The 1,036,947-nt window shown below is 39.6% G+C and overlaps 1 protein-coding gene, 3 long non-coding RNA genes and 3 pseudogenes across 9 annotated transcripts; 4 read left to right on the forward strand and 3 right to left on the reverse strand.

The window, feature by feature from the left end:
* The first annotated feature begins 28,926 nt into the window (after positions 1–28,926).
* LOC110541435 (uncharacterized) lies at positions 28,927–29,815 on the forward strand. The gene is made up of 3 exons (XR_002476011.2): positions 28,927–29,073; positions 29,152–29,237; positions 29,651–29,815. It is a non-coding gene; the product is annotated as an uncharacterized LOC110541435 (long non-coding RNA).
* A 73-nt stretch (positions 29,816–29,888) lies between these two features.
* On the reverse strand, positions 29,889–35,618 carry LOC132653094 (uncharacterized). The gene is made up of 2 exons (XR_009590763.1): positions 35,293–35,618; positions 29,889–33,509 (listed from the first exon to the last, which is right to left on the reverse strand). It is a non-coding gene; the product is annotated as an uncharacterized LOC132653094 (long non-coding RNA).
* Positions 35,619–47,451: 11,833 nt separating this feature from the next.
* Positions 47,452–864,849, reverse strand: Exoc4 (exocyst complex component 4). Of its 6 annotated transcripts, XM_060380213.1 has the most exons (18): positions 864,693–864,849; positions 844,984–845,173; positions 834,705–834,899; positions 815,910–816,094; positions 802,518–802,627; positions 778,780–779,023; positions 751,158–751,332; positions 649,654–649,799; positions 635,435–635,523; positions 488,756–488,852; positions 290,266–290,485; positions 226,401–226,537; positions 199,886–200,041; positions 170,455–170,633; positions 117,901–118,042; positions 108,986–109,164; positions 105,315–105,474; positions 47,452–49,481 (listed from the first exon to the last, which is right to left on the reverse strand). In XM_060380213.1, exons 1-18 carry the CDS (start codon positions 864,776–864,778, stop codon positions 49,244–49,246), a joined length of 2,928 nt encoding a protein of 975 aa, XP_060236196.1. In that variant the 5' UTR covers positions 864,779–864,849; the 3' UTR covers positions 47,452–49,243. The 6 variants fall into 6 exon arrangements, with proteins under 6 accessions (XP_060236196.1, XP_060236197.1, XP_060236201.1 ...); XM_060380214.1 differs by lacking the exons at positions 47,452–49,481; positions 105,315–105,474; positions 108,986–109,164; ... (3 more) ...; positions 226,401–226,537; positions 290,266–290,485 and adding an exon at positions 411,838–411,913; XM_060380218.1 differs by lacking the exons at positions 47,452–49,481; positions 105,315–105,474; positions 108,986–109,164; ... (4 more) ...; positions 290,266–290,485; positions 488,756–488,852 and adding an exon at positions 508,833–508,855.
* Positions 53,917–157,155, forward strand: LOC132653097 (uncharacterized). Its single transcript, XR_009590765.1, has 7 exons — positions 53,917–53,994; positions 54,771–54,824; positions 148,792–148,875; positions 149,567–149,662; positions 150,635–150,738; positions 151,047–151,156; positions 156,857–157,155. It is a non-coding gene; the product is annotated as an uncharacterized LOC132653097 (long non-coding RNA).
* On the forward strand, positions 105,987–106,445 carry LOC132652771 (large ribosomal subunit protein eL21-like; annotated as a pseudogene).
* On the reverse strand, positions 460,403–468,664 carry LOC132653095 (signal recognition particle 19 kDa protein-like; annotated as a pseudogene).
* LOC110562803 (heat shock cognate 71 kDa protein-like) lies at positions 713,885–715,733 on the forward strand (annotated as a pseudogene).
* Positions 864,850–1,036,947: the final 172,098 nt, after the last annotated feature.

Below are 1,036,947 nucleotides of genomic sequence, written 5' to 3' on the forward strand. Positions count from 1 at the left end.
CCCAATCCTACCCTTCCTTTTTCCCTTCTCCACACATGCCCCTCCCCAAGTCCACTGAAAGGGGAGGTCCTCCTCTCCTTCCTTCTGATTCTATTCTATCAGGTGTCATCAGGAATAGCTGCACTGTCCTCTGTGGCCTGGAAAGGCTGCTCCCCCCTCAGGGGGAGGTAATTAAAGAGCAGGCCAATCAGTTCATGTCAGAGACAGTCCCTCTTCCCATTACTATGGAACCCTTGGAACACTTGGATACCGAACTGCCATGGGCAACATCTATGCAGGGGTTCTAGTTTATGTCCATGCGTGGTTCTTGGTTGGAGTATCAGTCTCAGAAAAGACCCCTGTGCCCAGATTTTTTTGGTTCTTTTGCTCTCCTTGTAGAGCTCCTGTCCTCTCCAGGTCTTATTATTTCCTACTTCTTTCATGAAATTCCCTGCACTCTGGGGTTTAAAGGTTTATAATCTTGTCTCACTTCCTGCTCTCTCCCTGTATTCCTGGAGTTCTGAAGCAGCTGATTCCTGCTTTGGCCACCTCCTGCATCCACTGTCTACCATTTTGGAACTGTCTGTGAAACCTTAAGCCCAAATAAACCCTTCTTTTTCTAAACTGCCTTTGGTTGTGGTGATTTAACACTGCAATGGAGATGTAAGTAACACAGTCCTTTAGGAGACAAGGGTTGTAAATACCTTTCCCACTCACTCTATTATATCCTTTGATGTGTGCAAGCATTTAGTTTGGTGTAATATGGCTGATATCTCTTTGCATCTGTTGTCTCCTTTTTGTGTTAATAATGACAAGAATGTTGTCGCCTACGTATTCTTCTAATAGTTTTTTGTTTATTTGTTTCGGGTCTGATGTTTAAGTCTTAATCCATTATGAATTGATTTGAATATTTAGTGTGAGATAGGGATCCAGTTTTGTTCTTCCATGTGTGGACATTCAGAAGTTGCCAGCATCATTTATTGAAAAGACACAGAAGCTTTTAAAAAATATTTGTCAGTAACTTTCGCCCTGACCTTTCCTCCCTAGTAGTCAAATTCTGTACAGAAATCTCTGTGAGCCTAATGTTTCCTGCTGGGCCCTGCTGAGAGGGGAATGGTAAGTGAACATAAAAACGGTATTTGAAAGGAGCCCAGTGGAAGTAATTAGTCCAAAGAGATATTCACCTTGGTACTTAACACTCTATTTTGAAGTTATAGGTTTAGTGATGAAGGCCAAGTGTAACTTTTTTCTTTTTCTTCTTTTTCTTCTTCTTCTTCTTCTTCTTCTTCTTCTTCTTCTTCTTCTTCTTCTTCTTCTTCTTCTTTTTCTTCTTCTTCCTATTTATCCTCTTCCTCTTATTTTTCTACATTTATTTGATTGTTTATTTACTATTTAGTTGTGTGTGTGTGTGTGTGTGTGTGTGTGTGTGTGTGTGTGTGTGAACATGTCTGCCTACCTCTTGTGGCACAAATGTGGAGGTCAGAGGACAGTTTGTATGAGTCTGCTCTCTTGCACCTGTGAATCCTGGGAATAAACTCAGGTCCTCAGGTGTGGGAGGTGTATTCAGCTGCTGAGCCATCCCACCATCCCTTTTTGTTTTCTTTATCTCTTCTTTTCCTCTTCTTTCTCTTTCTGTCTCTTATTTTTATTTTTGCATGGGAGAGGAAGTACCAATGGAGAAGTGAAGGAATAGAAAATGCTAATGTTTTCCTTTTCTTATTGTACTAAGATAAAGAAGGCCATTTCCATATAAGTATCTAATGTTTTTCCTTGTAAAGGCTAAGATTTCAAAGGGAAAACATAAAATGAATGAGCAAGATCCCCTGGCGAACATTGAGTAAAGTACCTATTAAAAGCTGACTAAGAAGGTTTTACACGATCAGAGATCTAATGCAACTAAAATTAGCACGTAGGCTCCATGGAAGCTAAGCATCAGGCTGGAGTGTAGAACACAAGTTCAACACTTACCCAGCATGTCCTAGGCCTGGTTCAGGTTTTAATCATTGTTTATATATCACTTAGGCACACAAATATGTTTACAATGTAGGCGTAAGAAGCAAACCTGTGGATGGATTACATGATCCATTATGTCAGAGTGTGGGAGTCTCCGTGGCCACTGTGGCCAGCAGGTGATCCGAGAGAGGCAAGAAGGTGGCGGTTGGACAGAACTGAGCAGCCAGTGTTGGTTCATGTACTTTGGGAGTCTGAGCCCATGTACTTTGTTTTAGGCATATTTTAAGCACAGCACAATTTGGTGAAAATTTTCCTGGTGTTAATTAACATGATCCCATGTCTACAATAAAACTTAAGATATGACTACATCAAATTTTTTGTGACATCTTCCATAAAGATGGGTTCGGGTTCTACAGATTGACAAGTGCACAACAAAGGTCTGGGGAGGATCCACTGTTTTCTCAGCCACACAGAGAGAGCACAGGTCACCAGGCTACTAACCATGTCCTCTCTCAGCACTGGGTGGGGGTGCTAACAGGTTTATCCAGCCCTCCGTTTGCAGGGACAACCTGTGTGTTTAACTTTCCTCTAGGGCTTATGTGTGAGTACAAGAACCTCTTTACCTTCCACATCAGAAATCACAGGGAAACAATGCCTGAATCTCGGACTGCTAACTATTTCCTTTACTCTTGCTCCTTTAGTCATCTTCAAAAGGATTGCATCTTCTCCTAGCGAGAGACCAAAAGATTAAAAATCAGCTATTATTAATATTGAAGGCCTGAACTAGCTGGGTGGAGAAGTCCAGGAATGCCCTGAGGGGAAGATCCGATTTACTGCATTCTTTTCCCACCCACTAGAGATACAGTTGCTAGGAAACTGGCCCATCCCCCCCCTAATTAGGGACACCAGGTCATTATGATCTGGAGACCTTCCTATAGCCAATCAATTCAAAATGTCCCTAGGAACCTGGTGTCCCTAATCAGCAGGAAGTCTAAAGAGGTCTTGTTCTGCCCAGTTCATGAACCCCAAAAGACCAGGAATAACTAGACTCTGCTGTAAATACATGAGGTTCTTTTTATTGTAAATTACAAGCTGCAGCTTGGGCCCACACACCCCTACCGCCAAAGTTGTGGGAGCTGAGCGAATGTGCCCAGGTTAGTTGGGTCATTTAAAGATTCTGGTCCCCCCCAGCATGCCCAAGGAAGGGGCAATTCCTGCCTGGCAAGCATCTATTGGTCAAAATGCTACATTTTGAATTGATTGGCTATAAGAAGGTTCCCAGACCATTAATGACCTGGTGTCCCTCCCTAGGGGGATGGGCCAGTTTCCTAGAAAGTGTATCTCTAGTGGGTGGGGAAAGAATGCAGTAAGGTGGTTCTTCCCCTCAGGGCATTACTAGACTTCTCCACCCACCTACTTCAGGTCTTAATAATAGCCACTAACCTTCTTTCTCTCCTACCTGTTGTTGGGGGATTGGAAGGGATTAGGGTGGAATAAGGGTTAGAAGGATAGTAGATATAAGAACCCAATAAAATAGTTTAAAAAAATCACACCTACAACATTCAGAACTGTATGTCATAGAAATGGCTCCATTAGACAGACTTGTAGCACCTGCCATGCTTAACAGCTCTCTTCATTGCTGATTCAGTCATATGATAAAAGTGGCTTTTGCCATCACAGACAACCTCACCATCTCCCAGCAGCATGACTGAATTCAGACATCAGATGGTGTATTAGTTACTCTTGCTGAAGTCATCAAATGGTTAACAAAAGCAGCTTAAGAGAGGATGAATTTATCTTGGTTCACTGTCTGAGGGTTCACAGACCATCACTGGAGAAAAGAATGGCAGTAGGAGGCTCCCTAGTGCAGGGACATGCAGGGCAGTACCCCTTCACTAAATGTTCTCTGGAAACTCCCTCACAGACACACCCCAAGTTGTAGCTCCTCTTTTAAACAAACACAAAAAAATAATCTGTATACTTTTTAATTTTATGTGTACAGTTGTTTTGCCTGCATGTATGTCTGTGTATCACATGTGTGCAGTTCTTGTGGCAGCCAGAAGAGGGAGCAGATCTCCTGAGACTGGAGTTACAGATGTTTGTGAGCCACCATGTGGGTGCTTGGAACTGATCCCAAATCCCTTGGGAAAGCAGCCCATGCTCTTAACTACTCAGCCATCTCTCCAGCCTGAGGATGTAGCTGCTTAAAGCACTAGGCATTTGTAATCCAATCAAGGTGACAACCAGAATTGACCAGCATAGCTGGAAATAGACTACTGTGTGGGGGATATTTTGTAAGCCTAACCTCTTCCAAAAGTTACATGAATAATTCTTAATCCTTTGACCTCTCAAAAATTATTCATTCTCCTAAAAAATTTAATAGATATGAAACATAGTTTATAATATAGAGATTATATCCCTGACCAATCAGCTTCTTCTTACTCAAATAATCATTTAAATGTAAAGAGACTGCTTCTAAATTTGATTCATATCTACCCATATGACCATTTCTCAAAGAAGCTGCCACATCATCTTGGGTAAACCCTAAACAATATTTTATATTTTCATTATGCTTATTTTTAAAAATGAAAGTAGAAAAGACAAAGTATTTTTTTCACTGTGGCAATAAAGCTGCACAGGCAGAGAATTAGATGTCAAAGGAGCAGCCACATTATTTAGCTGATGAATTAATGGAAGCTCGTGGAGAGGAGGTAGGATTTTAAGTTAAAGCTGCATAACAATTAGGTTTTAGTGTCATTAAAATTCCACTTTCAGCTGCTACTAATTTTCTTTTGCCCACAAAAGACATTAGTTTTTTTGAGTAAAGAGGGAAAGAGACCTATATTGTTTCAAAGCTGTACCCACCCGAAAGGCTGCTGTTACAGTGAAGAGGTTGTCCTCTGAACTGCCTAGACAGAAAGACATGCCGAAGAGAAGACAGGAAGCGGCCAGAATCTTCTGTGGTGTGCCAGTGTTGTCTGAGCAGCGTGAGCTATTTCCAGGGCTTAAGACAGCAATAAGAGGCAGCCAGAAGGAGGACTCGGGCATCCTATTGGTGTGTGCCCATAAAGCCAGCCAGAGGGAGGTGGGTAGAGATGGGCAAGACGAGAGCAAAGTAAAGGCCAGCCTGGGCTACAGAGTGATACCATGCCTCAAAAGGTAACAACAAAACCAAACCAAAAGCACCAGCAGAGGCCAGGATCTGAACCTCTGTCTCTGATGCTATGGGCAGAGTGGCCTGGACCCAGCATGAACATGGAATGGGTTGAATATAATAAAAAAAAAAGGGGGGGACTCTAAAAAGGAAGATTATTGGTGTCATGTGGGGTTAAAATCAAGTCCACTTAGCTTTACAGTGTAGATATTGCCTGTAGGACACTATTGACACATTAGTTTGCACTGGGAACTTACTTGGGGCATGACAGGTGCTCTACTTGCTGTTCTATTGCTATGATAAACACCATGACCAAAAGCAACCTGGGCAGAAAGGGTCACATTCCGTTATTGAGGAAGCCACAGCAGGGACCCAAGGCAGGAGCCTGACACAAAAACCAGAGCAATGCCCCCTGCTGGCTGCTTTTAGGCTCACAGTCAGCTATCTTTCTTATATAGCTCAAGCTCACCTGCCTCCCACAGTACCTCCCACAGCTGGCTGGGCCCTCCTACATTAGTTAGTAGTTAAGAAATTGTCCACAGGGCGATATGATGGAGACATTTCTCCAACTGAGGGTTCTTTTTCCCAGGTGTGTCAGGTTGACAGCCATGATAAGCGTCAGAAATTAATACCTCTAAATTGTCAGTGTACCTTGCTATATTGTAATATTTTAAGCTGAAGACGTTTGAGCAAACCACAGAACCAGATTGCCATTAGAACAGCTGGTCCTTACCCAAAGGCTTGTTCCCTGAAGCAGATCTTAGATCTTCACATGGATTTTCTGACCTTCTCTGAAGCAGGTCATAAGACCCTCATAAGAGAGGTTTAGGTTCCTTCTCACTGGGTGGAAAGGAACATCAAGCAAGAGGTCAAGAAAAATCTGAACAAGGCTTGCCCCTTCTTCCTTAGTTGTTACCATTAGGCACTACTCTTCTCCACAGCTTTACACGCTTAGCAATGAAGGAAATATAGTACTTGGTATATAATTTGCTGTCACTGTGACAAAATACCTGAGGAAAAACTTCCTTAGGTCAATTTCGCAGGGTTTTTACACCTTGTGGTTGACTAAATCCACTACTTGGAGCCCCAAGGCAAGCCATGAGCATGCCAGAAGTTGATACTGGGTGTCTTCCACTGTTGCTCCCACCCATGCCCATCTTTCACATGGGCACAAGGGTTCTAACTCAGGTCTTTGTGCTTTTAAAGTATGCATTTCACTGACAGAGAGTGCCCTCTCCCCCAGCTAGTCTCCATTCAAACAAAGGGTGTCACTATGACACCCCGCCTGCACAGAGCTTCCTATGTGAGCCAGGCTAGCCTCAAACTCATGTAGATATATACACCTGCCTTTACCTCCCAGGTGCTTGGGTTAAAGGCTTGCGCCACCATGCCCAGCTCCACAGGCATCCCTTATCATGCCACAGAGGTCAACCTGCAGGAAGGAACTGTCCTGTCCTCTGGCCGTGTGGCCTTCCAGGGGTCAAACAAATACCAGTTGTTAGACTCAGCAGCAAGTAGTCTTACCTACCGAGTTATCCTACCAGCCCAGCTCTTCATTCTTTCAAGGCTCCCATGTCACACAGAACTTGCTTTGATCTTACTGGTCTCTTTTGACATCAGCCTATGAGCATAGAGATGAGTGAAGGAAACTACGTCTCTCTTCTCTTACAAGGACTTGGGCTTCCAGCACAACCATGATGTGACGTCCTACCCCTTCACAACCCTGTCTCTTAAACAAATGCTGGTCTGCACTCGGTGTCACCAGGGCTGTCCACCCACTCACTGCCCAATTACAGATAATAAAAACAGCCGCTGAATAGAGTACACTCTTAAGCAGGCCCATGGACTTATTAATGGAGGGCAACACTCATGAGCATTTTAATTGAGTGACAGACAACAGAATCAGAACTGTGATTGTCTTAGCTACATTCTGAATTCAACCATCCAAAAACAAAAGCCCTGAAGGTGAGGGGTTTTTTGCAACACAAGGAATGTGTGAAGATATGGTCAAGGCCACCACAGCTAGAACTCAAAAATCGTTAAAGAACTAGATGAAGCTTGCCTGCATGAAAAATAGAAAATGGCAGCAAGCTGAGGCTACGCATTTTGAGCTGCGGGACTAGAAGAGCAGGAACCTTCTCCTCAAAGTTAAAAAGAGGGCTGTCATGAGAGGCTGGGGAAGGGGTGACAACCAGGACATGGCAGCCCCTTAAAAATGAAATGTGGGCCCAGCCCAGCCCTCTCCAGCTGTGCCCATGACTTCTCAGGGCAGCTCTGCTAACTTTGCAGCCAACCCTTAAAATCAAGAGTAAATGGACATCTAGAGACCCCATCAACGCACCAGAAGAGCTCACATTTAGTTGGGAATGTGTGGCATCTCACTCTGTAACTTTTATTCTAAAGGAAAGCTTCTAGATTCCTGACATTTCCTGACAAAATCAATAAGGAGAGGTGCTTGAGGCTAACCCATGAACTGAGTGTAAAGGCGGGCAGTGTGGCCATGCAATGCACTGGATGCTGGGAGAAAAGCTACTGAAAACAGAGGAGGCCATGTCTAGCTGGATGGCAGTTTTGAACCCAACAGTTCACACCTTTTGTTTTGTTTTTGACAAGATTTTTCTGTGTACTTTGGCTGTCCTGGACTTGCGTTGTAGACCAGGCTGATCTCAAACTCACAGAGATTGTTATACCCAGTTCAAGAGCCCCCAAAAGATCTCCAGGAATCGACTCCGTTGCAAAACACATGAGCGTCTTTTTATTAAAAATTACAAGCTGCAGCTTGGGCTACACAGCCCCACCACCGAAGCGGTGGGAGCTGAGCGCACCACGCCCAGGTTAGTTGGGTGATATATAGATTCTGGTTCCTCCCAGCATGCCCAAGGCAGGGGCAATTCCTGCCTGCCAAGCATCTATTGGTCAAAATGCTACATTTTGAATTGATTGGCTATAGGAAGGTCCCCAGACCATAATGACCTGGTGTCCCACCCTAGAGGGATGGGCCAGTTTCCTAGCAACTGTTATCTCTAGTAGGTGGGGAAAGAATGCAGTAAGGCAGTCCTTCCCCTCAGGGTATCAACAGACTTCTCCACCCACATAGTTTAGCCCTTAATAATAGCTGCTAATTTTTAATTTTTTTGGTCTCTCAAGATCCATCTGCCTCTGCTTCCCCGAGCGCCAGGATTAAAGGCGTGCACCACCACGTCCGGCTAACAGTTCATATCTTAGCCCAGTGAATTAAGTGGAGTCCTGGGGTAAAAAAGAGAATGCCAGTGTTTTCTTTTTGGAGACTCTCATTTGCCTACCTGGTTTCTTAAGCCTCCTTCCTGCAGTATTTGTAGGAAAATAGCTCATTCCGTCAGCTTTTTTTTTTTTTGTGGACTCTTATGTTTTACGGTTTTCAATATGAAATATGCCCCCTAGATGGTTCATCCATTGAAGGCTTGGTCCACAGATGGTGTACTATTCTGGGAAACTAGAGGCCTGCTTAGAGAAAGTAGGTTACTGGGCACATATGCTGATGGCTGTATCTTGTTTATTACTTTTTTTTTTGGCCTACAATCTATGTTATCTATCATCTATTGAATCGATCTAACATCTATCTAGCTATTTATCATCTATCTAGCTATTTATCATCTATCTATCTATCTATCTATCTATCTATCTATCTATCTATCTTCTATCAAAATATCTAGGGGCTGCAATAATGGCTCAGTGGTTAAGAGCCCTGGCTGCTCTTCCAGAGGACCCAGCTTCAATTCCTAGCACCCACATAGCAGCTCACAGCCATCTGTAACTCCAATCTCCAGGGGAGCCAATGCTCTGTTCTAGCTTCCGCATGAGGTACACAGACACACATGTAAACAAAACTACCTATGCATGCATACATACATCTATACATACATACATACATACATACATACATACATACATACTTTTTTTGGCACATGCCTTTAATCTGAGCACTCAGGAAACGGAGGCAGGTGGATCACTATGACTTCAAGACTAACCTGTTTGACATACTGCTTTCCAGATAAGCCAAAGATACATAGTAAGACCCTGTCTCAAAACAAAACAAAACAAAACAAAACAAAACAAAAACAGAACAAAACTATAGTATCTACCTATCTAACTAAACCACCATCTTGCCTAATAATCAACCTAACCTCCTCCCCATTCACCACGAGATAAATACTCCCTGACACCAAGACATTCTGCTTCACCACAGGACTAGGGACCATGAACTGAATTCTCTAAAAATGTGGGTCCAAAGAACAACCTTCCTCCTTTAAATTATGTCAGGTATTTGCCACTGCCATGAAAAGTTTGTTCCGTGTGCTTCCCCTGAAAACAACTCCTAGCCTACAGTGAAACATATTCCCTGAAAGAATATATCCTGATTAAAATTTCACCAGTAATCCCACACTAGGGGAGGCAAAGGCTGAAGCGTTAAGGCGGGATGTGGAACCTGCCTCAGAGGACAAGGGTTATCTCACACTTACATTGTCACGTGTCCTGGCTTTTGTTCTATCTTGTTTATGAATGTGTAACATTGTTGCAGGAAAGGCAGAGAGAAATTAGGAGTCTTCCTTTCCCTGGTTTGTCCAAACTATAAACAAAAACATTTTCCCTTATCAATTTCTGTTCCTTAATTTCTCTTGAAGACAGTAGGTTGAAAACAACTACAGGGTACAGCCCCGGCCTCAAACAATGGGCTAAGGGCACCCTTAGGAAGGACGCCTGAAATTGCCGAGTTCGTTACATACTTTCTGTCTCCCGGTAGCCACTGGCAGGAGCTATTGTCTTCATCTTGTGGATGAAGCAGTTGAGGGAGATTTGGTGACTTTCTCCCAGCACATATACTACTTGGTGGTACAGCAAAATCTACAAACCTAAGTCATCTGGCACATTGCCTTTCTGTCCATTTAGAGCCTGCAAAAGCCACTGCTGACATTTCTTAGAGAGAGAGAGAGAGAGAGAGAGAGAGAGAAGCAGAGAAATTATTAGCTTAACAAAAAGAATTAAATATTAGCCATGAGAAACCCACGTGAAAGCATACCCCAACATTTGATGACCTCATTTCCCTGCCCCTTCCCTGCCCTTCTTCCTTCTTTCCACAGAAGCTCGGCTCCCTTTAGTAGTCCAGATTCTCCATGGCCCCAGCCAGTTTTTGTCCTTTGACTGATGTCATCCAATCCAAGGGTCCCATCCCTTGCTGGTGATTGGTTTAAGATGGTCATGGGGTGGCAGTCTGGCCACTTGAGAGATATGCTGGCGAGTTTCTAAGAACAATATTTATCTTATTTTTTAGACTAAAAGTTGACAGGGAGAGCTAGATGATGGCTTCTTGTGTGGCACTTCTGCATATGCCTCTTGAGACTATTGTTAGCCTTCTGAGGCCCAAGAGAGTTGACACACAAGGATGGTGTGGTGAACACTTGTAACGTATCTGGACTGTGGATGGGCTATTGAGCTTTCTCTTTACAGCCCTTGTACCCGCCTGCGGGACTAGTAATTTGTGGGGTCTTCGAAGAGGACCAGGCCTGAAAGAAAAACGGGCGAGAGAGAAGAAAGGACTCAAGCAAATGTGCACTTGTCAAGAGTCAAATTTTATTGAAAAGCAGGCTTTTAAGGCCAACCTTAGATAGGGGCGGGGTGAGGGAGGAGTGAAGGTAGAAAAGCGCAGTGTAGAACATTTTTACTCAGGGAGGGGCAGGGTAGAAAAGCGCAGTGTAGAACCTTCTTACTCAGGGAGGGGCAGGGTAGAAGTTACAAAATCTTCTTGGCCCAGGCCTGGAACACTTTGCGGTTATTTTGAGAAGTCATGGTACAGTTAGCACATTTCTGCAACTGCCAAGCAGGATGTTGGTCAGTCAGGCGCAGCAGGGTGGGGGGAATGAGAAAAGGTCAGAAGTTTCTCTGGGCTTGTCTCCAGCAAGCCCTGAAGCTCCACATCACTACACTTCCTGCTGTGCACACAACCCAACCTGTGTCTCTGCAGTATGTGCATGTATGAGTTCATGAGCATGTCTACATGTGATGGTCAGAAGAGACCACCAGCTGTCTTGCTATAACTCTACTTCCTTTCTTTGAGACAGGATTGTCTATCTGAGCCTTGATCTAGGTTGGTGACCAGTAGACCCATGTGATTGTCCTCTCTCCAACCCCTCAACACTGGAGTCACAGGTGTACATGCTGGGATTTGAACTCAGAACCTTGTGTTTGTACATCAAGGACATTTACCCACTGAGCAATCTCTTTAGCCGTCCTTTGTTCTTAAACTCTCCCCCATTCATTTGCTGTTGTCCTTCAATTTGATTTCTCTGATGCAGGGGGATGATGACTTGCTCTCCCTCCACCTGTGCTTTGTGGGTTAGAGAGTTCTGAGTTTTGTCAAGGAAACCTGGTAGAAATTACACTATAATTCCCATTGTGTGTGTGTGTGTGTGTGTGTGTGTGTGTGTGTGTGTGTTTCTCAAAAGCATATTTCCCCCCTTTGGTTTAGGAATGTAGCTTCTAAGCTTCTCAAAATCACCACCCTTCTTAGTCACAGGATGGATTTAGGATCCGTGGGAGGCAGCCCAGGATTCTAAAAATGGTTGCCTTCATTCAGGCCAGGAGCTGGCTTGGGTCTTTCATCATTTCCCTTGGTGGTAACTGCCTTTGGATGTTTCCAGTGGTTAAATGGTTACTTAAGCTATTTTGCCTTTCTTTTTCCTACTCTGGGACAGTTAATCACTTCCTATTCATCTCTCATTTGTAATCTAGAGAGCTTTCTCTGTGAAATGCAGTGATTTTGAAGGGAGCCACAGGAAACTTCTCTCCCCCTGTTTCTCTGTGAGATCAAATGGATATCTGTCAACAAAGGGCAGTCAATCTGTGCTCAGGCTCTCCCGTATGAAAATGAGATAATGCTGATCTCAGCCATCTCAAGGTCTCTTCCTGGGTCTGTGGACTGCACCCTGCCTATACTTCTTCCAATTTGGCCCCTCTCAGTGTCCTTCCCAACTTCTCTCTTTCAAGTACCAATAAATTTCTGTATTCTTTGTGGTATTTAATACTTTTACAAGGTACCCCAGATTTTTGTCATTCAATTCAACCAAAGTTGTCCAGAGCCTGTTATACTCAAGGATGTGTGATGGTAACGGTGGTAAGGATAGCACACAATAGAGACGTGAGTGTAATTCATGTGTGGGACTACACATGTACTCTCAGAAGGGTGCTAAGGTAGAGAAAAGGTAAGCAGAGAGTATAAACCCGGGCTGCATCTTCAACCAGCCTGGAACCACGGAAGGCAAAGCAGCAGCTGCCACCCCTGCCTCAGTCTGTGGACCATGACCACGTCTTATTTCTCCAATATCTTTCCCCTCCTATCCTTTCAATTTCATGCTTTAATATGCTACAGGTCAAACTGAAGACCCCACACATGACAGGTTCATGCTCCAGGGAACAACAGCATTGCTTACCAAACCAACTGTTTTAATTACTTTTCTATAGCTGTGTTAAACACCTTGGCCTAGGCAACTTACAGAAAGGAGAGTTTATCTGGGATTATAGGTCCAGAGGGAGAAGAGGCCATCACCATCGTGGTGGGGAGCATGGTGGCAAGGAGGCAGACATGGGACTGAGACAATAGCTGAGAACACATATTTAAATCAACAAGCAAGAAGCAGAGAGCACACTCAGAATGGCATGAATCTTAGGAAACCCCAAAGCCCACCCCCAGTGACATACCTCCTCCAAAAAGGCCACACATCCTAATCCTTCACCAACTGGGCACTAGGCTTCAAATATATGGCCCTGTGGGGGCCATTCTCATTTGAACATCACAGTAGCAGACTCCACTCTGCTTCTATTGGACTCTATTTTTGCCTCTTTTCCTCTTTGTTGTCTGAATCATTCTTTTTTGCAGTGACCTTGAACTCCATGAATGACAGATTGACCAAAGAACATCTCTATGACAAGAAGCATAGAGAACTCATGGAACAGTGCACTTCACAGGACAGATCATGATAAAATCCTGCCCCAAATGAGTCACCTAGGATGGGGGGGGGACTGCACCCTGGAGAATAACCTCATCTCATGGGTCCAGATTGCCCCTTCAAGGGATGGCAATGAAAACAACTCCTTCGAAGAAAATAAACAAAGCCAAAATGCCCCACTTTCTAACTGGACCCTGACTGCTTTTAGAGCCTGACCCAGTGATAAACAATTAGACAATTAGAGTCTAATTTCTAATGACCCCAGTGCCTTACCCCAAATGGCCATTTTCAGACAACACAAATGATATTATAAAGTTTTCTACCAAATAAGATACTACCTACCTCTTATCTATTCAAATGAGACCCCTCATAATTGGCTTAGGAGTAAATCAACTGACATAAAAGAACCCCATTTCTCCTCAGGGGTGTGATTCTCTTTGTGAATTTGCTTACTATGCTCCTATCCAGTGTCCATTCTTTATTAAACATTCTCTATCAGTTGTGGTTTGGCAAATCCTTTTCACCCTGTACCCCAGGCTCATCACTCCTACATAATGTTCATTGGCATCCCTTACATGATGAAGATACCCACCTCATCCACTGGGCCCTCATGACCTGCTCTGCCCCCTCTGCAGACCCTGGCTACCTCCTTTGTTTTCCCTTCCCAGAACAGCTCAAAGTTCCGATCATCTTCTTGCTGCACCCTTTATCTGCCCTTCCAGATCCATTCACATTCTCCTAACCTCCTCTTTTGATTCATGAGTCATTCTTTGCTCAGATAAACTGTTGGGTTTATTTTGCTGAACGCGTTATTGGATGTAAAGAATCGCCCATTTTGAAGGTGAGGTTAACTCCCTTGACTACAGAGCTGATACGTACAAATAACCTGGTGTACTGGAAGTTTGGGGCATGCTGCCTGAGTCCACGTGTTGCTATAACAGGAGAGTTGGTGTTCCTCCTTCAGGTTCTTAGTTTGCTTAATAAAATACTTCAAAGCTCAAAAGAAAGCTCCAGGAAACAGTCTTTCTGTAGTATAAAAAAACAAAACAAAACAGGGCAGGCAAGCTGTAATCTCAGCAGGTTCTTGGAGGAGGAGGATGGAGTAGATAAAGCTAGAGAAAAAAAAAACAGGCCCGTTATTTGAGTTAAGCCAGCATGGTGTGGGGGGCTCATGCCTCCAGGGAAACTGGCATGGGACTTGTGAGATGGAGCCTATTCAAACCCCAGAAATCTCAAATTTGAGATTTAGAATCTCTTCCTGAAAGGCATGCCTCAGGAGTACATGACACAACCCCAAGGTGGCTACAGTTGGTCAGTTATGTAAACTGTCACCTGTTATTTTTTATTTATTTTTAGTTTATGTGCATTAGTGTGGAGACGTCAGATCTCTTGGAACTGGAGTTGCAGACAGTTACGAGCTGCTATGTGGGTGCTGGGAATTGAGCCTGGGTCCTTTGGAAGAGCAGACCGTGCTCTTAACCACTCCAGCCCCATCACCTGTTATTTTACCCCATGCAAATAGAGCATCACCAGTATCCCTGCCTCATCCCATTAGACACGTTCATCCTCTAAGCCCACCCTTCCCCATTGCCCAAGGTTTATAAGTTCCCATTGCACGTGAAATGTGTGGGCGAGCATCACCTACACAGACTGGATGTTTATTCAGTGCTGTGGCACCAGGGGAAAGAAGGGCTCCCCTTCTCCTCTGGACTTGATGGCCAGCTAGGCAGTCTCTGCAGAACCATTACGGTCACCACCGCTGGAGCTCGTCCAGCACTGCGAGTTTCTGCTGTTCACTAGCACTTCAATACCTCCTTCTTTCACTCTGCTCTGTCCACAACAGTGCTCATGTGCAGGTGCCAGTGACTAGCCATTCTCGAAGCAGTCATTCTGTTCTCCCAAGTCAAACTGGCCTCCTGCTGCTGTGTTCCTTGGCTTTGGAGCTCCCAACTTTCTGGTACCAGCAATCTCATTGAAAGAACTAACTGTAACACTCTGTGGGAAAACTCTTTTCCACATCCCTGGGGAGACTGGAAGTCCTGTCACATGGACCTCAGTCTATGCTCCAGCCCTTCCTGAGGAATGCAGAACCTGGGACTCCATGTTTTATCTGTTTCTGTTGGGAGACTGTGACCTTGTGGCTGAGGAGTGTGCACTTTGGGTTCGATGCCCATTCCCTGAAGGAGTGAAGCAGATCCAGAACAGAACCAGAGCATCTCAGGGAGGCTCAGAACCACAGTGGAGGTCATTCACATGGTGGCCAGCAGGTACATGGGGAAGGGGAGCTTGAGAGAAAGAAGCCTGATTTGAAAAAAAAAAATCATACTTAGGCTCTGGCCAGCATCCAGAAAATAACAAAAAAGAAAATGAAAAGCTAAGCAGACCCAACAGACCCCAACAGACCAACAGAACCTCATGACAGCTCATAGTGACTAGCCTAGGGTCACATAGAACTTACTGGTTCCTGCTTCGTGAACACTTAAGCACTGAGCCTGTTGTGTCTAAAGTAGAGATAGGCTAGGGCCCTTCATTGCTTCACATAGCCAAGGCTTTTCCTATGCTGCTTTAAAGAAGGCACTTCTGGAGCAAAAGCATATAATGTCTGCAGGAGGCCACAGTTTTGTCTGTTCTCCCGATGCATCAATTAAGAATGCTTTGATGATCCCACTTCTTCTCTGGCCCAGAGCTCATACTCACTAGCTAATTAACTCCCCAAAGAAAGCCAGGAGCTGCAGCTCAGAGCTTTCCATCTCTGCTTCCCCTGGGGGAGAGCGGCTCCAAGGGTCACCTGTTGGACATCCTGCTCTTATTCTTTGGTTCAGACTTTTCAGGACAAACAACACTTTTTGCATAATTTCCTCCTTCCAAGGAGAGAGACAGACAGCTTGTTAAAAGCCAGATTTCAGTTTTTGCCAGTGAGTAGGCCTTTTCCTTACTAATAGGGGTGAGAGGAAAACAGGGTGTCTTTGAGCTCAATGGGGATTTTCCTCTTACCTCGAGTGAGTTGTACCTTGTGGTGGGGTGGGAGGTTGGGAAGGTGGTGAGGTGGTGATAATGTTAACACACTCATAGTCACACAGAACTTCCACTGAGTCAGTGGCTGCTGGGTTCTTTTCTGTCTTACTTTGTTTTTTTGTTTTTGTTTTTTTTATCATGTAGTATATCCTGATTGCAGTTTCCCACTGAAGTTTTCCCTCCCTCCTTCACCCAAAACCACATCCCCACTCTCCTGTCCCCTAGATTCCCACCCCATCCCCAAACACCTGTCCCCTCTCAGAGAAAAGCAGGCCTCCCAGGGACATCAACCAACACGGCACAACAAGCTACGTTAACACCAGACACATACCATCACGGGAGAAGAAGGAAAAGGGTCCCACAAGCAGGCAAAAGAGTCAGGGACAGCCCCAGCTTCCACTGTTAGGATTTCCACAAGAACACCAAGCTACTCAGCTCTAACATATATGCAGAGGACCTAGGGCAGACCTCAAGAGGCTGATCTCTTCTAGTCCCATGAGTTCCTGTCATATGGTCCTCTTAGCTGTGTTCTTGTGATATGTCCCTGATCTCTCTGTTCCTCCAATCCTCCCCCTCCTCCACAGGACCCCTGAGCTCCTCCTAATGTTTGGCTGTGGGACTCTGCATCTGCTGCCCTCAGTTGCTGGATGAAGTCTCTCTGGTCTCTTTAATGATGACTCTGCTAGGCACCACACTGCTGGCAGGACCAACTGTAGGTCAAAGGTTTTGTGGCTGGGTTGGTGTCCTAACTCCTCCACTTGAGGCCTTGCCTGGTTACAGAAGATGGTTGGTTTAGGCCCACTGTGGCCTCTGGGTTCCTGTTCATGAATTTGAAGAATGAATTCATGGACAATGAAAAGATGAGATCAGAGAGCAGTCTTGTTAAAGATCTATGACAGGAGATTAAGAGTAAGAAACACAGAGCTCTTGTGTAGTCTGAATGAGGCCCTAGAAATGCAATGCCATCAAACTGCTAGGCCTTCCATAGGGCACTGTGCAGAGTGACATGTGTAGGGCAATGACCTGGCCGGCACAGTTGACCCACCAGGAGGTGTAGGTGCCTCCTTTCCCTTCTGGTCACATCCTTGCATACAGCTTCCAGGCAGTGTATGTGGGATCCTTTTGGGGGATTGAGGGGGGGGGGGTGACAACAAGACCAGGAACCAGAGGGCCTCTGGCATGCTGGGACTTCAGCCCAGTCAGAGCCAGAGACATTTATTTGGGCTTAAACTTTTCTGGCATTTTCAGCAAGGAACTGCAGATAGCATCAGAGATATTTGTCTCACAGCTCAGGAGTTCAATCGCGCCCTTCCCAGAAAATCCCCCAGACCAAGACTCGTTGCAAAAGCAAGAGGTTTATTAACCATTGTACAATGGGGTCACCCTTGCTAGTCAGCAAAGAGTGGCACCAGGAGACAAAGGCCTTTAGGTTTTTAAAAGAAAAATTGCGGGAGATTTGAAGTTTTAGTTTTGGCAATTTAGGATTGGATGAGGAAGCTATAAAGTAAGATAATTGGTTAGGCTTAGGTGCTCAAGCTTGGCCAGTCCTGCCAAGTGTGGATGCAGCTGCAATTTAAGGTGGGGGTGGTTAGCTCATCCTTCAAGATTAGGGCTGCGGGCTCTTGGCTGGAGATCAAAAGCTACTCAGAAGAAGTCTAGGTTTGTTGCTAAGAAATGCTATCTCAAGGACAAGGGTCTGGTCGTTCTTTTGCTGAGTGAAGGTCATTGCTTGCTTGCCCTTTTTTTATATCTGTCCTCACAGATAGGGTCACATTCCTTCACTCTCTGGGAAGGTACTAAGAGGCTTTAGCTTAACCTGGACCTAAAACTCAAAACTATAGGCTTTAGAGGACATATAGGTTACAAAGTTAGCCTAACCCTTTCAGCATCAGAGATATTTCTAGCTTTTAGCCAAGAAAAAAAACTGTTTACTTTTAGGGCCTCCTACCCTGAAACTGTCTTACTGTAAAAATAATATAAATTACATGGTGAACGACAGATGTGGTACAAGCAAGTTTATTATGGGAAAGGGGAGACAGAGACAGTGGGAGAGCTTAGAAGAGATAAGAGAATAGTGAGTGGGGAGGAAGACAGACAGAGAATCAGAAGGACAGACAGAGGGAAAGGCAGAGAGGAAGAGGAGAGAGAGAAGTAAAGAGATGGGGATCCCAGGCTCCTGGCAGCATCGACAAATGATGACATCACAGGTTGCTAGGCAATCTAGAGGTAGGCTGCCTATATGCTAACTCTAAAAGGACCTGTCTCATACTCTTTTCTGTAGTGTTTGAAATAATTAACAGAGAAGCCACACATTTGAGTGGCTTCAGTGACACAGGTCAACATCTCCTCTTTCAGTCCATTTCCTGTAGAGCAGAAGTGCTTTAGCTTCAAAATGTTGCTTGTCTCTGAGGCAAATGATTCTGTAGTTTGGTCCAAGTTCAGCTGCTCACTGGACTCCTCTGCTTGAGGCTCAACAGACACCTCAAAGTCAGCATTTGGGAAAGATCTCCTCAGAATCCCCTATTAAAGCTGACCTTGCACACGCTGTCCTAGTCTTCAAAGCTCAGAGCCCTGCATTCAACCTGGCTCCTCCTCTCCCTTGCACCTTGCTTGCAAACTTTTGCTGAGTCAAGTCAACAGAAAAAGCACAGCTCTCACTGTAAAAGGCAGAAGAGGAGTCACGTGAGTGAGCATGGCCCAGGAACAGACTTGACTTATTGTCTAATGTGGAAGCAGTTTCTTAGTTTTATAGAATAAAGAAAGTCATAAATCAAGGAAGTTTAAAGTACATTGGTGTTTAAAGTACTTTTAAAGTACATGGGGAAGTTTAAAGCCCATCAAAGAGGTGGTTACAAGAAGATGGGGGGTGGGGGCTTTTCCGTAGGCCTAAGATGGTGCTCTTAGCTTTAAGGTTGGGGGAAGCTTACCGTCTTCTAATAGGTCCCAAACGGTTTTTACATATTTGTGTTAGTTCTGACACACACAGAGGTGGGCAAGGAATTCATTCCTAGCTAAAGCTAGCCTGAGATAATACAGTTAGCCTCTGGACCTGTGACATCCCAACGTCTCCATCTCACACCAGTTTTAATCAGCCAATCAGTATTTGCAGACACAGCTTGTTAGTCCACCAGCAGATGCAGCGCACCTAGGTTGCCTAGCAACCTGACGCCATTAACTGCCGCCTCCAGGTGTGTGCCCTTCAACTGTGCACCAGGCCGGTCACTGCACGCTCTCTGCCTCGGTTTCTCTCCTCTTCCCCCGCCCCTTCTCTCCCTCTCCCTCCGTACAATAAATCTGTTCGTTGCCAGATCTGTTGTGTGGCATTTTAAGAGATATTGTTACATTGGTGTCGAAACCCAATGGACACTTTCATGGTTTTCACCCAGAATCCCTCCCACACCGGAGCCACCTCAGGGCCGCATCCACTGAACCCCACTGTAATCTGCTGCCCTCTCCATAGCTTGTGCCAGACGCTCTTCTGTTGTTAGGTAAGCAAATGCCCATTTCAAGGGCCTCCATGAGCGCACCTGTCTCTGCCTTTGTCCCACTATTGTGACCGCTCGGGAGACATAAACCACCACTGCGGCCTGGAGCCCAGACGCTCCCGGACGTGCTTGAACCCGGCGGAAGCACGACGCCTGCTCCAGGCACAAATCTGAGCTCTCCTGAGTTGCTTCTAAAACATTTGTCCGTAAATCTGATCCTAAATTCTTCTCTTTTTTTTCCAGTGGAGCCACTCATGGCTGCTGGCCCCTCCCCAACTCCTGCAGCAGGCCTGCAGGATTCCAAAAGCATGCCTTTCCCACGCCCCATCGGATCTCAGAAAAATCTGACCACAGGCAAATGATTCCCCAATACCTAAGCTCTGCTCTCATCTCTAAAACTGTACTTCTCAACTATTAAAAATAAAAAATCCTCTGATTTCTTTTCTGCTCAAGAAAAAAAAAAAGAAAAAAAAAAGAAAAAGAAAGAAAGAAAAGAAAAGAAAAAGCTTAAGATTAAACTCTTGTATAAGGATTTATATTTTGTTTATTGGGCATGGTGTTTAAAATCTAAGCCCAAACTCGTTTAGAGCTTATATGTGTATGCATCTGTATTTTTAACGTCTATAGAAGCACAGATTGTTAGGATTGTGCAACAGTTTCACGGTGGGTTCACAAATCACGCCACGTTGGAGGTTTATTGAGGGAAGGGGTCGCAGAGACTGTCTCTGTGCAGGGCAGGAGAGAAAGAGAGAGAGAGGAGGAGCTTCAAGTTCTCTCATAAGGTGACCCAGAGCATGTGCAGACCGTGGCAGGTGGTCCGTAGGTGGCTCCAGAGATGCCTGATATCCGGCTGGTCAGGTCCCTTGGGGCTGGCCGTAGAGATGCCTGCTTAGGGATCCCAACACAGATGTTTTTAAATACCACCATCTTAAGATAACCACGTGGTATGAAACTACTTTAAAACTTCTTAGTCATAATTAAGCCTCTGCTTATTATTTTATCTCCTCTTAGGCTAAGAAAGCAACAATTGGCTGGATTTTTATATAAATTCAAAGTTATGTTTTTACAACATGCTGTATATATGATTCAACCCTGGTTCAAAATATTCTTTATATGATGCAAAAATTTCAAGGTTATAAAGACCTATTCAGATAAATAAGCTAATTTGAAATGTATATCTAATTATCTATGTCTTTACTTGTTCTTGGACATGTGAATAAATGCTATTTTCCCACCTCCAGATGCTGTGTTCTGGGTTTACCTCCTCAGGCCAATGGATTTGTTATAATAGATTCAACTGTAATTCTAAGGTTGTAATTCTATACTGTAATTCTATACTGTACAGCTGTATCACTGTTCACTCAGTCATGTTTTTTAAATTATCCAGAGTCAATAATTAAAAGCCTGTGCTTAAATAATTTTAAAGCATGTAACATAATGCCAAAGACACTTCTAAGTTGGGATATGTTAATTTTAGAGACACTCATTTGTTTATAATGTTAAAACTTGGTCATTATGCTCCATCTTCACTCTCAAAAAAGGTTAAAAATCACTGCCTTAGGAATATGCTTAGCCTTGTTTCCTGAATATGATAATGCTATTAATCTATTAATATAGGCTTAGACCTTTATAAGCTATGGATCTTTTATAAACTAAATCATACAAAAAAAACTGCTATGCTCTCTCTCTTTATGGACTATTTTATGTTTTTTAAGGCTCCAATTTAACAGAAATGAAACCTAAAGTCTTAGTCTTTAATGATTAAGATAAGCCAAAGACCTTTTATTGATTGCAGGATTATTTAGTATTTAGATCTACTTAAGATAGACCTGGTCCTCAAACACTTAACTACAGAATATGACATAATCACAGATCATACCATTCTGTTTTATGTTTACAAGGTGTAGTTTAGAGCAGATAACAAAATACAGACATAGATTGCTTAACTCAAATATGCTAACCTTCAAACCTGTCAGAGACCTGATGAATATGGCATTTTAACATGTGTAAGCTTATTATGACAGACAGAGAGGTCCAGATCCTAACGGTAACTCTCAAGGAGGTCTCTGAGAAGATTTGGGTACAATAACAGATGACTTCAACTCTGGATTGTGATATGCTAACCACTGGGCAAGACTGCCCCAACTCTTCACCCACTGCTAGGGCCCAGCCTGAACTGTGGGCAAATGAGACACCCAGAGAGTTATTGTCACACATTGCTGAAAATGAGATAAAGTCAGTCTCTCACATGTTCTCACTCCATGATAGGGGGGCATGCTGGGGGGGGGGATGGATTTCTTCTGTGCCTGATGACTAGGCTGTCGGCGTTGTCATAGAGACCTGGGACAACTGTCTAGGGAGTAGACTGACTGGCTAGTCATCTTTGTCATTTTGATAAATACATATAGATTTATTTAGATTACAATTTATCCTTCCCCAGTCTCTGATTATGCTGACGGTTGAGTTAATGGTAGCTTGACAGCTACAAAACAGTCAATTAGCTCCTTATCCCAAAGTAATCCCCTATGTTAGTTCATTAGTCAATTAATTAGCTAGTTAAAACTACTAGATACTAGGCCTCTTATTTAAAAAGGCAAAAAGCTTTGCCTTACTCACAGACCTCATGCTAAAGATAAAGAAGCTTCAGATACCTTTTCATGTTTAAGGACCAGGCCTTAAGCCTCGCTCCTAGAGCTGCTACTGTCGGGTCTAGATACAGTCTACCTTGTTACCAGACTCAAAAAGGAGGCCTCAGATGTAAAAGAACTTACTTTACAGTTACTGTTCCCAGCAATTTCACCCATGTCTCATGGTAAATGATTGGCTACGAGGCCTAAGGATACAGAATCTTAAGGTATGAGGGCCTAAGAAATTATTTTAGGATCTAAAAACATGATTGAAGGTATCCAAAAATTAAAAAAAAAAAGCTTCAGAATTTTTCCTGTCACTATGCTACAACAGTATTAGCTTTTTAGAGTGTTGACATTAACCAGTAAAACTCTGATTTACTAATCTAACTCTGAAACATTCCACTCTACAATCCACATTCATGCTTCCAAGCTCAAGGCTTTATACTTCCTTTGGTTTGTATTTTAAGTATTTATGTAAAATGTTTCTTAAAATGTTTCCCATTGTGTTAAACTTATACATGTCCAGTCTTCTGGATAGAGAAGAAGCCCCTCTCTCATGGTGTGTAATCATACTAAAAATCAAGGTCCAGTGAGCTTCTGTTCCTTCTGCTTCACAGAAGGCTTCTTCAAGAGCATTTATGCTGTTAATACAAAGGAGTATGTCTACTGCCTTTTTCTACAATGTGTATTTCAATGCAGATAACAAAGGTGATGCTAACAAGTTTAAGGCTTATCTTCTTTGCAAACTTAAAAAGATTCTTATAAGCTACAGGACATCTATCTAAATCTACCTGTCAAGTCAAACAGGATCCAGATAAGTACTACCAATCAACAACCCAACTTTGCCACCTATGGCCTATTCAAGAGGGTGGGATTTCTCCCCTATTTCCCTGGTTTTGGGATTCCCCTCCTCAACTACCAAAACCATGGGTCCAAAGTTTCAAATGTGCTTCCCACCTAGTGGGTTGAAATCACACCATTAGGACCCTACTCCTGGTTCACTCACTGGCTATATGATCAATACATTTCTGTACGTAACTCTGGCTGATTGATGAGTTTCCCTTCCTTCCTGGTCAGCGTAAATGCTTCCCTTTGTCCAAGAGACTGCCAGCACCTCCCTGATTCACTGGGGAGTGGAGGTATGCCCAACTGTGGTCTTCAAGTTTACGGTTGGTTCTTCCTGCTGACCTTCAGTTAGGACCTTTCCCTTGGGTGAGATCCTCTCCAGCACAGTTTTGTCTGCTGATGAAAATCCTAGGTAGATAAACTGTCTGTCCTGGCTATGCCCTTGATCTCTGACCAGCACTGACAAGCTACTGGAACAGACTGCACCAATTTCCTCAAGTCAGACCTTGTTCTTGGGACACCTTGACTGGTCACTGACTCTGCTCTCCCATGGGAATATTCTATTTGCCGGTTTCCCCAGTTCCCCTTGGGATGTCTTCTGGAGTTTCAGATCCCTTTACCTATTGCCTGATTTAAGGGCTTTTAAGCTTACACACCTCTGCAACCAAACTTAGCCTCAATATCACTTAGGTGACAGATCCAAAACAGAACCTTTTAATTATTACCATTGATCAGGTAAATGGAAGGAGGTTCCAAACCTGTGTTCAAGCCTTTTCTCTTCTTTGCTCCAAACCTTCCCTTTCTGCTCTCTCTCCCAAACAGTTTCAAATGTACACCTATTTTCTCCTTAACCTGCTTAAGTCTGTCTTCTGTCCACATATATGTCCCAGTACTCTGCCAGCTTCAGATGTTCCTGCATCCAGGACAGCACCAAAGCAGCTACCCACAAGTGCTCCAGCTAACCCTGCCGACTGCATCAAGCCAGACCTGCACTTTCCCTCCCTGCCACAGATGTTCTCACAGATCCTGGCCTGCTCTTCCCAGACAGAGCCAACATTTCAGCCTTTTGGCCCCCCATCAATGCTCCAATGTCAGCCAGAAGCAGCCAGAGACAATTCCTTATCCATTTATCATCAACAAAAGGCTGAAATGCTGTGCTTCAGAGGAGGGACAAACAGCTGCAGGTTCTCCCTGCATTCCTCAGTCCCTGTCTGTTGCAGGGTGTGGCTTGATTCCCCACCCTGGACTTTCCGGGGCAGGGACTTCCCCTTTCCCTTCACTGTATAATCCCGACATTTTGCCGCTCTTGATTTTTTTTTTTAATTGTTTGTTTTTTTCTCCCCCTCTCCTTGCGTGGTGGCCTAGAGCTGCTTCCAATGAACTTACATTGATATACTTTAACTTGCTTTGCATGAGAAGCAGTCGTCCAATGTTCTCATCTCATTCCTGCCTTGAGACCCCTCCCCAGCTCTTTTTTTTTTTTTTTTAATTATAGGAAAAGGAAGGAATGTTAGTTTACAAGCCAAAGCAATAGCCCACTCCTAGGTTCCTTAGCAACCTGATGTCATCACCTGCCACCGGCCAGATAAAGGCAACAGGCCTGCTACCTCTCTCTCTTCGCTTGTATTCTGCTTGTCCCTCTGTCTCTCTGCCTGTCTGTCTCCCTCCTCACTTTGCTTTCACACACTGTCTGCTTGTCTCTCTCATGCCTCACTCAGTCTATATCTTCTCCCGCCCTTTTCCCAACCTTCTCACAATTAAGTTCCTTGTACCACACCTGTGTACACCCCTACGTGGTGTGTAAGAGCATAACACAGCTTCTTAGCAGAAAGTTTCCTTTAGGTCAGTGTGGTGTTAACAGCTCTTGTCATCCTCCCCTCTTCTCTAATCTGCTATGGTTTCTCTAATTAAGACTTCCTTTGCTGGTTTGTTTTGTTACCAGATTTAGGGGGTCACAGCCTGTACCCCAACAAACTAGTTTGGTTGCCTGTTCTCAGTAACCCAATTAAAAGAGTCAACTTCTTTGGGTGGATGACACCTAAATGAACATCTGTACAAAGTCCCAATTTATCTCTAATATCAGAGATCAGACCTCTACTCTTGCCTGATGCGTCTAAAACAAAAAGGGGGAACTGTAGAGAGCTGCGGAATGCTATGCCTTAAAGATGGAGCTGGTTTCCACCTTCCCGATGGTGAGTGCTCTCTGTCACGAACAACTCCACATTTGGCTAAGGCCGAGGATCTGGCTTGCTTCCATGTATGTGGACCTATCTGCATTGCCCCCGTGGCACGCCTGGGTTGGCTACCCAGAGGCTATTTAAGCTGTGGGCTGGCTTTCCCCGGGGTCCGAGGATTGTTCAATGTTCCTGAATAAACTGCATTGAAAAAAATAAAAAAATAAATAAAAGAGTCAACTTAACAGAGGAAAGTAAGAACGAGCAATTTGTGCAATGTGGCCACATTGTGAAGAGGAACACAGAGATTCAGTGAAACACCATCTTTTCTTGGGGGTCCCAACATGAGGGTAGGGTTTGACTAGAAAGCAAGAGCAGTGCAGCAAGGTATGGTCTGCTGGCGACAGTTCTATGGAGTTTTCATAATAACAGGACAAAAGAAAGTCATAAATCAGGTCATTTTTCAAGTGGCACACAACTATATCGCTTGGACTATCAGGTGGGTGTGTTGGGGGTGGGTCTGACGCTGCTGAGTATTCAAATGCTAAATACTTGCCTCTAACAGCTGGTTGCAGTCCAGACAAGTACATTCTCGTGTAACCTTTGCTCCCCAACGTTCTCCGATTGGTTAAATAAAGTTGCTGACAGCCAATTACTGGGCAGAATAGAGACAGGCAGAGCTTCAGTACCCAGGCTGGGGGTCTCAGGTAGGACCACTCAAGTTGGCAGAAGGGTGAGAAGAGAGGAGAAAGGAGGAAGTGGGAGGCGAGAGAGAGAGAGAGAGAGAGAGAGAGAGAGAGAGAGAGAGAGAGAGAAGGAAAAAGAGATGGAAAAAGAGGACTAGATCCAGCATAGACAGGACATTTATTGGCAAGCAAATTGGAGAATGGAGCTGGGAGGATAGCCAGACTAGCTTAGAAAATTAGTTAAATCGTATCTGTCCAATTATTGTGCTAAAGCTTTGTTTAAATAAGCCAATAGGTCACTGTGTCAATTATTTGGGAGCTAGCCGAGTTATAGAATAGCCCCCTAGAATTTAATAAATATTCAACAACATTTTACCGACCCACATTGGGCACATTGTAAATGTGTGTTTTTCTCCAGCACAACAGATTCTGAAACAATGTCTCTGAGGCTTAAATATATTTCCAAAAGCCTAGGCCAATATAGCTAGGCATGTTCCCTGACTTGTTCATAACTAATATCTCGTTTATTCCAGTCTTAGTTCTGCCACTTGGGTGGTTACCTCTGCTCAGTTTTATCTGTCCATCTTCAGTATCCGGGCACAAATACGCACCTTTATCTCCCAGAGCCACCCCCAGTCCCAGGAACTCCCACCTCCTTATTTCATGCCTCAGCTAACAGGCCATTAGCATTTTACTGACAGGTGATCCTTCCATACAGGCAGAGGAGATTGCCTCAGATGCTGGCTGGAGACATTCTTAGCCTTTGGATAGGTGAAAGCCGGGAACAATAAAAGACAGAATTATGGGGCATGGGAAAGGAAAGGTTATCTTGCTAGGTAAGAAGTGAACATCCCAGTATAATTAACATTTTCTGTGAGGATCAATGGTATGGAGATACTTTCTTTGCTATAAGGACATTTAATGTTAAAAAAAGCAATGACTCTGGCATGAGACCTGTGCTATGCAACCTTGGGCAGTCTTATGCTTTGCTCAGACATTTTCCAGGAATCTTAAGAATATTCGGTTTGTTTACATGGCTTCCCCTTCTGCATCTTGTCGATTTTAATCCTGTCAGGCATCCTCAGAAACCAGGCTGTGACATCATTTAAGTTCCTTACTAGCCCTTAGAAGATAATAGCTTTAAACTAGACCCTATTTTACATGTGCCGATTGTGAAGACAAGTGCAATGAGGCTCTGTCTTGAGCAACCCATACCCTTGCTGTGGCCTCTTTCTTCCTTCTTAGCTTTTGTGCTTAAAATGTGTTAAAAATGGCTCCTAAGAAATCAATTCTGCTTTACATGGGGGTTTAGTCTGACATTCTTTTCTGCATCTGGTTTTACATGAGTTGGGGTTCCTAAAAGATAAGGGGCCTCCTCCCTTCCTCCAGCTGCTATGCTGGTCAAGCTCCATCCTGGTTGAGGCTGACATTGTTACTGGTCTGCTGGCTTTAACATTTGGGGTACTCAGGCCACACTTTTCTGCAGCAGCCTCTTTATCTTCAAATTTCTGTAAAAGAAATGGCAGGCTGTAACCATCTGTTAATTGACAATTCTTCCTTTCCCAAAGGAAATTTACCAAGCAACCTAAAGCATCAGGGGCTACAAGGGCACATTTGCATAACAGACACATATTAAGTAAAGAAGGAAGACTTTGACTCTCCCCTCACTGACCAGGAAAAATAGACAACCTGGCCACCATCATATACTATGGGTTACTCACCGACCTGTAGCACAGGACGCCCCTTCTTTTTCTGAGACCTATAATAAGGACCTCTGTGTCCCTTCTGAGTCCACACATTTCTGAAATTCTTCCCTCACAGACAGCAACTTAGAACAGACGTTTGTCACTGTTTAGGTCTGCTCCAGAATGCCAGAGGGCCATGCTCCCTCTGAAGGGGCTAGACAGGGATGTGGCTTCTAAATGAAGACATGGCTCCTCTCCTAGCTCGTGTTAGCTCTGTGGTCTGGGACAGGATATTTCCAACCTCCATAAGGCGTGTGTGTGTGTGTGTGTGTGTGTGTGTGTGTGTGCATCTGTTTATCTATATGTCTTCACATTTTCTCTTGTTTCAGAGGAAATGGAACATCTTTGCCTCACCCATTGAGATTCTCAGAGAAAAGGCAGATTAACAAGAGAAAACCATGCAAATACATTCAACATTCAAAATAGAACCCATGGCTGAGAGCTCCTAGGCCTCAAAGACAAACCTACTACCACAATATTATTAAATGAATGTAGTACTTAAGTGCCCTCTAAAGACATATCTTTACCCATAGATTAGAACAGTGCTCACCATAGAATGGTTTTTAGATGTGGTTGGTGGTTAATGCAGAAACTCATGACTGGTAAAAGTGCAAAGAATAAGTGTCAGCAGACTACTCAGCAGTAGTCAGCAGACTACTCACAGACTACTGTGGTCCATCTACATCACACATCCTTCCTCCAAGGTGCAGGAAATACTGTTAATCCCACAGGTGCAAGGAGAAAGACTACCGACCCAAATCGTGGCCAAATTAATTATTGCAAGCTTTTTTATTTGTATATACTGGCTGTCTCTCCCTAAAGATGAGGTTCAAGAAATCAGCACTGGACATGGTTAAGATAAGGATTTTTTATAGTTCAGGAGCAGGGGGTATGTCAACGGGGGAATTAACAGGCAAAGAAGCAGGGCTAATAGGCAAATAAGCAGAACATAAATATTGGTCACAATAACACATCATCATTCAAGGTGGTCATAAAACAAGGTGGCTATAACAATCTTTGGAATAAAGACATGGTTGCTATTTCCTGGAACAGGCAGTACAGAACCATCTGTAGTTAAGGTTACAGGTGGGGCATAGCCCAATCCCTGAGAATCAGATTTAATCATAAACAGGAATGAACCTAGTTTGTCTTTACTATAAGATTGTCTTCAAGCCTAAGATGAGGCAGGCTGGTTAATCAGTATCTCTGAAATAATGTGAAAGGAAAAAATTGTACTAAATAAGTGCTCTATGATTGAGCCATGCCCCCAGCCTCTTACAGGGGCATTCTAAACAGATACCAGGGAGCTAGATATCCGAGAGGACTGAAGGGAAACAGCATCTCCTGGACATGACAGGACCAGTGAACTTACATAGGTGTATATAAGACCTATGCAGGATCAAGCAGCCAGTATTCCAGGGTGGAAGGTAAGGTAGGGTGAGTGCTCCTGAGAAACTGTCAACAGTTTCTGTGTGCTAATGGAGGACTCGGGTTTTTCTTAACAGGGTGTGGCTCCTGGTAGGTCCACCATGGTACAGTGGATTGTCCCATGTCCATGGCTATCTTGGCAGCATGAATTGGACTCAGTAAGGTATGAAGGAGGAGGAGGAGGGGAAGGAGTGGGAGGAGGGGGAGGAAAAGAAGGGGGAGGAGGAGGGGAGGGTGAACAAAAGTGGAGGTAAACTTGGGAGGGAGTGTGGTGTGAATATGATCAAAATACATAGTAGGCAACTATGAAATTCTCAAATAATTAGAAAATATACACTAAAAATTAACAAATATATTAAGCTTGTACCACATATTTATGTGACAGATGTGCCTTCATAAGTGAATAGGGAAAGCTATGTATGTATGTAAATGTTGTAGACCATTGTGTAGAGCCACGACTTAGGGAGAAGAATGTGTTCTGAGGGTAATAAACTGAGGTGTCGGGGGAGCTCATCAAGGCCTGCTTGCATAGATTTTTCTAGACATCCAGATGTGTATAAAATTTCTTCCCTCCAGCATTAGGAGGGGCACCTGTCTTATTAAGATCTTCAAAAAAGAAGAGAGTGGGCACCCTGTGTTTTATGGCCTGCTTCAGAACAAGTAGGAGTGGCTTTCCTGCTTCTGCCTTTTCCTCAGCCACAGTTGGGAGAAGCATGCTCTCATCCACACTGCTACAATGTTCAGTCTCCAAATAAAACGATCTTCTGATGTACTAGTTACGCTCTCATTGCTGTCACAACATGATGGGCAAAAGCAAGGTAAAGAAGGAAGGTTTATTTGGCTCTGTGTGAGGTAAGGATACAATAACGGCTGGGAAGGCGTGGCCGCAGGAGCAGGAGGCAGCTGGAGCAAGAGGCAGCTGGTTTTCTGCAGTCAGGAAGCAGAGGGTGATAGAGGCTGCTTTTGATCAGCTCTCTTTCTCCTGTTTATTCAGTCCCAGACTGCAGCCCATGGAAGACTGTGGCTCACATTCAGGGTAGGTCTTCCCAGCTCAATTAACAGACTGCCCAGTGGCGTGTTTCCATGGTGATTGTCAGTCTCATCAGCTGACCTTCCTAAAAGATGTCTTGAGTATCAAGGGGTTAACATTTCAGTACACATAGGTTAGGAGATGCAGTTGAACCCACAGCACCATGCTTTGGCCAAGCTCAAATGCCGTGCACTTCTGAAAATATCCCTGACCCTTTTCTACATTTATCCACAGAAGCTTGAACATAATCTCTATTGCTCCCGCACACCTGTGACCTTAAACTGCCTCCACATTTCAAAACAGAAATCACTGAAACAAGAACCTAGAAGCAGCTGCTTTTGCTAAAAAGCATTGTCTCTGACCTGCAAAGTAAATGAAGCAGGATCAAAGCCCAGCATGACATCTTTGTTTGTATTTTTTGTCTGTGCTTTAGCTGAACGCACAGAGATAAATTGTAGTCCTTAATCTTTCCTCTTAAGTAACCTTGAATTCCAGGAAAACCTCCCAGAACATTCCCTCTACTTCCAGACGAGGACAATTGCTCAAGAAAGTGGGCCTGCACCCTCAGCAATTAATAGCGCAAACATTTATTGGGCTGCAGTTGCCGTGTAGCAATGTACTGGACCATTTGCAGGCTAGTGTGAAATTGAGAAAATGTTGGTTCAGTGATGGGCAGGACTGTGCCTTGACCAGGACTACATGGTTATGCATACCTCTTCCCCATGTTTCACCCTAAACCTCATCTCAGAAGACATGGGGTCCTTTCCCCAAAGCATCCACATTGCTTTTTGTCGTCATTCATCTCTTTGACTGGCATATTGAGATGGATGGCTAAGTCTGGCTTGTTTTGGTGGTGCCTTGGCATCTGGTTCAGATATTTTGATGCTTCTGATGCTGTTTTCTGAAGGGAAAGCTGACCTTCCCCGGGAGGCCTCTAATGTTCTCAGCCAGTGTCCAGTCTTTCTTGGAGGCCAGAGGATGGGAAGCATCATTGCTTCAACATGAATTCTCCTTGACCCTAGAACCTGCTGTGTGTACATGGCCATTCTCTGCCAGGACGCTCATCCCAGGAGCTAGCACTGCATTCTAAAAGACAGCCTTGTGGACCCTTTGATCTCTGACTGCTGAAAGCATCACCTCTCGCTGCTCCCACAAGAGGGCTGGGACTGTTCCAACCATCTCCATCCCTGTCAACGTCTTCCCCATCTACAGCAGCTAATCTGACATTTTAGATGCAGCCCCTGATTTCTTTTCACAGGCCGCTCAGCCACTTTGTGGTTTTGATTAGGAGATAGTGCCCTGTGTGAAGAACTAGGTCGGGTCACACCAGTTAATAAAGCTATCATGGCCAGTGTGAGCGCGACACACAAAGGGAACAGGAGTGCGCAGCTGTGCTCTTTGCTGCACGAAACCAGGCAGTGTGCACTTGGGCAGAGACCTTTTTGATGTCACAGGGCGAGGGATTAAATCATAATTATGTATATCTAAATTGCCTTCCAGCAGGCCTGCTAGCAGCTCTTCATTAACATCACAGCAGGTCCAATTCTAGCGCAGACTGACCATCCTTCAGCTGCTGACACCCAGCCTGCAGAATGCGTCAAGAATTAAGCAGGGACCAGGCTGCAGGGAACACCAGGTGCTGTCTTTCCACGTTTGCCTCAGTCGTGTGTTGATGAATGTGTGTGAACCCTCTCTCTCCATAGCCCTCTCTCCAATGCCTCTGATTCCAGTCCTCCAGGCACTGTGAGAAGCCAGTAGCTGTTGAATTGTTGGAGACAACCGATCAGTTGGGTGTTTTAGGCAGACTTTATTTCTTAGAAACATTTATCACTCAGATGGTCACGAAGCTAGACCTCAAATAACTCTTCAAATGCCCATAACATCTTAGTAGTTCTCCCCAGGAAGGCTGAGGCAACAGGGGGTGGGGGGTGGGTTGGGTAGGATTTGGGTGGAGGAGGAGGAGGGAATTTATGGAGCAAAAATGCTGGTCTGGGAGCTATGGTGTTTCTGGCTCATATAGCTGTGGAGGAGGATTTCCAGTCGATGGCTAAGAAACCTTCGGATTTAACTGACTCTTATTTTGTAAGTTGCTCCATTTTCTACTGGAAATGACCCCACAAGACTGCTTTCCCCAAATACCTTAACTTTAGGGCACTGTAAGCAATCCCTAAACAGTGACTTGCAATTGTACAAGAGGAGGGCCCTGGTCACCTCATACCCACCTTCTAGGGTAACCTTCATGAGGCCATTTTTCTACCCACATTAAGGCATCTCCAGACTTTAAACTGAGCAGTGCTTGGCTCCCAACAGAAGCACTGAGATGGCAGAGGCAGGTCACAGTCTAAGGAAGCAGGTCACTAACCTAAGTGAGCTGAGAGGCTTATAAAGAATGCATCCAAGCTTCTGCCAGCAGAACCACAGACTGATTCCTGGCAGCCGGGGCTGCCGTTTCTTTCTCCTTGTGACTTCGTGGTGCTAAATTTTAATTTGCTGCACATCTTTTTGTGCTGTCATTGATTGCTGTTTGCAGTTTCTGTTTTTAATTTGTTAGTGGTGAGACTGGTGGTCTTACTGTGTTGCTTAGGCTGGTCTGCAATGTCTCTGGACTCAGCTGGTGCCCTTGCTTCAGTCTCCTGGGTGATGGGATTATAGGCATGTACCACTGCACCTGGCTTACTTTTAATTTCTAAAAATCTTTATGTATCTGTTTCATAATCCAGACTACTTTAGATTCCTTATGGAAAACAGATGGTGGAGGTGGTCTCAAACTGTGAGTAATTTTCAAAGTAGAGAGCATCTCTATCGAAAAGTTCCTTAGTGCACCAGAGAAGAAAACCACATTCATCTTCTCCAGTCAGTTGTCTTCTGTCTTTGGTTGACAAGTATCAGAGTGCTTTAAAATGGTAACTATTCCATTGTGACTCTCTTAGAGGGTGTGAAATTCTTGCTAGCATTAAAACACAGTTAGCAGGGCGGCAATGTTTCCTGTTTAATTCTGTCCTTGTTTATCTAGAGGATTGTTTTCCTCTTAGCTTGTATTAGTCATAATTTCTGAATAACAAATCCAAGCTCTGGCTGCTTAAGAACCAACAAACATGACTTCGTGAGCTATCAGAGGGCCAGTAGCTGAGTGGTCCAGCTGAGCAGCTCTCCTCTTGGGGCTTGGCTGGGGCTGTTGATGCACTTACCTGGCTGTGGGAAGAAGTCTTCAGCCAGTTCTCTGTTGGTTCCTGGCAGGAGGCCAGTCCCTGTCCTTTGTCCCTCTCCCTGCGACTTACAACTTGGTGCCAGCTTCCCCAAGGAAAGTGAACAGGAGGCATCAAGAAGTAACCATAATGACTGTGATGACCAGCTCTGATCCTATTCGTCATCTCTTGTCACCTTCCAGGAAACTGGAGCTGTGGGCTGCAAGCAATGAAAAAGGAAGGGCATTTAACCCTATTTTAAAGTTTTATCTCTTAATGAGTTTTACCTTGTTACTGAAATTCCCTACTTGTTGAAGTGTCACTCTTGGCTTTCTTTTAATTTTGTAGACATGGTTTTCTTTATTTCTTGAATGTATTTACATTAATTGATTACATTTAAAATTTTCATTTTATTACTGTTATTGTCTAGGTGTGAATGTATGTATGTTTGTATGGATGTATATGATATGAGGGAGTATGCATGGAACTTAGGGAGTCCATTCTCTCCTTCCACTGTGAGTTCCTAGGCCAAGCTCAGGCCCTCAGGCTTGTGCAGTGCTCAGCACCCCCTGAGCCATCTCCCCAGTCTACTCCCCACATATGCATGTGCAATGTGGTATATTTTAGTGACACACACATGCTCTGCCTCCAGTATACTTTACTGCCATAAAAAGAAATCAAGCCCCACCACTGAGAAACTGGATAAGGAAAATGATGCACCCAGAATGTCGAGTTGATGTTATTGCTGTTTGTCAAGTAACATTTCCAGGCACATTCTGGAAGGTCAGTATTCCTCACCCTGACTGAAGTCTCTGCTCAGGTAACCAAGTGATGGGTCCTCTCCTCAGGTTACTGAGCCAGCCAGTGTGGTGTCTTGGTTACACTTTGAAGGACCCAGAACTTTGTAGCTTTCCGCTTGTGTTCCAGGTAAGGAGTTAGTCGTTTCTGCCCGCAGCACGCCCAGTTCTGAGCATGTGCACAGCCTTTTAGACCATCAGCTCTGTGTTGGAGCTGTCAAAGCTCCCTGTGAACATTTTCTTCTCAAGATCCTCCTTTTTACTGTTTGATCAAACTCATGTTGGTTCCAACTGCTACTGCAGTCTCAAACAGCTACAGTGTTAAAACATTCTACTGATTGTTTTTGACCTCAAAAGTTGAATGAAGGTAAGTAACATTCTTGTGTGTGCAGTGACAGTTTTTTAAAGGAGCTTTCAATACACATCGCCCCCGTGTGTGTGTGTGTGTGTGTGTGTGTGTGAGAGAGAGAGAGAGAGAGAGAGAGAGAGAGAGAGAGAGAGAACGCATATAGTATGTGTGTGTGTTTTTCATCCATGGGTGTACATGTGAAGGCTAGAGATCAATGTCAAGTGTCTTTCTCTATCATTCTCCATCTCTTTAAAAATATTTTTATTATTATGTGCATATGTATGTATCTATGTCCTCCATAGGCTCATGTGTTTGAACACTTGATTTCAGGTTGGTGGTGCTGTCTGGGCAGTTTATAGAACTTTTAGGACATGGAGACTTGGAGGAAGTCCATCACTGGCTCTGAGAGTTCATAGCCTCGCCCCACTCGCAGTTGGCGCTTTGCTTTCTGTGTATGGTTAAGATGTGCTGTCTCAACTTCCTGTCCCAGCCACCTGCTGCTGTGTTCTCCCTGCCATTACAGACTCTTGGAGTCATTTTGTAGTCTTGTAGTCTCTTGGAGTCATTTTGTAGTCTTGTAGTCTCTTGGAGTCATTTTGTAGTTTCTTGTAGTCTCTTGGAGTCATGGTATTTTATCACAAAGACAGACAAGTGAGCTAACACATCCACACACATCTCTTTGCTTCAGCACCACATTTTCCTACTCACTGTCTCTTATCCAACCAGTGATTATATCCTATCTATTTGATTCCCCTTCCACTCAGGAATCATTCTCAGCTTAGGTATTGGTCATCTACCATGTGCCAGTGATTGATCTAAGGTTTGCGGTTACAGAGAAGAAAGAAAAGAGGCCTTACCCCCACAGTTAAGTTATAGAGCACGTCATATGCGTTGACTTTTCAGCCAACCTGTGCAGATCTTGTCAGCTGGACCTGGGATCTGAGGAACTGAAGGATGGGTAGACTAGTGCAATGCTGTAGTCAACCTTAGTTCAGTTTCTGTGAACTTTTGCACACAAATGTAACAAAGAAAGCAATGATCCAAGAGAGGTTGTTTGAGCTCAGAAAAACCTGTAAATAAATGCCAGTAAGTACATATTAAATATTAACAGGGCAGCCCTTTCCCAGAACTTTTTGAGGACAGACGAATTTAAACAATTGCCTGGTACACACTATGCATTATATCTGGGAAACCACGAAAGCGAGGCAGAAAACCATATCGAAATTCAGGGTACACTGACCAGGTTGGGTTCTATAGCTATGTGTTCTGGCATCCAACAAAAATAAATGCGTCTTATAAATCGAATGTAAATGTTTAACCTGGGAGGCAGGAAACTGTGTCCAAGAACAATCCAGGGAACAAAGTGCACCTGAGGTAAGGGCCCTCTGCCTTTTTCCCCGGAGCCTCTCTCACACCCAAGCCAATGTTCCCTATGGGCCATTCTTTAGACTGTGTTCCAACAGATGGTCGTAAAGCTGTGGAAAAAGTAAGAAGGGCAAAGATTTAAATAGGTTTTAAATAGGTGGTCCAATAAGGACTCATTTAGAGGGTGAAATCCAAGTGGAGACCAAAGGTGGGGAAGGAGTGATCATGTTTTGGGATATTTCCTAATTCACATCTCTTCTATGCCATGGCCTTGGCTTAGCCCTGTAACCTCTCTAGTCCTCTTGATACCCACTTGCATTTCATTATGCATTCTCCTCCCCAGGTCATATTTCTAAGTCAAACTCTCATACTCTGCTCTTACAATCACTTAGTGGTTGCCCTGAATTCTCCAGAGTACAAAATTCAGGTTCAATTAAATATCCTCACCTACAAGCCCTGTGTCTGTGTGGACCCTTGTATCTTCCAGGTCTCAAAGTACCCCAGCATAGAACTCAACAACAACAGAACACCAAAACTTTATTGAGTCTGTTCTTTTACTCATTCCCCCAAAATATAAAGGGCCAATTTCTTTTTTTTTTTTTAAATGTAAGTTTGAGATGTACTTTAGAGAACCTGGTTCCCTTTAAAACAGCCATTCATTCAAAAAGTGCAGGTTTGTAACAGGTTGAAGCATTCTAATCAGGAAGCTAGGAGCCAGTCATGCAGATGAGCGACATTTGTATCTTAATGAAGAGGGAATGTCCATGCATTATTAATAAGCTGAGGGCTGGTATCACAGCCTGGCTTCTGACTGTGCGAGTTAGATGGACCCCAAGGCCTGTCAGGATGAGTGCAAAGCTCAGCACCTTTGGAAAGGGAACCTGTTTGCAGGAGAGGGACTTGCACGCACATTTTCTGAACTAGTCCACAAGATCTCTTGGGCAGACTTCCAGATTTGGTAGGGGTGGGAGAGTGGGGGATGGGGGTACAGCAGGTTGGAGGAGTGTCAGGCCACTGAGACAAAGCACAGCCTTGTTCCTGCCCTTGTCCTCATGCTGTGAGGCAGGCTGGGAGTACAGCCTACATCATACTTTGCAAATCTGAGCAGTGGCTTCCAAGGACACACAGAGGGATGAGGGCAAATGAGTGCCAGGTAACAATCAGTAGACCCATTTGGGGAACTAGAGGAAGTATAGGGTGGGAAAATAATGAGAGGCGCACCAGTCCAAGCTGGCAGTTCCCTGAGAGCGGGCCAGACTCCAGAGTGCCTTCCAGAACTCTCACTACTGGAGTGGGCGTGGGCAGTTCCTCCAGGATTGACATCTAGTAAATTAGAACAGTACCAAAGGGTTGGTAAGGTGGATTATAAGTGAGTATGGAGAGTGTTTAAGATATGCAGTTACCAGGTAATGTTTTATGGTCTTTTCCTTTTTTTTTTCTTTTCTGGAATGATGTTAAAAATAAACGAATTCACTGTTTGAAAGTGATGGAGTTGCATTCCAGGACCCTGGTCTCCCAGAACTGACAGAGCAGTCGAGAGCTTGATCTGATTAGCTGGTGGGTCTGATCCTGCTGACAGAATACCTTTTTGTTTGCTTTGGAGTAACTGTTCCAATAGTGTGATGGTCAGAGGGTGGGGACAGACTGGGGACTTCCCAAACTTACAGAGCACGTTGAAAGGTGACCTGTGTTCTTGCTTGCTTTCATGTTGTCTGTGGATTGCTCACTTTGTAGCTTACCAGCTGCTGGCAAATCTGTGGAGAGGAGACATCTCTCCCACCTATCCTCTCTGCAGCTGAGAATGCTGCTATTCCGAAGGACAGTCCTTCCTGGAGACTCGGGCTACAGACCAAATCCGATGCTCACCTCCCTTCTGAACTCTGAGCGGGATCAGGGATAGTGAGCAACCATCTTGAGTATCTGCTGGGCAGGGTCTGTGTATCCGGAAACCACAGAAGTGGAAAAAAAATACAAGAATGTCCTGACCATTAATACAATGTGCTTTCTAACAATGTCTATCACGCCTGTGCAGACAGTGTCGGCTGAACCACACAGGAGGCGTTGATGGCCCTTTCAGGGTCAAAAGGCTCACCACCTGGAGCTTTTTTCTTATACCTGGCTGGCTTTAGATCTTGTTTGAATTGCAGTAGCATTTACCTTCACTAGGATCACAGAGTGGTAAGGAAGTCAGCAGGCGGGGAGGGGGATAGAAAGCTGAAAGACTGAGTTCTGTACCAGTGCTTCCATGGTTGATGAATGAGATCTGAGTTCCAGAGGATAAAAGTCTAAATTCTGAGGAATGGTGGTGCACAGTGAGTAATGGAGATGTGCAATAGAAAAGGGGGTGGGCTCTGCCAGATTAGGGCGTAGGAGCAGAGATGTGAACCCCTTGTTTGGGCCTTTAGAGAAGGTTTCCTATGAGTAATTCAAAGGTCTGACTTCAGACTTATGCATATGGGCTTACAAACACTAAATAAAACAAGGATCCAGAGGAAGAAAAGATGTGTGAACCGAGGAGATCCAGGATTGGGGTTTGTGATGGTTAATTGACTGGGCTAAGAGAGGCCTGGATAGCTGATAAACATGGTTTCTGGGTCCATCTGATGATTAGCCCTGACCAATTCACTGCTCAGAGCAGATCTACCCTGGCCGTTTCCAGAAGGCACCACCCAGTCCGCTGAGAGCTCTGATGATAGAATAAGAAGGGCCATCACGGGTAAACTGTCTAATCTGAGCTGTCCAAATTCTGCCCTTAGGCAACAAGCTCCTTTTTTCTGTACCCCAGGGTTTCCGTCAGAGCCCACCACCCTTCCCTGGGAGATGCTTCAGGGATTCCCTTCCATCTTAGGTATTCACATTTGAGCCAGCCCCCCCGCCCCCAACAGCTAGTATTCTATTCAGATAGCAGTCTCATTACACATGGTCCAAGAACACTCAAATAAGAACTCTCAAATAAAATTAGATGTTAACGATTGGTCTTCAAACAGCCAACGATGCCACGTTTGCCTATGATCTCTCTGATATAAAACCACGTCCACCCCTCAGTGGCCACCAAACCATTCAGCACAGCTTCCTTAACTGTAAGCTGTCTGAAGCTACCAGTTAGCACTTTGAATTATTATTTTTTTCATGCTCTGAATAGCTGTAGGGATTTCAGCAGGGGTAGGGAGAACAAACTCAATCTTGGCATACTGCCAAAATGTGGCCAATCGGGGCTTTGAGTAAGTCACCAGCCCTGTAGTCTTCTCCATGAAATTAGGAACTAATTTGGCATGGTCTAAGGTAGAAGATCCATCTAGCCAAACCGCCAGCTGAATGTTGAGCCGGTCTCAACATTTTATAAGAAAAAATACAAGTTTTTTTTCTTTAGTGTGAGCTAGCCTAGAAGTTGGTCTGTGGCCCAGACTGGACTTAATCTGTGATGCTCCTTCTATCTCAGCCCCTGAGCACTGGGATTATAACGTGAGCCATATGCTTGCTTTTCATTCTTGTCTGTTTTCAATTATTTGCCTTTTTGTTTCCCTTCATGTGGCAAGATGACTTTTGCCAGATGATAGCCTCTTGGTTTTAAACTTTAAGCTGCTAAAACTGTGTGAAACGCATTCTTTCTTTAACTTTTTATTGATTTTTTTTGTGAATTCCTCATCATGCACCCCAATCCCCTTCATCTCTCCTTCTCTCCATACCTGCCCTCTGCTCTTGCAATCTCTCCCCCCACAAGGAAAACAAACAAACAAACAAACAAACAACAACTTAAAAACCACCTTGCTGTGGAAGCTGTGTCTCACAGTACACCTTTCTGTTCAAACAGTTTTACTTGCAAATGCTGGTTGCAGTGAGTCATTTGTCTGGTTTGAGGCCTCTGGCTTCTGCTACATTTTCAATACTGGATCCTCACCAGGGCTCCTTTCTGATAGCCTGTTGCTGACCTGGAGAGACACATTCTTGCTCCTTGTGAACAACCTGGTTTTTGGGATTCTGTTACAGCAGCACAGAACAAATCGTGCTACTGGATGAGTCTTCACAGGTTGCTGAGTCCCTTGGGCTCAGGAGTGGTTCTTCTGCTTCACTTTCACTATGGCAAACTGTAGGGCTGTCAAGTTCATCCCTTCATCTCAAGTACTTCAGCTGGCTCCTCAGTCACACAACCTTCTCCATACTGTGGTGCTTTGAATAGGTATGGCCCCATCAACTCCTAAGTTTGAGTGCTCTCCCATAGGGAGGGGCACTATTAGGAGGTGTGGCCTCGCTGGAGTAGGTGTGGCCTTGTTGGAGAAAGTGAGTCACTGTGAGGGAGGGCTTTGAGGTCTTCTATGCTCAAGCTATGCCCAGTGTGGCCCACAGTCCTCTTCTGCTGCCTGTGGATAAAGATGGGGAGCTCTTGGCTGCTTCTCCAGCACAATGTCTGCCTTCATGCCAACATGCTTCCATCATGACAATAATGGAGTAAACCTCTGAAACTGTAAGCCAGCCTCAATGAAATGTTTTCCTTTATAAGAGCCGCCTTGATCACGGTGACTCTTCACAGCAATAAAACCCTAAGACAAATACCATGGTCAATTACTGGCACCTCCATTAAGTTGTAATTGGCTAACAGTTACCTAAAGCCATTGTTCCTCTCTCTGGATTCCTCAAGGATTTAGCATGATTGACAAAGTGAACTTGCTTTGGGATGCTGGCTACAGTATTCCTTAGCTGATCCACGTGGTGTTCTTTCAATGAGATGGTCTATGGGGCCTTGCCTTCCAGTTTCCTTTTCTTAACCTAACAGTAAGATACACAAGGGTCCCCAGATGCAGCATTCTGCGTGGCAAGGCTGAGACACTAGTTCTGTCTCAATCACTGAGTAGACATTTCCATTCTCTTCTCTTGGACTTTGGCATTTTGCTGCTCTGGGAAGTTGAATGGTTGGGACAAAAGCTTTCTAAAGTCCATCAGTGTTTTCTGCCCTTAGCAGGGTAAGTTACTATAATGGCTAGATCAGAAATGTCCCTCAGAGTCTCTCCTGTTAGAGGCTTGGTCTTCAGCTTGACACTCTTGCAAGGTAGTCGTACCTCAAGGAGGCTGGCCTCAACTCAAGATGTCAGGACACTGGGGCTTTGCTCTGGAGGGGACACAGGGTCTCTTGAAGGATACCTTGGTGTCTGTACTCTCTGTCTCATCTGCCTGTCTGTCTCTGCTTCCTGGCTATCATGATGTGAATAGGATTCATAACAATGAAAAGGTAACAGATTACTAAGAAATGAAGGACAATCTCTGTGGGACCGTCTCCTCCCTATATTCACTTTATTTTATTTGATCTTATTTTTGAGATTATAATTTAATTATAATATTTTCTATTTCCATCCCTTCCATATACCCCTTCCCACTCTTTCTGAAATTTATGGCATATTTTTACTAAGTATTATTGCATTCATTTATGTATATGTAGATGCATAGACATTATATATATATATATATATAATCCTACATATAGCCTGTTCAGTCCATACAAAGTTACTGCTACATATGTTTTTTTTCAGGGCTGACCACTTATCACTGGACAGCCAATTGGTGTACTTTTCCATGGGAAAGGATACCTCCCTGAGGAAAATCTTTTTCTGAAACAACTTTTGCCTTCAGAGACCGAACTCTTGCCAGACCTTGCAGCCCACCAAGTTAATAATAATATACCTTGAGAGCATTTACAACTATGTACACAGCCTGTTGTCTCACTGTACACTTGGTCTGTTTAACTTGCTTTAAGAAAGCAATTTAACGGGCTGGAGAGATGGCTCAGTGGTTAAGAGCACTGTCTGCTCTTCCAGAGGCCCAGCAACCACAGGGTGTCTCCCAACCGTCTATACTGGGATCTGATGCCCTCTTCCGGCATGCAGGTGCACATGAAGTCAGAGCACTAATAAAATAAATAAATCTTTAAAAAAGTTTACTAAAAAAAAAAAGCAATTTAACCAGCCATACTATGCCTCGTATTTCTCATATAATAAGCTTTTGTGACTGAAGCTAAATGCATAGCTTTAATCTTAATCTGTGTATTCTGTTATGCCCCTAACCTAGTATAAGTGTGTGTGCATGCATATGAGAGAGTATTTGTGTGTGTGTATATGTGTGCATGTGTGTTGTGGGAATCACTTGTTGAAAGGAGCAAACTTAAAACAGGTTGAAAGCAAACTTAAACAAAACAAATATATCCCATAAATATTGGGAGAACACGTGGATATTGGTTGGTAACGTCTGGATGTCATTTTGACTGCTGTCTGGATTAATAAAGTCATTTTTCCCCCCCATAAAACTGTTTAAAATCTTTACAGAAAAGAATTTCTTATTCTTCCCCACTACTGTGTTCTGTGCTGTTCAATAAACACACAGCAAAGCCCATTGTTTGAAACAGACATCAGACGCACACAGTAGACAGACAATAGACAGGCCACAGACCATGACAGAAGACACAGGGAGAAATGTGGAGAATTTAAATATGGGCTCAATCTTTGTGTAATCTACTTCAAGACGAAAGCTCTTTTGTAATTCCTTACTGTGACATCGACCTGGAATTAGAGTCTAAGGAAAGTTCCCTTCTCCTAATGTCATCTGAAGGCTGCTTGGGGATGGCTCTTGAAGTCCAGGTGCTCCTTAACAAGCTTCTTTTTGCAGGACAGAAAAGAGGAGGCACAGGCAGAGAGAGCTTTCCTTCCTTTGGACAACTCTCAGCAGGCTATTTTTATGAAGGGGTTAGGCCAAGAAGCTCCTTGACTTCCCAGCAGCAGAAAGGAGAAGAGATGTCATCAGTGAAGGGGCGAAGGAAGAGCTGGCCAGTGGGTGCTGGATTCCTGAGGCTGAGAAAGCGGACAGGAAGCTATGGAAGCCATGTTCTTCCACCTGGGCCTGGCTCCAGGCTCGCAGAGGAACATGTGGAGGCTGGACACCAGGGCCTGGAGGTTGTAGATGACACATGGGGACACTAGAGAGGACTATCACAGGACAGGGGTGACTGATTAGGAGACTTTGATATTATCTTCACCCTTTTTCTCCTCTTCTGCAACTGGGTCTTGTCAGCACAGGAAAGAAAGGAAGCCTTCCACCCCAGAAGGAAACCTCAGTGACTGTGTTGGGATCCTGACAATGGCAAGAGGAAGCTCAGAACTTGGACAGGCATCTGATTTAGGGTAATTAAAACCACAAAAGAATGTGACATTGTCCCCGTTCTTATTTCACAGAGCGATTTGAGAATGTGTGAGCAATCATGATCAGACTTTCTGCAGCATAGATGGGACGAACTCCAGGCCTCCGCAGAAGGCCTTTCAGCCGAGGAAGTGAAGGCCTGAGAGTTAATGAGATTCAGAGAATGGCTAGCAATGAAATGCAAACTTTCACTAGCAAATTAAAGGGAGCAGTTCACGGGATCAGCCACCTAAGGCAGTTTTCCTGTCTGGAGGAAGGTGGAGTGGTGGAGAGGAGGACCTCCCTTATCAGTGGACTTGGGGAGGGGCATGCATGAAGAAGAGGGAGGGAGGGTGAGATTGGGAGGGGAGGAGGGAGGGGCTTATGGGGGGATACAAAGTGAATAAAGTGTAATTAATAAAATTAAATTAAAAAAAAACAAAACTAGGACATTCTGTGGGTCTGGCCTGGTCTATCTCTTCTAGTTCTCTGGCAGCTTCAAGCAAGAAATCATAACAGGTGTCTGAGGGCCACTGGCCTTTCTAACCGGAAGTAGCTGTATGCTTGAGCCAAGAGTGCAAAAGAACAAGTCTTCTCAGTTGTGACCAGGGCTCCTCAAAGAAATAAACATGGTAGAAACAATACTGTTGGCTAGGTACAAACACACACATACACTATAAATACATAATTTTTATTCCACGTCCGGCAGTGACTATTTCTTATGCTTTATACAGCACTGTTGTTGACCAGGAACTATCGTAGTACCTTCCATGTCACAGATAAAGGAATCTGAGAAGTAGGGACATTATCAAGCCCCTTGTAAAAGGTGGTTACGCACATACTGCCCCAACTCTATTCTACGGTTATAGAATCTGAGGATCTCTGTGGTAAGGAAGGATCTCTGGCCTTCCCCACCTTGTTCCCCAGAGCAGGCATCTCTGACCACCTTCTGAGCTGTGCCTTCCACATGCCTGGAGGCTTGGGGCCTCCATATTTCTAAGGATGAAGGAATCCAGTAAGGAAGTAGAGGGAGTGGGCCTCGCTATTTCCCTCAGTCGATTCATGTCCCTTGTCTAATATTTCTTGGGATGTTGTGAACAAATATATCTCCCCCTTCTTAGACAGGGTACCAGCTATAATCCAAGTAGCTCCCCAAGTTCAAGTTGTGGAACAGTTTATTGGGCTCTCTTGCCGAGCACTTTAAAGCAGCTGCACCACGGGAAAGTCTCAGCGTGAATGTTGACTCCTGCACAGCTGCATTGCTGACACTTCCCCCTTCAGTTAACGCCTACTTACCATGTGCTCTACCACTCCAAAGACCTTGAGACCATGTGCAATTAGGGCAGAATTCCCCACAGTGTACAGAGGCATAGGAAGGAGTGGCTGGCTTCTCCAGGGATGGCCCAATGACCTTCCATGCCATCCCTTCTGAGGGAGCTTCAACACTCAGCAGACGCCATCGCAAGAGTCTCCTGCAAGTGGTCAGAGCCACTCTAATGAAGATGAGCTTCTGCTTACTCTTTTCTAAAGGTCCTTATGCCTTATAAAACTTTGAGTACATTTGTATGTTTCTCTGCCCTCCTCCTCTTGACACAGATGCCATAGCCAAGGAGCCCTTCATGCGTTGAAGGAGAAAGCTAGTTTTCTCTCTTGTACGGGCTAAAGTGACATTCTGAGCTGTGATACACCAGAGTCTGGAAGTATGTTCTCTGCTGCCTTTGGATGGAGGATGCTTCATTTTTGACAGCTATTTCAGTCTCTATTCCTTTGGAGGCTTATGATTCTTATCTATCTATCTATCTATGCCGATGTTATGACCCATGTTATTCAGACAGCCAGTCCCAGAGAGAGGCAGAGATAGGGAGGAGGCTTCTCAGATTAGGCCCAGCAGTGCCTCACTCTGAGGGCCATAGATACGACAGAGGGGCTAGAAGGGCCAGACTGCCAGAGAACATTGCTGCTGTTCATAGTGGTGAGGTACTCTCTCTTTGCCATACTAGACAGATTTGGTTCCATATAGAGAAGGTGACAGGGGCTCCCAGCTTGAACCTTGGTGCCAAGCAGTGCAAGGCCACACACTGGGTCTTAGGCACAGTCCTTGATCTAAGCCTCTGTATTCTTGGTGAAGTGGGAATAATAGTGTCTCTCACAGGGTCATTGTAGAGATTTAATAATTTAACACATATTAGAAACATTAGGTGTTCAGGAAATGGTGTCTCCCATAAGGCACTAGCAATCAATCACAAAATAAAACAATAACAGAAGCCAGTTAGAAATTCTTCCCTGGTTTCTCTAAGTAAATAAATTCTTGTGAAAAAAGCTTGGTTTTCCTGTGTGGAGTTCTGGAACATCTATGCAGGGTCAGCAGGAGTCTGCAGCCACCTTCGTACAAGGGATCATGGATAATGAGAACTCCACTCACCTACAGGTGCCCGGCTTCATCCTTTTTTCGGTTTATGCACACACAGGCTGAGATACATTTGCAAATTCATATGCGGTTTTTACAGGTCATTGAATTCTTGGGACCCCAGGGACTCCTGTTCCCAGGTATGTGAACACCTTGGCAGTATTTTCCATCACAGACATGAGCTCATGACAGTCTTTAGCCAGGTATGTCCCAACAACCCCTCAGGTCACATGCATTCCTTCCTCCTCATGCTTCATTCTGTTCACTGAAGTCCTTTCTGCTGTTTTGCATCTTAGTTCACTTTCAGAAAGCTTTCCAGCTCAGCTCCAGTGGCTCTCGAACCTCATTACACTCTTGGTAATTAGCTCCATCTCATTACCCAGCCCTGCTGGAATAGGATTACTTGTTTCCAGGTGTAAACCTATGCAGTGCATCTTTCTACACCTCTTCAAAATTCCAAGCAGGCCTTGTGCTGCAGCCAAAGCAGGACAACTATTTCCAGCTGCATAGAGTTCATTACCACGTCTGTGTCAGGAAAAGAGCTCCGTTGTTTTCCACATCTGGTCACATGCTTACTAATTATGTACTTCTTATAGCAACTGTGTCTAAATAGGACAGAGTTGAGATCTCTGTGGAGCCTAGCAATTCTTTATGTTTTCCTCTTCTTGGTACCTCATTACCCTCCCTCCACATTATGCCCAATTTGTTTTACATCCATGCCACATTAAGACAATTGCTCTCAGGTGTGCATTACAACATACTGTGCCTTTCAACCCACACTTCCTTGACCAGAACACAACTTGTTCCCATATTCTGTGGGAGGTAAGCCATTTTCCCGTCTCTGTTCACATTTAGCCTCGATGGATAGAATCCACTTGGACTTGCTGAGTCCGTTGCCTGGACTATGGTCTGCTTCATTCTTTGTCAGCCTGCTTTTGTGCCCTGGTCCTGGGGAGGTAGCCATTGCCATGTCTCAGAGCAAAAAATTCTGAATGTAATAGCCCTGGTCCATTCACAGAGCCCTTGAAGCAGGGATTCATTTGTTCCATCAGGAGTTGACAATGCATGAGCTGCCAAGCTTCGCTGGCAAGTGAAGGCACACAAACAGTGATAGTTATGAGTTTCCAAAACTTCAAACAACTTAGAGCTGGGTAGCAGGGAGTCAGGCTGAAGATTTCAGTCCTTAATCCTATGCAATGGCTTCCTGACTGAAAGGTCAGTGTTTGTTAGAGAATTGAGAGAATGTATGGACTTAGCAAAAGCAAGATCACTCGTTTCAAGAAGCCAATGAAAATGCCAAATCACACCATAAGGACTATTCTGGTTGCCACTGCATAGCTCTTATGTCTCCTGAGCTGTAACAGGCAATCATATGCAAAGATCCCATGTCAGCTGAATGAATTACTTGTGTTTGAACGCCTTGGACAAAGGACCCATGACCTCTTTCTGTGTACAACTGGCATTTCTGGTCTGCCACCTTTGTAGAACGAGGGATCCACTCTCACAATGCTCTCTGAAGCAGCTCCTGTGCCTGGATACTGCTGGCTCCCACTTCTCCCACCATTCCTCTCAACCCAAGTTTCTCCCCCCTTTTTTCCCCAGGAAACCACCCTGAACACTCAGCATAGGTGAGGAGGAACGAGGGCAATGATCCAAGCTAGGAGGCCTCAGCCACTACAGAGAACTTCTAAACAGAAGTGGTCCACTCCAACAGCTCTCGGCTCCTCCTGCCACCCCTGCTTCTTGGGTGGACTCTTAAGAACCTTGTTTAAGAACCTTCTTCTCCATGGACACCCTCTGCATGCATTCAATTTCTTCTGACAGGATTCTAAAGCACACAGCTGTGTTGCTCTCCTTCCTCTTCGAAGGCCACCCTGCAGCTGCCTGCTGGCTCCTGGCCTCACTGCCCACCTGGTTTCTGGCTCAGCTTTGGGTGTGAACTCGTTGGGTTCTAGCCCAGCTCCTAAATTCGATAAGAAGGAGTCCTCTGTCTCTGTATCTGGGCCATGTGTGGCAGCAGTGCCACACATCAGGTCTCGGGAAACGTTTGCTGGATACAGTATAGGAGAAGAACAACATACAGCACTTACGCTTCTCAAAACAGGTTTTAATTTTTAGTTATTCCCTTCCAGACCAAAGTTGTTACAAGCAGGTATGAAAATTCCTTCCCTCGGGGGTCTCTGAGTGACTTTAAATGGCCAGCCCTTCTGGCTTTTCTTCCCATGTGTGTTCAAGCATGTTCATTTATCCTTGTTGGTATAGTATTGCCCCCTGAGATCTATGAACCTCAAGTAGCAAGAGCATGAGGGCCGGGGGCAGTGGCAAGGTCCATATGGCCAGGAGCACTGCAGGTACCCGAATCAGGAACGGGCATTTCAAAAGGCTTAGCAGCTAGCTGGTTGTACAGAGTAAGTTCAGGACAGCCAGAATTACATAGAGAAACCCCGTCTCAAAACAAAAACAAAAACAAAAAACCTAACAAATAAAGAAAAGAGGCATCACTAGTAGCAACACAGGAAAAATGTCCCATTTTCCTTGCTCTCTATTGAACAGACATGAGATGTATTGCTTTATATTAAATACTTGTTGTTTTATTCCTCTCTGAATTTTTCAGTATTTATTATAATACTAATTGCTTAACTTTTTCACTGTCAAAATTTTAAAATATATATACATGTATTGTGTGTGTGTGTACTTGGTGTGTGTGTGTGTGTTGGTTTTGGTCAGTGTTTTATCACAGCAACAGCAGCCAACTAGGATAGGACTTGTCTGTGAGGAATGATTTAAGGTATACGGACTGAGGGGGGGAGGCCCACTCTGAATGTGGGGGAGTCATTCAATGGGCTGTCTGAAAAGGAGAAAGCTAGCTGGACACCGTGTTCTTGCATGCAGACGTCATGTGGCCAGCTGCCTCAAGCTCCTGCTGCCTCGACCTCCCTGTCAGGATGGGTCATACCTGTTAAGTGTTGGCCAATAAACCTTCCACTCCTGAGCTGCTTTTGTCAGGTGTTTTGTCACAGCGATGAGACCATTAACACGGTGTGCAGGGGAACATGAGGGCACTCTCAGTTTACGTTCGATGAAGCGGAGGTGAGATGGGCAGTTCTCCCTTTCAGTCTTAGCACTAGTTTGAAGTTTTAAATTTTGACTTTATGTGTAAAGTAGTTTTTCCTGCATGTATGTCTGTGCAGTACATGCATGTACTGCTTATGGGGCCAGAAGAGGCTTCAGGCCAGCTGGAAGGGCAGCTGGAACTGAAATCACAGAGGGTTGTGAGCCTCCAGGCAGGTGCTAAGAACTGAACCCCAGTCCTCTGGAAGGACAGCCAGAGCGCCTAACAGTCGGGCCATCCCTCCGGCAAAACAAAAAGGATGTAAAACCAACCAGCGGCCTGTGTACTCACTCACTATAGCATACAAACCTTCCCAGGGTCGGGATAAAGAACCGCTTTCTCCCCTGGCCTAGAGATCTGTTTTGGGTAGGGAAGCCAGCTGAGAAGCGCTTTCTTGATTTTGGCAATGGAGACAAAGCGCTGTGCACACACTTGCTTCACTAAAGTATAAACTGCACACTTGCTCAGGCCATAGGCCTTCTTAAGTAGTTTCAGGATGGCCGAAAGCTTAGGTAGCAGTGCGCTTTCCTTAAGTCCATTCAGCAACTTGCCGCGCCCTCCTCCCTGTCCCACCCCCATCCCCTGGGAATAGACTGCACTAAAGAAGTTCCACAGATATCCTGTACTGCAAACGTCCTAAGAGTTCCCACAGAAAAGCAAAACTAACGGGAAAAGAATTCCCCTTCTACCCACTGGCCAACAGTGTAGACAACACACTGCGAACCCCACCCCCACCCCACCCCACCCCCGGCTGTGGCGCAGCCCCTCAGACGGTGGTTATTTTCTTGTCCTTGGTGGCTTGCTTGATGGCGGCCTGCTCACAGATGATCTCCTTGAGCCTCTGCAGCCTGGTGTTCTGGGTGGTTTGGTCGCCCACGCCGGTCTGGCTGCGGTGCAGCAGCGTCAGGGCGTGGGTATACTCCAGCTCTGTGTACTTCACGCCCTGATCCACCACCAGGTTCAGGAGCTCGTCGGCTGTGTTGTACAGCATCTCGTAGTACTGCCTGGGAAATCAAGACAGAGCCTTGTTCAGTGTTTTCTCCAGCAGCACGGCGGGCTATGTGCACATTCTGTTATTTGTATGTTAATATGTTTACTTATTTCACACACCGCCACTGATTACCTGGAAGGCAAGTTCTGCCCACTCAACCTCTTCCCCGCTCCCTCCCTCACCACTGGAAACTCTGGGAAGCGTATGCCTTTCTTCTCTTTGAACCGGGATAATACTGTTGCCTACTTGTTAAGGGTATTAGCATGAACTGACTTATCTAGAGCACTTAGAATGCGGCGCTTGTAAAGATGCACTTTTACAGCAGTAACTAAGGGTAGTACTAGGCGGCTTGGTGTGCCCTGCCCATTAGCCATGGCTAACAGAAGAGGCTTCTGTTAGCCTCCGTGGGGAGGGTCACTGTTTTTCTTCCTGTGGGAAAGCTTTACCAAGGCTGATGGGCTAGAAGCAGGTAGAGTGGGCTGAAGAGATGTGGGCACCACAGTGACCCTACCCATTAAATTAGGACCACTGGCTCAGGAACTCGCATTCCTACACTCAGGGTCTTGAGTTTTTATTCTTCATCAGGGCTATCTTGGGGAAAGAAAAAAAACAAAAAAACAAAAAACAAAAAACCCCTTCAAACCTCACATTTTGGGAGAAGGAAGCCAACATTCCATATGGGAATATACTTCAAGAGCTTTATAATTGCTTTTTCAAGGAGGATGAGGTCGGGAAGAGTTCTGATGTCTCCGCTAGCTTTTCTTTTCTAACTGATGAGAACAGCAGAAATGATAATCTTGAGCGGTAGAAGGTGGAAGAATGAACCTGTTTGTTTCAGATGGGCAAATTACTTCATGAGTGTCCCAGGAGCACTCTGTTTGGCACTGTCAAGTGTGGCGTCTTCTGAAAATTAGTTTTCTGTTGTGGTTTCACATGAGGACTTACTTTAGCCTCATGAGAACGGCTATGGTGTGACTGTGGACACCATAACCATGGCTGTTGGTGGATTTTTGGTTGGCTGTGGAAAGCCTGGTTGCAAGAACCAGCAAGTGGGTGCAGGACCCTCAAGGCAGGCCTTTGAGCACCACACACTGCCTCTGCATCTTCCTAACACACTCTGCCTCCCGATTCATGCTGATGTGAAGAGGTGGTGCCCGTAAGGTCTTATTGCCCTAGAGTGATGGCCTCTCCACTATGATGGCCTACCTCCCCTTCAACTTTGAGCCAAAATAAACCCTTCCTGTTGTAGGGTGCTATCAGGTATTTGGTTACCACAAGAAAAGTAATAAACACATCACCAGGTATTTAGAAAGCATTGGCCAAGCACAACCCTGGTTGTGGACAGAAGTACCTCTGTGGAAGAGGACAGGACAAAGTCACTTTAGAGGATTCTGGGAAAACAGAATCATCAATAATCAGAAAACCCTTTGGGGCTGCATGTATATCACAAAGCCCATGAGCTTTGTGTTATACTCCATGTATATGAGACAGTAAGAAATCTCAGTCTAGAAATTATGCCATAGGAAGGAGCATCATGTGCTCCTTGTCCTACCGCCATCATACGCCCCATGACACACATTAGCTTCCTCGCTGACACTTTCCTTACTTTATGAATGAAGGACCTATATTATGTTTCTTAAGGACCTTAGTTCTGTTTACCTTAGATGCACACATGTGAGAGAAAGCTGTTTTAGGAAACTTCATGAAAATATCCATCTTATTTCGCTCAAGAAGAAGACATGTACACATTTGGACTTACCAAATGGAGTAGGAACTTGGGGCTCCGTGAAACCTGGACCTTCTAACCTCAGAATGTTTCATGCAGAACTATCTGGGTGTCAGGAGGCATATGGAGGCCTGCAGGCTTACAGCCTGGCACTGTAACGGTGAGAGGTTCCACACCAGGGTCTTTGGGAGAGAACAGCTACTAACCCCCTCCCACCTCCAAGATGCCTAAGACCTAGAAGAGCTACAGAAGTGGTAAACGGTTTGTGATAGTTTTCACTGAGATTAAGCAAAAATAATTGGAGTTCTCTGCATTATGATATTGATATTTTCATCATTTATCTTAAAAAGCAACACTGAGCCCATCAGCCCAGATGAAATTGGATTTCTTTTGAAAAGTCTGATGAATTGTTTCCAGGGAGACTGGCTGGTTTTCTACAGAGCCTGCTATTCCACGCTGGGAGTAAAAAGACAAAGATGCCTGGAACACTGGACCTGGACTGTCTAGTGCGATGAGTGACAAAGGGCACACCATTTAAGTACTTAATGTTTCAATATCCTCTGTGTATTGATGACCTTTATACATCCCAGAATGACTCTGAAGGCAATGGAGAGACTGGAGGAGTTCTGAGCCTCAGATGAGCAGTGCACCAAAACTGCAAAGCTGAGTTATTAAACAAAATGGACAGGTAACTGATGGCACATTTTCTATAGTCAGAGGAAAATTCCCCTATAACCATGATGATATATTAGATCATAAAGAAACATAAATATTTAAAGACAGAGTGAAATTCATTTATCTTTCAGAAAGCTACCTTACCCAGTAGTAAAGACTAATAAATGGCCAGAAGAACTGACATGTGGTGGGAAGGTGCTGTAAGATGCCCTAAAGAGAAAGTGGGAAAATGCCCCAAACCATGCAATTAAAATGAGCTTCTATGATAAACACTGATAGATTGAAATCAAACCCAATGGGAATAAATAAACGATGGGTACATACTGAGACTTCAGGAAAATAAAAGCATGGTTTTTATCTTCGAGCATTACAACAGCCGTCATAGCTTCCAGGGTAGCTCAGCTTACAGCACACAGTACGTGGCTGCCTGCACTGCATGCATTGGTGAGCAGACATGTGCTTTACATGTCTTCTAGCTCAGGACATACAGAAGCAGTCTCTTTACCAGGACTCCTTAGCACTGGGAGGCCAGCTGCTGGCTGTGCACTGGAAAGTCTGTTCTAAGGACCACTGGAGCATGGTATCATCCTGGTGACTGGGACATTTCATGACCAAGTATGTGCCTTCCCATGGTTCCTATTGCCCTTTGCTGCTTTGCTGTGTGTCTTCTGGTATTATGAGTAGACAAGGTTATTTGTGACTTTTCTGACTCTGTTCTGAAACATTATGACCCAAAGTGGCTTACGGAGGAAGAATTTACGTGGCATCTGGTTCTGTTGTGAAACCACTCTGCATTGCAGTGCCAGCCGTCAGGCACGTGTGTGTACAAACTGCTTTAACCTTTTGCTTTTAGCATTAGGGTCTTCTGACCTCTCTTTGCAAGCCTTTTAACACAAGGGTCAGGAAGAGCTTTAGTCCGTACCTGTCCCCCTCCCTCTCCGGTGTGCTCACTTCATGTCTCCATTGTGACTGAGGTTACTGTAAATGGTTTTGGGTTTCCTGTAGGGAAAGTGAGGGAAGAATGCCATCTCTTCCAGCCACTGCAATTTTCCTGTGTCTACAGCCCTTCATAGCAGGTCTGTGTGCAGGAGACAGACAGCAAGGCCCTGCTGGGCCTGGCCTAAATCCCTAGGGATGCCGTTCCCACCTGCCTTGTTTTACTTGGTGGGATTCAGAGTTCAGGGTTCATTTCTAAGTAGCTCCCCCGAGTGTCTGGAGGGTTAGTGCCAGTACCCCAGTCTACATTCTCTATATAAAACGACGTAGTATTATCATAAAACTTACACAGTCCTCCTGTGCATTATGTAGCCCTGGCAGACCTGGAACTCACTATGTAGACCAGGCTGGCCTCAGACTCACACAGATCTACCTCTTGAATGCTAGGGCTGAGTGTGTGTGCCGCCATGCCCGGCTCGTCCATGCACTTTAATACCCTGTTTAGATTTTGTATGCTACGGAGCACAACGTGAACAGACTCCAGATGGCTGCTACACTACTGTGCTGTGAGAATAAGGAGAACAAACTCTGCACTGGTATTTTTCCTGAATACTTTTGCTCTTTGGTTGGCTACAACATAGGAGGCAGAATCTATGGATAAGCACTTGTGCATAACTATGGCTAATGTACATAGCTATGTGTTGGGAGCTATAATTATGGTGCTAATATCAAACAATATTTAACTTGTAGATACATCTGTGTATTCAACCTTCTGAAATAGGTATCACACTTCATGCTGGGAGCAGCACAGTGGTAGAACATGACTTGCCTCAGGTCTTAAACTAAAGGGTTTTAAGACTTATACTTCCTCCCAAGCAAAGGTAACCATGAAAGTCTAAAAAGCAAGTGTTAACTGCAAATGCTTTCTGCAGAGCTAGTTCCGTTTGGCCATGCTTTTGTGTAACTGAATAAAATTCCGAGAGGAACTCACCCTGCTGAGCTAGGCTGAAGTGGAGTGAGCCTGCAGTGCGGCAGTCACACTTTGTTTACACAAACCTCACAGTTGCAGCCTCTGTGGAGCTGGAGGTCGGGCTCCAAATAGAAACGGTGGCATTTAACTCAGGAGTTTTTCATTTTGTTACCTACTTTATTTTTCCCTGTTTGTCTTCCCAAGGTGGTAATGGATGAGGTAAGCATTATTTTTAAAAGTTGGCTGCCTTTCTGATTTATTACTTCCTGGAGGAGGGGATAATCATGTGTTTTCAGTATGGTGCTTGTTGGTGGGGATGGAAATCAGTACAGCTGTTATGGAAGACAGTAGAGATAGAGAGCTTTACAAGCACACAGAACTCTCATATGACCCAGCACGCCAAAGGAAATAGTCATTCCAACAGCGAGATACTTGCACGTTCTTCTTTATTGCAGCAGTATTCACAATAGCTAAGATATGGAATTGATTGCAGTGTCTATCCCTGAATGCAACAATAAGGATGGTCTATGAACCTAACAGGTTATTACATAATAGTGAGTTCCAGGCTGGCCTTGAGCTCACACAGATCCGCCTCACATAAAACTCACACGCCAAACTCACACAGAACGAGGTCCTGGCATGAGAAGCTGACCTGAATCTAATAGTGGTGACTGGAGCTCCCCTACTTATATTTAGGTGATGATAGTGAGATGGCTTGGGAGGTAAAAAGGTGCGCACTGCCAGCCCTGGTGACCAGAGTTGAACTCCTGGGACCCATGAAACGCTGCCTGTACCAGCTGTCCTTGGACTAGCGCATGCACACTGGCTACGACTGTGTGTGCAGGTTGGCTACTGCTTTTCCAAAATGTTTACAACCAGAAATGTTTTGCCTCAGGTGATCTCAGTTTAGGAACTATATGCACATACTAGTGAGATATCTTCACAAAGGGACTTAAGTCTAAATTAACAAGTTTCCTATGCATTGGTTATGGCAGGAACATTGATAACATCAGGCCATGAGGCCTGAGGATCTCTCCAAAGGTTCCTGGGTAAGAAGGCTTTGTTTTGTTCTATTGTCAGTGTCCTTTGCTTTATACAGAAGCTTTTCAGTTTCATGAGGTTCCATTTATTAATTGTTGATCTTAGAGCCTGGGCTGTTGGTGTTCTGTTCGGGAAGCTATCTCCTGTGATAATGAGTTCAAGGTTCTCCACTTTTTCTTTTAATAGATTTAGTGTGTCTGGTTTTCTGTTGAGGTCTTGGGTCCACTTGGATTTAACTTTTGTGCAGGGTGATAAGTATGAGTCTATATGCATTTTTCTACATGTAGACATCCAGTTAGATCAGCACCATTTGTTGAAGATGCTATTTTTTCCCATTGTATGGTTTTGGCTCCTTTGTCAAAAAAAAATGTCTGTGGGTGTATGGGTTTATTTTTGGGTCTTCTATTTGATTCTACTGATCAACCAGTCTGTTTCTATGCCAGCATCATACAGTTTTTATTACTATTGCTCTGTAGTACATCTAGAGATCGGGAATGGAGATACCTCCTGAAGATCTTTTATTGTACAGGACTGTTTTTGCTATTCTAGGTTTTTTGTTTTTCTGTATGAAGTTGAGAATTGTTCTTTCATGGTCTGTAAAAAATTGTATTGGTATTTTGATAGCAGAGAGTTTTATGGAAGACTCATGGGGGTATAGAAGGACATGGAGGGGAAAGGAATTACAAAAGAACACTAAAAGAGACAACAAATCTGGGCCCAGGGGGTCCTGTGGAGACTGATGCACCAACCAAGGGCCATGCATGGAGAGGACCTAAGCCTCTTGCTCAGATGTAGCCAATTGGCAGCTCAGTCTCCATGTGGGTTCCCAAGTAAGGGGAGCAGGTGCTGTCTCTGCCATGGTCTTGGGGCAGCCTTGCCAGGCCACAGAGGAAGAGGATGCTGCCAGTCCTGATGGGACCTGAGAAGCTTCGATCAGTTGGTAGGAAAAGAGGGCTACTCTTTTCTGAGGACTAGGGGCAGAGGATAGGGAAAAAAGAGGGAGAGAGGGTGGGACCAGTGTGAGACAAGGGAGGGGACTACGATTGTGTTGTAAAGTGAATACATTTTAAAAATATAAAAAATTTAAATAAGCACCCCCTCTCTTCCCCTCCCAACCCCACCATCTCTCCATCTTCTCCACCCATGCCCCTCCCCCAGTCCACTGATAGGGGAGTCCTCCTCCCCTTCCTTCTGATCCTAGTCTATCAGGTGTCATCTGGAGTGTCTGCATTGTCTTCCTCTGTGGCCTGGTAAGGCTGCCCCCCCACTCAGGGGGAGGTGATAAGAGAGCAGGCCAATTAGTTCATGTCAGAGACAGTCCCTGTTCCCATTACTAGGGAGCCCACTTGGACACTGAATTCTAGGTCTTACTATCTCCCCCTTCTTTCATAATATTCCCTGCACTCTGTCCAAAGTTTGGCTATAAGTCTCAGCATCTGCTTTGAAACCCTGCAGGGTAGATAGGCTCCTGTCCTGTTCCCTGTTTTCTCCCTCTTCTGATGTCCATCCTCTTTGCCTTTGTGAATGAGGATTGAGCATCTTACCCAGAGTCCTCCTTCTTCATTAGCTTCTTTAGGTGTATAGATTTTAGTATATTTATCCTATATTATATGTCTAATATCCACTTATGAGTGAGTATATACAGTGTGTGTCTTTCTGCTTCTGGGATACCTCACTCAGGATGATCTTTTCCAGTTCCCACCATTTGCCTGCAAATTTAATGATTTTCTTGTTTTTAATTGCTAAGTAGTATTTCATTGTGTAAATGTACCACAATTTCTGTATCCATTCCTCAACTGAGGGACATCTGGGTTGGTTCAGGCTTCTGGATATTACAAATAAAGCTGCTACAAACATGGTTGAGCAAATGTCCTTGTATACTTGAACATATTTTGAATATATGCCTAGGAGTGGTATAGCTGGATCTTGAGAAAGCGCCAGATTGATTTCCAAAGTGGTACAGGTGGGATACAAAGTGAATAAACTGTAATTAATAAAAGAGAGAGAGAGAGAAAGAGAGAAAGAGAGAGAAAGACCTGGAGGGGACAGGAACTCCACAAGGAAAGCAATAGAACCAAAAAATCTGGGCACAAGGGTCTCTTCTGAGACTGATATTCCAACCAAGGACCATGCATGGAGATACCTAGAACCCCTGCACAGATGTAACTCATGGCAGTTCAGTATCCAAGTGGGTTCCCTAGTAAGGGGAACAGGGACTGTCTCTGACATGAACTCAGTGGCTGGCTCTTTGATCACCTCCCCCTGAGGGGGGAACCAGGCTGCAGAGGAAGACAATAGGCTAGGGTCAGAGGGAAGGGGAGGTCCCCCTATCAGTGGACTGGGGAGGGGCAGGGAGGAGATGAGAGAGGGAGAGGGAGATTGGGAGGGGATGAGAAAAGGGACTAGAGTGAATAAACTGTAATTTTATACTTGGATACAAAGTGAATAAAGTATAATTAATAAAAAAATAAATAAATTTAAAAAGAAAAAATTAAATAAAAAGGCTTTGTCCTCAAGATGGCAGCACTGGGCATTTGGGCTCTTTAAGAGCTGACGGCACCTGCTGTGAGTGAGGTATCTGTGGTAGTCCTTACCAGTGATGAGAGGATGTGGGCACAGTGTATTGCACCCTGCAAAATGAAGCTCTCGTTTTTCATAGTAACCTGTCGCAAGCATTTCCTTATAGTAATGAAAAGCAGGCTCTTACAACACCTTATGCGAAGGCAATTTTGTGCAGTTTTTTAGTGAGGGTGCACTGACTCCTTGAACAAGGTCAAAGGTGAACATTTCCACTTGTGGTGTCAGGTTAGTACACAAAAGGTTCTGAAGTTTAGAACACTGCAGGTTTCAGATTTCAGGTTAGGAGTGTTTAACTTGCAACTGGAGTATTTCAAGCACTTTAATACAGACCCAGTAGTATAGGGCAAACAAATATCAGGCGAAACACTGAATGCTTGTTTTCTCTGCCTCCTCAATCCTCAATGGTACATATAATAAACATGGAAATAGGAAGAAAGAAGAAAAAGGAACCGATTAATCCATAAGCCGAATAATTGTCCCATAAATAACTGAGGGGCACCTACAGCAGGGAGACTCACTCAACCACTAAGCAGAGGTTCTGGTTGTCTTGTATGCCATCTTGACTGGTTATGTGCCTTTGGACAGTGCCGTTACCTCCCTGAACATCTGCTTCCGTGTGAAACCCTGAGATGAGAGGCTCTGGCAGGTGCTCTTTAAGCACGGGCGGCAGTTTGGGACTTTACTCTAGTACAAAGTCCCCTGATGAGTCCTTTCACATCATGGAGCTGCCGTCAGGGTTCCTGATGCTAACTGTTGCCAAGCAATGTGAGGAAGCACATTAGCAGTTGATCTGCAAACACTCTAAACAAGTGTAATCTTAGGCCAGATACTTTCCAGACCAATAATAAAGCAGATGACAATCCTGTGTATCAGAAGAATAAATTAGTGTATTAAAATATAATGTAATTGTTCTTATTTGTCTTCTCCTTCAAAGAGCTTAGAGTTTATTAAAGACATGATTGAAAATTTTAATTTGAAATGCAGCAAAGTTATTTCCATTTCAGGAATGAGAAAAGGTAGAGAAAAGCTAAATAAGTTTCAGGCAGCTAATGACAGGTTTACGTGAGTATTTTATGCTGAGATGGTTTTTAATACTCTCAACAGATTACACTGGGTTTTGTTTTGGGCAGGCTGCTACAGAATGGATTTTAGAAAAGACTTTGCCCATATTCTCTCAGCTCGTGACAGTACATAATCCATAGGTAGGTTCAGTTTGGAATTTGGTGTTCTCAAGGCTTGCTCTGTCTTTTTGGTAGCTCATTTATTCACGTTTTCTTTTTTCACCCCATTCATCAATATTTAAATGATCAGGGATTCAGCTCAGTGGCAGACAGAGCACTTCCGGGAGTGAGACCTGAACAAGACCCCATGCACTCCAAAGCTGGAGGAGGGACAGATGAGCAAGCAGTTACTCATCAGACTTATTCTGGGAGCTACCACACTTTTGCAGTTCTGGGGTGTCTTTCCTGGAGACTTTAAAAATCCAAGCCAGCTGTGCTCCCTCCTTTTGGGAGTGTTCTCATCTCGGCACTTCTGATGGGCACCTGCAGCCCAGAAAATGCAGTTGCATTTTGATGGGAGCAGTCCTGTTACAGTTACTGAAATGGGGAGGGGATGCCTTCCCATACTCTTTGCTAGCAACTTTGTCCTCACTACATTTTTGGAATACATTCTAAATTTATAAATATCTAGGGTTGAAATTCCTACTCCAAAAACTTAAGGAGTCATATGCTACTCTCCACTACATCACATTTTTGTTTTGTTTTGCTTTGTTTTATTGTTTGTTTGTTTTTGTTTTGTGAGACAGGGTTTCTCTGAGTAACCTTGACTGTTCTGGACTCGATTTGTAGACCAGGCTGCCCTTAAACTCCCAGAGATCCACCTGCCTCTGCCTCCCCAAGTGCTGGATTACAGGTGTGTGCCAGTGTGCCTGTCTAGTTAGTGGACAATCTACATTTTAAATTCAGTACAATTAAAACAGTGTCTCTGTGGTCTCGCGCTGCGTTTGGTCAGAGCTCATTTTTATGAATAATTATTTACTACATTAAGAAGTCAGCTCAAGTCCTTCTCTCATTCTGAAGATTTTAATAAATATTGATCAGGACCAGTTTTGTTTGCACTTGCCAAAGCAATTCTGATGGATTCATTGTCTGATGTTATCAAATAATGAAATATGAAAGAGTGAATAGAATTAACCTCTTGTTCTGTGATTTTTTATTTAGGACCTTCATTTTACTTTCATAATTGTGTTTGTCTCATATTTCTGTAAATGTTCTTTTGATTATCAAAAGGTGAGCTTGGGTTAAGGAGAGCTATGCTGTACTGAATAGCAGCTTAGAGTATTTTCAATTAAAATAGTTTATCAGATAGCACTTTGGAAAGTTTTCAATTTTAAAAAATAATTTATCTAATATCACAGGCTGAAGAAAGGCACATAAGCATATTGCCCTTTGGCAGTCACAAGCTATACAAATTGTTTACTAATAAGAAAATCTTAAATTGTATATTATCTATATTTCATAGACTAGAAATTTGGAGGTAACTGCTTATGTAAGCTGAAAAATAATTTCGAGGCTCTATGGCTTTTCATTTTTAAGTAAAGCAACTGAAGCACTGACTTTTCAATAGATAATGCAGAGTGCTGCTTCAAAGGGACAGCTGACCTCGCTACCAATGCTGAGGAGTCCAGCAACGCCACAGTAACAACATCACATAGAAGGCATGGTCCTTGGCTTCAAGAAGCTTCTTTTATTTGCTCTTCAAATAGAATGTCTAGTCTAGGCCTAAGTCAAAGGTATTCATGGCAGAAGTCAAATGTTTACATTTGTAGTCAAGCTCAGCCAAACCAAGCCAAGCCAGGGCTTGCCAGTCTCCCTGTTGGTCCCGGCCATTCCTCATGTATTGATACTTGGAAAATAATAGAAGAATGATTGGAACATGTTTTGGAAGAAAAATCCATGGAATTGCATGGGATCTCATGGCTTTGCTCAGAAACTACTCTTATTAGGACATCATGCTGAAGAGACCGAGGTAATGGCTTGATTATAGCAGATGACAGTTATGGAAATTCCATTCCACCTCACAACTGTCAAGACAGGCAGAGTGAGGGTGATTGGATGGTTTGCGGCAATCCACTGTCACTCACTGCTACTCAGCGTTTATTGGACTCTCTCACATGACACTCAGCCTTTCATTTCTATTTAGAAATCTGAATACTTGTCAAAATTGTTAGGGGATTTATCCACTTTGTTGAAACAAAGACCATGTATTTCATGATTGAAAGGTCTCTATAACAAAAACAACAAAAAGAAAAGGTTGGCAGCTGGGTGTGGTGACACACACCTGTAATTACCCACTTAGGAGGTAGAAGCAGAATGATCAGTAGTTCTGATTTTCATGAGACTATCTAAAACACACACACACACACACACACACACACACACACACACGCGCGCGCGCGCGCGCGCAGGTGGGGTAGAGATTGTTAGAGGAAATCCAGCCCCTCTGAAATCCATGATGATTTGAGAAGTGTAAGCATATGCAAATCAGCAGGTCCCAATAGCAAACACTTGAGGGTGTATTAACTAAATGCTTAGGTTATTTATGAAGAGCGAAAATCTAAATAAACCAAAGCTACAAAATGGGCCACCTGAGATTCAAGACATGTGACTCAGGATGGATGTCAATTAGGAGAGTAATGGAGTAAAGAGGAGGGAGTTAATGGAAGTATGTACAGCATCCAGCAGGGCTTAATTAAAGACCCAAAGACTCTGACAATGTGATGGATAGCTGTGGGAACTGTGGATTTGGTGGGTGAAAAGACCACTGTGGGTGATACATATTTGGCTGTCAGCAAACTGCTTGATACACTAAGACTAAAAATTGTAACCAGCAAAATGCATTTATGCTGAATGGCTACCTCTGACAGGACACAGGCAGAAAGTCCAACAAAGGGTAATGATAAATGCAAGTCAACCACTCTATAGAGGGAAGCATCTAGTGAATACTAAGGACACTGGTTTTACACTGATCTCCTTTAATGTCTTAATTAGTGTGCAGAAAGATAAGTGAGCAGTGGAAAGGGAAATGCTATAACTTGGGTAGGGCTGTGAACAACAGCAAAGAAGAAGAAATAACACAGTGGATGCTAGGGGTTTTAGAATGAATCATAGCAAAAGGAGGTCCATCTTAGAAAGGCCCACATGACCATGGCAGCGGAAATTCTAGCCTCCTGCTTTCAAAGGTCGGAAGGAAGTGAGAGCAGCCATGGGAACCAGTCTAGCTATGGCTGGTGGGGGAAGCCAGGACTATAAAAACAAGGACCAGTTTCAGCGTGAGGAAGCAATGGCAATCCTTTCTTTGATGAATTTCACAGTTCTTTTTCATGTACCATAAGCCATATAAAAGAAGCCCAGAAAAGAATATCAAATGGGAGCAAAGGGCCAAAGGATTGGGGAAGCAATTAAAAGAGATTTAGTTCAGTTTCAAATGTCAGCCTACAAATAAGTGACGTTTCCTCTCTCCTGCCTCATTCTCATCAAAACGTATATTAACACATATTTTTACACTTTTTAGTGTATATGGAGTTAGAGACCTGGTGTAGCAGGTTGAGGTCACCAGCAGCTGGGTTTATCTGACTTTGGACAGTTTATTAAATAGCAACATGGGCTGAGGTGGCCCAGAGCACAGGCTGGATCATCAGGTTGCACAAGCATTTATAGAGAAGCAGAACACAGGCTTTCTCGTCATTTCTACCATAGTATAATGACGGGGTGGAGAGGGAGGAGGAGAGTGAGGCTGGCTAGGAATCTGGGGCCAGATGTGAGGGACCTGAGGGTCACACAAAGGACTTTCCTGGTATGTGAGAGGAGATGTGAGGAGGCAAACTTAAGGACTGATAATTTTTTAGCTAGCCTACATTATTAAAATATTTATGATTTATTACTTTCAGAACTTAATAAAGAAAGTATTTTAACACTTCTATATAGAAAGGAAAAAAAAATCTTGCCACAAAAGGCTAAACATTTCACCTTATGAGAACTCACAAACTTAGTTTTCTGACTTTTCTGTGGGTGAGACTGTCCAGCTTCGGGTTACAAGGCCCAGGCAACTGGGGGCCAAGCCTGTAGTAGAGAAGATGGGAGACTCTTCAGAAAGAAGAGGACTCTTCAGCTGCAGCTTGGGTGGGGCTCCTAAGAGAACACACCTCAACTGCGGATGGCACAGTTTCTCTCTGTCAGTCAGATCATATTCAACCTTCTAGAAGCTTCCTTACAACTCTTAAGTCCTCAAACTTAGAGCTCAACAAAATCAATCTCCAAGAAAGAGAAGGGTACTGGCACCTCAGCAGAGAATGACATACAGGACTATGTCATCAGTATCTTTCATTAGATAGCACTGGTCTGGGCCAAGGCACCACACATGCTTGGACTGTGTCTAGGCAGGACATAGAAAGCTTGCAGTGAGAACAGAGCAAACAAGGATAGCTTTTCTCATAGGTTTCGCCTACCCAACTTCTCAACTTGTTAAAATATGTGTGAGGAGCAGCTGTACTGCTCAGGGAAGAAATGAGGAGGTTATGGCCTCAGATATCCCTGACAACCACATGAAGAAGCTTTAACCTTCAATTGGTGGATGTGGTGATTAGAATGAAAATGTCCCGCAAAGGCTCGTATTTAAATACTTGGTTCCTGGTTGGTGGTGGTGTTGGGGAGGTGATGGAGGTTTTAGAGGTGGAGCCTTGCTGGAGGATGTTCACTGCTTGGTGTGGGATTTGAGAGTTTATGCCCTTGTCCCACTTCCAGTTTACTCCCTCTGTTTCCCAGTGTGCCGATGAAGTATGTGACCAGTCTTTCTTGCTGTCCCTGCTATGGAAGCTAGCCCTCTGGAACAGAAAGCCAAAATAATCTCTTTCTTTCCTAAGTTGCTTTTGGTCATAGTATTTTTATCAGAGCAGCAAAAAATAACTAACAGAGTGGATAAATTAGAGGACAGAGGTAAGGGTTTCAGCTAGTCAGAATCCAAACCCTCTTGCACAGGCTAGTTTTACATTAACTTGACACAAGCAAGAGTCATCAGAGAAGAGGGAGCCTCAATTGAGAAAATGCCTCCAAAAGATCAGGCTGTAAGGCCTCAAATTAGTAACTGATGGAGGAGGGCCCAGCCTATTGTGGATGGTGCCATCCCATGGCTGGTGGTCTTAGGTTCTATAAGAAAGCAGGCTGAGCAAGCCATGGAAGCAAGCCAGTAAGCAGCACCCCTCCATAGCCTCTGCAATAGCTCCTGCCTCCACGTTCCTGTCCTGTTTGAGTTCCTGTCTTGACTTCCTTTGGTGATAAACAATGATGTGGAAGCATAAGCTGAATAAACCCTTTCTCTCTAAGTTGCTTTGGTCATAGTGTTTCATCACAGCAATAGTGACCCTAACTAAGATACCTCTCAAGTCTCTGCTGAATCTCTGGAAACTTTTGGAAATCTTGGTAACTGAGGAATCGTTTCACAGCAAAAGTGCATGATGGAGTCTTGGGGTAGAATTAGAATTAGAATTTGGATAGGGTGTCTGGAGGGAAAGAAAATATAGCAGAGTAAGATTTTTCTCAGGAAAATACATTTAAGGGTCACAGGGGTGGGGTGTAACTCTTTGAGGAACCAAATGACAAGTTAAAATAAAAGACACTTTCTACACAAAAAGATGAATAACCATATCTCTTGTAGACTCTCCTAAGTCTATATATAAAGAAACAGGCCTTTGATGGGAGAAAATTTATATAGCTTTTGTAGTCCTCCTATAGAAAGAGCGCAACTGTGAGGAAGTTTAAGCACATTGGATGCCTCTATTTACCTGCTTAATTCTAGGCCTAGGACACACCCAATTTGTTTTCAAAGACCAAAAATAATTTTAAGATAAAACCCTTGGAGACTTCAATGCTCCACTCTCACCAAGGGACAGATCAACTAGACAGACACCAAATAGGGAAATAAAAGCACTCACAGAATCCCTAAATCAAATGGACCTAATAGACGTCTACAGATCGTTTCACCCAAACTCAAAAGAGTACACCTTCTTTTCAGCACCGCATGGAACCTTTTCCAAAATAGACCATATAGTGGGTCACAAAGCAAGCCTCAACAGATACAAAAGGATTGAAATAATCCCTTGTATACTATCTGACCACCATGGACTAAAGCTAGACATCAACAACAAAAAGCCGACACGCACATGGAAACTGAACAACTTACTACTCAATGACAGCTGGGTTAAGGAAGAAATAAAGAAAGAAATTAAAGACTTCCTAGAATTCAATGAAAAGAAAGGCACAACATACCCAAATTTATGGGACACATTGAAAGCAGTGCTCAGAGGAAAATTTATAGCACTAAGTGCCTCCAAGAAGAAATTCGTAACATCACATACAAACAACTTAATGGCCCAACTGAAAAACCTAGAAAAAAAAGAAGCAGATACACCCAAGAGGAGCAGACGGCTGGAAATAATCAAACTCAGGGCTGAAATCAATCAATTAGAAACAAATAAAACTATCCAAAGAATCAATGAAACAAAAAGCTGGTTCTTTGAGAAAATCAATAAGATAGACAAACCGTTAGCCAAACTAACTAAAAAGCAGAGAGAAACTATCCAGATCAGCAAAATCAGAAATGAAAATGGGGACATAACCACAGACACTGAGGAAATCCAAACAATTATTAGGTCATACTACAAAAGCCTATATGCCACAAAATTTGAAAATCTAAATGAAATGGATAATTTTCTTGAAAGATTCCATCTACCAAAACTAAGTCAAGATCAGGTAGAAAGACTGAATAGCCCTATATCTCCCAAGGAAATCGAAGCAGTCATTAACAGTCTCCCCTCCAAAAAAAGCCCTGGACCAGATGGCTTCAGCACAGAATTCGACAAGACCTTCAAAGAAGTGCTAACTCCAATTCTCCTCAAGCTATTCCACAAAATAGAAACAGAAGGAACACTACCAAACTCATTCTATGAAGCCACAGTCACCTTGATACCTAAACCACACAAAGACCCAACAAAAAAAGAGAACTTCAGGCCTATCTCTCTTATGAACATTGACGCAAAAATACTCAATAAAATACTTGCAAACTGAATCCAAGAACATATCAAAGATATCATCCACCATGACCAAGTAGGCTTCATCCCAGGCATGCAAGGGTGGTTCAACATACGGAAATCCATCAATGTAATCCACTACATAAACAAACTGAAGGAGAAAAACCACATGATCATCTCCTTAGATGCCGAAAAAGCATTTGACAAAGTCCAACACCCATTCATGTTTAAAGTCTTGGAGAGATCAGGGATACAAGGCACATACCTAAAGATAGTAAAGGCAATATACAGCAAGCCTATAGCTAACATCAAACTCAATGGAGAGAAACTTAAAGCAATCCCACTGAAATCAGGGACAAGACAAGGCTGCCCATTGTCCCCATATCTCTTCAACATAGTACTTGAAGTCATAGCCAGAGCAATAAGACAACTAAAGGAGATCAAGGGGATACAAATCGGAAAGGAAGAGGTCAAAGTGTCACTATTTGCAGATGATATGATAGTATACATGAGCGACCCCAAAAATTCAACCAGAGAACTCCTTCAGCTGATAAACACCTTCAGCAAAGTGGCAGGATACAAAATCAACTCAAAAAAATCAGAAGCCCTCCTATATACCAAAGACAAAAAGGCTGAGAAAGAAATTAGGGAAACAACACCCTTCACAATAGCCACTAATAACATAAAGTACCTTGGTGTGACTCTAACCAAGCAAGTGAAAGACCTATTTGAGAAAAACTTCAAGTCTCTGAAGAAAGAAATCGAAGAAGATATCAGAAGATGGAAAGATCTCCCGTGCTCATGGATTGGTAGGATTAACATTGTGAAAATGGCCATCCTGCCAAAAGCAATCTACAGATTCAATGCAATTCCCATCAAAATACCAAATCAATTCTTTACAGACCTTGAAAAAAAGATTCTCAGCTTCATATGGAGAAACAAAAAACCCAGAATCTCCAAAACAATCCTGTACAACAACAGATCATCTGGAGGTATCTCCATCCCTGATCTCAAGCTGTACTACAGGGCAACAGTAATAAGAACTGCATGGTATTGGCATAGAAACAATAAGGAGGATCAATGGAACCGCATAGAAGACCCAGAAATAAACCCACACACTTATGAATACTCCATATTTGACAAAGAAGCCAAATCCATTCAATGGAAAAAAGACAGCATCTTCAACAAATGGTGCTGGACCAACTGGATTCTGCATTTTCTACATGCAGAAAAATGAAAATAGATCCATATTTATCACCCTGCACAAAACTAAAGTCAAAGTGGATCAAGGACCTCAACATAAAACCAGATACCCTAAATCAATTGGAAAAAAAAGTGGGGCAGAGCCTAGAACTCATTGGCACAGGAGACAACTTCCTGAACAGAACACCAACAGCACAGGCTCTAAGAGCAACAATCAATAAATGGGACCTCATGAAACTGAAAAGCTTCTGTAAAGCAAAGGACACCGTCATCAAAACAAAACGACTGCCTACAGATTGGGAAAGAATCTTCACTAACCCTTTATCTGACAGAGGACTAATATCCAGTATATACAAAGAACTAAAGAAGCTGAAAAGCAGCAATCCAAGTAATCCAATTAAAAAATGGGGAACAGAACTAAATAGAGAATTCTCGACAGAGGAATATCGAATGGCAGAAAAACACTTAAAGAAATGCTCATCCTCATTAGCCATCAGGGAAATGCAAATCAAAACGACCCTGAGATATCACCATCAGAATGGCCAAGATGAAAAACTCAAGGGACAACACATGCTGGAGAGGTTGTGGAGAAAGGGGAACCCTCCTCCACTGCTGGTGGGAATGTAAACTGGTACAACCTCTCTGGAAAGCTATCTGGCGCTTTCTAAGACAATTAGGAATAGTGCTTCCTCAAGACCCAGCTATACCACTGCTAGGTATATACCCAAAGTTCGTTCAAGTACACAAAAGGGATACTTGCTCAACCATGTTTATAGCAGCTTTATTTGTAATAGCCAGAACCTGGAAACAACCCAGATGTCCATCAATGGAGGAATGGGTACAGAAATTGTGGTATTTTTACACAATGGAATACTACTCAGCAATCAAAAAGGAGGAAATCATGAAATTTGCAGGCAAATGGTGGGATCTAGAAAAGATCATTCTGAGTGAAATATCCCAGAAGGAGAAAGACAAACACGGGATATACTCACTTATATAGACCTATAACATATGATAAACATAATGAAATCTATACCTAAAAAAGATAATCAATTGAGCGGACATGGGGCAAGATGATCAATCCTCATTTAGAAAGACAGATGGGATGTGCATTGAACGTATGACAGGAGTCTACTGAGCGCATCTGAAAGACTCTAACTAGCAGTGTTTTCAAAGCAAAGACTCATGACCAAACCTTTGGCAGAGTACAGGGAATCATAAGAAAGAAGGGGAGTTAGTCTGATGGGGAAAGGATAGGAGCTCCACAAGGACCAAATATATCTGGGCACAGGGTCTTTTCTGAGACTGACATTCAACCAAGGACCATGTATGGATATAACCTAGAACCTCCACTCAGATGTAGCCTGTGGTAGCTCAGTAACCAATTGGTTTCCCAAAGTGAGGGGAACAAGGACTATTTCTAACAGGAACTCAATGACTGGCTCTTTGGCCTCCTCACCCCCGAAGGGAGGAGCAGTCCTGTTAGGCCACAGAGGAGGGCTTTGCAGCCAGTCCTGAAGATACCTGATAAAACAGGATCAGATGAATGGGGAGGAGGTCCCCCCCATCCGTGGACTTGGAGAGGGGCACGGTGGAGATGAGGGAGGGAGGGAGGGACTGGGAGGGAATGAGGGATCGGGACACGGCTGGGATACAGAGTTAATAAAATGTAACTGATAAAAAAGATAAAACCCTTGTTTCTTTAAGAAATGACTTATTATTTGTGAAGAGCAAGCTCGGCCTGTCATTTAATACAAGAAATAACATTTTGATCAGTGTTAGAGAAATAACGTGTTAACAAGGCAATGAGGGCCTGCGGAGAGGCCAGACAGGCTTACAGGGCTCTCTGTCCAGGTTCCCCTCTGACTCTGGCACATGTGGTACCTGATCCAGGAGGGAAGCTGATTTCTGGCCTGCCCACCACAACATGACGTCAAGAAATCACTGATGTCTGGAAGGAAAGCGAGGGACAAAAGCAAGAAGGCAACACAAAGGCTAGGCAGCTGCTCAGAACAGCAGAAAAAACACAAGTGCATGTGGAGAGCTCTTGAGTGTTTACTCTGCTTTATTTCCCCTGGGAACCAATGGTAATGAAAGAGGAAATGCAGGTGGGAAAATGAGGAAGAGCTTGCTCCAAGCCTGAATGGGGCAAGCAGCAGGGCCTGGCTGTGCAATGTATGTGGATGCACACGGAACAAACAGAAGAGCACAGAGCAAAATAGAAAATGCCTGGTTTGGGATGCCTAGGAGGGGCCGGAAGGACGCTTCTGAGGGTGATTTGGTGTTTAGTACTTCAGATTTGTGCATTCTACTCATGTATATTATATTACTATAAAAACATGTTCCCAGGGGCCAGGGTTATAGCTTAGTGGTAGAACACCTGCTTAACATACAAGAGGCCAAGGATTCAACTCTTAGCACCAAACAGCAACAATAACCAACCAACCAACCAACTAACCAACAAAACAGACATAAATTCCCAACAACAATACACAATGCCAAGTATGATTGCACACGCATCTAATCTCAGCATATAGGAAGATGGAGGAAGAAGAATTGGCAATTCAAGGTCATCCTTGGCTACACTGCAAGTTGAAGGCCAGCCTGGGAGGCCTTGCCTCAAACAAAATAAAATAACATAACCTATCCTCATTCCCCCCCCCAAAAAAAACATCCCCACAACCCACCAAACACAAACACCAAGGGCTGGGGGTATGGCAGTGTTAGAATGCTTGCCTAGCACACATGGGGCCTTGATCTATCTCCAACTCTGCAAAATCTACAATAAGAACAAAACCCGCATCAGCTTCTTACTCCCTATGCTCAAACAAACAACCACGACTAGAAAGGAAAGAGAAAGGTCAGGTGTTGGGGTGGATCCCTGGATATACATATTTAACTCAGTCAGTTTCATACTGTAACTCTAAGAAATGCTAATGTTTTGAACTTTGAAAGTGTGATGCTAATTGAAAGAAGCTAGCTGTAAAAGACTATTTACTGCATAATTCCATGGATATGATATGTCCAGAAGAGACAGAAAGTAATTAGTGGTTGTCAGGGGTAGGGCTTGCAGAGGAATGAGGAGAGTCTGCTAATGGACACAGAGTTTCTTTGTGGGGCAATGTAAATATTCTAAAATTAGCCACTTGCACAACTCATGCTACACTAAAAACTAGTGAATTACATACTTTAAAAGGGTTAATATTTATGGCATGTAAATTATTACTCAATAAAGCTATTACAAAAATGCAAATTTTATGAACTACAACCCTGACTTAAGTACACAGAAGACATTATCCACAGCTAATACCGCTGCGAGCATTTACCCATTAATCAGGACGTTGGCTGCAGCTCAGCGCTTCCCTTTGGTAATTGCAGCAAAGATCTCCCAAACGGACAGATGTGGAAACACTTCCACTAAGTGCCCCTGAAATGTGTGAAAGCCATTTCTCAGGACTCCACACTTTTGTAGGTTAAGTGACTGGTAGTCTTTTGCACTGCTCTCAAGAAATACTGTTCTCAAGAAAACTTTATAGTAACAAATAATGGCTAACCCTTACTAGACAAATGGGTGTGAATTGGGACATTTCTGTGTGTATAATTACAGAGTAATAGAAACATAATTGAGCCAAAGATTCACTAATGATTGTGTTAATGTTCATTATTATGAAGGACATTAATTAAAGGAAGCAATTAGCATCTGACAATTACTCCTGCTGCATTCTTTACAGGCACACCCGACTTAGCAGAGGCTCATAAGGGCCAACTACCTGCCTAAGGTCACCTGGTAAAACCAGTACTGAGACTCAATTCTCTTTGTCAAGACTGAATTTTGATTACATCACAACATACTAGCCCAACTGCACAGAGTACTCTATTTAAACTACGGAGTTGGTCTATGAGGAGCGAGGATTAAGCATAAGGAGATGAGAACCGCTTACCTATCAGGAGAAGCTCTGAGGTCAGCTCTGTGGCAGCACTGTCGGAAGCTGTAAGGTGCTGTGGGGATGTGCATGCCTACTGAGGATGTATTGAGGATGGGGGATGGCTGCTACAGGGTGCGTGTAGAGCTGCTGTTGGTCCACAGAGACACATCTTGTAGTTCCCTGGCCTTCTGCACAGATGCACAGGACAAACAGTCTTTATGGTTGAGTTGAGGCTGTACACGGATGGTGAGATCTCAGGACTGCCTGAGATCTCAGAGGTTGTAGCTTTAAAAAGTTAAAAATGTGTATGCCCATGTCTTTGTCTGCATGTGTATATGTGCGCCATGTGCATGCCAGTGCCTACAGAGGCCAGAAGAGGGCATAGAACTCCCTGGAACTGAAATTATGGGTGGTTAAAAGCTGTTTGATGTCACTCAGGTCTCCACAAGAACAGTATACGCTCTTAACTGCTAAGCCATCTCTCTAGTACTGACAATATAGATTTTAAAGAAAATATTTGCTGATTCCTAAAAGGAAAAACAGTCATTCAAAACGTAATAAAACCACGTTGGATGCTTGAGCTAGTTTTTCTCAAAGGATAGAATTGAAATGGTTTGTCTCATTTCCTTTACACTCATCGTCTTCATAGCAGGAGTCTCAATTTCTCATGCTTTCAGAAAATATATAGGACTTTATCAGGTGCTACCATGGTCAATGTGTAGTGAGCTATGTGTAATGATCCATGACAGGGTGTATGTAGCCTCTTTGTTACCTCCCTGTGTCATACACATTGCTCTCATGACCTCCATGTCAGAGTGAAAACTACAGGAGAAAGAAGGCGGAGACAGGAGCTCCTGGAGCAAATACTGAGCACACACCTTTTAGCCTCTTTTCTATTACACTCCATCCAGTGGCAGGGTGAGTTACTAAAAATTTTCCAAGGGTCAGAAGATAGATTCAACCTACTTTGCTTGGACTCCAAGTTGCTGGTCACACGATGAGCTCAGACTTCATTCTGATCAGACCAGCATTACACACCATTGCTAACAGTGGGGAGAGTGGGATAGAGGCAACAAAGAAAACTCTGCCATGCCCTTCATTGATACTGCCCTGGCCTGTTTCCTGCCTCCTTGCTTCCCACTTCCTTCTTAAAAAGAGTACATTCCCAGCTGGAGGAGAAGACTCACCCACTCAAAACCATAGCACCATTCACTAAAACTTTTATAGTTTCAAGTCAAAGAACACCAAAGTTAAGATAATGCTGGGTGACACCACATGTCTTCTATAGGTCAGCAGCAGAACTTATGCCCTGAACGTCTAACGTAAGTGTCTGCATGTCTGCTCATTTCAGGCTTACATTTCTGTTGGGAGTCTGGTTTACTGGCATACATTTCTAATGTTTATAGAAAGAAACATTTCAAATGTGGTGAAACAAACATTAGTTTGTGACCCAAATATTTCTGCAGAGCATTTCTCAGGCAGGGTGTGAGAATGTTTGTAAAGCATCTGGGCAGGAACACTGTGGGAAGGTGTCCAGGGACTGTCCCTGAGAGAGAAGCTCCCAGCAAGTGCAGCCAGGATGTCCTTAAGACGATGTCTGTCTGCTCGATCACATTCCATGCACAATGAAGCACAGTGTGACATTCCTGCTGTGTCTCTGCCAGTCCTCGTCCCACTACTGATTGGTGAGTGTGATCTCACTGCTCAATCCCATTGTGCCTAAGTTTCCATTTCTGGTAAGCTATGGATTCGATTACTATTGATGACATCTAAAACTGCTGTAATCTACAGGAGGTAGAAGGAAGAAGGGGCAGCATTATGAAGATTATTTCCATGTTCCAGGAAATGCAATTTATGCAGGGAGAGATGAAAAGATGAGGCCCTGGGTCACACAGCTCATCAGCTCGAGGTTGGACTTAAGTATGCATCTCCTGAGCTTGAAGCATAAACCATACCATTACACCATACTGGCTCACAGCAATTTATCTGCTTCCCTGGATTCCTTGGGGCCTCTATATTAACCGACAGTGTGCTGGGTTGCAGACAGCCCTCATTTGTTATTTGTTCTTTTACTTTGTTTTTCTAGTATGCATTGTGTTACTCAGTTGGTGCATGCACGCATGCACACACACACACACACACACACACACACACACACACTCGGCTTTGACAAGAGCACAGAGCATGCTGGAAAATGTGAGTGATGCAGCTTTATTTCAGTGTCTATTCAACTGGATGTAATGGCAGCTTCATTGTAATAAAAAGCTTTATTGTGCTTTGTAATGAAGACACAAAGCACTTAGTGGAAATCACAGTCTTTTAAACTAATCTGCTTTCGACTCTATTGCAGAGATGCAGATACAGGGGAATTCAAAAGTGCTTTCTACAAAATGATTCACCCAGAGCAGCAGAATCTATAAGTGGGCACCCAAGATTTGCTCAGGGTCTCTCATCTGTTTTCAGGGTTGGGCTTGTGGCCTGCTTTCCTTTCCCTTCATGTTTGTGGCAGGTGTACTCAATCTTCCTGTTTTAGTCCACTGTAAGGACTGAAAGACTTATAAGTATCACCATAGAGTCTGTGATCACAGTCTGGTGAGCTATTCTTCCCACTAGTATGTAGTATGTACATATGTACTGGTGTACACACACACACACACACACACACACGTTCATGCATGCCCACAGATGGCTGGCTCGAGGGAGAAAGAGGAATGAGGATTTTAAGGCCTTTACATAAAGACTGTAGCTGTTGTTGGACTACACAGAGATACAGAGTAATTAAAAAGCTCTTCAAAGAATAGAATAAGTCCATTAAATCCAGTTAAATAATTTTTCAGAAATACGCAAGAGATACTTCTTGCTGCTTCCTTCCATCACAATGACTAGAGGAGGAATATCTCATTTTCCAAATGGAACTTTATGGAGTTTTCAATAAGCCCCCTCAGCACTTATCTAAATCTTTAATTAGTTCTATAATATACTGATTATATCAAGCCTAATTAAATTTATATAGATAAGGGGCAATGGAATTCTAACCAAGTGAGCTGGAAAGCATATATTAAACAGTAAATTTAATGGTTCAAGCTGATGACTACAATTTTATATCAAAAAATTAAATTCAATTTACATGTTGTATTCAAATTGATTTTGAGTGTGCAAATTATTGGAAAAAAATCTCTGAAATATATCAGTAAAATTGCTAATCTAGCCTATTTAAATATCAGTTATTAATGCCTGCATCTGCAAATAAGCCACACACATTTGCATTTTTACTGCATATAGTAAAAAATTATCTAAACCTTATGCTATTTTGTTAAAAATATTCAGTGATTTTTTTTTTCTTTTTGACCTATGAATAAATTAAAGAGTTGAAAAATGACCATTGGATCTAAAGAAGAGCCAGCATTTCAACATACAGCAAGTAAAGGTGACATAAAGCTTTGTGGACTTAGCAGTTGGTGTAGTCCTTCATTGACAACAATTACAATGGCACAATTCTCCCTTTAGGACCAATTGGAATGAAGTATCTACAAACACCTGAGGACACAGCCAGAGGTGGAGGTATACATATGCAAATTGGTGGCATTTACTGTCAGGCAGGAAGGGAGAGGAAACAGGTGTTTTCGCTTTCACAGAGGGTTGTAGTATACACCAGCTCATTTCATCACTTTGAACAGCTCAGCAAACAGTGGGCCTCCTACCTACAGTCTATGAAAATAACCACTCAGTTAAAGGGTTAACCATGTGGGCCATGCAATTCGATCAATAATGGTATCATGCTGAGTCAGTTCCATATTGACTTGCCTGCATCTCAGAAGCATTAGTCTTAAACATGCTTATGTCTTTCGCTTGGCTGACGTATACAAATATTGACAGTATTATAAGTGAGTTTCACTGCCCTCAGAATTGCTACCCTTAGTAATAATGTGTGCTCTGATGACTCGGCCTACTGTCAGGCACTCTCCTGATGACATACATTTGTCACTCTTAGATTCTAACTTATCTTTGAAATGATGATTGCTTTATTAAAGACCTGCCTATCATAGGTCATGTGCAAGCATTATGGGCGATGCAACTAATATGATAATGAGTTCAGGGAATTGAAAAAATGAGGTGGTCAATCATTTCAGAGGAGAGTAAGGACTTCCAGGTGTTTTGGAGGGTGGAGGTTTAAGAATAAGTCATGGACCAGGTAGAACAAAGGCATGGAGGGTGGACTATTAGTCACAGGTGCAGGTCAGCGGGAATAGGAGATTCCAGGGTAAATAATGTGAGGAGAGGCTGTCTGGTTAAGTGCAAAACGTATGGGCTGGGTATGCTATAAGCATCTATCCTAAGGATTTAGCCAAAAAGTTAGTCCCAACTACCTCGTTCACAAGATGGCTGAAGGGAAGAGAATGAGAGCATACACCTCAGCTGAAAGATGGATGCTTTATTCTGGATATGATAGAGCAGTGGACGCAACGATACTCTGGTCTCTGCCTTCCTGACTCTAAGATAATAAGCATGCTCCACTATGCCGGCATTTCTAGATAGGCTCTGGGATGGTCCCTGTGCAAGGTGAGCACTTTAATCAACCAAATTACCTCCCTAGGTCCATCTTATTGTCTGGTATTTAGGCCTTATGCTGTACACTCTAACTTCTGATTATCTGGATTTTTTTCTAGAGCAGAATGAAGCAAAAAGGTGTGAAAATATAAAGGTACGCAGATCTTACCCAGGCAAGTGAGGGCAGAACACGGGACATTGGATTTATAGTATGTTTGCACATGTCTTTATATGTGTTCAATGCTTCAAGTCTATTGGTCATCTGTTGGTCCCAGTGAAGGATGCTCTATCTGTCTGCTAGGTTGGGCTTCACACACCATCTGTGGAGATGATGGTCTGCAGGGCATGGAGTACAGCAGAGAAGCCCAGGCCAGGACACAGAGAAGCCTCTCATAGAGGTGAATGAGCGTGAGCTACAAGACCAGGACTTGGAAAGAGATGCCAAATCAGGAGCTCAGAGAGAACAAAACCAATGTGTATCAATTATTTCTCAAAGATATTAACTTATCCATATAACTTAGTGCATGGTACTTTAAGGCAATTTAAAGGATAAAACAAACCCAAGAGGGCAATAGCTCCTAATACCTGACTACATACAGAGGTTCTCAAAGAAAAGGCATGTACGTAGAGGTGCCCAGAGCTCAGTATAACATTTGGAGAAATGCCTTTCTTCTGTAGTGCCTAGCATATGTGGGAACTAATAAAAGATTAAAACTTTTATTATGTTTACTAGCCCTTTTCATGGGAGAAGTCCCAGGCTCCTGCCCGTTAGACTGTATGTTAAAATCCTAAGTCTGCCCTGCAGAAGTTCAGCAGGGGCCGTCTGCCACCTCTGCCAGCCCTCCTCTGCCAGGTGAAGCAATCCCTCTGTGACTCCTTAGCTGGGCTTCTCTGCCTCAGGAGATGGGACTTCTGCTCCATCATGTGGCTGTGGCAGGGAGGTAAGGGACACCTGAATCCCATTCCCAGCTGGACCTTCTGAAGGCAGACTGAAGCGATATGGGCCCTTCCTCAGCTCCTTCCTGTTCTGGGCATTCTGAGAAGAGTTCCCTTGATTCCAAATCAGAGGAGTCCTGAGCAGTTGACACCTCTCTGCTGTGCTGTGGCACTCTGTTCTACAGTATGAAGCAAGTGCTTCTTATCTGAAGCGCAGTGAAGGAGCCTGGCTGGACTGTGAGTCTCCGGACCAGGACCACTCTGGAGAAGGGGTCAGTGGCGACATTCATAAATCTGCAGGTGCCAAAGCCACGGGCTGGTGGTGAGTCTCATGGCTGTCGTGAGGTGAGAAGATGACAGAAACCACACCAGGCCTCATCTCTAACAAATGTTGTGAATAACTAAGATGCTCTGTATGCCCCTGCCAGCAGAAAATGCTAGAGAATCAGCGATTATTGAATTATAATCTTACAACATATTTTACCCACCTTCTCACATCTTTTGATCGTCTGATTTCTTTTTACAATTCAAAGTGTTTCAGTGAAGAAATAAAGTTGCCCTGATCTCCTTCTGAGAGGAAGCCATCCCCCTGAAGCGCCTTCAGTGGGCTCTGCAGGATCCAGCTCAGGGCACACAGTGAGAGCAGCCTCATCTTTGATTGAGAAACATACTCAAAAGCACGAGTATCTTCTTTCTTTGGTCTTTATCCTTGCTGCTTTTCATCTCTCTTCTTGTTGCTATACTCATGCTTCAATGAGAGTTAAATTCCTTTGCCTTGCCCCTGATTCGACTCACTTTTTTTTTTTAGCTTTTTCTTTTTTCTTGTATTTTTTCCTTTTTACAATTTATTCATTATATATCTTGATTGAAGCCCCCCTCCCTCAGTTCCTCCCAGTCCCACACTTCCTCTGTCTTTCCCACTCCCCTTCCCCTAGGTCCACTGAAAAGGGGAGTTCTCCTCCTCTGTCATATGACCAAAGCTTATCAAGTCTCATCAGGACTGCCTGGATCCTCTTCCTCTGTAGCCTGGCAAGACCGCATTGCCAGGGGCAGGTAATCAAAGAGCAGGCAAAGTGATCAAAGTTCATGACAGAGGCAGCCCCTGCTCCTTTTACTTGGGAAAAGCAGGGAGCCAAGAGTGAAGTTTCCCTCTGCACATTACAACAGGAAGAAAACTGGACAAAGAATCACCTCTCCTTTGTATATATACTGTTTTCTTAATTTTTTTAAAAAAGATTTTATGAGTGTTTTGCCTGCTTGTCTGTGCATCATGCTTGTGCAGTGCTCACAGTGGCCAGAAGAGGGCGTCATATCCCCTGGTGTTGGTTACAGACTTGTTTGCCACCATGTGGGTGCTGAGTTAGAATCTGGGTCCTCCGGAAGGGCACATGTGCTCTTGAACATGAAGCCATCTCTGTAGCCCATGTACTGCTTCCTACTGCAGTTTTAAACCTCACAATTCACCTGGAGTATAAAGGACCCTCAAGCTATGCAGAAGGTAAATAACAAAAGCTTAAGAAACTGGTGGTTATGCAGCCACATACACGCAGGGGCCTGGGCCCAACCGCCAGCCTCGTATAAAGAAAACAAGAGTCTATCTCTACAGCATCTACATAGTGTGCAAAACTGACAGACTACAGAATGAGATGAAGAATCCTTTAGCACTTAAGAATTTCATACAGATGATTCCACAAAAAATTTTTTTTTACTTGGAAGCTCTGAGGATCCTTAGTTGACACATTAACCTGTATTTCTAAACAAAGTCACTAAACACTGGCCTTGTCTTCTTTATTTTGAATTAGTTCTGTATAACACAGACAACAATTTTTTGAACAGATCTGCTGGCAAGAACACTAGTCAGCTAAGGGGCACGAGATTAAAAGAGAACCTGTATAGACCTTACAGTCATGCTGAGATAGACATCCCTGTTCCCCGGGATGACTGGCTTTGAAAAGGCACCTTCCATTTTGCTAGTGAGAGTCTTGGCTTCTTAAAAACCCAGCTATATTATGTGAATATAGTTTAGTTTTAATCCCAGGTGTGGGATATAGGGCTACTTTCAGATTGTCCACAGCTGACTATGATTTTCCTCCTGCTGTAGGAGGGGTATGGTTTTGCCAGCTGCAGAGAGTTTCTGCAAGTGTATGACGTTTGGAATTCTGGAAAGTGTTGAGAGGGGATAAATTCCAGAGCCCAAGAAGAGCCTGGTGCCTGAAGAGAGACAGCTGTTCCCCTGTGTTGTTGCTGTTGCTGGTTAATGTCTGGTGTGGCTGGTTGGCTGGTTGTGGGTTTGTCAAACAGTGGTGCACAAAAAGAAATTAAATATCCCCAAGGCAAGGAACCTGACACCCTGATCAGCAGGAAGGAGCCTAAAAAGGTCTCTCTATCCTCTTTCCCCTTTAACATTCTTTCTTGCCTATCTAGTGTTGGGGGTGGGGGTGGGTGGAAGGGATTGGAATGGACAAGGGTAGTAAATATAGGAAACCAATAAGGTCCCAAAAAAAAAAAATACACCTACATGTGACAAAATTTTGACCAGTAAAAGTCACAAGAAATCAGCTGAGGGCCTGGTAGAAAATGTTTCCTTGTTGGCAAAAATAAAATAAAGAAAAGGAAACTTTCTTCCTCCCTGGGATTTTGTTTGTTTGTTTTTTAAGACACTTAGACGTTTAGCAGCTAACCCCAGAGCACAGAAGCTTCTGTGGCCAGAGGGCAACATACCCAGAAGGACAAAGAGCAGAAAGATGGCATGAACCTGGTTCCTTAATGACATCACTAGGACAGCGAATTAGCAGACCTTCAAGATAGGCTTTGGGACTTCACATTATAGAAGAGGAAATACCTACTTTTGAAGTTCAAGTTTTAGTCAGGTGTGGTGGTACACAACTGTAGGCGCAGGACCCTCAAGACTGAATTAGGCTGAAGCATCACCTACAATCCAGCACCTGAGTCCAGGAGGGTGAGGACGGCCTGGGCAGCACAGTGAGACTGCCCCAAATGAAAGATTCAAGTCAGGGTTTCTGTTACATGTAGTCAAAGCATCCTAATAGGGGGTAGGGAAATTAGAGGACCTGGATTTGAGTCCTAGCACTCACATGTGGCTTACCACCACTTGTAATTCCAGTCCCAAAGGATCTGATGCCTCCTTCTGGCCTCTGAGTGCACAGACATACATGCAGGGAAATCACATTCCCATAAAAGAAAAATAAAACAAGAAAACAGTGCAAAGAAAGCATCCTAGTAGATGAGAAAGATCTGGGTTGGCCATGACACCCATGGCCAGCTCTTTTGGTATTTCATGGGTTAGTGTGAAGATGCTAATCTTTGAACCTTAAGTTAACTGCTCAAACCTTTTACCAGGCTTATCTGTCGTAAATTTAAGGTGAGGCTACCACTGGCTCTAACCCTTCTCCCTCACCCTCCTGTCCATCCTCTCAGGTTCTGAAACTTTTCATTTCTCACTTTCTTTATACATTTCCCTTTTGCTGCACTGTCCTACAAGCACAGCAGAGTCTCCCATGCCTTGTTTTGTAAAAAACAAAAGAACTGATGTCATCATGCACACATACACTAGCTAGTGCTGGCCAGAGAGAGCCTAAGGACTGTGCTTCTTCAGGGCAGACACAATCCCCCGAACCTCTCAAGGACAATCATTCCAAAAATTTGTTTTGTATGAATTGAATAGTTTTTTCTTTGAACATTTCCAATCTACTTTTCTTTTTCTGACATTACTTCTAGTTATCACATCTTGCTCTTGAGCACCTTAATAATCTTATTGATTTTCTTGAGTCTTTCCCTCCTAGAGACTTCACCAAGGGAGCTGTATCTTTCTTTTCCAGCATGGACTGGTTCATCTCTGAGCTGATTCATGGCTCTGCTTTTACTGTTGGTCAGAGTGGGATGGAGTGTTTTCTCACTGATAGTTCCTATTTATTTACTTAGGTTTGCTTCCTTGCTTTGCTTGGACATATCTTTGATTCTTAGTCCCTAGAAGAAGAACATGAGACGTGTTCAGGCCCAGAATGGGCGCATGTACTAGACACGATTCTCCCTCCGCCTGGAAGACTGCTGTTATTTCCTGGCACTTAGCACTTCTTAATCACAGCTCTGATGCTACCTGACCATTCCGTGCCTTTTGGGGGGCTTTTAGTAGCTTCTTTTGCTTCTGGCATTCTGAAAATTCATGAGGCTAGCTTTCCATTTACAGCTCCAAGCAGCAAAAAAATCCTTTTTCTAAAGACTTGTGTCCTTCTTAAGGCTTAGAAAGGCATTCTTACCAGTTCTTTAGAATTTCACCTTCCTTTCATTTTTTGTTGTCTTTTACTGGGATTCAAAATGGTTGGCTCCTGGGCCTTTAAGCACAGGGAAGATTGATGTGCCTAAGAACCTGCTCAGGAGAGCAGCGTGAGTGTTGTGAGAGGTGCCAACAGGTAGGATTCTCTGGAGCAGACGAGATGGCAACTATCTAGCCATTTTTAACTTAGGAACCTATATTCTGGAGGTTTGACCTCCTGATCAGAAGTTTCAAGGCTCTCTATGTATTTCCTAACATGGTTCTTTCCAAGTAAATTCTCTAACATTTGGGAGGGGACAAAATCAATTTACAGCTTTCTATTGACTCTTCTTAGTTTGTTTCCACTCCATATTTATTTTCGCCTGTTGATGATAAACCTTGAACTTTCTCACATTTCCTCCATTGCCCTGTCTCTTAACAAATCTCATGTTCTTCTGGTCTTCTGGAAATCTGTCTATATCTCTGGTTCAATAATAAACCACTTCCTATTTGTTTTCACTGTGGATTCATTCCTTTTTGGTTCTCTGTGAGTCTACCATGCTGTACCCACCATTAATTTAGACCCCATAGACATTGTTAAATGTCATGTGAGGCACTGTCACATAACTTTCTCTCTCTCTCTTCTTCTCTCCCTCATTACTCTCTCTCCCTCTTTCTCTCCAAGATAGTGTCTCACTACAGAGCTCTGGCTGTCTTGGAACTCACTATGTGGACCAGGCTGGCCTTTACCTCACAGAGGTCCACACTGGCTCCTGAGTGCTGGGATTAAAAGCATGTGTCAACATGCCAGCTATGTAGCTTCCACTTGGCACTAACCTTTCCCAGTTAGTGGTCAAGGAGGAGAGAACCCTGTTTACCTGTGGTACCCAAGTGGGCACACTGTGATGAGGAGGCTATTGAAGCTATACAGGGCAGCATTTCAGTCCAGAAACCAATAAAGAGACTACGGGGTCTGTTATGGTAATTCCTAAACATGCAGGCTTTTATACGTCCCTAGGGCCTGTCTCACTGAGAGCCACCAGCCTGCAAAGACAGCAAGGTAACTACGACCAAAAAGCTGGTGAACTCAGGCTAGACTGGACTCAGATGGCATCATTTCTGGGAAAGTGATAATGAACAGTGCCAGGAAAGGGTGTCAGATGGCTCTGAGCCTGGCAGGGTGACAACATCTGCACCTTGATATGGCATGGAGAGGTGCCAGTCAGTCCCGTTAGCAGCGGGAAGATGGGGGAGGGGCAACAGCTTGTATGTGATGGTGATGACAACCACATACACTGAGATCAGGCTGGAAACCACAGATACCAAGAAACAGCCACTGGGCAGTGACAGCAGCTGCAGCCACAAGAGAAAGTGCTGACAGACAGAGGCAAACACACATCTAATGCCTTAATGTAATAAGGCAAAATTGCTTTCCATATATAGGATATTGCTTTGTTGATGATATGGTTATAAAGGAAGACTTCAGCAAGTTCAAAGATGCTCTGTCAAGGAGCCGTTATCTGATTTCAAAGCCAGAAGACATTATCAAAAGCCTTTGTTTCCATTTCTGTATCACCAATCTTACCTCTTAGAGAGTTAACTGGCTTCTAGGAAAGTCAGTGATTGTACCAGGATACACTCGCTCTTTGTTGTCATCAGGTGGCAATAAAAAGTCAGAGTCCATATTCCCAGATAGCTGTGTTACTAGGGGAATCACATATGGATCATTTTATGTTGTGCCTATAAATTTACTATTGAATTGTTAAAATGACCACAACTGAGAGACACATGAAAACACACAACACAAATCATTGCAAACTGGAAACAATAGAATTCGGTCACACTTCTTTAGCCGCTTGAACTAGACGGATCTATCCACATAGGGGAGAATTCCTTCATTTGCAAATAGGTTTCCCTGTTCTAATGTGAGATGGTCTTCCAGCTTCTAGGCGCTGCCTGTCAGACTTTGTCCAGCTCTCCCAAGCACAAGGCACTCTTATTTTAGCTGTAAGTTGCTCTGTCCTAATTAGCCTCATTTTTAATTTTTAATATCAACCTTATCAGGATTACTGAAAAGATTCCCTCATTTCCAGTCTCTGTGTCAAGTCTGTGCCCCTGCTCTCCCTGACTCTCTCTGCAGGGCAGGAGTGGGACAGAAGAGTTCCTTACCATTCCAAATTTCTGTTCCTTTTATTTTTCTGAGGTAAACAGCTTTATTGAGATAAACTTCTCCTAATACACAACTCCTCATCTCCGGTGTCCAACTCACCAGGGGTTTCCATATTTAAAGTATGTGGACTCATCACCATAATGATTGTTTTCCTTAAGCATTTTTATTTTCTTAAAAAGAAATCCTGTATCCTTCAGCTACCACCACCTTGTCCAATTTCCCAGCCAGCCCTATACAAACACTAATTTACTTTCTGTCTCTTACATGTCCCCACCCCCATTCTGGTCTTTTTATAATTGAAGGTATGTAGTCTATTTAAAATTCATTTAGAAGAACTGTCCATATTTTCTCCATGTACATACAGAATCCATTAGTGCTTCAGTCTTGTCACACTACATACTATTGTGATGTATGGCTATATCAGATATGAAAGTCTACTTAACCAGGGATAGACATATGGCTTGTTCTCACATTTTGGCTACTGTGAAGAAGGCAGCTCTAAGTGTTTGTGCAGACGTTTCTGTGTGGCACTATGGTTTCACTTCTCTTGGGCACATACCTGGGAGTGGATCCTGTGAGCTGTACTTGATCTACTTTACTCTTAGGATTCTACGCTGTGCACAGCACTGCTCACTGTGTGCTCAGATCACTGTGGACAACAGGGACCATACATTCATCTTTCTAACTCCAAGAGTAAAGTGAAGTTTATAGACCTTCAACAGACAGTTATGTGAATGGATTGACTGGCCCCTCACTGACCTGTTCTTCCCACCCCACACAAGTACAGTCTCCAGGAACTGCTTCAGAGGCTGAAGTCATTGACTAACCTGTTCTCAGGACAACAACTTCAGAACAAGCCACTTTCCACCTATGTTCAAGGTTTGACTTAATTTTCCTGAAAAGAATTCTTTTTTTTTTTTTTTTTCAATGCAGTTTATTCAGGAACCTTGAACAATACTTGGACCCTGGGGAAAGCCAGCCCACAGCTTAAATAGCCTCTGGGTAGCCAACCCAGGCATGCCACGTGGGCAATGCAGATAGGTCCACATACACGGAAGCAAGCCAGATCCTCAGCCTTAGCCAAATGTGGAATTGTTCGTGACAGAGAGCACTCACCATCGGGAAGGTGGAAGGAAGAATTCTTTCTTATGATATATTATCCTCATATAATCCTAGTTTTTATATTTGTTTTGACTTATAGTTTAGTAGAATTTAGATAGTAATTAATTGTGTTACAGTTTCAATGTTAATTTCCTTAGGAGAAAAAGAGATTCAAGTTGATGTAGGCAGAGCCGATATTTATAGCTGAGGGAAAACAGGGCCATACCAATATCAATCATCAGCTAACACAACTAAGTCTGCCTACATTTGCTTAGTAACAAGGACAGGGGTATGTGTAGACAGCGAACAAAAACCACGATTATCACCATGCAGGAGTTTCTGGCAGTATGAAAGCAAACTAGTACTAGGGATGGCTCATATGATGGTGGTAGTTACTATGACATTCTTAGAAACCTTCATTATCAACTTGACAGGATAGAGTCACCTCATAGGTGTGAGGAGACACACCTCTGGGTGTGTCTTTGAGGGTATTCCTCCAAGGGCGAAAGAACCAGGAGCTGAGGGCTGGACTGATTAACTGAGGCTTTCTCTGGGGACCTGATGTACAGGAAGGACACGGCTCTGTCTCTAAAACCAGGAATATGCTTGGCAGAGCTGTTAATGGCCTGGGGCCTGGGCCTTGGGAAAGCTATGACTTCAGGTACTGAGAACCAAACTCTTCCCACCTTATGGGGCTACGGTTATCAATCCCAAGGTTGCTGTGTGCTCGGTCTATAATTCTCTAGCAATACCCTGTGTTACCCTTCCGAAACCTTGTTTATCTTCTCACTAACTTAGTTCCATTGTAAGAGAGTTTCTGCTGACTGTGTGCTATTTCTGTCCTAGAAATAGTATATACAATACCATACTTCTTCGTGTGTGTGTGTGTGTGTGTGTGTGTGTGTGTGTGTGTGTGTAGTCCTGGATGTCCTGGAACTCACTCTGCAGTCCAAGCTGGCCTTGAGCTCAGAGATTCTCTGCCTCCCTAGTATTGGGATTAAATGGCCTAGCTGCTGTATTTCTTAACAAGCTTGTTTGGCAATAAGATACAGTTTACACAAAACCTCCCAATCCCAAACTTACCTATCTCCTTATCTTTCCAATGTAATTCCTCTCAGAACCGTGTACTTAATGAGTACCTGCTAGTCTAGATCACCATCTTGAATGTTGGCAGTGATGACCTATGCACTGGGGTCCCAGACTGAAGAGAGGAGAAAACAAACTAGTGGCTGCGCCAATACGTACCCCATCAATAGTGAATAAACACTCCTTTCCCATATCCAGCTTCTACTGTCATATATTTCTTTGATCTTGGCCATTCTGACTAGAGTAAGATGAAATTTCAAAGTAGTTTAATTTGCATTTTCCTGATGGCTAAAACTATTGAACATCATTTGAAATCTCCCTCAACCATTTGTCTTTCTTCTTTTGAGAACTCTATGTTTATGTCCATGCCTTATTTTTAAATTGGGATGTTGGTCACTTGGTGTTTAGTTTTTTGAATTCTTTGTATACTGTAGATACTAAGCCTCTGGCAGATGTATTGCTGGTAAAGATTTTTTTTCTCATTCTGTAGTTTGCCTCGTTACTTGAATTATAGTTTCCTTTGCTGTACAAAAGAATTTTAGTTTCATGTGGTCCCGTCTGAATTGTTGGTCTCAATGCCTGTGCTACCAGGGTCCTGTTGAGAAAGTCTTCGTCATGCCTGTATGTTGAAGCATATATAGTCCTATTTTCTCCTCCACCAGATTCAGGGTTGATACCTTATGTCTTATGTCAAGGTCCTTGATTCATTTGAAATGGAGTTTTGTACAGGTTGAGAGATAAGAATCTAGTTTCATTCTTCTATTTGTACCTATACAGTTTGACTAACATCACTTCTTGAAGATGCTGTCTTTTTTCCAGTGTATATTTTTGAGTCCTTTGTCAAAAACCAGGTGGCCATATGTGGTGGATTTATAATTGGGTCCTCAATTCTAGTCCATTGAGCAATATGTCTGCTTTTATGTCAGCACCATGCTGTTTTTATTATTACAGCTCTGTAGTATAACTTAAATCTGGGGATGATGGCAGTTCTTTTACTGTTCACAGTTGTTTGACTATCCTGGGATTTCTGTGTTTCTAAATGGAACTAAAGATTACTCTTTCAACTTCATGGTAGGAGTAACTCACACCAGAGTTCCTCTGATACAACAAGACAAATAGTCCTCACTGAAAAGGGACAACTTGAGGGGCTGGAGAGGTGGCTCAGCAGTTAGGAGCAGTGGCTGTTCTGGGAAACCTGTTTTCAATTCCCAGAACTCACATATCTTCTTGGAGCCATCTGTAACTTCAGTCCTAGGGAATCTGGCCTCTTCCAGCCTCTGTACGGACCAGGCATGCATGTGGTACACAAACATGCGCACAGGCACCCCATAAGTAAGTAAATAAATGTATGTAAATATATGCATGTAAATACATACATATAACACACACACACACACACACACACACACACACACACACACACACACACACAAATGTTCCTAAGCCATAAAAGCTGGTTGCACATTACAAAACGGTACCCTCGAGAAAGAGAAATAAAAACTTACTGTGTTGGAATAAACTCAATACAAAATAAATGCAGAAGTACTGGGAAAACAAGATCTTTTGGTGGAAAGGGAGAAAGAAAGGGAGGGAGAAAAGGAGACAGGGGAAGGAGGGAGAGGGATGTCTACCATTTTACTTTCTTAACTTAGGAGAGGTGTTAAATTAATTGACATTCCTGGTAGCCTTCAGCTTCTCAGGCGGGCCATAGCACAGGAAACTATTAACTCTGGTAATTTAAGTATATGTCATTTCAAAGTGGCAGAGGACAAAAATGAACATATGTTTAAAAAGGTTTTTCCTTGATAGCAATCATCATGAACACTTTATATGTGTATGGGCATCTCAAACCCTCAAACACTCACTTGTCATATTCAGGGTTCATTTTACATTTCCTGGAATGGACTGAATCTGAAACAGTACCATATGACGTGCTACAATTGACTAACTCTTGAGTTTCCTTCAGGTCTAGTGTTAGGAAAACAGATAAAAAAAAATCCCCAAATTACACAGTACATTCCACTGTAACAGCATTAGGAGAAAAGCCTTCCCAATGCAGACTATGCAAAGATGGGCTTTTGCTGTCTGCAGATGTAACAATCAAGGTCCCAGTTGTAGAGAACAGATTATTGAAAGGACACTGAAAACTCACACTTTCTCTGCCTATCTCATCCTCCTTTTTCAATCTGAACTTTCAAAGTACAGCTTGAAACATGCTTCTTCAACATGTCCTTGAATTATTTCAGTCCACTCTGACAATGTCCTCAGCACCTCTCTCTTTTAACAAAAACGCCTTTCTATAATGATTGTTTTGAAGTGTCTTCTTCCATGACACTTCACAAACCCAGTCCATCCTTTATTGCCATTTTCTGGTTAAACTGTATTCATGCAGGAAACTGCTACTGGGTGTAGCTTCATTTCTTCTTCCTGTGTATACAGCACGGGCCCCTCTTGACTGGGTAAGTGATTATCTTTGATAAATGTTCTATGACATCCAGGCTAGACTAATCAGATCTCCACAGAGATGCAGACAGGAACTTGGACAGTTCTGTCATAGTGCACATCCCTCCTGACTCCAGTAACTTACTCAGCAATGGACAGACAGAGGAAAAAAATCCTTCTGTGGGATTTGCTCTATCCTTTTGGAAGAGAGACGGTAACTCTTTGAAGTTCCAGGTATGCATATTACATGCACTTCAGCTACTATTTTGCTACTACGGGGAGACTGGCTATGCAGTACAGCTAAGTAGATTCAAATAAATGCAAGAGCTGCAGGAAGAAAAGGAGTCTAGCTGATACAGTTAGAATCTTGGGATAAAAGCAAGTCTAAAATCAACTATATCTTGTAAGTCTCTGTGTCATGATTCAGTACATATTTTTTTTTTCTTTTGGCTTAAGGGACTTTGAATTAGGTTTCTATTCCATGAAACTGAAAGAATCTTGATGAAGACATTGAGTAGGTCTAACTGTATCAGGCTGACCTAAGGACATTTAACCTGGAGCTCACGCAAAGACAAATCCTAATAAGCCATGCTTCCCACCATTATGCCTTCCTTTAATACTGTCCTATGCCAAACCGAGGGAGCTCTGGGACTTGCTCAGGAGTAGGTGCAATTAATCAGTCTAGGCTGGGCTCCATGTAGGGTCCAGGCCTTGATTTCTGGGTTTTTATGATGGAAGGCAAACTGTCTCCTTCCAAATCCAGGCATCAAGGAACTCTCTAAATAGATTTAGATTTAGGTAGTAAAAATATGACAACTATTTAGCATTTTTCTTTTTAAAAAGACTTGGTTTTTTTAATCGACATAACAAAAAGACATAGCTTTTTGTGATTTTGACTAAACATACTAGCATCTTTGAGAATCTCATCTTTGAGAATTACCACCATATAGTAGGAATTACTGACTCTTTGGGATTGCTCTTGGTGGCAGCCTCACTTTCTTTAGACTGCCTGGTCCATTCTCCTCTCTGACTATCTAATGCTGCTGCTGTATCAGGTCTTTTTTGGGTCTCATACCTTTTCATGTCCCATTTTATCTAACAAAGATGGTTGTGACTTCAAGATTGTCCTTAGGTGTTGTGTTAAAATAATTTCCCAATCTTTTTTTCTCATCATTTAAAAATTTTTTATTTATTTATTTATTTTACAATTTATTAATTTTATATCCAAATTGTAGGCCCCTCCTTCATCTCCTCCTGGTCCCACCCTCCCTCCCTCTTCCCTCCTATCCTCTTCCCCTAGTCCACTGAAAAGGGAGTCCTCTTCCCCTGCTGGCTGACCCTAGCTTAACAAATGTCATCAGGATACCTGGATCCTCTTCCTGTGTGGCCTGGCAAGACCACATCACCAGGGGGAAGTGATCAAAGAGCAGGCAATTGAGTTCATGACAGAGGCAGTCCCTGCTCCCCTTACTCGGGTACCCACGTGGAGACTGAGCTGTCTATGGGCTACATCTGAGCAGCAGTCTAGGTTACTCTCCATACATGGTGCTTGGTTGGTACATCAGTCTCTGCAGGGCCCACTGGACTCAGATTTCTTGGCTTTGTTAGTTTCCTTGTAGAGCTCCTGTTCCCTCCAGGTCCATCTATCCCCCACTTCTTCCATAATTTTTCCTGCACGCTGCCCAAAGTTTGGTTGTGAGTCTCAGCATCTGCTTTGATCCCCTGTGGGTGAAGCCTTTCAAAGTCCCTCCATGGTAGGCTCTCATCCTGTTCCCTCTCTGCCACCACTTCTGGTGTCTATCCTGTTTATCATTCTGAATGATATTTAAGCATCCTCCCTAGGGTCTTCGTTGTTGTTCAGTTTATTTAGGTCTGTAGATTTTAGTATGGTTATCCTATAGTATATGGCTAAAATCCATTTATAAGTGAGTATATACCATGTGTGTCTTTTTGGTTCTGGGTTGCCTCACTCAGGATGATCTTTTCTAGTTCCATCCATTTGCTTGAAAATTTCATGATTTTCTTGTTTTTAATAGCTGAGTAGTATTCCACTGTGTAAACATATCATAATTTCTGTATCAATTCTTCTGTTCAGGGATATCTAGGTTGTTTCCAGATTCTGGCTATTACAAATAAAGCTGCTGTGAACATAGTTTGTTCGCCCTTGTATTAGATATTTTTTTTTCCTCACTGCAGGAACAAATACATGACCAGGCAATTTAAAGGGGTTTATTTTGGCTCTAAGTTTGTGGGTATGGTCCATCCTGATGGAGAAGGGATGGTGACAGAAGTGTGAAGGGGCTGGTTGTAAGGCCTCCACAGTAAAGGGGGAAGAACCTGAGTGTTGGTATTCATTGTCCCTCCCTTCTACCCAGTCTTGGAATGCTGTTGCCTATAGTCAGAGAGGGCCTTCCCACCTCCGTTAAACCTTCTCTGAGATGGCTTCTCAAACATTTCCAAAGGTTTCTCTCTAAGGTGACTCTAAAACCTGACAAAGTTCACTGTTACACCCCTGCTCTCCCCCTAACTGGTATCTCTTGAGGACGAGAAAAGGCTCCTCCCTTAAGCACTAGGAACTCTCCGTCACCACTGTTTTAATAGAATCAGTGAAAGCACCAGGACTGTGGCATATCGTCTTGAAATAAGACTGTATGTCACCATAAACCATATAACATGACCGAGCTGCAGGGAGACCTGTCATCTACCACTAGTGAAGATCCTGTGCTACTCTTTCAGAGACGCGATTTTTCCCATTTGCAAAAAAATCCCCTAAGCACACTAGGTTAGTGTGGGCTTCACTGAAATAACATATGTAAGTCACATAAGTAGGGTGCCTTACACAAAGAATGTGCTTAATCCATACTGTCACAAATAGTAGTGAGCGCAGTAACGAAATCATATCGAATACTTACTATAAGCAATCTTTTGTTATTTATGTAGGTTTACAGAAAACTTGAAATGCTATGATAGAGGTATAGAGTCATTCTATTAATGCAGTAGGATATAGTCAGACACTGCCCCTGCTGGGTATCATGCGGATTCTCCACTGACAGGATATAGCACACTCACTCCACTCAATGATTCAACTATCTCCATGTGGTTGTGCCCTTCCTTGATGACAGAGAGGGTCTTCAATACTTAAGGGAAACATCATCCACTCCAATTATCACTGCATGGAAAAGGCAACACAGCTCCAGTCAGCATGATTCTCTTTTCATGTTTGGTTCTAAACACAAATAATGATTCAAAGAGATTAACAAGAAAGAGATTAACATTAGGAAAGGAAGAATAAACTTCCCATTTCAAGAAAGGGTAAGCATGGTCTAGGAGACAAGGTAAACCTCTGGAGTGAGGGCTTAACACTCTGCTCAGGAATGGACAGGACAGACTGGACAGAACAGGAAAATACAATATTAAGATTCACTGAGAAGACATGAGAAGACAGTTCATATTTTTAGGGGTTGCAAGTTTAGTGCGTGCAGTAGGGTGCCACCATGTGCATCTTCCTGGGGAGGGCTCCTATGAATGCTTGGCAAAAGGGATCTTTCTCTCTTTGCCACGGTGAGCAAACAGAGGCCAGTATTTCCCAGGCTGGTCTATACGAATCCTGCCGGAAGAAACGTACCTGAAGAAAGAAACTGCAAGTACTCTTGGGAAACTGTATTATTTTTCATTTAAAAGGGGGAGAAGCAATTCTAGGCTGTGGCTTAAGAACCTGCTATTTCAGCACCTGCCTCTGGTGTGGAGCCTTAACCTCTTGAGAACCAATTCATTCCTCTGCACAGCACATGGAAAATACCGAGGCTCATTAGGGGAGCTGGCCAATAGCTCCTAGCCAATAGCCACAAAGCTTTTTAACTAAGGCAATCAGCAACCTGGCAGACATATGCTTCTCTTGTTCAAATAGTATTTATGTGTTATTATCATTTCAATACTTATGTCCCTGGAGAACTAAGAAACCAAGAAATAGGGGGAAAAAGGTCCAAATTTCTGGGGGAAAAAAAAAACAACAACAAAACTTCCTATACTCCATAATTAAAGTTAACAAAAGAAAACAGATGGATTGCCACATCCACAGAGCAGAGAAAGCTGAGGCTTCAAACGACTGATTTACCACAGCAAATAATTACTTTATGTTTTTCACAAACATTTGAAACCTATTATTACTTTCTCAGTGGCACACATCAACAGAAGACTGTCACCTAAGGGAGAAATGGGGAACCGGGCTGTAATTAATTTCTGGTCGAATATATCATGAAGCCTTTAATGTTGCCAATAAAAGGCTCTAGCCACTAAAAATCCCCAGCCTCTCTCTCCTCCTCCATCCTCAATACCTCCGAAATATTTAATCAGCTTCTCTGTGAAACAGATTGCCTAAAGGAGACTGAGATACGGTGCTCAGGTCTGCTGAAAAGTTGTGGCCATTGATCCCTCCTCCCAGCTTCGAGTATCAAGAGAGGAAAGTCAATCAGGGGTTGCCCCCTACCCCCACTTGGGTTTTTCTCATTTCACTCCATCTGCAGTAGAGGAAAATAGAAGGCGCAGTTCTTTGGAGGAATCTGCACATGCAGATGCCAGGCAACAGAAATCATTACACCAGCAACTGAAGCCTGTGTCTTTAAAGGTTAGAATGCAAAGATTAAGAGTGCCTCCGGGAAAAAGTGCAATGGCTGATCTGAATAAAGCTTTTCTATCAACTGGAAAAGCACAGCACAGCAGATGAAGAGCTCTGGTGGATGTGACATTTATGTTTTTGAGTACTCACATGTTTACTTTGTCAATTACTGTCTAGAGCCTACTAAGACCTTTATAGGTCATGCACAGGCAGTAGCTAGCTTCTACCATATCTGTCTTGCTCTTCGGCTGGTATGGTGAACAAATGCTTCAAGCCTGATTTTGACTATGGGAAAAAACAGGCCAACACAACTTCTTTCTTCACTCATTTGTTCACGATGAACACATATATGCATTAGCTAGAGGGCCAGTGCAGAGGCGTACCCCTTAGAAATTCCCAGTTTCTTTATGGAAACAGACTGGAGTGAACTACTTTCCTCTGGTAAAATCTTTTGAGAACTGGAGGTGGAAGCAGAACAGCAATCCCCTGAATCCCGTCTCTGGCACAATATCACATGACTGCTGATCTTCTAGTTTAAAATCATTTTACAGATGGGGCAACTTCAGCCAAATGAGGGGAGGTCACTTCCTCCATTTCATATAATGATTATGGGCTAAATTTGCTGGTCACTCACAAATGAAACAGACACATCTTTTCTTGTGACAGATTTGAATCCACTATAAGCTGCAAATACTGTAAGCTGCAGATGCATTTACTATATCTAACCAATGGTTCACTTATCCTAGCCAGCCTTGGCCATGCTTAGAACATTTACATTCACCTCCAGTTGGGCAGAATCATGACACAACACCTGTTCTGCAATAGTGTTCTGCATCTCAGGCATGTTACAGAGTATGTTTTTCACTCAAAGTGAAAAACAGAATTGTTGAATGTGAGAAGCCATAGGCGCAATCCTGAGCACCAGCTCCTATTCTCCCAGATACCAGAAAAGTAGAAATTCTGGCTAGATAGCCAGATTAGCACTTTTAGTCATTTTGACTTTCTTTGCCTGCAGAAGTGGGAGGAGGAGAAGGGAGGAGAGAAGAGAGGGAGGGAGAGGGGAAAGAAAGGGAGATAGAAGGAGGGAGAGAATGAAAGACAGAGAACACAAGTAAGCCTTAAGAAGAACAGAGGGTGCATTACTAGGATAGTGGATGAATTTCAAAAGACGTGAGGTCAGGTAAGTACTTCTCCCAGGCTCTCCACAAACTGCCTACCTGAGGATCTTCCGGGTGCCTGTCAAACTGCACACATACATCTAGGTAAACTCTCAACCATCTAATTAGAATTTTTAGAGATAGAGTAAAAAGACTTCCCATGTAAGACAGTACCCGGGAACCACCTGTTAAGCTGCCTGTTGTTTTAGCAGTGCAGGCCTATGCATTTGGGGGCAAAGCCTGAGTTTGTCAGGAAAGTGGATGATCAAGCGCTGGCTTTAATTTGTGCTATGGCTCTGAGGCATGGTCTAGGGCTGTGAACACGTACTACTCCATGACAGACATTTGGGCAGACAATATAAGAAGGTTGAGCAAAACTAACCCTGTCACACAGACTAGGGTGTTAAATCATTCCCCCCAGCCCCCACAACCATGGAACTCTCTTTAAACTGTTAAAGAAATCTATTTAAAATTACTAGTAAAACTGCATTCTAAATACTTCTCTAAATACCACAGATAAATGTAGCTCTCATCCCTCATAAAAAAGTTTTATTTTGAAGCAGATGGAGACCATTACAGCCAGCCATAATTGGTCAAACTGCAAAGAACAGATGACTGTGGGGTGCTCAGCCCTAGCTGACATATCTATATTACAACAGCAACACTTAAGGCTCAGGGAACATCAAGGAAGAGGAGGCAGAAAGCTGTAAGGGCCAGAGGACCGGATGTCTGCTTGGAGGCTTTCTTCAATATAGGACAGGAAAGTTGCATCCTTAACATAGCAACAACATGGAGCCTAAACAAGACCTGAGCATGAGTTGCTACGTGATGTGGATGGGGAAATATCCTAGATCCTCACACAATTAGTGACTGCTGAGATGGGCAGAATTAGTCTTCCCCAGGGACCAGCCCCATAACTGGTTATCTAACACCAAGTATTAAATGGACAGAAGGTTGCATTTATATATGTTTATAAATGCAACAGGAATAATTAATGAAAAAAATCTAGCCAGCAGAACTCTACAGGAATAAGTAAGGGAAAACTAGAAAAAGTAAAGGAAAATAATATATTTATGTGTTAAGAATCTAATTGAAAAACAATGTTATATAAAACAGAGACCTTATATTTACCAAAATGATAGTCTTAACTTCACATGGGTAAGAGATTGTTGATGTCCAGTGATCTAAGTGTGATCCTACAGGTATTATTTAAGAACCCGGGATTTATTTAACCCTTTAAACATTCCCCTTTTTAAAAGATGTGACTGTAACCGCTACACACAGAATTATAAAGAACCAATGTGGAAAAAGCAAATATCAACCCAGCTTTAAGCACCCACGCTTTCCCACAGTGGTGTATCTTCATTATCACATGTAAAAGGAATATATTTTAGTCTACGGATAATTTACACCAAATCTATTTGTCTTTTAGGAGCTGCCCTTGTTTTAGATATGAAGTTATTGCTATAGGTCTGTAAGACTAGGTATAAAAATTATTTCTTGGCAGTCTATTTGTTTTTATTGATGGATGCTCTCTGAAACACATGTAAATTCATATATTCTAAACATATTTTCAAGCCCAGAGCATGTTTATAAATTTCAATTTATATGAGCCTATTACAAAGAAGAGAAAATAAAATATATAATAAACTGTAGACACCCAGAAACTAAAACTAATTCTTTATGATTATGTGGGTAGAAGAACATGCTAATAAAAGTGAGATTAACAAAAAAAGTGAAAATTAAGCACACAATTTCAGAGTACAGAATTTCAGCATTAATTTCAGAGTACAAAAGGTTAGAAAAAGCTGGATTACAGAGAGAAAAAAATGATACGGGCAGACACATTAGGGAAGACTTGAGAGCAAAGCTATTTTTTTTCATCATGGCCATGTGGATTTCTTTCAGCATTGAGGTTGGGTCTTTCCAGATCAGCAAAGGGGGAAAGCAATGTAAAGGGTATTTCCTGTGTGTGTATGTGTGTGTTTGAGAGAGAGAGAGAGAGAGAGAGAGAGAGAGAGAGAGAGAGAAAGAAAGAATGACTTTTGGCCTCATTCCTCAGGTGTCATCCAACTTCTTCTGAGACAAATGGAGCTTATTAAGTAAGCAAGGCTGTACTTAGCCTTAGGAACCTTTCTGTCCCATTTCCCCACGGCTGGGATTGTAAGTGTGGACCACCAAACTCGGCTGTTTTTATATGTGTTTGGGGGACTGAACTCAGGTCCTCCAGCCTCAGTCACTTAATTGGTTAAGCTGACTGTGTTTCTGAATTTCAAACATGTTAATTTCAACACTACATTTTTTTTTTATAAGAAAGGGGTGAGCTTCCAGCTTTTCAGTAAGAATTCTACTAGAATCCATAAATGATTATTCTTGGGCTTTATTCATAGAATTGTGTAACCCATTCCTTTCCAAGCAGAAAAACAGCCTCACTGGGAAGGCTAACTTAATTTCTTTTTTTTTTTAAAGGTTTATTTATTTTATGTATATGAATGTTCTGACTGAATGTATACCTGCATGACAGAAGAGAGCATCAGACCCTAGTATAGATGGTTGTGAGCCACCATGTGGTTGCTGGGAATTGAACTCAGGTCCTCTGGAAGAGCAGACAGTGCTCTTAACCACCGAGCCATCTCTCCAGCCTCCCCTAACTTAATTTCTTCAGCATGAGACTGCAGAGGCACTGAAGGATATATAGATACATAATATGATGAGAGATGGCGGGTAAGTTAATTGTAGTTTCTGTTCCTTGGGATCTTCACTGTATAGCAGCACCTGCCCTCTATGCTAGCCTCTGAGAAACAGCAGTTCCAGCAAATAAGCCACAGTGGAAAGATTGTCACTGTCTGCTAAGAATCTTGAAGAACCCCAAGTTACAAACTGACTATTTGTTATCATGACGAGAACTGATAATTTAAGTAGATCTTACTCAATCAAGGCCACTATATATGAGGCATATCTATCTATGAGAACTCAAACTGCAGACAGGCTTTTTTTTTTTTTTTCTGGGAAGATTATGAGCACTCATTGTTTTCAGCCACTCTGTGGAGGATAGTAATTAGAGACCAATTAGTTGTTGCAATGTATGAAATCTGCTTTAAGAATTGTAAACTCAAGAGAGGCAAGACCAGAAGAAAATGATATATGCAGAAATGAGTAGCAAAGTCAAAAGAAGGTTAAACTCAAGAAGAGTAACATTATTTAAATATTCTTATAGGAGGTCCTTAAGAAAACATTTTCAGAAATAAAATTATACACATTTTTCTTTTATTACTGCATTTTATTAATAGGGACCTTTTAAAAAAAATACCATGCAGTAAAAGCTATAAAACTATCAATTACCAGTTTTTCCTGGCTGCTAGGAGTCAAGGCTAGTTTCTTCTTCTTCTTCTTCTTCTTCTTCTTCTTCTTCTTCTTCTTCTTCTTCTTCTTCTTCTTCTTAATTACTACTGAATTAAAGCAACTTCTTAGAACTTTTAGAGGTCATCATTACTAAAAAAAATTTTGGCTGAAGACCAACCTCTCTTGTTTGACCAAAAATCCAAATGGCTACTGGTCAAATGAAGCACTAAAGGAAAGCTTGCAAAAGAGGCTGAAATTGGAAAGAAAGAAAGATATGACTGATTTCAAGATAAAGCAATTAAAAATATGACTGATGAAAAAGATGCAGAGAACATTTTGTTTCTTTCTCAGAAACAAAATTGTTCATCTGGCCAAGCACAGAGAATGGAGCCTGCAAAGGGAGGCAGTCACTGTTTTCACTCCAGTTACTAAAGTCTATCTAACCTCAGGAACAGTGCCCTGCAGATCGCAGGTCTGTCCTGATGGTTGTGGGTGTTTCCAGCAGGTGGCAGCATGTCATTGCTAATTTTCTAAGAAGCTGTGCCCTGGTCACTCCAGAAAGGAAAAACAAACCTTCCTGCAAACAAAACAAAACAAAAAACCAAACAACCAAACAAATAAACAAATAAAAATCCAAACTAAACAACAACAACAATAACAACAAAACCACAATAATGTCCCTCTGCAATAAACCTGTGGAAAATAAGTGTACATAACAGCCCCAGTGGGAGGAATTCAACATTCTCAGACATGCCAGAGATCATTCTCATTCCTGGACTTAGCAAAGTACAAAGGCCAAAGATAAAGAAAGCAGGGGTCCCACTTAGCATGTTTAGTTCCTGGGTTGGGCTCCTTCTGTAACCTTGAGGAAGAATCTGGGTAGGTGAGATCACAGGGGGTGTGGATGACTTGAGAGGAGATGAGGCTTTCATTCATTGGGACTCATAGATAGGCAAAGGAGCATTTCTATGCAGGTGGCAGCAAAGCTATGTGCTCTGTTGGCTTTTATGCATCATCCTCTTCCTGTCCTTGTCCTATGGACCCTTTCTTTCCTATCTTGTCCTGGTGGTCCTTCTTTCCCATGCCCTTCACTGTCAGGTCTTCCTCAGAGGACTATTCTCTTCCCTAAGAGCTTTGGATGGCTCCATGCTGATGCTTCTCCATGTCTGTTTGTTTAATTCCACCCTTTCTGTTAAGATCCTAGTTGTGTCTTAGATATTTCTGCTCCAATGTCCCACAGGCATCTTACATATATCCTCACATGATGAGCCTTCCCACATCAAGCCCAGTCCTCCCAATGTGCCCTTATCTTATTTGCTGATCCTGTGGTTAGATATTTCAGAGTCATCCTCTAACTCCCCTTTCTCTGTCTTCACCATTCAGTCATTCCTTAAGTCGAGCTAGCTTTTAAATTCTGTCACTCTTCCCTTATCTGTTTCATTCCTGGTAGCTCTGAGCTGATTCATGACCTGCATACCACACCTTCAGCAATCATTTTCTGGACATTGGAGGATGTTTGTGTAGTGTATGTCCTGGGATTATTGCAGTGAACTTTATAAAAATAGGCCTTGCCTATGAAACTCCCATTCTATTAGGGGTAGACAAGGTAAGAACAAGCAGATGTAAAATAGGCTAGGTATATTAAAACAAAAAATAGGGGGCTGGAGAGATGGCTCAGAGGGGAAGAGCACTGGCTGTTCTTCCGAAAGGTCCTGAGTTCAATTCCCAACAACCACATGGTGGCTCATAACCATCTATAATGTGATCTGGTGCCCTCTTCTGGGCTGCAGGCACACAACAGAATACGGTGTGAATAATAAATAAATCTTAAAAAAAATAAATTAGGGCAAGGGAAATGATCAGGGTTATGTTTTGAGTTATAGACAAGAAGGTGTCATCATTCATAGCTTACCCAAAGGGAATTTCACTTCCCGCAGGCCTCAACCTTCCATTGTCCCTGCTTTCTGCTTGAATGACTCTTCCCCCAACTCTAGATAATTCTACTTAGTATTAAAATTATGCATCACTTCCTTACAAATTCTTCCTTGATTGTTCACCTCTCAGATGATTAGGGAAATGCAAAAACGAGTAGGATATTTCCTTGACAAAGTTCTCTATTAATTTGAGTATAAAACTTGAGCTACTCATTTTCCATGACAAATCATTTGGGACTTTAAAAGCTTTAAAGCTCAACATTAAAAAAAAAAAAAACCTATTGCAATATAATTCAGCTACCATATAATTTCCATATTTGAAGTATAGAGTTCAAGATCATTTAATATATTCAGAGTTGTACAGCCATCTGCAAAATCTATTTTAGAACATGTTAGTCATTCCCAAAAGAAATCCTGAATCCACATCTTCATTTCCTCACAACCCCCAAACTGTAAGTAACTGCTAGCTCTATAGATTTGCCTATTTTGGACATTTCATATAGAGTAACACAAGAGGTAGCCATTCATGACCAGCTTCTTTAATTTAGCCTCATGTTTAAAGGATCATTATTTATTAAGTTTCATTTTATGGCCAAATAGTTTCTATTGATGGACTTACATTTCATTCATTAATCAGTTATTTATAAATACCACTGCTATAAAGTTTGGGTAGAAATATTTGCGAACATGTATTTTTTTCATTTCTCCTGGGTAGAATTACTGAGTCATATGACAAATCGATTTTTAACTTTTTGATGAAGGGATAAATTGCTTTATAAGGCTACTGTATGTTTTATTTTCTCACTAGCATAAATGAGGATTCTAGTTTCTTTGTATTCTTGTCAACACTTAAAACATTATTTTTATTTTATGTATATAGATGTTTGCCTGCACATATCTCTGCACCTTGAGAGTGCATTGCCCATAGAGGCCAGAAGAGGGCATTGGGTCCCCTGGAACTGGAATTACAAACAGTTGTGAGTCACTATGTAGATGCTGGCAATTGATCCTGTGTCTTCTGGAAGAGCAGCCAGTGCTCTTACCCAAACAGCCAGATCTTTCACATATATATATTTTTTGGACTGTGAAGTCCTATGGATATGAGTAGTGTATCGTTGTTTTGATTTTCACTTCTCTAATAAATGATGCTGAGCATCTTCTCATGATCAACACAAATCATTCACTTGTAGTTCTTCATGGCATATCATTGACAATATTTTCATAATCTATTTTAAAATAATTGAGTAAATAAAAAAGCTGAAAAGGTAGCACAAACTTGCCAAGTGATTTGTATTAATTATTCTTATTAACAGCATCTTATAATAGTACGGCACATTTATCACAACTAGTGAACAATATTAATCTGCCATCATTAACTGCAACCCAACTTCACCCAGCCTTTCTCTGTTTTACTGCATGCTCTTTCTACTCAGGACTCCATCCAGGATAGGAGAGACACTTAGTTGTCATGTTTCCTGGGTTCCTCATGGCTGAGATACTGTCACCAACTTTTTGTTTTGTTTTGTTTCCAATGGCTTTGAAACTATTGAGGAGTGCTGGTCAGTTATTTTATAACTACCCCTATAAAGAATCTTTCTGATGTCTTTTTTTGGAATTTAGATATATTACAGGCTTGGGGAAAGACCACGGAGGTAAAGTGCCAATTTCATCACATGGTATCAAAGCCATACATTGTAAACATGATTCATGAATGTTGATGTTGACCTTGATAAACAAGATGCTGCGGATTTGGCCTTTTACATATTATAGTACAGACTTTCTGGTAGCACTTTTTTTTTTTTTTTTTTTTTTTTTTTGCTCTAATCACATTCAAGCCTACTACAAAATAAGAGGAACCTGTTTCGCTTGAGGCTGGCTGCTATTTTAGACAAGTTACACAGGGAAGATGAGAAAATATAAATAATGGTCAAGACGGTTCCCAAACTCTTCTCTCTAGGCCAGACTCTCCCACATTCTAGGTCTCTTACTCAAGTCCTTCCTATCTCCATCCATATCTATAAGAGAGGCATACCAAACTGATTGTATCAAACTCATACTTTTGGTATTCTCCCTCTCCAAACTCACCTAGCTTTATCCATAGTCTGGTTCAGTACATTAAAAACTCATTGCTTTGAATTGCTCAGAAGAAAATGATCACTGGTACATCCTGTCAGCTTGATTATTATAATCTAGCCCAAACCAACTTCTCATTTTCCCAGTGCTGATTGGTCTGGGTCACCACTGTTTACCTAGAGAATGACTATTGCTGTTTTCTAATGGATCTTTCTGCTTATGTGCTGGCCTTCAACTTCTCCTCCTTAGTCCTCCGATTATCATCAGAGCAGACAGGAACATTCAGACTGTGGTATTTTTCTTCCTCCAATGTTAGTAGTTTTCTACTTCTTTCTAAATAAAAGCCAAGGTCCTTATAATGGCATTCAAGATCTTAGCTCCTTTGAATACATTTATGGTCTTACTCTTCTTGCTTATTTTATCCATACCTACCTTTTTACTGCTTTCATAGTCAAGTATACTCTTCTCTGGGTTTTCATCCTTAGAGTCCTTTTTCCTGGTATGGTCTTTCCTTAGCTATACTGAAGGCTTGTTCCCACTTTTCCTATAGGTGCCCTCTCCCCCTTAAATATTCTCATTTCATTAAGGGCTCTCATGAAAATTGAAATTACACCCTGTCACTCTCAATTTTCATTTTTAAGCTTAGTTTTGCATTTTAGTGTGTTTGAAAAGCTGACATGCTTTCCATTTTACCTACTAGTTTGTATTTTGCCTCATAACAATGTACATTCATATTTGCAGTTTCAGCAGAACTGACCCACTCACATTACCTGAGGTACCTCACATCTTACCTGTCCATTAGTTTGTACTCTCTCTCCTAACAATGCAAGGTCCACCAGGGAGGACCAAGAAAGAGGACACACTTCCAAAAAAAATCTGTTCATTGACAAAAGGAATAATAGTGTAAAGAAATATTCTGTTTTCCATTTTAGGATTGGCCTCCTTGATGCTTCCTGAACTTCAGCTTTCATTTCCTTATCTTTGAGAGGTTTAAATGAAGATATTTGTTTAAAGAAATGCAAAATGTGCATTGTGGTGGGGGAGCCATATCTCCAAAGAGGAAATGAAGAAACAAAGCAGTATGGGATATACACAACAACAACAACAACAAATTGACAGGCTTAGAAGCTATACCTTAAAATCAGCACTTGGAGCTGTAATCTTAGTGCATGTCTGTAATCCCAGCACTCTGGAAGGCAGAGGCAGGCAGATCTCTATGAGTTTGAGGCCAGCCTGGTCTAAAAGGTAAGTCCAGGACAGCCAACGCTACACAAAGAAACCCTGTCTTGAAAAAGCAACAACCAACCAACCAAAAACGAAAGCCAAAGAACAGAAACCCCCCCCCCAAATAATCTTAAAACAAAACAAAACAAAAAACCCCCAACAAAACCCAAATTCAAACTTAAACATTATAACCCCCACAAAAGGAAGACTTGAGAAAGCGAAGAATAACTGGGAAAAAAATTGGTACATTCTTTTTGAAAAAGGGCTTTGCCTCATCTGCAAAGACTGTTGGATAATCCTATTATACACCTCATTACACTTGTGCCGTAGCCTCTTCCTGCCACATGGAATCCATGGTAGCTTTGCTGACTTATTTCTGTAAATGAACATGGCAGCTCAAGTTTAGATGAGCTTTGATGGATGGAATGACAGACATTACAGACACTCTTAGAGAGCCCAAACCTCTCTAGTTAATCTGCTATTATTTTCTTGGGCAGGGGATCTTTTGGATTAAACAGTGGGATAAAGAGTCAAAACTACAGCAAAATCTAAGTGATCACCACCATGGAGGACAGAGCTCTCAGCAGTCCTGGTAATGTTCAGGTTGTCTTGGTTCTCTGCTCACCTAATCTACCTCTGTAGATTAGAGTGCAGTGTGTAAAGATGCCCTGGGCAGGAGAGTCAACAGAAGCAGAATCATTACACATCCCTTATTACAGAAAGGTGCTGGATTTTTGACTGGCCAGGAGTGCAGTGGCAGAAAAAAACCTACAAACGCTGTATAACTTCTTGTTAAGTCAGTTTTTTGACACACAGCGACTGGTGATTAATTACTTGTTAGAAGATAACATTTCTATAGCGATTCACTGCAAATACAGATGCCGCTGTCCACGCTTGATTAGACACTGCTTGAGGAATGCTGAGGCACACTGCTGCAGCCTGTTAGTTCTGGCTGTTTTGGTGTTTATTTTACACAAGAATTCATGAAGACCATTTCAGAAAACTAGCCCCCACTTTAAAAAGGAGGGGGGAAAAGGCTATAAAATACGTCCATATGAAAACAAGAGCAAATGAGAAAGAAAGAGACCATGGTCTGGCAGGGCTATGCTACTATTTTTGATATCTTCTGCTTTACAACATTGAGAGATATTCTTGGTTCTTATGAGTGGATAGAAAATTGTCTATATTTGCTAATTAAAACTTTCAGGGCAGAGAGCCTAACTGGTCATTTTGCAAACTCTTCATCAGCCTTGGTTTGGCATCGACGCAGTTTCTCACCACCTCTACTGATCATTTCCCTTGTTCTAAGCACAGAGGAAACAGTGTGAAGCTCCCCATTTAGTAAGGAGAGATGCTGTCTGAACCAGGACCCAGAGTACAGCACCCTCCTGTGCTGTCTCTTCACACTAGCCTGCAAAACCCATTCTAGAATGGGGGTAACACCTTTTACTTACTCCTTGGACATACTTCAGAAACCCAATTGTGAAAGGCATAACTGAGTTGATATTCAGTAATGCCCTGCGGAACTGTTCACTGGACCTGATGCCAATCTCAGGGCTACCCCATCAGAGCCTCATGATGCAGATGCTGGGTTTTTTTTTTTCCTAGCATGTATTTGGGCCCCATACTGTCTGCCAAGTACTGTGTTAATTTACTTATTTCAGCTAAATAAAAAAAAATCATTTAAAAAACGATGATTGAATTTAGGAATTATAGTCCTCAGAGAATTAGTAATGGCTCTTTTGTATCCCTGAGGCCTCCATGTTCTTAACTTCCCCTTGTCAATGTTATTATGGATAGACTAATTCAATAATGAGATCATTTCCCCTAAGAGTGGCCAAATAAACGCAGCATTCAGTCACACCTGGTTTCCCTAATCTGAACAAGGGAGCCTTCCACCAAACTTATCCTAAAACATGGAATTTAATGAAAACACACACACACACACACACACACACACACATCACTCTTTTCCTGTAAACAGTAGAAAAATATAGGGAAGCGAGAAGGACAGAGAAGCAAATGGGTAGCAAAACAGCAGATCAGAGAAGAAAAGTCAAAAACAATACATGTGGGCCATTTTAAAATTCAAAGACGCCAGCACAGATGTCATAATCTTAGTCAAAGTCACATGATAGTGTATATTCTCTTAAATACCCAAAAACTATTTAATTTTTCCAGAACTTCTAAAGGAATCTAAAAGTCAAATGTAAAGAAACAGTAGTAACAAATGGGCAGAAACATTGTGAATTACTAAAAAGCAAGCATTTTCTGAGCTAAAAAGTCACTTGGAAATGAAGTTTGTGGACTAATTCACCTATCTGTAAGTAGCAGCATGGGGAAAGGTGGAGGAGCTGCTAACATACTGTCATCCATGTTCTACAAAACAGTTTGAACTGTCAGTAAAGCACCAAGAGTTTGATTTTTTAACAATACGGAGACCAAGTGGAGTAAAACAGAATTAACCCTACGTTTGAAAAAGCGTCTTAACAGGAAACATTGAGAATCGAGATGCGCAAACCTTGAGAAATAAAGGGCAATGACTCCTCTCCCAGGGGGAAGTAGACTGGACAGGTTTCAATTGGGTCAAAGCAGAAACAGTGTCAGAACAGGCACGAAACAGTAAATTCAGTACTTGTTTACCAAGAGAGAAACAACATGTAAAAATGCTGACATCCAAAGTGATTAAAAATAAAATTCTGTTACTTTATACCATGGATTTGTTCAGTTATTGAAAGTAAAATTTTCTATAAGTGCAAGTGAGTGTCTGAAAAATCATGTTCTCAAAGATTATTGCTGATATTGCAAAATGCAATGAATGCATTTTAAGTTACATTACCATAGTTTCAATTTTGTAGAAGGAGAAATGTGCATATGTATGTTTGGGAAGTCAAATACATACAGCATAGGTACTCAAAGCCAGAGGGTAGAACATGTATCACCCACTGTCTCTAGGCTAATGGTTCACCACCTTATAGATCTTGTGAAATGTGCATATATTACTCCTTCACTCAAAAAAGGTCACCAATGCTTTATAGCATGAAGAATTTATGTTTGAGGCCAGTGAGGTAGCTCAGCAGGTAAAGATACTTGTCACCAAGACTGATGACCTGGTTCAATCCTAGAACCTATGTGGTGGAAGGAGAACCCCAGTAGTTCTTCAATCTCTGATCTATTTCCACACGCACTCTACAGCGTGCACTCCTCCCACCCTATTCCCCCTCCCCCTGCCACAAAATAAGTGTAAAGAATATTTAAAAAATAAACAACCTGGGTTAGACGGTGGGGATGTTCAACTTTAATTAGAGTGTTATAGAATTACTGTTTCTGTCACTTAAGAATACTGCCTTCCTTTATTCTTCTTCCCTTCTTTTCATGTATGAGTGTTTGATGAGAATGCATATGAGTATGCACGTTTGCATGTATGTGTGCTCACATGTGGAGGCCCGAGTTTGATGTCAGATACCCTCTTCTCATTCATCTACCTTACTCAGGGAGGCACATCTCCTAATAAAACCCAGGCCTCATCTGGGGAGTCTTAAGTCTCTTCCTGCTAATGATGGCATCACAGAGGAGCTGCCACACCCACTCACATGGCATCTACATGGATTCTGAGAGTTTGAACACTGGTCCTTTTGCTTGCATCACAAATACTTTAACTGCCGAACTATTTCTCTAGCCATCTTTCTTTCTTTTTCAAAGATAAGTTATTCTTGTTTGACTCTTTGATTTTTAGTTAAGAGCAGCTCATTACAGGCAACGAGCTTTGGTAGGAGAAACCTAGCCCAACAGTCCTATATACCTTGCAAAGTCCAAGTCTGCCTCCCGTGACATGGTGATGTTGGTCAAATTCTGCTGAAGTACAAAAATGTTCCTACACATTTTCTTGATGCCAGACTCACTGATGCGCCGGAAGTACTGGGCTCCATTAATGAGGATGCAGGAGATAAGGTGTCCTAGACCTGAGGGGTCAGCACAGTGTAGTAAAGAGAGAAGAAAAGATTTGTTAATGGCAACTGGCTTAAATGTATATGTAAGATAATTATTTTTCATCCTCTATAGGTTTAAATGCCTCAAGAAAACAGCTAATTCTACAATTACTTTAGAATACTTCGACACTGTTTTAGAAGTTACAAATGGGAAAACCTGGCATATTCACAACCCAGCACTGTCACACTCATCTAAAGCCACCATCCATACAGCTTAAAGAATAAGCCAGGGTGCTAGAAGCTATAAACATGGGAAGGAAACCCTACTGTATGTGCAGATATTTGGAGAACAGAAAAGAAACACAAATACCACAGTGATCCGTTTGGTTTCCTTTCCTAGTCATGAAACAGAAGCGAATCCACATTTTGAACATGATTGGAAACTTACATATGTAAAAATAAGTCAGTCCTAATTTGAACATTATGAACAATAATGTTAATATTTAGCTTTCCATGAATTAATGATCTTCCAGTAACTCACAAAAATGACAGACACAAAGGGAAAGTGGAGGAAAAGTTGCTTTATATTCTCTAGGCTTTTTAGGAAACATGGAGTTGTTCCTTTGGCCATACACATGCAAATCTACAAGAAGAGTCATACTGTAGACATCAAAGGAATGGACATTGTTCAAAAGGAATGCTCCATAAGTGTTAGCAATGCAAAACTGGAAGAGCCTACACCATTACCTAGCACGCCATATCCATCACTGTGAACAAGCAAGTTAAAGGCAAGATTCTTGCCAAGAGAATCAATGTGTGTATTGAGCCAAACAGCTTCTTGAAGCGGTGGAAGGAAGTGGTTAGAAGAAAGAGGAAGCCAAAGAGAAGGGCACCTGGGTTCAAACAAATGCCAGCTTGTGTCACCCAGAACAGCATACTTTGTGAGGACTAATGGGAAGGAGCCTGAGCTGTTGGAGCCCATTCCATACAAATTCATGGCCTAATGTACGAAAAGAAATAAAGGACTGTAAAGATAAATAAAACAACAACAATAATGCTAATATTTAAACTTCAAATTGCTAAAAAAAAATCAATAAAATATGGGCTCCTGGAAACAATGATAATGGATCTTAGCATTAACAATGGGGTGAAGTGTAACATAATAACAGAAAGAAACAGCATTTTTCTCTTTAGACTGTCAGTTCATGGTTCAATTCCCAGGAGATATCCATAGATATCTGTACTGAAAGTAGTTTGTTCTTACATTTGAAGGATTATCCTATTAATCTTGTTTTTGTTTGCTTGATATATTTATATTGAAACAGGTCTCATATTTCAGACTGGCCTCAAACTCTGACCCTCCTGCCTCCATCTCTCAAATGCTGGTATTACAGGCTTGTGCTACCATGCTGGGCAGGTTTATTTATGCTGGGGATTGACCTAAGGCTTTTTGTGCACACTAGGCCAACTGCTCTCCCAACTGAGCCAAATTTCCAGCCTTTAAGTACTGCCATAAAATTTGGTAGTATTATCTGAGGACATCAATAAACTAGAAGAATTCCTTTTGTCTTTTCAGTTGTGAAAATAGCCTTTAACAGCTGAGCCATCTTTCTAGCCCCAGGACTCCTTTTGGATAGCCATACTGAGGAATGATGGTTTAATGCAACCTACAGTAGTTATAGGTAAATACTTTTAAAAGGTGAACTTAATTTTAAATGTTCTTCAGATTGTCCCATTTCTGCAGAGCTGGCCTGTAGCAGGATATTCTCCTCAAGAGCCACCACTGTGAGTTCACCATCAAGGCTATCCTGCCTTCCTACGGTCTGAGTCCCTCATGGCAGCTAGACTCAGAGCAGCAAACAGTACCCATTGCAGGTTCCATGGCTTCCTCAAGCTCCACAGTGAGTTTCTCCTTGGCTGTGACCAAAGTAGAAGAGGCCAGAGACAAGGCATTCCCTCTTGCTTTAGCTATCCTCAACCAACATTCCTTCAAGACCACAGATTTGTTTATGCTATTTACAGTGAAGAAAAAGATTTGGACTCCAAGAAAAAGAAACACAACATGGACCTGACATTTAAGCTAGAAAACGTTCCATGTTAAAGTCTGGTTGGCCAGAGTAAAATATGGTGTGATAAAGTGTAGGTGATGAAGGGGTGTGTCTTATTTTTAAGAAATAAAATATTAATAACTTAAAATCTAATTAAATAAACTCAAGCACATAAACAGACCACAGTGGAGATGTAGGGCTTGGACCAGCCACAGCAGGAACAAAGAGAAAGCTCTGTGTGGAAAGAGAACAGTGGCAGAGGCTCTGATGGACACAGTGGTTTGAAGCTGCAGACAACTCAAGTCCAGTGTCACAAGGCTAGCTAATGTCACAATTACTTGCATCTTTTGGTACAATCTTCTTCATGACACATTTCCATCTTCATGGCTCCATTTTAAGAATTTCATAGTAAACCAGGATTTCACCTATTCTGGGGCAAGGACTGCAAAACTGCTATGCTCCTAAAGCCAGCAACGGCCATGTACTGATATCTAGTCATCTGTAGCTTCTCACAGTCTTTAGGCACTGCACTTTCTTAACTGTCCTGTTCTGTGTGAAGATAGTGACAACTTCTAATATCCAGGCCCATACTTTGAAAAACAAATCAAAAAGGATAAAATTGGAAGCCCTGCAGAGATCTGTGCTAAGGGCCTGGTTCTTTTGGTTGTCCTCAGCAGGAGGTGGGATATTTAGGACTGAGGTCTGGGGTGATGGAGCAGTGTGAGATATTGGTCTCTTTACTCACCACTCTGGACACAAGGTCATCAGTTCTGTCATTAGCTCCTGGCCCCTGCCTTCTGGCCTCCTCACCTACCCTAACTCACCTAAAAGCAGTGGAACCTCTTTATCATATACAGGAAAATAAACCTTTTCTCTTCATAGCTTAGTTATTTTAGGTACTGGATTATAGAGGAAAGGTTCTATGGTAGAATTCAGCATGAAGAACTATCTGGCTGGCACCATATTTTTTAGACGTTTGAAGGCAAATAGCTCTAGGTAATACTGTCTCCCATGGCCCTCCTGATGGAGACAGCTGATAGAGGCACTGGTGGTAGCAGCTGCCCTTGTTATTGCAGAGCAAGGAGTCTGTTCACTTCGGAGAGTAATGCATTCTCTGAGAGAAACTTCCCCCACCAGGCACTATGTGACCCAAAGCAGGTTTCTCAGTGCTCCTCCCTCACTGTCTGTGTTGCTATGAACCTTTTCTTTTTTTCTCCTTCTTTCTTTCTTTAAACAAGCTCTTCTCAAGTTGATCTGTGGTTCACTCTGCACATTTGCCCAAGTCTCAGAAAAAGCCAAGGAACAGGTAAAAATCTCCCTGTCAGCCAGGAGCAGGGAGCAGTCACCATCTATCCACTCGTACATGAAGCTAGGTGCAACAGTTTTAATCCAGACATACTAGCGAACAACATTCTGAACATTTAGAATACAGAAACTCATGACCATCTTTACCATCTTCCCTCCCAAGCTCCTGGACACAAGCAGTAAGGTCTGACCTTCAAAGATATACTGGAACTTGTGCTGCTGGAGGCTGGCGCTCATGGCCTCTTCCATGGCACTGATGTCTTTGTTGAGCTTGACCACCAGAGGGTCATAATCCATACTTTCCACATTGGCAACGATAGCATAGTTCCCCTCCTTTGCCAGAGGGATGAGATAGTGGAAACAATGAACTCTGAAAGATAGGAATGAGCAAGCGATTAAAACAATTTCCCCCTATATCCAATGTCCATCCCATTTGTCTTTCTAAGTGAGGATTGATCATCTTATCCTGGGTCCTCTTTTTTTGTCTTTCTTCTTTAGGTGTACATATTTCAGTATATTTATCCTATCTTATAGTTCTAGTACCCACTTATAAGTAAGTATATACCATGTATTTCTTTCTCCTTCTGGGATACTTCACTCAGGATGATCTTCTCTAGATCCCACCATTGGATGTAGGAGAAAACAAGTAACAGGACAGGAGCCTACCATAGAGGGCCTCTGAAAGACTCTACCTAGCAGTGTATCAAGGCAGATACTGAGACTCATAACCAAACTTTCAGCAGAGTGCAGGGGAAAGAAATATGAAAGAAGGGGGAATTAGTATGACCTGGAGAGGACAGGAGCTCCACAAAGACCAAATATATCTGGGCACAGGGGTCTTTTATGAGACTAATTCTCCAAACAAGCACCATGCATGTAGCTCAGTATCCAAGTGGGTTTTCCCCAGTAAGGGGAACAGGGACAATTTCTGGCATGAACTCAATGGCTGGATCTTTGAACCCCCCCCCCCCAGGGAGGAGCAGCCTTGGTAGGCCACAGAGGAAGACTTTGCAGCCAGTTGTGAAGATACCTGATAAGCTAAGGTCAGATGGAATGGGAGGAGGACCTCCCCTTTCAGTGGACTTGGAAAGGGGCAGGGGGGAGATGAGGGACGGAATGAAATGAGGGAGTGGGCTATAGCTGGGATACAAACTGTAATTAATATTAAAAAGGAGAAAAATTAAAAAAAAAAACAATTTTACCCACAAAGCTATGGATCTGTTTGGGAAAGAGCACTTGGACATTCGTACCTATACACGTGCTGGGTCTTTTCTTAACCAAAATATCTCCTTACTTATAGAGCTGAGGGATCTAAAGCAAGCAGGTACCTATGAGGCTTGCTCACTTAATACATACACTCGTGGTAAGAAATAGATGACTTCTGAAATTCTTTCAGTTCATAGTTGCATGGACAGTTAAAAGGGGGCACCTTCAAGAGATGTTACAAAGACAATGAGAGGCTGAGTTTCCATCCTTGATGCTATGCTATCATGGGAGAGCACTGGTTTTGTTTCCCAATTTTGACTTTACACAAGATACTGGAATCTTCTATGCATTAGTGTCTCTTAAAATAGGCACAATAACAACTTGTGCCTCAAAGGGCCCATCCATGCAAAGCGTACAACAGGAGCTTGATATGAAGCAAGCACACAGTAAGAATTGACAACTGTTTCTAGTATTATGTTAATCATTGCTAGTTGATTATGTGAATAAGTCACTTGTTGAACATGTATAAAATTGCTAGAAACTATACTAGAACCTGGAAGGCTAAGACAGTCTGTAGCATTAAAGACTCCACAGCTTAATGGGGCAGAATAATAACAAGAATGCCTAAAAGAATGGCCAGGAAGGATGCTTCAGAGGTTAAGAGTACTTGTGGTTCCTCTAGCATCTACATGTTGGCTCACAACCCTCTATAATGAGTTTATTTTCAACTTGACTGGGTTTAGAATCACCTAGGAGATACACCTCTGGGGAGAGCTTTGTGGGTATTTCCAGAGAAGTTTAATTAAGAAGGTGGTACCATGTACTGGTGTTCCAGGCTGAGTAATGGGAAAAAGAAGGAAACCACTGGGTACCGCTATTATCTCTTACTGCTTCCTGGTGCAGATAGCATGTGGTTGGTCACCTCATGCTCTTGCTACCATGCCTTCCTGTTCTGAGCATTGTATCTCTTCAAACTGTGAGCTGAAGTAATCCATTTCCCCCCTTAAGTTGCTCCTAGATTTATGTAAATATAAATTTTCATTTCTATTGAGTAATTACTTAGAAGTAGGCTTTGCTGAGTCAGAGGCTTAGGGTACTTAATATTTTGGAAGAAACAAACTATAGTGTTAATGAGCTGTCCTATTTGGCCATCCTATTAGCCAAGTATTCTAGCTGTTCTTAAAAAAAGTTTGTTTTTGGTCAAAATGTAGATGCATTATAGTATCTCATAGTGGTTTTTAATTTTTTTTTTTTAAGACAGGGTTTCTCTGTGTAGCCTTTGCTGGCCTCTAACTCACAGAGATCCATCCGCCTCTGCCTCCCTGAGTGCTGGGATTACAGGCATGTGCCACTGTGCCCAGCTAATTTTCTTTTTTCTAAACAGTAAGAATGTTGGACTTTTCCAACATGCAGTGAACTGGAAGCTGTTTGGCTTCACTCAGCCAGCGAGATCCAAGGGTCAACTGATCTTTACCCTCCATCCCCAGGGCTGTGATTACAGATAGGTACTCATAGCCACATCTGACATTTTATTATCATGGGCTCTGGAGATTCAATCTCAGGTTCTCATGCTGGTACAGTGCTCCTACCACAGAGCACTCAGTGTGCTCTGAAGCAATATCCTTAGAATTTTCATATAAGGAAATACAAATATAAAATGACTATAGTTAAATTTTACTGATTTCAGCATATCCTCCCAGCTGTTAATTAAGGAGTAATGCTACCAATAAAAAGCCCAATCTGACGTTCCTGAGTTAATTGGCAAAGAGAACAGTTTCGATCAAACTGCAGCTAAAGGCTCTGGTCATCACCCCTCTACAGTGTGATCTTCCTGATGGAATGAAAAGTGACCCACCAGGGAGTGGGAATCTGGACTAGGGCAAGTAATCACTACCTTACAGAAGTTAAAATGAAGTAGAATTACTCGAAATGCAGCATCTGTCCTAACTAGGCTTAACGTGATGGCAACACAGTCACACGCAGCAGGCAGAGAGCACGCTGAAAGGCATGAAGTTGCACACAGGCAATGGCTCTGGGCAAAAGTGAGCAGTTTTTTTTCGCTCAGTGAAGATCACACGAGAGAGAGTGTGATATGAGCTTAGGAACATGGGATGTCACCCTAAGTTTTAGAAGCCATCTAACTAGTGTGGATTTTATGCAGAAGTTTAGGGATCTTTGATTACAGATTAATTAAAAATTAAAACATTTATAAGTATGTGTCCATAAGCACATGAATACAGATGCTCAAAGAAGCCAGACGTCAAGAGTTTTTAATTGTTTGATATGGGTGCTGGGAACTGAATCTGGATCCTCTGTCCCCGCTATTAATCAACAAGCTATTTCTCAATCTTTTTTATCATTTTACTTTAAGCAGTAAAATAATAAAATAAAATATTGGCACAAATAAAAAGTAGACTGGTGGTGGAACATGGAGACAAATCAAAGAAGAGATTTATTAGAAGATTCTAACACACTGGTTGTTAATCTTACTGAGGTTCTACAGCCTGGAGGAGAGAGGAAAGACAGCCTCTGCTAAAGGTACTATCTTCCTTTTCCCAAATGATCAGAAAAAAAAAATGTCACTAGTGAGCATCAAATTCGAATAAAGTTTTATTTTTCTCTGGGTTCTGGTATGCTGTTGCTGACCTTCACCTGACTTTGGCATTAAGGTTTTCTGCAAACACTGCTGATTGCACAGCAGGATGGTTGATTTTCAGAATGTGCACACTTAGGATACCAACGGTGACAGGCAGTTGCTGTTGAACCCACTGATGAACCCTCCTGATGGTAAGGGAAATCATCTGATAAACGTGACATTTTTGGCACTGTGGACTCAAATGGCAACTTATTTTTTTTTCTAAAGTTCAATTATTAAAAAAAAGAAAAAAATACCTCAACAACTTCTAATGGTCTCACTATGTCTTTTATCTCTTGGAGTGTGTCATCTGCCTTCTGCCTCAAACTGTGGAAAGATACTTACTGCTTGGTGGTTAAATGTGACCTACAATGACATGGGGTGAAATGTCAAATGTTCTTTGGATGAGTTCTTCAACACAGATCCTGAAGGATTCAAGAACTTACTTTTTCCTTTTTCTTTGAACTTTAACAGTATGTAAGAAAAATATGGGCTATGGATATTTTGGTTCCTTAAAATAAGGTAAAGTTTGGCATTTGAAGTTATTCAGGACTTTTGGTGGTATAATAACCCATTAATATATTTCACATGGCTTTCAGTTTTTCTTTGGTTATTAATGCGGTGTTTTCACTGCAATAATAAGTGCCAGAGAATATCACTTTTCATCATGCCAGCTCCTGGACAGGGCCTCAACTGTAATTCTCTTTCACACCAGGATGGAGGTAAAATAAGCGTTAGTTAATGATCAGAATAAGCATGCAGTTGGTCACACACCCTCCTCGGTGGTTCGAATGAGCAATATCCCACATCGGCTCATGAATTTGAATACTTGGTTCTCAGCTAGTGGTGCTGTTTGGGGAGGTTATGGAACCTTTAGGTGGGGTGGAGCCTTGCTGGAGGAAGTCTGTTACTGGCGCTGGGCCTTGAGAATTTATAGCCTCACCACTCTTCCTGTTTCCTATGTATTGATGAAACATGATCTCTTTGATTCCTGCTCCTGCTGCCATGCCTTACCACCAGGCTAGACTAGAACTGCAAGAGAAAATGAACTCTTTCTTCCTTAAGTTGCTTTTGTTCATGACATTTTATTGCAACAAAAGAGAAGTGATTAATACACCCTCTGTACTTACAGATGCATGACTTGCAAGTGGACTATCATGTGAAAATGCAATTTATAAATCAACTCATTTGCTTTCAAGAACACAGGCTTTGCTTAGGAGAATAGAGCTTATTTTTATTTGGGTTTGGTTTAAAAGCTAGTTCATTTTTTTTTTTGCTTTTTTTATTTTATTTTTTTTCTTTATTCACTTTGTATCTCCCCCGTGGTTCCCTCCCTCCTCACATCCCAATCCCTCTCTTCCTCCACCCTCTGCCTGCATACCCCTCCCCAAGTCCACAGATAGGGGAGGACTTCTTTTCTTTCCTTCTGATCCTAGTCAATTAGGTCTCATCAGGAGTGGCTGCATTGTCTTCTTCTGTGGCCTGGTAATGCTGCTTCCCCCTCAGGGGGAGGAAATTAAAGAGCAGGCCAATCAGTTCATGTCAGAGACAGTCCCTGTTCCTATTACAATGGAACCCACTTGGATACTGAACTGCCATGTGCTACATCTGTACAGGGGTCTTAGGTTATCTCCATGCATTGTCCTTGGTTGGAATAGCAGTCTCAGGAAAGACCCCTGTGCTCAGGAAATCATTCATGCAATATAACCAGTTTGATATCTGAGGCCATTTATAAGTATGAACAGACACACCAGAAGAGTGATGGTCTCTTCTATAGCCTTGTACTCTGAGTCCCCAAAGTAGCAGGCAATTGCTTCTGGTACAATACTAATACCCTACAATGTGATGATTAGCATAACAACTGTTTTGTTTATTCTGTATCCTCACCAGTGCTCGATCCACCTCACAGGGTTATAAGACAGAATAGTGTCAGCATTCACCATCTCAGCCATACATGGAGAAGTCTGTTTGTTTGTGAATCACACACTAAGAATAAGGACAAATTGGAGATATATTTACAGAAAATAAACTGAATGTTGGAACCAGGTTATAAGAAAGAAAAACAACAACAACAACAACTTAGAAATAAGAAAGAAAAAAAACAACTTAGAAAAAAGCTGTTTAGTGTTCTCAAAGCAAAGGAAAAATAATTCTGTATCTAGAGGACTAAAATTCAGGCTGAAGTTAACCTTTCCTGATTTTGAATTAATACTGAAGGAGGCATGGAGATGAATATTACAATTGTGTGATTCTTATGAGGTTGACAAAACATGTTTGGCACCGTAAGAATAGCATTGGTAAGAAGTACAAACAATAAAGAGGACACGACAAAGGTTAAGGATTTCAAAGATCTTTCTCAAACGTGCTGAAAACATACCGCCAGGAATTAACTACACACGAGCTGGTGGTTCTGAATGTAGAACATGTCCTGAGACTGCACAATCAATAGCACAAATTTCAGGAGTTGTGAAAGTAATTAATTTGCTGTTTTCTTGTGTTGCTTTGTAACCCAGGGTAACAGCTGCCTCAGAATATTACTGGTTTTTTTTTTCTGTCTTTCTTGCTTTCTTCTCTGCCCAATGCATTTATCTATTCATAGAAAAATGCCTGCTTATTTCATTATCAGCTTGAAAATAAATAGAAAACAAATAAAAAATTATCATAAAACAAATCATAAAACACATAGTGAGATGCTTTATTCAGGATAAGTTAATGTAAGAAATAAACTCAGGACTAATGCTGAGAACAACAGATTCCAAACCTGCATGCTACTTCTTTTGTTCCACTCTTAGGGTGCGAACAAGCCTCAGAGAAGTAGTTCATTGGGGGAAAGCCGAAGAATGCCAAAAAAGCAACCCACACAAAAAGGAGGTGACATAAACACGCCTCAAAGCCATCCCAAGTTTTAACTGGAACCTGAATACATTCCTAAGTCTTAACTATGAACCAAACTCATGTTGGTCCTTTTAAAACATAGATGCTATAGAAAATTCAAAATAACAAATTATTTAATCAACTTTAATATTGTTCAAAAAAAAAAAAAAAAAAAAACAGAAGGAAATGTACCAGGCCATACCAGGCTTGAGAATCTTGGGTATAGATCTCCTTCAGCCTGGCCTGCTTCAGTTGAGTGGGATTAGGCACATCCAGAATGACATGACCAAAGACAAAGGTATAGTCCAGATTGCCTTCAAATTTATAATACTCCTGTCTTACCCTCTTCCTCATGTATTTACCAGCATTCATGGCTTTTGGATCCACAAATTCTAAGGCTTTGAACTGGTAGGTTTCTGGGAGTCTTTTTCTCATTGCTATCAACTCCTGAACCTAATCCAATCTGTCATTAAGTTCTAGGATTTCTACTTTTAGTATATTTTCCAAGTGCTACATCTTTCAAATTTCTACCATGTTATTTTGATGCTAACTGGTCTTAACTAGTCACCCTACTTTCTCTGCAGTCCCATTTGCATACAAAAGCCAGATCAGTGTTTTAAAAATATTAATTAATAACATCCCTTCCATATACAGCACCTCTCCAACAGCTTCCTAATGTACTTAGAACATGATTGGAACTATTCTCTTGGTCTTGAAGACCTCCAGTGTATCAGGCATATAAGAGCCCACAGTTAGGCCCCAGCCGTCTTTTACCTTGCTCTTCTCATCTCCCACACTGCCTTATTCTTCTGGTTGCAAATGTAGTAGACTCTTCTCTGTGGCTCCAGCTGACCTGGACTGTGTCTTGGGACCCTTCTGAGCACTGCTCCCGACTGAAACTCCTCTAGGCTTTTGTCTGAATGGATCCTGTCACTCTGCCACATGTCCTGTCTAAACATCACCCTTTCTAGTTAGCCTGTACACTCTGTATTTTCCAGTATCCATTTGCCACATGTAGCTACTGAGCACAAGAAGTGTCCTCACCATGATGCATTCTCATAAAATATGAAGATGCCAAGGCTTACCACAGAAAATGAAAAGTCACTCATTGTTTTTATGTTAACCTTGTGTCAACACAATAATATATTATTAGTATATATTATATAATATATTAGATATGTGCATATGTTATATATATTGGGTTAAACAAATTATAATTTATTTTTACCTGCTTAGAGCATCCCTTATCAAAAGTATTTGCGATCGAAAGTTTTTGAGTTTCAGAATACGTGCACAAAATTACTGGCCAAGCATCTGAAATGTTCTCAATTCTAAAGAGAAATTTCAGGTTTGAATTTCTGGATTAATGATGTTCAATCTGTAACGAGCAACTTTATATGATCTGTGTAGCTTGCATTTGCAGTTCATGCTATATAAATAATAATAAACAGGATATTGCTATTTAATTTATTTGTGTGAGCACACCGATGTGCTAGCAAGCAGGAGGTCAGACAGTAGCTCCTTCCACCATGTGGGTTCTGAGGATTGTACTCAGACTTGGTAACAAGTGGCTTAACCCTCTGAGCCATTACTGGCCTCTCATTATATTGTTTTATTGCTTTAGCTATGATTATCTGAAAGTATCTTTTTTGCCTAATCCATGACTGGCTGGCAGCACCATTAGAGATGCAGGAACCTGCAATGTTTTGTTCATTGATGTATCACAATGCTTAGAGCACTGCCTGGTACAAAGAAGACACCTGCTAAACTGCTCAACAGATGAATGGATAAAAGATGTTCTGGTTCTTCTTCTTGTTTCCAACTGTATTATAAGCATCTGCATGGCCAGTGTCTTCCTGCTGCAGGATAAGGAACAAGGCATCCTTGAAACCCTTCTCTTACTCTCCTTAATTGGGTTTTAAGTTCATTGAAGGAGGCTTCTGGCTCTTGGATATAATGTCCCTTATGATTTACAAAACTATCAATGATCATAGTCAACATATTTTGACTTAATACATTACAGACATGGTGCATATTATTCAAGATTTCCTTAATCTAAAGTAGGAACATTTAAAGGAACTCCTGTTTTCATTTTAAGAGGAAACTGACCAGCTAGCTTACACTCAGATCACCCACATGGTAGGTGTGCACATACAAATCCAGGTTGCATTACAGGCCATACCACCCTTGAGTGGCCACACTCACAGTCCAACAAATGCTCACATCCTCTGAGAACACTGAATACTGCTCAACATCAAGCTCACCATAAGAGTCAGACAACATCAACAGTTAAGAACTGAAAATTAAGGTGAAACTCCATGCCTCCAGATACAGCACGCTTATCACAGTGGGCCCTGACACTATGATTTCCTGTGCTTAGTTGGGTCCTACCTCACTTCCAGATGCAAGACAAGCAGGCAGCGGTCAGCCATATCTTGGAAGGATTTGGCAAGCTCACTCAGTGTCTGCATGATCTGTTCAGACACTGGGGGAAGGTCCATGTTCATGTGGCTCTCTTGAGCAGGAGAAAGCACTGGAAAAAAGGAGAAGACAAAAGGAATCATTAGATTCCTACAGGTTTTCCTGGAATGTATATCATGTATTCCTCTGGTTGTTTTTACTACTTTGGCAACACTACAAGTTGAAGATAATGCTAGACTCTATTTTTACTTTAAAATTTATTTTACTTTTTATTATTTTTATTATTGCTGTAGGTGTATGCTGTGTGTGAGTATGAATACATGTGTCTGTGTGTCATAGCGTGTGTGGTGGTCAAAAGCAAACTTTGGAGAGTTCATTCTCTTCTTTAATCATGGGTTTTAGGGATCAAACAGAGGTTGTCAGGGTACACTACCCACTGAGGACTGACCTGTAAGGAGGAGTAGACTATAGTGAAGTAGATTTAAAATTCTAATACTTTCTATTAGTGAACAGCACTATCCTAGCTGTTCACAAACTCAATCTGCTGGAGAGTGGACAGAAAACACTGCATTTCCTCTCAAATGATCTTATTCATGTTGTTTTATGGCAAGGCAACATCACTGCCATCATAATGTTTCATGTGGCAGGCTAGATGAAAGCAACTTTAAGTAACATTATTATAATATTTCAAAGCACTTTAGAGCTTTTAAGGCTTTGAATTCCTTTCCCCTGTGACAGAAACTCTGGTCCACAGAACTATCTATATGCATCAATGAGAAGAGGCAGAGATTACACTGACCTTGTATTCATGGTCTCAAGCCCCAAGATATCATAACTTGGCCAAACACTATAAAAATATTTTGGGTAGAACCCATTAAAAAGCTGGAAATTATTATTATATTTAAATTATTATTATACAAACAATTTTACCATGTGTAAACTGACCACTTCCAAACTATGAAAAACAAGCAAACAAAATAAATACAACAAAACCAAGACCCAAAATAGAATAAGCAACGGCAGGTTCAGCTGCCAAGTAAAGCTTTCAATGGCCATGGTCGGAACAGTGTGAGTAAAGGAAAGCTGTACATTTAGTCCGACTGTTAGGTACAGTAAAACTACGATATGATATTAAAGTAACATGATAACTTATACCTAGAACTTTCCTGAAATGCTTGCTTGTAAATTCCTGAGGGCTTCCTGAGCTTTACAAAGATTGCTTAAATAAGAAGGAATCTATTGAACAAAGAAATGCTGAGCATGGCGAAGACGGCATAGAACAATTCACTTGCTCTTGAATATCAAGTGACAGTGTTGATACATTCTGTTTATAGGCAGGAAATGAAATTATTGGACACACACACACATACCACAAAATTCCCATACTACAACCCCCCACACCTTTGTACGTAACCTTCTAGAGGATAAGTGATTATGTATGCACCTGTCTTAGAGGCTGCTCTTCACTCTGCCACAGCCTCGTGTATACTGAACTTTTAAAATGTTAGTAATTGGTCACCTCTTTAAGACATGCACTCCGAGCAGCTGTTCTAGCCCTGGGAAAGGTTGATATCTGATCATTCATAATGTGACCTCTAGCTATAAGCATGCCTCTTTTAAGATTCTTAGCTTACCCTCACGCTGAGGTAGCTGGGGCTTTCTCTATCAAACCCATTGGTCTAATAGGAGGAGGATGAACCTGTGCTCTCAAACAGAAATAGCTTTTTTGCTGAGACAATGAACAGGGCAATTTCATCTCCCATCTTCACTCTAGTATACAAAATGTACACTATTTGCCCAGAAGTGGGCACACAGTTTTGTGGAGCCCCCAGAGACCTACTAATTTTTTTGATAAAAGAATGGGCTAAGGCTGGTACCACTCCTCTCTTCCCCACTCCTCCTTTACCTGATTTGGGAATGAAATGACAAGAATCAGGTAAGAGCCAGTCTTACTGTTTAACTATTGGCGAGCACCAGCACTGCCAACTTCAGGCTTCCTGCTCTATCAGGAAAACTAACATCTCCTTAAAGCCCTGGAAATGCAAAGAATAATAACTAGCTGGTGAACAAGGTCTGTGTGCAGCTCCTGAAAAAGGTACAGTCCTAACATCATAACCAGCTCACAAGCTTTTCTTCTCTTGGCCTCTACTTACTTGTTTGCTTTAACTCTGAAATTCCCCATCTTTCCCCTTTGAAGGCCCTCAACATGGATTACAGAGCTGAGACCTTTGTGTCATGCTTTCACCAGAAAATGCAATTCCCTTGAGTCCCTCATCTTTTGTTCTAACTGCTTTAAGGTTCTCTCTAGCCTGGGGCCAGTTTTACAATCCACTGACAGAAAAACAAAAGAAAAACTAAAGAGCAGATAACTGCCAATAGGAAGGTCTTGATTCTAATCTCAAAAAAGTTTCCCACAAGCTGATGGTAGGGCCTTATTGAGAAGTGGAGAAGGTATCCAACTAGAAGCATCACCCCTACAGACAAGAGCTCATGGTGCTGGAAGGTACTCTGCTCCTGGAAAAGAACAGTAATCATCTGCATCAGCCAGCCACAAACCCTGCAACCTACAGCAATGGCCTGGCTGCAAGGTATACTTGCAGCAACACAGGCATTCTGGCAGAAATCAACCACATTTTAAAATTGGATTTAAGGCCCACTTCATAAGATAGAATCCATATCTGATACTCTAACAGGGCTAAGAACCTGTGACTAGATAGGTCATGGGCTTAAAAGAAAATCTAATGCTCTTACTCTATAAAATAGAATAAAATAAAATAATAAAATAAGTAAAATAAAATGACTTCGAATGACAGAGTGCTATACCCATAGACCAGTGCCTCACCCAGCCTTCAACAGAGAACCTTCTCCTTGCTGTAAACAGAAACTAACACAGAGTCCATAATGCTGTTCAGAAGAGTGAGCAACTTTGGAACACTCAGAGAGAGAAGATAAAGTAGGGTGGGTAGGGAGGTGGGGACAACATAGGAGGAGATGGAGGAGAGGAAAAGGTGATCAAAATATATTGTATACAGTTTTTAAATTAAAATACTTCCCGCACCGCTCTCAGTTTGCTTTCTCAGTTACCCTTTCTCAGTAACTTCCACACCTAGGTCACTCTGCTCTAGCCCTTATTACTCTCCCATAAGATCTCAGAATCTTGCTGAGCATTTGAGAGAACCCTCAACAGTTACTTTCTCTATAGTCCTGCCTCCTACTAACTCCTTAGTGTACCACGATCTGATTTCTACTTACATTACTTTATTACAAATTATTCTGATATTGATCTATAAAATTCAAATTTCCAAATAAACGAGATATTTTTCATTGCTAATGCCATATGATCTTTCTGCCACATACAGCATCACTGGCCACTTACTTCTTGAAATGACATCTGCTTTGGCTGATATCACATCATCTCCTGAACACTCTCGAGTCTCTCTGAGATTCCCATTGCTGCATCCTTTTCCTCAGCCTACCTGTAACTGCAACATTTGCCTGAGATCTTTTTGGATCGATTAGTCTCCCTTACTTCCATAAAGTGTGGGTGAGCTTATCCATTTTTGACATTTCTATTACTTATGACTTCATTAATTCATTGCTTTAAAACTTCATTTCATTAACTCTACAAAAACCTTTCTACCTGTCTATATCCCATATGCATCTCAAAACTAAAGTATTATTGGTCCTTGTAAAATTTATTTGAATTGCCTTCCTACCAGTGAAATCTACACTTTATAATCTTTGACTTTTTCTTTTCCACTAAAGGTCAATTTTGGCTTATTCTAGTTGGCAAATAGTTTCATAATATTTATTTTCTCTTTTCTTCATCAAATGTACTTCCTTGGTTTAGCCTTCTCTTCCATGAATCTTCTGACTGATTCCTCTGCCTCTTGCTTGACCTTGCAAATCTAACAAGACATGAAGTAGACAGAGCTAATCATCTAGAACATAAGCATGGGTGATCACAACATTTTCATGACAACATTTTCCAGTGCTCGTATGACCAAGCATGGGTCCTGTAGCTAAGCTTACCATGGCTGTTGTCTTTTCAGGACTGTGGATCAAGCCCAGAGCTTTGCATGTCAGGAACATGCTCCACCAATCAGCTGGACCACCAGCTCGTTATGATTTATCTCTAAAACATTCCAGTTTTTCTCAAATGCACCCCATTTTCTCTTCTTCTTTAGCCCATCTGTTCCCCAAACCTTAACTTTGACCTCAACACTTTAAAGCAAATCTCTTAATTCTATCATGATTTTCTATTATTCAATACTTGTGATGGTTTTTATGGCTTTTTTCAAAGTTACTCATTTGTCCTAGGGTAGGGCCAGAGACTTGTCTATGTATTTTTTCCATTCAAATCTAGTAGAGCACTTATCATATCCCATTCATTGACTGTTTATTATCAGTATGTCTCTCAAATATATCACTAATTCCTTCTGGGCAAGAATCATATTTTCTCAACTGAAGCCAGGAAAATAACTGGAGGCATTATATAATTCAATAATGCTCTCCTAGTTAAACTGATCTGGTGATTTTTATTGACTAGCGTAACACAACAAAGAACACACATAATAACTGATTGTAAAGATCAGAAAAAGAAAGACCAACTCACCATCTACTATTTTGTCTTTCTCAGTTTTCTGATTACAATATTGGAAGAGAGTGGGGAAGGGAAAGTCATTTGCTACAGCCTATTTTCTGTGCTGTTTGGGAATCTTACAGAAATAAAGCTTACTACAATTTTAGTTAACTCCTGCAGCGCATGAACTTTCCCTATAGGCAGTGTTGCCTCTTGAAGCCTTTTCATTTTTAGAACTAGTCAGTCCAGCTTGCTACAATAGAGAATTAGTGCTCCCTTTTCCCTATTGATATAAAATCCTTGGCATGTCAAATACCCTGCATCTCTCAAGGAAAGCCAACACACTAACTGTCATTGAGAAGCAATCAGCCGAGGCCATTAGGATCTCTCAAGTGGTTACACAGCCCAATATTAACCAGACTGAAATCTGTTTAGGTCTTAAAATTAGTCAGAATTGGACTCATTCACACCCAGAAGAGCATCTGTTTTCAAGGATGCAGCTGCTACACTTTCAATGGCAACTTACTGTGACTTCTTTAATTGATTCATATAAGGATGTCCTTGTACATCTGCAATATTATCTAAAATTGTTACACTATTAGCTTAGGCTGCTATCAGCTGTCAGGAAAGTGATAAATTGAAAAAAGAGAGATAGTTATCATGGCAGAGGAAAAGAAAGGTTAACCCTGTAAAATAAAATCTTTTAGAGGATAGAAGAAGACACTAACGATCTCAGGAGACTTCTCATTGGGAACATTTTAGGAGATCAAATTTTGGTACAGCAATTATTTCTGAATCTTATTCTTATGTGTACAGAGATGACAGCCTCCACATAATGATCTCTGCTCTCACCTGAGATCAAATTACTTAATTTCTAATCTTCAGTTTTCCTATTTAGAAAATTATGGCAATTACATCTTCCTTGCTCTGAGAGTAATATGTTATTAGGCCTTGTAAATAATTTTGAGATCCTTTGATGGTGTTATCAGGCTGAACACTTTAGAAAAAATAAAAATAGAAATGATGACAAGGGATGTGAAATTGAGAAATCACAGAGCATAGAGTCAGTGAGAATAGTGACAGCAGCCCTCCATTTAGCTTCCTTCCTGTCCTCAAATGCCCATACAACATGCTACTACTGAGCCCAGCACTGATGGGTTCAGATGTCAGCTATTCACAGCTATATGCTAGACTTCAATGCTGCTAGCTCTGCCCTCCTGTCTCTGTGCCACCATCCATACTTTTAATCCACGGCTTTGGAACACTTGCAAACACATCCAAGCTTACCTTCCTCCACTCCAACACTTTGGGCACTATAGGCATTTTATAGCTGTTAGATGATCTAGTTATTTACAAAACTTTTTGGTCTCTGAAATATGCAGGTGAAGTTTCCTTCCCTGGATGAGGTATCTCTTGTCCTATTACCTTCAACTTTTATTAAGAAAAAATGAAAATATGCTGGACTTTGAGTCACTAGCATATAACATGAGAATTTTTCCTGTGCTGCAAATCTGTCTAAACAATTGTCGAGCTATATTTTAGGTAATTGGACTGGAGAATTCGATACTACGATGGAGCAGCTGAGAGTGGCCATTGTCACAGTAAATTCTACCAGAGTGGACGCAGGACTAGCCACAGGATTATCATCATGGATCGCTGCAGCCATGAATCATCTGAAGGAATGGGTGGGCATGGGAGCGTTAGCAGGCCTTCTGGTGTTGGTCTCCTTGGTTTGCCTGTGTTATATATGCAAGATTAGAGTCTCACAACAGTGTAATGCAGCCATGATCATTCAGGCCTTTACAGCCATTGAAGCAGGACAGTCTCCCCAAGCATGGTTGGATACCATAAAAAGCTAAAATGTTACGCTCAGGATGCGAGGCTAAGCACTGCACTCAGGGTCAGCCGCTTTGGACCCAGAGAAGAGCATGTCTGATTGCATGCGGGTTGATGCCCCAGGTCCCGCCTCTGAGAAAAAGGTATTGGACGGGTCTGATGCTCTTTGGGTGGATGACACCTAAATGAACATCAGTACAAAGTCCCAATTTATTTCTAATATCAGAGATCAGACCTCTACTCTTGCCTGATGCGTCTAAAACAAAAAGGGGGAACTGTAGAGAGCTGCGGAATGCTGTGCCTTAAAGATGGAGCTGGTTTCCGCCTTCCACCTTCCCGATGGTGAGTGCTCTCTGTCACTCCACATTTGGCTAAGGCTGAGGATCTGGCTTGCTTCCATGTATGTGGACCTATCTGCATTGCCCACGTGGCACGCTGGGGTTGGCTACCCAGAGGCTATTTAAGCTGTGGGCTGGCTTTCCCCAGGGTCAGATGATTGTTCAAGGTTCCTGAATAAACTGCAGTGAAAAAAAAAAAAAAAAAAAAGAAAAAGTTACTCTCCTAGTAACCACATGGGAGCTCACAACCATCTATACTGTGATCTAATGCCCTCTTCTGGCATTCAGGTGTACATGAAGATAGAGTACTCATACACATAAAATAAATAAATAAATCTTTAAAAAAGTTATTCTTAATTATTCTAAATGGAAATTTCTCAGCAATATTTTTCATGCATGTGTGTACAGAACCGCCTTGGGTGTCATCTTCAGGAACACTCTCTACCCAGAGGTTCTCTGATTGGCTGGGAGCTCTCTGGTTACTGTTTGGCCAGTGAGCCCCAAGGTGCCTCCTGCTTGCTTCCTGTAGAACTGGATTGCCCAACGTTTTTATGTAGGTTCTGGGGATTGAGTTCTGTCTTTCATACTATGAGCAAGCACTTTTCTAATGATTATCACCTACCCTTCTTAATAACTTTTGAATTACTCTTTTATGATACACATTTTTTTTTCCTCCCATGTCTAGGTATACTTTCCCAACAGACTTCAGGTTCTGTTAAATTCATTTATTTTTAATTGATTAATTATTTACTTTTTTCTTTCATTCTTTTTAAGATAAGGTCTTGATAAGTAGTCCTAAGCGGCTGAGGTACACTATGTAGACCAGGCTAAACTGACCTTGCAAGTAATCTTCTTGCTTTTTTCTCCTGAGTGCTTGGATTACAAGTATGCACCACTGTTCCTGGCTCATTTCGTTCATGTCTTTAGTTGTTCCTTCCTCACCTTCCAAACAATCTACTTTCTGCATTTTTGGTGTTTCTTTTTTCTTCTTGAGACAGGATCAAAGTCATATATATATATATACATATATATACATATATGTATATATATATTAATTTGGCACCTGCTAAGGGGCCTTAAGCTAAGTTCCCTGTTTCTGCTTCCAAGCACTAGGATAACAGATGTGCACCACCATACTAGGCTTGAACAACCTAGTTTTGAGTTCTGCTGTTATGATTCTCAATAAGGACCAGAATAAGACACATATTTGGTGAGTTGTTTTCATTTTACTACCTATTCAAATGAAAAGGCTTATTTCCTGCAAATAATAACTAGCAACTCAACTGATTGAACTAGCCAAGTCAATTTATTCTGAAACCAACATGTGGACTGGCATGTTCTTTAACCAACAGACTTCTGACTTCCAAAGAATGAGAACATATTTCTGTTGTTCAGATATCCTGCACACACAGACAAGCATATAACTAGTTCTAGAAATACACTTTCTTATGAGATTGTTAGTCCATGTGCAGGACAACTCCCAGCCTTTTCATTAGTTCGAATATGAAATATCTCCTACAACAGGCTTGTGTTTGGAATCCTTGTTCCCTAGCCAGAGGTGCTACTTTGGGAGTGTGTGGAACCTCCAGGAGGTTGAGCCTTGTTAGTAGAAGGTCTTCACTAGAAGTGGGCCTTTAAACCCATAGCTTTGGCCCCTGGTTCCAGTTCTGATTTTTTTCTTGGTCTGCTGTGATGTGAGGAGTCTCTGCCACACACTCCCTCTGACTTGAACTCCATACTATCTCTGTCATGATGGACTGAGAACCCTCTGAAACTATAAGTCAAATCAGACCTTTCATTCAATAAGCTGTTTCTTTCAGGTATTTTGTCACAGCAGCACAAAAGTCACTATAGATTTGAGCTCTCGTTGGTCCATTCTCTTGGGAGAACTAGGAAAAACTGAAAGGATTCTGAAAAAAAAGTGAAGAGTGGAGAAAAGCAGAAGCTCATTACCAGGAAGGGAAAAAAAAAAAAAAAAAAAAAAAAAAAAGACAAGGATGTGGGAGCCTGGGGAAGGTTTAGCATTTTTCTCTACTTTCCTATAATTCAGTCACTCAGTTGATATACTTACATTACAGAGAGGCACTCTAGCTCTGAGGAGAATGTGGGTATAGGAGGCAGAGATCTTCCTTTTCTACAATACCATTTGCTGTTTAAAAAAAGCGAGCTTTACATCTCTTCATACTCTTGATCACAGACCTGGACATGGTAACTTCTAAGTACCTCACAGAATGTTTCTTTTGAGTAGTTATGTTTACTTTACTTGAGTAGTTATGTCTCGTGAAGAACATACCCCTGTCCTACTCACTGCATAAGAGTAACATTTCAGATATCTGAAACATTTATTTTTAGAGCTATTATAAACCCCGCCCAACATCAAAGAACAAAGCCCTCAAACTCTTACAAAAACTCACAGTTTTAAGGATATTGAGTGTGGTTTCCATCTCTTATACCATATTCTTTTCCTACAGGAATATAACTTATTCTTCTATGCTTTATGACTGTTAGAATGATTTTTTAAAAAAGATTTATTTTATGTGTATGAATGTTTTGCCTCACTTAAGCAAGTGTACTGCACTGTGCCTGCAGAGGTCAGAAGAGGGCATCAGATCACCTGGAACTGGAGTTACTGGTGGTTTCTTAACCACCATTGGACTGCTCAGGACTCAACTCAGGTCCTCTGAAGTAACAACTTGTGCTCTTAACCACTGAGCCATCTCTCCAGCCCCAGAAAAATTTTCTTAACAATTGTATCTCAGTTTCTTTTCCTTCTCTTGTGATAAAAAATACAATCAGAAAAGCAACTCGGAGGAGATATGGGGTTTGTTTGGTTCACAAGTCCAGGTTACAGCCTATCATTGCAGGGAAGTCAAGGCATCAGGAAGTTGAGGAACAACACATGCACAGGCAAGAGCAGAGAGCCTTGGAGTAATGAGCGCACGGTAGTTGAGCTTCCCTTCTCTACCGTGATGCAGTCGGGAGGCCCTGCCTAGGGCATGGTGCTGCCCACAGTAAGAGGGCATTCCCAGGATATTTTGTGTACTCAAGTAACCCCTCACAGACATTATTAGAGACCCCTGCCGAAGTGATCTGAGCTTTTGACAAATTGATCATTAATATTAATTACAACAAATTCTAAGCTTCATTTTCCTTACAGTTTTTGATTGTTGCTGTGTGGACGACATGAAGGAAAGTGGCATTTAGCACTGCACTTACCAGAAAGCCAGGTGCTGTGCACTGGAGAGTACCCCTCTGTCCTTCTCCTGTGCACTTGACCTGTTTCATTTTGTACTTTATCCACATGCAACATCCCTAGGAAACGATTATATATGTGACAATACAGTAACCCTTTCTTCTTGGCATCATTCACAGTACCCAGTTTCTGCTTACGTCCAGCAGACTGCTGAATATGTGCTGAATTTTACCTACGAGTTAAGGACAAACCAAGGAGTTGTATATCCACTAAACACAAAACAAACAAAAAACAAAACCACTACCACTACCACTACCACCAACAAAATCCTACTACCTGCAAAAAACAAACAAACAAACAAACAAAAAACCCCAAGACAAAACTGTATCTTTACAATGCTTTTATTGTCACATCTTCCTAACAGTTCATTGGTGTGGCTCATCATTCTGTATCAGGGAAGAAAACTGAAGTTCCAGGAGTGTGACTATCTGAATGGAGAATTACTCCACACAGAAAGAACAAAGAGGCCCTCTGAAGAGTAAAACCCAAATAAGAGCCAAGTTAAAAATGGATCTTGTTCCCCTAGGGTACTATAGGATAAGAGGCCAAATTTGAGTCCATAGTACACACTGCATGCAGCAGGGTTCTGTAGGGTGGTGGTTTTATTCAGTACTCATAAAACACTGCTTGATGGTTACAAGTCTAAGCAAGCTCTAGGTCCTGGAGCAGTTAGCTTCAGGGTCCTATCTGCATATAGTGCAAACCAGTGTGGACACATGATGTTTATAGCATGTGATTGATGGTGCAGACCTCAGCCTCTTTTAGCCTTTAGCAAAACATTAAGATTGATTTTCCCTTTTATTCTATAAAGGGTAATAATAATCTTCCTTAAGGCATGGTTGAAAAAAAGAAACCAAGAAAACCTCATCATCTACTAAAAAAGGCATGCTGTGTGGCCAATTTAGCTCCTTGCAGATATGAAAGAGAAATTGGGGAGGGGGCAGGCAGCTATGGAACAGCTTTGTCCTGCTGAATGTACAACTGTAGATCTGACTTAAGCCCATGACTGCATAAAACCCCAAGTCACAGAGCACCTTAGTATGTTGGGTGAAAAAGAGACAGGTTTAAGTTTTAAGATATTTTTGAGGCAAAAATAGTAACTGGCAGAAAGAAACATTTGTCTCTGTTTAAAAGGATTCTTTTGGTGTTTCTTACAGATGGTGGAGTGCAGGGAATCTTATGAAAGAAGGGGGAGATAGTAAGACCTGGAGAGGACAGGAGCTCCACAAGGAGAGAAACAGAACCAAAAAATTTGGGCCCAGGGGTCTTTGCTGAGACTAATACTCCAACCAAGGACCATTCATGGAGATAACCTAGAACCCCTGCAGTTCAGTGTCCAAGTGGGTTCCATCGTAATGGGAACAGGGACTGTCTCTGACATGAACTGATTGGCCTGCTCTTTGATCACCTCCCTCTGAGGGGGAGCAGCCTTACCAAGTCACAGAGGAAGACAATGCAGCTATTCCTGATGAGACCTGATAGACTAGGATCAGAAGGAAGGAGAGGAGGACCTCCCCCATCAGTGGACTTGGGGAGGCACATGGGTGGAGAAGGGGGAGGGAGGATGAGATTGGGAGGGGAGGAGGGAGAGAGCTACAGGGGGGATACAAAGTGAATAAACTGTAATTAATAAAAATAAAAAATAAAAAAAGGATTCTTTTGGTGGGGGAAGGGGAAAATTTTGCAAGGGTTTATTTCAGCTTACAACTCTCAAGTCACACTCCATTACTGAGGGAAGTCAGGGCAGGAACATGGAGGCAGGAACTGATGCAGCAGTCATGGAGAAGTACTGCTTATTGGCATGCTCCTCAGGGCTTGCTCAGCCCGCTTTCTTATACTTAATAGGACTACTTACCTACCCATTGTTGGTACCATCTGCAATGAGCTGGGCCTTCACATATTAATCATTAAGTAAGAAAACACCAGACAACTTGCTCATAGGGCAAGATAGTGAAGGAATTTTCTCAATGAAGACCCCCCTCTTCTAAGATTTGTCTAGGTTTGTATCAACTTGAGAAAACCCAACAAATCTCTCTTAAACATATGAATAAAGCCCGAGATTGGAATGAAAGATGTTGCTTTCTGCCACTAACAAAACCGTATGTAGAAGCCAAGACTTTGAGCATTATTCTACTTGAAACCAACAACCATATATCAGTCAGTGTTTATCAGTATACTGCTGGGGATATCTGGTCAACTAAATCCTGGCACTGACATAATGGGGAGTCAATCAACTTATTACATTAAAAATTTTACTTATATTATTATTACATGGACATTTCCTCTATATTAGAACTATTCCACTTTCCCACTTTTGTTGAATATAGATTCTTCCTCACATAATATATCCTGATTATGGATTACTGTCTCTCTATTCCTTCTAGTTCCTTTCTACCTTCCCTCCCATCCAGATCCACCCACTTCCTGTTTTTCATCAGAACACAGGATTCAAAGGGTAATAAAATAAAATATAATAAAATAAAAGAAAACCTTATATATCAGAATAGGACAAAACAAACAAATAAAACGAAAAGAGCCCTCCCCAAAAGGTACATGAAACAAATACAGGTTCAAGACCTATTCATTCACATACTTAGAATCACACAAAACACTAAATTAGAATCATAATATATACACAAAAGATACATAATGCAAAGGGAAGAAGGAAAGGAAAAGGAGAGGGAGAGAGAAAGAAAAAGAAAAACCTGATATGACATTATGAGGCAATGAACCTCCAATGATGCTGTTTTTGTTGTCTGTTGATCATCAACTGCTGGGCATGCAACCTAACCTTAAGAGTAGTTTGTTTCTCCAGTTAGACTCCTTTAGAGAAAGCTAAATTTTGATTTGCAGTGGTTATCAATTAGAGATAGCTTCTGGGCAGGATGGGGTATGTGTCCACTTCTTTCAGCTCTAGGACCCATGTGGTACAGATCCATGCAGGTCCTGTGCATGCTGCCTCAGTCTTTGTGAGTCCATATGTGTGTCAGTCCTACTGTGTTTAGAAGGCCTTGTTTTTTGTTGTCCTCTATCTCTCCAACTCTTACATTCTTTCTGTCTCCTCTTCCACAGAGTTCCCTGATGCCTAAGGAGAGAGATTTGATCAAGACATCCCATTTAGGGCTGGTGTTCCAAGGTCTCTCATTATCTGAATAATCTCTGGCTGTGGGTCTCTGAATTTGTTCCCCTTTGCTGCAGGAGGAAGCCTCTCTGATTATGGCTGAGCAAGGTGCTGATCTATGAGGATAGTAGAATGTCATTAGGAGTCATTTTATTGCTACTGTGAAAATGTATTTATTTATTTTTAAGGACAGTTGTACTTGGTTTTACAATAGGTCCCTGGGTCATCTAGTCTCAGCTTCTTGGTCAACCAAGCAGTGCAGGGTACAGGTTCCATCTTGTGGAGCGGGGTCTTAAGTTACATCAGATATTGGTTGGTCACTCCCACAAGCTCTGTGCCACCACTGCACTAGAACACTTGCAGGCAGGTCACTGTAGATCAAAGGGCCAAACAGGATTTTTAAAGCTTATCACCTGCACATCTTCCGAACAGCCTCAGGGCATAATTAATTCACTGTGCAAATTAGAACTTTAGGCTCATTTGCAAGTGGTGAAACAGAAAACAACAGTAAGTATGTTTCTCTAATACACAGACCAGCTGGCAAACACTACAAATGGGGACAGAATGAAGTTAAGTGGCTTGATCCATTATGAATTCATCATGGGTCCTTCTCAGTTGAATGCTTTATAGTTGGCCTTTTCCATGAGTTTCAGCTATACCACTCATAAATTGGGCTTGAAATAGAAAGTAATCATTACTTTTTTGATTGGCTGTGGGAACAATCTCATTTTTATCTTTGTGTCTTCAGTAAATAGTGTGGTGCCTGGAACAAGAATGTATCAAAAACATTGAATGAGAAAATGTCCTCAGAAAGACCTGATTTCAAATTCTCACTGTCTAATATACTATTTGGATTACCATCTCCATAAAAGATTATGAAAATAATTTCTTTGTATTTGAGAACTTCAGGTATATGTAAAATGCAATAACAAGTTTTTTCATCTGTAAGAAAAAGATCATTGTCCTCACAGGATTCTGATGATTAAATAAGAAAACTTATAAAAGACTGATATGCAGCACTTAGTCATGACCATTAGTATTTCTGTCACTAATTATTATTTACCTGTCAAAGACATGGTGGATGGATAGATACCCTCTAGAGGTGGGCATACATTGGAGCATTTGGCCAGCGTTACATCTCATGCTAAAGCCAGAGAATGAGTGTGACTGCAGGGAACAGCCAAGTCAAGAAACTTGGTCCCCAAATGCCTTCCTACCATCAGGACAATGTGCAGACACCTGGTTTAGGGAAGACAGAGTTGTCCCTGCCATCAGACACACAGACATCACTGGGGCTAGCTATGTACATGGCAGAGGCTCCTCTGCTGCATCTTGGAGGTCAGGAATGCAGAGAGAATTAACACACTGACACAGAGCAGAGCTTGCAGGCGTTAATCTTGATATTATTTCTCTTCAGTGAGGACAAGTGTGGCAAGCTCTTTGGCATGTGGTAAAGATTACAGCTGATTTTCCCCTTCAGTCTCTCATGTGACAGGTGTGCTGGTCATACACATATCAACTAATGCCTTCTGAAAGTTAATACTATATGACCACACTGCTGTCTTTATATATGTTAGTAACACATGAAAATTGTTACCTAGATGTAAGTGAACATCTCTAGATGTTTCTATAATCAACTTTCTTAAAAACCAAATATTATCAATCTTGGTCAGTATCCTTCATGAAGAAGTAGCTGTTTATTAGCTGATTTATATAATTACAAGATAGTCTCTAGGGGCTGCAGAGATGGTTCAATGGTTAAGTAATTGCTCTTCAAGAGGACCCACTTTTGATTCTCAGCATCTACATGGAGGCTCACAAACATTTTCAACTCCAGTTCTAGGGTATATGATGACCTCTTCTGGCTTCCACAAACACTAGGCATATAAGTGGTGCAGAGACATACATGTAGGCAAAACACTCACAGACATAAAATAAAAATAATAAATCTTTTTTGTTTGCTTTTTAAGATAAGGCTTCTCTGTGTCGCCCTGGCTATCCTGGAACTCGCAAGGCTAGCCTTGAACTCAGTCACCTGCCTCTGCTTCCCAAGTGCTAGGATTAAAGGTGTGCATCATCACTAGCAAAATAAGCAAACACTGAAAAAAGATACTCTTTCAAAATTTAACTAATTTTTCTCATTCAATATATAAGTAGTTTTTCTTTTCCTTCCACCCCTCCCCCCCATTTTTTGAGACAGAGTGTCTCTAATTAACCCTGGCAGTCCTGGAACTCATTATCTAGGCCAGGCTGATCTTAAATTCACAAAGATCCTCCTGCCTCTGCCTCCAGAAATGCCAGGATTAAAGAGGTACACTACTATCCTACCATCCTCCACATATATAAACATTCTATTTAGTTATAAACAAACATTTTTGGTGGCAATATATTCTGGAGTGGCTCAGAAAAGCAGTGGTTAAATTCTGATTTCAAGGACTTCATATACTTGGACAAAACAGTTAAACTTGTGAATGAGGGTGATTCCTACTGAATCACTATAAAGATTCAGTGAGACTTAAAAACACAGCAGCACTTAAAACAACGAAAAGTACATTAGTAAACGCTCAGTAAATGTAAGTCATTGTTGTTAAGCCTCCTGCTAGGCACCCCAGGAGACTGAGATTTCTAGATTTATCCCTGTTAAAACCTCTGAGGGCTGGAGCTCAGCTGTTCACAGGGGTGGTGGCCAGGAAAAAGTGATCAATAGATATATTTGTACTGCATAAAATCATGACCTTTTGAACTTAATTACAAAACTGTATGAACAGTGTGGAATGCCAGCAATGTTCAAATCAACAAAGACACATGGGGAGAAGAGACTAACCGTGGCAGACCGGAATCATCTTTCCACCTGTAAGAGAGGAAGGCAACTTTCCTGGAGTTGCCAAGTCAGTAGCAGAGAACGAATTTGCAGCAAGTATGAGCCACATGGTTTAAGGGTGATCAAGGAATCTCGATGGCATCCTGAAGGAGATGGATTATTGGCTTCTCATTTTATTTTGAAGAATAACAACCCTAAGGAAAGTAGTCTCCCTTATAAAGACAAGAATGTCTGCATCTTTTTTTAAACAAACATGCATTATTTCAGAAATTTAGCCTTACTCCAGGAGGACCCATCAGGTCATGTGCATATTTATTCTGAACCAGCATTTATTTCATGACCACAGCTGCTTCTGCCAAAATCACAATGAGGAGTTGGGGAAAAAGATTACCCATGGATGAGATTCTGTGTGGTACAGGTAAAGGAGTACTACATATGAATCTACATAGCCATTATTGACACCTGGACACCTCTCACGTCTGAAAGGACAGGAATTGGGCTTGAGTTATCTAATATGAGAAGTCATATATTCTATTAAGATTTAAACAAAGACGAATGAAGTCACTGGGGAGATGCTTTTTTAGGTACGCTGTCACGGAAGTCTGGGTCTTTCTCTTTCTCTGGGTGTGTGTGTACACGCACATGGCACATGCATGCATATGTACATGCACTTGGAGACCGAAGCCAATGTCAAATGTCTCTTGATCACTTCTCCCCTTAACTTTTAAGATTCTGTTACTGAACCTGACAACCTTTGGCTAGCATATTGGCCAGAGAGCTCCAGGGATCCACTTGTCTCTCCCACTCATGCATGTGCCTAGCTTTAGTTATTTATTTTTATGTGGGTGCTGGGGAATCTAAAGTCAGGCCCCCGTGCTTGTGACAGGTTCTTTATAGACTGAGCCATCTTTCCAGCTCCAAGTCCAGCTATTTTATTTACTTTGTTGGAAACATGTTTCTTACTGTCGCACACTAGAATGAATATGCCAAGGACGGTGAAGTGGTGAAACACCCTTGCATGTTCGTCTGCTGACAATATGGCATCTTCCCCAGATGCTTTCCTGGAAGCATGAGGTCAGTTTCCAGCCTCCTGCCTGTAGGGTTCGGGATTAGGGTTCTGCCACTGAAACTACTCCCTGAAGATGTGTAAGGCATAGAGAAAAGCATTGTTCTCCTCCTGCAGGGCTAACAGAGATGTTTTGGCAGCTGGCAGGAAAGAGGCCTGCAGAGCTCCCACTGCAGACAGCTGCTTCAGAGATCTAGGTAGGCGGAACCCTGGGTTGCATTTCCTGATTTCCTGAATGATGACATCAACTTTCCTGACTTTTTGCTTCCTTCCAACTGTTTTCTAAGCTCTCTCAGCAAATTTTAAAACATCTAATTTTTTCTTGCTTGAAATAGCTACACTGCTTTCCGTGTTTTTCCCTGTGCCTTGATGAATGAACATAACCTTCTACTTGAAGATATTTGTGAACTATGGCAAAATTTGGAACAGGAAAGAGTAGGATGAATGGTCACTGAGAACTTCAGGGCTGGCGAGGGTAGTAAAGTGCTTGCGGAGCACACGCGAAGCACTTTGTTCTGCAGTAGCACACAAGGCAGGCATGGTGGCGCGCACCTGCAATTCCAGCACTTGTGACACTGAAACAGGAAGGTCAAACGTTAAGGTTATCTTTGGCTACATGGAAGGATAAGGCCAGCTTGGGAATATATAAACTCTTGTCTCAAAGGCAAAAGAAAAGATTTTTTTGGCCTCCCCTTTTATGGAATGCTAAAATCCCTAGGCTGAGGGTTCCTGAAAGCACTCTACAGGGCTCTCCATTCTCTACACCTCATGGCTCCTCACCCAGAAGGGACACTAACACTTCTTTCTTTTTAATTGTTTTTATATGTTTATTTTTTAAATTCTTTATTAATTACACTTTATTCACTTTGTATCCCCCCTGTGGTTCCCTCTCTCCTCCTGTCCCAATCCCTTCCTTCCTCTACCCTCTGCCTGCATGCCCCTCTCCAAGTCCACTGATAGGTGAGGTCTTCTTTTCCTTCCTTCTGATTCTAGTCAATTAGGTCTCATCAGGAGTGGCTGTATTGTCTTCTGTGGCCTGGTAATGCTGCTTTCCCCTCAGGGGGAGGTAATTAAAGAGCAGGTCAATCAGTTCATGTCAGAGACAGTCACTGTTCCTATTACAATGGAACCCACTTGGATACTGAACTGCCATGGGCTACATCTGTGCAGGGGTCTTAGGTTATCTCCATGCATAGTCCTTGGTTGGAGTATCAGTTTCAGGAAAGACCCCTGTGCTCAGATTTTTTGGTTCTGTTGCTCTCCTTGTCGAGTGCTTGTCCTCTTCAGATCTTACTGTTTCCTACTTCTTTCAAGACAACACATGCTGGAGAGGTTATGGAGAAAGGGGAACCCTCTTCCACTGCTGGTGGGAATGTAAATTTGTACAACCACTCTGGAAAGCAATCTGGCACTTCCTCAGACAACTAGGCATATATCTTCCTCAAGATCCAGCTATACCACTTCTAGGCATATACCCAAAAGAGGCTCAAGTACACAATAAGGATATTTGCTCAACCATGTTTGTAGTAGCCTTATTTGTAATATCCAGAAGCTGGAAACAGCTCAGATGCCCCTCAGTGGAGGAATGGATGCACAAATTGTGGTATAACTACACAATGGAATATTACTCAGCAATAAAAAACAAGGAAATCATGAAATTTGCAGGTAAATGGTGGGATCTGGAAAAGATCATCCTGAGAGAGGTATCCCAGAAGCAGATAGATGCACATGGTATATACTCACTCATATAGACATATAATATAATACAAACCTACTAAAATCTGTAGACCTAAAGAAACTAATCAAGAGGGAGGACTCTTGCTAAAATGCTCACTTGCTATCCAGAAAGGAAAAGAGGATGGACATCAGAAGAAGGAGAATAGAGGGAACAAGTCAGGAGCTTGACACAGAGGATCTCTGAAATGCTCTGCCCTGCAGACTATCAATGCAGATGCTGAGACTTATGGGCAACCATTGGGCAGAGTTCAGGGAATATTATGACACTAACACTTCTTAATCATAGTAAGATCCAGAAATAGAATTCTTCTGCAAACAAACAAACAAAGCAAGTATATCCAGTATTTCCAGGCCATGGACCTTGAAAATTAAGACTCTGCTCACAAGCAAGCAGGTTTCTACTGAGCTTTCTGTGTTGTTAGCCAAGGTGAGGGTGAAAGATGAACATTTAGATTAGGCACAGGTGTCACAGGCTGAGGGGGAGAGGCAGAACTATTTATGAGATCTGTTTTTTCTTTTCCTTCATTGTTTTAGTTACATCATCTCCCTTTTCGACACATTTTACTTACATGATCCCTACCTTTTCCGTATATAGTTAATACAAATTACAAGCCATTCTTATTATCAATAATTGTCATTCTTTTGCATTTCTTTGCAAAAGAGATCTAGCCTTCCCTTTGGCGAAGTATTTTACATAGACACTCCTGCTTTCCAGTTTTTTTAGGAGATTGTGCCCAAAGTTTCCCTGCTATAGCTCAACATATACCAAGCGGAAGATGTGGACACCATATCTTGACTATGAATACTGCCATCAGCATGGACACTCTAGCTTCCATATGCAATTTCCCTGCCTTTGGATATGTGCCCTGAAATGAGGTGCTAGATCAAACAGATAAAAGTTATAGTTTTAGATTTCTGAGGAAGCAACATATTGGCTGAATGGATTAAGACATATCTCTATCTTTGCCTCCCTTGGGCAATCAGGGTTTGTTCAGAAATAAGACTGCTCTCTGAGGCAAAATGGATGGACCTTGAGGATGTTATGTTAAGTGAAATAAGGCAGACACAGAAAGGCCACATGTTTACACCCATACATGGAAGCTGAAAAGGTCAATGGAAATGTCAGACAGTAGTTACTAGAGGGTGATGAGGGAGCTGAGGGAGGCCTGATAATGGCATCAAGTGCTCATGTCACAGGGCAGTGACTATAGTTCACAAAGGCCTAGTTTGCATTTTATTAAGATCTAGAAGAGGCCAGAGAGAAGGGCCAAATAGATTTCAGGAGGTGGAACATGCTACCCTGACTGGATGTATGTGCTTGAATATGTGTGCTAAAGGGTCACATGGTAGCCTATAAATGTTATATGCCAATCCCCAAAGATGCAGACCTCAACCAAGCATACTTCAAGGCCACCCCCATGGACCTGCTTGTAATGGCTCTGTAAAGGTTTCCACACAACACTGAATGCATCTTCTAGTGAAATTGCTTGTCCTTGATGACACAGGGGATGCTGCAATTTCTGGGGTCCATGGCTTACACACCAACCTTACACAGTAACTGAGTTAAACACCTGGCATTAAGAATGAATCACTTACAGAGGCAGACAAGCTTCGCTGTGCTCATTCATCAGAAAACTTACTTTAAACAGTGAATACTGGGTAAGCATCTGTTCCAGGACACTTGGGACCAGAAGGGTCTTTGATTTCAGATCTTTAGGGATTCTGCAACATCTGCTTTAGGTTTTACTGGCTGGAAAGCCTTCTGAAAAATCAGAAGTGCTCCAAAGTCAGGAACTGCTGGCCTATCAGTCTATTGTTTTGAAAATTTTAAAAATATTTTTAAAATTTATTTATTTATCTTATTAATTACAGTTTATTCACTTTGCATCCCTCCCTCACCCCCTTCCACCAATCCTACCTTCCCTCCTTCTTCTCCTTCCATACCCCTCTCCAAGTCCACTGATAGGGGAGGTCCTCCTCCCCTTCCATATGACCCTAGCCTATCAGGTCTCATCAGGATTGGCTGCATTTGTCTTCCTCTGTGTCCTGGTAAAGCTGCTCCCCACTCAGGGGGAGGTGATCAAAGAGCCAGCCACTGAGTTCATGTCAGAGACAGCCCCTATTCCCATTACTGGGGAACCCACTTGGACAGTGAGCTGCCATGGGCTACATCTGTGCAGGAGTTCTAGGTTATCTCCATGAATAGTCCTTGGTTGGTGTATCAGTCTCAGAAAAGACCCCTGGGCCCAAATTTTTTGGTTGTGTTACTCTCCTTGTGGAGCTCCTGTCCCCTCCAGGTCTTTCTATCTCCCCCTTCTTTCGTAAGATTCCCTGCACTCTGCCCAAAGTTTGGCTATGCGTCTCAGCATCTGCTTTGATACCCTGCAGGGTAGAATCTTTCAAAGGCCCTGTGTGGTAGGCTCCTGTCCTGTTCCCTGTTTTCTCCCTCTTCCAATGTCCATCCCCTTTGCATTTCTGAATGAGGATTGAGCATCTTACCCAGGGTCCTCCTTTTTGTTTAGTTCATTTTGAATTTTTAGGAGTGTTAGAGTAGTGACGCTGAACCTGCATTCAAATTTTCACAGCTTTCTCTGCTGGGTGACTAAGTGGAGCTTAATTTTCGGAGAAAGAATGAGTTGATATTTGTAAAGAACATATGAGCTGAGCTAAAAAAATATATATGGCTGCATCCAGCCCCTCTTCCTTCCTTGTAAGTTCTTATAAATGCCTTGTAAGTTCCACCTGGTGTCTTTCAGTGGCCTCAGGCACCTGTGACACTGCTGTTTGCTAACCATGCTGGCTCTGGTCACCATCACCAGCTCTTCTTCACATGGCAACCATACTGGTGTAATTGTGCTCAACAGAATTTAGAATTTTCAGAAGTTTCTTTCATTGCTATAATCTAGTACTGTGCTGTTTTACATAAGCTACAATTTTCAACTTTAGCAGATTTCCTTAACATTCTCCAAATACATTTGAGGTCACTTTTAAATAAGCTAGGTGCCATAGAATGTATCTCTCAGAAGTGTACTATTACCTCTTTACTTGGCATCACTATTTCTATTTCAAGACCCAACTCTGAGACCACCTTTTTCAGAAGGGCTTGCCTGATACGTACATTCCTCTAAAGATCCATCTTTCACATATCTCCATCATATGGGGTACGCCTTCCGTATTTGGTAAACACCATCTTTTCATGACTCACTAGCCCTAAGAGTAGCGACTGGGTCTTGTTTGTTCCCATGTCTACATCCCAGCACACAGCCTGCATTGCTATTAGAGTGAACTAACACACAAATACCTACAAAAAAGTATCTTTCTGATGGCTCCCTAAGACAGTGCTTTACCAATGTAGATTTAACTTCTATAGGTTAGTTCCAGGGGACACATGATTTATTAGTTCTTGTCTATGCATCAGCTGTGATGCCTACTGGAGAGATGGGCCTGGACACAGCTAGCGCAGCCAGAACAGCACAACAGAGGAGTGAGGTGAAAGGCAAAAAGAGAAAAGCCAGATTCCTCCAAAGTAATTTTAGCACTTCCCTCACTAGTACGACTCAAATAACTTACACAATAGAATTACAAAACAAAAAACCCCTAAGCATACAGACACCATCTTCAAGTTTTTTTTTTTTCATTTTCAGTGTTTATTTAAGAGGTACTTATTTAACTATAAATGTGTAGACAGCATTCCTCTAAAATAGACTACAACACTGTTTCCAAATGTATTCATCTCTGAAAAACAACAATTATATCAACTCAAAACCAGAAATCATAAGCATGGTGGATAGACCAAATGTCTACAGTAAGGGTACAGAGACAGCAGAAAGCACAGAGCAAGAGAAAGAGGAAAGGCAAGCTAGGCGAGCTCTCATTTCCAGCGCTATGACTGTCAGATCACAGGCACCTTTCATGCTTTCAGGATTATCATGTGAAATATGGAAATAAAAGAGCTAGCTTTCTAATTAGCCCAGTAGTTACAGGGACGAACTTGTGAATGAGTACTCTAAGGTGCAAATGTGCAGGGCTTGGGAGGTTTGGCTAGGATGCAGCAAGAAGCTATGGAGAAAAAGAAGAAAATTAGAAATGGGCTCAATCACTTTAAGGCTTCCTCGGTACCCCTTGGATTGTTGGTTTTGAGAAGAAAACAGGAATGCCCAGTGAAGCTAAATAAGTGATGCAAACTCATTTGCGGTGAGATGTGATAAGCAAGCCTGACCACAGGCCCATCAGCTCAGTAAACACTAAGGACAGAGCTGGTACAGACTGCCACCAGTGATAAAGGGCCAGCTAAACACTCGATTAGTTTTTCATTTTGTGAATTAATGTCCTTCATGGAGTGTGTACACTAACTGGTAATGAATTGTCTTCTTCCAGCTGCCTGGGCCACTCCTCACTGACTCTGCTAGGAGGCATAAATTTCACTTAGAAATTAGCACTTTTAGGAAGGCAATCATTCCTTCAAAAAAGGATTGTTTTCTTTTAGTCTCTGCAAGCATCTTGGTTTTTAAGAAATCTACTGTTTTCTTATAAGTTATGTCTAGTGTATTTTATAGAAAAGAAAAAAAAAACATAATTATCCTTTATAGGAATCCATCCATCCATCCATCCATCCTAGACCAGGGCGTAGTTAAGTTACGAATAAAATAATCAACTCCACCCCTCAAAAAACCCCAACAAGTCAGCTGGGTATGATGGTACACACCTGTATCCCCTGCAGGAGAGTCCTATAAATTGGAAGCCAGTTCAATCAATAAGAGGGTTCCAGGCCAGCCATACCCTGTCTTGGAAAAGCAAAACATCAAAACCAAGCCAACTGACAACTTCTGAAGGCCCAGCTGGTAGTCTCCCATAACACTACAGGAAAGGCAGTCTCTTCCTTGCTGAGTGTACATGTTGCCTGGCATGATCAGGGGTTTCTCCATCTTCTGAGACTCTCTGTCTTCCCTGCAGAAGCAGATGGTTAAGTCCAGGTCTTTACACCTAACAATGTTTCAGTGTCTGTGGTCTAGCGCTCCTCCTGCACCTTAAAAGAACTGTGCAGTTATGTTTGGATCTTCTCAACCTTTCACCAGCTTTTCTTGGACCCTTTATCAGGAAGATGTGCCTAATGATGCAGGAGTCATCTGCCAATTATTTCAAGATCTGCAGAAAAGCCAATATATATATATAATATATATGTAATATATTATATATATTAATATATATATGAAGCCGGCTCTGAGGAAGGTGGATAGGGAAAGTAGACATTTCTGCTGCGGATGGTTCACTAAACCATCAATGATCTTGAACCACGGAAGCCAGACTGAAGACATTTAAAAACCAGGAAGAAAAATGTGGTTGGTTCCTCAATTTTATAAGGCTCTCTAAAAAAAGGCAGAAAGTTTTAAGTCTGGCCTAAAGACCTAGACAGGTAAGCAGTGGGTCTCAGTTCTCTGACTGGTTCCTTTGCTAACTGTTCTAAGAAGGTTTGGGATTAATTTTCTTCCCCAAAGATTTATGTGCTGCCTATTTTCCTAAGCACTTAATAGTTTTTTCTCATATATCATCTCTTATTAGCCTTCCAGATTTTAATTAAAAAGATTTAAACAAGGGCATACATACATAATAAAAATATTCTCATAAAATATATAAGACAAATTTCCACTTCTATACTTAACATTCTCTTTTCCCATTTATTTATTTATTTATTTATTTATTTATTTATTTATTGCTTTATAGCATGATTCCAGCCCCCTCCCTCTTCTCCTAGTCTCATCCTCATGCTCCCTACCCCAACTCCCTCCTCTCCTTCTTCTCAGAGAAGTGGAGGACCTCAACCTGGCACCTCAAGACACAGTAGGACTAACAGCATCCCCTCCCACTGAGGCCTGACAAGGCAGCTCAGTAAAGAGAAAGGGATCCAAAGGCAGGTAACAGAATCAGAGACAGCCCCTACTCTCATTGTTAGGGGACCCACATGATGAGCATGCTGCACGTACAGCTACATATGTGTAAGGGGTCTAGGTCTAGCCCAGGCATGCTCTTTGGTTGGTGGTTCAGTCTCTATGAGCTCCCATGGGTCCAGGTTAGTTTACTCTGTATGTCCTCTTATGGTGTCCTTGACTCCTCTGATTCTCTCAATCCTTTCTTCCACTCTTCCACAAACTTCTCTGAGCTCAGCCTATAATTTAGCTATAGGTCTCTGCAGACTTCCATCAGCTGCTGGATGAAGCCTCTCAGAAGACAGTTATGCTAGGCTCCTGTTTGAAAGCATAGCAGAGTATCAGTAACAGTGACAGAGGTTGGCTCTCTCCCATGGGGTGGGTCTCAAGTAGGGCCAGTCATTGGTTTGCCATTCCCTCAATCTATGCTCCATCTTTATCTCTACATTTCTTGTAGTAGATCCATATTTATTACTCTGTATAAAACTCAAGTCCAGAGAAGGGAGAGGAAGGGAGGGGTTGGGAGGGGAGGAGGGAAGGAAATATTACAAGAACCTAAAGGCTTCCTGTCAAGATGAGCTGAGCAGCCCATGACTGTCCTTTGTTAGTTGGGCTCAGGAGCAAACCTCGCCTTAGAGTGGTTAAATTCATTTAGAGCAGACTGCAATCCCTATGTGGCACATAGCCAACAGTGCTGCTGTGACCCTCTGCTCCCCTTAGCCTCCAGCGCTGTCTGTGGAGACCCAACCTGCACATTTAGAAGGCCATGCTCTCATTTTCTGACACCGATGATCACACACAAACAGTTTGTATCAGGCAAGTCAGGCATCTACATCTGAGCAAACTGAGCGTCACCACACGCACTTAGGCCGCATCTATATAATGCTCTTGAGGCTTCTGGAAACATGAACCACACCATTTATGCTTCAGAGAAACAGATTATATCATTTGAAATCCTCAATAAAAATGCACTCTCATATTCTACAGATGGGTGTCATTTAATTTATATGTATTTAAAATGCAAAGGGCTACATTAATTCTGTACTATGGCTGAGATTTTAATTGCACTCAAGTTAGAAAATTCTGAGTTAATGTTCCCCTGGCATTTTCTATTCAGCCTCTTAGAACAGATGTATTGTGATATGAAGAGTGTTTCGATATGTTTTCACATGCTGTACAGACAGGGATGCCTTTGCAGCACAGGGCTGGCTGACATTGCAGCAACAGGGAGTTGATCCCACAGAGAGTGGGCACAGCAGCCCATGGCTGCCTTTCAAGACTCTTCCACTTGACAAGGTGGCCTTGGCCAACCCCTCACTGCAGCTTTGGCTCCTCATATTCCCCCGAGGACAGGTTTTACAGGGAGGTTCTTGAAGGGGCTACTACTTTAGTGAGGAGTTGGGGAAAAGCAACCACACTCAAAGTGTTCAGAACTTGAAACTATTCAGGAATTAAGAAAAAAGTATGGCCAGGCACAGTGGCACACACCTATAATCCTAGCACCATGGGCAGGCAGAGTCCGGTGAGTCTCTGAGTTTGAGGCCAGTCTGGTCTATAAAGCAAGTCCAGGACAGCTAAAGCTACAACAAGAAACCCTGTCTTGAAAAACAAACAAACAAACAAAAAGAGTAAAAAGTAAAAATATAAGTGCTATTAGCATATTTCAGAACACATACTGACTGTATAAGAAAGGCTAATCAACCTGCAACAAAATCATCAGCTTCACTTAAGAACTGTTGTGATATATAAAACATATGTGTATATCACAATAGAACAGCAGAATTTTTAACCCTTAGGAACTGAACTTCTCTAAAAACTGGAGATAGTCCAAGGGCAAAAGAAATATCATCACCAAGCATGATTCTGACAAGCAAGGCCAGCAGTGCAGGCAAAGTGACAGCACAGAAGATGTGAGGACTGGGACCATGGGGTAAGCACAGAGCAGGGAAGAATGATTGTCTGCTTAAATGTATGACATTACAGTGTCAAAAAAAGAAAGAAGTGAGAACTCCCATGGAGGGAGAGGTGAAGACACTGCCCCTCCCTTTATTCTTGGCTTTGTAATTCAGCTTGCTCTGTGCCCAGAACTGAGCACAGTGTGTGGGGTTGGGGACTACAATGTCCCCACATTGTAGTTCATGGGAACACTAGAAACAGAGTCCTTGTCCACTTCAGGGTTTACAGTTTTGTTTGTTTTGTTGTTTTTGCTTTATTTTTAGTAGTTAGCTTAGGAAATGCTGAGTATTCTAGCAAGAAGAAAAGATAAGCAGTTCACAATGAAGGGATGGTACCAAAAATGTTAAACAGACGAGACAAATTTTGAGTTGAAGGTTTCATGGATGGGTTGGTGTCCCCCTCCCTTCACTAGAAGTCCCACCTGACTATATTAGGTGGTTACTTTAGGCTCCTTAACCCCCTCCCCCCACTGCTAGGTGTCTCAGCTAGGGTCACCCCCATAGACTCCCTGGAGCCTCCCTTGTCCCATAGTTGTTTCCTACTGATTTCTCTTCTCTTTTCTGGTCCTCCCTTCTCACCCTCATTCTCCCCACATCTGATCCCCATCCCCATTACCCTCAGTATCCCCTTTCCCACTCAGATCCCTCCCTCCATCTACTTCAGATGTCTTCTGAGTGAGATTCCCTTGGGCTCTCCTTGTCATCTTTGAGTCTATAGATTGTAGCATGGTTATCCTGTACTTTATGGCTAATATCCACTTATAAGTGAGTACATACTATGTGTGTCTTTCTAGGTCTGTGTTACCTCACTTAGGATGTTTACCTCAGCAAACAGAGATGCACTATCAAGGAGAGGGTACATATATATATATATATATATATATATATATATATGGCTTTGCATTTAGAGTGGCCATTTATTGGTTCCTTGCTGTGATATTCCCACATATTTTCAAAAGCACAAGGCCTAAGTTAAGTAGGGGGCTTTAGGGTTTTACTCCTGGCTGTAGCACTACCTAGTGGGGTGTCTTTAGGAGGCATGGTGAAGTGAGAAGAACATAGGGCGCTGGACTCACCTGCTGTTTAGATCCTGCCTGCACCACTCTTGGCCTTCATTTTCTCCATGGAGGAATGAGGGCACCCTACCCATACTGTGCAGGCTGTTGTAAGGCTCCTACAAGATGACACAGCCTGTCTCACACTTGTTGCTGTTCAGGAAATGCTGGTCATAATGGTAGTCAAACCTCTAGGCTGGGAACAAGCTGCCCTAGGTTCCACAACTGGCTCTGGCATCTACAATCTCATGTCTTGGGAATGCTGCTTTATCTTTGAATTTTGTTTTTGCTTTCTGGAAAAATGGAGGCAAGAGTATTTACTCCTACGCTTCCTCCTCCTGCTGTGACAAGGTTTATGTTCTTAGTGTATTACCTTTATACTGCACTGTTGATCTGAAATACCACATGGCAATTCCTGTCCTAAGCAGGTGCCAGAGGCCCCCCCTACAGCAAATGCCCATCATTGCCTTGTCACATTACGCATCCTATGGCCTCTTGCTTCATCTTCAAAGCCAGCAGTGTGGAACCTCTCTCATGGGGCATCCCAAGAGTAAGGACACTGGACTCAGTTACATGATCTAGGGATAATCTTCTTATTTTAACGTGAGCTCATGAGCAACTTTAATTCCTCTTTGCCTACCAGATTCCTAGGTTTTGAGGATTTGGGCACAGGCATCTTTGATGACTGAATTGTTCATTACTGATTTGTGTACTGAGGGGTCATCCAATCTTGGGCTTTTCCCAGGTAGAACAACTCACCTTTCAATACATCCACACACATGGGACCCTGCCAGTACCTTCCTGCGGTGTGCTGTGCTCTTCCTGGGCCGGCAGGTGTGCTGTTAGTCTGGCCTCGCTTGTCTTCATTCTGTGGAACACTCTCTGAGAGGGTTCTAGAACCTCTCTTTCCTATAGCTCAACGTTGAGTTTACAGGTTATATCTCTGTATGTCTGAAAATATCTGTATGTTCTCACCTACTGAATTGCTATGACGAGATGCAGAATTCTATGTTGAAAATAGTTTTTCTTAAATTCCTAAAGGTATTTTTCTATCCCCTGGCTTCCTGTGTCATCTTTATTATGCTTTTCTGTTTCTTGGTCTTTTAAAGAAATATTTTTCTTTTCACAATGTGGTATTTTCTCTTTATTTTGAGGATTGTGCAATGTTGAAATAACTATATTGGTGAAATTGTAGGTTTGTTTGTATTTTGGCCATTTTAATGTGAAGTGCTGTAATTTCCATTTTAGAAATTTCCACACATTTTTGAATGGCTTTTGCGCCTTCTTCCTCTCTATGGTCCTGTCACTCACTTGTCAAAGATTTTGTGCTGTTCATCAGTGTCCTTTGTCTTTTCTTTTTTTGTACTATTTTCTTAGTTTTTTTTTTCCAGTTTTATTTTTTTCTAATATTTTAAAGATTTTCATTTCACTTTCATAAATGTTATTCTAAGGTGTCTTATATTCTGGGTGTCTTCTTATCATACTGCCCACTGATCTTGTTCCATAGATAAGATGTTTTTACTTATATCTAATTATAATTTTTCCAAGCTCCTCTCCTCACTTTCTGGATATTCCACATTTCCTCTTGGATTCAGTCTCCTTGCTTCATATTACAAGGTCTTTACAAGTATCTACTGTCCCTGGTTGTCTGCCCATAGCTAAGAGGGGCTAAGCAAAGTTCTATGTCTATGGAGGTAGAGATACTGGATTATCGTCATCTTTGTTGATGACCTATCAGGTCTCTTTATTTTTAAAATTACCTTTCTAGGAGTACTGAGATTTTCCAGTAGGTAAGGGGCACTTTCCACTAAACCATGATGTCCTAGGTTACGCCCCAGAACCCACATGGTAGCAGGACCTCCACATATGTGGCAGGATACATGTATACATATGCACATGCAGACATACAGATAAATAAATGTAAAAATAGTTTAAAAATTAGCACACAAAATAATAGGTTCAGATGGCATATATATATATTCCACAATTCATATTATACATTACAGGGCCTCTTCCACATATTCATTCCTTACCCATCTGTCCACTCCCGCTGGTCCCCATCCTCCTCCTGCTGACTCTTCTCCATGTCACATGTCACATCCTGTTCCCTCTTTCCTCCTCCCTCAAGGTCACTTTTCATGTTCTTGTTGCAGGTCTCATTCATGGAGAAATACTAACATTAATGTCTTTGGCTGCTCTGTCTTCTTTGGCGGATGTTTACATTTTCTTAGTCTCTTGCCTGAGGTTATACGCACAGATGCTAGGCCATAAGTGAACAAAAGCAGGTCTAGACAGTCATCAGTATAAACTGATGCCTAATTTTTGTTATGATCTTTGCCTTTTAGTCAATGGGATTTCTGCTTCATCAGTTTTAGAGACTAATCTTGAGAGAGAGAGAGAGAGAGAGAGAGAGAGAGAGAGAGAGAGAGAAAACATGTGAGCATGTTGTAGAAAAGAGGAGTTACTTAGATTGGCTTACACAATTTGCACTGCCTAATGCATCTATGGCCATGTGAATGCTGAAGAGGCAGAGAACATGGTTGTTGCTCAGATCATGATGCTGGATACTTCAACAGTCCTAATCTGGTGCTGGAGGCATGGGGGCTCCTGGAGAGCCACTAGCATTTACATCCTCATTGGAAGGCTGAAGTAGCTGGGTTCTGGTGCCAGCAAATGATGACATCATCACCAGCAACAGGGTAGATGTGCTCACCATTTCTTTTAGAGGGCAGACATGCAAAAGCTAACTTATGCTTTGAGACAAAGTCAGTGAACACAGAGCTCACTGACTGGCCAACCACTGGCTACCCGTCAGGCTAAGCGACCCCTGTCTCTGCCTGCATAGCACTGCAATTACAGGCTTGCAATGCCATGCCTGGCTTTTTACCTGGGTACTAAGAATTGAACTCAGGTCCTCATGCTTGCATAGCAAGCACTTTATCAACCAAACCATCCTGTGTGCCACCCTATGGTTTGGATACAAATAATGGTACATGTAGGTGAAATGGGGGCGGGGTGTGTGGGGAATCTGAGGTATGCATCTCCTAAAGCCAAGCTCAAACAAGTCTTCTTCTTTTAGCCTCCTCTTCATTTCTTCTTTCAATGTAATGAGCTTTGCCAATACCTTGGAGTTTTCTTTTTTTTTTTTTTAAAGAACTTCTGTAATATTACAGATATAATGTTCACTGAGTGCACATTCACGCCAAAGTTGGTGCTAAAGAAAAAAGTGTGAAAGTGAAGACAAATCAAAGTGGAAGGTAAGTGGGAAACACCTTCAATACATAAAAGCCCTAAAGGAAAATCAGAAATATAATCAAATATATTGCATCAAATAATGAAGTTAAATAACTAAAGTATGGTTAATTAAATCATACTATTTAATTCTAGGAGAAAGTCTTGACAGAGATAAGTAGGTAACTAGAAAAGAGCCTTCCTATGCTGTAATTGTTAGTCTTAATATATGAGGAGAACAAAGTAATGATAGATTTTTGAGAGAATCAGAAAAAGATTCATTTGGAGCCAATTCTGCAAATGGAAGCAAAAGAGCACACAGAAGGCTCTCCCTGGCAGCATTTGTTAACTGAGTTCAGTTCTGATGAAACGTTTGCTGACTACCTCCATTTTCCCATCGTTATGTCATAAGCTGTTTGTTGCAAACACTGGCACTCATACTGCCCTTGTTAACAACATTAATGCTAGTAGATCCCATGGAACACACTCAGGTTGGCCCTGCCTGCTGACTGACCATTGGTTTGCAATCTTAGCGAATGTGAAGTGCTGGGGAGAAAAATAAATAAGAGGAACAATCTTGCAACAGTGACACGCTTGGCAGGAGGCACACATTTACGTTTATCCAGAAAGCAGGAAACTGAGCGGATTGCAATGTGGTTAATTGGTCCTTAATTAATGCTAACTAAAACTCTACCTTTTACTATTCTTGTTTCCCAGCTTGCCCAATACATGGAGTGGATGCCCTTCTCAGCCTTTTAGCAGTTATGCTGAGGCCAGCACATCCTCCTGATAAGACTTCTGCTGTTCCATGATGTATGTGAAGCCTTAGTAGGGGTTTAGCATACACAGGAAATCACGGGATCATATGTCATCCAAGTAGAGGACACAGAAAACACCTCATTAACATTTAGAAATCTTGACATCCTAATCTAAAATCCAGAATATCTTGAACTCTTGGGACCCATATAAGAAAAATGCTAATTTAGTTTAAGTTACGTTTTTATATCAGGAATTAATTAAAGACTAAAAACTACAATTATTCAAAATTAAGAACTTGAAAGTTATGGTAGATGATTTAAGTTAATGCATATTTATTTGAAAATGTCTAGAATATATATATAGTGCTACTGTCCTGTTAGTATTCAGCCCATCCACCTCAATCTGTTCAGGGTCACTCAGACTTTTAACAGTACATAAAATTATTCTGCCACTTAAAATAAAATTATTTAAAAGACAGCTAACTGGAAAAAACCTTATAAGCAATCCTTTCAATAAGACATGCTATGAGTTAACATCTAATGAGAAAAGCATAGAAAAAAACCTTGGCTTTAGGGAAATAATATCATGTTGAAAACACTTCATCTAGATGAGGTATATGAAAATTATTTTGAGAGTACCATAAAGAAATACTAAAAAGAAGCATAATTTTAATTGTCCATTTTACTCTCCACAAACTTCACATTGAGAAAAAAACACAAGTGTATTATACAATCAGTTCAAAAATGCATTTTTTTTAAATAAGGAAATGAACAGAAATCACATTCTCTATGTGGGTTTAACTAACTAAGTATAAATAAGAAACAGATTTTCTCATATCTTACTGGGGTACATACAGAGTCACAATTCTTTACAGTTTCCTACTAGGAAATAGTCTTTCCCTGTCTGACTCTTCAGTGGCCTGATAGCTGACACTGACTGACAGGAAAACTTCCAGAACCTGGGTTTAGTATCCAAGTTTCTACTTTTGCCTTCATGGAATTTTCCTGAGTGTTTCTTACTTTGCAGGGATCTGCTTTTCCTGGGTGAGGTACACCAGCTGAGGTGCCAACTGCACCTATTGTCTAAGGACCTTTGGAGATGAAGAGTGCCCAGGAGCTCACTGAACTCTGGTAAATATTTGCTTCACAAACAACCAAAATCTTGGGTTTCCATACACTCCAATAATATAATATAATATATATATATATATATATATATTTTTTTTTTTTTGGCTTGTTTTTGACCATGCCTCACTGCAGTGACTAAAGTGGACAGATGTGCCTCCATGCCTGAAGGATGCTTACTACCTCTGCTTTTCTGTGGAACCATCCTTTCCTACCTGATGGCTTTCTGTACTCTTTCACTCACTGGGATTTTTGTTCTACTTATGTCATATTTTCTGAGACGATTCACAGAGCTCATGTAATAAAATCCCCAGGCAAAGAGACCATCAGAAGCAATGGCAGTGCTGAGTGTGATGGAGCATGCCTTTGACACCTTTAACCCCAGCACTCAGGAGGAAGAGACAAGAAGATCTCTGAGTTCAAGGTCAGCCTGGTTTATATGGTGAGCTCCAGGACAGCTAGAGCTATGTAGAGAGATCCTCTCTGAGGAAAACAAACAAACTAACAAACAAACTAACTAACTAACAAAAAAGTATGGTAGTGCTGTTTCCCAAGTCCTTAGCAGCTCTGAGGGTCTTTCACTATATATCGTAACAGAACTGATTTTGGAAGTCAAATCACTAATATATATGCATTTAGTCATTTAAAATTTATGCATATTTATTTGTTATGAATATACTCTCTTAATATAACTTAAAAAGAAATCAGTCTCAGACAAATTACAGATGGGACAGATGCAATTCTTAAATATATTTCCAATCATGAGAGCTTTACATTACACTAGTCAATAGCTCAAGGCATGAAAAAAGTTAGGGCAAGCAAGGTTTACATTAAGGATTTTAGAGAAAAATCCACATTTCAGATAATGCTTTGGACTCATTTAAGTTCTTGGCCAACTTTTAAATATCTGATTAGGCTGTTATTACAGGTCAGATACATAACAAACTTACAAATAGCCCCACTAAGTGCAAAATCCTCCAGGCTTGGTATTTTCTCATTGTTCTTACTTGGATCTTTAATCCATGATTTCCTGTGTAATTCATTTTTGTGAAAGTTTACTTAGTAAAAACTAGAGATCCAATATCTACAAATAGTCCTGCACCTGAAAGTCAGGGAACATTGTCAAAAAAGGGTGCAGAAAGATTCTAAGAGCTAGACAATCAGGGAGTCTGAAATGAGAGTATGCTTCCTAGTAAGTTCAGAAGCTACATACTTAAAGTCTAGCAAAACATGATCACCTGAATGCTAAGATTAACAAGAATGATACTTAATGAATATACCAAACTTGACAGATAAAGTACACAAGGCCACAAGCCTGCATAAAGAACTAAAGGCAACTAAGGAGAGCTGGGAGCAGTGAGGTAGTCCTCCACAGGGAACAAGTCACATTATATAGACTTGACAGGTTATATGTAAATAGATGTATGTATAAAAATGAATATATGTATTCAATAACAATTAGTGGAGAAGGAGGGCATGGACTTGAAGGAGTACAAGAAGGGGGATAGAGGAAGGTTTGGAGGGAAGAGGGCAAGGGAAAAATGATGTAATTGTATTATACTCTCAAAGCCAACCAACCAACCAACCAACCAACCAACCAACCAAATACACAACTAAATATCCAATAGAAAATCAAGAAATCTAGTTCACTAGATATTTTTCCACAATGCTGAAGAAGAAAACACCATCAACAACAACCACAGGCAAAGGATGTCATGGTTAGCCTACCATTGTGGAATTTTTATTTTTATTTTTCCTCTCAAGATACTTCATTAATAGAACTTGAGATATGGCCTGAATGAAGACCCTATGCCATTTCTAATATTAAAACCAGTAATATAATTTTCATTTTAGTTTTTAAAAGCATATATAAATAAATAATCTTCTTCTTATGGCCCAATGTGTTGGTTCACATATTTTTAGGGTGTACAGAAATTCCTGATAATAAAAAAGGAAGCTTATAGTTTAATTATAAATATTGAATTTCTTAGAATTGAAAAAATAAGACATTATTCAGGAATTATTATTTTAATTTTTCTTATAAGAGGAGACAAGGAATAATTATTCATTTGAAGGTAGACACAACCCCTGATGTTAGTTGAATGTGTGCCTATGTGAACTCCACTACTTATAAATGACGTAATTTACCCTGTAGCCAGGAAAACTGTGTGGAACAGATTGCTCTGGGAACATATAAATACTATTATTTTTCATATATAATAAAAACTAAGCTTTCTTCAGAAGATATCACACAATGAGGGATCTGGGAAGTAAGTAGTAAATAAAAAATATATGAAGTACATCTGGTCTCAAAATACTAAATTCTATAGTTCTATTTCTGTGTATATACCCAAAAGAATTCAAAGCAGAAATTGGATGTTTACATACTCATGTTCAAAGCAGCAGTGACAAGAGCCAAAAGGTGTAAGCAACCTTACTGTCCATTGGTGGATAAATGGAAAAACAAAAGATGGCATATCCATACAATAGAATAGTATTTAGCCTCCAAAAGAAAGACATTCTGACACATACTAGATATGGATGGATCTTTAAGTCTCATGGAAAAGGAATGAATCAGTCACCGAAGAAAATCCTATATACTTCCACTTGTAGGGAGTTCCAAAGCCAGTCACATTTCTAGAATGCTGGTTACTAGGGACTGGGAAAAGAAGGAATAAGGAAGGAATAATTTAATAGATACCTAGGCTTTCAGTTTTCAAAAGAGAGAAAAGTTCTGCAGCTAGATGATAATGATGTTTGTACAGATTGTACAATTTGTGAATGTACTTAGTGACCACGAACTGCCCATGAAAATGGCTGAAACAGTAATAAAAGAAGAGTAAGTTCCATTCCTAGGCAATGTTCCTAGAAGAGCAGAATCTGAACTCTTGAAACCTCAAGTGTTTTATGACCCCATAGGCAGCAAAGAATGGGGTCAGCAGGCAGCTGAATCACCTGTCACTCTTGTGAGCCAGATCCAGGTGAAGTATGGGCATACTTTAAGGACAGTGATTATATAAGCCTACTCTGATGTAGACAGAACCCTTTGATGTTAAAGGCTCAGAGATCTAGAACAACCAGAGGCTCTGGAAATAGATGGCCTATTATTTTCTTGTTACAATAATACAGCAGTTCCTTCAGTTCCATATGGTCTTATAGACTGAAGTTACAAGAAGTAGGGTTTACTATCAAGGTTATGAATAAATACAACCTTCCCCATGCCTGAGTTCCCAAGCTACATGGATTTGTAAAGTTGTTAAAGTTAAGGGCTCAAAATCTAATTTCAAATGCAATACATCAGAGATCCCTTGACAGTGAAGTCAAGTCAGCAAGCAGAATGGCTTAGCCATCAACAGGGGAGGATAAGAGACACAAAAACAGGACACAGACTGGCGCACTTCTCATCAAGACACTGTAGGCAAACATTGGTAGTGCTGTGGGAACATCAGAACTAAAATGGTCTCTGGAGGAAAAAAACTTCAATAGGAAGAAGGAGAAGCCAGACATTACTGTTCACTGAGTTCACTGTTTGCTAGACACTGGAACAGGTGTTGTGCATACATTAGTTGACTAGATCCTCTAAGCAATCCTACCAGGGCTTTAAAATATAAATGACACTTTTAGCAATGTTAAAGACTTTGCCCAGTTCATCTGTTGGGCTATGCTGGTATCAAAATGCAAGTCAGGCAAAGAAGTACAAAATTAGGTGCTGAGTCGGCTCCCACTATTCCATGGGTAGGGCTGGGTCAATGCTCTGGGTCACAGCACGGTGCTTAAGATTTTGTGCAAGTGAGAGCAGTTGGGAAGAGGTGGTTCTGGCCATGGTGACACTTGTGGCAGCCATCTGTCTGTGGGTGACCCATGCTCTGCTTTCCAGAGAGGCTGACAGCGACATATGCAGAACTCTCCTGGGGGCCATTTCTCCAGCACATTTCCAAGATTTTCATGAAAATGTAAAAGGCTGTTGGCCTGAGCGAATGCGTTAATTGGGCTTGTGGTGCCTTTAACCAAATGCTGATGAACTTCCTGCTGGAAGCTGGGTTGAAGGAAACTCTATGCTCCTCCTGCCTCTGAATATAGTTTGAGCAAATATTTTTATTATAAAGCCTATTCCCAAAGTTCTTATTATCAGTGTATGAGGGGAGAGTGAAAAGTCATTTTTATCTTGTTCATAAAACACATAAAACTTGAAATTAAAATGTGGATTTTCTCAGTTTTTCTTAAATATGATTTCACTGTATGGATATACCTGCCATCAAACTTAATTTTATTTTACTCTAATAAATGTGAGAGACAATTTTGCAATGAATAGACCCTGAGCAGGCCCAAGAGATAGCTCCCAGTTGAGGAAGAGATGCCATTTTATTCTGACGCACTGTTCTAAGGGGTTCTCAGTACCCACTGTACTAAGGGGTTCTCAGTAGAAAAAGAAGGGATTTGGCTTCAATAGAAAGAGCCCACGACAAAATTCTGAATAAAAGACAAACACATAAAAGTATGTGTTTTAGGTCTGGCTGAGGGTCAGGTAACATATATGGCTGCTTTGAAAATAACCCTTCTAAATGGGGAACAGAGCTAAACAGAGAATTCTCTGCAGAGGAATATCGAATGGCAGAGAAACACTTAAAGAAATGCTCAACCTCATTAGCCATCAGGGAAATGCAAATCAAAACGACCCTAAGATTTCACCTTACACCCATCAGAGCGGCTAAGATCAAAAACTCAAGAGACAACACATGCTGGAGAGGTTGTGGAGAAAGGGGAACCCTCCTCCACTGCTGGTGGGAATGTAAACTTGTACAACCACTCTGGAAAGCAATCTGACACTTTCTCAGACAACTAGGAATAGCGCTTCCTCAAGATCCAGCTATACCACTCCTAGGCATAAACTCAAAAGAGGCTCAAGTACACAATAAGGACATTTGCTCAACCATGTTTGTAGCAGCCTTATTTGTAATAGCCAGAAGCTGGAAAAAGCCCAGATGCCCCTCAGTGGAGGAATGGATGCACAAATTGTGGTATATCTACACAATGGAATATTACTCAGCAATAAAAAAAAAAAAAAAAAAAAAAAACAAAAAAAAAAAAAAACCAAGGAAATCATGAAATTTGCAGGTAAATGGTGGGATCTGGAAAAGATCATCCTGAGTGAGCTATCCCAGAAGCAGAAAGATGCACACAGTATATACTCACTCATATAGACATATAATATAAGATAAACCTACTAAAATCTGTACATCTAAAGAAACTAATCAAGAGGGAGGACTCTTGCTAAAATGCTCACTTGCTATCCAGAAAGGCAAATAGGATGACATCAGAAGGAGAAAGGAGGGAACAAGTCAGGAGCCTGACACAGAGGACCTTTGAAAAGCTCTGCCCTGCAGACTATCAATGTAGATACTGAGTCTTATGGGCAACCTTTGGGCAGAGTGCAGGGAATATTATGAAAGAAGTGGGAAATAGTAAGATCTGGAGAGGACAGGAACTCCACAAGGAGAGCAACAGAACCAAAAAATCTGAGCAGAGGACTTTTCCTGAGACTGCTATTCCAACCAAGGACTATGCATGGAGATAAGCTAAAACCCCTGCACAGATGTAGCCCATGGCAGTTCAGTATCCAAGTGGGTTCCATTGTAATAGGAACAGTGACTGTCTCTGACATGAACTGATTGGCCTGCTCTTTAATTACCTCCCCTGAGGGGGAAGCAGCATTACCAGGCCACAGAAGAAGACAATGCAGCTACTCCTGATGAGACCTAATTGACTAGGATCAGAAGGAAGGAAAAGAAGACCTCCCCTATCAGTGGACTTGGGGAGGGGCATGCATGCAGAGGGTGGAGGAAGGGAGGGATTGGGACGGGAGGAGGGAGGGAACCACGGGGGGGGCGGAATACAAAGTGAATAAAGTGTAATTAATAAAGAAAAAAATAATAAACCTAACATCTACAGTAATGTGGAAAAAAAAAAGAAAATAACCCTTCTAGAACCATAGATGGCATATTTTCTCAGAATGAAGACAGTTACTGTTCTTTGTAATGAGCTATATACATGGAGAAGATGGAGATGTTGTTTGAACTGGCATCTCCTGGTTGTCAGGCTAATGATTTCATCATCTTCCTTTCAGGAATGTCCTCATCTGGAGACAGTCTGTGTTTACAGAGAGATCCACTTACATTGCTTACCACCACACTGAGGCTCTGTAATACAGAAATTCTGATAATCCTTCCCTTGCCTTGTCTTCTCTGCACACCAGACTGTGCAACACCCTCATCTTTACCCACCATACACTGTGTGTTTTAGCAGCAAGGGAGGGATGTGGGGATCCAAAGAGGTGCACGTTGGAAAATAAAGAGGATAAAAAAGAAAAGGGGAAAACCCCAACTCTAATTAAAATGTAACAGTCTTTCACTGTCTGTCCCAACGCTGGTTAATGCAGACACTTCCAATAACTTTAATCTCTAAGTGGTGATTGTTGGAAAAAAGAAATCAAGTTTGCGTATTTTTTTTTTTAGACAAGAGGAAAGAAAATGACTTGTCATATCTGGCTGGTTTAGAAATATAAAATCCAATTCTGAAGAAGCAGAGATAAGGAAAGTGCAGTGGAAGAGCCATCAGCTTAGCAAACACTAAATAATGAACAATGCAGAGACTGTCCAGTGTGATAAAATGCTCTATTAGAGCGACTGTTTTTAAATGAGTGATAATTGTGGCACATCCACAGTGAAAGGTTATTGAATTTTTATCTGCAGGAGAAGCTTTTGACAGACTTGCTAGAAAAGTCACCTACAAATAGCACCCTCTTTAGATGAATTTGTCCAAAGGGGCTTTCTGGCATATAGCATCTTTCTGACATTTGCAAGGTTTTGCTTTTCTCAAGGATCAGATCAGATAGTCTGGATTTCTATGAAGTACTTGGGTTTTTCATCAGCCTTAGAGAAAAGTCCCCATTATTCTTTTCTTTTTTTCATGAAAATTGAATTAAGTTGTTAGGTAAAATCTCAGTCAAATCCACTCAGAATTCAACAACCAGAGTTTAAAGACATTAGTGCCCAGAATTAATCACAATTAACAAGCAACACAGTGCCGTAGGATTCACACCTGACATCTTCCTTTTCCTCATATGAACATGGAGGTCTTTTACATTTTTCTGCATAATTTATAATATGTACCATACTGTTGGATTTAAGATAATAAAAGGAACTTTCCTTGAATACATGACAAAGTCTTTTAAAACAGATCCTCTGGGGGCAGGTCCAGGCACAGTGCTCCAGCTTAAAAGCTAGCACAGAGATATCAAGATTGCTTCCTCCTACTCTTTAGTGCTTGTGACACCATCAAGCCACAGATCCAGTGCAGCCTTTACCTTGTTGCTGTATTTATGGAGGCATTTTAAGATCGGTCCTGTGTGTTTATAAGGGAAACAGAGGCAGGCTAGCCTGGGTTCTGAGGTCCCCTTATCACAGAACATCCTGTTACACTTTGAAAACAGCTTTAGTATAGATGTTGTCACCATTTTTTTCCTTTTGACCTTGGGCAAATGGCCACATTGCTGTGCTCCATGATCATACTTTGTTAAACTAAAAGAATAAAGGCTGGTCTGTCAAATACAGCTTGAGGTAAGGATGTGCAGTTAAGAATTAATATCTACTGTCAGGCCACGGGGGAGGAGGATCCAGCCAGTCCTGATGAGACTTGATAAGCTACGGTCAGATAGCAAGGGAGGAGGACCTCCCTTTTAGTGGACTGGAGGAAGGGAATAGGGGAGAAAAAGGGGGGAGGGTGGGACTAGGTGGAAATGAGGGAAGGGGCTACAATCGGGATATAAAATAAATAAATTGTAAAAAGTAAACATTAATAAAGCAAAAAAAAAAAAGAATTACTATCTATAAAGGTTCTTGAACCTATGAACTGTAATCTAACTGTGGAGTGCCGTCAATGTTATTATGCTGTCCTTTAGGGCTGCTACATACATACACATTCATATACACACCCCTCTGGCAGTCTAGAAAAGGTCTCTGTGTGAACTACTGATGAACACATAAGCTTCCAGAAACATATCCTGTTTGAATTCAGAATATTTTTCTAAATTCAATCTACCCAGTGACGGAGATTTCTTGCATGAAACCAGCCAATTTACACCCCCCTCTACTTCTGGAGTTCCCTGTCAAGATTCTTCTCTCTTCATCTAGTACATTTTCTAGCACAGCCAAACTTGGTGTCAAAGGTGAAAACATTAAAAGGCATACCTGTCTCCAGTGGAGCTCACTAAGTCACGAATACTCACTGGTTCTTGGGCTTCTCTCAAGTTTTAAAGCACCTAAGTCACTGACAGTAACCAAGATTTAACAGTACAATGAGTGCCTCCAGGTCCCGTCTTTGATTGTTTCTCACCGTAACATGGACTACTGGAAGTCAAATTGGTCCCTTTAGGCTTTCTGTTTAAGCTGTGCTACCACAGTAGTCATCCCTCCTCAGCATTCTGCAGGGTGCCAGCTCAGCCCCAGAGAATCACACCCTCTCCCTAGGCTGGCCCTGCAATTTAAGCATACCATTTTAGAACTCTTTTATTTCTCAAATTCTGCCTCCTATCTTTGCCAGAGATTTTCATTAATATTTATTCTTCCTGCTTCCATTTTATAGTTTTGTTTGCAGACACAATCATTCAGCTGGAAGCTCCCAGCCACCACACTTAAGCATCCATGATATTATCATATTTTAATAAAATATTTCCCTTATGGATACAAATGTTGGCACTTTCAAAGAAATAGCCACATAATTCTTTATGAGCAGATACTTAGAACTTGGTAATTTCACTGGAACGCCCACAGCACTGTGCTCCTCTAGCTCTGCAATTGATAACTGCCTCCTTATAGTGCAGAAGACTTGGCGCAAGACAAAGAACATTATAAAACAGTTTCAGACTGTGACAGCCTTCGGTGTTCAGGACAAAGAAGAGCAGGACACATTCTAGGCATTAGCTAAAAAGAAGCTATGTGGAGAGAGGCAAAGGTAAACACAATTTGGAGCCACTCATAATAGGAATGTCTCAAAAAGGGAGAGCCCTTATGCACCAGCATTTAGAATTGCTCAAAACAAAAAGGAACAAAACAAAAAGGGAGCTCCCAGGGTACCCCTGAGGCTTGAGATTAGTCCACAGTCATAGCACATATCAGTGAGATGAAGACAGCAAGCCAGGAGGTTGGTATTCCTTATGACACCCCGGGAAAGCGTCTTTTCCATTCCTAATATTGATAGTCAGTGTCTTCAGAGTCCAACAGCAGCATTCATACTATTCTTTTCTTGTTATAAGTTTCAATGAGTTTATAAAAACAGACACAGGACAATTAATGAGCAAAAAAAAAATGAGCAAAAATTTTCAGTTGGTCATTTTCTCTCAACAAAACATGATTAGTTGTGAAGTTGGGTATGACATGGCAGTGCATTTGATGCTTTTTCAATGAAAGAAAGGCTTATACAGAAGTATAAGCAATGCTGATTAGAGATGCCCCAAACAGGTTCAGTGATGGTCAGTAGGTGGGAAACTCATGAAGGAATTATGTCATCAGTGGCAATTTAAGTTTCTTAGTAAACAGCATGGCCATGAAATTAAACAACGACTTTGAAAAGTCTCACCAATAAAAGAAGAACGATAGGAATGAAGACAAAAATGAATTCATTTGTGGAAATGATAGCTACTAACACCAGAAAATGATGAAGGGACTAGAAAACCTAAGTACAGAAAGATGATTAAAGAGACAGCACACAGGGGCAGGCTCAGGCAGACTGAGGCAGGATGTCCGATAACCATGTACAAATATTTGAAACTTGTAAATACTGAAGCAGGAAAGGAATCGCCACACAGAGAGCTCTAATTAAAAAGAATCAGATGCAATTAGGACAAGGGAATGCTGCCTTAATGGCTAAACAAAAGCAAAGCTGAAATGGGACAATATCCCATGGGACTCCTTCATTCTCACTTGTGCCACAGCAGAACAGCTAGGAGATTTGCATCTCATTTTTGTTCACCACCAGGGCACAAAAAGAACAACATGGTGAGATCTTGCATGAAAGAACCCAAATTCCGCTTCAGAAAGTGTTGAAGCATATAGTAGGCAACAAATGAACAGGTCCTTGTATGCCACACATGCAGGCATACAGGTGTGGTTGGCCACCTACACCATTTCTATCTACATTTCCTTTTTCATGTATTCATTCATTCATCCATTCATTTCTTTTTACAATTAATTCATTCTATATCCCAATTGAAGCCTTAACCCTCAACTCCTCCCAGCCCCAATCTCTTCCCTTCTTTCTCTCTATTCCCTTCCCCTAGTTCACTAAAAGGGGGAGTTCTCCTCTTTTGCCATCTGACCCTAGCTTATCAAGTCTCACCAGGACTGCCTGGATCCTCTTCCTCTCTGGCCTGGCAAGGCTGCATTGCCAGTGGCAAGTGATCAAAGAGCAGGCAGCCGAGTTCACGATAGAGGCAGCCCCTGCTCCTTTTACTGGGGAACCCACATGGAGACTGGGCTGTCTCTGGGCTACATCTAAACAGTGTAACTATGTCCTTTCCATGAATGGTCCTTGGTTGGTATGTCATCTCTACAGGACCCCCGGCCTCAGATTTTTCAGATTTGTTGATCTCCTTGTGGGGCTCCTGTCTCCTCCATGTCCTCAGCTATTACAAACAAGGAAATCATGGAATTTGCAATCAAATGAATGGAACTAGAAAAGATTATCCTGAGTGAGATAACCCAAAAACAGAATGATACGCATGGAGTACACTCACTTATAAGAGGATATTAGCTGTATAATATATGACAGCCATACTCAAATCTACAGACCTAAAGAAGCTAAACACTAGGAAGGATCCTAGGGAGGATGCTTAAATCACCTTCAGAATGGCAAACAGGATAGACACCAGAAGTGGTAGAAGAGATAGAACAGGATGGGAGTCTACTATAGAGGGTCCTCTGAAAGGCTCCACCCAACAGAGGATCGAAGCAGATGTTGAGACTCACAGTCAAATTTTGGGCAGAGCACAGGGAGTCGTATGGAAGAAGAGGAAGTGGGGGTAGAAGATCTATCTACATTTTCAATGATACAACTGGCTGGTACCTGATTCTATATTTATTCAATAGGTTTGGCAGCTGTAGCCTTTTGTGTTATGAGAAACCTTCCTGTTCTCATTTAATACCTTCAGAAGTATAAAAAGAACACTTTAATTTTTAATTTTTACCCATTTTGGGTAACACTCAGGCTAATAACTGATAACTCAAAGAGAGTCACTGTGCCAACTCTTGTTACTCATGCAAGTATCTCATCCCTGTGGCTGGTGCTCCTGCCTGCAAACATGCTTTTAAGAATAGAACCAGCAAACCTCCTGCAAAAGATTTCTGATATACATGGAGCTATAGAAATGGAGGAAGAAATGTTAAGGACCTCTAGGTCAGTGGTTCTCAACCTGGACTATTGGCTATTTAAAAGCAGATGCAATTCTAATATAAGCTGAGGTTGTTAGCTGTCTCTGGACAACTGTAGTTCTTAGCTTAACTGGACTGGCTTGGGGTACAGCACAATTCTCAGGAACACCTTATCCCTGGCATTGATTACCTCTGGGATGGGGCCTGGCTTTCTTACTGATTATAGCTTATGTACAGTCAAGTGTGAGAAGTGCTACCCCACAATGTTTGTTTGGAAGTAGATTTTAATTCAATAGCACACATTAAACTCACATGATAGTGCATTAAAATGTCTATCTTAGCGAAGAGATCCCAATATGGTTTTCCTTGAAATCATAGAGTTGCATGAGTCCATCGAATGCTGTTAATACACATGGCATCTAGGTGGTAGTGAGGCCCCAATAAAATGCTCTAAGCACAAATACCAGTTCCTCCCATAATAGAGCCTTTCAGAATCACCGGTTATAATCTGCATCAATCACATCTTTATTTGAACTGGATAGCCAGTTTTGAAAGTATTGAATTTCACTAAACATTTGGTTTATAATAGATATAGTCATTACATATATTCATAAATATATACATATGTATATCTAAAGGTCACTAAAAAGATTAAACATGCAAAGCCACTCTGTGATGGGAAAGTAGAGAGTTGATCTGGAATTCAGAAGGAACTATCTATAAAAGAGTAAATGAATTTGAGGATGGAAATCAATTTGAAAACAATATCAATGATAAGTTATGGCGATAACATGAACAATTCATAGAAAGAGAACGGCACTATATCAGGTAGTTTTCCTTTCTAAAATCCACATGCCCAGACTGATCAAGAAGACATTAGACAGACTCACACTGAAGGGCATAAACACCCAGCCAACACCATTCCCTTAACAAGGTCAACAAGAGCTGGAAAGTATGTACTCTAAGGCCTCTGATGTGAGTAAAAGATAGCATATATCAAAAAACAAAACAGGGAAAACGGGGGAGGAAGTAGGGGAGATTTGATCAAAACGCACTACATAAGTGTATGAAATTCTCAAATAATAATTGTAAACAATGAAAATTTACGAGGAAAGCCTAGGAAACCAGCAGTCAAAGGAGACATGGTTGCTAAATGTGCTGTGATATCCTGGAAAGGCTCCTAGACCAAAACAAAGGAAGCATAACCTACAGACTTTAGTTAACAGCAATGTATCAATACTGGCTCTTTAGTCAAGATGAACAGTCTATCTTAATGGAAGATGTTAACAAAAAAGGGCATCTGGTGCCCCTCAACTGAAGAATGGATGCAGAAATTGTGGTACATCTATACAATGGAGTATTACTCAGCAATGAAAAATAAGGAAATCATGAAATTTGCAGGTAAATGGTGGCACCTGGAAAGGATCATCCTGAGTGAGTTGTCTCAGAAGCAAAAAGACACACACGGTATATACTCACTCATATAAACATACAACATAGGATAAACCCACTAAAATCGGTACATCTAAACAAACTAAGCAAAAGAGAGGACCCTAACTAAAATGTTCAATCCCCATCCTGAAAGTCAAAGAGGATGGACATCAGAAGAAGAAGAAAACAGGAAACAACCTAGGAACCTGCCACAGAGGGCATCTGAAAGCCTCTGCCCTGTGGAGGCTTATCAAAACAGATGCTGAGCCTGATGGCCAACTGGCGGGCAGAGTGAATGGAATTTTAGGTAAGAAGTGGGAAATAGCAAGAGCTGGAGAGGACAGGAATTCTACAAGGAGAGCAACAGAACAAGAAAATTTGAACACAGGGAACTTCCCAAAGACTCATACTCCAACCAAGGACTATTCATGGAGATAACCTAGAACCCCTGCACAGATGTAGCCCATGGCAGTGTAGTGTCCAAGTGGCTTACATAGTGATGGGAAGAGGGACTGCCTCTGACATAAACTGATTGGCCTGTTCTTTGATCACCTCCCCCTAAGGGGGAAGCAGCCTTACCAGGCCACAGAAGAAGACAATGCAGCCATTCCTGATGTGATCTGATAGACTAAGATCAGAAGGAAGGAGAGGAGGACCTCCCCATCAGTGGACGTGGGGAGGAGCATGCATGCAGAAAGGGGAGATAGGGTGGGATCGGGAGGGGAGGAGGGAGGAGCTTATGGGGGGATACAAAATGAATAAAGTGTAATTAATAATAATAATAATAAAAAAAGAAAAAAAGGGCATCTGGGAATGGGATGGGAATGTATGGGGGGTTCTCTGTACTGTCTTTGAAACTGGAGTCCAAAAATATATGAAACTTATTTTTAATTTTTACTTTAATAAAGGTTGACTTAGGAGCCCCATGATGGATCTCCCACCATGACATGTTGTATGCTCAGACTTCTTGGTGACTGTGAGATAAATGTGAAAAATGAAAAAGAATCAGTAGAGCAACTTATATCTTGAGAAAAATCTTATATTGGCTGACTCCAACATAAACAAGCAAGCAAGCAAGCAAGCAAACAAACAAAAGCAACTAATAGTGAAATAATTAATTACAACAGAATTCACCTGGGGGTGTACAAATTTGTCATGAATAAAAAATTAAGTCCCTGTAACAGTGGGACATCTTTGCTTGACAATAATGGGAGAAGCAGAAGCTGCTAAGCAGAGCATAGCAATATAGAACTGAACTGTGAGGCTGAGAAGCTGGTTCATGAAAGAAGGCCCGTGATCATCTTCCAGTGGGAAGATTCCCATGAGTATTATGTCTGATAAACTCAACTGCTGTTGCAGCCTGGTCAACACATTAGAAACTGTCACAGATTCAGAGTAGAAAGTCATACTCACGGTGTTTTCACCGTGTTTCCTAAGATTATGTGATCACTTACCCCTTCCCTTTTAGCATCTATAAACATCAACAGAAAAAACGTTTAGAAAATGCAGGGCCCAAAACATGGAGCTGTGATTTAGGGATGTATATGTATTTGTGGATGAACAGTTCAAAGAGTTATCCAGGTTTTGAGAAAACCATTTAGACAAGGGAAGAGTATATAGACTGTTATTGTTAGGAAGGTTCTTCAGTGGGTGGGATGATAAGCCACTGCAATGCTCAACTGAAGGAACCCATGATGAAGTGAAGTGGTAGAAAGAGGAAATGACATGGTAACTTAATTTACATAGTCATACAGGCTAGTGGCTAGTGTGGCGTAATGAAATATCTAGAATATATTGCATAGCATAGTTAGAGTAGCTCAATAAGAGAATGTTTGTAACACAAAACAACGAGCAACACATCAATATTGATTACAACTCAGATAAACTTTAAAAATATATATATGCAATAATTCTATGTACTTAAGGCATAGAAATTTGTTGAGGCATGAGAAGAGAATGATAATCAAAACTAACCAACTGAGGATGACCTTGAACTTCTGACCCTTCTACCTCTACCACCTGAATTTTGGGAGTCTAGGCTAGTGTTATAATCCCTGTTTTATTTGGTGCTGGGGATTGAATCTGGTTTTTGTGCATGCTTGGCATATATTCTACCTAATGAGCTACATTTACAGTCCTTTAGATACATTTTAAAGAGAAAATATGTCTGTTAAATTTTTGAGTAGAACATAACATAAGAATAAGGACTAGGCATAAAGTCTTAATGGAAAAATATTAAGTAACTAGTAATTTTGCTGAAGTAACACAGTGCAGTACATAGCTGAGGGAGTTCTAGAACCTTAGTCCTAGAGATTTAAACAAAATCCAAGATGGGATTCAGGGTCTCTATGAGAAAGCAGCCTGGGCAGAACAGGGCCTGGAGTCTTCTTTAGTTCTTTGTATTCTACTCTTTAAAACCAACATTTCCATAGGGAGAGTGAGAAATAAACTCATGCATTCACAATTAGCTGAGTTTTCAACAACAATGATAAGCACACTGTAGAAAGGACAGCTTTTCAACAAATGGTGTGGGGAAAATGGACAGCTGAACACAGAAGACTGACGTTAAACACTCATCTCCCATCAGTCCCCAAAGCAAACTCTAAAAAGACTATAGACTTAGCTGAAAGGAAGAGACAGAACTGTCAGAAGAAAATAGAAGGAATTCCTCAGAACATTAGTATGGACAAGGACTTTTGGATAAGACCCCAGAGCACAGGAAACCAAGGCAAAAACAGACAAGCAGGTGTGAGTGCATTGAACTCAAACTAAAAAAAAAAAAAAGCTTCTGCAAAGCAAATAATCAATATAGTGAGCACACAACCTATGAAATGACACAAGCTACACATCTACTAAAGGGTTAATAGATAGAATGCATGAGACATTTTTAAAAGGTCAATAAAAACCGAAGTGCACAACATACCTAAATGGATATTTCTTAAAGAAAACACACCAGTGGCTAACAGGCATATGAAAAAAGTTCAAAACCACAAGTCATCAAGGCAATGCAAATTAAAACAGCAGTTAGATCTGCCTCAGTCTCAGAAAAGTGGGTTGTTATCAAAAGCAAGAAAGATAACAAATACTGATAAATAAGTGGAAAAGGGGAAGGGAAGTCTTGTAAACTACTGATAGGATTGTAAATTAAAACTTTTGAAAAATAGCATGGAAGATCTTCATGAAATTAAAACTAGAACTAGAATATAACTTGACAATCCCTCTCCTGGGTACAAGCATAGACACAATGAAGTTACTAAGTTAAAGAGACATCTGCACACCCATGCTCACAGAATATCCTAAATATCCATCAACTGATCAATGGACAAGAAAACATCACATACAAAAAACAAAAACAAAAACAAACAAACAAACAAACAAACAAACAAAAAACCAAAAAAAACAAACAAACCACTATTTAGACATTTAAAAGAAAGAATGAATGAAATCTAGTTATTTGCAACCCTGTGGCTGATGTTGGAGATCATTACACCAAGTGAAATAGGCCAGGCACTGAAAGAAAACACCATGCATCTCACACATATGTAGATTCAAGGAGGTTGATCTTACAGAAGTTTAGAGTAGAATGGTGATCACTAGAAACTGGGTAAAAGAGTGGTCAGTGGTGGAAAATACAAACAAATGTCAACCATGAATACTCCATGCTCAGTGGGCCTTGCTCAATTTGTTTGTTGACAAACCTGATGACCTGTGGTGGATCACCTGTACTCACATGGTAGAAAAACCTGACTCCTGCAAGCTGTCCTCTGACCTTTATACATATGCTGTGCCACATTCCTATGTGCAGGCACACAACACACGCACACACACAGGGTACAGAAGAGGACGTAGGATGCCCTGGAGCTGGAGTTACAAGCAGATAAATGTGAGATGCCTGATCTGGGTTCTGGGGAACAAATGCAGGTCCTCTGCCAGAGCAGTGAGCTAGCTCTCTGAGTTGGTGAGTTGTCTTTCTAGTCTCCAACTGGGAGAGTCTTAAGAGTCTTAAGAATAGTAAAGGTTGAGGGGAGAATGCCTGCAGGAGATGGAACAGCAACTGTGGACTGTAGAGGACAAAGAAAAAGCAATGTTTTCTGCAGTTGGCATCTAGAAAAGAGGAAATCCTTTTGCATATAAAGGAGATAGAGTGACAAGAATATATTAAAGGAGATAGAAAAAAATTACCCTTGGAATGCCATCCACTCTGATCTCCTAAACAATGTGACCAACCATACTTTGCCACCAATAGGTGATACTTTCTTCAGGAGGCCATGACATGTTTCAGGTGGGTGAAGATCCTGCTGTCCTTGACTGAAGAGATGCTTACTATGAAAATGACTTTCTACCAGCTGTCTCTAGTCCATTACAGCTGTAATGTGAGTTTAATGCAATGTGACATATACCCCAGCAAATAGTTACTAGTATGTGGAACAAGAAATAAGCCTTATTTTTTTTCTCCCATCTTGCGAGGCATCATCTTCCTGCTATCTAGTCTCTTGGTTTGGATGTACTCAAGATGTTGTAATCTTTTGCTCCACTTTTCAAAACAATAATAAAGAGCTGCCCTTTATTACTGTTGTAGAGTCACACTGACACAGAACAATCAAAGTAAGCCATTAACAGAATCTGCTTTGTTCAAATGACAAACATCAATGTGAATCTCTCTGGGAAATCACAGAGCTGGCAAGCGAGGGTGAAGTGGGCTGGCTGTTAGCAAGATATACCAGGTTTGCTTGGGGCTTTGTTTTAGCAAAGACATCAGAAGTAGTGATTACAGTTCACTTGGGTTTTGAACGGATTTTAAAAATGCTGACAGTTAGTTAAATCACTCACTGGGTGGAATAATCACTCTGAAAGGAACTGAGAGGGTGCAACTTGTATTATAAAACGGAACTGAGTATACGAGACACAGCACTAATGGGCATAGTAGAAGATATCTTTGTCAGAATAACAGAGATGATTAAAGACATGAATTAGACATCATCTCCACTGGGTACTCTCAGTGACATGAACACAACAGCTAAATTGAGCAATTACAAAGTTAAGTGTAACTCAGAGAGCTTCTTTCTCCTTTAGAAAACAGTTGGCTTAGCCGGTCTGAATTACTCAGTGGCTAGTTTTAGAGGTTACAGAATATTTTGTCTTGTGAAACACTTTTGAGAATGGACAGACTATAAATCTGGCATGCTGTGCACTCAAAACAAAAAATTACTGCAAAATGTTAGAGGTAATGTTAGAGATGATATATACATAGCTGTACCCTACATATATATGTCTATATGTCACCAAACTAGCAGATCCCTTCTAAGCATCACTGAGAAATATACTTGCATTCACAGGAGCCAAAAGAAAACAAGAAAACAGGCACCTGGTCCCTTTTCAGAGCTGTTTTCAGTTATCAAAGAAAGAATTAGCTCTGACTTTTTAGAGAGAGAGGAAGAACAGAGTGGATCTGGGAGAAAAAGGGAATGATTTCAGTGGCTGCTATGACAGAACTGTGATTATGGAATTGTAATGCTGGAGTGGCCTTTCACAGACAGCTCTTTATGCAGACTTTTCAAATGTAATACCATGCCTTAACTACCCCTAACTGGCACATTTTCTATTTGTGCAGAAGTCTGTGAATGAACATGTGACATTTCAAAATTAGGCAAAAATATTTTAAATAAAGTCTAAGTAGAAAGTACTAATATTAAAAAAAGTCAAAGCACATGCTGTGATTCCTACCAGCACATTCTTCTATCATCCCCTAAGCCCTCCTGTTCTGCACCAGCTGTGAGGATGGGGATATGGTCAGCACTAGAGGGCATAAGCAATGAGCCTTCATGAGATCTCACTATGGCTATGGGCCTGTGTTTCAAGGAACAACTTATCTTTGTGAATTTCCTCTACTCCTTTTCCATTTCTAGGCTGCAATTTTGATTATTCACAAAATAACAACTTCTCAAGGGACACTGATAATAAATAACAGACTCCAAAGTTTACAGTCACAATAAACATGGGCAGTTTCCTCCTAATAATCATCTGATTGCCAGCCCTAATAGAACAAAAATGTCCTCACTGCTCTTTTCCTGAGTTTGCTTTTCCTAAGTCTGATTCCATCCCTCTACTCACACATCTAAACTGCTTTCTTCTTTACCCACAGTAGTCTTCCTCCATCTGTATTCTACATTATCCATACTCTTGAATACATGCTTCTTAAAAAGCAGTTGTTAGTGCGCAGAGTGAGGGCCCAGCACTTGCTGCTCTTAAAGAGCCAGGTTCTGTTTCCAGCACCTACAGGGGGGCTCATAGCCACTTAAAATGCCAGTTCCAGGGAACTCCACACCTTCTTTGGCCACCACAAGTACTATTTACATACACAGTAAATGTACACAAAGGCAGGAAAACACAGACACATAAATCTTTATAAAACACATTTAATCTGTAGTAATCAAAGTTTATGTGCTTTACAGCGTTCTAATTATTCTTCTTTGAAGCACTGGTCCTTGATATAAAAAGGGTTCTCATTTTCATTTCATCCCCTAATTCTTAGTATCTTAAAAATCTGTTATCTCTCAGCTTTCTCTTTTTCTCTTAATAATTGTCATCCTTATTACATTTTTTTCTATTTCAATCACTTCTATTATTCTCTTTTTAGGTACTTTTTTTTATTAGCTTTTATCTAGTTAGAGAAAGAATGTAGCCATGCACTCAGGCCCTAAGAGACGTTGCTGGAAGGAAGACAAAAGGTATTGCTTTCTGTTCTTGAGAGTCAGTATTTCTATCTTACAGGGTACAGTGTTTTAGGATTTGTTATGAAGCCTGTGATATAAGCCTTTTCTGGCTTCTCTGCAATCATCTGGGAGTTGCCACCCTCCTAGGCACTTACTTTGGGATGTAGACAGGTTGGAGAAAGCCGACTTCATTCGGCCTGCTAGCCATTCCAGGCTTTCGTGCATGTTGGCCAAGGCTTTGAGGTCACTGACATCACGGAGAATGTCTTGTGGAGGAATGAGCTTGTCACCAAGGTTTCCAATCAGAACTTCAGACTCCTTGCCAAAGGCTGTCCTGAAAACAAACAGAACACACCATACTTACTGCTTGGTGAAGGATGCGGACAGGCTTCACTCACTTATTTTAAAAACTCTGCAGCAAATAAAGTATAAGCATTAATTTATGTAGTGAAGGAAAGCTAGATAAGCACAGAGTAGCAGTAGCGCAAAAATAATGTGCGCTAATCCTTTAACTCAATGAGTTTCCCAAAGCTCATTGTCTTCAGAATCCTGAGGAGTGTGAGAAGGTTACATGGTGTGATAAAGGACAGGTCACGAAGGAAATTTGGAGACCACATGGCCCAGACACAGCAGGGATGAAAACTTCACAGGTCATTTTTGGGGGGAGAAGGGAAGAGAACAGAGGGAGAGATGGAGATTAAGAGACAGGGAGGAAGAGACTGCTAGAGTCAGTAGAGATCACTAGGAGTCAAGTCAGACATGGTACATAAGCAGAGCTGACACCAGAGGAGGCTGAAAGAGGCAGTTTGAGCCCTCACTAAGTCCTACGGCTTTTACAACTTAAAGAATCTTAGTGAACAGATGCTGGGGCTCCATTTAAATGGAAAACACAATTTAAGCTTTGAGTAAGCAGTGGTTAGTAATATGAAATACAATCAAAAAGACTCTAATGACAAACACAACTTAGGATCTAGCACCAGAGCAGGTGTTCACTGTGACAATAACCCTGCTGTGAATTAAGCATTAGAAATGTCTGACACTAAGCCATTCCTCATGATTAACTTCATTTCAACAGAAGGTTATGTTCTTAAAAGGGGAAGTTAAGGTGATTGGTTGACTTGGGTATGCTGTGGTAAAGGGGCAATAAAGCACACTAAACTGTGCAAACCTTGGGTGTGTTGACAAACACTAACCAAGAAAAGGTATTGGGGTAACTGGCTCTCCAAATGACACTTGTCTAACTGATTTCCAAATGACATTTGGGTAAAAATTAATGCTCATGCTTCTGAGTTGGGAAATCCAGGTATGAAGCCTTAGTCTGTTGATTGATGAAGATGGGTTGTCAAAATTTCATATGTGATGCATCTAGTGGTAATGGCATGGACCTTTTCTGAAGTAAAGTGAGCTAAGGTAATTTTGAAAATTTTTCTTTGGGAAGGTATCAATAATCACAAAAACAGAATATTAACAAATCCCATACGGCCATCCACTGGTCTCATCACCAGAAACTCAAAGTGAATCATGTTTCCTTTGTCTTCATCCTCTGCCCAGGAATATTTACACGCATAACACAATGCTTGGGCTCTAACAGAAACTATCACGGTTTAGTTATTATTTTTCTTAGGGCTACTGCGAAGGCTAGTTATTTATAATCAAATCAAGGTATGTGCTAATCAATGCATTTAAATAGGTAAGAGTGTAGTGGGAACATAGTCTCAAGGGCTAGAATCACAAATGGAGCCTTCTGGTACCATAGTTACCGCAGAGGTAAATTACCATCACAAAAATTGCTGCTTTCCTATCTAGTGCTACTTATTCTAGTCTTACCTGGTAAAAGGCCCTTCATATTACTGTGGTTAAACATGTGCCCAATGTCAAATCAATAAAACAAACAATCTCACAAAATTTCCCCATCCTTCAAAAGTGGTACTGAGTGACATGTGATATGAAATCAGAACTTCATATGACACAACTCTCTGGAAAGTTCAAGGACCACTTTTGTCTCCTCCCTTTCTGGCATGCAACCATAGCAACTGAGCTTCAGTGGTTCCTCTCAAACAACAGGAGATCCTGAGAGAGGAAGCTGCTGCTAATAATAATGGAGCCTAAAGGTAAGATGGTACAAAGCACACTGCAGCCCCAGACAATATGCTTCTGGGCTTCATGGCAGTGGAGGTCCTATTGCTTAAGCTGCTGTTATTTCTATCTGCTAGTAGCTGCTAGGTGCAATTTTTGACTGACACAATCATCTAATTGGCATAAGTGAGGTCATCCTTAGAAAACTCCCTCTGAATTTGGCTGCCTATAAAATCTAGTTGCTGGGAAAAGCTAAACTAAGTCTACTTCATGATGTGAGACCAGAAATCATCTATAATATCTTCCCTTGGGCCAGGCTGCAAATATCTACTTTTCTTAATATGTCCTTATATATCAACTTTTCCAGCCCCTTAATCACCTTTGATAGATATAACACAAAATATGTGTCTGAGCTAGTGGTTATAAAGCAGCATGGGAGGCAAAGAGCTTTGAAAGCCAGGCTTGAAGCCATTTTTATGCATGCAGGCCTAACCCTGGGAGGAATGCAATAATCAAGACAAGCGCATTTATGCAGAAGTCTAATCCGTGAGCAGGTCTGTGGGCCCCAGGCATGTCTGAGTGTGTTCCTAGCACTGCATGCTGGTCCTCTTCCCTCTGGATCACTGACATTTGTTTAACCTCCTCAGACAGGAGAGCAATAGACTTAGAAAAATACAAACTGCCTCATGTTGAATACATAGTAGACATCTCATTTGACAGGAATCCATAATCACCCCCTAACAACCTGGAAGACACACAGAAACCATGACACAGAGAATAATTGATTGACAGCTATAACCAGTTCAAACACAAAATCATTTCTCTGAGGATTTGTGTACATGTGAAAGAGCCTGGTGGAAGATTTTTTTTTTTTGTTACAATAACCTTAGCAAGATGGCTAAAGTTGCACGAACGACTGTATTTATTTTCTAAACTCTCTGATTTATAAAATTGTACCATATCAACCATATGGAGTCATTAGAAATTATTCAGTAGAGAACTCTTAATATCACAAAGAATGTTTAGTGTAGCTTATTTTTTACTGCTGATATATAGTTAGCGCAAAAAAAGACTATTATTACACTATGCACACAGTATAATCTACTGTGTGTGATGGTAACAGAATAATCACATACAGGAAGCTAAATAATAGTGAGTATCTGTTTGCCTAAAAGGTCAACTCCTGGACTTGAACATTCTTTTGAGTGTTTCTATATCTTCCATACTTTTTTTCAGAAGACATTTAAGAGGGCATGTTAGGAGTTCCAGGATAGGAGGCAGGGACCACAGACACTAGCAGGACAGCAGGGGGGTTCTGCTTAGCTTTCACGTGTGGCTCCAGCCTGCTAAAGATGCAACCAATGTTCCTGAAAATAGCTCACCACTACTATGACAGCTACTGACAACTAGATGAGAATGACTGCCTCTTTCTTTCTAGATCTGAATTTTTACAGTATTTGTCTTCTACTTATGTTAAAAGCACAGTTAATAAAGATACACTTTTGCATGCCATAGGCAACAGAATAATGATGGTGAGAGGTGAGGTAACAGGTAGTTGATAGCAACAGGTCCTTATTACTACGTAGCAATGACACGAGATACAGCCAGGGACAGAAAGCTGAAAGCAGAACTCACAACTCTTTTGTTTAAAGAACTGACCCCTTGGAAAAAGCCCCTTTCATAGTCAGCTGACCAACAAGGTCATACAGCCTATGAAACTGAAGAAGTTTGTTAAGCCTTTTGAGCTTAAATTTTACCACACTTAAAAAAATTCTTTAAAGACCTTGATCTGACAAGTATTCATTTAAGAGAATTTTGCCAAGAGTGTTAAATCTGTTTAACTTAATTTTACCACACAATTATAATCTTTAAAGAAGTCTATCTGACAAGAATTCATTTCAAAGAATTTTGCAAAGGAGGCACAAAATTGTCTCCATTTAGAACTTAAATAATTCTGCATCGACTGAAAGGAAGAGGGGAAAAAATCTGCATTTTCAGCAGGCTACATGAAATTATGAAAGAAACATCACAAATGATTTCAAAAGTGATTGATTTGAAGATCTGGGCTGTATCAGGCATGACATAACCATTTCTGTCCTTTCCCTGGGCCTGTTCCCTATTCTTTGACTGCTGTTTTCCAGCGCTGAACTCTGCAGACCCTGGGGCATGCTGCCTGAAGGGCAAGGACCACTGTGTCCAAACAAAAACAGGGGAGGACAAGGAGCCCTGCCATGGGCTATACAGATAGACAAGACTCCTTCCTTCCTGGGCCTTACAGTCCCAGGTTCACATGTAACAGGCACCTGTGGTATACAGTTGCCTTCCTTTCCTCAAAGTTCACTACCAGTCCCTCTGTTAGGTCTGTTCAGGGTCTTATTCACAGTTACAGGATAATGTTTAACAATGCTGCTGACCAAGAGGAAAACAGTGCAAACTACTGGCCTTCCCTTCTCCAGCCATATACTTAGCCATTCAGACGGAGCTGACAAGGTAGAGCAGCGAGGTGGCCTGGAAAGAACCCGGCCCTTACCAGTTGGGAAACTACTCAGTGCTGGTGTGCTGCACTTGGTCCAAACACCAATCATACTGTATCCCTTAATAACAAGGAAAGGTGAGTGTGGGGGTTCAGTATTAAAAGTAGAAAAACACCAATCAGACTGTATCCCTTAATAACAAGGAAAGGTGAGTGTGGGGGTTCAGTATTAAAAGTAGAAAAAAAAATCCCTTCTCTTATTAGGAATCCTACTCATGAAATTTCTGCTCTTTCCCCTTTAGCTTTGGGCTAAGCCAGACTGATGGTAGCCAGGAAGGAGTGCTTCTGCTGGAAGATACAGTCTGTATTGGCTGCTTTGAACTTCTCACATGATTGAACCAATGGGCAGAGAAAGAGGTTACTTAGATGCTTAGAAGGAGTCACCTACTTTTCCATGGAGAAGTAAGTCGCCTCAAGGCAACAGGAGGGGCAGGACCTATAGGGCCTGCTCTTAGCAATTCCATGTTCACAGTAAACAGCATGGAAAACTCATAGTGCCCAGATAACTGTAGGCTGAATTAGGAATTCGGGTCTTTAAGGAATAAAGGCTAGAAAAAGACAAAAGGGAGCTCTGGCCAGCTAATGGCCAGCCAGATCAGCAATGGCCAAGGGCAATATGGAGCAGTTGATGGCAGTATGTGATCCTTAACCCTGCTGTCTTGTTGTGAGGACAGAAAGACAACAGAGGCAACCTGGCAAGCCAAGACAGGAAGCAACCAATGCTTGTTTGTGCTTTTGTTTCATATACTATTTTATTAGTGTTCCATTTTTCCCTACGTCCTTGCTAAATTTTCTACTTCATGATTTTTTTATTTCTTTTTTTTTTAAATATTAACCATCCTTCTGCATGTAGCAGAAGGTTGTGAAAATTCCATATTCGAATACAATGACTCAAGAGACTTTGAGTCTTTCCCATAGAGGGGAAAAGAAGAGAATGACTTATGATAAATATTGTTACTCTGTACTGAGTAGAAGTCTGGCCTGCTAAGATGTGAATATAAGGTAAGAATGATTAAGAAAGAGTAGATCTTCCTAAGGTCTGTCATTCATTTCTTCCCTTCTGTGGCTCTGATCTATACAATGTAGTGCAGCACTTGCTTGGTGTTTGCAAGACTCCTAGGTTCTGAAATCAAGAGGCCTTGGTAGAAAACTGAAAGGCAAAGAAAAAAAGAGAAGCCATGCATTTGCCATACAATAATGAGTCCTTTGTCTTGTAGACATGGCTGCATCTTCTCTGTGGCTCTTTTAACCCTATTGTGCCCTAGCTTCCTTGAACTCTACAAACACATGGCCCCTTCTGGCATTTTAGTTACCAGGTGGTGTGAAGGTGATGGATTCCTGTTTACTGTGGTTAACATTACTGAGCATCCTGTGTGATACTCAGATCCTCATTAACACAGGGACCCAACTCCTGTACTCTGAAACAAGTACCTTAAGTGGGTTTCCCAAGTTGCACTTCAAATTTATTTAAGATTCAGTACTGATGCCTGTATTAATGATAATGAAAACTAATTAGAATCTTTGTTAACGTGACTGGATAGCTCTGTTGTGTAGGTGAAAAATTGAAACATGTTAATATAAACTATTAAAAATCACTGAGGATTGTTGCTCTTAGAGCCTGTGCTGTTGGTGTTCTGTTCAGGAAGTTGTCTCCTGTGCCAATGAGTTTAAGGCTCTTTCCCATTTTTAATTCTAACAGGTTTAGTGTGTCTGGTTTTATATTGAGATCTTTGATCCACTTGGGCTTTAGTTTTGTGCAGGGTGATAAGTATGGATCTATTTGCATTTTTCTACATGTAGACATCCAGTTAGACCAGAACCATTTGTTGAAGATGCTCTCTTTTCCATTGTATGGTTTTGGCATCTTTGTCAAAGATCAGGTGTCCCTAAGTGTGTGGGTTTATTTCTGGGTCCTCTGTTCGGTTCCATTGATCCACCATTCTGTTTCTATGCCAGTACCATGCAGTTTTTAGTACTATTGCTCCATAGTACAGCTTGAGATCAGATTGGAGATACCTCTAGAAGATCTTTTATTGTGGAGGATTGTTTTAGCAATTCTGGGTTTCTTGTTATTCCATATGAAGTTTCAAGGTCTGTAAAGAATTGTGTTGGTAATTTGATGGGGATTGCATTGAATCTGTAGATTGCTTTTGGTAAGATGGCCATTTTTACTATGTTAATCCTGCCAAGCCATGAGCATGGGAGATCTTTCCATCTTCTGATATCTTCTTCTAATTTTTTCTTCAGAGATTTGAAATTTTTTTCATATAATTTTTGACTTGCTTTGTTATGGTTACACCAAGGTACTTTATGTCCTTTGTGGCTATTGTGAAGAGTGCTGTTTCCCTATTTCTTAGCCCCCCCTTTTTTTTATATACAGGACGGCTACTGATTTCTTTTGAGTTAATTTCGTATCCAGCCACTTTGCTGAAGGTGTTTATCAGCTGCAGGAGTTCCCTGGTAGAATTTTTGGGGTCACTCAAGTATACTATCATATCATCTGCAAATAGTAATACTTTGACTGCTCAATAAATGGGACCTCAAGAAACTGAAAAGCTTCTGTGAAGCAAAGGACATATCATCAGAACAAAACCACTGCCTACAGATTGGGAAAGGATCTTCACCAACTCTATATCTGACAGAGGGCAAATATCCAGAATATATAAAGAACTCAAGAAGCTAAACAGCAACAAATCAAGTAATCCAATTAAAAAATGGGGAATAGAGCTAAATAGAGAATTCTCAATAGAGGAATATCAAATGGCCGAAAAACACTTAATGTTCAATGTCCTTAGTCATCAGGGAAATGCAAATCAAAACCATCCTAAGATTTCACCTTACACCCATCGGAATGGCTAAGATCAAAAACTCAAGTGACAACACATGCTGGAGAGGATGTGGAGAAAGGGGAACCCTCCTTCACTGCTTGTGGGAATGTAAACTTGTACAACCACTCTAGAAATCAATCTGGTACTTTCTCAGACAATTAGGAATAGCACTTCTTCAAGATCCAGCTATACCACTCCTAGGCCTATATCCAAAAGATGCTCAAGTATACAACAAGAAAATTTGTTCAACCATGTGTGTAGCAGCTTTATTTGCAATAGTCAGAAGCTGTAAACAACCCAGATGCCCCTCAACTGAAGAATGGATACAGAAATTGTGTTACATCTACACAATGGACTACTACTCAGCAATTTAAAACAAGGAAATCATAAAATTTTCAGGTAAATGGTGGGAACTGAAGAAGATCATTCTGAGTGAGGTATCCCAGAAGCAGAAAGACACACACGGTATATGCTCACTCATAAGTGGATATTAGACATATAATATGGGATGAACATATTAAAATCTGTACACCTAAAGAAACTAATCTAGAAGGAGGACTCTGGCTAAGATGCTCAATCCCCATTCAGAAAGGCAAAGAGGATGGATATCAGAAGAGGGAAAAAACAGGGCACAGGACAGGAGCCTGCCACAGAGGGCCTCTGAAAGGCTCTACCCTGTAGGGTATCAAAGTAGATGCTGAGACTTATGGCCATCCTTTGGGCAGAGTGCAGGGAATCTTATGAAAGAAGTGGGAAATAGTAAGACCTGGAGGACAGGAGCTCCAAAAGGAGAGCAACAGAACCAAGAAATCTGGGCCCAGGTGTCTTTTCTGAGACTGATACTCCAACCAAGGCCCATTCATGGAGATAACCTAGAACCGCTGCACAGAGGTAGCCCATGGCAGTTCAGTGTCCAAGTGGGTTTCATAATAATGGGAACAGAGACTGTCTCTGACATGAATTGATTGGCTTGCTCTTTGATCACCTCCCCCTGAGGGGTGAGCAGCCTTACCAGGATACAGAGGAAGACAATGCAGCCACTCCTGATGAGATCTGATAGGCTAGGATCAGAAGGAAGGAGAGGAAGACCTCCCCTATCAGTGGACTGGGGGAGGGGCATAGGTAGAAAAGGAGGAGGGACCGGGAGGGGGGTAAAGAGGGAGCTACAGGGGGGATACAAACTGAATAAAGTGTAATCAATAAAAATAAAAGTTAAAAAAATCACGAGGAATTATCTGGTAGAGCTTAAACTGATGAAAGTTATAGGAGGCCAGGTTACCTGCCTAGATACCTAAAACTACTGACTGGTTCTTATAAAATGTGACAATGATGGCTCTGTTTTAGTACTTCCGCTCTTTATAACTGCTCAGTCTTCTAACTTTTCAAAGTGCTAATTTGTCCTAGTCAAAAATTATGGGGATAGGTTATTACTGATGGTTTTTTAGTCACGTTTTCAAAAATTGTTTTCCTAAAATCATCTCACCAAACCCTCATACACAGAAAGTAACAGAATAGTTCAGTTACCTTGATTACAATATTATTTTTCTCCAAGTCTCTCCTTTAACAATTTTCATGCATGTGTGTGTTTCCTAATACATAATCATGTAAGGAGATAACTTTTATTTTTAGCAAATAATTACTCCTGTCTAGATATCCGTCTCTCTTTTCAACGGTTACAATAATTTTCTTTTTGCTTTCCCCACTCGTTGTTCTTCTACCACTTTAAAAAATCACAATAAGGGCTGAGGAGATGGCTAACCTGGTAGAGGGCTTGCTGTGTAGGCATGGACCTGAGTTCAGATCTCCAGCATCCATATAAAGCAGGTGGACAGAGCAACATATGCCTGCACATCTAGTGATGTGAGGCACACACGGGAGGATCCCGGGGGCTTGCTGGTCAGACGGTGTAGCAGGACTGGGAAGCTTTGTGAAAGCCTACCCCCTCCAATCAAGTGGAAGTCGGGTGGGCAGGGATGCCAACCTGTCCCTCTGTGCCAGTAAATCATCTTGTCTACTGGACACAAAGCACTCCACTTAGTGATTACAATGCTTTGTACACTTTTAAATTCCACATTTAGCTCCCCATCTTTAAGTAAGTCAGAATTTACTTTCTGTCTCTATGGATTTCTTCATTTTGGAGATTCATGTGTAATTTCTACTCATATCCAAGGTTACTACTTTCTTTCATTTTGCATATTTACAGAATTCATCCATATTCAAGGATATAGCAGTACTTTAATGTTCTCACATTAGCAAATGAGAATATAACATCTGATATATCAGTTCATCTATTCACCATGTGGATGTATGTGGGTGATTTCTAGCTTTAATTATGATGTTGCAAAAAACACTGTATGCACGATATTTATTTATTTATTTGGTAGGCTCTTGCTATATAACTTAGGCTGACTTCATCACAACAGGCAACGCAAACTGTGATGCTTGAGAGAAGGAAAGCAAGGAAGTAGCCATCCTAGCTTACCATGTGGCAACATTATCTAGACTACAATGCAAACAAGTATGCATGTCTCTCTGTGTGCCTATATGTATGTACAGTTATTCGCACTATACATATATATGAGTATCTTTACATACATCTCTTAATTAATAATTATGGAATATACCACCCAAGTAGGGAGGAATATAAATCCATTACAATAATACCTTGGAGACTGATACAGGTAGATGACATTCTAGGCCGTTATGACAAGTATAATACATTTAAAGGAAATGAACGCATTTCAGAGTGTATCATCTGACCATAAAAGAATCATATAATAAATCAATAACAAAGTGTATCTGGGATATCACTGCATATTTGAAGTCTAAGGATGATACTTCTAAGCAGTCTCCGCTTACAAAGAAAATCACCAGGGATAGAGAAAATACTTTGAACTGAATGATAAGGAAAATGCAATATATCAACATTTATGGGACACCGCTAAAGCAGAACTTACAGAGGAATGTAAGATTGTAAATGCTCACATCAGAAAGGAGAAAAACAGCAACAACAACAAAACAAAACCAGTATCAGTGATGCCAGCTTTCACCTTAGGTACTATATCACAGTGCCATACAAAGAGTAACTGAAAGTTAGCAGAAAGCAAAAGTTAGAGGATTGAAAAATCTAATCAGTACAGTTAATGAAAAAACAAAAAAGATTCTTTGTAAAATTTGATAAAATAAAATCCTCAGAGCTTCATAAGCTGATAAAAACAGAGTTTGGTATTTATATCTACAGTGAAATCACACCCACTGTCTATATATTTAAATAAAATATTAGAGGAACACAGCTGTTCTCATTATCTGTGTGTTGTGGACGATGGTTGTTTCCATAATACGATGGCAGAATGATGCAGAGGAAGATGAGACTATATGGCTTACAGAGCCAAAAATGTTAAGTATGTACACTTTTTCAAAAGGAGATGGACAACTTTTGCCCTAAGTAAACTGCTAAATAAAAAAGTGAGGGACACATACTACTAAAATCAGAAATTAAATGGGGCTACTACCACAGATCCTAAAGACATTAGAAGGATACATGGGAATATTTGAATCTGTCTCAGGTTCTTGACTTCAGTAATTCTGATCAAAGAAATGAATAAATTCCCTGAAATGTTTAATTTATAAAAGGGATTCAGAAATCATAGGATCTACAAATATGTACATATGCACGCACATTGAGGAGATAAAAATAGTAGCTAAAGGTTCTCCAAAGGAAAAAAGAACAGATGGCTTCACTATAGAATCTTATCAAGCACTTAAAGAAAAAAAATAATACTAGTTTTATGTAAACTCTTACAGTAATAAAAACTATAAAATCCTGGCAAGAAAGTGAAATAATGGTGTTCTTGGTAATTTCATATAACGTTGAATATGTACTGATTCTATGATCCAGCCACTTTTCTTCCATGTAATTATCTAAAAGAATAAAGGCATGTGAAGACCAAAAGATTTCTATAAGAAACGAGCAAGACAGAACCACTAATAGAAATTTTAGTTATAATGGACTGACACTGGACACAACTCAAATGCCTGTTAATAGAATTATGGGGAAAAAACTGTATTATATCCATACAACAGAATACAACTCAACCATAAAGTACTAATGAGAGAAATTGTTACCATTCTAGAGGTGGTGAATCTGGGAGAATGGAGCTGATAAATCAGGCAGACTAGTCTCATGTAACGGCTAACTTTATTCAGGGCCCCAGACAATTTATACTCTGAGTTAAGGAAGGTCACACGAGTAAAGTTCTCATGAGTTAAAGCTGCATATAACCACAAGGACAAGACACATATGGCTAAAGCATGTTTTTCCAGAAAGCCATAACTGACTAACAACAGCAAGCAATACTTAGCAATCTCAAGTAAACTCTCCATCCAGTACACCTGGGAGGGCTGGGCAAATGTTTTCACAAGCATTCAGAAATCTCCTCAAATGACTCTATAACTGGACTGTGTTCTAAGAAACGATGACACGGAAGCTCAAGAGAGTAAGACGAGTGAAACAAAAGACATAAAAGAGTATGCTCAGAATGAGTCTATTATGAAATTCTAGAATAGGCAAAACTAATTTATGGTGAAAGTATCAGAACTGTGGAGACCACCAATGAGGAAAGCGGCAAAGAATCTTTCTTGGAGTAATGGATGAGTTTAACATACTCATTGGAGTATAGAGTGTGTGTGTAAATTTGTCAAAACTCATCAACTGAACACTAAGGTCAGCTGCATTTTACTGTACATATTTCAGTAGAAACAAAAGAGAAGGCAGTCATGATAATAGTATAATGAATGTTCAAAAATGCATGCCTACAACACAGTAAGTGTATGAGAGAAAGAGGAAGGAGAAAAGGAGGAAAGGGAAGTGAAGACCATGTTCTTCACGGAAGAATCTCAATGAAGTTTCAGACAAAATTTATCAGTGGCTATAGAAACTACCAGTGAGTGGTTGTCAGGAAAGAGGAGAACTTCAGGGTTTGGGGGTCTCACCTAATTAATAAGCAAAGGAAGTTAGAACACCTTTATAAAGGTGTGACCTGACAGTCATTACCTTAACCAAATGGCTGCCAGACACAGCACAGCTGGGCTTCAGGTGAGGTGGCACAGTGGGAAGCCAAAACTATCATCTGTGTGGTGCTTCTGACTGAACCGTTCATGTAGAAGACAGTCACAAAGCAACTGTTAGATAAATACAAACCTCTACCTGACTTCTGGCCTGGATTCTCACCCCAGGCAGGCTAGTGGGGACTAAATGTGTGAATCTTGACTGGCTTACTGTTTTAAAATGATAGAGGTGATACTTTTTGGAGGATGAATAAGGAAGTATGAGCACACACCAGTGGTTTTCAACTTGTGGGTTTCGACCCCTTTGTGGGTTGGATGACCCTTTCACAAGGGTTGCCTAAGACACAGATATTTACAATATGATTCATAACAGTAGCAAAATGCAGTTATTAAGGAGCAATGACAATTTTATGGTTGGGGGTCAAGATCACTACAGCATGAAAAACTGTATTAAAGGATCACAGTATTAGAAAGATTGAGAACCACTGATATAGATTATATGTTTGAATGAACAACAGCCATGGAAAGAGATGCTCATGCCTACCTTCAGGAACTGTACCTGAGTTGCTTGAAATGTAAACAATGTACTGGTTAGGTCTTTCTTTTTTTTTTTTCTTCTTCTTTCTTTCTTCTTTCTTTTCTTTCTTAATTTCTTTTTCCCCTTCCTTCCTTCCTTCCTTCCTTCCTTCCTTCCTTCATTCCTTCCTTCCTTCCTTTTTATTATCAACTTCACATAAGCAAAAGTCATCTGGGAAGAGGAAACTTCCATTGAGAAATTGCCTCTAAGAGACTGCAAGTCTCCGGGGGAAATTTTCTTGATTAACGATTGATGTTGGAGGGGCCAGCCACTGTGGGTAGTGCACCTCTGTGCAGGTGGTCCTAGGAGATACACAGAGCTGGCTGAGAAAGCCTTGGGGAGCAAGCTGGCAAGCAGTGTTCCTCCATGGCCTCTGCTTTAGTTCCTGCCTCCAGGGTCATGTCCTGCTCAAGTTCCAGCCCTACCTTCCCTCAGTGATGGACTTAGTTTTGCTGTTATAAGACAAAATAGACCCTTTCATCCAAATTGCTTTGGTCATGGTGTTATTGTAGCTTTAAAAAGCAAACTAGAGCTATGTCTGAGTAGGAGTTCTAGGTTATACCCATGCATGGTCCTTGGTTGGAGAATCAGCATCCAAGTGGGTTTCCCCAGTAAGGGGAACAGGGACTGTCTCTGACATGAACTCATTAGCGGGCTCTTTGACCCCCCTCCCCCCTTGCCAAGGGAGGAGCAGCCTTGCTAGGCCACAGAAGAGGACATTGAAGGCAGTCCTGATGAGACCTGATAAGCTAAGGTCAGATGGAAGGGGAGGAGGACCTCCCCTATCGGTGGACTTAGAGAGGGGCAAGAAGAAGATGAGGGAGGGAGGTTGGGGTTGGAAGGGAATGAAGGAGGAGACTACAGCTGGTATACAAAGCAAATAAACTGTAATTAATATAAAAATTTATTTTAAAAAGGGCAACATTAAAAAAAGGCAAACTAGGACATAGAAATTTACAGATGAGGTTAAGAAGGTTGAAGACTATGAGAGGGGGAGACTGTTCTGGATAAGCCTAACTACGTGGTCCTCAGAGAAGAAGGACCTTTCCTGGCTGTGCTCAGGGAAAGAGAGATGCATTTCCATAAGGGTTTCCCATTGATCTTTGGTTTGGTTGTCAAAGAGCAACAACCAAAAACAGTTGAAGATTATATATATGGTGAGAAGTTAATGTCCTGAGATAATAATCTCAACAACATTACTAAAGTAAACAAAATTCCTTCATACAATTTCTGCCCCTTTCCTTTCAGACCCAGAGATAAAACAAAACAAAACACCCCTAAACAATGTTGTCATGGTAAATGTGAAAAATGTTTCAGTCCATGATGGCATGCATGTACATTTTCTTTCCTCGGTTTTCTTTCTGTCCTTGTACAGCAAAAAAGGCCAGGGTTACTAAGCTCTAGAGCAAATGTCCAGACATTAAAGTGTAGGCACTGTTATGCTAAGGACATCCTTGCCACCATGTGGGCTTGCTATCCAGAGGACACAAAAGCAGCATATTTTATAGAGTGAGTTGGCAGCAAAACACGGACACAAAAGCAGCATATTTTATAGAGTGAGTTGGCAGCAAAACACGAAGTTCAAAGATCCTGGTTCCCAATTAGAAGCTGAGATTTTAATTACAGGTAAAGGTAGGTAACTTTGTGATAAGTTCAAGTACATTATTATGGGAGATGCATTATGTTAAAAATCCCTATTCCTATTTGACTCAGCCCTGCAGAAATTCTATGCAAGGAATTCTGTAAAAGTTCTCTGCAATTAGTTTTATTTTAAGCTGCTATTTTCTTTCCTAGCAGTGCAACTTTTGTTCTTTGGCCTATATTACTAACAATATATGCAATAGATTAAAGAGTTACTTTTAAAATTTCTGGTTAGTTTCCAATTTTATTTTTTGAAACAGGGTCTCCCTATGTAACCCAAACTGGCCAGGAGGTCTCTGTAGATAATGCTGGCCTTAACCCTGTGGCATTCTCTACATGTAAGTGCTAGGACTACAGAAGTGGGACACCTTGTCAAATTTCCCACTGTAAATGTAAAACTGCAGTACAGACTGTTACACCACAGGTCTTTGTACTGTATTCTTGAAGATTCCTCCAATTCCCAGTCTCTGGATGCCATTGCTTGTGTAACAAGTAATAGACGAAGACAGAAATCTGTGTTTTTCAGTAAACCTTTAACAGCCATGTCTAGCCAATTTAATGTGTGTCACTCAAACAACAACATGGAAACAATGATAACACTAAGAACTCTGGTCAGAAACACACACCTTTGTCATCAATGTAGAATTCAATTTGATCTTGGAACTGGATAGTTTCAAACCTATTCTAGGTAGTTTCTGCTGTTTTTGTGGAAGTTGAACTGGAGACTTCAACAGAGCATAGTAATCATCTAAGAGCCAACCAATTGTTAAAAAAATGAGATGACTCTATCAAGACTATCCTTCTGATGCATAGAGTAAACGATGTATCTTTACACAAAATGGGCTGTAAATGTGAACACACTGAAAGTGGAGCCCTAAGTAGTAAAGAAGAGTGAATTGTGTTCAAAATGTGACAGAACAACCACAACAATATGGCTACTTGCTTCTGTGAGGTATATTCTAGTTCATTACAAACTACACATGAAAAACCTAAAAAATACTAGATCTTCTAGGGTTTTTTTTTTTTTTGTAAAAAAGTTTTCAAAAATTTTATGACATATCTAAGAGATTAAACACAACTATCAACAGGAACTCAATGACTGGCTCTTTGGCCTCCCCAACCCCGAAGGGAGGAACAGTCCTGTTAGGCCACAGAGGAGGGCTTTGCAGCCAGTCCTGAAGATACCTGATAAAACAGGATCAGATGAATGGGGAGGAGGTCCCCCCTATCAGTGGACTTGGAAAGGGGCACGGTGGAGATGAGGGAGGGAGGGAGGGACTGGGAGGGAATGAGGGATCGGGACACGGCTGGGATACAGAGTTAATAAAATGTAACTGATAAAAAAATAATAATAATAAAATAAAAAAAAGAAAAAAAACACAACTATTATCTCATATGAGATAATTAGGAGCTCTATAATCCATGCTTGCAGTAAAAGTTCCCGAGACAGTAGAGTATTATCAACTATAGCCCCACATTACACACCAGTTCCTGCTGGCTTCATCTGAGTATATGATAACTCATATTTTTAAAGTGTGTGCGTGTGTTGTTTCTTCTTCTTTTGAGGCAGAGTTCATGTGTCTCTTGTTAGCTTCAAACTTACTATGTAGCTAACTCTCCTGCCTCTACCTCTTGAGTGATGGACTCTTAAGTGTGCACCATAATACTCCATTAGTCTGTGCACGCTATCAACAGAGCAATACCCCAGGCCCTGTATTAGTGTTCTTTAAGTCCCCTTTAACTGTTCTTCCTCATGCTCCTGTTCCTCTCTGATATGCTAGTTTAAATGAATAAATACATATATTTACAATCACTGAAAAAATCCCAAACACCCAGCCTATACACTGTAGGCACATAAGCTGGTAACACATAAGGAAGGATTTGAACAGGGGCAGAGTAGGGCAGGATCACAGGCTCATCTCAGGTTTAAGTCCAAATTCTCTGTATCTCTTTTTTGGTAGAATGCATGGATGTAGCCATGGGTAGACTGACAACTTTTATGAAAAAAACCTCAGGTCTCAATAAGCAAAAACATAACAGCCAGTAGTGTATTACTTTAGTGCATTGGCTCAACAGTGCCAAGTTCTCTTATCTTGGGACAAGGATTTTTTTTTTTTTTTTTGGTTTCTGCCAGGAGACACTGAATGTCACTCACTCATACAGATAGCATCAGTTTCCCCCAATAACATGCTGTAAGCTTCAAAACTTTGTTGGTACAGAATTAAAATAATCAATAATAACTTACTATGAATTAAGCATAATATACCTTGTCTTTCAACCATAGAAAACGACTACAGGTTTAAAAACTGATGTTGATATAGCATTGCATACCCTCCTCTGAGAATTCCATTGAACTGACAGTTGTGATTCTTCCCTCTAGTTATCGTACAGTTTCCTTTGGAAGAGCTTAAGTTTTTCTGTACCACAGACATTTAAAATTGATTGGAAGCTAGAACAGAATCCAATCCTATGGGTTGGGTCCAATGTTCTGAGCAGCATTCAGAATAGAGGAAGATATGGGTTGAGAAAGGTGGGGAAAGAGAGGGAGAGATTGGAACATCTGTGACTATGAGAAATTACAGAGAAAAGAGGATACAGACATAAAACTGGGAGAAAAATAAAGGTGAAGTAAAATGATTTTTTCCCCCAGGGGTAAAATATTAGAGTGTGTATTTGTGAAAAATCAGTGAACTGGCAGTAAACAATAACAGTGACTGAGAATGGATAAAGAAAAACATTTAAACAGGTAAAATTTTAAAGTAATAGTTAGCGTGGCTAAAGATGTAGTATAATGAACACTGACCTCTTGTTTCCCCCTCCTCAGCTTCAGTTTTGTGTTCCAGAAAAACTCACACACAATGGTTTAAACTTTACTTCAAATTCTTCTAGCGATGTGTCACTAAACAATCTGTTCAAACTGCTAATTTTGGGGTACAGACTTCAGATATTTCATTCTGAGCAGGCTGGGTCCCAGTTACATTTTCCCTCCCTAATGTCTTTGAGTTTTGTTCTTTGTGTGTTTACATCACTTTCCCTCTAATACCACTCACCATACTAGAATCTGCACACCACTCACATCTGTGATACCCTGTCTGTTCACTGCTCAGAGCTGTGATGCTGATGTTCTGTGATGTCTGCTCACTGCTCATGTCTGTGATACCCTATCTGCTCACTTATAACATCTGTGATGCCGTGATTGAACTTTTAGTTCAGGTCTAAATGGGAGGCTTATGAAACAGAAGGCAGTTCTTGAGGAGCGGTGTTGAAACTTGAATCCAGAAAGCTGAGCTGGGCAGGCATAGGAGGGGAAAAAGTACAGTGGGGTGATTAGAGGCCATGCCAAGAAGGAAAGCTGGAGATGATCAACACAGAGGGGTGAAAGAACATGGAAGGAAAAGAAAAGGTAAGCAGGCAAGTGGTCCTTTATCTCCTGGCAGGGAAAGTCAACCTACAGTCTCATTGCTGGTCCCTTGCCTGGCTCACCTGCTCAGACTCCATCACAGGCATCCTATCCATCATCATGACCAACACAGGCTACATAAGGAGGTCATTTTTTAAAATCTTTTATCAAGACTTCAAACAAGAGAAAGAGAATAGTGTTAAATTAACACCTAAATGAAACTTATTAAATAATTCCCCCGAAACAAAATAAAAACACAGTAAATAATGAATTAGTGCTTTAAAAATGATATTAATAAAATTGTAAACCTCAAGTAATTGTCTAGAAAGACTAACACTTTACAACCTGTATGGGGAATTTTATTTTATTGCCAGTTTTTTACTAACAGGAGTTTTGATATAAGAATAAAGCATTGTATTCAATCATCTTGAACACTGGTATGTTTCTAGCTGAGTTTCTGGTTAATGGCCTGTCTCTTTTGTTTAATTTTGAGACTTAAGTCCACTTTTTACCCTGACTTGTTTGACCGTGTTCCACCTCATATTTGAGGGATGAAAGATTTTTAGCAAAGCATTTTCTACCCTTGCACTTACTTGATATATTCATATGTCTGAATCATCTTTCCTTTTCTAATTGCATTTTAAAAGTCATATCAAGAATCTAGAGATAGTGAGGCACGTGTCTGCATTCTACAGAACAATAAGTGAGATAGCTGAAGTCTTTCCCCCCTGCATCACCTCTCTGTCCCTTCGGATTTATCTACAGATTTTCCCAGCAGCTGCGGCTCACTGAGGCCTTTCAACAGCGTTGCTCACATTTATAAATGTACATTTTTACATTATGTTGGACTTTTTAAAATTTCAAGTGCAACCTCTCAGAAAATTGTAAATGCTCTACTTTATTAATATTGTTTCTATATCTGAATATATTTCTAGCCTTCTTATGTTTCTACTTCTTTCACAATTGTCTAGCCCGAGCCACATGAAAAAAACTAATCAGGGATAAGAAAGAACCAAAGTATGATTACCCTATATCATGTAGAGGATATCCACTTACAAGTGAGTATATACCGTGTGCATCTTTCTGCTTCTGGGATACCTCACTCAGGTTGATCTTTTCTAGATCCCACCATTTGCCTGCAAATTTCATGATTTCCTTGGTTTTAAATGCTGAGTAGTAATCCATTGTGTAAATGCATCCATTCCTCAACTGAGGGCCATCTGGGTTGTTGCCATCCTCTGGAGATTACAAATAAAGCTGCTTTGAACATGGTTGAGCAAATGTCTTGTTGTATACTTAATCATCTTTTGGATATATGCCTAGGAGTGGTATAGCTGGATCTAGAGGTAGCATTATTCCTAACTGAGGAAGCACCATATTGATTTCCAAAGTGGTTGTACAAGTTTATATTCCCACCAGCAATGGAGTAGGGTTCCTTTTTCTCTACATCCTCTCCAGCATGTGTTGTCACTTGAGATTTGATCTTAGCCAGTCAGATGGGTGTAAGGTGAAATCTCAGGGTTATTTTGATTTGCATTTCCCTGATGACTAAGGATGTTGAACATTTCTTTAAGGTGTTTCTCTGCCATTTGATGTTCCACTATTGAGAATTCTCTGTTTAGCTCTGTACCCCATTTTTTAAATTGGGCTACTTGATTTGTTGTTGTTTAACTTCTTAAGTTCTTTATATATTCTGGATATTAGCCCTCTGTTAGAGCCTATCACAGAGGGCCTCTAAAAGACTCGACACAGCAGGGTATCAAAACACATGCTGAGACTCATAGCTAAACTTTGGGCAGAGTTCAGGGAATCTTATGAAAGAAGGGGGAGATAGACCTGGAGGGGACAGGAGCTTCACAAGGAGAGCAACAGAACCAAAAAATCTGGGCACAGGGGTCTTTTGCGAAACTGATACTTCAAATAAGGACCATTCATGGAGATAACCTAGAAACTGTTCACAGATGTAGCCCATGGCAGCTCAGTCTCCAAGTGGGTTTACTAATAAGGGGTACAGAGGCTGTCTCTGACATGAACTCAGTGGCTGGTTCTTTGATCACCTCTCCCTGAGAGGGGGGCAGCCTTACCAGGCCACAAAGAAAGACAATGCAGACAGTCCTGATGAAACCTCATAAGCTAGAGTCAGATTGAAGGGGTCCATCAGTGGGCTGGGGAAGGGTCATGGGAGGAGAAGAGGGAGAGAGGGTGGGACTGGAAGGGAATGAGGGAGGGGGCTACAGCTGGGATATAAAGTGAATAAATTGTAATAAATAAAAATTTAAAAAATTAAAAAGAACCAAAGGAAAAGAAAAGAAAAGAAAACAAAGCAGACATTAATTGGCAGGCAGGGCTGAGGATCAGAACTCACTCAGGACTGTAGACTTCCAGAGGGAGACCAGTTTCCTCAGTTGGTGGCATTCCCCAGCTTCCTAATTTGTGCTTATTATTTGAAGACAGGCTGACTTTCTCAGTTTAAAAGTCAGTTTCATTTATATAACATTTATTAAGGATATACTGTAAGCTTTGAGGATTCCACAGAAGGAAGACAAAAGTGCCAACTTGCTCTATGCTTTTGTTGAGAGTCTTTAAATTAAACAATAGTATAGAACCCAAACCAAATAAAAACTTAGTAATTATTATAATCAATCACTGCCAAGTGAAATAATATTTTCCTGCTCTTTAATTATCTTACCTACAAAATTTCATACCATAATTTAAAAACAAAAACTTGACAGTGAATGCATCCATCACCTTATCCTGCAGATGAAGTGTGAAGGTTAGTATCTAGAAAACTCAGTTAATAAAATACAAGTGATGGCTCTCCTTAATTCTCGTTCCTACTCAGAACCACACCATCTTCTACTCCACATTCAAGCAATTAATTTAAAATATTTTTTTCATTTTATCTTCTATGTAGTTTCCTTCTCTTCCCAACAATGAGCATTTCTATTTTCTTTGCTTTGAATAGAGAGATTATTGAGAGAAAAATAAGAGGAACAGCTTTAAAAAGGTGGTACTGGGTTTAATACACTGTTCCTCCCAGACACATCTAGGTACATACTGTTTTTACACTTGTATTAGAATGAAGAAAACACACAAAAATGCAATATATTATAAAACAATAATAAAAATAGAGTAAAAGTGGCATAATTTTAAGTGTCTGTGACAGTTGCAAAATAAATCTATCAGTCAAGATTATAATAAATGAAAATGAGGGAATAAATTAAAAGTTCCAACATGTACATTCTTGATCTGATTTTATCCCAGATGACCACAGTGGCAGATCTGGGGGCCAGACTACCTATGTTTACACCCCAGCGCTGTCACTTATTGCCGTGTATGTGAAGAAGTTTCGTTCTCAGTTTCCTCACTTGTTGAGTGGGAACGATAACACAGACTCATAATGCTGCCATATACTTCCAGACACTGACAAGTTTTACTGTTTTCATTATAATATTGGTCTAGAGAATTTTTTATAATTTATCATCAGTCTGCTATAATCCAAGACTAATATGTAGGTTTCACACTTATTGTTGGACCTTTATCACTTGAAGACTCAGACTTGGTCTGCCAGTCACTAAAGTTTTCAGAGTTGGCTCTAGAGAAATGATTTTTATTCCATAAATTTCAAGGGCCATACATGAAAAGAGTAGCAGATCTTGGGGATCTGGTTATGATCATTCCTGATCTTCCTTACCCCTAAATAGCCCAGTCCTGTCTCTTTTACTTCCTTCAACTTTTTCTTCTTTCTGTTAATTACAGCCCCTGAAATGCAAGGAGACCCCTGATCGGTGGATAGATAGCTATTATCTCAAAGAATACATATGTATGTATGTATATATGTATGTATAGATGATGACAGGTGCAAAGACAATGGGACAGAGAGCCTGCTTTTAGCTTCTTTGGGAATAAAAGAGTATTAGCTTCTTTTTTCCCTATTAAAGCCCTAGCTTGACCTAATTTTTTTCTCCTTCTATTCAAAGCTAAACCAGGAAATAACACATCTTATTTTTTTAGTTTAAAAAAAAAACAAGAATAGAAAAAGACCTCATTTAATAATGAAGAGAGCATAGCCTTTATTCAATGCAAAGGGCACTGGACTCTATATTCATCTGCTCACCAAATAGTCCTCTGAGCTTTAAGAACTAATTATAGGAGGAGAGTGACTTTGAATCATTTTTGGCTCCTGCAGTGCTATATGGTGCTCTAATGTGCTAAATCAGGCCTCTGTCAGCTGCCATGCTGGTGTAGCAGTGAAGGGTCTCCCTCCTACTTGGTTTCACTGTCTAATCTAGATAAAGAATATGTCAGGTTAAAAAAGAAAAGAACCAAGCACATATAAACAAAACAGACCTGAAAATGTTTTTTCTCATAATGGAGTTAATGTAATTTGCTTTCGAACTATGTCCACATGCAAAAACATGGAGAAGTTGCTCAGGCATAAAGTTTACAAAATAAAGCATATTACTATGGCCAAATTTATGAAAAACTAAACTATGATGACAGAGTTAGAATGGGGCTCATTTTGATGGTAGATCTTTGGAGGACACCAGGAGAATTTGATATTTTGATGTAGTTATATGGGTATAATGATATATATTTCATTGAGACAAAAACTGTGAAGATATTTGTATGACTGGCTATTTCTGTGAGTTTAATAAGAGGAGAAGTCTGACTGTATGATCAAAACAAGAGTAAAGAAAGCTGGATCCTAGAAGCAGAAAGATGCACATGGTATATGCTCACTTATATAGACATATAATATAGGATAAACCTACTAAAATCTGTACACCTAAAGAAACTAATCAACAAGGAGGACTCTGGCTAAAATGCTCAATTCCTATCCAGAAAGGCAAAGAGGATGGACATCAGAAGAAGGAGAAAAGAGGGAACAAGTCAGGAGCCTGACACAGAGGACCTCTGAAAAGCTCTGCCCTGCAGACTATCAATGTAGATGCTGAGACTTATGGGCAACTTTTGGGCAGAGTGCAGGGAATCTTAAGAAAGAAATGGGAAACAGTAAGATCTGGAGAGGACAGGAACTCCACAAGGAGAGCAACAGAACCAAAAAATCAGAGCACAGGGATCTTTCCTGAGACTGATACTCCAACCAAGGACTATGCATGGAGATAACCTAAGACCCCTGCACAGATGTAGCCCATGGCAGTTCAGTATCCAAGTGGGTTCCATTGTAATAGGAACAGGGACTGTCTCTGACATGAACTGATTGGCCTGCTCTTTGATTACCTCCCCCTGAGGGGGAAGCAGCATTACCAGGCCACAGAAGAAGACACTGCAGCCACTCCTGATGAGACCTAATTGACTAGGATCAGAAGGAAGGAAAAGAAGACCTCCCCTATCAGTGGACTTGGGGAGGGGCATGCATGCAGAGGGTGGAGGAAGGGAGGGATTGGGACGGGAGGAGCGGGGGAGTCACGGGGGGGATACAAAGTGAATAAAGTGTAATTAATAAAGAAAAAAACTCAAAAAAAAAGAAAGCTGGATCCTTAATTCTAGCTCTAAAGCCAATGAGGGGCCAGAGAGAGGCTTCTTTCGTGGCTCTGCATTCTCTCTCTAGAACAGAAGAAATTTTCTTTTACATTGAGCTATGGAAGATAAATAATACTTAATCTTCCACCGATTAACAATCATTTTCAAGCATTTATTACAGTGAAGTTCTTATATAAAAATAAGTTGGGGAACAATGAAGACATGTGATCATTTGAAGCAACCTAAAATATTGGTGCAAAGGAAATTACCGTCTAGAAATTGCTTGCAATTCAACTACTGAGGTTACAAATACAGTTAAATGAATATATGTAATGAGAAGAAGTAGGAAAGTGCTTACTCAGGCCACTTGAGAATGTGGTAAAATGATGATTTGACAGTAATTTTGTGAAAGACTAGTACCTTGGGACTTGCTTTCTGTATTAAGGTCAGTTGATCATATCTACTTATGCTTTAGTCAATCCTTTCATCCTTCATTATCTCTTGTGGTGGGAGATAGGAAGTTACTTTGTACTACTAATGTCATAAGAATATAATCTCAGTTGAGGAGGGTTTAGGTTACAGGAGAATAAAATTAAAAATTAAAATATTTTTTTCCAGATGCTGAAACGCCACTATACCAAGTTTCCAAGGAACACTCCTTTATGACTTTTGTATAAGCAAGCATTCTCGCACAAAATGCCCATTCTTAAAATACGCAATAAACTGTGCTTATTACCATAGACAGTCTCCTCAGTGAAAGACAGCGCTGAGTGAGTAAAAAGGCAAGCTGTCAAGTGCGAGAAGGATGGTTTTTCTGTAACAAAGGAATAACAACCTGGTATACTCCTACAGATCACCAGGAAAACCACCAAAGAAAACATTATTAAAATTAAGAAATATGTCCAACAAATATGTAACAGTACACGGGAAACTGCTCAACATCATCTGAGAGAAATTCATATTCAATAACCTCAAGTTACCTCAGCCCACATAGTAGAATGACTTCTATCAGCAGATGGAAGATATCCAGTTTTGATGACACACAGGCCAACAGGAACCCTGATAAGCCACTGTGAGGATATAACCGTCTAGGCCTACTTTCTTTTCTTACTCTTTTTAAGACATTTTATTTTAAGTTATGTGTACGTGTGCATTCTGTGTGTGGGTATGTGTGAGTATAGATGCCTGTAGAGGCCAGAAGAAAATGTCAGATCCTCTGGAACTGGAGTCACAGGCAGAGGTGGGTGCTGAGAACAACTTGGGTACTCTGCAAGATCAGTTTGTATTCTTAATGGCTGAGCCAATTTCCAATTGATTAAGAGTACTTTAGAAACTGATAATTTGAACCCACAAATTTGCACACCCTATTATCCAGCAATTTAAGTCCCAACAAATGCCCAACAGACATGTATAAACATCTCACATCAACAGTGTCCTACAACTTTTCAATTATAACTATAGATGAGCTAATATCAGGAAAAAATTATCACCTTTCAATGAAAATAAGTCCTACAGGGTATAAATACAGTTAACTTTCTTAAGAGTAAAGACTGTATATAGTAGTTACTTTCTGTTGCTGTGATAAAATACCATGACCAAAAGCAAAAGATGAAAGGAACCATTTGTTTGTTTATGGTTCCAGAGGGAGAATTCATAATGGTCTTTGAGGGCAGAGGTAGGAAGCTGAGAGATCACATTTTAAATCACAAACACGAAGCAGAGAGAATGAACTGGTTGTGGGGTAAGGCTGTGAGCTCTTAAAGCCTACTCTTAGGCTGCACCTCCTAAACTTCCCCAAACAATGTCACCAACTAAGGACCAAGTATTCAAATACCTGAGTATATGGGGGACATTCTCATTCAAGCTATCATATTATCTACAGTTTCAATCTATATTCTGGCATGAACCTATTGTTTGACCGTAAATTGAAAGTGAAGACAACGGCCATTACATTTTTTTTTTAATTTTTCATCAATTACACTTTATTCATTCTGCATCCCCCCATAAGCCCCTCCCTCCTCCCCTCCCGATCCCACCCTCTCTCCTCCCTCTGCATGCATGCCACTTCCCAAGGCCATTACATTTTTTAACTTTTCTTAATTACACTTTATTCACTTTGTATCCCCCCCATAAACCCTTACCTCCTCCCCTGCCAATCCCACCTTCCTTCCCCCTTCTTCACGCCTGTCCCTCCCCAAGTCCACTGATAGGGGAGGTCCCCCTCTCCTTCCTCTGATCTTAATCTATCAAATTTCATCAGGAGTGGCTGTATTGTCATCCTCTGTGGCTTGGTAAGGCTGCTCCCCCCTCAGGGGGAGGTGATCAAAGAGCAGGCCAATCAGCTCATGTCAGAGGCAGTCCCACTTCCCATTACTATGGAAGCCACATGGACACTGAACTGCCTTGGGCTACATCTGTGCAGGGGTTCTAGGTTATCTCCATGCATGGTACTTGGTTGGAGTATGAGACACTGGAAAGACCCCTGTGTTCAAATTTTCTGGTTCTGTTGCTCTCCTTATGGAGTTCCTGTCCTCTCCAGATCTTACTATTTCCCACTTCTTACATAAGATTCCATGCACTCTGCCCAACAGTTGGCCATAAGTCTTAGCATCTGCTTTGATAGTCTGCAGGGCAGAGCCTTTCAGAGGCCCTCTGTGGCAGGTTCCTAGGTTGTTTCCTGTTTTCTTCCTCTTCTGATGTCCATCCTCTTTGCCTTTTGGGATGGAGATTGAGCATTTTAGTCAGGGATCTCCCTCTTGATTGGTTTCTTTAGATGTATAGATTTTAGTAGGTTTATCCTATATCATATGTCTATATGAATGAGTATATACCCTGTGTGTCTTTCTGCTTCTGGGATAGCTCACTTAGGATGATCTTTTTCAGTTCCCACCATTTACCTGCAAATTTCATGATTTCCTTGTTTTTTCATTGCTGAGTAATATTCCATTGTGTAGATGTATCACAATTTCTGTATTCATTCTTCAGTTGAGGGGCATCTGGGCTGTTTACAGCTTCTGGCTATTACAAATAAAGCTGCTACAAACATGGTTGAGCAAATGTCCTTATTGTGTAGGATATGTCTGTGTATTGAGCCTCTTTTGGATATATGCCTAGGAGTGGTATGGCTGGATCTTGAGGAAGCGCTATTCCTAGTTGTCTGAGAAAGCGCCAGATAGCTTTCCAGAGTGGTTGTGCTAGTTTACATTCCCTCCAGCAGTGGAGGAGGGTTCCCCTTTCTCCACAACCTCTCCAGCATGTGTTGTCACTTGAGTTTTTGATCTTGGCCAGGGTGATAAGTATGGATCTATTTGCATTTTTCTACATGTAGACATCCAATTAGACCAGCACCATTTGTTGAAGATGCTATCTTTTTCCCATTTCCATTCTTTGTCAAAAATCAGGTGTACTTAAGTGTGTGGGTTTATTTCTGGGTCTTCTGTTTGGTTCCATTGATCCACCATTCTGTTTCTATGTCATTACCATGCAGTTTTTAGTACTGTTGCTCTAAAACATCTAGTTATGCTTTACTAAGTCGTCTCTTACTCTTTGCTTTTTACAAGTTCTTTTCTTTTATTATACCATGTATTTCTTCTCTTGGATAAACAAAAGATAGTAAGAATGAACCTAATTCTAATGTGATAAAATACTGTTGCCATCATTTATCTATTATACACAGTTCTACGATCATTTAAGTGAAAACAGGGTTGCAACCCAGATGTAGTAAAAACATGCAGCTTCATCAAATTCCATGGCTTAAGTACATACATGTACAAAGACAAATGTTGAGTGATAAAGTTAAAAGAGAAACCTTACTTTTGTGAAAACAAGCAGAAAATAGTGGAGGTAATACAGTCTGAATTAAATGGAAGCTATAGAACATGCTTGGAATTCTGTGATACAGACATACTATTTGTTTGCAAAGGAACAGGATCAGTAAAGCTTTGCTGAATGAATGAATAAAAAAGATGATTGTATTATACCTGTATAATATAAAACATCTTAGCCCAACTTGGTAATGCTTCAAATTGGGTTTACAAGTCTTTCATGCTGACTTTTTTTAGTTACTTAATTATTATTTATTATAATTTATTCACTTTGTGTCCTGGCTGTAGCCCTCTCTCGTTTCCTACCAGTCCCAGCCAACTCCCTTTTCTCTCCCCCTGTCCCTCCCCTAGTCCACTGATAGGGGAGGTCCTCCTCCCCTTCCATCTGACCCTAGCCTACCAGGTCTCATCAGGGCTGGCTGCATCATTTGTGCCCTGGGCAAGTCTACACCCTCCAGGGAGAGGTGATCAAAGAGCCGCCCACTGATATCAGAGACAGCCTCTGATTCCCTTACTAGGGAACCCACTTGCAAAGTGAACAGCTCATGGGCTTGATCTGAGAAGGGGATCAAGGTCTTCTTAAGGTCTTCTTAATGCATGGTCCTTAGTTGGCTGGGCCCAGGTTTGTTTTTTTTTGTTTGTTTTGTTTTTGTTTTTGTTTTTTTGGCTCTGTTGGTCTCCTTGTGGAGCTCCTTAAGATCTTTCTGTCTCCCGCTTCTTCCATAAGATTCCCTGCATTCTGCCCAAAGTTTGGCTATGAGTTTCAGCATCTCCTTTGATACCCTGCTGGGTAGAGTCTTTCGGAGGCCCTCTCTGGAAGGCTCCTGTCCTGTTCCCTATCTTCTACTTCTGATATCCTTCTGAATAAGGTTTCAGCCTCTTCCCTAGGGTCCTCCTTGTTGTTTAGCTTCTTTAGGACTATAGATTTTAATATGTTTATCCTATATTATGTGGCTAATATCCACTTATAAGTGAGTATTTATCATGTGTGTCATTCTGCTTTTAGACTGCCTCATGCAGGATGATCTCATCTGGTTCCATCCATTTGCCTGCAAATTTCATGATGTCTTTGTTTTTAATTGCTGAGTAGTATTCTGTTGTGTAAATGTACCACAATTTCTGTATCCATTCTTCAGTTGAGGGACATCTAGGTTGTTTCCAGATTCTGGCTATTATGAATAAAGATGCTATGAACATAGTTGAGCAAATGTCCTAGTATGGTTGAGCATCTTTTGGTTATATGCCTAGGAGTGGTATAGCTGGATCTTGAGGTAGCACTATTCCTAATTTTCTGAGAAAGCACCATATTGATTTCCAAAGTGGTTGTACAAGTTTACATTCCCACCAGCAATGGAGAAGGGTTCCCCTTTCTCCACATCCTCTCCAGCATGTACTGTCACTTGAGTTTTTGATCTTAGCCATTCTGATGGGTGTGAGGTGGAATCTCAGGATCATTTTGATTTGCATTTCCCAGATAACTAAGGCCATTGGGCATATCTTTAAGTGTTTCTCTGCCATTTGATATTCTTCTGTTAAAAATTCTCTCTTTAGCTCTGTACCCCATTTTTTAACTGGATTACTTGATTTGTTGAAGTTGTTGCTGTTTAAGTTCTTGAGTTCTTTATACATTATGGATATTAGTCCTCTGTCAGACACAGGGTTGGTGAAGATCCTTTCCCAATCTGCAGGCTGTCGTTTTGTTCTGATGACAGTGTCCTTTGCTTTACAGAAGCTTTTCAGTTTCATGAGGTTCCATTTATTGATTGTTGATCTTAGAGCCTGTGCCATTAGTGTTCTGTTCAGGAAGTTGTCTCCTATGCCAATGAGGTCAAGGCTCTTCCCACTTTTTCTTCTAAGAGATTTAGTGTGTCTGGTTTTATGTTGAAGTCTTTGATCCACTTGGGCTTTACTTTATTGCAGGGTGACAGATACGTGTCTAACAGATTTAATACAATTCCTATACTGCTGACTTTTGAGCCCAAGGCACACCTGCATGGGAAAGGAGGTGGTAGTGGGAGGATGACAACGGATTTTTCAAGTTCAAGCAATTGCTGCTTGATCTTTAGAACCACCATTTCATTTGAGAAAGGCTTTGTTGTACATAGGGGGTTTTCCTCCCTCTGACTAGCAAAGCTTAGAGAGTAGGCATTTACCTTATGAAGTCTTCTTCCTCTTCCCTCTTAGGCCTCAGCTGTTTGGGCTGAGCCATGTTAGTCCAGTTTGACAGCGATTTCAAGAGTCTGCTGATATCATCATCTTTTGCCCAAGATGCACTGATGACAAGTTTCTCTTCTGACTGTACAATGCCCCTGAAATGGTCACAAAGAAACGAACATTTTAGTGTCATTTACAGAGAGTGGTTTCATCTTTTGCTGCATAAAAAAGATGTTATGCCTATCTGTCCTAACACAGTATCCATATCCGTTCATGAGTCACAGTGCCACTCCCAGATTTCATTCTCAGTTTCCAACTTGTTGAGTAATCATAAGCTGTTAATTTTGGTTATCTATTTTATAATTGTTAATAGCTTATAATCAAATGTTTGAGAAAGTTTGGGTTGGGTTTTTCAAAAAATGATCAAAAAATAAAAAGTAGGACAATAATATTTTAAATGCTATTTAAATCACAAAACAGCAGTACCTGAAAAGTGACAAAAGTGTTAAAAAAGACTGTTCTCTGACCTTTTCTGGTTTATGCTACCAATTAGTTCTACTTGAAGGTAGCTTTCATATGATGGACACCCCTCTATTAAAAGCAAACCCACCATCATAAAAAAAAAAAAAGCGTGTGTCCCAAATGTCAGACAAGGAAAAATCTTTGATTATGGTAACTCCGCTGGGCTTTGGCTAGTGACCTAGAGCTGACAGGCAGCTAGTCCTTTAATAGGGCCCAGAGGTTCACTGCTAACAACTGCCCTTACTAGAATGTACCTGAAAAGTCACCTTAAATGTTCAATTTCAGCTTAATTAAAAAGCCTCTTTCTACTCAACATTTCTGCCACTACTGCTGACGTTAAGGGTCTAAAATTCCTCATCAGAGTGACATTTACTTATGGAATGTTAATGAACTGGATATTTTTCTGATGATGACCAAGTCTCCAGTCTCTGGAGGCTTTTCATACTAAGTGCAAGAATATTGGTGCTCGGAATCACATGGAGATATATCATACATTTTCAAGTAAATACAAATGGTGCATTTGTACCTATAAGAAAAATGCTTTGACCCAATAGGCAGCTGAATTAGCATAGAGAAGAAAAGATGAAGCCTACAAACCTTGACTCATTGCAGCCTGACCAAAGGTAACCACAGTTTCCTATTGCAACAATACTGCACTGGTTATTTTAAAATAAGCTGGAATAGGAGAACTATGGCTAATTGCTAGAAATTTTCTAGCTCATTTCAAGCAAATGTCTGATATAACTGGTCAGAGGAATAAAATCATGATAGTAGAGTGCCCCCCATTCTTTCACATTACTCTTACAGGGGCCCCTTATTCTTTTTTAACTCCTTGCATTTTTCAACAGTGTAACTTTTGTACTCTTATGCTTGAAAATCTTATAGCATGATACCACCTCAGGTTTATATCATCCCATTGCAGGCAAGACCTCAGAGTTCTTTGACAATCTGAAAACTGTGTGTCTGATCAGTGCCCATTTAAAACATTTGTCTTGTTGACCCTCACTGCTTACCTCTACATCCTTCCTACCTGACAGAGAACAGAGGGCACTTATTACATCACTTTAAAAAAATTCTCTTGTCAGCAATTTCATCATTTGTCCATAGTTATCCTTCTACTAAGACTCTGGAAAATCCCACATATCCCTGCTCTCTCTTCCTCTATTTCACATATTTTAAATAAATTATTTTCTTCCCTGACCTAGACCAGAATTCCCCTCTTCCAAAGCTCTTCTCTCTTTAAAAGCATTCCACCAAATGATCACCCTGAGAATACAAGTTTCCTGGTTGCACATGGATGGAACCAGTCCTTGTAGAACTTCTGTATAGATGAAGCCTCCACCTTTTTTGGTTTTTTTGTTGCAGGTGTTGAAGTATCACCTCTTTCTTTTTTGGGCTCTGCCTGTGTTCTGATGCCTCTGTGGTTTTTTCAGCGTCAGCCTTTACTTGTTCCTGTGGCCTTTAATTACTTTTTCATTTAGGAATATGGAGAATGATCTTCTTTTTGAGTATGATTAACAATTAGAAATGGTTTTAAAGTTAAATACTTTCCCCCATTTCAAATATATGAGGATCAAGAAAAGGGCTTCCTAAACCTATAGACTCTATTTTTGACAGGTAGCTAAAATTTATTCTTAAGCCAAGTGCAATAATGGTTCTCTAACTAGCATTCTAGTTATGCTAATCCACCCTATGAGCATGTCTTAATCTCAAGGCTCTATGACTGTTCTGAAGTTTGTAATGTTTTTATTTCTCCTTTCAGTTTTACATCTGCATTTTCTTTTTACATCATTTCCTCCAGGTTCTATTCTTGTCACCAGAACCCATTTGCGACCGATATAATAACTCCTTTCCTATGCCTTACACGTGGAGTTCCACAGGCCTATGCATTTCTCACTTGGGCTATCTTGTTGTCTGGCCAGACTAATGGCTCCTTGATTCATATCTCCGGGAAGCATCACGTCTCAGTCTTGCTCCTATATTTGAAAGGGTAACTAAAAAACTCTTAGTGCACAGTTTCACCAAGATCCCAAAGTAGAATGAATCAAAAGGAATTCACTCATTTCCATTTTTCTTTCCCATTATATACCTGGCATCTCTTATTCTTGCCGTTCTGTAATTCAGCTGGGAACATAGTCTTCTTAATCACCAGCAGTGACCACATCCTGTCAATTCTACATTTTTAATATCTTATGAATAGTTATTTCCTTTCTAGATTCACTGCCATTAATTGGCATTTAAACCCTAACCATTTCTCATGTGGACCTGGCAGTGACTTGGTAACTGGGCTTCTTGCCTGGAGCTATGAGACCATCAGTCATGCTTATCATGCCAGAGGAGTCATCTCTGTAAACTAAAACACAGTGCTAGTCCCTTTCTCAGAACTCTTTAGTGACTCCTGCTCCTCTAAGAGCAGAACCAGATAGCAATGTGGTGAGCATTTACCTGCTCAGCGCTAACTCTTTGTTCCTGATCACTATTCTAGGCCATTCCTCCATGCACGTTGGCTGTAATTCCATCCAGAAGGATGGTTCTAAAGTTTTAAAGTGGGTGCTAGGTTTAAAACCTGGGACAAATGGCTGAGTTATTCAACGTATCAAAGCAGACACTGGTTGCCAGATTCTCTCAGAGCCCCTCAGTCTTTACCTATTACAGGGCCCTCCTGGCTGGCGACCCCAACCCTAAACTTCTGTAGCCCAGAGGGCTGGGCTGTTCTTCCCTATATAATCCAACCATTTAGGCTACCAGCTCTCTTTGTAACTTTGGGCCTCCTGGCTGCTCCACCTGGTTTCCCTGCAATTCCTTTTCCCTTCTCCTCCCTTTCTCTCCCCTCAGGGCATAACTCATCATGTCCACTCTGGACTCTCCCACATGTCCCTGCCTCTGCCTCTGGATATGCTCTCCCACAGATCTATAATAAACCTTTCCTTATGCTAGAAGTTTTCTGCCTTGACTGCTCACTAGAATCACTTAGGGGCACTCTTAAAAACAAACAAACAACCAAACAAAATAAAACAAAACAAACAAAAGACCAACTAGACACCCAGGCCATATCTAACACTAAACAAATCAGAACCTGGGTGGAGGAGTACCCTGGAGGATGGAATCTGGAAAAATTCTCAGGTGATCCAAACTGCCTGCCCAAATTATATCTCTCGCCTTACTGCGCTCTCTTCTGTTTCTCTCTCTCCTTCCTTCTTTCTTCCCCCTCTCTTTCTCACAATGTCCTTCCTTCCTTCCTTCCTTCCTTCCTTCCTTCCTTCCTTCCTTCCTTCCTTCCTTCCTTCCTTCTTCTCTCCTCTCTCTCAATTTCACTTTCTCGTTCCTTCTTCCCTCTCTTTCTCTCAAACTCTTTCTTTCCTTCTTCCCTCCTCTTTCTCTCAATCTCTCTCTCTCTCAACAAACCAGGATCACAAATTGGCTAAGTACTCTGAGGATAGTAAACTTCTTGTCAGTTTTTTATCTTAGTACACAGCATGATATTTGATATTTGGAAAGTATGTAAATACTGAACAGGAACTAAAAATAGAGCCTTCTTGCACAGGTCTAAATAATTTATTAATCTGAGGCCATTTTAACAGGTTCCCCTCCCCTAGACTTAACAACTGAGACCAATCACTAAGTCAGCTTCAATTCAGCAAAACCACAGAATTACTCTATGTCTCCCTAAATTCACAAAGATCAGAATTTGTTAATAACAAATACGTATCTCCTTTGAAAAACACAACAGAAGAAAAGTCCTCAAAGAGAAAACAAATGAGGCAAGGAGCAATTGTTGACAAGCCTTGCTTGTACTCTGCTTCCTTCTAGGTGGTCTATTATGTGAAGCCTCCTGAAAACCTTGCTTTCTTTGTGAGGAGTTTGTTAACTGTGATAACTTATAATCATTTATCTCCTTGGAAAAGATACACAGCAAAAGTCTTTGCTTTTATATGGATTGCCTACCACTCACTTAGCATTTCATTCTATGCCATGAGGTTGGCAAATTGTGGCCTGTGGGTCCCACCTGCTCGACAGTTTGTCTTTTATGTCCTGGGAGCCATTTAAATGTTGCCACTTTTAAATGGTTTCTAAAAAACTAAAGAATAATATTTTGTAATGTGGGCAATTCAAAGTAGGTGCTTGGTTGGAGTCTCAGTCTCAGGAAAGACCCCTGTGCTCAGATTTTTTGGTTCTGTTGCTCTCCTTGTGGAGTTCCTGTCCTCTCCAGATCTTACTATTTCCCACTTCTTACATAAGATTCTCTGCACTCTGCCCAAAGGTTGCCCATAAGTCTTAGCATCTGCATTGATAGTCTGCAGGTCAGAGCCTTTCAGAGGTCCTCTGTGTCAAGCTCCTGACTTGTTCCCTCTTTTCTCCTTCTTCTGATGTCCATCCTCTTTGCCTTTCTGGACAGGAATTGAGCATTTTAGCCAGAGTCCTCCCTCTTGATTAGTTTCTTTAGATGTACAGATTTTAGTAGGTTTATCCTATATCATATGTCTATATGAGTGAGTATATACCCTGTGTGTTTTTCTGCTTCTGGGATAGCTCACTCAGGATGATCTTTTCCAGGTCCCACCATTTACCTGCAAATTTCATGATTTCCTTGTTTTTTATTGCCGAGTAATATTCCATTGTGTAGATATACCACTAATTGTGCATCCATTCCTCCACTGAGGGGCATCTGGGCTGTTTCCAGCTTCTGGCTATTACAAATAAGTCTGCTACAAACATGGTTGAGCAAATGTCCTTATTGTGCACTTGAGACTCTTTTGGGTATATGCCTAGGAGTGGTATAGCTGGATCTTGAGGAAGTGCTATTCCTAGTTGTCTGAGAAAGTACCAGATAGCTTTCCAGAGTGGTTGTACAAGTTTACATTCCCACCAGCAGTGGAGGAGGGTTCCTCTGATACTCCTATGCATGGAGATAACCTAAGACCCCTGCACAGATGTAGCCCATGGCAGTTCAGTATCCAAGTAGGCTCCATTGTTATAGGAACAGGGACTGTCTCTGACATGAACTGATTGGCCTGCTCTTTGATTATCTCCACCTGAGGAGGAAGCAGCATTACCATGTTACAGAAGAAGCACAGGGGGGATGCAAAGTGAATAAAGTATAATTAATAAAGAATTAAAACAAAACAAAACAAACAAACAAACAAACAAACAAACGAAAAACCAAAGTAGGTGCTACATATATTTCTGTGTAATACCATGAGGGTTTTAGTTCCTTTCAGAGCCACATTATAGGTCAAATGCTGCATTCCAGAGTTGGAAGCCCATGCCAAACTTACTTTTCCAGTTCTTAAGTCCTGAGCCAAAGGTAGCCTGTCCAAGGGTCCAAGAAAGTGACAGCATCTGTGATTGTGAGATAGTAATATACATTTTGGAGGGGAGTGGCTGCAATCTTCTATTTTGGTACTTTATGGAATAAAACAAGCATTATCTAAGGTGTTCACTGGGTTAAAGGTACCCAGAGTGTTTACTTAGGTCTCTTAAAAACACTGCTACGCTTAAAAAGTTTAATATCCTATTAATATCTGATATCATTTTATGAAGGAATGGTAATCATAATTAATCAAAATGTTAATACACACTGCTCTCAATAGACAGTGTATTAATTCATACTGGAATAAAGATAAAGCCAAAAAGGAATTCTAAATACCTTAACCTGAAAAACTGACATTCTGTAGGAAATAATTATTCTAAAGAAAATTTTTTATTCAAATGGCAACTGTCCTTATTAGTTTTTAAATTTTGTAACAAAAAAGATCAAGTGGGTTATAAAATTCCAGATCATATTGAAACAGCTTCAAAGAAGGACCCCCAACATGCCCAACAATTACTCTGGAAGAAGAATGGGGTTAATCATTCCAACCAAAACCATAATCTACCAATTAATTCACAGCCCAATGGGCAACAGCCAGAGCCATCTGTTTAACTATTTGTACCCTTCCCAGAGGAAAGAGGAAAATAGGCATGTCTCTTGAAACAGGCTATGAGTAGCCATGAGAAGAGTCGGCCCTCAAGATATGGCTGACTGGGTTTCATTCAGAAAACATCTGCTGATGTCAACTGGCTTCCTCATCAGTTGGCAAGAGTTGGGAAGTGCAAGTGTGTATAGTCCCTAGACACAGCTGGGGTGCTGAGGCTTTGATTAGGTAAACAACCAGGGGCAGGTGGGCTAATTGGATTCAACTGTTTTGTGACAGCCAGTGTATGAGGCTTACTTTCCCAGACAGAATCTTTCAGATACTTCAAAAACTGAAAGCCAAGTTAGACAAATGAACCAAGGGCAAGGCTAGATCAAATGAAGCTGCTGTTGGTCCAATTTACAGATTAGGAGTGACTGAATGTGCATCAAACCAAAGTAGAGTGCAACACCCAGCATCCAAGTGATAATGATAGTAAGAAATGCAGAAGAAAACCAAACAAAACAGTTACTGGCAATTGATAGATTCTGGCAGAATGGAAGTCGCTATTGTACTTGTGCACCCATTGCTGAGCCTGCTTTGCTCCAGCGGATAGCACCAAATCCATGGTAACACAAGACTGGTTAAGCTCAGTGGGTCACCAAACAAAATGAACACATGAAGATGAGCAAGTTTTCAGGGGTAGATAGGGATAAGGGAGGGAAGGGGTTGAGTGATCAGTGTGCATTACAATGCGTATGAAAATGTCAAAGAATGAATACAATAAACTGAAAGAGAAGAAGGAAACTGTAGAGGAATTTTAATTTACTACATGGCTGCTCTGGCAAGAGATCATATCCAAAGATCTTCTAGGTCTGTGTGATCCAGCTGCAATCCAGACACACCTTTAACCATAGGAGACAGAGGTAAGCAGATCTGCAAGTTCAAAGTTAGCCTGGTACTGAGCAAGTTTCAGGTACAGAAAATCTTAGGTCTAGGCGGATTAAAGGTGATACACACCTTTAATCCCAGCACTCAGGAGACAGAGGCATGCAGATCTTTGAGTTCTAGTCAGCTGAGAGTGGAGCTGAGTTTGTGGCAATTCAGTACATAGAAATTAGAGGCAGGTTTTTTGTTTTTGTTTTTTTGTTGTTTGTTTGTTTTTGAGACAGGGTTTGTCTTTAAAACAGCTCTGGCTGTCCTGGAACTCACTCTGCAGACCAGGTTGGGCCTCGAACTCACAAACATCTTCCTGCCTCTGCCTCCTAAGTGCTGGGATTAAAGGTGTGTACCGCCACTACCCAGCTAAAGGCAATTTTTACTGGAAGTTTTACAGAGAGAGGTTGAAGAGAGAAAAATTTAGACACAGTAAAGACAGAATGAGCCAGAGAATGAGAAGGAACCTGAAGATTAGAACACATTGCTAGAATTAGTTTGAGGCCAAGCAGAACAATTCAGTGAGAACCTAACAGAAGCCAGTTTGAATCAGTTAGCTTAGAGAGGAATTTGGGCCAGAACAGTTGAGTTGAACAAACCAGCCAGAGGTCAGAAAGAACTAGAAAGGGTGATCTTATTCCACAATAATTCGCAGAGGCTGAAAACATTCTAGGCCTAGATTAGGTTGTGCAGAGGCTAGAAACTTCCAGGACTAGACCTAGGTTAGCAGATGGAGGCAATTACATCCTAGTGAAAAAAAAATTACTTTTAGAGGAGATTGAAGAAAAAGGAGAAGGGGGAGGTGGAGGAGGATGAAAAAGAGGAAGATAATGATAATAATAATAGTTGGACCATAATTCTTAGGAAAAGAAATAGAAATGCCAGTGGTTCCTTAGGCTGGTCATAGAACTGTAGGGGGTGTGTCTTAGTTAAGGTTACTGTTGCTGTGATAGAACACCAACTTGTGATAACAACTTGGGGAGGAAAGGGTTTATTTCACTCAGAGTTCCATATAACAGTCCATCATCCAAAGCAGTGACAACAGGAAGCTGGAGGTAGGAGCTGATTCAGAGGCCTCGGAGGGATGCTGCTTACTGGCTTGCTCCACATGGTTTACTCAGCTCACTTTCTTACAGAACCCAGGACCAGCCTAGGAACGGCACAACCCACAATGGGCTGAGCTCTCCCCTATGGGTCACTAATTAAGAAAATATATTTCAGGTTAGCTTATAGCTGGATCTTATGGAAGCATTTTTCTCAGTTGAGGTTCCTTCCTGTCTGATAACTCCAGCTTGTGTCAAGTTGACATAAAACTAGCCAACACAGAATGGATACTTCTTTCTAGAAGACACAACCTAAGAAGCATGTGGCATCATTGCATACAGTCAATGGAAACAGTTAAGAGGACTCCAGGGAAGGATGGCTTGAATCTGAGTGTTTTCAGACATAGTTACTCCTGGAGATAATTTCAATAGCTAAGTGTGCATAATAACATAACTGACTGACTTTTAAGAAAAAAGAATTACATTGTAGCATAGGCAGTGGAACAAAATTAATGTGAAATGTGCTTTAACTGTCAATATTCATATTTTCCTTTGGTAAACAAATTCTATAAACATCCTTCATATGCTTATAGAAAAACAGACCAGATAGCCTTCTTTTAAACCTTCCATGTCTTTTCACTGCACTCAGAATGAAATCAAAGTCTCTGGTTTTAAAATCCTTTATCAAGGGCTCTTGATCCTGGCTATATGTTAAAACAGCAGCAGAAAAACATTTAAGTATATCAGGCTCACAGCTAGAAGCTAGACTGAAAGTGCTCACAGCTTTTCACTGTGTAGCTGGAGAAGCCTTGGAATCTGACTGCTCTTTGGGCCCCACTAGCTTCTGTCTATGGCTGGAATGTTCTTCCCCACTTCTCGTCAGTATTCCTTCCCATCCTTCACAACCAAGTTCATGCATCACAGCTTCAGTGATGTCTTCCTGCTCCTTACCCAGAAAACTTGTTTTTCAAAATCACATCCTTCTATTACTGAAGCCCACTTTTCTTCTTTGTCACGTAATCACTATCTGTCTCCTTTCATTAGAACGGAACAGCCATGATTGCAAGAACTTGCCTAACAGATTCACTTAAGTTTTAGCACTCAGAAACTCTCGCATATCCAGTTTTTTATATTATAAATTGACAAGTTATAATTGTACCTATTCACAGAAGACAAAGCGATACTATGATTTATGAATATAAAATGAAGCAAACTAACATATCCACCATCAAGGACACACCATTTTTCTGTGGAGACATTCGAAACTTAGTTGTAGTGGCTCTGAGCTTTAATTATTTACAAGGTTCCACATACCATGAATATATGCAACTAGGATGGGAGAAGCCTTACTTTTCATCTAATTGAGGCTTTCTACTATTTACTATCATTGCTTTAACTTCTTCAGCCACCTGATAACCACCATTTAACCCTCTTCTAACAGACATGAGGAAATGTCTTTGTGTCTGCTTATTGTATGTAGTATAGTATTTATTATTCCATCTGTTTTGTCGTAAATGACAACATTTCTTTTTAAAAAGCTAAATAGAAACCCCTTGTGGATATGCACCAATCTTCTTTTCCAGTTCATCTGTTGATGGACACTTGGGTTGAGTCCATAACTTGACTATGTATACAGTGTTTTAGAGAACAGGGTACTGCAGACATCTTCGGAAGTAACGTACTAACTTTAGTTTAGGAGAAAATATCCAAAAATGTGATTGCTATACACAATTATTTTTTTTTTCTGAGACAGGCTCTCTCTGTATAGCCTTGGCTGAACTGAAATTACTTTGTAGACCAAGGTGACCTCAAACTCACAGAGATCCGCCTAACTCTACCTCCCCAAGTGCTGGGATTACAGGCGTGAGCCACTGTGCCAGGCAGAATACAATTTTATTTGTAGCTTTTTGATGAGCCCTGTTTGATTTTCTATAATGACAATATAAGTTAAACTCTCAGCAACATTGTATAGGTGATCTCTTCTCTCTACACAGCCACTAGCAACTAATTTTTATCTTTTTGGAAAAAACCTTAGTGGAGGTATTCTGTTATTTTTAAATTTGCACTTATTCTATCTCTCCCTTCTTTCATAAGATTCCCTGCACTCTGCCCCAAGTTTGACTATGAGTCTCAGCATATGCTCTGATACCCTGATGGGTAGAGTCTTTCAGAGGCCCTCTGTAGAAGGCCCCTGTCCTGTTCCCTGTCTTCTGCTTCCGACATCTATCCTGTTTGCCCTTTTGAATGGGGTTTCAGCCTCTTCTCTAGGGTCCTCCTTGTTGTGTAGCTTCTTTAGGTTTATGGATTTATTATGTTTATCCTATATTCTATGGCTAATATCCATTATAAGTGAGTATATACTATGTGTGTCTTTCTGTTTCTGGGTTAGCTCACTGAGGATGATCTTTTCTGGTTCCATCCATTTGCCTGCAAATTTCATGATTTCCCTGTTTTTAATTGCTGAGTAGTATTGCATTGTAAAAATGTACCACAATTTTGAAAGACCTGGAGGGGACAGAAGCTCTACATGGAGACCAACAGAAACAAAACATCTTGACCCAGGGGGCCTGCAGAGACTGATGAATCAACCAAGGACCATGCATGGAGAGAACCTAAGATCCCTTGCTCAGATGTAGCCCATGGGCAACTCAGTCTCCATGTGGGTTCCCTTTTAAGGGGAGCAGGGCAGTCACTGGCATGAACTCAGCTGCCTGCTCTTTGATCACCTTTCTCTGGCGAGGTGACCTTACTAGGCCACAGAGAAAGAGGCTCCAGACAGTCCTGATGAGACCTGATAGGCTAGGGTCAGATAGTAGGGGAGAAGGACCTCCCCTATTCAGTGGGCTATGGGAAGGACATAGGAGGGAAGGTGGGACTTGGAGGAGATGAGGGAGGGGGCTGCAGCAGGGATTCAAAGTGAATAAATTGTAATAAATAATAATAATAATGATGATGATGATGATAAAAAATTAAAAAAAAAATAAAACAATTCTTGAAATTTTTCCCATTCAAAAATTTTCCACTTATTAAATAGCAATGTAGGGGCTTTCTAAAAATATCTTTTGGCTATTAATACTTCTTTTGAGAATTTTATACATTTTGAGAAATTCCTACTCAGGCCTCTTCGTAGTTTTTACTCTTTGTTTTTCTTTTGTCGTTAGTGATGTAGGATCCAAATGTAGGCCTAAAGGTGGGCCTTGGAAGCAGAGGCAGGTGGATTGCAATGAGCCTGACTGCAGACTGCAGCCGGGTCTACAGAGTGAGTCCAGGACAGCCAAGGCTACACAGAGACACCCTGTCTGGAAAAACCAAAACAAACAAAACAACAACAAACCCCCCAAACAACAATAAAACCAAACTGAGTGTGCACTCAAGCTATCCCGTCACATTCTTCATCCACTGTTAATAAGATTTGTTTGTTTTTTACTTTCCTACATAGTTTTCTACTACTAGTAAACGTCTCCTTCCTCCTTAATTTCAGAATGCAGAACCGTTTGTAAATGTATTCTCATTTGTCTATTTTTTTGCTTTCATTTTTCCCTACTTTGGAGGTCGAACCTGAAACACTGTGTGCTGCAGCACTGCCATGCGGCTGCACTGCGACTCTTTGCAGCTTTGTGTCCCCTGGGAAGGCTTTTAGCCACTTGCACCTCACTTCTGCACAGGTGTGGGGACTACTGCACCTTCTCTGCTAACCCCACAGCACTACGGAAGACAGTCACATCCTCCCAATATGGAGTCTTGGCACTCCTGTCAGAACTCAATTACCTGTGCACGCATGACTGCATCTCTGGGTTCTCAATTCTCTTCTCTGGTCAATGAGTCTGTTTTTATGTCAGCACTGTGGTGTTTTAATTACTGTCACTTTGTAGCATGGATTGAAATTAGGTAGTGTGATGGTTCCAGTTTTATTCTTTAAGTTCATGGCTGTCTTGGCTATTTTGGGTTTTGCTTTTGTGGTTTCACATGAATCGAGGTTTAAAAAATACTTCTACAAACGCATATAGTAGGAGCTGGGAACATAGACACAAACATATATAGCAGCGCTCACACAGCCGTGCGGGCCCGCGGACGCCAGGACAGGGCTGAGATCGGCCATTCCAGGAACCTGCTGCCTAGCCAGATTAGCCAAAACGGTGAGCTTCAGTGGCAGTAAGAGGCTCTGTCTCCAGGCAATCGGTGGAGAATAACAGGCTAAGATACAAACACTGTCTTCCACACGTATGAGCATGAGTGCATGAATCCACATACTTACCTGCTATGCCAATCAATGAGCATATACACATGGACACACACACACATGAACACACTCACATATGCACGCACACACACATTGGGATTGCATTGAATCTGTACCTTACTTGGGGTAGTATGGCCATTTTGCCTTTTTCACAATATGAATCCTTCCAACAAACATGAGTTATTACTCCAGTTATTTGTGCCTTCTTCTATTTCTTTCATTCACACTACCCCATTCATAATGTTCAGTTCTGACGGTTTTTATCTCATTGGTTACATTTAACCCTAAGTAGTCTTCGTAGTCTTTGTAAATGGACTGTCCTCCTGAGTTACTTTTATTATGCCCATTCTGAGCATATGAAGGTGTGATTGACTTCTGTTCTCTGCAATCTTACTGTGTTCTTTTATTAGTCCTAGTAGTTTCTATCAGTAGAATTTTTGGGTTCTATCGTCTATCAGTGCCACTGACAATGACATTAACAAAAAGCAACAATTTACGACTTCCTTTTCTTTCTTTTGCTTATTTGCCTAGCATTTTGTCCTGCCCAGATTTAATTTCCACCATTGTATATCACATCAACTGTAGATTTACTGTATGTGGCTGTCACCGTGTTAAGGTTGTATTTTTAAGAAGAAAGGACACTGAATTTTGTCAGACGTTTTCTTTGCATCTACTGAGATGGTCACACAGCCTTTGTCCTTCTCTCTGTTGATGTGATGCATCACATTTATTGATTTGTGGATGCTGATGTGACTGTGCATTCCAGGGATAAATCCCAGTTGATCATGGGAGATGATCCCTTCAATGTGCTGCTGAATTTGATTTGCTAGTACTTTGTTGAGAAATCTTGTACCTGTTTGTTACAAAGGTTGGCCTGTAGTTTTCTTATCAGATAATGTCCTTGCTTGGCTTTGATACTAGGGCCTCAATAACTGCTGAATAAATAAAGTAACAGATTGAATGATGGAATGATATATTTGCAGTGTAAATGCCAGAGACACAACAGAAGGCATAAAAGTATCTTTCCTATGACATCAGCAATATCAACAATGCTATTAATGAATGTAACAACAAGCAAATGTGCCAACACAGTAGTTATCACAGTCTAGGCACTTTTCTAAGTTCCTTACACATACTAAACCTTTTTTTCCCTTGTGTTTGTGCAAGTATATTTGTATGTAAGTGCGGTATGGTTATGTGCATGTTTGAGTGTGAATGTGTGTGAGTGTAGTATGTGCGCCTGTGGTAAATATGTGCAAGTGTGGTAAGTATATATGTGTGCATGTGTGTGTTTTATGTGTATACAAATGCATGTCTGTGTGTGTGGTATGTGTATGTATTTATCGTTGTGAGTGTGGTATGTGTGACTGATATGCATGTGTGGGTATGGAATACTTGCATGTATGATATATATATATGCATATGTATCTGAGCATATTGTGTATGTATGCATGTCTGTGTGTATGAACATATGTATGCATATCTGTGTGAGTATGCTATGTGTATGTGACAGTGTGGCGTCTGTGTGTGTATATATGTGTGTGAAGTGTTTAGTGTGGTATCTGCTCATTTTTGCTTGTGAGAATGCATGCCTGTGTGTGCATTCATGGAGGCCTGGTCTCACTTCTACCGTATTCCTCAGTAAGACAAGACTTCTTACTGACCCTGTTGGTGACCTTGCCACCAGCAACACTTCCCCAAGGTTGAGTTACACATATATATGTGGTGTGTCTGAGGTTTTACTTGGGTGTTAGGTCCTCATGAAAGTCGTTATCCCAGAATATCAAGCACTTCTGCTCATTGAGTCATCTCTGCAGCCATATTCATTCATGGCACAACAATCCTGTGTGGTAGATGGGCTCATCACTTTCATTTGGTATATGAAACACCTGGGTATGGAGGTTAGAGAACCTGCCCTTGGACAGCTGACTGTTGGGACAGATCTAAGCTGGGTCTGCTGCTGGTCTTCTGGAGCCTGGCCTGCTTAGTACTGTGTAGTTCCTTGAAGTCTCCTGAAACGTCCTAGGTTTCCGTTTCTTTAATTCCATTGCTTCTTATTTGGGCTTTAAAGTCAGACGGAGCTAGCTTCTAATGCATGCACTACGACTTCCGCACTCTATGCCCTTTGCTACATTGTTAACCTTCCTGAACTTCCATTTTTTCATGGGTAAGGTAAGGAGAATCCAATTTAATAGAATGGTTGTGAGTGACTAGATAAGCTAATGACTTATACAGTCCTCTGCACTGTGACTATGCACTTTACTGAGTATTTATTTCCACTCAGTCCAGGTCTTATTACTGTGACTTAAGGTTACTGCAATAGAATCCTATCTGATCATAGTAGGCTGATCCAGGCAGGAGAAATGAGGTTTGCTGTTTCCTACCAAATTTACAGGACATCTGTAACATCTGTTCAGGCCAAGAGATGTAGGCCAAGAGAGCAGCTAGCATGGACAGTAAAGTGAAGGGGTTCATCTGATTAATAATCATGAGTACCTGGACTATGTTATGCTAGCTCCTTAAAGACAATTACATGCAACAAGTCACAGTAACTTCCTCCTAGAAGCTGATTCAGAAGATGATCAATGTTCAGACAGTGATTTTTCACCAGTAACACACATGACAATTACAGTTGCCTACTCCTAATGCTTAGTGGGAAATCTAATGTCTTAAATTTCCTTTAACAACTTTGATGTGAACCCACAGTTGACAATGTTATGAAAAGAAAAACATATATATATGTATATATATATGTGTATATATACATACATACATACATATATATATATATATATATATATATATATATGAATGATCAACTAACACACAGAAATATAAGTTGCCAATGGGATAACTTCAGAAGCACATTTAACGGAGATGGCCTGGAACCCCTGCACAGAAGTATCCTATGGCAGTTCAGTGTCCAAGTGGCCTCCATGGTAATGGGGACAGGGACTGTCTCTGATATGAACTGATTGGCCTGCTCTTTGATCACCTCCCCCTGAGGGGGGGGAGCAGCCTTACCAGGCCACAGAAGAAGACAATGCAGCCACTCCTGATGAGACTTAATAAGACTAGGATCAGAGGGAAGGGGAGGAGGACCTCCCCTATCAGTGGACTGGGAGAGGGACATGGGTGGGGAAGAGGGAGGGTACAAAGTGAATAAACTGTAATTAATAAAAATAAGAATAATTGTTGCTCTATAGTACAGCTTAAGATCGGGGATGGAGATACCTCCAGAAGATCTTTTATTGTAGAGGATTGTTTTAGCAATTCTGGGTTTCTTGTTATTCCATATGAAGTTGAGAATTTTTCTTTCCAGGTCTGTAAAGAATTGTGTTGGTAATTTGATGGGAATTGCATTGAATCTGTACATTGCTTTTGGTAAGATGGCCATTTTTACTATGTTAATCCTGCCAAGCCATGAGCATGGGAGATCTTTCCATCTTCTGAAATCTTCTAATTCTTTCTTCAGAGACTTGAAATTTTTTTCATACAAGTCTTTGACTTGTTTGGTTAGGGTTACATACACCAAGGTACTTTATGTCATTTGTGGTTATTGTGAAGGGTGTTGTTTCCCTAATTTCTTTCTCAGCCCTTTTGTCTTTTGTATACTGGAGGGCTACTGATTTTTTGAGTTAATTTTGTATCTGGCCACTTTGCTGAAAGTGTTTATCAGCTGTAGGAGTTCCCTGGTAGAGTTTTTGGGGTCACTCACGTATACTATAATATCATCTGCAAATAGTGATGATTTGACTAATTCTTTTCCAATTTGTATCCCCTTGATCTCCTTCAACTGTCTTATTGCTCTAGCAAGGACTTCCAGAACTATATTGAAGAGATATGGAGAGAGAGGGCAGCCTTGCCTTGTCCCTGATTTCAGTGAGATTAATTTAAGTTTCTCTCCATTCAGTTTGATGTTGGCTATAGGCTTGCTGTATATCACCTTTACTATGTTTAGATATGTGCCTTGTATCCCTGATCTCTCCAATACTTTAAACATGAATGGATGTTGGATTTTGTCAAATGCTTTTTCAAGATCAAGAGAGATTATCATGTGGTTGTTTTCTTTCAGTTTGTTAATATGGTGGATCACATTGATGGATTTCCATATATTGAACCACCCCTGCATGCCTGGGATGAAGCCTACTTGGTCATAGTGGATGATATCTTTGATGTGTTCTTGTATTCGGTTTGCAAGTATTTTGTTGAGTATTTTTGCATCAATGTTCATAAGGACTTGGGAAGGGGCATGTGTGAAGAAGGGGGAGTGAGGGTGGGATCAGGAGGGGAGGAGAGAGGGGCTTATGGGGGATACAAAGTGAATAAAGTGTAATTAATAAAACAAAATAAAATTTAAAAGCATAAAAATAATTTAAAAAATAAAAATGGATAAAAAGTTTACCTGATTCATGCTTTCTATGAAGTATCATTTACATATATTTTATAGTTAGTAAAACTGTGCGTGATGGCTTAAATGATAATGGCCCCCCTAGTCTCATATGTTTGAATACTTGCTCCCCAGTTGGTGGAGCTATCTGGGAAGGATTAGGAGGTGTGGCCTTACTGAAGACTGTATGCTCCTGAGGATGGTTTTAAGATTCATGCCATTCCCAATGTGCTTTTTCTGCTTCCTGCTTGTAGGCTGGGACATGAGATGCCAGCTGCTCCTGCCACCATGCTTTTGCTCCACTATCATGGATTCTAATAATCTGGAACTGTGAGCACAATTAAATGCTGTCTCTCATAAGTTACTTTGGTCATGGTATTTTACCATAGCTGAGTGAGCCAAGAAGGCTGAAGAGAAAGAGTCCTCAGAGGTTATATTTCATTAGGTTGGCAAATGTTCAAGGCAAGCTCAACTCTGTTCTCAGTACTACAGATGACGCAGGGATACTGAAGTACTTCCTGAGTCTGCAGGCATCTACAAATGTCTACTTTTCTGCTAGTTAACACGATGGGGCTGGAGAGAACTTCCATAGCTCCACACGGGCCCTGGTGTCCACCTCACTCATACCAGTCATATAGTACTCTGCCACAAAATGGGAAAATTTAAAAATTTGCCTTTCTTATCTATCCAGACATCCTGTCCTTGTTACAATTTCCTCATTTTCCCTCCTGCATCCATTTAACCCTTCTTCTTTACTGAGAGTCCATTCCATTCAGTTTAGCAGAAGCTTCCTCATTCGTCCAACAAACATGCCAAGGGGCTAACAAGATGTCATCCCTGAGTTGTACCTATTTTTTGTCTTCATACTTTATCAAGTATGCCCCCTTACCACTTGGGAATCCTAAGGATCAAATCCAAGGCATTTTGTACTCAAGCCAAGTTCTCTAGCAATTCCGTTGAGCCTCAGGCTCAGCTTGCAACTGTGTTGTGCTGCCGGGTGTCTTCATGTTCTAGCATGAGTTCTAGCTCCTTGAGGAAAACACAGTGAAAGGCTGAAAGGTGAGCCACAGCTGTCTATAAGCCCCAACAGTATGCTGTGTCTATTATCAACAGAGCCTCTAAGGGTGTACCAGAGGTTTTCTTTGTATTTTACCAGGTCCAATGTATGGCAGTGTGTGTGTGTGTGTTTGTGCTTACATGTGTGTGCACAATACCAGGTACTAGAGAAAAATTAAGGAACTGATGCTAAATTCGAATGAAGAGCAACTTGAGAAAACTGTGACCACTAAGCATTAAACAACTCTTTGGGAACAGATGGAACTGCTGGTTGAATCTCAGGGCATAGAGGACAAGCATTGAGAGAGACACATTTGGCTTGGAGGTAGCAGAATAATAGACAGACTGACTACCAGATTGGGAACATGGTAGGTTTTAGAACTCACAACTGAATTTCCTTGAGGCTCTAAGAAGTATGAGTAATTAAGGAAAAAAGCTTCTAGTCCTCATTTCCCTTTCGGGGAACATCTGCATCCCAAGCACACACCCTGACATTGTTCCAGAGCAGTCTTTCTCTCCTGAGCCCGGTGGTCACACAGGCAAGGTGCCTCTGACTTTTCCGCATATCTTTAAGCCCACAGCTTTGCTCAGGTTCTCCTGGCAGACTCAGAAGACAAACTGATTCTCAGCAGAGGGCATTGTGAGCTTGGGGATTCGACAGCGTCTGTCTGTGAGAGAGCTGCTGAAGAGAAAAGTCAGACTGCCACATTTCTCTGCTTCCTCCCTCCTTCCCTCCCTAGTGTTATATCATTTTGGATCATTTGAATTGTACATGGCTTTCTATTTAAGTCAGTCATTTGCTGGCAGCAAAACTAGAACATTTCCTGTTTTTCCTCTCACTGTAATCAGGATTTGGTTGTCCAAATTAGGACTGCCCTAATTACTCCTCAGCAGGTGCCAATCTGGGGGAGGGCAACAGACTGGAAGAGAGGAAGTAAGGACATTTTGCATCTTCAGAGTCAAGCAAGAAGAAAACACATTTTCCCTAAACCTGAAAAACCTGATTAAGTCACAAAACACACTCCATGGGGTTGTGTGTGGAGAATATACACACATGACCACTAAAACAAGAATAAAGATGGTTTTCTACTCATTTGCCTTCAAAGGTTTACAAATTTTCTTTTTGCAGCCAGAGATGAATTCAAGTTTAGACTCATAATTCAGCAGCCATGTACATCATGCCCAGTTAAAAATTTGGCACTAGGAAACAGGAAAACATCATCCTGGAGACTTCTGTCTAGCTCTCTCTGTCTCTCTCTCTCTCTCTCTCTGTGTGTGTGTGTGTGTGTGTGTGTGTGTTTCTACAGAGCTTCAGTCTCTTAGAAAAAATTATCAAGGCCATTTTTAGGTACATAGGCCAAGAACATTTTAGGTACATAGGCCAAGAACATAAAGCAATGGCTGTGTTCTAGTATAAACAGCACATGGGCTTAGTAGGTAGAGTGCGTGCTGCCAAGCCTGATCAGCTGATGTCTTAGTCACGGTTTCTATTGCTGCAAAGTAACACCCTGACCAAAAAACAAGTTGGAGAAGAAAAGGTTTGCTTGGCTTATGGTTCCACATCATAACTAAAGGAACCCAGGATGGGAATTCAAACAGGGCTGGAACCTGCAGGCAGGAGCTGATGCAGAGGTCATGGAGGGTGCTGCCTACTGGCTTACCTCCTCATGGCTTGCTCAGTCTGCTTTCTTATAGAACCTAGAACCACCAGCCCAGGGATGGCAACACACACATAGGCTGCCCCCTTTCCCCCATCACTAATTATGAAAATGCCCTCCAGGCTTCCCTACAGTCCCATCCTATGAAGGCATTTTCTTAATTGAGATTACCCTACTCTCAAATGACTTTAGCTTCTGTCAAATTGACATGAAACTTCCCAGCACACTAGAGTTCCAGTTTAGGAACGCACACAGTGGAAGGAAAAACCTGACCCACAAGTTGTCCTCTGACCTTGATATGAGTACCATGGTATGTGCACAAATGCATAGTGCCCCTCCAACAACTAATAAATATAATAAACAGTAGATGGTAAACACAGGTATCCTGGGAAATATAAATACAGAGAAATAATTGAATTTCTATACATAAAAGAGTTTACAGTGAACAAAACTATCCTCATTTCTGCCTAAAACCAACTGCTCTACCTGTGTATGTGATCCCAGCCTTACCTACCTGTTTACAACACAACTTCAGAGTCTCCATTTGTTTCATATACCAACAACCTCTCTCTACCAAATGGTTTCCAAATAAACATATGCATGTATGTGAAAAGGACACACCAAGTATAACAAACCTCCATGTGACCTCAGTTCTCTAGCTACTACTATATCCCTGCTCCCCTCTGTAGTGGCACTAACTCTAAATAAATGCTTAGCTTATCTTTATTACTTCTCTACTTATATTTTCCTTTCTCATCCATGCCATGCTGATTTGTACCCAATGCCCCATAGGAACAGGTCATAGGATGGTCACCAGTGACCTGCCAAATGAAAGACACCACTCAGTCCATGCTCTGATCAGACCTAACAGCAGTATCTTTCCCGGTTCACCTCTTTGCATCCTTTCCACATTACAGTTTTATTATTATTATTATTATTATTATTTTCCCATTTCATTGGTTGTTGCTTCTCAGTTTCTAGTCATTTTGCAGACTTCTTAGGTCTACATGTTTGTCATCTGTGCCATGGCTATCATAGCTCTGAATAACACTCATACCACAGCTCATTGCTGATAAATATCTATCTCCAGGCCAGAGCTCTCTCCTGATGCGGCCTCCATGTGTCCATGTGAATGCCTACGAGACACATCAAATTTAGATTCTGTTTATTTGCTCCTGGATCTGTAATATTCTTTTCCTCAGTGGGAATTTATTCAGAATTTAATGGCAAAAGATGGAAGATTGGGACAACAAGCTGAATACTATCCACATTGGGTTTGCACACACTATCTTGGGAAGACGTTGAAGGGAGAGTTGCATCAAGGGATTTAATCTTAGTGATGCACAGTGTCACAGCCTGTAATTCTAGTACTTTGGAGGCTGATGCACGAGAATTTTGAGTATGTATGTGGCTAGCCTAGGCTACACAGTAAGGTCTACACCTGCCTCTATAACTAAAACTGATTTTAGAAGGTCAGGGTGAAAAGCACTCACAAGAAAAACATCTCTGAAAGAGCAGATGCTGAAGGGTATTGGGCTGTCATGGACAGTGGTAAAGGCTACCACCGTCAAAGTTACAGCCAAGTAATCTAAAACAGCTGTAAAAGCTTAGCATTTTCAGACCACCTCTTTTTTGAGAAAGGCAAGTCAGGGTAGGGAGGCTGTGTGCTTTCTGAGGACATATAATGAGTAGGTACAAGGCTGGCATTCATTGTCTTATAGAGCCTGCTCCTGAGCCAAAGCTGGGCTCACTGCATAACACATACATGCTCACCTGGAGAGGTTAGCCCAACAAGCACCCTGTAAATTTTCAACTGACACTGTTCTGTTGAATGTTTTCCTAAAAAGAAACTAAACTGAAGAGAGGCATGGAACTTAGAGGAATAGCTCAGAAATTTTGATGACAGGATGAGGATTCAAAAATATCTCAATAGACTCAGATGAGGAGTTAAAAATAACATTATATTCAACAAGTGAGTGTGAGATCTTGAATCTATGTGTTTTTTTGCATTAAATTTTTTTATTTTCTTTTTTCTTTAAATATTATTTTTATTAATTACACTTTATTCATTTTGTATCCCCTATAGCTCCCTCCCTCCTCTCCTCCCAATCCCACCCTCCTTCCCTCTCCTTCACCCATGTCCCTCTCCAAGTCCACTGAGAGGGGAGGTCCTCCTCTCCTTCCTTCTGATCCTAGTCTATTAGGTCTTATCAGGAGTGGCTGCATTGTCTTCCTCTGTTGCCTAGTAAGGCTGCTTCCCCCTTGAGGGGAGGTGATCAAAGAGCAGGCCAATCATAATATAGAATAAACATACTAAAATCTGTACACCTAATGAAACCAATCAAGAAGGAGGACTCTGGCTAAGATGCTCAATCTCATTCAGAAAGGCAAAGAGGATGGACATCCGAAGAGGGAGAAAACAGGGAACAGGACAAGAGTCTACCACAGAGGGCCTCTGAAAGGCTCTACCTGCAGGGTATCAGAGCAGATGCTGAGACTTACAACCAAACTTTCGGTAGAATTCAGGGAATCTTATGAAAGAAGGGGGGGGGGATAGTAAGACCTGGAGGACAGGAGGTCTGCAAGGAGAGCAACAGAACCAAAAAGTCTGGGCAGAGGGGTCTTTTCTGAGACTGATACTCCATTCATGGAGATAACCTAGAACCCCTGCACAGATGCAGCCCATGGCAGCTTAGTGTCGAAGTGGGTTCCATAGTAATGGGAACAGGGACTGTTTCTGACTTGAATCTATGTTTTAAAAGTTACCACAGCTGAAAAGAGAAAGACACTTTCACCCTTGTTTCTTCTAAACCCTTCCCTGCCCTCTCTAGCCATCAGTGGCCTGGCATTACATAATTTACCTCCTCAGTATGTCCTGAAATTTCTTTCTTTCCATTTTCCTCAGCTCATTCTTAACAAGCACTTCCTGGCTTCACTTCCTTTTCTCTCTCTCCAATCTTCTACACAAACAGCAGAAGAGCCTCCACAGAACACCCCTCTGTACTTGGTGTCCTTCTTAACTTCACTCGTTCTTTACTGGCTAATTTTAAAACAGGCATGGGAAATACTGTCCCCCCCTCCACGCGCACGAACACACACACACACACACACACACACACACACACACACACATAGTCTCACCCTCAGTCATTCACTTGTTCTTCCCTTTTTTTATACCTCCTAACCTCTTGGATGTTCCCACAGCTCCATCCTACCCTTCCTGAGCTTCTCTGTCTTGATCATACTTATTCCCCATCAAACCAGTTCACATTCTTCTTCAAGCCTATCCTGCCCTCATTAGCAATGTAGTCGTATGGCTTGGCCCTTCTCTGCTTTACTTGATGTGTGGGTAGATGTATTCTGTTTCTTTGTCACATATTGCACCTTTCCCGAGACTGTAAAGTTCCATAAGGTAGAGTCTGTGACTGGTTAATTCTTTCTACACATACACATGGGGTGGAGGGGGGAGAGGAGGAGGAGGAGGAGGAGGAGGAGGAGGAGGAGAGAGAGAAAGAGAGAGAGAAAGAGAGAGAAAGAGAGAGAGAGGAACTGGATCTAGCTTTGGCTCTTGAAGGAGGCATGGGATGGTGATGTTCTAGCATGAGAGTCCACCTCATTAACCAGTCCAGACTGGGAAGATTCCGTTTTAAGGAGGGTATCAGGCTAATGACAATGCCAGAAACTGGAAATGTCCAGTCTGGGGGTGGGGGGAGAAACAACATTAAAACCAACAACCAAACAAAGAAACAGATAACCCCCACAATGAACCACAATAACTGTCTTCACAAATATGTAAGAGTTTCATACATAAGGAATAATACTGATTTTAATCTAATAAAAAGGAGTGGACTTTGTGTTCTCGAAAGGCATTGTGGGAGCTTGGGGTTATGATGTTTCTTTGTTTCTTGGTTCATGATGCAAGTTTTTGGCTTCACTGGGCACATCTTCTGCTTTAATATAAAATACTTTGTCAGAGGCTCTCAGCAATGGGAGCACCTGATCTGGACTGACCTCCAGAAGTGAACCAAAATGAACTTTTTTACTACGTAGGTTAATTGTCCAAACTATTTCCTTATATTAACCCAAACCTGACTAATACATAATGGCTTCCTATTACTTCACACAATGAAAGGAAATGATGAATACCATGGCAAGCTCTAGGGACTTAAAACTTTTCTGCCAAAATAATTAAAGCAACCACATACCTATCAGTAGAATTTAGATTTTAGAACCAATTACTTTATTATAAGATATTTATTATATTTCAGCTATAAGTGATATTCATCAACATTATTACTGGAGAGAAATTACTTTGTGCCCATAATCAGATATAGATATGTTTCAGAAAAAAAATCTTTAAATTTAATGGTGGTTTCACACAAAATAAATTACATTGTTATTAAAATCCTATTTTAAAATATTTTCATTGCTTAAATTGAAGTTTAAATGTTTAAACATTCTAATTTGGTAGGTGATACATTGGTACATCTACTTTGGAATATATTTTGTAAAACCTGAAAATAGAACACCCTTGGGATGGGCCAGAAATTCCAATTTCAAACAAATATGTGGTCAGTGACTTCAGCAATTTGTGTAAATATTATGTAAAACTATCATGTCCTCTCCACATGTTAAAGCTGACATACAGTGGTTCTTGGTATGGACTTAAATACTTGTAAAAGTCAGGCCTTTTGACATATCATAGATACATTTGTAAAAAATCAATGTTTAAATGTTTCAAAAGGCTAGAAACAGAAATATACTTGTTCTCTTTTAGATGTAGAATTTTTATACTTCAAATCCTGAGAAGTAGAGAGTGAAAACAGTTACTTGAGTTGTGTGAGGTGTGGGAAAAGGGAGTGTTGGATCAAGGACATAATCTCCATTAAATACATATAGTTAAAAGCTGGCTGAGTGTGGTGGCTCATGTCTTTAATTCCAGCACTCAAGAGGCAGAAGTGAGTTTGAGGTGAACCTGGTCTACAGAGTGAGCTCCAGGACAGCCAATGCTACACAGAGAAACTCTGTTGTAAAAAACAAAAACAAACCAAACTAACTCTCCTTTTCAAAACTGCTTAGCAGATTTTAAATGTTCATATCACATACATTAAAAATGTATATAAGGTTACACATATATCAATTAGGTTGATTTAATCATTATGTATTTAAACATTGAAACATTTCATTGTTTCCTAAGTAGATCCAATGATTACTTTTCAAGCAAAAATAAAAAATGTACTTAATGGGATCTCAATCTCACAGGTATTTGAAATCTTCCATTGGATATTTGTAAATATAGTAAAAAAAATCTTCTTATGGACTTTTTTCTTTGAATACCATTTGTATTTTATTTCTTCATTAAGTTTCATTGTAATGGAGTATACTTATATGCTTGAAACATAATCTTATTAGGTTGTAATTTTTGCCAAAGCAAATTTGTATAAAATCAAGTTTTAAAACAGGAATTTACCTTTTCTGTTACCACAAGAATAAATTTTAATATTTTTGAGTTACCATGATAATTGTTTGATCTGTAACTAAGCATAAAAATGTTACTAGTGTATGATTTTAATATAATACATTGACATTTTGATGAATATAAAAATAAATATTTTTGGGAGCACAACTCAATGGGATCAGGGCTTTTCAAACTTTAATTGAGCTATGAGACTATGGATAAATAATACTTCCTGCTGGGATAAAGGAGGTTTGCATTCAAGTGAATGATAATACTTTTTCAGATTACTGTCTTTCAACTTTGCCTCTTGACTCATGTAGAACGACCCTCACAATATCTAAATGTCCAAATCTTGTGTCTCAGACCCTCTGTTGATCAGTGTCCCTCTTCCTAGGTCACATCACCTCCTACTTCCTTCCGGGCAATCCTTACTGTCTCCTGCAAATACAAGGCCACTATGTTAGTGCGCCCTCTCCTTTACTGCAATGCCTTTAGGATTCTCTCCACTTCCATGAATCTTATCTGTCTAGCACACATGTCACCATGTGCAAAATCTTTCCTGTCTAATCATCCTTGTGTTTTTACAGATTATGACTATGTACTATACTGTCCCTCTCTAGCCTTAATTATATATTACATATAACTTAGTATTTTATAGTTCATTCTTTTTCTGTAATTGTTTCAAGTCTTGCCAACCAGGCCATAATTTGTTTCAATAATTAGTTTTCTATATGAAATGCTATGATCTTGCCGTGAGCTTGGGATGCTCTGTTGAAACCAGAAAAAAGAAATGTGAGGTCTAACTAACAGGTTTCAACTTCACAACCCCGTTTTTCTCCCTTCAACAGATACTAAAAACAGGTGTGATTTTTCCCTTCCTGACAGTAGGAGTGCTTCACGTCAATGTCAGTAGGAATATGTTTCTAAGAATGAGAAATACTCTACCTAAGAGAATATTAAGAGTTTAAATCGCTGTATTAGCAAGTCCTTTTCACTCACCAAGTACACTAATCAAGACCTGAAGTTTCTGAGAACGAGGTGTCTGAGGAAGACACATCTTCAAATTCTAGATTTCGATGACAATCAAAGCTGAAACCTGAGCTAAGCCATTACTGTCATCTTAAGGGTCTCTGCCCCTTTGTTCCTTTCATTCCCTTTGTCAGGGCCACTGTGTAAGGACCTAAGTGACTTTCTCTATGGTGCTCCTTCTTGTCAGGCTCTTTGACAAAGTCAGGGAAGCAGGCAAGGAAGGCAGTGTTGCCGGGCAGAGCTACCACCAGGCTCCACACTGACTCAGCATGCTCACTGGTGCTCTACCTGTAGGCTGTGGAGCAGGTGTCCTTGTACTCCTGGAGCTTCACACACACCATGTTGAGGAACTGATCTGAATATGCACTCAGGTCATGCATCAGGTTCATGAGGTCTTGCACTGTTTTCTCCACAATGATTGTGCTCTGGAAAGAAATAGAAGAGGATAGAAACTCATGAGATTTCTGTTTAGAAATAATGTACAGGACAAACAAAGACAACTTAAAGGATGTGATATCTTAAGGCACTTGACCTTCCTATAGGGTGTATCACCCAAAAATAAGGGCTAAAATTAACATCCAAATAAATATCTCACAGAGTGCTAGTCTTTCAAAGACTGTTTTCCCAGGACTGGCATAGGGTAGGGATTTTCAAAACTTTATGACATCTACAGATATCTCCATATATCTGTTTTTTAATGGTGCTGGTGATAGAATCCAGGACTTCACACTCTATCCCTGAGCTACATCCCCATTTCTGCTGTTTTTGAGACTGGGTTTTGCTCAGGTAGGCCTTGAACTCATGATATAGCCCAGAATGGCTTAAATTCATGATCCTCGCCTTCATTTCCCAAATGCTGGGGTTACTATCAGCACTACTGGAACCTCTGTGGGTTTTAAGAAAAGGAATTCATTGAGAATGGAAGCCTTATTTATCACTTTCAGGGTTCTGTTTGGAGAGTAAAGGCCTACTACAGGAAGTGAAAAGAAAAAGGCTGCCATGATTTATTTTAGATTTCAAAGCTATCACTGTAGTAACAACAAGAGGTAACATTTGCTCATATCTTTCAGCCTGCAGGGTGTTTGCAGCATTTGCTGTATCACTTGAAAGTCACGTGAGATTCATGGTTATCCTGAATGTTTATGGGCTCTTGTCAGCACAGGGAACAGCACTAAGCGCTTCCCTTGCTTTAACCTAGTTAACCCTTTCAGTAACCCTATAATTACTGTCAGTGGAAAGAGCAGTAAACAGGCTGAGAAAGAAACAAAAAAGCAAGGGCTCCAGGCTCTGTTCATTTTACTGTCCCACTCTGCTTTAACACTGACCCTGAGTATTGTCCACAGCCCATTTTTTTTTTACAAGATCATTGTGTTTCTCATCTATTTATGTTACTATAACAAATCAAAGGAGATGACCAACTTTCCAAGAGAAAGGCTACTTTGGCTCATAGTTTAGAAGTTTCGATCCATAACTTACTGGGTGGTTTTTGGCCTGTGCTGAGGTAGCATACAATGGTGGAATCACATTGTGAAACTAAACTGCTCAAGGCATGGCTGGTGCCTGAGAAAAGAGAGACTGGACTCCAGTGTCGCTTTCAAGAACATGTCCTACAGTGGCCTGAAGACCGGGCCCACTCTACCCCACTCTTTTTTTTTTTTTCAATGCAGTTTATTCAGGAACCTTGAACAATCATCTGACCCTGGGGAAAGCCAGCCCACAGCTTAAATAGCCTCTGGGTAGCCAACCCCAGCGTGCCACGTGGGCAATGCAGATAGGTCCACATACATAGAAGCAAGCCAGATCCTCAGCCTTAGCCAAATGTAGAGTTGTTTGTGACAGAGAGCACTCACCATCGGGAAGGTGGAAGGTGGAAACCAGCTCCATGTTTAAGGCGCGGCATTACGCAGCTCTCTACAGTTCCCCCTTTTTGTTTTAGATGCATCAGGCAAGAGTAGAGGTCTGATCTCTGATATTAGAAATAAATTGGGACTTTGTACCGATGTTCATTTAGGTGTCATCCACCCAAAGAGCATCAGACCCGTCCAATACCTTTTTCTCAGAGGCGGGACCTGGGGCATCAACCTGATTGCATGCTCTTCTCTGGGTCCAAAGCAGCTGACCCTGAGTACAGTGCTTAGCCTCACATCCTGAGCGTAACATTTTAGCTTTTTATGGTAGCCAACCATGCTTGGGGAGACTGTCCTGCTTCAATGGCTGTAAAGGCCTGAATGAACATGGCTGCATTACGCTGTTGTGAGACTCTAATCTTGCATATACATTCTTAAAGCTTCAACAGCCTTCCAAAAGCTCTTAGAGAATATGCCTTTAACACATGGGTTCTTGAGGGCAACTCCTGAGCCAAATGATGGCATTATTGTCAGCATTGTTGAAGAAGGGCACATATAGACTATGACTTTAAAACTGAAATAAAAAACTTCCAAAGAGAAAAATAATACAACTATCTTAAAGATAGAGTGCTATGCAACAACTTAGTACTACTTCTGAAAAGAAGATAAGAGTGAGTTGTTGAAAGCTTTATTTCATGATCCCTTCGAAAAGAGATTACACGAACGTAAACATTAATTGCAGCCTGTAACCCTTCAGTCAATAAGAGTTTGTTAGATATTCATTTAAATAAAATAATAGACTACAGGAGACTTAGCCATAAATAAAAATATTAATTTTTTTTACAGTCTCACAGTGACCTAGGAAAGAATCAAAGGCATTTCATCATGCTTAAAGATACACTATAGAGACATGGTTTTAGATATTTTTTTCCTGAAAGTTAAAAGACCAGATAAAAGTACAGATAATGGAGGATTAGCCTGAATTATGAGTTACAGTTGCATGCTTATTTAAGATGATTTGGTGGTAGAGGCTTCTGCCCACTATGCTTTCCCTTCCCCTTCCCACTCCTACTGAAATAATTAGAAGGCAAGAATAAAGGAACATTATAGTTTGTAAGGCAAACCTCATAGGAAACCAAATTACAGTCTCTATAGAATCCTCACAAGTTCAACTTCCTTTTCTGTATTGATTTTGAGATTAAAGCACTGCAGCTTCACCCTGATCTATAATCCCATTCCTCTGTATTTGTGTGTGACTGACAGAAATTGATTCTGCCCAGCTACATGTCCCCACGTGAAGCATCTAAAATCCTCATCCCAATTCAGAACACAAGATATGCTACAAAATGTGGACAGCAATTAATAAAGCAGAAAGGAGCTCAGCAATCCTCACAAAGCCTGTTTCAATTCTAAAGCACTGCAAGATGAACACGAGGAGATTACTCTGATCATTAGGAGAAGGGGCCTGGTTCTGTACTCAATTATACGATTGATAATCAGCTCTGGGGTGGCTTGGATAGCCCCTTCCTTTATTATGACTCAATTTAGTCCACTAATAAAAAGAATAATTTGATTGCTCCTTTATTGGTCCACATGAGCCATGTATTCAGTCTGTGCATTGGTACTTTGACACTGGCTGAATTAGTAGTGTTTAACTATTCTCAAGCATTTTCAGCTGTGTCTGGCCACCCCAACTAGGTTATCAGCTTTTCAGAAGAGACTGACATGCCCCCTTTCTTTTTGTTCATTTCCCATCCTTCCTTCCACTCTCTCATCACATGTCAGGATCTTCAGAACTAATAGAATGCTTGCATAAAAATATAAACTTCTCACTGGAGGTCACATAGGCAAGGGATGTGAGAGAAAAATAGGCATCTGCATTTTGCAGTCTTTTTTGGTGAGAGAGGTTTGTATCAGCTAGGGTGCTTTTGGGTAATCAGAATGGAACTGACAGAGTTTGGAGGAGAAAGGATGTCTGAATAGTCTCTGGAGGTCGAGGTTTTGGAGGTGAGCAGGAAGTACCAGAAGGGACTAAGGAGAAAGGCACAATTTAATTCCAATGGCTGTGCTCGACACGGCACCTATGTGATGCTATATGATTACATACAATCTCCCAGCTGTTTGGTTGGTTTACCTTGTCACCACAGCACTCTGGATAATCAATCACTACATTCTCTTCAAGGAAAATGAAACTGCACTTTGCAAAATGATGGGGATTTTTATGGGAAGAAAGGTCTACCTTTTTCAAGAAGTTATAACAATTTCCAAATCAGTGGCTCTGACAGATAAATGCTGGAAATATTAAATTCCAACAAGGTCAATCCTGGTTTTATTTATTTGATTTCTTTAGCATTATCACTGATTCACTGGTGCATCGTTAATTTAGAAGTTTGCCAATGTGAGTATAAAGATTTCATAATAAGTAAAAGTGATTTTATTCATTATAATTTCCATTAAACACATGGAAATCATTTATATGTATTTAGGAACAGTTCTTACAACTTATTAGCAAGTAAGGAAGTATGAGCATGACCAAAAGGGAGGGGGGTCCCTAGACAGCTAATGCAATGAGAAACTGGTATGAAAAATAAGCAACCGAAGCTTATTACAGGGATACAAGAGTACTTCAAAGTACAAGTAGGTAAATAAGAACCAACAATTTGGTTCTGCAGTGAAAAATAATTTTCGTAGAGGGCTTGTCCAGCATGAGGGTGGTCCTAGAGTTGATTCTCATCACTGTACAGAAACACAAGTAAACCTTCTGAGTGGGATCATTGGGTATTTTTTGAGACCTAAACCACTGTTTGCCAAAACTGGGCTCTGTAAAATGATACTAATATTACTATTAAAGAAACCTGGCTCCATGCTCAAATGGAAAATGATAAGATAAAGAAAACTGACTTGAAACCTTCATATATTAATGTTAGCATAAACATTCAGGAAATGACTATAGTATGCCATCTTATTCTAATACCGGAGCTAAAAAAAAAAAACCTTGAAAACACAAAATCATTTGTCATAGACCTTTACATCTGCTGAAAATGTATTTGAAGATACATTTTCTACAGCATGTAGGCCCCTAGATGGTCCCTGGTAACCACTGGTTCACTTGGTTGTCTCATCCACTAGACCCTACTTTTTTAAAAATAAGGTCATTGACCATTCCTTCATACCATTAACACTGGGCCCATAAAGCTCACACACTATTGGTTATATATAAACTATACTCAATAAAGTAATATATAGTACTTTCAGAAATGGAGAAGCAAAAGTTCTCTCTCTCTCTCTCTCTCTCTCTCTCTCTCTCACACACACACACACAGGATGAGATCAGTTAGAATAGTGGCTTCCCTTCAAAAGGGTAGATTCTGATTGAGAATGAAAGGATCTTCTGGGTGCTGGGAATATTTGGAATGGGTAGCTTCTGCATGAATAAAAGCACAAACATTTTTGCACTTCAGATGACTGCCCTTTACAATGTGAAGTTTAACAGAAGAGGAAACAGTTATAAGTTATATTTGATCATGTCTCTCACCACCTTCAAACGTTTTAGTGGACTAGGCCCATGCTCTTCAGATAATGCATAAGGGCCTTTTACAACACAGCTTCCATTCTTCATTTCCAGCCTCCTACCATTTCCCCCTTAGATCTCTAAGATTCAGACTCCTTTCAATCCCCCATGACTATTTCAGGGTCTCATTACTGCCTACAACACTCCATCCCTTGTCTCCTTTCCCTGCAAAACATCCTCTTATCTTTCCAATCTCAGTAAGAACAATCTCATGGCTGGGAGATTCTTCCCAAGCCCACACTAGGGGGATCTCCCTGTTATAAGCACCCAGAACATCTTTTATTTGTTTCCTATATAATTCCATGCTTTTAACTGATTTCCCAATGGTCCATAAGATTTCAGAAAAGAGAGAAAAATATATAGAATATGACACACAAAAGGTAGTCAGTAAGTATTCCTTAATTACAGACTATGTGATTATTCCTTCAGCACCTCACTGAGAAAGATGACAGGAAGGTCACCGAAGATGTATTCTGGAGTTTGTTTCTCAATAAGAATACCTTATATCCATAACAAAACCAGACAATTACCAAAATTTCCTTCAAAGAGGAATGAAAAATAAAACACACACAATGAGATGCTACAAAGCAAAGCAAGGCAAAAGACCTTTAAAAGTAATAGATCAGTGCTACACTGGAACAGTCCTAGGGATGACCAGCACAGAGCAAATCTTAAATGGAAATGAGCACTTACAGAAGAGTGTTTACCATCTGATTCCGCAGGTGAGAAGCTCAGGTTCAGAGGTAGTCAATAGCCATCCTGTTAGAATAGAAGCTATTTGTGCTAGAGGTAGTGTATGTATGTGTGTGTGTGTGGGGGGGGGGGGGGGGAGTAACAGAAAAAGGAATCTTCTTGGTGGCACAGGGGCAGATGTTAAACTTCAGTTGTGAACTATTATATCCACTCACTGTGTAAACAAACAGGCACTCCTTCAGAAAGCTCTAAGATTAGTTCCCTTTCTCTGTGTCCTATTTTAATGGTTTTGTAGTTTTAAATGTGAAGATACAGCAGAATTACTGAAATTATTACTGCTGACCAGAAAAGACCTACTTGGAGAAGATCAACAGAAAATTTAACTAATTCATTAGGACTATCTTTTCTCTGAGCAACACTGGGTTCACTGTAGAAGAGACAAGGCCCCGAAAAGACAGCATTCCTGCCACTAGCCATTTTGGATGAAAAAGTAAGTTCTTCTAAAATACAGTAGAGAAATAGAAAAAGAAAGAGTTAATGGTACTGGAGCAGATGGCTGGAGAGAGGTAAGAAAGAAGGATCTGCACTTGAACTGAGCCCCAAACTACCAATAGTGATTGTAGGCTGAACAAGAGCACTAGTAAAGACCTTCAGGTTAGTGAAACAGCGTGGGTATGAACTAGAATGGGATTCAAGGGACCCAAGGGGTCCTTTGTGATGGGGAGGAGGAAAAGAGGGAGAGGGAGGTGTCACGGGAGCAGGCGTCAGAAGTCTAATCTTTCATGAAGTATACATGTATGTAGGACTGAACATTTTGAAAGTCTCTTTTCCAACAAAAAGATGCAGCAAATCAATCCAAGTTGGTATCATTAATCAGTGATGACCCCTTCAAATGCATGAAGTGGACTTCAGAAGCTCTACCTTTCAGAAAGATGAAGATACCTGTAGTGCAGTCAAAGAGAAGCATTCCAAAGCGCCTTCATCAGGCCAAAGAACTAAGCAGGATTTATAATTGCCTTAGACAAGCAAAAAATGATATCAAATTTTGGAGAATCAGAAAACTACTAGATTCCTTTAGAATTCATATAAGCAGTTGCACAAGCTTATTTGCTCATTAAGATCTCAGAGAATGAGACAGTGAGATGGCTCAGTCTGATGACCTTAGTTTGATTCCTAGAATGCAGAGGATGGAAGGAAATAATAAACTTCTACAGGTTATCTTTGGCTCTCCACATGCAATTCATGCACTTGTGTGCCACTGCCCCATACACACAAAAAAATAAACATAAAATTTGTATTAAAAACTTGGAAAATATATGACACAAATTATCAATCATATATGTGTAAGCATTTGGCCAAGGGATCACTTATGTTGAACAGACCGTACCTCATGTTTCTTTTAAGCCCAGATGGCTGTTTACTGAGTTGTTTTTTCATAATTCAAAGCAAATGAAAGTAATAGGAAGAGAAAGGAAAGTCTACAACATCTGTGCCTCTTTAGCCTGTGAGATCCTAAGGAGACTTTTTTTAAATTTAATTAAATTTTTATTTTTATATTAATTACAGTTTATTCACTTTGTATCCCAGCTGTAGCCTCCTCCCTCATTCCCTCCAAATCCCACCCTCCCTCCCCCATCTCCTCCCTGCCCCTCTCCAAGTCCACTGATAGGTTAAGGAGACTTTCATTACAAAGTAAATACGAAGTAATCAGGAACTATTTGTTACATCTCCCATATCAGTGAAATGTTACAGGCAGGTTATCATTTCCTCCTTGATATATAAAGAAACACAGGAAGAAGAGAGAAATCAAAGAAGAGCTGAGTATTAGTGCTTGTAGAAATGCCCACTTCTCTCTCTTCCCCATTCAGATTAGTATGACCCCCCCAGTGGCAGCATGACCCATAGTCATAGACATGACTGCAGGTGGCAGCGCAGACCATGGATAGCTGCATGGCTTTCAATGGTAACACAAGCCATGAACATCACACAGACCTGGTTGCAGCAGGACCACTGACCCAGACAAGGCCCTCCGTGGTCGCACAGGCCTGGGCTTCCCCGTGGCCTCAGATGACAGTGCAGCCCACTTGCATCAGCCTGGTCCTCACTGCTGTTGCATCTCATTGTATCTCTAGTCCTGTCTCTCTCCACCCTGCATGTGCAACTCCATTTTTTCTGTCTTTCCCATCTCTCTACCATGTAGTTGTTCATTGTGGTTGTGCCCATCACCCATGCTGTGAAGGCGGGGTGGCCTGGCTCAGTTTATGATATTTCATAGGCTCAAGCCAAACTTCTGAGATGAGCAAAACATCAGAAAGTAAACTATCAACCTGAAAAGCCAACGAAGAAGTTGAGAATACTGTGAGGTTCACAGTTTGAGAGATTCAGTCTAATAGCACAGTGAAGAACTAACTCAAGCGACTGAGTGGCAGTGGCAAATTTTGTGCTGATTATTAAGCAAAGTTCCTTTTTCTCTGAACAACTAAATCAACTATCAGTAAGATTCTGGAAGTACAGACCTTCAGTGCTAGTAGCTATTCATGGATAGCTGAAGTCCTCTCTTCTTATTATCCCCAAACCCTGGCCTTTAAATTCATCAGGAACTGATACCTAAAATGAAAAGACAGACTGGAAGGGCACAGGACTAAAACTTCTTCCTCAAATTGGGTCTTAGTGTAAATTCCCATGCCCTGTTATCAACATAATCCACAGCATTTTCTGACATGACTCTTCCCATTCTTGAGAAGACTGAATACTATAAAATGTCAGTCAAGATCCTAACAGATTGTGAGAAAGTACGACAGTCATTAGCTTCCCTATTTCATAGCAAGTCTAATACTCAAAGCCATTTACAGGAGGAAGCATAACACTTGGAAGGTTTGTAGAGGATGCCAGAGCATCAAGCTGCCACCAAAGGTACTGGGACATTCTTCTGTTTCTTTACATTTCATTCTCAAGCCACTGCTACTAGACTCTGTCATATGGCAAAGCATCTCTAATCACAGGAGCTTTTTTCTTGAGGTAGTAATGTTATTCAAACATTTTATGTGATTATTTTGTCCTTTTAAAGATGACACATCCGCAAATTTTTTAAAAATTTTTTGCCAACTAACAGATGCAAGAGTTCAGAGAAGACCTTTTGCTGTTCTTATATTAGCAGATATAGGGTACTCAGCAGGAGATTCTAGTGGCTTATAATGGGACTTGAGTCATTAGGGAAGGGATTTATATATTAGGCAAATATATAAATCAACATGTCAGAGGAGGAAGACAGGGTGGACCCAATGGGAGATGCACACTACATCCCTATGTGTTCCACAGGTGCAGGCTCACCTGTCGTTAGTGGCTCACACCATATGATCATCAATTATGCTGACAAGCTTCACTACAAATGTTTTCAGCCTGGGTTACTTAGGCACCTCTGAGGTGAGTTCCAGAGCCCTCTGAGGAGAAGAAGTAGGAAGCTTGGCTTCCCATAAAAATGGAACATATGGGCCCTTTCAGGGGAGAGAGCATGCGAGCAAGTGTGCAATCATCCACACATGTTCAAGGGTAGAATACAACCCAGATTCACTTCATACCAGGAATAAAAACATCTGAGAACTAATGACTTCTAAAATTACTTCCCATTAAAACAAAACAAAACAAACCCTAGAAGTTGTAACCCAGCATTCTAGCTCATCCTAAGAACAAACTTAACTATTCACCATGGCCTTTCCATGTTGGACAAGTCACAGTGTGTTGCAACTGACCTCCTTCCCTCTACAACAACAACACAACAAAACTGAAAGACTAGCCAACAGGAGAGCTGGCCTCCCAACATGATTTTCCTGTTGCCTGACTTGGGATAGTTGATGGAGTCTTTTCCCTTTCTACATTTGCAAACAGTGGGATACTCTTCATGACCCAAGATGACATCTCTAGCCCACCACCATAACATGAACTTAAGTGACAGGGCATCTTCTACACTTTAGGCCCACATCATTTACACTTCTCTTTCTAGGTTTTAGCTTCTTAGGTACATTATTTGTGAGGAAATGGACCAAAAATGAGCTTGGAAATCCCCATGATACATTCCAATGAACAAAACTCCAGGGCATCCTGCCAAAGCTAGTGTGAAAAGAACCACCTACACACTGCCCAGGGAGGAAGATTTCCTACCATGAATAATAGTAAGTGGTTTAAAAGTGGAATATTGAAGCTTTGAAGTACTTCCTTCTAAGACAGTCTTCACACAGGAAACACCTATACCCCTGGGAAAGATACAGACAATACTTAGAATGCACAATTCTTTCTAGGCAGTGGGAACAAGGTAGATGAGCAGAGATATAATTTTTTAATTTAATAAGTAAGGCCAACTCCCAAAGTCTTGAAACAACATAAAACAAAAATTTGTATCACTGTTTATAAAGGTGTGAATGTTTTAATGCCCCAAATAGGAAGAATAATTCTCCCCAAGGAAGCAAACTTTAAATCTCTCCCCCCCAATCTGTCCTCTCTTACCTTCCCTCTCTCCCTTCTCCCTCCCTCAACACCTTAATTCATTGACTTTCTTGTCTGGCCTTTGGAGCCATCACTCTTCTGAGTAAGGTATTAGGCATCAGTGGTAGAGCAAACTCTGCAGACACCACGTCTGATGAGCCATATGCCCAAGCTCAAAGTCCAAATATTATTTGTGTTTTCAAGTATTCAGCTCTTGCTTTTAAGCCATCATGATGCTAAACTAGGGTTCTATATTTCTATCATTTTTTTCACGAGACTATAGATGAGAACAGAAACAGACTTGAACAATTTCAAAAGTAAAATGTACAGACTCAGCTGTCATTATTTTGCCTTTGGTTTGCTAAGAATATTGAAAAATACAACATTAGCACACAATTCAAATGCATTAGATGAAATTGTTCAGCAGCCTTTTACTGTGAGGCCTTAGGAGGAGGAACTCTGAGAACATGCACATATAATTTGGAAAGAAAATTCTAATGATTCATAAAATTACTATGGTTCCCATGCACCTGAAAACAATAGAACCCACAGCAAAATACAGACTGAGCATTCAAATCATTATAATGGTCTTTCATTTTTTCTTTTTAACTCTCTGCTCCTGTTATCACTTGAATTATCTTTTAAATGAAAAGTAGAATGCCCTTGCTGTCCATTTTCTTCTTTTATTGTTTCTATTTTATTCTAAGAATGAAGGTAAAATTAAGAGCCTAGATCACTGGCGATTTCCAGATGGTCAGACAAATGAGCACTCTGGCTCCTGGGCCACTTTTTCATAGACACAGACACCCATCTTGCACTCTGCCTCCATGGCGTTTGTTCAAAGAACATTTTGATTTAGCACTAGTACCTTAAATTTGTGACAGCTGAATTTCTTCCTTTAGGAAAAACTAAAATTGATTTAATTGCTGAAATCCAAATGGGAATTTTCTAAGCAGTCTGAAAAATGTTCCTTTTGGGCTTAGAGTGTAGCTCAAAGGTTGCTTAGCAAATATGAGGTTCTGAGTTCAACACTTAGATAGAGAAAGGGATGGGGGGTCTGGGCATAAAATGTTCTTTATTTCCCTGCTACACATATTTGAAAGAAAATACTAAAGTTTATGTTATAGATTTTAATTTTTGCGAGGTATTCTGAAATGTAACTCCTTTTCTTCTTATCTGTTTTCATTTCTAATGATTACATCTTATTTATTTCATTTACTTTTCCACTAGCTCCCAGGAGCTATTATTACTTTAGCTATTTTGCCTCTTCTTTGATTTAAACATGTTTCATAATACTGTTCTTGACTCTTAGTACACAGTACACTGGACAGAATAACAACTGCCAAGCACTTATTTATTTATTTATTCATCTATTCATTCATTCATGCATTTATTTATTTATTTTTATATTATTTGGGACAAAGTCTCACTATGTAGTCCAGGCTGGCCTTGAACTCATGATCTCATGTCCTATGCATTTTAGAGCTGAGGATGTATGTGTGAGCCATCATACCCAGCTTACAAGTACTTACTTCATTAAATAAATCTGCACATATTGCTTACTGCACTGCTGGAAATTTTCTAGGTATTTTAAAAAGTAACTTATGCCTCATGATACCCAATGAGGCAAAGACAACTAATCTGGATCATGACGATTAGTAAAAAGATTCAGTAAACAGCCCAAGATGATAACCAGTAAGTTTGGGCCAGAATCAAAGTCATTTAATTAGTCTGTCTCCAATGCCCTTGCTCTTAACTACTGCAAGGCAAAAAATGTGAAGCAGCTGGTAAAAGTGATGGAAGGTAGATGCAGACAAATGGCTGACTGAGTCACTGGGAAGGAGAGCAAGGTCAGGACATAGCCATGAACTCAGAGAGAAAATCCGGGCCTAATGCTTACCACTATTGAGGGCCAAGGAAACACAACATAGCTATGGCTATCCTGGAGGTAGAATTTTGATATCTTGAAGAGAAATGGTAAATGGGTTGGCTGAAGTTCATGAGCAACTGGTAGGCTCAGAGATGAGCATGGCTGGTTGTATGCTGAGAAACTCCTGATAGCAGGGTCTCCTTGAGTTGGCAGAATTCTAACTTATTGTGTTCCTTGGCTTTGGTTATGTAAGCAGTTCTGATATGATGGGTTTTAAGCAGCCAGTGTGACATCACTGAATTTAGAGCTGAAATGCACAGCAACATGTGTAGTGATACAGATAACTTCAAGAGCAGGGGTACTAGTATGATCCCGTAGAACAATCAGAATCTGATTCACACTTACTATCATTACTCTTGACAGTGACTTTTTTCATTAATTGCTTTCTTTATTAATCAGCTCACAACATTTCTGAGAATTTTAGACCCAGCTCTTGGGTGCCCAGGAGTATGACTCAAATACCTGCTATACTAGTTGCTTTTCTCATCACTGTGGCCAAACACCTGACAAGAAGCAACCTAATGGAAGAGAGGCTTATCTTGGCTCAGGGTCTGAAGGGGCATAGTTGACACGGCGAGGAGGGCATAGTGCTTGCTAACGTCGCAGTGGACGAGGAATTCCACAGAGAATAGACATTCCCATGTTCAACTGGTTTTCTCACTTCTTTCCTATTTATCCAGCCAAAGACTACAGCCCAGAGCATGGTACTGCCTACATTCCAGATAGTTCTTCAGCCCTCTGTTAATTCTCTGTGGAAACACCCTCACAGATGGCCCTAAGCTGTATCTCATTAATGGTCTAGGTTTCCTTTTTCATTTTAATTTTTAAAAAGTAAAACATTAAGTACATTATTTCTTCCCTTCTTTTTCCTCAACTAATCTCTACCATGACCCCACCCAATGGGTTTCTTAGTCCAAACAAGTAAACAATAAAAACTACTCATCACCATCATAGAGAACAGACTTACAGATAGTCATAAAACAACATTAAAGTAAGTCCCAATTGTAAAACTATGTAAAAGAAAAAAATATGACTGGGAATTTAATAAGGGCAATTTATGCAAAAATCTGGACACTGCACTGAGAAATCCTTCCTGGAAATCCCTGAGATGGACTAGGTAAAACATGAAGGTAGCTAGAGAAGACATCTGACAAATTTAGTAAGGTTCCCAGGACAATCCCAAAGTCCATCACCACCATGGTCAGGACAGACTGCTCCACTTGGTGGACCTCCATCACACCTGTTTCACGAAACCTGAGTATCGTTTGAGTATGAGGAGATGTGGGGAGGTATATGAGGGGGAAAATCTTATGGAGAAGACTCTGCCTATTTCTTTTGTTGCTTAAGATATTAATTGAAAATAAGTCCACCAAGAAAAACACAATAAAATTTTTTTTGCCCTCCAGTCATTTCTGTAGTTTTTACTGAGTGGAGTGAAATATAGAATTTATGTGTGTTGGACTGAAAGATTAGGGCAAGGTCCATCTCATTAATCCAAACTGCCAAATAATGGACTGTTTTGCTAATTGACACCTGAACATATAATTACAGCTGGCAACTCTACATAGCAGAAAGCCTTAGGTCGAAAGCCAGCCAGCTTCCAGATCCTAAATGTCAAGCTGTGGCTTGCAGTGGAGTTGGTTAGTACAATTCTGTGCATAGTGGACGCACAGAAACCCCCCAGCTTGGCTTAGAGGATGCCAGAAGACACTAGGGCCCCTTTGGTTTTATTGAGCACAGAGTTTCTGTTCCCCTGATGACTCCACACTAGAGAGCAGGCATTTTCTGCTGTAGTATTACAGTTTAGAGAAGGGAGTCTATCTTGCTGCCATACTTGATATGCTATAGCATGGATCCAAAGAAACAGAATAACTATGTCTAAAGAAAAACTACTAAATATTTTTTCTATAAGAAACATTAAGTATTTCTTAACCATCTACCTTTAGGGAAGCACTGTGCTGAGGACTACAAGGACAAGAGGTGTGCATGTGCGTGTGTGTGATGTTAGTGAAAGTGCATGTGAAGATCAGAGGTCAACAACATTTTTGGAGTCTTTCAGTGAAGTCTAGTAACTTGTGATCCTTCTGCCCTAGTCTTCTAAACGCAAGGATTATTTTCCTTTGCCACTAAACACATTAGGAAATTAACTTTTATTAAGTGACTCTTGTATACCAGGAGGTAGAATATGTGGTTAGGTGAAGTAGGACCACAGACTCCTGGTCATGTGATCCTTACATACTTCAGCTTAAGTAAAATTGCTGTTGAATGGCTAAATTCAGTATTCAAAGGAATATAGGTGGCCAGCAGGGGAGCTTGTAGTGGGCCTTCGGGCTTTGTCAAACTTTGCTCTTTTTGCTGTATCACACTGTATCTGAAATTACCAAGTATCAGGAAAACTCCTAATTTGAAGTGAGAAGACAGTCTAGTTTTAATCATCTAGAAGATGAAAGGAAAGACATAATTATAGACAAGACTCATTGTGACTTTGCATGCTTGAGATAGTACTGCAAGCAAGTTAACATCCTAAACAAGCTGTTAGGGAACACCAAAACCAAGGCTGTATTTCCCAAGTATGAGCTAGAAAGAAAATGGGGGGAAGTCTTACATGTTCCTCCTCAGCACCTGTTAAGGAGAGCAGGGTCTTCCCAGTAAAGGCACAGGTATCAGGAAAGAGATGTGCACAGAGAACATTAATTTGTTGCCATGTAAAAAAAGGAGTCTGAATATACATATCAACTTTTTCCCCAAACCTCACTTGAATAACATTAAGAAAGTTACCTTTTTTTCCAAGACAAAAACAGGTAAGAATAGGAATGAGAAAACACAGGATATTGGACTTTGAGAGCTGGAAAGCAGATTAGTGGGCATGTCCCTAACAGACTTAAGAAAATAGAATTCTGTAAGAGTAATAGGAAAAGATTCGAAGCAACCTAATTTCCCCATAAAGTTCCTAATAGCTCCAGGCACATCTGGGTGTGGGGGAACAGAGGGGTGGCTGGAAAAAGGATTGCATGAAGGTCTGTTTAAGAAAGAATCAGATCCCAGATCCTCTCTTAGGCTGGGGAATGTCTTTCCTTTACACTGGCAAATTGTGAAGCTTTCCTCTCTAGAGACAATAATATTCATCTCTGTATTAGGACACAGCACTAGAAAAGACATGGACACCAAGAGAACTATGCATGTTAGATGTCAAAATCCCCAGCCTTCCTCTGTCCTCTTCCCATTGTTTTCCTGGATGCTGGCACCCAGGCCTCTGGTCTCAGGAAACAGGGCATAGCATTTTTGTGGAGTCAGCTATAAAGGAGAGACTGAAGCTGCATACACTGAAAGCACCTGAAACAAACAGCCCAGCCAGCTCTATGACCTCAACCTCCACTACAAAGTACAATCATCAGGGTAAAGAAAAGGCAAAGAAATCCTCTTCTTACTCTGAGGCACAGAAAACATCTTCTGTAATGAAGCACTGCATAGAAGCATTGTTTTTCCAATGTTCTTGGCAATTTGGTTACTAAACTTACAAAAAAACAAAACAAAACACTGTTAAATACATATTTAAAAGAAAAAGTAAAATGCTATACACTTTAAAAGTATAATGTTCTTTTGAAATGTATACACCTTACCCTTGTTCATTCAAATGTTGATTCCCCCCCCCCCCCCGTTTTAATCTGGATATTGCATTGTGATACTCATTCTAAGCATCCTGTCTCAACTCTTGTGTAAATAGGCCAAAATAAAGCAACTAGACACAATGTTGAGCTGGGAGGAGCCAGAGGACAGGAAAGAGGGGAGGAGCTAGAGGGCAGGAAATGAGTGGGAGGAAAAGGGGCGAGAGGAGAGCTAGAAGAACGGAGGAAGAGAGATGTTGGATGACGTGGAGATGGACTGGACATAATATATCACAAAAAGCAAGTATAATGTCGGAAATGTAAATGTTAGGAAACTATGAGGGCTTGGAGGTTTAGGAGGGAGTAACTATTGCCCAGCATTGTGTTCTAGGTTAACTAAATAAATCCAGTCTCTGTGTGGTGATTGAGTATACAGCTGTTTAGGATTAACAGCAGCATTACCAGAAGATATATCAATAGCAAATATTAATCACTGTCTACAACACACATTCCTTAGAACCATATACTAGTAGATCACACACACAAACACATACACACATACACACACACACACTCTGTAAGACATATTTCCCTTCAATGAAATCACTCACACATTTGCTCAACAGTGCACCAAAACCATTCGTCCTTATTGCATAGGCATATTCACAAGCACGAGGCACCAAGAACTTATCTTAAGAAAGCAAGCTTTCCCACTGCTATAGCATAGTTCACACTATCTATGCATTTATGTAAATGTGGCAAGATAGTCTCCTGACAAATAACTCTGTCCTAACTGCTCCAAGAGACTTGTGTATGTGTGTTAGAGCCACACAGCATCTCCTTCCTTTCTCCTGTGAAAACCAATGAAGTCTCTCGTGCTCCAGGAAAGGAGGGACAGCTTCCTTCCTTTGGTGCAGAACAATCTCCCATCCAAGACTCTGGAAGAGGAAGTGGAGCTGGGCAATCCTCAGGATAAAGGGAGGAATGTGCTGTAAGCTTTGAAGGGGTAGAAAGAATGGGAATGGCAATATTACTGAACAAAACAAAACTTCGATAGATACAGGAGATCCAAGATAGTGGTGCCAAGAGCACACTGTCTGATGAGCAGAGCAGCAGTGACGGCACAGCAACCTACCAAATTGTGAGTCCCAAAACACTAGCAACTGTGTTACCCAGGTGAGAGGACATCCCACAGTGTGGGAAGCAATTGTGTCCAATCTCAGGTAATCCACCAAAGTCCCTGGGTACCCTACAGGCACTCCATCGCCGCCCAGAGCCACACACTTGCTCATGCTACTCAACATCCCAGACAGAACTGTGGGCTCCCAAACGCCAGAGACCCAGGTTCCCAGTTGAGAGGAAATCCCATGGTGAAGGAAGCAATCAGTCCGGCCTCAGGTCACCCAGGAAATCCCCCCTCCAAAAGTTTCTGGGTTCTTGCAGGAGCTCAGTCACACAGTGCAGATCCACACACACCTGTGTGATACTCAACATCCCAGACTTAACTGTGGACCCCAAAACACCACAGATTGGATCTCCCCGCCATGAGGAAACCCCATGGTGATGGAAACACCAGGTCCAAACTCAGGCAACCCAGCTAATCCTGGGAAAAGTTCCTGGGCTCCTGCACACGCTTGTGTGCTGTGCTTACCCACCACTGATTACGGCTTGGGTACTGGGGCACAGAGTTCTAACCACAGACCTATGGACTCCTGGGACCCACGTGATCAGCCACAGACAATGCTCCAAAGCTCAACCTGTCTCCCTAGTGAAACTGACCAAACCTCAGGACTCTTTCTTTCTTTAAGAGGGCTTCACCTAGCAAACACAGTGTATGAGCAGCAGCAGCTCACTAAATTCACAGAAAGAAAGCCAGCAGGAGGGCAGCTGTCTTTGGAACTTCTTCTGGTGAGAGAAGAGCCCCTGGGATCCCAATGAGCCCAGTTAGCCCACATGACCTGAGATGAGCTGTGGCAATTCCCTGAGACTCATTGGCCATTAGGTGACCATACCCAAGAAGTTGAGGAGGGCTCCTTCAGGAACAACCACCTTCCTGCCAAGGAGATTTCGCCTACTACGACCATTCCAGACTCCAGCACCCACGACAAACTAACAGCCAACACCTGAGACATGCTAACTTTAAGGCTAGCATAAAGACACAATCAACAACAGCCAAAGCAAGACAGCATCTCCAGAACCCAGTTATCCAAGGGCAAAAAGCCCTGGATACCCTAACATAAGTGAAATTCAAGAAAATGACCTTAAATCTATGCTTATGAAGAGGATAATGGAGGAAACAAATAAAACCTATAAAGAAATACAGGAAGATAAAGTAAAACAGATTATGGCCATCTGTAAAGACATACAGGAAGAAGTAAATAAGTAAATAAATAAATAAGTAATATAGGAAGATACAGCCAGTTTGTGACCTTTGGAAAGGAAATAATTAAATCACTGGGAAAAAAAAGAAATAGAGGAACATTCAAACAAACAGGTGAAGGAACTGGAGAAAAAGCAAGAAAATACAAGCAAACAAGTGAAGAAAACCAACAAAATGGTTCAAGATCTGAAGATGGAAACAGAAAAATTAAAGAAAACACAAACTGAGAAAATCATGGAGAGGGAGAACTCAGGGTAAAAAATAGGAACTACAAAGGTAAGCATATTCAACTGATTACAAGAGATGGGAGAAAGAATCTCAGGTATTAAAGATACAATGGAAGAAATTAATGCACCTGTCAAGGAAAATGTTAAATCTAAAATTTTCTGACACAAACCAAGAAATCAAGGACAATATGAAAAGACAAAACCTAGGAATAATAGGAATAGTGGAAAAAGAAGATTCCCATCTCCAAGGCCCAGAAAATATTTTCAATAAAATCATAAAAGAAAATTTCCCCAATTTAAAGGAGAGGCCTACAGAACATTTGTATGAAAACAAAACAAACAAACAAACAAACAAACAAAAACATGAAAAACTTCAAGTCTCTGAAGAAAGAAACTGGAGAAGAAATGAGAAGATGGAAAGATCTCCCGCGCTCATGGGTCAGTAGGATTAACACAGTGAAAATGGCCATCCTACCAAAAGCAATCTGCAGATTCAATGCAATTCCCATCAAATTACCAACACAATTCTTTACAGACCTTGAAAGAACAATTCTCAACTTCATATGAAAAAACAAAAACCCAGATTTACAAAAATGATCCTGTATAACAAGAGATCATCTGGAGGCATCTCAATCCATGATCTCAAGCTGTACTATAGAGCTACAGTAATACAAACAACATGGTAATGGCATAAAACAGGCTGGTGGATCAATGGAATCAACTCGAAGACTCAGAAATAAACCCATACACCCACGGACACCTGATTTTTGACAAAGATGACAAAACCATTCAACGGAAAGAAGATAGCATCTTCAACAAATGGTGCTGGTCTATGTGGATGTCCACATATAGAAAAATGCAAATAGATCTATATTCATCACCCTGCACAAAACTAAAGCACAAGTGGATCAAAGACCTCAACATAAAGCCAGACATACTAACTCTATTAGAAGAAAAGTGTGGAAAGAGCCTTGAACTCATTGGCACAGGAGTCAACTTCTTGAATAGAACACCAACAGCTCAGGCTCTAGGATCAAAAATTAATAAACAGGACCTCCTGAAACTGAAAAGCTTTTGAAAAGCAAAGGGCACTGTCAACAGAACAAAACAACAGCCTACAGACTGGGAAAAGATCTTTACCAACTCTACATCTGATAGAGGGCTAATATCCAGAATACATAAAGAACTCAAGAAATTAAATACCAACAAAATTAAATAAGCCAATTAAAAATGGGGTACAGGTTCCTAGGTTGTTTCCTGTTTTCTTCTTCTTCTGATGTCCATCCTCTTTGCCTTTCAGGATGGGGATTGAACATTTTAGTTAGGGTCCTCTCTTTTGCTTAGTTTGTTTAGATGTACAGATTTTAGTGGGTTTATCCTATGTTGTATGTTTATATGAGTGAATATATACCATGTGTGTCTTTTTGCTCCTGGGACAACTCACTCAGGATGATCCTTTCCAGGTCCCACCATTTACCTTTAAATTTCATGATTTCCTTATTTTTCATTGCTGAGTAATATTCCATTGTATAGATGTACCACAATTTCTGCATCCATTCTTCAGTTGAGGGGCATCTGGGCTGTTTCCAGGTTCTGGCTATTACAAATAAAGCTGCTACAAACATGGTTGAGCAAATGTCCTTTTTGTGTACTTGAGCCTCTTTTGGATATATGCCTAGGAGTGGTGTGGCTGGATCTTGAGGAAGCACTATTCCTAGTTGTCTGAGAAAGCGCCAGATTGATTTCCAGAGTGGTTGTACAAGTTTACATTCCCACCAACAGTGGAGAAGGGTTCCCCTTTCTCCACAACCTCTCCAGCATGGAAGAAGAAAACAGGAAACAACCTAGGAACCTTCTATAGAGGGCCTCTGAAAGCCAGAAGAAGAAAACAGGAAACAAACTAGGAACCTGCCACAGAGGGCCTCTGAAAGCCTCTGCCCCGCAGACTAGCAAAGCAGATGCTGAGCCTGATGGCCAACTGTCGGGCAGAGTGAATGGAATTTTAGGTAAGAAGTGGGAAATAGCAAGAGCTGGAGAGGACAGGAACTCCACGAGAGCAACAGAACAAGAAAATTTGAACACAGGGAACTTCCCAGAGACTCATACTCCAACCAAGGACTATTCATGGAGATAACCTAGAACCCCTGCACAGATGTAGCCCATGGCAGTTCAGTGTCCAAGTGGGTTACATAATAATGGGAAGAGGGCCTGCCTCTGACATAATCTGATTGACCTGCTCTTTGATCACCTTCCCCTGAGTGTGGAGCAGCCTTACCAGGCCACAGAAGATGACAATGCAGCCACTTCTGATGAGAACTGATAGACTAAGATCAGAAAGAAGGAGAGGAAGACCTCCCCTATCAGGAGGGTGGGATCGAGAGGGGAGGAGGGAAGGGCTCATGGGGGGATATAAAATAAATAAAGTGTAATTAATAAAAGTTAAATAAAAAATTAAAAAAAATGGGGTACAGAGCTAAGCAGAGAATCCTCAATGGAGGAATATCAAATGGCAGAGAAATACTTAAAAAAATGCTCAACATCCTTAGTCAAAAGGGAAATGCAAATCAAAACAACTTTGAGATTCCATCTTACACAAATCAGAATGGCTAGGATAAAAAACTCAAGGGACAACACACACCGGAGAGGATGGAACAAAGGGGGAACCCTCCTCTATTGCTGATGGGAGTGCAAACTTGTACAACTACTTTGGAACTCAATCAATCTGGCAGTTTCTCAGAAAATTGGGAATAGCACTACCTCAAGACCCAGCTATATACTTTTGGGCATATACCCAAAAGATGCCCCACCATTCAACAAGAACATCTGCACAACTGTGTTCATAGCCGCTTTATTTGTAATAGCCAGAATCTGGAATCAGCCTAGATGTCCCTCAACAGAGGAATTAATACAGTAATATGGTACATTTACACAATGGAATACTATTCAGCTATTAAAAACAAGGAAATCATGAAATCTGCAGGCAAATGGATGGAACTAGAAAAGATCATCTTGCGTGAGGTAACTCAGAAACAGAAAGACATGCATGGTATATACTCACTTATAAGACAATATTAGCCTTATAATATTGGATAGCCATACTAAAATATACCAACCTAAAGAAGCTAAACAAGGAGGACCCTAGGGAGGATGCTTAAATCTCATTCAGAATGGCAAACAGGATAGACATGAGAAGTGGTGGAAGAGAGGGAACAGGATGGGAACCTACTATAAAGGATTCTCTGAAAGACCCCACCCAACAGGGGATTGAAGCAGATGCTGAGACTCACAGCCAAACTTTGGGCAGAGCACAGGGAGTCTTATGGAAGAAGGGGGCATGGATAGAAGGACACAAGGAGACTGGAACCCCACAAGGAGACCAACAAAGCTAAAAAATCTGAGCTCACAGGTCCTGCAAAGACTGACACATCAACCAAGGGCCATGTACGGAGAGGACATAGACCCCCTGCTCAGATGTAGCCGATTGGCAGCTCAGTCTCCATGTGGGTTCCTGAGTAAGTAGAGCAGGGGCTGTCTCTGTCATGAACTCAATTGCCTGTTCTTTGATCATTTGCCCCTGGCGATGGAGACTTGCCAGGCTACAGAGGAAGAGGATCCAGGCAGTCCTAATGAGACTTGATAAGCTAGGGTCAGATGGCGAAAGAAGAGAACTCCCCCTTTCAGTGGACTAGGGGAGGGGGATAGGCAGGAAGATGGAGGGAGGGTGAGGCTGGGAGGGATTGAGGGAGGGGGTTTCAATTGGGATATAGAATGAATTAATTGTAAAAAAATAAAACACACACATACCACGTGCAATTGAATTTAATGAATTAATCATGAAGAATGTCCTGCTATTGCAAATGTATAAAGAGAAAGCTGAGGTAAAGAATGGTTAGGTAATGTGCACATGGTGACACAGCCACCATGGCAGGGTCATGAACCTGGACACAGTGGCAGGGTCAGAACCTGGACATAGGTGGTCTGGATCCTATGCCTACTGGCATAGTCACTCAGAATGGAACCCTAGAGCCTGGGATTGCATAGGCCAAGGAGAGCACTCTTCCACAGCGCCTTCATAGTGATGTGCATCAGATCTGAGGAGGTGTGTGATTGCCTGGAGGTGTGTACACTGTGTGGTGTGTGTACATCGAAACACCACACTGTACTGAAGACAAAGGCTGTGGTGGAGTTTGGCTGGTCCACTGGAGAAACTGCAGGGCAGCCAGAACCAGATGCTTTTAAATCAACCAAAAGGACTTGCAAATGAACCTCTCATCAAAAACTATGATGGACAGAACCTGCCTTTGTTAGAGCCTTACATTTCTTTCTTCATTAGATACTGTATGAGTCTTCTAAAGCTAAGCTTCAGGGTAAGTACTCTGGTGTTGGATGTAGCAATTAGCTTGACTGTGGTAATCATTTCACACAGTGCACAAATCATCAGGTTGCACACCTTAACTATATACAATTTGTACATAGTTTTTTAAATTACTCTTCAATAAAGATTAAGGGAGGGAAAAGCCTTCAAATCTTCAGAGAATACAAACTCTCTGATCTAGACATGAATAAAAATGAGTTATACTTTGGAATGGGAACAGCAGATAAAAAATTAATAGAAGGGCACCTATCAGAGCTGAGAGGCAGTGGAAGGAGGAAGTGGTGTCTAGATTAGACTGCCACTGTGTAGCTTGCATGTCTGAGCACCCCTCACTAGTAAAAAGACAACTGTCTCCCCAGCATGGCCTCCCCAGCAGCAGCATCTCTGTGCATCTTCTGCCACATTCAAGAACTGTACAGTGAGTACACTCCTGCTCATATTCTTTACTCATCTGCCCTCATCATCTTACCCCCTCTGCACCTCCAGGCTTTGTTGATCTGGAGCAGCCAGTCCAACGGCACAGATGTTTTATACATACAGCAGTCCCTCACCATTCAGTGACAGAGTAGAGGCTGCTTGGGCAGAGGCAGCCGTTTACACACACTTCAATGGCTGCAAACTTATGTAAGTACTTTCATGAGTTTATACAACTATTAAATCTTAATTCCATGAATAAGAAACACCAATAGATTCTTGATTTCAGTTTGTAAATTACCAATATTCTGCTTCTTAAATAATGCGAAGCCAGGGTTAGAGAACATCTCAGTGGTAGAGCACCTGGACTAGCATTCACAGAGAAAAAGGTGAACCTGAAAATAAGAAAACAAAAATTTTCTAGACTAGATCAGACTAAGGGCCTATGGGTAGAGTCCAGGGGCTTTGGTACCTGGGTTTACAACCATCAACTTCGAAGCTTCTATTTTATTAAACTATATATGTATATACTATATATGTATGACCAACCTATTTTTTGTACTTCATTTCTTAGTTAATTAGGTTCTTATAAAATGTAAAGTGTGAGAGCAGCATTCTCTTCTCTAACAAGAGTCTCATGTGCAGCAAATAGCATGGACACTCCAGTGAAGAATGATTCATGGTACAGATGCACTGTTAACATCCTTGTTTTAAAGTTGTAACTTCCTGGGAGCAAAGCTGTGTCCAGCTCAATTCTGTATGTTTCAATGCACTTATCACAGTGTCCATCACAGTTATTCTTGAAATCATCACAGAAATAGGAGGAAAAGAGCTTCTGATGGTTTTTTTTTTTGATTGGAGACAATACTTGTTTTATTTTATTTTGTTACAAAATTATATACATGTATGCAGTTATATATGATTTTACATCTTATAACATTTATTTTATATTATAAATTTTACATTTTACATAAGTATTTAAATAAGCAATTTGAACTGAATCCATTTTATAGTGACATATTACTTTGACAAAAGTGAAGGTCCACTTTTTCAGGATATCATGTGTGCCCGGCAGAACTAAGTGGTATTTAGTTTGCAGCATACATCCTTACTGATTATATATGTAGAAAAATGCATTTTCAAATTTCTTACAGGAATTGTTGAGGAGTACCAGTTGCCTTACTATGACATGGTGCCTTCAGATCCTTCGATAGAAGAAATGAGGAAGGTTGTTTGTGACCAGAAGTTCCGACCAAATATCCCCAACCAGTGGCAAAGCTGTGAAGTAAGGGTATTATGTTCCTATGTTCCTCCCCTTTAATCTCCTCCTCCCTCCTCTTCATCCTTCTTCTCCTTCCTCCCCCCTCCTCCTCTCTTCCCATTCTTCCTCCACTGGAGAGCAACACAAGATGTGTTCTTATGTATTTTCTACTTCGTTTTTCAGGTTAGCATCAGTGAGGATTTTCAGAGAATATGTAGTTCCCTCTTAACCCAGTTGCTTAATTCATTCCATAAATGCAGTTTTTTTTTAAATGTCTTTGGAGGAATTTTATTCTCTTTGGTAGTATGCATTCATGGCACCATCCCTGAAGCCCAGGCAGTTTCTGACAACAGGACATTTAGTAGCGCTTCTCTGAAGTCTTCCATGGTTTAGGTGCTTGTCTGGGACACCTGTCCTCACCAAAGTGGCTCAATAGTCAACCTCACCTCTCTTTGATGCTACCATCCCCATGCAATTTCCAGGTCTCTGGATCAGGCAAAGAGAAGAAAGACAGGTACACCACTTTCTCTTCAGTGTTTGGGACAAGGAATACACAGTTTCCACTCATGCATCCTAGCAGAGCCAGTGACATGGTCTCCCCAACACAGGGCAAAGGGCTGGGAACTGAAGGTCATGGGCAAAGTCAATGGGTGATTGATTATATTGTAATGGGTGACTCATGCCTAATCTCCAACTATCTGAAGCTCAGTCTCCCATCAGATAAGAATGAGATAAGCCCCACACCTTGGATTCAGTTGTTTTCTATCTTGTGTTCACTAGCAATACAGGACTGGAAGCAATCATGGAAGATGTACTGTGCACTGGGCTTTTTCTGCCTTCCACAAGCTCCATAGCTCCCATCCCCCATGCATGCATGCACTCTTGCCTGCATGCACACACTTTTTAATTAAATTTTTATTTTTTTTATATTAATTACAGTTTAGTCACTTTGTATCCCAGCTATAGTCCTCTCCCTCCTCCCCTCCCAAACCTACCCCACCCTTCTTCATCTACTCCCATGCCTCTCTCCAAGTCCAGAGATAAGGGAGGTCCTCCTCCCCTTCCATCTGACCCTAGCTTATCCGGTTTCATCAGAACTGGCTGCATTGTCCTCCTCTGTGGCCTGGCAAGGCTGCTCCTCCCTCAGGGGGAGGTGATCAAAGAGCCAGCCACTGAGTTCATGTCAGAGAAAGTCCCTGTTCCTCATACTAGGGAACCCACTTGGATACTGAGTTGCCATGGGCTACATCTGAGCAGGGGTTCTACGTTATCTCCATGCATGGTCCTTGGTTGGAGTATCAGTCTCAGAAAAGACCTCTGACGCACACACACTTAAAAAATTCTAAAAGGACAGTTAATTATCATAGTATATAAATGCATATGTTCAATAAGCTTTGAAGCTCATTCTTTCTTCCTATGCTTCTGGGATCTCTGATATTATATTATGTGGAAGTGGTGGTGGGCAAATTTTTGCTCCTTAAAACATTATTATTATTATTATTATTATTTTCAATGCAGTTTATTCAGGAACACTGAACAATCCTCGGACCCCGGGGAAAGCCAGCCCACAGCTTAAATAGCCTCTGGGTAGCCAACCCAGGCATGCCACGGGGGCAATGCAGATAGGTCCACATACATGGAAGCAAGCCAGATCCTCGGCCTTAGCCAAACGTGGAGTTGTTCGTGACAGAGAGCACTCACCATCGGGAAGGTGGAAGGCGGAAACAAGCTCCATCTTTAAGGCATTTTATTCCGCAGCTCTCTACAGTTCCCCCTTTTTGTTTTAGACGCATCAGGCAAGAGTAGAGGTCTGATCTCTGATATTAGAAATAAACTGGGACTTTGTACAGATGTTCATTTAGGTGTCATCCACCCAAAGAGCATCAGACCCGTCCGATACCTTTTTCTCAGAGGCGGGACCTGGGACCTGGGGCATCAACCCGCATTTTTTTTTTTTTTTTTTTTAATGCAACAGCTGCCTCCATTAAGGGCATACCTCTCCAGAACACAGAATATGGAGGGGACAGAAGAATAACTGATCTAGATTTAAAAAAAAATCATGAAATTTGCAGGCTAATGGCTGGAACTGGAAAAGATGATCCTGAGTGAGCTATCCCAGAAGCATAAAGACACACACGGTATATATTCACTCATATAGACATATAATATAGGATAAACATGCTGAAATCTGTACACCTAAAGAAACTAATCAAGAGGGAGGACTCTGGCTAAAATGCTCAATCCCCATCCCGAAAGACAAAGAGGGTAGACATTCAGAAGAAGGAGAAAACAGGGAACAAGTTAGGAGCCTGCCATAAAGGGCCTCTGAAAGGCTCTGCCCTGCAGACTATCAAAGCAGATGCTGAGACTTATGGCCAAACTTTGGGCAGAGTGCAGGTAATCTTATGAAAGAAGTAGGAAATAGAGGACAGGAGGTCTACAAGGAGAGCAAGAGAACCAAAAAATTTGAACACAGGGGTTTTCCCTGAGACTGATACTCCAACCAAGTAGCATGCATGGAGATAACCTAGAACCCCTGCACAGATGTAGCCCAAGTGGGTTCCATAGTAATGGGAACAGGAACTGTTGACTGATTGGCCTGCTCTTTGATCACCTCCCCCTGACGGGGGAGCAGCCTTACCAGGCCACAGAGGAAGGCAATTCAGCCCTTCCTGATGAGACCTAACAGACTAGGATCAGAAGGAAGGAAAAGAAGCCCTCCCCTACCAGTGGACTTGGGGAGGGGCATGCGTGGAGAACAGAGAGGAGGGGAAGGTTTGGGAGGGGAGAAGGGAGGTAACTAGAGGGGAGATACAAAGTAAATAAAGTGTAATTAATAATAATAAAAAAAGAGCAGAAAAGGAAGCCAGGGATGAGCATCAAGCACTGGAGAGCACCTGTTCATGGCCATTTAGTTTTCTCAGGACATGCGGTCCATGCCTCAGATTTCTTCCCTTAGGACTCCTGCTTTTGCTGATCATCTGGCTCATTCCCATATTTTCATCTTAGGACATGGAAGTCTATCTTGATCCAGAATGGCCCTGAAAATATTTGCTCCATATCTGTTACGTATGATTTGCTTAGGAGATCCTGACATGGCTCTCTGTTTCCTAACTTGAGAGTATGGCATCTTAAAGATAAAAGGGCATGGTTTGGCAATGTACTGTTTACTAATATGCAACAGATTGACATTTGGGAAATTATGAAAAACTAATGCTTATGGGAAAAGTTTGGAGGTTGATAATGTTGCAATGACGCCTATTAAGTTTTGTAAATTATTGAAAACCCTTGAGGCTTTTCTGGTACAGGAGAGGGAGTATAGAAGAGTAAGAACAACACGAAATCAGAAAGAGATGAACTCTAGGTTCTGCTCTACTACTGTTAGTTATGACATTCATATAAAAATAGTTTCCTTCTATGTGAAATAGAAGAAACAGCCTCCTTATGGGGGTGTATACAAAGTACACAAAGGCAAGAGTTAAAAATGCCATGCTATGGTAAGATGTTCAGTCTTCATTTGGAAAGGCAAATGGGGGACATTCGAAGAGGGAGAAAACAGGAAACAGGTCAGAAGCCTACCACAGAGGGTTTCTGAAAGACTCTACCCAGCAGGGCATCAAAGCAGAGGCTGAGACTCATAGTCAAACATTGGGCAGAGTGCAGGGAATCTTATGAAAGAAGGGGCCCAGAAAATCTGGGCCCAGGGGTCTTTTCTGAGACTAATATTCCAACCAAGGACCATGCATGGAGATAACCCAGAACCTCTGCACAGATGTAGCCCATGGCAGCTCAGTGTCCAAGTGGGTTACCTAGTAAGGGGAACAGGGACTGTCTCTGACATGAACTTAGCAGCTGAGTCTTTGATCAGCCCTGAGGGGGCAGCAGCCTTACCAGGCCACAGAGGAAGATGATGCAGCCAGTCCTGATGAGACCTGATAGGCTAGAGTCAGATGGAAAGGGAGGAGGGCCTCCCCTATCAGTGGACTGGGGGAGGGGTATTGGATGAGAAGAAGGAGGGAGGGCAGGATTGGGAGGGGATAAGGGAGGAGGTGATAGCTGGGATACAAAGTGAATAAATTGCAATAAATAAAAAATTAAATTAAAAATGCCATACTAATGAATATTCATTGATATCAACTTGCATATTACAAATCTAATGGTCTAATCTAACCAACCCTCAGAACCTCTGAAAGATAACTACCCGGTGGTGCCACTTTGTACTGTTTCATCACAGCCACATAATGAGGCACTAGAAATGACATCAGAGACGAGACCAGCAATCATCCAAGTGTTTCCTCATGATGGTAATAGGAGTGAGTAAGTTGTCAGCATGGAAAGAACACAGCCAGAGTCAAAATGAGAAAATTACACACATTATTACTACTGGTATCACTCACACCAGACTTAAGGAGAAAACAATAGCTTAAGGGCTACCTAACTACCTTTTTTTTTCTTTTAATTTGGATGCTCATATAACTGTTTGGTCAATATATAACAGTAAACTGTGGATTGCTTCAACTGTCAGCCACTAGCATAGTGCGGTAAAGCTGGGAGTTTATCCAAATAGCAAAGCTATTTTAGACTAGATGGGCTCCCCTAACACAGCCTTTATTTTCTTGGCAAATGTTGAAATGAAATAAAAATACAAACTGCAAAACAATTATCTGTGTTGCCAAATAATTCAGACTCATGGATCATTGAAACTACTGGGAGACTCTCAGCACAGTAACTGTTGCTTTAGATGTTAAATTTCAAATGCTTTCACTCATGTATCTTTGCTCTGCGTTACCACATGTTAATAAGATGTAGAAAATTTGTAAAAGCTTTCTCCAATGCCTACTTAAGATTTTAAGAAAGAAAAGTGTATGAGACTGGGGATGTTTTTCAGAAGAAAACAAATATTTGCCTGGCATGAGTGAAACACTAGGTTTAATCTCCAATATCACAGGAACACACACATGTGTATGTACACACACACACATATGCACACACACACACACACACACAGAGAGAGAGAGAGAGAGAGAGAGAGAGAGAGAGAGAGAGAGAGAGTTCACATGCATATATACATAAATTTAAAGGGCAACCTTGACTTCTTGTACATACCCTTAAAACCTTAGAAACAAGCCATTCATGATTTTCACAGCTGGAAGCTATGCGTGACCTTAACTAAAGGGCATCCTTTCTGCTGCAATTAGTACTTCTGTTAGTCAATCAATCAATGCAAGAAATAAAGTGCCCTGGGAATAAAGCCCTTCTTAATGAACTGTTTTTTTTTTCTTTTGAAGATCGAAGTAAAAGTCTGAACCACACTAACCAGTGCTAGTGCATGCTACGTGTTTACAGAAACATTTACAAAGCTATATGCATAACCAACTGTGACCAAATACCTTGCCTTATGGACTGTAATCACTGGAACATGAGCTTGATCTAGTACAGAACTGAAGAAGAATCCCTGCCATACCCAACTGTGCCCCGTTGCCCTTCTTTCCCTTTACTTGCATGGTACCTGCTCTTTAAGCTGGTAGGTACTTTTTAGGGCTGTGGGCTTTGGATTACCATTCCACAGCTGAAGATCAGAATCTCCATTCCATTTTTTTTTTTTGCTATTTCTTTTTTTTTATTGTTTGTTATTATTAGTTACATTTTATTAATTCTGTATCCCAGCTGTATCCCGCTCTCTTATTCCCTCCCAATCCCACCCTCCCTCCCTCAGCTTCTCCCTGTCCCTTTCCAAATCCACGGATTGGGGAGGTCCATTCCATTTTTAAACAAGGCTCATGGGGCAGCTTTTGTGCACTCATGCTTGAGAACTGCTAGTTTGGGTGGTGGCAGCCAGGAGAGAAGCCCTGGTGATTTCAGCATGAGTGGAAGGGGTGTCTCAGTAGTGAGAGGTGAGGAATCTAAAAGCAGGGATTCTCATAATCTAAGTGAACAGAGGACAGTAGAATTTGTCTGAGTTACTAAGGATCTCTCATATATATTAATAACATGTAAACCATGTTGTGGAGCTAGATCATAAACCCCTGTATCCTGACTTCAAGTTTCAAATATTTTCTGGATGGAGTGGTACAATACCTATAATGTCAGCAGTTGAGAAGCTGAGGACAAAAGATTGCAAGTTTGAGTCTAAGTTAGACTACAAAGCAAGTTCAAAGCCAGTCCAAACTATAGCATGAGACTCTATCACAATCAAATAACAAATAAATAAAATATTTTGCATAGGGTATAACCATTTCATGGTTCTAAATTAAACATTTTTTTTTTTGTCAGAAAACTGGAGGTCAAGAGAAAAGCAGCCACATCTACTTAGTATTTCTATGCCTTAGCTTTGCACATTGAATTCGTACCTAGTTAATTTTCATCAGTTCATCAACACCTCTGTGATGTGATATTCCCTGCTATGAACGCCAAAATAGTGGGCATTAAGATAGATGCATAACATAGCTGCCCAAATATAGCAGTTTGCATGCCTCCTTCTTGCTCCAAACTGCATAATGAACTCATCCCAGGATCAGAGGACAAAGTTTTCCATTGTGAAATGGTACTTTGTAGAACCAGGAAATCCTGGCTCCCTTTCTTGGAACTCTGTTCCATGCTCTGTTGGTGTGACAGTACTGAATGTAGAAATGCTGTAGAAAATGAAGCTTAGATCGAGAAAGCAAGCTGTCCAGTCCGTGTATCCAGAGGTTCCCCAGCATAGCAACTCTGTGCCATATTTCTGACACACAATCAATAGCTTGGAGTTGGGATTCTCAAGGACCCTAAGGCTTTTGCCTATAAGCTCTAAGTGTTTCAGAAGATAAAACATGCTGACAGTGTTCTGTTTCTTCACAATTTTACCCCCCAAATCAGCACTGTATAGTTGAGCTTGGGAGTGATTATCAGGTTTTGACCTTTCGAAACAACAAATAGCAAAACCACAATTTAATAGAAAGTCCAGATTCATCATAAGGAGTTTTCTAGTTTGCATATGGCTCTCTGTTAGAACATTAAATGACTATTTGCTTCCTCATTTTATAGCTCCTGATATTGATCACTAATTGTACTTAAAAGTTGCAGAGTAATTTTCATCCAGCATCTTATTTTACTTCTCCACAATCTTGTATACTGAAGACATTAAAAAAAAGTCATTATTTTTCCAACTCCTGAAAGAGATGAGGCCTGTCTGTTAGGTCATTTGTTCTAGAAGGATTTTGTGATTTTACTACTCAGACTGTCCCAACTGATCATGGATGGCATGAAAGAAGCTTATCAGCCTTTGCCTTCATTCCTATCTTGTGCTAATGACTCCAAGGCACTATCCCATGAATAAACCCACTTAGGTCTCTTAACACCAGCTACAAGTAGAAAACTAAAGTAAATGGAAAGCCAGGCACTGCAGCAGTTCCAGTGTGGTTACCAGCATCCAAAAAATGCTAATCCATTAACCAAACAGCGACACTTTCAAGCCCAGTGGGCCAGTGGCTCCCTGCTGAGAAACAGAAATTAACTTTGCAAGGAGACAATTCATCTTTAGATGGCTGCCATATTGAGAAAGCTGAGTGAGCCTGTAGGAAGAGAGGGAGCAAAGCTCCTGACAACAGCCACACATAAACGCTTATTGGGAGCCAGGCGACACCGAAGATTGCTGGTCTGGTGCACTACCTCTGGGACATGTGCTTCAAGTGTAGCAGGAGCTGTGCTGCCATTTGCCTCTCCCAGTTGCATGGAAAAAAAAAGGAGTCACAAGCAATGGCTGCAGTCTCAACTCAGTTTAGAAAGGAGTAGTGGGGGAGGGGGGTGGGACAGGGAAGGGGAGGAAGGCTAGAGAAGAATCAAGTAAGCACCCAAAGGCTGCCAGAGATGGCAACAAAGATCTGCTGGAGTAGAAGGATTTCACAATTAAAATGCATTCTGGGATTGGAGAACAAGCTAGAACATGTCACTTGGTGTTCAAAATAGGAAGAATAAAAAATGCTTAAGACATTGTTTTCAGTAATTTGGGAATGCCTTAATATTAGGAGTTTGGATTCAGATGGTGAAAGTATAGGGGAAATTTCTGATACTGGTGACTAAGCCCCACCCAAGAATCAGTATTTCCCATCACTCCAGCTAACCCTCAAGGAGCTCCAGATACATAGAATTCTAAAAGGCATTCACTGCCCTCCTCAGAGCCATTGTCTGTTTAGGGCCAGTATAAAAACACAATCATGCAGGTGCTATTACATAATTACTGCACAGTACTTCTGGCTTTAAGTGAGACTCTATAAAGTCACTTGAATTAAAAGCCATCAAGAAGCCCAAAGATGCAGAATGTAAGCAGCTTTGAGAATTTCCCAAATTGACCAGTCTTCCATTTTGTTGTTATTTTTATCAATGTAAAGGATATCTATGAAGTACTACAGATGAAAAAGGGCATGCATTCATTTCACAGACTTCCAGAGAACCTACTACATGTAGTATGTCACTCGAAGCTGCACATGAGGTGAGAAACAGGTTCTCTATAGTCAAAGAATTCAGAGTACCTGAGAAGTAAATGAGCAATTACAGAAGAGGTGATATAACACTTGTCAGTAAATGCCAGCATAAGAAATGAGGCCCAGGCATGTGTCCTATGTGTTTCACCAGTGTAAAACAGCATGCATTCACTTTTTTATAATCACATCAATAACACTATCTATAAAATACAAGGTAAATATATAAATTTACATATATATATGAAAAACATAAATACAAACATATGTACACTCTTTCATATATATTCACTAATCCCCATACTGGTGGTCTAAGGGTCAATGTGGTAATTTTCCATCTTCTAGATATGGAAATGAAGGTTCAAGGGAGCCGAGTTGCCCATGGAAGGCCACATATACCAGGTAGTTCTAGAAACTGCAACCTACATCTAATTTAAAAGCCCATGCTTCCTTAACTTCCTGTGTTAGGTTCTTAAAGGTAATATTCAGGTAGGATTTTATCTCACAAAATGCTTTCAAACATTTAAGGCATTTAATATTTTTCACAGTTCTTGAGATAAAAATCTCAGATTACAGGTAAGAAAACCCAGGCTCAGAGCCGAAAGAGAAATCTGTTTGTATGGTTAAAAGTGATAGTGTCAACAGCTTTCTGCCAGATACCAGATTTTAAATCAATGCTTCTTTCCACTTCAGTCTAGACATACCTAGACATAGTTGGTAGACATAATAACTCTGAATAATGATTACAGTTTGGTTGTAATTTTTTTTTCTTTTTTGAATTCAAAGCAGAGCTAACTACTTTGAGCAGCAGATGAAACACAGGGGATGACCTAATACCCACTTTCTTATCAATAACTGTTTTACCCCTTCCCAAAGAAAAGGGCACACAGTATGCTTTTGAAGTTTGTTGTCATCCTGTGATGTTAACGGTGCTATTACACCCTAGCTTGGGCACTTAGGGCAGAAGATGAATGAATGCTATGTGGTTCCTCAAATGAAAGTCACACATAGCCAGATGAAGTTGTGCTGTTGCTGGAGAATCAATCAATCTTACCCATCCTGTAAGTGCAACACATGCAGTAAGCATGCTGCTGACTTGACTTACTAATCTTCTTACTCGAGATCATCAAGGGCATCTGCTGTAGTGCAGTTCAGCTGGGATTTGCAGGTGGAGTTAAGTAGGCTTTCTGGTTGAAACTACTGGATTATTCAATCGGGAAGACAATGTTCTGTATATCAAATGCTTAGGGCAGGACATGCACAAGAAACTGTCCACTCTTTTCTGCTGAGAGAAACTCTTTGGCGGTGCCTTTGGGATAGAGGAAGCCTGACAGTCTGATACTCAGGGCGGCCCTTGTGCCACTACTTCCTCAAGCAAGAAAGACATGGCGTGTGTTAAGAGAATCCTAAGTAGAAGGGTAACATACTGAGCAAATCTCTAGCTGAGAGTCTAGATCAGAAAGGCATCTTCTTTCTTTAATTAATGCCAAAAGGCAAATTCTTCTTCTTCATTTAATTGGTTTCTAGGGAGTAAAGGAAAGAAATAGTGAGGGGGATAGACCTAAGTAGAAGAAATGGTTATGAGGGACCATTTGAAGGTAGGGATGGGGTGGGAGTTTAGGGAGCTCCAAAGTTAAAAGTGCCTCGGGGTCCCATACAGCCTCTCAATTTTGCTGATGACTGCACTTATGTTTTAAAAATAAAATATCTGCTGAGTGTATTAAAGGAGTAAATTGAATTCCCAAGGCTCTGATTACCTTTCTTTCTGCCAGTTTTTATCAGCAACGATCAGTAAGAAGGCCAGATCTGATGCAAACTTCTTTCCTCTTAGACCCCTTTTAGCTTCACAGCACGTAAAATATAGAATTAGCCATCTTCCTACCACCCTATCCCTTTTGTGTATGTGCCTTTTAACAGTTGATTCCAGTTGAGGAGAATGCTAAATACAAATACCCAGGTGTCTGATGACCCACTGGAAGAGGCAGGAATGTGAGCAGTGGACACAACACTCTTCTGTGGACAGCACTGTCCTCCACGACTACCCAGAGTCCAGAGTTACCATTGCTTCATACTGAGAAACAGGAGGCTTGGAACTTAATAGGCAGTTCAGATGAGGACATTTCCTGGAGCCAGTTAGTTCGGAAGCTTTGGCAGTGGTTCTCTGATGAGACAATTGCCCCCATGTCAGGATTAAGGCTATCTCGGAGATAGCCTTTTCTGAAAAGTAAAATGAGCTACTTCTGAAAAGACAAATGGGAACACTGACAACATCTTGAGCACACCAAAGCCTGTGAATGTCTAGAACCCTGCTCATGAGATTCCAGCAGAGGGATGCTCCTGGAACATGCTGCTCAGCTAACATTGACCTGCTGTGCTTCTTATGTTTAACCTGGCCAGAAAAGGTGGCAATTGCCTGTAACACAAGACCACTGTGCCATAGAAGTACCCACCAGGAGTGATAAGCTGAATCAGCATATCTGGAGACTGGCACCACATGAGGGGCTTGGCAGTGGGGTCAGGTATACCTAAACCCAGTGTTGAGCAAATCAGGTATTAGGGCAAAGTGAAATTTTCTTTCTAAATCAAATAATAGTGTTTATAGGCAAAATAGGGAAGAAATCTTGAAAGTGAGATGATGGGTAGAAAACGGCAGAGGCTAGCAGATTCCAGCTGGCTAAATGAAGCAGGTGTTCCAGCTGCTGAATAAGTACCTAGCTACTCTCAGTGTCAAGCTAACAAATAGCGCTTTACAGAAGCCTGAAATGACCTTGATGGTCTAAGCCATGGCCAATTGTACTTTAACTCTTACTTTCCCATTGTAGGCTAGAACCACATACTAGATTTTGAACCTTAGGGGCAAAATGATATATAATTGACCTTATGTAGCTTCAGTAACTGAATCCATCTCATTTCCACCAAGCCTTCAAGGAACACTTAAAAGGAGAGATACTCAAATTTTTTTGTTTGTTTTTTATTTGTTTTAAACACATCTTTGTTAACTGACACTTGCAGAATGCTCAGTAAACTCACTATGAACAAACTGTTGGCAGGCCTGTATCCAAAGAGGTAGAAGATGCTGCTCTGAGAAAGGATGCTTTCTAAGTTCTTTATTTTTCTTTGTACCCCAATTTCTGTCACAAAGACAAAACAAGGGAGAACAGTACAGTTTTCCAATGGGGGAAGAGCACATTCTAGAAACTACTGACTACGTTTCAGTTTCTTGTGTTATGAAAATTTAGACAAGGATATTTCACTTAAAAAGCCACATCACAGATGAGATATTAATTTTCTTTCAGGGTTAAAATACTGAGTAATCTATATGTCTTTAACTATTCTGGAGCAAAACACATGATGGCTGATAATCTATAATGTCAAAGGGCTAAAAGTATATTCCATGGATTCTTTTAAACTTAAAGGAATATTCCTAAGAGCTAAAGTCCCTAGAAATTATAGGTACCGAAATTTTATTGATAATATTGAGTAAAGACACATACTATTTACTAAACTTAATCAAAGAAGAAAGCTGAGAATGTTCAATAACAGTAAGTGACAAAAATCAGGATCAAACATTACCCTGATAAACATAAGACCAAAATTATGAAACCTAAGAGAAAGAGGTGTTCTTCACTCAAAACCAAAGCTACTGAATTTTTTGAATCATTATTGTCAGAAAGTTACAATAAAACAATAACAAAAATCAATATGAATTAGAAAATTTGACCAGGTTTTTATAAAAATGAGAACTATAACAACCAAAGTATGTGAGCCAATTTATAACAGTATGGTGCTAACATGATGACTTACAGGAACGTCAAATTAACCAGAATTACTTTTTGGAAAATTATATCAGTCTTATGCTTTAAAAAAAAATCTTCTAGTGGAGTCCACAATGTTTAAAAATCATGAGCCATGGCTACCTTATACAAACCCACAGCTGACTGACTTCTCCAACATCTCAAGTTGCTTTTCTCTTCTCTTACTTTACCTCCTACCCAGTTTCCTTTTCTACTGACTGAGATTTCTACCACTGAGACTCTTTTCGGCCCCTTCCTCTTCCTCACTCATACCTTGATTCAGGAAACCTTAGAATGCACCTCCTGAGAGGTTTACTCTCAGCACTGTCCTCATGTACGTCATCTAGTCCCAACCACTGCCCTCAACGTCTATCTTACTGTTTGCTCTATTCTCTGCATCCAGAATAATAAGCCAAATAGAAACAGTGGCTCCAGAGTATTTGGTGAATAAAAGGTTAAACGTCTGTGCATGGGAACATCATCACAGCACACTGAAGCCTAGGTATCTCATTTGAGAGAGACACTGTATACCACTGAATAATCAGGATCACGAGAAATCTAGGAACTTCCTCATTGGAGGGAGGACTGAATTAGTTACCTGTAGCCCAAAGAAGAAAAGAGTAACAGGGAATAATAGTAATCTGGTATAAAAGAAAGCCAACTTACTTTGCAGACTTTTCAGATGGTGGAAAAGGAAGGGACAGAGATTACAGAGAGTTGTGGTTTACCTGTAAGGGTTTTACTTGTTTACTGTTTCAAGGAGAGAAGGCAAGTTTCCTGCAAAGTCTGTTCAGCAGAGCTGCCGGGAGCCACGTGAGACACTAGTACACAGCAGGGACAGTAACCAGGAAAGCTCTACGCTCTCAGTTCCAAGCATCATTTTATAAGTCAGCTCATAATGAATGTTCTCTTTCCTACAGAACTCCTTGGAACATTTGGTCTGCAATTTCTAATGGAAGAGTATTTCATTTGAGAAATAGTATTTATTGTATCTCCTTCTGTTATGCGCTGCTGCAAAGAGCACATTTTATGTGGAAATAATGTCTTCCCAAACTTATTTTGACCTTGGAAACAGTTTTCACACAGTGCCTATTAACAACCTCCAGGACTAGAGCGCATGAAACACATTCTGTGAGGTTAGCCTATACTGCGAGAATAGTATTCTTTTTTCCTTAGAATGCCCTAAAGTGCAAAAATGCTATTTCTGCATTCTGGTCAGTGCCAAAGCTTGAGGCTGAAGGCATGGAAGAACACAGTATCCACAAAAGGGTTTACATTTTCTGCAATTTCATCAAAACAAATTCTTTATCTATCACAGGGACTGGCAATGTTTTGTTGGGTTAAAAGAACACAAGCTGCTCAAAAAATTGACATTATGCTGAAAAATAGTTCCTGAAATATGTTTATATTAAGAGTTATTTCTCTGAGCACTATGCCCATGAATAACTGACACATACTTAGTTGCAAAATATTGAAAACATTAATATTTAATGTACAGAAATGCTTCAGGACAAACAGTCATAGTATATAGTTAAAGGCAACCAAAAGAAAGAAAATAAGGTGGAATTTTTAGAAAAAGAAACTATTTTCCTTTGTTTAGGTTATATTAATTTGGTAAGAATGAAAATTTTGGGCTGATTTATTCAGTCAATACATACTTGAATATCTGTGTTTGGCATCATATATGCAATGCAGGGTGAACAAAGATACTTCTCTACGTTCAGGAAGCACATAACTTGTGGAAGAATGCAGACAAATACCCCATTATAATAAACTCACAATAAACAATGCAGCCTATCAGTTCTTAAGGGTGCAATATTACATTTTTTAAGGCTTCAGTGAGTCAGCTAGCAAATGCATTTATCGTTAAAGGTTATATACTATGAATGTACAATTAAATACATTTAATAAAAGTTAGTGATAGTCAAAAGCTACTACTTTTCTATTGTTTTATATTTTTCCACTTCATATATTTTGAGGGTCATTTATGCCTATCATACCTATAGGAGGGAAGTTCCATATTTTGCTATGCTATGGTGTGTTCCTAAGACAGCATATGTTAGCAGCATTAAACTGCCCATGTAGGAGAGGATATAACATGGGTATTGGCAAACATTAAAAATTAGAACTGATATCAGTACACTATAATTCTTTCCTAGAAAATTGGTTGCTATATATTTACCAGGACATGGATGAATATGAACTATATTAAAGATGTCGAGATTACGATATAGGAGGAATTTCCAAATACAAAGTGGACATATGAAACATGGCTTGCATATATTAACATTCTTGGCTTCAGAGAGACTTTCTGATACCGAAAGCATCTTTGCTTTTGTTTAAAACACATTTATTTAACAAAATGTACGGAGCGACCTACCATTAGTAAGGCTCTGAGACCGAGGCAGATTTGGACTAGAAACAGTCTCAGATTTTAGAAAATGTACAATCTCACTAGGAAACTAAAAATGATGACAAGATAAGAAAGAAATAAAATGAGCAAACTGTCATTTTTAAAAGACCTTTTGAAGCTTGTATTATTAAGAATAAGAGCGAGCATCCTTCAGATCCCAGAGGAGAGCTGAGATGTGCTTGTGGGTTGGGCTCTCTTTGCACCATCATGCATTAAGAGCTGGCTAATCAAGCCACTTCAGTTGGAAACTGCAGACACCAGACAGGTTGTCAGGGCTCACAAAGGCCAACCAATTTGCTGGTGTGCGGCACACTACATTGCCTTTGCTGGGTGGGCCTATAGTCTCAGGGATAAAAGCATGAAATCCTTCTGTCTAGAGTGTAGTTGATGTATCATTTATTGGCTAGTAGAAAGAGCCTCAAAGGCATGTATCAAGCATAGGGTACATGTTATAAACACAGGGCTGAATTAAGGGCGAGAAACGGCTGGGGTTGTCAGGTACCTGGATATCTTCAGATCAACCATGATTTCTACTGTTAGTATTTTCTGGTGATTCCAAGAAACTGAAGAAAAGGAACTGAGTTGAAAGATAGAACTAAAGATTTAAAAGACTGAATGGAAGCCGAAGGTAATGAAGCAAGCAACTGACAGAGATAGAAATGAATTTGATCAAATTTCAGTCTCAGCTTGCTTTTGCATTGCCTTTTCCAATTTCCTTTCACTTCATCTCCTATTTCTTTGCTTGATTAAAGACCAACCTTACAGATGTGAATGTGATTTCCCCTTTTTGGAGGTATCAATGAAGACTTCCTTGTGGGTATGTGCACAGGCATGGTGTAGAACCAGAAGGAGAGGGTAGTGACCACAGAGTCACTGCCGACCTTGTTTACTTCAGAGAGCCAATGTTGGCCTTTCATAGTCCTTACTGTCTTGTTATACAAAAGAATTTCATTAACCAGAAATTTCGTTTTTCCCAGCCCTCCAAAAAAAAAAAAAAAAAAAAGTATGTTATCAAGTCAGGTGACTGTCTTGTGTACATGACACAATTGTGAGAGGAACCTGGGATTTGTTATGTAATCAGCTACATTTCCTTCAGCCCACCATAAGGAATATGGAATGTAGTGCTCAACTTAAATGAAGGTCGAAAATGCTTCTGGCTCAGCAAGGAGGAGTCCCTATGTCTAGGTGTCGAGCGGTTCTACAATTCCAGGAGGAAAAGTTTAGAGTGGCACAGGAGACATAGCTGGAGAGTGACACATAGCAAGTGTTTTTGTCACTGAACCACATGTCAATATTTTTGATTTTGCAAGAGAATTAGATATCAAGCAGTTTGGTTCAGCTCAGTCTAAAACACAGATGTCGTCAGTCAGGATGAGGGCAGAGGGTACATTTTGAACATGGTTTTCTCTTTTCTAGCTGGCCCACCCTGGACACTCCTGCATTTCAACACTCCAGAATGTTCCCAGTGGTCCATGTGTTTGTTGTGTGACAGACCAGGAACAGAATGTTCATGGGCCACACAACTGTAATTACTATGCTAAAAAGTCATAAAGCATATGTCTACCTAGTTAGAGGATGTCTTCATGTTATCTCTAAATAGATAACAAGATTTATTTGTTTCAAACACAGAGAAACCCATGGCAATGAAACTGAAATTTCTAAGATACAGAGGCTATTCACACACACATCTCAATTACAAATATCAAGATATATGTTTAAAGAATGGTTAATCAAATTGAAAGTCTTCTGAAAAAGCCACATGGAAGCCTACTACTTTGTAAGCCAACTGAAAAAAATTGTTAAAGAGTTAGAAAGGAAATATTCAGGATGGCCTGGGGTTATTAAACAAAATTCCTATCAGTTGTTAGCCAGGGAGGCCCCAGGGGCGCTTATCATTCCTCTTGGCTATTTATCAGAACTAGCTGATAAGAATACTTTTTTGTCACAAGATACAGAGAAATCAAACTGGGACTGATCTAGAGGTACTATCCATCCTAGATTTTATAATGCTGAAAGGTGCTACCCACCTGTAAACCCTATAGACTACAGTAAGAACCTGCCAGTCAGGATATGCACTGGTGCAAATATGGTGTTAACTGACCACTCTCTGACCAGATTTGAGGCCTGCTACACAGGAGAGAATTCATGTCTTATACTGTGAACTCAATCAAAACTCCATGCATGGGAAAGTCTTAGGCCCCAGGTGGCAACTTACTATAGTTGTTCAGCTAAAGTGACATGGTGCCAAAGCACATTTCAAGTATTTATGTTTATAAATGCAGACAAATCTTACACCCAAGTCAAAGCAGAGACACTTCTCTTTGTTTTGAGTGATGGTGAAGAAAATTACCTATGGCTGCTCAAGGGTCTGAGACTAAGTGGTGGTAGATTCCTTAGTTCCAAATAATTCACTTGTGCCATCCCTTTTAAGGCTAAGGGAACACTGGAAGAAGAAGCAAGAGAGGAATGTAAGAGCCAGGAGATATGAAGAAGGTCTATGGGATGCTGTCTTCTGGGCATTATATGGCCACTGTTGCAATCACAATTTTACAGCATATGCAGTTGTCTGTACTGGGCATGCAGAAGGCGGGGCCAATGGATCTGGAAGGCACTCACAGGACCATAACCCATCCTACTGGATATTGGCTATTGGTAGATTCTGGGGGACAGGCTGTCATTGTCTTTACTTGTATACCCATAGGTGAGCCCATCAGGCTCCAATGGACAGTTCCAAACCCATGGTAACACAGAGGGCCCTCAGTAAACTCAGTGGGTCACAAGACAAAACAAAAATACATGAATGCAAAAGGGGGACTTGTAAGAAGGAATGGACATTGATGAAGATGGGAGAGATAGGAGAGGGTGAAAGTAAGAATAACTAGAATGCATTATGCACAAATAGAGAATTGCCAAAGACAACAATTTTAAAAAGATATGTAAGTCAGGTAATGATGGTACACACATTTAATCTTAGCACTCAGGAGGCAGAGGAAGGCTGATCTCTGTGAATTCGAGGTCAGCCTGGTCTAAAAAGTAAGTTCCAGGACAGTCAGGGCTACATAGAGCAACCCTGTCTCAAAAAACAAACAAACAAACAAACAAACAAACAAACAAAAAACAAAAAAAAACAAAAAAAGAAAAAAGTATATAAAAAGATATGTTTGGATTCTCAGGTACGTTAGGTCTTTTCAATAAATAAATAAATTTTATAGGAATAAAATCTACTCCAAAGTAGAAAATAACTGTGGTTTTCATGGGGGGGGGGGCAGATAGGTATTTTTGAAAAGATTTTAGAAACTTAAATTTACATTTTTAAAAATAAAGGAATTGGCTCTGAAGTCTATTTTGTTTGGTTATGAGACCTGAGTTGGATCTGAGGTAAAACAAACAGTGATGTGGGTGAGGGTGTGCGGCAGAGGTGAGCAGTAAAGACCACACATTCAAGCAGTCAGAATTGGAATTCTCTGCTACAGTAAAGAAGCAGGCCAGTTAAGGTCAGAATGCACAAAACAGCATGAGTACTTCGAGGTAGTTACTGGATTTCAGCAGGAGATGGAGATGGGGAAAGGAGCGTGTTCTTGGTTCCATGTAGGGCCTGGTGTTCTATGCAGAGTCGAGTAGTGACTCTGAGGTTCTACCGCAGAGCACCCTTCACACCTGCATGGACTGGATGCTGACATTTTGTACACGCATTACCTACCTTGCCTGCTGCTGTGATATGATACTCTGGCAAAAGCAACTTAAGGGGAAAGAGTCTATTCTGACTTCTAGTTTCCAGGGACCATTTCACTATGGCAAAAAAGACATGGTTTCAGGCAGGGAAAGCCCCAGGTCACATTGTGTCCACAGCCAGGAAACAGAACGACCAAGAAGCGAGGCTGGACTAGAAAGTCTTAAGGCTTGGTCTCAGTGACCACCTCCTTCCAGTGAGGCTAAAGTTTCCATAACAGTGTCACTGCTGGAGACTGAATGTTTAAACCCAGGAGCTGACTGAAGACATTTCACATCTAAGCCACCAAACCTCCTACCTACATGCTGACATCCCAATCTCCAAAACGAAAATCTAAGTCCAAAGCCTCTAGGGAGTGGTTAGGTCATGCCAGTAGGTGATCTAAAATTTCTCTGCAACTCAAACTGTGATTTAGAGCCACCAAGCACTGGATTTTGTTAGAACAGTTTAAATGGACTACGATAAAACTTACTCTTCCTACTTTTATTTCAAAAAATTCTCTTCTTTGGGAAAACTCTATTTTATCAAACCTACACATGTGTGTGCACAGATACAGACACACACACAAAAAGAGACAGACAGGCACACACATACACACACGCACACACTTTTGCTATTCTGATGCCATCTCCCAAGAGGGCCTCATGAGAGGCCAAGCAGATGGCACTGTTCAATCTTTACAGACCCAAAAACCGAGTCAAAAGAACCTCTCTGTAAACTACTTTATTACAATAACAGAAAACTGACTAATAGACATGTATGCAAAATGTTTATAGTATGAGTATATATTTTAATAAAGAACCATAAAGGAGACATTAAATAGAAACCAAAACCTGAAAAACACATAAAAATTCCTCACCTATTTTCCTCTTCTGTCAGTCTTCCCTCCCACCTAAGGTAACCTCTGCAATAACCTTGTTCTACCCTCTATCACATAAAATATGCATCTTTAAAGTCCATGATATAACTTGTCATATCATAAATAAAACCATGAATTACATATACTTTGTGTCTTGCTTTGATGGTATATACCTACAATCCCAGCATTACAGTTAACAAAACCAAACCAAACAAAACATGAATTCTAGGCCAATTCATCAGGAACCTGTCTGATGAACTAAGAACAAAAATATTTAGTAAGTCAATCCACATATGCATAACACTTAATTTGTTTATTCCCCTCTGGGTATGTATGACAATATATCTGTCCTCCTTGATGAGCGAGGCTGCTATATCTTTCTCAAGGCCTCTGCCTCTACCAGCAATAAACTCCTACCTTTCTAGATTCATGAAATAGTCTCTCTTATAAAATCTTTTTTTGAGTGACCTGAAAAGTATAATTGGTCATCGATGCTCCCCAGGTACCTTGTATGAATATACATCTAGATGGATAAGATGCTGATCTGCTAATATGTCTTCTACTCTCTGATAAACAATAAGGTTGAGGGCAGGATTCAGTCTTCATCTCTTGCTCTAGTTTCTTACACTGTACTGTGTTTTGTGTATGCACACATGATAGATGTTGGCTAAAGTGCAGAGGATTAGATAACTTCCAAGTATGGTGGGGGTAAAGGGAGGGAGCAAAGGAGAGAGTATAGGGTGTGGATTTGATTAAAATACTTTGTATTCATGTACAAAATTTTCAAATAATACGTAAAATGTTTTAAAAATCCAAATATTTCTGAACTTAAAAAAACACTTAAAATATCAAATAAAATTCATGTGATTTACAGAGACAAGTATATAGAAAAGGCAGCTCTAGTATACTAGTCTTCGGTTCTGAAATCGGAATTTTAACATTCCCATAAGCACTTAACACCATAGGGCTTGGTTATTGGCACAGTGTTCCTTGGCTGACATCCTAAAGCTTGATAACACTCTCAAATGAGTGCCAGTTTGTCTTCTCCACTGATCTCCAAATCAATGACCATTTCCTCTTATTGGTAGACATACAAACACATGCTAAATAAACCTGCCAAAGAAAATGCAGGGACAAGTTTATTAAGCACTTGTGTTTTCACCAGAGCACAATCTTCACAGCAGCATGCTGCACCGTCATTATCTCATTACAGTAATTCCAACACTCACTCCTGTTCACTTATTAAAAACATTTTAAGTCATTTTCTTCATTGCAGGCACAACAAACTATCTCATTACCCAAATATGGATCACTGCCAAGTGATATGGCGAGGGATGTGATGAAAAAGCTGCACACACGCAGGAAGAAGTCAGAGCTCAGAGCGAGGCAAGCAAGAGCCACACCAATTGTAGGCCGGTACCTGCCTAAGCAGGAAGGCTTCCAAAACACTGGCTCCAGCACTTTGCAAGAGGGCTAAGACACTCTGTTCTCGTCATCTCTGTTCTCATCCTCTAGAAGACAGAGATGGTTTATTATAGATTCATCACAACCCATTCATTGTATCCATATGCCAAGCATTATAAAAATGCCCTAGGTGTGCACTTGGATGGAGACTTTTAAACTAAAACAATGCAAATGAGTCATTTCTGACACTTCGTCTAAGCAGGGGTTAGCAAATCACAACCTGAAGCCAAGTCCAGCTGCTGCATTTATTTTTTGGTGAATAAAGTTCCACAAGCACAATCTGCGCTTGCTTTTATATTATAATGGCTCAGCTATTCAAACAGAGACAACAAAATCATAAGGCTAATATTTACTGTCCAGCACTTTGTAGAAAAAATGTTCTCAGCTCTGATCCAGTCTTGCTGCTGGGTTAGTGGACACACCAGCACTGTCGGGGAACTTTTCTCAAGATGAAGAGCACAATGACTCACCAGACCAAAGGGATCAAAATGAACATATTAATAAGAGGCCACCCTCTATGATGAGCAAGATAATGAAAACTTTAACAGCACTGGACCAAAGAATACAGTCCCAAATATAAAGATAATTGTCCACCCACTGAAAACATGTGGGTTTATTATCACAAGATATTTTATCCTTAGACAACAGAGGTCAAGGCTCTTTGAACAGAAAACAAAGAGGTAGAGCCAAGGCAGAGGAAACACTCCTATTGTCATGTAGGGGAAAGAGTCCTTACATCAGTCAGTCTTCACACCCAGAGAAGATAGGTCATGTGCAAACTGCATCGACTCGGGCAGATTGTTTTTTCCATAAAAGAATTACTATTGAAAGCTGATTTTGACCCCATATCACTTCCCCTAGTACAAGTAACTAAGAAACAGATTTGCTAACTTCAACCAAGTCCATTTGCTTGTCATATTCATTTCCTTTTTTATTTATTTAAAAATATTTTATTATTATTATTTATTACAATTTTGACATTTTGGTATCCCTGCTGTAGCCCCTTCCCCTCATCTCCTCCCATCTTCCTCACCTATGTCTCTCCCCTAGTGAACTGATAGGGGAGGTCCTCCTCCTCTATTATCTGACCCTAGCCTGTCAGGTCTCATCAGGACTATCTGGATATTTTTTTCTCTGTGGCCTAGTAAGGCCACCTTGCCAGGATGTGATCAAAGAACAGGCAAAGAAGTTCATGACAGAGACTGCCTCTGCTCCCCATGGACCTCTGTGGAGACTGAGCTGCCCAAGGGCTACATTTGAGCAGGGGATCCAGGTTCTCTTTATGCATAGTCCTTGTCTGCTTCATCAGTCTCTGCAGGCTCCCCTGGGCCCAGAGTTTTTGGTTCTGCTGGTCTCCTTGTGGCGATCCAATCCCCTCTAGGTCTTTCTATCTCCCTCTTTTTCCATAAGGTTCCCTGTACTCTGCCCTAAGTTTGGCTATGAGTCTCAGCATCTCCTTCAATACACGGATGGGTAGTCTTTCAGAGACCTCCTGTCCTGTTCCCTGTCTTCTCCTACTTCTGATGTCTATCCTGTTTGAACTTCTGAATGAGGTTTAAGCCTCTTGTTTAGCTTCTTTAGGATTACAGATTTTATTGTTTATCCTATATTGTATGGCTAATATCCACTTATAAGTGAGTATATACCATGTGTCTTTCTGCTTCTGGGTTACCTCACTCAGGATGATCTTTTCTAGTTCTATACATTTGCCTGCAAATTTCATGATTTCCTTGTTTTTAATAGCTGAGTAGTATTCCATTGTGTAAATGTACCATAATTTCTGTATCCATTTCTCCGTTGAGGGACATCTAGGCTGATTCCAGATTCTGGTTATTATAAATAAAGCTGCTATGAACATAGTTGAACAAATGTCTTTGTTGAATGGTGGGACATTTTTATGGGGTATATGTCCAGGAGTGATATAGCTAGGTCTTTTTTTTTATTAAATTTTTATTTTTTAAATATTAATTACAGTTTATTAACTTTGAATCCCAGCTGTAGCCTGCTCCCTCATTCCCTCCCAATCCCACCCTCCCTCCCTCATCTCCTTCCTACCCCTTTCCAAGTCTACTGAGAGGGGAAGTCCTCCTCCCCTTCCATCTGACCCTAGCCTAGCTAGCTCTTGAGGTAGTACTATACCTAATTTTCTGAGAAAGCGCCAGATTGATTTCCAAAGTGGTTGTACAAGTTTACATTCCCACCAGCAATGGAGGAGGGTTCCCCTTTCTCCATATCCTCTCCAGCATATCTTGTCACTTGAGTTTTTGATCTTAGCCATTATGATGGGTGTGAGGTAGAATATCAGGTTTGTTTTGATTTGCATTTCCCTGATGACTAAGGATGTTGAGCATTTATTTAAGTGTTTCTCCTCCATCTGATATTCCTCTGTTAAGAATTCTGTTTAGCTCTGAACCCCACTTTTCAATTGGATTACTTGGTTTGTTGGTGTTTAACTTCTTCAGTTCTTTATATATTCTAGATATTAGTCCTCTGTCAGATGTAGGGTTGGTGAAGATCTTTCCCCAGTCTGTAGGCTGTGGTTTTGTTCTGTTGACAGTGTCCTTTGCTTTACAGAAGCTTCCATACCCTTTTTAAATACTTGATTGTAACAGGAAAATTGCTTCTCCAATAAGGCAATGGGTTATGACTTGATCCTTAAAAACAAAAATGCTATAAAATCCACTTTAAATCTCTATTCTATCATGTGCTATTTCTGTTTCATTGGTAACTGGAGATTTGCCGTCAATTGAGGCTTACTTTTAGCCAATGCTATAAGGATCTGACAGAGAACAACATCATTTCTTCTTAAAGTTGCAAAGCCTGCTCTGCCACTGTGTTTAATTTAACAACTTCAGATTTTCTGGCTTTGAGTTGGTTAAGTTTAACCACATCCAAGTTGAATACACCCAAAGAGACAAGAACAACAAATATGTGAAGGATAAAAGGCAGTTTATGACCTTCTATTTCAATGAACGGATAGCTTAGATTTGTGAAAGGCACACACCACCAGAACCAATACTCTTACTGGAAAAATGGCTTTGCAAACTAGTGAAAATTATGTCGCAATAATCTGACATACAAAGTTATTTCTACTATGATAACAACTATCACTTGCCCAAACAATGCCAATTTCTGACACCAAACTTACCCCATTTGTAGGGAGTATATTCTGAAAAAAGAGGCCTTTAGTCTAAAAGGCTTTCAGACTGGACAGTCTTTGACTTCAGGCATGGTAAACCAAATCCTGTCTTAGGAACTTTATAGCTTTTATAGAGTCTTACTCTTCCAATTAACTCTGACAAAGAAGAAGGATGGCTGCTCTTTATGATCTCCTGGGATATCATGGGTTTGTAAGTGTTGTGTAGAGACAAGACTCTGAAGCTCAGAGAAGTCAAGTACACTGGTCCAAGCCATGCCGCACTGGGCAGCTGATCACTGGGAAACACATCCCAGAGGGCAGACGTGTTTCAGTGGTCTGTATTTCCCAAGTCTTGGCACATAGTAGGCCTTTGGAAATTGTTTACTCAGTGTACTACAAGTCTCTGAGTTTTGGTCTAAAAGTTTTTTTTTTTCCTATTGTAGTTTGCCTGTTCATGTTTAACAATGAATTAATCTTTCTTTTATCTTCAAAAGAATCAAAGTCACATTTCAAATTATGCTTTTACACAGGTATAATTAAATCTTTAAAAGGTGGGCTGGCAAAGAAATTAGAGGCTAGAGTGTAACAGACATTTTATAACCTGCAGATGCCAACAGCAGGCAGCTTCCACCCTCCTCCGCCCCCCTCCTCCCCCACAGTATAACGGCAATTATATTTCAGGGTGAATAATATAATTATCTAAATGAAACCAGGAAGAAAAAAAATGCATACAACATAAAAGGATTAGCAGCTCGAAAGACTTGTGGTTGGGGGAGGCAGGAGGATGGATCCAGGCTGACAATCTCATAAAGTAGCCATCAATTATTTAAATCATTGTGACTTTTCATATAGCATTCTGGACAGCAAGAAGGGGGAAAAAACCACTGGAGAAATTTGAAAACCATAAATTAGGAGGAAGCTGCTTGTTACTTGGTTTTGGAGTGAAATGTGCTCTGCCTAGAGAATGGATCAAAAGGAAAAGTCATTCTACAAGCGGGTAGCTAAAGATGGAACTTCTCTGGAAGTTCATTCCTACAGTAAAAGTCCCAGTGCTATTAAAATCCATTGTAAGTAAACTAGTCAACCAACTAACTGCAACATTTTAAAATAAAACCACCAGTAGGATGCACAGAGAATGGAGCCAGCAGCGGGGAACCCAGAGTCTCTATTAGAGCTGTCATTTCTAGATGTCACTTTAGAAAAGGCTCACATGAGCAGCCTGCTCCAGAGATGTTAATGGACTGCTTATTAGGGCACATTCCAGCCTTAAAACTCTACTAAAATCAAATCTTTATATAAGTATATATCAATTGTGTGGAAAATTCATAATTCAGATAATTAAATATAAAAATAATTTCATAAAATATTATATATTACATACTTATAAAAGGAATGACTTCATCTCATGCATATGCTTGAGGTCACAGTTCTGCCTATCTGATCTATATTTCTAAAATACAAGCAAATCTGCCTGTGAGTCCAAGTCCAGGTCTTAAAAGAAAGAAAGAAAAAAAAAAACAACAATTAAAATACCACCCCCTTCTTTTTTTCCTATTGCTTGAAGCATCTGCATTTGCTAAGCTGGCTGTAGAGAAATTGATTGTTTCTTCACAGGCATAAGGTCTGCTTTGGTTAATACTCATGAGGTAAATCTAGTCAATAGTTTCAAGAGTCAATTAGCTTAGTTTCTACCTAGATTTAACTTGTTGAGAAAGGATAAAAATAGCTCTCAAGCCGGTCACTAATAATGATTTTTAAGAAACAATTAGATTTTTCACAGAAAAGTAGACCTTATAAATACATAATTAAGCATATAAATATTTTAAAATGCAGTTTAAGCCAAGTATATGAGCTTTATATTCACATATACAAGATTAAAAATAGTAACATAGGGACCAATTAAAAAATCTCAACAACTAAATAATGATTTTATAAATTACAACTTCTCTTTCAAGTTTTGCTCATGAAAAATAAAATCTTTAGCTTATTTATAGTCTATATATAAAATCTAATATTTTTCTATACTTACTCTGCCTCCTGCCATTACTGCCACTCTAATTGGCTACAGCTGAGATACAAAGTGAAAAAATTATAATAAATAAAAAAACAAGCAAGAGGACCCTGGGTAAGATGATCAATCCTCACTCTGAAAGGCAAATGGGATGGACATCAGAAAAGGGAGAAAACAGGGAACAGGACAGGAGCCTACCACAGAGGGCCTCTACCAGCAGGGCATCAAAGCAGACGTTGAGATTCATAGCCAAACTTTGGGCAGAGTGCAGGAAATCTTATGAAAGTAGGGGGAGATAGAAAGACCTGGAGAGTACAGGAGCTCCACAAGGAGAACAACAGGACCAAAAAATTGGGGCCCAGGGGTCTTTTCTGAGATTGATACTCCAACCCAGGACCATGCATAGAGATAACCTAGAACCCTTGCATAGATGTAGTTCATGGCAGCTCAGTAGCCACACAGGTTTTCCTAGTAAGGGAACAGGGACTTTCTCTGACATGAACTCAGTGGCTGGCTCTTTGATCACCTCCCCCTGAGGTGGGAGCAGCCTTGCCAGGCCATAGAGGAAGACAATGCAGCCAGTCCTGATGAGACCAGATAAGCTAGCTTCAGAGGGAGGGGAAGAGGACCTCTCTTATCAATGGTCTGGGGAAGGAACATAGGAGAAGAAGAGGGAGGGAGGGCAGAATTGGGAGTGGGTGAGTGTGGGGGCTATAGCTGGGATACAAAGTGTAAAAATTGTAATAAACTTTACAATTTTTTTAAAAATAAAAAGTAAAGTGAAAAATAATTAAAAAATTAAAAAGAAAAAAATTCCTAAGGAAAATTCCAAAAGGAAAAAAAAAAGAAAAAAGAAAAATTCAAAAAGGAAAGTTTATTTTAAAACATAATGCTATTTCACTTGACAATGTAAGTTTGCTTTTGTATATCCTTTGATGAAGCTTCTGGCAATTCCATTCTATTCATTCAGTGTGTACCTACTCTGTGCTAAAGATTCCTACTGGACTATGATAAAATTTCAAAGGATGAAAGTAAAGGGCACTCCGGTTGGAGAGGCAAGGAATTAGCAGACAGTCCAGCCCTTGGTCTGTTCAGTTACTTGCTCTGAGAAAGCTTTGGAAGCCATGGACAAACAGTAAACAAGGTCATCAAAGCACTTCTGCAAGCACCTGATAGGCAGCCTTGACCTTGGAATAGCCAAGAGGACAACAAATTCAGAAATACATCATGGAATAAAAGGGAGGAAAGTAATTAAGCTCTTGTAGTTGAAATCAGGCAAAGAGAAGGGCTGTGCACCCACTGAGCAGAGGGAGAGAATGGCTCATTTAAGTGCAGTTATCTGAATTTGAATTTGTATATATTTGCAAGTGAATACCCATAGTATTCTGGACTCTACAGATAGGACCATCCATCATGGGAACAGCTGTAACCATAAGGGGTAAAAGAAGATAAAAATGGGGGCAGGGGAAAGAAAGAGAAACCAAATAGGAGCCTAGATGAATTTTTTTTTTCTCAAAAGACTTTATTTCTAATATTCATAGTTCAAAAAGGACAGAATGACATAGATAACCTGTTAATGAGCTAGCTGTGGGTTGTCTATTCCCCAGAGCAGGACTTTCAACTGACAGAGCTTGTGTGTGTCTATAAAGAGTGAATGAGAAACTGAATGAGAAATATACAGCTTAATCTTCCTACAAATATGGATGTGCTGTATTTGATGGCTGCTCCTGTGGATACAGAGGTGATGAGGAGCCCTGGCCTGTTGAGGCTTTTGTGGCACGGGAATGAAAACTTGACAGAGATTTGAGTGTAATATATATTCCAGGAAATCAGTTTGTTGAATTTGATCATGATCAGACACTGAGCCTGTGCTCACCAATCTCAGGCATATGTGAGGTCATTGCTTAGTGCTTCAGTCTAGAGCAAAACCAAACATTCACAGGAAACAGTATCCTATTCAGGGCAGTATGACTAGGTCCCTACATCAGCTGCCTCTGCAACGCAATGTCTGTGTCTTTTATCGTATCTGTAGATGGCAAGTTATGTTCTTTAAAGGGCCATCCCCACCCCTTGAGCACCTGCATTCCCTAAAATCTTTTGTGCTTCCCCGCAAACATCAACAGGAAGCTGGTCTGCTTAAAGCCCAGGATGGCCACTTGTGTAAGGTGTCCGTTTAACCTTGTTTCTCATTCTCCTTCCATTTCTGAATTCCAGTCAGTTTGACCTTTCACATCACGGAGACTCTTATGTCCCTTATTCGGGATGCTTTTTTCTTCATGTTCTCCATATTTGCACACCCAGCCACACCACAGGATCCTTCTCACCCAAGTTTCTCTTGATTTCTAAAGCCTTGGTACTTCTCTTCAGCCTGTATAGCACCTGGCTTCTGGACCATCATAGTTGGTACCAGTTATAAATTGTCCTCTGCTCTTCTTGGATTTGTGGATGTGACAGATTTAAATCTACTAATTAACAGACTCCTTCCTAAAATCCTCAGATGAGGATGTCTAGCTTTAAACTTATATCCCTTACTCATTTTGTCCCACGATATCCACAGATCAGACCGTAAGTTTGGTACCGAACAGGGGTTTAATTTCAATAGCATTTTATCACAGGGGAACTACTTGACTGAGCCCTGTCATTTTTGTCACAGGCAGTGTATCAGATTTCCCCAGCCCACTGTACATGCCCACATCAAGATTAAGTGCAGACAAGTTGAGCGTTGCTGGAACCTTGAAAAGCACGAAGAAAAACAATTGCTTTCCTTAAATCTTTATAGGACCATTTAACTTCCAAGCTGAAATAGTCTTGTTTCTTTCTCTTCACTGTCTCCTTTGAACGACTCTAAGCCAGAGTGGCAACATACAGACAGGGCAAAAATTACTTAGGATAAGAACCTAGAAAATTCCCTAAGTACAGCAGTTCTCTGTCTATACTCATCTGGCTCTTACCACTAATCTCGCCGCATCAGCAATTCCCCTCTAAGAACGATAACTATCATTTGCTTGGGCTGTTGAGCCAGCCTTTCATTCTTCCTAGTGTCTTTTTGTGAGATGCCCCTTCTCTAACATTTAAGGAAAAGAAATAAATCTGAAGATGCCTTTGTTAGCACATAAAGTCAAGTATATTTCAGGCAAAGGCAGCCCTCTAAAAGATCTGAGTGACAGAGTGTTAATGCAGCTCTGTCCCTGTCAGCAGATCTGTCATAAGTCATTACCTTCTCTCCTGCTTATCCACCAAGGAGAGGGCTGAGGGAAGATCAGAATGGACAGCTGTCACTCAATGTTTCAAAATATTTATCTCAAATGTAGCCTGATTCATGGAACAGCCTAGGTGACAAACCAAGCTGGCCATCAGCACATCCACCTTTACTAATGATAGAGAGTTAATTCAGAGTCCCAGCTTAAAGCCCAGGGCTTATCCCTATATTGATGTCATTTTCAAACAGGGTTGTGCTCAGTAAGAAAAGCTGTTAAACACGTGTCACTAACTGTAATTACTTCCCATTCAGACTCCTTCAGGACAAAACCTTCTAGCTTTCCCTGTTTTTGCCTTTATTTTTAAATGACCCTATAACCCATGAGATTGGTTTCCTAAAACAAAAAAAATTGAGATAATTAAGGATCTTTATAAAATACAAATAAGGCTAACTATATTCCGTGTGCGTGGCAGACAAAAGAAAAAAAAAACAAAACCCACTAATGTTTATTTCTAGCCTCTTTGTTTTACTACCTATACCCTAGCAAATTAGTTTAAATAGTTATTTTTTTCTTCTCATTTCACAGGAAGATTCTTGAAGAAGACCAATTAATCAAAAACTTCACTAAGAAAGCCAGACAAGAATTTATTTTTTTATTTTTCAGAGATGAGACCAAGCTTTTAAGACTTTTATCAATACTGAAGTTGCTCATATAGAGTGTTTGGTCTCCCTGTAAATAAAAACTATTTCTCACTCATGTCACAGGCTTCTTCATTAATGCTGATAAAAACAAATTCCTTTATCATATAACATTGGTAAAGGTCCTACTTGCAAATTAATCTGAGCCAGTTAAATTCATGTTCCATGCCAACATTTAAAGAAAAATTTTATATTAGTAATTCTAACAACTGAGTGCTCCAGAGAAAGCGACTATGCTCTCACTCACTGTGACGCCTATGAGTTCCCTGTTTTAAAATCCTGCGAGAGCACCACGTCAATAGTGAATCGTTGAGGATGTATTTCTAGAATAGCTGAAGACAATTAGAATGTGCAGGCTCACCTATGCTACAAAACCAATATGGGAGAATGATAATGATGGAATTCGGGCTGGGGAGAATGTGGGTGTTCATGTTTCTAGCTTTTAGGTGTTTAAAATATTATTCAAAACTAGTTTGTTAATTATCGAGTTCTCATGTTGATGGTTTAATCACGTATGAAAAAAATACTGGGAAGGACTAGTGATATGTGTGATGGTGCTTTGAGGCTGCAAAAGCTTCCTGACCTGGTGCCGTGCTGGCAGACATAGGGCTGCAGGAGCGAGCTCTGAGAGTGAAGGTGGCCTTGCTTCCAGCCTTGCCGTTTCCTGACTGCCAGTATTAGATGGCCAGCTGCCTCTCTGTGGCTTCCTCACCACAATAGACTCTCAAGTCATGAGCCAAAATACATCCCTCTCCCGCAAGTGCCTTCCTTCAGGTGTTTAGTATTTTGATCTAAACCAGCAATAGGATTAAGAGTATAGCAAAAGCACAAAGGGATTAAAAATGAAACGAGAACACAGGTAAAGGCAATGAGATTGCAAGTCTCCATTAGTAACAAAAGCTTTAAGTATACTGTCAGTGAAGCTATGGTGACAATCCAAAGACAAGAACAAAAAAGTACTGCCTGGTACTCTGCGTCTCTGGATAAAATTTAGAAAAGCTACAAATAGCTGCTACTTATAAAAAGGCCAAACAGCACTGTTAGTGAATAAATCAAATATTAGAAATAAAATTAAAAGAAAACAAAAACTGTAAGTTGTTAGTGTTTAGGTACAGATACACACAAAAGAATGAGATTGGATTCCAAAATGCTTTTTTTTTTAAACCTAGGTTTTTGTTTGTTTGTTTGTTTATTTGTTTTAAATAGTGAGGGCATTAGAACCATCTTTAAGAGCTTGAGGGTTGGGGGACCAATTGATTAGGTCTCTTTTCAACTTAATGATTTTAATGATGACTTCCAGCAGACCTTAACTGGAACTAATGTATTTACACTAATAAAGCTGAATCTATTCCGCACCAGAGTGGAATAGTAGAATGTAACAACAGGTTGTGATGCAAATGCCACTCAAAGGCAACATTCTTCATATTAACATAATCTGATCTGATGAAAACAATATGCTGCTGCTGCCATCCATATACTATCGGGAAAACAGAGAAAGGTTATTGTCAGTGCTTGGGCCTAGCAGGAAGACAGTAAGTTTGGGCATCAGTGTACTTCTCTCCAGCAAATAATTATACTGTAAGTAGCTGTGTCTACCACAGCTTGACTGGGATTCCTGCAATCACCCACCTATCAATAACTTTCATTTGTAAGCCTGTTTACTCCTACAGTTCAGACTATCCCAGGCAGCTCCTTTAACAGCAATACTTGAATGCCAATTCCCATGCTAAATAGAGGAGTCAGCCCCCCAGCCCACAACTTCTACATGGAACTTCAGAATGTGACTTAACTTAGAAACAGGTTCTTGGCAATTAAAACTTGGCAATTAAAAGATTAGTATGGGCTTTATATTTAATGAAAGTGTCCTTATGGGAGCCAGACAAATGACAAATAGATACATGGAAAAATCTGTTAAGGAGGCAAAGACTAGAGTTATGCTTCCAGAGCAAGAACAGCAGTAACCTCCAGAAAGTCACCTCTAGAGCCTTGGAAGAATTGCAGCTTTTGGCACCTATAACAGTGACAGAATAAATAAACTATTCAAAGTTTTGAAATATGCATTTGTATGTTTGTTTACTGTGTGTGCGCACACACAGGTACACTGTGGCGCTTACATAGAGACTCCAGGACAATGTGCAAGGAGTCACTTCTCTCCTTTGGGTTCTAGAGCTTGAGCCCCGGCTATCAGGCTTCGTAGCAGACACCCTTACCAACTGAGCCGTTTGCTGGCCCCACGGAACTGACTTCTTTTGTTTGGCACCACTGACATCGTGTTGCCCTGCTTTGGTGCCCTCAGGAAACAAATCCACCTACTCTAAGAGTCACGAGCACCACATGCTGCTGCTGATTTCCTCTAACCAGCAGAGGGACTCCAGAAACAGGTAAATGCTGGAGCTATAGCAGCTGCTCCTGCTTGCTTTTGGGGCTAGAATATAGGGGCACTAGAAGAGTGACTGGGTGGGTATTAAGAGCGAATGCAAGTTGGTGGAGAGAGAAAACAGCCTGAAAATCCAGGAGGAGATGGCAGGTTGTTGAGGGCCATGGACAGAAGTCAGAAAGCCACAGAAGTGAGACCTAAGGAGTATGCAGGTACTGAATTAGAGCATCTATGCTGAGACCCAGTCACCTGTGGTATGAGAGGAAAAGTGGGGTTTGCTCTACAGTCATTATTGAATTTAACCATTAACAAAGTCTTAGGCCAAAAAATTATAATTTCTATATTGCAGTGAAAGAAATAGGTATAGAGGGGCTAAATAATTTGGTTAGGAAAAAGATGCTATCAAATGATATGGCTGAAATTCGTTTGTATGCGATTACAAAGCTTATGTAAAAGCTTCATTCCCAATATAAAGCTGAGCATCCTGCTAAAGACCTGACTAGATTAATGCCTCAACAATAATTTTAGGTTCTCCCTCTCATGAAAATAACTGATTCCAAGCAGTGGCAATCTTCAGAGAATTGGTACGATTCTGGCTAAATGCTAGGGCTATTTGGGCATCTTGCAGGGAGTCCCTCAGTCCTGGCCAAATGATGGAGTAGGCAGTGGTGCTTTTAGTAAGTTTCCTGGGTGACTTTAACAGATCATGTTCCTGGAAATTACTGCACAAAGCCTGCAGGTGGGAGTGGGAAGTGTGGCTGGCTGAGGAGGAGGTGAGAGTTTGCTGTTTGCAGGCACAATGTAGCTATTTCATTTCTCAGAAGTGACTCTGGCAAATGCTGGGGCAGCGAGGAACATGTAATATGCTTTAAATGTTTCAAGACGGCTTCTGCTGTTACTCACACAGCTTATGTTTGCTCTATCAGTGACAGGAAATTTGAGTCTGAGCATGAATAGCTGCCTCTGAGTCATATTGTCCTTCCTGAGCCAGAAAACTTGGGCTCCTTTCTTCGGAAAGCACTCTGCAAAATTCTGGAATGTGCTAGACCAGGAAAGAGTTCCTGCCACTGAGGCAAATACTGTCTTTTGCAGTGTCTGGGTTAGCATGAAACAACGTGGAATACTTCCTTAATGTGACTCTGGTTGTTCACCACAAAGCTAAGCACACATAGCATTAGGTCCTGGAACTCCTTCCCTCAAGCTGGGCATGATGACACGAAAAGAAAGCTTCTTCTACCTCAGATTACACTGAAATCATGTTCAGGGCTATCGCAACCCAGGTATTAAGTTCAGGAGTCTAGTTCTCACAAGTTCCCAAGTGATGCCAAAGCTCCAGGTTAGGGGTCATCCCTTGAGCTGCACTAGTCCAGGGCATTGTTTATGAAATACAAATACATAGACACATCAAATGGTGATACCATACAAGCGCAAGCTGGGTCAGAGGTCTCATGCTTCTGTTTACAGAGCGCTCTCTAGCTAGTAAAGGTGCACCAGTGGGTACAAGAGGACACCTTAGATGGACTACTGATCAGATGGCTACCCGTTCAGAAGCTTCGTAGGCAAGGAACACAAACATGAAATATTGGTATTATCAGTCAAGCAAACAAACAAACATAGAAACATCAAAGAATATGTAAATTACCAAACAACAATGTATAAGAGAACTAAAATTGAACCAGAGTTCAATTTCTTTCCTCATGTCTACAGAATAAAAGTCTCTGGAACACCTCAGTGTTCATCTCAAATAAATGAGCCCACAATTCCATGTCCAAAATGTCTGCCGAGCATGAAGCTTTAAAATTTCATACTATGACTTAGGACAAATGAGAAATATTTCCTAAGAGACTTCCTTAGTTTAACTTGAATCAACAATCTTAAAATTGCAAGAGTTGAGGACATTTTTGCAGAAAAAATTGTGGCAACCTCTCAGAAGGCTAGATGAGTCAAACCAAGCCCACCCTGACCTTGGAACATCAGAGGTAAAAGAACTGACATTCCAATTTAGCAATGTGTGGATTTTGAAATTCAAGATCAGGAATTTTGTTCCATGAAGGGAAAATACAGCCACACATGTTTTTGTAGTATGGAAAACATCATTTGCATCCACTCATTCACTCGTCCATTTATTAAATGCTAAAAATTAGGACCAGCAGATGATCTGGGTTTGATCTTCAGGGACCACATGGTAGAAGGAGAGAAGCAACTTTGGCAATAGGTCCTCTGATCTCCACACATGCATCATGGCCTGCATGTGTGCAGACATTCACACAAATAAATAAAAACATAATATTTATAAATGTTATTAAATATTCTAATTATTCTAGGTCTACTCTGAAACTAGAAATTTAGGAGAGAACCAATGGTAATGAACATCCAGCTCTCTGTTGTAAACGCTTTAGGGCTGAGGCAGATGGTCTTTTTCTTTGCTCTGGGGTGGCAGTATGGGACAGTAAAGGATCTGGAGCAATGCTCCTCTAACTATGGCAACAGCCCAGCATTCCAACAATCTGTTGTGAAAATACATTTTCATGAAATACAACAAAAATGAGTTACTAGAAAAAGAAATTAATAACCCAGAAATACATAAGACGTAAGCCCCAATTTATTAGATTCACAGACAATGTCAAAATGTTAAGAAAGATCAAAGTGTCTAAATGCCCATTCTCAAATCTGAGTCTAGCGGCACAGAGACAGCTGGGTGGTTGACTATGTCCTCAGACTATGATTTGTAAACTGTTGTAGAGCACAGGGCTCAGGACTAGACTTCCTGGGTGTGAGCTAGTCTTCCCTTTGCTAGCCAGAAGACTGGGTAGGCAACTTAATTCCATTATCATAAGACCATCCAAGGAGATCCTGTCACACAAGGAAAGCACACATAGGTTGGCCGGCATAAATGTCTGGCTCCTAGCCAGCATTGCTGATGTGCTCGCCGCAATGGTGAGCTCTGCCTGCTCACTGTTAACACTACTATCACTTCTGTCATTACTTCTCATTTTGCTGTGCTGTGTCATTTGAGGGATATCTCTCGTACAGCATTTCACCCACCACATGAAGCACACTCTTTTCCTTCCTACTAACTCCCTTTCTTCCCTCCATGGAATCTACCTCAGAAAGTGAAGTTGCCAGTGCAAGTGCATGCCAGCACCCCAGATCTGTCTCTTCATGACATGGTGCTGGGGTGCTCAGATGCCATGTTGGAGGGGCCAAGACAGACCTGTGGTCAGTTCTCTTCACAGGACACTATGAATTTTATCTGCCCATCATCAAACTCATGAAAGTAGCCCGAGACAGCTGTCCTTCATTTCCCCTGGAAAAACCAGATGGGCTGATGACAAATGGCATGGGTGCTGCCTCGGGGGAGGAACACATGCTCTGCTCTTGTCTGTGTCCCAAGAGCAGCACAGCAGAGGGACCTCTTCATCTTCCTGTACCTGAGCACTGCCCCACCTGTATTTCTTACATATTGCCCCTTGCTCCTGTGTTAATATGTCTTATGTTCTCAGTGAATATGTTTAAGACCTACTTACCACTTTTTCTCAGATTAGCCACCTACAATAAGCTGGAAATAAAAATATCAAGTAGACATGGAACTATCTTTTAAAAACAGAATTTTTATCATGAGAAATCATGTTAGAATACAACTTACAATTGTTATAAAGAGAATTTTTCAGGATGGAAGCCTCATAATTCAGAGAAAAGCAGATAGATTTAATAACCATACCCTTCAGCACTTTGCATCTTCAAAAACTCACAATTCTGATGTACACTGAAGGTAAGACTATGACCATATAACAAAGTAGGTAGCTCTGAGCATGGACTTGGAAGTTAATAGCTGCAATGGCTTTGGTCTTAAGATTTACTCACTTATGTGTATTATGTCTTGATGTGATTGAAAAGAGAACAAGTAAAGTAGAATTCATAACTTGGTCAGACTGTAGTGATTGATTTTAAAAAACAAACGACACAGTTACTAATACAAAATGGTGGGTGACAAGTTTGAGAGTGATCTGACAGGTGCATCATGGACTTCCCAGAGGTGACTTTTAGCTGGCAGTATGTTTGGCCCAATATGGGTTATGAGTACCAACATGTGTTTGCTACTTAACCTCAAAATGATGTTTGATAAGATGAATCTTTAGTTCACAGACTTACTTGACAGCATAGTTGCCTTCTCCCATCTTGCCTTTAAACTCTACATGATAAAGCTGTTCTTTTTATCATATAGCATGGCATTTCAAGATAATAGATACTGGGTGACTTCCTGATAGGAAAGAAACTCATGGTCAGAAAAATCAGAAAGCCTAATGAGTTTCAGTCACTGTTTTGTTCCTCATTTTCCCATTTTGAGTTTATTCACTATCGACCGACCCATCTACCCAGGTAAACGCTTGGTAACATATTTGACTACTTCACCTGCCAATATGTGTCAGGCTCTTGGAACTTCCCTCCTACTGGAAAATCAGCAAAAATGGTATCTGTGATAATCTCCAAGATATCTGGGATAATGTTAAGAAGAACCCCCTCCCCCATAGTCGCAGCACTCTGGAAAGCAGGCCCAGGGTGAGCTGGCCCTGCACCTTGCTTGGGTAGCACAGTAGAGCTGGCTCTCTTGGCTAGGCGTGAACATTAAAGAGCTGGCCCAGCTCCTAGCTCCTGGGGCAATGCTGGAGAAATGGCCCTGGTGGCACGGGTGTAGGCTGATCCCAATGGTGTCAGTTAGGGAGAGCCTGTCCAGTCTCTTGTCAGCTGCTACAAGCAGGAAAACTGGTCCCACCGCTTGCCTGGGCAAAGAAGGAGAGCTGGCCCTGGTGGCATGGAAGAAGGATAGCTTGGAGAGATGAACAATACAGCCACCATTCAGACTCAGATTGAGGGCTCTGACGTGGCCTGCCCCATGAACTGAGCATGTGAAGGGGCTGGTCCTGCAGATCCAGAGCTGCAGGGTCTCTCTGACACAGGATCTCTGCAAGGGGCCCTGGTGAGGATCCAGTATTGACAGTGTAGCCAGAGGCCTTGAACCATACTAATGACTCACTGTACTGAACATTTGCAAGTAAAGCTGTTTGGGTAAAAGGCTATACTATGTGACACACTGTGACATATCCAGCTTCCACAGCAAGCTTTTTTTTATGTTATTTTTTTCGTTTTTGTTGTTTTTATTCTTAATTTTTATTTTCTTTTGAGGGGGTGGTTGCAAGGGCAGAGGCAGATATGAAGGGATGGGGATGAGTGAGATTGGGGTTCATGATGTGAAATTCACAAAGACTGAATTAAAAGTTAAAAAAAAAAAGGGACAAACCCAGTGTTGGGCTTGGGAGTATAGCTCAATGGTAGAATTGTTGGCCTCGCATGTGAAAAGTCCAGAGTTCAATTTGGTCAAAGGAAAAGATTTCTTTTTTGATCCTGATATAAAGTGCTTCATTCAGGTAATTCAAATGAAGACATATTAATGAAGAGATAACTTATAGAAGTATGCTCAGTGTTGACAGAAAGAACTAGGGATGTTGAGGAAACAGAGACTCGTAATAGCAGAAAGCTGAAGTCAAGGAGTGAGGAGAAGAAAGTGTTGTCAGAGCCTGGAGAGAGCTAGAGCTACAGCTATTGAGGTTTATCATCCAAAGTAGAGAGGAACAATTCAGCCTCTTCTCTAACCTTCTGTTTCCTGTTGGTGATCCCTCACATCAGAACCCACTTGGCAAGATGGCCTTATTGGTGCACTCCCTAGGGGTTGGCCTCAGCATTGAAAATACATGGGGAAGGAGAAGGGAAAAATCAGGACAAGGGATCTGGATAAGTAGCACCTTAAAAAAGCCTTCCAGTTGACATGAAACAATCCATTAAGATTCAGTTGTTATCAGTGGAACAGCAATCCAGAGGGCGAGTGACAGTGAACATACGGCTGTGACATCCTCTCTCTGCACACCTCACCATATCTAACACAGCAGACAGTGCACACGAGCAACTTCCCCTTATGATACTTCTAGTTCATCTCTTTCTTATCACAGAGTTTGCTTATAACTAGATAACCCCTTGAGAAAGTTCTAGCATGTCTCTTAATTCTAATGCACAGATGTTAACCTAGTCAGGTAGAACACAGCCAAAGAGATGACTGAAACAAGTCTAATGCCTCCATGTACACAACTCTGTTGAGAGTTCACGGCTTTTACACCCTGAGCCCCTCATACTGTGTAATTATGGAGCAATGTGTTGTGTTCACTGTTCTTTTCTTGAGACAGAGTATCAATATGGAGCCCCTTGCTTGTCTGAAAATAACCGTCTGAACTAGGCTGGCCTCAAAATCACAAGGATTCACTGCCTCTGCTACCACACCCTGCTCACTGTTCTTTTTGAAGCAAGACTAATTTAATTGTCAAAATATACCCATAACTCGAACTCATTTTTTCATTTTCTATTTATCAAAATGTCATAAGTATACCACAGGCCTATGAAACAAAAATATCTATTGTCAGATAATTTCTACTGCCCCCAAACCATATTTTCAAGTAAAACACTTAATATTAACAAGATCATTACTTGAATTAAATGATATGACTTCTAACACCAGTTTACTGATTTAAATTCTCTGAGCTAGTCTAGTTATTTATAATAACTACCTAAGAAATTGTTCAGAAAACTGACTTTCTGCTGGTAATTGAGGTTACATAGGAAATCTAATTTCCATCCTTCTAATCCTACCTACTGTGGGGCACATTTACCAGTGGAAAAAAAATTCCTTCAAGGAAAAATTCGAGACCAACAGTAAAGAGTTTCCTGAATGTCAATGAGACTCACCATCTCCCATAGTCAGTTAAACTTTTTTCATTTCTTCCACGATCTTAGGAATTTCCATTATCTAAACTATATCAGACCTAAATTTCCCTAGTGTCTATTTAATTTATTTCTTTTTGTTTTGCCCCTGTTGAATAGAACCAGATGGTGATTATTCTTTTCTAAAGTTATGACTCTTGCCAAGTCATAAATGGTGATTAAAAACAGTAATTTGGGGGCTAGAGAGATAGTCTAGTAGACACAGTCTAGTAGAAGTAGTTTGGAAGACCTTGGTTTGATACCCAGCACCCATATCAGGTGGCTTACAACCATTTGTTCCAGGAGATCCAATACCCTCTCCTGGCCTCTGCAGACACCAAGCACACAAGTGATACACAGACATGCACACATGAAAAACACATTTTTAAAAAATTGAGAAAAGTGCTAGGTACTCCTTACTACCTGCAGAAGAGGCCTCTGCACTCCCAGAACCTTCATGGTGTCTGCATTAGCTAGGATTTTCAAGGGGTCTGATGTTTTGGTGACTCCTTCAATCTCCTTGTTGATCTCAGCCAAGACCTGATTAAGGAAGATGTTTTTGATATACACGGTGAGAAACTCTCGAAGAGGACACTGTTTAGCAGGGCCAAGTCCCAGGGCATGTTCAATCTCCTGAATAAATCTGGAAGACAAACAGGGTAAAAGAGTGGTTACATAGATAAAAAAAAAAAAGCATAAATATGACACCACACAATCATATCTGTGGGCTCAAGCTGTGTCCCTGGCAACAGTAAGCTCATCATTACATCTCAATGCAAGTCTCAATTTTTTCAAAGATAAGTTATTTCACTAATTAAATAAAACAGAATGGAACAGAAAAGCATGACTTCTGTGTGGGTAGAACAAAATACTTCGGTTAATTCTCAAAAGAAATAAGCTTTAGGAGTCAAAGGAAAAGTATGATAAACAGAAAACAAAATTTTAGGACAAATTAAAGAGCATACCCACAAATAGTACATATTTATAGTTAGTGGGTGGGGCCTAAGAGCATCTTTCATTTACAATGATACTGCAGGCTAAGAAAGAGAAAGGATAGAATCTAGAAGACAAAGGAGGATTTCAACTTTATTTTGAATGTTTCTTTCTTTATTCAAATATTTAAGGTGTTTGTACCATAATGCTAACAGCTGTCCTAACCCACAGATGAATATATATTATTGTTTGTACTTTTCTGTAGAGATAGGGACCTTGTTTTCAATGGTTTAATACATAAAAATTTAACTTACTATAGTTCAGTTAAATAACATCAGCCCTCAACAAGATAATTTAAATCTTATAGAATCACAGTACAGTCAGCATCATGCATTCAGTGTAACCACATAAAGGATGTTATCCCTTCAGAGTCTGAGTATAAGTAATTGCTGGGCACTGTGTTCAGTGAACAATCACTTTTTCCCAGTCTATTGCAAATGGCTATTGTACACCATCTACTCAGTTCATGTACACACAATCAAGTATGCGGTTTTGTTGTCTCCTAGTCACCAAGTCAAAAGGCCATGTGGCATTTTATAAAAAGCAGATAGCCAGAATAATTGACTAATACAGATAAAACTCAGGAACAAAAATAAATGAGATGATATTGGAAGTGAAAATAGAACTGAATAGAAATGAAGTTATAGAAGAAATACATGACCATTACATTTTTGACACTGCCATTTCAGAAACACATGCAAGCAAAATAAAACGTCACAATACAAAGCCAGAAATTGGTTGTGATAGGAGGATAAAAAGGATAAAAAGAAATGGGTCACCAGAGCAAGTAATGCTGGGAACTCCTGGAGTTATTTCATAGCAACAAAAAAAAGAAAGATAAAATGCCCACAACTGACTAAAGTGTAGAAGCACAAAAGATAAACATGCAGATCCACAAAGTCCTCGGTATGAAGCCAGACGCACCATTCAAGTACATTTGGATATTTTTAAATCACTTTATCTGTATCTCCAAGGTTCCAGATAGTGAATATATTTTAGACCGTAGTTTCCTTGCTTTTCATTTCTACATATGTTTACAAGTGGCAGTAAGAGCTTTTAATGTTTTGACAGATCTTTCCAGGAAACAAACTAATTAGGAATAGCTTGCATTGTTTTCTTACATGGTCATTTTTACAGTTTCACAATGTTATACAAAGCAAGGGCTGCTTGTAATGCTTGTTTAGAAAAGAGAAGAGAAAGAGAATCAAGACAAAAGGGAAAAAATAACCGGAAAAGCATATATTCAACTTATATCATAAACGTTGTTTAGAAATAATGTGAAAAACTCAAAGATCTCCCGAGCTCATGGATCGGTAGGATTAACAAAGCGAAAATGGCTATTCTGCCAAAACCAATCTACAGATTCAATGCAATTCCCATCAAAATACCAACACAATTCATCATAGATCTTGAGAGAAAAATTATCAACTTCATATGGAGAAACGAAAAACCAGAATTTCCAAAACGATCCTGTACAACAACAGATCGTCTAGAGGCATCTCCGTCCCTGATCTCAAGCTGTACTACAGAGCAATAGTAATAAAATTGGCATGGTATGGCATAGAAATAGAATAGTGGATTAGTGGAACAAAATAGAAGACCCAAAATTAAACCCACATGCCTATAGATATTTTATTTTTGACAAAGAAGCCAAAACCTTTCAGTGGAAAAAAGACAGCATCGTCAACAAATGGTGCTGGTCCAACTGGATGTCTACATGTAGAAAAATGCAAATAGATCCATACTTATCACCCTGCACAAAACTAAAGTCCAAGTGAATCAAAGATATCAACGTAAAACCAGACACATTAAATCGGTTAGAAGAAAAAGTGGGGAAGACCCTAGAACTCATTGGTACAGGAGACAACTTCTTGAACAGAACACCAACAGCACAGGCTCTAAGAGTAACAATCGATAAATGGGACCTTATGAAGCTGAAAAACTTCTGTAAAGCAAAGGACATAGTCATCAAAACAAAACGACTGCCTACAGACTGGGAAAGGATCTTCACCAACCCTACATCTGACAGAGGGCTGATATCCACAATATATGAAGAACTAAAGAAGGTAAAAAGCAGCAAAGCAAGCAATCCGATTAAAAAATGGGGTATAGAGCAAAACAGAGAATTCTCAGTAGAGGAATACAGAATGTCAGAGAAACACTTAAGGAAATGCTCAACATCCTTAGCCATCAGAGAGATGCAAATCAAAACAACCCTGCGATTTCACCTTACACCCACCAGAATGGCTAAGATCAAAAACTCAAGTAACAACACATGCTGGAGAGGTTGTGGAGAAAGGGGAACCCTCCTCCATTGCTGGTGGGAATGCAAACTTGTACAACCACTTTGGAAATCAACCTGGCGCTTTCTCAGACAATTAGGAATAGCGCTTCCTCAAGATCCAGCTATACCACTCCTAGGCATATATCCAAAAGAGGCTCAAGTACACAACAAGGATATTTGCTCAAGCATGTTTGTAACAGCTTTATTTGTAATAGCCAGAACCTGGAATCAACCCAGATGTCCCTCAGTTGAGAAATGGATACAGAAATTGTGTTACTTTTACACAATGGAATACTACTCAGCTATTAAAAACAAGGAAATCATGAAATTTGCAGGCAAATGGTGGGATCTAGAAATGATCATCCTGAGTGAGGTATCCCAAAAGCAAAAAGACACACATGGTATATACTCACTTATATAGACCTATAAGATAGGATAAATATATTGAAGTGTATCCACCTAAAGAAGATAAACAAGAAAGAGGACCCAGGGTATGATGATCAATCAATTCTCACTTAGAAAGACACATGGGATGTACATTGGATGTAGGAGAAAACAAGTAACAGGACAGGAGCCTACCACAGAGGGCCTCTGAAAGACTCTACCTAGCAGTGTATCAAAACAGATATTAAGACTCATAACCAAACCTTCAGCAGAATTCAGGGAACCAAAAATAAATAAATAAATAAATAAAATTGGGGGGGGGGGGAGTTGATAGGACCTGGAGAGGACAGGAGTTCCACAAGGACCAAATATATCTGGGCATAGGGGTCTTTTATGAGATTGTTTCTCCAAGGAAGCACCATGCATGGATGCAACTTAGAGCCCCTACTCAGATGTAGCCCTTGGTAGCTCAGTATCCAAGTGGGTACCCTAATAAGGGGAACAGGGACTGTTTCAGACATGAACTTGATGGTGGGCTCTTTGACCCACCCCTCCCCCCCAGAGAAAAGCAGCCTTACTAGGCTACAGAGGAGGACTTTGCAGACAGTCCTGAAGGCACCTGATAAACCAGTATCAGATGTAAGGTGAGGAGGTTCTCCCTTATCAGTGGACTTGGAAAGGGGCAGGGAGGAGATGAGGGAGGGAGGGTGGGTTTGGGAGGGAAAGAGGGAGTGGGATACTGCTGGGATACAAAGTTAACAAACTGTAACTGATACTAAAAAAATAAGAAAAGTCGTTGAGGAGCTGGAGAGATGGCTCAGTGGTTAAGAGCACTGCCTGCTCTTCCAAATGACGGGGGTTCAATTCCCAGCACCCATATGGCAGCTCACAACTTTCTGTAACTTCAGTTCCAAGTGTCTGACAGCCTCAGACTCATGTCCATAAAATAAAATTAAATAAATTACTAGAAATAAACAAGCAAACAAACAAACAAAAAAAAAAACAAAAAAAAGAAAAGTGGTTGAAGCCAGGAAAAGAGCATTTAGAATAAGAGAAATACAATGTTCATTAAATACAGGAAAAATCTCAAGGTTGTAATAAGATAAATAAAAAGTACCCTGATGGGGGTGGAGCAAGATGGCGGCGCCGGGAGGACTCTCATTCTGAACAGCAACACAGCACGATTGGCACAGTGACCAGCAAGCAGAACTCCCGACCATGAAACACAAGTGATTGTGTTTCCCAGGTGAGAGGATACCCCACGGTGGGGGATTCAATCAGCTTTAACTCACCCAGCTAAACCACAGAAGAGATCCCGGTTCCGCCAGGCGCTTGGTTGCCAGCCCAGAGCTACATGCCAGCATGATCTGGTCACTGTCCCATACTGAACTGTGGGCCCACAACATCACAGACTGGATTTTCCAGTCGAGAGATAACCCCACGGAGCAGGAAACGAATGGGACCGACCTTAGGTCACCCAGACATCCCCTGGAAAAGACTCGGGTTCCACAGGCACCCCAGGAGCCAGCCCGGAGCCAGAGCCGGGGACCCAGACACCTGCACAGAGCCCTGCCTGCGCGCCTGATTCACCACCTCAGATAGAACTGTGGGCCCTGGGGCACCAGAGACTCAGTCTCACCTTTGGGTGCAAACCCACAGGGAGGGAAACGGCTGGTCTGATCTCAGAGCACTCAGCTGATACCACCACCCCGAAAAGGTCTCGGGAAAATTACCCAGTTTAGGCAGACGTCCAGGCTCCCAACTGCCAGAAAGGCAGAGCCACGGGTGGGCGTCTGTGCCTGTGGGTACTACTCGCCGCCACCCCAGACAGAACGGCGGTCCCCAAAGCAAAGACTGGGTGTCCCTGGCAGGAGGAAACCCCCAGTGTGTGTGGGGGAATCATCAGGTCTAACGCTCAGGACACACAGCACCAAAAGACTCTCTGGATTCACGGAGACTCTAGGCTCTAACCTTCTACTGCAGGCAGGAGCACTGTGCTCAGCCGCCATTATTGAGTACCCCTAGGGCACTGGGGCACACAGCTGCATCCTCAGACCTACAAAAGCCAGAGAGCCATTACAGCAGCCTTCAGATACTGTGCCAAGGATCAACCAGTTACCCCTAGCTAGACTGACAAAACTGTGGGAACCCCTGGTCCTTCAAGAGGGCTGCACCCACAGTGTCCGGAACAGAGCAGTGCGTGCAGCTGACATCCCAGACAGGGACACACAGCTTCTGGTCCAGCCTCGAGACCAGAGCGGCGCAAACAGGTGCCAACTCAACCTAGGTGCACATTCTCTAGGCCCAGAGCAGAGCACTCAGCCTCTGCCCCAGAGACTTGCTGGGCGCTCCTCTCACTTTCCCGGACAGAACTGTGTGCCCCAGGATAACAGACTGAGTTTCCCTGTTGGGAGAAAACCCCACAGCTAGGGAATCAGCAGGTTCTTCAAGAGGATTGTACCTGGAAAACTGTAACAACAGCAGCAGCTCAGTAAATTTATAACGAGAAACCCAGCAGTGGGGCAGCTGTCTTGAGAACATCTATGGGTAAGAGGAGAGCCCCCCTGCCTAACAAAGACCACAGCTACTACTCAGGGCTAAACACCTGAGGTGAGCAGTGGCAATTCCTGAGAAACACTGGCCATACAGTGACCATACCCAAAAAGCAGAGGAAGACTTCGTCAGGAAAAATCATCTTCTGGCCAAGGGGATTCTCCCTACCCCAGGACTCCAGGAAGCACAGAAACTAACAGGCAACACCTAAAACAGCCCAATGGGTAGAGGTCAGCGTAAAAGCTCAACCAACAAAAGACAGAGCAATATGGCATCTCCAGAACCCAGCCATCCAGGGGCGAACAGCCCTGGACAACGCAGCACAATAGAAAATCAAGAAGATGACCTTACATCTATGCTGATGAAGAGGATAATAGAGGAAACAAATAAAATATGTAAAGAATTAGAGGAAGATAAAACCAAACAGATCATGGCTATCCGTAAAGAAATGGAGGAAGTTAAAGACAAGCAGATTATGGCCATCCGTGAAGAAATACGGGAAGATGCAGCCAAACAGTTTGCGTCCTTCAGAGAAGAAATAATTAAATCACTGAAAAAAGAAGTAAAAGAAACAGAGTTGAAGGAACTAAAAGAAAAAGAGGAAAATACAATCAGACAGGTGAAGGAAGTAAAAACAAATCAAGACCTGAAGATAGAACTGGAAAAATTAAAGAAAACACAACTGGAGGAAATAATGGAGAGGAAGAATTTAGGGAAGAAAACAGGAACTACAGAGGTAAGCATAACCAACAGACTATAAGAGATGGAAGAAAGAATCTCAGGTGTAAAAGATACAATGGAAGACATCGATATATCTGTCAAAGAAAATGTTAAATCCAAAAAATTCCTGACACAGACCGTCCAAGAAATCCAAGACAATATGAAAAGACAAAACATAAGAATAATAGGTATAGAGGAAAAAGAAGACTCCCTTCTCCAAGGCCCAGAAAATATTTTCAACAAAATCATTGAAGAAAATTTCCCCAAGTTAAAGGAGAAGCAAATAAGAATACATGAGGCCTACAGAACACCCAACAAATTTGACCAGAAAAGAAAATCCTCCCGCCACATAATAATCAAAACAGTAAGTATACAGAACAAAGAAAAAAATACTAAAAGCTGCAAGGGAAAAAGGCCAAGTAACATATAATGGCAAACCCATTAGAATCACACCTGACTTTTCAACAGAGACTATGAAAGCCAGAAGGGCCTGGACGGATATCATGCAGACCCCAAGAGATCGCAGATGTAAGCCGAGGCTACTGTACCCTGCAAAACTTTCAGTCCTCATAGAGGGAGAAAACAAGATATTCGATCACAAAAACAAATTTCAACAATACCCACATACAAATCCAGCATATAGTTGGTCACAAAGCAAGCCTCAACAGATACAAGAAGATTGAAATAATCCCTTGTATCTTGTCTGATCACCATGGAATAAAGTTGGACTTCAACAACAACAACAGAAATAGCAAAAAGCCTACACACACATGGAAACTGAACAACTTGTTACTAAATGACAGCTGGGTCAGGAAGAAATAAAGAAATTAAAGTCTTCCTAGAACTCAATGAAAATGAAGACAAAACATACTCAAACTTGTGGGACACAATGAAAGCAGTGCTAAGAGGAAAGTTCATAGCACTAAGTGCCTTCAAGAAGAAATTCGAGACAGCTCATTCAAGCACCCTAATGGCTCGCTTAAAAACCCTAGAAAAAGAAGAAGCAGACACACCAAAAAGGAGTAGACAGCTGGAAATAATCAAACTCAGGGCTGAAATCAATCAATTGGAAACAAATAAAACAATTCAAAGAATCAATGAAACCAAGAGCTAGTTCTTTGAGAAAATCAACAAGATCGACAAACCCTTAGCCAAGCTAACTAAAAGGCAGAGAGACACCACCCAAATCAACAAAATCAGAAATGAAAAGGGGGACTTAACTACAGACACTGAGGAAATCCAAACAATCATTAGGACTTACTTCAAAAGTCTATATGCCACAAAATTTGAAAATCTAAATGAAATGGACAATTTTCTTGATCGATTTGACTTACCAAAGCTGAATCAGGACCAGGTAAATCAACTAAATAGTCCTATATCCCCCAAAGAAATAGAAGCGGTCATCAAAAGTCTCCCATCCAAAAAAAAAGCCCAGGACCAGATGTCTTCAGCACAGAATTCTACCAGACCTTCAAAGAAGAGCTAACTCCAATTCTTTCCAAACTATTCCACAAAATAGAAACAGAAGGAACATTACCAAACTCATTCTATGAAGCCACAGTCACCTTGGTACCTAAACCTCACAAAGACTCAACAAAGAAAGAGAATTTCAGGCCAATCTCCCTTATGAACATTGATGCAAAAATACTTAACAAAATACTCGCAAACCGAATACAAGAACACATCAAAGATATTATCCACTAAGATCAAGTAGGCTTCATCTGAGGTATGCAGGGGTGGTTCAATATACAGAAATCCATCAATGTGATCCACCATATTAATAAACTGAAAGAAAACAACCACATGATAATCTCCCTAGATGTTGAAAAAGCATTTGACAAAATCCAACATCCATTCATGTTTAAAGTATTGGAGAGATCAGGGATACAAACATAGTATATCTAAACATAGTAAAGGCGATATACAGTAAGCCTATAGCCAACATCAAACTGAATGGAGAGAAACTTAAAGCAACCCCACTGAAATCAGGGACAAGACAAGGCTGCCCACTCTCCCCATATCTCTTCAACATAGTGCTGGAAGTCCTTGCTAGAGCAATAAGACAGTTGAATGTGATCAAGGGGATACAGATGGGAAAGGAAGAAGTCAAATTATCACTATTTGCAGATGATATGATAGTATACATGAGTGACCCCAAAAACTCTACCAGGGAACTCCTACAGCTGATAAACACCTTCAGCAAAGTGGCCGGATACAAAATTAACTCAAAAAAATCAGTAGCCCTCCTGTATACAAAAGACAAAAGGGCTGAGATAGAAATTAGAGAAACAACACCCTTCACAATAGCCACAAATGACATAAAGTACCTTGGTATAACCCTAACCAAGCAAGTCAAAGACTTGTATGAAAAAATTTTCAAGTCTCTGAAGAAAGAATTAGAAGAAGATATGAGAAGATGGAAAGATCTCCCATGCTCACGGCTTGGCAGGATGAACATAGTAAAAATGGCCATCTTACCAAAAGCAATCTACAGATTCAATGCAATCCCCATCAAATTGCCAACACAATTCTTTACAGACTTGGAAAGAAAAATTCTCAACTTCATATTCAAAGAAACCCAGAATTGCTAAAACAATCCTCTACAATAAAAGATCTTCTGGAGGTATCTCCACCCCTGATCTCAAGCTGTACTATAGAGCAACAGTTTTAAAAACTGCATGGTACTGACATAGAAACAGAATGGTGGATCAATGGAACCGAACAGAAGACCGAGAAATAAACCCACATACTTAGGGACACCTGATCTTTGACAAAGATCTCAAAACCATACAATGGAAAAGATAGCATCTTCAACAAATGGTGCTGGTCCAACTGGATGTCTACATATAGAAAAATGAAAATAGATCCATACTTATCACCCTGCACAAAACTGAAGTCCAAGTAGATCAAAGACCTCAACATAAAACCAGATACATTAAATCGGCTAGAAAAAAAAGTGGGGAATACCCTAGAACTCATTGGTACAGGAGAAAACTTCTTGAACAGAACACCAACAGCACAGGCTCTAAGAGCAACAATTAATAAATGGAACCTCATGAAATTGAAAAGCTTCTTTAAAACAAAAGACACAGTCATCAAAACAAAGCTACTGCCTACAGATTGGGAAAGAATCATCACCAACCCTTTATCTGACAGAGGACTCATATCCAGTATATATAAAGAACTAAAGAAGCTGAAAAGCAACAAACCAAGTAATCCACTTAAAAAATGGGGAACAGAGCTAAACAGAGAATTCTCTGTAGAGGAATATCGAATGGCAGAGAAGCACTTCAAGAAATGCTCAACCTCATTAGCCATTAGGGAAATGCAAATCAAAACAACCCTGAGATTTCACCTTACAACCATCAGAATGGCCAAGATCAAAAACTCAAGTGACAACACATGCTGGAGAGGTTATGGAGAAAGGGGAACCCTTCTCCACTGTTGGTGGGAGTGTAAACTTGTACAACCACTCTGGAAATCAATCTGGCGCTTTCTCAGACAACTAGGAATAGCGCTTCCTCAAGATCTACCCACACCACTCCTAGGCATATACCCAAAAAAGGCTCAAGTACACAAAAAGGACATTTGCTCAATCATGTTTGTAGAAGCTTTATGTGTAATAGCCAGAAGCTGGAAACAGCCCAGATGCCCCTCAACTGAAGAATGGATGCAGAAACTGTGGTACATCTATACAATGGAATATTACTCAGCAATGAAAAATAAGGAAATCATGAAATTTTCAGGTAAATGGTGGGACCTGGAAAGGATCATCCTGAGTGAGTTGTCCCAGAAGCAAAAAGACACACGCGGTATATACTCACTCATATAAACATACAACATAGAATAAACCCACTAAAATCGGTACATCTAAACAAACTAAGCAAAAGAGAGGACCCTAACTAAAATGTTCAATCCCCATCCTGAAAGGCAAAGAGGATGAACATCAGAAGAAAAAGAAAACAGGAAACAACCTAGGAACCTTCTACGGAGGGCTTCTGAAAGCCTCTGCCATGCAGACTGTGAAAGCAGATGCTGAGCCTGATGGCCAACTGACGGGCAGAGTGAATGGAATTTTATGTAAGAAGTGGGAAATAGTAAGAGCTGGAGAGGACAGGAACTCCACAAGGAGAGCAACAGAACAAGAAAATTTGAACACAGGGAACTTCCCAGAGACTCACTCCAACCAAGGATTATTCATGGAGATAACCTAGAACCCTGACAATGCAGCCACTTCTGATGAGAACTGATAGACTAAGATCAGAAAGAAGGAGAGGAGGACCTCCCCAATCAGTGGATATGGGGAGGGGCATGCATGCAGAAAGGGTGGGGGAGGGTGGGACCGGGAGGGGAGGAGGGAGGGGCTTATGGGGGATACAAAATGAATAAAGTGTAATTAATAAAAGTTAAATAAAAAAATTAAAAAAAGGAAAATAAATAACAACAGTAAAATAAAAAAAAGTACCCTGACATTCCAATTTTTTAATTAATATTTGTTTATTAATTACAGTTTTATCACTTGGTATCCCAGCTGTAGTCCCCTCCCTTGCCCCTCCCCATACCTCCTGCCCTCCCTCTTCTCCTCCCATGCCCCAACCCAAGTCCACTGATAGGGGAGGTTCTCCTCCCCTTCCCTCTGAACCTAGCCTTTTGAACCTATGTGACAGGCCAGGATCCAAAGGTTTTAAAAGCATACTGTAGTAGAATGAGTGTGGGAAACAGGCATCTTCCAGTAGCACTGGTGCATGGAAAAGAGGCACAGTGTGTATGAAGCACGTTGCAATATTGCTGAAAAGTGCACATGGATTTCCTTTTCACCCAGAAACACCACTTCTGGGAAATATTTCCAAAGGCTAAGGACAGAAAATAGCTTCAATGTTGAAAAATTAGGTGAAAAAGAAGGAACTGTGGTGTACTATATACTGGCACGGTGTGCATCCCTCTCTGGCCAACCGTTCGCAGCTCACAAGGTTAAGTTAAAAAGGGAGTGAAGACCAATGTGTGTTTGGTACTGTAGAAGAGCTGTATATTCTCATTGTACACGGTAGTGCAGAGCCTCCCAAAAGCCCGACAGATGGGTAGAACTGAAATCGGGAAGTGGGAATGAGAATTCTCAATGGTTACTTTTTAAAAAAAATGTTTGGTTATTACAAACTGAAGTGTTCATTAACTAGATTAAAATTAAATTAGAAAAATTTTAAATTGCCTATTTATATCACAGACTAAACTTAGGAAATTGTTTTCTAATTAGACCACATTTAAAGTTTAATTCTTTAAGTTTTGTTGCTTAACCTACAATTTATTCAATAAATGAACTAAAGAACATCTTAAATATCAGTTACTCCATTGATTGTGCTTCTCAACCCTGGCTCCCCCTTTCCACGCCTCTTTGTGTATGTGTCTGTGTATGTGCACAGTATGAGGAAGTAAAGGGCATGCATATCAGGTTTTATAATGAAAATAGTGACCGAAAGAATTAAGGAAAGAAATGGGAAACTGAAAAGAGAGACAAGACTTCATAGCTGATTTCAACAGAGAAAAGAAAGAGAAGACCTTGTGAAGTTTTAAATAGATGGTGAGTGGGAGAAGGCATAGAAAGTGAGAGACAAAAATACTTAGCCATAGCCATAATTTGAATTTATAATTCCATACTGCCCCTCTGACCCATTCTGACTCTGTGGGACTTGCAGAAGAACCCTACCTAGGCCATTCTGGTCCTCTTGGTCAGTCTCCATAGGGAACTGTTTTGCTGCTCATCTGCTAAGGGACAGATGAGAAAAGCTCTTTGTATCAGAATCCCATTTGTTTTCTCTGGAGGGGCTAGAAACAGTTTCTGAGGTGAAGTACTTGCCCCTTCTTTTCAACATCTTTACCAACTGTACAAACAAACTTTTTACTAGTCAGCCTGTCCTCAGAGTTTTCTCAGTAATCTTAGATTATCCACATTTTCTTTCTCTAGTAAGATAGTTGTCTTTGGTGTCCCTAAAACATGAGATGGCTTCAAGCAGCAGTGGCTGAGGGGACTCCATCACTTTCAGTAAGCCATTTCTCTTGAATACAAACCACCCATTCCCTACAGCACACACATCTGTCTCCAATAACACATCCATGTTGATGCTGTCATTTTTAACTTGAGGGAATCCGCTCAGCATGTTTCCAAATCTGCTCTCAGACCTTTGAGGGATCTCAGCAGAAAGCAAGAAACATGGGAGAATGAAAGAAAAATCCAAGCAATTTCAGATCTTTCTTTAGTCAGAAAACCGGAAGAATGGCAGTTACCATGGTGAGAAATGGTGGTGGGGATATTTTCATCAAAGACTAGCAAGTTGAGTTAGATATGAGAAATAAACTCAGGAGATCTACTATACAAAGTAGAGACTGAAGTTAGTGCTTGGTATACAGTGAAGCACACAATAAGATTTTAAGTAGTTCTAGCACAAATTAAAGTAAACACCTGAAGGGTAACATATATGTTTAGTTTGGGTTGGACATTCTATATCATGTTATACACACATTTAGAAAATTTAGAATACGCAAATACATGGGTAAGCTGTGCTTGTTTAGACAAGAATGATACAGAAAAAGACTGCTTCTAAATGGAGCAATTGCTAGTTAAGTGTGGCAGCTGCTGTCATAGTTGGCAGTGTTCCTAGTGTGCAAGTGTGAGTAAGGATGGAGACTCCCTAACAAGACACACTAATAGATTAAGACTCCCGAATGCTTCAGAAACAAAGAAAGAAAGAAGTACAGGGATGACCAAACCTTCCGTGTGTCCTGAAGTGAAGTGCTAGTTGTGCCTACATGGGCAGAGTAGACTCTTGGGAGAAATATACTGAATAAGATACAGAAAAAAAGAACACATCTTTTGATCTCAACCCAGAGTTCTTGAAACTAGGCTGCAATCTTCCTGACAGACACTGCCCACCTGCCAAGAGTTTGGATTAGAGATCCCAATGAACAATTTAAAAGAGGACCACAGCACCTCTGTCATCCTTACCACTCCAGTGTCAATAGGTTTCTCTTTGCCAAAGGGCATTCAATAAGTCTGTCAGTTGTCACTCTGCCTTCCCCTTGCCTTTCACAGAGAACAATAAACTGTCATGCGAATGAATACATGATTAAGTCAAGCATCTGTTAAGGAACACTCTGCTTCTGGTGAGCTACTCCAACAAGTACAAATATTTCAAGTAGCTCCTGATATATTTTTGTGGGTAAGTTTATATTTTATTTCCTCTTCTTGCCCCCATAACACATTGCCTGTTTTTTGTTTTGTTTTGTTTTTTTATTTTTTGCCTACCCATAAGCATTTAAAAAAATGGTCTGTTGAACATAAGGCAAGGGGGGGGGGAGAGAGAGAGAGAGAGAGAGAGAGAGAGAGATAAGGGAGGAGCATCAAAGGTCCAGTCTTGCCATCAAGGCTCCTCCTCAGCTCTATGGAAGTAAAACTTTAAGTGATTGATAGTGTCAAGAGAATCCCCTTAGGGATGAAAACACTTCAGAGTTAAGCTAAAGCAGATGGAACTCTCTGAAAGGGGTGTTACCTAATTTCTAGAAGTGCTGTCACACTGGGGATTTCCCAGACCTTCTACTGATGAGCAGGCAAACACAAACTACAGGTGCATCTGTGGCACGAGAAAGGAGACAATGAGAGTAAGAAACAGATCTGCATAATGCTGTGTGTGGAGTACCCAATTATACAATTTTGAAGACTGTTCTCCAAATAAGCCTCCTCAACCAAAGGTTGTAAAACAGGAGAAACCATAAAGTAAAGGATGAGCACACATGACTAATTTTCACTGCAAGCTTAAAACATGGGTCTTATTCTCTAAATTTAGTATTGAGAGTTGTGTATTTATAAATATTAAACTGGATATTTTCATTTCATATCATTATTGAGGGGGACCTTAAAGTCTATGCACTCATACCTGTATTTTTTTTAACTGATGTTTTCTTGTAGCAAGTTATTTTTTCTTTAGAATACACAAATGAGCATCCACTGCTGACATTTCACCCAGTGTTTTCGAAGTTTTTATCTTGATGTGGTTCCTATCTAGGGAATTTATAAACTAATTAAAATTTTACTCAGTCATTGCAAGCCCCTTGCTTGGCCTAGATTCCTGATCACAAATTCTATTTTATCGTAAAGCATTATTTTTGCTTTCATCTCAACCAAAGAATTGCAGCTGGTACCAGCTAGACATGCCATCAAACATAGACCATCTACACCTACTGCAGGCATGAAATGAGAGCAGCAACCTTTATTTATCTGAATGAGAAATAGCTGCTTGAAGTAGACTTTTATTAGGATGAGGTCTATTCCAAATCCCTACTGTGCTTCATTTGTATGGGAAAAGAAATCAACCTTTGCCTGACAGTCAGGAACTCTATTCTCAGGTATGAGCTCGTTCCTGTGCGAAGAGCTGAGAGCTTTACTCAGACAGAGGCATGTGGGACTTTGGAGTCTAAGCCAACTGAGGCCATGAGAAATGCTGTGAACAACTTGGTCTATGCAAAGAGGCAACAGAGCACACGTGACCTCTTAAAGACATATTACATATATACCTGATACTTCTCACATTGACATTTAAGGCAGAGGAAAACTGGGAGACAATTTGGGCAAAGAAGAAGCCTCATCAGAAATGATGAGATATAGTCAACTTGTATATAGTTGAGATATAGTCAAAATGATTGCTTAGAAATTATCTACAAGGGACTTCATCCAGAAACAGCAGTAACAGGCATACTGAAGATCATAAATCCATGGAACATGAAAACTGAAGAAAAATCCATAAAGGTTAATCCACATTGGAGCACATTTGCCTCTTAATTCAGGCGAGTGAGCCACTGGCACATCTAGGAAAGGCTCTCCCTCAATAGTCTGTAATTGCTCATGCTGAGTCTAACTATGATCTGTGTCTTTTGTATATAAAGATTTTCTGGGGAAAAGTACAAAATAAGCTCATCATTGCAGTGCCCAATCGTGTCCTTGGCTCGAGCCCCTAGGAGACAATTTGCTGAACTAATAAAATCAGAAGGGGTTTGGGTGCTCTTATTTGTGATGAATGAGATTCATGCCCAGGACTTGAGAGAAACGAGATAATGATCATTAAGTAATGAGAGATGAGAGTATTACCTATGAAATTTGGACTCTGCAGGCTTACAAACAAATTTAACTTTAAAAAATCTTGCCATGAGTGTATTGTAAATGATTTGAGACTATGTTTAAGTGCTCCCTACAGACTGAAAAGCACTTTAGGAAAAATGAAGTAAGCCTTTATAAAATGACAGCCATTAAAATTTTTAAGCATATAATTTAGAAATTGAAGAGACTTAAACTCTAACCTTTAATATAAAACAATATATTTCCTTAACCCCTCAAGATGCAAATAAGTCAATAATATGAGCTACAGAGCCAAGCTCAAAGGCAAGGTGGCAATCTTTCTATTCTGATAGGGCTGAATTCTGTTTTATTGCTTTACTTAAGTTAAATACCTTATGTTATTATATAAAAGATAAAGCTGTCAAAAATTTCCAAGACGAATTTAGCAGACACAGCCTACCACGTGGTATGGAAATGTGAGTGCAGCATCGCTCATGCACTTTCCTCTGGTATTGGAGGCCAGTGGCCTTCTGACGCATTCTATCACTAAAGGCACAGGATGTGGCCAACCCTGGGCCTGTTGCTACATCAGTGGGTGCAGTGTTAATAACTATTCACAGCCACCTAGCTCTTACCATATCTGGTTCAAAGAGCTTTATAAAGATTCTTCAATATAAATTTCAAAGGCATTCAAGGAGGACTGCATATTATTGTCTCCATTTTTAGAGGGTGGCACTGAAGAAACCACAAAGGCAGTGTTGTGCAATCACTGTGCTTTGGGTCACACAGTCCTTATGATGCTGCAGAGTAGAACACTTCCATAACTACCATTTGGAAGCAGAAAGGATGGCATCACACACTAAAGTACTTTCTCAAGATTAAACAGCAGGTAAGTGATAGGGCTAAAATCTGACCTTGGACAGCATGGCTTCACGCTGGACTTAAGCCCATTCTAACACACTCTTCTAATTCTCGGGCATTCAGCTCTAGGATCAGGATACCTGAGGCAGACTATCCATAGACATAGGTCAACACTGAAGTGTAAAGTGTGTAGAAATGTATGGATAGAGAAAATTATAATATATATATGTATATACATATATACATATATATATCATCCCAATAAGAATATTTTGCTAAATCAAGAATAAATATTTATCTTAAAATATAGTAAATCTTATCTTCAGCTTAAAATGATGGTCGCTGACCTGTATTTCCAATCACCTGCTAGGCACTTTCAACTGGATCTCTTCAGGATGATTCAGAGTATGTCTCATCTGGAAGAACTCTTCACTGCTGAGTTCCCATTGTTTTTTCACTTCTCCCCTCAGAGCTCCGTATTTATATCATCACAATCACCCTGGGTGAAGTTTAAAAATCATCTATCGCTTTTTCCTAGCCTTGTTATTCATGCAAGAATCTTCCAGATTTAGAGGCATGCTTTCTGTTCCATGCTTACATATGTTCATTTGCTCATTGCTAGTTTATCTGGGCAATATTCATGGAGCGTGTGTGTCACGCTATCCATGGCTGTAGGTGCTAAAGCAAACACAATGAGAGACCAGGCTTCATGCGCATCACTGATGTAGCATCTGGCATGGACAGTGCTAACTCAACTAGTTCAGGGCTGGACTCAGAAAGACATTCCATGCACCTCCATGACTAACGTTCACAACTTAATTCAGGTTCTAGTTAGATGAGATGATGCAAATAAATAGTGAGAAGTTAGTATAAGCTCATTTATTTCCCTGGCTTCCCTGATACAATCTCCTAACTGCTTTTTCCCAGTTTTTAGAAACCTGCTTCCTTTCATTTCTCATACTAATTTAAGCAAAGTATAGAATACAGAGGTACTTACATGTCTGTAAATGTGTCCTGCTCTCCCTTGCCCCCAGGTCACTGCACAGGCCTGGCCATCCACCTGAGCACCCTCCCTCCACCATGTCCTAAATGACATATGCACACAGCTAAGAGCTTAGGTGTCCCGTATCTATTGGGCCTATGCTGGCTGTCCTGTCCCTACACCCCATTGCACTACATCTACATAACACTCTGGGTGAGGAGACCTCACCCCATTAGTCAAAACAGTCCACATTCACTGTAGGGAGTTTGGTTTAGTAGGAGTATATATGCAACGTGTAACCCACACAAAAGTAAACCTAGTGCTTTTTCTCATGATGTCCACATAGTATTTTCAGTGGGCCCTAAATTTTCTGAGTCGTGGCAGAGCAACTAGACTGGAGGTTTACAAAACTGTCATTGTTTTTTTTTTCACTGCAGCTTTTGGTTAAGGAGCGATTCAAAGCATAGACTGTCTCTTGGCCTCTAGGTTGCTTGACCTCAGAGGTAAAGTAACTACTTTAGTTCATTACTTTACAGCATTCCTCATTTTCCTACCTGTTATTTTCTATCTGATAATACAATCAGCTCCTTCCGAACAGTAATTGTATTTTATATATCTCTGAATCATGTCTGAAGCATCCAAATTAATTACATAGTATACAGTTAATAAACCTTCTAATAAATAATAATAGTGAATTATTATTATAGCTTATTTAGTCTCGGTCACTAAGGGCTATGACTTTTTAAAATAGTCACTACGTGTGGGTTATTTTCATATTTTCTTTTATAGATTAAAATGGTTAGATAAACAAGATGATAAGAAAATTAAGGTGGTGCAAGAAATATAGGAAGGTGTAAAACGATGCATGTATTATGTTAAATGTATCAAAATGAGGCATTAAAGACAAATTATCAACATATTAAAACAGAGTCTTGCTCTCTCATGTGATGCTCAATGAATTTGGCCTGTCCTGAACACCACTCAGATATCAGTAATAAAAATCAATACTAGAAATAATACTGGAAATTTATCATGTATTAAAAAATCATGTGTGTACCTGTTGGGACAGGCCATTCCACACATGAACTCAGAGCTGTGACTGATTGCACAAGACATGCATAAGACCAAACCACCTGAAACTCTGGGTGGGGTGCGGGTACCTGAAGTTCTACCCTGAACTCCTCAAATTGCTGCTAGCAAATAATAGCTGATGGCGGAGGCAGAGGTAGTTTTCATTCAGGGATATGGACCCTGCATGGCTGCCCACTCCAGTGGTTGTCTCTAGACCCAGGCACAGAGTGGCAGTACTAATTGTTGACGTTGGTTAAAGGAAAGAACACAAAGTTTTGAAGGAAAAGTGGTGGTCGGGAATGAGAGCAGCTGAATTGAGGAAACAGAGGACTGTATCTGATCAAAACACATTATATGCATGTTTGAAATTCTCAAACAATTAAAATTAAAAATCATATAATAATTTGCTGGATGAAATAGATAGGCCACGTGGTTCTCGTCCAGTGTTTCTCGAGAGGATGTATTTTATTAGGCTTAGTAAATGAATGCCTTGGAACGCTCAGCTTGAATGATCTCTAATGAGCCTGTTCCATGATCTTAGCTTAGATTATGCTTTACCCATTTTATCTTTACTATTACTTGATTAACCGCCAATCTTAATGTACAACAATCGAAGAAAAAAGTACCTGCAAAATAATATATTATCCCAGCAAACAATAATGAGATGAGCCCAGACACACAGTATTGATTGAATCCCGAGCCTTAAACTCTTCTAATTTTATCTTGTTTTATTTGAATATTTGCTTATTACAACTCAGCCATGATCATTTTCTCATTCCACTGCACCACATGCATTCTCCAGGACAGTATGTTTAATGAAGCATCATGCAAAAATTCTCTCAAAACTGCCATCATCGGTGATATACATCCTTCTTAGACAGACTCCAGTGAGTCCTTTCCTACATGGGAAGAAAGCATTTTCTGGAATCACTTTAACCATGCATTATTCTCTCAGGGTTTTAACACAACAACATGAGTCTGTGCAATACTTATCTAGGATAAAAAGTGAACCAACTTGAGTATCTTTAAGCTATCTTAGCCAGTGTTCCATTCTTTCCCTTCCAGAGACATTAGAGAGCTCTTGCTTTACAGTTTCATAAATGTGTTTATTATTAACCAGGAACCAAAGACTTTTACTACTCCTTTAGGTCCATTTCCTTCAAGTTCTCCACACTAAAGGTAAGTCGGATTTTAAAATTCTGCTCACAAAACCAAGGTATAGAAAAGTTCAAATTATCACACCTGTCTACAGTAAGGAAGGGAAGGGTCCTCTGCCTGCCTAAGAATCTGCAAGTAGAGATGTACCAATGAACAGCATTTCCAAAGGAAGTCTTATAAAAGAATTTTGCTGTCAATATTATCGATTCCCACAGAACTAACACTGCCCCATGTTATTCTGGTGATGGCTACTAAAGTACAGAACAGGTAGCACAGCTGCCACTGTCTACAACAAACGACCGCTCTTACACTTGGGGCTGAGTGTTGCTGCTAACTGGAACTGAACACATGAGACAGCAAAGCCTACAGAAATTGTTTTCACAGAAAAAATCCAAAGACGACTTGATTTCATCCGAGAAACATGCTCTATTTTCTAAGAATGAGAAAAATTTAAACAATGTATGCCTTATCATAAGATAAATAAAAAGTCTATCTTGATGTAAAAAAAAAAAAAAAAAAACTTGGCTAATGATGTTGAGCATTTCTTTAAGTGTTTCTCTGCCATTCTATATTCCTCCAGAGAGAATTCTCTGTTTAGCTCTGTTCCCCATTTTTTAAGTGGATTACTTGGTTTGCTGCTTTTCAGCTTCTTTAGTTCTTTATATATACTGGATATTAGTCCTCTGTCAGAAAAAGGGTTGGTGAAGATTCCCAGTCTGTAGGCTGTCGTTTTGTTCTGATGACAGTGTCCTTTGCTTTACAGAAGCTTTTCAGTTTCATGAGGTCCCATTTATTGATTGTTGCTCTTAGAGCCTGTGCTGTTGGTGTTCTGTTCAGGAAGTTTTCTCCTGTACCAATGAGTTCTGGGATATTCCCCACTTTTTCTTCTAACCGATTTAATGTGTCTGGTTTTATGTTGATATCTTTGATCCACTTGGACTTTAGTTTTGTGCAGGGTGATAAGTATGGATCTATTTGCATTTTTCTGCATGTAGACATCCAGTTGGACCAGCACCATTTGTTGAAGATGCTGTCTTTTTTTTCCACTGAAAGGTTTTGGCTTCTTTGTCAAAAATAAAATATCTATAGGTATGTAGGTTTAATTTTGGGTCTTCTATTTGGTTTTATTGATCCATCATTCTGTTTCTATGCCAGTACCAGAAGAATAAGAAAACGAAACAAGCTAGAAACCTGCCACAGAGGGCCTCTGAAAGGCTCTGCCCTGCAGACTATCAAAGCAGATGTTGAGACTTATGGCCAACTGTTGGGCAGAGTGCAGGGAATCTTATGTAAGAAGTGGGATATAGTAAGATCTGGAGAGGACAGGAACTCCATAAAGAGAGCAACAGAGCCAGAAATTTGAACACAGGGGTCTTCCCAGAGACTCATACTCCAACCAAGTACCATGCATGGAGATAACCTAGAACCCCTGCACAGATGTAGTCCGTGGCAGTTTAGTGTCCAAGTGGGTTCCATAGTATTGGGAAGAGGGACTGCCTCTGACATAATCTGATTGGCCTGCTCTTTGATCACCTCCCCCTGATGGGGAAGCAGCCTTACCAGGCCACAGAAGATGACAATGCAGCCAACCCTGATATGATCTGATAGACTAAGATCAGAAGGAAGGAGAGGAGGACCTCCCCTATCAGAGGACTTGGGGAGGGGCATGTGTGAAGAAGGGGGTGGGAGAGTGGGATTGGGAGGGGAGGAGGGGGGCTTATGGGGGGATACAAAGTGAATGAAGTGTAAATAATAAATAAATAAATAAATATTAAAAAAACTTGGTCTTGTGAATTTTGTGAAACAATTTCTAGTAATTATATGGACAATGAGTTTACCCTTGATACAGCTTACTTATAAGAACAACAGTAAACACAAAACTTAACTTTTTCAGGTGAATAATGCAAAATTATGGTCACAGGCATGATAGACAAAATCCTGAAACAGTTTTGCATTCATCATCCATGTACTCAGCTTGGTGACATCATGCTCATCAAGTGTTTTTATGACACTGCTCGCAAACATACTTTGTTTCAAAACTGATATCATAAGCTGGTTTTGGGCAAGAAGTAGTTGATATACCCTCTTTTATTTTATTTTATTTTTTAAGTATGCAGCGGTATCCATTTCACTGATTCTGAAAAATTCTTGGCAGTAATCATTCACAGCAGATCCTGGTAATAAAAATAACTGCAAGCTTGATGGCAAAATCCCTACACAGAACTAAACAACTCAACTACTGTCTGCTGATTACGACTGCACTGTATTCTAGGAGCCACAGATGCCAGGTCCTCCAAGGCAGGCAGAAACGACAATCTTCCACACATACAGTGTACAGCAAAGCTTACTGTAGACTTTTACATAATTCAGTCTCATTTTGCTTTGGGGCTATTTTGACACTGACAATTATTTCCATTTTACACGTGGCAAACCCACAGTTCTAATAAGCAACTTGCTGGAATTCACATGACTATCAAGCTTTAAGATTTTGTCTTGAACTCCGTTCCAGCTTCTAAGTAGTCCATCATTCTTTCTTTTTTACCAGATCCTAAAAATGCTATAGGCAGAAATACAGAAAAATGTTATATTTGGTCCTTGATTCATTTATTCTGAAAAAGTCCCCAATAATACAAATATGAAATCCCATTTTTTTTCATAACTAAGTTACGGATATTTGATCATATTGGATATTTTTGTTTGCATTATTAATTTTTAGTGGTCTGATGCATAATTTTGTTGGTATAGAGGGCAAGACACGTACATAGAAGACACAATGTGTCAAGATCCTGTAGTCCTGGAACCAATTTTTACAGCAACATTCAAGAACATACACAGCTTGACATGAGTGATAAACCCAGGTCCAGAGAGTATGAGAGATGTAGACATCACTAAGGATGGACATTCCAGCTTCTTTAGGCCGAGCATAAAATCTACACCTTTCCCTCAGTTCAGTGTTGAATTTTTCAATGATGTGGATTTCTCTTTATCGTGGCCAACCATTTCCCCTAATAGCACAATTACCCTGCTAATGAGATTAAATTTGATTTAACTAGAGGATTATTTTACTGCAGAGTCCCCACAGACTCTGGTTCCCACCGGATCCATAGCTCTGTTGATGTATCCACCTAACATTCATTTAGTATTGAAAGCCAGATCTAAGAACTGGGCCTGCACAGTACTGAAGAAACACAAGGGCTTTTGTTTATACTGAAAAAGAGCCTCATTTAGTCAATCTGAATCTTTCTAATACCCAGTGAAATATTTATTAATGAGTATCAGCACAGCAAGCCAGGGAGTCTTATTTGCATTAATTTGCACCATAAATAATTGAAGGTAGATTTCATTCCTTAAGCCAGAGTTTCAGAAAAATCTTCAGCATACTGAATAAAGGAGGCCATTAGTGAGATGAAATGTATTAGAAGTTGGGGGTGGTAGGTGTTTTTGCCCAATCTTAGACTATGCGCATCATTTCTCAACTATACATAATTCATTATTCTGTTCTGTTCACATCAGTAGAGGAGCCAGAATGAGACACTGGTAGTTTTTCCTCATTTCTTCAGGTCAGAGTTATAAGGAACCTGTGACACCCAATGCCATTCATCAGGTTGGGTCAAAATTGGCTGTACGATTTGAGTGCACTTTTATCCATGTGCTTACTATGTGCTTACTGTGAAGCATGAGCAGATGCCACAATGCAGACAGGAAACTTGCTCCTTGAGAGCTCAGGCTAAAGACAAGCTCAACTAAAACAATTAAAATAAAATCAAATTGAAGGGCTGTAAACATTATGGGGGTAAAAGAGAACAGGGGAGTGAGAGCGAGGAGACTTGAATGGGACAGGAAATACTGGAGTATATTATAGCTATCAAGGACAATTTGTCATGTGCTAATTATGTATGATAGATTTTTAATAATCATACACTTTTATTTTATACACATATGTCAGTGTGCTAGATTCTGAGTGTAAAAAATTCTTCCTATAGGTCTTATTGAAGGAAAAATATCCCCATCTCATTGACCCAGAGAAAAGAACTAAGACCTACACAGGAGAGGCTGAGTGCTGTGGATTGCTCTATAATTAACATGTATATGTCATGGCAATTCTGGACACTAGGTTCTTTGGGGGAAGGATATGGGTTTGATTCATTACTATGTTCCCCACTGGGCCTAGCACTGTGCATCAGCAGAGGCTCACTGAAAGCGTTCTGCATAAAGTGAAAAGTTATGCCAGCTCTGAAAATGGTCATGGTGAAAGCATGTACTTAGGATTAGGCTTAGATAGATATATGCCAAGAAAAATAGATATTTATTTGTTGTTGGATGGTGTTTCCAATCATGATGATGAGATCAGAGTTCATTTGTATAAGTCTAATTAATTCAGAATTCTAAGTTTATATGTTCTGAATGCATTCAGAAACTAAAAACAACAGTACTGCCGAAATAGATTTGTGCCTCTTATTAGCTAAGTTAGAGTAATGAAATGGAATGGACTTATTGATTATTCATAAAGAGTAAATCTAATGTGACTACCCAAAAACAGAACAGTAGTGGGGGGAGTCATAACATCTTATTTAGAGCCAATGAGAAGAGAATCATTCCCCACATTCCCAAGTCCCTTAGGAGCTCATCATTCCCCTTGGGTATCTCAGGGATAAACACCATTGTTAAGAAAGTAGTGATGAGTAGAAGGAGCCCTGCTTACCTTCATGGCCTCAAATTACCTTAGCCACATGCCATGCGTCCTTCATTTGCCCTCATCATGCTAAAGTGTTTGCTATGTGTCATGTAGGCTGTGATTTCTGGCCACTTGCCATGTAACAACCCTTTCACTCATCTGGAAAAAGTTAGGCTTAATCAATTTCAACAGAATGCCTAAGCCATTCTCTTCCCATGATAATTTAAGGACATTAAAATGCTGGAAAGGAACAAAAGGAGAAGATGATCTTAAAATTTTTATATGTTGCTTTTAGATGTAGAAATTTATGCATGGCTGACACGTTGTACTATTGTTATTAGAGAACAGAAGATGCTTGCCTGCAATGTCCTAATGCTGGGAAAAGTCATAGTAGCTGAGACTCTCTTAGTTACTTAGGTCAACTAAACTTTAAAAACAATGACCAGGTAATTTTTACGAAATATTTCCATGAGTGAAATTCTTTTTAGCTACTAAAAGATTGTTACCTAAGATTGTTTAGATTTAGAGAACAATAGAAAGTAGACTGTCCTATCAGAGACCTGAAAGGGCAGGGACACAGTGCTGACATGACTGTAGCTCCCTACAGTTCCATGAGGACAACTGAAAGGCTATTGCTGAACCAGAACAGAAACACTTCCATTCCTTAGGTTGAGAATCTTTCATTAAGGGCATAAGAAAACAAAAAACAAAAAACAAAAACAACAAAAAAAAAAACAAAACAAAAAACCAGAAAACAAAAAACAACAACAACAACAAAATCCCTTGATGGACTATTCTAGGTATAGAGAAGAGGCTCTTTTCTTTTGACCAAATAATTTTCTAGAAGCTGCAGTCATAAAAATGCAAAAAGAAACAGAATAGTGAGAGATCAGAGAACTGAGGGATGTTATACAGTATTTGTTTTCAAAATGCTAACAGTATATAAACCTAAGTAACTAAGTATGATTTGAGAGAATCCAAAATGGATGACACCTAGGTAATACAAATCAAATTAATATCTCAAAATTATTTAAAAATCTTTGAAATTCCTTTCCCTTTTGCCATATAATTTAATGCTATCAACAGCCTACAACGTCATATCAGGATTTTCATTTGGCAAGAATGGGTTCAATAGTAAGTGTAAACTTAAAAAAAAAAGAGCAAAGAAATTTGAATGGGTGAGTGACTAAGATCAGAAAGAAGGAGAGGAGGACCTCCCCTATCAGTGGGCTTGGGGAGGGGCATGCATTCAGAAAGGAGGGGGAGGGTAGGACCGGGAGGGGAGGATGGAGGGGCTTATGGGGGGATACAAAATGAATAAAGTGTAATTAATAAAAGTTAAATAAAAAATTAAAAAAAAAGTTACCACTAGTTGATGCAGCAAGTTATTGGTATTTTGACCTGTTGTTTCATTTCAGTGGCCTCATTGTCACCAGATCAGTCAAAAAAACAACAGAGTTACCACCGCACAAGTCCTGTCTTGAGCTATCTGCAGTTCTTCAGTAATGTGTTATTCATCTGGATCTGTGCCAACATCATTGCACAGTGACTTCTATTTCTAGTGCATCTAACTCTCACAGTCTCTCCTCTCCCACTCTATCTCTGTTTTAATGACTTCCACCTATGATCTGGCCCCATTATTTCCGCACATTTCAGTGTGTGTTATTTTGCTTGTTATTTCATGAGTAGCTGCAATTTTTTTTTATCCTGGACTTTTTCTTAATGGTTCTACTCATTCAGAGAATGTTTCCTTTTAGTGATGTTCTAGAAAATTTGTATTTAATATGTATATTAAATACTAATATATATATATATATATATATATATATATATATATATATATATGAAACCAATGATGTACGGACTAAACAGGGACAACGGAAATACAGTGAGACATTCAGCCTGTGATTTATTCAATAACAATAGGACCCAGGAGACACAGGACAGGAGACACAAACACAGGTCCTCAAGTCGGAATCAGCTCCTGTCTGCCTTTGATGATGTCACTATCTAGCTGCCCTGAGTGTGACTATATGACTTAGTCTTTTAAAATATGCATTTATTTTCATAGCATGATTCTACTTCCACAAGGTGAACCCTTTATCTGGGGCTTAACCAAAGAAGAGGAAAACTAGAAGAATTCTAGCTGCACTCTGCTTACCATTTTAGCAATTTTCATGGGATTATAACAACATTTGATGTTCACTCTAGATACAAGAGTGGATCTTAGCATCTACAGATGATTCTACTGGTCTCTCAAATGCTCAGCTTCAGGCTTATTGTCAGCAGTCTACATTAATCTCTGTCTCTCCGCTAGCTTTTACAAACCAAGGAATGCAATTATGTGTTTATACCTCATCTTTCACTGTCCTCTGCTATTTCTCATGTAATCATCTCTTTCCAGTGTATTTTCATTTCTCTGGATACAGGAATTGCATTTTTATTTATTTTTTATACTTCCCATAGTTCCTAACACAATTTTCCCCTCATATTGAGAACTCACAGGTAAGATCTTTTGAGCAATGTAGTATACAAAAGACAGTATGGTGTAGAGTCAGATAGGCCCGGGGGCTTGAGATCTGCAGATAGTTAACTACAGAATTTCCCTGACCAGGCCCTGAATCTGCAAATGGAGAAATAATATGTGCCTTGAGGGATTAATGTAAGGTTGTCAGTGATGTGTGTGTGGTGACACTGCATTGCACAATAATCATTACATTATGTAATACTTGTAAAAATTAAATTTTGTTCATTTGTAAATCTGCCAATTGGTTTAACAGTAGACCATTTATAATGAAAAAGTAATGCCTGTAAGTAGTTTGTCACATCAGGAAAGAATTATTTAAAGAAAAAGTAGTGACTCAGTTTACAATGGTGGAGGTCTGGAGTGCTCTCTTTGTGGGTTGTTTGTGGCTTACAACAGCCTTTTGTGCCCGCTATAGAATTCCCTAGCTTGCAATCACGGAGTGCTGGGGATTATTACCAGGCAGAGGATGCTACTGTAACATGGACAAGGCAGGGTACTTTACCCAGACACTATCAAGATTAATTATCATCAATCAGGTTCTTTTTATTTTATATTTACTTTATTATTATCATTTATACAATTTATTCACTTTTTATCCCAGCTGTGGCCCCCTACCTCATCTCCTCCCAATCCCAACCTCCCACCCTCTTCTCCTCCCATGCCTCTCCCCTAGTCCACTGATAGAGGAGGTCCTCCTCCCATTCTACCTGACCATAGTCTATCAGGTCTCATCAGGACTGGTTGCATTGTCTTCCTCAGTGGCCTGGGAAGGCCGCACCCACCAGGGGGAGGTGATCAGAGACACTGCCACTGAGTTCATGCCACAGAAAGTCCCTGCTCTCCTTACTAGGGACCCCTCTTGGAGACTGAGTCTATGGGCAACATCTGAGCTGGGTTTTAGGGCATTTCCATGCATTTACCTTGGTTGGGGTGGCAGGTTTTTTTTTAATTTTTATTTTTTAATATTAATCACAGGTTATTAACTTCGTATCCCAGCCGTAGCCCCCTCTCTCATTCCCTCCCAATCCCACCCTTCTTCCCTCATGTCCCCCTGTCCCTTTCCAAGTCCATTCCTAGGGGAGGTCCTCCTCCCCCTTCCATCTGACCCTAGCTTATCAGGTATCTTCAGTATTGGCTGTAATGATCTCCTCTGTGGCCTAGCAAGGCTGTTCCTCCCTCAGGGGTGGGGGAAGAAAAAGAGGGCCCAGTTTTTATGGCTCTTTTGGTTTTCTTTGGGAGCTCCTGTACCCTCTACATCTATCTCCCCCTTCTTTCATAAGATTCCCTGCACTCTGCCCAAAGTTTGGCTATGGCTTAGAGAAGGGCTGGTATAAAAAGCACTTCCATTGTGTAAATGCACCACAATTTCTGTATCCCTTCCTCAACTGAGGGACATCTAGGTTGTTTCCAGTTTCTGGCTATTACAAATAAAGCTGCTACAAACATGGTTGAGCAAATGTCCTTGTTGTATACTTGAGCATCTTTTGGATATATGCCTAGTAGTGGTATAGCTAGGTCTTGAGGTAGTACTAGTCCTAATTGTCTGAGAAAGCACCAGATTGTTTTCCAAAGTGGTTGTACATTCCCACCAGCAATGGTGTAGGGTTCCTTTTGCTCCACATCCTCTACAGCATGTGTTGTCACTTGAGTTTTTGATCTTAGCCATTCTAATGAGTATAAGGTGAAATCTCAGGCTGGTTTTGATTTGCATTTCCCTGATGACTAAGGATGTTGAGCATTTCTTTAAGTGTTTCTCTGCCATTAAAAATTTGCAGGCAAATGGTGGGATCTAGGAAAGATCATCCTGAGTGAGGTATCCCAGAAGCAGAAAGACACATATGGTATATACTCACTTATAAGTGGATATTAGACATATAATATAGGATAATCACACTCGACTCTGTACACCTAAGGAAGCTAATCAAGAAGGAGGACCCTGAGTAAGATGGTCAATTTTCATACATAAAGGCAAACGAGACGGACATTGGAAGAGGGAGAAAACAGGGAACAAGACAGGAGCCCATCACAGAGGGCCTGTGAACACCCAGCAGGGTATCAAAACATATGCTGAGATTCATAGCCAAACTTTGGGCAGAGTACAGGGAATCTTATGAAAGAAGGGAGAGATAGAAAGAACTGGAGGGAACAGGAGCTCCACAAGGAGAGTAACAGAACCAAAAAATCTGGGCATAGGAGTCTTTTCTGAGACTGATACTCCATAAAAAGACCATGCATGGAGATAACTTAGAACCCCTGCACAGAAGTAGCCCAAGGCAGTTCAGTGTCCAAGAGGGTTCCCTAATAATAGGAACACGTACCGTCACTGACAGAACTCATGGGCTGGCTCTTTGATCACCTCCACCTGAGAGGGGATCAGCCTTACCAATCTACAGAGGAAGACAAAGAAGCCAGTCCTGATGAGACCTGATAGACTAGGATCAGATGGAAGGGGAGGAGGACCTCCCCTATCATTGGTCTGGGGGAGGAGCATAGGAGAAGAAGAGGGAGGTAGGGTAGGATTGGGAGGGGTTGGAGGAGGGGCTGTAGCTGGGATACAAAGTAAATAAACTGTAATTAATAAAAATTTAAAAAAGTACTTCCAAAGTTACTTGTCTCTTGCAGCTACCTTCTTTCTCTCCACAACAGTTGTCACGATCTGATACCCTATGTATCAGCTTACTATCTATTTGCCTCAGTAGAATGTACAGCCCAAGAGGACAGCTCTTTGGCCTAGGAACATGCCTGGCACACTGCAAGGGTACTGTAGAGATTTGTGTTGGACTCCTCTATAGGTCTCTCCATGAGCTCTGAGGGCAAGAACTCCAGGATACAACAAGGAGGGGTGCAATGTTCCTTGAACCTATTACTGAATTCATAGACACTACATGTCTCTATACTAGTTGGCTGTCAGACAGAGGGAGCAACAACTGTTTGAAAGAGAAAGTTCATAACCAGCAACACTTCAAAAGCTTTATATTTTGCTCACCCGTGTGATCCCAAGTCTTTAATGATATCTGAAATAAAGTAGAATATGTGAAAGAAAAAAAAAAGGTAGTTATGTAGCATGACTGTTGCCCTTGTCACCCTTCCTTAATGCCTCACCATGACTGTCTCACAGCTATGCTTGAAAAGGAAGACAGACATTTCTTGCACAAAATATGTTCAATATTTTTCCCCTGAGTTATCAGCAGTAGCACATTCTAGTATGTTCAAATCCTGCAGCTCTCAATCTGTCCCTCTGCAAAAAGTAACATATGCTCACAATAAATCTTTAAAATGGCTCTATTAATAGAGTGGCTGGGGTGACAGCTTTATAAATGGGCTCCATCTTTATGCAAACTGTGTTTTATTAGATTGCATTATAATGATTTGTAATAAGAATACAGAAATGAATTCTGAGAATAGGAACTCCAAGCGTTCCTAAGCCAATCAGTAGTTTCAAAGCCCATGTATTCTGTGTGAAGGGTGATGTATTCCAGGAATAGCAGACAACATCAGATTAGTTTGTTACACTGTATGCTTCTTTGCCTGTTTTTTTTCCCCAATAAGATAATAATATTCTAATAATTGGCTTTGTGTCTGTCAATCCAATTATGTCCTATCTGGGATATGCTGACACTCTATTAAACCAGCAGACAGATGGCAGGGTCTCTCATTACCCTCTGACTGAATAATTAGCTTCCTAGGAACATAACTAGGAAAAAAGTCCATGTAAAAAGTCAGGTGACTTATACATAAACCAAAGACACAGATCACTAAACATAATTTTGTTAACCCAGTGTTGGGGCAGTACCATGCCTCCAGAGGCAAAGCAATGTAGTTCATCCTTCAGTCTATTGAGAACCCCCTACAGAAGTCTTGGGTAGTAGCTTTCTGTCCATGGTTCACTATTGTCTTTTCCTCCAATGGTCTGATTGATATGCATTTCAGGAAAAACAAAAAATTAGCTAAAAATTCAAGTGATGTCACTTTGTCTCATTAAACCTAAACTCATTAAGAAATGAAAATAATGAACCATTCAGTAAAATAAGCTGCATAAGGAGAAAATTGAAATGGAATTTAACTGAAAACTCACAAAGCTAGATGTTTGGGTGTCTACAGTAAATTAAAATATAATCATTATAATTTTTAATAAAGTTATCATGTAATACTTAAAATTAGGTTAAAAAGCAACATATGCCATCCATATTTAATAAACTCAAGGGTGTTTTTAGCAAGTTGTTTATAAAGATGGTAAGATCTGAAAGAGGGTGTATATGATGTAGTTGGGAAATTACTTTTAAAAGCCAACACAGGATCCAAGATGGTGTAACCAAGAGGACAGTGTGTCTGACAGTAGCTGGAAAGTGACCAATAGACCAAACTTTGGGCCCTAAAACACTAGTGATTGTGTTTCCCAGGTGAGAGGGAACCCCACGTTGTGGGAAGTAATCAGGTACATGGGTCCATTCTCAGGTCACCCAACTAAACCCCAGAAGAGGTCCTGGATGGAAATAATTAAACTCAGGGGTAAAATAAATAAATTAGAAACAAATAAAACAATTCAAAGAATCAATGAAACCAAGAGCTCATTATTTGAGAAGATCAACAAGATTGGCAAACCCTTAGCCAAACTAATTAAAATGTACAGAGAGACACTCTCCAAAATCAGAAATGAAAAGGGGGACATAAAAACAGACACTGAAGAAATCCAAACAATCATTAGGTCTTACTTCAAAAGTCTATATGCCACAAAATCTAAATGAAACAGACTATTTTCTTGATTGATTCTACTTATCAAGGCTGAATCAAGACCAGGTAAATGAATTATATCTTCCTACATTCCCTAAGGATATAGAAGCAGTCATCAAAAGTCTCCTATAAAAAAAAAAAAAAAAAAAAAAAAAAAAAAAAAAAAAAAAAAAAAGCCCAGGCCAGATGCTTTTAGTGCAGAATTCTACCAGACCTTCAAAGAAGCGCTAGCACCAATACTCTTCAAACTATTCCACAAAATAGAAACAGAAGGAAGACTACCAAACTCATTCTATGAAGACACAGTCACCTTGATGCCTAAATCTCACAAAGACCCAACAAAGAAAAAGAATTTCAGGCCAATCTCCATTATGAACATTGATGCAAAAATACTCAACAAAATAAACAAAATACTTGCAAACCAAATACAAGAACACGTCAAAGATATCATCTACTGTAACCAAGTAGGCTTCATCTCAGGTATGCAGGGGTGGTTCAATATACAGAAATCCATCAATGTAATCTACCATATAAACAAACTGAAAGAAAAAAACACATTATAATCACCATAGATGCTGAAAAAGCATTTGACAAAATCCAACATTACTTTATGCTTAAAGTCCTGGAGAGATAAGGATTACAAGGCACTTACCTAAACATAGAAAAGGCAATCTACAGCAGGCCTATAGCCAACATCAAACTAAATGGAGAGAAAATTAAAGCAATTTCACTGAAATGAGGGACAAAGCAAGGCTGCCCACTCTCTCCATATCTCTTCAACATAGTTCTTTAAGTCCTTGCTAGATCAATAAGACAAGTAAAGGAGATCAAGGGGATACAAATTTGAAAGGAAGAAGTCAAATTATCATTATTTGCAGATGATATGATAGTATGCATGAATGACCCCCAAAATTCTATCAGGGAACTCCTACAGCTGACAAACACCTTCAGCAAAGTACCTGGATATGAAAGAAACTAAAAAAAAAAAAAAAAAATCAGTAGCTCTCCTATATACAAAAAACAAATGGGCTGAGAAAGAAATTAGGAAAATAACACCCTTCAAAATAGCCAAAAAGGACATTAAGTACCTTGGTGTAACTCTAACCAAGCAGGTCAAAGACTTGTATGAAAAAAACTTCCAGTCTCTGAAGTAAGAAACAAAAAAAGGTATCAGAAGATGGAAAGATCTCCCATACTCATGGCTTGGCAGGATTGACATAGTAGAAACGGCCATTTTATCAAAAGCAATCTACAGATTCAATGCAATTCCCATCAAATACCAACACAATTCTTTACAGAACTTGAAAGAAAAATTCTCAACTTTATATGGAATAACAAGAAACCCAGAATCACCGAAATAATCCTCTATAATGAAAGATCTTCTGGAGGTATCTCCATTTCTGATCTCAGGCCGCACTATAGAGCAACAGGAATAAAAAATGAATGGTACTGGCATAGAAACAGGCTGGTGGATCAACGGAATTGAATAGAAGACCCAGAAATAAACCCACACACCTATGGACACCTGAGTTTTGACAAAGATGCCAAAATCATCTTCAACAAATGGTGCTGATCTAGTTGGAATATCTAAATGTAGAAAAATACAAATAGATCCACATTTATCACCCTGCACAAAACTAAAGTACAATTGGATCAAAATCCTCAACATAAAACCAGACACACTAAACCTGTTAAAGAAAAACTGGGGAAGAGCCTTGAACTTGTTGGCACAGGAGACACCTTCCTGAACAGAACACCAATAGCACAGGCTCTAAGAGCAACAATCAATGAATAGGACCTCATGAAACTGAAAAGCTTCTGTAAATCAAAGGATACTGTCATCAGAACAAAATGACAGCCTACAGATTGGGAAAGGTTCTCCACCAACCCTATATCTGACAGAGGGCTAATATCTAGAATATATAAAGAACTCAAGAAGTTAAACAGCAGCAAACCAAGTAATCCAATTAAAAAATGTGGTACAGAGCTAAACAGAGAATTCTCAACAGAGTAATATCGAATGGCAAAGAAACAAAAAAAAAAAAAAGAAAGAAAGAAGGAGAGGAGGACCTCCCCTATCAGTGGACTTGGGGAGGGGCATGCATGCAGAAAGGGAGGGGGAGGGTGGGCCCAGTAGGGGAGGAGGGAGGGGCTTATGGGGGGATACAAAATGAATAAAGTGTAATTAATAAAAGTTAAAAAAAATTGAAAAAAAAATAAAAATAAATAAAAAGGAAACTGACAAAAAAAAAAAAAAAAAAAAAGAAAAGAAAGGTACAATGTCCTTAAGTCATCAGGGAGAAGCAAATCAAAACCAGCCTGAGATTTCACCTTACACCTATCTGAATGGCTAAGATCAAAAATTCAAGTGACAATACATGCTGTAGAGGATGTGAAGAAAGGGGAACCCTCCTCCATTACTGGTGGGAATGTAAAATTGTACAACCACTTTGGAAAACAATCTGGCGCTTTCTCAGACAATTAGGACTAGTACTACCTCAAGACCTAGCTATACCACTGCTAGGCATACATCCAAAAGATGCTCAAGTATACAACAAGGACATTTGCTCAACCATGTTTGTAGCAGCTTTATTTGTAATAGCCAGAATCTGAAAACAACCCAGATGCCCCTCAATTGAAGAATGGATACAGAAATTGTGGTACATTTACACAATGGAATATTACTCAGCAATTAAAAACAAGGAATTCTGAAATTTTCAGGCAAAAGGTGGGAACTAGAAAAGATCATTCTGAGTGAGGAATCCAGAAGCAGAAAGACACACATGGTATATACTCACTTATAAGTGGATATTAGACATATAATATAGGATAAACATGCTAAAATCTGTACACCTAAAGAAGCTAAGCTAGAAGGAGGACCCTGGGTTAATATGCTCAATCCTCATTCAGAAAGGGAAACAGGATAAACATCAGAAGATGGTGAAAACTAGGAACAAGACAGAAGTCTACCACAGAGGGCCTCTAAAAGACTCTACCCAGCAGCATACCAAAGCAGAGGCTGAGAATCATAGCCAAAGTTTGGGCAGATTGTAGGGGAATCTTATGAAAGAAGTGGGAGATAGAAAGACCTGGAGAGTACAGGAACTCCACAAGGAGAGCAACAGAACCAAAAATCTGGCCACAGATGTCTTTACTGAGACTGATTCTCCAACCAAGGACCATGCATAGTGATAACATAGAAACCCTGCACAGATGTAGCCCATGGCCACTCAGTACCCAAGTGGGTTTCCTAGGAAGGGGAACAAGGACTGTCTCTGACTTGAACTCAGTGGCTGGCTCTTTGATCACCCTCCCCTGAGGGGGGAGCAGCCTTTCCAGGCCACAGAGGAAGACAAGGCAGCCAGTCCTGGTGTGACCTGATAGGCTAGGGTCAGATGGAAGGGGAGGAGGAGCTCCCCTATCAGTGGACTGGGGAAGGGGTATGGGAGGAGAAGAGAGAGGGAGGTCTGGATTGTAAGGGGACAAGGGAGGAGGATACAGCTGGGATACAATGCAAATATATTGTAATAAAATTTTTTTTAAAAAGCTGACACAGCTAATAGAGCCACATTTCTACTGCTCCATCCTCTTTCCTTAGGTCTGTCATCGAGAGCTCATTATTGTTATCAAATTCTAGCTAAATATTTGGCATTTCCTATCTTCCCAGGATATAACTTCTAGAATGAAGCAAATAAAATAATATGAAGAATATAAAAGCGTATGTTCCAGTCTGAGTACACTAATAATAATTGTAGCCCTGAGCCTCAGTTTACTTACACGATTCTTCAAACATAGCTTCCCATTCCATGGTTCAATATGGGATGCTGGTGTAGTTTGAACTTTTTTTTTCCAGCTTTCCCAGTTGGTAAGAGGAATTCCCTGGAGGGTGTAAAAGGAACTGAATCACCACTGCTCTCTTATTATGAATATGCATTCCCAAAGGCCAGAATGACTAATAAACTTCCAGCTTCAGGGAACAGGGGGTCAACATACTAAAACAGCACTAAAAGCAGGGAGCCATTAGTGTGCTGAATCACTAAAGCAGACAACTTTATAGCCCTTTAATGACGATTACATTTTCATGGCTGTGGTTAGAGGGAAAAGCAAACCCATTAACCATTGTTCTCTCTAAGTATCTTTATTCCTTATTCATTGATGATAACAGTTTATTCAACAATGGTTATAGATGAACTCGTGTGCAATACCTACTTTTTAAAAATGGAGTTCTTTGGAAATCACCTTTTAGCCTGACATGTAAGAAAGCACACAGTAAATAATTCAAACACTGAAGAACAGTGGTTAGACTGGGAGGTGCCCACTTTCGGGTCAAAGCCCGCAGCTACTGAAGAGGAGTGAGTGGGAGCCCTATCACCAGCCGGGGCAGTTTCACCAGCCGGGGCAGTTTCCAAGGAACTGAGAGAAAGGAGGAAGGGCACCTGGGCTGAAAGAATTGGGGCCTAAAATAACCGAACTGAAGGAACTACCTTTCAGGTACTGATTGCAGAATGCCATGGCTTAGTAAGTTCAAAATCAAGAAAAATGTGATTTCATAAAGAGCAGAAATTCTGCTATTGTGTTAAAGTAGTGGGCTCTGTGCCCTGCTCAGAGGGAACCAAGTAGTTTCCCTGCTACAGTGAGTAATGAGTAATGTGGCCATGGAGCTGGCCTGCAACAGGCAAGCTTAAGTATTTACCACTTAGACTGGGAAAGAGATGCATCAGTTGTTGTCCTCAGTTGACTGCTCTCTGATCACGCCCCTGGTGATGCAGCCTTGCCAGGCCAAGGAGGAAAAGGATCTGAGCAGATCTGAGCAGTCCTGATGAGACTGCTATGGGCAGATGGCAATAGTGGAGAACTCCCCCTTTCAGTGGCCTAGGCAAAACGAATGAGGGGAAGAGGGGGGGAGGGAAGGTGGCAATGGGAGAGTTGAGGGAGGGGGCTTCAACTGGGATATATAATGAGTAAATTGTGAAGAAAAAAAAAGTCCCTAACTGCGGCAGGGAGTGGCTGCCATACCCTGTCCTCCACCTAGGGTGGGCTTCTCTCCTTCACTATATAACCAAACATCTTGGTTCTGTAGCCCCTTATTCCACCCTTTCTCCCCTCTTTCCCCTCCAGCAGGCTCCCTCCTTCCCTCCCCCCCTCCCCCCCGCTGCTCCAATAAACCTGCATTTATATAATATAGCTTGGTCTCCCCATTAGCCCACTCTGTTTTATTTATTTATGGACATCAGTCATCTGGTGTCCATAACTTAGGGGAAGTTGAGCCTTACAAGCTGGACTTCGTGGGGCCACTTCCTTCACCTCCTAGTTCTCTGCTGATCATCTCCAAATCCAAGAGAAGTTGACTACCCAGCCCCTCCTGGCTGGCTGGCTGGCAGCTGCTTCTCTCCTCCCACCTCCCTCTCTGCCTAAGGCAATTTTGGATTCAGTAAGTGCCCTTCCCCGATCTGCTGCCAAGAGGTACCAGGTGCTTCATCGAGAGTTCATGAGCCACCCCCCACCCTCACTCTTCTGTGAAGATGTGGCCACTTGAGAGTAGCCTGTCTGGAACAAAGCCGGGCCTTTATTCCAAAGCAATCTAATGTTTCAGAGACGTCTGTTCGTAGATTAACCTCACCAAAGCTGCCGATTCCAGATTATTGATTTGGGAAGCCACTTTCATAACCTTGGGATTCTGGCAAAGACTGGGAAAATGGGTGCTTCTGGGTCTAAAATTGATCCCCAGATACCTCTTGGGTGTTTGCGGGAGTTTTCCAAACTATCTTCCAGGCTTTTTGAAGCGTGTGCTTTCACCCCTCTCCCCCTTCCTCTTCCTGAGGCTGGGTCTGCACACTTGACTCCAGGTCCTCCCTACCCCATCCACCCATGAAAGGTCTCATTGGGCCGAGGCAGTGGCTGACAGCGGCTGAGTCCGGTGGTGCGGTGGTGCTGCACTAGTGATCAGCTTTAAACTTCCCACTTCGGGCCACTTAAAACACGTGGCTGATCACCCTGTTGGTTTTGGGGAAAAGGGGTGGAGCCATGGCTTTGTCACCACCTTTCAAGCTTTTGCTGTTCAGTCTGTAATGATGCAGTGTGATAGGATCAGCAGGATGGCCAGTTTATGAACTGTATCTATGATTGAAAGTTTTCCTTTGATACTAGTTTAAAAATATATTTTTAAACAGCTATGCTAAGAAATCTGATTTACCTAAGTCTCTTATTTTATGTTTTTAAGGGTAAGCCTAGGATGGGATCTATACAATCAAAGTTTGACTCAGCTATACTTAATAGATCATGGTCCTCAAGCCTGTCAGAAGATCTATAGAATAGTACATTTAAATGCTTAATTAAAAAAAAAAAGCTTAATGTGACAGAGATCCCAGCTTCTAGGCATGACTCCGAGGCCTCCAGGAAGATTTCAGCATGATCCACTTGGATATTGTGATACTGGACAGAATTGCCCCAAACTGGCCTACTGGCCTGCCTGAACTGTGGACAAATATCATACCCAGAGAGCTGAATGCCCCATTTTGCCTAAACAAAATTAGGTCGTCATTCTCCCAAATTCCTCTTCCATGGAAAGGCCCATCAGATTTGCTGGGCCCAGCACCTGAAGATTGATGCTGCAATGTTGCCCTAGGACTTGTAACCACAAGAGCCACTGACACCACAGGAGCCTAATGGGAAGGCCACATGAATAATGGGTAAGCCTCTGTCAGATTAATCAATACATAGGCCACTTGCATTATGCTTCCTGCACTAATTTATTCTTATCAGGTCTCTGATGGGTTTGAAGATCAGTTTAACAACAGAAACAAGTCTTCATTTGCTCTCTCAAAAATGTACAGTTTATGTAAGGTCTGAGCTTCTGATAAAGTGTTTGAGAGTTTGAGAAGGTGTTTTAATGTTGGTGATAAGAAAGTAACTTCAGGTATATAAAAACTCTTTCCCCCACTATGCTACTGTTTTTGTATTAAGATTGTTCAGAGTGCTGACATTAATAAGATTTTAAATTGTCTCCCAGGCCAATTTGTCTCTTTTTGTAAACCTAAAAAGATTCCTGTAAGCTTCTGGAGATCCACTGGAATCCACAGGTCATGCTCCTGTTAAGTACTGCCAGTCAACAGCCTGTTTCCCAGTATACTTATTCCTGAGGGTGAAATTCCTCTCCTCGTCTTAGGACTCCTTTCTCCCAACTACGAAGGCCTAAAAGTCCATGGGCCTAAAAGATAAACCCCTTAACTTTTTCTTCTGTCCCTAACACATCTATGTTCCAGCATCCTGTTCCCTTAAGAGCTGCATCCAGAACTCAGGTGCTCCGCCTAAACCTCATAGATTGCATCATTACAGACTGAACAGCAAAAGCGTAAAAGGTGGCAACAAAGCCAATTGTGACTAGATTTGGACAGCAAAGATAGAAAGACAACCCTAATTATTTAAGTCTTCTCAGTGCATATGTTATGATACATATCTATATCTATATCTATAAAATCTAGAGGTCAAAATGTTATAAAACTCATGGAGAATTCAAAGTTGACTGTTGAAATTGAAAAAAAAAACTGAAATAATAGACTAGATCTGATGAGGAGGCTATTTTGTCACTTCACAGTTCTCAAGGCCTTTGCATCAACTCCTTACCACAAAGGGAGAGCACGTGGTAGGAAACTTTCTGATTGCATGTGGACCTGTCATTGTCATAGGCTGAAAATTCTTGTGGAATCATATATTTGAGACCCATAGTTTAAAAGTTACATGAAAGATGTGTGCCCCCTAGTAAGGGGAGAAGAGACAGTTTCTGACATGAACTTGGTTGTCTGCTCCTTGATCACTTCTCCCTGGTGGGGAGATCTAGCCTGTCCACAGAGGAAGAGGATCCAGACAGTCTTGATAGGCTAGGGTCAGACAGTAGGGGAGGAGGACTTCCCCTATCAGTGGACTGGGGAAGAGGGATATGGCAGGAAGGGACTGGGAGATGAGAGAGGGGGCTACAACTAGGATACAAAATGAATAAATTGCAAAAAAAATTTTTTTTAATTACATGAAATAACCAGATAAATATAGTGAAGAATAACAGAGTACCTGATCAACTTTTTCTCCATAAATCACTAGGATTAAAGGCAACATGAAGAGGAAAAAATGATATGAGAAAAACTCCAAGAGCTTTCTACATAGGCTGCTCTTTGAAGAGAACTACGTCTTTTCATTTGCTAAGGTCCTTTCCTTGCAATTGCAGTAAAGAAAGCCTACTGATGGTCTGAAGGCAAGAAGGGCACCTTGGGAAGACCACACCATCTGATTCTCCACACTAGAGAGCTTCCAACTCCTCTCCAACAGCCTACAGTTGACTGACTGCTCTTTGCTACTATTTGATATCTCCTTTCGAGAAGCTCTAAATGCACACTACTTTTATAGACTTTTTCCAGTACATTAAAATCATCTCAATTTTTACAGTTCCATTTTCATTTGGGGATAAAAATGCATATTTTACAATAGCTCTACTTACAGCTTCATCATAGCATGGTAATTTAGATTTTTGCTCTTTGTGAACAATTTTCTTCTACAGCAGCATTTCTATTTTCTAAAAAAATAAAATGTCTCAGTTGTAAATACGTAATCAGCTTCCATGGACAATGTGGAAAGCACATTCTGAGAGACTGTAAGTGATGAAACACTGCGGGCTGTTTAACTCTAATGGCATAGAAAGCAGCTGTAATAGCCCTTCAGTTCTGGCAGCCAAAACCACAAAAGAAACAAAGGCAAGGGTGACAGGGCCCTTCAAGTAGGGCCTTTATCTATGGATCTGCAGTCTACCCGATGTTGTGGGTAAAACTGCATGGGTTTGAGCACACAAGTATTTTCTAGGGTCTATAGCTGTTATCAGACCTCAAAGGTAGTTGCAACCCTCACTTACGATTTTCTCTAAAGCATAAAATTCCCTTACAGTCTTATCCTTATATGAAAAACAATACTGAATCATGTTTTTATATATAAAAGGAAGATGAAACTATACAAGAAATTATTATTTAGAGCCATGGATGTTTAATTTTTCAAACATTTTTATTTTATAAATATCGCATGCCTTAGAAGCTGGGATGATGGGTAAATTGTTTGAGGTTGAGGTATGAAGTCCTGAGTTCAGACTCCCAGATACATGTTAAAAAAAAAATCCATTCCATCCCAGCTACAAACTAACCCCTGTACAGTGGTGACCTACCTGCAAGATGTGTCAATGCAACATTAGCACAAAGACGGTGGATTTATGAGATGGAAACCATCCTTGACACTGCTCAGGTGCCCAACAACCTGAGACTAGACAGACTCAGTCCTAGGGGAAAACCAAGTACTACCTTTCTGCAAAAGGATGTAGCAATAAAATGATTCCTAATGACACTTCTACACTCATAGATCAGTGTCCTCTCCCAACATCAAGAGGAGCTTCCTCCTATAAGAGAGCAAGACAAATACAGAGGCCCATAGGCAAACAATGTGTAGAGAAAGAGAGAGATCTTGGAATACTCAGTCCTATGAGAGATTTTCCCACCAATTCCTTCCCCTCAGGGCTCAGGGAACCCTGTGGAAGAGGAGACAGACAGTTGGTAAGGGCCAGAGGGAATGGAGAACACCAAGGAAACAAGGCCTTCTAACCATAGAAGGGCCAACATACATATGAACTCCCAGAAACTGGTAGCATGCACAGGGTCTACAATGGTCTACACTTGCTGGGGCCCTAGTGTCTCTGGAGAGAAGTGGATACAGGCCCTGTCCCTAACCCACAAGCTATTTTCAATTGATAACTACTCAGTCATGAAATCTATACCACCTATATGAGGAATTAAATGACTTAAGCACTAAAAAGTACTCAATATAGTACCCAACCCAAACTGTTCAATAAATTTTACTTATAATTACTGTTGTTATTATTCATAAACACTTTTCTAGGCACAAAGCTCTTTGCATCTATACTATGGTCAACTAGAATTTATTTACAATCTTATGTAACTACATAACAACTGTCTCATATTATAAACTAAAGTATAGACAGATAGGAACTGGGTTGACATCTTTAATTTTCACAATTTTATCAATAGTCTAAGCAGAATGGATTCTGAATACATATTAGTAAAACCTTCTATTGGGACAAAAACAGACATCAGTCTCTTTCGATTTTCTTCTCTGATTGCATGCACATGTAAAGGGATAATTTTTCCTTTTTGTAATTAAAATATAATTATATCATCTACTTTCTACCCTTTTCTTCCTCTAACCCTTCTCCTGAACCCATCCCACCTCTCTGTCAAATTCATGGTCTGTATATCTTTAATTATTGCTATAGACATGTGTGTGCACACACATGTACACACACTCCTCAAGATATACAAAATGTAGTAACATATTAAATCATCCATTCCATGGGCTGATAACATCATCACTGTTAAATGCTGTGCGGGCTTTCTTGACCATGGAAGAAGTGGCAAATGAATAGTGAATGAAAGTCAACAAAATGCAGCTTGGTAGAGTCCAGACTTTGTGAGTGGTCATTGGCTTTTTAGGACCAGTGTTCCACACTGATCAGGTTTTTAAGATCAAATGAGAACTGTTGCTACATTGCTAGGACTTGTGCTGTGTTAGAAAACTACTCAAATCTGGTCCATAGTGTACTAAATTCTTGATGGATCTTTACCCAACTCTAGTTCCCAAAACACATATACTTTAGAGGTAGCATCCTTAATCCTCTTCCCAACGAATAACCCACAACCCCATAAAAGTAGACTTTTTGAAACCACTTATTGTGATGTATGGCTTTTCTGTTGCTCTGATGATTTTTACAGTGTCATTACATATCTGGCCAAGGTGAGGCCTGCCTGGAACTTAGGAGTTGATGATAACTGTGACCTCTTAAAGCCACAGACTCTTATGAGGTCCTGTAGCTATTCTGGGTTTTGTTCTTTTAAAGGGTCAGACTGTGTGAGATATTACAGTATTCTTCCAAAATTACCTTTCTCCCTTTAATATTTCTTTTCTTTTCTACTTTCTTCTTCCATCCTTTCCTTCCCCTGTCATGAGAGCTAAACCCAGGGCCTCAAACATACTAGGCACAAGTCTACTTCTTGGCTACATACCAGCCCACTATTTCCTTTGTCTGTAGTGAAAACAACCCTTTAATGATACATCTGGTACATAAGGAAGAAGTTGGAATATAACCTAAGACTGAAGTTTTTCTAAAGGAACACTAGAAGTTTAACACAGGTTCCACTTCCCTTTTCCACCTCTTTTAAACTCACTATGTCAACTGGAAATGGCATTTCAAGTGCTAAGGATGCAAGAATCCAGGTAGTTTAGAGAATATGAACAAGGGCTTTGGGAGGAAAGGGAATATGGTGCCATCTATACACAAGTAAACCATGGCCCTTCTGTCTAACCACACTCCATCCCTCTAAAAGACATGACAAAATTAACTATGAGAATGTGTAACAAGCCACCCACACATAAAAAAAATTAAAAATATTTCTCAATTCTATGAAAGTTCACGAAAAATAGTTACGACTTGATAGCTACGACTTGATCTAACAGTTGCATTATTATTGTTATTTTTATATTTTAAGAACGTTTTACAAATAGTAACAAAAATGTATAAGCAATGACATTAACTCTAGATATTACTCACTTAGCCACATGGGAGATACAATCTGAAGCTATTATTCTGAGGGAGGTGCCAGTTTGGGGACGGTCAGTGAAAGACTTAGTTTCCAGATTTCTATTTGCTCTGAAACATGAATCCAGGAGAGGCCAATGAATGTGTTATGATGACCTGTGACTAAGTGATGTTAGTCAGCCGACAGAGACTGACTGCGTATCTTGCTCTCACCCAAGCTGTGCTGCTGTACTTCAGAGTCGTACACTGCAGATATTTTCTAGAGTGCCTGGAATAGCACAGCTGAGAGCATAAAACCAGCAGACAAGCAGCTACCGCATTTGAAAAAGCAAAAGATGTTTTAAAAAAACTTCGCCCTGGCGCAGCTGTGGTTCCTGAACAGCTCGTTCTGAACCACATGCTCTTCCAGCCTCCCAGCCCCACTATGTTCCACACTCAACTGGCTTGTAGCAGCTCTCCTGGAGCAACTCTGCAGCACACAGAAATGGGGATCTTTTAACACCCAGTGACACTTTCTCTCTTTAATGGGATAATTTACCCTTCTGACTTGTACAGCAGATGCATTGAAGACCCAGTGATGTCATTTAATTACAGACTCAGAGCAAATCTGAAAGCGCCATTATAAGTATACTCTGCTGTCAGCTCCCTGGGAGAGTCCACCAGCAATGCCACAACAAGAATGGACTATACAGAGCAAGGAAGAGGAAAAAGACCCAGATCAAAACTGCTCTTCTATCGGCTGAACACTGATGTCTGGACTTCTCGATACGTCATCTCATTAATTGGAGCCAAAACCCAGAAAAGCAAAGACTAAGGGTCCAAATTAGAAAGCAGATAAATGACCAGGCCAGTATACACACTAAGTAATTATTAAGGTGCATTTTTTCAATTAGAGTGATCAAATTAAGATACCAAAGGTATATTTTTCTGTCTCTTTAATGGTCCCTTGAAGTCTTAGCCATTAGAGTTCAAACCTGCCATGCATTATTACCATTACTTATACTTGACCTTAACATAGTGAGAGAAGATGATGGAGATTAAAAAAAAAAAAAAAAAGAGGAGCAAAGAAGAAGCTATATATTAGTCAAATAAGAAAGTACTTTAAGAAAAAAACCTAAGTGGTATAATTATACATTGTATTGACTGAAATTATTAAAATGAATTAATCACAGAAAATGAAATAAAAATGCTTTTAAATGATTGGCTTCTAATATATAGACATAAAGATGGAGGTATGAAGAATTTAGGTCAAAGGTTGTTCAAAGAAAACAAACCAAATAAAATGACAAATATAAACAGATATTTCATATACTATATGAAATGTTCTTTTCAAGTCACCAACCAAATACCTGAAAAACTAAACTGCATAAAATAATCTATCAAAACCTGAGAGAATCTCAGCCCTAAATCTACTAACTGACTTTGAACACGTGTACTTCTGGTGTATTGTAATGAGAGAATAAGAAAGCCAGTATTTTAAAAACAACCCACAAGCACTCAGCCTTTACACTGAACTCTTCACAGTTCACTAGATGTATACTTTATTAGGCTACCTTAATGTATCAAGAGTTCAGGAACATAAAGATTGATGGACAATTTGGCATGATGAATGAGATGAACATTTTGGCCCTCTTGCCACCAAGAATCATCTAAATTCATTGCTCATAAGAGTAGTTACCTCCTACAGTAATCAAAATTAGCGTGATGGCCAGGACCATGCCTTGTGATGATGACGTGATGGCCAGGACCATGCCTTGTGGTGATGACGTGATGGCCAGGACCATGCCTTGTGGTGATGACGTGATGGCCAGGACCATGCCTTGTGGTGATGACGTGATGGCCAGGACCATGCCTTGTGGTGATGACGTGATGGCCAGGACCATGCCTTGTGGTGATGACGTGATGGCCAGGACCATGCCTTGTGGTGATGACGTGATGGCCAGGACCATGCCTTGTGGTGATGACGTGATGGCCAGGACCATGCCTTGTGGTGATGACGTGATGGCCAGGACCATGCCTTGTGGTGATGACGTGATGGCCAGGACCATGCCTTGTGGTGATGACGTGATGGCCAGGACCATGCCTTGTGGTGATGACGTGATGGCCAGGACCATGCCTTGTGGTGATGATGTGATGGCCAGGACCATGCCTTGTGGTGATGATGTGATGGCCAGGACCATGCCTTGTGATGATGATGCCACACACAGCAGTGCTTCAAACGTAAGTGTGACATTCTATGTGTGCTCATGAATATAATGTTCTTCCAAAAATCATTACAGTAAAACCCTCGTCTACTGATATATCCAATCACAGAATGTCCTAGTAGTCAGTTAGCAATTAGAATAAGAGAGACAATGAAGATAAAGATATTCTGAAACTTCCAACTATTAGAAGCAGCTAAAAAAGTAAAGTTTTCAAAATATGTAAAGGTTCATATTCGTGGTAAAAGATAGGTCATGGGTCTTTAAAAATCATTTATTGAGGGTAGCTGGTGAGATGACTTAGTGGTTAAGAAAACTGACTACTCTTCCATTCTGTAGAAACAAGACGACAGAGGTATCAAGAGTGTATCACATCCATAGCATGTCCAAAGAAAGCAGCCAAATAATATGAAAAATAAACAAATATTTCATGATTCCGAGCACCCACACAATGGCTCACAACTGTCTATAATTCCAGTCCTAAAGGATCAAACACCCTCTTCTGTCTTCCATGGACACTGTACATATGTGGTGCAGAAACACACATGCAGGTAAAACATCCATACATGTAAAATAAATAAATAAATATTGTATGCTGAATGTTACATCAAGTATCATAAGAATGAATATGTTTCATTTCTAGTTTTCATAGAAGTCCAATGATAACGATATTATCAGTTTTCTGTATGTGTATGTGTGTTTATTTGTATGTAGTCCAGGATTTCCTTAAACTTATATTCCTCGTGTTCTAGTTTGCTGAGTGTGGGATTACAGGCATGTCTCAAAAGGCCCAGCCACATTATTATCATTTTAAAGATGAAGTACAGTAATTTGAAAAAAGCCACTAGGAAACTGAAGGACACAGTGTGAATTTAAACTCTGATCTCTCTCGGTATTTGAGTATTTCCACTCTGGCATGATTCTTTCCCATGCCTCAGGCTAGTGACCAGGGTCTAATCCATTAGTGCTAGGCTCTTTAAGACACGAAGTAAGTCTCCAGAACCTTGTTTTGAGCTGTATATTGCACACAGCACAAGCAGCCTTTGATATCACCCTCATCTCCCTACATGTTCAGTTACAGTTATTTACTCTAGCCCTAGGAACATTTGATCTAAGGTAGCAGTCTTCCTTGGCATTCATTTAAAATATTTTAGGTCTATTATAATGTGACTTGCCCTAGGCTCCACTTCTGCTAAGGGTAATGCTGTGAAGAGGGCTCCCATGTTGGGATCATTTTTTTCTGTTTTTATTTGAAACTTCTCTGACAGCTTTCTCCCTGCTTGAGCTGAGTCTCATCTGTTTAGTCAGATAATTGCAGAAGAGGTTCCTTGCACAGTAAAATCAACATGCAGGGAGCATCAGATAATTTCTAATTGAATTTTGCATCACTTTGATTAATGTTAATGGCCTTAGGGCCCTAAGGATGGGTGCATATGTGTGATCTGAAATAATCCAACAGTTTTATAAAACCAAGGAAGGATATTTGCTTATTTGTAAGCCCAGGGGCCCAAGCATTTAACTAGTATGAATCCTAGAATGCTTGCATACCCTCAGAGGTTACATTTATTTTAGGAAATGTAGATATGCAGAAACATTTTGTGTCCTAATGTAGCATTTTGACAAATAACTAGCAGTCAGGATTGATTATTTCCTCTGAGCTATGGAAGTTAACATGGTTTTAACAAAAGCTTAAGAGATACTGGTTGCAGTAAACACTACATCTCAGTCATGCCACTTGGTAGCCTTCTGTTACTGCATCAACTTGACTGTCTTCACTCCTAAAACAAACAGGTTAGAAAAACACCTCAAAAGATAGGAACACAAAAGCACAGCTTTAATAGGAAAACAGAAACCACATAAGGTCATAATTAAAAGCAGAATTGGTTGCTGCTGACACAACAAGACTTTTCATGCTGTCATTCATCACACAGTTTGTCTGGAAGGAAGTGTTATTTGTGTTTTGCAGCTGGTGGAACTAAAGATAAGTCAGACAACATGCCCAAAGGCATAGGCCAGTGAGCAAGTCAAGAACACAGTTGGGAATTTCAGCTCAGAGGTTCCTACCTTTCTAATGAAATAACCATGATGAATCAGGGATGAGCCTCATGGAAATTCAGAGGTAAAGAAAGCAAATTCTCTGCAGTTCCCCAAAGATTTGAGTATATGCACTTTAAGGGCTGTTACCATCAAGATTTAGCATGGTTACTGAATGAATCAGTGAAGTTTTGCCAAGAAAAGATTGGAGGATGCTTAATTCTCATTCAGAAGGGCAAAGAGAATAGACACTGGAAGCAGTTGAAGAGAGAGAACAGGATGGAAGCCTATCATAAATGTCCTCTGAAAGACTCCACCCAGCAGGAAATCAAAGTAGATACTAAGATTCACAGCCAAACTTTGGGCAGAGCGCAGGGAGTCATAGGAAAGAATGGGGGAAATAGAACAACCCAGAGCAGACAGGTGTTCCACAAGGAGACCAAAAAAGCCAACAAATCTAGGCCCATGGGGGCCTACAGAGACTGATACACCCACCAAGGACCATGCATGGAGAGGACCTAGTCCCCCTGCTCAGATGTAGCCAATAGGCAGCTCAGTCTCCTTGCGGTTTTCAAAGGGGAACAGGGGCTATCTCTGTCAGGGGATCACTTCCCCCTGGTGTGGAGGCATTGCCAGGCCACAGAGGAAGAGGATGCAAGCAGTCCTAATGAGATTTGACAGGCTGTGGTCAGATAATAGAAGGGTAGGAACACTCCCCTTTTCTGAGAAATAGGGGAGAGGACTAGGGGGAGAGGAAGGAAGGGTGGAACTGGGAGGAGATGAGGGAGGGGGCTACAATTGGGATTTAAAATGAATAAATTATAAAAAAAATTAAATTAAAAAACTCTACTCTCATTGTTATTCCAGTTCTTGCATTCTGCAGACAAAAAACAAAAACAAAACCAAACAAACCTTGAGGAAGGAAATGACATCCTCAAAGAAATAGAGGTTGTATGTGACCAAGACAAAGCTCAAGTCTACCAACTTTTACTGTATTGTTCTTTTTTAAAATTAATTTATTTTTTTTTTTTACAAATTACAGTTTATTCACTTTGTATCCCTTGTCCCTTCCCAACCCCACCCTCTTTCCCTCATCTCCTCCCATGCCCCTCCCCAAGTCCACTGATAGGGGAGGTCTTCCTTCCCTTCCCTCTAACCCTAGTCTATCAGGTCTCATCAGGACTGGCTGCATTGTCTTCCTCTGTGGCCTGGTAAGGCTGCTCCCCAGCCTCAGTGAGAGGTGATCAAAGAGCCAGCCACTGAGTTCATGTTTCTATTGTTCTTAAGTACATTCACATTATGATGACAAACTATTTTAGAGTATGGAATCTCAAGAAGGCCAGTTTGGATTTATGGGGAATCTAGAAAGCCCATTAGATCTGGTCTGATCTTGAGTTTAATGGACTGCTGGACACCACAAACACCAGACAACCTAGAAGAGATCATATATGTTTCCAGTCTCCACAGCCTTCATTTGGACTTTTAATTTACCTTCGGTCAAATCTCTTTCTCATCTTCTCCTGGTAAAATTGTGTGTGTGTGTGTTGTGTATTCATGTTCAAATGCATATTGCATGCTTGTGCATGGTCTTTGTGAGGAAGTCACACAGAAGGCAATCTTGGGTGTCTGCCCTAGCCTTCCACCTTGTTTTGAGACAAGGTTTGTCTGCCTGACTGACTGTCTTAGTTTCTCTCTCTCTGTCTCTCTCTCTCCAACCTTCCAATCATACGCCAGGCATGGTGGCTGTCATAGTTAGGGCTAGTATTGCTGTGCTAACAAAACAAAACAAAACAAACAAACAAAAAAAAAACAACAAAAAACTATGACCCAAAGCAACTTAGGGAGAAAGGGGTTTATTTGGCTTCTTTTCCACATCATAGTTCACCACTGAAAGAAGTCAGGGCAAGAACTCAACAGGGCAGGAACTTTGGGGCAAGAGCTGATGCAGAGGCCATGGAAGGGGTCTGTTCTCTGGCTTGTTCTCTCTATAGCTTTCTCAGCCTGCTTTCTTCTAGAACTCAGGGCACCCAGCCCAGGGATGACCCCCCCTGCAATGGGCTGTGCTCTACACACCTTTCTCCAGCCCAGTTTCATGCAGCCATTTTCTCAATTGGGGTTCCCTCCTCACAGGTGACTCTAGCCTATGTCAAATTGACATAAAATAAGGCAGCAGAGTGACTCACAAGCTTCTGGCACTCTAATGCCTCCATGTCTCATCACTCTGACACCTGGGGGGATTAGAGACATGCATTATCATGTCTTCCTTGTGTGTGGGTTCTGCAGATCTGAACTTAGGTCCTCTTTGTTCTGTGACAAAGCACTTTACCCACTAAACCATAACTATCCTAAGCCTCTTATACTTCTTAATGATGCATATTTCTACTACAGAAAAGGACGCCCTATTAAAAATTGACATTACTCTTTAGAATCAAAACATGATGGGAACATAGGAAGTATAATCTACTGTTGTCAGTACTCATGCACTAGCTACGGCTTCACACTTCCAGAAGAATCAAAGGTCATCTGCCCAGCTTTGTGGACAGTCATCATAACGCTCAGCTGAGAACAAGAGCTCTCTTTAGTGCATTCAATACCCACTCTCCATTTAGCTAACAAAAATTAATTCTCATTTTAAAACTATCACTGTGCTAATGTGAGTTGTCATTGTGGATACTCCCACTAGATCTCCCAATAAGAGAATCTGCTGCAGGTGCAGGACTCACAACCTCTGGCTGCAGATCTTTAGAGGCTTATGACAGACCATGATTTCCTTAGATGCTCCTTGCCAATGACTGGCTATGGCAAGCATACAGCCACTCCCACCCAATCTGGGATATCTTATGATAGCAGAATGCTGGGAAACCAAAGGAGACATATAGGAAAAATTAATTTGTACAAAACATTATTTTGATAGACTTCTGTTAAACCTGTGTTTTCAAGTCTTAGTGAAAAGGCTGTATCTATTAATTTACAAACGAAGCTAAAATATGTGCAGCCTGTTTAATGGCAAGTTCTCACTGTAACACATAGCTGGAGCTGCTCACATTGTTGATGTTTCCCTTTCTACATTTAGGAAAGTACAAAAATCTTACTGATGTGATAATATTGTCAAATTATATGATTAAAGTGCAATTTTAAAAAAGATTCTTTGAAATCAATTAAAGAAAGGCTTATTTCAAATATGAAGAAAACAGGATTTTAGAAAGCATATTAAGTATAAACATGAAAGTTTTAGGATATCCCTTGATCAATAGAGAGGAAAACACAGCTAGCTGCTAAGCACTGTCATGTTACCCTATCATTTAAGTAACTGACTTTCCTATTTCCCCCTAAACAAACCAGCAAAATATGGGGATTGATTCTCTGACCTGAACATCCACAAGCCAGCACTTAGATTTTCTGAAAAGCCAAAAGGCAGAGCTGAGTTCTGGGAAGTTTCTAGGAGCTGTGCTTCCCAGGTATTGAACTGTTACTTCTATCTTTTGTTTTCCTACTCTTTGCATTTTATAGTACCAAAAATCAACATTTTTTATTTAATTATTTTTATTAATTACAGTTTATTTACTTTGTCCCCTCTATAGTTCCCTCCCTCCCCCCTCCCAGTCTTACCCTTGCTCTTCTCCACCTGTGTCCCTCTCCCAGTCCACTGATAGGGAAGGTCCTCCTCCCCCTTCCCTCCGATCCTAGTCTATCAGATCTCATCAGGACCGGCTGCATTGTTTTCCTCTGTGGCCTAGTAAGATTGCTCCCCCCTCAGGGGGAGGTGATCAAAGAGCAGGCCAATGAGTTCATGTCAGAGACAGTCCCTGTCCCCATTACTATGGAGTCCACTTGGATACTGAACTGCCATAGGCTACCTCTGTGCAGGGGTTCCAGGCCATCTCCATGAGTGGTCCTTGGCTGGAGTATCAGTTTCAGAAGAGACCCCTGGGCCCAGACTTGCTCAAGTCCCATTCAGAAAGGCAAAGAAGATGGGCATAGGAGGAAGGAGAAAACAGGGAACAGGACAGGAGCCTACCACAGAGGGCCTCTGAAAGGCTCTACCCTGCAGGGTATCGAGGCAGATGCTGAGACTCATAGCCAAACTTTGGGCAGAGTGCAGGAAATCTTATGAAAGAAGTGGGAGATAGTAAGACGTGGTGAGGACAGGAGCTCCACAAGGACAGCAACAGATCAAAAAAAAATCCACATTTTTTACTTATCAGTGAAGCACAAATAAGAGTTAGTAGTATTAAGAAAGTCATTACAAAGGAAATAAGCCTCATTTTTATGGAGAAGGGCATGAAACAGTATTTAAACTTTTCACTTACACAATGAAGAGGACAAGTAGCCATAACTTTTAGGGTTAGAAAGCTAACCATTAGGTCTATAGATTTAAGTATGGCTATCCCTTATTATACGGCTCATATCTACTTATAAGTGAGTATATACCACTAGTGTCTTTTTGTTTCTGGGTTACCTCACTGACGATGATCTTTTCTAGTTCCATCCATTTGCTTGCAAATTTCATGATTCCCTTGTTTTTAATAGCTGAGTCGTATTCCATTGTGTAAACATTCCACAATTTCTGTATCCATTGTTCCATTGAGGGACATCTAGATTGTTTCTAGATTCTGGCTATTATAAATAAAGCTGCTATGAACATAGTTAAGCAAATGTCCTTGTTGAAAGGTGGGGCATTTTTTGGGTATATGCCCAGGAGTGGTAGAACTGGTTTTTGACGTAGAGTTACTTCTAATTTTTTGAGAAAGAACCAGATTGATTTCCAAAGTGGTTGTACAAGTTGACATTCCCACCAGCAGTGGAGGAGGGTTCCCCTTTCTCCACATCCTCTCCAGCATGTGTTGTCCCTTGAGTTTTTGATCTTAGTCATTATGATTGGTGTAAGATGGAATCTCAGAGTTGTTTTGATTTGCATTTCCCTGATGACTAAGGATGTTGAGCATTTCTTTAAGTATTTCTCCACCATTCGATATTCCTCTGTATATCTTCTTAGCTCTGTACCCCTGTTTTAATATTGGATTATTTGGTTTGATGGTGTCTAATTTCTTGAGTTCATTACATATTCTGGGTATTAGCCCTCTATCGGGTGGCAGAGGAGGAGAACTTTCCCCCTTTCACTGGACTAGGGGAAGGAGATGGGGTGAAGAGGGCGGGAGAATGGGGATGGGAGCTTCAGTCAGGATATATGATGAATGAATTGTAAAATAAATTAACGAAGAAAGCCAACTTTGTGGCTGATCTAAACAAAATTACCTTTTCTAAGATTTAGTTATTTATTCACTTTTTGAGTTATTTAATGCATATGAGTGCTCTATCTGCATGGACACCTGCATGCCAGAAGACGGCATGAAGTCACGTCATACATGGTTGTGGGCCACAATATAGTTGCTGGGAATTGAATTTAGGACCCCTAGAAGAGCAGACAGTTCTCTTAACTGTGGAGTCATCTTTCCACTCCCTCCAACTCTGTCCCAATTACCTTTTCAATGCAATTCCACAGTAAAAATTTAAAGTCTAAATTTTTGGTCATTTTGCACCGAATATGCAGGAATGGTGAATTACGCTCAAGGGATAAATCAGTAGACTTCTTGATACTTCAGCGTCCCTCCAGTGTACTGAATCTTCTACATAGTAGAGAGATCATAGGATGTTTACACATTGCTTAGGTAAAGATGCAGAGGAAACCAAATCCTATCATAGCTATTAAAGAATGGAACCTGACCACAAAAATCTTAATTAACACTGTAACAACTTACTTAAGAAACTCTGATGCAGCCTAGATGAGGCCAAATCAGAAGGGAAAGAAACCCTGTTAGCTTTTTAGTAGAATTAAAGGAGAAAAGGGTCCCAATCTAGCAGAGGCCATTTTGCAGACTAATCAGGAATTAGATCACAATTATTGCTTGAATATTGTTTCTGCTTTGTGACATCACCATGAGGAAAGCAGCCTGAAACCTTGGTTATGTTCCGATAATCTGAATAAACAACAGTGGGAGATGCATGCTGACTTCAGCTGCACTCTGCAAAGAGGTGAGGTTCACAGTGGGCTTAAATTTCTGGCCAAGTCCCATTTAACATTAATAAGGAGTTCATGAGGAAATTGGTTTCCTTTTGGGGTTCTTCATTATTTTGCCCTTAAGATCATACCCAAGATAAATCAGCATAGATGGAAACAGCTAAAAAATCTCATTTTAAATATTTGGATCTTTCTTTTGTCTTAGTCAAACTACAGTTCTGGCTAAAATATGAATATCTGAAGAGGCATCATCAGTCAAAGTTTTGCAACCTTTTACAGTGACTTTTAATTATTAAATGGAAGATATAGAGTAAAAACTATTAAAGACCTAGCCTGCAAATAGCACTAAACTATAGGGATGGTGAAGTTTAAAAGAAACACTTTTTGAGCTGGGTTTAATACCAAGACCAACATTTTACTGGTCCATAGAAATAATCTTATGTTTATCACATACTGTGATACATTATGTTGTGTACAAACTACAGACTGCTCTAACAACATCGTATGCATTAACAAGCTTGATCCTTACAAAAGGCTCTAATGTTACGGAGCTGAAACTAGACAGGGAAACTGAAGCCACAATGTGATGAGACAGCTTGTTGCAGTTCATACAGCTAACAGGCAACTGGCCATCATCTGAACCCACAGTCTGGTCTTAGAAGTCTACATTCCCAACCCCTGCTATCATACCTTATCTATGCTGGTCACTGGCTTCTGACCACAATTCAAGTAAGGCATCCCTGATTCCACCAGCAATTTTTCTGGTTTAGTTTTTTTGAGACAGGATCTCAATATGTAGCCCTGGCTGGTCTGGAACACCCTACACAGACCAGGCTGGCCTTAAACTCACAAATGGAGGAGGCCTGCCTCTGCCTCCCCAGTATTGGGGCTAAAGGCCTGTGCTACCATGCCTGGGTTAGCCAGCAATCTTAATACTGTGTCACCTCTTTTTTTTAGAAGAAAAACACTGGAAGGTTAAATCACTTCACAGCCCTTGAGAAAAGACTTCTCACAGGATCCTCAGCAGAAAGTATTTTACTGGACATAATAGCTCTCCATCAGATCTAGAGCAATCAGCAATAAGGTTAATTGAAAATATCTTCTGTAAATTTATCTAATTAAATAACATTCAAGTGATCTTGTTATTCACATACACCACAAGCAGAGCACTAGTGGATAGAATGGCATGTATATGGGTTTTAATTTCAGTAAAGACATTGGTAAATACCAAGCTGAAAGACTCTTCCTTGATAGGGAATAAGAATTATTGAAGATCCTAGTAAAACTTACCATGTAGAACCTACAATCCCATCTTACTAAATACTCAACTACAACAAAAGATACTTAAAAATACCATCTGTAAATGTAAATTAAAGTATTTTCTTGCTCCTGGAGGTAGTCTTGTACTTAGAAGAAATTTAAGCTCTTCTTGTTGTTGTTTCCACCGTAGTAATTTTCCAGAAAGCTGCAGAGTGTTTTTTTTTTTTTTAAAATAGGACAGCTTGGTTTCATAGTCTTATACCATAGTGAATCATAGGTAAGCATTCTTAGAAACAAAGCATCAGCAGGACATGAATAAAGCCTGGGACAAAATCACGGCACCAGGCCTACAATCAAGTAATACAGAAAGCTGGAGTTTTTAAAGGAAACCACTGAGCACCCAAATCAATAATTTTTTGAACTTGATCCAAATTATTTGGCATACGAATAGGCTTGCTTCAAGCCAAATGTTAGCTCTTGAACATTTGATAACTCTTACAAAATAATGTTGATGATTTCAAAGGACACAAATTAAATATGAGTTGACTTTTTCATACATTAAAAACTAGTGAGAGGAATAAATGAATCATGTCCACATTCATATCAGACCCCGATTCATTATTCACATTTTGAAGTCCTTCACTCACAAAAAGGTCAATTAGCCTTCTTTGATGGTCCCTTTTCCCACATAAAGGAATTAGACTTGAGGCAACATGTGCCAAATGTCTGAAACAAGAGGCAAGATGTTCAATTACCTCCTGAAAGAACATTGAATAGTGAATGAATACAGAACTGAAACTAATGAACAAATCATGTCACTGAAGCCAGCAGTGTGAGAAAAGGAGAGGAGGGCAGGCTTTCTAGTTGCCCTTCTGTTTAACTGAGGAAGAACATGAAGACATCAGCACTTGTGGTCTTCTTGCCAAAGGGCAGATGTAGAAAACAGACTTTTGTCTACCAGTATAGACAATAGAAAAAAAAGAAATTGGAAAACTCAGTTTCCTCAAGTGCCTAACCCATTCTTAATGTAAATACTGTAACTTATATTACTGCCTTTCTTTGCTGGTTAAGTCCACTAGGAATAGACACGCACCTTGTCTTGCCTGTTTCTATGACATGAGAGTGTTTTCTCTAAGGTATAAATACCCAAGGATGACCAAAGATACTAAGTCCACTGAGACTAGGAGCCAAAATAATATAGATATAACTCAGAACTGATGAGGCCTTTACTTTCTCTTACCACCACGCCTAATTCTATGTCCTAGAAATAGTTGTCTGAAGTCTCAAGAACATAGAACATCAATTGTTTTGTAGATGAAAGAACATTCACAATTTTCAAAAGAAAATGCTTAGAGATATTATAGAATTATATCCATTCTGCCATATATACACACACGGAGGATCCACAAAGGACAATAGAAGGAAAAAGTCTGTGGGATCAAGGATACCCTGAGAAAGACATGAAAAGGAAAGAAATGCTTCATATATATGCTTAGTCATATTGACACTTTATCCATGTGTTATGGTTAGGGTGAGAATCTTCTGTGTGGGTGTTAATGGAATAGGCTCCAGAATGGTGCTATTAGGAGCCCTAGGAGGTAAGGCCAGACTAGGAGGTGATTCCTGGGGTCAATGAGCTCACAGGGGATCCAGTCTTGTCCTTTATTTCTTTGTTCCCTGGCTTATAATATAAGTGGCTTCCTCCAATGAGTACCCTTACCAGGCTAGAAGCCCAAAGCAAATAGGGAAGTTAGAACTTGGAATGGAACCTCTAAAATAAAAAGCTCAAACAACCTTATTATTTTTATCTCCCTTAGGTATTTTGTTACAATCACACATAGCTGAAATGTCATTTAATCTGCTTTACTATTGTGGTAAAGACAATGACCAAAGGAAACTTGAGGAGAAAGGGTTTGTTTTCTGTGGGGCAGAACTAAAGTAGATTATATTGGATTATAATATAATATAATATATACTATAATATTATTATATATTATAATATAGTATGTATTATATATCATATATATAATATATACTATATAATATATTATATATTTTATTATATAGTATATATAGTATACTATATAATAGTATATATAATATATACTAATATAATACATTATAATGTATTATAATATAATACATTATATTATATTAGTATATATACATTATAATATAATACGTTATATTATAATGTATTATAATATAATACATTATATTATATTAGTATATATACTATATAATAGTATATATAATATATTATATTATAATATATAATAATATTAATATAACAATATATCGTTATATAATACATAATATTTATATATTTTTATATATATATAAAATGGTTTCCATGGGCCACACAGTTTGCGATTTTACAAAAAAATCCTGGTCCACCTGTCTAAGGATGGCAGTACCCAGAGTGGGCTGGGCTCTCTCACATCAATCACTGATCAAGACAATGCCCTACAGAATTGCTTACAGGCCAATCTGATATAGGTTCTTCTCAGCTGAGGTTCCCTCTCCCCAGCTCATGTCAAGTCAACAATAATAAAAGCTAACCAGCACAAATACTAAGCTAGCCCCCCTCTATTGCACAATGCCTACTAAAAGGCTATAAGGCAAATGAGATTCAGATACCATCAGTGTAATTTATATATTCTGCTGGATGCACCTACTACATGTTTGGCAAATAAAATTAATTTAACCTCCTGTCTAAGTTTATTAAGGATAATTAGCTACAAGACAAGAATGTAAGGATGATAGTACATTGTGTACCTAAATTAAAAACACAAATTATGTTTGTTTGCATACACCCTATGGGGATTGTCAAATTGACAGCTATACTGAATGGCCTGACACATGGCTTGAAATCATTCTTCACGCTAGAACCTACAAAAGATCAACCTTTACAATTGGAATGAAAGACTAACGTGCATTTCATCCATATTGGTTTCTATTCCTCTAACATGAATGGCATACTGCAGAGTAAAGACTTAAGAACCCTCAGCATATGGAACTGTACAGTAAAATAGTATAGAAAGATAGGATTCCTCACTTCTGACAAGACAAATCAAGGCAATAATGAAAAATATTATTTACCTTTTTGAAAAATTGCTATAGCCATGGCTCTATGGAGCACAGGAATAAAGGCATTGCTCCATTCAACTGCCATGCATAGTTCAGGTAAACCAATATTTTTATCTTTATTTATTCAACTAATAAGGGGAAAGCTGAATGGAAGATGAGTGTCCTTAGGGAAAAATAATCAAACACTGAATTGACATTATGAATTTTCCATAAGCTCCAGTGATCTCTGAAACTGGTCCCATGATGAGCTTCTTATAGCTCAATTATTCACCTAAAATATTTAACTCTCTAAATCCAATGAAAATATGGACTCCCTGAAGTTAAGGATCATATACTATATACAAGCAAGTAAAGTAAGAAATTTAGCTTGAACAAAGTAGATATTTTACATTTTTTCCTAAAACAAACAAAAAACAAGCTAAAGTTTTTAGCTTAACATTCACAGTCAGTATGGTGCTGATTATCAATAAAGAGCCAGACAGGGACAACTTAGGAAGAGAAACAAGCTGAGTTAGAGCTAATATGCTTAGAAAGCTTTCCATGTGCTGGATTCTGTCTGAACTTACTATCATTGAGTGGCTTCTTAAAGCATTTTTTTAATTTAAAAATTTTAACTTTGGGGAATATATTTCATTCATGGCCAATATATTTATGTTATTTCTACCCATACTTTTTCTTCTCCAACTCTTCCTGTGGCATCTTTATTTCTTTCAAACTTACAATCTCATTTTTCTTTAATCATTATTGTTACACACACACACACACACACACACACACACACACACACACCATACTGAGGCTATCTGGTATTGCTCATACGTACACGTGTCTGGGTTTGAAGAACCTCTTAGAGAGTTCATCCATGAAGAAAATGGATTTTCCTCTCTCATAAGCCATTGATTGCCTGAGCTCTTCATCTAGGGGTTGGGACTTTGTGAAATTTCTCTCAGCTATGTGGCATGCCAAATGTAGTCTTTATTACAGCAATGATGTTGAGATCATAGGTACAGCTTTGCTGTCATGTCTACAAGATACTATCTAGCAACAGGTATCCTAGTCTTCTGGCTCTTTTTACACGTCTGTCCCTTGTCTTCTATGATGGTACCTGATTATTAGGTGTAAGAATTGAAATACTCATGTATCATTTGGGGCTTGGAGACCTACAGTCACTTGCTCTCTGCTGTAAATCTCTAGTAGCTTCTCCCATTCCCCAAAATAGGCTTAATTGAAGAGGTATGACAGCTAAATTTATCTGTGTATTAAAAAAATATTTAGAACACAGTTAAAAATTATACTGGTTTAGAAAAAAGGTATTAGAGGATTTTCCATAGGGTCTATGAGCCTTCCAGCCATGGGTAGTTGGCTAGGTTTACAATATAAAACATGAATTTCCTCCCCTGAGCAAGCCTGAAGTTCACTTAGAAAGTGATCTGTGGTTACCTCCAAGATCAAAATACCATTATTGTGCCACTGTGTTTATTTTGTTGGGCCACTCATTGTTGTCATTCATAGCCTTTATAGCTAAGTAGGACCATTTCTTGCTCTCTCTAGGCAGCTTTGTATAACACCATTTGATACTATTAGAGCTAGTCCTAAGTGGGAAGGCTTCTAGGTTAGTTCCAAATATCTTTGTTAAATATAATTCTCTTTCTAGTCCTGTATCTTTAAGCCTTTAAAAACATTTTAAATCCATAACTGGTATGGAGACTGCAGGTGAATCATTATAGCAACACAGGATTTAGCCATGTGTATTCTTTGCCATGCCTGAGAATTACTCAAAATACCAGTCTGGATTTTCAAGGATGCTAATGGGCCATAATCTAATAACCTCTCCAGTAAAGCCCTGGTTGATTAGTTGGGTAATGACCTAATATTCATTGTACACATTGCACAATGTGACTGGGGCCATGAATTAACATGCTTTGTAAGAGCAATCTATTTTACACTGTGATTAATCACTTGATTCCACATACCGTGCCTAAAGCTACATGTATCCTAGCTACATGTTTGAAAGTATGTACTTTTGACCACTAGTCATAAGAGAAAATGTCTCAATATAAACATGGCCTAATTATTAGGTAGGTGGTGGGTATGAGAAGGTTATGTCTTAGTGACATAATGCAGCATGCCAAAGGCATCTTATAGAAGAAAGTAATGGGGCTTTCAGTTTCAGAGGGTGAATCCATGACCAGCATGGTGCAGAGCATGGCAGTAGGCAGGCAGGCAGGCAAGCACTGGAGCAGTAGCTGAGAGCATGCATTTATCCATAAGCATCAGAGAGAAAGCTAAATGAGAAATGTGCTTTTGGAACCTTACAGCCCACCCACAGTGATATACCTCCTTAAACAAGACCACACCTCCTAATCCTTCCCAAACAGTTGCAACAACTGAGTATTAGTCATTCAAATACATGAGCCATGGGAGACATACTCATTCAAACTACTACAGAGTGCTACCATAAATTAAAACAAAGCAAACAGATTAACAGACCATGAAACAGTTCTGCCATATTAGGCCTTTTTAGTTTCTTTTCTTTTTATTATTATTTTAATTTTTTGTACAGACTCACATGCAGAACTTTTCACAGTGGGGAAAAGGAGTCTAGAAAACTACTCTCTGGGCATTTATTTGCTATGTTTGGAAGTCACAGCTCCAGAGATAGCATTTGTGGCATCTTCTGCTGAAAAACTTGCATTTCTGCACATACCCTGAGTGGGTATGTCTCTAAATTAGGAAATGGAAGGCTACAGGGCATCCTGTAAAGAACATGCTTTCCAGCCAGAAGGGGAATAGGAGCCTCTGCAGGTGCTGTTAAGCATGCACTTAACAATGCTGATTGAGGGATAAAGGCAATGAGGCTAACACAACCTTGCTTGAAATCCTGGACAAGTCTGTAACTTCTCCTTACACTCACTGCAGCTCCAAGGGGTGTTATGTTATTGTTATGTCCATTTTACAGACTAACTCAAACTCAGAAAGTCCCTGTAATTGGTTCACGGTCATAAAAAAAAATCAGGAGTCAATGTTTCTCAGAGGAAAGAATAGGAGTCTCCAACTCAAGACAATAGATTCAGCTCGCTGCAGGATCTTAGCCAATTATTTTTCAGGTTTCAAATGTCTTTGTAAAAGAATGGAATTGAACTATGTAATGTCTATGAACGCTTTACATTTTGAAAATCTAAGATTTTTAAACTGCCACAGCAAAGGTTTCTACCTCATGGCTTAGTTTCCTTAAAATTATTCTTTATTGTCTTGTTATAATCATGCTTGGAACAGAGGACATAAACAACCTACCACAGGGGCTGCCCCAATTAAGATTGTTCTAAATATAAAAAGAAGTAACTGTAATTAATGCACTGAAAATTCTATTATAATATAGAGAACAACCTGGCTTGAATTCAATGCTGAAGTCTATGCTCTAATGCTTAAGTTGCAGTGACAGTGGCGCCTTCCAGAAGAGCAGGTGTTAGAGACTGCTGTGTGAGATGTTCCTAAACATTTCCAGGGCTGCAGTTACATCTTTTCTGCCATAGCCTGGATGCAGGGCACACACTAAACAGAAGATACTAAATGTGCGCAACGGCTACATAATTGTTGAACTCATTCCTCATATATTCACAGTTAATTCTGGCAACCGTTTCTAGTTGCGGGAAGGGGGAGAAGTGGGGGGTGACTTCTCCTGTCCTTCAACTTCCCACAAATGTATTAGAAATGACAGCCTATGATTGCTGCAGACAGTATCTAATTAACTGTCATTATAAAACACATGTCAGAGCCCGGGGCCTATGAGGAATCTGATGTCTAATTTCTTTCCAGAATAATAACAGTCTCCTTTGAAACAAGCTGGTGAATGAATTTTGTTGTCTTATTAATCAAATGATTTCCACCTGACCGTTTCTTTTCCTCCTATACCTCATTCTTTCCCACTATATCCCCTCCTTTAACTATTGGGAACTCATTTTTTAGACAAGTGATGGATTTAAAACAACTTCTTGTCATCTTCTGCCTTGACAATCTCAATAAAGAGTGACTGCAGAAATATGATATGGAAATGGAAGCTGTTTGTAAAAACTATTAACTCAATAATGAAACAATTATTCCTAAACAACCATGAAAATTACTTACAAGCCTTATTTTCTCTCATTTCAGCATGCCACAAGATTGCAATTCTATTTTCATTCCTATTAATTAGAACAAAGAATTTAATCCTTTTCTCCTTCTATTATGCAAAAACAAGCATGGTTATTAGGAAGCTATCTAGTTTCCAATTAATTTTATTTAGGAATGAGCTGCAGAGACAGAATCATTACTGATGTGTACTCTAAATAGGGGGCTAAGATGAAATGGGGCCTGAATCAGCACAGAAAAGAAGCAGTTTTCTCCAGTTCATTCTTTCCATTCACAAGATTACTCAAGTTCTCACATGCATCCACAGCATTCTGCAGTCAAGCAAGCAGCATTAGCAAATGGGGCTGAATGAAGCAAGACCAAAGAGTGTCAGCTGATGGAAGTTCTACGAGATGCAAGAAAAAGCACACTCATGATAACTCCTATGGATACCACTCTAGGGCAGAGACAACATACATCTATAACCATCCGCAAATTCTAGGATTAGGAATCAAATTATCAATCTAGTAAGTGTTACTTTTAAAAAGAGTAAAGTGCTGTTTTTAGATTGTGGGCTACAATCAGCGTGGAAGGACTTAATTAAACAGACAAAATAGAAAAGCAGGACATAGAGAGTGGACATATATGTCCACTACTGGTTATGAGCTTGTTTTTCTAAAGTAATTAATCAATAAATATTCATTAAGTAAATAGGAGGCCTTAGAGCAAACAACAAGAATAAAATTGTCAGGTGTTTCATTTTAGACTCTCTTCAACAGACACATCTGTTCCCATCTTCCCTCCATAGGAGAGGTAAGATATGTGTGGCATAATCCCAGCAATGAAGGTCTAAAGATAAACCTTCCATTAGTGAAAAAGCTGGTTCTAATGGTTACTGAAGATTTAGCTTTATTAAGCATGCTGGGAAATGGTAAAAGGTAGATCCACAGTGTGTTTATCAGAAAGAAAGATCAAACCATTAAACTTTATCCAGATAATGAAAAAAGATAATTATATTTTAAAGGTTATGATCGTCAATTCACAGTCAAAAGCAGTCACTTTCTTCCACAGCCAACACAACTGGGTAACCTATTTATATAGTGACTTATATCTGTTTGTCAGAGTAGTAGTAAATTATTTCCATATTGAAAATCAAAATATGGGTCTTATATTAGATCTTTAATAATATTTATCTAGTGTCTTATGTGGTAAAGAGAGATGACTTGGGGTTTAACAAAGCTAACAGATTTATGAATGAAGCTACTAAATGAACATCAAAATGGGAAACTTGTTCACTTGCCCTCATCTTTATAGACCTTCTAAGCAGCATTTAGTCAGTAATTATGTAGTAATTACATAGTCAATATTATGTATCAAGGCATAGTCTAAATATGCCGATGAAGATGTTGATTAACCAGTAAGGGCATAAAAGTATAAAGAAAGCAATACACTAAAAATTAGAAGTTCTAATACTAGAAAACCTGAAGTTTACTTTGTAGACTTCTAAAAAATATTTTATTTTGACGTGTGTGTGTGTGTGTGTGTGTGTGTGAGAGAGAGAGATCTTATTTTGACTTTGATGTATTGTGTGAACTCGTGTGTGCACATGTGCACATCTGCAAGTGGTGACATGGTGCAGGAGTGGAAGAGCAGTTAGTTCTCTGGAAGAGCAGCATATACTCTTACACTGAGCAACCTCTCTAGTCCCTGTAGACTTTCCTTCATTGTGAAACTCTCTCCTCTCTGTCTTCCCTTACTGCTACTGCCTTGGTTCGAGTCATTACTCCTAACCATACTTACATGATTATGGCTTCATACGGTAAGGAGAGAGAAATCTTTAAAGCACAATGGAATGAGGTAAGTACTCTGCTCAAGGCCTTCCCAGTCCTCCTTAGTACTTGAAAACCTGGACGGAGGCATGTGAAGACCTCCATCATGGGGTGCAGTGTGACCACGCTTCCTCTGTGGCCTTAGAAGCTGGTTTCTTCAGTCATCTGCCCTAAGCCTTGACCTTACTTCTGTCTAAATACTCAGTGCCACCTTTACTGCCTCTCTACTGTGAATTTTTAACTCCTGAGGAGTGTATCATTTCTTCCTCTGGGTTACTACATCTGCTCACTCTGCAGGGTTACAATTCTTTTTCTATAACTCTGAGGACCATTCATGGTTCAGAAATCAAAGTTCAAATCTTCAAAGGATTGTGCAAGGCATTTGCTATATATTTTGGAGCAGCTTGAGATGAATTTGGAGTAGTCCCTTATAATCAAATTCATGCATGAATATTTAAAGAGGTACGAATAAATGCCATGTGTGCTTCTTCTTATCAGCGGGGTCAGACATTAGTGCTGGTTTCGCAAACACTAAAATTGTTCACTTCTTGCAGCTTTATAGAGTTAGAAAAGTGAGCAAGAAATCACATATAATTGTTTTTTCCCCCCAGTGCTGGGTGCAAACCCGGAGCCTTGCATAGGCTATACAAGTGTTCTACCCCTCAGTTGTACCTCAGGGCTTACAATTACTTTTCTGAGGTTTAAAAACTTATATCAGTGCCTGGAATAATGTATAACTATTATTAACAAAACCATACTTGCTGAATAAATATGTATTAACTCTGTACTGCTTATAGCTTACCAGAACATTTAGCAATGAGCCAATAACTATTGTCACTAACAGTTAGGTATGGCTTACAGTGAGAACTTACCCTCTGGAAAGTCTGCCTTCCCAGAACACAGGATTAAGGAGATATACTTTAACCTAGGAGTTAAGAGCATGTACTCTGGAATCAGACAGACTTGGGTGGGAGGCCCTGCCGTGTCAGTGCAGGATAATAAGCACTAGGTTTGATTTCTTAACTCACAGTTTCCTCATGGATACATTTGATGTTAGCCTCTGGCATTAGCATGAGTTAAATGAGAAACATAATAGTGAACAAATATGATTATAGAATGATTACAGAAACATTTATGACCTGACTGAAACCTCTAAAAAAAGCACTGAAAATGGTTTCTCACACATACAGAATGCCACACTTGCTGATTTCACTAGGTTTGTCAAAGCAATGATTTATTCTTTCCTGATATATAATTTGGTTATTTTATTCATGTTTCATTTTGGCAAAGATAAGCATGTTTAAAATACAGAAGACGAGACAGCAAAACAAAGACCCCTGTAGTAACCATAAGAAAAATGATTATGTTCTAGAAAAAAAAAAAGTGGCAATAAAATTGAAGTGTGAGGCTCCCTGCAGTGACTGCTAACCGTTCCTAAAATGTGGAAGCCAACACCAAATCTTGTCTATTTTCTCCTAGAATGGTTACCAGATACACCACAGCCTGGCCTGGCCACTCAAGGCTGTGTGAACATGCATGAGCTAGCTGGACTTCTGAACATCACCGTCTGTTTCTGCATTTAGTGATTACCACAGAAGATTGTGAGAAGTCAATGTGGAAATGCACACAAAAAGTCTTGATGTATTGGTTTTTAAAAAATATATTGGTTTCTTTTTGAATGTTGATAAGGACTAAAAATTTTTTCCTTTGGATAGAAAACCTTCCTGGTAAAAAGAATAAAAGAAAAATTCAAAACTACTTCAATCCTGAATTGTTTAGGAAATAAGATTGGTGGGCTGTGTTTAGAGATTTACTTCCTCATTAGAAAAATAACCAGAAGTTTCTCTCCAGTAAGAATTTTGTTCTTTAAATGATAGTTATTCGCAGTTGCTAATAAAGGGGATTATCAGAATAAATCATGTGTCCTTCTATGAAGTGCATGGCTCAAGGCATAAATTTTATGCAGACAGACCTGAAAATTGGAATAAAAACCAGACACAACCTGAGGACAAAGAGATTTGATGGATCAAATGCACGTCCTGCTTAATGTCTTAGAGAAAAATGGTGCATTACTGGGGAATAAAACCTTCCATTTTATCTGGCTGACAAGCTCAATTCCTACCAAATACCAAAATATGGCCACCTGTATAATGAAAGCCCAGCAGATGTCAACATTCAAAACTAATATATTAAAACAAAAACAAAAACAAACAATACACCAAGACTTCTTGTGTGCATCTGCACATTGAATTCTCACAATCTTCTGTGGTAAAAATCACTAAATATAGAATGTGATGTTCAGAAGTCCAACTAGCTCACACATACACACAGCTGTCAGTGTGGCCAGCCCAGTCTCTGGCATATATGAGGATCACTCTAGGAGAAAATAGACAAGACTTGCCCAAGTCCCAGGTCATCCTCACAGATGCAGACTCTGTGTCATGTTCTCTAGTATGACATCCTCTTTTCTGGTTCCATAATCTCTATATTTCTTCTGTAGCACTTGCTGCAATACTGTCAACCTATCTCCTTACTTCCCAACTCTTTCACTATGCTATGGGTCTCTCCATGCTCCTTGTTTTTGCATCTTGAACAGCTATTTATTCAAACAGCATCCATTACAATGAACTAGAAATTTGTTCCAATTCAGCACCAAATTTTAGGAGTTTAATCAATATGTGATTATTTAGCTAATAAATATACTTTCCTATATGGAAATATAGATATACTTTTGATTACTAAAAAGACTTTTTTTTTTTTTTTCCCAAAAACCACTGTACCTCTCCATTTTGTCAGTTAAAGTTTGTTATCTACATTTGGTGAAAGGAAGAACAGACTGTTTTTAGGTATGAGGTAGCTGCCATTGTAGACGGATAGATTCAACAATATGTTAGAAAACCCTGGGAATTCATCATTACGGTATAAATAGATTGGCTACTTAGAGTTGACATGGGCATGCATTTCAGACGTGCAATAATGTTTCCATATAGATTTTTTCTTGATTAAAATTTATAGTACCTCATCTTAGCACTGAGTTCTCATATTGTCTGATAACTGACTCATTTTCTTTCTATCTCATTTTCAACTCCCTCGTTCTGTCTGTCCCACTTAACAGGATCAATGAATTGGGTAATACTTGTTGTTTCCTACCCATTTTTTAAGTCTTCTTTTTTCCTCATTGATGGGTCCACCAGGGGTTCAATTATATGGAAATTTCTTCCCATTCTCAGCAATCATGGTTGAACCCATCATTAAAGAAATTCTTCCCAGTTTGGTCGATGTATCAACACAACTATATAGGCCTTTTGTAGCTATATCTCCTACCTAGCCAGTCATATTGTTTTACAACTATTGATGTCTTTATTTCAGTGTAGAGTTCTCAAGTCTTAGAGTTGGAAGAGCTTGTATATTTTACTATGAATTGTTTGAGGTCAAGGGCCTTGCCAGAATTTATTATCATCTCAAGCACCAGCACCATACCTGGCATATCATGGACACTTGCTGTGAATGAATTCAAAAGTAATTCAGTAGCTTTTAAATTATGGATCTCAGGTTTTCAGATATGATTTGGAAAGGCACAAATGCCTCTTATGTTTCAAGGACAAAAATTATGTCTCTCTGTTTCACATAAATCTCATATGGATTTATGAAACATTTCAATAGAAAATATCTCTACTACTATAGAAGCTTGAAAAGCACTGATTTTGGCATCTCCTGTCCTATCTGTTAACATAGTTGTCTCTTGAAATAGACGGGAGGATATGACAACAGAAATTTATCTGTGTGCACACGGGAAGTTTAGAACATGACAAAGTCCCAAACATAAATATAATGGATGGCTATTGTGAGCTAGAAGCTTTATATATTTATTTTTTCAGCTTTTAGGAACATTATTTTCCTTCGTTTTTTCCCCTTTGCTCAGGTGTCCACAGAGAAGCTCAGGACCACTCAATGGTGTCTCCATTGAGCACTGTGGGAGCTGGTGACCGGTACTCAGTGGCTGGCTGGGCACTTCAGTCTTCAGTAAGGAACTGCTGGAAGAGTAGAGAGGTACACACTCAGGCCAGTCTGCCACCTCTGGCTAGCAGCAGTGAACTCAGGAGGTGCAAGTCCATTCACCTTGGCATTCCTCCTTGGTCACCACCTTCTTAGCAGCAGCCTGCTTCTCTTTCTCAATCTCCTCTGGGTCTCTGTAGAAGTAAAGACCAGGCATAACCTCCCATGGGTGCTCACGGGAGATAGTGCCATGCATGCGGAGTATTTCCCGGGCCAGCATCCACATCTGACCCACTGAGTGAGCTCTTCTTGTTGGATAGGATGGCAATGTTCACATAGTGTAGAGAAGAGTCTCTGTTGCACAGAGCCATGGTGGGCAGGTTGATGTAAGAGGCCTCTGTGAGGGGTGGGTGGTCATCCCTGGGACCACTTACCACTAGAAGCCATGGATCTCTGAAGGCTGCTTGGATCTGGTTAGTGAAGGCCCCAGGAGTGAAGGGGCCAGCAATTGGAATGGCTCCAGTGGCAGCAGCAAACCTCAGCACAGCTCACTGGCCAGTGTTCCTGGAGGGGATGCTGACATCAGCAGGGTTCTCAATGGCAACAATAGCCTGAGCTGCAAGCAACAGCTTCTCCCAGGTCCTCTTCAGATTTATGATGTAGGAGCCATAACTCTTCCTTTTGTAGATGTATTGCTCCATCTGAAAGTCAAGCTTGGTGCCACCTAGGTGGGTTCCTGCGACAAAGAATTTGAGGACATCCTCCTCCTTCATCTGCAGGACATCAAAGGCTGTGGACATTGTGTACATTTCACCTTTAATTTACAGCAGGAATAGAGAACAATGCCTTAGGGACCTGCCCCAGGGCAGCATGGAAAGTGAGCTAGAAGCTTTATATGTGTTATTCCATTGGCCATTTCTCTGGACTTATGACAGACATGCCTTAAGCAATTACCTCAAGAGGTATATTTGCCTTAAGCAATTTACCTCAAGAGGAATATTTGAAATTAAATTCTCTCTGGACCAAAGATCAAAATATTCAGATAGCAAAAAAAGTTTCTGGTATGAATTACAGAGAAAAATTAGGAAGAATGACTTACAAAAAAATTCAGCTCTTTTTGGAAAGACAAAGCTACTTTTAATTAAATAGATAACAAACAAACAAAAACAATAAACAAACCAACATGGCAATCAGGACTGTGGTGGTACATTTCAACACTCTAGGGGATAAGCCAGAAAGATCATAAATTGATTCCAGCCTGGGCTACATATAGATTCTGTCTCAAAAATAGGATGGAAGGCATTTATGTGGAAAAAAAGTTCCCAATTTCCCAGTATGTGTAGGAGTTTGTTTGTTTGGGGAGTTGTTGTTGTTTCCTACTTAATGTCTAACAAAGGATGAAGGAGGTTTCTATAGAGGTACAAGAATCTATACACCTAAAAAAGATAATCAAGAGAGCGGACATGGGGTAAGATGATCAATCCTCGTTTAGAAGGACAGATGGGATGTGCATTGAACGTATGACAGGAGTCTACTGAGCGCATTTGAAAGACTCTAACTAGCACTGTTTTCAAAACAAAGACTCATAACCAAACCTTTGGCAGAGTAAAGGGAATCATAAGAAAGAAGGGGAGTTAGTCTGATGGGGAGAGGATAGGAGCTCCACAAGGACCAAATATATCTGGGCACAGGGACTTTTCTGAGACTGACATTCAACCAAGGACCATGTATGGATATAACCTAGAACCTCTACTCAGATGTAGCCTGTGGTAGCTCAGTAACCAATTGGCTTCCCAAAGTGAGGGGAACAAGGACTATTTCTAACAGGAACTCAATGACTGGCTCTTTGGCCTCCCCACCCCCAAGGGAGGAGCAGTCCTGTTAGGCCACAGAGGAGGACTTTGCAGCCAGTCCTGAAGATACCTGATAAAACAGGATCAGATGAATGGGGAGGAGGTCCCCCCTATCAGTGGACCTGGAAAGGGGCATGATGGAGATGAGGGAGGGAGGGAGGGACTGGGAGGGAATGAGGGATCGGGACTCGGCTGGGATACAGACTTAATAAAATGTAACTGATAAGAAAAAAATAAAATAAAAAAAATCTGGTATGCTAATCCAGATATATAATAAAAAAAAACCCAACTCTACTGGAAAATCACTTTTAAAATTAATGAACCATTTACAACTATGAGATCACCTATATACTCTAAGGATATGGGTAATCATAACAATGTGATAGGGGCATCTGAATGTATTAAGGGTGAATGATACTTGCTAGTTTAGAGAATCATTCTAAAGTGCTAACCTCCCTTTTCTGCAGTAGGCAAGAAGAACATGGAAAGACAGAGTAGGTTCTCCTTTTTGTTTCATTTTTTTTTAAAAAAAAAATTTAATACAATTTATTTACTTTGCATCCCAGCTGTAGCCCCCCTCCCTCATCCCCTCCCAATCCTGACCTTCCTCCCTCTCTCTTCTCCTCCCATGACCCTCCCCCAGTCCACGGATAGGGGAGGTCCTCCTCCTCTTCCATCTGACCCTAGCCTATCAAGTCTCATCAGGACTGGCTGCACTGTCTTCCTCTGTGGCCTGGTAAGGCTTTTGCCACCTCAGGGAGGTGATCAAAGAGCCAGTCTTGAGTTCATGTCAGAGCCAGTCCCTGGAGCAGATTCTCCTTAAAGGGAGAAAATTTATCTTTCAACAGATGAACGATGTATAGAACCAGCTGAGGGTGTAATAACATTAACTACTTTCCTCTAGAACTTTTAGCAATCCCCATTACTACCTGATGTTAAAACAACTCTGCTGAATTTTAACTAGTTCAAACTTCATTGAGGTAGATAAATATTTTTCAACTACTGTTCTAATGAAATGTCACTACTATTATTTTAGGAAGCATATTAAATTAGAATTTAATTTAAATAGAAAGCGAGTTGCTTTCTTTTGAAGAATCACACCATTGCTTGTGTTAAGCAAATAATAATTAACACAAGTACATATAGTTATAATTAGAAAGGAATTTAATTAAACAAATATGCCAACATAACCAGATGCATGACAAAGTAATTGTAATATGCCTTGCCAATGTATTCTTTCCCACTTTATAGTGCTTACATAGTAATTATAAAGCTATCTCTCCTTTTTTTTTTTAATAAGCACAGAAATTCCAAATGCAAGCCTTCTAAAAGCCACATTCAAGTAAATGAATTCTTGCTGATTAGGGAGTTACCAGAGTAAGCAATAAGTTTTGTCAGTGAGAACTTGTGGTAAGTGTGATGATTTGGTTTGTGTGTTTAGGGACCACCTAAAAGTTACTGGCCTTCATCCTCACTTCAAGTTTAAGGAGCTGTATATCTGTATGCTGGAGAGATGTTGATTTTTACTTAAATCCTTAGGAAAATTTTGTCTAGAAAGGAACACAAATCACCCAGAAATTGTATGTCACCACCAGTTGTTAAAGAGTTAAGACAAGGCAGTTCACAAAAAGGCAGAACCTGATTCCCAGATAAAGGTAAAACAAGTATTCTTGAGCTGGGCATTATGGCAAATGGCTGTAATGCCACTAGTTAAAAAGTTGGTGAAAGAGGACCGTGCATTTAATTCCACCCTGGGTTACACAGGAAGTCCTTGACTCAGACTAAAATCAAACTCTAACAACAAAAGAAATAAAATTAAATAAGTATTCTTATTTAACATCAAGGAAAGAAAGATGATGGGTTAACCTGACAGCATTCTTACAGAAAATACTATAATGTAAAGGAAGGAGACAAATGTAGAGAAGATAAAAAATTTAATTTGGTCATCTCTAAAAATAAACAAATGTAAATTTTAATATCACAATGGCATGTACCGCACAAAGATGTTAAGATACTATATTTAATTCATATTATATTAAATATATATTTTATTAAATTAAATATATTTATATTTCTATAATTTATATTGCCTATATATGCAAAAACTATGTTGTTTTCATAGATAAATCAACAAGGGATTTGTCCAATAAAATAAATCTGAAGTGGCTTTCCCAAGTCTATCATTCTTGGTACCATACCATTAATCTTGTGTTTTCAAAACATGAAGAAGGCACTTGAAAATGGGACATAATCTGTTCCTAAAAAGCAACTATTCAGTTCTTTAAATTTTACAATATGCAATGCATATTAAAGCTAAACCAGCAGTATTAAATCAAAAGGCAGCGGGGCTATGACCATATGTACTGAAGACCAAGTTCATTTAAGTCAAAGCTCTGAAGTCAAGAACACTGTTAAACTGTTGTTTAAGGTGTCTACTGCTAGGATAAGACACCAGGGCCAAGGCAACTTATAAAAGAAACCATTTTCTTGGGCTTATGTTTTCAGAGGGCTAGAGTCCATGGTGGCAGAACAAAGGCAAGGATGTTGGAACAGCCAGGAATTTACATCTTGATCCACAAGCAGGACAGAGGAGAGAGAGAGAAAAAAAGAGAGAAAGAGAGAAAGAGAGAGAGAGAGAATGATACCAGTCTTTTGAAATCTCAAAGCCCACCCCTGTGACATACCTCATTCAACAGGGGCCATACTTCCTCATCCTTCTCAAACAGTTCTACCAAGTGGTGACTAAGCATTCAAGCATACAAACCTAAGGGTCATCCTCATTCAAAGCACAAGTGAGGATGCTTCCTAAGTAACAAGATATATTTATTTTGAAGACGAGAAACTCATTATTGAACACAATATAACCAATAGAGAAGCCAAATTCAACCTCTCTGTAGACCCAGTGGTTCCACCTAAATTTTCCCTCAGATCTCTACTCCAGCTGATGGCTGGATTCGTAGCTGCAGTGGAATGTGCATCTATATTCAGTTATGGGGAGATGGAGAAATGGGAAGGTTTAATGACCTACTGATTTTGGATGAAGCAGCTGATGAAGAGCCAGACCATAGTTTAAAAACTGGTCTTTTGATTTTGAATTTTCTGACTTCTTGCTACCTTCCTAATGGCACACAAAGGACAAAGGAGTGTATAAATGAGTAACAGACATCATTATTCTCTAGGTTACTATCATCTTGATCAGTATTTAGTGTCCAGCTAGGTTAGGTAATGCTGGAAAATCTGAAGTGAAAATCACTCTGTAGTTCAAACTACTAACCTTCTCACAATTACAAGTTTAAAATTAAAGGGCCATAGTGAATACAAGAAATATAAAGTGTATTTCCTGGATATTTCAAAGGAAAACAGTAATGCCATGATAAGTGTTTAAATGAGCTTTAAATCTAACAATTTTCAATGGCACATTTATCACAGAAAAATATTAGAGTCCTAGGCAAAGCCCTGTCATCTTACCCTGACTAGAACCTTTCTCAAGGGCCAAAATGGATTTTCCCTGACTTAGAGATACTTCAATGAAACATCCTGTAATGCAAGGGTGGGGTTTCACATCTGACTAGAAGAAAGATAGGCATCTTAGGTATCAGAAATACTTTACAATGTGAAAATTTATGGTACTTTAATAAAAAAAAAACTTTATTAACACCAGTGTGTCAATAAACTGTTTTTACTTCCGTCCAATATCAGCAAACTACATAGAGATGTGGGAAGGGCCAGGGAAAATAAAGAGTACTAAGGTTAGTTGGTGTCTTTGACACCTCACTTAGTCTTCCCTGAAATTCCTCAGTTAATCCATATGAAACAACACTTCCACTGCTCATACCACAGACAGAGAAGAGCCACAGGGGAGGAAACTCTACAGAGACAGAGAATGTCTTTCACATCCTCAAACTTGAGCACTCCCTGGGAACTTAGAGATGCATGTGTCCATGTTTCTATGTGAGCATGCTACAGTTTAGCGGCAAGGGGAGGAATGCTGACATCGTATTTCAGCAAACAATGATTTAAGATATCCTCCCACATGATAAATAACATATTTTACTAAGTCCTAAAATATAAATAATAGAAAGTAATATATGCTTAAATATAATAATTGAATAACAAATGAGAAATACAAATAATTTTTTTGTCAAAAATCAGGACAACATCAATGTTTTGGTGTATTTTTTAATATTTTTCTATTATTTTAAACAGCCTTATATTATAATCATGATCATAATACAAATCTGAAACTGTTCATTTTATCATTATAGACATTTTCCAGTGTCATGGAAAATTTAGGTAAATATAATTATTACATAATACCACATAATATGGATATATTATGGTTAACTGATTATCTCCCTACTTCTACATATTTAGTTTGTTTCCAATTTTTCTGCTGTTATAAACAAGCTATAATGAATATATTTGTATAAAAATGTTCATGCAAGTATCACTGCATTACCTTGGTATAAATGTCTATATATGAAAACCACTGAGTTTAAATATTTTAATATTCACTGGTTGTATTGCTATCTATAGAGTACAAAGACTAGCTATGTGCTTACAATCTGACAAAGGAAGGACATGGTTTCTTATTTAAATTTCACTTCTTAGAAACTCCTTCAGTTTCTAAACTTCTTATATATTTATGAGTCACAATGACATTTATAAACATCTCAAATCTCATGTGATTTTTACTCTTTAGTTTATATGCTTTATAGGTAAAATATAAGGTAGTAATTTTGTATTATTTAAACCTAAAAGCCTAAATTGAGTCTGAGGATTCAGAAATTGTGTCAGTTATGTGGTCAATTTCTGAAGGTACGGTACACAAAAGAATTCAATTTATATGAGACATTTTACATACATAAATGGAAAAAGGGAAAAACACACATCAATACTCTCAGTAGCATCTCTGGCCACAACCAGAACTCAACCTCTTCTACAACTCCATAACCCTGGGTTTAGAACAAAACTGTGCATGTAGATAGGTGAGATTAAACTAAAGAGCTAAGCTAAGGAAAGCAGTGAGGAATATCCACAGATCTCATTTTCTGCCCTTTTCCGATTCCTTTTTGGAACACCACTTCAGTGAAGTCTCATGTGAGAAATGAGAAGAAATATTTTAAAAGCAAAACCCTGCCCAACTTGACTATTTGACCAACATGAGGGCAGTGGTGGTGGTGGAGGGGAAGGGGGCGGGGGCAGGGGTGGTCCAGGTGAAATTGTATGCTTGCTTATAATTAGTTTTGTTAGTAAGTTACCTGGGACTTGGTTGAAATGAATAAAACCCTCAAGTGAGGTCACTTTCATTAGCAATTAGAACAATCAACAAAGCCACTGCACATTAACAAAAACAAATACTGGCCATGCAACAAAAAAGGGATGGAAAGATAATAAAAGTACTGTGCCTCTCTCCATCTTTTCAGGAAGCATCCTTCTAGCATGCCTAGGTTCACCGACACTAGCCAACCCATGAATCCATTCCCTCTTTCATAATAAGGGTATACTCCCAGTTCTAAGACAATGACAGAGAACAGTATGGACACTCCCCTTTTCTTGTAACCCTAGCAACAGTATACACTGTTGCCAAGGGAGATTCAGCAAATCTTCTAAAGTAGGCTCTTAAGCACCCTTAAACTCCCAAATATGCAAGAAAACACACAGCTTTTTATGAGTTTCATGAGTCTGATTCAAACACTTTAGAAGAATAGTGTTATCACAGCTAATTAAAACATTTCATCTGTGTGGCTGTATCCAATTGTTGGGATTTCTCCAAAAATGTTCCTTGGGGTATCTTCTGCTTACATGGCTTTGTTGTAAATTTCAGAAGTAAATATCAATAGAGGATGATAATCTTCCTTTAAGACTTCTTAATTAGAGAGGTTTGGAGCCCCAATAGGTTTGCTGTTAATACTAAATTCTTGGTGCATTTGCTTGCTCACTTACCATCAATAGACTGGATCCACATTTACTTTGGTGCAGGGCAATGACATGGTTGTAAGGCTGGGTATTATAGGTCAGATAATGATGGCAAAAAAACCCAACAAAAAACCAAAAACTCAATAAATGATGCACATTTGTTTATTTTGCTGCAAGTTTGTTGTATCAGTTATTTCTTGAAGTAATACCATTTTCCTTGAGCGTATTTTTGTTACACAGAATTTTCTGATATCTTGATTTAAGAAGCCTCTTTTAAATCAGCCTGAAGAGATTAAATATGTTGTATAATATTTACCCTCTTAGTTTTTAGGAAGAAACATTTTGTAAGACAGGGAAAAGTATTGTGAAGATCTTGGTCCTGGCTTTTTTTTTTTTTTAAACTTCCTAAGTGCAGCCCAGAATAATGCAAGGTTGAGCCCATGTAGAAGTGACTTAGGGCTCTGTAACAGGAAAGCAAAAGTGAAGGGGCAGATGCTCAGGCATGGGTCATGTCAGGTTGAGGAGGACAAAGCATAAGGGTCAGCCCCAGAATGCTCAGATTTTGAGACACAAACAGGATAGCCCTCCACTGACTGGACAGCATACAACCCCACCTGCTTCTTACTCTAGGAATGGACATTCTCTTATAGAAGAGAATAGTCTATCCTTCTAAATCCTAGGCCCCTGAGCCAAGAAAATATTTTAAAATTTCTGTGTTTGATGTAGCCCATGGCAGCTCAGTGTCCAAGTGAGTTCCCTAGCAAGGGGAACAGGGACTGTCTCTGACATGAACTCAGTGGCTGGCTCTTTGATCACCTCCCCCTGAGGAGGGAACAGCCTTACCAGGCCACAGAGGAAGAAAATGGAGCCAGTCCTGATGAGACCTGATAGGCTGGTGTCAGATGGAAGGGGAGGAGGACTTACCCTATCAGTGACTGGGGGAGGGGCAAGGGAGTAAAAGAGGGTGGGAGGGAGGGCAGGATTGGGAGGGGATGAGGGAGGGGGCTACAGTTGGGATACAAAGTAAAAAAATTTAATAAATAAAAAATAAATTTAAAAAAATTTCCATGTTTAAGAGCATCAATACATTGTACTCAAATGTGGCTACTGTTTTAAAAATCCCCAGCATGATCCACATTAATGAAAATAAGTCTTGAAAGGTTCCTTTCTTCACTAAAGGGAATGTGTTCATTACTTTTCTTCTTGTTTTCACAAATAAACCCTGACAAAAGCACCTGAAGGAAGGAAGGCTTTATTCTGGCTCACAGTTTGAGGGCATAGTCCACCTGGTGGGTAAGACATCGTCAGGAGGGGTGTGAGCATCATGACTCTACTCAGGAAGCAAAGAGAAATGAAAGCCTGCCTGCCCTCTGCTAGTCTTTTCCTTTTTAATGCGGTCTGGGATCTCATCTTCTTGCCACACTTAGGGTAGGTCTTCCTGTATCAGCTAACCTAAACTAAAAACCCCTTCAATGTGTGTCCAAGTGATTCTAGATACTGTCACAATGACAATCAGTGGACTAATCTTCTGAATGCCTTTGTTAGACAGGCATGTTTGATACCCAAATGTGATGTGTCCACATCATGATTTTCTTAACAGACAAGACTCTTGCCCAGACTCTAGCAGTACACTGAAAGCAGGCTTTACCTCCTGTTTGCTTTACTTGTAAAGCATTTTAACTGGTCCTGCAACTTTGTTGCTTACCTGTATTGATTTGAGGACACAGATTCTAACCTGCACTGTGGTCCTTCTTTTACTTTTCTCTATCTCTATGGCTTCTGCTCTTGAGCTACAGACTAATCAACCAAACAGATCAGTCTACCTCCCTTCACTTTATTTTTCCTCTATATTTGTTCATAAAGCCCACGTGCGCGTACACACACACACACACACACACACACACACACACACACACACTTCATGACATCCAAAGACAGACCAGGCATTCTTCACTCTCCTTTCCTGTCGCTCCATTCATGCAACAGCCTACTAGGACTTCTCCTGCAGTTGCTATAATGGAGAAAAAAAAGACTGACTTTCACTCTAAGTCTGTGATAACAGCTTCATGTTCAGTGGTGGCAAACACAGGCTATGGAGTCATATTACTGAGGTTTGAATTCTGCCCCTGACAACTTACTAAATGTGTAACTAAAAAAGTTAGGAATTCCTCTGCAGCCCTGATCAGTTTATTTTTTTCTTTCTTTTCTTAAAAGTATTATTATTTATTACAATTTATTCACTTTGCATCCCAGCTGTGGCCCCCTCCCTCGTCTCCTCCCAATCCCACCTTCCCTCCCTCTTCTCCCCTTTTGCCCCTCCCCTAATCCACTGATAGGGGAGCTCCTCCTCCCCTTCTATTTGACCCTAGCCTATCAGGTCTCATCAGGACTGGCTGCATTGTCTTCCTCTGTGGCCTGCCACTGAGTTCATGCCAGAGACAGCCCCTGTCCCCTTACTAGGGACCCCACTTGGAGACCAGGTCTATGGGCTACATCTGAGAAGGGGTTTTAGGTCCTCTGTATACACGGTCCTTAGTGAGGGTATCATTCTCATAGAAATAAAGGCAATTATACCCAAAGAAATAGAGGCACAATTAGTGCTACATAGAGAGGAAACGGACAAAAAAATAGAAGCTCTTATTGAAAAGCAGGACTCCACATTCAAACAGATGAAGGAAATGTTGCAAGACATGAAAACAGAATTAGAATCAATAAAGAAAACACAATTAGAGAAAAACCAGGAGCTGGAGAACATAGAGAAAAGATCAGGAACTACAAAGGTAAGCATCACCAACAGAATACAAGAGATGGAAGAAAGAATCTCAGGAGCCGAAGATACACTTGCGGAAATTGACACGTCTCTCAAAGAAAAAATAAAATCAGAAAAGTTCAAAACACAAAACATCCAAGAAATCAAGGACACCATGAAAAGACAAAACCTAAGAATAATAGGAGTAGGAGAAAAAGAAGACATCAGGTTCCAAGGTCAGCAAAATATTTTCAAGAAAATTATAGAAGAAAACTTTCCCAACTTAAAGAAGGAGATGGCCATAAACATACAAGAGGCCTACAGAACACCAAGTAGACTAGACCAGAAAAGAAATTCTTCACATCACATCTTAGTCAAAACACTGAACCTACAGAACAAAGAAAAAATTCTAAAAGCAGCAAGGGGAAAAGGCCAAGTAACATATGAAGGTAGACCTATCAGAATCACACCAGATTTCTCAACAGAAACTATGAAAGCCAGAAGGGCCTGGACAGAAATCATACAGTCCTTAAGGGACCATAGATTCCAACCCAGACTACTATACCCAGCAAAACTTTCAATCAACATAGCCTGAGAATTCAAAATATTCCAAGACAAAACGAAATTTAAACAATATCTACATAGTAACCCAGCTCTACAGAAGTTACTAGAAGGGAAACTCCAAACCAAAGAAAACAACTACATCTAAGGAAACAGAGGAAATAGATAAATACACAACAAAAAAAAAAAAAAAAAAAAAAAAAAAAAAAACGAAAAGAATACAAGCAGTGAAACCCAGTGACACCACCAACCCCACATCTAAAGTAAGTAACAATTGTTGGTCACTAGTATCTATCAACATCAACGGACTCAACTCCCCAATAAAAAGACACAGACTAACAGAATGGTTGCGGAAAACAGGATCCAACATTCTGTTGCATCCAAGAAACACACCTATGCAACAAAGATAAATACTACCTCAGAGTAAAGGGCTGGAAAAATGTTTTTCAAGCAAATGGTTCCAGAAAACAAGCAGGAGTAGCCATCCTAATATCTAATAAAATAGACTTTCAACCCAAGTTAATAAAAAAAGATAAGGAGGACCACTATATTCTCATCAAAGGAAAAATCCACCAAGAGGACATCACAATTTTTAATATCTATGCCCCAAATACAAGAGCACCTACATTCGTAAATGAAACAATATTAAAGCTTAAATCACACATTGATCCTAATACCCTAATAGTGGGAGACTTCAACATTCCACTCTCACCAAGGGACAGATCAACTAGACAGAAAACGAATAGGGAAATAAAAACACTTACAGAGACCCTAAATCAAATGGACCTAATAGATGTTTACAGATCTTTTCATCCAAACTCCAAAGAGTATACCTTCTTTTCAGCACCGCATGGAACCTTCTCCAAAATAGACCGTATAGTTGGTCATAAAGCAAGCCTAAACAGATATAAAAAGATTGAAATAATCTCTTGTATTCTATCTGACCACCATGGACTAAAGCTGGACCTCAACAACAGAAATAACAAACAGCCTACACGCACATGGAAACTAAACAACTTGTTACTTAATGACAGCTGGGTTAAGGAAGAAATAAAGAAATTAAAGACTTCCTAGAATTCAATGAAAATGAAGGCACAACATACCCAAATTTATGGAACACATTGAAAGCAGTGCTCAGGGGAAAATTTATAGCACTAAGTGCCTGCAAGAAGAAATTCGTAATATCACATATAAACAACTTAATGGCCCCACTGCAAACCCTAGAAAAAAAAAAGAAGCAGATACACCCAAGAGGAGCAGACGGCTGGAAATAATCAAACTCAGGGCTGAAATCAATCAATTAGAAACAAATAAAACTATTCAAAGAATCAATGAAACAAAAAGCTGGTTCTTTGAGAAAATCAACAAGATAGACAAACCCTTAGCCAAACTAACTAAAAAGCAGAGAGAATCTATCCAAATCAACAAAATCAGAGATGAAAAGGGTGACATAACTACAGACACTGAGGAAATTCAAACAATCATTAGGTCATACTACAAAAGCCTATATACCACAAAATTTGAAAACCTAAATTAAATGGACAATTTTCTTGATAGATTCCATCTTCCAACATTAAGTCAAGATCAGGTAGAAAGACTGAATAGCCCTATATCCCCTAAGGAACTTGAAGCAGTCATTCACAGTCTCCCCTCCAAAAAAAGCCCTGGGCCAGATGGTTTCAGCGTGGAATTCTACCAGACCTTCAAAGAAGTGCTAACACCAATTCTCCTCAAACTATTCCACAAAATAGAAACAGAAGGTACATTACCAAACTCATTCTATGAAGCGACAGTCACCCTGATACCTAAACCACACAAAGACCCAACAAAAAAAGAGAACTTCAGACCTATCTCTCTTATGAACATTGATGCAAAAATACTCAATAAAATACTTGCAAACTGAATCCAAGAACACATCAAAGATATCATCCACCACGACCAAGTAGGCTTCATCCCAGGCATGCAAGGGTGGTTCAACATACAGAAATCCATCAATGTAATCCACCACATAAACAAACTGAAGGAGAAAACAAACAGGGAATCATAAGAAAGAAGGGGAGTTAGTCTGATGGGGAAAGGATAGGAGCTCCACAAGGACCAAATATATCTGGGCACAGGGTCTTTTCTGAGACTGACATTCAACCAAGGACCATGTATGGATATAACCTAGAACCTCCACTCAGATGTAGCCTGTGGTAGCTCAGTAACCAATTGGCTTCCCAAAATGAGGGGAACAAGGACTATTTCTAACAGGAACTCAATGACTGGCTCTTTGGTCTCCCCACCCCCAAGGGAGGAGCAGTCCTGTTAGGCCACAGAGGAGGGCTTTGCAGCCAGTCCTGAAGATACCTGATAAAACAGGATCAGATGAATGGGGAGGAGGTTGCCCCTATCAGTGGACTTGGAAAGGGGAATGGTGGAGATGAGGGAGGGAGGGAGGGACTGGGAAGGAATGAGGGATCGGGACACGGCTGGGATACAGTTAATAAAAAAAAAAAATTCCCCATAGAAAGGATTTATCTGACAGACTTCTCTTACGTAAACTTGCACTTTTCTAAGCTACCCTCCCTCCCCACACCAACACCTCCTTAAACATCATAACTCACAGGACAAACAGTATACATCTTTAGAAAAGAAATTAGTTTTCCTTTTTTTCCCCTAGGCTACCCTATCCCCACTTCTTTTTACCTCAGTAGAAAAATCCTGAGCAACTTAATTAGAACCATAAATTCAACTTACATTCAACTTTCTATCATTTCCCCACTCTAGCTCAATTTTAGAAACTAAGCAAGAGAGAGGACCCTAACTAAAACGGTCAATCCCCATCCTGAAAGGCAAAGAGGATGGACATCAGAAGAAGAAGAAAACAGGAAACAACCTAGGAACCTTCTATAGAGGGCTTCTGAAAGCCAGAAGGAGAAAACAGGAAACAAACTAGGAACCTACCACAGAGGGCCTCTGAAAGCCTCTGCCCTGCAGACTATCAAAGCAGACGCTGAGCCTGATGGGCAACTGCCGGGCAGAGTGAATGGAATTTTATGTAAGAAGTGGGAAATAGTAAGAGCTGGAGAGGACAGGGTCTCCACAAGGAGAGCAACAGAACAAGAAAATTTGAACACAGGGAACTTCCCAGAGACTCATACTCCAACCAAGGACTATTCATGGAGATAACCTAGAACCCCTGCACAGATGTAGCCCATGGCAGTTCAGTGTCCAAGTGGGTTACATAATAATGGGAAGAGGGCCTGCCTCTGACACAATCTGATTGGCCTGCTCTTTGATCACCTCCCCCTGAGGGGGGAGCAGCCTTAGCAGGCCACAGTAGAGGACAATGCAGCCACTTTTGATGTGAACTGATAGACTACGATCAGAAAGGAGAGGAGAACCTCCCCTATCAGTGGACTTGGGGAGTGGCATGCATGCAGAAAGGGAAGGGAGGGTGGGATCAGGAGGGGAGGGTGGAGGGGCTTATGGGGGGATACAAAATGAATAAAGTGTAATTATTAGAGAAAAAAGAGACCCCACTACTACTACTGTAAAGACAGGGCTCTTGAAAGAGTGGTGATATCATAAAACCAAGCAGAACATTAGCGCCTGTTTATCTACTTGCATATGGAAAATGCAATATGAGAAAGTCAATTTCACAGATTGATTTTTATACAAAGATAGACAGTGAAGCAATGAGCATGTTTAGTCTTTTAACACATGTTTTTTATGAGTCAGGCATCATATGAGCGTGTCCATTTTCTTCTCCTTCTAGAAGCCCTAGTTAAGCATCTGTGCTTAGTTGCAAGAAATATCATTGGTGACATAGATCTCCTAGAGAAAAATGATCAAATGAGACTTAAATGCTTTAGATTTTAAATTTAAGTCAGTATTTTAGGTAGCTTTTTAGTGTGTTTTACATATACTTTTCAAAATATTTTTTTCCATTTTCTGCTTCTTGGTGTTACAATACTAGAGTAAAACCCACACCATCCTTCATCCAAGAAATGCCTATATCTTGATTTTCGTGTCATTTCCATAATTTTTCTTTCCTATGCTTAGGGCAGGGCTCTTGGCCCCAAGATGATAGTGAATTTAATATGCTGTGTGCTTATTCTCAGAGCTATTTTTAAATGGAGAGGATCCAAAACTCTTCCACATTCTTAATGGCATGTATGAAACCAAAAGGTGAGAACCTATCAATACTTTAGAAATACATTCCACACAGAAGGTCATGGTCACATTCTTGTTAAAACTTAAAAGGCCTTGAGAGATGATCATAATCAGTCTCACTGCCCTCACTCCACAGGTCAGGAAATGGAAGTTCAGAATGGCTTACATGAATCTGAAAGAAATTCTGTGAAAAAAAGTAACCTTTATCTTAACTTAAAGTGGTAGTCTCCATTTCCTCAAACCATATAAACACTGCCACTGTCTGTCTTCAATCATACAAATGTGAAAATACTTGAGAGTCATCATAATTATTGTAGTCTGTAATTAGTAATATTTAAATTAAGATATAAAATTATATAGCAATATTAAAACAAAGATATATAAGAGAAATTAGATATAAAATAGTATATGAAGCTTTATAAGAATATGTGTGAGGAAAAGATCAGGATGAAAATAAAAGACACTTTCCAATAAGGATAAAATAAAATTTTTTTTTTAGCAAATTTCACTAGTGTTGCACTATTTTGCCAATGATTTAATAGGGAAGGGAGCTACCATGTCAACACTAGTGCGATACATTAAATGGTGAAAATTGAAGCGGTACTACAGAGGAGAGAGGGAACACTGTTCAGACTAAATATTCCTACTGGAATCAAGAAATGAAAAGGGAAAAAGAAGACCATGTGAGAATCCCAGCACTGGGAGTGCAGAGGCAATCAGATTGCTGGCAATTCAAAGCCAGCCAGGGCTATACAATAAGACTGCTGGAAACAGTTGAAAACATGAACATTTGAACAACAGCATAAGAAACGTACAGGGACTGAAGACACAATTATGGTATCAGAAAGAAGACATGCACTATTGCTGTTTGTAGTTCCCAAGAGTACAGGTGCTGTTATTTTTCTGTAACGCCTCTAAAAATTCTCAATAAATGTCTTCCTGACCACTTTAAACAGAACCATTACCCCCTCAAGTCCTTACAGGCTCTGTAACAGACCCAGAGTACTAGTCATCAGATGGTTCTAGAGACTGCACCCTTGAATGAGGCTGAGCTTGCCCACAAGTTCCAGCCTTGTGACCTTGTGTGGATAAATGGGATCCCAACCCATAGCCTGGAGTCAAAGGGGAAGGCCCATACCTTGTGGTCCTTACCACTCCCAAAACAGTAACGGCAACTGGTGTCACTCCATGGATCTACCACACCCAGGTAAGGAAGCTATGTAAGACAGTGACAGATGGCTCACCATAAGGTCCACCAAACCCCAAAAGATAAGACCAACACAGGGCCCTATAATTTATGGTTGTCCAATTTTGTTTTCTTTGTCACCCCATGGGAAAGGCCCCAAGCCTCCATGATCCAGGACTTTGAGTACAGAAATTAAAATAGACCAGTGCTGGGACACTCATAGCCAGTCTATTCCCTGAGACCTGACTTACCTTCCAGGTACATTTCTGTAAAAGATTACTGCCAGAGCCTAATGGGGTATGGTTCACCTGCTCATCTAAGAACATGCCACTGGATTGTGGGTACATGGTAATTAAAGGGGGCTCCAATCTATTCCTATCAGGCTGATGGCTCCTTGAGCTGCCAGGAGCCAGGCAAGTCCCATTGTGCAAGTACCAAGTTTTTCTGGGGGGACATGAATCTCTTCATTGTCACAGAAAGGAAACCATCACAATCTTCCTTTTGTCTTGGCAATACAAGCCCATATCCATGAATGTTAGGGCCTGGTGAAAACCCAATGGTCATTACTGGGAAATCAGGAAAACCTGGGGAGTCAGATTATACCTAAATAGTCTAGACTCAGGCAACAAATTTACTATTGAAAAGGAACCTGCAAGTAGGGTCATATAGCCAACCAGCCTAACTGACCCATCCTGATTCCCTGGGATATGAGCCCCCTGAGGTTACAATAAGCCGTAAACTTCTACCTCTCTCAGGAACTCCCTCAGAAACCTTGAAGACATAGGTCCAGAAGGCAGCAGAAGCCAGCCTGCAATGTTTAGGATGCTAGAAAGATTCTATCAGTCCCTTATCCATTCTCAACAGGACATAGGTAAGGACTGCTGGCTATGCTGGACCCCAAGTTCCCATATTATACTGGAGTTGGAATTAGTCGAATAGTAAGCTCCACTTCCGATCCCAACAGCTATAAGTGGGACTAACCTAAACTCAGACTGAGAGGCCTCCAAAGGAAGGATGGTTGCTTACTGTCACCAAGATACCCACTAAAGAGATCCCCCTGTGTGGGTTGACACAGGTTAACCCTAGAAATCGTGGCCAAAGGTATTTCCAATCCCCAGAGACTTCCTGACTTGCTTGCACTAATGGCTTAATAAAGTGTGCTTCCTTTAAATTGCTCTGGAGAAGAACCTACTCTTTTGTGCCCTCATGCATGTTATACCACAGGTGTTCATCTATAATGGAGAGCAGGGCAGTGTGCACATAAACCTAGATTTGGGACTTTGTGTTCAGTGAGATGTCCCTATCCTCATTTCTCTTTTTTTGGGGGGAGGGGCACAGCCGGTATCATGGGCTTCACTACAGTTGAAACTTCAGTCCTAGTTGTGGGGAATAAAAACTTTAGGATACTCAGTATTCAAAAAGACATAGACCTGGGTCACCTGGAAAATTCTTCTTCCTGAGGTTGTTCTTTAAAATTGAAGGGCATTGAACCTCCTCTTTATGAGATGAGGAGGTCTCTGTACAACAATGGAAGACACATGTTGCTTCTATGCCAACCAGTCAGGGATAATTAAAGTTTAGTCATGGTCAGAGATAACCTTCATTGATAAAGAATCTAACAGCGGGTAAAAATCTTTGTTCTCCTGAGCTCCCTGATTAACTCTTCTACTTAGTGTTAAAGCTAGGTTAATCATTGTTTTCTTCTTCTCCTAAGTCACTAGCACCCTTCTTACTCAACTGCCTGCTTAGCTTAATAAAACAGGGAATAAATTCTGCTAGACTGTCAGTGCTGAGAAGATGACATACTCCCTTGGCCCCAAGATGATTTGACTCATGCCCATAGAAACAGTGGGGAATGTAACTTAGCACCAGAGCTTAGCACAACTGACACCACAGTGAAAACTCCACTCAGGCCTTGAAACCCAGCTCACAGATAACAATGCTCACCAACATAGTAACAAAGACAAAGTCCACCTGCCAAAACAGGTCTAAAAGCTAAGACAACTGGAAAAGTCCCTAAATATACTAACCTTGCTCCTTTGGCTTCTGTAGTTTGGCTTCTTGCTGTTCTTGTTTAACTAAAGTGTGTCAACCCAGGATGTTGTTTTTGTGCTTTGAAAGACAAAAATGGTACGGCCTGGGGTGGCATGATATGGGTGAGCTTCTCATGTAGCCACTGGCTGGCTATAAAGACTTTCTATTCTGCTTTAAGAGTCCATGCGTTTTCTAAGGAGTTACCTCACAACACTGTCAGAGTTTTGGCTATCACCCAAATACCTGTAACTCCACTGCTACTCTTCTAAGCTAGAGAGCTATTCATAATCAGCTCATGCATTCCTTGTAGAACTTTCCTCAGCATTTCAAAGGCCAGAAGTTTAAACCTAAGCTTAATGCCTTCTCTAGAAATCCATTTCTGTTCTCACTGTGTTTATTTCAAAGAGAGGCTCTGCCCAGGGCAAAACTGGGCCTGTTCTATTTCCTTTATCTCCAAAAGCTTGTATAAGACCTGTGGATTCTGCTGGCAAGAACTCTAACCCCTGACTTATTGAAAGACTCTTGATTCACAATTCCTCACCATTCCTCACACTATTATAATAAACTGCTCTCTTTGTCACTGGTTTTTATCTCATTTACAATGAACTTCTGGATGACTAACACATCACTGCAGAAGACAAGATGTGAAGATTAAATGGGTACTATACGTAAGTGCCATACTTGCTGTTCTATTGCTGTGAAGAGACACCATAACCAAGACAACTCTTATGAAAGAAACCATTTAATTGGGGGCTTATTTACAGCTTCAGAGGGCTAGTCATTATGGTGGGGAGCACAGCGGCAGGCAGTTGTGGTGCTAGAAAATAACTGAGTGCTGCATCCTTATCCTAAGTCAGGGAAACTGAGGCTGATGTGTGCTTTTGAAATCCCCAAGCCCTCTCCAGGTCATACTAACTCCCCCTTCTTTCATATGATTTCCTGCACTCAATGGCTGGCTCTTTACCATCACCCCCCACCCCTTGCCGCCCCGATGGAGAAGCAGCCCTGCTAGGCCACAGAGGAGGACACTGCAGCCAGCCCTGAAGAAACCTGACAAGGTAGGGTCAGATGGAAGGAGAGGAGGTCCTCCCCTATCACTGGACTTGGAAAGGGGCAGGAAGGAGATGAGGGAGGGAGGGTGAGATTGGGAGGGAATGAGGGAGCAGGCTACAGCTGGGATACAGAGTTAATAAAATGGAACTAATATTTAAAAAATTAAAAAAAAGAAAGAAACCTCAAAGCCCACCTGCAGTGCTACACTTTCTGATCCTTCCCAAATAGTACAGCATCTGGGGAGTGGACATGCAAATCACATAGGCTCATGCCTGTTTGAGCCTTCCCATTCAAGTCACCCCAGTAAGCAGCATAAGCTTTTGTCTGGCACACCATAACAGTTAAAATGTCTCTGCTTAAAATTAAAACAAAAAAAAAAAAGAAAAGAAAAAAAGAAAAAATATATTAGAAAAAAAAAGTCTCTGCTTCCCTCTACCCATTTCAGGTGCAAATCAGATCAATTTTTTTCTGACTTACACCATGCAATGTTCCCAACTTAAAAAGTCCAAGGTGTTTTCCAGTTCCCACCATTTACCTGCAATTTCACGATTTCCTTGCTTTTTATCACTGAGTAATATTCCATTGTGTAGATGTACCACAATTTCTGTATCCATTCCTCAACTGAGGGGCATTTGTTCTGTTTCCAGCTTCTGGCTATTACAAATAAAGCTGCTACAAACATGGTTGAGCAGATGTCCTTGTTGTATACTTGAGCATCTTTTGGATATATGCCTAGCAGTGGTATAGCTGGATCTTGAAGAAGCGCTATTTCTAATTGTCTGAGAAAGTGCCAGATTGATTTCCAAAGTGGTTGTATAAGTTTACATATCCTGAGTGAGGTATCCCAGAAGCAGAAAGATACACAGGCTATATACTTACTCATAAGTGGATACTAGACATATATTATAGGATAAACAAACTAAAATCTGTACACCTAAAGAAGCTAATCAGGGAGGACTCTGGCTAAGATGCTCAATCCACATTCAGAAAGGCAAAGAGGACGGACATGGGAAGAGGGAGAAAACGGAACAGGACAGGAGACTACCACAGAGGGCCTCTGAAAGGCTCTACCCTGCAGGGTATCGAGGCAGATGCTGAAACTCATAGCCAAACTTTGGGCAGAGTGCAGGGAATGTTATGAAAGAAGTGGAGATAGTAAGACCTGGAGAGGACAGGAGCTCCACAAGGACAGTGACAGATCCTAAAATTCTGGGCACAGGGATCTTTTCTGAAACTGATACTCCAGCCAAGGACCAATCATAGAGATGGCCTGGAACCCCTGCATGGAGGTAGCCTATGGCAGTTTAGTATCCAAGTGGCCTCCATAGTAATGAGGACAAGGACTGTTTCTGACATGAAATGATTGGCCTGCTCTTTGATCACCTCCCTCTGAGGTGGGTGCAGCCTTACCAGGCCACAGAAGAAAACAATGCAGTCAGTCCTGATGAGAGCTGATAGACTAGGGTCAGAGGGAGAGGGGCACTCCCCTATCAGTAGACTGAGAGAGGGGCACGGGTAGGGAAGAGGAAGGGTGGGATTGGGAGGGGAGGAGGGAAGAGGTACAGGGGGGATACAAAGTGAATAAACTGTAATTAATAAAATAAAAATAATTTAAAAAACCCAAGGTGTGTCCCTACATAAAATTGATCTTCAGGCTTAAGCTCTGACACCCTTCTCCAGCAGGATGTCCGCGCCTCTTGGTGTGCTCAGTATTCAGCTTAAGCTCTGACGCCCTTCTCCAGCAGGATGTCCGCGCCTCTTGGTGTGCTCAGTATTCAGCTTAAGCTCTGACACCCTTCTCCAGCAGGATGTCCGTGCCTCTTGGTGTGCTCAGTATTCAGCTTAAGCTCTGACGCCCTTCTCCAGCAGGATGTCCGCGCCTCTTGGTGTGCTCAGTATTCAGCTTAAGCTCTGACGCCCTTCTCCAGCAGGATGTCCGTGCCTCTTGGTGTGCTCAGTATTCAGTATGTGCCCAAGCAGCTCGTAATTCTGAAAATATGTATTAGAGGTTTCTACAGTTTTGCCTTCTGCATCCTGAATCCTCAGGCTGGAATGCACTTCCTTCCTTTTCATCTGGAGAAATTCTTGCCATTCTTTCAGATTTAGCATCTGTGTGATACTTTTCATGGAGACTTTCCTGGTTGTTCCTAGCTAGAGGTCAGTCAATGTCTGAACTGTATTTCTGCAGCATTAACTCTAACAGACAGCTACATGGTCACTTCCAGAGGTTTGTTTGATGCTTAGATACAGCATAATCTTAATCCTGAATTCTTTTTGTATATTTCTTTCCTTAAATAGCATCATATCAGGTATTGACCAGGAATCATTTTTTATATACTAGTGATATAGAAGCAAACACATTTTATTCTCTACCTTAGGGACCACAGTAGACTGACAGAATCAAAGAACAAACAATGACAATGAGAACTATAGTGTTGGTGCTAAAGAAGCATGGTTATTTCAGCTTCTTGGTGCTCATATTCCAAGAGATGAAAGTATTTATACATAGGAACTGAATTTACTTGATAAATAAAGCCCATTCTAAATAGATTAAGTTATTTGATTTTTGAAAGATATGGGTAAAGTGGTAGGAAAAAAACCAGTGTTGGACAACTGGCCAGACCAAATCTCAGAGAAATCATAATAAGTTGTCTAACTCCACCACATAGGAACAAACAAAATGTGGCATGAGATATGGGCACTTATATTGGGTAAAAGGTGATGAAGACAACTTGTTTTTAAAGGTTGAAAAGAACTAAGAAAGTGAGACTCTGGTAAAAGTATTTGCAAGATTTTCTAAGTGGAGCCAAGCAAGTCCTATCTGTCCACATCCTTTGTGAAGGCATCCAGGATGCCAGCATTTACTTATCTGCTAGGCAAAGCTGCTCATGGGACTATTGGAATAGTCTCATCTTTCACCAAAAAAGAAATTGTGTGATGATCTTTCCTTGTTTTATATTTGTGTTGTTCCTGCACCATGATATCTTCCTATTTTAAACAGAGGTAATTTTGTAACTACACATCTGCCTTACCTTTTTCTTAATGGATTACGGGCTTTATGAGAGCATTGGCTATGCTTCTTATCATATCCTGATGGTGGGACTGGGTTTAACAGTGAGGAACACATGAAGGGAAGAAGAGAAAATGAAGAAAACCAAGTCCTTGAGAAATTAGTTCCATCGTTCTCACTTTACATTGAGACACCAAATCTCTGAAATTAGCAGCTAAAACAGTAAAGAGCAGAACTGTCAATACATTACCACACATATTCTTTTCTTTAGACCACACAGCTTCCTTCACAAAGTAACTAAAAATTAAATATGTACATGCTGAAGGAACACAAGTGTTTCTCTAGGAAAAGGAAGACTAATTGGTGAAAGATTTTAGATGTTGGTCTTAAAATAAACTGGAAACTTCCCAGGATGCGATAGATACTTTAAGTGAAAGGAACAGTATGTAAGAGGACAGCTGCAAGAGCTCTTGGAAACAAGTGGAAAGTAACAAATAAGTATACTACAGATTTGCTTTAAGAGACATGTAAAAGTCCATATGGCAAGATCCTTAAGTGAAGCTGTGGTATGGATGGAAGTAGAGAACAGACAAGTCACAAACACCCAAGTCACAATACTGCTCCACATAGACTCATCTGCTTACTTCTATCCTCCATCCAACTTCTGCCTCCCTGATTAAATTCAGGCAGAGAAACCCAGTTAAACTTGGATGAAAAGGAAAGGAAACAGTTTGTAGATGTTACGCCTCATACATACTGATGAGTCAAGTTTGGGTGGGGGCAATGTAACAAGGAGACATCAAATTATTTGGGGTATTGTCTTCTCAGGTCCTTCCTTGCTAACTCATCCCACCCCAGATATTTTACTAATTAGAACTTCACATTTCATGCACAAGTCTTAAGCTGTAATTTGGTACATCTGCTTAGAAATGTGACTGGAATCTCAGATGACTTCATTTAACATTGGGAATGGTGAACACTAGTGAATTACAAGTTAACTACAAGAGAAATGCTAATAAATATCACTTAGTCAGGAAAAAAGACAGGTCACAAATGCATCGAAACAATTAAAGGTGCCTTTGTGAGCACAAAATATGCTGGTCTTCAAAATATTTTGAGGGCCTTTTATAAAATAACTCAAAAGATCCCATAAACCAATTTAGGAAATAAATGCTTTCTGCCAAAATACTTTCTGGAGATGAGTTACTACCAACATCTGTCCAAATATTCTGATTATTTTTCAGAACTGATGTTCCTCCAAAATGGGTGCTTGTAAATATCACCATTGGTAGAGTTCACACAGCAACAACACTTACCCTTTGGGTACTGTCTTGACCATGGTTTAAAACTATATTCTTCACAGCATTAAGGACCGTGACTATTTGGCTTTATACTCACAGATTAAATAACTTTAATACCAAGCTCCCCATACTACAAAGTCGCAACCATTTTCAGTGCCAATGTGGTGACACAAGTAGGAAACCACTAGATTTAACTGTTCTGTGGCATCTTCCTCAAGCTCATGTGTTGCTCCTCAGGGTGGCAGTGACATGACAATGTGACCATTTAATAGGCAGGTTCCAGTGGGTGGCCCTTAGGGAAACAGCTGGGGGTCAGAGGGTCCTCCAGAGAGGGATTGGTAATTTTACATGGTGCTGTGGTAGGTTTCTCAAGAGACTGGTCATAAAAGAAAAGAAGATTGACTTTTTCACCTCTCTGGCTTCTTATCTGGGATGGGAGCCTCTACTCTCACAGCTGCTTTGGGAATCTACCATGATTTCAAAAAACCAAGAAGGTTCTTGTCATATAGGTTACAAACATCACATCCTAATGTCTCCAGAATTGTGAACTAAATAAATCTCAAAAGTGAGCTACCTCCGGTGTTTTGCTATATTGACAAATGATGAGTGTCATATCATTAAACAGTTTCTTGCACAAATATATCTAAAACCTTGCATAAAATTAACTCTATAAGGATAAGGTATATATGAAATGTTCATTAATTCTGTAGTTAGACTTTTGTCCCATTTCTAAGTTGTGTCAGTGTATCTAAAAGCTCCGGATCAAAAGAAATTCTGGTCCAAGCATTTTTGATAGCTGTGAATACCACAGCTAAGAATTCATTACAGAAGGCACCAGAGAATCTAAGATTTGCTAAGTCCTCATCCAGGAGAAACTTATCCAAAAGTGGCCTACTACCTCTAAAGACCATGGGTTCCATGCACACCTTTGAAAGTATTTTAGGCCAACAACTCTTAAACATATTACAGTCTCAATATGTTTAAATATAAAATTTCAACAATAATATCACTATTACTATGAGGCAATCCAGAATATTGTCCACTAGGGAAGAAGAAACAGGAAGCAGGAAATAAGAAGGCATGGCATCCAGATCCCCAAGTGTAGGCAATGCTTGCTGATCACTATGAAATCCCACTAGTTCTGTAGCTCTCCATCAATTCATATGTATGTCTGCTAACTTCATTTTACTCTCAGACAATTATTACTCAGAATACCAAGTACACTGATAAAGGAAAGAACAACCATCATTAGGAAGGCCAACAAAAAAGAAAAGGTTCTTTGTAACCTATGGAATCTCAAGGTACTACTATAAAAGGAGTGTAGTTCTGAAAAGGAATCAATCATGATTTCATGTCAAAATAGTAGCTTGTATTTAATTGTTTTCAGAGTTTGACCAAGGTAGATTTACTTACAACACAGAATGAGATAATGAAATCATAGTTTCAGAGTCTGCCTGATTATTTTTTAACATTTATAAACATAGGTTACCATCCATCAGAACCCACAAATCCTATTACAACTAAAAGCAGTCCACCAAGGAGAAAACTTCCTTCATTTTATCTCTCTGGTTTCCACTGGGGAAAAATAGTCTAAAAGTGAGAACAGGGACTCTGAACAAAACCAAAACATGGTACCAGCATCCCCTGAGTGTACTTTCTAGCTAATGATGGCAAGTTCCTATCTCGGGGAACCAGTCACACTGATGCAAAGACCGGGCGGGGTTGCTTATCTAAGGCGGCCAAATCCCTGAGGCCACCCTTCTGCCTGGCTCTAGAGCTGTCCTGTCAGGCTACCTTTCAGATGTCTGGCAAAGAACAGAAGCCAAGAAGTCTCATGAAGAAGAGAGTTGACAGGCTAGAGGGGGATCTAAGAAGAGCCTATAAGGTTGTCTCTGACAGGGATTGGCAATCTGGGTTTTAGCAGTGATTTACTCTTTTCCTATGCTCCACATTGTGTCAGCTGTCTATGCAGTGTTTAAGGGCACACTTGCTTTTCTCCCGGGAGACTGTAGTTCAGTAAATGCTAGCCAGAGGGTGGTAATGACCAGCTAACAAGTTCTTGACCTTGGACACTGAATCTCTCATACATATGACTGAATGTTTGTCTCTGTGGGAAACATATGATCTAGTGGCCCTATCAAGGGAGAGAAGAAACACAAGGAAGCCTGCACATGGGCTTGTTTGACGCAACCCCTTCCATGTCACTCAGTTGTGTGACCTTATTACTAATCCTTATGATATTTATTTCTGTAATAAATCTTAGCCATAGACACAACACCATTTTGGGCTCCATACATACTTCCAACTTAATACCCAAGGCAATTCTCAGGTGCTTCCTGTGACAGCTATTCTTGGTTATCTGCTTCATTACATCTGAAATTAATTAAAATGCAACTGGCTGGACAAACCTTTGAGGAATTTTTTTCTTAATTAAGTCATTTGAGGTGGGAAGACCCACTTCTAATTTGGCTCTTTAAGGTGAAAAGATTCCCCTGTAATCCGGATATTTTGAGGTGGGAAGACTTACCTTTGATCTGGACCATAACTACTGCTGGCGGCATAAAAAGACATGGAAGAAGGAAGCTTGCTCTCTTGCCTGCTTGCCCTCACTCTTGCTAGCAAGTCCACTCCTTCACTGGCATTAAAGCCTACTTCTTTCAGATTCCAGCATATTCTGAAGAGCAGATGAGGCAACCAGCCTGAAGGACTGAGCAACTACTGGATTCTTGGGTCTTCCATTGCTTTATAGCCACTGCTGGATGGGCTGGACCACAGCCTGTAAGCCTGTGTGTGTGTGTGTGTGTGTGTGTGTACACATTATAAGTTCTGCTCCTCTAAAGAATGATAATATACTTACTCATCTGCAACGTTACATAGTCCCTCTCATAACCCACTGGTTGGTAGGCTTCACTTCCCCTACCTGAAATTTGTCCTATCTTTTCATATCTTCCTATACTATTCATAAGTATTAATAAAAGTCAGTAATTATTTCTAAAATAGGGCATCTTCCTTTAAACCTATGAAGTTTTCAGAATTAGAGTTTTTGTAAAAATACTATTGGTTTATTATATGATCCAAAGTGTTTACTCTTTTAGTGGAAATTCAAAGCCAGGAAAAAAAAAGATGATAGTTGAGTAAGTGATCAGAGTAAGAAGTATTTGGGAGTAATATAGGATTTGCAGTGCTTCTAAAAACACAAGGCAGCTCTTCCTAGATCTGTAGCAGAGTACACTGTAAGAGGCAAGAGTTAAGGCACATACCCACAGGAAGAGAAAATCTACTGGCCTCCTTGTCTCAGACTCTAGAGCTTTTTCTATTGGAGACACAAGGAATAGTTAATGAGACATTTTAAGTCAAAAGGAGCCAATTTTCAATCAGAGTGTAGATGTTGCAATTATGTGGTAGAAGCTTATAGGCAAGAAAATAAATATTTCCCCTTACTGTTAGTTTTTCTTGCTGAATCATAAAGATTTAAAACACTGCCTCAGAGTAGGAACAGTTATATTAAGGACAAGGGTAAGAGAGCAGGGAGCTATAGGGGAGTCATGTTTATGCTCAGTTGACCCTAAAGAGCTCAAATTACCCTTACTTTTGACCACAGTAACCTGTGCATAAGAATATCACCAATATATACTACAATGTGTGTGAATTTCAGGGTCAATTCATAACTTAATTCATTTGACCTTCACAGCATGCCAATTCCTAAGTATATCTCTGGTGTTTTAAAATAAATAATGAGACCACTAATCCTGCTGGAGTTCTTACACACTAAATGTACTAAATGCTTCCTGTATGAAGAATAAGGTAGTTCTGTTAATTGCCATCACACTCACTCTGCTGTCAGAGCAACAGTGCACACCGTCCTCCACTAGGCATGCAGTGGTCCTTATTCTGGACACTACTGACAGAAGTGACTGTGTCCAGGTGTGTTTACTGCAATACATTCATTCCCACCTTATATAAAAATAAGTCCATAGGCCGTAATACAAAGTAATGGTAGTGTTTCACAAAATGGAATCACCAATAACTAGGAATGAACTTGATATAAGGTCTCAAAGAGAAGTTTCAGCCTTTGGAGCAACAAGAGGCTACTGGGAGACCAGTGTGCATGTTTGTCACCCTGTGTGAGGTACTGTTGTGGCACAGCTCAATCATGAAGTCCCCAGGGTAAATCTGCCTTTCCTTCTTCTGAATGTAATTTACCTTCTTTTCTCCATCCCCCTTGCTTTTGCTTTCTTCAAAGTGCTTCAGGAAGACTTTCAGGGAAATCTCTGTACTGACTTGTTGAGCATATGATAAAATTTCTTGATGCTACTGTGGCAGTTGGGCCATGTGGAAAGATGGCTTCAACTCAGCGACTTTGGTGCTGTTTAGTCCTCCCTGTGAGAGCTTGTGTGGGTTGTCAGAACTCCCTCTTAAGGATGACACTGCATTTTGGAGCTCCCAGACAACAGTGTGCACCTCAACAAGTAGCAGTGGAATGCGAACCCCTACAACAGCTCTCACCAAGTGCGGCTCTACTTGTGCCTTTTCTACCTTTCCACCCACACCTTAACATCTCTACCAGAAATTACACCTGAACTCACTGAAGAGCAGCTTTACATGTTACATCAACCTCTAGAATCATTAAAGTTTCAGTTAAAAAATAAATGATGTAATAAAAGGCTTAGGAGCTTTAAAATCACTGTCCTGGACCCCAACACAGGTAACATCACTCACTTCTGGCCAACAAATTTTGGAGGAAGAAAGAGAGAGGAAATTTGGGGAAGGTGATAAGAGTTCATTGTCTTCTTTGCTACTGGACTCTTCTATAATGCTACAGTCATAGCAGGTACTCGGGAAAAACCTCTAAATCATACTCTTTTCATCTTAATTTTTACTGTGTATTTACCAAGCTCTTGCTTTCTTCCATATTTTTTCCTCCAAGAAATATGTATTTGGCAGATGTTTAACAGCTATATATCAACAGTGAATGAAATGGTGTAAGTATAATTTGGTTGTAAAGTTTATAAAGTGCTCTTTGCTGACAGAAACTGCATATGCAGACTGTAAATGGACATAAAACATGAAATATCTCTCTAACCAAAATCTTCCCTTTCAGTAGATTTATCACTCCCAAAGGAGGGGCTCCTTTGGTATTTCCTTCCCCCACAAGGTAGATGCCAACCTAACATACAACAACAGGGCACGGGGGCCAATTTTTATAATCTCCATGGGCATTTATGTCTCATTGTTCCAAATGCCCATGGAGATCAAAACCAAGACCTGGCTCCCGGTCCTAGCAAATAGGGTTCATTCATAATGTGTTTGTGAGTGAGCGTGCATCCATGTCAACTGTGCTCACAGAACAGTGCTCGTCTATGGCATGCAATAGCTAGCAACCCTGAGATTTTTACTTAGTTCATAGTTTTGTAAAAGGTAGATTAAAATTTCCATGGAGATTTGGATGCTTATGGGAGAAATTCATCTCCTCTCTTCCTCTGGAGCTTGAATATATGACATGTCATGGTGCTTTTGAGTGGGCTTCTGTCAGTGGTGCAGACACTGATGACATAAAACAGGTACCAACAATGGCACAGCTGCTAATGGGAACATTGAAATCAACGCCTATTCTTCCCCTGCCATCATGCAAGCCCCCCTTTATGGCTCTAAAACAAATACAGCTTAATTTTATTTCCTGCCTGCCTTTGTACAATTCTGACATGTCCTCAGTCAAACATGACCCAGCCCTTCAATCAGGTCCTATTTTTCTAGAGATGAGGAAACAAGAGGAAGCTAAAGCAATTATTGAAAACTCATAAGCAGCAGCTTTAGCCTAATTACCTTGACTTTCCTTTTTAATTTTTTTATCGATTGTCTCCTGCTAATATGCGAGTATTGACTGAGCCGGTAGAGCCTGGAGCTGCTATGATAAGAACAGAGCCGCTGGGAAGCTGAATGTAATTAGGAGGCCTGGTACTCTGTGCCTCCTTTTTGGACTCACATTTGCACAACCAAGGCTCCAGTTGGCCCCTCTTAAGCAGCAAGCAGCTTCCTTCAAGGGGCTGCTGTCCGCTGTGTCTTTGCCACCAGAGGGCAGCTGGGAAAAGAAAAAAAACAAAACAAAACAACAACAAAAAACCTAAACCATATTCTTTGTTTCTTTTTTTATTTAAAAACAATGTATTTTTCAGCATATTATCTATCAGAACTCCAAGGCCTACAACTCCAGAAGGATGTGGTGTCATTGTTTTGAGTGCAAAAGTCCTTTTCAAATGCAAATGGATTTAAAGCCTGAACATAAACAACTGAGTAATACTGGGTAGTTTATCTGAATATTCATGTATCACTGACAACTACTTTAACAGATCTTAGCTCTTGAGTTTTTTGTTTGTTTGTTTTGTTTTATTTGGAGAAAAATAAGTTTCTTTCTTTAGAGTATGAAACTTGAAATGTTTTTAAACCATATTTTAAGGTATTCTAAACTCTTCCTGTTTAGAATAAAAATCTAAGATTCCCCTAACAGTAACAAAACCTTGTTTGTCAGTCACCTTAAATTGCTGTCACAGTGATATGCGGCTCACTACGACCAATCACAATTTAGTAAAGCCATACGCTAATCTGCTTTATAGGAATAAAGATGATCCCATTAAACCAAGGTGTCATGTTTTGCTCTGTTTTACTTTATCTTCTTCGGAAACCCTGGGAAGAAGTCAAGCAGGAACAATTAACAATGCTTAATAAGCTTCAAATACAGCTGCAAAAACTGTTAATTAAGCAAGATATAAGCTCTGAAATAATGGACAGAGGAGTATGAATGAAAAAAATGAGACAAAAACAATGAAGAAAATTGGAAGGCTAAAGACAGACACAGCTGAGATGGGGTTGGACAGCAAGCACCTTAACACAGCAACAAATTTACATGAATAACAATGTGCATCCATTAAGAAGTGACAGTTCTAGAGACAATGGGGATATTGAGTGAATAATAATCTGATTTATATTAAGATAACTTTCCCAATACCTGAGGGAATTGGTGTAATTCCCGAGTCACATGAATAAGGATATCACCCATCAGATCAGCAGTCAAATTCACTAGAAGGTATAGAAAAACAAACTCACACTACAGTGTGAACAACTGATCAGAACAGCATCAAATAATGCCATACATGTTCATGATATGGCTTTCAAATAGGATTTAGTGAAATAATGTTTGTAGTAACTGGTACAATACTTAAGTTCAGAAATGTTGAAAAACACTCTAGGACTTTATAGGACCAGATCTGGAAGCCAATACTGTGTCCTGCACACGGTAGAACAATTAGTGTTCCTTCCAGGTAGTTCAGGAAAGCATCCTGGATGCCACAATGTCCCCAATGATACAAGGACAGGTACAATCTGGGAGGCCTTTTTACAAGATCTATTGTAAAAAAACAAGTAACTCTCATATGATGAGTTATACGAACCATAATTATGTAAGAATTATGTAACTCTCATATGATGAGTTATACGAACCATAATTATGTAAGAAAAAGATGTTAAGTCAGCTAAAGAAAGAAAAAGAAATTCACTTCTCAGTCATGTCTTAATGAATAATGAATGAATGAATGAATGAATGAATAATGAAAAGGCTGTCTGTCAGGAGAGCAGAGAAGTTGTAGCAGTGGATACTGACTGGCACTGGGAAGCTTCGGCCAACTGAGACCTCAGAAAGGGAAAGGGAGAGACAAGCCAGTGCTGACAGAAGTAGACCTGTCACAGCTTCCAGGCGGGTAGCACTATTGATTGCGTTCTTGCTTTGGCGGCTTACGTAGCACCTTTGGGTACTTTGAGAGCCAGTCTCAGGATGGAGGACTACAGGTCAGTTCTAGCTCCACCTTTCCAGACAGTGTGCAGTGTCTGCAGCAATAGAGCCTTACTTTCAAGTCCTTGGAAGTAACAATGATAAAGGCAATAGTCTATCTTATTTGAAGACTCTCTTGAACTTTGTTAATCAACAACTAGCACTCAGGTTTTTGTTAGAGTCTATGGCTCTTGAGAGTATAACCCTGCACAGTATGAGATTATTAGAAATATGTATGTGAGCTAGACATGGTTGCCTTTGATCCCAGCACTCAAGGAGGCAGAGTTTGAAGCCAGCCTGGTCTACAAAGTGAGTCCAGGACAGCCAAGACAACACAGAGACACCCTCGAAAAACAAAAACAAAACAAAACAAAATCTATATGTATATATGTATTTATTTTTAAGTAAGTTTATAGAATATTACCCTATGGTTTTTCCAAACATATCATTAATTTACTTATTCCCCCCCTTTTCCCTTCATATCACCCTCCTTATGTGTACCCCAGTTTAGCATACCACCCTCCTTATTTTCCCCCCGTTCCTCCTTATACATTGGCAAGATAACTCTAATGGTTTAATAGTGGTACTATTATCTTGGAAGTAACCAAAAGGTGTCTAATTGGACTTAAAATTCACAAGAGGAGTAAATTCATTTCTTGTACTATAAACCTAGCCAACTACTTAAGGCTAGAGAGGTCAAAGACCCTGGAAGTGAATCTAACTAGAGCCATTTTCCTAAATCAATAAACTTTCTAATTGTGTTCTAAAAACTTAAAAAAAAAAACAGGTGAGTGTTGTTTTCATAAAAGAGGCTTCTTTTTACAGCATATGGAAGCTACATTTGGTCAAAACAATAAGTGGATATGGAAATAGGGTGTTCAGCTCTAATTGATCCATTTGCACTGCAATCCCTACACCTACGACTTAGGGAACATTACAGAATACAGGGCAGAAAGATATTAAGAACCACAGGCCCATGACACCTGCTGCTAGATCGTGTCTTCTAGACATGACAGAAAAGTTACACCCATAAAATCACAACAATATGGCTGCCTAAACAAGACTTGAATATGCCACTTCTAGTTGACAAAATGCCCACAAAGATTTCATAGGCACATGCCCCTAAATGAAGAGTTCCAGGCAATCAACAGCTGCCTGCTAAGAGGGAGACTCAGTCTTCTCCAGGGTCAAGATCCTGATAGGTTATCTAATCCCACGTGGTCAGCCGTAGACACATGTACATCCAAGTAACACTGAATTTGAGAGGGAGTTGAGGGTTATGTGAGGATTGCAAAGGGTCAAAAGAAGGGGTAAAAATGATGGACATAGGGTACTTATATATGAAATTCTCAAAAACATAAAAATACAAAGGAAGCTTTATGTTTAAAAAGACAAGGGACTGACAGGTGAAAGGGAGCAGAGATGAAATAAAAAGTAGAAAGCCATCTTCCAGAAGTAAAAATACAATATCTCTTATTGACTTGTTAGTTGTACTGTCATGGGAACAGCTTTGAATTTTTGTCAAATGACTTGGTTCAAGTAGTAACTGTTCTTTAGTACGTATATGACTGTCTTAACCACGATTATTTCTGCCACGAGTATCATAAAATTAACTGGGAGTGATAAGTAGGCAACAGAAACACTTTAGCTGTTTTATTTAGAGATGGCTTAATACAGTAAATATGTTACCACAATAATATAGGAAGCATTGGTGGAACAGGGAGAAAGCTGGGTTTTGAAGGAGTAATTTCTAAATAATATGTGCACAGATCCATTATTGGCATAAACCATTACCCCTCACAGTTAGCAATTTGAAGAGTTAGGATGTTGCCAGGACTATAATGATTTCTTTTGAAAAGTTAATGACTGACTTGCAGTGCGATGGCAAAACTCGTACCCCCATACTTACCAACAAGTCAGCTGAAGTCAAAGAAGTCCTCTCCTGTTCCCTCCTCCTAAATTCTCAAGAGTGTATCTGCTAGGGGGAACCTGACTTATTCCTAAACACTGTAGCAAGAATATCTGGGAACATGTCCGCGAAGACATAAAAAGAATTTAGAAAGCTTCCTCAGCACCAAGTCAGTGTATGGACCACAGGCTGAACATGAACACTTCCAAAGGCAGGACCATTTCAGAATTACTTGCCTCATGGCTGAATATACCAGGGTCTGTCCACTTTCCTGTTATAACCAGAGGCTTGTCCCATTCAGACTGAAAATGGATGTCACAGTCCTACTCAGCCACATGTACAAATGACACCATAGATATGAACAAACTGAACTAATTCTTCATTTCATCTTATGATAAGACAAAATTCTTCTTCTAAGGGCCTTAGCAGACTTTTCTCACACTTACTGACCAGAGCTGTATAATTTTTACATGTCTCTTACCAATACGGGCATTAGCTTAAGTACTAACACGAGTATAAAATAAATCATGAAGAACACTGAGGGGTAAAAAAAAAAAAAACAAACAAACAAACCCGAGTCCTTTCCCACAGCATGTCACCATGCAGGGAGTATAACCTCAACCATATTACAATCTAAAAGCTAGAAGGATGAGGATGGATGCAGGCAAGCAGCCTGCTGTGCACTTTCACCTCCGTGTTGTCATCCCTTCAATTCTAATATAATGGTGATGGTATGTGCTTACTCAGTTAACAAGGTCCTAAGTTAAAGTCCTAAGATAAAAAGGAGAGTGAGAAAGATTTGCTAATGTTTTACTCAGGAAGGAAAATAATTGTCAGGGGAAAAGCATTTTGAGGAAACATGTTTTTTTTTCTGTTTTATATTGTTTGTTATAGTAAAAAAAAAAAAAAAAAAAAAAAAGAGTTTTATCTGATGACAGACAAACAAGCCTGGAAAGTTCCCAACAGGCTGAAGTATTTGCAGAGGTGGCTTTAGTCAACAAAGACTACCGCAGTGGCACTATTCTGATGACAGTGAACTACACTGATGATATGTGCTGGCCACTCTTCTCACAGGTAATAATGAATCAAGAATGTGAAGTTTAAGGGTTAAGGCCTGCTATTAATTCAAATGCTAATAACCAAGACTCTCCTTTGTGTGTGGGGAACTGAAGATTTCATGGTCCTCAAGTTTTTAAAGGGCCATATGTGTACAAGGAAATGCATATTAATCCCATGGCAGGGTATAAAATCCTATCCTCAGAAGTATTCATTTCATACAATTAAAAGGGTAGCAAGGTTTACTACATAATAACACACTAATAATACAGTGTCTCTCTGCATGCCAGAGATAATTCATTGGATCAAATTACATTATTTTGTAAATTATTACTACAGAATAAATGTCATAAATCGATTATGAAACTTTTAAAGCAATTTCCCCTAACATCTTCATGTATTTATTATTACTCTTGCTTATTAGAATTCTTTACCCTTAACTACAATGAACTATGCTAAAGGACACTCAGCAGCACAGCAGTAGTAATAAAAGAACATTTATACCACCCACAGTTGCAACTTTGCTGTTTCTATTTTGTGAGGATGTTGAGAAAGTATGGCCTAGAATATTAGCTTCTAATACAGAAAAAGAAATGGTTTAGAAGGGCTTGTTGTTATAGGAGCTTGTGACGTGCAACTGGATCAAGCTAAGGTGCTTTCCATCCCTCCCCATATGTTTAAAGTCTGACAGGAGTCTTCCCCTTGTGCTAAAATTTAAAATGGGGTAGGATGGATTCTCTTCTGGTATATGAAGGGTGGCAGTGGGGCAGCTTGATGTTACTAACTGCTGACTGAGCATCTTGGTGGCTGCCGTCACTGTTGTACCTATTCTGACCTTCCAGGAACGACTCCTCAGCCATACATATGTCTAGTTCACTGCTGGGGTTATCAGTTTCTGCTGCACTCCTATCAGCAGGGGTTGAGAGAGTGAGAAAAGACAAATTCTCGCTCAGATTCTCAGGTCATCTTTTCCTCCCTAACCTTCTATCACTTTCTCCTTCCTGGTGTCCTGACTTACAGAGTACAGGTCTGGATGCTTTGTGGTGAACAAGCTTACAGAAATGGTTTGAGCTGATTCTATAGGTGAATACAGTGAGGCCACTACAATAAACCTCATATTGTGTACACACATGCACTTGTATGACCTAGCTCTTATATAGCAGGTAACATAAATGATCCACTGACAGACTCAAATACATTGATATCATTGTTTAGAATTGCTGAGAAATACCATTTCTTTCAAGATAGCAGTAGAATACTTTACAATTAATATTCAAGGAATGCAGAAAGAAAGCAAAGTTGAAAAAAAGAGAGAACACAATCCTAGCCTTTTAGCAGAAATCTTTTTTGCCCTGCAAGGAAAAATACAGTCTTTTCCTATAGTAGGTATGAAGGGAAGGCAGCAGAGGTGGGAGTGTCAGGCCTTAGACCACAGAAGGAATTTACATTTATATTACACTTCACAGCTCATTTTATACTTTTGGATCTCAGTTCTCCTTCAGTCTCCCTTGAACCAGTGCTGCAAACTATCATAACAAACAAAAAAAAAAACAAAAATTTATTTCATGCCTCCTCCATTAAAAAAAAAAAAAACAAACCTCAAAATGCACCTAGAGCATATTCATTTCAGCTACCTTAAAGTAAAACAATTTCAATAGCATGGAGGTGACACTGGGACTTTGGCATGAGAAAGGAATTTCCAGGTGTGCTGGCTCATCTGGTACCCAGGCTCCTAAACCCAACAACCCTGAGGCTGTCAGTAACATCATCTTCAAATGTAGAGCAGCACACAGTTCTAATAGTTCCTAATAATTGTTACTTTAATGCACATTTTAAATCATGTTCTCTAAAAATGATGTTTATGTAACTAAAACCAAAAACAAAGCCTAACTAACATTATCTCTACAAAAGCCATCACAATGAGAGGTACAATAGCGTCTCTGTCTAACTGCAGTGACGGTGACTGCCACATGGAAGGAGACAGACAGTAATAGCTTATCTATGATCCAGACTCTGCCACAGAGCTCATTCACTTAAAGGGACTGTCTTCATTTCGCAAAATGTTGTATTAAGTGCTATGCCATTTCCAGCAATGCCTACCATAAAGGTAATGATGCTGTACATTTAATTTCTCCAGCCTTCTTGTGCCTGCTGGCATTAAGAGTCTCAAATAGACTGCCACTGTTGTTTGTTATTGAGAAATTTCATTTCTTTCAATATAGCAGGAGGACAATTTGGAATTGATACTTGAACACTGAAAACAAGAAAACTAAAAAAAAAAAAAAAAAGAGTATATGGTTCAACTTTCTAGGAAATTTATTTTGTCACTAAATTCAAAGATTAGATGGCATTCGTCACAGAAGTACCAAGCTAGAAAGATAAACTTGGGCCTAAAAGAACATGAAAGTTATCCCAGACAAGAACAGAATACAGCAGAAAAACAAAACAATAACAACAACACATACACTCAACAAGAAAACATTATACAGACCTTCAATATTTATTTTTTCAATTTTTTATTCTAATTTTTATATTAATTACAGTTTATTCACTTTGTATCCCAGCTGTGGCCCCCACCCTCAATCCCTCTTAATCCCACCCTTCTTCCCTCATCTCCTCCCATGCCCCTCTCCAAGTCCACTGATAGGGGAGGTCCTCCTCCCCTTCATCTGATCCTAGCCTATCAGATGTCATCAGAACTGGCTGCATTGTCTTCCTCTGTGGCCTGATAAGGCTGCTCCCCCCTCAGGGGGAGGTGATCAAAGAGCCAGCCACTGAGTTCCTTTTCAGAGACAGTCCCTGTTCCCCTTACTAGAGAACCCACCTGGTACTGAGCTGCTATGGGCTATATCTGTGCAGGAGTTCTAGGTTATTTCCATGAATGGTCCTTGTTTGAAGTATCAGTCTCAGAAAAGACCACTGTGCCTAGATTTCTTGGTTCTGTTGATTTCCTTGTTTTCCTTGTGGAGCTCCTGTTCTTTCCAGGTCTTTCTATCTCCCCCTTCTTTCATAAGATTCCCTGCACTCTGCCCAAAGTTTGGCTATGAGCCTCAGCATCTGCACTGATACACTGCTGGATCCATCAGAATGGTTAAGATCAAAAACTGAAGTGACAATACATTCTGGAGAGGATGTGGAGAAAGAGGAACCCTACTCCATGGCTGGTGGGAATGTAAACTTGTACAACCACTTTGGAAATCAATCTGGTGCTTTCTCAAACAATTAGGAATAGCGCTTCCTCAAGATCCAGATATCCCACTTCTAGGCATACATCCAAAAGATCCTCAAGTATACAAGGACATTTGCTCAACCATGATCGTAGCAGCTCTATTTGTGATAGCCAGAACCTGGACACAACCTAGATGTCCCTCAACTGAGGAATAGATACAGAAATTGTGGTACATTTATACAATGAAATACTACTCAGCAATTAAAAATAAGGAAATCATGAAATTTGCAGGCAAATGGTGGGATCTAGAAAAGATCATCCTGAATGAGGCATCCCAGAAGCAGAAAGACACACATAGTATACACTCACTTATAAGTGGATATCAGACATATATTATAGGATAAAGATACTAAAATCTGTACACTTAAAGAAGCTAATCAAGAAGGAGGACCTTGGGTAAGATGATCAATCTTCACTCAGGCAAATGGGATGGACATTGGAAGAGGGAAAAAGAGGAGACCTTCAACATTTTCAAGGAGAGCTTGTGCCATAAAATGTCATAATGCCAATCAGGTACATCCATCTTCTAACACACACAAGAGTTAAGTGAGATACAAGCAAGCAGAAACCTTAAGCTAGGAGTTCCATGTTGAATTTAGAGCAGCATCTATCATCTAGATGGCAAAAAACTCCCGGTTTATGATTTTGAGAAAAAAAATTACTTCTTGATACATGAGGGCTGTGGAACAGGGGGCAACAACTCCACGCAGGTGAAAATGGAGTCTCTGAAGAAGAGGGATGGGTTTAGGAAGAAATGCTGACAGTAGTCTCGAATTTCATGGTAAGTGTTTATATTCGGTTTTAAAGGATAGTGAAAAGACTGGAGCTATGTCTGAAAACCAATACTGCAATACTGTAGGACCCAGCAAGGACCAGCTAGGAAGTTATTATAATTGCCCATACATAGCCAAAAAAAGATTAATGACTGTGGATATACAAAAAAAATAGCAAATTAAAAAGTTATTTCAAAGATAGAAAATACAGGATTTAGGTAATAACTGGTAGTGAGCAAAAGAAGGATAAAGTTGAAGACAACTATTATAGATACAGTGTAGACTGTTAGAAAAGCAGAAGCTATCAGGGAAAATTCTGACAAAATAACACCCTCTTCTTGACAGGAGTGCCAATGCATCTGAAGGAAGACTATCCACAGGTCAATTAGCAATGGTGATATTGATGGTGGAACAGAAAGCAGGTTGACAGAATCTAAACAACAACAACAACAAAAAACTAAGGCCACCAGCCTAGATTATACAAATGTGATGGTCTGTGTTATTTGGGCAGACATAATTCAGGAATAGGATGGGGGGGTGCTAAGAAAAGACAGAGAAAATAGGCATTGAGAAAGGCACAAAAAACTGAAAACAGTGTCAACTGTGAACACTTATGCAGGTAAGGAGTAGGTTTTCACATTTCATAAGAGCCATTAGGGGCAGAGGACACAAAAGTGCTGAAGTTAAAAGCTGGGAGGTTACCTGCAGGGATGGCACAGAGGAAGACAATACTGCCATTCCTGATGAGACCTAATAGACCAGGATCAGAGGGAAGGAAAAGAAGACCTCTCCTATCAGTGGACTTGGGGAGGGACATGTGTGGAGAAGGAGGAGGAAAGGTGGGATTACGAGGGGAGGTGGGAAGGGTTTATGGGGTGATACAAAGTAGATAAATTGTAATTAATAAAAATTAAAAAAATATGGTTCCATTAAGAAAAAAAAAAGTTGTTGGAGAGCATAAAATCAAAAACCCAAATAGGAACTTAGCTTCTCACAGACGATAACTTAATCCTCAGAAGAACTACAGAAAAAGAGAAGAGGGAGAGACAGAATTCCAAGTAGCAATATCTTCATCTCAAATAGTAGAAACAAAACAAAACAACAACAACAACAAAAACCAAAACAGATACCTGCTAGATCTGGGGGGAAATATGGTGATATCACCTTCCCCTATTGGGGATAAAAAGAGAGAAAAATATTCCCTACATATAATGGCCGAGCAAGCTCATTAACCTAGATCCCATAGATTAGACTCTGGAATATAGCAGGATGTGTGGGTGAATACAGCAGGGGCTGTGAATTCAACATAGTGGAGAACACTTGTCTTATAATGACAAGACTCTATGGAAACCCAGCAGAGTGAAGGACTGCAGCATCTCAAAACTAAGGGCCCAGATTCCATCTTTGCTTCATTGTTTTGGTTCAACATGTGATCTCTTGGCTCCCCCACTCCTGCCCCAGCCAACATGCTTGCTGCTTGCTTCCATGTAGTCCCTGCCATTATGGATTCTAAAACCCACAGAGGCAAGCCAAAAAATAACCAAAAACCCGAAAACAAACCAATACAATCCAGTCACCTCGCTTTCCACCTAACTTAAACAGGTTAACAGTCAAAAGTAACTGAGCGGATCTCTCTGTGAGAAAAGACCAAAATGATGACGCGTATCCATGGAAAAGACTTGGATAAGTTTATAAGTCACCTGGAGAGGGTTTATAAAAAAATGGCTTAAAGTCAGGAAATGGACTGTTTAAAGCAAAGTTTTATAGCATCTGTACTAACTGAACACACACACACACACACACACACACACACACACACATCAAAAGTTTAAAGTAGGAATGGTTTTGAAATAGAATCTTTAAGAAATACTGACCATGAAGTATGAATCATGGTTTGTTAAATTTCTAAGATTTCAAAGAGTTGCATGAGACCATTACAGGAAATAAGAATGTTAAGGAATCCCTGGGTTTCTAGGAGACATACCAAAATAAAGAGAAACTGGGAAAAATCCTCTTAAAGTAATTTTCCAATAAATATTCTAACAAAAATAATCAGAGATCATCTACAATTTCAAAATCATATTCATATTGTAAAAAGAGAAAGTGAAGAATTATCATGAGATAAGTGAACTTCAATGATTCCATTTATATTCTGCCAGATCCTGTTTAAATAAAATAGAAAACCAATTTATGACCCATCAGCATCTTCTGCTTAACGAGATGATGACTGCATGATCTTAAAATGTTTCCTTCCACCTTCCCGATGGTGAGTGCTCTCTGTCACAAACAACTCCACATTTGGCTAAGGCCGAGGATCTGGCTTGCTTCCATGTATGTGGACCTATCTGCATTGCCCACGTGGCATGCCTGGGTTGGCTACCCAGAGGTTATTTAAGCTGTGGGCTGGCTTTCCCCAGGGTCAGATGATTGTTCAAGGTTCCTGAATAAACTGCATTGAAAAAAAAAATGTTTTATTTTAGAGTCCTTTTAATCCTTGGGATGTTCTCATTAATAATTTGAGTTTTTAAGAGTAACCAACTGCCAGTCTCACCTCAGAAGGGGGCTTCAATCAGGATACATAATGAATAAATTGTAAAAAAAAAAAAAAAAGTCATCAACTCTCATCCTATACTGTTAACGGAAGCTGTACTGGTGATAAAATAAAATTCTCCTATAGACAACAAACAACTTTCCTGTCTAAGTCTGGTCTTCCAAAGGCACTATTGTCTAATGCTTGGTAAATGGTTTGTATAAAAATCTGTATACTGAGTTGAGCAGAACTGAAATAAAGTCTGAGCAGTGACAGAAGGTCAATTATGAAGTTGGTAATATAGCCCTGATAAAAGTTGTTAACTTGGTCACTTTTTTGATTCTAAGAATTATATTGAAATATCATAATAAGGAAAGTCATTAAGAGGGAAATACTCTGGTAGTTGACATAAATAATATATATATGTGTATGTAAGTGTCTGCAAAACTTATTTTCATCTACAAAATACATTGACATATTGAATTCCTGGGTTTCTTAAAACACCTCGTGAGGTAAACAAAACAAAAGAAAATCCCAAACTTTTGATACACCCATTCTAAAGCCAACAGGACAATGACTTATAGAAACTTACCTAAGTAATGGTGTTCTTCAATTTTATCATAAATAATAAAAATCATTAAATGTTTTAAATCTTAACAAGTTCTAAAACATTGCTGTACAAATGGTAAATTTCTATAGGAAGATACTTAATGAACTTGAAGAACTATGTTAAAAATCACTGATTTTCTGTTTAAATACAACTCAAATCTGAAAACTCTAAATCTTTTTTTCCCATTCACACAACTAGATCCAGTTTCTAAGGAGCATAAGGCCTTTTAAGAGATCTTATGAAGTCACATGAAATCTAATAGATGGCAGGAGAATATCTGAATATCCTCCATAGCATTTCGTAAATTGAGGAAAACTCTGTATACTAGTACCTATGAGCACAACACTGAAGAGATGACTCAACAAGACACCTATTTCTACACTTGATCTTAGCCAAAAGGCCGAGAAGCGATAAGACACCTATTTCTAAGGAGCACAGTATTTATCCCCGGCATTTGTAAACACCAGTTCCAAAACGTATCACAACATCATGTGTCCATGAGAACAGGGCTTGTATTTTTATTTGCTATAAAACTTCAGTGAACAGCAGATGAAAGGAAAGAAATGTAAGGTAAATGTCTTTGTAAACATATCAAAACAAGAACCCAACAAAAAATTTGTGATTTGCTCAATCTGAAGTACCTTGCTGTTCACCAAGTTGACTTTGATTATATCAAAATACTATCTTTTTCTACACCTATAATGCTCTTTTTAAAATTTTTCCTTTATTTGGGATGTTTAGGCTCTACCTCCCTTACACCAGTACCTCAACCTTAAGTTAGAGAGAGAAATGGTTAGTGGGTAGAGGGGGCCCAGACCCCTTTACTTCCCCTGGATAGTTATCAGGATCAAGGGGTTCTTTTAAAGCCTTATACCATAGAGGCGTCAGCTAGCAGTCTCCTCCATTCTGCTGCACCCTGAAGCATTTCTCTCTCTCTCTCTCTCTCTCTCTGCTCCAAACCACCACACTGTCTCTGGTGTCTCCAAACTTCTACATGCCACATGCCAATACCAAACTGCAAACCAAATACCATACCTTCTCTTTCTCAGCTATCATATTTATACTCTCAGAGTCTTAGACCATGGCCCTCTCCATGCCACATGTGGAAGGCTGTTACCACCTGACAAAAGCCATGCTCCTCACTAGACAATTAACAGGTGTAGACAAACTATAGCTCAATTAAAATCCCAAACTTGGGACTAAAACAAAAGCATATTTACATAACATATAAAGAAACCAGAACTTCCATCACATACACACTTGTTCAGTAGATACTCTAATTAATCACTAAGGTCACCCTTCCAGTCCATTGTCCATCTTAAATGATAGCAGCAAAATAAGACATGTCACTTAGGGATAATCACAGACATTTCATTCTGATACTCCTTACGTGAGGATACTACAAGATGCTTCTATGACTTTCCAGAAAATGCCCAATTCAAGTAGAAAATATAATTTCAATTCACCTAAGGAGATTCTGATGCTTTCACTATCAATTATTATCCAATTTGACCTATGTCACTAAGGAAGAAACAGAGTCTCCAAAAGGCTGACCTACCTAGAAGTTGTCTTTGTTTGCTTGTGTTTTAAGTTTTGCTTGTTTAGTGATTGTTAGAATTGTGAAAATATTTAAATAAAAGATTAGGCCCATGCTATTATTTGCTCCAAAGCCTACAGCTTTTATTCCCTTCACCTACATATGAAAGAAGTAATCACAGCAGCCAAGGCTTCTGTCTTGATAATGTAACGTTTTATTTGTAAAGGTCAATTACTTTATATATTGCTTTGGGAGGCTTCCAAATTAAGATTTAATTAATCTTCTACCTTGGACTAAGAGATCCAGAAATTTAGACTCAGCAGAGGAAGCTTTCTTAGTGTCGTTTGGTGAGCAATGAAGCTGTCTCCACACATGCACACATTCAGAAAAGAATGAACAATGCTGACTTGAACTGCTATCCTTTTTTTATTTTGTTATTAAAACATGAGTATGGAGATTATAAAAAAGTCTCATTAAAACAGAATTCCAAGAAAAATCTGTATCTAACTAAAAATGAGATTCCAAAAAGTCTCAGAAGGTCTTACACTCTTCCCAAGGACCTAAGAAGGTATCTGATTCCAAGGAAACACTTCTTTGCTGTCGTGGCACAGAGTGCTCTGCATTGCTCCCTAGCACACGGTAAACCCAGAGCCCTGGCTGCTTCTTGCTACAGAGGGATTTACCTGGAAGTTATCTTCTATGTATTTCTCTTTTCTCAGTCTCATACACAGTACTTTGAAAGATCTGAATATTAGGCCAGCAAGATGAGAACAGGTCCACTGATTGCTGACAAATATGCAGAGTTCTCCTTTAATCATTTAATCTTCTTTAATCATACACAATACACTAGTATGGTTACTGTCTTCTCAAAAATTAACAATGTTTAATAAAATGGCATAATTTTATATCTACTCAATAGAAAGTAACCAAGACACTGGACACTCATTCTCTCATTTCTTCTTATAGCCTTCCCCATGTTTTTAGTTTGTTATTAAGTTTTTATTTGTTCATTTTTTAATATTTGTACATTGGTTTTACTTTCCTTAGAACCAATTCTAAGTAAAAAGGATGAAAGGAGAAAAATAATCAATACCAAAATTAGCTGAGAACCAAGAAGACTTATAACATAAAACCATTCTCTTGTTGTTCAGATATCTTAAGGGCTGTTGTGGTGGAGATGGTTTAGATTATCTCCGTAAGATCAGAACTGAAAGGGTAAGAGAAATTAACCAAAGACAAACCATTTTACAAAAAATGAATGTTCTAATGGCAGTTCAGCTGAAAGGTGCACAAGGGGAGAGTTATGTAGAACTATAGGTCTAAATGTCAGGCTGGGCCAAATGAAGACAAAGAGGACACTAGGAAATCATAGGATGACTAGAAGACTCCACTGCATAAAAGGGAATACATATATGTAAAAGCAAATGTTTTTCAGCTTACTAATAAAGAAATGGAGTAAGAGCCTCAAAGAAGTTTATAGAACAGGACAACTGTACATTATGTCACTGGGGGACATAAGGTAAATTACAAATAATGAGAAAGCAATAAAATAAGCAAAGTTTGTACTAAACATGAAGATAAAGTAACAAAAAAATACAATTTCCCAAGTGAAGCGCAGAAAACTCCAGCCTAAATCTAACAAAGAAAGGTATTCTTTGATTGATTCAATATGTTTAAAAAGGTAAGAGACGGTCTATTACTCATAACTCTGTCTACAGTTCTGAAATAAAAGGCTGTCTTCAGTAAACACCATGTGACAACATCAATGGAAAGACTCAATAAAAATCTTCCCAGTACATATTGTCACAGAAATATTCTTCTCAAGGGAACTTCCCAGCAGTTACTTTCAGGAAAGAACAACTGTGCATCTTCCTGCCAAGGGTTCACAAAGCTATTAACAGAAGTTTAGCACACCATGTAACTTTCCCTGTCCAAGCTTCACAAAGCCTTTAACAGAAGACTCAGCACCCCATGTAACTTTCCCACCTGATGCACTGCTATAAATTTTTCAAAGAACATTTTAAGGTCTAACGAAAAAGTTATAAATATTGACTTAGGCTACAGCCCCTTCTCATTCCTTGACTCTTGGTTGATCCAGAGACAAGGAAGAATCAGATGATAATGAGCTGTTAGCAAGTGCCAGTGATTTAAAGGGACTTCAGCAGGAAATGTTGAGTGCAAAAGGACAAATTTAACTGTAGCAAAGGCATAAGACTAAGAACTTAAGTATTTCACTGTACATAATTTAAGAATAAGTGTATGCAAAGGTAAGCAAGCAGCATTACTGTGGACATAAAAACATGGAAAAAAGCAATAATTTTTATGAGTCTATCGTGTGCATATTTGCTTGTTAAATTATTTATCTTTAAAAAATTGCTTTAACCAGATCCACAGTATTCTCAATAAATGAATAAAATTATAACTCTTGTCTAATTTTCACAAAATCTTGCTTATCTTAAGTTGAAGCTAAAGATATGAGGCCTTCAAAAATTTTAGTTACTTATCAAAATCACAAGCAATTAATAGTATATGGAAGAAAACAAGTTTGTTTAATATCACCCTCAATGTTCACAATCACTATTATATTAATACGTTATGCACATGTTCTTAGGGGTCTAAAATAACATGTGTACATTAAATTAGCAACTGATAAGATCAAATGCTAAATGGTATTCATAACAGTGGAGCCATGGTAAAGTTGCAAGGGTGATTTAAAAGAGATTTTTAGGAAGATAACAATGTACCAAAAAGGGAAGACACTGAATAGGCCCTGAATAGATGATTATGATTTCAACAGAGAGTATTAGACATAGAACAAGAACAGAGAAATTCTCTTGCAGGGCTGTTGATTTCCCATATGAACTGTAACAGGCAAAAACCATATTCAAATATACATGCCTGTTCACGGAGTTGGCCGTGGGAGGGAGGCATTACCAATTTCTGAACAAAGCTAAGGTTGTTTTATGTTACAACTTAACAGAAGTCAGAAGAAACTAGTGTATACACAATGACAGACACCACTCACTAAGGTCCACATGGTATGTGCTATGTACCAATGAATCCCTGTTCCATGTGCTTTCATTTGGCTCATGGAACAGCACCTACTGCTGTTATCCATCCTTCCTTACAGTCTTCCTCACTGACTTTCCCTTACTCCACATAAAAATCTGTCATAGATCAGTCCTTAGAACCCTTGTTTTCAAACTTCCATTCAAGAAAACCTTATTATCCTAGAAGCGGAAAGACATACAGGGTATATACTCACTTATCAGTGGATATTAGATATATAATATAAGATAAACATACTGAAATCTGTACACCTAAGGAAGCTAAGCAAGAAGGAGGTCTCTGGCTAAGTTGCTCAATCCCCATTCAGAAGGGCAAAGAGGATGGACATCAGAAGAGGAAGAAAACAGGGAAAAGGTCAGGAGCCTGCCACAGAGGGCCTCAGAAATGCTCTACCCAGCAGTGTATCATAACAAATGCTGAGACTTATTGGTCAACCTTTGGGCAGAGTACAGGGAATCTTACGAAAGAAGTAGGAAATAGTAAGACCTGGAAAGGACTGGAGCTCCACAAGGAGAGCAACAGAACCAAAAAATCTGGGCACAGTGGTCTTTTCTGAGACTCATACTCCAACCAAGTACCATGCATGGAGATAACCTAGAACTCCTGCACAGATCTAGCCCATGGCAGTACAGTGTCCAAGTGGGTTCCATAGTAATTGGAGCAGGGACTGTCTCTGACATGAACTCAGTGGCTGGCTGTTTGATCACCTCCTCCTAAGGGGGAGGGGGGAGCAGCCTTACCAGGACACAGAGGAAGACAATGCAGCCACTCCTGATGAGACTTGATAGGCTAGGATGAGAAGGAAGGAGAGGAAGACCTCCCCTAGCAGTGGACTTGGGGAGGGGCATGGGTGGAGAAGGAGGAGGGAGGGAGCTACAGGGGGATACAAAGTGAATAAAGTAATAAAAATAAAAAGAAAACCTTATTATCATTCACAAATACTATTTTTTTATAATTATCAAATATGTACTAATGCTTCTTTTCAACCTCAAACTTCTTTTGGCTGTCTGAGAGATGTCTTAAACAAAACAAGGCCAAATTATACTCTATTTCTTCTCCAAAATCTGCTCCTGAATCTTTTTTTTTTTTAATGGCAATTACACTTTGCCGAAATATACAGGCCATGGGCTTCAGGTTATGTGAGCCTACCTTTTATACTGTACATGCAATCTGCCAAAAAGTCCTGTCAACTCTACTTGTAAGGGTAGCCTATTCATCACCATTTCACCTATATGAGGAGTCTTCAAACTACATCTTGCAGACCCATGAAAATATTCTATTGAAAGGCAACCATCCTAGCTCATTTAGAAACTGTCACATGAGTAGCGTTAGCAGAGGCTATATGACAAGCAAAACCTAAAATAATTTAGTCTCTAACCCTTTGCAAAATAGTTTTTGCTAAGTTTTAGTGGGGATGACTACACAATAATTATCATTATCCCTGCCTGTGTCTCTGCCTCCTTATGTGTGTTCCTCACAAAGCCACTGAAAATGTGTCCCTTGCCCAATATGCTAGCCATTTCCTTAAAAACATTATTTACACTTAAATTGTATTGAGTTAAAGTCTTTATTGGGCATGTTGATTTTAGAATATTTTTGTCATTATATAAAACTGTCATCTAGCACTGCTTTAAAACCTGGCAGGCTGAGGCTTGGGAGATGGCAGCTCAGTGGTGAAGGCTGCTTTTCCAGAGGACATGGGTTCAATTCCTTGCACCACAAGGCATCCAGAACTGTCTGTAACTCCACTTCCAGGCTATCAGACACCTTCACAAGAAAAATGCTCATGAAATAAAAATAAATAAATAATTTAATATCCAGACTATAAAAAGAACTCAAGAAGTTAAAAATCAAGTAATCCAAATAAAAAGAACTAAATAGAGAATTCTCAATAGAGGAATACAGAATGGTAGAGAAACACTTCAAGAAATGCTCAACATCCTTAGTCATCAGGGAAATGCAAATCAAAATGACCCTGAGATTTCACCTTAAACCCATCAGAATGGCTAAGATCAAAAACTCAAGTGACAATACATTCTGGAGAGGATGTGGTGAAAGGGGAACCCTCCTCTATTGCTGGTGGGAATGTAAACTTGTACAACCACTTTGGAAATCAATCTGGTGCTTTCTCAAACAATTAAGAATAGTGCTTCTTCAAGATACAGTTATACCAATCCTAGGCATATATCCAAAAGATGCTCAAGTATACAACAAGGACATTTGCTCAACCATGTTCATAGCAGCTTTATTCATAATAGCCAGAATCTGGAAACAATCCAGATGTCCCTCAACTGAGGAATGGATACAGAAATTGTGGTACATTTACACAAGGAATACTACTCAGCAATTAACACAAGGAAATCATGAAATTTGCAGGCAAATGGTGGGAACTAGAAAAGAGCATCCTGAGTGAGGTATCCCAGAAGCAGAAAAACACACATGGTATATACTCACTTATAAGTGGACATTAGACATATAATATAGGATAAATATACTAAAATCTGTACACCTAAGGGAGCTAATCAAGAAGGAGGACCCTGGGTAAAGATGATCAATCCATACTCAGACAGGCAAATGGGGTGGATATTGGAAGAGGGAGAAAACAGGGAATAGGACAGGAGCCTACCACAGAGGGCCTCTGAAAGACTCTACCTAGCAAGGTATCAAAGCAGATGCTGAGATTCTTAGCCAAACTTTGGGCAGAGTGCAGGGAATCTAATGAAAGAAGGGGGTGACAGAAAGACCTGAAGGGGACAGGAGCTCCACAAGGAGAGCAACAGAACTAAATTATCTGGGCCCAGGGGTCTTTTCTGAGACTGAAACTCCAATCCAGGACCATGCATGGAGATAATCTAGGACTCCTGTACAGATGTAGCTCATGGCAGCTCAGTGTCCAAGTGGGTTCCCTAGTCAGAGGAACAGGTACTGTTTCTGACATGAACTCAGTGGCTGTCTCTTGGATCACCTCCCCCTGAGTGGGGAACAGCCTTACCAGACCAGAGGAAGACAATGCAGCCCGTCCTGATGAGAGCTGATAGACTAGGGTCAGAGGGAAGGGGAGGAGGATCTCCTCTATCAGTGGACTTGGAGAGGGGCATGGGAGGAGATGAGAAAAAGGAGGGTGCGATCGGAAGGGAATGAGGGAGGGATATAAAGTGAATAAACTGTAATTAATAAAAATAAACAAATAAAAGAAATCTTGGCATGCTATACCCAGAATTCTCTAAACTTTCCAAAGGTTTTTATTTTTATTCAATGCCAAATTCTTTGTTGCGGTCTACTATGGTGTTCTCCATGTCTACTTCCAACTACTGCTCTGACCTCAGCTCCTTCATTTCTCTTTACTTACTAGTCTCTTTTCACAGGTTCCTCACAGGTTCCCAAAATACCGAGCATGTGGTTCCTTAGGGCACATCATACTTGTCACCTTTCTAGAAGGTCATTAAACTTTCATTCAGTCATTAAAACTTTCTTCAACCTTCTTTTATTTCCTTTCAATACTGTTTATTTCCACCTCCAGAGACCCTTTTATTAGGTCACTGGTGTATTTCATCTATATTAATAACTCTGTAAGTGTTTATATTTTGGCCTGTATTAGAAAAATGACAGATAATGGTATTGTTAGTATATATGTTTCTCCATAGAGTATAAGTTCTAAGAATATAGCAGTTTTATGTGTGTTGTTCAGGGACAAAACCCCCAAGCACAGAGCACTATCATATACTCTAGAGGTGCATCATGAAATGTCTGCCAAATGAGAAAATGAATGAATGGATAGATAAGAAGTCTCCACACATTAAAAACCCTGAGAAGGGGCTGGAGAAATGGCTCAGTGATTAAGAGCACCATCTACTCTTCCAGAAGTCCTGAGTTCAACTCCCAGGAACCACAGGGTAATTCACAACCATCTATACTGGGATCTGATGCATTCTTCTGACATTCAGCGTGTATGCAGATTGAGCACTCATATACATAAAATAAATAAATCTAAAAAAATAATATACTTTAGAAGAATTATGATGTAAACTTTCTCTTGAGACATGCCTCACTGACCCAGCTGCCACATATGAGTTGAAAACTTTATCATTTCCTTTCATCAAAGCTTGGATTGATTGGGGTCTCCTTGCAGTGAACTTAGGAGTTGAGACGCTAAAAGGCAGCCTTTCGACTACTCTACCCATATCATCTGTGCCCTGAGCTATCTGATAATAAAGGGTGTGCCTGTGTGAGAAAATGAGACCTGATTTAGCAGCTCAATACTTAAACCTAATGTCAAAAGAGGAAACTCAAAACTCAATCCAGTAGCTTATGTTCAGTCATTAATCTATCATCATTGAAATTTTTAACACTTATTTTTGACTCATAATTTATATGGCCATGACTATCACTCTTATCTAAGATTCTTTCTCATGTAACTCAGGGCTTCATTTGGCTTGAAGTATGTCATCATGGGGAAAAACTATTTAGAACATGAAGGTAATGTCTTTGTAGAGTATCAGGGGCATAGTTATACCTTCTAATCTCTTCTACAGAAGAATATATTAGTACTGTTGTTTGTAATGATGTTACTTGGCTTCTCTAATCAATTCTCCCTAAGAATGAATAAAGCAAAAATAGAAAGTGGAGTTCAAGGTTCAAGGTTCAATGCTTCAAGGGCTAGCAGTACCTGGCTCAGTGCCAGCTAGCACAAAACCCACTTTGATGTGGATCACAGGACCTGTTCTTTTCTACCACAAAACCTATTTTTGCCAAGAACCTCAAAACAGGTGATTTAGTAAGCAGTGACCTTACAGCTTTCATGTAGCAAATCTGTGACATAGGTCTTCAAAAGCAAGTAATTTATGATGAGTAATGTAAATGGATGTAACATTTAACTTTAAAACAATACTGATAACTAAAGGAATTACAATTTTTCTGAGGCACATAAATAAAGCAAATGTGTGAGATGCCTACCGACCTAGAAGAGGTTAAGAACACCTGAAATAAATGCTCAAGATTTCTGACTCACACAGATTTTCATTTCCTTGTCCCTGGTACTATCTATAACCATATGACAACAATCCAGTCTGAAGAGCTAAAGTTATGTACTATGGCAACTCAAAAGCCTGATCATTGAAAACCACAACACAGTAGGGCAGTTTGGAGTGATGGCGCTATGCGCCACTTTGCATTTTGAGTGGTAGTAAAAGATTACATTGATTTCCATAGTAAAAATGAAAGGTGACCATTTAAAATGCCTGGAATCCAGGCATGAAAGTACGGAACAGGTATTTCCTCCACTCACTCTGTCAGCTGCATGACACCAGAGACCTGTGGGTTCAACAGTCTCCAAACTGATTGCAGAGAAGCAGCTTGTCCTTCAATAGAACCTGGCAGCATCCTGTTCCTTTTCTGCAGGAAGGAACCATTGCTCTGATTTGCAGAATCTTCATTTTTCCTAATGAAGAAACTGATCTTCCTCCTTTTAAAAAGATTCCAGGATCTCACTAGAAGTCTAGATAAATGCAAAGATGACAAGATTGTACCCTTGAACAAAGCAGCGGAATGTACATGAGAAACTAGTTTACTCTACATTCATGCCTCAAACTCTCATTATTGGTGGCTTTCCAATATTTCACTGCAATGAAAGAATAGTTTTCAGACATTCTAGCGTCAAATTGGAAAAGTTTTAACAAAAAACAATAAATACATTTGGTCTCTTCAGTTTTAACTTCCTCTTCTATATCCCAGAAGTTACATGAATTTGCAAATTGTATCCCACATAGAAATCCCTGTATCATATTTAAAGTCACATGAACTGACTTGGGCGACTAGAGAGTCTGAAGTTTAAGTCATCTTCACAGATGCTGGCAAAACTAAAGCAGCAAAGGCATCAAAAAGAAACTGCTGCTTGGAGACTAGGGCTGTTTCCCTTCCCTTGGCAGAAGTCGTAGCCAGCACTATCATTCCTGCTCACATCCCCACCAAGTTCCTAGCTGGGCTTCTGATTGTACACACACTGCCTTGTTTGGAAAAAGAGAAAATCTCACTCAGAACCGGAAATAAAATAGACATGAGGTAGATAGAGGGAAGAAACTGGGTAGGAGAGGTGGTGAGGAAGGTAATGGGGTTTGGGGAGGAAGGAAGACTGGAACAGAGAAGGGAAATAGGTTGGGGGGTACATCTCTGGGACAGGGGAGGCTCCCAGGAGTCCATGTGGGTTGATCCTAGCTGAAACTCCTAGCAGTGGAGTTAAAGAGCCTGAAGTTGTCACCCCTGTAGCCAGGCATGGCTTCTAGTGGAGGGAGAGGACACGAGCCCACCCATAAAACCCTCGACCCAAAATTTGTCTTACCTACAAGAAGTCTAGGGGTAAAGTTGGAATGGAGATTGGGGAAGTGGCAAACCAGTAACTGGCCCAACTTCAGATTCACTCCATGGAAAAGAGCCAATCCCTGACACTATTGATGATACTCCGCTATGCTTGCAGATAGGAGCCTAGCCTAACTGTCTTCCGAGAGGCTTCACTCAGCAACTGATGGAAACAGATGCAGAGACCCACAGCCAAACAGGCCAAACTCTGGTAGTTATGGGGAAGAGTGGGAGGAAGGACTGAGGGAGATGGAGGGGTCAAGGATACCATAAGAAGACCTAACCTGGACCTATGGGGGCTCACAGAGACTGAACCACAAACCAAAGAGCATGCATGAACTTGGAACTAGACCCTCTACACATATGTAGCAGATGTGCAGCATGACCATCGTGTGGGTCCCCTAACAATGGGAAGAGGGGCTGTCTCTGACTGTTGCCTGACTTTGGATCCCTTTCCCCTTGCTGAGGTGCCTTGTCAGGTTCCAGTGGGAGAGGATGTGCTTAGTTCTGCTGTTACTTGAGGTGCTAGAGTGGCTTGATACCCCTAGGGGACCTCCCCATCTCTAAGAAGGAAGAGTAGCGGGAAGGGAGCATGAGGGTGGGACCAGGAGGAGAAGAGGGAGTTGGTGGGGATCAGGCTATAAAGAGATCAAATAGAAAAAAAAAAAAAGAAAAGAAAAGAAAAGAAGAGGAGACTGATATTTGAAAAGGCCCATTTTTTTATTTTTATTTTTTTTAAATCACAGATCATGGATTTCAAAAGCAAACCAGCTCTACCTCAGCATGAGCAGAAAATAATATTTTATGGTAGAGAGTATGTGATATTTTTAAACAGAATTCTCCTTGTAAACTGTCAATAAGAGCATACTACGAGTCAAGTAACAGACTAAGAGAAACGTGGAGACTTTTCTCTGAACTTTCACTCCTGTAAATCTATCCAGCAGTTACTCCTTACTAGGAGGTCATGGAATTTCCTAATGTCTTTGATTGGCTGCAAAAGTTCATACTACATCTATGTTTTACATTTAAAAATCTTATAATTTGATCATGTGATCAAATATGTCTTCTGGCATGCTTACCAACATTATTAGGAAGATAAATGTGACCCCTTGATTTCCCAACTTCTTTTTTCTGTCATTCCACATTGCCTGTACAATAAAAGAGGTTCTCTGTCATATTAATGGTTCCAATTATCAGTTTTGATTCTTGGTTCTTCCTCTATGGATCCTCTACAAGCTCAAAATAGATAATACTCCAAAAGCATGTTTGATGATGTTTCAAGTTATTTTTCTTCATAATAAGCTCCTATGAGTACAGAAGACAGTATATTGCAGGGAGATATTATTGCTGATGAATGTGTAAATCACAGTTGTTTTACTTAGTCTTAATGAAAAAATGGAAATGAAGCTCTGTACTTTCCCATCTTCACTGAAAGGCCATCAGGTTAGTGACAGAGAGAAGAGTTTTCTGAATTTCAAGTTCTCCTCCCCACTTAATTGGGCATAGATAGTAAATGCAAGAGCAGGTCCACCAGAAGGAAAAAAAAAATCCAAGCTTCTATCTCAGTATTATACCACCATTCTACACAACTTTAAGAGAACACTAAGAAATTTTGAGAAGTTCTATTTTAAATAAAAAACTAATTCTCAGATTACACTTGGGCCCAGAATAGCAATATATTACTTGAATGGCAGCATGGTAAGACTGACAGACAAGCGAGTCTAAAGTCAAGTATTATCTCTTTGCCAGAAGGTACATTTTCTACATCAACAAGTAGTATTGTATTCTGTTTATCGACAATAAGAATATTGCTATTTAATTTTTATGCTTAATTTTTTAAATTTTTATATTAATTACAGTTTATTTACTTTGAATCCTAGCTGTAGCCCCTTCCTCATTTCCTCCCAATTCCACCCTCCCTCCCTCTTCTCCTCCCTGCCCCTCTCTAAGTCCACTGAAGGGAGAGGTCCTCCTCCCCTTCCATCTGACCCTAGCTTATGAGGTCTCATCAGTACTGGCTACAATGTCCTTCTCTGTGGTCTAGGTAGGCTGTTCCTCCCTCAGGGTTGGGGGATGTCAAAGAACCAGCCACTGAGTTCATGCCAGAAACAGCCCCTGTTCCCCTTACTAGGAAAACCCACTTGGATAATGAGCTGCCATGGGCTACATCTTAGCAGGGGTTCTAGGTTATCTCCATGCAAGGTACTTGTTTGGAGAGTCAATCTCAGAAAAGACCCCTGGGCCCAGATATATTTGGTCTTTGTAAAACTCAACAATGAACTGCTATATGTATCATTAGCAACATAAGCAAAATATCATCCTGATTCTAAGTTCTTTTACTTGGTCATTTAAAAAAGACCAAGCAGAAAAGGAGTATGAAATCTACTATATTCCTACCAATAATGGTGAAATATTGTCATAAAACCCAGTGTTTAACTTTATTGTGGGAGTAGCTTCACTCAAGTCTCTTAAAGAAAAACTGTTCTAGGCAGTGAATGAGGGATTAGAGATACAAAAAGATACACCAAACAAAACAAAACAAACAAACAAACAAACAAACAAAAAACAGGCCTCACCCTAAGCCCCTCAGTCCACTGTGGTGATGGTGAGAGACATAATGAACAATCATACCTAATCAGTCACAATACTAGAGGCTAAAAATCTAATTCTCAGCTCCTTTGCATGCTGTCAATTCACCCATCCACTCACCCATCCACTCCTTGCTTTGTTCTTCTGGTTTTAAGTACCAGTTCCAAATCTATGGGAAACATCAAAGGGAATGAACTAGTTTTTAGCTTGACAATGGACTCAGGAATAAAGTTCGTGTTTCAAATATCATGGTGCTGACATGAAGTATGGTCAACTGGAGAAACACTGTTCTAATACCAAGTAAGTCTTATAAACAAGCCTTTTGAGGAAAGCTCTTCCGTTTTGGATATTTTATTTATATGTTTCCTTTCAGGAGACCAAATCTCTACTAAAATTCATTTTAAGCCTTTCAGTCTAATAGATGATGTCAAAAGTAAAAAGCATGTTCAGGAGAGATTTTTCTAGATTATCCAAAAGTAGTGTTCTTTGCTTTCAAGTTTCATTTCATTTTATTTTATTTTTTAAATGACTGTATGTGTAAACAGATTGATTTGTCCAAGATGCTTTCTCATGAGTTTTCTAACAAGCTCTTACGTCAGGTTTTTCAGATTGTTTCTGTTACAGTATCGAAAGCTCCTTGAATACAAAATTTCCTGTCAACTTTTCCAACTGACAGTGTACTGCACAGAGTAGAACTTACCATGTTTGTTGACTGAACCACCACATCCCCAAGAAGACTATTCAATATCTAGTAGGCTACAACAAATGTCTTGAAGGTAGTATATAAAATCTAGTCAATGAGAACTTCAGGCATTCATAAAATTTTACTCATAGACAAGGTTTTTCTGTGCAGTCCAGCCTGCAGCCCTTCTGCCGAGTCACCTGAGTACTTAAATTACTGATTTTAAACTTTTTAAGAAGCAGGGGGAAAAAAAACTGTAGCAAAATGTCCTAGCCCAACTCCTGAGGCAGAGCTAATTGCTTTGATGACTCAGCATTGCCCATAAACCATTTCCCATTAGAACAAGAATAATTCCTGACTACTCTTGCCAGAAACTTTCTGATGAAGAAATATGCTTTCTGGAGTCAAAATGCAAGTATGAGAAGTCATCTTCATGGTCTCATGCTGGGAGGAACAGGCAAGAGTTCAAGGCCAGCCTGGACTATATGGTAAATTCTGTCAGTCTGGACAGTTAAAAGATAACCAAGCAAACACATAAAACAATAACTACAGAGTGGGGTGGCAGTGGTGGCTGAGGAGAGACAGGGGTCAAGAGACAGAACAAGACAAAGGGAAAGGGATAAGACAGTGGCTGGAAATAGGTACTAGAAAATAGTATAAACAAGAACAAGGACAGTGAGCAACAACTCCAAGACAGGAACAAAAATTAGCCAACAAGTCAATCTGAAGAACCCTGGAATCAAAAGTAGGGAAGAACTAGAATCCGACATTATATCAGAAATGCTGGTGTCAGCCTAGCAGAAAATGGTATAAAATAGTGCTTAAAAGAACGCAAAAGGGAAGACCCATGTGCCCAGGTTTTTTGGATCTGTTGTTCTTCTTGTGAAGCTCCTGTCCTCTCTAGATCTTACTATTTCCCACTACTTTCATAAGATTCCCTGCACTCTGCCCAACAGTTGCCCATCAGGCTCAGCATCTGCTTTTATAGTCTGCAGGGTAGAGCCTTTCAGAGGCCCTCTGTGACAGGCTAATTTGTTCCCTGTTTTCTCCTTCTTCTGCTGTCCATCCTCTTTGCCTTTCTGGATGGGGATTGAGCATTTTACCCAGAGTTCTCCCTCTTGATTAGTTTCTTTAGGTGTACAGATTTTAGTAGGTTTATCCTATATTATATATCTACATGAGCGAGTATACACCGTGTGTGTCTTTCTCCTTCTGGGATAGCTCACTCAGGATGATCTTTCCCAGTTCCCACCATTTATCTGCAAATTTCACGATTTCCTTGTTTTTTATTGCTGAGGATCATTCCATTGTGTAGATGTACCATGCTTTCTATATCCATTCTTCAGTTGAGGGGCATCTTGGTTGTTTCCAGCTTCTGGCTATTACAAATAAGGATGCTACAAACATGGTTGAGCAAATGTCCTTGTTGTGTACTTGAGACTCTTTTGGATATATGCCGAGGAGTGGTATGGCTGGATCTTGAGGAAACACTATTCCTAATTGTCTGAGAAAGTGCCAGACTGATTTCCAGAGTGATTGTACACAAGTTTACATTCAAGTAGCATGCATGGAGATAACCCAGAACCTGCACAGATATAGCCCATGACAGTTCAGTCTCCTAGTGGCTTCCATAGTAATGGGAAGAGGGACTGCCTCTGACATGAACGGATTGGCCTGGTCTTTGATCACCTCCCCCTGCGAGGAGAGCAGCCTTTCCAGGCCACAGAGGAAGACAATGCAGCCACTCCTGATGAGACCTAATATACTAGGCTCAAAAGGAAGGAAAAGAAGACCTCCCCTACCAGTGGACTTGGGGAGGGACATGCATGGAGGAGGAGGAAGAGAAGGATTGGGAGGGGAGGAGGGAGGGAGCTACGGGGGGGTACAAAGTAAATAAAGTGTAATTAATAAAAAAAATTAAAAAAAAGAACACAAAAGGGCCTCATAGGAATGATCAAACAAAGTGCCTGACTAAGTTTGCTAACTAAGAAGACATCACAGTTGATGAGTGAAAAATCTTGATATGGAGAAACTAAATGTTGGGGCTATAGCTCAATTAGTAGAAAGCTTGGCTATCACGCAGGAAGTCCTGGGTTTGATACTTAGCACTGTTTAAAGGCAAATGTGGTAGTCCACTCCTCTAATCCCAGCGTTTTCCCAAGTAGAGGCAAGAGAATCAAGGAGATCAATGTCATCTTTGGCTACTTAGTGAGTTCAAAACCATCCTAGGCTATATGAAATCCTAGCTACAAACAAATACCAAAAAGGAATGAATAAATGCTTAAGAGTGCTAAGGAAATACTTGCTGAATACATGCAATAAGCATAAGGTGTGGGCAACCAGGTGTGGGTCACTACCCCTTTGACAAACCTCCATCTTCAAAAATATTTATATTATGTTTTAAAACAGTAGTAAAATTACAGTTATGGAGGAGGAACAAAAATAAATTTATGGTTGGGGGTCACCACAACATGAGGACAGTATTAAAGTGTCACAGAATCAGGAGGGTCTAGAGCCACTACATTAAGGGAACTATGTGCTTTTAAGAAAAAAGAAAATATGTAACTTCTAGAAAGAGTTTAGCTAGTTGAACGCTTTGTATCAGGGGTGGTGTGAATAGAGACTCAAACGGTCAACCTCCATGCCCAAGGTTCTGTGTATTCCATCCAGTGGAATAAAAGCAAGCCTTCCTACGCTTTCAGGTTTCAGCTTTCTGTTAATTTCTAGCATACTTCTTAGCGAGTTCTTTGATACTTTCGTGTTGCCTATTTATGTTTGGTTTCCTTGGAGGTTTTAGTGATTTTTTGTTTGTTTTGAATCCTTCTTCTTTCCTAGAAACTAAATTCAATGAGGGAGATATTAGACCTACCTTTTCATATTTATATTCTCAAAGATTAACACAATGTCTATAACACAAGAAACTCCTGTTAAATAAATATTTCAGAGTGATGAAAATGATGCTGATAGGGGCTCACCAGGGGTAGGGCAATACGGCAAAGGGTAATCCCCATTGTGAAGGTCACATCTGTTTGCTAGGAATGAGCCTGGCACATACTGCCTCTGCATAAGCTACTCTTAATTCAGGCAACTCTGTAGACAAAGAGATCAGTTAGTACTATGCATTCTCAAGTCTACCTCCAGGTCCTTAGTACCGCAAAGAGACTAGCCGTGATGAAACACTACCAAGGAATGCTTGTCTTTTACTTTGGTTTACCTTTTAGTGGATAACAGGTCTCACCTACTTTTTTTTAAAACATGATTTATTAAGGCAAAGTTTACATAGCATAGAGGATTACAGACATCAACATGAAAGTTCAAGGGCATCTAGCACATTCCCATGTTGTGCTATCACTAACTACCTGATACTCCAAAACATTTCCTTCATTCTAAAGAAAACTCTAGCCCAATAGGCAATTACTCTCAATTCTCCATTTTCATTTTCCCTATCCTGTAGTGAACAAAAAGATCTGTATTCTCCTTCTGTGTATTATCTACCAGAAGTATTTCATATAAATTGCATTATATATTAACTTTTGAACGTAGCCTCTATAACTTAATTGAGTATGATGTTTTGGAAGTTTTGAAATATATATCAGCAGTTAATTCTCTTTCATGGTGGGATAATTTTCCATTATACACCCCACCCCCCACATTAATTTAACCATGTATCTGTTGATGAATATTTGTGCTACTTTTACCTTTTAGCTACCATGGATATTGCCATTAGAAACTTGTGTGCAGATATACTGGTTTGGAGCTCCCATTCTGGTTCTTTTTGCTACACATATTAGGAATAGAACTGTAAAGTTATATGCCAAGTCTAGGCTTAACTTTTCACCACCAAACCATTCTGCATGTCCATGCTCTCAACATTTTCCATTTTTCAACCTTGGTCTTGGTCATTATAGTGGATGCAACAGGCACCTCAATGTGGTGCTTTAATCTGTTGTAAGGGTTAATTTTCACTGTTTCTCTTTTCTGCTAGGTACTTCTTAATATTCTTGCAATTGATCATCTTCACTCTCTATTACAAACTTCAGATTTAGGCTTAGAAAGGAGTCTTTTGGAGAAACTAGATATTGAGCAGAGAGTAAATATTCCAAAACAGTACACATTAGCAAACAGAGATGAGGGTTAAGATCTGTGATTAGATACAGAAGCAGAGGCAGTAGTCAGGAAATAACAACAATAAGAGGCCCCCATAGGAAATGACTTCTCTACCCAGCGAGGAGATCTCCCAAATAGACTGCTGATATGAATAGATGAAATGCTAGGGTATGGTCAAAAAATAACTTTAACTTTCTCCCATTCTGTGCTAGCCAGCTCACTGTAGAATACCTGAGGAAGCTCAGTTTTACAAGTATGCAAGGCTTTTATGGCACTAACTATAGGTAGGTTCATCCTGACTGACAGAGTCTGAGTTCCTGGAAATGTAGGGGGTCTTATCAGTATCCAGTGGTGTCTATTTTCCCTACAAATATACCTGAATTGCTTAATACCATGTACTTTTATGAGACACTCAAAAATGATTGTGAGTATCTTATCAGTGGGTTTCAGTTTGTGCACCCTTGTATAAAAATCCATGAAACTCTCTCTCTTTCGAGTTCCACTAAATCCATTTCTCTCTCATTTCAGTCTCAGCATTGCAATCCAGCTCTACAGGTAGCAAATTGAAATGTTTAGTGGCCCATTGCAGACAGATTGAATCTGCAAAGAATACAGCAATAAGAAAGAAGCAAGGCATCAATATCATACGGCAAAGCTCTCACCAATGACAGCGCTGATGCAGGCTGGGTGATTGAGCATTTGTTAAACTTCTACCATTGTGAAAGTAACCTATTATTTTCCTGGTTGTATGCTGAAATGCCTCAATCACTGACAGAACAAGTCAGTAAAAAAATGATCCAGTGCATTTTCTATCGCCTTTCGTCCATGCGGACAGTGCAGTGGCATATGGTCCCCGCAGCCCCTGAACACACTCGACCAGTAGAATGTTTAATTTATCCCTTCTCTCAGTCATTTTGCAAAATGACTGATAATAGCTATAGCTGGTACCGATGGCTTTTTCTTTTCCTCTTCTTTCTCTTTTTTCACTGTCTACTAAGGAAAGACTGATAACATGACATGATTTTCTGGTTCATGATTACTCCATAAAAAAGATAAGAAGGATGTGGTGCTTTGTGAAAGCAAAACAAAGGGAACAAGAAGCAGGCAGCAGCTTCCCCAGAAGAGCTTCCTTATCTCTGACTACACCATAAAAACAGTTGCAGGCTCTTGCCAAGGGTGGACCAAGTAGCACCGCATATCTGCAATCCCTGTCCCAACTATTTTCCATGTCTAAATAATGAAACCATGGAGTGAATTCCCAGTGAAACTCCAACATGCAACATGAGCCATAAATGCTGCACTGACTCAGGGCTCAGAGTCAGAGGAAAATATTGGAAAAAGCCTGCAAGATCAGGTGCAGAAGCAGATGAAGATGATCCATCTCCAAGGGTTGCCCCACCCTGCAATGGGAGCCAGCCCATCACAGATTCTTCCCAAATGTTCTGTTCTAAAAGCTCAAACACTACTGTGCAATCCAATTAAAAACTGGGGAACAGAGCTAACCAGAAAATTATTGGTAGAGGAATATATAATGGCAGAGAAACCTTAAAGAAATCCTCAACATCCTTAGGGAGATGCAAATCAAAACGACTCTGAGATGTCACCTTACACCCATCAGAATGACTAAGGTCAAAAATTCAAATGACAACACATGCTGGAGAGGTTGTAGAGAAAGGGGAACCCTCCTCCACTGCTGGTGGGAATGTAAACTGGTACAACCACTCTGGAAATCTATCTGGCGCTTTCTCAGACAAACAGGAATAGTGCTTCCTCAAGATACAGTTATACCAATCCTAGGCATATATCCAAAAGAGGCTCAAGTACACAAAAAGGACATTTGCTCAACCATGTTCATAGCATCTTTATTCATAGTAGCCAGAATCTGGAAACAATCCAGATATCCCTCAACTGAGGAATGGATACAGAAATTGTGGTACATTTACACAAGGGAATACTACTCAGCAATTAACAACAAGAAAATCACGAAATTTGCAGGCAAATGGTGGGAACTAGAAAAAAGCATCCTGAGTGAGGTATCCCAGAAGCAGAAAGACACACACGGTATATACTCACTTATAAGTGGACATTAGACATATAATATAGGATAAATACACTAAAATCTGTACACCTAAGGGAGCTAATCAAGGAGGACTCTGGGTAAAGATGATCAATCCATACTCAGACAGGCAAATGGGGTGGATATTGGAAGAGGGAGAAAACAGGGAATAGGACAGGAGCCTACCACAGAGGGCCTCTGAAAGACTCTACCTAGCAAGGTATCAAAGCAGATGCTGAGACTCATAGCCAAACTTTGGGCAGAATGCAGGGAATCTTATGAAAGAAGGGGGAGACAGAAAGACCTGAAGGGGACAGGAGCTCCACAAGGAGTGCAACAGAACTAAATTATCTAGGCCCAGGGGTCTTTTCTGAGACTGACTCTCTAACCAAGGACCATGCATGGAGATAACCTAGAACCCCTGTTTGGATGTAGCCAAGTGGGTTTTCCTAGTAAGGGGAACAAAGACTGTTTCTGACATGAACTCAGTGGCAGGCTCTTTGACATCCGCCAACCCGGGGGGAGGAGCAACCTTGCTAGACCACAGAGGAGGACATTGCAGCCAGTCTTGAAGAGACCTGATAAGCTAGGGTCAGACAGAAAGGGAGGAGGACCGCCCCTATCAGTGGACTGGGGGAGGGGCATAGGTGGAGAAGAGAGAGGAAGCGTGGGATTGGGAGGGGGTAAGGGAGGGAGCTACAGTTGGGATACAAAGTGAATACACTGTAATTAATACAAAAATAAAAATTTAAAAATTTACATCATTTTCCCAACTTATCACAGCTATATAGTTATCCATTTCTTTTTAGGAGTAAAAAGCTTCCATATAAATCCTTCCATGTCCCAATGTTCCTAGTAATTCACTATGTGCTCAATGAATATCCTGGCTTCAAATGTCCCATCAGCAGTACCTTAAATAAAACAGTTTTTTTTTTAAATGTAAACATACATAAACATGGCATGAGCTTTGATTTAGTGGGCTAGAGGCAGTGAAGCTTGAGGTATGAAAGCAGTCCATTAATGTTAGTCTGAATGTTTGCTGTTCCTTCATTAGCGCACAGGTGGAAGTTCTGATCCCAAATGTTAGCAGTTCATCAGAGGGGGTTTTGAGGGGCTTATAGGTGGTTACAAAGGTGGCATTTCTATAGAAAACAGCCAGATAAGCACTTTCTTCTAGTTCTTGACATCTTTTCTTTCTTTTCTTCTTCCTCCTCCTCTCAATGAACTCATAAGAAGAAATAAGTGTGCAAGTCAGAAAGGGAGCCCTCGACACAAACTTATGTTTGTACCAGGATCTGTGCCTTGGGCCTCTAGACTTCTAGAAAATACTGTTTCTGGAGCCATTTAGTCTGAGGTAGTTTGCAATGGCAGTCTGAGTTACAAACACATATTCATAATCTTACATCATATTTATACTAATTGGGCAAATTAACCAATTCTGAATCATTCCTCCAAAGAGCTTGTGGTTGCAGCAATCCCCAACCTACACCTATTAGTGGGAAAAAGAGTATGGGGCTAAGTCAGCAGGTGTCTGATAACCTGGTCAAGCAGGCCACTCTTTCCCATCTGAAGGAAGAATCAACAGGTCAGTAAATCGGGAACTTTCTCTTGCTCTTCTTCCAAGTTTGATATTGAAAACTATAATTTCTGTCAACAAACTAGAAGTTCCCTGGATATATACCCTTGAGCTATCTACTTTTGGATAGTTAGCTGTCTTACTTTTCTCCTAGTTTCAATTGTACTTTTTATGATAAAAAAGCAGTAATTATTGGAAAGGCTGTCAAATCACCTATGATTTAATCCTCATTTCATAATTCTGACGATTCTTATACCTGTTTCCGGCTGGGCTAACAATCATCTACCTTTCCCTATGCAGTAACAGGAGAAGTGCATATGTGCATGTATGTACTCCCTCTGCAGTGTGCAATGGATGTCACTGGCAAACCTCGTTCATAAACCCCTACCATGTCAAGGCGGGCATATGTTGCAACTGTTTAACTGCTTGATCCATTTAAGTAATCCATTTATTTAGAAGTTAAGAAAATAAGACAAACACCGTTTTTCACAAGAGTCAGACTTGCATATGCATATATACATAGTGCCCATAAAAGTGATATTAATTCAAATTAAATCAAACTCTGATTTACTGGGCTAGAGACGAAGAAGCTTGAGGTATAAAAGCTTGGAGGGGAAGTCCATGAGTGAACTAGCAAAAAGGCCGATTAAACCAACTCAGATCCAATTCAGATCATCACGTCCCAGATGTGGAACTACGCAATCTGTGGTTTTAACTACATCTGTTTAGTTAAAGTCTACAAGTCTACAATTACAGTTTATTTTAAATTACTCAAGAGAAAATACAAATTGGCAATAGGACTCTAGGAATTTTCAACCTCTTGGTGGAATACTGACAAATGCGAGATATTACTTGTAGTTCACTGGCATACATCTCTGTATTATGATACTCAAATCCATTATTTCTATTTATTTCACCAGACAAGAATAAGTTATACAATTATTTCTTTTTAAAATTTCTTCTCAAAAATTGTATGGGTACATTTATACCTGCTTCTCGCTGACTACTGCATGTACCCATGGAGACCAGAACTGGACATAAGCTACTGGGGAACAGGTGGCACTGAAACCTGATATGGGAGGCTGCATCTGAACCTGTGCCCGGTACAAGAGCAGCAAGTACTCTTAACTATTTTCTGAGTACCTATATTAAATAAAACATAACTGCTCCAAGTGACCCTTCATAATTAAACTTTAATTCAGGGGAAGCTTAAGATTTGATCACATTAAATTTTTTAAATATGAGCACTGTTAATACTTAATATCAGAGAAGGGCTCCTCTTCTCTTTAGTTGACAAAACATAAATGCCAAAGGAATCCCTGCAATCTTTCTTGGGACAGGTTTGATATCCGAGTGTCCACATGAAAAATAATTGTCACGTCAACTTATTTCATGCAGTAAAAACATAACTTCAGCAGAATAAGTGCATACAGATTGTTGTTATAACCCAAATGATCTGACACACACATTTTGAACAGCTAAAACAGATTTTAGTACAAACTCATAAGTTTAAAGGCTAAGGAACAACTAGGCTTCCTCTCAGATAGCCTTTTACTAATGAGTGAGTGGGCACAAATTCACTAAAATTTGGAATTTGTAAAAACCCATGAAGCAAACAAGAGACATATTTGGGAAAAGAGACAACAAACAGTATCATTTCAATTTCTTTTGTTTTCATGCAAGGTAAAGATGACCTTGACCTAAAGAATTTGAGTCAACACCCTACAAACCAGACAATAAGCCATCTCTTAATTTTGTTTTTATTAAAAGGTGGCTTTCAGAGAAAAATCAGAGTAAATTTAAAGAACAGTTTTGCTTATACACAAGTGTGGAAACAATACTGTAAGTTATGCTAACCACCCTGGCAATGTGCAAGTTGTTATACTTTAGTTAAGAAAAATCTTAGTGTAAAGCAATAGAAATAAACCAGAGAAAACCCAAGCATGTAACATTTATTGGCCAATGTTTTCCCCAAATCCATCTTCCATCTCTAGGCTATGAGTCCAGTTGCATTCTGTGAGAATAATAACCTCTCGTGGAAGACAGTTTGGCAATGGTAGTTTACTGAAAAGTATACAGGATTGAAACAAATGACCGGAGTGTCAGACAAAATTTAAGGAGCAATCTGTATGGCTTCAGCAAGCTATTTACTTCCTCATACCTCAGTTTTCCAAGGGTCACAATAAATCTATCACTCACCAATATAATGTGAAATCATTTGCTCTCTACCGCAGGAAAAAATAATGTATTTTATTCATTAAACCAAAATAAATATTTAGTGAATATGTCCCAAACCTTACCCTATAGTATCATAATCACGAGGAGGAAGCCCAAGTCTAAGGATTGTTTGCAATGTTCCCTGAGAAATTCTGATACACTTAATTCTAGGTCTGTGCTTAACATGGGTTTTGTCAAATGGCTAACAACTAAAACATTGCTGCTCCACAGTTTAATAAGGGAGGGTGCCATATGAACAAAACCAAACCAAATTGTGGCAAGCACAACAATGGACAGTGAGAAGGAGCGTGGAATTACTGTGCTATTCTAAAACAGCTAAAGAAATAAGTGTATTGTAATATTCTGATGTCAACATCAACAAAGTCCAAAACATACAGAAAATGAAATTTGAATAAAATCCGTTAGTTGCATATTAAGTTAGAAATTAATGTAAAGAAAGATATTATATTTTTAAGGATGTTTTTTGTGTACTGTGTAGTCAGACGCTGATTTCTGTGTTCTACAATCTGGTTACAATCATGTGGGCATTGTCATGGTCATTGATCAACGTTGTGTAAATTTTGCACTCTAATTATCTCTGATTGGCTAATAAAGAAGCTGAGCAGCCTATAGATGGGCAAGTGAGGACAAGCTGGCAGGCCTTCCATTCCCAAATGAAGGGTCTCAGGTAGGGACCACAAGGTAGAGAAAGAAGGAGAATGTGCCATGAGGAGCTTGCCATTAGGGCAGAAAGTCACAGCAAGGGACAAGGGAAGGACAAGGGAAGAATGATATGGCAAATAAAAGGGCACATAGCTGGGAGGTGGCCAGACTAGCATAACTTGGTTAAAATAGACGAATATGTGCCCAGTTATAGAGCTTAAAGTTTGTTGAATATATCTAATAAGAGTGCCATTATTTTAAAGTTAGGGTGGGTACTAGAAAAGTACCCTACTAATTCCTTAATTTCACAATCATATACATTTAATTTAAATCACATACTTCTATCAAAAACCTAATTAATTCTGATGAATATAATATCAGCAGTGAAGGATTTAAGCATTGATACAGTGGCATGTTAATTTATATGAAATACTTTAGAAAAGCTTTCATTTTCAGAGGTAATTTTATTACTCTTAATAATTCCTATAAATTCTATAGAAATATATATTGTATTTGGGATTATAGATTTGTCTTTAATGGAATTGCATATCAATTAATATTATGTTTCTAAAGATATAGAATAAAATACATATATCCTTTTTAAAAATTATAAAAAAACAAATATAAATGTTCAGAATTTATAATTTATAATGTCATATCTTAAATGCTGCTGTTCAGTAAATATCTGTGTGTGCGTGTGGAGAGAGACAGGAAGAAAGAGAGGGAGAGAAAAAGGAAGAAAGAGAGAAAGCAGACAGAGAGAGAGAGAGAACTACATATATAATATATATTTTTAATAGCTTAAGAATCATTGAAAATAGCCTCTGAGTCCTAAATGGGATATCTATATTAAACCCACCACACCAAGACTCATTGAATACTGCTTAAAAAGAGGTAGAAGGAAGGCAAGAGCACCAGAGTGAGGAACAGTGCTATAAATGTCTTCTAGACATGACATGCTTTTTGCATACATCAATTTACAGTAGCTATATTTATCAGTACACAACCTATAAAAGATCAGGCCAGACAAAAATTCTTGCATAAATAGGTAGATGATCTCCAGGCCACATTCCTTACTGAGTAGCTACTAAGAATGGATAGTTATTGGGTGAGAATAGTTATTGGAAGAATCATTCTTTGTTGATAATGTGGCCACTGGTAGGTTTCCTATACTTCAGTGAATGGCCCCACATGCATGTACATGCACATGTGAGCAGACACACACACACGAACGCACATGCCATGAAACTGGGAGGAAGTACGTTAGCTGGAAGATGGTCCCTGAAATCTGGTGTAACAAAACAGTAATTACTTTACACAATGACAAAGAAGAGCTATATCACATGTAATACATTAACAGATATTTTTGCTATTATAGCATTTGATTCATACAATATCAGTTAAGAGGACCTTAACATAGATGTCTGTAGAATTCCATTTCCAACTTTTAAATGCCGAGAGCAAAACAGGCATCACTTAATAATGCTTACTAGCAAAGTTGCTACCACTGCCACAATTATCAACACAGACTGATTCAAGCTATTAATAGCTTAGTTTCACCAACCTGTTGGCAAACAGTTCATGATTTTATTATGATAACTTATTACTAAATGATACCAAACTTCTCCAAACTGAAAGGCTAACTGGAAGGAATTCAACTCCTAAGAGCTAAAGAGAGAGGGGAAAATGATGAGACAGTACCCTCAAAGTCTACTCTTTCTCTAAAAAGGGGCTAGGAACAATTCACAGTGGTAATGAATGCACTTGGCTAGTGTGCATAAGACCCTTGAATCCACTGCAGCGTTACTGAAAATGAATGTCAAAAGCACATGTTCTTTAACTGCTTCCCTTTGTAAATATGGTTAGGTCTGAGGTAGACAGCCTAGATGTGGTAAACAAACAACCAGGTTCCTGTGGGAGAAAGAGAAAGAAAATGACATAATATCATCCTATTCTGTTTCTTGAAACAAATCAGTTATCTTCCACCCTTGGAGCATTTATAATGTCTGTTTACGTATCCATTCTGTTAATCTGTGTCTTTTTACTGGAGAGTTGAGTCTATTGATGTTGAGAGAGATTAATGACCAGTGGCTGTTAGATCCTTTGATTTTGATGTTGGCTGTGGTCATAAGCTTGTGTGCTTGGTTGCTTTTTGTTTTACTGTAGTAAGGTTAATTATTTCCTGTGTTTTCTTGACAGAAGCTAATTTTCTTGGGTTGTATTTTCCCTTCCAGTGTCTTCTGTAATGTTGGATTTGTGTGTAGTTATTGTTGAAATTTGTTTTTGTCATTGAATATCTTGTTTTCTTCGTTTATGAGGACTGAGAGTTTTGCAGTGTATAGTAGCCTGGGCTGACATCTGTGTTCTCTTAGGGTCTGCATGATATCCGTCCAGGCCCTTCTGGCTTTCATAGTCTCTGTTGAAAAGTCAGGTGTGATTCTAATGGGTTTGCCATTATATGTTACTTGGCCTTTTTCCCTTGCAGCTTTTAGTATTTTTTCTTTGTTCTGTATACTTACTGTTTTGATTATTATGTGGCGGGAAGATTTTCTTTTCTGGTCAAATTTGTTGGGTGTTCTGTAGGCCTCTTGTATTCTTATTGGCCTCTCCTTTAACTTGGGGAAATTTTCTTCAATGATTTTGTTGAAAATATTTTCTGGGCCTTGGAAAAGGGAGTCTTCTTTTTCTTCTATACCTATTATTCTTAGGTTTTGTCTTTTCATATTGTCTTGAATTTCTTGGACGGTCTGTGTCAGGAATTTTTTGGATTTAACATTTTCTTTGACAGATACATCTATTTCTTCCATTGTATCTTCTACACCTGAGATTCTTTCTTCCATCTCTTGTAGTTTGTTGGTTATGCTTACCTCTGTAGTTCCTGTTTTCTTCCCTAAATTCTTCCTCTCCATTATTTCTCCATTATTTCCATTTGTGTTTTCTTTAATTTTTCCAGTTCTATCTTCAGGTCTTGATTTGTTTTGTTTACTTCCTTCACTTGTCTGACTGTATTTTCCTCTTTTTCTTTTAGTTCCTTCAACTCTGTTTCTTTTATTTCTTTCGGTGATTTAATTATTTCTTCTCTGAAGACCGCAAACTGTTTGGCTGCATCTTCCTGTATTTCTTCACAGATGGCCATAATCTGCTTGTCTTTAACTTCCTCCATTTCTTTACGGATAGCCATGATCTGTTTGATTTTATCTTCCTCTAATTCTTTACGTATTTTGTTTGTTTCCTCTATTATCCTCTTCATCAGCATAGATGCAAGGTCATCTTCTTGATTTTCTATTGTGCTGCGTTGTCCAGGGCTGTTCGCCCCTGGATGGCTGGGTTCTGGAGATACCATATTGCTCTGTCTTTTGTTGGTTGAGCTTTTACGCTGACCTCTACCCATTGGGCTGTTTTAGGTGTTGGCTGTTAGTTTCTGTGCTTCCTGGAGTCCTGAGGTAGGGAGAATCCCCTTGGCCAGAAGATGATTTTTCCTGACGAAGTCTTCCTCTGCTTTTTGGGTATGGTCACTGTATGGCCAGTGTTTCTCAGGAATTGCCACTGCTCACCTCAGGTGTTTAGCCCTGAGTAGTAGCTGTGGTCTTTGTTAGGCAGGGGGGCTCTCCTCTTACCCATAGATGTTCTCAAGACAGCTGCCCCACTGCTGGGTTTCTCGTTATAAATTTACTGAGCTGCTGCTGTTGTTACAGTTTTCCAGGTACAGTCCTCTTGAAGAACCTGCTGATTCCCTAGCTGTGGGGTTTTCTCCCAACAGGGAAACTCAGTCTGTTATCCTGGGGCACACAGTTCTGTCTGGGAAAGTGAGAGGAGCACCCAGCAAGTCTCTGGGCCAGAGGCTGAGTGCTCCGCTCTGGGCCTGGAGAATGTGCACCTAGGTTGAGTTGGCACCTGTTTGCGCCGCTCTGGTCTCGAGGCTGGACCAGAAGCTGTGTGTCCCTGTCTGGGATGTAGGCTGCAGGCACTGCTCTGTTCCGGACGCTGTGGGTGCAGCCCTTTTGAAGGACCAGGGATTCCCACAGTTTTGTCAGTCTAGCTAGGGATATCTGGTTGATCCTTGGCACAGTATCTGTGGGCTGCTGTAATGGCTCTCTGGCTTTTGTAGGTCTGAGGATGCAGCTGTGTGCCCCAGTGCCCTAGGGGTACTCAATAATGGCAGCTGAACACAGTGCTCCTGCCTGCAGTAGAAGGCTAGAGCCTAGAGTCTCCGTGAATCCAGAGAGTCTTTTGGTGCTGGGTGTCCTGAGCATTAGACCTGATGATCCTTCCCACTGGGGGTTTCCTCCTGCCAGGGACACCCAGTCTTTGCTTTGGGGACCACCGTTCTGTCTGGGGTGGTGGTGAGTAGAACCCACAGGCACAGACGCCTGCCTGTGGCTCCGCCTTTCTGGTCGATGGGAGCGTGGGCGTCGGCCTAAACTGGGTAATTTTCCCCAGACCTTTTCGGAGTGGTGGTATCAGCTGAGTGCTCTGAGATCAGACCAGCCATTTCCCTCCCTGTGGGTTTGCACCCAAAGGTGAAACTGAGTCTCTGGTGCCCTGGGGCCCATAGTTCTATCTGAGGCGGTGAATCAGGCGCGCAGGCAGGGCTCTGTGCAGGTGCCTGGGTCCCCGGCTCTGGCTCCGGGCTGGCTCCTGGGGTGCCCGTGGAACCCGAGTCTTTTCCAGGGGATGTCTGGGTGACCTAAGGTCGGTCCCAATCGTTTCCTGCTCCATGCGGTTATCTCTCCACTGGAAAATCCAGTCTGTGATGTTGTGGGCCCACAGTTCAGTCTGGGACAGTGACCAGATCACGCTGGCGTGTGGCTCTGGGCTGGGGCTGGTGACCAAGCGCCTGGCAGAACAGGGAAATCTTCTGCTGTTTAGCTAGGTGAGTTAAAGCTCATTGAATCCCCCACCGTGGGGTATCCTCTCACCTGGGAAACACAATCACTTGTGTTTTATGGCCATGAGTTCTGATTGCTGGTCACTGTGCCAATCCTACTGTGCTGCTGCTCAGAATGAGAGCCCTCCGGGCACCTCCATCTTGCCCCGCCTCCCCTGTCATTTCTAATATGAAGCCTAATCACAAACCCATTGGAAACTGCAGTAAAACATAAACAAAAACTAAAACAAAACAAATAAACAAACAAACAAAATCTCTGAAGTATCATGTTCCTGCTGTAATGTATATACACTTTGCTCAGTGTATATGTTCATTATATAGATTTTAATTGTTTAATTAAACATATAATGGATAAAAGGAAAAATACAGGTAGATATAGGCAAAATGAACATTGTATGCCTACATAGTGAGTTCCATTTCAACCAACATCACATAAAGGGCAGCTGTTTCAGGGTTAATTGTGTTTTAAAACTTACTGCTGTCTCTTTTCTGGCTCAGGTGATGCCCCCTATAAAATTATACAACAATGACCTCAGGACATTTCTACTCACATTACAGGATGTCTCAATCAAGGTTGACTTCAAGGGCATATAAACTGACGTTAAATAGGCACATTGGAGAATAACTATTTTAAGAGTTCTTGATGGCAAAAAACAGATGTCCTCTAATCCTGTGTTTAAAAACAAAGCAGTGTGCATTCCTACATTTTTGCAATGGCATTTTAGGTTTCAATTCAAATATTAAAGTTAAATAAACACAGTTAATGAACAGTTATTTTTTATCATCGCCAAGTAATAAACAGCTCCAGTCAATCTAAAATAATGATAAACTGCTCAAATTAGGTTTTAAGACTGAATATTTTATTTGAGAGAAAGATTCAATTATGACGGGATAATTATTTCCTGAAGTTGCTTAACAATGATGCTAAAAAGCAACAGAGGGACAGGCAGTAACAAAAAACTTTAGAACTTAAACAGATAAATGAGCACATAAGGTGCAAGTGACTCCTCACACCTAGTGTGAGTCCAGGCTACATTTATTCCTTGCCTGTAGAACCTCAAAATTCTAAGGCCCAAGTCATGTGTCAGTAGGTCATAGTAGAAGAAAAGGAAGTGACACTTTGCTAACTAGACATACTAGGCACAGAAGATCAAAATGGCTACACAATTAGAATACCTGATATCCACAGTCTTCACACAGGTGTTCAATTGTAAGACTGTGCTTGAACAGCACAGTTACACCAGCAAGCTGCTGCCAGCTGAGTAAGAGGAGGCACCCAATGTCAGTCAAACCAAATGGCTGAGAGCCAATGTCTCACTTATACTCTTAGAAAGCTAGAAATTAAATAACGTGCCTGCTTTTTTAAGGCAACAACTAAAGGAGCATGGCATGGAGAAAAGCTAGAAATACCCTGATACGTAGACTGAATTTTAAAAGGAAGTTTAATTACTTGAAGGAGAGAAAGAGAACAATCATGTTGGCAGGAGGAAGAGAACATGAAAGCTACTGGAATCACTGTGGGGTTGAAGGATGTGCACCGTGGCACTCACTCCGCTCTCTCTGTCTGCCGAGACTTATGTTTACCACTGTTTTGTTTCTCTGCATTTATTTTGTCCTATTTCACATAGAGACTACAGCACTTTATAGAATCTGAATGAATTTTTACTCTTTGAAAAGATCCAATAAAAGATTGAATGAAAGCCTACTGGAAAGAGCTTAAAACCCAGTTAAGTCTCCAAAACCTCCCTGCATACAAACAAATTTCCACTGGAGAAAGAAAATTTATAGTAGCAGTTCACAACCATTTTGCTTCAAGATATTTACAAACAGTACTTCCTTCATTCCTCACCTTCCTTTACCAAGTCTCCATTCACTCACTATAGCCCCCTTTCTATTTCATTCACGACTACTTATTATGGTTGACAGCAATGTTAACTTGATAGGATCTTGAAATCACCTAGGGGACAAGTGTCTGTACATATCTGTGAGGGAGTTTCGAGATTAGTCAACTGAGAAGGAAGACTTGCCTTAAATACGGGGAAACCATCAATGGGCTGGGTCCTGAACTGAATAAAATGGCCAAACCAAGGTGAGCAGCAGCACTCATATCTCTACGCTTCCCGAATGGGGATACAAGTGACCATCTGACTAATGCAAATGACCCTGCCTTCACGACTTCCCTATCATGAGTGTACCTTTAAGCTATGTGCCAAAATTACCCCTTCCTTTGCTTTTGTCATAGCAAAAATAAAAATCAACTGGTATAACTTATAAGGACTTTATTTCTTTTTGACAAATCTAAATTATTTCTATGTATTTGACAAATAAAACATAACCCCTCGCCAAACTGTAGCAGATATTTATTGCTATATTGCAGCAATGAAAAGATTTTAAGACTATAAATATTTTCAACAGTATCACACATGATATAAAAGCTCAGATCTATTTCCTTTATTATTACACAATATATCACATTCATAACTACTCTTACACTTCAATTTTTAGGTTCACCATATAGGTGTGGGACTTAGTGCTTTAGGAATGTTTGCCTAAAGTTCAACAGGCTCTGGGTTAGGTAGCCCCCATGACAAATATAACCCCCAATTATCACAAGTACAAAAGTAAGGTTTCATATCTCTTAGTTCATATCCTTCCCTCTCAGCTTCTATGTACTCCCATTTGCCCTCATTTAAAATTTTCAGAAGGTTTGGTTTCACAAATGACTTTTTCTTTTTCCTGTGTATGAAACTACTTACCTATTCAGAGTAATAGGACCAACTGAATCTCTAAACCACAGATCCTTTAGACCTAATGAGCATCCGACCTGCGAAGTATGGCATTATGCAATCTGACTACACTTCTATTTCTCTGCCTGTAACTTTGATATCAAAGGTAATTGGTTCTAGGATCCTCTGCACATTCCAAAGTCTGTGGAAGCTCAAGTTCCATTTGTAAAGTAATATAATGTATGCATATAAACTGTGTGTATCATGTTCATATTTTAAATAATCATTAGATTACTCATAATAGTTAAATTAATGTAAATGGGGACTACAGGAATGGCACACAAAAAACCAGGTATATACTAAGCACAGATGCACTTTTGTTATTATTTTCACATTGGAGTTGGTTGAACCCAAGGATGAAGAACCCACAGGCAGGAAGTACCAATGGTAATTATCCCTGTAGCAGAGTCCTGCTTTATTATATTCCTTTCCCTTCCCTACTACACTGACTCTAAATTATGATGTTAAATGTGTGCATCGTTAAAGCATACATATAGAAACACACCTCCAGCCCCTCAAATTTTTGAACTTTGTATAAATGCCACCATACTACACATACTCAAATATTGTATTTGGAAGACTGATCCACACTGATAATCATAGCTTGTAGTCAATAATTTTCACTGCAAAATAGTTTGCATAGGCTTTTATTATCATAGCAATTCACAGTACACTGATAAAGCCTTCTGTTGAGAACAGTTAAGGCTGTTTCCACTGTTTTACACCAGCTCAGAAAGGTGGTACTTTACAAGTGCTTTTCCCTCTACTTTTAATATATATCTTTGACCTGATTGTTGTATAGCTGTATATGGGTGCATTAAAATATGTCTTTTATTCTTCTTTCCGTTGTTGGGATCCATTATGTTTCTGGGATCCAAAGCTTTATGCTATTCAATTCTTCTTTAAGTGCTATTTCCCCCATTATTTCTTTATCTTTCTTTTGTATGTGTGCCAGAACTTGTCATCTAATCCTGCTGCATAAAACATCATCAAAAAAAAAAAACCTTTTTGATGCAAAAATAACCATCATTTTGTGTTAGGAATTCTGGCAAACTGACTGGAGAGATGTCTTAGCTCTTAAGAGCACGTCTGCTCTTGCAGAGGACCACAGTTCAGTTCCTAGCACCCACACTAGCCAACTTGTAACTGCAGGAGATGCCACACCTTCTCCTGGCCTTGGTGGGTACCCACACAAGCACACACACACATATGCACACAAAAACAAATCTTTTCTGCATTATTGTTTTAAAGAATCCAGGGATGGGGCTGGAGAGATGGCTTAGAGGTTAAGAGCACTGGTTGTTCTTCCACAGTCCTAAGTTTATTTTCCAGAAACCACATGGTGGCACTCATCTATAATGAAATCTGGTGCCCTCTCCTGGCATGCATGCACACATGCAGGCAGAATACTGTATAAATAAAAATAAATAAACCAATCTTAAAACCAACCAAACAAACAAAACCCAGAATCCAGGAGTGGAATTTATGTTCTATTGTGAATGCAATGTCACCTATGAATATTCAAATTACCACGGCACATATTGAAATAACCAAAACAACCAAATAAAGCTAGATTCTGCATGTGTTTCGAAATAGTGTGGCCTCAGAAGAGGCAAAATTCCTTTCTAATCAACTCAGGAACAAAAAGCTAATATTCCAACAAAGCAAACTGAAGCTATATAGTGTTTGATGACACTATTTTGGAAATTACATATGTACAGTACAAGTCTGCAGAAATTTTAGGGCATGTACTTTACCTCATGATTAAAACACTTTCAAAGAATTTTTTTTTGTTTTTTTAAGTTTACCACAAAATTCTGCTGTTCATTTGTTTTGTATTTACTCTTTTGTTCATGATGGAGATGCAACCTTACTTATAATAAACATGGGCCCTGCTACTGAAATTTCACCCTGCAGCAAAGAAATTTTACATTTTAAAATTCTTTTACATTTTCTAAATATTTTATATGCGCAAACTGCATTTGAAGTATGCCCTTCAAAAATTTTCAGTATTTGATCTTATATGATCAATTTGCTGTTTAACCTATACGTTATTGCTAAATAAAAAATAAACTCAGGTTTTTACTTTTAGAAACCAGTTCACTCTTGTCTGACCTGTTATGACAACAAGTTTTCTTTTTTCATGGCTTTACTGAACATTTGTTTTGTAATTATTAAAATACAACCACTCTATATTCTTCAATCAGTAATTTTGTTCCTAAAGTTACAAAAAATAAATAAAAGTGATGTTTTCTTCTGACTCTAGCAATGGTTACATATTACTTGTATATTTTTGTAGTTTGTAAATTACTGTTTTAGAAGATTTTAGAAAAAGCAATGCCTAAACTGAAGGAGTGCACCACAAGATTAATTGGTTTTGTCGGAAAAAATTTCACTGTCAAATGGTGTCTGTCTGTCTGTCTGTGTCTCTCCTTCATTTCTTAAGGAGGTAATAAAAAGAATCACATTTTTTCTTTTCTGTTTTAGTCTCTCACTGAAAGTAATTTTTATGCTGTGTGTAAGCATAAACCCTACCTTACAGGGCCGGGGCCCTGTTTGTAATAGTCTGCAGATGCTAAAGCTCAAGCTTCAGGTTACTGAGACTGACAAAGGCCCAAGGGCAACTGCTGGAGCAGTGTCTACTCACTGCCCTGGTTTGTAGTTTTCTCTCTATTTTCATCCTCAGGAGACTTCTTACTCTCTAACAAGGTCAGCAATACATTTAAAAGGAAGTTTATTACGCTTTATCCAGTGTTTGCACCTGCTTTGTAACACAAAATTTTCTAGATCTCTCAACTTTATGGGAAAAAAGCTTTTTTCAGTTTATTTTTTGTGATTTTTAAAAATTTCTCCTTGTGTTCTTGGATACAAAATCAAATTTGACATATACTACAGACCTTACAGAAAGAAAAAAATTTACATTACAAAGTAATACAAATTGAATGTAGCGGAGACCAGACAGGCTGCCTGCAGCCCTTCCCTACTCACTCGCTACAAACCCAGTTCTCAGGAGCACCCCTAGTACAGCAACGCCACATAACACCAGGTGCAGCTTCCTCTCTCCATTTCCCATGCCTCCTCTGGATCCCACAGACCATCGCCCATGTAGCCCTTCCCTTTCTGCCTCATTGCTGTATCCCAGCCCCCAACTCAAAAGGACAACCACAGGCCCAGGATCAACCACAGGTCATCTCTGCCAGAAGATCAGGGAGGCTGACCATAACTTCCCCAATCTCTGTTACCCCAGAAATAATTCTCAGGGTTGCCCTTAGTGCTGGAAAAAACAGCAGTGGCACAGGCACAGCACCTCCAGGCCTCCTGGGGATCCCTCAGATCACCACATCCTGGCCTCCCCTTTCCCTAGCCTTCAACACCAATAAGCATTCCCCTTAAACACACAGACAAAACAGGCAACACTCAGTCAGCACTCTCTCTGAAAATCTGGAGAGGAAACAGAAAACAAGGAACAAAACTTCCACTCAACCAAGACACACCCAGAAATCAGCACCTAGCTCAATAATCACCCCAAAATCCAGATGCCTCGAAGCCAGCATAAGAACACAATCGATAACATTAAGGACAATGTCTTTCCAGCAGAGCCCAGGTCTCCTACCACAACAGGTCCTGCTAGTCCAGCATAGCTCAGGCACATAAGAAAGACCTCAGAAATAGCCATCTGAATATGATAGAGGTCCTTAAAGAAAAAAATCCCTTAAAAAAGCAAAACAAAACAAAAACAATTGAAGGAAACACATAAAACTGTTCAAGACCTGAAAATGAAATAGAAGCAATTAAAAAAAAATCACAAAATGAGGGAAGTGAAAAAATTTAGGAATGCAAACAGGGCGAACAGGAACTACAGAAGCAAGTGTCACAGAATACAAGAGACAGAACAGAGAATCTCAGGTATTGAAGATACAATAGAAAAAATGGATACATAAGTCAAAGAAAATGTTAAATTAAAAAAAAAATCACAGAAACCATCTAGGAAATCTGAGACACTATGAAAAGAATAGTAGGAACAGAGGAAGAATAATACTACCTCAAAGACCTAGAAAATATTTTCAACAAAGTTAAAGAAGAAAAATTTCCTAACCTAGAGAAGGAGATGCATACATAGGTTTAAAAAGCAGAACATCAAATAGAATGGACCAGAAAAGAAAGTCCCCTTGCCACATAATAATTAAAACACTAAACATATACAACAAAGAAAGCTTATTAAAAGCTGCAAAAGAAAAAGGCCAATTAACATATAAAAGCAGACCTATTAGAATAACAGTCCACTTCTCAGTTTAGACTCTAAAAACCAGAAGGGCTTGAACAGATGTGCACAGAGTATAAGAAACCACAGAAGCCAGCCCAGATGATTATATCCAGCAAAACTTTCAAAACCATAAATGGAGAAAATAAGATATATTTGATATAATCAAATTTAAACAATATCTACAGATGGTGCTAGAAAAAATTCCAAATCAAGAAGTTTAAGTATACACATAAAAACACAGGAAATAATAAACTCACTTTAATAAAACTAGAAGAGAGATACACACACACACCACCACCACCAACAGCAACAACAAAATAACAACCATTAGCCATTGATATCTCTCAATATCTCAATAAGACCTCCACTTACCCAATAAAAATATACACAGTAACAGAAAGAATGGATGTGAAAACATCCATCTTTCTGCTGAAAACAAGAAAATCAACATCAAAAATAGACATTACTTAATGGTAAAGGGTTGAAAAAAAAGATTTTCTAAGCAAATGAACCTAAGAAACAAGCTGGAGGGCTGGAGAGATGGCTCAGAGGTTAAGAGCACTGGCAGGTCTTCCAAAGGTCCTGAGTTTAATTCCCAGCAACAACATGGTGGTTCATAATCACCAACTTTTCATATTTCATATATTATTATACATGTAACATATGGAAATGGCAACTATTTCAATAGAATCCTCAAAACTTTTCTTGTACTTTCTGAGTGTTCCAATATTAGACGGAAGAGATCATATGCTACTTGGAGACGATAAGGTATACTGGAGTAGGGCTTTTAAATGTAAATGTTGCTGAAATTATTTTCATATATTTTAAACTTAAAAAATAATTGATCCTCAGTGAAAGAATAATCATCACAACATATTTTCATGATTCAAAAGATACAGATATTAGTTATAATAGCTAAGATAATTAAATTTTAAACCATTCGTTCTACTGTTACTAGACTCTTGTAGTTATTTCATATAGATATAAACACACACACACACACACCACATGACATCACATTGGAGCCTTAAGATATGACCTAACACTGCATATGAAATCAGTACACAGTGAGTTAAATTAACAAGTCCAATGTAGAATAAACCACAAGCTTGATATTGATCACGTCTGCCCCACACACAGCAATCAAGGATTTCTATCTTTGAAAGTAAGCTTGTTGACCTGGAAGAATGAGAAACAACAGTCATAGTGATTTTACTCCTTCTAATATGCCTGATAACACTAACAGAATGTGGCAGCTGGAATGAGCCATGTAATGTAAACACATAGGGAAGGATGGAGAAGCCAGGGCCCACAAAGAAAGGCAGGAGCAACAATAGGCAAGGAGAAATGACATTCAAAAAAGTCAGTGCTCACAACATTCAGATAGGAAATGAGGTCTTTTACATGAACCCCCATAATTCACACCGACTATTTAAAGGAAAACATTGCAAGGTGTTCTGCACAAGAGATGAAATTCATGTATCTTTTTTGCCAAGCGTGTACCAATTCCTTTCCTTCCACAGCTTGAAAAATAACAAGGTGTTCTGGGACCCAGCTTAGAACCTGAAAAACCCTATGTGGTTGTAAAAAGGTCTTACTAACTACTTCCATCTGATATATAACTGTCCAGCAATGCCATTTTATGTATGAGGTACATGGTTCTCATATGATATACCACAAGCCAGATGAGTGCTACTATGGCTAGGAACTTCGTAAAGGGAGTATTCGAAATTAAGGTAAAATAGTTGGCTTCGGTAATATAAGAATTAAGGCTTTCTTCTCCAAGTCAGTGCATGAGAAACTATAAATAGTTGCAATGATCCAATAAATTTATATATATATATATATATATATATATATAATACTTTGTTTGTTGTTTCTTGAGACAGGGTTTCTCTTTGTAGCCTTGGCTGTCCTAAACTTACTGTGTAGACCAGCCTGGTCTCAAACTCAAAATCCACCTGCCTCTGCCTCCCAGAATGCTGGGATTTCAGGTGTACATCACCATTCTTGGTTCATATATAATACTCTTAAGTGATACTAAAAGTACATCAGTTCACAACCATCACATGGTTCCATAGTGTGGACTTTTTGTATGTGCTGATAGCATTTATCTTTATTACTTTAAACATATTTAATTGATCTTTTACTTCAATATTACCATTTGTCAAATTTGCATATTTATTCGATAGACTTCTATTTCAAACATTTTGATATGATCTCTTGATGGTGAATGGAAATGTGCTTTTGAAAGAATCTCAAGTCAAAGGCAACATATAATATATCTGTCCGGGGGAAAATCTCTAAAATAGGGATAATGTAAACCAAAATTATTCAGATGATTCAGATTCTGTATGTGTTTGTGTGTGAACGTGTGTGTGTATGCTTGCAAACCTAAGGCCTTCGGCACACTAATGCGCATTCTCTACCACGGAGCTACAGCCCCTTTTGAATTTTTGACACTACAGGTTACATAATGTTCACAATTATATACAACTGAATATAATTACAACATACTATTTCTTTTGAAGGAAGTTGTTATATACCTGTATGACAGACTGCTTTATTTTTTAAAAAGTGATTTTGAAATAATTGCACTTATGAATATTGTGCAGAAATCCTTGTAGTTGCTTCTCTCACCTAATCATAATACACCAGGACTCAGGTTAACATAGGTGTGTCAGTATTATCTACGCTGAAGCCTTTCCGATCACCCTACCACTCAGTTCCACTGCTATCTTCCTTTGGCTGAAGGACACAGTCCTTGCAGCCACACTGAACTCAGACTTCACACCTCTTCCCGTATAGTTCCACTCCACACCTTTCACCTTTCACAAGTTAGAAGCTTTTTAAAGAATATGAGTGAACTGTTTGGTTTATCTTATGTTTTCATAGAGTTAAACAGTTGCTATGAATTTTTGGAAAGACGCTTACAGAGTCAACTGCTCCCATCTTCCTCACATGAGGACATCGATGCATGGTACAGATACACAGTACTACTCAGGGCACAAAACAGAGCACCTGCAAAGTGGTGTCTCTTGCGCTTCTTTGTAATAGTTCCTACAGAGACAACTCAGTTTTAATTTTTATGTATGGCTGTTTTGTCTGCAGGTATAACTGGGTGTCATATGCATGTAGTACTTGCAGAGGCCAAAAGAGGCGGCAGATACACTGGGCCTGGAGTCCCAGCTGGTTGATCCACCATGTGAGTGCTGGGAGCCAGCTCCCTAGCTCCAACTTCTTTTTAAAATTAACTTTTCCTTCCTAGCGCACTGTACATATGAAAAATGAATCACTAGGTTATGGAAGGGAAAACAGTTCTCATCTAATACAAAGTTGGAGGTTGAGGCCTTCATAACAAAAATATTTTAACAAATGAAACAAACAAATGGATTCCAATTAGGTTTTAGGTGACATGGGAATTGTCAGAAGGGAGAATACAATGTGTCTGTATGTGTTTCTGCTGTCTGACTGAGAAAAGGCTGGGTACAGAGAGTACTTACTGCACAAAACAGGTATGACCTCTCAGTCATAAACTGGATGAGAAGACTTAGAAAGGCCTGTTTGTTCCAATGCTTCTATGGCTGCATCTTGGAGGCTAAGGATATCCCTTTCGTCAGGTGGTGGTGGCACATGCCTTTATCCCAGCACTCAGGAGGCAGACAAAGAGGGATCTCTGTGACTTCAAGGCCAGACTGGACTGCAACACAAGATCCAGGACAACCAGGGCGACACAGAAAACCCTGTCTCAAAAACCAGAAGAAAAAAAAAAAAGCCCCTTTCATTTCTTCTAGGTGCTGACAGGGCACCCTTCATATCACAGTTTGATCTGCTACTGCATGGGAAGTTCAGGAAATTTGAAGATTTATGAACTGTTTTAGTGGAAGAGAGTGAGAGGAAGTTATAGAAAAACGTTCCTGGTTCTGCTGCTTTCTGAAAGCATGAGATATCATACTGAGCTAAGGGTCTGGAATCTATCAGCATGGAGCCCAACTCTAGAGCAGGAGGTTAGGTTTTGTTTCCTAAGGGAGGAGCTGTAGCAAAATCACTGTGAACTTGTGCTAAAACCATCATATTGGTAGGTAATTGCACAGAGACATGTCAATTAGCCTGTCTTGGCTAATTTTATGTCATCATGACACAGGGTGGAGTTATCTCAAAGGAGGGAATGTCAATTGGGAAAGCACCGCCATAAGATCTACCTGTAAGGCATTTTCTGATTTAATGTCTGATGGGTGGTGTGACCCCTGGGCTGGTGGTCCTGGGTTCTATAAGAAAGCAGGCTGAGTAAGCCATGGAGAACAAGCCAATAAGCAGCTCCACTCCAAGGTCTGTGCATCAGCTCCTGCCTCCAGGTAGTAGCCCTGCTTAAGTTCCTGCCTTTATTGTTTTTATTTTATAGAGTGAAACAAAGCCTCCCTCTGCCCCAGCTTGTTTTGATAGTGCTGTTTCATCCAAGCAACAATAACTCTAAGACAAGTCTTATTTTGTTTCTACAACTTGGATTTAATTAAAAACTATTTTATAGGTAATATTTCATTGGAGTATCAGAATATTTCAATTATTTTTCTTTCTCCTGTTTTGGGAGATTTCACTGAATGCACAACCAATGAGACATAAAGGTCAGTGCATACTTAGCAGTTCTTAATAATTCACTTTACTAGAAACCAAATGCAGACTGAAGAGGCTGTGGAAGGGATAGGCTGGGAATAGTGAAGTGTGAGTTGATGGCATTCCCTTTCCAAATCAAAGGTATTGCTGATGTGTCTTAAGAGTAGCCACTTGACTCTTCCTGGAAAATCAACTAGATGCTGGGTGCTCTAATTAGTACTACAAAGATGCTGAGTTAGTACTACAAAGATGACTCAAGCTCTCAGTCTCAATGAAGCTAGAGATAGTCTCAATGAATCTCTTTTCAAACTTATAGGCATACTTTAACAAATGGTAAACTTTTATTACCTGCATATTTAAAATTTCAGAACATTTGGCATTTCAGACACATAAGAAAGCTTAGTATATTTTTATATGATAGTTGGAATATATTTAGTTATTTATTCTTGGATTTTTTTTTCAAACTACATTAGGACATAAACATTCCTGTGTTATGAACTAAATGTTTATGAGGGCAAGTGGTTTACTTAAGAACAACCATCTAATATTGCAAATACCAGAACTGTCATAATTAAATAAACAATGACATTATAAATTATAACATTATAAATAAATTAAATAAATAAATAACTTCTTCACTTTTTTCAAAGGCTGGTATGGGATTTCCAGGGCCTAGAAAACTTTCTTTCTTTTATAGTGGCTCTCAAGTAGCTGGAACAATAAACCTGGCTCTAATATTTCTTGCCCTGTAAGGTCGTTGGTAACTTATAAAATGGTAATGTATAAAGACAATGTTAAATTCTGATTCTGCATGTTTTAACACAAATGCATGCTAATTTGAACTGTTGATCATTTAGAAAAGGAAGAGAGACAGTATACTAGACACTGCTTAATAAGTGGTAGCAAACTACAAGGTAATAAAAAGAAAGGCTGTGGAGTTGGAGAGAAGGCTCAGAGGGTAAGAGTACTGGCTGCTCTTCCAGAGGTCCTGAGTTCAATTCCCAGCAAGCACATGATAGCTCACAGCCATCTACATTGAGAGCTGATGCCTTCTTCTGGCATGCAGGCACATACACAGACAGATCGTTGCATACAGAATGATAAATAAAGGCTGCGTTTATACAACCAACTAACTTGGATTCCTATAAAAAAAATAGACTTATGTCCATAGGAACTCAGTTATTAACATTTCTTGCTTTAAGAGCAGTCCTTTGCTCCATGACTACATCTTTTGGAAACATGGTGTATAAAGGAAAACGATGACTCAGAAAAGCAAAAGTACTCAAGTTTACTCAATCAGCCAAGAAATATTGCTACAATCGAGAAAGTCAACTGAGGGAACTGTTAGCATCCAGCAGCCACACTGCCTCTATAGAAACTTGTTCAAACTCCTCTTGCAGACACAGAAGACTGAGTCCTCATCTAACAATATGGAATATAACATGAGGCCAGTAAATGCGTAAAATTGATTTTTTTTTCTGCCAGTTTGGAATTATAGGCAAGTAAATACCTGTTTTTTCATAAATGCAAATCTTTCACACCATAGCTACAGAAAGAACATTTACTTTTAGATTAAAACGAATTCATTCCTTGAAGCAAGTTTCCATCACTGGGAAAGGAATCTCATGGCACTAACCTGCTTTATTTACATGACAAACACAACAAAAGAGACTTAAGGCCCTCCACCACCTAATTTCTCTAAGCTACAACCATTGATTCTTTGTAAGTTTATTTATTCAAAACAACAGCACAAACAATTCTTTTTTCTTGGGTCAGCAACTTACTGAATTAACATCAATCATCAAAGGAGACAGGGCTGAAAAAAGATGGAAGCCCATTTTCTCAGATATTGATTTTTTTTTTTTAAAGCCAAAACACACAAGCATAAGCAAGAGGCTATTTACCATGAAAAAGGTTCAACTTAAAAGTCACAGACAAAAGTGGGCATGCACAGTACGGTCTGGTTCACTGAAATCTTAAGTGAAATTTTTTGCTTATTTTTTAAAAAAATATTTGAATTTTTAAAAATGGTATGGAAGAATTTGGTTTTCATAAAAATCTCACCTTAGTATCTCAACAAAGGAATGCAGCGATTCTGAGGGAGAAGGAAGGGGATCAATGTTGGTGTTTATTACAACGATTTTCTAATGGCTCTCTCCACTCTCTTTACTTCCTTTGATGTATTTAAAGTGGGAAAGTTCATCAAAGGCATCTGTGATCAGGGGCTTAAATGTATTTAAATAACTACCTTCGGAGTGTCTGAAAGGTAATTTGCTCCTTAGGCCTTAGCAAAATCATTCTTTGAAAATTCTGATTTGCTTCTTACTGGGAATTCAGCAGGAATTATTTTTCTTACAAGGAGGGTGGTGAGTTCTTGCAGGAAAATGAAGACAGAAGGGTCAGTGCTTCTGAGAACTGAGAAAGCAATTGGCTTATGTCCACTTTATAACCTAGGGTGTTGGGAGAAACTTTTTCCTTCCTAGAGCTTTCCCAGAGATTTATGTAAGGTGGAGAAGGCATAGACTGAACACATATAAAGTACTGCTGTCTACAGTCTTTATTTTAGATATTAAAAAATTAACCATATTGTTAATACAAAGTAGAAAAATATGAAAGGGAGAAAAGAAAGAACAAAAAGCAAATAAAAACAATTAAATGCACATATGCATGAACTGGTTGGCAGAGAGGACCTGTGTTAGCACCATTTTCTCTCATTTTAGGCAAAATTTATTTCAGTTCAGAATTTGGTATCCAAACCATCAGTCACTCTTCTGTCTAGAATGACAAAGGGAACATCCATATGTTCTCCAAATAGAAAACAGAGTTTTAGCCCCTGATTCACATTCATGGGGTTTTGTTGTAGAATAAAGTTTATACTTTGGAAGGGAGAAAGTTGGCAAATTAATCAAATAAAATTAATAAAAAGCAGACTTTCAATCAATCTAAATAACAAAAAGTAAAAATCCATACCATTTAAAACAAAGTTTACATAGTTTACACCCAGTACAAATTTCATTTCTACTCACTCTTCATGCTTTGGCCAGTCAAGTTAAAAAGCTAACTTTGTATTTCTATATAATCTATTTCTAGCTTTGAAGGATTTTGTTATCACATTTTTCTTGCTGTCTGGCACAGGACTGTGTAACCCAGGCTAGCCTCAAATGCACAGCAGTTCCTTTGACTCAGCTTCCCATGAGCTGGGATTGCAGGCATGCACTTCCATACCCAGTTTTATTGAAAATTCTTTTCAAATTCTAATGCTACACAATGAAGAAAAGAAAAATCTAGGTACAAAATCCCTTGCTCATATAATGCCTGCCAGGGTCGATTGATTATAAAGAGTTATAGTTAATATAGCATCTGTACCATCCAAGGTAGAAAAACTGAAATTCAAGTAAGCTAAAAATAATCTTCAGGCCACCCCAGGGCAGGAATACGCTGAAAGTCACACCCAGGCTCTGCTCCTGCAGCTCAGCAGTGGAAGCCACAGGAGCAAAACTTTCCAAGGTCATCAAAACACTAAAATCATGGAGAGAGAAAGAAGCTGGCCATAACCAGTTTGAAAAGGAAAACTTAAGATTATCTGAAAAGTACTTTAAAATGGATGATGACAATAAAGATGGAAAAAAATGAATCAAAAAGCTTTACAAATTTCTGAAAATAAAATTGTTTAACAGTTTTCAAAATGGCTCATTTACTTTCAACATGGTATTGCATTCTCTTAGAACAACTTGCAGTTGAGAAGCATGAAGAGTTTAGGTAGATCAGGAGGACCAATGCTTGATTTTCCCAGGCAGAGAGTGTCAAAAAAGGCAAGTGTTCCAATTACCCAGGTATTTTAATAAAACTGAAGTCCTAGTTGTGTGAAGACAAAGTATTTTACCCCAGGAATATTTTCATTAATAAGGTACCACAAAAGTTCCTCTTTGCCCACCTATCATGGTTAACTTCCTCCTCCCATCACACTGTTAGTGCTCCCATGACCTCAGGGTTTCAAAACAAGTAGTAAATCAACCAACTAAGAACAGAGGTAGGAGCTATCAAGACCCGGATTGGTGATACAATGTGGAAATTTCACAATGAAACACACACAGGGGTGGGAGAGATAAATAAGAGCAGGTATGAATAAATTTATGACTTCTAAGAAAATCTAAAAATTTCAGGGAACAGAATAGGAGCCTTCTACAGGGATCCTCTGAAAGACTCTGCTCTGCAGGGTATCAAAGCAGATGCTGACACTCATAGCCAAATCTTGGGCAGAGTGCAGGGAATCTTTTGAAAAAAAGGGGAAGACAGAAAGACCTGAAGGGGACAGGATCTCCACAAGGAGACCAACAGAACCAAAAAGTATGGGCCCAGGTGGTCTTGCAGAGACTGATGAATCAACAAAGGAGCATGCATGGAGAAGACCTAGAACCCCTGCTCAGATGTAGCCCATGGGCAGCTCAGTCTCAATGGGGTTTTCCAAGTAAGAGGAGCAGGAACTGTCTCTGATATGGACTCACTGGCTGGCTTTTTGATCACCTCCCCATGGCAAGGAGGCCTAACTAGGCCACAGAGAAAGAGGATCCAGACAGTCCTGATGACCTGAGAGGCTAGCTAGGGTCAGATAGTAGGAGAGGAGGACTTCCCCTATCAGTGGAATAGTGGAGGACATGGGGTGGAGAGGGAAGGACAGTGGGACCAGGAGGAGATGAAGGAGGGGGCTACAGCCAGGGTACAAAGTGAATAAATTGTAATAAATATTAAAAGTTTTCCAAAAATAAATTTAATCTTGAGAATTTAGTTACTCTAATAACAGGGTCAGCATGAGAACAACAACTAGGAGTAAATTTCATTAAACTATTTCCTTGTGAGTGAACACACAGGGTAATAAGGTATGAAAAGAGTAATTCCATATTTACATGGTGTTTTGCAAGCAAACTAGGATATTGAGAATTACTGAACCTTGCTTAATAAGTTCTCCAAATGAGTGTTTCAATTAGTTAACTAAGATTTCTCCATGTTATAGAACTGGCAGTCAATTCATGGAGAAGTAACATGATCCAACAAATCTGTTTTCCATGGGACTCAGATTAACTAAAGAAGGATACTTATGGTTTTAGTATATAGCTTTGTTGTATAGGTAGAATCTTTTCATTATATATATATATATATATATATATATATATATATATGTATATATAACACTTAACAGCTTTACCAAGACACATTTTTATATCATAAAGTTCTAAGTTCTTTGGCTTGCTATTAACTTCAACAAATAAATGAGAGAAATGGAAACAGTACACAAACAAGAAAAGTTAAAAATGAATTTTTAAAATGTGTGCATTACTGATCATATTATAAAGAAATAATATAAAATAATTATAAATATGTTATAAATATCCCAATTCATTAGGTGATATTAAGTCAGTATGTGATCTCAAATATAAATATTTCCCAAAGAAAGCAACTTAAAACACATGGAATCCTTCTGTTTATCACCAAAAGAGTAAATCATATTGCATATATCAGAAAACAAAGAATTTAAGAGCACTTGCTGGTTTGGGTAACCAAAGAATTGAAAAAAAAAAATAGAAATGACCTTTTGCTACATTTTAACTTTGAAAATCTTTAGCAAAATTTATGCCATCAGTGAGATCTTAAGAAATATCTATACAGTTCAAGAATGCATTGGAAGCTGAAATATATGATGAGGAAAAAGCCAAAGGAAAAAACCCTAATACCACACTAGCTGTGCAGTACAAACAGACAGAAAATGAGGCTGTAGCTTTCATTGGGAGTGGATAGCTTGGATGACAATCTTGTTCTCTTTGTGGTGTATACACAAAAATGACATGTAAGAAATTCTATCACAGTCTCTTTGTGGAGAGGTCAGTTTAGCCTTGACAAAGAAGAAAGTGTGTAAGGATGAAGTCACGGAAGAAATCAATTCCATAACATCTCCTGGATGAAGCACTTTGACCCAGAGCATCTCGAAGAGCATTCCTGAATGGCAAAGAACTGAAATTTGCCCTTTGTTCTTAAGAACTGTAGTGTATTCTTAACCATAACAAAGATATTACAAAAATATTCTAATATTTTGAAACTTAAAGATACCGAATACTTCTCAGTTATAAACACAAGGAAATCATGAAACTTGCAGGCAAATGGATGGAACTAGGAAAGATCATTCTGAGTGAGGCACCCAGAAACAGACAGACAGGCATGGTATACACTCATTTGTAAGAGGATATTAGCCGTATAAGAGATGATAGACATCCTAAAATCTACAGACCTAAAGAAGCTAAACACTAAGGAGGACCCCAGGGAGGATGCTTAAATCTCATTCAAAATGGCAAACAGATAGACATCAGAAGTGTGGAGGAGAGGAAACAGGCTGGGAGCCTACTGTGAAGGATCCTCTGACAGTCTCCACTCAACAGGGGATCGAGGCAGATGCTGAGACTCACAGCCAAAATTTGGGCAGAGTGCAGGGAGTCTTATGGAAGAAGAGGGGGAGGGGGATAGAGGTACATGGAAGGGACAGGAGCCCCACAAGGAGACCAACAAAGCTAAAAAAATCTGAGCCCAGGGGGTCCTGCAGAGACTGATGCACCAACCAAGGACCATGCATGGAGAGGACCTGGACCCTTGTTCAGATGTGTTCAATTGGCAGCTCAGTCTCCATGTGGGTTCCCTATTGGGAGGAGCAGGGGCTGCTTCTATCATGAACTCCATTGCCTGCTCTTTGATCATTTGTCCCTGGAGATGAAGCCTTAATAGGCCTCAAAGGAAGAGGATCTAGGCAGTCCTGATAAGACCTGATAAGCTATGGGCAGGTGGCAAAGGAGGGGAGCTCACCATTTCAGTGGACTACAGGAAAGGGATGGGGACGGGTGGGGGGAGAGAAGAGGGAGGGAGAGACTGGGAAAAGTTGAGGAAGGGGGCTTCAATAGGGGTATATAATGAATGAATTGTAAAAAATGTTAAAAAATAAATTAAAAATATATGAGGCAAAGGAGATGTTAAAAATTATGAGTTGGTTTTACTTCATTCACAATAAACTGAATAAAATGGAATAATAGATTAAGGTAAGACAGATGCCAGTGTAAAGAACAATTCTGGATATAAGAAAAATTGCTCAGCTTTTGAGATGCTTCACTTTCTGCGCACACACACAGACACACACAGACTCACACACACAACATACACACTGTGCCATTTAGTACCTAGAATAGTTCCTATACACAATGACTGTTTAATAAATAATATGTTTGGAACAGACAACTGAAACTCTTGCTGGATAGAGCTGTGCTCAGTCCTGTACTCTGAGCACTTGAAAGACAGGAAAAGCTGGAGACGTGTATATGGCTAGTCTAGCCTACACAGTGAGACCCCGCCTTAAAACCACCACTACCCCTTCCATCTATACTACCACACCATCACTACCCTGCAAATATCACTCTACAACTTTAAGTGAATTCAAGAGTGGCTCTGTTTGTCAAGTTTAGCTTCAAAACTGTAGGCTCATGGAGTAGGCACATTACCAATTTTCACTAATGGTATAAGTTTAAATAATTAATAATACATGTTCTAAAAATGACAAACTGCCTGGTTGGAAAGCCTGAAAGTGTTATGAGAAATGCAGAGGCTGATGATATAATAAGTAAAGACTATTTTACAAGAAGACAGATTTTATTTCAATCTGTTTTGTTCAAAATAAGAATATCTATTGAGCTTCTAGCTCCCTAAGTTAAACTCTTTCTTTTTTAAATTTAATTTTTTCTTTATTAAAATTTATTTGCTTTGTATCCCAGCTGTAGCCCCCTCCTTAATCCCCTCCCAATCCCACCATTCCTCCCTCTTCTCTTCCTTGAAGCATCTTTTCAATAATCCTTCATTTTGCCATGCTACTTGCTGACACTTAAGATATAACAGAGCCAAATTCTGTTTGCCAAGGACATTCAGAATCCAATCTGCTCTAAGTTTAAAAATCTACAAAGCAGAATGTTTATTGACATAAGAGTAGACATCTAGTAGATCAAACTTCAGGCTCAACAAGAATAAAGTCAACTCTAACCTCATCATCTCTCCACCTCCTCCCATGCTGTTCCTGTAACACACACCTACTTTGTAGTTTCTAGTTTGCTTTGACATATCCATAAATACAATCATGAAAACAAAAGAACCTCCTCAGATTGACATACTATGAAATACATACACATACTATTCTAGTTAATAATGAATAAAGTATATGTGCAGTGACAGCATAGGGCTGGAGAGAATGATCAATAAGATTCTCCTACAAGCTGCACATTTTTTTAAAACAAATAGCTTCAAATAAAATGATGGCATCTTCTGGTTGTGCAACTCAGATATGGTATTACTTTGCTTGTTTACTGCTAGCAACAGAATACAATTATCCCATCGTCTATGAGTAATCAGAATGAAGCAAACTCAGCATTTTCTGTACTATCCATACCTTTCCATATGCATTAAAGTAAGTTGTAAAGGCTTTACTTTTTAAGATTAAAAAAAAGACTATTACATATAAAAGAAGCATTGAAATTTATGTATGTATTAATATATGTGTGTATAATTTACAAATAAGCATATATACATATGCCTCTGCTTTATAATAACTAATTTCACTCAACAATCATTTCAAAGATGTTAAAAGGAACACAGTAGCTCAATACCACTTTAGTTCAAGAACACTCAAAGAGAAGCCTTGCTTGTATTTGTATAAATACCTTCATGAACCAGCTAGAGATAAGAGCACACACTTGAAACCCCAGCACTCTAGGGATGGAGACAGGAAGAAAGGAGTTCAAGGACAGTTTGAGCTACAGGTTACATAGTGAGTCTGAGGCCAGTCTTATCAACAGGAAATTCTGTGTTTAAAAATCAACTTTTTATTATCTGATACAGCAGAAGTTTCAAAATGATAAACTGTTAATTTTCGTGTTAAAAAAAATTAGACATGAAGATTTCTACATGAGAAGTATTTTGTAAATTAAGAAGACTTGAGACCACACTTTATCTGGATATGAGCAAAGACTCAGGCTCCTGGGTAGACAAAACATCATGGTGTAAAGCATTTGTTGGCCTCTATCAGCATTTACACTTATTACCCCTTATTTCAAAGATCAAAGAACTCATAAAAACGAAGAAAGGCAATAAAAATAAAATAAAATAATACATGTAACCATGACAAATCTGGGATATAACTAGTCAAATGTTCTTATTTAAAGAATTTTAAAGATTTTTGAAAAATTATATAAATGTATGATATATATATATACACACATACATACTGGCAAATATATATTTATAAATATAATATAATATATTATATAATAGTATATATAATTATATATAAGTATATTATATTTATAAAATATTTTTATATATTTGTATATATATACATATATATACATATATATGTATATACACACACACACGCATATTTATGCCTGTATGTATATGTGCATACCATGTGCCTACCTGGTACTCATGGAGGCCATATGAGGGCACTGCATCCTCTGGAACAGGAGTTACAGGCAGTTGTGAGCTATCATGTTGGTATTTGGAAGCAAACCTGGGTCCTCTGCAAGTTTAGCAAGTGTTCTTAACTGATGAACCACCTTTCCAGCCCTATTATACAGCGGATTATAAAGACTCAGTGTTGACTCTGTGTTTCTACTCAGAGAGTAGGGCCATTTTGGTGCCACTCTGAGAATTTAGTTTGTAGATACTATATGGATGCATGGCTGATAGCCGTCTTGAAAACTACAAATTAAACTGATAATGAGGAGATATAGAAGTAATTTTGTCCCTGAAACAAAATACAAAAGGCTGATGGCTTTCCTGTGGGTAAAAAGCACTAAACTATTCTTCAGTCCAATTACCTAAAATATAGCTAGACAATTGTTTAGACAGATTTGCAGCACGGGAAAATTTCTCATATTGTATGCTAGTGACACAAAGTCCAGCATACTTCCATTGACAGCCAAGTTGAGCGATTTGCCATAGAGTATCAATTTGCTCCTGCACGAGGTCAATCCTCTGATTGAACACCATCAAGTCTCCTTTTAGTTGAGCATTAATTCCTTTTTGTACATCTAAAGCATGAGCTACATTGGCTAAAAGATTATTTAGGGTCTGAGCAATCTGCACAGTATGACTCATGGCTAATGCCCTGGTGGTAGCTCCAACAGCCACCAATGAGATGGCAGTAACACTGGCGGCTGTACTTCCAAGATCCGTTTTCTGTCTGAAGAGAGTCATAGCGTGAGGGGCATCAATGGGCACAGGCACCCAGCGAGGCATGCGAGTAACCAGGACATACCTAAATTCGCTAGCATTCCGGCATTGGGCAAAAAAGCAAGTATCATTACCACAATTACTTGGCTCTATCTGGCTAACAATGAATAAAAATGGGGGTTATAAACAAACAGGTGTGGACTTATAGGAAATATTATGAGAAGCCTTAACCCCCTCGTTGGAACATCCTGCATCAGTTCTAGAACTAGCAGTGGTGGTGTCCGAGGTCTGAGTAGGTTCAGGAGACCATTGCCCCCAGGGGCAAGACATGCTCCATATAAATTGACTAACTCCATGTTTTCCTCCACTTTTGTAAGTCATTTAAGGTTCTTAAATTATCTTTTCTTTTTTTTAAAAATTTTTGATCAATTATACTTTATTCATTCTGCATCCCCATAAGCCCCTCCCTTCTCCCCTCCCGATCCCACCCTCCCTCTCCTTTCTGCATGCATGCCACTCCCCAAGTCCACTGATAGCGGAGGTTCTCCTCTTTCAATACTATGATGGAGCAGCTGAGAGTGGCCATTGTTACAGCAAATTCTACCAGAGTGGACGCAGGACTAGCCACAGGATTATCATCATGGATTGCTGCAGCCATGAATCATCTGAAGGAATGGGAGGGCATGGGAGCATTAGCAGGCCAGATTCTGGTGTTGGTCTCCTTGGTTTGCCTGTGGTGAATATGCAAGATTAGAGTCTCACAACAGCGTAATGCAGCCATGATCATTCAGGCCTTTACAGCCATTGAAGCAGGACAGTCTCCCCAAGCATGGTTGGATACCATAAAAAGCTGAAATGTTACGCTCAGGATGCGAGGCTAAGCACTGCACTCAGGGTCAGCCGCTTTCGACCCAGAGAAGAGCATGACTGATTGCATGCGGGTTGATGCCCCAGGTCCCGCCTCTGAGAAAAAGGTTTCGGATGGGTCTGATGCTCTTTGGGTGGATGACACCTAAATGAACATCGGTACAAAGTCCCAATTTATTTCTAATATCAGAGATCAGACCTCTACTCTTGCCTGATGCGTCTAAAACAAAAAGGGGGAACTGTAGAGAGCTGCGTAATGCCGTGCCTTAAAGATAAAGCTGGTTTCCGCCTTCCACCTTCCCGATGGTGAGTGCTCTCTGTCACAAACAACTCCATATTTGGCTAAGGCTGAGGATCTGGCTTGCTTCCATGTATGTGGACCTATCTGCATTGCCCACGTGGCACGCTGGGGTTGGCTACCCAGAGGCTATTTAAGCTGTGGGCTGGCTTTCCCCAGGGTCAGAAGATTGTTCAAGGTTCCTGAATAAACTGCATTGAGAAGAACAACAAAAAAAAAAGATCAGAAAGGAGAGGAGGACCTCCCCTATCAGTGGACTTGGGGAGAGGCATGCATGCAGAAAGGGAGGGGGGAGTGGGACCAGGAGGGGAGGAGGTAGGGGCTTATGGGGGGATACAAAAGGAATAAAGTGTAATTAATAAAAGTTAAATAAAAAATTAAAAAAAAAAGCACTAACCTAATACTCATCTCAGGAAATTAAGGATTATTCACTATTGAGAACATTATCTTATTTGTCTTGCCAGTTTGAAGGTGATGCAACCTAAGATCCTGCTTCTGTGACTTAGTCTTTACCATCTCTTAGTCTCATTCCATTCAGATGACAGTGCTAAACATGATATTAACCACTGTAATTCTGCCTTTGTTAGATTCAGGTATATAAATGGCATCCTGGTGTATATGATGAATTTTGATCATTATTTCCACACTCAAATTGTGTTCATCTTCCTGCTGAGAGGATGATCACTAAATTTCACCATAAGCTCAAGGGACTCATTAATTATTTTATTACATTTTATGACGTGGAATAAATAAATAACATTAAGGTACTAAATTCATTCATAGGGATGAGAGGTATTCATTCACTGGATAAGTTCTTAAAATGACACCTAGGCTGCTAATAGACTCTTCGTAAAAATGCAGAAAACACCCTTTGTAATATGGCAGCAATAAAGGAAGGCATCTGGGTTAACACAAAGAAGCGTTACAAGACATACATTCTCTGAAAAGCACATAAATGGCATGTAAGTGAATTACAAGGTTAAATACACAAAATTCATTGTATAATTAGTAATTTCCATACAGCTCAGTTGTAAAAATTCATATCTTAAGGTAATATAATTATCTTTACAGAAAACTCAAAATAAACTAAATGTATGGCGCATGAAGGATCCATCAGCCCTGACCCTTTCTAAGATGTGCCTTAATTACTGTACATATTACCTTAAGCGGCTTGTCTTACATTAAAAGCCCACCAGGCAGGGAATGTCTATGCATTTATCTTTTGTATTATATATAATCCCTGCTCATTTCCATTTGTAGTTTCCAGAGTTATAAGCAATTGCTTTTGTTATGGCTTTTGACTGTCAGAGATTTTCTAGCCACCAGCCCATTGGGATTTTCTTTCCCCATGCTTCATGTGACTTTTAATCATTCAAGGCAAGGTAAAGCTCTGCATTTGTTTTCCTTGGCAGACTTAAACTCTGGAGAGCTTAAAAGTGACACCAACTCTTTACTCTCCTGTATTTCACTACAGAAAGTCATTATGAATCTTTAGGGTTGGGCTTCATCCTACCCCTACCATCTACTCCTCCACACACCTCCCTGTACCATCACACTGCATATTTGACAGTGCTTTCAACCACATACATTCTGTATGTCAGCTAAACTACTCACTATTGTGAAGTGCTACAAAGCAAATATAAAGAAAAGGAAAAATAAGTACTAAGTATGTAGTATGGTAACTCAAAAGTATACCAACATAAATTAGCATAGGAACTATAATCATGCAATAAAAAGAGCAAGGAAAAAACATGTTCCGTCCCTTGGCTGTGAGATTTCTCCACAAGTAAATGTAATAACTCTGGGATCATGAGGAACAACAAACCGAATATAGAAAAGAAGGAAATGCAGTACCTGGTACAAAGAATGAAGACAGAGATGCAGACTAGAGAGATACATGTAGAGAAAGCTTACTGAATCTGAAGGAACAAAGGCAAGGATGCTTTGGAGACCGAGTCAAGGCACATAAAGGGACCATAGATGGGAGTTTCCAAAACAGGAATAAAGGAGAAATGAACACATATATGTTTATATAAATATACATAAATGGGAAAAGAGACAAAATGGAGTATTAAAATTCAATGTTCAGGGGAAGACTAAAAGAGAAGCTTGAAAGAAGAAAATAGATCAGAGATTTAGGATGAAAATCTACTTTAGCCACATACATTAGTTAAATTTGGTCTGACTTTCAGATTTCCTTGCTAGAATGTTTCTTTAAGAGGACATCTTTAAGGAAAAAAATGCCAGAACCAAACCAAACCAAACCAAACCAAACCAAACCAAATGAAACAAAGGAAGGGAAGGCAGCTAGCTGCTTGATTCTTTTAATAAATCCACCAAAAGATGAAGGTATCACCAACTGGCTTTATTTCAACAAGTTCTGGTCACACTGGAGAAGTGGGAATGCGGTAGACATGGTGCTGAAGGCTGCCTATCAGGAAATACTATACACAGGGGGTCTCATCCATGACCAACCTTAAGTCAGGGACTCACTTTCTGAAGAAAAGCTGTTGTAGATTCTCATTTGCTGAACATCCTTTACTTTTGAAACAACTTAAAACAAAACCAAGCAAATTTAAAAAAACCAAAACATTTCCTAGGATCAGAGATAAGCTGGGGTTATGAGGAGATAAATCCTTAAGTAACTCACCTTAATAGAAGGATGCATTTACAGTATGTACTCACCTGCAGACACCGGTCTCTATGACATCATGTGCTCCCAGGGTGTTTATTGCCATTTAGTTCTATTGACTAGCCTTTCGTACCTTATAGTCCTTTATCTTCCTAACTTCTACACTGGAGGAACCTGTTCTCAGATGTCTTTTCTTCCTTACCTAGGCTTCTGCCAAATTGATTTATTAGTTTGGAGATTTTATGAAGCATTGAAGTGTTGATAACATTCAAATTATGTCTGCAGCCAGGCAGCCATACAGAGCACTAGCCACATGTAACTTCTGAAAATAATTTACATTAATTACATTTAAATACATATCAGTTCCTCAGTAGCAACAGCCAAATTTGTAATGCTCAGAATTAACACATGGCAAGTGGTTGTCCTATAAGATAGCAAAGATATGAAACCATTCGAATGACTGTTAGGTATTCAAGTCACTATTCAAGAAGGCCAGTGGATACACATGGCCCAACCTGACCTCAGGACCTGATGCTCCAGTTCTTCCTTTAGTCTTCCTTATCTCTTTAGATTATATCTAGGTTCTTCCTGTTGTTCACACTTCCTGTTACTTACACTGACCTCTTCTTTTCTCATAGTCCTGTCAGGTTTACTGGCAAATCTTTACAATCACCCAGAATACAGGAGCCTCCTGAGGCCACCAGCACTTAGCATTATCACAACGGCTTTCTTCCCTTTATTAGTACTTTCACTTTACTATGTTTTGTTTTGTTTTTATAAAATAGCCAAAGCAATTTTTAAAAAGAATGGGATAGAAAAGAAAAGAAAGAAATACAGAAATACAGAAAGAAACACAGAAATACAGGAGGGAGGGAGGGAGGGAGGGAGGGAGGGAGGGAGGGAGGGAAGGAAGGAAGGAAGGAAGGAAGGAAAGAAGGAAGGAAGGAAGGAAGGAAGGAAGGAAGGAAGGAAGGAAAGAAAAAGAAAGAAAGAAAAAAAGAAAGGAAGGAAGGAAGGAAGGAAGGAAGGAAGGAAGAAAGGAAGGAAGGAAGGAAGGAAGGAAAAAAGTCTGGAATGGCAGGTTCCTTTGAAATGCTCAAATGCCTCAAAAAGCTTTTCAATTCAAGATAAAATACAAAGTCCACCACCATCTAAGGGATGTTGCACATTCCTGCCCATAACATCTCTTCAATGTCATCTTCCATATATGATTCTATCTCATTGATCTTGATCTGGTCCCATAGATACAGGACTTCCCAACTCCTGAAGGTGTCCCTCATACACAGCCCACAGCTTCTATCCTACTTTCATTCACATGTTTCTTCAACAGTGACCTGTGCTCTGCACACTGCCTAAGTCAGCACTGACTCTGCTTCTCCCTTCTTTTATAGTATTGAAAGCCCAAGGTATGTGGCATCTGTTCACTCTCCGCTTCTCCTATTAGCAAAAGATTCTGTTTGGGAAAAACATAGACTTTATGCTTTTCATTGTTTGTTCATGATAATAGCTACATAAGTATCTGTTAAATAAAACCCAAAATAATATCACTCTGGTAAATGCCTAAACAGAGGAATATAATAGGAATGTTCTCCAGATCTATAAACTCAGAGCACCTTATCAGGAATATCCTACATATAAACACAGAGATAAAGGCAGAAACAAACATTCAGGAGGATTTCTGAGCATACAATGGTGAACAGTGAGAAAAAAAGACAAAATAGGAGAATCTAAACAGGAAATTCTGGAGGCTTATGACCTTGACATAGAGGCAAAGTAGGTTTTCAGGGTGTCCTTCATAGCTCTGCAGCACCACAAATACCCTCCAGGCGGATCACTGCTATGATGTTCCCTGCTTGTTAGCAGCAAGCAGAGAAAGCATTGTCACAAATGCAATCAAATGAAAACAAAGCAAACATTGATTGGGTAGCTAGCAAATGCCAGGACTTTGTACATGTGCCACGTGGCTGAATGCTGCGAATGCAGTTAGTTGGCCCACAATACAGATGAAGAAAGAAGCTGGCATGCTTAAAGCCCTTGATCAGAGTCAGACAGCTGTGAAGTTTGTTAAAGTTTTAGCTTAAATGGGAGTCCAAAGACTTTGTAATATAGATCACACAGATGACAGAGGTAGCTTTCACAACTAGCAGACTCTAAACCAAGTCCTTTAACTTCACAAGGAAAGCCAATACCACATATGCTACTTACAATTTCAGTGTTCAAAACTACATGAATTGAGAATTTGTACCACCAAATGGTGAAATGGCTGATCTTAAAAAATGTCACCAGAAACCTGAGTCTTCAAACAAACAAACAAACAAACAAAAAGCTTCCTACACAACTACATAGTGCAAAGCTCAATCAGGGACCTATGAGCAGGCATATGGCTTAGTAGTATAATCGCTTGCTTTGCAAGACAGATGACCTGAGTTTGTTCTCTGGAACCAACCTTACAATGTTATCTCTGCTATATACATGTACTGTGACATGTGTGTGCTTAGCCAGATAACATACACACATACACACTTTCACGAACACATAGAACAATGGAATTTTAAAGTGAAAATAAAATGTTTAGATATAAAAACTAAAAGAAAAATAAACAAAATTCTTAGAGTCCTTTCAAAGTTTCATTCAGAAATGAGAAAATTTTCTCCTGATGCCCATCAGGGAGCTCTATGTAAACAAGGGATTGCTGAGCATTCTTCCTAGAAGACTCTGAAGGATCTCGGCTTAGGCTGTCCACCCTCCTCTTCAGAACTACCCTGTTCCAAACAAGCACAAACATTCCACCGACAATAAAGCTTAAAGATTTGCAAGACTCTGTGTAAGTGGCGGCATCTTCTTGTGCGTGTATACAGCATCCCACTGGCACTTCATTCAACGCAGTGCTTGAAAGTTGTTTGATTGGCTTCTCAAGTCCAGTTCCCACAAAACTTTCTCCAAATTGCCACTAAGTTACAAATCTGGATTCATTAGAAAAGCGGTTTCTTTCTACCCTTAACTGAAATGCAGATAGGCACCCAACTGAACCTTGTTACTAGCACTGTTTGTTGTTCATACACACACACACACACACACACACACACACACACACACACACACACAATGCTTTACCAGGCACTGTCATGGCCCTGTGTGTATCACCCTGCTTTCAGATAGCCTCATCTCCTTCACATACTCTCCAGGTAAGACCCCTCAGAAGCTTTTCTTTGCAGTCTACTGACAGAAACATCCATCATCCCTGCTTTCTGACATTGCGCTTTGCAGCCAAACAACTGGACGGGAAAAGGTGAGGATGAAAAGACAATGCTGATGTTTTGTTCAGGAGAATGTCCCTGAACATTCGATCCTGCCCTCAGACTGCTGCACTATCTGTTCTTGCCAAGCTCACTCCAGAAACATCCATAAAGCCCAGGCCATGACTCTGCTTCTCTCTCCAGTGACCTGGAGATTCTGTACCATACCTCCTTGCTCTCTTAGAAAGAATCTCTGCAACAGGTGCTGATACCATTCCTGAGCATGCTGTAAGGCTGGACTAGATGACCTCTAAGGCTCCTCTGCTGGCCATATTCCGACACTGAATGCTCTTCTGACTCAGGTTTCACTAGGAATAAAAGTGTGGCTAGAATCTTAAGTCAAAGTGTCTATATATACCTGGAACACATGCTTTCATTAGAAGTGACTGAGGAAGTTACAGTGAGAAACACTAGAGATACCCAAAGGAGGTCTGCGGAAAACGAAATGCAATCACTTCCATGAAAAAATGCATCCTGTGTTCCAAACAGCTGATTTACAGATTATCCAGGTGCTTGAACTACAGTCTATCCACTATATGAAGCCTATTGTAAGGATAAAAGACAAGGAATACAGAAAACCTCAACAAAATAGGCTCTTTGCCGAATGACAATGCAGATGGTATAAAGGTGTCCCAGAATAATCTACAATATAAGTACACATTATTTGACATACATATGTTTTTTGGAGAAACAATTGCAAGAAAAACAAGGTTTTCTTATGACTTTTTTTAAACCCATAAATTTAATGGTTTTTATTCCCCTGACAGTATTTACTGTAGTTCCCTGGTCATTAAAAATTATTGAGAAAACTCTGGGCTCCAGTGTAATAGATCTTAACCTGGGTCACTTTGTATGTATCAGGGTGGATGGGAAGACAGGCCCACTAGGGCATCAAACACAAAATGGCTATTGTGAAAACACCCCATATCTTGTGACATGGGACTAGATTTAGCAACTACAAAGAAAGAAAAGGAAAGCTGGCCAATTCCAATATTATTATGAGAGCTCTCAAAGGGCATTGACTACATATGCTATTTCTGTCCTTTTGAAAATGCCATTTATATAAGAGTTGTCCCAACCATACCACTTGTTCTGAAGTAACAAACTTCTAAGCAGGTAGCAAGTGAGAAAGAGTATGGTATAAAGGAAGAATCAAGAGACTTGGGTTTTGTCAGGGTCTCCTAACTAGTTCTAGTATCATAAGTAAATTACAATCTCTCTTTCTCTTGGCCTCACCCATAGAAATATGTGCTAGAGATTGGCTGTGAAAGGTGCAGTGGGAGCTACTCTGCCTCTCCACAGGATGCTGCGCAGAGCATTTTCAAGGAGTGACTAGATAAAATTTTCAACAGCTGTTCCGGGAAAGCTGTATTGTCTTCCCTCCCCTCTTCTCCAGGACTGTCTGGCAAGTGAATGATCAAAGTTCTGTTTCATCAGTCGTCTAAGAGTGCACAGAAATGCAACAACCAGAGGTTGCTATTTAAGCTCCGGGAACCTAGAATACCATGCTTCTTCACAGATATTTGCCACATATCTGGTGTATTAATGGTCCCCAAAAGTTCTGTAACACAAAAAGTACTTGTTTAAAATATTACATATTTTTCCTGTTGTCACTGAAAGTTACCAATTAGAATAGTTTCCTGGGTATGAGAACCACTTCTTAATTTACCTTTCTGATAATGACACAACAATTGATAAATGACAGTGTTTATGGCTTTTTTTTGGTGTGTGTATATTTCAATATTAAATATTGAATATTTTTATATTTAATATTTAATATATTGAATATTAAATATTAAACTTATTTATCTGAAATATATGTTTACATATAGGACAAAAAGATACAGGATTTCAAGTAACTTATGGGACAGCCATTATCTGTTAAAAAATATTCTTCTTTCTTCCACACACATAATCCCTCCTATTTACAGTATAAAAGCTAGATGTAAACTTTTAATGTAAACTGATTTCATTGTTAACTCTGTTGATGAAGATGGGAGACACACTTATTCACAGTTCAGTTAAATAAAAGCTGTTTTCTCATGTCTCAGTAGGACTATGCATTTCATGTTCACACCATATAACTTCTTCTTTCTTTTCCCTTTGTTACTCCCCTCTCCTTGCTGAAGACTTCGCTCAGCTTTTCCTGTTTTTTTGTGTCCTTGTTTTTAGTTTGGGTACCATTTCTGCTACATATTGCATAACTGAGTTACATGATGGGCAGAGGCTGCCACCTTCCTGTTTGAGCTATATGCAGACCTGCCTCTGTACTGAACATCATGATTCCATTCTCTGGAGTACAGTTTGTTTTTCTCCAGAAATGCACTCAGTCCAACTGCTGAGGATATATCCTGAATCTCAGTAGCGGTGGGGTTTTCTACAGCCTTACTTATGGGAATCCGCCTTCCCTCAGCTATGGTCTTATTATTATTTAAATAAGCACGGTAGACACAAATAAACCTGTCCTGGTCAGCCTGGGTCTTAGTGGCTGTGCAAGCCATCTCCATGGGAGCCCCCATAACCATACCAGCTCAGCAGGCTGAACACCAGCTGGAAGTTGTCTCAGTATTTGTATTTTGTTTGTGTTTAAATGGAGTAGCTGAACCTGGAAATTGACCAATGTTTATATCATTAAGTCTTGCATAGTAAATTCAAAAGGTGTAATATATGAAGAAAATGTAAAAGTATATGGAATGTACAACAAAATATATGAAAAGTACAACAATAAATTCATGGCATTAAGTTTCATGGACTATTTTCTGCAAGCATAAAGAGAAAAGCCAGGAACAAATTATACTGAACAGGACACATGAAAATATGCTTCACTTGGGATCAATAAACATTAGCTAATATTTCCCAGCAGTGTCTGTAAGTTACTTATCTGGCCACGTAAGTTCTCAATGCCTCAATTTCCCTGTCTATAAAATAAACAAATATTTACTGTAAAATAAAACAGCAGTTTACACTCACTGAGGAGCTGTGAGGCTTAATTTAAGTTTCAGAAGCATCTGGAAAAAGGCAAATGATGGATGGGAGTGTCAATCATCATCACTATTCACAACTGTTATTGTGAGAACAAGGTTAGAAAGGGAGCCAACTCCTGGCTCTAGTGTGCTGCCACAGGAGAGGTGCCCTTGTATAAAACTACAGACTTCTCCACTTCCCGAGTATGGACAGAAAGAAGCAAACTGCTAAGACAACAAAACTGTATACAGTTAAGTTCAACTGATTTGTATTTATAAACTTTTTTTTGTATTGATCTCTGACAAATATTTTCTACTTTCAAGGTTATATAAATCATTTTTCTCTAAGTACTGAGATAGAACATGGTTCAAAACAATAAGGAAGGTAGAAAACGAAGGAAGGGAAGGGAATCAGAGCAAAGGAAAGTTCCTGGGCTTCAAACTTAGAATTGGGGATCGGGCTGTCTTTGATTAGGATCTGAATTGTATATCACAGGTTCCTAATCCATCCTTTAACAAGTTATGGTCAGCTAGGACTGTGAAAATCACTTTTACAGCCCTCATGACTGCCATGCTGTCTGGAATGCATTAGGCACTAAGAGAAGAAACAATGAAGGAATGCCTATGCTCCAATGTTTACCAAGCAGCAACCAGACCTACACTAACTAAAGGCTGACACTAATGGCTCTATCTCTTTGGAAATTGATGTAAGGAAAAAGATGAAATGCTTGGTTCCCTATTCACCTTGAAAACAGGAGGGGAGGAAAGAGAAGAAGCCAACACCTATGCAGGCTACAGTGGCCACCAGCTTAATCCATGGCAATGCTATCAATCTATGCACCAGTTACCCCAACCCATCCTGGAAAAAAAATATCATTGCTCCCAACATAATACACTAAAACAAATTTATAAATGTTAATACAATTTTTAAAAGGTCAGGCCACTGCTTCCTAGGAGCCAATGTCAGGGGAACTTAATACATTTCAGGATCAGGTCACTGGCAGGACAGCTCTGACATTAAAGGATGGGGAAAATGGAATTTTTCTCTTTTAAAATTAGTTAACCAGCACATCTGTCTGTTTCCCCTTTGGCTGCCTGGTATAGAGCAAGCACTGTAACAGGGGAAATTTATTGAAACATACCATTAAATCAATATGGCAGAGCATCCTACTTTATACTGGGCTGTAAAAGCCATGCATGTGGGAAACTGAAGGAAATGCACTAGTACTGAAAATAGGAATAAAAATGTTTTATAAAAGTAAATGAATTCTGAGAATATAAAATTTAAGAGATTATTTAGCAGGGCTGAGGACTTAAAATTGACCATGTAACCCTTTGTTCTTGGGTGGATTTTAAAGGAAGCCTTCTCACTCAAGGGTAGAGCTGAAACATGACAACGAAAGTGAGAGTTCTAGCAGGATTATCAGAAATCACTTTGGAAAAGGGTAATAAAATCAGATTTATAGAATCAAGTCATAGTAGGACTTTATATTCTCATAAATGTAGAGGCCATATTTCTGTACATGATCCAGGGAGATTCAGGGGGCAGGAAGGAAATTGTTGCTGAAGAGTAAAATGTGACTATGTGAAAAGCAAACACCGAGAACAGTGTACAGGTCACAACAGAACTCATAAATGAGTGTTTACAGTCCTTGGCCGCTTCTCACCATTTGGTATTTTACAGTTAGTTCTTGGAAACCCCATGTTTTAGACTTGCATACATAAATGCAAACACACACAGTATGAATTTATAGAATCTAGCACAATGTACTTCTCAAGACCTTAAAAATTAATTCAGATTACAAGTGAAAGGCATTTTAGAAATCAGCTAGTCTGATATCAATACTGATATTGGCACTGATAATTTAAATATTACGGTAATTAGGAAATGCATCCATGTGTGTTTAAGATTCACAAGACAACCTTTAATTTTACAAAGTTAACAAACCAAGATCATCCATCTAACAATGTGAAGTCAAACAGGAAGATGAAAGCCTCCCCACTGAAGATTGAGGAAGACAGGGCTGGGGGACAGCTAGATGGACCAATTGCGACCTGCCCAAGCGTGAGCACCTGAGTGTGGGTCCCCAGCACACATGTAACAGTCAGCTTTGAAAACTGAGCTCTGAAATCCCAGAGCAGGGTATAGGGAACTTGGTGGATATTCAATCTAGTCAATTAGTATGTTAAAATCATAATACATACAAGCATACATACAATGGAGAGCAACAGAGGAAGACACTAGAACACTGGGCATCGACCTCTTGCTCATACATTCGTACCCCTACCCAAGAATGAAGAAAACACAAAAGAAAATGAAATCTGGACCACTGTGCTAAGGAGACCAGCAAGAAAACTCAGTGGGTGAAGAAGCTTGCCATCAAGCATGTCACACTGAGTTAGACCACTACAAACCACATGACAGAAAGACAGATGCGATTCCCATAAGTTCTCTTCTCATCTGCACCTATGTGCCAAAGCAGCCAATTGCCCAAACCCAAATAAATAAGTAAATATTAAAAACTGAAAATGTTGATAATCACTAGTATGAAAATTAAGACAGCAAGCAAATGAAAACTCCATTTAATAATTTGAATGACAGGAATAAAAGTAAGTAACTACTATGAAAAAAAGCCACATTCCACTTGTAATTAGTATAGCAGAAACCCCATCACCATTGATACACACTGGTATCCATGAAGTCCTTTCAAGGAAGATTCTTGTACTTATACAAAGATACCATAAAACCACCTTAAGCCAAGAAACACCTGGAGACTGTTTCTTCACATCTTTTGAAATAGTTTTACATTTGCCTTTTTTTCCAAAAAAGATTTTTTGGAAACTAGAAAATCTCTACTTTGCATGGTAGCTCAGCCTATAAATCCATGTGTCATAGGCCATTACTTTTATCATTACAAGGCTCAATGTAGTTGTTCTTTTTTATGAACTAGGTGTAGATCTGTCTTCGGCTAATGCAGCAGAGGCCAAGGGAAACTATAAGGTCTACAGATTTCTTTGAAATTGTGGGACAACACTGAGAAACCATGCTGGGCTAACGGGACTCTTCACAATTGGAGACTCTAACAGAGTTGTAGTTAAGAAAGCCCTAAGCAATGGTTAGCTTCTGGGTTTTATTTTGAAAGCTAGCAGCATATCCAGATGAGCTGCCTCTGAGATGTGTAAACAGGCATGCCATCTATGTTTTGCTCATAGCATCTGCAGGTTTGGCATCTTCATTGACTGAAATAGGGAAGAACGAGTTAAGGACAGTAAATACTGAACATATAGGACAGAAATAAGTTTGGGATACTTTAAACTCAAGACTCAAAATGACAAACCAAAGAGGACACAAGAAATGGAAAGTAAAGGGCCACCGAACCAAAAATTCAGTAAAATTTTCCTGTCTCAAGGCAGAAATTTGTGAGTCATTAGACTGAAATGGTCTTTGAAGCAATGACCATTATGTTTTACTAATAAGGGTAAAACATAAGAAGGTGGCCAAGGATTGGATCAGGTACCCACCATAAAAGGTCAGAACTCAGGGTGCACCAGGAGGGTTTATGGAACATCAGAAAGGTGGACCACTCTGCAAGGCAACTGGGAAGAAAGTCTTTCAAGAAGGTAGGAGAGAAAAATACCACCAAGCACTAAAAGTGGGTTAGTTACATACAAAGCAAAGTAACTGACCCAAGCAATTCGGTTCTCTATTTCAAGTGTGTGTGTGTGTGTGTGTGTGTGTGTGTGTGTGTGTGTGTGCTCGTGTGCGCGTGCACACACACACGCAGGTACATAGGTAGATATTAACAGACTTATCCCTCACGTGTTATATTCATGAAAATTGACAAGTGTGTGAAATGTTTTGAGTATCTAGCATGTGAAATCATGTTTTCAATGTAACCCACTAGTAAATTTCCCTTTTCACAGCCACTACCTATCCACTTCTGGCATTGTTAGCTATTCTCAGCAAAGCAGATACCAAACCTAGGTTTTTTGTTATTTTATATATGTATTCTGTATTTTAGAGAAGGAAAGAAAGAACAAAGACAGGAGAAATGCACATAGGCTCTAATTTACTAGGAAACAAATGTTCAGAGATGTTATTCTAGACCAAAGTATGCTCTTAAATTAGCATTAAGTGATAGCCAAGATTAATCATGGAATAATCGAATCTCAAGCTTCAAAATGAATGGCACACTCAGATAATGATACATCTCTCTCTCTCTTTAAAACTGCTCCTCTCAAAGTCTCCACAGACGACATCTCCATATTCTGCATTTCTCTCCTTCTCCTTAGATGTCCACTCACTTGTCATTATGCCCTACTCTGAACATTTAGTTTCCACAACCACTTTCTTCAGATGTTCTTTGCCACCTCATTGTCTCAGTACCATTTGACCACGGTCTGCAAATGCATAGATTCAAGAGTTTAAAGTACAGAATACCCCAGGAACTAAGAACTTGAGTTTTAATAGTATGAGGATTTGGATTCGAAACTGTCAATTACTGCTCTGTGACCTAGAACAAATAATGAAGCCTTTCTAGTGGCTGTCTCCCTACCAGTGAAACAGTGATGTTAAATATAACAGTCAGAAAGTCAGGCATGGTGACATAGTCCAACCAAGGACTATGCATGGAGATAACCTAAGACCCCTGCACAGATGTAGCACATGGCAGTTCAGTATCCAAGTGGGTTCCACTGTGATAGGAACAGGGACTGTCTCTGACATGAACTGATTGGCCGGCTCTTTAATTACCTGCCCCTGAGGGGGAAGCAGCATTACCAGGCCACAGAAGAGGACAAGGCAGCCATTCCTGATGAGACCTAATTGACTAGGATCAGAAGGAAGGAAAAGAAGTCCTCCCCTATCAGTGGGCTTGGGGAGGGGCATGCATGCAGAGGGTAGAGGAAGGGAGGGATTGGGACGGGAGGAGGGAGGGAACCATGGGGGGATACAAAGTGAGAAAAGTGTAATTAATAAAGAAAAAATATATATAACAGTCAGAAAGTCAGGCATGGTGACATAGTCCGTAATCTCAGCACATTGGAAAAAGAGGAAACAGCATCAGGAGTTAAGGCCAACCCTGATATAAACTAAAAATTAAGACATTTTAAAAATATATTGCCTGCCTAATGGGTTTATCAGGATCAACATAAAGAAAGGCACATATTAAGCATTAAAACACTTTTGGCTGTTATTGTATTCCTCAAATGTAAATTCCTACCTAGAGCTTTTGATTCAAGTTGAATTTCAAAATTCTCCAGTTCCTGAGGAGGCTGGTATAACAGTACATTCGTAAAGCAGGCTGGGCTCTCTGGACATTGATCTGCTGCACAAGAACAGCTCACTATTTACTTTCATGGGTCTTTTGTTTGTTGTCAAACTTAACTGGACAGTAATCTGTTTGGAAACCTACATACTCATTGTCATCAAAACTCTTTTATTTCACATGTATAATGCCACCAAACAGGAACACTTAATGAAATATTCAAGCCAGTAAAATGTGTATTGTGCATTTATTTATTCATTCACTGATTTATTGATTTTGAGGTGATAGGGATGGAGCCCAGAATCCTGAAAAAGATACACACACTCTACAATTCAGCTACATTCCCTGGTACAAACATATACCCTTTTTATGTTTGTTTTGTTCGAGATAGGATCTTAAAACAAGGCTGCTGCTCTTACTCAAGATCCTCCCGACTCATGCTTTAAACAGCTAAGACTATAGGTGCCAGACATTACATCTGGAATTTTATCATTTCTTGTGAATTTACATTTTCCACATTTTTTGTTGCTGTAGATTTTTCATATCTGAACTGAGGATAGGAATAGTGCTGATGCTTTAGAGACACTTCCTAAGATGTGTAAACTATCTCTCATTTTTCTCAATGAAAGCTGCAGTTGGTATATAAAATGTCTCCACAAATGGCCATTATTAATGACATGGTATTTTTTGTCTCTTCTTGGTGTTACTGGAAAGGTGCTACAGTGTGAATGACACATGATGTCTCTGGCAGCCGCATGTTTTAAAGCTTGTTCTGCAGCTGGCGGCACTGTTCAGGAAGGTTGTGGCAGCTTTAGCAGGCAGAATCTAAGTGATGAAACCCGACCACTCTAGAGGAGACCAGCTCACCTCTTGCTCACTTGGTGCTTTCCATACTCACTGTGATGTGAGCAACCTTTAGCCAAATGCTCCCACTAACATGAACTGAGCTTCTTTGCTATGCCATTCCTGCCACTATGGTCTGAAATTTAAAAAAAAAAAAAATCTTTACTTTGGTCACAATGGTATGAGTGAAACCAACAAAATGAGAAAGCTTCTAAGAAGAGTCCAGTAACCTGAAGTCATTTCACTTGAAGGGGCATGTTCATGAAAGCATACTGGAACCCTGTTCCTGCTTTTGCTTCCTTTTCTACTAGTGCATTTCTGACTATGAACTACCTTGCCACAGGGCACGGAGTAACCAGGATTTTGTAAAACAACAAAACAAAATGAAACTATAAAACTGTGAGCCAAAGTAAATGTTCCTTCTTTTTTACTTGACTAACAGGAGTTAAGACAACCATCAAGAGCTAAAACAAGGGAGTGTATGTTGGTTTTGTGTGTGTGTGTGTGATTTTTTTAATTTCCCTCCAAGAAACTAGCTTCTAAAGCAGTCACTTCTACAGCCTTGTTCTGCAGATGCATGCCTATCATGGAGCCAGAAGCAAGTGATTCATGGGCAGCATTCAAGCTTGTTCCCTCCTCCTCCTTGGGTCAATGTACACTGCCTATCTACTTCAAGGAGGTCAACAGTCCTTGAAAATGCCCTGAGTGAACTGACTGGGTGTTCTGGCAAACAAACAAAACCTAAGCTGGCACTAAAATAAACTGAAATCTCAATTCCACCATAAAGTACCATCACGTACAGCTTTCAGGAGGTTGCATTATCTGTCTCAAGTAATTACTATGAAAATTGAAATAAGCCAACTCATGAAAAGGAGTTAGCACAAAGTAATTGTTTATTAGCAAATAGTAGGTTTCTTGCTCCAGGCTTAGTGGGCTTGTTGGGTAGCAGCTCATCCTGCTGTGTCCATCCTTTTCATCCTACTATATATTCAACTTAAATAAAACTTTTACTATATAGGCTTAAAATCCAAGGGAGAATGAATATGAGCAAATCGAATGGCATATATGTATGAAATGCTCATAATATAACATTATTTTGTAGAATAAATACATGTTAATTAACAATTTTTTAAAGATTTTTTTAAAGCTGAGGAAAACTCCAAAGTATACATACAGATTTAGCATTTTTACAGTCACATGCATTTTTACACTTGCAAGGCTTCACTCTCAAGCATGTCCAACGTTCTGATGCTGTGACATAACTTTGTTATTTATGAAGTTCAAGAAGTGAGCCAGGCATGGTGGTGCATGTCTGTGATCCCACCACTCAGGGAGGCAGAGGCAGGCAGATTACCTTGAGTACAAGGCCAGCCTGAATTACAAAACAAGTCTAGGACAGCCAAGGTTACACTAAAAAAAAAAAAAAAAAAAAAGATTCCTACTATTCCAATTGCATTTACAAACTCATATTGGCCTATGTTTATAGCAACCTTTGACCACATAAAGTCCATGGAGGTTGGATGTGTATGTGACCGCGGTGGTGGAAAATATATCCTTTTCAATGCCTTATAAATGTCACAAAATAAAAACAAGATATGTCAAGGAATAGTTCACATCACTGGCATACTCCTCAACATCCTCTCCTTCCTGTTCTGCTTCCTGTACTTGTTAAGGTACTACAGCACACAGGGGAGCAGCTGCCTAACTGTGCCTTGACATTCTAGTCACCCAGCATCAGAGACAGCTGCTTATCTCTATTCAAATTTACTTGGAAAATATTCAGGAAAGAAATGAGTGGAAACAACTTAGTCATTCTGTATTCTATTGATTAAGCCACTCTAAGTCAGGGTCAGCATGCTTTTGGGGGAAGGGGAAGCAATCAATTCAAGGCCATACAATATTAGTGAAAACACTCAGGGACTTTTCAGTCCTTTTTTACCTTGTTATTAATATTCAAGCTAGGTGCCCTGAATAGACTGCTTAGGGGCAGTAGCAAACCCTGAGGAGGGGAAAGGAATGTGAATTAGTAGCCACATCAAAGCTAAGTCTGTGGCAGACAGGCGTCAACTCCTACTTCTTGAGTTTCAGAGAAACGAATGCTAGTGAAGAGAAGGTAGGTAGAGAGGAAGAAAATTCATGTACATGAGGGCCACTAAAAGTAGGAAATCAATCATTTTCTTAGTAAACAACAGTTTTTTTTTCTGGATTCACACTTGTAGAACAATGACTAACTGAAGAAGAGGAAATAACCCTTTCCTGTGGTACACCAACATGGAGGTCAATGAGAAGACCGACTTTAAGAGACTGCTAGCCACACATGCACAGGAATCCCCTAAGAGTCTGTACAAATGAGAATTCTCCACACCTTGCCCACAGATTCTCATTTCTTAAAGACCAATGCACAAATAATTCATTTTATTAAGTTCCTCATATTGATTTTGATACAGAGGTTCTTGGAAAACTCTTTGACAATTGGTATAAAATAAGTGCTATAACTAGAACACTAATTTGCTTTTGTTAAAAAGAAATTAAGAATACAAATAACAGCACAAAGTTAGTCAACCCCAAGGAGCAAAACTAGGTGGCAAGAACCTTTGAGAATTCATAGAATGTGTCTCCTATGGAATGTGAAGAATGAATGCCCCCATTACTCTGTTGGCACTGTAAGAGCATGAAGTGTAAATCATGTCTGTTTGATTCCCTCTGACTAGCATAGTCTAGTATTTGATGCGTGCTCAGTAAATATTTGCTGTGTAAGCCAACAAGAAAATAAGCAAACAAACTAAGTCTTTCCAAAGCACAAGGTTCACAGGAGGGTCAATTCTGTGTGTTTCTTCTCCTGTATTTGTTTCCCGGAAGCCGTTAAATTTCCTAAGAGCAATAACCATGATTGGATTTATTCTAAAAGTCCAAATTAATGTAGAGTATGAAAATATCAAAATATGTAATTTATACAAATGATTTATATAAATCATACAGATCTAGTGGCAGCACATGTCTGTAATCCCAGCAATCTGGAAGCTAAGGCAGGAGGCTCATAAGTTCCAGGTTAGCCTCAAATTAAAGCAAAACTAATATACACAGATAGAGAATCTGTATTTTAGATTCTAAATTTTTCCACAGAACCTCAATAACAAAGTTGATTATCTTCCAGTACTGATTGCTTATGCAGCTAAGGCCAAATACACAATAATGTCTAATATATTACTCTAATTCTTACTAGACAAAAGTTAACGAAAACTTTCAAAAATGCTCTAGATCAAGTTTGCTCGTAACTGTAATTTCTTCTGGGAGCTAAATGATTCCCTTTAGTAAAATATGAATATCATGGAGACTAAATTACATGTGTCAAGGTAGCTGGGTTAGATTTACTAATACTGAACCTCTGACAGTTTTTAACACCCATGTCTAAAACAATGTTCTGTGTTAAGATGTTGTTGTTCAAGTTTTCAGTTTTTTTATGCCAGCAATAGACTTTAAAGTTTTACTGATATTTTAAGACTTTTATTATTTTTAATAGTTGAGAATGTCAGTTTCTACTTGGGCTGTGCATTAATTGCAACCAGGAAAAATGGTACCCCAAAATTTATTGTGTAATTCATTATCATTAAACTAATAAAAAAAACCTCTAGGCACATGAAATAACTTCCTCACTCAGTAGGAAAAAAAAAATGCCATTTTCCCTTAGGAGAGTGAGAACAAAAAGACAAGAAATCCCACTAGCCACTTCCCATGCCCTCACTGGCTGTCTGCACATCTTCACAGCATGTGTTAAATTACATGAAGGAGCTCCACCCCAAGTGCCTTTTGTTCTCTGAAAAACTTCTAATCCTTATTTCAAGTCATGACTTATTTCTTAAACCTAGCCAACAAGAATATAATTGAGAGGACCATCTAAACCTAAAGAAATTACTACAAAGCTATACTATATTATTTAATAACTTTTCTGTGTGGTATATAAGCATGTATATGTTAGGGTGTGTGCAGAAGCATACAAAGACCAAAGGTCAGAACTGGGTGTATTCTATCATTTTCCATCTAATTTTTTTGTGCCAGAATTTTCACTGAACATAGAGCTCATTAATTTGGCTGCACTGACTGGCCAGTGAGGTACAAACATCTGCCTGCCCCTGCCCCTCAGCATTAGGAATACAGGAACATCCCACCATGACCAGCTTTCATGCATACAGGAACAAGCACTTCTGAGTCTTCATTTTACTTTTTTAAAAATTTGGTGATCATTTGCTGGCATAAATCATACAGATCTAGTCAGGCCTCACTCAATAAGCTCAGCTGTATTATTTTGGAAATATATTTTTTTCTTTGAGAGTGAACAAGTAGTTGCCTTATTTTATTTCCTATTTTAATGGCATAGTACTTTGTTGTACTTATCACTTACAAGTAATTTATTTAACATAAATGTGTCAATAGTGGGTAATTTCATCAGTATTCTCCTGCCATTTCATATATACTATTATTTTAACTAATGAAGGTCATTTATCACTCTACTACATTTTTTTTACTTGAGAGAGTTACTATATGTTGTTAGTATTTTAGAATTCACAATAATAATTCACATTACTCCAGCTACATATTAGAGATAATCTAAATGTGTGATTCATTCTGTTTTTTTCCCAATCCCTGATTTTCCTAATTTCTTTCCATAAAAGAAAGTAGTATGCTCTATACATATTATAGAAAAGTTCCTCAATTATTTCCTTGTGACAAATGTTTGAAATTCAGCTCTTCAAGATTTACATGCAAGCAGATTTTCTCTATTTTTTATAAGTACATGTTAGAGCAATAAATCCTATTATGTTTCTATTAAGAAGCTTAGAAAGACAGGAAAAGGAATCAAAGAGAAGGGCTGAGCTCTTGTGGAGGCAAGGGAATAGGAGCAGATTTTTCCTGCTCTTCCCTTCTCATTGCCTTATCTATATGCAAGCCCTACAAAGCATGCACGCATGCACACACATACACACTCACACACTGTCTTTAACCACTTACTTTCAGTGTCTAGAGCCTGTGCAAGTATTATTCATGACGTTTTTCTGGTCTCATGATTTACTCTAATTAGTGTTGTTGTGTTGACTCAGATTCTCCAGCCAATAACACAAACAAGTACATTGTTCCTATTGTGCAGATGAAGACTCCTAGGCCTGGAGAAGCCCAGTGAGCAAAACTAGAATAAAAGCTAAGGTTGGTGGGCTCCTAAATCTGACAGCTCACAGTATGCTAGGCACTTAGGATAACTTAGGGGATTTGAGGGTCCTCTTAAAGTTCTAACACATTTCCCTTGCACAATATTTTCATAAACTTTATTCACTTATTTATTCATAAATGATAAGAACCAAAGCTTTAATGGCAGTGACCATGCAGCGCCCTCTTTATTTAACTTTCCTAAGATGAACTGCTCATTAGAAACTATTCTATTAAATCCAAAGGAAGAGAAAATTTGTAATATCTGGGGGAAAATCCATTTATTTCAATAACTATCTCTATTTCCCCAAATTTCAACTATTGCTTGTTGACTGAGACAAGGTTTCATGCATCCTAGGCTGGCCTTAGCATCATTAAATCTGAGCATGACCTTGGCATCTTCATCCTTTTGCCTCCACCCCCTAAGAGGTGGGAGGTGAGCACTGCCATTCCATGCTTCCCATCTGTGCTTCTTAATTCTTAAGACTTTTTCAGGTTTAATCAGCCTGGACAAAAGGAACTTGAATTCCTCCAGTAGTCTTGACTTCTACTGCTGAAGGCTTGACAAATATCTATGGACAGACAGTACAGTTCCCAAATATTTCTCTTTGGTTCACTTTGCTTTCCCTGAGCAGTTTAGAAGCAGGTAGTTGTTTGCAAAGTGTCAACAAAGAAAAGCATTTATAAAGCCTGGCTTACTTTCTCTCATCTGTCAAAAGGAAAGAAATTCAGCAATATAGTGGAGACAATTCGGCTATAAAGCAAAGGTATTTGCTGAGCTTTAGAGAATTTATAAGAAGTAAGGTGATGTTTGCAGAGCTGAAGGCCCAGAAAGAAAAGATTAGAGAAGATGTTTACAATGTTAACCTGCCAGAAAGCATCAAAAGTTCTAGAAGATAAATACCTTGTGGTACTGCTACACAAATGTATCATGGTGCAAATAATGCTCAAAACTCTAGTACCCTTTAAGAAAAGCACTTCTGAAGTAAAATTTTACAAATGAAGGACAATCTGGATACAGGAAGCATTTTTATCAGAGACAGAAAAAAATAGAACTACTTTTATTATGGCAATTGGTCTTTAGAGAAACAGTTCCTACTAGAGCCACTAGAGTTAACAAAGAGTGTAAAAATATAGTATATACTTTAAAATGGAAACATTGAGGCTCTGCCCCTTGCTGCCAGGACCAGCAGGAAACACTGTAATGAATAAATATAAGATAGGACGGTAGAAATGATAGAAAAAATGGAGTAGTGTTTGTGCTATGGACAGTGCCAGACTGGCGACGTGATGGTGGTGACAGGTAAGAGGAACTGGCAGAGGTTGACATGCTCTCGTTGCCCAGTAGCATTGATGAGATGGTGTGCAACAGCATGGAGCTTATGCAGACACTAACTCAGCCACCTCACCTGCCTCCAAGCAGCAGGATCCCTTGGGCTCTGGGCAACTTACGCAGTCTGCTGCTGACTGATGGCTTGGTGATATTCTTGGGCTTTTCTGCCCTAGGGAACAACCTGATGAGTGGCATGGGTCACCAGTTAAGATCATGCTGTGAGAGGGCCTCTGAAAGGCTCTGCCCTGCAGACTATCAAAGCAGATGCTGAGACTTATAGCTAAACTCTGGGCAGAATGCAGGAAATCTTATGAAATAAATGGGAAACAGTAAGATCTGGAGAGGTCAGGAATTCCACAGGGAGAGCAACAGAACCAAAAAATTTGAGCACAGGAGTCTTTCCTGAGACTGATACTTCAACCAAGGACCATGCATGGAGATAACCTAGAACCCCTGCACAGATGTAGCCCATGGCAGTTCAATGTCCAAGTGGGTTCCACAATAATAGGAACAGGGACTATCTCTGACATGAACGGATTGACCTGCTCTTTGATCACCTCCCCCTGAGGGGGGAGCAGCCTTACCAGGCCACAGAGGAAGACAATGTAGCCACTCCTGATGAGACCTGATAGACTAGGATCAGAAGGAAGGAAAAGAAGACCTCCCCTATCAGTGGATTTGGGGAGGGGCAGAGCGGAGAGGAAGGGAGGGATTGGGATGGGAGGAGGAAGGGAACCACAGGGGGAAATAAAGTGTAATTAATAAAGAATTAAAAAAAAAAAGAGAGACAGTGAAAATAAAATTGTGCTGTGAGCCGCTGAGGGCCATGAATATGTCATAGTTCTGATAAGGACAAGAGACATTTTTATGTCTTTGGCCTGTGTTACCACCAAAGCCCATGTGGATGTCCACTGACATGGGAGAGCTGGCCGCATTCCTCCTCTCTGGCCACACTTGATGGCTTCTGCCCCAGATGCAAGTGGAAAAATGCAACCTCCTTTCCGGGCTAGCCACTATGAATATGACCACTCTCTAGTAAGTACACAGATAATACAAAATGGACTTGTTTTTTTCTACCCTTTTCTTTTTTTCCCCTTTCTTTTTTTCTGGGGGGTGGTCACGGGGTACTTGGGATGGACATGGAAGACTGGAAGGTGAGTGCAACTGGGGCACATAATGTGAGATTCCTATATAATCAATAACTTTTTTCAGTATAAACATTGTTACTGGCATTAAAAAGTGTTCTTTCTCCCTGAAGTTGGACTGGAAGTCACACTCTAGTCTACCATGTCGTACACTGTTCACCTTATCTCTACCAGGAAACAGGAGAGGGGTCAAAACTCCATCAAAATAAAAAATATCCAATCACTGTATAGTTGAGAGACTGAGGAAGCCAATGAAAGCCCTTTGTCAAAGGCTGCTTCTTCCTCCTTGGTGAACAGGTTGATTCAATCTGTCCTTTCACAAGGTTTTTCTGGGAACTCACTCCCTCTCTCCCCCTTTCAGTTTTCCTCTTTCTTCATACAATTTCGCTTCCCACTCTATTTCTCCTATTTGTTTCAACACTTCTGCTAAGAGCTAGCATGGAACTAACATATTTTGTTTTTTCAACAATTTTAATGTTTAGTGTATAAAAGTTATAAACTCTTGATATGGATAAAGAAAAACAAATAGCTTATATTTCTCCAGAACACACCCTAATTAAAAAAATTGTCACATCAATATGTAGTGTTTAATTTATTTTTGGATAATCCAAACGAGAAATAAAAAAACTTTCTCATCTTGCACTTGTCTGTAAAATGATATCACTCTTTTAGCTTTCTGTGTAAGTAAAGTTTATATTTTTCACATGCAAATCATGTCCTAAATACTTGGGTCAGCAGCATTACATCTACACTGAGAAGACTTCCAGCGGATGTCATGGTGAGAATGCAGGAATGAATGGTCAGCTTCAGAGTCCAGCACCTGGGAAAGAAGGCAACTGGCCTCTCAGTTTATCCTTGAGCTAATACAGAATCAACAGGATGTGACTGAGTGTTGGGGTGACAAGGTGTGTTCCTCTTGGACAGTTCTGCTAGCCCATAGATGTCCTCAAAATAACTTAAGATTTTTTTTATGCAGTGCAGAACACACAAATTATACTTTGGTACTTTGAGGCCAATCCAAACAACAGATTTGAAGCACATTTCACCATGAATATTTTACACAAAGACATTGTGGTTTTGATTTGTTTTAATTTAAAAACCAATAAAAATATAGTATTAAGGAACCATACGTGTTGGTTTCCTCTCATTTGGTTTGCCTTCACAGTTTTGGATACAAAGCATCCTTTTAATCTAGATTTAGCTTGAATGAAAACTCCCTGCTTCAGTTCTGGTATTGAGCATTTTAGCTAGGAAGTCTTCCTTACCCTAGAACCATACTGAGACTAAGTCACTCGACAAGTTGTCTGTCATGAACATCAAAGGCTGTCATGAGCAGATTCTAACAACTCTAACAACTCAATTTTGATGGCATCTTCAGAGAGAAAAGGGAACAAAGAAATAAGTATATGCCTTCTTCAATTTTTCTCTCTTTTTTTGTATGGGGCATTCAATGGATGCTTTCAGATATTCTTCCATAGTCATAATAATTAGATTACTAAAAAGATGACCAATCCATTTTTCTGCTTTGTGGCAATTCTAAAAATTCTCTAATCTCAATGGCTTCTTCCCCCAGAAGAAATGAGTGATATGATGATAACATTGGTTCCCATCCACTCCTCAAAAAGTTAAGTGTAGCAAGATGGTACTAACAATACATCCAGACATAAGTTACTTTTTCATTAATCTTCTAAGATGTTGCTCTTAAAAGGTTATTGCCTGCCTTGCTTTGCCATCATCAGGGAAGCTTTTTCTTGCAACAGACAGGAACAAATACAGAGACCCACAGCTAAACAATATGCAAAGAGTAAGAGAATTTGGAATGAGCATTCCTAAACAGAATGTCTCCATTAAATTCCTCCTCTCTGCAGGGAAGCTTATGAAAAAAGTGGGAGATAGTAAGACCTGAAGAGGACAGGAGCTCCACAAGGAAAGCAACAGAAGCAAAAATTCTGGGTACAGAGGTCTTTTCTGAGATTAATACTCCAACCAAGGACCATGCATGGAGATAACCTAGAACCCCTGCACAGATATAGCCCATGGCAGTTCAGTGTCCAAGTGAGTTCCATAGTAATAGGAACAGGGACTGTCTCTGACATGAACTGATTGACCTGCTCTTTGATCACCTCCCCCTGAGGGGGGAGCAGCCTTACCAGGCCACAGAGGAAGACAATGCAGCCACTCCTGATGAGACCTAACAGACTAGGATCAGAAGGAAAGAAAAGAAGACCTCCCCTACCAGAGGACTTGAGGAGGGGCATGAGTGGAGAAGAGGGTGAAAGGGAGAGATTGGGAGGGGAGGAGGGAGGGAGCTACAGGGGTATACAAAGTAAATAAAGTATAATTAATAAAAAAAATTTTTTTAAAAAAGAATAGGTGATAATCTGGATGTTAAACATGTAATCTTAAAATTCAGAACCAAAAATCTCTGTTATCCATGTATTAGGAACATGACTTTGTCTCATGATAACACACTCCAATGATCAATTACCTCATTGATCATTTACTCACTATTTCCAACATTAAAAAATACACAAAATTATTCAAGCTGCACAGATTTACTTTCATTATTAACCTTCATTTTTACAATCTTTACAAACTTCATTTTTACAATCCTAGCCAATTTACATAATATTAACAGTCATCTGTTAATATAAAATCATTTTATCTTTTTAAATTGCTTAATTCATTAATCAATCAGTTGCAGTGTGTGACAGGGTTTCTCTGTGTAGCCTTCAGGCTGTCCTCAAACTCATGAAGATCCACTTGCCTGTGCCTTCCTGAGTGCTGCAGTTACAGGCATGTGCTGCCACATCTGGTTTCTTTTTCTTTTGAAATGTAAAAACCATTCTTACTTTTACTTTTATTTTTATCTTTACTATTTATTTATTTATTTATTTATTTATTTATTTATTTATTTGCTTGTTCATTTATTTATTCATTTATTTAATCCTGCAGGTTTTGTGTATATACTATGGCTTCTAGTTTTGTGTTTTTATGGGATTCCTGAGTATGCAAATAAGTATGTTTCTGCAGCTACATTACTTCCTTATGCTGTTTCTTGGGCTCTTTTCTTAATTTTTGTATGTTTTTTTCCTATTCTGATCTAGATAATTTTCTTTTTATTACTGCTCCTTAGATACCTGTTTGTTTTCTAACAAGAGACAGAAAGGGAGTAGCTCCAGACGAAAGGGGAGGTCAAGAGAAACAAAGGGAGTTAGAGCAAGGGAAAACTAATCAGTTTCACTAAAAGAAAATATTACCAGGGAAAAAGATGTATCCTTAGGCCGACTCTAATAATTAAGAATATACTAAGGTATATAGTCATAAAAACATACTTTTCCTTCCAATACCCTCAGGGCACCAAAAGCCAGCCACCGAGACAGGCAGGAGGACTAGGCTGAACTACCCAGTGCCCTGTCTTGCTACACTGTCATTCAGATCAGTGTGCAAAAGGAAAGAGCGAGGCTAGTGACTCTTTGAAGTGTTCAAAGAGGGATGCTAAGACAGAAGCCCCACTCCCCTTCCTTCTCCAGAAACAGTGGGAAGATACAGTAGAAAAGGAACAGGGCTTCACAAATGGCAGGGGCTAGAAGGAGACTAATGAGCAGGCAGGAGAGCACATGCTACTCACACTCACTACGGTTTGTCTAGACTGTGAACTTGGCCACCTTTACTTAAAAGTGAATGAATTACTACTGAAGAAATGTTAATGTTGAGGAATGTGGTGTTGGAAAAGCTTCCGGTTTGAATAATGGTTGTGCCAGGACCCGGAGAAAGAGAAATTCCATAGAATCAAAATATTCTCAACATAGGTTACAAAATATTAGGAAAATTAATACAGTGTGTAATTCTAGTAATCTAAAATGGGAAGCAAATATTATTTCAAAATAATATAAGCAAAAATGACCCAAATATTTAAAAAATGAGTTTTCATTATAAACAAAATATGTGATTTAAACATGTGAGGATAAACTGGATGTGAGCAACACAAGCAGAAGCACCAGGATTCCATCGATAACCTGACACCTTATGGTTTCAGTGATGGTTTTTCTGAGTTTGCCGTGATAATGAGTATATGCACTGTGGATGCATTAAGGACATGCCTACTGTCTTAATGTGCTCCCTCAAGCAATTCCAACGTGTGTTTGTCAGAGACTTTGTGCTATCTTAAAGACATTAAAAACACAGGGTCTCTTAGAATGTGCTAGTATAGCATAAATAATAGAGGGGTTTACTGTTTGCATTATAAATGCATCTACTTTTCCTTTCTTCTCTCTGCATAGGATATACTACAAGTTATGTTCTAACCAAATGCAATCTTCTTGAGAGTTGTGATTATTAATTACATATTAAAGTGCAACTGGTCTCACTCTGGGTGGTTATTCATCATCTACTACATGAAACAGTATGTGAAATATGAATGGCACACAGAAACATATTTCACCCAAGCCCTGTTGAACACAGAGTGGGTATGAGTTGGTAAAAAGAAACTAGAAGACTGGCAGGAAACAAGAGAAAAGGACATTTTATCAATATCAAGGCTATTTGAAAAAGCATAAGCAGGAAAAACAAAAACAAAAAAGAATACAGATAACTAACACTTCAAAGATCATTGTACTATGACAGACTAGCAACATAAGTTCCTTAGAAGATTTCAAAGTAGTCAGGCAAGCCTTCTTCCAAATGAAAATCATGCCAAAAATATCGTGTAGAAGCTCCAAAGGCTGTGACAAAATCCCTTTTTCGTCAATGTCTAGAAGAGTTTCACCTCAAGTCTAACATATAGGGAAATGAAATGTTTGACAGCCTTTGTGATGTTCAGTAAGGTGGAAGTATGTTTGCAAACATGAGTCCTGACTGACTTGCCGTGGCACGTTTTCTGACAGACGATGTTAAACAAATGTTGCACACAGGAGTTCCTCTGATATGTGTGGGGAAGAAGAAGAAGAAGGGAGGATTCATAAGCTGTCATGGGAAATTAACAGTCTACCTTAAAAAGTTTACACATGATCATTTTAAATCAAATGCAGCCAGCCTGTCAGCAAACATAAAGCAGGACGACAGCAGCAGTGACTTACTGCCTCCATCTCACCCTTAGATTTACTTCCAAGACCTGAGAAAGAATTAGTCTTCTTTGAATAACTCCACTAACAGGCCTAATCGGAGCTGTATACTTGCAGTTTCTCTATTGGAGTGTCAAAAGCTACGGTAAGAAGAGATCTGGAAGAATATGTATTTTAGAAGGTAATCACCAGAAATACATAGGCTGATCCATGACCACAAAAACAGATGTCTGCACCCTTCTTACTCTGGTTTGGATAAGGAAAACTACAGTATTTTTCCTAAGAAAATGATTTGCCATGGTGACTTCACCAAGTATTTATTGAGAAGCTAGTATTGTTTCACACTAACAAAGATATAGCTTGACAGAAACTATAAATAACTGACTCCAAGAACTGCTTCATGAGACAGGAACATGAGAACACACAGCTGCACAAACTGCTGGGTTAAGCCTTTTTAGAGCACAGAGGGCAAAGAAAGGAAGCAATGAGAGAGGAAAAGAGGTATCAGAAAGTTTTCCTGAGAAGAAGTTGCTAAAGGGCATACACAAATTTACCAGGTGAAAGAAGAGCAAAACAAATGGCCTGGAGAGAGAAGGTGCACGGTAGAACAGAGGGTGGAACAGACAGCCACTGAAGAGCTCCATTGGAAACGGTGCTTCCATGAACTGCAGAAGTAAAATGAAAAGTTAAAGACAACCCTCTTGGGTTCTTGCCTTTGATATGATCATTCCTTTACTAAGTAAAAAGACAACGAAAAGAATTTAGATATAACAGGAACCTCAAAATGTAGGAGGCCCAGAAACCTGAACAAAGTCCTTATTACCTGAGACTATAGTAGAAGAACAGCTTTTAAAAATGGATCTGACTGATGTCCAGCCTCCAAAACTGCCACCTCATACAGAGCTGGATGTTGAAGCCTCATCCATGAAATTAGGCCCAACTATATAAACTTTTCAAACTGCATTTTAGGATTGGTATGATCACCAAACATGATCATAATGTCCTTGGATGTGACCTGCAAACTGCCATTTAAACATTAGCTAGTCTTTGTTATTATAAATATTTTAAAGTATCATAATGCTAGGGATAAGGTTATTGTTATTCATGTACTAGGAAATCATGGCCTTGGAAGTAAGCTTTTGTCTCTGTTAATTCTAAATAAACGTGTTAATTGGAATGATAAAAATATGGGAAGGTATATCAAAGTGAGGCTCAGTACTGACAGCCTACCTAACACGTGTAAGGTCCTAGCATTTGATGCCTACAATCACAGAGAAAGAAGATGTAGGAGGAGGAGAGACAGAAGAACTAGAAATGCAGATTACCATCCCGCACTTGTTACCAAGTCTAAGTGGTATTTATGAATGTATGAATTTATGTATTTCATAGCTTTTGAAATTAGCTATTTTAAGCAAAATTTGATCTGCTATCCATTCTTCATTTTAACCAACATATTTAATAAAAACGTTAAACGCCTATCTTTGTGCTGATAGAATTATACCTGTCAATTCACAGGCTCGCTGTTTAGCGGGTTCCCGACCCCATGTGGACGGGGTGTGTGGTGGCTGGTGTGCACACCATGGCCTTGCCCCAGCCTGCACGAGGCATGCCTGCTCCCTCTTTTGTGACGTGGGAAGCTGGCTCATCACACTTGCCAAGCTCCTCTCCTCCCCAGTGGCTGAATTTCTTTTTTTCCCAACAACTAGATTATTCACCCATGCTTACTAAAGAAGGTTGCTTTCATAGTACCAATCATCTTTCTGTGAGAGGTTAATTCTTAGTTCTGAATAAGTCTATTCATAATGACCAAATATTCAAATGACAGTTCATGAAAATTTAAACTTATAAAAGGCTTTAGTAATAGTCAGATGCCTAATATCAAAATCAGCCCTAATATCAAAGTAGAAATAACAAATGAGAGAGACAGAGAAAGGAAGAGGGTAGAGGGAAGCTGGAGGGAGAAAGAGAGGGAAAGAAGAGATCTGAAGGGAACAGGGAAGAATAAAATCTCCCATACTGAACAGAGAGACAATGCATAGCCTATACCTAAAGGATATGTTATTAAAGGGAGAAATCCTATTTTTCTCTAGGTATGCTTATATTATTTTGATTCTAAATTACATTATCAATTTATATTTCTAAATCAGATGTAAATGGGCCCATAGCTGGACATAAACATACTTCACTGATGCTGAGTAGGCATATTTTGGGCTATAACAGTCCAAAAGACAAATGCATGTTCAGAATACATAAAAAGCATTACAAAACTATGTAAATTCTTGCATGGAAAAGTTTTACTGATGGCATTTATATGGAGGCTATCAGTAATGTTAGTGGGTGGTGATAGAATTGCTAAATACAAAACTTCAGCGACACAGTAGTGGTTTTAGTACAGTGGATCGAGATTCTAAATTTCAGAAGTCACTGGAAGCGCAGTCATATGGGTCTGTTGCTACGACAAAACAAACAGAAAGAGAAGTGAGGGAAGAAGGGAGGAAAGTTAACTATATTATAAGGAAGATACGGGTGACTTTTAGTAACAGATCTGAATGTGACTGGAACGTGGAGAAAACAATTAATGCTAAAGAGCTGCAGAAGACAGAAGTTCTTGTCTTGCCGATGACAATCTCAGGAGTGCTGACATGTTTGAATTAAAACAACAAAAGTTAAAAGAACATACTGAAAGAAATATGTCAATCTAGACCCCAGAAGCAGCACTGTGGTCAGAACTACGGTCAGAATCAAAGAGTGTGCAGCCACCACTTAAGCATCCAGCTGAGTCTGCTTGAGCTCAGCTGATTTCATATCTCTGGGGTAGGTATTGCCATCTAGGGGAAACTTTCTGATTAATGTAAGTCTGGTTACTTAGAGCCACATTTCTGACGTTTATTCATATCTTTACTTCTTTACTAATCTTTCCAATTTTTGAAATTTCCATTTACTTTTTATAGAATTATCTGGAATTTTCATGTAAATGACTACTGAATGACTTCTTCCAACATGGTTGGAAGGCACATTTGCACAGATGGGTAATGCGCATTTGCACACAGGAGCCAGGAGAGGACAGGTTACTGACTGCCTTCCATTCCACTGAGGTACTGCATCCACTGTGCAGCATGTATCACCAAACACAGTTTGAAAAGACAGAAGTTAAAAGAAAAGCTTAGAATAGAAAAATATGATTTCATCTCCAAATGTTTGCTGGAAGATTAAAGGCAGTTAACATTTATACTGTCAAGTTGAAAGCATGTATTCATTGTACTCATATGTGGGTGTTAGAACCTACCTCAGGCCTTTTAGGTCATACAGTCTGAAAATATTTTTTCATAATTTAGAAAAACTACTGAGTTTCTTAAAAATGCAACAGGATGGCAATATTGCCTCCCAGGGGTGAACAGCACATGACCCCACAATATCATCTGCTGGACTGTCTAATTGACAGCACCGTTTAAAATGCCAACATAAGCTTTAGCTCCATATGAACAAGCATGTATGTGTATAAAGAAATCACATACCTGTGAATGCTCAGAGTAACACACTTCTAAATATCACTGCACACATCAATCAAGTTTTCTACATTTCTCAAAGATAAACACATTGACAAAACATATAGAATACCTATTTGAACTCTTGACATTTATATTTACTCTAAATATTACATTGTATCTTCTTTTAAAACTATAGACCTACTCCTTAACAAGAATTCTTCTGTACCAAGTACAGTAAGAATCTAATACAATCATTTTTTCCCGAATGCCAATATCATAAAGCTTTATACTTTCCTAGTCTTTGGAAATTAAAAATGTAGTTCATATATAGTTCACACACACAAATACATGAAAAAGTGTGTGTGTGTGTCTGTTTATTTCGCTGTTCTGGTCTCAAACTCACAGAGATTCCCCTGCCTCTGCTTCCCAAGTGCTGATATTAAAGGCATGTGCCATCTTTCCTAGTCCTATATTTTTTTTATGTCTAAATAAATGCCTCCCCCCCCCGTACTCAAGCAAAAGGCAAGCATTTCTATTCTAACCACACTGGGTACATGTTCCAATTCATACCCTCCAGTAAGGACAATTGGGGATTCACCCTGACCCCATTAAGCCCTTTGTGGTTCTTGAATCACAGTCACCTTTTCCCTTTCAATTGCATCTCTTCTGGCCATGGTTTCTTCTCTCAAATATTCAGGGCCACTTCTCTAACTGCATCATCATATCTGACTGAGAGCCACACTTCACAAAGACCTTCCCAACTGAAACTCTCTGAAAAGCACCCAACAAAAGAAGTAACACACTGTAAAATCCACTTGACATTTGATTTTTTTTTTTTTAATTTTTAAAGTGTACGGTCTTTAGATTCCTGAAATATAAAGACATTCGCCAGTCATGGAGATATAAAAATTAAATACAAAAAACAGCATACAAACTAATTTACTTTTTGTTAACATAAAAAATTAAAACTCTAAGTAATTTAGCCAATAGAACATTTGTTTCAATATGTTTTTTCTCATTTAGTTCATCAGGCAGAAAAACTGATTAAATGCAAGTTTTACTGGGGTTTCAATTGCTCATAATGTCTTGGTAGGCTAAGAGTAAAGGATTAAAAATAATTCTATACTCCATCTTTTTAAGACACAAGATTAACCAAAAGTAAATAATAAAGAAAATATTAAATAAACATAAAGGGCCAGCTGAGTTAATGGTGTGGACATCTGGGAACTAGTACAGTCGCCTCTAGCATCCTATGTGATTTCCTAGTGATGAGGCTGCCACGGGTATGAGGAGAGCACGAAAATAAGACCACAAGGTTACCAGAATGGAACACCTTGTAGAATAATTTTATGAGAGGAAAACACAAATGACTTCTGGGAATATATCAAACAAAATGACAGGAATAAACTGCAGTATTCTCAGAAGGGCAGTTCAATTTCCAAGGTAAAACCACCTAGGCACTAAACAACTCACTGCCAGGTGAACAAGTTACAAAAGTGCTGTCTTCAAGAATGAAGTGTACAAAGCTATATGAAAAGTTTCGGGAAGACACAGTGTTAGTGATGACTAATAGAGAGGAAAGGCAGCAGAGGAAAATGTGTCTCTCTTCAAATGAAGAAAATATCTGAGGTCAATGAAATAAACAAGGAAGCATCCAGTCTAGTAACACAAATATTAGTTGTTTCTAATGAACTCATAACAAATGTCATTTTGAGGAAAGTTACTTCTGAACCTCATAATCATGATGGTAAGTTATAAACAAAGATAAATGGAATCATCAATTTAAAAACTTTGGAATGAGTCAGGTATAGAGTTATTTGATCTAAGTAGGAAAACCTTCCAGAATAGCAGGAGCAAGATGGTGACTAGTGGGCAACAGAAAATGTGATTACAAGAATTGTTAAACTGGTTCAAGAGAGATCCTGCATATTTATATCCCCTGACAGGTATAAGATATTCCACAGATTCACATCCTTCCCAATAGCTTCTTTGTCTAGACTTGTTAACTTCTGTTTCCCATGAAGAGCTTGCTACGCAGCAAGTTACCCAGTAAGCACCTTGGAGAGAAGAATGTGAACTCATCTTGTTTTCTTAAGCCTTACATGGAAACAGAGTCCAATAAATAACCAGTGACAAAACTAAAAGTAAAGGGCCTGTGCATGAGCCAAAATATCCTGTTAAGGTTTTCCTTCTAAATTTCAAGTCTTTTACTCCTCCGACATCTTTCCATTCTTCTTTTCTGTCTCATTTTGCCATATGGTCTTTTAAATAAGAACATACGTTTGAACAGTATATTAAAATAGCTACTAGAAAGCATTAATTCATGGTATAAATTAGTATGTGGAAATATATTTATACACATGTTGATTCTAATAATTACAAATTTTAATTTATAAACTTAAGGTTAAGAGTGGACACTAAGAAAATGTTGAAAAATAATAAAATTAAAAAGTACTAAAGGACTTAGCCTTTTGAAGCTTTATATGCCTGTTATTAGATTTTAACTGAAACTCAATGTGATTTTAAGGTGCAAGGTTTGAGTTTGTGCCAAAGCCTAATACGGTCATAAGCTATCCAAAGAATTCACCTTGCAAACCACATAATATTCTTGTTATTTACACTGAGATACACAAAGAAAGAACTAAAGATAAATTATATCATGTGACAAATCTTCTTCACTTCCTGTCAAAAATAAGTTACAACTCTGAATTAAAATACAAATAGAATAGGTAAGAAAAGTAGGTGTCCAAGGCACAGTAAAACAACTCTGTAGTGAAGCTGAAGGAATGCTACATGTAAAAAGGTCTTAGTTATATAATAGGTAAGTTCTACCTTCGATAGGGCTCATTCCAACTTGAAATAAACGTATACACAAAGGCTCAATTCGTGTATCAAAACTGAGCAACAAAGTACAGTGCTAAACGGAGTTTAAAAGAGGCCTATATAGATTCTGGTATACTCTGTTTTTCTGAGTAATAAACAATACTAAGTAAAAATCAATTGTAATTGCAGAACACATACTAAACTAATTAATGAAATCTTGGTATATATAAAAAAGTTTTACATTATAATTTACCAATTATAGGCAACATATATAATCTGTATCAACAAAATAAATATTCTTACTCTTCTTAATTGTATGATTCTTAAGTGAATTTACTTGCAGCAAGAGTCTTATAAAGTTAATGTGTTGTTTTGAAATACACTTCATAAAGAATTCAAAAGTTTCTGTTCTTTTACATAAAATAAAGTGACTAAATAATGGTTCTTTACAGGGAAATATTATATTATATATCTAAATCTAAAGTTGCTTTTATAAACTGTAGTAAAACATAAGATATTACATTCCCCTTATTAACCACTTTAACTATACTGTAAAATAATGTTCGCTACTATATGCACATTGCCTATAAGGTCAATTAGTATAGCTTTTATGGAAAACAATGTGAAGGTCCTCCCAAATTAAGAAAAGAACTATCAAATTATTCAGCAATTTCCATGCCGGGTACATAACCCAAAGAAAAAGTGGAAACAACTGGAATATCCTTTGACTGACGACTGGATAAAAGAAATTTGATACTTATATACAACGAAATAATATTCAGGCACAAAAATAAAATTCTGTCATTTGTGACAGCGTGATTAAGCTGCATGATCTCATTGCTGTGCAATGTAAAAGTTCATCTCACACAACTTAAGAGAAGAATGTTGGTTAGCAGAAGGTAGGACAGATAACAGAGGGGGATAGGCAAAAAGTGAGCTATGATTAACTACTTGAGAGGTAGGAAAACAAAGAACTGGTATGCAGTTGTGCAGTAGGAAGGCCAAAGACAATAATGTATATTTCAAAATGAAGGATTCTGAGGCTTTGCCAAAAATAAAGGTTAAATGTCTAAGATATTTAACCCTGAGGTTCAAGGTTCTTATATGTATGAAAACATCATGTTACCCTGTTAATATGTAAAATGTTTGTTCCTTATGTATTTTCAAAATAAATTTAATGAAGCACAGTATTAGATATAGCACTGTAGCCTTCCTTAAGTTAGTAAACAGTTTTAACTGGGTCAAGCACGGAGACCTTTGTTATTCATTGAAAGGCAAATTTTGCCTTTTAACCCTGGCAGAAATGTACCTGTTTAAAAATACTAAGGACTCAGAATAATTTTTTCTGAAAACATCATGAATTTTTCTTTCCTACACTCTAGCATAATTGAGATGTGAATGTGTAATAGATTTTATTCCGCTCACCATCAGATTACCTTCCGAGAAACAAAGCTATATATTTAATTCTAAATATCATTCAGATCTCTGCAAATCACATCTATTCAGGGACTTGCTGATTCTCAAAGGATAGTGAAGGAGTCATCAGTGTAAATGAGTAAGAGAGACCACAGGGTCAGTAATTTGTTTTCCTTGTGAAGAATTACTGCAAAAATACTAAAAGCTTGCTGGCCAGAAGCTATGCTGTAAAGCTTCCTCTCTGTGATGGCAGCACAAAGGTGCAATAAGGCCACACATGGACATATGAGCAAGAACAAGACTGTGGTCAACAGATGTGTGTTTACGAAAAACAGATGGCAGGCTAGATGTCCTCAGCGGGCGTTGCCTTACCAACTACTGAGACAGGTACAAGAAAGGAGGCGGAGAGGAGAGAATGGGCAGGACTAGAGAAGAACATAAAGAAAATCAAAGTGTCTGTGGGCTATCACTACTGAGAACAAGGAGCTGCTGGGCTCACATTATCTGCTTTATTGACTAACTTTTATTGGGAAGCCCTACAAAATGAGACGAGTTTCTTTTTTCTAATGACTTGACTCAAAGCTAGCTGAACTACTGGCATCCAGCACATCAGCATAAATAATGAGAATATTGATCACAAGTAATTACATCATTGGGGCTGACTTACCTCAGTAATGGATGGAATATTACGGTAATATTCCTGGCTCCAGGTTTGCAGACAAACTTTGTTCCTCCACCTTCAATTAAGTTATCATCAGGACCTCCTTCAGGGAAAAATGAAAACTGAGATTTAGCTCACTGGAAGTTGTACAAATAAGTAAAACCAAGCTTATCTGTATGAGTGTTGCATTGTCATAGAGGCCACCTCTTAAGTGACCCACAGTATTTACAGTTATTGCAAATGATATGAACTAGTCTTTCTCTTCAACCACCTAAGACACAATTATCTAGCAAAGGAAAAAAAAAAAAAGGAAAGCCTAAGAAGAATAAATGACATACATTAAGTAATGGTTCAAGGTTATAGGATAGTTGAGGATAAAACTTTTATCTCTACTCAACAGTGTCTTGGGAAATTAGGGTAGACAGAGAAGGAAACAGTTACATTTAAAGCTTCCCAGGATGTAAAATTTATGTAAATCCCATTTGCCAAAGTGTCACCAAGTTGAAATCTTCTGATAAAAGACACACTACTGTTCTTGTAATACTAGGAGATTGAATCCTGTTTATGAAAATATATAAATTATTAAGACCTTCACTTTACAATAGTAGAAAAATTATCTGGCGATTTAAATAAATGTTTACATAAGTTTCTCAAGAACATTCAATAAGTAAATATAACAGAAATCAATTTGAGGGGAAAATCTCAGTGGTTAAAAATACCATGAGCTTCTTCTAGAGGACCTGGATTCAATTAACAGCACATGGAAGCTCTAAACCATTTCCAACTCCATGTTCAGGGGATCCAATGCTCTTTTCTGAACTCCTAGTGAACCAGAAGCACAAGTAATCCACAAACATATATGCAGGTAACACACACACAAACAAAAATTTAAAAATAATTAAAAAGAAACTTATTAAGACAGTCTTAAAAGTCATAAAATGTATATACTTTAGCTCTTGAAATAACTCATTCAAAGCTGGCAGCATTCATATTTTCCAGTAAGTGTCATCCTATGTCACTGAGAATTGTAACTGTCTTAATGGAATGTTCCACATTGTGAGCAGGATTTTATTTCAAGCTGTTGACACATAATTTTGCAAAATATAAAATGGATGTTTTCTTGATGCTATACCAAGTCTTAAAGCAGATTTTGCAATGTCAACCAGGACTTACATTCTTTTCCCAAATGGTTCTTAATTGGTAATTAGCTGAAACATCAAAGGGTCACAGTGCAGGAAGTACCTGCCAAGTCATATGCTCTGAGGCAATAATAATTTCCATCACTATTTCACAGATTTAGTTGCAGAGAGTTTAGAATACAGAGAGCTACAAATAACTTTAGAAGGTGAGATAAATGCTCTACCAGCACCAACTGCACCTCATGGGTGTTTGAGGCAAAAATTAAGAAGAAAAAATACCTATCTACCTAGCAGTGTATCAAAGCAGACGCTGAGACTCATAATCAAACCTTGGGCAGAGTGCAGGGAATCATATGAAAGAAGGGGAAGTTAGTATGACCTGGAGAGCACAGGAGCTCCACAAGGACCAAATATATCTGGAAACAGGGGTCTTTTCTGAGACTGTTGCTCAAACCAAGGACTATGCATGGATATAACCTAGAACCCTTGCTTGGATGTAGCCCATGGCAGCTCAATATTCAAGTGGGTTCCCAAGTAAGGGGAACAGGAACTGTTTCTGTCATGAACTCAATGGCTGGCTCTTTAAACCCCCACCCCCCAACACTGAGGGAGGAGCAGCCTTACTAGGCCACAGAGCAGGACATTACAGCCAGTCCTGAAGAGACCTGATAAGCTAGGGTCAGATGGAAGGGGAGGAGGACCTCCCCTATCAGTGGACTTACAGAGGGGCAGGGAAGAAATGAGGGAGGGTAGGATTGGGAGGGAATAAGAGAGGGTGCTACAGCTGGGATACAAAGTAAATAAGCTGTAACTAAAATAAAAAAACAAAATTTTAATAAAAAAAAAAGAAAAGAAAATAACCATCATAGTATCTAAGACTTCCAACATCTCAAACTGTGTTATTTAAACCATCCAATCTATGGTATTTTGTTATAGCAATCTTCACTAATAAAATAGATAAGCCTTTGAGAAAGAAAGAAAGAAAGAAAGAAAGAAAGAAAGAAAGAAAGAAAGAAAGAAAGAAAAGAACAACAGGGCATTGATAGCCTAGGAAGCCCCAGCATTCCATTTGAAAAACTATGAAATCTGTGGATGGTAACTGTAGTTTGGTTTATGTTGATAAGCCTGTGGTTGTAGCTCAAGGGTAGAATAATTATAGAGCATGTGCTAGACCCTTGGTTCAATACTCAATACAAGAAAGAAGGAGGAAAGTTTACCTATAAAGAAAAGAAAAGAGAGAAAAAAAGGAGAGAAAGGAGAGAAAAAAAAAGAGAGACAGAGAGAAGGAAAGGTGGTGATGGAGGGAGGAAGAGCGGTAAGGAAGGGGGGAGGAAGAAAAGGAGAAAGGAAGGAAAGAAGGAAGACTAAAAGCAGTAAGAAAGGAATAAAGTTGTCTAACAGCCCCTATTAATGGGTGAATAAATCTATTTCCCATGTTTAGTTAGCAAGCTCATTTGCCTCCTATCCTACATTATGTCCTTCAGTCTCACAATTTTTAGTGTATAATTGGTACTATGCTCTTCATTTTCCTCATGTTCTTTCTCATCATTTTCAGAATTCTGGCACGAAACCATGTTCAAAATATGTACATGACTTTCACTCATATTTTTTTCTCTCTACTTTAAAGTGTTTGATTCGAATTGTTTGAATGCTATCAGACACAAGCAAAGTGGACTTTGCTTTATTACCTATCTTGGTAGTCTCTGAGGCATCTAAGAGATGAATAAAGCCATGTGAAACTCTGGTAGTCTATATCCAGGGACATCAGCACTTCCCAGAGGAATCAGCATTTAGACAGATACTGTGGATCAGTTGTTTCAACCAACCCATCAGAGCACAGTTCTGAATTTTAACAAAAATAAAAGGGCATGTATAGCACTTCTTCAAATTAATGATCTGCTTCTTCACATTCTCAAATCTGCATCACAGTAGAACAATATGAACAAGACCTATTGATGTCTTGCTAAATTTTCCAACTTAACTGAAAGCATCAACACTAACGCAAGAACTAGGGAAGTGGTTCAGATGTAGAGAATTTTCTCTGAATGAGAAGGCCTGGCTTCAATGAATGTACAATACCAATAAAGATAAGGAGGTAAATACATAGAGCTTGGAAATGGCTAACAGAAATATTACTCCTTCCTCAAAGAAATATTACCTCTTCTCAAAAGAACATATTGAATAGTTGCATACAGAGAAAAGAAACTAATAATAGATTTAAATTCTGAATCAATGATTTTCCTTCCAAGACTGCAACAACTAATCAGAATGTAATCACCAAGGAGATGTGTACAGGGAAAATAAGGTTATACTCTGCACTCCAGGAACAGCATTAACAAACCAAAACAAAAAACTTTTTATATGAGACAGATACAAAAATTTGCTCAAAGTGACAGAAATTAAAGTAGCTGACTTCTAATGTTTTTCTAAAAATATCAAGTGTTACTATTTTAAGGACTCCATAGTTTTAGAAATCCAAGCTGCAGTCAGCTAGTTCTTCAAATAGGCTCTGTACACAGTGTGTATGCCTGGTCTGTTTGCCCTGGCCACCCTTGGATTGTTTCTGGAAGGGCATTTCTTCTACCATTACCTTTAAGTCCAATATCTAGTTTAAAACAGCCAATCCCATTTCCAAAAGTCCACAACTCCATTGAAAGTAACTTTATATAAAAACAATTCAAACAAACCTTAACATGTCACTTTTATTGTCACTATATGATTTCATTAATGCTTACATAATTTATCACCACCTAAAGCAGCTAAGCAAGCATGCATCTGTTGCATAAATGGAAAAAAAATGGAGACCTATGTGAAAATATTAAAATTAGATGATAAAGCATATATGAAAATCTGTTGTTAACTGTCAAAGACTAGCAAATGTGAACAACTTTGTGTCCTCCTAGAGGCTTACAGGTAGTACGGATACTTAATAAATGTGTGTTTTTAGTAATGGAATAAGAGGCGGCACCAATAAGGGGGAAAAAAAAACAATGCCATTGATGAAGCTGGGAGCCATTAGAAGTGTCAGTGGAAGAGATGAGGCTGTAGCAATGAGGGGAGGAAGACAGGGTATAAAGTTCCAAACTTAGTCACAATTCCACTGCTTAAAACTCGTGGGAGCTGAGGGAAATGAGGATGATTCACGTAGTGCGCTGATGCTAAATAAGAGTGCAAAAGACTCTGCTCTGTCTACTTTAACCATTACCCAAAAGTTTACCTACAGGAACATTGTGTATTCTGTCAGCTCCATACCTATGTTCACCCTTCCTATATCTGCTATGATTTTTATAAAGTAGAACTCTAAATCTAGGTTACTAAATGCTGTGATGGAAATATGTCTCCCAATACCATGTGTTGGACTCTTCACCTCCAATTCACAAGTATTGAGATCTGAGACTTCTGTCATGAGGATGTTCATGCCTGCACTCAAGCAAACATCCCAGGACACAGATGATTATAGAAACCTGAGTCCCTCTTTCCTTTCAATCTTCTGTCTTCTTCTATTATTAAAGTATGAAATACAAAAAGTTGCTTGCTGCCCCTTAATATCACCTTCTAGTCCTCCAGAAACACCACTGAATTTCTGCTTACTGTAGACAATTCAGTCTGTAACATTGTTATACTAACATGAAATTGACAAAGTTACTGAATTACCAATTTAAAAAAGAGCACCCCAAAGACGTATATTTGAAAATGAAGCTATCGGAACCAAGGGAAAGACCCTGACAAAAGTTCATAAAGCCTGAATGTCTCTATGATCAAAATGGACTCTGAATGGACTATTTCAGTATATCTTACATTTCAGTATTTCTTGTATATTCAGTATTCTGGATGAGACTCAGAATTCACCTCTCCACACATGGCCTCCCATTCAGCCAAGTAGCCTGGGAACTGCTGTCAAGACCATTAAGGAACAAGTTGTGCAAATTCTGAGACATGCACTGACCAGGCAGGGGCAACTCTCCCCTTCATTCATTATGCTTGCACTCTAAACTCAGCTGGGAAGGCCAGGTGATGGGCACCAGAGAAAATAGTGAATGATGATGGATGGTTGAAATAAAAAAGAAATTGACAATAGGATTCTATGTAGTCTATCCAGCACAAGACAATGGCAAAACACCCCAGTCATAGTTCTTGCTTTTTGAAAGAGAAGACTAGTTTGACAAGCTCCCCCATATGACTGGCAACAAACCCCAATGCTCACTAACAACTGTGCTGTGACAGCATTTTAGCAATCACAGACGAGTCCATTCCTTTAGAACTCATGTGGAGAAGTTAACTCCAAAATTTACCTATTCCTTGATTCTTTCCAAGGTTTGCTGTCACTGGAAATCAATATGGTTATCTTAATAAAACAGAGAAAACAACCAATGCCTCAGAAAAAATGGAAATGAATGTTCTTGGATTGATCACAGTGAGATGGGACTGATCAGAAAATATGTAATCAGATCCCAGACCTGTTGCTTATTATTAGCATCAGTGTAATAAATTTATTAAAATAATCTCAGCCTAAGCTAGCCCATTTATAAAGTGGAAATTATGGTCAATTTCTTCAAACATAATGTGTTAATGTCTAAATGAGAAATTATGCACAAGGACATTCAGCACAGCGCGTGATACCCAGTAAATTCCAATAAAGCCAAGTTCACTTTTCCTTTTGGGGCAATAAAACAGGTAAAAACGTGTGTGTGTGTGTGTGTGTGTGTGTGTGTGTGTGTGTGTGTAAAAGAGAGAGAGAGAGAGAATCTCTTAACATATCACATATCACTAGAACATAAACTAGAAAAAAAGGTTTGACTTTTTAAAAAGTGATTCCAAATTACTTTGGCAACAGTAATTGTCAGTATCATGAATGAATCAAAAGCAAATGAATTTGTATCAAATAAATTTTAACAGATGACTAAAACATCCCTGTTTATTTGGGGGAACAGTATCACTGCAGTGACAGACTGAAAAAATTGCTAGGATCACTTACACTGTGACAAAATGAAATAAGATGCTCTTGACTTAATTTTTCAGTTGAAATAATCAATATCAAATGTATAGATGGTATTACTGTGAACAAATACCTGTGCTGAGTACTTAAAATAGAACAGAATGTGTTAGTGACTTCTATTAAGTTACAGAAAGCAGCTTGTCCAAAAGGGCATTCTGAATATGTCCTGGGTATAAAATTGGCTTTCAACATTGCAAATATTGCAACAAAGATGAAATATTTTACAATGAATGGCTCACGTGGAAAAAGGCATGCAGAATAACAAATATGGAATTTCTAATTGCATAATAATAATCTACTTAATTAAATGAGTGGGAGGGAAAGAAAGAGATTGATGGAGCCTCACTATGAAGCCTTAAAGTAAATTAACACATAGTCACTAAGATAGACATGTCCCTCAGAGGTAGTCAATAAATGGTTCTTATTTTTAGGGACTGTCTTGATTTAGAAATCAAAAGAAGAAAAACACTCCTCAACAGAGAGAATAAGAGAGAGGAAGAGAAGTGGGGAGGGGAGGGGAGGAGAGGAAGAGGAAAACAGTACATCTTAATTATCTTCCTAACAATTATTTCTTGTACAACCACTCTGGAAATCAATCTGGCTCTTAGACAACTTCCTCAGGATCCAGCTATACCACTCCTAGGCATATATCCAAAAGAGGCTCAAGTACACAATAAGGACATTTGCTCAACCATGTTTGTAGCAGCTTTATTTGTAATAGCCAGAAGCTGGAAACAACCCAGATGCCCCTCAACTGAAGAATGGATACAGAAATTGTGGTACATCTACATAATGGAATATTACTCAGCAATGAGAAACAAGGAAATCATGAAATTTGCAGGTAAATAGTGGGAACTGGAAAGATCATCCTAATTGAGCTATCCCAGAAGCAGAAAGACACACACGGTATATACTCACTCATATAGACATATAATATAGGATAAACCTATTAAAATCTATACACCTAAAGAATTTGGGATCTATGAGATGTCATAGAAAGAAAAACGAATCAACATATTTTAAGGTTCAAAAATTCTACATCATAACCAACCAGAACATGTCGTCATTGAGAGGCTAGAAAAATGGCTCAGGCATAAACAGTGTGTATTGTTCTTGTAGAGGACATGATTTTAATTTCCAAAACCACATCAGTCAGCTAACAACTTCCTGTAATTCCAGCTAAGGGGTTCAATGCTCTCTTTGGGCTGCACTGGAACCTGTACTCACACATGCGTACAAACCCTAACACACACAGACCTTATCATATATTATGTATGTATGTATGCACATATGTATGTATGTATACGTGTATTTGGTCTTTTGAAACAGGATTTCCTTGTGTAGCTCTGGCTTTTCTAAAACTAACTCTGTAAACTAGGCTGATCTCCAGCTCACAGAGATCCACCTGCCACTGCCTCCCAAGTGCTAGAATTAAAGGTGTACACCACCATCACCCAGATTAAAGCTCACATAATTAAGAAGTGTAAAGTTAATTTTTAAAAATGTGGTTACCCAGAGCTCTTCCAGGGACAAAGTAAGAAGGATCCAGCTGTGGCAGTACTGGAGGTTTTTGGAATAAAAAAATGAAATGGCATACTCTACAAAAGGAGGAGCCACTTACTAAATGATCTCCAGTCACTGTCTGTGTATTTTTAAATGTCTGATCAATAGGATACAAGGGAACTTCAACTGACCACCCTCGAGGAACACTTCTGTCTTAGTGTCATTATCCTTCAACTCGCTTTATTTTAAAGCTACATAGAGAGACTGCATCGATCCATTTTCCTCCCATTCTTTTAACTAGCTTTAATGATCTTGAACCCATTAAATATATGACTATACAGTTGGGTACAACCAGGTCAGAGATCCCATACCTGAAGCTAAATAACTGTTACTGATCAAATGTTGGGCTTCATTTACAGAGTGTATTTTTAACACTGTAGCATATATTAGCACTCCATTGTTATTTATGACAGAATGGTACGTGCATGGCATATTTAACTTATGCCAATATGTATCGACTGATCAGCAAGGATCTCCACTTTGTATATATCACAAACAATGAAGATATGAACATCCATACACATGTGTCTATGAGAAAGAATAGAGCCAATTATCTTAACTACAGGTTATATTTAACCCTTAAAGAAGTGTCTAGATTCTTTTCCTTAGAACTGGTACTTCAATACTATATTTTAGTATTTGTTTTTGTTGTTCTTGTTTTCTGCTTTCAAATAACTAGTTGCTAAACAGAAAGGTCTAGAAATAGAGAGATAAGAGATGGGAATAATTTATTTTCCTGTAGAATCCCTTCCCCGTAGAGCTAGCTCCCCAAACTCTTTGACCTCTCTCCAGGCTGTTGTCATTGTTAGAATTGTTTTTTAAATTTTTTATTTTTTATTTTTTTTTATCAGTTACATTTTATTAACTCTGTATCCCAGCCGTGTCCCGATCCTTCATTCCCTCCCAGTCCCTCCCTCCCTCCCTCATCTCCACCGTGCCCCTTTCCAGGTCCACTGATAGGGGGGACCTCCTCCCCATTCATCTGATCCTGTTTTATCAGGTATCTTCAGGACTGGCTGCAAAGCCCTCCTCTGTGGCCTAACAGGACTGCTCCTCCCTTCGGGGGTGGGGAGACCAAAGAGCCAGTCATTGAGTTCCTGTTAGAAATAGTCCCTGTTCCCCTCACTTTGGGAAACTAATTGGTTACTGAGCTACCACAGGCTACATCTGAGTGGAGGTTCTAGGTTATATCCATACATGGTCCTTGGTTGAATGTCAGTCTCAGAAAAGACCCTGTGCCCAGATATATTTGGTCCTTGTGGAGCTCCTATCCTTTCCCCATCAGACTAACTCCCCTTCTTTCTTATGATTCCCTGTACTCTGCCAAAGGTTTGGTCATGAGTCTTTGCTTTGAAAACACTGCTAGTTAGAGTCTTTCAGATGCGCTCAGTAGACTCCTGTCATACGTTCTGGCGCTTTCTAAGACAAATAGGAATAGTGCTTCCTCCAGACCCAGCTATACCACTGCTAGGTATATACCCAAAGTTTGTTCAAGTACACAAAAAGGACACTTGCTCAACCATGTTTATAGCAGCTCTATTTGTAATAGCCAGAACCTGGAAACAACCCAGATGTCCATCAACGGTGGAATGGGTACAGAAATTGTGGTATTTTTATACAATGGAATACTACTCAGCAATCAAAAAGGAGGAAATCATGAAATTTGCAGGCAAATGGTGGGATCTAGAAAAGATCATTCTGAGTGAAATATCCCAGAAGGAGAAAGACAAACATGGGATATACTCACTTATATAGACCTATAAGATAGGATAAACATAATGAAATCTATACACCTAAAAAAGATAATCAATTGAGCGGACATGGGGTAAGATGATCAATCCTCGTTTAGAAAGACAGATGGGATGTGCATTGAACATCACTGTTAGAATTATATAAAGAAAGGTGTATGTAATGGGGCATGCTGCATTTACTCCACTATGGTTAAAAAAAGGGGGGGAGGAGGGGTCTAATTGACTTGAAGTTCTCATTTTATTTTATCTTATTTTATCTGTGTGTGTGGTCATCTCTACCAATGTATGAGTGTCTCCTATACCCTGTTTCAGAATATATTACAGGGTATATTTGCTGATGCTGAGACCAAGCAGCATTTATGAACTGTAAAAAGTAAGAAACTATTATGTGTTATCAGCAGCTGAGGTTATCTTCTTCTATTCACATGCACAGACCTGTGCATACACATAGATGTATACCCATATGTTCACCAATGAACCAATGAACATGAACACACACACATGGCAGAAAGGAATTTAAACATTACAGGAAATTTTTTTCCTCTTCATCTCATCAGTGGTAATTTTCTCATAATCTCTGGAAGAAAATGTGAAAGGGCCTGGAACAATCCACTGTATACAATAAGACTCCCAAGGTGAGTATATCCTGGCCATTTATCTTGGTCTCCTGAGCTTCAAAATTCAGTGGCATTGACGAACACCCGAAGGCCCTGTCTTCATCTTCCCTCCAGCCATCCTTCTCATCCTCCACCAACTTCTCCCTGTCTTCCATACTGTCCCCCAAGAGATGGCTTACAGTGCTTAGAGTACAAGCAGGAGCACCACGTCCAGCAGAACATTCTCAAATTTGAGTAGTTCTGTTCTGTTTCCAATAATTCTTTCTTCTTAGCTCATCAAATAAATTTACTGTATGTGAAGCTTTATCCTGTTTTTATTTTTTTATTGTTGTATTGTTTTGTTTTGTGCCCTCTCATAGTTAAAACCTGTCACAGTGTGGTTTCAATAAGAATGGCCCCCATGGGTGCACGTATTTGAATGTTTACTGTGGGGGGAGGGGAGTGTTGCTGAAAGTGTGGTCCTCCAGCATAGTGGCTCTCTCATCTGCTTGAGTGCCACCATGTTCTGCGCCATGATGACAATGCACTAAATCTCTGAAACTGTAAGCAATTCCCAAATAAATGCTTTCGTTTTTAAGAGTTGCTGCGATCTTCATAGCAATAGAACATTGACTATGACTAATCAGAAAGACACACACGGTATATACTCACTCATATAGACATATAACATAGGATAAACCTACTAAAATCTGTACACCAAAGAAACTAATCAAGAGGGAGGACCCTGACTAAAACGCTCAATCCCCATCCCGAAAGGCAAAGAGGATGGACATCAGAAGAAGAAGAAAACAGGAAACAAGTTAGGAACCTGCCACAGAGGGCAATAAATAAGAAAATACAGTTCTCATTTTAACTTTTGCAACAAATCGTTCTCTGCCAGTAAGTAACCTGTTTACTGAGTCTGAATCTTCAAGCTCTCTACAGCAAAATAGAGGAATGAACCACGGTGTGCTCCTTAAACAGTTCTAGCTGAATTCTGATATCCTAGATTACAGAATTTCCATTAAAATTACATCTCTGAACTGCTTTTGTCTCACATTGCATAAAATAATAAAGAACAATTGTCCAATAGAAATTTATTTCAATGATTATAATCACCGAAGCATCATAGGTAATAATTTTCTTGACAGTTTAAATGAGAAGGATATGAACATGTTTGCTTTTTGATATTTAGTGTGCTACTGGACAGAATGGTTACTACCATTTAGAGCTTATACTTTTATAAGATCCATTTATAATTGGTAATTATGACTATACTCCATTTCTTTTATGGAAAATATTTTAAGTTTCTCCCACAGTTATCACAAGAATTTCCCAACACTGAAAAACAAAATGGACAAACCTACTGACATGTCTGTGTGTATTTATTTAAAAAATACTTCTCAGTTACTCACTCTAAAATAAACTGGATTAAAAAAAAACTCACTACAATCAATGGTTTCAGAAGAAATATGTTTAATAAGAAAATACAATTTCATTGCATTTATAATCAGTAACCCAACATCTTTGTACCTAGGGGTTCATCTGTGGAAAATTCAACATGTGATATAGAGAATTAAAGACTTCCATGAGTTCATGTTATGACTAATATATAGACAAAACACATTAGAAATTACAAAGCTAATATAAAACATGACAAACAAATAGAAAAGGCTTACAGAAAGGACCAGCTTACAGAAGAATAATAAAAGCCAAAAAAGGAATGTAATGTTGGAGTTGTTTCATAGAGCAAAAACATGATATTGTTCCTCCATAATATAGCTGATACTAATAGTATGAGAGAACAGATTGACCAAATAATATATAATATGGGAATTCAAATATTCATATTCAGGAAATACTTCATTTGTCTGATCAAAAATAGTGAGACAATAACAGAACAAAGGAACTACCTATGAACATCTTCCAAATACCTCACATAAAATTAGAATCCCTTCCAGGAAAAGTGTTTTCCTTTGTATTTCTTTAAAGATTGGTTATTCTGCTTTTTAAATGCTGTTTTTCAAAAGTCTAAAATACAGAAATAGTTTTTATTAAAACAGAATGCACAAAAGAACTACTTGTCAATTTAGCTTGGGAAAAAGCAGAGACACGAATAAGTTACCAACAAAAGGGCTCTAAAGAACTACACAAAGGAAGTTCAGCCCAGAAGTTAATGGCCCATGGAATACAGCTTTTATGCAAACATTTTCATCTCAAAAATCATGCACATGCCCAGAAATAGAGCCAAGGAAAGAGTGAAACTGAACACTACAATGGATTACATTGAAAACATTGTGAAGCTCCAACCAAGTACCTATCACATGTGAGAACGTCCACATTGGGTTGTTTGTGACTACAGCCTCGACATGACTTCCTGTGCTACTTCAGACGTTCTCTCATCAGGTCCAACAGGTCTCCGGTCAGAACAAAGGACACTAGGACTTCTCACGAGCCTTTAGCACGGCTGCATGGTCCCTGCCCCCACCCCACGGTGTGGCAACACCGAGGCCAGACTTCTTCTGTTGCAATGCAGACTCTCCCAGTCACTCTCTTCCATGGTGCTCCAAGCTTTCCTTACTCATTTGGAAGCCAAATTCCTTCCAATAATCTATAAAATATTCCATTCCTCCTGGCCCTATGATTTTCTGAATTGATTTCCCATTCCTTCTTCGTCTCAGTCTGCTCCCATCACAAAGCCTCTGTATTGTTTTACACATAGCACGGACCCATCTGTCTCAGAACCACTGCTAAGTCTGTTTCCTCCGTCTAGGGGTGCTTTTCCCTGGAACTGGAGAGCTCCATGTCTTACCTACTTTACATTTTTACTCAATTACCTCCTCCCTAACTCCTTTCTGGATACAGGACAAGAGAATGCAATTCAGGTAACTTCATTTAAAAACTAAATTCATTTTATTTTATTTTATTTTTTACTTTAGAGTTATATATATTAACAACTAAATTTCCTAGAACTGAGTTCCAGAAATATAGCCATCATGACAAAAATCAGTGGAATAGCTGAGACAGGAAATAACCCTACCAAAACTTTTACAATACCTCAGAATTCAAGGATAATAAAAGAACTGAAAGTACAGGGTTATAGGCATCAGTGACCGCTCACCTCCAATGATACATCCTTTTCTCTTGTGTCATGAGGCATTCTTAAATGAATAATAATGTTGACCAACACTCTAGGGGAAAGGCAAGCATTCACTATTTAATAATTACTAGACAGTCTACTATATATAAGCACTATGGTAGGTACTACAAAATAAAAAGATCATGAAGCTATAACCCTTATTTGTAGTATATAAGAGATTAATTTATTTCTAGGCCAGGGAGAAGCTTCCCCCCTACATCCTAGAAGTGATAATGGAGTACTGAAGGATGCCAAGGAAGTGGCTGGAAGAGTAGGAACAACGTTCTATGTAGGGAGGAACATGTATTAGGCCTGAGTACAGAGACCATACAAAACACTCAATGTGGAGTAAATGAAGATGGAAGGACAACTGAGAAAGGAGTGTGTGTTATGGGAGGAAAGAAGCAGTGACAGATCACATCAGGCCTGTGGATCATTAAAAAACAAACAAACAAACAAACAACTGTTTTTCATCGAAAACACAAGGAACTGATAGGACTAACTGAAAGCTTACTGCCATGTCGGCAAAGCTCAGAGTAACCACTGGCCCAGGCAAAACTTCACTCACCCACACATAGGACTGGCTACAAAATGCCCCCCTATCTGTCCTGAAGCAATACCTCCCCACAAACTAGCAAGTCTGCAGCTCTGGAGGAACCACCAAGCACAGCAGGTAGAAAACTTTCTTACACCATAGCCCTAGCCCACAGCTGCATTTCATTGGCTAATCCTCATTACTATAAAGTTGCTACTATCCAACAGTCTCAATACTCTTGTTCCGGATTCAGACCAATTTTTCTACAGTCTTCAAATGCTCTCTGTTATACCCTGTTTCTCTCCTACGAACAATATTTTTTTCACTGGAATCTCAATTTGGATATTTTATCACTCCCAAGAAGGAAAACTGCCAGTCTAGCAGCTTTATTATTTGAATGCTATTTTTTAAAATAATAATAATCTTGCTAAGGCAGTCCAGATTCCTTCATGCTGTAACACCCGCTCATCCTTTGTTATCATCTGCTAATCTTGGTTCCTGTCTAGTAATTCTGCCCACAAAGATATAATATGTAGACTACGGTGAGACCTAAGTTAGCTATTATGGCCTTGAATGGTCTTGTAAACATCTGGACAGTCTTTTGTCCTGTAGCTTTCTTCATTTCCCCTAAGCCACTGAGGAAGCACCAGCTGCAGGGAGGAGTCAGAGTCTCCAGCTGTCTCCAGTTGAGGAGCCAGAACTGCAGCTTCATTTCATGTATTTCAACAAGGAGTAACAAAATAGAAGAGACACAAGTCCTAGGCCTGTGTTCTCATCTGTGCTTTTTGCTTTAGAAAAATGAGCATTCTATACAAAGCACATCAATTAGCAGGACATCCTCCACATCCCTGTTTCTAGACAAGCAGGCCTATCTACAGGTACTTGAACTTCAGCACTTCAGAAGACCTGCCAAGTCCAAGCTAATGTTAAAGCTTCATACAACATGTGAAAATATATTATGGAAAGGAAAAGTCTGTCTCAACATAACCAAAGAGAAATAAACTGATAGTACACATTATAGTGACAGAAATGCAATTTCAGTTAATGATGTATGACTATAAAGAACAAGACAATTTCCAGAAATCAGATTTTCTTTTTCAAAAACCACTGTGAACTCCTAATTCAGCTAAAAATAAATTATTAGGGAATTTTAAATTTTGAAAAGAATGGAAAAACAATAAAATATACAACAAACAAAATATATTCTCTATATAAACAAACTAACAGAAAAATGTGTTGTGGGTTTCTGTGCACATGTGTGTATACATACATGCAGAAAACTGTCTCTAGTTATATGTATAGGAATCATCTGGTTGGATTTCAACATTGTATTCTGTGGTGCTTACTATTTTTTGAATTCATATAATACAGCAAAATAATCAGCTAAAAGGAAGAAATCTTTGTCCAATGATATAAATTCAATAATAGACATATCTCTACAAGAACTATTAAAGACAAATATTTCCTTTATTAATAAAGAGCTTGCTTGTAAGAGATTAGCAAGTGGATAATCCTTCAGAACGTGAGCAATACAGATAAAGCACTTACCTGTTGTTGTTTTGGAGATCTCTTTGTTGTTTGCTTGCTTGTTTACTCTTTGAAATGTGGTCTCACCCATTAAAGAGGTCAGCCTTAAACTCCCAATTTCCCTCCTCATTCTCCCTGTACTAGGATTTAAGAAGTTAGTCACCACATCTATCTGGTCATTTTTCTTCACCTTTGTAAGGTCACAACAATCTTTCAGGATTTTATATAAACCATGATTCTCTACTTGGGAAAATCAACATGCAAACAAAAGCACACAAATAACAGACTGTGTGAGGAACGCAAGCCCTGAGATTGACAGTCAGAATCACACTCACATACTGCAGGAAGACCTCAACGCCAAGGACACAGAGTCCTTCCTGCCGCCATGCAACACAGCTGTGTGGACAAAGGAGACCCTGTGGCGCACACCGTGACTCACCACAGCTGCCACAACTAGATGTTTTCTAGGCTTCCTTTTGTTCATTTATTTTTATTTTGTTTTCATTTTTATTTTCTTTTGGGGGAGAGAGTTGCAAGGGCAAAGGGCAGATACAAGGGGACAGGGAGTTGAGTGGGACTGGGGTACATGATGTGAAACTCACAAAGAATCAATTAAAAAGCTAGGGGAAAATAACTCAATAATTCTGTTTCCATGGAGCAGATAGTAAACTCTTCCAATCTTTATGAAGTTATCTATAAACAGCAAAAATATAACTTGCAATCATCACGGAATATTCACATAAAATATACCTTTAATATTTTTGTAAAAGACACTATCAACACGAGTTATAACAAAATGGGAAAGTTATTTTGTATTTTGCTAATCCCTAGTATAAAGAAGCTATGAAATGAAACCTCCAGGTAAAACGCAGGTTTAATTAATACAGTTTCATACTACATTTGAGAAAATTAGTATGGAAACTAAGGAATCTTTAAGATAGATGAATGGAAATGTCAGAAACAATATCATTATTGCCTTCAGCTGTAAGAGATACTACTCTATGGAAAAGAAATTAAGATTCTTTTCGATGGTCTTGAAAAACAAAATTAAGACAAATAAGTTTATTCTTTCAGTTAGACTGAACAGCAGATGGTAATCACAGTCTACAGCAAATTTTATTTCAAAATATCTAGAAAACGCCAAGGTTAACAACCGTAGAAATGTGGTTTGAGTAGATGGAAATGGCAATTAACATGATATGATCACTACTCATACATATTTGATTCCTCAAATTATCATAAACATATATAGAGTTGGCCTTATAAAAGAAAAACCATACTATAGGTTAAAAAGGTAAAGTCGGTAATGACTGACTTAGAACACAGTTCCTTTATAACCTAGGTCCTTTTTGTTTCTCCTAGAAGAAGCTAGGAGCCCATTTACCATGATCTCATAAATGACAGGTAAAGCATTGACCAGAGAGTAAGAGCAATTCCAACAGTGAGGTTCTGGAATTTCCTACAGATGCCCTTACACCCACATGTAATTAGCAAATCAAATTATTGCCAGAGGTTTTGTAGTCATTGACTCCTTGAAAGATATCACCATTATATTTTGTCAGTCAAGAAAGAATACTAAAAGAGAAATAAACTCATAATATATCTAATTATATCTAGTTATGTCAAGAAGAAAAAGCAACACTGCACACATTGAAGTACAGATGATTATAATGAAACATAAATGGTGTTTTTAAAGGCCTAATAGTATAGGAAAGAAACTAGAATGCATAGTCACAGCAGGAATAAGCACATCCCCTCCTGCTGAGGCCAGACAAGGGAGCCCAGCTATGGCATGCAACAGAGTCAGAGAGAGCCCCACTCCAGCTGTTAGGGGAGCCAGATGATTACCACACTACTACATGTGTGCAGGGGCCTAGGTCAAGCCCATGTATACTCTTTGGTTGGTGGTGCAGTCTCTGTGAGACCCTATGGGCCCAGGTTAGCTGACCATATAGGTCTTCTTGTGGTGTCCTTGGCTCCTCCAGCAACCTCAATCCTTCCTTTCACTGTCTCATAAGGCTGCTGAGTTTGAGTTGGCCTGCTGTTTGCTGAGGGTCTCTGCATCTTTCCATCAGCTGCTGGATGAAGTGTCTTAGAAGTAAATTTTCCTAGACTCTAAGAACTATGTGTTGCTTAGTATGTAATAGTCAGCTTTTATAGGAGGGTGTCTGAGGTATAAATACTGACCACCATGGTCAGTTAAAAACCACCAACATGATGGCATGAAAATCAGAGAGATGTGACTATGGGCGCAAATGGGACAGTATGACAGTGTTCTGTCATGCCAGTGAATCTGTAACTATTCTAATGATGCTATGTAATATCACCACACCTCTCCCCCAAAGTATCCTCCATTAATGATGCTCCTCAGCAGTGTTAGGGTGGGATGGTCACTCCAAAGATACTTACTATGAACCAATAATATCAGAAAATGAATGCACTTTTCTCCTGTTTATAGATATGATGTGAACGTACGTGGACTGTAACACAGTTCCAAAACCATGAATATCCAAGAATAATGAGCCAGGTGGGGGATGCTCATGCCAGGCAGCAGCACGCCTTTAATCCCAGCACTCGAATGGCAGAAGCAGGAGATCTCTGCTTGTTCTAAATAGTGAGTTACAGGACAGAGAAATGCTATCTTCAAACAAAAACAAACAAACAAAAGATCCAAGAATACTTAATTCAGTTTAAATATATAAACATTCCTTAAGTAAAATGCTGTTTTGTATTTTATATACAATTTCAACTAATAAAATTCATTCTTTTCAGCCACACATTTTAAAATCGTAATCTTAAATGAAGTCAAAATGTATAATTTCAGCTAGAGAGATGGCTCAGTGGTAAAGAGGACTGGCTGCTCTTCCAGAGAACCTGGGTTCAATTCCCAGCACCCACATGGCAGTACACAACCATGTATATTCCTGTTCCAGGAAATCCAACTCCCAGGAAATCCAACTCCCTCCCACCTACAGGCAAAACACCAATGTACATACAATATGAATAAATAAATTAAAAAAATTTTTTAAATGTGTAATTTCCCAACACTTACATGGGATTCAGACTAATACTAAATGATGTTTAAAACTGAAGTAATCTATAAGAGTGGCCTTATTTTTAAAGATGAGTATTTAGATACACAAGAATAAAATGTCATAACAACTGATAACCTACGCAATAGGAAATAGAATAATAACATTTTGGTAAACAAATGTGGATGGTATAAGTTTTACAAACATACATGTATCCACACATACACACACATACTTAAACGCACACAATTACACACACATGTGCACAAGCAAACACACATGTGCAAGCAAACACACACACAGACCTGCATAAACACTACTATCCTATCTTCTGTGTTTACTTAAAGTTCTTCCCAATATATACAAATAAAGCTGATAGAAATGCATAGTTATGTTTATACAGATAATAGCTATTAATTTTCCCCAAATATAATGTCTTTAATAAAACCATATAAAGGTTGCAAAATAACGCATTTAAATACTAAACTAATTTAAAAAATCAACATTCAATCACTAAGGATAATAAAAAAAAATTAACTACATGGGCTCAAAGTAAAATGTTCTCCTAATCAAAAGTGCTTATGTAAAGCCACTGAGCCCTTCGTGGAGTGTTTTTATGACCCTGAAGAGATATAGATCACCATTATATGCAATATCCCTATTAAAAATAACACCCTTCAGTTAAAGGCCCAAATTTAAAGATGTCAAACAGCACATACACAGTAAGCCATGACTCATGCAAAGCAGAAGGCCATGCCAAAATGGCATCGTCTGTGCTCAGAAGTATTTGGTGAAACAAGAGTAGCTTGGGTTTGGCAGTTGATAGTCTCAGAGGAACCTAGGTATGGATTCACCTGATTGAACATAGGCATAATTTATGGAAGCTTCCCAAATAAGGAACATATTGAAGACAAAGCTATACAATGGGCACCAGCTAGTTACAACTTATTATAAGTGGAAAAAGAGTTAAGATCTGCCCTAGAACAAATCATTGTCTGGCTTAGCTAGAGTTATACATCTCAGATTATAATACTTTATTTCATCTTCATCTTCAGAGTTGAATGTGTTGCCCTCTCCTTCCCCGAAGACTGTGAAAAATCTCTTAAAGGTCTATTTCCCTCCAGCTTCAATAAAAAGCCTGAATTTCTAGGTGTTCAAGAATATGTATATTCTTTGACAATTAATAACTAGGACAAGGCTCATTAGTCATCCCCGTGTTATCTCAAGAAAAGTTCTTGTATAAGATTCTTCATTCACTCAACAAAAGTCAGTCCCAAACTCAGACAAACGTGTATAGGTGAAACTAATACCCATGGATCCGAGGAAAACACATTCCCAGGAAATCCAAGCATCTTCAAGTGGAGCACACTGCTTCTTTTAAAAAATGTTTTATTATTTATTTTCTCTAAGAAACATCAGGATGTGAAGAGTTGGCTCTGTGTTTGCATCTTCAGGCAGAGGATGCAAATTTTGTTCCCAGTACCAATGCTAGGCATCTCACAATCCCTTAACTCCAGCTGCAGGAACCTCACACCACACACACATACACACACCACATACATACACACACACACCACACAGAAAGATAAAGCATGTATACTCAACAGACACAATATCTATAAATAAAAAGTAAATCTTAAAATTTTTAAGAAAAATTCTTTTAAAATTTCAAAAATCTTCTAAACAGTGACAAAAAAATGACTTAATAAAATCAATTTTCACTTCCCCAGACTGCACGTGACAAACAGTAAATACAATCATCAGAACTTTGCCATTTGCTTTTGTTTCTAAGGAATCTTGTTTCTTACTCCAGTTGTTTTCTGTCAGCCTGTGAACCAAAGAAAGGAGGAAGAGCATGAAGCACTAACTCTTAGCACTGAACGCTCTAAGGTAGATTTGTACTTTTGATAGTTTACAAAACGATTAGTACCTAATCTTTTGAAAGCACAACAAAGGAGAAGCACTGGTCTCAACGATATGCTCATGCCCGCGCAGAGTAGGGTGCACAGCAACACTGAGCTGTATCTTCAGCCTTACTCCATGGGTGACAACAATTTTCCAGAGGCCCACTGTTAAAACTTGGATCACAGGGTGGTACAAGGACAAGAGAAAAGAACCTTGAAGGGGGAGGGGCTAGTAAGAAGTCCATATGTAACTGGACACATATTCTCAGAGGGGACTTGAGACTCTGGCCTCTCTTTTCTTTTGTTTTGTCCCTTGGACATGGAGGGTTCAGTTTTATGACATGCTTCCTAACCTAAACATAAAGTACCTCTATCTCAAGGAATAAAAGCATTGGGCTCCCTTCTTCATGTATTTGAATCACTAAGTGAATGTGAAAAAACAGATCATAATTTCAGGTATTTTTGTTAAAGTGGAAGAAAGCAAAATCACTAGCAGGAAGTACTGGATTCTTTTTGTTAACTGAAGAGCTTTGCAGCCAGTCCTGAAGATACCTAATAAAACAGGATCAGATGAATGGGGAGGAGGTCCCCCCCCATCAGTGGACCTGGAAAGGGGCACGGTGGAGATGAGGGAGGGAGGGAGGGACTGGGAGGGAATGAGAGCTTGGGACACGGCTGGGATACAGAGTTAATAAAATGTAACTGACAAGAAAAAAATAAAATTAAATAAAAAAATAAAAAAAATAAAAGGCTGATTAGATGAAACAGACTATAGAACTTAATCTGTTAAAGATGAAAGCAATTAAAAAGCATAAAGACTGCAAGAAACATGCCAGGCTCTGAAGCCTTCACCTTGGACAGTGGTAGTGCAATGTGCAATCACACTCATCACTTCCCTCACTGAACTTATTAGGACTAATTGACAAAGTTAACTATTCCCTTGAAATGTTTTCCTCACCTACCTTCCAAGACCTTGTACTCTTTCTGCTCCCCTAAGACTCAAACCCTTTCCAGGACTCTGAGTCGCTCCTCATTTTTCTGATCTTTTATCTTGTAAGTGCCGCAGGTTCAACCTTTTAACCCATTCCCTCCTCCATCTATGGTCTATAGAACACTTTGTTTAACTTTGGTGGCTTTAAATATCATCTGTATGATAATGACTTTGCAATTTATATCTTTAGTCCAGACTTTCTTCCTGAACTACTGATTAGCATATCCAAGTGCCTACTTAGAACTTTCAGTGGAATTCAATACCTACTAATGTAATTTCCTACATCAAAAACAAGTTCAAACATACCCCTCTTTGTCTATTTCCTCACAGCCACACTTACCTCAAGGACAAAAAACAAAACAAAAACGTTAGACTCATGTTACTAAGGTAGGGCTGAATCTTTAAAGCATTATGTTAAGTGGCAAAAGAGAAAAAAAAAACAAAAACAAAAACAAATTCAGAGGCCACATATTGTATGATCCCACTCATACTTAATGTCCACATTAGGCAACTCCACAGAGACAGAAAATAGAATGGTTGCTCCTGTGGCTAAGGGAAGAAGGTTCAAAAGTCACTAGTAATGGATAGGGGTGTATTTTTAAAAGGAGCACTATAGTCTACAATTAAACAGTGCTGATGGCTGCACAGCTCCTTAAGATGATGATGATAATCATTTGTGAATTTTTCCTCAATACAAATTCAAAATAAAATAAAAATAATAAGATGGCAGGAACTACTTTTATTGTTTGTTTCTGTATCTAAAGCATCTAACATAGTTTCTGACAATTGTGAACACTCAGAAAATGCCTGCTTGAGAGCTGACAAGTCAATCCCCCAAATCCATACATATATATTCTCCTACTATATTTCTGTTCTTTTTCTCATAGAGCAAATCTGATGATGTGTGGCCAAAATGCAGAGGTGACCCCAGAAGCCCATTGTTAAACAGTCCTAGATGTTAATGTAACCAAGACACTGGAGTTGACGACTGAGAACATCAGGAATTCAATTCTTTATTTTAGAGCACTCTCAAGGTAAATAACTTCAATTACTTCAGGATTTGTGTAGCACTGCAGTTTAGTTTTAAAATTATCTTTTCCAAAGCACAAAAGGTTTATCCTACATCACTATGGATATGTATTACAAGTCTATTTTGTACATGGAATGGTGAAAATAATAAACACCAAGACATGGTGCCACACCAAAAAAGGACTTTATAGCCCACAAGGATAGAGAAGAAATAATCATTACACACAAAAATGTCCAAATATAAGGGATTAGGGAGTTAAATAAAAAGTTATGTTGTTTTAATTTGACATCAACTGAGACAATTTACATTGTCAAAAGATTATTTAGAAACTGGCAATTCTACTCAACATGGATAAATGCAGTACCTGTAGATATTCAATAGTGGGTTTTGTTTTTTTCTTTTTAAAGGCAGTCATACTTCTATAATAGTTCTCAAAACCTAAAAGAACAACCCCTCTAATACACAAACACGCACAAAAACGCACACATGCACATGCACACACATTTCATTTTTACACACAGAAAACACAGGAAAAGGGACCATTCTAACACTCGGTTTTGCCCAGACACAGGCCATGCTGCTCAAGAAGAAAAGCCCAGCTGAAACTAAAATGGATGATTCCCTAGACTTTGCCCTGATATATCGAATTCCTCAGCCTGTTCATCCATAATCTTTCTGAGATGAATCTCTCTCCCTTCTCATCATGGCAGCTTTGTTGGGTCTGAAATTCAATCACAGATGAATTAGGCTTTAGGAACCATTCCCATTCTAGTTCTGTAGTCCTATCAGAAACCCTGGACCCTGTGTTAATTTTGTTACAGCTTTTAGTTCTTGCAATTCAATGCAAAATCACTTCTCCCCAGAGAATGCCACTGATATTGGCAAGAAAGCACAAGGGGCTGCCACACAACTCAATACCAATAACAACCAGGAAACTCAAGCCTCAGCAGACATCAGTGATCACGGGAAAAAAGCCAGAACTTTAATCACAATTCTTTCACAAACAGCCAGGGATTTAAAAATGCTGTTATTCCAGGATATGACCCTAATACAGTGCTTAATCAAAGCCATTGCCAGTACAAGAACAACCTGCAGACTTTAATGAAAACCAATTTCATAAGAGTCAGTATGTCAGCATCATGCTGCATCCAATTTAGAAAAGCTCCAAGAGCTACACATATCATTTATATGTACATATATACACACATTCAATAGATACAAATTTGTTTATGATTCCAAATACCACCTCTGAATAGGAGAATATTAATGCATTCAACTACACAGATACACAGAAAGATATCCATGTACACAGACATTACTCCCCATGTTTAGGCACGCAGTCACACAAACAAGGCTATTTTGTCAACAAACGTACTGGAAAATGTGAACCCATACAACTAATAGGCAGCTGTGTGGGCAGGTGCGGGATCTGGATAGAACTGCCCTGGGCCTCAGAGGATGGTGGGTAGACTTAAATCTGAGCCAAAATTTGGGACAGATCATTTTCAGTGCCAAGTCTTGACTGGCAATAAACACAAATCCCAGATGTTCGGGAACCTAGGCAGCTTGTCTTAACTACCACTAGTTCTATTTTTATGCGGTGTCCTGGTGAAACACAGGGAGCGACGACACCTTGAGACAGAGCAGCTGCCTAAGTTGCTTCTACAGAGAGAACATAGTGGAGCAATTGTGCTTCATGGAGGAGGGGAAGAATAGAAAGGCACTGTCAGGCACCTGACAGGCTCTCCACTCACACAACTTTTCCATTACCTCAACGAGGAAGAACGGTAAAGAGAAGGTAGAGGGCTATGAAAGAAAAAAAAAAAAAGAGGCTGTAGCAAGGTGTTTTGTTCATTTTATACTTTTCTACATGGAATAAGTAGAACAAAGGGCTCCACGTATAGCAGTTGAGAGAGATTTACTAAAAATTGATAGGTCGATTTTTAAAGAATATACCCATCACAATGGGGGTGTCCTTCAAAAATGAACACAGATGAAAGATTCACCATATATTTCACCTAATCTTCCCACTACAAAATGGAGGAGGTCAATTCTAAAAGAAACACCATTGCACTGAGTACTGCAAACCAACAACACTAGCCATCACAAAGCTCAGCACTTCCATGAGTGTAAAAACTACATCTAGACTCAATTCACCTGTAACAGAACCGCCTCAATCACAAAGGGGTTGTGAAAGAAAGAACATGCCAAGTAAATTAATTTTTCAGCATTAATTTATTTTTATTATTTATCATTATTATTGTTGTTTGGTTATAATTCTTTCTCGAGACAGGGTTTCTCTATGTATCCCTGACTATCCTCGAACTGGCTACGTAGACCAGGATGGTCTTGAACTTAGAGATCCTACTGTCTCTGACTCATCAGTGCTGTGCATCAGGGCCAATTTGTTAAATTTTTAAACTTCAAAAGCTAAACAAAGCAAAGTATAATAGTAAATTATGTATTTAATATTTCCATGACCTCACCACAGAACAGTCTTTAGGAGATTATTCCCAGCATAACTAATCCATAGCAAACCTGGTTTCTAATGTATATGTTTAATTATGTATTTCCCATCATAATGTATGCATAGCTGGGTACTTCTAATGAAGCTGATGCTACCTGACAAAGAGAGCTTGGAAATGTTAGGAAGCTAAGTGAACAGTGCTTAAAACATGAACTCTACACTGGAAGAAGAGATAGATTCTATTCTGCCCAATAAAATACAAGGGAAATTATCACAAAATTCTAAAGCTTTTAATTTTCTTCTCTACTAGATTTATTTTTCATTTGTACTTTTGTTTCTTAAATTACAAATCTTACAAGATGAATGATGCATATGTGAAGGCAAATGCTGAGATTTTTTCTAAATGATTTTAACATTTACTTCCTACTTTAAGCTCTGAAAATAGATGCTACTTTCCTCAGTGGAAATGAAACCATGTTCTCCACACTAGAACTTAGGAAAGGAGTAAACACTACCATTCTTATTTCACCAAGATAGAAAAAAAGCCTACAAAACCAATCCTTTACAGTAATACTGGTATTCAGGGACCAAACTGCCTTTACTATTACCCTGTCACGGAGAACCACAAGAAGTAACTTGTACGGTGCCTTCATAAAGGAAACGTGAAGCCCAAAGGAGGCATGTGTACAAAATCCAATTAATGGCTAGTAACAGAAACAGCAGAGACTCCATGGATGATTAGAAGAAGATCACAAAAACCACAGGATTGTAATGTCTCTACCATTTACTCCTGTGTCGTTCCGGACAATAATACCACCCTGCACAAGAATTTGCACTATGCAGGATGAAAATCATACCTCGTTTCTCTGGCTCCCTCATTACAGAGGCCAAAATATTGAAATTTAAGTATTTTGTATATTTTTAACACAGCACACTCCATACACTTTCAAGGAAAATATTTGGTTTCTGCTAATCTTAGGAAACAAACAAACAAACAAACAAACAAACCACTATCCAGGAAGTATACGCAACAGATATGGCAGTTAATGTCAGAAAGCCTAATGTAGATTTATTTTCAAAGACATGGTAAAGCATCATATTCACTGAGATAATAACAGGAAGATTAAACAATATGATCACCTTTCAACTAGGAATTAGATACAACTCTACTTGAGGCTAGTTACAGTGGAGGAGAAGTAGGAGAGAGTATCTTGAAAAAGGAGAGAAAAAGCCCTTGAAACAGAAACATTAGGGAAAATAATATACGAGACAATATGGCAAGAACATAAAAGGTAGCTCTATTCATTTTTAAAACTGTTGCTGCTTCAGAAACCAAAGATGCTAAGAAGAAAACTCCTTGGTTAAAAAATGAAGTTTCCAAAGTGCTAACTATTAGAAATATAAGTTCCATTACAATTTTTAATTTTATGGCTGAATAAAAGCAGAAAATAAATTTTATTAATGAGTATTGTCTTTAACCTATAATGATCAAATCATGTAGTGCATTTATAGATTAAAAATAGAGAGTTTATATTTTTATAGTGACCTTTTAAAACCAATTCCCACTTTCATTGTGTGTATGTGTGATTACTTCCAGTGGAAGTGTAAGTTTTATTTTTTTTTTAATTTTAAATTTTTTATTTTTTCATTAATTACACTTTATTCACTTTATATTCCCCCATAAGCCCCTCCCTCCTCCTCTCCCAGTTCCGCCCTCCCTCCCTTCTTCACCCATGCCCCTCCCCAAGTCCACTGATAGGGGAGGTCCTTCTCTCCTTCCTTCTGATCTTAGTCTATCAGATCACATCAGGAGTGGCTACATTTTCATCTTCTGAAGGTTGGTAAGGCTGCTCGCCCCTCAAGGGGAGGTGATCAAAGAGCAGGCCAATCAGATTATGTCAGAGGCAGTCCCTCTTCCCATTACTATGGAACCCACTTGGACACTGCCATGTGCTACATCTGTGCAGGGGGGTTCTAGGTTATGCATGGTACTTGGTTGGAGTATGAGTCTCTGGGAAGAGCCCTGTGTTCAAATTTCTGGTTCTGTTGCTCTCTGGCACTTTCTTAGACAACTAGGAATAGCGCTTCCTCAAGATCCAGCTATACAACTCCTAGGCATATATCCAAAAGAGGCTCAAGTACACAATAAGGACATTTGCTCAACCATGTTTGTAGCCTTATTTGTAATAGCCAGAAGGTGGAAACAGCCCAGATGCCCCTCAACTGAAGAATGGATGCAGAAGTTGTGGTACATCTACACAATAGAATATTACTCAGCAATGAAAAATAAAGAAATCACGAAATTTGCAGGTAAATGGTGGCACCTAGAAAGGATCATCCTGAGCGAGCTGTCCCAGAAGCAGAAAGACACACACAGTATATACTCACTCATATAGACATGTAATATAGGATAAACCTACTAAAATCTGTACACAAACTTTCTATTTAAAGCATAACTAGATTCAGATGTTAAATGTTACTTGTTTTTAAATTCCATCAAACTTAGTTTAAAAGTTAGTTACATGCTAAAGTTGTTCCAGCAATAATAAAAACCTTCCAATGACTGAAGCAATTGTTTTAATTTAAACTAAACAGAATATAAAATTTTTTATTTAGTTACTTTAGCCACATGTCAAGGAGTCAATAACATCATGTAACACCTGGTTATAATCTTAGGCGGAGAGCCACACACATTAAGTTTTATACTCTCTAAACATTGGGCATTATTCTGCTGCTAATGGCATAGCTTTTAACAGGACAAGTGGAGGTAAATAAATTTCAAATAGGACGTGACTGATTATCTGTCTACTCACATAATGTGCAGAATGATTAACCTGAAAGGTGGAGCAGAGTCTGTTACTTGAATAATTATTCTCCTTTGCCTTTTGCTTGAATTACAACTGTGTGTGGCTCTGGTATATGTCATTCCTGTTTTCTCCTTTCTGCCATTCGCTGGCTACAACGACAACAATGGTCTTCACTTTGGATTATGGATCGGCCACAGACTGTATGTGTGTGTATAGATATTTCTCTTGGTGACAAGAATTTAAAGGAGCCTGACCACACAAGAGTATGGTATGACAAGGCCATCTCACAAGCTTTGAGCCACATTCAGTCTTTGAAGGAAGGGAGAAATACCACTGCAGCAGAAGCCATTGTTGCTCATCTTAGAGCAGAACCTAACCTAACTGGTGAGCTCTACTGACACAGCACTATTCATCTACCTTAATGTAGACTACTTGTCGAGTTCTAGAAAGAACTAAAGAACACAAACATAAGTGGAAACTGCCCACCTACCCAAATGCATATTATTTAACCTGCCTTTTCTCTAAAGAACCATGATTTTGTTCTGGACAGCAGCATAAGTCTCTACGCCCTTCCCCTTGCTAAGGCTAGACTCAGACCAAGTTTTATAGCTGAAGCTAATGAGATGTAGGAAAAATCCAAAGATGTGAACCTTTACGGACCTACAGCTCCCCAATGGATATCACCAATGAAATCTGTGAAGCATTATATGTCAATAGCCACCTGAGAGTCAAGGTGAAAACCACCATTGCACTTGGAAAACAGAGACCATTAACAGACTAGGGAATAAAAAAAATGTACCTACTTGTAGAAAAGTATTGCCTTTATTCAAGTAGCAAATTCCATGGGAGAAGGATGAATTCTATCATAGAATCAGTTGTTTAGCAATCTCAACAAAACCATCACATAAGTATTAACAAGCCATTTTGCTGAATTATGGAAAAAGGATATATTAAATAAAGAATGGAGCACCTGAGCTCCATATCCCAGCTGGACCACAACTGCAGCAAGTGAGTCCTGCTTTACCTGAACCAACGCTGGTACTAGGAATACCAGGTTAGACACGGCCCAGGCCCACTAACACTCATTTAAACCCGTCCAAGAATCCCTAACAGCACCTCTACCACTGGGCTCTGTATCCATGCTGACCCACAACTCCAGAAAAAGACTACTGCTTTAAGAGAGTTCACTTGAGTACTAGAAAACTCAGATGGCTAGAGGCCAGTATAAGAACACAATCAACAAGAGCCAAAAAAATACAGCACCAGAGTCCGGCAAACCTCTCACAGAATTCTCTATAATCCAACACAACTGAGGCACAAGAAAATGACCTTTTAAAATCTCATCTCATGAAGATAATTAAGACCCTTAAAGCAGAAATGAATAAATTTCTTAAAGAAATCCAGGAAAAGATAAACAAACAGGTGAAGGACATAAGAGTAGTAGGACAAACTCCACTTGCGAATAGCAGGAGCATCCACATCCCCTCCTGAGCTTGCTCCCAACCCCCATATCCCAAGCACCTACACTCTTTAGCACTCTCTCTTTCAAGACACGCTTCCATGCACACATGCACACACACTTACTTCCCGGCAATAGCGAATCTGCATTAGCGGCTTTTCATCCCTCATGTATAGCTGACAACAACTCACACTCTCAAACCAGTGGACCTCTCCCATCTTCCTAAAGAATACTCCAGACACCAGAGAAAGATGGTTCCAGTCTGAAGTACAGACTCCAGGAACAAACAGTGAAGGTTACAGATAAGCAAATGGCCAGAGGTCGGTGTAAGAACACAACCAACAAAAATCAGGACATAATGGCTTTATAAGCAATCCTCAAAATCAACGAATATTTTAATTCAGCAGAAACACAGGAAAATGACTTTAAAGTTATGCTTATGCAGTTACCAGAGGAACAAAAAGAAGAAAAGGAACAGAGCTCTAGAGAAAAATATAACTGCCTAAGTAGAGGAACAATTAGTGGCATATAAACAGGAAACAAACAAACAAACAAACAAAAAATAGGAGCCTTAAGAGAAAGACAAGAATCCACATTCAAACAGATGAAGAAAATGGTACAAAGCATGAAAACAGAATTAGAATCTATAAAGAAAACACAGAGAAAACCCTGGAGCTAGAGAACTTAGAGAAAAGATCAGGAACTACAAAGATAAGCATCACCAATAGAATACAAGAAATGGAAGAGAGAATCTCTGGTGCTGAAGATACACTTGCTGAAATTGATACCTCTTTCAAAGAAAAAGTAAAATCAGAAAAGTCCCAAACACAAAACAACCATGAAATCGAGGACGCCATGAAAAGATGAAACCTAAAATTAACAGGAATAGATGAAAAAGAAGATTCCAGGCTCCAAGGTCCAGGAAATATTTTTAAGAAAATCATCGAAGAAAATTTTCCCAACATAAAAAAAGAGATCTCCATAAATAATACAAGAAATCTACAGAACACCAAATAGACCAGACGAGAAAAGAAATTCTTCATATCACATCATAGTCAAAACACTAAACCTACAGAACAAAGAAAAAATATTAAAGGCAGCAAGGGAAAAAGTCAAGTAACATATGAAGGTAGACCAATCAGAATCACACAAGACTTCTAAAATTCAAAAACTATGAAAGGCAGGAAGGCCGGCGCAGATGTCATGCAGACTTTAAGGGACCACAAATGGCAACCCAGACTACTATACCCAGGAAAGCTTTCAATCAACAATGATGGAGAAAACAAAATATTCCATGACAAAACTAAATTTAAGCAATATCTACACAGCAACCCAGCCCTACAGAACATGCAAGAAGGAAAACTTCAATCCAATGAAAATAACTACATCCAAGAAAACATAGGATACAGATAATTTCCCAACAAAAATTAAAAGAAAACAAGCACTGAATCACAGTAAGACCACCAGCTCATTGATCACTATTATCTATCAACATCAATGAACTGAACTCTCCAATAAAAAAAAACAAACAGAATGGGTGCGGAAATGGGATCGAACATTCTGCTACATCCAAGAAACACACCTCTGCAACAAAGATAAACACTAGCTTAGAGTAAAGGGCTAGAAAAATGTTTTTCAAGCAAATGGACCTGGAAAACAAGTAGGGATAGAGATTCTAATATCTAATAAAATAGACTTTCAACAAAAATTAATCCAAAAATATGAGGAGGGGAACTTCTCATCAAAGGAAAATTCCAACAAAACGACATGCATTTTTGAAAATTTATGCCCCAAATACAAGAGCACCTACATTTGTAAATGAAGCATTATTAAAGCTGAAATCACACATTGATCCCAACATTTTAATAGTGGGAGGGAGGCTTCACCACTCCACTCTCACCAAGGGACAGATCATCCAGTTAGAAGCAAAACAGGGAAATAAGGGCACTTACAAATGCCCTTAATCAAATGGACCTAATAGATGTCTACAGAACTTTTCACCCAAAATCAAAAGAGTTTACCTTTTTTTTTCAGTACCACTTGGAACCTTCTCCAAAATAGACCATATAGTTGGTCACAAAGCAAGGCTCAGCAGATACAAGAATATTGAAATAACCCCTTGTATCCTATCTGACCATCATGGTCTAAAGCTGGACTTTAACAACAATAGAAACAGTAAAAATCTGCACATACATCGAGACTGAACAACTTGCTACTCAATGACAGCTGGGTTAGGGAAGAAATTTAGAAAGAAATTAAAGACTTTCTACAAGTCAATGAAAATGAAGGCACAACATACCCAAATTTATGGGACACAATGAAATCAGTGTTAAGAGGAAAGCTCACAGCACTTCAAGAAAAAATTTGAAACATCGCATACAAGCTTAATAGCTTACCTGAAAGCCCTAGGAAAAAAAAAAGCAGAAATACCCAAGAGGAATAGATGGCTGAAAATATTCAAGCTCAGAGCAGAAATCAATAAAATAAAAACACACAAAACTATTTAAAGAATCAATGAAACCAAGAGCTGGTTCTTTGAGAAAACCAACAAGATAGACAAGCCAAACTAACTAAAAGGCAGAGAGAAACTATCCAAATCAGCAAAATCAGAAATGAAAAGGAGGACATAACTACAGACACTGAGGAAATCCAAACAATCATTAGGTCGTACTACAAAAGCATATATGACACAAAATTCGAAAATCTAAAAGAAATGTACAATTTTCTACATAGATTCCGTCTATCAAAATTAAGTCAAGATCAGGTAGGAAGATTGAATAGTCCCATATCCCCCAAGGAAATAGAAGTAGTCATCAAAAGTCTCACTTCCAAAAGAAGCCCAGGGCCAGAGGGTTTCAGCACAGAATTCTACCACACCTTCAGAGAAGAGCTAACTCCAATTCTCTTCAAACTATTCCACAAAATAGAAACAGAAGAACCATTACCAAACTCATTCTATGAAGCCACAGTCACCTTGATACCTAAACCACACAAAGACATAACAATAAAGGAGAAATTCAGACCAATCTCTCGTATGAACATTGATGCAAAAATACTCAATAAAATACTTCCAAACTGAATATAAGAACACATCAAAGATATCATTCACCATGACCGATAGGCTTCATCTTAGGCATGCAAGGGTGGTCCAATATACAGAAATGCATCAATGTAATCCACCACATAAATAAACTGAAGGAGAAAAACCACACGTTCATCTCCTCAGATGGCAAAAAAGCATTCGACAAAATCCAACACCCAGTCATGTTTAAAGTCTTGGAGAAATCAGGGATACAAGGTACATACTTAAATATAGTAAAGGTAATATACAGAAAGCCTATAGCCAATATCAAACTCAATGGAGACAAACTTAAATCAATCTCACTGAAATCAGGGACAAGGCAAGGCTGCCCACTCTCTCCATATCTCTTCAACATAGTTAATGAAGTCCTAGCTAGAGCAATAAGACAACTAAAGGAGATCAAGGGGATACAAATCGAAAAGGAAGCAGTCAAAGTGTCACTATTCGCAGATGATATGATTGTATATATGAGCGACCCCAAAAATTCAACCAGAGAACTCCTCCAGCTGATAAACACCTGCAGCAAAGTGGCAGGATACAAAATCAATTCAAAAAAATCAGAAGCCCTCCTATATATCAAAGACAAAAGGGCCGAGAAAGAAATTAGGGAAACAACACCCTTCACAATAGCCACTAATAACATAAAGTATCTTGGTGTGACACTACCCAAGCAAGTGAAAGACCTGTTTGAGAAAAACTTAGTCTCTGAGAAAGAAATTGAAAAAGATATCAGACGATGGAAAAATCTCCTGTGCTCATGGATTGGTAGGATTAACTTAGTGAAAATGGCCATCCCTCCAAGAGCAATCTACAGATTCAATTCAATTCCCATCAAAATACCAACTCAATTCTTTACAGACCTTGAAAGAAAAATTCTCAACTTCATATAGAAAAACAAAAAACCCAGAATTTCCAAAATGACCCTGTACAACAACAGATCATCTGGAGATCCATCCCTGATCTCAAGCTGTACTACAGAGCAATAGTAAGAAAAATTGCATGGTATTGGCATAGAAACAGAATAGTGGATCGATGGAACCGAATAGAAGACAGATAATGAACCCAAACACCTATGGATACTTGATTTTTGACAAAGAAGCCAAAACCATTCAAAGGAAAAAAGACAGCATCTTCATCAAATAGTGCTGGTCGAACTGGATGTCTATATGCAGAAAAATGAAAATAGATCCACATTTATCACCCTGCACAAAACTAAAGTCCAACTGGATCAAAGACCTCAACATAAAATGAAACACATTAAACCTGTTAGAATACAAAGTGGGAAAAACCCTAGACCTCATTTGCACAGCAGACTACTTCCTGAACAGAACACCAATAGCACAGGCTCTAAGATCAACAATCAAAAAATGGGACCTCATGAAACTGAAAAGCTTCTATAAAGCAAAAGACACTGTCATCAGAAGAAAACGAGAGCCTATGGACTCAGAAAGGATGTTCAGCAACCCTATATCTGACAGAGGGCTAATATCCAGTATATATAAAGAACTTAAGAAGTTAAAAATCAACAAATCAAGTAATCCAAATAAAAAAATGGGGTACAGAGCTAAACAGAGAACTCTCTGTAGAGGAATGGAGAATGGCAGAAAAACACTTTAAGAGATGTTCAACGTCCTTAGCCATCAAAGAGATTCAAATAAAAATAACCCTGAGATTTCACCTTACACCCATCAGAATGGCTAAGATTAACAACTCAAGTGACAACACATGCTGGAGAGGATGTGGAGAAAGGGAAACCCTCCTCCATTGCTGGTGGGAACGTAAACTTGTACAACCACTTTGGAAAGCAATCTGGTGCTATCTCAGACAATTAGGAATAGTGCTTCCTCAAGATCCAACTATAGCACTCCTAGGCATATATCCACAACATGCTCAAGTACACAAGGGCATTTGTTCAACCATGTTTGTAGCAGCTTTATTTGTAATAGCCAGAACCTGGAAACAACCCATAAGTCCCTCAATGCAGGAATGGATACAGAAGTTGGGGTACATTTACACAATGGAATACTACTTAGCAATACTACTCAGTAATTAAAAACAAGGAAATCATGAAATTTGAAGGCAAATGGTGGGACCTAGAAAAGATCATCCTGAGTAAGGTAACCCAGGAGCAGAAAGATACACACTGTATACAATCACTTATAAGTGGGTACTAGACCTATAAAATAGGATAAACATGCTAAAATCTGTACACCCAAAGAAGCTAAACAAGAAGGAGGACCCAGGGTAAGAAGATCAATCCTTACTTAGAATGACAAATGGGATAGACTTTGAAAATAGGAAAAAAAGAGAAGCACAATAGGAGCCTATCATAGAGAGCCCTGTAAGACTCTACATAGTAGTATATCAAAGCAGATGGTGAGTCACATGGCCAAACTCTGGGCAGAGTACAGGGAATCATATGAAAGAAGAGAGAGTTAGTAAGACCTGGACAGAACAGGAGCTCTACAAGGACAAAATATATCTGGGCACAGCGGTTTGTCTGAGACTGATTCTCCAACCAGGGACCATGCATGGATATAAGCTTGAACCCCAGACATAGACCATGGCAGCTCAGTATCTAAGGGGCTTCCCTAGTAAGGGGAACAGGGACTGTCTCTGATATAAACTCTGTGGCTAGCTCTTTGACCTCCCTACCCGCTGTGGGAGGAGTAGCCTAGCTAGGCCACAGAGGAAGACATTGCAGACAGTCCTGGTGAGACCTGATAAGCTAGGGTCAGATGGAAGGCTAGGAGGACCTCCCCTATCAGTAGACTTAGAGAAGGGCAGGGAGGAGAAGAAGAAGGAAGGGAAGGGCTGGGAGGGAATGAGAGAGGGGGCTATAGCTGCAATAAAAAGTAAATAAACTGTAATTAGTATAAAACATAAAAATATTTAAAAAAACAATAATAGGAATAGTAGAAGATTCCCAACTTAAAGTCCCAGAAAATATTTTCAGCAAAAATCATAGAAAAAAGTCTTCTAAGCTAAAGGAGGAGATGCTAGAAAATATACAAGAAGCTTACAGAATACCACATAGATTGGACCATAAAAGAAAATACCCCCACCACATAGTAAACAAAACACTAAATGTACAAAAACTAAGAAACAATATTGAAAGCTGCAAAAAAACAAAACAAAACAAAACAAAAAAAAACCCACAAAAACAAGATAACATAAAGGCAAACTGATTTGAATTATACCTGACTTCTCACCAGAGACTCTAAAACCCAGAAGGACCTGGACAGATGTCTTGCAGGTTTTAAGAGACCACAGATGTCAACCCAGACCACTATAGCCAGCAAAACCTTATGTTCCATACAAATAGAAAACAATATCAAATTTCAACAAAATCTATCCACAAATCCAGCCCTACCAAAGGTCCTAGAAGGAAAACTACAACTCAAGGAGATTATCTACATATGGGAAGTAAATAATTTCATACCAGCAAAACCTAAAGAAAAGAAACACACACATACAACAAACTCACATACCAAACCTACCACCACCCCCATAAAAATAACAGGCATTAAAAGCCACAAGGAGAGTAACCAAACCAGAAAATTTGAATACAGGGGTCTTCCCAGAGACTCATACTCCAACCAAGTACCATGCATGGAGATAACCTAGAACCCCTGCACAGATGTAGCCCATGGCAGTTTAGTGTCTAAGTGGGTTCCATAGTAATGGGAAGAGGGACTGCCTCTGACATAATCTGATTGGCCTGCTCTTTGATCACCTCCCCCTGAGGGGGGAGCAGCCTTACCAGGCCACAGAAGATGACAATTCAGCCACTCCTGATGTGATCTGATAGACTAAGATCAGAAGGAAAGAGAGGAGGACCTCCCTTATCAGTGGACTTGGGGATGGGCATGCGTGAAGAAGGGGAAGGGAGGGTCTTATGGGGGATACAAAGTGAATAAAGTGTAATTAATAAAATAAAATAAAATTTTAAAAAATGTGAAAAAAATCATTAGTCAAATATATCTCTCAATATCAATAAATACAGGATAACAGAATGGTTGCTATATCAGCATCTGTCTTTCTGCTGCATATAAGAAACCTACCGCAACATCAAAGATGGACAGCTCCTGAGAGTAAAGGGTTGGAAAAAGCTTTGACAAGCAAATGGACCCAGTAAACCAAATGGTGTAGCCATTCTAATATCTAATAAGATACAATTCGAACAAAAATTAATCAAAAGAGATGGAGGAAGATAGTTCACACTCATCAAAAGAAAATTCAGCCAAGATGACTTCTCAATTCTGAACATCTATGCCCTAAACACAAGGGCACCCATATTTGTAAAGGAAACTAACAATAGGAGACTTCACTTTCACCAATGGGCAGGTCATCTAGATAGAAACTAAACAGAGAAATATAAAACTAGTAGATGTTATGAATCAAACGGATAAAAGAGATATATACAGAATATTTCACTGAAACAGAAAAGAATATACGTTCTTCTCAGCACCCCTAGAGAACCTTCTCCAAAAACTGACCATATACTCAATCACAAAGCAAGCCTCAACAGATACAAGAAAATTGAAATAATCCCATTTCTTTTCATATCATCACATATTAAAGCTGGATTTCAAAAACAACAGAAAGCCTACAAGTTCATGGAAATTGACCAATCTACGGAATGAACACTGGATCAAAGGAAGAAATATAAAAAATAAAATCTTCCTAGATTTCAATGAAAATGAATGCACAACATACCCAAAGTTATGGGACACAATGAAAATGGTGCTAAGAGGATAGAGTTCATAGAAGTGCCTTCCTATACTAGCAACTTAACAGCACACCTGAATGCTCTAGAAAGAGAGAGAGAGAGAAATAGGAAGGGAGAGAGAGAGAACAAACCCAACAAGAGTAGAGAACAGGAAATAATCAAATTCAGGACTGAAATCAATAAAATAGAAAAATAGAGACTAATACAAAGAACCAATGATACCAATAGTTGGTTCTTTGAGAAAATCAAAAAGATATACAAACCCTACCCAAACTAACTAAAAGGCAGACAAAGAATCTCCAAATTAACAAAATTAGAAACAAAAAAGAAGACACAACGACAGATACCAGGGAAATCCATAGGATTGTTAGGACATGTTTTAAAGAGCTGTACTTTACACAAAAAAAAAGGAAAGTAAAAAAAAAAAAAGGTAAGTAAATGAATTTCTTGATAAATACCATTCATCAAAATCAGATTAACAATGCAAATAGACCTACAATTCCTTAAAAAAATTATTAAAAATCATTAAGAAGTCACTAAAAGTCTCCCAACCAAAAAAGATCCCAGGAACAGGCAGTTTTAGTACAGAACTTGGTACCAGACTTTCAAAGAAGAGCTAACACCAATACTCCTCAAATTATTCCACAAAACAGAAACAGAAGGAACATTACCAAATTCATTCTATGAGACCACAGTCACCCTGGTACCAAAATACACACACACACACACACACACACACACACACACACAAAATCTCAATAAAGAAAGATAATTACAGACCAGTTTCCCTCATAATGGTTTGCCTTGTCCAGCCTCAGTAAAGAGGGGAGGTGCCTAGTCTTACTAAAACTTGATATGCCAAGGTTGGTTGATACCCATGGGAGGCCTGTCCTTTTCAGAAGAGAAATGGAGGAGTGGTTGTTGGGGGAGGCAGAGGAGAGGTGGGGGAGTTAATGGGGGTACAGAAGAGAGGTTGGGGGAGAGACTTGGGGGAGGGACTTAGAGAGGAAACTGCTGTTGGGCTGTAAAAAAGAAAAAGAGAAAATAAAGAGAAAGAGGAAGGGAGGAAGGAAGAAAGGAAGAAGGAAAGAAGGAAGAAGAATGAGAGGGAGAAAGGAGGAAATGCATTTATATAATTTAAAAACACATGATTGCCAATTATAAATATAGAAAATAGATAAAAAGAAATAAAAATCTGACTTGAGTACTAGTAGTTCTACTCTAATACATTTTTCAAATTGCCTCTTTTTAAGACACAGTTGGCAATTTACTGTTTTTTTTTTTCACAAAATGGAAAAAAAGACATGTTTATGTTCAACATCAGAAAACAGCCATATCTCTCACAATGCTTCTCATAAAATCATGATACATTTTATTTGTACAGCAGAAAATAAAATAACCCGTTACCATTTTCTATTGCAATTAAAGGAAAAGAAGTCCAAAGTAGGCCAAGAAACAGGTTATCCAACAAATGGATAGTCTAAACTGTACAGGATGAGGAAGAACTGAGATAGACAGAAGACAAATAGGAAAAAAAGGAGAGATGGGAGGAATGTGAAGAGAGCTGCAAGGGAGAGCAAAATAGCACAAAGCAAGGAAGTGAAGGCAGCAGCCAAAGCTATTAATGCTGCATCTAGTGGGCAGAACAAAGAAAAGCAGACCACAGCCAGAAGGGCAGGTCAGAGATGAAGACTAGCTGGACAAAGTTCCTGAAATCTCTGACATCACAGGTCAAATGTCTATTTTTCTTAAAGATATTTTCTTCAACCATCTTGGCACCCTGATGAAAAGCTAAGAAGCACACTCTTGAGCCGACTCATGTTCCTCATTTGTTCTTCCCACAGCCCAATCTGCTTGCTTGCTCTGTGTCTACCAGAGTCTATAAAAACAAATGTCAGCTCCATAAAAACAGAAACCTGTTTGTTCACTGCTACTGCTTATCCCTCATGTCTGAAATGCTGTCTAGCACATGGTAAAAATACAAGAATAACTATTGAAGGGAAGAAAGGAAGTATTCTTCACATGCAAGAACCTTTTCTTTCTGTGCTTCATTTCTCATAAACCACTTTGTTTTCTTCCATTTTACATTATACACATTTTTACTTGCATTATAGGCAATCTTGCTTTAAAAAACTATGAAGACTCCCAGATTCTGTTTTGATTCAAAATAAGAAGCATATATCCTTCTCTGAGCTAGTTCTCCTTTAATGGTTCTGACTACTCATTCGAAAAGCTCTCTGTTCACGCGGAAATAGTTTTGCCTCATTAACACCTACAATACATACTAATATATACCAGCACTGGTTTATGGAAAATTGCTAAGTTCACATACTGAAGCTCTACTTCTTGACAGAATATTACTCATCTCTAATGTATACCTAGGTGTCACAAAATACACTTTTAAAGCTATTAAAGTTTACTATGTACTTATCTAACCACATAAAGTATAGATTTTGATTAGAAATTAGTATATACAGATTATATTTAAATATTTAATTAAAGTAATACACAAACTTCATCTGTCTTTATTTGCTTAACAAAATACTCTGTGTATGTTATTGTATATGCTCAAAATGTGATCCTCACCTAATTTTGTAATCCACTCAAAGGGAATTGTAAAAAAAACAGCATGCAAGTGCATGGCACCCAGCCTCTCAGTGTGGGAGGCAAGCCTGAGAAGGAACCTAGAAGCACAAGAGATTTCACAGGTTGAGTGCTTTCCCCATGAAGACCCAGCAAGATCATTAACCACACAGAGCGGCAAACTTCCTCAGCTATTCTCCTTGCAGTTTCCCCCAAACAAGCCCATTCCCATTTATAATTACATGCATATTAGTGAGATACGGTGTAAGATGGCTTATGGCTTATAGATTTGTAGCTGAATTAGCTCAGGGCCTGAAGGTTATACCTGCTGGGGAGGGATTACAAAAATTCTTTTCAGAGAGAAAGTACTATGGAACACCAGAACAATAAAGCACCACGGCCACTCTTGCCTTGACAAATCTCTTCTTGCCTATATGCAATCTATTCTCCTGTGTTATTGTAAACAGGAGACAGACTTATGGCCATAGCTGACTGCAGCTCTAAGCAATGACTGCTCCCAGCATTATTTTTTCTCCTTTTTTTTTTTTTTAAACCACAAATGAGAATTGGGAGAATCACTAGAATGAAAACAAAATTTCCATTTTTAATATACACTTGAGTCTTAATAATAATTTCTAATGTAGTGGCCAGTTAGGCCACTAAATGTATCGCCAGACGGTCCCAGGTAAACACATTTGTAAACACACCAAAGGATCAAAGTCAGTGCCTTAGAAGTAGCCTTTGAAGACTTAAGTCTATAACTTGTGATGCTTTCTTTGGACTAAAAGAGAAATTTGTGTTTTGGAAAGAAAAATTTCAAGTACTAGTTATATGTAACAGACTCACAGTACACTTTCAGGATTACAAAATCCACCACTGCTACATGCCTATTTGGCCATAGCAAGGGCCTTTGAAATTGCATGAACCAATTCTCAGACCTACAATCATAATCATTCAATCCTTGAAACTCAACTGTCACATTATATGATCCAGTGAACTCTCCAATTATATTTAAGGCCATTATGTGAGACCTTAAAGAATTCACTTCCCCAAAGAGATGGTCAATTAGGATCTGCCAACGCCTCTCTGCCAGGTACTTAGTAGGAAACAAAATTTTTACACAGACTTTCAAAGGTAAAAAAGAAAGTAAAGATGCAGTGTTGCTGATGACTACTGATCTATGTATTTAAAATTAAGTGATATCAAAAAGAGCTAAAAATAGTATAATAAAGTACTAGGCCTTCTTTTTTTTTTTCATTCAGTCACCAGATTTCACAGAAATAAATAGAGAATATAAGGAAAACAGTACTATGTTAATATTGTACTAATGGCCAGTAAAGTATTATTCCCCAAACATAAAACCATAAGCAGGCAAGCTGAAAATATTGAAATGAGCACTTTATCTGTTTTTTGGATGCCACTTAATGTTTTCAAAGGATACAGCAATAAAGAGCACAGGAGAAGGAAGGAGAAAAGATAATCGCTCATTTTGTGTACATAATATTAATTTTTTTGTTCTAGAAATGAACATGGGACCTGGATGCCATGAATCTAAATGCTGCCACATGGCCCAGTTCCCAATGACTGGGCTATTACACTAAAGTTGGATTTATTTATTTAAACAAGCAAAAAGCTTGTCCATGACAGAAGGCATTTCTGCTTTCCAGCAGATAAAACAGACAATTTCCCCTTGGGGATGGATATGGGGCAAGAATACAAAGAAATGAGTCTAACAATGGCAAAAATGTCAAGGGGATGGGAAACCCTTAAACTTTGAGAACAGGTGTGTGTGTGTGTATGTATGTGTGTGTGTGTGTGTGTGTGTGTGTATTGAAATTACAGTGTACAGCCTCCTCTGAGGAAGGTAAAACAGAAACAAACTCCCCTAAAACTAATCAGAGTACAGTATTTGGTGTGGAATTTTTTCTTCAAAGTTAAAAATAAAAGAACTAGTAAGAACACAGCTTTCAAATCACCACTGCAGAAAATTTAACTCTCTTGCTTTGGGCGGGGGGAGCAAATATTGAAGGATAAATGAAAACATTACATCCTAAGCTCCTATTTCTGATTTCAATTTCCTGTAGGGTATACTAGCATCTCCAAATATCTAGGCAACAAATTTAACTGCTAATTGTGTATCCAACACATCTGATTTTGTGAATGAACATAAAACAATGATGCTAAAACCTGGACATTTTATAACATGATATTTGTTCAGTGTGGCATGCACATACCTGGTAAGTAGGCAAATGTAAATGATGTTGGCTGATGGCACTGTCCTACCAAGGTCATGCTAATTCAGGGTCATCTTCCTGGCATGGGGACTCTAACTAAGCTGGCACTTAGTGCAACATTTCTACCCTGAAACTCAAATGCAGGATCACGATCGCTCAAAGTCTCCAAATGACAAATAATAACACTGGATACTGGCAACTACCTCCAGCCCTTTGAGTTTTCATTTTCAAATCTTGAAAGTCTGAGCAAATAAAAACTTAATGAAACAAGAACTAGATATTTAGCTTCCAAAGAATTTTACCAACCTCCTATTAAATATGAAAGCCTTGACCTTTCCATCATTTCCAGCTGTATATTTTGATACAGTATCAATTCCTTGTCATTATGATATATTTCTACTTCAATAAAAATGGAACGAGGACTACAGAACCAATAAAAATTGTCCCTCAGATCACAAAGCCCATCAAGGAGCTAAAGAGAAAGCTAGTGAAGCATACACAACAAGAAAAACAACAGTATGTCAGATGGCGAAAAGAGAGCACTTACTGTGTTTCTGGGTTTCTTCAGAGAAAAGATATCAAAGACACTAACCCCATATGATCGACCTAAACCTCCCACCACTCCCTTCTGTGAATTTCTCACCCTTCCCTCCTTTAATTTTTATGCCGAGCACATATCAATATATGTGAATATCACTATATTATCTTTCTATATGAGAAACAAGCATGTACATGGGCTTCATGATAGCTATAATCTTTGTGCCTGTTTAGTTAGCTGATATTAATGTTGAGAGTAGCGCCAAAGCAAATACAGGTTGAATGAGCAAAATGAGTAAGAAATACAGTTACATTGGCTAGAAAAATATATAATGTTGTACTACATATTATACTTTATTATTGTTGATTATAATAATTTAACTCTTATGTAGCCTCTTCTAGAAATATTATGAAAAAAACTGGCCAGATGTTCAGTAGGTTGATGCATGAGGGTTGATTGAGTCCTAATATGCCTGGGCTACAGTCTGCTATGCGGACAGGGTGCCTGCACCATGTATGGCAGGAAAATATTTCTGTACAGGAAGTATTTACAGGTTGCCTAGTGAGATGTAATTTTGCTGGGGTCAGATAAACAAAAACTGATATTCATAAAATGAACACAGTGTCACAGAAAAGTAGCTGTATAGGATTTGGCAGTAGTTCTGCATGCAATAATTACTGTTCTGAAAAAAAGGCACATGAGAGAGAAATGTGAAGAAAATGGAAACCAAAAATATACATAGAAAATGGAAATATAAATCAAAGGTAGATATGAAAATAGAACAATAAAATTACAAGAATGTAGATTGCAGGTCTCTTCCGAGCTTTCCTCCAAACCTGACTTACCTGAGATCAATCTCCTTCCATGTGGTGGAAAGAGAGAGCTGATGCCCATTAGGTTGTCTTCTCACATATGCCATGTGCACTGCGGCATGTGTGCACATGTACTTGCACAAGCGTATACACAACACACAGCATATGAATGAATGAATGAATGGATCAATGTAATAATTTTTAGACAGAATGAAGGAATATTGTAGAACAGAAGGAACCTAAACTTATATTAAAAATATATATATTGAAGCGTTGAATGGTGCATTTTCATAAATGTGTAGTTCTAAATGTTTTGGTCATTTTTTGAACAGAATTTTTGTTACATGAAAAGTTATTTGGAACACTGATATATTTAATAAAAATATGAGAAAAACTTGAAGACAAAATATAAATTTAAAATAATCCATCATTAAAAATGCTTACAATACAGTGACACAAGTTGTTAAAACAAGAAAGAGCATGGCACTTTTACACAATGGAATACTACTCAGCAATTAAAAACAAGAAAATCATGAAATTTGCATGCAAATGGTGGGAACTAGAAAAAATCATCCTGAGTGAGGTATCCCAGAAATAGGAAGACACACACTGTATATATTCACTTATAAGTGGGTATTAGACATATAATATAGGATAATCGTACTAAAATCTGTTCACCTAAGGAAGCTAATCAAGAAGGAGGACCCTAGGTAAGAGGACCCATTGTCATTCAGAGAGGCAAATGAGATGGACATCAGAAGAGGGAGAAAACAGGGAAGAGGACAGGAGCTTACCACAGAGGGTCTCAGAAAGACTCTACTCAGCAGGATATCAAAACAGAGGCTGAGACTCATAGCCAAACTTTGGGCAGAGTGCAGGGAATCTTAGGAAACAAGGGGGATATAGAAAGACCTCAAGGGAACAGGAGCGCCACAAGAAGAGACAAAAAAAAAAAAAAAAAATCTGGGCATAGGGATCTTTTCTGAGACTGATACTCCAACCAAGGACCATTCATGGATATAACCTAGAACCCCTGCACAGATGTAGCCCATGGAAGCTCAGTGTCCAAGTGGGTTCCCTGGTAATGGGAACAGGGTCTGTCTCTGCCATGAACTCAGTGGCCTGCTCTTTAGTCACCTCCCCCTGAGGGGGGAGCAGCCTGACCCAGCCACAGAAGAAGACAATGTAGCCTCTCTTGATGAGACCTGATAGACTAGAATCAGAAAGGAGAGGAGGAAGACCTCTCCTATTGGTGGACTGGGAGAGGGGGCATGGGGGGAGAAGAGGGAGTGAGGATGGGATTGGGAGGGGCTGAGGGAGGCGGGGCTACAATTGGGATACAAAGTGAATAAACAGTAATTAATAAAAATAAATTAATTTTTAAAAATAAAAAAAACAAGAAAGAGCATGTTTGGCAGTTATTGTAAGGAGAAAAATGAGTTTGCTGAGCAACATGTCAGATACTGCTGAGAGGAACCTTAAAGGTCAGATACTAAAATGATAGAACAAGGAGGATGCAGAAGTTTGGAGATATAAGGTATAACTTCAGACAGGTATGACCTCTTCATCCGACATGGCCAACATGCTTAGAACCCCAATGTTTTGTTGGCACTTATTTGCTCCCCTCGTTACTTCTGAGAATGACCTCACCATCACATTGTCAAGTACCACCTGAATACTAATGACACCCTATAATCCATGCTTGGTTCAAACTGCTCTTGATTTTGCCTAATTCTCTCACAGGCCTCATATTAAAAATAATAATAATAATAATAATAATAAGTTCTCATGTGAGCTCCTCTTCCTTGAATCACATCCTTCATGCTCCAAAGAAAGACCCTCCACCACCCACACAGAAATCCTTCTACTCTCCCTTCCTCTGCCCCCACCAGCATCCTCCTAGGCACAACCACCATGCAATTCAGACACAATTCCTCATCACAACAAGGAACAGTAACAATAACATCGTCTTTAGGTATCCTGTCCCAGTGTCTTTACTTTCCAAATTCATCCTTAAATCTCTCGCAGAACTCTGTCCATATCATTGCTATGCTTAAGATCTTTCACCAATTTCATCTCTTCTTTCAAAAGTGACCAATGCCTTTAGCATAATAGTGCTATCCTTTCTATGACATCTTGGGCCTTTTAAAATCACACCTTGCCCCAATATATTCTCTGTACTGCCTTTTCTTTTGCATGTATATTTATTGTTTAAAATATTTTCCTGATTATCTTGAGACATCAATTCTAATCATCATGCTTTGTTTTCACTGCTGATTAAAATGCATTCTCCTAAATTTGCAATTCCTAGTCTTCTGGGTATTGTTCATATTCACAATGAAATGGCATCTGGTCAACCTTGCACTTTTTAAGAACAGTTATTAAACTTCTACTTCATACCTTCTAAAATTTGAAAAGTGCAATGATTATAACTGCATAAAGACAACTGCTATGAAATGATTTTTTTTTTTTTTTACTAAATATGCTGTGAAACCTGGATTAAATGAAATTTGAAACCACAGTCTTTTATTTCACTTTGATCTATAGGCTTCTATGCTATCCAGAGCCCTATAATGTAAGACCCAGTACAGGACTGTGAAAATGAAAGCACACTAGATGTGTGTTTTAGAAGTGCTGTTCTTGACAAACATGGTAAAAATTGACAAATCAGCCCTCTCATCTGTAAAATTAAGCTTCTTGTGAGATCATCTCATAGCTTCCGACACACTTGAAATTTCCAGGCACTGTTAACAGTCAGCATAGCTGCTGGGTACAGCCATTTTCTGATCTAACATCAAAAACAAAATTAAAAAGTGAACTAGTCTTCATAGGCCTGGCATCTGCCTTAAAGCAGATATTTAGAAATAAACAATCAAAGAATGGCTTGGAAGAGATTTCTGCCAGGGAATGCAGGACGAGAAAGACCTCCATTACCTACCTCCTTAAAGTGCCTGGCTAGGTGTACAGGTGTATTTACTTCAACATCTGTTTGAACACTTACAACTTGTGGGGAAAAATGTAGTGTCTATTAATACCACAAAGATAAAAAGGCATATGACTTATGCAACGTCTGACACCAATTAACATTCTGCAGCATGCACTCATTTGAATGTGTCATGTAAAAAGGGGGACCTTAAAGAGGACCCACAGGTGTCATGGAAGTGGTATCCTAGAAAGGATGCTGGTAGAACATGGAACCTCAAATAAGACCTGAGTCAATGTTAATCAATATTTAAGGAGTCAAGTAGGATTAAGAAGGATTTTCAATTTTGTTTATTTATACTTTCAAAATTGCTCACGGCTCTACAATAAGTATATGTGACTTCTACAAGTTAAAAATCTACATATTAAAGAGATTATACCCAGTGTTGGTGATACTTTTGTATAAGATAGAAGCCATAGGTACTGCTGGTTGGAAGTGAAAGAAAATTCCTCAGGGTATGGAAAATGCTGATAATGTTTTCCCCAATCCCCAATAATAAAACCTGAAATATCATTTGATACAGCAAGTCTACTTTGGGTATACCCAGGGAAAAAGAAAGTTGGGTCTCAAATAGGTATTTACAAACCATATTTCTATCTCAGGATTATTTCTAACAGTTAAAAATTTTAAAAACCCATGAACATATCTTTTTAAATGTGGTATATATCAATGAGAGAATATTATGCAGCCTCTCAAGAAGTAATCTCACACATCCTATACCATGGACAATCCTTGAGGACTTCATGCTATGTGAAACTGAAGTGAAAGACAAAGGAACTGGTCTAATCAGGACTGGCCTCATTGTCTTCCTCTGTGGAGTGGTGAGGCTGCTCCCCCATCAGGTGAAGGTGCTCAAAGAGCCAGCCCCTGGAGGGGGCTACAGCTGGATACAAAGTGAATAAACTGTAATTAATAAAATAAAATAAAATAAAATAAAATAAAATAAAATAAAATAAAATAAAATAAAAGCAACACACACACACACACACACACAAAAGAAAAAAGAACAGTCTAAGGGCTATGAGAATCCCTTCACCCAGGAATCAGCTAAAACCTATTGACAGAAGAGATTCAAGTATTTTATCACGAGTAGAATCTTATACAATGGCTTATAGTCAGTGTAGGCTTATAGCCTTCCCAGCTATAAATCTACAGTCTTCTAGGATTCTCACTGAAAACCCTATTTACAGGGAAAGAAAATATACTAAACTCTGTGTGGCCACAGTAACTCTGGGTTTTTACCTTATCAACTTTGTTTAAGACATGTCCAGCACCATCCTATAATCTCACTTCAAAAGAGAGATAAAGAAAGATTTCTTAGTAGGCTTTTGAGCTGTAACTTGAAAAGCACAAGAGGTCTATATAGCTAATGCTAAGACAGTTAACTAGGATTCTCCTTTAAGAAGCCCATACCTATACTTGGGTATGTCTTACTTTCTACCCTCTCCAGAGGTGAAATATAGATTACATGAGTAAACTGTCATTAGTTATTCCTACTTGTTGAGAGAAGACTTAGACAAAAACAAAACAAAACAAAACAAAACAAGGTTATCTCAGGTATCTTCCAAGACTCCCTACCTTGGAGCAGGCTAGACCTCTGACACTCTAACAGGGTGGCAGTAGAATAGCAACAACGAAGAGGATTAAAAACTTTGTGCAGGACGCAGGACTAGCCACAGGATTATCATCATGGATTACTGCAGCCATGAATCATCTGAAGGAATGGGCGGGCATGGGAGCATTAGCAGGCCTTCTGGTGTTGGTCTCCTTGGTTTGCCTGTGTGTATATGCAAGATTAGAGTCTCACAACAGCGTAATGCAGCCATGACCATTCAGGCCTTTACAGCCATTGAAGCAGGACAGTCTCCCCAAGCATGGGAGCTAAAATGTTACGCTCAGGATGTGAGGCTAAGCACTGCACTCAGGGTCAGCCGCTTTCGACCCAGAGAAGAGCATGACTGATTGCATGCCAGTTGATACCCCAGGTCCTGCCTCTGAGAAAAAGGTATCAGTCTGGTCTGATGCTCTTTGGGTGGATGACACCTAAATGAACATCAGTACAAAGTCCCAATTTATTTCTAATATCAGAGACCAGACCTCTACTCTTGCCTGATGCGTCTAAAACAAAAAGGGGGAACTGTAGAGAGCTGCGTAATGCCGCGCCTTAAAGATGGAGCTGGTTTCCGCCTTCCACCTTCCCGATGGTGAGTGCTCTCTGTCACAAACAACTCCATATTTGGCTAAGGCTGAGGATCTGGCTTGCTTCCATGTATGTGGACCTATCTGCATTGCCCACGTGGCACGCTGGGGTTGGCTACCCAGAGGCTATTTAAGCTGTGGGCTGGCTTTCCCCAGGGTCAGAAGATTGTTCAAGGTTCCTGAATAAACTGCATTGAAGAAAAAACAAACAAACAAAAAAACAAAAAAAAAAAAAACATTGTGCACTTAAGAGCAGCTTTAAGAAAAACAAATGTCAACCAACATTCCCATTGTTTATCCCATGGTATGTAAATATGTGAAGGGCCTGGACCTCATCCATGAAATGTATATAGTGAGTCAGGTTTACTCTTCAGGGGGGTCTATCAGGAGCTGGAGCATGACTGTCTTTGCAACATTTCTCCAGTCATTTCTGATGTGTTTGATCATGCTTTACCTTCTACCTGTTACTTAGTATTTGTTTCATTCTTTTATTTGTCTATTTGATGTGGAACCCTCAAGGGAACATTCTGATCTACACAAAACTCTGAATCAGGAACTCTAGCTGGTTGTCTCAATGGGGCTTCCTCTGTCATTTCCCCTGCAATTTCTAAGACCAGATTTTTGCTATCTATCTGCTAATTGTTATCTGTTCTCCTACTTTTGCTTGCTGCATATTTAATAAACTCATTTATTCAAAACTGAATACAGTTATTGTAACTTAAACCTTCAGACAGAACAAGAAGCATATCCACACTGGATATATCTTTATTTCTGAATGCCTCCTTTCTCCTTAACCCTCATGTTTAAGGCTATACTAAACTATTTATAATAAAACATTTCATTTGCTTCGTTACTCCCAGTAGTCCTGACATTCTTTTCTACCTTAAAGCTATAAACCTTTGTTTGGCCTGAGTCTGGGTCCCTAAAATTCTAAGAAAACTTCCTCAGGATGTAGAATGTAGCAGTGTGAGCTAGTTCTTTTTTTCCTCCATTGTAACAAAATAAACCAGGCCTGGAAATACAAATATCGTATTGTTCACATGAAACCTAGAAAGAAAAAATTCACAGAGATGGAAACAATGGTGGTTTCAGGGCTACAAAGAGCACTGACTGTGGGTTAGGATCAAATGAGTACAGTTTGACCTTCAAGGACATAAAGAATTCCAGAGACAGATGATGCTGATATCTGGGCAATAATAGGAACGCACTTTAAATTACTATACCAAACACCACAAAATGAGAAAGATGCCACATTTTGTATTATACATAGTTTACATCAATTTACAACATTTAAGTTAAAGCTGGGGATGTCACTTGAGAGGATACTCAAGGCTCAGGAGGTTGTTTTCCAGCAAAGGAAGGAAGGAAGACAAATAATTAAAATAAACTAATTAGTGTGAAGACTACAGTTGAAGAAAAGTATTTTAGAACCCAAAGACATTCTGTTCCCATGCCTTATTCTCTACACAAAAGAATACTTTTTCCTCAAAAGAAATCATGCATTGAATAAATAAACAAATTATTTACATATGTCAGGTACTATATTTTCCTTCAGAGACAAAAAGTCAATATATTATACAGTGTGCTGAAGTATCCCTTCCCTGTTAATCAAGTTTAAATGAAACTCTTTATGGATGACTAGAGACCTAAACCTGAAGTAACAGTATACCATTAATATTTTAATTTCCATGAATATTCATAGCCATTTATTTCTTCAAAGAACAAGATAAGATAACTTAATTATTCTAATATGCAAATTGCAATCCTGACATGACATCTTACCTTCATCTACATAACAAAAACATTGATGCATTTTGGGCCTATTCATTATTAATGGAATCCTAGAGTTTTTCAGGATAACAGGAGCTACTGAACACAAGCAGCATCTTCTCAAATGGGAACAAAGTAACTGTTGTGTTGCAAGGTCATTTCGCTCTAGATATCTCAAAGACTTTCATTTTAGTTTTACAGGTACCCAAAGTAATCTCAGCATCATGCCAACACCTGTTCTTCAGTATGAGCCTAGAGAATAGGCAGAATGCAGTGCTAATAATTTTTCTTTTTTTTTCTTGTTCAGTCAGAGCCCTGAGAAATTCCAGATCTAATGCAACCAACCTTAAGAACTTTGACAGTCAGACCAACAGTTTTATGCAAGTAATAATGTATTACTTCAATTTTCAATCACAAATACATTCATGCAAGCAGGCTGATAGTTCCCCAAGGTAAAACAACTCTTTTTTTTTTTTTTTTTAATGCAACAGAACAAATAACCCACTGATTCAAGGAGCATAACCATGTCAATGTTGCATGGATGTTGTTATGGATAAAGGGGACTATAATTTCAAGTTAGCAATGGCAATGAGAAATTCCACGATGAAAGTCAGTGAGAAGTACATTTTATTGATTTGCTATATAAAAATAAATATCCTTAGATCCAAGCCCTATATGTAAATGGAGAGAACTGGATCAATAACTTGATTAATAATTAGCAACGTGAGAACTACAATCATGGTTTTGCAGCAAATACACAAAACTGATTCTCTTTGTAGCTACTAATGTAAATCTACAGAGAAATGAAAATTCCTCTAGTATTTAAGAAATGAAACCCATAGAAAAAAGAAGAGAGGAGGTCAAAGAACAATGCACAAACAGAAGCTCACTTTTTCAAATTCCTGAAAGACAATCCCACTATATAAAAGATAAATATAATTTGAACAATGATAATAACAATTTCATGTGTATGCATGCATATATGTATGAATGTATATATACATATACATTCATATATATGTTGGCAAAAATCTGTATCTACAAATTGGGAGCTATAAAATGAACACCCATAATATTCTGAAAACAAATCTCTAATGTCTATCCTTTGATCTGCCTCTGATTATGAACAATGACTTGTGTTCAACTGTACAACTGTATTGGTGTTTCATTATGTAATGGGGGCTTCCAAAATAACAGATGGTTCCATCTTGCTTTCTCTTCTGATTTTAACTTCTTGTAAAGTCTCAAATATTGCATATGCAAAAGAAAGCTACCAGGTTAATTCAACCATTCAATAAATATGTATGTACTTGTAAAAATTTATGACTTATAGAAAACAAACTAGAGTTCTATAATTTTATTATTAAAACATGTATGGAAACATTGATGGTAACTATGGAATTAAACTGAACAGTGCTTATTTGTGACTTTTCTCAAGCAATCCATGCAGATAGAGGGTGTGACAGGAGGCAGTACGACAATAACCTTCTTGGGCCTCAGTTATTTCTTGTCTGAAGTGAACTGAACATTATTTCCAGAGATTTTAATGTTATAATTATCACTGAGATAATTAACAGAATGATTAGTCTTGTTGGGAGGAAGAAAATGACTATGATGATCTAAGGAACATAAAAAGTTTTATTTTTAGAGTTTTTCATATGGGAGAATGTTATTCAAGCAAAGAAGAAAGAGGCAAAAACAAACCTACAATTTTATCATTTATTTGTTACCATTAAAATATCTAGTGAATATGTGAAGAAGAAGGAATGGTTAAAGACAAGCAGAGAGAACATGTTCTCTTTTCCTAACCTCCAACAGAGGGCTTTAGTAGAAGGCTGTCCCACTCCATCATTCTGCAACATATGCCTTTCGAATTCTAACTACTATATACTATCGTCTGCAAGGGACTGCCAAATCTAAACTTTCGTGCCTACCATACAGAAGCCTCTTCTTCCTTGTAGTCAGTCAGTCAGGAAAACATATAACCAACCCTGGTCATATTCTTTCACACACTCACACAGTGGATAATAGATTTGAAAGAATAAGAAAATGACTGATTTGATCTTTGCATCTTTCTGTAAGCATATTCATTATTGTAAGAATTGGCTGTTACAAAAAAGAATGTTTTACCAGTGCTGATATTACTGGGCTTGGTGGTCCATGACTTTAATCCCAGCACTGGGGAGGTAGAAGCAGGGGATCTCTGTGAGTGCAGGGCCAGCTGGTCTAAGAAGAGAAAGCTTGTCTCAAAAAAAAAAAATGTCGATATTTAGACTAATGTTGAATTAATAGTTATAAATGGTATTTCATATGCTATCTTCTCATTTCTTGTCAGTAAAGTGAAGAAGCACATGTGCCTTAAACTTCCAGCAATTCCAATCAGATTTGCTGTATGTAAAGACCTCATAGTCACTCTCCAACCACAGAGAGGTCCATGTCCTCTGTCACGGGGTAGATGGTGACTCTTCATTGAGCTAGGGCCAAGATCCTACCTGTCACTTATGGTGTACTATGTTTCTGCTCCGACACCCTTACTTAGATTTTCCTGGGTGGTACATGCTCCTCCCTTGGAAAACCAACTTTGTAGACCTGCAGTTAGCTAGGACTTCCCAGCTTTGTTCATTTTGATTTTGCTGGCTGCTACCAAATTAACTAGTAAATTCATTAATATAAGAAAATGCTTTAAACAATTCAAACTTAACAGATGCCCCTTAACAAATGGGTTAAGTGACAGTTTTTAACGTGTAGTAATGTGCTCCATAATGGGGATGTGACTGTGATGGAAACAACAGATTAAAATTAAATAGACAAGCCAGCCAATCACTTTCTTAAGGTGCAATCTGCCAATTATCTCTACCAACACAGACCCTAATATTATCATTCCAGGCCATATGTGTAGCTCTTGGGCAAAAAATAAGTCTTTTAACAAGTCTGTACGAACTGTTGGCGCCCATTCATGACAGCATGCATTAACATCTTGAGAATTTTCTTTTTTCTAAAAAGGATACAAGCAGGGCAGTATAAGAGGTAGGAGAGAACCCATCCACAAACGTGAGATAGTTATGGGCCCAAAAACTGATGAGAGAATCCAAGTGATTCTTTTTAAGTTTTCTAATAGACAATAAGGAAAATGCTGGCAGTGCTCCCTGCTCACAAGCTGAAGGATGCGGAGGTTCAGTATTCACTGTGCCCATCTGTTCAGCAGCACAGTCGCCGAACAGAACGAGCAATTACCAAAGCCCCTCTTTGATATGATCTGTCAACCACATCCAGTACTCCTGCCAAAAGAAATCAGAACTGAGGAATGCAAAAACAGACCAGCCTTATGGGACCAAGGGAAGTTCATTTGAGATAAACTTGAAAGCAAAGAAAGGAAAGCAAAGGGGGAAATAAATCAGAGGAATGTTATAAATATATACTAAAATATTTTAATTGGACACCATTCATATCAAAGAAACATGAAAGGAGAAATACTCTATTATTATTTATACCAGCTTTGAGATATTACATTTATTACAAGGTTCATTTCAAGAAATAGCCTGTTTACCCTCAGAACTGGTATCTTCGGGCAAAGAACATATTGAATTTAGCCCTTTCTACAGGCATTTTATTACCATAGCCTATCACCAAAGCAGAAGTTTTGAATCAAAGAAACTGTTTAACCTGGAAAATAATGATTATGTGTTTTCAACATCTGACTCAGTACTGTTTATGTGATGGGTAGCATTTAAGTTGAGGAGGGCTTTTAAAAAGTAATGGTTTATAAATCCTAAACCAGTATCTCCTTGGTTCCCTTTAGGGTGAAATCACTTTGAATCCATAGCTACGAGCTTAAAATCACTGTTGCTACCACGCTGTGCAAATGTTCACTGAAGTATACGAAATGGATCAAAATTAGGAGACAGAAGCATCAGGTATATAACAAACTGAGTTAAGGTGACATCCACTTGGACTATGTACTAGCAGTGAACCTAGGAACTTACAAAATCAATCAAAACAAAAGAAACAACAAAACTCATATATAAATGTCATTGGGTAAGGAGAAATCCCTCTAAAATATGCTTAGCTAGGAAGTGAGCCCACTTCATTCCTTATTAACCAGTACATATAAATGTTTGATTTTGTGGAGCCTTTCTTCAATTATGACAATATACAGTACATTATAGATATATTTAATATGAATAAAATGAAATACTCAAGCCATCTATTTCAAAACTGCTATCATTTTTATTCCAATATCCTCTACCAACAAGTATTTTTCTAATAGATCTGTCATCACCACTAAAAATAAAAGATAATTTTAATTTTTATGAGACCCTCACCTTTTCATCATCCTTGTAGGGAGCAAGTACTCAGTTTATAAAGGTGCAAAGGGCATAGGAAAATTTATAACGAGAAAAGAACATGACAAGAGAGGAGAGCAGCCAGCATGAGAGAGCAGTACAAAAGTAAAAACAGGCGGTCAGTGGTGACATAACTGAGAAGGAACAAGTATGCTGACCCGAGGTCCATCTTTTAGGCACTCACTTTATTCATGAAAATGGTAAGAGTCCAAGACCAAGGCAGTCATCGCTGGCAAGTGAATGGCTATTTAGACAAACAGACTCTTTGTACATGTGCAAAGCTCCATGACTTTAATTTTTCTTGGAGAAAAATATCCACCTTAGAAGCAAAATCTGTCTACTCAAGAGCAAAGGGTTCCTGGAAATGCCTACTCACAAGAATCATATGATTCTAACAAAGAACACATGTTTAAATATTTATATAGATCTTATACATGCAATAAAGAGTATTTTGATTATATACAACTGAATGATTATGTGTGCATATTTAACAAATGCACATGTATACTATATACCCAACACACATACAGTCCATTCAAGAATCAGAGCTACACTTAAGCAGACATACATTTTCTATTCATACCAGATCATACTTCAGAGTAGTAATGTAGAAATATTTATAGTAATAAATATATAACATATATTTATATGTTCACATATACTTATATAGTAGAAATACTGAAATATATATAATAGAAATAAAATCTTCAGCACTATTAATTTGTACTTCCCACAAGCACAATAACACTGGCCAACTATGTGCATCAAAAACGTGTAATCCAGGAAACATTGTCAAGCCTAAAGTTCCCAGATTCACAATTACTGAAGCTGTCTTTGGGAATTCTACCTGCAAGGGTACCAGTAGAGGTCCAAAGGCCATGCCTACCAAAGTGTGAAGAAGGCTAAGTGTATGAGTGGGTACTGAGCTGGCCATTCCTCCCTCTTCTGAGTATCTCTAATGGTATATGGACTTGTGCCTGAATAACTTAGGATCCATTTGTCTCCATCTGTCACTAGTTCACATCCCCAAATTTAAGATTTGTAGCGTGTGGTAGCTCAGTAACCAATTGGTTTCCCAAAGTGAGGGCAACAAGGACTATTTCTAACAGGAACTCAATGACTGGCTCTTTGACCTCCCCACCCCCAAAGGGAGGAGCAGTCCTGTTAGGCCACAGAGGAGAGCTTTGCAGCCAGTCCTGAAGATACCTGATAAAAAAGGATCAGATGAATGGGGAGGAGGTCCACCCCTATCAGTGGACTTGGAAAGGGGCACGGTGGAGATGAGGGAGGGAGGGAGGGACTGGGAAGGAATGAGGGATCGGGACACGGCTGGGATACAGAGTTAATAAAATGTAACTGATAAGAAAAAAATAAAATTCAAAAAAAAAGAAATATGAAAAAAAGATTTGATATTGTATGTATTACTCCCATTATTACTATAAAATATCATTCAAAAGCAATTTAAACAAGAAAGAATTTGCTGATGAGATCACCAGAATCCAATGGACAGTTCCATACCCATGGTCAATGAAACAAAAAAGACATGAAGATGGGAAAGGGACCTGTAAAAAGAAGGGGACATTAAAATTGACAGAGAAAAGAGGTAAAAAAATAAGAGTCTAAGGATAATCTAAAGCTACTAAAATGTCCTATATTAATGTATGAAGTTGTTAATGAATAAATTTAATAAACATAAAAAATAAAAAAGAGTTGGCTTGCAATCTGAAGAGTATACTTCCTTATCCCAGGAAAGGCAAGGTGGAAGGAGCATGAGGTAGCTGGTTACTTTGCATCTGCAGTAAGGAAGCAGAGAGATGAGTGCTGGTGCTTATCTGACTTTTCAATGTCTTATCCATGTTTTTATGCTTGGTAGCCTTTTCCATGAAATGTTGTTGTCCACATTCAGGGTGGTACTTACATCTCCCTGGAAATAGCCTCAAAGATGTACTCAGTTTGTCTCCTGGGTGATTCCAAATCTAGTAATGTTCACAATGAAGACTAATCATCATAGTCACTCTATATAACTAAACTCCCTTACTGCTCCCAACTTATATATAAAACCTTGAGATTCATAGACATCTGAGTTGTTTTTAAGTTTTTGTTTACCTTATTATTTTGATCAAAATCACCTTATGAAGTAGATTCAAGACCTGATTGCTCATGCGTTACTCATTTCCTAAAGATTCCTAAAGATTCCATTTCCTAAAAGAAAAAAAAAAAAAAATCCAGATAACTTTTTTTTTTTTTTTAATTCACTGCGACCTCAGCAAGGACAACTGTATATTTCAATGGGATGACCCCAAAATATATCCGTAAAGATTCCTCGAATCAGTGAGAGATTTACCTTCAAGGTTACTCTCATTTTATAAAAATTGATACTCGTACGGTAGAGGAATTTCTCTTACATATTTTTCCTAATTTTGAATTCTTCTAGACATGTTCAAATGCAAGAAATCTTTCACATTGTTCAGAGAAATTCTCAATTGTTTTCTTCCTATCTTCAAAGTAAAATGATTATCCAAGCAAGCTGGATGTTTATTATTATTGATTTATTGCTATTTTTTCATTGAATGCGTTCCTAGCAGTTTTTGTCCTAAGAATCAATAGATTCATCATGTTTAGTTTTATATTCCAGCAAAGTTCATATTGTAACCTACTTAATTATTCACAACTATGACTCATATTTATTGTTTGATTTGCTAAAAATTTGGACAATAAATCCTGAAAGCATTACAGCTGAGAATCTGAATTATTTAAATAAGTTAAAAAGATGCAGAAACCAACAAATAAAAAATGTTTATTTGGTGTTAAACATCTAAGTACCTGTAAACACAAACACTGGCATTCAGTCCATTGTCAACTTTCTCTGATAGTTACTGTCACTTGACTTCATCACAAACCCTGTCTTTTGGATTAGATTCTCTCCAGCATTGTTTATTTTCATCCAATGACTCACTAACAAAGAAAATATGTCTAAACGCATAAGTCATCTAGTGACATCTATTTAACATTTTATAATGACACCACTAAATTGACTCTTCTATAACTTGCACTATCAAATGTGGCCAAATAACGCAGAGCTAGTTTCTGCAAACATATAACCAGCTTCACCAGCACTTCCATCTTAGTACAGAAGCAATGGGGCAACTGTGTGGTATTTTATTCCATCTTTTATATTCTTTTATAAAAATTCTTTGTGAATAAAAAAAACCATGCATAAAAGCAATGAGGAGTTCTCACACACACCTTGGTTGAGACAGAGATACAGACCATTAGATGTGCAATAGAACAGACTTAAAAGCAGCTGCAAAACTAGAAACATGGGAAATGATAATGAAAAAGAAGACTAAACTGCTTGCTGGCACACTGGAATATTATGCTCTTTTTTGACTGTTTCAAACCTATAAAGTTCAGCTTACTTTCAAACTCAATTATTTTCACATCAGTTATTTCCTCTGAGCATACTGCCTATCATATACTGTTCTTTTAATAAACTCAGAGTTCTACTTCCCTGGATTAGATGTATCAAGTGTTATCTATTGCCCCATACATTTAAGCTTCTTCACCATTGTCATGTGAGAATTTGCTCTGTCACCTTTCTAGTCATCCAAGCCATGTGGGTTTTGTTTGAACTTTTGACTTTATTTATACACAACTGATTATTGTGTCTCAAAATCCAGACTTTGGTTCATTCAAATTCTCCTATATAGGAAAAACTAGTTATCATATATTTTCCCAGTTTAATATATATATATATATATATTCATTTAATTAAAAAATAAAATCAACTAGCCTTATATATGTGCTTCATATTATCAGTTAACCACTGAGGCCACACACTCAGCACTCTAAAATTCAGACCATACATGATTTTATAAAATACTGGTTTAACAAATTTTCCAATTGCAATATTTTTAAGACAGATGGTGAATGTATAAATGGAAAAATGGAGACAAAGATATCAGCATGCTTAATTCTTAAGAAATCACCAAAAGAAAAGGCAATTAAGTTTATTAAAATAAAAAGTAACAGAGAGGCGATAAAAAGGGTACATAGGCTTATATGAACAGTTTAGTATCACAAAAAAGAACATACAAATTCAAACTTAAATAAAGCATTTTTTCTGTTTTATTTTTTTAATTATTTAATTCAATTTACATCCTGGTCACAGGTCCCTTCCTCTTCTAATCCCAGCCCCACCCACCCACATCCTCTTTCCCCCTATTTCCTTAGAATAGGAAAGTCCTACTAAGCACACAATCGAGCTCATCTATTCACTTGATGATTGAGTTTGTCTTCCTCCTTGTTCACACTAAGCTTCTGGACTATGGACTACACAGACCTGTGTCCCTGCTACCATTCCTTCCCTGACATAATAGAACATATCCTCTCCAGCTGTCAAACAGATTGAACATTCCCTCCCTTAAATAGCTTCCTGCTGCAGATTTTTATCACAACAGTGACAAAAGCAGGCAATACAATGTCTGAAAGGAAAATGCATCTATTTGCTTAAATGTGCACAGAATCTTATAAATTACAAGAAAGTAAGGCTACCAGTTGCCGATTTTACGTGTGGCTTTTAAAATAGTAAAGTTTTTTTAAGGCAGCATATCATAGCCAAGGTTAAAAGACAGAAAGTAGAGGGTAATATTAAATACATTTATTCCTGTGTAAGTACAATAATGAAAGCACAAGTCTATAAAAATCTTTCTACTTTTCTTTGTTTTCTGATTCTACAACCTCAAGTCTGAGATGTATAAAACTCTGTGCTTTTACTCTAATGCTATACTAGTAGGAACACAACCTTACAATGTCAGTGTCCATAAGCAAGCAATCTTTTAAACTTAGTTCACTGGAGTATTTGCCAATAGCAGCAATCCTTCATTTATTCTGCAAATTACAAAGGCTGGTAATCATTTTTTATGTTGTCTGTATATCTAGTGAAATATATTAATGTATCTATAGATTTTAATATATCTAATTTAATTTCCTATTAAAATTAGGTAGAGAAGCAAATCAAGAAGTTGAGTTTTGATTTTGTCCTTCAGATAGGTAGGCGGCATCAAGGATTCCTCTGAAGCAGCTGCTCTTTCCCATTAAACTCAATCTGAAGGAGTCTAATACATTAACAAAAAAATAAGACATTCTCAAAACCTGCACTTCTCTCTAGAGTGACTCTTGTTAGGTAAACACAAACACACACATACACACACCAAAATAACTCATCAGAAAGTAGCCAGACAATGGGGTAATGTCAAAAGATATTTTCTCCACATGGAATTGAATTCCTAGTGATTTCATACAAACAAATTTCTATTTTCACCCAATTTGAAATTCATGTCAAAAGCATTTTATATTATTTAAGTATTTATAAGGACTTTATCATCTATTCTAGGACATAGTTAAATTTTTCCAACTAAAAAATGCCATCTAATTTTATGAAACATTTGAATAAAAAAAACAGAATACCAGAAAACATATCAGCTATGTCCTACAGAGCTACTTGTAACTCCACCATAGCTGAGACACATTAACTTTCACTGCTAACAGGTGTTTAGAGAAAACAATTTTAACAGATAAGCATACTTAAGGTTCTTTAAAACAACTAGAATTTCTTAAATTGTTGACACAAGCAATTGCATCTGACCTAGACAACAGCTGGAAAGAGGAGATTAAGCGGCACGTGAAGATGGAAGAGAAATAGAGGAATAAAACTAGAGATCTCTGTCACTAGCAGCTGCAGGCCAATTAAACTCAATGCTTTACAGATGTTTATGAGAGAAACTAATTTGCCTAATTTCGATTCCTATTTTTCCTTTCTTTTTTTTTTTGAGTCTCTGTTCTTTATTTCAACATTTTTAATTTTTTTGAATGATGAATGAGAATATTTTAATGTCACCAAATTTGATTAATGAAATAACACAAGCCAGTAACCAATATTACAATACGTATAATGATTTTATAAACATTAAAATTAGAAATAATAGAAAAATTAAGCATTGCCTAGCTATACTAATAGAATAAGATGCTATAATAATTATAATAATTGCTAGAAATAAAGTTAAAAACAGGGTCAGATAAAAGGGGAGGAGGTCCTCCCCTATAAGTGGACTTAGGAAGGGGCAGGGAGGGGATGAGGGAAGGAGGATGGGATTGTGAAAGGATGAGGGAGTGGGATACAGCTGGGACACAAAGTCAATGGAATATTACTCAGCAATAAAAAACAAGGAAATCATGAAATTTGCAGGTAAATGGTGGGATCTGGAAAAGATCATCCTGAGTAAGCTATCCCAGAAGCAGAAAGATGCACATGGTATATATTCACTCATAGAGACATATAATATAGGATAAAACTACTAAAATCTGTACACCTAAAGAAACTAATCAAGAGGGAAGACTCTTGTTAAAATGCTCAATTCCTATCCAGAAAGGCAAAGAGGATGGACATCAGAAGAAGGAGGAAAAAAGGGAACAAGTCAGGAACTTGACACAGAGGACCTCTGAAAGGCTCTGCCATGCAGACTATCAATGCAGATGCTGAGACTTATGGGCAACCTTTGGGCAGAGTGCAGGGAATCGTAGGAAAGAAGTGGGAAACAGTAAGATCTGGAGAGGACAGGAGGTCCACAAGGAGAACAACAGAACCAAAAAAATCTGAGGACAGGGGTCTTTCCTGAGACTGATACTCCAACCAAGGACTGTGCATGGAGATAACCTAAGACCCCTGCACAGATGGAGCCCATGGCAGTTCAGTATCCAAGTGGGTTCCATCATAGTAGGAACAGTTCATGTCATGTCTCTGACATGAACTGATTGGCCTGCTCTTTAATTACCTCCCCCTGAGGGGGAAGCAGCATTACCAGGCCACAGAAGAAGACAATGCAGCCACTCCTGATGAGACCTAATTGACTAGGATCAGAAGGAAGGAAAAAAAAGTCCTCCCCTATCAGTGGACTTGGGGAGGGGCATGCATGCAGAGGGTGGAGGAAGGGAGGGATTGGGATGGGAGGAGGGAGGGAACCACAGGGGAATACAAAGTGAATAAAGTGTAATTAATAAAGAACAAAAAAAAAAAAAAAAAAAAAAAGAAAAGGAAAAATAAATAAATAGAAAAAAGAAATACATAAAATGTATGTAACATTAAGGGATTAAGATGATCTCTGAGAATCAAGATTCTAGGATTATGAAATGTTATATAGTAAATAAATGTAGAAAATCTGAAAAAAAAAAGATAAGGACTTGATTCCAATTTTTAAGCATGCACTTCTGGAGAGTTAATTGTTTCCATTGAGGATATTTCAATATCTTCCTTCTAAACTTCAGTCTCTTTTAATTTAATATGGCATTAAATGTGGATATTAAAAATGATCACTAATGCCAGATTGTGACAATGCACAACTCCAAACCAAACAATGAAACATAACATTATAAACATTAGCACAATTCTCCCAAATGCTGAGCAGTGTTCCTTCTTAGCCTGAAATAACCATTAAAAATTTAAAATAACCCTGAAATGCTCAAAATCATTTCATTCTGTTTTCACAATTTCAAGTGTCACCACAGTCTATCCCAGCAGCCAGTGCATTACTAATGAGACTTCCTATTATTAAAATTAATTAAAACTATTTGGTTTGGTCACAGGAAGGATAGCAATACAAAAAAAAATGTGGTGATTTCAGACTGGAAATTAAAAGTTCTTATTTAAGAGGCATGAAGATTACTAAGGAGACATTAAGGGTATTTTACTTTGGTTTCCATAAGTTATAAGGTCCCACAGTGATACATGAACCCCATAATGCATGAACTGTATCATCAGAAACTTCAAGGACTCATGCCCTCACTCTTTTAATTTGTTGCCATAGTACAAAACAAGAATACTTCAGTTGTACTTATTTGAGACTAATTGTACTTTTCCAGCTCTTTGCACAATTGTAAAAACATCCAGAGTAAAGATACAGCATTTTTTTTTTCCGGGTAAAGTTCTTTCTTATGAAAGAATTCTATTTGTCAAGGAGTATCCCATAACTGCTGAAGAAATGATACCTAGGAAAAATGACAGGTCTGGGAGTTCCAGAACACTGAAATGTAGGGATGCTGGAAAACCAAAATAAATAAATAAAAGAATAAATAAATAAATAGATAGATAGATAGATAGATAGATAGATAGATAGATAGATAGATAGATAGATAAATAAAGCAATGCAGATGCAGATGCAGAACCTAAGAAACACTGCAGCCTCCAGACACTAGCCAGGGTCAGGCCATGGCCAGAAAGCCCTATCTACAGAGCTGAAACCAAGTGTTGGCATGAGTGATTGAACACAGGAAGGATTGGCTAAAATACTAAACCAACCTTCACAGAAGTTCCATTACTCCTCACAGAAGACTCAAAGAGCTGGTAATCCAATGAAAAGAAGGATGGCAAATACAACCAAATTATAAACATTTTAGAAGTGGGACAGAAAAAAATGACCATATCATTATGGAAATTATTTCCAGGTTCTGGAACCCTTTTCTGTACTGAACAAACTGCCAGGGAGAAATGGACAGCAGATTCTCAGAAATCTTTCCAGAGGGGTCAAAAAAAAAAAAAAAAAAAAAAAAAGACAAATAATTAAGGCACAGAGAAACACCAATTAAAACTCTGCCTGGACACTTCATTTGCAAAGGCTAATCATAGTGACTGAACACTCAACAGCCACCCCAATGCCACTTCCATGAAGAAGATGGAAAAACTAGAAGCTTTACTGTTAATGTCAGCTACATGGACAAGTGGTCCTGTGAATAGACGTAAACAGAGCTGAATGAGAAAGTATTCCTTTTACTGACAAGGGCATAGTGATATAATTCATGCCAACCCTTTCTCTCAGACATGAATGTGACCATCCCAGAAGCACCCATCTTTTGATCACCAGAGAAAGACAAAATGATTTTACTGAATCCATTCTGATTCCTTTAGTCACTTCGTCAATATAGTTAGACTTCTTCAGTTGTGAGTAATCTAATCCAAAGTACTATCAGGCTCTTGCTACATTCAGGCACACATGTTGCACACATGCCATTTTCTCTAGCTTTGATGTTTCAAGCCCATGAAGTACCACCACACAACCACATGTCATCCATGAATAACAGGCGGCATTATAGGAAACCTTTATTGTCTTCTTTTGCTCAATGTGTCTTCCATATTTTCCATTAAGTTCTATTTGATTAAGCAGAGATTAGGAAAGGGTATACAAGTGAAAATAATAAGGCTAGCTGAGTATATGTTAACAAAGTCTTTTTTTTTTAAATGAAAAACATACTGCGATTCAGGAAAATGAGTCTCAAAAGAAGAAAAGCAATTTTTCACTTATAAACCTATGAATTCAATGTATTCCCATAAAAAACATGGGATGTATAATGGAACTTGACATGTTCATTCTAAATTTCATCTGGAAGAATAAATCCCAGGCAATAAGGTTTTAAAAGGAAAAAAAATAATAAAGATAAGAAAGTCCTTGGCACACAATTTTGCAAAGCCTCTTAGAGTGTACATGCACACACACACACACACACACACACACACACGGAGAAATTTAAAACAAAAACCAAAATGAACTCTCCACGTTAACTGGTCCAATGTTGAACTGAAAGAGACAAAGATAAAGATAGGGCTTAAGGCACAGGAAAAGTTAGTCTTTTATTCACAATGCTCTGGTCAAGTGTGGCTACGCTTTTCTGTAACACAACTTCCAGGACACAATGAAGGGCAAGTGGAAAAGGTGAGAATCCAGACTGGTGCCCAAGGGTGAGCCTCTCGCTGAACAAATCAAAGGTTCAGTAAAGTCCAGGAAAACAAAAACATTCTACAGTGAAAAGAAGGAAACAAATGTGGGAAGGAGAGGAAATCCCATAATATCAAAGCCCCTGGTGCCGAGGCAAAGCCACATTCCTTCACAGTGATTCCCAGGAAAAGCATACTTCCCATTTTTTTTTTTTACCTAAGCTCAGTTGGCTGGCTCAGTTTCACCTGAAATCAACAAACCATAGATGCATATCTGAAATTTCAAATCACTGGCAAATGGCAGTAATTCCCCATAAATAGAACTTGTACACTAAATAATATTCTTAAAATTTAACTTCAAGTTCTAGCTCACGTATTATCCAACAATAAATTCCATGCAGATCAGATAGATACATAAATGGAATAATAACAAAAGAGTTAAACTATGGATTCTAGGGCAAAAACTTTATTTTAGATAATAGATGAGAAAAAGCTTAACTGAACAAAATTTAAAAGTCAAATATATAAAAAAGAGTGTAATGATGACAAAAACAACACGCATTTGCACAATAACATACACTAAATTTTAAAAAATAAGCCACAAACAGAAAACATATTCATAGTAGACATAGTTATATATAAATCAAAGAGTACATGAAAATGGTGAACAAATACAAAAAAAAATTTAAAAACCCAAGAAAAACAGAAACTGAAATATAAGCCAAATGAAAACTAAAATGCATTTCTAAAGCCTGGAGTGGCTTAACTCCTCAAACTCTTGATTGAAAAAGTATTGTGTATAATTACTTTATATTGTCACATATTTCCCCACCCCTGGCCCTTAGCTTTAAGGAGGACATAAGTATTGTTAAGCTCTAGAAATGAGCAAGGAACAAAATGCCCTGCCACTTACCTTTTGGGTATTCTGCTCCCCTCTAAGCAACACAAAATTTTTTAGATATTCTGAAGTGTTAACTCTCAGGAATTTTATCAGGATTGTATTGAATACAATTTGCACCCTCCAATGATCATCACCAGAGCTTAGGAAGCAACCAGAAAAGGTGTGTGTGTGCGTGTGTGTGTGTGTGTATCACTGAAAGGAGGAATAAGAAAGTGAATTACAAAATATGCAGATATGTATTTATAATTCTCAAACTTATTTTTTTCTGCATTGAGAGGACAACTTAAATACAATTTCCCACTACATTAGTCAGTACTTGGCACATAGGTCTCCTAGTAACTGAAGAATTTCATGAATTACAAGTATTATCTGTGCATTATCTAAAGAAATTGATTATGGCTACATACACTGAAAATACATTTTAAAAATACAGTATGTATGAAAATCTTCTAATTTCAAAGTGCAGTGAGGTTCCAAGATCACGACTTTAATTATTTTTATACTTTGCAAACACATAATATCTATTATTTATAAATAAATAATGCATGTATTGAAATGACATCTAAGTTAAAATAGATTTTTTTAAGTGTGACATCTAACAAAATTTGTGGTATATTCTAAATGTTCATGTCAATTCAATGCAAATGACAAATAACAAGACTATGAAGCAAATTTTGTCACTGAATATACAAATTTTTCTATTTCATGATAGTATTATAAAAAACAAAAATAAAGAAAATTGGTGTGGAAATGAGGGCTTTAATATAAGAAAAGCCATGTTTTTTTTTTATGAATTTCCTAGAATTCACATTTGTAACAGGTTAAGAAACAAAACTGGTTTTACTGAAAAATCGAAAGAAAGAAAAATGTGAGCTAACACTTCCTTGCAGGAAGCTTTTCACCAGGACTGTTTCATCAGGCTTATTTCTGCTTTGAAGAGAAAAGGAGCAGGTAAATTAACAAATGACACAGGTCAAAACAGATGTACTGTTTTAAGCACAATGAACAATGAACTATTACATTTAGGCTGGTGATGGCAGGGAGATTTTTGTTACTATTCTGAATTCCCTAAAACACTGCATGTTTCATTCACCACACATCCACACCTCAGCATCCTAACATGTCCTGTGACTATCAGTCTAATATCTCCGATAATTGAAAATATTATTTTTATGCTCATGAAAAGCAAAAGTCTTTGATTTTGAAATTAAATTACTAACTCTAGATTCAAGAAATATACCCTTGGGTGCTAGCAGAAAATTGTACACACCATCATTATGTTGGTAGATGTGCAACTCGACATGGCTATGCTTCAGTGGAGGGGGGAGTTTAAACTAGATGGTATTAAGGCTGTAAGGAGTGACCACTCAACATCCCTGTCTGCATAAAGCTGGTAAAGCTCTAGTACCTATGTGGAAGAGCCAGGGACTTGCTCAGTTGCCAGCATCCCATGAAGTCTCTCATTCTCATGAGCTCCATTTCACCACAGATGAAGTGAAAGGCAATTCTGAAAGAGGCCTTTCCCCTGGTCATCTAACAGCTTCAAATATCTCACTCACTCTCCTCCCCTATCCCTGCCTATCCCCTGGCCCTTTTTCTTCCCCTGCCTTTTCCTCCAACCATAGCTCTCCTTTTTTTCTCATTCAGTGATTCCTTTAAACAAAAACAAGAACAGGTTCAAGAAATCTCAAGGAAGACTGCCCAGACCCTTGGGTGTCAGGAATTTCTCCTTCCTAGCTTGCCTCCAGCTTGCCTCACCTGGCCCTCTCTGACTTTACACCTCTCCTAAGATCAGAGCCTTAATCTTCTGTTAATGAGCTGCCCACCCCAAGTATGTTAGTCCAGCATTTTCTACTAACACCAAAAGGGAAGTATTCCCTTGGTGTCTTATCTCCCTCATACCCAGACCCATTAATTCTTTCCATGATGGTTCATACCTATCATATCTCAATTTGCAGGTTTCTCTAATGTATAGATACTAGATCCTGTCCTTAGGGTGGCACTTCACTTTTGTTTCTTTAAAAGTTTGATGTTCGTGGTCTACTCAATGAAATGTAGATGTGTAATAGATGTTTAGCTCTCAACAATGTGGAAGTTATGAATTTTGAAAGTGTCACAAGGATTGAAGATGGAGGCAAGTTACAAAGATATGAACACTATAAAGAACCTAATAGAATGGCAAAAGCAGGGCAAAAGATCTCCTCTCAAAACAAGAATGAACTTTAGATACATATAGAAATTCTATTTAGGATAAGAATCAGTATCTGAAACAGCCAAAAGGGACTATTTGCACATAACTACAAGCCATTAACTTGACCAAGCTAACAGAAAATGACTGCAGTGGCAACTGCTCACTGAAGATAATTAGTTCAGAACCTATTTTAACATGAATATTTTATCATGCAGCACAAAACTCGTTATGAAGAAGAATTAGAGGGCTGGGACGTCTGGAGGCTCTGGAGAGGTGATATGTCAGATCCCAGTAAAGAGCTTGCTAGTAGAAAGCAGCTTTAGTGATTCAGCAAGCCTGGATTTCATTAAAGGTTCAACAATCCATTAAGAACATATCTGGTGACAAGTTAAAGAGGACAGGTACCAAGCTGCAATTCAACAACTTAACTACTGAGCAACAAATGACAGAAAAATGAAGGCAGTGAAAAGTCACCTAAAGTAATTACAATTGTCTAAGTAATGCATAGCCCTATTTAAAAAATCGCTACATGTGGACGCTTCTGTCACACAAAGCTGAGCATTATGTGCTTATATATAACAGGAAATTCAAATTTTGGAAAATTAAAAACATTTAATTCTTCATGTTATTAAATATAGGTCAATCTGGAAGTCATGTTTCAAATACAGTTATAAATAAATGTGTATGTGTATATATACATAATATATGCATAGAAATATGCATACATATATAGCTAATAAACATAGGTAAAATTGTTATTATCTCAGTTAATCATAATTATACCTCCTATGAGGGAGGTATCATCACTATCTTTATCTTGTACATAACAAAGTAACAGAAATGCTGAAATAAGCATGTTTAAGACCATATACCTAGAGGAGCAAAGCCAAAATGTAAACACATGAAGTCTGATGCTGTCTGTGCTATTATAATTATGTATATTTCAAATGAGCAAGGGCTTCTAAATATGAGCTTACACTCATAGAAAAAGAAGGCCAGGGCCTTTCAACTGTATTTAATGAATACAACAAAAGCAAAGGCATACAGGCATTACACTATAAAAGAAAGCGCAGTTGAAATTAGAATATAGTGCTCAATTTTTTGAAGATGAGCCATGAAATACCTTTTCTGGTGAAACAGTTAACACAGGCTAATGTACTACCATTCCCTTAACTTCCATCTACTGAGCGACCAGCAAGTTAATTATCGCTAGTTTAGCACTCCACTGAAGACCCTCAGTCTATATAAAGAATAGTCAAGTTTAGTGCAGCCCCTTAGGCTGGTGGGAACTCAATAAATACTTGTTCATTATTATGTAGATAAATTACTTACTCAGGCTTTTCTCTAGTATAGGAATTAATCCATACACCAAGGGGAATTGCAGAAAAGATTCAATTTTCCCAATAATTTCTAATGTACTGCTATCACAAATATTTTCTCTCCACAGCAATTTTTGAAGTTTTTCTAGACCTTGTAACACACTGCTATACTAAGAGATGCTAGCAATGAAAAATCTTATGATCACTAATCCATATTTCAAATCTACAAATATTTACTACATGTGATGTAGTAAAACACAGAGATATACAAAATCAGTATGGCATAATTCCCTTGATTCTCAAAATTGGTGAGGACAGAAATAGTAAATAGAAGATTATAATAGTGGTTGCTATATAAGGAGCTACAGGAATAGGAAAGAAAAGACATTAAAACTGTTGGTCAAGTGTGGCAGTACTGGTGAAAAATAGCAAAAATGAAGGTGATAGCAGTAGGCTTCGCAAAGAAGAGTGAATGAACTTTAGGAGGTTCATTATTTAAGGAAGAATGACAATGGCCACAGAAACAAAACCCTGAAGTGAGGCCTGTGACTGACACTCAAGTTCCTAATTGTGGTGGTACTGACAACCTGACTGGCTAGAAAAAGGCCTAAGGCATTAATGGTGAACACATCCATGTGTATCTGTGGACATCTGAAGGGAGATGCAAGTGCTATGGTTTGGGGTGAATAAGGAAAAAAAGAAGGAGGTGAGCTCTGGTACTCACTCTCCGGCTCTCTGGCCACTTGAGCTATGAACAGCCTAGGCAGACACTTTTACTTCATGGTGTTGCCATGATACTGCCTACTCCACACCAGGATGGAATGAATCCTCCAATAAGGGCAAAACAAATTACTCTTCTCCCTTGAGTTGCTTCTTATTGGGTGCTAAATCAACCATGATAGCAGTTAATACAGAGGCTTTGTTGTTGTTGCATTTCAAAGCACAGATCCAGCAGGTAGACACAGACACTATACCAGTACTGGCATGAAGGTTGTCAGGTCCATGTAAAACAACCATAGACATCAGTGCATTTCAAGATAGACAAAAAAGTTGTAGCAATTATAGTTGCAGTACAGAGAGTTCAGAAACTTAGAATATAAAGGCATAAGATATTTCTATTGACATCTGATAAGAGTCCTTCTATATGACAAACTGATATTCAAATTACACAACCAAGAAATATTTTAGAGAAAACATTACATCATTAAATTATTGAAATTAAATTTATAAGTTATAATCTACGGAGATTTTCTATTGTCAGAATAGGCTTGGAAATTAAGATTTTCAGTATCCTATTAATATAATCAATCACCTAACATGAGGAAAAGTATAGATTAAGGTACGAGAAGATGATCATGCAAGTTGTTAAATTTATACAATAGTGTGAAGCTAAATTCTTTGCTTTCAAGATAGTTCATCCCTATATTCCTCTAAATAGACTAGTTTCTGAAAATTTCACATGAGACATGCCTGAAACTCTATAGTATAAAAAATAAGGTGTTGATTGGGCCTACATAAAATCCACTTATCAGGTAAAAATAAAATCTAAGCACCACAGAAGACATGTGAAAAGTGGAAGCACAAAGCACATGTGTGGAATGAATGAAAGGATGCACTTTAGTTGTGAACAACTTTAAGTATGACGAAAATAATTTCTTATTATCAAGATACAGTGTTCAATAGTGTGAACTCGACCCTTTGCCAGGTGCTACAAACAAAGCAGGCTGACTGTACCATCTATATATATACGATCACTTCTTTAGCCACTGGAAAAGGCATCCCTCACTGTTATACTTCCTTATTACACACACACACACACACACACACACACACACACGTGCAACATAAATACAGACATATATAGTACAATGTTCGAAAAGATTCAACGTGTCTATTTCTTTAATATTTATCATTTCTTTATAGTAAAATATTCAAAATTTTTTCTTCTATCTTTTCAAAAATACACACTACATTATTTATAATAACTCTACTAATGCAATATAACATGAGAACTTCTTTCTCCTATGTAACTGTAACTTAGTTTACATTAATTAACCTTTCTTCATTCCTCTGCTATTTTTACTCCAATCATCATAGTTCTGGTAAAAATATGGCCTACAGGAACTGTCCACTCTGCCATTTATTCCATAGGGTGGATACTACTGAATATATGGCCATCAAAATCATTTCAAACACTAACAATCCAATAGTTAAGCCTCTATTTCCTCAGCATGTTGAGTATCGATAATACACCTGAGTTAACAGTCTCAAGTGAGACTCTGATATGGTGCAACAGGTGAAGGCGCTTGCAGTCAAGCATGAGTTTTACCCCAGGATCTGAATGGAGAGGAAAGAGAACAAACTCCTGTGTATCCTTTGTCTTCCACAAACTCACTCTGAATTGTATACACACACAAACAAACACACAAACAGGGACTGTGGAGAGAAATAAAGGGAGAGACAGAGTCGGATAAAAAGAGAGACAGAGATGGAGAGAGAGAATAAATAAATATTAAAGTAGTATTGAATGTAAGCAAGAAGTACCCTTTTGTTTTTACAAGACAGCAGTAACCATTCAGAACACACTGTCATGATTACTGCCCTGTCTTTTAAAACAACTGCTTGGAAAGAAGAGTAAAACCTTTAACATACAATGAAAAGCTATGCCAGCTGACACATAAACCAATAACCTGACTTCTGCTTACAGATACATTTTTATGAGGCCTGAATCCATGGTTCAATAGCAGCCTGCTTTTTCTTTTCTGTTTGTGAAATCTAAGTATCTTAATGATATAAAACATCTTCAATATCATGCAGTCACAACAAAACCATTTTATTACTTTTTATATTCAATCAAAATGCCAAATGCCATTCACAGTACCATTACTCACGAACCATGAAAACATATTTAAATCCATTACTATTATTAGTTTTAAATGTCCAAAAGGTTCTAACTACATCTTCTCATGAAGACACAATAAAATAAAACAATTTTCCTCTCCACACTGCAAGTGAGAAATGGATACACTGTTCCCCGCTATTAATGGGGTGACAGAACCAATACTGCAATATGAATAATGCACGTGTTTAATGATTTTTTTTCTTGGTAATTACTGTAATAATAGCAACTCATCCTGAATTTTAGGGTTTTTAACACAGACACATTATTTTCACATCCATGTTTAGTTTGCTAATCTCCTGGACAAATTTAAATGAAGGAAAATCAGCAAGATTACAGGTGGCATAAACCCCAAAGAAATACCATATGGAGAGCCATATGCTCTGGCAGTATGTCAGCATGTGACAGAATCCTGGAAGTCAACTTCAGAGCAAAGCTCTGTGCTCTAGAACACATTTCAACCTCACGCTAACATAGCCTACCCCTGCTAACAGAGAGAGTCAAAATGCATGGCAGCTACTTTCCTCCTTCAAAAAGAGAATAAACAAATAAACAACAATTTTTGAGACAACTAAATTTATCTAACATGACTTCTCTAAATACTAGGCCAGAAAAACAACTTGAAGTAAGTTTTCCTAGGAAGAAAAACTTTGTGTAATTACAACAATACCAAAGCACAAATGAATGATGTACAACATTACAACTGATGACAGCTATGTAGCAAGGATACCAAACATTTACCTCACAGTGACGGTCTTACATAACATATAGCAGAGACCTAGGTAAGAATACTTCTTACACAGTCAACAGGAAGCAGCATACTGTTGGCATTCTGTATAGTCAGGAATCCACCAGAGAAACAGAGTTAGTGAGAGACACAGATTAAGAAATACATCACAAGGATTTGGCTAACAGTGGATGGCTACTATCTAGGCCACTAAAGAATTCATAGAGAAGGTAGTTGGGGACAGAGGCTCCAACTCTGCAAGAGTAGAGCTGCTATTCACAGGTAATAGAATTACATCTTCAGCTCAATTTTGAAGGCCTTTTACTGAGTGAATAGGACCCACCCAAATGATATAGAATCCTTTTCACACTTGAAGTCAATTGGTACCAAAAATGTCTCAGGGTTTTACTCTATTGCAGGGGACTGCAGCCTGACAAGGTTAACACACCAAAATCCAGTAAAGGGAATACGAGAGAATCTGTCTCCATGCTGCATTTGCAGTGTTAGAGAACTGCCAAGTAATGGCAGTTCCATCTTAAAGAAGGCAGAGTGTTTATCCTTGTCTTTAAAGGGTTAATTTTGGCTTGTGTTAGGTTTTATTTTGGGAAAACAAATAAGAGCAGGTGAGAAAAAGAAATTACAAAGAGGCTTTATTAATAATCCTACTTTGGTAGGAATAAAACAAAAGCAGATTCTCTTAAGGGAAGGCAACACACTGTTGTAAGCTAGATTTTTAAATGTAATATATAATTTCAGAGAAACATTATATAATCTCATATTAGAGGTAGAAATGAAATTTATTATTTATATTCCTACAGAAAAATTATTTGTTATTATGAATAATTGCCATAAATGTATAAAAAGCAAGAAAATGAGGTCCACTGTTTGGTAACCACAATGAAAGATTAGTGACTCGTATTCAGGGAGTATCTGTTATGCTACTGGCATTCTGTTTGATCAACATGTCCCAGCAGGACACAGGTATATGTGGCGTCTGGCCTCCCAGTGCTCACTTGTTAAATATAAATTATTTAGTACAAAACAACTCTTCCCTAACTATGTTATTTGATATATAATGAAACTGGTAGATAACAAATAGCATAGCTTTAATTAAAATACAAAATGACTTAAAACATACTTTACAGAAGTTTTGATTCATGAAAAATAGAATTTGTAGCCTTGAAGGTTCCAAGATGGCGGTGACCAGTGTGCAAAGGGGCAGAGGATATCAGGCTCCAAATTCCATGAGTAGACCAGCAGCTGGATTCCAAGTCTCAAACTCGGGGCTTCCCAGAACTAAAGGGAACATGCCATGAGTAGAGGCCAATAGGATACAGGCCCCATGGCCGTCTCCCCAGTCCAGGAATCTCAAACTGTGAACCCCTGGCATTTTCTGTAGACCCCAGCGAGTGTGGAACCCCAAGTCCAGAGACCTTCCACTTTAGGAGTCAGGCATCACATTAGATCCCTCCTGTTCCCCTGAGAGCAACTTCAGGTTTCCTGCAACATTTGGAGCTAATCAGATCCAGAACCCTAGGCCATTTCCCTGGTCTGAAATTCTCCAAACTTGGGGGCCCAGCACTCTCCAAATATGTGAGTGAGAGGAGAACTACACAGGTCCAGGGACCCTTCTCTCTAACAGCCAGGCATTGGATCCCTCCCTCAGTGTTCCCAGCATCCAAGCCAGGGTTCTGCTGGTCACCCCGGTGGAGACCAGGCAAACACCATAGGTGCACAGATCATGGACCCTGTATAGCTCAGCCCATATGACTCTGAGTGGCAGAAACAGAGACTGGCAGGCTTGTGGTCTGCAGCCTAGCTCACTTCTGAGACACTCCCAAACTGACCCCCCCACACACCAAGTCCATTGCGCACCTGCACATTCGCACCCGCCCACACGCCAACCTGCATCTGCACCACACCCTGCGCACATGCAGCCCCCGACCTTCAAGACACACTCCCTAGCCACCCTACATGCCCAATCCACCTTCAAACACCTGCCCTGCCCTTCAAGGCACTCACCCCAGGGCCCAAGCCACACCCCTCAAAGTAATAGTACTAGTGCCCTCCCTTCCTTAGTTGCATGCAAATCGCCAGCACCCATTTTTAAGTCTCTCTAATATTCCTGTAGATTTCTCAAGACTCCAGAAACAGGTGGGTCCAGTCTCCCATACAGGCTCCAGGAACACTCAAACCTACATACAACCAGATGACTAGAGACCAGCTTAAGAATACAATCAACAAAAACCAGGACAACATGGCATCATCAGAATCTCCAAAAATCAATGGATAGTCTAATGCAGCTGAAACACAGGAAAATTTATGTTAAATCTGTGATTGTGCAGTTATTAGAGGCACATAAAAAGGAAACAAACAAACAAATAGAGGCTGTCATGGACAGACAGAAATCCACAATCAAAAAGGTGAAAACATTAATAAAATACTGCACGACATGAAAATGTAATTAGAGTCAATAAAGAAAACACAAAAAGAAAACCCTGAAGATGGAGAACGTAGAGAAGAGATCAGGAACCACAAAAGTATGCGTCAGCACCAGAATAGAAGAGACAGAAGAGAGAAGCTCAAGCCCTGAAGATACAATTGTAGAAATCGATATATCTCTCAAAGAAAACATAACAATGGAAAAGTTCCTGACACAAAACATCCAAGGAATCAAGGATACCATGAAAAGACAAAACCTAGGAATAAAAGGAATAGATGAAAAAGAAGACTGAAGGCTCCAAGGCACAGAAAATATTTTCAGGAAAATCATAGAAGAAAATTTCCCGAACCTTAAGAAAGAGATGTCCATAAACATACAAGATGCGCACAGAACACAAAATAGTCGAGATCAGAAAAGAAATTTCTTCCAACAGATAATATCAAAAAATTAAATCTACAGAAAAAAGAAAAATATTAAAAGTGGCAAGGGAAAAAGGCCTAGTAATATATAAATGGCAGGCCTATTAGAATCACACCTGACTTCTCATCAGAAACTATGAAAGCCAGAAGGGCCTGAGCAGATGTCATGCAGACTTTAAGGGACCACAGATGCCAACACAGACTACTATACCCAGCAAAACTTTCAAGTAACATAGAGAAAACAAAATAGTCCACAACATAAGTAAATTTAAAGAATATATATGCAACAACCCAACAGTAAAGAAGGTTCTAGAAGGAAAATTCTAGCTCAATTACAAAGAAAACACAGGATAAAGATAACTTCACAACAAAAGCAAAAGAAAAGAAGCATACAAACATACGACCACCACCAACTCCACAATAAAAGACACTAACAATCATTGGTCACCAATATCTACCACCATCATAGATTCAATTATCTAATAAAAAGAAACAGACTAACAAAATGTTTATGGAAACAAAGTCCAATATTTCGTTGCATTCAAGAAACACACCTCTGCAACAAAGAAATACACTACCTCAGAGTAAAGGAAAAAGGTTTTTCATGCAAACAGGAATAGACATACTAATGTCTAATAAAACAGACTTTCAACCAAAATTAATCAAAAGAGATGGGAGGGACACTTCATTTTCATCAAAGGAAAAGTCCATCAAAAGGACATTATAGCACTGAACATCTATCTCAACATCTATCTCAAAAAAATCAGTAGTCCTCCTGTACACAAAAAACAAAAGGGGTAAGAAAGAAATCAGGGAAATGACACCCTTCACAATAGCCACAAATGACATAAAGTACCTGATATAACTCTAATCAAGCAAGTGAAAGACTTCTATGAAAAAAAAAAAATTTCAAGTCTAAAGAAAGAAATTGAAGGAAATTGAAGATGGAAAGATATCCCGGGCTATGGATCTGTAGGATTATCATCATAAAAATGGCCATCCTACCAAAAGCAATCTACATATTCAATGCAATTCTCATCAAATTACAAACACAAATCTTTACAGACCTTGAAAGAATAATTCTCAACTTCATATGGAAAAACAAAAAAACCTAGAATAGATTAAAAAAAAAAACACTATACAATAAAAGAACTTCTGGAGGTATCTCTATGTAATACTATATAACCCCTTTGGAAATCAACCTGGTTCTTTCTCAGAAAATGGGAAACAGTGCTACCTAAAGACCCAGCTATACCACTCCTGGGCATATATACGAAAGATGCCCCACCATTCAACAAGGATATTTGCTCAACTGTGTTCATAGTAGCTTTATTTGTAGCAGCCAGAATGTGGAAACAAGCAAGAGGTCCCTCAACCGAAGAATGGATACAGAAATTGTGGCACATTTACACAATGAAATACTAATCAGCTGTTAAAAACAAGGAAATCGTAAAACTTGCAGGCAAATGGGTAGAACTAGAAAAGATCATCCCGAGAGAAGTAACCCAGAAGCAGAAAGACACTCACGGTATATACTCACTTGTAAGTGTATATTAGCCATATAATATATGATAAACATACTAAAATATAGAGACCTAAAGAAGCTAAAAAACAATGAGGACCCAAGGGAAGATGCTTAATTCTCTCAGAAGGGAAAACAGGATAGATACTGAAAGCGGTAGAAGAAAGGGAACAGGATGGGAGCTTACCACAGATATCCTCTGAACGACTCTACCCAGCAAGGGATCGAAGCATGCAGAAACACAGCCAAACTTTCAGCAGAGTGCAGGGAGTCTTAAAGAAGAAGGGGATATGGAAGGACCTGGAAAGGACAGGAGCTCCACAAGAAGATCATCAAAGCCAAATAAAGGCCCAGGGGAGACTGCAGAAACTGATGGATTAATCAAAGATAATTCATAGAGAGGACCTAGGCCCCCTTCTCAGATGAAGCCCATAGAATGTTCACTCTACATGTGGGTTCCCTAGTAAGTGGAAAAGAGACAATCTCTGACATAAACTTGGCTGCCTGCTCCTTGACCACTTCTCTCTGGTGGGTGGCCCTTGCCAGCCCACAGAACAACAAGATTCAGGCAGTCATGATGAGAGCTGATAGGCTAGGGTCAGACAGTAGGGGAGGAGGAGCTCCCCTATAAGTGGACTAGTAGAGGGAAAATTGAGAAAGAGGGAATGAGTGTGGAGATGAGAAAGGGGGCTATAAACAGGATACAAAGTGAATAAATAAAATAATAAACATTTGCTGAAAAAAAGCAAACAGAATTTGTTGACCTCATGTTGTTACTAAACAAAAGTAGAAAGCAAATAAGTCTCAAAATGTAAAATATCAAAGAACAGAAATGATGCAGAGAAATGTGAAATGTATATTTTAAAAGTGGGTCATATGAAAGTTTAAAAGCCATGTTATAAGGTTGTTCAATAAGAGAAATCCATTCCTATTCCATGTGTTCCAGACTTCAATAAGACCTCTGCCAAGATACCTTGAGCTGTCCTTTGTTAAAATATATGTATGAATATAAATGCAGAGATAATCTACTTAGGGGAGTAAAAGCACAATAGAAAAAAAGAGATTGGTTATAAAGCAGATGCATTCACAAAGAAATGTTCTCTAATGTAAAAAAAAATGCACTGTCTTCTACATTTTTCCTCATTCAGTCTTACCACAAAAAGATGAAAGAAGCAGCCATACTATTTGTACACCATGAGATGGGGAAGACAATATGAACAGAATCAGGGGGAAAAAAAGTGTCCAAAGTTCTGTGCACAAACTAAGATTTTTTTAAAAAATTAAAAGCTCTCCTTTTTCCTCAAAGTAGCCAGAGGTGACCCCTGAAGATGGATCACTAATCTTCTGAAACAGAAAACGCTATAAAAATCATGAAAATCAAAAGGTTTGAATCTTCATGTTCACTTTAAGAACACCCAGGAAATTGCCCAGGCCATCGAGGGTATGCATACCCAAAAAGTCACCAAATATCTGAAAGATGTGACTTTAAGGAAGCAATGTGTGTCATTCCAGCAGTAGAATAGTCAGGAGGTGCACCCAGGCCAAACACTGGATGGACTCAGTGCTGAATTTTTGTTTCACATGCTTAAAAATGCAGACACTAATGCTGACCTTAAGGGTTTATGTGTAGATTCTCTACTCATAGAACATATCAAGGTGTACAAGGCACCTATGATATGCCATTAAATTTACAAAGCTCCTGGCCAGATTAACCCACGCAATACTCTGCCTGCCACATTGAGCTGATCCTCACTGAAAAGGAACAAATTGTTCCAAAGCCAAAAGAGGAGGCTGCACAGAAGAAAAAGTATCCCAGAAGAAATGGATGGCATAGCAATAATAAATTCAGTAATAAATGCATGTAAAAGTTAAAGAGAGAAAGAAAAAAAGTAAGCTTCTGTGAAAAGCAGAAGAACCAGCCTTGTAAAAACATAAGAATAACAACAAAATGAAAAGTTATAATGAAGTCTGTTTGTCCAACACTAGGTAAGAACAAAAGGCCAAACTTTAAGTGGGCAATCTAGAAAACTAGGTGAGTTAGAGAAATGAAGAAAATGCTGCATCTCAATAGTTCCATACTTCAATAGTTTATTATGTTGCAATAAAAACCACTGAGAACTTTAACTGCATATAATTTTCAAAGCTATCAAAAATAATAAATTATAAACATGCTAGAAACAGCACAAACAGAGAACTTTGGAAATTACTATGATGCAACAAAGTAAATGCTATAAACACGTCTAGAGTAACATTAGAAAACATTGGTAAGAGAACAACAAGAATCCAACTCTACGCACACTAAATCATATTTGAAAAATAACCTAGAACCCCTGCTCAGATGTAGTCCATAGTAGCTCAGTATCCAAGTGGGTTCCCGAGTAAGGGGAACAGGAACTATTTCTGACATGAACTCAAGCAAGGACTGGCTCCTTTACCTCTCCCCGCACCTGAGGGAGCAACAGCCTTGCTAGGCCACAGAGGAGAACATTGTAGCCAGTCCTGAAGACCCTAATAAGCTGGGGTCAGAAAGAAGGGGGGGGAGGACCTCCCCTAGCAGTGGACTTGGAAAGGGACAGGGAGGAGATGAGGGAGGGAGGGTGAGATGGGGAGGGAATGAGGGAGGAGGATATGGTTGGGATACAAAGTAAATAACCTGTGATTAATATTAAAATATATAAATTAAAGAAAAATAGAATCCACTTAAGAACAACCTGAAACAGTCAAGAATAGCAGATAGAATTTCAAGACCACTGGAAGCACAAAACCATGGGTGCCCCTACAGTACTGCCTAAGGAAACAAAACTGATTCAATTGGTACATTCAGGCCATTCACAGTAATTAGCAAGGAACCATGGAAGCTCGAGCATAGAAACTGCCTATGGTTTTTACACATGATCAGAATAGAAAAAATAAAATAAATAAATAAAAGACATGGAAGCAATATAGACAGGAAAACAATCTGTAGGGATGATGAAGACAGAATTCAAGTACTTGAAAAAGGAGTGAAATCAAATGGCCCTTTAAGTTTTCTTTAATACTGAAAGCAGTTCATGACTGATAAAGAAAATATGACCAAGGCAACCTACAATGAAGGCAGAAAGGATTTGAGGACTATTACTAGAGAACCATTTCAAGACAGCCTTTACTAGACATTTTGAAATACCAAATCTTGAACATGAAATAGGCAAGAGAATCTCTTCTATATGAGTATTTTGCAAAAATATAATAATAGCAATAATAAAACAAAAAACCTATCCTCCAGATCACAGATAAATTTTCACATACAAATACATATTTCCCTTTACTTTTATAAATTCAAAATAAAACAAATGCGGAGGCATTGTGGCACATGCCCGCAATCCCAGCACTTGGAAGATGGAGGCAGAATGGTCAGGCATTCAGGGACAGAATGACTTATATGGAAGTTCGAGACCAGCCTGTGTTATAAAGACTTTGTCTCAAGAACAAAAGTGAAAGGTTATCTATCCTCTTATCCACTACAGTCTTCTCTCCATAGTATTTTATGTGCACAACACAAAGACTGCTAAAGCATGCTGACTAGGAATTAGAGGAAAAACAACCTACATACAGAAGAGAATAAGGTCTTTCCACAGCCAATCAATCCAGAATGTCAATAACCTGTCCCCTTAGAAACATAACCTTAAAAGTTAGTGTTTTAATGTCCTTCATTTAGTTAAGCCTCACTTTTAACAAAATAGCATTTAACAAAGTTATTAATGAGATGGTATAAACAAAAAAAGACAGGTTAAGGTTCTGATATATCTCCTAAAATTCAGAAGAAAAAGACATTAGACAGTATGAAGTGACCTATTAATTTGTCACAACAGTTGCTAAAGTGGATTCTAAAGTCCTTGATCCTAACTGACAGAGAAAAGACAATTTCAAAACAAAGACACGAAAATCACAGGGACAGGAAGGTAAATCAGTTTCCCACTGGGAAAATAAATGAATGGTGGAAAGTGTTATAAAAGTCACTTCCTGGCAGAAATTGTACTGGATTTCAATTTAACTTGATCTTCAAACAATTAGGCAACTAGAAGGTGGGCAGCAGATAAAACACTGAAAACATTATCTTAAACATGATGTAATTTCAAGATTTTTAAATTGATTTTAGATCTAAAACAGACAAACCAAAGCACAAATATCCGGTAAAATTTGCTTTGAACATGTATTATGCATTCTACCTGGGTATATTTTTAAGGTAGGAACAAGCACAAATGCTATGGAATCTTTTCTGTTCAAGAAATATGTACTGAGTTCTTAACAGTTAGATTTTTTTCAAAGCACCATTATTTGGTTTGAAAAAAGCTATGACAAAAGAAAAAAAAAAAGGCACATATAATAATCATCAAAAGGTAGCCCCTAGCCTTTGCTATTTAACTTTGTTCAGAAAGGTATAATTCAAAATTTTCTAAGTAATGCTATTTCTCTGAGAAATAAGATAAACTTAATTTCATTTACAGGCTAACTAAAGACTTAGGTTCATTTATCATTTTTATAATGCTGGCCAGCAGATAAGATTAGTTTCTGTCACTCACAGCACTGTCAGAAGGACTCAGGATGATTGCAAAGTCGATTTTTATGGCCATATTTGAAAAAATAATAAATGCTCCCATGGAGGCTTCAGTTTGAGGGTCTCAGAGAATTTGACTGATATAGAGGATAAATGACAACCACATTTATAGCAGAGGTGCATTTCATGATCTCACATTGTACTTTTCTAAAAATCTAGGCAAAGCCACTGAAAGAATTAAGCCTAGACAAAGCAGTATAAAAGTAAAAGCCTAAAGGAACTGAGATTATTGTGAGTAGAAAAACGAGAGCATGTGAGTAACAAAGGAATGATTATGAAATACATATATGAGCTTAGTGCCTGAAGGACTGAAAGACAGGAGCTGTTTAAGAAAGAAACTCAAGCAGAAACGATATTAAGGCACCAGGTAAAACAAGAAAAGGAATGTGCCTACAGCATAACCACAAGACATTGAAGACATAAAAGAACTCCTCCTAATCTTAGAATACCAACTAAGATGGTATTACACTGGTGGGATGCACAAAACTAATTTAACTGGCATAGCTATTTCAGGTTATCTAAAATTCAAAGAAAATTTTATATTATATAAAAATTTTTCAATGGAAGGGAAATCCTAAACTGTGAAGATTAAGTCAGGGTACTCAATTGACAACCAAAGTAATTTCTTAAGTATAATGGAAACAATTCCTAATCACCTTTAAAAATCAGTACCAAAGTGGTTGTACAAGTTTACGTTCCCACCAGCAATGGAGAAGGGTTCCCCATTCTCCACATCCTCTCCAACACGCACTGTCACTTGAGTTTTTGAACTTAGCCATTCTGATGGGTGTAAGGTGAAATGTCACGGTTGTTTTGATGTGCATTTCCCTGATGATTAAGGACTCTGAGCATTTTTTTAAATGTTTCTCTAACATCTATATTCCTCTATTGAGAATTCCCTGTTTAGCTCTGTACCCCATTTTTTTTAATTGTATTACTTGATTTGTTACTGTTTAACTTCTTTGTTCTTTATATATTCTGGATATCAGACCTCTATCAGGGTTGGTGTAGATTCTAGAGGGTTGGTGAAGATTCTTTCCCAGCCTGTAGACTGTTTTTTTGTTCTGATGACAGTGTCCTTTGCTTTACAGAAGCTTTTCAGTTTCATGAAGTCCCATTTATTTGTTGTTGATCTTAGAGCCTGTGCTGTTGGTGTTCTGTTCAGGAAGTTTTCTCCTGTACCAATGAGTTCTACGGTCTGGAAAGGATCATCCTGAGTGAGCTTTCCCAGAAGCAAAAAGACACACACGGTATATACTCACTCATATAGACATATAATATAGGATAAGCCTACTAAAATCTGTACACCTAAAGAAACTAATCAAGAGGGAGGACTCTTGCTAAAATCCTCAATCCCCACTACGAAAGGCAAAGAGGATGGACACCAGAAGAAGAAGAAAACAGGAAACAAGTTAGGAGCCTCCCACAGAGGGCCTCTGAAAAACTCTGCCCTGCAGACTATCAAAGCAGATGCTGAGACTTATGGCCAACTGTTGGGCAGAGTGCATGGAATCTTATAAAAGAAGTAGGAAATATTAAGATCTGGAGAGGACAGGCCAAACTTTGGGCAGAATACAGGGAATCTTATGAAAGAAGTGGGAAATAATAGTTAGATCTGGAGAGGACAGGAGGTCCACAAGGAGAACAACAGAAGCAAAAAATTTGAGCACAGGAGTCTTTCTGAGACTCATACTCCAAGTACTATGCATGGAGATAACCTAGAACCCATGCACAGATGTAGCCCATGGCAGTTCAGTGTCTAAGTGGGTTCCATAGTAATGGGAACAGGGACTGCTTCTGACACGAACTGATTGACCTGCTCTTTGATCACCTCCCCCGGAAGGGGAGCAGCCTTACCAGGCCACAGAGGAAGACAATGCAGCCACTCCTGATGAGATCTAACAGACTAGGATCAGAAGGAAGAAAAAGAAACCCTCCCCTACCAGTGGACTTGGGGAAGGGAGTCTGTGGAGAAAGAGGAGAAAGGGAGGGATTGGGAGGGGAGGAAGGAGGGAACTAGAGGGGAGGATACAAAGTAAATAAAGTATAATTTAAAAAAAGTTTCAACGAGAACTTCAGACTTATTTTTCTTAGGAACATTGATGTAAACATAATAAAATGCTTGCAAACTGAATCCAAGGATACATAAAAGATATGTTCTGTTCAGGAAGTTGTCTCCTGTGTCAATGAGTCCTAGGTTCTTCCCCGTTTTTTCTTCTAACAGATTTAGTGTGTCTGGTTTTATGTTGAGATCTTTGATCCACCTGGACTTTAGTTTTGTGCAGGGTGATAAATAGGGAGGTGCTTTCTCAAACAATTAGGAACAGTGCTTCCTCAAGATCCAGCTATACCACTCCTAGGCATATATCCAAAATATGTTCAAGTATACAACAACGACATTTGCTCAACCATGTTCATAACAGCTTTATTCATAATAGCCGGAATCTGTAAACAACCCAGAGGCTGAGGAATGGATACAGAAATTGTGGTACTGACATACTACATAGCCATTAAAAACAAGGAATTCATGAAATTTTCAGGCAAATGGTGGGATATGGAAAAGATCATCCTAAGTGACGTTATCTCAGAATCAGAAAGACACACACAGTATATTCTCACATATAAGTGCATATTAGACGTGTAATATAGGATAAACATACTAAAATCTGTACACCCTAAAGAAGCTAAGCAAGAAAGAGGACACTGGGTAAGATGATCAGTCCTTACTCCGAAAGATAAATGAGATGGACATTGGAAGAAGAATAAAACAGGAAAAAAGACAGAAGCCTACCACAGAGGGCCTCTGAAAGACTCTACCCAGAAGTGTATCAAAGCAGATGCTGAGACTCATAACCAATCTTTAGGAGTGCAAGGAATCTTAAGAAAGAAGGGGGAGAAGACAAGAGCACCACAATGAGAGCAACACAACCAAAAAATCTGGACCCAGGGGTCTTTTCTGAGACTGATACTCCAACCAAGGACCACTCACGGATATAATCTAGAACCCCTGCTCAGATACAGCCCACAGCAGCACAGTATTCAAGTGTGTTCCCTAGTAAGGGAAACATGGACTGTCTCTGACATGAACTCAGTGGCTGACTCTTTGATCACCTCCCCTTGCAAAGCCAGAGAGGAGGACAATGCAGCCAGTCCTGATGAGACTTGATAAGCTAGGATCAGATGGAAGGGGAGGAGGACCTCCCCTATCAGTGGACTTGGAGAGGGGCAGGGAGGAGAGGAGAGAGGGTGGGTGGAACTGGGAGGTAATGAAGGAATGTGGGTGGGAAGGAGGGAGGGGGCTACAGCTGGGATGCAAAATGAATAAACTGTAATTAATATAAAAATAAAAATTAAAAAATCAATACCAATTACATTCAGAAAACAAATTGCAAACACAACCATGCCTTCAAACGAAACCTATAAACTCTTATTTCCCAATCCCCAGTATCTGTTTATTCACGTCATGAATAAAGCACTTGTAGACTGGTGGTTACCATGTGATCGTAATTAGTATACATCTAGTATAATCATTAGACAGCCCTAATACAGCATTCAAGGTTTTTGTTGTTGACTTTTAATTTACATTTGTATTTGCCTCCATATATGTCTGTATGAGGGTAGACACTACAGGAACTGGAGTTACAAACAGTTGTACACTGCCATATGGGTGCTGTGATTTGAACGCAGCTCCTTCGGAAGAGCAGCCAGTGCTTTTCAGCCACACCATATCCAAGTTTTAATTTTAAATCTATAAAAGCATTTTCTAAACATTTTTTTCCCTAAAACCATAAAGGAAAGGAAATGGGTCCAATTTATTTAATATAGAATTGAATGTCATCCATTATATCTGCTTTAAAACATTCCAAATCATTCGTTACCAAACTTAAATTGGAATGTTCCAACTACATTTTCCTTTTGTTTATTTTTTTCCTTCCTTCTTTTATTTGTTTTGGTTTAAGTTACTTACTTTTGTTTGTTTGGCTTTGTTTTTGTTTTTTGTTTGTTTGTTTTTTAAACAGAGTCTTATACTGCTTATACTGGTCTCCAGTTCACAATTCTCCTACCTTAGCCTCCTGAATTCTCGTAGTACAGCAATGAGTCACCAAGCTCAGCCAGTACTAAGTCAATAAATGTTAAGATGCTTTTAAAATGCATTTTTATAGAAAAACAAATGATCAATGAGTATTTTTTAAAGTGATCAATATCAACAGTCACCACGCAACTATTAAAACTACAATAAGATACTACTTCACCCCCAGTGAGAATGGCTATCAAGAAACCTTACACCAAATGGTGCTGATAATGTGGTAAAAGAGGAACCTTAATCACTGCTTGCAAGAGTAGAAACTAGTATAGACATTATGGAAATTAGTTTAGAGGCTTCTAAAAGAAATACATGTTTGTAGCAGCTTTATTTGTAATAGCGAGAACCTGGAAACAACCCAGATGGAGTTGTATCCAGTGGAGGACTGGATAATGAAATTGTGGTACTTTTATACAATGGAATACTACTAAGCAAGTAAAAACAAGGAAATCAGGAAATTTACAGGCAAATGATGGGACCTAGAAAAGATCATCCTGAGTGAGGCATCCCAGAAGCAGAAAGACACACACTGTATATACTCACTTATAAGTAGATACTAGACCTATAAAATAGGATAAACATTCTAAAATCTGTACACCTAAAGAAGTTAACAAGGAGGACCTGGGGTAAGATGATCAATCCTTACTTAGAAAGACAAATGGGATGGACATTAGAAGTAGGAGAAAACGAGAAGGACAGGAGGCTACCATAGAGGGCCTCTGAAAGACTCTACATAACAGTGTATCAAAGCAGATGCTGAGACACATGGCCAAACTTTGGGTAGAGTACAGGGAATCGTATGAAAGAAGAGAGAGTTAGTAAAACCTGGAGAGAACAGGAGCTCCATAAGGACCAAATATATCTGGGCACAGGGGCTTGTCTGAGACTGATTCTCCAACCAAGACCATGCATGGATATAACCGAGAACCCCTGCTCGGACATAGCCCATGGCAACACAGCATCCAAGTCTCTGGCATGAACTCTGTGGCTAGCTCTTTGACCTCCCCACCTCCTGTGAGAGGAGCAGCCTAGCTAGGCCACAGAGGACATGGCAGCCAGTCCTGGTGAAACCTGATAAGCTAGGGTCAGATACAAGAGGAGGAGGACCTTCCCCATCAGTGGACTTAAAAAGGGGCAGGGAGAAGATGAGGGAGGGGTGGTGAGATTGGGAGGGAATGAGAGGGGGCTACGGCTGAGATACAAAGTAAATAAACTGTAATTGATATCAAAGAATAAACATTTACTAAAAAATAAAATAATTAAAAAAAAAAAAGAAATACAAATGTAAAGGCCATACTACTCCTGGGCAGAGATTCCACCCCCTACTATAGAGATACTTACATAGTCAGTCATGTAAATCATTGTAAATCAGAAAGAAGTGAAACAAGTCTACAAGCCTACTAACTGAAGACTAAAAATAAATGTGAAACATAAACAAAATGGAATTTTATTTTCTGGTAAAGAAAAATAAAATCATGAAATTTTCGGGAAAATTGATAGAACTGAATGGGTAAAAATAAGTAATGAGAAAGACAGGAATTGAGCAAAACAACACATGGGTCATGAGGAAAAGGAGAGATTTAGGGGTGATAAAAGGAATTCAAGGGAATGAAGGAAATGACAGAGAAGAAGAAGGAGACTCCACTAAAAAAAAAAAAAAAAACTATTTGAAAGTGTCATAATCATATCCAGTACCTTCTATGATAACTTTAAAAAATTTAAAAAAATAAAATGCAAGTATACTGTATATTCTAAAGAAAATTCATTCAGAAGTTTCTGGAACTTTGAGTCTGAATGATCACCAACAAAAGAACCTTGAGCCTTCCTCACTGAAGACCTCTCCGTACATAACACAAAAACATTCCTTATTCAAAACAAACAAACAAACTCACATAGTATCTAGAATTGCTCATATTACCATACTGGCTAGGGCCCACATGCACTAGTAAGACTTTTCCTTTAAAATTTGCAAGACCCTAGCTCATTGGGTCTCATTGGGTCTGCCTGCAATGCCTCCTCTGTGTCCTGGCAGGGCTGCTCCTCCCTTGGTGTGGGTGGGGGTGTGACCTGATAAGCTAGGGTTGGATGGAAGGGGAGGTGGACCTCCCCCATCAGTGGACTTGGAGAGGGGCAGGGAGGAGAGGAGGGAGGGAGGGTGAAGTTGGGAGAAAGTAAGGGAGGAGGCTAAGCTGGGATGCAAAGCAAATAAAATTTAATTAATATAAAAAATTACTGTTACGCCAGTACTGTTAGGCAGTACTGTTAGGTCACAGAGGAGAACTCTGCAGCCAGCCATGAAGATACCTGATAAAACAGAGTCATATGAAAGGGGAGGAGGTCCTCCCCTATCAGTGGACTTGGAAAGGGGCAGGGAGGATATGAGGGAAGGAGGGTGGGATTGGGGAGGGAATGAGGGAGCAGAATACAGCTGGGATACAGAGTTAACAAAATGTAACTAAAAAATGAAATGAAATAAAATAAAATAATAAAAGGAAAAAATAAAAATTTAATTAAAAAAAAATTAGCAAGACCCATGCTTAAAACCCAGGGTTTTTATAGGCAACTGTTCCATGACAGATACCCCTCAATATTCCACAGTGTTTATGGTCAAACTCTTTCCAAGGTGTCAGGAAGATCCTTTACAATGGACAGAAAATGGTGTAAAAGACGAAATGAAAACTTCTCCCTGTGACTATCTTGGTTATTAATATGATGATAACCGAAATCACCTCTGAGGCGAGCTGCAGGGCACATCTGCAATGGGTTTTCATGATTGGGTTATCTGATAGGAGAAGACCCACCCTAGATGTAGACAGCACCATTCACTGGCATCTGAAATAAGTCCAAGAAAGAAGCTTCACTTTTATCTGCTTGCTTTCACTATCACTGCAAGTTCATTCCATCTGTCTTGTTGCCACTGCCATGTCCCCTCACTAACAGACTATCATTTCTTCAAAATACTAACATGAATTGAAGCCTAGTGGGTCTATCAGAATCTCCCAGGTCTTTAATGAAAGGTCAGAACTACTGAGACAACCAGACTCATACCATGCACAGCAGTGTGAATAAGTCATTAGTGGCCTGACCAGACCATATGAGGAAAGCCCATCTAACGCATTCACTCTGTGGATCTGTTCCCCTAGAAAGCCTTAATACAGCTCTCTCAGGCACAGATTCTCAGGCACTGATCACTAATCTACATAGTGCAAAAATCCTCAAGGAATTGGAAAAACTGGAAGAAAATTTCAATACAAAGAAAGCAAATAATAACATTGATTAACTTAATGAAAACTAAGAATAGTTTAATATAAATAAAATTGAATAAAAACATATTCAGGCTCAAAAATTATTTCATGTAGATATAAGAACTCAGCAGATGGCCACCAGGATTGCCTTCCACTATCTGCTGTAATGTGAAACTTTTCATGTTCCTAGAATTAAAAAATAAGCTGGGAGGTGGTGGCACACACCTTTAGTCCCAGCACTCAGAAAGCAGAGGCAAGGTGAGTTCAAGGCAAAACTGGCCAACAGAGTGAGTTCCAGGGCATTCAAGGCTACATAGAGAAATACTGTCTCAGAAACAACAACAAAAAATTGCTAATAATGTCAAAAAAGAGAAATAGCTAAGAAGTACTTTGATTCTGTAAAAATGTCAAAAGATTCCTAATTTCAAAACAAAATATTTTACAGAACTTTTTAAAATCAGAAATAAATACCAAACTAATAACAATGTCTGGATAAAAATACCTATATTTTATTATGGGGGGGCTATTAGCTCTGCAAGTAAAACAGGTAAATTCTAACGGCTCAAGTCATTGTTGTGCACCATGCAAATTGATAACTACTGGCAAGAGTCAGAAAAATAACCTCAAAACTCTGAAAATATGTATGCACATATTCAAAGAACATTAGTAAATGGAAGCACAGATTATGTTTGTAAATGTGCAAATGAATTTAAAAACTAACACAGCAACTTAGAAATTGGGTACAAAAAGGAAGCCACACATAGAAATCATATTGATATTCTCTTAATAGTGCTCTCGGGTAATGAGACAGTTGGAGTTATAAAGTTTTTTATGTTTTTCTTGGATATCTAATATGGTATGTTATTAAGAAACATCCCTTGGAGAGTTCATAGACAACTGGAGCAAAAACGCTATTTGGGGGATAGAATTTCAAGAAAAACAAAACAAAACAAAACAAAACAGGACAAATGTTTACATAGTATGTGGTTTAGTACAGACAATATAATGACAAAAACTAGCCATTTGGAGGAAAATTGCAGCTCCTATAAGCAACTGCATTAGTGAAGCAGGTGCTACATAAATGGCAACACTAATGACAAAAAATACCTAATGTTTACCTAATGCTTTCCTTCCTGAGTGCTCAAAACTACCAACAGAAAATAGCTAAGCACTCCTCCCAGATTTTAAAGGTTACTAGTGTAGACAGGATACAGACACAAACAAACGCACACACAGACAAACACACAACAGAGTTACAGACCAGTCAAAGAATCACAAAGCAAGAAGAGATTGCATGAGAGTCATCTACCTCTAACACATCATCTGGATAGCATATCTGCCCCTAAGACAGTCCTTTATAAAATCTTCTAGGTGATATTATACCTATTATATTAGTAACATAACATTAAAAGCTAATATTGTAAATATAGGGAATCCATAAACTTCACAGAGCAATAAACTCCTTTCTAAAGATTAACATGCCAGCTAAGTCCATGAAAAAACCTGAAGAACACACACACACACACACACACACACACATGAGAGAGACAGAGACAGAAATATAGAAAGGGAGAAAGCGAGAGAGAAACTCCAAATTATTAAATCACCCAATAATATTAATTTTGGTAGCATTCACAAAACCACACATTTATGGCCTCCTATGGTTTCTCTCTTTCCTGTTCTTTTTTTTTCTATTTTATTTATGATTTTTATTTTTTTAACTCTTTATTAATTACACTTTATTCACTTTGTATCCCCCCTGTGGTTCCCTCCCTCCTCCTTCCCAATCCATCCCTTTCTTCATCCTCTGCATGCATGCCCCTCCCCAAGTCCACTGCATTTTCTTCTGTGGCCTGGTAATGCTGCTTTCCCCTCAGGGCGAGGTAATTAAAGAGCAGTGGAATATTACTCAGCAATAAAAAACAAGGAAATCATGAAATTTGCAGGTAAATGGTGGGATCTGGAATAGATCATCCTGAGTGAGCTATCCCAGAAGCAGAAAGATACTCATAGTATATACTCCCTCATATAGATATATAATATAGGATAAACGTACTAAAATCTGTACATCTAAAGAAACTAATCAAGAGGAAGGACTCTTGCTAAAATGCTCAATTCCTATCCAGAAAGGCAAAGAGGATGGACATCAGAAGAAGGAGAAAAAAGGGAACAAGTCAGGAGCCTGACACAGAGGACCTCTGAAAGATTCTGCCCTCCAGACTATCAATGCAGATGCTGAGACTTATGGGCAACCTTTGAGCAGAGTGCAGGGAATCTTATGAAAGAAGTGGGAAACAGTAAGATCTGGAAAGGACAGGAACTCCACAAGGAGAGCAACAGAACCAAAAAATCTGAGCACAGGTGTCTTTCCTGAGACTGATACTCCAACCAAGGACTATGCATGGAGATAACCTAGAACCCCTGCACAGATGTAGCCCATGGCAGTTCAGTATCCAAGTAGGTTTCATTGTAATAGGAACAGGGACTGTTTCTGACATTTCTTGTTCTTTTTAAACAGGCAATCATTTCTTTTCAGGCTCAAGACTAAAAGGAACGAATTTCACTAACAGGAAAGCATTGAGTTCTAGAACTCTGTTAAGTCAGTCTTGTCAACAATCTTTGGTTTCTGAATGTACAATTGAGGTCATTTTCAAGGTACAGGCACAGTCGGTTATGGAAACTGGAAAAAAAAAATAAAGCCTCAGAAGCAAGTTTAAGGGAAAAATGAGATACAGGAGAGATAGATGTGTCAGCAGAAGACAGAAGAGCAAGCAAACAAACAACAAACTCCTTATGAAAATATCAGAGTACAGAAGAGGACAAGGTGAAGGTTGACACTATGCCTCTTGCCAGGCAAACATGGGACATTAGTGTGATCAGGTATTTCACACTTTATAAACAAGAGATGATAAAAGAGGGAAGGGGTAGATGTATAAACATAAAATTATTTTGTCAACACAAGCAATGTGATAGAACAGTCTTATATACACTACAGGTAAAAAATACATGGTCAAAAGATGAAAAACATAATGATAAATGTCTCCAGAATAGAGTATGACAGAGTAGCATCACTTTAAAGTGAAAAAAAAACGACTAGAAAAATGAAAATGTAAGCAAATTATTAAAAGAAACAAGTATGACCTTTTCTTCATGCAGGCATTGTATACCTCTAAATTAATGGTATATTCCTAAGATCATGTACACATATTTATATAGCCCTATGTTATCAATTCAACCATAAAGGTAAAGAAGAATGAGCTAAATGTAAAGAATTTTAAACCTACAGAAGACATTTATTCAGATATTGAAAAGAAAAAAAATTAAATAGCAAACACAAGACAGAAAGCATCACACTAGTTTACCATTATGGTAAAATAGGAGACTCTTACATGGAAAATGATATGTCCTTCTGAAAATGCAAGAGAATTTTAAAAACTCATCACCTAAGGCAGGTGAAAGGTTCCTCTATTGTATAGCTCATGTACCAAAGAGGAAAAGAGGGTGAGTTTAAAACCAACCTGCTGCTTATTAAATACCCTAACACAGCATCCCAATATGTAAGTCCAGTTTTCTGCCAAAGTGAAAATAGTCTTCAGTCCTCACAGATCCGTCTGTTGTAATAAAGGTCAGAAAAAAAAGCAGGGAAGGCTCATGTGGCAATAATTAAAAGATGAAGCATTTATTCATTTTTTTAAAAAAGTGATTGTTGCATAAAAGTGTCCACAACTGGCTGTTCAGGAAGGTTAGGTTACAGGAGAGAGCATGCTGTCATCTGAGCACTGACGCAAAGTATGAAGCACATTTCTAGGTGCAAGATAACATATTCTCGGAGAGCTCTAGCATATTTCTTCTGCTTGATACTGATATTAAAGTCCATGGAGATGGTGGGTTCTATTCAGAGGAATACTGCAGAAAAGCATACGACAGGGCATCCTCCTCACTGCATGCTTAGCGCAGTCACTGACCAGCATACCCCAGTCAAAAAGAAACAGATGATTGAGCAGAAGAGACACAGCTCGTGGCAAGAAAATGAAAAAAAATATAGTACAAATGGAACTCCCTCCATTTCCAGAAATAAAGTAGGCTTATAAAGTATGGAACAAGAAGAAAAAATATGGTAAAGAATGTGGTAAAAAGAAAATTATTTAATTTCCCAATACTTTGTTCAAGGAAACAGCATGTCCATGTCTCACATAAACGCACTGAACACGTGCTGCTAGCTGTCCCCTAACACTAACATTTCTTCAGACATATGAATGAATAAATCAGACCAAAGGAGTATCTCTGTGTACTCATCCTCTGAGGAACAGCCCAACTATGCTCCTGCTAATTCCTCCTAGCCAATATGTGTATCTGCTGGATGGCCAAGTCCTCACCACCTATCACAAGTTTACCTTATGCATAATGAAACATTAGGACAGAAATTGTATTTGTTTTTGGTTCAAAATCCCCCATACTGGAATTAGACTGGTACACCTGTATATTGGAAATAAAACAGAACTTTATTTATACATGAGCTCTTCACAACAAACCAAGTCAATTTCTGCAACAGGGATAAAGATTCTGGCAGGCTACTATAAAACGGACTCACAAGGGGACAAAGGCCCAGGTAAAACAGGTAGCATAGTTAAAAAAAAAAAAAATGACGTAACACTTTGCTAAAAAGCAATACAGACAACCTGTTTGTCTAAAACAAATGATTAGGGCATTCAAAGCAAAAGTAGAGTGGATCTCCTCAGAATCACTAACCATTGAGGTATGAACACAAAGAATATGAAACAGAGTTAAATACTTAATTTTTCAAATTACCTTGGAAACACCAATGCACAAAAAGGGAGAACTGTATTTCATCAAAAAGATGTCAACAGACAGCCTAATGTAAACAGGGAAAGCTCAGGAAATGGCAACCTCACAAAAAGAACTATGGGCAACCACTGAATGAGAAGACTTCCTGAAGAAAGAACACACAAATTGGTTATCCAGTACCAAACAGTCAGCGCTGAAAACTCAAGTAACATCTGATAGACTGAGCAGCTTGTAGTTAAGTATTTAGGAATACATATATACATCCACACATAGATACACACACACACACACACACACACACCAAGAATTAATGAAAAAGAGCCATGAATTTGAAAGACAAGAAAGAAGAGTATGTGGGAGCATTTTGAGGAAAAAAGAGAAGGGTAGAGTGAAATAATTATATCATAATCTCAAAATATAAAAATTTAGCACATAGAGAGAGCATAATGGGCAGCTCTCTGGAGGTGCTTAATGTAGCACTACCCTACAAATACCCTAAATAAGTAAGTCATGCATAGTGGACTGAAAACAGTCAGAACGTTTGAGGTGGAGAATTCAAATTCAGGACTTTATACCCAAAGTCCACATTCTGTCCACTACTTGGCCCCGTTGCTTCAAACTTCTAAATCAAAGCAAAGCTTACTAGTATCAGAATAGAAAGAAAAGGAGGTGGGGACAGACTGGCACATAAGGTAACAAAACAAAAAGTGTTAGTGGTATATTGATCTGAGCCATACGAGAAGGAAGTAATGTGATAGTAGTCAAAAATCTTGGAAGAAAATGAATGTTGATTCAGAGCTTACACCAGCAACAAAAAAGTGTGGTGGAAATACTTGAACAGGCAGCACTAAATTTGGGGAAAGAAAATGAAAACATATCTGGAAGATAGGTAAATATGATTTCAAGGCTAAAGTATATAAACAAAAACTTAAAAGTTAGACTGGGGCTAGAGAGATGTGGCTCAGCATTTCAGAGAACTGGCTGCTCTTCCTCAGAACCGATTTGGAGGCTGTAAATCATCAGCAACACAGTCTCAAGGGATCTGGGACTGATGCTGTCTTCTGGCCAGCAAGGGCACTACAAAGCACATGCTGTGGAGACACACATATGATGAGTACAAGTCCTCTCCCCTCCAAAAAAAAATCTGTAAGAAAAAATGTATTCTGGGCCAGTGTGATGATGACTCAGCAGGTAAGGACATGTGCCAAGCCTGATATTCTGAGCTTGATCCTGAGAACTTACTTAGTAGCAGAGGAGAAATGACTTCCACAGAGATCCTCTGATACTTACACCTATGCATACAAACACAAATCCAAAAGTATTTGCACACATACATAGAAACATATACAACTAAATAATATAGATACAAGCAAAAGCAAATAATGAGTGTAAATTAATTTTTAAAAATTTAATTCAATGAAATAATGGATACTAATCTTTTAAATACAACAAATTGGGTTCCATTAAACAGTGGCATAATCCTAGTTTCAAATGATGAATTTGTTCTCAATGTAAATCCTACGATTCCTTCAGAGAACACAGATGTCAACTTAGGTGTTCAATAGCATATTCAAGTTCTCTTATCCTGAATGAAGTTAGGAATTACACAGCCTGCTATGGTCATTCTAGTATGACTGTAAACATCCATGTTAAGGAATCACTATGGAAATGAAATTTTCATAATTATCTAAACAATCCACAGAAAGGTTCTAAAAATTGTTTATCAAAGATCACAGGCCACAAATACATTGGTTTTATAGTGCACAATCAGTATATAACAGCAGAGTGAAAGACACAAAAAGAATGTTCCTAAAAATAATATGTAGTTATGTGTTCTAGACCAGATAGTATATAATAGGTAAAGACAATACCTTTTAAAATAACTCTTATGCACTTGTATACATACATCCATGCACATGCTACAGAGAAACAACTGTTACCATCTGGATTTTTGTCAGCTCTAAATATAAAATCTAAACATAAAAACCCCAAGCCTTTTCAGAACATGTGCAGAGATATATGTATTGTTAATCAAGTAGTTCTTCAGCCACATGGATGACTCAATGAGACCATAGACAAATATGCTACTTGAATCAGTGGAATTAAAATACAAGAAAAGCTATATTCAAAGTCTATGTATTTTCTTCCTTTGTTTGATTGGAACTGATTGACTTTGAACATTGGTGTAATGATGCTTCTATGTGTATGTGTATGGGAGTATATATACATGTTAATATAATTCAATACGACTAGGTTAAACCACAGAAGAAACATTTCTCAGCCCTTGATTAAGGTCTGCATTAAACCATCAGACCCCATCACATGCTGATGAGTAGTTATTTGGACACACACAGAGCTGTGATTTCCATCCACTTTTCTAATCAGCAAGTTCAGATTTGCTGCTAATGTGACAGTGATGAACAGAAATGATGCTAATGTGACATTGATGAGCAGGAATGACAGCTCAGGGCTGATTAAAATTAGCTTAGGTTCTTTGACCTAGGATAAAATGAAAGGGCTTTGTCAATAACTACAGCTAACACATATCTCTGAAACAGAGTACAAACACCAAAATCACACGTTTACTGATTAGACATGAATTTAACCAAATATGTATTTCATTGTGACATCTTTTAAACATATGTAGTCACTAATAAAATCTTGTACACAATCAAAAAATGGTAATAAAAGCATGACTACACAGAACCGATGCTAATTCACTCAGGTATCATGGAAAGCACACGTTTGTGTATGTGCACAGGAAAACATACACAAAGAAATCCATGTAATAGTATTTTTAAAGAGTTTTAGAGTAGAATTCATTTTACTTATCATATGTGGAAGGGGTAAATGTGCATGTGAATGCAGTTGCCTATGGAGTCCAGAAGAACATGTCATAACCCCTGGAGCTGGAGGGGCAAACAAGTGTGAGAAACCTAACTTGGGTGCTACAAATCAAACTCTACAAAAGCAGTCTGTACTGTTAATGATAGACTGACCCTGTGCCATTAGGACGGATGAAATTGTTGTTCCAGATCCCCAACTGCCCTCAAAAAGTATCTAAGTCAAGCAAGATGGCTCAGTGAAAGTACTTAGTTGCCTTACTACCAAACTTGTGGGCCTGAGTTTGATTACTCACATAGTAGGAAAAGAGAACCAACTCCTACAAGTTGCCTTCTGACCTCCATGGGTATACTGTGGCAAACATGCACTTACTCATATATGCACATATGTGCTAAATAAACTAATAAATGCAAATAACTAAGACCAGCTTTCAAAACAATGACCTCACCTTCCTTTGTTTTACTTCGCTCACCTCCTACTCTAATGCCATCAAGGTCAACTCAGCAGCTTAGCAACATCTGAAACACTAGTATAAAAATCAAAATGTACTTTACTAAGATAGTAGCACATTTCTATTTTTTAATAATTCAGATAACACATCAGTCAATGTTTGCAACAGCAGAGTACACCTTTGAAATAAGATAAAAAATTGTTTATATGAAACACAAACAGAAAGTCCACGTTAGATAGTATACAAAAAGATGGACAGTAGTGTGGCTTTTTAAGCAACACAAAAAATCCTACAAGAAGAAGCTGACCCTGAGCTAGAGCTGTATACAGTTCCATTCTTAAAATATGAAAGTCCATTCATACAGATACTCATAGGCTCTAAATAAAATGACCAGGCTGTCTCTGTTGACAGTATTGAAATAAATTCTTAAAGATGGGTTTTATGAAACACTGATGTGAGCCACAAAGGCATATTTAAAAGTGAACACTCACAGCTACAATAGCTTCGCATGGAGATCATGGAGGACTTCAAACATTCACGTGGATGAAGCGTTATAAGAATAAAGGAAGTACACATGTCAAAAATTAGTCTCAGGATTTTCGTAATGTTGAATTCAGATGCTGTATGTTAGCAATGACGCTGATTGAAATATTCTCCTGGCATATACTCAAGAGAAATAGATTAGGCCTTCTGAGGACCTTAGAATCTATAGATAAGCGAGACACATTTAAAAAGCAGGTCTGAGAAGAGGCAACAAAGTAGATAAAAGGACAAGATGCCCTACTCAGAGTGAGTGTAATCAGATACAGAAAGTCAATCAACACTAGCAAATCTTCAGTTACTCCCATTGGCAATCACTGACAGGCCCGTTTCTGGGTCATGCTCCATCGATGTAATTTTTACCCTGAAATCCCAGAGAAAAAACTACATTCAGAGAGGAGCTCTAACTTTAAACTCTAACCACCATTAGTCAGTTACCTTACTCCCTTTTATCAAATATTTCTGATGCATAATTTTCTAAATTGCCCTTTATTAGAGTACCTTTTAGAAGATAAATTTTCTAAAAAAATATCTGAATTAACTTATTGCTGCTTAATAAGTCAATTACTAGAGTCTATAAACAAATTCATATTGAAATAAATATTTTTGGACCCCCTCTCACCTTATTGCTAAGTGTGAAGCACAAAATGCCTTAGAAATACAAGGTCTGGTGTGGCCATTTCATGTTAAAAGCACTCACATTGAGGACAGTGACTCAGCTACAAACTAAACAGCCCCTCCCTGAGAACAACCTATCCAAGTAAGCATAGCTGGCACGCATTTCCTAAGAGTTTACATGGACATTAGAGATCCTAAACCATTCTCAGCTCATCCCTTTATGATTTTACCTTTATGATTTTACTATATTAAGGTGAGTCGCAGAATAATGAGGAAAGAAGTTCCTATTATTATTCTAAAGATACTAGGTGCCCCCAAACCAGAAATAATAATGTGCCCCCAAACTAAAAATAACAAAATACTCAGCACTTATATGTACTCAAAGTCTCTAGTTCCCAAAACTAATTTCTAAAAGTAATTCAATAGCAACCTGCTTATTTAAAAAAAAATCACATTGCTAAAAGTCAGACCGACTGCAAAAGGGGCAGAACAACTGAATTCTCAACAGCAACTCAAAAAGACTGCTGTCTCTGAGGTTTACCATACAGCACACACGTTTTAGTTAAATCTTTCTTACTTTCATTATAATATTTTTTGTCTCCTTGTTCTATTTAACCTACTAGTTAATATTAAAAATAAACAATAAATTCAATTAATACAACTATAGTTAGAAATCAGGTAAACTATTTTATAAATATAAAACATAAACATGAAATGTTCATTACATCAAAACTAAAAGCAAATGTATGGCAATCTTCAAGATAAATATTCAGATTTAATAAAATATTGCTATATGTATATGGTTCAAGAAATGACTCAAGAAATACCTTATAAGTACATTTTTACCAATAAAATAAGATACAGATATCAAACATGGCATATACTCTCTTATATAGACCTACAAGATATGATAAACATAATGAAATCTAAACACCTGAAAAAGATAATCAGGAAAGTGGACATGGGGTAAGATGATCAATCCTCATTTAGAAAGACAAATGGGATATATATTGGACATATGACAGGAGTCTACCGAAGAAGGCATCTTAAAGACTCTGCCTAGCAGTGTTTCAAAGCAGTTATTAAGACTCATAACCAAACCTTCAGCAGAGTACAGGGAATCATATGAGAGAAGGGGAGTTAGAATGATGTGGAAAGGATAGGAGCTCCATAAGGAAAAAATATATGTGGGCACAGAGTCTTTTCTGAGACTGACACTCAACCAAAGACCATGAATGGATATAACCTAGAACCTCTGCTCAGATGTGGCCCATAGTAGCTCAGTAACCAATTGGTTTCCCATAGTAAGGGGAACAAGGACTCTTTTTTTTTTATTAATTATACTTTATTCACTTTGTATCCCCTCCCCCGTGATTACCTCCCTCCTCCCGTCCCAATCCCGCCCTTCCTCCACCCTCTGCATGCATGTCCCTCCCCAAATCCACTGATAGGAGAGTACTTCTTTTCCTTCCTTCTGTTCCTAGTCAATTAGGTCTCATCAGGAGTGGCTGCATTGTCTTCTGTGGCCTGATAATGCTGCTTCCCCCTCAGGGGGAGGTAATTAAAGAGCAGGCCAATTAGTTCATGTCAGAGACAGTCCCTGTTCCTATTACAATGGAACCCACTTGGATACTGAACTGCCATGGGCTCCATCTGTGCAGGGGTCTTAGGTTATCTCCATGCATAGTCCCTGGTTGGAGTATCAGTCTCAGGAAAGACCCCTGTCCTCAGATTTTTTGGTTCTGTTGTTCTCCTTGTGGTCCTCCTGTCCTCTCCAGATCTTACTGTTTCCCACTTCTTTCCTACGATTCCCTGCACTCTGCCCAAAGGTTGCCTATAAGTCTCAGTAACTACATTGATAGTTTACAGGGCAGAGCTTTTCAGAGGTCCTCTGTATCAGGCTCCTGACTTGTTCCCTCTTTTCTCCTTCTTCTGATGTCCAGCCTCTTTGCCTTTCTGGATAGGAATTGAACATTTTAGCAAGAGTCCTTCCTCTTGATTAGTTTCTTTAGATGTACAATTTTTAGTAGGTTTATCCTATACTATATGTCTATATGAGTGAGTATATACCATGTGCATCTTTCTGCTTCTGGGATAGCTCACTCAGGATGATCTATTCCAGATCCCACCATTTACCTGCAAATTTCATGATTTGGAACAAGGACTATTTCTAACAGGAACTCAAGGGCAGGCTCTTTGACCTCCCCACCCCCCAAGGGAGGAGCAGTACTGTTAGGCCACAGAGGAGGACATTGCAGCCAGTCCTGAAGCTACCTGATAAAACAGGGTCAGATGAAAGGGGAAGAGGCCCTCCCCTATCAGTGGACTTGGCTTTCCAAGTCCTTTGGGCAGGGAGGAGCTGAGGGGGGGGAGGGGGGGATTGGGGAGGGAAAGAGGGAGCGTGATACAGCTGGGATACAGGGTTAACAAAATGTAACTAAAATAATAAAATAAAATAAAAAAAGAACACACACACACACACAAAAAAAAATAACATCAATGACACACAACCAAAATATGGCATCAGAATCACACCTCCAAGGCTCACAGAACATACTGAGAAATGTAGAGAATTTCAAATCCAAAGGTAAAAGTGTAGTGATGTGGAACACTAAATCCTGGACATGGCATAGACATTGCCTCTTGAACTTGACAGCAGCTGTAATTACCTGTACTAGCTCCTATCTTCGCAAGGGTAGGAGCTCACAAGGCCACACTCCTTCCTGATTACATAAACACAGTTCATGATTGCTACCGGAGGAAAAGACAATCTCTTCACTGATATCCTCACTGGGAAGGTGCTATGTTCCTGTGAACAGCCCCTCAGTCAAATTCTTCTTAGCTCCCCTAATGAAATTCATAAGACAATCCAAAGAAAAAGGAAGGAAATAAAAGGAGTGGGAGGAAGAAAAACTATTTTAAATAGGGCTAGTTAGGAAGGGAAGGTGATCCATGGGAATGGGACAAGAGAAAGTAATTGGGGATGGAAATAAATATCATAAGGAATTATATTCATGCATGAAAATGCCATATGAAACTCATTATATATAACTAACTTATGATAATAAAAAATTTAAAAATATACAAAAATACTACATAAGAAATTACTGGTGAGCAATATATTGTTATTTTAATTTTAAAAGGTTTACTCTTTTGAAATCTAGCAATGTCCTATAGTTTCTCTTTGCTAAACACACACACACACACACACACACACACACACACACACTCTCTCTCTCTCTCAGAGACAACTATATGTGTATGTACTATTGAAGTCATTTATCACTAAATTCGTATGTTCAATGATGCTGGTGTATACTACATCTGATATTCAGAGTCTTGCTATGATATCAGAAATGTCAAATGCCTTAGAAATGCTTTAATAGAAAAACAAAAACAAAACTAAGTGTGAACCCTAAGCCATACTCAGAGAGATGCGGTAACATAAAACAGTATGAAATTTCCCTCACCCTCAGCACTGTGGACTTCCAACAAAAAGCAAATCTGATTTCCCCAGATCCCTCTACCCTCAACAGAAACGAAGGCACCTCCAACCTTTCTGGACTTCAGCTTTCCACTTTCTTTCTTGGAACTAGCAGTTCCTCCATTTGTACCTAATGAATGATTCTAAATCACATAAGTTTCTTGTATCAATAAATACTATACAAGTCTTTTTTAAAATTTTTATTTTTTATTTTTCTATTTATTACAAATTATTCACTTTATATCCTAGCTGTAGCTCCCTCCCTAGTCCCTACCCATTCTTACAAGCCCTCCCTCTTCTCCCATAACCCTCCCTGAATCCACTGATAGGGGAGGTCCTCCTCCCATTCCATCTGACCCTATCCTATAAGGTCTCACCAGGGCTGGTAGCATTGTCTTTCTCTGTTCCCTGGTAAGGCTGTTCCTCTCCACCTCAGGCAGTGGTGATCAAAGAGCCAGCCATTGAGTTTAAGTCAGAGACAGCCTCTGTTCCCCTAACTAGGGAAAGCATTTGACCCAGTAGGGTATCTGAGACTCTTAGCCAAACTTTGGGCAGAGTACAGGCAATCTTATGAAAGAAGCAGAAGATAGAAAGACCTGGAGGGAACAGGAGCTCCACCAGGAGAGAAACAGAGTCATAAAAATTGGGCCCAGGGGTCTTTCTGAAACTGATACTCCAACCAAGGTCCATGCATGAAGATAACCTAGAACTCCTGCACAGATGTGGCCCATGTCAGCTCAGTCTCCAAACAGGGTGTCCTAAAAGGGGAACAAAGTTTTATTTATTTTTTTAAGGTTTGACGATAGTAAAAGAAATGTCCAGCTGTTGAGATAATTCATACTTTTTTCCTAGACTGTTAGGATAGACCATCACAGCTCTTAGACTTATTCCTTGTGAGCATGAAGCACAGGCAGAGACCTGTGCACAGAATCAGATATTGTTGCTGACACAGCTGAGTGAGCACTGTGCCATTAAGAAAAGTCTTCTGAAGTCAGTTTTCCTCATCTTGTCTAAAACCAAAAACAGGGTTAAATGAAACAATATACATGACTCTAGCACTTACTGCATTCTCAACATACATGAAAGCAGAGACTGGTACCCTCCTGTGCCCATTAACTCCAAAGGAAGCTCCATGTGGATTTTCCTGATCATTTTTGCCTACTTCCTCTGCAAACACTGAACATGCTTTCAAACACAAACATGATAACCTGAACGGGAGTCTAAATCTCCAGAGTTAACTTGACCTCTTGTTTGTTTGCTTTTTTTTTTTAATTCTAAATAAATCAATAATAAATCAATAAATATGGTGCCATATAAAAATGGTCATAGGTATGACAATTTCTCTAATCCACTAAGAGGTTGCAAATATAGTAGGAAAAGATTATAGAGCTGAAGTGACAAATATTTTGATACAAAATATTTTATATCAAAAAGCAAAGGTTGAACCTACTAACTGCATTTAATAATCCTTCCGCTACTTTGTGATCTGAATGTAAATGTGAGATGATAATTTAACACTGCATTCAAGTGAAATGATATGAGTAATCACTTGACATGAAAACTTAAATGCAAGCATGAGGAACCACTTTCAGCAACAGCTCTCCAAAGCAATGGAACCGGGCATCTCAGTGATGTGGATTTACTATGAAAATCTGCTCTTCATACACTTCAAGTTACACAAACACAGTGTATGCTCTAATTATGCTTTTTTAAAAAAGGCACAGATACTCCATAAACATAACAAAAGGCGGAATTAGAAAGCGAGCAGCATGAAACAGGAACAGCTGGTATAAACTCTGCACATCACTCAAGGAGGCAATGAGGCCCACAGAGCTTCTCAGTGAGTGCAAGAGCACACTAGGTGGTGAGGAAATAGACACTTTAGATCTGGGAAGAGAAACATACTTCATCCTCTTCAGGATGCCAGCAGAGGCTTGGATAAGGGACTCTCCCAGTCTTAATGAGCTGCACTCCATTCCCAGCTGTTCCCAGAGTTCACTGCAGCAAAAAAACATACATCCAAAAAAACCCTCTGGAGTCTGCAGAGTCAGAGGTGCAGGGAAAACACTAAGCTACACATCTGCTGAGGCTCTGATGTAAAAAAAGAACAAGAATTTAAATACATAGTTGTGCACACAGGATATTTTCTTCCAATCTACCTCACACACGTTTGTCTCTCTTTTGTTCATATAAACACACTGAGTGATTTTTTTTAGTTAATTGAAAGTATTTTATATCAATTTTGAGGTTTAGGAAAACTAACCTGCCTGTACAGAGGGTACCCACAGGCCTCTCACTCTCTGAGGCCTGTCTGATTAAAAATACTAAATGGTCATGTAATATTTGAATAAATCTGAACACTTTGGTAATCAACTGATATTTTTCTTACTAGTCTTCTGATGATATGGCTCATCTCAATAACTAATCCTACATCATAAGTAAACTCCAAGCTTGATATCAACTTGGAAAGAAATGGCCAACATTTAAAAAAAAGTTTAATTTACCTAAATTATGAAAAACGGGATTGTTTTAATATGAGAGACATTGAAAGAACTGAAGTAAATGACCTTGGATAGAAACTATTTTACTATGATTATAAACAATTATATCAATATATTATATGACATATGAATAGAAAACACTAATAAAGTATTGAAAATATCCTCAATGTTATACTTTAATGATTTGCAATTAGTTTATTATTAGTCTTGCTGTTATATTTTATTATTCATTATAACCATTTTAATAAAGATGTTTCTTTCTGGATGATACACTGCTTAATACATTTAACATTATTTTGAGGGGTACACAGATCTCCATGACTCAGAACCTTCCTTTAGAAGAAAAGAGAAAAGGAGAGTTACAAAAGAGTATCAGAAAAATTGGAATAAAACCCATTATCCAAAGGTATTTTCCAAGGTATGCATTATGCTGAAACTACAGACAAGTTAGGAGAAAAAAAAAGTGATTACTGCTCTTACCAGCAAACATCACTAAGACTTAAAGGTTAAGGTGCACTATTTGGTCACACTGAAAATAATTTCCAGCAACTAGTTTAACCATAGAAATACTAGTGACTAGCACAGCTGCTTAAGAGAAGTTGAAGGCAAAGCTCAATGGCAAGGTCAGAAGTTGGATTCTTCTCAGTCAACTGCTAAGACGTCACCTACAGAACACGAGGTTTCACTTTAGGAACCTCAGCTCTCACTGTGACTAGCTGGAATTAAGAGATAACCTATGCAAGACATGTCACATCAGCAAATGTCACACTGAAAAGATGCCACCAGGTAAAAGGTCTTTTTTATTTACAGAAACGATTTTGAAGGACAACAGAGTAACTTTGTGAAATACCAAAAAGACACAAAACTAATCACCAACCAGTATGTTATACTTTTCACAAATATCTGGTCAATTCCATCTATATCTAAAAGATATTCTCCAAATAGTGGTTTGTAAAGCTCACTTACAAAACGCAGAGGAACAACAACTCAGTACTAAAAGAAACCACACAGGACAATTTCAAAGGTATATGCTTTAGATTTCAGCTTATGCCTTGGCCTCATCATCACCTAAAATGTTTGCCACCACTCGCTGGAAAAGCGAGAAAGTAAACTCAATGTTGTCTGGCTTTCCCCAAACTAATGTACACAGAACTGTGACTTAACATAGTCAAATGCCTACTGAACTTAAAGTATAGAGTTTTTAACAGGCCACGGTTATTATTTTATGAGGTTATGAACTTGTTTCTTTCTGTCCTGATTTTTTTTCTTTTAAAATATCATTGTACTAAACACAATCAAGTAATTGGTGCATGGATATAGGATGCATTATAGACATTAGATGGAATTTTAAACTGAAGAAAAGTTAGGAGTACTGCCATAAAAAATTTTATGTATTTAAAATGTTTGTAGCTAGGAAAAATAATAAAACAAGGAAAGGAAACAACAGAAAAGGAAGAGGAGGGGAGAAAGGAAAGAAGGAAGAGAGAGAAAGGAAAAAAGAAAGGAAGAAAGAAAGAAAGAAAGAAAGAAAGAAAGAAAGAAAGAAAGAAAGAAGAGTGAGAGCGAGAGAGAGAAAGACTTACAAAAAAGAAAAACATGCTTTCCCTCTTAGAACACATTCTTCTGAGCTACTTGCCATTCTATATTTAAAAAATCTGCAAATGGAATTATGATTTGGTTAAAAAAAACATAGTACCACCATAATTGTGCCCAATGAGCCCAAAATATTAAACTTTTATTTTCAAGTATAGCTTTCATCATTACGTTCTACAATGTGGTATATATGATAATATCTATTTGTTATTCAGAAGAGGAAGAATCCCATACAAAATAAATGACTTCAATTGCCTTATAAATAAAACATGGATAAATGTCTTGGTAAAATAAATTAAAGGAGCATTTGTATTTGATCATTCCATCATATTACTGTCTTTGTCTACAAGCCAAAGGAGCTCTTGTGTGTTTCCTGAAATTCATTATGGGTAACGTCTATAATGGAAAAAACTTACTACAAAGTTGTGGGTACAGTTAAAACAAATAACACCCATAAGGCACCTCCAAGAGACTCAATGCACACTACAGGCACAGGTCTCACTAATGACAGCCTACACCTGAAATGCTGAGCTCTGTTGTTGTGTTTCAGAAGAACTTCTACTACTTTTATAAATTAAAAATTACACCATTAAAATGACTGCATGTTTGTAGTAAAATTCATTTTAACCTCTGAAGATTCAGCAATGACAGAAAAGGAATACTAGTCTTGAGAAAACACATTTACTTACTTAGATTTAAATCAATAAGGGTCATGAGATAAGCTATTTACACCCAGTTCTAATTAAACTGAACATACTGCATTATTTATTGCCATAGAGTTGCAGAAGTAGATATAGATGACACAGAAGTGGAATACATCACAAATCCTAAGTACACTGGGATACATCTTAAGAGGTGTCACTCCAGTGTTGTGTTTGTTCCTATTAGAGTTGAAATGCATTGGGGTAAACAAAGAGCTTCAAAACCTATAGAAATAAATGTAAACAAATACTCTCGGCCTTTGTAACAGGGAATCTTTGCTGCTTAAAGTAAATTTTTTTTTAACAAATTTAACAACTATTTGTAATGAGAAAACGGTGAAACAGAACTTTCTTCTTTGTGATGGGGAGACTGATTTATAAACATAAAAATTTAATTAACACACACACATGCACCAAATCAGGCAAATTCTCAAGATTTTAAGTCTTTAAACTATTGTTACTAAATATCAGGAAATAAACAAAGAAAGTACTATTCAAATAAACAGAGAAGTGTTTTTATTTACGGGTACTCATCAACCCAATAAAAGTCAAAGAGGGAGAGGGAGGGTAAAGAATGTCAGAGGCAGGAGCCTGCCACACAGGGCCTCTGAAAGGCTCTGCCCTGCAGGGTATCAAGGCAGATGCTGAGAACTATAGCCAAACTTTGGGCAGAGTGCAGGGAATCTTATGAAAGAAGTGGGAGATAGTAAGACCTGGAGAGGACAGGAGCTCCACAAGGAGAGCAACAGAACCAAAATATCTGGACACAGGGATCTTTTCTGAGACTGATACTACAGCCAAGGACCATTCATGGAGATGGCCTGGAACCCCTGCACAGAGGTAGCCCATGGCAGTTCAGTGTCCAAGTGGGTTCCATAGTAATGGGGACAGGGACTGTCTCTGACAGGAACCGATTGGTCTGCTCTTTGATCGCCTCCCCCTGAGGAGGGAGTAGCCTTACCAGGCCCACAGAGGAAGACAATGCAGCCAGTCCTGAGGAGTCCTGATAGACTAGGGTCAGAGGGAAGGGGAGAAGGACCTCCATTATCAGTGGACTGGGGGAGGGGGCACAGATGGGGAAGAGGGAGGTAGGGGAGTTTGGGAGGAAAGGAGGAAGGGAGTTACAGGGGGAACACAAAGTGAATAAACTGTAATTAATAAAAATAAAAATAAAATGTAAAAAGTACAATAAAAAATGTCAGAAGCAAGTGGTGCAAATTACAAATAACAGCAAAAAGTATATTAACTTTAGTATACATTGAAATTACTCGTTACATGCATTGTAGATTATGACTTCAATGGCTATTTAACTTATATTTTAGATTTGAAATTTAGATTAGATTTGAAAATATTTTTACAACAAGCATTTAATATGTTCTGCATTTGCACAATTATTTATCTAGCATGTTTCCCCACTGTTCCCAAATAAGTTACTTCATAAACAAACAAACCTATAGGGGAAAATAAGAGTCCCACAATGTATTCATTTGTATTTGATCCTTACTAAGTTCCTTGTAAGGGCTAGACCGTTCATGGAAAGACCCAAATTTAAAAATTAAGGCCACATAAAAAAAAAAAAAATTAAGGCCACAAAACATGAGCACATCTATGCACATGTGTGTGTGCATATGCACGTGTGCACACACATGCGAACATATAATACTCCAAGTGAAATTAAAGTTTAAAAATGAAAAAAGTTATGAAATAATGTGGTTATCATGCAGATATAACAAATGTAAACAGTAAATGCATTATATCTATTCCAGTTCTGGGCCATTGGCCCCAAAGGAACTCCCAGACAACCTGGGCTGTTGACTGCTTCCCCTAAATGGATGGTCAGGTTGAAGATGTTGAAGACAACACTTACACAACCACTGAACAGAGGAGAAGTTGAGCTAGGACCTACCTAGAGCCTTCACCTGGATTAGCATTTATGGAACTGCATACTACTTTTAATCTACAATGATGACTTGACTACAATAACCAAAAGTTTAACAGTGGCATAAACTTACAGGAATAGCCAAATAAACCTGATTGAATTTAAAGCCCACTCCATGAGCTCGAATCTATCCCCAATTCTGTTCAAGTGGCCAAGAATGTAAGACTAGATAGGCCAGAACATAGGAAAAAACCAGATATTACACTTTTGCCAAGGAATGTAGAAATAAAATGACGACTAACAACATTCTGCTATGCTCATATATCAATGTCTTGCTCAACCATTGTCAGAGATGCTTCCTCCTGCAGTAGATGTGAACAAATACAAAGACACACAGACAGACAATACAGAGAAAGGGAGAGATCTTGGAACACTCCGTCCTAATTGGGATGTCTCCATCAAATCCCTTCCCTCAGGGCTCAGGTAACTCTGCAGAAAACAAGACAGAAAGACTGTAAGACACAGAAAGGATGAACACCACCAAAGAATCAAGGTCACCTAAATAAAGCAGGACTAATGTACACATGTACTCACAGACACTGGTAGAATGCACAGGGCCTACATAGGTCTACATCAGATGGGATCTCAGCTCTAAGAGTAGGACTAGACACAACCCCCATTCCAAACTCAGAAACTATCTCTAATTGATAACTCAAAATTGAAAATTTAATTTTCTATAATTGAGTCTCACTGAGGATACAAAACGATCTCTTTTTAATTAATTACTTAATTCAATTTACATTTTGTTCATAGACCGTTGCTTCTCTCTTCTTGGTCCAACCTTCCCTCACTTGTTCCCTCCCTTGTTCTATTCCTCAGAAAAGGGGAGACCGCCCCCCATCCCAGATTATAAAGTCACTTCAGGACTGAGCCTGTCCTCTTTCCCTGGGGTCTGGTGAGGCATCCCCATGGAGGTAGAGGGAGGAAAAAGAATAAAAAAGCAGGCAACTGAGTCCATGTGAGAGACAGCCCCCACTTGCTTTAATAGAAAACCCAAATAAACCCTGAGCTGACAATGGGCTACATCTGTGTAGGGGGCCTAGGTCCTTGGTTGGTGCTTCAGTCTCCACAGGCCCCTCTGGGCCCTTGGTAGATGGCTCAGCTAGTCCTCTTGTAGAGTCTCTGTAACCTCCAGGTTCTTCTATCCTTCTCCCTGCTTTTCCACAAGGCTCCCTATGCTTCATCCAATGTTTAGCTGTGAGTCTGTGCATCTCTTTCAATCTGCTACTGGGTGGAGCCTCTCAGAGGACAGCTATGCTAGACTCCTGTCTGTAAGCATAGCCAAATCTCATTAATAGTGTTAGGGCTGGCTCTCTCCCATAGGGTGGGTCGCAGGTTGGGCCAGGCATCGGTTGGACATTCTATCAATCTCTGTTCTATCTTTATCTCTGCACATCTTGTAGGCAGGGTAAATTTAGAAGATATGTAACAAGGAGAACCCAAGAGAAGATGCTTACATTTCACTCAGAAGGGGAAATAGAATAGACAAGAAAAGTGGTTGAAGAGAAGAATACAGAGAGAAAAGAGGGTGGAGAACAGAGCTGGGATGAGCTGGGGTAAGAGGACAGAGGGCCTACAAAAAGAAGAGAATCTGTGGGTGGGGCATCTCTATGACAAGCTGGAGACCTAAAGACAGGATAGGTTTCTGGGAGAACATGAGGTTGACTCTTGCTGAGACTCCTACTAGCACAGGTATGGAGACTGAAAAGGACACCCTCTAATTAGAAAGGACTCCTACTGGAGGAATGAAAAAAACCAATCCACCCACAAAAACTTCGATACAAACCAATATCGACCTTTTTTGCCGGACCTTTTTTTCTTTTAATAATAATACCTTCCAGGTTCTTTGTATTCTGTCTTCTGGTTTTGTGCTTTTTATAGATTCTTGTGTGTATAAACGTGTGTTTCTTCATCTATAAGTTTCTTGCGCTTTTTTTTTTTTTTGCTGTTGTTGTTGCTTTTTCTTCTGTTTGTTTTATAAGATTTTAATTTGTTTAGTATTGTCTTACCTTATTGTATTATACTTATTATTATTATTACTATTTGAAGGCCTGTTGGGTTTTTAAAGAGAGACAGAAAGGGTGTGGATCTTAAGTTGCTGATTGAGAGACAAGGTATTGAAACCCAGCTGCCCAGCCTCTCCATCCATGTGATTCTAGTCATGCACCACTGTGTGACAAACTTTTTCTCAGAGAATTTTTCGTTACTCTCAGGTAAAAAGTATTTGTAAAGCAAATATTTGATACATCTTCATGCTTACTTCAAATTTTGCAGTTTTATTCTATCTTAATATTTTAACCATCTGTAATTATTTTTGTCACATAAAAGGGGATAAAGTTGGTGTGTTTATTTCCAATTGCCACTGCACTAATTCTAACAAAAGTCATTGGGTCCTGAAACCTGGAGATGTATCTGTTCCCTCTGACACTATACTTTTCTTTACCCAGAAACTTCAGAAACTGTTTTTTCTGCTAACAGTGTCTGTAATATGTGATGTCCTACAAAGCCCAACTTCTCTACACTATGACTCTCCTGTGTCTCTAAAAATTCTTTTGTTTCTATGACAATATCTCATGAATTCCCTTTCCACACACCTCTTCTTCTACTTTATGATTACTAGTTTCAATACATTGTCTAAAAGCTTATAGATAATACATACCTGCTCTATGTGTTGGATTTATATCTTTGAGGTTGTACTGCTTAAATTTATACCCTAATTTTTATTTATGACAGGTACTTTTCTGTTATCTTCATAAAACATTTAAATACTACTTAACACTTTTTAAAGCCTCAATGAATATTTACCTATATGTTCTTTTGAACACTTAAGTAGTTGCCACTTTTTAATTTTTAATTAATTTATTTTTTAATTAATTACAATTTATTCACTTTCTATCCTATCTGTAGCCGCCTGACTCATCCCCTTCCAATTCTACCCTGCCTCCCTCTTCTCCACCAATGTCTCTCCCCAAGTCCACTTGCAGGGAAGGTCCTCCTCCCATTCCATCTGATCCCAGTCTATCTGGTCTCATCAGGACTAGCTGCATTGTGTAGTTGCCACTTTTTCATTGCACAGTGTACAATGCTGCTAACTAAGAATGTGGAAGCATGTTAAAGTTCTTACCTGTAATTATTTGAAGTTGCAATGAGTACAAATTTGGGGATTTTTGCTTTGGTTTTTTTTTTTTATATATTTATCATAATTTCCTCAAGATGAAAACCTAAAATATTTGAGAAAAGTGAAGAAGAAAAGAACGAGAGGATGAATAATTTAAATCTTTTGATCTGCCACTATAAAAAAAGAAAGTCCTTGTTGTATGTATAGTTGCACATAATTCAGATATATGCCTAGGAGTGGTACAGCTGGATCTTGAGGTAGCTAATGTCCTTCAACGGAAGAATAGATACAGAAATTGTAGTACATTCACACAATGACATACTACTTAGCTATTAAAAACAAGGAAAAAATGAAATTTGTAAGCAAATAGTGGGAACAAAAAGAGATCATCTTGAGTGAGGTAACCCAGAAGCAGAAAGACACACATGGTATATACTCATTCATAAGTGATTATTAGACATACAATACTGAATAAACATATTAAAATCTATACTCCTAAAGAAGCTAAACAACAAGAAAAACCCTAGGGAAGATGCTCAATCCTCATTCAGAAGGGCAAATGTGATAACCATTGGAAGCAGGAGAAGACGGGGAACAGGACAGGAGCGACCACAGATGGCCGCTGAAAGACTCTACTGATCAAGGTATCGAAGCAGAGGCTGAGACTCACAGCCAAACTGTGGGCAGAATGTATGGAATTTTATGAAAGAAGCGGGAGACAGAAAGACCTGGAGGGGCCAGGAGCTCCAAAAGGAGACCAACAGAGTCAAAACAAAAACAAAAAACAACAACAACACCAACAAAAACTGGGCCCTGGGGGCCCTGCAGAGACTGGAGAGGACCTAAAAACCCTGCTCAGATGTAGCCCATGGCAGCTCAGTCTCCAAATGGGTTTCTAGTAAGGGGAACAGAAGCTGTCTCTGACATGAACTCAGTGGCAAGCTCTCTGATGACCTCCTCCCTATGAGGTGCATCCTTGCCAGGCCACAGAGGAAGACAATGAAGCCAGTCCTGATGAGACCTGATAGGCTATGGTCAGATAGAAAGGGAGAAGGACCACTCCTATCAGTGGACTAGAGAGAAGGGGCATAGGAGGAGAAGAGGGAGAGAAGGAGGGATTGGGAGAAGAGGGAGGGGGCCACAGCCAGGATACAAAGTGAATAAATTGTAATAAATAATTAATAAAAATATGTATATATATACATATATCTCTATATATATACATATATATATGAGGTATATGTATGTACATATATACATATATATATGAGGTACCTCATATATATATATATGAGGTACAATTACTTGGAAGAAAAAGTCATACTTCGTACTGCCCTGTGTGCACTCTTCTATGATTTTACAGTCTCTCCCAACAAAAAATGAGAGAATGTTTCCCTGCCTTTCAATTCTTCAAATGTGAGATATTAGCAAACGTGATACAAATCTAACTGATGGGTACATAAGCACAGTAAGCACAGGGGACTGCATCTTCTGTGAAAAGACCCCAGCTGTCTTCTTTAATAATGGCAGGCGCTAAAAATAAAGGCCCCAGATATCAGATGACTTTATCCCAGACCAGCCAACCACAGCTGAGCTATTCAAATCCTGGGAATGAGACAGTCAATAAGAGGAAATGAACAATAATAAATATTTGATGTTTGATGGTCTTTGGAGTAACCTCTATACAGTAAAGCCAAAGCAATGTGTGAATATGCACAGTTAAATTAAATACTCACCTTTACTTTAATTTCAAATTTGATTGTTAAAAAGCATTCAAACTTCTAACATGGAGCTGAGGGTAAAGTGGTAAAAATTATAAACCGATTTAATATTCTTAAACCATTAATATAATAGATGGTTTTAGTGCTTGTTTTATTTTTCTGCCTGGGCAGATAATTTGTAGCAGTAGGCATTAAACATTGACTTGTTTATTGCTATGTTTGTTTGTCTTTTTTGGGGGGGGAGGGGAGGCTTGTTCTTTTCAAATTTAAACCTCATCTGAGATTGTCCGGAAATTCCATAGTGACCTCTGCTTTCCTATTCTACAGACTCAAAGCTCCACTGTGATAGTGATCCTTGGTTGCCAACTTGACTGTATCTGGGATGAATAATAATCCAGAAATGGAAGGCACAGCAGTGAGATTTTTTTTTTTTGCTTGGTTTGAAGTGGGTGAATCTACTTCTAGTCCAGACCTTTGAGGCAGGAAGACACTAATCTGGCCACACCTTCTGCTGGAAGCCCATATAAGAACATGGAAAAGGAAAGCTCTTGCCCTTTATCTGCTTGCCCTCACCTTGCTAGCATATCAATTTCTTCACTGCCATTAGAGCTCACCTATGGGATAACAGCATATACTGAAGACCAGCTAAGTCCTTGTGGACTGAGTACTATTGGATTCTTGGATTTTTCATTTATAGTCAGCCATTGTTGGACTAGCTGGATTACAGCCTATAAGCCATCCCAATAAATCCCATATATGTGTGTGTGTGTGTATGTGATGTATAGGTATACATATATGTGTGCATATACACATATGTACATTGATATGTGTACGTATGTGTATATCTGTATATATACATGTATATGTTACTCTAGAGAACCCTGACTAATACATCCCCCCTCCCAAGTAGTCACAAACACAGTCAAACATTCGTAAGCCATGTTCACAAATATAGTAACCATCATCTAAATGGGCAGAACTCCTATCACTCTGTGAAGATGGCATATACTTTTTTGTCCAAATCAGCATCAGTATCTTTAGGGTTATAGTAGATAACATATGCCTTGTTTCATGAGGATAGATTTACGTATCAGGAGCAGAAACAATACAGTAAGATGGGTAAATGTGGAAATGGTGTATTTGCATATCTACTACTTATGATGTTACCCTCGTCACATAGGAACAAATTCACACGTTAGAAGAACAAAGGGTAAACAACTCACCTTGAAGAGAACAATATAAAGCAACAATATCTTAAATGAATTACCTCTAAGGTAACTACCACAAATTATGGAAGAAAAATGAGGAACTGTTATGTCAAATTAGACATATGCTCAAAATACATAGAAAATTGCCATATCACTCAGTAGTTCAACTCACAGGCTAATATGCAAGCATAATGAAAAGTTTGTATCCACAAAAAAATATGAACATTCATAGTGGCAGTACCTCATATCATAACCAAAACTAACAACAGCATAATGCTCATAAATTGATGATAAATAATGTGTCCATACAATACAAACTATAAAAAACAAGAAAATAACACAAAGTCCAATAATATTAAAAGCCTTAAGTTTCAAAAGTTAGACACTAGTCATCAAGATCATATATTGTAAGATTCCATTATGTGAAATGTCCAGACAAGGGAAGTCTACAAAGAACAGATTACAGCCACCTGGGATTACAGGACTTGTAAAGAAATAAGGAATCACTATTAAATGTTAACAGTTTCCTCAGAGATTAATATAAATTATTCAATACCAATGTGTTGATTATGGTGACAGAGCTACCTGACTGTCTCTAAAAACATTAAGTAATATAAAATATGTGAGTTTTATCTTGATATACTTGCTTTTCATATGGGGTAAAATAAAACAAGTACAAAAATAATACCAAAAGCCCCTCCAAACCTTGTGGTGTTTAGACAGTAGATGAGACCAACAGTGATTAAAATAGCAAACAGCTCAGTCATATAGGCGATAAATCATCCTCAATGCAAACAAACTGATAACATAAATCCTTCCAGTACTGTGAAGTTTTTTGACTGACCAACCCAAACACCTATAAATGACATGTAAATTAACATGCAAAAACTGGAAACCAACAAATTTTCTATCCAGGCAACATAACTAAAGTTATTGAACATAATTATGTACAAATGAATAAAGTTATTGTTCTGATAAAGATTATAAACTGTAAAAAGAGCTAATAGCAACATGTTCTTTAGAAATTCATGGTGGGAGAACATCTACTTTTTGACAACTGTAAAAACTAATGAAGCAGTTCCTGATGAAGTAAATATCAGAACTAGAAAACAGAAGATTCAATACTATCTGAACAAAAGCATGGCCTGAACTGCTTCAATACTACATTATAGTTAAGAATAGCAAAAGTCTGTAGACTATTATTTTGTTCAACTGACAGTATCCTTTTCTTTATAGAAGTTTTTCAGTTTCATGAGGTCCTATTTATTTATTGTTGATCATAGAGCCTGGACTGCTGGTGTTCTCTTCAGGAAGTTGTCTCCTGTGTCAATGAGATCAAGGCTCTTCCCCACTTTTTCTTCTAACAGATATAACAAAAGATCATCTTGAGTGAGGTGACACATAATCAGAAAGAAACTCATAGTTCATATTCACTTATAATACGTAAGTGAATATGAATTCGTCACATAATATAGGATAAACATATTAAAATCTACCAGACCTAAAGAAACTAAACAACAAGGAGGACCCTAGGGAGGATGCTTAATACTCATTTAGAAGGCAAACAGGATAGACACCTGAAGATGCAGAAGAGAGGGAACAGGATGGGAGCCTACCATAGATGTCCTTTGAAAGACTCCACCTCGCAGGGGTTGAAGCAGATACAAAGATTCTCAGGCAAACTTTGGGCAGAAAGTAGGGAGTCTTTTGGAAAAGGGGGGGGGAGGGTAGAAAGATCCAGAGGGAATAGGAGCTCTGCAAAGAGAACAAGAAAGCCAACAAATCTTGGCTCAGGGGGCCCTGAAGAGACTAATGCACCAACCAAGGGACAGGATCTAGATCCTCTGCTCAGATGTAGCCCATAGACAGTCTACACGTGGGTTCCCTAGTATGGGGAGCAGGGGCTGTCTCTGCTACAGACTCTGTTGCCTGCTCTTTGATCACTTTCCCCTGGCAGGTGATCTTGGCAGCTCACATAGGAAGAGGATCCATGCAGTCCTGAAGATACTTAATAGGCTAGGGTCTGATAATATGGGAGGAAGACTCCCACTTTTAGTGGACTAGGAAAGGAAGATGGGAGACAAGAGGGAGGGAGAGTGGGACTGGGAGGAGATGAGGGAGGGGGCTACAATCAGACATGAAGTGAATAATTTTTTTTAAAAAATAAAACATAAAAAGAATAACAAAATAAGAATTGTTCATCTAGTTTTATTCTATCCTTAGTATGAAATTAAAACAAAATAAACAAAAATCCCTGAAAAACTAATTCTTATTCAGAGATATACTTTAATACTGGGATAAACAATCTTGTCATCTGGATAATAAAGGCTGAACTGGTGGCAGCAACAAAAACAATCAGAATGTCCTTTGTTCACTGAAGAAAATCATCTTCATATTCCACAGAGGACACACATACAAGAAATAAAATGGGTTGGCTCAAACAGAATCTATTCTGCTACAGGAAAAGACTCCCTCCATGGCTGTGCTGAGCCCATAGCACCCTCAACTGTAAGGCCTTGGGATTTTGCTCCTATCTAATCAGTTTAACAGGTATTGCCTCATTTTCTTTTATTTTTTTTTAATTTTTTATTTTTTTTATCAGTTACATTTTATTAACTCTGTATCCCAGCCATGTCCCGATCCCTCATTCCCTCCCAGTCCCTCCCTCCCTCCCTCATCTCCACCGTGCCCCTTTCCAAGTCCACTGATAGGGGGGACCTCCTCCCCATTCATCTGATTCTGTTTTATCAGGTTATCTTCAGGACTGGCTGCAAAGCCCTCCTCTGTGGCCTAACAGGACTGCTCCTCCCTTCGGGGGTGGGGAGACCAAAGAGCCAGTCATTGAGTTCCTGTTAGAAATAGTCCCTGTTCCCCTCACTTTGGGAAACCAACTGGTTACTGAGCTACCACAGGCTACATCTGAGTGGAGGTTCTAGGTTATATCCATACATGGTCCTTGGTTGAATGTCAGGCTCAGAAAAGACCCTGTGCCCAGATATATTTGGTCCTTGTGGAGCTCCTATCCTTTCCCCATCAGACTAACTCCCCTTCTTTCCTATGATTCCCTGTACTCTGCCAAAGGTTTGGTCATGAGTCTTTGCTTTGAAAACACTGCTAGTTAGAGTCTTTCAGATGCGCTCAGTAGGCTCCTGTCTTACGTTCAATGCACATCCCATCTGTCTTTCTAAACGAGGATTGATCATCTTACCCCATGTCCGCTCAGTTGATTATCTTTTTTAGGTGTATAGATTTCATTATGTTTATCATATCTTATAGGTCTATATAAGTGAGTATATCCCATGTTTGTCTTTCTCCTTCTGGGATATTTCACTCAGAATGATCTTTTCTAGATCCCACCATTTGCCTGCAAATTTCATGATTTCCTCCTTTTTGATTGCTGAGTAGTATTCCATTGTATAAAAATACCACAATTTCTGTACCCATTCCACCGTTGATGGACATCTGGGTTGTTTCCAGGTTCTGGCTATTACAAATAGAGCTGCTATAAACTTTCTTTTAAATCTTAGTTTATTAGGCTGATTAAACTTCATAATGACTACTTGGCCTTATCAATAAAAAGTTATGTTTGAAACATTCTGTTGAAGAAGACTAAAATATATAACCATTTAGAAAATGTTTCCGAGAAATACATAAAAACTTTAACGGTATAATAATATCGAGAAGATGTGCTAAGCATCTGATAGCTTTTATCTTCTGTTTCTGAATACTATAATTATCAAATTTAATGTACTAGAGGCTTAGAAAGAGTGACTTTCTGAGTCATGTGACTTGTAAAAGAATGTCAAAGGATCTCAGTTCAACCTAACTCACTTTCTTCCCTCCCTTATTCACCCCAATCTCTTTCCTGACTCAGCCCTTACAACACTTTTCTGGGTATTTAGAAGGCACTTCCCAACCTCTGGCCCTTCCACTTCCTAGCATCCTTCAGAAATCCTGACTCAGTTTTTTTTGTTTGTTTGTTTGTTTTTTTGTTTTAAAGCACTTCAAAACCTAATAGGATTATTAGTATGAGGCGAACTTACCATAAATGCCCATGAGGGTCACACAGAGGTCGCTAACACTGCTTAAACTAAAACAAAGCCTGGAATGAAAACTGACACTAAAGTCCAGCAAAACATCTACTGAAAAGATAATATATTCTGAAGGAATTTTGTTGGTCAAAAATGAGGTTTGTATTGTAAGCAGCTAAAATGACTCCTGGCCCTTCGTTCAAAATTAGGCTGAAATCTCTGTTGAATAAAGTTTACAAACTAGCCCATCATTCCTTATACTGAACATTCTTCAACTCCAGTTTTGTGATTCATGAATAAAACTCAGTGAAGGAGATCAGTACAAATATCCAATTATAGAGCTTGGTGATTGGTACTTTGTTACTATAGCTACAGGTTTTATGTCATTTGATGGGATGTATCTTTTCAAATTGTTGTGGCCCCCCCCCCAGGGGGGGGTATAATGTTGATGATCTCTTAATACCCACACATAATTCTATTAGATTCTATATTCTCCAGGGAAACTGGGTACTTTCTAAGTGCTATAGTGTTAATAAGGAAGCAAAAATAGTAAGAGGCACCATGCTTATCCTGGCTCTTATCTCCTACCCTCATTTTATTCCAAGACTTCTTATACAGATCTGAAAATGTGTTCCTTGGGTCAGGGGAGTAGCTTCACAAAGTAGCTGAAAACGCTAACTCAGAGACCTACAAAGAAAAAGGATATGAGCAATGGGGTGGGCCTACAGATCTGTGTTTTAGTGACCTTTGCAGGGATCTGAAGTTCTTCCAAGTTAAAGATTATTGTCTCGGTTCACACTCTGAATTTCGTCTCTTCCTGAATAGGAATTAAAGGTATATTCCTATAAAGTTGGGAAATTCTGAAATTTTGAAAATGTTTAATATTGTAAAACAGGGTACCAAAAGTGACGTCAGGGATGAAAGGAAACAGGCATATCTCTAGACTTTTGCAAATAATTTAGGCAAGTGAAATGTTTTTTTGAAGGTTTTAAAATGTTTTGAAAAAAGACTGTACCAAATTTTAAATAGGATTATCTGGTTAGTCCCTTCTAGATATATACTTTTACGGAATACTCACACAAGTTCACTGTGACATTTTAAAAATCGTGTAAGTTGAAACATGTCAAAGTGCAAACATATAAACTGAAAACCTCGGTCCACATTATACACAGCTCTCAGGAGACTGGGACTCATTAGCAAACTCTCATAGCGTCTGCCTCTGAGACACCTGTGCTGCACTTGCCCAATACTTTACTTTCAGCTGCAATTCCTTTAGACAGAAGTTGTTTTTGTTTTGTCTTGTTTTGTTTGTGTTTTGTTTTGTTGTTGTTTGAGACATAATCTCACCTAGCCCACACTGGCTCTGAACTCACTAGGTAGTAGAATCTGGCTTTGAATTTCTAACTCTTCTGTTTCCACCACCATAGTGCCAGTATCTCAGGTGTGCACTATGATACCCAGTGAAAGAATAAAGTTTCGAAACCACTAGACTAGGTAACTTCAAAAGATGCTTCCTACTCACAGGGAAGGATATAGAATACAATGATTTCAAGGAACTCTGTCATTGAGATTTAGTCAAACCTCAAGAATGTATGCGGGTATATTCCAATAACTACATTGATACCATAGACTGTTGCCTAAAATATAAATCTATCAGGCCTATACCAATAAATATATTGTCATAATGTATTTAGATATCCTAAAATATAATCTGTCATTAACTACATATATAAGACAACATCAATACAGCAGTCACTCTAGAAAAAGCAATTTTAAAAATATTTCTTGTGCCAGGCGTAATGGCACACACATTTAATCCCGTTGCTCAAGAGCAGAGGCAGGTGGACCTCTGAGTTGAGGCCAGCCTGGTCTACACAGTGAGTTCCAGGGCAACCAGGGCTACAGAGAGAGACCTTGTCTGGAACAAACAAATAAACACAAAAACAAACCAAATGAATAGATAAATGAATGAATAATTTCTTGAGCATGAGTTCCATTATAACATTTTAAAAATATATAGGTAGTTTGTAAAAAAAAAAAAAAAAATCATTTGTCTGTTTCAATTGTCTCAGAGGCTTACTGCCTCCTTTTGCTAACTTAGGCCTAGACCTGGAAGCTTCCAGCCTCCATACAGTCTAACCTATGGAATGTTTTCTGCCTCTGAGACTTACTTTTTAATAAACTTACCCTTTCTTTTTGTTGCTGAGGTCTGAGCTGGCTGGTTCAACTAGGCTGTTCTTGTTCAAGCTCTAGCTAACTTATTCAATCTGGCTTTTTTTTCTTGGCCTCTAAATTGCTCTGCTTGGTCTCAAACTAACTACAGCCATCTGTGCTAATCTCTGGCTCCTTCTCATTCTCTGGCTCATTCAGTCTTCACCTGAGTTCTCTCTCTACAACCCGTCTATTACTATATGGGTAAAAAAATGTCATCTCTCTCACTACCCCTTAAGTAGCTTCCCTTTCCTCTCTCTTCTTATGAGAGTTGGGCATTTCCCATTCTGTCAACTCTTTCTCTGATTTTTCACGTTTTCTGTTATTCAATTAGATATCACTTTCAAACACGGATGCTTCCTTCAACAAACTAACTTTACTTTCATACTTTGGGATTGAAGGCATTAACCAACCATGCCTGGATTAAAGGCATGTTTTTGTTCAAGCCAGATCATATAGACCTAGAAGGTCTTTGGATACAATCTCTTGCCAGAATGGCCATATTCTGAATTAATTATTCTACAGTAGTTCATTTGAATACATCTATATATTCCAGCGATGTCACTCAGAAAAGATAGTTCCTACATCATGTACTGAATCCTGCTGGTGGACATCAAGTGCACAATGAGTGAGCAAGAGCCCTCAGCAATAGTTTACAAAATTAAACTGAATACAACCACAACATCATAGCAATTAAAGCATCCACAGAGGAATATGGTGATCACTTTTAACTCCCTCCCCTATTTCCCCTTTATTTAAGGGAATCCAGCTACAAAATATGAAACATTTAGAAGGAAATCTAAAAACACTATTGTAGCTTCAGACTTAGCAATGGATTCTCTCACTCTTTTCTAGGGTGCTGCTATTAGCTGGGCCAAGCTTAGAGAAGCTTGACCTGAGATAGAAATTTTTGGTGCTGCTTTAGAAAGGGTTTCATAGTTCTGTCTCAATACCTATCACAAAAACAAAACATTTCCACTGGTCATTTTAATAATAGATGCAAAAGGCTATAATTCTAATTCAGGAGCTGGCAAACAATAACAAGACTACAAAGCCATTAAAATAAACTAGAATTTTGCACATAAGCACTCAGAGAGAGAGGTGTAGCTATCAAAACTGGAAGATGAGCACTAAAAGAAAATGAAAAATGTGGTTGTGAGCTGAGAAAACAGTAAGAATGCACTCAGGTAAGTTATTTAAAAATTGATGTAGATGGCTTTGATATACATGTCTGCCATCCTGACTTCCCTCTGAGCGATGCTCGACATTCCTGAGGCTTGTATCTACTTCAGGTAAGTAGTGGCCATCTCTTAGATGATTCTCTCTAGTTAGTCTTTGGTTTTCTTTACACTTATTCCTATTTCAAAAGCTCAACAACCCCACATCACCATAATAGACTGTTCATCTATTCCAAACACTGTGTGTAATCTCTCCCAACAGACTGTCTAAACTCTGGAATCTTAAGACCTCAATGGCCTTTAAGCTCATAATGTGCTCACAAATGTCTAATACCATGAAGTAGACTCATCATATGCCTAAGAAAATCCTTGCACTATCTTCATTAAAGGATTTCAATAGCAAGTTAACACTAAAGGTACTTTCAGGAGTCCAGAGCAGTGAATCCTATCAACCCATCAAATATCTGTATAATTAATTGTAAAATAGCTGGATCGATCTATCTATCTATCTACCTACCTATCTATCTATCTATCTATCTAAAGATATATATGCTTGCAATTGCAAGCATACAGAAGTCTATTACTATTAAATGTTAATTATATGAACTTGAAAGGTTTGAAAACATTCCTTTCTACTAATCACAAGCATGTTTTGAAGCAGACTCATCCACATCAATCATCCATCACCATATACATTATATACATGTATGGCCGGGACATCAGCTATCACCATCATATCACCACTGAGAATTCCACATAATATTGTCTTTACTGATAACTATAAGCTTCTTAAGTCAAATTAAAGTCCTTAATTAATTAATAAACTAAGCGATGACAAACTGTAGCTTTTAAGACTTCATATTAAGAAAAAAAAGTTTAGACTAGCCTGGTTTCCCTACATCATTAATAATAAATTATTCTTTCTTTAAAACTGATTCATTTTCATTATAACATCATTTTGATTAAATTTTCTGGACTTTAATAAATCCCATTATTTCTGTTTACCTTTAATATTAATATTATTAAATGTTCGTAAAATTTTAACTGATCTTATTTTACATTTTACTTAACTTGTTTGTTTTCTTCTATAAGTAATAACAATATATAGAAACAAAAACTGTATGTATATTTGCATGTTTGTTCGGGTACACATACACACACAAATAATGAAATAATTTTTCAATCTTAATGAAAGCAACAAACTTCCCTCTTATAAACAAACCTGCCAATACTATAGAGAGTCACAAGCTCCTGGAAGGCTACATGTTAGGTTTTTTTTTTTTTTTTGAGTTTTCAAGGTTTTGCCTGGTTTAATTTTTTTTTTAATTCCTTATTAATTATACTTTATTCACTTTGTATTCCCCTTGTGGTTCCCTCCTTCCTCCTGTCCCAATCACTCCCTTCCTCCACCCTCTGCATGCATGCCCCTCCCCAAGTCCACTGATAGGGGAGGTCTTCTTTTCCTTCCTTCTGATCCTAGTCAATTAGGTCTCATCAGGAGTGGCTGCATTGTCTTCTTCTGTGGCCTGGTAATGCTGCTTCCCCTTCAGGGGGAGGTAATTAAAGAGCAGGCCAATCAGTTCATGTCAGAGACAGTCCCTGCTCCTATTACAATGGAACCCACTTGGAAACTGAACTGCCATGGGCTCCATCTGTGCAGGGGTCTTAGGTTATCTCCATGCATAGTCCTTGGTTGGAGTATCAGTCTCAGGAAAGACCCCTGTGCTTAGATTTTTTGGTGCTGTTGCTCTCCTTGCCTGTTGTGGTGGCGCACACCAGTAGGATTAGCTGAAGGAGGCAGTGCAGGAGGATCACGATTTCGAGGCCAGCCTGGGCTACATGATAGTTTTTACACTGGCACATATACAAAAAATTTAAGAATCTCTAATTCATCTACTTAAGTCCCATCCCCCATAGAACTAGAAATGTACAGTCATTCCTCAACAAAGAAAATATCTATAAGCATAAAACTATACACACTTTAAACAAATATTTTACTGAACACTAAAAAACACACATTCATAAATATATCCAAACATGAGCACTGAGTCTGACAGGCATAAATCCAATGATGTCTACTCTTCAGCCTCTGCCTAACAGTTCTTCTTTCCCAAGATTAAAAAGCAGCTAATTTTCACCTTGCCAGTGACAGATACTCTTCATCAACAAAAGGCAAGAACTGAGGAAGAACGACACACAATGCTGAGTATCAACAGTGAAATTGTAAAAATACTGTATCAACGAATCATGTTCCTAAATCAGAGATATTTCAGGGAGAAAAATCACAACAGCAGAAATCTCTGATTACATAAAAGCTGTATGACTGTCTCTTCAATTCATGGTCAGTGTGGTCTAGAATATGCTTACCAAGCTGGTTTTTTAAATAACTGTAGAGTCTGTCAACAGTTCCTTTTGTTTAAAAAGAGAAAACAACACTTGGATAACACCAGATGAGCAAGATCTAGTAGTGCTCAGCCCTATCCTCACACAGGGCAAGGAAGGCTTCTTTACCAGTGCTCTACCATGTAACTAGAATGTCAATGGTGCTCCTGATATGACAAAGCAAGCAATACAGTAAAGCACACACAACGAGTGCACTGAATATCCTGTAGTTTTTATAAACTACTTGTAGAGGATGAACATCATGGTAAATACAAAGACAGAGCAGTAAAGAAATGATTGAGTACCAAAACTACAGACAATGCACAGTAGATTTCTTTGAGGAGCTCAGAACCTAATGATTAAAGAGACATGAGTCTTAACTCCACACTGGGTTAAGACAAAAGATACATTGTTCTTCTATTTTCCAACTTAAATTAGAAGCATAAATTAAGACAAAGAGTGACAAATATTTAATAGAAGAAATGAATTTTCATGATGGTGCACCTCTCTAGGAAAAAACAATTACAGTAATGACAGACTGCACCTTTATTTTACTGGTCTGAAGCAGCGCTACTTAGGCACCTGGCTTGACAGAGGTCACTTCTCAGTAAGCATAATCTATGGCCTGACATATCTCACTACTTATACTATGTCTCACTTGAGAAGTGATTTGACACAATTAAAAACACCAACCAAAAAATAAATCAGATCCTTAAATTAACAAGGCATCGTTTAGAAAACTGTCAATTCTAATAGAAAACAACAACAACACACGCACGCACACACACACACACACACACACACACAAAAAAAAAAAAAAAACTGGCCTCCCTCCAATTTATATAATCATTTTAGATATTTGTTCAGGCACCGGATACCAAAAGAAACTTATGAAAGGATGATTAAATAATAATAATGAAGGAACAAAAGCTATTGGTTGTCAACTAGCCATTCTCTGCACAAATATTTACAGACACTGCACAGCAAATTGCCCATGGAAGAAGCAAAACTTTAGGCCTTATACTTTCCGATTTTCTTGTCTTTTACCTCTTATGAATTTTCTATTGCCTGAATAGCAATCTCAGAATAAAAATCAAAGATCTTTTTTGAAGATATAATTTCACACTCCCCCACTCCCACTTTGCTGTTAAGTGTCTGACCCTAGTTTGATAATCTCATTTTCTGAGAATCAAAAAGCTGGAAATTTAAGCTTCCTAGAGTGCTAATTGCGGCCCCGCTCCACTGCTAATCAAAAAATTGGATGTTTTGCATGAAAATGCTTCTCTAATTAATTCTCAGTCATAAATCGCCCTGGTTTTAAAAACCCCTCCTTGATTGGATAGCCTTTGAAGAGACAGTGCAGTTAATCCGCTAAACTAAAGAAACACATGCAGAGGAAATAATAAGTGGGCTTACAAGGTATGAACTAGAAGATTGCATTAATACTGTCAAGCCAAAAACACTGACTCTCCTTTCCAGAGATTGCATGCCTTACCCTGTACCCACTAAAACAAATCACAAAACTGGAAATCATGAACAAAGACAACTGTCAATAGGTTATGCACCAAAAGCAAGTCTTCTCACTTCCTTACAGAAGAAAGTTATCCCTATCATTTAAAAAAGAGGGTCCCCTGATACTTTCTCCCTAGAAAGCAGAGATCATGCAGTGTCCACATATCACACTATTTTAATAAGACAAGGTTTGTGCTTCCTTTCCGTCTGCTTCTGACTGACAATGTATTATTATCATGCATATCTCTAAGAGGTGCTGAACTGAATTTCATTACCCAAAATGTCAAGACTCATTTTTGTCATCAGAGAACACAGCTGGTCTACATCAATAGGAACAAGCGACCAACACATAACTTCATTTTCCCTGGACTGGGGCTTGCATTCTGCAAGTTTTAGTTTACATGTTGTTCCTGTAAGGTACCATGTACCTCCATGGTGGCGCTCAATCATGGAGAATCTTAATTAGCAACAATTTACATGAACCCTGTGGTTACTGTAGAGCATCTGCTGGAAGCTTAGTTTTATACCAGGACTTCAGAGCAAACGCGCTGGCTTTCAGAAGATTCTGAAAACAATATATACACGGGAATAAGTTGTAAAAAAAAAAAAAAATACTATTTTTTAATATATAAATAAACTCATATGTATATTTTCCAGGGGCTAATAATAAAATGTATTTATGCTATAATTTAAAAACTTCATGAAAATAGATATAATTTATTCTAAAGGAAATGGTAAAAAAAATTAGAGTTCTGAGATAAATTACACCAGATAAAAAAGATTAGTCTTTTTTCCCCGATGGTGAGTGCTCTCTGTCACAAACAACTCCACATTTGGCTAAGGCTGAGGATCTGGCTTGCTTCCATGTATGTGGACCTATCTGCATTGCCCATGTGGCACGCTGGGGTCGGCTACCCAGAGGCTATTTAAGCTGTGGGCTGGCTTTCCCCAGGGTCCGATGATTGTTCAAGGTTCCTGAATAAACTGCATTGAGAAAAAAAAAAAAGATTAGTCAATTCTAATTTGAAAATAGAAGATTTAATTCGACAAGATGGCAGTGGCGACAGGAGAACACTGCGTCTGAGGAGCAGGACAACTGAACTCTGGGCCCTAAAACAACAGCGATCATGTTTCCCAGGTGAGAGGAAACCCCAAGGTGTAGGAATCAGTCAGGTCCACTCTCAGGTCACCCAGCCAGAACACGGAAGAGATCCCTGGTTGCCCAGGCACTAGGTCACCAGACCAGAGACACACCCCTGTGTGTCCTGATCACCTTCCCAGGCTGAACAGTAGGCACAAAAACACCAGAGACTGGGAGTCCCAGTCATGACAAAAACCCACGGGGAAGGAAGGAAACATGACTGGCCTTCGGTCACCCAGTCTTTCCCTGGAAAAGGTCTTGCAGAATAGCGGGTGCATGTCGCCAGCACTGAACTGGGCTCCAGCTGAAAGCACAGAGACTTGTTGTGCACCCAACTCTCCATCACAGACACAGCAGTGCACCCCAGGTCACCAGAGACTGTGAGTCCCTGTCGGGAGAAAACCCCACAGGGAAGGAAGCAAAAGGGGACAGACTGAAGCCACACAGTATATCCCGGGAAAAGGTCCTACAGACCAGCACACCTGCCAACCCAGGGACCTGCTGTGCACCAGCTGGTGTGCTGCTCCCATGAGAGCAGTACTCACCTGCCACAGATTACTGCTTGGGTACTGGGGCACAGAGCTCCAACCTCAGACTTACAAAAACCTGGGATCCCCAAGATCAACCCCCAGATACTGCTCCAAGGGGCAACCAGTTATCCCTAACAAAACTGACCAAACCACGGGACACCCAGGTTACAGCAGCAGCTCAGTAAATTTACAGCAAGAAACCCAGAAGCAGAGCAAATGTCTCCAAGACTTCTCTGGGTGAGAGTAGAGCCCTCTCGACTAACAAGGACCAGTTACCATTCAGGTCTTTACGCCTGAGGTGAGCTGTGGCAAGTTTTGAAAAACACCAGCCATTCAGTGACCATACACAAAAAGCTGAGGAAGCTTCCTTCAGGAAAACCCATCTTCCTGCCAAAGGGATTCTCTCCACCACAGGATTCTAGGAACCACCAGAAACTAACACCCAATACCTAAGATAGCCCAATGGGTAGAGGCCAGAGTAAAAGCTCAACCAACAAAAGACAGAGCAATATGGCATCTCCAGAACCCAGTTATCCAGAGTCAAGTAGTCCTGGACACTCCAGCATAATTGAAATTCAAGAAGATAACCTAACATCTATGCTCATGAAGAGGATAACAGAGGAAACAAATAAAACACAGAAACACCTAGAGGAAGATGCAAACAAATAGATTATGTCCATCCGTAAAAAAATAGAAGAAGATAAAGAAAAACAGATTATGGCCATCAGTAAAGAAATACAGGAAGTTGTAGCCAATCAAGAGGGAGGACTCTGACTAAAATGCTCAATCCCCATCCCAAAAGGCAGAGGATGGATATCAGAAGAAGAAGAAAACAGAAAACAAGGTAGGAACCTGCCACACAGGGCCTCTGAAGTCTCTACCCTGCAGACTACCAAAGCAGACGCTGAGACTTATGGCCAACTCTTGGGCAGTGTGCATGGAATCTTATGCAAGAAGTGGGAAATAGTAAGATCTGCAGAGGACAGGAACTCCACAAGGAGAGCAACAGAACCAGAAATTTGAACACAGGGGTCTTCCCAGAGACTCATACTCCAACCAAGGACCATGCATGGAGATAACCTAGAACCCCTGCACAGATGTAGCCCATGGCAGTTCAGTGTCCAAGTGGGTTCCATCGTAATGGGAAGAGGGACTGTCTCTTACACAAACTGATTGGCCTGCTCTTTGATCACCAACCCCTGAGGGGGGAGCAGCTTTACCAGGCCACAGAAGAAGACAATGCAGCCCCTCCTGATGAGATTTGATAGACTAAGATCAGAAGGAAGGAGAGGAGGACCTCCCCTATTAGTGGACTTGGGCAGGGGAATGTGTGAAAAAGGAAGAGTGAAGTTGGAATTAGGAGGGGAGGAGGGAGAGATTTATGGGGGGATACAAGGTGAATAAAGTATAAGTAATAAAAGTTAAAAGAAAAGACAGCTTTTGTATAAGTATCATACAAAATTGTCAGAACAAAATCTAGAAATGGAGTCATGTGAGGGGAATTCTGAGTGTTTGGGAATTCTGAGTATTTGTGAGAACACTCCAACCACTTGCCTTGGGACCTGTTTCTTCAAAATGTGGAATTGTTCTAGGAATGTGTCTTCATGTTCCTTACTGGTGTAGTGGATAGGAGTGCATTTATTCTGATTACTCATTATTGCTTGCTGTTGCTATTCAATTCAATGTGTAAACTATCCGTTATATGCCTCTATGGAAAATCATGATTTTTCCATGTGCAAAAAAGAAAAAAGAAAAATAAATAAAATAGAAGATTCAAATGGACATTTCTATAGCTTCATACATCTGTAAGATGGTACATTAAAAACAGACACGCTATCACAAAGATACAAAGACACTCACTTGAATGTCTCAAATTAAAAAGACAGACAGTAGATAGTTTCAGCATACACTGCAGGCAGGAATATAAAATACACTCTCGTTTGAAAACTGGCAGTTTCTTAAAAAGGTAAACAAAACTAATGACATGATTGATCCAGCAATCTTGCGTCTATACATTCCTAATGAATTTAAAAATGATTGTCCCACAAAAAAATTTTTGAACACAAATGTTTGTGACATACCATTCACAATCAGAAACCTAGGAATGAATCAATGTACACCAACAACTGAAGGGATAAATGGTATATGCCATAGCCATACAACACAGCAGTGTGGGGAGGAACACAAGGTTACAAGATTATGCAGGGGAAAGTCAAAATCATTAGACACCAGGAAAGAAACCATCCTGAAGATCACAAACTCGATGATCTCAATCCATCCAGAAATGTCATGCTAACTACTGTGACATAAAGTATTTCAGCACTTACACAAAGCTTGAGAAGAGAGACGCAAAGCCTCTAAGGACATATGGAAATTCCTGTTGATGAAACTTTTCTGCCACTTGATGGTGAGATGGCTTGGACAGGTGTATATCTCTACTCAAACTAAGTAAGTGCATATAAATTAGCCCCAATAAGTTAAAAAAATACACAGGCATTTAAATGCAGCCTTTGCACAAGAAAACCACAAAAGAAGAATTTTGTTGGTTTTTTTTTTACTTTGGTGAAATTACTTAACCTCTATAACTCATGGATTTTCTTAGCCATTAAAATGAGGAAATAATGATGGGCAAGGTTGGGCATGCCTGTAACCCCAGCACTCTGGACAGCAGAGGCAGGCAGGTCTCTGTAGGTTCAAGGCAAACCTAATCTACAACTCAAGTCCAGCATAGCCAAGGTTACCCAGAAAAACAAAAACAAAAACAAAATAGAAGAGAGAGAGAGAGAGAGAGAGAGAGAGAGAGAGAGAGAGAGAGAGAGAGAGATGGAGAGGGAGAGGGAGGGAGAGGGAGGGAGAGAGAGAAAGAAAATAAGACTGGGAGAGGGAGGGAGAGAGAGAAAGAAAATAAGACTCACCTGATAAAACAGTTATGAGAATAAAATAATTATATATGTGTACTAAAAATCCCATCTCTGTAATTTTATTCTCTTCTTTCAAATAACATTAATTTTCCTTATCTTGCTCCTTCTATAATTTAATCTGATATGTTCATATATCTTAACAAGTGTTATTAGCAAATTAGAAAAAAAGATTGATAATCCTGTACAGGTTAGTCATTTACTTAATGTGTAATGCTGAACTTCTCATGTGTGGAAGGTCAGTTTACCAAAGATGTTTAATATACAAGATGTTAAGTTTATACAAGGAACTCAAGGACTTGGCCTATAGCTTCATAGAATATAAGTAATAGACACATACTTTATACAAATAATTTCAAATAACTAATTGAATACTAATTATTACAATGGATACTAATTTATTATGGGAAGAGGATTTTCTCCCTAAAATGTGATGATAATAAAAGAAGACACTTTATGTCAGATTTAGGGGGTCACTGAGTGACACATGGTAAATTAATCAAGATGGCTCAGTGATTAAAAGCTCTTCATATTCTTACAGTGACTAAAATTCATTTCCCAGGACCCACTTCAGCAGTTCACAACAGCCTGTAACTCTATCTAACAGGATCCAACACCATCTTCTGGCCTCCCTAGCCACAAACAGTCACATACAGCCACATAACTATAAAGAAATAGAAAAGGCATCAGCATCCACTTCCTGAATAAGTGCAGCCCTCACTCTTCAAAAAAGCAGATCTTACAGCTCACAGAGGCTATAACAGAGATCTACAACTGGACAAAATGGAAAGAGTAAGTGACCACGCAATGCCCAACCCCAACGGGGCATAATACAACCCTACATCTAAGACTCAAGGAACAGAGTAGAAGAAGGTTACAAAGACTTTAAGCATCAGAAGACCAGTATGATGGCTGCAAGAGTCTGTTAGACATGATATGAATGCCATACCCATGAACTCTCTACAACATACCTGCCTACACAAGATCATACTAGTTAACATGCCAATGTTGATGGAGGAAAATTTCAAAGGCCCCAAACCCAGATGACTAGCTACAGGGAGGGAGTTAATACTGTTGAGAAAGAAAGAATCAGTCTTCTCTAGAGAAAGAACACTGATAGGTCTCCCAATCCTAATTGTTCAGCCCTAAACAAATATACATGAAAGAAATACTAAGAGCACTCCATAAGAAAGGTATGTGTGTTTGGGTGTGTGTGTGAATGAGCAAGCAAGCAAGAGAGAGAGAGATTAATAATAAAAATTACAGAAGAGATTATGGATTTGAGAAAGCCTGGTAGAGATGACACAGTAGTAGCTGCAGTGTTGGGTAAAGAAGGTAAGGAAATAATGTAAATACTGTATACTCATGTATGAAGTCTAAGATAAGTAGATCCCATTGAAAGTGCTAATAGCTGATGTCCATAAGTATCAGTCTAACTTCTAAAGGTAGCAACATTCTCATATGGCCAAAGCACAGGGATAATGGTATTTTATCCTCTGGTATCTATAGCTTAATTCCCATATTTTGCTAAAAGAGAAAGACTTTTTTTTTTTTTTTTTTTGTAAATCCAGCAAGTAAGAGCAGCTCTCAGATGACATTCCTAGATGTATTCCCAAGTGTTTCCCTTCACAGGATATTGAGCATTTCTGTCCAGAAGCCTTTTGGATTCACTTTGTACTCTCTCCTATCCATCACCACAAAGATTATTGTAAATAGATATGAATGTAACATGTCACTGGGACTTGGCCAGTGAAATATAAATGCACTGGATCAGATGTGCCTTAACTTTCAATAAGAACAGCTGGCAGGGTATTCATAAAACCAGATGATACAATAAGTTAGGCAGATAACGGAACTCAAATAAGTCTTTAACTCAACGATGATTATAGCAGCAGTACCCTGGATAGATTCATTTGTCTGAGGATGAAGGTTATTCACTTAAAGCACTTGTTTCTAAGAAGCTGGGATGCAATGGATGTTACAAGACCATGAACTGACAGAGAAAGCATGGGAAACCCTCCCAGCTAGCCAGGTCTTCATCATCACTGCAATGTCCAGTCCAAGAACAGAAAGTCTCAATCTGGGTTCACAAAACACTAAGAGGCATCATCAGGAGATCTGGTGATGCATTCAGAGAAGGATAAGGGAGGAAGAGTTGAGATGCTCCTCCAGGTTGACTTTCAGCCTCAATAGCCAGTGGAGAGGGCTAGTTAATGAATGAGGACACACTAAAAGAAGTGTAGGTTTGGGGGTAGTAGCAAGCAAGGGAGGCCATGAATAATTAAAATTAGACAAGTTTGTTGACAGGTACAGTGGGGGTTTGACTATGAATGCCACCCCCACCCCTAGACTCATGTGCTTGAATGGAAAAAGCCTAAGAGAGGCAGGGGCTATAAAAAGCTATATACCATACACCAAGCATCTGGAGATATGGAGGCTCTTTCTTTAGCCACTAGCCCACTTCCATTCTTGAGTGCTATTCATTCCTTTCTTAATGTTTCACTGATGAGACCTTAGTGCAATTCTCTGCCCTAAAACATAAAACGAGTCTGGGATAGTGAATCCTCTGAAAGAATCCACACCTGCAGCTCAGCACTCCTAAGTATGCTCTCCTTGACACTCTAGAAGTCTCACTGTTTCTCTTAATGCCACAGATAATATAAAGGCATGAATTTTCCTCCATCTCCCATCCTCCTAGAGGATGCTGGGATTTAAAACTTGCTTATACTGATATTTTCCTTCTAAACTCTAATAAAATTGTGCAGGAGCTTTCTTCAAAGTCCTTTTAAAAACTGTTTTAGTAGGGAGACTAAAAACCAAAAACTGGAACCTCAACTATCCCTGATAACAAAACCAGTTATAGACATGATAATGTCCCTTTTAGTTAATTCTGAAAAATATTACAACCTCCCACACTATTGCCATATAATGTATGATAATAATGGGACCCCCCCCATTTATCACAGTTACAGATTTCCACCAACACAGGGGAAGAAATTACACAAAGGCATGGGTTTGCCCACCAACAGTAGAGATAGCTATGGTGTATATGCATTAGAGAAATAATTCAAAATGGTATGTCACTGAGCAAGCAATGGCAAACCAAGAATGCTGAATAAAAACTATATACACAAGACTTCATCTAAGAATTATTTATTATGAAAAGATATACTGGAAATCGGTGAATTGATATATAGTCTAAAAAGCAAATAGCTCTACCAAGGAAGGTTTGTCATAATGAGGTAGAAAGAAATAATACAAGAGAGTACTTAGGTGCTTTAAAAAAGAACGCTTATCCATAAGGGAGACAGCACATGCACCTCACCTAACATTACCTGGCACAAAAATGCAGACCTGGAATTTCATAAAATGTCTGAGAAATGTCTATACTTGTAAACACATCTTAGTATTTTTTAACAATGCCTCTCTCGTGACTCAGCAGTTCTTTTACTGGAGGGACCCAAGAGAAATGAACATGATGTACAAAGCTCTCATCAGCAGGTTAACCTGAAGCTCCCAGTGGAAGTAATAGAACGCTATTAAAATAAGAATAAATTCTCCTGCAGTATAATATAATGGAATACTACATAATAAGGAAAAATAATATAAATAACAACAAATACCTCCCACAGACCTTTTGCTAAGTAAACACAGATATTATTTTACTATAGATGAAAAGAAAGAGAAAAACAAAGTGACAGCATTAGGAAAAAAAAAACAGGAACATGCTGACTTTCGAAATTGAACTGACCAGATGAGGCACAACAAATCCCTCTCTTGTAGGATAGTTTCGTGGCTATAACTACTGTGAGTATTTTGTCTCAATAAGAAGTGAAATATAATAAAATGATGATAGTATCAACAAAGAAAAGTTTAAAAGATGGGAAGTAAGAAAAGAAAGCATTCATCTCATAAATGGTATGCTTACTAGAGATAAATTTATCCTGATTAAATTATTACTTATATTTTCAGCAATTATTTACCTCAAAGTATAAAATGCTGCAAATATATTTTGAGCTACTCAAAAACCATTTAAAAATATAGAAAACATAAAGTACTTATAATAAGCTAATTCTTCCCCAGGGGACAACATGGCTACTTTTAACAAATGTCCTGAAAATTAGAAGAAGAAAAAAAAGATCCATGAAGACTTACTGTGAACAAGATGGGATTTCAAGTCCATATGATAAGTTATACCAAATTTATTTCCAACACAGATACTATATCTACTGACTGACCAGATTCAAAAGTCTTAGACAAGATTGAAGTCATACACTAATTCAGGTGTTAAAAATCTCCTAAGGCTAAGAGATTATTACAACTGTTCAGTGACTAATGAGAAGTTCAAGAGGAATGGAATCAGTGGTCCTCAAATAGAGTCCCATATCTACAGAGAATACACAATCTGAGTGAATGGTTTGTCCAACTAACAGTTTTGCTTGTATAAGTCCTCCTTCAGCAACCATGCTTTCAGGATGATGTACATTTTGTTTGCTTCCCAAGCTAACTCCAAACTTCCATCTCAAGTTAGCTATAAATACAACTGCATGACTCACAAATACTTTAACTTTGGTGTACAGCAATACTCACGTAGATAGATAGCTGCTAAAGTATTATTTCTGGAAGTGCTCATGAGAATAATTGTGTAAGAAATTACAATGTGTAAAAGTTCCTAAGCACGGTACCATCAAATCCAGAGAGGGCCACAGCAGAACAATGAGTAAAAGGATCAGGGCACCATTCCTGCTTGAGCTTAGATGTCTATGAGCTTCTACCCAGTCTGGCATTCTCAGTTCTCTTCCTTAGGAGAACCTAAGCTCCTCCTGCATCACTCTCGCTCTGGGGTATCTACCTTACACTGGAATTTACACCACTCCCCCATGTTTCTCAGGCCTTCGGTTTAAAATGAAATTTCACCACTAGCTTTCTTTTCTGGGTCTCTAGCCTTATGGGATTTCTCTCTGTTCATGGTTAAATAAGAGCTCTCTCCTAATCTATCCTTTCTCTGTATCCACCCGCCTATCTACCATCCATTCATCCATTTATCTCTGGTGTTTTATCTATGAAACTCGTAAATATAAATATATCCTCTTTGGAAATTTTATCTTGTTTTAAAACAATTTCAAAATCTTGCTTTTATGGCCCTGGTTTGATTTTATAGAAAATGATGCAAAATAGAGAAGTAATTGGCCATCACCCAGGCAACAGAAAACCACACTCTGGACTTCTGACTAGTCCTAAGATGCTGATTTAAAGAGTAGACAAATCAGTTTTTTGATTGATTTAGAGTCCAAAAACCGGGAACTTTCCAGATAAACAAGCTTTGCAGGAATAATTTCCTTTTTTTTTTTTCAAGTGAGAAAATTGGTTAAGTAATGTGCACAAGATTTCAGAGAAACTTATATGAAAAATACTAGTAGCTATATTTTAAAACATAATAAAGAATCCATCTAGGAATAAAAAATTTAAAAGTTATCTATTTCAGAGATTAAATTTGATCCTACAATTAATAGATCAATCAAAGCTTACCAAAAAGAGAGAGAGCGCGCGAGAGAAAGACAGAAAACTTGCAGTTTAAAAATAAAAGGAGGAAGAGGGTGATATGATAGCACAACTCCCACACTATGTTCTTGGAAGTGAAATAGTGAAGGTAATCACTAACAGCTAAGAGCCTTTTGAACATTTGAACAGTTAAAACTGGAATAACAGACTGGTAATTAGATTAGATAGTTCTAAACAAGCTGAGAAGCATTAGCCATCTTCACATGACTCTAACACCACATTAACAACTACTACCCTCAGGCCAACAAGATGGCTCAACAGTTAAAGGCACTTGCAACCAAATCTGACAACCTGAGCTCAATATACTACCCCCCCCCCCCCCACAAATCACCAGACATACATACCACATGGGGGAAGGAGGGAACCAATTCCTGAGGGTTGTCTACTCATTTACATATAGCTGTGGCATGGATACACAAACACAGATACTACAAGCATATATACACACTAGGTAGGTAGGTAGGTAGATAGGTAGATAGACAGACAGACAGACAGACAGATCGCTAGATAAAATTTTAATGAGAACTCCCTTATTTGCATTTTCCTGTTTTACAAATGACATCACATCTAACCAGGTCATCAGACTGCAAAACTGCTAATGAGCCAAAATGTGTATGTCATGCTCAAACACAACAAAGAATACCATGTCCAACTGATTCCATTTTCAAATCAGCTTCTGAACCTCTTCCCACTTGTCTAGAAAAAGCACACCTTGTTACTGTCACCACTCTCACTGCACTGACTTCTGTCTCCACACAAACATCAGAGCACTTTTTCTCAAATGCAAAATTAATTATATTGCTCTTCTACATTGAGTCCTCAGAGATTTATCATCATTTATCATAAGAGAAATTCCAAATTTTTTCTTATATTATACCAGGTCTTTTAAGGTCTACTCATCTTTTTCCTTCTGTAGGTCCAATCTTCCTCAAACACTCACATCAACAAAATGGGCAGTCTACCACATCTGTGTACTCAAGGATATCCTCTCCATAGTGTGGCTGGTTAACTACACTTGGTCAGCTAAACACCCTTAGTCACTTGGTTAACTCATTTTCCAACTTAGGAATACAGTTCTTCCTCTGTAATGTCTTCTATGACTTCCCCAGAAAATATTGTCTTTTCTCCTTTGTGCTGTAAGGAAATTATGACACTCACTAGAAGTGGAACTGTTTGAATGTATGCCTTCCACAGTGCCTCTAACCTCTCCTATGCAAGAAGTACAGAAGGAGCTTTCCAGGGATAAAGCCAAGAAAAGAGGTGGTCGAGAAATGTTGATGCTACCTTGTTACTGTCAATGGCAACTGATACAAACCATAAAAAATTGGCAGATACGAGTTGTTAGTATATTACAAATAAGTAAGCAATCTAGAGTGGAGAAATGTAAGACAACCGGTCCATGCATTAAAAGCATAATATTCCCCAAGTCACTCAAGGCACAGAACTACACCAATGTTCCAAACATGAACATCACTAACCAACTGAACAGGGATATGTAAATGAGTTAACTGATGCAGAAACCAGACATTAATGTGCAAACAAACAGGGACTTATTTGAGCTAAGTGGGCATGAATATGCAAATAAACTGGCTGCAATACAGTAGATGTCATCGCAATTCTAGGAATGAACATCCTATATTATGACTATTACAATATTCATGTAGCGTTCATACTATCATATATTACTGTAATATGGCTTTTTGAGTTTAAATTTGTGGGAAAGCCAAAAGTAACTTGACGCATATTTTCATTCACACCACAATCACAAGCTGGAAATCAGATGTGAGCATGAAAAATTCTGAAATCTCTATATAAAACCAAGCTGGCACTACCACTTGTAACTTAACTGAACATTCTATTTTTAAATCAAGGTGCTTTAGAAATAGATTAGGCTGATTCTTCATGATATGTTCCCTCCCCATATGTCCAGCCCAGCCTCATCTAGCATACACAGTCTCATAGAACACACTGTAATGGTTACATACATAAAAATGTTACTTTCCTATAAGGGTCTTCATAAAACCTGAACAACATTCAAAGAATTCAATGTGTGATTATATTTAGCATTTTCCATATGCTAATGGCCTTTATCATCACTACTACAGAATTGTTTCATAATTTCCTGGATGGTTAGAATGCACAGTGGCAACTACTTTGGTGTCCTCTGCATCATCTGTTTCCCTAAAGTAACAAATAAGAATCAGTATAAATCACTATATACAAACAGAGCTCCCTAATTAATAGAAAAAAAAAACTATTAGTTACATTCTAAATTCAGATTAGAAAAGAATAGCTTCAGCTCTCAAACCCTTTCATATATTTTTATTCATGATCTGCCCAGCAGTTGAAATACCTGTCCCTTCTCATCTGAAAAGTCCTCCATATGCATGGCAAGCTCTCTGCCTTCTCTAGCCTTTGCATATGCATACATACAATTCCATCCAGTGTGTTGCAATGCTGCCACTACGTTTTTTGCATGAGAACCTTATTAGAGTCTAAGTAGGACTGGAAGTAATAATAAAAAAATTTAAATGTAGAGTTTTAACACAGAGAATTTATCCTCACTGGGGTGAGACAGTAGTTCTGGCCCAGGTAGTCCTCAGCGGGTGGCACTGCAGGGAATGACAGACCGGGACTCTTTCTATTTTTTAGCTCTATGATCCTGTCTCATTTGCATTATCTAAGAAACTACTCACCACATTCCAATATAAGCATGTTTTCACAAACATGCTAGGCTGCAAAAGGAGAGGCCAATCCTTCTTTTAACATGTGTAGCCTGAAGTAACACACAATTTTTTTTCTCATATTCTACTGGCAAGCCTGTGGCTGGCTCCAGGCAATGTTTGGAATTCTACTATTCTATGTAGCCCCACAATTATGTAAAATTCAGGGACTGTATGAGAACAGAACTAAGAAAAAACAATGCTGGCTGTTAAAGGTCAATCTGGGTTACCTAAAGTCTCTTTCTTTTCTTTTGCACTTCAAACATAAAACTGGTCGAACTCATTATTGTATCCTGAAGTCTAGTAAAGTACCTAGCAGAAGTAAACATGTCACAAAGTTGTACATGATCAATAAATACACAGGTATGGAAAAGATAAGAAACAAAGGCAGACTAGCTCAGTCTAACTCAGGCTTGCTAACCATTACACAGTGGAGCAATTAGGGGGAGGAACACAGGTGAATCAAGAGGGTAAGTACCTAACACAAACAGCTTCTGGTGAGCTAGTTAGATTAGCTAAGAGCTCAGAAGGAAGTCACACATGTGTGGGGAAAATGAGGTTTCAATGGGATGGTACAGGCCAAAAAAACCTTCCTACTTTCAGGAAAGTCCAGATTTTATCTAGATTTTCTCATGGAAACGTCAAATTAGATGTGATGTTGCATTAGAGCCTTAAAAGACACCTTTTAATTACCTGCTTATTCTTTTACTTTACATGAGATATATAGCATATACAATAGTGTATATTCTATTTGCAGCAAATAAAAAAGAATAAAAAAGCTAGCAAGGCTATTATTCAGACAGACCATGAGCTCCAGTGGAAAGCTTTGCTTAGTCTCTTCTATGACTCCTTAGCTTAACTTCTTCACATTTTATTACTAAAAGTTGGGTACCTAAATAACATACTCTTGATTTCTGCCTCTCTCTGACAGGCATCAAAATGAAATTATGTATCTATCATATTTGGATGAAAGACAAACAGAGGCAGATAGAGAGAGCTAGAACAGGGAAAGGGCTTTCTTATGTGGCTGCTTATAACTGAGTCAATGTAGAATAGTTCATTCACTTTCATCACTACACAGCACTCACTGCACGTTATATAACCATCATCCTGTTTATGAACACGAGAGCTGTTTCTAGGTTTTTCCTATATAAACAGTACTGCTATAAACAGTCTTCTCAATACATTTTACCTTTCATATTTGAGTTCTCAATCCATAAAAATCTTATTTTTCTAAATGGTACAAGAACAAATCCAATTTTATTTTCTTTCCTATATGCATAATCAATTATCACACCACTTTTGTTGATTCAACTGTTTTTTATCAATTTGTAATGCCACCTCTCTGTTGTATTAAATTTCAATGTGAGTGAAGATTTATCAGCTTCTGAACATCTATAAAGGCTGTTAATGATCCTCAAGGTACCCAGAATGAAAAAGGGGAAAAAGTGCCTAGGCAGGTGGGCCAGTGGATTTAAGTCCTTCTTATCAACCTATTTCCACTTTAATTTCTTCTCCTTAATTATGGAATCAAACTTAAAGAGAAGGGTTCTACATCTAAGAACAGTCCTGAAGAGAACTAGCCAGTGAGCTGTGAAACTCTGTTAAGACTAAACACTATTATTTTATTTTCTAGACATGATAAATAATACCTGCATATTAGTATCATTTTTTTATTTTGTTAATACATTACTTTATAAAATAATTTCTTCCTTATACATAAAAAATTTCTTTCTCATTTTGAAAATGTAAAATGGTCCTATGAGTTATGTCCTATCAGACAACCACAAGCTTGCTATTGACCATTTTCGTGAGTTTCTAATAAATACTTTATTCACTATCTGACATAATAATTATGGTCTTTTCTGTTTTCTAAAAATGCTCAACTCAATGTGAGCTGCAGTAAATAAACTACTCAAGTATCAGAAGATGAAGCCGAGCATGAGATGATGGACACATATTATATCAACCTGGAGGAGGCAGAGGCACAACAACATAAACTCAAAGCCAGTGTAAGATATGTAGACCCATGCAGAGCCTTAATAAAAGCCAAGAAGATTGGATTAGAGTATTTGTTTTTACCTTTTTTTAAAAATCCATCATGATAGACCACAATAGAACTTATTTTTTTATATAACTGTGTAAAAAAAGGAAGACATTAAGGTATGGTATAAACGCACTTAGATGGCTTTTAAACGCAGATACATGAACAACGTCTCTACTTCGCTCATAAGTCAATGATACAATGGAATGTCTTTAACAAGGCTGTTCATAATGATGAAAGTTCTTATAAGAAGTAAGGTTATCAGCATCACATTGTGATGCCTGTCTTCTACCTTCTAATTCATATTCTCATGGATTCCAGTCTCTTTGACATGATTCAACAGTGATCCCCATCCACACCCAACCTGGTATAAATAGAAAACTATATGAATGCGGAGTCTTTCAAGAAAAAAAAAATCAATGTTTTAAATTAATGTCAAAACTGTCAAGCATTTTTAAATCAAATAAATTTTTCTATTACATATAGAGGCTAACACATTAGGTAAACCTAATAAGAATTTGAAATAAAATATTATTTTCTAGATGGTTTCACACAGTGCCTTAAGTCTGTTCATAACATGAGAAAAGTATATTTATTAATTACTACTTCTTAGAAACAGATGAAGAAATTAATATGCATACAAATTAATATAATAAAAACTCTATTATAAGTTCACTGTTTGACAAATCTTACCATAAGTAAGTTCTTTTTAAATCACTTTTCATAAGTAGTTCTTTTTAAAACTAAGGATATAAGATAGAAAGGGGAATCCAGTTTTTCAGTACATTGCAGGATAAAACATAAGAGATTATATAAAAGTTATTTTGAAATAATTATATGTAATTTTAAAAAGAAAAAATACCTTCTTTTCATGTGCTCTGCATATTGTTACTTACTAACAAAGTCACTAAGCAAAATTTAAAAGACTGCAACGAATTTCCTAATCAAATTTCAGGAAATGAAGTTTTACTAGTGTCTCTTGTGTTTAAGACTGGAGAAAATGTGTAGTATGAGCATAAAGTCACTGCACTAAATATATACTCACTCTACCTGAAATGCTCCTGAAAATGTGCACAGACATGCATGACATGTGATTAAGTGCTTCAATAAAGGGCAGCTTGCAACTTCAGTGGTTGCCATTATCACTCCTTTTCTAAAAAAGATAATCACCCCATGGTTAATGTCAAATGTTGTCTTCCTTGAAGGCAAGGCACCTGCAAGTAATTTATACACAATGTCCTTAGGTATTCGCAACTACAGTCACCAATAACCCCTCAGAAAGTCCAAGTCAATCAAAGCCCAGTTTCCTCTGATAATAGTACTTCCGTATTTTCTACAAGATACCAATTCTCCAGTATTTTGAGCTTTAAAGAGTCTTTTGCTGTCAAGGCTACAGAAATGCCACTCGTTAAACTGATAGAAATAAAGTTGGCATTCCAAAGATAAAATCCACTGAGCACAAACGTGAACATAAATAGCCAAGACAGAAAAGACACTGAAATCAAAACAGAATATACATTTCTACTTGAATCAATGGCCATTAAAACTCTACCCATTCATGAGTCTTATTATCATGAAAACTGAAGGAAGATAAATCACAGGATTCTGATTATGGTTTATTAAACCCATCAGCTCAATGGGCTAGAGTTGAGAGCTTGAGTCATGAAGCAGAAGCAAGGCCTCCTAGCTGCTAACACTCAAAGCACTACTTTAATTTAAATTGATAGTTAATCTAATTTCCCACAATATAAACTTCTAAGACCTGCTTAAAGTAGCCAGAATTCAAAAGCTTTATTTGTTATATCAGAAAGCAGAGGCACAGTTGAAGTGATTAAACTAAGAGCTATTTACTCATGAGTAGCAGTATTTTGATTTCCCCAACCTTCACAAAGTAATATATTTATCAATTATGTTATTCTGCACACTTACACATTAAAACAGAGAAGCTATATTTAAAGTGAATGTTCATTACAACTAAGATTCATCTTTACCAACAACAATGCTGTCTAAGCAGTACAATGAAGCAGGAGAGAGGCTCAGAACAACAGGAAGCCAGTGATTAACATAGACACATACACAAGCTAGATTTCCACCTGTTATATCACACACTTTGAAGTAGCACCCCCACCTCCTCAGTCCTGACTGCCAAAGGCAGGCTATATAATGAACCATCTGTACCTTAACAGTAAGAGCCAATTGAGATGGGCTGATAGTACCAAAGAAATCTCATTTTTAAATTCATTTTCCCCCTAGTGCACTGTTAGTCTGAGCAACATTTTTAATTGCATGATAAATCACATATTGGCAAGAACTTAACTTTGTAAAACTTGAACTTTTTAATGTGACTTTGACAGTCTTTATGGTGGGTTTCTTTGCAGCTCCCCTCCAACAGAAGGAAAAGCTGGCCACATGAACCAAGCCACTGGGAGGAGAAGTCTGCAGCTATGTGGCCTTAAAAGAAGAGACAGAAATCTTGGCCAGTATTATAATTTGACTGAACTATTCATTAGGCTTTTTCAAGAGAGCAATGTGGTTCTTCGAACAGTCATATTAAGGAATAACTGAAAAGAAACAGCCATTTAAAAATAAAGATTAGATGCAATTTTTTTTCCTACTGAAATGTTAAAAGCCCTCAGAGAAACTTTTGCTCCTGAAGCAAACACCATCAAACCTTTACAAAAGAAATCAGCTGATTCACCTCCTCACCAAGTAACCAAGTACATGAAGTGTACAGTACTTGTTAATGGCTAGCATGAACATGAAGCATTTGCTAACAACCAAAGACATTCCTAAAATCATGCTGAACACACTTATCCCAACAGACTTCCAGTAGAAAGTCCAGTATTTCAGTAAATGTTTTAAAGGATGGGAATAATATGATTCATCCACTTCCTATCTTTATTTGTTTTTTAACTTAGTTATTTCTCTTTTTCACCTGACTTATGTACAGCAGTTTCACCCTAAAGCTCATAACTCAAGAACAAGTTTTCTGCTTAATAAAGTTTATGTGTAAGGTTATTACAGAGAACAGAAATTCATGTATGGTCTCTCCTCCTTAAACTCAGAAAGGCATGCAAACCTACTTGAAAGATAAAGACAGTCAGTGGCCACACCTCCTGTTAGGGCTCCTCCTCCCAGCAAGGTGATCTCTATCCTATCTCATACCTGAACTGTCCCCATCCATCCATTCTGTCCCAGGCAACCAGTACTGAGGGCATATCTGCCCTAACGAGCACTGTAAGAAGCACTAGGAAAACCACCAGACAGTCTCATGCCTGGAGCTTATAGCTTTGTCATAAACTCTTGCAAGTGAGTACTAGCCCATAGCATACTACAGAACACTCGCAAAGAGAACATGAGAGAAAAATGTAGCAGGAAAGCAGCAACTCCTAAGGTCAAAACCCAAGTGCCTATGTGTCTGCACCAGACTGCGGGGTGAAGGAAAAGCAAGGAAGCTCACGAGAATGACTAAGTAACAAGTAAGTTGACCTCACAATTAACTTGGATTTAGCCTAAAAAAAGAAGAGAAAGGAAAAATAGAATTTCTCTCTCTCTTTCTCTCTTTGTCACAGCAACACCCTCCCTCCATCCCTGTGTGTGTGTGTGCGCGCGCGCGCGCGAGAGAGAGAGAGAGAGAGAGAGAGAGAGAGAGAGAGAGAAAGAAAGAGACAGAGAAAAGAGAGAGACAGAGGAGGAGAAAGTGCCAGAGACAGAGAGAGAGAGAGAGAGAGAGAGAGAGAGACAGAGACAGAGACAGAGACAGAGACAGAGACAGAGACAGAGAGAGAGAGGCTGATTCGCTGTCATGGTACCACAATGAACATTACAGGAGAGAAAGAAGACACCCCATTAACAATATATTAAATACTTCCTTAAGCACTATCTTTAGCGCCAAATTTTCACAGCCTCTTTACGGGAACCACCATTAAGGGGGAAAAAACAAAGAGGAATAACTTACCTGTGGTTATTTTAGAGCTAGATTTTGGAGGTCGACAATAAGCCCAGAACTGGCTACTCTGCATTGTATCTATGCTGTTTCCCAAGAGATAATGGACCACTGAAGGGAACTGAAAAACCACTCCTCAAAGTTACAAACTGGACTTGTTACTATCTTACTGTCTAAGAAATACTAGGTGGTACTAGTCACTGATCATACTAACACTTAAGCCAGAGTGACAGATAGGCCCACAGCTGCCCACTGATTGCATCTAAAAGTTGATTTACCTAGAAGTGCTAGGTGAGTGGTTCTGTCAGGTACAGGAATGATGTTAGAGGAGACTGTGCTGAGGACAGAGATTCTACACACGCTCTGGAATTCTTACTCAACTTTGGAGTGAACCTAAAACTGCCTGTGCTTTGAAATATTTATTCATTTTTTTAAAAAATTAAATAATCAGTAATTAACTTTGGGGGAAAGGCTTGTAACTGTTAAAAGCATCTACTATAAGGCAGATGCAGAAAAACTATAGGGGCAAATTTAAACATACACACACGCATGCGCACGCACACACACACACACACACACACATACATACATACATACACACAAACAGGGACAGTTGACATGGAATCGCAACCACTGCAAGTCCATGTTACTATTACTTTCATTCCATCCTACAGTTTGCAGTGTACCTACCCCCTTTCTCCTGGGAAGCAGCAACCTTCTAAAGCTGGAGTCCACATTGTCCTCTACTCCCAGCCTGACAAAAAGGATCATTTCTGCTTTTGTTCAAGTCCTAGCTACCCTATACTTCTCCAAGAAGCATAACAGGATGTATAACACAATGGTAGATAAATAAATGTTGCTATGCCAATCTCATGCTAATGCTCACGGAACCTGTTTCTAGACTTTTAGTTGTGGTTAGTATGCTCACAGAACAATTACCATGATAAGATAGAAGAGAGCACAGCAAAGATTTTTGAACAACTTTATGAGTTAATGGGGCAGTAATAAAGGTGGAGATGGGATGAGTAGGAAATAATGTTAAAAATCAGAAAGGCTGACTTATCATTACACACTGTTCTAACAAGGAGCAATGAGCGTCTGAATAACTAAGTAACTGTGTAGACTAGTCACAGCAGGAAAATCAAAGTAGCCAATGCACGAATAGAAGTATTCATAGCCATCTCTCTTTAAGTCCAGTATTCTAAAACAATCACCCCATTCTCTGAACTCTTCTACCAATTCTATGCATATAACCTACTGAGTTGTTAGTATATGTATCCCCATGCTATCCTTGAGGTATCTGTTTAGGGTATGTGTATGATCATCCCCCGTGGATAATAATACACATGTATATTCATATCTTTTACATAAAAAATATAGGATCTCACATAAATTATAAACATCCACTGTTCTATGTAAATCATTCTTATTTTATACTTAATATAAATGCTTTGTAATAGTTGCCTTATTGTAGGTTTTAGGCTATGACAAAAAAATATATATGTTCAGTATAAATGCAACTGTATAAAGAATGTAGTCACGTGACAGGATGACTGCACATATAGGCATGTGCACATATGTTTCACTTTCTTACCTGGATCTTAAATCTGCATCAAACATTTCTTTGTATTTAGCTTCCACTTTTAGGTTAGCATTCCTAACCTACAATGCTTAGGAACCCCTCACAAACCTTTCTTCATAGACTGCATTTACCATGGTTAGTGTGGTAGTTTGAATAAGAATGGCCCCATAGGCTGATATATTTCATACTTCAATGCCTGATTGTTAGGGAGTATTACTACTTGATAAGAATAAGTGGGATAAGAAACTGGAGTATGTCAGCTCTTGTTGGAAAAACTTTGTCACTGTGGCTTGGTTTTGGGATTTCAGATGCTGAATCTAGGTCGTGTGTGTGTGTGTGTGTGTGTGTGTTCCTGCTGGGTGCTGATCTAGATGTAGAGCTCCTTCTTTAGCACAATATCTTCCTGGCATGATGACAAAGGACTAAGCCTCTGAATATGCAAGCTATACCCAATTAAACATTTTCCTCTGTAAGAGTTGCCATGGTCAAGGTTTCTCTTTACAGCAACAAAAACCCTAAGACAGTATCTATGTTTTTCACAAAAGGAAATGTCATTGCCTCAATTTTAATTTTATTTAAATTATAATATATTTTCAAAGTATTTTTCTCCAAAAATTAAGCCTCATTAACCACAAATGGGTTCCAAGTATTCTATGTGTCAATTTATAATGCTTAAACCACACTATCCAGAAGAATCCATGTAGTTTTTTCATAACAGAGGCTGACCTTCCTCTTTTCTACCTGCCATACTTCAGAAGGCTTCAAAATAATAAGTTAAAGGACAACCACAGTGACCACCATCAAAGACTAGCATCCTGCTTAACCATGACTGGATTCAGGGTGGCCTTACCAATCTACTTATAATTTCCACTTCAATGGCAGTGCATTCTTTAGTTTTAGTATTATTTTTAGAAGCTTGACAGCAAATGTTGGAAAATTATATTGGAAAAAGATTACCAATTCACTAAAATTTGTTATCCAAGAAGAAATTTGCAGATGTAGAACATAAACCTGCATGCTATACACAATTTTGTAGACTGTCTTCCAGAAAACTGCTGTTCTAGAGAAGTTCAATGACCTACCTTGAAGTTCTCCACTTCGACTGTAGAGCTCCCTTCTCTGTTCTCGCAGATAGGCACTCATGCTGATAGCATGGGAGGAGGATTCGAACCTAAAACACAACACACAATACCACATGGTTAAGCCACATAGGTGATATCTATCCACGTGCTCCCAAAATATCCTATTCTATTCTGGTCTGTCTAACATTTCCTGGTGTATAGGAATGACAACACTTTGGCTATACCATGTAAAGGCCAGAGAGAGCTGCCAAACCTTGTTTATAAACAATGCCCTGGCTAGTGTTCCTCTACAATAGTATTTGGATATTGTCCTTATTGTTTAATTCACCTAGAATAATTCTGACATACATCCACTTAAAGTTACCTATAGATCATTATCACCATTGTTGTGATAATCATCTGCCAACATGTCTTCATATACAGCAAAAAGTGTATCCTACAAAGTCATTCTAATTATGCTATTCCCCAAATCAAAACCCACCACTGACAGGTTGCTACCTCTGCAAACACACTGGCTATTCAGAGCATTTCTCTTCTTGACGATCAGAGTTAAACTACTAGTGCACATAAGATTCTACAAATGAACAGCAAGGTATCACTGGTATCTCTATAAATGTTCTTAAAAGACTTTCCAAATGGCAGCTAGTTTTTGGCCTAACAACAGCATCATTTAAATATCCTCCAGGAACAGGTTATAAAGGTCAAAAACATGGAAAACAGATTTATGGTAAAGAATGGGTCTCATAAGCTAAAATAAGAAACACAAAACAAATCAGTCACATAGAATACTTTATAGGTATGAATAAAACCAAGTAAAATTATGACTATATCAAGTAGCAACTCCTTTGATGAGTAACAGATTCCATTTCAAATCTGATATTTTCAAAGCCAGAATCAGAAGCTGACAAAAGAAGAACTCTTCTAAGAATGTTGCCTCTAAAGGTCAACAGCATCGGGACAGAGCCTCAGAATCCATGGGGTCAGTAACTGGCAACAAAAAAGCAGCATCATTTTCTTAATCATGTCACTTTTATCCAGTCCTGGACAAGGAAGATGAATACCAAGATGAGTAGCAGCATGTGAAGGAAACACTTCAGCTACTTGATGTGCTCTCTGTACCCCACCAAGAACTGAGAGGCATAAAGAGCCAGAAGGAAGGCAAAGTGTGCAGTACTTCAAAAGTGCCACCTGCCAGTCAAGTGCAGAAAAGAAGCCACTGACCTCCAAAAGCATGCTGACAGCTATTGATCAGGAAAAGCAAAGGATAAAACAAACTCTCAAGCAAAGAATAAAAAAATATACTTTATATAATAAAAGAGAACTTAAAAACAATTAACCTTGGCTAAGGGCAATTAAGAGGGTAATAAATCCCTCCACAGCTTCAACAGGAACATATTACAGCTCTCCACAATCTGAAACCTTTCAACTTGACAAACTTTCTACTAATGAATTCTCTTCATGCTTATACCAAGTCATAGACTTGGTATAATTTTATAGTAAAAGAGGAATGAGAAATTCTTCAGTCTTACCTCCTTATTTTAAAGCCAAAGGCATTGAAGTATGCTCAGACATAAGACCTACTCAAGCCTGCATGGCTCATTAACAGTGGAACCAAGTTAAAACTGAGCAGAATTGTCCCAATGATGGGACAATGATGAGTTTTATTACTCCCCAATAATAAAAAATGTATAACAATTATTTAAGTTAACTTGGGTTGTTTTGGTTTTGTTTTGTTTTGTTTTTTTAGAAAGTAGGGGCTTTGTTTTCCCCATAACCGTAGTTCACAGTTTGCCCAATGCTAAATGACTGAAAGTGACTGCATGGTCCGGGATGAAGACTGTGATGGCTTAAAGCATGGCATGTGAAAACCCTGAATACTGCTTTCTCTAATAAGCTTAGAAGAGCTTACTGCTTAGTTTTTATTGTCAAAATGACGAAAACCTGGGGAGAGAGGACATTAACGAAGAACACCCTTGATCAGATGAGCCTGTGGTGCATTGTTTTTTTGTTCCAAATGCTGTAGGAGGGCCGACACCACTATGGGTGTCACTATCCCAAGGCAAGTAGGCCTGCATTGAATTAAAAAGTTGGCTAAGTAACTGAGAAGTGTAGAGAAATTTTAATGTACCAACATGGCTGGTCTGATCAAATCCAAAGCCTTCTAGGTATGTGTGATCTGGCTAGAAGATAGAAATGTCTTTAATGCTCATCTTTAATCCCAAACAATGAAGGTAAAGTTAGTAGGGAAAAAAAAATTTGAAAGTAATATCTAATTGAGAGGCAGACAAAGTGACAAATCAGAGCACGATTTGACCGAATAGGATAGGCCCAACTCTCATGAAAAGAGAGAGGAAAGAGAAGCTACTTGAGAGAGCAATGCAGAGAGAGAGAAAGAGAAAGAGAGAGAGAAAGAGAGAGAGAGAGAGAGAGAGAGAGAGAGAGAGAGAAGGCAGTTTTACCAGGATATTTTAGAGAGACAGGTTGTAAAGAGAACAAACTAGATATATGCAAAGACACAGCCAGAGAATGAGAAGAATCAAGAAGGTTAGAACAGATTGCTAGAGTTAGTTTGAGGCCAAGCAGAGCAATTCATTCAGAAGCTGAGAGAAGCCAATTTGAGTCAGTCAGCTGGGAGAGGCATTTGAGAAAGAATTGTTGACTTGAACCAGCCAGCCAGAGTTCAGAAAGAGGATGAGGATATTGAGCAGTAAGTCTTAGAGACTGAAAACATTCTAGGCCTAAATTAGATTGTATAGACCTAGAAGCTTCCAGGACTAGACCTATGTTAGCAGACAGAGGCAGTAAGCATTGGAGAAGACAATTATTTATATCAGGCAAATAAGAGATATGTTTACATCTGGTACTCAGAATAGTTGGAAGAAAAGTCCAATGTGATTAGAGAAGAAGAAAGCCCATCAACATTACAGAAGGCAGAAGAAGCTGACAGAAAAGTGACAGAAGACAAAAGACATCTGATGAAAAAACTGCATAGGACAAATTTGCCTGGAATCGTCTCCAGAATAAGCATCAATTCTCTGAGTTCAGTAGGATGCCCAGAGAGACTCAGGAAGCAGTGGAATAATCAAACCCAGGAAAAGGAACAACACAGGAGCCTCAAAGACATTAAATCACAGTAAGGTACTCCAAAAGACAAGATTAATTACACAGACAGACTTCCCCTGCATTAAGAAATGGAAAACTCGGGGGCGGGGCAAGATGGCTACACCAAGAGGACTCTCATTCTAAGCAGCAGCACAGCAGGATCAGCACAGTGACCAGCAATCAGAACTCGGAGACATAAAACACAAGTGATTGTGTTTCCCAGGTGAGAGGATACCCCACGGTGGGGGATTCAATCAGCTTTAACTCACCCGACTAAACCGCGGAAGAGATCCCGGTTCCGCCAGGTGCTTGGTCGCCAGCCCAGAGCTACACGCCAGCATAAGCTGATCACTGTCTCAAACTTAACTGTGGGCGCACAACATCACAGACTCGATTTTCCAGTAGAGAAATAACCCCACGAAGCAGGAAACCATTGGGACCAACCTTAGGTCACCCAGACATCCCAGGGAAAAGACTCCGGTTACTCGGGTGCCCCAGGAGCCAGCCTGGAGCCAGAGCCAGGGACCCAGGCTCCTGCACAGAGCCCTGCCTGCACGCCTCATTCGCCGCTTCAGATAGAACTGTGGGGCCCAGAGCCCCAGGGCACCAGAGACTGAGTTTCACTGTCAGGTGCAAACCCACAGGGAGGGAAACGGCTGGTCTGAACACAGAGTACTCAGCTGATACCACCACCCCGAAAAGGCCTCTGGAAAATTACCCAGTTTAGGCAGACTCCGAAGCTCCCAAAGGCCAGAAAGGCAGAGCTTAGTTTTTATTGTCTGTGCCTGTGGTTTCTACTCACCTCCACCCCAGACAGAACGGCGGTCCCCAAAGCAAAGACTGGGTGTCCCTAGCAAAAAAAAAAAAAAAAAAAAAAACCCAGTCGGGGGATCATCAGGTCTAACACTCAGGACACCAGGACCAAAAGACTTTCTGGATTCACCCAGAATCTAGGCACTAGCTTTCTAATGCAGGCAGGAGACTGTGCTCAGCTGCCATTATTGAGTACCCCTAGGGCACTGGGGCACACAACTGCATCCTCAGACCTACAAAAGCCAGAGAGCCATTACAGCAGCCCTCAGATACCGTGCCAAGGATCAACCAGTTACCCCTAGCTAGACTGACAAAACTGAGGGAATCCCTGGTCCTTCAAGAGGGCTGTACCCACACCATCCGGAACAGAGCAGTGCCTGCAGCCCACATCCCAGACAGGGACACATAGTTTCCGGTCCAGACTGAGGCACCCAGCCTCCAGATCAGAGCGGCACCCCTAGGCACCAACTCAACCTAGGTGCACATTCTCCAGGCCCAGAGTGGAGCACTCGGCCTCTGGCCCAGAGACTTGCTGGGCACTCCTCTCACTTTCCCGGACAGAACTGTGTGCCCCAGGAAAACAGACTGAGTTTCCCTGTTGGGAGAAAACCCCACAGCTAGGGAATCAGCAGGTTCTTCAAGAGGACTGTACCTGGAAAACTGTAACAACAGCAGCAGCTCACTAAATTTATAAAGAGAAACCCAGCAGTGGGGAAGCTGTCTAGAGAACTTCTATGGGTAAGAGGAGAGACCTAACAAAGACCACAGCTACTACTCAGGGCTATACACATAGGGTGAGCAGTGGCAATTCCTGAAAAAAACTGGCCATACAGTGACCATAACCAAAAAAACAGAGGAGGACTCCTTCAGGAAAAATCATCTTCTGGCCAAGGGGATTCTCCCTACCTCAGGACTCCAGGAAGCACAGAAACTATCAGCCAACACCTAAAACAGCCCAATGGGTAGAGGTCAGTGTAAAAGCTCAACCAAAAAAAGACAGAGCAATATGGCATCTCCAGAACCCAGCCATCCAGGGGCGAACAGCCCTGGACAACGCAGCATAATAGAAAATCAAGAAGATGACCTTACATCTATGCTGATGAAGAGGATAATAGAGGAAACAAATAAAATATGTAAAGAATTAGAGGAAGATAAAACCAAACAGATCATGGCTATCCGTAAAGAAATGGAGGAAGTTAAAGACAAGCAGATTATGGCCATCTGTGAAGAAACACGGGAAGATGCAGCCAAACAGTTTGCGGCCTTCAGAGAAGAAATAATTCAATCACTGAAAGAAATAAAAAAACAGAGTTGAAGGAACTAAAAGAAAAAGAGGAAAATACAGTCAGACAGGTGAAGGAAGTAAACAAAACAAATCAAGACCTGAAGATAGAACTGGAAAACTTAAAGAAAACACAAATGGAAATAATGGAGAAATAATGGAGAGGAAGAATTTAGGGAAGAAAACAGGAACTATAAAGGTAAGCATAACCAATAGACTACAAGAGATGGAAGAAAGAATCTCAGGTGTAGAAGATACAATGGAAGAAATCAATGTATCTGTCAAAGAAAATGTTAGATCCAAAAAATTCCTGACACAGACTGTCCAAGAAATCCAAGACAATATGAAAAGACAAAACATAAGAATAATAGGTATAGAGGAAAAAGAAGACTCCCTTCTCCAAGGCCCAGAAAATATTTTCAACAAAATCATTGAAGAAAATTTCCCCAAGTTAGAGAAGCCAATAAGAATATAGGAGGCCAACAGAACACCCAACAAATTTGACCAGAAAAGAAAATCCTCCTGCCACATAATAATCAAAACAGTAAGTATACAGAACAAAGAAAAAATACTAAAAGCTGCAAGGGAAAAAGGCCAAGTAACATATAATGGCAAACCCATTAGAATCACACCTGACTTTTCAACAGAGACTATGAAAGCTAGAAGGGCCTGGACAGATATCATGCAGACCCTAAGAAAAACTCTCAGTCCTCATAGACAGAGAAAACAAAATATTCAATGACAAAAACAAATTTCAACAATACCCACATACAAATCCAGCATTAGAGAAGACACTGAAAGGGAAACTACAACCCAAGAAAATTAGCTTCTGTCAAGAAAACACAGGAAATAATTAACCTTACTACAGTAAAACAAAAAGCAACCAAGCACACAACCTTATGACCACAGCCAACATTAAAATCAAAGGATCTAACAGCCACTGGTCATTAATCTCTCTCAACATCAATGGACTCAACTCTCCAGTAAAAAGACACAGATTAACAGAATGGATACGTAAACAAAACCCAAAAATCTGTTGCATACAAGAAACACACCTAAGGCACAAAGATAGACATTACCCGAGGGTAAAGGGTTGGAAGACGACTTTCCAAGCAAATGGACCCAAGAAACAAGCAGGAGTAGCCATTCTAATATCTGATAAAATAGACTTTCATTCAAAATTAATAAAAAGAGATGGGGAAGGACACTTCATACTCATCAAGGGAAAATTCCACCAGGAAGACATCATAATCCTGAACATCTATGCCCCAAATACAAGAGAACCCACATTTTTAAAAGAAACATTGATAAAATTTAAACCACATATAGATCCCCACACACTAATAGTGAGAGACTTCAACACCCCACTCTCAACAAAGGACAGATCAACAAAACAGAAATTAAACAAAGAAACAATATCTCTGACAGAGGTCATGAATCAAATGGACCTCATAGACATTTACAGAACTTTACTCCCAAACACAAAAGAATTTACCTTCTTCTCAGCACCTCATGGAACCTTCTCCAAAATAGACCATATAGTTGGTCACAAAGCAAGCCTCAACAGATACAAGAAGATTGAAATAATCCCTGTGTCCTATCTAATCACCATGGAATAAAGCGGGACTTCAACAACAACAGAAATAGCAAAAAGCCTACACACACATGGAAACTGAACAACTTGTTACTAAATGACAGCTGGGTCAGGGAAGAAATAAAGAAAGAAATTAAAGTCTTCCTAGAACTCAAGGAAAATGAAGACACAACATACCCAGACTTGTGGGACACAATGAAAGCAATGCTAAGAGGAAAGTTCATAGCACTAAGTGCCTTCAAGAAGAAATTCGAGACAGCTCATTCAAGCAACTTAATGGCCCACTTAAAAACCCTAGAAAAAGAAGAAGCAGACACACCAAGAAGGAGTAGACAGCTGGAAATAATCAAACTCAGGGCTGAAATCAATCAATTAGAAACAAATAAAACAACTCAAAGAATCAATGAAACCAAGAGCTGGTTCGTTCAGAAAATCAACAAGATCGACAAACCCTTAGCCAGGCTAACTAAAAGGCAGAGAGACACCACCCAAATCAACAAAATCAGAAATGAAAATCTAAATGAAATGGACAATTTTCTTGATCGATTTGACTTACCAACGCTGAATCAGGACCAGGTAAATAAATTAAATAGTCCTATATCCCCCAAAGAAATAGAAGCGGTCATCAAAAGTCTCCCATCCAAAAAAAGCCCAGGACCAGATGGCTTCAGCGCAGAATTCTACCAGACCTACAAAGAAGAGCTAACTCCAATTCTCTTCAAACTATTCCACAAAATAGAAAGAGAAGGAACATTACCAACTCATTCTATGAAGCCACCTTGGTACCTAAACCTCACAAAGACTCAACAAAGAAAGAGAATTTCAGGCCAATCTCCCTTATGAACATTGATGCAAAAATACTCAACAAAATACTCACAAAACGAATATAAGAACAAATATAAAACCCAGAACTGCTAAAACAATCCTCTACGATAAAAGATCTTCTGGAGGTATCTCCATCCCTGATCTCAAGTTGTACTATAGAGCAACAGTTATAAAAACTGCATGGTACTGGCATAGAAACAGAATGGTGGATCAATGGAACTGAACAGAAGACCCAGAAATAAACCCACACACTTATAGACACCTGATTTTTGACAAAGATGCCAAAACCATAGAATGGAAAAAAGATAGCATCTTCAACAAATGGTGCTGGTCCAACTGGAGGTCTACATGTAGAAAAATGAAAATAGATCCATACTTATCACCCTGCACAAAACAGAAGTCCAAGTGGATCAAAGACCTCAATATAAAACCGGACACATTAAATCGGCTTGAAAAAAAAGTGGGAAATACCCTAGAACTCATTGGTACAGGAGAAAACTTCCTGAACAGAACACCAACAGCACAGGCTCTAAGAGCAACAATCAATAAATGGACCTCATGAAACTGAAAAGCTTCTATAAAGCAAAGGACACTATCATCAAAACAAAGCAACCGCCTACAGATTGGGAAAGAATCTTCACTAACCCTTTATCTGACAGAGGACTCATATCCAGTATATACAAAGAACTAAAGAAGCTGAAAAGCAGCAAACCAAGTAATCCACTTAAAAAATGGGGAACAGAGCTAAACAGAGAATTCTCTGTAGAGGAATACCGAATGGCAGAGAAGCACTTAAAGAAATGCTCAAGCTCACTAGCCATCAGGGAAAGGCAAATCAAGCACAACTTGAGAGCCACTGCAGTGCTTATGGCAACTGTGACTGCCATAGAACCTACACACTCATTCAGTTGCAATCTTTATATATTTCCTCTCAAAAAAGGGTTGGTAACACTAACTGTACACCAAGAAAAATTAACTATGACCATACAATGGCTCCACAGACAAAAGACAGAGGAAGGAGAAAAACAGGAAATGTTTAATTGATAACCTATGGTTTTCACTTAATGAAATTAATGATCGAATTAGATAGCCTACTGAACTTACAGCACCACCTCCTTTTTATTTTTTTTATCAGTTACATTTTATTAACTGTATCCCAGCCGTGTCCCGATCCCTCATTCCCTCCCAGTCCCTCCCTCCCTCCCTCATCTCCACCCTGCCCCTTTCCAAGTCCACTGATAGGGGGGACCTCCTCCCCATTCATCTGATCCTGTTTTATCAGGTATCTTCAGGACTGGCTGCAAAACTCTCCTCTGTGGCCTAACAGGACTGCTCCTCCCTTCGGGGGTGGGGAGGCCAAAGAGCCAGTCATTGAGTTCCTGTTAGAAATAGTCCCTGATCCCCTCACTTTGGGAAACCAATTGGTTACTGAGCTACCACACGCTACATCTGAGTGGAGGTTCTAGGTTATATCCATACATGGTCCTTGGTTGAATGTCAGGCTCAGAAAAGACCCTGTGCCCAGATATATTTGGTCCTTGTGGAGCTCCTATCCTTTCCCCATCAGACTAACTCCCTTCTTTCTTATGATTCCCTGTACTCTGCCAAAGGTTTGGTCATGAGTCTTTGCTTTGAAAACACTGCTAGTTAGAGTCTTTCAGATGCGCTCAGTAGACTCCTGTCATACGTTCAATGCACATCCCATCTGTCCTTCTAAACGAGGATTGATCATCTTACCCCATGTCTGCTCAGTTGATTATCTTTTTTAGGTGTATAGATTTCATTATGTTTATCATATCTTATAGGTCTATATAAGTGAGTATATCCCATGTTTGTCTTTCTCCTTCTGGGATATTTCACTCAGAATGATCTTTTCTAGATCCCACCATTTGCCTGCAAATTTCATGATTTCCTCCTTTTTGATTGCTGAGTAGTATTCCATTGTATAAAAATACCACAATTTCTGTACCCATTCCACCGTTGATGGACATCTGGGTTGTTTCCAGGTTCTGGCTATTACAAATAGAGCTGCTATAAACATGGTTGAGCAAGTGTCCTTTTTGTGTACTTGAACAAACTTTGGGTATATACCTAGCAGTGGTATAGCTGGGTCTGGAGGAAGCACTATTCCTATTTGTCTTAGAAAGCGCCAGATAGCTTTCCAGAGTGGTTGTACCAGTTTACATTCCCACCAGCAGTGGAGGAGGGTTCCCCTTTCTCTACAACCTCTCCAGCATGTGTTATCGCTTGAGTTTTTCATCTTGGCCATTCTGATGGGTGTAAGGTGATATCTCAGGGTCGTTTTGATTTGCATTTCCCTGATGGCTAATGAGGATGAGCATTCTTTAAGTGTTTTTCTGCCATTCGATATTCCTCTGTCGAGAATTCTCTGTTTAGCTCTGTTCCCCATTTTTTAATTGGATTACTTGGATTGCTGCTTTTCAGCTTCTTTAGTTCTTTGTATATACTGGATATTAGTCCTCTGTCAGATAAAGGGTTAGTGAAGATTCTTTCCCAATCTGTAGGCAGTCGTTTTGTTTTGATGACGGTATCCTTTGCTTTACAGAAACTTTTCAGTTTCATGAGGTCCCATTTATTGATTGTTGCTCTTAGAGCCTGTGCTGTTGGTGTTCTGTTCAGGAAGTTGTCTCCTGTGCCAATGAGTTCTAGGCTGTTCCCCACTTTTTTTTCTAATTGATTTAGGGTATCTGGTTTTATGTTGAGGTCCTTGATCCACTTTGACTTTAGTTTTGTGCAGGGTGATAAATATGGATCTATTTTCATTTTTCTGCATGTAGACATCCAGTTGGTCCAGCACCATTTGTTGAAGATGCTGTCTTTTTTCCATTGAATGGATTTGGCTTCTTTGTCAAATATTGAGTATTCATAGGTGTGTGGATTTATTTCTGGGTCTTCTATGCGGTTCCATTGATCCTCCTTTCTGATTCTATGCCAATACCATGCAGTTTTTATTACTGTTGCCCTGTAGTACAGCTTGAGATCAGGAATGGAGATACCTCCAGATGATCTGTTGTTGTACAGGATCGTTTTGGAGATTCTGGGTTTTTTGTTTCTCCATATGAAGCTGAGAATCTTTTTTTCAAGGTCTGTAAAGAATTGAGTTGGTATTTTGATGGGAATTGCATTGAATCTGTAGATTGCTTTTGGCAGGATGGCCATTTTCACAATCTTAATCCTACCAATCCATGAGCACGGGAGATCTTTCCACTTGGTTGGAGCATGAGACTCTGAAAGACCACTGTGTTCAAATTTTCTGGTTCTGTTGCTCTCCTTGTGGAGTTCCTGTCCTCTCCAGATCTTACTATTTCCTCCTTCTTTCATAAGATTCCATGCACTCTGCCCAACAGTTGGCTGTAAGTCTCAGCATCTTCTTTGATAGTCTGCGGGGTAGAGGCTTTCAGATGAGACTTCTGAGATCTTCTTCAATTTCTTTCTTCAGAGACTTGAAGTTTTTCTCAAACAGGTCTTTCACTTGCTTGGTTAGAGTCACACCAAGGTACTTTATGTTATTAATGGCTATTGTGAAGGGTGTTGTTTCCCTAATTTCTTTCTCAGCCTTTTTGTCTTTGGTATATAGGAGGGCTTCTGATTTTTTTGAGTTGATTTTGTATCCTGCCACTTTGCTGAAGGTGTTTATCAGCTGAAGGAGTTCTCTGGTTGAATTTTTGGGGTCGCTCATGTACACTATCATATCATCTGCAAATAGTGACACTTTGACCTCTTCCTTTCCGATTTGTATCCCCTTGATCTCCTTTAGTTGTCTTATTGCTCTGGCTAGGACTTCAAGTACTATGTTGAAGAGATATGGGGACAATGGACAGCCTTGTCTTGTCCCTGATTTCAGTGTGATTGATTTAAGTTTCTCTCCATTGAGTTTGATGTTAGCTATAGGCTTGCTATATATTGCCTTTACTATGTTTAGGTATGTGCCTTGTATCCCTGATCTCTCCAAGACTTTAAACATGAATGGGTGTTGGACTTTGTCAAATGCTTTTTCGGCATCTAAGGAGATGATCATGTGGTTTTTCTCCTTCAGTTTGTTTATGTAGTGGATTACATTGATGGATTTCCGTATGTTGAACCACCCTTGCATACAGCACCACCTCTTAATGAAATTGAGGAAATGCAACTACCTCTACTGGCTTTCCCAGTTACCAAGGAAGAAATGCCAGAAAATGGCAGAAATTCAAAAGTAAACACCTAACATGTAATCCTGTTAAAATACAAGATCTTAAACATTTTAAAGAATGGATACTAACAATTTTAAACAATGGATACAATGAATGGATTCATTGTATGTGAAACAAATGTTAAATCCCTGGTCTATGGGAAACAGCATTATCCCCCTCAAACTGGAAAGACTTAAGAAGGAGATATACTAGAAGCTGGTTCTCAATTAGTAAGGCTGGTAACATGGTGGTGAGAAGAAACTGTAATTATGAAAATTCATAATAGGTCTAAAGGTGTTAATATCATGAAAGATCAATTGCTAGATGAAGTTCAATTTCCAGATTTCATAAGATCCCCTGCACTCTGCCCAAAGGTTGCCCATAAGTCTCATCTGAAAGCCTCTACCCCGCAGACTATCAAAGAAGATGCTGAGACTTACAGCCAACTGTTGGGCAGAGTGCATGGAATCTTATGAAAGAAGGAGGAAATAGTAAGATCTGGAGAGGACAGGAACTCCACAAGGAGAGCAACAGAACCAGAAAATTTGAACACAGTGGTCTTTCAGAGTCTCATGCTCCAACCAAGTACCATGCATGGAGATAACCTAGAACCCCTGCACAGATGTAGCCCATGGCAGTTCAGTGTCCAAGTGGGTTCCATAGTAATGGGGACAGGGACTTCCTCTGACATGAAATGATTGGCCTGCTCTTTGATCACCTCACCCTGATGGGGGAGCAGTCTTACCAGACCACAGAGGAAGACAGTGCAGCTACTCATGATGAGCTCTGATAGACTGAGATCAGAAGGAAGGACTTGGGGAGGGGCATGCATGGAGAAGGGGGAGGGAAGGTGGGATTAGGAAGGGAGGAGAGAGGGGGTTTAGGGGGGGAATACAAAGTGAATAAAGTGTAATTAATAAAAGTTAAAATAAAAAAATATTTTTAAAAAGTTACTTTTCCACAGAGGGAAAGGGCAAATGAGTAAGCAGTGCTATCCTTTCCCTCCATACACAGTGCTTGTTTTAGTTCCTCTATGATGGTATGAACTAGAAATCTAAGCCAAATAAGGCCTTTTCTTCCCAGCTTCCTTTTGGTCTTAGTGTTTATCACAGAAAGAAAAACTATATAGGGCAAAGGCGAAGTGTAGCCTTCAAAGAAGGGAGGACTAGGAAGTGAAGAAGAGAGAGAGAGACAGGCTGAGTGACATACGAAAGCAACAGTAATATGCACCCAAAAGAGGAGTACAAGCCTGAAAAGAGAGAATGGCACTGAAATGACTTGGGTGAGGGGGAAAGGGGTTGAAGTCATATTGCTCCAAAAATATAATTTATAATCGAGTTCAAAGATAAAAAAATTTTCAAAAGTTAAACACTAAATAAAACAATGTGCATATTTCTTTTCACCTTCTTTTTTGCAAATAAAATTGTGTGGTGGTTTACAATGATCATCATTCAAATTTTGGGAAGAAAACAGCATATGGATATGCTTAAGCTCAAAGGCCATGAGCACAAAAGACCTTCACTAGGGTAGTTTAGGTGTTACTTTTAATGTCCTTTTTGCAGCAACTCTGAAAAAAGAAAAACTGTCTCTGCAAGCTACTGTGATTTGTCAGTTGTGTTAAAGCTATTTACTCTCAACCAGCTGGAGGCATGAACTAGATTACAGAGTAAAAGACTTCTCTCGTCTTGTGCATATCCTCACTACTCCTTGCTGGCTACAATGCTTTACATGATTTACTTAATTTCTCGCAAACATCAGTTTTTGTTTTTGAGGATGTACATATTTATAGTCCTTAGTAAAGAAAAACGGTTAGGTATTACTACTACAGTTGCTGAAATTTTGTTAATGCCAAATGAAATTGCTTAATTGGAATCATTTTGATAAACTTACCTTGTGTAGATTTCTGCACACAGAAAACATTCAATCAGCACTATCAGTATGATCAGTGTCAGTCTTATAAACTATTAACTGTCACCTAAAAACGTATATTCTGAGCACATGGTGTGGTAATTAAGAAAAAATTAAAAAGGTCTCTGTTGCTCCTTTATTAAACATCTAACCACATAAAGCCCAATTGTGCTTAGCTAGGGAGAGCTGCATAACTGTATTTAAACGGTTATTTCTTAGCACTTGAGGATTTCCAAACATATTTTATTTTCTTTCATTTCATATAAAACTCTCCAGAAATACCTAGAAAGTTTTTACTTTCCTTGATTTTATATAATACAGGGTTTACAAATGTAATCAGAGTTATAGATAGTCCAATAGCCATCCCAAAACTTAACCTGACTGAAGGCAATAGGAACCAAAATAAACTATGTCCACTTCTAACAAATTGGTCCATGGCAGTTTCAGCTAGTAAATGCATGCTGTGGAGCTGGCTCACAGCTTACTATTTCTCTGTGATACATACTTGAAAAGAGAATTCTTTGGCCTTTGTGGTTTCTTCTTGGCAAAAAAGGCTGCAAACTCTCGTCCAGTACTGGCATAGCTTAGTTGAGCTGATGGTTCTGATGCAGTACGTGTGTTCTTCATATCCAAGTACTCAGTCAACAGCATCTGTGCAATCAGGTGAGCAGTTGAATTTAAACATGTGCAAACGTACAAGGATATTCTAAAACCTCATCTCAGACTTCCAGAATATATTAACCTGGATATTCTTCCTTCTAGTTGAGATATGAGAAAAATCTTTATTACAGCTCTACAATCATATATTTGTTGGCAATACACAAGGAACAGGATGCCGAAGGCCTTATAACATGTCATGTCACATGCTGAAGGAATTAGTCAAAACTCTTCTTTACTCAGCATTAAATCCTCAATATGCCCAAGTATGCAGCGTCAGTGGCAATGGCCTAATATTTACTCAGTACTTACCGTGCTCTAGACAAAGTACTGATCTATTAGATGTATGGAGTTATGGGTTCAGGGAGGTTTGAGAGCTACAAAGTAGTTTGTGGAGACTAATGCCAGAGTCGATACTGACCCTTCATTCTGCCAGAATTGTAGCGAGGCATGCTGGCAAACTTATCAAGAAAAGACCTAGGAAAAGGGGCTAAGATGTACGGTGCTGCCAACCTCCAAAGACTTACTAGAATTGCTGTTCAACTTGAAATGAGGTGATTAACTACTTTTAACAGATATTCCTTGTAAGATCAACTCACCTGAGAGCCACAAAAATTGAAGCCCATGCTAGGATCAATTATGGTTACCAGAATTCTAAACACATTCATAAAAAAATACAAATCTGGAACAGAAAGCACAATGTTTCCTAAGAATACCTATTAATGCTAAAGCAGTTAAACTCAAAACAACCAGCCATGAGTCACAGAAATGCTTTTCAGAGACTGAAGGTCTTAGTCTCACTAGTAACAAACTGAACATTAAACTCTATTTTAAATATCATCATTGCAAAGGAATTCTTAAGCATATGAGCATTATTTAGTAAGTTTGAAGGTGATTTAGTCTCTGCCATAAGCAAACATACACCACTAAGTACTTAAACACAAGAAAAATTTTAAACAGTAGCATTTTTTTTTAATCTCAAATCTATTAAGTCTGAATTTGAAGAAGCAGAATTAGGACTGGATCTTAGAATTGCAAGTGGCCTAATTTCAACCTGATTCCAAATCCTGTGTTCGTGGCCAGAAGGCTCCACAGTGCGGAACATTCAAACTTTTTTTTTTTCAAAACAGTTTTACAGGTAGAAATACCTTCTGTATAATAAAAATTATAAAAGAAAACCACAAAATAGTGCAAGAGAATGGGAAAATGTTTTTATTTACTTACAAGAGCAGTGGGTTATTATTATCCATCAAGTTCATAAAGCAATAAAGTAACAAATATCATTTCTAATGAACATCACTCATCTAGTATCAGGAAGACACTGAGTTGAATCTCTACTAACAGCTCAATGGAGGAACTTGATCAAGCTGTACATTCTGATAGCTGCTGGCAAGACATTCAACTATCTGATCAAAAGAAAGCTAGAAAACTCAAAAATAATTTCAAAGTGATATAGCATAGAATGGATTTTTACCAATTCACTGTGTCCAGTGTTGGCCTTAACAACACAACAGAGAGAGGCTCCAGCTAAAATAAACCAAACAATTCCTGTAAGGCATTGCTTAATGTCACCGGATTCAATTACTGGCCTTGCACAATAAATCACTGAGCAGGCAAGGCATAACTAAGAAGTAGGCCCCAAACCCAGGTATCTTTAAGATCAGTGTTCTTTCTCTCCACATCAGTAACATCCCTGAGTTATTGCCATGCAGCACTGTTCATAGGGCTATTTCTCTTCACCAGTTTATCTCTATCTACAAATAGATCCTACTCCCATCTTCTCAACAAAATTTACCTTTAGTTATTATGTGATATCTGTAATCTTTAATTCCTTTTTGTCTTTAGGTTCCAAAGTTCTAAAAGTAGCCTTCACATCTACTGTCTCCTTTTCCATAATGTGGTTTAATGCTGGTGTCTCTCACAAAGTGTACTCCCACATGTGTGAGTGAACACTTTACATAACTTAGTCACATTTCAATGACAAAATCAAATTTGCTAAAACGTGAATTATTTTCAGATACAAACACCTATTCCCTTCAGTTTTAAGTGCAGGATTGCTTTAATAATTTTTAATTATAATTAAATCAGTTCCAATATTCCCTTTTCTCCTCCATACTTCTAAATAGCAACAACAAAAAAAATTGATTTAGAGGTCAAAAACAAATGTCAAAGTTTATGGATGTTTTACATTTAACTTGTAAGGCTTTAATGTATCAAAATAAAGGTAAGAAAAACAAAGACACAGCTGGAAAGAACTTTGAAATCTATGTATCTTTAAATGATACCTTGATTCACCATATTTTTGAGGACCTGCAGGGCTGAGTGGCTCTCTCCACAAGGCAAGAATGTATACAGCTTTAAAGATTGAAGCGAAGGCAGGCAGTACTGCTATTGTACTCTTCTTACATTAGCATTTGCTATGGTGTTAGCTAGAAATCCCTTGATGTAAATGCAGCAGTAGATATTACTCCGCTATTAAAAACAATGAAATCATGAAATTTTCAGGCAAATGGTTGGGAAAATATGCCTTTCTATGTGTAGGGGAAAATAGAAATGCATAAATTCATAAATTTTCTGAGATACTACTAACATCATCCTGAATGAACTTCTTACTAACCACTTAATCTTATTTAACATATTACCTACAGGAATTTTATAGCTATGCATGCATAGTTTTCTAAAACTACCTATGGAATTTGTAGGCTTAGAATTAACATGACTCTGCAAACAAGAAAAAGATGACTTTTTTTTTTTTACAATTTATTCATCATATATCCCTATTGAAGCCCCCTCCCTCAACTCCTTCTAGTCCCATCTCCTGTCCTCTTTCCCACTACTCCTTCCCCTAGTCCACTGAAAAGGGGGAGTTTTCCTCCTCTGCCATCTGCCCATAGCTTATTAAGTCTCATCGGGACTGCCTGGATCCTCTTCCTCTGTGGCCTGCCAAGGCCCCATCTCTAGGGACAAATGATCAAAGAGCAGGTGAATTCATGACAGAGGCAGCCACTGCTCCACTTACTCAGGAACCCACAAGGAGACTGAGCTGCCTATCAGCTACATCTGAGTAGGGAGTCTAGGTCCTCTCCATACATGGTCCTTGGTTGGTGTGTCAGTCTCTGCAGGACCACATGGGCTCAGATTTTGTAGTTTTGTGGGGCTCCTGTCTCCTCTGGATCTTTCTATCTGACCCTCTCCCTTCTTCCATAAGATTCCCAGTGCTCTGCCCAAAGTTTGACTATGTGTCTCAGCATCTGCTTTGATCCCCTGTTGGGTGGAGTCTTTAAGAAGACCTCTATAGTAGGCTCCTATCCTGTTCCCTCTCTGTGAATGCAACTATTTCACTCCAATAAAAACCTGGAGTTTCTCCACCTTCACTATGAACCCAAGTATTTCACTCCAATAAAAACCTGGAGTTTCTCCAAGGCTTTTTCCTGCAGAAGTTTGTTTTCTTCCCTTTGTACTTTGTTTTCTTGGTTTCATTTTTATGGGCTTTTTTAGCCATCTCTGAGTTCAAGCCAAAGCTTTTCTTTGTAACTATGATCCCTAACACGGCACCATAATAAACAGTGTAGCTGCTTGCTAGTAGGTTACCTAAATTGAAAGTAATACAACCTAAAGGGCATCTCCTCACTGTTGTTCCACATTCACAGATGAGCTCCCCAGGGTAGAGCTACAGCACCCATGGTGAAGCTTCAGGTTTTCTTAGGTACATTAATTTACTCACATCATGGAAGTAGCATTTATTAAATTTCTGCTCCAATGCGATAAGTGCTACCATAATGACCCCAAATAGTTAATGAATCTTGGAAAACAGCCAAATTGCTCTCTGGAGACAGTTTATTCAATTAAGTGCCTAAGACCCGGTATTTTCAATTAGCAGTTTAGTTACTAAAGACTCTTTCATATTGGTTATCTGCAACATGTGACTATTGACACATATTAAAAAATCACTTATAAGTCATTCAAAATGAGATCTCAGAAATAACAGGTACAGAACCGGATTCAATAACACTCACTTGTATCTATAGAATGCTAGGATTCTATTCGGGTTTGAAAGGAATGTTAAGACTGGGAGGTAATGCAGTTTGAAAGCACTAAGGATAAAGTACCTGGATGCAGAGATAAATAAAGGAGTCCACAAGGAAAACCTCAATTGGCTATTATCCCTAACTAGGAAGGTTTTACTAAGTACCTAAGTTCTGCTCCTGTAAGAAGCAGTCAGCTCCCACCCTGTGCACAAAACCTTTTAAGTACTTTCAGGATTGCCAGCAACTATCACAAATGCGTTTCCAGACCGGGCAATATATATACAACTGGATATTTTACTCTTACTTATCACTTAACCTCTTTACATTACTTGGTGAAAAAGTACTTTGCTTAAAAGCCTGTATTATCACAATTTTATATACAGCTCAAATATCATTTTAAAATTCTTTGTAATTAAAACACAATTAAGAACACTCACTCTGGACTTTTATAGGTTTACATTTTCAAGAAAGATTCTATCTCTAACATAAAATTTCACATCTACATTAGGTTTATGATTCTTGCATACTGTTTCTCCTAAGAAGTTATATGTTAATTCAGAACATAAAACTAAATTATTTTATTTATATGTTTCAAATGAGGTTGATAATAAATTGAAAGGTTAATCAAATGAGATACACTGATGAGTTAAATTAGTTTATAGTAAGTACAGAAACTCTAGGGTCAAAATGGAGAACTGAGGGCAGTTCAGAGTCCAATTGGGTTACATAGTAATGTAAAGAGGGACTGCCTCTGACATAATCTGATTGGCCTGCTCTTTGATCACCTCCCCCTGGAGGGGAGCAGCCTTACCAGGTCATAGTAGAGGACAATGCAGCCACTTTTGATGTGAACTGATAGACTAAGATCAGAAAGGAGAGGAGAACCTCCCCTATCAGTGAACTTGGGGAGTGGCATGCAAGCAGAGGGAGGAGGGAGGATGGGATTGGGAGGGGAGGAGGGAGGGGCTTATGGGGGGATGCAGAATGAATAAAGTGTAATTGATGAAAAATTTTAAAAAAAAGAGAGAAAAAATAATTTAAGAACCTTAAATGACTTTCAAAACTGGAGGAAAACAAGGAGTTAGTCAATTGGCATGGAGCACGTCTCGCCCCTGGGGGCAATGGTCTCCTGAACCTACTCAGACCTTGGACACCACCACTGCTAGTTCTAGAACTGATGCAGGATGTTCCAACGAGGGGGTTAACGCTTCTCATAATATTTCCTATAAGCCCACACCTGTTTGTTTATTCATTATTAGCCAGATAGAGCCAAGTAATTGTGGTAATGATACTTGCTTTTTTGCCCAATGCTGGAATGCTAGTAAATTTAGGTATGCCCTGGTTACTCGCATGCCTCGCTGGGTGCCTGTGCCCGTTGATGCCCCTCACGCTATGACTCTCTTCAGACAGAAAAGGGATCTTGGAATTACAGCCGCCATTGTTACTGCCATCTCATTGGCGGCTGTTGGAGCTACCACCGGGGCATTAGCCATGAGTCATACTGGGCAGACTGCTCAGACCCTGAATAATCATTTAGCCAATGTAGCTCATGCCTTAGTTGTACAAAAAGGAATTAATGCTCAACTAAAAGGAAGCTTGATGGTGTTCAATCAGAGGATTGACCTCGTGCAGGAGCAAATTGATACCCTATGGCAAATCGCTCAACTTGGCTGTCAATGAAAATATGCTGGACTTTGAGTCACTAGCATTTAACATGTGAATTTTTCCTGTGCTGCAAATCTGTCTAAACAATTGTTGAGCTATATTTTAGGTAACTGGACTGGAGAATTCGATACTACGATGGAGCAGCTGAGAGTGGCCATTGTCACAGTAAATTCTACCAGAGTGGACGCAGGACTAGCCACAGGATTATCATCATGGATTGCTGCAGCCATGAATCATCTGAAGGAATGGGCAGGCATGGGAGCGTTAGCAGGCCTTCTGGTGTTGGTCTCCTTGGTTTGCCTGTGGTATATATGCAAGATTAGAGTCTCACAACAGCGTAATGCAGCCATGATCTTTCAGGCCTTTACAGCCATTGAAGCAGGACAGTCTCCCCAAGCATGAGAGCTAAAATGTTATGCTCAGGATGCGAGGGTAAGCACTGCACTCAGGGTCAGCCGCTTTGGACCCAGAGAAGAGCATGTCTGATTGCATGCGGGTTGATGCCCCAGGTCCCGCCTCTGAGAAAAAGGTATCGGTCGGGTCTCATGCTCTTTGGGTGGATGACACCTAAATGAACATCAGTACAAAGTCCCAATTTATTTCTAATATCAGAGATCAGATCTCTACTCTTGCCTGATGCGTCTAAAACAAAAAGGGGGAACTGTAGAGAGCTGCGGAATGCTATGCCTTAAAGATGGAGCTGGTTTCCGCCTTCCACCTTCCCGATGGTGAGTGCTCTCTGTCACAAACAACTCCACATTTGGCTAAGGCTGAGGATCTGGCTTGCTTCCATGTATGTGGACCTATCTGCATTGCCCACGTGGCACGCTGGGGTTGGCTACCCATAGGCTATTTAAGCTGTGGGCTGGCTTTCCCCAGGGTCCGATGATTGTTCAAGGTTCCTGAATAAACTGCATTGAAAAAAAAAAAAAAAAACCTCCTTGGATAAAATAAAAATGAAAACAAATAAAAAAAATGGAGAACTGATAATTCTGATGCAAAAATTTAATTATTTTAGATTTGTTTTCTCATCTAACCGTATTTTGTTTGAACACTTCTCTGTTGTATTATGATCTCTTACTCAAAAACAATTTCTGATCATAAAAATTTCACAGTACAGAAACAATATAAAGGTTCAAATATTCTTTAACTGTAGTTATATGCAATATGTATTGCTAACTTAGCACTCTTCTATTTGGCATCATTATTTTACTTATCATCTCTAAACACAAAAAAAAGCAGTGCCCCCCCAATACACACACATTAAGTACCTTATTAATTATATGCATTCAACAAAGAAAACACAGTTCTGTTACTGATGTAGTAAAAACAAACTGTGCTTCATAGACAGCATATGACCAAACATAACCCTTTCCTACCTGAATTATTTCCCACCCAACCTGTATATATCACCATATATCTCATCTATAAATTAGATTACGTGTGCCTGTACCAGCCATTTTTCCTCCCTCCTGCATCTATAACTCAAGAAAATAGCTACAATATGTGAGTTTTGAAAATAGCTATATACCTGAATTATTTTTCTCATAATGTATTCAGTGGTGAAATGGTATAAACTCAATAAAGGAGGAGGATGAATGTGGTCGCACATAATCTGAGACTATGTGTCTGTAACCAGGGCTGGAGAATACTACATGAAGGAGGGGCTGTGCCTAACACACTTCTGTAGAGCACCACACATTCCACCTAGTTAGCCCTGGCACTGCACTCCCACTTATGAGAAGCTCATGCTAGAGAGCAAGTCAGAGAGAAGTAAGAGATAGCAAACTATTTAAATAGCAACCATGTTAACGGAGGAGCATTACAGAACAATTCATGTACCTCATGTTCTCTGCTAATTGCTTAAGAAATCCTGCTATAGAGAAGACAGCAACAGTAGTCAGATCCTAGTCTTCTTTAAATGCCAGCTCTTAATAATAAACCCCAAAAAGGTCTTAATTGCGTTTACCAGGAGCTCATGAACTTTAAAAGTTGTTAATCAGATTTCCATGTAAATGGAATAACGATTAAAGGTTAAGTACAGGTTTCTGAAATTTCAGAAGTTGAGAATATATTGCCCTTCATTGGGGGAGGGAGGAATAACAGCCTTGATAAGAACTAAACATCTTAATTAAACATTCACAACTACCATGCTTATTTTGGTATGAAGTTCTATTTCCAAATGTCAAAGTTAATCATGCACTTGACTAAAACGTGGAATATTCTCTCTGCCAGAGAAGAAACACTGGAGTATTATTTTCTGTGATGACATCTGCAGGTCTCCAAAATTTTTGTAATGTCCTCTTGCATCTGATCACCACCTATGCCACAAAGAACCTAAGAATCACAGGGAAATGTGATCTCCAGAAGGATCTTAATTGGTCTCCATCAGAGAAGTAATCCAAAACCACAGATTTTCAATCAATTCTGTTTCATATTTATGTGGCTTGGGAGAAGCATGAGGCAGTTCCCCATAAATTCACTGTATCACTGTCCTTGGAGTGACATGTTGACAAATGAACATGACATCTCCGCAAGCTCCAAAAGGAATTTATGATTCCTAAAAAGGATATATTTGATCAGTTATAACGCCATCACAGTTGAAAGCAAAACCAGTCACACAGTTTCTGAGGACCTATGTTCTGCAGCTGGGAGGAACTGAATCCTAAACTCTAGGCCAGATGCTCATACCATCTACAATACTTCTCTCTCCAGTTCTCCAGCTGAAGAAGACAAAGCTGCAGATACAATAATGAGATGGGAAGATTTTGCTCCTGACAAAGTAACTACAGGACTCAAACAATCAAAAACATTTGCATTATACTATCTAGCCAAGAAAAATAAACATTCCTTAATCCAGGTAAACATTTACTAGAGGAAAAAAGTCTCAGAAACACTATTCTCTCTAACTATACCTCAAATTCTCCCCATGCATTTCTAAAAGTTTGAGAAAAAGTCTGTGTTTTCTCAACACAAACTACCCATAACACTGTTTTGTTAAGTTTCAGAGAAATTTCTAAATTGCACAGTACTGCATGGTTATTTAAGGGCAATGTTAAATAGTTAGGAAGGGATCTAAAAACCAGAACTACTGGGGAAGGGAGTAATTCGTAGATGACTGCTGGTTTGGAAAATGCCTCTGTAGACTAGCCTTTGAGATGCAATTCACTGACAGAAGGGTCCCAATCAGTGTGAGCTCTATGCAGGGCAAGGGTGCTGTGGGCTGCCACTTTAGTCCTTATTGGATAAAGCCTTTTTGAAACAACAGCAACCAAAATGGTCTGGATCAGAGTTGGGAGATTAGCCTGCAGACAGAATTTCTCAGTAGAAAAGTATTAGATTCTCCTTATTTGAGTCTAAAGGATAAAGGGATTTCATAACCATTTATCTTCTCTTCCCTTCTCCTGTTCTTCTCTCTTCTTCCTTTATACAACACCACCAACTGCATGCAGGGAAATCAGATTTACCCAACAAAATAGATAATCAGGATAGGTTTTCAAAAAAGAAAGGGAGAAAGAAGCAGGGGACATGAATTTTCTAGAAACTGATCTTTGAAAAAATAAAACAATCTGTTTTTAATCAGTCATCACTACAATTGGTACAAAAGGCGTCTTATGAGACTGGCAAGTTGCTGTCTCTCCAAGTCAAGCTAGTTCACTCAAAAAACCCTTACTAATTTTCTTTCATTTCCCTCTAAGTCAATCTTACTCATTTTTCCTTGACCCAACACAAATGTCAATCTTTTACTAGTATTTCTGTCCACTCTGCAACATATACGCAGGATATGCATGGTAGTGTACTAGGTAATGAACACACACAAATGAAGTTCTCAAAGTTCTTCAGGGTCTTCTATTCCAAGAAACTATGACATTTTGTTTCTCTGTTCACTTACACAAATAATCATGGAACAACACCTTTGAAGTATCACCCTATCAGCAGATGCAGACATTGCCTTGGTTCTCATCTCTATTTTTTATGGCCTATTCCTATAATATTATTTATTAGCAGAAACAGTATTCATGGATATTTTCTGTGAAGTACGCACTTTCATCTGTCATATATATGCTTTGGCGGAGTCGACTCAGATCCACAAACCACCTATTATAAACTTCATCTTGGGCTCTAAGCTATCTAAGCTATACGAACTTGGAAAGGCTCATCTAGCATTCTGTTCAAAATGAATATCCACACTATTTAAAGAAAGCTGGTGGAGCTTCATTCATACAGTCACTTAGTTTTCTGACACACCTACAGAGATTCCAAAATACAGGTTCGAGTTTATACTTACTAACAGATCTGCCAAAGCAGTTCATGTGAAGTTCTTCTCTCTGATGATGTGATCATGTGAAGGTAAACTCTGAGTTTATACTCCAGAAGGCAAAAGTGTATCAGACCTGAGGGTAACATCCTTCCATACTATATAGATACAATTATTGGCTAAACTGTTGGCCTGGATACAACCATTTTTTCTTCTGTACATATTAAAAAAGAATGTAAAACATTTTTCGCTATATGTTGGCTCCAGCAGAACCTGGTGACCCCTTTAAATATGATGATTCTGTAATTCAGTTTTAATAACATATAAGCAGAAATTAGACAAAACAGAGCTGCAATCAGTTTCCATTTCCTTTACATTTACTTTTTACTGATAAAAATATATTTGAATAAGGGCCCATGGATGAAGACAGAATGTTACTCAATTCATTATAGAATATATAACCCAAGGATATTCTGGCTTAGACCAAGACAGAAAGGAAACAGACTAGCCACATAATTTATTTCTTATAATGTATATTCTCAGAGGCTGCATCTATTAAATCAATAATTCCCAAATTAATAAATAATATCAGCTTATGATTTTGTATGTGAGGGTCAAGCTAACAGGCAAACCCCCTTATTTTGTATAAACTTGTTACTTTTCTTGTTTGACACATCACGACCACTATAGACAGATCATCTGATTTTTAAGTCAATAGGAGTGGTTTAAGTCTGTGAGCATGCAGTTTTGTAGATCTCACATGCAGGGTAAAGCTGGAGCCAACACCTGTCTATTCAGACAAGCACTAGCTCAGCCACAGCCAGGAGTAACACTCACTCCTACACCTACCACTCTAACTTTCAGATTCCTCGGCTCCAGGACACCTCTCAAAGTAGCCCAGTGCAAAGAACTCATTGCAAGAAACGAGATTCTATGAGCAGAAATTTAGAAACTAAAGGTATGCTTCTTTTTTTCTCTTTTTGGGTTTGTCTGTAGAGCTTTGGATGTCCTGGAGTCGCTTTGTAGACAAGGCTAACCTGGAATTCACAAAGATACACCTTGCTGCTGCCTCCCTGAGTGCTAGGATTACAGGTGTGTGCAGCCACGCCCTGCTAAAGGTGTGTTTCTTACTTGTTACATACTGCTACCTTAGAAATATATTCCATTCTAAGCAGGAATTTCATCTTTCATAACATTCAGCTTCAAAAGGGGGGGGGGCTATTAAAAATAAATTAATTTAAAGTTCAATAAAAAGTAAAATGGTTTGTTTAAGGGTGGAGAAAATTTCTGGTTTGAAACAACATTTTCTAATCTCTTAGAACCTGAATATTTGGAGACTTTGAATGATTACAAGTGAATAACAGTAGAAGTATAATGGTGGCCTACTGTGGTTTTCTTTAAGACTGACATTTAAAAGCAATCTGAATCATAGAACTATGAACCTAATCATATATTGTTTTGAAATACCAATGTTGTTAAAATGGAATTAGTTTGATCTCAGCTGGGAAGCTATCTAAGAAAAACCTGTGTCCTGCACCTGTGCTTCATCACCTATATTAACTGAAGTTGTTCAATCTGAATGTCATGAATAAAACACTTTAATAGGGAAAATATCCTCATTTCAAAATAAACTTAGATACTTAACACATAACTCTTTAACAATATTAACATTGTATATTACAATAAAAACATTTCTCAGCAAGAATTCCATGATTGTTATCCAAGAGGTAACACAATAGCTTTAATCATGAAAAAAACTTAAAAGCTTAAACACATCTATTTACAATTAATTCCCCAAGAAAATATTATTCAAGCTATAATAGAAAATATAAATAAATGCTTCAGAAAACTCTGGGTTCTTTATATGTAGATGCTATAAAGTCACCACTAGTTTCAGGGGAAAATGACTAATACTAAATCCAAGAAAAGGGCTTGATACTTTCAATAGAGATTTTGATTTTAAAAGATTTTAAAATCTGCACACTACAAACCAAGAGCAATTAGAAAGAGAAAGCTACAAGCCTAAGAACTTAAGTCTAAATTAGAAAGATCACACATTTGAGGCCAGTCTGGCTATACAGCAATTAAAAGGCAGCCTGAACTATATACAAAATAGACCTAGACAGAAAAAAATAAATGTATATATAATATATACATATACATATAACTTTACAATTAGCAATCGACAGGGATTTAGTCTGATACCTTTACAGCATTGCAGAGTAAGTGCAATCTCCACTAGTAAGCTTCAGTGCTCCATATTATCTATTATCTCCAAGAATTTTTACTATGCAAATTTCTACTACATGGTTTTCCATGTACAATCTGCTCAACCAATAATATTTAAATCAGTTGAGTCTTACTGTAGCAAGTTGAAATATACTTTCGCTTTCATATAAAATGATTTCTGTAACCTTGTTGCATTATTTATAATTCACAGTGATTTTTATAGTCCCATGGTTGACTACAGATTTTTCTTAGTGATTTATGTTAGGTTCTCTTAAAGCCTCGTTCATATTTATAACTTATTTTCCTTCCAGAAGAGGTAACAATCCTACCCATGTATATATGTCATGATAAGCTTACAGACTGACAGAGGATGGACTCAGGCAGACTTTACATAATGGAAAGATTGATGAACAACTGGTGATACTATTATAGGACACTTTAACAGGAAGAAAATAGAAATGGATTATAGAATTGAACAACTAACCACACATGGCAAAATTTTAGGTGAAGTGTATTTCAATATCCACATATTGCTCATTTTAGGGGATGTATATTTCTTTAATTTTAATTTTTTTTAATAATTACAATTTATTTACATCGTATGCCAGCTGTAGCCCCCACCCTCAACCGCTCCTAATCCCACCCTCCCTCCTTCTTCTCCTCCCATTACCTTTCCCCAGTTCACTGATAGGGGAGGACCTTCTCCCCTTCCATTTGACCCTAGCCTATCAAGTCTCATCAGGACTGGCTACACTGTGTTCATCTGTGGTCTGGTAAGGCTGTTCTCCCCTCCAGGGGGAGGTGATCAAAGAGTCAACCACTGAGTCCATATCAGAGACAGTTCCTGTTCCCCTTACTAGGGCACCAATTAGACAGTAAGGTGCCATGAGCCTGATCTGTGCAGGGGTTCTAGGTTAGCTAGGTTATCACCATGCATAGTACTTGGTTTGAGTATCAGTCTCAGAAAAGACCCCTAAGCCCAGATTTTTTAGTACTGGTGCTCTCCTTGTGGAAGTCCTGTCCCTCCAGATCTTTCATCTCCCTCTTCTTTCATAAGATTCCCTGCACTCTGTCCAAAGTTTGAGTCTCAGCTATGAGTTTCAGCATCTGCTTTGATAGACTGCTGAGTAGTCTTTCAGAGGCCTTCTATGGTAGGCTCCTGTCCTGTTTCCTGTTTTCTCCTTCTTCCAATGTCCATCCCGTTTGTTTTTCTGAGTGAGGATTAATCATCTTACCCAGGGTCCTCCTTCTTGCTTAGCTTCTTTAGGTGTACAGATTTTAGTATGTTTATCCTATATTATATGTCTAATATTCACTTATGAGTGAGTATATACCATATGGGTCTTTCTGCTTCTGGGATATCTCACTCAGGATAACCTTTTCTAGTTCCCACCATTTGCCTGCAAGTTTCATGATTTCCTTGTTTTTAATTGCTGAGTAGTATTCCATTGTGTAAACGTACCACAATTTCTGTATCCGTTCCTCAGTTGAGGCACATCTGGGTTGTTTCCAGATTCTGGCTATTACAAATAAAGGTGCTATAAACATGGTTGAGCAAATGTCCCTATTGTATACTTGAGCATATTTTAGATATATGCCTAGAAGTGAAAGATATTAGGGAAACTACACCCTTCACAATATCCACTAATAACATAAAGCACCTTAGTGTGACTCTAACCAAGCAAGTGAAAGACCTGTTTGAAAAAAAAAATTAAAGTCTCTGAAGAAAAAAAAAAATTGAAGAAAATATCAGAAGATGGAAAGATCTCCCATGCTCATGGCTTGGGAGGATTAACATAGTAAAAATGACCATCTTACCAAGAGCAATCTACAGAGTCAATGCAATTCCCATCAAATTACCAACACAATTTTTTACAGACCTAGAAAGAACAATTCTCAAATTCATACAGGGGAAAAAAAAACAAAAAAAAAACAAAAAAACAATCCTGTACAGCAACAGATCATCTGGAGGTATCTCCACGCTAGTCTCAAGCTGTACTACAGAGCAATAGTAATAAAAACTGCATGATCTGGGCATAGAAACAGAATCATGGATCAGCGGAATTGAATAGAAGACGCAAAAATAAACCCACACAACTTGATACTTAATTTTTGAAAAAGATGCCAAAACCATATAATGGGAAAAAGAAAGCATCTTCAACAAATGATGCTGGCCTAACTAGAAGTCTACATGTAAAAAAATGAAAATAGATCCACATTTATCACCCTGCACAAAACTAAAGTCCAAGTGGATCAGAGACTTCAAAATAAAACCAGACACACTAAACCTGTTAGAAGAAAAGGTGAGGGAGCCTTGACCTCATTGGCACAGAAGATAACATCCTGAACAGAACACCAACAGCACAGGCTCTAAGAGCAACAATGAATAAATGGGACCTCATGAAACTGAAAAGCTTCTATAAAGCAAAGGACATTGTTGTCAGAACAAAATGACAGCCTACAGTTTGGGAATGAATCTTCACGAATCCTATATCTGACAGAGAGCTCATATCCAAAATATATAAAGAAGTCAAGAAGTTAAACAGCAACAAATCAAGTAATCCAATTAAAAAATGGGGCAGAGAGCTAAACAAATAGAGGAATATCAAAGGGCAGAGAAACACTTAAAGAAATGCTCAACCTCATTAGCCATTATGGAAATGCAAATCAAAACAACCCTGAAATTTCACCTTACACCCATCAGAATGGCCAAGATCAAAACCTTAAGTGACAACACATGCTGGAGAGGCTGTGGAGAAAGGAGAACCCTCCTCCACTGCTGGTGGGAATGTAAACTTGTACAACCACTCTGGAAATCAATCTGGCACTTTCTCAGACAATTAGGAATAGTGCTACCTCAATATCCAGCCATACCACTCCTAGGGGATGTGTATTTCAAATGTCTACATATTGCTCATTTTAGGGGACATATATTTTAAATGTCCACATATTGCTTATTGGCTCACAGTAAACACAGAGATTAGTAGTTCACATATGTAACATTTTGTTGGCTAGTCTGTCATTATTAGTAAGAGCAGGGTACATTTCTTACTGCCAGCTGCTGTCAAACAATCCACAATAGAGAAGAATCAAAACAACCTAGTTAAAAATAACTTGTATAGAGAAGCCTATTTAAAATGGATAAGCACTAGTAATTCTGAACATAAAGATGGGAAGAGAACTGAAGGTTGCATGAGATATAAAGATGGCACAGGTTGTTGAAGATAGAAAATATCTTTTCGAGGAGCCTGGGCTGTACCACTGTTGCAGTCTAGTCATGAGATGCCACCAAAGATATATTTACTGCTTTGTACAATCAACACAGACTGCGCCCATTTCTATAGCCTCAGGTACAAATTCTTTTACTGCCTGAACTACCTTTAAAAAAAAAAATCAGTCATCTTTTTTTAAATGTACACATGACATATGTGCTGATATTATTGAAGAGCATTTATTCTGTCTTTCCCAATATTTTCATTCTTTCTTGCTCTGTCTTTGGCTTCTCTAACACTTCTTTCATCAGCTAATCAGCACATCAGGATGATAACTAGACCCTCAACTCCTCTCAGTGAGGAATACAGAAGGTAACAATCATGTTAATAACATCAACATTACTAAGCAGTGATTTAGATCATAAACTTGGTTGCATGGTATTTAGCCCAATGATTAATTTTCATTAAGAAAGGTAGTAGTCAAAGAGTATCAGCCACAGCATACTGTCATTTCACTCAAAATAACTGACTTTTTCCATACATCAATGAGTTATGAACTGAGCAAGTTATCACTATCAACAAACAGGAAACTAACACCATGCTGGAAATGTTACTGAACAGACATTAGCATCAGAGTACCATTTCACCTATTCCTAGAATAGCAGTTCAGATGAGGAATCTAAATTCCTATTTTTTTAAGTGAGGCTAAGACTCAAACCAGATCTAAGTAACCATTCTAACAATGAAATCTCTAATCTTCCTTAAAATTGCTTATATGGCCCACGGTATTTAAATAAGCCATGCTACCACCTGGAAACAGATCTCTGCAGCTAAAAGTACTGGCTGCTCTTTCAGAAGATCCAGATTTTATTCACAGCACCCACTTGGTGGCTAATAACCATCCATAACTCCAGCTTCAGGGAATCTGATGGCCTCTTCTGGTCTTTGTGGGCACAAGGAACACACATGGTTAGACAAACATGCTGACAAAATACCCACATACATATAATATGTTAATTTTAAATATTTCATGAGTAGGAATGTAAGTATAGGAAAAATACAAATAGAAAAGTAAAAATATTAAATATCATGAGTCTATTAAATACAGAAAATCATTCAGCTATATAAATAATTTTTCTTACACAATAAAGAATAGCAAATTTTCTGACTTCCTATGTTGGCCCATGTTTGCCATACACATTTAATTTTTTTAAAATCCCATTTGTAGATAAGTAAAATGAGTTAAGATACTCCTCTAATTTACAACTTAAGAGGCAATCTACATGTAGAAAAGAAAAGTTTAAATGTTAAGATGTAATTTGATAAGTAGTCCCCACAATCTCACCCACACACACATTAAAAGACTTATAAATGAAAAGGGCATAAAAACAACTCACAATGCCAAAATCTAGATCCAAATACAACCACTGCTAGTATGTTTAATGAATCCCCACCAAGAATGATAAAACAGTTAGAAATTCACAAAACGATTTAATGATGCTGCTCCATGGGAAAGCTTCCTGATTATGTAGAAAATGCACAGAAAGCCTTCCCCCTCCCCCTGCCCTCTTTTCCTATATTCCAAAGAAGCAACGCTGAACAACATTCTAGACCATAGTGATGCTTGTTGGAGGGGCTGAAAGCCCTCCAGCTCACTTTCCTCATCATCCAAACACTGGCTGTCCCTGTCCATTAGAACAGCAGCTCAAAGTGAAGACAGGAGAGTTACCAGAAAGCAGGAAAGTACAGAAGACAGAACTCTGAAAATACAATCACCTTTTGTAAAATATCATAGGTAAAGGAAAAGCAATCACGAAAACTGAATTTTTTACTTGAATATTCATGTTTTTCTCTATGTGCTCATGAAACTGATTTCTAGCAATAAAACTCAGGAAAGGATTTACTTAATTATCACCTGGACATTTAGGCAAGAGGCAAAGAAGAAATCCTCATACTCCACTAGTGGGCAAACAAGAAGTGAGTCTGGATAGAGCTGTTCTCCTGTGAGGGGGAGAAAACAAGAAAAAAGAAAGGGATGGGAAGGGCAACTGCACCTCGGGAAGCAAGAAGTTCTCAATAAATCCTGACAACCACAGCAGCACATGAAACAAACCACCTCTTTCAAGAGTGAAAGGAACCTTTCAAGGGAAAACTGGCTGAAAGAGAGTCACTGGTATAAGATTAAAGGGAGCCAGGGAAAGTTAAAAAGGACTCCCAGGAAAACAACAACAAAACAAAACAAAATGCAGCAGAAAATAAAATCATAATAAAGGTACAGGGTTAGTAATAATAACACATAAAATAAGATCAGAGGCACAAAAAACTTTCAGGCATGCTCTACAATGAAGATGGGAATAAGACTGAAAAGGGACAATAAATAGGAAGATTATGAGAACAAGATTTTAGCCCCAAAATTATAGGAACAGACACAAAAAGACAGAGGGAAAAGGAGGAGAAAAAAGGAGAGAGAATGTGAGTGAGAATGAAGATATCTTTGTTATTTGAGGAGAAACATTAAGAATTAAGAATAAAACAAGATATTTAGAGTAGTCAGGTCAATGAATGGCCCTTAGCTAGGAACATACTGTTTGTAAAGCAATGTCCCAGAAGTGGACAGGAAAACAGAATAAAGACCTTCAAAAAAGCACAAAAGTCCAGAGCTACATAGTTTCTATAGCATTAAATGACAGACAACTTTGAAACAATGTCTACAGAGGCTTTAAAAGAAAAGTGTATGCTTTAGACTCAAAATATACCCTCACACTTTAGAGACTTCAGAAACAAGGACCCCATGTTTGGGTGCTCTATTAGCATACTTCAACTGGCATAAAAAGTCCACTGAGTGGTTTAAGACAGAAACGTACCCTCTCAGCTCTAGAAACCAGATACCTGAAATAAGGTTATCTGTGGCTCTGGAGAATGAGAACTCTGACCATTCCATGGTCCCTGACTCTCTTGAGGAGGCCTGGTCTTTGAGCAATGCTTGGCATCCCTTGGCCTATTGAAATACTACTGCACTCTGCCTAAAATTTGGTTAAGGGTCTTAGTATATGCTTCAATACACTGCTAGGTAGAGTCTTTCAGAGGCCCTCTGCAGTAGGCTCCTGGCCTGTTACTTGTTTTCTCCTACATCCAATGCACATCCCATTTGTCTTTCTAAGTGAGGATTGATCATCTTACCCTGGGTCCTCTTTCTTGTTTATGTTCTTTAGGTGTATAGATTTCATTATGTTTATCATGTCTTATAGGTCTATATGAGTGAGTATATACCATGTGTGTCTTTCTCCTTCTGGGATACTCCATTCAGAATGATCTTTTCTAGATCCCACCATTTGCCTGCAAATTTCATGATTTCCTCGTTTTTGATTGCTGAGTAATATTCCATTGTGTAAAAATACCGCAATTTCTGTATCCATTCCTCCGTTGATGGACATCTGGGTTGTTTCCAGGTTCTGGCTATTACAAATAAAGCTGCTACAAACATGGTTGAACAAATGAAAGAAAAGGGAGTTAGTATGATATGGAAAGGATAGGAGCTTCACAAGGACCAAATATATCTGGGCACAGGGTCTTTTCTGAGACTGACACTCCACCAAGGACCATGTTTGGATATAACCTAGAATCTCTGCTTGGATGTAGCCCATGGTAGCTCAGTAACCAATTGGTTTCCCATAGTGAGGGGAACAGGGACTATTTCTAACAGGAACTCAATGGCAGGCTCTTTGACCACCCCACCCCCAAGGGAGGAGCAGTCCTGCTAGGCCACAGAAGAGGACTTTGCAGCCAGTCCTGAAGATACCTGATAAAACAGGGTCAGATGAAAGGGGAGGAGGTCCTCCCCAAGCAGTGGACTTGGAAAGGGGCAGGGAGGGAGGGAGGGAGGGACTGGGAGGAAATGAGGGAGGGGGATACAGCTGGGATACAGAGTTAATAAAATATAACTAATAATAAAAATAAATACGTACATAAATAAAAAAGAAATACTACTGCCCATCCTGCCTCTGCTGTCAGGTTCGTCTCATGTATTTCTCATTACTATAATCAAATCCCTATCTCCTTATAGGAGTGGGCATCATTAAACCAGCTTCCTCCTAAATCTAGGGTGTCTCATCCTAACCCAGTATAATCCCACTTTATTCTAATTAAGCATGAAAAAAAGACTTGTAGAACTATGGCCACATGCACCAGTTTTGGGGGTTAGCGGAATTCTACTCAATACAGAGGAAAAACAAACTTTAGGATCTCAAGGAGGAGTAGAAATACCAAGTTTAAGGATAAAAAAAGTTATGGGCCATGGGATCCACAGATTACTTTCCCAGGCCCAGTGTTAGTAAACAGAATGGCTAGAATGTGGTGATGTGAGATGTGCAGATCTCGGACAGAGCTGGGCTCAGCGATTTCCCCCGGAGAAGCACTTTGTCCTGGTCTCCCCTCTACCCGGAAGCTTATATGCTGAGTCACAAGCAAAGTACTTCAGTTGGGCACTAAAGACAACACCAGGACCACTCTTTCTGCCACTCTCTGACAGTGACTCAACTCTTTAAGCACAGATGGCAAAGCAGTTTAGATTTAGTAAAGGAAAGGTACATTTTTTTTTACTTTCTCTAAAACCTACATTGTAATTTAGTGATTTGTAGGTTTTTCTTGAGAACGTGAGAAATAATTTTTCACATCCTAAGTCTCATACTAAACTATCTGAATCATTAGATGTTAGTTAACTCTGCTCTGTGACTGTACCTGTATTAAGAATGCTTCAAAGTAATTAGGAGAGGAATTCAATATTTTAAAGTAAAAAAACATTTAAATAAAAGATTAAAAAAAAAATCCCAGGAGTGTGACGTTCTGGATGCTTTTAAAATTTCTATTTTCCAAACACTACTAATAACAGGCTTATAACTACATTTACAAAGGGAAAAGAGTGAGTTATAAAAATAAGTACGTGGATTCTTGCCTTTACAAACTAGGCAATTATATGAAATTTTAATGAATTAAAAATGTATAGAAGAAACTGCTCCCAAGTGTGAACACAGTCACCTCTAAGTGCTTGGCACATCAACGGTAACTCTCCTGCTCAATCTGTTCTGAAATCCTCAGGCTTCTGATGGGACAGGCCTGCCTAGCACACCACACTAACTGGAAAGAGTAGACAGAAGTCTCTGGTTACATACAAAACTCTCATTTCTAGCGCAAAAGGTCAAAACTGGTGTTTTCATGGCTCAATATTCCTTTTCAAATTATATATTTCCTAGAACATATTACTACAGAAGCAAAATGAGCAAGGACATAAATAATGAAATGCTTAATTGACTTGGCCTAAATCACTCAAAGAATGGAAGCATAAGCTGTCAAAGGTAAAGTGACTACTTTTCTCCTTAAAGATCTTCAATGGAAATCTACATGAAAATATGTAAATGTACTTGTGAAAGGCATGTGACAAACAAATGAGTGTCAGAAGGATGCTCTGAAATTTATATTCAAGAATAAAGGGTGTTGGTTTGGTCTTTGTCAATATCACACAAGTTAGAGTTATCTAGAATGGACATCAATTGAGAAAATGGCCCAAAGAGATTGCCCTGTGAGCAAGCATATGGAGCATTTTCTTAATAAATGATTTAAGTGCCCAGGCCACTGTGGCAGTGCGTTCCGTGGGAAGGTTGTTCTGCAGTACATAAGTAAACTGAAAAAGCCAGAAAGACCCAGCCAGTATGCAGTACTCCTCCACTGTTGTGTTTCAATTGCTGCCTTCAATTTCCAGCCTTGAGTTCTAGCCCTGACTTTCCTCAGTAATGGACTGTGACCTTAAGCTGAAATAACCCTTTCCTCCCGAGCTTGATTTTGGTCATGGTGTTTATCATAGCAATAGAAACTTAATCGAGGTGAATTCCCACTGCCTAAACTGGAAGTTAACTACCTGAAGTCTATAGCTTTGAAATAAGTTTCTACTCAAGAATATTACCACTCTTGCATGTTGACTCATGACTGTGATCCTAGCACCCAAGAGGCTGAAGCAAGAGGATCAAGACTTGAAGATAAGTCTAGGCTTCGTAGTCAATAGGCGTCACACAAAATATATACACACAGAGAGAGAAACACCCACACACCTATCTACCTACCTAATCACTACTTGGGTAAAAAGATAGAGGTGGTCAATAGCATCTCTGTTCACACTGAGTTATCCATCCTAGTCAGAACCCAAAACACAGTCACTAGCCAATAGCATATGGGCCAGAGATACTAAACAATTCAAATAATCATCAATCACTAGAGATCATTTTACAGAATAAAATGTTGCATGGAGAAAAAAAAAAAAAGCATACCCTGCATACTAAAAACACCAACTTCCTTATCAAGTTTTAGTCACCATTTTTGGTCACATGAATACTGAGCTGTGAGAAGGGAGTGGCTTAGCTTCCCTGGCCTCAGGGAAGGCAGCCAGTTAAAAAAAAAAAGTTGATGACTTTAAAAAAAAAAAAAAAAAGCCAGAGTAGAAAACCATTACATAAAAAAAAAAAAAAGAAAGAAAACCATTACATGTATGAGTAAAGCATTTCTGTGTCCTTTTCTAAAATATATATGATACTTAGGTACATGCATTCCTGTGCTCTGCTCATAATCAACTGTCGAAGCAGGGTGGCTGTGGCACATGCCTTGAATCACAGCACTAGCAAGACAGAAGCAGGCGGATCTCTGAGTTCCAGGCTAGTCTGGTTTACAGAGTGAGTTTTAGGACAGCCAGACAGCCAGGACTACAGAGAAGCCCTGTCTCAAAAAAAGAAAAAGAAAAAAGAAAGAAAAGAAAGAAAGAAAGAAAGAAAGAAAGAAAGAAAGAAAGAAAGAAAGAAAGAAAGAGAAAAAAATCAATAATCACCTGTCCATTAGGAACCTCTGTCAATCCCTCACCTCAGTTGTACTCTTCCCCTAAATCATTCCCCTTCTGCTTTCCTGTCATATGTATGTACGTTTGTATACATATATGCACACACATACATTTACATCTAGATTCTACATATAAAGAAAACATACTATTTGGTTTCGACCTCTCTAGCTTACCTTGCCCTTAGCTTTAGAGCCCTTCCACCCCCATAAAGTCCATGTTCTGGCTTTCTATCACATATATGTGTATATATGCATGCATTGGTTAGATTTTGATTTCACATGAGAGAACATGCATGCTTGTCTTTCTGTCTTATTTCACTAACATGATGATCTCCAGGTCCATTCATTTTCCTGAAAATGATCAATTTTTCAATTACCAAAGTCATTAGACAGTATAGTGGTAGGCTCAATAATTCCTCAGAAGTGAGAAAAATCTAGAAAAAGCAGCATGGTACAGACCAAAATATAACAATGACTGTACACATTAGAACTATCTGGAAATGATTTTTGTTTTGTTTGTAAATATAATTTTCCAGGCTGCTAGAGTGAGGCAAGGACATGACTTTTGTTGATTTTGGTTTTTTGTTTGTTTCTTGTATTTGTAAATTATAAAGATAATTCTAATATATAAACAAGGCTAAAATCCACTGAGGTAATGGAAGCATTCTATTAGATAAAAATAAAGCCACAGATTCTAATACAATCTAACAGTTTTCAGTTATACTGTCCATACCATCACTCTGTATTCTCAAAAAAAGAAAGTACAGAATCCATACAAGATTTTGGAACCTCAGATGTATGTTAACGGTAAAGCACTTTACACATTTTTAAGCAATCCTTTTCAAATATAGTATTTACTAAGAGAGAGATTTGGGGAACTCTTAATAAATCATGACGATCAGAAACCTACGACTGCATGTATACACTTGAGTAAATCCTATAATGAGTTTACAAAATTTCAAACTTTGAAAATTGCTATCTTTCAGCCATCAAGTGTATGGCAGAAGAAATTTGTCAATCTATATGTGTAAGATCCAGGAATACGAAACCAAATGCATATGCAAAGTCACACTAACACTCTCTAAAGGTTCCCTTAATAAAAATAAATATTTTAACTGTCACTATATTTACTCTTTGACAAGTCTGCACAGATAGATAATGTAGTCTGATTATTATCATCTCACTTTCCTTACACCTTTGTCAACCGTTCTTTGATCCCTACAGGTACCTTTTGCACATTCCTGTATATTTATCTTATTTTGTAACTCACTGGGTTTACCAGGACAAACCATGAGACTGTGGGCCGGGAGCTAGTCACTACAGCAGGGCAAGCTCAGAAGTAAAGACAATACTTGCTAAGTCTCCTGAACTACCAGAGTAGCCAGTCACTCAACAAAAAGGAGTAAAATCCCCATATCCTGTCTGATATATATATGACCAGCAGATAACAGGCCCAATCTTTTTATTATTATTATTATTATTATATATTTTATTTTTTATTAATTTTTGTTTTTTTATATTAATCACAGGTTATTTACTTTGTATCCCAGCTGTAGCACCCTCCCAATCCCACCCTCCCTCCATCATCTCCTCCTTGACCTTTTCCAACTCCACTGCTAAGGGAGGTCCTCCTCCCCTTCCATCTGACCCTAGCTTATCAGGTATCTTCAGAACTGGCTGTAAAGTCCTCCTCCGTGGCCTAGCAAGGCCTAGCTCCTCCCTTGGGTGGGGTTGGGGGGGAGCCAGTCATTGAGTTCATGTCCGTTCCTATTTGCCTTACTAGGAAAATGCACTTGGTTACTCAGCTACCATGTGCTACATCTGAGCAGAGGTTCTACATTATATACTTATATGGTCCTTGGTTGGAGAAACAGTCTTATAGAGGGCCTCTGTGTCCTGATATATTTTGTCTTCTAGAGCTCCTGTCCTTTCTAAGTCATGATAACTCCCCCTTCTATCATATGATTCCCTGCACTCTGAACAGTCCCAATCTTGTACAGGCTTATTACAGGCAACCACAGATGCTATGATGTGCTTCTTGACTCTTCACCACACTTACTAAAATTAAGAATCCTTACATCCAACTCTTTGCACAGTGTCATTACCAAGCAAATCATGTCAACACATCTGCATGTCATATGGTCTCCTAGTGGAGGTTCTTAAAAGCACAATACCAAAGTTTTGTAATTTTAAATCCCCCATAGTAAAATATTTTCCCAGAAATGTTCATGCAATGAATAAATTATCCTGACATAATCTCTCTAATAAATAATCCAGTCTTTAACTGTCCTTCATCTCATAATACTCTTTTGAAAAAAAAGCTTTTAAATTGACTCTCAGTTTTATTACAATCCACTTCATTATGAAAACTGTGTCCAGTATATATATATATATATATATATATATATATATATATATCCCTTCTAAAACACTAATCTCCTATCAATCTTAAAGGAAGTTTAAATATAGCAGACATTAAAATGAATTCAAAACACATACACAGGCATAAATAAATAAATAAATAAATAGGCAGGTGATTAAATGAATAAATGGAAACTTCAATGTTTCCCCAGTGCTATGAATCTTAAAGAAAATTTTTAAATGGCAGACATTAAAGTAAATTCAATAAAGACAGACAGACAGATATGGAATGTTTCCCCAGTCCTATGAATCTTTACAGAGGTTTAAAAACAGCAGACATAGAAATAATTGCAAACCATGCACATGTGTGTGCATGCACACACACAAAAACAAACGCAAAAATTCATTAATGTTTCCCTAGTGCTTTGAATCTTTTAAAAGGTCTAAACATAGCAGACATTTATATAAATGCAAAATGTGCCCACACACACAACTAAAACCAAAACAACCTCCAATGTTTTGACAAGCCTTGCCAGTGGTTAGTTCTTAATAATCACCAGAACCATGTGGTCAAACTCTTCTCCTTTCACACAGTGAATACCCAGTGGAAGAGAGCCTTCTCTTCCACTCTGCTCAAGGATCCCATCTTAGGAGTAAGAGTCAGACGACATACTCAATTGGCATGTGCACACACAGAGACATGCAAACAACATGCACAAAGACTTAGCGACATTACTCAAGAATATCCCCACTCTTCTTCAAGATGTTGGAAAAAAATTGTTCTTTCAAATAAAAAACTAAATTTAACCTTACATGGGTTTCTGGATCCTCCATGTCTCAAATAGATTGATTTCCCTGTACACATGCATGCCTTCTCTTCTGGATCCCTCCCCTCAGTCCACTCTTTCCTACCACAATCTACTCTAATACACCTTCCCCAGATTTCACTTCCTTCACTGGACATTTACTATCTTGAAGCATTTTCTTGAAGCTGAAGGTCGTTTTTTCCTTTGTTTTAATTCCTCTGATGCTTATGATCATACCATTTACTTAACACTTAGCAACAGCTGTTAGCACTACAATTTTTTAATAGATTTCAGCCAAAATGCCCCAATACTACCTCCATACACATCATGAGCCCTGATGACCAAATGTAGCAGGAAAAGTTAATTCCAAGAAAGTTAGTTATAAACCAATGTGTAAACCATTTAAATATAAATGGACAAACACTAAATAATCAAGAACTCTGATTCTTTATCAAACTAAGAAACATGAGACCTGAGATGAAGGAGTAATTCCATCACTGTGCAAGAGATCAGGAGTACCATATGAGACATCATTAGGATAATTAAATAATTAACACACGAAGAATTAAATTCCTCTTGGGGCAAATGATAATGAACAAGAAACACCTAATGTAGTTTCACAAATGACTCTTCAAATATCACAAAGACAGATCTGAACTAAACATGGAGAAAAGTAAAAAACTATCATCTCACTTAGCTAAAACTTAGAGAAAAGAGTCAAAAGTAGCAAATTAATTCATGCTACTCAAGTAAGTCAGACACGAAGAGACAAGCTTTTAAAATTATCAAGGAGTGGGGGAAGACTAGGAAAAGAAAAAAAAAAAAAACGCTGCTAAAAACAGAGTAGGGCACAGAATTAATGAAGACTAAACCAGCTCAGAAACTAATTCTTTTTAATTTATCTTTGACAAGAAAAATGAAGACGACGTATTTGTATAATTAGAGAGAATGAAGACTTTGCAAAAATAGCGACTGACAAAAAGCAGATGTGGAACACTTGACAAAACTAAACTCAAACCAATCAGTAGGCCTGGCTGATGGGAAGCTGAGACTCTCAAGAGAATTCAACTCACACCCTTGTGGACTCATTTAAACTCATTATGGAAATATCACAGGAAAATGAGAAACCAGAAAATCTGAGTAGAGGGAGGGAGGGAAGAGAGAGAGACAGAGACAGAGAGAGAGACAGAGAGAGAAGGAGTGAGGGGGAAGGAGGAAGAAATGAGGGAGGGAGGGAGGGAGGGAGGGAGGGAGGGAGGGAGGAAGGGAGGAAGGAAGGAAGGAAGGAAGGAAGGAAGGAAGGAAGGAAGGAAGGAAGGAAGGAAGGAAGGAAGGAAGGAAGGAATAGGCTGTCAGTCTAAACATGATTAGAAAAGGAAATTTTAGATTTTAGTAGTGAAGTCAGTGATACTCTGAAAACAGACTGTGAGTTCTGTGAGGCTAAAGGCATGCTTCTTACCCTCACCAGCAGAGGTCAGAGTGAGCAACATGTGACCCCAAAGAGAACATGGGTAAACAAAGAGCGACAATGGGAATGCAACCAAATACTTCCATGTCTTCTCCGCAAAAAAAAAAAAATGCACCACAAAGAAATTTATAGGTCAATTTTTTCTTTCATAAATAATATAATGGCAAAGGGCAAAGAACTTAAATATCTGTTACATAATTTAAAAAATAAATCATAAGTAGAATAAAAACAACACCTAAAGACAATAGTAACACGATTCTAACAATTTTGGTTAAAATAAATATAAATATAAATATATATTTATATTTATTATATAATATTTATAAATTGTATTTATAATATATAATATAAAATTGTAATAAATATAATTTTATAAATTTAACTAAAATTAAAATATGAGGTATTTGTTTAGAAGACCAAAAAAGTACAATGCACATTGATAAATTTAGACAACAAAAAAATAAATAAATTTAGACAATTAGCTTCAGTATTTTGTTTAAAAATAAATTGAGTATTTAGATAATACAGAAAGTTAAAGATGTAAACAGAAACTCGTAAAAGCACCTTTACCATGAAAGTAACAAAGTGTCTTACATCCTAACACAATCCATTCATAGTCAAAACAGTCTAATATATTTGTCAATAATTCACCCTCATTTTATAAGAAACATAGACAAGTTTTTATTAAGGCATATTATGTCAGGAGGTTGGCATTATGGTAGTGGGGGAAAAACCATAAGCAGATCTGAAGTAATTAACGTAAGCTGAAACAGCTAAACATTGCATTTCCTACATGACAAATTAGTAAGTATAAGTGAGGGAAACTTCATTTCTTTTGAATACTGCATTCCACATAGTACGCATTAATAACAATACAGCAACAAACCATACAAAAAGCCACTGACTCAGATACAGGAAAGAGATACGAAGCACGTAACATCATTTGTACCAATAATAACAGCTCTGGCCTTAAAAAAAATAAATAAATAAAATCTTGAACCATATCCCAAGATCTTCTCACTTAGAAGCCAAGCTCAGGAGAATAGAAGATTGACAGAAACAAATGCTAACAACAGCTAACGCCGTAAGTACATAAATGTAGGTATCAGGCATCATAAGCTTAACCCAGTGCATCCATTCAATCTGTATAAATGCTCGGGAGGCAGCACAAACATCTTTTAAAAACAACCAAGACACATGCTATAGTAGAATATACCTATAATACAGAATCTGTGAGCCTGAGATGGGAAGATTAAAAGTATAGCCAGCCTATGTTCCATAGTTGACAGCCTGCCTCAAAAAATGAAAACAAAAACAAAATAAAAAAATAAAAAAAAAAACACAAGTCACTCAAGAGCACAATGTTTTAAATGACTTGCTTGGAGTGATTCTACCTGATAAATAATAGTAATAATTAATAATAATTATCACCACTAAGATAGCTCTAATAACCTATGATACCTACCATGGGTAGTAAAAGATCAAAAAGAAATACTTAAATGTAAAAATATTCTGACTTTAGTCAAATACCTCACTAAAGAAGGGGGAGTACATGCCTCAGTGTCAAAACCATCACTGCTCATTGTGATGGTTAATTCTGCCAACTTGACAAAATCTAGAATCATCTAGGAGAAAAGCTTTGAACTACTTGTGAAGGATTATCTAGATTAGGTTAATTGAATTGGGACTACCCACAATAACAATGGAGCACAGCATTCTATGAGTTAAGGTTCTAAAATGAATAGAAAGAAAAAAGCAAGCTGAGTACCAGTATTCATCTCCCTTTGCTTTCTGACAATTAATACAATTATTAGCAGTTGTCTCAAGCTCCTGCTGCCATGATGGACTATGTATCCTCAAATTGTGAGCCAAGATAAATCTTTTCACCTTAATTTGGTTTTGTTTAGAGTGTTTAACCAGAGTAACAGGAAAAAAATACTAAAATGCTCATTTACTTATCCTTTCAAAAAAATTTAGATAACATTACAAAGAGACAACACTATACCCATAATCTTGATAGTTCTGGATATTAATAAAATAATGGAATATTGTTCCCAGAAGTGTATTACATAGAGCATTTAAGATTTAACTAATTCAAATACAGGCAGAAAGGACTAGATGAAAGTTTACAATAAAGGTTTTTAAACAACCTTTTAAATAAAGGCTTTTAAACTTCATTTAAATAAAGTTTAAATAAAGGTTTTTAAAATACTGGCAGCCGAACCACTCAGACTAATAGGAATCAAAAAGACATCTCATGGGCAAATTTCTATATGCTACATAGTCTATAGACAGCAACTCACATATTTGATAATATGGAATGTTTTCTGTTCACATCTTCATTCATTGCTAACCACCTTGATTCTCTCTTTGCAAACACCTTGATTCTCTCTTTGCAACTTAGATACAAGTAGTTGAGCAACATAAAAAGGTCCTCTGAGACAAATATAAGCAGCTTAATAAGATGATTTACAACCAAACAGCATAGGGAAGAGGAAAAAAACAAACACAAAGCAGACAAAGTGAGATAAAAAGAAGTAAAGTTCTCAGTATATTATGACAAAAGGACCAAAAGAGAAAAATGCATATTTTACAATTTTCTATTAGACGTGTGTTAGACTGTTTATGATTAAAAGATTAAGATTCTTTTGTCTGAAATTTTAAGATAGACTGAAAATCTAAAACACTACTTTAATTTTTTAAAAAAAATGGGCATCACCAATCATCTTTTTAAAGGAAATATGACACAGCAAGAATATACTTAAAAGAAGTCTCACACAAACAAACACACAGATGCAGAGACACACAAACAGACAGAAAATATGACATGACAGGATAAGATTTAATTACAGCAAAGAGCCAGAAGGATCTGGCAATGATATCACAAAAGACCTATCAAATAAGGACAGAACAACTTTAAAGTATCTCTGAAGCAACATCAATGATGCATTGGGTTTTTCCTTTTATTCTGCATTGATTCAAAGTTAGTAAATATTACAGGCTGTTCCTCTGCCTCCCTAGTCTACCCTACCCTACTCTCTAGAAAACAAAAGCACCCCTACTGTCACTGTGCAATCTAGAGCATTTGCAAAAGGACTTGATAGGGAAGCTTTGAAATTTGCAATTACAGAAAAGGAAATACATCATGAATGCCAGAGGGGGGAGCTCAGAGCAAAAGGAAATCTCATGAGTAAGTGGGCAAGGAAGAGAAAGGCTGATAACATTCCAGGCTTTCATGAAGTATCTTTTTCTCTTTTTCAATATTTTTTTTTGAAGCATGTATTACAACACCCACTGAAATATTGCTTCCCCCCTAGATAAAGGAAAAATAAATAAAAGTACTGCTGAGGGCAAGTAGTTTAAACAATGTCCAGATTTCTGAGTCCTTTACATTAGGAGGTCTCTGGCACCTGGCCTTATCTTTCCAATCAGTTTTGATTGCAAATGAGACTACACAGTAGGGTTGGCATCTAATGAGGCCAAAGGCACAGTGAATGAATTACCAAAGACAATCATTATTTTAAATAGGTGCGTTTATATGCTTCCTTTATATACACATTTCTAAAAGCAAAGTGAAATTACAATAGGCTCTTTCCATAATTAAAGAGACTGTGTGGATTCACTTCCCTTTTTAACACTAAGAAAATATAACTATTTTACTCAACAAAAAAAAAGGGGGGGGGGGCTGCTTATAATCTCCTATAAACAGTTTCCAAGGACCAGAACCCTCTCCATGTCTGTACTGTTTACATGCCCTGTAACAGATTCCTACTCTGAGTAGCACCTACTTTGATACTGGTTTTGTGATGCATTGGTGCTGGGAAATACTAAAGCTGACACTCTGAAAACAGTGTCAAGGAAAAACCTTACATCAGCATTCTCCTGTATCCCTTAGCTACAGGTACAACAATACTGAGTGTAAACTATCCTACAACTTGGCCGCATACAACAATATGCTGGTTATCTGCAACTCAGCTGTAGGGTGACTTCAGCTACATGTGACACAAAGCTACAGATAGACCCAGCACTGGTCACTCCTCTCCACTGCTGAATGACTACATTAGAGGGTGGTAACTCATGAAAACTGATAGTACAAAATCCACAATCCTAAGCATATGCACACTTCTAGCTTTTGCTATGGAAAATGTGTTAACAGGTCATTCGTCATGGGAAGACATATATCCAAACCCAGGAGCAAGGACTCATAATAGTCCCAAGAAGGTAAAAGAGGAATAATGAGCTGAGTCAGAAAAATGACTACCTCTGAATATAGCACCAGTCTTAGACACAGGGCTAGAGGGTGTCTACGGGCTCACACCTCCTAGCCTGACTCTATGAATAGTATTACAGATGAATGGTAGTCCTCAGAATACTAAGGAATTCCATCTTCACTACATCAAGAAAAAAAAAAAGACATGCCTATATGAATTTGCCCTTTATAGGATCTTTAGAAAATAAACAGTAAAAAAGAATAATGATTATAAAATTATGATTGGGATAGGCAGAAACATGCTGACCAATAAAAGACAATTAATTACAGAAACCATGATCCGGAGTGATTATAGAAGCTAGTGTTTGATTCCATGTAGTTCGTCTACCTTATAACAGCATCAATAATATTTCATGCAATATTAGCGTTGCATAGGAATAAGCACTAGGCAGCAGAATTACAAATAAATGAGAATTAACAAAGATTATGTCAAAAGTTTTCAACTTGGATAATGTAAACAACAGTGGGGGCATCAGCAGAAACCAGACGAGCCCAGAAAGCACGTAACAAGCAAATTTACAACAACTGCAAAGAAATATTCATATTTAAAAGTTTAAATGCTCTGACTGCCTACAAACATGTAAGAGTTAACTTGTCAACCAAATAACCAGGCAATTACTATCAAAAGCAAATATAAATACATATATGTATACACATGTATATAATATTAAGAAATCAAATGAGCCCCAGGGCTCACAGTTCACTGCCAACTACTAAATATCCACTATGTGTCTCATATATCATCTCACCATATCTGCTAGGAAGTAGAAATAATTGTTACTAACATTTTATGAATACCAGAGTGTGCCTTGATAATGGTCTGTAATTTAGACAAGGAACCATAGGGCAGAATTTGAATGTAAACCTAAATAAAAGCCTATGAGAATGTTTTTCCTTATAGGAAAGTGCTAACTGTACAACGGTGCCTTATTTCATAAATTAAGAGAAAGAATAATTCTTTTATATTCTCCTATAGTCAACCCACACAGTACACTGAGGAAATAGATTAAAAATAAAATTATGATATAAATAGATTCATGATCCTCTTTAGGATGTATCCCACAAACTTAGTAAACTATAACCACAATTTAGGGAACTTTAAAGACTATTATTTTAATATCAGGTATTACTGGCCGGTCAAGTTACCAAAGAAAATGGAAATTCTACATACCTTCAAAGTGAGTTTTAATTAAAAGAACTAGAATGACTATTTCCTTCCATATCTTATAAAATCTTAATAAAAAGTAACTGAAATCTTGCTCACTGTCCTCCAGGGCTGCAGATTCCCACCACTGCCATTACACAGTGAGATCTCAACTTCACTGCGCATCCAGTCTATAAACCTGTCCTTCAAACACACAACTACACTTACCATGCAAATGTGGCTCCAAGAACACTGCATCCACACAGGGCAAGTGAGGTTCACTTACGCTGTGCTACGGTTAATTTACACTCTGGAAGAACAGAGTATGGGGAAAGGCTGATAAGATGGATTCCTCTGTCCACAGGGTGATTACAAACAAATACTAGTAAAGAACAAACTTGGATTAACCTGTCTTTCTTTCAAATAATTAGTTCAGAATTGTTTAAGGCAAGTGACTCACAAGGGAAGGCACAAATTTATTATTTTCTACAATCTAATCATCTTGGCAGCTCTGGAAGTTATCTATTTATTGATGGGCAACTGTAATTTATCTTTCTTAGATAAAAATGCAGTTATTTAAATGTTTCTCTTTTTTATTGTTTCTGGACTCAGCAGTAAAGATGTAAACAACTTCACAAGAACAAAAACACTCATTAACTGTCAATAAACCCCCAAAGCACAGCTAGAAAATAACAACAAAACTTATTACCAGGTCAGCAAAGACCATAACAGGCTCAGGAAGAGCAGGGAAATGACACCGACAGAAAAAGTTATGGAAATCAGTGCTAGATTTTGCTTGACCCTTTAGTCTCTATAACTTTAAGGAAGTTAGTAACTTCTAGGAAGTCACCTCATTTCTCGAGGCATTATTTTACCCTTATAAAGGAGGTATGGCAGGGTAATTAGATTCATTCATTGAGAATCATACATTCAGCACCTACTATTTATAGTACTACTCTAAACCAAGCAAATATAGCAAACAAAATAAACAAGACTTACAGAGCTCTTATTATAAAAGGAAGATGGACTCATCAAAATCCATTAGCTCTTTCTATGGCTTTCTGAGCTTCACATAGTAATTCATTCCACCATGCATGATGTCCAAAGAGAATGGTTAGAAAAATAATTTTTCTGCGATATGTCAGTCCAATGTTAATGACATTATCAAAATGGAGAAGATGTAATATAGTGGGCTAATTTCATAAACAGGTAGTACTTAAAAAGTTAAATACATAGGTCCATGAGATGGCTGTGGAGATAATAGGAACTCAACAATCCTGACAACCTGAGTTTGACCCCCAGAACACAGATTTGAAGGAAGGAACCAATTCCTTCAAGTTGTCCCCTAACCTAGTGGACCATGGCAGACACGCACATAAATAAATAAAAGATTAAATAAAAAAAAAGTTAAACATATGTATGTAAACAGTTTGAATGGAGGTACCCATTATCAAGCCCCCCCCCCACACCAAGAAATATACCTATTAGACATCACAAGACAGCAAATAAAAAAGCCAGTGCAAACAAGGGTTACTTAATTTGGAGTTGCTGGCAAGTATAGTTCTATCACACCACACATCCCACAAAATATTACAGGCTATATAGTCAATGATTTCAGTTATCTTCCACAATATGGCAGTAAGCTCATATTCTGAAAACACAATTTATTGGAATCATAGAATAATAGAAAATTCAAGCTGGTACTGATCTGGAAGCTTCATTCCTACTGCCTGAACTTTAGTGCTGGAAGGCCATATGCACAATACAGCAGAGAAGAAGAATCAACAGTCTTGCCAGCTGTGAACCTGGGAGTGACAGTGGCTGGACTGGCAGGACAGGCCCACTGGTGCAATAGTAGCAAGGATGTCATTGGAGTAATATCAATTTTCCCACTGGATTTAAGGCCCACTCTACAAATTGAAACCCATCCCTGGCACTGTTACCAGGGCCAAGAACCTGTGGCTAGATATGTCACAGTCTCTGGGGAAACATACTACTATTCCTCTGCTAATGGACAAAGTGTTAGTCAAGCTCTTAGTGACTTACTACAATACCCATAAAGTAATGAATCAAACTCAACTCTCGTCAGAGAAATTTCCTTTTGCAGCAGACAGCAATTAGCACAGAAACCCGCAAGCAATCAAAGTGCAGAGAAGAAGGAACTGTAGAATGTTCATCCCTAAAGGGGCACCTACTATATCACAACCCTTTCTCCCAAGGCTCAGAGATCATGGCAAAAGAAGGAATGGAAAGACTGTAAGACTCACAAGTAGTGGATGATTACAAAGAAATAGTGATTTTCAAACACCACAGAGCAGCTCCACAAATGAATTCACGGCAATTGATCTATTACACATAAGCCCTGAGAAGGCTCAGGCCAGACATAATTCCAGTATGGACAAGGGAGATAAACATAAAGCCTCACCTCAGATAAGGAGATATTAGCAGTTATAGCTACTAGAAGAAACAGTAAGTTTTATTTAAGGGTCAAGGCCCTAATGTGTAGACTACCCTTCAGTGCAGGCCGCAGAGACAAGAGTATGTGTGCAGCACAAATTATATTTAATGGTGTAGAAAAATTGTAAAGAGGGGCTGGAGAGATAGCTCAGCGGTTAAAAGCACTGATTGTTGTTCCAGAGGACCCAGGTTCAGTTCCCAGCACCCATATGGCAGCTCACAACTGTCTATAACTCCAAGATCCAACATCCTCACACAGACATACATGCAGATAAAATACCAATACACATAAAATAAAATAAATTAATTAAAAAAAGAAAAATTTAAAGAAATTGTAAAGAAGGTATCGATAAAAAATGTGTGAGGGGGGAAGATGAATATGATCAAAATGCATTACATGAAATCTTTAAAACACTCAAAATAAAAATGAGAATATATGAAACAGTAAGAGCACCAGGAGACCAGCACAGATCAGGAAACAGAAGTTCCCAGGTCTGCTCTATTTCCTGGGACCCACCCCAATCTGCAGCTCTCAAAACCAACAACAACCAGGGAGCAGCAGGTAAGAGGCCATCCACCCTGCATCTACTGGCCTGCCACAGCCTTCCAGCAATAGTGACCAAGTCTAGCCAGGGCCCTCTCTGTACCACTTTTCCTGCACACCCCTCAACTGGCCTGTGCCATTTCCTGAGACCCACCCCAATCTGTACCCCTGAGACCAGCACGGATCAAAAAGCAGCAGGTAAGAGCCCTCTGCTCCTACATCCCCCATCTCCTGGCCTCCCACAGCCTGCCAACAACAGTGCCCAAGTCTGCACAGGGCCATCTGTGCTCCACCTCTTCTGCACTCCCCACATCCCAGTTCCCAGACCTGTGCCAATTCCTGGGACCCACCCTGATCTGCAGTACTTAAGATGAACATGGATCAGGAACCAGCTGGAAAACCAGAGGACTATGGCCACTTGGGACCACAAGCTCTACCTACAACCCCAGAGACCTATTACGATCTATCAGAGAACAACAGGCCTGCTGATAACAAAGTCAACCAAATGGCTACAGGTCAGCACACAAACACCAGCAACAACACCCAAGACCATGTAACACCACCAAAACCAGCCATCCTACCACAGCAAGTCCTAAGGATACTATCACACTGGAAGCACAATGAAATGATCTTAAATATGAGATTATGATAATGATAGAGGCCTTAAAAAAAGAAAATAAATTCCTTAAAAAACTGCAGGGAAAACAACCAAACAGAAAAAAGGAAATGAATAAAACAATCCGGGACCTAAAAATGAAAATAGAAGCAATAAAGAAAACACAAACCAAAGCAATCCTGGAGATGGAAAACCTAGGGAAGAGAACAGGAACTACAGACCCAAGTATCAATAAAAACATACAAAAGATGGATGACAGACTGTCAGGTGTAGAAGATACAATGGAAGAAATTGGTACATCAGCCAAAGAAAAATTTTAAATCTAAAAAGATTAAATCTAAAAACATCCAAGAAATCTGTGATAATATGAAAAGACCAAATCTAAGAATAATACAAATAGTAAAAGAAGAAGATGCCAAACTCCAAGGCCCAGAAAATATTTTCAGCAAAATCATAGAAGAAAATATTCCCAACCTAAAGAAATGCCTATAAAGATACAAGAAGCTCACAGGACACCAAATACAATGGACCAGAAAAGAAAATCCTCTCATCAAATAATAATTAAAACACTAAAGGTACAAAACAAAGCAAGAATATTAAAAGCCACATGAGAAAAAGGCCAAGTCACAAATAAAGGCAAACCTATCAGAATTACACCTGTCTTGTCAAAAGAGAATATGAAAGTGAGAAAAGCCTAGACAGATGACATGAAGACACGAAGTAAGCACAGATGTAAACCCAGAATACTATACTCAGCAAAACTTTCAATCACCTGAGATGGAGAAAACAAAATATTCCATGACAAAAACACGCTGAAATAGTATTTAGCCACAAAGCCCTGCAGAAGTTAATAAAAGGAAAACACCAACACAAGGAGGCTACCTACACCCAAGAAAACACAGGAAACAACCCTATAGCCACAAAACCAAAAGAAAAGAAGCACACACACACAATCTATCACCACCAATATCAAAATAACAGGATGTAACAACAACTGGTCATTGATATCTCTCAACATCAATGGCATCAACTCCCAAATAAAAAGGCACAAACTAAAAGAATGGATGCATAAATAGGATCCATCATCCTGCTGCATACAAGAAATACGCTTTAGCAATAATGATAGATATTAACTCAGAATGAAGGGCTGGGAAAAGGTTTTCCAAGCAAAGGAACAGGAGTAGCTTTTGTAATATCTAATAAAATAGACTTTCACCTAAAAATAATCAAAATATATGGAAAGGGAACTTCATACTCATCAAAGGAAAAATCGGCCAAAATGATGTCTCAATTCTGAACATACATGTCCCAAATGCAAGGACACCCACATTTGTTTTAAAAAAAATTACTAAACCTTAAATCACACATTGACCCACACATGTTAATAGTAGGAGACTTCAACACACCTTTCTTTGCAACACACAGATCATTGAGACAGAAACTAAACAGAGAAAAAAACAGAAGTAACCAACATTAGTCAATTGGACCTAATAGATATCGACAGAATACTCCATCCAATCAAAAGAGAATATACCCTCTTCTCAACACCACATGGAACCTACTCCACAAATGACACATAATCAGACACAAAACAAGCCTCAACAAATTCAAGAAAATTGAAATAATACCTTGTATTCTATCAGAACACCATGGATTAAAGCTAGGCTTCAACAACAGAAACATCTCCCCACCCCCCATCCCACCCCACCCCCCGCCATGGATCAGGATATATGTAGATCACAACCTGAACTGTGCCTGCCTTCATACTCCCATGAAGACATGAATCCATGTTCCCCACAATGATGATAATAGACTAACCCTCTAAAACTTCGAGCAAGCCTATGATCAAATGCTTTCTTTTATTTACGAGCTGCCATGGTCATGGTGGCTCTTTACAACAATAGAACAATGACTAACAGATAAATACTGATACAGAAACCAACTAAAGAAACTTGAAACTTATACTAAACAAGTTTTGAAGACTCAACTATGGAAATAAAGTTTTCTGATTTCTAAATCCTGTAAATTTCTAACCACCAAGTTTGTGCATAACTAATCAAAGCTGCATACGTCGCAAGGTTTTTTCTTACTTAATAAATATAATCAAATGATGCACATGGTGGTCACTGATCCCTGAGACCGGTCACTCTGAGGAACACAAGGCAACTTGTGATTCATGCTTATGCCTGCTGAAAACAAACAGCACTTAGCCTGCAATAGAGAACAAGGTCAAGGGTGAAGGAAATGTTAACTATTCTGTTTGAAATATCCACAGAAGGATAATTACTTGAAGCTCAGTATTGTTGGCCTTGACTGGAACTTAATCTACCACACAAGACAACAGAAAGCATAACTGTTCTCACATCAGACTGAGTGAATAAAACAGATAATTTTTAAATCAGGACATTCTCTATACTGAGGTTTAATAACCAATAGACATACAAATCACTGTCAAGTGCAATCCAGCTATTCTGAGTGCTGCATTTTAAGCTTCCATTAGACTAGAGCACTTTTACTATGATCTTACCAGTCATAAGTTGAGAAGTTAAATACCCTATTTCTCAAATTCTTGAAAGCATCACAGACTGAAAGCAAATAATGAAAACACTAGGTAGTTATGTCTCTCATCTTTTTCTATAAGAAAATAGATTCTTGCCTCAAAATCTACCAACTGACTTTTCTCCTCCTCTTAACCAGAATTATTACCGGTAATATAATTTCTCTACCTGGGAACTTCTAACTGAAAGAAAGAACAATTGAACAAAAGCTACACTTGCTCTTTAAAAATATATAAATGAAATATTTGACCACCAGCATCAAGAATACTGATTTCCACATGGCAATCAACAGAGAGGATTGGCAAAACGATTTCCAGAGGCAAGATATTAAGCTCTATGGTTGGATCATCCAATTTTACAGGAGATCCCTACATTAGAGAACAACGGAAACAAACAACTATAATGTATAAATGTCCTGTTTTCCTCGTAAATTTTAGGCTAAAATTGTAAAGTCCATTTCCATTCTACTTCTGGTTTCATTAACAAATGATTAACTATAGTATCTGGTATTCCATAATTTTTTCGAAATAGTTGTGTATGTGTCCAGATTACTGATGAAATGTATAGAGGTGACCTAAATGCCTGAGACTTAATGAAATAGTGAACAAATGAATCAACAGTGTATCACCCTACGGAAGAAAACTCACAGTGGGTAAACCCACCTTGCAAAGTTGTTTTTTTTTTATAATTTTATTTTTTTCTTATGAGTTACATTTTATTAACTCTGTTTCCCAGCTGTATCCCGTTCCCTCATTCCCTCCCTCATCTCCACCGTGCCCCTTTCCAAGTCCACTGATAGGGGAGGACCTCCTCCCCATTCATCTGACCCTCTTTTATCAGATATCTTCAGGACTGGCTGCAAAGTCCTCTGTGGCCTAACAGGACTGCTCCTCCCTTGGGGGTGGGGAGGTCAAAGAACCAGCCATTGAATTCCTGTTAGAAATAGTCCTTGTTCCCCTCACTTTGGGAAACCAATTGGTTACTGAGCTACCAAGGGCTACATCCAAGCAGAGGTTCTAGGTTATATCCATACATGGTCCTTGGTTGAATATCAGTCTCAGAAAAGACCCTGTGCTCAGATATATTTGGTCCTTGTGGAGCTCCTATCCTTTCCCCATCATACTAACTCCCCTTTCTTTCATATGATTCCCTATACTCTGCCAAAGGTGTGGTTATAAGTCTTTGTAACTGCTTTGAAAACACTGCTAGTTAGAGTCTTTCAGATGCCTTCAGTAGACTCCTGTCATACGTTCAATGCACATCCCATCTGTCTTTCTAAATGAGGATTGATCGTCTTACCCCGTGTCCGCTCTCTTGATTATCTTTTTTAGGTGTATAGATTTCATTATGTTTATCATATTGTATAGGTCTATATGAGCGCGTATATACCGTGTTTGTCTTTCTCCTTCTGGGATATTTCACTCAGAATGATCTTTTCTAGATCCCACCATTTGCCTGCAAATTTCATGATTTCCTCCTTTTTGATTGCTGAGTAGTATTCCATTGTGTAAAAACACCACAATTTCTGTATCCATTCCTCTGTTGATGGACATCTGGGTTGTTTCCAGTTTCTGGCTATTACAAATGAAGCTGCTATAAACATGGTTGAACAAATATCCCGTTTGTGTACTTGAGCTAAGTTTGGATATATACCTAGCACTGGTATAGCTGGGTCTTGAGGAAGCACTATTATTAATTGTCTGAGAAAGCACCAAATAGATTTCCAAAGTGGTTGTACCAGTTTACATTCCCACCAGCAGTGGAACAGGGTTCCCCTTTCTCCACAACCTCTCCAGCATGTGTTATCACTTGAGTTTTTCATCTTGGCCATTCTGATGGGTGTAAGGTGAAATCTCAGGGTCGTTTTAATTTGCATTTCCCTAATGGCTAATGAGGTTGAGCATTTCTTTAAGTGTTTCTCTGCCATTCGATATTCCTCTGTCGAGAATTCTCTGTTTAGCTCTGTTCCCCATTTTTTAATTGGATTACTTGGTTTGCTGCTTTTCAGCTTCTTTAGTTCTTTGTATATACTGGATATGAGTCCTCTGTCAGATAAAGGGTTAGTGAAGATTCTTTCCCAATCTGTAGGCCGTCGTTTTGTTTTGATGACGGTGTCCTTTGCTTTACAGAAGCTTTTCAGTTTCATGAGGTCCCATTTATTGATTGTTGCTCTTAGAGCCTGTGCTGTTGGTGTTCTGTTCAGGAAGTTGTCTTCTGTGCCAATGAGTTCTAGGCTGTTCCCCACTTTTTCTTCTAAGAGATTTAGAGTATCTGGTTTTATGTCGAGGTCTTTGATCCACTTGGACTTTAGTTTTGTGCAGGGTGATAAATATGGATCTATTTTCATTTTTCTGCATGTAGACATCCAGTTGGACCAACACCATTTGTTGAAGATTCTGTCTTTTTTCCATTGAATGGTTTTGGTTTCTCTGTCAAAAATCAAGTATTCATAGGTGTGTGGCTTTATTTCTAGGTCTTCTATTCGGTTCCATTGATCCTCCTTTCTGTTTTTATGCCAATACCATGCAGTTTTTATTACTATTGCTCTGTAGTACAGCTTGAGATCGGGTATGGAGATACCTCCAGATGATCTGTTGTTGTACAGGATTGTTTTGGAGATTCTGGGTTTTTTGTTTCTCCATATGAAGCTGAGAATCTTTTTTTCAAGGTCTGTAAAGAATTGAGTTGGTATTTTGATGGGAATTGCATTGAATCTGTAGATTGCTTTTGGCAGGATGGCCATTTTCACAATGTTAATCCTACCAATCCATGAGCACGGGAGATCTTTCCATCTTCTGAGATCTTCTTCAATTTCTTTCTTCAGAGACTTGAAGTTTTTCTCAAAAAGGTCTTTCACTTGCTTGGTTAGTGTCACCCCAAGGTACTTTATGTTATTAGTGGCTATTGTAAAAGGGTGTTGTTTCCCTAATTTCTTTCTTGGCCCTTTTGTCTTTGGTATACAGGAGGGCTTCTGATTTTTTTGAGTTGACTTTGTATCCTGCCACTTTGCTGAAGGTGTTTATCAGCTGAAGGAGTTCTCTGGTTGAATTTTTGGGGTCGCTCATATATACTATCATATCATCTGCGAATACTGACACTTTGACCTCTTCCTTTCCGATTTGTATCCCCTTGATCTCCTTTAGTTGTCTTATTGCTCTGGCTAGGACTTCAAGTACTATGTTGAAGAGGTATGGAGAGAGTGGGCAGCCTTGTCTTGTCCCTGATTTCAGTGGGATTGATTTAAGTTTCTCTCCATTGAGTTTGATGTTGGCTATAGGCTTGCTGTATATTGCCTTTACTATGTTTAGATATGTGCCTTGTATCCCTGATCTCTCCAAGACTTTAAACATGAATGGGTGTTGGACTTTGTCAAATGCTTTTTCGGCATCTAAGGAGATGATCATGTGGTTTTTCTCCTTCAGTTTGTTTATATGGTGGATTACATTGATGGATTTCCGTATGTTGAACCACCCTTGCATGCCTGGGATGAAGCCTACTTGGTCATGTAAAAAAATAAATAAATAAAATAACTACTTCCTATCATAATAACTACAAGGTTCCTAGCCTTTGAAGTACCTAACACAAAATCCACATTAAAAACCTAGAAGAAATGAGTATTTCAAAAAATAAAGAAAAGAACTCATTGTCCCTAACATACTTCCAGAAACATATAACCACAACAAAATAAGAACGCCACAGCAGAGTGGAAGGGCAACTGCCCACTAATGGGGAGGCACTCAGTAAACGTCAGGCCATCCCTGAAAACAGAGTCCAAGTTGCTCACCTCACACAGCAGCTGCAGAAGCTTCTAGCTGTCTTTACCTTAAGAGAAGAAGCTGTCTGAGGCTCACCAAGAAGTTTACATCAAAACATGTTCATAGAAAAGTCGATATAATCTTCAACAACAACAAAAATACCTATATATTATATAGTGGTAATGATAGCAACCATAAGATTAAGGTGGACAAATCCTATAGCATACAACTTTTCTTCAGCATTCACAATCTTTACAATTGTTCTTGGCTTGCCAAAGATGGAGAAACAGAGTGAGTTTTCAATACATTTAGGAGTAAAAAACAAAAAGCTACCAATAGTTATTATTTTCCACAGTAAAATTATCATAAAACTGTGCCATGTAAATAAACTTGTCATAAATATTTAAATACATGCTATTATTATCCCACATTTCACAAGCAACAGTTCTTTGCATGGAATTAATTTGCTTATTTCTCAGGTCTCAGACAATGTAATATGATTATCAGCTTGGTTTCTAGACAATAACTGTTTAACTCTTCGTTTGATATTCATAAGAAAATATTTACCTTGTTCTTTCCTTGACAGACACAGAGCCACGGGCAGGCATAGCACATGACTCTAACTGTGGTACTTAGTGGCATAACCCCAACTGAGGAGTGCCATCAACATATCAAAGTTTAGCATGCAGCTGGCAGGGCTGACGTCTCTGAATACTTCTATGGAAACAGGCATGTCATGGCACTGACACACTTGCCAAAGGTGTCAAGAACAACAAGGAGAAAGCTGTGGGGCAGAGACTGCTGATAATCCATTCCAGCTCCCAATTTCTCAGTCCTTTTTCCTGTAACTCTCTTCTATCTTCCTCTGTCCATTAAAGCTTCCATGGCTATTTAGCTCAGTGTTTTCATAGTATCCTCTGCATATACACAATCATAACTGGTATGTCTTACCCACAGTACACCATGACACTGCCTCCCCTCTCTTGTGCTTAAGCTTTAAGATAATACCATTTCTCCCTCTGTGGATTTTTGGCCACCAATGACCCTGATGAAAGCCTTGAGAACTCCTTTAATGTCTTCTGTGTGCTAACCAACATAGGTACTACATGTTGTACCTACGGGTACAACTTTGTCCCGAGGGAATCATGGCAATCTTTTATGTGTTGTGGTTGAAGCTTGGAAATGAAAGCTCAGCAACTTTCTCCCTTTTCTCTTCAGTTTCAGGCCAAATGAAAGGCATTATTATCATTATTATTAACTCATAATAATTACTATTTATTTGACCATATTTATAGTGCCTAAATTTATATATAAAGAATTCTGAGACCCTAGAATAATGTCATTGTAAGTATTTCCAGCATGCCTTCTCCACATAGTTAGTAGGAGAAAAGATTATATAAACAAAAAATTTCTTCATTCATTCAACAAATCCTAAGTACCTTTTAGAGTCAAGGACAATACTAGGAACAGGGCATATAATAGTATCACAATCTCATAGGTATGTCAATGAGTTTATAATCTGAAAGCACTTGCCTTAAAAATATTCACATGTTGGGGGAGGGAAGAGACTGGAGAGATGGCTGAGCAGTTAAGAACACTGACTGCTCCTCCAGAAATCCTGAGTTCAATTCCTGGCAACCACACGATGGCTCACAACCATCTATACTGGGATCTGGTGCCTTCTTCTAGCATGCAGGTAGAGTACATGCAGACAGAGTACACATATACATAAAATAAATAAATAATCTTTTAAAAAATACACGCGTGTAGGTTCATAACTTACACACAACAAACACCAAATATGCAGAAATCTATAAGGGAAAGCTGGTAGCTCCCGGTAGGTGTATGATGAAACGCAATAGCTAAGCCAGTAAGTTTCACCACACTATGAGGCTTCCAAAATTGATGCCTAGAGGGATTCTAGAAAACAAACTATTTGGCCTTTCTTTGCTTTTACTCCTTAATTCTATTGCTTTCTCTAATGATATTTTACAAACAAGACTATTTCCTTTTATTCTTTAATAAAATATAAATATGTCCTATATTTCCTTAGCAGTAAAGCAAATCTTAATATATTTTTTTCAAAATTCTAATAATAAAATTTTTATTATTAAAAAAAATGAGATTCCCAGGGGGAAAAATTAATTACCTCATAAATTCTCAAAGGATTTTCTACTAATGCCCATTTCAATCAGCTGAAAGTTGAATGTCATTCTGAACTCATTTTGAAGAGTTATAGGAACTGGTAAAACATATAACCTACAAAAGCTCCAGGTTAAGAAAATGTGGTTCATTACTCCTCTCCAGTTAACCATGTGTGACTGGTTTCCAACTAAAAACCCATTTTACTATGTCATGCAAGGTACAGGGAACATAGCACACTTACGGGAAGACACCATTTCTATTGTATAATGCAAAAACTCTTAAGTGTCCGTTCTACGCATGGAACAAAACATAGAGAAAAAATGAAAAATTCCTCTAAGGTCAAAGTTAAATGTGGAAATAAGCATTCAAATCATGCATAGGTAAGGATATATTAGTCATCTTGAGATGGCGCGCTGGCCAAGTTTAGTGCAAAAATCTGTAATTCAAGTCTAACATTTTCTTTTGTTTGGCATTTTGTTGCTGTTGTTGTTGTAGCTGTTGTTGCTACTGCTGCTGCTTTGTTTTGTTTTGTTTTGTATTTGAGAACAGGGTTTCTCTGTGTAACAAACCTGGCTGTCCTGGAACTTGCCTTGTAGACCAGGCTGGCCTCAACTTCACAGATATCGCCCTGCCTCTGCACCCTGAGTACTGGGGTTAAAGGCGTGTGCTACCACCACCTAGCTTGTTTGCTTCTTTCAATTTTGCTTGTATTATTACAATTTTCTGCAGCTACTTCAATAAAGAAAGGTCTACAGTGTCCAATTGCCTGGCCTACTTGCAATGCTCAGAACAGACAGAAATGCTCGGTCAAAAAGAAAGTGAGGACCTAAACAAAGGTCAAGGACAAAAGAAAAGAAAAATTTCAATGGCCTTAAATAGGTTAAAGATCTAATCACTAGGTGACTTATTTTCTCTTTGCCTAACATCAACAGCAAAGATAGTCATTTACACATACTTTTCCCTGAGTAAATATACTGGAGTACAAACATATTTTTTTCATCAAAGCACCCTAATAAAATGATGAGTATCTATCTATCTATCTATCTATCTATCTATCTATCTACAAACTGTTCATTAAATGAAAGCTATAATTGGCATTTTAAAACAAATTAGTAGGCATTAGGGGGAAACTAATACATATTTAGGGGATTTAAAAAGATGCCAAGCGCCATATCCATTAACTTTCATTTCAGCTCTCCAGCTCAAAGTAACGGAGACAACGTAAATAGCCTAAACAACAAAGAGAGTAATTGTTGTAGAGATTTGCAATTGTACACTTCACTAACCAAAGGCAAAAGAACAACCAGAACTATGAAAAGCAAGCAGGGAATGGAAAGCTGACAGGCCTCTGTCACACTCACCCTGTGTGTGTCTGTGTCTGTGTCTGTCTGTGTGTATCTATGTGTGTGTGTGTGTGTGTGTGTGTGTGTGTGTGTTTCTTTTCTTCTGCAAATGCAAGCCTCCCTCTACAATAAGCTTTCTCTGTTACATATTCCACAGGACAAAGTTATATCCTTGGTTTTGAGTTTTCTTATAGTAGATCATCAAGGACTGATTTCATATACCAAATCCAAATTTCTAGGATAGAGAATCTGTGTATCCCAGTTTGAAAAGAGTATCTATCCTTTCTTTAATGACCTATAGTCAGAAACACAGTTATCAAAAGCTGGATGTGGTGGGACATGCCTAAAACTCTAATACTTGGAAGTGGAGCCAGGAGGATTAGGAGTTCAAAGTCATCCTCAGCTACACAGTCTGTTAGTGACCTGCTTTTGCTATTGAGGCTTTGTATGACCAGTGAAGAAGAAAGAGGGGTGATCCCCATTGCCTTATATGGTAGCAAAAGCCTACATTATGAATAATGTTTTACACTGTACCATTAACTTTCACATCCTAGTTCACTCAAGTCATACAACAACCCTATAAGAAAGGACAGAATCTTCATATAAGATAACCAATTCTAAAAATAGTTCATTTATTTTCCCAAAGTAGTTCTGCTAGAGCAGGGAGGGGAGGGAAGGGCAATGAAGTCTAACACTTAGTATATATTTCCAACAAAAAAAAATGAAATATAAAATATTTTTAAAAGAGGTACAAAAAATTTTTTTGAAGTCAGAGTTAAGAACTCAAGAGTTTCTTAGAAAAGTATCTTACAACAGCATAAAAGTCAAAATATATTTACTAAGGGGGTAGTGACCATAATAAAATCTATGGTGGTAATAAGCTCTTATATAGAAAGTTAATATACTGCCCATAAAATAATCTACATAGCCAATGCAATCTTCTCCATCTAAACCTAATTTCTTTGGTACCCATCATCTACAACAATACCAGTTAAACTGGAATATGGTTAAAATGTAGCTTGCCTTCTGTTTTTGTTTCCTTAAAATTTGCTTCAAGGGAAAACAAAAAACAGGTAGTAAATACTTTCAATGTTGGTTCTTCAAACATAGTTGTGAATTCCTTTCTCAATTACAAATAAGTACGTGGAGAACAAGAAAATTTTAAACGTGCTCTTTTATTGTGCCCATAAATAAATTCTTAATCTGTTCCACCACATCAAGAATCTTCCTTTCCAGCTGTGACATTCTTCCAATACTACTAACCAGACAGTAGTTCAGATGCAGCAGGTATGACTACTCATTAAGCACCAAATTCCGTCTGGATGCCTCAGTAGATGGCCCAATGACTGAAAAACATCTTGCTCTCTTCTTGACACCCATTTCCATCTGTATTCACTCTGCCTACACAACATGCGGTTGAAAGACCACAGCTATTCAAATGTACATATCATTTCTACTACTGTACAATATTGCTGGAATTTATTTACAGGGGATTACATTTTCTGACTTCTAAACATAGTCAAAGATGACATTTTCTTCAAGTTATATGTCATCCTTCTAATATATTTCCATAATTTTCCATTTATTATTTTATTTTGAAATTCTAAAAGTTTGCTGTTTATAAAGTCTTTATCTAATTCAATATGCTACATTGGTATAGCCAAGTGTATATACCTATGATACTGGGTACACAACAATATACAGGGCAAACTAAGGTACATGAGATGCTGTGTCAATATAAGCAAAAGACTTTATTACAAATTTGCTTACCAATTATACTAAGCTCTTATGCCTGAAAAATTAAGTAAGAATGTGATTATTAATCAATATTATACAATACAATAATCCTAAAAGAGTCACGGGTATCAAAACAAAGCAAACACAAGAAAAAATTTCCGAAGACTTGGAAGGAGAATCAAAGAACCCTGTGAATTGAGTTCTATAAATAGGCAAATGTTTAAACCTGAGATTCTATCATAGCCTCTTGAAGACAATGACCAGGTACAAGATATTCAATGTAATCAACCATTTTTGTTCTTACCCAGCATTCACCAACCTAGACAAAGTATAAACAGTCTGGTAGATCCTGACATTATTTTTCGTGAAGGTTGTGCTTTTGATTCAACAATATCTTAGAAGTATATGATGGCAATAATTCTGAGAACAGTATTCAGTATTCTCTAAAACCACTGGACAATTTTAGTAAACAGTAATGGCTTGAATGAGAATGGCTGACATAGACTCATGTATGTGAATGCTTGGTTCACAGTTGGTGAAAAAGATTGGAAAGAATGGGGAGGTGTAGCCTTGTGTGAGTGTGTCATTAGGGAAGGGGAGATCTTGGAGGACCCAAAAGCCCAGACCATTCCCAGTGAGCACTATAGATAGGTAGGTAGGTAGATAGGTAAAGAAAGAGAGAGAGGGAGATATAAGAAATAGATACATACATACATATATACAATATAGACATACATACATATATAGATAGACAGATGGCTGGAAGGGTGGATGGGTGGGTGGTGGATGGATGAAAGGGTGGATGGGTGGGAGGTAGATGCATGAATGGGTAGACAGATGGATGTACTGGATGAAAATTTCTGTATCCATTCCTCCATTAAGGGACATCAAGGTTATTTCCAGATTCTGGCTATTATGAAAAGAGCTGCATTGAACAAGGTTGAGGAAATGCCCTTGTATAGTTGAGCATGTTTTGGGTATAAGACTAGGAGTGGTATAGCTGGATCTTGAGGAAGCACTATTCCTAATTGTCTGAGAAAGTGCCAGATTGATTTCCAAAGTGGTTGTACAAGTTTACAATCCCAACAGCAATGGAGGAGGGTTCCCCTTTCTTCAGATCTGCTCCAGCATGTGTTGTCACTTGAGTTTTTGATCTTAGCCATTCTGATGGGTGTAAGGTGAAATCTCTGGGTCGTTTTTATTTGCATCTCCCTGATGACTAAGATGTTGAACATTTCATTAAGTGTTTCTCTCATTCGATATTCCACAATTGAGAATTCTCAGGAGCCTACCGCAAAGGGCCTCTGAAAAACTCTACCTAGCACTGTATCAAAGCAGATACAGAGACTCATAACCAAACCTTCAGCAGAGTGCAGGGAATCATATGAAAGAAGGGAAAATCAGTATGACATGGAGGGGACAGGAGCTCCACGAGGACCAAATATATCAGGGCACAGAGGACTTTTATGAGCCTGTTTCTCCAACCAAAGACGATGTAAGAAGATAACCTAGAACCCCTGCATAGGTGTAGCCCATGGTAGCTCAGTATCCAAATGTGTTTCTTAGTAAGGGGAACAGGGACTATTTCTGACATGAATCAATGGTTGGCTCTTTGACCTCCCTCGCCCACCTCCGAGGGAGGAGTAGCCTTGCTAGGCCACAGAGGAGGACATTACAGCCAGTTCTAAAAATACCTGATAAGTTGGGTCACTTCTTTCACGAGATTCCCTGTATTCTGCCCAAAGTTTGGCCATAAGTCTCAGCGTCTGCTTTGATAGTCTGCAGGGCAGAGTCTTTCAGAGGCCCTCTGTGGGAGGCTCCTAACTTATTTCCTGTTTTCTTCTTCTTCTGGTGTCCATCCTCTTTGCCTTTTGGAGTGGGGATTGAGGATTTTAGCAAGAGTCCTCCCTCTTGATTAGTTGCTTTAGGTGTACAGATTTTAGTAGGTTTATCTTATATGTCTATATGAGTGAGTATACACCGTGTGTGTCTTTCTGCTTCTGGGAAAGCTCGCTCAGGATGATCCTTTCCAGACTCTAGAACTCATAGCTACAGGAGACAACTTCCTGAAAAGAACACCAACAGCAAAGGCTCTAAGAGCAACAATCAATAAATGGGACCTCATGAAACTGAAAAGCTTCTGTAAAGCAAAATGTAAGACCTGGGGTCTCACAGCTCAGGAGTTTAATCGCGCCCTTTTCAGAAACTCTCCCAGACCAAGACTCGTTGCAAAATCAAGAGGTTTTATTAACCATTGTACAACGGGGTCACCCCTGCCGGTCAGCAAAGAGTGGCACCGGGAGACAAAGGCCTTTAGGTTTTTAAAAGAAAAATTGTGGGAAATTTGAAGTTGCAGTTTTGGCAACTTAGAATTGGATGAGGAAGTTATAAAGTAAGATAATTGGTTAGTCTTAGGTGCTCAAGCTTGGCCAGTCCTGCCAAGTGCGGATGCAGCTGCAATTTAAGGTGGGGGTGGTTAGCTCATCCTTGAAGATTAGGGGCTACAGACTTTTGGCTGGAGGTCAAAAGCTACTCAGAAGAAGTCTAGGTCCGTTGCTAAGAAACGCTATCTCAAGGACAAGGGTCTGGTCCTCCTTTTGCTGAGTGAAGGTCATTGCTTGCTTGCCTCTTTTTTTATATCTGTCCTCACAGATAAGGTCACATTCCTTTACTCTCTGGAAAGGTACTAAGAGGCTTTAGTTTAACCTGGACCTAAAACTCAAAACTATAGGCTTTAGAAGACATATAGGTTACAAAGTTAGTCTAACCCTTTCAAAAGGACATCATCCTCAAAACAAAACGACTGCCGACAGATTGGGAAAGAATCTTCACCACCCTCTATCTGATAACGGACTGATATCCAGTATATATAAAGAACTAAAGAAGTTGAAAAGCAACAAATCAAGTAATCCAATTAAAAAATGGGGCAGAGAGCTAAACAGAGAATTCTCGATAGAGGAATATCGAATGGCAGAGAAACACTTAAAGAAATGTTCAACGTCCTTAGCCATCAGAAAAATGTAAATCAAAACGACCCTGAGATTTCACCTTACACCCATCAGAATGGCCAAGATCAAAACCTCAAGTGACAACACATGCTGGAGAGGTTGTGGAGAAAGAGGAACATTCCTCCACTGCTGGTGGGAATGTAAACTGGTACAACCACTCTGGAAATCTATCTGGTTCTTTTTCTGACAACAAGGAATAGTGCTTCCTCAAGATCCAGCTATACCACACCTCCTAGGCATATATCCAAAAGAGGCTCAAGTGCACAATGAGGACATTTGCTCAACCATGCTTGTAGCAGCTTTATTTGTAATAGCCAAAAGCTGGAAACAACCCAGATGCCCCTCAACTGAAGAATGGATACAGAAATTGTGGTATATCTACACAATGGAATATTACTCAGCAATGAGAAACAAGGAAATCATGAAATTTGCAGGTAAATGGTAGGATCTTTGAAACTCTTATTCGGCATCTGCATTAAAAATGTATCTTCCAAATGAGATGGACATTGGATGTAGGAGAAAACAAGTAACAGGACAGGAGCCTACCACAGATGGCCTCTGAAAGACTCTATCTAGCATTGTATCAAAGCAGATATTTAGACTCATAACCAAAGCATCGGAAGAGTGCAGGGAATCATAAGAAAGAAGGGGGTGTTAATAAGACCTGAAGAATACAGGAGCACCACAAAGACCAAATATAACAGGGCACAGGTCTTTCATGAGACTGTTTCTCCAACTAAGGACCATGTATGGATATAACCTAGAACTCTTGCTCGGATATAGCCCATGGTAGCTCAGTGTCCAAATGGGTTCTCTAATAAGGGGAACAGGGACTATTTCTGACATGAACTCAACAGCGAGCTCTTCCACTCCCCTCCCATGAGGGAAGAGCAGCCTGGCTAGGCCACAGAAAAGGACATTACAGCCAGTCCTGAGGGGTCTTGATAAGCTAGGGTCAGATGGAGGGGAAGGAGGTCCTCCCCTGTTAGTGGACTTGGAAAGGGGCAGGGAGGGATGGTCAGATTGGGAAGATGAGGGAGGGGGCTACGGCTGGGATACAAAGTAAATAAACTGTGATTAATATAAAAAATTTAAAAATTTTAACTAATAATTAAAATTAATAAAAAATACAAGCATCAGACCAAAAATATGTGTCTTCAATTAAAAATCTTTTAACATAATTTTACTTCCTGCATGTCATCTCTCACCAAAATGAAAGCCAGTACCAAGACAGTTCTATTATGTTTTCATTCTTTTCCAGAAAAAAAAAAATGTTCCTATGCTCACAATATATACTTAAATGTTTAAAGTACTTGACATCCTGTATAGTTGTGTTAACAGACTTAAATAGGAAACAATATACCAGCTATGCATCTAACATTAAATTATAATAAATTTTAATGTATTATATTATCTGCTTCATTTCATATCTTTCTGAGAAATTAAGAAACAAGTATTCTATCTCCTCTTATTTTTGTATACTAATTATATCCCCCCCAATAAAACCAATGCTTTTATACTTTAGAAATTTATAGAGTCAATAAGCTCAGAAAAAAAGATAACCAACATGATTATCCATGGTGGAACAGCTAGGAAAACCACAGTGAAATAGTACTGTACAGCACTAGAATATTCATAATAAAGAAGACAATGGCAAGTGTGAGAGAGGACACGAAGAAATAAGAAGACTCAAATCCTGCTGATGGGGCAGGAAAAATATGTAGCTACTCTAAAAAAACAACTTGTCTATTCTCACACACACAGTATCAGTGACTTAATTATATGAATGAGACATATGTGTGTGTGTGTGTGTGTGTGTGTGTGTATAGCCAAAGAAAAACAGAAATTTATGTCCACAAAAAACTTGTACAAAAACATTCATAGAAGCATTACTGATCATAGCTAGCCAAAGAAAACAACTCAAAATTCATCACAGAATGATGGAAAAGTACAAAGTGGTAGATGTGTTTAAAAGATACTAACTAGCAATAAGGAAAATGTAGGCCCTGGTGTACATACTATAACATTCAGGTAGCTTGAAAGCATTATCTGACTAAAAGAAGCCCACAAAGTACATACTATAACATTCAGGTAGCTTGAAAGCATTATCTGACTAAAAGAAGCCCACAAAGTACATACTATAACATTCAGGTAGCTTGAAAGCATTATCTGACTAAAAGAAGCCCACAAAGTACTTAACTTCAGTTAAAGGCAATGTCTATTTTGATCTATTTTGATAGATCAATTGTGAGAATGGAGCTCATTGGTACAGTACTTGCCTCTCATTGTTTGGTTGAAAATTACATTCCACTCATCAATTCCTCTAATTCTTTTTCCATATGAAGAATTGTTATAATAAACACGCTTGAAAATTTTCTTCTTGTTTCCATCAATGTGACAATCTATGTCAATATGACTATCAATCTAGGCTATCACATAAAAGCAAAATAGTTGCGTTTACAAACCTGTGTATCTTAAACTTTACCAGATATTTCCAGAATGCTTGCTACAAAGGTTATAGCAATTTATTCCCAATAGCAATATACAAGAGTTCTTGTTTCTTCTTATCCTTGCCAACACTTGGTGTTATCAAGCTTATTAGGTTGTGCCAATCAATAGGTGTGAAACAGAATCTCACCAGGGTTTAGATTTTCATTTCCTTGTTAGTGAAGGTGAACGACTTTCATAATTGGACATTCAATCTTCCTATGTGAAGATTGACTAGGCATAGTCATATCCTTTACCTGTTCTACATAGAGTACTTTTTCTTTCATTGATTTATATGATATCTTTTAAATTTTGATTATTTTCACTTACTTACAGAAGTAGCAACTATATATTCCAAATCTGTGGGCTATCTTTACCTTTTGTTTTTATTTTTTATTTTTGTTATACTGAAGATTTTTATAATAATCATTAAAATGTAAGTCTTTTTTGGGGGGGCTGTGATTTTTACATGTTGCTTACATATTTTTTCACTATAATCTCGTGTAGCTATGGCTTTCAGAGTTGAACAGTATTAAAAAAAAAAAAACACTTTTTGAGCATGTCATGCCCACTGCTCTCCTGAATTCTCATCACCAGTGACTATCCACACAAGACTTGTACAAAACCGAGCCCATTAATGGTTGACAGAGGAAGAGAGGAGCTCAAATGCCCCGACCCTCACTAATAACGTATGGCCAGTTAAAGTTTGCTTCTGGAGAGGGGTATAACCGTTTTTTAAATTGTTCACGTTCCTGTAAAGAACATCTCACCCATGTTATTGTACTGCTCGCTGGTTCACAAAGCTAGACTTGAATGGGATTGTTTCTTTGGTCTTTCATTGGTACCAAATCTGCCATGAATAGGTATTTTTTTGGTCTCCTTAGGAAATTTTCAATCAAGAGAATTTGTCTAAGGTACCCTGCTTTTCTACTCCCTTGTTGATCAATTAACACAAGCCAACCAAGATAGAGCAATGTGGTCCTCTCTATATATGGCAGTTTCTGAAGGGACTGATATCTAATGTCCGGAACACTAAAAGGTCTGATATCCCATTTAAAACTCTTCAAAGACTCTACTATCCTTTAAACCATGGCCAAAAAATAGGAGGCAAAGCTCATATGTACTCTAGGGGAAACTCAAGTTTATATACTGGCTCCCTTACACAATGTCCTATAACTGGCCAAGGTGGAAAAACTGAAAATTAAGCCTAAATCTGACCAAACTCAATATCCTTATGACATCACCAATAAAATGTAAATCTATGTTAGAAAGCTAAGATGAAGATGAGCATCTACAACTATCCCCTACAAGTCTTTTCATTTAGAGAGAGCACAACAAAAATCACTATTTAGTAGACTGAATTAAGAAGACTCTCTGATAACTCTTTTGAATTTAAGTACTAAGAAAAATGACAAGGAATTGATGTTTGAAATGATCAAATTACTAGTTTCAACATAATCTTCATCGGAGCTTATAAATCGGAAGAATATGCAATGAGCTGTGCAAAAAGAAAATCATTGGCATCAACAGAACTCTCCCCTATGAACTGATGCTGAATCTTTGAGCAGGAAAACATGAAAAGCTGGCAATATGCACACACACAAATGTTCTGCACACTAGCACTGATTAAAATATCAATCACCCTTCTCATAAGAGCACACACATTAACCCTCTTGTACTAACTGCACTTCAACCCTGAATATTGTTATTAAATGTGTACAAGATAACAGCAATGTCTTTAGGACCCCTAAGAAGAAGACAAACTCCTTGCTAGTATTTCTCCATCAAGCTACCTCTTTGTCAAAAGCAACAGCATAATCATAAACTAGTTGGGATCTGGCTTTCACTGGAAAAACCCTCAAAGTTTATCTCTTCCCTCAGATGTTCATGATTCAGGGAAACTTTCTTTCTGATTGCTGCTCCTTTTCTTTCATTTTAAGAAAGGAAACATAGAAATATTAAGGCCTAAACTTGCTGTGTAAGACAAGATGACTTTGAACTTCTTAATGATCCTCCTTCCTCTCTTCATCAAGTTCTAGGATGATAGACATATACTATTACATCCAGCATACAATAAGCTTTTACCAACCAATACTAGCCAATAAAATGTTGGCCAGTGTTTTAAGATGAATTCTGAAGGTGTTCAGTAGATATAAACCAGAAATTCTGAACAATCTATACCCTTTTCCCAGGCTCAGAATTAGGTTGCCCCACTGGAAAACAAAACCAACTTTGCAGGCAGTCAGTAACAACCTCTCAAAGTCACCTCCTCCAAACAAACTCACTGCCATGAGATTATTACCAAAAGCCTCAATGAATTTTTAGATTTATTTTAATTATTTTAACTATGTGTTAGTACTATGTATAAGTAACTATATGGGATATATACAAGACTGTAGGTGCTTTCCGAAGACAGAAGTGTCAGATCATTTTGGAGCAGGAGTTACAAGCAGCTGTGAGCATCCCAACGTGGATGGCAGGAACAGACTCCAGTCCTCTACAAGAGCAGAAAGTGAAAGCATGCCTAGCTGCTATGACATCTGTCTCTCCAACCTGGGGACTTACTTTAAGGCAAAAGCTCCCACTGCTTCCTTTTGAAGGCCAAGCTTAGAGATAAATTATATCAATAGAGAGGAACAAAAACATGTAACTCAAAAATAAAGAGAAAAAAAATCACTTTGATATACTTTGTGATTTTTAAAGGGCAAAAGGAAAGACACGGAGTACAAATGCAGTCAAGAATTTCAGCATAAACAATACTGCATGGGGTCCACATAAACTGGCATGCTCTACTTGACCTTGTGACACACCTTTCCCAAAGCCAGCACACTCTTCTGACCTTAAGAATAATCCCCATAATCTGATTATAACTTTTACCTGGACTTGCCTTCCCTGGAGTACTAAATCCTGAGATTTTTGTTCAGAAGACTTTTCTTGAGAGTGTTTAGCTAAAATGTAAAGACCAAGAAATTGTTCTACTTTTGCTGATGATGAACCCTAAAGGCATTAAATCCACAGATACAATTTATGATAAGATATGGATAGAATTCTGGGGGTGGAAGCATAGGCTAAGTATACAGGTAAAGGTCAAAAAATGCACACAGAATGGGAAATGCCTACCAGCAGCAATTCTACTTAATGATAACAATTCTCAACTCTGCTACTGAGGACAATAAAATGGTAACAGAACACACTACACAGACAGTGGTTTCAAGGGTGTATAATCAAAAGCTGAATACATCCTTATATTTGGCAGATATTTTTCACAAACTGTTTAAAGGCTCTCCTTTGTAGTGAAAAATAAATACATAATACATGAAGTTCAAATGTTTCTTTACAGAAATAAATGAATTTACACTAATTGCTTACAATTCTTTGCTATATTCATCAAGACAAAAAAGTATATATGACATCCAGCAATAATGTTGAATAAACATTACTGTCAAAAAATAAACCAAAGTAAACTAAGCCAAAGATATTGGTCCCTTTAATTTAGGCCCTGACGACTACAGCCAATGTAGTACATGTCTAAAATCAGAATATGGTGGGATTACAGAGGTACACCTAGCACAGTTTACATCCCATATATTTACTGATTCTCAGTAAACATTTAAGATAAGTTCTGCTACCATATCTAGGGACTCTCTGGACAGATTGCTTTTCTCATTTCTGTGACAAAAGCAACTTTAGGAAGAAAGAGTCAAGGGGGTTCACAGTTTGAGACTACATTCCATTATGGAGGGGACACTTGACATCAAGAGTGGCTATGGCAGTGGCAGCAGAAACATAGCTCAGCAGAAACATGTTGCAGCAGAAACACTATATCAGAAAGCATAGAAGTATTGCTACTGGACTGGGTCACTCATCTATTTCTTTATGTTCGGTCTAGGGCCCAAGTCCATGGGATAGTGTCATCACATTCAGGATAGACTTTCTTTTCCCAATTAAACCTTTCTCTGAAAACATCTCCATAAGAGATGTCCAGTAATACATGCTCTAGAGGATTCTGAATCCAGTCAAGTTGACAACAACAATTGATCACCACACCTCTAATACAAAATTAAGCAGGAGATAGCTTTATGTGTGTGCCTTAAAGTCACATACAGATAAAAATACATACACATAGACATAAATACCCCAGTCATGGAGTTCATTTCATAACCTTATACATGATGCTAATTTCCTTAATGCTTTTTCTCTAATATTATGCATTCTTCCCTCCCTTCTTTGATATCTTTTCATATAAAATTCCTGATAAGACTCTGAGATACTACAAAACAAATGCCCAGCATGTTATGGGGAATTCCGCAGGCTAAGCATGTGGTGTTCACAAATATAAAAGCATTTCAAAAGTACATTCACTGTGCATGGGCTCAGGACGGACTGACTGTCTGGAGATGGGAAAATAAAAAGGCTTGAAGAAGACAGTCGTGTAAACTAGAATATCATTTCTTAGGCACCGCTCCCAAAAGAAAACTCTCTGGGCATCCTCATGGAAAGCCTCTTTCTTCATTGGTCATATTACGCTGGAATATCTGAACACTGCTTTAAGAGCATCACATGGTCAAGTCACTGAGTTAGGAAATGAAAGAATCTTTTAAGTTCACTAACACCACCAGGACCCTCTCGAAGTAAGGCCTTCTAATTTCCACTCCTTTAATTCATACATATACCCTTCATGGCCCTGCAAGGGTGACAAACCCAGAACTCTTAAGAAGGAAAGTATTTCCAACACTTATCAAGCTATCCAATGAGAACATTCTTCTGAATACCAGCTCCATGGGGCTATTAAAACATATAGGAAAAAAAATGGGGGGTTGGGAGGGGCTTAAATGAACAACCACAGCCTGTCAAATGTCTGAGTAAGACCAATTCTTAATATGCTCACAGCCAGAAAAGATAGGCAGTGGTCAGGATGGGGTGAGTAGAAAGCCAATCCCCTGTCCTGAGTCAGTGACCTCAAAGGTACTGATGAAAATCCTCTCAACCATGTCTGTAGCAGCTTTTTTGTAAATAGCCAGAAGCTGGAAACAGCCCAGATGCCCCTCAACTGAAGAATGGATATAGAAATTGTGGTACATCTACACAATGGAATATTAGTCAGCAATGAAAAATAAGGAAATCATGAAATTTGTAGGTAAATGGTGGGACCTGGAAAGGATCATCCTGAGTGAGCTATCCAAGAAGCAGAAAGACACACAGTATATACTCACTCATATAGACATATAACATAGGACAAACCTACTAAAATCTGTACATCTAAAGAAACTAATCAAGAGAGAGGACCCTGGCTAAAATGCTCAATCCCCATCCCGAAAGGCAAAGAGAATAGACATGAGAAGAAGAAGAAAACAGGAAACAAGCTAGAAACCCGCCACGAAGGGCCTCTGAAAGGCTCTGCCCTGCAAACTATCAAAGCAGATGCTGAGACTTATGGCCAACTGTTGGGCAGAGTGCATGGAATCTTATGTAAGAAGTGGGAAAGAGTAAGATCTGGAGAGGACAGGAACTCCACAAGGAGAGCAACAGAACGAAAAATTTGAACACAGGGGTCTTCCCAGAGACTCATACTCCAACCAAGTACCATGCATGGCGATAACCTAGAACCCCTGCACAGATGTAGCCCATAGCAGTTTAGTGTCCAAGTAGGTTACATAGTAATGAGAAGAGGGACTGCCTCTGACAGAATCTGATTGGCCTGCTCTTTGATCATCTCCCCCTGAGGGGGGAACAGCCTTAATGGCCACAGAAGATAACAATGCAGCCACTCCTGATGAGGTCTGATAGTCTAAGATCAGAAGGAAGGAGAGGAGGACCTCCCCTACCAGTGGACTTGGGGAAGGGCATGCGTAAAGAAGGGGGTGGGAGAGTGGGATCGGGAGGGGCTTATGGGGGAATACAAAGTGAATAAAGTGTAATTAATAAAAATAAAGATAATAATAAAAAAAAGAAAATCCTCTGGAAAACAAAAGCAGGCCAATTCTGCTGAAATATCTCAAGAGTAACAAAGAAACTCAGCCTTTAGCTCCAATCTCTCCTCACCAGCCATACTCCACATTACTGCTTTAAGATAGGGGTAAAAAAATCAGTACACTCAGCTACACCATACAGGACGGATATGGATCTGTTGTCCTACTTGTGTGGAGGAAATGTCCTGAAAAGAGAATGACTTAAAGTAAATGAGGAAACCTGACATGTCTGAACCTCTTGTTATTTTAGTAGGCAAATAAAGTAGTATTTATCTGGTGGAAAAACCAAACCTCAATAATGTAGTAATAAAACTGGATCATTATGTTACTCTATTTTAGCTAAATACTTATAAATTAGCAATATTATGATACAATTTCTTAGGAGCACTGTGGGGCCAAAGCCTATGTGTAAGAATGAAGATTTATCTATGCAGTGAACAATGGGAGCTTTATGTGATTTTGGTTACACTTCTCTTTCTATACAACTCCAGATTACTCCAACAAGAAAATTGTTGGCATGAGACAGTCCCCAAACAGAATATTTGCTGAGATTTCAAAAGGTCTTTTCATTTTAAAAACAGGTGAATACTGAAATACGCGAAGGTAAAGGCAAAGAATCACTGATGCGAGTTCAGCTATTTCTCCCTAGACCTACAGGCCATACCTCACTACACTATTAAAACACACTGAATCTACACATGGGAGATTGAAAAGAATGTAGAAAGTAATATAATACATCAGTGAAATATATGAACTTATTATAAGACTGATTTGAGTTCAAACCCAATCTCTGCCATTTAATAGGAAAATATGAACAAAACCTGATTGCTATTCTTTTATAGCTTAATTAAACATGACATGTTTTCACGTACCCCTTAAGTCACACTGCCTTTAACTTTTATATCTAAAGAGTCTTGATTATTTGAATTCATTTTCCTGGTGTGAATCTGTCTAAAGAAAACAGATTATTCTGACACTTGATAAAATAGCAAAAAAAAAAAAAAAAACCTCTTTATTCGAGACTACTTCTGTATGGAGGAAAGAGCAGGCCTAATTACATATCTAGCAAAGACAGCTGGAGATTTACAGCCAATGAGCATCAAACAAATCATACATAGAACACATAGGTAGGGAGGGGGATTCTTATTAAACTAACTTAGCATGATTCTTGGTAAAAGCAGCTCAAAGACTTATACATTAAAGGTAAAGGATAAGATATTTGATTAGATGTCAAATGTGAAGCCATCCTCCTTAAATTTTGGCATAGCAAGATTTTTACATAACTAGACACACCAGAGATGGACATGGAATATCAAAGCTACCTAACATCAATGCCAAGCTGGGAAGAGGGCTGAGAAAAGCACCGAACTTTAATCAAGGAGATATTCCTTGTCAAAATCAGGAGTAAACAAGCCACATGTAGAAGCCAGTGGAGCCTCTCATACTGAGTACAAGGGTCACTCCATATATTGCAAACAGTGGTTCTGTTAGCAATGAACTGTTGACTCTCACTCTTTTTTTTAATTAATTATACTTTATTCACTTTGTATCCCCCCATAAGCCCCTCCCTCCCATCCCACTCCTACCCTCCCTCCCCCTTCTTCCCGCATGCCCCTCCCCAAGTCCACTGATAGGGGAGGTCCTCTTCTCCTTCCTTCTGATCTTAGTCTATCAGATCACATCAGGAGTGGCTGCATTGTCATCTTCTGTGGCCTGGTAAGGCTGCTCCCCCCTCAGGGGTAGGTGATCAAAGAGCAGGCCAATCAGATTCTGTCAGAGGCAGTCCATCTTCTCATTACTATGTAACCCACTTGGACAACAGAACCAGAAAATTTGAACACAGGGAACTTCCCAGAGACTTATACTCCAACCAAGGACTATTCATAGAGTTAACCTAGAACCCCTGCACAGATGTAGCACATGACAGTTCAATGACTCTCACTCTTAATACAAGCTATGGACAGGAACATTCTAAAAATACCAGCTTTGCGTAAGTAGCATTTCACATTTGCCAGCCACAGTTTCTTTTGTATCCACTGATACTATCAATACAAATAATTATCAAGCTAACTGAAGAATTTTTGCATAAGCAAACACAAACTGGCAAACTATGAGCATTTTACTCTATCAGCTGATATGTCCCCCAACATATTTCTTTCCCTAGTTGTTCTCTTCATGAACACTTCACGCTGTAAAAATACAACAATAAAATTATAAGAGGTAATGCAAAAGAACCAAAAGAAATTTCAATGCCTTTTCTTTATAGCTAAGTTAAAATCACAATCCTAAGAAACCTGAAGGGTAAAGCCATGCTTCAAGTATTTTTAAGAATGGAGAAACATCTACTTTGATTTCCTGTTGTGTGGAACTTTTCAGAGGACATACAGCCAAACTTTCAGCAGAGCACAGGAAATCTTGTGGAAGAAGGGGGCTGTGGATGGACCCAAAGGGTCATGAGCGCCACAAGGACAGAAACAAACCCAACAAAGCTAGACCCAGCAAAGTCTGCAGAGACTAAAGCACCAACCAAGGACCAGGCATGGAGAGAACCTAGACTCCCTGCTCAGATGCAGCCCATAGACAGTTCAGTCTCATGTGAGTTCTCCAGTAAGGGGAGCAGGTGCTGTCTCTGTCATGAACTCAATTGCCTGCTCTTTGATCACTTTCTCCTGGTATTTGGCCTTGCCAGGGCACAGAGGAAGAGGATATAGTCAGTCCTGATAAGACTTGATAAGCTAGTGTCAGATGGCAGGGGAGGAGGACTCCCCCTTTCAGTGGACCATGGGAAGGGGATGGGGGAAGAGGGAGGGAGGGTGGGCACTAGAGGAGATGAGGAGGGACTACAGTCGGGATATAAAATGAATAAATTATAAAAAAAATTAAAGAAAAATGGAGAAACAGTAGGTATCTTAACAGAAATAGGTACTATGACTTCTTATATCCAAGCACTACTAGCCCTCTGGAGTTAAGCCACTAAATGTCTTAAAAGAGTTTTCAAACTGTGCTCTCAAAAATGTCATAGATGTATTTTATAGTCAACCCATGGAAACAATACAGAGTTGTGTAAGAAAAAAACGAAGATTTGGATTCAGAGTCTATTTGGAGTTCAAGTTCATTTTTCAAAGCTTAAACTATAATATAGATAATATCTGGGATAGTGAATTGACTATAAAATGCAAACAAAATAACATTTTATAAAATTGTAATATGAATACTTGTGAGTGATATTTATGTAATTTTATTATAATGTGAAAACAGAAACCACAAAGAGAAATGATTTTGTATTTTACAATTTCCAAAGCTATCCATCTCCACTCAAATATTTATTGTTAATCTTATGATTACTATTCCAGATCTATTCCCTCCTCCTTCATATTTAATATGGCTCATTGCCTACATACTAAAACAAAATTACAAATTATAGTTTATTGACACTTGTTGTTTGTATATCATTAAAACTTGACTGCTAAATGTTGTATAAACCGAATATAAAGTTTTTATAGCCTCAGAAACATTGCTCATACTTCTTTAAACAAAGTTAAGTGTCTAAGTTTTAACCCCCTTCACCATACTCAATCTCTTTTACAGTAGATACAATTATATGGCAGGCTCTACAAAACAGGTCTTGCCCCAGAAGGACCCAAAAACAAACAACAAAAACCATAAGATAAAAAGTTATGGACAAAAATTTAAGGATATCCACAATGGGGGGGTACCAATCATTTCCCAGGTGTTCAGGAAATGAAGTACAGAAAGCCTGATATCAAAGCTAAGAAGTGACAAACTAAATGAGAACTGCCCAGAAAAACAGGATGTGATCATAAACAGAATGTCAAATTGGCAGGATCTAGAATCATCAAGGACTATAAGATTCTGAGCATGTCTAAGAAATTTTCTAGAGGAGGTAAACAGAGAAAGATCCACCCAACTGCGTATATCATCATCCCATGGTCTGAGATCTTCAAATGAATAAAGAAAAAACCAGCTGAGTACCAGCATTTATCAATCTCTGTTCCTGACTAGATGAAATGTGACCAGTTGGCCTCCTACTCATGTTGTAATGCCTTTCCTACCATAACTGTGAGCCAAAATAAACCCTTCTTTCCTTAAATTGCTTCTTGTAGAATTTTGGGTCACAGAAAAATACAAGTGAGTAGTACAAAAGCAGCAGAGCAAAATGTACAAAATCTTGGAAGAATGAGAGAACAGAATACCTCCTCATCCAAAGAAAATTAAGTGATATGTGAGGAAGAGTCTTTATGCCATGCCAAGGACTTTATACTTGACCTGCAGTTTGAATGTTAAGGAAAGGTTTGTCATTTTGAAAGATGGTCCTGGAGGCAATGTGAACAATAAATCATAATAGACTTTTATCTATGATTTGGATGATAACATAAGATACGGAGAGAATGGTCCTCTGAACTAACACTGTGGCAAGTGACAAAGGGGAAAGGAAGGAAGGAAGGAAGGAAGGAAGGAAGGAAGGAAGGAAGGAAGGAAGGAAGGAAGGAAGGAAGGAAGGAAAAAAAAGAAGGAAAGAAGGAAAGAAAGTGAGAGGGAGGGAGGGAGGGAGGCAGGGAGGGAGGGAGGGAGGGAGGGAGGGAGGGAGGGAGGGAGGGAGATCTTTAGAGGTATAAAGCCAAAAAATTAGGCTTCTGTGATTGATGAGCTGCATTTGTGACATGTAGTGGTTAAAATAATCAAACTCATGGATTGCTCAGTTTGAGACTGCAGCTGGTTTCCTACTCAGCACTAAGATAAGCAAGCAAGTATCATTCTAGTGACAGCAATAATTAATTCATCTCTATAAGCACTGACACTTAGAAAAGCTCAGATTTTGCATATCAGGTCAAACATGATGTCCAGACAATAGTTCTCCCTCAAATACAATGGAAAAGAAATTAAGAGAGACACTAAAGAGGTAGAAATCTTGATACCAAATGGGTCCCAGAACCTCCATGCTACAGAACAAGAAGTAGGAAAGGATGTATGCTTCCTATGAATAACAAGATTGCTCGAGAAACAGGCATTAAAGTCTTGCTACTCATATTCAAACTGTGGTCAAGCTCACTGAATGCAACAGCAGGTTTTGGAGATGTGTGGTCTTATCACCAGCACACCCAGGACTACAACGCAAGCAATCATGTCTAAGAAACCTGCAGTTAGCATTGACCTTGGCACCATCTACTGATGTGTGTGGGTGTCTTCCAACATGAAAAACTGGAAAGAATTGTCAATGACCAGGGTAAACTAACTAGACCAAGCTATATTGCTTTTACCAAATTATTCATTGGTGATTCTTCAAAGGTTCAAGTGGCTATGAACCCCACCAAGACAGTTTTTGTTGTCGAACATCTAATCAAGTGTGGGTCTGATGGTTTTAGTGTTCAGTTTTGGTATATGAAGCAGTAGACCTTCATGATGAATGATAGTGAATGTAGACCTTCATGGTGAATGATGCCAAGCAGCCTCAAGGTCAAAGCAGAATAAAAACAGATGACCAACGTTTCTACCCAGAAGTGTCTTTTACAGTACTAATAAAGATAAAGAAAATTGCAGAAGCTTATATTGTAATGACTGTTGCCAATGCTGTGGTCACAGTGCCAGCTTACTTCAAGCAAAAAAGGATGCTGAAAACATTTCTGGTTTCAAGGGACCAAGAATCAATGAAAAACATGCTACTACTATTGCCTAAGGACTAGATTAAAAGGTTGATTTTTTTCATTTGGTAAGTGGTACTTTAATGCCAGTCATCACTATTTCAAGTCAAATCTACAGCAGAAGACACTTGGGTGGAGAAGACTCTGACAACTAGATGACTAACCATTTTATTGATGAGCTTAAATGCCAACACAAAGAAAATATCAGTGAGATCAAGAGAGCTGTCCATCATCTGCACACTGCTTGTGACTGGGGCTAAGTGCACCCTTTCCTATAGTACTGTCCAGTGCTGACACTGATTCTCTCTATAAGGGAGTCAATTTCTGAATCTGCATCACCCGAACTCCATTTGAAGACCTGAAATGCAGACCTGTTCTGTGGCACTATGGATACTCTAGAAAAGACTCTTCAAGATGTCAAACTTGACAGGTCACATATCACAATATTATCTTGTGTGGTTCCCCAAGATTCAGAAGTTCCTCTAAGACTTCTTCATTGGAAAAGAACTGAGTCTGAGCATTAGCTACAATGAAGTTGCTGCTTACATTACAGCTGTCCATGCAGCCGTTCTCTGTAGACAAGTCTGAAATGGTTCACAGTTGCTGCTCTTGGATGTCACTCAGTTTTCCCTTAGTATTAAAACCAACAGTGGAATCAGACCTGTCAAGCACAATACTACCATTCTGACCTAGCAGACAACCGAACCTTACTACTTACTCTGTCAACCTCCTGGGTTTGCTCAATCAAGTGCATGAAGGTGAAAGGTCCATAACTAAAGACAACAATCTGCTGGGAAAGTTAGAATTCACAGACATACCTCCAGGACCCTGTTATGTACCTCAGATGGAAGTCACGTTTGACACTGATGCGGATGACATCCTCAAAATTACTGCTTTATATAAGAGTACAGGAAAGGAGAACAAGATCACCATCACGAATGACAGGGGCCTTAAGCAAGGAGGACATTGAGCACATAAGTCCAGGAGGCGGAGAAGAACAAAACTGAAGATGAGACATGGAGGACATGGAGAGACCGAGTATCATCTGAGAATTCACTGGAGCCCTCTGCATTCAAGACAAAGGACAAAACTAAGACTCTTCTTAGAAAAGTGTAATGGAATCACCAGTTGGCTGAATAAGAATCAGACTACAGATAAGAAAGGATTTGAACACCAGCAGAAAGAAATGAAGAAAGTCTGCAACCTCATCATTACCAAGCTATACCAGAGTGTTATGGGATTCCAGAGGGAATGCATAAGGGCTTCCCTGTTTGTGGAACTCCTCTTTCAGCTGGCACTTCTTCAGGGCACACCATTGAAGAGGTTAATTAAGTCAGTCCAGGAAGAAGTATAGCACTGTTCCACCAGAAAATATTGAAAGGACCCAAATTTAGCAAGTTCCATGGCAGTGTTAAAGCTGAAACTGCTACAATACATTACTTGGCATTATCAGTACTTGAACAGTAACATACGCACAGGGAGAGGAAATAACACAGCACATCACAGATAGCATATACTAACAACAAATGTAATGCCTTAAATAAGACTATTCAAAATTGTGGGGGAAAATGTTGTAAAGCACTGGCATTACCTGAAAGCATGTCAGAAATGCAGGTCTCTAGTCCTATCTGAGAAACACTGAACAAAAATCTACATTTGAAGATCCCAGAGGTTTAAAGACTTGGGAGAGTTTGAGAATGAGCAATTTAGAGAACCTGTCAGGAACTCACTCTCCATGGATGAGAGAAAAATGCATACATAGCTGACCTTACACCTGACTAAAAAAGTAACTCAGCAATGCTTCTTACTACACAACACACAAAGCAACACACACAGTGATGAGGGCAAAACTAAGACTCTAAAAGTGACAACTAGTGTCCATCAAAAGTAATGCAGAACCAAACATAATGGCACACACATTTAATCCCTCACTAAGGAGGCAGAGACAGAACTCTGTGAGTTCAATATCAGCCTGGTCTACTTAATGAGTGCCAGGACAACCAGGGCTATGTAGAGAGGCCTTGTCTCCCACAAAAGAAAAGGAAAAAAAAAGGTAATGCACGATCTTCTACATTTGATGATAAAAAAAAATGCCTAAAACTATGATTTGTTCTAGAGTTAAATATTTTACAAGGAAAAATATTATCATTATATATATTGAATAGTACAATTGATAGCTTAATATTTTAAGTCATCTCTAGTTTTCTAGATTCCTGGGGGAGTTTTACAAAGCTCTTAATTATGTACTAGCCTGGAACAACTATTTCATTAGCTAATTTTCTGCCCGATACCTCTGTCAGGTGAAAATGTGTCATCATAGTTCTTAAGAGAAAACGCAGTTAATATGCTTTGGATAGTAAATTGCCTTAAAAAGATAATTAATATTCCATCTGAAAAGTAGCACAACTATTAAAATAACACATTTCAAAAAATAAATTAAAGGAATGAAGAAGCTAAATTCAAAATTTTGACAAAGTCAACAAGAGTCATTAAACATACAGTCTAGTACTGTTATGTTAAGTCTTCAATGAAAAAGATTCATACTGATGTTTTATCCTCTAATTATTAGAAAAACCTAAAAACACTGTCAATAATTTTAAAAGAATAAAATCACTGAAAAATTAAGCACCTGAATAAATGGTAGAGAAAAGAAAACTGACACCTAAAATGGAATCACTCTTAGGGCAAACACAGCTATCCAGAAGATCTCTCTAGACTAGAAAAATGGGAACACATGGACTATGAAATCAAGAAACAATGTTGTGTATGAACAGTGATAGTGAGCAATTCCTAGCAACAGACCACAGTGCTAATAAAAACTATGGCAAATCTTCTGATGGAAAATAAAACTGGAAAGAAATTTCAATACTTTTTACTGCTTCCTACATAAGTAAATAAAGAGTTTAAGAACTTGACTCCAAAGAGAAATCTCTGGCTATAGGCAATCCTGGGACCACTCTCAGGTCTTGTACTTACTTGTTTGCTTTACCCTACTTACAGCCTCCATGTTTCATTTCTCTGTTTCTGTTCCTTAGTCTTTTATCTCCTATTACACAATTCAGTGTCCAGAATTAACCTTCCCATCTATCCACTACAGCTATTCCTATGCCCACATCTCTTCATTCATTCTATTAACCCAATACATGGCTCAAAGCAAGAGGAAAGAGTTCAGAGAACTGCACATAGGGAAAGAGGACATCAGAAGAACCTCTGATGGTTGTTCTGGCCAAGAAAGACTAAAGCTGTGAGAAAGGAGCCAAAGGTAAATTCCTCCAGGAGATCTGGCTTTTGTGCTTAAAATGATGAAGTAAAGAGTTGGAGAGTCTAAAACAGAGACAAAGGGTCACAAAGAAACTATAAATTAAACTCTGTATTAAATCTGACATTATTATCATTCTATCAAAAAAGCAAAACTTCCTAAGGACAAAAAAAACAGGAGAAAGTATCATAAAGACCTTCATGGGATGGAGAAATGGAGAAGCGCTAATAGTGTTTACTGGTCTTGCAAAAGACCAGAGTTTGGTTCCCAACACCCATGTTTGACAGTTCAAAACTATCTATAATTCCTGCTCCAGAGAGATCCCATGCCTCTGACATCAGACACCTATACTAAAGTGCATATACCCACTATACATAATTTAAAGTAATAGATATAAATATTTAAAAATAAAAAACAATCTTTAAGTATCAATGGGATACTTAAAACAGTTGGTCCTATACAAATACCAGGAAGTATGTTATTAAATAGTTGTCCCAAATGAACAAAAATCACGTAGGCAGAGGAAGACTGAGAAAACCATCAAATCTGACATATGCTATATACATACTAGATTCTTAGCAAATAAATGTTAATAAATACTCACTTTAGTACTGTGAATTCTTAATAGAGTATCTACAAAATAACCAAGACCATCAAAAATCTCTAACCTCTGGGAGTGGTTTTCAACCTGTGGGTTGAGACCTCTTTGGGGGAGTCAAATGACCCTTTCACAGGGACCACATATCAGATATCTTGCACATCAGATATTTAGATTACAATCCATAACAGTAGCAAAATTACAGTTATAAAGTAGTAACGAACATAATTTTGTTGTTGGGAATCACCACCACATGAGAAATTATATTAAAGCGTCATAGTATTAGGAAGGTTGAGAACCAGAGCTCTAATGGTTCTTCAGGGCCTGGTCTTTATGTACCTGAATATACAAGTATTATGATGAAGCCTAAGCAAAATTCTCATCATATACCCAATGGACCACAGCACTCCACACATGCTCATACTCACGCTCGCTCTCCCTCTCCATTTTTCACCCATGTTTAACATGTCTTCAAGGTTACCGACCTCTGCCCACAAACCCATTTGTCTTAAGAATAAAATCAAAATATATGTTAAAGTAATGAACAATGTTTCCAACGACAAAATTACAAAATGGTATTTTGGTAATAAATCTTTATCTGGCAATTTTTATTTTTCTATTAACCTTTATCTGGCAATCAAGATCCTTAAAACGATGGCTTCACCTTACCTCTCACACATTTGAATAGTAACAGTGGCATTACATCAACTCTCTACTCCTGTTCCATCAAAATATCTCCAGAAAGGAGGAGGAAGGGAAAGGGGAATATCAGGGTTTAAGTGATCTTATCAAGGAAATAGGAAAGGTGATGTCCTAAGGGAAGGGAGAGAGAAATACACAAGGAGGGTGAGTGGAAAGTAACATTAAAGATGTCTGAAAAAGCCAAAAGAAATCATACTATTAACTATTTATGTAAAAGAACCTATAAGATATATAATTCTGTATATAAATATACATATATACTTTAAATGAGCTTTTCTTATCTGAATTGACAATGTTCCTTCCAAGAGCCAAAGATCACCTAAAAACAAAAACCCAGATATGAGAATCCCTCTTTTGAGTTGTTGGTCAGGGCTGTCCGAGAGACTTCCAAAACATACAGCTTATTGCTATTTCCCTTCCTTGGCCCCAGAGCTGGCTGAAGACAACATGTTCTTTAGCAGACACAGGGCCCAGAGGATGCTGAGCTAGAACTGACCTGAATGTCTCCTCTCTGAAAACTAGCTTTCATGGTAACAGAAAGTGCCACACAAGCTTCCAAAGGAGGAAAGCAATCAACAGTGTCTCCAACCTATGATGCTCTGAACCACAACAATGACTACAATGGCACCAAAACTCAAAGGGTACAGTGGTGACACACATACCTTGGCAGTAACCAACAGCTTCTTAATTGGACTTAAGATCTACTCAACAAGAGGGACACTATGACTGAGAGTGAAAACTAAACCAACCACTCAGTGCTGCTGAAGCTGTGGATCTTGAAGGAGAACTAACAATCACCACTTTATTAAACCAGCATAATATCTAACAGTAATCTAAACATTTGTCTTTATGCCCATATATACATACAGTTTTCACCCCTGATCAAGGAAACTTCTCTTTGAAAAAAAGACTATTACACAAAAAACACAACCAATCAAAATGTAAATTGTGGAACCTAGTCCCAATGTATGTACTTGCAAACTACTCCTGAACCTAAGGCTCTGGAAATATTGTAGACGAGGGGGCAGAGCGATTATAAGAGCCAGATGATCAGTGAGTTAGCGGTGAGACTGTGACTTTTAGTAATGTCTCATTAGCACGGTTGCCTAAACAAGAACTGAGCAAATACAAAACCAATAAACATGCAAAGGAGACAGAGAAAAGCCCACAGGACCTCAACCCTACAACAAGAACTGCAGTAAATAAGGAATGCTGAGAGTGGGAAAAACCAGTCCTCCCCAAGGAAGAGCATACAAATTGGTTATCCAATTGGTCAGCCCCCAAAACATACATTTAAGCAACATTGTAGGGAATAAATGGGTTATATTTAGGAATATGTGTGTACACGCATATACATATATGTATGTAATAATAATGAAAAGCAGGCCATTAATTTGAAAAACAGCAAAAGTTCCTTAGGAAAAGGTTTGGAAGAAGAAAAGGGGAGAGACAATGTAATAATATTACATACTCCTCCCCTGCAAAAACACTCCATCTTCCCTGCTCTACTACTTCATTCGCCCCACTCCGCGCCTTTCTTCTCTCTGTTCAGTCCTACTCTACTGTGTCAATTTTCCAACATCAACAGGGAATCTAACTGTAATCCCATGTCCAGTTGAAGCATATCCAAAAGGACCCAACTTCTCTCCCATGATACTATCACATATTTCATCGAATCACCACTGATAAGCTATAATTTATGCATCTCTAACTGTGAACAATCATTGCTAGTTTAAAAAGTACTGAGATAATATTTCTGAGATGTATAGAAATGACTTCAGTAAGGAAAGCAATGTCTGAGTATGAAAGCTTGTCGTGACCAGAATCCCCAATGTGTTCATTTCTGTATCTCTAGCATACAAGAGAGAAACTTGGATCCACATAGCCATTCTTGGGCAAAAAGCGTCAAGAGGCTGATATGGTATCTCCTGACAGATGTGTTCATTTATTTGTAGGCTGAGTTCATGTAAACATATGCTTAGAATAAGAATACTTTTTGTGAGACTAAAAAACCTATAGTGGCCTCTCAGCCTCTTAACATCCTGCTCCAAATTCAAGAGTACTGAGGAATGCTTGTTTTCCTTCTTTCCTTCTAAAGCTAATAACTTCTTCAACCTTTTAACAAAGTGAAGTCAAACTACATGTTGAAAATGGCAATGTTTCATGGATAACACTGTCTTATTTTAAAGAATGCTAGGAGGACGTGCTACATTCCATGAACACAGCACTTTGGAAATGTAGATAGTGTACAAATTCTAAATGATGATAATAGTGGTGAGCTATCTATGTTTTAACCTTTAAAAATGTAATTAAAATATAATAAGCACTTAAATTTCAGTTTCCAGATGCTAATTAAGTCACAAAGCATCCACTCAAATATATGTAAATATTTCTATTTGGAAAACAAGTCATCTAGTTAGGGCTTCATGAAAGGAACTAAGGGTAATCCAGTTTTGGTTTCTTTGTTTTTGTTTTCTTTTTTGAGGTTCTTTCTTTATCTTCAAAATTCAGTCAAGAAGTGGAATTTATTAAAATATGCCAAATAGGACAACAAAAATTCAACTGTCTAGTTCTGACTTCAGTTCTCACTCTGTAAGACTAACTTAACAAAAGATTAACAGAGAGAATTTGAAGAGGAAAAGTTAGTAGATTTGACCCTCCCAATGTACACTACAATAAAAGCCTACACTAAAATTCTAGCATCAAATGAATAAAATAAAATAAAGCTACTACTGAACCTGATGAAATAAGCGCATTTATACATGTATAAGGGCTCTAAGATCCCACACTAAGAACACAGATACAACTCAGGGACACATCACCTGTCTGACTTGTACATGGCCTTTGGCTCATTCCCTAGCACTATAAAGAAGGAAAACAAAATCTAAGACTGCAAGGTTTTGTCTGAAATAGCAGAATGAATGAAGGCTATAGCCATGCCACCATCAACATGCCCACAGAATCAATCGCCCGGGACTCATGGGAACTTGCAGGTAGACTAGAGAGGTCTAACCTAGATCCTCTGCATGTATGTTATGACTAAGAAGCTTGATGTTCTTGTGAAAATCCTAACAGTGGGAGTAGGGGCTGTCCCTGAGTCTTTTGCCTACTTGTGAGACCCTTTTTCCCTCTACCAGGTTGCCTTGTCCAGCCCTGATGTGAAGGTACGTGACTGGTCTTACTGTACCTTGTTATACTGTATTTTGTTGATGTCCCTGAGAAGCCTGGTCTGAGGGGAGGAGAAGGGAGCTTGGGAAAGGGAGGGGAAGGAAAGGAAACTGTGGTTGGGAGGTAATACATGAAGAAGAATTATTAAAAAAAAAATTAAGGCTGGAGAGATGACTTAGTGGTTAAGACCACTATCTGCTCTTCCAGAAGTCCTGAGTTTGATTCCCAGCAAACACATGATGACTCACAATCATCTCTAACATGATCTGATTCCCTCTTCTGGCATGCAAGTGTACATGCAGATAGAGCATTCATATTCATAAAATAAACCTTAACAAAAAAAAAAAAAAAAAAACACCACAGACCCAGCATGGTGTTATATGCCTTTAACATACCACCAAAGGCAAAGGCAGGTGGATGTCTGCTAATTTAAGACCAGTGTGAAGTACACAGCAAGTTCCAGACCAGCTGGGAATATATAACGAGACAATGTCTAAATATAGGTATAATTTTAAAAGCAAGTATGTGCATGTATATGTGTAAAACACACACACACAAAAAACATGTGCACAGTACTCCACTGAATATCTAAATGAACTCCAAAACACCACTTAATGCCTAGGCAAGTCTTTTAAAACTCCTTAAAGAATTTGTGTCAGCTATGAATAATAAAAATGGCATTACTGATATGGAGATATGTAAGATATATATATGAAGTATTAAGCATATTGGCATATTAATGTTCATTAAATTTTAGCTGTAAGTTTTTAAATTATTTTACTAGTGAAGACCAATTCAGAAAGCAACAAATGACACCAACACCAAGGGAATGAAAAGTACAAATATTCACGAAAATAGGAAAAAGCACAAATGCTACAAAATAGGTAAAGAAGACAAAGAACAAGTATTGAGACTACAGGAAATAGAAAGACCTAAATATTTCTATGAAATTGCTGAGTAGCTACTGTGAAATGATGTAAGTATGAAGACCTGAGTTTAGAACCCAATACCCATATTTAAAACAAACATGGCACCATGTATCTTTAACCCCAGTGTAGGAAATACAGACTAGTAGATCTCAGGGACTTCCTAACCAGCCAGTCTAGCAAAAGTGACATGCATCAGGTTCAGTGGGAAACTCTGTGTCAACAAATAAGGTGGACAGAGATAGAGGAAGATGCCCAACATCAATATCTAGCCTCCACCAACACACACATACACACACACATAAAGAAGTAGTCATCCTGTTAGGGACAATAATTCAGCAACGGAGACTAAAACTTTATGTGAAAGAAAACAAAATTGTTTATACAGAAAAGAAAGAAGAGGAAGACAAAGAGGAAGAGGAGGAGGAAGAAGGAGAAAGGATGTGGAAGAAAGATAGAAAGAAAAAAGAGGAGGAAGATGCTGCCTACACACCTAGTTAGAAACAGCTAGATAAGCTCTAGGATAGCTCCAGAGTGGTTAAAAGGCTAAGTGAAGCAAGTCTTGAGACAGAACCAGGACTGTGAAAGGAACGGGGAAAACCAAAACAGTGTTTCATATTTCAGACTTGCAGTGGACTGCTAAACAAAAGAAGCAAGAAAGGGTGAGCAATCCTACTTGGCTCACAATGAAAATGGATAGCAAGCAAAATGTGGCAGTGTCTATAATCCCAGAATGAGAGTATGAGAGAATGAAGTAAGGGAGAATGTATTCTGGGTTAAGGATTCCCAGACCCTCCTAAGTTACATAGTGAAATCCTGACTTAAAAATAAACAACAACAAAAAAAATTAGTAAAGGATGGTGGCTAATAGTCTTACAACACCAATATTAATAAAGCCAAATTATAGCTCTTGCACTGACAGAGGACACTGACCTTGAAAGTCACTCTACTGTAAAGCTTTTCCAGTGTGACAAAGGCATCCTAGCCACAGAATAGGTGGCATGCTACTGGGAAGTTAAAATCATCTAAGTAATCAAGACCCACAGATGATAGGCAGTTCAGTGAGAAAAAAGGTTGACTAGACAAATAGAAGGTTTGGGCAGAACTGGGGGTAAGTGAGTTATACGTTCATATAAATTGCTCTTGGCAACACCTTCTGGCTGGACCTCTTTAGAAGCCTTCCTAATGGGTTGGAAACTGAGTTGTAAAGTCTCAAAAATAGTCACTTAAAATAATTCTTCTCAAAATCTTCCTGTTCAACAGCAGTAAACAGAACTGACTTTGAAATTATATCAAGATTCTAAGGCTGGCTCAGATGTGTACCAATACAATGTCACCACAAAAGAACAAAAGAATAAATATAAAGTTCCCAAAAGCGTTGGAAAAGCAGAAGGAAAAAATACATGTAAAGCTTGGACCAGGTCATAGTCACTACCACAAGCCTGGATGAAGTTTTCTGAAATAACACTAGCATTTCTTTACTCCAGTCTAGTGGGGAATTCTGTGTCCTACAGCCACAGATTGTTAAACACAGATTGCAGAGCCCCAGCCTCCCTACTGTTTCTCTGCCAGTCAGCTGGGCTAGAATGTGAACATTTGCATTTCTAACTAGTTTCTTACTGATACAGATGCTGCTGATCTGGGAACTAACACTCTGAAAACCACCAGTCTGTCAAAAGTCATTCCTGATACTACCTTTTTTCATACTAAGGCATGAGAATGAACTTCTCCCACAGTCAGAAAAAGCTAACAACAACAACAAAAAATATGTATGGAGAAATCATCATATTTTCATATAGAAAGGGAGGGAGGGAGAAAGGGACAGAGCAAGAAAGGGAGAAAGGGAGGGAGCAGTAAGTGAACAGAGAGCAAACCAACCCCTAAAGGGAAAGTATTAGTTGTCCCCACTCTTTCCCATATAGTTCAGTATTGGTACAAGTTTCTTCTCCAGAATCTGTCACTGTCAGATTAAGTCTCCACAGAAATAAGAAATGCAGACAGAATGAACAAATGGCCTTTCCCTTTCTAAAGTGTGTGTGTGTGTGTGTGTGTGTGTGTGTGTGTTTCATATATACAGGTTTCCTGTTTTTGTTTTGTTTTTTTTTTCTTTTTTTTTTTTTTTCTTATGTAGTGAGAGCACTAAACTGTCTCTAGAGTTTTCAAGGACCTAAGCCTGTCTAAGTAAGTTCAGAGGGGGGTTCCAATTACCTGCTCCTTTTGATACTGTGCCATGTTAGTGCCCTATTGGCATCCCAGTAGCCATAGATGAAGGGAGATATAGATATAAAACCAAGAGAACAACTGAGGAAATTGAGATTTTCCTCACGTTCTTCTGCCTATCCATAAGTGTTTACTTCAAAGGAAAGAACCCTGCTTGTCATAGCATTCCTATCTCATCACTCTGACCCAGATAATGTACTCAAATGAACCGCTTTACTCAGAGTGAGGTGGAATTTACATACAGGTTCCAGAAATTTAAAAGATTCTTTTTTACATTTAAAATACAAACTTCTCCTAATATGAGTATTTTAAATGGCCCTATCGCTATTCAGGAAATTTGCCCTTACCCATCTACAAGGAAAGAAAGTTTTCATCATCTTCAACAGGTGCCACCTAAGGAAAAAAGGAGAATGTACCTCTGCCTAATCACAGACAATGTAAATACAGATATTATTATAATTCCAATTTAAACAGTCACACAGCCTCATATATTTGAATACCTGATGCCCAGCAGTTGTCAATGTCTGGGGAGGTTGTGAACTGCAGTTGGTATTGGGCATGGGGGGAAGTGGGGGGTGTGTGTGTGTGGCATGACTGGGGGTGTAGGTCACACATCAGGCAGGACTCTGAAGGCTACAGCCTGAAAATCACTTCAACAATGCTTTCTGCTTCCTGATAAACTAAGTTGTAAATAAGCCACATTGCAAGTTCCTATGGTCACAACCCAGGCCTTTGTCATCCGCATGTCTTTTCATCTCAGTAGCTTGTACCATCTGAAATGTGAGCCAAAATAAACCTCTATTCCTTCACGTTACTTCTGTAACAGCAACAAGAACCATGTCAAAATTACTAATTAACAAAGGCTAAGCCAGCAGCTTTAAATTTAGGCCTCAGAAATAAGTTACCAGAATAAAATAACCCAATTCTAGCAATTTTTGTTTCATATACTAACAATTTGTTTTTCCAGGTCTCCAGTCTCCACAGTGTAAGCATTTAGGAAGAACACGTTTAGTAGATTCATTTTATGTTACATCATTTGTAACATTCACTTCAAGCTTGAAATTAAAAATTCCTTCCCTTACCAATTTAGCCCCTTCCCGTTTGGCAAACATCCTTTTGATTCCTGCAAATCTAATGGAGCTGAAAATTAATATGACTTTTTGTTTAATTCTTTGACTTTGCAAGAGAACCATCAATGATGTTAGCATTGTCAAGTAGGCCAGGATATAATAAAAGCCTTACATTTTCATAGCACCTGACCATTCAGAGGACCACAAAACCCTTTGCAAACCATACTGAGAAGACCTCTACACCACTCACCAGCAGCTCTGCCTCCTGTGAAAGGAATGCTCTAATTAACACTTACTCCAAAGAACTGCAGAATAGAGATTCCAAAGGTTCTAAAGAAAAATTTAGCACTGAAGACTGCAAATACATCACTGAAAGAAATGGATTTAATTTAGCACTAGTAATTTCTATGGCAAGATTTAAAGAAAAATATTATAGTAAATGTAAAAAAGGATTAAAAATTTGTCTTTCTCTAAAGAAAAAAAATGAAAATCTTGAATACGTATTTAAGCCTAACTTCCTATCAAATGTTTCAGCATTATTCCAAGGATGTTGTACTAATCATGATGAAAATTATGCTTACCCATGACTGAACATCAGTTACACGGCAATGATGCTGTGACAGTCTCAAGTTAGGCTGCCTGGCCAGCAGAGCCTTCATAGAAGAATTTAACTGCAGTACAGTCTAAGAGAAAGGAGGAGAAAGTGGCCTCCTATATTACATCAAACTTTCAGTTTTATAATTCTTGTGCTATATATTTTTTTAAAGATTATATATTTATTATGTATACAATTGTTCTGCCTACATGCATGCCTGCATGCCAGAAGAGGGCACCAGATCTCATTCTAGATGGTTGTGAGCCACCATGTGGTTACTGGGACTTGAACTTAGGACCTTTGGAGGAGCAGCTAGTGCTCTTACCCTCTGAGCCATCTCTCCAGCCCGTGCTATCTGTTTTTAAGTCTACAAACTTCACTACATTTAAAAGGCATTTCCAACTCAATTTCACCTCTGTTTGGAATACTATAACAAAATACAATACTGGGTAGCTCACAAACAATAGAAATGTAGTCCATTAGTTTTGGAAGCTGGAAAACCCAAGATCAAAACAGCAACAAGTCTGGTATTTTGGTAAGGCCTGCTCCCTGGTTCATGGCCAGCCACATTACAGCTCTGGCACCACACTGCAGAGAGAGATCTCCCAGGCCTGGGAAAGGACAATGATTCCATTTTTGATGACTCTACTCTCAAATACCTAATTCCTTCACAAAAGCTTCCACCTCCCTGAACCATCACATGAAGAACTAGAACTGATCAGCTGTGCATGGCAGTACAGGCCTTTAATCCCAGCCCCATAAGTCCCTCCCTCCTCCCCTCCCCTCCCGATTCCACCCTCCCACCTTCTTCTCCACGCATGCCCCTCCCCAAGTCCACTGATAGGGGAGGTCCTATTCTCCTTCCTTCTGATCTTAGTCTATCAGTTCTCATCAGAAGTGGCTGCATTGTTATCTTCTGTGGCCTGGTAAGGCTGTCCCCCCCTCAGGAGGAGGTGATCAAAGAGCATGCCAATCAGATTATGTCAGAGGCAGTCCCTCTTCACATTACTATGTAACTCACTTGGGCACTGAACTGTCATGTGCTACATCTATGCAGGGGTTCTAGGCTATCTCCATGAATAGTCCTTGGTTGGAGTATGAGTCAATGGGAAATTCCCTGTGTTCAAGTTTTCTGGATCTGTTGCTCTCCTTGTGGAGTTCCTGTCCTCTTTAGATCTTACTATTTCCCACTTCTTACAGAAGATTCCATGCACTCTGCCCAACAATTGGCCATAAGTCTCAGCATCTGCTTTGATAGTCTGCACAGCAGAAGCTTTCAGAGGCCCTCTGTGGCAGGTTCCTAGGTTGTTTCCTGTTTTCTTCTTCTTCTGATGTCCATCCTCTTTGCCTTTCAGGATGGGGATTGAGTGTTTTAGTCAGGGTCCTCTCTCTTGATTAGTTTCTTTAGATGTACAGATTTTACTAGGTTTGTCCTATGTTATATGTCTATATGAGTGAGTATATACGGTGTGTGTCTTTTTGCTTCTGGCACAGCTTACTCAGGATGATCCTTTCTAGGTCCCACCATTTACCTGCAAATTTCATGATTTCCTTATTTTTCATTGCTGAGTAATACTCCATTGTGTAGATGTACCACAATTTCTGCATCCATTCTTCAGTTGAGCGGCATCTGGGCTGTTTCCAGCTTCTGGCTATTACAAATAAAGCTGCTAAAAACATGGTTGAGCAAATGTCCTTATTGTGTACTTGAGCCTCTTTTGGATATATGCCTAGGGGTGGTATGGCTGGATCTTGAGGAAGCGCTATTCCTAGTTGTCTGAGAAAGCGCCAGATTGATTTCCAGAGTGGTTGTACAAGTTTACATTCCCACCAGCAGTGGAACAGGGTTCCCCTTTCTCCACAACCTCTCCAGCATGTGTTGTCACTTGAGTTTTTGATCCTGGCCATTCTGATGGGTGTAAGGTGAAATCTCAGGGTCATTTTGATTTGCATTTCCCTAATGGCTAATGAGGTTGAGCATTTCTTTAAGTGTTTCTCTGCCATTCGATATTCCTCTCCTTTAAGTTGGGGAAATTGGCCTCTCCTTTTAAGTTGGGGAAATTTTCTTCAATGATTTTGTTGAAAATATTTTCGGGGCCTTGAAGCAGGGAATCTTCTTTTTCCTCTATTCCTATTATTCTTAGGTTTTATCTTTTTATGTTGTCTTGAATTTCTTGGAAGGTCTGTGTCAGGAATTTTTTGGATTTAACATTTTCTTTGACAGATACATCGATTTCATCCATTGTATCTTCCACACCTGAGATTCTTTCTTCCATCTCTTGTAGTCTATTGGTTATGCTTACCTCTGTATTTCCTGTTTTTTTTTCCCTAAGTTCCTTCTCTCCACAATTTCCTCCACTTGTGTTTTCTTTAATTTTTCCAATTCTATCTTCAGATCTTAAGTCATTTGGTTGATTTCCTTCAACTGTCTGACTGTTTTTTCCTGTTTTTCCTTCAATTCCTTCAGCTATTTGTTTGAACAATCCTCTGTTTCTTTTATTTCTTTCAGTGATTTAAGTATTTTCTCTCTAAAGGTCACAAACTGTTTGGCTACAACTTCCTGTATTTCTTTACAGATGGACATAATCTCTTTGACTTTATCTTCCTCTAGTTCTTTACATTTTATTTGTTTCCTCTATTATCCTCTTCATAAGCATAGATGTTAGGTTATCTTCTTGAATTTCAATTATGTTGGGGTGTCCAGAGCTGTTTGCCCCTGGATTACTGGGTTCTGGAGATGCCATATTGCTCTGTCTCGTTGACTGAGCTTTTACGCTGGCCTCTACCCATTGGGCTCTCTTAGGTGTTGGGTGTTAGTTTCTGATGGTTCCTGGAATCCTGTGGTGGAGAATTGCCTCTGGCAGAAAGATGGTTTTTCCTGAAAGAAACCTCAACTTTTTGGGTATGGTCACTGAATGGCTGGTGTTTTTCAGGAATTGCCACAACTCACCTCAGACCTGAATGGTAACTGTGGTCCTTGTTAGTCGAGAGGGCTTTACTCTCACCAGGAGAAGTCCTGGAGACAGCTGCCCTACTTCTGGGTTTCTTGCTGTAAATTTCCTGAGCTGCTGCTGTAACCTGGGTGTTCCCTGGTTTGGTCAGTTTTGTTAGAAATAACTGGTTGCACCTTGGAGCAGTATCTGGGGTTGATCTCGGGGATCCCAGGCTTCTGTAGGTCTGAGGTTGGAGCTCTGTGCCCCAATACCCAAGCAGTAATCAGTGGCAGGTGAGTACTGCTCTCATGGGAGAAGCAGGCTAGTTGGTGCACAGCAGGTCCCTGGGTTGGCAGGCAAGCCGATCTGTGTGACCTTTTCCAGAGATATAATGGGTAGCCTAAGTCCGTCCCCATTTGCTTCCTTCCCTGGGGGGTTTTCTCCCGACAGGGACTCCCAGTCTCTGGTGCCCTGGAATGCACAGTTCTGTCTGTGACAAATAGTTGGTGCACAGCAATCAATTCCTTGAAATTACCAACAAATAATTATGAGAAGCCCAGAATTAGATAAGGGAAAAAAGTTGTACTTTAAATGTCGAATTTCCTATATAATCTTACTGAGGATTAAAAAAAATATAAGGATGGAGTTGGACACAACTATAAAGATGAATCACCCTTCTTTAAACTTTGAATTATATGTGTAGAACTGGTGACAAAAATTTATTGTGCCACCTTTCTACAACAGTCAAAAGGCATCTAAAGATAGAGGAGTAAGCAGATACTGTTAAGCAGCTTTAGAGGTATTTTAGAGGAATATGTTTTCCTAGAATCCTTTTAGTTAATGGTGATATGTTTAATGAGTCACAATTTCTAAATTCTGGCAGGATAAGAGAGGACATCAAGAAACCTGTGGTCTCACTAACAGGTACTCAGACACAGGGATAAAGAAGACTAGAGGAAGTTTATCCAGTCCAGTCCCCCACGCATAGTGTCTCATGTACATTCTGTCTTCTCGGCACTTGCAGGCTCACTTATGGATCCAGCAAAACCTCCTCCAACAAGTCTAGATATCCAAAGAAAGCACCAGCTTCTGGAAGACACTACCCGTAACCTGTGTGGCATCTCATCCATGTTCCATATCACTGCTTAGGACAAAGCACCTGCCGTGACAACCTCACAGAGCTGAGTTCACAGACCACCTGAGGCAGTGAGTCCTTACTCAGCCTTCCATTCTAACATGCCCAGCTGTACAATTTCAGCTATGCAGACAGACCCCAAAATTGTCTCTTACCCCGGACTATCATGTCCAATCAAGCTGCTTACAACACCTCTACAGTTGTCAACACCATAACATTACCAAATACAAGCCACAATTTTTCTGACCCTAATTCTCAATCATTTCCATTTAAATTTTCACTCTGCCTTGGGAAGCTTCATATGTTAGAATTCTTGAAAGGTTTTGAAAAGTCATTTGTTTTTCACAAATATCTCTAATCTCTATATTCTTTCTTTTTACTGCTCAGCTTTTTCTGTCAACACACTAACTAAATTTACCTTCTGATTTTTATCTCTCAATCTATTTTCCTTCTCCACCAATTCAATCTGAACGTTATTGCCAGATTAATCATCAAAAAAATATTACTTTAGTCATTAGTCCTTTAACAAAAAAACAAGAGTATCTATTGCCATCGCCATCTATGTAGTAAATGTGACACTGCAAATCCATTTAAATCTGATCAAGCATTACCTTCAAGTTACAAAGCAAAAGAAAAAAGGTAAATGGCACTAATCAATCATCAAAAGCCAGGCTACAGAAAGTTCTGCAGACTGAATGATCAAGTTTCACTGATAAACATCAGGAAATAAAAAATAAAATAGAATGGAAGGAGAGAATATAGACTGAAATCCTTCAGAAACGCAACAAACCACATTTCAGCTTCATTTGGATCCTGAATCAGACAAATGCAAAAGCATATAATTAGCATATGTGAACAACTGAAAATGTAAACATTGCTGAATATTTGATAAGGAAAATTTGGCTTTAGCTATGGTTAGGTTTTTTTATCTTTTAGAGCCACATATTGAAATAGAAACAAAACAATATTATCTTTAAGACTGCTTCAAAACAGCGGAAAGAATACAGGTAGGAAAGAAATTAACAATCTTGGCCATAAACTGATAACTGTGAAGCTAGATAATGGATGGGTGAAAATCCATTACACTATGTCTGAACATGTTTGAAATTTTTTATAATGTAGAAAAACAGAGAAACAATAATAGCACATGGTGCTTAAAGAGGCAAATCCAAAAACTGTTCAAAGGTTTCCATAGAATGCAAAATTGTTCTGTCCTGTTTTTTGTTCTGTCCTGTGTTTATTGGTTGTTGTTTGGTAATTTGTAGTTTTAAGTGGTGGTTGTTAGCATATAAGCTGGCCCACTAGCCCACCTCTATGTTGCTTAACAACCTCTGAGGTCAGCACCTGTTGCCTCTACCAGGAGCCCAGGATAAAAGACCCTCCAGTGGATGATAACCTCTCTCTTATTTATCTTTCACTACCCTGTTTACTACTCCCTTACTGTCTGTCTCTCTGTCTCTCTGCCCTCACAGCTTGCTCAGGCCCTAAGTCCCCTCCCCTTTCCTTCTTTAAAATAAATATCCTTATACCATACATGTTGTTTGGTGACACATCTGTATATATTATAACAGTGACAATATTTTCTTAGAGAACAAACTAACTACAACAACCCTCCATGTCCCCAGGGCCAACAGTCTATAACATATATATTCACCTCTATTTTAAAATGTGCCAATGCCCACCTCAGTGATCAATTCAACTACTTTAACCTGCTCTGATCTCATACATCTTTGGTCCTTCCAATATTTGTGTACATACTGAACATTTCTCCATGATGCCACAGCTGTTCTCAACTATTCATTATTTGCTTTAACTACCTTACAGATCAAAATTATTTCTGAAATTAGTTCATAAAATATTATTAGGAAAAAATATTTTTACCGCAATCACCAGAAATGGAAGGTGGAGAAATGACCACTGATACATTAATATAAGCAAAAAAATTTAAAAATAAAAATAAAAACATACAGGAGGTGGGAATGAAATGTATTTGTCAAGACTTTCAACTATTCGAGTCAGAAACACAGAGTACCTATGCTCATTATCTTTAGACTGCTACTATTAAATTGACCAAAATCTTCAAGCAGTAATCAGTTATAACGCAGTAGCTTAATTTTTCTTAGCCCTATTAAGTGCATATATTGATGCTCTGCTCCACCTCCAAGGACTTTCCTCATCCTAACATTTGCGAGGGTACAGAAGCTTTCACAAATGTACAACACCGACACACCTTTCAAAAATAATCCAAATTCAATTTTTTATGTTTTTTCATTGTCAAGACTGCTGTTCCTAAGCGGAAAGTAGCTATTTTCTCTGTACAGGGTATTGCAAGGGCAATGACAACTCCACACAGGACAATTTCATGAGATCGGGGCTCTGCATTCCCTTCTAGAAAACGAGTGGCATGTGGCTCATGAAGATCAAGATCAAGAGGCCTGAAGGGGGCGCAGAGCCAAGATGGCGACTAGGATGCACAGTTTCTGAGTTGCAGCGGAGCTGAACATCTGAGCTGGTGAGTGGAAGGACTTCTAAAGAAAGGGAGATGACAGTGAGGCTTTCTAGATGACAGGGAACATCCCAGGAGGTGAGAACTTTGGTCTTGGGTCACCCAGGGACTTACTTGGGAAAGGAGAGAAACGATCTTTTGATTTCCCAGCACTCACCTTCCTAGGTCCTCCCTCCTCCTCAACACAAACGGCTCACCAAAATTCTCGGCTCAGAGCTCACTACCAGGGGTCTGCAGCAGCTAAGGCAGGACTCCTAGCCCCTTAGCTACAACTGCCAGCTGTACCTGTCTTGGAGTCCCCGATCCGCAGCACCATCCTCCCAGGGTCCCAGGTCTGCTAGCCGCCATACTGGCCCTGCAGGGTCTCTCACCACTGACTGTACAGCAAACCCAAACCCTCAGTGAAAGATAATATGCTATATAACCCACCAAAGACAAGCAGAAATGCCATACAAGCTAAGCACACGAGGCGCTGGGCCTCCCAGGCCTGGAGAGCAGAGTGGAGGGCCCCTAGGACTTCCCAGAAGGCATCTGGACCAGCATCCCAGTCTCCAGATGCATCTGGACTTCCTAACCGGGTGGCTGCAGCAGCACTGAGCTGTCAGAACATTTAAGTCCTCCTGCATAAGACCAAGCAGGGCCAAACCAGAGAGTAGAGAGCCCGGATAATCCAATCCTTGCTAATGTGACTGGTTTGAGAGTGAGTGTGCCCTTGAGTATCTGCAGAGCCCCAGATGCAGAGTGCTTCTAAACTAGAAGCTAGGCATCAGACCACTCCCACCCACATACACACTGTGGGAAACAGAGGGTCTCTTGGGACATTGAAGCCCCTGCTCTGTGGGTCCAAATTAGGAATTAAGGTGGATAACGCCGGAAATTGAGCCACAACTATCACCAGTGCCTGCTACATCTCCCACACACAGGCCTGCATTTGCCCTATGGTACCCGCAGACTTTTCCCCCACAGGTACAGCTAAAGTACCAACGCACACACTGAGGCCATGGGACCTCTCTCAGCTTCCTGAAGAATTCTCCAGACGCCAGAGACAGACAGTACCAGTCTGAACTGCAGAATCCAAAAACAGAGACGGTTTCAGATAAGCCAATGGTCAGGGGTAGGTGAAAGAACACATCCATCATAAATCAGGACATCATGACTTCACCAGCAACCCCAAACTTGATGGATAGTCCAATTCATCTGGAGCACAGGAAAATGACTTTAAAGCTATGCTTACTCAATTATTTGAGGCTCATAAAGAGGAAACAAACAATTCTCTCAGAGCAATAGCCATGCAAATTCAGACAGTTAAAGAGGATATAAATAAATCTATCAAAGATTTGGGCAGTCAATTGGAGGCAAAAAAAGAGGAAATGAATGAAATTCTCAAAGAAACACAGGCAAATATAGCCAAACAAGGCACAAGTAGAGATACAATTAGTGGCATTTAGAGAGAAAATGAACAAAAAAATAGAGACCATTGTAGAGAGACAGGAATCCACATTCAAACACATGAAGGAAATGGTGCAAGGCATGAAAACAGAATTAGAATCAATTAAAAAAAAAAAAAAAAAAAAAACACACAAACAGAGAAAACCATGGAGCTGGAGAACCTAGAGAAAAGATCAGGAACCACAAAGGTAAGCATCACCAATAGAATACAAGAGATGGAACAGAGAATCTCTGGTGCTGAAGACACACTCATAGAAACTGATACTTCTCTCTCAAAGTAAAGGGAAAATCAGAAAAGTCCCAAACACAAAATACCCAAGAAATCAAGGGTGCCATGAAAAGACAAATCTAAGAATAATAGAAATCAATCAAAAAGAAGACTCCAAGCTCCAAGGTCCATAAAATATTTTCAAGAAAATCATAGAAGAAAAATTTCCCAACTTAAAGAAAGAGCTGTCCATAAATAGACAAGAGGCCTACAGAACACCAAATAGACAAGACCAGAAAAAAAAACTCATCACGTCACATCATAGTCAAAACACTAAATCTACAGAACAAACGGAAAAAGGTCAAGTAACATATAAAGGTAGACGTATCAGAATCACACTGGACTTCTCATCAGAAACTATGAAAGCCAGAAGAGCCTAGGCAACTGTATATATAAAAATCTTTTATATACTATAAAAGATTTCATTCAACATAGATGGAGAACACAACACCCCACGTTCACCAAGAAACAGATCATCTAGACAGAAACCTAATAAGGAAATGAAGGCACTTACAGAGGTCCTAAATTAAATGGACCTAAAGATGTCTGCAGAACTTTCCACCCAAAATCAAAAGAGTAAACTTCTTTTCAGCACCTCATGGATCTTCTCATAAGTAGACCATATAGTGGGTCACAAAACAAGCCTCAACATATTCAAGAAGATTTAAATAATCCCCTGTAGTCTATCTGACCACCATGGAAGAAAGCTGGACCTCAACAGCAATGGAATTAGAAAAAGCCTACAAGCACATGGAAACTGAATAACTTGCTGCTCAATGACAGCTGGATTAAGGAAGAAATAAAGAAAGAAATTAAAGACTTCCTAGAATTCAATGAAAATGAAGGTACAACATACCCTAATTTGTTTGACACAATGAAAGCAGTGCTCAGAGGAAAATACATAGCACTAAGTGCTTTCAAGAAGAAATTTGTGACATCTTATACAAGCAACTTAATGGCCCAACTGAAAGCCCTAGGGAGGAAAAAAAAAGCAGGCATACCCAAAAGGGTAAGATGGATGGAAATATTTAAGCTCAGGGCTGAAATCAATCAATTAGAAACAAATAAAACAATTCCAAGAATCAATGAAACCAGGAGCTGGTTCTTTGGAAAGAATCAACGAGATAGACAAACCCTTAGCTAAAATAACTAAAGGCAGAGAGAAACTATCCAAATCAGCAAAATTAGAAACGAAAAAGTGACATAACAAAAGACACTGAAGAAATCCAAACCATCATTAGGTCTTATTTCAAAAGCCTATATTCCACAAAATTGGAAAATGCAAAAGAAACAGACAATTTCCTTGATTGATTACATCAACCAAAATTAAGTCATTATCAGGTAGAAAGATTGAATAGTCCTATATCCCCCAAGGAAATTGAAGCAGTCATCAACAGTCTCCCTTCCAATAAAAGCCCTGGGCGAGATGGATTCAGTGCAGAACTCTATCAGACCTTCAAAGAAGTGCTAACTCCAATTCTCTCCAAACTATTACACAAAATAGAACCAGAAGGAACATTACCAAACTCATTCTATGAAGCCACAGTCACCTTGGTCCCTAACCTACACAAAGACCTAACCAAAAAAGAGAACTTCAGACCTATCTCTCTTATGAACACTGATGCAAAAATATTCAATAAAATACTTGCCAACCGAATCTAAGAACACATCAAAGATATCATCCACCATGACAAAGTAGGCTTCATCTCATGCATGCAGGGGTGGTTCAACATACAGAAATCCATCAATGTAGTCCACCACATAAACAAACTGAAGGAGAAAAACCACATGATCATCTCCTTAGATGCCAAAGAACCATTTGACAAAGTCCAACACCCATTCATGTTTAAAGTCGTGGAGATTCAAGACATACCTAAACACAGTAAAGGCAATATACAGCAAGCCTGGATGACTATATGCAGAAAAATGAAAATAGATCCACATTTATCACCCTGCACGAAACTAAGGTGCAAGTGGATCAAAGACCTCAACATAAAACAAGATTCTCTAAATCAGTTAGAAGAAAAAGTGGGGAAAAGCCTAGAACTCATTGGCACAGGAGACAACTTCCTGAACAGAACACCAACAGCACAGGCTCTAAGATCAACAATCAATAAATATGAACTCATGAAACTGAAAAGCTTCTGTAAAGCAAAAGACACTGTCATCAGAACAAAACAACAGCCTACAAACTGGGAAAGGATCTTCACCAACCCTATATCTGACAGAGAGCTGATATCCAGAATATATAAAGAACTAAAGAAGTTAAAAAGCAATATATCAAGTAATCCAATTAAAAAAAATTAGGGTACGGAGCTAAACAGAGAATTCTCTGTAGAGGAATATAGAATGGCAGAGAAACACTTAAAGAGATGCTCAACATCCTTAGCCATCAGAGAGATGCAAATCAAAACGACCCTGAGATTTCACCTTACACCCATCAAAATGGCTAAAATCAAAAACTCAAATGACAACACATGCTGGAAAGGTTGTGGAGAAAGGGGAACCCTCCTCCACTGCTGGTGGGAATGTAAACTGGTACAACCATTTTGGAAATCAATCTGGTGCTTTCTCAGACAATTAGGAATAGTGCTTCCTCAAGACCCAGCTATACCACTCCTAGGCATATATCCAAAAGTTGCTCAAGTACACAACAAGGACATTTGCTCAACCATGTTTGTAGCAGCTTTATTTGTAATAGTCTAAACCGGAAACAACCCAGATGTCCATCAAAGGAGAGGATACAGAATGGATACAGAAATTGTGGTACTTTTAAACAATGGAATATTACTCAGCAATCAAAATCGAGGAAATAATGAAATTTGCAGGCAAATGGTGAGATCTAGAAAAGATCATTCTGAGTGAGGTATCCCAGAAGGAGAAAGACACACATGGTATATACTCACTTATATAGATCTATAAGATATGATAAACATAATGAAATCTATACACCTAAAGAAGATGAACAAGAAAGAAGACCCTGGGTAAGATGATCAATCCTCACTTAGAAAGACAAATGGGATGGGCATTGGATGTAGGAGAAAACAAGTAACAGGACAGGAGCCTACCACAGAGGGCCTCTGAAAGACTCTACCTAGCAGTGTATCAAAGTAGATACTCATAACCAAACCTTCACAGAGTGCAGGGAATCATATGAAAGAAGGGGGAGTTAGTATGACGTGGAGAGGATAGGAGCTCCACAAGGACCAAATATATCTGGGCACAGGGCTCTTTTCTGAGACTGATACTCCAAAACAAAGAACGATGTATGGATATAACCTAGAACCTCTGCTTGGATGTAGCCCGTGGTAGCTCAGTAACCAATTGGTTTCCCATAGTAAGGGGAACAGGGACTATTTCTGACATGAACTCAATGGCAGGCTCTTTGACCTCCACACACACACACACACACACACCCCAAGGGAGGAGCAGCCCTGCTAGGCCACAGAGGAGGACTCTGCAGCCAGTCCTGAAGATACCTGATAAAACAGGGTCAGATGAAAGGGGAGGAAGTCCTCCCCTATCAGTGGACTTGGAAAGGGGCAGGGAGGACATGAGGGAGGGAGAGTGGGATTGGGAGGGAATGAGGGAGTGGGATACAGCTGGGATACAGAGTTAATAAAATGTAAATAATAATAAAAATAAAAAATAAAATCATAAAAAAAGGGATGAGAAGGCCCTTAGGAGATCTGGTTTCTCCTTGAGGTGTGTCAATCAGTACCATGTAAGAGTTAAGCAACAGATTGAGACTGAAGTGGGAGCTTTTGGAAGTGTAGCTGCACATGAGTTGTCCATACTACCATAACTTAGAATAAATTCATTGGTTCAGCAAGCCAGACGTGGGTGGAACTCTTCCTTTGGGCTATAAATGGTCTCCATACAGGGCAAATGCACACTTAACATCACCCAGGAAAGTCACAAATCACTTGTCTTGAATTTAATATAATTGAACCTATAGCATTTGCTAATTCTGTCTCTGAAACAGAAGTGTACATATTAGAACTGCTTAGAATTTGGGGGTGGAGGGTGATCTTTAAAAAAAAGTCCACAGATAACTGTAGCTATAAACTCCTAAAAATAACTGCTTTAAAAGTGTAGATGAAACACATAATAATAACCATGACTAAAACATAATTCAGAAGAATCCAGCAACTCACATATTTAAAACACACCAAATAATGGGACTCAGTAGAATATGGGCACATCTCCAGCTACAGGATCTATGTTTCTTGTCAATCTTTAACTATAGCAACAGTGTACTACCTACACAGCAGAGCTATAGAGAAAAGTCTCTGCTTTGAGTATCTTATTCATTAGCGCCCACAGAGATTTTATAGGTACCTATCAAATGAAATTTTGCAACAGCTGGTTCTGTATCACCTTTCACCTCATATCTAAGGCTAAGAACTATTTAACTTCCTTTTTTAACTTAAACATTACATCTACATAGAATATAGCAAACACATCAATAATATCCTTCCATTGTATATTCCACCATGACTCCAGAACAAGAGCATAAGCAGGGAACCATCATGGTTGTTCAGGGGCTGGTTCTCCCTCCACCACAAGAAACACTAAACAAACAAAAATATGCATCCTGGAAGGAAAGATGACCACCAAAAGCTACTCTGCGTTCTGCCAATGACAAATTAATGAAAGCATGATATGCAAAGAAAACAATTCCCTCTAAAACTGAAGGGAGAAAGGGAATAACGAAGACACAGCTGTCCTGGTGACCAGTCAGTCTAGAGAGGGCAACAGAATGGAAGAAAGCCTATAGAGCACTGTGATGACCAAAAAATTCAGAATATTCTAGTGACATCATCAAATCTGTAGCCCAAGCCATCAATGACCCCACAAGTAATGTGAAACCTCAATCCAACGTAATTCTCTTTTCTCTTGAACCAAACCACACTATGAACTTAAAGAAAGTAGCTGATATCATGACCAGTGGAGAACTTGAAATGATCTCCAACCTAACCCTGCAGAACAGCCCACTGGAAGCCAACAATCATGATAAGAGCACAACAGTCCTGAGACCAGCATCCTATAGAGTCATACAGAGGAAGGGGCTTTGCAGAAACACAGAGGTGCCAGTCTACGTTGAAGCTGGAACAGCCAGGCAAAAGGAGCACCATTCTGAAGGACCAGTCACTGGCTTGACAGCTTTACCACACTATCTAAACGAGCAAGCAGCTAAAACTTTTAAGTCTGAGAAATGAGGAAGCACTACTTCTGAAGAATCTGTTTATAAGTTATATAGCAGAAATACTCTGAAAGGCTAGTTTTACTTTAAGAATTGGAATCCTCAGTGAGCTAAAATATTGAATGTAACAAAACCTAAGAATAACCCAGTTCCAGCCCTAGATTCAAAATATAATCAGTACATCTCCTTGAAAACCCCCTCTAAGACATGATCAGTACCAATAATTTCTTGACTATTTTCCCTGACAGCAAGCTCATGCTCTCTCTCTCTCTTTCTCGCTGTCTCTCTCCATGAGGATAATTTTATCACTATTTAAATGTTAATGCAGCAGGCACCAAAGTAAAATGACTTTATATTCACTAGAAAACATCAAGACACTAGAAAATTAATGGCATGTTCACGAGTCACCATTAGTTGTAAACAGAGTATTTGGGATCTACTGCCTCAGTTTGTGGGCACTATTAAGTACATCAAAGAATTATACATTTAAGCCAACAATAGTTAAATGGACAGTTTTATTTGGAAACCAGAGATTTAAAAATTACGACTTTTCAGAATCATACAGCTGGGAGGTTGAGGTTAATCAAAATGACCTTTTATCTCCTGGTTACGCAGGACTTGGTAAAGAATGAATACCTTTGTGGTTTTAGTGGACCCCAATCTTACACACTTGAAAATGTGCAGCCACAGGTATGACCAGCATATCACTAAGTAGATGACATTTTGGAACGAGCGGTTCTGCTGCGCATAAAGGTAAAAGCATGTATTTCTATTATCACAGTTTCAAAAAAGTGCAAAGCTGAAAAGGGAGTGCAACGCTATGTGGTCATAGGCTAACACCTTGTTACTATGATACCAATGGCTTTGCCTCCTCATTGTCTATCTCCAGACATAAACATGCTAAGAAAAATGAACTTCCAACTAAAAGATGGGTATTGCCTGCAGGGCAAGCCTGGACTCCAAAAGAAAGCAACTGCCAACATATTCCAAAGCTAAGAATTGTCTCTTTCTTCAAGTTTTAATGTTTAAAAATGCTTTAAAATTTTTAGCAAGAAACATTTTCCATGCAAAGAAACACTAAGAATTGAACTCCACTTATAACTCCATTCATCATGTCATCTTACTTTCACTCATGCTTAAATGCAGATGTCTACTATTTTCAATTATTTCATGCTTCAACAGTAAATTTTAACCTAACGATCATTCTTCCAAGAAGCAAATGAAAACTAAATTGGCCCTATGCACAAAACTCTACAGGCAAATTAAGTAAAAACTCTTCTTTGTTCTAAATCTGCCATAGAGCCGGACATTTCCCAGCCAGGTCTTATGTGGTAATGGTTGTACAAGATCATTCAGACTGTATGACGTATGCTATTGAAGGCTCTCTTTGGCTTTGTCAGAGTCCATGGACTACCATATATTCATTTTTACACACTAGTATTTAGCAGATAGTTAGTCTCAATAATCATTAGTCCATCATTAAAATGCATAGCCTACTGAAACTGAAGCTTGGCCAGGTCAACCACATCATCAAAGGATTCTGAAGATGTACTCAAAAACCTGATACATTCTTTCTTCTCTGCGTTCTCTTAGCATTGTTCACAATGAAAGCCTACATTTATTTCACATAGGCAATATGTAAAGTAATATAAGGCACAAAGTTCCCACCATCCTCCAAAACAGTTTTTCTGCCTTATATTGCAGCCTTCCTCTTGTCTTTTTTCTGCTACCTGGTTAACATTGCTTTATCTTATCATAACCCAATCAAAATTCCCAAAGATCCAAAAATGCTTAAGCAAAACCTTGCCCTGACCTCATGAAAGTAAAAAGCTTCTGTAAAGCAAAAGACACTGTCATCAGAACAAAACAACAGCCTACAAACTGGGAAAGGATCTTCACCAACCCTATATCTGACAGAGAGCTGATATCCAGAATATATAAAGAACTAAAGAAGTTAAAAAGCAATATATCAAGTAATCCAATTAAAAAAAATTAGGGTACGGAGCTAAACAGAGAATTCTCTGTAGAGGAATATAGAATGGCAGAGAAACACTTAAAGAGATGCTCAACATCCTTAGCCATCAGAGAGATGCAAATCAAAACGACCCTGAGATTTCACCTTACACCCATCAAAATGGCTAAAATCAAAAACTCAAATGACAACACATGCTGGAAAGGTTGTGGAGAAAGGGGAACCCTCCTCCACTGCTGGTGGGAATGTAAACTGGTACAACCATTTTGGAAATCAATCTGGTGCTTTCTCAGACAATTAGGAATAGTGCTTCCTCAAGACCCAGCTATACCACTCCTAGGCATATATCCAAAAGTTGCTCAAGTACACAACAAGGACATTTGCTCAACCATGTTTGTAGCAGCTTTATTTGTAATAGTCTAAACCGGAAACAACCCAGATGTCCATCAAAGGAGAGGATACAGAATGGATACAGAAATTGTGGTACTTTTAAACAATGGAATATTACTCAGCAATCAAAATCGAGGAAATAATGAAATTTGCAGGCAAATGGTGAGATCTAGAAAAGATCATTCTGAGTGAGGTATCCCAGAAGGAGAAAGACACACATGGTATATACTCACTTATATAGATCTATAAGATATGATAAACATAATGAAATCTATACACCTAAAGAAGATGAACAAGAAAGAAGACCCTGGGTAAGATGATCAATCCTCACTTAGAAAGACAAATGGGATGGGCATTGGATGTAGGAGAAAACAAGTAACAGGACAGGAGCCTACCACAGAGGGCCTCTGAAAGACTCTACCTAGCAGTGTATCAAAGTAGATACTCATAACCAAACCTTCACAGAGTGCAGGGAATCATATGAAAGAAGGGGGAGTTAGTATGACGTGGAGAGGATAGGAGCTCCACAAGGACCAAATATATCTGGGCACAGGGCTCTTTTCTGAGACTGATACTCCAAAACAAAGAACGATGTATGGATATAACCTAGAACCTCTGCTTGGATGTAGCCCGTGGTAGCTCAGTAACCAATTGGTTTCCCATAGTAAGGGGAACAGGGACTATTTCTGACATGAACTCAATGGCAGGCTCTTTGACCTCCACACACACACACACACACACCCAAGGGAGGAGCAGCCCTGCTAGGCCACAGAGGAGGACTCTGCAGCCAGTCCTGAAGATACCTGATAAAACAGGGTCAGATGAAAGGGGAGGAAGTCCTCCCCTATCAGTGGACTTGGAAAGGGGCAAGGAGGACATGAGGGAGGGAGAGTGGGATTGGGAGGGAATGAGGGAGTGGGATACAGCTGGGATACAGAGTTAATAAAATGTACATAATAATAAAAATAAAAATTAAATAAGTAAATAAAGAAAGAGCTGCCCTGCTCTCAAAGTCTCAATTTCAGTAAATAAAAAGCAGGAGTGAATGTGCATATTAATATGTTTCTGAGTATTGTTGGTGCTGCTGGCTCAAAGAGCATTTTAATACTCAGTATCCTTAATGATCACAAAAATAGGTTATTAAATGAATATATCTGTATAAATGGAGAGGGGGGAAGCATAGAATCTACTTATTATCCACAGTGTCACTCATTCAAAGGTTTGGAAAGGGCTAAGTCGTTCCCTAAGTGAATCTGATAGGTTTCAGAAGTCATTAAACTACAGATAGCTCAAAAACCACCCAGAGGTCTTTCTTAACATCACCAAATCAAAGTTTTGTTTCTACTCCACAAAATAAACCTTCTATTATGCTAAACCATCCTCTTGGTATCCCTAACCGATCTGTCCTTTTGTCCCTTTGTGTTATTTACTGACAGATATCACTGATAAGCTTTTGGACCAGTGGTGCAGTTGGTGCTGTGTGGCACAGCTCCCTACAATCTCTACTCTAGGGCATCTACATGGACACAGTTCCAACATCATGCTAAAGACATTCTAAACAGAAATAACATACAAATGATATCCTTATAGTGTCATTTCTTGTCAGATCTTGTGTATTTTTTATTAAACTAAGATTTTGAAAGATCTATACTAAAGAAAATAAAAGTCCAAAGGACTCAGAGTCCATGATAAAAATAAGCCATTTATGCGGAAATCAATGTGACTGTATGAGAGTGGAGATTGGGAAGTGACTTCTAATAGATTCAAGAGTTCCATGTGGAGTAAGACAATGTTTCAAAATAAGACTGTGACTATGGTTCCACGATTCCATAAACACACTGTAAAAACTGTTCTTTCTAGCTGACCTCAGCCAGTAGCCTGAGAAGCAATAAAACCTGTACTTTCAATGAGTGAACTCTATAGCATATAAATTGTATTCCATTAAAGCTGCTAAAATATCTCAGTCTATAATATGAAAGTACAATCCCAATTCATCATTTTAAACAATGGAATGAATAACTTAATAAGCCAAAGGTACATATTATAACAACTTATAAATTCCATATATTAATGCCTAATGAAATTTAAGTTGTTTCATTTATTATTACCATTTTTAATATAGGTTTTGTTTTTAAGGGTATAGAAACTTCATATATTTGTTAAAGGAACTGTAAATAAAGGAAGACAGGATAGGTTATTCGTATTGCTCAAAACTATAATCAGTTCCTCATCATGGCAGAATTAGGATCATTTCACTAATGTTTGGAATTTAGAAATATTATTCTATATTAGGCAAAGACAGAACCCATCTTCTGCAGGAGCAGAAGAATTGCTGCATTTGCATGTATGACAATGTCACGCTTAAATGTCCTATTCTTACCAATTGCTACAAATAAAAATAAATAGTTCAATTATCTACATTATTAAGTCATATGATAAAATTAGAATTTATCCAGTAGGTTTCATAAATAGCTGTAAGTTTCCCAAAGAACAGAATGTGTATATGCCTTATATGCGAAAAAATGATAAAGTAATAAAATGTTAGCAAAAGGCATATTTCAACAAAAAGGAATATGGGTAGTCATATTAACTTTAAAACTTTTGAAATTATTTAAACATTCAAAAATTAATAAAATAAAATCCATTCGTGGGTCTTGTTTTTGTTCATCTTTAATCCAGTATGATCTCTGCCACTTAACTGGGATATTTAGACATTGATTTGTTTCCTAGCCACATCATCTTGGCTTTGTTTTTTTGTTTTTTGTTTTTTGTTTAAGATTTATTTATTATGTATACAATGTTCTTTCTGCATGTACACCTGCAGGCCAGAAGAGGGAAACAGATTTTATCATAGATGGTTTTGAGCCACCATGTGGTTGCTGGGAATTAAACTCAGGACCTCTGGAAGAGCAGCCAGGGCTCTTTACCTCTGAGCCATCTCTCTGGCCCTTGGCTTTGTTCTTTATCTTTTCTTTCTCCTTTGTTCTTTTTTCTTCCCTTCCTGATTTCATTTAAATTAATCAGTTACTCAGGGATCAATTTTATCTCCTCTGGCAAGCTTTTTGCTATATATTCATTCTGTTTTAGTGCCCTAGGGATTAAACTATACATTCTAAACTTATGATAGTTTATGCTAAACATTATATATCTTCACAAATTCCGTAAGAAACTAATGCCAACACAGATTTGTTTACCAGAAATATAATCTTTTTGAAATAATTGTTATATAATTAACTTGATATATGCTAAACATAAACTTGATATTTCTAAACATAAATGAGGAAACCTCATAAAAAGATACAAAAATCAATAAATAAAGAAAATGATTCTTCACTGTTACCCATATATTTTTTCCTGTAGTACTACCACTTTCCTTCAGCTTAAAAAACTTTCTACATTTCTTTAGTACAGGTCTAAATACTTTCAGCTTTAATTCATTTGAAAATATCTGGTACCAAAGTTAACAGCTAATATTTATATTTTAATTATTTTTATTAATTACAGTTTATTCACTTTGTATCTTCCCTATAGCTTTCTCCTCCCTCCCCTCCCAATCCCACCCTCCCACACCCTCTACCACATCTGTGCTCCTCCCCCAGTCCACTGATAAGGGAAGTCCTTCTCCACTTCCCTCTGATCCTAGTCTATCAGGTCTCATCAGGAGTGGCTGCCATTGTCTTCTTCTGTGGCCTGGTAAGGCTGCTCTCCCCTCAGGGGGAGGTGATCAAAGAGCAGAACAGTCAGTTCCTGTCGGAGACAGTCCCTGTTCCCATTACTATGAACCCACTTGGACACTGAACTGCCATGGGCTACATCTGTGCCGTGGTTCCAGGCCATCTCCATGCATGAGTGGTCCTTGGCTGGAGTATCAATCTCAGCAAAGATCCCTGTGCCCAGACTTTTTGGTTCTGTTGCTCTCCTTGTGGAAGTTCTGTGCTCTCCAGGTCTTACTATCTCCCCCTTCTTTCATAAGATTCCCTGCACTCTGCCCAAAGTTTAGCCATGAGCCTCAGCATCTGCCTTGATACCCTGCAAAGTAGAGACTTTCAGAGGCCCCATGTGGTAGGCTCTTGTCCTGTTCCCTGTTTTTTCCCTCCTCTGTTGTCCATCCTCTTTGCCTTTCTGAACGGGGATTGAGCATCTTAGCCAGAGTCCTCTTTCCTTAGGTGTACAGATTTTCATATGCTAATCCTATATTATATGTTTAGCAAATACTTATGAGTGAGTATATACCCTGTGTGTCTTTCTGCTTCTAGGATAGCTCACTCAGGATGATCTTTTCCAGTTCCCACCATTTACCTTCTTTTGGGGTTGTATATAGGAAATATTTATTTTGTAAATACTAAAACTTGTGTTTCATTCCTATGATGGTTAATCTGTTCTTAAAATTGATGACTGTCATGCTTTTAACATTTTTTTTCTGTTTGTTTCTCAATAGAGAAATAAAAATATTAGATGGGTAAAAAAAAAGAAGAAAAAGAAATAAAATCTGTAACAAGTTAAAAATAAAACTACTGTATCTCAAAAAAAAAAGAAAAAGAAAAAGAAAATATCTGTTTTACTTTCACTTGCTAATAGTATTCTAGGTTGACAATGCCCCACCCCCACCCCCCCTCCACTGGCACTTTCAGAACAACATTCATTGGTTTCTGGCTTATGCTGATCCTGATGCAAGTCAGTGACTTTTGTCATTTTTCCCCCATGGGTGACATGTCCTTTTCTCTCAGGCTACTTTTAAGATTTTTGCCCTTTGGTTTTCAGCAAACTGATAACATATCTAGTAATGATTTTTTTTCTTTGTTAGTATTACTTGGGATTGGTTGGACTTCTTGATATATGGGTCTGTATTTCCAACAATTCTAGCCATTATTTCCTACCCTAATCTTCTCCCTCTAACACTGCAAACACGTAAATGTAAAACTGAAAGAAATTAGAACAGAAAGATTAGTTTGTTGTCACTAAGTAGATTAGCCTGTTGTCACTCTGTACTTTGGTTTGGATGGGTTAAAACAATCTATGATCAGGTTCACTGATCCTCTCTAGGGTATACAATTTACTACTTACTCCATCTGGTAATGTTTTTATCTCAGATACTAATTTTTGTCCACTTTTATTCTGCTTATGCATCACACTTTCAGACTTTTCAAAGCATTATAACTACATGCTTGAAGGTGTGCATCATTATTGAAATCTTACTTTAAAGAGAGGTGAGATCGTCAATCGATTACTTAACAAGTGGATCAGCAATCCTCATTTAGAAAGACAAATGGGATGTGCATTGAACGTATGACAGGAGTCTACCGCAGAAGGCATCTGAAAGACTCTACCTAGCAGTTTTTCAAAGCAGACACTAAGACTCATAACCAAACCCTCGGCAGAGTGCAGGGAATCATATGAAAGAAGGGGAGTTAGTATGATATGGAAAGGATAGGAGCTCTACAAGGACCAAATATATCCGGGCATAGGGTCTTTTCTGAGATTGACACTCAACCAAGGACCATCTATGGATATAACCTAGAACTTCTGCTCAGATGTGGCCCGTGGTAGCTCAGTAACCAAGTAGTTTCCCAAAGTAAGGGGAACAAGGACTAATTCTAACAGGATCTCAAGGGCAGGCTCTTTGACCTCCCCACCCCCCAAGGGAGGAGCAGTCCTGTTAGGCCACAGAGGAGGACTTTGCAGCCAGCCCTGAAGATACCTGATAAAACAGGGTCAAATGAAAGGGAAGGAGGTCCTCCCCTATCAGTGGACTTGGAATGGGGCAGGGAGGAGACCAGGGAGGGAATGTGGGGTTGGGGAGGGAATGAGAGAGCCGGATACAGCTGAGACACAGAGTTAACAAAATGTAACTAATAAGAAAAATAAAATTAAAAAAGAAAAGTGGATCAGTTCAATTCAGGAGGGACTTTGGGGGTTTCCAGTTTTGGAGGTGAACCACTGCTCTATGATTAAAAGGGCTATGCTCCTAAAGCATAAAGTCACATCTGAAACCACAGGATACTTTGGCATGTTCTCTCCCCATTCCCAAATATTTGCATATCCTTTCAGAATCTCCAATCAGCAATCAGTACAACAGTGGTTGTTTTCTCTGAGGCTTGTGGTATATGTTTGACCAAGGGGTCAAGCAACTCTGCTTTAAATTTTCTAAGCCTCCTTTTACATGCAATTTCCTTCTCTCTAGTACCCTAACTCACAAGTTTCAGAAGCCTCTACCTCCCTGAACTCTGATCTCTGATTCCTCTGCTAAGATAGTCTTTTGGACTTCACTTCGCTTTGACAGTACCTTGAAAATCACCCATCAAGAACAGTAAGAAACAACTGGAACAAACCTCATTTTCTGCTAACCATTTTACTTGAGTCCATTCAGATTTATAGTGCTTACTGCAAGAGGTAATTGCAACATAGCCAAAATTATGAGTCCAGAATTCCAGCAATATTTGAAAATGCTTTAACATGTTATTTTATATCATGAAAGCATGTTTCATGTCATGTGGCAAACATTTCTATAAGCAAACAAGGATGGAAAGTGTTGAACAACCATCTCCAACCCATAAAGATATTTGATTCAAAGATATTTGATTCAATAATTGCTGAGGGTTGTTCTTATGCTAGCCCTCAAGATCTGGTTAAACCTATCCTTGTTGTGTAAATCTGCCTTAGTCATTATATATTTGATTGCTAGATTAAAAAGCCTATACCTGAGCAGGGCAGGGTAGATGTGGCTAAGGTTCCTGGGCTGTGGACAATAAAATCACTGGAGACAGACGGAGGGGAAGAAAGGAAGAAAGGATACCACCATGGGTTAGCATGGAGAAGAAACCCCATGGACTAGGAGGAAGGACTCCAATAATGGCATAAAAAGGTCCAGATGAAGAATACAAGCACGTACCATGGGACTATAAATAGAAGATAGTTCAGATAGGAATGGAAAGGAGGATGGCATTGAATGGGGGCTGGGAGATGGATGGAGCGGTTATTGAGACAGAGTAAGTGAAATATCTGCCCGGCCCAAGATAAATAAGGCAATTATAAATCTAACAGGTGTCTGTATTTTATTATTTGAGATAGTGGGTTAAATAAATAATACTGCCATGATAATCTTAAGGCTAAAATAAATATTATATGGCCCAACACTTATTTTTTATTTACTACAATACATTTTTCAAGCACCTATTACAAGTACATAGTAACTGCATATTAGTAAAAAGAAACCAGACAAAGTAGATTCAATCCATCTAAACAGAACAAATGCACTTCACCAGTTTCCCAAAAATAAGTATAGAAAATGAGTTACTAAGAATCAACCTTTTTCAATATACCAGAAGCATACACAGCATATATTCTCAAAAATGACTACAATTTGCATTCATGATTTATTTACCACTGCAAACATGCCTATTTTCTGTGCAAGTGATTTTATTTCAACATAGTTACATTTTTCAATTCTCTACATGTACTTATCCTTTTTAATATTAAGTAGATATTACCATTTCTACTTTGCTATGTTAAACTTGTTTTGGCTATCTCTTAAATGCATAACTAATTTTCATCTGGCCAAATCAAATATATTTTTCTAGCAAGGATAAAAATGTAATGCACTTTCAAAATGCCATGTAAGCAGTATAATATCAAACAGTAATGTAATTCCTTTGCTCTTCAACAAATGAAAGTGATACATTTGTAACCACATATTTATTATCATCTGACAGAATAAGCTCCTGACCTGCCTAGAAAAGGTGATTGTAAGAAAATAGTGAAATTAAGCTCAGCCATAGTCATAAAATAGTTTTAAAAGATTTGAATATTAATTATCTCCCCCCACACACACACACTTCTCTTTCTTTTACAACAGGGTCTCATTCCATAGCAATGGCTAGCAATTAACTCTCTATAAATCACAGAATGGCCACAAACTTATGATCTTCCTCTATTAACCACCCAAGTTATTTATGAGCTAAATATATGACTAATTTCAATGAAATAAAGAACAAATAAGTAGAAATCCTGATAGTATATATCTTTGATTGCGACATATTGAGAATCAGCTCTTCTGCTTCTTAAAGCCTGACCCCCCAAAATCATAATAATAATAAATAATATTAATCATAAAAGTTCATTAGACATCCTTTTAAAGATGGTAGAAAATAACATCATCCCCTTTCACTGAACGCATTACTTCCTCATCCAGCTTGTGTTTCTTAAGGTCAAAATTTGGGTGACTGCTTTCTATTGCTCTCCACTGTTGTCCCCAATTATACAATATCTTTGTATAAATATTATACACATTATTATACAAATATTATACAAATATATATTATATAAATATTATACAAATATTCTTTGTATAAAGAGCCCTTACCTGCAGCACATCTTGGATCTTCACCCACACATCTGCCATGTCATATAATTTGATGTCTTCCTGCTGTGTTGGCTGGGTCCCAACAGAGTCCTGCAGGTACCCCAACACCACAGAGTGAGCAGTGGCTACAGCATTAAACTTATCAAACAAAAGTTCCAGCAGTTCTAGAAGTAACCTGTAGAAAAACAAACCAACAAACAAATAAATGATACTTACATAAACACATACAACATACATGAATGGTTTACAACTTGCCTGCAAGAAAGAAAATATCACCTCCAGTGAAAAGCCCATCACAGTGTGAACAGTTAAAACTTCACATTCCAACAGATTTGATTTTGAACAGCTGCTCGATCTAAGCAATTTTTTATGCCTATCTAGTCTCAGATTACTGTCACTAAATGAAGATTACTTAAGAATTTATAAATCTATTATAAAATCCCTAAACCAGCAGCCTAATAAACACAGTACCTTCTCAGCATCTTTGAGGTTATAGAATCACAACTATTCTGTATTCATATAGGTGGTTTCCAATGAATTCTGACAAATTTTTCAGACAGCAGTTCACATGCTACACAAAATATGCTATTTTCCAGCAACAAATGGAGAGCTTTGGTAAGGGCACTAATCCTGTAAGTCATGGGAAGCTGTGCTTACTATCATTCAAATGAGTGGCCTAAGGTGTCTGGAAAAAAAAAAAATAGACACCTGCTGAGCAATCTGACTTTGACTACAGGGAGCAGCTTAGGCATCCGCATTATCTCATTTATCATAAAGAGATATGCTGGACACATATTATTACATTAATTCTATACACTCAAGGACACAAAACGAGGTTGCAAAGCAGCTAGTCTGAGAGTAAGAGTTGATTTCAAGTCAGTGCATTTGGCCACCTACCTCTCACTGTCATTCTAGAATACAGATGTGTATTTAGAAAGCACAGTGCTTTCTGTCATGGATATAAAGTAATTCCTCTACCACACAGCTTTATAGCTTTACTGATCCCTCTCAATTTGGAGAGTAGTTCAAACTAGTTGAACTTACCACATGTGGTTTACATAGGTAGCTTAACAAATACGGGTCACATTTAACTTTATACAGGTATTCTGCCTCCCCTCTCCATTATTTCTTTTTCAGAGTAGAGTCTACAATACATATTTCTAGACTCCAGACCACTTAGAAGATGGTTAGCAAATATTTGCTGAATAAATTTAATGACTATATCATAAATAAAGATTAAAAACCTGGGACTGTGAGCCTCATTGTAAGTTTCTCAGTTCCGGATCCTAAACAAACTGATGAGCCAACCTGCAAACTAGAACAGTAAAGCAAAGGTGCTTTATGGCAGTGTCAATTAACAAGATTTTATTGCCATAAGTGGAGGATACAACCATAATCTCACAAGAACTCACAGCATATTATCTATTCCTATGGCTTCTTTATTGCCCAATTGTTGTAATTAATGTGCCAATGTGACAGCCCATAACTACTCTATGATAAAACTCTAATATCTATTTGACATTGCAATTTCAACAAGAGAAAAATCAATGGTATTTATGTTGTGTTTCAAGCATGCAGTAGACTTGCATAATCTAAAAATTACACGTTGAGTAGGTAGGTAAACAGGAGCCATTTTACCTTTTGTAAGATAACTTTATCTTTTCAATATCAGCTGAGATTTATACCTACATATGTCATATTTTATTTTTATTCTGGAAAGACTCACAAAAACCAGCAGAGAGAAAACTTACCTAACTAAGCATAACAGCTAGAGCAGTAAATTCAGTATTAAGAAAAAAAAAACTGGTATAAAACTGAGATCACACACAGTAATAGTAAATAGTAAATAGTAAACAACTGAAGTTTCTACTTAAAATTGCTATTCGAATGTTAGAATATGGCTCCAAAGTATGAGTCTGTAAGCAGTGTTTCACAGATAGCAAAATAAAAAACATTAAAGCAATTTAACTGTTTTTTTTTAAACTCTATTGATAATGAACTCTCAGGGTTGCTATATTTCTGTTATTACTCTGTCATAATGGTAGTTATATCATCCAATGTCCTCTCTGACAAAAGTGAATCTTTAATTTTCACTTAGCACTGTTTGAAAATACATTAATTGATGACATTCAAAAGTCAAGAGGATACTGTGGTCCAGCTTTCCAGTATCATGAAGCTCTGGCTCTGGGCTCAGAGCTGTGAATGAGCAAGTGAGCAGAAACACAGGAAATGAGGTAGCTCCTCTAAGAATAATGATTTTCTCCACGAATGCTGCCCTCCACAGCTGTGCATCTTATCTGCCAGTTACCAGAGCACCTTACTGAGCAAATGAGCAGAAGCAGGGTTTCTTAATAGAGGCCCAGTGAAGAAATGAGGTGAAATATCACATTCAGAGTCTCTGTTTACATAGAAGAAATGGAAACCCTTAATAAACTGAATCCTGACACAGGGCCAGCTTCAACTACTCCTGTGGGATCAAGGTCAAGGCAGGCCTGCCATGAGAGCATAGCTGTCACAGTTCCAAAGAGCAAGAAAGTGGAGCATCAGCTGGAAGGATATGGACCAGACTTGTGAAGGCTCTACTAGCAGCTCCACCTGCTTAGAGCTATGAATCCACTCAAGGGATGTTTTACAGCAATACAACTATAAATAGTAAGATACCTACAACTACAAGAGAAAAACCTTACTGTTTTCTTGGTTTTTACATGTCAAGTGATATAATCAAGGATGAAAAATCTTGATTCACATAATGAAAAACAAAACTATAAACCACAATGTCATAGAGGACTTGTACCTAGAATATCTTTAAAAAAAAAAAAAAAAAAAAAAACTCCAGTGTGCCAGTGTCCCTTGTAATTATATATACATATATGCAATTATATATTTTTATAAACATATAATTATATTTATGTAACGAGCAAAACTTTAAATATATATTATTGTGGAATAAATACATATCAATGGCCACTGAGCAACACAAAGATATGTGATATCATTATCAGTAAAATAAAACCAAAATGAGGAAACATTCTGATCTACCAGAATAAAACAATAAATAAAAGCAAAGAGAAAGTGCTGTAGTTGTCATACAATATCAGTCAGACTATAAACTGGCACATCCTCCACAGAACAAGCTTACCAGAGACTGCATTTGTAAAATATACACATAACTGAATAAAAACATAGGCACACAAAAGCTTGAATAAAAATGTTCACAGTAGCATTAGTAACAACAAGCAAAAGACCAAAATAATCCAATGTCTCTTTAATGATACACAGATTAAAATGTACTACATTGGATAATAGATAAGAAATTTAACAGTCTGTAGGACAGCAAGACAAACATAGAAAATATACTTGCAAAGAAAATGCAGAAGATGACAGCCTATTTTTATGAGACATCTCCAGGACACAAAAAGTCACAGACACACTAGTGGGCTTTAGAGCAAGAAGAGATTAACTCATAAAGATAGACTGACAGAAGGAACCACACAGTGGTAGTAGTGGTCAGACCCTGGTATTATACTGCATCTTATGAATCACTGACAGAATGCCTGATATTAAAAGTTAAGTTTTGATTCATTCTGACTCACAGTTTTAGAGGGTTCATCCAGTGTTGTGTGGACCCATGAGCTTGGGCAGAACTTGGTAGGGAAAAGTGCCCATGGATGAAATACAATCCTAAAACCATGCATCTACTGAGTTACAGCCTTCAGCCTATAGCTGCAAAACCACCCAACAATATCATGACTCCATCAAGAGATTAACCCATGGTTCAGGTCATAACTCTTGTTAAGCAGTATATGCAGTATATATACCTAATGGTCTAGATATTTCTTAGTCTAATCAAAATTAATGTCTACATACATTCAAGAAGTGAAATGTAAAATATCTGAATTATATTCCAAAACAGCTTAAGATCTAACAGCAGCAGCAGCTATGTCTTGGGTGAAAAAAGACACTGAGTGTCCACAATTCTACTGTGGTAAATTAAAAATACACAGAGCAGTGAAGAAGGGAACCCAGTAACTCAAAAAGAAAACTATACTGAAAGCTTATTCCTCTGAATTCTGCATGCTGAGAAAAAATTAACTTTTTCGTTTGACTCATTTGGATTTTTTTATCCTTCTTTCATAAACAGCATATAAGATATAAAATATTTCTAGCATGGAGGCTCCTCAAAAGAGAGTAGCCACCAACCATATGATCCAATTACACTACAATTAGAATATAATGGAAGGGACATAAATCAGCACACAACAGATGTATTAGAATATCCACATTTCTTGTGATACCAGTCACAAAAGGTAAATTGTAAAACTACCATATATGCCCATCAATGATTGAGTGGATAAATAAAGTATGTTGTATATACACAATTAAAATTCTTTTTTAATTTTTCCATTGTGTGTGTCGGTGTGTATGTGTACATGTAAGGCATGCTCATGCTATGGCATATGTGTTCTCTCACATGAGATGTGTTCTCTCACATGAGGAATTCAGAATTTATTCTACACACACACACAGAGAATGAAAATTCAACTTCTCCAAAAATCTCCAACTGTAAGACCAAGAATTATTACGTGAGCTCGGAGCCTCAAGGGAGATGCTAGAAGGATCAAATCAGAACACAAACAGAGCAAGCTGAGGTAACTGTACAGCAATAAAGAAAGCAAAAGGCCCCAGGTTCTTCTGTCTGGGATTCCGACTTGAGTAGAAGCAATGATGCTGTATTTTCTTTTGAAAGAGAGAAGAGGGGAAGAGATGGAAAAGGGGAAGAGAACTTGAGGTGGGGAAGTGCAACTGAAGGTATAGCCTTAGAATGAAAACTGTTGGGATATAGCTGGATATGTTAAGTTTAATGGGTTATGCCTTAGGTACTTAATATGCAAGTTGGGAGCTCAGGAGACAAGCAGATATTGTAAATGTAATAAACACAAATATTTGAAAAGTGCTATGGGGCAGATATACTTTGAAGGGTTAGATATACAAGGGAGGGCCAGAGCCAACCCTCCTGGGAAAAGCATCATTGAAAAGCAATGATTAGAAAGATGCCAGAGAGAAAGGAGGCCAGAGATATTTTTATAAGACAAAGGAATAGAGAATTATCAACACAGTCAAGGCTTCAGAGAGGTCAGATAAAGGAAAGAGAAATGTACAACTTACAGGTTCCCTGAATTTTCAGGGAGACAGGGAAGGTGACCTCAGGAGTGAACAGTTCATAAAGAAGGTACATTCCTTACCAGCATGCATTCTCTTTAAAACAGAAAAATGTTAAAAATAAGAGGATGTTCCCATTGGGGAACCAATGAACAAAAAGAGACAAGGAGTTGCCCCATGAACAGTGCATGAATCTGTGCTAATCTTCCCAATTTAAAATTAGCAGAAATAAGTATGCTGTTAATATCCACATGCACTCTCCATTATCCACACAAGATTGGAAAAAAGACACTGAGCATGACGGTAACAACCAACAAAGCTCCAATAAAAACAATCTCCATCCCACTCTGACTACAAAAAGCTTAGAAGAAGAAATAAAACATACTGCAATTAGCTTAACTGCACACTTCAGTTTGGCTCTCTAGACTTCCACCATAAATACAATACACAATACGGCAGATAAGATGCTTAAACTACCTGATTCCTCTTACTAAACTAAACTCTTCAAGGAGAGACCACAGAAACTTAAAGAATTACATCTCAATTAACTAGAATTTCTAATACTCAGAAAAAGAAAATTTTCATAGTTTTATTTTCCTAGAGCACAGCATTATGCCTATAGTATATCATGAAACTAAATATGAACAGAGAGACAAGATAGCAAAAAGTCTAAGGACCAGGGTAGAGTACTCACATGAGAATGCTAGATTTAAATACCAGCTGTCTTGAGATTAGCCATGAGATTTTCACTCAGGTTCCTCAATCATAATTCCCTACCTGAAAAGAGATTAAGCTAGTAGAATTTGGTCTCTGGCATCTGGCCAAAAGAAAACTGACATAATAGTTCTCTAATTCTGCTGTATTCCTGAAGTCGTTCCAAAGAAAATAATTATAAATAGCATTCATTCATTCATTCATTTCATTGATTCTTCTCTCACATACATACACAGAAACAAACACTAAATAAGTAAATAAATAAATAAATGCACATATACCAAAAACAATCAAATAAACAAAAACAGTGGTATGTGCAGTCACCTGAATAGCCAACACTGTACCAGAAATGAAGACCTATTTTTGCAACTCATTGTAGTCATAAGGAGAACAATGAAATTGTAGGACTGGAATATTATCAAAAGTCTTGGATTCAAAATGCCAACCTGGGGTCTTTCCTCATCTTGTGGCAAGCGGCAAAGCTGTCCAGATATATGAGAACCTTGAGAAAGTAAAAACGATATTGGTGCTGACATGCACATGACAAACACGATGACACTGAAGATGCGGACCAAGAAGGACAATGATGAGTTCTACCCTAACGACATCTCTCTACTCACCTCTCTCAATGTGCTAGGACCTGCACTAAAGATTCACTTTCGAGTATCTCATTTCATCATCTAAGCCCACTTAACCACTACTTAGTAGTCTAAAACTCATAAAAAAAATAATAGAACCGGGGCTGGAGAGAGGGCTCAGAGATTAAGAACACTCACTGTTCTTCCAAAGGTCCTGAGTTCAATTCCCAGCAACCACATGGTGACTCAAAACCATCTATAGTAAGATCTGGTATGAATGCAGAATGTTGTATAAATAATAAATCTTTAAAAAAAAAAGAAAAGATTAATTAAAAAAATTGCTTATAGAGAAAAACAAAAAATATCAAAATAATAATAATAGAACAGGGCTTCTAAGATAGCAGAACCAGTGTGTATCATACCTGAGGGGCAGAAGATCAGAGATTGTGAAACCTGTGAGTAAACAGGCAGCTGGCTCCAAAACACAAACTTTGGTGCTTCCAGACAGAGGGATCATCCCAGAATATGGGGACAATCAGATCCAGGAGCCTCCCACACACAGGCCGTCTACTGTGAGTTCTCTGTCCTTTCCTCATACTGCTGGTCCCCAGTTCCAGGGACTTTCACCTCCAGCAGCCAGACATCAGACCCCTCCCCCCACACTTCTTCCTCCACATCCACACCCACCTCCAAGGGCAGCATCTGGATGCCTGGAATAGTATCAAAACATCCAGAACAGAGTTCTACCAGTCCCCTGTGGAGAACAGGTGGACAATGAAACTGGAAGGAATCCCGGATCCAAGATGGCAGAGTCCAGATGAATCTGAGTCCCAGGAGCACAGTGTCTGGAAGGCCTGTAAGCCACAGCTCAGCTGCCTTCTAAGGCACTGGAACTTCAGCACCCTAGCAGCGGCTACCTGAGCAGACTCACCCCAAACTCCCACAGGTACCACCTGAGGTGCTAATGCCTTGTCCTTCAAGGCACCCACACCTATGCCCACTCCATGCCTTCAGAGCATCCTCACCTGCCCCCCCCCCCTGCCCTTCAAAGTACTCGTACCTTGATCCTTACCCCTGTCCTTCAAGGAACCCAGGCATGTGCCCATGCCCCTGCCCTTCAAGGCACCTGTGCCCAAGCCATGCCTTCCTTCCAAAACATTCACCCCAGCATGGCTGCATCTGAAATGCCAGCACCCATTTGTGTTCCCCTAGACCTCTCTCATCATCCTAAAGACTACTCCAGACTCCAGAGCGTGGTAGATCCAGACTACGATGCACATTCCAGGAACAAACAGCCAAGACTACAGACAACAAAACCGCTAAAAGCCAGCATAAAAACACAATCAACAAAAAACAGGACATCATAGCTCCACCAGAAACCCAAAAAAAAACAATGGATCGTCTTATGCCAGTGGATCTTCAAATGCAGCTGAAACACAGGAAAATGACCTTAGATCTATGCATATGCAGTTATTAGAGGCATATGAAGAGTAAATGAATAAATATCTCAAAGAAATACAGGAAAATACAATCAAAGAAATGGAGGTCAACAAGGACAGACAGGAAAACACAATAAAACAAGTGAAGGAAATGAATAAAAGTGGTCAAGACCTGAAAACACAATTAAAATCAAAAAAGAAAACACGAACTGAGAATACCACAGAGACTGAGAACTTAGAGAAGAGATCAGAAACAACAAAAGCAAGCATCACCAACAGAATACAAGAGATGAAGTAATGAATCTCACACAAGGTACAATTGAAGGAATCAATTGACCTCTCAAAAAAAAATATTAAAAAGAAAAAAATTACTGACACAAAACACCCAAGAAATCAGGGATAACATGAAAAGACAAAACCTAAGAATAATAGGAATTATGAAACAGAAGATTCCAGGCTCCGAGGTCCAGAAAATATTTTCATGAAAATCAACCCCAACCTAAAGAAAGAGACGCCCTTAAACAGAGGCCTACAGAACACCAAATACTAAACCAGAAAAGAAATCTCACATAATAATCAAAATACTAAATAAAGAAAATATTAAGAGCAGCAAGGGAAAAAGGCCAAGTAACATATGAAGGGACACCTGAAATATAAGAATCACACCTAACTTCTCAACAGAGACCATAAGCCAGAAGGGCCTGAGCAGGTGTGATGCAGACACTAAGAGAACACAGATGCCAACCCAGACTACTATAGCCAGCAAAACGTTCAATCATCATAGGTGGAGAAAACAAGATATTCCAAGACTAAACTAAATTTTAAAAATATCTATGTATCAACCCAACCCTACAGTAGATACTAGGGGAAAAAAAAAAAAAAAAAAAAAACTCCAACCGAATGAGATCAACTACACCTAAAAAAACAAAATATATAGATAACTTCACAACATCAAAACCAAAAGACAACAAGCAAACAAACATACAATCACGACCAACTCCACAATAAAAGGAAATATCAATATCAACGGACTCAACTCTTAAATAGAACGACACAGGCTAACAGAATGTTTGCAGAAATAGGATTCAAAATTCTGCCGCATTCAGGAAACACACAGTAAAAAAAGACATTACCTCAGAGTAAAGGGCTGGAAAAGAGTTTTCCGAGCAAAGTACCCAAGAAAGAAGCTGGAGTAGACATTCGATTGAATAAAATTACTTTCAATCAAAATTAATCAAAAGAGATGGTGAAAGATACTTTATTTTCATCAAAGGAAAAGTCCACCAAGAGGACATCACAATCCTGAACATCTATGCCCCAAATACAAGAGCACCAGCATTCGTACAAGAAACATTATTAAACTTTAAATCACACATTGCTTACAATAGAGAAAGACTTCAAGACTCCACTGACACCGATGGACAGATCAGAGACAAAAGCTAAATACAAAAATAATGAAGCTAACAGAGGTCATGAACAAATGGACTTAATAGATTTCTACAGAACTTTTCACCCAAGCCAAAAATATATATACTTTCTTCTCAGTACCACATGGAACATTCTCCAAAATTGACTATATAGTTGGTCACAAAGCAAACTTCAACCAACACAAAAAAATTAAATTAACACATTGTTCTTAATCAGATTGCCATTGATTAAAGCTGGACTTCAACAACACAAAGAGCAAAAACCGTAAACACTCATGAAAAACTCCCTGCTCAATGATCACTGGGTAAGGGAAAAGATAGAGAAACAAATTATAGACTTCCTAGAATTCATTGAAAATAATGGCACAACTTATCCAAACTTATGTGACACCATGAAGGTAGTGCTAAAAGGAAAGATCATAGTGCCTTCATAAAGAAATTGGAGAGATCCAATATCAGCAACTTAACAGATCACCTAAAAGCTTTAGAAAAACAGAAGCAAACACACCCAAGAAAAGTAGATGTCAGGAAATAATCAAACTCAGAGCTGAAATCAATAAATCAGAAACAAAGTGAGAAACAGCCCAAATGCCCCTCCGTGGAAGAATGGATACAGAAATTGTGGTAGATCTACACAATGGAATAATACTCAGAAATTAAAAAAAACAAGGAAATCATGAAATTTGCAGGTAAATGGTGGGATCTGGAAAAGATCATCCTGAGTGAGCTATCCCAGAAACAGAAAGACACACATGGTATATACTCACTCATATAGACATATAATATAGGATAAACCTACTAAAATCTGGACACCTAAAGAAACTGATCAAGAGGGAGGACTCTGGTTAAAATGCTCAATTCCTAATCAGAAAGGCAAAGAGGATGGACATCAGAAGAAGGAGAAAAGAGGGAACAAGTCAGGAGCCTGACACAGAGGACCTCTGAAAGGCTCTGCCATGCAGACTATCAATGCAGATGCTGAGACTTATGGGCAACCTTTGGGCAGAGTGCAGGGAATCTTAGGAAAGAAGTGGGAAACAGTAAGATCCGGAGAGGACAGGAAGAGCAACAGGACCAAAAAATCTGAGCAGAGGGGTCTTTCCTGAGACTGATACTCCAACCAAGGACTATGCATGGAGATAACCTAAGACCCCTGCACAGATGGAGCCCATGGCAGTTCAGTTTCCAAGTGAGTTCCATTGTAATAGGAACAGGGACTGTCTCTGACATGAACTGATTGGCCTGCTCTTTAATTACCTACCCCTGAAGGGGAAGCAGCATTACCAGGCCACAGAAGAAGACAATGCAGCCACTCCTGATGAGACCTAATTGACTAGGATCAGAAGAAAGGAAAAGAGGTCCTCCCCTATCAGTGGACTTGGGGAGGGGCATGCATGCAGAGGGTGGAGGAAGGGAGGGATTTGGATGGGAGAGGGAGGGAACCACGGGGGGGGGGGATACAAAGTGAATAAAGTTTAATTAATAAAATAAATAAATAAATAAATAAAGTGAAATAAAATTAAAAAAGAAAGAAAATAGAGACAAACTCCCTGGCAACAATCAATGGGAATCAGTTGGAAATTGGGTGGGACAATTCTCCCCAATGTTTCAGATATGCTTTAGAAATATAGCCATTGTGATTATATTCCTAAGCCATTGTGATTGTGTGCCTCAGAAAAGGTTACCCTGCCCTGCTAAACTTTACCCAATTCTGTAACACCAAGGCTTGTGCCCCCCCCCCCCGCTTGCTGCCATGGAAACCCCCTGATCACAGGCTTTCTCTTTAAAAATCCTGTTCATTCAGAGCTCGGGGTCCCACTTTTCTACTGCTGCATCAGTAAGATTTGGGTCCCAAGTTCGATTGCTCTCATAATAAAGCTCTCTTGCAATTGAAAAAAAAAATTAATAAATAAATAAGTCAGAAACAAAGAGAACAAAGAATCAACAAGATAAACAAACCTATAGGCAAACTAACTAAAAGACAGACGGTGCCCAAATTAAAAAAATCAGAAATGAAAAGTGGTACATAACAACAGCCACTGAGGAAATCCAAAGAATCATTAGATCTTATTTCAAAAACCTGTAAACCACAAATTCAAAAACACAAACAAAATGGATGATTTTCTTGATAAATACCACTTACTAAAGTTAAATCAAGAGCAGGTAAACAGTTTAACCAGTCCTATCACCACTAAGAAAATAGAAGCAGCCATCAAAGTCTCCCAACCAAAAAAGTCCAGGGCCAGATGGTTTTAGTGCAGAATTCTACCAGACTTTCAAGGAAGAGCTAACTATTCCACAAAATAGTAACAAAAGGAACATTACCAAACTCATTCTGTGAGGCCACAGTCATCCTAATACTTAAAACACACAACGACCCAACAAAAAAGAAAATTTCAGACAAATCTCCCTTATGAATATTGATGCAAAAGTACTCAAATAGATACTTGGCAAAACAAATTCAAGAACACAGCAAACATATCTTCCATGATGAAGTAGGTTTCAACCCAGGGATGCAGAGATGGTTCAACACATGAAAATCCATCCATATAAATTCACCATATAAACAAACTGTAAGAAAAAAATCAGATGATCATCTCATTACATGCAGAAAAAGCCTTTGACAAAATCTAACACCCTTTCGTGATAAAGGTCTTGGCAATACGAGGTATACACAGACCATACCTAAACATAATAAAGGCAATGTGCAGCAAGCAGCTAGCCAAAATCAAACTAAATGGAGAGAAACTCAAAGCAATTCCACTTAAATCAGGGACAAGACCAGGTTGCCCACTCTCTCCATATCTCTTCAATATAGTACTTGAAATTCTAGCTAGAGCAATAAGATAACTAAAGGAGATCAAAGGGATATAAATTGGAAAGGAAGAACTATCACCACAGATGATATGATAGTATACAAAAGTGAACCCAAATTTCTACCAGAGAACTCCTTCAGCAAAGTGACTAGATACAAGATTAATTGTATAGCTCTCCTGTATACCAATGACAAATGGGCTGAGAAAGAAAGTAGGGAAACAACACCCTTTACACTAGCCACAAATAATATAAAGTATCTAGGGGTAACTCTGACCAGGGAAGTCAAAGACCTGTATGATAAGAAGTTCAAGTCTCTGAAGAAAGAAACTGAAGAAAATACCAGAAGATGGAAAGATCTCCCATGCTCATGGAGTATTTGGAGTAACACAGTAAAAACAACCATCTTATCAAAGGCAATCTACAGATTCACCCTGACTGAGGTAACTCAGACCCAGAAACACACATGTGGTATACAGTCACTTATACGCAGATATTAGCCAGTTAGTACAGGACAGACATACTACAATGCACAGACACCGAGAAGTTAAGTCCAATGGGCATCTTAAGCATCAGGTGGGGCCACTAATTAGGGTAATGGGGATATATCTGACATGGACTATGTTGCCTGCTTTTTGATCCCTTCCCCCTGATGGGACTTCCCTACCAGGCCACAGGGGAAGAAGAGGAACTCAGTCCTTATATGAACAGATGAGCTGGGGTGTCTGGGTAAGGAGGGTTTTCCTACTTCGAGGAATAGGGGAGAGGGAATGCAGGAGGGAGAGTGGGACGGGGAGGAGAAGAGGGAGGGACATGTGACAGAGATGAAAATTCAATTAATTAAATTTTGAAAAGAAAAAAAAAAGAAAATAAGAGATCAACAGAAAATATTTATCCAGATGCTTCTTTCTAGTTGAATAAGGAAATAATTTATCAGTACTGGTCAGAGAGATATTTGGACTACAATTCCAAGGAACCAAGGCTGGCAAGAGTGCCAGTAGAATTATCTATGCTGCCTCTGCCTTATTACATGCAGGATTTCATTGCTTGTCAGGTACTAAAACACCTCTTCCTATAGCAGCAGTAATGGTTTGCTCCATACAGTAGACAGTCTTTACTCAATGAGATGCAGCAACTGCTTCCACTGGCAAAGGAGAAGGTCTCCGCCTCAAAAAGTCTCCTACTGGTCCCACATTTCACAGCTGCTGCTTTCCTCTCCCTTAACTCCATCTCAAAACTTCCTCTATAGATGTCATGCGCTCTTCTGTATCCTCAGGTCTATTAGTAAGTGAGTCACGCATCACATTGACTTCAGTATCATCTGCAAGGACCTGCCTGCATAATCCCTGGATCACTTTCATGAGTGATCAACATACCTAAGACTGAAGATGACCTAAATGGAACTCATCATATCCTCCACAAAACCTAGTTCTCCATGTTACATCAGTACTCACACTTGCCCTGAGAACAACCTTCACCTCTTCTCCCTCAGATCTAAGTATCCACCGAGTCTCTAAACTTCTAACCTGTCTACTCTCCTAAAAGAAAGTATTTTCATTCTACTGTCACTATTACCCTGCCACCTTCTTAAAATCTCTCGTCTCAGAATTATGAAAACAGCCCTAGTATATTTTCTTCTAACCCTGCCTCTTCTCTTCTAGACTATTAAGTCAGTGTAGATGGAACTGATTCTGATCTGTGGCTGATTACTAGCTGTCATGTAGAACCCATGTAACAAGTTAACATGATGAAGAAGTAACTTCTAATCTTTAAGTCTACCACCAGCAAGCTTTCTGACTTACCAAATTATTTTAGATTGTACATTTCCTTGGGTAAATTTGGTATTAATAATAAAGGCCCTCCAGTAATGAAGACAGTTGTGAGACTCATTCGGTGAGATATCAGATGGCAATCTGCTTTGCAAACTCAAGTGCATAGGTAGAGAGTCCTATGCATTGTGACCACATTCTAGCTTATTCACTCCCATTTCGTATTAAAATACTGTCTTCTTCTCCTTATCACAGTTATTTATTTCTTAAAAGTATTAGGCATGATCCTAAACCACAAACACAAAGTTAATCCCCATCTAACAAGAAAGTAGGCCAAGAGCCAAAAGGGTACAGATAGCCTGAACTATCAGTGAACTATAAGTGAAGTGAAGGAGCTTTAATCATACTGGTATCGCTCCACACATCACCCAGAAGAAATTCTCACTTGATAAGGGTGTTTGTCTGTCTGTCTGTCTGTCTGTCTGTCTGTCTGTGAGGTGACCCTGATAAAGCATGAAATGTGACATTGAAATAAAGTTACAACAATCCATAAAACATTATTCTCTTAACTGGTCCAATCTCTAATTTAAACCTGATAAATAAGAGACAGCAAGAGCAGGCTGGTTTTAAACTCTGTAAACTAAAAAACAAAGCTTTAATAAATTTATTCTTGACCGCTAATTTCGGCCCACTCAATCACAAGCCCTTTTTTCTAGAGACTACAGGCAAATGACAATATACAACTACAGAGACAGCTATCCAATTTGATGTTTACAAATAATTGTGAACACATATACTGATGTTACTAACTCACTTTATCTATTACAGAGCTGTTAGTACTTTATTTATTCAAGTCTTCCTAAAATACTCCATGGTAATGAATTACCTACCTTAGTTAATGATAAGCCCCACACTAAAAACAACCTTTTCTTTTCATTTGTTTAAAAAACAAAACAAAACAATACAGTCATGAGTTAAAGCACGGTGGCGTTTCTTTACTTTCTCCCTGGTTCATTCTTCATACCCTTCAATATTTACTAGCTGGATGTATTTAAAGCATGATCTCACTGATACATATAATCAAAAGAAGAGATTCAATCAAATGGAATCATAATCACTGAAGTTAAATTTACTTGCTTCCGGCTTGCTTTGATTTGAATTAACTCTTCATCTAAATCACATGGAGGCCCTTACTGATTCCAAGCATGTCCAGGTGCTACATGCAGTGCCTGGGAATGGTTACAGGAAGCCCACAAGGACAAATGCCTGACCTTGCTTCAAAGCTGCTCTTAAATGACTTTTCTGTAAAGTGAACAATTTCTACCAAGTATTGCACTTTAGATACTTGGGAGAAGAGTAACTAACACAGAGAGAAGAAAAGAAAGAAAATGCTATTATTTGAAAAGAAAACGCATTCCTTGGCTAGAACCTGATTCCAGCCACAGGTCTAAAGGAAATCGGGAAAATTATTTTATTTCTTTCTCCTGCCACAAAGACTGCACTTGTACTACATAGTTAACCTTGGCGTATGAGCATTCCAACTTCCTCATATTTCAAGCCACTTTATAAAAACACCTTTTTACATCAGTAGGTCCTCCTACTGAGTTCCAGACTCCGGATCTTAAAAACATTGTGAAGGTGCACATTTTAAACTGTATAAGAATAATCCAAATACAGTTTTGAAAATCCTATAGCCTTCACAGGTGAGAGACAGAGGTGGGGAAGGTGATAGTAAGTAAGACAAATACTAACCTTGGAAAAAACCTTAAAATGAATAATGATCAGTGTTAGAATTCTACAGCAAGCAAAAAGATACCCTACCATCAATTATAGGATACACTCACAGCAGGCAGAAATAAAAAGAGTGAACAGCACGCTACGATCCAGCACAGTAAATATGATCTGATTCGATGTATGTGGCCCTCCTTCAACACCATGTATACATAAAGTAGTCCTCACATATCTGATGTTCCTTTCGTGATATGAGTTATACATTGTCAACTGCAATCCAAAAACATTCAACAGAACATCTGAGAAATGATTCAAGAGTTTTAAATCTCTGTGCCATTTTTGAGTAGCAAGATCCCTGGTCTATAATATCTACTCTGTTTAAAAACTATCTGCTACTCACTTAGTAGCTGTGTATAATCTGTTAGGCCTCTGAATATGCACAAGGAAAACATCAAAAATTGAAGTAACAAGATAATGAGCCACCCTTAACCCAGCACCCTGCTAAAGTAAGTATCCTTTGTCTACTTTGTTTTCTGCACCTATTTTCAGCCCAGTTTATTCTGAAGCATTACATTCAGACATAATCCAGGACATCACAACAACTTACTGTTATACAAATGAAAACTGAACCTCACTCATAACAAGAAAAAGCAAACCCAAACCACACTAGAAATAGCAGTTTTTACCTCTCAGACTGGCAAATATAAAAGTGCCAGACAATATAATGTATTGGCAAGGGAATATGGCAACTCTGAAACATTATCCATAACATGAAAATGTGCATCTCTAAGAAAAGTACACTTGGCAGTTCTCATCAAAATTTAATAAGCCACTGGGGTCAGTGTAAACTGTGAAAATGACTAGGCAAGGGTCTGGTACTTTTCCTTCTCACATTTGAGATGTTGATGTCATGCTAATTGCACAACTAGAAAAACAAGTTGGTGCTATCAAATAAATGAGTTTGACAACTACAACTAGTAAAAATAAAAAACATGCCTTACTTTACTTTCAAAATAACAGTGGTAGAAGCCATTTCCTGATATGGACCAAGGCATATGCTTGTATGCTACCTTCATCTTGTCTCCTACACCTTTTACTATAGTTTACAAAATATACTAATCTGAGCATTCCTTTCTTCCCCTTTAAACTCTATGATGACAGCGCCATGTCTCACTTATTTGGCATTTTAGTTTAGTATCTAATCTATAGCAGATAATCAATCAGTGTGGAATTCATTCTTGTATTCAACACCTATTATAAGCCTGGTGGACACTCTACTAGGGTATAAAATTATGGGACTAAATGAGACAAATTAGTCCTCTGTTTTCTTTTTTCTAGATATGATCATACATAGATATATAGATAGCCATCCAAATATACATGGATAGATACATACATTAAAATATTTTCAAAACAAAGCCTTGTGGATCTATGATGTCTTTCTATACTAAAATTTATTTCCATGAATTATCCAAACCCTATAGAAGCATTCCAATACCAGTAATTTCTTCTAAATAAAATAATTTATTATTTAAATGAGATGACAAATTTATTTTTTAACATGGAGGGGACCAAGAACTTATAAGTTATAAGTTAGAACTTATAACTTTTAACTACTACTTTTACTACTGAAGTTACTACTTTTAACACTGACATGTATTACCTTCTCATATCTTCCATATAACATCCTCTTAAAAACACGTTGTACAAAACATGTAATTTTCTTTGCTTTTCTCACTTTCTTCACATTAAAGGTCTACGAAGACAGCAAAACGGTTTCTTCCTGTCCTCGCCCACACCCAGTTTACCAGTACATCAGGGCTTTTGCCTTCACATACACACCGAATGAAGTAGCTGTCATATACATTCTAATTACCACCCCCTCCTATGGCTCACTTACTTAATCTTGACATGATTTAATAACGATAAGAACATTTTTTCCTTTAATGTTTTCCTCTTGTTTTTGGTTTTTATATGAACTATTATAGAACTTCTTCTGCCTCTTTAACATAAAAATGATATGTAAATCTCAATGAATAGCATTTTGGAAATAATCAACAATAAGACAGCAAAAATTGAAGGAATTGGTATTAAACTACAGAGGCTGCAGTCCACACTTGTCATCTTGAAGATACTGCCTTGCCTTTGCGGGGGAACAACGGTTTTGTGAGGTTAGCAAGGCATATATCCTGAGTTAACATTTTCAAGTTAGTAACAGAATCCTAACAGCTTTTGAGTATTTACCTTTAACAATGTGCAAAAGCTTATAAACACTGAAGGTAATGACAGAATTGAAAAGGTAAAATATTTCTCCAATGAATTGAAAATGAATAGTTTGAAAAATAAAAATATGAAATAAAAAGGTCACAAAAAAATTTTTTTCAAGCTGATAAAGGAAGTATTCTGGCTTTGCAGAAATTAAAGCAAAATGGAATTCAACAGCATCGTTCAATCTCCATTTCCAACAAAATGTCACACAACATTAACTCTCTTTGCATAAGACAAATGGAAAGAGGCCTGCAATGCATGACAACTACAATATATTTAACAAAATGAAGATGAACTTCTAGTGAAACTCAGAGTACTGATGTCTTGCCTCAGAGTTGCCTTTGAATATAAATGTTTTAGAATAAGTTATTTCATTAGGGTTAGACCAGAAAATGTACATGTTGGAAATGGGTGGAGACGTTAGCCTATTTTCCAGTTTTGCTTAGGGAAAGCAGATTCTTCTATCTCCAGCCATAACAATCTTGAAGTATAAAATAACAGTGATAATGGTACTAATAGTGCTGCTCTGGTTCTATTCCCCCCCTCCAACAGATGTCACTAATATTTCACTAAAGTTTCAGACACATAAACATCATGAATGCCTCAAGGAATTATTTGATAATATCCTTTTTAACATTCCAACCCCCTAGAAACAAAAGTGGTCATTATTTTTGAATGACTGTGATTAACTCAAGAGAATTAATTCTTCAGACATTTTAAGGCACCTTATAACTACCAGAAACTAGCTACCAGCGGTCAGCTCAGAATTATCAGTCGTCTGAAATTCCAGTCCAAAAATTGAGTCTTTGATCTAATATGGTTTAGCCTAAATAACTGTTTTCTCTGTGGTATTTTATTTCATATTAAAGGGTTCTACCCACAAATATGTAGATTTTAGATTTCAGAAAAAGGGATATTATAGAGGAAAAAATAAACAAAAAGCAGAATATGAACCACTGGTTTGCTTCTAAATAAGCAATGTAAAGGAAGGAAGAAAGGAAGGAAGGAGGGAGGAAGGGAGGAAGGGAGAAAGGGAGAGAGGGAGAGAGGAAGAAAGGAAGAAAGGGAGAAAGGGAAGGAGGGAGGACAGAAGGAAAAAGGGAAGAGAGGGAAGAAAAAAGGAGGAGGAGGAGAAAGAAGAGAAGAAAAATTAAGGGGGAGGAGGAAGAGGAAGGAGGGAAAGAGAAAGAGAGAGAGACATAACACCCTGCAGCTGACTCCTTCCTCACAGGAAACTACTTAGAATTTCCCAGGGCAAGGAGCAAACTTTCTAGTTCTGCTGGTGTAATCTGCAGTCTTGAATTCTGGAAATAGCTGAGGCTGCAGAAGAGGAAGAGGTCAAAATCCTATGAAAGACACAATGTTTTTAGGGCAACTATAATGAGAGCTGCAGGAAAGTTATTGATCTGTGCCCTTTGCTTTATTTCCCTTATATTTTAAAGTAATGTAATTTCCCTATGAAAGTTCAGTCTAGGTACTTGCAACAACAGAGCAAATAGCAAAGCAGAATTTTAAAGTATTCATTAGCAAAAAGGCAAAAGGCCTTCGCAGAAATCCAGGCACCAAGCAAGGAAGAAAAGCAAACTTCTATTCTGAATTATTCCCTAGCTTCTCCCAATTACATGAGTAATGAAAAGCATGAACACTGACGTAGCCATCAATAATAAATGTGTATTGGCATGCAGATGGATGTGTGAGATTTTCTACTAACCATCATAACTACTAGCCTCATCTAAAGCAAACAAACCCTGTAAGAAAGCAGCTCTGACACTATCAGAGCCCTACAAAACACATGCTCTTCCACCATGTTTTTACACACTCCACAATGTAGACACATACTACTTTAAGGCTTTTTTTTCTTTTTTTAACTATTTCTTTTTAACATGATTATTTTAATTAAATTTTAATATTTTATATTAATTACAGTTTATTCATTTTTTTATGGCAGCTGTGACCACCTCCTTCATTCCCTCCCAACCCCACCCTCCCTCTCTCATCTCCTCTCCAAGTCCACTGATAGGGGAAGTCCTCATCCCCTTCCATCTGACCCTAGCTTATCAGGTCTCATCAGTACTGGCTGCATGATGATATCCTATCCTGGCAAGGCTGCTGCCCCCTAAGGGGAAGGTGATCAAAGAGGCAGCCACTGAGTTCATGTCAAAGACAGTCCCTGTGAGCTGCCATGGACTACATCTGCACAGGGGTTCTAGGTTATCTAGGTTATATCCATAAATGGTCCTTGGTTGGAGTATAAATCTCAGAAAAGACCCCTGGGCCCAGATATTTTGGTTTTGTTGCTCTCCTTGTGGAGTTCCTGTCCTGTCCAGGTCTTACTATCTCCCCCTTCTTTCCTGTTATTCCTGGCTCTCTGCCGGAAGTTTGGCTATGAGTCTCAGCATCTGCTTTGATACCCTGCTGGGTAGAGTCTTTCAGAGGACCTCTGTAGTAGGCTTCTGTCCTGTTCCCTGTTTTCTCCTTCGTCCTATGTCCATCCCATTTATCTTTCTGAGTGAGGATTGATCATCTTACACTGGGTCCTCCTTCTGGCTTAGCATCTAACAGGATTAGTATGTCTGGTTTTATGTTAAGGTCTTTTATCCACTTAAACTTTAGTTTTGTGCAGGGTGATAAATAGGGATCTATTTGCATTTTTCTGCATGTAGACATCCAGTCAGACCACTACCATTTGTTGAAGATGCTGTCTTTTTCCATTGTACTGTTTCTGCTTATTTGTCAAAAATCAGGTGTCTATGTGAGTTAATTTCTGAGTTGTCTACTCAATTCCATTGATCCTCCAGACTGTTTCTCTGCCAGTACCATGCAGTTTTTATTACTGTTGCTCTACAGTACAGCTTGAGATAGGGATGGAGAGACCTCCAGACAATCTCTTATTGTACAGGATTGTTTTAGCAATTCTGGGTTTTTTATTTTTCCATATGAAATTGGGAATTGTTCTTTCAAGGTCTGTAAAGAATTGTGTTCGTAATTTGATGGGAATTGCATTGAATCTGTAACTTGCTTTTGGTAGAATGGCCATATTCACTATGTTAATCCTACCAATCCATGAGCATGGGAGATCTTTCCATCTTCTGATATCTTCTTCAATTTCTTTCTTCAGAGACTTGAAGTGTTTTTCAAACACGTCTTTCACTTGCTTGGTAGGAGTCACACCAAGGTACTTTGTAATTTGTGGCTATTGTAAAGGGTGTTGTTTCCCTAATTTCTTTCTCAGCACTTTTGTCTTTTGTATAAAAGAGGGCTACTGATTTTGTGTGAGTGTGTGTGTGTGAGTGTGTAGTTAATTTTGTATCAAGCCACATTGTTGAAGGTGTTTATCAACTGCAGGAGTTCTCTGGTAGAATTGTTGGGGTCACTCATGTATACTATCATATCATCTGCAAACAGTGATGCTTTGACTTCTTCCTTTCCAATGTGTGTTCCCTCGATCTACTTTAGTTGTCTTATTGCTCTAGATAAGACTGCAAGTACTAAGTTAAAGAGATATGGAGAGAGTGGGCAACCTTGCCTTGTCCCTGATTCACTGTGATTGACTTAAGTTTTTCTCCTTTTTATTTGATGTTGGCTATAAGCTTTCTGTATGTTGCTTTTACTATGTTTAGGTTATATGCCTTGTATCCCTGATCTCTCCAAGACTTCAAACACAAATGGGTGTTGAATTTTGTCAAATGCTTTTTCAGAATCTAAGGAGATGATAGTTTTTCTCATTCAGTTTTTTTTTTTTTTTTATTGTGGATTACACTGATGGATTTCTGTATTGAACCACCCCTATATGCCTGGGATTAAGCCTACTTGGTCATGGTGGATGATATCTTTAATGTGTTCTTGGATTCGGTTTGCAAGTATTTTATTGAGTATTTTTGCTTCAATGTTCACAAGAGAGACAGGTCTGAAGTTCTCCTTTTTTTGCTGGGTCTTTCTGTGGTTTATATATCAGGTGACTGTGGCTTCATAGAATGATCTTGGTAATGTTCCTACTGGTTCTATTTTGTGAAATAGTTTAAAGATAATATGAGTTAGCTCTTCTTTGAAGGTCTGGTAGAATTCTGCACAGAAACTATCTGGACCTGGGCTTTTTTTTGGAATGGAGATGATGACTGCCTTTATTTCCTTAGAAAATGTAGGACTATTCAATTTATTTATCTGATCTTGATATAATTTTGGTAAACAGAATCTATCAAGAAAATTGTCCATCACATTTAGATTTTCAAACTTTATGGTATATAGGCTCTTGTAGTAAGACCTAATGATTGTTTGAATTTCCTCAGTGTCTGTTGTTATGTCCCCCTTTTTGTTTTTGATTTTGCTGATTTGGATACTTTCTCGCTGCCTTTCAGTTTGGCTAATCTATCTCCTTGATTTTCTCAAAGAACCAGCTCCTGGATTCATTACACACTTCTTTGAAGTGTTTTATTTGATTCTAATTTATTGATTTCAGCCCTAAGTTTGATTATTTCCAGCTGTCTAATCCTCTGCTTCTTTTTTTCCAAGGGCTTTCAGGTGAGCCATTAAGTTACTTATATGAGATGTTTCAAATTTCTTCTTGAAGGCACTTAGTGCTATGAATCCCCTTAGCACTGCTTTCATTGTGTACCATAAGTTTGGGTATGTTGTGCCTTCACTTTCATTGAATTCTAGGAGGTCCTTAAATTCTTTCTTTGTTTGTTCCCTATCCCAGCTGTCATTGAGGAGTGAGTTGTTCAGTTTCCATGTGTGTGTAGGCTTTTTGCTATTTCTGTTGTTCTTGAGGTCCAGCTTTAGTCCATGGTGGTCAGATAGGATGCAGGGGATTATTTCAATCTTCTTGAATCTGTTGCACCTTGCTTTGTAACCAACTATATGGTCAGAATTGTGATGTCCTCATGGTGGATTTTTCCTTTGATGAGAATGAAGTACCCCTCCTCAACTTTTTGATTAATTTTGGTTGAAAGTCTATTTTATTAGATATTAGGACAGTTACCCCAGCTTGTTTTCTGGGTCCATTTGTTTGAAAAGCAAGTTTTCAGCCCTTTATTCAGAGGTAGTGTTTATCTTTGTTGCAGAGGTATGTTTCTTTTCTGCAGCAGAATGTTGGTTCCTGTTTCCACAACCATTCTGTTAGTCTGTGTCTTTTTATTGGAGACTTGTGTCCATTGATGTTGATAGATAATATTAACCAAAGAATGTCAGTTCCTTTAATTGTGGAGTTGGTGGTCTTACTGTGTTTCATTGCTTGTTTTCATTTAATTTTTTGTTGTGAAGTTATCTATATCCTGTGTTTTCTTGAGTGTAGTTGTTTTCATTGGATTGGAGTTTTCCTTTTCCCTTGTAGTCGCTTTTGTAGGGCTCAGTTGTTGTGTACATATTGTTTATGTTTACTTTTCTCATGGAGTATTTTGTTTTCTCCATCTTTGTTGATTGAAAGCTTTGTTGGGTAGAGTAGTCTGGGTTGGCATCTGTGGTTCCTTAAACTCTGCATGACACTTGCCCAGGCCCTTCTGGATTTGACAGTTTATGTTGAGAAGTCTGCTGTGATTCTTATAGGTATACCTTTACATGTTACTTGGCCTTTTTCCCTTGCTGCTTTTAATATTTTTTCTTTGTTCTGTAGGTTTAGTGTTTTGACTATAATGTGACATGAGGAGTTTCTTTCCTGATCTAGTCTAATTAGTGTTCTATAGGCTTCTTGTATGTTTATGGACATCTCTTTAAGTTTGGAAAATTTTCTTCTACATTATTCTTGAAAATATTTTCTGGATCTTGGAGCCTGGAATCTTCTTTTTCATCTATTTTTATTATTCCCAGGTTTCATCTTTTCCTGGCATCCTCAATTTCTTGAATGTTTTCTGATTTGATGAATTGAAATATCCATTGATTTTTGGGGGTGCTGGTGAAGCCATAGTGAAGCCTGATTTTTGTTGGGTATGGTTTTTTTTAACTTTTATTAATTATACTTTATTCATTTTGTATCCGCCCATAAATCCCTTCCTCTTCCTCTCCCAATCCCACCTTCCCTCCCCCTTCTTCATGCATGTCCTTCCCCAAGTCCACTGATAAGGGAGGTCCCCCTCTCCTTCCTTCTGATCTTAGTTTATCAGATTTCATCAGGAGTGGCTGCATTGTCTTCCTCTGTGGCCTGGTAAGGCTGCTCCCCCCTCAGGGGGAGGTGATCAAAGAGCAGACCAATCAGTTCTTGTCAGAAGCAGTCTCTCTTCCCATTACTATGAAAGCCAATGGACACTGAACTGCCATGGGCTACATCTGTGCAGGGGTTCTAGGTTATCTCCATGCATGGTACTTGGTTGGAACAAGAGACTCTGAAAGACCACTGTGTTCAAATTCTCTGGTTCTGTTGCTCTCCTTGTGGAGTTCCTGTCCTCTCCAGATCTTACTATTTCCTACTTCTTTTATAAGATTCCATGCACTCTGCCCAACAGTTGGCCATAAGTCTCAGCATCTGCTTTGATAGTCTGCAGGGTAGAGGCTTTCAGAGGTCCTCTGTGGCAAGTTCCTAACTTGTTTCCTGTTTTCTTCTTCTTCTGATGTCCATCCTCTTTGCCGTTCTGGATACGGATTAGGCATTTAGTCAGGGTCCTCCCTCTTGATTAGTTTCTTTAGATGTACAGAATTTAGTAGGTTTATCCTATAAGATATGTCTATATGAGTGAGTATATACGGTGTGTGTCTTTCTGCTTCTGGGACAGCTCACTCAGGATGATCCTTTCCACTTCCCACCATTTACCTGCAAATTTCATGATTTCCTTATATTTCATTGCTGAGTAATATTCCATTGTGTAGATATACCACAATTTCTATATCCATTCTTCAGTTGAGGGGCATCTGGGTTGTTTCCAGTTTCTGGCTATTACAAATAAAGCTGCTACAAACATGGTTGGGCAAATGTCCTTATTGTGTACTTGAGCCTCTTTTGGATATATGCCTAGGGGTGGTATGGCTGGATCTTGAGGAAGCGCTATTCCTTGTTGTCTGAGAAAGCACCAGATTGATTTCCAAAGTGGTTGTAAAAGTTTACATTCCCACCAGCAGTGGAACAGGGTTCCCCTTTCTCCACAACCTCTCCAGCATGTGTTGTCACTTGAGTTTTTCATCTTGGCCATTCTGATGGGTGTAAGGTGAAATATCAGGGTCATTTTGATTTGCATTTCCCTGAAGGCTAATGAGGTTGAGCATTTCTTTAAGTGTTTCTCTGCCCTTCAATATTCCTCTATCGAGAATTCTCTGTTTAGCTCTGTTACCCATTTTTTAATTGGATTACATGGTTTGTTGCTTTTCAGCTTCTTTAGTTCTTTATATATACTGGAGATCAGCCCTCTGTCAGATAAAGGGTTGGTGAAGATTCTTTCCCAATCTGTAGGCATTCGTTTTGTTTTGATGACAGTGCCCTTTGCTTTACAGAAGCTTTTCAGGTTCATGAGTTCCCATTTATTGATTGTTGCTCTCTCCTGGTGCCACCATCTTATCCCTCCCATTGGGTGTCTTCTTTAAATGACCTCTGGTCATCTGCTTATCTGTAACCTTCACTGTTTGTTCCTGGAGTCTGTACTTCAAACTGGGTCCGTCTTTCTCTGGTGTCTGGCGTATTCTTCAGAAGATGGGAGAGGTCCGCTGGTTTGAGAATGTGTGTTGGTGTTTCAGCTCTACTTAATGGAGGTAGGGCCACAGGCACAGATGCACAAGTGTGCACAAGCAACCGTGTATGTGGAAGTGTGCCTTGAAGGACAGGGTGTAGATGCTTGGAATGTGAGAAGGCAAGGGGTGGGAGGGAGATGAAGGTGCAGGAGGGAGTGTGGATGCTTATTGGGCGCAATGAGCATGCTCAGATTCCCCGAATACCTCAGTGGCCTATAGGCCTGTCATACTGTCCTTCTGGTATTCAGATCTCTCTGGGCTCCAGGAGTTGTTCGCCTGAACTCAGCTGGCAGATCCGCAGAACAGGGGCTTCAATGTTGAGAATGCTGTCCTAAGAATGCCTATGTTGCCCACAGTGGATGTGTGGGTGGGAGGAATCTGATATCTGGTTGCTAGCATAGAGGCACCCTGGATCTGGGGCTCTGCACATACTTACTTGAAGGCACACTCACTCTATAGCAGGTTTAATTGGAAAGCGCAGGGGTTCCCCCTGTTCTTTACTCTCAGATTTAGGCCTGCTGGGACAAATGCAAGTGTAGGCGATCTGTCAGCTCAGTGGTGGTACAGACGCAGAACATGGAGGCTGGCATAGCAGCCCGCTGGGAATACAGCCACAGTGGCAGAATCTGGGAGTCCAGATGCCTTCTGGGAGGCCGCAGGGAGCCACGGCCCTGGTTGGCCTGGTGGACCTGGGTGGCCCGTACAGCTGGCAGCCAGGCACTGAGGGACTGGAAGACCTGCACTGTCTGTCTCAGATACCAAGCAGGGAGTTCTGTGCTAGGAGCAGAAGAGGAGGGAGGAGGGAGGCCTGTCAAGGAGAAGTACAGAGGGATCGAATGGAATGTTCGCCACTCTCAGGCCCCAGGTGCCCTGGGTCCAAATGGTCTCAGCTTAATGGTTGTCCCCTCTTGCCCTGAAAACCTTGATGTCGATGTTCTGGCTTCAGCTGCCCCTCCACTCACCAATTTCAGAGTTTCAGATTCTCTGCCCCTCAGATACGATGCACACTGGTCGCTGCCACCTTGGATTGCTCCCTTTATTTGTCTTTTATCAATTACAGAACTTTTAAATGAAGTTCATAAGAGGATTATTGCTTAGGGGTTTTCAAGTCAGTATAAGTGTTATTTATATATACAAAATGATTTCAAAAAAATGAATAGAATATATCAGCTTTTCCAAAATATTGAAATCTGAGAAAGTCTAGGCTTTGTTAGTAATCTTTCTTCTTAATTTTACATAATGTCTGTTGTTAAAATGCGTGCATGTTAAAACAGTAGAATCTCTATAGCAGTACATTAAGAAAAGCATCACCCATTATGTATTACCACTTTATAATCAAATAGGACTTTTTAACTAAGTCTTAATTTCAAATACTGTCACACAATACAAACATGTTCTCCCAGTATATAACAGCCACAGCTTAGGGTCAGAATATAATTGCCATGTTCTCCTATGAAATAAAAACTTCAAAATATAAATCCTATTTGTTGTTTTAAGAAATTTCTGATATTTTCCTACTCAAAAATATCACCACAAGATGAAAAGGAAAACACAAGACGAAAGAAAGACTACAGACTTCATAATCAATGTAGCTTTGAATTCAAGTTCAAAACCAGTCAGCCTCAGCCACTAAACATAAGCTTGGGCTAATTACTATCTCTGAGTCTTAGTTCTGCTAATTATAAGATATGGACAATAATAACTAGCTCACAGAGTAGCACTAAAAAAAATAAATAAATAAATGAAGGAATATACATAAATAATCTCAAAAACAGCTTGGTAACTAGCACATGTTTTACAACTGTTTCATTCTTCCTTGCTGTTGATTTATTACAATATGTGATAATAAACACTCTTTATTAAAAAACAGGTCCCATTCATTGTCTGTGAATATGAACAATAGGTTAAATTTTCCCAATGAATCAAAAACAAGACAGATCATGCCTGGCTTGAGTATGTATGGAATACAGTATCCTCAGCTCAAGAAAATAATCCCAATTGAAGATAACTATTTACTCCCCACCCTGAAAGTATACAATAAAAAGATAGCAACCCCAGACTATACCCTTATCTACCTTGGCTGGTTGTCCACAGTGAGGCTCTCTCCTCTCTGATAGCTACTGTCTGCCACCTGGGTGGTTGATCTCTTCACAATCTGCTTTAGCTCCTGCTCCAAACGATCTTTAATGGCTTTTACTGTCTCAGGAATCTTCTTTAGTCTGGCCAGCCCCTGAATAAGGATTCCCATGAAAAGTGTGCTGTTCTCCTCCGGATCACACTCTGAGTCCTCCTTGATGTCTTGCAGGCTCATCTCCCTCGCTACAAAAGAAAAGAACAGCAGAAACATTAGATCCAGTTTCTACATTAATTCAACAACACAGCAGACTAGTAAAGACCACTGCTTTGATTATTCTCTTAAAGTAATCAGAGAAATTTTCTATTAAGTTACATAGTAATATGCAGCAGCCCTCAATTCAAACCAATTGGTTAGTAAGCAATTATGCAGGGAGACGTAAATCTCCAATTTTACACAGACTACTTTGACCCAAGTCTGCTGATAAATTAAATACGTGTTGTCTCTAAAATACAATATGTGGTGTTCAGACTCAAACAGAAGCCTCAACTTCCTACTCATTATTTAGAAGTAATAAACAGCAGGAATAAAAGATTTTATAAATATATATATATATATATATATATATAGGGGCAAAGGTACATAACTACAATAAATAAAAAAGAAATTAATAGAAATATACATAAAACACACATGAGAAGAGTTTGATGGAAAAAAAAACAATAGTGAAGAGGGATTAAATAACCAAAAAGGCCTCCCACTTTTCTTACACATGTGTGAGTGGGCATGGTGACCCATACCATGTAATCCCAGCAACCAGGGACTTGAGACATAGGGACACCAAAACTAAGCCTGGCTAAACAGCAAATTCCAGCCAGCCTAGCATACATAATGAGGCCTTAGAAAAGTGAATGAGAAAAGAAGAGACTGTATCTGTGTGTATATGTGTGTGTTATTATCTTTGAAAAGGTAATCAACTAAAACCTTCTGACAAGTTGTAAGCCAAGTTTTAATATCCCGATAGATATTTCCACCCAAACCATCTGGTCTCAAAAAGGAGGAACTAGCCTAAAACAGAAGCAGTTCTTAACCCCCATGATCAGTTGGGAAAAGGATTAGCTCATGATTGGAGAACCTTTTCCCTACTAAAACCACATTATAAAAGCCACATTATGGCTGGAGAGGTGGTGCATCAATCACGAGGACTGCAGTCTGTGTTCTAGCATCCATGTAACCTATATACCCTGCAAATGCCTATAAGTCAAACAAAGACAAGACAGCAAAGCTCCAAATTAAACCAGCATCTATTATGAGCATGCTTCTCAACTACACATCTATATAACCATAAAGGTTCTTTATTCACAGCATTCATTATTATAATGGCAGCATGTGCTCACCAACACATGAACAGATTAGTCAGCTATATCAACAGTGGCATGTCACTCCACTTTAAAACTAGGAAAACCTGACACACTACAATATGGATGAATCTTGAATACAGCATGCTAAGTAAAATAAGACTGTCACAAAAGATAAATATGTAATAATTTGATTTATAATGAGATACTTAGGGTGGTCAAAATCCTAGAAAAAGAGTAGAAGGTAAGTTGTCAGAGACAAGAAGGAAGGAAAAAGACTAGTTACTTTTTAATAGATAATGAGTTTGTGTCATAGAAAAATGAAGAGTTAGGCAGATGGATTCGGATATTGTCTGTACACACTACAAATATACCTAATACTACTGATTTATACATTTTAAATGACTAAAATGCTAGCATAATGATGTGTGTATTTTAACATAGAATATTCACCTAAATATGAACCAAAGGTATTCTATTAACATGTAAAATAATTACTTACACAAGCTCACTCTTATGAAAAATCCTCTACATATTTATTCGAAATGTCTTATTAGACTCCCAGAAAGTCAGAGAAACTACATTCATAGGACTTCCTTACAATAGAGTACTTGATGGCACAGTACTCAATAAGCATACTGTTTAATACTAATGAAACTGCAAGTAAAACCCAAAGGCTTAGCCTTGAAAGATGAAAATCTGAAGACAAGTTATAAAACATCATCAATACTTTCAAATGTAATGTTCTAAAAACTTAACATTTCAGCTACTGGTTTTGTTTTATACATGAAGTAGGTTACCTCAGGCCACAGAAATAATCTATCTAGCAAATCCAACCTCACAGCAAAGCTACGAAAGTACTCAGCAGCAGGGAGCCATCTCAATTCAGCAAGGAATAATAGGAAATGAAGCTGAACTACAAGAGCTTCAGGCAAGAAGAAAAGTAATAGAAATTTACCTGCTCAAAATGCTCTTTGTAAAAAGTGCACCTATGAGTCACAAACAGGATACATACAAAATGCCACATAAATATAACAGCTACCTGCCCAGGGTGGGTGATGATGAGGTAAACATAGTTTAAGTCAATATGGCCTGCAATGACATAGCATATAACTATTTATATGCACACTAATATATGAGCTGTCTCATTAAAAAGCAACACAAAACCAAGATTTAAATAATGAACTGCTATGGCCACAAACAGCCCATCTCTTTAAAAATGAAGCTTTCTAGATGCTAAGACTCACAGCCAAACTTTGGGCAGAGTTCAGAGAATCTTATCAAAGAATGGGGAGATAGAAAGACCTGGAGGGGACAGGAGCTCCACAAGGAGAACAACTGAACCAAAATATCTGGGCCCAGGGGTCTTTTCTGAGACGGATATTTCAACCCAGGACCATGCAAGGAGATAATCTAGAACCCTGCTCAGATGTAGCCCATGGTAGGTCAGTCTCCAAGTGGGTTTCCTAGTAAGCAGAACAGGGACTGTCTCTGACATAAACCCAGTGGCCTGCTCTTTAATCAACTCCCGCTGAGGGGGAGCAACCTTACCAGGCCACAGAGGAAGACAATCAGGTCCTGATGAGACCTGATAGACTAACATCAGAGGGAAGGAGAGGATGACCGCCCCTATCAGTGTTCTTGAGGAGGGGCAGGGGAGGAGATGAGGGAAGTAGAGTAGGACTGGGAAGAAATGAGGGAGGGGGCTACAGCTGGGGTACAAAGTGAATAAACTGTAATTAATAAAAAATAAATTAATCGAAAACTAAAAATAAAGCTTTCTGTTGTCTCCTAAAATATCCTAGAGCATAAGCACTTAATAGATCCAATATTAAATGGTTTATATTACTATTTCACTTATGTCAGCTGAAAATTAAAAGGCAATGTAAAAAGGCAATCTAACTATGACTAGTGAAATATTCACAAACATCTACAAGGTCAAAGAGCATTGCCAGGAAAAAAAAATGTAGAAATAATTTAACTGAAATTCAATAAGGCTTCACACAACAATCAAAACAGACCAGTGCATCTTTCCAAATTCCTGAAGTCCACATCACTCCCAAGCACCTGATTTGCTTTTGTGGCTATCCAAATTATAGGCATTAGACATATTAAATGTAGAAATATTTTATACTCATCTCCAACTCTCTTGCCCTTGAATTATATCTTGTTCTAAAGATCCTAACGACTGAAGATGAATCAAATATAGCTTTAAGACTCTTACCACCTGATCGGATAATTCTACATACTAAAAATTGGGAATGACTTTCACATTATTGGTTCTATATTCCTGCTGGTTCCAGTATTTATTACCCATACCACTTTGTTTATACAGACCTATGTGAACATAGATATCAACAGCTGAGAGCAAACCTAGAATCATGGAAGAGGGTTTCACTCAACTGGATTGGTGAAAGATTTAAGGAGTAGATATCTAAAACTTTTCCAAGCTCTACAATTCCACATTCAGATTAACTATGCATCTCTGGTCACATGGTTTAGAGCCAGTTAAACCTGTATTACAGGTGGCACACATATATACATAAAAAAAAAAACCAGTAAGTCCCAAGCATGATGGCACACACCAAAAATAATTACAAGTTGGAGACCACCCAAGGGTATACAGAAAGACACTATCCCAAAAAAATAACAATCTAACAAGGTGAATAATCATGGCTCTGCAAATGAGTATAGAAAACAATCTGGACAATCAACCTATGGCTGCTGTTGGTCTTCAATATTCGTAAGATAAATTCAGCAATTTGTATCATGGCTTACCACACACATCACAAAAACTGCAAAAGCAAGGCCCTTTCGTTCACTGTCGAATATGCCGTATCACATCAGTTAGCACTGCTGTTTGTACAAGTTAATTAGAACATGATATAATGGCAGTGTTTACTATAGGAACTCTTGACAGATACCACTCATGATACTATGCAAAACATACAAACTGTGCAAAGTTAACATATAGTAAAAAATTTCAACCCACGTCATTTGAATTACATGTTATATTTATACAATATAAGTTCCATGTAATAACTGTCTGTCATTATTAAGGAGAATTCAATATAAAAAAGAGTCTTTGTAACAACAATTAATTTTTAAAAAGGAGGGGCATGAATTTGAAAGAGAGAAATAAGGGTACACAGAAGTACTGGGAGGAGTAAGAAAACAAGGAAATGACAATTATAGTATGATTTCAAAAAATAAAAGAAAAATAAGAAGCCTTCAAAAAGTTTGCCAAGCCCATTTAGACCACTAAACTATCAAAGAAATTACCTGTCTATAATGCTACACCACAGATGGGAACCTGGCAAAACTAGCAATGTTTTTGAAAACAGTAAAACAGAAAAAAAAAAATGCCACTAAAATACAATTTGTGTGCTTCAAAACCACATTTGAATTCATATTCCTAAGATATCCAATTTGTAATTAATTACACATAAAGTATAATTTCAGAAAATGAAAGGAAATCATCTGACTCAAAATCTAAAATAACACTGTTGAAGAAAAATGCAAACAATGAATGAAGCCTGTGTGTAAAGCCAGTGATCTGATGGAAAGACAGACAGAAGAACGGTGGGTTTGGCCTATATGTGTTTACAGATACTTAATGTGCTCCACTGGCACGACAAATCCACTCACTACAGGTACTGCAAACTCAGGACCAAATCAAGCTCCTACCTTCTGCTAGAAGGCTACTGGATCTACCCAAATCCTCATCCTCCATTCTTATCTCTGTGGAAATTCTTGCTCAAATACGTGTCTTAGATACCACTCCATTCACCAGTGAAAAATTACTTCTTCCATGTTTTGTCCTAATGAATGTACCCACTGGTAGAGGAGAACTGTAACTGATGTACTGGTTGCCTCTGGAGTACAGAATCTTGATTAGAGTCTTTCAAATGTTAACTAACGACCCCTGGAGTGTAGATTCCTAATTAAAGTACTTCAAAAATGTTAGCTAAGAACCCCTAAGGTGCAGATTAAATTACCTTAAAGAAACCTATAGACAATAAACACCCCACTCCAGAAAAGACTGCCTAAAAACAGACTATGTAAGGTAGACAGAACACAGATGATCAGTTCACAGAAAACGGCCTCAACCTGCTGGCCCAAAAGGTACTGTAGTCCTTTCCTCAGAACTACTATTGGTAAAGAATGAAAGACAGTAACGACCTTTGAAGGTCCAGGCGTGGTAATCAGGGAAACTGCTAAAATAAACCTGGCACACAGGATGGAGGGAGGGGTAAGAATACATCAATAAACTAACAGATGCTTCATACTGATAATCATTAGAACGTATTGGGTTGCAATCTATTACCAATATTCTTTCAGTTACATTATTTGGATAGACAAAATGACATGATGGACAGAGTAATAGCTTAAAGCCATACCATTTTAGTTTTGATTATCTCTACACTTCCAGGCTAATGATCTCAATCAAGTAATTTAATCTTGCCTATCTCTACTTCTTTATCCGTAAACATTTTACTATCAATCTCAGTTATGTATAAATTAAACATTAAATAAAATAGTATGACAACAAAATTTAACAAGAAAAATATTCAAAATGTGTACAATAAAAAACTCTTTGTGAACTGCCAAATCAACAATGTGACAGCTTGAAAAGAGAAACTGCTCCAAATTCAAAACAACTGTAATTATAAATAATAGCCACACCTACTCCTAGAAAGCAGTATCTCATACTCAGCCCCGTCTTTGCATTCCCATAGTCTGTGACTGCCTGCTTCATACAAGTGTTCATGATATTGGGGACACACACCTTCAATGGGAACGGGGAAATCAAAATGCAACTTTGTAGAGTCTGATATCTCCTTCCACTTCTCTGTGGGGTCCAGGGAACAAATTCATTCAGGTTGCCAGGTCAGCACCACATATGCCTTCACCTAAGCTATCTCACAAGCCTTGCACAGGGTTTGTAGCTAGCAAAATTAGAGAGTAAATAACTAAAATAAAAAGAATTCATGATATCAAGGATGATAGAAAATCACTGCAAAGTCATCATCATAAAACATCTACATGTGGTCGGATAATACTAAAAACTTATCCACACTGATTGACTACAGCAAAGGGATTTAAAGACAAGCACAAGCCAAAATGGAGATATAGATACAGATATAGATTTTAAAGCATAGCTTCTAGGGGAGGGAAATAAGAAAAAGAGGAAGAGAGCAATGCCCCCTAACTCCTGGACAGTTAGGAAATAATTTTAAATTTTAAATGGGCACTTATACTAGAAAACCAAAATTCAGACAATATATAACCCTTCCCAACCACCAAAACATTTTTTTAATTCACAAATATATCTGGACTTTATTATACTAACAGAAGAAGGAGCCAATGAATGGAAAAGTCTTTAAAAGTACTCCTATACAAAAAAAAAAGAAAAAAAGATAAAAAAATGACCAAATTTATACTGGTGTACCATATAACAGTCAGAAAACCCAACAAACATCAACACACATAAATGAAAGGGGGAAAAAAACATAATACACAAGAAAACAAGAAGGTAACATCTTAGATGCAAATGATATATTCAAATAAAAATTTCAAGATCTGAAAAGCTTCCTTTTGCCAAAAATTAAAAATCTATATATAAACATGAGTAAGAAATACAGGAAAATGTGAAAAGTGACCAAAGTCAAGGAACAGGTGAAAGGAAAAAATAGTTTAAAATGTCCATGAGAAAATTAAAATATTTCATAAAAATGATTCAGAAAATGTAGGTAAAATATAAAAGAATAAGAGATTTTAAAAGATCAAAAGAGAAAGTAGATTAACAGGAAACAAGGCACAGAAAAAAAACATTAGCATAAGAAAATAAAACAGACTCACATATAAAATTACAAACCAAGATTTTACCAGAAACTTTAAATTTTTTAATAAAAAAAAAAAAGCCTATTGGGTATCTGGGAAAATCTTACCAAAATAATCAGCTCTCAAACATATCTAGGAGAAAGTAAAAATGTCTCAAATTATAAAGCAAACCTAGCAGATTATATCAGTGCGATCCTGTGGTACCATGTACTCAGAAGGCTGGCGCAGGAGGGGAGGCAGGAGCTGCTCACTGCACTATTTTCACCTATTAGATTAAAAAGTGGAAAGCATGGCAGATGTTATATTAGAAAGGCTGCTGGGAAACAAGCTCCCTACACACACACTGGTGATAGGAAGGCAACAAGGCACTGTTCTGCTAAAAAATGATTTCACACACCTCCTAAACTACAGACACGTCCCTTACCTGTTACCACATACAGTTACTCTAAATAGATCAGAGCCTTAAGCATCAGATCTAAAATGATATAACTCATAGATGAAAATGAGGCAAAAGCCTCAGCAGTGTATTTAACAAGGATTTCCTGCATATGATACTAAAAGCACAGGCAAAAAAGGAAAGACAAACTGTACTTCATCAAAATTTGAACAAAGGTCCACAATAGAAACAACCAACATAATAAAAAGGCAATCTATTTTTCAAACATGAGAGAGTACTTGAAATTTATATATCTAAAGAAGTGAATATCTAAAATAAGAAACACAATTTGATAATAAGAGAAAAAATAACCCAATTACAAAGTAGGCAAAGGACATGAGTAAACATTTTTCAAAGATGACAAACAAATAGGCAATAAGTAGATAAAAAGATGTTCAACATCACTAATCATTAGGGAAATGCAAATTAAAACTATAATCAGATATAACCTCAGACCAATTAAGATGTCTACTATAAAAAAAGAAAATGACAAGTGTGAAGAAACATAGCCCATATGCACTGTTGATGAGAACATTTTTTTTAAAAGTGTAACTACAGTAAAAATAGTTTGACTATTCCTCAAAAAACTTAAAAATAGAATCACCATATGATCCAACAAGTCTATTTCTGGATACACAGTCAAAAGATCGAAAAGGAGGGCAAAGAAAATGTTGACAGCACAATACTGTTACCGTAGCCATGAGGTAGAAGCAGCCCAGGTGTCCATCAGCAGGTGAGTGGACAAACATACCTAGCCTCTGAGAATGCAAGTGTTCAGCCTTGAGGAAGAAGAACATTCTGATACAAGTTACAATTTGGTTGTACCTTAACAGATTATGCTGAGCAAAACTAGCTAATCACAAAGGACAAGCATTATGATTCCACTGGCATGCAGTATACAGAGTAGTCAAATTCACAGAAACAGCAAGCTCAATGCTAGCTGCCAGAGTTAAGGAGAGGAGGAAGAGATACTGCTCAATAGATACACTTTCAGTTTTGAAAGATGAAAGAGTTCTCTAAGCTTTTCTCTAAGCTACAGTGTAAAAACATGTGACACTGCTGAATTTATAAATGATGATAGTAAATTAGTATGATTAGCAAAATTTAAGATATGTAAGGCTTTAAAACGAAATGCCCTACACACAGATTTAACTCCTTATTGAGATTCCCTTTTAAATTTATTGAATCAAAGAAAGCACTGACAACAATATGAAAACAGATATGCAGATTTTCCTTGCACCCTTGCTAGAGAAATTTCCAAAAGATAATGCTGAAGTAAAAACATCAAACTATAGAGAGGATTCTACCCTTTGTAAAAGAAAGGCCATGAGAAAGGATACATTCATTTGCTTGTCTGTGAAAAAAAAAAAAAATACAAAAAAGATAAAGGAGAAATGAACAGACTAGCAGCAGAAGAAATAGTGATGGAGAAGAGGTATTTTTCTATATTGTAATGTTTAGGATATAGTTCCTGTGACCCTAAAATAAACAAAGGTACATGAAAGTAACCATGACCTAAAAAAAAAAAAAAAAAAAAAAAAAAAACTTGTAGTGAAATAAAAACTATCTCTTAGGATGTTTGCAAACCACTAAGGTGAGAGTTTGAATGAGAAGAGTCCTCATGGGCTGGGATGTTTGAACACTTACTCCAGTGGTGGCACTGTTAAGTAGTTTTAGGAAGTGTGACCCTGATGGAGGAAGCATGTCATGGGAAGCCTGCTTTGACAGCATCAAGATTAGTCGTATTTCAAGTTTGCTGTCTCTGTTTCCTGCTTGTGGCTCAACATGTAAGCTGTCTGTTCTGGGCACCATGTCTACCTGCTGCCACACTTCCCTGCTGTGATGGTGGCAGACTCTTGTACCTCCAGCACTGTAAGTCCAAAAGCCCTTCCTTCTCCAAGTTCCCTTTGTTATAGTGTATTATCACACCAAAAGAAAAGTAACTGATACATTTTCTAAGCCATATAGCAGGCAATTTAAGAGACTCCTAATGACATACTACTATACCCATATATCAGTGCCTTGCTGAAACAACATCAGAGACACTTTATGCAGTCAATGGAAATTGACACAGACCCACAATTGGACAATGTACAGAGAATGAGAGACTTTGAAGCACTCAGTTATAAATGAAATGATTTCATCAACCCCTTTGCCCCTGCCAAGGTTCAGGGATCCATGCAGAATAGGAGGCAAAAAGATCGTAAGAGCCTGAGGTGATAGATGACTCCACATAAACTGTGTCCTCCACACACAATAAAATATCCCTCTCCAGGAAAGACTGCCTAAGAAAAGACTGTGAGGTAGAACACAGATAATCAGTTCACGGAAGACGGCCTCAACACTCAATGGAACTGATGCACATGTGAACTCCCAGAGACTGTGGCAGCAGCACAGGACCTGCACAGGTTCAAGGCAACCCTGTATGCTCAGTCCCAGCACTGAGGGTGCAAGTGGACACAAGCCCCCCCCCCCCCCCTTTATCAAAATGCTCGTTGCAACAGATACTCTAGCAAAAGTGTTTTCCAATGGAGTGTCACTGGGTATATTAACACTCCAGGACAGACCCCACAAAATGAACTCCATGACTTTTTTGTGAACTTCTTGTTTTGGTTTGCTTGGGCATTTTTGTTGTTATTGTTTGTCTTATTGGTCTTACGATTGTTTTGATTTTCATTTTTGTTTCTGTGGGTAGTGCTTGGTTTTTGGCTATGTTTGGAGAGAGAGAAAAAGAATAAACATGAAATTGAGTGGATACAAAAGTGGAAGAATCTGATATTAGCTGGCAGATGGATGAACATGATCTAAACACTGTATATGAAAAAAATTTCAAATACATAAGAAAAATAAAAGTAATACATACTCTAAGTTGTTGCATGATATTTGAAACAATTCTAAATCCCAAGATTGTGAGCTGGAAAAATCTGTCTCCAATTGTCCTGTGGCTCAGCCTTTAATACTACAGCTTTTTGTTTACTGTAAACAAGTACTTGTAGTGTGACTCAGCCCTAGCACATACCTTTAATCCAAGAGTTTTCAGTACATAGGATTATATAAAGGTAACCCTAGGTCAAGAAGCTGAGCAAACAACCAGTTGAGATAGGGATGTAACAGGAAGGAGAAACAATGAGTTGGAGAAACATTGGGTTGAAAGGTAATTAAGACAGTATGGAGGAGGAGCTTTTTTCCTTATGGGACATTGGCTGAGTAGGAAGGAGGTCACAGACTTTCACCCCTGCATTTGTTTTCTGAGTCTTCACTGGTAAAATCCAAATGACTGGGATTTTCCTCTATTTATAAAAACACTAAGCCACATACTTTGCAATAAAAAAATCCTTACACTAAAGTTAATAAATTTGTTTTTCACTGTGTCATAAATTGATTTTCATAAGCATTCTAAACTTAATTTATATAAATATTATTGAATAATTAAAATGTAAAATAAGTAACTCATTATTGTAGATATTAGGAAGAGCTAGAATTGCAGTGAGTTTATTTCAGTTGGAAATGAATTAAGGTTTTAACATAAATGTACACACCCATAGACAGAAATAAATGAATATAGATCTGTACTTGTGTGTACCTGCATTTATATATGTGCATGTGTACATGTATATACATGTAAATCTAAATAAACATATATACATCATTATACATATGTTTTCTATCTTTGTCAACTAAAAGTAGCTATAGGAATGAAACACTAGCAGAAATGTATACAACTGGAACAAGATCCCAATTTTGAAATATTATTTTCCAAGAAAAGAAACCAGAGTTCCTTAGAGAGACCACTAATTATCAGATAAGGGCAAGGTCAATAGAAGGTGGATTCCAAGTGCCTTGCACTTCCGGGACATAAGAAAGTATTAAAAACAATGATGGGGGCAGTTACATGAGGGTGAGTGAATGAACAAATAAATGAATGAGTAAGTGAGTAAGTAAGTAAATAAATAAATAAATAAATAAATGCAGAGGGGCAATTCTTTGTAACAAATTAATTATAATTACTTCATGAACTATGAATAGAGAAAAAAATATGGATTTGTAAATTACCTTTTAAAGCTGCAGACAAGAATTGGTTGGAATAAATGCTGCATTAGAAATAATAAAAAAACTAGATGGTGGTAAAGTTAAAATATAGAAGGGGGTGGGGGCAGAGCCAAGATGGTGACTAGCACGTTCAGTTTTTGAGCTGTGGAAGAGCTGAACGCCGGAGTTGGTGAGGGGAAAAACGTCTGAAGCCAGGAAAACGACCATGACTCTTTCTAAACGACAGGGACATCGCACATGGTGAGAACTTTGGTCTAGGGTCACCCAGGGACTTGTTTGGGGAAGGAGAGAAATGATTCTGTGATCTCCCAGCACTCCCCTTTCTCGGACCTCCTCCTCCACACAACCAACTCACCAATATTCTCAGCTCAGACATAACGGCCAGGGGTCTGCAGTGGCTGAGGCTGAGCTCTTAGCCCTTAGCTGCAACTGCCAGCTGTACCAGTTTCGGAGTCCCAGACCCACAGCACCATCCTCCCAGGATCCCAGGTCTGCTAGCCGCCATACTGGCTCCACAGGGTCTCTCACCACTGACTGTACGGCAAACCCAAACCCTCAGTGACAGATAATATGTTATATACCCCACCAAAGACAAGCAAAAACTCCATATAAGCTAAGCACACCAGGCGCTGGGCCTCCCAGGCTTGGAGAGCACAGTGGAGGACCCCCAGGACTTCCCAGAAGGCTTCTGGACCGGCATCCAAATCTCCAGCTGCATCTGGACTTCCTAATCTGGCAGCTGAGACAGCACTGAGCTGGTGGAGCGTGTCAGTCCTCCTGCGGACAAAGGAGAGCCAAACCAGAGAGCAGAGAGCCCGCATACCCCGATCCCTGCCAATGTGACAGGCTTGAGAGTGAGTGTGCCCTTGAATGTCTGCAGAACCCCAGATCCAGAGTCCTTCTAAAATAGAAGCCAGACATTGGAACCCTCACACCCACATACCCACTGATGGAAAAACAAGGTCACTTGGGACATTGAAGCCCCTGCTCTGAGGGTCCAACTGAGGAGTTAAGGCAGTTAATGCCGGAAATTGCACCACAACCATCACCAGCACCTGCTATATACAAATAAACCCTTAGAAGCCTACAAGACAGAGCCCCTCCCACACACTCAAGGGTGCAACATTCTCTATCACTCTGTCCCTCAAAACACACTTCCACACACACAAACACACACACAAACACACACACACACACAAACACACGTGTGCAGCGCGCACCTGCATTTGCCCTTTTGTGCCCACATACTATTCTCGCACGGGTACAGCTAAAGCACCAATGCACACTCTAAGGCCATGGGACTTCTCTCAGCTTCCTAAAGAATTCTCCAGACACCAGAGAGAGACAGTACCAGTCTGAAGTTCAGAATCCAGAAACAAACAGGGAAGGTTTCAGATAACCCAATGACCAGGGGTAGGTGAAAGAACACATCAATCATAAATCAGGACATCATGACTTCACCAGCAACCCCAAAATTGATGGATAGTCCAATTCATCAGAAGCACAGGAAAATTACTTTAAAGCTATGCTTACTCAATTATTTGAGGCTCATAAAGAGGAAACAAACAATTCTCTCAGAGCAATAGCCATGCAAATTCAGACAGTTAAAGAGGATATGACCAAATCTATCAAAGATTTGGCCAATCAATTGGAGGTCAAAAAGAGGAAATAGACAAAATTCTTAAAGAAACACAGGAAAACATAGCCAAACAAAAAAGAGGCACAAGTAGAGATATAATTAGTGGCATATATTGATAGGAAGTGAAGAAAAAAAGAAAGACCATCATAGAGAAATAGGAATCCACATTCAAACAGATGAAGGAAATGGTGCAAGGCATGAAAACAAAATTAGAATTAATTAAGCAAACACAAACTGAGACAACTGTGGAGCTGGAAAACTTGGAGAAAAGATCAGGAACCAAAAAGGTAAGCATCACCAACAGAATACAAGAGATGGAAAAGAGAATCTCTGGAGCTGAAGATATACTCACAAAAATTGATACTTCTCTCCAAGAAAAAGTAAAATCAGAAAAGTCCCAAATACAAAATATCCAAGAAATCAAGGACACCATGAAAACATGAAATCTAAGAATAATAGGAATAGAGGAAAAAGAAGAATCCAGGCTCAAAGGTCCAGAAAATATTTTCAAGAAAATCATGGAAGAAAAATTTCCCAACTTAAAGAAAGAGATATCCATGAATATACAAGAGGCCTACAGAACACAAAATAGACTAGACCAGAAAAGAAATTCATCACGTCACATCATAGTCAAAACACTAAATCTACAGAACAAAGAAAAGATATTAAGAGCCACAAGGGAAAAAGGCCAAGTAACATATGGAGGTAGACCTATCAGAATCACACCGGACTTCTCATCAGAAACTACAAAAGCCAGAAGAGCCTGGGCAGGTGTAATGCAGACTCTAAGAGACCACAGATGCCAGCCCAGACTACTATACCCTGTAAAGCTTTCAATCAACATAGAGGTCATGTTTTACTCCCTCATTTCTACAATAAAACCTGCTCTTCAACCACACCCAGGAACAATCATTTCCTCATTTCGTTCACTAAGGAAAGAAGTAATTTAAAGAGTGTCCTGCAATTTTGGAAAACCAAAACTTCACTGTTTTGTACATGTGAGTTCAATGAGGAAAAATTTCATGGTCTCCAATATTGGATCAGACAATTCCCACTTCATGTGGAGAGAATTCCTTAAATGCCATATCTTCAATTCTTAAAATAAATATTAAGTTTCAGATAAAATTATATTAAATAAAATTCACGTCAAGAAAACAGAAGAAGAAGAAAAAAACAGTTAATTTGTGTTCTCTTTTAGGTTTCATTGGCTGACCTATGTTGTACCAAAAGCGAAAGAAGTAAAAAGTCCAGCTTTGCTACAATCATGACCACAAAAGCACAGCAGGACATGAATAAAATGAATCAAGAAGCCACAAATGAAATGCCTGGGTACCCTGGAGAACTTGCTCAGTCAAAATGTTCCAAAGGCACTTTGCCAAATGGAAGGATATACTGAGAGTTCAAAAGCTTAAACAACATTTTTACTATAAATGCTGGCTTTTCTCCTGAACTTTCTACCTAATTCTTTAGATGAACTACTACATCTAAAAAAGACATCAATTTTCCCATATGTTACAAAATACTGAAATGACTAGACAGTAAAATGATAAGACCCTACACAAGAGTGGAACCATAAGACCAAATTCTAGCCATGGCCACCTTAGATGAAATAGATCAACCATCCAATCTCTCTGGAATTACTTCCTATATCTGTAAAGCAATTTTTGAAATAATAGATGATTGGTAGTTTTCTAGATATTACTAGTATAAGATTTCCCTTAAGAAGAGGACATCAGATGAAAGGGGAGGAGGTCCTCCCCTATCAGTGGACTTGGAAAGGGGCAGGCAGGAGATGAGGGAGGGAAGGTGGGATTGGGAGGGAATGAGGAAACGGGATACAGTTGGGATACAAAGTTAATAAACTATAACTAATATTTTTAAAAAATTAAAAAAGAAAACAAAAGAAGAGGACATGCTCATATTTTCCCTTTATTCTATTAGCTTGTTTTATTTTTTAACAAGGGTTCATTATATATTCTAGGTGCTTAAACTCCCCCGGATAACCAATCTTATATACATTCTTCTTTCTTTCAGTTCTTCATTACCTACCCTGTTCTTTATTATGTCATTTATAAACTAATTAATATGAAGTAGGAAAGCAATGCAAATTCCAATTATTTGTCTTTTAATGTTATTTGCTTCTGCAAACCTGCACCTCAATTTTGCAATTTATGATATTTTATTTACCTAGCTAGCACACAGACAAATGTAATTACAGACAACTTTTCTTACCTACAGAACCTTACACTTACATATAATGAATATAAAGATGACAATGGTCACAACAACAGCAACGGCTAAAATGACTTCAGAGCACTGTCGCATCCATTGAATAACAAAATGCAGTTTGCAAAGCATCATTTACAAAATGCATTTGCAAAGCTCTGACAGAAAATTTCGGCAAGAAAAGACACAACTGCACCTCTAAATAAGGCATCTGCAAAATGACTCATTACAAGCCATCAGAATTCTCATTTAATTAATAATAACCTGCACATTCTCAGGAATCACCTCCAACCTTAATTTATGGCACCCCAATGGGAAATCCGATCTGCCTGGGGATTCCCTACTGGAACTTCCTCTATAAAAGTGTCAATTCTAATGGATTACACCCTCGATCCTACTGTTTCACAAGATGAGAGGGGAGTTTTAAGAGCCTATGTTAAATTCCCTGCTGAAAATGTGTATTACTTTCTCAGCTGACTTGCACAGTACTCCACAAATAGACGCTAAAGACTTGCTGTTCAGTACCAAGAATTAGATGAAACTTTTGCCCTTTATTATGGTATATTTCATTAGCCCCAAGCTTTTATATGTACTTAGTAACATTTTATATAGTCTCTCAATAATGTATCTCTTCTTTGCTTGTACAATCTCGTTTAATAATGTGATTCAGATTAATAGAGTACTAAGGACTGGAATGGCAATGACTTAGAAGATTTCACCACATAATTTTTCCCACATCGTTTTCTAAAGACAACTTAAGACAAGAAATCTGTACTGCAGAACATGGTAAGCAAAATGATGGATACCCAAACATCCATGCCCAAGCCCCAAGGCCTGTGAGGAGGTTACCATAAGTGGCAAAGGAGACTCTACAGATGAATAACATCAAATTTACAGATTTCAAGATATCGAGGTTCATCTAAGCACCCAAGTGGATGCAATCCTATTACAGATGTCCTTAAAAAGGGCAGAAGAAGGCAGAAATGGGAGTCAGAAATATGATCAGAGAAGAATATACATAGCACTATTGCTGATTTTGAACAGAGAAGGGACCATGTATTAGTGACAGCCTCTAGAACCCGATAAAAGCAAAAAAATAGAGTCCCCAGAACCTTCAGTAATAGGGTCCTATAATGCTTTGATTTGTGCCAAACAAGAATTGTGTTATGTTTTGGTTTGGTTTTCTTAACAGTCTCACGTAGACTGGGCTAGCTTCATACTCTCTTTGTAGCTGGGTTGACCAGGATCATTTCACACTCCTGAGCCTTTGCTCTGCTTCTACCTCCTGAGTGTTAGGATTTACTGCAATTGTCCACCCACGCTCGTAAATGTGAAGGGCAGAGGTCAACACCAGATGTTATCTTTCATGGCTTGCCACCTTATTTTTTTTAAGGCAGAGTATCTCACTAAACCTGGAGCTTGCTATTCGGGGTTGGACGTGCTAGCCAGTGGGCCTCTGGCATCTACCCCTCCATGCCCTTCCTCCCAGTCTGGGCAAATGCCACTGTATCCAGCTTATATATGGGTGTTCAGGAACCAAACTCAGTTCTTTTGTTTTGGTTTTGATTTTGGTTTAAGACAGTTTCTCTACGTAGCCGTGGCTGCCCTGGGACTCACTCTGTAGACCAGGCTGGCCTTGAACTCACAAGGATCTATCTGCCTCTACTTCCTGAGTTCTGGGATTACAGGCGTGGGCCACCACAACCTTGTCAAACTCAAGTCTTCATGATTAGACTTTACCTGCTGAAATATAAATTTAACTCTTCATGATAAATTTCTAACCTACAAAACTATAAGATAATTAATAAATTTATTTCAGATAAGAAATGTCTGTGAACAGAAAATGAACACACAATGCACAGCTTGCTTATCTGCAACAACAACAACAAACTGATTTCAAAAATACCTTCTAGAACTCAGCTCCAGACCGAAATCCAGATGCTAGTTAATCAGCTAGGTATTAAAGCCAATTATTAACCTTGCTGTGCATCAGTTTCCTGTATGTGAATGTAGCTAATACTAATAATACACATCTCAGTTAATTTAGGCAAAGCACTTAAAACATTTGCTTCCCATGCAGCAGGCAGTAAACACTTCTCAGTTCAGGCTATTACTGACATGAATCAATATAACAACTTTACCTTCTTTTTCATTCATACATAGGAAAGTCATGAGATCAACAGCACCAAGAGTGTAGGAAATAAGCCCTTTCCCCACCCTTGGCAATATGATTTTTTTAATTTTATTTTTAATTACACTTTATTTACTTTGTATCCCCCCTCTAGTTCCCTCCCTCCTCCCCTCCCAATCTTTCCCTTCCTCCCCTTTCTCCACACATGCCCCTTCCCATGTCTACTGGTAGGGGAGGGTTTCTTTTTCTTCCTTCTGATCCTAGTCTGTTAGGTCTCATCTGGAGTGTCTGCATTGTCTTCCTCTGTGGCCTGGTAAGGCTGCTCCCCCCTCAGGGGGAGGTGATCAAAGAGCAGGCCAATCAGTTCATCTCAGAAGCAGTCTCTGTTCTCATTACTATGGAACCCACTTGGAGACTGACCTGCCATGGGCTACATCTGTGCAGGAGTCCTAGGTTATCTTCATGCATGGTACTTGGTTGGAGTATAAGTCTCTGGAAAGACGACTGTGTTCAAATTTTGTGGTTCTGTTGCTCTCCTTGTGGACCTGTCCTCTACAGATCGTACTATTTCCCACTTCTCTCATAAGATTTCCTGCATTCTGCCCAAAGTTTGGCCATAAGTCTCAACATCTGCTTTGACATTCTGCAGAGCAGAGCCTTTCAGAGGCACTCTGTAGGAGGCTCCTAACTTGTTTCCTGTTTTCTTCTTCTGATGTCCATCCTCTTTGCCTTTCGCAATGGGGATTGAGCATTTTAGCCAGAGTCCTCCCTCTAGATTAGTTTCTTTAGGTGTACAGATTGTAGTAGGTTTATCCTATATTATATGTCTATATGAGTGAGTATATACATGTGTGTCTTTCTGCTTCTGGGATGGAAATAAGCCCTTTAAAGAGAAAGATTTGTACATGTCTCTAAATGTGGTTTCCACAGTGGTCCTGGCTCCATTTAAGCTAGGATAAGATTCTTCCAGAGATTCTGAAGAACATCAAAGTCACTGTGGGAGCATGAAATACACTACACCACATTGCTAATCCCAGGACCTGATAGAATAAAATGTCCATCAGAAAGTAAAAGCTGCATTGTTAAAATAAATAACTATATTTGGCATTTTCAGCTTATTTGAAATATATCCATCGCTTTCATTTTAAAAGGAATGGCCTCAATTTCTTTATAAACAAATAAAATTTTTATGTCGCTTGTTCAATGACTCAGAGACGTTGACATAAATTAATAAAACCAGGCTAAGCAGGATGGCTTACTTAAAAATTATTAAGATATAATAATTTGTAATTTCCAAAAACAGGTAGGTAAAATACGAATCAAAACTAAACCTGTATATTTTATTTTATATTACTGTACTTCACAATAACTCACAGAAATATCAAAAAAATTAAAGAAAAGCAACACGATATTAGAAAGAGAGAGAAAAGGCATTTGAACTCTATACAGAAGACTGAGTACAAATGTCTGTATGGTATAACAATAACAACTAGTATTAGAGATTTAGAAAAAATTAGAAACTAAGTAAACCAACAAAAGAAAAAAATATGAAATAATGTGTATACGTCCTATAGCTCATGTGGCACATTTGATGATGTCTTCCTTGAGACTACTCTTCCAGAGCTACTTGACTGCTTAGCCCCTGCTGGTGTGTATTAAACCCTGACTTTGTGCTGTCTTGGCAACTCAGGCAATTAACATCCCTCAGCCTTACCATGAAGCCTGATATTTGTGCAACAGCGCACCATCATGAGGCAAAGGCAATAAATATTATAACCAAAAAGAAAATCACAAATTCTACCAGTGAGTATTCATTTGAAAGTTTAGGGAGATCCAAGATAGCGGGGACCAGTGTGCACCATATTTGAGGGGCAAAGGATCTAAAACTCCAAAATTGGTGAGTGGAGGGTCTGCTGAACCCAGAACAATGACATCAAGTCTTCCAGGGAGAAAGGGGACTAACCATTTGGATTCAGGTCACCCGCTGACCTCTCTGTGGCCTTGTCCAGGGGGCTCAGTCCTCAGACACTTCCCCATATCCACCTCCCTACTTCCTCTTTGGCAGAGCAGCTGAGGCGGCCCACAGGGTCTGCCACAGAGCATAGTGCCCGTCCTCCAGTGCCTAGCAAAGAAACTGCTCCTAGCAAAGAAACCCCTGCTCAGGATATGGGACAAAGAATACTCAATCCCCTTTCCCCCAGCACTCCCCCAGAGCCAGCCGCCATAATCCTTCCAAGGCAGAGGTGAATGCTACAGAGGGGACCCACAGAGTCTGCCACCAAGCATAGTGCCATGGAATCACAATTCTGATAGTGCCCGGCCCCTAGTGCAGGTGGCTCCTAGAACAGCACACAGTGCCAGTGGATGCCAAAATCTGAGGCTACAGTACCACTGAGCTGACTGTTAGCCTACAAAAGCATTTACTCCAGCAGGATCAAATCAGAGAGTAGAGAACATGGGGAAGCCCTGTGCTTTCCGACTGGTCCTGCAAGAGACATATCATAGTCAAAACACTAACCCTACAGAACAAAGAAAAAATATTAAAAGCAGCAAGGGAAAAAGGCCAAGTAACATGCAAAGGTGGACCTATCAGAATCACACCAGACTTCTCAACAGAAACTATCAAATCCAGAAGGGCCTGGGCAAATATCATGCAGACTTTAAGGGACCACCAATGCAAACCAAACTACGCTACCCAGCAAAGCTTTCAATCAACAGAGATGAAGAACACAAAATATTCCATGACAAAACCAAATTTAAACAATATGTACATAGCAATGCAGCCCTACAGAAGATACCAGAAAGAAAAATCCAATCCAAGGAAGAAAACATACTATACAAATAACTTCACAACAATAAATCAAAAGGATGCAAGAAACGAAATACAGTAACACTACCAACACCACAACAAAAGAAATTAACATTCACTGGACACTATTATCTATCAACATAAATGGACTCAACTCTCCAATAAAAAGGCACAGAGAAAACAGGATCCAACTTTCTGCTGCATCCAAGAAACACACCTCTGCATCAAAGATAAAACACTACCTCAGAGCAAAGGGCTAGAAAAAGTTTTTCAAGCAAAGGGATCCAGAAAACAAGCTGGGGTAGCTATCCTAATATCTAATAAAATAGACTATCAACCAAAATTAATCAAAAAAGATGAGGAAGGACACTACATTCTCACCAAAGGAAAATCCACCAGGAGGACATCACAATTCTGAACATCTATGCCCCAAATACAAGAGCACCTACATTTGTAAATGAAACATTATTAAAGCTTAAATCACACATTGATCCCAACACCTTAATAGTGGGACACTTCAACACCCTACTCACACCAAGAGACAGATCATCTAGACAGAAGCCAAATAGGGAAATAAAGGAACTTATACAGGGCCTAAATCAAATGGACCTAATAGATGTCTACAGAACTTTTCACCCTAACTCAAAAGAATATACCTTCTTTTCAATACGTCATGGAACCTTCTCCAAAACAGACCATATAGACAGTCACAAAGCAAGCCTCAACAGAAACAAGAAAATGGAAATAATCCCCTGTATTCTATCTGACCACCATGGAATAAAGCTAGACCTCAACAACAACGACCTATTTGAAAAAAAAATTTCAAGTCTCTGAAGAAAGAAATAGAAGAAGATATCAGAAGATGGAAATATCTCCCATGCTCATGGATCAGTAGAATTAACATGGTGAAAATGGCCATCCTCCCAAAAGCAATCTAAAGATTAAATGCAATTCCCATCAAAATACCAACACAATTCTTTACAGACCTTGAAAGAATAATTCTCAACTTAATATGAAAAATAAAAAACTCAGAATTGCCAAAATAATACTGTACAACAACGAATCGTCTGGAGTTATCTCTATCCCTGACCTCAAGCTGTACTAGAGAGCAACAGTAATAAAAACTGCATGGTACTAGCAGAGAAACAGAATGGTGGATCAATGGAATAAAATAGAAGATCCAGAAATAAACCCATACACCTATGGATATTTGTTTTTTGACAAAGAAGCCAAAACTATTCAATGGAAAAAAAGACAGCATCTTCAACAAATGGTCCTGGTCTAAATGGATGTCTACATGCAGAAAATGAAAATAGACCCATATTTATCACCCTCCCCAAAACTAAAGTCCAAGTGGATCAAAGACCTCAACATAAAACCAGATACTCTAAATTGGTTAGAAGAAAAAGTGGGGAAGAGCCTAGAACTCATTGGCACAGGAGACAACTTCCTGAACAGAACACCAACAGCAATGGCTCAAAGATCAACAATCAATAAATGGGACCTCATGCTGTAAAGCAAAGGACGCTGTCATAAGAACAAAACGACTACCTACAGACTGGGAAAAGATCTTCACCAACCTAGATCTGACAGAGCGCTAATATCCAGAATATATAAAGAACTAAAGAAGTTAAAAAGCAACAAACCAAATAATCCAATTAACAAATGGGGTACGGTGCTAAACAGAGAATTCTCTGTAGAAGAATACAGAATGGCAGAAAAACACTTAAAGAGACGTTCAATGTCCTTAGTCATCAAGGAGATGCAAATCAAAATGACCCTGAGATTTCACCTTACACCCGTCAGAATGGCTATGATAAAAAACTAAAGTGACAATATATGCAGAGAGGATGTGGAGAAAGGGGAACCCTCCTCCATTGCTGGTGGGAATATAAACTTGTACAACCACTTTGGAAATCAATCTGGAGCTTTCTCAGACAATTAGTAATAGTGCTTTCTTCAAATCCAGCCATACCACTCCTAGGCATATATGCAAAAGATGCTCAAGTACACAATAAGGACATTAGTTCAACCACATTCGTACCAACTTTATTTGTAACAGCGAGAACCTGGAAACAACCCAGATGTCCCTAAACAGAGGAATGGATACAGAAATTGTGGTACATTTACACAATGGAATTAAAAACAAGGAAATCATGAAATCTGCAGGCAAATGGTGAGATCTATTAAACATCATCCTGAGTGAGGTATCCCAAAAGCAGAAAGACACACACAGATATACTCACTTATAAGTGGATATAGACATATAATATAAGATAAACCTACATAAATCTGCATACTTAAAGAAACCAAGCAAGAAGAAGGACTCTGGGTAGCAAGATCAATCCTCACTCAAAAAAAAAAAAGCAAACAGGATGGACATTAGAAGTAGGAGAAAACAGGAAACAAGACAGAAGCCTACCACAAAGGTCCTCTAAAAGACTCTACCCCACAGGGTATCAAAGCACATGCTGAGACTCATAAGCAAACTTTGGGCAGACTGCAGGGAATCTTAGGAAAGGGAGAGATAGTAAGACCTGGAAAGGACAGGAGCTCCACAAAGAGAGCAACAGTATCAAAATATCTGGGGCCAGGGGTCTTTTCTGAGACTGATACTCCAACCAAGGACCATTCATGGATATTACCTAGAACCCCTGCTCAGGTGTAGCACATGGCAGTTCAGCATCCAAGTGAGTTCCCTAGTAATGGGAAGAAACTGTCTCTGACATGAACTCAGTGGCTGGCTCTTTGACCACCTCCTCCTGAGGGCGGAACAGCCTTGCCAGGTCACAGAGGAGGACAATGCAGCCAGTCCTGATGAGACCTGATAAGCTAGGGTCAGATGGAAGGGGAGGAGGACCTTCCCTATCAGTGGACTTGGAGAGGGGCATGGGAGGAGATAAGGGATGGTGGGTGGGATTGGGAAGGAATAAGGGAGGGGGCTACAGCTGGGATACAAAGCAAATAAACTGTAATTAATACAAAAAAATAAAAATTAAAAAAAATTCAAGTTTAGGAAACTTAACAGGACAAATGAAATAAAACACATTCCTGCAGAGCTAGAATCTGCAGGCAGGCCAATTAGGTGACAGTTTTTACAACAGATAAGGCAACAGGTTCAGCCAATGGTTTTCTATCTCTTTCCTGCGAGGATCCCAAAGGGCACAACATTCCAGGCTCCCAAAGGTCTTTGCCTGGCTTTCTAATATACTAAGACTGATCTGAGACATGTAGAAAATAACTTACCATTTGAGCTTCCAGCAGCCGAATACTGAGTGGCATCAAGGAATTTGCATGGAGTAGGGATGTTTGTAACATCAATAAGAGGACCAGGAGAGGCATCTTTGCTGTGAGAACTGTGGGGAAAGCAAACAACAGTTACTACTTTCTCCAAACCCAACTGAAGTCACATTCAGTGCCCAGACCTCAAACACCTCACCAGTACATTGCCAATGTAGCAGTTGCCACAGCTAGAGGTTTAAAGATGACCTCTAACAGTCCCAATTGTTAACACAGTTATTATAAGGATACTGTGGATTGTCTAGATAACCATCTCATAATAAAATTATAACAAGCAAAGCCAGGCACAGTGGTGCACACCTGAAATCCCAAAACTCAAGAAGGCAGAGGCAGTTGGATCTCTGTGAATTCGGGACAGCCTGGTCTACAAGTAAGTCCAGAACACCCAAGGCTACACAGAGAAGCCTTGCCTCAAAAAAAAAAAAAAAATTACTAAGCAACTATCTGACCTCCATTGTTACCTATAGTGAGGATTGGTTATAAGTAAATAAAGTTCAAGAGACACCATGGTATAACTAAATGAAGGTTTAATAGTATTAAACCCTCATTTAAGCTTATGTTCTTCAAGTTCACAAGTTCATTTTTTACTTATTTTTCAGGAGTTTATCCCTTTTCATTTTCTTTAAAACAAACTCATAAGTTTTGTTAAGAATCACTATAAAGACCAGCTTAAATAATTTCTCAAACAGATTTATTTAGCATTAATGTTTCAATAAAGCCTGCTCCTTTATCATCTAATTTGAAGATACTAAAATAAATAAATTGGTTATAGATAAAGACTATAAATGACAGCTGTAATTTTATTTTCAAGGAAACTTCTTAATTTACAAGTGCAGCTTGGACCCTAGCCACAACTTCAACCACACTGCCTGACAGCAGAAGGTTCTCTAAGTTAACCCAAGAGTACAAGCTACAGTTCTCACTTTGCTCCAGACCAAAACACAGCAACAGCAGCAGCAGATCATTCACAAACTTCTTGAAAGGAAGAGCAGGCACAAGAGAAGGAAAAAAACAAGCCTACTGGAAAGACTTGAGACAAGATGGAGAAACAGATCTAATCAGGAGCAACCAGTGGATCTCAACCTTCCCGGTGCTGCGGCCCTTTAATACAGTTCTTCATGTTGTGATGACCCCCAACCATAAAATTATTTTCATTGCTACTTCATAACTAATTTTGCTACTGTTATGAATCATAATGTAAATATCTGATATGCAGGATATCTGACATGCAATCCCTTGGAAAGTGTCATTTGATCTCCAAGGGGGTAGGGACCCACCTACATACTATAAACCCCTGATCAGGACCCTATTCCACTGTAATATTTCCCCATGCTCTTACCATGATCCTTCTGGAACCAAAGCACTAAGTCTAAGTGTTAGCTGTAGTCTCTTCTTTTCCCCCCTTTGAACAATGTTGGTGATCAAAGACCCTGCTGGGTGAGAATGTTAACTAAGAGTTATATCCCTGCATTTTTAACTAAGAAGAAGACAATACTTTTTAGAAACCTTTGAAAAAATTGTTAAACAGTAAAATCATCCCTCACAGTCATATTACTTTATTTCCATGATAATGCCAAATGACCAATTATCCTAGGACTTGAAGACACTGATAGTCGCTAACTTCTCACTGATTATGGTGAGTAGGAATCATTACCCAGATAATTTTTGTAATGTGTTAGTAGCTGGCACTGTGCTCAGTGTTGACTATGAAAGTGTGATTAAGGTAAAGCAAACATCACACATTCCAACAGACACCATCACTCCCAGCTAATGTGAAACTCAATTCAGATATGTAAAGTAATAGGAAATGAATTGGGATAGTTATTTCCACTTAAATCTTCTCTATGGCTATAGAAACCATCAAGCTTTTAAGTAGTTAAACCAACCTAAATAAATCCAGCAGTCTGCTGCTCATTGTTTTGATTTTGTGAAACAAGGTCCTACTATGTAGCTAGAGTTCCTGCCTTAGCATCAAAATCCCTGAGCTACAGCTGCCCTGTGTACACCACCATGTCTCTTTGTATTCTCATTGTTTTTAAACCTTAACTCTTCTTCCACCTGGATTTTATTCCCAACTACAAGACGAAGTAGTCGTCTTGTAGTTGGCACACCTCCCTAGTCCCCAGACATGCAGGCCACAGAAACAAAATAATCACTGAGGATTACAGTGTTTCTACTGGGCAATTCTGAAAAAGTTAATTTCAACGTTAAGTGACAGGAAAATTATATACATAGTTTACAAATATTTAAAGAACTGAAGGAGTTATTTGTATAGCAGGATAAGTAAAACTATCAATGAGCAGAAAAACAGAGGCTTATGTATAGCTGGAATACTGGCTGTCATTTCTAAAAAACCAGCACAGGTTATGCCTAAGTATGGATGCTGGTATGTTTGCACTCAAAATGCAATGGTAGTGCCTATGTACAAATGCTGGTATGCACCCACTGCGAGCATAATGGTGCATACTTCTATCAACACAGACGACATGGGATTCCCTTTAGACCATAATCTACAGTTATTTTCTCAGTATAAACCTAAAAGTATATTTCTCATAAACACAAGGTAAAAAGTGGCTTACTACTTTAAAAATATAGTTGACAAACTTCATAGTCAAAGTCAGAAGGACCCTAAAATGCCAACAAAATTTTAGAAAAAGTAATTCACTGATATTTCCCTCTATCCTTCTCTCTTTCTCTCTCTCTCTCTCTCTCTCTCTCTCTCTCTCTCTCTCTCACACACACACACACACACACTTCCCCTTAGGCCTTAATTTTTCTCCTCTGTAACCACTAGTTAAAGGGCAAGTAACTCTGGAAATAATTTCTAGGGTTTGTCCTGGACTTCTTTTTTATTTTGGGTTTTTTGAGACAGCTCTAGCTGTCCTGGAACTCACTTTGTAGACCAGGCTGGCTTCGAACAGAGATCCACCTGTGCCTGCCTCCCCAAGTGCGAGGATTAAAGGTGTGCACCCTCACGTGTGGCTTCTGCTGGATTTCTATGGAAGAACTTGGTTCCAGAACTTTCAAAGAAAGCCTCCATACCTACTCATTACAGACTAGAGACATGGAACTCAGCAGAGAGGTAGGTGCCATTACAGGATATCACATTAAATGAACCTTAGCTTTTGTTTCAAAAAAGAGAAAAGGCCCCCTCTCACCATGCATCAGAGACAAAATTGAAAAGGCATTAATTTTCCCAAAGGTGTTTGAATTTCTGAGAATTATTTTAGAAAACAAAATAAATGAAAGACTTATTCTCTTGAAGATTGTAATTAGTAAGAATGTTCTGAATTGTTTTAATTTGAAAGAAATGTGGATAGGAGATATTTTTTAAATACACGTGGTAACTTTATTTTTACTGAATTCAGAATAATCCACAGCTCAGTTGATAACACATCAATTACTGATACCTATCATGTATATTGTGAGTGCTGTGGGATTGGTAACATAGTAAGCAACACAGTGTAAGATGACAAAACTATGTAGCATCCTAGGCTACAGCACAACAACCAAAACCAACTACCACCAGAATTTACCCAAATCCCACTACCACTATAACTTATCCAAGGGCTTTCTGGCCACAAAATAACCAGAAATTATCCTGCTAGGATCTTCTTCAATATGTGTTTGGTTTTCAAATCCATAAAATCTGTTCTTCCATTTTTTTCAAAAGAACAGTTAGAAGTTATCCATCTTGTAAAAAACACGCACATGGAAACTAAACAACATACTACTCAATGACAGCTGGGTTAAGGAAGAAATAAAGAAAGAAATTAAAGACTTCCTAGAATTCAATGAAAAGGAAGGCACAACATACCCAAATTTATGGGACACACTGAAAGCAGTGCTCAGAGGAAAATTTATAGCACTAAGTGCCTGCAAGAAGAAATTCGTAACATCACATACAAACAACTTAATGGCCCAACTGAAAACCCTAGAACAAAAAGAAGCAGATACACCCAAAAGGAGCAGACGGCTGGAAATAATCAAACTAAGGGCTGAAATCAATCAACTAGAAACAAATAAAACTATCCAAAGAATCAATGAAACAAAAAGCTGGTTCTTTCAGAAAATCAACAAGATAGACAAACCCTTAGCCAAACTAACTAAAAAGCAGAGAGAAACTATCCAGATCAGCAAAATCAGAAATGAAAATGGGGACATAACCACAGACATTGAGGAAATCCAAACAATTATTAGGTCATACTACAAAAGCCTATATGCCACAAAATTTGAGAATCTAAATGAAATGGATAATTTTCTTGAAAGATTCCATCTACCAAAACTAAGTCAAGATCAGGTAGAAAGACTGAATAGCCCTATATCTCCCAAGGAAATCGAAGCAGTCATTAACAGTCTCCCCTCCAAAAAAAGCCCTGGACCAGATGGCTTCAGCGCAGAATTCTACAAGACCTTCAAAGAAGTGCTAACTCCAATTCTCCTCAAGCTATTCCACAAAATAGAAACAGAAGGAACACTACCAAACTCATTCTATGAAGCCACAGTCACCTTAATACCTAAACCACACAAAGACCCAACAAAAAAAGAGAACTTTAGGCCTATCTCTCTTATGAACATTGACGCAAAAATACTCAATAAAATACTTGCAAACCGAATCCAAGAACACATCAAAGATATCATCCACCATGACCAAGTAGGCTTCATCCCAGGCATACAAGGGTGGTTCAACATACGGAAATCCATCAATGTAATCCACTATATAAACAAACTGAAGGAGAAAAACCACATGATCATCTCCTTAGACGCCGAAAAAGCATTTGACAAAGTCCAACACCCATTCATGTTTAAAGTCTTGGAGAGATCAGGGATACAAGGCACATACCTAAACATAGTAAAGGCAATATATAGCAAGCCTATAGCTAACATCAAACTCAATGGAGAGAAACTTAAATCAATCCCACTGAAATCAGGGACAAGACAAGGCTGTCCATTGTCCCCATATCTCTTCAACATAGTACTTGAAGTCCTAGCCAGAGCAATAAGACAACTAAAGGAGATCAAGGGGATACAAATCGGAAAGGAAGAGGTCAAAGTGTCACTATTTGCAGATGATATGATAGTATACATGAGCGACCCCAAAAATTCAACCAGAGAACTCCTTCAGCTGATAAACACCTTCAGCAAAGTGGCAGGATACAAAATCAACTCAAAAAAATCAGAAGCCCTCCTATATACCAAAGACAAAAAGGCTGAGAAAGAAATTAGGGAAACAACACCCTTCACAATAGCCACTAATAACATAAAGTACCTTGGTGTGACCCTAACCAAGCAAGTGAAAGACCTGTTTGAGAAAAACTTCAAGTCTCTGAAGAAAGAAATCGAAGAAGATATCAGAAGATGGAAAGATCTCCCGTGCTCATGGATTGGTAGGATTAACATTGTGAAAATGGCCATACTGCCAAAAGCAATCTACAGATTCAATGCAATTCCCATCAAAATACCAACTCAATTCTTTACAGACCTTGAAAAAAAGATTCTCAGCTTCATATGGAGAAACAAAAAACCCAGAATCTCCAAAACGATCCTGTACAACAACAGATCATCTGGAGGTATCTCCATTCCTGATCTCAAGCTGTACTACAGGGCAACAGTAATAAAAACTGCATGGTACTGGCATAGAAACAGAAAGGAGGATCAATGGAACCGCATAGAAGACCCAGAAATAAATCCACACACCTATGAATACTCGATATTCGACAAAGAAGCCAATTCCATTCAATGGAAAAAAGACAGCATCTTCAACAAATGGTGCTGGACCAACTGGATGTCTACATGCAGAAAAATGAAAATAGATCCATATTTATCACCCTGCACAAAACTAAAGTCAAAGTGGATCAAGGACCTCAACATAAAACCAGATACCCTAAATCAATTGGAAAAAAAAGTGGGGAACAGCCTAGAACTCATTGGCACAGGAGACAACTTCCTGAACAGAACACCAACAGCACAGGCTCTAAGAGCAACAATCAATAAATGGGACCTCATGAAACTGAAAAGTTTCTGTAAAGCAAAGGATACCGTCATCAAAACAAAACGACTGCCTACAGATTGGGAAAGAATCTTCACTAACCCTTTATCTGACAGAGGACTAATATCCAGTATATACAAAGAACTAAAGAAGCTGAAAAGCAGCAATCCAAGTAATCCAATTAAAAAATGGGGAACAGAGCTAAACAGAGAATTCTCGACAGAGGAATATCGAATGGCAGAAAAACACTTAAAGAAATGCTCATCCTCATTAGCCATCAGGGAAATGCAAATCAAAACGACCCTGAGATATCACCTTACACCCATCAGAATGGCCAAGATGAAAAACTCAAGCGATATCACATGCTAGAGAGGTTGTGGAGAAAGGGGAACCCTGCTCCACTGCTGGTGGGAATGTAAACTGGTACAACCACTCTGGAAAGCTATCTGGCGCTTTCTAAGACAAATAGGAATAGTGCTTCCTCCAGACCCAGCTATACCACTGCTAGGTATATACCCAAAGTTTGTTCAAGTACACAAAAAGGACACTTGCTCAACCATGTTTATAGCAGCTCTATTTGTAATAGCCAGAACCTGGAAACAACCCAGATGTCCATCAACGGTGGAATGGGTACAGAAATTGTGGTATTTTTGTACAATGGAATACTACTCAGCAATCAAAAAGGAGGAAATCATGAAATTTGCAGGCAAATGGTGGGATCTAGAAAAGATCATTCTGAGTGAAATATCCCAGAAGGAGAAAGACAAACATGGGATATACTCACTTATATAGACCTATAAGATATGGTAAACATAATGAAATCTATACACCTAAAAATGATAATCAATTGAGCGGACATGGGATAAGATGATCAATCCTCGTTTAGAAAGACAGATGGGATGTGCATTGAACGTATGACAGGACTCTACTGAGCGCATCTGAAAGACTCTAACTAGCAGTGTTTTCAAAGCAAAGACTCATGACCAAACCTTTGGCAGAGTACAGGGAATCATAGGAAAGAAGGGGAGTTAGTCTGATGGGGAAAGGATAGGAGCTCCACAAGGACCAAATATATCTGGGCACAGGGTCTTTTCTGAGCCTGACATTCAACCAAGGACCATGTATGGATATAACCTAGAACCTCCACTCAGATGTAGCCTGTGGTAGCTCAGTAACCAATTGGTTTCCCAAAGTGAGGGGAACAGGGACTATTTCTAACAGGAACTCGATGACTGGCTCTTTGGTCTCCCCACCCCCGAAGGGAGGAGCAGTCCTGTTAGGCCACAGAGGAGGGCTTTGCAGCCAGTCCTGAAGATACCTGATAAAACAGGATCAGATGAATGGGGAGGAGGTCCCCCCCATCAGTGGACTTGGAAAGGGGCACGGTGGAGATGAGGGAGGGAGGGAGGGAGGGACTGGGAGGGAATGAGGGATCGGGACACGGCTGGGATACAGAGTTAATAAAATGTAACTGATAAAAATAAAATAAAATAAAAAAAAATCAGACTGAGCTGCAAAATATCCATCAAAAATAATATAATGAAACAGTAATCACTGGCACTGTAATTGTATAGAAATCAGAAAATAATGAAGGAAAAGAAAAGCGCCATGTCTTCATATGACAGAACAAGGGTGAAGATATAATAATATTACATAGAGTGGAGTAGCCAAATGGGGTGATGCACACCTTTAATTCCAGCACTTAGGAAGCAGAGGCAGGCAGATCATCGTGCATTCAAGGCCACCCTGGTCTACAAAGCAAGTTCCAAGCCAGCCAGGGTTACACACAGAGAAACCCTGTCTCAAAAGAAAAAAGAAATTAAGAAAGAAAAAAAAAGGAAGGAAGGAAGGAAGGAAGGAAGGAAAGAGAGAGAGAGAGAAAAAAACAGAGTAGTGCTCAGCTGTTTACATCTAAGAAAAGAGAAAATAAACAAAAATAGACTGAAAAATAAAACAAAAACAGATAAACAGAAAAATGCAAAGGACAAATGCAAATAATACAAAATAACACACTAAAATGCTGATGTAATGACGATCAAAATACTTTACAGAAGTCTGTCCATGTATTCCATATACAAACCTGCATATGCATACCAGAAAAGACACACTGGCAAACATGCTACTATCACTATGTCATTCCAGATTTCCTTTCAACTGTAAAACCTCATTTTAAGAAAAAAAAAAAAAGCTTCAAATCATCAAGAATAATTATTTTTATTATTAAAGTAAAGGATGCTCATGGGTTTTACAGAAAAATCTTTTATTGTTCTTCACCCCACCCCACTTTTACTTTCCATAATAATGAATGCTTTGTATAACCCTTCCAGGAGCTTTCTAGATAACTACAAACATGCTCATATAATACATGCTGTTTTCAATTTTATTTAAGGGTCCAATAATTTATCTCAGAAATCTTACCAAATGAGCATATAGAGCTCTTTCTCAATCATTTTACACTGCTGTGTTACATGAAACAGATCTATAATTCATCCAGCCATGCTCCTCATGATTAATAGGTTGTATGGAGTTTTGTAAGGTGCTAAGGAAGTTGGTTTGGGGGTTCCCTGTTTTTGTGGGGCAGAAGATATATCATTTCATTGTTGGGGCAGGATCAATATAGCTAGGATTTTAGGCATGCTCCGCCATACCAGGCTTAGTTATATGGGTTTTCATGTTGTTTTTAATCATAATGTCACAACAAACATCTTACAATATCTATTTTTATAAACTAGTAATATTTTAATTAGGATGTGAACCTACAAATAGAGTCCTATAGTTAAAGAATACGTAAAATCTTATTTTACAAAACTGCATACTGGTTAGTAAGCAAGGAGGGGAAATTATTCATTTACCCCACTCTTACCAACACGACATATTATGGAGGTTTTCGGCTGTCTGATGATCAAAAAGCCATATATGATTTGTCAAATCTGTATTCTCTAATCATGATTCATCTGGATCTATTTAGGTTTGTTTAAATCTATGAATTACATCATTTCCCTTTTATTGTTCTGAGGATTACTTTCACACTTTAAACAGTAAACCTTAATACATATTTTTTGAGTCTATGTTTAACTTTCCGCTTTTCTGTAAATATATTTTCAGTTTTAAAATCGATAAAGTATTTAACATTATATTTATGAATTGTTTGATTGCTTAGAAAAGCCTTCTCTATACATATTCTAATATGTTAATGCCTATCAAGTTTGTATCACGTCTGGCTAAAACTTTTTATATAACAGATAGGTATCTAAATTTATTTTCTTCAAATCAACAATTATCTGAAACAAAATATTCTAAACACTTTTCCTGTCCCATCCTGTACTGACCTGCATTAATGTCAAAAAAATAAATAAATAAGTACTAAAGCCCCATGAATCATAGGGCTGTTTTCAGAACTTTGTCCCAGCAGAGTTTCTACTTGCATTCCATACTGTTCTGCTTTGAGTATTATAATATACTTTAATGTCACGTGAGGAAAGCTTCCCTCAGAAGATCCTTTCTTCATTTTTTTTTTTACAGCTGATACATACTTATACTCTAAGTAGTCTTCAGAAGTGAGTTTCAAACACATCAGCTGGGTTTAAATGGAACAGGCATGTATGTGCTGAGAGCATGCAGCCTTCCCATTTGCTCATTCTTTCTGAATACAGCTTTTACAATGTCTCTTTCTCCCTCCCTCCCTTTCTTCCACTCTCCCTCCTTTTCTTCTGTCTACTCACCAGAGATTTTTGTTTTTATTTCATTTTATTCTGTGCATATGTAGAATGTACTCACCCATGTATGTGAGGATATATGCACAGGCATGTGGAAGCCAGAAGTTGATGTCAAATGTCTTCCTCAATTGCATTTCCACCTTCTATTTTTTGAAATAGATCTCTCACTGAACAAAAATATCATTTCTTTGGCTAGGTTGACTGGCCAGCAAATTCCTGGTATATTTGTTTCTGTTACAAATGCTGGGTACATACACACACACACACACACACACCCCTAAGCCTAGTTTTTATATGGATGATAGGGATTTGAACTTGAGTCCTCTTATTGTTATAGCAAATGGCAGTTACCAAGCCATATTCCTAGCTAGTGTTGTTGCTGTTGCTTTTAGTGATTTTTTTAAATTTTCATTTTATTTTATTTTTAATTACACTTTATTTACTTTGTATCCCCCCCCCAGTTCTCTCCCTCCTCCCCTCCCAATCCCTCCCTTCCTCCCCTTTCTCCACACATGCCCCTTCCCATGTCCACTGGTAGGGGAGGGTTTCTTTTTCTTCCTTCTGATCCTAGTCTGTTAGGTCTCATCTGGAGTGTCTGCATTGTCTTCCTCTGTGGCCTGGTAAGGCTGCTCCCCCCTCAGGGGGAGGTGATCAAAGAGCACGCCAATCAGTTCGTGTCAGAAGCAGTCCCTGTTCCCATTACTATGGAACCCACTTGGAGACTGACCTGCCATGGGCTACATCTGTGCAGGGGTTCTAGGTTATCTCCATGCATGGTATTTCGTTGGAGTATGAGTCTCTGGAAAGACGCCTGTGTTCAAATTTTTTGGTTCTGTTGCTCTCCTTGTGGACCTCCTGTCCTCTACAGATCTTACTATTTCCTACTTCTTTCATAAGATTCCCTGCATTCTGCCCAAAATTTGGCCGTAAGTCTCAGCATCTGCTTTGATAGTCTGCAGGGCAGAGCCTTTCAGAGGCCCTCTGTAGGAGGTTCCTAACTTGTTTCCTGTTTTCTTCTGATGTCCATCCTCTTTACCTTTCGCAATGGGGATTGAGCATTTTAGCTTACAGATTGGGAAAGAATCTTCACCAATTGTCTATCTGACAGAGGGCTAATATCCAGTATATATAAAGAACTAAAGAAGTTGAAAAGCAACAAACCAAGTAATCCAATTAAAAAATGGGAAACAGAGCTAAACAGAGAATTCTTGATAGAGGAATATCGAATGGGTTGTTTTTCTTAAAACAGTGTTTTCACTCTTTTGCTAGCCTAGAATTCAGTATGTAGTCAGCCAGTTTGAGGCCCATTCAAAAATTTCAATTCCTCATACTGATATCAAAGTAGAGATGGAGATACTAGAATGGAAGTAACAGATAAAGGGAATAAGAAGTTGGAGGCAGAGTTAACCAATATGAAGACTAGATGAAAGCCATGGAAATCTATTATTTTATAAGCTAATTTTAAAATATAAGAAAAAACAATAATATCTTTATGTTTTCTAATATGCATTTTAATCACAATTTCTGAACCTCTGGTAATTCATTGGTTCAGACTACCAAAACAAAGTGGCACAAACTGTGTAGTAAACAATGAAATCGGGCTAACAAGGTGGCTCAGCAGGTAAAGGTAGCCTGTGCCATCAAGCACTGAGTTAAATCTCTAGGACCCACATGTAGGAACAGAACCCATTCCTTGAGTTGTCCTCTGACCTCCTGACACACACTCACACTCATTCAATTCTTCTCAGTAATGTTTTAAATCAAAACTTTAATTTATTTTCTTCATTTACTTTTTGCTTTTCTGGCATTTCACCCATGTTTTTGTACTGTTTAAAATCTCTATTCTGTTCATACAGCACAATGTTTCACAGAAGTAGTATGCTTTCTGCATACAACCATCAAACTCAGGAATAAGCAAATATTTTGGTGATTCTCTGAGCTAGGCTGGGTAGATCTTAGGTTGGTTCCTTGAATCTGTCCTCCTCATCCTCCAGGGAACAAGTAGAGCAAAGGAATGGCAAAGGAAAGAGAGAACATACCGTCAAGACTCTGTGTCATTTATTCCAATGACTCACAAAAGCAAAGGTCCCAAACCAAGAGTAGTAAATGCATTTATCCCACTTAAAAGAGAAGAAGGGGTAGTTGTTTTGAACATTCCAAAAACCTAACCCCCCTTCGAAAAACCAGCCAACAACTTAAAGGAGGAATATGCTGTAGCTCACGGCTCACAGAGGCCCAGCCCTGCAGAGTGGAGACACACAGGTGGGAAGCACGATGGCAGATGGCTCCACAGTGCAAACAAACTGTGGCCAGGACTCCTCACTTCATATCTCAACTAAACATATGCTAGACTTTCTTTCTCCATTTCTATTCTGAATCAAATCTCAATTTATTTATCTAGTACCAGACACCAGAAAGAAGTTCTCTTTCTCACACTGTCCCCAGCAGAATACTCTACAAAAAAAGGTGAATGACAGTTACTCATTTACATCTAGCTTGAAGTAATTGTGGAGTACAAACTCACTGGCTTAATTATGTAGACCTAGTTTATCTACTACCCATTTGCTAAACAGAAGCAGAAATATCTCTTTCAATGTCTGAGTCTCTGACTATACTGAAGCATCACATATAAAAACATCTTTGTTGTTCACATAGCACAAGACTTGAAAGACTTCATTCCCAGCATTCACTAATTCCAGTTCTCTCCTGGTACACAGCTGGATGAAAAGGCATAAACGTGTGTATTTCAGCAGATAGTGCTTGAAAGACCTTCTGAAAATATCTTACATCTCCCTCTAAGAATGTGAGAAGGACATCCATAATGTGCAGGTTCTATATAACTCCAATAATCTACTATCTTAAGATCTAGTGTTAGTCCACTCCAGGTCTACACTGACTTAATAGCTTTCCTGAGCCTATCTGGGCTGTTAAACATAGGGCCATGCTATAACCAGTCAAAATAAAGTTTATTCCTTAAGCCTCTTCTGAGCTATTCAAGAACAAATTTGCTAAAGCTGAGGAGACCATACTAAATCTTGAAACTTCAGTTCATATAGCTCAGGATTTTTATTTTCACTGACTTCACTGGTCAACTGGTCAACTGGTCACCGGTCAACATTCTTTCTCACTTCCCTTTGAGAGCACAAGAGTGTCTCTGATCCATATGTAACAGACCCACAGGAAATGTTTTTTACATATCCTTACAGGAGAACCATAACAAATATGCAATGAATGACTGAATACACTTTTATGTTAGCCTCTATGAATATAGCATATTTGCTATTATGAAACCATCTATAAGTTCAGAGACATTACAGGATAAGGAAAATAAATCACAATATTCTGATAAACAATAAAAAGAATGTTTCTTCAGGGAACTGCAGAGATGGCTCAGAGGTAAAGAGCACTGGCTGCTTTTCCAGAGGTCCTGAGTTCAATTCCCAGCAACTACACAGTGGCTCACAACTATCTGCAATGAGATCTGGTGCCCTCTTCTGGCATGCAGGTGTACTTGCAAACAGAACATTGTATACATAATAAATAAATAAATTGAACTGAATTTTTAAAAAAGAATGCTTCTTCAAATAATGTTACTTCCACAAGACACTAGAGTAGAGGAGTTCCTTAACCAACCTCATCTTCCCTTTTTCCTTGTTATGATGCACAACCCGACTAGTGGATTTGATATACAGATGCCGGTGCAATTCCTCTATGAGAACCAAGTGCAGATTCATCTTCTTGCTGTGAAGTTCCAGCCTGAGGTCACTGAGTCCTTCCACCTGGAGCAGCGGGCCCTCCAGAGACTCCACAGCTGAGACCTGAAAGGGAAAAGAAGGCCAAGTAAGTACAACTAAAGAGTCTTGCAGAACCATAGAAAAGAAAGAGTGGTGTTTAAGGCACTGTCTAAAGGGACTTCATGGGAACTGCAAGCAATATCAGACTGCACAGTATCGTGTGGATTAGCCTAGTCTGGCCCTTCAAGAGAGGCGAGGATAGATAGAACAAAAGAGAAAAATAAAAGAAAATCTTAACAAAAGAATGCATAAAGGCATGTAGGGCACCACAGCAAAGCTGTGAGTACTATTTACTCCCACACACATTGCTTGTCCACAGACACATGGTGAATAGTTATATCAACTCACAATTTCACTACAATCTCAATGCTGATGACTAAAATCAACTTCTTTTGAGGGAGGTGTTTTGTTTGGTTTAGGTTGTTTGCTTTGAGACAGGGTCTCACTATGTGGCCCTATGCAGTTTCAAACTCACACCACACTGGCTTGAATCAACTTTTAATAAGTCACTCTTTGAAACCAAGACTAAATCAGATACACTGTATGAACCTTTTAATAGTTTTTTCTCATGGTGATCATGAGCCAGACAGAGCTCTGTTGGCTAAGGTCATATGTGTATTTATAAAGAACAAGCTTTCTCATTTTTTTCATATTCACATGCATATTAAGGTAAATGTGCTTTTGCATGCATATTACTATCATAATAGCCTGATCCAATCTGATTCAACAGACGGAAGTGAAATGGAGAAAAAAAGATACAGTAAAAAAAAAAAAAAAAAAAAAAAAAAAAACATGTTCTTAAGATGGCTTAAAAGATTTTAAAGACAAGGACTGAATGAATCAAACCATACAGGAATGTCTACAATAAATAGACTGAGAAACTAAAAGACCATGGTAACTGCAAGGTGGTAAGGAGCACACGTGGTGTGACCACTCTTTGTGTAAGTACAATTACTTCTCTATATGATAATGATCTTTTCTTTTTTGAAAGAAAAAAGTTGAAGGGAATATTCTAAGTATTATTACTTAGGAATAAAAAAAAAAGGTGAGGAGGAGAACTTGAAAGCTACTAGGGGGAGGGGAAAGATGAGAAAGAAAAAAGGTAACATCAAGCAATCCTGAAGAGAAAAAAAAGCACACCAACTCCTGGAGGAATTAAGGTCAACGGCTATTACCAGCTTGGGTCATGCTTCTACATATTTCAGACAGGGGTAGCTAAAGGCAATAATAACACCATTTACAACAGGGTGACACCATTAAAGCTGATTATGGACACAAATATGACCCTAAAAACTAAATCATTCATATAAAAGCAATATTTAATAACAGTCATGAGATGGGGTTGGCAATGCACGCCTTTAATCCCAGCACTCAGGAAGCAGAAGCAGGCAGATCTCTGTGAGTAGGAGGCCAGGCTGGTCTACAGAGTGAGCTCCAGGACAGCAAGAGCTACAAAAAGAAACCCTGTCAAAAAAAAAAAAAGGAAAAAGAAAGACGGAAGGAAGGAAGGAAGGAAGGAAGGAAGGAAGGAAGGAAGGAAGGAAGGAAGGAGAGAAAAGAAAAGAAAAGAAAAGAAAAGAAAAGAAAAGAAAAGAAAAGAAAAGAAAAGAAAAGAAAAGAAAAGAAATCATGACTGCATTGCTAATCAAAAATATGAATCACACATCTACAGTGGTCTAAGGAGTCATCTGGGAATCTGGGTGTTTGTAGACAATGAAAACTGAAATGTCCGTGGCTATCAAACACAAACCTGCCCAAAATGACTTAAAAATAATAGTAATACCATGCAATGGCTCACCCGTAAACACATCGCTTGTTTTGTGATGTGCTATAATCAAATGTCAGTAGCAAATAAGTTTTCTTAAGTTTAAAGCAAGAAAGAATCAAGGAGTGGAAGATTGACAAGCCCTGGGCCAGTTCTGCCTTCTCGAGTCTGCCCACTCATTTTCACACAGACTGGACTTGCAACTGCCCCTGCTATGACAGCCCTTGGGCCCTGTGCAAGCTGCCAGTAATTCCAAATGGAAAGGCAGACTTGTAAAATGTCCAATGTGTCCCCAAGGAGAAAAAACAACAACAAATTCACTTATACCCATGCCCTAAGATGGATTTAAACTCAAGTCTCTAGTGAAGTAAAGAGGAGGCATTAACCTTCAGTGACATCTAGATCCAGAAAATAAAAAATAATTTGGTAAACCACTGGCCCATAGTGCAGCCTTATCCCTTAAGGTAATTAAATCCAGCCAAATATTTAAGCTTAAAAACTACCCACTGCACAGCCACACTTGACTTGCTTGTAGGAATCCGCATGAAGAGATTTAATTCATACTTTAAACACAAAACTACTTAACAATGACAGCTTCCAAAGCCATTCAATCAAAACAACTTTTAAACTTCAGGTAAAACAACACTATTCATGGCAAACAGTGTTCACAGAAATTATTTTTAACAGTATCTACTTATTGTAAGGATAGAGAAAATTCAGAGTAGATTTACACAGTGTTTCAATACAGCACTTGAGCAAGTAAGTGTTCCTCAGTACAACATTGTAGTCATTTAAACAACAAGCTTTCTGACTATGCTTCTTTGAAACCAAATATAATTTTTATACACATCCATATACACATACACACCTACAAGATCAAGGGTAGCCATAGAACTTGGAACTTTAAAAATCTCAACACAGAAGAGAACAGAAAATAGCCTCTGTGGTGATTTGAATGAGGGTGGCCCCGTAGGGTCATATGTTTCAATGTTTGGACTCCAGTTAGTGCAACTGCTTAGGAAGGATTATTGCAGTCCTGTTAGAGGAAGTATGTCACTGCGGAGGCTTTAAGGTTTCAAAAGCCCAATGCTAGACTAAATTTTGCTCTCTCTCTCTCTCTCTCTCTCTGTATGTGAAACTTTTGGATCAGATGTGTTCTGTCAGCTACTTTTGTAGCACCATGCCTGCCTGCCTGTGGCCATGCTCCCTAGTATTCTGGGGTAATGCTGTGACAGGTCTGACCATGCTGCTGTTTGTTGGAATATGGAAAATTTGGGGACTTTGGATTAGGAAAACAGCCCAATGGTGTAAGAAGGGCTTAAAGAACCACCCTAGCAGGAACATGGAAGATAGCAGTGCTGAGAGCAATGTAGATTCTAGAGGTCCAGCTCAAAAGGTTTCAGAGAATATGAGAGATCATTCTTGTGACATTTTGGCAAAGAATGTGGTTGCTTTTTGCCCTTCTCCTAAAAAATCTAATTGAAGAGTTTTAGATAAGTGGCTTTGGCAAAGGAAATTTCAAGATAGCCTACTACTGACTATGTCGCATGGTTATTAGTGATCACTCCTATGCAGATACACAACGAAAAGGATCAAGCAGGACAAAGAAAAATACAAAACGTCCAGTTTGAAGAGGAAAAAAAGCAACAGGAAATGTAATGGAGGTGCCAAATCTTGTGTTCAAAAAGACAAGTTTAAAGAAAAGCCTGATGCCAAGTGAAATAAAGAGTGGTTATTGAGGCTGGAGAGATGGCTCAGTGGTTATGAGCACTAAGTCTGCTCTTCCAAAGAACCCAAGTTCAACTCCCAGCACCCACACGGCAGCTCACCACTGTCTGTAACTCCAGTTCAAGGTGGTCTGACACCTTCACACCAATGCACATAAAATAAAATTAAATAAATTATTAAGGGGGTGGGAGTATTTCATGGCCACACCAGACCTAGCTAATCCTGAACCCTATAAAAAGGTCTGAAAATTTCCTAGGCCTAAGCAGCAAGGAAAGCTTATGCAAATGTTATTCAAGGAGTGTCCCAGGTTCCAGCTCCAACAAGCAGAAGAACTCGGCAGGTTTTGTCAAGTGGTTCTGCATTTAGAGTCAAGAAGGATATAGGAAATGGGTTATGTAATCTTCCTCCCCAATCAAGGAAAGCTGCTGAAGCCAGACCTGTGACAAGGGAGTCTGCCTGAAGGCTCAAAGAGACAATTACTTGAAGTTGTGAAGGTGAAACCCAGATTACGTTGGAGACTCCAAGATGTTGGAAGTGCCAGAGCCATAACATACCTGCCAAGGAGAACTACACAGAGGAAATGGAACTAGCCCAAGAGAGAAAAATATGTTATAATCAAGTAAGCTGGAAGGAATAGGAGATTGGAAGAACCCTCTAAGAATTTGGAGTTTGTCCTGCTGGGTTTCAGTCTTGCTTTGGTGCAGTATATCCTCTCTATGCTTCCTTTCCTCCTTTTCAGAACAGTAATGCGTGTTATGTGCCATTGTACTATGGAAATATGTGTCTTTTTTATTTTGATGGGGGCTACAGTAACCCCCTGTGAGATTACCTTTAGTCTCAGAGGTAATGAGACTTTGAACTTTTGAAACAGTATTGAGACTCACCATGGAGAGTTTTGAAGTTTAACTGAAAGTAGTTTGCATTATGATGTAACTACAAGCCTATGGGAGCCAGGGAGTAGAATGTGGTGGTCTGGGGGTAAATGGCCCCGTAAGTGCACATGCTTGAATGCTTGGTTCCCAGTTAGTGGAACTGTTGGGAATGATTAGTAAGTGTGCCTTTGTTGGAGGAGGTGTGTCCCTGGAGACAGGCTTTAAAGTTTCAAAAGCCCACATGAGGCCCAGTCTTTCTCTCCTTGCCTGCAACTTGCTTATCAGATGTGAGCTCTCACCTACTGCTCCAGCACAATGCTTGCCTGTCTTCCAACACTCTCTCTGCCATGACAATCATAAACTAACCCTCTGAAACTGTAAGCAAGCCCCCAATTAAATGCCTCCTTTTGTAAGTAGCCTTGGTTATAGTGTTTCATCACAGCAATAGAAGAGTAACTAAGACAGTATCTTATATCTTTAAAGAAACAATCATTTTATTCTGGATGCTTTAAAGTCTATTTACAAAGTTAAAAATTACAGAGGTCAAGGAAGCTTTCTAATATACAGAAAATATATAATTAATTCCCAATTTGATATATGCACACACACCACTTCCCACAACTCTGTATTTAAATGCATCAGATGAATTAGGCACATTTTTACTAATAGACTGTAACACAATAAGTAAGAGATATGAAATGCAAAAAGTAAATCCATGTTCACAATAATCTCCATTGCTGTTGTAAGCTCAGAGATGTCACCTAATTCACTTTTGTCTACACCATGACAGCTCAATGGTTACAAGAGCCAGACTACTCCATGAAGAAAAAAAATAAATACAGAGTGAAATATATATAAAGGAGAATTAAAAGGAGTCAGTCCATTCAAAGCTCAGAGCAAAAATGAGGTTTATGGAAAGTTTAGGGAAGGTTTAGGGATCTATAGAAAAAGCAATCTCTTTCCTGGAGAAAGCAGACTTTTTGGATTTCTCTGGTTCTACACTGCCAGAGTCTGAAGGCCTCCAGGCTATTGACAGTCTGTTACTTAAGACAGACTTCCCAAGATAGCTGCCCCAAGGCAGCTATCCAGAGCAAGGCCAAGTGCCTTGAGCACGAACATCTTTTTCCCCATAACCCCTAAACCTATATGCTAATCAACAGTGATCAGGTCAGACAATCAAAACTGCCCATTCTTAAACCCAGCAGATAACAAAACATTGATCTGACCTGTTGGGGGGGGGGCATCCCCTGAAGGAAACCCAATACCTACAGTGCAAACTCAGCATGCTCCCATCATTACAAACAGGATGCTGTCTACCTCTACTCTCCTTTCATTATTCCCAGGGTTATTACATGTTTTTATTTAATAAACCTTCATCAGCGCAAATGAAGGATTGTTACTAGTTGAGCTAACAGCCAAATGTTAATGCTCCAGAGAGATATCAATGTTTGTTGGTGCATTAGCAAAGAGAGAAGAAGGGCTGAGGTCAAGCACACCTCAAGTAAATGAGGTGATATTGGGTACTCAAGGCTTAATGCAATAGACTGCCTGAGAGATAATGGAATTTGTAGAATAAAGCAAATAACATGAAGTTATTGATAAGTGAATGAAGGAAGGAAGGCCTGTAAGATAAAGTATCAGCAAATAAACAGTCATCTATGAATTTCTTCTATAGACTGTCTTCAAAGCTATCTCAGAAAGCCAAATGAGAACTGTAGTTTCATCAAATATCTCACCACATTACTACTGCACAAAACAGACTTTTATTACAGCAAATCTTAAATTTTCTTCAGACAATCCACTCCTAAGTTTTTGTTTCTTTTTTATCCTATCATCATGTATTCTGCCACAAATAACTCTCATATTTTATTAAAGCTAAAGTTTTTTTTATTATTATTATTCTGTTTTGAAGTAGGGCTAACTGATAGTCCATCAGCCCAGACTTCACAGAATGACATTAGCTGAGAGGCTGTCAACAATGACCAAAGCTGGGGCTAGAGAGAGAGCTCAGAAGTTAAGAGCACAAGCTGTTCTTCCAGAGGTTCTGAGTTCAACTCCCAGCAACCACATGGTGGCTCACAACCATCAGTAATGAAATCTGGTGCCCTCTTCTGATGTGCAGGTGTACAAGGAGACAGAATACTATATAAATAATAAATAAAGAAATCTTAAAAAAAAAAAAAAAGCCAGCACCCACCAACAGAGACATCAATTTTATCATCTGGATTGTGGCCTAGACTTTACAATTCTTGAAAGATCCTTCTATGCACAGTTGAGGAATCACTGCTCCAGACAAGTTAAATGAAAATCACTAACCTCATGAGAGTTAATACAATGAAACAATTTCTATTGACTTTAAAAATAAAAGAAATAAATGAATAGCAGATTTTAAAAAAGCACAAATGAAGCTAACTACAAAATCATCTGGTTTTTAGAAACCTTAACTATCAAAGCCAAATATAAATAAAAAGAGGTTTGAACAGCAGGGAAAAATGGATAATACAAAGCTCCGCATTTTTATTTTATTCTGTAAGAAAAAAAAAAAACTGCAGCCACCACAAACCTATTCATTAATTTGGGAAACAACTCGGTTAATAACTTTGGTTTTAGCTTTTCCTAACATATCAGATGTTTGAGGAAGGGCTTTTCAAATAAAGGAGGGGTAAGCTTTCAAATGAAGCTGAAAGCAGCCACAGAGGATTACCCCAAAATAACAAGCCATATTAACCTGCCCAGATTCTCCCTAATGCCCTATCTTTCGCATGTCTCCCACTGTACTTATCACAGTAGAAACACTGTTTCCAGTCTCCTACCCTGCTGAAACATGACCTCTTCCAAGGTCAAGACCACTTTCACAGACCATGCCAAAATAGAAGTAATCATGTAAAAGAAAGAGAAAGAGAAAGAGGAAGGAAGGAAAGAAGGAAGGAAGGAAGGAAGGAAGGAAGGAAGGAAGGAAGGAAAGAAGGAAGGAAGGAAAGAAGGAAGGAAGGAAGGAAGGAAGAAGGAAGGAAGGAAGGAAAGAAAGAAAATGGTACAGGGGCTGGCAAGATGGCTCAGCAGTTAAGAGCACTGCTGCTCTTCCAGATGACACAGGTTTGATTCCATGCACCTCCACGGCAGCTAATACCCATCTGTAACTCCGGTTCCAGGAATCCTTTACTGGACTTACTGCAGTTGCCAGACGTGTACAAAATACAAAAACATACACGCAGGCAAAACACCAATACATATAAAATGAAAAATTTAATTTAAAAGAGTCTAATCATTTATTTAATTACTAAATGTATGCCATGTTCTTTCTTTCCTGACAAATTAACAAGGACATTTGCTCAACCATGTTCATAGCAGCTTTATTCATAATAGCCAGGAACCTGGAAACAGCCGAGATGTCCCTCAATGGAGAACTGGATACAGAAATTGTGGAACATTTACACAATGGAATACTACTCAGCAATTAAAAACAAGGAAAGCATGAAATTTGTAGGCAAATGGTGGGATCTAGAAAAGATCATCCTGAGTGAGGTATCCCAGAAGCACAAAGACACAGACAGTATATACTCACTTGTAAGTGGATACTATACCTATAAGATAGGATAAACATACTAAAATCTGTACACCTAAAGAAGCTAAACAAGATGGAGGACCCGGGGTAAGATGATCAATCCTCACTTAGAAAGACAAATGGGATGGACATTGGAAGTAAAGAAAACAAGTAACAGGACAGGAGCCTACCACAGAGGGCCTCTGAAGGACTCTACCTAGCAGTGTATCAAAGCAGATGCTGAGACTCATAACTAAACCTTCAGCAGAATGCAGGGAATCATATGAAAGAAGGAGGAGTTAGTATGACCTAGAGAGGACAGGAGCTCCACAAGGACCAAATATATCTGGGCACAGGGGTCTTTTCTGAGACTAATTCTCCAACCAAGCACCATGCATGAATATAACTAGAACCCCTACTCAGATATAGCCCATGGCAGCTCAGTATCCAAGTGGATACCCTAGTAAGGGGAACAGGGACTATCTCTGACATGAACTCTGTGGCTGGCTCTTTGACCTCCCCACCCCCAAGGGAGGAGCTGCCTTGCTAGGCCACAGAGGAGGACATTGCAGCCAGTCCTGAAGAGACCTGATAAGCTAAGGTCAGCTGGAAGGGAAAGCAGACCTCCCCTAAGCAGTAGACTTAGAGAGGGGCAGGGAGGAGATGAGGGAGGGAGGGTGGGATTGGAAGGGAATGAAGGAGGGGCTTCAGCTTGGATACAAAGTAATTAACCTGTAATTAATATAAAAAAATAAAAATTTAATAAAAAAAAAGAATGTTAACCTCACAAGTTGATTCTGAAATTAGGAACACATGGGCCTTACCAATGGTTATCACATACTCATCACTAACATGTTTTTATTGTGCTGTAGACAAACCCAAATAGAACACTGGAATGTTTGTACAGTCATTGAGCCACTGTCAGCTGGACTCCCATAAGCCCACTACATGTCCCAACTCCTGATATCCATGATGCTTTCACATCAGCAGTGCTTCCAAAATGACAATAAAAACATAAACTCTCAAGCTAGGAAACATGGATTTACATTTGCAAGGTTTTGTTGCTAGCCCATTACTCATCTGAGAGTCAACTCATCATCACCTCCTCCCAGCCCATAAGGAAGATAAAGTAAGTTCAGTACATCTGCTAATGACAGTTTCACTGGAACAAATAAGAACAACCTTTGTGGTTCATCATTACTGAGACTTAAACATTCCCAGAACGAAAAGCTGAAACCAGCTAACACTCAAATCTACATTATTAATAAGCCATTTTCAATCCTGAGACTGGTTTATATCAAATTACAATGTCTAATAGGTTAGCATATTTAGTTACCTATTGTTTACAATTACAAGATTAATGAATTTCCCATGAACATATATTTGATGTAGGATGAATGAGGAATTAGTGATAAAGAATCTGAAATTTATCCGGCCAATCCCAGAAATATGATATAAAAGTTTGGATACTGATCAACCATCTGTGCATGTGTTAAGGTATACTAGAACTGCTTTCTGAAGAATTCCTTTGCCTAGAAAATAGAAGCTAGCCATGTCACCGCTGATGAAAAAATGTGCCAGTCCCTAGTGGATAAGTCCCTGGCACCAGCATCATTATTGATAGAGAATACTTCATGTTTCTGTCACCACTCCTACATATCTGCTCTTGGTTGGATCTGCATCATTCTTGGTTCTGAGCGCAAAGTGCTACAGGACCCTATCCCTAATAGTCCAACTGGTGTCAGGGACCTTGACAAGAACAGAGGCCTTGACAAGAGCAGAGCTGCCTTAGCAATGCCTGAGAGAACACCCAGAATACTGCCAGAATACCACTCCCACTGTTGGAATGGCCCCAACTTGGCACCCAACTCCAACTACTGTATGCAGCACCCAACATGACCCCTCCAGATACTGGGTCTATTTTACTTGCTATAACACATATTGCATTTAAAGCCACTAGTTACACCAATAAAACTTTACAGTGATTACATTATGGTATCCAACTAGTGTCAAAGCCAACCAAATAAACCCAAACATAAAATTTGAAGAAAGCTATTTACAATAGAAGCTACCTTATGCAAATAACAGAGAAAAGAGATCCAGCAAATGTGAAAATATCAGTGTACAATAACAGGAAATATGAAAAGATAAAGTAACAGATGCATTCAAAGGAAACAAAAACTATCAACATTTTCCAAAGAATGATACCAAGGAAATGTCTACAATCCTTTTTAATGAGTATAAGGAAAATCAAGAATCGGGAAGATACTAATAGTTGAACAAAATTAGAAAAACAATTCATGACCTGAGTGATAAGATTCAGCAAAAGAAATCTTCTAAAAGGACCAAACAGAAATCTTTGAGATGATGACCTTAATAAGTAAAATTTTTAAATTCAGCATTAAAAAAATTTGTTTTAAAAAACAGATCTTGTGAACTAACCTAGTCAGTCTAGAGGAAAAAATTCAACAAGAGCAAGAAGAGGAGGAAAATAAAGATCCTTGGAACATGATAAAATGGGGAGAGGGAAGTCTGTGGAGTACTTGAAGGCAAAGAAATGGGGGAAAGCAAAAAAGCTACTAATTGAAATAACAGCTGAAAATTGCTTGCTGTGGACACTCGGGTTCAAGAGACCTAAAGATCCACACTATGGAGTATTACAGACAAACAGTGAAAAATCTAACACACTGAGTTTCTGAGCATCATAAAAAGAAATATGGCTACATACTCTTTTTATGGCTGGAATCAATCTAAATGCCCCTTAGTGAATGAAATATTATTTATAATTGGTGTCTGTTCATTTACAGAAAGATGGATTGAACAGGAAAGATATATTAACATTCAGTAAAATAAATCAAATATGGAAAGAGAAATACTGCATGTTCCCTCTCATACACAGATGCCGTAGTTAATCTGAACATAAAACCATGACTACTAGAGTCTGGGAAGTAAGGAAGAAAACGGAAATTGGACATTATTGGGATAGAGAAGTAATTACTAGTTCCATAGCACAAAAAGATAACTGGAGTTCAAATTGACCTGTTATATATTTTATTAACAACTGGCAGTACCCAATGGCTATAAAGATGTCATGACAAGAAAACTAAAATTACACTGGGTGGTAACGGCACCTTTAATCCTAGAACTCAGGAAGGAGGGATGGTGGATCTCTGAGTTTGAAGCCAGCCTGGTCTATAAAGTGAGTCCAGGGCAGCCAGTGCTACACAAAGATTCTGTCTTAAAATAAAAAATAAAAATTTTAAAAAGGAAGGAAGGAAAAAAGGAAGAAAATTAAAATAAAAATAAGTTCTCTGCACTTTCAGTACATCTGTATTTTGTAGAAAAACACTGGATTGCAAATAATAATCACTACCATATCCGTGTCTTCTACTTTAGTGGTTGGTATGTAAGGCCATGGGACAAGCCTTTAGAGAGTTTACAGAGGTCTCTTTTAAAGCTCACAGTAGGCTGTTAATAAAGCATCCCAAACAAAAAATGTTCAAGGAGATAGAGGTGCTAATTATCTACACTGTATAAATGCTTCAAATTATCACACCCAGTAATTATATATAATTCAAATAATAAGGTAAACTTGCATTCAGGTTAACAATCATGTTGAGTTAAAAAAAAAAAAAAAGGCAAAAAATATTTAGCCTAGCCCTACTTCAACTTTTTACCAGTACAAAATGAGTTCACCTCCAAACTAAATGTTGAGATAACATACCCTTTTCTACAGTGCTAATTTAAAAATTAAATAACTAGAAGCATTTAAAGAACTTATAATGTGCACTGTGATGACTTTAAATCTTTCAACAAACCTCAGAGCTATATATCCTTGATTCAAGCATTTAGCAAAGACTGGCCAAAAGTCATACTGGTGTTAAAAGCCAAAGCTAAAATTCAAGTCTAGGTCTTCCAGCAACTAACACCTATGCTGGCACACACAGTTCTCAATATCATCGAACACATTCAAAGGACCATATGAACTGAAAAATACTACAATATTTTTCTTATAGAAGTCTTAAAACTACTCAATTAAATAGCTGCCTTTTATGCTCTATCCCAGATAGAGCCATATTTTCAAAGTATAAGTAAAATATCCCCATTAAACAATGCTCAAAGAAAGGCATTCTGGGATCCTCTGGGGAAAAGACAACTACAAAAATATGTTATTATAATTATCATAATAATCCTCATCTGACTATATAGCTATGAATTCTTTTCGTAAAGGCATATAAATAAAGGCAAAATGATTAAAAAGACATTTGAAATCTCTACAATTTCAGGCAGACTTAGAAATGAAAATTTATTTTAGTCACAAGTCTTGTGTGACAGTCAGCTAAAGTGCTTCTAAACGACCCACACTGGCTTGGTTTCTACTGATTGAATGCAATTATGGATTGACTTCTATAGCTGATAAATCAGAACTTGTGTAAGTGGTTTTCAAAGCACTCCCTGCAATTTTCATGATGCAGACTTCTACACACAAATTCTTCCTGGGAAAAAAAAAGTTTATAAAAATATTAACTTTCATGAAATACCTTCCTGGTTACTCATGTCACTGGGAAGAAGCTGCTACTCTTACATTAATAATTGTTTCCAGAATTAATCAGTCATTGTACATTAAAACCAGCAGCTGGAGTGTTTTGAGTGATAATGAAACCTGTAACAAGGCATCTTCAGCCGTCTTTTCAAGACAATAAGGGAATTAAAATTTCAATTTAAATGCAGAGGTTTGAAACACGCTTCACTGGCAAAATTACTTCAATTAATGTGAGTGGAATACAAAGCCAGACTGCAGAAATGTGATGCAGCAACCAGAAATTATGTCATTAATGTGCTTGCATCAACCCAGCACAATACTGCAAAGGTCTAATTTAAACCATACATATCACAAAGCTACAGGCTACAGTATTAATCAAGCCTCTGATTTCTGTGTGGCTTCTTGTTGGATCACATTTAGCTTTTCATAAGCCAACAGCAGCTGTTTACCTTAACGAAAGAAACAAAAGACTGGGCCTATTTGCAGACATTACCTGTCATGACAATTTAATTATTTCATGCAATATTCTGGTTACCATTTCAAAAGAAGAAATAAAATTCTACCTAGAAGCCAAGCCTGCAGCTACAATACAGGTCAAATTTTAAAACAGAAATAGCAGGAGGTAGCAAGAGCCATAGGTCACTGATTTATTTACTCTGGGTTTATTAACCTACACTATGGAAGGATCAAATTACTACATATCTATATCTACACCTGCCTCAAAATGAAAATGCAAAGTCTTCTGTCAAACAAATCCAAGGAGATCAGTGGGGCTTGAAAAGACTGGATTGCTTTGTCTTCACTTTCCTCTGATGCATTTTAGTGAAGATTTCCATTTTAGTGAAGATTTGGACCCTGGAGATTCCTTAAGTAGATTTTACTTGTAACAGCACATAGTCATGGAGAAAGGAAATGTGATTGTTTTTCATATGAAGTCAAGTAAAAGAACAGTTGCAGTCCTTACACTATACTATTATATACACAAGACGGCCAGAGAACATTTCCAACCTTTCAGGGACAGAATGGGAAAATTGTTGTACATTTGGTTACACCAGTTTCCCGAATCAAGCACAATTACCTCTTCTACAAAATGTTAATACCAGAAAGCCATCTATCCCAGCTGTAAGAGTGAAAGGCATTGTTACATTTTCCATATTTAAAATACCAGCACATAATAAGTATACACTCACATTAGCTCTGTTGGAATTGGTTTTGCTAATTTTAAGGATTACAAAAGGTTAAAAATCAGAGTATCTTGTCAAAAAAATAAAAATAAATTTACCTAGAAGAGGACAAAAAGCACAGCTGCTGGAAAAGAAGTATCTTTAAGAAGTAGAATTTCTTTCTTTGTATTAAAGACTTTCACATAGTTACCCACCTAGCTAGTGATTTGTGAACGCTGACTCTATGGATGACTCTGTCACTGAGGTAAAAAAGGTAAGATATCTACCTCACAATTAATGACCTTTCATGTAAATAAAAGCAATTACATAATAATGAAATGTATGGACCTTATGGACCCATAAAGAAAAACATATAGTATCTGAGATACTCAGAAAGCTCAGTAAATTTAAGTGAAGTCCAAGCAGATAGGATTGGGAATCTTACTCCTGGAAAATATATAGTCAATTAATAAAGAAAAATCAGGCCAACAAAATAGCTCAACAGATGAAGGCATTTGTTGCACAATCTGACAACCAACATTCCATCCCAGGCTCACATGGTGAAAGCACAGAAATGACTCCTGAAGGCTATCTTCTGACCCACAGAAACAGACTGATACCTTTGTGGGAAAGGTCAACCCATCAAGGTACAGAGAACAAGTGACTCTGGAGCCCAGTCCCAACTGACACATCTACAGCACAACCTTTGCACCTAAGGCTTTGGGATCATAGTGTAAGGGGGCGGAAAGACTGTAAGGGCCAAAGGAACAGGAAGTTAGCTTCGACATTGCAGTTCCTTGAAATGTCAGAGAAGCTACACCCATAAAGCCTCACCTACATGTTTGCCTAAACAAGACCTGAACAAGGATGACACCATCAGGCATGCTAACAAAAGGTAGAAATCTCATGGTGCTCTCAGTCCTAGACAACCCTAGACAAAAAATACCACGGACATATACGCAGTATGGACAACAGAAGAAATAATCCTCTCTTAAAAAAAAGCCCGCAATTTGGTTATCCGATACCAAGTGGTCAGTCCTGAAATAATGTTACAAGTAACATTATTGACTGAGCAGACTGTACTACCACACTTAGGAATATATATATATTTATGTACATGTACATATACATATACTTATGGGAAGGTTAGAGGGAGAAAGGGAAGGGAACAAAGAGATATTTTAATTTCAGAACATAAAAGTATTTTTTAAATAATTATTAAAAAGAGAGAAATACATCTTATCTTTATATACAACATATAACTAGACATTATAATTAATTAAAAGCCATTATTTTTAAAGCTTCAGAACATAGGTGATACATTAAATTTAATGGAATATATATACTATATTTATATAATTTATTATATAATATAAACATATTATAATTTGATGTTATATTATAACATTATTTATATAATATTTTATATTACATATTATATATTGTATGATATAATTTTCTATTATAATATTATATTATTTATTGTTGTAAATATAATAATTTTATATAATTCATATAATAAATAAATTAATGGAATATATGTAAAGAATATAGAAATAAGCATTATGAAAAGACATAGGCAGGCATCCTGTTCACTGATAGGAAGACAAAATAGCTAACACACAAACTCTCTTAAAGTCAATGAAATTCTTTTCATCTTTTTGTGGAATTTGACAAACTGATAATACTAAACTTAACATGGAAGAATAGAGGGCCAAGAAGTGTATAAGCAATTTCACCTCTCAAGACATATTACAAAGTTACACTGATTATGAGGACATGATTGTTGTACAGGCACAGACAAGATGGAATGAACAAAATAAAAACCTAGAGATACATACATCTGTGAAAATTTGGGATGTGACCCATAGCATTATCAATCAGTAGAAGGATTCACTAAACACACAGTTAATTGGCTACAAAGAACAAAAGTAAAATTAGATACCCTGGCTCACAGCATAAATAAACTTTTGATGGATTAAAGAAAGAAAATTCTCTTACATAGGATGAAAATTTTTACTTAAAATCATATACCTTAAATAAGGCTCAGAGACTTTCTGCATTATAAATGTTACAATAGAAGATACTACAACAAGGTAAAAAGATAAACACCATCTCAAAAACAGTATTAATAACACATGTAGCAAACAAAGGATTAGTATCCAGAATACAAAAACTATCACTAGGGAGGAAATGAACAATGTATCTTATACGCTGACCTTATAAGAAAGGGGAATGTTTGGTCCCTCCCAACACCCCAAACATTAAGATTTTAGCTAGGGTTGATGATCACTATACCCAACTAGTTCAGCATAGGTCTTGGACTTTTATTAATTATTAAAAAATATAAAAATAAATGTGTTACTTCTGTCTGCAAAACTGGACAAAAGAAGTCTGTGCTTATACTTCCTCTCCCACCGAAACACAAATACCCAGCTCTATTCCCACATAGTTAAGACCAGTTGTCCTGGTTTGCTTTCTGTTACTATGACAAACACAACTAAAAGCAACTTAGCAAGAAAAGGGCTCCTTTCAGTGCAAGGGTTACCTTACATCATCAAGAGAGGCCAAGGAAGAAACTACAGGCAGGAACTTAAAGCAGAAACGAATGAAGGAAGGCAACTCACTGGCTTGCTCCCTTTCACTTGGTCAGTTATCTTTCATACACACCCCAGATTCACCTTCCTAGGGAAAATATTATTGGCCCACAGTTAATTAGGCCCAGCTATATCAGAAAATAATTAAAAATATGTCTCACAAACATAAATAGAAGCCAACCTGATCTAGTCCATTTTTCAATTGAGGTTTTTTTCTCTTACAAGGTAACTCCATTTTTCTTTCAAAGCTAACTATGGCACAGTCTGGAGAACAATAAAGACATGCAGAGCGACTGCTGAGGCATGCCTCTGTCCTGTTAACAGGCTGTTTACATGACTCCAGGATTTTTTTTTTAACCCCATCAAATGCTATAGTTTGCACCTTGAATGTTCCCAAAGAGCCATGTGTTGAGGGTGTGGTCCCCAGTCTGTGGCACTACTGAGAGATGGTACAGCCTTGAAAAGGTAGTGCCCTAGGGAACTTCAGCCATTGGATGGGTGACTTTGAAGGACCCCAGCCCGTCCTGTCTCTCTTTTTGTTTCCTTGTCAACAGGAAGTGAGTAACCTCCTCTGTCACATCTCCCAACATAGTTTAAGCCTTATCCAAACAACAATGAATTGAAGCCTCTTAAAATTACAAACCAAAATAACCCTGGTCCTTCTCATGAGCCGACTTATCACAGGTGTTTGCTGCACCATGGGGAAAAAAAATAAAAAATAAAAAAGCACAGTTTAATTTCTATAACTTACAACAAAGAATTTGATGAAGTTATTTAATTAAGTCCTGAGCAAAAATTAGTCAAGGAAAGGGCAGTAGTCATTTCTGATAAGCCTTTAAATAAATAAATTAGCACATAAGTAATAGGGCTATAAAATAACAATCTGAAATCCTAAAACGAACATAATTAACCTAAATAAATCCTAACAACCCATTTTAGTACATGCCATTTAATTAAAAGCAGACACACACCAAAAGAGAGATCTAATGATTCAAACACCAGTATATGTGTTCCACAAACATATATAAACTTGTCTATTCTGATTACTAAATCTTGATAATTTAGAAAAGCTATGCCAGCCATATGAGCAAAGATGTCACTCTCGTAGGATGCTGGAAACAAGCTGGGCCTGGCTATGCAGGGCTGTGGCCCTGGCTAATCACAAGGCTGAGGCAAGAGGACCACAAGCCCAAAGCCCACTCAGGCTACAGGCTAAATTTGAGACCAGCCATGACAAGTGGGTAAAAAGCCCTGTCTCAAAAAACAGGAAAAGAAAAAGAGGTGAGGTTACAGCTTAGTGATAGAGAGCAGAGTACTTATCAATCATGTACAAGGCCCTACGTTCAATGACCAGTACCAAAAAACAAAAGTATTAACAAACACACATTCTCTCTCTCTTTCACATACACACACACACACTCATGCAAAACAAAAAACAAAAAAACCTAATTCTTTACTATATCCTTCTACTGTGAAAAGTGGTAAGTCCATTTACTTTAACTAATAGGTGATAAAATAGCAGAGTACTTCTCACCCTTTGGTTACCAAATTCCTTAAAATTCCTTATAACACACTAACAGCAAAATTCTTAATGAAAGTGAGTGAATTATTTCATCAATGGCTCCACCAAGTCCCTTAGTATTTTCACCAATATAATTTACAAAAAATAAAAATAAAAAAATTTGCCCCCACTGGATAATAGAACAATCCAAATCAACACAACTGCTGTTGAGCGCTTTTATAGACTTCTATAGAGATAAAAGCAGATATGGAGGTATATAAATGGGCAAGAAGATAGGAATCCCTCCAGAAAAGCCACAAGAATTGGTAAACTCAGGACCAAGAGGGAGCAAAGTCTGGCTTGACACTCACCACAAACTGCACCCTCTAGGCACTTCCATAATTTAAAAGGTATCAGAACTGCAGGGTGAGGCAGTAAAGGCTGGGTCACAGAGCACTCCTGCTCTTCAAAGGTACTTCTAAGACTAGTACCAAAGAAGTCATTTTTTTTTCTTACCAGGTGAAAGGTACAAAACAAAACTTTAATCCAAAAATGACTTCAAAACCTTAGTGAATGACTTCAAAACCTTAGTAAAACACCAAACGTTACAAACCTTCAATTCTATGTCACATAGATTTCATCCTCTAAAATGAGATTCATGATCTGCCTCTGGAACTAAAGAAGCAATCTTTCATTACCATTTCAACATGATTTCAGTACTGACTTCTTTCCACTACATTTCTTGCCTTGGTTCAAAGGGCAGAAAATATATAAATAATAATCATCTCACATTCCAAACACTGCAAGAGGAGAACTAGCTAGGGCTCCCCTTCAAGGCCAGCAATTCCCAAGGGCCATTGGTGCCATGCTATGTACAGAAAGAAGAGTGCAGGAGTGAACCTTTGCACAGGCTGCTCTTACCAGCATGTCAGTGGCACTGAGGTAGTGCTTGCTGGCCATGCACTGTTCCAGCTTCTGAGGCACTTGCTTGATGTTCTCAATTTCATCCAGCAGGTTCAGGACATGCTTATGTTCAATTCCTTCAATCCATAGTTTACGAAGTTCATCCCGTTTGCAATGCAGCAGCATCTTGCAGGAAAGTAGATTCTCTTTTACCTATAATAAAACATACTTGGTCAGTCAGCTCAAAGTTTTATCTGACATGGTTAACATTCCTCAGGTCCTGTTGTGTATAACAGTTCCTAATTCCCTCCCAGTTATTATCCCTGGTTGGTCCCCTTGCAAAATTCTAATCCTGATTTTGGTACTGAGTCATTCACATGCATCACTATTTCTCTGTTTCAAATTTTTCTCCCATGAAATGAGAAAACTACTTCTAGCATACCTTTGAGTGAATCTAGAAGTAACTACAGGGGATACTAGGCACTCTGAAAATATGAAGGGCCATATAAATGTGACTCCACCTAAACAGGAGAATGATTAGTATGAGAGTCCAGTGTTAGTATTCTATCCCCAATGTCCCTTGCACCTGAAGGTCACTTGGCCAATGAGTTTACAAACAAGGAACTCAGTGTTTTTCCCAAATGACCACAACAAAATTAAGCCCAACACTGAAAAAGAGGTAAACACATGCAGAGATAATCTCAAAGAGATATGACAGATATTTTTTGTTTCCATTTAAGGCATCAGTTAATAAGTTTGGTATTAAGTAGACAATCTAACTACCGCATAGGCAAAATGTAATTAAATAAAGGTAGAGAAGTTTGGGGATAAAATGGATTAGGGACATGTACACTAATCACAATTACACCTATATTCTACCTTTAAAATGTCCAATGTTTAAAACATAGATAAGGAAGGTAAAAAAAAAGAAAAAAAAAAAAAAAGGATAAGGTCTCATATAGCTCAGGCTGGCTCTAACTTACTGGCCTTGACCTCGTGCTAGTACTGCCTCCTTCTCCCAAGTATTACAACACAAGCATGTGCTGCCACATTTGGGGTTTGTTGTTGTTGTTGTTGTTTTGGTTTTTTTGGGTTTTTTGTTTTGGTGGGAAGATTTAAATTTATTATCATCTATAATTCACATAACTGCTTTCAAACACTGTTGACATCCTAGCATATGTTTCCATTTGGAGCTCAACATTTGTTTAGTTTTGTGTCTATTTCTCCTGGGGCGACTGCAACTCTGGTACAGCACTTGGTGCATTCTGATAACCATATACACCTATGTAATCCAGACTGTCAACAGTGTGAGCCGTGCCCATCACCCTAGAGAGTCTGTGTGTCTGTTTCTCCTGGAAACCTGTATGCCTCTTCAGTGAGAATATTTTGAGGGTGATCATACTATTGACACTGTAGTTCTGATAATGGTAAAATGTAATCTCAGTATTTCTCTAACAAGCATTGAAATGAAGATAGACTGCTAAAGCTGGAAGTTTATTGAGAAAACAACTAATCTGATTTTATAATTTGATAATATCTACATCAGTTTTCTATATCTCTCTCAGGTACAGAAAGGAGTCGTGATAAGAGAAACCTGTGATGTCCTTTTAGAAGCATGGTAGCATGACTCCATGGAGGGGGTAGAGAAAAATCTGACAAAGATGGTTGTAGTTTTCCCCACTGCTTCTTACAATTCCACCATGGAAAAAACAGAGAGTCTATAAACACTGACATCAAGAAAAGAAGAACAGAAAAGGAAAGAGCAAACAGAAAATCACAGTACAATTCTAGAAGGTGGATGGTGGGAGTTAGCAAATCAAGAAGTCTGAGCACCTCAGCTTGGAGTGGGTTTGGCTGCAGAGAAAAGCAGCAGCAAAACATGGAGAGCCTAAGTAAAGAATTCAGACTCCCCACAGGGATAATTTGAAGACCAGCAGACCACCAAGCAACATGGACAAGTGAGACCTACTGATAGCACTAGCCAGAGCTGGACAATTAGAAAGGGTATGGATCAAGGAATGGCAGGGATGGCTGAAGGCAGGCTGAGAGTACCAAAGAAAACAAGAGGATACAGTGAAAGGGGAGCCTATGAAACAGCACAATCCTTCAGGCCTCTGGGCTCTGCACATTGTCAATGATTCAGTTCCAGTAACATTGGCAGCTTCCCTCTGAGCATCAACCTAAGAAAGCTAGGGTTCTCTCTATGGAAAACTGACCTAGTTCAAATTTAAAGGCATCTGAGTTTTCACTGAAGAAACTGAGTCTCATTCATCACAGATAACAGCCCCTCAATTTGCTCTAAGCTCCCAACAACTCCCTTGCATATAAATGAAAGCCAAGGATCACCAGAGAGACAAAGAAAGTCAATAGAAAGGACTAACAACTCAAGTCCTTTGGGCATGAACATAAGGAGACACTACACATGCATGTAAGCAGTGCTTACATGATGATTTGTTTATATGTACATATAATAACAATAGCTAAAGAAGAGATGCCTGCTGTGACTTTAGAAGGGGAATGTCAGTGATGGCAGTGTTAGAAGGGAGAATGTGGGAGAACTGATGTAATTATATTTTAATTAAATATTTAAAAAATAAAAAGATTGACAAGTATCATAACAAAAAAAGGGACTGGTAAAAGAGAAACTATACAGAAAACAGGATTTCTTAAAAACTACAGTTAATTTACTTAGGGAAAAATAAGAAAAGCTATTACACCAAAGAAACAAAACATGTCAATTTTAGAAAATGAAAAACTCTTCAAAGTTTTTAAAATTGTATAAAATTGAGATAACAAATAAGACACTCCAAGTGTGTGTGTGTGTGTGTGTGTGTGTGTGTGTGTGCAAATGTGCACCAGATTTTTTAAAAAATTAGAAGACTGAACTGGAGTTCAATAATTAACAAACAGAAATTCTAAAGGAGGGGAAATTTATTTTTACAATATAGCAGAGAAAAAACTAATAAAAATTTAATAAAATTTCCCAGAGTATTAATTCTCAGACACAAAAAGCACATAAAGTGATGAAGACAACAGACTGAGAAGAGACTGTGTCAAGAAGACCAAATATTCAGTAGCAATCTATCTTAGAGGAAGAAGTAAGGGATTAACACAAGAAAGGGAAGGGGACAGGAAAGGAAGAGGAAAAAAATGAGAGCTAGAAAATGGGAATACAGTAATACAGAGACAGATGACAGCAAGGAGGGGATTGTAACGAATGAAAATCTAAAACTTTTGAAAGGAAACAAAAGGTCCTGTATAAAAGTTGGTAAATTAGGTCCCAACTAAAGCTTCTATGACAAAGGAACATTATCTCTTCACAATTCTGAGAGAGAATTATTTCCCAGGAAAGCTATCAAATAAGTATGAAGAAAGAATAAAGACATTTTCAGCCATGCAAGCTCTCACAAAGTAAACACTGCATGAAGAGAATGGCCAACTTCTGAGAAATGCTGTTGCATCATTACAAGAACACAGATAAACGAGCAAGGTTGGGATTCTGACACAGAAGTCTACAGGGCTATCATCACCCTAGGGAGAACAGTGGCACAGAAGACAAAACAATTCAATGACTCAGATGTAAATATCTGCATAATTACAATAAAGTGGCACAGATAGCTTAAACAAAACAAGAATAGCTATCACGTTTAGAGGAAGGAGGAAAATGTGGTGGTCAGGAAACGAAAGGACTAAATCACCCACCCTACATAGCAGGAAGTCAACACACAATTTCTGAAACAGGAAACTCAAGAACAGTATGAGCACACTATCAGACATGGAAATACCTAGGAGGAGGACTCCAGCAGTACAAGTTGGAGCCTTTGCATGGCTGGATTTGGGACCTGGTGAGAATGAGTTGAGAGGGAAGCCTTGTTTTTAATCATTGTTTCTGGTTTTCTTTGACCTAAATATCTCTCAAAGTTATTCACAGATTCCCTTGTAGTTCTTGATCTAAGTAGTTGCTACTAAACTAATTCCTTTTTTAAAAAATCTAATATTCTCCTATGACCTTAATTTTACAGTTCTAGTTTTTCCTGCCATGTGTATTGGTTACCATGGAAGTAAGTAAAAATAAATTTTATCAGAACACCCAACCAGGCTCTTTATCGAGGGTGAGGGAATAAAATTAGAAAGTATCAGTAAAGCTTGACAAATTCTTGTGTGATGGGAAAAGACCATTATGGAATTTCATGCTAGCACATACACATACAGTCTGATCAATTCTTACTTTTGCTCATTACATAGAAACTAAAATAAAAATCAGGCAGAATGGCAGGAAGACACACAAGTTGTACATTAAATGGACATCACCAAGATTATTCCCTAAACTGAACTAAGAAGGTAGAGACATAAGAAACTTAAAGAAAGTCTTAGATTTTTGATTAAAAAAAAAATCATGAAAAATGGAAAATGGGGTCAGTCAACAACAAAAAAAGAAAAAACATGAAGAATATCAAAACTGTACACTGAGAAAAGAAGGCAGCTGTAATAAAGACATGTATATGAGTGCCACAGCAGATAAAACTAGCCCAGTGACAGACTTTATGTCGGTACTTGTGTACAGCAGGATGTGGATGAGAACCTACTATAATAAGCAGGCCACACGTGACAGTGCACACTGTGTAACCTAAGCATTAGGAAAGCTGAAGCAGGAGATGCCTATGTTTGAGGCCAGCCTGGACTACAACAGGAATATCTGAAGTTAACCTGGGCTACATAGCAGGAATGAATTCTCTGACACAATAGTAATAAATTCAAGTATACAACCCTAAATTTACTGGCCTGTACTATCAATAAGCATGCATGTTACTGCATGAAAATTATACGTCAATCAAGACAAAGAATAAACTTTATAGGAAATAATATAAAGTCAGGGTAGGGGGTATGTTTTTAATCCCAGCATTCAGGAGGTAGAGGTAGGCAGATCTGGGTAAATTCAGATCTACATAGTAAATTCAAGGCCAGCCTGTTCTACATAGTGAGTTCTAGGATAGCCATGGCTACATAAAGCCTATAACAAACAAAAGTAATAATAATAACAAAACAACAATAAATGAAAGAAAAAGAAAAGAATATGGAGGTTCCTGGTTAAGATAGATAAAGGCATTCACATAGTTTCCAACTCACAATGACATAAAAGTGGAAAATATTCAGTAGAAGCATTCCTTCAAATCCTGATCACTTTCCAAGTTAGCATTATACTGCATGACACTCTAACAATGCTGAGCAGCAGCTCCCAGCTCCTGAGAGCCACACCATCAGTAGGGTAAACAAAGAACACTCCAGAGCACCACTGCCAATCTGTGATGGTCCATAGACAACAGACAGCAAATGTACTTCTTAGTTTGTGGCATTTTCAAATTACAATGGGAATACTAAGATATAATCCAACTATGAATCAAGAAACACCTGTATATTTAAAGAAAATGAAATCAGTATGTCAAAGGGACATCTGCATTTTCTATTTTAAAAAAAATGTATGATTCATCTTCTAAAAGAAAGGAAATCCTGACACTTGCAACAACACGGATGAAATTGGAAGACATCATGCTGAGGGAAAGAAGCCAAGCATACAAATACCTCACAAACTCATTTACATACAAAAATGTTTAATCAAACTAAAAAAAAAAAACGACAGCACATGATGAGACTAAAGAGATGTTACCTACAGGATACAAATTCTTAATTAGATAAGAGGAGTAAATTCAAGAGACCTGTTGTACAACATGTTGACTTAAGTTAATAGCAATGCATCTTATACTTAAAAATTGCTAAGAGATACCATAAGCGGTTTTACTACAGAATAATGGTATCTATGTAAGGTGATATACATATTAAATTAATTTCACAATTCCATATTCCCAAATACCATGATGTATCCATAAATGTACATAAACTTTAATTTGTCAATTAATAAACTTAAATTAAGTCTTTTTAAGTTGGGATAGGAAACAGGAAGTCTACCTGTCAAGAAGAAACCAAAATCATAAAAACATTTATTTCTTAAATTCATGTTAAATTTTTATAAATGTGATGACAGCATTTTTGTTCTGTTATGTTTAATTTATGAGGATAATTAATATTGGAAAGTTGTAGTACCCTGCTTCATTCATAAATAAATCCATGGAAAGCCAAGTTGTTAAAATCATGACATCATGCTTTGTCCCCTCGAAATTACAGTAACTTTACATTTGCTTCAAATCATGTATCCAGCAGCAACAAGAACCTCAGGCTCAATATACAGAACTGTAATTAGAGACTCAATATTCAGAACTCTAATTAGAGACCAAAAGAAAGGAATACAAGTAGAGCCCAAGAGGCTATTGACAAAAAGAGATATGAGATGATACAGGTGGCAGAGAAGTAGCAATTTTTGCAACTCAACCTTGGGACAAAGAAACAAATGAGAAAAACTAACTTGGGCTTTAAAAAATAAAAACCTGACTCAGCTTTTGTAAGAGGACTACTGGAGACACAGTTCAGAAGAGCTGGCAGAGACATGCCCAGCAGAAACACGGAAAGGCCATAACCTTCAAGCCTCAAAAACAGAAAAGTGCTGAACTCAAATCAGGAAAAATAAAGAGGGAACAGCCTCTGTGTGTTCCAACACCATAACACAGCACAGCACAGCACAGCACGTGTGCAGGCAGCAAGATACCTGTGGGCCAGAAGGCATCTGACAAGTTCCCTCTGGGTGAGAAATGGTCACTAAATCAATACATCAATGTCACTTATTTTACAAATTCAACATTGTTCTATCACTTTTATGGCAGTGCAAGTTAGTATATCTAAGTGTTTTCATACACATTTGCCTGTGAAAAGGGCCCAAATGCTATTGAGTTTATAAAAAGTTCATAGAAATAAACTGGAGAAACAACACTTTGTTCTCACTAAAAGTCCTTTGAAACCATAGGTAAAGTTTAAATTCTCCCTTACATTTTTATTTCCTATGGTTCCTCTTTAGTTATTTTAACTTCCAGTCTCAGGTTGTAAATTCTCTGAAAAGTCTCCTCTCAACTCATTCCAAGAGCAATACCTTTCCTTTCAGCTACTGGATATAGATCAAGAAAACCTTAACTATAGAAAGACTACTCTGCTTCCTTCGACTACAATAACACTTAACACTACTTTCCAGCATTTAAATCACAGTTCATGTTACTGGCCATTGCTTAGCAGGTCCATTTCTGGAAACCTGAGGCTTTCTTCCCTTTCTCATACAAACAGGTAAGAATTTTCACTAACATTTAGGCTGTAAATAACATCTTACAAAAACTACACTGTTCTCCTATGACATTCTTTGTATTAATTAAGGCTATTCTTCATCCTAACTCTACCTTTCAAAGTATACTCTCATATAAAAGTCAAAAGTCACTTTAGGTAAATGTTAAATAATGAATGTTGCATTCATGAATAATGAGGCCCCTAGCAACATCACTCTAATTATTCATAGTTATTTCTAGTTATGAGCAAGAAAAGCAGGTTTTTAGCACAGGATCCAATATCAAGAAAACAGACAATAACAGATAAAACATTAAGTGTTTGTTTATATACAAAAGAGTCAAGTGTATGCTCTACCCTGCCCACCCTTCAGGTGTCAGACTGGCTACTTAATATGTTTAAAGAAATCTGCACTGAACTCATCTCATCTCCCCTCATACTGTGGAGAAGCATCCCAAGCCTGGCACGGATGGTGGAAGTCTGCAGTCTACATCAATTAACTCCCACCAATGTCAAGTCCACTGTAACAGTAAACCATGAGACTGGAAGAACCTATGAATTCTGAGGAATCTAGTTTTGGCCAAGGTTACAGTGTATTCAACAATAACAGGAGCCCTCAAGAATTTTATTACTCACATTACCTGACCTGATTGGTCATACATAGTTTTTTCATTACACTGACTATTTTTTAATCTAGAAAAAATTTCCAAATAAACTTAGTCACTGTAAAATGTTTAAACCACTTGAGAAAAAAGTCAGACTCATCTGTCAGCATGCATTTAACCCAAAGGACATAAATTCTAACAATATAACCTATATAGATATAAGGAAGTAATATCAAAATGGGAGGTGATGCATGAATATAAACATATCTTCATATGACTTTTTCCACATTAAATTATATTCCTACACTATCAGGCACAGTATGCCTTTAAATGTTAGCCATATTATGTTGTTCCTTTGTTCAAAACCTTACCACTTTTAAATGTTAAGGACTAGAAACAGTGTCCATTGCCATGATACATATGAGCCAAGTGTACATCAGCACATTCATTAAACTGAAGCTCTTCTTACGGGCCTACCGGACCCTAAGGTGCCAGGTCCCCTGTGCCAATCTCACACATTAGCTCTCTCATATCTCATGTCACTCTCCTGACTCTTTTTTGGAGATAGGGTTTCTCTGTAGCCTTGGCAGTCCTGGACTCACTTTGTAGACAAAACTGGCCTCAAACACACAGAGATCCTCCTGTCTCTAACTCCGAGTGCTGGGATTACAGGCATGTGCCTGTTAGGTCCAGCAGGAGCCTAACTTCCAGGGAGACAGATGAAGGGAACTCAAAGCCAGAGAGAAGGTCAGCAGGGCTAGATAATCATTTCCTGGTCTCTCCTGAGCTTAGCACACTGGGTCAAAATGGACTAGAATATGTTTTAAATAAAAGCAACTCATATACAGTTTCACAGATAAATCCACAGGTGGAACCTACCACAACTAACAGCTAAGAATTACAGCATTCCTTTCAAAATTGGCCAATTATGTAGGGTTGATGAAGATTTCTTCCCAATCTCTAGGCTGCCTTTTTGTTCTATTGACAGTGTCCTTTGACTTACAGAAGCTTCTCAGTTTCATGAGATCCCATTTATTAACTGTTGATCTTAGAGTCTGTGTTGTTGGTGTTCTGTTCAGGAATATGGCTCCAATGCCAATGAGCTCCAGACTTTTCCCTGCTTTGTCTTCTAATAAGTTTAGAGTCTCTGGTTTTATGTCAAAGTCTCTGATCCACTTAGACTTTAGTTTTGTGCAGGATGATAAATACAGATCTATTTACATTTTTCTACATACAGGCATCCAGTTAGACCAGCACCATTTGTTGAAGATGCTGTCTTTTTTCCATTGTATGGTTTTGGCTTCTCTGTCAAAAATAAAGTTCCTGTAGGAGTATGGGTTTATTTCTGGGTCCTCAATTTAGTTCCATTGATCAACCTGTCTTTTTCTATGTCAATACTATGCATCAAACAGAGGGATGATATCTAAAATATACAAAGAATTTAAGAAATTAAATACCAACAAATCAAATAATCTAATTTAAAAATTCACAAAAGAAGAATATCGAATGGCTGAGAAACACTTAAGAAATGCTCAATATCCTTAGCCATCAGAGAAATACAAATCAAAACAACTCTAAGATTCCATCTTACACCAGTCAGAATGGCTAATATCAAAAACTCAAGTGACAACATATGCTGGAGAGGATGTGGAGAAAGGGGAACACTCCTTCATTGCTGGTGGGAATGCAAACTTGCACAACCACTTTGGAAATCAATCTGGTGCTTTCTCAGAAAATTGGAAATAGTTCTACCTCAAGACCCAGCTATACCACTCCTGGGCATATACCCAAAAGAGGTCCACCATACACACAAGGACATTTGCTCAACTATGTTCATAGCAACTTTATTCATAATAGCCAGAAACTCGAAACAACCTAGATATCCCTCAACCAAAGAATGGATACAGAAATTGTGGTACACTTACACAATGGAATACTACTCAGTTATTCAAAACAAAGAAATCAACAATGCCATAAGCACAGCTGTTTCTGGGCAGGAACGAGCTGGGGAGTCCTCTACATCTCGCAGCCCAGGCAGCACATTCCACCCCGCAGTCTGCCAGGGGCATATTGCTCTGCACTCCTACCCCAACCTTACATAAGCAGAGACCTTGCTTTCTTGGTGTTTGGTATGTTGGGCTTCTGTAATGTCTCATACTTGGTTTTTTTGTTTGTTTGGTTGGTTGGTTGGTTGGTTGGTTTTTTTTTAAGGTGAAAGGTGCTGCTTGAAAAATTACTGGGGGGGCGGGGAGTGCCAGTTCATCCCTCTGGCCAAATATAAAAACACCTATTAGAAACTCACTTTGTCCTTAAGGCACTAACGGCAGGATACCCAGGAAACAACAGCTTTTCAAAACTCCAGAAACTGTCTTCATGAATCACACTGGTTAAGGACCACTAGACACTACTCTGGCACAGCTCCAAACCACACCTGTAAGGAAAGATGACCATTGCTGGACAGAAAGGAAGTTCACCTGCTTGATTTTATTCCGCGAGTTAGTGATGCGCTCTGTGATGCTCTGGTATGTGCGAATGGCTGTCGTCAATTCCGTGTAGTGCTGAACAATCAATTCATCGAGGTCACGGTCGCACTTCTCATAGGCTTCTTCGAGGCGACCTTTCTCATTTTCTCTGTCTTCAACATCATCACTGGTAGACAGAGTCCTGGTGAAGACAGAATTTATCAAGCTATGTCAAACTTCAAAGTAACAATGAGAAGAACAAAATCTAGTCAATATACTAGCACATTTATCCTACAAACTAGGAAATGAAGAAAATACAACATGACCTTCAATGTTGATTACACCACCACCTAACAACATGCACAGGCTGCCTGGCCACAGAGCCCATCCTTCACCTATTCTCTTGACACCTGAAATAATTTCAATCAGACAGCAGGTGAACATGGATATGAAGGGAAGCTGGGCATCTCTTGATTTGTATGAATCATAACAACTTGTAACAGTTCCATTCTTCTTACAACTCCGGCTAATAAGACCTACAGAACATCTAGAGAAAGGCCCCTTCCCAAGCCCAGGACACTGACGTACACAGCTAAGTTACCCAGACCCTTCTGTCATCTGTGGAAGTAAAAGGTCTGGAAAATGCTACTGCAGCCCTATCCATAGGCCACAGAAGGAGCCATCCCTGAAACTTCCCTCCCCTCAAGACTTCTTGTCAGGGGAGATGGTAAATATCATTGTTTAAGTCATTTCTGGATGGCCTTCTTTCATATGTAGCTGAAGTGTGCTAAGGATAAAATTTCTCACACCAATGAACCACCTTCCAAAGAGCTCATATGAACTGAACAGAGCCCCCAGCAGTCTCGGAATAAGGTCATGCTATTTCTAAAATCTGTTACAACAGCAGCAACTAGGCTGCACTACAAGACATTGCCTGCATTCACTACTCTTCAAACAGCACCAACAAGATTGATAGGAATCAACAATAACCAGACAATGAGAGAGGCACATTTATTAAAAATCTTTCAATAACTCAGTTTGATACATGGGCCACAGATCTTTGTTTCCTCCATTATCTTTCTTGGATAATTTTTTTTAATTTAGTATTATAATAAAGAAACCTTTTCCTCTTATCTGCTCACTGTGGTAATTTAGAGTTTCATTAAATTCCCTCAGATTTGTCAGCTTATACATTCAGCCTAGTTTATTTCATTTATCTTTTTTAATTTAGGGAGGGGGATATTTTAGGCTCTCAATGATGGATGCAATCAATTACAAGTCCATCATTAGAACTGCTTTCAGAGATGGTCTGTCAGCAAATCAATCACACACCAACCTCCAGATCCTTTCAAACAAAATACTGTACAACAGTCTTCTCCAAACTGTCACTCAGAGCAAGGGGTCTTAATTCATGAGCCACATAATATATAAAACTTCTTTTTCAATTTAGACAGGAATTCAGGAGGCCTGTTTGTAGCTACGCTGTACCTTCCAAAATGAATTCTGTAAATGTGTTAGAGATGCCAAGAGATCAAGTGTTGCATGAAATGAAACAGTACTGAGAGCTATAAAGGGCAATACCAGGCCAGACCCTATTTCCTCAACTGTTATCCTAAACTCAGTGATTTTCAAGGTTGTTTCCGGGTAGCAAACACACAAGTATTCATCTAGTAAAGTAAATCAACTTGATCCCAAAGGGAGAGCCACCAAAATCACCTTTGATATTTGGTTCAGAGTATCTTAGCATGTCTCTGTTGTTTTATGATCTATAACTTTGCTCTTTAAATCTGAAGTCTTCCAGGATGTTACTCTAAAGAACAATCAAGAAATGGCTTCAATTTATCAACTGTCCCACAGGTAAGAGTTTCTGGATATTTAACTCCATCACTTCTGCAGAGCTACACAGCATGAGTCTGCCATATTCACAATGCCTTCCACATCCCCCTTCACACACACACACACACACACACACACACACACACACACGCACGCACGCACACACTGTCATTTGTGGAAGGAAACATGCTAAACATCACTCACACTGTTTACTTTAACCAGTCAAAATTACCATTAAGGAAAATGTCAGGCCCAGTGAGGACACCTTCTCTGGCATGGGCTGTACCGTAATGCATTACAGGATCATTAGGATTTACTCAGGAAAAAGAAAGGCTTACAAAAATGAAGATTAGGAGTAACTGAGTACACAGGAAATCTTTTCTCCTATTTTCATTTCCAGAGGAAATATTTATAATAACCTAAAAAAAAAAAAAAAAATCCTGTGCCAAATTTGATTCACACTCAAAGTTCATCCTCTTCCTGGGATGTTTCCTGGGATGAATGATAAACATGTTTGTCATTAGTCAAACACATATTATAAAAATCTAAAAATAAAAAAAAAATGTTTAAGTATTTTTTCTTAGTGATGGGAAAGGCTGTAAAAATAATGAAAATAACAAAGACCTCTAAAATTTAGAAAGGCTTACAGATGCCATAAAGCAGCTCTAGCCTGCATTTCATCAAATGTCCATTCCTGTCCCAGGGAGCCGATTATTATCTTCTAGCCCCTTTTCACACTAGAAGCAGCTGAGCTTTGAAAAACTTAATTTGCCCACCTCACATAATGGGTTTTCAATCCTTCTAGGATCTCTTATTATCAGGTCTATTTATAGATTAGTTTTTGAACAACTGCATAATAATTAAAACCTGTCTCTGAACTCTAACTGCCTAGGTAGGGCTCCTTACTCCACCATATTTATTACCCAGAGAATCTCAGTAACCAAATATTATTTTGTTCATTTACAAAATGGAAAAACAAGATCTTCCTTACAGAATGGTGGGGTTAAACACGATCAAACAAGGCCTCATGTATCATTAGCAGTCAACAAATGTTGGACATAACTATTAGCCATCATTGCTGCAACAAAGAGACTAGTAACAAAGACTCAGTATCCATCACCCAAAATTTTGGAGACCATAAGTATTTTGGATTTTGAATTCTTTCACATTCTAGATTATCTAAAATGTATGAAATGTTAAGTACAGGATTAAATATAAATTTATGTTTCATACACATCATATATATGTATGTATATAAATATATGTAGGTTGTGAGCCTAGCTTTTAACGGCTGAGCCATAGGAGGACCTCCCCTATCACTGGACTAGGGTAGGGACATAAGGGAAGAAGCTGGAGGGAGGGTGGGACTGGGAAAAGATGAGGGAGGGGACTACAGCTGGGATACAAAGTGAATAAATTGTAATAAATGATAAATTAATTAAAAATCTACTAAAAATATGTATGGGGCTGACAGTAATTTTATGCAATATTTTTAATAATTTTGTACACTAACAAAGTTTCATAGCAGTGTCCATGTGCTGCCCCCTGTGTCAGTGTCCAAAAGGTATGGGAGTTATAAAGCCTACTTCCAAACAGGAGGTATTAGAGTTCACAAAATGGGCACAATGCTAAACTACCTTCTTTGTTGTTTGGTGGTGGGGTTTTTGTTGCTTTTCTGTTTGTTTGTTTGTTTGTTTGTTTGTTTGTTTGTTTGTTTGTTGAGACAGAGTTCCTCTATGCATCCCTGGCTATCATGGACTCACTCTATAGACCAGGATGGCCTCAAACTCACAGAGATCCACCTGTCTCTGCCTCCCAAGTGCTGGGACTAAAGGTGTGTGCCAGCACCACCTGGCCTAAACTACATTTCAGTTGTTGTTGTTGTTTTGTTTCTGGGTTACAGTTGGGAGGGTTTTTTGGGTTTTTTTCATCTTTATTTGTTTTGAGGCGGATGGGTTTTTGTTTTGTTTTGGATTTGTTTTGTTTTGTTTTCATTTTTCTCAGACAGTGGCTTGCTATGCAGCTCAAGCTAGCCTACCAATCTCTGTGCAGTCCAGGCTACCTCTACTATCCTCCTGCCTCTGCCTCCCAAGTGTTGGCTTTACAAACAAGCAGCACCACACTGGACACTACAGTACAGTTTTAGTGAAGAAAAAAGAAAGATTTATGATCTGGTGGACAGTCAATGTTGATGAGCCAGGCTTCACACCACTACTTGTGAAAAGTTAATACTAAGCCCAGAAATGTAAAGATTCCCCCACTGCACTCTGTCCAGCACATAGGGAAGGTTAGTAAAGGTGAGGCCCAGAACACAAACAGAAGCAAAGTAGTAGTCACATAGTAAGCCCATCTGTGCTAAGCCCACCTGTGATAACATACCACTAACATACCACCCGGTGAACGGGGCAGAATCACACAATACACAAGCTAATGTGCACACTTCACACAAGCACGCAGCTAATGAGATCTGGGCTGTAACTAAAGTGACACTTGACACCAAAGCACAGCCTCTTTATACCATACACTGAATTGCTATCTTTCCTGCCTCAACTCCAGAGCTGAGGACTTCACCCGAAATGTATGACAGCTCACCTGTAAAAGCAGTGGTCAGCTAAAGAAAAAATAAACATGGACCCTACAGTTTTTCTCTTTTATCTCAGCTGTTGTTTTTTTCTTTTTAAGAAACACTATTGAGTCTGACCAAAAAAAAAAATTAAGAACAGTAGCAACAACAAAAGACAGAAGCAAAGGACAATGACATGAAGTTGACACTCCAAAGTGCATTCAAATTACAGAATCACTCTTTAGATTTTGTTCCACCCCTATTTTGTGACTAAATTGTGACTATGAGTTACAAACTACTGCTGAGTTCACATTGGAACACATAAGGGTAAACTGGATTGTGGTGAGCTAGACACAGAGACATTTCTGGATCACTAAGAATTTTTTACTATGACAGCTCTGGTATTTTACATGATAAATTACATCTCTAACAATGTCTAATTAATCCCCAGCAAAGAATGTGTTCATAGGCTAAAGGGTCTACCAAACGCTTCTAGCAAAAACAAGAATGGTAGATGGTTCCAGTGGATTCACAAGTCACCAGCTCCCGGTGAATCCCATAGATAAGCATTAAAATGTGGGATAAAGATATGCAGATTGAAAATGCAATTTGTCGGGGGAGGGAGGGGTTGTTTTTGTTTTTCAAATTCCAGCTTCAGTCTTTCAGTTGGCCAGTCAAATGTTGTGAAAGGAAAATAAGCACTCACCATCAGCAATTCCTCCCATGAAGCAATTCTGCTCTCCCTTTGGACTTTAGTAGAGTAATGGAGTCCAGACAGAAGCAAGCACGTGAAAGTCAATGCACTGTTTTAAAAGATCAAAGAAAGTACAGACAGAAAGGAAAGCACACCTATGACATCAGGTTATTCACCAAGACTGCCCATCACTCACCAGAGCAAGAACTTTCAGTCAAAGCCAGAGAAAAGGAATGAAAGAAGAAAATGACCAGATCCAGATTGCTGCCAAGGCCACACCAAACCTTCCTTAGGATCCTCAGCAAGCATGTCTCACAGAAGCATTTGCGGTTTGCAGCTCAATGGTACAGCACTTGTCTAGTATGCGCAGGATCCTGGGTTCAGTCCATAACACTGTATTAAAAAACATACTTTTCTTTCCTCCTAACCTTTAATCTGTGCACAAAGTTGAACACATTAGCCAGGTATAGTGGTGCACGACTTTAATGCCAACAGAGAGATTAAAGGCAGAGGCATGTGAATCTCTCTGTGTGGTCAAGGCCAGCCTGGGCAAAATAGAGCAGAACATGCCACCACTTAGGAAAGTAGATGTGGAAGGATCAGGAATTGAGGACAGCCTTAGCTACAAAGTCAAGTTGTGGCCAACTTAGGTTATATGAAACCATCTCAAAAACAAAGCAAGCAAACCATAAGAAGCATCCTTGAAATATTAAACAGTTGTTCTCAAAAGTTAAAGCCCCGGGTTCAAATAGGGCTTTGCAGTGGACAAGGTGACTGTCCCCTTGAAATAACAGATGCAGAGACAGGAGGATCATGGCTGCAAGGTCAGCCATGGACTACACAGCAGGCCCTGGCTTGGAAACAGAAACTTTTAGTAAACAAAAACAAATACAGCTCTGCAGTGGGTTCCTCAGCCTCTCTGGTATGTTTTCCTTGTAAAATAGGCATAAGAACACCTGCCTCTCCAGGATATTTTAAGAATTGAAGAAGTGTGGGAAGCAGGATGGAAATGCTGACTCAAATTATTAGAATCAAAATAAATAATCTATGAATCCCAACATCGTCAGCCCAAAGCCCCTCATGCCTGCTGACCTCAAAGTGCCTATGGATTTGTTACAAATGCAGATCAGACCTTTTCTCTAGATTCTCACAGTGTTTGGCACATTAACTAATTAGCAAAAGCTACATAATGAGCAGCAAGATGCAGCAGCTGCCTGCCTGAGACAACCGAAGTGGAGTGGCCTCCCTGACTGGAGATTGTACTTGCTCATAAGTCCCTGGGAAGGAAAGTGACAGTTACCATAGCCCTATCCAATGCACTGATTCGTGCAACAGTGTTTACTAAGCACATTACTTTCCAGGCAGATCAAATGGCTAGGCACACAGCAGTAACTGACCCAGCCCTCCCTGGTGAAGCTAACATGTCAGTGTGAAGACACAGACGATAAAGTAGCAGGGAGGGAAGCAAGTGCAGCAGGAAGGAGCTGATGTACAGCAGAGACAAAAATGGCCACCCCTAGCAAGGGCACAAAAAGGAAAAGTGAATAGAGCCTTTGTGAAGACACCCTCTGTAGGGGAGCTGTTCCAGGGAGAACAGAAGATGCCTGCCCCATAAAGAATGAATTCAAACTGTTGAGAGAAAGAACTGCCAAGGAGACCATGGTGGCTACCAACTGCTAGTATGGAAGAAACAGGAGCCGAGGTCAGGAGTCGGAGAAGTCACAGCTCTGAGTGGTCACTGAAGCAACTACCAAGGAGTGGTGGTAACTTATCAGCCAGTGTTCAGTGGTAACAGCCAGTAACGACATCCATGATGGTTTCGCTTTATTATATCTCATCTCTTTCAAAAAACAAAAATCAGAGATGTTTCCCTAAGACTATAGTAAAATATACAGAGCATCATTATATAAATTTAAAATATAAGCAGCTCATATGGCCACACAGAGTTCATAGTAAATAAGTTCCTAATCTAAATTTGAACTTCCAAGCAGCCAAGGCAAAAAGTTCAAATCTTCTAAAAGACAGTCTCCTTTAGGCAAGCCAATCTTTTCATTTAAAACAACCTGGGAAGCAATTTACAGTATAGTGAAAGACATCCTCAACTATCTTCTGAAAACAAGGTAACAAATTTTTCATCAACATCTCTTGATGATCATTAATTAAAAAAAAAAGTAAAGAAAAACTTAATGCAGGCCTCCATATTTTGAAAAACAATGGATATAATCCAAGTTTATAGCTTTCCAATGATTTATTTTTTTCATTCTAAAGACAGAATTTTGAAAAGTATAGAACTAGGTGAGTCAGACAATGTTTTACTAGTTTCCTCTTGTCAGTAAATCTTTTGACAGCTCAAGTCACTGGCTAGCAGTTCTCTGTACAGTGTAGAGCACACATGTTGGTATTAAGTGTTGATACAAGACTGCTATTAAAATTCAGCATGACGCTCAGTGTCAAATGCAGGAGGAATTACTTGTGCCTGAGCTTCCAGGCTACCCGCTTGCAGGTGACAGACTCCCCCCCCCCCCCCAGCCCCGGGAAGCTTTGCTTAGTTACAAACACAACAGTGCACCTCATCAAAAGGCCTTTTTTCTTTTTATGATAACATCTCAATACTATACTCAAACTGTGTTTAGAGACAACAAACAAAGGAGGTGATAAAGTTCAGCAAGTCAGGAGAGCCTCACAGCTAGAAGTGTTGTTCTCATTAGAAAAGCAGGAGACAGTAGGAAATCCACACAACCAGAATGTGGACAGAGCAAAGAGGTGACCATTTATATGCCAAGAAGACACCAACAACACATCTTGATGGTGCTTTGACCTTGGACTTACAGCATCCAAAGGGGTGAGAAAAGAATTGTTTAGCCATCCAGTCAGAGGTGTTTTGTGATAGCTGCTGAATCAGAAAGCTATGCTGCCTCAGAAAGCATAGACAATGTTATTTCTGTTAGTCAAATTCTCACTCACTCTCTCTGTTTGCTATAAGTTTATCTGGGGTTTAGAGGTGAGGTTTGGTTTGGTTTGGTTTGGTATGGTATGGTTTTGGGTGGGTTTGGGTTGGGTTGGGTAAGGTTGGGTTGGGTTGGGTTGGGTTACACAGAAATTTTGTGATCTCCTGCTCTAGGAAATCCCTGCTCCACTAGGGATGTGCACCACAAAGTTCAACTTGGTTGGTTAAATTCTCAAGGTAATATTATCAATCAGCCTAAACAATACACATTCTTGACAAACCTGCGTGATGAATTAGCTGCTTGATACGGCCACAGATGGCTAACACACTTGTGGGCGGGCAGTAGCACATGCCTTTTATCTCCACACTCAGGAGTCAAAGGCAGTAGATCCCTGTCAGTTCAAGGCCAGGCTGGTCTAGAGAGTGAGTTCCAGGACAGGCAAGGGTTCACAGAGAAACTGTCTCCAAAAACAGCAAGGAAGGAAGGAGGGATGGGGAGGGGAGAGAGAGAAAAAAGAAAGAAAGAAAGAAAGAAAGAAAGAAAGAAAGAAAGAAAGAAAGAAAGAAAGAAAGAAAGAAAGAGAGAGAAAGTATACTTTAGGAGTAAAGTATACACGTAAATCTTGGTGCTCCTGCAGAATGAGCAGAACTGAGCCACATTTTCTAAAAGCTAATAATGGGCTTCCCTGTCCACTAAGGCCCCACTGGCCTCTCTTCTAGAAGTTATACAATCTAAGAAAACAATGGAAATTCCTTTATGCAACTAAGAAAAATGAGTTACAAGTATGACTTCACAAATCCAAAAATTAATGCTAGCAAACAACAGAACACCATCAGGAATCAAGTGTCCTCAGCTACCCACTTTCTAAGAAGTACTCTATGTGGGCCTAGGAGATCACCTGGATGCTACAAAGTCCCTGCCTTCTTCTCATCAAGAACCTCAACCACCAGGGAGGGATACCTTCTTTCCAACACAAGGACCATACAAGAACTGCACTTGACAGTGGGCTAATTTCCAAACCTGGCTCCAGAAAGTGAAAACTAAGTGCTCCATAAATGGTCTTTTCAGAAAATGATATCTCTTTTTGTTAGTGATCCCAACACAAGGAAGAAATATCTAGAGCTGATGTGCTTTCTCCAATGTCAATCGTGTTCTGCCCACACTGTTCTGTCACATGATCAGTTCTATCCAGCACTTGCGTCAAAGTACTAGAGCCACAAGTTCTTTCCCAAAAAGAACCTAACCCACCTCCTACATGGCACACTGCAAGATACACCCATAGCCAGCAGGGGACTAGACAATCGCTCTAAGCTTAAGTAAAAAACCCAAACCCATGAGGAAGAAGAGAGACTAAAGGATACAAACACTACACAGCTCAGCGTTCCAAGCTGATTATGCAAAGCAGGACACACCACTACACTACACTTCACAGATGGTGAGTCGGCTGAAACTGCTTCCAGGGAGATATTAATAGGAGGCCTTCATCATGAATCTAAGATTAAATAAAGGATCACACATTAAAGAAATGCTAGAGCTGTGTATCACGACATAATCTCACAAAGCAGGAACAAATCAACACCTCACTTTCAAAGCAAATTTTATTCTACTCAATTATACGTTGTGATGCCTTGTTTCTTAATTATGGTTTATTAGAGTCTATAAAATACAGAATAATCCCATCCCAACAGATAGCAATTCACAATAACAAGTCCCTCTGAAAATGTTTTATCATGCATATGAATATCCTGCACCAGTACAGAAAGACTTGTGTAGCCTCAGTGACAGTAAACACTGTCTGCTTTAAAGTCATTTGAAAACTCACTACTGTCTGACTTCAGACAGCACTTAGAGCCAATTACTACACTCAACACATGTGCATATAACTCTTCAACAGTGCAATTAACTCAGTTACACAGAACAGTACTAGAGACCAAAAGCTATAAATTGCTTAGGCAACAAAGAAGGCCATTATCTAAAATTAAGTAAAATCACTCAACTCAGGCATAAAACTAAGTTGAAGGCTGACAAAGTCAACTTAAAACTCGATCTCCTTCCCACTTCCTTCTACTGTCCAGCATGCTCAGAAAGCACTAACCACAGAGATCCTCACTTCCTGATGACTTCCTCACAAGTGATGTTTTACACTTCTGACTGGTATTATGTGGTCAAATTCATATTAAAAACTGGAAGGTAGGCTTCTTAAATGCAAAAATTGGAGGGTAGGCTTTAGAACACTGGTGTCATGGAGAAATGACAAGATCTAAAGCACGGGTTCTCAACTTTCCTAATGCTGTGACCCTTTAATATAGTTCCTTATGTTGTGGTTGTCCACAACCACAAAATTATGTTCATGCTACTTCATAACTGTAATTTTGCTACTGTTAAGAATCATAATGTAAATATGTGATATAAAGGTTACCTGACATATGACCTATCTGAAAGGATTGTTCGACATCCAAAGGGGTCACGAGCCACAGGTTGAGAACCACTGATCTAAAGAATATATCATATAGCAATTCTGTGATTTATTAATATGCTAAGTGAATACCCTGCCTCCAGCCCCTACACATACATTTTTATGGAAGTATTGACCACATACAAAAATTAAAAGACTTGTCAAAAACTTGTACCTTTAAGAGATAATGCCATATTCTATTTGGCTTCATCTATCCCTGCACTGGCTCCCATCCTTTCCTCCAACTACATTAGCAAAATTCTAAGCATGATTTGTATTGGTACATATTTCATTATACAAATGATCATCTTAACAGCAATGCTTTTAAAACAATGCTTTTTTTGTTTTTTGAGACAGGCTTTCTCTGTGTAAAAGAGAAAGCTAGCTGTCCTAGACTAATTTTGTAGACCAGGCTGGCCTGGAACTCACAGAGATCTGCCAACCTCTGCCTCCCAAATGCTGGAATTAAAGGCGTACACCATTTTATATTTAACTGTGTGTTCATGTTCGCATATGTGAGTGCAGTGCCTATGGAGCCAGAGGCATCTGATACCTATGGAGCTAAAGTTACAGGCAGCTAACTGCCCAATCAGGGTGCTGGGAACCAATCAGGTCCTCTGCAAGAGCAGTAACTGCTAAGCCAACTCTCCACCCTGAGTAAAACTTTAAAAAAAAAAAAATATTCACTGAAGAAGAAGAAAAAAAGCATAGCCCTATCATTATCCCAACTTTCATTTAAAAAGTAACAACCTGAATTTGTTTCTTATATCTCATTTCCCCAATAAGGTATGCTTAAGGACTACTCAAACTCTATCGTGTGTTTAAATCATCAATATAGTTACAGAGGAGGACTCTGCAGCCAGTCCTGAAGATATCTGATAAAACAGGGTCAGAAGAAAGGGGAGGAAGTCCTCCCCAATCAGTGGACTTGGAAAGGGGCAGGGAGGAGATAAGGGAGGGAGGGTGGGATTGGGAGAAAATATGGGAGCAGGATACAGCTGGGATACAGAGTTAATAAAATGTAACTTATAATAAAAAAATAAAATTTAAAAAAAAGAAACAAAGAAAAAGAAGGAAACTATACAGCTCTTTCTGTAAAATGTTACTTTTTTTCATACCTTCTATTTTACGTATGAAATTTAATTTTTGAATCACCACTAATGTAACATATTGTCTGGTACTTGTTAGTGATACAATAATTACTAAAGCCCTAGTCTCTTCCCTAAAAAAGCTAACAACCTAATATTACAAATACTTATGTCATCCTCAATTAACATTTTCTATCAATAAATATCTACAATGTAAAAAAAAAAAAAAAATGCAGAGTCAGGACTGGAGAGAGGGCTCCGCAGTTAAGAGCTTAAGAGCACCAGCTGCTTTCACTGATCTTCCAGAGGACACTGGTTCAATTCCCAGCACCTGCATGGCAGTTCACAACTGTCTGTAACTCCAGTTCCAAGGGATCCAACACCCTTACACAGACAGACATGTAGGCAAACACCATTGCACTTAAGAATTAAAAAAAAAAAAAACATCACTAATTTTTTTTTTTTTTTAATGCAGGTGAGTGAGTGTCAGATGGGTCAGGCAGCACCTGAGAAAGTAATTTCCTAGCAAACTTACAAAAGTGATTTGGATATAAGAAAATATAAATGACAATTCCTGGAATGAAGCTGTGTCTATGAAGACTGACTGATTAAAACTGCAATGACGAAGAGAGACTGGAATGTTGTAGTTCCAGAGGGTTAGCTTTAGCCCCAGGAACAGCCACTCCTTGCCCATCTCTGAATAAGAACTAAAATTCTGTAACTAACAGATAAAAACCTTTGGAACCTATTGCCTTAGCAGACCAATAGCTTCCACCAACCCAAAAGCTAAGAGAACCATCAGATAGCATCTTAGATCTATAGAAAAGCCTCACCTATCTTGTTACACCTGCCTCTGGCGTATCCACCAATATATTTTTTTTTATTTTTTATATTAATTAGAGTTTATTCACTTTTATCCCAGCTGTAGCCCCCTCTCCCTCATTCCTTCCCAATTTCACCCTCCCTCCCTCATCTCTTCCTATGCCCCTCTTCAAGTCCACTGTTAGGGGAGGTCTCCTCCCCTTTATCTGACCCTACCCTATCAGGTCTCATCAGCACTGGCTTCATTGTCTTCCTCTCTGGCCTGGCAAGGCTGCTCCCCACTCAGGGGGAGGTAATCAAAGAGCCAGCCACTGACTTCATGTTAGAGACAGTCCCCCTTACTAGGTCACCCACTTGGATACTGACCTGCCATGGGCTACATCTGAGCAGCGGTTCTAGGTTATCTCCATAAATGGTCCTTGGTTGGGGTATCGGTCTCAGATTTTTGGTTCTGTTGCTCTCCTTGTGGAGCTCCTGTCCCCTCCAGGTCTTACTATCTCCCCCTTCTTTCATAAGATTCCCTGCATTCTGCCCAAAGTTTGGTTCTGAGCCTCGGCATCTGCTCTGATACCCTGCAGGGTAGAGTCTTTCAGAGGCCCTCTGTGGTAGGATCCTGTCCTGTTCCCTCCTGTCCTGTTTTCTCCTTCAAATGTCCGTCCCATTTGCCTTTCTGAATGAGGATTAATCATCTAACCCAGTGTTCTCCTTCTTCCTTAGCTTCTTTAGGTGTACAGATTTTAGTATGTTTATCCTATATTACATGTCTAATATCCACTTATAAGTGAGTATATGCCATGTGTGTCTTTCTGCTTCTGGGATACCTCACTCAGGTTGATCTTTTCTAGTTCCCACCATTTGCCTGCAAACTTCATGATTTCCTTGTTTTTAATTGCTGAGTAGTTTTCCATTGTGTAAATGTACCACAATTTCTGTATCTATTCCTCAGTTGAGGGACATCTGGGTTGTTTCCAGGTTCTGGCTATTACAAATAAAGCTGCTATGAACATGGCTAAGCAAATGTCCTTGTTGTGTACTTGAGCATCTTTTGGATATATGCCTAGGAGTGGGATAGCTGGATCTTGAGGAAGCACTATTCCTAATTGTATTTTAAACTTCCCTTGATTTATGACTTTCTTGTTCTGTGAAACTATAAAACTATTCCTACTTTGGAACATGGAATTTGGGATAGCCAAAATCTGTGTTCCCAGGTCATGGTTTCTCAAAATGACTCCAGAATAAACTATGTCTTATTTCTGTTAAGATAAAAGCTGGATTTTTTTTATGCAAACAGGACTAAAACAAACTATCTTTTGAATTATGTCCTACTTTACTTTTTGAAAGGGCTTCTAGTAACATACAATTCAAAAAATTCTCATAAAAATCTTGAAATGTGTAATTGTTTTTAATCAACACTACCAAAAGTAACACAAAAATATTTTTTTAATTACTTTGTGTTAAATTGTAAGTTCTCGCTGTTCTCAAGGTTGAATCCCTAGCACAGAAAAGACTGGCTACTATTATAATAATCAGGTCCTAACTCATTTCTTAGCTGGAAAGCAGTTAAAAGTGTAACAGCAGCAGGCTGAGACTGTTTGCAACAGAAAGCAGAACTCACCACTGAAAACAACCTGGAAAAACCTACCAGCTAGTAACAAAAGACTCTAAAGCCTGAGCTGCTCAAAGAGAACCTTAAGCACCACTCCAACACTGCTGCAGGTGGAAAAACAAAAGAGCTATATCATTCAAACAAAGGATTATAAGACATGTCAAGGCATGTCTCACTGTCCAGCTCCTATCAAACTACTACAGGAGCAAAGGTTTAATGAGATGCAAAATAGGGGGTGGGAATTTAGCTCATGATAGGGACTTGCCTACCAAGCACAAGGTCCTGGGTTCCATCTCCAGGTTTAAATTTGTTTGCTTGTTTGCTTGTTTGTTTGTTTGTTTGTTTGTTTGTTGTGCAAAAGACTGGACCCAAAACCTGAGGCATGTCAGGCAAGTACTCTTAGATTTACTAAAAATCAAGCTTCTAACTAGACACTACAGTTAAGCATCCGAGCACCTTCTGTCCCTAACTGTGCAAGGTACTTTCATATGCCTTGTCTCATTTCATGTTTCCCCAGACCACACCAGATTTTCATCATCCCCATTTCATAAATGGAAAAGCCTGGGGTGGGAGCTGAGTAAGTAATTCAAGGCAACAGGCTAGTAAGTTGTTCTTAGCTACACTAAACCTTACCCTCTCACCAAAGGGTGTGACATAAAGGCATGGATTGAAAACTTGATGGCATGCCTCAAAGCTTTCAAAAAATTCCAACATTAACAATGACTCCTGAGGCTAGACACCAAGAATTGGGTCCCCAAGATATTAATTCTACATGCATAACCAGAAAGTATAATATTTTCTTCTCATTTCCATAAATGAAATTATCAGCTGTCCCAGGAGCTCCTGAAAGTGTGTTCTGTTTCCAAACAAGGTCTCAGGTCCATATCCCAAGTGCTACATTCCAGGAATGCACCGCCAAACCCGGTCTACGCTGGGAATCAAATGAAGGGTTTTGTGCTAGACAAGTACTGTACCAGCTGAGTCCATCTCCAGTCCTGCCACAGTTTATTCTGATAGTAATTTGCTAACAGTACTACATCAGGGATGGGAACACGGCTGAGAGAAACAGTGAGACATCTAAAGGCTACTCTGAGTTTGGCTCTGATGGAGAAAGGAGACAGTGCTGGAAACAGTGTCTATGCCTGAAACAGTGTCTTCCTGCCACAAACCTCAAAGGTCTGTTCAAAGCCCCACATCAAAGCCTAGACCCCTCAACAAACTTTACTTTGAATTAACTATGGGATGACCAAAATAACCTCTACAGAGGAAGGGATTTAACAGGAACCTACAATAAAGGATTTCCTATGTTTTTGAAATTTCAACTTCTGTGAAGACATAAAAGTTGATGAAAATGTGAGCCTCCAAGCGCCTCAAGCCTCCTTTGACATCTGCAACCAGCCTGTCTACAAAAAAGATCTGCTCCAAGGTTTCAATAAGGTCTCTGTAAGTCACAGCCAGAGTTTGTTTCCCCAATTAAACTGGTTATTTGCAGGCTGACTTACAAAAAAGGAAGAGTAATGTTTAATTGGAAAGCAAATCACCTAACAGTAAATGGTAGACACATTCCCCAATTAAAACTCTGACAAGAACTCACAAAAATAAAATAACATCTCTGAAATGCCATCTTGCTTATTTCACAACTCCAACTTCATACCAAACAAAAGGTTGAGGTAGGGTAATCAATAGGAAAGAAGGTATAATATGTGAATGTGTGTATGTGTATGCGCGTGCACGTGTGTGTGTGTGTGTGTGTGTGTGTGTGTGTGTGTGTGTGTGTGTAAAACTGTACAAACTGGTACATTATTTCTACTGTAAAGGGACAGTGGTGACTTAAATCTACCATTAGTGGCAGCCTCCAAAAGACCAAATCACAAGCACTATTGTCTTCTCCCTCAAACCCTTCCTCACATACCTGAGACCTCTAAATAGACACAACATTGAACCACTACACATCTGACTGGCCTGAAATTTGCTTATTAAGGATTTTTAAGTGATTACAATTTTTAATTTATATATATTTAAGTCCCTTTCATCAACATAATACAGTCCATTATATTTGCACTATATTTCCATTTTTTTCTTATTTTAAAGTCTCAGTGACAGATTCTGATACTAGCAAAACACTGAGTCCTTACCTAATTAGTTCCCACCATGGTAGAAAATGTAAATGAGAAGGAGACCTGGCTGTGATGGGGCAAGCCTGTACTCCCAGCATCAGGAGGTAGAGGTGGAAGAATCAGAAGTTCTAGAGCCAAGGCCAGTGTGGGCTACACGCAAACCTGTCTCAAAAATCCACATTCAGACAAAGAGTAAATGACAATGAGACTGGGACACTTATTTCCTTGTGTATACTAGGTCAATCCTTACATCAGACCTTATCTGGAATTTAATCTAGTACCCAGAAGTTTCTACAATAATAAATGCTCTTCTCTTCAGACTATGAAGGATAACATCTTAGCCAAGTGTGGTAGCTCACATCTTTAATCCCAGCACTTGAGAGGCAGAGGCAAATAGATTTCGGTGAGTTCAAGGCCACCCTGGTCTACATAGCAAGTCCAAGCCAGCCAAAGCTATCCAGTGAGACCTTATCTATAAATAAATAAATAAATAGATAAATAGATAAATAAATAAATAAGTATAGAAATGGTATTTTTGTAATTTGAGAAAGAACTGAAGGAACAAGAAAAACTGCTGCTGCCCAGTTTGAAGATAAAAGATCAAACTGTTTAAAAAGTCAGTCGATTCTGTCACTAACTTATTTTTATGACAAATTGACAGGTATAGAGCAACATGAAAGAGCAAGCATGTACCAAATGCCCTTTCAGAAATACACAGACTTCATAAACACAAACCTAAAATGGGTTTTCCTTTGTGAAGCTTGTCGCCAAAATAACCAGAAGAGGTCTAGTCTTTTGAGAGAATTTGAAAATAGTTAAGTCTGGAGGGAGGTAAATGAAGTACATGTAAGATTTAAGGATAATTTATGCAATGTGCAAGAAGAGCAGCATGAAGGGCACACGGTGAACAGCTCTCAAGAGCAGAAATTTCAGAAAGACACAGTTACTAATAAGAAATACACAGGCCTAGTCTACTCTTCCAGTCAAGACTCCTCTCACCCCAAATCCCAACACCAAAGTCAGACTACCATTCTTCTCTCATGCACTGCTCACGGAGTTTAAACCACTGGGTTAGCACAAAAGAACATCCGGAGGAAAACACCAACGGAGATTGGCAACACTCTCCTTTATCCCCAAGCAAAACTTTTCTGTGTCCAAAGGAATGTTAAAATACAAACAGCAACACTTCAGTACACATCTAGTGTTGTTCATATGTAAGTATAAGCCCCATTCTTTATTAAACATTACTAGAAAAATAGATAGGTCTGGGCATACCTTAACAGCATAATTGTAAACAAAAAATAAAAAATAAATAAAGGGAACACATCATGTGTCTTGACATGATCTGGATTAGGAATCAACATAAAGTAGTACTTCACAACAGAAGTCAGAGTAAAAGATGCCAGGGCAAAAATCACAGTTACAAAGGAAAGGCTTAAGACTGGTCTAAGAGATGGATAACCAAATAAATAAAGCCCGGTGTGGTGATGGCAAGACTACTCTTATCTACATGAGCTAGAAGACAGACTGGGCCACATGAGAACTCAGCAGTTCTCAAGCTGTGGTGTGTGTCTCAACACCTTTCAGATCAAATATCAGGTATTGTATTTACATTAAGATTCATAACAAAAGCAAATTTAGAGTTATGAGGTAGCAACAAAATGATTTTATGGTTAGGGTCACCACACCATGAGGCACTGTACTAAAGGGTCACAGCATTAGGAAGGTTGAGAAGCACTGCCTTAACTCAACACAAAACACCACTGAGGTACCTCTGGAGATGCCAAAGAATTGGCCCTTCAAGGCAAATGCATGTCTCTACACCAGAAGCAGTCAAAAGGCTTTTAAGTTCTCAGTTTTTAAACATCGCATATTGATGGTAAATCTAACTGTCCCTTAAGAAATCTGACATATAAAGCCTAAAGCATCAGAAGGACAGGGAAGAGGATGGGACACGTTTACAGTTGTTACTTCCGCTAACTCATTCCACTTCCACAGAAGTGACCACCTCTCCCATGAATTCTGAATCTCTGTAGCATTCCATCTTTCTCCAAGTCCATACTCTCAAGGATATATCTGACTCATCTTTGCATAACTCAGGGCATTCATTTATTCATTCAACAAATATTCACAGAGTCTGAAAAGATAGCAGTTAAGAGCACAGTCTGTCTGCTCTTCCAGAGGTCCTGAGTTCAATTCCCAGCAATCACATGGTAGCTCATGACCATCTACAATGTGATCTGATGCCCTCTCCTGGCACATAGGTGTATATACAAATAGAGTACTCATATACAATAAATTTTTAAAAATTCATTAACTAAATAAATGCCAGTCACTATACTACAGTGAATAACCATTGTTTAAGCAAGTGTTGACTATCAGGCAGAAAAAAAAGAGTTCAGAAACAGATTCCAAACATTCATAGTAGAATTTCAGAGAAAAGCAAGATGGACTACAACAAATGTCATGGGATAAATCTGCACTGTATATTGTTAAAGTAAGAAACGTGCTTTAAGTTCCACAGGAGCACTTTCTCTGCAGGGCCTACAAAGTGCATTATTTTGACAGAAAGTTCTATCCTCTCATTTGTAAAATAAAATCGATAAACAACAGGCCATTGCCTTAAACTATTGGGTCTGACATTAAAGCCATAGATGGGTCTTTTTCAGTCCATTAAATGGCAAACTTCTAAAGCTTTTTAAGCTTGCTTTACCCATTCTTTCAAGGGCTTACTACCTACTAGATTCTGGTGGGCTGTGAGCTTTAAAGAGATCGGGAACTCTTAATGACTCAAAGTGAAGGCTAAGTGGGGGAAAGTGTGTTTATGAAAATATGTGAGGTGAAATTCAAATGAAAACAACCTATAAATGTGTCAAAATGTATTTTATTCAGGGTGATCTAAAATCAACGTTTTAAACATTTTTTTAAAGGACCTGTGAATAGTTCACTACTTCCACTCTCTAATATTTTAGGAAGAGAGTAATGGGGGGGGGGGGGGGGAGGATGAAATTGTTTTTGTATGGTTTTGAGTAAGAAAGTGGAATAAGAAAGCGAACAAAAATAAGACAAGTGTCACTTCAATATCCAGTCCTAACCAGCTCACCGCAGAACCTAGGATCTGAAGCTGTAGCTATTCACAGGTGGTGGAAAGTGCCCAGAGTTGGACAGTCTGCAACTCCTGACAGACAGGAGACTTGGTGGCGCCCTGAAGCCCAGGCCACAGCTGGTGACCTGAGTGCTCGCTGCACGGAGGTCCAGGAGGACCCGGTCTCAAGGCGCAGAGCTGCCCGGGCATCTTCCCGAACCTAGGAGAGCCGGCTTTTAGGACCGGAGACCCATAAGGCCATGCCCCGAGGAGTACTGGGGGCGTGCGCGGGAGGGGGCGTCCTACCCCTAAGCCCGGCCCCAGAGAAAATGGGAATCCTGGGAGTCCTGGGAGTCCTGGGGGCCCCCGCAGGGAAGCAGGCCCCGGGGAGGGGCTGGGGAGGCCAGAAGGGAATGGCCGGCGGGCGGGACCCGGAAGATTCCTCTCCCTTCCGCTGCGAAGGGCGCGTCGCTGCCCTGTCCTCACCCTGCCTCCTGCCTCCCTCACCTGATCACCGAGATGAGCAGCCCCGAGGGGTCTTTGCTTTTGCTGACTGTGCTCCTGTATTTCCCACCAGCTGCTTCTGCCGCCATCTTGGTACGGGAATGAGAGCCAGGTGCTTGACAGGACCGGGAAAGAGTAAACTCCGCGGCTGACCCGGAACATCTACCAATGGCAGAAGAGACGCGCAGAGGCGCGGAAGTGAAGAGCCCAATCATGGAGCTAGGAGGCGGGACTGATGGCCAACTGGAGGCGGAGTCGTCTATTTGCTCTAAGCACTCTGGGAAACGTAGTTCTTCGGTCGGTCCCCGGCATGACTAGTCGATAAACCAGTGGCAACTTCATCAAGTCTCCTTATTGATATCTTCTTCAGCTCTCTTCAGACCTTAAGTTGTTTTGTAGTTTACTCCCTTTTACAATTTTAAACGCTTTTAATTCAATGTATTTAATGATATCAAAATGGATATCTTTTGGATACAGAAGAACGCTTGTGCTTGTGTGTGCAAAAATAATAACTTCAAATACTATCTGTAAATGAACCAAATGTAAAAATTTATAGGCAGAGACACTTTTCTTTGATATTTTCTAAGACTCAGTGTTTCTATATTCGTTTTATGTGTAAGGTCACTTTTGCATTTATTCCAAATGGTTAAAAAATGCAGGCTGTAGGAGAGGAAATCATCTACCTTCCTAATGCTACGAACTTTTAATATAGTTACTCAGGTTATAGTGACCCCCAACTTTAAAATTATTTCGTTGCTACTTCACAACTATAAGTTTGCTACTGTTATAACTTGTAATGTAAATAATTGTTATTCACGATATCTGATACGTGACCCCAAAGAGTCATGACCCACAGGTTGAAAACCACTGATTCATTTCAACTGGTACAGAAAAATCTTTTGTAGAAATTCAACTATACTTTTAAAATATAAAAAATACTCAAAAAAAAAACACCTCCAAATGGAAGGAAATTGCATAAACATAATGGAATTTTTAAAAAAATAAATTAACAGTATATACAATAATGAAAAATAAGTTTCTCATTTAGATTAGGAAGAAGGTTAGGATGTCCATTTTCACTGTATCTATTCAATAAAACTCTGGGAATCATAGCCAGAGCAAGAAAAAAAAAGTGAAAAGCATCAATTTCCAAGGTAGAAACAAAACAATCTATACTTATAGATGATATTATTTTATAGAACATACTACAAAGAATATACACAAGACACTACTAGAGCTTATATAAAAATTCAGCATTGTCATAGGATACAAAGTAAACAATCAAAATTCAGTGATATTCCTATACAATAAAAAAGGGAAATCTCAAAAAGAAATTAACCTAACCAGGCATGGTGGCACACACCTTTAATCCCAGAATTTAGGAGGTAGCTGCTGTGTTTATGTGTTTGAGTCCTGCCTGCTCTAAATAGAGAGCTCCAGGACATGCAGTATAAAAACCCTGTATCAAAGAACAAATGGAAGGAAGGAAGGAAGGAAAAAAAAGGAAAGGAAAAATAATCAAATAATCCCAACTCAACAGAAGCAAAAAGAATAAAACACAGGAATAAATTTAAACAGGAATATCAAAAGTATGCTGATAACTACAAAATATTGCTAAAAAAAAAAAAAAGGAACCCTTAAGTACATGAAAAACATCATAGATGAGAAAATGATGCAGCTAAGATGACAAAGGTTTTTCCAAAATGAAAAGTTGATTCTGAAATTCATGTGGAGATAGAAATTCCTGAACAGTGTAAACAATCTTGGAAAAGAAAAAAAAAAAAAAGTGAAGGGCTGGGGAAGGGCTCAGTTATTAAAGTCCTTACCACAAAAATATAAGGACATGTCTTTTATGCCAGGAACCATGTAAAACACCAGGCATAGTGAAATAAACTCATGACCTCAGCATTTAGGAAAGAGACAGCGGGATTCCTGGTGCTCACTGACCAGCCAGCCAGGCCAAACTGGCAAGCTCCAGGTTTAGTGAGAGTCTGCCTCAAAAACACAAGGTGGGAAGCAACTGAGGGAAACACCAACGGTTGACCTCATACACACAGACACACACAAAAATAATAAATACAAAGGAGTTACATTTTCTAGCTTAAGACCATCCTAAGGCAAGAGCTCCACAAGAAGACCAACAGAGCCAACCACCCAGGCCTGGGGGTGGGAGGTGGAGGGGGGTTGTTGAAGAGTCTGACGCATCAACTAAGGACCATGCATGGACTGACCCTAAGCCCTCACACAGATGTAGCCTATGGGAAGCTCGGTCCTCATATAATTTTCCTGTAAGGGGAATTGGGGCTGACTCTGGCATGGACTCTGCTGCCTGCTTTTCAATCACTTTCCCCTGGTGGGACTACCTTGCCTGGTAGAGGATGCACTCAGTTTTGATACAACTTGATATGCTGGGGTAGATGGATAGGGAGGTGAGTTCCACTTCTCTGAGGAGTAGGGAAGGGGGGATAGGGATAACAGGAAGAAAGGGTGGAACCAGGAGGACAGGAGGGAGGAGGCTATGACCAGGATGTACGTTGAATAAATAAAAATTAAAATTAAAAAAGGAATTATTAAAAAATCATACTGAGTAATCAAAAAGAAAAGTATGAGGGTAAAAGCATAATGGAATGCAAGTGAGAATACAGAAAACTACACTTCTGTGAGATGAGATGTTGGCTTTTATTTTTAATTTAACCATTTTAATTTTATGTGTAACATCATTTGTCTACATGCATGTATATGCATACATGTGTGGGCCCTGGTGCTTGCAGAGGCCAGAAGATTGCATCAGATGGTCCTGGAGGTACAGATGGTTGTAAGCAGCCATGTAAGTGCTAGGAAACAAACCCAGGTCCTCTGTAAAACCAGCAAGTGCTCTCAACCACTGAGCCACCTCTCCAGCCATGATCAGTTGCTTTTCTGACAAGGATATCAATATCATTCAAAATAATTTTAATATTATTTTTGAAATATGAATACTTAAAATATAAGGAGGAAGAAGTCTTCCCAACAAATGACAATAAACACTAGATATAAACATGAAAAAAATGAAGTGGACACCTACCTCATGACACACACAAAAATTAACTAAAAATGTATCAAAATCCCAAAATTATGCTTTAAAAATTTTTGGAAGAGGGCTGGGTGTGGCAGTGCATGTCTCCTAGCACTCAAGAGGCAAAGGCAGGCAGACCTCTGAGTGTTCAAGGCTAAGCTCGTCTACAAAGTAAATCCAGGACAGTCAGAGCTGTTCCACAGAAAAACCCTGTCTAAAAAAAAAAAAAAAAAAAAAAAAAAACTTTTGGAAGAAAATATAGAGATAAATTTTTATGAGTTTGGATTTTTAGATATGTTAACAAAAGTAAGATCAATGAAAGAAAAAGGTGTATTAAAATCAGGACTTTATTATATACATTATATATATATATATACTTATATGTGTTATATATCTGATATTTCTAAAGCTCCAAAAATAAGCTGCCATTTCACATTCACTGGGATGAATATATTTTTCTTGATTAAAACTTTTTTTTTACATTAAGTTACATATTTACTGAGGGGCTCTCATGTGGAGGTCAGAGAACAACTTGGAGAAATCAGTTCTCTCTTTTCACCCTTGCTGGCCTCAGACTCACAGAGATCCACCTGCCTATGCCTCCTGAGTGCAGAGACCACCACACTTAGATCAAAAATAAAAAATAAATGCTTGCAAATACATAAAGAAATCAGAACAATGTTGCTGGGAATATGAAATGTTTCGGTCAATAGGAAATAGTGTTTTTTTTTCCACAAATAATACCCAAGAGAATTAAATGTTCAAAAATAACATGCATGTAAGCATTCATAGAAGCACTCATCACAATAGTGATAGATTTGGTGTGGTATGAGGCATGCAACTGTGGTACAAACAAATATGGACTAACGTACAATAGAATATTTCAAAGCCATCAAAAGGAGTGAAGTATTGGTTCATGCTACAACATTAATACTCCTTGAAACACTGTGCCAAGTGAAAGAAGCAAGACACAAAGACTGGGGAGTCCATTTATATAAAATCCAAAATGAGCAAATTTGTAAAGACAAAAAGCAAATTAGTGGCTGTTCAGATCCAGGGGAAGGGTGGCTTTATGATACAAAGTTTCTTTGGGGGAACATAGAATACTCTGATGCTAGACAGTTTCAGTGTTTATACTTGCACAACTTTTGAATCTATTAAGCCCACTGTTAACACATTTAAGATGATTAAAAAGTAGTTTATGTTATATGTATTTTAAAGCATGCATTAGTGCTGTAGGACTTCCTAGATTCCATCCAAGGTCTCAAGTGGCTCTTCCTTCCCTTTGAAAAGAGACTTAAGCCATTCTGTGCCTCTGTTTCAATATCTGTTTAGTAGGTAGTAATGTGACTTCACTTTGAAGCATATCTTCTAAGTCTCTGGCAGTAATGTGAGGTTGTGTTAACATACAATAATATGGATAGTTTTTCTCTTATTGTTACACTTTTCTATGGTTACCATAAATTTTAAATGGAAATAAACAAATGCATTTTATTTAAAAGCAAGAATTGGATATGTGTCAAAATGATGAACTGCTTTTAGCACATACTAGAACTGTAATTAGGTGATAATTAAACTATCACACACCAAATTAAACCCTCAAGAAAGTGTTCTAATTGTCCTGTTTCATATCACACTTGAGGAAAACTTCAACAAATATACCTTTCATCTTCTCGTGATAAATATAGTCTTTGACATTGTTTCTATTCTCAGTTGCCTTGCAGAAAAACTACACGCTTTGTTATAGAATGGGAAGGGAAAAAAAAAAAAAAAACCTCTTTGTTTTCGTTTTCTTTTTTTTAGTTCTGCAGGAGACTTAGTAAATGTAGTCACTTATAGCTACCAGCCATCAACGTAGACTTCCAAACTCAACAGGTGACTTAGAGCTAATAACATTCTCAAAATATCAGAAATTAATTATAGACATTTCTGTGTAGGGATGATGACGTGTATGTTGGGGGGGGGTGGGGGGTAGAAATGAACATAGCCCAAAGAATTTACTGAATACACACACACACACGCACACACACACACACACACACACACACACACACACGCAATGCTGCAGATGTTTCAGTGAAAAAGAATCAATGGGATGACTAGCAAAAGCTTCATGAATAGATAAGTGATAATTAAGCTGACTTTAAAACTAGATGGAAGAACTAGAGAGATTTCTCAGTACTTAAGAGTGCATGCTGCTCTTACAAAGAATCTGATTTTGGTCTCAACAGCACCCATATAGAGCAGTTAACCACCTGTAACTCCAGCTTCAGGGCATCTGACCCCCTTTTTTTGTTTCAATGGTGCCTTAGGTTTTTGGGTTTTTGAGACAGGGTAATTTCTGTGTAGCCATGGCTGTCCAGGAACTTGCTCTGTAGACCAGGCTGGCCTCGAACTCATAGAGATCTTTCTGCCTCTGCCTCTGAAGTGCTGGGATTACAAGTGTGTGCCACTACCACCCAGCCTTAGTTAGGTTTTCTATTGTTGTGATGAAACACCATAACCAAAAGCAACGTGGAAATGAGAGGGTTTATTTGGCTTCTACATCACTGTTCCTTATCAAAAAAAGGACAGGAACTCAAGCAGGGCAGGAACCTGGAGGTTGGAGCTGATGCAGAAACCATTATTGGCTTGCTTCCATAGCTTGGCTCAACCTGCTTCCTTATAGATCCCAGGACCACCACTCCAAGGATGGATTCACACACAGTAGACTGGGCCCTCCCACATCAATCACCAATTAAGAAAATGCCCTATAGGCTTGCCTACAACCCTATTTTATGGAGGCATTTTCTCAGTTGAGGTTCCTGCTTCTCAGATGACTATTGCTTGTGTCAAGTTGACTTAAAACTAGCAGCAAACACTGGCACCTGCACTTACATACACATTCACACACACAAACACACACACAGTTAAAAATATTTTTTAAAATAGAGACTTAAATTCCAGAAGAATGAGGATGAGGGGGAAGAGGGAGGAAGACAAGCTAAGGCACAACATGAAACTGTGAATCATGTGTTCAAGGACACAAATGGTCTTGAATAATCAGTGTATGGGTATAAAGTGATGTCACAAGAGGAAAAGACACACAGAGGTGATCTCAGAAAGACCTTGAAAGCCCACAGCTAAACCCTGAATACGTTCACACAGCGAGGTTCATACTGTATGTGCCCGTCTTGTTTTATGTTGTCTATTATTTTGCAAACCAGGGCAGACCATTTTATTATCACATTTGTAATATACCCAGAGGCTCCTAAAACCATGGGAACATCCAATTAAATTAAAATGCTTTGACCTCTTTGGATGAGCAGCTCCATATAAATCCAGGGTATTGATATTCTTATTATTGTGGATAAATGAAATGTGTGAATGTGGCCAGCTCAGCAGCAGAATGGCTTCGCTGAGGTTCATAAAAAATTGCCCAGACCTTGGTGTCTATGGAGCAGCGTGCATAGACACGGGAGAATGGAAAACAAGTGTCTCTCGACACCAGCTACAGGGACAGAGCTCTAGAAAAAGAGCTATTTTATGCGCCCATCAGCACTGCCTGTGTACAAGGGCCAACTCAGCTAATATATATATATATATATATATATATATATATATATATATATTGCATGTTAGGCATGGCTGAGTAAATCAAGGCCTGGGATCTAAATTATATTAAAAAGAAAAAGTCAATGATACTTTCCTTATGAAAAAAGCAACTGTCTTATTTTATTTAGGATTTAAATTTTATACCAGCTTTTTTCAATTACTGTGGCATAAATAAATCTTACGTAAGTGTGCTTAGCTGAAGATATATGCATATTGTTGTCTATTTGGAGGAAAGTTTTATAAGTAGATCACAATAGGCTATAATTCTTACCAGTAAATTGTACCGCTCATACTTAGTACCTGGTTCATTTTGGCCTTTCGTAGAATACATGTTGATTTGGGTTTTTGCGTATGGTCTGGTTTCTAGTATTTTGGTCAAGAATAGTATGTTCAATTTGACTTTACTGAAGGAGAGGGAGTAACCAATGTTCCTCCTTCCTATCTTCACACTATCTGGGGCAGCAACATTCTCCCAGTTCCCCTCCTAGATTCATGATACAAACAGTGCCAATGGGTTGGAGAAATTGTTCAATGAGTAAAGTGCTTGCCGCGTAACTGTGAGGACCTGAGTTGAGATCTCCAGAACCCGTGTAAAGCCAGATTTAGTTCCACATGTCTGTAGCCCCAGTTCTCCAGTAAAGTAAGAGATAAGACAGGTGAATCCTGGAAGCTCCCAGGCCAGCCAGTCTGGTATACACAGTAGTTAACAATAAAGTATGATGCTGGAATGCTAGTAAATTTAGGTATGTTCTAGTTACTCGCATGCCTCGCTGAGTGCCTGTGCCCGTTGATGCCCCTCACGCTATGACTCTCTTCAGACAGAAAAGGGATCTTGGAACTACAGCCACCATTGTTATTGCCATTTCATTGGTGGCTGTTGGAGCTACCACCGGGGCATTAGCCATAAGTCATACTGGGCAGACTGCTCAGACCCTGAATAATCATTTAGCCAATGTAGCTCATGCCTTAGTTGTACATAAAGGAATTAATGCTCAACTAAAAGGAAGCTTGATGGTGTTCAATCAGAGGATTGACCTCGTGCAGGAGCAAATTGATACCCTATGGCAAATCGCTCAACTTGGCTGTCAATGAAAATATGCTGGACTTTGAGTCACTAGCATATAACATGAGAATTTTTCCTGTGCTGCCAATCTGTCTAAACAATTGTCTAGCTATATTTTAGGTAACTGGACTGGAGATTTCGATACTACGATGGAGCAGCTGAGAGTGGCCATTGTCACGGTAAATTCTACCAGAGTGGACGCAGGACTAGCCACAGGATTATCATCATGGATTGCTGCAGCCATGAATCATCTGAAGGAATGGGCGGGTATGGGAGCGTTAGCAGGCCTTCTGGTGTTGGTCTCCTTGGTTTGCCTGTGGTATATATGCAAGATTAGAGTCTCACAACAGCGTAATGCAGCCATGATCATTCAGGCCTTTACAGCCATTGAAGCAGGACAGTCTCCCCAAGCATGGTTGGCTACCATAAAAAGCTAAAATGTTACGCTCAGGATGCGAGGCTAAGCACTGCACTCAGGGTCAGCCGCTTTCGACCCAGAGAAGAGCATGTCTGATTGCATGCGGGTTGATGCCCCAGGTCCCGCCTCTGAGAAAAAGGTATCAGTCTGGTCTGATGCTCTTTGGGTGGATGACACCTAAATGAACATCAGTACAAAGTCCCAATTTATTTCTAATATCAGAGATCAGACCTCTACTCTTGCCTGATGCATCTAAAACAAAAAGGGGGAACTGTAGAGAGCTGCAGAATGCTATGCCTTAAAGATGGAGCTGGTTTCCGCCTTCCACCTTCCCGATGGTGAGTGCTCTCTGTCACGAACAATTCCACATTTGGCTAAGGCTGAGGATCTGGCTTGCTTCCATGTATGTGGACCTATCTGCATTGCCCACGTGGCACGCCTGGGTTGGCTACCCAGAGGCTATTTAAGCTGTGGGCTGGCTTTCCCCAGGGTCAGATGATTGTTCAAGGTTCCTGAATAAACTGCATTGAAAAAAAAACAAAAAACAATAAAGTATGACTGACATGGGACATTGGACTATGACCTCTCCAATATGTGCAATATGACACATGCAAATCTACAATCATGCACATAGCATATATATGCACACACACACACACACACACACACACACACAAACAAGTTCTTTAAAAAGAAGTAAAAAATATGAGAGTAAAAAGAAAATAACCTTGGGCATATATATGGGAAAATGGACTGTCAGCGCATCACTGGTGAGTATGAATATAGTACAGCTACTTTGAGAAACTATTTGGTGACTTTTCAAAAAGATACGTATAAACTATCCTATAAACAGCCACCCCATTGCTTAGTATCTTCCCCCAAAGTTTGCATGCGAATGCTTATAATAGCACTTATGATAAAAGCCAGAGGGTATAAACACCCCACTATCCATCCGTGAATATATAGATAAACAAAACGTGGCATATCCGTTCAATGGAGTATTATTCTCTTCTGTAAAGAAATGAAGTGTAGATAGGTCTACAACATGGATGAATCTCAATACCAATAAGTAAAGTAAAAGAAGCTAAATACAGAAGGTCGCCTCTTTGTTGTTGTTCTTTTTTTTGTTTGTTTGTTTTTGGTTTTTAGAGACAGGGTTTTTCTGTGTAGCTTCGGCTGTTCTGGACTTGCTTTTGTAGACCAGGCTGCCCTCAAACTCACAGAGTTTTGCCTGCCTCTGCCTCCCTGAGTTCTGGATTACAGGCATGTGCCACCCCACCATGTCTGGTTAAAAGGTCACCTCTTATATGATCTTTTTTATGTAAAATACCATGAAAGGACAAATTCATAGAGATAGAGAGTAGATTTGTGGTTGTCATGGATAAGGATGAAAAGAATATGAAAGTGTTTTCTGAATTAAATTGACATGAATGTTCTTAGGTATTGTTGAAGAGGAGGTTTTTATAGATATGAGGAAGAAAACAGCCAAAGGCATCTGGAAGAGTCCAAACTGAAAACCAGCAGAATCAACCAGGCCACGAGATGGGAGAGAGTGTGAGAGTGAGAGATGAAGATAAGAAAGAGAAGCAAGAGAGGGGACTAGGAACCAATAGTTGAGGGAAAAAAGGCCAAAGAGGATGTGTGGCCACAATGTCTGGGTTATGTAGGAATTAGACAGAAGCTGGAGTAAGATGTAATGGGGCCCGTCATGACTCCATGATAGAAGTTCCACTGAGGCTGTAAAACTCAGCACATAGCTCCATCTGCCAAAATAAAAACAAAGGTGTAATCCTTTAAAGTCTATGAAGTTCTGGGAAAGTCTCAAAATGTACTAACTTTGTTTTTTTGTCTTCTGTAGTTCTGCTTCTGGCTACCTGTTCTTGTTAACAGAGGTATGTCAACTCAGAACATGGTTTTTGTCTTTAAAAGCTCACTTCAAGAAAGGCTCAGTACTACACTGGGATCCGAAACACTCAGTGTAGTCGACGCTGGCTAATAAAGACTTCCTATAGGCTTAAGCCTATGTTCAAGCAGTTTTCTCTAGCGAATACCTCACAGCAAAGGGAACAGAAGCTAAAAGGCTGGAGAGGTTTAGAATAGGGGGCAGGAATGAGGAGGGTTGAGGGGAGCCAAGACTCTAACTGGAAAAGGTATTTGCTGAGAGATCCTCATCACCAGAGAGCACTTTCATATGGCAAATAGGCACTACAGTTAGTTATTTGTCCCGAGTTTCTTTGGGAACTGACAATTGTCTTTAGAGTAATGAAAATACTTAGAATTGGTGTTCATGGTTGCACACTATTGTGAAAGCTACCAGATCTCATATTTTCAAATGTCTTGGACTTTATGTAAAAAGCAAATTTTGTGTCCTCCAGTGAAAAGCCATTAAGTCATAATTCAATTAGTCACAGGTTTTTACCCATGTGATATCCACAGTGCTTCTTCAAGGGCTGAAAAGGAGGTTTTGAGAGAAGACTCTCACCATGCAGTTCGGGCTGGCCTTGAACTCTTGATCCTCTGCCTCAACCTCCCAAATACCGGGATTGTGGATATGAGCCTCAACACCCTGCAAATACAGTACTTCTCAAGTTCACCCTCTTCTCCACATTCTAGCTCCTGTGGCTTTCAAATGGCCTGGACCACATCCTCACCATTTTTCCTAGAGTCTTTAATTGCTTCCTCCTTTGTGTCTTACCAACTTCATTGCAATGTACTCACTGCACTTCCCTAATTACTCCAAAGAGTGAATGGAAGCATCTGCCCTGCCTTAAGAACTCCAAGGACCACTTTGCCTACAGCACTGTTTTCCAAACTGCAAAACCAGAGAATTAGCTCTAAATTATTTTTCCAGCTTCCGTACTGATTACTCTTGTTGTACCCAACTCTGTAAACAAGTTTGGAAAACTGCAGATTTGTTTCTCCTTTCTTTTCTCTCACATGCAGCTCTTCCTAACATCTCTCTGTGCATGGAGTCTACAGCCCTTACTCTGCAGAGTTCTTGTGAAACTTTTCATTCCACTCCTTAAAATTCTGTTTGCTCTTCAAGGCCAAAGGTCAGTTGCTCACCCAAGCATGGGTGCCCATAAGCACCCTGCACCTCATACCATTGCTGTCTTAGTTTTAAGTGAGCACAGGTTATAGCAAAATGATATGATTCCTTTGATTGATTGTTAGAGAACATGCATTTATTCCCTTTTGTCTTGTTCATTTCCAAACATGAGCCTGAAAACACAGTGGTTTTCATCTTTATATGCAATGCCTTGCACAGAGCAGGGTTTTCTGTAAGTAAACACAGGATGTGTTGAATTAAAGGATCTTCTGCTTTAATATACCACAGGGCTAAGACTGAGCACTTCCAAAAACACTTAATTTTAAAGAAAATTACACCAGAGAGGCTGGTAAATGTCACTACAGTCATCAAACTAATGAAAAATGATTTAAACATGGTGTTTCCTTTAACAATTTTTTAAAAGACTACATCATTCAACAATTTATTTCAAACTTATGTAGCCTTTGGGAGCCATAACAAAAATATAAATTATTTTTGATTGATATACTGATTATAACTCATTTTAGTACATAACAATAGGAAGAACAATGAAACAGAATCAGGAACTATCTTTCATATGTGAAATTTCTCATTCTGTGTATAAAAGCCTGTGTTGTGTTAAAAAAAAATCTCACATTTATGGATGTTCTAGTTTAGTTTCCATTGCTCTGATAAACACCATGACCAAGAATAACGTGAGGAGAAAAGTCTTTACTTAGCCTATGGCCTCTGGTCCACCATGAAGGAAAGTCAAGGCAAGCAAGCTCTCACAACACGAGCTGAAGCCAAGGCCTCAGAGGAATACAACTTGCTGGCTTGTTTCTTAGGCTCACATTCAGCTAGCTTTCTTGTACCACCCAGGCACACCTGCCCAGGGTGGCTCTTCCCACAGTATACTTGGTCCTACCATGTCAACCATTAATTAAGAAAATGTCCCCACTGACTTGCCTACAGGCTAATCTGATGAAAGTATTTTCTTAATTGATGTTCCCAAATGCCCTTAATTTGTGTCAAGCTGACAAAAAAAAAAACTAACCAGCATAATGAGTCAAACTGTAGATAATACAAGTCATGTACTTAGCCTATAAAAAATCCACTTACAGGTGTTTACTGTAGAGCAAATGTTCAGATAACAAAAGTTGCTGAATTGTCCTTTGCTTATTTGATGTTTAAATTGGCTGATAGTGAGGTCGGGGTTGGAGGATCAGCTTGTACAAAACAGTGAAATGATGTAGCTGGTGGTTCCAAGATTTCAAGCATTGATGCTTCAAGAAGGTTAGTCACCCTAAAATCTGCTTCTGTTGCAATGGCTGAAAAGGAGTGCTATATAGCCTCAGCTTTCCCAGGAGGATCTTCACCCACTACAAAGATACTTTTCTTAGTTATGGCATTGTTCTGTAAATATGCAGAGTACAGAGGCACCAAGGAGGATTAATCTCACAGATGGATTAAGTGTGCTGTGTGGATTGGAGGATCTGTTCTCGATTCACCAAGTCCAGCATAGCCCCTCTAGCACTGCACACTCATAGAGTCTGTAGATATCCTTAGTGCCTACAAAACACAAGTACCAGGGGGATGAGAGAGAACTGGGGAGGCTCTTAGATAAAACCAATTGAACACCTATTATACCACTGTACAGGAATTTTAATTCAGAACATGGCTGCTCTGACAAGAGATCACATTCACAGACTCTCTAGGTCTGTGTCATCTGGCTGGAATAAAAACATGCCTTTAATCCCCAAGACAGAGGCAAGCAGATCTGAGTTCAGGCCAGCCTGGTGTAGGGCAAGGTTCAGGTAAAGAAAAGCTTAGGTTCAGACTTAGTGGTGCATGCCTTTAATCTCAAACAATGAAGGTAAAGTTAATTTGTAGAAGGAAGCAGCCATATTTGAAAGTGATGTTTGAGTAGAAGAAAAAGAGAAATATTTGACAGAATAGGATATACCCACTCTCCAGAGAACAGGGAGGAAAGGGAAGCTTTTAAGGGAGAAACAGAGAGAGAGAGAGGAGGCAGTTTTACTAGGGAGAATTTTACAGAGAGAGGTTGAATGAAAGAACATCCAGACACAGGTAAAGACAGAATGAGCCAGAAGATTAGAAAAGATTGCTGGAGTTAATCTGAGGCCAAGCAGAGCAATTCAGTGGCCAAGAGAAAAAGCCAGACTGAATAAGTCAGCTGGAAGAAGAGTTTGAGCCAGAACAGCTGAGTTGAAACAGCCAGCCCAGAGCTCAGAAAGAACAAGAAAGGGTGAGCTTATTCAGCAGTAGGTCTCAGAGGCTGAGAACGTTCTGGGCCTCGGTTAGCAGACAGAGGCAGTAAGCCTTGGCGACAACAACTGAAACAGGCGAATAAAAATTCTTTTTATATATCAGCACCTAAGGGGCTGAGATAGAAGAATGTTGAGTAGGAAGTCAACCCGGAATATATGCAATGAGACCCTGGCAGAAGGAAGGGGGAAATAGAAAGGAACAAGAAGAGAAAAAGAGTCAAAGCCAAGAAAATAATTATAGTGAGTCAGAAAGAAGGAGGTAATCATGCAGAAAAAGTGCAAACAGAACTAGTCCCTCCCTGTCCCATCACTGATCACAGAGTGCCTACCTGCATGGTTTAAACTAAGCTTTAAATTATGAAAGTAATATTTGCCCTAGAAAAAGCAATATGGAGCAACACTTTGAATAAAATAGTCCCCAATAATCCCATTATACACCATTCAGACATAACCACCCTTAACATACTCGTTTTCATGTATTATATAACTTGTTACTTTCTACAGTTTAAACAATAAATAATAAAGTTATGTCACACTAAACAGTTTACTGCTACTCTTATTTGTTTCCAAAAGTAGCTAAATATAATAAATCTGAATAGATAACAAAATTGTTTTTTTTTTTAATCCTAATGTTGAACATGTGACTATTTTGTTTGTGGGGAAGGGATAGAATTTACAATGAGACGATCTTATCAAGTTGAATTGGCTCAGTAAAAGGGTGAAAATAGCCACCTGCATAGCTTAATCTCTTAGCATCCTAGAACTGACTTGCCTTTATTGGGCCTGTTTCACTGTCGTTGCTGCTCTCACAGAGTTTGGTGCCCAGCACTCCAGTTGAGCAGCTCAGATTAACTTTAACTCCTGTTGTAGAGGATTCCGTGCCCTCTTCTGGCCTCTATGAACACCCACACTCACTTGCACACACACACCCATACACAACCACACATATCTACATAATGAAAAACATCAAAGTGAATAAAAGCAAACCTTAAAAATGTCTTCCAGTATTTTCCTGGCATTTCTGATGAAGTCCTTCAGAATTTATACACACAACTCTATCACTTTAAAACCAAAAGCTTTTCAGTTGTAATGAAATTATTGCTGAATATCTCATTAAATTATTTGACTATCATTTCTAGGAGGCAAGCGTTCTTACCTATATTAACTAAGTAATACAAAAAGCTGACACATTTCTGTTTTTAAGCTTGTGAAATTTATGTGCTTAATTTCAAAACTGTTAAATAAAAATAGTCAGTACCACCTGTTATCTATTTGGTGCCAATATTTATAAACATGGTTTTCCTGAGCAATGAAAGTTAGGCTATTTGTGTGATAAATATGCTTTACTTTGTAAATATGATACATGTATATATACACATTTATCTTGTATCAAGTTATGTATGTATATGATTCTTATTATGATAGGTTAATTTACTAAAAATGTTTATTACACTTTATGTATGTATGTACTAATTGTGTGTTCATGTATGCACATACTATAAGGCACATGTGGATGTTAGAGGACATTGTGTGTCTCTCATGTGTTGTGGGGTCCTGGAGTTTGAACTCAAGCCATTGGTCTTGGCAGCAGACACTCTTACTAGCTGAGCCATCTCAAGAGCCACATATTAGTATGAATATGACTTATATATATGTGATTTATGTTATATGTGATAAATTAGTATGAATATAATGAAATGCAGAATGCAGAGATTTTAAAGAATAATCAGACCTAAAACCTGAAACAGTAAGAGTGACTGATCCTAAATCTATCCAATAAAATCATTAACTATGAGAAGATCTAAAGGCCTGAGGAAAATCCTAGTTGAATGCACAACTGAAGTAGACCTAAGGTAGTAATGTAGAATGTGCAGTTCAAGGCTTTCGTTCTTCTAATTCGGGGGCGAAAGAAAGGTTAATAATGTGACACTGGTGTTAACCAATTATAACAACCTTTGAGCCTTAGTCCTAAAGCTCACATACAATGCTGGGATGGAGAGTTCAGCTGCTGTGGTGTGCCCCGAGGTTGTGAGAAAGGCACTGTGGGTGCTTCAGGCAGCAGCTATTATGAGCAGTGAGTAGCATTTCAGTATTAACAGGTGCTACGGCTATAAATGACTTCCAGCAACAAAATATGGGTCTTGTTCTGATTCTAGCTCTTCAAGGACTAAGGATGTGGCCCAGGGCTGATTCCAGCTCTTCACAGTAACACGAATCTGATAACCTTACTCTATCGTGCCATAGGGTTTTGTTCTGACTCACTTGCACAGGAATTCAAAACAGGGCCAGGCACACTACCACTGAGCTGCATCGTGTGTTCTAAGTATTTTTACAGTTATCTTTAGTTCCTCTTCACTCTTTCTAGGTAGAAGTAATTATTACACACACACACGTATATCGTTATATATTTATTAATTCTTTGAGAATTTCACGGGCCGTATTTTGATCCTATTCACTCCCCACTCTAACTCCTCCTAGATCTAAGTCCCCACCCCTCCTAACTTTGTGTCCTTTTTTTTTTTTTTAACCCCTCAAGTACAATTTGTGTTGCCCTGGTACTCCTGGGTGTGGTATCACGCACTAGAAACTAGGAAAAAAACAAAAACAAAAACAAAAAAAAAAAAACCAGCAACAACAACAGTAACATTGTAAAGGTTTTTGAATTGACTAGAAATTTTTGTTTTTATTTTACTTTATTTTTAATTTTACTTTATACTTTTGTAAAAGTAACTTTTCTTACATAAGGCATAAATATAACCTGCTCAATTTATATAATGTTATTTGTATATATATGTTTTCAGGAATTCTCATTTGATATTAGAATTCCATTTGGTGGGCTTTTCCCTGTGGAAGACTATTTTTTATTCTTAACATTCCTCACTTGCCTATAATTCTTTGTTTATGTTTGAGACCTTAATATAATTTCATCATTTACATTAGCACATTATTGGTATCACTTTTTTGAACAATATTTAAATAAATTATTCTCAAAAACTAATTTTACCTCATTTTTTCAGCTCTTCTTAAGAGAGCCCCTTTATCTTTTGTTAATATCTGTCTTTCACTAAGGTTAAATAAAAATGTAAAATTTTACATTAATTATGAGTGTAAATATCATCATATAGATACCTTTATACTCTTTCAAGGTTTCAGAACTTTCAATTCATATCTTCTTTTTTTTTTTAATTTTATTTTTCTTTTTAGTTACATTTTGTTAACTCTGTGTCCCAGCTGTATCCCGCTCTGTCACTCCCTCCCCAACCCCACACTCCCTCCCTGGTCTCCTCCTTGCCCCTTTCCAAGTCCACTGATAGGGGGGACCTCCTCCCCTTTCATTTGACCCTGTTTTATCAGGTATCTTCAGGGCTGGCTGCAAAGTCCTCCTCTTCATTTTTTAGGAAGGGTTTATATAAAAGGAACTTTTATTCGCCTGTTTCAATTGTTGTCTTGGAGGTTATTGCCTCTGTCTGCTAACCTAGGCCTAGTCCTGGAAGCTTCTAGCCTCCATACAATCTAACCTAGGCCTAGAATGTTCTCAGCCTCTGAGACTTACTGCTGAATAAGCTCACCCTTTCTTGTTCTGTCTCAACTCTGGCTGGCTAGTTCAATTCAGCTGTTCTGGCTCAGATTCCTCTCCAAGCTGACTGATTCAATATGGCTTTTCTCTCAGCTTCTGAATTGCTGTGCTTGGCATCAAACTAACTCAAACAATCTGCTCTAATATGGTTCCTTCTCATTCTCTGGCTCATTCCATCTTCACCTGAGTTCTCTCTCTGTAACCCGTCTCTCTATCACTGTCCTCTTAAAATTGCCTCCTCTTTCTACATTGCCGCTTAAGTAGCTTCCGTTTCCTCCCTTGGACATATCCTATTCTGTCAAATCATTCTCTGACTGGTCACTTTTTTGTCACTCAATTAGACATCCCCCTCAAACATGGGTTCTTCATTCTACAAACTGTCTTTACTTTCATTGCTTGGTATTAAAGGCATAGTTCCACCATGCCCAGAGCTAAGCTTTTCTCTACCTGATACGTGCTCTATACCAGGCTGGCCTTGAACTCAGATCTGCTTGCCTCTGTCTTCTGGCTTAAAGGCCTATTTGTATTCCAAACAGACCTAGGAGATCTTTGGATGTGATCTCTTAACAGCTGGATCACACAAACCTAGAAGGCCTTTGGAACGGTCTCTTGCCAGAGCAACCACGTTCTGAAATAAAAGTCTTCTACACATTCTTTGGGACAAGATCTCACTATGCTATGCAGAATACCTTCTGCCTCAAATTTCAGTGTATTGCACACCGATTTGCTGAGCATTACCAAAGAATTTTAAATGCAGACTGTATATTGTTATTTTTCTTAGATATCACATAGTATTGTAGTGATATAGGAAAAACATGTTTGTTGTCACAAAATGTGTGAAGTATTTACAGATGAAATGTCATGATTTCTAAAGCTTATTTTTGAAACAGCTTAAAAACTAAATGTTTATATAAATATATAAAGCAAATATGGCCAAATATTAACAATCACTAAGTCTTGGAGAAAATACACTGATTTTCATTGTTTTATTCTTTCAACTTCTGCCTGTCTGAACATTTTCAAAATAGGATGTCAAGAAAGTTAGGAAGAATTTACATACAATGGTTTATGTCCAACGTCTTTTTTTTTTTTTTTTTTTGTAGGTGCACATGTACGGATGAGACAGACATTGAAAATATAAGTTCCGGGGGTGGTGGCGCATGCCTGGAATCCCAGCACTCCGGGAGGCACAAGCAGGTTCTCTCTGTGAGTTGTGAGTTCGAGGCAGCCTGGTTTACACAGTCAGGACAGCCAAGGCTACACAGAGAAACCCTGTCTCAGAAAGCCAAAAGAAAGAAAAGTAGACTTGAAGTTAGCGCACACTATGCAGAGACACACTAGCAAGTTGAAAACATTACAAATGGCTGCAGTTTGATGCTATGCAGTGTAGATGGGAAATGTTTAAATAATGCTAGCTAAACTCACTCACAAGGAGAGGGTGACATTTGGTGCTTTTAACTAAAGAGTACCACGGTGCAGCTCTAACCAGAATCTTTAAGCATGGCTGCTGTTTGATCCTACAGGGATGACAGTTCTGGGATGGCCGAAATGCAGTCAATGTGGATTGTGCCAAAGCTAAACACAGAGCCAAAGAGAGCAAAGATTGCCATGTGTTTTGAGGAGACCAAGAGGAGAGCTCCCATCCTTACCATGCACATATTGCAGACAGGAGAGCAGGGAACCAGCAATGAATTTATAGAATACCTGGTAGATAAACAGAACTTTCGTGTGTGTGTGTGTGTGTGTGTGTGTGTGTGTGTGTGTGTGTGTGTGATATTCAGTCCTTAGAGGTGATACTTTGATAGGCAAACACATCTGCCTTTGCAGCAAGGACAAGAGACAAGAAACAGGGCACAAACTATACCAGAACCACCTTCTTCAGCATACAGGGTGAGGCTTTGGTGGACTCTACAATCACCGAGGAGACAAACCTCTGAGTATGCCCATGAGGAAGTTTCTACACTGAGTTAGTTGAGGTGATAAGACCCACCCTGGATGGAGGAGGCACCATTCAACTGACAGAAGTCATCTTATTTACAGACTGAATAGGAAAATAATATAGGGGTTAGAGAGATGGCTTAGCCTTTAAGAGCACTGGCTGCTCTCTCAGAATATCTAGGTTCAAGTTCCAGCACCTACACATCAACTAACAACCATTTAACTCCAGGCTCAGGGGATCTGACTCTCTCTTCTGGCCTGCATGGGTACCAGGCATGCAAGTGGTACAGGCAAAACTGTCCATACACCTAAAATAAGAATGTTTAATTACATTTAAAAAATAAAATAAAACCAGTTTGGTGTTGCACACTTTTAATCTCAGCACTCAGGAGCCACGGACCAGCCTCATCTACATAATGAGTTCCCAGGTCAACCAGAGTTACATAGTGAGATCCTGTTTCAAAAATAAAGCAAAATAGAAGCATCAGTGTTTATCACTCTCTGTTGCCTAACTGTAGATGTAATACGTTATCAGCTCCACACCCCTGCTATCCTGCTTTCCCCACCACAATGGACTGGACCTTCACCCTGGGAGCTACAATAAACTTTTTTAAAGTTGCTTTGGTCAGAACAAGAAAATTAGCAAATACAAAGGGGCTTGGGGGAACACTATCAAATGTTTAAATTAACTGCCCAGAGAAAAAGATTGCTTTTCTCTACAAGCAAATCTTTGTTTGCTTAAGCTCTAAAATAAGAGTGTTTCCTTTGTTATATATTATACTGATGATCCTGAGAACTTCGTATCACTGTTAAGTCCAAATTCCATGATCCTGAGTCCATAGCAAAAGGGTGTGCCCTTTGCAGAACTGGATCTCAATACAATCTTTCTGCCCCGTGTGACAGAATCTGAAAGAAGATTGTAAGTTGAAAGCCACCTGGAAAACAAACAACATTAATGGAAAAACCAGGGGAAAAAAGGAAGAATTTCTTGATTATACATATGACCATCAGCCCCACAGGAGTAGGTGACTGTGAGAAGACTTTTTATCTCTCTGTCTTTATCTTTCTCACACACACATGCACATGTGAACAGTTTTCACAAGGATCTTGGGCTGTGCAAATTCTGTCCTTCCCTATAATATTGGCATTGTCTGCCCTCTCTTTCACACCCCACCTCCTCTGCCCCAACCCCCACACACTACAATAAGCACACAGAAGCAATGGCCTGCAGCACATTCTAAAAGGCCTTAGGCAGATCACACTGGTTTTGCATCAAATTTATTGCTGAGTTTCTCTGGTTCCTCCTGATCTGCCTTATTGCTGATTTTAATCTTGTTTGTTTTAGGCTTCTGAGCGTTGGCTGCAAATACCTAATGTACTGTTTGTAGCAAGAGACTGTATAAATAAGATGTGTCACACTCTCATTATAACTACACTATATCATCCATATCATGCGGCACCCATGGGTGGCCTATATTGGTAATCATTCTCCCCAACTCTAAATTAATACAATGAATTTAAAAGCCCCTCCACCTCTCATCACAGTAAATAATTGAGTACGTCATTATAATAATAAAGCATTTCTCCTTGTGTTGTAAGTACGCCTTCCCAAAGGCAGTCTATAGCAACCGTGCTAAAGGGCACTGTGAGTGCAGATAATAATATTTGTTTATTAAACCACTTTTATTCTACCAAGCCCTCCCAGGATTCTGTGGCAAAATGCTCCATTGTTCTGGGTAGGAAAGCAGGCACAAGCAGGCAGCAGCTCTCCATGGTATCACGGTGATTCAGGGCGAGAGTGCAGCATAAAGCATATATCAAAATGCAGGGCTGGAGCAGGAGTTTCTGTTCTTGGGGGCTCCTGTCCTGCTCCATCTTCCTGTCCTATAAGTGTGCCCGACTCCACGTGAGGCCTAAGAACAGCTTGGTCTACTGTATCTTAAATCCTTCCACTGCTCTGCCTGTGATGGGAGCTCAACAAGTGTTGCGTCACCCCACAAGAAACAGCACACAGGCTTCTTACCTGGTTCACCCAAGGTGCAGAGAGACAGCACTGTCCATTAGAAACTGCCCAGGAACAAATAGTAAGGGGCGAGCGCACGCACGTGTGCACACACACACACATACACACACATGTGTACACACACACACACACACACCACTTTTCTCAGATTTGCTGAAGCAACATGGAAATCTGTAGATATGTACAAACAGGCACCTTTGGGGGCTGGGGCTGGGGTTTGGTGGTACAGTGCTTACCTAACATGCTTACAGCCTTGTGTTTTATTTTCAGTACTGCAAACAAACAAACACAGACATTTGATGTAAAGTGTCTCAAGTTTAAGAGCTAGTATAAATGGACTAAATTAAGACTATGAGCCCTGGGAATGGGGGTATAGTTCAGTGCTAGGCATCCTGCCTAGCATATGTGGGGCTCTAGATTCAAGTACCAGCAGCACCAAATAAACAAAGCCCCACAAAAGTAAGACTAGGAGCCCTAAAGTCAGAGCATCTCAAAGGGAACCTTGTGGCTGCCACATACTGGTTGGAATGACACTAGATGAGCAGTTTGATCTGTGCTTCAGTTTCTCCACTGTCAAATGAAAATAAGGAGAGAGCTACTTTGTATGTGTGTAACAGAAGTGTGAATGTGTGTGTATAATTGTGTGTGTAACTTTGAGAGTGAATTGAGTGAGTGTATGTGTCAGTGTGTATAGGGGGTTGTGGGGTATGAATATGAATGTGTTGAAATGTGAGAGTGTGAGTATGTGTATAAATGTGTGAGTGAGTATGGCTGTAAAAGTGAGTGGGTATGAGTGTGCGAGTATGTAATTGTGTGCACGTGTGTGCGTGCATGTGTGAAAGCTTGTGGTGTCCTGTTCTATCACGCTCTGACCTACTCTCCTGAAACAGGGTGTCTCTCTAATTCTGAGCTAGGCTGGTAGCCAGTGAATCCCAGTGACAATTCTCTTTCCCCCTCCCCCTCAGTTTTAGGGTTACAGGTACACGAATGACCACACCCAGTACCTTATGTGGGTGTTGGGGTTTGAGTTTGGCTCTTCATGATGGTACAGCCAGCACTCTGAGCTGCTGAGCTCTCTGCTGAGGTAGGACAGTGCTATCCTGAGGGCTGCTGTGCTGACCACAGTGGTTGTGACAGTATAAACAGCTACAGAGGCCCCTGTAGGTCCCAAACAGGCTATTGCCATTCAGGAACAGAAGCCTGGGGAGGCAAGCCACTCTGCAGTAAGGTAGCTAACCAGGAGCCTCACTGGGCAGTGATAGGAGTGAGTGGGTCCTGCGCAGCATGTCACAAGTGTGCTGGTTGGTTTTTTCCAACACAAGCTATTGCCATTTGGGGAGAAGGAACCTCAATTGAGAAAGTACCTTCATCAGGTTGGCCTGAAGGCAATTCTGTGGGGGTATTTTCTTAGTAATTGATGCAGGAGGCCCCAGCTTACTGTGGACAGCGCCACTCCTGAGCCGGTGGTCTTGGGCTGTATCAGAAAGCAGGCTGAGTGAACCATGAGGAGAAAAGCCAGTGAGCAGTGTTTCCCCACGGTCTTTGCTTCAGCTCCAGCCTTGAGTTTCTACTTTAGCTTCCTTCCCTTGGTGATGGACTGCGAGCTAAAATAAAGCCTTCCCTCTTCAAGTTGCTTCCGGTCCTGCCTAGTGTTTATCAAAGCAATAGAAAGAAGAGTATGATGGAAGTCCTCCCTGAAAATAAAAATGCTGTGAAGGAGAAGAGAATGAGCCTTGGGTTGTTTGCCTCAGAAACCTCCAGTGATTTCTGGTGGACACCAGCACTTTCCTCTCCCTTCTTTGGAAGCATGCACTGTATAGCCCCATGCTGGTTTTTCTCACCTGCTTCCCTAAGTACTTTCTCACACTGATCATGGCTCTGGGCCTTCTATTCATCTACCTGTTACAATTAAAGTCTATTTCAGTAGAAGTTGTCCTTCTCAAGGCATACTTGCTAAGAGGAGTGATTTCCTTGGTTTGACCTGGGAACCCTTGACAGCAAAGCAGTAAGGGTTCTCTGAGTGGTCATCTAGCCACCCACCATACCTCTGCCACCACCAGGTCTACAGTGCCCAAAGAGCTAAAGGGTTTTTCCTAAGGAAAGAATTAACTTTCCATGCTACTGTGGGAAATCTATACATCTCTAATAGCTGATCTTCGGCCTGAGTACAGCCATAGCTTATCCCCAATGTCATTTCCTTCTACTTCTAGCTCTTTCACACTAAGAGCAAAGTGTGCTGTCTGTTAAGAACAGAGGGAGGAACTTGCTTTTGCTGCATAAAGGGAGATAGGAATGTTCTGGGGGTAAGGGCAGGGTGCCACAGATACCAAAAGATCTTCTCTCTAAATCATGTCCATAGCAACAACCACCGTTTTTGTTAAGCAAGAAAAGTGACTGTAAAATACTACATGGGGCACAAGGAGATAAGTTTAACTTATCAGGAAATTAGCCATGTTCAGGACACAAAGAAAACCGATGACTTCTTAGCAGGAAAAAAAAAAGCAGGAGTAAACTTCTGAAATGTTAGCCATGTTCTCTTGAGCTGGTGGGAGCCACACAGGCCTGTTCACTTGTGAAGATCCAGGTGGGTGGGAGCTGAAGAGATGTGTCTTCTTATGAGTTATACTTCATTTAAGATGAGCATTGAAGAGTTAAAGACCATTGAATACCTACATGCTTGTTATGTATGTTCAGGAATGGCCACACACTGGCCACTCAAACACCAGACTCAGACTGATGGAAGTTTATTGAACGCTGAACAAAGACTGACCAGTCAGGGACACAGTCTGGGCGTGGGAGCTAGACTGTTATGCTGGTCTCTTTCTAAGGCAGGCTTTTTCTAAGAAAAACCATAACCAGGAAACAACCAGGAAGTGAGGCAGGGTGGAGAGGGGCCAACTTTATATCATTTTGACTAGCTTTAGCTAGAATATAGACTTGGGGACTTTCCAGTTTCCCATCGCTCCAGGAGAAAGGAACATGGCAGGGTATTGTAGTTTTAAGTAGAACATATATCATTATTCCAAGCAGAACATTCAACAAGTATTGAATTATAAGTAAAAGGCTATTCAAGTTCTCAGACAGGCAGAGCCTGAGAATCTGAACTTAATTTTACCTTCTGATCAAAATGGAAACATAAAAATAAAATGGCTACAGTTATGCTAGGCACTAAGGCTTAGACACATTTGGACATGTCTCAATGTTGGTGCCTCAACAATACCATATGAATTTTTTTCTTTTTATGTATTTTTGTTTTATTTGTTCCCATCGAATGGATCTACAGGAGATATTTACTGATAACCATGCTGATTATGCCAACTAAAAGTTTTGAGTTTTTTATTAATGGCCTGACCAAAAGCAAGCTCACATCTCTTGAAAGTCTATTGGTTCAAGCTCAGGAGAGCAACATTTATAAAGATAAAACCATAGTTAAATCAGTGCTTGCAGAGTCACAATTACTAAGGATTTAGAATAGCCTATTAACATCTGCTTTCTTTCAGAGGCTCAGTTTTATCTTCCAGATAATACATCATATGTTTAAACAATGGTCAAGGCCATGGTAGGCCCCAGAAGTGTTTCCTGCCACATTGAATATGGCTGTTGGGGACAGAGACTGAAAGTGATCAGGCAGGGACAGAGTAACATTGGGACAAGGTGCTATTACCTTAGTCATCCCATCATTTCATTAACTTCTATTTTTGTTTCTATTTTTGGTCCAGTTTTCTACTTTTGGAACTGCTTTATTCTTGATTTTTCCAAACTATCTAGGAGCTATTAATACTGTTAAGCTATTTATTTGAGCTTACCATATGAAATTTTAAAAAGTTACAACCATAGCTAAATAGAGAAGTCCACTTAAGAGTTATTCAGAATGTCGTGGGTTTGTGGTTCAGTTGGCAGAGTGCTTTTCTGGAATGCATGAAGCCCTGGGTTCTTCAGCACTGCACACAGCCACATATGTGTATTCCCAGCACCGGGGATGTAGAGGCATCAGGATTCTTGGTCATCCTTGGCTACACAGTGAGTTTAAGTCTGGACTAGGATATATTATCCTGACTCAAAAGTAATAACTAAGTAAAAAAATATAAAATGATATCACATTGTTGTTATCTGACATATACAATAAGACTTAAAAATGGAAGCTTAAAATGTAAGGAAAATTGTAGAGGAATTTTAATTCAGTAGCACAGCTGTTCTGGCAAGGGATCACATCTAAAGAGCTTCTAGGTCTATGTAATCTAGCTGGAATGCAGACACACCCTAGATTACAGTATGATCTGGCAGAAACACAGACACACCCTTAGTACCCACCTTTAATCCCAAACAATGAAGGTAAAGATAGTTTGTAGAAGGAAGCACCCATGTTTGAGAGTGATGTTTAATTGAGAGGCAAACAAATGATGAATCAGAGAAAGATTTGACAGAATAGGTTATGACCAACTCACACAAGAACAAAGAGGAAAGAGAGATGACTTAAGAGAGAGCAGTGCAGGAGGAGAGGGAGAGTAGACAGTTTTACAGAGACAGGTTGAAGAGAGAACAAGGTAAACACAGGTGAAGACAGAAGGAGCCAGAGAATGAGCAGGAGCCAGAAGATGGGAACAGATTACTGAAGTTAGTTTGAGGCCAAGGAGAGCAACTCAGTCAACGACCAAGAGAAGCCAGTTTGCATCAGTCAGCTTTGGAGAGGCGTTTGAGCCAGAACCGCTGAGTTGAACCAGCCATCCAGAGTTCAGGAAGAGCTGGAAAGGGTGAGCTCATTCAGCAGTAAGTCCAAGAGGCCAAAAGCATTCCAGGCCTAAAACAGATTTTATGGAGGCTAAAAGCTTCCAGAACTAGGCCTCGGTTAGCAAACGGAGGCAGTAAGCCTCTAAGATGACAATTACATCAGGCCAATAAAAGTTACTTTTACAGAAAATGTTATTCAAATATTATTCAGCTATAAAAAGCAATGAAGTGCTGATTTATGCTACAAAATAGATGGCCTTCTAGCATTTCAGGCTGCATAAAGTGAGACAAAAAGACAGTAGAGGATTCTATTCATGTGAAATATTAGGCATAGGTAGGTTCACAGAGATAGAGATCAGATTGGTTACTGGCAGAGCAGGAAGAAATGGGGAACAACAGTTTAATGAGTAGTAGAAAGAGAGCCACAAAACATCTGGGGAGACACAAAGGCTGCCCAGCCTCAGAAACGCACCGACCACCACTGTCCACTTTGAAATGCCGTATTTTATGTCAGTTTCACCTTAATTAAAAACTCAAGGAACATTAGAGTTAGAAAATCAAAGTTTAATACATTCCACAGCATTTTCTAAAATCTCTAGGTGTGTGTGTGTGTGTGTGTGTGTGTGTGTGTACATTTTCACATTTGTGAGCCCAAACTATATTCAATAGCATGCAATGCCACATGCTTTCTTCTAGCTTTGAAAGTGGGCTATTACTAGGGTTGTGTTTGTGAGAATGTCCTTCCACACACTGTATGAGATGGTTTACTGACTCCGCAGGTCTAATTTCATAGTTCTCCTGAGCAGAAAGAGCACTGAATAAAGCAGATGGAACTGTAACTGATGTAGTTTAGGGAACGGTTTGTTCTTTTTTACTGCCATTTTTTAAACCTGAACTTGATGCATTTGATATGGTCTCTCTGAAAAAAATCTGTCGGGAAAGAGATTCTACTAACATCCTCTAAAAATTTTTAAACGCAAATGGTAGGATTTACCAAGAGACCCTGATAATGATGACAATGACTTCCCAGGCGGGTTGGTGGTCTGTGGACCTTCAGGAGACGAACATTGAGTTCACTTTGGGATTTAAATAGATATGTTTGCTACCTCAGCACAGAAAGTTATCTTGGCGATATCAGAGGGCTTGCACATTTGTGGAATTTGGGGAAGAAGAGAACAAATTCCAAAATACATCTGCTTGAAAACTCTTCCTAGCATCTGCAGAGTGTCACTGGAAGTGTGAATGTGGAGTAACTGAAGCCAGGCACTGACGATCATTTGAAACTAATGTGCAGCTCTGAACACGAGAGTCGACCATTTCAGTAAAGGCAAGCACAGCAGCAGAGGATGCTCTCAGCTGTTGAATTACTCAGCTACATTCACTATCAGAGCCTGATCTGAAGTCTAATTCAGTTAGAGTTGATAGATATAATAAATAAAATGCAATGCACTCAATTAAACTGCAAGTCAGAGTAATGAGGCGATTTCTAGTATAAATATGTTCTGTGTGTTGTTTGCAAGATAGTTAGATTTTAAAATCTCTAAAGCCATCCTATAGTCTATTGGATAATTGTAAAAGTGTGTGTGCATGTATACATGCATGTATGCCTATGTGTGTGTATGCGTGTGTGCATGTGTGCATGTGTGTGTGTATGTATGTTAGAGAGAGAAACTGACTGATGCTCCTAGAAAACATGGCTCCCCCAGTTTATATGATCTACCATGCTAAGATAGCACAGAGGCTCGTCTATCCTCAGATAAACAAGCAGGTGAAATAATAGTCTGAATCTTGGGGTTCTTTTATCATGACTTTCTTCCCAGGCCTTCTATATTGGCTCCATCTTTTCTGCTTTATAGCTCAGGGGTTTCTAGTTAACCTCATCTGCTGCACTTTGGCAGTCATCTTCATGGTTATGTCCTCTGGTGAACCTCTCTCTTTCTCTGTGTTTTCTTATGAAGCCCCTGAGGTTTCATTTTGCTGAAGAGTTTTCTCAAAACAAGCAGAAAGTAAATAATGACTGTTAACCCAGCACAGCCTGGACCAGGTGGAGGGAGCAAGGCAGCAAAAACATGAAGCAAAAGAAAAGGGAGAAAAATCTGTTTCACTTGCCGCTGTTTGTCATACATCAGACAATATGGGACCTGCTGTGTCTGTGATATTTACTGTAGAAGCAAGCTTTGTGTAAATTGAGCAAGCCACTTGACCTCAATTTTTTTTCCAGAGTAAATAAAAATAATCTCAACCTGAGGCTTCCAGGTTCTAATGAAAAGTTCTAATGAAAAAAATACTTCTTCATAAAATGATGATCCATGATTATAGGAATTATTTTTCTTCTTGCAAGACCACAACTGATACAGACCTTGAGCTCGTTCAAAGAAACACTATCAATATATCCTCTTTACCACTGTCTTAACCTCAGCCACTGGTCCAAAACTGTTGAACGGTGATAAGGATGTTTCACTGAGGTGCACCACACGCCAGTGTAAACCACCAGGGCCTTTCGGTTCCCCAGAGCCACTGTCCTAGGAATTAGATGATAATCAAACAAAACAGTGGCGAGTTGTTTTTTTAAAAGTACCTGGAGTCTCTAGGAAATTATAACATTTCAGATGTATGAAAAGAAGTACTCAGGAGTTAAACACCAGGAAACATCTATCAAAACACAAAAGAAGTGACAAATTACTTTATAATATGCAGAAAAGTATGCATTTGAATGATCATCATGAAAGACATGGGGAGAGGGGAATAACACATTTCCAGGTGTCAGGCAGGAGATGGGTGACTACCTCATTCTTTTTCTAAATCTTCCCAGACAAGGAACTTTGAGGGACTCAAAGATGATTGTGAAGTTTCTTTCTGTCTCTTACTTGCTTTTTTGGAGTTTTGCTTTTAACAAAGCACAGCAACCCTGCCGGCTATATCCATCATCACGGAGGACCTCCTGCTGTTTTCTGCTTTGTTTTGTTGTTAAAGCATCCTTCTTGTTCTCTCATCTCTCCAGTGCCACAGAGAGAAAGCTGTGTCTACTATCCATTTCTTCCAAAAATTTAGTAATACTTTTTTGTTACTTGAAGGCTTCGTACATCTACACAATGCATATGGATCATGCCCACCCACTGCCTCCCAAGCTCTACAGTGCCCCACTCCATCTCCCTCCCATTCCAAGCCTGTTTATATTCTCACAGCGCTTGCATTCCATCCAGTTTTGCAAACCTGAGATATACGAACTCTCTTGTCTCTGATAAAAGAGACTATGCCCCTCGGAGCCATTGAGGTTGCCTGACACCATGCGCCAGTGTGAGGGTTTGAGTGAGAATGTCCTCCGTGTGTTCTTATATTCAAATGCTTGGTTTGGTCCCCAGTTGATGGAGCTGTTTGGGGAAATTATGGATGTGGAGGTCTGATAGAGGAAGTCATCTCTGGGGTGGATTTTGAGAGTTTATAGCCTTGCAACATTTCTAATTTTCATTCTGCTTCCTGTGGGCATGATTGAGATGTGATCTCTCAGCTTCCTTCTCCTGCTGCTATGCTTTCCCTGCCATCATAACATATAGCTTTCTGGAATCATATGCCAAAATAAACTCTTCCTTCCTTCCTTTCTTTTTTTTGAGGCGGGGTTTCTCTGTGTAGCTTTGGCTATCCTGGGCTAGAGCAGGCTGGTCTCAAACTCACAACAATACGCCTGCTTCTGCCTTCCTGAATGCTGGGGTTAAAGGTGTGCACCACCACATCCAGCTAATAAACTCTCTTTTAAGGTGTCTTTGGTCATGTTATTTTATCACAGAACTTAAAAAAGTATCTATTCAGTCAGTATTGGTTGTCAGTGAAGATTAGCTCCTAGGTTGAACAGATGCACAGAAAAAAAGGAGACTGTGTAAAATATTCTATCCATGTATGAGTACTAGGTAGAAGACAGACATTAGTGGGGGAGCCTGGAGAAGGAGATCCTGTAGACATCCCAAGGAGCATTTCTTGTTTTGTAGCCTGCCAGTCTATTGAACATCCTGGCTCCAGTTTTCACTGTAAAACCTCAACTAAAAAAATAACAAAGGGGTAGAAAGACAGCTCAGTGGTTAAGAGCACTGGATGTTCTTGCAGAGGACCTGGTTCAGTTCCCAGCACCTACAAAGGAGCCCTCTTCTAGCTTCCATTGACACCAGACACATACATACACATAAAATAAAAAATAAACAAATGTTTAAAATAAATGACAAAATGTCAGGGCTAGAGAAATGGCTCTGTGGTTAAGAATACTTGTTGCAGTCAGGCATGGTGGTGCACGCTTGTACTCCCAGCACTCAGGGAGGCAGAGGTAAGCAGATCTCTGTGAGTTTGAGGCCAGCCTGGTCTACAAAGTGAGTTCAGGTCAACCAAGGCTACATAGAGAAAGCCTGTCTTGCATAACAAAAAACTTGTTGCTCTTTCAGAAGACCTGGGTTTGGTAGCTAGCACCTACATGATGGCTCAGAGCATTTGTACCTTCAGTTCCAGGGATCAGATGCCCTGTGAGAAGTCAGAGACTTCCTCAAGGGTTGCACACATGTGATGTACATACATACATGCAGGCCAAATTCTGGTACATATAAAAATAATATAAACAAATTTAAAAAATAAAAATGCCTTAGCTGACAGACAATCATTAGACTGACCATGGAACTCTCTCTGAGTGACCTCAAAAAGAAGTTAACTGGAAGCAATCAAGAAAAATAAATGAACTCGGTCATTCCTGTTACATTGAAAATCATGTTGCCAAGGCATGTGTCTCCACTATGTGCGGTCTTCTCCAGAGCAACATGAGAAGAAACAATCTAAAAGAGACATTTGGTCTACCATGATTTGGAAGGTGAAAAGTATGACCTTTACTTCATCAATATTCCATCTGACTCATAAATATTCATTTTTTTTTTTAAAAGAACCCTTTTAGGGCAACTCACTACAGTCTCTCTTTGGAGTGCCTTTTTGTTTTCTTATATAAACTTCTGCTTAAACTGATTGTGTATCTCAACATTTCCCTTACAACACAAGCAAAAATAATAAAAACATCTAGTTCAGTTAAAAATGAAAGAGCTAAGCTTTAATATTTAGCATATGATTGACATAGACAGCCTGCCGTAGTTCATGACATTTGTTGGCAGTGGTATTCTAGGGAGAGAGGGATTCTACTCAAAGCCAGTAAGCTGGCATTGACACTGACCTCTGTTCTCATTCACTCAATCGCATCAAGTTCTGACATGTTGCAATTTGCATGTAAACAGTTACATGGATTTACTGATTCCCTTATTTAATTTTAATCCACAAAATGAAGAAAAGGGGTTAAAATATTCCTGCAGAGAGACCATGAATTAATTTGAATTTTAATAATAATGCACAAGGAAGCAAGGAGTTGGTGGGCCTGACCCTTTTCCTCCAGAGTAAGCTCAGTGTCAAAATGTAGGTGTGGACAGTGGCGACCTAATAAACTAGATGAGTTTCTCTTGCTTAAAGATATTTTTGTTTCCAATGGCAAGAAAAATTATATGATTATATTTAGTAGTATATGCATATTGTAAAACTAACTACAAATATTTTGTATTTTTAAGCTGAACAGAATGTTACTAATAAGAACGTGCAAGCAGCTGCGTCTGATGGGATACACCTTGAATACTAACACTCTTTTTATTAATTTTTTAAAATTTTTTAAAAATTTATTTAGTTAGTTATTCATTTTACATCCCAATAGTAGCCCCCTTCCTCCTCTCCTCCCGGTCACACCCTCCCTCCCTCTTTCCGATGTCCCCTGTCTTCTACCCCTTAGAAATGGGGAACCCCCACTACAAACCTTTCCCAGCATATCAAGTCACATTAGGACTGACCATATCTTCTTCCTCAGTGGCCTGACAATGCAGCCCCACCAGAGGAAAGTGATTGAGAAGCGTGCAACAGCCTCTCTCTGTCTTCCCATGCTGGAATGACAGGTGTGTGCCACCATGTTTGGCTACTAGATCGCCCCATTTCCAACTCACCTTGGTTTACCCAATTGCACATTTAGAGTATCTTCTCATTTCTACTGTCTCAGCTCTTTCTCTTCTACCATTTGCTTCCTGCACCACAAGAAGAAAAAAACACTGAATATAAAAAATGTGAGCCAGATGAGATTTCCATGTTAATATACCTTGATTTCCACTGTTTTGAAGAATGAAGAATGAAACCCTGGAATTTCAAAACTAAATCTCTGACTACCCGTTGTGCTGTTGTCATGTCCCTGTAGGCTGTGGTTGTCCCTCTTTGACTTTTGTCATAAAAAATCAAATGTGGCCCTATGTTTTTCGTTTGTAATTGATCCCTGAGACCAGTTTTTGAACAACAGTGCCACACTTGGCTGTTGAAATTCAGGTGTGTGTTCTCCATGTTCCTGAACTTCTGGAAGGGATTCCCTTCAGTCATCCAAGCAGTAGTTAGCGTCACCATGCACCCTCTACTACACTTAGCTCCCTTGTCTCACTTCCTCATGCCCTCACGAAAGACTTCAGCCCTTCTAAAATGTTGCTTGCACTTAGACACAAAAACTGCCCCTAACAAACTCAAAAGAATGTGCTGACCCAAGGTCTATGACTGTTTATCCTCCCTCTCTGCATCCTTCCTATCCACCCTCAGGCTCCCATCGCAGTACTCTAGTACAGTTTCTAACACTGAATCCAAGGTCGGTCTAGTTGTCAAGTCTAGATAGTGGTAATAGTAGTAGAAAGATTTTTGGACTCTAGAAATTTTTATTTCTATATTTCTCTCCCTCTCCTTTTCTCTCTCTCCTTCCCCCTCCCCTCATACAAATGCACAGAAACACAGCAAAAGAAAATGGACATAATGATCTAAGATATATTTGAGGCTACTATAAATAAGAAGTGGGAGAAAAAGAAAAAATCAATGGTGAGTTTTAACTTTTAACTTGAACAATGGGAAAGTGAGCCATGCTTTTGCTAATCTTGAAAGGCTGAGGAGCCACACTTTGGGGAGTAAAAACATTAAAAATCATGTCTTGAACATTTTATGTTAGAAATGTCAATCATTCAAGTGAAGCAATTAAGTAGGCAGTTTAGGTTACATACTTTAAGAAGTTTGGCTTGAGTATAAATTTAGGACTTAATAACATTAATTTAGATGTCAAAAGAGAGATAATATTTAAAGCCAGTGTCCTAACCATTTAGTTTTTTATATTGCTGTGGAAGATGTTTTTTAGCCTGTGCCAGATATTTTCTGTTTCACAATCCATAACTATTCTTTCTGCCATGTTTGCTGCCTCCTGGAGAATGTGTCTCAAGTCTGTTTTCTGCTATTGTAACAATGGCTAGTGCTTGGTAGCTTATCAAGGAAAGAGGTATGTTTGGTTCATAATTCTGGTGGCTGGAGGTCCATGTGCATCCTGGCAAGGGCCATCTACATTCTATCATAGTAGAGTCTCAAAAAAAAAAAAAAAGGACATACCCAGAAAGAGCCAGTGCTTGTGTAGCCCTGCTTCATAACAACCTGCTCCTAAAAAAAACCCAGTTCAGTCAGGTAAGTTTTCAACATACTGCTAAAATCCCTAAATTACCTCTTTAGCCAGTATTGATCTCATGATATAATCATCTGGCCTTAGGCTCCATTTTCTAATGTTTCTACTACTCTAATAAATATGATGGGATTCAAGCTTTCAGAACATGAAATTCTGCAGCATATACCACATCTAAACCATAGAAAAATGTATGGTCAGAGCCATCAATGGCTTCCTAGTACCCTAGTTTGGTTGAGCCTCATTTGTGGGAGCACTGACCATCATCATTCCCAGGATACAAGAGAGAGAGGCAGAATGAGGAGATCCATTAGTGGTCTTTCTCTGGAGCAATCTCAATGACATCTTTCTGGTTCTCTATCAAGAAGCTTCCTCAGCTCATCTCATCCAGATTACACTAATTTCCTTTTTCCCCTTTCTGGCACAGGAAGACCTCTGCTGAACTCTTGGCACTGAAAAAACTTCCACGGTTCCCTATGTCTAGTGAAGACCTTTGTAAAGAGCCCATCTATCCAATGAATGTTAGAACTCTGCCCCGAGTTTCCTCTTAGTACTCTAGATAATACACCCACTTTTCTTGTCTTGGGAACCACACCAAAACAGCCAGAGCAATGAAGAAACACACATACCACCTTGTCATTTATAACAAACAACAGTTTTAGAAAAGTGGGTGAACATCAATAAATGACTTGGTAAAGCTTAAAAGGCCAACCCTTGGAAGCACCATATTCTCTGGAAGGCAGGGAAACAGGCAACAGATGAAAACAGGAAGATGACTTAGAAGGTTGAGCAACACTGTTTCAGATCCAGGCACTCACTGTCAGCTGCTCATGAATGTATGAGGTCTATTTCTAACAAAATCAAACCAGAAAGAGTCCTGGTTAGAGTGCAAAGAAGAGGCTCCAAGAGAAACATTTCTGTTAAATTTGAATGGATCAATTTCTTGGCAAGTTTTGTTGTAAAGAAAAGTCTTTTTAATGACATTTTCTAGTTCTCTAGGTTTTCACAGGACAGCTGAAGTATAAGTTCAAAGACTACTAGCAAAGGAAACTCAAGAACATTTTAAACTACAGGCAGAACGAAAATATCAACAATATAGCTACTGGATCAGAAATAAGTAATGTTTGCATTTTCCTAATATAAAACAAAGAGCATAGAGCTATCATGAAATGAAAGCGGAATGCACTTACCCTATGGCTTGGGAGGCTCTGTGACTAGTGGAGAATTGGTGTATCTTTTTTTTTTCTATTTTATTTTGTTCTTATATCTCTACCTCCTTTTCAATCCTTATTCCACCCTAATCCCTTCCAACCACACTAGGTAGGAGAGAAAGAGGATTAGAGGAGAAAGGATATGTAGACATGTTTAGATACTTTCTACTGATTAGGGTAGTGTTTCTTGGGGCCAGTCCAATCTTCATCATCAGGATGTCTCCAACTTTTTTCCATCAAACTACAGCAGCAACCAGGAGCAGCAGGGGAAGCAGCAGCCTTTTTCCTTGGAGTGTCCCTTCTAACCCTCTCTGGGCTCTGACTTTTATACCCTCCAAGAGTCCCCAGAATTCCAAGCAAACTATCTGTAGCTGGCAAAAATCATGCCCCTGCTAGTGCATGAGACAAATCATAGTTAGCAATCTGAAGCAGTCCCGTTTCCCACATCTGGGATTAAGCAAAAACGTATTCACATAACATAACTAGATTTTAAAGAAACCAAAATTCTCACAAGGGAGCCTATATCTATTGATTTGCTAAATGGATATGTTAGGAAACTGCCTTCTAAATGTTTACAGAACAGTGCTGCTCTCAGTCTGGGCCCAAGAAACTTCTTTTTGTAGTAGGGAACAGTTAATGAAGTGACTCATTGTAGTGAGAATTTTGGTTTCTTTTGACAGTTGTGGTACACACTTGGGAGGCAGAAGCAGATGGGTCTCTGTGCGTTCAAGGCCAGCCTGGTCTAGAGTGAGTTCCAGGACAGCAAATGCTTCACAGAGAAACCCTGTCTCCAAAAGTTAAACAAACAAACAAACAAACAAACCCACTTATGTAAACAGATTTTTGTTCTAATCCCAGGTGTGGGATATGGGGCTGCTTCAGAATGTTCACAGCAGCGGACTATTTGCCTTATGCATGCTCTGGTAGGGTTGTGATTCTGCCAGCTGAAGACAGTTTAATTCTGGGGACTTTAGTGATGGTATAAAAAGACCAGAGCCTCAAGAGAGGAGGTGTGCCTTTTCCTTCTGCTGGTTCGTGCTCCTGCTGCTGCTGCTGCTGTTGCTCCTGGTTTGTTAAGTGTTCTTGAGCAAAGAGATAAGTTGGAGCTATCCTGATGAGACGAAGATTGGAATTGCCCCAAGAAACTCAATAATCAGCAGGAAGTAGTCTAAAAAGAACTCAACGCCTCCTTTCCCCTCTAACCTTCTTTTTCTCCTACCTGTTAGGGGGTTGGAAAGGATTAGGGTAGAATGGGGGTTGGGAAGAGAGGTATAGGTATAAGAACCCAGTAAAATAGATTTTTAAAAATACACCAAAAACTCATAGTTGGCTAACATGCTGAGAATAAGTGTTGAGTGCTCAGCCCTAAATGGGACATCTATATCAACAATGCCCCCTACAAAAAGACTCAGAGAACATCAAGGAAGAAAAGGTGGCAAGAATATAAAAGTGAGAGGATTAAGAAGCATGCCTTGAAATGCTACATTCCGGACCATAACATGGATGTTGTACTCATGAACTCACTATAGCCATAGTTTCCTGTACAAGACATGTACAAGATCAAGCCAACCAGATCCTTCAACATTCTAGCAGGCAGCATTCATTAGACTGAATTGACTACAAAATAATAATAATAATAGTAGTAGTAATAATAATAATAATGAAAAGACATGAAGGCTGGAAGGGAACTTAACGGCTTACTGCGGATGTTTAGGAGGGAAATGAGAGGAGGGCATTGGGGATGGGTACAATTGAAACACACTACCTCTTAACATGTTTGAAACTGTCTAAGAACAAATAAGATAAATTTAAAGAAATGAACATAACCCATGACCCGCCAAGATTATGTAAATACATTCTCTTTTGGCTTCAAGATCTAGCAGAATGTTGAGTGAGTTAACCAGTGCTTGTCCTGATGCTGCGGGATGCTTGTTAGAGTTCCCCCAACTCTATTGTCCATGCTAAATCTGACAGTCACCCTTTGCCACATTAAAGGTATATTTTTCTTTTTTATTCTAGCATGGGGTTTTATATGTTAATCAGAAGCAAGGGTTGAATTTGAGCAGAGTTTTAAAAGCATAAGTCAATGTCAATTTCAATTTCCTCATTTGTTAATGCAGAGAATTACAAGAAAAGGTCTCCAAAGTTGCTTCTTCCTACATTCATGGGACTAAGTCATGTGAGGTAGGAGTGGCCATTTACTTGGTAATGTATTATTTAGGATAGTCATTTACACTCCTGGCCATGCGATTTTTCTTGTTCTGTCTGTGTCTGTGTAACAAGTTGAGAGGCTTTCCATATTTTTTCTATTTCTGAAATAATTTATGTGAAGTCAGAATTATCTGTTTCTTGAATGTTTGACAGCAGTTGCCTATAAATTGTCTGTGACTGTAGCTTTTAAACAATAGATATTTGATTGCCTATTAAATTATTTTTATAGGATTGAATTATTCAGTTTTTCACCTTTTCTGTCTACTCTAGTCAATAGGAAGGATTTGTGTTTTCCTATAAAATAATTTAATTAATATTTTTAATTTAATGCTATAAAATTTATGCAATCTATTTTAGTTTTGAAAGCCATTGCTAACACTTCAGTTTGCTTACTGTTTTCCCCGTCTCTTTCTGACCCTCTCCTGCAGATGACCTCTTGTACCCCAGAGTAACCTTGATCTCACTATGTAGTCAAAGATAATCGTGAACTTTTTAACCCCTGCCTCTGCCTCCTGAGTGCTGCAATTACACACATAAGCTTAAGCAACAGATCATTTTAAATATTTATCTTTATGCTTTTAAATTATATCTATGTGTGTTTTTGTGGTTGAGGATGTGCAAATGTGTGCAGGTGCCCCAGGAGGCCAGAGGCATCGGATCCTGTTGGAGCTGAGGTTACAGGTAGTTGTGGCCGCCATGTGGGTGCTGAGAACTTAATCCTAACCCTCTGTAAGAACAGCATAACTGTGCTCGGAACTGCTGAGCCACCATCCAGCCCAGCAAGTAACATTTTTTAAAGTAGCTATTATTGTGCTAAATACAATAAACTGTTACGTTCATTGTACCTTATGGTGGTATGTTATAATTACCTCTTATGTTCCTGAGAGATACCGCATTTGTATTAGCTACTTCCCATTTCTAAAGTAAAAGTTATCTAAGTTTAGTGAGATTATATGTTAAATTCCTACCATAAGATATTAATAGCCTCACATTCTCTTGTCTACCATTTGCATAACCACAATGAAAACAGTGCTGTTCACCTTTTGTTTTGTTTTGTTTTGTTTAGTGACAAAATAGGCTTCCCTAAGTGTCCCCTCCCCCCAGTGGGTCTGGAGTGGAAACTGTAAGAGGGAGATTGTGATTTTGCTAGGGGGCATAATCCAAGTACTCTTATTCCTTGGAGGCCATGTGGCCATGTGGACCACCTTGTTGACTATATCAGATCAACTGTCATGCTAGGAAATGATATGACAATTAGCTTGATAAAAAACAGACATTAACCTTGAAAAAGTGATTATTGAGACCAGTGTCAGTAAAAGCACTGAAAGTGGGAGAATGGGTTAAAGTCTCAAGAGATAACCTTGTCCTCCATGTACTCCAGGGTAGACTTTAGGTAGCTCTTTAATTCCCACGTCACTGCTTTCTTGATGCCATTATAATTGATACTTTCCTATAGTAGGCAAGTCAAATTTGAAGTGTATTACCATATGGTGCAGATACAGAAGGCTATGTCAGTGAAACTTCCATGCAATCCACAGCTTTAGTAATATATGTAGATACAGTAATGGTGCTTTGGTTAGTACCACAACCCTCATACCACAGTTTCCTAGAGGGGAAATTCATAGCTTTATAGACTGTGGTCGTGAGTCCTTCACAATGCCTACATTGTCATGTATGATGTTGGCCAAGGGGACTAAGTTGGTGGTGTAGGAGTCATTGCTGTTGGTTTTTTAGGAGATACCATCCATCTAATAACTCATACCTGTCATAGAAACATCAGTAAAAGGGCAGCCTTCACTCTTAAAATGGCTCACGCATGGTCGTGAAGACACCAATAGACTCCACACCGTATTCAACACAAGCATTAAAATGTTTGATGTTGTCATGGTCAGCCTGAAGAAAGAGGGAGATGGCCTCAGCCTTGTCTGTGCTGTAAAACTTGCCATAGTGGGATTGTATTTGAATATGCAATTCAAACCATGCAATTGAGTTCAATGGAAGGGTCATTGGTGGTTGCTAAAGCTGAGGGCAGCCCTGATAAGCAGGGGCCTATAGAGCCATATCTGTTCGCTTCAACCTTCACTCTCATGTCTCAGAGATACAGCTAGAACTGAATAAAAATATGCTTCTATCTATCAAATGGGGGCAAGAAGTTCAAACTGTGTTCTTCATGGAGAACATATAGCCAGAAGAAAGTTAAGCTTCTAGAGCTCAGAGTCTGTGGTAAGGAGGGTGGGGGAGGGATAGACTGCCCATATCATAGCCATTTTCATGATACCATGTAGAAGCCACCAAACTACCCATAGAATGTGCTCCATACAGCCAGGATGAGAACACAAAACCTCAACCACCGAAGTCCCAGTGTGGTCCAAAGAGTCAACGCTGGGGAAAGGTTATTAAACTGGTGCATTATCCACTGGTGAAAGAGCAGCCAGAGATCGAGTCAAGCAGCAAGAGGGAGTGGCAGGCAACAGCTCCTCTGACTTTCGCCCTCTCAGGAGCTTAAGAGAATTTCATTCCTGGAATTGTGTACAAAACCCTTGCCACTGTGTCTCAGATGTGCTTCACCTGCTGATCCTTTGCACTTTAGATTGCATTAGAAGAGCTAACATTTGCGTGTTTGGAAGGAGGCTGAGCCTCCTCTCGACTCTTTTCCCTGGCCATTTGAGAAAGGTCTGGGGGTGAGAAGGATTCTTTTAATAAATAGGTGCAGAGCTTCTCGCCAGCAGCACACTCACCCATCATTCACCTTACTTTTTAAAATTGAGAATTCAAAGAGATTTGGTACAACTCCTTCAACGAATACTTCTCCAAATTCATAGTTTGGTGAAGAATTTTTCAGCCCATACAGTGGGAAAACCAAGTGGGTGTGTGATGGAGTGAAAGCTACTCAGATTGTTTGAAGGGGAATTTGGAAGCATGATGGCAAAATGAATTGATTGGGAGCTTAGACAGAGGAGTTCAAATGATTTTTTCATCCCTTCACCTCAATGTTCTTTCAACAGCTTAGAATTATTGTCTTTCAAGTTTATCTATGGTGCCTTTTCCTAGTGGGGGAAAATGAAGGTGAAGGGAGATTCTGAATATTCAAAGTTGAAGCAGCAGTTTCCTGGACACTTCACCTCAGAATTATCCACACTTTAAATATCTGAGTCCTTGGGTCAGGAAAGAAAAAAGGAGGTCTCCAATGTAGCCCATGGGCAGCTCAGTCTCTTCCCTAGTAAGGGGAGCAGGGGCAGTCACTGGCATGAACTTGGTTGCCTGCTCTTTGATCACCTCCTGGCGAGGTGGCCTTATTAGGCCACAGGGAAAGAGGATCCAGACAGTCGTGATGAGACCTGTAGGCTATGGTCAGATAGTAGGTGAGGAGGACCTCCCCTATCAGTGGGCTAGGGGAGGAACCTAGTGGGGGAAGAAGGAGGGAGGGTGGGGCCGGAAGGAGATGAGGGAGGAGGGTGCAGCTGGGACACAAAGTGAATAAATTGTAATAAGTAATAATAATAAAAAATCATAAAAAGGAGATCTTAAAATCCCTTTTAAGAAGTTTTTGAGGTATTAAAATGTTATTGCAAAAGTGAATTTGCAGATAATTTACACATAATAGTTTTATTAGCATTCTTTTACAACTTAAAATCTTCACAAACTACTTTCTCATGTAATCATCCTCAGAAAGCAGTTTGCTTAAGAAAGCAGTTGATAAAAGCTGTAAGTTACTGAGAAGTTACTGAGGAAAATCATTTACCTGAAAATAAAATATTGATCAAATGGTTATGACTCAGAGTGAGCTTGCCCATAAAAGAAAAAGTAAAATGCAAAGATGTAAAGGCGCCCAAATGAAGAGAGGTCTGGAAACAGGATTAATTACCAAGAGGCTTTTTTTTTTTTCCTCCTGAAGAGCTGAAGTGCTTTACATGGTCTCACTTTCCTTCTCCTGCTGTGTGAAAAGAATCTATGAGAAGACCTGAAACCTGCAAAAGCTTCACTCAGCAGAAGCTGGGGAAATGAGACACACTAAAACAATCCCTTTCATTAAAGTGAAAACAAGTTTTTATCCTAAGATTGCCCACGTGGCCATGATACGTTTCATTCGACATGCCTAGCTTTTCCTTCTTTTCTGTTTTCTTTTCTTTTTTTAGCCATGGTATCAAATATCCCAGACTTGGGTTTGCTGTGTAAAGGAGGGTGACTCTGAACTTCCGATCTTTCTGCAGCCTCCCCAAGAAGGCTGGGATTACAGGCATGTGCCATCAACCTCTCGTTTTTGTGATGCTGGAGAATGAAGCCCAGGGCTTCAGATAAGTGAAGCAAATGCTCTAGACATGGAGCTACATCCTCTGCCTTATTTAATTGACTTTAAAATAAGAGTTAAGGGGAGAACACCAAACTATCTTAAAACCAAATTTAATGATAATTCTTAGAACATTAACTGACTCTTAACAAAAACAATAGGGTTGTTTTTGTTTTAACTCCTTCCCATAGGTTAGTGTGCATCTGAAGCCCAGGGTACCAGAAGCAGGAAAAGCATGTATCTTCTGATTTACCTGAGCATGTCACGAGACTCCAAGCCCCTTTCCAGCTATTGTTAGCAAGGCAGCTTGGGTCACAGTATTTCACTGCCATCGTCAACCTGCCAGTAAACCCACTCTGACTTCTCATGTACTAGATACATTACATTCTCAATCATCTTTCATTGCTTAGCTAAAGACAAGGGTTTTCCACAAAAAGCTCCAAGTTCCTAAAAGATGACAGAACTCAGAAATGTGGACAGCGTGAGTCCCTGAATCTTTGCAGAGAAAGCCACCAATCTACTTGGATAAGGATACCGACAAGATGTGAACCTTGCTTTGTGTCAGCAACCTCAAGTTTGGAGGATATTTATTATAGTTACCTTGATGAGAACAGTGCTTCTAAAAGTTGTAACGGTCTCATCCTAGTCTCAGATAGACTGAATGAGGGAATCTTGACACAGGGTCCTAGTCTGGAGCTCCAACTCTCCAAATGACTCTGTGCTCACTGAAGCTTAACATGTGAGTTCATTAAAAGTGTCTCCACAGAAAAAGAAAAAAAAAATCAAGTATTCTAAGTTAAATTTCGAAAAAAGATTTTTATTTTCATATTAATATATTCTTTTTATTTAATTATTTCTTTGGGGGGGGGACTATAATTACATTTCTGTCTTCCCTTTAATCTCTTCAAACCCTCCCATATCTCTTCCTTGCTCTCTTTTAAATTAATGGCCTCTTCTAAAAAGAGTTTTAAATATGACTATAGAACAATGAGTTTGAAACAATGTTGTTTTCAAATTCAGAGTCACAGTTTAAATCATCCTGGTTAAAGTATGTCCTGACCATGTGCCACTAGACAGTGATCAACATGATGGCCCTATTTCCTGCTTCCTCATATCTTCCCATGGGTATACCTAATTAGAGCACGTAATAGCCAGTGAATATATCTGGTGTTCTGGGAAAAAATATAAAAATGTTTAATCAAGGTATTGTAGATTTAGGGAAAAGATCTCAAAAGGAGCATAAAACACAATTGAAAAATTAACCTGTTGAAAGGGAAAAGGAAAACAGTGGTGGCAAAACGTTGGTTCAAGTTGATAAACGGTATGAACGAAATCAAAAACTGCAAGAGAAGATGTGCCATAATATTAACACAGGTGTGAAGACACAGTGGCCTAAGAAATGAGCACGGTCCAGACTGAGGAGAGTGATGGGAGTCATTGTGAGAAGCCTGGCAGTGAGGGGCTGTTGATGAGATTGAAAAAGGATGGACTACCCCAGCTTTCCTTGGGAAACTACACCAGTTGAATTGCTGAAAGTATACTGGATGTGTCATGGGTGAGGGGATCAATCAATTGACTAGATCTACAGAAATTTCATGTGAAATTAATCCATTCATTAATGTGTCCTCTAAGAAATTATTTAAGAATTGTGTTGGTAATTTGATGGGAACTGCATTGAATCTGTAGATTGCTTTTGGTAAGATGGCCATTTTTACTATATTAATCCTGCCAAGCCATGAGCATGGGAGATCTTTCCATCTTCTGATATCTTCTTCTAATTCTTTCTTCAGAGACTTGAAATTTTTTTTCATACAAGTCTTTGACTTGCTTGGTTAGGTTCACACCAAGGTACTTTATGTTCTTTGTGGCTACTGTGAAGGGTGTTGTTTCCCTAATTTCTTTCTCAGCCCTCTCGTCTTTTGTATACAGGAGGGCTACTGATTTTTTTTTTTTAGTTAATTTTGTATCCAGCCACTTTGCTGAAAGTGTTAATCTTGCTAAAATGATCAATTCCTATTCAGAAAGGCAAAGAGGATGGACATCAGAAGAAGGAGAAAAGAGGGAATAAGTCAGGAGCCTGACACAGAGGACCTCTGAAAGGCTCTGTCCTGCAGACTATCAAAGCAGATGCTGAGACTTATGGCCAACTGTTGGGCAGAGTGCAGGGAATCTTAGGAAAGAAGTGGGAAACAGTAAGATCTGGAGAGGACAGGAACTCCACAAGGAGAGCAACAGAACCAAAAAATCTGAGCACAGGAGTCTTTCCTGAGACTGATACTCCAACCAAGGACTATGCATGAAGATAACTTAGGACCCCTGCACAGATGTAGCCTATGGCAGTCCAGTGTCCAAGTGGGTTCTATAGTAATAGGAACAGGGCTGTCTCTGACATGAAGTGATTGGCCTGCTCTTTAATCACCTCCCCCTGAGGGGGAAGCATCCTTACCAGGCCACAGAAGAAGACAATGCAGCCACTCCTGTTGAGACCTAATTGACTAGGGTCAGAAGGAAGGAAAAGAAGACCTCCCCTATCAGTGGACTTGGGGAGGGGCATGCATGCAGAGGGTGGAGGAAGGGAAGGATTGGGACAGGAGGAGGGAGGGAACCACAGGGGGGATACAAAGTGAATAAAGTGTAATTAATAAAGAATTAAAAAAAAGAAATTATTTAGCCCCATACAAAGTAGTTAGGATAAAATGATGGCAAGGCAGCCACGATCTTCTTACTTGTAAACAAGATAGAGATATAGAGGTGGTAGATAGATAGATAGAGAAAGAGTAAGAAAGGTTGCAGAATAGTATCAGATATTCAGAAATGAGAAGTCCAAGATTCCAGAATAATGCTCTGTTTTCTGGCATGCATGATGGATGAGATTTTTTTTTTTTTTGAAGTACAGAAATAGGAGCTGGAGAAATGACTCAGTGGTTAAGAGTACTAAATGCTCTTGCAGGGGACCCAGGCTCCATTCCCATCACCTACATGGAGGCTCACAACTGTCTGTAACTCCAGTTTCAGGGGTTCTGACACCCTCTTCTGGCCTTTTTGGGCACCAGGGGCATGCACATGACACATAGATATATATGTAGGCAAAATACCTAAGCACATTAAAATAAATCAAACAGTTAATTAAAAAAAACAAGTTGAAAGAGATAATAGGCCCAAAATTGGTTGTATTGGTTCTATGGTTTCAAGACTTGTAAAGATGCAGTAATTAAAACAGTATAATATTAGCACAAAGGTACAATCTAAATCACTGGAATAGAATAGAAAGTTTAAAAATATGTACATACATATATGGTTCACTGAGTTTCTACAAAGGTATAAAGCAATGCAACTGAGTAAATACAGTTTTTTCAACAAATGATTCAGGACCAATTGGATAACGATATACGAAAACAGTTAATATATTACATAAAAATGAACTCAAAATGGATTTTAGATCTGATTAGAAAACTAAAAAATGTAACAATAATTGAAGTAAGCATGGAAGAAAGTGTCAGTGACCTTAGAGAATTCTTAGATTCAATACAGCACAAAACAAAGCAAACCATCCTACAGTCGGTAAGTGAAAATGGGCCGGGAAGATAGTTCAGTGGTGGGACACTTAAGTAGCACGTGACACCCTAAGTTGAAGTCTCAGTGTTACAAACAAATAGTCTTTTTTTTTAAATCGGTAAATATAAATAAAATATATAGATACTTGGGTTTCATAAAAATTAAGAACTTTGAGGGGTGTGGAGATGGCTTAATGGGTAAAGGTGTTTGCTGCTGAGCCTGAAAGCATGAGTTTGACACCATGAGGACCTTCATGGTGTCAGAGAGAGCTGACTCCCCCAGGTTGCCCTCTGACCTCTACATCCATGCCTCTCCTGTTCACACACCTGTGTACACACACACATGCACACATTCAAATAATTTTTAAAAGATTTCTTAAGACTCAATACTAAGAAAACAATTGTATTTTAAAATATTCAAACAATTTGAGAAATCTCTTCACCAGGGGAGATACATAGACAAATAATCATGTGGCATGAGGTGTGCAATATCAGCAATCATCGGGAGACGACACACCTGTTTGGATGTCTACAATTCAGAGTTTTCCTGAAGCAGCTGGTGAAGAGGATTGCAGAGTAACTGAAACTCCTATATGCCGCTTACACTTCTAGTGGTAATAATCTCTTTAGAAAATGATTCAGCTATTTCTTAAAAAGTTTAACACACACAATATTACCCATCTATCAGCTGCTAGAAATTTACTAAAGAAAAATGAAATAATTTTGGAAATGTATATATTTAAAACCATGTAGTATTAGCATAAATGCACAAAAGTAATCAGCAGAATAAAATAGTTTGAAAATATCAGCACACATCTACGATTTACTGAGTTTTCACAAATGTATAAAACAAATATAAATATTTATGTACATACACACAGACATATATTTTTGAAACAGACTTGCTTGTAATAGTCCCGATCTGAGTACTAAGGCTCACTTGCTGTGGTGAGCTAAAGTTCTAGTGGTAGAAAGGAGGTGGCAAGGAAGTGCATATGGAGCAGGGGAGCAGCTTCCTTGGAGGGCTGCTGAGGCCAGCAGGGTTCTTTGGTTGCTGTTCCTGATGCTGTGCCCTGGGGAAACGGGGAACAGCAATTCACTCTAATGGTTAAGGCCTGTGCATCCCAGCCCTTGAGAACTCAAACTAAGGGAGACTATACCTGCAAGTCAACCCCCAGCCTGTCACTACGGGGGCTGGTAGAACATGCCTGAGATGACCCCTGCCTGATACCACATGGCATGGGTGGGGCAGAACACTCCTAGGATCACCCCAGACACCCAGAGGCCTAAGTGCCACTAAGATGAGCCAGGAAGTGGTGGAGAGATGGAAGAGAAAGAGAAGCAGAATGGTGTGTGCACAATGAAGAGCAGTGGAACTGGAGACGTGAGGGTAGTGAGGAACAGCTTGATGTGAGCAGCTGGTGATGCCATCTAAGGCCATGGTGAGGTTCTGGCCTGTGATGCTGACGAGGGCCAGGTCTGGGTCTGTAACCCTGTAGCAGAGGGGGTATGTTACCACCAAAGGCTAGGCAGAGAGACACCCCCTGTCTGAATGGCTGTCTAGAGCCATGTTGATGTCTGAGGGCCACGGAGTGCTGGCTCCACCTCTTTCTCACCTGGGCATCCTGGATGAGCTGTCCCAGCCCCTCACCAGCTGCCGCACTTGGACAAGCAGGCACACACCTCCCCTAGGAAGCACCGTTAAGCTGGCAGTGATTTGGGGGGTTATGTGTGAGCTGGCCCCAAGGGTGTGAGTGCAGAAGACCTGGCCCCCCACTTGTCTGCCATTGGGTAGCATGGACAAGGGAGAGATGCCCTCCCTTCTTTTCAACCCTCACTACCTTCAGCAGGCTGCAGAGCTGGCCCAGAGACCACGAGAGTGGAAGAGCTGGGCCTGTCCCTTGCCTGCTGTCGCACTTTGGAGAGCAGGCCCTATATCTTGCCTGGGCAGCACAATAGAGCTGGTGCTGCTGCCATGGGCACTACTGAGCTGGCCCTGACAACATGAAAGCAGGATAGATAGTCTTCCCTTTGCCAGCTGTGGCACTGTGGGAGCTAGCTGGGGCAGTGTTGAAGAGCTCACCCAGCGATGTGAGTGTGGGAGAGCTGGTGGACTGACCAGCTCTGCTACGGGCCAGGTCCAGATCAAGGGCTTTGAGCTGACCCACCCCAACATCTACTCCATCTATGAACTGCAGGAGAGGGTGAAGGAACTGGTCCTCTAGATCCAAAGCTGCAGGATCTCCATGATATAGGGCAACAACAGGACATCTGAGAGGAGTCCCAGTGGGAACCCAGTATTGATAGTGTAGCATAAGCCAGAAGCCTTGAACCAGACCAAGGACTCAGTGCAATGGACATTTGCCAGTAAAGAGGTGTGGACAAAATGGCATACTGTGGGCCACACTGTGACACACTGCAGCTTCCACGAGGTTTCTTTTTTCTTTTTTCTTTTGGGGGAGGAGGTTACGAGGAGAGAAGGTAGGTATGAAGGGACAGGGAGATGAGTGAAATTTGAGTGCACGATGTGAAATTTACAAAGAATCAATAAAAAGTTAGCCAGCTAGCTAGATGATAGATAAATTCTAGCATATCAATTCAAAGAATGCTATGTGACAACAAAGAGAATAAGCAATTGTACATACAATAAGGGCTTTCAAAATTACTGTGCTAAGAGGAAAAAGTCATAAACAAGATAAACCTGCTGATGAATTTATCATTTAAATTTTTATGGACAGGTGAAGAGTGGTTAAGAATCCTTGCTGCTCTTGCAGATGGGCACAGTTTGGGTGCCAGCACCCATATTTGTTAACTCACAACTACCTGCAACTCCAACTCCAGGGGATTCGGCAGTCTCTTCTAGCTTCCACCTGTACCCACATACACACGTATGTGCACACACAGGCACACACATATATAAATAAATAAAATTCTGTGAAAATTTAGTTCTCTGCAGTTACAGGAAGCAGATAGGTTTTTGCCTGGGAGCTCATGGTTATAGTGAAAGAACTTAGGGGAGGGACTAGAAAGGGACACAAGGAGCCTTTGGGATAGATGGGTATGTTCATTATCTGGATTGTGGGGATATTTTCATGGATGTTGACATCTCTAAGCTTTTTTCAGGATATGTATTTTATATAGGTAATTTTTGTGTATGAATGACTTCCATGAATCTATAACTACGCCTTAAAAAGTAAAATGGTAATGTCCCTATCCATGAAAATATGCCTCAGAGAACAATAGATGAGAAAAAGCAGCAGTCTGAACCAAGCTTCTAGAAATGAGAACAGAATTTCTTGAAGCTAAAACTTAACTGAAATATTAGACACATTCGACACATTTAGCATTAAATTGGACCCAGCTGAAGAGTGATTTCATGACTCAGAAGACAGATCAAAGGGACTCGTTTCCATAAACTGGGTTTTCCAACAAGGTTGTTATGGTTGACCTCAGTGAAAGCAATTTCAGTGAAACTGGAAGAAGCTAGAGTACGTTGTAAGGAAAGGTGAATGAGAAAGGAGAGAGTAAAGATAACACATTTAGACAATCTAGCAAATGTTTGCCTGGGGAGTGGAGTTTTAAAAATAGAGTGTGTGTTCAAGAAGCAGAAAATTTTATTTCTGTTTTCTGAAAACGCCCATATCCACAGAGAAGTTAGAATGATGACTCCCCAACACAACTCTCACCCCATCCACACCCAGTTTCCTCACCATCCAGACACTTTTCTCATACCATCCAAAGCTCTCCAGAACAAGAATCTGTCTGTCTGTCTGTCTGTCGGTCTCATTGTGTGTATATGTGTGTATATACATGGAGACCAGAGGATAACTTTGGTGTTCTTCAGGCACCATTCTTTTTTTTCTTTTTTGAAACAGGCTAGCTCACTGGTCTAGAACTTGTCAAGCAGGCTAGGTTATCTGACTGTGGAGCGCCAGGAATCCACCTGCCTCCACCTCTCCAGGGCTAGGATTAAAGGTACATGACAAAGTGTTCAGAAATTGAACTCAGGTCCTCATGCTTGCCCTTTACCGACTACTTCCCCAGTAACAAGAGCATTCTATTTCTGATGGAAGCCAATCAATATGAATTGTTTCATCCAACATAGAATGCTTACTTTTTCCAGTTAGCATAAAAAATGTCTTCTAACTGCTTTTTCTCTGAGACATGATCTAATCAAGGTTGACACATTGTATTTGGCAGTTAAAAGTCTTTAGTTTTCACCAATGCTTACTTCTCTTTTGTGTGCATTAAACCCTTTGAAAGGTCTTAGATAGCTGTTCAGCAGATCATTGCACAGTCTGAGGTTACAGAACCATTTTCCTGGCCTAGGTTTCAGATCATTCATTTCTTTCAAGACACCCCAAATCAAAGCTTTGATTATGCATTAAGAGGCACGGAATGTCAGGCTATTCCACTGTGTGTGGAGGGGGGAGGAGGGTGACGATTGACTGTTTGGTTACCACCACGTTTGAGGAAGAGTGGAGAAATGTATTAAAAATAGGGTAGGAAGGTGATGCTGGAAGAGAAAGCATAGTCAATGGAAGGAGACTCCCCAGCCAGGTGCAGAAAATAGACCCAGAACACAGGAGGGATTAGCTCTGGCCAGAAAGAAAGGTAACTCTTACATTGCTCTTGGAAGGAAAAGGAAAACCCACTGCAGATACACAAAGTTAGCATGTCTCATACAGCTGCTCTGAGAAGAAGAGAGGGCAGGTGGCCTGCCAGCACACGTGGAAAACGTGGTAGCCCAGACCTAGACGCACAGACTGTGGACAGTGGATTAGTCTAGAGGCTGTTGGGACAGGTGGTTGGCTTGAAGAGACCAAGAGAAGAGACTTGAGGAAAGAGGCAGCAATAGAGAGAGGAATCAAGCTTCCGGATGTGGGAGAAGTAGAACTATGGGTAGGGGTGGGGGTGAAATATCAGGTGTGAATTTGGGGAGTGTGGAGGATTTGATGTAATAACAGTCAATTCACAGATGCAGCAGAGAAAAAGGCAAGAACAAAAAGCAGAGGGCAAGAATTTTGAATGAAGAAAAGCCTTCAGAATGGAGGGACTAGACGGCGGCTCAGTCTTGGGATGTGACATAGAATGAGATGGCTGTAAAACAGGGGAGGTCCTGGCTAGTGTTATGAGAGTTTTGAAACCGGTTACTTGGTATGCTGTGTTCTCCATGTGTTCTACATGGGAGGGAGAATTCAAAAGGACACAGGCGTCTGCTCCCTGTTGACACTAGTGTCTCCCACCCACAAGTTTCCTTAGCATAAATGATACACAGCTCTTGAAAAATCCTACCCCTTAACATAGAATTGATCATCAACGAGATTTGGCTTGAAATATTTGAATCAAAGCCTGTGTGGAGTTCCAGCTGCTGTGGGCCTTTTTTATGGTTTTAGGATTATTTATTTATTTCTTTTTTAGGATTTTTCAAGGAAAATCTTATCAGAAAAATTATTTTCTAATGGATGATCTATTCTAGCTCCTCACCTGGCATCTGTGTGTTATCACAGGAACTTAAGTTAGCTGCAATTGGTCTTGAAGAAATTGAATTAGAACAGTGAGGGGTTCTTGACCTCACTAGTTTTTTGATTGTTGGCCTCTTGGGAAATTTGATGAACATATGACTCCCTTTTCTTGGAAAATGAACGTTATCACAGCCCCACACAGGACTGCATTCAATTTCAAGGCGCCTCACAGACTGTCACTTAATATCCCCTGAATTTGATTACTGTGGGTACCATTTCAGTACGATAATATTATGACTGCATCACAGAGTCACTTGGCTTGTTATCCAAACATTTCTTTAAAACTTTACTGGAATCTCTTTCCCAAAATTTGTCTCTGAGATCTCTTTTATTTGATTAGTGGAGTCTGAAGCTACCATATGATTTTACCCCTGTCTAGCCTGTGAGTTTTTTCTCTCCTAGTCTTTCCTGCCCTGCCCCCATCACAGCCCCTGAGAGCCTTGTGCTGTTTACCCGACAGATTTTATTTGAAAAGGATCATCCATGCCGTGAAGCAGCTGAGCCTGACATCTGCTTTGTCAACCGGCCACAGCCCAGCTCTGCAGCTGAAGTGGGAGAAGGGACGTCAGAGAAACTCGCCATCCGGGCAGCTCGCTGAGGCCTGGGAATCACAAGTCAGACAGAGGCACTTGGGCACAGAAGGCAGTGCGGAGAGTGATGGGCTGAAGAGAGAGTGTCTGCTGAGCACACCTGTGCTCACAGTCCCTAGAGCATTAGAGATGACAAGACCAGAAAGAAATCAGGGAGAGAAATGAAGAAAGAGAAAAGAAATGCCACATTTCCCCAAGCAAGCAAATGAGCAAGCAGCACACATACCCAGTTTTAAAAATTGTATGTGGAGATGGCATTCTTTTTTTCTAGGTCTTAAATTAAAGTCAGTATCTGTTAAAACATTAGTAGTGGCTGCAGAGGTGGATCAGTGGTTAAAAGCACTGGCTGCTCCTGCAGACAACCTGAATTCAGTTCACAACACCTACATGGTGGCTCACAGTTATCTGTAATTCCAGTTCTAGGAGGTCCAGGGAATCCAGTGCCTTCTTCCGACTTCTTTGGGCAACAGGCATGCATGTGGTGCACATACGTACCTTCTGGCAAAATGCTCCTATACATAGAACAAAATAAATAAATCTTTATTTAAAAAACAAAACAAAAACTACAAGGGAGCCATGTCAGTCAGTAAAGTGCTTGCCTTGTAGGCACGAGGAATTGGGTTCATTTCCAGGAAACAATGTGTTATGAGGAGCCAGGCATGGTGGTGTGCCCTTGTAATTCTAGGAAAGGGGTGTGGAGATAGACCAGTCTCCTGAGGCTTCCTGGCCACTGGCCTAGCCTTAGTGAGCTTCAGGTCAACAAGAAACTGGCTCAGCACACAAGGTAGGCAGCTTCTGAGCATCAACACTCCAGCTGTGGTCTGCCCTTTACTTGTACACATGTATGCATGTACATATGAGCACATGTACACATAAACAGATACATGCATTTACACACACACACACACAGAGTCTGTGCTGGTAAGACAGCTCAGTGTATAAAGGCGTTTTCCACCAAGCCTTATGTCCTGAGTTTGATCCCCAGAACACACATGGTCTAAGGAGAGAAACACCTGCAAGTTGCCTTCTGATCTCCACAGTATGCTGTGGCACATGGGTGAAATCCTAATTCATTTCAGAAAATAAATGGTTTACACAGGCCAGATCACTTCCTCCTGCTTCTCCTCATAGTAGGAAAGCGGCCTTTCCCCTGTTTCCTGTCACACCTTCTCTTCGTCTTCGGCAGTTCATCAGCTCCCCACTAACAACACTCCATCAAATTCCTCAAGTGGTAATATAAAAATTATGTGTGCTTCACTTATTATTTTGGTTTTTGTCTATTGCCCTAGAGGAGTTTAAATGATTTACAACAAAGACTGAAACACAAACTAGTAAGAGGATAGCAACAGAGGAAAAGCCAGCCTCTAGGTGGATTATAGCTTTGTCATGAGAACTTATGCTTAATAAAATTACTGCAATTGATTCCAAAACATAGCTCCAAGCATCCTCAAAGCTGAGATAAAAAGCTGAGATAGGATGACTATAATGGTTATTGTCTTCATTACCTGAGGAATTAATTATATCAGCTTAAGGGATTTTTTTTTTTTTTTGCTGTTATTGGGTTTTAAAATGAGTTTATCTGTTGTAGAGATATCCAGTTAATATGGAACATTTATATCTTCAGTTTATTTGAAATGTAGGGGGATGTTTTTATATGCGGCTTTTTCAAATATGAATACCAAAGGAGGAAGTGCCACGTTGTCAGCTTGTTAGTTTCTTTGGGGTAGCTCGCAGTGTACTGTGTGTTTGCCTTTTTCTCATTACGGGAATACAGTAGAGGCCACAGAAATCCATCTTTAGCCATGTGGCTCTGAACATTCCTTTCATTTTCAGTTGCTTCAGGTGAGTAAGAACCAGACGAGGAAGAGCAGGTTAGCTGAGTACCAAAGCTTATGTCCTCCACATGGTTGATGGTGATAAGTGGGCTCCAGGAACCTGATGCTATTGGCCCGGATAATATTTTATCTTAAAACTGAAAGATCCTGTTTATATTCTTTCCTCAACAGGATTTTTCTGCATTTGAACTCTAGGCTGGCTTTGGGTCCAACCTGTCTCAGGAAGCAGCTCCCAATACATACAATATTGTGATCTTCAAATGAAATTTAAAAGTTTTAGGCTTTCTCACAGTTGAGAAAGCTGTAGACGTCTTGTGTGACAACTCCTACCTTTCCCCCCAAATAACAACCTAGACAGGAAGCCATTGATGAGAACTCTTAAGAGCCGTGATAAAGATGCTAAGGTGTAGCTCTCCACAGTTGATGGCTTCTGGTGGGGGTGGGGGTAGGGAAGGACTCAGTTTTCTTTAAAGATCTCGTCCCTGGAATTGCACATGCTCTAGTAAGTATGTGGGCAACACAAATTGAACTTGTGTTTGTTTTTGTTTCTTTCTTCATTTTTTTGCGGGGGTGGGGGAGTCACAAAGGTGGAAGATTAACCTGGGAGGACAGGGAAGGGAGCATGATCAGGGTACATTATGTGAAATTCCCAAATCGTCGATAAAAATATTACGTTGGAAAAAAAGTCGTGGGCTTGTGAGATGGCTCAGTGGGGAAAGGTACTTGCTGCCAAGGCTGACCGCCTGTGTTTGATTTCTGACCCACCTAGTGGAAGGAGCAAATGGACTTCCCAAAGTTGTTCTCTGATCTTCATGTAAGTGTTATGGTACAACACACACACACTCACACACACACTCTCACACACACATTTTTATTTTTTAAAAAATGTAAGTTGTTTATTATGAAAGCTGGAACTGAAGCAGATGCCCTGGTGACTGTTTTGAATTTGGCACAATTGATCTAGGATTTGCCTTTTGATAGTAGCCAATGGGATTATTTGCTTTATAGAACGTGACTACAAAGAACAAGACTTCCACCATCAAAGAAAATGATGTTTATCTTTCTGTTCACATGGGAACAGAAATCCATCCAGCTTATCTTAAAATGTATTTGTACCAATATCTTTGGCATGAGTTCTGAGGGATGAGAAAGGATTATAACGTTGCCATGAAGAAGGTAGAGAACCTTTCTCATTTCTATTCTCTGGACTCATTTCATGGTGCTAATGAAGTTAGGGTGACATCAGACCTCAATTCAGTAAAGACAAAGACAGCACGGTACAAGAAGCAAAAGACTGAGGGCGCCAGCATAGCTGTCACAGGAGGAAGTGTGGATCACAGCTCTGTACATTATTAAGATGAAATATTTTCTTTTAGATTCGAAGTCCACTCAAATAACCTACATGAATTACATGAATTGTCTTTAAGAACAAGAAATTCCTTTGGTTTGTGTCCAGTCATTTCTCCTCTGGGGATTTGCTTGTCCTGTAATTCAACAAATAGAAAGGAGATCCTAAAAAAAAAAAAAAATACAGTCACACTCTCATTCATTTTCGTTTCAGCATTTAAAAATCAAACTCAATCAATGGTGATATCATCCTGTAATTATAGGAGTATAACAACAGAAGCCCCTGGAGTGAAAGTCCAGACATACTATAAGAAGAAATCCAAAGATGTTTGGCCTGGAAAGAGAGAGGGGGTGGGGAGAAGGAGGGAGAGGGCAGGGAGAGAGATTCCATTTAAATACATCAACAGTCCCAGATTATATGAGTGCCATGCCAGTTCCAGGTTCAGCTAAAAGAAGAAAGCATTTTTCTGGCCCAGCAAGATGGCTACACAGACAAAGGTACTTGCTGCCAAGCCGGGTCACCTACTTGGGTTTTATTCCCAGCTGCCACGTAGCTGAAGGAAAGAACTGACTCTTGAAAACTGTCCCCTGACCTCTTCATGTGCACTGTGGCACACCTCCCCGACACGTAAAGACATTACATCAAGCAATCCCTTGGCCAAATAACTTGGGAAATGTGAACCCTGCATCCCGGTTCCTCGAGATTCATAATATAGACTAACAAAGGCAGAGGAACATTTTGTTCACCTGGAGTTTTCTAACCGATTTCGCTGTATTTCCTACAAAAAGTGCTTTCACTGGCAGCAGTAAGGAAAGAGTTGGGGATTTCCTAAGCAAAGCATTACACCCTGGTTCCACGTCACAGGCTGAAGACCTCATCTTGATGAGTCTGAGGTACTTCACTAAACACCAGCTTCTTACCGATTAAGATAAACACACTGGCCTCTGGGGCTTTTCTTATTGGAGTCTGTGTTCCTTCTTGGTGTCTACAGGCCACATTCTTCCTGTATTCGTGGTGGAAATTAACCAGCTCTTATAGACAACTATCATGTGGTACTTGTCTTTACTTAAAATTGGGATATAAATGTAGGTTTTCTTGTTCTAATGTAGATGGGAAACATTTTCTATAACTGTAACATTTTTCTTGTAATTGGTAACATTTGAAATAACTATTCATTTGTTTATATATGGTGGATATTTTATAGGGAATAATAAACAGTATGTAAGAAAAGTCAATTCAAGCCAGGTGCGGTGATGCAGTTTTGTAATCCCAGCACTCAGAGAGGCAGGGGCAGGCAGATCTCTGTGAGTTTGAGGCTAGCCTGGTCAACAAAATAAGTCCAGGACAGTTAAGGCTACACAAAGAAATCCTGTCTTGAAAAAAAAAAAAGTAGTAAAGAAAGATAAGACAGTTTTCAGGGTGGTGGTGCCACATATTTTTAATCCCAGCACTCAGGAAGCAGAGGCACGTGGATTTCTGTGAGTCTGAGGCCAGCCTGGTCTACAGAGAGAATTCCAGGACATCAAGGCTGAACAGAGAAACTCTTTCTTGAAAAAAACCCAAAAAAAAAAAAAAAAAGAAAGAAAAAAGAAAGAAAGAAAAGGCAATTCCCATTCTCATATACTTTCTCTACATAGGTTATCTATTTCATATTCCCAGGCACATCATAACCCAAGTCTGTCATTGTCTCTTCATGATCTGACAACTGGGTTTTAGCGACATTAGAAAACACAGCTTATATGTGGGAGAGTCAGAATTTGGAGCCTGGTCTCTTGGACTTGCAACTCCATGATTTTTTCACTATTCCATGTATTGTGGGTGAAAGACTTTGGGAGAGGGAGTGAAAACAAGTGTGCCATTCACTAAATCTGTAATGCTGCTCAGTGGACACACAACAAGACAGACTGCATTTATAGTTTCTTTGTTCAGTGTTGAGGCCTCACAAACACCACTGAACTCTGTGTGTGTGTGTTCTAGCAGGCCAACATGTAATCGACATTTTAAAAATCACTGATGGGATATTTTATATTCTTCTTTTGTAAGATATACCAAAACCATTATAAATTCTATGCTTACAGTTTTGCACACTTACATTTGCTACATGTCAAGTGTTCAGAAGCCACAAGTGAACACTGGCTGCCATATTGAACTTAGCCTCGCCTACATAGTCTCTTTCTTGTTGGGGCAGAAATGATAGCAGCACACTATTCTGGTTTTACTTCTGTTACATTCCTGGGTTTTCTAGGTGGCCTTGTGTAAACAGGGGTCCTCATGAGAGGTCAGAGCTCACATTAGAATCAGCAATCAGAGATGAGATGACAGGTGCAAATTAGAGAGGCGTGAGGAGAGGGTCAGGAGATGAGAGAGAGGTAGCCTCTAGGTGCCAAAAAGACAAAACATCATTTTTCCCTCAGATTCAGAAGCACCAGCATTGAAGGCAGCCTAATTTAACTTCTGACCCAAGGACAGCAAGTTCTAAGGTTTTCTGGGTTCTTGTCTTAACTTTTTTATTCATCTATCTATCTATCTATCTATCTATCTATCTATCTATCTATCTATCCATTTATCTATCTATTTACTAGCATGTGTCTGTGTGTGTAGATCAGAGGACCACATTTGTGAGTTGGTTCTCTCCTTCCACAGTTGGTCCTAAGAATTAAATTCAGGTCAGCAGGCTTGGAAGCAAACACTTTACTCTCTGAGTGATCTCACCAGCCCTTGGTTCCAGACTCTTGATGTTTGTCTAAGTCATTGAATTTCTGAGAAATTTGTTACAGCACAACACAAAATGAATATAAAATGAAACCTGCCAAAATCATGTCAAAGTGTGTTATTATCATTTTTGAGGATGTAAAAGCCATTTTGCATCCATTTTTAAAATTAATTTAGCAAGATTTGGGGCTTAACTGTGGCTAGGTGGGGGGACAGATGTGGGCCATGCCTATTGCCGGGTAGGAAGGTGATGTTTTACTTCCTTCATCAGAGATAAGAGAAAGAAGAGACATTTGGGGAAATTATGTTGCATGCTATCCCCTTCCTTTCTGAGGGGTGTGGGAGGAGGGCACAAAGACAGATATGATAGAGGAGTACCAGGCTACTAGAAATACCAATTCTCTAGACCCAGGGCAGATACAGAGTGGGACATCAGGGTCCTTGAGGAACACAGTTGCAACAGATGACACAACCTGGGTTGGTGGACTGAACATAGCATGGGCAGCTTGGATGTGACAACAGCACTGTTTGGAGTAGAGCCTGAGGGTTAAAGATCTCACTTGACCTTCTGTCTCAGTTACTTTTGTGTTGCTGTCATAAAACTTCATGATCAAGGCAACTTATAAAAGTAATAATTCCATTTGGGTTCATAGTTTTGGGAGGTTAGAGCCCATAAACATGGTAGCAAGCAGGCATGGCACTGGAGCAATGGCTGAGAGCTCACATCCCATCCACAAGCACCAGGCAGAAAGAGCTAACTGGGATGGCATGTGCTTCTGAAACCTTGAAGCCCACCCCCAATCCTTCTCAAACAGTTCCAGGCATTCAAACAGAAGAGCCTAAGGGGCCATTCTCATTCAGACTACCATCACAGAGAGCTCTGCAGGATGAAATAGCTGTGAATTAAAAAAACCAAGGCAGTCAGGGGGTGGATGGGCAGTATGGCTGCCTGACATTCCATTTGCAGGGCCGGCAGGGGACCCCACAGTGCCTAGATGGCTTCAGGGCACCTGCTTAAGGAACTCTTCAAGAAGAGTAGTCTCTCCAAAGATGTTAAGCACCATGGTAGCCCCTCTGGCCCATCTCTACTTTGTATTCTGGGTACATCACTTACACACACTCATGTCTTCATTCTTGAAAATAGTGTAAGAGTGAAAAACTCCCTGAAGTAACACATATGTGCTAAACCCACAATGTCAGGATCAAAAATAAGAAAATACTTGTATGTTCTTTAATACAGATCACCCTCAAACGGCCTGCAGATCACATGCAGGTTAAAAAGACAGCCCAGCTTTGGCTGTGAGACACAGTCTTGCAACAAGGTTGGTCTCTGAGGAAAGCATGAACAACTGACACAGGTACAACACAACCCTGAAAAAGAAACACTGGAGAAGGAACAAGAGAGGAACCCGAGAGTCCTGGATCTTTTTTAAACAGTCTCTATTGACCTCTCTGTGCACTCATTGGATTTTGAAAGTATTGTTCAATTTTTGTGTTTGTCAGTTTTATGAAATTCCTGATTTTGATTTCTAGTTTTTATACCATTACAATCATTACCATTTTAGTCCCTCCTTTGTAAAGATTTTATTTTTGTTTTTGTTTATGCATCTATGCATGTGTCTATGTATGTGTAAGTGTGTGCAGTGCCTGTAGTGGCCAGAAGAGGGCATTGCATTCCTCGGAGCTGGAGTTACAGGAGCTTGTGAGCTACCTGCCATGGAAGCCGGGAAGAAACACGAAGGGAAGAAACATGCAGGAGCAGCATGGACTCCTAACCACAGAGCCATCTCTCCAGCTCCCATGTCAGTCTTCTTTAATTTGGAAAGATTTGTTTTGTACTTGACATATGATCTATTCTGGAAGATGTTTCCTCTGTATTTGTTGGATTAAATACTTTTGTATATTTAAAAAGGAAATGGTGAAACCCCTTCAACCTTGCTCCCAGGCACTGGCATGCTATAAAGTGATTTTGTGGAAAGACTGTCATCACCATTGTCAACACTCTCCCAGGGAATTATGCCTTTGGCAAACATCAGCAGTCTAAAGTACTAGGGTTGACCTCTGCTGATAGATAGGAAACTTTTGCTGTGGGGCGTATAAAGACAGGACACATTTAAAAAGAAAAAACAAACAAAAACTCACTGTAAATTTATATGCATCCCGGGTTTGTGGAGCAAACAGCTTATAGTGTTGATGTTACAGTCTTATTTTCTGAAGCACTCAAGGTAGCATTTAGTCTCCTAATGTCACTATAGAACCAGCTGTTGGTGGCCTTGTTTTTAAAAATGTAAATAAGACAGTCTTAAGACAAAAGACGGGGGACAACACACTTCCTCTGGCTGCCAGCCTTTGCAAACAGGAGTCCAGACAAGCACCACTGGGTTTGTCTGACATTTGCCAAATTCCTACATAAATAACCATTACCTGGGAAGCTTGAGCAGCTGGGAAATAAATAAGATTTAATAGGTTCAGATGGATAAGATGGTCTGATCTGGCTGACTTTGTTTTGAGACGAGATGAGGGTCCTGTCTCGGAGCTGCGAGAGTGTAAATACGCGTTAAACGTGGCACTGAAAGCCTGTTAGACACAGCTCTGGGCTTCACGGAGGTGCGAAGGCAAGGAAATGTGCTTGCCGCACAACCGCAGAACATTTTAACACTCTGTCTTCTCAGATGAAATGCCATCATCCAGCTTGGTCCACTGCCTCCCTGTGTTCTTTACCATTCAGTTCTGTTCAGAGAAAATGATGCACAGTAATTTTAAGACAGACCCATTGCTGGAAGAGGTCAGCCTGGAAAAATTAGCTGCTCAGGGGTGCCAAAGTTCTTATTAAGGAGACAAAGTGCTACCCAGACAGAATCAAAGACATGCTTCAAGATGAAGGGGAATGCTTGGGGCAGGTTAGTAAAGAAACCCCAAAAGTGGTTTTCTGATTGGAAAAATGACCATTATGCAATACCACACTGCTGTATTGCAGGCATTTGGGATGATAACTCTCTCTCTGAGGCAGCAGAGTTCAGCCCAAGACTTGCGGAATGAAGGAAGTTGCACATACGCTCATTTGCATGGAACAGAGAATGAAGTAACAGGAGAAGAAGGGAGGGAAGATAGGAGCGTTATTTGTTATTTTCAGCTTTCCTGTGACTAAAATACCTGACAGGAACAGTAACTTGCTGGAGGAAAAATTTAATTTGGCTCATGGTTTCCTGGGGGTTTTAGTCTGTCGTGGTAGGGAAGGCAGGGTGCAGTGCAGTAAGTCCTGTCCACAGAGCTGGGAGCGTGAGGCCATGCCCGTTCTCTTGGCATGGACCAAGAAGGATGCAGAGAAAAGAGAGGCAGACCACAGCTGCCCCTGGTTCCACTCCCCAAGGGCTTCCCAACCTTCAAAATGGTACTTCATGCTGGGAAGCAAGTGTTCAAAACATGTGCTTCTCTCTGAGGGACATTTCAGATCCGAACCTTAAGGAGGGGATTGGTTATTAGAAGGCCTATTGAGGGGTGGGCTGTCCATCTTCTGAGATGTTGCCAGGGCTTGCTGATAGTTGTGGCTAACAATTTACAGCAGCCCTTGATTTCTATAGAGCTCAATGAGACTTAAGCTCTGAACCTGTTCCCAGTTCCCTGCCAGTGTGGTACTTCCCAGCCACCTCAAAGTCATTTGAGCCACTATAGAGACAGCAGCAGCCTCTCTGGCTGGGCTCCTCTAGTGGAAGTAGAGGCTGGGCATACCGCTCCTAACTTAGGTGTTGATGCCTCATGTTTCAGAGCTAAAGTTGCCAACAACAGGACACTCCTGACAAGACACCACATACCACAGACTGAGTAGTGGACATGGAAAGGTTTGTTCTGGTGAGAGCTGTGGGAAGCAGGAGAGAGAAACCTAGAAACAATTCTCTGCGTTAGTGTAACTTGGTGGGGCCAGACAAATGCCCGAGGGCTTCAGCATGTTTAAACACTGGTCCCCATGTCTCACCAAGAGATGGATGCCGCCTGTATTTGGTTGGTTGATGGGCTGAGACCCATCCATTTCAATCTCCCTAGATCACAGCAAAATCATTTAGAAGCTTCTCTGATGGATGGGCTGTTCTTTTCTCTTCCATCATCACAGCATGTAGATTCTGTGCTTGCCATAATTAACTAACTTAGCCTTAATAGCAAACTTCAGTGATGTATATCAGCCCTGAGACACACCAAGATGAAGGAAGGAATGAGGAATAAAAGAATTTTTTTTCTTGGTTAACACACAATTCCCTCTGGAAATCAGAGGCTAAGGAAACTTCCAGCAATGAAATTAAAAATTATTCCCTTAGTGGAGTAACTCAAATAATAAGGAACAAGAGTAGTTGTGACTTCGCTGTAAGGATGTTTGATGCTGTTTCAGAATTGAAACCATTAGCACACAATAGACCTTCAACACATTTTAAAGAGAGGGAAGAGAGCAGAGAGGTGGGAGGAACAAGGATATAGAAAAGAAGAAATGGCTGATGCAAGTTACTCCTACCTTTTGAGAATGCCAATACCGTTGAAAACACACACACACAAATGCGTGTGCGTGCACACACAAATTGTATATACTAGTCTATGTTATCCTCTAGCATACATTAAAGCATCTTATCTCTTCCAGACACTTTTGATATGTCACCACGTACACAAGCATGTAGCTAACTATTCAGAGAGTCGATAAACATTTTATCACAGAGGGAAGAGCCCACAATATTGCCTTTTCTCTATTTACTCTACAGAGAGCTGGTTCTCTCTTCCCATCCTGTGGGATCCAGGGATTGGACTCAGGTCATCAGACTTGGGGGCAAGTCCTCTACCCACTGAGCAACCCCATCAACTTGAAATAAAGAATAAAAAAAGAAAAAAAGATGAAGCTTACTAGGAAAAGCATTTTTCTAAAATTTTTCTATTAATATTGAGGAAAAGGTGGAAGTCTATGTTATTCATATTTCTTCAGATGCAAACATGTGTGTAAATTTTAATTCAAAGAGTCAGTTGTTTTTATATTTGGCTCCAGAAAAAAAATATGTATTATTCTCTTAAAAACAAAATGTTTCAGTTGAACAAAGTTAAGATTTCCAGGCAATATTTACAAGTTCACAATAGCCAAATGAAAAACAACAAAAATGTTCACCAAAGAATAAATTGTAAGGAATAAAGATACAGAAATGGAGTATTTTTCAGCTGTAAAAATAGGGAGGGTGGGATTGGGGGGGATGAGGGAGGGGGCTACAGCTGGGATACAAAGTGAATAAATTGTAATAAATAAAAAGACACAAGTCAAGGCTGCTACATATAATAACATGGATGAAAATGAAAATTATTATAAAGGAAATAAGCCATATATGCACATGCACACACACACGCACACAAACACACACACCTACAGGACAAAACATATCTGATCCCAATTGTGTGTGGAAGCTAAATGCAGATTCAGAAGCAGAATGAAGAATGGTGGTTGCCAGGGGTCGGGGGAGGAGGATAGACTGAAGTTTCGGTTATTCAGGAGGCGCAGTGGAGCACATCCACGGAAGAGCGAAAGTTCAAGGTCACCTTCAGCTACCCAGTGAGCTTGAGGCTAGCCAGAAATACATGAAACCTTGTCTGGAAAACATAATACAATTAAGTATCACTCAATTAATGATGCTATCTTAAGTTTTCCATTAAGTCTTTGAAGAAGAAATGACCGGAAAATATTTTAAGTGGAAATAGAAATCAAATAAAAGAAAGGAGAAGGCAAGAAGCAGAAATTGTGTAAAATGCCATAAGAGACAATCAAGAGTAAGAGATTTCCAAGAAAGATCATGGAATTGGGCTGGAGCACCCATACTCCAAAGGCTGCTGGCCTGAAACCCACAGAAGCATACTGCCTACCTCCGGATAGCGAGGCTCCTTCACCCGAAGCCTATAGACTTGGGTCCAGAGCCATTTGCCTTTCCCCCCTCTACTGCTCTTTCTAGCTACATCTTACATACCATATAGACCCCACCATATGGAATGAAGGGCTTGTGCAAACAAGCAGAGCAGGGAGCAGACAACAGGGCTCACCAGCACAATTCGCTTCCAGCTAGAGAAGGTACTGCGTGATGAGAAAGGCACTGGAGAGATGGCTTGCTGATTAAAGGGCTTGTCCTGCAAGCATGATGTCCTGAATTTGATCCCCAGAACCTACATAAAAGTCAGGTGTGATCATACACACCTGGAACCCCAGCACTGGGGATGGAGAGTGTGAGGGACAGACACAGGAGAATCGTTGGTAGTTGGTGGCCATCAGAATAGCCAAAAACTAGTAAGGTTCAGGTTCAGTGAGAGCCTGTCTCAAAGGAAATAGAGGGTGACAGAGGATGTCCAACGTTTTTCTTTGGCCTCTGTGCATGTGTGTATCTCCACACACACACGTACACACTCACACATACATGTATACACCACACACATGTGTACACCAAACACACACACATTGATGGGGGAGCCAGAAATAGTAGAGTTGCTTACCTAATGGTCATCAGAAGCAGAGAAAGAAATGAGGAGGAATGAAGGGGACCAAATATATACCCTTCCAGGCATACTCTCGTGCCTACGAACCCCAACCAGCTTCCATCTCTCAGTTTTCATTATCTCCACATAATGCCATCTCAGAATGAAGAAGTTTGCATTATCATGATCTGTAATCACTTCTCAATAGTACCATCATCTGGGGTCAATACATGAGCTATTTGTGACCAGGAAGGGGAAATTGTTTTTAAGAAAATAAAAATAAAGCAATTGATGTCCGCTTTCTACCATTTCTGTTGTTGTTGTTGTTTCCTTCTTCTACCTCCTTGAAAACTCAAAACTGTTCTGCTTTTCAATTCTAACTGCCACCAAGAGTTCCAGTAAAAACTGAATTTCTGGGTTACCTGCCAACCTGAAAGGAGTGCCTCTCATGTTCCAAACTCCTTTCTCTTCTTGGAGCTTTTGACATAAGTGAAGCCACAATCTCCTGCACTTGAAACTTTTCTGCAGGATGGCTCCTGTTACAGGCCTAAGGTCCAGGTGGCCTCTGCTTCCTCTGTAGACATAACCAGAGCTCTGCACCACCCTGCAGCTGCCCCCGTCCCCAAATGCTTCTCTCTATGTTCATCTAATGGCAGCTTCGCACACCAGGTTTGGTCCACAATATTAACTGTAACATACAAAAACACAAATCACTTATGGAACTATTGCTTCCAAATGAACGGGTTTTTAAAAAACACTCAATATGTTCGGAGGTGAGAAATTTCCTGTCCTAGGTAATAGTAGCAATAGAGAATTTATTGCAGTATTTGTCTTTCTGAGTCTGGCTTATTTTGCTTAAATATGATCACTTCCACTTTCATACATTTTTCTATAAATGATCTAACTTTATTCTTCTTTACGACCCAATAAAACTTCACTGTGGATATCCAGCACATTTTCTTTATTCACTCATCTGTCGACGGACTCCCAGGCTGATCCCACAGCAAGACTGTTTTGAGTGGTGCCGAAATAAACATGGATGTGCAGGAACAGCTATTGTGTGTGGACTTAGATACCATTGGGCATATTCGGGAAGTGGGGTAGCCAGCTCAACGTTTAGTGTTTAAAGACCTTCTACACTGGTTTCCACGGCAGCCTCACAGTTTACATTGCCAACAACTACACACCAAGGCTCAAAGGCTCTTTCCCCCTTATCCTCTTCAGTATTGGTTGTTACTTGCTTTTTTGAATGATAGCCATTCTGACAAAATACATGGCATAATTAAACAAAACATCACCATGAAATCCATCACTATGCACAAGAAACACAAAATAATGTTTAAAAACCTTTTAGAGTGATTGCACATAGGTGATTTGGTAGTGTAGTAAGTTGCCTGGAAGAGCATGACAAATATACAAAATTGTATGTTGTCCTCATGATAAGTAATATGTGAAATTTTGCACGCAGATAGGCACAGAAACCTAGCAGGCTAGCGTCAGCGAGGAGAGAATTAGACAGCAGACAGAAGGACGTAGGGCTCCAGTGAGGTGGAGCTGGCCGGCCTTGCTGGCAATGAGCTGATTAAGAAGAGCTGGGTTCTGCCCCTAGAGAGACACTTATATTCTGGTTCCTTTGCGTCTTACCTGCATGGTCACAGCTTGTTTGATCTCTCTGAATCTAGGTTTCTTTGTTCTGGAATGGCCTAGTCACTAATATTTGCTTTTTAGGATCTTTGTAAGTTACTGGCTTGTTTGTTTGAGATAGGGTCTTTTCATGCAACATTGGCTGCCCTGGAATTCGCTGTGGAGGCTAGGCCAGGCTCAAGTTAACAGAGATTTGCTTGCCTCTACCTACCAAGGGCTGGAATTAAAGGCACGTGACACCACTAGCTCTCACTGTAAATATTAAATAAGTCAATAATATGCATGAGTCATACAGAATGATTTCAGATGTCAAATAAATTGCACAGTGTCTACCATTTGTAAGTCCAGCCAGGAAGTTATAGTATCTTGTGAGATTTGCTAATATTCCAAGACTGTTTTTCATCTTAAATTTTCTGATTATATATTTAAACTAATTGTAAAAACATTTTTTCAAATACCATTGGTTGTAGTGACATACACTTTTAATCCCAGCAGAGGCAGGTGGATCTCTGTGAGTTTGAGGTCAGCCAAACTACAGAGCAAGTTCTAGGACAGCCAGAGCTACATAGCAAGACCCTATCTCAGGAACAAATGTATATGTGTGTGTGTGTGTGTGTGTGTGTGTGTGTATTCCTGAGATAGGGTCTCACTATGTAGCTCACATATATATATATATATATATATATATTGAATATATATATATTCAAACCCCAAGAAGGCTCTGCTAGCTAGGGATCCATCTAGCAATAAGCTTATAGTACCTTAAACAAAAGTTTTCTTTTCAACATAAGGATTTCTGATACAACTATTTGGAAAATCTGCTTGCCAACCCAACAATTGCACTCCAGATGCAGACACAATGAAAGTGTGTGTGTGTGCGTGTGTGTGTGTGTGTGTGTGTGTGTTTAGACCAAGTAAGAATGATCATTGATAATAACCCGAAACTGAATAGCGAGTGAATACTCAGCAGTGATGGAATGGCTAGGTTATGCTATGTGTACATATACGATCTGTGTGGGATGTAGAAAGCAAACGAGCACCTATCATAGCAATGTGGAAGAGCTGTACAACTAAGCATATGGAAACTCAAAACATACAATTCCATTTCTATACGTGCAATGACAGGCCAACCACCCAATGGTATTAAGAGCAAGAAGAGCCCCCTCTAGAGGTAAGCAGCATGAAAGCAGGGACACTGGGCTGCTGCTCATGTCTTTCTTGGGCTCTGCTCCCCTGAGCTTGTACATTTATGATGCGTCTTTTCATTTATTACACACCATACAAATGACAATGCAGAGGAGGAGGCAGCTGCTATATGGTATCAGCATGGGTCCCGTCTCTGTGCGTGCATGCTGTACATCTTTAGCTTTGTGGTTTTTATCTTTTAAGCCTGCCATTACATATGACAATCACTCTGCATTGTGTCCATCTTCACGGCATGAAAAAAAACAGCCACCTCACTTTTTTCCTGCTCTTAATTAATTTATTTATTTTTCAAAAATTCTTTATTAATTACACTTTATTCACTTTGTATCCCCCGTGTGGTTCCCTCCCTCCTCCCATCCTAATCTCTCCCTTCCTCCACTCTCTGCACGCATACCCCTCCCCAAGTCCACTGATAGGGGAGGTCTTCTTTTCCTTCCTTCTGATCCTAGTCAATTAGGTCTCATCAGGAGTGGCTGCATTGTCTTCTTCTGTGACCTGATAATGCTGCTTCCCCCTCAGGGGGAGGTAATTAAAGAGCAGGCCAATCAGTTCATGTCAGAGACAGTCCCTGTTCCTATTACAATGGAACTGATTTGGATACTGAACTGCCATGGGCTACATCTGTGCAGGGGTCTTAGGTTATCTCCATGCATAGTCCTTGGTTGGAGTATCAGTCTGAGGAAAGACTCCTGTGCTCAGATTTTTTGGTTCTGTTGCTCTCCTTGTGGAGTTCCTGTCCCACTTCTTTCCTAAGATTCCCTGTACTCTGCCCAAAGGTCGCCCATAAGTCTCAGCATCTGCATTGATAGTCTGCAGGGCAGAGCCTTTCAGAGGTCCTCTCTGTCAGGCTCCTGACTTATTCCCTCTTTTCTCCTTCTTCTGATGTCCATCCTCTTTGCCTTTCTGGATAGGAATTGAGCATTTTGGCAAGAGTCCTCCCTCTTGATCAGTTTCTTTAGGTGTACAGATTTTAGTAGGTTTATCTTATATTATATGTCTATATGAGTGAGTATATACCATGTGTTTCTTTCTGCTTCTGGGATAGCTCACTCAGGATGATCTTTTCCAGATCCCACCATTTACCTGCAAATTTCATGATTTCCTTTATTGTTTTTTATTGCTGAGTAATATTCCATTGTGTAGATCTACCACAATTTGTGCACCCATTCCTCCTCTGAGGGGCATCTGGACTGTTTCCAGCTTCTGGCTATTGCAAATAAGGCTGCCACAAACATGGTTGAGCAAATGTCCTTATTGTGTTCTTGAGCCTCTTTTGGATATATGCCTAGGAGTGGTATGGCTGGATCTTGAGGAAGTGCTATTCCTAGTTGTCTGAGGAAGCGCCAGATTGCTTTCCAGAGTGGCTGTACAAGTTTACATTCCCACCAGCAGTGGAACAGGGTTCCTCTTTCTCCACAACCTCTCCAGCATGTGTTGTCACTTGAGTTTTTGATCTTAGCCATTCTGATGGGTGTAAGGTGAAATTTTACGGTTGTTTTGACTAAGGATGTTGAACATTTCTTTAAGTGTTTCTCTGCCATTTGATATTCCTCTACTGAGAATTCTGTTTAGCTCTGTACTCCATTTTTTAATTGGATTACATGATTTGTTGCTGTTTAACTTCTTGAGTTCTTTATATATACTGGATATTAGTCCTTTGTCCTATATAGGATTGGTGAAAATCCTTTCCCAATCTATAGGCAGTCGTTTGCCACCTCACTTTTTACCAGGCAGTTTTTTTTTTTCAAAATCTGTGCCCCCTTTCCTAGTGAATCAATCAGTCATTCTATTTTGATAACCCCAAGTGTTGCTATTCATAACTGGAGGAGAGCCACACCACATAGTGCCAAGGAAGGCGAGCGTTTCGTAACTCAGTAGCACTTTCTGCCAACCAGGCCAAAGAACACAGATTTGTAAGTCAGGTCCAACTATTATTCTTCTCCCTGGGTTCAAATGCAAAGGTATAATATTGGAGACTATATTTAAGACATAACTTTTGAGATTAAGACATCTGATTGCTGAATGGTTCAAGCTGATAAGCCAGGCTCATCAAAAGTGACAAGTGAGAGTTGAGTCTGAGCTTGAAGGCGACCCATTATGGTATGGTTCTTCCACTGGGTATGATAGCTTGCCTTTGTTGAATCAAGAGTGAGAGTCTGGGTGACTCTTCTTGCCAGGATCTGTGGTAGTCAGACTTCTGACCAGAAAAGCTAGTGTGGCAGGCTTTTTCTTTAATTTTTAATTTTTTAATGAAAAGCTGTTTGTTTGTTTTTAATTTGGATACTTCATGGACATCACTCCTAATTAGATCAAATATTTCACACAAAACCTAGTGAACTAATGAAAGAGGTATAACAAGAATGAATGTTGCAGTAGGTGGGGAGAATGGAGTGTTGGAAATAATGGAAAGGGTTCAATTCTTAGTAGTAGATTCAGGGACAGTAATTAAAGTTGTTGAGCTGAACTGCCAAGTAGAAATACTTTCCTCTATCAGACCCAGACTCTCCAAGAAGATGAACTTTTATGGCTCAAGCCAATCTATAACAATCTATAGATCTTAACAATCTATAACAAATAGATTTTTCTTTTCATGCAATTCCCTTTCCCTCAGAGGCTTTGGTTTGCAAAGCTGGCTCCACTGTCTACCTTTTCAACATTTTATCCACGTGGTAATGTAACAGTTACTTTTTCTGTGGCTGTAATAAAATATCCTGAGAGAAACCAACTTAAGGGAGGAAGGTTTCTTCACTGTGAGAAGGTTTGTCTGTCATGGTGGGAGTCATGGTGACAGAACCTGAGGCAGCTGGCCACCCTGCATGGGAAGTCAGGAAGCAGCGAGCGACAGACGGTGGTGCTCTGCTCACCTTCTCCTTCCAACTCAGCCCAGAATCATGGCCCACAGTGGTGTCGCATACAATTAAGGTTGGTCTTCTCCTCTCAGTTAACCTAACCTGTGTCTAAGCATGCCCAGAAGCTTGTCTCTTGGGTGATTCTAGTTGACAATCAATGTTAACCTTCGAAGCCCTTGTCCCTTAGTGGACTGAGCTGCTGTGCACTGTGGGCTCTCTCTTTTTCTTGGCATCTTCACCTCTTCTGTTCTTTCATTATTCCTTATAGTGTTACACATGTAGTAAACTGCTAAAAAGTATCAGTTGGCTGTTGTTACTCATCTAGCCTAGCTGGATAAATGAATTCCTTTTTATGACATTGAAGTGTTTGCGTTCTAGAAGATTTAGATGGAACATTTACATGCCAATACTTTGTCTTCTGATGGTCCACACGGACACTAGGATTAACGTCATGGGCTATGGTTTCCATATCATAGGTGTGGTACTCTGAAGCTGTGGGAGGGTAGGCAAGTTTGTATGCAACCTGAACCTTCATATGCTATGTTAACTTTGATGAATCTGGCCAGTTAAATGACAACAGGAAGTTTACTGTCACGATACTGAGTCATTTCAGCTGAACAGCCTAGTAAAAAGTCTAAGCAGCCAAGGAGCTATGTTCACAATGCTGTACCTCTCACCACCGTCTTCTCATCGAGCCTCTCATCATCTGCCCAGAGATTCTGACAGTAGTTTGTGGTAACTCCCCATGACCCATTTTTTTTCAGCTTCTGGTAATTTCCACCTTCCTTTCAGGCCCAGTGAATATGTCTACTGCAGGTATTTTATGTAGTTGGAATTATCCTATTTCTACATTTCCTGTCTGGTGTATTTCACTTAGTATAATGTCTTTAAGACTCACCCATAGTATAGTGTAAATCTGAAATTATTCATTGTTGTAATTAAATAATATTGCACTGTATAGCTACAGTTTGTTTATACATCCATCTCTTGATGGATGTCCACATTTGAGGTACTTATAAAATTTTTACTTATTTCATATGTGTGGGTGTTTTACCTGTGCCTGTGTCTGTGCACCATGACGCGCCTGGAGCCACAGAATCCAGACAAGGACTTCCTGAAACTGGAGTTATAGATAGTTGTGAGCCACCATGTTGGTGCTGAGAATTTCACCCAGATTCTCTGAAAGAGCAGCAAGCACTTTGAGCCCTGTTACCTCGGGGCAACTGTGAATATTATCACAGTTATTATCTGGGTATTTGAGTCTGTGTTCAGTTGTTTGCTTATGTGTCTAGCTGCAGAATTGGTGGGTCAGAGGGCAACGTTTTTAGGGCCCACTGGAACATTTCCCACACTCCTCCCCACTTCACGTCTCCTCTAGCAATGGTCCGAGGACGTGCACTTTCCAGGGTCTGTGCACTTGCACTCTTCACAGTCGCGATTCTGGGAGGAAGCGGCTGGCACACCTGGGGCAGGTGCTGTGAGTTCCTTTCCTTGGTGCTGGGACAACATACCTGGCGATGGTGCATTAAAGGAAAGTTTATTCTGGCACAGCCCCCGTGGAGGAAACTCAGGCACCGAGAGTGTACGCACTCAGGAAACACCAGGGGAGTCTCACATTAGCTTGTGGTCACTTTTTATTCAGTCTGGGGTCCCACCCATCCCGTGGGATGTCGCTACCCACAGGAGAGTCTTCTCTGCTGAGCTACACCCTTCTGGTGTCTCTTAGAAACACCCAGAAGTGTATCCATGGTGATTCTAAATCCAGTCAAATCAACAAACTTAACCATTACAAATGGGTTGCTCCAGGGTTTAGGGAGTGGGGATGTAGGGGAAGGGAAGTGTCATGTGACACAGAGGATGGGATGACATCATATGAAGAGAGAGCAAATTCGCTGAGCAGCCAATGCCGTGGGTTCGTAAATACTCTTACCTGTTTCCTAAAATGGGAGTAATTGCATATAATGCAATGTACTTGTTAGGGTTGATTATGATAATGCATGGAAAATTCTTTGTAAATACTTGACACTCCAAAAGCCCATAGCTGCAGGAGCAACAGTTCTAAGAGTGGCAAGAATGCTGTGAAGGCAAGCACAGTTATTCTCTGACACATATCCAGGGTGCCTAGCTCTCCTATTACAAAGTGAACCTATGGTGTAGATTTCTAAGTCTTGAATTTATCCAAAGCAATTTTTGAACCTATTTCTATTTTCAGTCTGTGTTGCCTTCAGGAGTGACATGTTTCATTTCTTTACTGCCTGCTTTGCGGAGTAGTAATTTGTTGTATTTGTCCTAAAACCACCCCATTCCAGCCTGAGACAGCTTCTTGGTTCTATTTCAGCAGCCTTGGAGACCTTCACCACAAGGACCGGAATCTGAGTGAATGGAACATTTGCACAGGCTCCCGGCCTCTCTTCTGGGTTGCATTCTGAATCACGCCATTTCCCTGGATCGGCTCACAGACAGCTCTTTTAAGCTTTATTAAAGTGTCAGTGTTAAATCACGACTTCACAGCTTTCCCATGAGCTGCTGCCTGGGATGCCAACGCTGAGGTGCTGTGCAGCTGTTTGGGGACTGGCACGGTGCCATCATCAACTGCAAACCTTATTCCCACAACTTTTCACCTGTGATAGGTGATGCAAACGCCGCCGTCTCAATAAAATGACAAGCTGCTTTATTCCCCCTCCAGAGTTGCTCTGATCGTGAAGGTACCTGTCTACTGGTCCATAATTTAGTTAACACCCATCTTCTGTGTGTATGTGTACACCTGTGCAAGTTGAAGCCAGAAGTTGATGTTTGGTTAACATACTTTCTTACGCCCTTTATTTCTTGTGATAAAAAGTGTAATTAGGAACATCTGAAAAGAAGTTTTCCTCTATATAAAACTGATTTAGGCTCATCCTCAGCTTCTCCCAACTTTGCTAATCATATTAGTCCAAACTCTGATGCTATTGTGATGTGATCCACACAAGTGAAAATTGTGTATTTTCTCTCTATAAAGTCTAACTCCCAATTATCGGCACACATGCAGCCATGCGGTGGTGCAGATAATTCAAAACCGCAAATAATACAAATGCCATTTCTGCTTGGCTTGAGAATACATTATGTAAATTTGGGGGAGCAAATTTACCTTTTTTATTACATTTTTCTTGGATTCATATTAAAAAAATTATTTGCATTAACCATGATAGTATATGTATCTACAGGGGAAAAAGGACAAAGAATGGCATCCCTAGAGTTCAAGAGAATCATAGTAATTTAGCATTCAAAAGAACCTGGGGGAATCACCATGTAAATTCTTTCTTTATTTTCTAAGAGGGGGTAAGCGAGGTCCAAAGAGATTGTGTGACTTTTAGGAGATCCCAGAGTAAATGTGGCAGAGCTGGAACCAGATCCAGGTCTCAGACTCCCTTTTTCCAAGGACTGCTAATTAGATGCCCACCTGGGCATGTTGGCATTATCAGGACAATCTTGTTACTTCCCCAAAGGGGAAAGCCATGTCCGTTGTAACTTTAGGAGGTTACAGAGCTTCCCAATCAGGCCGTTTCTGCAAACTCCATGCCTTCATGGGCTGACATACCTTTTTCTCCAAAGTTACCCTGTTGTTGTGTTTGCATTGCTTGTCATCTCTAAGAGATCTCAAAGATGTCCACCTGAGCTCTGTGCATGGGACCCAAGGAATTTCTGGAGTCTGTAAACACTGGGATTAGTGAGTCTGTGGCTTGGGGAGTGGGGCACATGTTGGCTTTGCATCGGATACACCAGCAGCACGTCAAACTGTTGAGTAACCTGGGTGAGTCTGGTTGACCCTGAAGTAACAGCTAAAAAAGCAAAAGCAAACTTGAGAGGAAAGCTCACCTCCCTGGGCAGTATGGTAGTGAGTGAGGCTGGAGGGACAACAGATGAAAAATCAGCAGGCCAGTAATCACAGTTCCAAGACTGCTGGGGAACTGGGTGGCTGCAGGGAACACTTATTTAGTGGCTGCACTCTGTATCAACTTCTAGACCAGACCTGGGTGAACCAAGGGACACTAGCAGGTAACGGCTTTTTGTAGCATGGGCCCAGCTAGTAGTTCCTTGAGATTTCTTGTGTGGGGAGGAGTTTCCAATATCATGAACTATTCTGGAGCAGTGCAACAAAGGTGCGGGACTACCAGAGAAACACACAGGCTAGCGAAGCACTGAACGCTGGAACCATAACTCAAAGGTGGGGCAGCAGCTCTAGGAAGGCATATGGGTTCTGCCAAGCATCTGGATTTACTAGCGCTGCTCACCTTCCCTGCATACTCTTCTGTCAAAATGAAGGCAAATATTTATCTTTGAATGTGGCTACTTAGTGGAGAAAGGATGTTCTTTTTAATCAAAGACTGATTTTATTAAGGCTTATTAATTGTGTGCGGGCAAAGTCTTTTTCTCTGTTGATAGCAACATCTACTCCATACTGCAGGCATTATCAAAACTTTACAATATATTACTATAACAATTCAATTGGTTACAAACAGTCACACTTATATACCTCTAGTTTATAAAATGATAACATTGGTAGACTATCTTGCCTAAAATAAGAACATTCTATTGTTTCCAGGGCTCAGAGAAATAAATTGGCTTACCCCCACAGAGTGCAACAGAAACTCAGGGCTGATTCTTATCATTCTTTTTCAAATTTTGTGACTCTTCCTCCAAAATCCTAGTAGGAAATATCAAACGGTTTATGATAAGACAAAGAACTGACAAGATAAAGAAAAAGCTAAACTGAGCCTTAGAGTCCAGCAAAATGCTTGGTTCATGGAGGGCACCACAATGCCACAGTACACATAAGACCAAGGCTGGGGAGACAGCTCAGCTGGTAGAATGCTTGCCTACTGTACATAACAACCTGGATTGGATCCTTAGCACTGAATGAACCAAACATAGTAACACACCCGTAATCCTAACACTTCAGAGGCAGCGCAAGAAGATCCAAAGTTTTCACAGTCGGTTATGTAGTGGGTTCAAGGCCAGCCTGAGCTTCTTAAGACGGTCTCAAAACCAAAAACACTGAAAAAGAATGTAGGAGCCAGGGCTACATCTTGAGTCTGGATTGAGGACATTAACAAGTTTAGGAGGTTATGAACAGGTGAGTACCTACAAAGACAGTTTAAGGAGTATTAATTAGCAAGCATCCAAAAATGCAAATTCTTGAGCCCTTCTTAGGACGATGAATCAGAAACCCTGAGAATAGAAATAGCTTTAACAAGTCCTTCAATGTGATGAACATTGAAGTTCGAGATCCCTGGCTCAGACCAGAGAAACAGCATACGTTTTCTGGAAAGGATCAGATAGTAAATACACAGGGCTTAGAGGGTGAGACAGGCTCTGTTAGGATGTGCTGGCCCCCATAGCAGTGTGAAAGCCCTGTAGAAAATATGAAAGGTTGGATGGCAATAAAACTATGTTGAATAGGAAAAAAAAAAAACTGATGAGGGCTCACATGGCTGATGGCGCTAACACACAACAGTATTGTGAACCTACAGAATAAATTCTTATAAGTAAAACTGATCTTTCAAAGGATGGTGTGGTGCATAGTTTTAGTTGTCTACACAATCAGAAAGCTGGGATGAGTCTGCCCACACACTTAACACAGTATTTGTTTTTATCTTGTTGCATGCCTTCCTCTGGTGTTCCTGACTCTGATAGTCTGGTTTAATCTCTTCTCCTTACAGTTTATAGGAGGATGGTCAACCTGCTGTTCAGGATGGGCTGGAACTCTGGCAATAGCTCTCTTTCTTTAGGTGTGTAGATTTGTAATTATTTCCCCTTTTATCCCTTCCTTAATCCCATTTTGTGCCGTTTAGTGCTTTACAAATCCTGCTTACCTAACAATACAGGCTTCCTCCATTCTGCTATATGATTTCAACTCCTTCATTTATTTAAAAAAATACTTTGTTTCCTAATTTGTCAGCAGTGAAATTTGTATTCAGTTCCTCACTGGTGTTCTTGGTTTGTAGTGATCTCTATGAAGAAAAAAGGGTAGAAAAAAATCCTCCTCTTTGCCATCTTGAAGTTGGAACTCTCTGGTGGTACATTTGAATATTCTAAAACTGCCCTCTATGAACTTTGTATCACTTTATAAGTAACAATATTTTTTTACTCTATTTAATTTTTATTTTATGTGTATTGGTGTGAGGGTGTTAGATCCCTCGAAACTGATGTTACTGACAGTTTGTGAACTACCATGTGGTTGCCGGAAATTGAACCCAGGTCCTCTGGAAGAACATCCAGTGCTCTTAACCACTGAGCTCTCTTTCCAGCCCATAAATAACAATATTTTTAATTGTTACATTTATATCCTAGCCATATTAATGTATTAGTTTTGTTTTAAATATTGTTGTTTATATTTAATCTTTCATTTTTTTAGATTATAATTATACCATTTCTCCTTCCCATTCCCCCCATGTACCACTCTTTGCTCTCTTTTTTCATTAAATGTTCTTACCTATATATGTATATAACAGATAATTTATATTAGTTTTTAATCTTAATGAAAAAATAGAAATGGCATATTTTAACATTTTGCAAATGGCACTGAGATCTTATTGAACATAAATTTAGTCATTCATTTAATGTATATTTTTGTATACAACCGTCTACAGGCAAATTATTAGAATTCTTATTTTATAAAGTACTTTGAAGGGCTCACCTTTCTCATACCGTCGATAGTACTGCACACAGGGAGTAGAGACTGCACACAGGTAGGCTTGTTCGTGCACAATTAAAAGCCCAGGGAGGTAAAATCTGCAAGCGCTCTGGACCCTGTGACATTCTTTCCCAGTTTACTCTTTAAGAATTTCCTTCCAGGAAGCCAGCAGAGGTGACAGAAAGGGGGTGGGAGACTCATCCCGCATTATGCTTTCTCCTCAGGTCCCTGACTTCTCAGCTCTCAGATTTACACAGCATGTGTCCTCTAAGCCATCCAAGGTGCTATATAATCTCTTTGACAGTGAAGATCTCATAAACATCATAACATCCCAGCTGTCAGACACCATGCTAAAAGAAAAAAACACGACCCAGAAGTTAATCCAAATCTCAGGGCTGCAGTCGCTGAAACCTGTGGAGGGAGATGCTTAAAAGAGAAAGTTCTGGTTAGAAGGTTATCTGTCCTTATTTTGAGAAATGGGAAGGGATTGGACTTCCTGCTTAATGACCAATTCTCCTCCATTGAGGATTCTTGCCTATCTAGAAGCACAGAAATAAAGTACCAGAAACATTAATGTAAGGAACTTGCCACAGGTCAACAGACTGCATATCTTAAGTGATGGGGTATTTTGCTCAGGTGTGTATTTGCCCTGCTTCTTTCCCCTGTATTAATCTCAAATGGTAGCATTTTTCTTTTGGTTTTTCAAGACAGGGTTTCTCTGTGTAGCCTTGGCTGTCCAGAACTTGCTTTGTAGACCAGGCTGGCCTCGTACTAACAGCAATCCACCTGCCTCTGCCTTCCAAAGTGCTGAGATCAAAGGCATGTCACACCATGCCCCGCTATATGGAAGCTTTTTAACCTAATTCATTACTTGCTTGTATTAGTGGCTAGACTGAACAGTAATCTCAATTCAGAGAAGATTAAAGAAGAATCTTTATTTTTTAAAGTCCTAATAACTATGAAGGTCTTTTAAAGACTATTCAAGTCAAAGTTTTAAAGAGGTCTTTAATGTTCTAAATGTTTAGAAAGCAAACATTGAGAGTAGCTTTCTCCAAAGCTGGACTTGTCCTGAATCTAATTCTTCCTCCTTCATATCAGATGAGAAGATAGAACTTTCTAGATGGAGGACTAAGAGGTTTACCCTCACAGAGTTTCCATTTCTAAACACAATTGCTAGATACCTTAGTGAATGCCCAACACCTGTGGTGCTCAATGCCATAATGTATTTCTTCCTATGAAGAGACTTCCAGCAATTTCATCAATGAAGTTTTTCGTTGTTGTTTTTGGTTGCTGTCACTTGACAAGGAAACAATAGGCTGACAGACTAAGCCTACAGTAGCTCCTATCAGTCAAGTGCTTTGGGAAGGCAGAAATTACAATAAAACCCATTGCATTAAATAATCCGTGGCGTTGGGAATTTTTCAGAAATCTAGTGTTGTTGAAAATAAGTGAATTTTTACTCACTGAACATGGAAAAGTCAAGCTGGTACCTACAAAGAGCCATTATCCATATGTGCTAGTGTCTTTGGTACAGGAAGATACTCTGCAGCCTATCAAAGAAGAAACATAAACTCCGACCCAGCTATAAAGCCTCTGATCTACAATAGGTCCTGCCTGCAAAATATTCTAATGCAGTGGTGGTAAAAGCTATGGGAGTAGCCAACCAATACCTGACTTACAGCCCACTCCATGAGGTGAAATCTATACTTGACACAGCTTGGGTAACCAAGAACTAGAGACTATGTATCCTAGGGACCTAAGGTGAAATTGAATACTATTGTTTTACAAAAGAATGTAGCAATAAAATGACTCCTAATAACATCCTGCACAACACATAGATTGGTGCCTTGACGGATGCTTAGCTCCTGCAGCAGATAAGCACAAACACAGAGATCCACAGACAGAAAATATAGAGAATGAGAGACCTTGAAACACTCAGTCCTAAATGGTGATAGACCAAAAGATAAGCAGCGATTGTTAACACTATGTAGAGTAGGCGCGGTATAGCAGTAAGTTCCCTGAGGGGAGAGCTACCTCGCTGCATTCTTTCCCGCCTTCCCGGTTCCGGGTGGGTACGTGACTCGGCTCACAATCTGCCTTCCCGCCTTCCCGGTTCCGGGTACGTGACTCGGCTCACAGTCTGCCTTCCCGCCTATCCTGTTCTGGGTACGTGACTTAACTACGGCTTTGTTCAAACCACCCAATCAGACCCCTGTAACTATGCTTCTCGCTTCTGTAACCGCGCCTCCTGCTCCCGAGCCCTATAAAAACCCGTCACCCCAACCGAGAGGCGCGCAAGTCCTCCGATAGGCTTGGTCGCCCCGGGTACCCGTGTATCAAAATAAACCTCTTGCGGCTTGCATCCGAAGGCTGGTCTCGCTGTTCCTTGGGAAGCGGGGTCTCCCTGTCTAGATAGGCTCCAGGGAGTCTTTCATTTGGAGGTCCCACCGAGATCTGAGACCCCCGCCCAGGGACCACCGACCCAGCATCGGGAGGTAAGACCTGCCGGCTTTTTGTTCTGTGAGTCTTGTGTATCGTTGTGTTAAATGGTCTGTCTTTGTGTGAGTTCGTTTCCAGGGGGTTCGAGTCCCCCTGTGGTCTGGACTTGGCCAGGTCATCTGTATCAGACGGAAACTAGAAGGAGCCGACGGGCTCGGACTTCTTTTCCGTGCCTCCTGGGAGACGTCTCAGGAGTGCCTGGTAGGGGAATCATTTGCTTCCCCGTCTGAAAGGTAACCCTTCTTGGGTTCCCTCCTGTCTGGAAACACGAGCCGAGTGGGACTCTTTGGGGTGACGCCCCTGAGAGAAGGCTACGTGCTTCATCTGGGAGACGGAGGAACCGGACCTCCGACACGGTCTCCATCTGAATTTTTGTGTTCGCTTTGGCGCCGATCTCATACCGCGCGGTTTGTGTTGTCTTCTGTCTGCCTGATTTTTGTCATAAGTGTAGTGAGTGTTGTTTGTCTGTCTACCTTTTGTTTTCTGTTCTGAAAGGCCGCACGAAATTTGTTTAAAATGTGTGCCTATGCGCCTTATTAGATCCATAAGCGCATATTGTATAGGTTGCCACGTGGTCTAAAGTGTCTCAGTGTCTCGCCGCCATCTTGACTTCACCATGTGATTTTATAATGTAACTGCCATCTTGGTATGGGTAAAAAAAAAAAAAAAACCTTGGTCAAATCTCATTTCCTTCTAGGTTAAAAGGATAGCTTATTTTAAATTGGTATTGGTTTTAAAAATTAAATTGCTTGCACTGGTAAATTCTGGTTTTAAAATCTGGTTTTAATTTTAAAGATTATGTTTATGCCTTGTGACTTCTACAAAAGGGGTACTTTGTTTTAATATTGCAAAAACGGGTTTTAAAAAATTGTTTAAAGTTTATCAGACATTTGGGTATGACAATGACTGAGAAAATTGCAGTTTTTAAAATGTATCTTATGGAGAGCTGTTTGTTTGATAAGCTGCTTTGTTTATAAAAAACATGTTTACACCCTGTTCTTTATCTTGAGACAAAGAAAAGGGGAAGTTTCACCAAGTTCCTTAAAGCTTTTTCTAAGTTCCTTAGAGTTTGGTTGTTACCTTTATGTTATCAGATGCAGGAAAGTTATTTTAAAAAAAATTTGGCAGTTTCAGAACTCCTCTTTATAGTAATGTAACTTGCTTTTGCTTTGCCTATAAAAAGCAAATCGTACGTAGACTCTGGGCTTCAGCAGGATCATGTCAGAATGGAAAGGATTTTAGTGAGAGTTTTTATGTTGTCTGAAAAGCAAGAAAGAGAGCAAAAAAGTAAGCATGTCTGGTTAAGCCAGAAAAGAAAAGCTAGAAATCTGAATGTATATAGCATGTTGCAGAAGGTTAGTGGATGTGTTATAAAAAGCCAGAGAGTTAATATGATTTAAAGAAAAACTGTATTTTAAAATGTTATACTTCATTTAAAAGGCTGGTGATTCCTCATTACAAAATGTTTTTTATGCTCTTTTAAGGAAAAAATTCTAGCTGATAGGTTTGGTATGGCTAAAATAATTACAGTTTAAAATTGTTCTGTTATGCAGTTGGTTCTAAAGCTTGTTCGATTACTGGGAACTTTTGGTTGTGGGGGATTATGGAAGCTCCGAAGTGTTTGCTGTATCATCAGCACCTAATGGCCATGTTTGGTATTGTCAGTCACAGCCTGTGCTAATGCTAGCACATGGCCAGCCGCCATGATTGTTCAGCAATGGAGAGCGTGTAAAGCTGTAGTTTGGCTGCCATATTTGTTTAAGACTTCCAGCTGAGTTCAGTTACACGTGGCCAGCCGCCATGATGGTTCAGCAATAGAGAGCGCATGAAGCTGTAGTTTGGCTGCCATGTTTGTTTAAGGATTCCAGCTCAGTTCGGTTACATGTGGCCAGCCGCCATGCTGGTCCGGAGATATGTTTAGTCATTAGTGCTAAATGCAAAGCTTTTTAATGTTCAATTTTAATGCAAGTGGTAGGAGCAGCAAGATTAGCTAGCCTCTCTATAAACTGTATCCGATTAAAAGGTTTGCTTTGATTTTAGTTCAGAAAGAACGAATTTAAAGTCATGCTAAATACTGCAGTTGAGCCTTACCTAGTCTCTTTTCTATTTGTCTTAAAATATATACTTCTAGGACATGCATCTCGAAAATATGCTAGAATCAGAGATCATAGCATTCTGTTTTATAGGACACAGTTTAGAGCAGATGATAAAAACAGAGTAACTCGGATATGCTGGTCCTCAAGCTTGTCAGAAATCTGAATTAGGCATTTTAACATGTGTAAGCTTATTGTGACAGGAAGTCCCGCAATCCTGGCAGTAGGTCCCCCAAGGTCTCCGAGAAGATTTGGGCACAACGACAGATGAATGCTACTCTGGATTGTGGTATGCTAACCACTAGGCAATATTGCCTCAACTGGCCCACTGCTAAGGCCCAGCCAAAACTGTGGACACCTGGAGTCAATGTTTCACGTTGCTAAGGGCGAGGTGAGGCCATTCTCTCGTTTCTTTCTCCACAGAAACAGTCTCTCATCTTATGTGCCTGGCAGAACTGCGTCTGTTCAGGATGCTGAAACACAGGAGCCAGGGACACTGCCTAGGTAATGGGCTAACTAGTCATCCCTGTCATTTTGATTGGCACATGGATTGGTATTTATTTAGCTTATAATTTATCCTTCTCAGGTCTCTGAACACCTTGACGGCTATGCTAAGCTTACGGTAGCTTTGCAGCTAGAGAAAAGACAATTAGATCGACTGTTAGCTCATTGATCAGCTCATTAGCTAGAACCACAGAGTACTAGATACCTTATTTAGAAAAAAAGACAGGTTTGCCTTGCTCACAGGACTCATGTCTTAAGATAAATAAGTGGAGCTTATATAAGGTCTGAGAATATAGGAGTTTAGGTTGTAAAAATCTAGAGTGTTATTATTTAGTTTAAAAAATGTTTCAGGGTTGATAAATACAAAAGATTGGAGAGTCTAAGTAGTTTTTTTTTTAGGTATATAATTATAAATTATAAAGAGATAAAAATATTTTAAAGCAGATTAAAAATGGGAAATATTTTAAATTTCTCCCCCCTCTTTGCTACTGTTGTGCTTATGTTATAAAATTTTAAAAGTTCCGAGTTTTGGCATTGATCAATAGAGTTCTGATAAGTTGATGGAGCAATAACTGCTTATTATTCAGTCACCAGGTTAAGATTTTAATTTCCTTTGTTGGCTTCTAAAGATAGACTAAAGGTGCTTCTCGTTATTTTAAAAACATCTGTTTAATGTGTGTATCTGACCCAAAAGTCATAGCTTTTAGTATGGTATTCTTAATATCTGCCATTTCTGGGGTAGATTTTGACACAGAAATATCCTAAACCTATTCCTTCTAGTTGCTTTGTTAAGGAAAGTCCAAGCATCCAGGGTTTAGCACTAAAAACCAGTAATGTATTTCTGCCTAACTTTCCAGTGTAAACATAAAAGTAAAAGTGAAAACTAAAAGTATATGCTGAGTGTATAAAAATGGCCAAGCTTCATTCGTGACTAATTACAAACAGCTATGCCCACACACAAAAAAAAAAATGTTACTGTGGACACACTTAGGTTGTGTATAAAGGTTATAAAACAAACAGCTAACTGATACTCATTCAGTGGGATGCAGTTTTACCTGTTACTCTCAAAATGTTTGATTTGCTGATATGTTACTTTTCTGAGTATTTAAAATTATGTATATTTCCTTTTGTGTACTAAAATTTCATATGAGTTTCAGGATGTGACCTGGATCTGGCATAGCTCAAAAGGATCGCAGATGAGATTTTCCCTGATCTTTTCCATTTAATAGACAAATTTTAACTTCTGTCTCCAGTCTGAATTTGTCTCAGCAGATCTTCACCTGTTTAACTCTGTCTGGGATCAGCTGTGGACTGCAAGCTGAGATCTGGACTTCCTGGAAACTGACATGATTGCTCCCTGCCTCTTCGGGTGGATCAACGAACCAGATGCTTGGGACTTCCCCATTGCCCAGCCTTTGACTGGCATTTCAGCCTTCCTAGCCCCTGATGCCTACGGTCCAACGGTCAGCTCGAAGAAGCTCCAGAAGACGGATCTACGCCCAAATCCCCCCTAGCAGGCTGAAATGCTAAGTCAAAAGGGGCTCCCTGGCATTAGCTATTGTCTTGGACATCTGCTTAGCTGAAATGGACACTAATATTGCAGCAACTGGGCTAAACGCCTAGAGAGATCCTGTAATAGTTTTCCTTGGCTTACTACCCCTATATCCACCCTGAAGGGACTCCAGATCCCATTAAAAAAAAATAAATCTATAAGATACAAGGGGTCATATCTGGAAGACCCAAGATTGGGTCTTCAAATGATCATAGGAAAGGGGGAAATGAGAGACCAAAAGATAAGCAGCGATTGTTAACACTAAGTAGAGTAGGCGCGGTATAGCAGTAAGTTCCCTGAGGGGAGAGCTACCTCGCTGCATTCTTTCCCGCCTTCTCGGTTCCGGGTGGGTATGTGACTCGGCTCACAATCTGCCTTCCCGCCTTCCCTGTTCTGGGTACGTGACTTAACTACGGCTTTGTTCAAACCACCCAATCAGACCCCTGTAACTATGCTTCTCGCTTCTGTAACCGCGCCTCCTGCTCCCGAGCCCTATAAAAACCCGTCACCCCAACCGAGAGGCGCGCAAGTCCTCCGATAGGCTTGGTCGCCCCGGGTACCCGTGTACCAAAATAAACCTCTTGCGGCTTGCATCCGAAGGCTGGTCTCGCTGTTCCTTGGGAAGCGGGGTCTCCCCATCTAGATAGGCTCTTGGAAGTCTTTCAATGGGATGTCTTCGTCAAATTCTGTCAGGGCTCAGGAGGAGACAGAAAGAGTCTAAGAGCCAGAGGGGAAGGAGGACAACAAAAAACAAGGTCGTCTAAATCAACAGGATTAATGCTCGTAGGAACTCATAGACAAAGGCAGCATGCATGGAGCATGCACAGGTCTGCTCTGATAGCATCCTGGAGCTAAAAGAAGCAGACACATGGCCCCATCCTTAACCCAGGAACTATCTCCAGTTGATAACCACTTGCAAATAAAAATCTAATTTTCTCTAAGGGAATCTCACTGGAAAAACAAACTACTACAAACTTGGACTGAATGGTCAGCAGTAGATGGCCAATAGAAAAGAAACTCAACAGCATCTTTGGAAGTTCCTTGACTCATAATATTATGGTGTGCCTTTTTTAAAGTCTTGTTTTTAATTTCATTATATATAATTACACACACACACACACACACACACACACATATGGCTTCCAGTTTAGTGTTTTTATGGGATTCCTGAGTGTGCAAATAAGTGGGTCTGTATGTATATTTGTTTTGTGTATGTGTGTGTGTGTGCTTTTCCTTAGGCTCTTTTTTCCCTTTATATGTTTGTTTCATGCTATTTCTATGTGTTAGTTTTTGTTTTATCTTATTTATCATTTTTTCTTAGAAGCCTCCTTGTTTTTTAAAGAAAGACAGAAAGGGGGTGGATCTGGATTAGAGAGGAGATATGGAGGAACTGGGACTATTAGGGGAGGCAAGACCCAGTAATCAGAATCTATTAAGTGAGAAAAAAAAGCTATTTTCAATAAAAGAAAGAAATTAGAAGAAATTATTTTTTAATACATTTAATTTGAGAATTCATTTACAAGTTTTATTATAGGTCTAGGTGGAGGTGGCTTCAGATTCATTGGGAAATTCTTAGGGTACAGCCTGCTGGCAAAGTAGACAGGTACATGGTTGTTTCTCCAGAGAAGAAACAAGTGGACACTCAAGAATGTGCCAGTGTCTCCCTGCCAGTCCATTTCCACATGGGGTGAGCTGGAGCTCTTCCCTTGATCTCCAACAAATTAAAATGTTTGTCCTCTGACCTTGGACTTTTCCTATTTTTCTTTCAGACTTCGGTTGCCTGAAGTTTAGAGTAAATTATTTCCAGTCTGGTAGCTTTCTGTTTCATGAGTGTATCGATTGATTCAGCAGACATTCACTTAGTAATCTATGGTTAGCAGCAACCCCTGGTCTAGGAGACTAGCCATCGCTTAGATTTGATTCAGCAGCTGTTGCGGAGCGCCTATGTATTTTGTCAGGAATAAAGTGTTCAATGCTTCCTGTAAGTTATTTGAAGATGAGGACTGTGTCTGTTTGTCTCAGTGTGCTCCGTGTCCCCCTCTATGCTGAGGAAAGAACTTAACAAGCAGGAGTCCAGCGGCTACTGCTGATGTTTTTGCTGTCATGCTGACTGTGTCTTCGCTCAGCTTGGGTACCTTAGAGTGAAATTTGGATCGGTCTATTAAGGATGGATTCCTATGGTGTCAGGACTCTCAGCTGGGAAAATTGATTTCAATTCAACCAGCATTTAACTACCTTTTTTCTCCATCAGACATGAATATTCAAAAGACAAAAAAGGCCACCAACAGATCCCAGTGTGGCCTTGTGATTAGGTGTTAACAATGTAGACAGACTGAAATCTTCAATGATCGCCTTGATTTCATTGACATAGTTGTGAAACAAGACTAAAAAAGTATATGATTATAACTAGTCCTTGGTGGATCTTTTCCACACTCGTTGAGAAGAAGCACAGCAGCTCATAAAAAAAGAATGAATCTCTTATATGCCAAAGGGCTTAACAAAGAATTAAGGCTATTTCTACTTTGTAGCTGAAGTAATAGAACAAAAGGGAATTATTCTTCCTATATTAAACGTATATATTCCTGACCATTGTCTGCCAAAATGACTCGGCTCTCCATGGAGTGAAATACACTCTGTTTTCACATGGGTGCACTAAACAAAGCTGAAGGCTCTTCTACAACTGCTTTGAAGGGAATGGAAAACATCAGGATGAAAAAGTGCTCTTGACGTATGGTTATATCAGCCCTAAATTGTATCACAGCTGCTTCTGGCACCATTAGACAGAGCGCTAGGTAATTTATAGCAGTCATTTTTAACAATTTGATTGTTGGTATATATCTGCTGAATTGATTGGTTCGGGGACAGATCCTTATTTTTATAATAGCAATAACCTCCTTTGCACATTACTGCTCAATTTATTCCTAATGCTATCATTACCAACCAGTAGTTATCAATTTATATTGGAAAAATATGTTCTTATTTCTTAATTATCTGTTTAATTGTAGGGAGACTAGTGTTCTATTGAACACTGATTTGCCAACAGCAGAGAGGCTGCCAGACTCAATGAGAGTCTGGTAGTTTGGCTTTTAGTGCTGTGGTGCTTTGAATAAGAATGGCCCCCATATGCTCATGGATTTGAATGCTTAGTCACCAGGGAACAAAATTATTTGAAAGGATTAGAAGGATTAGGAAATATGGCCTTGTTGGAGGAAGTGTGTCACTAGGAATGGGCTTTGATATTTCAAAGGCCGATGCCAATCCCAGAGTCTCTCTCTTGACCTGTAGACCAGGATGTAGCTCTTAGCTTCTGTTCCAGTGTCTGTCTGCGTGCTACAATACTTCCTTCCATGATGACAGAGACTAAACCTCGGAAACTGCATGCGAGCCTCCAACCAAGTGCATTTTTTTGTAAGCTTTCCTTGGTCAAGGTGTCTCTTCACAACAGTAGAACAGTGACTAAGACAAGTGGGCTCTGGGTAACTTCCTGAGACTGGCCACTTTGCCTCCGTGTACGTGTGAAGGCACTCAGGTCCTGATGAAACAGCCTAGCTCTCTCCTCATAACCCATTCAAATCTCTGCAATCCTGAAAAGGGATGTCCCTCTTAGCCTAATTTTGCCAGCTGTAGTCATCCAGAATACTGTGATCACAGCCCCAGCGAGTCTCTACTGGGCTCTATGAGCCCTCTGGAAAGCCTCTTATATCCAGGTCCAGTGGGTATCTACCATAGTTACTGAGTTTTCTTTGTATTTGCCAATGGTGGATATTCTCAGGAGGTCTTATCTGTTACAGGCAAGGGAAGGTCCATCTTCCTTTCTACCAGTGACTTTCACATTCCCATACACACTCCTTGCATGCCTTGACCCCGACTCTCCTTTCTCGTCACAGACAGATATGCCCACCTTTGGTAACGGGTTTTGGGGGCAACTCTGTAAGCCTCATTTCTGAGCCTGACTAGCTTCTGCTCCCAACCTTTGGCCCTTTTCCTTTCCACTCAGACAGTGTTGCTGGATACACACAGTTATGTGCATGTAATGAGCATGCTCAAGAACGTGATTTGTGCCATCAAATATGCATCTGTGTTTGGCCACCCTCTTTATTGTCAGATTTTCTTTATTGTTGTAAAACACCATGAAGTAAAGCTTACTGCTTTAGCCGCTTTTAAATATATTTAAAATATATTTAAAAGGATTAATAAGTCTTTTTAGGATTAATAAGTACATGTAGGATTAATAAGTACTTGTAGGAGGTTGAATAGTAATGGTCCCCATAGGCTCATATACTTAAATGCATGGTCATTCGAGAGTGGGGCAACTTGAGAGGGATTCAGAGGTGTGGCATTGGTGGGGTAAGTGTGGTTTTATTGGAGGAACTGGAGGAACTGAGGGTGGGCTTTGAGGTTTCAAAAACTCACAGCCCCAGTGTCTTTCTCTTTCTGCTGCCTGTGGATCTGGATGTAAAACCTTCATGTCACTTCTCCAATACTATGTCTGCTTGCATGCCAACATGCTTTTCTCCATGATAACAATGAACTAAACCGCTGAAACTGTAAGCAAGTCCAAATTATATGTTTTCCCTTGTAAGAGTTGCTGTGGCATGGTATCTGTTCACAGCACTCTCCTCAGCACTCTCCACATCCTGAGCACTTTTCTCCTCACAAACTTAAGTCCTCTGTGTACTAAATAACATCCTCCATTACCTTTCACTCCAGCACCTTGCAACCAGCATCGTACTCTCTGTATCTCTGCTTTTGACAGCTTTAGATTTCACATATATGGAATTACATAATGTGTTCTTTTGTGTCTGACTTATTTCAATTATCATAGTTTCAACAAGGTTCAAACATACTATGTAGTGTAAAGTCAAAATTTCCTTTTTAAGGTTGAATAAAACTCCAGTGTCTGTAAGTATCACATTTCGCTTGGCTGCTTGTCTGTTGATGGGCAGCTGAGTTCATTCCACGTTTTGGCTTTGTAAAGAAAGCCACTAAGGATGTCCATTGGATTTTTTGTATTTCGCTCTTTCCGTCTCCACATACTCCTTAGAAGCGTTTATCATCCCCTTGACCATGTTAGTCTATCCTAGTCATCTTTCTTCTTGCTATAACCAAATATCCAACAAGAAACAACTTAAAATAATTTATTTAGTGTCATAGTCTGAAGGTATGGTTCAACACATAGTGGAAGAAAGGAATGGCTAGAGGATATGGAAGCAGAAGCATGACGCTGCCTGCTCACATCTGGACAGAACAGAAAGCAAAGAGTAGGCCTGGGCTATACTCCTAAAGGCCCGTGACACAGTGACCCACTTCTTGTAGGTAGGCTCCCCCTCCCAAACGTTTCATGACTTCCCAGAAAAGTATTACTGGGCCAGTAAGATGGCTCAATGAGTGTGGGTACTTACCACAACCCTGCAGAATTCAAACCCAAGAATTTTTATGGTAAAGGAGAGGGGTGACTCCCAAAAGGGTGCCATAGACTTGGGAATAAAGGTTTAAGTACATAAACCCACCCAAACCATAACACAGTTTACCTGGAGCTTCATGTCTCTTCAGCTCACAGTCTCTGCCAAAGACTTCTGATACTTAGGCTCCAGCTCTTTCCCTTACCTACCCCTTCACTTCTGCATTTTTCTTCAACTCATAAACTCTGCTTTATTTCCCAAGCTTTTTTCCATCCTTTCCCCTCCCTATATTTGCCTTCTTTTATTGCAGTGCTGAGCATTGAACCCAGGGCTACATGGATTTTAGGTAATTGTCCTACCCATGAGCCACATCCCCATACTACACCCTCCTGAATGTGGTAGGACAGAGAAAGAACCCACTACTAGAATCTTAGAGGTGGGACATTCCCACCGTTTCTCAACGATATCTGTAAATGTAAGTGGGCCCCAAGCCATTCTCAGTTAAGTTTCCAATTTCTACACAGCACGCATTATGAACACATGATTGTTATTGTATTAGTTTCTCTCCTCCTTGCTTCTACCAAATACCCATCAAAGTAATAGAAAGAAGGAAGGAAGGAGGGAAAAAGGAAGGAAGGAGGAGGGAAGGACAGACAGAAGGGTGGGTCTGCTTTAGCTTCAGTTTGAGAGAAAGTTCATGGTGGCAGAAAGCTTGCGGGAGTAGAATGGAGCTCCTGGTCACAATGCAGCCACAGTCAGGAAGAAGAGGAGAGCAATGAATGCGCATGCTCAGCTCACCATCTCTTCATTCCATCAAACTGTGCCACCTACAAGGGTGGATCCCACCTCATTTAACCTACTCTAGACACAGGCAAGATGGTGGTTTTCTTCTTGATGATTCTACACCCTGTCAAGTTGGTGATATCAACCACCATCCCCAATTCCTAACACAAAGGCTGACAATAAGCATTATGGTCAAAGGCCAAATCTAGAACTATATCCCATCAGCCCTTTGGCACAAAGACTTAAGCTTCATCTCAAGTCAGATGCAAGTGTAGGTAAAGAAATCCTTCTCTCTGCAAGAGGATCATTTGGTTGGGACAGAAACCATTCTGGGGATTGTCACTTGACTTTTCTTAAATCATATGGGTTTATTTTTGCTTTTGGCATTTTCATCATGGCTCCCATTTGGTGAATGCTTATTTCATATAAAACATGTAAACATATTTTCTATCAATTGGAGCAAGCTTTGGAGCCAAACTGCCAACATAAGTTCCAGGTTTACCTCTTACTAAGGTTTGAACCTCTCTATCCCTTAGTTTCCTCAATGAAGAAGGAAAATCAGTGGTGTGTGTCCTCCATGCTTGTAAGAATAAAATAGGATGACCCAGTAGGAGCATTTAGAGCTAAAAGAGGTACATAGTCGGTGAGTGAAAAATGTTGGGTCATTATCATTTCATCACCTGGATCAGGAAAGTAAGACTGAGCAGGCTAAGAAACTTGTTCAAAGCTAGGTGTATCGATGCTGACATTGTATTGTCTCTTAGGAAGCTTATAGATACTACATTGTCTATAAAAGAAGAAACTGACCGACCTGCGTTTGGGCTTCTTATGTAAATTATAAATATCTCCCTACCCCCAAGATATATTTTGTGCTAACTAGCCTACCACTAGGTTGCAAAGAGTAGATAACAGAGCTAAATACAACTTCTGCTTCTAATTTTTACTGACCTAAGGCAAGTAGATATCAAAATTGATAATATCTCCCGTGTACAAACACACGAAAGGCGTGGGCATTCCTTATCTCCCTCTGTGCTAAATATCTATTCTCCACACTCCCAGTCACTGGAAAGCAGACTATTAATCCTTTCTCCTATCTCCCCACCCTCATCACTCTCCACAAATTGGTACATGAGAGATAGTGAATGTAGATGGCAATTCACAGAGCCAGAAATGATCTCCACAGGTCTGCCAGCTGCAAGGAGCTGCCCATTTCCCCAGGGGAAGGACTGAGTGAGTCCAGCTCAAGGGCATTTCAAAGTCAGAGCAGCAGCAGCAGCAGCAGCAGCATTCTTACAGTAAGGACCATTTGCAAATGAGCTTAAAGAGGCTTATTTTACTTCTTAGAGCTTTACTCAAATAAAAAGCAACCTCACCTCCACTTTTTTTTTTTACACCATGTAGCCCTGTTTTGCCTGACACTGGCTATGTAGAATAGGAAGACCTCAAACTCAGATATCTGTCTGCTGCCTCCATCGGGCTGGGATTACACCTGCATACCACCACGCTTGGCCCCCATCTCTATTACACAGAGCCAGAGCCATAGTGCGGTTAATATGGACTGCTAATATTTGCCTGGTCCATGTGACCACTGTGATGGTAATAAGGACAGGTTCTCAATGTAGATAGTTTCAAATCAAAGCATCATCCTGCTTAACTGAGGATGGGCCTCTGTAAACAATGTAAGCTCGTCTGTGAAAGACAATGCCATTTAATGTGGGAATGATGGGTTACATGTGAGCGTCTTCAGTGGGACATGTATCTAAATGTGCTATAAGAGGTGTTTTACAGAAAACAGGATGTTAGCTATAAAGTGCCTTTTAATAAGCAGCTTTTCTGAGTCTGTAAAACAGGGTGAATGTGTGTGTTGGGGACAGGATTGGTTAGCATTTTCTAGAAAAGAAGAGGGAGTAAATATTTTAGAATTGATAGACAAATAGGCACTGTCAATACTCAGTTTTGCCGTCAAGGAGTGAAAGGAGCCAGAGATTGTACATAAATGAACTAGTATGGCCGTATGCCCATAAAACCAACCATATTGAGAAAAAGTTTGTGGAATGGATTTGTAGGTACCAAACTGGGTTCTGAGCTGGGCATTTTTTATATATTCTCTCACTTGTTCAGATCACTGAGTATTAAGACCATCTAATTGAGGTAATAAATTAAGTTATAGGCACATAGACAAGCAGATATTTTTTGAAATGGGGTCACCATATAGCCCTGGGTGGCTTACAGTTTGCTATGTAGACCAGCCTGACCTGACCCTACAGAGATTCACCTGCCTTTGCTTCCCAAGTGCTGGGCCTTACTTATATGTTTGTTATCCAGTCAGGAGTAACAAACAAAGCTGATTCCAGAGTTTCTGCAACAGCATTCAATGCTAGAAGACTAAAGGAGAAACATGATCAGAGTTGTAGGTGAAAGGTGAACTATGAACATAGTGTAATCCAACAAGCCTGAGTGCAGAGCCTCAGACAACACATAGTGATGTCAAAGAGCAGAAACCTGTGGGCACCACTGAGAAAACCAGCACAATTCCACATACAGATAAAGCAAAATAAAGAACTTAGGGATGGGCATCCCCAAATAAAGGACTCAGAGCGAACATGAAACACACCCAAGTGTGGCGTCTACACTACACTCAAAGCAACAGCATTGCTGTAAAAACAACTCATCTGACACAAATCAAGAGATGGAGAGAGAAAGATCAGTTGAAGTGTGGGACTCCCAAAGCCTAAAACAGAAGGGCAGCAATTCTGCTCACTTTTGCTTTAGAGAGCTCCTTAGGAACTGCTCCTCTGAAATGAAGAAATACTAGCTAAAATGCCAATAATGGCCGAGCAGTGGTGGCACACACCTTCCAGCAATTGGGAGGCAGAGGCAGGCAGATCTCTAAGAGTTCAGGGCCAGCCTGGTCTACAGAGTGAGTTCCAGGACAGCTAGGGCTACACAGAGAAACCCTGTCTCCAAAAGATAAAGTCAATAATGCTTTAGTTTTATGTCTTTTAAAATAAAAAAAAAAACAACAAATTTAATCCTTTTAATTTACAATAGCATTTATGGAATGAATGCATTAAAATTATGTTTCTATGTAACTTACAGAATTACATTTTCATTTTTATTACATTTGTGTGTGTGTATGTGTGTGTGTGTGTTGGAGGGGAGGTATGTACTGGTTAGTGTGGGTGTCTGAGTGTGTGGAGGTCAGAGAAAAGCAGTAGATATTTTTTCTCAATTACTGGCCTCCACACACTCATTTAAAAAGATGCCTCAGATAACAAAGAGTTCTTCTCATTCTATCCCCAACAAAGGATTTCAGACAAGAGTGGGCACGTGCAGAGTGGCATGGCCATAGACAATGCAGGATCTCTGAATGGAGACATTTGGCTTGTTTCTGTGTTGATTGACTATCCTAAGCAATAGTTTTTGGGTTTTGTTTGTTTGTTTGTCTGTTTTACAAAATAGAGTGATTTTTTTTTAATAGAAAAGAACTTTAAAAAGAGAAATTTAAGTGTAGCTATTTTTGGTGATGATTCAAGTAATTGATGACATCTGGTTTGTTGATATAGTAAAATCATTAAAAAAAAACCAATGTGGATTTGTAAAACTAAAATGTATTGTTAGAGAATGATAGAACCTTTCAAGGCAAGAGTATTAACAGTATCAGTACTGAAAGGAACACAAATATAACTCAGATAAACATTAACAACCAAAAATTCAAACTTGACCTTCAAGGTGACGGTAGAACAAGAGATCAGAATTAAGTGAAGAGAGGGTAAATAGAAACCAATGTAGTGGAACCCTGAATTTCAGTGGATTTTTCCAAAATTATAATTATTTCTCAAAATCACATGTTAGTAATTTCAGCACTGTGGAGCTAAATGCTGTGGATTTGGAGCTAGCCTAAGCTATACAGTGAATTCAAAGATAGCCTGGGCTACAGAGGGAGACTTGACTTCCAAAAACCAAAACAAAAGATCATAGCTTGCAATAAGTGCTATTTCCATCATTTTTATAAATAAGATGAGGTTTATTTATAAACCTCAAGTCATAGAACTGCTAATGGCTGAGCCAGTGTTTGAAAGCAAGTCTGTTTGGCCTCTAGGCCTTTTCTCTCACAGCTGCTGAGCGGTGTGTGACGTTTCTGTTTTGTTAGAGGAGGAGGTTGGGTTGTTGTTAGGATGGAGAAAGACAGAAGTGAGAGGGACACCTTCTGTGGGACATCTGCCCACAGCCCCTCTTCTGAGAGCATTTTGTGGTCACAGAATAAATGATTGTAGAGCATTTAGCATGGACTTGCCATCTTAGCTGTTGCAAATAGAGGAGAGTGGACAATCAGAGGACAACATTAATTAGACTTGAACTATATAGGCTACTTAGACCACACTTTCTTATCCAGATACAGGAACCAAGGTCAATAACAATGAGCTGAGACAGCTGTCTGTCCAGAGCAGGAGAGGCGGGGAGGAGTGTGGGGAAGTGGATACTGCATACAGGGAAGGCTGAGTGAAAGAACCTGAGGTGCTAATCTAGTGACTGAGTTAGATCCTCAGAACCCACCTAAAGGCCGGAGAGAACTGATTCCACAAAGTTGTCTCTGTCCACCATACTTGTGGCAGGCACCTGAAATGACATACACACACCCACCACCAATAATAGTTAGTTGTAGGAGTCTCCTGGGGAAAGTATCTCCAACCTCTCTGCTCAGAAGTTTTCCTGATCTCTGATGGAACTAGGAGAAACTCAGAACATGGATTCCCCCCTCCCCTTTTTTTTTTCACAGCCAGGGCTGCAAACCAAGGCCCTTTACATACTAGGCAAATGCTTTTCTACTGAGCTACCTCCCAAGCCCTTGGTTTCTCCAGACAGGGTTTCACTGTGTATGTAGCTCAAGCTCACAGTTCTCTTTCTGCTGCCAGCAAATCCAGATATAGAAATCTCAGCTCCTTCTCCAGCATCATGTCTGTTTACACATTAACATGCTTCCCACCATGATGATAATGGACTAAACCTCTGAACTGTAAGCCAGACCTAATTAAATGTCTTCTTTATGAGAGTTGCAGAGGTCATGGTGTCTCTCAATAAAACCCTAGACATAGGGTAAAAAAAGTTGGCTTGTTCTGGAGATGAACAGTCACAGTTGGGATGGAAGAGAAACCAAAGAGACACAGTCAGTGAATGAAGGGTGGGGCTTGAAAAGTCAAGCTGACTCCAGCCAAAGCTTTCTATGCTCAGGTCTTTGTGCTTGCTGCTTCTCTGCTTGAAGCATATTTTCTCTTTGCTTTGCCACCTAAACTAAGACAGAGGGACATCCTCATCCAAAAAATTGGAATATTTTCATTTGTCAGATCCTTTCAAGTGCATGCTGGTAGTAGAGATTTTGGCAAAAACAAAACAAAACAAAAAAACCTTAATAATTCAATACAGTGGATGAACTTTGGCTCTCAGATGGAGTGTGACCCGGCTGTCTCTCTGAGGCATTTTTGCCCTTAGCTAGCAGTTCCTGCACATGAGATCACATTCCCTGAATACCAAGCATCCACTGTCCAAGCTGATGCGTGTGACTTTGCTGATGTAGATTTAAATGCTACGATGCATTACAAAGTACGACATGCCACCCCAGGTTGTATTCGCCTCCATCATGGTTCAGGCTGATGGGCTGCAACATAACAGGATGTGGCAAGCTGGGAGATGTATCACACAGGGCTACGTGTCTTGCCTGCAAAGTGTGTTCTCAGTGGCAACAGCACATCACTGCGCAACGCCCCACTCTCCACCGACCCCACATGGCAGAGGTCTAGAGAGCCAGCTTGCTTAGTAATGGGCTCTCTCGACACCTCAGAAGCCACTGCTCTGTTCTAAGTTCATTCTTTTAGCAACTGTTTCCAAAAACCCAGTTCTATCAGCAACTGCTTTCAAAACATGAAGGCCATCTGCTTCAATCTGAAGTCACATCTGAGAAAAGGTGAGCACGGAATTGCGCATCTGCGGTTAGAAGCGATGCTGCCTGAGATAGGGGCATTTGCCTTGACTTTGGAAGGCTCTCGTGAGGGCACCAGCTACATAGTGGCTCCATGTGTATGCCAGGTTTTATTTTACTCTAAACATGGCCGATACGCCAAGGAGCTTCTGCAAGCTGTTAGCCCAGAAGGTACCTTTTTAAAAATGAGTAAAGGCCATCATCTTTCTATCAGCTCCCTGAGAAGCTACACATTCTGACAGTAGCTAACTACTGTGCAGTGTGATCTGCTCCTGGTCATTTGAAAAGATTGATAACCAGTGTCTTCCCAGGTTTCCTTGGTCAGGCCATCTCTTTCTTGTTCATTGTCATTCTCTCGTGCATGCCTACCTCCATTTGGGTTCCCCTTCAGAGAAACATACCCAGAAAGTGAAGGGGATATGTAAACTTCCATGCTTCTTAACCATGCTGTCAAACCATTAAATAAATGATGCTTATAAACAGTGTGTATAAATAATGGTGTTTATAAACAATGGTGTTTTTATCCAAGGATGGGTGGTACCTACTTGGAATTCCAGTACTCAAGGATGGAGGCAGAAGGATCTCAGATTCATGGCCAGCTTTAGTTTACATAGGAGAAACCCTGTCATAAAAAGTGAAAGGCTGAGGATACAGCTAAATAGTAAAGAGTTTGCTTGACATGGGTAAGTATCTGGACTATATCCTTAGCACACTGCAAAAAATATAATTTCTCAATTATGAAAGTAATGTTTAGTAAAGTAAAAAATGAAATTCTTAAAGTAGGAAACCAGTATACCCTCTCCACTAAGTGATAGTGACTGTGTATTTTTTTCTAATTTCTTTAGTAGACATAGACATGGATTAAATATTTTGAGATAGTGCATATGTGCATAAAAATGTACCCTTATTTCCTACTTAATGTGATGTCACTGACATTTCTCAGTGAATTGGTTTGGATAAAGTATTAGCATAGGAATTACTGGTTCAGAGGGGAGTTTTAACATCCTGATACCCTGATACATACGGTCAAACCACTTTGCAATTTTTGGGGGAACTCAGGCCAGTGCATACAATTAACTATCTTCCCTGAGAAGGACACAGGTTCATTAAAGGAACTAGCACGGAGTGGCTGAGGAAAGGGCTTGTTTGGCTTACACTTCCAGATCATTGTTCATCATTGCAGGAAGTCAGGGCAGGAACTCAAACAGGACAGGAACCTGGAGGCAGAAGCTGATGTAGAGGCCATGGAGGGTGCTGCTTACTGCCTTGCTTCCTATGGCTTGCACAGCCTGATTCCTTAGAACCCAGGACCACCAGCCCAGGGCTGGCAGCACTCACAATGAGTGCTCTCCCCCACCAATCGCTAATTAATAGCTTACAGCCTGATCTAATGGAGGCATTTTCTCAATTAAGGTCCCCGTTTTTCATATTACTCTAGTTTGTGTGTCAAGCTGGCGTAAGACTAGCCAGCGCAGGGACAGACCGCAAACAGCCACAGAAATGCTTCTCTCTTCATGTCATGCAACATCTGTCTACTGGTCAGTAAAGATCTTCGCAAGCCTGGAGGCACAGGCCTGTGGTTCCATCCACTAGAGAGGCAGGGGCCCTGTCTTAAAATATTAAGTAAAATAATAACTGAAAACATGGGTAAGGTACAGTACAGTGGTAAAGCACTTTTCTAGTAATCTGTGACATCCTAGGTTCAATCCCCAGCATTCTAAAAACCAAACAACATCAAAAGGAATGACACCTGAAGTTAACCTTTGCTTCCAGATGCACACACAGCTGCATACAAACACACACACACACACACACACACACACACACACACACACACTCCATAATCAGGAGCAGAAATGAGGGGTAACTAAGGAGGGAAAATATTGGCTTGGTTTCCATTTACTAAACTTATTTTTAATTCCCCAAAAGTTTTTTAGAGGAGATTGGGACTAAAGTGCAAAGTTTTTTCTGTAAACTTTCTCACTGCAATAGCCATCAGCCACATGTGGCTATTTAAAATTAAATTTATTGAAATGGAGAGAGTGCCACTCCTAGGCATATAACCAAAATTTGCTCAAGTGCACAACAAGGACATTTGCTCAACCATGTTATAGCAGCTTTATTTGTAATAGCCAGAACTTGGAAACAACCCAGATGTCCCTCAGCGGAGGAATGGATACAGAAATTGTGGTATTTTTACACAATGGAATACTACTCAGCAATCAAAAACAAGGAAATCATGAAATTTGCAAGCAAATGATAGGATCTAGAAAAGATCATTTTGAGTGAGGTATCACAGAAAGAGAAAGACACACAGGGTATATACTCACTCATATAGTCCTATAAGATATGATAAACATAATGAAATCTATACACCTAAAGAAGATAAACAAGAAAGAGGATCTAGAGTAAGATGATCAATCCTCACTTAGAAAGACAAATGGGATGTGCATTGGACGTAGGGGAAAACAAGTAACAGGACAGGAGCCTACCACAGAGGTCCCCTGAAAGACTCTACCTAGCAGTGTATCAAAGCAGATACTAAGACTCATAACCAAACCTTTGGCAGAGTGCAGGGAATCATATGAAAGAAGGGGGAGTTTGTATGATGTGGAAAGGATAGGAGCTCCAAAAGGACCAAATATATCTGGGCGCAGGGGTCTTTTCTGAGACTGACACTCCACCAAGGACCATGTATGGATATAGCCTAGAACCTCTGCTCGGATGAAGCCCATGGTAGCTCAGTAACCAATTAGTTTCCCATAGTAAGGGGAACAGGGACTATTTCTGACAGGAACTCAATGGCAGGCTCTTTGACCTCCCCACCCCCTAAGGGAGGAGCAGTCCTGCTAAGCCACAGAGGAGGACTTTGCAGCCAGTCCTGAAGATACCTGATAAAACAGGGTCAGATGACAGGGGAGGATGTCCTCCCCAATCAGTGGACTTGGAAAGGGGAAGGGAGGAGATGAGGGAGGGAGGGTTTAAGTGGGAATGAGGGACAGGAATACAGCTGGGACACAGAGTTAATAAAATGTAACTACTAATAAAAAAATTTAAAAAATAAAAAAGTAAAAAAAAAGAAAGGGAGAGAGAGAGAGAGAGTGTGTGTGTGTGTGTTCTATTTTGCATATATGTGAGTGTTTGGGTATGTGCCTATGCATACACACACAGGACTCAGAGGAGGGCATTGGCATCTCTTTTATTGCTCTCTCTGCTTTATGGCCTTGAGATGGAGCCTGTCACCGAACCAGAAGCTCATCACTGCAGCTGGGCTGGCTGGTCAGTGAGCTCCCAGGATCTACTTATCTCTGCCTTCCGTGCTGGGGGTCCAGGGACATGCAACCATGCCCAGCATTTGATATGGGAGCTAGGGATTTGGAATCAGTGCCCATGCTTCCAAAGCAAGTGCTCTTACTCACTGAGCCCTCTCCTCAGCCCCTAAGACAAAATACTATTACAAACTCATTTCCCTAATCTCATTAGCTACATTTAAGTGCAAAACGGCACATATGTCCTTAGTGGAAACTGGTGTGCTTGAAGAAAGGCTGTGCAGTTTCACCTAAGGTTCTCTTTGAATGGAGAACAACAGTCACAACTCTGAGATTCTGCAGCTTCTGCCAGGACTTAGTCAAGGGAGAAACTTCCTTGATGGCTCTTGATTTCTTGTTTATGTGAACTTTTCATTCTATAATGTAATGCATGCATCTTTGCTTTAATGTAAAAATGACTTCAATACAGAACATTGAGTAAAATAGATGAGTCAGAAAGCTGTTGGGTGGGTACCATATTTTTTCCATTGTGCAGCTAGAGGAATATGGCTTTTAGAGCAGTGAGAATATTGCTCCCCTGTTTGTCCCAGTGGAATGAACCGACTCATAATGAGGCGCTGGGAGTGATGGATGCGCCACCTTACCCCGGGGCCTCCACCTGCACACTGTGAGGCCTTGTGAAGCCCAGGGAACAGGGAGGGCCATTTCATCAGGCTTTGGTCGTTTTTTATCTATGCTGTGACACTATGGTTAGCTGAATTGATGCAGGTTGAATTTGTTAACCAAAAAACAGCCATTTTCAGCCTGTGGGTCACAACCCTTTGGGAGTGGAGTGACCCTTTCACAGGTGTGGCTTAAGACCATCAGAAAATCAACAGATGTTCACATTATGACTCATAACAATAGCAAAATTACCGCTATGAGGTAACAATGAAAATTATTTTATGGCTGGGGGTGGGGGACTCACCACCACATGAGGAAATGTATCAAAGGGTCACAGTATTAGTAAGGTTGAGAACCACTGAGATTAGCTAGCCCACACTCGGATCCTGGAAGTCTCCAAGGACCCTGTTTCATCGTGGAGCTGTTTTAGTATTTTATTATTATTATATAATTATTTTTTATTTTTATTAATTTCAGTTTATTCACTTTGTATCCCCCCTGTACCTCCCTCCCTCTTCCCCATCCTTGTCCTTCTCCCAATCCACTGATAAGGGAGGTCCTCCTCCCCTTCCCTCTGATCCTAGTCTTTCAGGTCTCATCAGGAGTGGCTGCATTGTCATCTTCTGTAGCCTGGTAAGGCTGCTCCCCCCTCAGGGGGGACTGATCAAAGAGCAGACCAATCAGTTCCTGTCAGAGACAGTCCCTATCCCCATTACTATGGAACCCAGTTGGATACTGAACTGGGGAGCTGTTTTTAAGCCCACTGCTGAAATTTGGTTGCTTTCACTCAGAAGTTTCAGTCACTTGGCAAACTTTGGGTAAAAAAAATGTATGGGGTTGGAGGGCTCTTACATTGGATGCTACAGCTTCAATGCAGCACTAAAATTTTGGAAAGAATGAGATCAAATATATGTGTAATCTCCTCCCATCAGCATTTTTGCTTAAAATCCCTCATTCTCTATTGAGGTCTGTTTCTTCTTTGTACTCAGAAGAGCTAGGGATGGTTAACCTCTGTTCTTGAACAAAGCATAAAAACCGCTCACAAATTTGAAAGCCTTTATGAATATAATACCCATGCTTTAGCCTGCACTAACCACCCCCCACTCCCTGTCTCTCTCCTACCTTTCTCTTTGATTTCAATTCAAATCACCCTTCCTGGTAGTTTCCAGAACATTTCTAATTTATCCATGCCCCCTCTGAGAGGAGATATGCTGGAGAAAGCAATGTCCTAAACAGTGCTACAGAGTTTGACGAACCCGAAACTGTATCACGGCCATCTCATTTCAGCTGGCCTGTTGGTTTCCTCCTAACTGGAGGCTCAACACCTGTTTTCTTCCTGCCTTCACCACTGATCATACCCCTCTATTAAGACTCTCTTAGCATTCAACTGTTACAAATCTATCATATATAGGAATTGTTATTGAAAATATTTGTTTCAATTAATTAGCTATTGCCTTATGATGAAGCCTGATTGCATCTCTCTATTGTAACCATGTGGCAGCACTAGCCCTGGGGTGAGGCACAGCCCAGCAACATCCCTTAATGATCCTCTTAATTACACAGTTGGGGTAACCATTCTGTCTAAAAAATCTGCTTCGTAATTACAAAATCACCAGCCCAGCCAGCCGTGTTGACCCATCAATCGCTTGCATTCCACTGTGTCCTGAAAATGTGTTCTGTCTTCTTTCCAAATGACAGGGAAGCTTTGGAATCTGGTGAGTGTGGGGCACAGCTGCTTTGGTTATGGCAATGTCTTGGCCTCTCTCTGCCTAGGGCTGCTCAACTTCTGGGCTTCTTCCTCTGCCTCCCACCATCTTTTCCTCCACAATAGCCTCAGAAGCACAAGGGAGTTCATCTCCTCTTTCAAACCCATCTACATAAAGCTTGTTTGCAGTAATTTAGCATAAGCCTAAAAAACTACTTATGTCCCTCAGGTTGACTGGCCCAGTTCCTCCAATACAGAGTCTGCTGTTGAAACCGTCACTCAACTTTTTTCCTTTTGGTAGCCAAATTTGTGTCTTCAGCTCCAAAAGCAATATGTGTACCTTTGTTGCCGTGTGTATTGCATAGATAGTGATGACTTATGGGTATAAAGGTCTCCATCATCATATATAAAGCCCCAGGATGCTAGCTTCTAGCCCAGAGAGTAGAACCTCAACACATACATGTTAGCAAATGATGAAGCTGGTGAGCCCCCATTTCTCTGCTACGTCACACATATATACCTCAGAGGGTGGTTAATCTGTTGTGACTGTGTATCCTCAAGAAAATCTTGGGACTCATGCTACAGGTGTTCAGCTTAAGTTGTTGCTTAACAAAGTTCCTTTTCTATATCAAAGAACCACTGTCTGGGGATGGAACTGCAAGTATTTTGGGTGCTCTGTACACATTCTTCCTATATCGTGAAAATATTGCAGCTCCTAACTCTTGAGACCTAAATGTTGTGGATCCTGAGGACCTGTGTTACAGCCTTCTGTAGCAAAGGAAATACATTGGGAGCTTTTCTTTGTGTTGTGAGCTACTTGGTTAGAGTTAAAAGGGATGCCTTGGGGTAATGGGAACCCTCGTTCATTGCTTGTGAGAATGCAAACTGGCTTAATCACTTTGGAATACAGTTTGTCAGTCTCTCACAAACATACAAACATATTTTCACACCTAGGAGTCACATTCTTGGGTATTTATCCAGTTGATTTGAAACATTTGTTCACATAGAAACCTGCATATTAAGTATTGATGGCAACTTTACGCATAGCTGTCAGAACACTGAATCAGCCAAGATGTTCTTGAATAGCTAAACAAGCTAGGGTACATCCATAGTCTGGAATAGCACTCACTTATAAAACAAAATCAGCTATCAAACCACAAAATACATGAAGGAAATTTAAAGTTCTTGGGTCATAAAAAACTAGTTGTAGTGATTAATCATGATTATTAATTTGATGGAATCTAAGATCACGATGGAAACTTCTGAGCATGTCTCTGTGTGAGATTTTAGACTAGGTACATTGAAGCAAAAAGATCCTCTCTAAATGTGGGCCGGGGTTCAGGGTTGAGTTAGGATAAAGTAAGCGGAGCACCACCATGATCTCACTCTGCTCCCTGACCATGGACACGATGTACCCTGTTTCACACTCCCAACCCACCATGTTGGACTGTGCTTTCCAACTGTGAGCCAGAATGAGCCTTTCTTTTCTCACATTGTTTTGTCACAATACGGAGAAAAGAAACTAACGCACAGTTTTAAAGTTTAATATTTTGTGATTACAATTATGTGACATTCTATGAAAGGCAAAACAATACAGCTGGTAAGAAACTGGCCAGTGGAGATAAATAGGAAACACATTATATTCATAGCAGTTAAAGTTTTTTGTGTTATAATATCATAGATATGTGATACCATGTGTGCATCAAAAACCACAGGCCACTGCAGCATAGAATGAATTTAAAGTGATTAATTTAATTTTTTCTTTGAGACAGTCTCTACGTAGCCCCGGCTGTCCTAGAAGTCTCAGGAGTCCCAGACTGAGTTGAATCCTCAGTGCAGCTTATTCTTAATGAGCAAATGAAAAACTTCTGTGTTCTCTGTGCTGACTCTTTGGTATTTGGGACTGTCTCTTGAAACCAAGGTTGATGATTTTTAGGGTGAGGAAGACACATGAGACAAATATAAGCCTTATGATTTAACAGGCCAGCCTTAAAGCCTCTGTTAGCGCTGCGTCCACAGGAAAAGGGAAAACACAAGTCTGTTTCTCATCTTAAAGTTCACACATTCCTGGTGGCTGAGAAATCCTTATTTTGCACTTTATTCTTGGCTTGGAGTTCTACAGAGGTTGTAGATACATTGAAGTGGCTATATTTCAGTTATTCCTTCTAGACAATCAAATTATTTTATAAAAGGAATGGCATATAAAGTATTATAGTTTAAAATATTTTAAAATTATAACATAAATTGTCAAAGCTTGGCTTTGGTGTTTGATGAGCAAACTTCCTAGAAAAGCAGTTGCTTTTCTTTAAACTGGGCAGCTGGAATAACTGTGAGACTGACTCTAATCCATGACTGCACAAGTACGAATGATACCCCCAATGGAGTGGGGTCTCAAATGGGATTAAAAAGGAGACATCAAACTAGGCACCAAATTTACCTCGCTGCCTCCTGACGGCGGATGCAGTTTGACCAGCTGCCTCACACTCCTGCCACAATACCCTGCCTGAAGCGCTGGGCTGTACCCGAAAACGGTGTTCAAGTGTTTCATCTCCACAGAGAAGCAAGCAATAGAGTCTTTAAAAAGTGGCTCCCAGCACTGACTTCCACCTTTGATCTGCCCCTCCAGTCCTGTGTGCTCACTAACCTATAGGCTACCACGCTTATGTCAGAGAGTCAAGCTTGGCCCTCAGGGACATGTCTGCAGTCCATACTAACTGCCCCGGTGTCTGTAGACTAGGCAAAGCAGATGGAGTGAGAGGGTTACCTGATTCAATGTGAACTAGTGGTGGCCACTGCTTGCACTACTTATCAGGATCTTTGTGTGAAAAATAGGAGCCCTGACACAGGCGTACCCCACATCTCTCTGAAAGAATTTCTAGCAACAGCAAAAATAAAGTAAAGCCAAATATTCAATAACACCATTTTTATAATCTCATCTCCCCGTTATAATAGTAATCCAACATCCAGGTTCGATGTTTCATAGTAAGCCTTTATTTGGTGTGCTACTTTTGTAATTAAAAGGCTATAAAAAGCAACATTTTAGTGTTACATATGCTTATTATTGAAAAATCTGCAAAAATATTTTAAAAATCTAAAGGAGAAAATAAAAAGGACTGACAATCACAAGAAGAAGCCCTCACCTTCATCTTTCTTATTGTTTTATAACTGTGCCATCAACAGTGATCATCTGAGGATGGGAATCATTGCCAAAATGACCTTATCTTACATGTGGGGTGTTTGTGTCTTCAGTGAGACTGGAGGGACCAATGTTGGCTCATTCACTGTCTCCAAAGTGATGCCTTTAGAGAAGTGTTTTTTGTTTTTGGTTTTTTTGGTTTTTGTTTTTTGTTTTGGCCTAAACCTGTTAAAATGAAGCAACAGTAGCTCAGGGACTTCCATTGGGCACAGAGCTGTGGCCCTTTCCAACCCCAGCACTCTGGGACTGGGAAATCTTGCTACCAATAAATAGTACTGGTGACCTTAAATTAGGAGGGAAAAAGCAAAAACCAGTTTGAAAGTACCGAGACAGTAGAGGGACAAGGGTGACAGAGGAGGGAAGCTGAGACAGAAGACCCTCTCTCCTTTCTCTTTGCCATGTGGGGTGGTTTGCCAGCTTTTCCTTTGCTTTCATGTTTGCTTGATTAAGAAAATGACTTAAAAGGAAAAAGAATCAATCTTATTCCTATGTTTACTCTTCTGGGCACTTTGCAAATACTGTGTTTGTTAAAACAAGCACATTTGAAAGAACAGTCATGTGTGTGGCTGAGGTGCATCAGGCCCTCAGCCTGCAAGAGGCTTATCTGAACTTCTTAGTCCCTCTGTGTGGTTCTGTGGAGTGTTCAGGGATGTGGCACTCACTCACTGGTTCTTTTAAGAAAACTGTATCATGGCATGGCATGGGCACACGCTGGCCTGCTGGAGCTTGCATTCTAACAGGAAGAGTCCAACAACGAATACTAAAGTTATGATGATTCTAGGCTGCAGCTTTCAGCATGAGGATTTGCTCTGATATTTTCTCTGGAGACAAGTTTTAATGGTGGAAGAGTAACAAAAGCCCAGTGTGCTTTGGGGGTATCAGGTTACCCAGGGATGCAGCAGAGGAAGGCTCAGATAGGGCCAGCATGTGCCTAGATGGCTGCTTTCTGCTCAGGGTTTCCCCCTGAAACTGCTAGGTCATCAATGTGTGTGGGTCACCCTTCTCTTCCAAGTCACCATGCTTCCCTGGGAGCTCTGGAGACACAGATGTACCACACAAGTCAAAGGCTTAAGCCATGGAGCAGAGCATTGCTGAGCCCAAAGGCCATGCTGTTACAGATTTTTTTATCCCTTTGTCTCCTGCAGAGGCTGTTTCAGCATGCCATGGGTATCTGGGGATGATAAATTTTCTTAGGAAAATCATATTAAAGTTCAATTTGTTAAGTCAGTCTCCTGATCTTATCGATGGTGGGCAGTTGTTCTAGCACCAGAACCAGGAAGTGATAAATCCCTTAGGCTGAGTCTGCAGATGGTTATCCTTTCAGTGTGGATGAAATCGATGAGGAAGTCATCTAAGGGAATGTCCTGAAAGTTTATAGAACACCAGCTAGCAATATTGCTTGATCAGATTATAATCATTCATTATTTTCCCCTAGTGTGTGTGTGTGTGCACGCACGTACATGTGCCTGAGTGAATGATTCCAATAACAAAGCCTTCATGTTCCAATTGGTTGAAACATTCCTCTTCTTTCAGAATCAGCAGAAACACCTGTTACCTATACCCCTGTTCTCAACACCCAAATTCAGAAGGCTAATCATGGTCAAATGTTTCCTGAAAAATTCTACAAACAAGGCTGGAAGAGGGCAGTTTTATGCTACTGGCCATGAACACAACCCATGAAGCACATGCTTCTCAGAGACTCTGGGACACAAAGAAAGATATTCCAGCAGACAGAGGGGCAGTAAGGACACTGAGGAAGCACTGTCTTCATGGCACTTCATGGAGAGATGGCCATGAGGTTAAACAGGTGAGTGCTTTTCTGGAAATAAATAAAGGATTGCACTTTGATTCTCTTGGTTACACCTATTCAGTGCCGACAATGTGCCATGTGCTGGGCTCTGCACCAAGCCATGAGAGTAAAGGTGCTTGGAGAAGCCATTCCTTGTCTTGAAAAGCTCAAGACCCAGGGCAAGACCCAGCAATCTGTCCCTGATTATTTCTGCACACTCCAACAATTATTTAGTCATTGAAGGCCTGGAAAAGAATATTTTGTGGACCATGAAAATTATGCAAATTTCAGATTCTAGCCCAAAGTTAAAGTTTTGATGAAACACAGCTTTGATCATCCATTTCTATACCACCCATAGTCACTTGTTTACCATAATATACCAAAGATGAGTCGTGGCCGCAGACTATCTACTATCTAGCTCTAAAAAGAACAAGCAGACCAATGATGGTGTAGGGGCTCAGGCAGGGGAAGCTACTTCATGTGCTAGAGAGTAATAGGTACAGCTCATAGTGTCCCCAGTGTGCGGCTGGCTGCAGGCAGCAGAGGCATTAAATCAGTCATTAGCAAATATTACTGCTGTTGCAAGCAGGTTGAATGAGCCATGGGGGGATCATTTGAAGGGAGAGAAGGTGGGGCAGGTAGTGGCTAATTTTATAACCCAAGATACACATCAGATGAGTGAGATACGTGGGGAAGTGAAAGCAAGCAGACTGAGTTAGGTTTGAATTTCATTAAAAGCAAAGCTGGGGATGAACTTGAATCTAGGGAGTTTGTTTGGGAGGTATCTGAGAAACCGGAAGAGAGAGGTAAGGGAGGAAAGCTGATAAAGAGTATTTGTTAACGACTGGCTACTGCTGTGGGCGGCTGTTGCTCACTCCCTGAGACTCCTGACAAAGAGTGGAGCAAGCCTTAGGGGTTGCTCGCTGCTCCCACTGAAGCCCTGACTTGCTTAAGCTCCCATTGTGGCCTCTGCGCTTCCAGGTCTCACCTGCAGGCGGCTTCTGAGTCCCTCTTGAGGATGCTGAACGGAAGCTGGCTGGAGCGAGCAGGGAACTGTCCACCGCTGCTGTGCTGAAATCCAGGGCCTGGAGAGCAGCGCGATGCCTACTCTGGGCTGAAGAGCTGTCCAAGCAGCTGAGCTGGAACGGAGTGAAGCTTCGGCCCCAGGCTGTGGTTCATTCTGCTGTTCTGACATATCCTGTTGCCGGCTGCTCATATTCCTGCTGGCTGCACTTCTCCTGGGCAGCCTTGTGCTTCATGCTCTGGATGGAACACAGCCCTGCATTTGGAAGGCTTTGATGACAACTGGGCTTAGCCTGCCTTGTCCACAATTTGCCTAGTAAGTCACAGAAAAACACTGACATTTCTAACTCATACATTTGAGATTATAATTACCTTGTTTCAAGCTTTTAAGAAAAATTCTGTATAGATATAATGGTGTTTACTATTCTGTCAGAAGTCACTTCTCATTTTTTTTTCTGTCTAATGCAGAAGACTTTCAGAGTGTTAATCACCCACTATGAGTTGCTCTCTATCCCACTGGGGCCGTGCCGTGCTTATGGATGAGTAATGTACACTTGGTAGTGAGAGTTTGCATTCGTGGCCTTCGTGGGCTGGGTTGGCTCCAGCATCTATGGCATCTTTCCACATATTTGCTCATCAGTCCATCTTCTAGACACAAATCGACTTTTGACCTGGATTTTTCCTTGAAAATGAAAGTGAATGAGGAAAAGGCATGAAGAGAAGACGGGGTGGACAGGAAAAGAGAAGGATCAGAATAGAAGTAAGAGATACAGAACGGAAGGGAAGAGGGCAATAGGAGGAGTGAAGAAGAAGATGAGAAGGAGGAAAAGAACAGGAAGAAGGGGAAGAGAAGAAAAAGAAAAAATATGAGGAATAAATAAAGAGGCTGGAAGGAATGAAAAGACAAGAGTAGGAGAGATGGCAGTGAGTGACAGTGTGGGACCTTTCTGGGCCAGCCATGCTGATCCATGAAAGAGAAATAGATGAATATGCTTGGGTGACAGATGGTAAGCATCTTCATGTTACAGGCACATCTCTTTCTTGGGACCTTTGAAAGGACCTTATTATAGTTCCAAGTAGTCATCCTTGATTGTAGTTGGACTTATGTAACATCTAGAGAGAGAACAGTATTCTATTGCCTTTATTCCAAACACCTCACCCAAAGAGGAAACAGTTTTCATCTCAAGGAGAAATAAACATGGGAAGGAAAAAAAGAAGGTAGAGGGGGAAGACAGAGCAATGAGCCATCTCAGCGTGCTGTCTGTACTTTGGGGTTGTCAAAGATGAGGTAAGAGCAGAGAGAAATGAGAGCATCAACAGACCACCAACATCTGAAATTCACCACCCATCACTCTCTTTGTTCAGGCTAGGTGAAAATGTCATGGAAAGATCTATTTTGCTCAAATCCATCTTCAGAGCAGCAGAGTAAGTAGTCGGATACCAGCAATCCTGCTTCTGAGGGGGTCAAGAGTGAGGCACTCGGGTGCTCTGATGGGAGGCTGGAGTTCATCTCTGAGTAGTGTGGCTTCTGCCTTCCTTTGCCACTCCATCTCTCCACCTCCAATGGCATCATGTTTTTTTTTTTAAAGTGGAAATTATGGGCATTCATGCCAATTTTCTGCCATTTGGAGAAAAGACATTTTTAAACACTGAAACCCTCCAATTTTGTAACAAATCCCTTCACTTCCCTGCTTGTTCTAGACATTGAAGAGCAGAAGCATTTGCTTTTCTTAGAGAAAAGTATAGATCCAAAGCAGTGGTTAAACCTGTAGTTGCAGATCTGACACTTAAAAGACTTCCCCGCCATTGCTGTGTCTGGAATTTGCAGTGAACATCTTGTCTCATGCCAATTGCTTCCTCTTTCTCTCATGTTCTCTAGTTCTGAAATATCTGACAACCTAAAAAATGTGGCCCACTCACAATCATACAAGCCAGTTTGATATCCCTATTTCTCCCTAACAGATAAAGACTCTAAAACAAATGCCAAAGGGCTTTTCTTGGCTCTTATCAAAGTCAACAGAAGAATCGGAATTTGGGAATAATATGACTGAGGGCTTCATTGTTATTTACGTGTGAACTAACTACACTTGGAATTTAAAAATATTTTGAAACACCATTAATTTCAACTTCTCTTTCCCTTCAGAGGGGAAGCCTGTCTGTGACTTATACTATAATTTTAGTGCTAGTTAATAAAAACTACTGCTCAGCCCCATCCTATCTGGGAAATTTGAACATATCAGGAAACTGGAGGGTTCCCAAGCCATAGCAGAGTGGTAACAGAGAAGAAGGTGCCCTCTGCCTTCACTCTTTTTCCAGATGCCTTGGGTCTCTTATGTATCAGCTAGGTAGAGTGCTGAATGCCAAAATGACCTGACTTAGAAACAAAACAAACTACATTTTCAAATTTCAGTTGAGAGTCATAGTATATGTAAATAATTTAGAAGTCAAAAGGGGTGTTGGGGAGAGCTTCCGTTCATTGAAACACACTTACAAGAAAGAAACATTGCCTTAATTTCCCTTGCTCACATTGTCTAGCTTCTTCAAGAAGACTCTGAAACTGGGACAGAGCCAAAATTAACTTACCCCAGGAGAACAGAAAATAAACACATGTACTGGGAAGGTCTCTGAGCTCAATATGCGTTTGATGATGGAGTTTGGTTGGATCAGCAAGTATCTAAGGTATTGATGAGACACACCTTTGGGTGAATCTGATTATTTCTAGTTAGACAAGATTACCTGAGGAGGAAGCCCCACTCTAAACATTGGTAGCACCATCCCATGAGCTGAATTCTTGTGCTGAATTTAAAAAGGGGGAGGGGAAGAAAGTTAGATTTCTTTTTGTAGTAGGTTCGTGGCCCAAGCTGCTCCTACTGCCATGCCTTCTCCATCACAATGGACTATATTCCTCTGAACTACGCGCTTAAATCACCCTTACTTCCTTCAGTTGCTTTTGTTAGCTGTTTGGCCACGGTGATGATAAGCCACCAATACAGTATGTGGATGGTTGGATGCAGACCAGCTTAGGAAGGGAGTAGGACTTTGGGCACTGTGGCTGTCTTTAGCAAGCTCCCAAGGGGGCTTGATAAACTGCCAACAGCAACCAGCAGCTGGGCAGCAATTCCTGCACTCTGTGTGGTACATCACAGCAGCTATTATCAGGACACTAAGACAGACAGAGACAATTTTAACAAAGAAATACAAGCCAGGTGAAGACTTTCTTATGCCCCTAGCCTCTCAAAACCATCTTATAGCAGGCAGTACACCTGCTATAAATAGCCAATAGGCTGGGGAAAATGCAAAAACATAAGCTGAGGTATTGATGTACCAATATTGTTTCTGATGGCTGCACAGTCCTGATTCTAATACAGAGGGCATGCTCACTCTCAACAGGGAGCCAGGAAGAGCTTCAAATGTTGATTTGACAAGGACAGGACCTGACCCACAGTAATGTGTCCTCATTGTTGCTAAGAAACCTGTACTACAGAGCTCAGATTGGTTTAACTCAAACTGCCCTGGAATGTGCTGAGCAACTGAGCACAGATTCCCCAAGAGTTCAGCTATTTAACTAGAGTTGAGCCATGTGTGGATGGTGAGTCCCATTTTATTCTAAACAAGAGAAGGATTAATGAAGATGTTTAAGTGAGCTTCCTCTCACAGTGACTGGAGCCTAGACCCCAGGAGCAGTGCCACAGTTGCTCATAAAATGGGTCTGATCTTAGAAATGAAAAACAGACCACAAAAAAGAATCCTTACTACACTCAGATTTACTTGAGGATTTGAAGTGTGGGTCTACACACAGAGACTTCCCATAAATTAGGCTTACAGCTGGTGAAGGTTCAAATGTGGAGGGCTAACTGGTGATTTTCAGCAATGGTGTTCTCAATCATGAAGAACTGGAATTGGGTGCACCATTGTAACCAAGCCTAACAATGTTCTTTATTGACTGGGATTAACTTGATCTTAGATGGTTAATTCCTAAACCATGTTCATGTTTATTCCCTCCCAATTAATTCTCTCAACAGACACTTTTGTGGACCTGCTCTGGACTAAGTATTGAATTAGAAGATGAAGCTCTTTACACAGACAGGTGTGGGAGTCTGTCTTTTGTGGAAGTCTCAGTAGGCTTTGTGGTAGTGTTTGCTGGAATCGCTGTGTCAAACGCAGTGTTTGGTGGGGCAAGGTTCATGATGGCTTTCAGGTGTCTTTAGATATCTAATTGATAATGCTAGAGATGAGTGTTAGGATTCCTTCTAGGATGAGATCCCTCATGTGAAACCTTAGCATTGATGGGGACCTTTAACGTCTTCTCTGACACTATAAAAAAAATCTCTTAATTAATGTGAGACTCTAACAAGAGTCTTGGCCATCTTGGATCTTGCTACTCTCTTTCTTCCTGTAAGTTTCTCAATGTTTTAGAAACATCTGCTCATACAACTCACCCAGTAGGCTAGACACCCACATGCTTCTGCCATCTGGGCTAATCATGGATTTTTTTTTTAAATCATGGATTTTGTTTTTAACAGTCCCTTGAATGTTGTGATTTTCTCCCCCTCCTCCTTCTCTCCTCCTCCTCCTGCTCCTCTTCTTCCTCCTTCTCCTTCTTTTTATATAATTGGGAATAATATCACCGGCCTTCTCTTTGGAACAGGATAGCAAGGTAACTGGAATTCTCTTTGTAGACAATGCTGGTCTTAAGCTTCCAGAGATCTGCTTCTACCTCTGTGTGCTAACACACTGGGCAACATTGGCTGAAGTGGAAGTTTCTAGTTTCTTTGGAAACTCAGTTGTGTCATGGGACTATGTTTTTGGTTTGGAGCCCAAATGTGGGATGTGGGAATGTTTTGCCCCCGAGAAAAACAGCCTCCGTCAAAAGGCATATGATGTTCGACAACTGAAAACTACCTTGTGTGAGGGGTGTGGGTTTTGTGAACTGTAAAACATCCTTGTGTGGACTCTGAGAAGGGGTAAATAGAAGTCCACAGACAGTAAGACAATGTTTTCAGCATCTCTATGCTTTTGCATTGCTACTCTTTGCAACAGTTCGCATTCTTCTCTGGACTTCACAGAGAAAAAAAAAGCTCCAGAGAACTGCTCATGCCATTTGAGCAGAATGTTTCTGCTTCTACTGAATTGTTCTGCTGTTGCTGTGTGTTGCTGCTGCTCCGGGGAAGGGGTATTAAGATTGGTCAGAACCTAGTACAAACAAAATGTTTTTCCTTGTTTTCTGTCATGGCATTTCTTTCTAGGGTCTCACTCCACTTTTCACTGTGAATACTGTGAAGAAGTGCAGAGGGGATGTATTTGCTAATCAACCTCTCTTGCTCTAGTCTCCCAGTCCCAGCAGTTGTCCTTATCTTGCTAGCTATGTGAGAGTAGCTTTGACACCTGTGGTAGTTAATGTTGCCAACTTGACAGTATCCAGAATCACCTAGGAGACAAGCTCTGGCTTGTCTGAGATGGAGTTTCTACATGGGGTTAGCTGAGGTGGAGGACCCATCCAGGACAGGGGTGGGAGAAAGTGAGCTGAGCACCAGCATCCATTCTGCTCTGTCTCCTCACTGTGGATGTAATGCAACCAGCTACCTTGTGATTCTGCTACCATCACCTCCCCCCCATCACAATGGGCTGTATCTTCTCACTGTGAGACAATAAACCCTCTGTGTTCCTTGGATTGCTTCTCCCAGGTATTTTTTCATAGCAGTAAGAAAAGTAACTAACATGGTGTTCTAACTTGTAGCTGTGTGGGACGGTGTCTCCTAACCTTCTTCTCTTGGCCACAAAAGTGAAATGTTAGTGCAGACCCATAGAGCTAGCACACTCCAGTGCCTTCATGCACCTTGAGAGCATTTATTATCTCATCGTTTCACGTTTAAGAGATTTTTGACAGCATTAAAATAATCTAGTCTGCCAGCCTTCCTCCCCACACTGGTCCACAAATTCGACAGAACCATATTGTACTTTTTCCTCTAACTCCTGTCACATTATGCAGCATGAAACAATTCAAAATTAAAATGACAAATTAACTGCTAACTGCTAAATATTTAATATCTTTAAAAAAGCTGTTTAAAACTCATAAAAATTCAGGCAATAAATCTAAATAGTATACTTGGAAGTGCTATATTAGCTAAGATTTTTTTATGCAGTATCTTTGTATTGTCTTTATATCAAGCAATTCACAATTGGAAAACACACAGCACATTTGCTGTATAAATTTATGAGCATGTTCTCATAATCCCATCCATTTTTTCCTGCATTGTTTTCTCTTGGTGTCTGTACAACTTTGCTTAGTCACTGTGCAAAGATAAGTGATTTTTTAATTTTTCCCTTCTAATGTTGGCCCCACGTCTGGGAAATTTATTTGTGTCCAACTCAGATTTTTTCTGTTATCCTCGAAGGAAACATACAAGTTTGGTTAAGTGATAGGAACCAAGACCAGACTGGAGACAAGTTTGAGGCCAAGGATAGGAAGCCTTCCCTTCCCACCTATTCTGATAATTCATGCTCCAAGCCTAAGCTACTCTTACTTCTGCTGAGAAGGCTTGAAGACTCATAATACTTTTCTATAAGCCAATTCCCTAGAGATGTGGCAGGAGTTGAAGGAATAATGAGGTGAAAATGTCTGTGAGTTACAGGATGCCTCTTGGATGAAAGTGGTAATAAAGAAGCGTGGCCTCGGTGCGCACTGCTGCAGGGTCTTTGCTCACATTAGCATCACTTCCTGTAATGTTCGACCCCTCTCTTCTTTGCGTATGGCCACACAGATTCAATATAGCAGCTGCTATGGTCTAAATGAGAAACATCCCCTGTAGGCACATGCATTCAGACTCTTGGTCCCTAGCTGGTGAAGCTATCTGGGTAGGTTCTGGAGCCATTGGGAGGTGGAGCCTCAGGAAGGATGTGGATCCCAGGAGATTAGACCTTGAGGTTTATAGCCTGGGCCCGCTTCCTATCTGGTCTCTGCTTTCTATTCCCTGAGGTATGAATAGGTGAGGCATTTCAGCCAGCCACATGCTCTAACCACCAAAGAGTTGCTATTCCTTCCCTACCATGACGGCCTGTACGCCCTCAGGTTGTTTGGCAAAATACATTTTTTCTTGGTATTTTACCATACGAACAAGACAAAGCAACAATACAATAGCACAACACATCATTTACTGTGAAGCTCAGAGCTCCTTTCCCGCAGACCACAAAATGATTGGCTGTCAGACCCTAGCACTCTGCTTCTGAAGGCCTTTCCTGGGCCTGCCAGTCCTCAGGCCCCTGATCTTTCAGAGCTCTGGACTCTGTTTTTCTAAGAGGATTATGCTTTGCTTTCAAAGAGATTCTCACTAGAGAACCGTGAACGCTCTGCCAAGAGAAAGCAAAGAAGGAGGCTTTAAGTACATAAGCAAACCTGAGTCTCCCTTAGTGATACTGAGTTACTCGCAGGAAAACTTTATTACCCTGGTCCAAGGGAGCCTTAACAGAGCTGTAGGGAAACCCAAATGGATGTTCAAGAGCAACTAACCTCCCCCATAAAAGAGATATCATCCAGGGGCTTAGCTTGAGGCTCTCGAGGGGCAGGTACCAGAATCCTCTACCCAAAAACTGGAGTCAGGGCCAGCAAGATGTCTCAGCTGGAAAGGGTCTTTGCCACTAGTCTCATAAGCTGAGTTTAATCTGTGGTAGCTACATGGTAGACAGTGAGAGCAGATTCTTACAAGTTATCCTCTCACCTGTACATGGACACTATGACACATGTGCACGTACACACACACACACACACACCACGGCCTAAAATAAAATAAAAGTTGGAGCTAAAGCCACACACGTTCATTTTGCCGACTTCAGACATTCCTGAGAGCTATAATGATCTAGGTTGAGTTGAGCTGCACCTAAATCTCACCTGGCTTCAAACAAGGGCCTGGAACTTGTTTTGCTAATGAAATCTGTACCCTGCTTTAGAGCATGTAGAGCATCACCTGCCTCTTTGGCCATTCTCTACGATACGCTTACTGGTCCATCAGCTTCGGTCCCATGTCCACACCCATCGGGCAACCCAGAACAAAGTAATTGTCACATGTTACCTGTGGTACACGTTGTATTCAGGCCTCCAGCATTGACATCTCATACTGAAGGACAGAGTTGATATTCTATCCCCAGACGTCATCACAATGATAAACACAGTGGAAACCCAAAGGCATTTGTTAATGGCATCACACATACAAAACGAACATTTCGACATTTCCCCAATTCGTAAAAGGAGAATGACCACAGTGTCATCTCCTTCCTGTTACCTAGTGTTTGCATGTCTCTGCTTAGTAACCCAAGCCTGGGAAATGTAATAGATCTAGAGATTACAGGTCTATAATTTTTTCTCCCACTTGAAAAAGCGATGGGATCAGCAGGACTGCAACTTTACCTCTGTAAATTACTTCTAAACATTATCTCGAGGCAGCCTCAGAACTGCCTTTTACAACTGGCTTCTCCTACTATACAATAGCATGCTATGTGGAAAAATTATGGAAAATGAGAGCAAAATCAGAGAGGTCTTTTTTGTAGGTTTATCTTAGGTAAGGATGTCTGTGCCCTCACTTGATCCCCTCAAGCACATTCTAGAGATAAGAAGCTAAGGCTCCGAGGGGAAAGGAACTGTCTGAGACAGGGCAGACCCTTAGAAATAGAATTTGATTCAAACCCAGCCACATATTGACTTCAGAGTCCACATCGTTTTCAATTCATGTGCCTTAGAAGAAGTCTGGCTTATAAGATAACTCAGGTGAGATGAGTGAAGGGTAAGGAGGCAGAGAGACAAATGATGCCTTACACAGGCAGATGTAGGCCCGCGCAGACCATGGCTTGGTGCTGAAGAAAGATAAAGGGAGAGATCTGTATGGCTGGCCTTGATTTTCTCTAGCACCCGGCAGAACCGTACCTGCCCCACTTATGGCTGTCTTCCTACTGCTTAGCACAATGTCTAGCTCCGTATTTGTGCCTGTCTTTGCAAAAACATTCCTAGCTTATGATGTGAAGCTTTTTTTTTTTCAGTTGGGTATCAGTAATAGCCATCAAATGTACTTGTATTGATTTTCAGCTACCCTGCTTGGTGAAAACTTTATAAATATGTAATCGGAACATCTTGTCCTGGAGGCAATTGATCTGTGGCTTGGAACTACACTGTCCAATATGATGGCCACTGGCCACAGGTGACTATGTAAATGTTAATTAAATAAAATGAAAAATTCAGTTCCTTCATTACACTCATCACATTTGCAGGTTTCTATAGTCACACATGGCTGGCGGCTTCCACACAGAACAAAGGGCAGAGAGAATCTATCCACCGTCACAGGACATTTTATGAGGCAGCATTAACTTAGAGCACAGGCTTTGGTACTAGACAGATTGAGACTGTAAGGAATGTAGCCTTGGGGAGGAAACTAATCACAACCTGCAGAGCAGAAACAACAGTTCTACCTGTCTTGGCTTTGGTTTCCCATGAAGGAGAACTGGCGGCAGAGGCTACTGTTAAATACTTTATTGAGGAGTGCTGTTGGGAAGAACTGTAAAGGACAGGGTGTGCACAGTAAAAGGAGGGGGTCCACGTGTGAGTATACCTTAGAGCTGCAAGACTGTCAGAAAAGCTTCTCGATGCACCGCAGAATGTGCTAAGGAAAACACATATCTCTTAGTTTCCACTTCCCTTTCCTTGCTTTCCTGGTGGGGAGTGATTCTGAGACTTCTTTTCTCTCTCTCTCTTTCTCTTTCTCTCTCTCTCTCTCTCTCTCTCTCTCTCTCTCTCTCTCTCTCTCTCTCTCTTTAATTACAGTTTTTTTTTTACTTTGTATCCCAGCTGTAGTCTCCTCTCTCACCCCCTCCCAATGCCACCTTCTCTCCCTATTCTCCTCCTATGCCCCTCCTCCAGTCCACTGATAGGGGAGGTCCTTCTCCCCTTCCATCTGACCCTAGTCTATCAGGTCTCATCAGGACTGGCTGCATTGTCTCCCTCTGTGGCCTGGTAAGGCTGCTCCCCCTCAGAGGGAGGTGGTCAAAGAGCCAGCCCATGAGTTCATGTCAGCCACGGTCCCTGTTCCCCTTACTATGGAACCTACTTGGACACTGAGCTGCCATGGGCTATATCTGTGCAGGAGTTCTTCTACGTTATCTCCATGCATGGTCCTTTTTGTTGGCGTATCAGTCTCAGAAAAGACCCCTATCCCCAGATATTTTGGTTTTGTTGCTCTCCTTGTAGAGCTCCTGCCCCTTCCAGGTCTTTCTATCTCCCCCTTCTTTCATAGGATTCCCTGCACTCTGCCCAAAGTTTGACTATGAGTCTCAGCATCTGCTTTAATACCTGGCTGGGTAGAGTCTCAGCATCTGCTTCAATACCAGGCTGGGTAGAGTCCTCTGTGGGTAGGCTCCTGTCTTGTTCCTTGTTTTCACCCTCTTCTGATGTCTATCCCATTTGCCTTTCTGAATGAGGATTGATCATCTTACTGAGGGTCCTCCTTCTTGATTAGCTTCCTTAGGTGTATGATTATCCTAGATTATATGCCTAATATCCACTTATAAGTGAGTATATACACCATGTGTGTCTTTCTGCTTCTGGGATATCTCACTCAGGATGATCTTTTCTAATTCCCACGATTTGCCTGCAAATTTCATGATTTCCTTGTTTTTCATTGCTGAGTAGTTTTCCACTATGTAAATGTACCACAATTTCTATATCCATTCTTCTGTTGAGAGACATCTGGGTTGTTTCCAGGTTCTGGCTATTATGAATAAAGCTGCTACAACCATGGTAGAGCAAATGTCCTTGTTGTGTACTTGAGCATCTTTTAGACAGATGCCTAAGGGTGGCAGTGGATCTTGAGGAAGCACTATTCCTGAGAAAGCGCCAGATTGATTTCCAAAGAGGTTATACAAGTTTATATCCCCACCAGCAGTGGAGGAGGGTTCCCTTTCTCCACATCCTCTCCAGCATCTGTTGTCACTTGAGTTTTTGATCTTAGCCATTCTGATGGGTGTAAGGTGAAATCTCAGGGTTGTTTTGATTTGCATTTCCCTGATGACCAAGGATGTTGAGCATTTCTTTAAGTGTTCCTCTGCCATTCAATATTCCTCTATAGAGAATTCTCTGTTTAGCTCTGTAACCCGTTTTTAATTGGATTACTTGATCAGGGACTTCTGTTTAAAGGTTTCTGCTTTACTTGCCCTGCCCAGCAGGGATCTCTCAAGAAGGAATGCTCCCATTGGATCCTGTGGGCCGCAAGCATGCTCTTCCCTACGCACTGTAGTCAGAGTTCTTTGTGATAATCAGGGTCAATTACTCTTGTAATATAATGATTCACTTCAGTTCCTTCTCCTTCATCAGGAGGATGCTAAAATGGTCAAGTGATAGTGATGTCTTCACATTTTCAATGACTAAAGTTTTTGCTGTTCTTTTAAGTACCCACTATTACCATGGATGCTTGTGGTTGGGAAAATAGCCTGCATGTCTTGTTGGACTCAATGTATAGGCTACATTTTTGGACAAAATGTCACAATCTAGAAGATTATTGTCCCTGAGATGGACAATAATCTCTTACTGGGTATAGTACTCCCCAAAGACATCATTAATCTCAACAATGGCATACTTGGTCAAACCAGAGTAGCTAGTGGTTGTATGTTCACTGTTGTGTCTCTCTGTCATTAAAAGGGACCTGTCCTTGATGATGGTGTTATACTATGCACCATGCTAAGGGCCTGGAAGTCCAGAAGCCCAAACGTGATGACTGTTGAAGGGACTATGTGATAGAAAGACAAACACATGTCTGGAGTAGGGCAAATTTCTGCTTCCTCTAAGGCAGTGGTTCTCAACCCGTGGGCTGCGATTACACTATCCCTGAAAAAATCTTAGGAAAGAAGCAGGCTGACATCCGTTCTGACTCACTCTGTCTATCTACCTGGCTGGTAAGACCTTTCTGAGATGGCAGCAGTATGAGAGTTAAAAAATGGGCAAGCTTGTTCCCACTTCTGAACAGGTTCCACATGCTCTTTCAGCAGATTGTTTTCTCATACCTTACAGTCTTGGCACTCTCCAGCTGTTTGTGAGGAGCCAAGACACTCTCTATTGCTCGGGACACTATCAACTCATGCATTACACCATCTTAACTTCCACAAGAAACAAAATGATTAAATGGGTTACAGCTCCCTGTGTTGTCAGCTAGGGAATTTTTTTCTTTTCAATATTGTCCTTTATAAAAATCTGTATTGAAGGGGTAGAGGTGGTGCATGACTTTAATCACAGCACTTGAGAGGCGAAGGCAGGCAGATCTGAGTCTGATGCCAGCCTGGTCAACAGAGAAAGTTCCAGGACAATCAGAACCACACAGAGAAACCTTGTCTCAAAACAAGCAAACAAACAAAAATCTATTTTTGACAAACACCAACATATAGTGCATTTTGCCTATGAAGAAATTGTTGTTTCTCTTTCCGATGGATGTGAGACTCCCGCCCCATAAAGAAATTGCTGTGAACAGAGGAGAGATGATGAGACAACTAGAGTAGTGACTTCAGACCAGGGTCAACAAAGCACACACTGCATCTGTGTGTGCTGTGCCTGCTCTGCTACGACCGGGTGCTCTCTGCAACACTTAGCGCGCTGGGGCTGTGTGTACTGACAGTATGAGCTGATAGTTCTGAATGGAGTTCAGAATGGCCACTGGGATCTCAGAGTCACTTTGTGCCCTAGGTGTTAGAACTGTGCTGGGGGGCGGGGGTGAAGGTGTGGAGGAACATCCGGGTAGTATTTATCAAAAAGACAGTAATTCTCTGCCTTACAGGTCATGGTCTTGCTCCAGCAATCAACTATAATCCTCATGTCAGGGCTTATCTGAAGCTGCATTCTTCTCTTCCAAGAGTCTCAGGAAAATTGGGCCTGATGGATCATAGGGCCCAAGTGCAAAGCAATTTGTCCCACAACCTGAGCTTGCTACTTCCTTTTCTGTTTTAGATCTGAATCGGTCAGCTTTCTGTCACTATTTATAAGAAGCTAACCAAGGTAATGAAGTTGTAATGAGAAAAGGTGTATTGTAGCTCAGTTTGGAGTCTTCAGTCTGGTTAGCCCCACTGCTCTGGGCATGTAGCAAGATAGCAAGTCTATCATCGTGGGAGAGTCTGGTGAAGCAAATTGTTCACCTCATAGCTAGGAACTGAAAGAGAACCACAAAAGGATCTAGCGTCTCACACTCCTCTCCAAGGTGTCCTAGTGACCCAGGGTCTTCCTCTAGGATGCCACTTCTTCACAGTTCCAACACTTCCCAACAGCGTGCCCTTAGTACTAAGCCTTGAGTACGTGGGCTTTTAGGAAACATTAAAGATCCAAACTGAGAATCAGGGTCTCCCTTGAAACTGGAGGCCTGTCTGGGAACACCAGTTCAACCTAGTTCAAGTGCCTGGTGTGTTCCTTTCAACAACACTGTGCCTTCTTTATTACAGATGCTACAAGGGGCTGAAACATCATATGGTATCCATCAAGACAGTCCAAACTTCACTTCTAAAAACTTCCCCACCTGAAGGAGACACAGAGGAGCACATCAAAAGACACCACAGAGATGTAGTTTCCAATCCAACCTGTATGGGAAATGACCCAGGTTTGTCACAAAGAAATTCCAAGAGTAAAAGAAAACCCCAAAGAGATAGAAGGAGAATTTGTAATTGAGAGGAGACGATCGCAGTTGTGTGTGTGTGTGTGTGTGTGTGTGTGTGTGTGTGTGAATGAGCCCCAGCGCACATGTGAACATTAAAGTACAACTTATAGGAACTGAGTCTCTCCTCAAACCAACTGGGTCCTGGGATCAAACTCAGCTCATCAGGCTTGAATATCAAGAGTCTTTTCCCGCTGCGCTGTCTTGCTGCCACAAAGACTACATAAACAGATTGCAATGCATGAGTTTTAGTCATACAATCCAATGGCCTTCTTTAAAAAGTTAATATATGGGGGCTGGAGAGATGGTGCAGAGGTTAAGATCACTGGCTGTTCTTCCAAAGGTCCTAAGTTCAATTCCCAGCGACTACATGGTGGTTCATAACCTTCTAGAATGAGATTTGATGCCCTCTTCTGGCATGCAGACATACATGTAGGCAGAACATTGTATATATAATAAATAAATCTTTTAAAAAATAGTTAATACATAAAACAACTGGAAATGTGCAAGATTGACTATGTGGTATACTAAGAAATGATTTTGCATTTTTAAATGTGATAATAATTAGATATGTCTCAAAAAGTTTTCTCCTTTAAAAATTGTGGTGATCTGAATGAGACTGGCCCCCACAGGCTCATATATTTGAATGCTTTTAGCCCACTTTGTAGAACTTGAGAAGAATTCTGAAGTGTGGCTTTCCCATACCATAAGAGGGAGCCTATCCCTGACACTGTTAATGATATTCAGACAGGGGCCTATCATGTCATCAGAGAGGCTTCACCCAGCGACTGATGGAAACTAATGCAGAGACTCACATCCAAGCATTAAGCAGAGCTTGTGAAATTGTAGCCAGCGTTTTTGACTTTGTGGGTTCCTTTGTCTTCCACTGTTCTTCACCCTTTTTATTCCACCCTTTCAACCCCCTAACATTAGAGAGAAGAGAAAAAGGGATAGAGGGGAAAGGGGCAGGTTATAAAGATTCATGCTATTCTCCGTATGTGTGTGTTCCTCTCTGCCTCCAACCTGAGGATAGAGCTGTAAGCTCTCCCCTGTTCCTGCTGCCATGCCTTTACTCTGTAATCATGGACTCTAACTCTCTGAAACCATGAGCCCTAAATTGAATGCTTTCTTTTATTGGCCCCATTGGTCACGATGTTCCATCACAGCAATAGACAAGTGGCTAAGATAATGATACATATATAATAATATTTATTAAAAGAAGACATGATATCTGGAACTCATTTCAAAATGATATGGGAAAGGGGGGAAGTGAAAGTCTACTTGAAAATTATTGGCTATGAGTTTATCATTGTTGAAACTAGGTAAAGACACATAGCCCATTATATCAAACTACTCTGCCTGCTTTGTGTGTGTATTTAAACTCTTTTATGATAAACATCTTTAGTTTTATTAATTAAAAATGTTGGTGCTTTCTACCTGAGCTGCTGTAGAATTTCTCTGTGCAGACTGGCTCACTTGCAAGAAGATCCGGAATACTGACTGTCCTGCTTTAGTTTCTGCTGCTGTGATAAAGACCAAGAACAAAGGAAAGGGCTTCTTTCAGCTTACGGTTGAAGTCCTTGATGGAAGGAAGTCACGTCAGACACTCAAGGTAGGAATGCAGAAACTGAATGATGCAGAGGCCATGGAGGAGTGCTGCTTCCTGGCTTGTTCCCCATGGCTTGCTCAGTCTTCTTTCTTGTATAATTCAGGACCACTTGGCAGGCTGGCGCTCCTAGAGTAGGCCATTCCCTCTCACCTCCACCATTACTCAAGAAAATACCCCCAAAGACTCACCTACATGCCAATCTGATAGAAGCATTTTCTCTTCCTGGAGATTTCTCTTCCCAGATGTCACAAGCTTTTGTCAAGTTGAAAAAAAAACAAAACGAAACAAAAAATAAGCCAGTAATTGACAATCCCATTCTCACCCAGACCCATTAGAATGACATCATTAACATTATGCTGGAATGGCCCCATGACCAAGTCCCTGCAGATTTTATTGGGAACAGGAAAGGTAATACACCCCTAGGGTGAGGCGGTGAAGGCATCTCTGTCAGTCTCACGTCAAATCAGACTGACTCTGATCATCCCCACACTGACCTGGAAGGAGAAGAAGACATTTGCCAGATCAATGGCCACATACAAAGAGCTAGCGACTGTTATGATCGACTTCCATCAAGACAGGACAGCTGGCAAGGCAGCTGCTCTCGGGGCTGCCATCTGAGTAAATTTATGGCCGTCATGCACCATGCTTCTCTCTTGTTGCTCTTGTTATTGTTTACAGCAGCCAGACTGATGAACTGAATGGAATCATTATGGAGACCACAAACCCAGCATCATTTACGCCTTTAATGGTAGCATTTATCTCTGCAGTTTCTTCTAATGCACAATTACTTTATGATCTTGATCAGACATATGAAGCAAGGGATGTGAAAAGAGCTTGTGCCTCATCCTTCCAGTCACTGACTCTCTCTGCTGGTCAGAGAACCTGTGTGTAATGATTCTTCCAAGCCTTGAGTTATACCTACCCAAATGATGTGTGTGGGAGCTTTCTGGAACCATTCTCTTACTATGGCTTCAATAAAAAAGCTCAAATACACCAAACAAGAAGCAGGGACAGAGAACAGGCCTTGCTGGAGAGCATCTGTATGAATCTGTCTAGAATCTACAGGCCTGGGCACTTCAGTACCTGCTAGATTAGCAAAGAGCTGAAACCGGGTAAACAGGAAGTATGTTCAGTGGCATACACCATGTCTAAATAATGTTTGGGGGCTTAATGTGAAAACCTTGTAAAACCACATTGAACATTATTATGTATTAAAAATGATTAGCTACCTTATTACTGTTGTTGTTGTTGTTATTCCAAGGACCTGATTGTTTTTTATTTAGGCAAAAAGCAAGGTTCAGATTGCCTTAATTATTACACACTACCTCCCATCATCTCTAGAATCTTGTTTACTGCCCCCATAAGGCATGTAAGAATAATTAAAGCAATAATAGTAATTTCAATTTTACTTCTCTGCCGGAATCTTGCATGATCATAAAAAGTATTTTTTAGCTCATCTCTACCCCAATCATTAATTAAAATTTTCTTAGTTCTCATATTTGATACCTCTCATTTATGAATTTTTTTTCACCAGCCCGTTGTGATTGCATATGACACCTAATTCTGAGCTACTCCTAATTCTGAATCTTGCTTGTATGAGATGATGTCCCACTAACTTCCATTGGGACTTCTTTGTACATAAGAAGTGAGAAAAATAAAAAGTGGCCAACTGAAAAGAAAGCAAAAATAGAAAATAATGAAGAAAGAAATAAACACAGGGGGCTAGGAATTTAGTCCAGAGGTAGAGTGCTTGTCTAGAATGCATGAGGCCCTGAGTTCAAGCCAAGTTCTACAAATTAAAAATAAAATAAAGGGGGATCCAAGAAGGTGGCGACCAGCCTGTACCAAATCTGAGAGGCAGAGGATCTGAAACTCTGAAATTGGTAAGTGGAGGGGCAGCTGAAGCCAGAACATCAACGAGGCTTTCCGGGTGAGAGGGGACAGCATGTGACCTGAAACCATTTGGATCCAGGACACCCTCGGACTTCTCTGGGGACAGAATGGTGAACATTCAATCCCCCTATGCTTCCCTTGTCAGGCCTCCCTCCTCCTCGCATGGCCCACAGTGCACGGGCTCTTAGCACAGAATCCCTGCTTGGGGACTGAGACAGCAGAGGTGGGCCTCCCAGTTCCTCAGCAGAGACTGCCAGCTGTGCCAGCCTTCTGGGTCCTGGGTCCGTGAGCAGCTGTATGAGCCTGCAGGGCCTCCCAGCCAGAGACTGTATTGGCTGCCCAGTCTCTCAATGGCGGGCAGCCGGTGGTATGGGCCACATAGGTCCACCAGGTCCACCAGACCACCCAGGTCCATGGACCTCTGTAGGGGCTCCTCAGGACTCTCCAGCAGGAATCTGTACTGGACTCCCAGTTCTGATGCTGTGGCTGACTCCCAGTGGACCGTTACACCAACTTCCAAGTTCTGCGGTTGCAGCACCACTGAGCTTCCGGAGCTCCTACACACCACATTTGCCCCAGCAGGCCCAAATCTGAGAGTAGAGTACAGGGGACCCCTGTGATTTCTGATTAGACCTGCTAGAGAGTGAGTGTGCCTTCAAGTGAGTGCCTGCAGAGATCCAGGGTCCCTCTAAGCTAGCAGCCAGACATTGGATTCCTCTAACCCACACCCCCACTGTGAACAGCATAGGGATTCTTGGGACAGTGTTCTCAACATTGAAGACCCTGTTATGTGGGCTACCAGTGGAGTCCAGGCAAACAACTCCTGGAGCCCAGACAGAGCAGAATACCAGTGGCCTGTAGGCCACTGAGGTATTCAGGGAATCTGTGCATGTGCCCGCAGGCCCTCCTGCCTGACTACGCCCTACCCCACATTCCAGGCATCTGCAGTCTCTAGCACTCTATCCTTCAAGGCACACTTCCGTGCACGCGCACACGCTTCCTCACCCACATCTGTGCTTCTGTACCTGTGGACGCTGAAACACCAACCCACTCTCAAACCAGTGGACTCTCCCATCTTCCTGAAGAATACTCCACACACCAGAGAAAGACAGACCCAGGCTGAACTACAGAATCCAGAAACAAACAGTAAAGGTTATGGATAAGTAAAAGGCCAGAGGTTGGCATAAGAACACATCCAACAAAAGTTGGGACATTATGGCTTTACCAGTAACCCCCAAAATCAATGGATACTCAATTCATCGGAAACACGGGAACATGATTTTAAAGCTACGCTTATCCAGTTACTAGAGGCACATAAAGAGAAAACAGCTCTCTCAAGGAAATAGCTACACGAATGGAGGCTAATGAAGAGGAAATGAACAAAGCTCTCAAAGAAATTCGGGCAAATATAGCCAAACAAATAGAAGCACAATTAGTGGCATATACAGAGGAAATGAACAACAACAACAACAACAACAACAAAAATAGAGACCATCATAGAAAGACAGCAATCCATATTCAAACTGATGAAGGAAATGGTGCAAGGCTTGAAAACAGATTTAGAATCACTAAAGAAAACACAAACAGAGAAAAACCTAGAGCTAGAGAACATAGAGAAAAGATCAAGGACCAATAGAATATAAGAGACGGAAAAGAGAATCTCAGGTGCTAAAGACACACTTGCAGAAATTGATACTTCTTTCAAAGAAAAAGTAAAATCAGAAAAGTCCCAAACACAAAACATCCAAGAAATAAAGGACCCCATGAAAAGGCGAAATCGAAGAATAATAGGAACTGGTGAAAAAGAAGATCCCAGACTCCAAGGTTCAGAAAATATTTTCAAGAAAATTATAGAAGAAAATTATCCCAACTTAAAGAAAGAAATGTCCATAAACATACAAGAGGCCCACAAAACACCAAATAGACAAGACCATAAAAGCAACTCCTCACATCACAACATAGTCAAAACACTGAATCTACAGAACAAAGAAAAGGTATGAAAAACATCAAGAGAAAAAGGCCAAGTAACATATAAAGGTAGACCTATTAGAATCATACCAGATTTCTCAACAGAAACTATGAAAGCAAGAAGGGCCTGGGCAGATGTCATGCAGACTTTAAGGGACCACAGATGCCAACCCAGACTACTATACCCAGCAAAGCTTTCAATCAACATAGATATAGAAAACAAAATATTCCATGATAAAACTAAATTTAAAAAATATCTACACAGCAACCCAGCCCTATAAAAGATACTAGAAGAAAAACTCCAATCCAATGGGAAAAAAAAACCATACCCAAGAATATATACAATACAGATAACTTCCCAACAAAAAAATTAAAAGAGAACAAGCAATGAAACACAGTAACACCACCAACTCCACAACAACAAAAAAAAAACTAATATTCATTGGTCACTATTATCTAGCAATGTCAATGGACTCAACTCCCTAATAAAAAGACATAGGCTAACAGAATGGGTACAGAAACAGGATCCAACATTCTGCTGCATCCAAGAAACACACCTTTGCAACAAAGATTAAACACCACCTCAGAGTAAGGGGCTGGAAAAAATGTTTTTCAAGCAAATGGACCCATAAAACAAGCTGGGATAACTATCGTAATATCTAAAAAAATAGACTTTCACCCAAAATTAATCAAAAAAAGATGAGGAGGGGCACTTCATTCTCACCAAAGAAAAAATCCACCAGGAGGACATCACAATTCTGAACATCTATGCCCCAAACACAAGAGCACCTACATTTGTAAACGAAACATTATTAAAGCTTAAATCACACATCGATCCCAACACCTTAAGAGTGGGAGACTTCAACACTCCACTCTCACCAAGGGACAGATCATCCAGACAGAAGCTAAACACGGAAACACAGAGGCCCTAACTCAAATGGACCTGATAGATGTCTACAGGATTTTCACCCAAATTCAAAAGCGCAAACCTTTTCAGCACCTCATGGAACCTTCTCCAAAATAGACCATATAGTAGGTCACAAAGCAAGCCTCAATAGATACAAGAAGATTGAAATAATCCCTTGTATCCTCTCTGTCCATTATGGACTAAAGCTGGACCTCAACAAAAACAGAAATAGCAAAAAGCCTACACACACATGGAAACAGAACAACTCGCTATTCAATGACAGCTGAGTTAAGGAAGAAATAAAGAAAGAAATTAAAGACTTCCTAGAATTCAATGAAAATGAAGGTACAACATACCCAAACTCATCAGACACAATGAAAGCAGTGCTAAGAAGAAAATTCATAGCACTAAGTGCCTTCAAGAAGAAATTTGAAACATCTCATACAAGCAAATTAATGGCTCACTTGAAAGCCCTGGGGGAGGGGGAAGCAGACAAAGGGTAAGACGGCTGGAAATATTTAAGCTCAGGGTTGAAATCAATAAATTAGAAACAAACAAAACAATTCAAAGAATCAATGAAACCAGGAGCTGGTTCTTTGAGAATATCAGCAAGATAGACAAACCCTTAGCCAAACTAATTAAAAGGCAGAGAGAAACTATCCAAATCAGCAAAATTAGAAACAAAAAGGTGGACATAACAAAAGACACTGAGGAAATCCAAACAATCATTAAGTCTTATTACAAAAGCCTATATACCACAAAGTTCAAAAATTACCAAAATTAAATCAAGATCAGGTAAGTGGATTGAATAATCCTATATCCCCCAAGGAAATAAAAGCAATCATCAAAAGTCTCCCTTCCAACAATAGCCCAGAACCAGATGATTTCAGCATAGAAGTCTACCAGACCTTCAAAGAAAAGCTAACTCCCATTCTCTTTAAATTATTCCATAAAATAGAAACAGAAGAATCATTACCAAACTCATTCTATGAAGCCATATTCACCTTGATACCTAAACCACACAAAAACCCAACAAAAACCTAGAGCTAGACCTATATCTCTTATGAACATTGATGCAAAAATACTCAATAAAATACTTGCAAACCAGATCCAAGAGCACATAAAAAATATCATCTACTATAACCAAGTAGGCCTCGTCCCAGGCATGCAGGGGTGGTTCAATATACAGAAATCCATCAATGTAATCCACCATATAAACAAACTGAAGGAGAAAAAACACATGATCATCTCCTTAGATGCTGAAAAACATTTGACAAAATCCAACACCTATTCATGTTTAAAGTCTTGGAGAGATCAGGGATATAAGGCACATACCTACACATAGTAAAGATAACATACAGCAAGCCTATAGCCAACATCAAACTAAATGGAGAGAAACTTAAATCAATCTGACTGAAATCAGGGACAAGGCAAGGCTGCCCACTCTCTCCATATCTCTTCAACATAGTACTTGAAGTCCTAGCTAGAGCAATAAGGCAACGAAAGGAGATCAAGGGGATACAAATTGCAAAGGAAGAAGTCAAAGTATCACTATTTGTAGATGATATGATAGTATACATGAGCGACCCCCAAAATTCAACCAGAGAACTCCTTCAACTGATAAACACCTTCAGCAAAGTGGCTGGATTCAAAATCAACTAAAAAAAAATCAGTAGCCCTCCTGTACAACAAAGACAAAAGAGCCGAGAAAGAAATTACTAAAATAACACCCTTCATGATAGACACTAAAAACATAAAGTGCCTTGGTGTGACTCTAACTAAGCAAGTGAAAGACCTGTCTGAAAAAAATTCAAATCTCTGAAGAAAGAAATTGAAGAAGATATCAGAAGATGGAAAGACCTCCCATGCTCATGGATTGGTAGGTTTAACATAGTGAAAATGGCCATCCTGCCAAAAGCAATCTACAGATTCAATCCCCATCAAAATACCAACACAATTCTTTACAGACCTTGAAAGAACAATCCTCAACTTCATGTGAAAAAACAAAAAAACCAGAATTGCCAAAATGATCCTGTACAACAACAGATCATCTGGAGTTATCACTATCCCTGATCCCAAGCTGACTAGAGAGTAATGGTAATAAAAACTGCATGGTATTGGCATAGAAACAGAATGGTGGATCAATGGAACCAAATAGAAGACCCAGAAATAAATCCACACACCTACTGATACTTGATTTTTGACAAAGAAGTCAAAACATTACAGTGGAAAAAAGATAGCATCTTCAACAAATGGTGCTGGTCCATCTGGATGTCTACATGAAGAAAAATGAAAATAGATCCATACTTATCACCTTCCACAAAACTAAAGTCCAAGTGGATCAAAGACTTCAACAGAAAACCAGACACACTAAACCTGTTAGAAGAAAAAGTGGGGAAGAGCCTTGAACTCACTGGCACAGGAGACAACTTCCTGAACAGAATACCAACAGCACAGGCTCTAGGATCAACAATCAATAAATGGGACCTCATAAAACTGAGAAGCTTCTGTAAAGCAAACGACACTGTCATCAGAACAAAACAAGTCTACAGACTGGGAAAAGATCTGCACCAACCCTTTATCTGACAGAGGGCTAATATCCAGAATATATAAAAAGCAACAAATCACATAATCCAATTAAAAAATGGGGTACAGAGCTAAACAGAATTCTCTGTAGAGGAATATAGAATGGCAGAAAAACACTTAAAGAAATGCTCAACTTCCTTAGTCATCAGAAAGATGCAAATCAAAACGACCCTGAGATTTCACCTTACACCATCAGAATGGCTAAGATCAAAAACTCAAGTGACAATACATGCTGGAGGAATGTGGGAAAATGGGAACCCTTCTCCATTGCTGGAATGTAAACTTGTACAACCACTTTGGAAATCAATCTGGCACTTTCTCAGATAATTAGAAATAGTGCTTCCTCAAGATCCAGCTATACCACTCCTAGGCATATATCCAAAATATGCTCAAGTACACAACAAGGATGTTTGTTCAAACGTGCATAGCAGCTTTATTTGTAATAGCCATAACCTGGAAACAGCCCATATGTCCCCCAACAAAGGAATGGATACAGAAATTGTGATACATTTACACAATGGAATATGGCTCAGCAATCAAAAACAAGGAAATCATGAAATTTGCAGGCAAATGGTGGGATCTAGGAAAGATCATCCTGAGTGAGTTATCCCAGAAGCAGAAAGACACACATGGTATACACTCACTAATAAGTGGATATTAGATATGTAATATAGGATAAACATACTAAAATCTGTACACCTAAAAAAGCTAAGCAAGAAGGAGGACCCTGAATAATATGATCAATCCTCACTCAGAAAGACAAATAGGATGGACACTGGAAGAGGGAGAAAACAGGGAACAGGACAGAAGCCTACTACAGAGGGCCTCTGAAAGGCTCTACTCAGTAGTGTATCAAAGCAGATGCTGAGACTCATAGCCAAACTTTGAGCAGAGTGCAGGAAATCCTATGAAAGAAGGGGGAGATAGTAAGACATGGAGAGGACAGGAGCTCCACAAGGAGAGCAACAGAAGCAAAATATCTGGGCACAGGGATCTTTTCTCAGGCTGATACTCCAACCAAGGACCATTCATGCATATAACCCTTGCTCAGATGTAGCCCATGGCAACTCAGTATTGAAGTGGGTACCCTAGTAAGGGGAACAGGGACTCTCTCTGACATAAACTGATTGGCCTGCTCTTTAATCAAATCCCCCTAATTGGAGAGCAGCCTTACCAGGTCAAGAGGAAGACAATGCAGCCAGTCCTGATGAGACCTGATAGGCTAGGGTCAGATGGAAGAAGAGGAGAACCTTCCCTATCAGTGGACTTGGAGAGGGGCATGGGAGGAGATGAGGGAGATAGGGTGGGATTAGGAGGGAATGAGGGCTAAAGCTGGGATGCAAAGTGAATAAACTGTAATTAATATAAAAAATTAAATTAAAAAATAAAATAAAATAAAGTTGATACAGTGGATATAAATCTATGTGTATGAGTAATTGTTTAAGAAAAATAGACTAAAGCTTCCAACTAAAACATCAGGACTTTAAAGGTAGATCTAAGTGATCTAGCAAGCCCATCTAGCCTAAATGCTAGGTTCCCATGACACAGATTGTGTCTCATGGGAGATACATGATATTCTTAAGGACCACACTTGTGGTAGTCTCCTGGCCTCCATGTGTATTCAAACATACACACATGTGCACATACATACATCCACAACACACATCTGTACCCACACACAGAAACACACACACCATATGCACTGTTTTTTTTACTTTTTATTGATTTCTTGTGAATCCTGCACCCCAATCCCATTCGTCTCGCATTCTTTTGTATCTGCCCTCTGCCCCCCCCAAAAAAAAACTAAAGTAAGATGGAATAAAAGAAAAATCTTGTCATGGAAGCTGTAATCTGTCCCAGCGTGTCACGTAGTATACCTTTTTGTTCAAACCTCTTTGTTCCAAATATGTACTACAAGGAGTCATTGGTCTTTCATGGCCTCTGGCTTCTGCTACACCATCAAAACCAGATCCTCAAGGGGACTTCTCTGGGATACCCTGTTGTTGCTCTGTGTCATGGAGATCCTGCTGCTTTGGGGTGTGGGTAGAGGTGGGTGGGGAGTCTCTCTGTCACTCCTGCAACCCCAAAGCAGACAAGGAGTGGGATCAGCTCTCCCTTGCTGGCTGGCTCACCCTATCCATGTCAACTCTACTGTGCTACCCAGGCAAGGGGCTGAGCCAGCTCTTTATAGTGTGGTGACTGGAGAAGGGTGGGGCTATTGGAGTACAGTGCCTCAGGCAGTATTCAGACCACAGACATCCTGCATGACCTTTGGTGGTAGCATGGGCCTGGGACATCAACAGTGATCCCTGCTGCAATAAAACCATAGACCCAGATATGGCCCTTAGCAGCAGCACGGACCCAGGTAGCCCCATACCCTCAAGTGGCGGCACAGGCCACTCTTGCCACCCCAACCCCAACTCCCAGGCCTTCCCCACCACTCTCCAGGCAATAGGGCCCTCAGATGCTCACATGGTCTCTGGTGGCAGCCCAGACCACAGACATCTACCTGGCCACAGACAAAGACACAAAACCCAGCTGCAGCAGGACCACAGACCCAGACATGACCATTGGCAGAAGCCCTGGCTAGGACCTCACTAAGGCCTTCTCATATCTGCCTGTTTCTCACCACCATCATGTCTCCACTTCCACCTTTCTCCACAGTGTAGGGCCTTTCTGCTTTGCTTTCTCTTTTGTCTCTGCACTGATTACTCCATCTTTCCCATCTCTCCATCCATCTTTCCATCCATTGCCATGGCGCCTGTGGCAGGTGCTTGGGTGTCTTTCTACCAGACTCTCAGTGTTAGTGTAGCTGAGGCAAATGACTGGGTGTCTTTTTTTCAGGCCAATGCAGTCAACTGGCCAAGGCAGGCACTTGAGTGTCTTTCTTCTGGCCTCCCCAGCTCAGTGTGGTCAGGGCCATATGCACATGGTTTAAAAGCAAAAAAGTAGAACTTTGCTTCCAAACAAGATATAACATCATGGGCCACCTATAGACTTCTGAAAGAGACAATGGGAAAATAAAGTGTTTGAAACAGCTACTTTTGTGTCCATGGACAAGAAAGAATACTTATCTATGCCAAATGGAAAACAAAGAAGTTTGGGGTGTGCAGCTGTCCTAACTTAGTATCTCAAAAGTCCCCAGTTTGCTTGTAAGGGAGCTGAGGTCAGTGAGGCCCTAGGTGAAAGAAACAGAGCTGAGAGGCTAGGGAAACCAAGATGGCTCCAGCTGGCAGAACAGGCACAGTGCTAGGAAGGGAGGCATTAAAGCAGAACTCTGGAGCTCTCTAGAACATACATGAATATTCAGCAGGCTACTGACCAAGACGTGCATCTGCAGAAAATATCTGAGACTGGATAAAGACAAATGATAGCATATGGCTTCCACAGAGGATTGAGACTATGTAGTACCTGTTTCCCCACAAGTCAGAATATAAACCTGAACCTCAGAAAGCTGGATGAATAGCTTAGAAAGGTCTGGCATCATTAATGAGGCATCATTTGTGATTGACTAAATGCTTCCCTAATCCTACTGAACAAATGGAAAGCAAGTGTAAAAAGGTCAAATTTTCCTTTATAAGAAAGCAAAGCTCAAAAATATTTACAACAGTACAAAACTATTTAGCAGGTAGCAAGGTAAAGGTCACAAAATCTGCTGTCTAATTTAAAATTACCAGGTATGAAAAGAAACGGTAGGGGATACAGGATAAGGATCAAAAGTATCTATAACTTAAAACTGATGATTGATTGAAATAGTAAAATTAACAAAGATATTAAATCAGCTAATATAAATATTAATATATTTAACGTATTTAATTTTAAGATTTATATTTGTATTATATTTATTAAATTATGTCTGTTTGTGTGCATGTGTATGTATGCGAGCGCGTGCGCACACGCGTACAAGTTTGTGGTTACCTGTGGAGGCCAGAAGTGGGCATCAGATTTCTTGGAGCTGGAGCTGCAGGCAGTTGTGAGCCTCTTAATACAGATGCTAGGAATCAAACCCTAGTCTTCTGCAAGAGCGGCAGGCATTCTTAACTGCTTGAGCCATCTCTCTAGATCCTATTCTGTATATTTTTAAATGTAGGTTGAGATTTTTAAAAGGATACCTTAAAAAACCAAATTGAACTTCTGCGTATGAAAATTATAGTGTGTCATATGAAAGACACACTAGGTGGATTAACACATATTGGACATTGTAGGGGGGAAAAGATTAGTGAACTCGAAGACTAAAAACAACAGAAAGTTCTAGAAAGAAACAAAATGCTCATGTCCATCTTTTTCCTGACACATTCACACAAAACAGCGCAAAACTAGAGCCAACCCACCAATAGATAAATAATAAATGGGCTAGTCTGACATAATGAAGAAAGAAATGCTGGCATGTGCCAAATGGCGAACTTTGAAAACATTATGCTAAGTCAGGCACAAAAAGCCACATGTAACACAAATCGATCTATATGAAATGTCTATAGTAGGCAACTTTATAGAGGCAGCAACCAAATTAATGACTGCCATAGTTTGGGGGCAAGAGGAGAATTGGGAATGACTGCTAATGGGCCCGTGCTTTCCTTTAGAGACTGATGAAAATGTTCTAAAATTATATAGTGATGATGGATGAACAACCTTATGAATATACTGAAAACTGTTAAATTGTACACTTCAAAAGGGTGAATTTTTTTGCTATGTAAATTAGACTTCAAATTTTCAAAGTGGGGAAAAGGATGGCAATTAATAAGATAGTATTTTGAAAAATCTAACTGAAAAAAAAAACTTTAAAAATAGAGATAGTCCTAGAAGCTTTAAAGAAATGGAATCAGTGATCAAAAACATTCTCTTATGAAATATGGAGATGGAAGTTCCAGGGAGCAAAGCTGCGGCGGTGTCGGTTAGGTCAGTAAAGAGATCTCAGAGCGCTGGAAGCACCATCGGTAACGTTGTACTGCGGATGGGAACTGTGCTCAGTGTGAGCTTCCTGTGTGAGAACTAGCTTGACTCTCCTAATTATTTCACTATGTGTACCAAACTATTATACTGTGTACTCTATTTTTATTTATTTATTTCTTTTCTGAGACAGTATCTTTCAACATTCCCCAGGCTGGCTTTAAACATGTGATCCTCTGGCCTCAGCCTCCTGAGATTAAAGATATGTACTCCTACACTCAGATTTTATTGTATACTTTGGGTATATAATAACCTCTCTTGAAATGTCCCTCTTAGAAAATTCCAGGTAGAACAAATGTCTATCACAGACTTTCAGAAGTTAAAAAAAAAAAAAAAAAGAGATAGCATAATGAAACTAGCTTAGCCCAACACCAACCTGAGAGCTACGGTGGAAGGAAACTACAGTGGAAGGAAGAAAATTTACAAGATAAGAGCAGCCATGTGTGTATCAAAGCAGATGCTGAGACGCATAGCCAAATACATAACAGAGTGCAGAGAATCTTATCAAAGAAGGGGGAGATAGTAAGACCTAGAGAGGACAGGAGCTCCACAAGGAGAGCAACAGGACCAAAATATCTGGACACAAGGGTCTTTCCTGAGACTGATACTCCAACCAAGGACCATTCATGCATATAACCAAGAACCCCTGTTCAGATATAGCCCAAGGCAGCTCAGTTTCCAAGTGAGTTCCCTAGTAATGGGAGCAGGGACTGTTTCTGACATGAACTCAGTGGCTGGCTCTTTGACCACCTCCCCCTGAGGGGGAAGCAGCCTTACCAGGCCACAGATGAGGACCATGCAGCCAGTCCTGATGAGACCTGATAGGCTAGGATCAGATGGAAGGGGAGGAGAACCTCCCCTATCAGTGAACTTGGAGAGGGTCTTGGGAGGAGATAAGGGAGGGAAGGTAGGATTGGGAGGGAATGAGGGAGGGGGGTTCAGCTGGAATACAAAGTGAATAAGCTGTAATTAGTATAAAAAATAAAATAAAAAGAGCAGCAGTGTACACTGACACAAAACTATAAACAATCCAACTTAATTATACGGAGATTCACAATAGCCCATAAAGAATTTGGATGGTTCCCTAATTTTCACCATCAGGAAAACCTCTCCAATGAGATTACCTTTAGGTGATTATATAGGCAGTAGTTCCTACATACCTTGAATTCCAAGCAGTTAGAGAAAGGTTTCCCCATATGTCTCCATTGAAAAGGACCTAAATGCCTTTATCAGAGATGAGGGAATCACAGGTATGCAGGTAAGGGAGTCAGATCACGACATAAGAAGGAGAAGAAATGCTTACCAACCTAAAGTACTTTATTCTGAAGGTAACTAGGTTTGGTAATGCACGTGTGTAATCCTGGCTCTTTGCTGTGAGATCAAGGCTAATCAAGGTGATAGCAAGACTCAATTTTAAACACACAAAAAAAATGTTATAAAGAATGTAATTAGTGAGCCTAGATTATTATCCTGCCATGAAACACATGGAGATTAAAAACATATGACTAAACTTCATTGAGCCCAAAGGGCAAATGACTTGAGACACCTTGGGCACCAGCTCCTATCCGTTATTGATAGGGAACTGCTTCCCTTGCTCAGGGATAAGGAGCTATTCGTTTCTAGCACTTCCCGTCTGGCACTTGGGAACCAGAGAGAGCTTGAAGACAGTGAAGGTAGAGTGGGAAGTTGAGAGACAGATGAGTGGGCTGTGATGCGGAAAAGCCAAGTGCGGGAAGCGCACAGTGTGGGAGTGCGATGAACACGACGGCCCTTTCGAAAAGAAGCTCACCTCTTGCATTCTACACCCCTTTTGTATCTTAGCAGAACCTGGGTCAACATTGTTGACAATGTTTTCTGCAAGTCCCTCTACATAACCTGCATACTTACATGACCTCGTTGTGGAGTGAGGATCTAAGAGTGTTGGGAACCTGAGCCTAACTCTGCAACAGGTAAAGTAACATTCGCACATTTCATTACATATTTAACCTTTCTTTTATCTTTCCCTGTTTTCATCCAAGATACCAGAAAATCTCCATGCTTTAAAAACAGAATCTAGTAAATATGTACACATATATGTACATATGTTGGTAAATGAGGTGTTAATTATAGGACTTGAGAGCCATAGTAGTTTAAATATCTTTGGAAACTACTGGAGAATTAATGATATTTGAGGCATATGGCATGAGTTCTTGGTTATTTCTCAAAGGGTAGAACAATTTTAGTGAGAAAGGAAATCTTATAAATGCTGAAGTTGATTTTGATCTGTGCTCTGCAAAATTCCCATCTGTGCAGGAGCTCTCTGCTCCCAAAAGCATCAAACCTACGCACAAACCTCCCACTTACCCAACTAAGTACTTCAGATAAACTCTCCACTGAGTCCAAAACCAAAAAGTTGGAGAGATCATGCTCACAATCTGTTCAAGTACAACAGACAGGAACAGCCCATCCTCCAGAAGTGCTGGGCACATTAATGAGATTAGAAGTATCAAAAAAATATAGTCTCTTCCTGATACAGTTGGTCATCCTCGCGCATTAACATCACCCCCACAAACCTCACAGATTATAACTTAGGGTCCTCTATCATGAGTCCTCACTATTAGAGGGACAAAAGAAAACCTGATCTCAAATTTTACTCTACAAGGTTCCTAAACCAGTCTCTCAGGTCCCTCTTCTCCATTACTCTTAAATTCCATTTCAATTTTCTTATAATGTTCATCATATATGAAATCACTGTTTTCATGCCCTCCGGATTGCCCATCCCCCCACCCCACTAAACCGCTAAGTTGTGCTGTGTCCTGTATTATCTCATCTAATATTTTATCTTTGCTAGCCCAAGGCAGTGACCAGAAAACTGTAGCTGAGTGGCTAAACAAATCTGTTTCAAAGAGCCTTCTTCCATGGGGTTAGCTGGTGCGGATTATTCACTCTCCTGACGAAAACTTCCTATCACAAATTTGATTTCTAGTGATAAATGTTTTCTATATCAATGTTCCCAATCTATCTGCACTTACACATGTATCTAATTTCTGCACCTACACAGTTCTAGTGGGTGAAACTTGGAGTTTAAATATGGAAAGCTCTGGTTTTAGGATTCAACAGAAGTAGATTTAACTTCCACTTGGTAGCTGGGTAAATTTTAACAAGTTATTCTTTCCTTCTGAACTTCAAGAGGAAAGGGAAAGAAACAATCCTTTCCTTAGAGAGTTGCTGGAAAGATTTAATGAGATATTTGTGTCAAGTGTTAAATGTCTTAGACATAATGGATCATCAAGCTAAAATACTTTTAATTTGAAAAAAATACCTTTAGTAGGCATGATGCATACTATATAGATGCATATTTTGAATGTGTATTTTATTTTTAATTATGTATGTGTGTGCTTGTAAATGGAGGAAGGTATACACATGAACACAAGTGCCCACACAGGCCAGAAAGAGGCATAGGATCCTAGAGTAGAGTTACAGGAGGTGGGGAGCCCTCAACATAGTTGCTGGGAACAGAACTCAGGTGCTCAGCAAAAGCAGTCCACAGCCGTAATGGCTAAGCCACCTCTCCAGCCTACATATATACTACTTATATATGTTTTAATGGATATTGTAAGTTATATATTATTAAGCTATAATGAACTTAACATTTTCATTACGTTCATTGCATGGGTGTGTGTTTGTGCATGCATGCACATGCCACATCACACATGTGGAGGTCAGAGGACAACTTGCTGGAATCAATCCTCTCCTTCCACCCTGGTGGGTCCAGGGGAAAACTAATGTTATCAGACTTGGCAGCAAGTGCCTTTACTCGCTTAGCCATTTCACTGACCCTATCAAATTGTTTTTAAGAGAAGATAGTATAGCAGCCTTGTGCCCAGCATTCAGAATTAAGGTCTTTAACATCTGATCATTTTCTCAGCTGTTATTAAAGTGAAGGACTAGAGCAATGCAACATAGATGATAGGTTCTTTTTGCTCAACATAAATATGACTGTGATATTTACTTCCACACAGAAGTCCTGCCTGAGGATAACAACTTTGCGATACCTTTTCACCCATCCCTGTTATGTTCCACCCTAGTCCTTCTTGGAGGTATAGGGTTTTAGGCATATTTGCTGCAGTTAGTTGGAATGATATTTTATTCACACTGCAGACATCCAACGAAAGGTTGATAAGATACTGCCTGATTGCCAAAGCTGGGAGAAAACCACAGTGTTTACAGATCACACAGAAAAGATTTTTATCAAGGTTTTCAATGCTGTGACAAAACTATAGATAAATTCTCTCCCCATAAGATCTTAGACAAATGGAATAACGCTGAAAGACATCAAGCATGAGTCGGACTCACTTCTCCTCCTGTAGATGGTGTCCAGCCAGCTAAGGCCTGCTGACTGAAAAGACATGGCATGGATTGTTTGTCTGTGCAACAAGCCAAATCAGAGTCTGACACCCAGGCGCAGGAAACATGTGACACCCAGGTGCAGGAAACATACACAGGGTTTGCCACCCAGAGTGTTAGCTCTGAACATATCTAGCAGAAAACAGGAGTCATGAAAGCCAGGAGCCACACGTGGTCATTGTTAACCAGCATATAACATGTCACAAGGCCTCCTCTGGGCTCAGATTTCTCACCTGTCAAATGGCCAGACTGGAACATTGGTCTCCCAGAGTCCAGTGTTTCTTCACTGAGGTCCTGTATCTATCTGCACGGTTGAAAACTCTGTCTACCTCCATGAATAAACAGTGTCTAGTAGCTTAGAACAGGCTTTTCTTGCCTCACAGTTTTTAAGGATGACAACCCAGGCAAGCCTGGGCTGCGCGCACTGGCTCAGGTCTCGGGGCTCTGTTCAAGGTGAGGCTACTGTCATCTCAAGCTTAGCAGAGGCATAGCCTGCATTCAGGTTAGTTTACGGGCGATGGAGGCCTCGGGACCTCTCTGCTGCTGTCTGAAGACACCAGGTTCCTTCGTTTCCATTCTTAAGTTGGCATATGAAACAATAGCTTTCATTCCATTTGGCACATATGCCATTATACCTCTTGCATACCTACAAAGCTTTTCTTACTCTGCTCCACTCCACTGCTTCCTTTCCTCCCTCCAAATAATCTCTCTTGTGTTGTCATCCTACACTCCCCACACTCACATGTGTGTACACTCATGCACGCACACACACACACACATTTAGATTCTACATTTGAAAGAAAATGTATTTGTTTCTTCCTTTTCCCCATTATTCTTGTGTCTCTCCCCTTTCCTTGAAACTCCCTCTTTCCTCGTAGATCTCCCTCTACTTTTATGGAGACATCAGTTCTTTGCCATATGGACTTCTTCATAGAGATGATCCCAATGTGAAAACTGGCTGGCTTCAGAGAAGAGGAGGGAAGGGAGCAGATGGGAAAAGCAAAGGTAGGACAAAGAGAACAGTGGGGGGGGGTGAGAAGGAAAGGGGACAGAAGAGCCCAGGCTACAGTCTTTTCTCTAAAATACTCTTAGAAGTGGCTCTCCTTCACCGCTGCTTTATTCTTAGAAATTAGTGAGTGGACTGAATTCCCCACCCTAGTGGAGGAATTCTATATTCTAGGGTGTGAATTTCAAAATCCCTGCCATGAGAATGAAAATGGAAAAAAACCTTTCAGGAAAATGTTGGTACTTGATCTCATCTTCACAAAATTCATCTCAAAACTTGAGACACTCAGTAGAGGTACAAGACAGGAAGGGATTGCCTGGTGGGGCCCAGGACAGAGACACAGCTATGGTGGCCAACTCTTTCTAGTCTGTCTGAGACTCCTGTTTTTCACACTGAAGCCCCCATCCCTGGCACACTGGAGTGGGTGATTGCCATCTGGGTGTCCTGGCTGCAGCCCGGTCACTCCAGTGAGTGCTCTGTCCATGCAGTCGGGGGGTCCTGTTGGGGAAGAATCGCCTCTGTCAGCAGAGCCCCACACAGGCAGACTCATGCTACCCGTAGGCTGGGGACCTGCACTGAGCTGGGTCACACATGGCTTGCTGATGATCCGTGAGTTTTTCACTTGGCAGCTTCTGTCCTTTCTGGGAAGACCTTCTCACAGCATTAGTATGCAGTTTGTTATGCCATGCAGGGCATTGTTGCTAATGCCATTTTGGCTGGGCTGGGAGATATTGCCATATTGTCCTGCAGAGAGGGCGCTGTGCCATTGTGGCAGATGGATTCGTGTGTGGGCATGTTATGAAATCAACAGGTCTAGAAAATATGAAAGTGATAGTCCAGGAAGGGATTTTGAGACCCATGAGGATTCCTAGGACATTTGGGGACCTTACACAGGTAGTGCTCAGTGTCTCAAGTTTTGAAATGAATTTTGGGAAGGTTGAGATCAAGTACCAACATTTTCCTGAAAGGCTGTGCAAAAAAAAAAAAAAAAAAATAGCATCACAGAAAAGTTCCATGTACCATTTTTTCCCTCTTTCTCTTAGTGACAACAAATGCCCAAACATGAGTCCATCTTCCCGCCACCAGCGTAATGTATCCCTGTAGAAAGGAGCAATGGCATCCAGATATCATTCTCTCTGTTTTGTCTCCTTATGCATGCGCGTACTAAATCTGATGTCAAGCTAATAGAAAACTTACTGGGTAAAATCTCCTTTAAGAAATATTTTTATTAAAAAAAAAGATATTCACTACTTCTTCTCTTTCACCTATGAGTCAGCCTAGTTCCACTCAAATGTAATTCAATTTACCATTGTGACTATGACTCCCTATGCTTTCCTTAAAAACCTTGAAAAAAATATACATCAGGAATAGAAAATGGATGCTTTTGAGTTTCAGTGCTACGTTTTCTTAGAAAAAAAAAAAGATAGTCATGGGGGGAGGGGAAAGCAGGCAGGCAACACATAAATTGAGATGATACGCTTATAGTCGTGATGTGTTCATATTTCCAGAGATTCTGCCTGGAGGTTGATTTTGCTTGAATCTCTGGGAGATTGGGGGTGGCAGAAACAATGATTCCAAACAGAAACAACAAGAAGCTGTGGGCTCAGGAAAAATATCAGAATCTCCAGACAAAACAATGCAATTTCAATGGGAGTAATAATTCTCCTCTCTACTGCTTTGTCATCAATAATCTCATCCTGCAGAGGAGGTGGCATTACTCTATGCAGGAGATCAGGAAAGGATGGGAAGACACTGTGGTGCTTTGAATAGGTATGGCCTCTAGAGACTCATGTGTTTGAATGTTTGGCCCAAGGGCGTGGTACTATTAGGAGCTGTGCCCTTGTTGGAGGAAGCTTGTCACTATGGGGGTTGGCTCTGAGGTTTCAGAATCTCAAACCAGTTCTCTCCTTGCTGCCTTTGAATCAAGATGTAGAACTCTCAGCTCCTTTTCTAGTATGTATGCTGCCATATTTCCTGCCATGATGATAATGGACAAAACCGCTGAAGCCAGCCCCAATTAACCAACTAAATTTTTTCTTAATAAAAGTTGCCTTAGTCACAGTGTCTCTTCACAACAATAGAAACCCTAGCTGAGACAAATGTTGATTGTGCAAACTCCTAGTCAGAATTTGTTGTGTGGGGGTGTGGGGTTGGGGGGCTGGTGTTCAAGATAAGGTTTGACTATGTAGCCCTGGCTGTCCTGGAACTCACTCTATAGTCCAGGTGCCTGGCCTTGAACTCACAGAGTTCTGCCTGCCTTTGCCTCCCAAGTGCTGGTATTAAAAACACGCACCAACACTGCCCGGACAGTGTTTGTTTGCTTGCTTGTTTGTTTTGTTTTAAGATCAGGTCTCACTGCATAGACCAGGCTGGCTCTTGAACATATAAGCTTTCTGCCTTATTTGCCTCCAGAGTGTTGAAATTACAGTTGTGTGCCACCGTGTTCAACTTTAGCCGGTATTTTAGCCCTTGAGCCAGGCTAGAGGAAAACACTACTTGTCATTGAGTGCCTAAGCACCTCCACCCACACTTAACACTCACTTTTTTAAGAGCCTTCCCTTTATGTGACAGAGGAGGAACATTTGCCATTTCCAGTTCTTTTCTCTCCCGAGGAAGATGGATGCCCAGGGAAGTTCTTTGTGATGGTGCAAACTGAAGAAGCCTGAAGAAGCACAAGCCGAACAACTGTGGAGCGTTCAACATGTCAGACAGGCCATAGTTACTGAGAAGAAATCCCAGGGGTCCTTACAAAATTCTGGTGACTTAACTGTCAGGTTAGTGTTTTCTCTCTCTCTCCATGAAAACTGGTAAGATTAAGCAACCATTCAGTGCTTTTGAATTGTTACTTTATTCTTAGTTTTTTTTTTCTTTTTTAATTGCCCATGTGTGTCTGTGTACGTGCGCTGTGTGTGGCTGGGTGCACATTTCACAGCACATATGTGAATGTCAAGGACAACTTTGTGGAGTTGGTTATCTCTTTTCACCTTTATGTGAGTTGTGAGAACCAAACTCAGGCTTCCAAGCTTATATGACAAGTGTCTTTACTCTCTCTGCTGGGCCATATAACTTGCCCATTGGAGTTTGAGTCATTTTTGATGGCTTATTGTTGTGTTATTTGTGAGGAGAAATGGGATAAAGCACTGATGTGACCTCAGATGGTACCCAGAGAAAACAGGAACTCCCACACAGTGGGAACTAACCTCTTCACCCTGGTGGAGAGATAAAGTTATGCCATAGCTTGAAACATGAGACACAGAATGGACATGACAGTCATGGGACGCTCCCAAAATGGGGATAGTCATTTATCTGTGTTGAGGAGTCATTTAGGATGGAGACAGCTGTTGGATGCTTCAACTTAAGAATACATCTATATCCATTACTTTTCTCTGTGCTGTGATAAGATACCTTTAAAAAGGTCAACTAAAAAGAGCAAGTGTTTAGCTTACAGTTTGATGGGATACAGTTCATAATGGATAAACAGACTCACCCATAGGAACAGGACAGGGCTGGTCATATGACACCTGTAGTCAGGAAGCACAGCGTGAGGAGTGCTCAGCCTGCTTTCTTCTTGTGCAGCCCAAGACCCTAGACACATGGTGTCTATGGTGGGTGTTCCTACCTTGATTAATGTCACATCGATAATCCTTCACAGATGTGCCCAGAAACTTGTGCCTCAGGTAGTTCTAGCACAGTGATTCTCAACCTTCCTAATGCTGAGACCCTTTTATACTGTTCCTCATGTTGTGGTGACCCCAAACATAAAATTATTTTGTTACTACTTCATACCTGTAACTTTGCTACTGTTATGTATCCTAATTTAAATATCTGATATGCAGGACATCTGATATGCAATCCCTGTGAAAGGGTCATTTGACTTTTCCCAGAGGGGTTTGAAACCCACACATTGGGACCCGCTGTTTTAGATCCTGTCGGGTTGGCACCTATATAGAACAGGGATGTGGAAGTTTATCTTTGTATAGCATCCCCTGGGGGACCGCAGACAGAAAAGAGGAGGGAGCCTATCAGAAGCCTTTCCAACATGAACAGTGGCTTCAGTGTCCCTAAGTGAGGACTTAGATACCCTGTCAACACTTTTCCCTGTGTTCTCTGCTCCTTTTCCTAGTTACATACCGGTTGCAGATGAAAATGATGGTACAAGTCACTTCATTCCGTGACTTGTTAGGATTTGAAAGGCTACATCTTGCCCAGTCTATGGAACCAAACTTAAAAACTCAGAGTTAACCTGCACTACCAAGAAAAGCAGCCGCGACCCACTCACAAACCCACCGCAGCAGTAACACCTGGCATCTCAGACCTTGGAATACAGAGGCAGGAGGTTGTCCTTAGCTATATAGCAGTTTCCATAGCAGGTGAGATTATGTCTTGAAAACAGTCTTTGTAACACTGTCTTGAGAAATCGCCTATTGTCTTGCTGGAAACTGATCAGTGTGCTAGTCTGTGGGGGATTCTGAGACTCTGTGGTTTCCATGAGCTGGCAGCAAAGGATATGCATTCAGAGTCAATGATCTGCTCTGTACCAGTCTCCACTGTAGACTGGTTAACCCTGAAGGGATCATGCCCAGAAAAGAGAAGGCAGGCTCAGCGTTGGCTTGCTGCTAGTGTCCGTCCCCCACGGCCCGAGGCCAGCTCTGAGTCCCAGAGGGAAAATAGACTTCCAAATGCCAGCGAAGCCGCTGTGCCTGCTGCAGCCAAACCCTGCACCCCTTCCCTCTGCTTTTTGACTCATTGCAGGAATCTCATTATGAACTCATTTCATCTCTCCGGGGAGTGAGCTGATGAAAGACACTGTTAAAATTGTGTTTCCGTGTCTTGAACCTATTTAAAGCCCACTGCTGGGAGGTTATTATCATTTCTGTCATTAAAAGTGGGAACAATGATAACAACAATAATTATTTTTTTTATTGAATGTTCTAACCACAAACATCTCTTGAATAAGTGTGATGGATACTGTGCCCAGGCTCTGGCACTATGGGAGCTTCAAAACAGCTCACTGCTTTGCCCTTGTCTCAAAAAATGTGCAGCATACTTGGAAACCCAGATGGATTTTTAACTAACTCTTGCAGAGCTGGGAAGGACCAAGCAGAGACGTGAGGGACACAGAAGAAAGACCTACAGCCTAACTATGACCTTCCCATGTGCTTCCTGTGTATATTTGCAGCAGCATGTGTAACCTTAGAGTTCTCATTGGCAGAGTGGACAATTGGTCTTACTTTATCTATTCCACAAATATAAAGCAGATGACTGTCAGGCAGTCCTTGGAGGTTATAGGAATAAAGTAACACACATTGTGGTAGAAGCAGCAGTAAGTCAATAGATAGTGACAGTCATACACAAGGTAATAAATACCGAAGAAATGTGTTTGTTCAGTGTTTTCATGCATTCACTAAACAACTACTATGGGAATGCAGTCTTAGTAAACAAAATAGACAAAATTTGTCTACTTTTATGAAAGGAGAAGGCAGGAACAAATAGTAGTTAAAATCAAATGGCGAGGAGACTGGGGAGATGGTTTGGTGGGTTCTTGCCGCACAAGCATGGGGACCTTAAAGCTGGATGTGGTGACGCATGTCCACGCGCAGCACTCCTGCGGTGAAGGCGGAGGGGAGACAGGATTCCAGCAGGCTTGTGGCCAGGCAGCCTGGTGTGCAGCAGAGAGCAACAAGAAAACCTGTCTCAAGCCAGATAGAAGGCGACGATTGAGGCCAAGCCTGTCCTTTGACCCACCCATGTGTGCTGTGCACTGGCTCACATGTACACATCCTCATGTGTGAACATGTGCACCTCGTATCCACACAAAGTGATTTTGCTGTTGGTGGTGGTGGTGGTTTTGATACAGAATAAGTATCTTATGTAGCTCTGGCTGTCCCGGAACTCATTATGTAGACCAAGCTGGCCTTGAACTCAGGGATCTACCTGCCTTTGCCTCCCAAGATGCGTACCTCTATATCTGGCTACAAAGTGATGTTTAAAGAAATAAATAAGGAATTAGGGAAATAGCTCAGTTGCCATACAGTCGTGAGGACCTGAGCTTGATGCCCAGCATCCACCTAAGAAACTGGGCATAGTGGCACATGGGGTTAGTCCCAGTTCTTAGAGGTAAAGACAAGAAAATCCCTGAGCTTCCTGGGCAGCCAGCTAACCCTAATTTCTAGTTTCAGGCCAGCGAGGGAGCCTGTATCAAAAAAGTAGAGAGCTAGCCTGGCATGTACAAGGCCTGGATTCAATCGCCAGCACAATAAATGAACAAAGAAATAAATATCATGTGCCTGTGGGAGGCATTAACTGTAAGGGCAATTCAGTAAAGGGGAGGAGAGGATGGTAAGCAAGGAGAGACATGAGGAGAGGCTGGGAAGAAACCCAGGAGCTGGTCCCACAGATCGCCAGTGTCTGTTAGTTTTTCTCTACTTGACATAAGCTGGGGTCATTTGAGAACCTGAACTGAAAACGTAAGCATCAGATGGCCCGTAGGCAAGTACAGAGGACATTTCTTAATTAATGATTGCTGTGAGAGGCCCCAGTTCCCTGTGGGCAGGCTACCCCTGGGCAGGTGGTCTGAGAGGAGCTTGTAACAAGGCAGTTAGCAGCATTCCTCCGATGGCTTCTGCTTCAGTTCTGGCCTCCAGGTTCTAGCTCTGACTTCTGGGATGGTGTGTTACTGTTAAAACAGACCCTTCCCTCCCCAGATTGCTTTTGGTCATGGTATTTATCATAGCAATAGAAACCTAGCTAAGCCATCTGGGCAGAGCATTCCAGGGCAGAGAATTCAGCAGGGCTCTGTGGTGGTGAGGCTTGAAGAGCTTGAGGAATGTGGAGAAGGCCAGCATGGCCAAAGCAGAGTGGACAATAGGAAGTGGAGTGGGTGAGGGCTGTGGGGGATATGCATGGCAGATTGTGTTCTACCATGTGTGACCCTAGAAAGATACTGTCTCTTTTCTCCGTGTGAAATGGAAGCCGTGGAGAGTGCAGTGAGGGGGTGTGCTCTGAGCTCTCCAGTATGCCTGCAACCCCTGGTGGTCATGGACTGAAGGCAGTGCAGTGTTTCAGATACTGTGGCCACATTGCCGCTTTTCAGCTTTGAGAGCAGAGCGTTTGCTTTTGCAGCAGTATAGAGAATGGGCAGGTGCGTGAAGACGGGGAGGATGAAAAGAAGTCTCTCTGAATGGCACTGGGAGAAGTGAAGCAGGAAAAAAATGAAAATAGTATTAAAAGAAGGAAAGGAAGACAGATTGACGTCCATTAAGGTCACAAAGTCAAAAGGATTGTAGTAGGGTTCTCCCTATTACACAGGGGCTGACACTTTAGATTTAAGTACACGGAAGGTGATACTGATCTCCGAGAGAGAATTACGGCTTTGATCTGAAGGAGTCCATAGCTCAGGTATGGGGCAGGGGCTGTGGGATGAGAGGTAACCTATGAGGTGGCAGACATACTACCGCGGGCTGCTGGACAGACAGTAAAGGTGTTTGTTGACATCTATCTGACCTCTCCTTCTTGGCCCAGGGATGACACCTCACAGCAGCCTCACTCTTGGGTCATGTGAATGATCTGTAGGGATCCTTGGGGTTGGGAATAAAGAAGGACACATGCCACTTCTGGGTCAAGTCTTTTAGTACATTGGGCAGCTCATATCAGCTGGAAAAGGAGACACTCTCCAGACAGTACCCAGAGCCAATGCTGAAGAGTCCATCCATTTAGGTCCCTGCCCTGGGCTGGATGGTGCCCCTCCCACCTTCACATTCTTATGCTAAAGCTCTGACTGCAGTACCACGAAACTCACTGTGGGAACAAAGCCTTTGAGGAGGTGACTAAAGTCAGATAAGGCTATGTAGGCAGGCCTTAGTGCCAGGGATGGAGGGAGTCCCTTCTAAGAAGGGAAATTTGCCCACAGATGCAGGAAGAACACTATGAGGACACAGTGGGAAGACACCACCAACAAGCCATAGAAAAAGTGCATGTCAACCATGCTGAATGGTCTTGGGTTTCTAACTTCAAGAACTGTGAGAAATAACTGCTGTTTAAGCCAGCCAGCCTGTGGTACTTTATTGTAGTGCCCCAGCTGAGTGACAAGATAGGACAGGAGGAGCCCGCCCTACCTCTTTCTGATGGGTCATACTGTATTATGATGGGGAGAGGAGGGTTAGTTAATTAAAAATTGATCTTTCATTTCTTCCTTAGATGTGTAAGTCAGCCTACTGACGGCATGGGACTTACGATGGCACACGTGTGGGTGCTATATGAAGGTGTGGGCGTGCTCTGGTTGCCATGGATAGGCCAGACTTGGGAGGCCTGCATGGAATCAGGGCTCCGCTCTGAGCAGTTGTGAAAACATATTGTTACAAATAATTTCCTTTGAGTAGATGAATTCTACTCTTTTAAAATGTTTTTTGAAATCTGAACAAAAATTATCTAAATAGACTACTTGAAAAAAAATTCTAGATAAAGTGCAAATATTAAGTTGTTAGGTGATTTTCTATAGTTCTTTTTATAACAAGGAAAATTTAGAAACAATCTCCATGTCAAAAAATGAAGAATTCATTTTCAAAAACTTAGTGTGTGGCCACTAAAGATAATGTTTAGGTTTTTTTTTTCCTCTACTGAAGGAGAAATTCACATAATAAAAAATTAACTATTTTAAAGTGTGTCACCTGATAGTGTTTGGCACATTTATAATTTGTGAAAGGAATACCTCAGTCTATTCTGGACACTTTGAAAGAAACCCACATCCATTAAGCACTCATTGCCTGTTCTTCCCTTCCTCCGGGCCTAACTGACACCTGTTTGCTTTCTGTCTCAGTAAACTTACGTGCTCCAGATAATTCATAGAAACTATGCCACATGCTGGCTTCTTTCACTTACTTTAGTGTTTTAGGCATATTCATAGAATCACTCTATCTTTCTTTTGGATTAATAAATAATATTTTAGTATATACCACAATCTGTGGTATGTTTATCCACTCACCTTTTGATGGACATTTGGGCTATCAGTCTTTCTTGGTCAATGTAAACATTGTGGTTATAAACATGATATACTTGTACCTGATGACCTGCTTTCAATTTCTCTGTGTGTGTATGTGTGTATGTATACAAGTTCATATGGTCCCAGAGCGTTGAGATTACACGTGTCGGCCACCCCATGCCACCGAGTTTACGGGATACCAGAGTTTGAACCTACTGCCTTCTGCATGCAAAAAAAAAAAAAAAAAAAAAAAAAAAAAAGCATGCTACCAGCTGGGGTCCATCCCAGCCTACTCTTGCATTTCATACAGAGCTGACATATTTGGCCTTCTCAACCCCCATGCTTTTCCTTAGCTTTTCCTCCTGTCCCAAGCACATTTGTCTCCCTTTTTGCAGATTATGTGTAGAATTACCTCCTCTCCTCAGCATCCACCACATACTTGAACCCCTCTCCCCAGTGTACTGCTCAACAAAGAATCTCCCATCACCAAGCCCCCAACCCCTGCACACTTTTGAGGGGTAAAGGTGGCAGTGGGTAACTCTTTGTGTGTGTGTGTGTGTGTGTGTGTGAGAGAGAGAGAGAGAGAGAGAGAGAGAGAGAGAGAGAGAGCCATTCAGGAAAAGACACTGGAAAAATACAGCCCCTATTAGTAATTATTGTCTCTCAGCAGTGCTATTAGAGGTCATTTTAATTTTCCTACTTTTGCTTATTTGTGTTTTATTCAATAAACATGAATTGATTTTGAAATGAGGAAATGTTATTTAAAAATAGATCACCATGTTGAAATATTGATTGGAAACGATCTCTTTCTTAAAAGCCTACTAAAGTGCTCACTTCAGCAGTACACACTCAAAAATTGGAGTGGCACAAAGATTTGCATGGCCCTTGTGCAAAGATGAAATGCAAATGTGGACTAGTCCATAATTTTTGAACGTACTAAAATAATACAGAGTAAATTAATTTAAAGATTAAAAATTTAAAAGGTGTGGGGCTGAAGAGATGACTCAGCGATTAAGAGCACATACACTGCTTTCTTCCGGAGACCCTGGTTCAGTTCCCAGCGGCTGCACTAGTGCCTCAGTGCCCAATCTGGCCTCTATGAACACTACATTCATGTGTCCACTCACCCCACACACACACACGATTAAAAATAAAAAATATGTATTTTAAAGGGGAACATAGAAGACCAAAAGAATAGGAAATGAAGCAAGAATAAATAGATTTAAGACACGTTAGAGAATGGCAGGAAGATGGACGTGTGATGTACAATTCGCAGAGAAGACTAGCTCTGTTTCCCCCAGGAGCAGAAGAGTGCTCTACCCCACGGAGCCTGGAAAGCTATGAATTAAAAATAATGTTAACACGAGGAGTCTTTATCTCACTTAAATTATAAATCAAATGTGATAATATACGATAAAGATGTTTTCAGACATGCAGCCACTCTGGGAACAAGAAAAGCTAGTGCAGGAAGACAATGGAGGATGCAACCCAAGAACAGGAAATAACCCGAAGGAAGATGAGAAGGCTTGTGGGAAAAGTCAACCTCACTCAAGAGCAGGGAGGGGAATTCCCAGTTGAGGGAATGATATGAGAGTTTGTGCAGCACATGGATCCAGGAGGCAAAGCTCTGAGGGAGGTGTGAGGACACAGTGAATAATTGGAACTAACACTGTTCAACATTTGAGAGCTGGCATAAAATCCACACACAGGAAGTCCTACTGTGGGACTGGGCCATCGAACTAGCCCCCAAGAGAGCAACCTAAAACACGAGATGGAGTCATCCATGCCAAAATCCCATGTTACCACAATGAAATGCAGCTTTCAAGAAATCAGGAGAAAAATAGCAGGCCAGTTTCAATTGGCAAATTGCTGAATGCCTTTCTGTCTTAATCCTTATGGAGACCTGGAGCAACTCGCTGCTAACCAAGTACTTATTTTTCTATTCTTTTGTCCCTCCCTTTCAAAAAAAGTACATTTGAGATGATGGGCCACCTTTCAGATCTTTATTCTGGTTTTCTTCACACAAACCTCTTCTGGAACACTTACTCCACTCTATGGAAGGAATGAACGCCTGATTGGAGATAAAAGGAAAGTCACTTAAGATCTCTAAGCTGAGCTGTTGTTTATGTGTCCTTTATCACTACTAACAGGAGGTTCTAGGCAAACTGGCTGCACAAGCAGAAAGCTGCATCATAGTGACCGGAGGATTGTTTAGTTCAACAAGAATTAGAACTTATACATGTGTTCTAAAGCTCTTCATTAAGCTTTTACATGTGTCTATCATAAATAGGATTTGCAATGGTGAATAGGAAAGATTAGATCCTTTCTTCTATGAAGTTTGACATTATAGTTATATACAGGAGGTGGAGTGAGTAAATTGAAGGTTTTTTTTTTCATGTTTTTGTTTTATAAGCTGTGATGAACCATATAACTTTATGGATGTCATTGCTTTCCTTTGTAAAAGTGTATAACGCTTGTTCTTCCTATTTTGATATTTTTATTTTGTATGTATGGATATTTTGCACCATGTACAATGCAGTGCTGTGGAGACCAGAACAGGGCATCTGATATCCCAGAACTGGAGTTACAGATGGTTGTGAACTGCCACATGGGTCCTGGGAACCAGTTCTGGGTTCTCTGGAAGAGAAGCCTGTGCTCTTAGCCAGTGAGCTATAGCATCTCTGACCCCATAATCCTTACTCTTGGTGATCTTCAACTTCTATAGTTACCTATAAGTCCTAATAGTAACAGTAATATAAAAAGCATCAAGCGTTGAATTAAATGTCCTGGTACAACATAATGTTGGGAGTCAAGGTAAATAACAACAAAGGATGAATAAAAGGTTCTCTGCCACAGTGGGGTACCAACAGACAGTGCTTAAAATCTGAATAACATTATGTGCTACTCAAATCAATATAATACAAGCCAAGAGAATTACAAGAGTGTACGGAGAAGGCTTTGGAAGGGGGGAGGGGCCCAATGTTCATTAGCTAAAAACCTTTCATATTTTCTTCTTTTTTTTTGCCGTTATCTGACTATTTTTTTTAATTATTTTTATTATTACAGTTTATTCACTTTGTATCTCCCCTCTAGCTCTCTCCCTCCTCCCAATCCCAACATTCCTCCCTCTTTCCCACCTCAGCCCCTCCTCCAGTCCACTGATAAGGGAGGTCCTCCTCCCCTTCCCTCTGATCCTAGTCTATCAGGTTTCATCAGGAGTGGCTGCATTGTCTTCCTCTGTGGCCTGGTATGGCTGCTCCCCCCTCAGGGGGAGGTGATCAAAGAGCAGGCCAATCAGTTCCTGTCAGAGACAGTCCCTGTCCCCATTACTATGAACCCACTTGGACCATGAACTACCATGGGCTACATCTGTGCAGGGGTCTTAGGTTATCTCCATGAGTGGTCTTTGGCTGGAATATCAGTCTCAGAAAAGACCTCTGTGCCCAGACTTTTTGGATATGTTGCTCTCCTTGTGGAGCTCCTGTCCTCTCCAGGTCTTACTATCTCCCACTTCTTTCATAAGAATCCCTGAACTCTGCCTAAAGTTTGGCTATGAGTCTCAGCATCTGCCTCCATACCCTGCAGGATAGAGCCTTTCAGAGGCCCTCTGCTTTCTTATTTCTTAACTATAAACATGTTTCTTTGATTAAAATAAAATTGAGTTTTAAAAAAAAAATAATGACTGCTTATCTTGGGTTGTATTTCCTAAAAGCACAGGTGAAGACAGGGATATGGGTGCATAGGCTTTCTCAAATGAAGACTCATCAGGAAAATTCTCAAAAGAAGCATGAAGAACAGAATGAGTATAGGTTGTTGAACACAGCTGTGGCTTCAGACAAAGCCTGACTCCCATCCATCAGGACAGTTTCAGGCCATGAGCTACTCTGCAGAGTTGTTCCATCTTAGAGTGAACTGTATGAGTCTATGTTTGACTCCTGGGATATCTGACTTCCCAGGCATCAGAGGGTAAAAGTTGCTTTCTCAGCCAGAGGCTATTCTTCATCAAAATCATGCAGCTCTGTGATGACAGTGGACCTAACATCAAGAGCAGATAACCATTATGCTGTAACTCTTTGGGGTGAACATGGCATTAGTCAAGACTCTGCTGGGTGCAAGTCAAAATGCTACCCCAATTCTAAGGGCAAAAACAAGGCTGGGGAAGGATCTCAGTGGCTCACCTCTTTACAAATCAGACTTGTAATGATGTGTTGTGGGCCAGTGAATGCCACATGGGATCCGTCTATATTTCCTTCTCTGATAAACTGTTTTATTGTGGAAGTAACGATGACATCTCATCACCAACAGGTTCCTTCTGTTGGGTTAGCAACCCCCATGGAAAGAGAAGGTCTGGACAGAAGTGCCCCAGGTAAGCGGTAGAGGCACCTATACATCACCTGCCTTTCCTTGACCCAACTCTTCCAGGGCCTGGGGAGTCCACCAGAGCCTCTGCTTATGGTATGGGACATGCTAACTACCCCAGCTTAACAAAAAGGTTTTCTTCTATCAAAGGATTCAACGTGCCACAGAGAAAAGGAGAATTGTGTGGGCAAAAATCCCAGTGAGCATCCTTTAACACCCATTTTCCTAATTCTTCTTATTCTCCACATCGCCAGACCTTTAATTATCAGAGGGGAAGAAACCTGACATCTTTATCCACTCTAGTAGGAATGATATCAGCTATCTTAACCTTGGCTGCCATTTTTATGAAGCCTAGGGAATTGATAGGATGTGAGATTTGTAGTTCACTTAGCTCGTCTCCATTCTGTTTTATGAAGAGGAAGTCTAAGGAGAGAAAAGGGCTGGTTGAAGGGCAACAGGGAAGTAAAATTCTTTTTGACCCAATGATAAGACAATAAATTCCTTAGCTGTGAAGTCCTGAATGGAGATGTGATGGGCTTTTTCAGTGTTCTACCACCCTGGTTATTCATATTCACTAATGGAAGTGGAGGCTGTCTGAGGGGGCTGTCTGAGGGGGCTGGTGGCTGTCTGAGGAGGCTGTCTGGGCGGGGGGGGGCTGGCTGGATGAAATTCAGCGTGCACTGCTCTCAGCAGCTGCAGGTTGTTGGACCAGTCTTGTGACTTTTTATTCAGCTTTATGCTCTCACCAATTAGAGGATGGCACTTTAGAGGGAAATAATCACTTCTTCCAGAGTGGACTTTGTTTTTTTCAATTCAAGTTAATGTCTTTGTTCAGAATCCCCAAAATGCTATTAGAGAATGAACACTGTATCTTTGCAATAGAGTTAGGCTATGACTTAAATTTGCACAACTCTCGCTCGGACCCACCTTTCTCACTGAAGGCCTGCCATTGTGGGATGCACAGATGGAAGGAAACATAGTTTTTACAAAGTGCACTGGGGAACAGTCAATTCTCAGAGTCAAATGACCAGTACATGGCAAATGATAGGTAGATGTCAAGATGCAAGCAGGGCCTAAAGAACTACAACCTGGAGGTGGGGTCAGGGGTAACTGGCTGAGAAGCAGTCCTGGTGACTGTGGTGCAAGCTCCACACTGCAGAAAAGCACTGGAGTTGGAGTTGTGTCTTCTGTACATTACCCACAGTTGGCACTTGAATTTTAGGATTCTTGGTAAAGCTCATCTTCTTTAAGGACTGATGAAGTCATTAGCAATCAATTTAATTTTATTCTTTATTTCATGATGACATTGTACCAAGAGGGCCAAGATCCCTTAACCCAAGGTTGTAGGTGAGAGTTTTTAACAAGAGAATGTGTTTTTTGATCAGAAACAAAATAAAACAAACCCAAAAAAACCTCAAGGCTGAATTTTAAAGGATAAAAGATGTGACACACTTGAGAATGTTAAAGAGTATGTTTCCACAAACATTAAGCATGTTTAAAATTTTTGCGGGAGTGTTTAAATTTTTGGCTGGCCCATACCTCAAGATTGTTTGTGTAACTGTGTTAGTCATCTCGCTCCATCCCAATGCTGAGGTACATCAAAGAAGCATTCATAGTCAAGGAACTGCCTGCCTGCCATGGTGGCTAATCTTGCTTGTCACCCTGACTGGATTTAGAATCACCTAGTAGACACAGCTTTGGTTGTGTCTGTGAGAGCACTTCCAGAGCCTTGTAGCTGGGGATGGAAGACCCACCCTGAGTATGAGGGACACCATACCAAGGGGGCTGGGCTGATAAAAACAGGAAATAAGCCAGGCACCAGCAATCACCTTCCTGTAATGCAGTTCACACTTTTGCCTCCATGCTTTCCCTGCCATGGCTGAGCTCATGGTATTCTCAAACTGTGAACCCCAAACAAACTCTTGCTCCCTTCAATTGCTTTTTAAGGACATTTGCTCACAGCAATGAGAAAAGTAACCAATACTCCCTTGTATAGGTGTTCCTTCATGTGTCCCTGTGCAGGAAGACTCCCATCATCTCACAAGTGGACACTGTGGTTTTGGAAAGTGTGTTTTATTTGCATTTGTGATATTACATCATTTTGAACTTTGGGTCAATAGCTTTTTTTTTTAATTCTTTATTAATTACACTTTATTCACTTTGTATCCCCCCTGTGGTTCCCTCCCTCCTCCCATCCCAATCCCTCCCTTCTTCCACCCTCTGCATGCATGCCCCTCCCCAAGTCCACTGATAGGGGAGGTCTTCTTTTCCTTCCTTCTGATCCTAGTCAATTAGGTCTCATCAGGAGTGGCTGCATTGTCTTCTTCCGTGGCCTGGTAATGCTGCTTCCCCCTCAGGGGGAGGTAATTAAAGAGCAATCAGTTCATGTCAGAGACAGTCCTTGTTCCTAATACAATAGAACTGATTTGGATACTGAACTGCCATGGGCTACATCTGTGTAGGGGTCTTAGATTATCTCCATGCATAGTCCTTGGTTGGAGTATCAGTCTCAGGAAAGACTCCTGTGCTCAGATTTTTTGGTTCTGTTGCTCTCCTTGTAGAGTTCCTGTCCTCTCCAGATGTTACTGTTTTCCACTTCTTTCCTAAGATTCCCTGCACTCTGCCCAAAGGTTGCCCTTAAGTCTCAGCATCTGCATTGATAGTCTGCAGGGCAGAGCCTGTCAGAGTTCCTCTGTGTCAGACTCCTGGCTTGTTCCCTCTTTTCTCCTTCTTCTGATGTCCATCCTCTTTGTCGTTCTGGATAGGAATTAAGCATTTTAGCAAGAGTCCTCCCTCTTGATTAGTTTCTTTAGATGTACAGATTTTAGTAGGTTTGTATTATATTATATGTCTATATGAGTGAGTATAAACCATGTGCATCTTTCTGCTTCTAGGATAGCTCACTCGGGATGATCTTTTCCAGATCCCACCATTTACCTGCAAATTTCATGATTTCCTTGTTTTTTATTGCTGAGTAATATTCCACTGTGTAGATGTACCACAATTTTTGTATCCATTCCTCCTCTGAGGGGCATTTGGGCTGTTTCCAGCTTCTGGCTATTACAAATAAAGCTGCTACAAACATGGTTGAGCAAATGTCCTTATTGTGTACTTGAGCTTCTTTTGGGTATATGCCTAGGAGTGGTATAGCTGAATCTTGAGGAAGCACTATTCCTAGTTGTCTGAGGAAGTGCCAGATTGCTTTCCAGAGTGGTTGTATAAGTTTACATTCCCACCAGCAGTGGAGGAGGGTTCCTCTTTCTGCACAACCTCTCCAGCATGTGTTGTCACTTGAGTTTTTGATCTTAGCCATTCTGATGGGTGTAAAATGAAATCTTGGGGTAGTTTTGATTTGCATTTCCCTTATGACTAATAAGGTTGAGCATTTCTTTAAGTGTTTCTCTGCCATTCGATATTCCTCTGCAGAGAATTCTCTGTTTAGCTCTGTACCCCATTTTTTAATTGGATTACTTGATTTGTTGCTGTTTAACTTCTTGAGTTCTTTATATATATATACTGGATATTAGTCCTCTGTCAGATATAGGGTTGGTGAAGATCCTTTCCCAATCTGTAGGAAAGATCTCCCATGCTCATGGCTTGGCAGGATTAGTATAGTAAAAATGGCCACCATACCAAAAGCAATCTATAGATTCAATGTAATTCCCATTAAATTACCAACACAATTCTTTACAGACCTGGAAAGAAAAATTCTCAACTTCATATGGAACAACAAGAAACCCATAATTGCTAAAACAATTCTCTACAGTAAAATATCTTCAGGAGGTATTTCCATCCCTGATCTCAAGCTGTACTATAGAACAACAATACTAAAAACTGTATGGTACTGGCATAGAAACAGACTGGTGAATCAATGGAATTGAATAGAAGACCATGACATAAATCCACATACTTATGGACACCTGATCTTTGACAAAGATGCCAAAACCATTCAATGGAAAAAAAGACAGCATCTTCAACAAATGGTGCCGGTCTAACTGGAAGTCTACATGTTGAAAAATGCAAAAAGAGTCATACTTATCACCCTGCACAAAACTAAAGTCCAAGTGGATCAAAGACCTCAATATAAAATCAGACACACTAAATCACTTAGAAGAAAAAGTGGGGAAGAGCCTTGAACTCATTGGCATAGGAGACAAGTTCCTGAACAGAACACCAACAGCACAGGCTCTAAGAGCAACAATCAATAAATGGGACCTCATGAAACTGAAAAGCGTCTGTAAAGCAAAGAACGGGTCAATACCTTTTTAAAGCTTGAATTCTTTTCAGGGAAACGCTAGCTGGGGGGAGAAAGAATTTTACCACTTCTGTGTCACTAGCTCTTGGAAATGTAGGTAGGATCCAACTTTAGTCACTATGACTTGAGTTATATAAGAGAAGGGAAAGCATATTCAAGGCAAATGGCAACACTTCATATTTATAAGCCAGTCAGATCCATATTGTCCTGTGTTTATTTTATTAAAGACAAGATATTCTGCAATAAAATGCAGCTCATCTCTGGGCAGTGGTGGCACATGCCTTTAATCCCAGCACTTAGGAGGCAGAGGAAGTCGGATCTCTTCAAGTTCCACACCAACCTGATCTACAAAGAAAGTTCCAGGACAGCCAGGGCTGTTACACAGGGAAACCTGTCTCAGAAAAAAACAAAACAAAACACAATAACAAAACAAAAACAAAAGACACAGCTCAGACAAATGTGATTAAAATAAATAAGGGCACAACTTACCAGTGTTTCAGTTGAAAACTCAGTTGTGATTAAGGGTGCATCTCATTCTAGCACCACATTTTGTCTGTGTGTCCCTTTCAAATGACCAGCAGCTGTGGCTAGAGAGCCTAAACCACAAGTTCTTCTTTGATTCCCTTCTGAGGTCTCAAGCTGCTCATCACCCCATCTGGTGGCCTCCTAAAAGAGCCTATGGCTGTCAAATAAACCTGGAGTATGTTTGTCAGGCATTCTGTAGAAAATTATTCATACTTTCTGAACAAGCTATTCAAGATTCATTATCTACAAAACAAATTTTATTACGATTTGCTTTTAGTTTATTATGTGAGTGTTTTGCCTGAATGTATGTATGTGCATTGTGTGCATGCCTGGTGCCTACAGTGTGCTATAAGATTCCCTAAAACTGAAGTTATGAAGGATTGTGAGCGACCATCTAAGTACTGGGAACGGAACCCAGGTCTAGTCCAATGCCAAACTCCACACCAAACTTCACCAAACACTCCAGTCACTTCCTCAGCCTCATGTTTATACTCTCAGTCCTAGATCACGCCCCTCGTCATGTGGCACGTGGAAGGCCATTACCAGCTGGCAAAGCTCACCCCACCTCCCCACACGTGACAATTAACAGGTATGGACAAGCTATAGCCCAACTAAAATCCCACACTTGGAATTAAAACAAAAGCATTTTTACATAACATACAAAGGAACCAAAACTTCCATAACCTTGGTTATTTTTGAAGAGATGCTGAGGTGTGAGGTAATAAAGTGGGGATTTTGGCTTTTGGCTGTTCATAGTTTCTTGAATCTATACATAACACACAATTATAATTCCATTGAGCTCCTAAATGGCCATGTGGGTGAGCATATCCGTGGCGGCTCTTCTTGGATCCGCTCAGCATACCATGAATTCTGTCAAGGCCAAAGAGGCATCTGAAGTCTCTCTCACTTTCCTAGCTACTAGGTTGTACTAGCTGGGCTGTGTGCCCTGGGCTTTCTCACAGTGCGGTGGCTTCATTCCAAAGGCTGACATGTTGGAAAAGACAGCCAGCTAGAGCTGTGTTACCTCTTACCAGTGTGTGTGTGTGTATGTGTGTGTGTGTGCGCGCACGTCCGTGTCTAGTGTGTTAGAGTTAGCTTAAACTCTTAGGATAAAAACCAGGACCTCAACTGTGTTATTCAAGCACTCTACTGGATGATAGTCCCAGCCCATGCATTTGTTGTTCCTTCCTTTCCTCTCTCTCTCTCTCTCTCTCTCTCTCTCTCTCTCTCTCTCTCTCTCGCCTCCCAGACTTTCTTTTCTCTCCCTCTCTTTCCCCATAGGTTCTCACTCCAAAATTACTAAGTCGCACATGCAGCTCACTCTGGCCTTACATTCACAGAAGTCCTCCTGCTTCAGTCTCTCAAAGGCTGGGGTTTCAGAGGTGAGCCCCTGTGCCCAACCTAAAGGTCTAAAATTAGCAAAACACCCAGTAAATAAGTAGAAGATGAAAAGATACAGAGGACAGGCCTTACCATATTCTCAAGTCTCTTTCTTGACCCTGACCTGGGTGCTAGAGAAGGAGACAGTGTGGGGAAATACCACTTAGACCTTTTCATTCATTTATGTAGGGGCAAGTCAAACTTTCCAGTGCCAGGTAACTTGTGGCCCTCAAGGTCTTAGATTATGGACAATAACAAATCTAAGCAGCAAGCAGCACCAGGCAGCCCCCACGGTGATTTCTAAGAATGTAAAATACCCAAGTGAAATGTTTATTTGAGTGTGACAACCTTTTCCTTTCCCTTTCTTTCTTTCTTTCTTTCTTTCTTTCTTTCTTTCTTTCTTTCTTTCTTTCTCTCTCTCTCTCTCTTTCTCTCTCTCTTTCTTTCTTTCTTTCTTTCTTTCTTTCTTTCTTTCTTTCTTTCTTTCTTTCTTCTTTCTTTCTTTCTTTCTTTCTTTCTTTCTTTCTTTCTTTCTTTCTTGACGTTATGTCATCCAGGGGCTAGAACAATGGCTTAACAGTTAAGAGCACTGACTGCTCTTGCATGGGACTAGACCCAATTTGGAAAGTCCAGAGACCAAAGGCGGTGTGGCAAAAACGCTTTGGTGCGCAGCAGCATGGAGGAGACCACTAGCTGTGTCTGCAGTTGACAGAGATTAGTATAGAGCCCCGAAAGAACCCCTGACCCTAACTAACCAGGAGAAGTAAAGGGGTCTGGGCCCCTCCCCCACTAACCTTTTCTCTCTCCTACTTAAGGTTGGGGGGTTGGTGGAAGGGAGGTAGAGGCCTAAACACCCCAAAAAAAGTAGCGTTTTAAACAAGAGTGCTACAGGTGGCTTTCCACCACAAACCAGCTCAAGCAATTCATTGTCCCAGACTTTTTTTGGTGTCTTTACACGGTGCGATGTGTCAACCTTTTATTTACGCCAGTGCTTCTTATGAAACTATTGACTCAGAGCGGTGCGCTGGGAGTTTGTGTTTTCAAGCCTGAGTGAGGAGTGTGATATTTTTTCCAGGCCACTGGGTGCCCTGTCTGGGAGAGTGATCATCCAGGCACTAATAAGCCACCGCAACAAGGCTGCTCTGTGCATTCCTGGCTTAAATATGGTATTTGTTCTGCTCTGACACTGCAGGGGACAGCCATGGTGGCTCCACGAGAGAAGCCCCCCCCCCCAAGGCCAGAGTCAGCTGAAATCTCAATTCCTTGTGCTGGTGAGCTGTACTAGCTGGTGCTGTTCCCTGGAACAACTGCAGGTGGCATTACTTTGTGCCCTGGATGCCCTCATGGCATTGTGACTGGGTTTCAAAAGCCGGACAAGACTAAGCTCCACCCTTCCTCCTTCCCTCCCCTTTTTCCTTTCTGCCTTCTCCCCTTTCTTTCCCTCCTTTCTTCTGTCCCTCCTCCCCTTTCTCTCCCTCTCTTCTTTTCTTCTTGGCATGTTGGGAATTGAACCTAGGACCTCAACCAGTGGCATTATGCCACTGACTCACATCCTGAGCTCTCTGGGTGACTTTTCATGTCCCAGCCACTCAGGAGTCACCATGCCTTTCTGCCACATCCTACTTAATGAAGTTACAATAAAGCCCTGCCACATTCAAGGGGGGAGAAGTCTTTTCTTCATGGTGTGGATAATGTTCATTAAGAACACATGGAGTAGAAATAAGAGCTATAGGGCTGGTGATTCATTTTTATTTGGTTTTGTTTGAGACAAGCTCTTGCTATGTAGCCGGAGCTGGCTGTGACTGGGTCCTCCGGCCTCTGCCTCCCCAGTGCTGGGATTGCCGCTGTGTGCCAGCACAGCTGGTTCACTTTGGACGTGGCCATGATGTAAAATCAGGGCTGTGACTGGGTCCTAAACTGGGCCTCCATAATCTGTGAGGAGACAGTGACTGAGACGGGGTAAGAGCATCTGCGGATGGAGGGCAGAAGAGATGAGGGCTGGACAGGAAGGGCATCTCTGAGTTTTCCTTGCAGGGTTCCTAGCTATACTAGGATTGATCTTTCTGCTGGAAGGCTGCTGGTGTTTGTTGGGGCATTTCATCGGTTACAGATCCCTCTTTGTGGGCACACTGGCCATGCATTCGTGGAAAGGGCACCAGTGCTGAGACTCCTAAGGGTCATCATCAGCCGAGATTAGCTGTAGGTTTCTAATGTGTGCAGCTAAGGCGTGACCCCACCTCCTGGGCTAGAGACAAGGCAGCAAGGTTATCTGTGGCGAAAGAAATGGGAGCTGCTACAGAGTGAATTGAGCTTGTGTCTGCCGCTTTCCGTGCCTTGTGTTTTTGTGGCTCTCTGTTCCTGCTTCCAGCTCGCTGCCTAAAGGCTACTGACAGTTTCCTTCAGGGGGCATTAAAAGTGATTTGTGAGCCGGCAAGGCTTCTATTTGCCTTGCTCTGGTTTTGTTTCAGCATGGAACTTGGGAAGGGATGTCTGGAGCCTTGCTTCTCAACTAGGAAACCTTCTTCTGCGGGGGAAGCAGGAGGGACTGCCACGCTCCATTGGTGATGGATGGTGCAGGGCTTGAGTGGGAAGACTCGGGCTCCCGGGAATCTGTTAAGTTGGAAGTCCTGGCCCGAGAGGCAGATTCTTCCCTCCCCTGCCAGGCTGCTCCAGTGGAGAGGGCAGCGAGAGCACAGGTCTTTGAGAAGCCTACATTCAGAGCCAAAGCTGTGTGTAGTAGGGATGACGGAGCAGTACAAGACACCTTTGGCCCAGTTTGTTTCTTTCTTTTCCCATTGCTGAAATAAGCTTGCTTCAGGGTTCTCTTGACCCTCCCTTCCCCCTTGGGAGGTGTTTTCAATTACAAATAGATAGAGAACTTGGACCTTGTATATGCACGGACTAAGTTTCTCTGTGTGAAAACACTTGCCAAGGGAACAAACTGCCATCTCTGAACACCAGACTCCCTTTGGACCAGCTCTTCATCCTGGAGGTCCACATCCAGCTTGCCAAGAAAGGCTGTGTCCCCATAATCCTCCAAGGGTGAAATCAAACTGTCCACTACCCGATCTCTTTTCCTCTCCCACCCCCACACCTATCACAGTAAAATATGGTTGTTCAGCACCTCCTTAATCCTTGCAGTGGTGCCAGTCCTTCGGTGTGTTGGGGGAGGGGCTTTATGTTAGCCAACGGGAACAAGTTCTGCTGCTCTGTGTTGTCTGGCACCAAACTGCTGTCTCACTCACAGGAACGTGCCAATTAAATTGGGTGAAGCAGATGCCAGCTATAAAGACTTGATGGTCAACTTCTCTTGGTGATACTATCTATTCCAACATTCACCCAAATATTGCTGTGGAGGCATCGTACAGATACAGCTCATGTCTATAAGCAGTCTCCTTTAAGGAAAGAAATGAAATCCCACCATGTGAAGGCCCTGTGCTGAAAGGCCTTAAGGTAATAGCCAAGGACTTCTTGGCAAAGAAGGAATTTTGCTTCAAGAAACCAACATCTGCTGTGACTGCTGGTCTATAACCCCAGCCATGGTCAAGGCAAGGCTGGCCTGCAGTGAGCTCAAGTTCAGCTTGGGTAACTTAGTGAGGTCCTGTCTCAAATACTGAAAGCAGGCTTAGGATTTGCTTCAGTGGTAAAGTATATACCTAGCATGTGTGAGGCCCTGTGTTTGATCCCTCCTACTAAACTAAGACTCAGCAGAAGCTCCTATGGCAGAGATAAAAAGCCTGGGTTTCTGATTTGCCATCTCCCACAGTACACAAGCCAATTCCTTGGAACAAACATCTGTATCTATCTACGGTAGCAGACACATATAATGTATGTGTACCACATCGCTGTGTAGATCTGTGGCTGTGGCTGTATCTGTAGCAATACATTTACTTCTCTGTCTATCACCCACAGTCTTTGTCTACTCTCTCAGTGCTCCAGAAGAACCCTGGTGACACCACTGGCACCTACTGAAAGAGAATGAATTGAAGCCATTTCTGATGTCTGAATTTCCCCATTGTCTTTGTCACCCTACCTTTAATCATCAACGCTATTATGCTGTAGAGTGTAGCCCTGGCCCCCTCTCCACAGCTTTTCCTGTTGCCTACTTTGTTCCCTCCTCAGGCTACTATCTTCTTTCTGCCGTTTCCTGGAGTGAAGCCCATAGAGGGTTTCCCATAGAGGGTTGCCCATTCCTCTGCTCCTGCTCCCACTGAGCAGTGTAAACTGCCCAGGTGCAGTAATGGAGAGAGAGGCAGAGCTTGCTGCTGACAAGGCCTATGAGTAAATTGAGAAATTCAGGGGCTCTGTTTTTGTCATTTCATCTTCTCTTAAACTTCTAAAAGTTTTTGACCAAAAATACTGACATCTTCATTATAGTAAATAAGCTATCCTTAGTTTACAATCACAAAGTGGACAGGCTAGGTCTTGTTCCTTTTTAGAAAGATGAGAAGAGTCAGGCTTGGTGGCACAAGACTGTAATCCCAACACTCTGGGAGGCAGAGGCAGGTGGATCTCTGTGAGTTCCAGGTCAGCCTGGTCTACAAATCAAGTCCAGGACAGCTAAAGCTACATAGAGAAACCCTGTCTCAGAAAACCAGTAACAACAACAAACAAACAAACAAAAGAAAAACCAATCAACCAACCAAACAAACAAAAAAGATGAGGAGAAATCAAACCAATATTCAAGGTTTCCATTTGGGTTCTACTTCACTGATAACAAAACTGAAGTTATAAGTTGGTTTCTGATTCCATCACTCTACTGGTTCTTCTAGCGTATACTTCAGTCACATTAGATTGTCTTTTGTTATTTTTTGGACAGGTTCTCATGTAGGCAAGGCTACCATTGAACTTATTCGAGTGGCCATGAACGTCTGATCCCCCTGCCTATACCACCCAAATCTTGAGATTACAGGTGTAATCCTGTAATCACCATGCCTGAGCAAATCTTTGTTATTTATTGACAAAAGCTAAGGATCCTGTATGAGCTGAGTATGAAGCTGAACAAGATACAGACCCTGCCTCAAGAGGCTCAGAGTACTTTGGGTAGAGGCAGGGAGAGGAGGGGAGGTGGCCACTGAATGTAACGCCCTCTCTTTCTTGGCACTGTTGGGAGGTGGGCAGTTTGTGCAGGGCCATTCTATAAACATTACTTCTGCCCACCTTGTCCTGCTTTCTAACAGGTCGTTGTTGACAAGAATCAGCTTGTCCCAAATACAGTAGCTCTGTGTGTAAGATACTCCACTCACCATCTCAGGGCTGTCAGGGAGCATGTGTGGGTGTAACAGCTTTCTTTACACACATAGGCAGGCTGTCACCCCAAGAAAGGGCTAGTTCCCCAGCCTTGAAGGAAGGAAGTCCAGTACAAATTTAACTTCAGGAGGAAGAAGGCTTCTAAAATCCCTTCAGGGTTGTGGTCTCACTCATCCTTATCGTATTTCTCTCCTTGCCTTTTCTTCTTCTTATTTCATATTCATTAAAACAGATGTTTAAAAGCAGGAGGGATTTTCAAGAGATACAAGGAGAAAAGATGGATTACAAAGGCAATAAAATGATTGGAGGAAGTATTTAGAAAGACTTAACTTAGAAAATAAGTATAACAATTGAGAACAAATTTAAAGGATTACCAGTTAAAGTAGATATAACATAGTTTGTAAGAAAAAGTCATAAAAAACAAACCAAATTACAATTGGTTGTTATAAAGTCAATTATGTTAATTATACATTTAGAAAATTAATCAGTAAGAAAGTAGAAGTAAATAATATTAAGTTTAAAAGTGATGATTAAAGCATATTTTAGCAACAATGAAGAGCACGAATTTGCATATCAAGAAATCCAAGGAAAAATGTATGTGGAAAAATGTTCAGTCTCAGTAGTCATGAGATAAATGCAAATTAAATGTGAGCTATTGATTTTTACTTATCAAGTTGGTAACACTTAGAAAAATGATAGTATCAAGCAGTAATTACCTCATGTCCTCATTTTTTTTCAGCAAACAGGCAACCCCCAAGAGACTTCACAGTATATAGCTTTTTCCCCTGAAAATTTCATTGCTAGGAATTTATCCTTAGGCACTAGCTACAGATAGGCACAGCAAGTTGCATGAAGAAATTCCACTGAGGCAGTGAGATGACTCTGTAGGTAAAGGCTCTTTACTGCAAACACCGAGGACCTGCATTCTATCCCTGGAACCTAAAGGTTGGAAAACTGACTCTCACAAGTTGTCCTCTGACCTATGACCTATGTGTCCCCACAAGTGAGTGAATAAATGTAATAAAAGAAGTTTAACCAAGACTGTCATTAATGATCTGTTTTTTAAAATTAGGGTTGAAATTACTAAATTTCAGTAAAATTCTAAAATCCAGTAAGTTGCACATTTGATAGATGAAAAAATCACACTAAGGGTAACATATAACTATATAGTTAAAAACTATTATAAAACAATGTTTAATACAGAAGAGAGACTTACAATAAACAAAAACCCAGTAGGCTAAATAATAGTATGTACTTTGTGATTCCATTTATCTTGACGATGAAAAAGAATGCATTTTAATATTCTGAATATATTAACAATAGATAGGTATGGATAGTGGGTAATTACAGATAGTTTTTATTGTTAATCTTGTATTTGTCTACATTTACTATAACAAACACATGTTCTTTAATAAACAGAAGACGTTTATGAAAGACTAAGGAAAATAGGGTGACCGTTTACAGAGAATTACAAATTAAGGAGTTAAAATAGAATTGATATAGGTAATAGAAATATCTGAAACATTTCCAAACAAAATGCAATATGAAGTTGGAAATTTTAGCTGCATCTGAAATCAAGAAGAAAAAAATGTGGCCCGGAAAACAAAGTCACTATCTCATTTGTTAGTAAATGCCAGATGTTTACTAACTAAGCTTTAACTAAAACTCCTAACATCTGTGCAGGAAGGTATTCCCCCATTTGAATGTTTCCACAAATAATATGGAGAAAAGGCAGAAACATCAGCCAAGGTTATCTTTGTTTATAGCAGCCTCCACACTGGGTATTCATTCCTCTTTGAAAAGCTTCTTTCTTACAGCCATATCTCGAGAATAAATGATTCTTTCTGCCATTTACCAGATGTCAGGAAGTAATACCGACAAACGGTTCCTGCGATTCCAACTCATCCTATATAATTCCTGTCTATGTTCAGAGCCCTGAGATCCCACGCCCTGCCTGACCCTCCCCCCCATTCAGTTCCTACATAGTACCCTGGCATCCAGAGGGACCAGACACAATAAAGGGACCTTGGCCTTGTGCAATGAATGACAAGCCTATGGTAAATGTCAGTAACTTGGCAAACAGAAAAAAAAGTGGTTTATCATACTGTGCTTTGTGTGGCAATTTACAGCAGAGAAGATGCAGGCTTATTTGCTCATATGATTTGAAATTACAGGACAGTCCCTGGTAGGTGTGATTTGGAGCCAACAGATAGGACCAAGCGATTTCACTTTCCAGTTCATTGCTGTATTCTTTCCTTTTAGTTCTGTTTTCATGTAGGCTTCTTAAGGCAATGAAAAACCAACACCCAAAGCTATATACTGCTTCCTGTGCAATGGGTGTCTATTCCAGAGGCCTCCCCAGAAGGGCATATTGCTCTCCTAGGAGAACCAGGAAAGCTGTGATGATAGGCTATGTGCTGAGCCTTACTCCCAGCCTTGGGTGGAGTTGATATATATGTGTGTGTGTGTGTGTGTGTGTGTGTGCCCCATACACACACATGCACACACACATGAGTACAGGTGTTCAGGGAAGCCAGCAGAGGACGGTGGATCCCTTGATCTGGAATCATAGGCTTTTGTGACCTGCTCATTTTGGTAGTAGGAACTGATATATATATATATGTGTGTGTGTGTGTGTGTGTGTGTGTGTGTGTGTGTGCGCGCCCCATACACACACATGCACACACACATGAGTACAGGTGTTCAGGGAAGCCATCAGAGGTCTATGGATCGCTTGATCTGGAATCATAGGCTTTTGTGACCTGCTCATTCTAGTAGTAGGAACTGAGCTTGAGTTCCTTGGAATTGTTAAATACGCTATTAAACACTGAGCTTTTTCTCTCCTTCCTCCAAATATTTTTGATAACTGTTTCATTGGATCCATAAATGTGAAACCTGAAGATATAAGGTTTCATGTACATGTATAATTGTGTATGTCATATATTTGTATATTTATACACATATATACACATATGTATATGGTTTCATATATATGAGATATATTTACTCTTGAATACCTCTGTGATCCTGGCACCCTAATATCTAGGACCTACATGGATTACCAACTGCTAAATAACGAAGCCGAAGAGAAAATGCAAGTCCAGTTTTATGATGTTTGCCTTCCATGGTGACTGAGCTGTCATCGATTTCAAGTTGCCAACATGATGTATCTAAATCACCTAAGTGTCATTGGGTGTGAGAACTGACTCCAGCATTCCTCTAGTTTAAGTTTCTCTGTGACATTTCTTTTAAATTTAGGATGGTTTGGGACACATCTGTCCCATGGATCCCGTTTTCCATCTTCTGAGTCTCTCTTTTCATAGGTGAATGACTATAGACCTAGAATGCTTTTGTTAATTATGAAGTACCCTTCGTTATTTAATTATGAGTACAGAATCCCAACTTTCCAGTAGAGGATTCAATCATCCCCTAAGACACATTCTCTCAAGCAGCTCTCTCTGTCTTGCTTTCCCTCTACCTCTAAATTAAAAAAAAAAATTTAATTGAAGTATTGCTTACATCTTCCTCATAGACAAGTGAACAAATCTTAAAGACACAGCTTAGTAAAAATGTACAGATATCATAGCCATGCAGAAGCCGCACAGCTAATGACTGGAACTTGTGACATAGCAGAAGCTTCCATGGTGCTGCCTCTAGGTGAACTCCACTCACAAAGCTAAATGTTCTATGTAGTTTACTGTAAGGTGTGCCTGTGTATGCATTCTACACTGCACATTTGGAGGTCAGAGGACAACTTGGGTGAATCAGTTTTTCTTGCCATCACGTACGCGGGCGGGTGGGGGAATCAAACTCAGGTTGTCATCTTGACAGCAAGTCCTTTTACCTAGTGAGCCACCTTGCTGCCCTGATAAGTGATGTTTGCAATATTCTTCCTTCTCCCAATTGTAGTTGTGTTTGATCCCATTCCCCTGGTCAAACCTGTCAAGCTCTTTGCCTCATGAGCTCCATCTGTAGGCTTCGCGCTGTTCTTAACATGATGCACATGGCTTTGTGCAGCATGTATTGTTCTGTATTTTTCTTCATTTGCTCAGCATTATTCCTAAGATACTCAGCTATGTTAAATTTAACAATAGTTACATGGCTCCCCTCCCCACTGTGGTATAGCATTTCCTTGTGCAAATATACCACCATTGTGCCACTCTTAAGTCAACAAAAACTCCAACTGCTTCCTGCCTGGGGTCTTGCATGAATGAAGCTATGATGGATGGTCCTCTATGTCAGTCCACAGTCTCAACCCGTGGGTCTCGACTCCTTTGGTGGTTAAATGACCCTTCCACAGGGGCTGCCTAAGGCCATTCTGCATATCATATATTTACATCACATTCATAACAGTAGGAAAATTACAGTTAGGAATTAGTCAGGAAAATAATTTTATGGTTGTGGGTCACCACAGCATGAGGAGCTGTCCTAGAACAACATTAGGAAGGTTGAGAACCACTGTTCTGTGTGTTTTTGGTAAACGTAAGTTCTCCCATCTGTTATAATTATTCCCTAAGATGGGATTGCATGATTAGTTGATGAGTGAAGCCTCTGGAGTTCCCACGTGGGAGGGAACTGGCTTTACAATGGACCTGTCACCCCTGCACCTGAGGCCTGTATCAGCATCTCAGAACTGCCGTCTCCACTTAATAATCTCATCTGCCTTGTTTCCAGTGGCTGCTGCAGTGCCCTTTATCAGTCCTCAGGATCCTGGCAGGTGAGGCTCATGAGGGCAATTTACATCAGGGGGAACTGGAGGTGGTGACAAATTGCAGACTGTATGGTCCTGATGTCATCAGCCATTGTGGACTCACTGGGCAGCTCACTCATTGTCTCTGCCTGTGAGCTCCGCCATCTGCAAAATCAGGCAAAGGCTGTGGGCTGGAGAGATAGTTGCTCAGCAGTTCTGAGTGTGCACTCCTCTTGTGTAGAACCTGAGTTCAATTCCCGGCTGCCCATGTGGGGCTGCCCGCAGCTGCCTGTAATTCCAGCCCTACGGGTCTGACTACTTTTTTTGGCCTCTGTGAGCACCTGAATTCATGTGCAACCCACATATACATATGTATAATTTAAAATAAATGTTCTTAAAAATGAAATATTTGAAAAAGGAGATCAGGTAGTATCAGGGTTATTTCCACTTAAAATCCCATAAATTCCATCATGAGAATACACCATCGAATCTTATACTCTGGGGCCAAGGGTTGGAATTCTTTTCTTTTCTCCATTTGTTTATTAAATTATAGTGGCTGAAGTATTTAGTGTTGGCTTTGCCTGGGAATATGGAAGCAAAGCTGAGTTTCACTGGCGCTGAAAGATCAGCAAAGTGCTTACCATGGATGATCCTGAGCTGGGACAAAAGTGAAACACTACCGGCAGCTTAGAGTGTTCATGGGGGCTATTTCTACAGTATTAGCATCAGTAAACATGCGTTTCCCTGCCTGTCCAACCTCTCGGCAGAAATGCTCATATAACCTTGATGCATTTCAAGCATTTGTTATTTGGAAGTAAAGAGGCTAACAGCCCGCATTTCAGAAATCTCTCAAGTTCCATGACAGGTAGATATTGTTAAAGGTTTAAGAGAAGGTCCCTGTGCTCTCAAGTAAAAATGGCTTGAAAATTCATCAAGGCCAGAGGAGCCATTCAGGAGGGATGACAGATGGAATGTTTGTGCTTGTTTAAGGGATGGAGATGAGAAATGAGTCTCTTCTGACTTGTGCTGGGCTCGTCAGAGATGATCACTCTAAATCCTGAGCAAAGGAAATCAAAGGGCCTTGGGACTTGGGCAGGACTGGAGTTTGGAAGAGATGGGGCTAGGCAGCATTTGTTTCTCTTTCTCTGTGCCTACTTCTCCCCACCAACCCCTCCCTCCATGTCCTTACCCCAACTCAATATTCCAGCCACTATAATTTGATGAGCAGATGGAGAGGAGAAAAGAAATGAGTTGTCAGGGAAAACCCATAAAAATGAAAAAGGCCAAATAGAGGAGCATCCAGGCAGTGACAGAGAGTGGCTGCTTTGAAACCTGCTATAAACTGGGTAAGGCTTTACTCAAGAATAAGCTTTATGTCAGACATACCAGGACATCTTGGGGAAATCTTGGGACATTGTTAAGAGTATGGCCCATGTGCAGAAGATAGTTTAGCTGTATAGTGTTAAGTGGTGTCTGTCAAGCACAACAGTCACCAAGCCTCACCTACAGTAAGGCAAGGCACAGCATAGACAATTTACACAGCATAGACAGACATTAGCAGCAAAGGTTCTGTCTGTCAGAAGCTAGAGATGCACAGGGCGGTTCCTGGGAAGGGACTGCTCTCACAATACTAGCATGAAATTCCCCAATGGAGGCCTGTTACTGATATGTAACAGTGCTGTTATATATATGTTACTGATATGTTATATGCCAAAAGACATCTTTATCCTGCACTTAGTGCCACCTACTCAGTGCTGGCTTCTTTAATGGTAATTTTGAGTTTTTAATCTCTCTAAACATACTACTTAAAACTCATATATTTCAAGTATATCACTGGAGCCTGTGTACATGCTTGCACACAAATGCTTACGTGCAGCGAGAACTACGGTTGAGCGTTTCCTTGTTTTTATGTGGTTTTCTGTGTAACAGTAAATGAGAGGGATTTAAAAGCTGGGGCTCTGCGACAGCACGTGAAACACATTCTAGTCCTTATTTCAGAATGTGCTCATAGTGATTGAACCCCACCCCTAGCTCTTTCTAGTGATTTTAATTGGCTAGCTATAACTATGGCAACTATATGGCCTAGATTTTCTAGCATCATCCTGATTTCAAGGACTGTGTTTAATTGTCTCTATAAGTACACGACTAGTGTCAGGGCGACTGCTTCCATTTCTAGCTCAGAAAGGAAGATGGTTATATCTGCATTCGATTTCAGGCCAGGCCGTGGATTCCAAGCACTCTGCTGTGTAGCTGCAGTGTTCCGCAAGAGCTGTGCGAGGTCTCTTGAACTGCGATGAACACACTCATTAGCTTTGCTGGCCAGGGACCAGGAGCTGAGCCATCTACCTCCTCAGGCATTGTTCTTTCCCCTAGCATCCATGACTCCCTACGCTCCTGGCCTGGTGACTAGGGACAATCAAGGGATGTGTAAGGGAGCAGCTGAAGAGAAGATTTTGCTTTTAGCAGATTTTGCTTTAAAGTTGGGGATTGACACATCAGCATGTATACTGCAAGCTTTCTTGGAAAGGTTTAAAAGTCTAGGTGGGTGTTTCCCACCCTAACCTCCTTACCCCAAGGGAGAAACAATCTCTTCCCTCCCTCCCACTCTCTGCCTTCTTCCCTGTTTCTCCTTTCTTCCCCTCCTCATTCCTCCTTCTTTTCTTTCCTTTTCCTTCCTTTCTCCCTCTCATCATTGTCTCTTCCCTCCCTCCTCTCTTCTCCCTTTTTGTGCACCTACCTTCTTCCTTTCTTCTGCCTCTCTCCCCCTTTCCTTCTTCCCTCCTCTCCTCACCATTTCTTCTTCCCTCTCTCTTCTCCCTCCTCTTTGTACATCTCTTCCTCTTCTTTTCTTCTCCACAAGGTTTGATGTGAGAGAAAAGTAACAAATGACACAGAATGAGGAGTTAGAGGGCAATACTTTCTTAGTGGCTGTGTTAGTCCGGGCTGTTTAGAACAGTGATTCTCACTCTTCCTGGTGCTGTGACACTTTAATACATTTTCTTATGTTGTGGTGGCCCCAACCATAGAATTATTTTCATTGTTACTTCATACCTGTACATTTGCTACTGTTATGAATCGTGATATAAATATCTGATACATGAAATAAATACTTGCTACAAAGATATCTGATATGGGAACCCTCCTAAAATGGGAGGGGGTTGTGATCCACAGGTTGAGAAACACTGCTCTAGGAGATCATGACCTATGACAAACCTACACAAAGTCGATTTAATAGATTGGTTTACACAACATGGTCTGGGTAGTTCAATAATGGCTGTCTGTATACAGACGAAACCAAGACCTATGTAGCTGCTTAGCCCCAAAGGCTGAATGTCTCAGCCATCCCAGTCTGGCACTGCTACTGGTGGTCAGCACACATTGAAAGGAAGCTGGGTTCCAGTGTCAGCAAATCTGGCAGCAGCAGTGCCAGCAACAGAATGGATGCACTTGACAGCAAGGGGCAAAAGTGGTCAGGAAGAAAGCACTAGCTGTTCCCTCTGACCTCCTCATATCTGGGCATCTGCTGGAAGGTGCCACCCACATCAGGGGAATGTCCTTATGGCACCCAGAAACACTCTCGCTGCTCTACCCAGAGGTGTGTCTCTCAGTTGATTACAGATCCGATCAAGATGACAACCAAGCCGAGCTATCACAGTGGCCAAGCTAAGATTTGTGAAGAACTAAGCTGCTACTTGGCCCTCAACTATGCCTCAAAGACAGTGTTGTTATCTGCCACTCTTCCTTAGAATGCCAGTTCCTGGGGTGGAGGCTGAGGGGAGTCCTGTGTTGCTCTGTTGATGTTTGGGTAGGCTTATGTCAGGAGGAAGAATCTCTGGTAAAGGCATGGTTATGCCAGAAGTGGGCAGAGAGAACTTGAGGGCAAGCAGGAGGCTTGATAAGATCAGCCACTATAAAGACTGCAGCTGGAAACTTTCTCAGAGTTCTGAGAAACTCTGGCAACTTCTGGAGGCGTGAGTCTCCTTTCTATGCTCTGAGTTTATGGGGTTAACTCACCATGCTTGCCTTCCTTTTGAT

This window comes from Meriones unguiculatus, chromosome 3 (assembly GCF_030254825.1).
Source record: "Meriones unguiculatus strain TT.TT164.6M chromosome 3, Bangor_MerUng_6.1, whole genome shotgun sequence".
Lineage (NCBI taxonomy): Eukaryota > Metazoa > Chordata > Mammalia > Rodentia > Muridae > Meriones > Meriones unguiculatus.

Coding starts and splice junctions, on each gene's coding strand:
- Exoc4 (XM_060380213.1), bottom strand. CDS start 864,778: ATGGCGGCAGAAGCAGCTGGTGGGAAATACAGGAGCACAGTCAGCAAA. Junction 834,900..844,983: donor CGCGGAATAAAATCAAGCAG/GTGAACTTCCTT, acceptor GTTTTATTATAG/GTAAAAGAGAATCTACTTTC. Junction 802,628..815,909: donor AAGGAAAAAGGGAAGATGAG/GTTGGTTAAGGA, acceptor CTTTCCCCACAG/TTCTCACAGCAAAGATGCCT.